The sequence below is a fragment of the Macaca nemestrina genome, chromosome 16 (genome assembly GCF_043159975.1).
Source record: "Macaca nemestrina isolate mMacNem1 chromosome 16, mMacNem.hap1, whole genome shotgun sequence".
Classification (NCBI taxonomy): domain Eukaryota; kingdom Metazoa; phylum Chordata; class Mammalia; order Primates; family Cercopithecidae; genus Macaca; species Macaca nemestrina.
The window spans coordinates 75,785,971-76,939,403 of record NC_092140.1 but is presented as its reverse complement, the minus strand read 5'-3'; the positions used below and the strand labels follow the sequence as shown (position 1 = coordinate 76,939,403).

At 40.1% G+C, this 1,153,433-nt stretch overlaps 9 protein-coding genes, 4 long non-coding RNA genes and 1 pseudogene across 44 annotated transcripts; 9 read left to right on the top strand and 5 right to left on the bottom strand.

The window, feature by feature from the left end:
* The first annotated feature begins 17,613 nt into the window (after positions 1 to 17,613).
* On the top strand, positions 17,614 to 18,840 carry LOC105490735 (tripartite motif containing 13). The gene has a single exon (XM_011756633.3). It carries the CDS (start codon positions 17,614 to 17,616, stop codon positions 18,832 to 18,834), a length of 1,221 nt encoding a protein of 406 aa, XP_011754935.1. The 3' UTR covers positions 18,835 to 18,840.
* A 2,214-nt stretch (positions 18,841 to 21,054) lies between these two features.
* On the top strand, positions 21,055 to 26,348 carry LOC105490734 (potassium channel regulator). The gene is given in 3 exon segments (XM_011756628.3): positions 21,055 to 21,543; positions 21,546 to 21,634; positions 26,108 to 26,348. Coding segments are annotated over 3 exon segments (819 nt in total).
* A 62,075-nt stretch (positions 26,349 to 88,423) lies between these two features.
* On the top strand, positions 88,424 to 110,540 carry LOC139355313 (uncharacterized). Its single transcript, XR_003020126.2, has 3 exons — positions 88,424 to 88,755; positions 89,375 to 89,427; positions 110,409 to 110,540. It is a non-coding gene; the product is annotated as an uncharacterized lncRNA (long non-coding RNA).
* On the top strand, positions 105,389 to 106,801 carry LOC112428187 (large ribosomal subunit protein eL18-like; annotated as a pseudogene).
* A 201,745-nt stretch (positions 110,541 to 312,285) lies between the features above and the next one.
* Positions 312,286 to 321,568, top strand: LOC139359109 (uncharacterized). The gene is made up of 3 exons (XR_011614791.1): positions 312,286 to 312,877; positions 319,107 to 319,316; positions 320,174 to 321,568. It is a non-coding gene; the product is annotated as an uncharacterized lncRNA (long non-coding RNA).
* A 10,992-nt stretch (positions 321,569 to 332,560) lies between these two features.
* LOC105490730 (uncharacterized) lies at positions 332,561 to 775,302 on the top strand. Of its 14 annotated transcripts, XR_011614784.1 has the most exons (9): positions 332,561 to 332,894; positions 398,878 to 399,009; positions 439,967 to 440,108; positions 590,080 to 590,284; positions 703,319 to 703,424; positions 705,533 to 705,648; positions 758,923 to 759,009; positions 771,369 to 771,419; positions 771,593 to 775,302. XR_011614784.1 is itself a non-coding variant. In XM_011756623.2 (6 exons), the coding sequence occupies exons 2-6, from the start codon at positions 392,159 to 392,161 to the stop codon at positions 686,857 to 686,859; spliced, it is 453 nt and encodes a 150-aa protein (XP_011754925.2). In that variant the 5' UTR covers positions 389,322 to 389,878; positions 392,025 to 392,158; the 3' UTR covers positions 686,860 to 688,959. The 14 variants fall into 14 exon arrangements, 7 of the variants coding, with proteins under 7 accessions (XP_011754924.2, XP_070937423.1, XP_070937425.1 ...); XR_011614782.1 differs by lacking the exons at positions 758,923 to 759,009; positions 771,369 to 771,419; positions 771,593 to 775,302 and adding an exon at positions 708,937 to 709,075; XR_011614785.1 differs by lacking the exons at positions 758,923 to 759,009; positions 771,369 to 771,419; positions 771,593 to 775,302 and adding an exon at positions 708,937 to 709,075 and having other exon boundaries at positions 590,012 to 590,284.
* On the bottom strand, positions 681,742 to 682,131 carry LOC112428191 (large ribosomal subunit protein eL39). The gene has a single exon (XM_024795720.2). The coding sequence runs from the start codon at positions 682,069 to 682,071 to the stop codon at positions 681,916 to 681,918; it is 156 nt and encodes a 51-aa protein (XP_024651488.1). The 5' UTR covers positions 682,072 to 682,131; the 3' UTR covers positions 681,742 to 681,915.
* On the bottom strand, positions 705,671 to 838,385 carry LOC105490728 (deleted in lymphocytic leukemia 7). 3 transcript variants are annotated; one of them, XM_011756620.3, is made up of 2 exons: positions 837,351 to 838,385; positions 705,671 to 709,645 (listed from the first exon to the last, which is right to left on the bottom strand). In XM_011756620.3, exons 1-2 carry the CDS (start codon positions 837,807 to 837,809, stop codon positions 709,622 to 709,624), a joined length of 483 nt encoding a protein of 160 aa, XP_011754922.1. In that variant the 5' UTR covers positions 837,810 to 838,385; the 3' UTR covers positions 705,671 to 709,621. The 3 variants fall into 3 exon arrangements, with proteins under 3 accessions (XP_011754922.1, XP_070937421.1, XP_011754921.1); XM_071081320.1 differs by lacking the exon at positions 705,671 to 709,645 and adding an exon at positions 783,650 to 788,914; XM_011756619.3 differs by lacking the exon at positions 705,671 to 709,645 and adding an exon at positions 808,868 to 817,002 and having other exon boundaries at positions 837,351 to 838,372.
* Positions 838,386 to 874,789: 36,404 nt separating this feature from the next.
* LOC105490727 (uncharacterized) lies at positions 874,790 to 898,352 on the bottom strand. 2 transcript variants are annotated; one of them, XR_011614789.1, is made up of 4 exons: positions 898,223 to 898,352; positions 891,631 to 891,764; positions 880,874 to 881,115; positions 874,790 to 878,396 (listed from the first exon to the last, which is right to left on the bottom strand). It is a non-coding gene; the product is annotated as an uncharacterized lncRNA (long non-coding RNA). The 2 variants fall into 2 exon arrangements; XR_011614790.1 differs by lacking the exon at positions 898,223 to 898,352 and adding an exon at positions 897,781 to 898,089.
* An 84-nt stretch (positions 898,353 to 898,436) lies between these two features.
* Positions 898,437 to 962,548, top strand: LOC105490726 (ribonuclease H2 subunit B). Of its 7 annotated transcripts, none has more exons than XM_011756611.3 (11): positions 898,437 to 898,573; positions 916,071 to 916,142; positions 918,153 to 918,260; positions 919,360 to 919,436; positions 923,875 to 923,989; positions 935,425 to 935,489; positions 937,398 to 937,503; positions 939,947 to 940,028; positions 941,416 to 941,458; positions 945,963 to 946,043; positions 948,452 to 957,137. In XM_011756611.3, exons 1-11 carry the CDS (start codon positions 898,510 to 898,512, stop codon positions 948,566 to 948,568), a joined length of 930 nt encoding a protein of 309 aa, XP_011754913.1. In that variant the 5' UTR covers positions 898,437 to 898,509; the 3' UTR covers positions 948,569 to 957,137. The 7 variants fall into 7 exon arrangements, with proteins under 7 accessions (XP_011754913.1, XP_011754918.1, XP_011754915.1 ...); XM_071081317.1 differs by lacking the exon at positions 898,437 to 898,573 and adding an exon at positions 898,711 to 898,805; XM_011756616.3 differs by lacking the exons at positions 945,963 to 946,043; positions 948,452 to 957,137 and adding an exon at positions 962,029 to 962,548.
* A 14,670-nt stretch (positions 962,549 to 977,218) lies between these two features.
* On the top strand, positions 977,219 to 1,055,630 carry LOC105490738 (uncharacterized). Of its 6 annotated transcripts, XM_071081315.1 has the most exons (10): positions 977,219 to 977,415; positions 979,608 to 979,696; positions 1,006,699 to 1,006,889; positions 1,021,319 to 1,021,598; positions 1,029,578 to 1,029,777; positions 1,031,508 to 1,031,788; positions 1,032,866 to 1,032,942; positions 1,037,989 to 1,038,067; positions 1,042,566 to 1,042,670; positions 1,052,526 to 1,053,300. In XM_071081315.1, exons 6-10 carry the CDS (start codon positions 1,031,735 to 1,031,737, stop codon positions 1,052,601 to 1,052,603), a joined length of 393 nt encoding a protein of 130 aa, XP_070937416.1. In that variant the 5' UTR covers positions 977,219 to 977,415; positions 979,608 to 979,696; positions 1,006,699 to 1,006,889; positions 1,021,319 to 1,021,598; positions 1,029,578 to 1,029,777; positions 1,031,508 to 1,031,734; the 3' UTR covers positions 1,052,604 to 1,053,300. The 6 variants fall into 6 exon arrangements, 4 of the variants coding, with proteins under 4 accessions (XP_070937416.1, XP_070937413.1, XP_070937412.1 ...); XR_011614780.1 differs by lacking the exons at positions 977,219 to 977,415; positions 979,608 to 979,696; positions 1,006,699 to 1,006,889; ... (1 more) ...; positions 1,029,578 to 1,029,777; positions 1,031,508 to 1,031,788 and adding exons at positions 1,031,797 to 1,031,954; positions 1,054,893 to 1,055,630 and having other exon boundaries at positions 1,037,781 to 1,038,067; positions 1,052,526 to 1,053,327; XR_011614781.1 differs by lacking the exons at positions 977,219 to 977,415; positions 979,608 to 979,696; positions 1,006,699 to 1,006,889; ... (2 more) ...; positions 1,031,508 to 1,031,788; positions 1,037,989 to 1,038,067 and adding exons at positions 1,031,797 to 1,031,954; positions 1,054,893 to 1,055,623 and having other exon boundaries at positions 1,052,526 to 1,053,327.
* On the bottom strand, positions 992,746 to 1,020,297 carry LOC105490737 (guanylate cyclase soluble subunit beta-2-like). The gene is given in 15 exon segments (XM_071081316.1): positions 992,746 to 992,907; positions 992,988 to 993,139; positions 996,118 to 996,272; positions 1,002,375 to 1,002,521; positions 1,003,102 to 1,003,250; positions 1,006,609 to 1,006,824; positions 1,006,827 to 1,006,850; positions 1,006,853 to 1,006,930; positions 1,010,283 to 1,010,463; positions 1,010,465 to 1,010,500; positions 1,011,544 to 1,011,647; positions 1,012,905 to 1,013,016; positions 1,014,448 to 1,014,635; positions 1,015,832 to 1,015,931; positions 1,020,190 to 1,020,297. Coding segments are annotated over 15 exon segments (1,839 nt in total). The 5' UTR covers positions 1,020,292 to 1,020,297; the 3' UTR covers positions 992,746 to 992,812.
* A 19,336-nt stretch (positions 1,055,631 to 1,074,966) lies between the features above and the next one.
* Positions 1,074,967 to 1,104,577, bottom strand: C16H13orf42 (chromosome 16 C13orf42 homolog). Of its 2 annotated transcripts, XM_024795736.2 has the most exons (4): positions 1,104,015 to 1,104,577; positions 1,080,467 to 1,080,614; positions 1,078,176 to 1,078,416; positions 1,074,967 to 1,077,192 (listed from the first exon to the last, which is right to left on the bottom strand). In XM_024795736.2, the coding sequence occupies exons 1-4, from the start codon at positions 1,104,426 to 1,104,428 to the stop codon at positions 1,077,018 to 1,077,020; spliced, it is 978 nt and encodes a 325-aa protein (XP_024651504.2). In that variant the 5' UTR covers positions 1,104,429 to 1,104,577; the 3' UTR covers positions 1,074,967 to 1,077,017. The 2 variants fall into 2 exon arrangements, 1 of the variants encoding a protein (XP_024651504.2); XR_003020141.1 differs by lacking the exons at positions 1,074,967 to 1,077,192; positions 1,080,467 to 1,080,614; positions 1,104,015 to 1,104,577 and adding an exon at positions 1,080,101 to 1,080,198 and having other exon boundaries at positions 1,078,385 to 1,078,416.
* A 28,279-nt stretch (positions 1,104,578 to 1,132,856) lies between these two features.
* LOC139359108 (uncharacterized) lies at positions 1,132,857 to 1,146,759 on the top strand. Of its 4 annotated transcripts, none has more exons than XR_011614779.1 (4): positions 1,132,857 to 1,133,148; positions 1,136,167 to 1,136,288; positions 1,142,840 to 1,142,998; positions 1,146,548 to 1,146,759. It is a non-coding gene; the product is annotated as an uncharacterized lncRNA (long non-coding RNA). The 4 variants fall into 4 exon arrangements; XR_011614778.1 differs by lacking the exon at positions 1,146,548 to 1,146,759 and adding an exon at positions 1,143,716 to 1,145,193; XR_011614777.1 differs by lacking the exons at positions 1,142,840 to 1,142,998; positions 1,146,548 to 1,146,759 and adding an exon at positions 1,137,718 to 1,138,183 and having other exon boundaries at positions 1,136,167 to 1,137,600.
* The last annotated feature ends 6,674 nt before the right edge of the window (positions 1,146,760 to 1,153,433 follow it).

Genomic DNA, 1,153,433 nt, shown 5'->3' with positions numbered 1-1,153,433 from the left:
GCCTCAGGAAGTTGTGACGTGCCCAAGGTGGTCAGAGCAGTTGGGTTTTGTACACTTCAAGAAGACATGAGATATCAACCAGCGTATGTAAGATGAACACTGGTTTGGTCCAGAAAAGATAGGATAACTCGAAGCAAAGGAGGGACAACTCAAAACAGGGAGGGGGCTTCCAGGTTTTAGGAAGAGGCAAATCACTGCATTCTTTTGAGTTTCTGGTTACCCTTTCCAAAGGAGGCAATCAGATATTATCTCAGTGAGCAGAGGAGTGACTTTGAGTAGAATGGGAGGCAGGTTTGCCCTAAGCAGTTCCCGGAAGCTTGACTTTTTCCTTTAGCTTAGTGATTTTGGGGCCCCAAGATTTTCCTTTCACATGAGTTAACTGTCCACTCTTGTGAAATATCATTTAATATTAGGATATCTGAAATGTTTCCATATGGCTGGGTGCAGTGGCTCACACCTGTAATCCCAGCACTTTGGGAGGCTGAGGCCCAACGAACACTTGAGCCCAGGAGTTTGATACCAGCCTGGACAACATAGTGAGACTCCATCTCTACAAAAAATAAAATTGGCCAGGCGTGGTGGCACATGTCTGTGGTCCCAGCTACTTGGGAAGCTAAGGGAGGAGGATCACTTGGGCCCGGGAGGTTGAGGCTGTAGTGAGCCATATCGTGCTACTGCACTCCAGCCTGGGGGCAGAGCTAGACCCTGTCTCAAAATTAATCAACAAACAATGACAACAAATAAATGAGATGTTTCTGTAGATCACTTTTTTAGATCTATAGTTTTAGATCTATAATTTAGTGATTTTTTTAGAAACACTAAATTAATTAAGTGAGATGGAGTCTTGCGCTGTTGCCCAGGCTGGAGTGCAGTGGTACGATATTGGCTCACTGCAGCCTCCATCTCCCGGGTTCAAGCGATTCTGCCTTAGCCTCTCAAGTAGCTGGGACTACAGGCATGTGGCACCATGCCCGGCTAATTTTTGTATTTTTTTGTAGAGACCGGGTTTCGCCATGTTCGTCAGGCGGGTCTGGAACTCCTGACCTCAGGTGATCTGCCTGCCTCGACCTCCCCAAGTGCTGGGATTACAGGTGTGAGCCACCGCTCCTGGCCTAAAAACACTAAATTTAAGTAAGCAACTGGGGTGCAGTTTTGTCACTGACAGTTATGGTGCTGTAGAAAGAACCCGTATCTGGAATCTGCCTTTAGCCTCAGCTCTGCCTCTTGTTTTTTTACCTTGAAAAAGTCACTTCACCTGTTTTCTCATCTATATAGGATGAAGATCATAATTTCTATTACACAGTGTTCTTAAGAGACTGAATGACGGAAATTAAAAGAAGTGTTCTACGAAGGCAAAGTTAGGTTTCTTACAGCAGGAAGGGAGATGCACAGAGAAGTGGGAATCTCAGGAGACGGATGTGGCCAGGGGCTTTTTATGGGGGTTGGGCTAAGCATTATTAGTCAAGAAGCTGAACTGCTATATATGGTAGATCTTGAATACAGTTTCTCCAAAATAACCTATTTCCTCCCCAAACCCAAACTTCCTCAACTAGGATCGAACTCAGTCCTGCAGCATGTTCTGAGATTCTGTACTCGCCTCACTTCCCCCAAGATTGTAAATTTTGGAGGGAGCTATTCCTTCATCATCCGTGTTTGCATCCTCCACACCGTTCATAGTTAAGTGCTTAGTACGTTTGCTATTGGGCAAGGTCCTCAAATGCAAGGCGGACGTCAGAAGTCAGGTTAGCGACTGAGTAACTGCTCGTGGTGGATAATTTAAAGTCAATTTGAAAGTTCATCCTTTCCCCCAAAGGCAAAAACAGGCGTTCCTTTTCTTAAAAGAGAATTTTAAACAGAATTGGGTCTCTGGTGTCCAACCTAAAGCCCTCAAAGAAAGAGGGTCACGGTTGGGGGTGGGGGCGATGGGGGATACTGAACCCTCTTCTGGTTGCGCCTTGCCCTGAGCCCCCGGCTAGAACCCTGGCGCGCTCCCAACGCGAATCGGTGACTCCGCAGGCCGCGCAGTGCGGAGGTGCCCGTCCCACCCTCCCCCTTGGGGGGTGCGGGCTCCATCTCCCCGAGCCGCTGGGGTCGGCTTCTGGTCTTGAGATGCGGATGAAGTGGTGTGAAGGGTTGGGCTTTTTTTTTTGTTCCTAAAAATGCAACGAACAAAAAAAAAAGTACAACAATCCAAACCCAACCATCTTAATTGCACGGCAGCTTAACTGGGAGACTTTCTTCCCGGGCGGCCCCACCCAGGACGGCGCCGCTTCAGTCGAGCCCACCGTCTGGGCGAACAGCGTCCACTTCCCGGAGCCGCGGCCCAGCCCCTGCGGGAGAGTTTCGGGCGCGCGCAAGCCTCTGGAAGGTAGAGAAGCCCGCAGCCCCGCCCTCCCCGTCCCAGGCGGCCCGCGCTGGTGGACGGCGGGAGCCGGCGGCGGTTGGAGACGCCGGAAGGAGCGCGGTCTCACCTCCCGGCTCCCTCCGCTGGGGCTAGGCGCGGCGGGGCAGGCGGGACGCAGCGAAGCGGGCCGGGGAGGCGGGGCCCGAGGTGCAGGCGGAGGCGGGCGACGGGGAAGGGGAAAGTGGTGGGGGAGGGCAGCGGAGGGGGGGGACGGCAGGGGGGGAGGCAGGCGACGGGGAAGGGGAGGAGAAGGGGGGAAGGGGAGGAGAAGAGGGGAAAGGGAGGAGAAGGGGGGGAAGGGGAGGGGAGGGGAAAGGGGGAGGGGAGGAGAAAGGGGGAAAGGGAGAGGGGAGGAGAAAGGGGGAAAGGGGGAGGGGAGGGGAGAGGAGGGGGAGGGGGAGGGGGCGGGGCTCGCCGGAGCCGCGAGTCCATTTTGCGGCTGTGCCTGGCGCGTACCATGTGGTCCCCACGGCTGGAGGACAGGCGGTCGCGCTGCCTCTCCCACTCGCCGGAGGTCGGAGATAAGTACCCGCCGCCCAGCTCCTCTCGGGAAAGCGGGTGGTCCTCGAACCTGCAGCGAGGGTGGGGACTTGCCCAGGTCAGCAGGGAACTGCGTGGGGTGGGGCTGGCGAAGGCCGTCTGAGCTCCAGTCCCGGCAGCGCGGCACTGTCACGGGCATGGGGAGGAGCGGCTTGCGGTGGGCGCCGGAGCAGTGTGTCTGTGGTCCAGAAAACCTGCGCTGCCCGGAGCCTTTCGGGCCCCGCTACCAGCGTCTCCACATTCCCTAGAAAAGAAAAGATGGGTGTGGGCCGTAGGTTAGAGCGCGCCGCCAGCGTCTGGCGCTGACCTGGAGAGGTTGCATGGCGCCGGGGGAGGGCGCCCTAACCGAGAAGCTGCTTAATACAAAGAGCTCCAGGCTCCTGGTGTTTGACCAGGTCTAAACAGCCTGGCTTTATTTTTGGGGGCGATTGAAAAAATTGAGGGTCAAGATTGGGGTCCTGTGCAAATAAATGCGTTAATACTGTTCTTTTTCTTCTCTCTTTGCAGTAGCCTGTAGTTCGTTAGTCAAAACGTGAAAAAAAGACCTGCTTTGCCCTGGGAAATAGTAACCCTGCCAAATACATCAGCTTATAGGAGACAGAGGTAAAATACAACAATAATTTTCCTATGTTATCTTTTTTTTTTTAAACACCCAATTTCAATAGGCCCCGAATGGAACTGTGTGTAGAATACGTATGTTCCCATCCACTTTTCATTGGTGGTCTTTGTTCTTTTCATATTTTGTTAAAACTTAGAAAAATAGAATCCACGTTTAGCATTTATTTATGGGGTATTTGTCTTAAATATATCCAAACATTTATATTGCAAAGGAAGAAAGGAGCTTCCACACTTTTTTCCTAGTTTTTTTTCCCTTCTCCTATGCTTAGGGAATTGTCAGGCTGCTAGGGCTTATAGAACAGGGCTTGAGTTTTCTAGAGACCTTTATATAATAGGCATTTTTAAAGCAGAATTTTATTTACATAGGCACTCCTTCTAGTAGAACTTGATGGAGCTGTTAACTGACTATACTTCCTTCTTACACAATGGGAGCTTCCCTATCCTTCCCTAAAAATACATTTTTTTTCCTTTCTACCAGCTGGCTTACTAAACCTCCCTGGGAAGTCCTTGCCTAACACCGGGCTGTTCTGTTCATTCTATACATTTATGATAGGTTATCTGGCCTTAATTCTGCCACAGCTTTTGTTCAGATATGCTCATTTTCATGACATTGCTTTGTACCTGACACCCTGTATGTGTTTTGCTTTGCCTTGAAATCACAGTTCAAGTTTAGAACCTTTTCTTGCTTGATACACTGGTGCTCCACAATAACACCTTAAATGTGTAGAGTTTGCATATATGTAATTAAACCTTAAGTTTGTATAGTTTTGTAGTTTATGGAATTCTCACACATTACTGTAATACAGGAGTTATTGAAAAATTATTTTTAGGCAGCTAGAAAGGGTAAAAGAATTCTCGGTGGAATTTTCCTTTAATAAAAAGCAGCTCCCGGCCGGTGACTTTGGGAAGTTGAGGTCAGGAGTTCAAGACTAGCCTGGCAATATGGGGAAATCCCATCTCTACTAAAAATACAAAAATTAGCTGGGTGTGGGGGTGTGCACACCTATTAATCCCAGCTACTTGGGAGGCTGAGGCAGAACCACCGCTTGAACCCAGGAGGCAGAGGTTGCAGTGAGGCGAGATCGCGCCACTGCACTCTAGACTGGGCAACAGAGACTCTGGTTACAAAAAAAAAAAAAAAAAAGCCCCCAAACCATTTATTTTCTAACAGAAAGCAGCCTGAAAAGTCAAGCTGCAACCAGAAATATGCAGGCTAGAAGCTTTTGTATGTAAATGTCGCCAGCTATATCTGGAAGCCAGGTACATTCAGTATGGGGTTTCTTGCTTCCTTTTCCTTGTCACCTATGTGAGCGTCTTGTCGATCACTAGGTAAAACCACAGGTGCAGGTGTCATGCGGGCCCCAGATAGAAGCCACATTTGCATAACAAAATTAGGATGGGAGGGTCAGTCTTTAGCCGGGCTATGTAAATGGTACACCTGGTCAAACCAATCCCCTGGGCTCTGTGTAAATCACCACCTCCTTGCTCTGTACAAAATCGACTGCTTTTCACCTCAAACCCAGAGACCCTCTCTTGGGTGACCTTTCTCAGCATGAGGAACCTTTCTCTGTTAAACTTTCCGCTCCTAAACCCACTCGTGTGTGTCCATGTCCTGAATTCTTTCTTGGCTCGAGACAACCACGGGTGTATCCTCCAGACAATGGAGCCATTTCATTATGAGGTAAATAGTATAAAATTCGTTTTTTAATTTTTTTCCAAAAGATGGGATTCTCAACTGTGTCTTGAACTGGGCTTAAGTGATCCTCCCGCTTCAGCCTTTAGAGTAGCTGGGACTACAAGTGTATGGCACCATTCCCAGATATAAAAATCCTAATTCTATGAAGGATAAAACTGGTTCTTGAACACAGGTACTCAAAAGCAGGTTTTGTGCTTTTCCCTTCACTGGAGAGCCTGTTAAACCTAGTTTGTAAAAATTGCAAAATTTTAGAAGGGATTTTAGAGAACTTATGATTAAACCTCTTCATTTTATGAATAAGAATACTGAGTTCTTGAGTCACTTTCTAGATATAGTGCTAAGGTCTAAGAATTAGAAAACTCAGGCTCTATGATGCCTAGTTTGCTGTGTACAACTTATAAGTCTCCATTTTTTGAGTGGTGGGGGTGTCTTAGTTTTTTTGACTCCTAAAGTTAGGTGTTTTGATGATTTCTAAGATGCTTTTAAGCCCAGTATTTCTATTCCTATCCCATAAATTTCATTACCATTTATTGCCTATATATGTATGTATATATAGGTAAGACACAGATGCAGACTAATGTTAACTGCCTTAAACTTTTATATTTTAAACTCGAGTAGGTATGGTAACAGGTGTGTCTTATTCTTGGTTTTTTATTAAGTCCTATAAAAGTAAGGTTTTCTTGTAAGGTTAGGAACTGCATCGAGAGGTGGACCACTCTAATACATCATTGGTTAGAGTTCATAAAGTGATATAAACCCTTTCTAGAGAGAAACCTAGTCATCTTTTGAAGAGCCTTAAAAATGTCCTTACTGTGGCCGGGCGTGGTGGCTCACGCCTGTAATCCCAGCACTTTGGGAGGCCAAGGCGGGCAGATCATGAGGTCAGGAGATCGAGACCATCCTGGCTAACACGGTTAAACCTCATCTCTACTAAAAAATAAAAAAAAAATTAGCCGGGCGTGGTGGCAGGCGCCTATAGTCCCAGCTACTTGGGAGGCTGAGGCAGGAGAATGGCGTGAACTTGGGAGGCACAGCCTGCAGTGAGCCGAGATCGCGCTACTGCACTCCAGTCTGGCGACACAGCAAGACTCCATCTCAAAAAAAAAAAAAAAAAAAAAAAAAAAAAGCCTTACTGTTTGACCCAAAAGTACATTTAAAGGAATTGTCTTAGGAAATAATCAGAGCTGTGGAGCAAGACTTTTCTCTATAAGGTGTTTATCTAAATGTTACAATACCCAAAAAATAAATTAAAAAGAAAACTCACAAACAAAACAACACAACAAGAACAACAAACCCATAAATAAGCAATAAGAAAGCATATCCACAACATGGACTGTCATGTTTTTCTAGAGTATATAATGATAGGGGAAAGGCATGTAATAAAATAAGGGGACAAGATACGAAATTGTATTCTACCAGTTTTGTTAAAATGTGTGCACATGCACAGACACATAGGATTGGAATAAAGACACCAAAATAATGGTAGTGGTGATTTCTTGCTGATGTGATTATGGGTGGCTTTTTCTCTGTATTTTCTGAATTTTCTATAATAAAAAGAAGTTGCTTTTATAATTTAAGAAGACACAAAAGCTAGTTGCATGGATAACTTCGATTTCAGTATGGTGTCAATATTTTATGGTTTTAATTGCGGTAAGAACATTTAACATGAGACCTATCCTCTGCACAAATTTCTAAGTGTACAGTACAGTAGTGTTAACTGTAGACATGAGCAGATCTCTGAAACTTATTTTTATGTGACTTTTGTAAAGTATTTATCATACCTTCTAGAATAACAGCACCTGGCCAGGTGCAGTGACTCAGGCCTGTAATCGCAGCACTGTGGGAGGCTGAGGCAGGCGGATCACCTGAGGTCAGGAGCTCGAGACCACCCTGGCCAAAATGGTAAAACTCCTGTCTCTACTAAAAATACAAAGAATTAGCTGGGCATAGTGGCCAGTGCCTGTAATCCCTGCTAATTGGGAGGCTGAGGCAGGAGAATCACTTGAACCCAGGAGGCAGAGGTTGCAGTGAGCCAAGATCACACCATTGCATTCCAACTTGGGCGACAAGAGCAAAACTCTGTCTCAAAAAAAAAAAAGCAAGCAGGAAAGAGTCAAGGCTAAACTGTGGTACAGAGAAGAGAATGAAGGAAAAGGAAAAAGTTTTTCTTAGTGCTCTGAACTAGCAAGGTAATGAATGGCCTGGTTTATATTTTGAGAATTTCATCTTAGTCTGACAACCGTTTGTGAACTTTCTGAGTAGGTGAACTTTCCAAGCCTAGTGAACCTTCTGTACTGGCTCTGTTTTGCCTTGTCAGGGTCCTTGCTAGAAATATCTTGGAAATTTTAACTACTGTTCATTCTAGGATAATGCCAGAAAAGGTTGGTTACTTCCTGTCTTATATGGACACATAGGTAACTTTTATATTGTTTGCAAAAGCCACATAATTATTTTAGATACTATGTGTAATATATTAATTTTCATATTTAGAGGTATCTGAAACCTGATGTTTCTTACTTTGTCCTGTGTTGATCATATACATCACAGAGGTGCTATATGTAATATATTAATTTTCATTTTTAGAGATTATATCTGAAATCTGATCTCTGCGTCTTACTTTGTCCTGTTTTGATCATATAAGTCACCGGGACAGTCTCTAAAAGAATGAAGAGTAATGACACATTGATAGAGAGTATTTAAAATAAAAACTTTATAAATAATTTTCATATACCTTTTAAAATAGCTGTACAAATGAGAGAAACTAGTATGTATAAGTCGTTTGTCAGAGGTTACAGACTGAGAGCCAGAGAAGTATGTCAGTCTCCTCACAGGTCTGGATTCAGAGACTTCCAGTAATACATTTAAAAAAAATTTTTATGAAAGATGAAACCATAGGCTGGTCATGATGACTCATGCCTGTAATCCCAGCACTTTTGGGAGGCCAAGGCAGGAAGATACTTGAGGCCAGGAGTTTGAGGCCAGCCTGGCCAACATGGTGAAACCCCGTCTCTACTAAAAACATAAAAATGAGCCTGACGTGGTGGCAGGCACCTGTAATCTCAGCTACTGCTCGGGAGGATGAGGCAGGAGAATCGCTTGAATGCAGGAAGTGGAGGCTGCAGTGAGATGAGATCGCACCACTGCACTCCAGCCTGGGCGACAGAGCAAGACTCTGTCTAAAAACAAAAACAAAAACCATACTACAGCAGATTAAACTTCTTATGAGGCTTATATTTAGCTCTTTTCAAAGTTTTACTTTTTAAACTCAATATGGTTTTCTTATAATTGGCTGTTTAGTTTTTCCATCCATTTTATTGTGAAAATGTTCAAACAGAGAAGACTCAGGAGAATATTACAGTAAGTATTCTTACATCCTCTACCTAGATTTTAATAGTTGTTAATAAGACCCTTACTTAGTTTCAAGAAAACATTTATTAATGGATCTCTCTCTCTCCTTTTTTTGTTTTTTTTTTTGAGATGGAGTCTCACTCTGTCGTCCAGGCTGGAATACAGTGGTGCGATCTTTGCTCATTGCAACCTCTGCCACCTGGGTTCAAGTGGTTCTCCTGCCTCAGCCTCCCGAGTAGCTGGGATTACAGGCGCCTGCCACCTTGCCCGGCTAATTTTTGTATTTTTAGTAGAGACAGGGTTTCACCATCTTGGCCAGGCTGGTCTTGAACTCCTGACCTCATGATCCACCGGCTCAGCCTTCCAAAGTGCTGGGATTACATGCATGAGCCAATGCACCTGGCCTAATGGATCTCATACTGAAATAGAGTTAGGTACAGTGGCTCATGACTGTAGTCCCAGCTACTCTGGAGGCTGAGATGGGAGAATATAGTACACTATTTGAAAATAAAATTAGTGTGCTCAGAGGAAATGATTTTTTTTTAATGAGCCATTTTATTATATGAATTATTTCGAAGTAACATTTGTGACTCTCAGTTCAGTAAAGCTTAGCATAATTTAATGTCTATGAAGTGAGTTTCAATGTTTGCTGTCTAGCCACCTGATAGATATTTAGGTACTTTTTGAAATTCTTGCATTCAAAGATGCCTCAAAGCAGGATGGAAATTTGGGTTAAATCCTTAAGATAAAAGCATGATATATTTATTGGCTTTTCTTTTTGTTCCCTAATGGGATATGAAAAAAAAAAAGGGTAATATTTTGAACAACTTTATTATATTGCTAACAGCCAGTGGAATTTAAAGACCTCAATAGGAAAGTTTCTTTTACTAATAGATTTTATAAGGAGAAAATTAACTTTTGTTTCAGAGTGAATGAATGAGTACCTTTTGCAGTATAATCATTTTAGGTTGATCTCTTGGAAGAATTTCTAGAAGGAAGAAGTCCAATACATATATATTAACTCTACTGTATTATGATACCTTAACTTTGTAAGTATTGGCTTTTCCATTTTTATTATTTTAGTGATTGTGTTATGGTTTTCATTTATAGAAGCTGTTGTTGCCAAATACTAATTGAGGTAGGATTGATAAAGTGCTTTTTGTAATCCTTGTTTGTGGATAGCTTGACAATTTGTTCAAAAAAAATAAATCTGTAGTGGTGGTATGCAACTTTGTTAAAAATAAAACTGTAAATCAAAAAGTGAATTTCATTGTATGTAAATTTAAAAGTATATTAGAAAATACCAATATGGCAGGAGAACAAGGTTTTTTTCCCGCAACTAGTGTCTACTACCACCTCTTTGGAAACTTTAAAAAGTTGTCAGCTTTTAAAACTGTTGGTGTAAAACATTTGGGAAGTTTTTAATGAGTGGGAAAAAGGTATTTGTGCTTCAAAATTTGAGAATTTTCTAAGTATTCAGAAACATTCAAAGGAAGAAATGAATTTTGGAAAACTTGTTTGCCTTTATGTGCTTAATCTGACTTAAAGTTGAAATTTGAACAGTGAATATTAATTTTGTTTACATAAAGATTTTTGACTTCTATATTGGGGAAAAAACTAGCTTGAGGCCAGGTCCAGTGGCTTATGCCTGTATAATTAGCACTTTGGGAGGCTGAGTCCAGATCGCTTGAGCTCAGGAGTGGGCAACATGCCAAAACATCATCTATACAAAAAAAAAAAAGTACAAAAATTAACTGGGAATGGTAGCATGTTCCTGTAGTACCAGCTACTCGTGATTCTGAGGTGGGAGGCTCACCTGAGCCTGGGGAGGTCAAAGCTACAGTGAGCTGTGTTAGGGCCACTGCATTCCAGCCTGGGCAACAGAGTGATACTCTCTCAAAACAACAAAACAGACAGGGCGCGTTGGCTCATGCCTGTAATAACAGCACTTTAGGAAGCTGAGGTGGGAGGATCATTTGAGGTCGGGAGTTCAAGACCAGCCTGGCCAACATAACGAAACCCCGTCTCTACTAAAAACACAAAAATTAGCCAGGTGGTAGTGGCACATGCCTGTAATCTGAGCTACACGGGAGGCTGAGGCAAGAGAATTGCTTGAGCCTAGGAGGCGGAGGTTGCTGGTGGGGAGGTTGCCAGTGAGCCAAGATGGCGCCACTGCACTCCAGTCTGGGCGACAGAGACCCCGTCTTGAAAAGAAAAAAAAAAAAGGCCAGGTGCGGTGGCTTATGCATGTAATCCCAGCACTTTGGGAGGCCTAGGAGGGCGGATCACCTGAGGTCAGGAGTTCGAGACCAGGCTGACCGACGTGGTGAAACCCTGTCTCTACTAAAAATACAAAAATTAGCCAGGTGTGGTAGCAGGCACCTGTAATCCCAGCTACTCAGGAGGCTGAGGCAGGAGAATCGCTTGAACCCAGGAGGCAGACGTTGCAGTGAGCCGAGATGGCGCTATTGCACTCCAGCCTGGTCGACGAGTGAGACTCCCTCTCAAAAGAAAAGAAAAAAAAAGAAACCCCAAAAAAGAGATGGAGGGGATGTATGCTTTTTTAGTTCATGTCAAAGGAGTAAGCTTGGTGGATTATTCAGATTTTGTGTTAGCCATACTTTAAGATTCTGTAAGTTAATTTGCTGTGAAGAGTACCTTTTATTTATGAGATTAAAAGCTGTAACCTATATTATCCTTTAAAACTTTGAAGGCAACAAAGATGTCTACCAAGGTTTCTTGGATCAGGTATTCGTCACTTGTGGAAGTGGTCACATAGTTTTGTCTTAGAGAAAGTTTTGAGTATAAAGAGAAGGCATAGGCAGGGCGTGTTGGCTCACACCTGTAATCCCAGCACTTTGGGAGGCCGAGGCGGGTGGATCACCTGAGATCAGGTGTTCGAGACTCGCCTGGCCAACATGGCGAAACCCCGTCTCTACTAAAAATACAACAGTTAGCTTGGCATGACTGTAGGTGCCTGTAATCCTAGCTACTCGTGGAGTCTAAGGCCGGAGAATCACTTGAACTTGGGAGGCAGAGGTTGCAGTGAGTTGTGATCACGCCACTGCACTCCAGCATGGGCAACAGTGCAAGACTCCATCTCCAAAAAAAAAAAAAAAAAAAAAAAAAAGGCATAAAACTAAAGGAAGAAGAGAAAAGGAAATATTTAGATTTTTAATTTTAATTTTATTTTTTTTGTGACAGAGTTTCGCTGTTGTGCGATTGCGGCTCACGGCAACCTCCACCTCACGGGTTCAAGCGATTCTCCTGCCTCTGCCTCCGGAGTAGCTGGGATTGCAGGCATGCACCACCACGCCTGTAATTTTGTATTTTTAGTAGAGACGGGGTTTCTCGATGTGGGCCAGGCTGATTTCGAACTCCTGACCTCAGGTGATCTGCCCACCTTGGCCTCCCAAAGTGCTGGGATTACAGGTGTAAGCCACAGCGCCCGGCCAGAAATATTTAGATTTTAAAGTGAATGAAAATAAGAATCTTTAAATTATAAACCAAAATTTGTAAGTTAAATCACTAAAAAGGAAACAAGAGGATCTATTGTAATTTTGATGCAATTTTTTTAAAAAAGAGACTTTCCAAATAGGTATTTTTTTTCCCTCTGGTTCATTTTAAGAGCTGTAAGTTGATCATGACCTTGGGATGACTGTTTATTATTTTAAGTTTTCCTGTGTGTGACATTTTCCTTTTCACTTTTGGTCACATTTGTTTGCCTGAAAATTCTTCTTGGCCCCTGTTTTGTATCCTCAATTTTCTTCATAGTTTCTCTTTGCCTTCAGTGTCCTTTTTCTCCTCCTCATCCCACCCAATCACTTGGTATATTCTTTGTTTTCTTCTTATTTAATATGCTTGGATAGGATTCTCTGGTATTAACATTGCAGGTATTAACATTGCAAAGATGAGTAAATTAGGTTTATTTTATTGAGTGTTGCCCTTACCACTTTCCTGTTTCTATTGCCTTCTCAAAAATCTGGCCTTTGTGTAGAATTCTTAGGCAAAAGATGACAGTAATGGAAGTGAAAAGTGTGGAGCGGGACTGGGGTTGGCAGATCATCAAAAGTTTGACTTCACTGTTCTGAAAGTTTGTGTGTCTTACAACCGCGTGGTAACCTCTTTCAGAAGACAAAGTTTAGTCTCTATAGCCATTCTCTTCCCAATGCTTTTCAAAGGTTATATGATTTGTCATATCACAAAGGATTTTTCAGAAAAATCAGCTGTTACACTTTTTTTTGCAATATGACACTAAATTTGAGACAGAATAATCTTTGCTTTAGTTCTCCCTATGTTATATATTATAAATACATGTATCTTACAATCTAATATAAAGCCATAAACTGGCTGGGCGTGGTGGTTCACACCTGTAATCCCAGCACTGTGGGAGGCTGAGGTGGGCGGATCACTCGAGGTCAGGAGTTTGAGACCAGTCTGGGCAACATGGTGAAACCCTGCCTCCAGTAAAAAAATAAAAATTAGCAAGGTGTGGTGGTGGGCGCCTGTAATTCCCAGCTACACAGGAGGTTGAGGCAGGGGAATCGCTTGAACCCAGGAGGCAAGAGGTTGCAGTGAGCCGAGATTGTGCCACTGCACTCCAGTCTGGGTGACAGAGGGAGACTGTCTCAAAATAAATAAATAAATAAAAACTTAGGCCCCAGCGCGGTGGCTCATGCCTGTAATCCCAGCACTGTGGGAGGCTGAGGCAGGTGGATCATGAGGTCAGGAGTTGAAGACCAGCCTGTCCAAGATGGTGAAACCCCGTGTCTACTAAAAATACTACAAAATTAGCCAGGTGCGGTGGCAGGTGCCTATAATCCCAGCTACTGGGGAGGCTGAGGCGGGAGAATCGCTTGAACCTGGGTGGCAGATGTTGCGGTGAGCCGAGATTGCGCCATCGCACCCCAGCCTGGGAGACAGAGTGAGACTCTGTCTCAAAAAAAAAAAAAAAAAAAAAAAAAAGCCAGGCGCAGTGGCTCACCCCTGTAATCCCAGCACTTTGGGAGGCAGGTGGATCACCTGAGGTCAGGAGTTTGAGACCAGCCTGGCCAACATGGTGGAACCCCGTCCCTACTAAAAATACAAAAATTAGCTGGGCGTGGTGGCAGGTGCCTGTAATCCCAGCTACTCTGGAGGCTGAGGCAGGAGAATTGCTTGAACCCAGGAGGTGGAGGTTGCAGTGAGCAGAGATCACACCATTGCACTCCAGCCTGGGTTACAAGAGCGAGACTTAGTCTCAAAAAAAAAAAAAGCAATAAATATTAACCCTGCAAGTTCAGCTTGTCTTTTAAATACTGTTTACCTTCTAGATATAGTCCAGTCATGTATGGCTGTTGAAGTTACTGTTAAAATATTTCACTTTTTATTACAGATGGCCTACTAAGTCCTATTATTTTGGTGATAATATGATATGTGTATATATCCCTGAGTAAACAATGTAGAAATATATAGTACTCTTGGTGTTTTAACTATAGAGATAAATGTATGTTTAAAATAAATTTGTGGCCTAGTGCAGTGACTCACACCTGTGATCTCAGTGGTTTGCGAGGCCGAGGCAGGAGGATTGCTTGAGGCCAGCTAGTGAGACCTGGTCTCTACAAAAAAAAGTAGCGAGGTGTGGTGGTGCATGCCTGTAGTCTTAGCTACTTAGGAAGCTGAAGCAGGAGGACTGCTTGAACCCGGAAGTTTGAGGCTGTAGTAAGCTATAATTAGGCCACTGTACTCCAGCCTGGACAACAGAGCAAGACCCTGTCTCTCAAATTAAAAATGAAAAATAATAAACCTGCATTGAGAAATGGCATTGCCTACATCAGGGATCTCAAATATTTTGGTCATAGGACACTTTTACACTCTTAAAAATTGAGAATCTTGGCCTGTAATTTCAGTGTTTTGGCAGGCTGAGGAGGGAGGATCACTTGAGCCCAGCAATTTGAGACTAGCCTAGGCAATATGGTGAGACCTCGTGTCTACAAAAAAAACTACAAAGAAAAAAAATTAGCTGGGTGTGATGGTGCATGCTTGTAGTCCCAGCTACTCGGAGGTTGAGGCAGGAGGATGGCTTGAGTCCAAGAGGCAGAAGTTGCAGGGGACTGAGATTGCACCACTGCACTCCAGCCTGGGTAAAAGAGCTGTCTCAAAAAAAAAAAAAAAAAATTGAGAATGCCAAGAAATTTTTTATGTTTTATACTGTCGATATTTACTCTATTATAAATTAAAACTATTTTTAAAAAATACTCATTTAAAATAACAATGATAAGCCCATTACAAGTTAACAGATAATTTAGGAAAATAACAATTTTCCAAAACAAAATACAGAGTAGCATGGCATTGCAATATAGGCCTGTAATGAATGGCTATTTAATAGAAGACAGCTGGAGTCTTTTGTTTGCTTCTGTATTTAACCTGTTGCAATAAATTATTTTGGTTGAAATATACAAAGAAGGCTGGGTGTGGTGGCACATGCTTGTAATCCCAGCACTTTGGGAGGTGGAGGTGGGAGGATTGCCTGAGGGCCGGATTTCTAGACCTGCCTGGGCAACATAGTTTATAAAAAAAAAATCTATGGCTGGGCATGGTAGTTCTCACCTGTAATCCCAGCACTTTGGGAGGCCGAGGCGGATGCATCACCTGAGGTTAGGAGTTCAAGACCAGCCTGGCCAACATGGTGAAACCCCGTCTCTACTAAAAATACAAAAATTAGCCGGGCGTGGTGGTATGCGCCTATAGGCCCAGCTAATTGCGAGGCTGAGGCAGAATTGCTTGAATCCGGGAGTCAGAGGTTGCAGTGAGCCGAGATAGCGCCACTGCACTCCAGTCTGGGTGATAGTCAGACTCCATGTCAAAACAAAAAACAAAACACAAAAAAACCCACTGAAACTAAAAATTAGCTAGACATGGTGGTGCACACCTGAAGTCTGAGTTACTTGGGCGGATCCCACTTGAGCCCAGTAATTCAAGGCTGCAGTGAGCTATGATCGTGCCAGTGCACTCCAGCTTGAGTGACAGAGCGAGACACCCCATCTCTTAAAAAAAGGAAGTACACAAAAATCTAGGCTTACACAGATACAGAGTTGGTAAAGGAAGGAATACTGTTTAGCCTTTTCAGGTAAGTTAATCTTTTTTTTTTCTTTTTTTTTTGAGGCAAGGTCTCACTCTGTTGCCCAGGCTGGAATGCAGTGGTGCCATCTCGGCTCACTGCAGCTTCTGCCTCCTGGGCTCAAGGGATTCTCGTACCTCAGCCTCCTGAATAGCTGGGACTACAGGCACATGCCACCACAGCTGGCTAATTTTCTTTGTTTTTTTTTTTTAGAGGTGGGGTTTTGCCATGTTTCCCAGACTGGTCGTGAACTCCTGAGGTCAAGCGATCCACTCTCTGCAGCCTCCCAAAGTGTTAGATTACAGGCGTGAGCCACTGCTCCCAGCCTGAATCATCTTTGATACTCTACAAAAACTCAGCAAGTGCTAGTTTCTTTGTTGGAGTATGGAATCTGAAATTGTATTTATGAACCTGTTGGTCTTTCGTGAACCTCAAATGGATCTTTTACCCATGCCTGATTTATAACATGCATTAGTGACTTGAAATAATATTCACTGGGTTTTGCAGATCTCCAAATATTGACAGATTTCATTATACAGTACTCCTTTCCCCTCAAAAAATCCTCACATTCATTAATATCACTACCCATCTCATCATAAAAGTCTTTAATTAATGGAAAGCTGTCAGGCTCATAAATATAAAATGTTTTCCAGAATTCCAGTTTTTACATAAAACCCAGCCTTTTCGTTAGCAAGAGATACTGTCAATTGTTTTCTTTGAAGTAACAAGCTCATTTTTTTTTTCCAAGAGGATGTCAGGTAGCTAAGTCTGAATAGCCAGAGTTTATCATTTGTTCTTTCAGAAAGTAAAAATGGTGTTCCATGAAAAAAAGCAGCTGGTTTAGCTTGCAGCTCATCACTTAAGTGCTTTTTCTCCAGACAACATCTGCTGGTATGCAGAAGTGCTTTATGTGTACTGCCTATTTTGTCACGCAATATATTAAAAAACTGTACACAGGCTCAAGACTTAGTAAAATGAGTAATTTTTACTGCTGCATCAAGAACATTCTTAAATGAAACCGGTACTCCAACCCTAATTTGGGTGGTGATAATGAATACAGTTCAGTGCTTCTTACAGCTTTGCTCGATCCCTAAGGCTTCAGCAGTGTCTACACACCATTGCTTTTACACCATTGGTACAAATGTTGACAGTGCAAAAAGCAAGTAACATCTTAGTGTTATTACGAAAACAGTTTTGATCTCACAGATGCCCCGAAAGAGGGACATCCAGGTTTTTGCCCACCACATTGTGAAAATTGATGATTCTAGATAATACAAAATGGCTTCGATTACTGTTCTGGTGGTTTAAAAACAACAAAAAACCTCATTTAGTTCTCCTACCTAGAAGAGTGAATTGCAACTCTTATCTTGTGCTTTTACCTGTGATTTTAAAAATTGTAATCTTGCCTTTGAAATAGAAAAATATGCCAATTCATAATAAAGTCTGCATGAGAGTCCATGTTTGGATTTATATTTCTGTGCTTCTTTCTTTTATATAACATACCATTTTATATTTGTGGGCCCAGAGTAAAGAGCTCATTCTGTTAGACACTGAATAGCCTTGTTTTTGTCAGTAGTTAGCTCTGTTTTAAAACAATTGTTTGGGTCCTGCTGGCTCAACTTGCAGTTGTCCTAGTCCTGAGTCTGTCTTATCCAAAGACTGTTGTTGGAAAGCCCACACAAAGGCCTGTGTATAGGATGCCTTACTATTAAAGGAGCATGTTCTAGTGTCAGCGGATTAAATTTGCTTTGGTGTGCATTCCCTTACCAATTCTCACTTCCTTTGTTTGGCTGGTTATTTCAGTGAATGATCATTTTAATGTGAAGACAGTTTCCTCTAATTATTACATAGTCCTAGTGGTGAGATTATTGGAGTAAAATAATTTTTTTTTTTTTCTGGTAGGATGTGATGGAGCTGCTTGAAGAAGATCTCACGTGCCCTATTTGTTGTAGTCTGTTTGATGATCCACGGGTTTTGCCTTGCTCCCACAACTTCTGCAAAAAATGCTTAGAAGGGATCTTAGAGGGGAGTGTGCGGAATTCCTTGTGGAGACCAGCTCCTTTCAAGTGTCCTACGTGCCGTAAGGAAACTTCAGCTACTGGAATTAATAGCCTGCAGGTTAATTACTCCCTGAAGGGTATTGTGGAAAAGTATAACAAGATCAAGATCTCTCCCAAAATGCCAGTATGCAAAGGACACTTGGGGCAGCCTCTCAACATTTTCTGCCTGACTGATATGCAGTTGATTTGTGGGATCTGTGCTACTCGTGGGGACCACACCAAGCATGTCTTCTGTTCTATTGAAGATGCCTATGCTCAGGAAAGGGATGCCTTTGAGTCCCTCTTCCAGAGCTTTGAGACCTGGCGTCGGGGAGATGCTCTTTCTCGCTTGGATACCTTGGAAACTAGTAAGAGGAAATCCCTACAGTTACTGACTAAAGATTCAGATAAAGTGAAGGAATTTTTTGAGAAGTTACAACACACATTGGATCAAAAGAAGAATGAAATTCTGTCTGACTTTGAGACCATGAAACTTGCTGTTATGCAAGCATATGACCCAGAGATCAACAAACTCAACACCATCTTGCAGGAGCAACGGATGGCCTTTAACATTGCTGAGGCTTTCAAAGATGTGTCAGAACCCATTGTATTTCTGCAACAGATGCAGGAGTTCAGGGAGAAAATCAAAGTAATCAAGGAAACTCCTTTACCTCCCTCTAATTTGCCTGCAAGCCCCTTAATGAAGAACTTTGATACCAGTCAATGGGAAGACATAAAACTAGTTGATGTGGATAAACTTTCTTTGCCTCAAGACACTGGCACATTCATTAACAAGATTCCCTGGAGCTTTTATAAGTTATTTTTGCTAGTCCTGCTTGGCCTTGTCGTTCTCTTTGGTCCTACCATGTTCCTAGAATGGTCATTATTTGATGACCTGGCAACTTGGAAAGACTGTCTTTCAAACTTTAGTTCCTATCTGACTAAATCAGTCGATTTTATAGAACAATCAGTTTTTTACTGGGAACAGGTGACAGATGGGTTTTTCATTTTCAATGAAAGATTCAAGAATTTTACGTTGGTGGTACTGAACAATGCGGCAGAATTTGTGTGCAAATATAAACTATTATAAAATCTGTTTCAAGTATGCAGTTCTCTTTTGTTAGAAATTGTTAGAGAATAGAGAGTGGTCATTCAGATTTGGTCAATGATTCTAGTCACATATTTTCCTCCAAAAGTATTCCTTCCAGAAATAATCTCCTATACATGTTAGGTAGCATAAAGATAAAAGTGAAATTTAGTATAGGCCTGAACCCTTTTTTGTTTAAAGAGTACTTTTGAAATAAGCATCCACCCCAAATATTGGTTGTATTTATGCTGTGATAAAAATAGGTGAGAGATCATATGATCTAATATTGTATTAATGGAGGTATAGGTAGTATAATAGTGACTGTTCATCAAGCATGCAGTGAAGACCACTTTTTTTTTTTTGAGATGGAGTCTTGCTCTGTTGCCCAGGTTGGAGTGCAGTGGTGCGATCTCGGCTCATTGCAGCCTCAATCTCCCAGGTTCAAGCGTTTCTCCTGCCTTAGCCTCCTGAGTAGCTGGGACTACAGGCACGTGCCACCACGCCCAGCTAATTTTTTGTATTTTTAGTTGAGATAGGGTTTCACTGTCTCTTAAGACCGTCGTGTTAGCCAGGATGGTCTTGATCTGACGTCGTGATCTGCCCACCTCGGCCTCCCAAAGTGCTGGGATTATAGGTGTGAGCCACTGTGCCCAGCCAAAGACTACTCTTAAAGCACCTTTTTGACAGTGAACATGCTCTAAAAAAGGAAAGATAGTGTAGAAGATTTCCCACACACGCACGCGTGGGAGACAACTGAGGGTACTGAGTTAGATTTCCAAAATTTTCTACAGAGTTAATTATCACCAAAATTTGAATGGTACATACAAAACCTGGCATTTTCTTGTGATAAGTTTACATTTTTAGGAGAGAGGAGCTTTCAGTCTGCCCTTTTCTCCTTTGTTTTTGTAGTTTTCACCAAAGATGATCAACTAGAAATGTTACGTGGCTATGCAAGCAAAAGCATAGATACGTTAAAAAGGATCAGGTGGCTGGGCATGGTGGCTCATGTCTATAATCTCAGCATTCTGGGACAGTGATGTGGGAGGATTATTTGAGGCTAGGAGTTCCAGTTCGAAACCAGCTTAGTAAACATAGCGAGACCCAGTCTCGACCAAAAAAAAAACAAAAAAAAAACAAAAAACAAAAACATGTCTCTCTCTCTCTCTCTCTCTCTCTCTGAAACACATGGCAAGAGCAGGAAATGGGAAGACTACCTTTTTTTCTTGCAGCTATGTGTTGTTTTGTTCCAAAGATGGCAAGTGTACAACCAAACTAATCCACTTGCTTACAGAAAGAATGTTTAGTGTAGTTGCTAATTTGACAACAGATAAAACAGTCTGTCAGCTATCACAAAGTAACCAGCTGAACACTAACGCTGTTCTGTCTGCTCACAGGAGATAAAGATACCCTCTCATGGAATAAAAAAACTCACTTTGCTTAGAATTCATATAACAAAGAAGTAACCTTGTAACTGCTCTCTAGTCTGCCTTAGTTCTGGCATAGAGTAAGATACTCCTTGAAAGCCCATTAAGTGGAATAGACTTTCTGAAAATAGAGATCTTTACCTCAGTCTTCCTTTAATTTGGTTGAGAGGAGGTAATGAAAATGGGGACAGGATAAAAGGTCGCAACCAAATTTAAAGCACAGAAGAAATGATTTCTTTCTAGCCATGAAAATAGTCAAATTGAGCTTGCCAGGCGAGGTAATGGCTGTCGCGTTCCTAACATGTAATTCATGATTTAGCCACTAAATTGCTAAGGAGATCATAAGAAATTAAGAAAAACGTGTAAGTCTAGCCTCTGCGTGCTAGACAGGTATGGGGAGGGAGAAGTGCTTTTTCCCTCCCAGTAATTAAAAAAAAATCTATATAGTGTTAAATTTATCAGGTTTTCATGGAGAATTTTTTAAATGTAAGACAGGAAAGGGATCTATTTGATGTCTATCTTCAGATATATTGGCAGTTTTCCTTAAAACTATTTAGTTCCTCATCTGTTGCTTTTTCATTTTGTATACTGCAAGTTCCCAGGCAACTCAAATTTGCAAACACAGCCATGGATACGCTATTTACCTTACAGTAGTTTCCTGGGAATCTAAGTCTCTGGTTTTTGTTATTCTTCCCTCTCCTCTGTTGTATAATCATGTATAACTAGCAACATTTAAGGTTATAGGTTGATAGTTCCTAAGTGTGGCTGATGGTCACCTCTAGTTTGAAGTGAGGGAAGAATGAGTAGTCAGGAACTGGTCACTTTGAATGTGGGAGGGAAGATATTCACGACCAGGTTTTCTACGATAAAGCAGTTTCCTGCTTCTCGGTTGGCATGCATGTTAGATGGCAGAGACCAAGAATTCAAGATGGTTGGTGGCCAGATTTTTGTAGACAGAGATGGTGTTTTATTTAGTTTCATCTTAGATTTTTTGAGAACTCACCAGCTTTTATTACCCACTGACTTTTCAGACTATCTTAGGCTTCAGAGAGAGGCTCTTTTCTATGAACTTCGTTCTCTAGTTGATCTCTTAAACCAGTACCTGCTACAGCCAAGACCTGCTCTTGTGGAGGTGCATTTCCTAAGCCGGAACACTCAAGCTTTTTTCAGGGTGTTTGGCTTTTGCAGCAAAACAATTGAGATGCTAACTGGGAGGATTACAGTGTTTACAGAACAACCTTCAGCGCCGACCTGGAGTAGTAACTCTTTCCCTCCTCAGATGACCTTAAACTTCCACTGCCTCCACAAAGACCTTCTTACCATGACCTGGTTTTCCAGTGTGGTTCTGACAGCAGTACTGATAACCAAACTGGAGTCAGGTATTTTGTACTTTGCAGTGTTTCTCTTGTATACCAGTTTGTGATGTTTTCTGTAAAAACTTGAAGTTCCTCAGGCCTGTAACTTCTCTTGGAAAAGATGATTATTCAAAATAATGTTTTGGGGTAACCAGTGGAGTTGGGTAGAATGACCAAATAATTATTTTCTAAACTGGGATACTTGTTAGAGTGAAAGGGGCTATTATTAGGTGGGACAAAAGGAATAAATGAAGACTGCCCAAAAAAAACAGAGACTATGGACATTCAAATCATAGGAGAAAATAATTTAATAGATTATGTTCCATTGATAATGAATTTGACTTACAAAAGAATTGCCTTATTTTTAAGAGATTCAGTGGTTCATATAAAGTAAAGGCTCGCTCACTGGTTTCTCTTGAGTTCCTTACATACTATATAATTTGTTCTTTCAGTTCTTATGATTCAACTACTGTTTTTCCTTCAGCTGACTGTATTTTTAAACACCCTTAAAGACAGATATATCTCCTGGCAAATTTGGTATCCTGTTACAGCCTTGGCTCTTAACTCAAAATATTGGGATAGGCTGTCAGTATGTTAAGGTTAGTTGCTCCTGAGTCAATTCTTCACTTACTCCCTCTGTTGTTCTTGGCTGGATCCTAACGCTGATTTCCACTCTGCTGTCACAAACATTTTTTCCCCCCGTAAAATGTCTTAATGCTGTCCTACCATTATTTTACCAACTGTGAAAGCTGGCTTTAGTTTTTAGGAGGAAAAGAAAAGCCTGCATGTGTTCTTTATTGGTAGCATTTAAAATATACTTTTTTTTTTTTTGGTAAAGGTAGACGTATTTTAAGATATTTTCTTAACTTCAGCAGTAGTCAACAGGAAGGATACCAGTGTCTCTCTGTCTTAATAACACACGCCTTGGTCTTGCTTACCAACTGGAGGATACTAGGTAGTATAACCGAGTATGACAGTTCTTAAATATTTACATTTTATAACTTCCTGCCCTTCCAAAGAGGTTGAAATGTCATTTTGGGAAAAGAGAGCCAGTCAAGGTAGTAGGCTGATTGTGAAGAAAATCTAATACCTTATCTTTATCTCAAACCTCTGTACAACTTTATTTTAATTGATGGGATACTTTAACAAAAATGAAACATTTTTTGGTTTTTAAAATTTGAGTGATTATGACCTCTTTGGGGATCATGCTTCAAAAAGTCAGAAACCTAGAGAAAAAAGTGTCATTGATTTTTAAGAAGAAACACACTAGGTCAAAAGAAGATGTCCTGGAAATACGAAATACTCTTTAAAAACCATGCATTTGGAGAAAGTAATTGTTATCTTGAAAAACATGATTAGAAACTAAAACTGGGATGTTCCTGTGTGTACAGAGTGCCCTTTTTATGTTAAGTGTGTGTGTTTTAGAAACAGCACAAAAGTTTTTTCCATTTTAAAGTGAGAAAACATTTAGACTTCCATAATTCCAAAATCAGAAGCTATTTTAAAAATTAGCATTTTCTTGCATCACCAAATGGTATTCAATTGTTTGGAGCTCAAAATATTTTCCATTCCATAAATGTTTGTTAATTTGTAGACAGTGCCAATTTATTTTTTTTTTTATTTTTAATTTTTAATTTTTTATTTTTTTTGAGATGGAGTCTGGCTCTGTTGCCCAGGCTGGAGTGCAGTGGCCGGATCTCAGCTCACTGCAAGCCCCGCCTCCCGGGTTCACGCCATTCTCCTGCCTCAGCCTCCCGAGTAGCTGGGAGTACAGGCGCCCGCCACCTCGCTCGGCTAATTTTTTTTGTATTTTAGTAGAGACGGGGTTTCACCGTGCTAGCCAGGATGGTCTCGATCTCCTGAACTCGTGATCCGCCCGTCTCGGCCTCCCAAAGTGCTGGGATTACAGGCTTGAGCCACCGCGCCCGGCCCAGACAGTGCCAATTTAAAAGTAGAGATAGCCAATCTGAATACAGTGACATTATGGAGATCTCTAGTAATTGGGATGAAAACTCTGGCCTTAAAAGGCCCACTTTTAGTATATAATTGCCTAATTAGCAATCATTTTTATTTTTTGCTCACTCCCTGCTCTGAATCTGTCTATTCAGATATTTTTGGTTGGTTTGGAAAATGGAGAAGTGAGCCTAATTGGTGCCTAATTGTCTGGTGTATCATTCACCTTATTCAGTTTGTTCTATCAATATGATTTACCACTCAAGGTTAATCTAGCAGGTTGCTCAGTTATTATCTCTCAAGGTCATAGTACTAGAAATACTTGGCTTGCATCTTTCAGATGGCCATTTGTGTTATCAAGCTCAAGTTATAGTTGGTCATAGGATTCTAGAGTCTTTATCTGACTTCTTTTTGAACTGGCTCAAATGGAAAAGTGTAGTTGCTTTTAAATTTAAAAAATAAGTTTAGACTTTCTATTTTCCTTTGGTTTCTTCTATTCTGTCCTTTCTTTGTGTGCTTGAAATCTTTTATTTTTCAATTTGTCCTCATAGGGAATCAAGTATTTTAGCTAGGTGATTTCTTGCAAGTACATTCCGCTTTATTACTATCTACTATCTGTATATACTATTTGTATCTTAATTCTTTTATGAGATGTTCTGTAACATTTTTTCTCTTTGACAAATATTTCTAGACTATACAGTCAAGATCTGGGGCTTGGGGGTAAGTGGAATGATTTGCCAATATTGAGAATCTGTTGTATCAAACATAATAAACATTTTTTGAGATGTGCATTGTAGTTTGGTAATTCTTAGATTTTACTATTGGTTTCTTTGCTTAGAATGAGTTTCTAAATGTGAACTACAAAAACCACTCTACTTCAAGTGTGATCATTAGAAGAAGGTTAGGGATGTCCCCAAGGATCATTTTATCCATTTAAAACTACAGATGGTTTAGGTTTCTGCCTGAACTAATCTAAGTTAGCTTTTTCTTCATGTCTCATAAACTAATGGTGGGAGGACACAAAGAGTTTTATGAAAACATCTTTGATGGCAGGTAAGGAAGGAGTCATAAAGCTGTGTCCATGCAGATATGTTATGCTGACATTATCATTATCATTATTATTGAGATGGAGTTTCACTCTTGTTGCCCAAGCTGGTGTGCAATGGCGTGATCTTGGCTCACCACAACCTCCGTCTCTGGGGTTCAAGCGATTCTCCTGCCTCAGCCTCCCAAATAGCTGGGATTACAGGCATGCACCACCCCCCTGGCTACTTTTTGTATTTTCAGTCGAGATGGGGTTTCACCATGTTGGTCAGGCTGGTCTCAAACTCCCAACCTCAGGTGATCCACCGGCCTCGGCCTCCCAAAATGCTGGGATTACAGGTGTGAGGCACTGTGCCCAGCCTATGCTGACATTATTAAAGCCAACAGATAGCTAATCTGAAAAGTTCATGTGCATTTTTCTTTTCCTTTTTTTTTTTTTGAGACAGAGTCTCGCTCTGTCGCCCAGGCTGGAGTGCAGTGGCACGATCTCAGCTCACTGCAAGCTCCGCCTCCTCATGTGCATTTTTCTTGAATTGATTCTGTGTACTGCATTTGTTCTGTGGAGCACCTTAGTGAATAGAAGATTTTGCTCTTTCCACTCCAGAGGCTTTTGACCCCAAGTTATGCTCCTTGACAATGGAGAGTTATTGCATAAAAAGTGACAATAAAATCTTGACATTTCATATCTGCAAATTTTCACTTAAAAAAAAGGTAGATTTGATAGGAGTAAGTCACAAAGGAAAATCCATAATGTCAGTGCTAATAACTGATAAGATTAAATCTGGAAGGGAAATTGTAAGTGCATAGCACTCATTGAAATATTTGATTCAATCAACTAATTAGTAGCAAATTCAAAACAAAATTGGAAATAGTTATATAAAATAAGACAATTTAATTGTTTGATCAAATGTTTTCTTTAGAAAATAATCAAATTGATGAGTGTTCATTTACTTCTAAATATGGAATTGAAATGACTTTCAAAATCACAGCAGGGTCTCGATTTTCAGCACCTGATTACTGATTTGGCAGCCTGGCATAGTGGCTCATGCGTGTAATCCCAGCACTTTGGGAGGCTGAGGGGGGTAGATCACTTGAGGTCAGGAGTTTGAGACCAGCCTGGCCAACATGGTGAAACTCTATCTCTACTAAAAATACAAAAATTAGCAGGATATGGCCGTGTGTGCCTGTAATCCCACCTGCTTAGGAGGCTGAGGCAGGAGAATCACCTGAACCTGGGAGGCAGAGGTTGGGAGGCGGAGGTTGCTGTGAGCCAAGATCACACCACTACACTCCAGTCTGGGTGACAGATTGAGACTCCATGTCAAAAAAAGAAAAAAAAAAAAGAAATTACTGATTTGGATTTGTAAATGAAATTTCAAAAAAAAAAATCTGTCTTGAGACGGTATGATGCCTTTGAGGTTGTAAGTCAAATTTATGTGTATAGTTTTGCTAGTTATTAAAGGGATGCTTTATAATTAAGCTTCTTTTTGTGTGTCCTAGGTATGTTTCTATAAAACCTGATAACTGAAAATTGGCCAATGGAACAAATGTCCTCGGCTTATTGATTGATACTTTATTAAAGGAAGGCTTTCATTTGGTCAGCACTAGAACAGTATCCTCTGAAGACAAAACTGAATGCTATAGCTTTGAAAAGATAAAAAGCCCTAAAGCGCTCATCATGAACGAAACACCAGAACCAGAGACTATCATCATACCAGAGCAATCTCAGATAAAGAAATGAAGTTGTCTATTCTCTTTTTAAGAGAAATTGTCATTTTTCTTGTTTCATTACATATTTAGGGCATACATGTTAGCCAAATCTATACTCAGCCTAACTCTTGGCTTCATCTGCTACCATGCCACCTCTGGGCAACCAGGCCCCAACTGTGCTTAAGCCATAATGCTTGCTGCTCTCTAGACAACTCCATGTACTTGGTGCTTTGGTATATGTTCTACCTTCAATACATCTTTCCTTTACTCTTCTTCATGAATGCTTATGAGCCAAGATTGCACCACTGCACACTAGCTTGGGTGACAGAGTAAGACTGTCTAAAAAAAAAAAAAATTGATCTCAAACTGATGGATACCCTAAGTACCCTGACTTGATCATTATACATTCTATGCATGTAACAAAATAGCACATGTACCCAATAAATATGTAGAAATATTATATGTTAACAAGAAAATAGTTGGGCCTCCCGTATTTTCCCACTTATGTTTGTTTGTTTCAGCATTTTTTTTTTTTTAGATGGAGTTTCGCTCTTGTCGCCCAAGCTGGAGTGCAAAGGTGCGATCTCAGCTCACTGCAACCCCCACCTCCTGGGTACAAGTGATTCTCCTACCTCAGTCTCCTGAGTAGCTGGAATTACAGGCATGCAAAACCACACCCAGCTAATTTTTATAGTTTTAGTAGGGACAGGGTTTCACCATGTTGGCCAGGATGGTTTCAATCTCTTGACCTCGTGATCTGCCCGCCTCGGCCTCCGGAAGTGCTGGGATTACAGCCGTGAGCCACCATGCCCGGCCCCAGCATGTTTTTATCAATCACAGTTTCATTTCTGGCAAGGCACCAAATATTTTATTTATTTAATAATCTTTATATAATACTCTGTCACCAGGTCGGAGTGCAGGAGTTGGAAGCTGTAGTGAGTTCTGGTGTAACCATAACTCATTGCAGTCTCAAACTCTTGGGCTCAAGTGATCCTCCCACCTCAGCCTCCCAAGTAGCTGGGACTACAGGCGCACACCACCATGCCAGGGTAATTATTTTTTATTTTTTGTAGAGACGAGGTCTCACATGTTGTCCGGGGTGGTCTCAAACTCCTGGCCTTAAGTGATTCTCCCACTTTGGCCTCCCAGAGCACTGGGATTACAAGTGTGAGCCACCATGCCTAGCCAAGGCACCAAGATTTTAGCTTATGATTCTTGAACCTCAATAATTTACCTTATAAGTGATTAGAAGTTCTCCCTACAAATCTTTTCTGAAAAAGAGCTCTAATGCTTAATTTTACTCTTGGATTTAATATCCAAGTTGTAATTACAAAGAGTTCTTAGGGTATGGTAAAGTCAAGATTAATTTAGGCTGCTTTTTTTTTTTTTTTTTTTTTTGAGACAGGGTCTCACTCTGTTACCCAGGTTGGAGTGCAATAGTGCAATTTCAGCTCATTGCAACCTCAATGTCCCAGGCTCAAGTGATCCTCCCATCTCAGCCTCCTGAGTAGCTGGGATTACAGGTGCGTGCCATCACGCCCAGCTAATTTTCTGTATTTTTGGTAGAGATGGTGTTTCACCATGTTGCCTAGGCTGGTCTCGAACTCCTGACCTCAGGTGATCCGCCCGCCTCAGCCTCCCAAAGTGCTGGGATTACAGGCGTGAGCCACTGTGCCTGGCCTATTTAGGTTGCTTTTAAAATGTATTTGAAATCAGGAGCCTGAAGTAGTATAAAATGGTCACAAGAAAGCAGCTTGAGAAATACATGGTTTAGGAAATCATAATCTGTTTCTAATTTGTCATTTATACCATTTACAAGTGATAAACTTCATTGCTTTATAAACTTTTGTACTGATTCTCTATCATAAATAATAGAAATGTTCACATCAATAGAGAATTACACCACTAGAGACTATGCTGGGGTAATAAAGGATTTGCTAAGAGCACTCAATCTTCTATATTCTACTGCTATTTTTCCTCTGTGCTAGGGAAGTTGACTGTAATGGCAAGTTTAGCAATGTAGAAGCTACTGTGAGGAAATTTTCAAAAATACATTTATGAAATTTTATTACCTTCTTGGAACCAAAAGACTCATGGGAGACAGCAGTGTGGCATCAGACTTAGCATTTTTAAACAAATGCTCAGAAATAAAGATAGGAAATTTAAAAATTACTAAAAATACTTAGATTTCTGGAATATCGATGACCTAGTAAAAAACAAAAGTACTGGGCTGGGCTTGGTGGTTATAATCCCAGCATTTTGAGAGTCCAAGGCAGAAGGACCCTTGAGCCCAGGAGTTCGAGATCAGCTTGGGCAACAGAGTGAGACCCCCATCTCTCTATTTAAAAAAAAAAAAATCAACAACAAAAATCACAATCACTGGCTTTGCTGTAGAACTATACCTCAAGACTTATTAGGATTTCTGGCTGGGTGAGGTGCCTCACATCTGTAATCCCAGCACTCTGGGAGGCTGTAGTGGGTGGATCACCTGAGGTCAGGAGACCAGCCTGGCCAACATGATGGAACCCCGTCTCCACCAAAAATTACAAAAATTGGCTGAGCATGGTGGTATGTGCCTCTAGTCCCCAGCTACTCAGGAGGCTGAGGCAGGAGAATTGCTTGAGCCCAGAAGGCAGAGGTTGCAGCCTCCACCGAGATCATGCCATTGCACTCCAACCTAGGTGACAGAATGGGACTCTGTCTCAAAAAAAAAAAATAAAAAAAAAAAAAAAGATTTCTGTTGGGCCTATTATAAATGAAAAGTACAAATTTTATCAAAAAACATCATCATCTAAAATACCTTAATATTTAACTAAACTATGAGATCCAATCATAAAAATATTTTCATGGATAAAAGGCTAAAATCTTATATGGGTGAAAATGGAAAATCGGTATTAAGCATGGCACAGAATGAAAACAGAACTAAACAGATAGCAAAATAAATAGGACCTTCCTCCCAAAACTAAAATGTGCTTAAGACTTGTCTAACCACACAAGGCTTTTAGGTAAGTAGTCTTCTGCACCTTCAGATTTCACATCAACACCTCAAAATCCAGAAATCATTAAAGCAAATGGCTTTTTATTAAACAAATGGCTTTTTATCAGTAGGGTAAAACATACCAAATAACTGTTTCATTTCATATTATTATTCATCATCTCACAACACTTCTGGAAAGAATGTGAATTTCTTCAGGTTCACACGTATGAGGCCAAATCGGAGAGATTTGTTTTACGCTTTTTTTTTAAGCAGGATTTCACCCTGTCACCCAGCTAGAGTGCAGTGGTGCTATGATGGTTCACTGTAACCTCAAAATCCAGAGCCCAAGCCATCTTCTAGCCTCAGCCTCCTGAGTACTTCGGACTGCAAATGCATGCCACCATGCCTGGCTAATATTTAAATTTTTTTGTAAATATGAAGTCTTACTATGTTGCCCAGGCTAGTCTTAAACTTCTGGGCGCAAGCAATCCTTCCATCTCACTCTCCTAAAGTGTTGGGATTACAGGCGTGTGCCACTGCACCTGGTCTACCCTTTTTGTAATAAGAGACCCTGAGGAAATCTGGCTGCAATGTTTAAGGTTCCATGAGTTATTTTAAGATGAAGACTGACACTGTGCTATAGTGGTCTTCATACTCCCCCACTGTGCTGGGCATCTAACAAGCTCAAGTGAGCTGAACTGAAACATTTGTAAACTACAGTCTCAGTAAATAGATGCTTGGAAAAACAAGATTTATAGTAGATTCAAAGACGGATGAGGATAATTTAAATAATACAATCTGAAAGAGTTGACTCAAGTTACAGATTACAGAAAGTACCCCAGAGTATTTTCAATTAGAAGTTTACTTGGGGCCAGGTGCAGTGGCTTGCGCCTGTAATCCCAGCACTTTGGGAGGCCAAGGTGGGCGGATCACTTGAGGTAAGGAGTTCGAGACCAACCTGACTAACATGGTGAAACCCCGTCTCTACTAAAAATACAAAAATTAGCCGGGTGTGGTCGGAGGCACCTGTAATTTCAGCTACTAGGGAGGCTGAGGCAGGAGAATTGCTTGAATCTGGGAGGCAGAGGTTGCAGTAAGCTGAGATTACACCATTGCCCTCCAGCCTGGGCGAAGAAATGAGACTCCATTAAAAAAAAAGAAAAAAAGAAGTTTACTTGCGTAATGCCATACGGAAAGGAGATGAAAATATAGATGTATATAGGGATATAAACTTGTTGCAAATTACACAAAATTGTATGTTTAAGCATAGTAAAATAGTCCAGTTAAAATTGGGATATACTTAATTTACTAAGAATAATGTAATGCTATCAGAATGCTTAGCAATTAAAAAAACTAAGAGAATATAAGTTCAAAATGAGTGTCACATGACTATAATTGATAGTAAATCTTCACTTACCTCCATAACTTAGGAGTCATGAAAAGAAAGGAGAAGTTAGCAGACCAGGCATGTAAATCAGATGTAAGTAGGATGAAATACAGAAATATTCCTAGTTCTGGGTAACTCAATTTGAGGTCATAAGTTTACTGAATTTGGATTAATCAAGTGGTTCAAGAATTAAGGTAAAATGGTCCAAAAGATCCTGATATATCCAGAAGACATATTACTGAGGTTTTACAAGGCTAATTTGAAAACACAGATTAACATTTTATGTTTCCTTACATATCATTAAAATAGACCATATTAAAAATCAATTTCAGAAGCTGTTTTATGACTGGAATAAAAAACAATTAAAGATGTAGAGTAACATCGTATTTCTGTCTGATGCTGGAAGGCTATTTTTCATGGCAAGTAATAACTGGATAAACAGAGTGATACTTTAATTTTACGAATAGGAATCCTAGAAAACAAGGTTTTGCTCCTAGAAAACAAAAATATTTGCTTTCAATTAATTTTCTAAAAAGGTTGCGTTGGTCACTTTTTAAACTCCTACAATCTAAGCAGCACTGAATTCCTATTTGATTTTTTTTTTTTTTTTTTTTGCTAATAGTTTTCTTCAGAAGCAAACCTGCTTTAGGGTGAGAAAAAGTTTCAGATCTTAGACAGAACCTTCATTTCCTCTTAAGTGTGTTTCTCCATCAAAAACAAGTATTCAAATAGAGAATCTCAATTATCTAAACCTATTTTTGGCCATCTTCCGGAATTTCTTGTTAAATCTTCTTTGAAATGCCACAGTTGCACTCTTGGAAAACTTGTCTTCCTGGTTTTCAAATTTCTGTTTATTATTACAGCTCTTCAGCTAGAATGCCAGGTCTTTGTGCCGTACTGTTTCTTGAAACTGGAGACTAGCACACTTCCCCCAATTCAATTACTTGCTTTCCATTTGAGAAATTAAAGCCATGTCAATTTTATAAAGTTTTAACTGACTGAATTATTTGAGTTTAAGTTCTCAATTTCATTCCCTTAGCCTAAAACTGGGAAAGATCTTGGTTTTATTAAGAGAAGGAAAGATTCAAGAGTATTAACACATTTCAGTCATTGACTCTCATAATTGATGTAAGTGTAGGGGTTTTCTAACAGGCACAGGCTTGAGATACGACACTCTAAGGAAAAAAGGGAGAGTTCTTATTCAATTCTAGAAATGTTTAAGATTACATACCTAATGATAGTTTATTTACATAAATGTGTTCATATATTTTTGTAAAAGGGACCCACTGTCCTTCATAAAGAGCTTCAGTGAGCTTTTCTACCCTTATCAGCCTTATGTAACTGCCAAATTTACCTCTCCAGCCTGACTTTTACATAGAATTCCAGTTCTGTATATCCAGCGACCTTAAATGAAGACGTTTCAAGCTTAATGTCTAAATATCACCTTAAATATATTGCAGAAATGGAACACATTTTCCCCCTCTTAAACTAGTTTCTTTTCTTTTCTTTTTTTTGACAGAGTCACTCTATCACCCAGGCTTGAGTGCAGTGGCATGATCTTGCCTCACTGCAGTCTCCACTGCCCAGGTTCAAGTGATTCTCCTGCCTCAGTCTCCTGAGTAGCTGGGATTACAGGCATGAGCCACCACGTCTGACTGATTTTTGTATTTTTAGTAGAGGTGGGGTTTCACCATGTTGGCCAGGCTGGTCTTGAACTCCTGACCTCAAGTGATTCACCCACCTCTGCTTCCCCAAGTGTTAAGATTACAGGCATGAGCCACCGCACCCAGCCTTAAATTAGTTTCTTAACTATCTCCTTTCTTTCAGTGATAACTCCATTGTCTTCCATTACAGAAAATGTATAATCTTTTACACCTCCCTTTTATCCAACCCATCATGATATTCAACAATTTTTTTCCTTTGAAATATCTTAAATTTATTCTTTCACCTCCATTCTCATGCCACTATTGCTGTTCAGGTTTTCTTCACCCCTAGATTACTACAATAGTCACATGCCCAGTTTCCTTGCTACCATACTTTATTTCTTAGACATTTCTATATATAGTATTGCCACACTTAATTCCAAACAAATCAATAGGCTATAATGCCTCCCTATTCCCTGCTATATCAAGACTAAAATCCTCTAATTGGTTTTCTAGGCAAAGGCTCAATAGCCTAGTTCTAACCTAGTAATCCAAATTCATGTAACCTTTGCCTTAGGCTTTATGGCACAGATCCCAGGTTACTTCTGGGGGAATGTTGCATTCAATTTTGGCTTAAATTCCTACCTACAAACCAGACAAGTCCATTACTTGACAACTCAATGCATCTTAATTTACAAGCATGCAGGCCACAAATTATAAAATGAAGACATTTTTACTGAGTCAGCAGAAACAACTGTTCAATTCTCCTGCAAGTCCCCGTTACTTACAGTTTTCTGCTGAGGTGATCATCTCATGTGGCATTTATTGCCCTCTACTAAAGTGAGCTATTGTCTGACACTCTGCTCTGTACAGACGTGTTTCTGTTTCCATTTTCAGTTCCTTCTGTACATGGTCTAAGTACCAGTAGTTTAGTCAGTTCTCACCTTTTTTGAGGGGAGGGCGGCAATGGTGGTATCAAAATTTACACCTGGAAAACAGGTCATAAAGAAAATCAATACAGAAGGGAAAGTGCTTTACCACAGGAATTATTATTTAATTGCTGGTTGAATTCTTGACTTTTGGTTAAAAGGTAAATATAACAAATATGTCAACCACCCTCAAAGCCAAACCAAAACCAACAGCATCAGGCTTTTCAATCAATGTAATGTATACATTGGGTTCTGGAAAACAGATAGAAATGTCCTATAAATTTTATATAAATGCTGTATAAGGGTACATACAAATATATCCTTATTATAAATGATTTAAATGTCATAGCAGTAAACAAATGGTACTTATTTGATGCACAACTTTCTTTGCCTTCTTAGATTTTTTTGAAAGTTTTGGTGTGACTTGGTTTCTTTTTGAAGGGCAGAGCTGGGAGGAGGAGGAAAGGCATTTGGTCTCCTATAAAATTGTCCAAGAAAGTTTATGAGAAAGCCTATATCACTCAATAAGGTGGCTCCAGTAAGTTTAGGCATTCAAAAACATTCCATTAATTTTAGAGCTATCTTAAAGAATTAGAGCAGATCCTCAATGCTTTTGTTTCTGTGATTATGGTAATGGTGTTTCTTGAAAAGTATTTTTAAATGTAAGGATTATTTATTCTACCACCATGTCAAATAAAGGCCAAAAAACAACAGTTAAACTTTATAGAATTTCACACTTCATTGGAAAGGTTAGAAATGATCAATTGGATCACTAATGACCCCCAAAAGGATATCAAAATTTCACAGGCCTGATTATTCATACCCCTACCCACATGTTTCTGGTTTTGCTGGGGGGAAAAAAAAAGACATTTTAAGGTACCTGAGACCTGAGGAATGAATGTTAATAGCTGACATAGAATGAGAAGAGCTTTGATCAGTGAAGTAGTAAAAAGTAGAGAGCACTCCCAAATTATCAGAAAATAACCTGCATATTTCTGTATTTAGCAGGTATGCAGCCTTTCTACCACTTTACCATAAAGGTATTACTGCTGATTTTCAGCAATCAATGGTCACTTATTTTACACCCACTATGTTTAAGACACTAGGCTAGACTTGCAGAATATACAATAAAGAATAAGATGGCCCCTTCCCATAAGACAGCATGTATTTGTTCTAAGTCAGGTATGGAAGTTTAAATGAGAGAAATGGTATTTTTGGCTGAGGAGGAAAAGTGAACTGAAAAAATTTCATGTAGGGCTTAAACAGCTTAAGTTTTAGACAATTGAAGATGAGGGAAAGGACATTCTAGGAGTAAATAACTTGAGCTAAGGCTCGTATGAAAATCTGAGTGAGGTTTGAAAAAGTATTATTTCTCTTTGGCTTAACAACAGTATTATGGTATTCATTCACAATTACTCTCATAGTGGTAAAGTCAATCTTACTTAAGGCAAAAAATATCCTAGATATAGCATTTTGCCTAGTTAACCCTTTCCTCTCAAGATTTCTCACCTGATTTGCTGAGTTAAAAGCCACAGACCCCCAATTATTTAGGGTAAACTTATTTATGCCTAGGTTTCCTTCCAGTATTTCCTACAAGTTTTTTTTTTTTTTTTTTTTTTCTTCAAAGCAACACACCATGGCTCTCGAAGCGCTGCAGGCAATCTGACTACCCTTGTTTTCTTTGATTAGAAATGAGGGTACCTTATGCAAAGGAAGGAAAACAGTCTCAAACATGGTTATACTCATTTCCCTACTCAATTCCCTAGTACCTACTCTTTGCCTTCATTCTACTGTATATACTTTACTCCTTGCTACTTCATCATGTCTTGGTTCATGTTGTTTTCTGCACTTGCAAGTTATCATTCCTTCATTTCACATAATCAATCTTAACCACTTTTTCAGCCCATCTTGCCTTTCATATCCTCTTATAAGTCTTCTCTGATAAGTTTAAGTCCACATTTCCTTCAAGCTTCTACCACACTTAAGTTAGCAAGCCAGAGTTTACATTCCATTATTCTCTGCTTGTTTCTTGTATGTTAGCATAATACTCCCATATAGGGTACAGTTCTTTGCTGACAGGGACTATCTTTTATAGACTATAGTGAAGTACTGGGCCTAGAATAGGCCCTTAATAATAAAGATAATGTCACTTTAAAAATGCAAGCAGAAAACGCTTAAGGCATTTAAAAGTAGTATTTTAACAATAACTATTTTAGATTAAATAAAACTATATTCATTCTTCTTTTCAGAACTTGAAACCTCAAATTATCACCTCAGATCATCATGCTATTAAAAAGTAGATTTGTGGCTGGGCGCGGTGGCTCACGCCTGTAATCCCAGCACTTTGGGAGGCTGAGGCAGGCAGATCACAAGGTCAGGAGATCGAGACCATCCTGGCTAATATGGTGAAACCCCGTCTCTACTAAAAACAGAAAAAAAAAAATTAGCCGGGCGAGGTGGCGGGCGCCTGTAGTCCCAGCTACTCAGGAGGCTGAGGCAGGAGAATGGCGTGAACCCAGGAGGCGGAGCTTGCAGTGAGCCGAGATAGTGCCACTGCACTCCAGCCTGAGCGACAGAACGAGACTCCATCTCAAAAAAAAAAAAAAAAAAAAAAGATTTGCATATGAATAAAACTGTCCAACTCTATCACTTATACACAACACAGCCATGAACAAAAGCAGCAGTCATTCTTGATAACCCAATCCCCTCTGAACCAAACAATTTCTGGCAGTAGTAGAGATTTACAAATACATAGCCTGCTAACAACCACTAGGCCTATAATGGAAAAGGTTTGTAATTTGAATCCTTTGGAGTGTGCATCTTTCAAATGTGTAGTGAAATCATAAATACAACGTAATTTTGTTCAGTTTGGAATGAAGTGAAATTTTGCTTAAAGGAAGTGAAGATTATTCAAGTTGAAGCTTTAGTTAACTTGCATTAGTCACTAGCACTCTACTTCCAAAAAAAAAAAGTCAATCTTAGGAAAAATTGCGATCAAACATCCTTGACTTAAAACACATTCAGCACAATTTTTAAAACCTCTATACCTACATTACAGAATACAGTAGTAGTTCACCCTTATCCACAGGAGATACCTTCCAAGACCACCAGTGAATGCCTGAAACTGTGGATAGTATGAAACTTTATATATATATGCTATGTGCTTTCCTATACATATATGAGATAAAGTTTTATTTGTAAATTAGGCACAGTAAGATTAACAAGAATAATACTAAAATAAAACAATAAAAAAAAATGCAGGCATCAAATAGTCTTGCGGCTTGGGGCCATTATGAATTAAATAAGGATTACTTGAACACAAGTACTGTGATCCTGGAATAGTGAATCTGATAACCATGATGGCTACTAAGTAACCAACAGGCAGATAGTGTCTATAGCATAGATACAATGGACAAAGAGATGACTGCTGTCCTAGGCAAGATGGTGCAAGATTTCATCATGCTACTCAGAATGACACACAATTTAAAACTTAAGCATTGTTTATTTCTGGAGTTTTTCCATTTAATATTTCCAGACTTCAGTTGACTGTGTAACTAAATACGTGGAAAATGGGAGACATTACTGTATTACATAAGACTTGATAATAAGGTACATGTTTATAAAATGTAATGATATTCAGCATACACTTTATTAAGGCAAGAAAATATATTGAAATAGTGCCATTTTTATTAACGTTTTAGAAAATATTCAAACAAGGTTTAAAATAATTATACTCCAGAAGCTTTATAGGTGTTAAATAAAAATTTTTTAAAAACTAGGCCAGGTGCAGTGGCTGATGCCTGTAATCCCAGCACTTTGGAGGGCTGAGGCAGGTGGGTCACCTGAGGTCAGGAGTTCAAGACCAGCCTGGCCAACATGGTGAAACTCCATCTCTATAAAAATACAAAAAAACAGCCGGGCGCGGTGGCTCACGCCCGTAATCCCAGCACTTTGGGAGGCTGAGGCGGGCAGATCACAAGGTCAGGAGATCGAGACCATCCTGGCTAACACAGTGAAACCTAGTCTCTACTAAAAATACAAAAAATTAGCCGAGTGTGGTGGCGGATGCCTGTAGTCCCAGCTACTTGGGAGGCTGAGGCAGGAGAATGGCATGAACCCAGGAGACGGAGCTTGCAGTGAGCCAAGATCACACCACTGCAGTCCAGCCTGGGCGACAGGGCAAGATTCCGTCTCAAACAAACAAACAAATAAACAAACAAATTAGCTTGGTGTGGTGGCGCATGCATGTAATCCCAGCTACTCAGGAAGCTGAGGCATGAGAATCGCTTGATCCCAGGAGGCAGAGGTTGCAGTAAGCTGAGATAGCACCACTGCCTTCCAGCCTGGTAACAATGTGAGACTGTCTCAAAATAAATAAGTAAATAAATGAATAAAAATAAAATTAAAATGATTGTAAACTTCAGTTAACAGAATCATCCAGAACTCCAGATTGCCCCATTGATTCAATTAAATTTTTGTCTGATAAAACTTTTAGAAATTCTTCTTCTTTTTTTTCATTTACATTGCCTTTCCTTTAACAACTTCCAGTGGGGGTAGTTTTCCTTTTTGTTAATCATGTCTCACACAGTCAAAGTGTCGATCTGACAAAGGGTAAGAGTAATGAAATCTAACATAATTTCTATAATGGTAAAGTTAAACACAATTTCCAGAATTCTAAGATGATACTGAATTTTCCACATAAATCTATGAGATTATATTTAATTTTTCCCATCTGTTTTAAGTAATACACCAGTGTACTAAATATTTCACAAATGAATATATTGAAGGCTGACTCTCTTCTAGGATTATAAAAATCTGGGACAAGATAAAGCCAAGTTCAATATCTTATTTAAAATTTAAAGGCTTGGAGAAAGACAATAACTTAAGGTCTTTCAACTAAGCAATGGCAGAGCCAATTTTCAAGTATTTGAATATGACCACAATTAACTTTTCTGGGACAGGAAGAGTTTAAGCTTCTGTTTACACTGTCATTTCTCTGGCAAAGTTACCAAGCTACCTAAATACTTCTTTATCACAATATTCACGAACATGAATTTTATTATAACACATTATAATCTTTTATTCTGATTCATGTCATGGCCTTCTTTTTTTTTTTTTTTTTTTTTTTTTTTTTTTTTTTTTTTTTTTGAGACGGAGTCTCGCTCTGTCACCCAGGCTGGAGTGCGGTGGCCGGATCTCTGCTCACTGCAAGCTCCGCCTCCCGGGTTTACGCCATTCTCCTGGCTCAGCCTCCCGAGTAGCTGGGACTACAGGCGCCCGCCACCTCGCCCGGCTAGTTTTTTGTACTTTTTAGTAGAGACGGGGTTTCACCGTGTTAGCCAGGATGGTCTCGATCTCCTGACCTCGTGATCCGCCCGTCTCGGCCTCCCAAAGTGCTGGGATTACAGGCTTGAGCCACCGCGCCCGGCCCATGTCATGGCCTTCTAAACCTGTAGGTAAGCTTTAGCTTCTTGTACATGCTCAATTGTTATCTGAATAAAATGCATCCCGATGACACTGAAGAGACTAGTAACAGAGGCAAGTGCCTCTGAACAGAGACATATTGGATGAATGAATAGCTGTACACACATAACTGACCATTGTTTGAGACTTTAAAAATGAGGACAATGCAGAAAATAACTTATAGATTCTCAACATAAGAATCATCAAATTAATGAATGTTTTCACTTCTAATTTATAATTTTACTTCATTTTGCATATTATTCTTAATTCTTGTATGAATTCTTCAATGAATCCTAAGTTATTTCTTTAGACATGCCTGTTAAAGCATTTTCCCCCATAAGAGCAAGTAAGATAATTGAAAGATTATAAAAAGGATTATTTAATCCAAAAAATTGACTTTATAATTTCTATGAGAACTTTTATCTTTTCAACTGAGAGAAACTAAATACAAAAATACTGAATAAGAAAAGTAAATAGTCTGAAAAACAGAGAAGGCCCTAAGATTTTGTTTATTGGAAATAGGATTCTTAAAAGTCTGATTTATCTTTTAAAACTGCCATGCTAAATAAGTCAGATTAAATCATTATTAGTTCAAACAGATATTATCTACTGTGTCAGACATTTTCATTTTAATGTTTTCTTTATATATGGAAGAAAATTATGTTTAGTTAAAATAGACACCACAAATTGTAAAATTATACATTCTAAATTAATACATTAAAATGAAAATTAAGCAGCACAATTTTATATAAAAAATTATAATACTAGGCTGGGCACAGTGTCTCATGTCTGTAATCCCAGCACTTCGGGAGGCTGAGGCGGGTGGATCACGAGGTCAGGAGCTCGAGGCCAGCCTGGCCAACATGGCGAAACCCATCTCTACTAAAAGTACAAAAATTAGCTGGGCATAGTGGTGTGCGCCTGTAATCTCAGCTACTCAGGAGGCTGACGCAGGAGAATCGAATAACCCGGGAGGCGGAGATTGCGGCAAGCCAAGATCAGGCCACTGCACTCCAGCCTGAGTGACAGAGCAAGACTCTGTCTCAAAAAAAAAAAAAAAAAAAAAAAAAAAAAAATCAAAATAAACAAAAAGAGAATTCTCAACTACTTTTTAAAAAAGGAGTTCTCTCCATAGAAGGCCTAATTTGGAAATATGCTTGGGTCCCTACACAAAGTCGTCCAGAAGCCAGACGATTTTCCAGTGTAGTCCAAAAGCCAGATGATTTCAGGGCAAAGCATTTTAAAGATACGGATTTAGGTAGGCAAGATCCAGAGGCAGAGTACTGTGGGTCTGGGTGGGCAGGTAGAATTCAGATGCTGGGAAAAACACAAATGCAATGCTAGGAAAAGGGGTCACGCCTTACAATTCAGGCGGGACAGATACAAATGAAATAGTTTCTTAATGAGGTAGAACGAGGAAGTTATTAACTCCTGTTCTTATTGGATTCTAACATACAAGCTAATTTGAATTCATCAGCCTAAGCAAGGTTGCCTTGGATTTTGAAGTTGTCTTAAAGAATAAACTGTAGAGAAACCATAGGGTCAACCAGATGAATGATGAAATGAAAAAAACAGCAATTAAATACTTTTAGAAAGTATTACAACTTAATACTTTAAAAAATCCTGTATCTTGAGCTAGTAGCAAAACTAACTGGAATTCCGGACCTCTGTAGTGCTTTCTTGCAACATCTCAGAAAGAACATCTGGGAATCCAGTTTAGTCTGCTAAGAGACTTAAGATTTACATCAGATATATTGTCAAGGTTTCTCTTGTCCTTGTTACCAAAGAGGTAAAAGAAGAGTAAAATTTATTCCTCTGCTGACCCATTATCTCAACGAGAAATAGAGCCCTTACAAAGACTTATCTTAGATGCGAAACTACATTATTGTACTTGGCAAGTACCATTTCATGCTTCTCATTTTTTTCCTCTCTGATCCTTTAATGAAACTGTGATGTTGATGATCTATAAATTTGATCTAATTGAGGCCGGGAGAATTCTACTGAAAATATAATTTCTGAGTACCCATACCAATATTGGTATCAATGTATTTTTTAATCAGAGAATTAACATATTACTGAATATGAGGTAACCAGCTCTATTTACTATACTAGTCACCAAATGACCTGAGTTCACTAAGAGAGTCTCTGGGCTCAAGCCTAGTAGCCTTACAGGCTAATAGCAGGGAAATATAGAAGCATGTAAATAATGTGATGATTTAACATAAGCAATAATGAGACTGTTTTAAGCGTGATAGTAGAGAAAAGGCAGTTTTTTTTTTTTTTTGAGACGGACTTTTGCTCTTGTTGCCCAGGGTGAAGTGCAATGGCATGGTTTCAGCTCACTGCGAGAACTGCCTCCTGGGTTCAAGTGATTCTTGTGCTTCAGCCTCCCAAGTAGCTGAGATTACAGGCATGCGCCACCGTGCCTGGCTAATTTTTTTTAGTAGGGACAGGGTTTCACCAGGTTGGCCAGGCTGGTCTTGAACTCCTGACCTTAGGTGATTCTCCTGCCTTGGCCTCCCAAAGTGCTGGGATTATAGGCGTGAGCCACCGTGCCCAGCCGGCAGTTATTAATTTTTAACACAAGTGTATGTGTGGGAGGTGGGGTTGCCCTTCTGATGTAATACCTAAGAAAATGAAGGATGAATAGGAATTTGCTACACTACCATGATTGCTCTACAAGAGGTAGAATGAAATTAGTGATTGTTATTAAGCCTTGCCATAAGTCCAAATCTTTAAATTGATATGAAATATTAAGAAAATTGTATGTCTAGAATTTGGATTATTTAGTTTGCAGCCTTTTAGTTGCAAAAGGTGTATTTTCTCTTCTAGATTTTGGTAAGCATCCAAAGAGGGATAGTGTCCTTAACTGACATTTGGTGCATATATATATATATATATATATATATATATTTATTTATATATACATATTTTTTAGACAGAGTCCCACTCTGTTGCCCAGGCTGGAGTGTGGTGGCATGATCTTGGCTCAGTGCAATGTCTACCTCCCCAGTTCAAGCGATTCTCCAGCGTCAGCCTCCTCAGTAGCTGGGATTACAGGCACGCACCACCATGCCCGGCTAATTTTTTTATTTTTAGTAGAGACAAGGTTTCACCATGTTGGTCAGGCTGGTCTCAAACTCCTCACTTCAGGTGATCCACTCACCTCAGACTCCCAAAGTGCTGGAATTACAGGTGTGAGCCACGGTGCCTGGCCTGGTGCTTTACTTTAAAAACAACCAAGTATGACCTGTACATTGTGTAGACTTACTCTGGACAGTAGGGTGAACGTAGTTTTCTCAGGGAACTATGCCATTACATTAAGGACTCTATTAAATTCATTTGTCTGTATGTACATCCATGTATCACAAATACACACATGACATGAACACATATACACTTCATCTCCAATGTTACTCAAATATATTTCTCATTGCATGACTCCCTGGTGGTGGGACCAATAGAGAATATGAGAAGATAACTTGTACTTAGTATTTTCACATACAAACCTATCTTTAAGACATTACAAAAAATAAGTTGTAAAAATGTCAGTGTTATTTGTCTCTAATATTTTTTTCCCTTCTAAAACAAGTGCGCAAAAGCCTATCATACTATCTCTGATTTCTATTTCAATGGAAGCAGTCAGTACAATGTGTGAAGACCTGGGCATAAAAGAAGCATTAAACTAGCATTAAACAAGACATCAGCATTAAACAAGACAATAAAGTAAGACTAAAAGCACTTTGGAAACTAAAAGTACTACCTAAAAGGAAGGCATCACTATCATTTTGAGCATTTATTTATGTAGTTTTGTCTCCTCTGCCTCTTATTGGTTATAGGATAGAAGCTGTAGATATAATTCCTAAAAGCATGAACTTCGAAGTCAAAGCATCTGAGCTTGAATCTGGACTCCCTGGCTTGCTGGTTATGTGACATGAGGCATGCTATTTTTCTGTGACTTGGTTTCCTTACCTATAACATATGGATAACAATGGATCTCTCTCAGAGGGTGGTTGTGAGGACTAAATGGGCTTATAAATGTGAAAGTTGCTGGCAAAGGATAAATACTAAATGTGTTAGCAGTTCTATTTCTACCGCTAATAATAGCACATAAATTTTGAGTTTTCCATATACACTTTAGAAAAATCAACAACCCTTTCAGGTAGGTATTAAAATGTTTTTATTTGATGGTTTGGGTCCTTTTCACTATAATAATCACATAAAATAATAAAAATTTACTGGCCTGTTTTCCAGAGGGGCAAATAAATATTAACAAATGTGTCAGGGCTGATGTTCATTTACAATTCTTTCTCATATCCATAATCTTATAATTTGGAAGAGAACCAAGGTAGTCTAAAAAGTACTTGAAAACTGAAGAGCCTGCATTAAAGGATGCACTAAAAACAATCTTTTCAACCAAGTGATATTGTTTAATCAACTCTCAACAATAATTTAGGTTCAAAAGACTGGCAAAGACAGTACAGAATGAGGATTTTCTGCATATATATAATGCCAGCATCAACTGACCCACTGTCAATTTCAGAGTAAGACTGACTTACTGGGAACACTCCTTTTAATCAATAACTTAGCATGTGCCTGGTAGTGGGAAACACACACACACATACACACACACACACACACACACCTCTAATTGAAGCTAAATTCCTATTTAACTACAGAAAAAGAATTCCAAGGGTAGTACTTCTAAACCTAAGCTATGGCTCTGTAGTCTCACTAATGTCTAAGCGTCCTAGAAGATAAACATCAAAAAATCCTCTTTTGATATTATTAACTCAACTCTCCCCAAATCAAAAGTTTATGATTATATATCCTTGTGGAATTGATTCCTTCCAGTTTATCCAGATTCTTCACCTTTATTTGCTTTTATGGTCTTAAGATGGAAATGACTACTTAATAATCCAGTTCTATACTGGGTTTCCTACTGCCTCCAAGAAATCTTCTTCTTGAAGACAAGCGCCAACTTACAAAAACTTTTAGAGATATTTAAAAATTATGTCCCTAGCCCTAGTATTTTCATTATATATATATATATATATATACTTGAGACGAAGTCTCGCTCTGTCACCCAGGCTGGAGTGCAGTGGAGCGATCTCTGCTCACTGCAACCTCCGCCTCCTGGGTTCAAGCTATTCTCCTGTCTCAGCCTCCTAAGTACCTGAGATTACAGGCATGAGCCACCACACCCGGCTAATTTTTTGTATTTTTAGTAGAGACAAGGTTTCACTATGTTGGTCAGGCTGATCTCGAACTCCTGACCTCAAATGATCTGCCCGCCTCAGCCTCTCAAAGTGCTGGGATTACAGGCGTGATCCTGTGTGCCTGGCCAATATTTTTGTTTTATAGGTCTCAATACTGTCAGTTCTGTTAAAACTCTGCTTATTTCTAGTAAAAACTATTCTAAAATTTAAACAAAATCCAACTTTCTTACCATTTCCTTTAGTCAAAAATCATCTTTTGTTAGCACTAATGCCTTACAATTTTTTTTTTTTTTTGAGATGGAGTCTCACTCTGTCGCCTGGGCTGGAGTGCAGCCGCGCGATCACGGCTCACTGCAACCTCTGCCTCCCGGGTCCAAGTGATTCTCCTGCCTCAGCCTGCTGAGTAGCTGGGATTACAGGTGTGCGCCACCACGCCCACCTGATTTTTTTTGTATCTTTAGTAGAGACGGAGTTTCACCATGTTGGTCAAGCTGGTCTCAAAATCCTGACCTCCTGATCCACCCACCTCGGCCTCCCAAAATACTGGTATTACAGGCGAGAGCCACAGCGCGCGGCTCTACCTTACATTTTTAAAGCTAGGATTTGTTCAAGCTGATATGGTGATTTGCTTCACTTCAAAAGATGCCTTATTATCTTGACTAACAGTGTTTTTCCTATTTTACCAATTTTAAGGTCCTGTAAGGCAGTCATTTCTGTAATGTACACATCCACTATTAGTAGAAAACCCTTGCTTTGGAGTATTTGCCTCCCTGAAACTTGATTTGCCCAGTTTTGCCCTCTTGTGCAATAAAGAATAAACAAGTCTCAAGATTATTTTTTTTTTCCTTTTTCAAGCAGGCTTCTCAGTACCTCTAGCCACTCCTCACGACATTCAAACACCTCATAGTTTCCATTCTCTGAATCCACTCTAGTTGGTTCACATTCATCTACATATTCTACATGTGGCCTGATACGAGCTACATACCAAGACTGCCAATTAACAATGATCTGGGGAAACAAATGTTTATCAGCCAATAGCAGTTTAACCCAAATAAATAATTAATTTGCATGCTAGCTTTGAAATTTGCTGAACCTTTACCTATAAACTCCAAATTAAATTCTCCAACTTGAGTATACAGATATCAAGACCATCTGGCATTATTGAAAAGAAACATCAAAGGGACTTGGTTTCTTAATAGAATATAAGGAGTATTTTAAAATCATTACAAATTTTTCCTGAGGTTATACCTATGTAGAACTTTCTAGAAAAAACAAGTTATCAATTCTTAAAGCTCCAAATTCAGGCCAGGCATGGTGGCTAATGCTGTAATATCAGCACTTTGGCAGGTTGAGGCGGGAGGACTGCTTGAACCCAGAAGTAGACATGCCTGGGCAACAAAGTGAGACCACATCACTAACAAAAAATTTAAAAAATTAGCCGGGTGTGGTGGTGCATGCCTGTAGTTCCAACTACTCAGGAGGCTGGGTGGGGAAAATCACTTGAGCCTGGGAGATCGAGGCTGTAGTAAGCCATGATTGTGCCACTGCACTGCCAATACAGCAAGAACCTGCTGCAAAAAAAAAAAAAAAAAACTCAAAACCCATACAAAAAGGAAAAGCTCCAAATTCCTCGGGTTTTGGAGGTATCTAAACACATCTAAAAATCATTAATTCAAAAATGGCATAACAGCTTAACTATTTGAGTCATTTTGTCTTTTTTTGAGACGGAGTTTCGCTTTTGCCCAGCACCCATTAAAATGCTGACAAAAGTGGCGTAACAGAGGGTTTGACTTCAAATCTGAACCATAGGCCTGTTTTGGCAACAAACACCCCCCCTCCAAAATAGCCAGACTTTTAGACCTCCAAAATAATGTAGTTTATTCTGTTAGCCCAGCTGTTTCTCTGGTTCTAAACATTTTTTTTAGATGGAGTCTCACTTTGTTGTCCAGGCTGGTGTGCAGTGGCAGGATCTCGCCTTACTGCACCCTCCACTCCCCGGGTTCAAGCGATTCTCCTGTCTCAGCCTGCTGAGTAGCTGGGATTACATGCGCCTGACATTTTTGTATTTTTAGTAGAGTTGGGGTTTCGCCATCTTGGCCAGGCTGATCTTGAACTCCTGACCTCGTGATCCAAAATGCTGGGACTACAGGTGTGAGCCACTGTGCCTGGCCTTAAACTTGGCCTTTCTGAATGAAACTACTATTGCTCTTTTAAATTATAAAATTAGTGTGTGAGACAAATGGATTAAGACATACCATTTTCACTTACATCATAAATGGGTCACATTCTGAGAAAAACGTATTATACTAGATAGCCCAAACATTTATTGTTTATTCGTGTCATGTTTACATTTTATAACCATATGTTTAAAATGAAATGTCCGTAACTATTGGCTGTCATTAATAGTAAGAAATGTTTTTTGAATATCCAATGTGAATTCCACAATTTTATAACAGCTCAGCTTTTTGATAAATGTAACTATTGAGGTACAAAAGAAGAAACAAACTCATAATTTGATATACAGGTCTTTTTTTTTTTTTTTTTTTTTTTGAGGCAGGGTCTTGCTCTGTCACCCAGGCTGGAGTGCAGCGGTGCCACCTTGGCCCACTGCAACCTTCACTTCCCAGCAATTCTCCTGCCTCAGCCCCCCACCATGTAGCTGGGACTGCAGGCGTGCACCACCACACCTGGCTAATTTTTGTATTTTTAGTAGAGATGGGGTGTTGCCATGTTGCCGAGGCTGGTCTTGAACTCTTGAACTCTGGTGATCTGCTGGCCTCAGCCTCCTAAAGTGCTGGGATTATAGGCATGAGCCACCACGGCCAGATTTCTCTCTTTAAGCAAATTCTGACCAGTACACGTATTTCAGAAGTTATTTTTCTTACCCTCCTGCTCAGAATACTTCATGACCTCCCTTGCCTCAAATTTTTTTTTTCCACTATGAAAAGGTATCCTTGGGGATGACATGTGGATATGGTAGAGGAGGAAGCCAGAGTAAACAAGATGCATCTTCCTGTGTCCTCGATCTTGAGGAAAAATTCTAATCTTAGGCATTTTTACATTACAATACTATGGAATAGATATAAAGTTGGTAATTTTTAGATAAAATTCAAATTTAAGGAAAATATCTCTGAGCCAGAAGCACAGCACTAAACCTCTTCTCTAGAGGTAAATATAATCTTTCTAGTCCCTGGCACAGTAATGAATTGGATTAAGAAATAAATTCACTAATCGAAATATCCAACTAGAAGGGTATATATAAGGCTAATAACAACTGACTTTGGATGATAAAAATGATTTTTAAATAAAATTTTTTTTGCTCTTCCTGAGGTTTCTATGTCTATATAGTACTTTATTTTAATTTATAAGAAAAATTAACAGAAAAATGCTAAATTTTTAGATACAAAAGTTTCATTGCATTATCAAATCTTTATCAGTATAAAATAAACCAGATTTGTATTTCTCTAGTTTGTTTACTAATACAGTTTCAAATTAAAAGAGATTTAAATACCCCTTTTCTTACACTTACCTTTTCTCGAGGTCTGGGGGGCTTGAAGAGTGGGGAAAGGACAGTGAAATCTCTCAACCACAAACTCAAGAAGTAATTCTTGAATTCCTTTTCAATATTGCTTTGAGAACTTAAGAGCAAGCTGTTCCTCTGAAACTGATTTTAAACTCATCTGATTTTGAAAGTTTTCTTCCATGACAGTTAATTCATTATCATGTCTAAAGTTCCTGAACACAGTAGGACTCCCTTTTATAGATTTCCAAACTAAGTATGTGGAGGTAAGGTTGCTTCAAATAATCACTTTTATTTTTCAAGGATTTCTCTCTCTCCTTTTCAAAAAACACTTTGCCCATCACAAAAATCATACATGCTTATTTATAATCAAGAAGATCCCTCTTGCCCCAATAAGATTTATCTCTCACCCAGAGTAAAACGGCAAAACAGTTTAGCATATGAATTATTCTGGTGAATCTATTCAACTATTTGATGATCTTTTACTTATTCAATAATGAACAATTTTTTAGCTCATTAAATATTCACTTGATATTTTAAATAACTGCACAGTATCCTACTGAACGTTATTTAATCAGGCTTTTATTACTGAATGCTTTATAAACAATACTATAACACACACATGGATTACTTCTTTAAAAAGTGGATCTGTTAACTGCTTTTACAGTATTGGAAAACTGAGATAATTATTCTTTTAATGTTCATAAATCTTAAGGATATAACATAACTGGTTCATACATAACCATTTGAAGAATTTAAAAAGTCAACTATATAACTTGTCAGTATAAAATTAATACCTGAACCTCAGGACCTGATGTTTAGGCTACTGTTCTGAAGTTTCTTAAATTTAACTTTTTTTTTCCATATTGCTAATACATTTAAAAGGTTAACCTACATGAATAAATGAGAAACAATGATAGAAGTGTTATATACCTCAGGTCATACCATGGGAAGGATGGTTAATGTTAGACTGTTAAGGTCAAGAAACAGTGCACATGAGAAATTCTGCCTTATCAAAAAAAAAAAATGTACAGGCATTAGTTGGGGGAGAACTGGAGTGATTAAATGGCATAAATAAAGGCAAAGAGAAAGAAAAATGGATTAGAACTAGTTAATTTGAAGAAAAATTAAACAACATAGAAAATGTTGGGACAAGACCACAACATATCAAAGTTAGAAATTTAAATTTTATACTATAGGGAAAAAAAATTAGGAAGATCAAAATAGTAGTATATACTATATAGAAGATGAAATTGTTAGTTTAAAACAGCTAGAGGTGACCAGGCGTGGTGGCTCACGCCTGTAATCCCAGCACTTTGGGAGGCTGAAGTGGGTGGATTACGAGGTCAGGAGTTTGAGATCAGCCTGGCTAACATAGTGAAACCCTGTCTCTAGTAAAAATATAAAAATTAGCTGGGCGTGGTGGCAGATGCCTGTAATCCCAGATCTGCAGGAGGCTGAGGCAGGAGAATTGCTTGAACCTGGGAAGTGGAGGTTGCGGTGAGCTGAGATAGTGCCAGTGTACTCCAGCTTGAGCAACTGAGCAAGACTCCATCTCAAAAAAACAAAAACAAAAAACAAATAACAACCACCACCAAAACAGCTAGAGGAAAAGAACTAGTTAAAATGCTGCTAAATAGAAATAAGTGAAAAACAACGAAGTACTTAATTATAGTAGAAATTTCAAGGATGAAGGAATCAAAGACACTGTGGTTCATTTGGGTATATGACAAACATGAGCAAATTCAGTGTGTTTCTTGGGGTCATTAGTTTTGGATCCACCTAAATTGATCACGCAGAAAACAATTTCAAAGCAATCAATGCAAAATTTGCAGTCCTGATCATCACACATATACCTATTAACCACCCATTTAAACATTCTGTTTGTATTTTTTTTTTTGGTGACGGAGTCTTGCTGTGTTGCCCAGGCTGGAGTGCAGTGGGCAGACCTCAGCTCACTGCAAGCTCTGCCTCCCGGGTTCACGCCATTCTTTTGCCTCAGCCTCCCGAGTAGCTGGGACTACAGACGCCCGCCACCTCACCCAGCTAGTTTTTTGTATTTTTTTTTTTTTTTTTTAGTAGAGACGGGGTTTCACCATGTTAGCCAGGATGGTCTTGATCTCCTGACCTCGTGATCCACCCGTCTCGGCCTCCCAAAGTGCTGGGATTACAGGCTTGAGCCACGGCACCTGGCCTTCTGTTTGTATTCTAAGTGGTCTGATGGTGGGGGGGGGGTCTCAAATCAGAGTCATAAAAATATTCTGTCGTATCTGCAGACGTCAAATAGGATAAGGCACATACACCTGTCAAGATTGTCTTAAAGAAGTATGAAAAACTGGGCCGGGCATGGTGGCTCATGCATGTAATTCCAGCACTTTGGGAGGCCGAGGTGGGCGAATCACGAGGTCAGGAGTTTTAGAGACCAACCTGGCCAATATGGTGAAATCCCGTCTCTACTAAAAATACAAAAAAATTAGCCGGGAATGGTGGTGGGTGCCTGTAATCCCAGCTACTCGGGGGGCTGATGCAGGAGAATTGCTTGGACCCAGGAGGCGGAGGTTGCAGTGAGCTGAGATTGCACCACTGCACTCTAGCCTGGGCAACAGAGTGAGACTCTTACTCAAAGTATGAAAAACTGAATCTGTAGCTCAGGCTAAAAGCTTAAACAGCTACAAGATATGGCCCCTATCAACTCTCTGATCCTATTAGCTACTATTCTTCCTGTTTACATTTGATCACAGCCACATGCGCCTCTTTGCTGTTCCATGTACACACACAAAATACGTCAGCCTCAGGGTCTCTGTATTTGTTATTTCCTCTGCTCAGAAGGGTCTTCTCCCAGGTACCTACATGGGTTTGTTCCCTTATTATTTCTAGGTCTTTGTTCAAATGACATCTCTGTAGGGTATTTCCTGACCATACTATTTAAAAATATCTCTCTTCTGCCTTACAAACACTTTTATCACATCATTCCCACTTTCCCTGCCTTATTTTCACCACAGAACTTTGGTCACTCTCTGCCATACCAAATATAGTACCTACCAGATTTTCTGTCCATTCATTCCATCACTCACTCCTCTACCCACAAGATTAGCAAGCTCCACGGGGGCTGGGATATATCTTTTTTATTCAGTGACAATCTTCAGTACCTAAACAGTAAATAAATGTGTACCTCTCTACATATAAATGTTTCAAATCTATTTTTAATGTTGCTTGTCGAACATTAACATTTTCACACTTCCAGAAATGACATTAATAAAAATATAAACAAATTGACATAAAAATCTGTGTAGACTAAGCTAAAATTTACAAACTCTCAATACAAGGTACGTTTAAACTTTCTCAATTATGGGACAACAAATAATAGACTTAATTGCTTCATACTAAAATGGTATTTTTGACTAATCACAAGGAAACTTAAACTACCATATAGTTATAATCACAGGTATTCAGTCCAAAGAGGAAAAAAGTTTTCGTGGTACTATGAGAACCTGTATCTCTGAAAATGTTAGCTCCATAAGTGTAAGCACGCCCGAAGATTATAAGATAATAAAATGTGGAAACAGGCAAACTATGGGGTGATTTGATGTTTCTACCACTTGCTAAAGATTTTCTTTAATAGAATCATTCGTGCTAAGTGGATAAAAGTTACAAATTACAAAAGATACAGAATACATCCAATAAAAAAATCAGACTGAGGAATATTTAGTGTAAAACTGGCTTAAAATTTTTTGTCAGCAGAATTTCTCAACATCTAACCCTATAGCAAATAATACAAATAACAAGGAGATTCTTCAAGCAGTTGGCATTTCTTCAAAACACAAAGGTCCAATTATAAGAAAAATATCACATTATTTAAAGTCCTACAGAATTGGAGGAGAATCTGTACTACTCATGTTTTTGCATAAATTCCATGATTTATAAATAAATAAACCCAAAATATAAATTATAAACATTTAATTTCAGTATAATGTAGACAAAAACAGCAGCTAACTTGTCATCTTTCACAGTAATTTTAACGTAAAAGGTTTAAACATTTATTTTGCCAATATAGTTTTCATTGCATATAGGCTTAAAAAAAAAGACATCCAAAATACCTGAGATGTATTTTATAAGTAAACAAAGAAAGAACATAAACTTAAATTTCTGGTGGAGGAGTTAGGTCTTCATTAAAAGGGTTCAAGCTGTTAGTAATAAAATGGAAGTAATCCCTTGACGTGTGTAAAATAAAATTTTTTAGTAGATGGGAATGTATTGATGATAGTCTCTTATTTCTTCTCCCAGATATGCAAGTGATATATCTGAATACTTACTAGAGCCAAATCTATCTCAAAAGTTTAGGTCATTTTTTTTTTCCTTTTTGATAGTATTCAATGAGAAATAACACTTTAAATAAAACTTTTTTCATGAGGAAGGTACTGTAATTATCCACCTGCAAAAGGAAAAAAATACAATTTGATTTAGAATGTCAACTTCTAAATATATAAATATATTTAGAGAAAGAATAATTTATGAAAGTATAATCTTGCTAATCCAAGTAGGGCTAACTGATGCATGTACCAGTAATGACACTTAGCGGCTTAAAAACACCTGTAACTCTGAATTTACCAAAAAGATCCATAACTAACTGAAGAAAATCTTTAATGTTAAATATGGAACTTAGTCTACAGCTAGGCTAAGTTTTCAAATCTACTATCACATATTAATCCGTGTGATCTTGAGAGATTTATACTTGAATACAAAATGCAAACAGAGTAACTGAAATACATTTCTTGCTACCTCCTGGATACTCTCCTGTAGTCCTCTGAGTAAGCTCCAAAATCAATCCATATTCCAAATAACAGACTTAAGATGTTCAATACTGGAACTCTTTGGTATCAATTAAAAAAGAAACTTAAAAGAAAAATATTAGTATTTTTTTCCAAATAAGAAAAAATGAAAACTTAATATATACCCCCATATAACTATGTGCAGTTTGTTTTGCAAAACAAAAAACCAAAATAAGATTAACACTGAAAGGTATAAACTTTCATTTTACTGTTGGCTCCTTATGTGTTTCAAAATTACAACTCTACAAATAAAATATCTAGTACTGTTGAGAGTTTCCTAAATGTTATTTTTCATTAGGTATCGACAGGCCACCTCTTCTTCTCTAAGAAGAGACTGGAATGTATATACTACTTCAATAAGTTTTAATGAAGCATTTTTCCTGTATTTTCTTACTTCTCAAATATTTCAATTTTCCTTAAATCTACTGTCAGGATTAAAAACAAGAAAAGTTTTCATTTAGCTATAAAAGCTCCAAATGATCCTTCTTCATGCTTAAGAGCACTTAAAGATGTAAAGAGTCATCTGAAAATGTAAAATGCAAATGTTTTCTTGCCATTTAGAAGACAGATTGAATATAATTTTCTAAAACCTGACTTCAGATACATTTAGGAATACAAAGAAAAAGAAACAAACAATACCTAACTCCTGAGTTGTTCTGAAAAATATTAGGCAGTATTGGGTAAACTTTGTAATTCATTCAATAAATATTCTTTTTTTTTTTTTTGAGACAGAGTCTTCCTTTATCGCCCAGGCTGGAGTGCAGTGGCGCGATCTTGGCTCACTGCAAGCTCCGCCTCCCAGGTTCACGCCATTCTACTGCCTCAGCCTCCCGAGTAGCTGGGACTACAGGCGCCCACCACCATGCCTGGCTAATTTTTTGTATTTTTTAGAGACAAGGTTTTCACTGTGTTAGCCAGGATGGTCTCGATCTCCTGACCTCGTGATCTGCCCGCCTGGGCCTCCCAGAGTCCTGGGAGATTACAGGCGTGAGCCACTGTGCCTGGTCTCATTCAATAAATATTCTAAGCATTTGTGTTAGGTCCTGGAATATTTTTAGTGGAATCAAAAATTATATATTTGGTGAAGTCTTTCATGCAATGGTTGAAAGGAAATAAAGAAAACAAGTTAAGAGCTTGATAAATGATTTTTAAAAGCACCAAGACAGTGTTTCCATGTAAATGCTGGCATTTAGTTCTATCCACTATGTATCGTATATTGGGAACAAAATGTTGCTGGATAAACACTGAGAGTTTTTATATAATATTTTATCTTCAAATTAGAATTTAAACAAAAAGGTTCTTTACCTTTCGAATACAATTTCTTTTTTTGCTGTTGTTGAGACAGAGTCTCACTCTGTCACCCAGGCTGGAGTGCAGTGAGTACAGTGGTGTGATCTCGGCTCACTGCAACCTCCGCCTCCTGGGTTAAGGTGATTCTCCTGACTCAGCCTCCTGAGTAGCTGGGATTATAGGCGCACGCCACACCACACCCAGCTAATTTTTGTATTTTTAGTTGAGATGGGGTTTTGCCATGTTGGTCAGGCTGGTCTTGAACTCTTCACCTCGTGATCCACCTGCCTCAGGCTCCTAAAATGCTGGGATAACAGGTGTGAGCCACCGTACCTGGCTCAAATACAATTTCTTAAATTAAATCTGAAGTACTTCATAAATTTCCAAAATAGACAATTCTGATTGTAAAGGACTAATTAACAACTGCTTTTATTTTGTAGATTTTCTGCATGGTTACAACTGAAAACTCTAAGACACTCCTTGTACAAAATAACATCAGAGTTATGATACACTACACAAATATACTCATCTTCTCCTAAACATCATTTAATGACTTTTAATCATAAGTTTAATGACTTTAAAACACCACAGATAAGGAGAAGAACATAAATGAGCATTTTTGTTCAGATTTTTGTTGTTATTGCTGTTGAGATGGAGTCTCGCTCTGTTGCCTAAGCTGGAGTGCAGTGGTGCGATCTCCACTCACTGCAACCTCCGACTCCTGGGTTCAAGTGATTCTCCTGCCTCAGCCTCCCAAGTAGCTGGGATTACAGGTGCCCGCCATCACACCTGGCTAATTTTTTACTTTTAGTAGAGACAGAGTTTCACCACATTGCCTAGGATGGTCTCGAACTCCTGACCTCACACGATCCACGTGCCTTGGCCTGAGATTACAGGCATGAGCCACCATGCCCTGCCTTTTGTTCAGATTTTAATTAAATTAGGCCAGGGGTGGTGGCTCATGCCTGTAATCCCAGCACAGTGGGCAGCTTTAAAGCAAGATTGCTTGAGCCCAGGAGTTTGAAACCAGTCTGGGCAGCATAGTGAGACCCTGTCTCTATTTTTATTTATTTATTTTTAATTCTTAAATTTTTATTTATTTATTTTAAATTATTTATTTATTTATTTTTTTGAGACCGAGTTTCACTCTTGTTGTCCAGGCTGGATTGCAATGCCGTGATCTCCGCTCATTGCAACTTCCGCCTCCTGGGTTCAAGCAATTCTCCTGCCTCAGTCTCCCGAGTAGCTAGGACTATAGGCATGTGCCACCATGCCTGGCTAATTTTTTGTAATTTTAGTAGAGACGGGGTTTCACCATGTTGGTCAGGTTGGTCTCGAACTCCTGACCCCAGATCATCCACCCGCCTCGGACTCCCAAAGTGCTGGAATTACAGGCATGAGCCACTGTGCCCAGCTCTGCTTTTCTTTTCTTTTTTTTGTTGTTGAGAGGGAGTCTCCCCCTCTCTCACCTAGTCTGGAGTGCAGTGGTGTGATCTCGGTTCACTGCAAGCTCCGCCTCCTGGGTTCACGCCATTCTCCTGCTTCAGCCTCCCAAGTAGCTGGGACTATAGGTGCCCGCCACCTCGGCCGGCTAATTTTTTTCTATTTTTAGTAGAGACAGGGTTTCACTGTGTTAGCCATGATAATCTCGATCTCCTGACCTCCTGATCCGCGTGCCTCGGCCTCCCAAAGTGCTGGGATTACAGGTGTGAGCTACCACGCCCAGCCATCTACTTTTACTTTTAATAGAAATTTTAAAAAACATAAACAATTAAAAAAATTATTTACATATTTATATCTATAAAATTAACTACAATCATAATTTGGTCTTACTCTGAGTTAAATCTTGAATATAAAAAAGTAAAGTAAACAAGACCGTATTTTTGACTTGTCAAACAAAAATCTTTGGCTAAGGACTTAAGAAAACATTTTAATAAAAACACGAAAAAAACCAGTATACTGTTATAAAGTTAGAAGACATAGGACTAACACCCGAATCTGCGATGTGTAGCAAATTATTTGAGTTTTGTGTTTCCTCAGCTATCCAATGAGTGGGTTGGTCACTTGTTAGGTTTTCCTACCTTTAAAGTTATGGTTAAGTGTGGCATTTTGAGAACCAGAATTTCAGGTATTTAATTCACATATTTTGACGGCTTTTCCCCTTCAGATATAAAGAAATGTTCAGAAACAGTACTAAATAGTCTTCTAAGCTCTGTTCAAAATGCTTAATATATTTTATATTTATCTATAAAGACATATTTTAAAAGTAATTTCAAAACAAAGGGAAAACTAGAATTTGTTTTATCCCAAGTAAAAAAATCTGAATTAATGTCTATGTTGAATATAAATGTACATTAAAATAAATTCCTCTAATGCTGCATAAGCTCTTTTAAAAAACTCTTGATGGCATTCAATACACTTATAAAATTGCAATTATACTATTTTAAGAGACAATACATCTGAAAAATTAGTATTATTTTCATGGAATCATACTAAAAATAACAGGATTATCAATAATACTGAAAAGACACTATCAATAAAACTGAAAACACAGTAATATTAATATACATTAAAATGCAACTGTAGAGTATGGTCAACCTTACTTCAGCAGCACAGTTAATACTGGAGATAATTTTAGAATCTTAACGCCAATATTTACGTGCTGCTAAGGCACTGCTGACATTGTTATCATAAGAGCTATGAATAAAAAGAAACATATTTTCTTCAGAAGATCAGATCCTTGTATTTTTGAGGCAGCACAATATGGCCTGCACCTTTTCAAAATCCACAAACCATTATGTGCTGCTACTTTACTCCAAGGTTTTGTTTTTTTTAAACACACATTCATGCCTAAAGAATATAAAAAATATTTTCTTTCAGAAAAAAAAGAATGCATGTAAAAAAATCTATGTTTAAACATTACAACATTGATGTAATACGCATTAATTATTTTAAAGGAGATTTTAAGTAGAATAATAAAACATTTCTACACCAAAAACTTAACTGAAGTCCATTCTGTGCCCAGCACAGTGCTATAGATTAGGAAACACAAAGAATAAAATGAGGAAAAGAAAAGCATTTATCTGCCATGACAGCTTAACAGGGCAATACAATTAAATGTTTAAACTTTTGAATATATTCAATATATGAAGTTATTTTTCCTTGTATAAACAAAAAAGTAAATTTATAAAATTTGATCTTTACCTTGGTAAAAGCAGAATTTACAAACATTTTGTTCCTTGCAGTACACCTTTCAAAAGACATCTTCATCAAATAGGTAAGACTTCATACCAAGAGAAAAACATGAAATGACATACAAGAGCTCAGTTTCAATAAACTTAAGCTAGCAAAATGCAAATGTACTTTTAAAGAAAAATACTTTAATTCTAAATAAAATGTTAATTTTATTAAACATCTAATTAAGATATTTTAATTCTAAATAGTTAAGAAAAAAAAGCTCTAAACAAACCAATTCTCCCTTAAATAATTTATTAATAATCTAAATATTTTCTTTCAACATTGATCTCCATATTAGAAGTTCCCTTAGAGTTGGATATCATTTGATACAGTAATTCTAAAATATGAATCCTTGGGATAATGAGTTAATTTGGTACCCTGAGATGAGAAATAAATTCTGTAGCTCTTGATCTTCCTATTCCCTATTTCTGGCCCATTTACCAGGTAAGGAAGACACTACTAGTTTCCACTTACTCAGATGTAGAAATGAAATTCTTCTTTCTAAAAGATATTAGAAAATTGCCACCACTCTAGTGGTGCCACCACTCAAGCCTAGATAATCTTTTTTGCCCCATGCTCTCATCATTAAAATGACTATGCTGAAGTTAGAATACATCTGTTACAGTATAGTAAGGCGATGTACACAACCAAAGCCCTAAAATTTGTTCTTCCATTCTAATATCTAATTATCTATACAAAGCACAGGGTCACATTCCATATGAATTTTTTCTGAGTATTTTTCCCATTAATAAAAAATATACGTAGCTAATCTCCTATCTAAGCAACCTGGATTTCACATATAACTCTGCTCCTTATTGTCTCAAGTTTCTGCACAACATTTTTTTTTTGTTTATTATTATTATTTTTTAAAGAGCAGTTTCTGTACCTTTTAGAGGAAAAAAAAAACCAAACCTCATTTCTACATCTGAGTAAGTGGAAACTTTAGGAGTCTACTTCCTTACCTGGTAAATGGACCGGAAATACGTAGGGAATAGGAAGATCAAGAGCTACAGGATTTGTTTTATTTCTCATCTCAGAGTACTCTGTTGCCCAGGTTAGGGTACAGTGCCATGATCGTAGCTCACTGCTGCCTTGACCTCTTGGGCTTAAGTGATCTGTCCACCTCAGCCTCTCAAGTAGCTGGGACTGCAAGTGCACACCACCACGCACAGCTCTTTACATTTTTATTTTATTGTAGAGACAGGGTCTTGTTATGTTGCCTAGGATGGTCTTGAACTCCTGGCCTCAAGCAATCCTCCTGCCTTGGCCTCCCAAAGTCCTAAAATTACAGGCAAGAGCCACCATGTCTGGCCTGCACATTTTTTTTTTTTTTTTTTTTCTCGAGATGGACGGGGTTTCACCACGTTAGTCGGGCTGGTCTTGAACTCCTGAGCTCAGGTGATCCACCTGCCTTGGCCTCCCAAAGTGCTGGGATTACAGGCGTGAGCCACTGCGCCTGTCCTGGCCTGCACAAGTTTTAACATGTAACCAAGATAAATCCGTTTGCATTCACTTGAGAAATATATAACGTATATTTGTATTTATCAATTATGTTAAGGAATTGTCCTTCAGGGTCCCCCTCATCACGTAAATTTTCCAGATAAAAACTTAAATATAATTTTTTTCAAACATAAAAGGTGCCTGTAAATTATTTAACAAATATTTTATTGAATACCTACTATGTGCAAGGCACTGTCCCAGTTATTACACTAGTTGGTAGAATACCAGATAGACACTGTCTTTTCAGAAAGAGTAGTCATTATAAGACAACTTAAAGTGAAGGATCTTAAGCTGAAGAATTTAGTGCCAACAAAGGATGGTTTGAGTTTCAGAAAGAGGTGTTGTTCTAAAAATGTCAACATAACAGGAGAAGCAGCTTTGAGGCAGCAGAGTTCCCAGACACCACTAAGAAAATCACTGGGGAGAAAGGATAGGTTTTTCTGGATTTTTTTTTTTCTTTTTTCAGACGGAGTCTTGCTCTGTTGCCCAGGTTGGAGTGCAGTGATGCCACCTCAGCTCACTGCAAGCTCCGCCTCCCTGGTTCACGCCATTCTCCTGCCTTAGCCTCCCGAGTAGCTGGGACTACAGGCACCTGCCACTATGCCTGGCTAAGTTTTTGTGTTCTTGGTAGAAACAGGGTTTCACCATGTTAGCCAGGATGGTCTTGATCTCCTGACCTCGTGATCCGCCCACCTTGGCCTCCCAAAGTGCTGGGATTACAGGTGTGAGCCACCACGCTGAGCCCACGATGGGATTTTAATGCTGATAAATGTGCCCTATTCCAGAAGAAAATGCCACAAAGGACATTTATTAGTAAGGAAGAAAAAAAAGCACCAGGATTTAAGGCAGGAAGAGATAAGCAAACTCTACTGTTCTGTGCAAATGCCGTCAGTTTGCTGTCCTTAGCCATAAAGCTGCTAATTCCTGAGCCTCAAAGGGAAAAAACACCAGCAGCCAGTCTTTTAGTTGTACAAGAAGGTATGGACAATGAGAATGCTTTTTCTGGAATGCTTCCATCAATGCTTTGTTCCCAAAGTCAGGAAGTACCTTGCCAATAAGGGTCTGCCTTTTAAGTTCTTTTGATATTGGACAATACTCCTGGCCACCCAGAACCACAAGTTCAACACCAAAAGCACTGAGGTGGTCTATGTGCCCCCACAATGTCTCTATATTTCATCCTCTGTATTAGGGTCATAAGGACCTTTACAGCTCATTATACATTGCACTCTGTGGAAATGTCTATCAATGCTGTGGAAGAGAACCCTGACAGAATAACATGAAAGTCTGGAAGAATTATACCACTGATTATGCCACTGTTGTTACAGAAAAAGTTGTGAAAGCCATCAAGTCTTAAACACATTCCTGGAGAAAACTGTGTCCAGATGATATATATGACTTCACAGGATTTGTGACAGAGACAATCAAGGAAATCATGAAAGAGCCTGTGGATATGACAAAAAAAAAAAGGTATGGTGCAGGGGGGCGGGGGGGTGAAAGGTTTCAAGATATGGATCTTTGAGAAATTCAATAGCTAACAGACACCACACCAGATAAATTAACAGACAACTTGATGGAAATGATTGGTTCTGAACTAGTGCCAGATGATGAGGAAGACAACATAGAAGCAGTACCAGACATACACTACTGGCACTGACATTAGAGAGTCTGGCAGAAGGGCTGCAATTATTCAAGACTACTTTTGATTTCTTTTACGACATGGACCCGTCTATAATATGGGCACTAAAACTAAAGCAAAGGGTGGACAGAGGATTGGTAATATATAAAAACATTTTTTAGAAAAATAAAAAAAGCAAAAAAGTCAGGCAGAAATTACGATGTATTTCTGTAAAGTTACATCAAATGTGCCTGGCCTTTCCTGCCTCTTCTCCCACCTCCTCCACCTCTTCCACTCCAGAAAGAGCAAAACCAACCCCTTTTCTTCCTCAGCCTGCTCAATGTGAACAGTGAAGATGAAGGCCTGTATGATGATGCACTTCTATATAATTAAAAGTAAATATATTTTCTCCAGCTTACTTTAATATGATATATAATACACATAACATATAGCATATGTGTTATTGACTTTACGTTATCGGTAAGGCTTCTGGTCAACAGTAGGCTATCTGTAGTTGAGTTTCAGGGAAGCCAAAAGTTATACATAGATTTTCAACTGCACGGGGCTGGCACCTCTAATCCTCACATTGTTCAAGGGTCAATTGTATTTTTAAAATTGTGGTTCAATATATATAAAAGTCACCATTTTAACCAGTTATAAGTGTATACTTCTGTGATATACATATGTTTGCCCTGTTGTGCAACCCTCCATCTCCAGAACTTTTTCATCTTCTCCAAGTGATATTGCTTAAACACTAACTGCCCCCCCATCTCCTCTACCCCTCAGCCTCAGGAAATCACCATTCTACTGTTTCTATGAATTTGCCTATTCTAGTTATCTCATGTAAGTGGAATCATACAGTATCTGTCCTTTTGTGTCTGGCTTACTTCATTTAGCATAACTTTTTCAAGGTTCATCCAGGTTGTAGCATGCAACAAAGTTTTCCTCTTTACAGTTGAATAGTTTTCCATTGTGTGTGTATACATTTTGTTTGTCCATTCATGTCATGATAGGCATTTAGGTTGTTTCTGTCTTTGGCTATTATGAATAATGCTGCCATGAACATGGTGTACAAATATTTCTTTGAAATCCTTCTTTCAATTATTTTGGGTATATGCCCAAGTGGAATTGCTGGATCATACAGTAATTCTTTTAATATTTTTGAGAAACTGCCATACTGTGTTTTACAGTGGCTACACTTATATTCTCACCAGCAATTTACAACTTCTCCCATCCTTGCCAACATGTATTTTCTGGTTTTGTTTTTGATAATAGCCATTCTAGTGAAAATGAAGTGGTATCTCATTGTGGTTTCCACTTCCATTTCCCTAATGAATAGTGATGTTGAGCATCTTGTGTTTCTTAATTGTATACCTTCTTTGGAGAAATGTCTATTTAAGTCCTTTGCCCATTTTTTGATTGGGTTGTTTACTTTTTATTGAGTTTATACATTCTGGATATTAATCTCTTATTAGATACATGATTTGCAAATATTTTCTCTGATTCTGTAGACTGACTTTTCACATTGATAGTGTCCTTTGATGCACAGAAGTTTAAATTTTCTTTTTTTTTTTTTAGATGGAGTCTCGTTCTGTTGCCCAGGCTGGAATGCAGTGGCGCGATCTTGGCTCACTGCAACCTCCGCCTCCCAGCGTCAAGTGATTCGCCTGCCTCAGCCTACCGAGTAGCTGGGACTACAGGTGCCCACCACCATACCTGGCCAATTTTTGTGTTGTTTCACCGTGTTGGCCAGGCTGGTCTCGAACTCCTGACTCTGTGATTCATACGCCTCGGCCTCCCAAAGTGCTGGGATTACAGGTGTGAGCCACAGTGCCTGGCCAGAAGTTTTACTTTGATAAAGTCCAATTGATCTACTTGTTTTGTCTGTGCTTTTGGTGTCATATCTGAGAAATCACTGCCAAATCCAATGTCTTGAAGGTTTTGCCCTTTGTTTTCTTCTAAGAGTTTCGTATTTGTAACTCTTATGCTTAGGTCTTTGATTTAGAAATTAATTTTTAGTTACTTTTTGTATATGATGTACAGCAAGGTTCCAACTTTGTTCTTTTCTGGTGTGGATATTCAGTTTTCCCAATACCAATTGTTGAAGACAGTCCTTTCTTTGCTGAATGAGGATCTCTGGCACTTCTTGGTACCTTTGGTGAAAATTACTTGAACATATATGCAAGGGTTTATTTGTGGGCCCTTGGGTCTATTTTCATGAATTTATATGTCTAACTGTATGCTAGCAACATAATGTTTTGATTACCGTGGCTTTGAAGGAGGTTTTGAAATCAGGTAGTGAGACCTCCAACTCTATTTTTAAAATTAGTTTTGGTTATTTCATGTCCTTGGAGATTCCATATGAATGTGAGAATAAATTTTCCCATTTCTGTTAAATGAAATTTAGGATTTTGATAGGAATTGCATTCAACCTGTAGATCATTTTGGGTAGTACTGTCATTTTAACAATATTAAGTCTTCCAACCCATAAATGTGGGATGCCTTTCCATTTATTTATTGTTTTTAATTTCTTTCAGCAATTTTTTTTTTTTTTGTAGTTGCTGTACACAAGTCTTTTACCTCCTTGGTTATGTTTATCCCCATATATTTTATTATTTTTGATGTTTTGTAAATGGAATTGTTTTAATTTCCTTTTTGAATTGTTCATTGTTAGTGAACAGACACACAATTGATTTTTGTGTGATTTTGTATCATACAACTTTGTTAAACTCATTAGTTCTAACCGTTTTCGGTGGAATCTTAACGGTTTTCTACATACATGATTGTGTCATCTGTGAACAGAGATAACTTTTCTTTTACTATTATCTTTTATATCTAAAATTGGTTTAAGGGCTTTCTGGCAATCTTGGTCCATTCATTCTCTAATTCTCCTAGAAAAACATCAGACAGCTGTGTCCCCTCTCTTCTTTCAAACTTCCAACACCTTCCCTTTCACTCTTACTTTCATTGACAAAACAGAAACCATCAGAGATTTCCTCAGTTCCCACCAAATCGATCCAACATGTATCTGTGCGCATACAACTTTTCCTTCTTTCTATTATCAATGAACCCTCACTGTTCATAAGACAAATTCCTTCTCTTTTATCCTCACTTGCTTACTTAAGGATATTCCTTTAGATATTCTCCTGCATCTTTAATCTTCCTCTCTGTTGCATGATTCCTATCAGCAAATGTGCAACAATTTATCTCAGCATAATTTTATCTCTTAAAGATTGTTACTATCTGTAACAACGCTGCAATTTTATCACTGATGTTTAGTAAACAACCATGGTGGAAGATTTTTTTCCTTACCTATTTTCCTTTTATTTCTAACTATCTGATTTATATTTGAAAGCCTGATACATTTAAACTATTAAAATATTTATTGCAATTCTCCAGAAAAAAAATGAAAATTCTTCATTTAAATGTATAACAAATTGAAAGATTTAGTGGAACAATTCCAGGCAACAGAGAAGATATACCTCTTTCTTTTCTTGTGTTTAATAACAATAATAATCTCCTCCCAGTGTGGTACGGTTTGATTTTTCCTTTCTACTTATCTTTGACTTGGGGGCTGCGAAAGTAGGTTTTGTACTATGCCTTCAAACTGGGACTATTTTACATTTAAAATTTCCTTGAGCCTATAAGTTTAGACTATTTCTACTCACACGATAGGGATATTCAGATACTAATACATGCCGTCAATATGGTTTTGCTAGTTTGTTGTTTAGACATGTCCTTATATGGCACTATGTTACTTTAGGTTTTCTGAACATTTAATTTTACTTTCAATCCAGCATCAACACAATCTGTAATGGTAATTACTTTCTCCAAATATGCCTTAATTTTATTCTGCACTTGAAGCTCTAAGGAACTGTGTATATACAGTGCCTGGGACACAGAACGACTATCCTTGCTCAATGACAGTGGAATAATACACAGTATGTTAGTATTATACCAGATGGAAAATTTATAAATAGCTATTCCTTAATATCTTTATGTAAAGGCCTGAGTTATGGGGTCTAAACTAAATTGCATGACAATTTCACTAAACACGGTATTATTATTATTTTTTTAGAGACAGAGTGTTCTTTTGTCACCTAGGCTGGAGTACAGTAGCATGATCTCAGCTCACTGCAACCTCCTCCTCCCAGGCTCAAGCTATCCTTCCACCTCAGCCTCCCAAGTACCTGGGACTACAGGTCTGTGCCACCATGCCCAGCTAAGGTTTGTATTTTTACAGATGTGGTTTCATCATGTTGGCCAGGTTGGTCTCAAACTCCTGACCTCAAATGATGATCCCAGCTTGGCGTCCCAAAGTGCTGTGATTACAGGCATAAGCCTGTAATCATGCCTGGGGAAACATGGTAATTTTTTATTACCCTACTATGAAGTTGAAAGTCTTATAAAGTGTCCAAATATATAACATTTACAGGAAAGATTAAAATGTGCTTTTGCTTCATTCTTGTTTCTGGAATATAAATACTTAAAAACAAAAAGTCTCTATTAACTAGAGAGGATACCTTTAAAATTCAGTGTTAGGAATAGGCATTCAATAAAATAATCAGATTTAATCCAAAATGACTGTTTTGTAATACAAAAAACCTAGTTGTTGAGTTTAGGCAAATATAAATTTTTACTGTTTCTAAACTGCCTTGATTTCTTCTGATGAAGAAATGACTGAAAGATTGCTTAAAAACTATGTATGAAGTAGATTCCAATCTGGAAAATTTATTCTAGAAAGTCAAGACTATACAAGCTCCCCAAATGTCATTTAATATTAGATTCTCTTATAATCATTTCCTTATACAAAAAGTTAAACTTCTTAGAAATCAAACATTCATATTTTATTTGATGATTTTACTTCCTAAATACTAAGTGATTAAATTACAAATACATCATGTTAGTCAAGAAATATAATATAAAAGGTTTAATAAATACACTATTTACATTTTTTCTTGTTACATTCGTCTTTTGCTTCCTTTTATGTCCTAATTATTCATAATTGCCCATTGTTATTCTTTAACACTCAATTTTCATCTTGTGTCAATCATCCCTTGTATTCAGATAGTCAATAAAGCCAATTGATTCCTTAAGACCTCAGTTCATTGCTTTCTTTGCCATTCTTGATTTCATACCTTAAATCTAGGTTTAAGTACCTTGTAACTCTAATTGCATTTTAGCTGAACCTCCTAGTCCTTAATCAATTAATAAAACTTCCCAAACTTACATATTCAAGAATGTATCTAGGCTGGACGCAGTGGCTCATGCCTGTAATCCCAGCACTTTTGGCAGCTGAGGTCAGAGGACTGCTTGAGCCCAGGAATTTGAGAGATCAGCCTGGACAACACAGCAACATCCCATCTCTACAAAGAAAAAATTTATTATTTTTTAATTTTTATTTTAAGTTCAGTGGTACAACTACAGGTTTGTTACACAGGTATACTTTTGTCATGGGAGTTGTTTTTTTTTCTGAGATGGAGTCACGCTTTGTTGTCCAGGCTAGGGTGCAGTGGCTCAATCTTGGCTCCCTGTGACCTCCACCTCCCGGGTTCAAGTGATTCTCCTGCCTCAGCCTCCTGAGTAGCTGGAATTACAGGCCAGTGCCACCAAGTTGGGCTAACTCTTTTTGTATTTTTAGTAGAGATAGGGTTTTGCCATATTGGCCAGGCTGGTCTTGAACTCCTGACCTCAAGTGATACACCCACCTCAGCCTCCCAAAGTGCTGGAACTACAGGCGTGAGCCACCATGCCAGGCCTGTCATGGGAGTTTGTTGCACAGATTATTTTATCACCCAGGTGTTAAGCCTAGTACCCATTAGTTATTTTTCCTGATCCTCTCCCTCCTCCCACCCTCCACCTTCTGAAAGACCAGTGTGTGTTGTTCCCCTCTATGTGTCCATGTGTTCTCATCATTTAGCCCCCCTACACAAAAAACTTAAAAATCAGTTGGGCATCTGTAATACCAGCTATTCAGGAAGCTGAAGTGGGGGAAATCACTTGAGCCCAGGAGTCTGATACAGCACTGAGCCATAATCATGCCACTGCACTGCATCATTGTAGCCCAGGTGACAGAGCAAAACCTTGTTTCAAAAAAAAAAAAAAAAGTAATTTCTAGTTTCCTAAGTAGAATCTCTACTTTCTGTCTAAGGTCTGTATAATTAAGACCTATCCAATGTTTCCTACTTTTCTCCAAAGAAAACACTTCCATTCCAGTTAAATGGTCTCTTTTAAGACATTAACAACCACTAAGAACTTTTGAATACAGAATATTCTCATTATTAGGTACTATGCTGGGCAGGTAACTGGTTTCCCTATTCCATACCTATCTCTCCATTCAAAATGGACTAGCTGTGAAGAAATCTTTACTAGTATAGACCATGCCATTTCTTTAATCCTTTATCTTAGTCCACTGGAAATACCATCATGACTCCATCCCTTAAATCTCTGCTTTTACGTTGCTGGTTGAAAGAAAAGCCACGTTCCCTAACCAGATACAGAAAGAGCCCTAATGGCTACATGTAGAGTCAAAGAAAAGAGCTTCTAAAAAAACACAAAAATATTCCGAAGACAGAATCATTCAGTCCTTATCCTTTATACAACAACCACAGTTCCAGGTCTGGTGGCTTATATTCTGGGGTGTGGGTCTTTAACATCTCTACTGGCCTTTGATATACCAGAACTCTCCATTCTTATAATCTTCCAAGAATAAAAGTAGTTATGTTGAAAGGTGAGACAAAATAAGTAAATGTTTTGCTTCATAATCCAACTTGAATATAATAAATCTGAGTGGATGGGAATCTTTAAATATCTTAAGTTGGTTTTCTTTCTATATTAGAATTTAATTATTTTAAGAAATATGGAAAAAATAAATTGTATATAATGGTTTTTTCTTGTTAATGATTTACAACTCTAATTTTATTTCCAATAACATTTTTAGACATTTTCTTACATGTGCTCTAATATTAGTTCATCTGTAGTTTATATAAAATTGTTATTGCATTTAACAAAACCATTTAGAAATTCTTTTTTTTAAATTTATTTCTGTCCTCACAATCTGTTCTCATTGAAATTCTTGTCATGTCTCCTAAACTATAAAATCATTCTCAGTACAATAAATCTACTGGTCAATTTCCACATTTTTTTATCAGTAAAATAAACAGTAGAAATTTATACAAGCACATCTAGTAGTGAACAGGTATTCAATAAATGCCTACTGAATCTAAATTTACACTAGGATTTGAAATTCTAACACACTTAAGTGTTTCAGTGAACTGCAGCTCAACATGACCCAATAGTATTGATGAAAACAAAAAAGCTAGTGTAATCAGACTGCACTATAGAACTTCATAAATGCAATGTGTTTTGTACCTATACCACATTAAGTATATTGAGCTCAATTCTATATACAGTTATTTTAAAAGGAATACTAACAAAATGTAACAGATGCAAAGTGGGGTATCCAGGATATTAATGGTCTAGAAATTAATGCTATGACAACAGTGGAAGGACCTGAGAATGTACAGGTTAGAGAAAAGACATAAAAACAATTTTTAGACAGATCTAGGGCCAGAGAACAAAGTTATACACAGAAGATCTTCAAATGATGTTGTTTCATTCAATATCATTTCATTTTTAACACTGAAGAGGGAAAATATATAGATTTCTGTCTGGGGCCACGGTGTGTGGAGTTTCCATGTTCTCCCCATGTCTGCGTGGGTTTTCTCCCACATCCCAAAGATGTGCATGTTATGTTAGTTGGCACATCTAAATTGTCTCAGTATGGCTGAGTGTGGGGGTATGAGGACACCCTGTGATGGAATGGCATCCTATCCAGGGTTTGTTCCCACCTTGCATCCTGAGCTTCTAGGATAGGCTCCAGCCACCTGCAACCCCAAAGTGGAGTAAGTGGGTTGGAAAATGAATGAATGTAAATTATTGCAAAATAAAAACTTGTCAAATATACAATCATCATACAAATGCACGACAACAAATGATATAGTATTAAAGTGCTCAGCAAGCATGCCCTATTTGTCAGTGCTTGTTTTTGAACATGGTGGTAGAAGGTGCTCCTTATAATTTCCGCTTTACAAACATTTATTCCTTATTTTAACTCACCACCACTATGACCATCATCGCTCATTGACTCATCAAAAATTGGGTAAATAATGATCTTGTTTCTATTAATCTTTCTTAAATGTATGTATAACTCACATTTATTTCACAATGTTGAAATGTGTTGGATCTTTATTTAGAAGTTTGGTGATGTTCTTTGCGACCAGAAATAGCCTGTAGGAACTTAACTCTTGTTTTTATCAAGTAGCCTATGGTGAAACTGGTTTTATTGTATGTCACTTAGCTTAAAGCTGCAGTTTCCAAGAATCTATTCATTACTTTAAGTGAGGACTTACTGTCCTAAGTTTAAACCTGCCCCCTGATGAGAAATTTATTTTATGTTAATTAACATAAATGTAATTTATAACATAAAGGAAAACATTTGTTTACTCTGGTTCTAATTCTAATATTCTAGAGTCAAAATAAAATAAATAAAGTTTAATTTAACATAAAACTGACTTAGAAAAATTCAGTGTACTTTACTATTTTGTCTTGTTAAGGATTTGGAAGACAGATTGCCAGTTTTAAGTTCTGACTACAGGGCACCAAATACTAGAGGCATAAAGAAACAAACAGTTGAACTAAGGATATAAAAACTAAAAATAATGAAAATTTAAAATTGAAGTGTTCTGAATTTTAATTCAGATACTGTTTCCCTAAACATTTTATTTTATTTTTTTGAGATGGAGTCTCGTGCTGTTGCCCAGGCTAGAGTGCAGTGGTGGGATCTCAGCTCACTGCAGCCTCCACCTCCCAGATTCAAGCTATTCTCTCACCTCAGCCAAGTAGCTGGGATTACAGGCACGTGCCACCATGCCCAACTAATTTCTGTATTTTTTAGTAGAGACGGGGTTTCACCATGCTGGCCAGACTGGTCTTGAACTCCTGACCTCAAGTGATCCACCTGCCTCGACCTCCCAAAGCGCTGGGATTACAAGTGTGAGTCACCATGCCCAGCTGTTCTCCTAATCATTTGTTTTTTTTTGAGATGGAGTCTCGCTCTTGTTGCCTAGGCTAGAGTGCAGTGGCTTGATCTTGGTTCACTGCAACCTCTGCCTCCTGCATTCATGCTATCCTCCTGCCTCGGCCTCCCCAGTAGCTGAGATTACAGGCACTCACCATCACGCCTGGCTAATTTTTGTATTTTTAGTAGAGACTGGGTTTCACCATGTTGGCCAGGCTGGTCTTGAACTCCTGACCTCAGGTGATCCACCTGCCTTAGTAACTCAAAGTGCTGGGATTACAGGCATGAGTCACCACATCTGGCCTCCCTAAACATTTTAAACTGAGGTTCTGAAATTTGACCAGTGGTAGAGTACTTGAAAGGATGGCATTCTTAGTGGTAATACTGTTAAATGTATCAAAACTTCCTTTTCATTAGCTACAAATAGTTTTACTATAAGAAACTGAGATTTTATAAGACATTTTAAAGTAACTTGTTTTTTTCTTTTTTTTTCTTTTGAGATGGAGTCTTGCTCTGTCACCCAGGCTGGAGTACAATGGTGCAATCTCAGCTCACTGCAACCTCCGCCTTCCAGGTTCAAGCAATTCTCCTGCCTCAGTCTCCTGAGTAGCTGGGATTACAGGTGTGCACCACCATGCCCGGCTAATTTTTCTTATTAATTAATTTATTTATGAGACGGAGTGTTACTCCTTCACCCAAGTGGGAGTGCAGTGGCGTGATGTCAGTTCACTGCAATCTCTGCTTTCTGGTTTCAAACGATTCTCCTGCCTCAGCCTCCTGAGCAGCTGGGACTACAGGTGCCGGTCACCATGCCCGGCTAATTTTTGTATTTTTAGTGGAGATGGGGTTTCACTATGTTGGCTAGGCTGGTCTCGAACTCCTGACCTCATGATCCGCCCGCCTCGGCCTCCCAAAGTGCTGGGATTACAGGTATGAGTCACCACACCCGGTCAAAGTAACTTGTTTTAATGGAAAAACAAGCATAAATTAATTTAGTGACTATAACAGGAAAAAATGAAGCTTATTTATAGTCTAGGCAAAAAGGTATGATAATTGACAACATATATTTTAATTATGCATTCAATTTATTCCTGTTTTTACATGGAGATTAAGTTTAAAAACTCAAGTTTCAGACTAATAGGTAGTAGATTAGGGCAAAAGTATATAGAATAAGTCAGGGGATATTACCTGTTACATTTATAACTTGAAATCCCCATGACAGCAGAGTTGATTATATCGGTACACTTATTTTCTATTTAAATCAGGCCCCATGCTGTTAAATTCTACCTTGTTTTTGTTTTCCTAAGAAAACAACCAAGTAACTTCATAAATAAGAAATTCCCTATTATTCCTCTTTGAATCATCCATCTTGAAGGTAAGAAGTTGTTCGGGTTGAAACAAACCCAACCCCTTTTTATAATTTTGGCACTAAAAATCAAATTTTATGGCTGCAATTTTATTAAGAGCAAAAACACAGCCATCGTTTGAACATAAAAGCTCATATTTAACTCAATCATTTTGCTAAACATATATAAGACAAATATGGAAGAATGAGGACAAGGAACACCTGGCATTTTTATTAAATGTCTAATTCTCAAAACAGCAATTATTTGAACAATGAAACACAGTTGCAGCATATTGTGAACCTTCTCTATATTCATAAATTATAGAATACACAAGAGCCTAGATTTTATATATTTACTAAATTAATGGCACTTCATATCAATAAGTTTATAAGACATTCTCTTTACTACCAAATGCTGACAATAGCTGGTACCTTTATGAAATTTTTGGATTATAACACTCTTCACCACTAATCCAACTGGCAACAGAGCAATTTATTTTTTCTCTTTTGGGAAATTCCTTTCTCCCAGAAACATTCCCATTTTTAAAACTATTCAAGATAGAATTTCCTCATCAGTGGCACAGGTATACAGCAATTTACACAACAGTAAATTTCTGTCACAATAATTAAAAATAGGAGAAACTTTGGCTATGTCTAGTGTATAACATAATTACATCATTATGATTTTATTGAAAGCACAACAGATTTTATATCATTTGCCCTATCATCAATTACTTACTGCTACACTAATTAAAATATTGTGATTTTTTTTGCAGTATTTTCAGTCAGTCCTACATTTGTACTATTTATAATTTAACAATTGACAATGTTTTCTAGGCTGATATGATTACATGCCATTGCTTTTATTGCTAACTTGATAATACTTCTAAAAACTTATTGATAACTAGTCATAAGTGAGAAATATTTTGTTATTTCTTTTTACTAGCCTTGTTCTTGATAGCAGCCAAATTTAGCAAGTCTTTGGAAATAGGAAGTAATTTATGTCTATCATTTTTGTTTATGGAACTAACATTGACAGCACTGGTGAATTTTCTGCTTCATCTTTTCTTTCTCTATTTATAAAGTCAATGTTTTAAGATTTTTTATTGTTGTGGATTATTAAAAAGAGAGATGTAATGTTCTTAACTGCTGACAATGTACCTAAAGATGTTTTTTAAGCACCAAATATATATTTAAATTTACATAAAAGATGCAAACATGCATTTACCTTTGCAGGTAATCATATGTTTACATTTACAAACAGAAATATATAATTTATCTATTCAAAAATGCCATGTGAAAAATAAAAATAGTTCAAAAAAGAAAAAGACATATAATTGTTTCTTAATTTTTTGTTAAGCAACGAAAGTTTAAGATCTCTAAATTGAAAAATAAACTTGAAAAATATTCCATCTCTATATTTAATTTGTAAAAATGAATCCCAAACTGCCATTGTTTGACAGCATTGTATACATGAACATCACTGTTCTACAACTTCTAGAACATCCACATTCCACAAACGAACAGCTTAAAAAAAAAATCCCATCTTAGGCTGGGCTCGGTGGCTCACACCTGTAATCCCAGCACTTAGGGAGGCTGAGGCAGGCAGATCATCTGAGGTCGGGAGTTCGAGACCAGCCTGACCAACATAGAGAAACCCCGTCTACACCAACAAAAAAAACAAAATTAGCTGGGCGTGGTGGGGCATGCCTGTAACCCCAGCGACTTAGGAGGCTGAGGCAGGAGAATCACTCGAACTCGGGAGGTGGAGGTTTGGTGGGCCAAGATCATACCACTGCACTCCAGCTCGGGCAACAAGAGTGAAGCTCTGTCTCAAAAAAAGAAAAAAAAAAAAAAAAAGAAAAAAATATATATCTCTATATATATCCCTATTTATATATATCCCATCTTAAAAAAATGGCATTAAACAAACATTAAAAAAATGAGAGAAGGGGAACACACAATCACACAGCATCACTCACTATTGTAAGTCACTATGTACCTATTATTGTGGGTATTGTTTAATTGGAAACATCACCATTTTAGGATCTAAGATTAAGGGGAATCTACCTAGAACAGACAACAGAAAGCATTCCAACTATGAAATATGATAAATGGCTTATGTTTAAAAGATGCTGGAGAGTATCCAAGAAAGACTGCTAGCTTAGAAATTTATAAAGGAGATGAAATGAAGAATGTGATGTTATCTGTGCTTATGTATCTGTTAGAAATTAAATACCTATTTCTTTTTGAAAAGTGGACTGCCCTCCAGTCCGAGTGTAATAAGAATTAAAAAGACTTCTTTTTTTAAGAGTTAAGTTGAAGAAGGGCTGAGCTGGCTTCCAAGGGACTAATTAAGGAATTCAAGCCTGGACTATATAGGATTCTTTAGGGATTTGCAAATGTTTCCATTCTAATTTTCCAGAGACAAAAACGTAACCAGGAGAAAATTAGAAAAAGAAAGTGACCTGTGGCATTTGGCTACTACTTTGCAAACTGGCTTATTATTAACAGTTTTCAATATTTAATTGATCCCCCACCTAAAAATTCTCACCTTATTGAGTTCAATGGCTGATTGTCTATGATCATAAGGCCATCCCCAACACATACACATTTGAGTCACTGTGAGATAATGTAATAAAAGCATCTGAAGCACTTGTTTCATTTAAACAGAGACATGCCCTCAACATCATTAAGAACAGAAAGTCTTGCCCTTGAGTTTTTCTTCAGAGATGCAGAATTAGCTCAAGGAATGGATGGAAATGACATTTTTTGGTAACTGATTTTAGGGTCTCAAATACTTCTATGGAAACAAGTATCCTGAGCATTTTATATGCCCTTGATCTTGTGAGTTTTTCCAGAGGCATAATATTAATTTCAGTTAACTTGTTAAAATTATTCTTTTAGAATTTCTAAGTGTCTCAAAAGTTAAATGAATTGGGGAAAAATGTTTCTTATTCTAAAAAAGAGGTATGCATGTGTATATATAAAAGAAAGGAAAAAGGAGAAAAACAAATCCTCATTTTGATATTTGCAGGAAATAGCTGAGGTTTAGTTGGGAGGTGATGGGGCAATCCAGGGCAAGAAATGATGTCTTAAATAATTAAGGTGACTGCTCCTGACCTTCAACTAAACAGACTGTCTTCCTGTCTACCCTGAAGGTATCACTTTGGTGTTGCTATCCACTGATTCACTTCTGCAAACTTCCCTGACAGAAGAAAGGGGGACTTGCAGCTGGACACTGCTCCCTGGCTCTTTGGAGCGGGTTCTTTACACGATGCATGGACCACAGATCAGCTGCCATCCTACTCGGGTAAAGCTTGCTAAAGATGCAGGGTCCTGGCCCCGACCCGAAACCTCTGACTTTGAATCCATGTCAGAAATCTTCTAATTTATGTACTTACTTGTTTATCTGTTTTGTTCACTGCTATACCTTCAGCTCCTAGAAAAGTACTAGGAACATGGTAGATGCTCAAGAAATATGTACTGAATAAATTTAAAAAAACAAAAAAAACAAAAGGGAAGGAAAAGGGACTGCTTTCATGTTTCTCCCACCTCCTCAAGTTTTAACAGCTAAATGTTAAGCTCTTCACAAAGTCTTCAGTGTAACCTAATGAAATTAAAAACAAATTTTACAAAATAATTTCTCAAGTGGAGAGAATATTCTCAATTTATAAAACCATAAGACCAATAAACCTGAATAATGATAGTACTAAAAAAGACAATTACTTATCTGTTAATTCCTTTGAAGGAAAAGGGCTCAAAATTGTGATTCTCAGACTTGGAGATTATAGGGCCCAGGTATAAAATACTTCCCTAAATAACTTACCAGGGCAATGGCATTATTCTTGCTCTAAACTATTAATTAACATTAAATCACAACGTGTAGAGGGGCTAGGAGAGGCTAGAAAGTGAGCATACTAGGATAAGCAGGAAAAAAAAAATCAGAAATAAACCAGAACATGACACCAAACAGTAACCTTTTATGACAATGATAGGGAGACTCAGAATTAATACTTACAAGGTAAGAATTGCTGGCTAAGTAGAGATCTCTTTTATTATGGTCTTCATTCTATCATTATTAAACCTAGGAAAAAGAGGGAAGACTTGAAAAATTTCATCACATTATATGTAAGTTAGAACATTTCAACTGAGGTTGCCACAACTGTATTCTGATCCTTATATAGCACAGAATAATCAGATTATAAACACCCAGCAGCATTTGTATGTTTCAGCCCAGTGCAGCATTCTTGTTAGTTTTTTTTGTTAAGAGATGGGGTCTTACTCTATCAACCAGGCTGGAGTGCAATGGTGTGGTCCTAACTCACTGCAACTTCAAACTCTTGAGTTTAAGCTATTCTCCTGCCTCAACCTCCCAAGTAGCTGGGATTACAGGCCTGCATGCCACTACATCCTGCTTATCATTGGCTTTTATAATTTGCTATTCTATTACTATTGCCCTCTTGAAGTTTAACTCAAAAATTTTAGTCAAAGCTAAAACTCTAACTTGGAGTCCAATGAGCTTCTGGAGGACATCATATATTTGCAGATATTTTAAGATAAATTCAAGATCACATCCCAAGACTGATTCATGTCTCTCACACACATACAATTGCATAATCTATAATCCATGTATTATATACTGCACAATTCCAAGTACACAAAGGAAGGAACATATGACATATATTTAAAGATATGCTGGTAATTTGAGTTGGTTAGCATGTTTGGTTTCTGTGGGTCATGATTCTAAGATGTAGTTGTTACATCAACTAATAGTTAAGCACTTACTATAAGATAAAGAATAGAAAGAATATGACAAACCCATCCATTTTCTTAACGGAGAACTGCAAGTATATGTTTTAATGTAGACTAATCTTCACAGAAGAAGAACAGCATGTTTTTAAAAATTTCAAAATCATTTGCTTCAAAATTCATAGAAAAATCAAGGGAATACCAAAATGAACCTCCACATCCTATCTCTGGACCCCCAATCCAGCTGTACTGAAATCTAAAACTATGCCATGCTTACTTTGCTTTGTTTTTTATGAAAATTGATTATACATACAGATGATGTCCAATTTTATCATTGCTTTCAAGCTATCGATAAATGGTATAATATCATACATATTTTATACACGTTACTCCGTATATAACCTTTATGCAACTTATTTTTGTTTGTTGAGGTAGGATATTCACTCATGATGACAAACACAGTTCTCATTTTAGTAGCTATACAGTTCATCACATGACGATGTCACAATTTGCCATTCTCTTCTTGCTTAACATTTACATTGCTTTCATTTTTTTTCCAATTACAAATAACCAAGACTTTTTTTTTTACATGTCTGAGTTTATCTAGAGCATCTAGGAATAAAATTGTTGGGTGAAAGCCTATTGTATCTTCAATTTTACAAAGATACTGCTAAATGCTCCCACAAGCAGCATATGAAAAGTTCCTCATTTTATATTTCCTCCAACATTTGGAAGCATATTTAAGAAAAACAGCTACTAGCTATATGAAAATTTAAAAATTCGTAAGTGATCAATTCCTTTGGTTTTCATCAAGTATTGGTTTAACATAGGTATACTAAATGTTCCAAACAAAGAGAATAGACTGAAATTTGGCCCAAGGCACTTACATGAAAACAAAGCTCTGATAACACAGATTTTCCTTATACGACTGAGGAAATACCAAGACCTAATCTATTTTTTAATCAGCCGAATTTAAGATTCAAGAACTTAATCTAGAAATGATAAGATTCCTAATTAAATATTAAGCTTAGATTCAAGATGACCAAAGAGGGAAAAAAACATGCAGGAAAAGTAGCTGGTTAGTTGGTATGAACAATCCCTCCCCCAAGTTCATTTTGGGTAGTGCTTCTCACAAATGTGGTTGGTGCTCCTAAGAAAAATCTCTTAGAGCTTGTAAAAAAATGCAAATTCCAGGTCTGGAAAAATGTTTTTATTTTATTTTTTAGATTCTAGGTTATTCTCATACAGGTGGTTCGCAGGCATTAAGCAGTAAGTAATGATTAAAAATGAGGTGTTTTCAACACAGAGGATTATGTAACTCATGTTTTAGTTAGGGGAGGTAACAGTAATTAATATGTTATCTGCTAAATTACATAAACATATTTTTTTAAAAACCTCTAGCATTAGTCAACAACAACGAAAAAGTAACCTCAGTTTATGGCTGAATATGCTTGACTTCACAATGCCAGAAAAGGTTGTGGGCTCATTTATTTTTTCAGATAACTAGACACATACTATGACAAAGCTCTTTTTAGTAATATTAGCAGGGAAGTAATGTTCTGAATTTACTGTGAATGGCACAGGAAAATATTAAGAGTGAGAGTGATCAGGAGTGATTTTAATGAAGATGACCAGAAAGCAACTATGATTACCTTTTAAACAGAAAGCTATTGCAAATGTCAAACTTTAATCAGGACATTTGGCTTTATACATACAAACATACACACACACACACACACACACACACACACACACCCACCCCCTTAGTAGTTTCCCACCAAGAATTCTACGAATAAATTCAGAACATTTATAGAAATCCAATATTCACACTTCTCTGTAACTCTCACCTATTGAAATTAGATGTAAAAGGAAGAAAAAAAATTGAATATTTAGGTTATAAAAATCTGTGCAAATTCAAATTATAAAAATAAAAACATTCTTCTACAGTATTTGAAATTACAAAGTCCTATTTCCAAAAGATTTAGAATAATCTGAGCTTTCCAGATAAAAAGTTCAGATAAAAGATATTTCAGTGAGAAATGGTAAATAGAAAAATAGTTTAGTAGTAAGAAAAAAGACATAAGTTTTCATCTGTTGCCTGCTTTTAGTTATTTACAACACTAAGTTAACATAGAATGTTGTTTTCTTTCTTCTATTATAGTGAAATCAACAAGAATTTGGCCTTGTTAGACTGGGCTTTTATAAAACAAAGATAATATGGTCCAAAAGTGAAAGAAACACTCCTGTGTGGCCATGGCCAACTTTTCTTTTCTATCCTCAATATATTACCTAACTTGTGATATCAGCAACTAATTATAATTTTTTTCAGTCTACCTGCTTAAAAGTGAAAACATGAAACATACCATATATACATGAAACATACTACCTATACCTCTAGAAACAAGACAGGTTTTCCATTCTAATGGATGGAATTAACTGAATAAAAATTAAATGATCTAAAGCCACAGAGTAAATAGTAAAAAAATAATAGAGTCTAAGAACTACAAGCATCTACTGTTCTATTTATGCTGCAACCTTTCTGCTAAAGAATGTATTCTCTATACTGTGTATGTGGTACAGTGACAGTTGGGCTCTTCCCACCTAGGTTTGTAAAAACGGATGGGTGCAGGCTCCTTTGGCTACCATTATTGCATACTGATGTTATTCTGCACAACAGCTGACAAGCAGCATCGATCTCCCAGCCTCTGCTCCCAGCTGTAAGGGGTAAGAACAAGGGCTGTGGTGATATCTTGTTTATTCACTGCTGTTGCTGCTGCTGCTGCTGCTTCTTAAACAGCAAGCTGAGAAAAGACTATACAACTGACACACAGAGGAAAAATGGTTCAGAGATCAACCTACCTCTCAAGGTCTGCTTATATCACTATATGATAAAATTATTTTTAAAGTAATTTTTTCTTTAAAAAGTGGGGTGGGGAGAGAAAAAAGACAAAATTGGTGTTTTGATTAGGAAGGGAACCTATAATGTATGCAAGGAAAAGGAAATTAATGACGTATATAATAATCTTCCCCTTGTAAGTTTAGATTTAACCGCTCAATTATCAAAATTCTCTGAAGAGTTTTAACCAATGTTGGGGTAAATTCATAAAGAGAGTAACTTCCCTACCTATTCTCCTGGAAAATAAGAAAGTGTCAAACTCCAATCAAGAAATGACACTTTATTTTACTTACAAAATGCCTCTGGCTCCCAAGAACCCCATATCTAATTACCACCATATGTTTGACTTTAGACACTATTAGCAAAGAAGTAAGATTTTAGTCCATAATGTTTTTGCATAAATCCCATTAGAAAAACTTCCATATGCAATTTACCTATTTTAAATATGCAATACAAAGTTAAAAACTCGGTAAGTACATAGTATTAATTGATGAGTAACAGAAATATTCATTGTTCAATTACCTTTAAATGTAATGTGATGCTACTTATAGATTTACAGCTTTAACTCTAAAGGCAACTCATCTTTTAGAACCTTAAGCAATTTGTGATTCAGGAAAATATAAAAAGTCAGAAAAATTTGGAGATCTATAAACTATTAAAAAGAAAAACCCACATAGGCTAGAACTGGCTAGTAAGTTTAAATAATAATACTTAATCAAGAAGGCTAAGTTTGAGACATTTTAAAATAAAAGTATGAAACAGTAGCAATATTTTAAATTTAGATATTTTGTAAAAAATCAAAACCCAAACCCAATCTTCTATTTTTCTCAAAATTGAAAAATTTTTCTGCTTAGCAGCTCAATGAGGAACAAAAAATGTTAATAATAATAAAAATAATTCTGAAGATCAGAGGATACCAAGATACTTTATTTGTTTGGTATGAAGGATATAAAATAAAAAAGACTAACAGCAAATCCTAAAGAAAGATTTTAAAAAATCTAGACACTTAGAAACAGTAATGGATTAATAAACTATTAACCAGTAGGATTAATCAGTCTCAGCAGCCACATGTGAAATATGCTTCACATATCTCCTCCAAGATTCTAACCATGAAAATTGGAAAGTAAAACTAAATCAAATAATATGCTAATGAAGTATCAAAAGTATGGTTTGTGGTGCTGTGAATAGAAATTTCACCTCAAAATGTATTTAATATGAATTTTAAACCCTCACATTAATTATTACCCTTTGAAAAATGCTTATCAGAAAATATAATTCTGATACATTAGATCTCATTTGAAGAAAAACAACTGAAATAGGTTAAGGATGTTATTTGCTAGTTTAAGAAAAAACATATAAAATACACACATGTACAAAACTGCTTCAAATAAATACTTTTAAAACTTTTATTTAAAAAGTTAATTGTATCTATTATTTAACAAATTCTAAGCAATATATAAAACCTCTATTAAAATTGTCATAGCTGACAAACTGCCTAAAATGTAACATATCCTTATAAACTAGTATTATACATCTGACAAATAACAAATAATTTTAAGTTCCTTCATATGTAGATATGTTAAGTTTCCTCTATTCTAGTTTATTCAAATATTCTTTCTATCCTAAAAAAACTATTTCAGTAAGACAGGAACAACTATGGTATAACTGTATTTTAGGGACAGCTAAGAATTTTTCCCAAAAGTGAATGTTATTTAACCCTGATTATGCATTTAGCCAAAAACATAAATATTGAACAAAGGCGATACAAATCACTGAAAAAAAGATAAAAATTAACACAATAAATCTCTTCCCCCAAATTCTGACATAATTAACTACATATCAGGGCTTAAATTTAGATAATCAGGTTTGCAAATTTAAAACAGCCAAAATCTTTACAAAATGTCTTTCAAGGGGTAGTTAAAAGAGAGCCAATCATACATAGCAGTTAAACCCTTTGTTAATTGGTCTCCTAAAATAACATACTCCTAATTAGGTTAAAGTTTCTCACCCTGTAAGAATTGACCAAATACAAGTAAACTGTTAATATTTGTATTGATTCTTCTAGATATGAAATTATTTACTAAGCTAAATTATTAGAAGTTTATAACCTAGTAAAACAACTATAGGAAGAACAATTATGTGATGCTATATATTTGTGTTCAAAATAAGTTTGGATATCTTCAAAGATCACAAATCATAAACTCTCTAAATTTGGAACAACTCTGTGGATTTATATCTTATCTACCATATAAACTCAAATGTTGTCTCTCTTTTCCTATTTAACTCATTAAGGTTGTTGTAAAGATACGCACTGAAAGTGATAAACTGAACCTGGATTTTTTTCCCCAGACACTCATGTAACCATATTTTTCACTTTTCATCTTAATGTTCTCTAACCTGAAAAATACTTGTTAAGTCAGGGAGGGAAAAATTGCATTTATTTTCATTCTATTCAAACTAAGCTGCTTTTTCATAAAAAATAAAATAAAATAAAATCAAACATATGAAGACATTCTACACCTTATAATTATCTCAATCACATTACAATATGACACCAATATAAAAGTATTTAAACTTCACCCTTATATTAAACTCTGATTTCTAAACATTTTTACATTTTGTTTAACTTCAACTGTTAATCGATTAATTCCTGGATTATCTACCTAATATCCAACAATATAGAAATATCAAATTTCAGTTTTTAGTATTTTGATATGTATTTCAACATTCACTCTTAAACACATCTCAGAATTCACCTTTAAAAATTTTACATTGTTGGAAGTTAAAAGCAGTTCTATGATCATGATGATATACTTCATTCTTAAGACTAAATAATAATTTTCTCATGAAAACAACTTTTGACATTTCCTCTAAGTATATAAATATTTTAGGTGAAAAAATCAAAATAAATATTGTACTGTTAGTAAACCTTACTTTAGCAAGTAGTTTTTACATAAACACATACATATGTACATATAATACTTTACTATGAAAGAATTAACCAAGTAATACTTAGTAATACTGTTCAATAAGTTCATTTTCACTATACTAGATTACTATTTTAGAAAATAAAAGCTGTATTAGTTAAATACTATCTGAAATTTTCAACTAAAACTATAAAAATCACTGGAGGTTTAGGGATTCTACAATTTTATTTTTAGAGTCTGCAACTTTTGATATTAACAACTCATTTTACTCAGCGTATCTTGAGTAAGACACTAGTAATTTCTGCTTAAGAAAGTGGTTTTTTCAGTTTCGACCATATTGCCACTTTTGGTTAGGGCAGTACTTGGAATACTTTACATTTTCTTAAAATATTCTCATCAATTTTACCTAATTTTGTGGGCTCTACCTACTACTCTACCACCTGTCAAACAGCTAAGCACCAAATTCCATTTGATTTAAACTCTCCATTTTATAAGATAAAAAGTTCATATTTTACTGAGTACACTGTAATAACCTTAAGAAAATAAAAATTACTATATATACATATTTTTGGAATAAATTCAGTTGGAGTTACACCTTAGGATGATGAAAAGAACATTAAATGTATAAAAAAAATCTGGAGTTTTAGTAAGCTAGACAACTCAGCTATGGCCACTTCACATGATGATTTCTGTTTATTAGTAATTATTGATTTTAGTTCACATAAAAGTTTCAGCTTTACCAATTGCATAGTCCAATTAATAAATATTGCGAAGGCATAAAATTATATGGTTTTAAAATTCATTAGTATACCTTAATCTCATGTCATGTTCCAATGCATTATGTGAGTATTCAATCAAAGAAGTGAGGCTGTTCTCCAGAATTGGTTCTCTGCTACAGGTCAAAACCTGCAATAAAAATGTCATGTATTATAGCATGAAGACACTCAACAGATTTCCATCTCCTGCAGTTCCACAGTTGATCCCTGAACACAGGGGTATGGTCTTCAAAATGACCCCAATCTTGCCAATGTTCAGGGAAGTTCTAACTTGAAAATGTTTTTAAAATAGAAATAACTTGATTAGAAACACCTGTGATATGCTTTATCATCCGAAGCCTCTTCAAACAAATCAGATTAATATGTTTCTGCTTTCATTTCTCTTTAGGGCATTCATGTTCAAAGTAGTATGAGTGAGTGTGCATGCGGGTAGCTGTTAAGAGGACTGGTACAAGAGGAGTTCATAAGGAAAATATCAGAACCGTAGTTTGTACTTGTAAAACTCATAAATTCCACACAGTTTAAAAAGTTACTGAAGGGACAGGGACAAAATTTAACTTTCTCTCCAAATTATCAAATGTTTTAAGGATGACAGAATTTACCATTCTTTTCTTTCTTTTTTTTTTTTTTCTTTTGAGACGAAGTTTTGCTCTTGTTGCCCAGGCTGGAGCGCAATGGCACGATATAGACTCACTGCAACCTCTGCCTTCCAGGTTTAAGGGATTCTCCTGCCTCAGCCTCCCAAGTAGCTGGGATTACAGGTGCCCGCCACCATGCCTGGCTAAGAATTTACCATTATTTTCAACTTTATCTATTGCCAAGCCTAAGTGAAAAACATCAGTATTTCCAAATATTTTAATACATTACAGTCCTAACAGACCAAAATGTGGAGCTTATTTTTTTTTTTTAACAAGTTAACATATTTACAAATAATAAATGGACCACTACTAGACCAAATGGTTTTTTAATGTTTCTAAGTAGCAGTGAGATGTAGCTGAATATATGTTAAGTGTTTTTTTTTCATTTGTTTCACCTTTCTGAATTATAATGATTCAGTGGCAATCGACTATATAAAAATATTAAATTACCAAAGGTGTATCATGTATTACATGTAAATCATAATGCTCTGAATAAATTTTCCACTTATATTTAAGAATAGCTTAGGAAAATGAAAGAATAAAAACTAGAAGAACCTTTACTGCTCTGTTTCCAAATATTTGATTGTTTAATGACAAAACCCACACAATTATCCATAACTTACAAACACCAATCCAAATGCCATGACATTTTAAAAAATTACAATCATTTATACACAGTCTTCCTCAAAAGACACAGTTTTCTATATTTGAGCACTCTGAAAATTAAGGTATCTTAAGTTTAAAAATCATAGAAGGAAAACAGTAGAAAACAAAATGTACTACATGCCAAATGTTAAATTTTTAAATAGTAGGGAGACGAAAAATACTAAGCAATAAGAAGCAAAAGAGGTTTGGAGATAAATAAAATAATAAACCAATGTGTATGATAAAAAAGACGATATTAAAAACACTTCAAATAGTAAAACTCAAATGTAAAATCTATTACAAAATAGAGCTTCCTATTTATTCTTAGAAACCACTATGAGTTATTCCAGTACAAATTTTCTTTACTGAAATAAGGCAGGATTAAACAAAGGTATAGTAAACTTCTTATAATTTGATAAGAAATATTAATATTCAAATATATATTTAATATCAATTCCAATATTTAAAACTTGTCTTTCTAAAAGGAAGATCCTTTAGAGCATCTCTTATACAGACCAAAAAATAAAAACAAAAAACCAACCAAGTCAAAAAAATAAAAAAAATTCAGTTCCCCACCAGAAAGTAATATTTATATGAAGGATCTACAATCATTTGTACTTGCAAATAATGAGATAAACATATAATAGTAATGTGATATTCTAAAAATCCATCTTGTTACTCTTAAGACAATCACGTTAAAGTTTTAATACTGTCACTTCTAAAAATTAAATGCTTAATCTCATTTTCAATGCTTATTTGAAATAAAGTGGTATTTTACTACTGATTTCCCTTGGTGTTATGAGATTTGGGGCTACAAAATTTCAGCAAGTCATAGTTTGAGCTCTAATTATGTGCCAAAATTAGTTGCCTGGCATACAATGTTTCAAAGTTTGCTGAATTAAAAACAAAACAAAACCAAAAACCCCCACGAAACTATATGTATGATAATTTTTTCTAAAATGTTTTTTCTAGTTATAATCAGACCAAAAATCTGTCTTCTAAAAAGGGGTTAAAAAGAAATTAATATGTGACTTTTTAAGCTTTATTAGACAAAAGAAAAAAAAGACGAGCCAATTTTAGGTAATATTTTAAAATAAGAGAAATTTTTATAGAATAATTTTTCGAAACTATAAATTTATAATCTTTTGAAGAAAACTAATGTGTCATATATAAGAATTATCTAATACAGTCTCTAGGAATTTTTTTCATTTTGTAAACCAAATCAACTGACCCATATTTCTGGCTTTAAGTATTCTGTGACATTCTAAATAGTTACTACCTACCAATAAACAAACAAACAAAAATATATACAAGTCTCCACAAAACAAAAAAACAAACTACATAAAGCATGATGAAACTAGGAATTCAGATTATGAAAGCTACTTTAAATTTTTATCCTTAGCTGTAGTTCATGCAAAACATTAAAACTGATATTAATCTGATTAGAAAAAATATGCAGTGTTACATACAAACACCCGAGGCTACATTTTGTAAATGTACAACTAAGGTTAACAGCATTTTTTTTAAAGTCTGTAACTGCACTTTTATTTGAATTTTTAAAAATAGTGTGGAGGTAAACAAATGAAAATCAATGCTACCAGGAAGACTGATACCTTACCCTCTCTAGTCCCCTTTCCCCCACAATATGTAAACATAGCCTTAAAAAGAGGTGACCTATTATAGCAACACCACACCCCGCAGTTGCTTTCCTATGGTAATAAATGACTTTACTAGTCCTTATAATACAAATTACAGCTGTCAATTTCTACAGAAAAATATGGATAAGTGCACATAAACATTAAAAAAAACACATCTGTTGTACCTTATATCTATATGCCCACAAATCTAAAACCAACATCTTCCTCTTATATAGCATCACATAAAAGTGAAAATATTTTGAATGCTGTGGATTTTATTTAGGCGCTAGTGTATTCTCAAGTTTGAAGTGATGTATTTTAAATAAAGGAATCACTCACTTCTTTTAAAAATGGCTTATTAAACAAACAATCCTTTACCCATTACCCCCTAAACAAACAAAAAAATCCCATAAACCAAAGTGCTAAAAATGTATGGTTATACTTAACCAGCCTGGTGGAATTTAAAGCTTGCCCCCAACTCTCCCCAAAACTCACATAATTTGAATGAAAATACAAAACTCAAAACAAAAACCATCAGTAAAAAGCAAAACCCAGGAGTTCTGGTACTTTAGGTATAATTACGTTTAAAATAGAAATGAGATCTCCTACAATTTCATTAAATCAAATTTTATAGAGAAGATAATTAGCACTTTTTATGAAATTTTCATAAGATGACTCAAAATAAATAGCTCTGAACAAAGGTAATGAAAAGGGGTCTGTTATCACAATTCTTGTTATGAGGGCAGTACAAAATGGTATGAATTATAAACTCAGCCATTCCACTTACTAATATAAATTATATTTACAGCCCTACAGAGATTTATAAAAGCCATGAGATTTTTTATTTGAATATTTTTAAACAATGCGTATTTGACTTAATGCGAACATACACACTATAAGCTTCAAAATTTTAACTACTATTCATAAAAGAATATAAACTTCTATTAAATTAAAACAATTCTTTCTTAAAGTATCTACAGCTGTTTATCAGTGAGGTTACCGCTTTTCTTTGAAAACCACACCTGCCTTTTATCAAGATGCAATTAAATAGAATGACAAGCTCGGTAATAAATGGAAATATATTGACGGCTATCTCAAGCAACATCGAACAAAAATCAACTGAAAATCACCACATAAAAAACAGCACACTGACACTGTTGTATACAATATATTTCTTCATAATGAATTTATCAAAGGAACGAAATAATATATACGCACCTGTGCTTACCTGTTGTCTAAATTAACATGAATGTCTTGTAAATTAAAGTTTTAGTTCACTGCAGTTACTGAATTAGCAAAATGTCTATTTTCACTAGATGCGAAAAGTTTTTTTAAACAAGATGTTCAATTTTTATGGAAAATGTTAAAAAGATCATTCGTGAACATTAAGAAAATTAAAGTTTATTTGCATCAAAATAAAAGAAACAACTGTCCGGTAATCTGCATCCAACAAATATATGTAGTTTAAGGTGAAAAAGTCCTATCAAAGGAAAAAAACTAAATATTTCACTCAGTTTTTAACCAATAAAGAACAGTGACAAATATATAAATGTCTTGTAATTTCAACCAGCAGAAACATAATTTTGCGAAAACAGCCTCTTCAGTTTTACTTTTAATATACATTTGAGAACTACACGAAAATCCTTTCTGAGAGAAAAAAACTATTAAAAACCAACTTTTTTTCTAAACTCTCGTCCTAACGTTTCGTAGCTATTTCCGTGGTTCTCTGGCTAAAAGTATAATTTTTCGTAAAGTCGAGAATTATAAACTAGCGTTCAACATTCAAACCCCCCAAGGCCCGCTTCCTTCCAGCCAATCAGGGGGTAACAAGTCCAGAGTTTAGGGAGCTCCGTTAGACACAATTTGAAAAACATCACACTGCACTCTTCTATTCTCCTCCGGGAAACATTCTAAGCGAGGGCGGGTCCCCTAGTCTTCATAGAATATAAAAAATAAATCAATCGTTATATCAATTCCAGGGGGAAAAACTGTAGGCAGGCAGTCCTAAAGAAGCGTGTCACTGCGGTTCCCAGGAAGCGTTATTCCTCTTTGCGAACAACTGAACAGAATAGCTGCTGCAAAAAGCATCTCCGGAGTATTTGCAACCCAGAGCCGTGCGCCCGACACGCAATACACCGGCAAAGGGTTAATGTAGTGGTGCCTCCAGCGCGGAAAAGAACTCAAGATCTAATACATCCTTAACGCGGGATTTTTACAAAGGCCATAAAAGTATTACCTAAAGTTAATGCCGTCACTGGCTCACATTACTCAAGAGCTGTGGAGTAGGAATTGATAGAAACCACCAGCTAAGGGGGGAAAAAAATCACCGAAGGGAAAGACAAATAACAACTCTCGTCCCTCCTCCGCAGCGTCAAGAAAAGGTGGGGATCGCAAAATTACCGTTAAGTTGTCCGGGTAAAGACTTTTGGGGGAGGAAAACATCAATAGTTTCACAGATTGCTTTTTTCTTTGCGAAATGTTTCAAACACCGGAGAAGAAAAAAGTCTTCTAAGAAAAGTGCGACTCGGAGGAAATAGCCAGAAGGAAATCGCTAGCTCGAAGCCCCATCTTTCATCTCACCCGTGAACACCCCTCCCCCTTGAGAAAGGACAACGCTGCGAGAGCAAATGACAAAAATCCCCAGAAAGAAGCTAAAGTCCAGCATCTTTCCTAAGAGCCCGCTACAACCTCAAATGCCTGCCCCTGCCCCATCTTGGAAGCGCGAGCCGCGGCCAGTCCAACCTACCTAGAGACCTCACCGGGACCCGGCGCGCCGGGGGAGGGCAGCCAGGGCTTGGGAAACTCTCTTTCCTGGGGTACCTCACCATTTAGCGTCAAAAGACAATATAGATAGATGGGTGCCGGGCGGTGGCGGGGGGAACTGTTGCCACGACCCACCGGAGGGACCCATGACTCCGGGTCCTGAATTTTCTGTCGACCTTAAGTTTCTTGTCACGAGATGACGGCCATCACCGGGTCGGGAAAAAGGCGAGAAAAGGCGGCCCGGTTCGGAAATGGGGGAGGGGCGCGCGTCCAGTCCTCCTGTCAAGGAGCGGCCGCCTGCAGAGACCACGCCGTGCGCCGTCCCCGGCTCCGGTCCCGGGCGGGGGGTCTTGCTGACAGATCCGCTGGGCGGCGGCTGCTCCGCCGCAGCCGGTCCAGGTCCCGCTCAAACTGCAGCTCCCCTCCCCCCACAGCCCCGTCTCTCTGCGCTCCCGCCACATTCCGCTCGCCGCCGCCCACTCGCAGACGCCCAAGTTGCCCCTAACCCCACTTCCTCGGATTTTTCGCGATTGAGAGCAGACCCTGCGCCCACTCCCTGCACCCCCCACTGCCTCCGGGTCCCACCACTGCCACCTCCCAAGTCCCGCTCTGCTACTTCTTCAGGCTCTTACCGACTGCGCCAGCCTTGGCGAAGCTCCGCCGACTGCCCTTTGCTCCAAGTAATTTTTGGTGATTTTTAAAGTAATTTTTCCGACGGAGTCACAGTGGCGCTATACTCTCGGACAGGTTATCCTGTCTCTCCCGCTAGATTGATGAGATCAGGCATCACTCGAAAATGGCGCCGAAAGCGCTGAGGCTCCTCATTCAAATTCGTTAGAGCCAACCCCGCCGCCCCGGGGCATGCCGGGAACGCGGGCTGCCTCCACAGCTGTCAATACCGCCTCTTAACCCCTACTTCTCTTGCTTTCCCGACATTTTCGCGCATGCGCAAACTCCAACTCTCGCTCTCCTCCCGCCGTGCACATGCGCAGAATCATCGTTGTGCGCGGCTCTCCCTTTGCTTCTACGGTCGCAATCCTCTTGCTTCTTTTATTGCGCGTGCGTGTAGCGCTTTTGCAAAGACTCGGAGGTGAAGTGAAGGTAGAGGCTGTGGGGCCGAGGGTCCACTTAAAGCTATCAGCCCACAGGCATTTAGTCTACGTTGGAGGTAAACAAATACGGGTCCAGCTTAGGAGAAAAGAAAAACGTCTTACAGCCAGTGTCTAAACTCCAAACAACGGAATGTATCAATGAGACCTTGCATATGGATACACGTGCATTTAAAACGGCCCCGCCGGCGTGTTGAGCTCTTGCCGTTCGCCAGCGCTTTACAGGGGTTATCGCACTTAAGCCTCGGAACAACTTTACCAGGTAGGAACTATTACTGTTCTCGTTTTGAAGACCAGGAAACCTAGGCTCAGAGACATTAAGTAATTTGCCCAAGACAGCACAAGTGGCACAGAAGTGGATGAATCCACATCTGTCAGATTCAGCAGCCCTGGAGTTCTCTACCACGCTGTACGCTCCAACCTGAGCCCACACAGGAGGCGTGGTCTCCTTCCTCAACGGGTGTGTGTGTGTGTGTGTGTGTGTGTGTGTGTGCGCGCGCGCCTGCCTGCCTAGAGTTAATGATTAAGTTTGCTGAAGCCCTTCTTTCCGGTCCTAAGCTGCCTATTGCGAACGCGCTTTCATTGAATCCAGTTTCTCCTACGTCTTAACTTGTTCTTTTGAGATAGGAATGGGCAGTTTTCTGTGTCACTTAGGATTTTTTTTGTTTTTTTTTAATGGCGTGGTAAGTGAACTGAATCCAGCAAAGACAAGAGAACTGAATCCAGCAAAGACGAGTTTCTGTTGTGCAACGCATTGGTAAACTGACAGCTACCACGTATTGACTGTGTGCTGTGCACTGTGCTAAATAAATGATTTACGGATTAATCGTGTTTATTGCTCACAACAACCTTATGAAGTAGGTATTATCTTCGCTTTACAGATGAGGACACCTGAGGCTCAGATTAAGAAATCTGCCCCAAAGTCTTAGAACTGGTAAGTAGAAGCACCATATCTAGGCAAACCTGTCTACTTTAAAAAAAATGGGCACTCTGATAGGACAATTAACGATAATAAAGTTGTAAATATTTTAAAACCTTCATTGTGAATGTTAAATAAGACAGTAGATATGAAAGTGCCTGAAGTACTAATAAGGAAGTGGGAGAAGGGTAGCATGGTTTGCATTATTGAAGTGTATTGGAAAAGAAATGGATTTTAGCAATTTGAGATCAAGAAGTAACATGGCAGAGTAGTATAAATAAACTACTTAATCTCTGGTACTTTTGTGTACTACTTAAGTGGGCTTGACTCTGGAACCGAACTGCCTGGGTTTGAATCCCAGCTCCACTACTTACTAGCTGTGTGGCCTTGTTGGGTAAATTATCTGTTGGACTTTTTGTAAAACAAGTATTATTAACACCTCATTGGATTGTTGTAAGGATGTAAATGAGCTAATATTAAAGGAATTTCAACAGTGCCTGGCATATTAGTAAATGTTATTGTCAGTCAGTCATTGATCTTTTAAACTGGCTTCTTTAATGGTTGTTTAAAAAAATCATACTACAGTTAGTGCAATTAGGGGTCAGCATTTTTTTTTTTTTCTAAGAGGGAGCCTCACTCTGTTGCCCAGGCTGGAGTACAGTGGCACGATCTTGGCTCACTGCAACCTCCGCCTCCCGCGTTGAAGCAGTTCTCCTGCCTCAGCATCCCATGTAGCTGGGATTACAGGTGCGCACCACCACGCCCGGCTAATTTTTGTATTTTTAGTAGAGACGGGGTTTCACCATATTGGCCAGACTGGTCTCTAACTCCTGACCTCTCTGTCCGCCTCTGCCTCCCAAAGTGCTGGGATTACAGGCGTGAGCCACCACACCAGTCGGGGTTAGCATTCTTTTTCAAGAGCTCCTTAAAATGATAAATCAGACTGACAAATGATTTTTCCCAAATATGAATAATGATCCCTGTTAGGCGAATAAGGATGTTAATTTATTTTACCATCTCATAAGAATAATACATGGAAATGGAATAGATTTATTGCTTTTTCTGATTGTTAAAGTTAAAAAACCCAGGCCCATCTAAAATATATAAAGTAAAAGTCATCCAAATTTCTAGCATCCAGGGATAACTACATATTGTTTATATTTAAAAAATATAACGTACCTTTGGGGACTATCAGTTGGGGGGGTCTGGATAAGTGGCATATTTGGGAGACATCTGTAAAATTATAATAGAACTTACAAATAAGTAAGTAACACAATCTGGTTTCCTCACTGTAGAATTTTTTATCTTAGTCCCCTTCTAGATATAATCTGTTAAGAGAATTCTAAAGTGATGATGATAAATGATAACATTTATTGAAGACCTAATATGTGGCAGACACTGGGCTAAACAGGTACATGCATTTTCCCATTGAATCCTCATGTAACTCATGAAGTGGGTGCAATTATCTCTATTTTGCAGAGACTGAAGTTTATGTGGAAGTCATTTTTAGAAGATTTAAGTCCAATTGTGTTTAAAGTCTTACGAAAAATTCTTTCATGAAAGCTTCTTGATTTGCTAAAATGGGAGAAAACAAAACCAACTAAACATACAGTAGTTCCTGTGCCTGAACAGAGAGCCCAATTGTAAAAAATGGTCTTTTGAAAACTAAGAAATTTATGTTTGACCACAAGGGGGTGCAAATTCCTGAGTTACATTTCAAAGAAAAAACAGAAAAAGTGCTTTTACTTCAGACCATTAAATTCGTGGGTTAAAAATTAGTAAGAATTCCTGCCTGGAACTTTAATACCCTAAAAGTAATGTACTTTATAAGAAGAAAGAACTCAATTACTTAGGTGCTCAATTAGGGCAGAAGTGTCAGCTTGCTTTCTTCAATACAGTCAAGAGTTAATCATCCCTCCCCTACCCCTTTCCACTCACAGTTAGTGTCTCTGCATACCCCTCTTTACTTGTCATAGGAGTAGAACTGAAGTCATAATTTAAAATCTGGGGTTTTGCTCTTGGAAACTGAAATGCAGTCACCAGCAAATGGATGGTAAATATGGGTAGTGTGAAGAACAGAGGTCTTGTAATTTCTATGCTTTTTTTCCCTCCTGCTGTTTATAATGAGTAAGCTACAACTGATGCAATGTTGGCTTCAACATATTAACTTATTTAGATAAAACTGTGAAAGCTATAGGTCTGTTCGTCTTTCAAGAAAGAACGCAGACTTTGAAACAGTATATACTATTGAATGTATTAAAAAGTTTGCTTAGCAGGGTTTTCGGGTTCCTTTTATTTTCCTGTTGGTCTTGTTTCTCTGAGATGGACTTAATTTAAAAAATACATTTTTTTTGGGAAATAATTTCAAATTTACAAAAAGTTACAATATTAAAAAGAGTTCCAAGAACATCCATATCATTTTCTTGCTCTTGTACATGGGTGAGTTTTCTTTCTCTCTCTCTCTCTCTATACACAGTCTATAAAAACACACAGAGGAAAAATGCAAGAAAAAAACTTTCAATCCATATCAAGGTTTTATGATTATAGTTAAAAATATACACATCAAAAAGCCAATCTAAAATTTTGCATTGTTGACACTGCGAAACCATTCTTTTAAGGAACATTGGTGTTCTATGAGCTAGTCCGATTTTTGTTTTTTTAAGAGACAGGGTCTCTCTATATTGCCCAGGCTGGCTTCGAACTCCTGGACTCATGTGATCATCCCGTTCTACCTTCTGAGTAGCTGGGGCTGTAGGCAAGTGCCACTGCACCCAGCTCAGTGATTCTTAAACTTTGAAAATTTATTGAAAGTTATAGACCCTTTCTCTAGAATCATGCATATATGTGAATAGTTTGCATATAGTTTCAGAGGTGGATGATGGTCCATGGAGTTCCTGAAGAAAAGTAAAGAAAAAATCATTCATACATATGGTAAGCAGAATAATGGTCTACCAAAGATATCCAAAGATGTACATGTCCTAATCTATGTGGGATTTGTTAATATGTTACATGGTGAGAGATAATTCAAGTTTCAGATAAAAATTAGGGTTGTTACTCAGATGATCTGAAAATAGATTATTCTGGATCACCTGAGGAGGCCTAATTACATGGTCTTTTAAGTGTGTAAAGGGGAAGCAGAAGAATCCGTATCAATGATGAGATGTGAGAAAGCCACTGCTGACTCTGAAGGTGGAAGGAGGCCATGAGCCAAAGAATAGTTCATGAGCCCTAGAAGCTGAAAAAGGCAAGAAAACAGACTCTTAAGTAAGGCAGCCATGCCTACATCTCTATTTTAGCCCGCTAAGACCCATTTTGAATTTCTGACCTCCAGAACTGTAAGATAATACATTTCTGTTGTTTTAAGCCACTAAGTTTATGGTAATTTGTTTATGGTAATTTTATGGCATTAGGAAACTAATAAAGGATGTGAAAAGTCATTTTGTATGTATGTTGATGTGTGGTTATGGTAGTAATTAAGTGTGTATGTATACATATATATATTTTTTAATACCACCTAGGTATTTTTCTGTTTTTTTTTTTTTTTTTTTTTTTTTTTTTTTGAGGTGGGGTTTCTGTCTCCTAGGCTGGAGTTCAGTGGAGTGATCTCGGCTCACTTTAACCTCTGTCTCCTGGGCTCAAGTGATCCTCCCACCTTAGCGTCCTGAGTAGCTGGGACCACCACGCCCACCTAGTTTTTTGTATTTTTTGGTAGAGGTGGGGTTTTGTCATGTTGCCTGGGCTGTTCTGTACTTTTTTTTAATGGATTAACAAATCCATAAAAAGTACTTCTTTATCTTTTTTAAAGGTCTGTGAAGTGTCAGACCTCAAGATGGACAACTATTTAATTAGATACAGCATCTTATCTGCTACTGAAATTATATACCTACACAAGATTTACTGAAATTTCTTGGTAAGAATGTGATGAGCTTTTCCCACAAATTTATCCATCTACATTCCCTTTTTAAAATGCAACATTTTGATTTACAGTTACGTTGACAGTATCTTTGTTCTGTCAAGTATCTTGGATAATTTCTTTTCCCTGTAGCTGACAGATTAAAAACAATTCGAAAATTCTCCTCAGAGGTTATTTAAACAGTATATAACTACATGTTTTAATTACTTAGGTATCAGCTCAAGAGAATAAACTGTTTAGAAACAGATTTATTTTGCAGTTGGGTAGATTATTTTAATGGAAGATTAATACAAGTACTTAATTATCTATAAATGTTTTATGTACAAGAAACTTTTTGTGATTTTTTTAAAGGATACCAATATTAGTTACATGGGGGAAAATTTATACACACATCAGGAAATGTAATTGTTTTGGGAAATTTACATGGTTTAGAGCTCCAATTTCTAAAAGTGATTAGAACAGATTCATATATAGCATTTTCAACTTCGATTCTCTGAAGATACTGAGTTAAGATTTTTTTTCCTGTATGAGGAGTTATTTTGCTTACAATATTCTTGGCCACAAATCATGGAACTAAACTAAAATTCATTTACAACTAATAATGGTCAACACTTATTGAGGAAGTATGACCTTTTTTGTTTTTTTTTTGAGACAGAGTCTTGCTCTGTTGTCTAGGCTGGAGTACAATGGCATGATCTCGGCTCACTGCAACCTTTGCCTCCCGGGTTCAAGCAGTTCTCCTGCCGCAGCCTCCCAAGTAGCTGGTACAACACGCACCACCAGGCCCAGCTAATTTTTTTATTTTTAGTAGAGATGGGGTTTTGCCATGTTGGCCAGGCTGGTCTTGAACTCCTGGCCTCAGGTGATCCACCCACCTTGGCTTCCCAAAGTGGCGTGAGCCACTGCGCCCGGCCGGAAAGTATGAACTTTTTTTTTCACCTACCAATAAGGATTCCTGGAAAGGGATAAACCCATTTGTTTTTGTTAATCTTTCTAAAATTAATGTTAAAATGTTGGCCTTAAACGAGATATTAAATACAGTGTTTTGAAACATTGCTTTTGAAATAATATATACTTTGTAAGAACTTAATAAAGGATTGTAAGAACTTAATAAAAACCTATTCAGGATTGGAATCATAGAATCTTAAGAATTAAAATAATGTCTCTTCTTACTGCCACCTATTGTCTAAGTGTGAGGCTACTGAGAACAAATTTATTCCTACCTGCTTACAATAACCCTTTAAATATCATTATTTTTTTGAATCATGATGACAGCAGAATTCCCACTCCCTAACATCCTTTAATGTGTCTTTAATTGTTTTATGATCTTAAACCCTTCACCATCTTGGTTTCCTTCTTCTGGTTATTCTTGTTTAACAAGGCCACTCTCAAACAGTGACCCCCAGAATGGTATTAATTTTATATATATATATATATATATATATATATATATATATATATATATGTATACTATATATAGTCTGAAATATACCATGGGTGGGTATTAACTTTTTGTCCTATCCATTACAATTCTTGTATTTACAGAACAATTTTAGATCATAACAAGGACTCATAAATAATGGAAATGGATGTATTGGAAATTTATCAAAAGACAGTTTTAATGTAAACTGCAGGAGTAAAAAACTTAAAAATTACAACTTTTGACTTTCTCAGAGACTGTATTGAGTTGGGATGAATTGGAAGTTGTGGAGGATAGGGAACCAGGAATCTATTACATTCATGTCTTATTTATTTTTAATAAACAGGAGTAAAATTGAGACTCTGGTCTGTAGGAGATATGACTGAGGATGTGTGATCAGTTGAGCCTCATACTACATTTCTATTCCTAATATATAAAATTTATTTCTTATAGTGCAAATCCCTTCTGGCTAGGAGCTAGGAAATTCTTATATGTTTAAAATAAATTAACCTTTTAAGGCAGCTCTGAAGAAGTAATTTATTTTAAATAGGTGAGCAGTTTATAGCTCTTATAGGAATACTTTTTCCTTATTTTTTTCATCATAGGATTAGACCCTATGTTTTTAATTTAAGTCCTTTAAGTTTTGCTGTTAATGTTTAATTTACTTGATGACCCCATACTGTTAATTTTTGACCTAGTGAACTTGGGACAGTATATACAAACTGTTCACCTAATTTTAAGGAAACTCTTTTAAAAAATAAGATAGGTTTGATATGAAACTTCAGAAGATTAAATTCATTTCAACTTTCCATGTAGAAAAATATCGTATGTATTTAATCAAAGAACTTTTTCCCCCTTATTGGAGGATGCATTTTTATCAGCATAGAGGTTTTGTTTTTTGTTTTTTAATAATTAGATGTTTATGCCATTGGCAAAACAACCCAAAGCTGACATGACCGAACTGCAATACTTTTAATAAACTGCAAGACTACTAATATAGCAGCTATAAAACCCTTTCCTGATAAGAAATTTTTATAGTGTATGACTGAATCTAACAATTCTCCCTCTACCTTTATTTATGCTCATTTACTTTCTTTTATAGAAAAATGAAATTCTTAAAGTTTAAGCTTTTAGATATAAAAAACGTTAGTATATACAGTTAAATTAAGTTCAAGGTTTCTTTTAAACCACTTGATGTAATTTACTTTGTACATAACTTTTATTTGCCTTTTTAAAATTATTATTATTACAATATTTTTTAGACAGAGTCTTGCTGTATCATGCAGGCTGGAGTGCAGGGGCGTGATCTCAGCTCACTGCAACCTCTGCCTCCCCAGTTCAAGCAATTCTCGTTCCTCAGCTTCCCAAGTAGCTGGAATTACAGGCGCAAGCCACCATGCCCAGCTAATTTTTGTATTTTTAGTACAGACAGGGTTTTTCCATGTTGTCCAGGCTGGTCTCAAACTCCTGATCTCAAGTGATCCTCCTGCCTCAGCCTCCAAAAGTGCTGGGATTATAGGCATGAGCCATGGCACCCACCTTATTTGCCCTTTAAACTAGACCTGTGGACTTGCTTTTGAACATTTTCTCTCCTAATTATAAAATACATGTGCATTAAAGAAAACTGAGAAAAAAATCAGGAATGATTGGAAGCCATTGCTTCTGAAGGCCTCTTACCAATATACCTGTCTCCTCATCTCCTTTCCCAGTTGACCAAAGAATGCTCCATGTTTGTCTTTTATGTATATTAGCATGATTGCATTTCATCCAGTTAGCCGTATTTAATACTGTACTTTGTTTCTCTTCAGGAAAATTACAGTTTGATATCTTGTGAGACAGAAGGTTGCATCTTTCAGTCATCAGAGAGCAAAGTAGGAAAGACTTAGAGAAGCAAAGTCCCTCTGATTCACCTAATGATAACACTGTTTTTACTCTAAGGGGGCCACGAGGGTGTATTTACTTTCATCATTTTGGGGTGAGGAATGGTTAGAAACTGAAGGAGCATACATAGGTTAAGTATTATCCATGACAGTAGGGTGGGAGTGAATGGAAGCTCATTTATAGCAGTTTTACTTCCTGATTTATGGGTATGTGTGGGTGGTGTGTTTTAAAGAGATTCTGGTGAACTAACAAGGTGTGATAATTGTATTTTGTTATATATCATATTATTGACCCCCAGACTGCTTAACATATAGCTTAATAATTATTGTGGATATCTTTAAATATGCCACATTCACTTTATTAAGAAGTGAACTGATAAGCAACAAGCTGCCATGTGCTGAACAGTATCAGGTACTGGGATAAACAAGGGTTTTAAATGCTGCGAATAGTGTAAGCTGTATAGCCTTCATGGTTTGCTAATAAGGTAATCTGTTGTCATTTCATAATTGAAATACTAGGGGGAATGTTGTAAAAATGTTGTAAAAATGCCCTTTATTATTGTTATTTAAATGGAAGTATTTTTGTGTGGTTTTATAGTCATGGTGGGAAATCATGAGCTTTTGGACTAGGGCAGTGATGACTGGTATACAAGATGAGAGAAAAATCTGTAATGACTCCCTGGTCCCTGTCCTGGTTGTAGAGTACAATGGTGGTATCATTAACCAGGACAGGGACGAGTGGAGGAGGATCATGGCTTTTGAGAGAGAGAGAGAGAGAGAAAGAGAGTGTGTGTGAGTGTGTGTGTGTGTGTGTGTGTGTGTGTGTATGTTTATGGGTGTGGGATGGAACGCTGGGACAGGAGAGGGAGATGACAAGTCCAGTGAGGACATTTTGAATATGAAAGATTAAGCACTCATGGGATACCTAAGTAGGAAGTTCAGTAAGGAGCTCAACGTACATGACTGAGGCTTAGGAGAAAGGCCTGAGCTGGAAACAGATATCACTAAATAGGTGGTAGTTGAGATTATGAGGGAAATGGATGCCATTGCTCATAGAGACTAAACATAGAGAAATGAGAACCAAAATTAGTAAATGGGCAAAGTAAGAGGAAGCAGCAGAAGACTGAGAAGGAATGGCCGAGAGAGAGGGGCAGGAACACCAACAGAGCTCAGAGTTAAAGGAGCCAGTGGTAGAGAGGTTTCAAAAGGAAAGAAGTTAGGAGTGTCAGAAGGTAAAGACAGGCTAAGTAAACTGAAAAAGATAAAAGAAAGATTTGGCAGTTCTGTCATTAGTAATGTTTGCCAGAACACTTTCAATGAAACAATGGTGGCAGAATTCTGTTTGTGTTGAGTTGAAAGTATATTAAAATAGGGAAAGGGGCCAGGTGCGGTGGCTCTTGCCTATAATCCCAGCACTTTGGGAGGCTGAGGCAGGCAGATCACCTGAGGTCGGGAGTTCAAAACCAGTCTGACCAACATAAAGAAACCCTGTCTCTACTAAAAACACAAAATTAGCTGGGCATGATGACGCATGCCTGTAATCCCAGCTTCTCAGGAGGCTGAGGCAGGAGAATTGCTTGAACCCGGGAGGCAGAGGTTGCGGTGAGCCGAGATTACACCACTGCACTCCAGCCTGGGCAACAAAAGCAAACCTCCGTCCCAAACAAACACAAAGAAAAAAAGAAAAAAGAGAAAGGTTACAATAAATGTGTATTATTTCAAGGCTCTTGACATTTTCTTAAAAACAAAAGATAATTTTAGGGAGGAGGTTACAGAATAGAGGAGGAGATCTACAGGAGAAGAGAGCTTAACATTTTTATAAAGTATGGGGACAGACTCATCAGAGAGGAGAAATAAGAAAGGATAAAGTATAGTGAGATCTAGTAGGAGATAAAGGTGCAGGTAAAGGAATTAACCCAGAAAAGAGAAAGGATCCCTTTTCCTCTGAGACTAGAAGGGAACAGGTAAGAGAGTTTTATGTATAACTTGTAAATCTAGAGCAGGAAGTTGAGGGAGTTCATAGCTAATAGTTTTACTTTTTTTTTTTTTTTTCCAATAAAGGAGTCATAAAAGAGATAAGGGTAGAGGTGAAGTAGCAAGTTTGAATTGAAGTAAGATGGTACAAAACATATGCTCTAGGTAATGGAAGAGGGAATTAACGAGGGAGGAAGGTTGTTAGCAGAAGAGGGTGATGTACCTGAGAACCTAGGCTGGATAGGAAAAGACACGAAGCATGTGGGAGATTGTAGTTTGAAGAAATGAGAATAGTTAAGGAATGGGTGTCAAAATTAGGTAAGAAAGCAGGTATTTAGGGAGTAATGGAGTAAAAAACTGCAAGAATAGTTGTAGTCAGAGATCCATATGTTGGACTCTAAGGCTGTAGAATAATTTCTTGGTTATCAGAATATAGAGGCTGTAGCTTTGGGTATGGATTACTGAATGAAGTGGTTTTACGGAGTCAGAGTTCATAGTTTTTCAATGGGTTTTCTATATGGACACTGAAGTGGCAGGTGATGGCAGAAAATGCAGGGGAGGCAGATACTGTCAACAAAGGGCCAGAGTCCTCAACAAAAAGGAATGACTGGGTAATTAATAAGAATGAAAGAAAGGAGTAAAAAATTTCCAAGATCGTTTCATCATGCCTTTTTTTTTTCCTTGTAAATTAAGAGACATGAGGGTAAGGAGAGGGTAAGGACTATGTTTGAATTAATTCAACAAATGCAAATATTTGTTGAATTAATAAGTGAATGATAAGCTCATGTTGAATAAGTATTTCAGAAAACTTCAGGTTTTTTTTCTTATTTATAAGCAATTGATAATAAAGAAAGTACAAATGAGCAGGATGTAGGAAAAAATAATCCCATCAGCCTGAAATACCTACCCCCAACACCCTTTGTTATTAAACTTTTTGTTTAAATCTGTTTGTTGTTCATATATTTTTTTTCCCTAGCAATATTCAGTTGTATACTTTAATGTCTAAATAAGTATTTTCTTATGGAATATAAGGATGTACTATAATTTAAGCAGGTCCTTATTTTGGGGCATTTATATTGATTCCACCCAAGTTTCTTCTACGGGTAAAACGAAAAATCTAATAGCTTTTTTTTTTTTTTTTGACAGAGTTTCGTTCTTGTCACCCCAGGCTGGAGTGCAATGGCATGATCTTGGCTCACTGTAACCTCTGCCTCCCAGGTTCAAGCAATTCTGCCGCCTCAGCCTCCTGAGTAGCTGGGACTACAGGCGCGTGCCATCATGCCTGGCTAATTTTTGATTTTTAGTAGAGACAGGATTTCACCATGTTGGACAGGCTGGTCTTGAACTTCTGACTTCAGGTGATCTGCCTGCCTTGGCCTCCCAAAGTGTTGGGATTACGGGCGCAGCCACCACACCCGGCTAATTTTTGTATTTTTAGTAGAGATGAGGTTTCACCATGTTGGCCAGGCTGGTCTTGAACTTCTAACCTTGGGTGATCTGCCCACCTCAGCCTCCCAAAGTGCTGGGATTACAGGTGTGTGCCACCACGCCCAGCATAATAGCTAAATTTTTGCCTTACTTATATTATAAGGATTCTTAGAAGTAGATTTTCTAGTGTGGCTTCATAGAGATCCTATTTATCTTTATTTTATGGCCATTTCTAACAGGCTTATTTATGTGCATTCCATCCAGGATTGGAATCCTGGACAATGGACAGTGTTGCAGGTATTGACTGATGCAGACATGCTGACAGCCACAAAAGTGAGAACTGTTAATCATAGGTCCTTCTTCACAAGAAGAATGATGGGTATTTTTAAAACTTGGAATCAAGTATAGTTTTCATGAGCACAGTAAGATGATTCATGAGCTGAATACAGGATATAGTAGTCAATTCAGAAATGCATATTCAAATTAAATAAAAACCTCTTATAATAGTCTATATTTGTTGATAATATTGAACTTTAGTAGAGGTTTTTTTCCATAAATTTTAAAACTGTGGCAAAATACTTCATAAAGTTTATCAACTTAACCATTTTTAAGTGTACACTTCAATGGTATTAAATACATTCATTATGTTGTAACCATCACCACCATTCATCTTTGTAGCTAGTAGAGGTATTAATATACCAGTCTTGAATAGTCATCAAAGTCACTCTACCTCAAACTTTTCCACAAAAGTATGGTTAATAGCAGAGAGGAGTGAACAACTGCCTTAAAAACTTGGTCCCAAGCTAGAATTCTTTTTAGCTTCATGTTTTGTCTTAGATTTAATGTAAATGTAGTGTTACTTACCATAATGTTCCTATATTTAGTAAAAATATAATGATTATACATTTTTTCAAAATCTCTGAGGGAGGCTGATCTTTAAGGAGATGCCCCATGTTTGGTGCTGGCACACCAAAAGTCCCCCTTGCCCCAAGCAGGACTTTCAGAGGCAAGGTTCTAAGCCATTTCATGGTTGAATAATATGCCTCTTTTCATTTTTCTTTTTTCTTTCTTTGAGACAGTCTTGCCATGTCACCCAGACTAGAGTACAGTGGCGTAATCTCAGCTCACTGGAACCTCCGTCTCCTGGGTTCAAGCGATTCTCCTGCCTCCGCCTCCCGAATAGCTGGGATTACAGGTGCCCGCCACCATGCCTGGCTATTTTGTATTTTAAGTAGAGACAGGGTTTCACCATGTTTGCCAGGCTGGTCTTGAACTCCTGACCTCAAGAGATCTCCTGCCTTGGCTCCCAAAGTGTTGGGATTACAGGCGTGAGCCACCACACCGGCTTTTTTTTTTTTTTTTTTTGAGACGAAGTCTTGCTCTGTCACCCAGGCTGGAGTGCAGTGGCATCTTGGGATCTCGGCTCACTGCAACCACTGCCTCCCAGGTTCAAGCAATTCTCATGCCTCAGCCTCCTGAATAACTGGGATTACAGGTGCGCGCCACCATGCCTGACTAATTTTTGTATTTTATTAGAGAGGGGGTTTTGCCATGTTGGCCAGGCTGATCTTGACCTCCTGACCTCAGGTGATTCGCCTGCCTTGGCCTCCCAAAGTGCTGGGATTACAGGTGTGAACCACCATACCCAGCCTTCATTTTTCTTTTACGGTTTAGCCAAGACTACTTATACTAGTGTATGTCAAGGAGTAGACTGATTGATGTTCACCCTCTTCGAATGTGAGTGTCACAGAAACTGTGAAATTCACAGAGTAAAAATTTAGAAGTATCCTTTTATATTATATTTGCCCTAGTAATCATGCATACTTCATCATTATTAATGCCATGAGACAATCTTATTATACAAATAGAATAATTTCACGTGCTGGCTAGGGCCATAGCCCCACCTTTCCAAAGAGTATTAACTTTTCAACTATCCATGCATTATGACTCCAGAGACTTGTAAACCCTCTCAGGTGTAATACATTTTTTTTTTCCTTTTTTTTGAGACAGAGTCTTGCTCTGTCATAAGGCTGGAGTGCAGTGGCGCTATCTCGGCTCATTGCAACCTCTGCCTCCTGGGTTCAAGCGATTCTCCTGCCTCAGCCTCCCGAGTAGCTGGGACTACAGGTGCGTGACACCATGCCCAGCTAATTTTTGTATTTTTAGTAGAGACGGGGTTTCACCATGTTGGCCAGGCTGGTCTTGATCTCTTGACCTCATGATTCACCCGCCTCGGCTTCCCAAAATGCTGGGATTACAGGCGTGAGCCACCGTGCCTGGCCCAGGTGTAATAATTTTGTTCTTCATGCCTGGTCCCATTTCAGAAGATTGGTGATTACATTGAAGGATAGTAGCAAAATTGGAACTAAAGTCTGGGTTTCTTAACTCCTAGTTGAGGGTCTTTCCAATTACACCAAAAGGGAAAGAGTTACATATAACAAGAGGTAAGACATAAGTTATCTACCTGACCCCACAAAACCACTTTAAGCCATCCTAAGAGTGGTCTCTTTTTTTCCCTCCCTCTCTCCTTCCCTTCAGCTTTCCTTTCTTCTTCCTACGTTTTTTTTTTTTGGTAACTCCAAAGCACCCCAGTTCTCAGAATTAAAAGGTTAAAAATATTTTAGTACTCTCCAAGATACAAAGTAGACTACTAGAGTTTTTTGTTGTTGTTGTTGTTGTTTCTCAAGCTTGGGACATAAAGCTCAGAGCTCAGAACAGTAGAATTTTAGAAAGGAATAGATAGGATACATGAAAGAGGCTGCTGGAATATGAAAAAACTGGAGTAAAAATAAGCAAATCAATACTTCTGAAATGAAGCCTTCATTGGTAGAAAAAAAATGTAGGTCACAAAAATGAGTGAGCAGAGGTTCTTGATTTCTAATTATTGAAGATTCCTATCTAGTGGTATTCTAATATGTTTACCAAATTATGAGTTGCATTACTTTTTAAAAACCTAAAACCTAGTCAAGAGTTACAGAGTGTCCCTGGTTTATTCGTGTGGTAAGTTTTCAGTTCCAGTTATTAGGCAAAACAAAAATTGCTATAATTTACAATGTAAAATAAGTGATTGGTAGAATAAAACAAAAGGGATTCATATAGCTTTTGTACTGTTTTCTTGAAAAAGGCATATTTGGCCATAAAAGCTAATACATACTTTAGGAATGGAAATGATTTCACCTGATTTTTTCAAGTAAGATTTGTTCAAGAATGATGAACTTACGTTGTCAGTTATGGGTTCAAGCATTAATTTACTTTGGACTGCTTATATTCAACAGTATGCTGTCTACGTAAAGAGTTACATGGAATTAAATTTTAGCATTGGAATCTATTTGAGATAGCATTATCTTTTATATTCAAATGAAAAATTATGGGGCTCTAGAATTAAGTGTTACTAAGTTGATATAGATAGAATAATAGTTGTATTACAAGGAAAAAAGCATAGATAATATTGTATAGGGTTTGAATCATACACTCTCACTAGAGATGTTTTTTTTAAAATTGTGATTGTTTGTTGAATCATTCAAAACCGTTTGAAAATTGTGAGGGAGCCAGAAAAGGGGACAATATTTGGATGTATAATTTAGATGTATAGTTTGCTTGCTTATCAGGGAATGGTTAAGTTCCTTTTTTCTGTATATTTTAATTGGTGAAATTAAGAGTTTTTATTCTTCTAGATTACTTTGTAAAATAACATGGCATTTTATAGATCTATGAGATAACTGAGGCTCATACATGTTGAGTTTTAATGTGTGGAGGAGTCTGATGTGCATCCAAGTCTGTCTGCCCCTAATGTCTCTGTTTTTAACCACTATCCTCAGAATGAAATACATTCATATAGTAGAGACCAGTTCTTAAACAAAAGTCATCTTTACTCACAAAATTAATCTGTGAAGTACCCACTGTTCTCAGTTTCTGTCCCTCTCACTTTTTCTTTCTAGTGCTTTGCAGTTTTTAATGAAAGTGATTTTTTTTCTGAAATTATTATTTTCATGTTTTTTATTAGAGGATTAAATTTGTTGCTAAGATCATTTAGTTAAGTCTTTTGCAGTCTTTTAAGATTAGACTTAATCTTAAGTCTAAACTTAAAGATTGCCTTGAAGTATATTATTTAGCTGTATTGCATTATTCTTATGTAATGAGCTATAGACTGAGCACTCCTTGACAAATCACAACAATAAGACCCAAAGAATCAAACTTTTCCAAGTAACTTAACTGCATCCCAGGACAAAACTCAGGAACATTTAGAGGAACAGAAGAATATCCAGCAGCCAACAGATAAAATTCACAGTGCCTTTCCAGGCACGCAAGGAAGCCAGAAAAATGATCCACAATGATAAGAATAATCAATCATCTGAAAGTGACCTTAAGCAGAGAAAGATGTTAGAACTAGTAAAGACAGTGAACATTATTATAACTATATTCTATATTTTCAGAAAGTAGAGACATGAAAGACATTTTTAAAAACTCAGTGTGGTTCTAGGGATGAAAACTACAATATCTGAGATCTGCTAATGATATTTGTAGCAGATTAGACATGGCAGAAGAAAAGGTTAGTGAACTTGAAGGATATAGCAAAAGAAACTATTCAGAAATGAAAGAGAGAAAAAAGAATGACAAAAGCATCAGTGAGCTATGGGACAAACTTCCAGAATCCTTATGTAAACATAATCAAAGGCATCAAAGGAGAGGAGAAAAGCAGATACAAAAGGGATATTTGAAAAAATAATGGCCAAAATTTTCAAATTGGACAAAAACTATTAACTCACAGATCCAAGAACTCAACAAGAAGAAAACTACACTAAAGAATGTCATAATCAAATTATTCAAAGCCAGTGATAAAAAATATTGAAAGCAGCCACATGTTATAGAGTAACAAAGATAAAGCTGACAGCAGATTTCTCATTGGAAACATTGCAAGTGAAGAGATAGTAGAACATAAAGTACTGAAAGAAAAAAATGTTAACCTAGGATTTGATACTCAGCAAAATATTATTCAAAAAACAAAGGCAAAAATAAAGATGTTTTCAGACATACGAAAACAAATGATTTTTTACCATCAGGTAGACTGAAGGTAGACTGTGGTAGGTTGAAGATGTATACTGCCTTAAGGCAACCAGTAGAATAACAAAACAGTTATAGCTAATAAGTCAACAAAGGAGATAAGATAGAATCCAAAAAAAAAAAGGTGGAAAAAGGAACAAATAAGTGGTGAAACTAATAGAAAAATGGCAAGGCAATAGACTGTAATCGTATCAGCAATCACATTAAATGTATATTATCTAAATATCCCACTTAAAAGGCAAAGATTGTCAGATAAAAAGCAAGACCGCTTTTGGACCTGGATGAACAGGAAGCACCATCATGGAAGTCGTCTCCTGCCACAACAAGGACTGAAAGGTTCAACACCAGGAGCCCAAGAGCCAGGACATCTACTGAAGGCTGTTGGTTAAGCTGTATATGTTTCTGGCCAGAAGAAACTCTACCTTCAACCAAGTTGTGGTGAAGAGTGCACACAACTGAAGGTGTGTGCACTGCATGTGAGCAGTTGGGCCTGCAGCCAGATCGCCAAGGCTGGGGACAAGATCCTCACCTTCAACCAGCTGGCCCTGGACACCCTCAAAGGCTGTGGCACCATCCTGCTCTCTGGTCCTTACAAGGGCCAAGAGGTGTACTGGCATTTTGGCAAGGCCCTGGGAACCCAGCACAGCCACACTAAGCCCTGTGACCACTCCAAGTTCAAGCACATCAGAGGCTGATGGGCCAGCCAAGGCTATAAAAACTAAACCTGGATCCTCTACTCTTATTAAAAAGACTTTGGCCTGGGCGCAGTGGCTCATGCCTGTAATCCCAGCACTTTGGGAGGCCAAGGTGGGCAGATCACTTGAGCCTAGGAGTTCAAGACCAGTCTGGGCAACAAGTGAAACTCCATCTCTATAAAAAAAATTCAAAAAAAAAATTAGTTGTGAGTGGTGGTACATGCCTGTAGTGCCAGCTACTTGGGAGGCTGAGGCAGGAGGATCGCTTGAGCCCAGGAAGTCAAGGCTGCAGTGAGCCATGATCGTACCACTGCACTCCACCCTGGGTGACAGAGGGAGACCCTGTCTTGAAACAAAAAATTTTGGATGCTGGGGGGAAAATAAAAAACAAGATCCAACTATATAATGTCAATAAGAAACACATTTTAGGCTGGGTGCAATGGCTCACGCCTTTAATCCCAGCACTTTGGGAGGTCAAGGCAGTTAGATCACCTGAGGTCAGGAGTTCAAGACCAGCCTGGTCAACATGGCGAAATCCTGTCTCTACTAAAAACACAAAAATTAGCCAGGCATGGTGGCGGGTGCCTGTAATCCCAGCTACTTGGGAGGCTGAGGCAGGAGAATTGAATGAATGCAGCAGGCAGAGGTTGCAGAGAGCAGAGATCACGCCACTGCACTCCAGCCTGGGAGACAGAAAAAAAAAAAAAAGACATTTTACATACAAAGACATAATAACATTAAGAGTAAAAGGATGACCAGGCACAGTGGCTCATGCCTGTAATCACAGCACATTGGGAGGTTGAGGCAGGAGGATCACTTGAGCCCATGAGTCTGAGACCTGCACAAAAAATTAGCCAAGTGTGGTGGTGCATGCCTGTAGTCCCAGCTACTCGGAGGCTGAGGTGGGAGGATAGCTTGAACCCAGGAGGTCAAGGCTGTAGGGAGTGGTGATCATGCCACTGTACTCCAGGCTGGACAACAAAGTGAAACTCAATCTCAAAAACAACAACAAAAAAAGTGAAAGGATGAAAAAAGATATACTGATGCTGGCATTAGTCAAAAGAAATATTAACATGAAATAAGTAGATTTCAAAGCAAATAATATTACCAGGAATAAAGAAGACCAATAATAAAAGGGCTAGTTAATCAGAAGGATACAATAATCCTACATAGTTTTGTCTCAAATAATAAAGCTTCAAAAGATGTAAATCAAAAACTGACAGAAGTGCAAGGAGAAAGAAACCATAGTTACAGTCAGAGATTTCAATACCCCTCTTTAAATGATTGCTAAAAGAAGTAGAAACTTAAAAAGATATAGTAAACTCAAGCAACACTGTAACCAAACTAACAGTACAGGTTGAGTATTTCCCTAATCTGAAATACAAAATGCTCCAAAATCCAAAATTTTTTGAGCACCAATATGACCCAATTATCTTGGGTCCTATTCCCAGGATATCTTATTATGTATATACAAATATTCAGAAAATCCAAAAAACTTTGAAATCTGAAACATTTTTGGTCCCAAGCATTTTGGATAAGGGATACTCAACCTGTAATAGAGTATATATTCTCTTTAAAGTATACATGAAACATTTACCCAAATAGATCATGTTCTAGGCCAGAGGTTAGCAAACTATGGCCCTGAGGCCAAATGTAGTCTGTTTTTGTATAGTCCATGAACTAAAAATGGTTTTTACATTTTGAAAGATTTCTTTAAAAAGGAAGAAAATATGTGACAAAGATCATATGTGGCCCACAGAGTTTAAAATATTTACTGTCTGACCCTTTATAGAAGTTTACCAGCCCTTGTTTTAGGCAATAAAACATGTCTCAGTAAATTTTAAAGGATTCAAATCATGCAGAGTATGTCTTCTGACTACAGTAGAATTAAAATTAGAAATCAATAACAGAAAGCTGTCTGGAAAATCCCCAAATGTTTGGAAACAAAATAACATGCTACTAAATAACCTTCTAATAACCCATTGATTAAAATAGGAGCACAGTGAAATTAGAAGGCATTTCGAGCTGAATGAAAATAAAAACAAAGCATATCAAATTTTGTGGCATGCCACTAAAGCAGTATGTAGGAAGACATTTATAAGCAAAATGCTTCTATTAGAAAATATTAAAGATCTCAAGTCAGTGAGCTTCCACCTTAAGAAATTAGAAAAGAAGAACAAATTAAACACAAAGAAACAAAAGAAAAGAAATAATAAAGATCAAAGTAGAAATAAATGAAATAGAAAACAAAGTCCATTGAGAATATTAATGAAACCAAACCCTGGTTCTTTGAGATAAATAAAATTGATAAACTTTTGCCAGGCTGCTCAGGGGGAAAAAAAAAGAGAAGACCCATATTACCAATATCAGGAATGAGAGGTGAAATATGACAAATTCTACAGATACTTAAAGGATAACAAAGGAATATTATGAAAAACCTTAAGCAAATAAAACTCAACAACTTAAGATGAAATGGTCAAATTCCTTGAAAGATGTAACTACCAAAGCTTACTCAAAAAGAAATAGAGCTGGGTGCAGTGGCTCACGCCTGTAATCCCAGCATTTTGGGAGTTTGAGGTGGGCAGATCACTTAAGTCCAGGAGTTTGAGACCAGCCTGGGCAATGTGAAGAAACCCCATCTCTACTAAAAATACAAAAAAATTAGCTGGGTGTGGTGGCGCATGACTGTAGTCCCAGCTACTTGCAGGGCTAAGGTGGGAGGAACACTTGAGCTCGCAAGATTGAGCCCTGATTATGCCACTGCATTCCAGCCTGGGTGAAAGATTGAGACCTTGTGTAAAAAAAAAAAAAAAAAAAAAAAAAAAAAAAAAAAAAAAAAATAGATAACCTCCAAAGCTATATATCTATTTTTTTAAAATTAAATTAATAGTTAAAAATATTCTCACAAAACACTGGTAGATTCTTCCAAACACTTAGTGATAACACTGTGTATACCAATTACACACAAATCTTCCAGAAAACTGAAGAGGAAGGAATACTTGCCAGTTTATTTTTTGGGGCCAGCATTACCCTGATACCTAAACCACACAAAGCCATTAAAAGAAAAGAAAACTATAGCCCAGTTTCCCTCTTGAACGTGGATGCAATAATTCTAAACTAAACAAGTAAAATCTAACAAAATATAAGAAAGTATTACTGGATGAGGTTTATCCCAAAAATATGTCATTGCTTTAAATTTAAAAATTAATCATTGTAAGTTACTATATTAAGCTAAAAAAGAAAATCTGATCATCTCAATAGACACACACAAAAAATCTGACAAAATCCCGTATTTGTTCCTGATTTAAAAACAAACGAACAAACAAAAACACTAGCCTTTTAGCAAACTAGGAATAGAAGGATACTTTCTCAACCAAAGACATCTATAAAAATCCTACAGATAGCCTTATGCGTAACGATGAAAAACTGCATGCTTTCATTTTCCTCCTAAGATAAAGAATAATACAAAGATATTTTCTTTGCTCTGACCACTTTCATTCAACATCAGAGGTTCTGACCAGGGAAAAGGCAAGAAAAAGAAATAAACCACATTCAAGTTAGAAAGGAAGAAATACAACTGATGATAGCCATCATTCCTAAGAGTTCCCCCTGCCTCTTTATAATCCTTGCCTCCTCTTACCTCTCCCTAGGAAACCACTGGCCTGTTTTCTGTCACTATAGACCAGTTTGCATTTTCTAGAACTGATATATGTGGAATCATACAGTATGTTACTCAATTTTTTTGTCAGAAATTGATATCTTACAATCAAAGTTCATATATAAACATTTGATCTTCATTCCATTCCCTCATTAGTCCATAGAGAGTCAATCAATTTTTCTTTCTTTTATTTATTTATTTTAATGAAACAGGGTCTTGCTGTCTTACCCAGGCTGGAGTGCAGGCTTACTTCAACCTCTAACTCCTGGGCTCAGGTGATCCTCCTGCCTAAGTCTCCAGAGTAGCTGGGACTACAGGGGTGTGCCACCATGCCTGGCTAACTTTTTAAAATTTTTTTATATTGATGGGGCCTTGCCATGTTGCCCAGGCTGGTCTTGAACTCCCGGGCTCAAGACCTCCCAAAGTGCTGGGATTACAGGCGTGAGCCACTGCGCCTGGACTCAATTTCTGTATGATGATGACTTTCACATGTACATCAGGAGGCCAGATAGCTTATCAAGAAAGCTTGTCCTCTGTCTTCTAGTAATATCCCACTTAGATCTGACATTAAGTTTATTTTTTTCAAGGTATTTCTTCCAAATTTCTTGGCTACTATTGGTGATAACACAAGTTTTTGGACCTTTAAGTTTAGAATCTTAGGTTCATTTCCTTATTTTATTTCTTCCCTATAAATGATCACTAAACATGTTACTTCTTATAGTTACTTCTTTGTAAGGCACTGCAGATATGTTTCTTTTCATTTTAAAAATTGCCCATTTAATTCAAGCTATTAAATCTCAAGCTTGTACTATATAGCCTCATCATGCCATACCCATGTCCCCACTAGCCTATATAAAACATAAAATACTTTGCATCAAACTCTCTGTAGAGAAGTGTTGCTGGGCGAATAAGAAAAACCTGACTGACTGGAAAAAGCAAATGTAAATGTAATCTCCTTTCTTTTCAGTTATTCTACCAGAAAGGAATGAAGAACAGAACCTTCAGGAATTGAGTCACAATGCAGACAAATATATGGGAGATTATTGCAAGGAAGAGATTGATGATAGTATTTTCTACTAGCCATTGGGAAGATAAAAGGAGACAGAAGATTGAAGTCTTTTCCAGCCATTCTTTCCCTTTTTGCTTTCAAACTCCTCAACGGGGAACCTTCATATGTGCAGTATTTATATTGGATCACACTGATGATTATAAAGGTTCCTAGGAGGCTAGAAGCCAACCAACAGAGAAGGGAAAGCAGTCTGTTCTGAACATAGGGACATAAGTTCATTCATGCCATGTATCTTTTCAGCATGTTTCTCCCACTTAGAAACATCTAGCATGTAAGGCCTTTTAATATTAATATAAGCCCAATACCAGCTCTTTCCCTTTGTATTTCATCTCTTTCTGCTCTCCTATTTGTATTTTGTGTTCCTATCAAAGTGTCATATCTGGGAGATGATCTGCCTGTTCCTGTTCTATAACAGTTTTGTTTGCTGCTATGCCTCTAGAACAGTGCCTGGCACACAGTAAGCACTCAATAAACCTTTGCTGAATGAATGAATGGTTATCTTTTCTCTGGCAATCCAAATTCACTACTCCTTAAAAATTCTATGTAAGATTTGCTGGCTGTGCACAGTGGCTCACGCCTGTAATCCCAGCACTTTGGGAGACCGAGGCAGGTGGATCACCTGAGGTCAGGAGTTTGAGACCAGCTTGGCCAACATGGCAAAACCCCGTCTCTACTAAAAGTACAAAAATTAGCCAGGCGTGGTGGCGGGCACCTGTAATCCCAGCTACTTGGAAGGCTGAGGCAGGAGAATCACTTGAGCCTGGGGAGCGGAGGTTGCGGTGAGCCGAGATCATGCCACTTCATTCCAGCCTGGGCAAAGCAAAACTCGGTCTCCAAAAAAAAAAAAAAACAAAAAACATTTGCCTATTCCAGCAAACTTCTACCCAATATCAATCTAGAGTTAAATAACTTCATTTCCCACATCTCTTTAGCAATTACGTGTAGTTTGCACTTCATTAACATACCCTTATTTATGTTACTTCTCACATACACCCATATCTCTTCTGTATTTTAAATCAAAAGATAATGCCTTAAATGTTGTATATATATTGTATGTGCCACTCAACAGTGCCTCATATGCTGCAAAAAAAAAAAAAAAAGTAAACAATAAGGGTACCTTTTTGTCTTTAAGCCATATTTTCTGGGTCAGTGTGGTCTTTCAAGGGAGTTTAGATAGTCAGGCTCTATTTTTTGTTACTTCACTCATTTAGTATGTGACTTTGTAAATTGTTCCTTCAGTGTTCAGTTTAAGTACAAACTAAGAAGAGAAACAGTTTCCTAAAGAAAAACATTTTAAAGTTACAGAGACACCTATGTGTAACATTTCTCCAGAAATATTTGAAGTAATGTAAAACTTCTGAACTGGTCAGTTTAAATATTTTCTTGGAATTTCTATAGAAACTTATGTGGAATTATGTTATATTGGAAATATTAAATGAACTATAAGAAGACTCCTACTTCTTCACAGAGAACAAACAGGGATATCCTGGATTTTCACAGTATTTAAGCCACTCCTTAATTGTCTCATGAAGGAATTAAGGTAGTGGAACACATTCAAGGAATTGCTCAGGTATCAAAATAAGACTATACAAAGTGTAACAGTTTTTTCTGTAGTAGATTTTCAAATAGTTAAATTAAAAGACTCTGGCCTCTTTTATTTATCTATCTTTACTGTATTCTGGCAGTAATAAAGCAATTTCTAATGATGCCAAATTAACAGCAGTTTCTTTGGCCCTTTCCTTTCCCTCCATGAAAGTTACAATATTAGGTTATTTCACAGGTTTCCTCCATGCCCCCCATACCCAAACTAAAACTGTGTTAGGCTGTCAAAGAAAACGAATCAGGTAAGATTACCATTTACCTTTATGCAGTCATTCTAAGTACACATAAAATCAGACATTAACATGAAAATATAGGGGGAAGAGAAACATCAAACCATAGAACTGAGTTTTAGTTTTACTGACATTTATATGGCATACTTCCTGTTTTTGATTTCAGAAGTGCAACCATGCAGTGCTTCTATGAAAAACTGAATAGTTGAGTACAGTTTGAGGATTATGACAACTTATCCAAAGGAAACAAACAGACCTAACTTACTGCTGTTTTCATTTGTGGAATTGCTATCTTTGTTGTAAAAAGCTGAGTATTTTTCAAACATCATTTAATAATAGGGTAGCCCCTAAAACAAGCAAGGAACTGTAAGTCTGAGTTCTGAATTTGACTAGTAATGGAATAAGAAAACCAAGCCAAACTGCATTTAAATATGTATGTAAAGGTAATGCTTGTAAAAATTTGGGTTTTCCTCATTTTGAGATTTCAGTTGCTAGTTGACTATTGGTATGCATTAACAATTCTGCCTAAAGGAGGTAAAGGATAGAGGTTAATTCTTAAATAAAAGTCCCTTTGTTTCACTATTAACTTTTTCTATTTGAAGCATAATTGTGTCAGCTAGTTTATTTTTTGGTAACCACTTAGGAATTTGGGAAGGAGGGGGGCACTCAAGTAAGCAAAGACAGCCAGCTAGACATCAAAATCCATGTTCTTACTTCATGGCCATACAGATAAATTTCATTTCCTAGCCTCCCTTGCAGTTAAGATGTGGGCATATGACTAAGCTCTAGCTAGTGGGATGAGAATGGAAGTCAACTACTTTTAAGCTCTTTAAGTCAACTAAAGAAATCAACAACTTTAAGCTCCTGTCCCTAAAAAACACTCCCAACAGACTGACCCCTCCAAGGAAACCTTGGAAGTTAGCTCCTAAATGCTTAGGTACAGAAAGACCTTGGAAACTAGTAAACAAGTAGTAAACTTGTTTAGCAAGAACAGCTTTGAGCCACTATATATTTTTGGGATGATCTATTATGGCAATTAGCCTACCCTCATTAATTTGATATATAAAACATATATGCAATGTCCCTATGATACACAACTCCACTGGTCACCATTTACATGGTAATGTATGCAAACGGGATTTTTCTGAAGCACAACTGAGGCTACAGCTATGCATACATATGAATATAGGTAAATGTTCCTCCTAGGAGTGGTAAAATGCTGTGGCTTTGCCAACTAACTCCAACTTCTCATGGGTTTTATTGTGGATGAATATCGATTTGTGTAAAGGAACTTCCCTTTTGTGTCTGTGGTAATAGATAAAGGTGAAATGGATCTTCCAACAAGAATCTTGAGGGGAAAATATATACTTAGGATCAAAATAAGCTCTCTTTCTTGGGTTTGTCCAATAGCGATGGCTACACATTAGTCCTATAACCTTTTATGTACCGGCAGGCAGTAGGCCATACTAGTATTAGAAGCCCCTTCCTTTCTCCAAAAAAAAAAAAAAAAAAAAAAAGTACACTGCTTTGAGCGGTAAAGATATTTCACATACCTGCGCTTCATGTTCCTCATCTGTAAAATGGGAGTTGGATTATATCCCTTAAAAACTTTCCTTTTTTCACTAAATATTCTCCCATCTATGACTACAATGTCCAGAGCTACTGGTAGATTTTTTTTTTTTTTTTTTTGGAGACGCAGCCTCGCTCTGTCGCCCAGGCTGGAGTGCAGTGGCGCGATCTCGGCTCACTGCAAGCTCCGCCTCCTGGGTTCACGCCATTCTCCTGCCTCAGCCTCCCGAGTAGTTGGGACTACAAATGCCCATCACCACGCCTGGCTAATTTTTTTCGCATTTGTAGTAGAGACGGGGTTTCACTGTGTTAGCCAGGATGGTCTCCTGACCTCGTGATCTGCCCGCCTCGGCCTCCCAAAGTGCTGGAATTACAGGGGTGAGCCACCGCACCCGGCCGATTTTTTTGTTTGTTTGTTTGAGATGGAGTCTCCCTCTGTAGCCAGGCTGGAGTGCAGTGGTGCAATCTCGGCTCATTGCAAGCTCCACCTCCTGAGCTCAAGCGATTCTACTGCCCGTCTCCCTAGTAGCGGAGACTACAGGCGTGCACCACCACGCCTAGCTTTTAAAAAATTTTTTTTTGTATTTTTAGTAGAGATGGGGTTTTACCATGTTGGTCAGGATGGTCTAAATCTCTTGACCTCGTGATCTGCCCGCCTTGGCCTCCCAAAGTGCTGGGATTACAGGCATGAGCTACTGCACCTGGCCAAAATATTTTTTATTTCTTTTCTTTTTTTTTTTGAGACAGTTTCGCTCTTGTTGCCCAGGCTGGAGTGCAATGGCACGATCTCGGCTCACCACAACCTCTGCCTCCGGGGTTCAAGCGATTCTCCTGCCTCAGCCTCCCGGGTAGCTGGGATTACAGGCGCCCCCCTCCCCCACCCACCACTGGCTAATTTTGTATTTTTAGTAGAGACGGAGTTTCTCAATGTTGGTCAGGCTGGTCTCAAACTCCTGACCTCAGGTGATCCGCCCATCTCATTCTCCCAAAGTGCTGGGATTACAGGTGTGAACCACTGCGACCGGCCTATTTGAAATAATTCTTAACATGAGCATTTCTTCAGATTTCAAGTTGACATTATAGAGGCCCAAGTGCTTCACAGAAACTTGAAATTATTTTTTAAAAATGTTTAACTCTCACCAAGGCACAACAGAGGTTATACTCTTCTCCCAAACAAGCTATTAAATTGAAAAGATTTTTAACTCACTCGAAGTTTTTGAGAGTAATTTTATTTATTATTATTTATTCATTTTTTTGAGATGAAGTCTTGCTCTGTCGCCCAGGCTGGAATGCAGAGGTGTGATCGGCTCACTGCAGCCTTGACTTTTGGGCTCAAGCTATCCTCCTGCCTCAGCCTCCTGAGTAGTAAGGGCTACATGTGTGTGCCACAGTGCCCGGCTAGTTAATTTTAAAGCACTGTGTCACTTCTCTGATTTCTATACTTTACTCCATGAGTGGAGAAATAATATCAAAGCTAATACAGAATGTGATAGTTATTGAAATAATACTATTAAAAGTCAAAAACTAGACAGCAGATTTTATAGTTTTTCAGTGAATTTACCAGTTAAAAACCTTAAATTTTACTTTTCCTAATTGTATGTTTATACTGTAATGTTTCAATGTAATAACAATTCATATAATAGCACATTCAGGATCATGGCAAAATCAGCTAAGTCATAGTTAACACACACTCCCTGTCTCCCTACTTATGTAGTGCTAAGTCATATTTTCAGTATAGCTAACAGAAATGATTTTTTTGTCTGTCTGCTGGTGGAGTTTTAATCTCCTGGATTTCAACTTTGGTTAAAGCTAAAATATACACTATCCAGACTTTATACAAGCATGAATTGGCTTTAATTCACATTCTTTTGCTGCAGGAGAGCTGCAGAAATATGGACCTCACTCAGGGATGATAACTGTTTTAGAAAGGAGAAAGGACAAGCTGTATAACATTGTCCAGAGTGGAGTTTTCATGTTGAGAGAAAGCCATGTATAGGCCGGAGTACATGAGAAGAAGGAATAACAACTTCCCCCCGCCCACACACACACAAAGGAACAAGACAGAAGAGAGAGCCAACAATAGTATTTTGACTATTAGTTGACGAGTATGGATTCTAAAAATATCTTTACATAATTGCAGAAATTGAGGAATAATCTAAATGTTTAAAAATGAGGAGACTGATAAATTTTGGTGTATCTGTATGTTGGAATGCTATGCAGATGTTAAAAACCGGTTTTCAAAACTATTCAGTAACATGAAAAAACGGTCATTATAGACTACTGAGTGACAAAAATAAGATATACAACTGTAGTAATTAGCAACTATATATTTTAAATACAGGAAGGAAACATGAGTGTTAACATTGGTTTTTCTCTGGCTGGTGGAGTTACAGATGACAATACTTTTGTGGTTTCCAACATTTCTCTAGTTAACACATTCTGTTTACAATTTTAAAACATTACTTTCAAAGAAAAAATGTGATATATGTAAATATGGTTATATAAAATCTGTATACATATGTATTTTATTTATGTATATCAAAACCAGACCAAAAATATTGAGTTTGACAGTTTTCAAAGAGACACTGTAACAGAATACTTTTCTTGACCCTCATTTTATGTTGAGCTCCTTATGGCAGTGAAAGGACTAGAGAGAGGCATGTACTTTCAGAGTTTCTGAAATGACATGTATAGTATAAAAAAGCATAGAAGCATTCTTCAGTTTTCACATCTTGAATTTTAATACAACCTGTTTTGTACATACTAAATGAATGTCTTAGTTTTCCAAGCTACAGAATTGGTGGCCAGTTAGCACTTAGTAAAAATATTTTTCAAAGAATAATAAATGAAAATATAGTTGGCCAGGTGTGGTGGCTCACAACTGTAATCTCAGCACTTTGGGAAACCAACACAGGCGGATCGCTTGGGTCCAGGAGTTCTTGACCAGCCTGGGGCACATGGTGAAACCCCGGCTCTCCAAAAAAAAAACAAAAAACAAAAAAAACACCACCACAAAAAATGAGCAGGGCATGGTGGCACGCGCCTGTAATCCAAGCTACTCAGGAGGCTGAGATGGGAGGATCACTTGAGCCTGGGAGACGGAGGTTGCAGTGAACTGAGATCCTGCCACATCACTCCAGCCTGGGCGACAGAGTGAGATACCATTTCAAAAAAAAAAAAAAAAGTTGGATATACTACAGATCCAAACTATTTGGAGGAATAATTGATTTTCTGGGCAAAACTAAGAAATAGAAGTTATTCATACTATTGGCTACAAATTTGCAAATATATTGGATTCTACTCCCTCCCAAATCAGAACTCTTAATCCTGCAGTTTTAATGCATTTTTCTGGGTATTTAATTTTGTGATGCTTTTCTGGGAGAGACCTAAACTCAGACTTTAAAATTAGTTTTTTGTTTTTGTTTTTTTTTTTTTACATTTTTCTAATTATTTCTGTCAATGAAACTGTGGCATATTACAAAATTTCAAGATAAATAATTTTCTGTCATATGTTTCATAGGTCAAGTCAAAAAAGGGTTCTGCAGCTAAAATAAGGTTTAAGGGGGAAAGTGGCAAGCGGCACATTCAGTTTATGAGCACAGACTTGGGGAATCAGATAGCTGTAGGTTCAAATTCGTATATACTGGGGGTAGGAAAGATACATAAACAGTGAATTTTAAAGTTTGAAGGGATTTTAGAGATCATTTAATCAAAATCCATTATTTTGCAAAGGAAACTTAACACCTGGAAAATTAAATATCTCACCTAAAGTTTCAATCCCAGCATTGCTACTTGTGTTATCTAGGTTTGCTTACTTCCCAAATTCAGCACTCTTTACTTTCTACTACAATATGCTATGTTTGAGGTTGGAGCAGACCAGATTATAGAAAGTACTGCAAATTAGACCAAAGAGTTTGAACTTACTTTAAATCTGTCTTTTTTTTTTTTTTTTTTTTTTTTTTTTAAATTTGGAGGAGTAGGCCGGGCGCGGTGGTGGCTCAAGCCTGTAATCCCAGCACTTTGGGAGGCCGAGTCAGGCGGATCACGAGGTCAGGAGATCGAGACCATCCTGGCTAACACGGTGAAACCCCATCTCTACTGAAAAATACAAAAAACTAGCCGGGTGTGGTGGTGGGGGCCTATAGTCTCAGCTACTCGGGAGGCTGAGGCAGGAGAATGGCGTAAACCCGGGAGGCGGAGCTTGCAGTGAGCTGAGATCCGGCCACTGCACTCCAGCCTGGGCGACAGAGCAAGACTCCGTCTCAAAAAAAAAAAAAAAAAAAAAAAAAGAAAATTCGAGGAGTAGTACTGGGCACAATGGAATGATAATGATCAGAGTCAGAAAAGATGTATAGAGATCCTATGTTTCCTAAACATTCTGTATCATACTCAGTACAACTTTAAACATTCTTAGGGGAGAACCCAACTCATTTCTTTGTCTCATTTAAATAATACTGAGTTTTTTTTTTTTTTTATGAGACCAAGTGTGCTCTGTCACCCAGGCTGCAGTGCAGTGGCATGATCTTGGCTCACTGCAACCTCCACCTCCCAGGTTCAAGTGATTCTCCTGCCTCAGCCTCCCGAGTAGCTGGGATTACAGGCACACGCCATCCTGCACGGCCAATTTTTATATATTTTTTAGTAGAGATGGAGTTTCACCATGTTGGCCAGGCTGGTCTCAAACTCCTGACCTCATAATCCGCCTGCCTCGGCCTCTCAAAGTGCTGAGATTACAGGCATTTAAGCCATCTAGCCCAGCCAAGACTGAAAGTTTTATTGCATTCTTAGTAGCACTGGTTATTAGCACTTATTTTCAATCTTTGTTAATCTGACGGGGGAGGGGTCTGTTTCTGTAATTTAATTAGGTAAAGTTGAATTTTTACTCACATATTCATAGGAATAACGTTACTACCTTAAGCACATGTAATTCTTTGTCTTTTACTTAAGAAGATTGCATTTACTTCTTAATGTATTTGTAGACAGAGCATTATTACTATTAGCTAGCAAGATCATACATTCTTTTTTAAGACCCTAAGCTATGTGATCCTGGTATCCTATTTTCTGTATTGAATTTATTTCTCGATGTGCCAGTTTCACTATAGCACTTTCCAAAATGCTACTAAATGCTTAGTTTATAAGGTTTTAAAAATTTTTTGAAATAATTTCCTCAACCCTGCTTTCATTCAAAATGTCTGGAGACAGACTGGCCCTCTTCCAATTTTCTTTCGTGTTATCATTACTGTGAAGTCATTCTATAGATAGGAGAGCATTCTGGCATACAGAAAAACAGCATCTGTGAAACTATATGGCACAGTTTGGTTGGGGTTGTTGCTCCTTCAGAACCGCATTATGTAATTTTAGTGTTTACTTAAGCTCCTTTGGGCTGCCTCCATGGTAGCTATGAGCTCAAAGAGAAGTAAGTACAGTTTGGATCTGATAGCAAAGTCTATCAGTTTATCCTGAATGCTGCATCCCTTTTTTTTTTTAATCATTACTGTACGAGAAACTTTAAATACAAAGGTATAGTTTCATTTTATTTTTTAAAAAAGCTACTTCAAACCTCATTAAGTAATACACCAAAAAATAAAGGGCTCATAAATATACATTTGCTTCTTATCTGGATGTACTTATTTAAAAACCTGTATTCTACAGTATGAACTTACAATGTGATTTTGACTCATCATAAATATAAATATGCAAAATTAGAGGGATTAGCCTTTAGGAAAGTACAAATTATCAAAATGGCCTAAGCACTATATCTAAGTAACAGAGGAAGCACATTTAGTATTTCTTTAAAAAAAAAAAAAAAAACCACCAAAGAGGTATAAGTTACTATCAGCTTAGGGAGAATTTTACAAGATACTAGGTTATAAGAAAAGATTATTTAACCTTGATTATTCAATGAAAAGTAGTATTTTTAGATTTTTAGAGGGATAACTCTTGAGCATCTCTACCAAACAAATAATTATATATGCTGGTTTAAAATAAAAATAAATCAGTTTGCATTATAAAGGTGGGAGAAGTATCCATTTTTTTATTGTAATAATCAAGTGTTACATTGCCTTCATAGGAAACATGCATATTCTTATGAAATACTTAAAGCCTCAACTGTTCCTTTAGAATTACTGACTTTGATGAATAAACAAGCCCCAATAAACATCAATATTGTAACATCTAAAAGCATATTGTCCCTTTTGGGAAATGTCATTTTGTTTTAATTATTATTATAAAATTACTTACTGGAATATTCTCCATAGCATTTTGCTTTTTTGAGAAGTAAGGACATTATGCCATTGATTGCTAGTGATCCTGTGAGGTCCAAAGTTGGGACAACTCATGGAGGTCAAAGAAAAAAGTTTTCATCACCCTGGAGGTACAGCTACTATGAATGTCCTATCTAGGTTGGCAGACAGGTATGTGTGTACAGGAGGCCTGATGTGGAGGGAATGGTCACAGGGAGAAGAAGGTATGGGAAGATTATGAGACAGACTGCCTAGTTAAGTTGGCTCAGGATTAGGTTTGCTGGAACATTTAAATGTTTGGGTTTTTATATTTCATTCTAATATAAAAAAGAGGGTATTTATTAGGTTTCTTATGTTTAAACTTTTCTAATGTACAAATGTACTGTTTATAAATCTATCTGAAGTTATGTGTGATTTTAAACATGCTGCAAATTCTTTGACACTCCTGCCATTAAAAGGTGGAGTCTAATTCCCCTCCCCAGAACATATATGGCCTTAGTAATTTGCTTTTAACAAACGGAAGTGATGGATATAATTCAGCATGGCTTCTAAGACTAGGTTATAAAAAATTATACAGTTTTGCCGGGTGCGGTGGCTCACGCCTGTAATCCCAGCACTTTGGGAGGACAAGGTGGGTGGATCACGAGGTCAGGAGATCGAGACCATCCTGGCTAACACGGTGAAACCCCATCTCTACTAAAAATACAAAAATCAGCCGGGCGTGGTGGTGGGCGCCTGTAGTCCCAGCTGCTCGGGATGCTGAGGCAGGAGAATCGCTTCAACCCGGGAGAGGTTGCAGTGAGCCAACATTGTGCCACTGCACTCCAGTCTGGGTGACAGAGCGAGACTCTGTGATACAGTATCCATCTGGTTCTCAGTCTTAGGACCTGTGGAACTAGCCACCCTGTTGTGAGGCAGCCAGACTACATGGAGAGGCCACGTGTAGGTGTTCTGGCTGATAGCCCCAACTAAGGTTCCAGCCATCATTCAGTATTAACCACTAGACAGGCAAGTGGACAAGCCTTCAGATGATGCCAGCCCCAGCCTTTGAGCTGCCCCAGCTGTCATCCAGTGGATTAGAAACAAGTTTTCTATACTGAGCAAGGTAATGTTTTAAGCCACTAAATTTTGGGGTGGTTTTTGTACTTGAGTCACTGCTTCCAATAAATCCCTAGTCAGGTTACCTGAAACAGGTTAACCTGTTGGAAGGAAGGAAATGGAAAAGGCAAAGGAAAACCATTTCCTTCCACGCTTGCTTCCTTATTTCCTTAGCCAGACAGTGATTTTAGCACCTTCTGCTACTAAATGTTGGAGATTAAGTGTGGTTTTGAAGTGCAAAAAACACCATCAAGGGGACTCAGTCTATCCCAACTCCTTTCCTTGAGGGCTTGGAGACTGAGCAGGGGAAAGAGAAAGTTTGATTTCTTCCATTTCTCCTTTTCTTCTTCCTTAGGTATCTCTAGTTTCATAAAAAGGGAAAAGCAAGATTTCATCCTCTCCTATCTTCACTGTCCTCCTAAATTCAAGAGAACACAGCTTTTTCAGTCATATAAAGGGAACAAAGCAGCAACATGTTTCTATTATCAAGGAAGCAGGATTTATTCATCAGTTATATGCTAAGGACACCGCTCTGTCTTTAGTCACTCATCACTGTTCTTCAAAGATTCCTTCTGCTCCCCTTCTTCCCCTGAATGTGAGTATTCCCAAGGTTCCCTCCTCAGACCACTTCTTACAAGGCACCCTTTGTGGTCTATCTAAGCCCCCACAAGGCTTTAGCTACCACCTACATTTTAATGACTCCAGAGAGCCAGACTACCTCAACACCCCCTGCTACCAATCTGAAGTTCTCTGATACTTCAGATTCTACAGGGACAAAACAGAGTTCCTTCCCCTGGACTTGAGGCCTACTTCTCCTTTTAGTCCACATCCTAAACCAGAAATCTGGGTATCCCTTGCTCTTGCCCTATACAGCCAACCAACCAGTTTTCCCATTCCACCAATGGAATTCCACCAATTTAATTATTTCCTTGAATTCCTCTTTTCTCTATCCCCACTATCCCTAGGTACACAGCTGTGGTCCTAATTGATTCTTACTTAGGTCACAGGCTGTTTTACATTCCATCTTCAAGTCTCCAGGACTTCAACCAGTGTACACCTCAATATGACATTTCCATTAAAAATCCTTTCATGGCTCTCCCTTTCCTATATTTTAGTCCTGAGGCAGAATAGGAATTTACTCACAAAGCAGAGTAACCCGCCTAAAATTATAGGCAAAACTTTAGCATAGGTATGTAAGCGCATTTTTTTTTCTTCTGGAAAAAGAGCCCATTGCTTTTTTTTTTTTTTCCCTCAAAAGGTATGTTTTCCCCAAAAACTTGTACGTCTCAGGCTAAAGTCCAAATTCTTCAGCATGCAACGTATACAAAGCCCTGCCCGACCTGGCCTCACCTTCCACCTATACTGATCTAGCTGTAGTTCTTCACTACAAGCCCGGGTACATGCCACTTTGCGTGCTCAGCTTCAGAGGCTCTTTCCTTCCTTCTTAAATGGCCTAACTTCTGCCATCCAAGAAACCACACCTTCTTTCAAGAAACACCTCCGGTCACACTACTTACAGAAAGCTGTGCAGGCTAAGCAAACTGAGGGTGAACTCTTGCCTCCCTGCAGCTAACCTGGCAATTGCTTTCTCTTAACATCTACCTCTCGGATTTACAAACTGGGGTGGAGGTGGGAAAAAAGAATCAAAATCACAAAGTGAAGCCAAAACTGTTTGTGTAGCATTTATACACTGTTGAAGAACCAAAGGCCTTTTTTCGTAGTGCTTTTCGGGAGGGAGAAATTGGATTATAAACGTGTTAATTTATAATCCCCAGATTTTTTATTCTAGATAAACGGCACCCACACCTTCCTGTTACAGAATATTGCATAGTAACTTTCAATATCATTCAGTTTTCTTTTATACCTATCCACCACATGATGTGTATTTTACAAATCCTGCAACTAACAACGCATTTCTCGATAGTCTGCGATGTACTGGGAGGACTGCTCGGTTTTCACCTGAATTACTGCTCGTGGTTCACACACTAACACCCAAAAAGACAGTCTACGGGTCATAACGTGTCCTTAAACTCCTCCATCTACTCCAGAAAACGTTCTAAACTTTTTCAGACAAACTGTTGTAACTAGTCTCCTGGCGAGGCCCGCTGTCTTATAGCACAGACTCTAACTGCCAAATCTTTTTCAGAAGTCTTTCAATTGTTGCCTCCAAACGGAGCTCTTTGCAGTCCTCGGGCGGAGGAACGGACGGATTCAAGCGAAGCTTATTTCCCTTCTCCTAACGCTTCTACCTATAAATAGCGCTCACCGCGCTGAGTCACCAAAACCCCGAGTTTCCCCAAATAGCGCGTAACGACTGCTGGGATCGCGTCCCTCGGGGCTGTAACAGACTCCAACCACACACCCGCTGGGCTGGACCGCGGGCCCGCACGGCCCAGCGGGTCTCTCGCCACCCGGCGCCCCGGGGACGCGGGCGAGGCCGCGACGTCCAGACCGAGTCGAGAGCGTCGGACTTCCCGCGCGCGGACGGCGCTCTGGGGAAGGAGAAGCTGGCGGGCGGCTGGACCTGGCCTTGACTGCTCAGGGTCCGCCCCCGCCCCCTCGGGAGCGCGGAGCTGCGGGGGGCCGGCACCAGCCTCCGCCCTGCGCCGCCGGCTCACACAATGGGACGCGTCAGGAGGGGGCGGCAGCGGCTCCCGTTCCGGTCCCAGGACGGGGACTCCGGACGGCGGGAAAGGCAGTCAGGGGCTGGGGCCAGAAGGAAAACCCCTCTCTCCCTCTGCCCACTCAAACTGCGAAAGGGCTCCAGCCGGCGGTACCAGGGGCTGGGCAGCAGCCCGGGAGGGAACGGAAGTGCCACCCCCTGCAGTCAAGGGTGGTGACGTCACCCCTGCAGCCAGCCTGTAGCGGGGGTGTCTGTACATCACATGACCCGGCCCCCCCATCCCCGCCGAAGCCCGCGCGCGCGCTCTCCCCCAGCCCCAACTCCCACCTCTCCCCCACCCCCTCTCCCCAACTTTCGCCCTCCCCGCTCCGGCACCGCTGTCAACAGCGCCAGCTCCGCCCCCTCCCCGCGCCCTGTGGAACCGCCACGGCGGCGCGGCGGGCGCTCGCGCTCAGGTCGAGGCTCCGAGAAGCGAGCGTGCCCCGGTCCCACCCTGCCCCCCAGCTCAGTGCTTGCTGGTTGCGTGGGCACCAGAGCCAAGGGGCACGGCGGCGTGCGGCGACAGCTCTTCTCGCTCCATCCTCCCACCGCAGTTAGAGGACGAGGCGGAGGCGCCGGGTCCGAGCTTGGAGGGAGCGAGGCGCGCGCAGCGGCCTCCGGGCCCTGACGCGTAGCCTCCGGGGGTCGGCCCACGGGCGGGAGAAGCAGCCGGGAGCCAGTCCTCGACCCCTGCCCGGCGGCCCGCGCCTCCGCTCTCCCTACCGCCCCGGTGGCGCACGCCAGTCCTGCCTCCTCCGTCTCTGGCTGCGGCGCAGACACTGGCCATACGACGAGGGGCCAGGCGGGGACCGCCTCCTTGAGCCCCCTCGGCCACCCCTGCCGTGGACTGCTGGGGTTGCAGATTTGGTGGCAGTTGCTGCAGCGCCTCGTTCTATTTTTCCTCTCAGTTCCCTTCTAAAAGTGGAGGCTCGGGGGAGGAAAAAGAAAGCCCACAGTGTTGAAAGGGGCGGTACGGACTGACCTGTCAACGGCGGAGGAGGAAGACCCCCGTTCCGGGCGAGCTCTCGAGCCCGCGCAGGGATCGGAGCTCTGGGCTCGCGCGGAAAGGCGCGGCGGCAGCTGTGCCTCAGCCAGGTGTCCCCCCTCGGCGGGGCCCGCGCCGCCGCGCCCGCCCCCTCCCCCGGCGCCGCGTTCCCCGCCCCATCGCCGGGGACCAGGGAACCCCCCGGCTCGATTTTTTGTGCAGTTTCAGCAAAGCTCCGAGGAAGTTGGTCCTTTTGTTCCACTATTTATAGATTGCGTCAACATTGCGAAAAGGAGAAGGCGGAGCGGTGGCCCCTCCCCCTACCCTCCCCCCGCCGGCTCCTGGGAGAGAAAAGCCCCAGCACACGACCTAAGTACACAGCGCGCCAGCCGCCCGCCCGCGGCCTTCTGCTCCCCGCTTCTTCCCCCTCCCAGCCAGGGCCCGAACGCTGCCAACCCCGTCACGTGCCCGCCCGGGAAAACCAGCTCCCCGGGGCTCCGCGCCGCCCGCCAGGCTTCGTGGCGGCGGCGGCGGCGGCGGCGGCAGCGGCCTCACCCAGCTCGTGGGCTCAGGCCACGGCTCAGGCGTCACGCACAGCGTGGGCACCCACGCCCTCGCCACCCGGCGAGGATCTTGGGCCCCGGACTTGTAGGAGTGCTGCGGAGCGTCCCGAACTTCCGCCCCCTCTCCCCTCCGGCTCCCCAATCGCCGCCCCGCTCGCTGAGTGTGCGCGCATTCGGGCCTCGCCTCGGAGCCGGGAGCCTGACCTGTCCCCAGGCCCCTCGCGCGCCGCTGTTCCAGACCTTGCAGTGCTAGCCCCTGCTCACGCGCAGGACTGGGGAGGGCAGAGGTGTGAGGGATGTGGGGGTGGCTCGCAGCCGCTCGCGGGCAGGCGGGCGGAGCGCGGGAAGCGCGGTGCGGGCGTTCCACGGCGCACCCAGACGCTCTCCCTCCTCCGCAGGTGCAGCGAGGCTTTGCGCGAGCTCGAGTCCCCCTTCCCGGACAGCTAGGGAGCCAGGAGTTTGCGGACCGGAGCTACAGTTTGAGGAATATAGTTTTTGAGAAGTTACTGGGAGTTAGATGTGAGACAAAAACAGACGAACTATCCTTCAAAACCTTATGACGAAATGAGAGGCCTTGCCATACCCTTGAAATGAAACTGAGCTCCCTACCGGCCTAAAGCCTCTGTTCCTGAGCTTGATGTAAACAAGGAGGGCGGTGAACACCAGAGGAAGGCCTTACAATAAAACCAAGTGCAAGTAGCTCAGTTGAGTGTTATTTGCCTTAGCAGCTTCCCTGAGTGATTTATGTATATTGCTGTTTACAGGGTGGGAATAAAATAATTTAGCTTCTCAGATCACTGGTGGAAGAAACTAGAGCTGAGCTAGGACGAGGGCAAGAAGCGCGTCGGACCTTTCCTGGCAGCTGAACAGTGTGATGAACAGTTTGGAAGGGTTAAGTTAACTTAAGGAATTTGGGGAAACCGTTCCCGCACACAGACCGTCATTCGGCCCAACTGCAGGCCGTGGGGGACTCTTCAAGGACTCGCACACCCCGAGCCGAGCTTCCTGGCTGGGCACTGGGCTCCTCCAAACCTGGGAGCGCTTTCGCTGGGGCAGTCAAGACAGTAGTAAGTTTGTCTCTATTTGGGAAACCTTTCCAGGCTTGCCTTTTAAGAGGGAGGCTTTAGGTGGTGGGATCATCAGCTGCCAATGTGTGCACTCGCTCTAAAGAAGGCGAGGGGAACCAAAGCGAACCTGTGCAGTGGTTGCTGGGTTGCCAAAACGTGGAGCTTAGTCGACCCCCCAGTTAACCGGACGGCGCTTTGGTCCCCTCACACCTGATGGTGCTCGGAGCCTGGTACGGGAGCTGGCGCTGTCTCTCCTGATTTCCTTCCAATTTAGGCAAAGGCCCTGGCCGCCCGTCTTCCTGCTTCTGCTGTGTCCTGCCACAGCCCTCCTAAGACGGCGAATTCGTTTCCGCCCCAATTTTGTTCTGAATATCTACAAACCACTTTTCCTTGCATGAAGAAAACTAGGCAGGGCCCCCTGGCCCGTCCCACACTAGCGAGAGGCAGAGATACCGAGGCCTCGGGCCTCAGCCTTCATTTCCCCGCCCTAGCTTCGGGCCAAGCTGCAGTGTCCCCGACACTTTGTCAGGACACGCGCTTTTCGCCACTACTTTGTTCTTGCGCAGTCTTCACAGCTGCGGAGAGGAGGGAGCGAAAGTAAAACGAAAGCACCCGGGGCGCATCAGTCGCAATAGCCTACCCGAGCGCGGCCGTGGGAGGCCAAGATCAGGGGTCGCGAGGCGAAGGTGGGGGCCCAAGCTGCGCAGAAACTGGGTGGGGGCGGTCCCTGGAGGGCGCCCGGGAGCTGCTAGAAGTTGTCCGGAGCCCCTCGTGCCTCTGGGAAAAGCGAACGCGGATGTTAATATACCAACCCCGCAGGGAACTTTTGGCCCGGGTCTTGAGCTGAAATTCCAGACTGAATGGGACCGTGCTGAAAGCACGACGAGGCAAAGGAGTGTGGCGCGGGGGCGAGCGTTGACCCCTGGCTGCGGATCCTCGGGAGAGGCCCGGACTCCGGCTCGGCCAGCGAGGGTGCACGGAGGCCTCCTGGGATTCGAGGCCCACAGAATTGTTGCTACAGTGAAGTTGGATAAACACCCCGCCTCCCCGCAAAAACCAGAGTTCTAGGCTTATAAACACTTCAGTAAACTCTGGTGACATCCTCCGCTCTCGCTCCTTGCCTTCGCGGCAGTCACTGCAGGGACAAAGGCGGCCTGCGCAGACTTGGAAGAGGCGCGGCCCGCATGGGCGGCTTTACCGGTCAATGACGTTTTCAGTTAAGGGGAGGCATCTTCAGAGCTGAGGGTAACTCCCCACGGCCACCCCGCAGGTAGGGCAGCCAACCCCAATCTGGTCAGCTTAAAAGTGTCCTCGGTTTCGCCCCCTTTCCCAGCGAACCAACACTGGCAGATTGGCCTGCGAGCCGCTCGCTCTGTTGCTCTCGCACATTTATGTAGCCAAACGGTCGAAAAACCCCATCTTTAAGCCCAATAAACACTTAACTTTATTTAATAACACGTTTTGTTGTGGCAATATTTGTGGATTTTGGCAGGTATTAACATCTATTGATCCTAATGAGTCAAAAGTGGAAATGCAGTATTCTCAACGAGTAAATGACTCTCTGCTTCCTCTCACTGGCACCTGACGCAGGGCGCAGCCAAGGGCTATTACACCTCTGGCTGCTCGGAGGCATCTTCACACTGCGCCCCCTCGCTCTTCAAACCTGGGAGACTTGTAATTGTGTACCTGTTTGCATTGGTTAGCCTATGCATCACAGATTATTCATTTTACTAACAGTACTCAAAAACAGCTGTAATTTTCAAAGATGCACGATGGAGTTCGATTAGGCGAACCTCGGGAAGGCAGTCTTGGTTTCCTGCTAATGTTTTGCAGGTAACAGGCAGTAGTCAATCCCAGATAGCTTTGTTGGTTTTTATTCCCCCCTCTTTACCACAACGGTAAATACCAGAAAGTCCCAACTGTAAAAAGGACGGCCCACTCCGCCCAAATTGACAGGCGAGCTACAGGTGAAATAGCCTCCTAGGCACTTCTTTTAGAAAAAGCCTTCTATTTCCTCTTTGAAAATACTTAGCAAAAGCTGTTTTTGACTTAACAGACTATAAAAATGCCTGCTTTCACCATGCTCGCCCTTTGGTTTCATACGAAGTCACTTTTCTCACTTTGTTGCAAGTTCTTTTTTTTCCTTTGTAATATATTTTTGTGAAACAGGTTCGATTGGGTTATCTTATTAAACTGTGCGTCTAAAATTATGAAGTTGCTGTTTTCTACTCGCCTTTGTTTAAACAAAAAGGACGCACACGGATGTGAAAGCCTGTGGTTGCCTTTGCTGTGCACCCCACCTTTTTTTTTTCTCCGCGTTCACAAACGATGCTCTGCCTGGGCTAGGTTCAGACTTCAGTACCTAAAACGTTATGCGTCTGGGCAGTCCCCAAGAGCTATCGAAAGCCCCAGACTTGCTCACCCCATTGGAATCGGCATCAGAAACCTCGATTTAGAGTCCAATTTGGAAACAAATCCGTGCCTTTCTCGGTGAAATGGGAAGTTGCCTAAACGATGCATCTGGCTTTAGATTTTATGGGGAATATGATCTGGAAAAGGGAACGCCTGTTTCAGCTGGGGCAACACGCCCCGCGTGGGTCCCCTGGGGCTTCTCCTGCAAACAAGGCACGGGATCTCGACCCGCAGGGCCTCAGTCGACCTCTGCGCGCCAGGCTTGTGGTTGATTGACCCCACACCAGCGCGCTCCCTTCCCGGCCTCGCCTGGGGTCGCTAGCAGTGGCTGACGAAGCTTTTCGACCAGAGGAGAAAGTTTGAGGCTGCAGATCACATGTCCTTAAAGGATCTGGGGAGAGGGAGAGGCTCTTTGCAGTTGGTGCCAAGAAACTCGAACACCCCGCTCTCGCCGCGAGGCGAAGAGAACTATCCTGGGGGAGCACAAGTGTTCCCGAGACTTTGCCAAAGTTTCCAGAGTCCGGAGGTAGCGTGCCTCCCACCCCCGCCCACCACCGGGTTATTTCCTAATCCCCTCTAGGCTGCCTCGGGCGAGGACCCAGGCGGGGCCCGGGGTGGCGGGGCGGGGAGAGTGGTGGGGAAGATGGACATTCTCCGTGGCCGGCTCCTTCGGCAGCGGAAACCTCTGAGGGGTTAAAATGGCGCGGCTGGATGGGCGTGGGGAATGTTGCCAGTGTTCGGTCCCGACGCGGGGGAGAAACGGGGTGGGGGTGTGGGATCCCGGAAAGGGCCAGAAAAGCCGGGAGCACCGGGAGGTGTGAGGCCAGAGTTTCTGCTACTGGGGGCTCTTCCAGGGAAGACGCTGGCTGGAATAGGATGGGGCTGGCAGCAGGGGAGCCCAGCGGTGGCTATTGCACGTCTCGGCCCCCCTGGACAGGGTTATGTCAGGAGAGCGCCCTGGCACCGAGCTCTGGCTGCTGGAGAAGATACTCCCTCGCCGGCTCTCTCCGTGAGCGGGACTGGGCGGGCGCGGAGGGGCGGGCGGTGTGCCTCGCCGAGCCCGGGGCGCTGAGGTCGGCAAGTCGCCTTCGGAACTGGCGGCGGCGCTTCTCCAGTCGACGTGGAAAAAAAATCTTCTCAAATAGCACCCCTCGGCCTGCAGTCCTTTAGCACTGGTAAAGTAGATAACAAGGAACTCTGCGGATCGAGGGAAACTCAGTTTAGAAGGTCCCAGAGTTTCCAAGTTTGTCAAGCGCCTGGGAATCTTGGTCTCCGCGTGGAGAGCTGCGCCCATTTCCCCTTCCAGAACAAAACTGAAGGCATGTTCCTCCAAAGGAAGGGTGAAGTCAGGCCCCACGCAGAACACAGGCAGTCCTCTCAGGCCGATCGCGGGCTCGCCTCTCTCAGGGCCATGGGGAGCATCTTTTCTGAGCAGCCCCGGGAGGGCAGCTCCGGGCGCTCTCTGCGCTGGGCCCTGCCGCGGTCGGTGCGTTACATCAGGAAACGCTTGGTCCGTTTTTCTGTCTCCTAGTCAAAACAATTGGTTGAATCTCGAAATACCTTTTTTGATAGTCCGGAAAATAAACACGATAAATAGACTCACCATCAGGCTTGCGTCAGAGAACCATTTTCCCCAGACTATAGTGAGATTGTTTTTTTCATTAGTTGCAGGAACTGAATTTTTGATAATTTACCTGCCTGCTGCAGTTCCTGACTATATTCTTCTCCCCTCCTTTTCCCCACTTCATCTGGTTGTCAACTCCTTTCCCTACCCCCCGCCCCCCATCCCTTTTAAAGCTCCGGGTACTGGAGTCCATTGTATCCAGTTGTGTGTGTGTGTGTGTGTGTGTGTGTATCCCGCTAGTCTAGCCCAGCCTGTATCAATGGTCAATATAAGCCACAGTGTTTGCATAGCCCTCACAAAATGGGTCATGTTTTCGGTTCCTTTGATCTACAGCGACGGAAAAGTTTTGCTTTGCATATTCTCTTTTTTGCACATCGAGTTTAGTGACGGTGCTCTCCTCACAAGTGATAAGTTCCTTCCCCTTTCAAACAGTTATAGGGATCTATTTTTACAGGGACCAAGAGTTAGGAGAAATCCAGCATGTGCTAAGACTCACCTTCACTTTTATTTTTTCCAGACTAGGATTAACATTAACGATGTAATCAGTTAAAACAGACTTTAATACCACTAAGCATGGATCTTCCCGTTAACCTTGGCAATTATGTCACTTCGAAGAAGGAAGTCTCAAGAACGAAATTCTTTCGAATTAAATAAAATTATGGAAATTGTCCATCTGAGGTCTGGGTGCAGAAGAAGGAGGTTTCGGTATTTTAAAAAAGAACCCCTATTGGTGGACAATTATTAATATGAAATGAAATTTGTAAAGCTAGCTCTATCAGGGTGCTTACATATATAGGTGCTTAATGAGTATTTAGTGTCCCTCTCTCCATTTTCTAATCCCCGTCCTTGAAAATTTTGGCAGGAAATACAGACTTCCCAGTGGCTAAAAAAATTATGCTCAAACTTCTCTTCTGGTTCATGTAATCTCCACTTATTTAAACACACACACACGCACACACACACAAAATGTATCCAGGAAACTTTAATAGCTTATTAAACCTTAATGGAAATATCTAGGCAAAATAAAAATAATGGTGATTACATGTGCTAAATCCAAAACACATTAAATTAACTCGAATTTTTTGGTGGTTCCAATAGGTAACTATTACCACCTGATTTCGTTTACCAGTTTCCACAGTAAAAACGAAATTTGTCAGCACTCGTTTGCTTCTACCATTTCTGCTAGAGCAGCCTTCGCCGGCAGACTGATCTATCTAGACCTTGTCTCTTTCAGAGCGCCAATTTTATATTGAGGCTATTCAGCTTTCCACTTTTAAGAGAGACGGGTGCGCTTTTTTTCCCCTTTAAAAATCATAAGAAAATGGAGAAAGAGTTTGTAGTACCCACGGGTGGAGAAAACCCATCTGCCTGATCCTCTTGTCCCGGTGCGGAGTCGTTGGAGAGGAGAGTCTCCTGGAGCCGCTTCGCGGATCCCACTGGGTCACCTGGTCTTGGCTTTTTTTCTCTGGGGCCCATTCTCGGGGAGTAAATAGACAGTAGCGAGTTTCCTGGCAACTTTGCACTACTCTTTAAATAGAAGAGAATTCCCTCAGTTTGCCTCCCCTTATAGGCTTTCCCGCCTCATATTGTTTTAAATGCTCCGCGCAGTCTTTTTGCCCCTTCTCCCAATGACAAGGCAAGTCTCAGCGAATGACCTTGGTGTATGCCGCAAGGGTTCAGGCTCTAGGAGCCTAGCTGCCCTGCTGAGAGAGCGGGAGGATAGTGGCACCTAATTAGTACGCGGCTGCGGCGGAGATGAGTGCGTGGGCACAGTGTGTGCATCTTGCACACGACACCCAAGTTCAAAGCGCCCTGCTTATGAAAACTTGGGGAATCAATATCGTCTCATCACTCGGGCGCCCTTAGGGAATCTGGACAGATCGAGGGGCGCAGTCTTGGCTTCCGGACCAGGACTTTATTTTTATTTTTATTTTAGTTCTATTTAGCTAGTTTAGAAAAATACACCTTACGTGAACATATACAGTTATTTCGCCCTCCACTCCAATGGTCTGCAAGCCCCGGGTGCTAGTGTGAATCTTTCTGAGTCCTGAGCGGGTTCCCGCTCACGCAGAGCCGAGAACACTGCGCGGAGGTCACTGTAAGTTCAGAGCTGTACATCCCGGTTAGAATTGGGAGAAAAAATTCTAAGTCCGGCCCGGAGCTGCTCTGAAAAGATGGATCTCGGTCCAGTGTCCCCTCAAAGTCCTCAGTGCGCAAAGGTCTTGGATTACTGTGCTTTGCGCAAATTGGACGCCACGCCTGAAGGGCCAGCGGAATCAATCGCTTGCCTTCTGTGGGGTACTGGCATCAGTGTGACCAGGACATGCTATTATTTTTGCAAACCGAGACTTGAAGTGGACCCCCAGCCTCCCACCCAAGCCCTGAGGCCAGGGAATAATTCTAAGGGCTCTCCCCTTTGGATGTCTAGGGTCGGGGCGGTCTCGGCTCCCTGGATCCTCTGGTGTCCCGGCACCTAGGGACGCTCGGCAGCGGGGCAGAGGGGACGGCTTGGCGACCCCGCCAGGGGCACGAAGGAACGGCGGCCAAGGGAAGCTCACGCGGGCTCTGGCGCAGCAGCAAAACTGGAGGCGTTTGCTTGGCTCTGCCCGGAGCAAGGGGCGCGCAGGGGAAACCGCTTCTAGAGCTTCGTAGCGCAGGCAAGTCTGGCGGGGAACGGATCAGGGGTGGAGGGAACTCTGTATTCTAGTTGTGGATCTTTCGGGTCTCTGTCAGTCAGCAGAAGCATTTGGGGTGTGGGTCCGGGACGCCGCTCGGAGCCGTAAAACCTTGCCTGACCCAGAGCTTCCAGCCACTGCAGTGCAGCGGCCTTGGCCTTCTGGGTGCAGGACACAATCTGGCCCAAGGTCGTTCACATAGGGGCCGGCCTACCCCTCAGAGAGAGCCTCTGCCCATGGTCCAATGGCAGGGAAGCCTCAGGCTACGGCCTGAACAGAGCTTTCACAAGGGCATTTCCAGGCCCCAGTGGCCTCTGAGCAGGGGGTTAACTCAGGTTCAGGTTTCTTCTGCGACCAAAAAGAATTACACAAGTTTCCCAACTCTACAATCTGGGAACTCAAGGCCGATTACCTTCTTAGAATCCTCTAAGTATTTTTGCCTGTGAAGTGAATTTGGACTTCCTTCTTCTCTTCCTCACACAGCTGGTCACAGACAAAAGGTGGGTTACAGGCCTGGGAAAGATTAATCATCCCCTGTTCACACATGTACCTCTTTCTTGGGACATTGTGTGTTCTCCACATTCCTGGGCCAGTCAGGAGAGGTCTTGTGCTTTGCTAGGGAGGTGGGCTTCCCTCTAGGAAGAGTGTGGAGGGAAAGGCCTATCTGGCCCACTTGATAGGGAGAGTCCCACATGGCCTGCAGAAAGGCATGAAAATGGCCAGGAGACAGGACCTAGGCCGGTATGTGTGAAGAGTGGGGATCTGGAGGCATTGGGAAAACTCTCTCCCAGTGAAAAGGAGGCCTGAGAAGTTCTGCTGCCTGTTGTAAGAAGACAGGATGCTCAGTCTCAAGGTGGGACAAGGCCAGAGTTCCTTGCAACCAAACTAGGATCGGAAATCTGTATTTTCCTGGCTGAACTTCTTGTATTTTAAGCTTCTTTCTCATTTGCTTTCCGTTTACTCTTTAGTCACGTGTTTCTGAAAATCTTGCCAAAAGGAAATCATTCAGTTAACAGATATTTATTGAGAGACTACTGCATGTCAGGCACAGGAATAGGATAGTGAAGAAGACAGTTCTTGTCCTTACAGCTTACAATCCAATTTTTATCTTAAGAGAAAAAAAGCAATTAAAGGATGCCATGAAAAGGGATACCTGGGTAGATCCAGGGTGAAGGGAGCGTGGCTATTTGGGGGCTACTCACAAGAAGTTCAGTATCCTTGAAACTTAGAGGGCAGAGGACCTGCTGGGGGAACAGAGAGACAGCTTGAGGAGAGGAGCCTGGGCCCTGAGAGGGGACCCAGGGGTGAATAGTTCATCATAGGACTTTCATGGTGCACAGCAGATGAAGCCGAGGGCTGTGTTAGATCAGATACCCCCTATGTTTCCTTCTGATGTGAAGATTTGAAGGATTCACTTTTATCAAGGGAGCTGATGTTTGCCTGCCAGGCCCCACATATATCCCTGTGCTATTGCACATGATTAATACTTCAGACTTTAAAATAACAATATGCAACTAAAAAGTGCTTTTGAGAGAACTCATCTAGCAGAAAGTTTTGTAAGAATATTGTAGTTAGAGAATTGGTGTTATAGATTAAATCGTAGATAGTGAACAAGACACTGTCCTGTCCTCACAGTTTACCATCCAGTGGAAGATACAGAGAAATATATACAAGACATATGAATTCACTGGAGAATAGAGAGCAGGCTTTATGCTATCAGAAAGTTGGGTTATAGGAGTGGGGCATTTAGTTCAAGGTAGCTTGGGGAGGTCCCATAAAGAAATCTGGGAGATCATTCATAGAAGAATGACTTTTGTGTATTGACTGAGCCCTTATTCTTATATAGCATTCAAAATCCTCTCTGCAGACACAGTATTTCTGGGGCTCAGAATCGCCGTAAATTAATAACTGTGCTAGAAAGACAAAAGAAAATTCTTGCAACTGATTAGACTTTAAAAAGTCCTCTCTGGAAATGTTAAGGCCTTCACAATATTTCCAGGGCTCAGGATTGTCAAAGGCTACTAACTCTGCCAAAGAAACAAAAGAAAGGTCTTGCAACTAACTAGACTAAAAAAAGTGGTAGTTTGATGTTACAGTGATTAATTATGAAAATATTCAGGCTTGATGCCTTTAATTGAATCCTTTTATAGCATTATTGGTAGGGGCAGGAGGGAACAGCAATTCCTTGAGTGCCTGCTGTTTCATAGGCCCTTGACATATATTGTCTCTTTTAATCCTCATGACAACTCCATCAGGTAGGTATGTTTATTTCCATTTTTTTAGATTAGAAAAATGAGGCTCAATGAGGTTATGCAAGGCCACTTGGCGAGTAAGTGGCAGACCTATCTGATTTCAAGCCTGCGTTCTCTTCCCTTTTCTCATGGAGTGCCTTCCCAACCCAGAGGGTGATGAGTCTAAAAAAGAAACATATTAAGAGAATTCACGTTTGAAAATTTTAAATTCCTATGAAAAAAATAGGGTTAGATGAACTTATAATATCTCTATAAATTATATTTTAGGGTTACCAATATAAAAACTTAAGGAGATCAAAATAAACACCAAGAATGTTTTATACAAATTAAATTAACAGAATGCAATTAATTTCTCTTTACCATTGCTTGCTAGAAAATTTTCAGAATAAAGAGATGCTTACCTATTAGTTTTGCTTTATTATACAGAGAAGCACATGTGTGTCTAGCCTTACACTTAAGTGGAAATTCCCTTAGGTCACTTTCCCTGGGTTGTGACTGAAGATGGCTGTCATTAGCATGTAGGCCATGTGAGGTTTGTGACTGGAGAAGGGATTATGGTCATGCTATAATTTTATGAGTTGATAAAACTTTATAGGTACAAGAAAAAGCTTTTTACTTAAAATGAAAATCCTAGGATTACATCAATCAATCAATTCAGCAAATATCTGTTGAATATCTTCTGCTTACCAAGGACTGTGCTGTGTGCTGAGGATATAACACTGATCAAGACAAACTGGGTCCTTGCTACTGGAGACAACCTATCAGGAAGGAAGGAAAACAAGGCTTGCTTGGCTTCTGCCGTGTGCCAAACGCTCTCCTAGATTCACTTAATCCTTCAGACGAGACTGCTGTCTGTCCCTGTACATGCGCAGGATAAAAGTGAGCCTCAGAAAAATTAAATAACTTGTTCAAGATCGTACAGCTTATAAATGGCAGAGCTCCAATTCAAACCCAGCAATAAAGACAAAGTTTGTTTCACTATGCTATACTACATCCTTGACCATGAAACTAGTAAAAATTGTGAGTACTTGTTAGTCATTTTATCCCTCCTTGGCCTGTTTCCTCAATTAAAACAGCTGGGTGACTATTTTTATACTGTTCACCTCATAGAACACTCTTAAAACCCAAAACACGGTAAAAAGTTTTTTTTTATAGTGCTTTTTAATTGTTTAGCTTAATTTAATTTTATAGGAGAAAAAGCATATGAACCCTAATAACAGGTGTGTCATAATAATCTATTGGTAGAAAAACAATCCTAGTTCAATAGGATCAGATTTTGATAAATTATTATTGTTGTTTTTCTTTTATTAATTTAACACCCAACATTTATTGGAAACAGTAGAATTATGCCAAGCCTATAGATACAGAGATTTCTGAGCCTATAGATACAGAGATATGGGATAAGGGAAAATTCCTTATCCAAAAGGGAGCCCAAGTCTGGTGGGTGAGAGACATATAAATAGGTAAATTATAAAAATGTGCTGTAACAGATGCCCAAGGTCTTTGTTGCACAGACTGGAGTACAGTGGTGCAATCATGGCTCACTGCAGCCTCAACCTCCTGGGCTCAATCCATGGTCCCATCTCAGCCTCTCAAGTAGCTGTGACCACAAGTATGTGCCACCATGCCAGGCTAATATTTTGATTTTCTGTGGAGATGGGGTCTCCCTGGGTTGCTCGGGCTAGTCTCAAACTCCTAGGCTCAAGCAGCTTCCCAAAGTGCTGGGATTACAGGTGTGAGCTACTGTGCCTGGCCCCAACTCTTCATTTTAAAGTTTTCCAATAGTTCTTGTAAAGTCTGCTTCCACAGGCATTTGCGAAAGAGAGCTGGACCACTTGATTAGAGTCAGGTGGCCTAGAGAAAGACAGCTTTACAGCCTCTGACAATGTTGACAAGGATGTGGTTATATTCTACCAGCAGAGATTAAGGATTCAAACAGATTTAGATAATTCAGTGTGCCATGGATGGGAAAGGTTGATGGGAAGTCTTCAAAGCAGATATAGGCAACATAAATTATAAAACATTATATGGAGGGGGGGAGCATTTTGGTTAATAGTTTTACCCCTGAGTTCATTTAAAACTATTAGTGGATGCCACTCACTTCTAGGGCATCTAGTCGATCTAGTAAGAGTACAGCAAAGACAGGAGTTCAAGACCAGCCTGGGCAACATGGCAAAACCCAGTCTCTACAAAAAATACAACAATTAGCTCGGTGTGGTAGCACGTGGCTGCAGTCTCACCTATTCAGGGGGAGGATCACTTGAGCCTGAGAGGTCAAGGCTGCAGTGAGCTAAGATAGCACCACTGCCCTCCAGCCTGGGCAACAGAGTGAGACCCTGTCTCAAAAAAAAAAAACAAACAAAAAAAACAGTACAGTAAAAAGTTCTAAACATTTTTTTTTTCTAAGCAAAGGAATGTTTTATTCAAATAAAACTTTTAAAAAATCTAATATATAAGGAACTGCAGTGGCTGAAGAAGATGGATGAGAAAGAGGGATGCCCTGACAACCACCAGAACAGCCATGCATTCAGTAGACTGAGGGGCCTGACATCAAGTCTTGCCTTCTGTGTATTCCAGGCCTAGAAATAGGCAGCCACATCTGAGGTGCACAGCAAGTATATGATGACTGAATGAATAAATGAATGAAATGCCATCATTTTGCTTCAAAATGTAAATGAGGAACACAAAGCTGCTAACATTTTCATTAGTAAAAACCAAGGTAATGAATCCACTTAACAGCTCATTTTCATCACCAGATTCTTCTGGCTACTCAGGGTCCTTACTTGCCTTCTTTGAACATGAACTCATGAAGCATTTGGCTTTTACAGTCCAATTTCCTCTAGGACTGTTTCCATTTGACATAATCAGGAAAAGAACCCACATGAATTCAGGAAACTTGGTGAAATTCAGGCTGCACTTTAGGGGGCGAGTGGTGGGATAGGACCAAGAGGGAGAAAGAAAACAATTTTCTTGTAAGACTCACACATGGCTAATTTTAAAAATAAAAGTATTCATCTAATTATATAAATAATATATTGTTATCGTAGAAAGTTTGGAAAATACAGGAAAGCCCAACGAATGAAACAAAATTTACTTTCCCTGCCATCACCCAGAGATAATGCTGTCATTGATGTCTATCCCTCCATTTATATCTTTATAAAGCAGGATAACATATATAACATCCAAATATGTTTTAACTTGTTTTTATGACTAAATAATATATGCAGATATTTTTATGTTGTTAAATATTGTTCTAGAATATGATTTTTAAATTTCTGTATCCTCACCGATGGAAGAATGTACCACATTTTGTCTAACAAATTTCTTATTGTTGAAAGTTTGAGTTATTTCCCCTTTTTTCCTATTATGAATAGTGCTACATTGAGTATCCTGTAGTCTGAGTGTGTGTCTGTTGAGTATTTATGGCATGCTACTTTTTTTTTTATTTTTATTTTTAATTGTTGAGTAGGTGTATCTATTTATGGGGTACAATGTCATGCTATTTTTTTTTTTTAGACAGGGTCTCACTCTGTCGCCCAGTCTGGAGTGCAGTGGAGTGTGATCATATTCACTGTAGCCTCAACCTCCTGGACTCAGGTGATCTTCTCACCTTAGTCTCCAGAGTAGCTCAGACCACAGGCATGCGCCACCACACACTGCTGTTTTTGCAGTTTTTGTAGAGACAGGGTATCTCCATGTTGCCCAGGCTGGTCTCAAACTCCTGGGCTCAAGTGATCTGCCTGCCTCAGCCTCCCAAAGTGCTGGATTACAGGTGTGAGCCACTGTGCCCAGATGGCATACTACTTTTTAAGGCTTTTGATGCATATGGGCAAATTCTAGAATGGCTGTACTGAAGTAGACATTGTGGACAATGCATTTGGGTTCTTGTCCCACACACTAGAACTTCACTTTTCATCTGCAATGGCATTCTGACTATTTTCAATCAGCATTAGTTATTTGACACTGAGCATACCACTTTCCTAACTTTGAGAAGAAAGAGAGGTATTAAAGGCTTAGGTGTGGCTGTTTCTCAGAATTTGCAATTAAAAATCTATCTCAATATTTTGCTGTCTTTAAAAAGCAGTGAGGTCTGAGGAAGGATATTAGTGCATTCAGTGACTGCTGTTCATAATGCCTGCAGGACATTTTGAGTGTTTCCTTCCTGAGTTCAGAGCCTCATCCTCGCATCTCAATGAGACATTACCCTAGAACCTCTACCACCGTGACTACCAGCACTTCTGAAGTGAAACGGTCTTTGGCTGTCAATTCATTTTGGGGATCTTTTCTGGAAGTTAAATTCATTTTTGTGGAGGCTGAAACTAGTCAGTTGATCACATCTGTGATACGAGTCATGTTGGAATAAAGATCTAGAAGAGCGGTAGATAGTTCCTATCTAACTTGCACAATAGTAGAAAGTGAGATACTAACAATATTTCTCCTAGTCTCTCTCAGTTAAGTCTGGATTTGAGATTTACTTTTCATGATCTCACACCAAGTATGTGTGTGCATGTGTATTTTGAAAAATTTGGACAGCAGTCCCATATGATGTTGAATTAATCAGCTGTAAATACACACACGCACGCACAGAGGCACACACAAACACAGAGACACACACTTTATTCCTTTAGGGGAAGTATGCTTTCTTTTCTTTCTTTGCTCACAAAACTGAGAAATTGGCAGAATATTTTACTTGCAACTTGGCAGTGTTGCAATTTACAGGCGAGAAAGGCAAGCCAAATTGGGTGAAAATTGTTTGAGTTTTTTTTCCCAGTTTTAGACAGTGAAAATCATGTAGCTGAGCGTGCACATTCAGCCGTTTTCTGCTTGATTTTTAACCGTGTTCATTCATTGGCACTGCCAGAACTAGTTACAACTTCCCGGTGCGAGCATATAGATGGCCAGGGGAAGGTGTGGGGATTCATGGCTGTCCTCCCTATGCTGTTAATGTTAAAATGACTGTTGTTTCAATTGTTTTGAGATACTGATTAGAGAAATATGAAATGTGATATTATTTGAACTTCATAAATCCATCTTAATCATCAATATATAAACATAGACTTAGGAGGGGGAGATCCAAATCAGACATGTTTACAGGCCTGAGCTTTTTCCGTGAGTTTCTGGAACGTTTTGGTGCTGGAGACACAGCGGGAATCCCACGACTCTGAGAACGGACCTTCCCTCTTAAATGCTGGAGGCTTTGAAATCGTTTTCACAATGAGGGAGGATTCATGAAGTAATGAAAAGCTGTTTCCTTTTTAAAATGTACAGACAGCAGCACAAACATCTGGGAATTTGTTTGAATATTCGGGTTCCCTGAATTACCCATTTCCTTAACATGCATTTTACTTACTTTTCCAAGGGAGATACATTTCCACTTCATGTTTTTCCCAGTTTAGCTGTGTCAGGCTCTTCACTTTAGCATTTAGGTTGCTTCATATTTGAGGACACAGGTTAAGGCCATATCATGAAAGGTATGATTTGGGTTTGGGGGAGAGGATGTTGTTATGCATGAGGGGCAAAGCGATTTTTGTGTGTGACACAAGTTTCAATTACATCATGGTGTCATCCTTTTAAATTAAATATAAAAACAGTTGTGCCAAAAAAATAGCCACTAATGTCTCTTTTAAAAAATGATTAAGCAACAATATTTACTCAATACTTGAATTAAGCAAAACTGCCATCTTCTTTCTCCTTTTCAGAACATAATTCCTCTTTCAACTTCAGAAGTCATGAGACTTCCCTTTCTTTCTCCATTCTCTTCCTCACACTGCAGTGTCTCAAGGGTGAAAATGTCTGTGTGTGGGAGAGGGTGGTGGTGGTAGGGCAGTGGTCAGAACATTCTGGAAGCCAGGATAAGAAAAACCAGCTTGATTTCTGCACTTAGGACATTGTTGATGTTTATTTATTGATGTGCTATCAGGACTAATGTAAAAATTCGGAAATACTTAAATATTTCAGTATGTAATATTAGATGATGAGACAGTACAGCACTGATAGCTTCCTGGTTGTCAGTATGGCTCTGTATTTCTGGTTAACTTATCATATTTGTACTAAGACAGGTGTGGTTTTAAATGGTCAGTATTGAACTATTTTTGACTAATTAGACTGCATTACATGTGACTTGCCAGTTTATAATTAGTTAACATATGAGAAAAAATATGAGATATATTGATTGGTATAACTATACTAAATATAATTTAATCTAGTTGACTTTTTTAATAGGCATTTTAGGATACCACAATTACTGCTGTGAACTTCAATGGGTTATGAATGACAATTGTTACTCTGGAGCATCAGGCATGTAGGAAGTATAGGGATTGGGCTTAATACAAATTTAGAGTATAACCTGGCAGTTGCCTACTTGATTATAATTCTGCTGTTATTCTGAATGCTGTTCATCTGCCCTTATCTCATACAAGTAGGTCGCAGAACATATTTTTAAAATTCTGGCCGGGCACAGTGGCTCATGTCTAATCCTAGCACCAATCCCGAACTTGGAGGATGGCCTGAGGTCAGGAGCTCAAGACCAGCCTGTGCAACATAGTTAGACCCTATCTCTACAAAAACTTTAAAAAAATAAGGCCGGGCGTTGTGGCTTACACCTGTAATTCCAGCACTTTGGGAGGCCGAGGCAGGCGGATCACTAGGTCAGGAGATCAAGAGCATCCTGGCTAACATGGTGAAACCCTGTCTCTACTAAAAATACAAAAAATTAGCCGGGCGTGGTGGCGGGCACCCGTAGTCCCAGCTGCTGGGGAGGCTGAGGCAGGAGAATGGCGTGAACCTGGGGAGGCGGAGCTTGCAGTGGGCAACAGAGTGAGACTCTGTCTCAAAAAAAAATGAGCTGGGCTTGGTGGTGCACACCTATAGGCCCAGCTACTCAGGAGGCTGAAATGGGAGGATCGCTTGTGAGACCCTGTCTCTGTAAAATAAATAAATAAATAAAAATACATAAACAAATAAAAATCTGGCTATATGAACTAGCTAGTTTGTTTATTTACTTTAAAAGTTAAACAGCAGTTTAACAAATTGTGGTTTGTGTGTCACTTCTTCCCCATTCATTTAATCTCTGTTTGCTTAAATAAATTAAGGTACTGTATATTCTGGATTCTACTTCCTCTGCCTCAAATTTGGGAATATTGTGAAGGGAGACAATGATACTTGAGTGTGGAAAGGGATGTATTTGTACCCCATTACCAAGTTTTCTTCTTGGTGTCTCTAGTTCAGCTGGAACTATCATTTATATCTAGGTCTGATGAAATAGAACTGAGGGAGAGGGGCTTCCAGGTCCCCATTTCTTAAAACATCATGTTGTCTGACATGAGTGAATGCATAGCCACACTCTGGTTCCCTGAATCTGTCAGTCAGTTATGCGCATAATTCATAACTAGGATGGGATGCCCTGTGTAGGAAAGATAGGCATTAAGCCCCTTTAAGTGTGAGGATTGCTTGCGACATGTCCCAAGCAATTGTAGTTCATTGTTGAGATCAAGAATGACATGTTTGGCTGGGCTCAGTGACTCACACCTGTAATACTTTGGAAGGCTGAGGCGGGCGGATCACCTGAGGTCTGGAGTTCAAGACCAGTCTGGCCAACATGGTGAAACCCCATCTCTACTAAAAATACAAAAATTAGCCAGACGTGGTGGCTCACTCCTGTAATCCCAGCTACTCAGGAGGCTGAGGCAGGAAAATCACTTGAACCTGGGAGGCAAAGGTTGCAGTGAACCGTGATTGTGCCATTGCACTCCAGCCTGGGTGACACAGAGTGACTTTGTCTCAAAAAAAAAAAAAAAGAATAACATGTTTGGCTTTGTGGTACAAAGCAAGGTTTTCGTTAGCAAAGGCGAAAGTGCCCAATATCCTGTTATATCAAACTTGATTGATTAATGAGAGGGATGAAGGTTGTGGATGTTTTTGTTTGTTTTGGAGGGTGTGTATGTGTGTAGGGGATGTTTAATGTGAGTCAGGCAGTGTGAGAATAGTTTTTAGGGTCTGGTCCCATTGAAAGCAACGTGATTCTGGTAATCTTTGAATATCATTTAATACATTATGTGGCTCTTAATAAATGGGTCTGCTTCATAGTTGCAATAGAAATTGACCCCTGTGCCATGTGGTCCCTCCTTCCCTCCATTTGGCGTTTTATCCTTGGATTTGGGTCACAACCTTTGGGGAAGGGTGGAAAAATAGCAGAATTGGCAATTATCCCAGTAATCTGGATTCTAATTAATTAAGGCCTACTTTTTTTCTCCTTTTTTAGGGAATTGTGCCTGTAGGCATTTTGTGGGAAGGATGCCTTTCTTAATGAATAACTATACCTCGAGCTTTTCTTTTTTTTTTGGATCCAGGAAGGGATATAAAAAATAATTAGTTATGAGGGGCATGCTGAAAATAGAAGATTTACACTCAAGCCAGGAACTTTATTTGCATATCAAATAAAGGACAGAGTCATACATGATGTCTCAGAATCTCTGGTTATCCTAATCAGTAAAGAAAATGAAACCAGATGTGTTCATTTCAGCTTTGAATTGTGTTACTATTAGAATAAAAATTAAGTTCCCTTAAGTATCCTTTAGGTCGAATCTAATCATTTCTCTAGATATAATTCTCATAAAAGCCAATGGCATTTTGACACTGGAACCTGGTATTTTGCTGGACTTACCAGTTTTCTGTGAAGCCACATACAAATTTTATCCATTGGCCATTATGCTGTACATTTCTTAAAGTGCTATTTTTGTTGTGGTTTCAGTGATTCTCATCCAAAACATAGCTACATCATGTCATGGAAAAACACTGGACTGGGAGTTAGAATCAATTCTCATCTCAGCTCTTCCATTAAATGAAAAGATTTGTGCTTTTGGAAAATCACTTTAACTCTTTGGACCTCAGTTTTGTCAGCTGTGTCGGCCCACTACATAAGGTCCCTACCTTCATTGAACAGTTTACGTCTTTGTTAGAATATGCACAACATAGTGAGCTAAATGCAAACTCATCTGTAAAAATTTGACATCTTAAGCTTCAGAGTAACCCCGCTTAGTATTTAAAAACAAATATCAATGTCAGAAGGTTGAAGTCCAAACAGTATTAGAAAAGCAAATGCCATTAACTTATTGAACCTACAATTTTTAAAAATTTGTGTCTTAATAATATTTAATGTTTTTATCCGTTATACTGGTAATCGATGTTCACTGAGAAAGTTTATAAAATTCAAAAAAAATCGATCTTAATCTTACCACTCAGAACTAACTAGCAATATTTTGATATATTTCCATTCCTTTTGGTTCTCTATATTTCTCTCATATTCTATGCCATCTATGATTTATTTTTACAAAGTTGGAATCATATTTTTTCTATCATTTGTTTGTTTTTCCATTTGTTTGTTTTTAGATGGAGTCTCACTGTGATGCCGAGGCTGGAGTGCAATGATGTGATCTCTGCTCACTGCAACCTCCGCTTCCCAGGTTCAGATGATTCTCCTGCCGCAGCCTCCCGAGTAGCTGGGATACAGGAGCGTGGCACCATGCCTGGCTAATTTTTGTATTTTTAGTAGAGATGGGGTTTCACCATATTGGCCAGGCTGGTCTGAAACCCCTGACCTCAACTTATCTGCTCGTCTCAGCCTCCCAAAGTGGTCAGATTATAGGCGTGAGCCACCGCGCCTGGCTGTTTCTATCATTTTGTACTGTTTTTTTCACTTGGGGAAACATTGTGAGTTGCTTCCCATGTGTTGATTCCAAAAGATGGTTTTTAAAGGCTTTTAATTTTTGTTTTTGAATTATATATACTTATATATAATTATAATTATATATGTAGTTTTATTTTATAAAGCAGAAAATTAAACTTTCTCTCTTCTTGCATTCTGCCAACCCACTCTCTCTTTCTCAGTCATATTCCCTATAGGGAAGTCCATTTATAGTCTGGGGTATATTCTTAAGGTCTGTAATAGATGTAAGTAGATACATGTAATAGATGTAAGTATATAAATGTAATAGATGTAAGTATTTAAATATTTATATATGGCCATGTGTGAGAGTTTTTTACTTAAATCAGGCCATTCCATTCACAGTATTCTACACTCTGTGATCTTTCATGCTGCATTACTAGGAGTGAGGAGGTATTTTCTAGTTAATATCCACTGCCCCAGCTAGTTCACAGTAATGGCTCCACAGTGATTCCCACTGTGGATATCTGTTTTTTTTTTGTTGTTGTTGTTTGTTTGTTTTTGATGGAGTCTCACTCTGTCACCCAGGTTGGAATGCAGTGGCATGATCTTGGCTCATTGCAACCTCTGCCTTATGGGTTTAAGTGATTCTCCTGCCTCAGCCTCCTCAGTAGCTGGGATTACAGGTGCGTGCTACCACGCCCAGCTAATTTTTTTGTATTTTTTAGTAGAGATGGGATTTCGCCGTGTTGGCCAGGCTGGTCTTGAACTCCTGACCTCATGATCCACCTGCCTCAGCCTCCCAAAGTGCTGGGATTACAGACATGAGTCACCACACCCGACCGGATGTCTGTTTTTATTTACTCAATCTCCTATTGCTGGACATTGTGGTTGGTTGAAGTTATTTTATTTTGTTTTAAAAAGTGTTGCATAATATCTTGTATCCAAATCTTTGGGTGCATCTTTGATTATTTCCCTAGGATGAAGTCCTGAGTCCACTGGGATGTAAGTGTGGCTTTTGATATTGCGTTTCCCTACAGAAAGGTCATCCTGTTTTACATTCCTGCAAAATGTATATGAGAGGCCCTTCTCTGACCTTTTCCCACTCTGAACTGATCAAAACTTAAGGCATATTTTTCATCATTACTGTACCAGTTTTTTGTTTTTTGTTTTTTGTTTTTTTTTTTGAGACGGAGTCTCGCTCTGCCGCCCAGGCTGGAGTGCAGTGGCCGGATCTCAGCTCACTGCAAGCTCCGCCTCCCGGGTTCACGCCATTCTCCTGCCTCAGCCTCCCGAGTAGTTGGGACTACAGGCGCCCGCCACCGCGCCCGGCTAGTTTTTTGTATTTTTTAGTAGAGACGGGGTTTCACCGTGTTAGCCAGGATGGTCTCGATCTCCTGACCTCGTGATCCGCCCGTCTCGGCCTCCCAAACTGTACCAGTTTTTATCTCAATTTGAGTCCAGGACATTCCTTTCAGAGTATGGGGGAAAAGGTCATCCAGATTCCCTGGTGCCTTGATCATCTTTGACTTTTCTGATGAGACTTTGTAAAGAATCCTGGGAAGTTATAAGTTCCACTATACTATATTTCTATTTTTATTTGGTATGATGGACTCGTAGATTGATAATTTATTCCTTTGCTTAAATTTAGAAACTGACTGACTTAGATTTCCTCTCTTATTAAAATATAAAGTCCTTTGGGAATGATAACATATTATCAAATGTTGTGATTTGTATTCCAGGAGCTAGAGTCTGGTTTGATTGAGCTGCTAAAAATCCTTGTTAGGGAGGGAGGAGAAAAGTGTCCAAGATCAATAGGTAGGGCACCTGGTCCTAGGGAAAGAGTCTTTGTTGATTTACTACCATTAGTAATAAGCCATTCATTAAATCCATGAAGACAAATCATGTGTTACATTTTAGTTGAAAGTTTCTTGATCTTTAGATTTTGTGACTCTGAAGATACACTGCAGTTATTGCTATGCTTTTTTTTTTTTTGGAAAGAAAGTTCACAAATAGGCAATGTTTTGATATATAGCCAATATCATTTTAATATAGCACTCCACTGTGGGGGTTCAGTTTATGACAATGGAATACAGCCATAACTAGTCACAAAGGAACTGAGATCATTATATAATGGCGAACAGGTACAACCCTAATGCAGGATGCCTGCATTTAATTCTTGGCCCTGTGCAATTAGTATCCTGAATTACTCTGGGTAGGTAACTTAGGTCATGACAATACATGCTTTATATGCTTCTAATAAATAGCACTGTAACCAAGCAGTTCAAAGTGGGCTCCTAACACTCCATGACATCTTCATTAGATCAGATGATCACAATACAACTGGATAAAAAGATCACCTGGCCACTGTGTTCAGTTTATGCTATACAGATAGGCCTTTTATTCATCTGTCTTAATTTTTCCAGCTACAGAAAAGTATTGGTGCCAATATAACATGAGATTCAGAAACTATGACTTTTTGTCTTCATTTGTTCAGCAAATGCTTATTTGAACATGGCCATGTAGACTATGTGCCAGGTCCTGTGCTATCCATTTCAGTTTATAGTGGTGGGAGTCAGAGGAGTCAGGCCAGAAGACACATAAAAGGAGCCCACTGTACATCTGGCACCCCTGGATTCTACATTGCAATGTAAATGCCCCTGTCAAGACCTTCACTACCTCCGGCTCCGCAGTAGGAGGTAAGAGCCCATCTGTGCAATTTGCTGCCTGACTTTCTTTCAGTACCTGGAGGTTGGAAGAGGGAAAAAAGCAATATTTGGGTATTAAAAATATCCCTCTCCTTATCAATCTTGATTTCCGAATTTCATTATGGTGTTAATACCATTCGTCATTTATTATACAGATGGCAACAATTTGTTTTTGATAAGCAACTCAACCCTTTCAATCAGTGGTTAAGACCAACTCGTTCAACACAATAGGATGGTTAATTAAAGACACATTCTAAATATACACAAAACTCACAGATGTATGCAGGTACATGCGTACAACTGTTAAGGCAGCTGCCTTGGTCCTGAAGAATATAATTTCATCTACAGTTGAGAAATACAAACTGAATTCCATTTATTTGGGGAAAAATTATGCCCTAAAAAAGGCACTTTTTTTTTTTTTTTTTTTTTTTTTGAGGCGGAGTCTCGCTCTGTCGCCCAGGCTGGAGTGCAGTGGCCAGATCTCAGCTCACTGCAAGCTCCGCCTCCCGGGTTCCCGCCATTCTCCTGCCTCAGCCTCCCGAGTAGCTGGGACCACAGGCGCCGCCACCTCGCCCGGCTAATTTTTTGTGTTTTTAGTAGAGACGGGGTTTCGCCATGTTAGCCAGGATGGTCTCGATCTCCTGACCTTGTGATCCGCCCGTCTCGGCCTCCCAAAGTGCTGGGATTACAGGCTTGAGCCACTGCGCCCGGCCAAAAAAAGGCACTTTTAATAGAAATGCTGTATTTGAGAAATGAGAACTTGTGGAACGCTTCACTTTGTTAAAATGGGTATAACAGAAGTAGTATTTTGCCAAGGTGTTTAACCTTATTGAGGCTACAAAGTAGGAAAGGTTTCATTTTTAATTTTGCAAAAGCCAGCTTTCTTTCTTCCTCTTTATTTCCTTGTTATCCTCCCATCCTCCCTCTCTCTTTCCTTCCCACCTTCCTTCCTTCTTTCCTTCCATCTTTTCTTCTATCTTTCTTTCCTTCCTTTTTTCTTTCTCTGAACTCTCCTATAATAATCAAGAGTAAAAAGTTTAACTTTATACATCTGAATACATTTATTCATGGATTCTTATTTAATAAAAATAGAAAAAATACACTTGTAAAGAAAACTTTCGGTGAGTTACAAATGGCATGTTTCCTTTGGGGCACAGGAACTCAGGGTGCTCTTAAACACCTTGACATCTTCAGGACTTTCTGCCACCTGGGATTTCGATCAAAACTGCAGTGCGTGTCAGACCATCTCAGAACGAGGAATGTTTGTCTCAGACATTATTATGCCCTATCTCTTGATGAAAGACTGGGATAGAGTCAAACCATGTGTCTTGGTGTGTGTTTAATATTTGTGTTCAGCATTTATTAGCTGATGAGTTACTGGAGATTTGCATTCTTCTGAGTCAGCCAGTATGACCTAACTATTTTATTGCAGTCTAAAGTTGTACTGAAGGATGCCTTGGAAAACGTGTTCTCCAAATGTTGGTCAAGACTGACATTCACAGAATTTAAAGCTGGACATAATGTTATCCAATGACAGCCTTGAAAATATGATGAATCTGCAAGAAATTGGGGGAAATTTAGAATGGCTGTTAAGACCACTCCTAAGATTATCTTTACTGTGTGAATTCTTTCTCCAGTTTTTTCTCTCTCATCCCAGCTTGCCACCCCTAGCTCCTGCTTCACAGGCCTCGAACTCCCTCTCCAGTCCACTGTAGTGCCTTAACAGCTCAGATTTCACTTCCAGTAGTCTAGGGCTATTACACAAACTAGGGCAAGAAGAGAATACAGCGGGAAGAACAAAATTGATTAGAAGTTTGGAAAAATAAGACTTATGAAGAAAGGTTAAAGGAGCTAGGATTATTCAGCTTGGAAAAGAGAAACTAGTGGGTGGCTTAGTAAAAGTTTTCAAGTATATGAAAGGTTATTATATGGAGACTGGTGACCAGCTGTTCTCCTGCTGCTGAGAAGAGAACAAAAGGAAATAATCTTTAACTTCAGCAGCGGGGAGCTAGCTTGGAAATAAAGAAGGATTTCCCAATGGTGAGGTTTGTTAAACATTAGAAGGCATTACCATGGCGTCTCTTTTTCTGGAGATCTTTGGAAAAAAGACAGGAACTGATGTGGAAGGAATGGTTTAGATAGGTGGAGGCTTGCCTAAGTTCCTGGAGAATCAACCAGATGACCTGTGGAAGCTCTTTGCTGGTCCTTTGAGTCTACACCAAGCCAAGTGGACCTCAGCCAGACAAGATATGGAGAAGAGCCAGGCTAGTTCATGCCTTTGACTGTTTCAGCAGAGGCTGAGCCAGTGTTCACCTTGTCACAGGCTCAGTTTTCTTGATATCTAATTGTTATTTGGTGGTAAGTAGTAATTGGAGCAGGGATGGGAAGGAGGTTAAAAAATTCAACCAGCTAAAACATACATAAGATCTCCCTCAAACAATACTTCAGTGAATAAAGGTGGGGCCTATGAAGTGTGAAGGGTCCTTGTAGTTTTTTTTTAAGACTTCAAATGTTTTTCCTCAACACTATACCTTCTTCATGTAAACTGCTCCTTCCTTTAAGCTTTTGAGATACAGAGTGTATGTGTGTCTCTAAGAAATGGAAGAAGTGTTCCATTTAGTTCTTATTAATAAACAGATAAGGACTATGGGATTTTGGACTCAGATGGAATGTTGGAGAGATCATTTAGTTTAACACAGTGGGTAAGTTTTTCTAGACTTCTAGGCTTAATAATCCCAAAATTATATTGCCATGACATAAATACATTATTATAAATACCACAAGAATTTAAGTATAATCATGTTAACAAAAACAACTCAGTGCATTTATTATTTTTGTCAAACAATATGTTAGTATAATATTTTTCAATGAATTGAACTCTGTTGTTTAAATTTATTTCATTATTTATGTTGACAATATATTCCTTTTTTTTAGATTGAAGATTTTTTAAAATTGTGGTAAAAAAAATTTCACAATATTAACTATCTTAATTTTTCTTTTCTTTTCTTTTTTTTAATTGAAACAGGGTCTCACTCTATTGCCCAGGCTGGAGTGTAGTGGTGTGAACATGGCTCACTGCAGCCTTGACCTCCTAGGGTCAAGTGATCCTCCTTCCACCACAGCCTCCTGAGTAGCTGGGACTGCAGATGCATGCCCCCAGGCCTGGCTGATTTTTTAATTTTTTGTATAAATGGGGTCTCTCCATGTTGCCAAGGCTGATCTTGAACTTCTGGTCTCAAGCTATCCTCCTGCGTTGGCCTCCAAAAGTGCTGGGATTACAGGCATGAGCCACTGTGCCTGCCCATCTTAACCATTTAAAATGTATATTTCAACAGTGTTAAGTATATTCATATTGTTGTGCAACAGATCTCTAGAACTTTTTCATTATGCAAAACTGAAAGTATACCCACTAAACACCGATTCCCTCTCTCCTCCCCGCCAGCCCTTGGAAACTCCCTTTCTACTTTCTGTTTGTATGATTTTAACTACTTTATATACTTCATTTGAGTGGAATGATACAATACTTGTCCTTTGAGACTGGCTTGTTTTGCTTTGCATAATATCTTTGTGGATTATATGGTAGTTCTATTTTTAATCTTTTTGAGGGACCTCCATACAGTTTTTCATAATCACTGCACCATTTTACATACCCACCAACAGCGCACGAAGATTCCAGTTTCTCCCCATCCTCACAATACTTGTTATTCTCTGTTCTTTTGATAGTGACCATCTTAATGAGTGTGAAGTGATATCTTATTGTGGTTTTGATTTTCACTTCTCTTACGATTAGCGATGTTGAGTATCTTTTCCTGTGCTTTTTGGTCCTTTATGTATCTTTTTTGGAGAAATGTCTATTCAAGTCTTTTGTTCATTTTTAAATCAGGTTTGTTGTTGTTGTTGTTGTTGTTGTAAAAATACAAGTTCCCTAGATATTCTGGATATTAACACCTTATCAGATATATGATTTGTGAATTCTCCTATTCTGTAGGTTATCTTTTCACTCTTTTGGTTGTTCCCTTTGAATGCACAGAAGTTTTAAATAATTTACCAAGCTTTAAGTATTGAAATTTGAATCAAGGTTAAACATTTTCTTGATTACTTCAAGCATATTATTGAATAAAACCACAAAAGGTATTGATTCAGTATGAATCATTGATTATGAACACACACACACACACACACACACACACACAAAACCAAACATAAGCCCTTTATTCCTGAATAGTTATGAGAAAAGATTATACTACTTCAGTTGTTAGCCTAGAGATTTTTCTTTCAACTATTTAAGAAGGTTTGAGATTAAACTGTTTTATACTTCTGATACTGTTCTACAAAAATGTCATTAAAGAAAATGAAAGTAACTTTTTACTGTGCAGCATCAGAATAATGAACATGGTGTATTCTTTCTCTTTTAATCATTTCCTTTAATGCTTCATTCACAAAGATTCTTAAAGAAGCAACCACAGTGAGGACGTGCTTTGGCAGGCAAGGAGAGGACTTGCACTCTGTCTCCGACTCCACTGTCTAACTTTGAACTATTAATGTGAATCCCAGAAACCTGAACTGTTACCATTTCTTGCCCAACAGGGATAACAAGACCTATTCTCACTAACTTGGTGCACGTCCGAAAAATACATAGGTCAGTGTGATATTTTTGGGACTTCCTAAATTTTCTTTGCTTTTGCAAGACACTCAGATCTATAGAGCCTAATTGGTTTTTAGGAACACTAGCGGAGTACTTGAGGTTGGAGTTTTCGCCTAAAGAATATAACAAATGGGGAGTAAGTTTGAGAAACCAGAGGGAGCCTGGTGCTTCTGGCACAGGTAACACAGTTAACTCAAGTCAACAAGTCTTTTGGCTTCACTAACAATGGCCACCTGAAGCTTGGTCAACCCTCTGTATATGCCCTTTCTCTAATCAGAAAGGTCATATGCCACAGAAGATTTTTCTCAATTTTTAAAAATCCCCTGACTGGTTATCCTGATTCCTTAAAACAGTTTTTTGAAAGTAACAAAGGTAGAATGTTTGATGCATTTTATGGGTCTGTGGTAGAGTTAGATACATGTGCATATGAACATGTGTTCTTAAGACTTCTGTGTAGTCAAGAGAGCTGAGTGTTCAGAACTAAAAGTTGGCCTAATAAAAGACACCAGACTACAGTACTTGCTTTGTTTGTTCCGTTTGACTGAACCAAATGTCTTCAAGTTTCGTTTTCAATTTTTATCGTAAAAACCGTGAAAGCAAGGTGTTTGCTTACTGCTGGGATTTGATTCCATCTTAAAGACCTGGAGCAGAAGTTTATATGGATTTCAGAAAGCAGCTGTTTTATGTGCATACATAGTACAAGGTAGAAAAATGTAATGTAACCCAGTAAGATTAAATAACAGCATAACAAAAACTTAAAAAATTCAAAGTTGAATATGTAGTACACCTCTCACAGTAGAAGTCCTGGCTTTTAAGAAATTGCTGCAAGCATTTAACATGAGAAATCTGTGAATGTTCATTCCTAACAGAAAGAAGATCGGATATGATTGTAAGTTTCTGTGCTGTTGCTCATATTGAGCCAGCTACTCATGTGTTCAGATTCATCAGATTCATGGGAGAATTTCTAGCATGAGTTCTGTCTGGTATATCACTCTGTGTTATGGTTTCTCTATCTTTACGATGCACATCCTGTTGATTCTACTTATTATGGCAGAATAAGGAAATATATGTGCATTACGATAGTGTCATTGATATGCACTTGATACTTTGGCTAAGATAATCATAAATCAGGTAAAGCCAAGTGTATTTTAGCCTTTAAACCAAGGTATGCATTCCCCACCTGCTCAGACTGAAAACTGTCTTGTAGGATTAAAAGGATGGGGAGGGTGCATGGAAAATTATTTTTTAAAGGCAGAAGAATAATATATAGAGTTAGAAAGGAACATTATAGACTGTTAAAGGACCAATGTTTCAATGCAAATGACATCCAAGTTATATAAAAGCCCTGTGTATGATATGTTTATTGTTATTAGTTTTTAGCCTTTGCAGTCTTTGGAGACTTTGCTGGCCTGGATTTTGAGTTTAGTAGAGTACATTCAGCTGCATTGTGCATTTCAGCTCTATGGAACCGTTGTGCTTCGTCCCTGTTTACCTCATCCTGTGGGCAAGCATCTGCTTTTGTGTCTTACTTCTTAGAACTGCAGCTGGATTTCTGGAATTCTGTGGCTGTCTGGTATTTTCTCCTGCATATTAATAAGATTAAATTGACCAAAAGTTTTCTTTTTTTCCTCCAAAATTTTTCCTAATATTTTTAGAATATAAAGATTATATAGCTTTATATAAAAATATTCAAGCAGTATTGAAAAAATATAAAGATCAATAATAACAACAACAGTCCCAGAGATAACCACTAGTAGTATAACATATTGGTGATCATCCTTACAGATGACTCTCATAAAGATCAATACTAACAACAACAATCCTAGAGATAACCACTGGTAATATAACATATTGGTGGTCATCTTTACAGATGACTTTCAATGCATATATATTCACATATAAATATATATAGGTAAACATATACATACTCTTACAGAATGAAAAAATACAATACAAACTTTTGTAACCTTTTCCATACTAATCACTATAGATCTACATCGTTATTTTAATGGATGCATTATATATATTGTATATAGAATACTACCTGGCACTCAGTAGGCCCTCAACCAATGACTGAATGAATGAGCAATAATTTATTTAACCAATCTTCTATTAGTGGACATAATTTATTTTCTGTTTTTCACTATTATAAATCACATGGCAATTAATATGTTTTTGCATCTTCTTTGTTCACATGTACAATTATCTGTTTAAGGAAACCTTCTTAAAAGTTGGGTCAAAAGGTGGAAACATTTAACAGTTTGATAGTGATAAACTTGCTGAGTTGGCTGAGTTTATGCTCAAGTCATACAAATTTACATTATCATGAGCAGTACACAAAAGTGTCTGTTTCCACACATTCCCCTGCATGCGTACATTGCTGTTAGTCTTTTAGAGTTTGCCATTCTGATATAAAAATTGCTGTACTCATTTTCCTTGCATTATTTACATTACAAGCAAGGCTGAGCATCTCTTTGTATATTTGTTGGCCATTATGTATTTCTTTTATGCATTGTCTGTTCTTTGTCCAGTGGTTTTGTCTTGAAACACCAGAGACCTATTTTATCTTAATGAAGTCATTTACTTTTATAATTCTATCATATGCCCCCAAACAGGGAAAGATGCATCTTTTAGTTGGGTATACTGATAAGCGAACTTGTGTGGACCCATAGTTCTCATGTCAGAGGTAGCAAAGTAGGGAATTTGAATATTTTTACCTCTAGGTCAGTGTCTTTTTTTTTTTTTTTTTTCTGGAGATGGAGTCTCACTTTGTAATCCAGGCTGGAGTACAGTGGTACGTTCTAAGCTCACTTCAACCTCTGCCTCTTGGGTCCAAGCGATTCTTCTGCCTCAGCCTCCTGAGGAGCTGGGATTACAGACATGCACCATCACACCTGGCTAATTTTTTTTTTTTTTGATTTTTTAGTAGAGACAGAATTTCACCATGTTGGCAAGGCTGGCCTCGAAATCCTGACCTCAGGTAATCTGTCTGCCTCAACATCCCTAAGTGCTGAGATTATAGGCATGAGCCACCGCGCCCAGACCCAGTGTCTTTTTGTCTCTTAAAACTACTAAAGTTTTAAGAGATTTCTTAAAAAGGCAATCGTTATTTGGAAGCAAAGATTACCAACATCTGGATTCCAAAAAGTGGGGGAAAAATCAGTTATTCATATATATTAAAATGACACACTTCATTTCCAACTACTAAGTACAATGTTCACCTTTATTCTGTTTGTTTTTGCTTCATCGCGCTACTGAAACATGCATGCTTGAGAAACTCACTCTTAACCAATGAGAAACTCACTCCTAACCCCTGGTGGGACCATCACTTATTTAGTGAGGCTGTTTTTTTTTTCCTCCCCCCAGACCCGAGTTGTTGTTGCCCATGCTGCTGAATTCCCAATATGAATAAATCATATTCATATGATTATACTAAATCAGAGGTTTGAGTACCCTTCCACAAAGTGATAATAAAATGCTCATTTAAAAAAATAGTAGGTTGTGTTCAATGGTGTTAGTTTAAAATTTTAATGCTCAGGCCAAAATGCCAGAAAGTGAACCTCAGTTTCTTGGTAATAATAAAGTGAACTGGCTTCCAGCAGAGAGATTTTGTGGTTTCTGTGTCCTGCTCCAGCACTTCTCCCTTCTCCAGCCTCCTTTCTACTTGGTGGTGCAGAATCACCTTGGTCAGCCCTTTGACCTTGCCTGGAAAAAAGTCCTCATCAGTGAGTGAGTGTGAGGTTAGAGTGATAAAGATTCTAAAGGAATGCCTTGTTTTGATTCAAATAGTTGGATTAGTCACAAAGTTATTTAATCCACACACATAGTAGAATCCTCCAGCAAGCTTCTTTTTTTCATCAGAGCTTTTGAGAGATATTATATTATATCTCTATCTTTTAAAGATAGAGTAGAAATTTTCTATCAAGAATAGTTTTAGGTGCATTCCTGCCTGAACACACAGTTGGACAGTCTTATAATTATGTGTCTTCCCAAGATGCATTATGAGCCATTTCTACCCAGAACTTAAAAAAATATTTCATATGAGTGCTGGAGGTTCTTGCTTCTCTTATCCCACTAACTTTTTGAAGCCATAAGAATATCTTATTAAGGATTATGCAAAATAACCTCCTATAAATCCTGACATTATTACACTGCCCAAAAAACTTCAAAGCATCAGGAAAGTTTTTTTTTTTTTTTTTTTTTTCTTAACTAAACCAGATTCAGCTGGCTACCCCACTTGGCTACAGAGTACTAAAGAAGAGACTGAACTTGATCCTGCTGCCCTTGCATACACAACACTCCCATTGACACTAGTGAAGACTTAAGTGCATGAAAGGATTCCAGGATCAAAAGGTTAGCTCTACGGGGAGCTGTGTCTGGCTCAAGCAATCCATTTTTTTTTTCTATTGACAGTGAAAACGTTTTATAGTTCTTTTTCAAAGTTTTCCCAAACTTTTACAATAACAGGCAACTTGTGAAAAAGTGAGAAGTCATCTAATTGAACTATATCCAGAGGAGATCATGGCAGAGACCAACAGGAAGAAAAACATTTCCAAACCACAGTGATATTGGTCAAATCAACTGTATTTGAAAAATAAAGCTTTTGAGGTGTCGTCTGAGAAAAATTTTCATTATGAAACTTGGTTGGACTATGAAGTAGAATGTGAGATAAAATAAAACACAGAGCTCATGAGTTTTTATCTTTGTCTGCTAATGACTTATGCTAGCAGGGTTATACAATTTTTGCATTTTATGAAATGTATGAGCTAGGAAGAAAAATACATGCTATATCTAAATGGATTAGATGTGCAGATTCTTAACTAACATTTAATTCATTGCTAGTAAAACAAATACCTTAAAACATTAAAAAAAAGTGAAATTATCTTGAGATAATTAACAAGCAGAGTAGAATAGCATTTTTGAAGAAAGTGTAATATGGTTCTACATTGGCATTTTCTGCATTTATTGAAGATACTTAGTCTATCCAACAATTCACTCATTCATTCTTTCATTAAACATTTCTTTGTGCACTTACTATATGCCCAATGTTAATCTAATAGTTTTACAAAACCTCAATTGAACAAGTGTCTAAGGAAATGGATTGCATCTGATAGAACAAGACCCACCAACTATGGATGGGTGGTATGTCTAGAGTATTTTGCATTCCTAAATCATTCTTCTGGAGAAAATTTGTATCAAGAATTTTGTCTAGCTTCACCTGGAGTGTACACATTTTGATTGGCAAGTGGTTTCTGTGATTTGCCTCTTAGAAATACATTGTAATGTTATCTTAATATATGTACTAGGACAGACAAGTTGAACTAACTTGAAAAGCATATTTTATAATCATAAAACTGATCTAATATTATAGTTTTGATCTTAAGCCTCCTCTATTGTACGAGTAATGGAAAGTCTTGGTGAGGAGCTTGTCTAAACAGTTCTCTTGCATTTTCACATAATTGGGCTTGACAGTTTCCTGCCATTGTACAGGATAACTTCAGTCAATGGTGATCATGTTTTTGCTTAAGGGTCATCGAATTGTATTAGAAATTTTATACTATATTCTTGTAATCCTATAAGTCATTTTTGAGTTACATTATTGAAAGTGAATAATAATGTACCACAAAACAAAAATTACTCATGCAGTTAAAGCTTTTTTTTTTTTTTTTTGTATATAGTTTTAGAAACAACAAGTCCACAGAGAATAGGGCTCATGAAATAAATGAAAATACACGCTCATCTCCACCCACTCCTTGTTGTTGGGGCCTGGTCGCATCTGGTGAAAACATTAAGCCATTTACCTTAAGTGGTATTGGAAAGTTAATTTATTCAGCTTCTGGAAGGTACCAGGCTAATGCTTGCAGAGGCAAGATTTTTTTTTGGGTGAAGGCAGCAAACTTTTCTGGACGTGCCCATGGAAATCAGGTACTTCTTTTTTCAGCTACCTTAGCTTCTCTTAGGAATTTGAGGGTGTTTTACGGGTTGTGTTCTTATATGGTGGTTAAGTAGGCTTGCTGAAATGGATCTAGAAAAGACCCAGGTCAGTGACTGGTTGAAAAACAGTTGAGAGAAAATTAAGGAGGTATGACTGAGAGCAGTTTCTCTTTTAGGTCCCCAAATTTCTCCTCTAGCCAGTTCACATTAAGGTCTGAAATTTCCCCCATTGGTGTCATTCTGGCCATTGTTTCCAGAAGGGACTTTCATAAATGCAAATGTGTTCCTGTGGAGCATTTGCACATTCGGTGAGTTTGTCAGGCTAAATGAGCAGTTATCTTTGGAACTAAGAAAGAAGGGTCTTAACAGAGAACCAGGTTGGAGGAAGAAAGATCCTGAGAACATTCATGGGAGGTAGGTCAGGGGAAGACATACAGCATGAAACTTTGGCAGTTTAGAAACAAGGGGGATTGTTGTTAAGAGAGCTTAAGGGTCACTGAAGACAAATATAGGTCATTTCACAGCCTAATTTGGAGTTTGGTCTTCACGGTAGCTCTTTATGGGAGATCAGAAGGCCTTAGCTCAGGTATGGGGAAAAGACTTCCTGTGAAGTCTTTATTCTGCTTGATCGAGGCTGCTTGAAGGTGCTTAGGGGTTCAAGAGAAGTTCTCAGGCCAAGTTCAGACTCAAGGGAAAGAATTCCCTCATTTCATGATTTGTGCCATGGATCCAGGAAGGAGTGGTCATCACAACTTGGGACTCTGCTGCATTTTTGGAGGGTTTAGTAAGTCGGCAATGGCAGTGACAGCTCAGTCCAGTTCTCACAGTGTGAGAAGAACTTGGGATATCCAGCTAATGGATCTACAAGAGTTCCAGGCGGCCCTGATGAACTTCAGCACTTCTCCTTGCATATTTGTATTAACCTGGAAAATTGCTTCTTGAAGAGAAAAGGAAGTGATATTTTGAGAACAGGATCAGTATTTCCAGCACATTTATTGATGGGCTAGCTCCTCAGTGTTTACATGGCAACAGGATGAACTATTATTAGTACTGTTTACATCATGAGGTATCAGGATGTTTTTTGGTTTGGTAGACCAGCTATTCAGGTGAGGAAGTAGAGTGCATCCATTTATGAATTTATTGTTGACATTTTAACTGTGATTCTTTCTCAATTTCTTCTCTAATGTCAAGATACAAATTTTCATATCCTTGAACAAGGATTTTTTGGGAGAGGCAATGAAGACAAATTTTAAAAATGAAAATAAATAAATTGGCAATCCCACAAAGTTCTTGATCATCTTGAGCAGTCAATGTTTCTTGAATGTTTTTGGTGTTTCTGATCCTGTGCTGAGCGCTGTGGGGAATGCAAATGAAAGAAAGAATACATGGTTTCTACCCTCAAGGAACTTACAATTTATTAAGAGACATAAGGCACTTGAACCAGTTAACTAATGAGAAAAGACAGTATATGACACATAAATGCTTTAGAAGTTTAGAAAAAGGAAGGAACAGCAGGGTTATTTAAAGAGTTAAAATACCTGTAGCTTGCTGCTCTTACTTTATTGGTGGATGATTCCAAAACTCTGTGAAGAAGGGGGATAGGGAAAATGGAAGGAGGCTTACCCATCTCTTACTTCCTTATGCAATGTTGTTCATGTACAGTCGGTGTCTAAGGAAACTTGAGGACTGACAGGAAAATTATTTTCAGAAATGGAGGTGAATGAAAGCAGTCATGGTGGAATATTTTCCAACCATAACTCTTGCCTTCTGTTCATCCATCCATTCAGAGAGCCAAGTGTATGTATGTACTCTTCTAACTACTAAATTCCATTCCTAGATAGTCATAGGCCTTCCAAGACCCAAAAGCTTACCTTAATTTCTGTTTTTTTTTTTTGATGAGTCCCAGTCAAATGGCTGTCACAGAAGACAGAAAGCCTTATATAGATTCTCCCTTTCCTCCTCATTGCTTCTTCCCTTCTCTGACCCCCATGCTCCATTCCTTATCTTTTTACTGATTTCTCTGTCCCCCTTCCTCCTAGTCATACATCTACTTTTTCCTAGTATTCCTAGTTTTTTTTTCTTACAGCTGTTCATGGCTCTCTGCACACCACTGTCTAAGTCTGAAGAAGTAAAAAGAGAATGAAATAAGTGTTGCCAAGCAAGACTCTTCTCTTCCTTCCATGTTTGGAAAACTACCTCTTGGAATATAGCTCTTGAAATGTAGAGATTGAATTATCTTTGTGTTTTGTACACAGCCCAGTGTGCTCAAGACATTCCAAAAAGGTTAAATGACTGTAGTAGCAGTCACCCCTCTTATGCAAGACATTCTGGGCTTCATCCAAGACAGGTGGAGCTTTGCTCTATCACTCTCATGCATTCATTTGCTCATTTATTCCCTGAATAAAGAGATAAGCAGAGGCCAGATTCCGTTAGGCCTTCTAGACCATAATGAAGAATTTGGTTTTGATTCTAAGAACTGTGGGAGGCCAGGGGACTGACATGGTCCGATTTGTGTTTTTACAATCTGTCTCTGGCTGCAGTGTGAGAATGGATGATAGAGGTCAAGGGCAGGAGCAGGAGATCAGTTAGAGAAGTTATTGCAGAATTCCAGGCTAGAGATAATTAATGGTGGCTTAGACTAGGATGGTTGAAGTAGAAATGAAGAGAAGTGGACCAATTCTTGCCAAAACATATATTTGTAAGCTGAACCCTGTTTCTTGTATTAGTGTTGCCTTCATTTAAAGTTGGGGGCTGGCTCCAGCATTTTGATGCTTGGGTTAATGTGCTAGAAACTGGCCTGGAAGCCTAGAAGCCTGGCCCCGTTGGACCACCTTACAGGGTCAGATGTAATCCTGGCCCACTAGCCATTCATGCCTCTTGCAGAGTCCTGAAGCTGCTTAAAATGTTTGGTAACTTAATTACTGTTTCACTTACATTCCACTGGCTTAAATTATTTTCTTTCTTTCTTTCTTTCTTTCTTTCTTTCTTTCTTTCTTTCTTTCTTTCTTTCTTTCTTTCTTTCTTTCTTTCTTTCTCTCTCTCTCTCTCTCTTTCCTTCCTTCCTTCCTTCCTTCCTTCCTTCCTTCCTTCCTTCCTTCCTTCCTTCCTTCCTTCCTTCCTTCCTTCTTCTTCTTTCTTTCTTTCTTTCTTTCTTTCTTTCTTTCTTTCTTTCTTTCTTTCTTTCTTTCTTTCTTTCTTTCTTTCTTTCTTTCTTTCTTTATAAAAGAGATACTGGAACTGATGGTTTAATACATTTTAAAATTATTTTCCCACCTATTTCCTACTCTGTTTGCATTGTCATATGGGATATTTCATATAAGCAATCTGTTGAAATGAGAATTTTAATGTTGCGGGCATAATGTTGCCAGTATTGCTTTGAAAACACCACATCAGCTGTCACCAGCACTGGACACGGCAGAATTTATTTCCACAGATATTTGCTAAGGGCTGGGTGTGTGGAAAAAGAAAAAAAAAAAAAAGATGTGGCCTCTGCTTCCAAGGAGCTTGAGAGGAAGGGAGAGTAATGCAAATTCTTGAACATCTTTTATTTATTATTATTATTATTATACTTTAAGTTCTAGGGTACATGTGCATAACATGCAGGTTTGTTACATATGTATACTTGTGCCATGTTGGTGTGCTGCACCCATCAACTCATCAGCACCCATCAACTCGTCATTTACATCAGATATAACTCCCAATGCAATCCCTCCCCCCTTCCCCCTCCCCTTGAACATCTTTTAATTGCTAGCCTTTTACATCCATGACTCATTCAGCTGTTGCAATACCTCTGAGGTGAGTGTTACTCTTATCCTTGTCTTAGGATGAGAAAAGGGGCCCAGCCATCTGTCTCAGATCACAATGCTGTTGTGTACAAGCCATGAGGTAAACCCAAAGTCCATGGGCTTCCCACCTCATGCTGTAGGTACTACTTCAAAAGCTGTCATGTCTTCTGTTTGAATACCACCCCTGCCTCTTCACAGCTGAAAGATCTTGGGGAAAATGTCTTCATCTCTCTGAGATTCAGTTTCCTTATCTTTAAGATATAGATAATAGTATTTACCTCCAAAGGGTATGCATGAAGCATGTATGAAAGTTCCTGGCACATAGTAGCCAGGAACTAAATTTTGTTAGTTTCCTGTTTTGGGGAACCAGCGTATGGCAAGATAATTTGTGATGTGATTTTGGTTTATAGTCCTAAGCAAGCATGGCAAATATTTTTTGTCTGTTTTCAACCTCACAGATGTTAGAAAAACTTGTGTTGTACATTTATGTTTAGGTATTAGGAGAGAGATTCTTTCTTGGGTTGCAAGATTGTAGGATTTGTTTGCAGTGTATCTGGATCTGGGCAGAGAGGCATTCTCAAGCTCCTGGCCCATCCTACCCAGTTCAGGTAGCAACAGGAGAGAAAAGAGGCAGTTGTTTGTATAAGGCATGTAAATGAAGGCTGAAAATCCTGTAGGGTCAATTCGTGTGTCCTTTGGAGATGAAATTAATGGATATTTTCCTTTGAAGGATCAACTCTACAGGCTATATCCAATAGAATACGGGGACCTCACACTGTCTTTTTGTGAGGGATCATACTTGTTTTTTCAGTCCTTGATGAAAACCACTTTGCCTTTCCTGAAACTAGACATTTAAGCTTTGATGAGCTGACAAAGGGGGGACGGACAGACAACAATAACCTTGCAGTCTACATTAGGCTCTTAAAAATAACACATGGGACAATAGTATTACTAGCTTCTCTACAAAGTGCCCCTTTATAAGCATGTGTGCAAGATTGGAAACTACCAATATGAGGGGAAAAGAAGGCCAAGAGGCTGATCTTAATTATTGAACTGTGCTGTGTTGGTTTCCGAAGTTCTTTTAGAGTGGATTGTAGAGGTGACATTTGTAGGAGATTCTCGGTTGACTGTAGTTTGTTAAACTCATTGAGACATAGGTGATTTTAACTCTTTTTTTTTTTTTTAAGGCAGAGTTACGCTCTTTCACCCAGACTGGAGTGAAGTGGCGTTATCTCAGCTCACTGCAATCTCTGCCCCTTGGGTTCAAGCAATTCTCCTGTCTCAGCCTCCCAAGTAGCTGGGATTATAGGTGCCTATCACCACACCTGGCTAATTTTTGTATTGTTGGTAGAGACGGGGTTTTGCCATGTTGGCCAGGCTGGTCTTGAACTCCTAACCTCAGGTGATCCACCCGCCTCGGCCTTCTAAAGCGCTAGGATTACAGGCATGAGCCACCACATCTGGCCAAGTTTAACCCTTTAACATTTACTTTTACTCTTTAAGAACGACATTTACTCTTTAAGAAGACTTTTACTTTTCTTCTCTTACACAGTGTCTGCTTTGAACCAAGTCTTTAATATATAGAGACCCTATTAAATGACCCATCAAATGTCCTCTCAGCCCTTGAATTATTTCTCTTCCAACTCTGTTTTCCTATAAGGTGATCTACTACATACCAGAAGTCAGTCTCGGGCAATATAATGAAGGCTAGCAGTACGTTCACATGGTCATGCGTATTTCTAAATTTTGCAAAACCAAGATGTGTTAAGTGTAGTCACTGAAGATCACTTTCTTTTTCCATTCTGACTTCCTCACCATCATCATTCTCCTCCGGTCAGATGGTATCTAAGTGATGGGCACGTTTTGGATCTGGCTAGAGGAAGTTGAATTGGGGATACATGTATTTTAGTGTGATATTTTAATGTAGTTCGCAGTCCCTTTCATAGTCATCTGGGTGAGGAATGGCTTGTAGGAATATTCCTACAACCCACTGGACAGCTCACCAGCATGGATGGGGAACAAAGGTTAAGGCCAGAGGTCCTAAGGCTAGGAGCCAGTCCTATGGCACTCATCCTGGAAATATGGGGTAGTGGAGAAAAATGAGGCTGGAAACAAGGTTTGAGAAGCTCAAATGTAGGAAATTCTTACCTCTGTAGACATAAAATTGTGAGCAGAAGAATTGATGCCAGCGAAATATATTCTCTCCTGTTTGGAATATGTGCAGTGATGCTGAGTATACAATTATAAACTCACCGTGTGTGTGTGTGTGTGTGTACTTTTAATTTTCTTTTTTGTGAGAATAGTGTGGAATTGATTTTATCAGAACCCCTGTGTTTGTAGGGCCACGAGCCTGAAGGCATGGAGCAAGAATGTCTGCATGAGAAGACACATGATTTTTACCTTCTATTCTGGATCTCATATATTTATCTTACTGTATCTGTTGCAGCTTGTCCTGAGATAGCCTGATGGTTCCAGAGGAAAGGGTGTGCAAAATTGCCACTAAAGCAAGAGTCATGCTCTGAGAAACAAGCATTCCATGACAAACTGTCACACATTTTCATCAATAAGTCCTGGTATACAGTATAAGAGGAATTCAATGATCCAATTATGTAGTTTAGTGCAGCGTAGGAACGTTTTAACTGTTCTCATATATGCCTTAATTTCAGGTTAATTGTGTACTTTTATTTCAGAATTACTGTTCATATCAAAATTCAGATATGATTTGGGTAATGAATTTATTAGAAGCCCAAACCCCAGCATCGCACAATATACCCAAGTAACAAACCTGCATATGTACCTCCTGAATCTATATTTAAAAAAAACAAAACAAAAATAGCCAGGCACAGTGGCTCACACCTGTAATCTCAGCACTTTGGGAGGCCAAGGAGGGTGGATCACCTGAGGTCAGGAGTTCGAGACCAGCCTGGTCAACATGGTGAAACGCTCTCTCTACTAAAAATACAAAATTAGCTGGGTGTGGTGGTGGGCACCTGAATACCAGCTACTTGGGAGGCTGAAGTAGGAGAATTGCTTGAACTTGGGAGGCAGAGGTTGCAGTGAGCTGAGATCACGCCACTGCACTCCAGCCTGGGTACCAGAGTGAGACCCTGTCTCAAAAAAAAAAAAAAAAAAAAAAAAGAAAAAGGAAAACAAAAACAGAATTCAGATATGACAGGACATATTCCTGTTGAAAGCCATAGTGTAACAATTGCTACAAAGAGAATAAAATACCTAGGAATCCAACTTACAAGGGATGTGAAGGACCTCTTCAAGGAGAACGACAAACCACTGCTCAACGAAATAAAAGAGGATACAAACAAATGCAAGAACATTCCATGCTCATCGACAGGAAGAATTGATATCGTGAAAATGGCCATACTGGCCAAGGTAATTTACAGATTCAATGCCATCCGCATCAAGCTACCAGTGACTTTCTTCACAGAATTGGAAAAAAACTACTTTAAAGTTCATATGGAACCGAAAAAGAGCCCACATTGCCAAGACAATCCTAAGCAAAAAGAAGAAAACTGGAGCATCATGCCATCTGACTTCAAACTATACTACAAGGCTACAGTAACCAAAACAGCATGGTACTGGTACCAAAACAGAGATATAGACCAATGGAACAGAACAGAGGCCTCAGAAATAACACCACACATCTACAACCATCTGATCTTTGACAAACCTAACAAAAACAAGCAATGGGGAAAGGATTCCCTATTGAATAAATGGTGCTGGGAAAACTGGCTAGCCATATGTAGAAAGCTGAAACTGGATCCCTTCCTTAAACCTTATATGAAAATTAACTCAAGTTGGATTAAAGACTTAATGTAAGACCTAAAACCATAAAAACCCTAGAAGAAAACCTAAGCAATACCATTCAGGACATAGGCATGGGCAAAAACTCCATAACTAAAACACCAAAAGCAATGGCAATGGAAGTCAAAATAGGCAAATCAGATCTAATTAAACTAAAGAGCTTCTGCATGGCAAAAGAAACTACCATCAGCATGAACAGGCAACCTATAGAATGGGAGAATATTTTTGCAATCTACCCATCTGACAAACGACTAATATCCAGATTCTACAAAGAATTTAAACAAATTTACAAGAAAAAAACAACTCCATCAAAAAATGGGCAAAGGATATGAACAGACATTTCTCAAAAGAAGACATTTATGCAGCCAACAGACGTAAGAAAAAATGCTCATCATCACTGGTCATCAGAGAAATGCAAATCAAAACCACAGTGAGATACCAATTACAATGGTGATCATTAAAAAGTCAAGAAACAGCAGATGCTGGAGAGAATGTGGAGAAATAGGAACACTTTTACACTGTTGGTGGGAGTGTAAATTAGTTCAACCATTGTGGAAGACAGTGTGGCGATTCCTCAAGGATCTAGAACTAGAAATACCATTTGACCCAGCAATCTCATTACAGGGTATATACCCAAAGGATTATAAATCATGCTACTATAAAGACACATGCACACGTATGTTTATTGCGGCACTATTCACAATAGCAAAGACTTGGAAACAACTCAAATGTCCATCAATGGTAGACTGGATTAAGAAAATGTGGCACATATACACCATGGAATACTATCCAGTCATTAAAAGGATGAGTTCATGCCCTTTGTAGGGACATGGATGAAGCTGGAAACCATCATTCTCAGCAAACTATCACAAAGACAGAAAACCAAACACTGCATATTCTCACTCATAGGTGGAAATTGAAGACTGAGAACGCTTGGACACAGGGCAGGGAACATCACACACTGGGACCTGTCAGGGGGTGGGGGGCTGGAGGAGGGATAGCCTTAGGAGAAATACCTAATGTAAATGACGAGTTGATGGGTACAGCAAACCAACATGGCACATGTATACCTATGTAACAAACCTGCACGTTGTGCACATGTACCCTAGAACTTAAAGTATAATAATAAAAAAGAAAGAAAGAAAAAAAAAGAGATTGAGAAAAAAAAAAAAAAAAGGAAACCATAAGTGTAAGTTGAAAGAAAATATTTGTGGTATTTGCTAGCGTTAAAAAGTTAGTGAGTTGTGTGATTTCTGTACTCATTCTCAATAAATGTTCATTTTTTGTATCTAATTTTATAGATATAAAATTAGGGATTTTTATATCTATAAAAATAAATAGGGATACAAAATTTGTATACACTTTAGGTTTCGTAAAGCCTGGACTTGCCCTGCTTCATACCAATGTTGTGGACAGATTCATAGCAGTCTGACAGTACCTGTGAGATGAGGAAGCGACACGCTGTAGTGGAAGAAGAAGCCTTGATTCTGCCACTAGGAGCTGTGTAACTTCAGCATGTTTCTTAGCCTCTGTGAATTTTGGTTTCCTCAGCTGTCAAGTTTGGATGGTGATCCATCACAGAATTGTTGCAACTTAAAGGAACCCTCAGTGTAGTTCTTGGCATGTGATAAACACTCAATAAATATAATTTCCTTTTTTTACTTGAGCTCTCTCTGATGGTTTACAGATTCTTCTTAGGTCAGGGACCCAGGTGAGGAAATGCGTTGTCCTTTCAAAATGAATTTTGACATGAGGATAGTAGGTAGAGAATTGGGGTTTCCCCTGGGATTTTTGTCTTTAATAAACCCGAGACAAAATGAATCACAGTGGTGTTTTCTCTAGATGTAAAGCAAAGTATGCAGTGCCTTCATCAGCTGCGTAGAATATTGGGCTGAAAGTACTCCAATTTAGTGTGTCTGCCACCACACACACACACACACACACACTCATTTGGCATGAACCAAGGATTACATTATTCTGAATCACTGCAGGTTTTTGACACAGCTGCATTCTTCAATCAAAAATATTGATGAACAAAGCCCTGGGCCAGGTGCTGGATTCCCTTGAAATGTAGAAGTCTGGGAACTAGGATTTGGCATTCCTGGGTGTCCTAATGAGCCTGGAACAGCACATTCTTTCCGATATGTGTGCCTTGGCTATATGCACCAACGATAACCTCTGTGAGGTGGGGATGGGACGGGAACCCTAGGTTAGCTAAATACTGACTTGCTGTCAGGGTATGATTTAGTCATCATAGCAGACTAGGTGAGTGCCTATGATACTGGACTATGAACTATTTTCTTTAAGGACAAGACCCAAGACCACTTTTTTCAATGCCTACCATGGCTAGTACATAGTAAGTGTTTGTAGTATTTATTGAATTGATTTACAATCTACATTCAGTAGAAGTAAAAAAAAAAAAAAAAAAGGATTTTCCTTTTTGAAACAAAACTGCAGCTTTTGGCCGGGCGTGGTGGCTCATGCCTTTAATCTCAGCACTTTGGGAGGCCGAGGCGGACGGATCACCTGACGTGAAGAGTTCGAGACCAGCCTGGCCAACATGGTGAAACCCCGTCTCTACTAAAAATACAAAAATTAGCCGGGGCATGGTGGCAGGCGCCTGTAATCCCAGCTACTTGGGAGGCTGAGGCAGGAGAATCGCGTGAACCCAGGGGCAGAAGTTGCAGTGAGCTGAGATCGTGCCACTGCACTCCAGCCTGGGTGATAGAGTGAGACCCTGTCTCAAAAAAAGAAAATTGCAGCTTTTGATGAATAGCCCTTACCCTGCTGTTGTGGAGGAAGAGGAGTCGTTTTGAAATGGGGAATCAGAAGCAGTGTGCTTCACACTTTGCTCACAAACGATTCCTCTGAGTGAAACAAGTCAAACCAAAGCAAGTCCAGGGAAGTCTGAGAAGTTAGCATACTTGCAAAGACAAAACAGCCACAAGTCAACTGTCAGCTGAGTGAGCGCCTGTCTGGACTTTATCCTGCAGGCAGTTAGGAAGAAACATTGTTTGAAGACCCTTGTCACCAGCACACATGACTGATTTCTCATCAGAAGAGGGATTGTGAGTGAAATAAGAAAAAGTCTGTGTAATATGTGTCATGATGAGTTATATATTTACCTATTAACTGTATACAAAACCAATGTGCATTTAGATTATCCATATTTTATTTGGGGGCCAGCTGGTTAATTTGCCTGCTTTCTAAATTATTGTGTCAGATAAGCTCACTCAGGTATTGTCAGAATGAACCCACCTAATCTGGTGAACATTTTGGCATCTGGGCAAGGTCTACCCAGGATCAAATCTGTTGACACCTTTCCCCCCAACCCCGGCCCTGTCCCTACCTATACACACGCTTTGTTTAAAAATACTCATTGGTGCGTACTTTGTGTCAGGTGTCAGGTAGTGTGCTAGCAGTGAGGATGCATAATCCTGTCCCTCTTTTTTTTTTTTTTTTCCTTTGGGACAGTGTCTCACTCTGTCACCCAAGCAGGAGTGCAGTAGTGGATCATGGCTCACTGCAGCCTTATCCTTGACCTCCTGGGCTCAGCTGATCGTCCCACCTCAGTACCTCCTGAGTAGGTGGGACTCCAACTGTGCACCACCACCTGGCTAATTTTTCAGTTTTATGTTTTTGTAGAGATGGGGTCTTACTATGTTGCCCAGGCTGATCTTGAACTCCTGGACTCAAGCAATCCTCCTGCCTCCCAAAGTGCTGGGATTACAGTTGTGAGCCACTGTACCCGGCCTCATCATATTCCTCTTGAAGCTTGCAGTGTAGGACAGATGAACCCAGCAGCCACACCTCTTATCTGGGTATTGCAGGAGACCAGCATCCAGCAGTGTTTCCAGAGTGGCTGGCCTTGCTGCTTCTCCTCACTTGCTCCCCAAGGGCAAGATGATATGCAGATTCCCACTGAAGCAAATGTCCTATCCATTGTCTTCTGGTCCGCTTAAACCTTGATCCTGTAATTAATTATATGAAAGAACAGAAAAAGTTTCAGAGAATGATAATCTCTTTTAACATTTTCTTGTTCATTTTTAATAGTTGTGTTTTTGGGGTACATGTGATGTTTTGATACGTGTATACACTGTATAATGATCAGATCAGGGTAATTGGGGTATCTGTCACCTCAAACATTTATTTTTTCTTTGTGTTGGGAACATTGCAATTCTTCTCTTCTAGTTATTTTGAAATATACAATAAATTATCATTAACTATAATTTTCCTACTGTAATATCAAATACTAGAACTTATTGCTTATAATGATAATCTCTTAAATAGTCATATTTAAATGCCAATTTACAAATGGAGTAAAATATTTAACAGAATTGAATTGATAATTTTGAGGCCTTTGTTAGTAACTAGTCTTAATTGCAGCAATTTTGTTTTGAACAGAGATTATAGGAATAAATTTTAATTCTGGCTGGAAAATAGTACTGAAATAGCACTTGTCTTATTCTTTCAAATTTTTAGTACTTGGGTATTTGGAGTCATTGAGATTTACTCTTTGTCTATTCAGGAACATTAGTAGTTTCAGATTGGACAATGGCTGGTTATAACCAGTTGAATAAAATTCCTGCAGTTCATCCATTCTTCTCCTACCAGCAGGTGTCATTATGGAAATATGAAAATAGTGTAAATTCCAGAGTTGTAGGAACTAGCTGTGAGAAAGAAAAGTAACACTTTGGATATTAAAAAGCAACAAAAAATGAAAAAATCATTTGGCACTAAGCAAGGATGGCCTGTTTAATTACTGATTTGGCAGTGTTCTACAGTATGATGTAACTGACACAGGATTTTAAAGCACATAATTTATTTTAATTAGATTAAGCAAATATTTATAAGAACCAGTCTAGCCGGGCGCGGTGGCTCAAGCCTGTAATCCCAGCACTTTGGGAGGCCGAGACGGGTGGATCACGAGGTCAGGAGATCGAGACCATCCTGGCTAACACGGTGAAACCCCGTCTCTACTAAAAAAAACACAAAAAACTAGCCGGGTGAGGTGGTGGGCGCCTGTAGTCCCAGCTACTTGGGAGGCTGAGGCAGGAGAATGGCTTAAACCCGGGAGGCGGAGCTTGCAGTGAGCTGAGATCCGGCCACTGCACTCCAGCCTGGGCGACAGAGCAAGATTCCATCTCAAAAACAAACAAAAACAACAACAAAAAAACCATTCTAGGCTCATAGGAGTCTCGAAAGAAAAGTAAGACGTGATTCTTATTCTCGAGGAGCTGACATGATATCCGAGAAGGATACATTAATGAAATAATTAGTTCATTGAATGAATCAATCTTTCTTTTTTACATGCTGGATTGAAGAACATAGACAGTAAAAGTTGCAGAAGCTGAGGGACTGAGTAGTGTTTTTGATTGTGGGTTAATCAAAGAGTAAGTTTTACAAATTCAAGTAGAGAGGAACTTCAAAATTATTTGGTAAACTTGATAGCTCATTCCTTCCTTTCTTGCTAACTGCCTATCTCTCTATATAATCTAAAGTAATAATTATAATAATGACATATTGCATATGTATCCAAGGATGTAACAATTGGATTTAACAGTTTGCTATAATCGGCCGGGCGCGGTGGCTCATGCCTGTAATCCCAGCACTTTTGGAGGCCGAGGCGGGCAGATCACGAGGTCAAGAGATGGAGACCATCTTGGCCAACATGAAGAAACCCCGTCTCTACTAAAAATACAACAATTAGCTGGGGGTGGTGGTGCGTGCCTGTAGTCCCAGCTACTCGGGAGATTGAGACAGGAGAATCGCTTGAACCCGGGAGGCGGAGGTTGCAGTGAGCCGAGATCACGCCACTGCACTCCAGCCTGGGCGACAGAGTGAGACTCCATCTCAAAACAAAACAAAATGAAAAAACAAAACAAAACAAAAAAAAAACGGTTTGCTATAATCAGCTGACTAATATGATCAAATCTTCTAAAAACTAAGGTAAACATTATAAGTGAGCATTTGTATTAGGAGACTTTTCCAGGAACCTGGATCAGGTTTTAAGTGTGCTTGGTCAGGGTCAGTGCTTCATTCACCCTCTTTTCCCCTCTAGACTGTGAGGTTCTCTAAGGCATGGGATATTTGGCATTCCTCTTTGCATTCCTGGCACTCCCAATTCTGCCTCTGGATCTGTAGCGAGCTCTTAGTACATGTTTGTTGAATGACAGTATCACCAAAGGATAGGGTATTTACAGTCCTTTGTACATTATATTGTTAGAATGAATGCATATTGATACTAGACTAGGCAACCTTAGATTGAATATTTCAGAAAACCAGATTTAGAAACCTGGCTTGAAAAATTGATAGCATAGATTCTGAAGTTTTCTCTTTTGATTCCACTTGTCCATCCAATGAGATATATTTCAAAAAGTATTTCAGTAAGCGATGTGATTCCAGGACATTGTCCATGAGATATAGAGGACATTGTACTTCATCTAAATAAAACTGGGCCTAATTTTAGGCAGAAGGATGTACATAGTGTTATTTTATTACCTTTTCAACAACTTTCTATGTTAGTAATCAATCATTTTCAATGAAGACAGTTTGTTCACCACCATATTGGAAGGATATTATTAATCTACCAGCTGCCATATGGTAAGGGGTCTGTCCTCAGCCTACCTTTGGTATTTTGAACTAGTTATACTGTGTTCATCATTTTCTTACATCTCCAGCTGCTTACTAGACTTCTCTGTTTTGATTTTCCATTGTCACCTCCAATGTAACATGTCAAATCGGGAAATCATCGCTTTTACCTATAAACCACCTCTTCCTTTAAGGCCATACCTTTTCTTTTAATGTTACCATTATTTTCCAGTTCCCCAGGTGAAAAACTTTGATATTTCGTTGTTCTCAACCCCTTCCCCAATCCAATCAATCAAAATAGTATCTATACTTCCTTTGTGATGCCTATGATATCTATTCTTTTCTTCCTTTCCATTTCTTTTACCAAGACCCTGGATTAGACCATGCATGAATGACATAGCTTCTTGAATCATCTTATTAGCGTTTTCTTCTCTTTTTCCCCGTATCAATGAGTAGGAACATTTTAGTTAGAATTATTCAAATATCAGTACCAAGTCCACACACTTAATCAGAGTTGCTAGGGCCCTGCATGACTTGCTATCTGATAATCATTCTAACTCAACTCTTGTACCCTTAAAATTGTTTGCTCTGGTCATATGGAAAAATGCAATTTTTCAATCTAGTCGTGTTCTCTTTGACTTCCAGATTATTTGTGTTGTGGTAGAATATACATAACATAAAATTGACTATTTTAACCATTTTGAAATGCACGGTTCAGTGGCACTAAGTACATTCCCATTGTTGTGTAACCATCACCATCATCCATCTCGAGGAATGTTCCATCTTTCTAAACAGAAACTCTGTACCCATGAAACACTAACTACCCATTTCCCCTCCTCCCAGCTTCTGGCAGCCACTATTCTACTTTCTGTCTCTATGAATTTAACTACTCAAAGTACCTCATATAGCTAGAAGTATACAATATAAATCCTTTTGTGGCTGGCTTGTTTCACTTTGCATAATGTCCTCAAAGTTCATCTATGCTGTAGCATGTGTCAGAATTTCATTCCTTTTTAAGGCTGAATAATATTCCATTTTATGTCTGCGCCACATTTTGTTTATTAATCATCCACTGAGAGACATTTGGGTTGCAGTTTCTTCTCTTTAAGTGTATTCTGTTCATTAAAAACAGGTTAATCCTGCCACTTCTTTCAGTCATGTTATTTTGCTGCTCAGAAGCCTTCAATGAGCTCCTTTTTACAGATAGGATCAGTCGCAGCATGCATAGCCTAACACTCTAGGCTCTTGCCTCTCTGGGCCCTGACCTATGTATAAAACCTTTTTGTTCATTATTAGTCCTCAACATTTATTCATGAAACATAGTTTTTGAGTGTCTGGTATGTGTTAGGCCTTGGGGTAAGTGCTGAATAAACCAAATAGATATTGTCCCTTACCCCATGGAACTGACTTTGGAGTTAAGCGATTCCTTCGCTTAAGCCAGAAGACTCTCCTTTTTACCTTGGAAGCTGGTTACTTCACCCAACATGAATATACCAAAAACCATTTGGTAAATGACCAGCTCACCAAAGCTAATTCTGCAAAAATCACTTGACCAAATAATGATTTTGCTGAAAAATTGAGGTTTATATTTTTTCCTTTGTCCCTTTTGTCAATGCAGTTCTCCTCCTGGACCTGCATTGGCCAACTGCTGTTTAATATGAACTTTGCCTGTTTTTCACATTCTAGACTCTGAGAATTTTGAGAATGTTCAACATTTTCTATGGGACGGTCAACTGTTTTGTTTATTTGTTTATTTTTTAAAGCACTGTTTTTTGTCTTACTTTTGCCCCTGTCCCTATTGCTTCTGCTTCTGCACTTTCCTGTGCCCTAGTGCAATGATTATGACACATTTCTCTAGACCCTGTGTAAAGTATTTGCCAAATGATTGCTCAGTGAATCAGTCATTCATTGAGTTAGTCAGTAAGAAGTTGATCACTTGGCAAATTAGTTTCCAAACATTTTAAAATTTCTTCTCTCTCTTGTAGGAAATCAAAGGGAAGCATTTTCTACTATTTTTTTTCAGGTCTATCCTCTCTGTTTGAACCATAATATCTTTTTTTAAGATGGAGTCTTGCTTTGTTGCCCAGCCTGGAGTGCAGTCACACAATCTGGGCTCATTACAACTTCTGCCTCCCAGGTTTAAGTGATTCTAGTGCCTCAGCCTCCCGAGAAGCTGGGATTACAGGCACGTGCCACCACACCCAACTAATTTTTGTATTTTTAGTAGAAACAGGGTTTCATCATGTTGGCCAGGCTGGTCTGGAGCTCCTGACCTCAAGTGATCTACTCGCCTTGGCCTCCCAAAATGCTGGGATTACAGGCGTGAGCCACTATGCCCAGCCAAACCATAACCTCGTTTAATAGCTCTGTTGATTTGTTTTTGGAAATGGCCTTCTTATATCTTGTGCTCAGAGTCAGTAGTTGCTCAGTTAATCTAAAGAAGCTGGTTAAGGTGTAGAATCATAAAAACGATATAGACACATCTTTTAAAATAAAACTCCAATGTGCATTCTATTAGCCAGTCCTTTAGGATCAAGGCATTTTCTTCCAAAATGGGTCCACTAATTATTATATCATCTCTCTTTCATAAACCATATTCATTATGAATTACCTATGATTTCTAGTTTCAGTTTCTTTAGACAGGAGGGAGATCTTAAAGACACTGATGCAATGAGTAAGGAATCCTGGTGTATTTTTACTATTTTTCCCTGCCATTAACACTTGTCATACAATTTAAGAGCAGATTATCTTAGCGACATATCTGTATCGATTCTTTAAAATAATTCAATCTATTTTTTAACAAAAGCCAAAATAGACAAATGGAATCTAATTAAACTAAAGAGCTTCTGCACAGCAAAAAAACTACCATCAGAGTGAACAGGCAACCTACAGAATGGGAGAAAATTTTTGCAATCTACTCATCTGACAAAGGGCTAATATCCAGAACCTACAAAGAACTCAAACAAATTTACAAGAAAAAAACAAACAACCCCATCAAAAAGTGGGCAAAGGATATGAACAGACATTTCTCAAAAGAAGACATTCATACAGCCAACAGACACATGAAAAAATGCTCATCATCACTGGCCATCAGAGAAATGCAAATCAAAACCACAATGAGATACCATCTCACACCAGTTAGAATGGCGATCATTAAAAAGTCAGGAGACAACAGGTGCTGGAGAGGATGTGGAGAAACAGGAACACTTTTACACTGTTGGTGGGATTGTAAACTAGTTCAACCATTATGGAAAACAGTATGGCGATTCCTCAAGGATCTAGAACTAGATGTACCATATGACCCAGCCATCCCATTACTGGGTATATACCCAAAGGATTATAAATCATGCTGCTATAAAGACACATGCACACGTATGTTTATTGCGGCACTATTCACAATAGCAAAGACTTGGAATCAACCCAAATGTCCATCAGTGACAGACTGGATTAAGAAAATGTGGCACATATACACCATGGAATACTATGCAGCCATCAAAAAGGATGAGTTTGTGTCCTTTGTAGGGACATGGATGCAGCTGGAAACCATCATTCTTAGCAAAGTATCACAAGAACAGAAAACCAAACACCGCATGTTCTCACTCATAGGTGGGAACTGAACAATGAGATCACTTGGACTTGGGAAGGGGAACATCACACACCGGGGCCTATCATGGGGAGGGGGGAGGGGGGAGGGATTGCATTGGGAGTTATACCTGATGTAAATGACGAGTTGATGGGTGCTGATGAGTTGATGGGTGCAGCACAGCAACATGGCACAAGTATACATATGTAACAAACCTGCACATTATGCACATGTACCCTAGAACTCAAAGTATAATAATTTAAAAAAAAAAGTGACTATTTTTATTGTCACATTCATCAGACAACATGATATTTAATTAAATATGACTATAATAACAAATACAAGTGGCACAACTTTTCTATCAATTGCCTGTTGGTAAGTGGACCATGCAATTGCTGGGAGTAGAAGCCTACAGGCTTATGAGGGAGGAGGCTGTGAGCCAGGAGCACTGAGCATGCCTGGTATCAGCCAGTATGTTTCCCTGAGGACATAGAGAGCACTGGTTGAATGTGTAGTCATTTAGTGCAGGTAGGCTATACAGGATTTTACCATATTTGTTCATCCTTATAGACAAAGCTGTGTTATTGCTTACTATCTTGTAATGAAGTAGGAATTGAGGTGAGATCTAGCAGAAATTGATATGGGGAACTGCACAAATCCTTCAAGTTCAAATGACAAGAACAGGGAATATTTACATTTGATGTAAATTTGCATCACTTCATCAGAGGTCCAGAACCTGTGGGAATCGGGGTGGAGAGAGTGAAGAAACAGTTTTAGACTGTCATCATTGTCAACTTTATCTTGGGGCAGATGGACCATCTCTGCCAGGAACTCTACTCCTCTGCCTAAATGACCATGCAGCCCCCCTTGCAAGGGAAGTCCCTAGGTGGATGTCATGTGACTGCCCACCCCTTGGCCTGCACCCACCTTCCCTGTAAGGAAGTGCTAGTGGCCTTCTATCAGGGTCTCTTCCACTGACTTCTGTATATGTGTATGGGAAGGAATTGTGTGTTGGGGGTAGGAGGTGGGGTCAGGCCTCTGTGCCTCTGTAGTGCATCCAGAAATTCCTCAACATTTTTGGCATTGGATATGCCCTCTCTAGTTTCCAGTACTGATAAAAGCTTTTTCCTATTTTTATATTCCACTTGTCACTTCCCTGGAAATCCACATATAAGGGATTGGAAGTCTGTCCTCTTTTATTCCAAACCTTCCTTTCCCCCTTCACCTCAAACTTTGTACTTCGGCCTCTTAAATGGGTCTGTACATAACTTTTTCCTCTGCTATAAGCACATAACTAATAAACTATGGGTTAGAGTAAGGTAATTGGCAGTTCTATGTTTCTCAGTGTTTGTACTATTAAAATGATTTTTCCAAATCAGACTCAAGGCAATGGAATAATAATAATGATAATTTATTTTGCACTGTGCTTTATGGTTTTTCCATAGTTTAGTGCTTCATTTAATGAGATAAATAACCAGACAAGCCCGGGTGTGGTGACTCATGCCTGTAATCCCAGCACTTTGGGAGGTCAAGGTGGGAGGATTACCTGAGGTCAGGAGTTCAAGACCAGCCTCGGCAACATGGTAAAACTCTGTCTCTACAAAAAATTAAAAAAATCAGCAGGGCGTCATGGTGCATGCCTGTACCTGTAGTCCCAGCTACTTGGGAGGCTGAGGTGGGAGGATCACTTGAGCCTGGGAAGTCGAGGCTTCAGTGAGCTATGATTGTGCCACTGTACTCCAGCCTGAGCAACAGAGCAAGATCGTGTCTCAAATAAAATAAAATAACATAACATAACTTAACATAAAATAACATAAAATAAAATAACCAGACTACTTGAGTGGAATGTTTTTGGAACAAAACATTACCTGAGATGAGAGAGGTGTTATCGTCTGCTTTCAGCAGGACACTCTGCTTGGAGCCCTGGTCTGGGTACTCTTTGATTTTCTGCTCTCAGCATTGTCTTCATGCAGGTACAGTTACATCAGGCGATTATCTTGTTGGGGCTATTACTTTAAAAAAATAGATATAGTTTTTGACAAAAAAGAAAGATAGACAAATAAAATGTCAAGGACAGCCAAGACAGACCCTAGCTTCAGTCTTGAGGATGGCTTTCAGAAAATCACGGCTGGATTTCCTTGCCTGTGATCTTGTTTCCGAACTGCTTAAATCTGCACTGTTGCAGATGGGCACATTTTTGCTCAATCAAGGAAAAGATGAATTTGGTGGCTTTGGAACAACGTTTTCTTCATTTGCTCAACCACAGGGAGAATATGAGCTATTTGAGAAATAGCCCTTGGACAGCAGGCATCTTTCTTCCAACAGAAGATGAAATGGATCCTCCATCTGTCTCACCATACAGCCCTTACTGTGTGTGTCAACTTGGGTTGAAATCTTATAGATGCTGTCCTCGATCTCTGAAAATCTCTTGTATTACTGTAAATTAGCCTCATTGGCTTCCCTAAGTGTTCTCAGATTTCTCTTCTAAAAATGTCCCTCCAGGGATCTGCAGGGAAGATGAAGTGTTTTTTTTGGGTGGATAGGGGGAACACCAAATGCTATGAACTCAGTCCCTACTTTGATTTGGGAAGCTGACCATATCTGAGGCAATTCTCCTACATCTGTGGTTGAATTCTCCTCTTCTTTTCATTACCTCTTGGGCTGGGATCCTCTGACTGTATGAAGATGGGGTAAGTAGCATGACTCTCCATAAAGAAAAGCCCATGCTTACTCCCAAGATGAGGCAGTGAGCCTTAATAAAAAAGGCGCTGGAAGTAATCCCCCTTTAAGAGAGTCTAACATGAGAAATGCCAAGAGAATATTGTGCACATATTAGACACCCAATCAGTATTTGTTGAGTGAGTACAGCAGGGAGTGGCAGCAGGGGGTGGCAGTCATGCTAGGCCATCTCTGATGCAGCCTCCATTTCTGTTAACCTCTTCAGACCTTAATTCTTCATCTCCTTCCCTCTCCTTATCACGGTTCCATTGTTGCTCTGCTTTTTCTTGGTAACTCAGGGGAAAAGACAAGGGCTAGTTTGGGGATTATATTTCAAGGTTGCGCTGGGCTGATGGCAATTGGAGGACAGAGAAAGGGAACTGCAAAGGATGCTTCTGAACCAGATTCCTATACAACTTCTCTCAAATGCAGACGTAGACACCTGCCTCTGCCTGTCTTGATGCTAGGACAGGGCTGGGGTGGTCATAGGTTGCCAAAGAGCTTTTTTTTTTTTTTTTTTTGGAGACAGAGTCTCGCTTTGTCGCCCAGGCTTTAGCACAGTGGTGCCATCTCAGCTCATTGCAACCTCCGACTCCTGGGTTCAAGTGATTCTCCTGCCTCAGCCTCCTGAGTAGCTGGGACTACAGGCATGCACCACTGCACCTGGCTAATTTTTGTGTTTTTAGTGGAGACAGGGTTTTGCCATGTTGGCCAAGCTGATCTTAAATTCCTGGCCTCAAGTGATCCACCCACGTCGGCCTCCCAAAATGCTGGAATTACAGGCATGAGCCACCATTCCCAGCTCCAAAGAGCTTTCTTAGAAGAACGGCTGCTCAGTGCCCCAGCTGGGTTTCTAATACTTTATAAACCAAGGTGTTGAAAGTGTGCTCAGGTCACATCTCCTTGTTCTAGCAGTGTTAGGATGAGTTGCGAACTCTTGACTCTGAAACTGGGAAGTGCTCTCTTCTAACTTCTCAGCTTTTAAAAACATGGCTTGTGTCTGTTCCCATTGTCATTTCTGGCTGTCATATGGCCACAACTATCTGTTAAGTCAGTGGAAAACAGACTGTGGCTTTTCTTAGATGTTTTCCTAAATTAACTTCTTCTGGGGCAACATCAACTCTGGAGGCACTGCCTCTTTTCTCCACCTTTATGATAATTCTGAGACTCTAAGGACAAAATGGTTTCTTTTTAGGCTTTCAGACAGGTGCATTTGCTGTGAGGCTAAACATCCAAATAGATTTAGAGTGAGTGACAGTGAGTATTCAGGTCAAGTCCACCACTTTGATGTTCCTTCTTTTCCATGCTTTTTTCCTTCAAAATACAGTCAAGTCCCCCCAAAATGTGTGTGTAGCTTAACTAAATTCAGTTGTATGATATAATTTTTCTTTCCATTCCAGCCAGTGAGTGTTTTCCCTAGAGTACGCAGAAGATGATAGAACAGAACCTGCTGTTACCTTTATCATTTTTGTTCCCATGTGCTGCTCAGAGTGTGACATTTTCATTGTGCCAAGTATGATTCTAGTATTTATTGATACAACTTGTTGCCATAGTCTCTATACATGATCTTAGCCAAAAGGCCGAGAGGTGATACCACATGTCTCTAAATGGAATCTAGGTCTCTGATCTCAACCAAAGTCATAGTCATTTGTTCCAACTTTGGAGGAAAATCTGGATGTATTGGACCAACATGGTGCATTCCTTAGGGATTTTCAAGGGTTAAATTTGAAGATATGTAATTTTAGTCCTAAGTGCTGACTTTTGAATGTAACTGCGACTTAAGATATTATACAACAGTAGTGTCTGATTCCTCTTTATAGTGCCTTTTGTGATAGGTAATTCACAGACTGGTTACAGTCTGCTTTCCTTTTCTTTTTTAACCTAAAATATTTTCTAGTCTTCTCAGGTGATGAAATTGTAGGTTAAGCTGGTCTTTGTAACCTTCTCTACATTTGCTATATAGGGTCTATGTAATCTTTCTATTGGTCTGAGACATTGCAGAGGAAACCTATAGCTATGCCTGGAGCCAAAATGTTGTACATAACCCAATTTGCTTTTTGTTTTGTTTTGTTTTTAGAGTTAATTGATGGGTGCTGAGATACTAAGGCACTAAGATTTATAAAAATAAGGAAAGTCTTCTGAAATAGACAACAGAAAATACCAAAGCTCAATTCTTTCACTTTTCTTGATGATGACTCCACTGTTTATAGTGGATTGTAGGTTGTTAAATAGCGATGGGAAAGGTCTGTGTTGATGGGCATCGGGAAAGATGTTGTAATCCAAAGATGGACTTTGCCTAATGCAGTGTAACCGACAAAGCCAGGTCTCCTGGTATGGGCTCGGACTCTTTGTAGTTTAACATTCAAAGAAACAACAGTCCAACTTGAGAAACTTTGAAAAATAATGTAAATATTTCCTGTAAGTTTTATTTTTAGGAGGCTTTGCATAGGGATTTTATATAGTGAAATGATACAGAAAGCTTCCTGAACAGTTCCTTGACACCTCTTTCCTTCTTGCCAGTTTCCACTCATGACAACTGTGAAAATCTCTCTCTTGCTCTGCCTAGAGTGTCCTCACTCCGGGTGGTTCTCTCAACCTGTGTGCCGCTGCACACCACACTGAACTTCCCTGGGGTATGCCGTCCTCCGGAACATGTTCTATCTAGCTCTGGCGGGTTTTCTTGTGAGAATAAGCCACATTGCTCCAGAATTTTGGTGAATGAAATTTTCATATTAGTAGGAATATTTTGCTTATTTAAAACTCTTTTATCTTGCCTTGATACATATTGCTTGTTCGCACTTTGATATGATGTGTTCAATAAAGTCATCTAAGACCCTGCAAACCAGATCCATCTGCCGTCACACTTTCATTAAATTAGTAAGGTCACTATGAGGAGAGGTATACAGTTACTGTTACAGTATTTACCAAACAGTGGGCCCAAAGTCACACTCCTCACTTATCCTCTTGGTCTCTCCTTAGATATAAAGTTGTTTAAAACCACTTGCTTCCAGAAGGCCTTATATAAAGATAGTAAATTTAGGCGTTAATTCTGAGCATGGTGGTGGTGCTGTGCCTCATTCCTTTCTAGTCTGAGGATGCCTTCTACCCCAAATTATTCTTTGAGTTACTCCTAGTGGGATGAGAGCAGGGCACAGGGCTATAGGGGAGAGGAAAATGACTAAGATGATTTAGCATATCTTTATCCTTTACGCAGCTTTGCTGTAGATTTATAGATGCATCTGTATTATCCAGGGCTTTCCACAGAACAGAACCAACAGGAGAGATATAGGTTCTCCATATATACATACTCACACACATCTCTCTCTCTGTATATAAATACATTTATTATAAGGAATTGACTCATGTGATTGTGGAACTTGACAAGTCCCAAAAGTCCAAAGATTTGCAGGGTGAGTTGTCAAACTGGGACCAGGAGAGCTGATGGGTCTTAAGTTTTACTTTAAAACTTCCCTGTAGGCTCAAGACTGAGGAAGAGCTGATATTTCAGTTTGAGTCCAAAAGCAGGAAAAGACAGATGTCCCAGCCTGAAGGTAGTCAGACAGAAGGAATTCTCTCTTATTCAGTCTTTTTGTTCTGTTCAGTCTTCAACTGACTGAATGAAGCCCCCATACATTAGGGAGCGTGATCTGCTTTACTCACTCTACCAATTCAAATGTTAATCTCACCCACAAACATTCTTATAGACACACTCAAAAGAGTGTTTAGCCAAATGTCTGGGCACCCTATGGCCCAGCCAAGTTGACACATAAAATTAACCATCACAGCATCCACGGAGAGTATAGGAGCATGTAAATTACAATTGAATTTCCATGCATATATATGGGTATTACTTGATGGATATGATCATGTTTTTAGAGCTCAGTGAAAAATAAGGCATTAGGGAATTGCAATACATAGTAATAAAATTATTTATTTTGGGTGCTTTTCTCAAAGAGGTATATTAATCTCTTGATCCCTTTCCTCTGCTTCATCTAACTTATAGGGTATATACTTTATATTGCTGTGCTTGGCATCGGGAACTGATGTGACAGCTCTTCCTCTGTTCTATGAAAAGGTGATGTACTTTAAAAAAGGTTTCTGTAGAAAGTGCTTATATCCACTTAATAAAACCTCTAACAGGTCTAGCTACTTTAAAAGGAACAGTTAGGCCAGAGGTTTTGCTTGAATGATAGTTTAAAGAATTCCTGTGTTTTTTCCCATTAGCTCCATCCAACTTGGGTTGTCTCAGAGAAATCCACTGGAGCTGACCTTCCTCAATAAGGTGGCTTGTGGTTTTGTTTTATCATTCCTCATCTGAGAACCAGAGAGAGAAAGCTGTCAACAAGTTATAGGTTTGTCCAGTTGGTGGAGCTGTTTGGGCCACAGCACAGGGAATACCTTTTGGGTGGCAAGTTCTAGGTAAGGGGCTCTTTTGTTTGCAGGTGGCTTATCCAAGAGGGCTGGAGATGTAGCTCCTAATATTCTTAATCCAATTAACTGGGATGCTAACATGTTGTAGTGATGTTCCTTCTGTGGCAAAACTTCTCAGAGATCTTGGTCCAAAAGAAAGACTTGAGAGGAAGAATGGCTTTACCTGAAGCCTATGGTTCTCCTTATTGCTGTTTTTTGTGCCTTCAATTCAGACTTCCAGCTTGGTCACTGTTCTTCTCTTCTTCTCCTTCCTGTATGTGGTTGGGGGCTGGCAAAGGGTGTCCTAGTTGTCCCAGACCCTATCCTGGACTGCTCTTTGCTCCTATCTATCCAACTTCTCAAAGTTCAGCTTTGCTTTTCCTTTCCTGCTTTCCTCCTTTTTCCACTCACCCTTTGGGCTAATGAGATTCTTAGCTTTTTCCAAACTCTGACTCTTCTCATCTCTAGGTCCTTTGGGTAAACATCTCTTCCAGCCTTGATCTAATTTTTAAAAACTGCCCCTTACCACTAATTTTAGAAGCAGCAAACTCATTATATAATAATTTAGATTAAAAATATATATATAGTTATTGTGTTCCTGGATTTTGTTCTTTTCAGGCTTCTTGTTTAGTTCTGAATTTTGCTCCTCTAGGATGTTCTTAGTAAATCTCTAAGGAAAAATCTTCCACTAATAAAAGCAGCCACTGACATGGATGGGGTCTAGGGTGAAAGCAAATGGGGAAAAATGGGAAACTTGAAAAATAAGAGAAATGCCTTTTTTTTTTTTTTTTTTTTTAAAGCCAGAGACATGATTTTGCTATGTTGTCCAGGCATTTCAAGCTCCTGGACTCAAGCAATCCTCCTGCCTCAGCCTCCCAAAGTGCTGGGATTGCAGGCATGAAATGCCTGTTTTTGAATGGATACTCTTAAAATTATCTACTTATCTAGCATGCTCCCAGCATCTGAAGAGCAGGTAAGAATTCACTGATGAAACGGCAAGGTGGTTAAAACATACAGGAGGCCAAGCCTAGTAGTTACCCTGTGTAGATATTACAGAATTGCTTGGGTCAGAGACTCAAGCAAAAGTCTCTTTAAAGCTTTTCTAAATGATAAACATTGTTGGAACGGGGTAAGATTGTTCTACTGCAAGAAAACTCTTCATCAGAAGAAATTAAGAATTAATTATCCTTATCTAATTAGACTGGGTGTTTCTCAATAACAAGAAAAAGTAGTTGCTGCTTGCATTGCTTTTACTCTGGGACTAGTACAATGCAGTCATTATTGGTCATAAAGCACTCTAAAACCAATTAATTTGTAAAGCTTATTTTGACAAGAAGTAAATACAAAGGTAAGGCATAGTTAGCACAGTGCTGCTATCATGGCACTCTTGGGCATAATTTATATACAAAAAAATAAAAGGGCAAGTATAACTTTCAAGCTGATTGCCTGTAAAGGACTTAATTGAAAACAGTTTTCTGCTTTTAAAAAGTGATTTATTTTAGTTATGCTTTAAAAAACAAAGGTCTTATTAATAACCATTTTGAGTATATTATCTCGATGTGGGATTTAAGTAAAAGGTCAAATCTTATAGAAGTATTTTTGGTATGACTCAGTTCTGATCACAGATAAACTTTATCAAGAAAATGAAATTAGTTAAACATTTTCATGCCTGAGCACTAGTTTAAAGAGGCAGCAATTTTTTTTTTTTTTTTCAGAAAGACTTCAAGAAGAGAACTTTGGTTGAGAAACCTGGAAAACAAAGAACTCAAGATGTTATTGTATAAACGATCTTTAAACAAGTTAGTATTATGAGAGGAGAAAAGCATTAGATATGTTTCACTAGAAGAATAAACAATTCATATGTGTAATTTTTGCAGTGGATAGACAAATCTCAGATCTTTTCTGCCTGATATCATTTGCATTTATTCAGCTTATTCAAGTAAAAGACTTATATTTTATTTCAGAAAAGCTAATGTGGAACTTTTAATTTAACATTTAATTCCTGTCTAGTGTTAATTCTCACTACCCCAGCCCCTGTAGCCTCCTGAACAGCTCTGACTTGCTTTTTTTCTGAATCCAGACTAACTCCTACAATTAGTCCATTGGCCAAGTGATGGTCATGTGCCTGGTTAGAGTAGGGCAGGCTCCATTTGGGCTGTGCGACTCAATGTTCACAAATGTCTAGTCATTCAGCTCCTTTCCAAGGAATAAGCCTGGATCAGGCAAGTAATTAACCTTTGCTAGTCCCAAGGTTTGTTCATTAGAGGCAGGGAAGGAGGAATCTTCTCACCTTTCTTCTCAGTCCTACTGCTCGCCCCAGCTTTATGAAACATGAGCTGTGTGCTAAGGGAAGAGCAAGTGGGCCTGTATTGTGATCCTCAGAAAGCACTACAAAGCTCTTAAGATATTAAGCAGTAAGAGTCTATTGTTCCTTTGTTTTTCTGGACAGGGAAACCTCTTTAACATTGGACTTCATTGTCTTTACTCCATTTCCTGTTCTTACAGTGGCTTTTCAGTCAACATGATGGCCGGTGGGACCTGGAGGTCCAGCAGCAGCTAAGACATCCAGGCCCTACCTCTGTTTGTATCCTGGTAGCATTCTGCCTTAGATATGAGAGACACTTGCAGGCTCTTCCTGAATTTCCATCTCATGCTTTGGCAAGCAAATGCCAATCTTGGCTCTTTTCCATTTAAAATAGTCCTTCTACTTTTTATCTGCTGCGTGAATTGGGGTTAGAAATATCGACTTAAATTGCACCAGATTCTGCTGCCAGTTTGCCCATTCTCCATTACTCATGTCTTCCTCACTAAAAGAACCCAGAATTTGTTCATATGTTGGCAGCAATGTACTCAGCCCAGGCAATGGATCCTGACTGGTTTCAGCCAATTAGAATATCTACTTTTTAAGGATAAGGATAGCTTCTTTGCCTAGTTCTGACCAGTAAGATTTAAGCAGCAGAAGTCCACTAGGAAGAAGGGAATGGGGAAGGAAGACTCCTGGGAAAGTTTTTGTGCTCTTGATAAAAGAGCATAGAAACTGCCGTGCTGCTTGCCCCTTCATCTTGGCTTGAAAGCGAATGTATTGCCTGGAGCTGGGGCAGCTGTTTTCTGACCATGAAGTAATAAGACTTTATTGTTTGACATGTGAATGCAATAAACCTCCAGCCACATAAGCTACTGCCATTGAAGTATTCCATTATTTGGCACAGAATTTCTAATGGACACACACTAAAATTCAGATATGCAAAGAAAATAGAGTTTCTGTAACGTTTTGGTAACTGATTTCACCTTCTTCCTGAACGTTTAAGGTTGAAAGTCGTGGCAGCAGAGGTGGCAGTAGCCACTTACCTTTACCATTAATGATAAGTTAATTTATTTTGGGGAAATGACTCAGTTGTTCAATTTTCCTTCCACCTGCCTCTCTAAGATGATATCTGGGGTAAATGGGTGTGAGCTCTTAAGCAGTAGCATGATCTATTGGCTCACGCTTGCTTATCAGAGCTGATTGTTAAGTTTAGGGGAATTCTGCAAGTCAGTTGTTATATGCAACCATTATTAGATAAATTACATAAACTTACAATATTAAAAAGGAAGGTAGTACTCAAAACTCACCACTTTTTAATTATATAAGTTCATTTTACTATTATTCCTGCAATTGAGGTTATTTATGTCTTTTGGTTTGTTTTAGAGACAGGGTCTTGCTCTGTTGCCCAGCTTGGAAACCCAGGCTGGAGCACAGTGGCACAATCATTGCTCACTGCAGCCTCAAACCTCTGGGCTCAAGTGATCTTCCCATCTCAGCCTCCCAAGTAGGTGGAACTGTAGACACTAGCCACCACGCCTGGCTAATTAAAACAAATCTTTTTTTTAGAGACTGGGGTCTTACTATGTTGCCCAGACTGGTCTTGAACTCCTGGCCTCAAGTGATCTTCCAGCCTCAGTCTCCCAAAGTGCTGGGATGACAGGCCTGAGCCACCATACCCAGCCTATTTATGTCTATCGTATCTGTAAATGGAAATACTATATAATGCCGCAGTTAACATGAGAGTACAGATATCTCTTTGACATACTGATTTCATTTCCTTTGGATATATACCCAGTAGTGGGATTGCTGGATCATATGGTAGTTCTATTTTTAATTTTTCGAGGAGTCTGCATACTGTTTTCATAATGGCTATGCTAATTTACCTTTCCACCAACAGTGTACAAGGGCTTCTTTTTCTCCACATCCTTACCAACATTTCTCATCTCCTGTCTTTTTGATAAAAGCCATTCTTGTCCGGAGCTGCACGCCCCGGCCATAGCGAGTAGTAGCTGACGATTGAAGACGCCTGAGCTATGTTCGTTTCCACCCCACACCTTCTCCCTATCTTTGCCTTTTCTCCCTGTATTAATACCTCATAAAAGATGGCGCTCTTCCTGCTTCTTCTTCACCTATTTTTCCCGCGCCCGCGAAAATTGCTACCTGACAGCGCAGGTGCAACATGACGTTCGACCAGAGAAACCAATACCTACTTGGTCACGCCCTCTGCGATGAGATCATCTCCGCCTCTGGCCCAACCCCTTTCCCTCCAAGTGTATATAAGGCACTGCATTACCGCCATTAAAGAAGACTTGACCAGAGCACTGTCTTGTCTCCATTTCTCGTATCTCTTGTTCCCCAAATTCCCACCCCCTCCTCCAGGGCCTGCTTCGACTATCCCGCGGGCCGGGAGACATTCTTATGGATGTGAAGTGATATCTCATTGAGGTTTTTATTTGCATTTCTCTGATGATTAGTGATTTTGAACTTTTTTTTTTCATGTAGCTGTTGGCCATTTGTATGTCTTCTTTTGAGAAACGTCTATTAAGATATTTTGCGCATTTTTAAATAGAAAAATCCTCTACTTTTGACTTTTCCCTTAACCTTCACCTAAAACCTCTCAATTTGAGATTTGGGTCCAAGGCAAAGAAACCATGTTTTCCTGCTTATGTCTGCATCTTTTTAACATCTTCTTACTCATGAACTTTTCTTTCCCCTTCTGTTTGGTAGAAAAAGGTTTTAAGTTGTATCATTCTCCTTCCTGAGGAGTTGCTTTTTCCCTTTCTCTGAGGCCATATTGGTGAAAAGACTGCAGAGAACCTGATTCATAGTGGAGAATGAATTAAAAGTACATTTTAATGTATATAAAAAACTATCACCATCATGCTTGTAACTATGAGTCACCTTATCCAACCTTCCACTCCTCACTACTCCAAGGTGCCATAGACCTGAGAGTAGGGACTTTGGTGAATGACTGGCAGCACTGAAAAGGCATCACACCTTTATCTTAGTTGCATTACCCTTTATACATCAGCACTTAAAAAGGGATCTTTTAAATAACATCCTTGAATCCTTTTGGGTGGTAGAAATAAAATTGGGGATAAACAAGAATGAAGTGGCCTTTAGAAGTTAAAATAAGATGTTGCATGGGCAAATTTATGAGGCAGGAAAAGAATATTGTCACTGCTTCGCTATCTCCATTTTCAACAGCTCTCTCAGTGCCTCTGGCATCTTTTTCTTCTGCTATGTACCAGCCCTGTCACCTAGTCCCTCCCACTATTAATCATTAATGACTTAAGATGTCACGACCTCCTTAATTGTATTTAAAACTTAAAAAACATGCTTTGTTTCCCATTACAAATAACAATTCGTATTCATTTTAGAAAAATACAGATAAACATAATAAAAGTCACTTACAATGCATTGCCTTGAAACAACTGTTACTACACTTGTATACATCTTTTATTAATCATTCTTCTACAGATTATTATTATTATTATGGTTATTTTTAATAAGAGAGGGTCTTGTTCTGCTGCCCAGGCTGGAGTGCAGTGGCACAATTATAGCTCACTACTACATCGAACTCCTGGGCTCAAGCCATCCTCCCATTTTAGCCTCCTGAGTAGCTGGGACAAAGGGCACATGCCACCATGCCTGGCTAATTTTTTCTTTTTTGTAGGGACAGGGCCTCACTATGTTGACCAGGCTGGTCTAGAACTTCTGGGATCAAGTGATTCTCCTGCCTCGGTCTCCCAAAGTTCTGGGATTACAGGCATGAGCCACTGTGTCCAGTCTACAAATTACTTCAAATGGCTGCAGGGCAGAGGTCATATTCATCCTTATCAACTGTAAATAGCAACTTATTTGTGGTCAAATAATAACTTCAAAACCATTAGTTAATATTCAGAATCTACTGACAAATGATAGGGAAGATCTTTTCGTCAGGGAGGTCTTTCTGGTACACCTCGAATCACTCCATGCCTTTATTGTTGTTTTGCTTGTCAAACCTGGAAATCTCTTTCCTCTCTTTGACGTCTATCAAAATCTTTCCTGTCTTTTAGGTCCACTGATGTTTTTACCTGCCTAACCTCCTTTAAACTTGCTTCTCATAGCTCTCATCCCTTTCCCTGAACCCTTGATCACTTGTACTGCTCACCTAGCACTCATCTGTACATTTTCTCAAATTGTTGCCAAACTATTTAATGGATCACAGAAGTGTTTATGGCCAGGAAGAACTTTGGAGATCATCCAGTGTCTTATCTGTTCTTGCTGCTATAATAAAATAATAAAATACCACACACTGGGTAATTTATAAAGAATAGAAATGTATTTCTCATAGTTCTGGAGGCTGGAAAATCCAAGCTCAAAGTGCTAGCAGAATTTGGTGTCTGGTGAGGGCTTGCACCTTCTTGCTGCATTCTCACATGGTGGAAGAGGCAAAGGGACCAAACTGCTCCCTTGAGTCTTTTTATAAGGGCACTAATCCTATCCATGAGGCAGAGCCCTTATGGCCTAATCATGTTGTAAAGGCTATACCTCTTAATGTTGTTGCACTGGGGATTAAGTTTCAACATGAATTTCAGAGGGACTTCGAACTACTACATCGAACTCCTGGGCTCAAGCCTTCCTCCCACATCACCCTGCTGAGTAGCTGGGACTGCAGGCACATTCTACCATGCCTGGCTAATTTTTGGGGGGTCTCACTATGTTGGCAAGGTGGCTGTCAGACTTCTGGGGTCAAACAATCCTCCTGCTTGGAGGACACAAATATCAGAGGGACACAAACATTCAAACCACAGCACCTAACCTATTTAAAAATGAGACCCAGAGATCTTGTGATTACACAAGATTCTGAGGCTAAGATTACATCCCTGCTACTCTGACTGTCCCCCTACTGGCCCCCACCAATCCAGCTTTCACTATCTCATATTGCATCTTTCTCTACCCAGTTAGCTAGTAAGCCTTAAGCATTGGAAGCTATTATTAGCATCATTTCTATTTTAAGGGTGAGGAAACTGAGGTCCAGGTAGGTCAAATAATTCAACTTAAACAGTTTGTAATTGTTGGAAACTGTAACCAGGTCACTGACTCCAGTGTCCATGCTTAATCCTCCTTGTACTACCTTACCCGTGTCCATACTGTAGCTTCAGAAAGATTAAGACCTTTGGAGGAGAAATAAAGACCGAGTTTGACAATTAGGAAATAGTTAATTTTTGCCAGGGAATCTTCAACATAGGAGGAGGATTGGGAGCTAAATTATGACAAATTGAGGGATGAATGGGGAGGTTAGGCAGTGGAGGGCATGAGTACCAAAAATAGGTGGGTACTCATGGAAGGGCAGCCATAGGGTGGTGGTTTGAAGAGTACCTAGGACTGAGGGAAGGCTTGCTTTAGTGATTGATTTTTTTTGAATGAAGACGTCTGGAGTTCATGAAACATCCTAGAAGAGGAAGGCCAGGATCAACATGCTGATGGATTGACTGGCCCTGGATAGAAGTGGGATACTTTCTTTTTGAACAAGAAGTGGGGAAGATAAGTGGAAGTAAAACTTGAAAGGGATAGAAACTGTGGATGACTGCTTTTTTTTTTCTCTTGGAAATTAGGAAGCTGTGTTGTCTTATGAGGGTCAAGGGGCTAGGATTGGGATAGGAAACTTGAGCAACATGGAACAAATTTGGAAATGCTACTATAAGGAAACACAATACAGGAATATGAAGAACAGAGCTGAGGTTTGAGCTTTAAAATGTAATTTAGATAATCAACATAGTTTTATGATTTTCTTTTCCAACAGTGCCAGAATATTCAGAATTGGGGAAAACAGAGTTGCTGTGGAATGTCAAGGGTGAGCAGAAGGACTAGGCAGGAGGTCAAGAGAATGGAGATGTTGAGAGTATGGTTGAAGCGATTGACTCGGATAGGCTCTGTATTATTGATAACCAAGGGTTCAGAACTTGTTACATATAGATCTCATATGCTTTTGCATTTTTGTCATTAGACAAAGAACATACATGCGTACACATGCTTTCACATTAAACCACAGAATTCTACTTTGTTTCACTCCCCAACTCCCCCTGCAAGCCTTAGTCTTGAAGAAGAGGGAAGGGAGGTCTCTACTGAAGGGCACACTTTACTGTCACGCTCATTCAGTGGTGCATGTTGATGGACAGTAAAGGGAGTGAGAATTTTTTCCAGCCACTTGTGGAAACCCTAGGGTGCTGAGTCATCGTCTTCAAGATGGAGGGAGACAGCATGTCTTTCAGTGGATGCCAGCAGTGACATCACGGTCAGAATGCGCTCCTGCTGGATCAAACAGCCCTGAGAGGAAGCTTGGGGCCTCATTTTTATGAGACCAACTGGGAGTAGCCATGGTTCTTATCATGTGCCACCTGCCATCAGCTGTTTTCTCTTCACTTGGTTCCAAAGAATCTATCACACTTATTAAAGTTCAAACCAGCGCTTACATCACCATTAGAGCATTGCTTACAATTTTAGGCCTAGAGGATTTTACTAATTTAATCAGTAGTCTGGTGATCAAAGGGAGGGAATTCATTGCATGGGCACTGAGCCAAAGAAAGAGTCTCCTGAGGATTTTCTCAGCATTTCCTCTGGCCACAGGTATGGAAGGAAGAAGCATCAGGAAGGATTGATACATTCGGAATAAAGACAAGCATTGAGAGGTTGGACATTTGATGAGGCCAAGGAAGAGGTTTGGGGGGAGAGGTAGCAAGGCAAGAGTGTATGGTCAGAGACCAGGAGTTTCAGGATTTACATTTCAGATGTGTTCTGAGGCTGTGCTCTAAAGAGAGGAGAGCATGGACTTGGGAGTCTGGGCAGCAGGTTTAGAATCCTAGCCCCTATCTAGTCATTATCTCTAGGTTGGGCCATCTCTACATAGGAGTGCTGTAGCCTGACTTTACATTCTCTGTGAGGGTTACAGAAAATGATGTGAAGTTACTAGCATGGTGCCTGCCACTTGGCAAGTTCTGATATATAGTCACGACTTTTGTTATTATGCAGGGTGTGGCCTCAGGAATGAGTTAACCAAAGATAAAGACGGCCATTTGGAAACAGGAAATGAGACTGGCTAAGTCATCAACATGAATGTTGAAATTACCCCATTAACTGGCAAGAGTCCAGGAGACAGAAAACCAGATATTAAGGCTCCCAGGCACACGTGGGAGAGGATGGGCAAGTGATGGTGTTACAGGACAGCCTGTAGTTCAAAAAAAGAGACTACTGAGGAAGGCAAGAACAGCAATATTTTGGAAAAGGCAATGAAGAGTGAGAGGGATGGCCTTGTGTCTTACGTCTCTGCATCACTCAAAGGTCTATCTACTCCAAACTCCAGGGCCGGTTCAGATGCTCATCCTGCCTCTCAAATGTTTTGGCTTTTGTTTTTTTTATCTGCTGCAGGCTTCTGGGATAGGGTCTGCTTTTCTTTCCTTTTAACAGTTGCCAATACTCCTTCTTGCCCTTAGGTTTCTGGTCTCCTCAAAATTAGTTGTAGAGTGGGACACATTTACCTGGTTACCCTTCACTTTTCTTTATTGACCTTGAAGACTAGAAAATACCATTAACCTTTTTTTTTTTTTTTTTTTTCTTAGAGTCTTGTTCTGTTGCCCAGGCTGGAGTGCAGTGGCGTGATCTCGGCTCACTGCAACCTCCACCTCACGGATTCAACGATTCTCAAGCCTAAGCTTCCCAAGTAGCTGGGACTACAGGCTAATTTTTGTATTTTCAGTAGAGACAGGGTTTCGCCATATTGACCAGGCTGGTCTTGAATTCCCGACCTCAAGCGATCCACTCGCCTTGGCCTCCCAAAGTGCTGGGATTACAGGCTTGAGCCACCACGCCCGGCCCCATTAATTTAAAAAAAATTGTTGTAAAATATGTATAATAAAATATACCATTTTAACCCTTTGTAAGCATACAGTTGAGTGGCATCAAGTAGATTCACATTATTGGGCAACCATCCCCACCATCCATCTCCAATACCCTTTTCATCTTGTAAAACTGAAACTCTGTACCCATTAAACACTAACTCCCCATTCTCCACTTCCCCAGTCCCTGGCAACGACTGTTTTACTTTGTCTCTATGATTTTCTATGATGTCCATCTCTATTTAATTTTTGTTTTAAAGACTTAGGAGCCATTTATTACAAAGGAGTGAACAGAGAGGAGAGCAAAAAGAACAAGTGCAGAAGGCAGCAATGGTAGCCTTGTGTTGTAGGAGCTCCTCCTTCCTTACTTCTCTAGAGTGTTTATTGTCAGTACGCTGATACAGAATTTCAGGAAATGTAGACTTGTTGTCTGTTATTTGGAGACAGGTTGGGGGATGTCTTGGCTGCTGCAGGACTATATCTACCCCACTGTCCCTAACTCTTGCAGTCAAATGATACCCAGGCCTCCAGCTCTGATCCCATTCATCAGGCCAGTCTTTGCCAGAGGTAGAGGACCCTGGATGATGACATGATGATTCTGTTCTTCCTCAAGGGCCTCCTGCCTTGAAGGTCTTCCTTAGGCAGAACCCACATAGGATCATGATGGATTTGGGTGGTGGATGTACCTGTTGGTATAGAAGGATCAAGGGTTATGACTTTATCCAACATACTCATTATCTCCTTCCCCACAGATAGATATATTTCCTTGGGAGAAGACATACTCTCCCTCTTGGCTGGAGCTGGAGCTCCCTCATCCCCTGCCTCTCTTTCTGGCTCATGCTCAGTCCTTCTGTCCTCTTTCCAGCCCCCTCTTTCAACCTCCCTGTCCTGCTGACCTATGCCTTCTCTTAGGAAGGGCTGTCCCCATCCTCTGGAGGGGTCATCCTGCTGCTGTATCCCTTCTTATGTCTCGCACACTTGAGCTCATCAGGCTTTCTGGCAGCTAATAGAATACCCTTCCTTGGGGGATGGGGTGACCTCTGGGCCTTATTGCATGGAAGGGGCTTGCTGGCCTCTGGAGGTGGGAACTCCACAGTGCCTTCTCTCTTGTGGCCTGGGTGGGCTTGCTCAAGCTGGACTCTGAGGAGCACTGGAGGCAGCTCTCATGTCGTCTCTGAAAGGCTGAGCTAGCCCTGTCTGGCAGAGGCCTTCACTTCACAGCACTCTGTTCTGTTTTGTATCTCTAGGATCAGACTTCTGTGTGTGTGAGAGAGAAATGTTTAGAGCTTCCCTGTTCGCTAAGGAATAAAATTGAAAACGATTGCAGCTCAGCTCTATATTCTGAAATCACAGCCAATCTGATAGAGCCATTTTTTAAATTCAGATGCTGCTTTTTTAATAGTCAGGCACTGACATATTTTAACTCTCCCTTACCGAAGTGAAAAGGCACAGGCAGATTAACAATTTATGGTTTAAACAACAAAACAAAACAATGTATTGGCAGCATTATATTCCCTAGAATTTCACACATTTAATTTTGTTATTTTTACTTTCTTGTATCAGGCCTGTTAAATCCTGGAAGGAGAGCAGACATTTGAGAATTTTTTTTTCCTGTTCTGTTTGGAATTCAGTTCTCTTAATGTGACAGCTGAGACAAGCTGTTTGGACTGCCTCCAGGGAGTGCTCCAGAGGTGGGCAGGGAGGAGGCCTCCTGGTTCCATGACTAAGGCATGGCTGCACTGGGAGCTCGGCTCAGCCATCCCTAGTGAAATACAGTGGAAAGTGGCAGCTGGAATGAGACCCACAAGGAATAGCCTGAGTTCTCCAGACCAAAGTTATATTTTTAGGTTTAGGTTTGCCTAACTGTTTAAACCAAGTCACAAGCAGGGCAATGGCAGTCATTTATTTCTAGGTATCATCCCAGTGGGACTTGTGTACCTGGGATCTGATGGTGGGACTGCTGGCTCTGGAGGGCTAGTCGGTGAGAACTTCTGATGTCTTCTTTGGGCATCAAGTGGAAACATTTCCTGTATCTCACATGGGCTGGCAGATGCTTCCATTTACCACTCTGTATTTTTGCGGAAATAATTATACCTGATGTCACATATGAAACTTCCTTGCCTAGAACAGTGGTTAGAGCAGGAGTCTGTGTAGTTGCCTGCCTGAGCTTAGAGACTGGCTTTACTCCCTAATAGGCAAATTACTTAGCCCTTTGGTGGCTCTCTTTTTCCATTTATGAAAGATGGATAACAGCACCCAGTGTTTAAGCTTGTAAAGATGAAATGAGTTAATACTTAAAAAGTGCCAAGACATTGACAATGTTCAATAAAACTGTGATTACCACGACATCTTAGAAGCACTTGAGAGACAAAGCTCTGGCTAAAATTGTTATTTCTGTGTTAGGCAGAATGTTGGGACAGGCTAAGCATTACCTTGAGTCCTTTTGGATGTGTTGTCTTGTGACCCTCTTCTTGGTGGCATCTCTCCCACTCCCTCTAACCTGGGGTGGTGACACTTTTCGTTCTCCTGGAAAGAGCTCCCCTGTTTGCTAAGGAATACAATTGAAAACTATTGCAGCTCGGTTTTATATTCTGAAATCATAGCCCATCTGATAGAGCCATTTTTAAGTTCAGACACTCAGATGGCCAGCACCCTGAGACGCGAATTTTCCAGGGACATACACATTTTAACAAGGACAAAAGGATGAATGGATTGAGGAGAGCATTTGGGGGACAGCCTAGACTCTGCTCTAGATCCCTGAGAGTGGGGACAGTCACCCAGAGCCATCGAGTAACACCCAAAATGCACCTTACTGAAGTCATTTGTCCCATAAATTCTGCCAAGTAGAGATCCTTTTACAAACTCCTCGGGCATTATATACACTTTTGTGTAAATTGCTTGAGGTATTCAGGTTGCTTTCTTCTGAAAATCTAGCAACAATCCCATTCTGAAGGCCCAGGAGTTTTGTTTGTGGATCAAAGAGAAATGAAGGGGCAGAGGGTGCATTTTGTTTAGAACATATGGTTCTCTGGGGGAGGCTGGCTTGGCTTGGATAGGGTGCTGGAGTGGGGGCTGTGGCAGAGGGCAGCATGGGGGCCTTGTGTATCTAAGGGCAGAGGAGAGGCAAAGGGAAATGGAGCTGGAGTGCAAAGGGAGGTGAAGGCCTGTCAAAGGCAGCACATAGTAGAGTGACTGTCTTTGAACAGGTTTGTGTCAAACCTTAGCTCTTTTGCCTAATAGCTCTGTGAGCAAATTATTTCATTTCCCAGTGATAGGAATTTTTCTATTCTGGGTCCTAAACAAATAGCTGCCTGGTGTGGTGGCTCACTCCTGTAATCTTAGCATTTTGAAAGGCCAAAGTGGGGAGATCTCTTGAACCCAGGAGTTTGAGACCAACCTGGGCAATATAATGAGATCTTGAGTCTATAGAAAAACAAAAAAAATTTGTTGAGCATGGTGGCATGTGCCTGTAGTCCCAGCTACTTGTGAGGCTGAGGTGTGGTGATCACTTGAGCCTAGGAGGCAGAGGTTGCAGTGAGCTTTGGTTGCTCCACTGTACTCCAGTCCAGGCAGCAGAGTGAGACCTTGTCTCAAAGAAAAAAAATAGAATAAAATAAATAAATAAATAAATAAATAAATAAATAAATAAATAAATCTGATGCTACGACTTGATTTCTGTGGCTTAGCATTTTTTGTCTCCAAACAGACCAGGATTTTGGAAAGTGAATTCTTTTATTTTTTTAGTGTTTCACACCTTTCTTTCTGATATTAAAGGGGACTGAAGAGATTCATTGGTTTGCTCAGGCTGCAACAAATCACAGTTCTGGAGGCCAGAAGTCTAAATCAGAGTGTTGGCAGGATTGCTTCCTTCTGAGGACTGTGAGGGAGAAATGTGTTCTGTGCCTCTCTTCATTTCTGGTGGTTATCTTCTTTCTGTGTCTCTGCACATCATCTTACTTCTATATGTGTATGTCTCTGTGTCCAAATTCTCCCTTTTTTATAAGGACACCAGTCATACTGGGTCATACTGGCCCTCCCTACTCCAATATGGCATCATCCTAACTTAACTAATTGCCTCTGCAATGGCCCTATTTCTAAATAAGGTCACATTCTGACTGGAGGTTAGGACTTTGACATATGGGTTTTTGGGATACATAATTCAAATCACAACAGGGAATTTGGAAGAAGTCAGGGTAATTTGACACTTATTTTTTTTTCTCAATCAGAAAGGGGAGGATCATCTCTGTGCATCAGCTTATACAACACGAACCAGTTTTCTCCAGATTCTGTTCCTTAGTTGGCGACCAAATCAACAGATGTCATATGTTTCCATCCTTCCCCCTAAGGTGTCTGTTACATATATAGCTGCCGTTTGATAATCTTGTCATCTGCATGTATTTTGAGTATGCAATGGCTGTGCTAATTCTCTGCATGCTAAGGTTTTATCTGACGATGACTGCAAGACTTATTTCCCCATGGGTCAGTCCCCTTGGGGCAGTTGTATAATTACTTGCCTAATTAATTTATAAATATAATTTAACACTGCTAAGTGCCAGATGACAGGATAAATATTTGGGGCTATCTTTACTAGCATCTCCATTGTATGGACCAATGTTGTAGACTATATTGAGTGAATCTAACACCATCGCTGGTGCTCCAAAAGCAGCCATTTCTTCTCACTTGTACTTTTGACCTAGTGGTTCCCGGGCTCATTCACACACAAAATTATACATTTTAAAGTAGGGAATTAAGCAGACTGCAGAGAAAGGAAGGGCTTTTCAGTTTACTCAGTGGCTTCCAGTTGGCTAAGGGCATCTTATTTGAGTAAATATGGGTGTGGTCATTAGGCTTCTGATTTCAAAAGGACGCCTGGTGCCCACAAGAAACCCAGAAACTCTGGAAAACTAAGTTCAGAATGCTAAGTTTAAGGAGTCATGCTGCAGAAAAGAATACGGAAGAATCACTCAAAAATTTATCTGATTCTATCTTATTATAAACTTCTTACCAATGAGAAGCTCCTTCTAATGAGTGGAACACAGCAAATTTTGAAGATCTTTGGGAATTTATCCTAAGGAGATGATTGGACAAGTAAATATAGAATTTATGTAGAAGAGTGTTCATTTCAGTGTCTTTTATAGTAGCCAAACCCCAGAAATCATTTAAACACCCAATGGCAGGGGACTGTTTAAATAAAGTATGATGGCATGGCCATTTACTGGAATATTACATGTTTATTAAAATGATCCTGTAAAATGTATTGACATTGACATATATTTATAATATTTTGTTAAGTTTATAAAATAGTATTTATAAATAAATGAAACACTTTTTACTGGATGGAAATATGGCAAAATAATGACAGTAATTATCCTAGAAGATTGGGTTATTAATTACCCTCTTCTTTTTCTTTTAGAGACAGTGTCTCACTCTGGCACCCAAGCTGGAGTGCAGTGATGGGATCATAGCTCCCAGCAGCCTCAAACTCCTGGGCTGAAGCAATCCTCCCAACTCAGCCTCCAAGTAGCTGGGACTACAGGTGTGCACTACTATGCTTGACTAATTTGTGCATTTTTTGTGGAGACGGGGTCTCACTTTGTTGCCCAGGTTGGTATTGAACTCCTGGCCTCAAGTGATCCTCCCACCTTGGTCTCCCAAAGTGGTGGGATTACAGGCATGAGCCACCATGCCTGGCCTTAATTAACTTCTATTAAAAACTATTTTGCCATATTTTCTGAATTTTTTTGCCATAAGCATTTTAATAATAAAAATAACAATGAATTATATGAAAATTGCCGTTGGAGTCTTTTGATGCCCACTTGACATCTGGAAGATTTGCTTTTCCCAACTCCATAGTTCTTAAACAGTTGGCCCCATTTTAGACTCTGGCACGATAAACCTCCACACTTTTGATGAAGAAGCTTACATTTGATAAAGCTTAAGGATGACCTTTTGCTACCAAAACAGTTTAATGCCCATTCAACCCAGTCAGCTCTGTTCTTCCGTAGGTTGCTGACCTTGATTAAATTCATGGGTCTGAGTCCATCTGGATGAGTCCAGAGCAGTTTACCTAGTTTTCAAAAAAGATCAATACCTCACCATCTGCTTGTGAGATTTTTGAAGCATATGGATCAGCTCAGAGCACCAGCATTCCAGGCTCTGCAAGAGCAAACCATTTTAAATTGTCTGCTCTTCATCACTTTCATCAAAGGTTGGCTGAGAAACGTGATATTTATGGAAGATGGTTTAGAATACATCCTTTCCGCTAGACGCTACAAGTTCTATGCTTGAATCAAGCCAAACCGACAGAAATCTCCATTCTTGGAATATGTGTCTAAGCTGATCCTGAAATTAAATATTCATTGGTTGCATTTTAGTATTATCCAAGAAAAACAGGAGGTTTATTAAAAGGCCACAATGGTGTTATCTCACAGAACTCTCTGGAAGAAAGTCCCTAGGCTTCAAGGAGACCAGGAAGAGGAGCTGAAGGTCAGAAGGATGCCCGTCTCCACCTTTAGTTTCTGCTTCTCCATGTGTCAAATTTGTTCCACTCTCTCTTTGCAGAGCCAGCCTTCTGAGCATCCCTGATCCTGTAACCACATGTCTATAAGTAGAACAAACAAGGTGGCTAGGGTACCCTCTTTCCCAAGATTGGCCAGGGTTGGGGAGAGAAACAGGTGATGGGGGGATTGGGAATAGTGTTCAGAGAAAAAGCATCTATTACATTATAGAACTTTAAAAGAAAAAAGTGTTGCCATATTTTTCTCATTTTTCAGGCATAGACTATGAGATAAAATCTTATTTTATTTACTTTTATTTTATTTACTTCTATCTAGTCCAACCACCCTTGGAGGTTGTCTATATTTGTATCACCTGGAATTTTCCTTTACTAGAAGTTCTTGCCTTTGGGATAACCATTATTGTGCTCTAGATTTTTTATTCAACAATTTGTTGAGAAATAGATATAGAATATCTTTTACCAAATCTTATTTCTGTAGGAATGGTGTTGAGAGGGCTGTCAGTGATATCACTAAATATTCTCCAAAATTTCAAGGACAAAATTACTTTAAAATATTGAATTAAATTAGAAAATTCAGCATAATTGATAGTTTCTTTTCTCTGTGATTCAGAGACAAATATTATGTTCAACTGTAGCTGTTATCCTAGGCTCCCTTGTTGCATGCAATTTGTGTTTTTCTTTTTCTTGGTCTAAAATTACCACTCTGATTTATATTTTCCCTAGTCCTGATGCTCTCTTCTTATTATATTTTATCAATCATTGCACATATTTTTATTGGAAGCACTTCAAATCCTTAGGAGGGAGGACAGTCATAAATAAAGACCAAGTTATTAATATCCAATAAGAATTTAATCTCTCTCTCTCATCTACCTATTCATCTATCTGCTTTAAGTTGGTTTTCTAAATCACTGCTTCTTGTAATCTAATCTAAAGGTGTTAGTAATGTGGAAATGTCATATAGGGATAGACACAGGGGAGATGTAAGGGAACTGTTTTTATCACCCTTCTTCTAACATGATATATTAATAGCAGCTCCTTACAATACCTGTCCATAAGCTTGGTGCTCAGTGTATGTATTTCTGTGCATGCTTTTTATGTGTAAAACTGAATTAACAGATAAAATGTCTCATATTGACAGAAGTCTGTCTGTGTGATAAAATAAAATCTACTTGATGCTCAGTTTAATTCATATGATGCCTTTTATTCTATTATTTTAATATAAAATTGGAATTTTTTACTATAAAACTGGAATATATGAGTGTATGTATCTGTGGCATATATACAAGTAGGTTGTATTCTATTAGGTTGGTGCAAAAGTGATCACAGTTTTTGCCATTACTAATATGTATATATCATATGGATATGAAAGTCAGATGTAACACCTGTCTTCATAATACCTATATATAAAATCTCATATCCATCAACAATTCTCAAATGCTTTAAACCAACATTTTATTATAAAATTTTCAAACTTACAGAAAAGTTGGAACAATTTGACAGTGAACAACCCAGTTGGATTATCATTTAGATTCTATAATTAACATTTTACTATGCTGTTTCATCACATGTAGATATTCATCTACCTATCCCTCTATCCATTCATCAACACATCCTATTTTTGGAATATATTTAAAAGTAAGTTGCAGACATTAAAATACTTCATCCTTAGACACTTCAGCATGCATATCTTTAACTAGAGTTAAATAAATATTTTCCATGTTTTTTTTCCCTTTGAGGTCAAATCTACATACATTGAAATGCACAAATCTTAAATGTACCACTGAAAGAGGTTTGATAAATGAATACAGCTGTGTAACCCAAACCACTATTAAGGTATAGAACATGTAAATTACCATCATTCCAGAAAGTTCCTTCATGTTCCTCCCTAGTCAACCCCCATCCCCTCACCCCCAAAGCAACTGTTGAACATATTTTTTCCTATCATGTATTAGTTTTGCCTGTTCTGAAACTTACAACTTGAATCATACAATTGCTTTTGAGAACTAAAAGGAGTGCTTTCTTTTTATTGTTAACGCTATTTAAATTTCTGGGATGATGAAACATGGCCTCAGTGTCCTAAGGTATATAGAATTATAGATTATTATAAGTGGGGTATTATCCAGGGCAGAGCAGTAGCTTACCCTTGGGTCTGGTTGACAGGGATGGGGTTCCACCATGTTGGCCAGGCTGGTCTTGAACTCCTGACCTCGACCAATCTGCCTGTCTCGGCCTCCCAAAGTGCTGGGACTATAGGCTGAGTCTCTGCACCTGGCCTGGATATGGTGATAGATTTTTAGCCAGTCACAGCCTCTGGTGAGGACAGTTGGCTAATTTAAAAAATGCTTGGCACACACATGAGCATTGTATCCTGCTGACTGTCTTCCACAGATTCGTCCTTTTGTCTAACTTAGAGTTCTCTTGGTGAATAGATAGCTTGAAGTATGTTCTTAAGCAAGTCACTTCCATGACATGTTCTCCTTTGTGGAGTGAAAAAGTGAAAGGCTTTTGGATGAGAATCTGGTGAGCAATCAAAAACACACAAGTTTATAGGCTTCAGGCCAAAGTATTTTAAGGAGACACTGCCTGGCTGGTTGGTTGCCTCCGGGGACAGGGGCATCCTGCAGAGGGGCCTCCAGCTAGGGGAGGGGCAGGGAAGAAAATCTCAGGGCCAGGAAAGCGTGGGCAGTCCACTTTTGACTACTCCACTTTATGCACTTCTTTCTTTTCTCTTCTTCTCCCTTCGCTTTCTCTGTCCTTTTGACCTTTAATTTCCTTTCTTTACTATCTTCCCCGTGGCAGCTGTGAACATGTGGATCCCTTGTGCCTGAGGTTCTGCTGGTAGCTCCTGCAGTCCGCCAGACTCCAGGCTCAAGGCTTAGGGGTGTTTCTTCCCACAGTCTTCTGGAGAGTGTACCGACAATTTCTCCACGCTCCCTGGGGTTGCTCAGCTCAGCAGAGCTGGAGAAGTGAGAGCTGCTAACCGGCTGTGGCTATGAGTCAGCATTTCTCCCCACGGACTCAGGTCTGGGGAGAGACCCTGGGAGAGGATGTGGAGGAGGCACTTTCCTTTCCCAGACTGGAGAACTGGTGTTCCCAGGGGCAGGGGACTGGGGGTAGAAGGTCGGGGTGTGAGGAGTTGTGGAGAGTGAGTGGTGTCTGGAGCATAACTGTTGTATATACACATCACTGAATTTGTTTGTGGTGACTAGAATCAGTTCTAAAATGTGTTCTTGTAAAGTCTTAGGCTCCTAAAAATCATATGAATATGGATTTTAAATATTCTCAGAAGTTTGAGAAAATATTCCTACTAACTATGACAGGGAACAAATACATACAAATTAGTTAAATAACATTGTCATGCTAAAACGTATAATGTGATTTTCAAAACATGCTAAAGAGTTAAAAAGTCTTTTTAAAATTTATTTGTTTATTTTTCATTTCTCTTCCCTGTTAGAGTGTAAAAAGTTTTTAGAAAGGTTTTTTCTTTTTTCTTGATATTTAAAATTTCTGTTTGATGCTGAGAAAAGCTTTCCACATACTAGGCACATAATTGGTATTCAGTATTATGTGATCACAGGAAGGAAAATAAATTAAAGAGATCAGAGAGATTATTCTATATTTAAAGGACTGAGATTTTCTACTATTTTTAGCCAAAGAACAATATGCAACCTTGAGTTAAAAGATTCCTTATTACTGATTGGGAATAACCAAAAACAGTTAACTGTTTTGCAAAAACTGTACTTGCCACATATTGTCAGATGATGATGAAAAATCTAAGTTTAGGTTTGACATATAGTGAATTATGTGGCTTTCCTCAACTTGAATAAACACACTTTAAAAAATCCCACTGGTTTATTTATCTTCATGTAACTTGCTTACCTCACAAGGTTTATTTCAGCAGTCATTTAAAACCAAATTTCTGAATTCTTACATTGTATAGAAATATCCCAGGAACCATTTTTGGCTTGAACAAGGCTTTTATATTAGTTCCCCAGTCATAACAATATTTTCTTGAAGTTGCAGTGATATATTATTGAAGGTATAATAATATATTCTTGAATATATTACTGAAATTCAACTTATATGAGAATATGTTAAGAATACATGAGAATATGTTAAAGAATATATTAAATGGTGATACTACTTATATATTACTTATCACCATTTCTGGATATAGTGATATGATTTTTTTTTGTTTGTTTTTGAGGCAGGGTCTCACTCTGTCACCCAAGCTGGAGTGCAGTGGCAGGAGCGCAGCTCCCTGCAACCTTGGCCTCCTGGGTTCAAGCAGTTTTCATGCCTCAACTTCTTGAGTAACTGGGACTACAGGTGTCCACCACCGCACTCGGCTAATTTTTGTATTTTTTGTAGAGACAAGGTTTCACCATGTTGGTCAGGCTGGTCTTGAACTCCTGACCTCAAGCAATCTGCCCATCTTGGCCTCCCAAAGTGCTGGGATTACAGGTGTGAGCCACCATGCCCCGCCTGGATATGATGATACGATGTTTAGTTAGTCATAGCATCTGGTAAGGACAGCTGACTAATTTAAAAATGCTTGGCACACACCTGAGCATTATATCCTGCTGACAGTCTTCTACAGATTTGTCCTTTGGTCTAACTTAGATTTCTCTTGGTGAAGTTTAGACTCATTTCTTTTTGTTCTACCCTTAGTGGTGACTAAGAGACCAACTGTACTCCAACTTCTGAATACTGGCAGAATTCTGAAGCAGTAGCTCTTCCAAATGGGCCTAGCTTACCTCAGAGAATCAGTCTGGCCCTTGTGTCCTTGTCTCCTCTATGGAGAACATGGAGTTGCTTTTGTTTGCACTTGGTTGTAGCTTAAACCATACTGCATCACTGAGTCGTGTAATGTGTGATTCATCAGGCGTCAGGTGACAACAGTGGATTTCCTTCATGAATGAGTAGCAAGCATTTTGGCCCCTCTTTGGGTGCCAAGCACCATGAGGTAAGGGAGTACTTTACAGACCCCTAGAGATCCACGGGTGCTCTAGATATAGCCATATTTCAGCCCCTGGATCCTTTGTTAGCGCCATATTAGGAGGATGTCTGTGGAAATGGCTTCTTTTCTCCACACAAGGGTTTTCTTTTTCTATTTTTAAAAATTTGGACTACCGGGCAAGAACACATCAGGAATTTTTCTGTTTAACTTGAACGCATGTGTTAAGAGGCAAGATTATAGAAAGTGGTCTGAGACTAGAGAATCTATTGGAGTAACTAAGAGAGTTTACACCTAGGATATTGGAATGAGCTATGTCCTAGGCTATAAATCTAAGGTATCTTTGTTCTAAAATGAAACGTGACACAGACATGAGAGATGACAAAGAGTACACTTTATTGTAGAGCCATATAATACTGAGAAAATTATTTTTCTGCAAATCTCCTTGGAGATCAGGATGGGATTGAGCCTCATCTGAACCTTAAGTCGTGGACAGTGAAGGAGAATTTTAGGATGGCATACAGTACAATGATCTTTAAAATGAACTGCAGGGCCAGGCACAGTGGCTCATGCCTGTAATCCCAGCACTTTGGGAGGTTGAGGTGGGTAGATCACAAGGTTAAGAGATCGAGACCATCCTGGCCAACATGGTGAAACCTTGTCTCTATTAAAAATACAAACATTAGCTGGGCATGGTGGCACGCAACTGTAGTCCCAGCTACTTGGGAGTCTGAGGCAGGAGGATCGCTTGAACCCAGGAGGTGGAGGTTGCAGTGAGCCGAGATCACACCACTGCACTCCAGCCTGGGTGGCAGAACGAGACTATGTCTCAAAAAAAAAAAAAAAAAAAAGAGAAAATGAACTGCAGAACACTGATGTTCTTGGCAAAACCAAGTTGTTTTGCCACTAAGATATTGGAAAAATAAGTGTCTTTTCTTGATTTTAAGAAAAACGCTTTCCCAGAATTATGTATGCTTTTCTCCCAATACTTTTTAAAGCTTTGGTGTTTGTTTCCATACTAGAATCTAGTGTAAGAAAGATCTGACTGAGGGCACATGTTCTCAGGATCTCCTGAGGGCTGTGCCACAGGCAAAAAGATGGAATAAAATAAAATATCCGACTAAGCATAACACATTAACTTTAAAAAAACCTAAGTGTAGCAGTATTTCATAGTGTTTTACAAAGATACCGTTACTTTCATGACACCTACCACTGAAGAAGTTTGAGAAGGACCAGGTTCTAATTGTGCAACTGCCATTAACTAGCTAGCTGTCCGTGGATAAGCCTAGAGAAGCTACATAAAGGAGGAAGGATTTGAATTGGACCCTGAAAGAAAGTCAGATCTTAGAAAAGCAGAGAGGGGAGGGGGAAGTTATTTCTAATGAGAGACGAGGAGGGTAAGGAGATCAAAGACCTGAGAAGTATAAAGAATATGTGGGTAATAGAGAGGACATCTGCTTGCCATGAATTTCTCTTGAGTTTGTTTTGGCCCAAATGCAGAGCTAGTGTCTCTGTTCTCTGCTGTGACCTCACCTGGAAATGTCTATTAGTTTATCATGCCATGCTGGATTAAAGAAGAACCGCAGAGGGGGGAGTTCAGAGATTTATGTATTATATAATACATTATAATTATTTTTATTTAAATTATCAATTATTTTTATGAATTAATAAATTAGAAAAGAATCATTTGTATTATTTACATAGATATCTTCCACCTGAAGTGTGTTTGGCAATACATTCTCTCATCTTTATTTTGTCTGAACCTGTCTGTATTTTTGAAGGAGTTTTAAAATTGGATATAGAATTAGACATAGAATCATAGAATTTTAGGTTATAGCTTTTTTTGCATTGTTTTTGTGAGAAATCAGTGGTATTTTAAATTATTGCTTTCCTATCTGTAATATATCCCTTTTCTCTGGGATAATATATCCCTTTTCCCATTATCATTTGTTTTCAACAACTTGATTATGATGTGTCTTAGTGTTTGATTCTGTGTATTTGTTTTACTTGTGATTCATTGAGCTTCTTAGAGCTAAGGTCTTGCAGCAATCCAGGGAGCATTTATTCAAGAAAAATGGCTGATTTTTAGTAAAAAATACAGAGCTTTGTGGTGTTTTAACTTGACCTATTACAATCCCCTCCTTCTCCAACTCCATAGTAGCCTTGAAAATCAACAGCCCATAAATCACAGTGAAAACCAGCAGGCTGGTAGCCACATGAGAGCAAAGAATAGGGTCGGAGTTACTTCAAATCCCCATTCTCAGAGACTTTTATTATTTGACTTGTCTGATTGTTCCCTGGAAGTTCCTACTAATGGGGCTGTCTTTATTTGACCTGACTCAGAGGTCATCTAATGTGAACAGGCTTTTCCTTAGGGGTATTAAAATTATGAGAAGCAAATGTTGAAATTTCAACTGCCTGAAGCACTGAATAATAGTTGTGGCAAACAGTAGGCTAACCAAAAGGCTTAAAAGGAAATGCTGGGGAATGATATGTTCATAGGGTTCTTTGAAAGACTCCAGCATATTCCTCAGAACCCAAAAGGTCACATGCATGTGTGGGGTTGTTTACAAGCCTAGAGCCCATACTCAGGAAAGGCTTCAAAGGTCCCACCTTTGGCTCTTTGCTTTTCTGGCTAGTCATGAGGTTCTGCACAAGCAGGAAGTGAAGGCTAAGGCAGAGTTATAAATGGCCTGTTTTAGCATTGCCTGTTGAAGCATGCCTAGACATACAGAGTTCTTCGGCAAAGACTGGTAAACTTATTGATTCCAGACATCTAAGGAAGTCTCTGTCTAATCATTAGCTGACCACTATGCTAACTGAGCAGAGATTTCTGTGGCAAAACATGACAGAATAGTAATACAGACTACAGAATTAGTTCAAAAAGTCACTAAACCACTACCAATACCACCACCAGCAAACAGTAACAACCAGAAAGTATAGGGAAGGAGGGGAATTTGTATTCCAGGCTTTCCTCATTATATTAGTTAAAATATATAGTTTTCAACAGAAAATTATGAGATAAACACATAAGAAAGCATCAGGAAAAAAAAAAGCAGACCATAGAAACTGTCCCCAAAGAAGTTTGGACTTTCTGAAAAAAAGACTATAGATTAGCTATTTTAAATATATTTCAGGAACTAAAGGAATATATGAGAACAATATCTCACCAAGTAGAGAATATTAAGTAAAAGATAGAAATGATAAAAGGGGCAAATAGAAATTACTGAGCTGAAAATTATAATAATTGAAATAAAAAATGCACTTCAGAAGGAAAGTTGAGTAAGCAGAAGGCAGAATAAGCATACTTGAAGATAAGTCAATTGAGATTCAGTCTGAGAAGCAAAAAGAAAAAAGAATGGTGAAAAATGAAAAAAACTCAGACTTATGGGACATCATCAGAAGTACCAACATATACATAATGGGAATCTCAGAAGTTCAGGAGAGAGATAGAGAAAAGAAGAAAGAATATTTTAAGAAATAATGGCCCCAAACATCCCAAATTTGAAGAAAAATAGTAATCTACATATCCCTAAAGCTCAGTGAACTCCACATAAGATAAATACCTTAAAAAAACCCCATAGCTTGCCAGATCATAATCATACTATCAAAAGCCAAACATAAAGAGAATATGGAAAGTAGCAAGAGAGAAGTGACTCATCATTTAAAAGGGACTTTCAATAAAATCAACAGCTGATTTCTCATTGGAAACCCTGGATCCCAGAAGGCACTGAGATGATGTTTTTAAATTGTTGAAAGACAGACTGTCAAACAAGAATAAACAACTATCCTTAAAAGATGGAGGTGAAATTAAGACATTCCCAGATAAAGAAAAACAGAATGTATTACTGTCAGACCTTTCCTATAAGAAATACTACAGGGACTCCTTCAGGCTGAAATGAAACCAGACAGTAACTAAAATTCATATGGAGAAATAAAGAGCACCACCAGTAAAGGTTACAATATAAGTAAATACAAATGTTTAAATGTAGTTTTTATTTATAACTTTTTTCTAACAGAGTTAAACGATAATTGCATAAAGCAATGATTATGTAACTGTGTTGATGGGCATAAAATATATAAAGAGGTAATTTGCATGATGATAGCACAACAGTGGAAGGGAAAGTGGTGTTGAATAAGAGCAATGTTTTTATATGCTATTGAAATTAAGTTGATATTAATCTAGACTACATCATTATAAATTAAGGTATTATAATTTGCAGGGCAACTACTAAAAAAAAGTAAAAAAAATAGTGAAAGAAGAACAGAGAATTAAAATGCTATGTTAGAAAATATCTATTTAGCAACAAAAGGTTGTAATGGAGGAATAGAGGAACAAAAAAGATGTGACATATGTATATAGAAAACAAATAACTAAATTTTACCTTATCAGTAAATATGTTAAATATAAACGGATTGAACATTCCAATTAAAGACAGATATTGGGAGGCAAAAAAATCATGATTAAACTATATGGCATCTACAAGAGACATACTTTAGATATAAAAACACAAAAAAGTTCAAAGTTAAAGGGTGGAAAAAGACATACCACACAAATAGTAAACAAAAGAGCAGGAGTGGCTTTGTTAGTATGAGACAGAGTAGACTGTAAGACAAAAATTGCTACTAGGTAAAAAGAAGGATATTTTGTAATGATTTAAAAGATGAGTATATCTGGAAGATGTAAGAATTTTACATAGCCGCAGAGCCCCAAAATACATGAAGCAAAACCTGACAGAATTAAAGGAAGAATTAGAAAAATCTAACAATATGTGGTCAGAGACTTTAATACTATACTATCAATAATGGATAGAACAACTAGACACAAGATCAACAATGACAGAATTGAGCAACACTATAAACCAAGTAGATATTAACAGACATCTCTAGAGCACTCCACCCCAAAATAGCATAACATACATTCTTCTCAAAGTGCACATGGAACATGGAGCATATGTCAAGCCATATAACATCTCAATAAGTTTAAAAGGATTGAAATCATACAAAGCATGTTCTCTGACCACAATGGAATGCAATTATAAATCAGTAACAAAAAGACATTTGTGAAACTCACAAACGTGGAAATTAAACAGCACACTGCTAAATATCTAAAAGGTAAAGTAAGCAGTTACAAAGGACATTAGAAAATGCTTTGAGATGAATGAAAACAAAGACGCAACATACCAGAATTTATGGACTGCAACAAAAACAGTGCTTAAAGGGAAAGTTATAGCTATAAATGCCTATGTTAAAAAAGAAGAAAAAATCTTAATAACCTAATTGGAATAACCTAATTCCTTAAGAAACTAGAAAAAGAAAAGCATACTGAACCGAAAACAAACAAAAGAAAGGAATTAATAAAGATTACAGTGGAAATAGTGGAAACAGAGGCCAGAAAAACAATAGACAAAATTAGCAAAACCAAAGTTAGTTCTTTGAAAGATCAACAAAATTAATGAATTTTGTCTAGGTTGACCAAGAAGAGGAGAGAGAAGACTCAAATTACTGCAGTCAGGAATGAAAGGCAATACGTTACTACCAACCTTATAGAAATAAAAAGGAATATACAGGAACACTATGAATAATTGTATGTCAACAAGCTAGATAACCTAGATAAATTGGACAAATTCTTAGGCACAATCTACTGCAATAGACTCAAGAAATAGAAAATATGAGTAGATCTGTAACAAAGAAAGAGTTTGGGTAAATAATCAGAAAACCTCCCACAAAGAAAAGCCTAGGCCTGCGTGGCGTCACCAGTAAATTTTACCATATGTTTAAAGAACACCAATTATTCACAGACACTTCCAGAAAAACCACACTTACCCACTGATTCTAACACCAAAACTGGACAAAGACATTACAAAAAAAGAAAACTATAGACCAGTAATTCTTATGAGTATAAATGCAAGCATCCTCAACAAAACACAAGCAATCCAAATCCAGAAGCATATAAAAAGGCTTATATACCCATTAGTAGGTGAGATGTATTCTAGAAATGCAAGGCTGGTTCAACATGTTGAAATCAATCAATGTATGTGTCATTAATAGAATAAAGTTAAAAAAATTGTATGATCATTTCAATAGATATAGGAAAAGCATTTTACAAAATCCAGTACCCTTTCATAATAAAAACATTCAACAAACTAGGAACAGAAGGGGACTTCCTCAAACTGATAAAGAACATTTACAAAAAGTTCAAAGCTAACATTATACTTAATACTGATACTCAATAGTGATGGATTGAAAATTTCCCTCCTAAGATTAGGATCAGACAAGGATATCCACTTTCACTGCTTTTATTTGACATTGTCCTGGAAGTTCTAGCCAGAGTACTTAGGCAAGAAAAATAAATTGGCATTCGCATTGGGAGGAAAGAATTAAAATGATCTTTCTTTGTAGATAGTACGATCTTGTATCTAATAAAAATTATTAGAGCAAATAAAGCAGTTCAGCAAATTTACAGGACACAAGATAGATATACAAAAATCAATTGTATGGTTGACCCTTCAACAATATGGGTTTGAACTGTGTGTTCACTTACGTGATTTTCTTCTTCCTCTGCCATCCCTGAGATAGCAAGACCAACACCTCCTTTTTCTTGCCTCCTCAGCTTACTTAACACGTAGACAGTAAGGATAAAGGCTTTTAAGATAATCTACTTTCATTAATGAATAATAAATATATTTTCTCTTCCTTGTGATTTTCTTTTTTATTCTTTTCTTTTTATTTTTGGAGACAGGGTCTTGCTCTGTCGCCTAGGCTGGAGTGCAGTGGTGGAATCATGGCTTACTGCAACCTTGAGCTTCTGGGCTCAAGTGATCCTCCCAACCTCAGCCTCCCCAGTAGCTGGGACTACAGGGGCATGCCACCCTGCCTGGCCAATTTTTTATATATTTTTTTGTAGAGACAGGGTTTCACCATTTTGCCCAGGCTGGTCTGGAACTCCTGGGCTCAAGTAATCTGCCTGCCTTGGCCTCCCAAAGTGCTGGGATTACAGGTGTGTGCCACGACACCTGGCTAAGTTTTCTTTTTTCGTTTTTGTACAGACAGGGTCTTGCAATGTTGCCCAGGCTGGTCTTGAACTCCTTCAACAACAGGCTATTAGTAGTAGTTAAGTTTTTGGGAGTCAAAAGTTACATGCAGATTTTTGTCTGTGAGAGGGGGTCAGTACTCCAATTCCTAGTTGTTCAAAGGTCAATTGTATTTTTTATACACTATCAATAAATAATTCAAAATAATTTAATAAAGCTTTTTTTTTTTTGACAGGGTCTACCTCTCTTGCTCAGACTGGAATGCAGTGGCACGATCTTGGCTCACTGCAAACCTCTGCCTCCCAGGTTCAAGCAATCCTCCTGCCTCAGCCTTTCGAGTAGATGGTAATACAGGTGCACACCATCCTGACTGACTAATTTTTAAATGTTTTTGTAGAGGCGAGGTCTCACTATATTGCCCAGGCTGGAAAGGAATTCCATTTAAAAGAGAATAAAAAAGAATAAAATACTTAGGAATAAATTTCACAAAGGAAGTGCAAGAGTTTTACCTTTAAAACTACAAAACATTGTTGTAATGAATTAAGGAACACCTAAATAAATGGAGCAATATTTCAGGTTTATGGATTGGAAAACTTAACATTGTTACATTGTTAAGATGGTAATTCTCTCCAATTTTATCTATAGTTTTAGTGTTATCCTTATTAAAATCTCTGGTTTTTTTCCCCCCCAGATATTAACAAGCTGATTCTAAAATTTATATGGAAATGCAAGGGATTTAGAGTAGCCAAAACAAGATTGACAATGAAAAACAGAGATAATTCACACTTCCCAATTTTGAAATTTAATACACAGCTGCAGTAATCAAGATTATGTGGTATAAGCATAGATACAAAGATTGATGGAATAGAGCTGAGAGTCCAGAAATGAACTCAGACTTTTATGGTCAATTGATTTTTGACAAGGATGCCAAGACAATTCACTGGCAATAGAATAGTAGTTTCAACAAATCGTGTGGGAACAACGTGATATTGATATGCAAAATAATGAAGTTAGATCCTTACCTTGCACAATATGTGAAAAATAACTAAAAATAGATATCAAAAACCTAACTATGAGAGCTAAAAATATAATTCTCGTAAAAAAAATAGATACACATTTTTGTGACTTTGGATTAGGTAATGGTCTCAGATATGACAGCCAAAGTATAAGCAGACAAAATGTAGATAAATTGAACTTAATCAAAAGTTAAAACTTTTGAATTTCAAAGGACACTATCAAGAAGGTGAAAATAAACTCACATAATTGGATAAACATTTGCAAATATTTTCACATCTGATAAAGCTGTAGCCAGAATATGAAAAACTGTTACAACTTAACAATGAAAAGGCAAATAACCCAATTTAAAAAATGGACAATACATTTGAATAGAGGTTCTTCAAAAAAGTATACAAATGACCAATAAGCACATGAAAAGATGCTGGACATCATTAGATACTGGGAAAATGAAATTCAAAACTACAATGTGATATGGCCTAGTACCCACCAGAATAGTTAAAATAGAAAAGACAAACATTAGCAAGTATTGATAAGGATGTGTAGAAGTTGGAACTCTCATACATTGTTGGTGGGAATGAAAATGTTGTAGCTACTTTGGAGAACGGTTTGGTAATTCCTCAAAAATTTAAACACAGACTTGCTATACAACTCAACAATTCCACTCCTACATATATACCCAAGAGAACTGAAAATATATGTCCATACAAAAGCTTGTACACCAATGTCAATAGCAGCACTATTTATTATAGCCAAAAAGCAAAAACAACCGTATGTCCATCAAGCGATGACTAAAGTGTTGTATATCCATATGATGGAATATTATGCAACCATAAAAAGGAATTAAGTCTTCATATCTGCTACAACATGGGTGAACCTTGAATACATTATGCTAAGTGAAAAAAGGCACATATCATATGATGCCATTTATCTGACATGTTCGGAATAGGTACATCTGTAGAGATGGAAAGCAGATTAATGGTTGATAGGGGCTGGGCAATAGGGATATAGTGAGTGACTGCTAATGGGTACTGGGTTTCATTTGGATATGATGAGAGTATTTTGGAATTAGATAGTGGTGACAGTTGTACAACTATATAAATGTATTAAAAACCACTGCATTGTATATTTTAAAGCGTCAGTTTTATGACATGTGAATTACATCTCAATTTTTAAACAACCAGTTGAGAGACAGTATACAAAATACCTGATCATTAATACTCAAAACTGTTAAGGTCATCAAAACCAAGGAAAACCTGACAACCTGTAACAACCAAGAACAGCCAAAGGAAATAACAAAAAAAATGAAATGTGGTAACCTGGATGGGATCCTGGGTTAGAAAAAGGACATTAGTGATAACTGAGGAAATTTTGGTGAAGTCTCTACTTTCATTGATAATAATGCATCAATATTGGCTCATTAATGCTGACAAATAAACCATACTAAGGGGAAGCTCATGTAACAGAACTCTGTACTACCATCATGATCATCTAATTGTTCTAAAATAAAAAGATTACTTAGAAAAAAGGCTGGCTGGGTGCGGTGGTTCGCACCTATAATCCCAGCACCTTGGGAGGACGAGGTGGAGGACCACTTGAGCTCAGGAGTTCGAGATCAGCCTGGTCAATGTGGTGAAACACCATCTCTACTAAAAATACAAAAAAAATTAGCCAGGCAAAGTAGCAGGTGCCTGTAATCCCAGTTACTTGGGAGGCTGAGGCAGCAGAACGGCTTGAACCTGGGAGGTGAAGGTTGCAGTGAATTGAGATCACACCACTACACTCCAGCCTGGGCAATAGAGCGATCCCTGTTTAAAAAAAAATAAATGGCAGAGAAAAAATATTACTAAGAGCCTATTGGATTATTCGACATGAACTCCTAGAAATAAATACAATCTTGAAGATCCTTCTAACTTCAGAAACCTGTGATTTCTTGCATAGTTTGGCTAGTTGAGTTTTGTACTGGAAGTTTCACCAGTCAGCTTCTCAGCCAGACCTGGGTAATTTTTGTCCAGGGTGACAGGAAGCACTGAGGAAAGAGCATTCTCATCAGTGGTGATGTGATAATATGTACACCAAACCCTCATGACACGTGCTTGTCTATGTCACAAACCTTCACATGTACCCCTAAGCCGAAAATAAAATTTAGAAAAAAAAGAGAGTCCGTTTCTCAGACCCTTCCAAACCAACATGTGTGAAACATAGTGAGTTGTCCTTTTAAACTTTTATCATATCATGTAAAGGTGATGTACTCCATAAGCAGCAGGTATTTACTGAGTGCCTGTCATGTCAGGTATCTGGGAGAGACTAGGGTGAGGCCATAAAGAGTATGATGAAGAACAGGATGTTTTGAGAGCATATAACAGGATTTCACCTGAGTTGGCAATTGGGGAAGGTTTCTGAGGCAGGGCAGTGAAGCCAAGAGGAAGGAGCAGTAGGTGAACCTTTGGGGGAAGATGAGGGAAGTGCTTTTCCAGCAGGAGGAATGGCATTGGGATGTTCCCATGTCTGAAGCGGGCAAGGAGTTGGGAGGAACTGACAAAAGACCACTGAGGCCTGAGGTGTGGAGGCAGGTGCTGCATGGGCAGTTGGAGAGGGAAGATGCAAGATTAAGCTGAGAAGTACAAAGGGAGCTAGGAAGGCTTTGAAAACTTTTAAGCATGGAGGTGTCTGGGCTAGATCTGTATTAAAAACAATACTCTGGGCCAGATGCAGTGGCTCACACCTGTAATCCCAGCACTTTAGGAGGCTGAGGCAGGAGGATTGCTCAAGCCCAGGAGTCTGAGACCAGCTTGAGCATAACAGTGAGACCCTGTGGTGTGCACCTGTAGTCCTAGCCACTCGGGAGGCTGGGAGGATCCTTTGTGACCAGGAGTTGAAGGCTGCAGTGAGCTATGACCATGCCACTGTACACCTGGGTGACAAAGTAAGACTCTGTCTCAAAATAAACAAATGATACTCTGAATGCAGCATATGGAATGGATTTTGGAAGCAGTGGTGGAGTGGGGGACCAGTGAAAAGGCTGATACTGAAGGCAAAAAGTGATGGGGTGGTGGTGGTGGACAGAAGTTGAGTTGAGAACAAAATTAAGAGGTTGAATTAACAAAAAAGTTTATGGAGGATAAAGAATATAATTTATAGATACTGATAACATAAATATAGAGGTAGCTGTATGAAAAAAACAACCTAAAGTATTTTTTAAAAAACAAAAGACAAAACCACCAACTAAAACAACCAACTAATCCACCTAAGATTAAATTAAAACCAAGACCAAGGTCTGGAAAGAAAAAAAAAGAAAAAGATCAGCTTTAACATTTGAATACATGGTATTATTAAGACACAATTGTTCCTTCAAAATAGTGCCTACAGCATCTTTCAAAAAGTTGCCTTTCTCTTTTTTCAAATCGTGTAAGATGTGTCATATAAGATTTGGGTGTTTTCCCTTTGCCGATGGTTGGAGAGTGGTGATGTGTCTCGCGAAGTTAGACCACAGAGAACATCAATTTGAAACTTTCGGAGGTAGCCCTAGCTCAGCTGCCAGTGACCAGTGAGATGGATTCAGAATGCTGTCCCAGTGAGGGTACTCAGTGACAACGCAGGTCAGAGGCAGGGCCGGCTGCGACTCCACAGACAGACTCACAGCCACAGCGTCTACAATACACACAGCTGCTGCCTGGCTGCATGACAAAGGTGTCTCAGCAGAAGCATTTTGGCTGTCTGAAATACAGCCTTTGCACAATCCTGAGACTATATTTTACAAGTTCATTTTCTAACATCCAGGCACGCTTTTATGGCATCTGGAGTGTTTTGCTGAATGACTTGCTAGTGCACTGCTGACCAGACAGCACATTTCCAGATTTAGATTATAAGAGAAAAACAGCAAGTGGTAAGTTCAGCTGCAGGTCAATGGATACTTATACTACAGTTCCCTCACTGAGCACTGGGCTACTTTATCCCATGGGGACCAATCCTGTAAAGCATATTCAACAGAGATGGCCCTAGGTGTTTGCTTTTATGGTTGTTAGCCACATTCACACTGGGAACGTGCTGTTATCACATTGTAAACATTATTCTTAATATCAGAAAGAAAATTGGGGGGAGTGTTAAGAATTGACATGCACAAACTGATAGAATTGCCAGTGGACGTTCTTATTTTCTGAGCATTTATGAGCTGCAGGAGGTAGGTGCAGCCTGTAAAACAAAGGTGATGAGAAACCTTAACCATTGTTTATTGATTTTATTTCAAACTGTGTACATCTTACATGTTTTAGGTTCTTGGTAATGTTGGCATAATTTGGAGGGGACGTAATGATGTTCGCTGACAAATAGCTTTCTAAAAAGTCAGGAGTTCGTATATCGTTCTGCATTGATCAAAGCCTTTCAGACCTTTCAAAGCATTATTAGACTTACTACTTAAAATTTTTGTCCAGCTTATTCAATTTTACTTTAAAGAAGAAGGGAGGGTTAAAAAAATAGTAGTATTAAATATGTGAAATCTTATTTTTAAATGATGGCTGTCAGCAAGTGTGCCCTCAATGAGAACAAACATTTTTATACATTTGTACTAGAGATGCCCAGTATTGCTTGCTCACCCGCAGTTCCCTGTTGTCCTTAATAATCGTGTTATATACAACACAATTTCACCCTGTCTGTTCCTTCAACCTACCCCTGCTCCATACCTTCCTGAGCTATTAGACTTGGGTGGTCCCTTGACTTCACATCCAGAAATGTCTACAGCCCAGACTGACCAGTTACCGGGTTCTGTGTGCACTGGCCTACACAGAGTCCTTCAGAATCAGAAGATGGGAAACTGAAGCCTAGGCCAGCCAGCCAAAAAGATCATAGGTAGACTGATAGCTAAGGCAGCCATTTTGGTCACGTGCAAGAAATCAGTTGGTAAAGGGAAAAAAACGAAACTCACATGTAGAGAGAGATGTGATTAAAGAAAGAAAAGAAGTAAGTAACTGCTTAGGATCCTGATAATTTCTGAGTCAGACCTAGGCTATTTATCTTTAAAATAAATCTACTTTTTCCTTGAGGTAACCTGAATGAGGCTCAATCTTTACAGCCAAAGAAAAATTGTGCTTATCAGTGATGTTTGCCTGTGGCAGGTGAATGTTAAAAACTGGCAGGAGAGACAAATCCAGTGGGAAATCAAGTTCAGGTAGGAAATTTGGTTTTAAACTATAGAGAATATTTAAGATTGCTACTTCCTTATTCAGACCTGGTCACTATGTGGCAATCAACATTACTCCCATTTATCCAAGGCATAGCTGTATATAAGTTTTGTCTCACCTTGGGTGAGATTTCCTTAAAATAAAATACTATGATCATAATGGCTTACTAATGCTTTGGCTTTCATAAAACAAAACAACAACTATGCAAAACCTACCTGTGTCCTCTGTGGTTGGATTGAAAAAAAGGGGTAGGTTGTGAAATTAAGCTGAGGATGTGACCATGTGTCTGATGACTAAGATGGAACCCATGTAGGAGTTGAGTCAGTAATAACATGCCTCTTGCTGCAGCTCAAGTTGCCTGCAAACCCCCACGCTTTTTAGCAAATATTATTTTGAATGTCAGAGTGCACAGAGCCGTTCTCTAGGGTTGGGCTAAATTTGACTCTGTGGGAGAATAAACCTAGAATTCCAAATGTGGTGATCCCAACAGAGTATGTGATGCAAGACCATTTTTCTACTTGTGCCGGGTGGGTTTGTTCAAATCTCACACAGAAATGAGAGATGCCAGATGGGGTGTTGACTTGCCCCAAACATAAGGTAGTAATTTAGGTTTTATTTTAAATAAGAATTAGAGTCTGGGTAATCCAAAATTTTAATTTAAGAAGGAGCCTGGGAGAATGGCAGAAGACAAGAGCTAGGCAGCCCTGTGAAGAAGGGTCAGGAGTGGAGGGATGAGGCCTCGTGTGCTTCAGTCCAGTTCTGGAAGAGCTGCTTTGTAGTAAAAAAGAGGCAACTCTGAATCTGTGTCTTAATATGGTTTTGTAGAAAAGGCTAAAGGTGATTCTGGGTGCTGTGATTTGAAGTAGTAGTTTCTTTCTTTAACATGCAGATGATAGAGTAAACTTTAATGATTACAGCATTATAAGCTGACTGCAGTGTTTAAACACTGACCCAGTTTCAGCAGTGACCTAATAAGGGTGGCCTGGAAGAAGGGGGGGCTCAGGGGCAGCTTGGAAGAAATAGGTCAAAAGGATTTCTCCCAGTTCTTCTCAGGCAGACACAATGGGACTTGGCATTCTTTATGCAAAGCCCGGCGGTTGCATGAAGAATTTTCTCCTGAAATGCTCCTCTGTGCAATTTACTCTTGGTTCAAGTTGATGCTTGTGATGCTGGGTCATTCTTTTGGTTTGAGGAGGATGCACAGTGTATTCATTCAACAAATATTTATTGAGCACCTACTATATCTGAGCACCATGTGGATGGCTGAGAATACAGTAGTGAATAAAACAGTCTCTGTTCTCACGGAGTTTACTTTCTAGTGGAGAAAAGCCTGAGTTCAAATCCTGACTCAATCAGTTATCAGCTTGGTGAATTACTTAACCTTGGGTAAGTTAACCTATCTGTCCCTTTGGTTTCTATATCTGTAAAATGGGATGACAAAATTGTACTTACTCCATAAGACTGTCATGAGGATTAAATTGAGGCCACACATGTAAAGAGCTTACAACAATGCATGCTTTATAGTAAGGACTTCATATAAACAATTACATGTCAAAGTGAGTGAATGAGCTTTAGTTGTCCAAAGATGGAAGAACAATGAAAACATTCATATGGAATTCTCATGGGTCTGGAATAAGCAAGGCCTTCTACTGAATATGGCTATCACTTGTGGAGTTCAAAATGTGTGAAAAGTCAGGAGACCCAGAAACCATCATTTAAGCAAACAGCCTTTGAAACAGAACCCTGACTTTAGCTATGACATTCATATTCTTACGCCAAGAGAGATCCTGCATAGAATTAGTAGGTAATATTAAAACTTTGGTTCTTTTTAGGGAGGGAGATGTTACCCTTGCCCCAGTGGAAGATTTGTCATGTCAATTTGCTGATGGGCTCCCTGGGGTTGTGAGACACTGACACCACATTATACTTTGCATGGGGAAGAGTGATTTGCTAACTCAGTTTTTATATGATATCCTGAGAAATCTGTGATTTCTCATCCTGCTGTTAACGTACATTAGACTGTTGGAGCTGACCTGTCACTCCACCACCTCTCAGCTCAATTTCTTTATCTGTAAAACAAAAGAAGCTGAAAGAGTGACCTTTGGTTAAAGCAGCAGGACCCTAGGAACCAATCCTCCATAAATTTATGTCCACATAGCTGAGATACTTGCAATATTGCATCCCAGATATCAAAGCACACATATCTCACTTTAAGTTGATGCTTACTCATACCTGGAGTAGATGCTGATGGGTGTTGGTTCTGTTATGTCTATAGACACGATGCTCTTTAAATAGAAAGGCATTTGTTCATCCCACATGCTTCAGTTTGTATGGTCTGCTCCTTTGAGATTTCCAAATATGGCTCTGGAGAAAATGGGTACATATTCTTTCTTTTTGGAGCAAAGGTTTTTTGGAACAAGGGCCATGTTGCTGTTGAAAATGTTATATTGGGTCTCATGGCAATTCCTTTATTGCTTTCTTGACCCTGTGTCATTTAGGGGGTGTCAAAAACCACATGGTGCTTCTGAGCCCTACAATTTTTGCATTTAGGTCTCTGATTTAGCTGACAGATGTTGAAACACAGATATAGCCAGATAACTCCCCCGTGACAACACAGATGCAAAAACTGAAAAGTGCGGTTACTCCAGCCTGGGGAGGGATTATATTGGATATTCAAAATTTTCCCTACTGATAGCCCTTACATTTTTCTTGTGTTTCTGTTAGGCTAGTGTGGCTTAGGTTAGAGGAAACTGAGTCTCTTTCCTTCTGGTTGATTTGATCATTCATATCCTCAAGAAAATGTGCCAACCTGCAGTTCAGGAGACCCTGAGAATATTAACAATAACAACAGACTCAAGACTCTTTTGTCAGGGCTCTGACAGAGCAACTTTGGCTCTGAAGAGAAATAAAACAAAAAGGATCTGAGATCTGGAGGGAAATTTCATTGGGACTTACCCAGTCATTTTATAGATTAGGAAATATGAGGCCTACAGTGACTTTCTCGAGGTCACACATAGGAGTAACAGAACCAGGGCTAGATCTAGGTCTCCTAATTTGCAATTGAGTCTTTCCCCATTGGGTTCTGGCCTCTCGTGTGTCCCCTGCATCTCCCTGAGGTTTACCCTTGAGATTGGTGTTGGGGACAGGAACACATGGTGGAGGCTTCTGTAGGACCTCTGGCTCTCTCCTGTCTTGGGCATGCCTCATCTCAGCCCATTGCCTTTGGGGATGTGCTAGCCACAAACATAGTGAGTTAAATTCTTGGACTATCAGATACAGCTCAGACTTTCAAGTTGATAAATAAAGAAACTGAGGTTCAAAGAGGGAATGTGACTTACTCAGCAATTCAGAAAATCAATTAACAAATAATTATGGAGCACTTAGGAGGTGCCAGGCCTGTGGAAACTGCTGGTTGGTGGGTGGGTGTGTGGGTGGGGGTGGGGGGCAGCATTTGACTAAGAATAAGACAGACGGGTTCTTACCCTGGAAGAATTTACCATCCAGGAACAAGAGAGCAAACAAACAGCCACAAGTGGGAGGAGTATTTCGAAGCGTGGAGTCCCCTTGGAGAACTTGACCTAGTCTGACAGTCAGGAGCAGACTCGAATCTTCCGTTCCCTCTGTCAAGATGCTTTGTCTCTCTGGGTCTTGCTGACTTGAATGTGTGTGGAGAGTTCAAAGCCAGAAAAGGATACGTTTGAGGTAACCTGCTTTCCTACCCTATTTAGATCTTTAGGTTAGTTTTAAAAATGTTTCCCTTTTGTATAAGGTTATTTTGATGCTTGTAGACCCTGTCATTACCCTATTATTTATTACACTGAAGAATCTATTTAAATATTGGCCTCACCACAGGCCACCCGCAAAGTGGGCCAGTTCTTAGGGCTCATAGGGGAACTATGACCCAGAGTGTACCCCTAAGGAAAAGCCACAGTCTCCATGGCTTCTGGTTGCCTCCAAACAGAAATCTAAAAGCCCACTGATGAGTTTGTGACAATTGGCAATTTAGCAATTGCCAACCTTTGCCTAGACTACCATCATGTGTCCTGGGAAGATGCCCCCTTCCTGATCCACAGACCTCTTTTCTCCATGTTGTATTTCTCAGGCTTTGGAACTTTTCTAGATGACAGTTGTTTTGCTCGCTAAAAGGGAGGGTAGGATGCCTTTCTCTGAGCCATGTTCCCCTGCCCCTTTCAGAGCCCGCCTCTTTCTGACCAGCTCCACCCGCCCCTCCAGCAGCCCCACCACCCTGTGTACCAGCTGCAACTGGTTTTGTGTGTGATTATGTATTTAAAACAATTTGTGTTCCTGTCTCTTTTCATTGTGTGCGTCCTCTCTACTCTTCTGGATTACAAGTGTCCTGAGAAGGGGGGTTGAGGCTCCTATTTCCTGTAGGGCTTAGATTACTGAGAGCGCAGTTGGCTGACGGCTGGGCAGACTGAACCCTGCTGTTCAAAGGCAGATGGGAGAGCCGGGGCGGGGGATCTGAGCCACCAGCCAAGTGGTCCAGAGCAGTTGTCTGAGGCAGGACACCAGGCTGCAACACTAATTTTCCATGTGACTTTATTTTATTTTATTTTATTTTATTTTTGAGACAGGGTCTCCCTCTGTCGCCTAGGCTGGAGTTCAGTGGCACGATCTCGGCTCACTGCAACCTCCACCTCCTGGGTTCAAGCAATTCTCCTGCCTCAGCTTCCTGAGTAGCTGGGATTACAGGCATGCACCAACACGACCAGCTAATTTTTGTATTTTTAGTAGAGACAGAGTTTCACTATGTTGGCCAGGCTGGTCTTGAACTCCTGACCGCAAGCAATCTGCCTGCCTCGGCCTCCCAAAGTGCTGGGGTTACAGGCGTGAGCCAGAGCACTCAGCCTCCATGTGACTTTAGATTTCAGTTTCCTTGTCTATCCTAGTGTCTCCTCACCTCGGGATCCTGTGGTGTGATGTCTGGGAGAGTACCCTGAACTTAGTACTTGAAGTATTAAGACTATGTCATAAAGTCTCATTCTTAGACCCTGTCGAGTATGTGTAGGGCCGGAAAATGTCCTTTAGGCTTCTTTGAGTTGGGTCCGGATCCTGAACCACTAGGTTTTAATCCTTGTCCTCATCAGAGGGACAGACAGTATTGACTGACCCAGGGGACAGAGTCAACATAGCTGTGGGCACTGGCAAGAGAGGAGGCTCTCAAATAAGAAACAATGGCATGAAAATGTTTTAACATTTGATATATATATATATATATATAATAGTTAATACACATACTTGTATGTTTTTGTGTATGTTCACGTGTGCATGTGTATGTATATGAAAGCATCAAAATTGATATATACCATAGGGAAACCCAAAACTTGGTAAGATTTAATTTTACCTGTTTTACAGTCTAAATCTTAAAACTGTTTGCAATTTTAATTATCAACGAGGAATGGGCATAATAATCTGTTCAGTGCTCAGGGGCTCTGAAGGCCTTAAATTATTGATGTAGGAACTGTCCCTCCAACCCAGAGTGCCAGGGTTTTGCTTGCCACCTCTTCTGATCTGTCCTCACCTTCTCCGTGTTTTCCATTGGTGAAGATACATCTATGTCTCAGCTCAAGCCCTGCTCCCATTGCATTGAAACAGGGTGTAGCTGTAAACACTGTCCACACTCAAGAAAGGGTGATGCCAGACTCAGAAAGCCTTGGGGAAGAGAATGCTCATCCCCTCTAGATGAAAGAAATCCTGGAGTGAGGCCAGGTGGAGTATCCTCAATTCATTCCTGATGTGTCATTTGTCCACAGCAGAGCAAATTATGGCTGCCTTTTATGGGTATTTGAAAGGCCAAAGGCAGCGATCCACTCTCAGTATATACCCCAAAGAATTGAAAGCAGGGTCTTGAAGAGATATTTACATACTCATGTTCACAGTAGCATTATTCACAATAGCCAAGACTTAGAAGCAACCCAAATGTTCATTGACAGATGAGTGGATAAACAAAATATGGTATGTACATATTCCATACATATGTCTACATTAGGACAAGTGAATTAACCAGTCATAAAAAGATGAAAACTGTAGGATTCTAGTTGTATGAGGTACATAGAATCGTCAAATTCATAGAAACAGAAAGTGGAACAATGATTGCTTGGGGTTGTGGGGAGGAGGGAATGGAGTGTTATTGCTTAATGGATGTGGAGTTTCAGCTTTGCAAGATAAAAAGAGTTCTGAAGATTGGTTGCACAACAGTGTGAATGTACTTAACACTACTGAACTGTACACTTAAAAATGGTTAAGATGGTGAATTTTATTTTAAAGGTATTTTACCACAATTAAAAACAAACAAATCCTAATGCCCGGGCTGCACCACAGACCAATTAAATCAGAATCTCCGTGGGTGGCTTTCAGATATCCTTATTTTTTCAATTTCCTCAGGCTAAACCAAGGTGGAGAACCACTGGACCAGAGGCAGGAAATGCAATCTTGAGGTGGTAGCTGTAAACCAGGGGTGAAATGAAAAGAATGGAATCACAGAGAATAAAACAAATTGGATGGTTTGCACAGTCAGTCTTCAGTGATAGATCAGATATGGAAAGAAGGAAAGAAGAAGGAAAAAGAAAAATAATGGATCAAGGAGGTTTCCAAGGGCCTAGACTAAATTGTGGATTTATGGAAAAACTGAATGTTTGTGGTAGGTGTTGGGAGTGATTATTTATTTTAGTTTATGGTAATACAGGTAGAAATTTCTTAGAGGCAGCTGGAAATTTTCATAGCCAAAATTATTCATGTGTTTCCCTTGTAGAAGTCAGAGTTTCATTTTACAGTAAAAATGAACTTAAAAAAATTCGTTCATTTATTTGTTTCTTTTTAAGTGTTTAATTGTTAGAGGCAGCTGGAAATTTTCATACTCAAAATTATTTATACATTTCCCCCGTAGAAGCCAGAGTTTCATTTACATTAAAAATTAACTTTAAAAAAATATATGTTTCTTTATTTGTTTCTTTTTAGGTATTTAACTGACAGATAAAGAATCAATACATTAAAATTATACAACATGATGATTTGATATAAGTATACATTGTAGTGATTATCATAATCAAATTAATGAACACATTCATCACCACCCATGCTGTTCATTAGATCCCCAGACCTTGTTCATCTTATAACTGAAAGTTCGTGCCCTTTGATCAACATCCTCCCTCTTTCTCCAGTCCCCGGGCCCTGACAGCCAGCATTTTACTGTCTGTTTCTATGAGTCTGACTTTTTTAGATTCTACATGTAAGTGGGATTATATGGTATTTGTCTTTCTGTGTCTGGCTCATTTGACTTAGCATAATGTCTTCCAGGTTCATCCATGTTGTTGCAAATGACAGGAATTCCTTCTTTTCATGGCAGAATAATATTCGATTGCATATATGTATCTTTATCCATTCATCTGTTGATAGATGCTTAGGTTCATCCTCTATCTTGGGTATTTTGAATAATGCTGCATTGAACATATGAATGCAGATTTTTTTGAGATATTGATTTCGTTTTCTTTGTATATTTTTATCCAAAAAACCCCAAAACAACAATAACAACAAAGGAAGAAAATTTGCCCAGCGAGCATTATATCTTCAGGAGCCAAGAATAAACCTAGTTTCAGAGCTTCTTTTGGCAAAGCCATGAAGTTGGAGAGCTTTATCTGTGGCAACCCTTCTCTTGCTGTCTCCTACCTGCCTCTGAATGTTCTATGGGCCTCCCCTTTCTCAGGATCCCATTCAAGTCACGTTGCCCTGTTCCTCCTCTCTTTCTAGAAATTCCTGGTAAACAGGTAAATCCCATAGTAAACATATTTGCACGAAGGCAATAGAAACTCCCACACTATTTTTTCTAACAGCATTCACATTTTAAAAATAAACAAAATGAAGAGATCAATAGTTAATATAAAAGAATAAATCTAGAATTCTGATATTTCAGGAAGGAGAAATTTTGGATAAGATTGCCATTCTCTGGCCTCTTGGAAGTACCTCTGTAAACAGTTCTGCTTAGGTGTTCAGACCTTGGTGGGCAAGTGGGGGATTCAGTGATTTGCATGGACTCAGAGAGGCAGATGGGTGCTGGGAGGAGGTTACCGAGTCACATACGTGGTCTAGACACCTGGATGATGGGAAACAAAAGTCATGTATGACATTAAATATATCACCTTCCAGTGTCACTAAGTCATGTTTTCTGAGCAGAGCAGAGTCACAGCTCTGCACTTTACCCTACAGTATTCAGCAGACCAAGGATTTAAGGAAGAACTTAAAAAGTGTCCTTCAGATGCCTTCATCACAGTGCATGAAATTGCATGCTGTGACTTCAAGCCTTTGTCATGTTTACTGATATGGTTTGACTCTGTCCCCACCCAAATCTCAACTTGAATTGTATCTCCCAGAATTCCCACGTGTTTTTGGAGGGACCCACAGGGAGGTAATTGAATTATGGGGGCCAGTCTTTCCTGTGCTATTCTCGTGATCTTGAATAAATCTCATGAGATCTGATGGGTTTATCAGGGGTTTCCACTTTTGCTTCTTCCTCATTCTTCTCTTGTTACTGCCATTTGTCTCCTACCATGATTCTGAGGCCTCCCCAGCCATGTGGAACTGTAAGCCCAATTAAACCTCTTTTTGTTCCCTGTTTCAGGTGTGTCTTTTTTTTTTTTTTTTTTTGAGACGGAGTCTCGCTCTGTCGCCCAGGCTGGAGTGCAGTGGCCGGATCTCGGCTCACTGCAAGCTCTGCCTCCCGGGTTTACGCCATTCTCCTGCCTCAGCCTCCCGAGTAGCTGGGACTACAGGCGCCCGCCACCTCACCCGGCTAGTTTTTTGTATTTTTTAGTAGAGACGGGGTTTCACGGTGTTAGCCAGGATGGTCTCGATCTCCTGACCTCGTGATCCGCCCGTCTCGGCCTCCCAAAGTGCTGGGATTACAGGCTTGAGCCACCGCGCCCGGCCTCGGGTGTGTCTTTATCAGCAGTGTGAAAATGGACAAATACAGTAAATTGGTACCAGCGCAGTGGGGCGTTGCTGAAAAGATACACAAAAATGTGGAAGCAACTTTGGAACTGGGTAACAGGCAGAGGTTGGAATAGTTCGGAGGGCTCAGAAGATAAGAAAATGTTGGGAAGTTTGGAACCTCCTGGAGACTTCTTGAATGGTTTTGACAAAAATGCTGATAGTAATATGAACAATGAGGTCCATGAGGTCCATGGTGAGGTGGTCTCAGATGGAGATGAGGAACTTGTTGGGAACTGAAGCAAAGGTGACTCTTGTTATGTTTTAGCAAAGAGACTGGTGGCATTTTATTCCTGCCCTAGAGATTTGTGGAGCTTTGAACTTGAAAGAGACAACTTAGGGTATCTGGTGGAAGAAATTTCTAAGCAGCAAAGCATTCAAAAGGTGACTTGGGTGCTATTAAAAGCATTCTGTTTTAAAAGGGAAACAGAGGATAAAAGTTCAGAAAATTTGCAGCCTGACAATGCAGTAGAAAAGAAAAACCCATTTTTCTGAGGTGAAATTTAAGGCAGTTGCAGAAATTTGCGTAAGTAGCAAGGAACCTGTTAATCCCCAAGACCATGGGGGAAGTGTCTCCAGGCCATGTCAGAGACCTTCATGGCAGCCCTTCCCATCACAGGCCCGGGGGCCCAGGAGGAAAAAGTGGTTTCACGGGCCAGGCCCGGGGTCCCCATGCTGTATACAGCCTAGGTACTTGGTGCCCTGTGTCCCAGCCGCTCCAGCCTTTTCTGAAAAAGGCCAACGTAGAGCTCGGGCCGTGGCTTCCGAGGGTGGAAACCCCAAGCCTTGGCAACTTCCACGTGGTGTTGAGCCTGTGGGTGCACAGAAGTCAAGAATTGAGGTTTGGGAACCTCTGCCTAGATTTCAGATGTATGGAAATGCCTGGATGCCCAGGCAGAAGTTTGCTGCAGGGGCAGGGCCCTCATGGAGAACCTCTGCTAGGGCAGTGAGGAAGGGAAATGTGGGGTTGGAGCCCCCACACAAAGTCCCTACTGGGGCACTGCCTAATGAAGCTGTGAGAAGAGGACCACCATCCTCCAGACACCAGAATGGTAGATCCACCATCAGCTTGCACTGTGCACCCAGAAAAGCTGCAGACACTCAACACCAGCCTGTGAAAGCAGCCAGGAAGGAGGCTGTACCCTGCAAAGCCACAGGGGTGGAACTTCCCAAGACCATGGGAACCCATCTCTTGCAACAGTGTGACCTGGATGTGAGACCTGGAGTCAAAGGAGATCATTTTGGAGCTTTAAAATTTGACTACTCCACTGGATTGAGGACTTGCATGGGTCCTGTAACCCCTTTGTTTTGGCCAATTTCTTCCATTTGGAATGACTGCATTTACCCAATACCTGTACCCCCATTGTATCTGGGAAGTAACTAGCTTGCTTTTGATTTTACAGGCTCATAGGTGGAAGGGGCTTGCCTTGTCTCAGATGAGACTTTTGACTGTGGACTTTTGGGTAAATGCTGAAATGAGTTAAGACTTTGGGGGACTGTTGGGAAGGCATGATTAGTTTTGAAATGTGAGAACGTGAGATTTGGAGGGGTCGGGATGGAATGATATTATTTGGCTGTGTCCCCACCCAAATCTCAACTTGAATTATATCTCCTAGAATTCCCACATGTTGTGGGAGGAACCCAGGGGGACGTAATTGAATCATGGGGGTTGGTCTTTCCCATGCTATTCTCATGATAGTGAATAAGTCTCACAAGATCTGATGAGTTTATCAGGGGTTTCCACTTTTGCTTCTTCCTAAGTTTTCTCTTGCTGCCACCATGTAAGAAGTGTCTTTTGCAGGCGTGGTGGCTCACGCCTGTAATCCCAGCACTTTGGGAGCCCAAGGCAGGCAGATCACCAGATCAGGAGTTCGAGACCAGCGTGGCCAACGTGGTGAAACACTGTCTCTACTAAAAGTACAAAAATTAGCTGAGTGTGGTGGCACATGCCTTTAATCCCAGCTACTCAGGAGGCTGAGGCAGGAGAATCACTTGAACCCAGGAGGCAGAGGTTGCAGTGAGCTGAGATCGCACCATTACACTCCAGCCTGGGTGACAGAGTGAGACTCTGTCCCTTTTGCCTTCTGTCATGATTCTGAGGCCTTCCCAGCCATGTGGAATTGTAAGTCCAATTAAACCTCTTTTTGTTCCCAGTTTCGGGTGTGTCTTTATCAGCAGTGTGAAAAATGGATTAATACATTTACTTTGGACAATTTAAGCAGGAAAGTTCAGGCTTAATGAGGATAAGAAGAAAGAGACAAAGCTCCTGAAAAAGCATGTAGAGTTGTTGAGCTTTTATCTCTCTTTCCGGTTCAGCATCTGGCATAGTAGGTGCTGGATAGATACTTGTTGAATGAATGGAGGTATAGTAGAAGTAGCTTCTCTGGGATTAATTTTACGGTTTGTAGTTTTGTTGCACTATGTATGGGTGGCATGCTGAAGGAAAACCCTGAAGGCCTAGATTCCAGTCCCATTTTCGCCACTCATTACTTCTGTGACTTTGGCCCAGACACTTTGGCTTCTCTGGATCTCATTTCCTACTTGTAAAACGGGAACAATGATGCTGTCCTTCTCATGCACATGGTTGTTACTTGCATTAAATGAGATAATGGGCATGAAAGCAATGGAAAACTCTCAGGTACTCTACAAATATAGAATACAATCATTTTGAAAGCACCTGGCTTTGTAGACAACTGTGTGAACTAATGTGTATTGATCAAGACATGTGTCTCGTTAAGTAAAAACTGAAAGTAAAACTCATACACTTAAGATGTGAAAATAAACTCAGCATCAGGCATAACACTAATTTCAAAAAGTGGTATATTAATTTCAAGTAGGAAATTAAAACAGTAAAACTGCGAAGTGAAAAGTGTTCAACATTGATGCCTCTGACCTACTCCTGATGTCCAACATGTTTATAATTCTCCCTAACTCATTTCTATCAGGTTAAAACCCATTAGTATTTGTGAACAAACACAGAGTTTCTACCATGCACTGGGCACTATTAGGTACTAGGTGTCAGGGGATGTTTCTATTGCTGTTCTTAGGCCTATTGCTGGTTTACTTGGCCAGTGGTTGCTGGCTTTGCCAGTGTGTGTATGTATGTGTGTGTGTTACTTATCACAAGTTTCATTAGCTTGACAAAGAGCTGTGTATATTCATTTACATGACAAATGCTTTTTTTGGATTAACAACTCTAATAAGTACAGGGTATGCAGAAACTGTGTGCATATTTTTCTACCTGCAGTCCTAGTCTTAAATATGTTTCTTAATAGCTATTGAATATAAATTTAATATTAGCTGGATGAATAAAGTATGAGTTACTGAATTCTCTTGAAAATAGACATAGCTTTGTTACAGCATAGAAAACTGAGCTGACCTCTTACTAGATTGGCTAAAATGAGTTCTGATTAAACATTTTGTAATGGTTTATAAGGTTTGCTTCTCTATAGTATATTAAAAGGTTTGTTTACATGTTGACTGTAAGTTTGGTAAAAATGACAAAGCGGCTTACACTTTTTGATGATGTTCATTTTCCCCAAAAGTACAGCTAAAGCTTTATCATTACAATGAGAGTTCAGAAAAGGCAAATGACCACCTCTTTTTTCAAACCAATATGTCTCTGAGCAGTAATTTTCTTGTGGCAAGTGGCATAATCTGGGTCAAGGTAGTGATAAAACTCAGATACATTTCAAGAAAGTGAGTAAACATACTAATGACAATATTCGTATATTACATGCATCTGCTGCTTATGTACTTAAAAACACTAAATAGGAAAATCTTACTCATCTCTGTAGAAAAACAGGGTAGAGAGATTACAGCTTGGGGACTTCGTGATATTTTGTCTGTGTGCAGTTTGTCAAAAGGCAAAATTTATCTAAAGCTGGAAAAGGATATGGTTTGGCTGAGTAAACTGTGGAGTGATGCGAGTGATACGTAACGATAAAAATGCTTAGGGGAATTTTCGGGGCGCTCAAGTCAAGTGTACAGTGCTGTGTGGGTGTAAAAAACAGACTTCTCTCTCTGTGAAAGTTGCTGACATTTTATACCACATGCTGGACCGTTAAATCACAATTTACGTGGTCACTTGTAAATATGCCTGGTGGTGGAGGGCGAGCTTGTTTGTGCACACTTTGACATGCTTCCCTGTCGTGTGCCTCTCCCCTTTTAAAATTGCACTGGATACTTTTGTTCTGGAAGCCGTGGCTGTCTAATCTGAGAGCAGTTTGGGTGAGAATTCTGGAACTGATTTTGTTTCATAGGTGCTCCCTGAGGGGAGGTTTGAAGGATAATGCAGGAAAGCAAGCCTTCCAATCCTCCAACTAAAGTTCTCTAACTTGCTATTAACATAATTTCAGTCAGGCTAGAATGCCTGAAATTCTGACATGAAGGGATTCCTTCCTCCACCACTGGGATTTGGAAGTCTCTAGGATGTTTGAATGGGGCAAATGATTTAAACTCATTTTCAGTCTCCTCATTGGTAAAATGGGGCTCATACTTATTAAAGAGGGTTTTGTGGAGCTCAAATGAGACAATGCAAGTCAAGTACTTGATATATACTTAATAGTGACAAACATAGTGATATATATATTAATAGTGATAGTTACTGCAATTTTTCTTTTTGTTAGGGGAAAGAGGCGGACAGACAGGCCTTTAACACAGTGGAGGATTTGTTTCCCTTCCAAGTAGACTTGGAGGATTACAGAGTTGATGCTCAAAGAGAAAGCTTTGTCGTTCACTGCTTAAGAGGGTTTCTTGGAGAGGGTCAGCAAGAGAATCATAAAATGAGATGTGGAAAGGGGATGGGGAGGGAGACTGCATACTAATGTGCTTCATTTCCAAGTGCTTTAACTTTTCGAAGCACTAAGTCATCTGCTGACTTGTTTTCATAATATATGGGTAAAGTTGGCAGGGTGGGTATCCCTTTCTACAGGTGAGGAAACTAGAGTGTGGACAGATAAACTCACCTGTTGTCACACAACAAATCAGTGATACGATTGGGATTAGGACCCATGTCTCAGACCGTGAGCACAGCACTCTCTCTATTAGGTGACATTCTCAGAGTTCAATAATTTCTTTCACGGTTTTGTGTTCAGACCTGGGGTCCCCATCGCTGAGCCTATTATTGGCACCTTACAAAATATCATGTGTGCGAAAAGTTGTAATCTCCTGGTCCAAAGGACTACTTTCAGCTGGAGATGGTTGGAGTTGTAGTATCTGAGTTAGATAAGTGTTCACTTCATGGTCATGGGTGGAGGTCCTTCTTGGACTTGGGCCAGCCAGAATCATTGACCAGGAAGGTCACACAAGGCCTGAGTCCTTTCTGATACCATCTGTGCACTATATTTCAGGGCCTAGTGGCTGCGTTGAAAGGAATGGAAAGGAGTTGCTGGTTATGTTGAGAAGTACCAGGAAAGTGTGATTTCTTCCTCCTGTATTCCCTCTTCCCTCCCTCATTTTTTCACTTTATTGATACAAAATAATCCCAAAAGATCAGAGAGTGGTTTTATAGATGTTAAACCACTGTGTTATGACTTCAACTACAAAGCCCTTGGGGGCATTAGATTTCCTAATGTTTTGGGGTAGCTGCAAAATTTAATTTTAGGTAGAAAAGGGTTAACTTAGGGGCAATGTAATTCCCAAATTATCAGTGTGCAAATCATCTAACTGTATGTGAAAAACCCAATAATGTTAGGTAATTATCTGGGAAAGTAAAAATAATACACAGGTCTTTGGCCAGAAATAAGGATTTGGAACATTTCTCTATGCATAGAGGTCTCTAGCAGGCAAATTTAGATTCATGTCAGTCATTGAAGGTCCCTGTGAAGATTTAGTTTATTAATTTAGCGCTACATTTTTCTACAAAGTAGAGTTGGAGTGGTTTAGGTAAGAACACAGATATGCTAAAACCAAACCAGATGAACCCAAGACAGAAACTGGAAAGAAGGCAGAAGGAGAGGATGAAGGTGTAGCAGTGAGAAGCCTGTTGGAGGAAAGCTTGAGTTAGTGAATGTAAGCACTTGAGCTTCCTTGTGGCCTGGAGAGCAGGTATTTTTTGGCTATTTTCTTTTTTTACACATGTATCTCCAGCACTAGAAGAGTACCTGACCTGTAGTTGCTCAATAAATACTTGCTGAATAAAAATATATGAAAATCTGTCAAATACAGGGTTTAAAAAAGCTTGACTGAAATGTTGAAAATGATTAAAGCTGGGTAATGGGTTGATGGGAGTCTATTAGACTATTCTCCTCTACATTTGTGTGTGATTGAGAAGTTTTATAACAAAAGTTTAAAAAAATACCAAAAAAGACTAGACTGCTATAATCACTGGAAATAACCAGACATTAAAAAAATCTTTGTTTCCCTTTTTGTTTCAGGGCAAGCAAGTAAAAGGACATTTTATATTACTAACCACTATCATATCCCAGAGAGTAGTAAAACTATAGTCCCCAAAAGTCTATCTTTGAAGGACTCCAATGGCAAGATTTTTAATAAACAAAGCTGATCATCTCATCTGTATCATTCTTTCTTATTATCACTCTATTACCGTGCACTCCCAGGAATCTTGGAGATGATTATTTGTTCACCTCCGCTAACAAGAGTCATCGTCATTGTCCACTCCCTGTCAGCACTTTTTTTTGTTGTTGCTGTTTTGTTTTGAGATGGAGTTTCACTCTTGTTGTGCAGGCTGGAGTGCAATGGTGTGATCTGAGCTCCCTGCAACCTCTGCCTCCTGGGTTCAAGCGATTCTCCTGCCTCAGCCTCCCCAGTAGCTGGGCCTACAGGCACATGCCACCACGCCTGGCTAATTTTTGTATTTTTAGTAGAGTCGGGGTTTTACCATGTTGGCCAGGCTGGTCTTGAGCTCCTGACCTCAGGTGATCCGCCCTCCTTGGCCTCCCAAAGTACTGGGATTACAGACGTGAGCCACCACACCCGGCCCCCTTTTTTTTTTTTTTTTTTTTTTTTTTTTTTTTTTTTTTTTTTGAGACAGAGTCCTGCTCTTTCACCAAGACTGGAGTGCAGAGGCACAATCCTGGCCCACTGCAACCTTCACTTCCCGGGTTCAAGCAATTCTCCTGCCTTGGCCTCCTGGGTAGCTGGGATTATAGGTGCGTGCCACCCACCATGCCTGGCTAATTTTTGTATTTTCTAGTAGAGATGGGGTTTTGCCACGTTGACCAGGCTGGTCTTGAACTCCTGAGCTCAAGTGATCCGCCCGCTTGGGCCTCTTAAAGTGCTGGGATTACAGGCCTGAGCCAACGCGCCCGGCCCCTGTCAGCAGTTTTGCTCTTCCCCTCTCTCCCTCCAGGCCAGAGGCCATGATCTACATCCAACTTCCCTGCAAATTCCTGAACTCTGACTCGATTGTCCCTGTCAATCCTGCCTTTGTGTCTTCCCTTTGAGCCTCACTTTCTGATTCTCTTGGCTTCTCTTCTTGACTCTCCCTTCTTGTCTTGCCCCAGGTGTGGGAACCTGGCCTCAGTCCTGATGAGGCTCCTTGAGGATGCAGCCTCTGTGAGCTGCTTTTGGCTTGCCATGTGACAGCTCTGGCTAGGACTGTGCTGTATAGGGATTGCCATCCAGGCACCCAGGGTTGCTGGCCACTACTTTCCTCCTGGTCCCCTGCCCTTTGGGGATGCATGACCTGATAAGGAGCTTAAGGAAACCCACATTAATAACAGTAAATTAGGCTCTGTGGAAAGAGAACTCCACAGTCAGGATCTTTGTGCTTTCAGGATGGGAAGCATGGATGCCCTGGAGAGCATTTGTACTAACGTGGGCATTTAAAAAGGTCATACAGCTTGGTGCTGTGGCTCACGCCTATAATCCCCATACTTTGGGAGGCTGAGATGGGAGGATTGCTTGAGCCCAGGAATTCAAGACCAGCCTGGGCAACATAGAGAGACCTTGTCTCTAAAAAAAATAAAAAAAAAAGAAGAAAGAAATTAACTAGATGTGGTGATGCACACCTGTAGTCCCAGTTACCTGGAGGCTGAGGTGGGGAGGATCAATCAAGCCCAGGAGTTCAAGGCTGCGGTGAGCCATGATTACACTACTGTACTCCAGCCTGGGTGACAGAGTGAGACTCTGTCTCTAAAATAAATAAGTAAGCAAGTAGGTAAGTAAGTAAACAAACAAACAAATAAATGTTATACAGTTGTTTCTCATTATTCATGGTAGTTATGGTCTGTAAAGTTGCCATGAATACTGAATTAGTGAATACTGAACCATCCCTTCTGGGGTAAATACAGGGTTAAGTTTCAGGTTCTGGTCACAACAGTTCCTCAACTGATCAATATATAATCTTGTTTTATGTGTATTTCTGTTTAAAAAGACCTTATTACTTATGTATTGCTGATTCATTAACATTGAGCTTACAGCCTACAGCACTATTCCTGAATAATTAATTCCAGAATAAAGCTAATCTAACATACATATTTTCTCCTGAGGCACATCTCAGCCTTCTTGCACTTAGAAACACTAGTCAGAATGTTAGCACTATGCTTGGGGTCCATTTTAAACAGTGAAATCCTCAAAAAAAGCACAAAAATGCAAAAAACGTAGCACAGCAAAAAGGACACTTGTTTATACTACAAGAGCTGAAACAAGAAGGCAGTGTGTTGCTTTGTTTGACCTCAGCTAGGAATGTGTGCATTGTGTGACTCAAATTTTATGCGGCTCTGCACATGTCTGCAAATGTCCACGAAAGCACTGTATTGATTTGGGGGTTATAAAAAAATTTTAATGAGCAAGGGAATTCACAAATACAGAATCCATTAATAATGAGAATCAACTGTATCTCCATTAAGTTAGCATGATATGTCATTATGTTTAATAAAATAAAACATGTGGTTTCCTATGTGTATGTTATAAAATATATATAGCCATGTAAAATCGTGGTGCTTAATTCCATATCTTTGATCCAGGATATCTGAAATGATAAAATTAGATTTCTAGATGAGCTATAAAAATTTAAAATATATAATCTCAGGCTTTAAATCTTTATACTGTAGATGTTTATCTACTTCTGTATACTTTATATACATATGATATATATTTTACCACATGTATAAGTGTACAATCTTAAAGCTTCCCTATTGCAGTGGAAAAAGTTGAACTGAGACAATTTTCAGTGATTATCTGAAATATCATGTTTATATCTAAAGAATATATTAAAATCTAAACACTATAAATCTGACCTAAAATATTTTTTATTTCTTCCTTCACCTTGGTGAAGAATTGTGAGCAGAAGGTATATATTATTATTATCACACCATAAAAACTATTTCCAAATTTATGTCTCCAATCTCTTCAAAGGGCAGAAAACTTTCACATTTAAAATACTATAAAGATAAAGTGCCTTAGCTTTAAGCAAAAAATTAACCGTTCCAAGGGCAGTGATCATATGGAATACATTATTAGGAACTTTCCCTGAGAAACGAAAGAGAATTTTGTCAAAATTTTGGTTTAGCCAAACAAGGGATAGGCAAATGAAAGTTTCAGAACAGGAAGGCACCCTGAACTCTGCAGCTGGAGTTTTCTCAGATGTATTTCTGTTTGCCCAGTCTCGAGTGCTGGCCTTTGGAAACTCACTGTTACAGGATGATTATACCATTGTCACTTCATCCTCCATGGGTGCAGCAGGATGGTGGAATTTTGGGGGTGGCATGTTTTCAGTGCATTTTGGTCATGAAAAGAGTCCCTCTTCAGAATCTACTGGTGCTTGATGCAGTGGTAGGAAAAGCTATCCAGGAAGACAAACTAGGGCAATATATAATCTTTTCCCACCAGCCATCCAAAATTTTCCTAAATATTACATAGACAAGGAAAATAAAGCATTAAAAATTCATCTAGATACTAAGGAGGAGTAGGGAAAGATGTTACAAAACACAAAATGACTACAGTCATGTGCCACATAATGATATTTGGGTCAACAATGGACCTCATATACAACACTGGTCCCGTGAGATTATAATGGAGCTGAAAAATTCCTATTACCTAGTGATGTCATTGCCATCATGATGTGGTAGGGCAATATATTACTCACGTGTTTCTGGTGATGCTGGTGTAAACAAACCTACCATGCTGCCAGTCATATAAAAGTCTAGCACCTATAATTATGTACAGTACATAATAAACAACTATGTTACTGGTTTATGTATTTACTATTTATCATTACATTAGAGTGTACTCCTTCAACTTATATTTTAACAAGTTAATTGTAAAACAGCTCAGGCAGGTCCTTCAGGAGGTATCCAGAAGAAGGTGTTGTTACCATAGGAGATGACAGCTCACACATGTTATTGTCCCTGAAGACTTCCTTTGGGATAAGAGGTGGAGGTGGAAGGCGGTGATATTGATGATCCTGACTCTATGTAGGCAGAGGCTAATGTGTGTTTTTGTGTTCTGGTTTTTAACAAAAATGTTTACATTAAAAAAATTAAAAAACAGAAAAAAGCATATAGAATAAGGATATAAAGGAAGAATGTTTTTGTGCAGCTGTACAATGTGTTTGTGTTTCAGACCAAGTATTTTTATAAAAGTCAAAAAGGCTAAAAAATGAAAGTTATAAAGAAAAAAGTTACAGTAAGGTAAAGTCAATTTATTATTAAAGAAAGAAAAATATTTTTTATAAATGTAGGGTTGCCTAAGTGTAGGTGTTTCTAAAGTCTACAGTAGTGAGCAATCATTACTAGGCCGTCACATTCACCCCTCACTCACTTACCGACTCACCTGGAGCACCTTCCGGTCCTGCAAGCTCCATTCGTGGTAAGGGCCCTATACAGGTGCACCATTTTTCGTCTTTTACACTGTGTTTTCACTATGAGCGATACATCTCTCAGCCCCTAGTGTGTGGTCAGGCTCACAGAGCACAGATTCCATCGAAAATAGTTTTCATTTTGCACCCTTAAAAATTCTTTCCAAACAAGTGTTTCTTTTTAACATTCCCAAAGCAGATTGACTTTTTGAGTTTTGTATTGCTTCCAACTCTGTCAATGTCAGAGGCCTCAAATTAATTCCAACATCCCCTTGCTGTTTTCCCTTAAGAAGTCGTGGTGGTGTTGCATTCACTTTGGATTCAATCCATTTGTGTTTATTGGAAGTCCCCTTGAATCAGCATTTCCACTGCTCTCTCCCACTTGTCGTGGTCCTAGAAATGCTTATGATTAGGATGGGCGTCTTGATAGTAGTCTGCATCACCTTTAGTTCATTCCGTGGTTACGAACAGTTGTATCCAATTAAAATAAGAAAGAAGTTATGTGGAGAAAAGGGGGACAATTGAATATTATTTGAGCCTCGAGGAAGGAAGGAAGGCCACAGGGTGAAAACCATTGCATATTAAGTAGCTAAGCCTAATAGAAGCCAAAGGAAACAGCAGCAAACTGTTACAGAAAATTCTTTTGAACTGCCCTCCGCCCACTCTCTGCCTGCTGCTGTTGGTGACATGTGGACAGAAATCCCCCTGCACATAGATACACATATGCCTGCCTTGACTTCTGATTGACCTCATCCCTTGGACATCAGGTTTAGGCCACTTTCATGGCTTCTCATGTGAACGCTCATGCTTAATCCCCGATTGCATGCCCTCCGCACCAGCCACTAATGAGAAGAGGGCTTCCCCTGGCCACCCAAGACGAGGCAGTGTCCACCTTCCCTCTTGTCGCATTCTATTACATCATCTCATTTTATTTCTCTGCCTAGCACTTACCACTCTCTCACGTATTCATTAGTTGACTTGTTTATTATCTGTCTCCCACAACCGGGATGTAATTCTGCGGAGAGGCTCTGTCTTGTTTAGTGTGATCTCCAAGGCCTAGCACTGTCCTTGGTATGGAATAGCCCCCAGGAAATATTTGTTGACTGACTATGAAATGGTGGAAGAAGAACTTTGCTCCATGAGTTGTGAGTGTATGCACAGCACAGGTGTTCAGAGTGATTTTCCCTCCCCTACGCTCACTGCAAAAAGTACCTCAGTTACAGGCCCAGGGGTAATGGCATCACTGTATTGTTGACTCAACTTGTAACTGACTTCTAGCTCTGTTTCTGACTTAGTTTTGGCCTTTGGGACAGGTCAGGAGGGTGCAGCAAAAACAAATACACCAGATGACTAGATGCTGGGATCTTGAGTTGCAGGCTTGGTTTCAGCTCTGACTCACTGTGTAAACCATGGGTGACTCACTTAACCTCTCTAATTCTGCTTCTTCATCCATCAAATAAAGAGATTAGATAGATGATGCTTCAGATCCCTTGTAATTCTTCCAGTCTATAATGTTCCCCTTTACCTTTCTTTAAGTGTGAGCACAGACTGGTCTCTTCACGCAGGAGTAAACGTACTTACAAAATGTCCTTCAACCCTTAGGGAAATGCCACCACAAACATTCCAAGAGCAGCATCACTGTGAATATGCACCACTCTCCTTTTTGTTCCATTGAAGATCTCAGAGCACATGCTTCTTTGCCCTGCACTTTAGGAATCTTTGTACTTGAAGTGGATTATCCTTTGCTTTTTATAGCATTTTAATCTGAGGATATCAAGATTTTTTTGCAACCTGCCATTGAGTACTATTGTGTTTTAAAAAATGAAAGATGACTTGCAGAAATTGTAAGAATCACTCATACTGTAGACACTGTTGATGCTACACATTGGAAATTCAGTTACAGAATATTTATTTATTTATTTATTGAGATGGAATCTCGCTCTGTCACCCAGGCTGGAGTGCAGTGGCACGATCTCCGCTCACTGCAACCTCTGCCTCACTGCAATGCCTCCGGGTTGAAGCAATTCTCCCACCTCAGCCTCCTAAGTAGCTGGGACTACAGGCATGCGCCACCATGCCCAGCTAATTTTTGTATTTTTTAGTAGAGACGGGGTTCCACCATGTTGGCCAGACTGCTCTGGAACTCTCTGGAACTCCTGACCTCAAGTGATCTACCTGTCTTGGCCTCCCAAAGTGCTGGGATTACAGGCGTGAGCCACCACACCCGGCCAAATATTTATTTTTTAAATTAATACATGCACAGCAGAATTCCATTATAAACACCATTTATTACATGAATTAAGACTATCACTTGCCAAAATGTTTGAGCCCCACAAGTGACTGGGTCTACTGAGTCTGCTTCCCGACCCCCCCCCCCCTTTTTTTTTTAAGGATGGAGTCTTCTTCTGTTACCCAGGCTGCAGTGCAGTGGTGCAATCGCAGCTCGCTGCAACATCCACCTCCTGAGTTCAAGCGATTCTCCAGCCTCAGCCTCCCAAGTAACTGGGCTTACAGGCGGGTGCCACCACGCCGCGATAACTTTTGTATTTTTTGTAGAGACAGGGTTCCGCCATATTGCTCAGGCTGGTCTTGAACTCCTGCGCACAAGCTATCCACCCGCCTCGGCCTCCCAAAGTGCTGGGATTATAGGCATAAGCCACTGCCCCCGGCGCCGATACTCATTTGCTCTTCAACCAACTGAGATTTGACCCTTTCCCTTTAGTTTGCTGAATCTTCTCTTGCTTTATAATGGCTGTTGCCATCTAAAAGCCAAACTTACGGTTGTGTGTTAATTTCTATCTTATTTGATAGATTCACAGCAGGTTTTTCTGTGCCTTCTTACTAGGTCCCACTTGGCATTCATGCTGGGTTACACATCTATGTTCTCTACACTCTTTTCTCCGTACCTGGAATGTCGTTCTCAACCTCATCTGCCTCGCATATCCATTTTTGAAGATACTACTCAAGCATTTCATCCTCTCTGAAGCCTTTCTGACCCACTTTTCCTGTGCTGGGAAAAACTGGCTTCTCTTTTGTGAACTGATGTTATGCCAATAAACACCAGAGTAAGGGAATTTATTCCGTATTCCATTTTTTTTTTTTTTTGCATGTCTGTATCACCCACTGAGAATTCATTGTGGATAATTATTTTCTTTTTAATTTTTATATTCTTAGGCATTGCCTAGTACTCTTAATAAGTACTTGTTGAATAAATAAATAAATGAATTACTGAAAATACAGTGACTTAATTTCTGGCCCCAACACTTATGTTTTAGAAAGGTTTTGATCTCGGCCTGTGAAATGCTCTTTGAAATGGCTTTCTGAGTAGTAATGGGATTGGAAGGTGAGTTCGGAGAATTCCATGTATCCTATGGTGATGTCTGGAGTGAAACATGGTATGAATCAAATTGCATTTTAGTTTAAATTAACTCATCCAGTTAAGAGAAGTTAATTAGATTAACCTGCCAGCAAGGGATTAGAACTGGTATTATGATGACTAGTTTCTTCCCCATAATAATGAATGTGAAATTTCACTAATGAAGTGAAATTTGTGCAGCCACCCATGGATTGATTGAATTGGCAAAAATTCAAATAAGTTTTAAAAATATGGCTCTCATTGCTTTTGACTGATTTATAATTTTTTAATTGAAGAAATGATTTATTATCAGTGTTAAAGAAGACTTAAAGAAATAAATAGATCACTGATAAATCTGTCATCCTAAGAGGCAGATATTTTTGAGTTAAATATAATTTTTGCATACATGTATATTTTTATATAGTGTAATCATGGTGTGTTTTTCATTTTTCTATAGGCTTCCCATATATGATCATCTATAATGAATGTATAGCAATATTTACCAAAAGATATTTTACAGAATACTATTTTCTTGAGATTTAATTGACATTACTTGGGGATAATAAAACATCGCTGAAGTCAAATAAGTTTGGGAAATTATAAAAGTAAATAAATTTCTTCATTGTGGTATTTCAGAAAGCTTATAATATTATAAAATGCTTTTTTAAAAGATGAGGATTTGATACATATTCTCCAAATTAATTTTTACGTGAAACGTTTTCTTTTTACACTATGAAAAACTGTCCCAGTAAAAAGTGTTAGGACATACTTTGGGAATCAGTGATGGGTAGAATTCTGTGGTGCTGCAATAAACTAATTTACTACCCCATTCCTCTACTATTGGACAAGCATGTTCAAATCCAAGATGCTTAACATGGTCGACATATCCATGTATGGGCTGGTGCCTCTTGGCCTCATCTCCCACCCTCTTCCCCCTTGCTCACTGTGCTCTAAACACCTTGGTTTCCTTCAGTTTCTGGAACTCACTAACCTCTCCCCCCATGTCAGGCAGGGCTTTTGCACATGCTAATTTGCCTCTTATCGATAATAGTACTTTTTTTTTTTTGAGATGGAGTCTCACTCTGTCACCTGGGCTGGAGTGCAGTGGCGTGATCTTGGCTCACTACAACCTCCACCTCCCAGGTTCAAGCAATTCTCCTGCCTCAGCCTGCTGAGTAGCTGGGACTACAGGCATGTGCCACTATGCCTAGCTAAGTTTTGTATTTTTAGTAGAGACGGGGTTTCACCATGTTGGTTGGCCCGGGTGGTCTCCAACTCTTGACCTCGTGATCCACTGGCCTCAGACTCCCAAAGTGCTGGGATTATAGGCGTGAGCCACTGCACCTGGCTGATAAATAGTACATTTATCATGTGTCCTTTTATCGAATTATTTCCCAAGTTAATACCCATTTTTAGGAGACATAATTAGTAACATAAAGAAATCTAGTACTATTGGTTTCATTTTTGAACCAGCAGTGTGCTTCATGGCATTTTCCTGTCTTTCCGGTAACAGCCAATCACAGCTCACTGTTGTGGATGTCAGCCTCAGCAAAACTGAAAGAGCAAGGCACATAATCGATCACAATGTCAAGATTTCAGACCAGTTATTCTATTCTCTCTGTGGATAAGATCCATTGAGGGTCAGCCAGCTGTCTTTTTTCAGGGGTTTTTCAGAATATATGTTTCATGTTGTTACACATCATTGCTCATGAGGATTTTGCTCATTGTGACAAGGAAGTGGCAGTTTGCTTGCCGCCTTCCACACTCTTGAAGGCCTATGGTGCTCTAAAGGAAGTGAAGGGTGACTGTTGACCTAGTTAGTGCAGCCTCCCAAGAATGCAAAATGAGACCTAGGGGACACACATCCTCTTCTGTATTTTGCAGCTCATCAGTAATTTTATTAGTAAAGAGGATGAAAGTATAGAAGGAATAATTATCAAAAAGTGTAAGTGATCCCAAATCATAGACTAAGGTTTTTGGTCTAACCCATTGATTTTACAGATGAGGAATGGCAGATCCAGGGCTAAGGCCACAACACAACTTGAGGAGGAGGCATTTGCATAGACAATGGGATGAATGGGGCCCCCTGGAGTTGTTCAATGGGGCAGCCTTGTTCAGAGAAGTTAAGACACTTGCCCAAGGTCACTTTGTAGGCTCAGCCCGCCGTTCTCTCATGTTTGATGATAGAATAGGCATGAACTAGAGAATTACAATTTTGAACTGGCTACAGTGATGGTCTAAAATTAGTGTAAAGTCAAAAGTATAAACTCGGTTTAAGTTTTGAAATGAATTGACTCAATCAAGGTGGGGGACATACTGGCTTGACGGCATTTAAATTAAAAATGTCTTAGTGTGGAGTTAGTTGGCCATAAGCACTGTGTTAGGCAACCTGAGGTCTGCAGTGGTGAAATGGTTTATTGGAATCCTATGCTGGAGTGATAGAGACAGTGTATCCCACACCCCTGTACTGGCTAGGACACAACTGAAATTTTGCCCTGAGTTCTAGGAGTCATATTTTTTAAAGGGACAATAATAAATCTTTGATCCCCAAGGTCATGTGCAGGGCACTTAGTACCAACTCACTGGATGTTTATTCAGTTAGATTGTTGCTAAACTAACTATGCTGCATGTAAAGTGCCTGACACATAGTAGGTGCCCAGAAATGTTAGTTTTTATTCTCTTTTCCGGAGGAGGACAATCAGATTGCTATAGATTCTTGCAAACATGCTGACTAAAGAACCCGTGAAGAAGTTAGCAGTTACTGTGAATCTTTGAGTCTTCTAACACTGAAAGCCTGATTCTCTGCTTTATGTAAATAATAATAAACAGGATTTATTATTATTAAGATCATATTGGAATTGTAGAAATGCCAGTGAGGCTCCCTCCTTCCCTCCCTCCCTCCCTCACTCCCTTCCTCTCTTCCTTTCTCCCTTTTTCATTTCCTTCCTTTCTCATTATTGATTATCCTGGCAATGTGTTAAACTCTGGGAATTCAAAAATTAGTGATTTATGATTACTCTTAAGGGACAGACATGGAAACAAACACATTACAATATAGTGTGATAGTTGCAGCAATAGAAGCACATGGACAGCACAGATATAATAATTCAATTCAACAAATACTTGCCGTGAGACCTTCTATGTACCAGGCACTGTGCTAAGCTCTGAGAATACAACTGAACACAAGACAGACACATCTCTTGTGGGGAGATAGACATTAAACAATTAATTACATATGTGGAAGTATTCCACAAGCTACCATGAGAGTGAGGGTTGTGAGAAAAGAAAGGCTTCGCTGAAGAAGTAGTGTTTGAACTGAGGCTGAATAAAGTGTAGACATTGGCCAAGCATGAAGGGATGGGAAGAGAATCCCAGGCAGATGTCACCAGTGAACTTCCCTGAAGCCCTGTCATCAAGGCTTCCCTGAAATCGTCTTTGTAAAGAACCATTTTTTTTTTCTTGCTTTGTTGCCCAGACTGGAGTACTGTGGCATGATCAGAGTTCACTGTAACCTTGAACTTCTGGGCTCAAGCGATCCTCCTGCCTCAGCCTCCTGAGTAGCTAGGACTATAGGCATGCACCACTGTGCCTGGGTAATTTCCTTTTTCTTTTTATAAAGACAGGATTTCACTCTGTTGCCCAGGCTGGTCTCAAATTCCTGGCCTCAAGTGATCCTCTTGCATTGGTCTCCCAAAGGACTGGGATTACAGGTATGAGTTACCACACCTGCTGATTTCCCTAAAATCTAAATGTTCTTTTGCAAAGTTCGTGTATGAGGATCACTTCAAATTCTCATATTTGCTGGAGAGAGAAATAACCTAAGATGCACATAGAGGTATTATAGTAAACTTGGAGACTCATGCTTGTTTTGGCAGTTTTGGCATGACTTACAGACAGAATAAAAGGTCTTGTTTGTTATGAATTAAAGAGTTTGGAGCAGATCTTCCACACTTATATGGAGATTCATTTCTTAGGGTGACAATTTCTCTCAAGGGCCTCTTATAAAATTCACATATTCTAAGAAAATATAGCTTATAATACATTAGCAGAAGTGAGTGTAACATTACTTTTTGAAGAAAGAGAAAGGAAAGAAGGGGCAAAGGCCTTGTTGGGGTCGGGGGAGGGAACCAAAATTAAAGGATAATGAAGGGGAGGCCATGGAAGAAGATAGCACGTTTCTCTGGACTCAAACTGTCTAGGGCTGGCCTTGAGGAATGAGTTAAAAGAAAATATAGAAAAAAAGAGAAATATTGAAAACTAAAATGATTTGCATGGGTTCTCTGAATTCAGGAATCATCTACAAAGAAGTAAGAGTGAAAAATCTTCCTTGAAAAATCCATTCAGTGACACTTCTCTGACCACCCTCTCCTGGATAGTGTTAATCACCTTTTCTTCTGAACTATCTCACTTCTTTGTATTCATCTGAAATTTTGCAAATGTTACCTACTGTGTTATACTGTTTGCTTGCAGTTTTTCTCTTGCATTCATCTCTGAACTGCTTGAGATTCTTTCAGGATTCTCGGCACGTAGCTCAGCACCTGAGATTTGGTACTTTTTTGGGTGAATTGATGAGCAATTTTGAGGGAATGGAAGAGAGAAGAATGATTTAGGTAGAGGTTAGACAAAAATTAAAATGTTGTGGAGAACAGATAGGGAATGAAGTGTCAAGATAAAAGAGCTATGACAACAAAGGGGGCCTGAGGCAGTTTGGGCCCTCAGGAGGTCTCTGAGGGAGTGCTGTTGAGTTGAGATCTGAAAGACGAGCAGGCATGAACTAAACCAGGAGAGGAACCCACCCAAACAAGGCTCCTGGATAATGATGGAAGTGAGTTAAGAGCTAGATGGAAGGTAAAATCAATAGGGCTTTATTACTCATTCAACAGATGCTATATTCCTTACATCCCTCTAGCTCTGGAGACACAGTGGGAAATGAGCAAGTCCAACATTCAAAGGACTTACATTTTAGTAGAGAGAGATAGATAAACAAACACGCAAATATTATTTGTTGATGGTGCCAGAGATAATTGACAAGGATGGCTTCCAGCTTTCTAAATTGGGCAACTGATGGATTGTGGGCTATTTGCAGAGACAGGAAATGCTGAAGGAGGACCAAGTCTGTCCAGGTGGGGTATGGATTCCATTTTGGACATGCTCTATGTAGTGGCTTTGAGATGAACAAATGGATTCCAAGTAGTCAGTTGTATATGTGGGCTTGGGTTCGAAGTTGTCTGGGCCTGAGACATACATCTGGGAGTCAGTAACGTATAGATGGTAATTAAAACCACGGGGGTAGGAAGAGCTACCCTTACAACCACTCAAACCAGGCACTTTACAATTCAGGGGGAGCCGTTCACATAGACTGTGGTCTGAATGGTGTCTCCTGCATTTATACAGAGTGGTGACCATGGGTGCGGACAAGATGACCTAGTGAAAAAATATGGAGTAAGAAGAAAAGTGAGTTTCTGGGACTAAATCTTTAATTACTTCAACATTTAAAGGCCAGGCTAAGAGGAAAGAGTTCTCAAGGGAGAGTGTGGTAGAGCAGCAGAGTTGGGAGGAAAACCAGGAGGCTAATGTCAGTGAAACCCAAGGAAGAGAGGGCTTTGAGGAGGAAGTGGATAGCAGGGTCAACAGCTGCTGAGAAATCTAGTAAGGTAAGAACTGGACACATGTCATCTCAGCTCATTGGTGGCCTCAGTAAAAGCTGTTTTGCAGGAATAATAAGAGTGGAGTAATATGGCCAGATTGAAACAAGTTGAGAAATGAGTGGGAGGTGAAGACATGTAGACAACTGATGTGCCCCATAGCATGACATTTGAAGAATGTCCTCACCCAGCCACGTGGGATGAGCCCCAAGTTGAGGCAATTCAGCTCAGAGGGAAGTGGTAATCTTGCAAGAAACCCAATTTGGAGTTGTTGGGCTTAGAAGTGATTAGGGCTCTGAGAAATAGAGTTTTCTTTTTTCTCTTCCTCTGCCATTTTATTCTCTTAAATATGACATTGGTTAGAATGCCAGTGTTTGAGGTGGTGACAAGAGAGTGTTTTTGGAAAAGGGACTGGAATTTCCAGCACACACATTGAGTTGATTCTACTGTTATATTTGAATAGCACTAATAAATTGGGAAAACATGGCGCAGACCACACACAACTGTTGGAACGTCCTCTGCTGATGTAAAGATTATATGATTATATTCCCCAGACCCTTGCATTTAAATACACCCTACAGTCCTTGCCCAGTCTGTCCACTGGCCTTTAAGGAAATACCAATCTTGTAATCACTCCCAGCTTATGATGTTTCTCGGCCTCTTCAATGGCATGTGGGCATTAGTGTTTCTCGGGTGAATGTCAGTTTGGGGGAAGAGTCTAGATAACTCAGTGGCTTTAGGACACATTTGTTGGGACCAGAGGTCCCACATTTGCCCTTGTCCTTATGGGATCTGTGGGTTGTCTTTGCCCTTCATTGTGAGACTGCCGTCCAAGAACCTGTTCTCTATATCTACAGCATGGAGCTATCCTCCAGAGTGCTCTTTCAAAGAACTCTAATAATTGGGAATTATGCAAGTTTAGAAAAGGGTATTTCAAGTTTATTTTCAGTCACTTCCCAAGATATTTAAAAATACACTATGGAAAAAAATCATTTTACCTTTCATACAGGCTTGGAATAGCCCATTGCCAAAATTCAGTGCATGTCACAATGTAATTCACTGGAGGAATATATGCTATCAACAGTATTTTCAAGCAAAGAGCCTGGCACTAATTATTGCCTTCTCTTTGGTGTCTTTATCTGCCAGATCTAACACGTGTTAACCTTATACAGCATAGTTGTAACACCAAACGTTAATCTCTCATTCATACAAAATTTGTGTGAGCTTAGGAATTCACCACTAAGCACATCTAAGCAATGTTAAAAGAGTAGGCATATATTCACTATTCTGATAAAACTGCACACAAGAGTCGGTAACTTGAAAAGTGAAAAATATATAACATGGTAATGTGAAGCAAAAAATTCTACTGAAGTTTATAGAATGCAGGTGTACCTATCAACGTCACCTGTATTCAGCCATTTTAAAATCTCTCGTTTTACACACACACACACACACACACACACACACACACACACACACACACATCTTTGCTCTAATCAAAGATTTCCACTTAAAATTGAATGTTTCCTTGGAGGAGGATATTGTACTGTTTCAAAGTAGAGTTACAGTCAATATAGTCTTTAGTTTTACATACAGGTTCACTGGAGGCTCTTCTGCCTCGGTAGCAGTCCCTCAGTTTGAAATAAATTAGTGTTTGGAAAAGCTGTGGGGTGGAACACCTTCTTACTCTTTGGGAGCAACTGGGAAACTAAAGAGAAAGAGATGTCTTGTCTTGAAGGAAATTTATTGATGATATGCTTAATAGAATGATGATATTGAAAAAATATGTATTCATTTTTCAGTCTCTGAACATTCCCATCTATTTTGTGTTGGATAGGAGCATCTAATATGAACATCCATTAGTAGATAGAAACATCTACTATGTGTTCTACCTGTGTTCTCTATTTGAAGAGGAAGATCTCTCAAGAACAAGTATTATTCTTTTAAGGAAAGTACCACTGCTATCAGTGATCCCCTTTTTTTTTTTTTTTTTTTTTTTTTTTAGTTTTATTCTTGTTCTCAGTGTCACTTTTACCATATCCTCCTCTTGTATTCTTTCTTTGAATGGTCAGATTTCAAGCACTGTAGGAGTTTTGGGGCAGGAAACTTTGGTCTGCTAAGTCTGTGAACTATTGCAGGTCGCTGCTGCTGTGATACGTTGGGAATGGAGTCCCAATGACACCTCTAAACAGTCATGGCTGTTTGAGCTCTCTCGGCTACTGCAAAGAATTCACTGACCTGCACAGTTAGGACTACCAAGAGATTTTTAAAAGTCATGTTGCCTGGATAGAATTGAGAAGTTGTAGAAGAAAAGAGGGAAGGCCTATTCAATATTTTAAAGATTTATTATGTTTTTCTGATTATAAAAGTGATACTGGCTGATTACAGACAACTTGGAAAAGACACATCAAATATTAAAAGAAAAACATTCTATTTATGGAGCATTTGGATACTATGTTTTTGATGTTGTGCATGTGTTCTTGGGGTCTTGACTTCATGTCAATAAAGGACAGCAGCATCTCATAACGCCACTGCCATTGGCCTTGCACCTCTGCTCCAGTTTTCTTTCCTTTCACAACATGATAAACAAAACCACATGTTATTTGTGTGGTCAAGTTAAAGGAAAGAATATCTCACCAAAATGAAAGAACTACAAGTGGAAAAAATAAACCCAGCCTTATGGTTTTCCTTTGCTCACTGTTATGTTTCTTGTAGGAGGCTTGAAGTGGCAAATGTGAGCCAGTGGTCATAGCTTGAGCTATCTGTTTTCTTTATGCACTACACCCAAGGCTAACTTTCATCCCACTAAAGAAAATTTATCCCAAACAACAGGACTTTTGATTTTCCAAGTTCCTTTTCAAACTCAGCATGGCTTTATTGATGTTGAATATATTTATTCACGGTGTTTGCACTGGTTTTGGAGCTGTCTGTGTGAGTAGACCTGACTACATATTGAATTATACATTATTCATTTGCTGTAATTTCTTTGACAGCCATTTTGTCTTTCTAAATCCTGTTGTAGAATGCAGATGTACCTATTAACATCACCTGTCTTCAGCCATGTTTAAATCTCTCTTATCATATGTGTGCACGCACACACACACACACCCTTTTGCTGTAATCAAGGATTTCCTTTTAAAATTCAAATGTCTGGGCAAGGGCTTCATGATGAAAACATCAAAAGCAATGGTAACAAAAGCCAAAATTGACAAATGGGATCTAATTAAACTAAAGAGCTTCTGCACAGCAAAATAAACTATCATCAGAGTGAACAGGCAACCTACAGAAAGGGAGAAAATTTTTGCAATCTACCTGTTTGATAAAGGGTTGATATCCAGAATCTACAAATAACTTAAACAAATTTACAAAAAAAATCCAAACAAACTCATCAAAAAGCGGGTGAAGGATATGAACAGACACTTCTCAAAAGAAGACATTTATGCAGCCAACAGACACATGAAAAAATGCTCATCATCACTGGTCATTAGAGAAATGCAAATCAAAACCACAATGAGATACCATCTCACGCCAGTTAGAATGGCAATCATTAAAAAGTCAGGAAACAACAGATGCTGGAGAGGATGTGGAGAAATAGGAATGCTTTTACACTGTTGGTGGGAGTGTAAACTAGTTCAACCATTGTGAAAGACAGTGTAGCGACTCCTCAAGGATCTAGAACTAGAAATACCATTTGACCCAGTATAAATACCATTATACCCATTACTGGGTATATACCCAAAGGGGTATAAATCATGCTGCTATGAAGACACATGTACACATATGTTTATTGCAGCACTATTCACAATAGCAAAGACTTGGAACCAACCCAAATATCAATCAATAATAGATTGAATTAAGAAAATGTGGCACATATACAGCATGGAGTACTATGCAGCCATAAAAAAGGATGAGTTCATGTCCTTTGGGGAGACATGGATGATGCTAAAATCCATCATTCTCAGCAAACTATCACAAGGACAGAAAACCAAACACCACATGTTCTCACTCATAGGTGGGAATTGAACAATGAAAACACTTGGGCACAGGGCAGGGAACATTACACACTGGGGCCCACACTGGGGCCTGTTGGGGGGTGGGGACCTGGGGGTGGGATAGCATTAGGAGAAATACCTAATGTAAATGACGAGTTGATAGGTGCAGCAAACCAACATGGCACATGTATACCTAGGTAACAAACCTATATGTTGTGCACATGTACCCTAGAACTTAAGGTATAATAAAAAAAATTCAAATGTCTCCTTGAGAATGGTGGCTTTCTAAGGGAACTAGTGGTTTTCTAATAAATGGCTAAAAGAGAGACACTCATGAAATGATGTAGAGGATATATTTTTGAGAGTGGAGTATAAAAATCAGCATGAAGCAGAAGAGATAGAAACAGGAAGTAGTAGCATGCCAAAGGCAAGCCTCCATTCGTTTAACCAGCACCTAGATCAAGAAAGAGACCACTGCCAGAGCACCAGGAGGCCTCCTGCATGCCTCCTTCTTATTATTAACTCATCAAAAGTAACTTTTACCCTCACTTCTAATACCATAGGTTGGTTTTAAGTGTCTGCTGGGTTTTGCTGTGATGACAAAGAACCCTGTTTTCAGTGGTTTATACTGTTTTGGATGCTGATATTGGAATACTGCACGCTCAATTTCAGCTTTGCCTGCTGTGCCTATGTCAGGTTCTGTATATAGCCGGGACTGCGGGGAGCCTGCAAGCCTGGAGGGAAAGAAGGATTTGCTTCCTCCTAGCCATTTCCTATTCTTGTGGGCATTATTCTAGTAATCCTTCTATATTGTGGTGATGGCAGTTCCTTGCTCTTGCAGAAACTGAATCCAGTTTGTAGTTCTTCCTAAACTTGTGGGTCTGGCGTCATGGCATCCCCAGAGAGCACTAGCTGAGCAGCACCTTAGAGCTCTGGGTTTCAGTCCTGTGGGGCCTCTCTTCCGCACTTGGAGACCCCAGCACCAAATGGTCACAGGGCTCCTCCAAAGGCTTCCTCTGTTCACACAGACCTACCTCCTTGATGCCTAAGAGCTCTCTTTTTACCCTAGCTTTACAAAGTCAGCTTTGTGCCTAGTTAACACATTTTTAATGTGAAATGATCTCTATTCAAATAGCTGGTAAGATTTCTGCCTCTTAGGTAATAAATTTAGATTTCTTTTATCTTTTTTGCTTTCATTATGTAGACACTCATTTCTCATACCCCTATTCTACTAATATAGTTAAACCATTTATTCATTCACCTAAAATATTGAGCACTAACTTTGACCAATTTAATCAAATTGTCTTGCAAGAATACACTAGTTTTATAAGCCTTCTTTCCTTATGCTTGCAAAAATTAAGTATTCTCTCAAATCATTTTCTTGAAGAAGTATCTTCTGGAACATATGACCTGCTCCAGGCTGAGCAGGGTCTACTGCATAGCTATTTCCTTGTAAATCTTCATTGATCAGCATTTTGGAGATTCCCTCTCTTGTATGGGGTAATTTGTTATCTAGAGCTCATGTTTTCTCTTTCTTGCTTTGTTCCCTTTTATTTGCTGGAGTACATCCTCTGGTAGCTTTTGAAGAAAGAATGCAAGGGAGAAAAAAATGTTTTGAGATTTTTTTATGTAAACCTCTCAAAGTATAAAATTCAAGGCTAGAAATTGTTTTCTGTCAATTGTAAAGTGAATGCTTCATTGTTTTCTTGCCTCTGGTTTCTCTGTTGAGAAGTTTATTGTCCTTTTGACTCACTCCTTTTTATGAAATTTTTTTTTTGCTATGTTTTCAGGATCCTCAATTTGAAATCTTCACAATTATATGTTTTGGTGTGTGTATACTTTCAGCCATTGTACTGGACACTCAGTGGGCTCTGTTGATGAGTAAACTCATGTCTTTCATTTTCAGGAAATTTTCTTGAATTATGTTGCTGATAATTTCTTCTTGTTGTTTTTTCTCTAGATTATATGTATATAGAACTTCCTAGACTGATTCTCTGGTTTTCTTAGGTTTTTCTCTCCCATTTTCCATCTGGTTTTTCTTCTTTCTTTCGTTTTTCCCCATAAGTGCGATATTCTCCTTTATCTCTCTGAAGTTATTACTGATAGATTTTTTGAAGCTTTTTTCCCCCTGCACACTCTGTTTCCTACAAGGTGCTTTTTTCTTTTTGTTTATTTGGTATTTGACTTTCATTATAGAAGTTTTCCTCATATATCTTGTATCCTTAATTGCCTGTTCATATGCAAAAATGGGACATAGAAAACCTATTGAAAACCTTGTGTGTGTATATGTGATACACTTGAGGGTGGTTTGGCTGGAATATTCTTTTGGATAAATTTCTGATGCTGATAACTTTAGTTTCTTTTTCTCTTGGACTGGTTGAATTCCTAGAGAAGACTCTTCCAACCTACTGCCAGAGGGTAGAAGCCTGTTCAGTGTTATGGGAGCTGAGTGAGAAAAGAAGCCTGGGGGTCTCAACATCTTGCATTTTACTTCATCCACCTGTTTTCAATATGATACATCCACACTCATTAGTGTCTATTGTCTTGCAATCCAGAGACCGTCTTTTTACCCTCTCTAGAGAATAAACCTTTGTCATATAGTGGGTAAAGTAGGAATTTGAAGACTTTTAAGCAAACCGGTTTTAGCCTAACATTATTCCCTATTTCCTGAGATACCTGAGGTTCTGAGGTAGGAATTGGGTTGCTTCTGGGCTTTCCCTGATGTAGATAAGGATTTAGCTTTCCTTGTACTGTGATGTCAGTTACCACTTTTTCATCAGCTTTCTAACTTCCAAAAATTATTTTTTTTGCTATTGTAGCATCTCCCATCTTCACATTTTTCCTTATGGGCTTATGCCTTTAAGCAAATCTCTGTATTGGCATTTCATTATGGTTTTGGGATGGAGAAGAATCCGAAGTGTGAGTTCAGTCCACCATTTTTAACAGACGGTCTTCTATGGAGATTTCATGGATGTTCACCTCTACTTTTTTTTTTTTTTTTGCTAGGCTGACACTATGTTCTGTACTCTAACACAGGGATGTTGCATGTACATGTTTTCACCTTAGGATGAATCATTTTCAACTGGTTTCTTACTTCAGTCCCTGAAACCAATATGTTTTTTTTCTTTTTATTGAGACAGAGTCTTCTCTTGTCGCCCAGGCTGGAGTGCAGTGATGCAATCTCGACTCACTCCAAGCTCCGCCTCCCAGATTCACACCATTCTCCTGTCTCAGCCTCCAGAGTAGCTGGGACTACAGGCGCCTACCACCACACCTGGCTAATTTTTGTATTTTTTTTTTTAGTAGAGATGGGTTTCACCATGTTAGCCAGGATGGTCTCAATCTCCTGACCTTGTGATCCACCTGCCTTGGCCTCCCAATACGTTCTAATTGAGTCACTCCACTTATCTTTCAGACGTAACCCTACAAGTCTGAATTCTAACCTTGGACACAGCTCTCAAGCTCAAACCAGAATTCTTTTCCCTCATGATAGCCTTCTCTTTCACTAGAGGAGTCAGAGGTGGGCTGTTCAAATTGGTTCTGGTGTTACACTGTTGACTCATTAATAGAAGCATGTTTTCCCTAGTGTGACCATTAAAATCCTAGTTATAGGGCACTCACTTTGCACATAATTGCATATTTTGGGACTCACTAGTAGGAAACTGGTTGAGGATATTCTGATATTCTAGAACATTTGTTTCAAAAGATACCTTGCTATGTTAGAGGCATCACACTCAATACTACAGCTATAAATATAGTTATTTTCTGAATTGTATTTTTAAAGAAACATACTTGCTGATAGGAACATTTTTACCTTGGATGGCTGGTTATATAATATCATATAAACAAAACAAATAATATAATATCTAGAGAAATCTGTATAGTCTTATAAAATTATGATTATCAACTCTAGTACTTCCAGCCTGCAGAAATCTTGGTCCTTCGTAAGACATGAAGTTGCCAAAAAGATATTCAGAGTGGTTTCATCTTAATATTTTCATATGTACATCAAAAGAATATGAATGCTTCCAAGATGTTAGTCTGTTTTGTTGAATTTCACAGCTTTGCATCCCGAGTCAGGAAGCTGTCATGGCGTTGTGCTGGTACACCAGTGCGGATGCCAGCATGTGCATATGCTGACACATATGCTAAACCAGGAGTCAAGACTCCAGCACTCAGATGAATCTTAGACATCTCTCATCTAAATTCAGAGCCAAGGAGGTCCTTGTAGGCAGGCTTTCCCTAAGCTTCCCTTCTGGCTATGATTTGAAATTAATATTTAATCATAGGTTAACATCAGGGTCCATGTAGTTAAGACATAAGGCTTGACAAATTTTCATAGCCTAAGGCTACAGTCTTTATTGCCAGAGCAGTAAGCCATGGCACATAGTCATTGTGGTAGGAAAGACTTTTGTCTGCCTGACGTCTTTGTGGGTATCATTCCTTCCCAGTTCTCAGGTATGGATGTTCTGATGGGGCTATCTGCAACCTTTGGATCCAGAGGCAGGCACATGACCCAAGCCTGGACCATCAAAGTGCTCATGCAGTTGATGGCAGTGATGGCTCAGGAGCCAGCACCTGACTCAGCAGGCTTGTCTGAGCCTGCCCATGAGCTCCTTCTGGAGCTGTCTGGGATAAGGTGCTGTCTCTTGCTTGGCTGGTTGGCTGTCAGGACACCATGTCTAAAGCTGCTGCTGGTCATCTTTGCTACTCCTGGGAGAGAGAGTTTGAGAAACAAGTCAATACAGAGAAAGCAGAACCAAGGGATGGAGGAAAGGAGGCAAATTCCAGATGATATTCTTTGTACCCCAGGAATATCTCAAATCAGAAAAGCCCCTGAACTTCCTAATTTTGAGAGTCTGATAAATTCTCTTTTTGAAAAGCTGGTTTAATTGGATCCTATACTTGCAATTGAAGGAGACTGACTAATATGGTTACATTGGTCTTCACCAACTGTAATTTTTCTGCAAACTATGTATACTGGTCAGATTTTAGATGGCAGTCAAGTTGAATTACCCAACTAAGCTGTCTGTATTGATGAGTTTAACTCAGTATTTTCTAAATCTCTACTTTGTACAGTGTAGACAGCTGTAAACCAGCAATAACAAACTGATATTCAAGCTGCAAATGGTCCACTTTGACAAATTATCCACCTCTCATGGTTTAGAGTCATCCCTTGTAAATGATTACGGAATTACCTATTTCATAGAGACACTGTGGTAAGTATTTCAAATAAGTCCTTTAGGACCCTTGAATATATATATATGGGTTTTTTTTTTTTTTTTTTTTTTGAGACGAAGTCTCACTCTGTCGCCCAGGCTGGAGTGCAGTGGCACGATCTCAACTAACTGTGAGCTCTGCCTCCCGGGTTCAAGCGATTCTCCTGCCTCAGCCTCCTGAGTAGCTGGGACTACAGGCGCCTACCACCATGCCCAGCTAATTTTTTTGCATTTTTAGTGGAGATGGGGTTTCACTGTGTCAGCCAGGATGGTCTTGATCTCCTGACCTCATGATCCACCCACCTCAGCCTCCCAAAGTGTTGGGATTACAGGCGTGAGCCACTGCACCTGGCTGATTATACTTAATTGTAATAGCAAAAGTTATTTTACTGTCATTATAGGATGCCTGTTAATTTCTCTATTGATCAGAATGTAGTAAGAATTTTCTCAATCTTATCTAACTCTAAACAGATGGATCTAAATATATTTTTTTCAGTATAAAGTCTGAGAAAAATTCAGATAGGTTTATTCTATTGTGTGTTCAAGTTACAAATATGGCTGATTTATGAAATGTTGACAGCTAGTATTCTAGGGTTTCAGCATGGCAATTCTTAAAATATTTAAGGAAAAGAGTTTTAAAAATAAATCCAATATTAAATGATGTAACATAACACATTGTTAATGAGAGACATTAGGGTCTCCAAAGAATATGCATACAAAAGAATCAAATATATTTCAGATATTCATTGACTTGCTAAATCCTCTTCCAATCTCTTTTTCTTTCCCTTTCTGTCTTTTCTTTCTTTCTTTCTTTCTTTCTTTCTTTCTTTCTTTCTTTCTTTCTTTCTTTCTTTCTTTCTTTCTTTCTTTCTCTCTCTCTCTCTCTCTCCTTCCTTCCTTCCTTCCTTCCTTCCTTCCTTCCTTCCTTCCTTCCTTGCTTCCTTCCTTTCTCTCTTTCTTTCTTTCTTTTTTTTTTTTTTTTTGGACAGAGTTTTGCTTTTGTCACCCAGGCTGGAGTGCAATGGCATACTCTCAGCTCACTGCAACTTCTGCCTCCTAGAGTTAAGCAATTCTCCTGCTTCAGCCACCCAAGTAGCTGGGATTACAGGTGCCTACCACCACGCCCAGCTCATTTTTGTATTTTTTGGCAGAGACAGGGCTTCACCATGTTGGCCAGGCTGGTCTTGAACTCGTGACCTCAGGTGATCCACTCGCCTTGGCCTCCCAAAGTGCTGGGATTACAGGTGTGAGCCACCACAGCCAGCCCAGTCTCTCTTTCTATATAACATACTAGAGCTCTTCCTTGTCTACATTAATTTGGTCCTCTGTCCTCCCACCCTATTATTCTTTTGTAAAGACAGCTTTATTGATATAGAATTTACATATCATAAAATTCACCCATTTATGGTACACAATTCAATGGTTTCAATTCCATTATTATTTTACAGAAAGTAAACTACACTGTTTATTTTCTTAATTGCACTTATCAAAATTCGTAGTTATCTATTTACTTGTTTATTTATTGCTTATGCAACATAATCCCAATTTTATGAGAAAAAAATACTGTGTGCACTGGACAAAGATCAAAAGAAATACAGGATTATGGAGAGTTTTATTTTCTTTCTTGAAATTCCTGTTTTCCAAAATTTCTCCAATGAGCATCATTTCTTTTTATCAGAAAATATACACTACTTTAAAAGTGATCTTTAAGTACAACAATATGGGTGAAACTTAGCAATATAATATTAAGCTATAAGACGTTTCAAAAGAGCACACACAACACGATGTACTTTTATATGTCATACGTTGTTTTATATGTCAAAACCAACCAAAATGAAAATATTTATTTATTTATTTATTTATTTATTTATTTATTTATTTATTTTGAGATGGAGTTTCGCTCTCGTTGCCCAGGCTGGAGTGCAATAGTACCATCTCGGCTCACTGCAACCTCTGCCTTCTGGGTTCAAGTGATTCTCCTGCCTCAGCCTCAAGAGTAACTGGGATTATAAGCATGCACCACCATACCTGGCTAATTTTTGTAGTTTTTTTTTTTTTTTTTTTAGTAGAGACAGGGTTTCACCATGTTGGTCAGGCTGGTCTTGAACTCCTGACCTCAGGTGATCCGCTTACCTTGGCCTCCCAAAGTGCTGGGATTACAGGCGTCAGCCACCGCACCTGGCTGAAAATATTATTATGTTTTGAATGAATATAAATGCAATAAAACTTACAACACAAAAAGCAAGGGAGTACTGAACATAGGATTTAGAATGACTGTTACTTCACGTGGTAGAGCCAAGAGAATGGAATCGAGGAACCATATAATTAGGTAGCGTTTATTGTTAAGGATCTAGTTTTTGTTTTATGAGTTCTTGTAACATTATTAAAATAGGAGATAGATAAATAGACAAATATATAAAATATATTTTATACATTTATAAAATATAAATATTTTATAAACATATTGTCTTCTTATTCGAGTTGACTGTCTTGTGGGTTATAGCAGTTTTTGCAAGTAGATTCTGTCACTACCAGGGCCAGCACCACCTAATGACATCTCTGTGTCCTCCATCCCCGGGAAGAGTAATGTGAGATGGGGTAGGGCCCAGTCCTGCGGCATCCCAGCCTGCAACTGTGCTGCTGATTGGGTGTCCATCTGATTGGCTAAAGCCCTGCCTTGGTTGTCCAGTGTTTTCAGCATTTTTCCCAGCATGGGCAAAGCCACCAAACTCATTCATTACCAGGCCTATCCACATGCAGCAGCACACCCACCATCAACTTGTACTAAGGGCAATGATGACAAAGAGGGGGAGAAAAAGAGATGATTGTAGGAGCATGGAGATAGCACCTTTTCTGACGGTCAGTTCGATTTCAGAGTGAAGAATTTTCAGTCAGAAACTGCCTCGACATTTTGTGGTGCTCCTGATGTCTGCACAGCCCTACTTGCACAGTCTTTCCTGATGTGAGATGTGTCATCACGTCTTGCCTCTGCTAGTCATTTGAGACACATACCTTAGATGAAAAGGATTTCTGAAGAGAAGAAGTAGAAATATGCCCTTTAATAAATCCTTCCAATTATAGAACCAGGTGTCTAGAATAGTCCTCAGAGAACTCCCCACTCAACTCTCTTCACTACACAGGCATCAGACGCAGGCCCTGAGAGATTGAATGTCTCGGCACCACCCGGCCGATCCGTGCCACACTGGGAGGTCACCTGGCCTCTGACCCCCTGGCTCCCTTCCCAGCCCGCTTTCCACTACACCATACTTTGGCATGTTCTACATGTAGAGAAATGTGGTTTATAACCCCCCCGTTATCATTTATACTGCCTAATTTAAAAAAGAATTTATGACTTTACACTGCCTAATTTAAAAAAGAATTTAAAATAGTTTACCAAGTTATAATACCCTAAAATATAGAAAAAAATCTCAAAAGGGTAGAATCTGCTTGGAGGTAAGAGCCCGGGCTGACTTGGTTTCTGTGGTGGAGCCTTGTGGGTGTCCCAGTCTCCAAGGAAGTGAAAGTTTGGGAGTATCTTCATCCGTGTGTCAAAAAATAGTGAAAGCCTGCAGAAACACAGATGCAGCTAAAGCTCACTTCACCTAACAGAACTACTACTGAAAAATCGCCTAATGTCAAAACAAATCCCGTGTTGTATTGGATATATATCTACGGTCTGCAGACTTGGTGAAGATAAGTCATGTTTGATTTTCTGAAAACTTTGCAGCTTGAGGGGCCAGGGTGCCAGGGGCATCTGACAGGGAAGTCCTTGTCATACATGCTAAGAATAAAGTCTTCTCCCTTTTAGAGGCTAGCCCAATGGAACTGGCTCCACTCCCTCCTCTCCTGTTTTATTGATTGATTGATTGATTGATTGCTTGATTTAGAGACACAGTCTCATTCTGTCACCCAGGCTGGAGTGCAGTGGTGCGATCTTGGCTCAGTGTAACCTCTGCCTCCTGGGTTCAAGTGATTCTTGTACTTTAGCCTCCTGAGTAGCTGGGATTACAGGTGTGTGCCACCATGCCCAGGTAATTTTTGTATTTTCAGTAGAGACGAGGTTTCGCCATGTTGACCAGGCCGGTCTTGAACTCTTGGCCTCAACTGATCCACCCACCTTGGCCTCCCAAAGTGTTGGGATTACAGGTGCAAACCACTGAGCCCAATCCCCACCCCTGTTATTGACACTTAACTGCAAACCTGGGAGAGAAAGGCCGAAAGGAAGGAAGCACGTGGCTGGAGTTAACTAGATAAAACTACAAGATGTACTGGTAAGTGGTGGAAACAGGTGTTTGGTTATAAAGAGTGGTATCTGCTATTGTGCTGGGTTTCACGTGATTTGTGTTTTCTCTGTGAGCCCTGCTAGTATGAAGACAGTAGGGCTTTGCTAGAACTAATGTGTTCTCGGGGTAGTAATGATCTCTTACTTGAGTCCTGGGAATATCTGGGTCTCTTCTTTTTTTAATAACAAGAACTACTCCAATAACATTTTTGACCCTGTGATGTTCATAGATGGCATTAGCTTTTTGGTTTCATTCTTCAAGGTAAAGTTGACACCTTAACAGGATCCTTTGGGGGTATTATTCCAAAGGGGAGTGGGATCTGTGAATTTCAGGTTGTTTCAGGATAACGAAGAAAGTAGTTTGTGGAGAAGGGACTTGGAAACCACAGCACATAGTTCCCAGCTTGTTCTACTTTGCAGAAAGCATTCTTAGGGGTGGGATGTGGATGGTGTGTGTTCTTGCAGAAGGTGGTCTTGTTACTCAGAGTGCAGGAAGTTCCTTTGCTTCTTGGTTTGCGTTCTTTAATAAAAGGTAACTTTAGGTGAATGAAACCTTTTTGTACATTTTCAGAAATCTCCAAGGTTTGAATTATGCCAGGATATCAGCTTTTTACAGCTGAACTGCCTGTTGTGAGGGAGTCCCAAAATATGTAACATCATTACCTCTGTAAACACCAGTTTATCAGCCTCTAGACCCACTGTTCACAGCTGCATCAATCCTGGAGAAGATCCACACCTTAGAATGATTTGGTTTGGTTGCCCTGTTGGGACCTTCACTGAGTCTTATACAGGGGTTCTTACAGTGTGTCTGAGGTGTGTTCCCCAACTGGCCCTGGGTGCAGAAATTATATTTGCAGTCAGATAATTTATAATTTGCTACATATGGCCAGTCTTTTTTAAGCAGTTTTCTTTTGCATTTTGACACACCTACTTCCAATTTACTGTTAGCCGCCTTCCTGGTACCTTCTCACCACAAGGGACTTTATATTAGATATCCGTAGGCTCCGAGAGAGAGTGATTGAGAGAGAAAGAGCCCAGTCACATTACTTGCCTCCTGTTTTATTTTAATATCATTATTTTTTACATTACTGTTCCTTGACTCTTGTACATTAAACATTAAATAGAAGTCAAGGATATAGTCATGGGACCAGAGAGAGGAATCTACATTTCTTGATGACTCTAGGCTGGAACAGGACTGAAGGGAGCACAGGAGTGTCTAGGGCTACAGCCTGTGCTTCTACAGAGAAGCATGTGGAACAGAAGGTTGAGGCGAGAGGCTGCGTGACACAGATGAAAGAGCATGGTATTTTGGAGTTGGACAGACCTTAACTGGAATGCTAACTCGGCCACTGGACAGCTATGTGGTCTTGGGCAAGTTACCTGGTACCTCCAAACTTTAGTGACCTTTGCCTTATCTGTAAACTGGACTTGCAAGATTGTTATGGTAATCAAGTGGAATAATAGATAGTAAGTACTTATTGTCACATATAAGGCATTTCATAAATATTATTTTCTCTTTCTTTCCATTATGAGGGAATGAGAAAAAAAGGCAAAGACATGAAAATCCCCATGTTCTATTAATGACAGCTTCCAGTTTTCTTTCCTATATTTAATTAATAAATTTATTTTTTATTATACTTTAAGTTCTAGGGTACATGTGCACAACGTGCAGGTTTGTTACATATGTATACATGTGCCATGTTTGTATGCTGCACCCATTAACTCATCATTTACATTAGGTATATCTCCTAATGCTATCCCTCCCCCCTACCCCCTCCCCACAATAGGACCCGGTGTGTGATGTTCCCCTTCCTGTGTCCAAGTGATCTCATTGTTCAATTCCCACCTATGAGTGAGAACATGCAGTATTTGGTTTTCTGTTCCTGCAATAGTTTGCTGAGAATGATGGTTTCCAGCTGCATCCATGTCCCTACAAAGGACACGAACTCATCTTTTTTTATGATTGCATAGTATTCCATGGTGTGTATGTGCCACATTTTCTTAATCCAGTCTGTCACTGATGGACATTTGGGTTAATTCCAAGTCTTTGCTGTTGTGAATAGTGCCACAATAAACATACGTGTGCATGTTTATAGCAGCATGACTTATAATCCTTTGGGTATATCCCCAGTAATAGGATGGCTGGGTCAAATGGTATTTCTGGTTCTAGATCCTTGAGGAATCGCCACACTGTTTTCCACAATGGTTGAACTAGTTTACAGTCCCAGCAACAGTGTAAAAGTGTTCCTATTTCTCCACATCCTCTCCAGCACCTGTTGTTTCCTGATTTTTTAATGACTGCTGTTCTAACTGGTGTGAGATGGTATCTCATTGTGGTTTTGATTTGCATTTCTCTGATGGTGAGTGAGGATGAGCATTTTTTCATGTGTCTCTTGGCTGTATGAATGTCTTCTTTTGAGAAGTATCTGTTCATATCCTTTGCCCACTTTTTGATGGGGTTGTTTTTTTCTTGTAAATTTGATTGAGTTCTTTGTAGTTTCTGGATAGTAGCCCTTTGTCAGATGAGTAGATTGCAAAAATTTTCTCCCATTCTGTAGGTTGCCTGTTCACTCTGATGGTAGTTTCTTTTGCCATGCAGAAGCTCTTTAGTTTAATTAGATCCCATTTGTCAATTTTGGCTTTTGTGGCCATTGCTTTTGGTGTTTTAGACATGAAGTCCTTGCCCATGCCTATGTCCTGAATGGTATTACCTAGGTTTTCTTCTAGGGTTTTTATGGTTTTAGGTCTAACATTTAAGTCTCTAATCCATCTTGAATTAATTTTCGTATAAGGAGTAAGGAAAGGATCCAGTTTCAGCTTTCTACTTATGGCTAGCCAATTTTGCCAGCACCAATTATTAAATAGGGAATCCTTTCCCCATTTCTTGTTTTTCTCAGGTTTGTCAAAGATCAGATGGCTGTAGATGTGTGGTATTATTTCTGAGGGCTCTGTTCTCTTCCATTGGTCTATATCTCTGTTTTGGTACCAGTACCATGCTGTTTTGGTGACTGTAGCCTTGTAGTATAGTTTGAAGTCAGGTAGCATGATGCCTCCAGCTTTGTTCTTTTGACTTAGGATTGTCTTGGCAATGCGGGGTCTTTTTTGGTTCCATATGAACTTTAAAGCAGTTTTTTCCAATTCTGTGAAGAAAGTCATTGGTAGCTTAATGGGGATGGCATTGAATCAATAAATTACCTTGGGCAATATGACCATTTTCCCAATGGTCATATTGATTCTTCCTATCCATGAGCATGGTATGTTCTTCCATTTGTTTGTGTCCTCTTTTATTTCACTGAGCAGTGGTTTGTAGTTCTCCTTGAAGAGGTCCTTTACATCCCTTGTAAGTTGGATTCCTAGGTATTTTATTCTCGTTGAAGCTATTGTGAATGGGAGTTCATTCATGATTTGGCTCTCAGTTTGTCTATTACTGGTGTATAAGAATGCTTGTGATTTTTGCACATTGATTTTGTACCCTGAGACTTTGCTGAAGTTGCTTGTCAGCTTAAGGAGATTTTGGACTGAGACAATGGGGTTTTCTAAATATACAATCATGTCATCTGCAAACAGGGACAATTTGACTTCTTCTTTTCCTAACTGAATATCCTTTATTTCTTTCTCTTACCTGATTGCCTTAGCCACAACTTCCAACACTATGTTGAATAGGAGTGGTGAGAGAGGGCATCCCTGTCTTGTGCCAGTTTTCAAAGGGAATGCTTCCAGTTTTTGTCCATTCACTATGATATTGTCTGTGGGTTTGTCATAAATAGCTCTTATTATTTTGAGGTATGTTCCATCAATACCGCATTTATTGAGAGATTTTACCATGAAGGGCTGTTGAATTTTTTCAAAGGCCTTTTCTGCATCTATTGAGATAATCATGTGGTTTTTGTCTTTGGTTCTGTTTATATGCTGGATTACATTTATTGATTATGTTGAACCAGCCTTGCATCCCAGGGATGAAGCCCACTTGATCATGGTGGATAAGCTTTCTGATGTGCCGCTGGATTCTGTTTGCCAGTATTTTATTGAAGATTTTTGCATTGATGTTCATCAGGGATGTTGGTCTAAAATTCTCTTTTTTTGTTGTATCTCTTCCAGGCTTTGGTATCAGGATGATGTTGGCCTTGTAAAATGAGTAAAGGAGGATTCCTTCTTTTTCTATTGATTGGAATAGTTTCAGAAGGAATTGTACCAACTCCTCCTTGTACCTCTGATAGAATTTGGCTGTGAATCTGTCTGGTCCTGGACTTTTTTTGGTTGGTAGGCTGTTAATTATTGCCTCAATTTCAGAGCCTGCTATTGGTCTATTCAGGGATTCTACTTCTTCCTGGTTTAGTCTTGGGAGAGTGTAAGTGTCCAGCAAATTTTCCATTTCTTCTAGGTTTTCTAGTTTATTTGCATAGAGGTGTTTATAGTATTCTCTGATGGTAGTTTGTATTTCTGTGGGGTCGGTGGTGATACCCCCTTTAGCATTTTTTATTGCATCTATTTGATTCTTCTCTCTTTTCTTCTTTATTTGTCTTGCTAGCAGTCTATCAATTTTGTTGATCTTTTCAAAAAACCAGCTCCTGGATTCATTGATTTTTTGGAGGGTTTTTTGTGTCTCTATCTCCTTCAGTTCTGCTCTGATCTTAGTTATTTCTTGCCTTCTGCTAGCTTTTGAATGTGTTTGCTCTTGCTTCTCTAGTTCTTTTAATTGTGATGTTAGGGTGTCACTTTTAGATCTTTCCTGCTTTCTCTTGTGGGCATTTAGTGCTATAAATTCCCTCCACACACTTCTTTAAATGTGTCCCAGAGATTCTGGTATGTTGTATCTTTGTTCTCATTGGTTTCAAAGAACATCTTTATTTCTGCCTTCATTTTGTTATGTACCCAGTAGTCATTCAGGAGCAGGTTGTTCAGTTTCCATGTAGTTGAGCGGTTTTGATTGAGTTTCTTAATCCTGAGTTCTAGTTTGATTGCACTGTGGTCTGAGAGACAGTTTGTTGTAATTTCTGTTCTTTTACATTTGCTGAGGAGTGCTTTACTTCCAACTATGTGGTCAATTTTGGAATAAGTGCGATGTGGTGCTGAGAAGAATGTATATTCTGTTGATTTGGGGTGGAGAGTTCTGTAGATGTCTATTAGGTCCGCTTGGTGCAGAGTTGAGTTCAATTCCTGGATATCCTTGTTAACTTTCTGTCTCATTGATGTCTAATGTTGACAGTGGGGTGTTAAAGTCTCCCATTATTATTGTATGGGAGTCTAAGTCTCTTTGTAAGTCTCTAAGGACATGCTTTATGAATCTGGGTGCTCCTGTATTGGGTGCATATATATTTAGGATAGTTAGCTCTTCCTGATGAATTGATCCTTTTACCATTATGTAATGGCCTTCTTTGTCTCTTTTGATCTTTGATGGTTTAAAGTCTGTTTTATCAGAGACTAGGATTGCAACCCCTGCTTTTTTTTGTTTTCCATTTGCTTGGTAGATCTTCCTGCATCCCTTTATTTTGAGCCTTATGTGTCTCTGCATGTGAGATGGGTCTCCTGAATACAGCAAACTGATGGGTCTTGACTCTTTATCCAATTTGCCAGTCTGTGTCTTTTAATTGGACCATTTAGTCCATTTACATTTACGGTTAATATTGTTATGTGTGAACTTGATCCTGTCATTATGATATTAGCTGGTTATTTTTCTCATTAGTTGATGCAGTTTCTTTCTAGCATTGATGGACTTTACATTTTGGCATGTTTTTGCAATGGCTGGTACCTGCTTTTCCTTTCCATGTTTAGTGCTTTCTTCAGGATCTCTTGTAGGGCAGGCCTGGTGATGACAAAATCTCTAAGCATTTGCTTGTCTGTAAAGGATTTTATTTCTCCTTCACTTATGAAACTTAGTTTGGCTGGATGTGAAATTCTGGGTTGAAAATTCTTTTCTTTAAGAATGTTGAATATTGGCCCCCACTCTCTTCTGGCTTGGAGAGTTTCTGCGGAGAGATCTGCTGTTAGTCTGATGGGCTTCCCTTTGTGGGTAACCTGACCTTTCTCTCTGGCTGCCCTTAACATATTTTCCTTCATTTCAACTTTGGTGAATCTGACAATTATGTGTCTTGGAGTTGCTTTCTCGAGGAGTATCTTTGTGGCGTTCTCTGTATTTCCTGAATTTGAATGTTGGCCTGCCTTACTAGGTTGGGGAAGTTCTCCTGGATGATATCCTGCAGAGTGTTTTCCAACTTGGTTCCATTTTCCCCATCACTTTCAGGCACACCAATCAGACGTAGATTTGGTCTTTTCACATAATCCCATATTTCTTGGAGGCTTTGTTCATTTCTTTTTACTCTTTTTTCTCTACACTTTTCTTCTCACTTCATTTCATTCATTTGATCTTCAATCGCTGATACTCTTTCTTCCAGTTGATTGAGTCGGTTACTGAAGCTTGTGCATTTGTCACGTAGTTCTCGTGTTATGGTTTTCATCTCTATCAGTTCTTTTAAGGACTTCTCTACATTGGTTATTCTAGTTAGGCATTCATCAAATCTTTTTTCAAGGTTTTTAGTTTCTTTGTGCTGGTTACATAGTTCCTCCTTTAACTTTGAGAAGTCTGATCAACTGAAGTCTTCTTCTCTCAACTCATCAATGTCATTCTCCATCCAGCTTTGTTCTGTTGTTGGTAATGAGCTGCATTCTTTTGGAGGGGGAGCTGCACTCTGATTGTTTGAATTTCCAGCTTTTCTGCACTGTTTTTTCCCCATCTTTGTGGTTTTATCTGCCTTTGGTCTTTGATGATGGTGATGTACTGATGGGGTTTTGGTGTGGGTGTCCTTTCTGTTTGTTAGTTTTCCTTCTAACAGTCAGGACCCTCAGCTGCAAGTCTGTTGAAGTTTGCTTGAGGTCCACTCCAGACCCTATTTGCCTGGGTATCAGCAGCAGAGGCTGCAGAAGATAGAATATTGCTGAACGGTGAGTGTTGCTGTCTGATTCTTGCTCTGGAAGCTTCGTCTCAGGGGTGTACCCAGCCGTGTGAGGTGTGAGGTGTTGGTCTGCACCTAGTGGGGGATGTCTCCCAGTTAGGCTACTCAGGGGTCAGGGACCCACTTGAGCAGGCAGTCTGTCCGTTCTCAGATCTCAACCTCCATGCTGGGAGATCTACTGCTGTCTTCAAAGTTGTCAGATAGGGACATTTACCTCTGCCGAGGTTTCTGCTGCTTTTTGTTTGGCTATGCCCTGTCCCCAAAGGTGGAGTCTACAGAGGCAAGCAGGCCTCCTTGAGCTCTGGTGGGCTCCACCCAATTCGAGTTTCCCAGGGGCTTTGTTTACCTACTTAAGCCTCAACAATAGTGGGCGCCCCCCCCAGCCTCGCTGCCACCTTGCAGTTAGATCTCAGACTGTTGTGCTAGCAATGAGGGAGGCTCCGTGGGCGTGGGACCCTCCAGGCAAGGTGTGAGATATAATCTCCTGGTGTGCTGTTTGCTAAGACCCTTGGTAAAGTGCAATATTAGGGTGGGAGTTACCTGATTTTCCAGGTGTTGTGTCTCTCAATTTCCTTTGGCTAGGAAAAGGAATTCCCTTCCCCCTTGCGCTTCCCAGGTGAGGTGATGCCTCACCCTGTTTCAGCTCTCGCTGGTCGGGCTGCACCCGCAGACCAGCACCAACTGTCCGACAGGCCCCAGTGAGATGAACCCTGGTACCTCAGTTGAAAATGCAGAAATCACCCGTGTTCTGTGCCACTCATGCTGGGAGCTGGAGGCTGGAGCTGTTCCTATTCAGCCATCTTGGGCATGCCCCCCTCTTTCCTGTATTTTTATAATGCTTTAAACTATGTGGGTAATTGTTTCAACATTTAATCTTCCCACTGAATTGCTTAATTACATTTATGACAACCACATTTTAATTTTGAGTACATCAGTGGAACTGTTAATTTATTCTAATGAGCTTACAACATGGCCGGATATTTTTTTCACCATTGAGTTTGTGGTGATAGAAAACTATGCTGCCTGTCATAGATTTATCTTGCTTTAATCATATTTTAATCAAATCAAATTCCTTAAAAGTCCAGATAAGGGTCCCCCTGGAGGAAAGGAGTTCAAGAAGATTTTCTCTGAAAAGCGTATTTAAGCCTGATGGTTTATCAGCCTGGTTGAGTCCCACTTCTGCTCTCAAGTGTTAGCATGGGAAACTTGGCGGACATTTTTTTGGAGGGGTTGGGAACTCGGGAGGAACATTTTTCTGGAGGGTTTGGAGGCTTGGGAGGAATGCATAGTGGTGGAGGAGAATAAATGAGATTAGAAATTTCTTTTTCCAAAGAAAATGGCCATTCTGCACATCTGGAGAGGGTGCCGTCATTTGTTTGGTTCCCAGATGCTTTGCAGTCCACACTTCTGGGAAGACCCCTGCCTGCCAAGTCATCATTGCCTTCAAAGGGATTTCTTTCTCAGCAAGGTGATAACGTTCACTGCCATAGCCTCCCCTGATTAATGCTTTAAGATTGATTGCTGGTCCTGCCTGGCAGACGGGTGCTGAATTTCCCATTTGGTACTCTCAGGTTTTAAACATTCAAAATGGCAGTAAATAAAACACATGCCTTTCAACATCCCTTTTTCCCCTCAGCTCACAGCTTGGGAGTTTAGGTTAATCTTTTTGTTATAACCGGGGTTTGAGATGAACAAGGAAAGCTCCCTAACAGTTCTTTCTGTGGTTTGTTTCTTATTAAATTAAAAAATTTGTCATTTATTTATTGGAGAGGAGGGAAGAGGCTTGGTCATGGATACTAGTTGCAAAAATGAATTCTAAGCACAGATAGTGGCATATTAAAAACATTTTAGCAATTAGTATTTTCCACGTAATGGTTTAAAACTGAAAAAAAAAAGATCTCCAACTGCTGCTAATATTACAAAGTAAGAACAGGCTGATAGATCTTGCATACAAAACATCTCTCTCTGGGAAAATCTTCACCCTTCTCATTCTTAGTTATAAAAAGGCAAGGCAATAGCCTTTTTAGTTTGTGTGTAATGATAAGAATTTCTCCATGAAAAATTTATGAAAGCTACTAAATAAACACATGGAGAGGTATAAGAACCCTAACTCTATGAAACACACAATTTAGATCCACCTATCATGTTAATTAAACATTCCTCAGAAGAAACAGTTAGAGGTATGTTAGAGCTTTAAGTAGGACTGTTTATATTAGGATGAGGTAAAGACTGACATTCAAAAGTTATTAACCAACATGTGTCTCCCCTTCTATGGACTTTACCTAATAAGATTTTTTTAAAAAAAATTCGATATTATTTTGAATTAACAAATCTTAATTGTATATATTTATGGGGTACATTGTGATGTTTTCATATATGCATACAATGTGGAATGGTTAAATCAAGCTAATTAGCATATCTATCACTTCAGTTACTTGCCATTTTTTGTGTAGAGATATTTAAAATTTACTGTCTTAGTTCTTTTGAGATATGTAATACATTATCATTGACTATAGTCACCTTGCTGTGCAATAGATCTCAAAAACTTATTCCTCCTGTCTAACTCAAACTTTGTCCTCCTTGACTAAGAACTCCTTGTTCCCCATTCAGCCCCCAGCCCTCTACCTCTGATTATCATCATCTAATAAGAACAGTTTGACACTTAGAATTTGAAGAGGTAATTTCAATGACATGAAGACTTTTCATAATTGTTAATGTTTTATCACAAATGTATCATTTCTTTACATATATGATTTCAAAGGCTTTGTCATGTTCTTTAACCTAGTTATATGTCTTATGCACACATGTTTATTTTATGGGAGTGTAACTTAATGAAAACTAAGGGCAAATATGATTTCATTTCTAGAAATTTACTTTCCCTAATAACATTGAGTTATGCTTCCATAAATTTTATTCCCTCTCAAGTAGGTAGGGAGGATGAAGAAAACAAAACAAAACAACTCTGTCCTTCTAAGTTCTTGAAGATCAAAGCTGCCATCTTGAGGAGTGTCTCCTCTCACCTCAAACAAGTGGGGACCCTTCCAGCTAAGGTCCAGGACACCTTTGTTTGCCCTGGAATACTCTTCTTTGATTCCTCCCTGAGGCTGCATCTGGGGCACTGTAACTGCCCCCTTCAGTCTGTCCCCAAGCTACAGGGCAAACTTCCATGGGATCCATGGTGAAACCCTAGGCTGGGAGATAAGACTGCAACATGCAAAACAGTTTTCTCAGATCACATTATGTCTGAACACCTGAGCACTTGGGGAAAGAACAAAGTAAAAAGCTAGCATGAAGGCAGTTTACATCAAGGTAAAGCTTCCAGAATATATTTCAAGTCAGCCTGAGCTATCAAAGTGATTGGAGCCACTAAAATAATTTATGTCTTCATGAGAGTTTTCTTGAAAAGCAGAAGTTCCAAAAGCAATGCTGAAGGCAGTCTAGGGTGTCTGATGATTCTCTGGACACATTGTAAAACACCACAAGCAGTTAGTGCAAGGGTATGAAACACAGCGCCTTTTTTGAGTTATATCTGGCTCTTTAAAAGCATGATTTTAGGGGGAAAGAGAGAAGAGGGAATCAAAATGTTCTCCCTCCTTGTTTCAGTGGGAGAGCAGATGCCCTCCCACTGCCATGGCCAAGATGCCCATGGATGGAAGAAAAGGTGTTGGGAGGGGCAGTGGTTAAGGACATAGAGGGGCAACTGCCTTGAGAAAGGGAAACTTAGTCAGAGATGGAAAAATTAAGTCTTGAACTCCTGGGGGAACTTACTTTGTTTTTTAAGGTTTGTATAACTTTCTCCCATATGCCTACCCATTTCCCAAAATGATTTGAGATGGATTGTTTTCATCCAGGCCAGTCTTGGAATAGGGATGCCCAGCAGGGCCCAGGGTCTGGCACCCTCTCCTTGGCCTTGAGGTCAGATACGTGGGGTAAGTGATGAGTCCAGGCCAGAGGTAGGGAGGTGGGGGGAGAAGGGATGGTACCACCTGCGGGTGCTAAAGGCTCTCATCTACTGGCCCCATCGAGTTTGTGTGTCTGTTTGCACGCATGATGTGTGCACACACATGTGTATGTGTAGGGTGGCTGGTGGAAACCAACTCCTTCATTCCTCCACGTGTTCTCCCGGGGCTCTAGGCTGCCATTTTGGACAAAGCCTCACCTGTATTTGTTCTTCCCCCACTGTGGAACACCTCTGCCTTCGGTTTATTGCTGCTTTCTCTGGTTACAGTTTTGGTTCCATTGAGTAAAATTGGCCTTAATGTTCATTTACATGAGATTTTGCCTGTATTTGCCTGCACGTGTGTGTGGCACACATACATAGATTTGCATTTGTATGGGGCAGATACGCCTAGTGGTCCCCTCTGTGTTCTACACCTGTGAGAGAAGATCCCAGCTGTTTCCCAGCTTAAATTTAGCAGGGAGGCAAATGGACCCTCTGTGGGTTTAGATAAGGTGTATGGTCGAGCAGATGTTTGTTTTTCCTTCTATAACTTGCCACTGACCTTCTCATTAGGGGCTGGAATAAAGTCATGAGATTATAGTCTTATGTTGCTAAGAAGGGGAAACAACAAATCTACTAGCATTAATTTATATACCATGTTGACTCAATAAAAATCTTTGTAGATCTTGAACCTTAATCAAAGGAATAACTCTTATGGTGGAAAAATTAGGCTAGGTGGAGAACGTTCAGTGTCCTTCAGTCATACATAGTAGTTTTCACTTGCTGATCCCAGGAAACTGGTAATGCTTTAGAGAGAATGGTTGTCAGGTTGAGTTTGAATTACCTGTAGCTATTCAGATGAGTATGTGGATAGATAGTTGGGAGTACAGTTGTGGAGCATGAGAAGGCAGGTGAGGGCCAGAGGTGTGAATTTGGGGGCCATTGGTCTGTGGGTGATAGTGAAGCAGTGAACATTTGCAAGATTACAGAGAGAGAAATGAGAGGCGAAGCTGCCTAGGGTGAGCTGGGATAGAAACGTGGGCTGCACGGATGCAGGGACCGTGCTCTTGGTGACTTGTGAGACTGATAAAAAACATACACGAACTAATTGCATAACACTGCAAGCATAAGGGCCATGTTTAGTGGAGGGTTACATGGTCTTTGTAAGTGTTACTGAAAATACATCTGTCAGACGGGCCATTTCATGCAAAGATGAAAGTTCATAGAATTCAACTTATCAAAGATTTACTAACGGTCAAATACCATGTTCCATGCCAACAGAGAAAATTCACACATGCATTAGATCAGTTCTTGTTCCTAAGAAGTGAGGGAGACAGATGTGCAAGTGTCTTACTAGAATATAAGGCTGAATGAAATAGGGTGATAACAGCTGGAGGCAGTGGGAACTTAACAGAAAGAACAATTCATCTCAAAGCGGGACTCCAGGGAAGTTTTATCCAAAAAGTGGAAGGCTAAGACTCCAATAGACAAGGAAGTGAGGAGAGAGAATCTGAGAGTGAGGACCCCTCTCAGTCTCAGGCTTGCTGGTCTAACACTGAATATTAGGGAGATCTCTGGTCATTCTCCAAGCACAGCCTCTCTAACTTCTACACACCAGGCCCTATATGAGAAAATAAGAGCCGACAAAACACAAAACCCTCTCCCCAACTGGCAGTGAATGGTGACTTTCAACAAGTACTTTCCAATGATATTTTCAAACAATGAAAATGGTACTTCATGGTTCCTTAAGCATGGCAGAGACAACCACCAGAACACATAATGCAACTCACCTGATATTCCTATTGAAATACAATGGGAATCACTTTAATAGCACTGAGAAAATTCCTGTGAGATAAAGTCTATTTTAAAAAGTATTGTTGGCCGGGCGCGGTGGCTCATGCCTGTAATCCCAGCACTTTGGGAGGCCAAGGCAGGCAGATCACGAGGTCACGAGTTTGAGACCATCCTGGCCAACATGGTGAAACCCCGTCTCTACCTAAAATACAAAAATTAGCTGGGTGTGGTGGCTCACGCCTGTAGTCCCAGTTACTCGGGAGGATGAGGCAGGAGAATAGCTTGAACCTGAAAGGCGGAGATTGCAGTGAGCCGAGATGGCGCCACTGCACTCCAGCCTGGCAAAAGAGTGAGACTCCATCCCAAAAAAAGTATTGTTTTAGTAGTTGAAAAAGAACAAAATAATAACTGACCAAAGCCGACCAGTTTGGTGGAGTTTATTCTAGTGGAGACAGTGCTTGGAGGCCACATCCACTCTGTTCTCGAAGGGAGAAAGAACACCAGTGAAAAGTGAGGCATTGCTTTCCTTACACTTACATTTTTCCTGGCATGCACAATGTTGCCAGTGCATATGTTGAGGTCTTTGCGTTTGAAGCGTGGGTGCTGAAGTTTAGCCCTTACTGCATATATTCATTGTGTGAGATTTATTTTAAAAGAGTCTGTGAAGCTGGACATGGTGGCTCACATCTGTAATCCCAGCACTTTGGGAGGCCAAGCTGTACGGATCACTTGAGCCCAGGAGTTCGGGACCAGCCTGAACAATATATTGAGACCTTGTCTTTTCAAAAAAAAATTTTAAAAATTAGCTGAGCATGGTGGTGTGCACCTGTAGTCTCAGCTACTTGGGAGGCTGAGGTGAGAGGATCTCTTGAGCCCAAGACATGGAGACTCTAGTGAGCTGAGATTGCACCAGCCTGGGCAACATAGTGAGACCCTGTCTCAAAAAATAAGAGTCTCTCAATCTTATATATGGTTCTCCCTTCTTTGTATCACATTTTAGCTAGTACACTGGCTAAACTGGAAATCAACCTGGGCAAGATCTTGTTTCTTTTCATGCTGTCTCCCTAAAAGTGAAGCGCTAATCCATTTGCTGACATAACAAAAGAAGCAATCAGAATATGATTAAATGTAAGTAGTAAATGTAAGTAGAATCAGTAAATGTAAGTAGAATATCTTTTGCTCTCTCAAGCCTTCCTTGGCTATCTTAGACTTCATAGTTCTCTTCTTTTTACTGGTTTTGTGCTTTCTAATTACAACTGTTACATATCATGTTGGGTAATAAGAATTAAATTACTGCCATCTTTGACCTGAGTGACCTGAGGGCCTGAGTTGTCTTATTCAGTAGTTCCAGCACCCAGCCTGGTCATAGGCACATAGCATGAGCTCCATGATTCCTCATAGGAAGATCGGAATACTATAGAAATTATAGCATCTTAAAAACCCATTTGGATTTTCTAATGCCATTCTTCTCTATACTGGTCAACCTGCTGGAGAGTATTTGTGAATACAAATTATGTTCCCAAATACATCCTAGCCCAGATAAGACAATGCTTGGAGGAGCTGTCATCTGGTGGGAAAAATTAATGGTCTAGATACCACTGGGTCCTAATCCTGGCATTGTACTACAATCCTTGCAGCTGAAGGCAGTTTGTTTACCTCTCTAGGTGCTGTGCTGACATCTTTAAAGTCATACCACTGGACCACATCAGTATTGCAAGCTGCGTGGGTATTATTAATGAAGACAGAGTGGGATTATTATTTTCTATGATTTGGGCTTTTGTGAGTTTATTTATTAATGTAGTCTTACCATCACCCCCCCCCTTTTTTTAAATAGGCATGCCATATTACTGCATTTTAGTAAGCTTCTGATTAATTAGAATTTCTAGAATATTCAAATTGAACTGCTGTTCACATTTTATGACTTTGCCGTGTACTTTTGGGACCTGAAAAGGTCTTCACAATGACCTAGTTAAATTTAATTCTGTTAGTTTTATCTAGCATTTCACTGGTGATGATACATTTGAATCTTGATTCTATATTCTATCATATTAGTTATCCTGCCCACTTTAAGATCATCTGTAGATCTGATAAATGTGTTTTCTATATTTTTGTCTAAATCATTAACTTGAAATACTAACTAGAACAGATTTAAGGACAGACCCCTGTAGTACTTTGTGAAAGACTTTCTCCCCGGTTGATAAATGATTAATTAACTCCCTGGTTATACTTGTTTATAACTAAAGTCACGTGTTGCTTAATGATGGGCATATGTTCTGAGAAACATGTTCTTAGGTGATGTCACCATTGTGCGAACATCAGAGCGTATATTTACACAAAGCTAGATGGTATAGCCTACCACACACCTAGGTTGTGTGCAATAGCCTATTGTTCCCAGGCTGCACACCTTTATAGCATATGACTGTACTGAATATTGCAGGTAACCGCAACACAATGGTAAGTATTTGTGTATCTAAACATAGAAAAGGTACAGTAAAATATGGTATAAAAGATAAAAAATGGTATGCTTGTATAAGGCACTTATCATGAATGGAGTTTGCAGGGCTGGAAGTTGCTCTCGCTGAGTCAGTGAATGAGTGGGGAGTGAATGTGAAGGCCTAGTAATGATTGTTCACTACTGTAGACTTTAGAAACACCTACACTTAGGCTACACTACATTTATAAAAATGTTTTTCTTCAGTGATAAATTAACCTTAGTCTTCTGTAACTTTTTCACTTTACGAACTTCTAAATTCTTTATACTTTTGACTTTTTTGTAATAACACCTAGTTTAAAACACACACACACACTGTACAGCTGTACAAAAATATTTTCTTTATTTATATCCTTATTCTATAAGTTTTTTCTATTTTTAAAATTTTGAATTTTTATTTACTTTTTAAACCATTTTTTTTTACAAACTAAGACACAAGCACACTTAGTCTTGGCCTCCACAGGGTCAGGACCATCATTATCACTGTCTTCCACTGCCACATCTTGTCCCCCTGGAAAGCATTGAGGCAATAACTGGCATGGAGCCGTCATCTCCTACGATAACAATGCTTTCTTCTAGAATATCTGCTGAAGGACCTGCCTGAGGCTTTTTTGTGTTTTCACATTAGTGAAGACACTGAAGATGTCAATAGGAATTTTTGACCTGTATTATAATCTCATGGGACCACCCTCTCTCTGTATGTGGGCTGTCCCTGACCAAAACGTTGTTGTGCAGTGTGTGACTGTAGTTGTAAATCAATGCTACTGGACTAGCTGTCCGTCAATCATTTGCTTATAAAGATTCCAATCCTATCTGGCTCAAGAATTTCAGGGGACTCACTGGGTTGGATTGGTTTTAATTTGTACTACTTGAAAATTCAATATCAATCTAAATGTGAACTTCCCCTACAGGAGTAATCAAGACTCCTGAGGGGGCCCTGGGACCCCTTTGTCCTCCAATAGAGGTTCTATGAGTTTGCAGGATCTTAAAATTGGTGTATGTAAGGCCTTGAAAAGCTCAGCTGCCTGGTTCTATCCTGTGATCTTGGAACAAAACTGGCTTTGGGGCAAATTAGAAAGTAGATTCAAATTATTTCATTCCAGTTTGATGGCAGCTTTCCCTTCTTCTGTGACCCATCTTCTTGCTACTGGAGGTGGCTGGGGTCTTCCTGATTTCTTCCAGCTTTTCCTCTTCTGTCTCTCACTAGCCAGGTCACACACTCCTCTGGACTTCCCTCTTCTTATCAAGAGTTTGTGTCTCCTTTTTGTTCCTCGGTGACCATTGCATGCTGCTCGGTAATAGAACGGAGGTACTTGCTTGCACAAGTGCTTGTGTACACAGACATACAGACATACACCCACAGACATATACACCCAGACATACATCTACAACAGACATAAAGATGCACATAGAGACATACATGTACAAACAGACATACACACACAGACAGACACAAAGACACACCCACACACCCACACAGACATGCAGACACACATATACATGCCTCCCTCACCACCCAGACACACATGCTGAGTCACTGATGGGCTAGGGAACCTCTGTTCTCCCAGCCACACACAATCTCTGAGAATTGTCCTCCGGCTAATGTCTGCACCACCCTCCCTGGCCCATTTTCCTGTTGTAGATGAAGACAGAGCAGGGCTGGCCTCGTGGGCGTGTGACTGCGCCTACAGTTAGGAGGGTCCTGTATTTGTTTTAACGCTCTGCTCTTGTCACCTTGAAATCCGTAATTCCTTTCGAACAAGTGATCCTGCATTTTAATTTTGCACTAGGCACCACAAATTATGTAACCAATTCTGAGGAGGAGTTATGTGCTCTGTAGTGTGATGTACCTGTTCCCTATATCTGGGGACTCTGAATGCTAGCAGCTGCTAGAAGAGTCTATTTCACATTAATTTTCCTGCTGCATATTTTCCAATAAACTGTCTTCCAATAAACTATCTTTTAAAGCTGTTAACAAGTGTTTTCTAAGAAAGTTCACTCAAGAATTCACTCTGATGGAACTATTTGTTTTACTATCCTGTGGTTGTAACTGCACAATCTGTTCTCCTTGCCTGCTGCCTAGACAGAGCCAATTTATCAAGACAGGGGAATTGCAGTAGAGAAAGAGTTTAATTCACACACAACCAGCTGTACACGAGACTGGAGTTTTATTATTACTCAAATCAGTCTTCCAAAAAACTTGGGGATTGGGGTTTTTAAGGGTAACTTGGTGTCTAAGGGTCAGAAAGTGGGGAGTGCTGATTGATCGGGTCAGAGATGAAGTCACAGGGAGTCGAAGCTGTCTTCTTGAGTTAGTTCCTGGGTGGGGGCCACAAGACCGGATGAGTCGGTTTATCGATCTGGGTGGTGCCAGCTGATCCATCAAATACAGGGTCTGCAAAACATCTCAAACACTGATTTTAGGTTTTACAGTAGTGATGTTATTCCCAGGAGCAATTTGGGGAGGCTTAGAATCTTGCAGCCTCCAGCTGAATGACTCCAAAGCCATAATTTCTAATCTTGTGGCTACTTTGTTAGTCTCTCAAAGGCAGTCTAGTCCCCAGGCAGGAAGGGGGTTCGTTTTGGGAAAGGGCTGTTATCCTCTTTTGCAAAGTTAAACTATAAACGAAGTTCCTCCCAAAGTTAGTTCAGCCTGCACACAAAAACGAACAAGGACAGCTTGGAGGTTAAAAACAAGATGGAGTCAGTTAGGTAGTTAGGTTAGATCGCTTTCACTGTTACTTTCTCAGTTACAATTTTTTCAAAGGCGGTTTCTTGGTCACAGTTGTCTCCAATTCTGATTTTATTTAATTTTAATGTCCATATGATCCCAATGTTTCTTTTTACTTTTTCCTTGTTTTTTTTTTTTTTTTTTTTTTTTTTTTTGAGATAGAGTCTTGCTGTGTCTCCCAGGCTGGAGTGCAGTGGCATGATCTCTCCTCACTGCAACCTTCACCTCCCAAGTTCGAGCGATTCTCCTGCCTCAACCTCCCGAGTAGCCGGGACCACAGGCGTGCGCCACCACACTTGGCTAATTTTTGTATTTTTAGTAGAGACAAAGTTTCACCATGTTGGCCAGGCTGGTCTCAAACTCCTGACCTCAGGTGCTCCGCCCACCTCGGCCTCCCAGAGTGCTGGGATTAGAGGCATGAGCCACTGTGCCCAGCCTGTTCTCTAATTTTTAAAAACTCCAACCAGAACAAGTCTATACATAAGTCAGGAAAAGATGCAACAGACATTTGAGAGTCAACAAATATTTACTTTCAACATTTGAGAGTCAACAAATATTTACTTTGGAACTACTAGGTGCTGAACACTGTTCTAGAGTCTGAGGATGGAGCAGAGAATATAATAGCATCCCTGACCTTTTATAGCCTACATTCTAGTGAGGAGAGACAGACCATAAGCCAGCAAAACAGAAGTAATAAAGTAGCAAGCACATAGATGAGTGAGAAAATTGCATGCATAGACAAACGCTAATCAGAAGGTTAAATAGGGTGATGTGGTAGAGGGTGACTAGAGGTGGTTTTAGCTTGGTGGTCTGACAGGTCTCTCTGAGGAGTTGACTTCTGAGTTGAGACCTATGTAGTTTTGGTAGGGGTTTAAAGTATTAGCTGTAGCTCAAGCATGTTCACTGTTTTTGTGAACTATGACATCCATTTAAATGATGTTCAAAGAGGAATAGTGGGACATCTCAAGTCAAACAAACATCCTGCACTCAGTGTATGAAGTCTCCAACAGGTTTCACTGTAGGGCATTTCCGTGCAAGTTACACCTCTCCTTCACTTTGCTGTCAAGGCACCAGGCTTTGTTATGTGTCCTGTAGGGGGTAGGGGTGGAGCACTTTACTAGGAGTGGTTTGTAGTTTCAGTGAAAGTGGAAGCTTCAGAACCTACCCCTCCAATTTGCTGAAGAAGGCAGGACAGAACCAAGGAAAGGCAATAAAACCATGAACCACAGAAACACCTGCATCACCAAGTACATGCCCCAGGGCCAAAAGGGATGTTAGTGCCACTGGGACCAGATGGGATCAATTTCTCCATGTGCACTGATTTTTCCTACACTGCTTCAAGCTAACCTCCCACTCTCACTGTCTCCATTTCAGAACCCAGTTCCTTTTCCCTCTTTCAGTTCATTTTGAGAAGACAATGTCAGAAAACAGAGTGACATATGTGTCCAAAGGCTCAAGGGCTTGGCAAGCACTGGCTATAGTTTTTACCACTTAATTGACAATTATTCATGGCCTCTTGTGATTATTTAATTACATCCCCAACTGAACTTATCATTTTACCCCAGTGCTCCTCCTCTGACTTCACTATTCTATTCCTCCGTCTTTCAAATTCTGCTGGTCACTCATTTGCAATTCCTACATGTTTAAAGCAACTTTTACTCTCCCTATTTCTGACCTTTTCAAACACCCTTGTAACTAAGTCCTTGTATTATATTCCATCTGTTTGAAATTTATGGTATGACCTCTGGTTTCTTGATTGTGTGATAATGTAAGCGATTTCTTTCCTCAGTTACTTCTTTCTTTTTTACTATTGTGATATATACTTTTATTTCTCATTGATAAATGGTTACAAATCATACTCCTAGGTTTATATAGCACTAACACTTAAACACATTGTAAAGCTTTTGGAAGGCTTATAATACCTTGTGTCTTCCAGTGTTATCTCCCAGACTGGATCTCATTTTTTTCTTTCTACTTTTCTTCCCTTTTTTTTCATAAAAATTGTATATATTTAAAGTGTACAACATGATGTTTTGATATACATAGTAAAATGATTAATATAGTCAAAAGAATTGATTATCTATCACCTCACATTGTTACTTTTTTTCTTGTGGTGACAGCAACTGAAATCTACTATATTAGCTAATTTCCAGTATCCAATACAATATTGTCACCATTCTGTACATGATATGTCTAGACTTATTCATCCTACACAACTGCAAGTTTGTATTCTTTCACTAACAGTGACTTTTTTTTCTTGAGTCATCAGTTTCTTTCCTTTTTTTCTTAACTTTTATTTAGGTTTGGGGGTACATGTGAACGTTTGTTACATAGGTAGACTCGTGTCACAGGGGTTGGTTGTACAGATTATTTCATCACTCAGGTATTAAGCTCAGTACCTAATAGTGATCTTTTTTGCTCCTCTCCCTCCTCCTACCCTCTACCCTTAAGTAGACCCCAGTGTCCATTGTTTCCTTCTTTGTGTTGATTCATCAATTTAAAACACTTTTTTATTGACTCCCTGCTATAAATAGAAGCTTAAGCTACTTACACAACACCCATCTCTCCCCTCTCTTCCAAATTTTGGTAATCATTATTTTAATTTTTCAATATTTCTTTGAAAAATATATCTGTAAACCTCAAACCTTGTGCAATCAGCTTTAGAGAAGGTCTCTGACTCCTCACCATGCTAGATGGGTCCATCTATATTCTTATCCTTCCTTCTAACTCTTCCATATTATCCCGCCTCCCATCTTCTGACCATGAACTTTGATTTTTTTAATTATCAGAGTTGTTAACATTGACATTTTGTTCTATAACAATTTTAAATCTTATATAGTAGATTGATTCTAAAGCGAAGAGCTATTTTATTATTATGCACGAGAATAACACATTGCCATTTCACAATCAAACATTATATTTTCTAAGATTGTATTTCCACAGGCTAAGGTTATGTTTTCTTCTCTTTATGTCTAGCATCACAAGCTCTTGACCCTCAAGACACACTATATTCACTGTACAGGTCAAAAGGATAAATGCTTTTTCTTTTCTTGTAATTTATAAACTATTCAAAATCATGCAATATTTTAGTATTTTAGTTTGTTTTGTATTTGGGCCATGATTTTTTTTTTTTAAGATAGTGTTTTTCTTGGAGGTCCTAAATGTGAATTCATTATTGAGATAGGGCACTTCTTTCTCTCTCTCTCTCTCTTTTTTTTTTTTTTTTACTGTGTCACTAATAACAAGCATCATGGTCATTCTGTACATTTGTACATTGCTTGGAAGCTATAAGTTTTTTCTTGGAGATATCATTCATGGAATGTGCTGACATCCTGTTCCAGTTGGACCAATTGCTTTCTCAGCCTCACACACAGATATCATCCTAGAATTTCTTTTTATTGGATACTTGGTTGAGTTTCATTCTTCTTTTTTTTTTTTTTTTTTTTTTTTTGAATTTCACTCTTTGTGTTTGGCTGTCATTTTTCTGGAGTAAATCCTCAAGTAACTTTCTCATAAAAATTGCAAAGGGGTAAACACTCTGTATATTCTCTGTGCAAAATTGTTATGATGGTGTATGTAGGCATTACCATTTTGCTCTGCTTAGATGGTCTTCCTTCTAGGTATCTGCTATAAAAGGAAGGCTGACTGGACCTCTGTGTTTGAGGGTGGAATACATTGACTGTCAGGCTTCACTCTATGGGAAGCTGGTAGGGAGTCAGCCTTTAGACAAAGAGGGGACTTGATATTCTTGAATGAGGAGGGCCACTGGAGTGTCATTGTCTCCTAAGCAGCCTTAATTCTTCCCAGGAAGTTGACTGAACTTCTTGAGAAAGGAGTCCTCTAGTTGTTGTTTTGTCTGGGGGAGATGAAGGTAAAGACAGATGTCCAGTGAGCCTCTGGCTTTGTTCTCCTCTTTGCCATGCCCATGCCAGACTTGCCAGCTCCTGGTCTGTAGGGCTAGTTATCTTCCTTCTGTGTGGCTCTTCTCACCCTTCTCTCAGTGTCACTCATTATCCTCACTTTTCATTTGCTGTCTTCTCTACTCCTCACTTGCTTGCTTCTCATACAATGTTGTAGCATATTTCTGCTTTCTTTGGTAATACCCTAAATGTCTTTTCTGTTTTCCTCCGTTTTTCATATAACTTGAGCCAGATTTTCTCAGGCAAGAACACGTGCCATTGCCCTAATGAGATTATAAGCCTGGGCATGGCGTTAAAGGTGGCTTGTCCAAATCTCCTTGGTACAGGTTAAGGCACTGAGGACTCAGGAGACTGAATTGTCCATGTTCGCACAGCTAAGCTCATGACAGGGCCAGGGCTGTGTCCAGCTCTCCTGAATGTCCTGCCTGTGCTTACTCCCTAGATTGCAGGTTTCTTCCTGTGCCTGGGAGAATTCATGTGAAATTTTGTCACCTTAAGTGGAAGATCTGTTTATGATGAAAAATGCCCTTTAGTGTAAGAGATTCCAAAAGGCAGGTTCTTAGACTATGTTGGGTAGATGTAGTAACAAAATTTTAAGTCTTTCCATAGCTCCAAATTATTAAACCTTTGTTTGGAAATAATAGAGTTTGGGGATTAGAGATACAAAAGGAGGATGAAGAATCTGCCCTTATTGAACAGCTCTGCTACCATCATATTTTTCTTCTTGTTTGACCTGATTTAACAGTGAGGCAAGCTCTGATGAGACTTATAGACTATTTGCAAATGGTTGCAAAACTGCAGCCCTCCCAGAAGCTGGATTGTTTTTTCTGTTTAGTTTTTTTGTGTGACTTTGTGACAAAATCATATGCAAGTAGAAGTTAGTTTAGTTTTATTCACATGTGTACACTTTCGAGAAACTTCGTGTGGAGAACTTGACTGATATACTTTGCACCAAACTGTTAGGAACATTAAGTGAATTAAATGGAGAGGGGAATGCATCTGTTTTATAATAGGTGCTGGAAAATGGACTATCACCAATACTGTGTAGTCAAGGATGGAAGTAGGAGGCTAATAGAGTTGCAGTGTGTATGCTGAAAAAAGACAACTTTCATTCCAAAGAAATGAGAAAGAAGTAAGAAATGAGTCTTACTTCTGTTGTCTTCCATGGAGGACCTTGACAGGAAGAGCAAGTTTTGTCTCAGTGATGTGCAGAGTTGGTCTTTAAGTTGCATGATACCATCAATATCTTGCTCTGGCTTAAAAAAAAATTATCAGCTTTGAGAAAAATAGTCTCTAATAGTAACTTAGATTTTAGATTTCTCCTTCCCTGCCAGTCTAGGGTGATACGAACATTTTGAAAAAACTAGAGGTAGCTTTTTATCACACACACACAAAAGAAAAAATTCCCTCCTGCACATTTGTTTTTTGAAGGACAGGTTTCTGCTTCTATCTTTTTGTTTTCTAGGATGAGGATGATGAATGGCAGCTTTCAGATGTATTTCTCAAAAAAATGAATGAGAAAGAGCTGTTTCTGATTCAGGCTTCCAATTCCTGGGAGCAATGGATGAAGTAGGAAGTAGAGAGAGCTGTGGATTACAGAAAGGTCAATATGAGGAGCTGCTTTTCTTGTAAATGCATTTCATTTGGAAAGCATGTGTACTTAATGAAGGAATTAATTTGTGTGGAATTTAAAAAACCAAACTTTTGATAATACATGTGAATAAAACTCAAATTGCACTGAAGTATTTACAAATTTTAAGTTACCGTCTTTGGCATTCTAGCTGGATTATTTCACCTAAAATGCAGATCTAACTTTGTTACTTTTCTGATTGCGGTCTTGTTGTGCTGCTCCACAAATTCCTAAGCAATAGTGTCTGAGCCCGTTGTACATTGCCTTCTCTCTCTGTCCGAAGCCTTATTTTCCACCCTTCCTGCTTGACACCTGATGCATTATACTGTAGTGGTTCCTTCATACTCTGCTGCTCTGCACTTCACAAAGATCCTTCTCTCTGGAATACCCTTCCTATTTTTATTTGGCCAACTCTTGCTGGATAAACCATCATTCTGTCCTGAAAGTCTTCCCTTAAATTGGTGGGACTAAGACCCACTTTTCTAGACTCAGTGGCTTTCGGCTTACTACTGAGTATCTTACATTTCTCTTTAGGTGTAAGTTGACCTTGTAGACTATGAGCATCTGATGAGTGGAGACTATGCCTTATTCATTTTTGCACGTGTTGGGTGGGTGCAGTGCGGACCATGTAATATGCGCATAGTAAGTGTTTGCCAATAACTTCTAAATATCCAACTCAAGTAATATTTCAGTTACTTCCTATTTAGTACTAAGACTGAACTGAAAACCCACAAGAAAGTTTCACGATGTTAGGTGGTAAATAGGCAGTTAATTCAGGAAGTAAGTAACAGATTATTATTTTTCTCCCAGTGGCAGGGTCACACCATTTTTAATGAATTTGGATAAATCTACTACCTGTGCAAAGCATGTGTGTTCATACAGCAAGTGCATTAGGAATCACAGATAATACTTAGAATCAAGGACTATAAGAATTGCAGTATGTCCTTAGATATCTTCCAGGTCAATTATCTATGTGATGCAAGGATCCTTCCCACAATAGTTCTGATAAATAGTCATGCAATTTCTACCTAAACACCTCCTGTAATGGCCCCTCTTTATCTCACCAGGAAGCTCAATCCACTTTTGGACCACTTTAATTTTCAGGATGCTTTTTATATTGGCTCAAATCTACTTCTTATAACATTTATCCATTGGTCCTGATTCTTCCTCTTGAAGAGGAGGAAGACACAATAAATCTAATTTCTCTTCTTCCTTTAACCTTGCAGATATTGGTGCGTCATCAAGTGTCCCATAAGACTTCTCTTCTCCAAGTGAACTTTTCTTAAGTTCTGTAATTGTTCTTCATATTCTGTGCATTCTGTTCCCCTTACTATCCTAGTCACTCTACTCTACTGTGCTTTAGTTTGTCCAGAAGTGAACATGAGAGTCCAGGTTTCCTTATCAGTGAGCATTTGAGCAAGACCGGGGCACACGTTACACTGAACACTGTAATTCAGTTTCTGAAGCCTGAGATTTCACTACCTTTTTTTGGCAACCATGAAACTCTGCTGACACATATGGAACTTTCAATTAATAAAAACTTCTAGGATTGTTTCCCTCGTACTGCTACTAAGCCTTTCTGGGATCTGGTTATCCTGCTTATGCCTTCTGAATGATGCTACATGAAAAATTTCCAATCAATAAACATCGACCAGCTACTTGATAATATTCATACTTGTAGGTCAAAACCAGAATGTAATAGTGCCCATGCCTGAAGGTCGAAAAAGTACTTTCTGGTAGTTCTTATTTTGTTTATTCATTTTTCTTTCGGCATGAAGACAATCAGATTATAGTCAGCAAACCATTTAAATACTAAAATTTTCATAATTTATCTATTTATATCAGTATTGTTATTTAGAACACTGACCCTACAAGGTTATATACCTAGTCCAACAATGCCTTCTTTGTTGGTTGATTAGGACAATAACATTTTTGGGGGGTGCCTACTTAGTGCTTAGAGCTTAGTGTTCAAACCATTTTTCAAACTTCAACTTTCGAATTGCATTTAAACCCAGTGCATGAACCACACAGCAACATTATTCTCACTATTTTCAGTCACATTTCTCTTTCTGAGTACAAGGTTCTAGTTCAGTGGTCTTGTCTCCATATGACCTTTAGTCACCTCCTGACATCAATTACATCCTCAATGATGGCTACTACTCCGTTCCCCCTTGAATATATTAATACGCGTCCCCATGCAGGCCCCTGGAGCAGTTGTACCACTCAGATGGCCAAACAGCCTCACCAGTCTTGCCTGCATCCTCTCTGTTTAAAAACAGGACTCCCAGAAATTCTACCTCGAGGCCCCAGATCCTGCCAAAAAGAGATTTGTTTCCTCCTCTATTCTTAGACCAATTACCAAATAAAGCACTCCACAGAGAATCCAGATGAAATATTTCTCCACCCAGTTGGTAAGAAAAGTAATGAAACCAACCCGCTGTGCTGAGCAGCAATGTGACACTGAGTTATAGCAACTACCGTAGATAGGAACTCAGCTGCAGGCTCCTGTCAGACCCATCTGGGCATTTCTAACCACTGTCCTTAGCAATGTTCACAAAGCGCCTCGTCTTAGACTCAGAAAGGCAGCTCACAGCCCTTAGGGGTATGGTATGAGGTAAAATAAAAAAATAAAAAATTTAAAAGCATGCATTAAGTGTGCTTCTCAGTCTGGCTGTAGATACAAGGCTGTTTGCAGAGCTTAGATAAATAAGAATAAGGGCCTGCCTAGCTGGATCTAGCATTTGCTTGCTCTCAGAAGTTGCAGTGAGAGGAGAAGAACTCTTGTTTGGCCAGGTGTAGCCTTTGCTCTTATCAGCCACCCTTTCCCACCCTTGTTGGTACCATGAAGTTTAGGGAACATATGACTCCTAATAGAAATAGAACATATGTCTCCTAATAGAAATCACTACACATTCTGTAATCTGCAGTTCTTATTCAGGGCGATCCAAATCACTGTCATTTCTTTCTACTAACCAGATTTTGCTGAAATTCTGGAAAACTCTGGAATACTTTTTTTTCTGTTTGAAAAATCAAGCAACACATATTTCGTTTTAAATGGCAGACTGAATGAAGTAGGTATAACTCATTTTCCTATGTCATTGCATAAAATTTGGTTAAAAATCTACTTAATCTTTCTCATTAGGAAACAAACAAAAAGGAAGAAGAAATGTCAAGCTGTCTAGCTGCAACAAGGAATATATTGCATTTCGTCAATAATAGTAATAGTGATGATTACGGGGCTGATGACAGTAATGATGCCATGGGTTTCTTTAGTTGGGAAAATTGACACAGTCGCATAGACTGGTGGTATGCAAGAAGTTAGTCTGAGTAATGTAAGTTTTAAAATTAGTGAAGCAAGAATTTTAATGATTTTAAAAAGGGTAGTACTAATACTGTGTATGTATAAAGCACTGTGAAATGTATAAAGCATTTTCACATGTCAACAAGGGATATTGAATGGATATTCAATAAGGGATGTTGAAATGTGAAAAATCCCTTACTGAAAAGGGATTTTTCATTAAGGGATTTTGGAAAAGCAGGAAGCAAGGTTCAGATGGTTTAAGTGGCAAGACCTGGATTTACTGTTCTGTGTGCCACCTATTCTCAGTTCAGTAAAACTGACTCAGTCAATCCAAGTTTTCCTGATTTGGTAGATTTATGAAAGCCTATATATTGAACTCATTTGTGACATGCAGACTCTTTTTAAAAAAAATTTGTTTTTTATTTTAACGGTTTTTGGGAAACAGGTGGTGTTTGGGTACATGAATAAGTTCTTTAGTGGTGATTTCTGAGATTTTGGTGCACCCATCACCCAAGCAGTGTACATTGTACCCAATGTGTAGTCTTTTATCCCTCACCCTGCTCTCACCCTTTCCTCCAAGTTCCCAAAGTTTATTGCAACATTCTTGGTTTTCCGTTCCAGAGTTAATTCACTTAGAATAAGGATCTCCAATTCCATCCAGGTTGCTGTGAACACCATTATTTCATTCGTTTATATGGCTGAGTAGTACTCCATTATATTGATATCTCTATATCTATATCTATGTCTATATAGATATAGATATACAACATTTTCTTTATCCGCTCATTGATTGATGGGCATTTGGGCTGGTTCCATATTTTTGCAATTGCAAATTGTGTTGTTATAAACATGCAGGTGCAAGTATCTTTTTCGTATAATGACTTCTTTTCCTCTGGGTAGATGCCCAGTAGTGGAATTGCTGGATCAAATGGCAGATCCACTTTTAGTTCTTTAAGGAATCTCCACACTGTTTTCCATAGTAGTTGTACTAGTTTACATTCCCACCAACAGTGTAAAAGTGTTCCCTTTTCACCACATCCACACCAACATCTATTTTTTTTTTTAAATTTTTTCATTATGGCCATTCTTGCAGAAGTGAGGTGGTATTGCATTGTGGTTTTGATTTGCATTTCTCTTATAATTAGTGATGGTGAGCATTTTTCTATATGCTTGTTGACCATTTGTATATCTTCTTTTGAGAATTATCTATTCATGTGACATATAGACTCTTGATCCTAATGGTGACAAAAATATCTGTAGTGGAGATGATATATTAAATTTTTTCAGATATATTTCTATTATAAATTTTGGTATCTTGAGGGCTTCTCAATTATTGAAATAATGAGCTGAAAAGACCAATGAAAAAGGCTTTTCTAAATCTGTGTAGCCTATCAGTGATATGGTCTAGAGGACTCAGATTATTTATTTTTTTCTAGAAATGTTCAGAAGTTTCCTGTTCTGCCCCTGTAGGCTGAACCAAAGGTCTTCCTGGATAGAAGGAAGACATGATGTTGAGGAAAATGAACAATTTTCCCTTCTATTCTGAGAAGATTATGGAAATCAGAAGGTCAGTGTCAGAGCCCTTGTTTTTCTTCTCTTAGGGCCCAACTTGGGACAGGAAAGGGACTGTGGCTTTAGAAAGTAGTATCTGTTTTGGTATGGATGATCTGCAGAAACCTTTGCTCCTTTGGCCTACTGTAGTGAAGACTCAAGCCCTCAGGAAAATCATAGCTCTAGTAGGCTTGGCACTGTGGCCATCATGGTGCCTGAGTGAATGTAGGTGGTATCAGGAGCCCAGGTCTGCCATTCTGGACCCCAGGGACTTATGTAACTCCAAGTCCCAGGGAGGAGAGGTGGAGATGCTGAGGGCCCTGGTAAACCAGCAGAGTCCCTCATACAGGAGAGAGTTCATTTTCGGTGAGGATTTAAAGATGAGAATAAATAGCTCAGATCCTGGGTTCCAGCAGTTGGTGCCAGCACATGATCTCAAATGGCCAGGCAGGTCCATTTGTTCCTCTGTGGTCATCTGTTCAGGGAGAAACTCAGTCTGGGTCCTCTGCAGCAGAGGCCGGTGAGAATCCAGATGACCAGGTAAAGCTGTGAGGACCCCCTTTCTTCCTCTATCACACCATCATTAATGAGCATCCCTGGCCCCTCCAACCAGTCACTTTCTTGAATTGGAGGATGGGGAGGGAAAGATTTTATGCAAATAGATCAAGCAATTAATTAAAAAGGCTGCCATAATTATTGCATCAGATCAAGGTTGATAGATTGAAAAAGCATTTTATTTTATTTTTTCCAGGTTTGCTCTTTTTTTTTTTTCAGGTTTGCTCTGGGGGATTAGGGTTTGTGAGGATGATCAGATGGGTTACGGAGAGAAAGTATAAATTTCCATATTTGATCAACGCTAAGATAACCTTGATTATTAGAACCATTGTTTAATCAATTACTGAGAAAGAAAAAAAGTTACTACATTAGTCAGGGTTCAAGCAAAGAAATAGAACTAGTAGGAGCTATGTATTAAGAGATTTATTGCAAGGAGTTGGCTTATATGATTGTTGGGGGTGGTTACGCAAGTCTGTAATCCAAAGGGTAGGACACTAGGAAGGGCAGGCCGAGACTCCCAGGCATAAGTCCATAGGCAAAATTCCTTTTTCACCAGGGAAGCCTCAGCTCTGTACTTAAGGCTTTGCAACAGATTGAATCAGGCCCACCAAAACTATCTAGGATAATCTTCCTTACTTATAGTCAACTGATTATGGCCTTTAATCACATCTACAAATACCTTCAATGCAACACTTAGATTAGCATTTGATTGAATAGCTGGAGACTGTAGCCTAGTCAATTTGACACAAAAACTGATCATCACAGCTACCAATTAAACTGTGGCAAGTTCTGGTGAGACATATTTCAATTTTAGAGGTGTTAAAACATAAAAAAATTAGAATTTATGAAATGTGGTACGTTTTCTGGGTATAGTGCAAGTAATTGAGAACTGTATTACCTAACTTTATTTAGTAATTCTGGGGATTAGTAGTGATTTGTAATCTTGTAATGACTTGTAATTCTAGATATTGGTAGTAATTACAACTACCCCTTTGCAAAGAGAAAGTCCCAGGTACCAAGAAAGGGAAGTCACTTCCTGAGGATTATATCAGGCCAGGCTGGAATTAGGATCCTGTTTTCCACCCCCGTGTTCTTTCCGTCTAGATCCCTATATCTTATTAGAATCACAGGCAAAGAAGATTGGTGAAATGTGAATTGTGTTTCCCTGGCTGGTGTCTCTGATCATCTGAGAGTTCCAAAGTGTGTAAAATGATTTCGTGAAGCCTAATGGAAAGTCTGCATTTCATGTGAGGTAAAGTTTTGTGGGCTAAATAAGATGTTAAGTTGCTTTGCTTTTAGCCAGAGTTTTATGTAGTCCCTTTGGTCACTTTTCTGTCACATGCTCATCAGAAACTGTGATGACCAGTTATTTAGGTTGTGTGGGTCATTCTCCTGCTTCCTCTCAAGTTCATTCTCTACCTTCCTTCACTTTGCATCAAAGGGAATCACTTTTCCTAAGGTTACTTGCCAATGACTTCTGAGTAGGTTCAGCGAATGGGAGGCACCAGGGGAAGCCTAGAGGGTGGGAGAGGGGAGAAGCCAGGGAGTGTCTCCCTTCTTGCTCTGCCCTGGGCTGGGTCTCCCTCAGTGGCTGTGTTTCTGCAGTGGCTCTCACTTTGCCTGGATAGTCACTGCCTGCACAGTCCCATCCCACCAGGCAGCCTCCACCACAGTTCTGGCTCCCACTGATGGTCGCGGCTTTTGGACGGCAATAGCAACGTCTCTTATTGTTCCTTTGGCTGTAGGAATGGCAATGGCTTTCTGCTCTTGTCTCGGCACTCCTTAGGGACTCTTTCAGGTCTCCCATCATTTGCGTAATGAATTCCTCATAGCAAATCTTCTGTATTTGGAATAGCTATAGTGGTCCTATGTTCCTGATATGTGGGATTAAAAAAATTAATTATTCTGGGAAAAGTAAATCAGTTATTACTTGAGAGATACATATTTGGGTAGATACCATCATTCAAAACATGGCTTCTGTGTTGGGCTGTTTTTGTGTTGCTATAAAGAAATATAAATCTGGGTAATTTATAAAGAAAAGAGGTTTAACTGGCTCATGGTTCTGTAGGCTGTACAGGAAGCATGGCTCCAGCATCTACTTCTGGTGAGGCCTCAGGAAGCTTGCAATCATGGTAGAAGGTGATGGAAAGCCAGTGTGTCACATGGGGAGAGTGAGAGCAAGTGGTAGGGGGAAGCTCCCAAACTTTTAAACAACCAGATCTCACATGTACTAACTGATGGCTTCCCTGCAATTCCTTAAAAAAGAATAGAATTGATTGCCATTTGAGAGCATGCGGACTGTTTGAAGGGAGGGCTAGAATTTGCTGTTCAATGTTCAGCACATTCTGGGAGCCTAATAAACACTGATTCAAGGAATCCAAGTCTTCCAGACTCATAAGCCATTCGTGAGTCATGTTATCACCAAGGAAATGGAACGAAACCATTCCTGAGGGATCTGCCTCCATGATCCAGTCACCTCACAACAGGCCCCATCTCCAACACTGGGGATTACACCTTAACATGAGATTTGAAGGGGACAAACTTCCAAACCATATCAGCTCCCAACAGGAAAAATATGAAAAAGAAGAAAAGGGACGTTGGCAGTGAAAGGGCTGGGAAGCCCTGAGCAGTAGAGGCACATATGGTAGTGCTGAAGCGAGCCTTAGCAGCCACCAGAGAAATAGGGGTACTTGTCCTGGGCCTCTTAGCAGTTCACAAGTGAACAACCAGGACCAGAATGCAGTTGTTTTTGCCTCCAGCCACGTATTACATAACAGAATTGGAAGCACTTGGAATCAGAGAGAACCAAGTTAAAATCCCAGCTCCACTGTGCATTTCCTCTGTGACACCAGGCAAGCCTCTTACTGTCTCTGAATCTCAGTGTTCTCATCTTGAAATTGAAACTACACTTCCCAGTGTTCGTGAAACTGTAAGGAGTCACTTGTAAGTGTATTTGGTGGAGTGTTTGGCCAGAGTAGCCACTAAATATGTTACATTTCCTTCCTCCCATTCAGGACTTTTCTATAACACTATCCAGGAACAATTAAAATTTCCAAGAAGGTAGTTTCTTTTATTTTTTTTAACTTTCTTAAAATTTCTGCCTTCCCCTTTTGCTGACTTTCAACAAAGCAAAATAAAGGAGCTGACCAAATGCTTTAATAATATAACTTGGCTGGGCACGGTGGCTCACGCCCGTAATTCCAGCACTTTGGGAGGCTGAGGCAGGTGGATCACTAAGGTAGGGAGTTCGAGACCAGCCTGACCAACATGGTGAAACCCTGTCTCTACTAAAAATACAAAAATTAGCCGGATGTGGTGGTGGGAGCCTGTAATCCCAGCTACTCGGGAGGCTGAGGCAGGAGAATTGCTTGAACCCAGGAGACGGAGGTTTCAGTGAGCCAAGATTGCACCATTGCACTCCAGCCTGGGCAACAGATCGAGACTCCATCTCAAAAAAACAAAAAACACAAACAAACAGACAAAACCCTCAATGCTTTAAAAAAATCTTGCAATTCCTTAAAAAAGAGTAGAATTGATTGCCATTGAGAGCAAGTGGACTGTTTGAAGGGAGGGCTAGAATTTGCTGTTCAATGTTTAGCACAGTCTGGAAGCCTAATAAACACTGATTCAAGGAATAAGCCATTTGTGAGTTAAAACAAGCCTCCCTTGTGGTTCTTGGACATTCTTCTCTACACTATCTGTAGTTGCCATTTTGCCCCTTACATTACAGTCAGAAGTACATTTGCATGGAGTTATATATGCCACAGGCCTGCTCTAGGACACTTGGCAATCAGCAATCATTCAGACCTGCTTTCCTTCATTTTCCTTATTGGTTCCAGGTTGAACATAAGTCTCGTTACCTTTCAAGGGCCTGCTCCTATGGGCCCATGCCCCAGAAGCCCTAAGCCTTTTGGCCCAGTAGAAAAGCTGAGTTACATGAGAAGGCAACAGCTTCATAATGACCCCCAGCCCCAGCATTGTTACCCCCTGCACTGCTATTGTAGGAGTGTAAAGAAGCAGTCGTTTGGACTACTAAATGCCGTTCTTCTCTCTTGAGATCACCTTGGATTGGACAACACCCAAATGAGCAGGATTGCCTTTGCTTTCAAAACGGTGATACCTGGAGCACAGGTATCCACCTACCCCCATATCCCATGCTTTGAAAACTATGTGGTATTAATGTTTTATGAACTGTGCTTGAATATTGGGCATCCTCCTATATTGCACCTTGATATTCTTGGCTGTATATGGGGAGTTCTTTCACTTTTAAGGGAGGTGGACTTAGAAGTTTATTGTTTATGTTGTGTTTTCCTTTCAGGTAGTTCCACCGTGTGTAACAATGATGCAAAGCAGGCAGAGAGCTGACCTAATGCTTTCAAGTGGGGCAGAGGTAAGCAAACAGATTTTTCCCTGATTAATGCTATCAGTTTAATTTTGTTGAATAAATGGATGGAATTAGGCTGAGGAGTGTAGGTTCTTGCCAGATCCACCAGAAAAGGTGGTAGATAGAGTTATAATTAGAGTAGTAATCAGAGGGGTTTAAATTCTGCAGATTGCTTTAACTCTCCATTTTAACATTTTTTTTCCCCTTCCCTAGCAGATTACCAGAAATGGGGGTTTGAGGAATGCAGTTCTAAGCATGACCTGGGGTGATGGGACACCTCTATTTATGTCACATGGCTTTGACTTCTGTGGGACTGGGTCATATTGTTACAGCTGCAAGACTAAAAAGCATTTGAATGATTATATTTTGACTAGAATTCTTCCTACACTTTTAAGGAACATGGAAACTCCAGTCTCCTTTTCTCTCTCAATCTCTCTCTTTACTTTATCTCATTCTATTTCTCTTCTACTTTCCCACATCCCCTTTTTGGAGACTGTGCTGTACTAATCTTTTTTTTTTTTTTTCTTTTAATTATACTTTAAGTTCTGGGATACATGTGCAGAATGTGAAGGTTTGTTACACAGGTATACACGTGCCATGGTGGTTTGCTGCACCCATCAACCCGTCATCTACATTAGGTATTTCTCCTAATGCTATCCCTTCCCTAGCTTCCCACCCCAGACAGGCCTCGGTGTGTGATGTTCCCCTCCCTGTGTCCATATGTTCTCATTGTTTCACTCCCACTTATGAGTGAGAACATGCGGTGTTGGGTTTTCTCTTCCTGTGTCAGTTTGCTGAGAATGATGGTTTCCAGCTTCATCCATGTCCCTGCAAAGGACATGAACTCATCCTTTTTTATGGCTGCATAGTATTCCACAGTATATATGTGTCACATTTTCTTTATCCAGTCTATCACTGATGGGCATTTGGGTTGGTTCCAAGTCTTTGCTATTGTGAACAGTGCTGCAATAAACATACGTGTGCATGTGTCTTTATAGTAGAATGATTTATAATCTTTTGGATATATACCCAGTAATGGGATTGCTGGATCAAATGGTATTTCTGGTTCTAGATCCTTGAGGAATCACCACACTGTCTTCTACAATGGTTGAACCAATTTACATTCCCACCAACAGTGTAAAAGCCATCCTATTTCTCCACATCCTCTCCAGCATCTGTTGTTTCCTGACTTTTAAATGATTGCCATTCTAACTGGCGTGAGATGGTATCTCATTGTGGCTTTGATTTGTATTTCTCTAATGATCAGTGATGATGAGCTTTTTTTTTTTTCATATGTTTGTTGGCCACACAAATGTCTTCTTTTGAAAAGTGTCTGTTCATATCCTTTGCCCACTTTTTGATGGGGTTTTTTTTTCTTCTTTGTTTAAGCATTTAAGTTGTTTAAGCAATTTGTTTAAGTTCCTTGTCGATTCTGGATATTAGCCATTTGTCAGACTGATAGATTGCAAAAATTTTCTCCCATTTGGTAGGTTGCCTGTTCATGGTGATGATAGGTTCTTTTGCTGTGCAGAAGCTCTTTAGTTTAATTAGATCCCGTTTGTCTATTTTGGGTTTTGTTGCCATTGCTTTTGGTGTTTTAGTCATAAAATCTTTGCCCATGCGTATGTCCTGAATAGTATTGGCTAGGTTTTCTTCTAGGGTTTTTATGATTTTAGGTCTTACATTTAAGTCTTTAATCCATCTTGAATTAATTTTTGTATAAGGTGCAAGGAAGGGATCCGGTTTCGGTTTTCTGCATATGGCTAGCCAGTTTTCCCAATACCATTTATTAAATAGGGAATCCTTTCACCATTTCTTGTTTTTGTCAGGTTTGTCAAAGATCAGATGGTTGTAGATGTGTGGCGTTATTTCCGACGCCTCCATTCTGTTCCATTGGTCTATATATCTGTTTTGGTACCAGTACCATGCTGTTTTGGTTACTGTAGCCTTGCAGTATAGTTTGAAGTCAGGTAGCGTGATGCCTGCAGCTTTGTTCTTCTTGCTTAGGATTGTTTTGGCTATATGGGCTCTTTTTTGGTTCCATATGAAATTTAAAGTGTTTTTTTCTAATTCTGTGAAGAAAGTCAATGGTAGCTTGATGGCGATAGCATTGAATCTGTAAATTACTTTGGGCAGTATGGCCATTTTCATGATATTGATTCTTCCTATCCATGAGAATGGAATGTTTTTCCATTTTTTTGTGTTCTCTCTTATTTTCTTGAGCAGTGGTTTGTAGTTCTCCTTGAAGAGGTCCTTCACATCCCTTGTAAGTTGGATTTCTAGGTATTTTATTCTCTTAGTAGTAATTGTGAATGGGAGTTCACTCATGTTTTGGCTGTCTATTAGTGGTGTATAGGAATGCTTATGAGTTTTGTACATTGATTTTGTATCCTGAGGCTTTGCTGAAGTTGCTTATCAGCTTAAGGAGATTTTGGGCTGAGACGATGGGGTTTTCTAAATATGCAATCATGTCATCAGCAAACAGAGACAATTTGACTTCCTCTCTTCCTGTTTGAATACACTTTATTTCTTTTTCTTGCCTGATTGTCCTGGCCAGAACTTCCAATACTATGTTGAATAGAAGTGGTAAAAGAGGGCATCCTTGTCTTGTGCCAGTTTTCAAAGGGAATGCTTCCAGCTTTTGCCCATTCAGTATGATACTGGCTGTGGGTTTGTCATAAATAGCTCTTATTATTTTGAGATTTATTCCATCAATACCTGGTTTATTAAGAGTTTTTAGAATGAAGTGGCATTGAATTTTATGAAAGACCTTTTCTGCATCTATTGAGATAATCATGTGGTTTTGTCATTGGTTCTGTTTATGTGATGGATTATGTTTATTGATTTGCATATGTTGAACTAGTCTTGCATCCCAGGGAATGATAAGCTGACTTGATTGTGGTAGGTAAGCTTTTTGATGTGCTGATAGATTTGGTTTGCCAGCCATTTAATTGAAAATTTTCACATTGATATTCATCAGCAATATTGGCCTGAAATTTTCTCTTTTTTTGTGTGTTCTGTACCGGGTTTTGGTATCAAGGTGATCATGGCCTCATAAAGTGAGTTAGGGAGGAGTTCCTCTTTTTCTATTGTTTGGAATAGTTTCAGAAGGAACGGTACCAGCTCCTCTTTGTGCCTCTGGTAGAATTCAGCTGTGAATCCATCTGGTCCTGGACTTTTTTTTGATTGGTAGGCTATTAATTACCGCCTCAATTTCAAAACTTGTTATTTGTCTATTCAGGGGTTTGACTTCTTCCTGGTTTAGTCTTTGGAGGGTGTATGTGTCCAGGATTTACTCATTTCTTCTAGATTTCCTAAGTTATTTGGGTAGAGGTGTTTATAGTATTCTTTGATGGTAGTTTGTATTTCTGTGGGATCAGTGGTGATATCCCTTTTATCATTTTTTATTGTGTCTATTTGATTCTTCTCTCTTTTCTTCTTTATGAGTCTGCCTAGCGGTCTATCTATTTTGTTAATCTTTTCAAAAAAAACACCTCCTGGATTCACTGATTTTTTTGAAGGGTTTTTCGTGTCTCTATCTCCTTCTATTCTGCTCTGATCTTGGTTATTTCCTGTCTTCTGCTAGCTTTTGAGTTTGTTTGCTCTTGCTTCTCTAGTTCTTTTAATTGTGATGTTAGGGTGTTGATTTTAGATCTTTCACGCTTTCTCCTGTGGACATTGAGTGCTATAAATTTCTCTCTAAATGCTGCTTTAGCTGTGTCCCAGAGATTCTGATACATTGTGTCTTTGTTCTCACCGGTTTCAAGGAGCTTATTTATTTCTGCCTTAATTTTGTTATTTACCCAGTAGTCATTCAGGAGCAGATTGTTCAGTTTCCATGTAGTTGTGCGGTTTTGAGTGAGTTTTTTAATCCTGAGTTCTAATTTGATTGCACTGTGGTCTGAGAGACTATTTGTTATGATTTCTGTTCTTTTGCATTTGCTGAGGAGAGTTTTGCTTCCAATTATGTGGTCAATTTTAGAATAAGTGCAAGGTGGTGCCGAGAAGAATGTATATTCTGTTGATTTGGGGCAGAGAGTTCTGTAGATGTTTATTAGGTCTGCTTGGTCCAGAGCTGAGTTCAAGTCTTGAATATCCTTGTTAATTTTCTGTCTCATTGATCTGTCTAATATTGACAGTGGGATGTTAAGTTCTCCCACTATTATTGTGTGGGAGTCTAAGTCTCTTTATAGGTCTCTAAGAACTTGCTTTATGAATCTGGGTGCTCCTGTGTTGGGTGCATATATATTTAGGATAGTTAGCTCTTCTTGTTGCATTGATCCCTTTACCATTATGTAATGCTGTTCTTTGTCTTTTTTGATCTTTGTTGGTTTAAAGTCTGTTTTACCAGAGACTAGGATTGTAACCTCTGTTTTTTTTTTTTTCTTTCCATTTGCTTGGTAAATATTCCTCCATCCCTTGATTTTGAGCCTATATGTATCTTTGCATGTGAGATGGGTCTCCTGAATACAGCACACTGATGGGTCTTGACTCTTTCCAATTTGCCAATCTGTGTCTTTTAATTGGGGCATTTAGCCCATTTATATTTAAGATTAATATTGTTATGCATGAATTTGATCCTGTCATTATGATGCTAGCTGGTTATTTTTCCCATTAGTTGTTGCAGTTTCTTCAAACTGTTGATGGTTTTTACAATTTGATATGTTTTCGCAGTGGCTGGTGCCAGTTTTTCCTTTCCATATTTAGTGCTTCCTTTAGGAGCTCTTGTAAGGCAGGCGTGGTGGTGACAAAATCTCTCAGCATTTGCTTGTCTGTAGAGGATTTTATTTCTCCTTTGCTTACGAAGCTTACTTTAACTGGATATGAAATTCTGAGTTGAAAATACTTTTCTTTAAGAATGTTGAATATTGGCCTCCACTCTCTTCTGGCTTGTAGGATTTCTGCAGAGAGATCCACCGTTAGTCTGATGGGCTTCCCTTTGTGGGTAACCCAACCTTTCTCTCTGGCTGCCCTTAACATTTTTTCCTTCATTTCAACCTCAGTGAATCTGATGATTAGGTGTCTTGGGGTTGCTCTTGTCGAGGTGTATCTTTGTGGTGTTCTCTGTATTTCCTGAATTTGAATGTTGGTCTGTCTTGCTAGGTTGAGAACTCTCCTGGATAATATCCTGAAGAGTGTTTTCCAGCTTGGTTCCATTCTCCCCATCACTTTCAGGTACACCAATCAAACGTAGGTTTGGTCTTTTCACATAGTCCCATATTTCTGGAAGGCTTTGTTTGTTCCTTTATATTCTTATTTCTCTAATCTTGTCTTCATGCTTTATTTTATTAAGCTGATCTTCAGTCTCTGATATCCTTTCTTCTGTTTGATTGATTGGCTGTTGATACTTGTGCCTGCTTCACAAAGTTCTTGTGCTGTGTTTTTCAGCTACATCAAGTCATTTATGTTCTTCTCTAAACTGGTTATTCTAGTTAGCAATTCCTCTAACCTTTTTTAAAGGTTCTTAGCTTTCTTTCTTTGGGTTAGAACAGGCTCCTTTAGCTCAGAGGAGTTAGTTATTACCCACCTTCTGAAGTCTACTTCTGTCAATTCATCAAACTCATTCTCCATCTAGTTTTGTTCCTTGCTGGAGAGAAGTTGTGATCCTTTGGAGGAGAAGAGGCATTCTGGTTTATGGAATTTTCAGGCTTTTTGTGCTGGTTTTTCCTCATCTTCGTGTATTTATCTACCTTTTGTTTTTGATGTTGGTGACCTTCAGATGGGGTTTCTATGTGGATGTCCTTTTTGTTGATGTTGATGCTACTCTTTTCTGTTTGTTAGTTTTCCTTCTAATAGTCAGGTCCCTCTGCTGTAAGTCTGCCAGAGTTTGCTGGAGGTCCATTCTAGACCCTGTATGCCTGGATATCACCAGTGGAGGCTGCAGAATAGCAAAGATTGCTGCCTGCTCCTTCCTCTGGAAACTTTGTCCCAGAGGGGCACCCATGAGATGCCAGCCAGAGCTCTCCTGTATGAGGTATCTGTCAACCCCTGCTGGGAGGTGTCTCCCAGTCAGGAGGCATGGGGGTCAGGGACCCACTTGAGGAGGCAGTCTGTCCCTTAGTAGAGCTCAAACACTGTGCTGGGAGATCTGCTGCTCTCTTCAGAGCCAGCAGGCAGGCATGTTTAAGTCTGCTGAAACTGTGCCCACAGCCATCCTTTCCTCTAGGTGCTCTGTCCCAGGGAGACAGGAGTTTTATCTATAAGCCCCTGACTGGGGCTGCTGCCTTTCTTTCAGAGATGCCCTGCCCAGAGAGGAGCAATCTAGAGAGGCAGTCTGGCTACAGTGGCTTTCCTGAGCTGTGGCAGGCTCTGCGCAGTTCGAACTTCCCAGCAGCGTTTTTAACACCATGAGAAGAAAACTGCCTACTCAAGACTCAGTAATGGCAGACGCCCCTCCCCCCACCAAGCTCCAGTGTCCCGGGTTGACTTCAGACTGCTGTGCTGGCAGTGAGAATTTCAAGCCTGTGGATCTTAGCTTGCTGGGCTCCATTGTGGTGGGATCCACTGAGCTAGACCACTTGGCTCCCTGGCTTCAGCCTCCTTTCCAGGGGAGTGAACACTTCTGTCTTGCTGGCATTCTAGGCCCCACTGGGGTATGAGTGGTGCATGAAAAAAAAAACTGCAGCTAGCTTGGTGTCTGCCCAAATGGCTGCCCAGTTTTGTGCTTGAAACCCAGGGCCCTGGTGGCGTAGGGACCTGAGAGAATCTCCTGGTCTGTGGGTTGCAAAGACTGTGGGAAAAGCATAGTATCTGGGCTGGAGTGCATCGTTCCTCATGGCACAGTCTCTCATGGCTTCCCTTGGCTAGGGGAGGGAATTCTCCCACCCATTGTGCTTCCCGGGTGAGGCAATGCCCCACCCTGCTTTGCCTTGCCCTCCATGGGCTGCACCCACTGTCTAACCAGTCCCAATGAGATGAGCCAGGTACCTCAGTTGGAAACGTAGAAATCACCCACCTGCGTTGATCTAGCTGGCAGCTGCAGACGGGAGCTGTTCCTATTCAGCCATCTTGCCAGCTCGTACTAATCTTTTATTAATTGTTGAATATCATGTGCCATTCATGGAGTGCACCCTGGTATTCTTGGATGCATATGGAGAACTTCTTCACTTTGAAGTGAGTTTGGATTCAGAAGGTTATTTTTCATGTGGTTTTCTTTCAGGCAATTCCATTGTGTGTGACAATGATGCACAGCAGGCAGAAAATTGACTTAAGGTTTTAGGATGGGGTCAAGCTATGGAAACAGATTCTTCTTTGGTTAATGCTGTAGGTGTGCCTGACTTCGGTGTTGTCCCAGTGACACAGACGATTGTTATCAACAGAGAAACAGTAAATAAGAGAAAACTAAGGAGTAGTATATGATTAAGAACAAAAAGAGAAACACTCAGTGTCTGTAATAATTAGATGCCAAACCAAGTTTAAGCATCTCAACTTTGCATCATAGTTATATTATTTTTGTGTAAAAAACAGTCATTGCAGTGCAGTATACTTTATACTTAATAGTGGCAAAGAAAGCTAATATTTACCGGTGTCTGCAATTTACCAAACACTGTACTGGGAACCTTATTTCCATTATCTTAATTAAGCAATGCAACAATATTTTGAGATATGAATTTATATTAGTGTATGGGACATATAGATCAAGTGCTTAGCACACATGCCCATATATATGTACACACACATCCCCATGCCACTGATAGAATTTTTCGATTTAAATAACTGAAGTGGCAGTGAAATACCCCAATTTTCAGCCTATAAGGCTATTGGGCATTTTGTTTTTGGCATGGCAAAATAATCCCAATATAGCCCATCTTTCCCACCAATCACAACTATAAACTCTGGACAAAATACAAACAAACAAACAAACAAAAAAACACTATCTGAGGATTTTGAAAAGTAAACCGAAACAGGCAGATTGTTGAAGCGGGTCAAAACTTGGACAAGTAACCATGGGTAGTGAGTTTCTCATTTTTTCCATTCTTTCTTACAGCTGTACCCCAAGAGTTCTCATTATGGAGCAGTGAGGGAATGGTGGCAGTGTGGGCAGATAAAATCTCAATAGAAACCCAGTCCTGCTGGCTAGAGTAACTAAGAAAAGGGGCTCCAGGGGGATGGAGAGTGAAGAGAGAATACCAGAGTGGAGAGAACTGGAGAAAAAGATTCCCAATTCTGTATATGAATCTGCACCAGTCTCAGGCTCATTCTCAAAGAAAAAGAGGAGTAATAGATGCAGCTAGCATAGTACAGGTTTTGACAACCAAACTGAGGTTTGAACCACTGCCCACAGATGGCAGGATAGAACTTGCAGTCTGAGCCTAAACAGTTGATTGCCATAAAACAAGAACATTAACATTCTCCAGAGGATCATAATAGGATCCAATGTCTATAAAATGTAAATCCACAATGCCCAGATACCATTCCGAAGTTATATGACACATAAAAAAACCAGAAAAATGTGTTCACATTTTTACAGCAATGGAAAAGATAATCAACATATGACCAGATCAAGGTGACCCAAATGTTGGAATCATCAGACACAGGCTTTAAAATAGCTATTATAGCTGCATACCATGGAGTAAGGAATCCACCCTTGAAATGTATGAGAAGATAGAAGCTCTTATCAGAGAAACAGAAAGAGAGCCAAGTGGATAGCTTAAAACTGCAAAAGAATAAAATGAAAAATTTAGAACTGAAAAATGCAGTGTCTGAAAACTGGATGGGCTGAATAACCAAATGAAAATATAGAAGAAACACCCCAGTGAACTTAAGAATAGATCAATAGAAGTTATCCAATCTGAAGAACAGAGAAAAAATATTGGAAAAGAGGAACAGAACCTTAGTGACCTATAGCATAATATCGATAGGTGTCACTGGAATCTCAGAAGTAAAGGATAAAAAGACTGGGATAGACAAATATATTTGAAGAAATAATGGCCAGCATTTTTCTCAAATTTGGTAAAAGACGTAATTTACAGATTCGAGAAGCTCAATGAACCCTGAACAGGATAAAATAAAAGAATAAGATACCTGATACTCATGGAAATAAAAGCTATAAAAACCAATGATCAATTTTAAAATCCTGAAAGACAGTCGAGAAAAAAAGCATGTTGCATTCAGAGGACCAGCCATTCAAATGACTGCAGATTTCTTACCAGAAGCCAAGGAATGCCAGAAGACAGTCAAACAGCATCTTGAAAATGCTGCGAGAAGAGAACTGTTAACTTAAAATTCTTCATTCAGTGGGTATGTCTTCCAGGAATGAAAGCAAAATAAAGACATTCTCAGATTAAAAAATTTAAGAGAATATATTGCCAGGAAATCAGCATTATGAGAAATGCTAAAGTAAGTTCTTCAAGCTGATAGGAAATGATACCAGAGCAAACCTTGGATCTTCAGGAATGAAAGAAGAGCAACAGAAATGGTAAATATTTTTTCCTGGACTTAGGTACTACCACTGAAAACAAATTTACATTTCCGGAGGGATTTTCAATATATGTAGATAATATATGTATATATAATACATATAAAGTTTAATTGAGGAGATAAAAGTTAAGGAGGTAGGCCAGGCGTAGTGGCTTACACCTGTAATCCCAGCACTTTGGGAGGCTAAGGCAGGTGGATCACAAGGTCAAGAGATTGAGACCAACCTGGCCAACAAGGTGAAACCCCGCCTCTACTAAAAATACAAAAATTAGGTGGACGTGGTGGTGTGCACCTGTAGTCCCAGATACTCGGGAGGCTGAGGCAGGAGAACTGCTTGAACCTGGGAGGCAGAGGTTGCAGTGAAGCCAAGATTGTGCTACTGTACTCCAGCCTGGTGAAAGAGTGAGATTCTGTAAAAAAAAGAAAAAAAGTTGAGGAGATAAAAGTCTTATGGTTGTAAGACTTACATAAAATGGTAGCATAGGAACTCTATATAGAATATGATATATGATATATATACCTGGTGTGGGTGTGTGTGTGTATATATATATACACACACCTGACCTTCATAATATTATATTGTATCATATATATGTTATATAGGCCGGGCACAGTGGCTCACGCCTGTAATCCTAGCACTTTGGAAGTCCAAGACAGGCAGATAACCTGAGGTCAGGAGTTTGAGACCAGCCTGGCCAACATGGCAAAACCCCATCTCTACTAAAAATACAAAAATTAGCCAGGTGTAGTGGCAGATGCCTGTAATCCCAGCTACTCGGGAGGCTGAGGCAGGAGAATCACTTGAACCTGGGAGGCAGAGGTTGCAGTGAGCGGAGTTTGCACCATTGCACTCCAGCCTGGGACAGAGTGAGAGTCTGTCTGAAAACAAACAAACAAACAAACAAAACATATATATAGATCATATATACCAGGTATATGAATAGAAAACTCCAAAAAAAAAAAAAAAAACCAAAAACAAAGAGATATAGTGAAAAAAATGAAGATAAAATAGAATACTAAAAATTACTCAAAGAATTCAAAAGAAGCAGAAAAATAAAAATAAAAAAGGAATGCAGGTAAGAGAACAACAACAACAAAAGCAGGAGACAAATAGAAACAAAAAAAAATGGAAGCGCTAAATTCAATTATAGCAATAGTTACATTAAATGTTAATGATCTTAATACTCCATTAGAAGGCAAAGATTGACAGAGTGCATGAAAATCAAGACCCTATTATATGCTGCCCCTAAGAAATACACTTTAAATACAAATATACAAAAAAGATTGAAAGTAAACAAATGTAAAATGTATGTACCATACAAATAGTAAGAATGAGAAGATTGGATTGGCTATTTTAATGTCAGATAAAACAGACTTCAATACAAAGAGTATTTCTAGAAATAAAGGGGGGGATTTTATAATGATTGAAGGGTCATTTTGTCAAGCAGACACTTCATTCCTGTGTGTACACACACCTACTAAGAGAGACTTAAAATACTGCAGTATAGATTAACCAAATTACAGGGAGAAATAGAAATTCTACAATTATGACAGAAGATTTTAATATTCTTTCTCAGTATTTGATAGAACAGCTAGACAAAGGTATAGTTTTAACAACGTTGTCAACCTCCTTGATTTAATTGATATTTATAGAACATTACATCTGACAACTGCAGAATACCTATTTCTTTCAAATGCACGTAACATTCACCAAGATGAACAACAATGGCCAAAAACAAAACAAAACAAAAAAAAGGGGTGGTAAGCTATAAAACAGATTTCAAAATATAAAGAAGCAAAATCATAGAAAGTATATTTCTGACCACAACAGAATTAAATTAGGAATCAATAACAAGGTATCTAGGAAAACGTCAAGTATTATGAATTGAATAGCATACTTCAAATATTTCATAGGTCAAAGAGAAAAATGACAAGAGAAATTAGAAAAAATTTTTTATCTGAATGATAATGCAAATATACAAAGTTTGTGAAAAGAGCTAAGGCAGTACTTAGAGCCAAAACTATGGCTTTAAATGCTTATGTTAGAAAAGGAGAAAGATTTAAAATCAGTAACCTAAGGTCCTACCTTAGGAAATTAAAAGAAGAGCAAAGTAACCCTTAAGTAGTAGAAGGAAGTCAATAACAAAGATAGGAGCAGAAATAAAAAAGAAAACAGATAAGTGAAAGAGAAAAATCAAGAAAACCAAAAGCTAAGTTTTTGAAAAGATGAACCGCAAACCTCTAGCTAGATTGGCCAAGGAAAAGAGAGAAAACAAATTATCAATATCAGCAATAAAAAGGGGTGCTAACTACAGATTATATAGACAATAACAAGATAATAAGAAAATGCTATGTTATCAAATTCTACCACTTAAATAAAATGGACAGATTTCTTGAAAAATGTAGCTTACCAAAATTGATGCAAGATGAAATAAAAAATTTAAATGGTACTATATTTTTTGAGAATATAATTATTTTACCTTTTATTTAATACTTTGTGTATTGTTTGAATATTTCATTTTTTCAACTAATTGTGAATGTATTTGACAGTTAAAATGAAACAATTTTAATTTTTTTATATTATATTTTATTTTTTTAAAACGTGTATTTTAGGTTCGGGGTACATGTGGTGGATTGTTATATAGGTAAATTGCATGTCATGGGGGTTGGTGTACAGATTGTTTCATCATCGAGGTGATAAGCATAGTATCTGATAGGTAGTTTTTTGATCCTCACCTTCCTCCTACTCTCTACTCTCAAGTAGGCCCTGGTGTCTATTGTCCCTTTCTTTGTGTTCATATAAACTCAATGTTTAGCCCCCATGTATAAGTGAGAACATGTTATATTTGGTTTTCTGTTCCTGTGTTAGTTTGCTTGGGATAATGGCCTCCAGCTTCATCCATGTGCTGCCAATGACATGATCGCATTCTTGTTTTATGGGTGCATAGTATTCCATCGTGTATATGTACCCTATTTTCTTTATCCAGTCTACCATTAGTGAGCACTTAGATTGATTCCATGTCTTGCTATTGTGACTAGTGCTATAGTGAACATACATGTGCATGTGTCTTTATGGTAGAACAATTTATACTTCTTTGGGTATATACTCAATGATGGGATTGCTGGGTCAAATGGTAATTCTGCTTTGAATTATTTGGGAAATGGTCAAGCTGCTTTCCACAGTGGCTGAATTAATTTACATTCCCATCAGCAGTGTAGAAGCAGTGTACAACCTTATACCAGTGTATAAGGTTGCAGTGTGTAATCTCTGTAATCTTGCCAGCATCTGTTATTGTTTGACTTTTCAGTAATAGCCATTCTGACTGGTGTGAGATGGTATCTCATTGTGGTTTTGATTTGCATTTCTCTAATGATTTGTGATGTTGAAAATTTGTTCTTATGCTTGTTGGCTGTTTGTACGTCTTCTTTTGACAAGTATTAGTTCATGTCCTTTGCCTACTTTTTAATGGCATTGTTTTGCTTATTAATTTAAGTTGCTTATAGATTCTAGATATTAGACCTTTGTTGGATGCATAGTTTACAGGTATTTTCTCCCATTCTGTTGTCTGTTTACTTTGCTGATAGTTTCTTTTGCTGTGCAGAAGCTGTTTAGTTTAATTAGGTCCCATTTGTCAATTTTTTTTGTTGTAATTGCTTTTGGCATCTTCGTCATGAAATCTTTGCCAGGCCTTATGTCCAGAATGGTATTTACTAAGTTATCTTCCAGGGCTTTTATGGTTTTACATTTAAGTCTTTAAGCCATTTCGAGTTGATATTTGTATATGGTGTAAGGAAGGGGTCCAGTTTCAATCTTCTCCATATGGCTAGCCAATTATCCCAGCACCACTTATAGAATAGGGAGTCCTTTCCCCATTGCTTGTTTTTTGACTACTTTCTCAAAGATCAGATGGTTGTACATGTGCGATTTTATTTCTGGGCTCTCTATTCTGTTCCATTGGTCTGTGTGTCTGTTTTTATGCCAGGACCCTGTTGTTTTGGTTACTGTAGCCTTGTTGTATACTTTGAAGTGGGGGTAATGTGATGCATCCAGCTTTGCTCTTTTTACTTAGGATTGCCTTGGCTATTTGGACTCCTTTTTGATTCCATATGAATTTTAAAATAGTTTTTTTCTAATTCCATGAAGAATGGCATTGGTAGTTTGATAGGAATAGCATTGAATCTACAAATTGCTTTGGGTAATATGGCCATTTTAGCAATATTGATTCTTCCTGTTTATGAGCATGAAATGTTTTTCCATTTGTTTGTGTTATCTCTGATTTCTTTCAGTAGTGTCTTATAATTCTTGTTGTAGAGGTCTCTCACCTGTGTATTCCTAGACATTTTATTCTTTTCATGGCTATTGTAAATAGATTGCATTTTTGATTTGGCTCTCAGCCTGGGTATTGTTGGTGTATAGGAATGTTACTAATTTTTGTACATTGATTTTGTATCCTGAAACTCTGCTGAAGTTGTTTATCAGATCTAAGAGCTTTTGGATGAAGACTATGGGGTTTTCTAGGTATAGAATTCTATTGTCTGGAAACAGGGATAGTATAATTTCCTTTCTTCCTATTTGGATGCCTTTTATTTCTTTCTCTTGCCTGATTATCGTGGCTAGGACTTCCAGTACTATGTTGAATAGGAGTGGTGAGAGAGGGCATCCTTGTCTTGTTCCAGTTCTCAAGGGGAATGTTTCTAGCTTTTATCCGTTCAGTATGATGTTGGTTGTGGGTTTTTCATCAATGGCTTTTTTTTTTTTTTTTTTTTTTTTTTGAGACTCCGTTTCACTCCTGTTGCCTAGGCTGGAGTGCAATGGCACGATCTCGGTTCACTTCAACCTCTGCCCCTCAAGTTCAAGTGATTCTCCTGCCTCAGCCTCCCAAGTAGCTGGGATTACAGGTGCCCACCACCACGCCCAGCTAATTTTTTGTATTTTTAGTAGAGACAGGGATTTTATCATGTTGGCCAGGTTGGTCTTGAACTCCTGGCCTCAAGTGATCTGCCTGCCTTGGCTTCCCAAAGTGCTGGGATTACAAGCATGAGCCACCGTGCCCGGCCGGCTGTTACTATTTTGAGGCATGTTCCTTCAATGCCTAGTTTGTTGAGGGTTTCTTTTTAATATGAAGGGATGTTGAATTTTATTGAAAGCCCTTTCTCCATCTGTTGAGATAATCACATGGTTTTTGTTTTTAGTTCTGTTGATGTGATGAATCACAATTATTGATCTATGTATGTTGAACCAAGCCTGCATTCCAAGGATAAAGCCTACTTGATCATGGATTAACTTTTTGATGTGCTGCTGGATTCAGTTTGCTAATATTTTGTTGAAGATTTTTGCATCAATGTTAATCAAAGATATTGGCCTGAAGTTTTCTTTTTTTGTTGTGTCTCTGCCAGGTTTTGGTATCAGGATGATGTTGGCCTTGTAGAATGAGTTAGGGAGGAGTCCCTCCTCTTCAATTTTTCAGAATAGTTTTAGTAGGAACGGTACTATATGGACTTTGGGCATTATTTAATTTTTTTCTTTTTCATTTTTCTCTCTTTTTAAAAAAATAATTTTAACTTTTATTTTGGATTCAGTGGTACATGTGCAGATTTGTTACCTGGGTATATTGCATGGTATATCCAGGTTTGGGGTATGCTTGATCCCATCACACAGGTACTGAGCACAGTACCTAATAATCAGTTTTTCAGCCCTTGCCCTTCTCTCTCCTTCCTCCCTCTACTAATCCCCAGTGTCTGTTGTTACCATCTTTATGTCCATGAGTACTCACTGTTTAGCTCCCACTTATAAGTGAGAACATGCAGTGTTTGGTTTTCTGCATTAATTTGCTTAGAATAATGGCCTCCAGCTTCATCCACATTGCTGCAAAGGACATGATTTCATTCTTTTTTATGGCTGTGTAGGACTCCATGGCGTATATGTACCATGTTTTCTTTATCCAATCCACTCTTGGTGGGTACCCAGGTTGATTCCATGTCTTTGCTATTGTGAACAGTGTTGCGATGAACATGCAAGTGCACGTATCTTTATGGTAGAATGATTTATTTTCTTTTGGATATGGATCCAGTAATGGGATTGCTGGGTTGAATGGTAAGGCTATTTCAAGTTCTTTGAGAAATCTCCAGGCTGCTTTTCACAGTGGTTGAACTAATTTACATTCCCACCAACAGTATATAAGCATTCCCTTTTCTCTGCATCCTCACCAATATCTGTTGTTATTTGAGTTTTTAATAATAGGTATTCTGACTGGTGTGAGATGATATCTCATTGTGGTTTTGATTTATGACCTTGGGTAGTCAAAGATTTCTTAGGTAGAACACAAAATTCATTAATTGTAAAGAAAAAAAATTGATTACTTAGACTTACTGGAATTAAAACGTTAGGTCTTTGAAAGACACTATAAAGAGAACAGAAATGCAAACCACACACTGCGAGAAAATATTTTTAGTGCGTGTATTAGACAAAAGACTTGTATTCAGAATATGCAATGAACTCTTACAACTCCAATAAGAAAATGGTTAAGAGGTTTAAACAGATACTTCACAAAAAAACGGTATATGAATGGTCCATCAACACACTTAAAGATGGTTCAACATCACCCCTTAGAATAGCAAAAATCAAAAAGACTCAATGCTGACAAAGCAAAGCTGTGGAGCAACTGGAACTCCCACAATTTGCTGATGGGACTTTAAGATGGTGCAACCGTTTTTGTTGTACCATTTGGAAAACAGCTTGGCAGTTTCTGAAAATGTTAAACATATGCCTATAGCATGACCCAGCCATTCCACTCCTGGGCATTTACCCAAAAGAAAGCATATGTTCCTACAAAACCTGTACATGAATGTTCACAGCACCTTTATTTTTAACAGTTCCAAATGGAAAACAACTCAAAGGTCCATCAACAGGTGACTGTATAAATAAATAGTGATTTATACAATGGAATACTACTCATCAATACAAAGGAATGAACTATGGATGCACATAACAACATGGATGAATCTCAAAATCATTTTGGTGAATAAAAGAGCCAGACACAAAAGGATACATATTGTTTGATTCTATTTATATAAAATTCTGGAAAACGCAAACTAATCTACAGCAACAGAATGTTGATCAATGTTTGCCTGGAAATGAGGGTAAATGGAAGGGTGGATTACAAATGGACATGAAAACACTTTTGGGGTGATGAAATATTTGTGGTGATGGTTTGTGGTGGTGTGGAAATATCATGGTGATGGTTTCTCAATTATATATACTTGCCCAAGCTAATTAAATTATACACTTTAAACACATGTAGACTGCCTTATTTCAATCATACCTCAACAAAGTTTATAAAAAGCTTTTGTGGGGGATATTGAAGCAAGAGATAAGCAGAAATATATTGCTATTCTAGATCCTTTATTCTTTGAATACTTGAATTTTAATTCCTTTTATATTTTCCATGTGAAGTTTAAGCTCTTTAACACATCCATGTGCAGAAGTTGAGAGAGGGAAGAAGTCTAGGCCAAAGATGTAGCATTGGAAGTCAAGAAGCAAATAGTCTTTATAATCTCAGGATGACATATTTAACTAAGGAAAGTGTAGGAAAAGGAAAGTTTAGGACTTAGCTCTGCGGAACACAAACAATTCAAGGTGGGAAAATGAGGTAAAGCCAGTACAGGAAGCTGAGGAGGAACAGCTAATGGGGTTGAAGGAAACCCAGGACAATGTATGATCAGAGAAGCCAACAGAGAAACATGCTTCAAAAAGGAATGAAGGGTTAAGTATGCCCAGTCCCACCAAAAGCTGCGTCAGTTGAAGGTATAATTAGTGCCCTAGAACTATGGGAGTTTGAATTTGCAAACAGAAAAAGAAAAGAAGTAGAACTTTGCAACTATACAAGTTGTTACTTGCTAGCATATAACAAATTTTGCTTAACTTATTCTTGAGTTAATAGGTTTTTTTATTTCAAGGAGTACAAAATTAGAAATAATTAAAATAAAAATAAAAAATCGGTTCAAAATACATAAAAGCCTAGTTACTATAGACCATTTCGATGTTTCATTGGGTATGGAGGTTATTAAATTACATTATTAACTTTTAACTCTTTGATAGTCACCATCTTTACTGCTCTTGAAATTTTAATTGTAAACCATTATTTATCTTATTACTATAATTTTTACTGGCATAACCTAAGAATTTCTGAGATTTTCAACCAACCCATATGATGAAGGGGTGAAACATCTTTTTATCACCAAGGTGGGATAACAATGGCAAACTCTTGCAACAATCAAGTTAAATGAATCGGTTATAGATGGTTTTTAGTGTTGGATTTTCACCTGAAGCATTTGCCATCAGTCTTTCATGGGAAATATTTTAATTTAATTTTGAAATTAAAACAGTGGTGTAGTTTCATTTTGATTTGTATAGAAAAGGGCTTAGATAGTAATGCAGTATAAACAACCTTGACAGAAATCCTGATTTATCGGTTCTTGAGGGATTCAGCAAAGGCTTTAGGGCATGAAAGGCATAAAGAAAACTTGGCAGGAACCAGAGCTGAGGAAGGCAAGATAATAGCCAGCTAGCAGGGTGTTTTTTCCCTGTTCTCTGACGGAAGGAGGACAGCTATGTGAGGAAGATAATCATGGCAGCAAAAGTTGCAAAGAAAGTTGCTAAAGCTAAAATCATTAAGGAATTTGAGGCAATGACAGTTCATCATCTAGAGAGATGGACTCTAACTGGATGAATATACAAAGCTCTGCTTTCTGAGAAGCAGGATACATCTGCTGAGAGACAGCTGGGAGTGAACTAAGCTTCATTCTGCAATCTTTTTGCTGACGTTTGCCATAATATTTTCAGTGATGCGTAAGAAATCCAATTCTGTAATTATATGGTCTCACGGTTGTGTTCTCCATCCAAAGCATGATAGTTCCTGGACCCTCACCCTAAGAGTTTAACAGCTCCTGAGTGTATAGGCCCATTTTGACCCTAATGGAGAGAAAACCAGCAGTGCAGACGTTCCTAAGGTACAGCACCGTCCATGATAGGAGCCCACTGAGTAACAAATGCTGGAGGAAGTTAGGGTGAAAGAGACAACCCTGCCAGTAATGGTTTTTTTTTTTTTTTTTTTTTTGAGACGGAGTCTCGCTCTGTCGCCCAGGCTGGAGGGCAGTGGCGCTATCTCGGCTCACTGCAAGCTCCGCCTCCCGGGTTTACACCATTCTCCTGCCTCAGCCTCCCGAGTAGCTGGGACTACAGGCGCCCGCCACCTCGCCCGGCTAATTTTTTTGTATTTTTAGTAGAGACGGGGTTTCATTGTGTTAGCCAGGATGGTCTCGATCTCCTGACCTCGTGATCCGCCCGTCTCGGCCTCCCAAAGTGCTGGGATTACAGGCTTGAGCCACCGCGCCCGGCCCCAGTAATGGTTTTTAAAGGCTCCATGGAAACTCCTAACCTTTTACCACCTTAAGGCAAAGAGGGACTTTCCCGTCCTTCATATGTAGACTCTGCTTTTCTCTGCGATTTCCTTTTCTCTGTGCAGTTGCCTTCAGTCAAGTTTGATAGAGTGGAAGGGTGGGGAAATAGAGGAAATGGAAGAGAAGAAAGAGTGATTTTCTTCATCCTGCCCTGGATCCAGATCCCTTTTAATATGATCTCCCCTGGACAGTTCTGAGCACTTCGAAGTACATCCACTTCAGATCACAGTAAGTGGGCCAAGGACTTCAGACCCTAGAGACACAAAGGTAACAGCTCCTCTTTACATTGCCACCGTTTGCTTTTTTAGTAGGGAACCTGGGAGCCCCCGGCAGCTACCTTAATGTAGATAAGAGCTGGCAGGGTGAGGAAAAGCACTGGACTGTGAGTCAGGAGATCTGAGCCCCTGCTTACTAATTGAATGATTCTGGGCCAGTTACTTAAGTCTCTCTGTGTCAGCTTCTCATTTTTAAAATGGGAAAAACAGTACTCACCTTGTCTCTTGAAAGGGCCTAAGGATCTGAAGATGATGTACATGCAAGTCCCTGTTGGACCATAAAAGTTTATTAAAAGTTAAGTATAAAGGCTCTTAAGAAGTTACGTTAATTAAGAATATTTTAATTTAAAGATCTGAAATATATTAGTGGACTTTCTTCTTGAAATCCCGTGGTGATTCTTGTGTAATATGAAGAAGGAAAGTTGATGGGCATCCTCTCTAAGGAGAACTCTGATTAGTGGGAGGTTAAGGGGTGATATCAGACAGGTAAACAGAGAAAGATTGTTTCAATTGCAGGAACTAGAATGTGTGTAGTGAAGGAAAAACCAGACTGAACTTTGGAAGGAGTCCCATGCAGGTTTGTAATCTTCATGTAGGGCAGCGCTTCCCAATGGGTGGGCGTGAACAGATTATAGGCATGAAATATTGGTCTGGATTAGTTGCCTTGATGGAGAGCACAGTCGTAGGTGGCCACTCCAAATCTCTGCCTTCACACATTGATAGGTCTGTTCCTGTGTTATTGCTATTGATATGTCCATGGAGTGACATCTATGTTATCTTCAGGAGCACTGTACTAATGACTTGTGTGCACTCTGCCAATTAGAATTTCATTATTATTATTATTATTATTATTTTTTTTTTTTGAGACAGAGTCTCGCTCTGTCGCCCAGGCTGGAGTGCAGTGGCCGGATCTCAGCTCACTGCAAGCTCCGCCTCCCGGGTTCACGCCATTCTCCGGCCTCAGCCTCCCGAGTAGCTGGGACTACAGGCGCCCGCCACCTCGCCCGGCTAGTTTTTTGTATTTCTTAATAGAGACGGGGTTTCATTGTGTTAACCAGGATGGTTTCGATCTCCTGACCTCGTGATCCGCCCGTCTCGGCCTCCCAAAGTGCTGGGATTACAGGCTTGAGCCACTGTGCCCGGCCTAGAATTTCATTATTATTTTGAAATTCTTAACATGAAAAAATTTGGTTTTGCAACACATGTATATTATCAGTTAATATTTTCATTTAAAAAGAGAGCTTAGATTCTTTAAACAGCTTTAATAGTTATGAATTTTTGAATTTATAAGATGTTTAAACAATTTTAATCACTTGCTTGTGCAAATTTTTGCTTGGTGTTACTAAGAATTTTAAAGACAGCATGATTTTAAGAAGCCTAGGTGGAAAAGCACATGTAGCCATTTTATGCATAAAACCTCATAGGAAAAAGTTAGATTCATAGGCGTAAGCTGAAATTTTTAAAGAAAAATTTGAAAAGAGCTTATTTGGAAGTTTAAAATAATTCGATACTTAATAGCTTCTCTAATACTTTCAGTTTTTCGATCATAAATATATAAGAAAGTCACAGTGGTTTCTCCCAGCTCTCTTCCAATTTACTCCATTGTGTTGTGCAATTATTATCATTACCTCTGACTGCCATGACATGACACCATTGGAGAGCAGTAATCTAAAGAAGAGCCCATTGCTTGGTTATTGGCTACCTAATTGTTACTGAGTTTCCTGTGAGCTGGTAGTACCTTGCTTCATCAGCTTAACCCACTGCCAAAAGTTCTTTATGCTTCTTCTTTGTATTATGAACACATTTTCCTCTAAAGCTCTTAAGTACTTGTAAATCAAGGCTGGCATTAGGGTATTTGGATACAGAGATTATGGATAGTAAATGTGAATTTCTTAATTCACTGCAATCCCAGCTCTACCCCTGAGAAAACAGCCCAAGCCACATGGTACTTAGAGGTAAAAGTTCTCTCTTGATCAAAGACAGGTTTCTTTTATGAGTTGGTTTCTTAGAGCCTTCTCTTGATTTTATAGGAAAAGGGGGGTGCTGCCCCCATCCAGTACTCAGGCTCTCCTGAAAGTGCTGGCTGTGGGCTGGTAGATATCCACTTTCCAGAGCCTACTGGGATACGGAGTTCTTGCAACAAGGAAACCCTCCTGCTGTCCCGGGGCTAGGGAAGGTGTCTGGTGGGAATTCTAGGTATCTTTCTGCCCGTAGTAGATTACTTCATGTTTGACTTCAAGTTCTTAGGTTCAATTTTTTAAGTATTAAAATTGGTGAGGGTAAATGTAGTAACTTACTGTTTTCTTACAAACAATAAACACTCAACTTTGGATGACACAGTTGGGGCTTTTTATAATGACTTTGGCAATTTGTGGCAGCATGGTATAGTGAGAATAACATAGCTTTTAGAATCAGACAGGCCTACGTTCAAATTTGAACTCTGTCAGTTACTAGGTGGGCTTAACCTCTCTGAGTCTCAGTTTCTTTACCTGTGTAATGCAAACAATACCCTAACTCCTGGGACTGGAACAAGAGTTAAAATGGGAGAACATGTGGCAAGCACCCAGTTTAATGCCTGGCACATAGTATTCAGTCAACGGCAGGTATTACTGTTACTGCTCTTATTATTAGCCCATAATTACATTCAAAAGGATATATATTCAGATAAACATTACTAGCAGCTTGAGCGGGTGATAGGGCATTTGTAATTTAACTTGTGTGCTTATTTCAGACTCAAAAATTGCTTTATCTGAGAAGTCAGTCAGAACTCCTTTCCCTTCTCGCCCTGGACTAGGGGTGGATAAAGGGGTGGGGCTGCTTCACTAACCTTCTGTGGGTTAAAGACTAAATGAAAACTTTCTAAAAACCAGAATGCCAACCGTGGTTCCCTCTGGTAAGTGGGACTTCAGGTGCTTTTTCCTTGCTTTTTCCTTTTTTGGTATTATTCTGAAGTCTTAAAAAGTCAAGCTATTTTCATTTTGTAAACATAAACCAGACCAAAGATGCAGAATGGTAAGTTTTTTTATTTCTTCGAAAACTTCCTTCAGCAGCTGCACACATCCCACCCCCACACCCCATCCAATCCCACACTCCCCAACCAGGTATCCTGCTAAGTCAGTCAACTCGGTCCCTGGCTCCTACCAGGAGGCATCATGGTGCTGGAAAGGTTTTCTCGTTTTCCTCCAGGCAGGAGGGAACATGGTCTACGGGCAATCAATGAAAAGCAGCAGCAAAGTAACACGGGTAATGTTCAAAAATGAGACAAAACAAAAAACCTAAGTGCAAGCTTCAGAATCTGGGAAACCAGCTAAAGAAGAGAGGGAGGGAAGTGGGGGAAGCAGGATGGATAAAAATACAATTACAACAAGAAGGAAATGGAAAATAAATAAAGGAAATTCCTTTACCCAAACTAAGTCCCTTGAGGGAAATTTGTTAGAATGGATGGTGGGGGGGAGGGGATAAAATTCATGTAGGACTGTACAATTTGTGGGGGTTTCCTCTAAAATCATTTCAAAAAGGACAGCCAAGCAGAATTCATATAGGACTCATTTGGATTTATTACTTTCTCTTGCAGTCTACACTTTCTGAAGTGTGGATTTATGAGTTTTAGATAGTTTGTTTCCCGTCCCACTAAGGTAAATAGCTCAGTGCATTTGGTGCATTTATGATTATTGTGCAGAGGAGTGCAGCTGATGAATTACTTCCTTTCATTTGTCTTTTGACCAGAAAATGTATGGTTTTCTAGCAATTTAACTTTTAATCTGTAACATTTTTCTCCTCAGTTTTGTTGCAGGTGCAGTATAGCTGTTTCTAATCTAGGGAAGTTGGGTGGCGCAGAGGTTAGATCTGTGCTATCCAATATGGTAGCTCCTGGCTGGTAAGCACTTGAAATGTGACTAGTCTGAATAGAGATGTGCTAAAAGAGCTTGATGGATTTTGGAGATTTAGTATGAAAAAAAGAAAGTAAACTATATCATTAATAATTTTTATATTGATTTACATGCTAAAATTATAATACTTTGGTCAAAGTGGGATAAATAAAATATGTTATTAAAATTAATTTTATCTGTTTCTTCTTCTTACTTTATAAATGTGGTTACAAGAATACTTAAAATTACATATGTGGCTCACATGTGTGGCTGGCATTCTATTTCTACTGGACAGTGTTGAATTAAGTGCAAGAGCCTGGGAAGTTCAAGTCATTTCCTGCCTTATGAACTTGGATAAATTATGAAAACTCTCTAAGCTTCAATTTTCAACTAAACAGGAATCATAATATCTACCTAACAGGGTTGTAATGATTAATATGTTATGTTATGATTAATATACAGTTATATTTATAATAATATAAGTAACATAAATATGTCATTATTTATGGTATTACTTGAAATAATTCATGTGATATCTGGCAGATAATATGCACTGGGCAAATGTTCATTCTCCTCCTTGTGCATTTTACTTACCACTAGTAAATGTGACCACTTTGTTTATAATGAATTGTTTGGAATCAGGATAAAGTAGCCTGTACTTGTGTATTTCTCTTCATCTAAAAGATTAGAGTCCTTGACAAACAGACAGTCATACAAGGTCTCAGAAGGGAAGACCACCATGTTTAGCTAGATGGAGAATGAGTTTGTGGCTGAACATTATACCTGTGGCATCTGCCATATACCATTAGCTGCTGTGATTGTTAGACACACTTGGAGGCATTGATTAAAATTGTTAATCTTCTAAAGTGTCTGAGGTTGTCTTTTAAAGCCCCTACATAAGTTTCTGATCAGCTCCAAGAGTTAACAAGTGGAGTATGCCTGGAGATATTATGAAGTAGACAATTAAAAAAACAGGGCCAATCTCATCACAATTTCTACTTCTCCTTCTATTCCCTATTAATTTTCAGCCATTAGAGAGTAAAATTATGTGGTTTGGAATTGGTTTGCCTTTTCAAGCCCCAAGGGACTATAACCCTTAGTTATAGATTATGTTCAGGTGTCAGGTTATCTTCAGGGATGGCATTCTTTTATGAATGGAACCCCTACCAGGCACCTGTGAAATCCACCCTCTGTACTGCTCGTCCGGCCTTCTGTACTTGCAAGTTGTCCCAAAATGTTACAACTAGGAAATGTGAGTTTTTGGTGGCCACAAAAGTGGGTTTTTTTTGGCCCACAAAAGTGAATTCAAGGGATTTATTTTGGTTTTAAAATTAATATTCACTTTTTAAAGGTATAAATTTGAAAACCTAGTTATTCCTTTAGTTTTTAAACTCAACTTACAGCTTATCATTTTATTTATATCAACAAATTTAACAATCACTCTTCAGATGGCCTTCGAATAATGTTTTAATTTACAAATTGTACTCCTCCCTATTTATACATATGCTGATTCTTAATTTCTCTTAAATATTCTAATACTATACATAATTATAGCAAGATTGATGTTTAAAATGACAAGTCTACATCAATTATTCAATGAACAATTTAAAGCTGGAATTACAAGACAGATCTATTGCTCTCTTAGGGCAAAACTGCTTAAATCCTCTATGCTTACATTCCTTCTAATTCTATTGGGTAAACAACTTTGGAAGTTGCAACAAGAGAGACAAATAAGTGAGATATGTCCAGAATTCAAGGGGGCTATCATTTTAATATCCATTCAAATTGCATGACTCGAAGACTGGAAGCATATGAAAAGAATACAGAAGTTTTTTAAGAGTCTTTAAAATAGAAAAAATATATTTTATGACACAATCTCATGGATATTAAAAGTATAATAAAGGAATGCTATGAACAGCTCCATATGACAAAATTTGATATCGCAGAGAAAACGAACCAATTCTTTGAAACATAAACAATCAAAACTCACAAAAGGGGAAATAGATAAGCTAAATAGTCCTATATCTATTAAAGAAATTGAATCAATAATGAATAACCTCTCCCAAAAGACAGCATCAGGACCTATGAATTCTACCAAACTGTGAAGAAAGAAATGGTATCAATTATCCGTAATTTCTTCCACAAAAATAGAAGCATAAGGAATATTTCCTAACTCGTTCTATGAAACCAGCCTTACCCTAATACCAAAACCAGAAAATGTACAACAAAGGAAAACTATAGGCTAATATCTCTTATGAACATAGATGCAAAAATCCTCAACAAAATATTAGCAAATTGCATCCATCAATGTATAAAAAGTAATATATTACTATCATTTGGGATTCATTCCAGGTATCCAAGGCTGATTCGACATATGAAAATCATTCAATGTAATCAATTACATTAACAGGCTAACCAAAGAAGAAAAATCATACCATTGTATCATTTGATGTAGAAAAGTCATTTGATGGAATCTAACACCCTTCATGATAAAAACTCATCGAACCAGGAATAAAGGGGATTTCCTCAGCTTGATAAAGACCATCTACAAAAATCTCAAAGGTAACGTACTAAAAAGGTGAGAGACTGGATGCTTTCCCCTTAAGATTGGGAACAAGACAAGGATGTCCTCTTTCACCACTCCAATTTAAAATTGTATGGGGGCTGGGTGAGGTAGCTCATGCCTGTAATCCTAGCACTTTGGGAGGCCAAAGCAGGTGGATCACTTGAGGTCAGGAGTTCAAGACCAGCCTGGCTAACATGGTGAAAACTCATCCCTACCAAAAAACACAAAAATTAGCCAGGAGTGGTGGTGTGCACCTGTAGTTCCAGCTACTCAGGAGGCTGAAGGGAGAATTGCTTGAACCTAGGAGTTGGAGGTTGCAGTGAGCTGAGATTGTGTCACTGCACCCTGGCCTGGATGACACAGTGAGACCCTGTCTCAATAAATAAATAAATAAATAAATAAATAAATAAATAAATAAATAAAATTATACTGGAAGTCTTAGTGAGTGCAATAACATGAGATAAGAATTGGGAAGAAATAAAATTGTCTTTATTCATAGATGACATGATCGTCTATGTAGAAAATGTCAAAGAATCAACACAAAAACTCCTGGATCTAAAAAGCAACTATAGCAAGATTGCAAGATATGAGGTTAATAAACATAGATCAGTTGCTTTTCTGTATATCAGTAATAAGCAGTTGGACTTTGAAGTTAAAAAAAAAAACCCTTTGTAATAGCATCCGAAAGTGGCATACTTAGTTATATATTTAAAAAAACTAGGTATAAGATTTATCTGTGGAAAACCATAAAACACTGATGAAAGAAATCAAAGAAGGTTCAAATAAATGGAGAGATACTCTGTGTTCATGACTGGATTGTTAAAATGTCAATTCTTCCCAATTTGATCTATAGGTTCAACGCAATCCCAGTTAAATTCCATCAAACTATTTTGTGAATATCAAGAAACGGACTCTAACATTTATATGGAAACACAAAAGAATTAGAATAGCAAATATACTGCTGAAAAAGAACAAAGTTAGAGAACTCACACTACCCAATTGCCTACTGTGAAGTTGGGTCTACTGTGAAGCTACAATAATCAAGACATCGTTTTCAAGAAAAGACAGATATGGAACAGAATAGAGAACTCAGAAATAGATCCATACAAATATGGTCAACTAATCTTTGGCAAAGGAATAAAGGCAATTCGGTGGAGAAATAATAGTTTTTGTCATTTCAATAAATGGTGCTGGAACAATGGAAGTCCATATGTAAAAAAAAAAAAAAAAAAGACACATCTTACATTTTTCGATAGTTGGTTTTGAGCTGTGATTTTTAGGTTGAAATTTTAATTAGCTTATATTTGGTATAAAATTAAAATTCACCATATTTACAAATTTAATTGATCAGATATATAAGAATTACTTTAAGTACAGAGGAAAATTTGTTGGATAAATACAATTGAAGTACTTAAAAAGTATATCGAATATGTTAAATTTATAAATTTAGTTGTAACACTTGAACATTAGAATCAATATTATCCAAAGAGCTCTTAATAGTGATTGTTAAAATCTGCTACAGTTACCAATAAAATAATACTTGTAAGCTGAACTTAAAAGTTTAAGGAATAATCAAGTTTCTGTATTCTTTTTTAAACGTGTGACAGGTGCTCAGAGGATCAGTCAGAATCCTTGATTCATAACACATTCTCATCATTGGTCCTTGCCTGATATTTATTTGGTTGATAACTTTAATAAAATTAACTCACTTACTATTAATTTTTAAAACCAAAGTAAACTCTGAATAGTCTTTTCTTTATTCCAAAACTGTCTGTGAGACCATAAAAATCTCACATACTCATAGGACGAAGATGGGATGTGGAAAGGGTCTAAAATGTGTTTTTGTGAATAAAAATGATTGGTTAGAAATAGTAGCATTTAGCCTAGTTATTAAAGACAGGACATTTGAGTAATTAAAAAAATTGATGAAATGGAAAAACACTCTCCCAGTAACGTTTCTATTGTAAAAAGGCCAAAGGGATGGACATTCAAAATAAAGAATCTTATACTTGGAAGTGAACGGATAACTAAATTTAATGAGATGGTCTGGGACATATAAGAACCCTCAAAATGTTACCGGAAGGTCATGGTGAGTTAGAATATTGAGGGGTGAGTTTGGGCCATCTAGGTAAAAATGTCAGCTAGACGATCATAGATATAATACTAGCACTCTCAGGGAAATTGGAATTGAGAACACAATGTGGGAACCACCAGCTTAGAGGCAAGAGCTGAAGCTCTGAGGATAGTGAAGGCCTCCCTGGGGGAGATGGGGAGAGGGGAATGAAGGCAGAATTAAAGTCGGTTTTCTTTTCAATCCTCTATACTTTACATTATTCGCTGCTTCCTTTTTCTCCTGCTTCCTGGGATGGGATGGGGATATCTCCTCTTGGCTTATAAAATTACCTAGAAACCAGGAGCCACCTTGTAGAGTAGGGGTCCCTAACCCCTGGGCCATGGACCAGTACTGGTCCATGGCCTGTTAGGAACAGGGCCGCACAGCAGGAGGTGAATAGCAGGCGAGTGAGTGAAACTTCATTTGTATTTACAACCACTCCCCATCACTCCATTGCCACCTGAGCTCAGCCTCCTGTCAGATCAGTGGTGGCTTTAGATTCTCACAGGAGTGTGAATCTTATGGTGAACGGCGCATGCAAGGGATCTAGATTGTGTGCTTTTAATGAGAATCTCATGCATAATGATCTGTCACTGTCTCCTATCACCCCCAGATGGGACTGTCTAGTTGCAGGAAAACAAGCTCAGGACTCCCACTGATTCTACATGATGAAGAATTGTATAATTATTTCATTATATATTACAGTGTAATAATAATAATAATATAAATAAAATTGCACCATAAGAGTAATGTGCTTGTATCATCCTGAAACCATCCTCCTCCACCCCGTGTCTATGGAAAAATTGTCCTCCTTGAAACCAGTCCCTGGTATCAAAAAGGTTCGGGACCACTGTTGTAGAGGACACAGAGAGGTTCTTTTGAGAACCCCAAAGCTTTTACAAACACACACAGTAGACAGCACACCTGTATAACTACAGGTATTCAAGGGCAGTTGCTACAAGACCAGTTTTCAGGACCAACTTTTCATCTTTGAGTGGATGCACAGTCCCGACTGGTTTTCTTCCATAAGAGAGAAAGAGGAAGAGCAAAAGTCAGAACTTTTGGGACAGGGACAAAAAGTCAAAGAGGGGATGGTCAGGTTCAAGCGTCAGGCCCTCGGAGACTGCTGGCCAGGGGTGCTGCAGAGTAACTGTTTCTGTTGTGTAAACTTTCCTCTGCTGACAGATTGCCTGGTGTGATAACTTCACTCTTGTGTGCAAACACTCTTCCTTAACGACACATAGAGAAAAGCTGGCCAAGACCCAAGAAATGGCTGTAGAAAGGTATTCATTCTCAGGGCATTTCCGAAAACACATTTTCTCTACATTTTCAGCTTTCAAATTGTATAAATTTTCTCTTGACCTCTGACTCAAAAATCTCAAACCAGGCATGTCAGTTTCTTAATTAAAAATGGTGTCTTATTCTGTGAGGCCTGCCATGACAACACACCACAGACTGGGTGGCTTAAACCACAAAAATGTATTTTCTCACAATTCTGGAGGCTGGAAGTCGAAGATCAAGGTGTCTACAGATTTGGTTTCATCTGAGGCTTCTGTCCTTGGCTTGAAGATGGCTGCCTTCTTGCTGTGTCTTTGCAGGGCCTTTTTCTCTGTGCTCGAGTATCCCTGGTATCTTTTCTTTTTGTAAGGACTCCAGTCCTGATGTATTAGGGCCCATCCTTTCAATCTCTTTAACCTTATTTACCTATTTAAAAGGTCCCATCTCCACATATAGGACACACTGGGGATTTGAGCTTCAGTATAGGAATTTGTGTGTGTCTGTGAGACGGGGAAATTCAGTCCATAATAAACAGTAAGCTGAGATTTGTCTACTGTGGACTCCCTGTCACACAGTAAGTACTTAGCAAATATTTGTAGAATGAATCAGGCTGTGACTGTGTAACTCATTTATCAATGTGCTGCCATATTTTTTAAAGTCTCGTAAACCTTAGTCAATTAAATAAAATTTTCATTTTGCAAGAGTTGGTAATGATGCCCAAGTAACTTTATAAATGGGCTAAAATCAATATACTTATCTTTAACATGAGCCCTAGAGGGTCAGGTCAAGCTATAGTGCAAGACCCTAGTATAATTCCTTTCCTTTACCAAAGTGTTATACTGGAACAACATTGCAGTGAAGGTTTAAAACTAAATATTGAAGATGAGGTGGTTTTGTAAACTTTCTGGATGATGTGTGTTAAGAGGAACAGAAGGCTAGCACCTTGCTCCCTTCTTACAAAGAAAGAAACAGAAGTGGTGAAGTAACTTGCCTAAGGTTTCATGCAGGTGAGTACCAGAACTGGGACTAGAATTCAGTCTGGTGTCACTCCAGGGTGCGGTTTTTCTTTTCTTTTTCTTTTTTTGATGTGCTTCTTGTTTAGCCCATTTAGCTAGTGAATGTGAAGATTCAAGGAGAAAAGGCTTTTCCTTCTGACATTGAAGTACCTAAACGCTCTCTTGAGAAAATCTATTCAGGTGCATTTGATAAACTGATTACAGATGAAGTCCAATAGTAACATTCTTTATATTTGTGAAATCTGCCATGCTTGTCAGTTTCTAGTTTACAGATTATATAAGCAAATCACTTACATCCAAAATACAATCTGCCAGTACACCAGCACAGCCTCTTGGGAATCTTGAACTACAGATATACTGAACTGATACTGCAAATCAAGTCATTTGCCCAAATGGAAGGATTTAGGGATAAATTCAGCCAACAGTGACATGCTCAGATCCAAGAATCTGAAATAACCACTATATTGTATAACTAAAAATAAAGCAGTTTGCACAACACTTGGCATTTTCAGTTGACCTAGTCAATACTAGCTAATAATTTTCGTAATTCTTGAGTGAAGTGAGTTTTTTTCTTTATTTTACATGTACAACTGGAATCCTGAAAGGTTAATAGATTATCTTTTACCTCAGTACTATAGTAGGTAAGGTAGTATTGATAGTCTTTTACTGAATCTACAAATATTTTTTCTTGAGCATGACATAATTTCTTTTAACAGTTTTATTGAGACATAACCAACAGGCAATAAACTGCACCTACATAATAGTGTACAATTTGATGTTTTAACATATGTATATTCTTATTAAAACTACCACCACCATCAAGCTAATAAACCCACTTCTCCTGAAAGTTTTCTTGGGTCCTTTTGAAATTCCTCTTTCCTAGGTAACCATTGATTTTTTTTTCTGTCACTACACGTTAACTTGTATTTTCTAGGATTTTATATAAATTGAAACATACAGCATGTAATCTTTTAAAAAATTCTCTTTTCTTTCAGAATGCTCATTTTGAGACTCATCAATGCTGTTGAATATATCAATAGTCCACTCCTTTTTATTGTGGAGTCATATTCCATTGTATGATTATATCACAATTTCTTTATCCATTCACTTGATGATGGGCATTTGGGCTGTTTCCAGTTTTTTGCTATTACAAAAAAAAAAAAAAAGATGCAGCTATGAATATTTCTGTACAAGACTGTATACAAACATATTTATTTTCCTCTTAGGTAAAAACCTATGAGTGGGAATGGCTGGAACATATGGTAGGTGCATGTGTAACATTTTAGAAATTGTCAAACTGTTTTCTACAGTGATTGTACCATTTTACGTTCACACCAACAGTGTATGAGAGTTCCAATTGCTTCACTTCCTTGCCATCACTGGATGTGGTCAACTTTCTAAATATTAGTCATCCTAATAGGTTTGACTTCATGCCTCATTGTGGTTTTCATTTGCATTTCCACAAAGGCTAATGATGTTGAACATCTTTACATGTGCTTATTTACCAATTGTCTACCTTTGGTGAGGTGTCTATTTGAATGTTTTATTTTTTTAATTGGTTTCATGTTTTCTTCTCATTGAGTTTTAAAATTTGTTCTTTGTGAGATATGTAATTTATACATATTTTCTCCTAGTTTTTGCTTTTCTTCTTATTCTCTTATCAAAATTAAAAGCTTCTGTTCTTCAAAAGTCTATTGAGTTTCAAATTATCAATTTTTTCCTTTTATGGATTGTTCATTTGGTGTTATATCTAAGAAATCTTTAGCTATCCTAGGATCATAAAGATTCTCTAATAGAAGTTTTATAATTTTAGGTTTTACATTTAGGTCTATGTTTCATTTTGAGTTAGTTTTTATATACAATTTAAAGTATGGGTCAATGTTTATATTTTTGCATGTGGATATACAGTTGTTCCAGCACCATTTATAGAAAAGTTTGTTATTACTTCCCTGACTTACCTTTGTACTTCTAGCAGAAATCAATTGTTTGTATATGTGTGGATCTACTTATGGACCCTCTGTTTTGCTTCAGTGATCTATTTGTCTGTCTTTATGCCAGTGCCACACTGTATTGTTAACTGTAGCTCTATAATAAGACTTGAAATCAAGGCATGTAAGCCCTCCAGTGTTGTTCTTTTTTCAAAGTTGCTTCAGTATTCCAGGTCTTTTGCACTTCCATATGAATTTTAGAATTAAATTCTCAATTTTTACAGAAAAATTTACTTTTGACTATTGAAAAATTGAGTTTTGATTGAGATTGTGTCAAATCTTTATAGATCAGTTTGGAGAAAATTGACATCTTAGCAAAAATGAGTCTTCTGAGGTTGCTTATAACCTACCTTATTGGACACAATAAGAAAGAATGTCACTGCCAATGCTGTGCAGCTCCCACTCTGCCCTCAGTACATCACATGTGGCATCTGATGTTCACGCTGAGCAAAATGTCAGTGTCAAGTCATATAATAAATCACAAATGAGCTTAATTCCTTGCCTTCTGAAAATAAAAATAAATAGGATATTAAGTTATAATATTTTTCTTCCTGTACCCCAGTGTGTCATTTGTTCCCAACTTAGTAGACCACTGGTAAAATGCCTTTCTACATCTAAGACGCCAGAATAGAAAAAAAATACGTTCCCTGCTCATCACAATGATCAAACTTACCTTGTATTTTGTGATAGCTGCTTTTGATTTCCAAGGCAGCAGCCACCATGTCTCACCTCATGCCCTGCATGACTTAGGGGAAAGAAGAGATCATAGACAACATCTGGCTGTCTAGCAAGTAGAGCTTGACAGTGTCAGAAACAAGCTATTACTTTGTTAGTTATAGTGCTCTGATTGTTATTTGTTGATGAAAGCTGTGGGAAGAAATGGCAATGCATATAAACAGGAGAAATTTAGTTATAATTTATGCTTCTTTAGAAAATGCCAGCAGCAAACATCATTTCCAAAGCATTCAAACCACCTATGACTAATCACAGGATGACCAATGTTCCCCTTGTGAGGTGGTAATCAAGTGCGTTGAAGACATTCCCCCTAATTTTGAGCATTTTAAAGCAATACGATGCCATGATTCAGATTTTCCTATTGCAGGTGTCCACAATGTTTCCAAATTTATGATATTTTGGAGCCTACGCATTTTTCCCTATGGGTATTGATGACCCACACTGAGTAGAATGAGCAACGTGGGCGTTGGATTTCTGGGCAATTCTTATGCTCCCTGGAGGGATCCCTTTCTCAATTGCTATGGCAGCTATTCCAAACCTTTACATTCATTAACATCCAATAAATATTGATGGAAGCCTTCCCCATACCAGAAACTGTACTTTCACTTTCTACCTATGTTTTCTTCATTTTAAGCAGATTTTTAGCAGATAAATCAAATTTTTAACTTTTCAACTACACTTTCTCCTTCTACTTCCAAATGTGCCCATTGTTTCACATCTTTTTACTTCTATCCTTTCTATCTCTCAAGAAGACGCATCCTTCTCAAATACATCCTCACCACCTATTCTCGTTCTGGCTGATCTCCTGTGTCTCTAGGAACTTTGTTCAGATATTCTGCTTCCTCTTATTTTCAATCTTTTCAACTGGACCCATCTTTCCAGATTGCAAATCTGATAATATCTCCCTGCCAGCCTCCCCACTCCCACACACTAAACCCTGCTGTGGTCACTAGTACTCTTAGGCTATATTGAGAAAAAATTATTCCATTTGGCCTCCAAAGCCCTATACAGTCTGGCTTCTGCCTGCCTCTCCATTCTTACTTTTTTTTTCTTTTTTTTTTTTTTTTAAGACAGATTCTCACTTTGTTGCCCAGGCCAGAGTGCAGTGGCACTATCTTGGCTCACTGTGACCTCCACCTCCATGGTTCAAGAGATTCTTGTGCCTCAGTCTCCTGAGTAGCTGAGATTACAGGCATGTGCCACCACGCCCAGCTAATTTTTGTATTTTTAGTAGAGACAGTGTTTTGCCATGTTGGCCAGGCTGGTCTCAAACTCCTGCTCTCCAGTGATCTGCCTACTTCAGCCTCCCAAAGTGCCGGGAGTACAGGCATGAGCCGCCATGCCCAGCCTCCATTCTTACTTTCACTCATCCCTCCTCTCTCTGCTCTACACATACTGGATTTTCAATGCCTGAAACACATCTTGGGCTTACATAACAGGGCCTTGCACAAGCTCTTCCCTCTTTACTTAAGTTCCACTCATGTTTGCTGTCTTACTTAAGCATGATTTCTGTAGGGAAACCTTCCCTGACAAGTCCTTATTCTGCCAAATTTTTATCTGTAGACTCCCATGGCTTGATGCCTTATTCTTAGAATTTGCCATAATTGACATATTCTATTTAGTGTGTATGATTATTTGATTAACGTCTGTCTCCCTCACTAAGGTATAAGCTTCATGAGGGCAGAGGCTTGTCTTGTTGTACCCACCATTTAATAACAGAGGCTGGGCCAGGTGTGGTGGCTCACACCTGTAATCCCAGCACTTTGGGGGAGTGAGGCAGGAGGATTGCTTGAGGTCAGGAGTTCAAGACCAGCGTGGCCAACATAACAAAACCCCATCTCTACTAAAAATACAAAAATTAGCTGGGCATGGTGGTGCCCGCCTGTAATCCCAGCTACTCAGGAGACTGAGGCACATTTTCTTCCTTCACTTTTTTCTCTTACTACTCTTCTCTCTTCCTTCTTTGCTTCATTTACTATCTTTGTTCTCTCTTTTTATCACTTTATTTTATCTAATAAATATTTATTGGAGAAATGAATGAAATGCTAGTTTTCCTGAGGGTTTTCTGGGTTTTGACTTTTTTTCTTTTTTTATTTGTCTCCTTTTCCTTGATAATCTTATCCAACACCATGGCTTCACCATCATCCATATACTGGTGTCCATAATGCCCCATGATGTCCAGACCTGTATTTTCAACTGATAATCTTCATGGAATTGTCCTCTAGTAACTTAAACTCAACCCAACTCAAACCAAAGTGGTTATCTTCCTTAAATATTTTTTTTCTGCTTAATCCTACCCTTTGTAAAGTTTGCCACTACCCATTTCAAATGGCTTAAACCCAAAACCTAGGTCATTTTTCTTCCTTTTCCACAAATACCAAATTCTGTTGATGCAAATGAAATGTCCCTTTCCAAAATCCCCACTTATATCCCCCAAGTACTATTGCCTAGTTTTGTTCTTCTCTAACTTTTCCAGAAGGAAAACTCTTTCATATAAGAAGATATGTAAAAATTATTACATGATGTGGACGGAAGGGAGCTGCTCTAGTTGAAGGTGGGAGAAGGGATCTGAGAGCAATCCCTTGCCCAATGAGGTGGTACCAGAAGTTGCTATAGTTTGAAAGCCACTAGCCTATGGTACTGCAACACCCTTTAAAAAACTGCTTTTACATTTTTTTTCACATGTAAAACACAGAAATAATAGAGATTTATGAAACATCTACTATGGGCTAGGCATTATAGCAGGTTCTGTGAATATAATGGCGACTGAGATCAATATAGCCCCTGCTCTCAGGGAGGTTATATCTAACAGGGATGGCAGAGAGAAAAAAAGCAACTATAACCAAGTGAAGTAAGTGCTATGATGGGGTCAGCAAGGAGCTGCGGGCTATGTAGGAGAAGACCTAATATAGTGCAGGGACAGGTTGTAGGTGGACCAAGGGTGGCTTCCTACAGGAAGAGACTGTTAGGCTAGGACCTAAAAGATGAGTTGGAGTTCAGCAGGTGAAGAGAAGAGAAGACTGTTCCAGGCAGAGGAAACAGCACTGTTGCTTGTTCCATTGCAGCTAGCTCAACTACTGCAGGGGAGGAGCGGGAGCGTAGAGTGAATATTCATGTCAGGGCTCATCTTTAGCTTAAAAAGAACCAGGGAACTCTGGAGAGTCTAGTTCAGAGTATAATGCTTTCTCCATCCCTGCCTTGCCCCGTCCCGCCTCACTTCTTCTTTCGGCTTTGGTACTCGTTGGGATTAGTTCCTCATTGCCAAGCTTGGAGCCAATAATTTGATCTGAAGCAGATGACTTACAGCAAACCACCGGGAGCCTCCCCGCTCCCCATCTCCATGTGACAACCCCAAATAATTCAGAGCTGTGCAAACCTTGAAACCACCTAAGCCCCACCCAGAGACCTCATAACTCTTAAAAAATTCTTCCTCAGACAGAGGAATTTCGTAGGTTTGTTTGATCTTTTTATGTTGCTGTTTTCAGGATATAACTTTTCTCTTTTCCTCTCAAGCCCGGGCTCTAGGCAGTTATCCAAGAGAGGAGAGGTCTGGAGACTTCAGCCTGTCTCAGGACACACATCAAGGCAGAGATGAAAATATAGGTGAATAGTCTGGGATATCTTTATGAACACTTCTCAGATGACTTGGCTGAAATCTTTCTCTTACATCAGAACTCAATGGTTTTAACAATGCAGTTTGATAAAAAACATTTTCTTTAGCAGTCGTGTTACAGTAATTAAGATGTAACCTTGGGAACTCTGTACATGATTTAATTCCTCTTTGAACCAATTTTTCCTAGTTTTATAGACATATCTTGGGTTTCTTTCCAGGTGCAAGAAGAGTTTTAAGAATAATTGTCATATGGATTTTCTGCTTAGCAGAATTCTCTATATTTTGAGTATCTTTACCCAAAGGTTAGTATTACATAGTGACATGAAAATTAAAATGGAAATAATAGTGCAATAGGCCTGCATGTTCTTATCTGAAACTTTTGTGGCCAGATATATTTAATAATTCAAAATATCTGAGATATTAGAAAGATAATATGGTGCCTATATTACACAATATTATAGGTGGGGTCTGGAGTGTGATCAAGCATAACGTGTCTGATATGGAATATCTGAATATCCACACTGCATAGCATAGCCTCATGTTAGTTCACCAAATGAACTTTGGTGCCACACTTAACAAAAATACCTTAGTTTCCAGAGCATTTTGGATTTTGGAATTGCTGAGAAGTAATTGAACACCTGTCCTTGTCTTGCTTTGCTGAAAGAGTTGCTGTATCAAGGGTGTCTAATCAGAAAAATGTTATTTCATCGTAAAATGTTATGTTATAGCATAGCCTAACAGCATTGGAGAATCTTTGTCCCTATTTATTTATTTATTTTTATTTTTTTGGCATATGTCTGTTTGCAAAATCTTTTTTGGTTATAAATAAAGTAATTCCTGTGTTAGAAGTTCAAAATACTATTCTCTGATTTGAGTCATTAGCTTACTGTCAGTCCATGAGCTGCTGTTTGCCAAGCTGATTGGCTTTCCAATATATATTTCTTTTACTATAGATTGCAGGGGTGTCTCTTTCGGATGATCTATTGGACATAGTCCTTTATGCCTCCATTACTTGTTTTGAGAAACTTTTCCTAAGTTAGTTGTTCAGTTGACTGTGTTGGTCCGGTGGGCATCTCAGATTTATTTGTCTAGAAACCATGCTACCTGGGGACATAGAAAGAGTAAAGTACTTAGAACACCCAGAATTCCTGGATTTGCGTTTCATTTCTGCTTCTTTCTAGCTATGGTGGTGATGGCTTAAAAGTCATTGAATTTGTCTGAGCCTTAATTTCTCAACTTCAAAATGGGGATTAATAATAACAGCTTTTGCTACTTCTCAGGCATAATGTGAAGTAAAATGAGAAGAGGTTGGTGCAAACAAGAAGATACAGTGCAATTCACATTCAACGAAAGGGAATGGTCTAAATGCAATGTCTATATGCACTTGAGGTGTTTTTATTGATAAATGTTGGGTTACATGGCTTTATTCCTGCTCGTATCTGGATAGGGACCATTTATTGAGTGGCTGCTGTATCAGGAACCACAGGAGGCATCCTTGATTAATCCCAGTACCACCCCTTTGAGGTGGCTGCCATCATTCTCTATTTGAGAGAGGACAGAGATCTGACCAAGGTCACATCACTACTTAGTGCCTGAGCCAGATTGAAAACCAGATTTGTTTGATGGTAAAGTCAGCAGTCCCTTTTAATTGCAAAGACTCTTGTGCAATGGTGAATGTTTTGTGGTTTTTTTTTTTTTTTTTTTTTTTTTTGAGACGGAGTCTCACGCTGATGCCCAGGCTGGAGTGCAGTGGCGCGATCTCGGCTCACTGCAAGCTCCGCCTCCCGGGTTCCCGCCATTCTCCTGCCTCAGCCTCCTGAGTAGCTGGGACTACAGGCGCCCGCCACCGCGCCCGGCTAATTTTTTGTATTTTTAGTAGAGACGGGGTTTCACTGTGGTCTCGATCTCCTGACCTTGTGATCCGCCCGCCTCGGCCTCCCAAAGTGCTGGGATTACAGGCTTGAGCCACCGCGCCCGGCCGTTTTGTGGTATTTTTTGTGTGTGTTCTGAAAATTGAGAACAAGATGGGATTCATAAAAAAATTAGATAGTTCACTTTTCTTATATGTAAATTCCAGACAGGATCAATAAATCACACACTTTGGATGCTCAGGGGAAATTAGTATTATTTAATGCTTTGGAAAATCGTTATGTATCCCCCTTTGTGGTAGAATTTATTCTCAACGTGGTTATAAATAAACAAAATGTTTTACTAGCTAAAAAAAATTACCAATCCATTCTTCCTTCACAAGGCATGGAGATGGTAGAACTATGGCATTTTTCTTTACTGTCCTCTTGGCCTAATTGTTTGTTAGCCCTGAATGAGTTGTTGAACGGAGAAACCCAGGCGAGCTTCCGGTAGCATTCTCCTTTCTAGTATTTGGTTCAGTCCACGGTACTCTTTTAGCCATCAGTGACTGCTTTTACTGAGACTGTGGCTGTCCTTGCCCAGAGTTGAGGGAGGGATAGGTTGGGGATGGGAGACTCACTAGTAAGCACTGTGGAGTCTATTTGAGTCCCTGGCAGCATCTGTCCGATATAATCTGACTCTCTATCCCCACCCAAATCTCATCTCAAATTATAATACCCGTGTGTCAAGGGAGGGATCTGTAATCCCCATGTATCAGGGGAGGGAGGTGATTGGATGAAGGGGACAGTTAACCCCATGGTGTTCTCGTGATAGTGAGTGAGTTCTCACGAGATCTGATGGTTTCGTAAGGCAGTTTTCCCTGCTCTTGTTTACTATCTCTCACCTGCAGCATGTAAGATGTGCCTGCTCCCCCTTCCGCCATAATTGCAAGTTTCCGAAGGCCTCCTCAGCCATGTGGAACTGTGAGTCAATTAAATCTCTCTTCTTTATAAATTACCCAGTCTCGGATATGTCTTTACAGCAGTGTGAAAATAAATGAGTACTCTGTCTGTCTGTCAGTCTCTCTCTGTTATTTAAGATCAGAACAGGACTTGCTATATGACAGAAACACAGCCGAAGGGGTGTTGGAAGGTCCGGAGCTTATGAAGACGTTCCCTGGCCTCTCATTTTGTTAATGGGGGCTTCATTCCAGAGAATAAGAGCTTCTTTATGGGTCCAGACACTTCTGGCTGCAATTAGCTGATTGTTAATTTATGTCTGAGTTTTGGAGGCTTTAGTTAGATAAAATATCTAAAAGGATTTAGTCTCAGTGAAAAGAACTTTAAGTGAGAATGGCTTTGAGGAAAAGAGAAAAGTTAGATTCCAGCTTTCCTTCTGGGTGCTGACTATGGGGAGTGGGGAAGTAGGTTGTGAGATAATAAGAGCTTTATTGTCAACTGTTGCATTCTTTTAGAGGACCCCACGACTTTAAATTTCCTTAATATCTTTCTCCCTTTATAGTTAATTAAAAGAAATTATCGAGCACCTTATATGTGTCCAGGCATTCTATGCCCTGGATCAAACAATAGTGAGCAACACATCCATAATCCTTGCTCTCATGGAACTCACAGTCTAGTGGGGAACTACACAAAAACATTGTAAAATTGTAACCAATGTTTATGGTTTATGGTGTTATGAGCATTGAGGTTGTTAGGGAAGACTGTTTTTGTGTGATGGCTTCATCAGTGTTGAGGTTGCTATATCCCATTTTTTTGTGGCTATCAGCTTTAGATACTTTTATGAGGTCTTAAAAGGAATAGTTTAGTAATTAATCATGTAGATTGTAGATGGGTTGCTGGATTGCATTGATTTTTAAACAGATATATGTACACACATACATAGAAGCACACATACATATAGGTATATTTATATCTGTGTATATGTTACATGTGTATGTATATGTATACATATATATGGGTGTGTGATTAAGCAATGTAAAGAGATTGTAGAGAATTTGGAATATCATAAAACTACAAAAAAATTAAACGTACCCAGAAATAATTAATGTTAATGTCTATCTACCCACCTATCTCTAAACTTTTTTTCTAGACATACATAGATTTAAAAATATAATTTAGATCATATTGCAAAGATGACTTTGCATTTTGTTTTAAAAATTTTCATTGAATCACAACCATTTCTCTTGTCATAAAATAATCTTTAAAGGAAATTTTTTTACTTCATTATACTCTATATAATTTATGTAATTATTCTTTTATTGAACACTAATAACGTGTCCCATTTGCTACAATAAATAATGCTGTGAAGTACAAGTTTCTATAGTTTATGACTTTCCTAGGCTAGATTTTGAGAAGAAAAATAACAGGGTCAAAGTGAATGAAATTTTAAGGCTTGTGATATGTATTGCAAAATTGCTTCCCAGATAGGTAATATAAATCTAGCTCCCATTAGCAAAGTATGAGAATGATTATCTTATTGGTTACCCTGTCATTGCTGAATGTGATGATTATTAATCAGATGGTTGAAAACTATTATCTTCTTTTTATTTCTATTCTGGTCTTTTAATGGAATTAAATTCTTTTTTTTTTTTTTTCCCGAGACAGAGTCTCTCTCTGTCACCAGGCTGGAGTGCAGTGGTGCAGTCTCAGCTCACTGCAGGCTCCGCCTCCTGGATTCAAGCGATTCCCCTATCTCAGCCTTCTGAGTAGCTGATTAAATTCTTTTTTATACAGTTATTAGTACTTCTTTTATGAATCTCAGTTTATGTTCTTTGCTCATTTCTTTATTGTGGTTTTTAGTACTTGCTTCATAAAAACTTTTTATTTATTAGGGATGCCAATCATTTGTCATATGCAAAGTTTTCCAAGTTATTTAACAGAAGTTTCTAATTTATATGTAGTTAGATCTACTTGTCTTTTCTTTTTGATTTCTAGCTTTTATATGCTCAGAAAGTCCCTATCCTATTAATCAGATATTTTGTCTGTATGTTTGAAAGCTAGATGAATTTTTAATATAGTGCCCATAAGATACTTCAGTAACCTGGTGCAGTGCCTAATAAATATGGCAGTTGGGGACATGATGTGTGGTCACTAGAAGTTTGCCTAATAGTTAGATCTCAATAATTATTGGTCACTGGGATGAATATTTGTTAAGCCATGTTTTGAAAGAGGAATAAATACTACCCAGTCAAACAAAAGGGAGAAGAATCTTCCAAATAAGGGACCCATCACATGAAAGGGTACAGAGGGAAGAAACCAAAACCATGACATGTAAGGAATGCCTGCAGCAGGAGCTCAGCATACATGGTGGGGCAGGCATTAGTTAGGCGTGATCAGATCATACAATTTTCAGGCCATGCTGAGAAACTCTGCGTCATAAAAGATGAGAAATCATTACAGGGGTTTAAGTAGGAAAGTGATATGGGCCACACTGACATTGGGAAATTTAGGTAAATTATTTCAGTTTACTAAAAATAGTGAAGAAGAGGGTTGGAGTAGATGAGATTTGAGTCCTGGCAATCCATTAGGAAAAAAAGCAAGTTACACTTAGAAGCAATATTTAAGAAGTGTGGGCTGGGCATGGTGGTTTACGTCTGTAATCCCAGCACTTTGGGAGGCCAAGGCGGGAAGATGGCTTGACACCAGGAGTTTGAGACCAGCCTGGGCACCGTAGCGAGACCCCTTCTCTACAAAAAGTACAAAAAATTAGTCAGGCGCCTATAGTTCCAGCTACTTGGAAGCTTGATGCAAGAGGATCACTTGAACCTAAGAGGTCAAGGCAGCTGTGAGCTATGATCATACCACTATATTCCAGTCTGGGTGACAGAGTGAGACCCTGTCTCAAAAAAAAAAAAAGGAAGGTAGTATCATTTGGGCTAGAGAGGAATGCACTCAGGAGATATTTAGATGGTAGAATTTTTCCACTTCCCCTTGATCCTCAAAGGAGGGCCAAGTGTGGTGGCTCGTGCCTATAATCCCAGCACTTTGGGAGGCCGAGGTGGATGGATCACCTGAGGTCAGGAGATTGAGACCAGCCTAGCCAACATGGTGAAACCCCGTCTCTACCAAAAATACAAAAATTAGCCAGGTGTAGTGGAGGGGCCGCCTGTAATCCTGGCTACTCAGGAGGCTGAGGCAGCAGAATCTTTTGAACCTGGGAGGCGGAGGTTGCAATGAGCCGAAATCATGCCATTGCACACCAGCCTGGGTGACAGAGTAACGCTCTGTCTCAAAATGAAACGAAACAAAACAAAACAAAAAACAAAGGACACAGCATAGCATAGAGGAAAAAAGCTCTGGATTGGAAATCTGAAGCCTGGCTCCACCACCAGCACCATGATCTTTACTAGTTACCTCCCCTCTGAGGGCCTCTACTTCCTTATTTGTGTAAGGACTTTCTGGACTAGACGATCTTTCAAGTGTCTGGCAGTTTTAACACTTCTGTGTTCTTGTAGTTTTAGGCACCAGCTTAGTGTTTCGAAACTGTAAAATAGTCTGAGAAATCTTGTGAAAATAGGAACTTGCACTTTTCTAGGATTTTTGTTTCCTGTTTTTATAAAATTTGAGCTAGTGAGGACTAGATATCGGGATGAGCCCCTGTCTGCCTCTTGGCCAGCTTTGTAGAGGGGTTTCTGATGCCCAGAGGAGGCAGTTTGAGTAACAGCAGCCGACAGCAAGCACGGAGCTTGCATGCAGCTCTCTTGCCTTCCAAACGTGGCTCTGTGGCACCATCCTTGTGGTCTCCTGTCTTATGACCATGAGCAGACACGCTTGAATATGACGGCCGTGTAGATAACTAACTATAGCTGTTGGAAACTCAAATCCGTGGTTCAAATCCATTGGCAATTTTGGTAAAATCTAGGGTTTGGTTCATTCAGTCTAACAATGCTCACCTGACTGTATGGCCTGTAATTTACCAAAAACAGTATAGCTTGTTGCCATTTTCATCTTCAGTGGAGGCAGAAAAATGGAAGGATATAGAAAGAGAAATGTCTCGCCTTTCAGAAGTTCCTTGCTCTTTGGTATTTAGTTTGTTATTTTCTGTCATTTTTGTCTTGAGGCATTAGAGTTGGATTTCCATTCTGCTGTCTGCCTTGCAATGTTATCTAAGGAATCTATAAGCAGCTTAACCCTGTCAAGGGAAGATTGTACTAAAACGGCCTATTCGAGAAGCCCCGGAATTCCACACTTCAAGCCATTAGCTGTGTCTTGCTTACATGAAGCTTATCACACCACCCTCAGAAAATTTCCATCTTATCATGGGCGGCATTGTAAATAATGGAAAAAACTGTCTGCAACTGTTTGAATGTTTTCTTAGATTATTTGGAAATTTCCAGCTTTGTGCACTAGACAGAAGACCTTTGACTTCTAAGGTCATGACAGCATAAAGGTGAGGTATGCCTTCTCCTACTTAGCCAGGGAGGGCCCATAATGAGTGTGCAGACATTTTCTATTATTTTATTATTATTTTTGTCATGAAATCTCTGAGTTTAGTCACTGAGCCTATGTGAAACAAATTCGCTTTAGGGAAAAAAGCTTAGCAAGAAGAACTCATTCCTCAAGTGTAACACTTCTTTTTCTTTTTTTGAGATGGAGTTTCGCTCTTGTCCAGGTTGGAGGGCTAGAGTGCAAATGGTATGACTTCGGCTCCCAGGTTCAAGCAATTCTCCTTCTTTAGCCTCTGGAGTAGCTGGGATTATAGGTACCCGCTACCATGCCAAGCTTTTTTTTTTTTTTTTTTTTTTTGTATTTTTAGCAGAGATGGGGTTTCACCATGTTGGCTAGGCTGGTCTCGAACTCCCGACCTCAAGTGATCCGCCTGCCTTGGCTTCCCAAAGTGCTGGGATTACAGGTGTGAGCCACCATGCCCAGCAAGTGTAACACTTTTAAAAGTCTTTTATTTATCTGCCTATAATCTTAAGAGTGCGTTTTTAATTAAATTTTGTCATTGGAAATTTATTATTACTTTAGGAAGCAATTTTGCCCGGGGTGCTTAGGTTAATATGTAATTATATACTTAAAATTCTTCTAGGTTCATTTAAAGATAAAGTAATATATCAGTTATTACAAGATGCCAAAGGCTAAAATATGCAATTTTCTCAGTCCAACTCACTTTTTGTTTCCAAAGCCCTTTGCATGCATTAACAATCTTTACACATTATGAAGTCACTATCACCATTTAGCCCACCTTTGTATCATGGGCTAAAATGGATGCAAAGGGTTGGTTAACTGAAAGCCATGTACTTTATCCCACCTAAATTTTGTTTATTCTGTTATTCAACCTGAAATAACCTTTTCCTTCAGTTTCTGCCTGTGAAAATTGTATTTGTCTCTTAAGATTCAGATCAAATGTTACCTTTCCCTACCTCCTAGGGTAAATTTCTAAAGAAAAGGATCTGTGAACATTTAGGAAAGCAAGCGGTGGTCACCAGGAATTGTGTGGATTGCTGATAAAGAAGTCATTCTGCACTAACTTCATCTCTTCTTTGGCATTATGGCTTATCTGATAAATAAAGCAATGCAATAGACATATCTTTGGATTTCAGTAAGTCTTTGATAGGGTCTCTCTTGATAGGCTTTTGTTCTATCAATAGTACAATTAGGGGGATTAGTAACTGGTTAAATGGTTAAAGCCACAGATGACTGAATAATGACTTTTGGCCTATGAAATGTTTCCAGTGAAATGCTGCCATGCATTTGTCCTTGGCCTTGTCTTAGAGAAAAAAGTTATTAATGATGAATCAGTCAGAATAGATTTAGATCATGTTGTGGTATTGAAGACCCCCCACCCCATCCCCACTGCCAATTTAGTGGTTTAAAACAATAAAGATTGATTTCTCTCACCCTACTTATCCTGAGATGATGGGGGCTGGGTGGGTGGGGTCTTCGCTTTGGGTTATAATTGCACTAATTATTTGGAACATCGTTGGCTGCCAAGGCCATGTGAAAAGAGATGGTGGGAAAGCCCATATGGATGCACAACCACACACACCTCAAGTGAATGGGTGTGCAAGGCGGCAGTGTGCCTGCAAGGAGGGAACCGCCATGTTTATGAAAGGCCCTAATGACCACCACACCCACTGGGATGGAAACAAGGTGTTCGTGGACGACACAAAATTAAGTGTATAGTGAATAGGATTTTTCCTCAGATGACCTGATAGGAGGTTCTGAACTTTTTCAGTAATTATTTATATGACTCTGGGTAGATCACTTAACTTTACTTAGTCTTGGTTTCCTTACCTATAAAATAAGACCATCAATGATATTAACGTGTCTGGGTGATGGTGAGGTGCTGCCTGGCTGGTACTGGTGTCTCTGAGCTTGAAGTCAGGTTTCTCTATTGGTGCTTTATTCTTAGATATATAAAAGATATTAATTGTAAAATTTTTATTATGAATGGTACCGTTATCAATTTTTAAAAATTGGCTTTTTAAAGTGTAATGTCATTTGTTTTGAATTGTACGTTACACTTGTCTGATATATTTTTGCCAAACTTAAAAAACAATATGTCAAATCTCTTATAGATAGCTCATTATTATTTATTCAGTCCAAAAGCCTTTTTTTTTTTTTTTTTTTTTTAGTACAGACATTTGATTCATTTATATGTATTCCCAGCACTTTAAATAAATTTTTCTTTCAGGCATCTTATACTTTCTGTGTCTGTATTTCCCTTTTATTCTAATTTGTACTGTATATGCTATTTGCTTTGTACTTGCCTCTCTGTAAAGATCCTGATTTTCAGTCTGCAAATATATACCTTAAATAAATAAAACCCTAACTCACAAAGCTCATCTTTTTTGAAATATCAAAATCAAGAATAAAAATAAGCATTTATGACTCCAAATTTTGAACACTGAGCTATGTGGGACTTTAAAAGTTTAATGTGTGATTATAAATGCCACATTTAAATTTTTAAAGTAGTCAATACGTATCTCTTTATAAAATATTTTTCTTTTTTTCTGTTAAGATTTGCAGTGATTATTCAAACCTATTAAGTTGTGCAAAAGTAATTGCATTTTTTGCCATTACTTTTTTTTTTTTTTTTTTCCAAATGGAAAAAAGTTTATTGAATTAGGATATAAAGAAAGAAGGTATTTCTTTTTTTTTTTAAATTTATTTATTATTATTATACTTTAAGTTGTAGGGTACATGTGCATAACGTGCAGGTTTGTTACATATGTATACTTGTGCCATGTTGGTGTGCTGCACCCATCAACTTGTCATTTACATCAGGTATAACTCCCAATGCAATCCCTCCCCCCTCCCCCCTCCCCATGACAGGCCCCTGTGTGTGATGTTCCCCTTCCTGAGTCCAAGTGATCTCATTGTTCAGTTCCCACCTATGAGTGAGAACATGCGGTGTTTGGTTTTCTGTTCTTGTGATAGATTGCTAAGAATGATGGTTTCCAGCTGCATCCATGTCCCTACAAAGGACACAAACTCATCCTTTTTGATGGCTGCATAGTATTCCATGGTGTATATGTGCCACATTTTCTTAATCCAATCTGTCACTGATGGACATTTGGGTTGATTCCAAGTCTTTGCTATTGTGAATAGTGCTGCAATAAACATACGAGTGCATGTGTCTTTATAGCAGCATAATTTATAATCCTTTGGGTATATACCCAGTAATGGGATGGCTGGGTCATATGGTACATCTAGTTCTAGATCCTTGAGGAATCGCCATACTGTTTTCCATAATGGTTGAACTAATTTACAATCCCACCAACAGTGTAAAAGTGTTCCTGTTTCTCCACATCCTCTCCAGCACCTGTTGTTTCCTGACTTTTTAATGATCGCCATTCTAACTGGTGTGAGATGGTATCTCATTGTGGTTTTGATTTGCATTTCTCTGATGGCCAGTGATGATGAGCATTTTTTCATGTGTCTGTTGGCTGTATGAATGTCTTCTTTTGAGAAATGTCTGTTCATATCCTTTGCCCACTTTTTGATGGGGTTGTTTGTTTTTTTCTTGTAAATTTGTTTGAGTTCTTTGTAGGTTCTGGATATTAGCCCTTTGTCAGATGAGTAGATTGCAAAAATTTTCTCCCATTCTGTAGGTTGCCTGTTCACTCTGATGGTAGTTTCTTTTGCTGTGCAGAAGCTCTTTAGTTTAATGAGATCCCATTTGTCAATTTTGGCTTTTGCTGCCGTTGCTTTTGGTGTTTTAGACATGAAGTCTTTGCCCATGCCTATGTCCTGAATGGTACTACCTAGGTTTTCCTCTAGGATTTTTATGGTATTAGGTCTAACATTTAAGTCTCTAATCCATCTTGAATTAATTTTCGTATAAGGAGTAAGGAAAGGATCCAGTTTCAGCTTTCTACTTATGGCTAGCCAATTTTGCCAGCACCATTTATTAAATAGGGAATCCTTTCCCCATTTCTTGTTTCTCTCAGGTTTGTCAAAGATCAGATGGCTGTAGATGTGTGGTATTATTTCTGAGGACTCTGTTCTGTTCCATTGGTCTATATCTCTGTTTTGGTACCAGTACCATGCTGTTTTGGTTACTGTAGCCTTGTAGTATAGTTTGAAGTCAGGTAGCGTGATGCCTCCAGCTTTGTTCTTTTGACTTAGGATTGTCTTGGAGATGCGGGCTCTTTTTTGGTTCCATATGAACTTTAAAGCAGTTTTTTCCAATTCTGTGAAGAAACTCATTGGTAGCTTGATGGGGATGGCATTGAATCTATAAATTACCTTGGGCAGTATGGCCATTTTCACGATATTGATTCTTCCTATCCATGAGCATGGTATGTTCTTCCATTTGTTTGTGTCCTCTTTGATTTCACTGAGCAGTGGTTTGTAGTTCTCCTTGAAGAGGTCCTTTACATCCCTTGTAAGTTGGATTCCTAGGTATTTTATTCTCTTTGAAGCAATTGTGAATGGAAGTTCATTCCTGATTTGGCTCTCTGTTTGTCTGTTACTGGTGTATAAGAATGCTTGTGATTTTTGCACATTAATTTTGTATCCTGAGACTTTGCTGAAGTTGCTTATCAGCTTAAGGAGATTTTGGGCTGAGACAATGGGGTTTTCTAAATATACAATCATGTCATCTGCAAACAGGGACAGTTTGACTTCTTCTTTTCCTAATTGAATACCCTTGATTTCTTTCTCTTGCCTAATTGCCCTAGCCAGAACTTCCAACACTATGTTGAATAGGAGTGGTGAGAGAGGGCATCCCTGTCTTGTGCCAGTTTTCAAAGGGAATTTTTCCAGTTTTTGCCCATTCAGTATGATATTGGCTGTGGGTTTGTCATAAATAGCTCTTATTATTTTGAGGTACGTTCCATCAATACTGAATTTATTGAGCGTTTTTAGCATGAAGGGCTGTTGAATTTTGTCAAAAGCCTTTTCTGCATCTATTGAGATAATCATGTGGTTCTTGTCTTTGGTTCTGTTTATATGCTGGATTATGTTTATTGATTTGCGAATGTTGAACCAGCCTTGCATCCCAGGGATGAAGCCCACTTGATCATGGTGGATAAGCTTTTTGATGTGTTGCTGAATCCGGTTTGCCAGTATTTTATTGAGGATTTTTGCATCGATGTTCATCAGGGATATTGGTCTAAAATTCTCTTTTTTTGTTGTGTCTCTGCCAGGCTTTGGTATCAGGATGATGTTGGCCTCATAAAATGAGTTAGGGAGGATTCCCTCTTTTTCTATTGATTGGAATAGTTTCAGAAGGAATGGTACCAACTCCTCCTTGTACCTCTGGTAGAATTCAGCTGTGAATCCATCTGGTCCTGGACTTTTTTTGGTTGGTAGGCTATTAATTATTGCCTCAATTTCAGAGCCTGCTATTGGTCTATTCAGGGATTCAACTTCTTCCTGGTTTAGTCTTGGAAGAGTGTAAGTGTCCAGGAAATTATCCATTTCTTCTAGATTTTCCAGTTTATTTGCATAGAGGTGTTTATAGTATTCTCTGATGGTAGTTTGTATTTCTGTGGGGTCGGTGGTGATATCCCCTTTATCATTTTTAATTGCGTCGATTTTCTTCTTCTCTCTTTTCTTCTTTATTAGTCTTGCTAGTGGTCTGTCAATTTTGTTGATCTTTTCAAAAAACCAACTCCTGGATTCATTGATTTTTTGGAGAGTTTTTTGTGTCTCTATCTCCTTCAGTTCTGCTCTGATCTTAGTTATTTCTTGCCTTCTGCTAGCTTTCGAATGTGTTTGCTCTTGCTTCTCTAGTTCTTTTAATTGCAATGTTAGAGTGTCAATTTTAGATCTTTCCTGCTTTCTCTTGTGGGCATTTAGTGCTATAAATTTCCCTCTACACACTGCTTTAAATGTGTCCCAGAGATTCTGGTATGTTGTATCTTTGTTCTCATTGGTTTTAAAGAACATCTTTATTTCTGCCTTCATTTCGTTATGTACCCAGTAGTCATTCAGGAGCAGGTTGTTCAGTTTCCATGTAGTTGAGCGGTTTTGATTGAGTTTCTTAGTCCTGAGTTCTAGTTTGATTGCACTGTGGTCTGAGAGACAGTTTGTTATAATTTCTGTTCTTGTACATTTGCTGAGGAGTGCTTTACTTCCAATTACGTGGTCGATTTTGGAGTAAGTACGATGTGGTGCTGAGAAGAATGTATATTCTGTTGATTTGGGGTGGAGAGTTCTATAGATGTCTATTAGGTCTGCTTGCTGCAGAGATGAGTTCAATTCCTGGATATCCTTGTTAACTTTCTGTCTCGTTGATCTGTCTAATGTTGACAGTGGAGTGTTGAAGTCTCCCATTATTATTGTATGGGAGTCTAAGTCTCTTTGTAAGTCTCTAAGGACTTGCTTTATGAATCTGGGTGCTCCTGTATTGGGTGCATATATATTTAGGATAGTTAGCTCTTCCTGTTGAATTGATCCCTTTACCATTATGTAATGGCCTTCTTTGTCTCTTTTGATCTTTGATGGTTTAAAGTCTGTTTTATCAGAGACTAGTATTGCAACCCCCGCTTTTTTTTGTTCTCCATTTGCTTGGTAAATCTTCCTCCATCCCTTTATTTTGAGCCTATGTATGTCTCTGCGTGTGAGATGGGTCTCCTGAATACAGCAGACTGATGGGTCTTGACTCTTTATCCAGTTTGCCAGTCTGTGTCTTTTAATTGGAGCATTTAGTCCATTTACATTTAAGGTTAAGATTGTTATGTGTGAACTTGATCCTGCCATTATGATATTAACTGGTTATTTTGCTCATTAGTTGATGCAGTTTCTTCCTTGCCTCGATGGTCTTTACATTTTGGCATGTTTTTGCAATGGCTGGTACCGGTTGTTCCTTTCCATGTTTAGTGCTTCCTTCAGGGTCTCTTGTAAGGCAGGCCTAGTGGTGACAAAATCTCTAAGCATTTGCTTATCTGTAAAGGATTTGATTTCTCCTTCACTTATGAAACTTAGTTTGGCTGGATATGAAATTCTGGGTTTAAAATTCTTTTCTTTAAGAATGTTGAATATTGGCCCCCACTCTCTTCTGGCTTGGAGAGTTTCTGCCGAGAGATCTGCTGTTAGTCTGATGGGCTTCCCTTTGTGGGTAACCCGACCTTTCTCTCTGGCTGCCCTTAAGATTTTTTCCTTCATTTCAACTTTGGTGAATCTGGCAATTATGTGTCTTGGAGTTGCTCTTCTCGAGGAGTATCTTTGTGGCGTTCTCTGTATTTCCTGGATTTGAATGTTGGCCTGCCCTACTAGGTTGGGGAAGTTCTCCTGGATGATATCCTGAAGAGTGTTTTCCAACTTGGTTCCATTTTCCCCCTCACTTTCAGGCACCCCAATCAGACGTAGATTTGGTCTTTTCACATAATCCCATACTTCTTGCAGGCTTTGTTCATTTCTTTTTCTTCTTTTTTCTTTTGGTTTCTCTTCTCGCTTCATTTCATTCATTTGATCCTCAATCACAGATACTCTTTCTTCCAGTTGATCGAGTCGGTTACTGAAGCTTGTGCATTTGTCACGTATTTCTCGTGTCATGGTTTTCATCTCTTTCATTTCGTTTATGACCTTCTCTGCATTAATTACTCTAGCCATCAATTCTTCCACTTTTTTTTCAAGATTTTTAGTTTCTTTGCGCTGGGTACGTAATTCCTCCTTTAGCTCTGAGAAATTTGATGGACTGAAGCCTTCTTCTCTCATCTCGTCAAAGTCATTCTCCGTCCAGCTTTGATCCGTTGCTGGCGATGAGCTGCGCTCCTTTGCCGGGGGAGATGCGCTCTTATTTTTTGAATTTCCAGCCTTTCTGCCCTGCTTTTTCCCCATCTTTGTGGTTTTATCTGCCTCTGGTCTTTGATGATGGTGATGTACTGATGGGGTTTTGGTGTAGGTGTCCTTCCTGTTTGATAGTTTTCCTTCTAACAGTCAGGACCCTCAGCTGTAAGTCTGTTGGAGATTGCTTGATGTCCACTCCAGACCCTGTTTGCCTGGGTGTCAGCAGCAGAGGCTGCAGAAGATAGAATATTTCTGAACAGCGAGTGTACCTGTCTGATTCTTGCTTTGGAAGCTTCCTCTCAGGGGTGTACTCCACCCTGTGAGGTGTGGGGTGTCAGACTGCCCCTAATGGGGGATGTCTCCCAGTTAGGCTACTCAGGGGTCAGGGACCCACTTGAGCAGGGAGTCTGTCCCTTCTCAGATCTCAACCTCCATGTTGGGAGATCCACTGCTCTCTTCAAAGCTGTCAGACAGAGTCGTTTGTGTCTGCAGAGGTTTCGGCTGTGTTTGTTATTGCCCTGTCCCCAGAGGTGGAGTCTACAGAGACAGGCAGGTTTCCTTGAGCTGCTGTGAGCTCCACCCAGTTCGAGCTTCCCAGCAGCTTTGTTTACCTACTTAAGCCTCAGCAATGGCGGGCGCCCCTCCCCCAGCCTTGTTGCTGCCTTGCCGGTAGATCACAGACTGCTGTGCTAGCAATGAGGGAGGCTCCGTGGGTGTGGGACCCTCCCGGCCAGGTGTGGGATATGATCTCCTGGTGTGCCTGTTTGCTTAAAGCGCAGTATTGGGGTGGGAGTTACCCGATTTTCCAGGTTTGTGTGTCTCAGTTCCCCTGGCTAGGAAAAGGGATTCCCTTCCGCCTTGCGCTTCCCAGGTGAGGCAATGCCTCGCCCTGCTTCAGCTCTCGCTGGTCGGGCTGCAGCAGCTGACCAGCACCGATCGTCCGGCACTCCCCAGTGAGATGAACCCAGTACCTCAGTTGAAAATGCAGAAATCACCGGTCTTCTGTGTCGCTCGCGCTGGGAGTTGGAGACTGGAGCTGTTCCTATTCGGCCATCTTGCTCCGCCCCTCCGCCATTACTTTTAATGGCAAAAACCATGATTACTTTTACACTAACCTATCTGTAATTTAATAGGTTTTAATGTTTCCTGATCATCATTTTTAGTTACAGCTTCTCTCTTCTTGAGTTCTTTTTGTTTTGTTTTGTTTTTGATTTTGGGAAAAGGTGTCCCTCTGTCATCCAGGCTGGAGTGCGGTGGCGTGATCATGGCTAACTGCAGCCTTGACTCCCTTGGTTCAAGCGATCCTCCTACCTCACCCTCTCCAGTAACCATGCCTGGCCAAATTTTTGTATTTTTTGGAAATATTGGGTTTCACCATTTTCCCCAGGCTGGTCTCGAACTTCTGGGCCCAAGTGATCCACTGGCCTCGGCCTCCCAAAGATTACAGGTGTAAGTCAATGCACTTGGTCTCTTCTTGGGTTCTTAATTGCATTTCATTTCTGTGTACTAGGGACTGTGTACTCAGGAACTTTATTCAGAAAGACATTAGGAGATTTTCTGAGCCTCTGCATCTGAGGATGGCTTTCTGCTGTCTTTCTACAAGAAGGTCAATGACTGTGTAGGAATTCTTGGGTCAGACTTTTTTTTCACTTAAATTCTGGAAATGCTGCTCCATTGCTTTAGTGTCTAGTGCCTTGTATGAAGTTGGCATGCTTTGCCAAGCTTGTTCAAAATTAGAGTTGCTGAGGATAAGTCTAAAGTTGACTTTTGATCCTTTGTAGGAAAAGCAGCCACCTCCCATTCTCTAGGCCTAACCATTCTCTGGGGCCCCTGGCACTTGTCCTGCCCCAGGTGCTGCTATGACGACCAGCTTTGTGTGGCCTCCAATAGACTTCATGTGGACAAAGCCGACCATGCCTTGCCTTGTCAGTCCCACATCCCTCACTTTCGGCTCTGGGCTTCTCTGCTGATCCTGAGGCACTGGACATCTTGGGACTTGCTCACCACGACATATGTGCACCCCAGAAATGCGTGGAAGTTTACATCACCAGGGGCACATTTTTGGCCAACAGGAGGTGGGGAGGTAGTGGGTAAAATGTTTTCTCTTCTTTCTCAGGACACAATTGCCGTAGCTCAAAAGGCCCCGTGAAATTTTGAGAAATCTGTTAGGCTTGATACTAAGGATACCTTGGATATTTGCTTTTCCTTGCTATCTTCCTTTCTTCCAACTTATGCTTCCCTGGGGTTGTTGTACACCCACCAAAATAATAGCACCTAAATCTTTGCCTCTGGCTTTGTCTTTACAGAAACCCAGGCTAAAACAACAGGTAACTTGTGGTTTTTGCTTGAATACTTCTAGAATTTTTTCTTTCTTTTTGGAATTTAGAAAATTTACTAGAACAAACTAGGTATAAACTTCTTTTCAAAACTGCTGCCTGGATCATTGTGAGAACTCTCTACATCCAGACTTGGATTTAAAAAAAAAAAAAAAATCAGGATAGTTTTTTCTAGTATTTTATCTATTTGTACTGTTTTATTGTTTATTTTTAGAAATGCTTATTTTGGTTAAATCCTTACCAAATATATACAGACATTTGAATAGTTCTGCTTTTACTATGGCTTCTCCTTTTGTTCATAGATTATGTGCTTTTGTATTTTATTAACAACATGAAGCGTGTGTTACAATTGTTTTCTTCTTTGTCCTTGCAATGTGTGTGCTTCAGAAGGCAGAGTCCCTCAGAGTCCTCTGGCCTTTCTTCTCCTCTCTGTGCTTGGGAATGTTTCCACATGCCCAGGTTTATTCTCCTTTACTTACCCATGTGAAGAGAGGTCTGTGAAGTCCCAATTTTGAAAAACAGACAAGACACAGGAATTACTCAGTGGGGCACAGCCTCACCTTGGTAAGATACAAAGGGTGCTATCTGGGTCTCAAAAAAGGAGTGAAAAGGACGCATGGAGGGTGCTGAGTTGGCAACCTGGAAGAGGGGGTGGGGCTGGAAGAAGTGGCTGCAGCTGTGGGACCTCATTTCCTGGAAGCTGCTCCCGAGCTCCTGCAGCATAGATACCTGGGAGAAACAGGGTCCTGGGAGAAAAGACTTGCTCTCGTGCCTTCGATCAACAAACACCATTTCCTGGACCACGAGCAAACTGGACCAGCTGGGAGCAGGTAGAGACAGACGTATGGGTAGAGGGAAGTCAATATACCTGTAGTTTCCTGTGGAAACAGAACAGTCTCGGGGCAGTGCAGGATGGAAGACACACTCCAGAGCCTGAGGCACCAAAGCGGAACAAGCATAGGGGCTGGCTGCCTGCCGTAGAGCCGGGGGGATTATTTAATGTTGTATTGGAATCGAGAGTGCTGTAATTTCTAAGACTTTATGTTATTGCATGGACAATTTTTCTTATTTTATGGTATTTTCCTTCATTCATGTAGGTGATTTTGGTGGGGACGTTTTTTAGAATGTTTTCTTGTTTGTTAGCTAGAAGCCCAAGGGCATTTCTTTGTCCCCAAGGACAATGCTCCAATCCAAAGGATTTGCATTTAGGAATTTCAGGCCCAGTTGGCAAACGTGGGAATCTGTGAGCTCTCCTGCCTGAATTCAGGATGGACCTAAGACATTTTACAATCCAGCCTTAGGTGAGACTACTAGGTGAGTTTCTGAGAAATGATCCCTGCTGCCGACCAACTCAGTCTCTGCAGCTTTGTAACACATTTGCAAGATTCAAGCACTCTGGTGAAACACAAATACACATTATGTAGCAAACAGAATTGGGATAGGTTATGCAGAGCTAAGGCATTAAACATCCCCCTTCCCTCCGACTCCCCAACGATTCTAATAGCCAGGCACAAACAGCGTCAGGATCTATGAGTAGCAGCTGCAGTGTTTAAATAAACATCAGCTTCTGCACGTGCGTTCGCTGCGGGCCTGTCAGTGTGCTTTTCAGCCACACCTGCTTGCCCAGATGGCGGCCTCTGTGAGCGGCCTCAGCTCCTCAAGGAAGGACAGTCCCGGATTGTTTCACAGAGGTTTACTGGTGGGAAAATAACTACCCATCACCTCAGGGAACATTCTCACACATTTTCTTTATCATGCATTAGAAAAGTTACCAGTTTTTCTTTTTTTCCCCTAAGACACCAGAACTTTAAGTCTTTTCCAATAAGCCTGGAACACAAGCCCATTCATTGGTTCCAAAGTGGATTTGCACAGTCTCCATGAAAACTGCCAGGGGCTAGGTGGGGCCCTGGTGACCCAGGCCAGGCCACTGAACCAGAGCTGGCTCTGGGATTTGAAATGATGTCCACTCCTTGTGCTGTTTGGACTAAATCTAAAAGGGTAGCTCAGTTGCATGTGTTTTTTGACTTTGGGAAACTCTTTTCTCTCATGGCTTTCCCAGCGCAGCCTCACCTCTGTTCCTACACAGTCTTCTTCATGCATTCTTTTCTGGGCCCTGAAATGTTCCTGTCTTCAGAGCCACGTCCTCGGCCCTCGCCCCTTCCCCCTCAGCAATCATCTGGGTTCATCCAGATTCCTGACTTCCATACCCATGCTACTGCCTCCCCTTGGGACATCTCCTGGGTCTCCTACAAGCATCTCAAACTTCTATTGTCCTCTGTTCTCTGCCTCAGTTACTAACTTCCATGTCTCCCAAAAGTTGACCTCATGCCCCAGTCTCCTCCTGGGTTTATGGGTCTTTCTATGTTCTAGCCTTGTCTCCTCTCTCCTTGGTTTTTCACTGTTTGCAAAACTTTTCTGCTTTTTCATCTGGAAAAATCCTTGCTTAAAAACAGTCCTGCTCATAGGCTAAAACCTTTGTGGAACTTCACCCAACCCCTGCTTCCCACGCTGGAATTAATTGCTGCTTTTGTTGGTAAAATGAGCATGACCTAGAACCTGCTGGATGCCAAGGCACTAGGGACCCTCAGAGTCTGGGGTGAGGGATGGACTGTGGTTAGTTAGCGTTTGAAGTAGTACAATAAAGATATGGCCTAACAGCTGTGGGAATACAAAGGAGGGAGTCACTAATGCTCCACTTTAGAAATCCCCATGTAGGGGGAAATTAAATCAGGGAGCTGGGAGCAGCATGTGGCCCTAGGTGACATCTATGGTCCACTCCAAGCTGCCGTGTTTCAAATGCAGATCTGCACCTGGCAAGGCTTTCTTCTTGTTTACCTCACCTAGCCATCAATCCTGCCTTACTTCTTCCAAACACATCTATCATCTGTTATTTCCATCGTGAGGCGCCACAGAGCAAAGACAGTATCATTTCTCCTTTTTCCTCTTTTGAGATCTCAGCATGAACTCATGGCTATAATATCCCTAACTCCTTCAACATGACATGGTGATGTTAGCAAGAAATATACCTGAAAAATAAAAACAATCTTAAGTGGCACCTACTCATAATGAACTTCTGGGTTCTGTACTCTTTACAGACCCTCTCATCAGAGATTGTCCCTCTGCCTTGGGGTCCTTGCATTTCTCTCCTGTGGGCTTTGTAGTTTACTGCATGCTGTTCTGATCATGCTATCTTTCTATTTAAATGAAAGATAGCATGATGATGAAATGAAAATGATCCTAGGGCTGCTGTGAGTGTAGCACACACCAGTACCTGATGCTCACAGTTTAACATGTCAGATCAAACTGTTATTCCAGAGCTGAGGGGGGAGATACCAGGCCTCCTCTGGGAACTGGAACAGTGAGGAGAAGCAAGCATCTGGTCACAGCCCCATCCCACGGACTCTGTCAGGGCTTAGGAGTTGACTTGCAGGGTGAACTCGTGGACAATGAATTTGAGAGATAGGAGGGAGTCTGGCAATAGTCTAACACTATTGTTTTACAGATGACAACATGAAAGCTCAGAGAGGTAAAGAGGTGTGTTTCTGGTTCATGGAGGATTTGTGGCAGCCAGTGTGGAAGCCAGTGTGCCTGAGGCCCTCCCTGTTTAGTGGTGTCCATTCCACACTACACTGTCATCCCTGGAGCTCTGCTTGTCGTTGCTTGGAGCTATGAGCTTTGGTCATGAGTACAGCCCTATGAGGTAGATATATCCTAACTTATGGATGAGGACACGGAGGTGTAAAGAAAAGGAAATTGCCTAAGATCACAGGGAATCCTTCTAAAACTGGACAGTCTCTAAAGATGGGAATAAAAATACCAATTGATGGAATTATAAGAAATTATGGGTATAAAATTTGCATGGTAGGATATCATGAGCTATTAATTCATATGTTTTTTTCTTCACATTTCCTTTCAGCTTGTGACATTCTTTTATTTAGGTAGCTAGATAAGAGGGAATTGGAGAGAATTTAATTGCCAGGGACAAAATAAGTCACATTCTCCCTTCTTAGTTTTAAAAGTCTTTTTTTTAATGGCCGCATAGTAGTCCATGGTATATATGTGCCAGATTTTCTTAATCCAGTCTATCATTGATGGACATTTGGGTTGGTTCCAAGTCTTTGCTATTGTGAATAGTGCTACAGTAAACATATGTGTGCATGTGTCTTTATAGTAGCATAATTTATAATCATTTGGTTATATACCCAGTAATGGGATCGCTGGGTCAAATGGTATGTTCTCACTCATAGGTGGGAATTGAATAGTGAGAACACTTGGACACAGGGCGGGGAACATCACACACGGGGGCCTGTCGGGGGTGGGGGACAGGGGGAGGGATAGCATTAGGAGATATACCTAATGTAAATGATGAGTTAATGGGTGCAGCACACCAACATGGCACACGTATACCTATGTAACAAACCTGCACATTGTGCACATGTATCCTAAAACTTTAACTATAATAATAGTAATAATAATAATAATAATAATAAAGTCTTGGTCCTTGCTGTGGATATTAGCCTGTTTTCATCTCTGAAGGGTTCTGAGGCCTTCCTATTTTGGGGATTCCTCCATCATATGAGTCTTGGTGGAAGGCAGCATCCTATCTCCTACTTGAAAATATATGGGGCTGGATGTTTTATCTTTTCGTAGAACAGATTTCCACAACAGAGAAGTGACAAAGCCCTCTGGGTAAGGAAGATGGGGTAGAGAATTGGAGAGGACGGTGGCAGGATCTCAGAGAAGGGGCTGTGTGTCTTGCCCCTCCCTCATCCAGTGGAGTTGGCTGTAAAAGGGAATGATGTCAGAATATACCGAGAAGTCTGAGTTCAAGGCTAGGGGGTATGTGTGCAGTATTCTCCTCCGGAGCCCTGGGAGGAGGCTGCCTCCCATAGCATCCTCATGGAGCCAGAAGTGCTTACAAACACTATCTCAGTGACCTTTCTTTTTTTCTTTTTTTTTTTTTGAGAGAGAGTCTCATTCCTTCACCCAGGTTGGAGTGCCATGGTGCAATCTCAGCCCACTGCAACCTTCATCTCCTGAGTTCAAGTAATTCTCCTGCCTCAGCCTCTTGAGTAGCTGGGATTACCACCATGCCCAGCTAATTTTTGTGTTTTTAGTAGAGATGGGGTTTCACCATGTTGGTCAGGCTGGTCTCAAACTCCTGACCTCGTGATCCGCCCGCCTCGGCCTCCCAAAGTGCTGGGATGACAGGCGTGAGTCACTGTGCCCGGCTGACATTTCATTTTCAAATGTTAATTTAACATATATGTTCTCTACTGACCATGAGAATTCTTAAGATAACTGTGTGGCAGGTTTAATGTAATAGACAAAGAATGCCAGCCAGCTGTTGGACTTCAACTCTTTTGGGCATGCTGAGGCCAAAAAGTCAGACGCAAAGACTTAAGTCAGTTGTCCAAAGGCTGGCTTCTTGATATTATGCAGGTAAGTTATCCAGATGACTGCATTCTGTCTTTTTCTCCTTGTGTTTTGGGATATATCTGTGTATGTATGTTTGTATGTTCTGTTGTGTTTCTGTCAGGCATAAGTTGCTAAATTTTACATGAGCTAAATCCTTCTTGGAGATGTGTTCAGGCTCAGAGCTCAAGTTCGTGGTAAATTCTGGCTTCTTGGTGCTAGCATTCCAGGTGCTGATTCTGTTTCTCATCTCTTCCTGATGCCACACCCCTTCCTGTTTTTGTGCCTCCTGCCATGTGGTTAGAGAGTGATGGGCTGAAGAGGTGAGTCCCACAGACGCCTGGGCACCAGCCCTGCCTCAGCAGCACCTGCTATTTTTTATTGTTTTTCCCAACCCCAGCCCCTGGCAAGCACCATTCTACTTTCTGTCTCTATGAGTCTGACTACTCTAAGTACCTCACCTACGTGGAATCATGCAGTTTTTGTCTTTTTGTGACTGGCTATGTCACTTAGCATAATGTCCTCAAGGTTTATCCATGTTGTAGCACGTGTTAGCTTTTCCGTCCACTTTAAGGCCAAATGATATTCCTTTGTATGTATATACCACAGTTTGTTTGTTCATTTATCCATTGGTGAACATTTGGATGAAGGACTACAACTTACACGTGAGTGCAGTATTTCGGAAGGCAGTGTGTGTGTGAGGGAAAACCACCATGAACTTTATGGTCAGACAGGCTTGGGTTCCAGTCGTGCCTCTGCTGCTTATTAGCAAAACCTTGAAAAAGTTACTTAGCCTCTCTTAAAAAAAAATTTAAAAAATTTAAAGTTTATCTTGAATGCAAAAGAGAATGTAAATGTACATGTCCAGTTTGGTGAGCAATAATATAATAATACAAAAATAGAGTAAGCAGCTATTTACTCACCACCCAGACTAAGAAAGTGAACATACTCAGATCTTTGAAAGTCTTCAGTACTCCCTCCTGGTTGACTCTTTTCACTTCGGTCCTGAGCTAGTATCCTAAATTTCATGCAAATTAATCTTGTGTTTTTCTCTGCAGTTTTACCATACTTGTAGATCTCTAAACAATGTATTGTTTGATTTTGGGGTACTTTTTGGACTTTATATTAATGAAATTTCACTGTTATTATTCCTTTAAGCTTTAATTTTTGAGACTCACCCTTGTTGAAATGTATAGCTGTAGTTGATTCATTTTTATTATTATGAACCCTCCCTCCCTCCCTCCATAGAAGGTAGGCTTCTGCCTCCTACTCGAAAATATATGAGACTTCCTTCCTTCTTTCCTTGTTAATTTTTATACTACTGTAAACTATGCTGTTATGAACTTTCCTGCACATATTTCCTGGTACATGCATGAGAGTATCTCCAGAGTATCTCCATAGGAATGGAATTACTTGGGCTTAAGGTAATTGCATGTTCAACTTTACTAGGTATTGCTCAGTTGTTTCCTAAAGTGTTTATCCCAAGTTGTTCTCCCACCAGGAGTGCATGAAAATCTCCCTTGTGCCACATCTTTGCCAACATCTGCCATGCCTTTAAAAATTTTCTGTCAATCTAGTGGATATGAAATGGCTTTACCCTCCCTTTAAAAATGTTTAGTCTCAGCTGTTCTTATGTTGTGCACTTCTGTGGCGATGAGTGCAAGGTATGTGGTGCACCAACGAGAATTATTTTAGAGCAAGATTATCCTTCCATGAACGAAGCTGGTGGAGCATCACAGATAATAACTCTGTAGAGATTACCTGTTACTGGTGAGAATCAATACTAATAGAAAATTGACTAATTCCTAAGCTGACTTCTTGCCTTCCTCCAGGAGGAAAGGGGACTTTTTACTGGTCCCCAGCTCCAAACCCTGGTGTTAGGCATTGAGAAGTATCAATCAGGCTTCTACTGGAGACATCACAAAGGATTCAGAAAATACAGGTCGTCATCTATCCATAAAAGGGAGGAGATGATCTGCTGAGTTCCAGGCAGAGGACAGATGCTTTCCTGTATATAAATCCCTGCAATATACTCTTCAAGATAGGGGTAACACCTGATATAGAGGTAACATTCTTAAGGACGGAGAACCAGACCCAGAGTTGAGTCAGTCATGTAAAAATATATTTTAGTTCTGACTGTTCCAAATACTGTCCTTGAACACAAAATGAATATACAAGGTTCCTGCCCTCAAGAGTTTTATACCCAGTCTGGTAGAAAAAACATGTGAGTACATCTATAATTGCATTTTCGTATGTTAAGGGAGATGTATGATAGAGGTATATTATAGATACAGGGAAGGCTTCTCAGAGAAGGAGACATTTGAACTGAGCCTTGAAGGATCCATAAGAGCTTGTCACGCAGCAGGAGAGACATTTCAAGTAGAGAAGACAGCATGAGCAAAGTAACAGGTCTGTGAAGGAAGATTTTCTTTCTCAGGAGTTCCAGGAGTTCAGTAGCTGGTGAAAGGAGAAAGAGGATTTTTGGAGTCACAGGCAGGGGATAGATCTTACAGGACTTGTATGAGTCCAACACAAGGATTTTGAGCTTTATGGGAGCCTTTGGATAAAGCAGGAGGATAACATGGTTAGATTCTGGTTCTAGAAAAATCACTCTGATGGCTATGTAGATTGGAGGGATGAGACTAGGGGCAGGGAGGATAAGATGTAGTAATGATAGTTCAAGCAAGAGATGAGGAAGTCCTGAATTAGGTGAGGCAATGAAGACACATTTCAATTCTTCTCAGGTTTTTGTGACTAGCAGACATGGTGAGTGAGAGAGTGGTCCGTGTTCAGGATGCTTCCTGGATTTTTGTTTCTGTTGTAGACCGGACAATGGCACCATTCACCGGGACAGTGAATACATGAAGATGAGTAGGCTTGGGGTGAGACGCTGACAATGACTTCAGGGATGGACATGTTGAATTTGTGGGGTCTGTAGGACAAAAAATAGAAATGTCAAAAAATAGAAATGTCCAGTAGGTACTTAGAGTTTCTAGGGTGACCAGCTTGTTCTAATTTGCCTGGGACTTTCTCAGTTTTAAAACTGAAAGTCTTGCAGCCCAAGAAATCCTTCAGTCCCAAGAAAACTGGAATGGTCTAGAACTCAGTAGAGTTTAGACTAGAGACCCTGATTTGGAATTTATGGAAGCCATAGGCATGGATGAACATTCATAGGGTACATGGAGAGAGAGAAGATAAGAAGGTCAAAGATGGTTCCTGAGCAAACCAACCTTTGATGGGCAGGAGAGGAAGAGGAGTTCATGAAGGGGCCTCAGATGGGAAGCCCAGAGAGACAGGGAAGAGATATGAGAAGATAAGATTGTGAAAGCTAAGGTTGGGGGGAACAATTGTAAAGGAAGGAATGGTCAACTTTGTCTGAGACTGCAGAAAATCGATGAGTGGATTGGCTTTTTGAAGTGTTCAGGACTTTTTGTAACAGACTGATTTTGTAATAGGAAGGTAATCAGACAGGAGAGGGGTGACCCACAGCAAGGAAGGGGGTATACATTTTTAAGTTATAGTGTGGTATGACAGAAAGAAGAGCTAGCTAGTATGGGAAAGAAAGATGAGTGAGAGTTTTGGAAAAATTAAATAAATGTGGTCTGGTTTATAATGAGGGAAAGAAGTTAGTATAGAAAGACAGATTGAAGGCATAAGGGGGATAGCTGTTAGAACAATTGGGAGGGATAGGGTAAAGAGATGGGGTGAACTAGAGCAGACCCCTCTTTTGAGACCAAAGATATCAGTGGGGAGGGGTGTAGCAAGGGCATGTAGCCACTTAGCTACAGAGTTGGGATTTGAATCAATGTCTGCCAGATTTCAAAAGTCATATGATCTCCGCCTCTTCATAGAAAAATACATATAGCTTCAGTAAAAGACGTGTACACATGCATAATCACTTAGTGCTACACAAAGATACGTGCTGCTGGTGAAATTGGGGAAGTGATCAGAACAATTGGAGTCAGGTGTAGTTCATCTGGGGCGCTTAACAGGAAAGATGAACTTTGAACAGAATTCTCAGGGAATAGAAGAATGTGATCAGACAAGAGTTAGATTAAATTTTTTTTTAAATTAAGTCATTCTCCGAATCGTTCTTCCTTTCAGAAACTTGCTTTGAGGATATAAAAAATTTGCTTCTTGTTCTTATTGGTGTGTAGATTCTCAAAGATGAAATCTCAGTAGAGTATATTATTCCATGTACTGGATTGCTAGTCCCTACCTCTTCCATATCCATTTTTTTTTCCTTTTCTTTCATAGCAGCAGAATTTTTAAGTGAGATCATGGCCACTCAGCTAACTATTACATTACCTACCCTTCCCTTGTTCTTGACCAAGGCCTGGCCAATTGGATGTGCTCAGAAGTGACAATGCCACCCCTGGTTGTGCCTTTAAAGGGAGAGATACATCTTCCTTGCCCTCTTTTCTCTACTCTGCTGCTTGGAGTGCAGAGTAGTAATGGTGAGCAGTCTTGAACCATGTGATGAGAGCAACATCCTAGAGATGGTAGAGCAACAATATAATTGGAGCTTAGGTCTCTAAAACTGAGGGACCTTAACACTGAAAGGCTACCTTAAAATAAGCCATTGCTAATTTGGATTTATGTTACAGTAGTTGAATCATATATGTAATAAGACTAACATAAACAATAAGATTTCTTTGTAGTATTCCTACGCATTTCCAGGATAATACTGATGTCTGAATTCTTCGCCTGTTTCAGTCCCATATTAAAGGCTTCCAGAGAGTGTATCCCTCTGAGCTTAAATTCCTTTGCCTGAAACCTAACTCAGAGTCACATGTAGGTACAATTATACCAACTGGGAAGGATGAGGCAGGGTAGGGTTAACCTTGGTCAAGATCATCCCTGTTCATCTTTCTTGGTCATACATTCTTGGTCATCACATGCAACATGTATTTTCTTCATCTACTTCATTTTTTAGGAAGCTGTTGAGGAGTTGGTTTGTCAGTTAGCATTGCATTTAGCTGTGAATAACAGAAAATTTGACTCGATGGTGGCTTAAATAAGTTAGGGTTTTAAGTTTTTTTTGTGTGTGTGTTCAGCAAGAAGGCTGACCATGGTAGGCAGTTCAGAGCTTTATAATGCACTCGATGGCCCCCTAGGCTACCTCTGTTTTTCTGCCTAGCAACCTTAGCATGTAGGTTTTGTTTTCGTTTGTCATCTCATGGTTCTACTTTAGGCATCACATCTGTGTTCCAGGAATGAAAAGGGGGAAATGTAAAGAAAAAAGTGCAAACCTACTGAGTTGGTTCTCTCATTTTCATAGAAATTTTATAGTGACACATACATACAGAAAAGTTCACAAATCACAAGTATGTGGCTTGATTAATTTTTACAAAGTGAACATACCAATGTAACTGGCACCCAGGAGACACACTAGAACATTTCCAGCATTTCAGAATCCTTATTCGCTCAGAAATACCTCTTATATACCCCAAAGAATGGCATAGATTAATTTTTCCTGATTTTGAACTTTATGGAATCATATAGCAGATACTCTTTTGTATCTGACTTCTTTTGTTTAACATAATGTTTGTGAGAATCACCCATATTATTTCATAGAATTGTAGAACATTTATTCTCACTGCTATATTATTCTAATGTATAAATATAAATTTTAAAAATTCCATTCCAGTATTGTTGGGCATTCAGGTAGCTTGCAGGTTTTAGTTATTATAAATTATGCTACAATGACTATTCTAGTACACATCTTTTGGTAAACATATGTTCACATTTCTGTGGATGTATACCTATATGAAGAATCCCTGGATTGTAGATTGTGTTTATATTTAGCTATGCTACTGCAAAATAATTTCCCAGAGTATTTTTATCAATTTATCATTCCACTGGTAGTGTACAAAATTTCAGTTGTTCCAAATCCTTGCCAACACTTGGTATTATCCATCTCTTCAATTTTGGCCATTCTGATGAGAATGTGATAGTATCATATAATGTTTTTAATTTTTATTTCTCTGATAACTAATGAATCACCTAAAGTTGAGGTTCTTTTCATATTCATATGTTTATTGGTTATTTGAATATCCTCTTTTGTGAAGTGCTTTCTGTATTTTTTGTACAGTTCTTATTGTATTGACTGTCTTTTTAATATTGTTTTATAAAGCTCTCTATATCTTCTGGATATGAGTCTTGCGTTAGCTTGCTAGGGTTGCCTTAACAAAACACCACAGACTAGATGGCTTAACCAACAGAAATTTATTTTCTCACAGTTCTGGAGTCTAGAAGTCCAAGATCAAGGTGTCAGAAGGGCTGGTTTCTGCTGAGGGCTCTCTCCTTGGCTTGCAGACTAGAAAATATAGTATTTTTAGATGGACCTATTGTCACTTTGCACAAAACTGAGATTTTTTAAAAAGAGGAGAATGGACAGGCAACTAGTGAGGTCTGGCTCAGTCCCTAATTTTTCTAAAACTAGTAGGGATGAAGGAAGAAGAGAGGAAGTGATACCTTCTTTTCTTATCAAATGAGCAGTGTTCCAGCGCTTTTGCTGTTATAGCTGGAACTACACTGGCGCAGCTCAGGGGATTCAGTGGTTCTTGTTATTCCCTGGCCTGCTGAGATTGGGTTGAGCAGGAATAAAGGTCACAGCAGCTCTTCTAGTAAGCCTATGGGATGGCCATGATGGTTCCCATGGAAAGTGGATAGGCCAGAGAAGATTCTCCCCACCCCCAATCTCATTTATGGTTTAATGGAGCTGAGAGTCCCAGAAAAGTATTCCATGACATTTCAGCCCAATGCATCCCCTGGTAAGAAAAATTCTCATATTAGTTTTGGAACAAAAGATCGTAAAAGTATTTTGGGAAACGAGCCCTAGTTCACATTGTCACGTACACTACATAAAGGGCATTGAATTATCTTACTTATGTTTTTAATAAGATGATTTTTAGTATTGCTTATCAACTCTTTCCCTTCCCCTCAAACAGGCTTGAGACTGTTTACTAGTATATAGAGTAATCTGTGCCTTCAAAGAAAGAAGATGTGATATCTGTTTTCTACTACACTGATTTGAATCTGTTTTCTCCAAACTGTGACCCAATCTAGCAGAATGTAAGGAGCCTATATTGGCATACTAAGACTACTGCCCTCCCATATTTACTGAAAAAGGCCAAGAATGAAAAAGCAAGCTGTCTTAGTCTGAGAGACAGACATCAGGGTGGGATTAAATGTGCAAGGATTTTGTTGGGGGAAATACCTGAGAGAAAATGGGTAGGGAGCAGAGAGAGCTGTTAGAGTAGGAAGCAAGTCTATCTCACAGGTAAAGGAGAGAGGGAAGGAAGGTTAGGTGGAAGTGTCCTAGACCATTGTGCACCCTAAGGAAGCTTCAGCAAGGTTGTTGTGGAGTCTGTGAACCAAAGTTGGCTGTCAGAGGAGTCCCTTGTATCCCAGGAACAGGCTTGCCCACCACACCCAGTCATTGGCTGGGAGCAGCCAGTGTGGATGTGGTACAAACGTGATGGCGGATCTCAGTGCAGCAGCTGAAGACCTTGGTCAATTACCTTCCCTGTAGCTGGATATTTGCAAGGCACATTCTCATGGCAGCTTAGTTAGCTTTTGCTAGAAATTAAAGAGGCCAGGCACGGTGCCTCATGCCTGTAATCCCAGCACTTTGGAAGGCTGAGGTGGGTGGATTACCTGAGGTCAGGAGTTCGAGACCAGCCTAGCCAACATGGTGAAACCGCATCTCTACTAAAAATACAAATATAGCTGGAAATGGTGGCACACACCTGTAATCCCAGCTACTCGGGAGGCTGAGGCAGGAGAACTGTTTGAGCCTGGGAGACAGAGGTTGCAGTGAGCCAAAATCATGCCACTGTACTCTAGCCTGGCCAACAGGACAAGACTCTGTCTCAAAACAAAAACAAAAACAAAAAAGAAATTAAAGAGAGCATTGGGATGCCTCTCACTTTTGTGAAATGTAAGAATCCCACTTGGTTGACACCAGTTGACATGAATGACTTAAGGAAGGGAGTGAAATATGGTGAGTCAGAAGAGAAGGGTTAAAGAAGGGATGTTGGATGAACCCCAAGTCCGTAATATTAAAACTGAATGCATTATGAATTCTTTTCATTTTAAATTCTATTGGCTCTTCTTGAGTAGGTGCTATCAATAGTTTTCTTAAAAGTTTAAACAAAAACTTTTCAAATAGGTTGATTTTCAGGTCTGAAAACATCTGAATCAAACATTTGGTGTGTAGTGACATAGCAAAACAAATTCAGGTCAGGATCCCTGACCTACGACTTGTTGACAGATTCACAGATGTGTGTGCTCATGTTTTGAAAACAAGCAACCTAGGCATGTTAGGCAAGATATCACATATCTGAGAATCAACTTTTTGGTGCTAGTTTTATTTTTTTATTTCACATCATCAAGTCCTAGAAAGGGCAAACACAAGAAGGCACCAAAGCTAAGTTCTGAATTTGGCCCAGGGACAAACATCCATGTAACAGCCACAGCAGCAGGGCCTGCAAACCTGATTTATTCCTCTGTCATCTCTCTAAATCACAATTTATGCTGATAAGGTGACCTAATTTGTTTAAAAGTGAAATGGAGAAGGTTGATGAAAATTTAGTGCATCCCAGGTTTGTGGCTTGGATGGCTCCATTAGCAGCAGGACCACAGGTAAAAGAAGTGGGAGGAAGACAGCCAGAAACAGGTTCTCACTCCGAACAAGATTAAGAGATGGAAGAACTCATGAGATCACCTCACTGAACTCCCCACTTTACTGCCTGAAAGGCTTGGGAGAGGAGGGGCATGTCTGAATAATCTATTTTCTGATTTTTCTCTCTCTTCATTAGAAGCGATTTGGCTGATGACTTTCCTGCCATTTCTCTTGGGGAGATAGTCCTTACACACACACGAAAGTCATCAGTATTAGGAGGTTTCATCAGATGATTATTATTTTTTTTCAGAGGATTTTATGGCATTAATCTTCCTCCAACCACCCCGAAATCCTTTTTCTTCCCAGTTTCCTCTCCCGTGATACCTATGAGGTATTATTCGTCATGTTAGTTTTCCAATCACTCAGCTAGGGCCCTTCTTTCTTTTCTGATGCACGGGCAGGTCGATCCTTTGAAAGGATTTGCCACACACATGATTCATCAGTGGCTTTTGGTCTTCTGTTATTCATTTAGTTCTTGAGGGGCCCTCCAGCCTGTGACCAAATGACACACTTGATGGCTTCCTGAAGAAGCTTTCTCAAAAGCAATAGAATTTCCTTGCATATTTGAATCCTGCAGCAGTTTGAAGCTGTGAGCCCAGCTCTGTGAAGCAGAAGGTTAGACATTACCACAGACTCGAAGGCTTGGAAACATGGCAGGACATTTTGTAAATAGAAGTGCAGCCTTAGGAACACATCTTCAGCATACGGGGGAAGTTCCAGCACATTGCACAAGAGGGAAAAGTAATTCAAGGAAAGGATAATTTCAGTCTTCTGTGTTGATTACCCTTCTCCTTGCCCTCCGTACATGGGGGTTAGCAAGGGCAGCTGGTTGCAAGGCTGCAGCTGTTCTTAATTGTTGATTTTAGCTTTGCGGTGGTCCCTTGTGGGAAAAGATGCCACATCTGGACCATGGAATGGACTTACAGGTGTTTGAGAAATGTTTTCTTTCCTACAAGTTACATGACACTCTGTAATAGACAAGCTATTAAGACATACCAGGCTGATGTCCAGAGACATGGGCTTAAATGGCTCCCTTCCTCCCCTTTTCTCCATTCTTCTCATACATAGACCTGTGAAAAAGATCTGCTTTCTGCTTAAGCCAGGGAAGCATGCATTTCCATCATTCTCTCTTTATGCTCCCTGCAAATTGCCTGGATGCATCAACAGCAGAAGAAAACATCAGGCTCAACTACTTTACAAACCTGCTCAAAGTAGGCTCAGGTTAAAATGGGTCCCAAGTTGAAATGCAATGTTAAAAAAATACAAAAGCGAGCGTATGAGAAATATTAGCTTTTTCTTTTTTTAAAAAAAAAGGCTACTTGAGTAAAAATAAAATCTTTGTTTTGTTTTGTTTTCTATGAGTGATATGCTACAACTTGGGTTCTAGATTAGGGTGAGGCATGCATTCATGTCTGTTTTGTTGGTGTAACGATGGGTTTCATTAAGTGATTGTGGGTGTCTTATACGCAATAGGACACATTAAATGCATTGATTTGAATGGATTAATACTAGCACAGTACTCGCTCCTCCTACCTCCCCACCCCCTTTAGGTTTGAGGCAACTAAGGCTGCTTCTTCCCTGGACTCCACATCTATTCTGGCTTACCTGTGATTATCCCCCATGCCCACCCTGACAACCCACTCTCGACTATGCTTAGGATCAGCACCGAGACTCTCCTGGCCCTGTGCCTACTGTGGTGTGCACACACCTGTGTCTCATGAGGGTGGGATGGGAAAGAAGACAGACCTTGCATATACTGGCTGAAGTGTTCACATGCATGTAATCAGTGTTCCTCGACCTTGGTAAGAAACCACAGGGCGGCCCAGTCCTGGTCCCTGCCTGTGTTCTTGCCTAGATCTTGCAAATATTAGGAACAGGCCCACACTAGCATGCTATCTCTTTTGGTGTGCTACTTTCAAAAAAGGAAACAGCATGAATTTTCATTAAAAATACAGGTAAATTTCTCACTCATTCTAAACCCTGAAGGCAGGTGCACAGAAAATTAGTTTCAATGGAAACAGAAAGTGAAATTGACCACTTTTATTTCCCCTTTTAAGTAAATTACCTCCCTCAGCAGAGGATGTATTTATTCCAGAATTAATCTGAGCATTTGAAAGTTATTGACGTTTTAGAAAAGTATATCCAAAGGATGGACAGTGGCAAGCTGGACAGTATTTTAAAAACCCACAAAATGTGCCAGGGTCTGAAGGCCATTCAAGTTCAGGGTTATGATAATCAGCATAACTGTAACTCTGAATTCTATGAGTTCAATCAAATACTTGGACTATACAATCAAGTAAAAAGCTTGACAATTTTTTTTTATCATGCACAGCTTAGTAAGAGCTCAGTAAATATTTGCTATATTTTAAAAATCAACCCAATGTCTGACAGGTTTGGTCAGAGTAGTTCATCCAGTAGCCCAAGATAGGGTAGCCCAAGTCAACCTAAATCTCTTGGTGCTTCAGTGGCACTGAAAGCTAACCATAGCTTCCAAACCTGACATAGGTACTTTAATGTGATAAAATGGAGCTAATTTTCCCATTTCATGTGTAAGTAGATGCAAGAGCGCCCTCACCTCAATGTGGTTTGATTCTTATCCTGCAAAAGCACACTTCAGTCTCAGTATTCATGATGGTTTCAGTTCACTTGTTGGTCATTGTCCCTTTGCTCTTTGGTTCTCTGGTCTCAGTGTAAGAATGCACTGATTTCTGTTAGATTCTGTCTGGGCAGAGGGGTGGGGATGGATTATCTTTCTGTGATTGTGTATGACTTTGGGAGTGGATGAATAGAGGAGGAGTTGTGTAGTCAGAAGATGGGTACACTACAATGAGGGTCTCCATTGGTGGCCCATGAAGTAGTAGAAGCTGATTTTTGCTCTCTCCAGCCTTCTGCTTTCTAGCCTTAAAGCATGGTGGGGTTTTTTCCCCCTCAGGACTCAATTACCTACTGTGAAAACCCTAATTTACATTTTTTTTTTCTGCTCTGTTCCTGTGTGGAATTAATTCTCAGTGTTTTTCAAATTGTGAATCTTGACCCATTAGTAGTTGTTAAATTAATGGGTCAAACCAGTAGTGAAAAATGAAGTCATATAAAATATATTAGGAAGTGTCAGAGCACATCTTAGGCAGTAGGGAAAGTATTGCTTCTGCAAAAACTTTTGTTTCAATTGTATGTGTATAAGAGAGTACTGAACGGTACTGTAAAGGTTGTGATGGGAGCAATTTGAAAAGCACTGACCTCAAGCAAGTTGTTTGATGTGGATTTGTAGGCACACAACAGGCATCAGGAGGAAGGTTTAGGGGCAGGAGACCTCTTCTGTGTACCTCCCACTACGTCGTGTCGGCAGCCATCTTCCCATTTGGCCTATATTAAGGCCATACCTGTTGATGTTGGTTCTTTATCCTTGCTTTGTGGAGGACCATCATGAAATCAAAATATTCTTCAGTGAATACTTTGCAGCTTGGAAGGTGCTTTTATTCACATTATCCCACTTGACTATGGATTCTACACACCAGATGCTAGGTTCATCTCAGAAGAGAGGCTGGGTCTAGCTCCCTGCCCCTAAGATCACCTCTAGTATGATCTTATCCAGCTTGTTTTTATGATGCAGTGTTAATACGGCCACTGCCCATAAGAGGACACATGTATCTGAAGGTATTTTCCATGCATGATTAACTTTTAAAGTTATGTTGCTATTCGTTGGCCTAAGCAAGGTGTGATTGACCTTATGGTATATGTAGTAGCCAAGGGTTGACATTAGAGAGAATGAAATAAGCAAGTGGTAATAGCTCTCAGAAATTATGGTAACAAGGAGAAGAGGATGGTTCTTCACTGCTTAGCAGCTTGACTAGGGGAGAGACAGCCAGCATCTTACTGCTTCCTGGCACATGGAGTGTTCCACTGAGAATCACAGGCAGACTCAGGCAGCCAGCCACTTTTCAAATGGGCTGTCTTCTGTAGTGCTGTTCCACCACCATTCTGTGGGCCCAACTACCATTCTGGGGGGTCTGCTGTTGCTAGCTTAATTTCATTCACTTCAATTCAATTGCTGTTATGAAAGGCCTACTAGTGCTATTCCCCTGAGAATCTATAGAGACAGGGTAGAACTCTTGGATGAAAAGGTGAAGGCTTAGGACATCGGGTTAGTGGAATGTACTTATTTTGGGGGCTCTTTCATCAAGTAACACCAGCTGATGCCTAGGAGTATGGGAGTCATATTGGCTTTGTTGTCCTCCATTAGAAACTCTTCACATTCACAAAAAACAAACAAACAAACAAACAAAAACAGCCTTGGAGAAATCTTCAACCCAGAAGGAGTTAAGCTGTGTGTCTGCACAGCGCTGCTTTGTTCTGGCAAGGTCCCATCAGTTTAGGTCATTTCTGATGACTTCACTCTCCTGGTGACATCAGCCTCTAATCTCCTGAAGGTGAATTCATGTGCGATTGCTTCAAAATACTCACTCCCTGAGTTCCAAGCCATTCCCGTTGATATATGGACAGAGCTTGTCTTTCCCAGGCCACAGTCTGGTTTGTGCACTGCATTTGTGCTTACCGTATCATATTACCATGTGGACATTATGTCACTAACTGGCACAACCGGCTCAAAATGAAATATGCTTGCTACAAGCAAAAGCCCAAAAGCTAACATCAACTCTCCCCACCCCCTACCCCAGGTACAAAATAAAAGGGCTAGAGGGGTGGCTGGACTAGATTTTGGTTTAATATGTTTCTAACTGTTCTCTCCCTCCTCTCCCTTTCTGTGGCCTGAATGTTGATAGTAACTTTATCATCCTTTTCAGTCCATTATACCCACTAACTCTTGAAAATATTTGGTCACTGATGGCACAAATTAAATCTAAGACTTTGGAATAATTTAGTTTAGCCTCTTTCTAAATTATCAAGTCTGTGAACTCAAGTAACCTTTTTACCTTCTAAGACCACTTTCTTTTCTTTGTCTTTCAAATGTCATGAAAGAATACAGAGTAGAAATGAAAGCAGCCTAGGCTTATTGGGTGGGTGTCAGGAATTAGCTTTGACATAGATGGAGTTACCGTGCACTTGACCCAAGCTGACAGGCGTGCAGATGCCTCTAGAAATTGTGGGAGATGAACTGGAAGTGTCCCCAGAGTTTGTCCAGTCTTAGGGCAGTATAAGTACATTTTAGTCCCTTCTCCTGTTATCCATAGGCTGTGTTGACACCCGCTTATACCACCAGGGATTCAGAATGTCACAGCTCCTCCCTGACCACCATCGTCCTCCTGCTGCCCCCACTCTGGGGCAGAAGAGGGTAGTCTGTGTCCGCGGAGAAGCAGAGTCCCCACACCACTTCCAGGATCCCAAGCACCCATTTATTTTGATTAATAGCTCTTGGCAGTAGACAGTAGCTTCTGGAGTACAGAACTGGCTGGGTACACACTGAGGTTTAAAATCACATCAAGAAAATGTCATACTAACACAGGATTGTTAAGGGGAGAAACTGGTGTTCAAACAATAAAATACTACTCTCACTGTTTATCTTTGTTTCATTTTGAAGGAAATAAAGAAATGAAACCTTACAAGTGTAGCAGCCCAGTTATCAAAGAGTCATAGCCGCAGACACTCAGTTTTGGGGTCAGCCCACAGACTAGGGGTACTTTTCTCTGCCTCTGCACAAAATAAATGTTGAGGCTCTCAATTTTATGAGGAGGGAAATAAAATCCCTGGATGACTTGCAAGTATATTTTTAAATGCAGGCGTGGCTAGGTTTTCTGAGTTTCAGCTCTGTTTTGGCTGGAGTGGGGGTGGAGGATTGGCCGCTTTACAGGGGAAACTGGTGGAATCTTAGTCCAGGAGGCTGGCACTATTACCATTCACATCAGCTCATGATAGACAAAGGTACCAGACTTTTTTTTTAAAGACCCAGTATAAAGTAAACCAACTTTCTTCCTACTGCTGTATATCCAAGGAGGTGGAACTATTAAAGAACCCTTTTACACCTTCTCAATGCCATTCTCTTTCTTTGTTCATGCAGGAAAAACAAGCAAATCAAACAAACACACACACACACAGAAGACAGAGAAAAAAAAAAACCCAAAACCTAATTAAAATACGAAATTAATAAAACATTCTCATGTGCTCAAATCCTACATCTTCTCTTCTAACAGCGTGGCTGTTATATATGCACCTGCTTACTCTCTTTCCCCAGTAAAGAAACAGCATCTCCTTACTCCAGAGGAATTGGAATTTTCCACTTCACCGCTTCTTGTTCCCTGCAAGCTACTTGAGAACCACAAAGACTGAGCCTTCTTGTTGGGCTGGGAAGACTGGAAGAGCTTCACCTTCCTAGCAGAGAAATGCCTCCTGTGGACAGTGGGCCATAGCCACACATGGAATAGAAGAGGTGACTTTTGGAGAGAGCTGAGCGCTGGATGAGCCTTATATTTTTCCCACGTGCCTTACTGGGGTTGTCCCTGGAGAGGGAGTGCTTCTTTTCATTTCTGAGGGTAGAGTGCGATTTGCTTTTGCAGTTGGAGAGGCAAGGAAAAGCTGCCAGTGTCTGCAGCAAGCTAGGTAGTTTGTGCATAACATCATTCCTTTGATGATGGCATAAATCGCTTTGCTTGACTGATTCTGCAAACTAGTGGGTTCTTTGATGAGTGTGCCTTGCCCTCAGTTTGCTGAGAACTCTTCCTCGGGGTGGGATCTCTAGGCCATCAACAAGGAGTACTTCCCCTCCAGGTTAAGATCACAGGTTGACTTCATTGTATCCACTGTCTCACCAGCTTTCTCCATTCACCAGCACAGCCCAAGGGCAGCGCAGCCTTGAAGGCACCAGGCGGGGAAAGCATGCCACTTTGTACCTCCTTCCTGGCATCTTCTGCTTAGATTAGGCTCATGCCAAGGTCAGAGCCAGCTGCGCCATCACACCTGATGCAACCTCGGGATGTGCTGGAGGTGTAGGGGAGAGGAAGGCTGCCCGCAAAGGCTGATAGGCGTGTGTGCATCCCTTTCATCCCAGCCCTGCCACCACTGCCGTGTGACCCTGAGCTAGGAGCCTATTCCACACAAGGTGTTTCTCGTGTGTCCTGAGACCCTAGCTCTGAAGGGAAAGGGTTCCTGTTGGGGCCATTGGCCCCCATAGCCACTGGGATAAAAACACTGGTGTAGATGTTGCTCAACTAATGAGTGAAGGAACCAATATGGCCAAAAAATTTTTTGAAACACGTGCCCTCCCTAGAAGGCCAGCCGGGGCCCCTGTTTTGCATGCACAGGCCTGCCCTGCCATTCCACCCTACCAAGTTTCTTTGAGTTTATAATTTGATCTGAGACCAGAGATGTCATCTGATACGATACTCCCAGCCAGGGAAAATCACCTTGGGAGGAACTCATGTTATCCCTGGGGCTCAGCAAAAGTCTGCTGGCTCCTTGAGTGCTAGGACGCTCATGTCTCAACAAGGCACCATCACTCTTGTGTCCTGGTGCCTAGGGCAGGGCCTGGCAGGCGGGCACTCAGGAACAACTGGATGAATTGAGTTGTTGAAGTCAGCTCAAAACTTTCTGTACAGGTGCAAAACTTGCTGTTCAAAAGAAATCCTAAACATGAAAACAGAAAGCTATAGATAAAATACTAAGTTCCAGTGATCTCAGGGAGGCAGAACCTGTCGTTCTTTGAAAGAACCCATTTGGATATGTATGTGTGTGTGTGTGTGTATATATATATAAAAATATATGTATGAGTACACCTACTTTTCTTCCATCTGACATGTTTTAATAGTGTGCTTATGGAGTGGGTTTCCAAAACGATCTAAGTCTAAAGGAGAGAATCTACAGTTTTCTCGCAAATGGGGGCATCTCACTATAGCTTCATGGGGTTTGCTGTTTAACCTGTATGGTAAGCAATTCAAGGAGTTACCTTCTATGGAGGCAGCTTCTCAGATTTTTTTTTTTTCCTGTAATATCCTCCTCCAGCTTCTTCTTGACAAAGAAGCACTTGTTTATTCACTCCACACAATTTTTTTGCAAGTCTTTTCATTTTTATTACTCAAAAAGTCTCATTTTTTTATTTAGCTTTCTGACTCTGTGCTTGTGCCTTCAGATGCCCAGGCAGACTTCGAGGGGTTCATGCTGTAAGACCTAAAGTTCCTATGAGATTGTGCAAAACAAGGAAACATGTCAGCAGGGCCTGTGGTGATTCCATGTGTACTAAATGTGTTCATGACAGGGTCAGGCGTGCTTTCCTTATCGAGGAACAGAAAGTTGTTGTGAAAGTGTTGAAGGCACAAGGTCCCACACCACATGCAGATTTTGGTGCTTTCCCAGCCTTCTTGGTATAAAGGTAAATGATTCCATTACCAGGGGTTCCAGACAGCCTAGTTTTGTCAGAGGTTGTATTGTAGGAATGCCTACATCGGTATGTCAAATGCTGGACCATTCTGAGTGCCTGTAGACAATGTCCCCGGAAAAGGAAGAAGAAAACCTTTGTGCGGTCCTCACTCCACACAATTTTTAATATTAAGTTTGCTTGTTTGTTTGTTTATTCTCTCTCTCTAGTCCCCCTCCCTGACCCTCACCACCCTGCCAGGCACTAGGCACTAGGAGCACTCCATGAGGGCCGTGATTATGCCTTATTCCCCATTGAAACCTCGGCACCTTGTCCAATGCCTGGAACACAGAAAGATGCTTAATGTTGGTTGCTTAGTGAATGAATTGCTAGGAACAAATGATGACTCGTGAAAACACAGGGGTGCCTGTCCTGGCTTGGTTTATTACCCTGGATGCTGACAACCATCAGCACATGTGAAAAAACAATTTAAAGTCAATTCTCTGGTGAATCAAGTTCTGGCAATGGGTGATTGGTGTTTGGCCAATAGCCTCTCCTTGAAGGCATTATTCACACATAAGGCATAGAAGCCTGGCCGAGAGGCTGAGAGGTCTTTTTTTTTTTTTTTTTTTTAACTTAGTATTGTAAAAAATGTTTTATTGTGGTAAAATACACGTAAGATTTACAGTATTAACGCTTTTTAAGTGTACAGTTCAGTGGCATTAAGTATATTCACAGTGTTGTACAACTGTCAGTCTCCAGAACTCATCTTCCCAAACAGAAACTCTGTACCTATGAAACACCGACTCCCTTCCCCTCTCCCCCAACTTAGCAATGGCCATTCGACTTTCTGTCTCTACGAATTTGACTGCTCTAAGTACCTCATATAAGTGGAATCACATACTATTTGTCTTTGTGACTGTTTTATTTCACTCAGCATAATGTCCTTAAGGTTCCTGCATGTTGCAGCATGAGTCAGAACTTCCTTCCTTCTTTTTTTTTTTTTTTTTTTTTTTTTTTTTTTTTTTTTTTTTTTGAGACGGAGTCTCGCTCTGTCGCCCAGGCTGGAGTGCAGTGGCGCAATCTCGGCTCACTGCAAGCTCCGCCTCCCGGGTTCACGCCATTCTCCTGCCTCAGCCTCCCGAGTAGCTAGGACTACAGGCGCCCACAACCGCGCCCGGCTAATTTTTTGTATTTTTAGTAGAGACGGGGTTTCACCGTGGTCTCGATCTCCTGACCTTGTGATCCGCCCGCCTCGGCCTCCCAAAGTGCTGGGATTACAGGCGTGAGCCACCGCGCCCGGCAACTTCCTTCCTTCTTAAGGCCAGATACTGTTCCATTGTCAGCATAGCATACTTTGCGTATCTATTCATACGTCCATGGACACTGGGGTTACTTCCGCTTTTTGGTCATTGTGAATAATGCTGCTATGAAAATATGTGTACAAATATCTGTTTTCAATTCTTTTGAGTATATACCTAGAAGTAGTGGAATTGCTGGATCATATGGTAGTTCTATCTTTAATTCTTTGAGGAACCTACATACTTTTTTCCATAGTGACTATATGGTTTAACATTGCTACCAATAGTGCAAAGAGTTCCGATTTCTCCACATCCTCATTGACACTTTATTTTCTGGGTTTTTTTTTTTTTTTTTTTTTTTTTGGAAATAGCTCTCATAATGGGTATGACGTAGTATCTCATTATGATTTTGATTTGTATTTCCCTAATGATTAGTGATGTTGAGTATCCTTTCATGTGTGGATTGACCATTTGTATATCTTTAGATAAATGTCTATGTAAGTCCTTTGCCCATTTTAAAATTGGTTTCGTTGTATTTAGGAGTTTATATATTAGGTTGGTGCAAAAGTAATTGTGGTTTTTACCATTATTTTTATTGGCAAAAACCACAATTACTTTTGCACCAATTTAATACTTTGAGTATTTATTCCTTATCAGATTCTGTGTTACATCTATACATCAACTTAGTAACTTAGTAAAAATGACATCTTAAAAATATTGAATCCTCCAATCCATGAGCAAGGTATATTTGTTCATGTATTAAGACCATCTTAAATTTTTTAGCAATGTTTTATTATTTTTGGTGTATAATGGAACATTTTCGTCAGGTTTATTCCTAGAATTCTGTATTCTTTGATGTCATAGTAAATTGTATTGTTTTTTGAATTTCATGTTTGGATTGTTCATTGCTTATATACAAAATACAATTAATTTTGTATGCTAGTATTGCAATGCTGTAATCTTGCTGTATTAGTTATCATACTTATTAGTTCTAGCAGCTTCTTTGTACATTCCGGCAGATTTTCCACACAGATGATCTTGTCATTTTCTTGCTTTTACTTCTCCATTTCCAATCTTTATGCTTTTAGTTTGTACTTCATTACATATTGTGCTGGTGGGAATCTTCAGTATAATGTTGAACAAAAGTGGTGAGAATAGGTATCCTTGTTTTGTTCCTGATCTTAGGGGAAAGGGATTCAGTCTCTCATGATTAAGTGGGATGTTGGCTGTAGATTTTTTGTAGATGCCTTTTGTTTATTTGAGGAACTTTTCTTCTGTTTCTAGTTTGCTACGGGTTTTTATCAGAATGAAGGTTGCATCTTGTCAAATGCTTTTTATACATGTATTGAAATGATACATAGTTTTTCTTTTTTAGTTTGTTAATACGGTGAATTACAGTGATTGATTTTGGAATGTTAAATCGGCTTTGCATTCCTGGGACAAACCTCAATTGGTTGTGATGTATTATCCTTTTTATATATTGTTGAATCTGATTTTCTAAAACTGCATTGAGAATTTTTACATCTGTTTTATGAAGAATATTAGGTTGTAGTTTTCTTTTCTTGAAATATTTTTGTTTAGTTTTGTTATCAGTGCCATACTGGCCTTGCAGAATGAATTGGGAAATCTCCCCTCTTCTTTAATTTTCTGGAATAGTCTATGTACAAATGGCATTATTTCTTCCTTAAATGTTTAGTTGAATTTACCTGCCATTAATCCCTTCCAGTGCAGTTTTTGTCTCTAGGAATCTGATTTAGGTCTTTAAAAATAACTCCTCTGTCTCCATTAAACTTTTTGAATATATGGAATACAGGTTTAATATATTTTTAAATTCCTCTGTCTGTTAATTTTAACATCTGTGTCAGTTTTGGGTTGTTTTTTGACTGATTTTTCTCCTCAGTGTTTTCTCAATTCTTTGCATGCCCAATAACTTTTGTTTGAATGGCGGACATTGTGATGGTTGTTTTTTTATTCCTGTAAATGTCTTGGGCTTTGTTCTGAGATGCAGTTAAGTTACATAGAAACTGATCCGTTTTTGGCTTACTTTTCATATTTGGAAAGCAAGACTAGAACATCATGTAACTTACGGCTAATAACTTTCTACTACTGAGGCAACATCTTTCTGAATATTCTACTCAATTATATGTAAAATTATAAGGTTCTCCAATCTAGCTACTGGCAAGAGTCACTTTTTCTGACCTCATGTGAGCTCCAGTTGCTGTTCTTTGTAATTCTTTTAGATGGTTCTTCCCCTGGTCTCTGCTAGCTTCCTCAGCTGTGTGCACTGATTAGTACTCTGTTGAATATTCAGGGAGACCATCTACAGATGTCCGGTTCTCTTTCCCTGCAGCTCTTTGTCCCCCCTCTGTCCTGCCAACGTTAGCCATGTTGGTCTTTCCAAACCCTTGCTTCATTTCTTCATTGTAGGGAATCTGTTGAGCTGCACTGGAGTTTCTCATTCCTATGATATGGCCTGGAAACTTTCATGTCAGTAAGTTAGAGCTTTGGTAGGGTTCTTCTCATTCGTTTTCTGTCTTATGTCTTCTGTTGGGTTCTGTTGTGATGATTATTTACTATTGTGTTCACTTTCTTGTTTCATCAAACATATTTTTAATATTTTATGCAGTTTTTCTAGTTTGCTTTTGTAGATGGTTTGGTAGTAATTACCTAGTCTGTAATTATTGGAATAAGAGGCCTCAGACCTTTTAATTTCAACACAGTTTTTTTTCCAGAGAAGTGAGCAGCTATTTCAGGTCTGCTGGGGTCCTAAGGTAGAGTCCAGTTGGGATTGAGAACTCACCATCTGGCCAGTCTGCAAGTTCTTGCAGAAGAACCTACTGCTGAGGACTGAGGAGTGTGGGAGTGAGAGGGTGCTTGTTCCAAGGCGAGAAGGAGCCGGAAACAACAGCCTTGCTAGAGAACTGAATCAGGGTTATCAGAGAGGAGGAGAAAGAGTGAGAATACTGCCACATGCTCATAGTTCTTTCCTCTTCAGATCCCATTCGATTTGTGAAGTGTGACATTGAGAGTTCAATGTCTGTTAAGCAAAATATGGAGCCATAGGTTCTCTATCAACAGGTGGGAGTGAGAGGCAGTGAAATCTGAGTTATGACTGTTAAGGTGACTGTTTAAGTACACCCAGCCTGTGAGGCCTGGGGGAAATCAGGTTACACAGAAGCCAAGTTAGCCCGGATCCAGCTCCACCTTCGCAGAGCTTCATTAACAGAAGGGGTCCTTGGTTCAAACCCGCTGCTGGTCAGAAACTGGCCTGAGGCCAAGAACTCATTTTACCTTAACCTCAGAATGTCCATCAGATGATGAGGTTCTTGCCTAGGATGGATGTTTTTCTAAGTTGGTACTCAGAGACTGACTTAAGGGTCCTTAAAATTTCACAATGAGTCACACATAAGGCTAGGTTTGCTGAAACCGAAAGTGTTGAAACTGCCTGGGGGCAATTTGTCGGTAACCTGTAGGCATTTGAGAAGCTATGAAAAGGATTAATATAAAGTATAAAATGAAAGACAAGCAGTGGGGGTGGGGAGTGAGAAAACTATTTCCAGTGAATATAGCCCTAATTCAGAAGATGAAATCTATATTTCACTCAGCAGAGGGTACCAATCTGTATTATATTACCTCAGCAACTCTAACCAAAACAAAGATAGGATAGCAAATATTTAAACAGTGATGAAACAGCACCCAGGCAATAGGAAATGTCTGCTTTTGCCAACTGTTTGCTTGAATGAAATAAAATAAATCAGGGGCACACAAACGGCGTCTTCCTGGTTGTTCTCGGGGACCTTCTCTGGCATAGGGGCAGCTCCCTCAGTCGTGAACTTGAGTCTCCTGGGTCCCATTGGAAATAGCCTAATGAGAAAGAACTCTGAAAACTGTTAATGGCTAGCAGGGTACAGAATACGTATTTTTCTTTTAACGTATTTTACGTATATAAATGGCAGGGTACAATCAGAGTAGATTTCCCCACCAGGAGGTTGAATGCTTAATTCAAAACAAACGCCTATTGAATTTGGTAGTAGATCTCTCCCCTCTTTCCCTAATTTGGCTTTTTGCTAGCTGTTAGTCTAACTGCAGGGGTGGCAGCCTGAGATTCTGTGGCCCTCTAGGGCAACTCAAAGGACATATTGTCATTACCAATTATTATATAGTGGTGCTGTGATTAAAAGTACCACTGTCCTTTGAAAAGCCTCAAGTCAGATGACAGCACAGAAGCACCCGAGTGTGCCCCATAAACTGATATTCTATTTGCTGTGCCATTAAAGTTCAACAATGCCATTATGTCTTAAGTGACAATGAAAAGTTTCCATTCCCGCTTTTAGTCAGAATGACCACAAGTTTGATGAAACCCCACTCAACCTCTTCTCCAGTCATCTTGAAAGTGAAGCTGTTTGGTGTGTTAGTGTGAGGTAACTAACTTGGTGCTACTATGTGCTTTTGTAGGCAGAGCTGGCCTGGTGACTTAATTCACGTTGGGACACTTACCGTCACATTCATAGCACTGGATCAAATACTACAAGTGAACAGCCAAAAGAAGAGGTATTGCTCTAGGTTGAATGACATCTTCCCCTCAAAAGATATGTGGAAGTCCTAACCCCCATTTCCTCAGAATGTGACCTTATTTGGCAATAAGGCCATTGTAGATACAATTAGTTTAGATGAAGTCGTACTGGAGTAGGGTGGGTCCCAAGCCAAGATAACTGGTGCCTTTATAGGAAGGGGAAATTTGTACACACGGATAATGTCTTGAACATAAAGACAGAGGTGGGGAGATGCAACTGCAATCCAAGGGACGCCAAAGATTGCCAGCCAACCACCAGCAGCCAGGAGAGAGGCCTGGGACAGGTTCTCCCTCACAGCAGAGTGGGTTCATGTCTTAGTCTGTTTGAGCTGCTATAACAAAATGCCATAAACTAGATGGCTTATAAGCAACACATATTTTTTTTTTTTGTAGTTCTGGAGGCTGGGAAGTCTGAGATCAAGATACCAGCAAATTCAGTGTCTGATGAGGGCCCATTTCCTGGTCCCCAGACGGTGCCTTCTGATTGTGTCCTCACATGGGGGAGAGGCAAGCTAGCTCTACGGGGTCTCTCTTATAAAGGTTCTAATCCCATTCATGAGGGCTCCTCCCTCATGGCTTCTCAAAAGTCACCACCTCCTAATACCTAATACCTTGGAGGTTAGGATTTCAACATAATGAGTTTTGAGGGGACACAAACATTCAGACCAGAGTAGCCCCTAACCCAGTATGACCGGTGTCTTTGTAAGAAGGTGGCTTTGTGAAGACAGAGACACATGAGGAGAATACCATGTGACAACCAAGGCAGAGGCTGGCATTAATGCAGTTACAAGCCAAAGAATGCCAGAAATTGCCAGTGAATCACCAGTAGCTAGGAGAGCAGCAAGGAAGGACACTCACCCGCAGGTTTAGGGGGGAACATGTCCCTGCTGATACCTCAATTTTACACATCTAGCCTTCAGAATTGTGAGAGAATATATTTCTGTTTTAAGCCACTCAATGTGTGGTGCTTCTTTGGGCAATGGGACGTAGCAATGTATGGCGAAATCTTTCTCCTCCCACCACACAGAACACATTCATTCAAAGAGTATAAATTGGCCCAAGCTTAATAAACATTCTCTTTTTTACTAGTGAGTCAACACAAGTATAGGCTGGGTTAGTTCTATAGATGAAACAGAATTTGAAATGTGTAATGTTAAAGCCAAAGGTCCAGTGTCTATTTATTCCACATTCTATATAACTACCCTAACCCAAGCAGCTGTTCTAAAACCCCAATGACTAGGGCCCTGATAAAACATTCTTTAAAGTGCTGGAACAAGATTCAGACTCTCAGAATTTGCTGTTTCAGTTTGAGAAGATGAAGAGTTTGAAGATGAGAAGACTCAAATTTGAGTCCAGCACCCAGCTGCCAGTCTAGCAGCCCATTGCAGCCCCCAGAGAATGAAAATGGAATGCTTGGTCCCATGCCCATGGTGGGTGTCCTCTAGGAAGCTCTGGGGTTCCCACCTGGCCTTCAGCCATATCAGGGCCATATAGATTCCTTAAAATAAATATCTACTTGTGTATCACCTTGTGGTGGCTCTGATCATCTCTAGCACCAAGTCTAAGCATGATGCTTGAATAAGCCTCCATGATTTATGCCCACTCTGGGCTCTGGGCTCCTGTTCCATCACACTCTCCCTTTAGCTTTATATCTAGTTACACAAAATTACTTGTTGTTTCTGCAATAAAGCCTTATGTGTTTTGTCTTTGTAACTTTAACTATCACTTAAATTTACAATGCCCTTTCCTTCTTTTCCTACTGAAACAACCCTAGTTAATCTTCAAAATATTCATAAGGGATACTTTCCTATGAAAGCCTGCTTTGAAAACATCCTCCAGATAGACTTAATACCTTTTTTCTTTGTATAATTTTTTACCTGCTCCTTTACTGTGCATCTCAAACTATATTTAATAGTTCATTTGTAATCATTTTTAAATTAAACTGTGAGATCCTTGAGAGCAGGAATTGTATTTTATTTATATAGGATGCCCAGTAGTAAGCGCAGTGCCTATACCTGTACAGGTGATTAGTAACTGTTTAAATGAATTATTCATTTAACAAATATTTCTTGAGACTTTTTATGTTGCAGGCATTGTTCTGGCCCTTGTAGATATGGCAGTAGTCAAGATAAATAAAGACCTTTCCTACCTGAAGCTTGTGTTCTGGTGGAGAAGATGGATAAACAGATAAAAACAATAGACATTGCATATACTTTCAGGTAATGATATGTGCTATGAAGAAGAAAAAAGGCAGTGTAGGAGGTTGTGGGTCAATGGGAATTCTCTTAGATTCACAAATCAAGAGGTAATCAAATGAAACTTAACCAGAAAACACAATGACTTCTCTCTAACCAACCTTGATTACTGGATAGTCTTCTTATCCAAGTCAGCTTAATGTGCTGTTCAAGAGAATCAGTGTGGAAGGAAGGAAATGTGCAAGAGAGTCCTGTATCAGACACTGTGGGCAGGGAGCTTTACATCTCTCATCTTATTGGGCTTTGACAATACCCTTCAAGACAGGTGCTGTTGCAGATGAATGACAACCTGAACTTCAGGGAGGCCAAATAATGTGTCCATGTGGAGTGTCTGAGTGTGTGAGCCAAGGTTCAAACCCAGGCTGTCCTGGGCCACTTGTCAACACCAGTTCTACAGTTGAATTCTATGAATACTTATCAGGTGCTGACTTTGTGTCAAGCCCTGTTCTTCGTGCTCGGCATACACCAGCAAATAGAATAGACAGAAATCCCTGCCATTTCAGAAAGTAACAAGTGTTGACAAGGATGTGGAGAAATTGAAACGCTTGTGCACTGTTGGCAGGAATGTAAAATGGCACAGGTACTATGGAAAACAGTATGGTAGATCCTCAGAAAATTGAAAATATAGATCCCATTTCTGGAAATATACCCAAAGGAATTGAAAGCAGGATCTTGAAGAGATATTTGTAGACTCATGTTCATAGCAGCATTAACCAAAAGGTAGAAGCAATGCAAGTACCCATCAACAGGTGAATAGATAAATAAAATGTAGCCTATATGCATTTACCACACATGGAATATTATTAAGTCTTCAGAAGGAAGTAAATTATGACATATGCTATAACATGGGTGAACCTTGATGACATTATGTTAAGTGAAATAACCCAGTTATCATATAAGACAAATATATGATTTTGTTTACATAAGGTACCTAGACCAGTCAAATTCATAGAGAAAGTAGAAGAGTGATTGCCAGGGGCTGGCAAAAAGAGGAAGTGGGGAGTTAGTGTTTAATGGGTGCAGAGCTTCAGTTTGAGAAGATGAAGAGTTCTGGAGACGGATGGTGGTGATAGTTGCACAACAATGTGAATGTACTCGATGCCACTGAATTGTACACTTAAAAATGGTTAAAATAGTAAATTTCATGTTGTGTGTGTATTTCACCATAATTTAAAAAATCTCTGCCCTTATGGAGCTCATGTTTTAGTTCGGGGACATGAACAGTAAACAGATTAAATATGTAAATCATTAGCTATTAGAAGGAGATGAGTGATATAGAAACAGAACAGACTGAAGAAGATTGGGAGGGCTGGGGGCAAGGAGAGTGTGTTTTCAGTTTTAAACGGCGTGGTTAGTTTCATGGTCTTCTTCAGCTAGAGTTAAAATAAGTCATCAATAAAGCTTGTCAGCCAAGAAACTGGAATATCTTCCTTGGCATCCATGCTTTGCCCAGAAAACTCTGACATGTTGGAATCTTGAGTGGGAATTTAAAGTCTCTCAGAAATAACTTTCAAGTACCAGTGTAGGAAGTCCCGAGCACACAGAGGGGAGGAGGGACTGTCACTGGGCAGCATCCAGAGGGACTTCATTTTCAGTGTGTGAGGGAGACAGCCAGGCGGGGGCGTGCACATTCAGGGAATAATAAACAGTGAGAGGGAGAGGGCAGAAGACAGGTGGAGCGAGTTGGAGGCGGCTACACTAAGGCAAGGCAGGAGGCTCTAAAATTTGTAGGCTGGATGATGGGAAGTAAGTGCAGTGTTTAAATTTTTCTTGTAAACTAGTTATTTACTCCATCCATTGATTCCTCCAGCCAGTGTTGGAGGGACCAGCTTGGCATGTGCTTCTGGGCTCCTTCCTGGGGACTGGGTGCAAGAATGGCTGCCCTGAGAGAATGAATCACAATCTGGTAGGATAGTAAAAACATATGCACATTGGGAATATTTAAATAGCAAGGCCATGTAGTTTATACCAAGATGAGTGATCCAGACAACAGATGCTATAGACAAGGATGACAGTCAAAATATCTGCCAAAATTTCTAACAATCAATACTGCGCAGGCATCAGACTGGATTACGATGGATGCCTTTCCCATCAGAACACACTGTGGGAGTGGACACTCTGTACCCCATGAATATCAGCCCTGGTATGGCAGCATTGAGGAGCAAAGGTCTCTCGGGACTGGGGCCACTGCGGAACAGTTCAGGGAGGAGATAGAACTCAGATTGAGCCGGGAGAGGTGGGGAGGGAGAGAGAAGCAGGAGTAATTAAATTGGTTTCATGATGTAAGTGGGATTCTTAGAAGGTTATTCTGACAGCTGTGTGTGGCATGGAGTAGAGAGGGAGGAATGAAGGAAGAAAACTGGTGAGGAGGCTGTTCTAGGAACGGAGGTGTGAGGTGAGGAGAATGGAGGATTCGCTGTTGGAGAACGGAGGACTTGCTGTTGGAGAGAAAAGCTTGAACCATGAGCCAGGGAGAGCTAAGCAGCGAAGAGTGACTTGGAATCATTCCACCAAGAGCCAAAGTATTTCTTACCACGAGTTGTTGAGATGTGACTATGAAGAGTAGTAAAAGCATAATAAGGTGTGAACTTAAGCCCTTGACACCCTTTCCCCTCCCTTCCCTGAAATTCCTCTCTTAAGACCCAACAAGGGAGTTGAAAATAATATTGTGAAAATGGCTTGCAGGACAGAGCTGGATTCCTCACAGGAGTAGTAGCTTTGTTAGCAGAAATTGCTCCAGGGTCTGCAGTATGCAGGACACAGAGGTGGGCAGATCAACCTCAGCCTCTGGTTTGGGTTTGGGAGAAAGTCTCTTTAAAGCCCCCAGCACTATTCCTGGGAAGCCCCACCTTAGGCTATGTCACAGGAAGGTTCCTGACCTGCTGTCCTAGCAAAGCCCAAGCTTCCCTTCTTGTCAAAGCTGGACTTGGGCAGTCTGCTGTTCAGCTCTCCACCTAGGCACGCTTTGTGTAGGGTTCAGGAGGCTCTAAGAGTTGCAGGGCTTCTCTTCTGCAGTTTTGAGTGTTAATGAAAAAACTCTTTAGGCAAGTGATAATATTGGTACAGACCTCTTTGAAAAGAAGAGAGGAAGATATGCGACCGAATGCATTTCAACTTCCACAAGAGCTATTTGAAAAGGATAAAGATGAAGGGCAAAGGGATATAGTGGGTGGTAGAGTGGAAGGCCAGTTGGAGTAGTTTATTCTATAAAGAGTGAGATAATTGGGTGGCCATTTGAAAACACACACACACACAGACACACACACACACGCCACACACAGTTACACCCTTCACTGTGCACCAAATGCATCAAGGATTTATATATTTTAATATTAACTTTCATAATATAATCTTTTATACTATGAAAATAAGTAAATATATCACTTTTCTTTCTAAAAATTCACTCACTGAAGGATATCTAGGTTGTTTTCATTTTTGGCTATTACCAGTGAAGCTGCTGTGAACTTTCATGTACAGATTTTTGTGAGAGCATAAGTTTATGTATCTGGGATAAGCGACCAGGTATAGTACAATCACTTCTGGGTCATATGGTAATTGCATGCTTAGTTTCGTAAGAAATTGCCAAACTGTTTTTCAGAGTGGCTGTGTCATTTTACATATTACTTATACATGTATATATAAATTTTTTAAATAAGAAAAATTTTATTATCTAGTTTTAAAAAACATAACATCAGATAATTTTATTTTGGTATCATTATAAAGTGAAAAATGAATGTTTAATAAGTTAAGAATGGAAATCATGCTCACAGTATATTCTTTTAAAGATATTTTAAAAATAAATTTATGAAGAAAGAGAAAGAGAGAGAGATTGATTTAATTAGTTAGTATTTAGTCAGTATGAGCTTCTATAACAAAATACCATAGACTAGGTAGCTTAACAGCAGAAACAAACTTCTTACAGTTCTGGAGGATATGTGATTAAGTAAAACATGCAAGACAAGAATACTATAAATAGCACAATATGATTTTAAATAAATGTTCCATTCATTAAGAAAATAAGGGTACACACACATGCAAATTCTTGCTTAAGGACAAGGTTATGAACCTTGGCAAGTCACCTCCATGGAAATATTAATGTATATCATGCACAAGGAGTGGAGGAGCATCACTGGGGGTGATTTTTCTTCCCCAGGGGACATTGACAATGTCTGGATGCATTTTTTGTTGTCATGACTGGTGAGGAGGATGTTACCAGCATCTAGTGGGTGTCAGTCAGGAATGCTGCTAAACATCGACAATGCATAGGACAGCCCCTACAACAAACAATTATCTACCCTCAAAGTCAATAGTGCTGAAGTTGAGAAATCATGGTTTAGGGAGTCTTGATTAAAACTTTTCAACTGGGCTACACTGAGATGGTGAAATGTACTAGTATGCTTTGCTTCACAGTGTCAACTGTACTCACATCTGTAGCACGTGAGTTATAATCTTCACAGGAGCCAGCTCCTGGGGAGAGACTGGTCATAGAAGAAATTCTCATTGGCTTCCTTTGACCAAATCCTTCTCCTTGCTGGTTAGGAAATACTGACTTTCTAATCTTTTAGCAAAAGCTCCCTCTGTATTTGAATATATGTTTGGTTATAACAAATAACTTGTTTCCACAAATGGAAAAAAGTATTGTAAATGGCAACAGATGTAGTTTAGTGCTGACTTTAGATGGTGGCTGGACCTCCTATAGGACAGGCGAAGCTAAGCACTTTCTACTCAAAGCCATCAAACAAAATGCTTACAAATTAGAACGTAATGGACATTGCTTTACTTGTTATGATAAGCCAGAAAAACAGGCTTCAGCTTATTGAATCTATTATTGAACCCTAATTAGCTGTGGTGTTTGGACATTCTGAGGCCCATGGTAAAATAAATAATATTTATGGTTTCTTCCATGTATCAAATCATTGTTTACGAAGTGTAGTATAGTATGGAATGCTCTCTTCGCTCAGAGTTTAGACCACAGAGTGACCAGGCGCTCATTGTGGGGTTGGGGTTGAAACGCTGGAGCCCAGCATGGGTAATCTTCGCGTAGACACTCTCACCACAGATGTCCGAGAGCTTAGCAATGTCTCAGGCTCATGCAGACTCCTCGCCCGCTTCCTCACCAATGCCCTTCATGTCGCCATGTGAGCTTTGGGTGGAATTGAGGAAGGGTAGCATTAAATACACTGAGTAATCTGAAAATGAAGGGTGGGGGAATTAAAAGTGAGTTCACTTGGGTTCAAGGAAAATTTTTGAGGATGTCAGCATTTTCCATGTTGGGGGAAAAAAGAGGTTTTTAAAAAACTTTTCCCTCAGAGAACTTGCTAAAATTTCATCAGTGCATAAGTGAAAGGAGATAGTGTGGAGAAAAAAAATTTTAAACCATCACCAAAAAAGTGAAGTCCCAAAGATACAAACCAAAATTCCAAGGCAAATACATCATTGAAGGCAAACAGAACTGGTCTCAGTTTCCTTATCTGTAAAACAGGCGGAAACAATCCCTTATCCTAAACTCTTGAAACCAGATGAGTTTCAGTATTCAGAATTTTCAGTATTATAGAAAGATAATAAAGTACATATTGTCATTTGTTATATAGAACACTCAGAGGCATTGGAGGGCAATATCCCTTAATGAAACATTAATTTGTCTGTAGTGAAATGTGTACCAAATGAGTTAAATCAAGACTGTAAGTAGCCTCATGTTAGTTTGTTAGGTTTTGTTGCCAAGTAAGTTTGCTTTAGACTTATGAAAAAATGTTCAGTTTTCAGAGATTCTGGATTTCTGAATTACAAATGAGGGATGGTGTACCAGTGTCTGTCTCAAAGAGGAGTCCTGAGAATAAAATTCCATATTGGATAAATTGTGCACAGTGCTGGCATATACTAAGCATGCAATAACAGTGGCTATTGTTACTAGTTTTTTATTTTTATAGGTAAAAGTAATCAGATATTATATTATTATCAGCATTGGAATTATTTTGGGTTCATGTATGTTTCTTTTCCATTTCTTCTTTCCTTTTCTTCCTTCCCTTTTCTCTCCTTTTCACTTTAACCCCCCATTCCTGTCTGACTGGCTGTCTCCCTCCCTCACCCTTCCCTTCCCCTTCCCTTCCCTTCCCTTCCCTTCCCTTCCCTTCCCTTCCCTTCCCTTCCCTTCCCTTCCCTTCCCTTCCCTTCCCTCCCCTCCCCTCCCCTCCCCTCCCCTCCCCTCCCCTCCCCTCCCCTCCCCTCCCCTTCCCTTCCCCTTTTCTCTCTTTCTTTCTGTCTTTCATCTTCCTTCCTTCTTTTCTCCCTCTCCTACACAGGGTTTTGACCTTAATATCCTTGCACATAACAAGTGATGTGAGTGGTCATCTTTAATCTGGTTTGGTTACTGAACAGGCTCTTTAAGCTTCATTTGATTGTGTATGAATAGAAGTCCTCTTCTTAAAGAGATAAAAACCAAAACTAAAACAAAAATAGTAAAACAAGCAGCACACATCTCACTTGTCTTAGATTTCTGTGCCCTTTTTTCTCAGCAAGACCCAAGTATTCTAACCACAGTGATTCTGATGACCAGGAATTCCAGAGCTGGCAGTTTGGCTGAGTCAGAGGGATTAGAGTTGGATCAGCACAGAGTCCAGACCAAAGTCATGGTGAACTGGCATGAAGAACAACAACAACAACATCATCAACAACAACAACAACAATAACAACAACAACAAAGACATGCAAAACACAAAGCAGCCAGCTACCAGCCACCTCTGAATTGTATCAAAATGACCTGCTACTCATACCTCCACTTCCTGGGCCCGGTTTCTCTGATTCCTTTCTGACTGCAGACCTCTCAGCCACTCTCTCAGTTTGTTCTAGATCTCGACTTTCTCCCTTTCCTTGCTTTTGTCTCTCCCTTTTCTTTCTTTGTTTTGTTTTCTTTCTTTTTTTTTAAATAAGGCTTCAACTGCTCAACTTCTCCCCTTTTAAATTATGTCATGAACCATCCACAGGGGAGAAAAGCCAACAAACTCACAAACTTCTGTTTACAAGTTCGTTTCTAAGTCTGATTATTTATTTCTTTAATTTAGAAGTTCTATATCCCCAAGAGGACCTTAGTAACTGAAAGCTGCTCTTATTTTACTAATATTTTTAATAACTCTTCATTTTTATAGTAAGAATGAATCTAGGCTTGCCAAATATTTTCATGGTAAAATATTTTCATTCCTCTGAAGAAGACGGAGGATCTTAACCAAATGACTTATGCAGAGAATACAGGCATAGAAAAATGGAACAAATATCATTGTTAATTGTTTTTTGTGTGATGACAGTTTACTCTGTAGCAGCAATTCTTAAACTTGGTACCTGCTATTAGTACAGCAGGTGTTTTGGAAAAAGAAAAAGGATTCTGTGCCCACATAACTTAGTGAAACTTTACTTTGAACAAAATTAAGCAGATTTCATTAATGTAGAAACAGTGTTCTAGGCATACAGTGTTTGAAATATTGGTACTGTCTTACTGGCAGGTCAGTTTTGATGTCTTGACACCCTCAGTTTTCTACCAAGGAAAACTACTCAGTTAACAAACTGCTGCTCGTAGGCAGCCATAATTGGACTTTTCCCCTCATCACGGCTGGTGATGGGGGTGGGCCCTGGATTCCAGGTTGGCCAGATCGTGGACTGGCCACAACTGCCAGTCAAGGACAGGACCAGTGAATTAGCAAACAACACATAGAGGCCGCCGGGAAGCAGCAGGGTCCCTGAGGATTTCTGAGGAAATCAGTCAGGTGTAGGTGGAAGCCTCAAGAGATGAAGGAGAAAAGCAGAGTGAGAGGCAGGGTGGCTGATAGGCTGTGTCAGGAGCTGTGGATGGGAGACAGGAGATGCAGATTACAGACAGGTTGATGGAATGCCTGCACCAGAGGGGCAAAGAGGTAACCTTATTCCTAGATCGACCTAGGACCTTCCAATTGTCTTTTGCCAGGTTGGGCTGTGCACTTTCCTGAGTGCCCCCAAGACATTCCTGTTTTTATTTCCAGTGACTTCTCCTTCTAAACTTATTCATTACCCAATGCATTCTCATAATAAATTCTACCATAATTTGAAGTAGCTTGACGACTTTGTACCTTGTAGCTAAAAAAGTCTAATGAATGCTTCTGGTTTATTCTGAAGGATATTTTTATAATAACTTTTTTTCTCTGTAAAAATAATGCACAAAAAGTTAAAAACCCAATTAAGTACAAAGCAGACAATAAAAATACCTATAGTTACCCTCACTCAGACAGTCACTGTTAAATTTTGGTATGTATCTGTAAAGGGCTTTTTCTCTCTCTTTTAATTACAAGAATGGGTGCATACCACATACACTGTTTTCTATTTTTTTAACTTCATTATTGTAAATATCTTTTTCTTTTTATCACCACATATTTAATTATTACGTCATATTTTATTGTATGTCCAAAGTTCAATGAATTCTCAATGGTTGGACATTTTGGCTGTTTATTTGTTTTTTTGCTACTGTAATCAGTCTGTGGCAAATCACCTTGAAGGAAAATATTTGCACACAGTTGTAATTATCTCTCAGGATAAAGTCCTAGAAGGGGAATTGTGAGGTCACAGCATATGCGTGGTTTTAAGGATTCGAATACACATGGAAATTACCATTCAAAAGGTCCATGCTAATTTACACATCAATCCAGCAGCACCTCTCATAGACAAGCTTTCTTTTCTATGGCTTCTTTTTGGGCTTTTCCCCTCTCCTGTAGAACCTTCTGGATTTTAGTGTTGATTGTCCCACCCTTTTGATTTCAGAGTATTAGCCTTCCTTCTAAGCTTTTTAGTGCTTTGCAATGAGGTTACTAGTTCTATAATTTTCAGTGCTGGCTCTGGCTTCTTTGTCGCAGAATACCACTGCAATTTTCTCTGTTTTTCTGCCAACGGATCTATTGAACTGCCTAGTGAGCAGTGCAGGGGGGGAAAGGTGAACCCAGTTTCATTTGCATCCCATCTGGTTTTGGCAGCAGTAGCATCAAATTAAACTCAAGCCCCGGAAGATGTGCTTCCTTTGGAAAATGAAAGACTTACAAAGTTCAAGGAGCCCATTCGTGGCAAGTAAATTAAGAGCATAAACCCAAAGAATGTCTGCAGTTTGCAGCTTGGTATGACACGGTTGCTTCTGATTGGTATAATCTGTCCTTGCTGTGATGTGTTTAGAGACAACTCAGATTACACTCCTGATATACTAGCTAGGGCCAACCACCTGTGGCCCTAGTCAACGATCAAAGATAGTTACCACAAATGCTATGTGAGCAAATAATGGCTTCGAGTGGAATAAAAACTGCAGTGCTGCTTTTATTGTGTAACTTTTCATCTTATGTGCTTAGTGGAACAGGGCATGAGAATCCTATTTATTGGCAGTAAGACTCTTTCTTTTGCCGTTGGTGTCGAAAGGGCATTTGGGGAATTTTGCTGTTAGTTAAAAGTTTCAAGGCACCAAGCGCAGGCAGGCTGAAGAGATGAAACTTGAGCCAGTCATTTTTACTGCCTGTTTGCGCTTCTCTGGTAAGAACTTCTGGGAGAAGCATGAGGCTACCAGTTAAATGTGTAGGTTGGACTTTTGTGGATTACCTATTTAAATATTCATGTTTTCTCTAATAGAATAAGTACATGCCATTGAGAATAAACTATATTTATTCATGCCTTTATTTATTCATTCATTTTTCCCTTGTTCAAAGCCATCAATTGAATATCTATTAGGCGCCATGCACTGCATATATTTAAAAAATATTTGCATGCATTTTATTCAAGAGTTTAAGGCCCAGCCAAAAAAAGAATTTTAGACTTTTATTTATTAATGTGCCTGGCTTTATTACAACCTAATAATCTGCCTCCTGGGAGCCTTTAAATCCTATAGTCTTATGGGGATGGTATAGGATGATTGGGGGATTGTACTTTAGTTAAATAAAAAGGCATGAATTGTTTGACACAGCGGTCATGTGAAAAAGGAAAGTTGTTCTCTAATGCACAACAAAAAGATCGGAGCCCCTATTTCCAAGAAGTTTATTTTGCGGGGATGCAGGATCGGGGACCTACGCTGTGCCTCTGCTGTCACTTGGTTTCCGTGGTCGCTTTTACCTCCAGAGGCCATTCTTGTTTTGGCATTGCCTTCTCCTATGCAGGGTGTCGCCTCTTGTCCTTTGTTCCCCTAGAGTACTGCTGGTATGAGATGATTGTGTGAAGCTGACTTTTCAGAGGGCTGAGGCTGCCCTTGCTCTGATACCAGCTACAAGTTTAGAGGGTTCGCCAAACAACCCCTTCAGTTTGATAATTTACCAGAAAGAGCCACAGAATTCACTGAAAGCCATACTTATGGTTTATTACAGGAACAGGATATTGGGTTAACATTAGCCAAGGAAGAGATGCCTTGGACAAAGTCCAAGAGGGGTCCAAATGTGGAACTCCCATTCATCCTCTCTCGCTGGCATCATAGGCAGTGTTACCGCCTCGCGACCACTGTTTGTGGCAGTATGCAGGGCATGACTGGGCAGGGAAGCTTATTGAGCTTTTGGTGTCCAGAATTTTTATTGAGACCTAATCACATACTATCTGCATGGCTGATCTTTAGTCTCCAGACCTTCCCAGAAGTTTTGGCTAGTATCTTTTATCCCCAGTTCCTCTGCAAGTGTGAACTGATACAACATGGCTTGAAGCCTCCATCACAAATCATGTAATTAGACTCTCTCATGGCCGAAGTCCCCAGGCAAACAAAGATGCTCCCCTTAGACAGGACACTCCAGGGGCCTTGTATTACCTTCTCGTATCTGAGGGCAAAAGCCAGAGTTTTTTTTTGTGTATGTGTAAAGTTAATTCTTCACTAAACAATTATATTAACAAAAATTTTCTAGAAACTTATAGGTCATTCTTAATCTCACTGAGTAGGTCTCCTCTCCTTGTGAACCCTGAAAAATCTGAGACAGGTCTCAGTTAATTCAGAAAGTTTATTTTGCTAAGGTTGAGGACACGTACCTGTGACACAGCCTCAGGAGGTCCTGACGACATGTACCCAAGGTGGTCTGAGCACAACTTGGTTTTATACATTTTAGGGAGTCATGGGACATCAGTCAATATGTTTAAGATGTACATTGGTTCAGTTCAGTTCACTTCGAGGGAAAGGCGGGGCAACTCAAAGTCAGGAGGGGATTTCCAGGTCATGGGTAGATAAGAGACCAATGGTTGCTTTCTTCTGAGTTTCTAGTTAGCCTCTCCAAATAAGCCAGTCAGATATGCATTTATCTCAGTGATCAGAGGAGTGACCTTGAATAGAATGGGAGGCAGGTTTGCCCTAAACAGTTCCCAGATTGACTTTTCCCTTCAGCTTAGTGATTTCAGGGCCCCAAGATTTATTTTCTTTTCACAACCTCTTCACTTTCCATTATATTTTTTGAAGTTCCTTCTTCATCCAGACCCTCTTAATATCACCCTTTTACCTCATTAATGGATGCATATTCTTTCTTTTTTAGGCTGCCTTAGAAATGCAAAATTCCCCTCACTTTGCTAAGCAGAGCAATCCATCTCTCTTGGATTTGCCCCAGTACAACCAGGAGCCCAGGAGGCTTCCCATTCCTTGTCTGAAAAGGCCTATCCTTACCCATGAAGGTATTTTCCTCAACAAAACAAAACAGGAATCTATTCCTGATTCCACCTCTCCTTTAGAAGGCCAATCCTGAACAAAAGTAATCATCAACCATAAATTTCTATACCCAGTGAAACGATCTTCACAAATGAAGGTAAAATAAAGACAATTTCAAGCACACAGAAGCTGAGATGTTTTATTATCCAAAGTCTCTCACTAAAGGAAGTTCCAAAGGACATATTTTAGGAAGAAGGGAAATGGTTCCAGAAGAAACATCTGAGATACAGGAGGAAAGGTGAATAGACAAATAACAAACAGAAAGGTAAACATGGGTAATTAAAAACAAATGTAACTGCAATTGGTTTTTGTTTAAAATAAGAACAATTTATTTTCCCCTTACAGGTTCATTTATGATTGTATTGCAGGTGTTAAAAGAAAAACCCTTAGAAAAATTAAATTTCGTAGAGTTTAATTGAGAAAGAAAATTTTGTAGAGTTTAATTGAGCAAAGTAGAGTTTAATCGAGCAAAGGCAGTGTCTCGAGCCAGAATAGGTTTAGAGTGTCACCTTGTGCTGGCTTGTGGTTGAAAAAGATTTATGGACAGAAAAAGGAGAGTGATATATAGAAAACAGAATGAGATACAGAAACAGCTGGATTGGTTACAGCTCCACTTTTGCCTTATTTGTACACAGTTTGAACAGTTAGCTACCTTTGATTGGTCCAAACTTGGTGTGATTGGCACAAGCATAGGTGATAGTCTGTTTACACATCCAGTTAGATTACAGTTCACTATGTATGGAGAAACATTTAGGCTGAACTTAAAATATGTAAGAAGCCAGCTTTAGGCTAAACTTAATTTAACACAGGTAAATCTCAGTTTAAATACTATTGGTAACCTTTTCTCATTGCCTGACAAATGATGTCCCTTTTCCTTTAGAAACATTTTCAAAGAATCCAATCCTTTTCTTTTAGTCGTCAAATCAAGTGTTTCTTAGTTTTCAACTGAGTAAGAAAACGTTTTCATTTATTATTCACTAGGGTCAGGAGCATTGAGTAGCAATGATAAAAGTACAGATCAGAGACTACTTATATTGAACAGAAGTGCTTTATAAGGTCTCTATTCAACTGGGCATTCTGTTAAGTATTTCTAGTCAATGGATTCCTACGGGGACCGCTGAAACTTTAAGCTCAGGATAAGTGGTCTAGATGTGCAGTGCAGTTTAGTAAATGAACTAGAGCTCGGGTTCTATTTAGAACCCAGTTTTTTTGGAGCTGAAGGGGCCCTTGGAGCTCTTCAATCCCAGGTAGAAAAATGGAGACTCGGGATAGCAGCACAGAGCATTTGTTGTCTGAGATAAGAGAGATGGGGCCATTCAAGAGCTCTGACCAGGCCCCTAGAAGGCGGAGGGCTGCAGAGCGTTCCAAATTGGCAAAATTGACCTGTACTTCTCCATGTTGTGCTTCTCCTCAGAACTTTTGGGAAGCCGTGTGACTGTCATCATTCCAGCTAGAACACTTTCTTCCTCCAGAAAGTTTTGTGATCTGTTAACAATCATGTCTGGACAAAAGAATTTGGGGAAACTTGAAGCCAAAACAAATTTATCTTCGATTGTTGTTGTTTTTAAACAAGTGGCCAGCCTTGCGAATTTACGGATTGGTCCCCAAAGCTTATGTTCTATAATTGACCCTTAACAGGTTAGCAGTAGAGGAGAAGAGAGACAAAGGCCACACTCTAGGGACTAAGAGCTGTGGGAGTGTTGAGAGGTTGGGAGGGCTGTGTGTGCGCGTGTGTGTGTGTTTGTGTTGTTGGAGAAGGATGATCAGGTGTAGGAGAGAAGGGAGTAACTGCCACTCTTGTGAATTTGGAAGCAATTTCAAAATCTTTATGTGGAGACTTTCTTTTGTTATATGGACAAACCTGGGGGAAGCCTCAAAAAGTTGAATGTCTTAGATCTCCACAGTCTATTTTTTTTGTTTCCAAAAGAATGCTGACTTAGTTGCGGGAAGCAGTCCCTAGGTGTACAGCAGTGCAGATGCATGTTTTCCTTCTCTTTTAGTGGCTGGGACTCTTCCTGGGCTGGCATGGCAGCAACTGTGGGTGGGTGGTGCAAAATTTGTGCTGGTGCAGGAGGCCCTTACAGGTGACCCAGCCTCTGTCATTTCCAAGATGTTCACATGGCGATGTGTCCTTTGCTCTAAAACAGTTGCCGTCATTTGTGATAGGTCCACAGAAGTGTATGGACACAGGTGCAAAATCCCAGACCCTTACCTGTCACCAGGAGGCTGGTGGACTTTTCCAGGGCATTTGCCCCCTTTTCCTCTCCTGAATGACAATGTTGTGAATTGCGTGGGGGTTCAGTGGAAATGTTTTACTGACTGGGGGTTTTTATTCTTGCTCATTATAATATTATCTTCTCTTTATTTCCTCATAAATACTTTAGGTTTCCTGTTGTAACTTTTGCTTTTCGATATCCATTTTATGTGGTGGTGATGATGATGATGACAGTCATAGAAAACAGTTATATAGCCATCAGAAGGTACCAGGCCCTGTTCTCAGCACTCACCGTATGTTAATATGTGTAGGTCTATTATTATCCCCCTTTTATAAATATACATGTTCTCAGACCTTTTCCTTTTATTAAATTAGATTTTCATTCTTATGTTATCCAGTTTTATACCCAAAGTTTTAGTTCCTTTTAAATTTATCATTCTGAATTTTTTATTGCTAAAAATTATTTCTAAGGTAAACTCTATTGTCCAATAATTTCAATTATTTTTCTTATTTTTATATTCTACTTGCTTAATTACATTTAATAATTATTTTCTTTAATGCTGCCTTAGGGTTAACATTTTTCATATTTTTTAATGCACCTTTAAAAAGTTCTTTATATATATATATATACACACACACACACACGTATATACAGGGGATAGAGAAAAGTTACACAATAGCATAGGGACACATTCAGACAAATCCAAAAAGAGCCAATGGTATGGGGGGAACAAAACATAGGGTGAGACCGTCCTAGAGTAAAAGAGAACAAGAATTAACCACAAGCAATTTCGGAACCTGGATTAGATGCTGGCTCAAAAACAAAACAAAACACAGCAAGCAAAGATATTCTTAGGACAACTGTGGAGATTTGAATATGAACTGGAATAATCGTTCACTTTCTTAGGTGTGGTAATGGTATCAGGGTTATATAGGAGAATATCCTTATCCTTAGGCCATTCATGAGAGAGATGGACAAAGTAAATGAGGCAAAATATTAACGATTATTGAATTGAAGTGCAAGATATATAGGCATTGATTTCACTATGCAATTTTTTTGTTGGTTTGAATATTTTCATGGTAAAAGTTAGAAAATAGAAACAAAAACACAAAAACAGAACAATTTTTATCGTTATTATCTGTTTTTCAATTTTTGGTCTTGTCTTGAGTATTATTTATGTTACTATCTGTTTTTCTATATTTTTGTTGTAACTTTTTAGTTCTTATTTTATATTTTTATTTTTTACTCCTTTATAACATTTACGTGTTTACTATTTTGTAAAACCAGGTAATGTCTCTGGTCCTGGATGCTGGCTGGGGAAAGGAGCAGCCTGTATATATTGGCCAAGATGATGAGATTGAAGTTGCAGAGCTTGTGTTCTATCTGGTCATCTGCCTGGCCCCCTTATCGGATACCTCATACCTTCACTGTTGGTTCCCAAAAAAACTCATATTAACATTAAACTCATAGTCCTCTCATAAATAACGTGATAATCTAAAATGGAGAGATTTGCCCTTTTCCATCTTGCCATTGAAATTCTCATGAAAACAACAACAGTAGCAGAAAAGCCAAGTGCAATGGCAGGAGATCTGTAGGAGAAATTTCTAATGGCCCAGGATGGGTGTGACTCTGAGGCAGGAAGACAACAGGAGATCCCCTCTCTCCGCCCCTGCTGCAGAGAGGGGAATGAGGCTTAGTGGTTACCCCTAGGCCTAGATATGGTTTGTCAAAGAGAACACAAAGCCACAGGCAGAACATAGTGCAATTTCCTGAAGTGTGAGTAGACTTGAGGGAAGTTACTTTTATATTAAAATAAACATGGGTATATTTTGGAATAGCCTGCAAAATAGAGATGCCAAAGGAATTTTATGCTTATTGAAGGCTGTTTTGAGACATCCTCTAAGACTCCCAGGAGTATAAGTGGAAGAGTTCGTGAATCTCTGTGTTATGATTTATTATGGGTTGGTTTGGCTAAAGAAGGTTTTATAGGGGGAACGTTTTTGTGGGCCAATATTGACTGTATATGTGTGTGTGTGTGTGTATATATATATATGTGTGTATATATATATATATATAGACAGAGAGAGAGAGAGTATAGACACCTTTTTCTTCTTTGAATAGTAACCTACCGACCATTTGTATGTTGAAGTCCTATCCCCCAATACCTCAGAATGTGACTGTATTTAGAGATGGGGCCTTTAGAAAGGTAATGAAGGGAAAAGGAGGTCATATGGGTGGGCCGTAATCCAATATGACTGAAGTCCTTACAGGAAGAGGAGATGAGGACACAGATATGCACACATAAAGGAAAGACCACGTGAAGACGTGTGGAGAAGTCGATCATCTGCAAGCCAAGGAGAGAGGCTCAGAGGAAACCAACCCTGCCAGTCAACACCTTGACCTTGGACTTTCAGGCTCCAGAATTGCGAGAAAATACATTTCTGTTATTTAAGTCACCCGGTTGTGATACTTTGTTAAGGGCAGCCCCCACAAACTGATAGACCGCTAGAATGGTGCTTATCAATTTTGTTATGCTGTTAATTTGTTTCATTTGCTTTCCAACACAGTTTTCTCCTTTCTCAGTCACTGATATCCTGACATTTGACTTCCTGATCAGAAATGGAAGTGATGGGTTGGACAGCAGGTGTTGGAAACTCAAATGCCTTAGGGACCATGCCTGTGGATGTGCCAATCTGGGATGTAGAATAAAGACATGCGGTGGTTGCTGTCACAATGAAGGGACATTTAAAGACATTCAGATTCCAATGCTTTAAAGCCCTGTGCCAGCCCAAATGAATAAATAAGTCCTTACCTGGACTGTCTAGCAATTGCAGTCCCTGCTCCAGTACAACCTGGGCCTCATCCCCATATTCCCTTGATTTATTACAAGGGGTCCATAAACACAGGTGCCAACCAAACCTTGTCTGTAGTCTCTGTAATGCCACTCATATACTCACCTCTTAGTAAATTAAATTGCAAACTCACTTGTTAAATTCAAATTCATTTCAGAATCTTTTTTATCCAATACTTTCTTCATCATGATGATATATGGTGTTTATCCAGATTTTTAAAAAATTCACTTTTTGAATTATAAAAGTCATGCATATGTATATGTTTATTGTGAAAATATACATTTCTTTTCCTCCTGTGGATCTTCCCCTTGGAATTCCAGTTCTAATTCTACTTCTTGTGTGAACCCCTGAATATGCACCCAAGCCCATTCATTTTTCTAGGCCCCTCACAGCAGCTCTAGCACCTCCACCTAAAAGGATTGAAAGGGAAGATGGGACCCCATTGTAGAATATTTGAAGTGGTTACTCACCAGCCCTGTATATACATATTAAAATTCTCTGAGTTGTTATAGCAGCTGTTGCAACTGAAAATAATTCAGCAAACAGGATCATTTTCTGTGTAGTTTATGGGCTCGGGAACAGTGCAGAAGCTTTGGAATTTGAGTTACCGTCAGCCCGCTGCTCAGCCAATCTCCACATGTCACAGGCTGGTAATTTGATCTACAGCTCCCTTGAAGTGAGTTTGTACTGAACATGGAAAGCTCTTTTTTGCCCCTTTTTGCCAAATGCTAAATGGCCTTTTATGTGTGTCTTTTTTCCCCTTACAAAATCACGATTTGATTCAACAAAAATATTACACACCTTCTTCCTGAGGGTTCTGTGTCCTTTTCTTGGACTCACAGTACACATTTTGGGCAGCAAGTTCCCTTGTTCCCTCGGCAGCTGCCTGTGCGTGGTCCTCCGGACAGCCTAGGCCTGGGAGAGACCGCCTTGGATTTAGCTGGGCCTAAGAAAACACAGGCGGAGCAGTGAGAAAAACATTATCTTCCAATGCCCCTTCCTTTCAAGACTCAGGAAATCTGCTTCTTGTCAGTGCTCTTATCATTGCTGTGAAGTTTTGATTTTTCCCATCTCCAGTGGTGGTTTAAAAGCAGCTTAGAGTAGAAGCTGAAAGGGCCTCCTGTATTTAGGGAGCAGAAGCCCCACCTGCTCTCCCTGGGGCACCTCCCAGTGGCCAGGGCCAGGGGGCGTGTCTGATGATGGAGACAGTTGGAGCCACTTCAGCACTGGCGCCGAGTTTATTCCATCTGCTGATATTTAGATTGTGGTGGGGAGGGCAGAATGCCTGATGATGCCATCAATTCACCACCATGCAACAGGTAGCCTGCTTTCCAGCTACTTTGTGTGACATCCAGACTTTCTGGCATCAAGGCTTGGTGGCTCACAGGGCTTGAGGCCACACCACTCTGTAACTCCCATTTTTTTAGTGATTCCCTCACCCGTGGTGGATCTACCTAAGATCACAGTGGCCACGGTGATATGCTATTTTGGGTTACTGAAAACTGAAACCTGTTTTTCGTTGAAGACATTTTGTCTAACAGTTTAGTAACCTTTATACCAAGAACAGCAGGAATCCTGTCTGTCGGATCAGGCAGTGGTACTATTAAGGAAAGATGAAAGATTGGTTTTCAGAGTCATTGAAGTCCTGGTGACATTTTAAATAAAAATTGAATACTTCTCTTCCACCAAAGACATCTAAACTTATTTGATTGAAGCCTTGGGATGCCTAAAGTCATTGTGGTTGAGATTATGTCTGTTTATGGCTGATAAAAATTATCATAAGTGTATAGAGTCTTATGTTGGGGACCTTGCTGTCCATCTGGGAGACCATCTGCAGAAAATCTCAATAGCTGTAGTTCACTTCTCATTTTTCAGAATAGAGATTGATTATGAAGGAGGCACAAAACAAATCAATAAACAGAAAAACCACATATTTGATTATGGCATTAACTTTATGGTCATTTCTAGAGGAGACATTAACTAGGTTCTGATTCTTGGAACAGATTAGATGTTGGCCTTGCATCCAGCTCCACAGAATGATGTCCCCAGAAGGCCTTGCTTGCACCTGGACACTGATGTCTGAGGAGTGTGCTTCCCTGAGCTTTCCATGGGCTAATCTTAGAGGGCAGGGCTCTATGATCCTGGCCTTGACCGAAGAGGGAAGGATAGATTGGAGGTTTTTCCAAAGACTCACTAGAATTTGGGGATAAAATATTTAATAGATTGAAAGCCTTTACAAGGGGGAACTCTGGTCTCCCTGTGGAAGATGACCAAATATGGTCAAAATGTTCCCATTTCTGGTGGATCAATCAATCCTTAAGTATTTCTAGAATAATGTCCATGGTTAAAATTGGGATCCAGATTTTCTAATGAGCAATTTGCAGAAAGAACCCACCTGCATCAAATGGCAAAGTCAGAACCACATGCAGGAGTAAACTGCACAGCCCTTGCTTAGCAACATGCCTGTTTGTAGCTCACTGGGGGATGGAGTGCCCTCCAATCCAGACTCTATGCTAAGAAATTAGGTAATTCAATGACAATAATAATTTTAGCTGCAGTTTAAGGAACGTTTACAGCTTTGAAACAGGAAATGGAAAACAATAAGTAAGAAACTATAAAATAAATTGAGCACATAGCTTTCTGTTACATTTTATACCCAGTGGTACAGAAAGTTTACTTAAGGAAATGACAAGGCTTATTTAGAGGACCAGCAACTTATGGAGTCTTTTATTGAAATGGAAATGGGAGCAATGTTGGATACTCTTAAGGCTTAGTTTTTTTTTTTTTTTTTTCTTAATTTCTTTGTAAATTCCCAATTGGGAAGCTTTAATATGTGTCTAAAAGGATTTAAAGACATTTTTCTTTTAATATTTACATGCCATATTATAATAAGATGAGCCTTTGCTGTGAATTTGAATCTGAGTATTAATGTCGGCTGTATTTTATTGAGTGATTATAGTGAGCCACGCTCTGTATTAAGCACTTAAAATGCCTGAGCTTATTTAATTTATTTAACATTATGATGTAAGTATTCTTATTATCTCTATTTTACAGACGAGAAAACTTAAGATTAGAAAAAATTATGCAGCTTGCCTAGAATATGGCTTCTAGCAAATGTTGTAAAGGAACTCAGATCTGCCCATTCCCAGAGCCTGAGGTCTTGATCTATTCTGCTAACTTAAATTCTGTATCATTGGTTTCATACCCTGAAGCTTGGGAACTCCTGTGGAGCCCTGGAGTGATGTTTAAGGAATATTTCAGTGAGCTGTACACACTACAACTCCCATATTGTATTGTAGTTTTAAAAAATAGTTTCTTTAAAATAAATGCAAGAGGGGTCTCTGAACAATACACTCAGGTCTCTGAACAAACTGGCTGAATTGACCATGAACTATCTTTCTAGCATTTGGACTTTAACAGAAGCAGAGCAAACTTGGGATGACCACACCCTTCCTGGGCTTCAAGGACTTTAAAAATGTCCTGGCTGCCCCAGAAGGTGGAGAGCTCTGCATTTCAGCATTGGTGGTGTGTGTTGTCTGAATGAAATGGGTTAGGGGTAGTAGGAAGGTAAGAGGATTTATAGCTTAAAGAAGGTCAGGGAATCCCAGTGGCCCACCTGCTTTAGAGTCTCAATTTTCTCAACTTTAAGTGGAAATGATATCATTACCTATATAATCTGAGTGTTGTTAAATGCATTAAATTAGACAATACATGTGAATAAAGCTTATGAGTTATTATTTTGGAGGTATTTAATGTGTTCTCCCCTCCTTGACAGTGGGCTGATATTTTACCATCCTGTTTCTAAGGCCCTGTTAAAGTTATTTTTCTGAGTGTGCTCTGTCCATCAGGATCCTGGCAGGAAACAGATGGTGCACTCATGCTGGGAAGAGTTTAATAAAGGAACTGTTTACAAAAGTGTGCACAGGATTTAGGAAAAGCAACAAGGGATGTTGCAGAGCCCCAGTAGAGGGCCATTACCAACACTAAGCCAGAAGGGTGGAAGGAAAGGAGTGTTACCAGCACCTAGAGAGGTTTTTGAGAGGGCTGCCTGATAGCAACTGCGGCCTTTGGTAGAGGAATGCAATCAACTCACAGAAACCTACCAGGGAGAGATCTTGGGGAAAAAATATCCTGACCTCACTTTCCTCCCTCCCTTTAATCTCCTGCAGGTATTCTCTGCTGGTTGAATGCAAATGGAAGCCGGAGGAAAAGGGAACCCTTGACTCCGTGTTCATATAGATTGGCCTCCAGGGCAGACAGCAGGTGGAGAGTGGAGAGTGGGGCTGAGGGACAAACAGCAGGTATGGAGCACAGCATGTGGCTCTCCACATGTTTACCAGTAACCTTCATCACTCTTGCCAGATTGGACTGAGAATCAACTCAACCCATAATTATGCTGTCGTGGTGCCTCTACCTCCTTTTCTGTGTTTTCTCAACTTCTAGAAACTTTCATTCTCCACTTCCAAGCTGTCTTGTGTTCTTTTGCTCCTCTAAGTCTTCTTATTGTGGAAAAATGAACACAAAAAGTTAACTCACACACTTAAATGTCTTACACCTAATTGCTACTTTAAAATATGCATACTTATTTTCACTCCTGGGATGGCTGAATTGCTACCAGACTGACCACAGATAAACAATACAGAGAACAACTATCTGAAGGCATCGGAAAGTGAGTAACTGTAAGCAGATTATGGGGGTTAGTTGGCACATGTGTGAAAGGATAAGACAAGGTGTGTCTTCCCCTATTTATGGTTTTTAGCTTGAGAGCAGATAGCTCTTAGCCCATAGTCTTTCTGGCTTGATGAACTAGAAGAAAGAGTTGAGAGCAGCCAGAGCCAGGAGAAAGTGAGAGAAAACCTCTAAAAGAAGAGGGCCGGAGAGGGGATCCCCAAATCCCATGCATCAGGTGCCCAACTTTCTGGCTGAGTCCCACACTTTGTGTGCATATGGCACACTGCAAGAAGCTCGGTAAAAGGTTAATGACCTAACTGAGATAAGAGCTACTGCCCAAAAGACAGAGTTTGCAGTTTTGCCAAAACAAAAACATCACACTCATTGGGAGACGTGTAACAGAAATGCAGAATCTCCTTAACAAAACATTCCCAATGTCCAGGAAACCATCCAGAATTACCCAACATACAAAGAGCAGGAACCAGATTCCTGACCTATTCTCAAGAGGAAATATAATCAATGAAGATCAATCTTGAGATGACTTAGATATTAGAATTAATAGATGTAGATTTTAAAGCAACTGTTACTATAGTAATTAAAGGAACATTTATATTTTTATGTGTTTGTATTAGAAAAGAAGAAAAGTCTACATTAATGACCTAAGGCTACCTTAAAAAGCTGAAAAGATTAGAATAAGTTAAATCCCAATGCAGTAAAAGAGTAGAACTAATTAAGGTAAGAACAGATATCAACAAAATAGAAAACAACATTAGAAAACTATGCTGGTTATAAGAGATGCAGTTTAAGTATAAAGACACAGATAGGAATAAAGTTGATTCTTAAAAAGATCAAGAAAATTGATAGAACCATAGCTAGACTGATCAAGAGAAAAAGAACAGAAATGATCAATATCAGGAATGAAAAAGGGGATACAACTACAGATCCTGCAGACATATAATAAGACGATATGTTGACTACCCTTTTTGACTGCTGATTCCTGGACACTAGGAGTCCAACATGCCTTGTCAACAATCATAAATTATAGCTCAATGGGACACTTGCTGTGTCCTCTGGCAAAAATGTGCCCTTCTAGGGTCAAAGCCTGCAGAACCCAGAATTATGGGGGAGGAAGGACAAAAATCCCCCAATGGGTCACTGGGAGTGATGACAAGTGTAATCCTTCCTATTTCTACCCGTTGGTTCCAGGTTCAGTACATTGAAACATATTCACAGCTTTTTGGGTGTAAATATTTGGGTATAGGAACACTGTCATTGAAAGCAGTGCTCCAAAATTCCTTCCATAAATACTGAGCTGTCTCCATCACCATGGCCAGATTTTCATATTTTTTTCACCCCTGGCCACGTAACACACCTCAAAGCAGACTCTTTGCTTGAACAGCTTATCCGTTTGCTCCCTACCACTTCTGCAGAAGAAAAATGGAGTGGAGTGGGGGAAAGAACCTAGTTCTTTCTGCAGGAGAGATAGTTAATGCTTATGGTGTGCATTTTTATATGCCCCAGTCTCCCTAGCAGTTAGTTCAGGGCCGTGTGATTTGTTCTGGCCAATGGGTATGAGCAGATCTTTTGGGTTGAGGCAGTGAAGAGCCAGTGTCATTCCTCTGTGGCTCTTTTTCGGGCATGGCAACCTTGGAGGCCATGTGTTCCAGATGCTGTAGCTGTGAGCTGCAGGAGCACTGTCCAACAAACAACAACTTTATGTCCTGTCAGAGTAACCTTTATCCTGCTAAGCCTCTGAGATTCCTGGTTTGCTTGTTGTGGTAGCAAGTGCTAATTACCTTGACTAATAAATCTATTCTCTACACGCCTGCCAATCAATAAATTTCAGAACCCTGATTATAAATGTTCTCACAGTTGGGCAACTAAGAGTTTATTGTAAGTTGCTATGCACTTAGCATTTTGCTGGGTGTTTTGTTATCAGTACCCACTCCGAGTGGGTGGAGCCCCCTTTCCTAATGGGTTATGGACTCCCTTGTATCAGCAGGTGAATAGAGGTTAAGAAGCATCACGAGTCAGCTTTATTTAATTCTTATCTGGACATGGACAAGGTTACAGACTACCCAGATATGCAGAGGGTATTCAGTGCTATATATTCAAGCTCCTTTCCTGGCTAAATTTCTGTTGGTTGCTCCCATTCCTATAACTGGAACATCACCTGTTAATTTCTTAATGTATGTGCACACAACAGATTCTTACTATGTATTCTTTGTCTAGCCAGGTGCATTACAACTTCTTCTACCATGCCACCTCATTTGGTTATCTGAGTCTTGGGGTTAATTTCTGAGCAATTAATGCCACTGTGGTCATTGTTGTTTCTTATTTTTCTCTTTTTTTTTTTTTTCCTTTTTAGGCTCAGTCTTATCAGATTGGATGCCTCTTGCCTTGAACCCACAGTTTGTTGCCTCATCCTTATGACTCCTCTATTTCTCTCTTCGTCCTTTTATTAAACAAAACTTATTAACTCTGCAATCAGACCAGCAGCATTGTGCAATAGGCACAAATGTTAGGTGTCTTACACATGCAATTTTGTGCCCAACTTTGGCAGCAGTTGTTTTCATTCTGTCTTCACAGATGAGGAAATGGAGGCCCAGTGAAGACACAAGAGAAGTATTAGTGACCTGCTACTTTTAGATATAATCTGTATAGAGAAATAATACGGATATGAAAGAAGTTGTTAAAAATAATCGCAATATCTGTATATTGTAAACCAGCAGTCGCCAATCTTTTTGGCACCAAGGACAGGTTTTGTGAAAGACAATTTTTTCCACAGACCAGGGGCAGTCGAAGGATGGTTTCAGGATGATTCAAGCACATTATATTCATGTCGCACTTTATTTCTATTATTATTACATTGTAATATGTAATGAAATAATTTTACAACTCACCATAATGTAGAATCAGTGGAAGCCCTGAGCTTGTTTTCCTACAACTAGACCGTTCCATATGGGGTTGATGGGAGACAGTGAAAGATCATCAGGCATTAGATTCTCATAAGGAGCATGCAACCTAGACTCCTCCCATGTGCAGTTCACAATAGGATTTGCGCTCTTGTGAGGCTCTAATGCCGCTGCACTAATGCCGCTCCGCTGACGGGTGGCGGAGCTCAGGCGGTAATGTGAGCCGTGGGGAGCAGCTGTAAATATGATGAAGCTTCCCTTGCTCGCCCACCACTCACCTCCTGCTGTGCGGCTTGGCTCCTAACAGACCATGAACCAGTATTGGTCCACACAGCCCAGGGACTGGGGATCCCTGTTGTAAACTACTTAACATTGCTAAGAAAAACCAAAGAAGATATAAATAAATGTAACAATATGCTGAATTCTTGGAATGGAAGAATCAATATTGTTAATTGTCCCCAAACTGATGTATAAATTCAAAGCATTCCCAGTGAAAATCCCTGAAGGCTTTTTTTTTTTTTTGGTAGAAGTTGATAAGATGATTCTAAAATTTACATAGAAATACAAAGGACTTAGAATAGCCAAGATAATTTTGAAAAATAACAAAGTTGGGGGACTCATACTACCTAATTTTGAGACATAAAACTATTGTGATCAAGGTAGTGTGGTAATGGTATCAAAATGGACAATATATAAGTAGATAAAATGGAAACATAAATCTCATGTATCTGGTCAATTGACTTTTATAAAGGTTTAAAGGCACTTCAATAGAGAAAGCATAGACTTCTTAACAATTGATCATCCATTCATAAAAACAGGAAAAAAAAGGCAGAAAACTCCTTTGATTCAAACCTTGCAACATATCCAAATCCAAAAGAGATCATAGGCCTACTTTCAAGATCTAGAAATGTAAAATTTCTAGAAGGAAATAGAAGAGAACATCTTTGTGATACGGTATTAGGAAAAGTTTTTATAAATCCCATACCAAAAGAATAAACCATAAAAGAAAAAAATATAAATTGGACTTCATTCAAATTAAGAGCCTCTACTCTTTGCAAGAAACTTAAGAAAATGAAGAGTAGCTACCTATTGGAAGAAAATATTTTCAAATCACATATCTAATAAGAGAATTGCATACAGAATATACAACGAATTCCCATAACACAGTAATAAGAGAACAAATAAACCAGTAAAATAGGGCAAAATATTTGAACACATACTTTACCAGAAAGGACATATGGATGGCAGATAAATGCATTAAAAATGTTCAATATCATTATTCCTTAGGGGCAGATTAAAACCACACTGATATAGCACTACACATCTGTTAAAATAAAGACTGACCACGGCAAGTTGAGGGTAGGTAGCAACTGGAACTCTCATGTACTGCTGATGGATGTGTAAAATGGTACAATCATTCTAGAAAATAGCTAGTTTCTTTAAAAGCTAAACATATAGATAGCAAATAACCCAGTCATTTTACAGGTATTTACTGAAGAGCAATCAAAGTCTATGTCTATACAAGGACTTGAACATGATTATTCATAGAAGCTTTATTATAATAGTCCAAAACTAGAAACAACCCAAGTGTCCATCAGTGTCCATCAATAGATGAATGGATAAACAAACTGTGGTATAGCTATACAATGGGATACTTATCAATGAAAATAAATGAACTATTAGCATGTGCAACATGAGTGAAATTCAGTGTAATTACACTGATAGAAGCAGATAAAAATGACATACTGCATGATTCTATTTATACACAAATCTAGAAAACTCAGACATTTATAGTGACAGAAAGCAGATAATAGTTGCCTAGGGATAGGGGGAGTGGACAGTAGTGGAGAAAAAGGATTTCAAAGGGGCTAGAAAAACATCTTGGGATGATGAATATGTTCATAATCTTGATTGTGGCGACAGTTTTACAGGTATATGTATATGTATAATGTCAGACTTATCAGATTGTACATTTTAAGTATAAGTACATTATTTTATATCATTTACACCTCAATAATGGTGCTAATAGCAATAAATAGGGGATATTTATTGAAAGGCAGGTGATGATAGGGTAAATCAATTTAGCTTTGAAACCAGGATGCCTGGGTTACTGTTTTTTTTCTTCTATTCACTGGTTGTATCACTTTGAACTGGTTAACTCTTCTGGGCCTGTTTTTCCACGTCTAAAATGGAGAAAACTGTTCTGACTTCTGTGGGTTCTTGTGAGCATTAAGTTAGTTTATGAATGTAAAGCACTTATGGTACTCCCTGGTATGTAACAAGTATTTAACAAATGTTAAGAAATTATTATGCACTGGGCACTATGGGAAGTGTTTTATGAGAATTATTTAAACTTCACAGCCCTCTGAAACAAGTAACAATATCCTTATCCTTTGTACCAATATCTAAGTAAAAAGGAGAAAACCAAGTTGCAAAGAGGAGGTTTAATTTATCCCAGAGTGGTTACATAGGAGGCAAGAAGCAGAAGCCAGATTTGAGTAAAGGCAGTCAAACTCCAGAACCCACACTTTTAATCTTGTGAATAAGTGCTAACAGGTGGGGCACTGACTCAAGTGCTAATAAGAAAGTTGTCTAGACAGTGCCCATGTTTTGTGAGCATTTCATTCTGTGAGCCATGTGAAACTACTGAAGACCAACATGTTTGGGCAGCTTTCTGAGAGTGCCTCTTATGATTACTCCTGGCAATCATCTTAGTACTCATCAAACCTATTTCTTCTTCCTGGGCACAGAATCAAACTATTTCCCAGCCTTCTTGTGTCTGGTGAGGTCATGTGACTAGTTCTTGCCAATGCAATGTGAGCAAAAGCAGTGCATCATTTCTAGTCCAAGGCAGGTAAGAGTGGGTGGGCTTTCTCCTTTCTCTACTCTCCCTACTCATTTCTGCTGGTTTGTGTTTCAAATGGAGGAACCACAGCATGGGAGAAGGCTGCTTCCTCAAAGACCACCAGGAGCAGAGTCCCTGTTGCTGACCTGTACAGAACCATACTTTATGTGTTAAGTCACTGAGATTCTGAGATTATTTATTAAAACAAGTAACATGGCATTGCCAATGTGCTACTCTTATGCCAGTATGTCCCTGTTATGCCAATATGTTACTCTTATGAAGTATTACCCTTGCTGAAACATTCCATCTCTAAGAATTTCTAAAATATGGGTCAAATACATAGACTGACTCTTTTGCTAGGAGATGGACCACAGAGTTTTGTAGTAGAAGTTTAAGTGACAGGAAATAATATGTAATTAGTAGGAGATAACATTTGAATGGCACATGGAATAAGAGTTTCAATATTTATTTATTTATTTCTTTTGAGATGGAGTCTTGCTCTGTTGCCCAGGTTGGAGTGCAGTGGCGCCATCTCAACTCACTACAACCTCTGCCTCCCGGGTTCAAGTGATTCCCTTGCCTCAGCCTCCTGAGTAGCTGGGATTGCAGGCGTGCACCACCATGCCTGGCTAATTTTTGTATTTTTAGTGGAGACGGGGTTTCACCATGTTGGTCAGGCCGGTCTTGAACCTGACCTCGTGATCCACCCGCCTCAGCCTCCCAAAGTGTTTCAATATTTAAATTCCTTCCAGGTTATAATATTTAAATATCCTTCATCTCACTCATGGAGCCTGAGTGATGACCAGTGTTCTTCATTCCAATTCCCTGTTGGCCTTTGCTCTGTGTGTATCCTGTTTCTTGGGGCTTTAGTTGTGGACTTCACCTCTTGGCTTTCCAAGATCCACAAGAAACTGAATAATTTCTGGCCATCTCAGATGTATAATTATCTCCTTTGGTTGTTTTAAAACCTACCAGTCACATCTCAAAAACCTATTCAATGGGACAGGTTGCCACCATCTGGTTTTCAACTGCCATTTTTTTCTTTCTTGCTCGTTGGAAGGTTTGTCTTCTAATTATTTTATCAGCTTCCCATATGTGATGTGTCTTCTTTCATACTGTGTCTTGTCTGTACTATGACAAATCATGGTCTGCAGACAGCGCTCTGGTTCCTGGCCCACAGCTGGGTTGCAACTCCATCAGTTTCCCAGCACCAGAGTCTTCTCTTGGGTTTCTGGGGTTCCAAATGAGAGAGAGAAAAAGAATACTCAGCACCCTGGCTTGGGGACCATATGTGACAGCCTGAACACATAGCATTATTTTTATGTTTTCCTTCGTTTCTAATTCTGTGCTGGAACAACAATAACAAAAAAGGGCCAGAGACTTTGTATTACTGGAGTTCAAGAGGTATAGGGAGAGGACAGCTGTTCATAATGCTGGATAGTGAGGACCTCATGTCATCATCATGGAGGGGGGCTTGATTCTAGGCATCTGGTTCTGAGCACCTGCTGCTTTGGCAGAAAGTGATCGATCACTCAGCACAGCACTTCAGAGGCTATCCAGAGGCTATCCAGAGGGGACTGTGATCCCGTAGCCCTATGCTCCCATTTTACTGATGAGGAAACTGAACCCTAGAGTCAAATTGAGAGTTCCTCAAAGATAGTCAACAGATTGAAGCCAGTCTGAGAACCACTTACTCCTGGTGGTTGGAATATAGAAAGTGAGAGTAAGTTTTAAAAAACTTTTAAGGTAATTTGACAGAGAAATTTTAAGTCATCTAGGCCTATATTTCATATGTCTTTAAAAGTCCAGGTATGATGTCATTTGTTTTATTTTTTATAATAAACTTTATTTTGGGAACAGTTTTAGATTTACAGAAACATTGAGAAGATAGTACAGAGAGTTCCCACATAGTCTACACTATCTTATAGTGTAGGATAGTAAAATTAATATATTATGTTAGTTACAATTAGTGAACCAATACTGATACATTATGATTCATTGAAATTCATACTTTATTCAGATATTCTTAGTTTTTAACCTAATGTCCTTTTTCTCTTTCAGAATCCTATCCAGCGATACCATATTACCACTGATCATCATGTCTCTTCTTGATTATGACAATTTCTCAGACTTTTCTTGGTTTCCATGACTTTGAAAGATTTGAAGATTATTAGGCAGGTGTTTTGTAGGATGTCCTTCAATTGGGATTTGCCTTTCTCATGATTAAACTGGGCTTATGGGTTTGGGGGAGGAAGACCGGAGAGCTGAAGTGCCATTTCCACCACATCATATCAAGGCTACATACTATACACACGACTTATCACTGTTGTTGATGTTGACCTTGGTCATCTGACAGAGGCAGTCTTTGCCAGTTTTCTTTACTGTAAAGTTATCTTCTTCCCTGTCCTTACTTTCATACTATGCTCTTTTGAAGGAAGTTAGTATGTGTAGGCCACACTTAAGGAGTGTGGAGTTGCAATTTATTTTAGTGTACTTGACAATAAATTGGTTTGTGATATATTGAAAATGAAAATGGTCCTCCAACACTGCTCATTTGAGAAGCACTGCTCTAAAAACCCTGCGTAAGGGCACACAGAAGAAACGCTGGGACAGAGCCCAAGGCATCTTGGCTTCAGTCCCAGGTCCTGTCATTCCCCAGAGCCTAACTTGTGCATCCATTACGTGGGGCCAATTTGGCTGGCTCTGTAACACCACAGACTACCCCATAACTTTCCATGAATCTTAAGAAGTGCTTCAAGTCTTGGTGGACGTTTCTGGAATACTAGTTTCCTCGAACCTTGATGCATTCATTTGTCAGAGTTCCTGTTTTAGGTGAAGTTCAATGACAAATAGGTTCTGAGATGGAGATTTGTACACAGAAAATTCTTCTGGGGAGTGATAGGAGAAGGACAGGGCAGAAGGAGAAGTCAAATGTCGATGCAGTCCAAATAAAAGCCCCTGCCAATCTGACGGGGAGCTTTGGACCTGGGATGGCCTTTCAGAGTTGTTCTGAAATGAAGCAGAAAGATCAGCTTTGACTGCACCCCTATCCCCCACCGAACCCACCCAACACATACACATTGACCAGGTATTGCATTGGATACTGTCTGTCTTTGGGAGGGAGGTGTCATTGGGAAAGGCGGCCCCCCCTAGCCCGTGGACATAACTTAAAAAGGAACTCAGCTAAGCCACCAGAAGTCAACACTCCTGGCAGCTGGGGGATGAATACTTAGGACCTGATGAGAGATCTGGATGGCACCCTGCAGCACTTGCCGCAGATACGATGACTGTTTTCAATTCTTTTGCCTTTGTGTTGTGTCTAGATTCCAGGAACCAGGAGGTTGTTTGCTGTACTCTCCCTTGTACAGTTAGCTGTCTCTAGTGCCTGAATGCACTAATTGTCCTTTGGGTATGGATGAGGTAATGAAGGAAAGGGATGCTGGGAAGAGAGGCCACATGAGAAGGTTAGTGTGGGCGTAAGACACAATGCAGAGGATTTGTGTTTGTGCCATCTGCCTGCTTCTATGATTCATCTGGGTCTGTGCACCCTTGTAATCAGCAGGCTGCAGCGAACTAAGTGTTGCTTGCTAAAGAAAAATGAAAGCTGGGACTTCAGCAGGGAGGAAAGTATATGCCTCACCGTGATGAGTGCAAACAAACACACAGCATCGGGGAAGCCATGCAGAATGAACCTCTGAGAAGACTGTTAGTGTTTCCCCCCCGCCCCCCACGTCCCAGGGGAAAAGGTGTAAGTAACAGAATTATTCCAATTGGTCAAGAATTCATCTTTCCTGTCACTTGTCTCTTGTGGGAGTTCAAACTTGCTCAGTCCCACCCGTTTTGATTGAAAGTGAAAAGAAGGACATTTTAATTTAAGAGCAGAAGATGGAACTTGAGAGCAGAACAAATTTGGCAAATGTAAATTCTTATCCAAAACCCATGCTTCCTGTACTTGGCACCTTGTTTCCCCGATTCTGCATGATGTCCATCTCTTTTTCTCATTGCAGCTTGAATTCAGGCATGTGTCTTTCCTCTCAGCTTCACTATGCGTAAGAGGATACTTGGCATGAGTGAGCTCATCCTGGCTGATAGGAAACACTTATAATTAGGCAAAGAAACTCAAAAGAACTGAAGCCCTTTTCCCTCCATGAGCATCTTTCACTAACTGCCCTAGGAGTTGGTGCCTACCGTTTGGATTAGATTTAGCTACGGGGCAGGAAAGGGTTAAAGGAGTTAGAAAGAATTGAAATGAAAATGAAAACTTTTTTCCCCATTAAGATAGCAGAAGTTCAAATGTGAATCACCGTTTTGCATAATAATCATGGCCATATAATAATAGATAACATTGTTGAGTTCTTTCCTAGTGCTGAGCGCTGTGCTAAGCACTTTGTAGGGGTTATCTCATTTTATGTTCATCATGACTCAGTAATGCAGATATTATTACAACCTCTCAAGACGGATGATGAAACTAAGACTTGGAAAGGTTGGGCAAGTTGCCTAAGTGTGGAGGTAAAATTCAAATCTAGGTACCAATGTTTCTGAACCACCCCTGTACTGCTTCAGTAGCTATGGGATGGGGATGGGGGAGTGGTTTGAATGGGGAAATGGAAAATGTCCTCACATTGGCCTCCTAGGGAAAAGCCCTTCTGAAAAGCAACCTACTGTAGGTTTCCTTCTTGTAGCTCAGACCATTTTCTTTTATGCTAACAAGAGAGACCAAAGGGATGGTTGAGATCTGAACCTTAAGTCAGAACCTTAAGATGGAATCTGGGAACTCTGATATTAATTCAGAGTCTGTGGCATGAAGATGATGACTGAGGCCATAGATTTGGAAAGATTGTTCCAAGAGGAAATGTGCAAAAAGGAGGTCAAAGAGCTCAGGCTGGATTTTTGGAAGCCAACATTTAAAGGACATGTAGAGGAAAATAAGCCAATAGGAAGGTCCAGAAAGAAGAGTTAGTCTTTCTGTGGTAATCCAGGAGAGAGAGGTGTGTGGCTATGCAGAGGCAATGAGGCAAAACTGTCAGGTTGGATGACATCTTGTCTTCTAAGACAGGGGAGATGGAAGGAAAGATCAGAAGAAAGGTGACTACATTAGAAAGTGGAGAGGAAGCAGAGTTAAGGAAGTCCATGCCAGGACCTGCATAATCTTAAGGAAGTAGAATGTTCATTTCTTTAGGGTTTTCACACTCAATTCCTTCCTTCCCCAAGTATCCCATTAATTGCTACACCTGCCCCAGGTGGCACTCAAGCAGGAGCACCCCAACCCAAGAGTAATCCAGCTGTTGACCTTGACAAAATCATGTTGGCTTGATAGAGAAATAAAAATGTGTCTGTGCCTTTGCTGGGAAGCTGGTGATAGAGACCATGGCTGCACCACTGCCAACTCTCATGTGGCTCTGTTGATAGGGGTTTCACCCTCTGATGAACTTCTCCAAACTTTCTTGGAAAACCAGTTGGACAGTTTTACCTTTTGTCTACTGCCTTGGATGGATCTCATTTCTATCCCAGTTTGGGGTTAAGTATTTTCTGGCTCCCTCCTGCCCTTGGAGCATCCAGAGACAGGTGACATGTGGACACTCTGCTCACTCCTCTTTCTACTGGGAACTTTGGGCTGAGGCCAACTCTTGTGAGCACTAAAGTGCTTGGGGGTTGGCAAATTCAAGGTAAACACTGCCTGACATCAGACTCCTGTGAGATATCCTACATCCAGACTCCCAGAGTGGGAGCTTGCAGCCTGGCAGGTCTTCCTTTTCTTCATGTTCTGGTGCCTGCCTCATTTATGTGGCTATTAGGTGAATATTTTGTACTTTGAAAATATATGAAACCCATTGGTCAGTGGAGTAGGATTTTAGCACTCCAATCTCTCATTTTTTGGACAAAGAGACTGAGGTTCAGACAGGATTGACTTGTCCAAAGTCACATGGCTGGGGTTTGAACCCAGGTCTTCTGGTTCCTAGTTCATAGCTCTTCTCATTTTTATCATGCAATAAAAGGTAGCTCATCACAGAAATGTAAAGAGAAAGAATGGCGACCGCTCTCCTTTCCCACAGTTCTTATCAGTTTTGTGTCTCTTGCTCCCAGTTAGACAGGTTATAATTGACTTTGACTCTTCATGGAGGGGTACCCATAGCTCACACTCATAGCTAAAACCAACTCAATCCCCTGAATCATTTCTATTTACAATCTATTTCCTGGATTTAAAAAATTAGTGAACAACTCTCTTCTTTCTGCAGATAGGAATATACCCTGAGGACAACAATCCTGGAGAAATTTGACTTAAATTTAACCAGATTATAAAACACTGGGGACAGGCACTGGTGGAGGTGGGATGCGATTATCATAGTAACTCAGTGATGAGTGTTTAGCATAGTCTATTCTAAGTTCATAACAACGCTGGGCATTGTTCTATTTTACTGCACAGGAAACTGGGTCACAAAGAAGTTAAGTAATTAACCCAGGTCCCTAGGGTTAATTATGTTAATTAAGTGTCAGTGCTGGATTTCAAATCTTGGTTTAACTGGCTCTGATGGCTATGGTCTTTCTACTACCCAGTGGTTCTCTAACTTTCTGAGAAGATTATTCAAAAAGCAGTTTCCACCCAATCCAAGGATTCTGATTCAGCAGGGCTGAGGTAGGTTGGGGAATCTATATTTTTAAAAATGCCCTCAGTGGTTCTGGCATAGAGTGTTGGGAATTCCTGGAGGAAAAAAGCAGAGAGGTGGGGGGCAGTGGGTACAGATGGCAGCTTCCTGTCTTTGACAGCTTGGGGCTAGGCCAGCCACTCTCCAAGCCTCACAGCCTCCCTAGACCTGGTCAGGCGTCCTCTGTCGGCAAAGAGTGGGAGGCCTAGGCAAGCTGTGCTGGAGGAACTCGCACTAAGACAAGGCTCCCCAGTGTGGAAATCCCAAGTTCACCCAGAAGTTTCAAAGTTAGGGATGTTGTTTCTTCTCTGTTGTTTTCCTTTCCAAGAAAGACCCATTTCCAACTATACTCTAAGCCCAGAGGTGGGCCCTTCCCTGTCTCTATTCTTAGTGTTGGCACAAGTGGCTAGCCCAGGGAAGTGCCTAGTGTTCACTGAATCATGAATGGTGGAGGTCATGCTCGGGCGTTCAGTCCTGGTGAGTTAGGTTCAAGGACTTCCCTTTCTAAGTGTCTCCTGTTTGAGAGTTACACCCTGTATGGGGAATACCCTCTGGAATGTAGCTCTAAGGAACACATAGCTGAGGGTCCCAAAGTAGCCAGTTTTCTAAGGTGCATAGAGATGAGTGTGTGTGATAATTTTTTCCTCCCTGATATTTTACAAATTGAATCTCATTTACTTGTGGGAAAATACTATAGAGATTAAATTTCTAATCCAGCCAGCCTATAATTATTTCTTTTCTTTAGCCAATCACTGATACTTCAGGCAGCTCCTTCCCAATCCAGAGTCAGCAGCAAGTATCATTAACTCGCCTTCTAATATTTCTCCCAGATAATTAGTATGAGATGAACAATCAGGAGATTCTAAGAGCCTGAAGCTTAATCAAAGAATCTGGTCTTTTGGTTCCTCCATATCATCACATGCCCCACGGCTCTAATTTCCCATGCCTACAAACTCAAAAGCTCAAGGAAAGGCCTCTGATGATTTTCCATAATGTGATTCCATGTGTTATGGAATTCCCTGCTTAGCTCCCACTTCCAAATGTACACTACATTTAAAGTAAGCCAACGGGCACAGAGACACAAGATAACTCACCATCCTGATCATCGAAACTTTATCATTTACCTGAGTTTCCTCCTCCTCACTCATGTCATCCAGAAAACTGAAAATGGTCCAGGCACAAATTAGTGAAACAGGTGGATGGGAAACGTGAGGTGGTCTTGGTGGCTATGGTGACCTGGCGGGGGCATGCGCTCCCCAAAGGAGGCAGGTTCCATTTAGACACATCCAGTTTATTCCAAGTGATAACACAGGCGAAGGGCAGGCAAGTGTTCCTGTTCTTCAGGAGAAGCTGCAAATATGAATGAGATCTCCGGATTTAAAAGATGGGGTGTTATAGATCTCCCTCCCTCCCTCCCTCCCTCCCTCCCTCCCTCCCTCCCTCCCTCCCTCCCTCCCTCCCTCCCTCCCTCCCTTCCTTCCTTCCTTCCTTCCTTCCTTCCTTCCTTCCTTCCTTCCTTCCTTCCTTCCTTCCTTCCTTCCTTCCCCCCTCCCTCCCTCCCTCTTCCCCCCCTTGCACTCCTTATTTCCTTGTCCTACAAATAGTGTTTATGTCCTCCCCAAAATTCAAACATTGAGGCCCTAACCCTTCTACCATGTGATGATAATGGAGATGGGATCTTTGGGAGGTAATGATGGTTAGATTAGATCATGCGAGTTGGGCCTGCATGGTGGGATTAGTGGTCTTATAAGCGGAAGAGAGAGATCTTTTGCTTGCCTCACATGCATTCACTGAGGAAAGGCCACGTGAGGACATAGTGAGAAGTTGGTGACTGCAACTCAGGAGTGAGCCCTCACCAGGACCTGAATTCACTGGCAGCTTGATCTTGGACTTTTCAGCCTTGAGAACTGTGAGAAAACACATTTCTGTTGTTTAAGCCACCTGGTCTATTGTATTTTATTAGAGCAGCTCAAGAAGACTAACACAGTTGATCATAAGTGCTGGACAACAAATTATATTCTTAGATCAGATGATTGCTGACCATTTGCCTGCTTTGTTGTAAAAAGGGCATTAAAAAATGAAATTAGGGATGGACGAGTGGGTACAAAAGGGAGAAGGAATTAACACAATTTTGAGGTAACAGCACATAGGTAGGGCAGGTTGGCTGTTTTCTAAACAGCTGTGCTCGAAGTAATATTTTAGCAAGATGGGGGCTTTGGAGCCTGTCTGGGAAGGCTCAATTTCCTTCCTTCCCTCCCTCCCTCCCTCCCTCCCTCCCTCCCTCCCTCCCTCCCTCCCTCCCTTCCTTCCTTCCTTCCTTCCTTCCTTCCTTCTTCCTTTCTTTCTTCCTTTCTCCCTCCTTCTTTCCCCCCTCTCTCTCACTCCTTATTTCTTTGTCCTACAAATATTTATGGATCACTCCCTCCCTAACCACCCTGCCCACTCCCCCAACCAACTGCACTAGGCCCCTGAGAATACAAAGGAGCAAATGACTTGGCCTTTGTCTTTCAGGAGCTTTAGGCTCTCTAGAGCTCTGATTTGTCTAAGTGGTGCTGTGAGGGAGGGCAAGCTTTCCAGGCCATCATTTCTGCACCCGTGACCTGAGAGTTGACATAGCACTAGTGGCTGCTCTGATTCAGAGTCAAGTGAGAGGAGGTGCTTGAATGCTGCTCTCCTGTATCAACATCCCCCTGCTAATTTAGATCAGAATTGATTATTTGGTTTTGGGCAGCATGGCAGAGGGGGAGAAGGTTCAGAGAGGCCTCACTGCTGAATCGCTTTCCTTCGGGCAGGTTGGATTGTGATTGCCACGCAGTGAAAACATCCATAGCCCTGAGTGGTCATGGGTTTGAGTATGTGTAGCCACTGCTTCTATAACTTGGCTGCTGGTGGCTGGTGGTAACGAGGACAAAGAGAGAAGAGACTCTTACGTTAGAGAAATGTAGTGTTTATAATAAAAGATACCTTGTAGCATTTCTATAAAAAGTATTCAGGCAAGTAAACGACAGTCAGTAAACCATCTGCTAGTGTGGCCCACCCAAAGCCCATTCATGTATATACTCAGTAACTTATCGTTGTGGAGGGCATTGGATTAGGAGCTATGGATATCAGTGATTAAGCTGCAGGTCTTGCTTGGTTTGGCAGTTGAAAAACTGATTTTTCCGAACACTGTATCTGCGTATCGGCATCATGAAGATAAGGACCCATGGCTGCATAGGTCTGGGGGGGAGAGCAGAGGGCTTCTGGCATTTAATCTCTGTTAAAAATACATTTCAAAATCATTTTACCAGCATCTCAAAGCTGTAAGATATATTAAGTTACATGAGAGAAAAAAATTAGAGATGTTAACTGTTAAAATCTGGAGTATTTTAGTTGAAAGACTGGGACATGAAAAGTAAATTTTCAACTTGAGAACACTTCGTCTCAAGGGAGGTTAAAAAAAAAACAAAACACCTTAAAAATAACAAGAGCTTCAAAGCAAGTGTTTTTATCACTGGCAAAGCAGGTGGTCTCACATTTATTGTATGCAGGGCTCAGGGAAGTTTCAACTTAAAATGCTTAATGATGTTTTAACGTTCTGCTAAAAGACATTATTTGGGGATAGAAAAAAGTCTATTCTACTCTAGGTACTCCGAAGCGGGGTATGGATTCTGTTTTCATCTTCCAATGCAAGCATGTTTCCACAGGGTTGAGATCTGGCGTGGACAACGTCAGCCTGAAACGATTACTTTCTGGAAATTTGCAGTGAGTGGAAACAGCCATGTAGAGCTGCGGATCTCGCTACCTGGATCAATAACTTCTTCTAGTTAAGATTCTTGCCAAGGAAAAGCAAGGAATATCAAATTTCATAGACCTAACGAACCACTGGAAACTGTTTGCACCCATGTGTGCAAAGATCGCTTTTTATGATTTATACAAACCAAAGCACTCATTGGAATAAGAATAATAGCTAATGTTTATCTATCATTTATTATCCTGGCCACTGTGCCAGGTATTTATATACAGTGAGTTATTTAATCTCTGCAACAACCCATGGGTAGGTACTATTATTTTTCCTTCTTTATAGGTAAGAACACTGAGGCTCAAAAATGCTAAATTACAGAGTGGGATCAATGTGTCGCTCGCTTAGAAAATGAGTCAAGTTCCATATGTGTGAATAAATGTGAACATTCCCACTTCCTTGTCACTTGGTTTTCTTTCTCAAGTTTGGTGTGTTTGCCCTGTGTTCACAGGATATTGTTAACTTCTTAGTCCTTTGAAGAAAAATCAATTTTTTTTCTTAAGAAGAGACTTCTGAAACTCACCATATGAATTCAAGAAGCATAGAAGAAAATCGAATTTCACAAATGGGATACCAACAGCTTGGAAAAATCCATTGCTTTCGCAGAGTTTGTTGTTGAGGGAACCCTGCCTTTCCCAGCATCCTTGACGTTTCTTCCTCAAACAAAAGGTAATGAAATGCAACCAACTGACTCATTTTCTAAGTGAATGACATATTTACCCTACTCTTTAAGTTTAAACTCTTAGCAATTCTCCAATCCTTAGTTCCCATGAAATGTAATGTTCTCTTCCTAAAATGTTTGGCCAAGTTGGGGAAGGTGGGCATGGTAGTGTGAGCCTGTAGCCAAGTTCCAAGGTTTGCTTGAGGTCAGAGGTTGAGACTAACCTGGGCAATATAGCAAGACTCTGTCTCTAAAAAAAAATAATAATAATAATAAAAAAATAAAATAAAAAAGAAAATGTCTGGTCTTCTACAACCCAGCCTTTCACTTCTCATTCCCAACCATGCTCTGGGACCACCTCTCTCCTGTGCTGAGGAAGGCTGAGAACACAGTGCTCAATCCATCCTACATTGTTGCCTTTGCTATGACAGTTTCTCCTGGTCTCTTCCTCCTCTGAGTCTAGCTCGAGGGCCACTTCTGAACAGCTGCAGAGTTGAGCTGCTCCTCAGTACACTTCACTGTTGAACCAACCTGGGCCACAGGTGTTGCAGTAAGGTTGTCTTCAGAGCCTCACCCTGAAGGAAGAAAGTCTGTGAAGTTTCTGGCCCTGGCATGAAGCTGCAGAATCTTGGTGAATCAAGCAACTTCTCCAAACCTCAAAGAAGGCACTTTGAAAATTATGAAGCACTAATTGAAGGAGAGAAGAGTGTCAAGGATTCCATCCTCCACTTACTAGTAGTTGTCTTATTTAGTTGGGACTACCAACCCCCAGATAGCCTTCATCCCTGGAAACGTGCCTGAGATGCATGTCTCTTTACATGCTTGGGCCTTACAGAATGTGCCAGAAGCCGGGGTTAAACAGTGTCAGCTGGATGAACACATTTCAGTGGCGAAGGCTGTTGGAAACTACCACTGTGTTACATTTCACTTTAAACTCCTCACCTTGAAGTGAAGCTAAGCCGGGCCAGAGAATTGAATGGATTTACCCTTGGCCACAGTATGAGGTGGTGGAGTAAGCGGAAGGAGAATGTGGTATGTGTTACAGGCTGTCAGTATTTGCCAGACTCTGGTCTTTTAAAAAATATATACATACATTGCACAAAGAGTTTGGCATTATAAAAAGAATCTTTTAAGTACCACAGTCTTTTATCCAGAACATTATTAAGAACTTTTTATTAAAAATTAAGATGCCTCAGAAACCATATAAAATTTTAACAGGCTCTACCTTTCCACTTCGCCTTTTCCAGGGCACCTCAGGAGAGGTGGTGGAATTCTCGAACAGTTGGAGAGCTCTGCGAGGAACATTCTACCTTGCCAATTTGTCCCTGTATTGGCCCAGGGCAGCCATTTACCACCTTGTTTTTGGTTATTTCAGCTGCTGCTAGGCGTTCTCCTTCAAACACACCTGCATTGCTGTGAGGACACTGCCCCACAGGCGGAACGCGGTGTGTTTCTCAGAGCTGCGGACTGTGGGCTATGGGCTCCTACAGCCCTGTGTGTGTGAGCCCATGGTCACTCACCGAGCTCTTCTGAACTTCCCTGATTTCCTCTGACTTCTCTTCTGGACTGGGAACTTAGGTACAGGACCGGCCTCATATGTATTCATCAGCGCAGGTCCCTTTGTTCAACTCAAATGAGTGCCACAGGGGGTTTCTTCTTTCCGTGGGCCTCAATCCCTTCTGTGCTCGTCTTTTAAACTAATCTGCTCACATGGGGAGAGTCTTTCAAAATTTTTCCTGAATGTACCTTTTTTTATTTTCAAGAGACCCTATGCCATTCTAGGGTGCTGTAATTTGACAAATAAATCCTTGTCCCACTTTCCCCTGCCCTGGTTTCTCACCTGCGTCCTGGCCTTTTGTTCACCTGCCGTCTTTCAGAGTGGAGAGTGCTCACCCTTCAGCCTCCTATTCACTGCAGTCCCCCAAATTCCCTTCTCTTGGGTGGTCTCCTTTATCACTTTCATATTTCTCTAATTCTAATAGCAAAACTTCAGGCCCAGCTTGAGAAAGCATGCATTTTCCTCCTTCGTGTTCGTACAGTCCGTTGGACATCCTTACCATCAGCCCTTGTTGGTTGAAAGACCTGAAAACTCTCAACTGGCCATTTCCTGAGGTTCTCTTTTCTGTTCATGGAGAAGGAACTGAAGCTCTTTAGTCTGGGTACAGTCAGGAATTTTGTGGATTGCTGCCATTATTCTTTTATTCAGTAAACATTTGCTGAGTCCCTTCCATATAAAAGTCAGTATCCCAGGGTCTGGGGATACAAGAACATGACCAAGGCCCTGCCTAAAGGGGCTTGCAGGCTGGTACGTGAGACACAGTGACACGTATTGCCTTCTATTGGATACCAGCACAATAGGTTGGAGTGGGAGCAGGATGTATGGGATGCTCCGCCCCATGACAGAGGATGGACCACCTCATTCAGTAAGGGAAGGGGTGTCAGGGAAAGCTGTCACCAAAAATCGCTAGTTGAACTGAGCTGTGAAGCACGATGAGTCATTCGCCAAAGTCAGCCAGGGCATTCCTGGTGGAGGCAGCCACACAGGCAAAGGCTCAGAAGTGTGCAAGGGGGTTGGCTATGTCCATTCTTTTTATGAATGTTGTCAAAGCTTCAGTAAAATTGCCCCTGTGCGTTTCTTGTCTGCCCTGCAGGCAGAATGAGCTGTGAGTGGGTTATCAGGAAAGGTCAAAGACTGCATGGCTGGTGCTAGGGGCTGCGGGGCTGGGCCAGGGAAGGGGGAGGGAAGGGTGAGTCACTTGAAAATTTTGTGTGCTGAGACATGGCTCTTAAAGGAGTCCTGGGGTTTTTGCAGAGGAGAAAGTGCTTAAAGGCAGATTATGCAGCCAACAGTGAGCCAGTAAATGGTTTCACTGGGGCCTATATTGGGACATTTTGGCAACCTTCTTTATTGGGTTTGGGGTTCTCTGGCTATCAGATACGATTCTGTTCCCTCCTTGTGAATTCCCATGAGGGGTTTAGGGTAAAAATGTGGAGCTTTTAAGCATCTTAATGTGATTTCAATTGCATTTTAATTTTTAATAAAATGTTGAATAAAGTTCTGCTCAAAGAGCCACAGGGATGAGAAGATTCTATTTAATAGGAAGCCCAGTATTTTCATAGTGGGAGATAGATGGGTTTAACAAGACCCTGGTACATCTCTTTAGAGTAAATGCAATAAATGGTTCTGTTGGAATGGGAAAGAAGGGTTCATACATGCATATATCTTATTTTTCTGTATAGCCAGTAATTCCACTCTTTGGAAGTAACCGCCGAGCTTTTGGCATCTTTGACTAATACCCTTCTCATATGATAGTTATACTGCTCCAAAGACGGTACAGACATCTGAGCCAAACATTTTTCTGTTTCGTTTGCAAGAAATGGAACTGACAGATATACCTGTCTATTTTGTTTCCAAGAAAATGTCTTGTTAGAAATGTGTGAAAATATATTATATGACAGTTGCTGAAAATGTTTCAGATGCAGCAATAAACTGATTGTGGTTTTTGGACCAGATGTGCACCATGTTTAGAATTTATTGTACTTCTCTGTATTCTAGCCCAGTGCTTAAGTAAATAGAGAGAAGTGCTTCGCTTTTCAGTGAGACTTCTTATGTGGATGAATGGCATTTTCCTCCATTTCATGATGGGAAATTATAGGAATCATGCAAATTGGAAAGAGTCGCTCACCTCACACCCATTGTGTAGCTGAGAAGACTCAAACTAAGGGCCTGCTGTTTTTGTCCTGACTCCTGAGGTTAAGGAGAAGACTTAGCCTGCAAACGTCTATAGCTTAACTGTGCCGCGTTTTCTGACTCACTTAGAAACTAAAGAAATGCACTTAATGTCTGATTGTAGTATTTTCAATCCCTGCCTTTTGATCTGATGCATTGTAGAATCTAGTCAGAACTCGGTTAATTAAAAAGGCAGGAGACTTTTGCATGCTTACCCCTGTGAGACTCCAGGCAGCCTTTGCCAAAGGTGTTAGACATTTGTTTTTCTATGTGTGCTCAGTAAAATGGCTTCTAAGTGTAGAAATGATCTGCGTGTTGTGATTGATCTGCTTTTTTATGCTATCTCATGTTCCATTTCACTTCTAGAGGCACGTTGATCTTAAATAGTGAAAGATTTGTCTCATTTCCTTGCCAAGGAGGATTGTGTTTCCAGCTTTTTGTTAATTCTGGGCATTTCAACCATTGCTGCTGGTAACATCCTGCTTTACTGTGCTAGGCATTCCTTGGACCCAGGACTGGGGTAAGACACGGTCCTGCTCTCAGGGAAGCAGTAGGATAGTTCATGAAGGGCATGAAGTCCAGGTGCTTCACACGGGAGACCTCGTTTAATGCTCACAGGAACGTTAGATTTTGCGAGGGGTGAGGGTGTTAATTTCTTTATTTAAAACAAACTAAAACCAGGCATCTTGTAGCTCAGATATGAGGATCCAGAACTAATAGCTGCTTGACTACAGAGCTCATGCCCTACCTCCAGCTCACTGCTTGACTGGTTGGATAGTCAAGACATAACAATGAACATAAGGCTAGAAACGTTTGGAATAAAGGCTAACATAGGCACCAGAGCATTAAAATACATTGTGGGTTAGAGAAGGGTCATTGTGTACATGTAGTCAGTGAAGGAAGGCTTTGTGGATGAGACCTGAGCTGTGTTTGGAAGCCTGAAGATGAGGACAGAAATCACAGGCATGAAGGCACCAAGGAGGACAAGCTTGCAGGGTTGACCAGACTGCCAGGGTGCAGACCTGGAGAGTTGGGGAGAGGGGAATAGGAAAGAAGGGGGAGATGGAGGGCAGGCTGTTTAGAGTTCCATGAGAAACTCTGTGTGTGTGTGTGTGTGTGTGTGTGTATCACATGTATGTCAGGAGGGTTTACAATGTGAAGGAAACATGCCATTTAACTAAAAATCAAAATGTTTGGGGGATATACGATGCTGAAATTTCCCATTGTAGTCAGAAAAAGTGGTATTTTAATAATGAGGAGAATGTCATGTTTCTTTTCTTATCAGATAATAAAATAAGTCAACTTCTTTGCTGAGTTTAAGTGGCTGAGTTGTTGGTAAAGTGAACAAATTCCCTTTGAGTTTCTTTGATAAAAGGAGGCAACGGGGAGGGGAGATGGGGCAGGTAGAGGAGGACCAGTGTGCAGACCAACACAGCCCCGCTGTTTGTCTGATTATCTGAAAGTGTTTGGAAACTAGGAGGCAGATAAAAACATATTAAAAAAAGAGAAAATCCAGAGGAAAAACCTGGGGAGCCCAGGGAGCATGCAGCGTGGCTCTAAACTGGGATTTGGGATGGGGTTATCTTTTTTCTCAGAGTACAGCTTTTTAAACGTTTCCAACAAATATTCACTTATGCTACCAGGGACGGTAGCATAAAGTGTGAAGGGATGAAATATAGTTTCCTTGCTTTTTTCCTTTTTGCTTATAGGGAGATACCTAGCAACATTTAATACAATTTAAAAAACACTTAGAGAAATTAACAACATGTGATTTTATAATGGAGCAGAAAAAGAAAACCTCTAAGATGGAGTGAGTGACTTAGGAATCCCTATGTAGCCATCACAGATGCCTGTCTATTGATAGGAACCCAGTTTCAAACATAGAATTTAAATTTAAGAGAAAGATGCACACCAAATTCACGCCTGATTTTTCTGGTAGCTTGAAAGGAAGTAATGGAGTTTTAAAAAATGTGTGAACAATTGATACGAAATGCTCAATGTGTATACAATCATTTACGTGGCAGGCAATGCACTGCATGCTGGAGCTAAAAGAGAAAGGCCAGGGGCTTTCAATCTATTGAGGGAGGCAGAGAAAAGAGTAATACAAAGTGATTGGTGCTACAATATGCAACAAGAGGTGGGAATGTTAAAAAGGATTGATTTACTAAGACTGGAAAAATCACAGAAGGCATTATGGAGAAGATTTGAGTGGGTTTTGCAGTATAGATAAGAGTTCAGATGGAGGAGAGAGAAGTGAAATAAAGGAGAATGGCAAGGGGCATTGTAAGTGGAAAGACATACAAGGAAAAACTCAGGCATGTTAAAGTTTACCCTCTACTTGGGGAACAAACCATAGGCCCCCTTTTCAGATTCCCTGAAACTAGTATTTCCCTAAACCAGATTGGGAAATGCCACTGTCACTTTGAAGAACCACTGAGTTGTTTTTTGTTTTTTTGTTTGTTTGTTTTTTGGTAGGAGAGGGGGTTAATCTGGACTGGATTGGAGGAAAGGAACTGGCACCAGAGTGGAGGCTGGACGGATGGTGGAACTGACACTGGGACAGAACACAGAAAACAGAATCTAATGCTAGTAAAATCTTTGTTATAGAACTTAACTTTGTGTTGTAACCCCTGTCTCCTCCACTGGCTTACAATGCAAGTTTCTTGCCTTAGTCATCTTTGCATCTCTGTGCCCAACACACTAGGTGTATTAGTCCGTTTTCATGCTGCTGATACAGAAATACCCAAGGCTGTGAAATTTACAAAAGAAAGAGTTTTATTGGACTTACAGTTCCACGTGGCTGGGGAGGCCTCACAGTCATGGCGGAAGGTGAAAGGCACATCTCACATGGTGACAGACAAGAGAAGAACTTGTACAGGGAAACACCTCTTTTTAAAACTATCAGATCTCGTGAGACTTATTCACTATCACAAGAACAGCACACTGGTCCCTCCCACAACATGTGGGAATTCAAGATGAGATGTGGGTGGGACACAGCCAAACCTTACCAGTGGGTTCTTAATAAATCTCTGTTGAATGAATCAGGGGAAGAATGAGCTATTGTAGTTGTTTGGTTAAGAGATTGCAATGCAGGTATAAGCCTTTGTGGGAATCTTGGAAAAGGTAAGATTTTTGGGGGTTAGAAAATAAGAAAAAGTAAATATCTTAGTTAGGTTTAGACACAGCTCTCACTTTTGATATTGACTCTGATAAAGCAGTATGATTAATTTCTTTGTTAAAGTGCTATTTCATGAGGATGTATTTTCTATAAATCACTGATGAGTTCTTTTGTCCACATTGAAATCTTATTCATATGAGACAGTGAAATGTATAAGGAAAAGTACTATTTAATATATTTAAAAAGATGGAGAAGTGAATTAACGATGATAAATTATGAGCCTTTTGGTGTGGACTGACAGTTATTTTAGCAAGTAAAGGAAACATTTTCTTAATGCTTATCACAGTAGATGTGAGACAAAAAGAAGACAAATCTCCATTTACAATTTTTTTCTTCCAAAACTTCACAATGCAAGATTTACTCTAAAGCCACAACTTAAAGAAAACTAGATGAATGTTTCAGCATGCATTATCACCATTATCACGTTTAAAATGGCAGAAGCATAGTGCCACCAACTCTGCTTTTGAAAGATGGAGGTACCCCAACTTCAGCTTGACCAACATCATCTAGACAAAACGGAGAGTGAGACCAAAACCAAACTTTGTGAGGCCCAAGGGTCCCAAAGCAGTGTGTTGGGGCAATGTTTTGAAATATCAGCTGAGGTTTTTCTAGTATTTACTGGGGTCCCTTGGTTCTTCCATTCAGTAAACTAGGTCAGTCTGGCTTCATTGTCTTAGGGAAGGTCTGTCATAGAGCAAGTGTAGAAAAAGAAGTAAAGTGTTGCCTTTTGAATTCCAAAAGCCTAGGTCCCTCTAGAAAGTGAAGAACCTGGTACAGATGAGCTAAAATACCTGAGCTGTGAGGGCCGGTTATCCACCCCAAAGCGGGTAAAGATTCCTTGGTGTCAAGAAGCATCAGGGAGTTGTGGGAACATATTTGGAAGTGTCTATGTGGATCATCTCTGAGAAAGAGGACTGGTGCTCAGTCTCTACCCAGACTGAACCCTGGGAAGTATAATTCCAGAACCCCCAATAGAATTGTGGGAGCTGTGTTTACCCAGGGCCTGGGCCTCAGTTTCTGGGTAGTGCTCAAAGGAGACATGGTTGTACAGCGATGAAGGGCCTTCAATCGTACCAGTTTCCATGGGAAGAATGATTCTTTGAGCCAAGTAGATGGGCTTTCGAACAGCCCCACAGTTTCTCACACCCCAGCATGGTGTAGAGTGGTGAGTGAATTACTGGGCACCAGAGAGGAGTGCAAGGAGAAAGAAGAGCAGAGGCAAAGGTGGGAACATGGGCTGGGCAGCAGTGAACTTACTGCATGGTAGCCAGGACCAGGTGGGCCCCGGGGCATCAAAGCAGATGCCACTGTGCTCAGCTCAAGATGACTGAGGACCCAATGTCCGCCACCCCATCCCTGCCTGCTTAGCCCTGCTCAACCCCTAGAATCCCCATGTGGCTGAGATTAGGCTTCTGCTACCTTGTCACAGGCATGGGCTCTCAAAATAGAAATTCAGCTGTGGTATGGAAAAATAAAGTTATATTTCTTGGACACATGAATCTGGGGACTGAGATTCAAGCCTGCCCTTTGTATAACAAAGAAAACTTTCATTTGATGAAATCTGGCTAAGAATGGGCACTTCTCTGTCCTGCATTGATCAGTATGCCCTTAACTTCAGGCAAATACAGAGACGGGTTTGTTGAAAAAATACACAAAAATCTCTCAGAAAGCAAGCAGAGGAGTAAAGCAGGGTCTGAGGGGATTCTTGGAAAGTTAAAAATGACCTTCCTTCTCTGTCGTAATGGGCTACATGGGCGCTTTGATTTTTCCCTGTGTGCCTTGCCTGTCCCTCTTCATTCTAGAGTCTTCTGCCACCCCAGCCTGCGCAGAGACTGTGATGGCCTTGCCCCAGGCCTCACACCTGTCCAGTTCTAGCAGTGACCTCATAGATAGAGGAGACTCTTTTGTGTCTCTCAGGTCAGTGTCCAACTAACCAGAATCTGATTGGCTCCCTGTGGTCAAGTGTTTACTCCTGTCCAATCACTGGCTGGAGTGTTTTGGTGCTGAGTCACAAACCACATTCTGAGCAGTCAGGGCAGGGCTGCCATGTTGCACAACTGCAGGGTGTGCCTGCCAAACAGTACTCTGGGAGCAGCTCCCCTGGATATGTGTGGTGCTCATCCTGCATGGTGAGAGGCAGTGATCCTGACTAAAAGTCCTGCTCTCCTGCTTAGCAAATGTCAAAAAATGGTGGAACATAGTGTGGTTGCTGTTTGAATTGAGTGAACATCTTCCTAACATATGTTGAGTGGCCATATGAATGCATGGAGCAGGACTAGGAGAGCTGACCTTGACATACTGAATGTTCATGGTGAGCAGATGAGGCTGCCTACTCAGATGGTTCCCTGTTTAGCACTGTGGTTTGGCGAGCAAGCTTTGGTGTTCAACACACCTGTGTTGACATCCCAACTCTGTCTCTGAAAATGTGACATTGGTCAAGTTACTTGATTTCTCTGTCTCAGTGTCTTTATCAATAAAGTGGGAATGAAAATTTCTACAGGAATTCTCAAAAGGAGTCATTTAAAGAACTTAGGCCAGTTTCTGATGCTTCGTAAGTGCCCAATAAGTGTTGGATGTGACTTATGTCATTATTATCTCTAATAATTCTATTATTAGTGAATTATTTTACTAAATAATTTTTTCCACTAGTTTATTTCACTAATTATTTCACTAATTAATTTTAATTCTATTAGTGAAATAATTCACTAATTCACTAATGTATCACCAATACTAGAATTATTAAAATTATAGTGAATTAATGGAATTATCAGTGATATATTAATATAATAGATTAGTAATATATTAGTATAATAGAATTAATGATATATTAATAATGTAATTATTAATGATATGTTACTGAATTATTAGTGAACAATTATTAGTGACTTAGTGATTATTAGTGAATTATTAGTAATATTTTAGTGAATATTAGTGAATTGTAATACAATTAATAATTCTATTATTAGTGATAATAAACAAGATGCATTTTACGGTCTTAAAATGTTAATGACCCATTATATGAAAAGCATTTATTTATCTGCATTTAAGATACTGTATGTTTGGTTAAGATCCTTGTAATTAAAATCAGAATCACAATGTTATACTGACATTGATACAAGTAATAACAACAACGATGATGATGATGATTAAAAACCTGGATAAAATTTTGTCTCAGGCTTAGTGTGCTTTGGGTGTGCATGTATTTATCATATTTAATTTTGATTTTATTTTAAAAATTTTGTCTTGACTTTTTTTCTTAGCATCTTGACCCTTTTGTGACATCTAGCAGGATGTATTTTTTTTCAAGATACATGTTTCACAAACAAAATATATGTTTATATCTGACTGTACCCAAGCTACTAATTATGGGCATCTCTTTCTATAGCTCACTATTAATCACTCATGTCTTTGGGGTTATATAGAAAACAATTTATGTTACAAAATCAAATCCTCCCTTAAAAATGTTTGCCCTGGAAGTGAGGCGGGAGGAAATCACAAACTGTTATTATTTTCCCTTAGATGGATCTAAATATTAACATTCTCTTAGCTTTAAAGATTATTTTTATGCCGCTCCTTTATAAACAATTGAAGTTCACTAACTCTTCTGTTGTCTCGGGTTCTGTCTACAGCATACCCAAACAACTCAGCTAAAAAAATGGGCAATCAGTTCAACAGGTTATTTGGCCTTATGTGCAGAAAATAAAAATGTTTGAATAGCTTAAAACATGTTAAAAAGCATAGCACATAGTAAACTCAATTGAATGTTTAAATGTAGGCTAAGGATCTCTCACACGGAGGAGGGAGTTGCCATTTCTAGATCTAGATGCAACTGTATTAACTACCCAACTACCAGGGCAACAACAGCAGCCACAGTGGCAGTAGAAGTAATAGTAGTAGTTACAGCAGGAGGAGGAGGAGGGAGAATAAGCTATTAATAGTATGAACAACAGTAGTAGTTGTAGTGATTGTTGTAATAGTAATAGTTAACACTATATGTACACATTGTTTTAGGTACTTCATGTACAGTAACTCGTTTAATCTTTACAGCAACCTTAAGAGATAGTACTATTATTTCTCCATTTTACAGAAAAGGAGACTAACATTCCAAGAGGTAAAGTCACTAGTGGAGGAACCAAGATTTGGAAAACAGTAATAATGGCTGACATAGATCAAATATTCGTGCTTCTCAGCTACTGACATGATTACCCCATTGAACCCTCACAGTGAGCCCAGGAGGTGGATTTCTTATCCCCGTTTAACACAGAGGGAAACTGAAGCTTGGATGCCCACCCGATGAAATGGCAGACTGGGTCTGAAACCAAGGGTCCAAAGCCAGAAGTCCAATCTTGCTTTCAGTTTGATAGTGTCTTGCAGATTCTGCTTGGACTGGTTTGTCGAGGGAAGAGAAATCGTCTAAGTAGAAGCTGTTGCCTTGAGGGGGAATCTGGGTACCTACCTCTCCCTGAGGAGTGTTCTCCTACTGCCTGTCCTACAAAGAGGGTGCTTTTCTTCTGAACCACCCTGAAAGACTCCCAAATTGGAGGGTGAGGCAGTAGGGTGAGATGAGTGAGGCACTTGTCCTGGGCACAGCATTTCAGGGGACACTAGATATCCAGTAATCAATATAAATAATATTTTATTTACTTATTTATACATTTTTGAGACAGGGTCTTTGTCACCCAGGCTAGAATGCAGTGGCACAATCACAGCTCACTACAGCCTCAAACTCCTGGGTTCAAATGATCCTCCTTCCTCAGCCTCTCAAGTATCTGGGACCACAGGTGCGTAACACCTGCTGGGCTAAGGGATAAGTAATATTTTAATGCAACATTTAAAAATAGGTAAATAATAAACACTTAAAATACAGTTTTAAAAAATCAAAATAAATACCAAAAATATCCACACCTGAACAAGATCTCCACATTGAACATAAAGATGAGATCAGTTTGGTCCTGGGTCTCTGGACTCCTGGATGGAGACCAGGTGGGCAGGTGAGCCTGGTGCTGTCCTCACCAGGGCTTTCTTGGGTCTCGAGCAACATTTGAGTTCCTCTGTGCAACTGTCTACACTACTGCTCACCCAGGCCTCTGTCACAGTCACCGTGGTGCATGAGCAGTGCTTCTTTAGGCATCATGTCACCAAAACAATATTTCATCATGCAGTACTATTTTTAAAAAGTGAGGATGGTATTTTCCAATGATATGTGAAAAGAGTTACACCTCTTCCCTCTCCACCTTTTCTCTCCAGAATCCAACCAAAGAAGTTGTTTAAAAAAGAAACAGTCAGTGCCTTTTCCACTTTTTAGATCTGCATATTGGGCCACTCTTGGTTCCTTTTTTCTTATTTACTACTTGAGGGTGTCAATTTAAGAAAATCCAGCTCTCCTACCGGCAAGTCAGCTGGGACACATGTGTTCTGTTACTCTCTTCCAAAGGCACTGTGGAATTGTCCAGTCCCAGAGGCCTTGGGCTTTGAGGACGCAGCCCGGCAGTCGTGGTGCTGAATACGAATATAGTGGCTTCCCAACCCAAAAGACATTTCACTTATTATTTTAAAAATATTTTCTTTGGGCTCTTTTAATCCTCAGGGACATTGGCTTGATGAATAGCAAATAAATTCCCTAACCAGACTGTTGTTATAAATATCCATGGCATTAATTCAAACCACTTGCATTGGAAACTTTTTTTTTCCCCTGGAGGAAAAAGGGTGGCTGATTTAACCTCAACATTTGGGACACGTTTTTCCCTAAAATAACTACAACATTCATCATTTTTTTTTCCTGCTGGTGTGTCAATTTTTTAATGAGAGGCTGGGTCCCTTTAGTACCTTTGGTCTCCATAGTAACAATTTCATGTGTTTATTCTGGCTTACTGAAATAAAACACTGAGGAAAAGGTCAGTGACTCATTTTTGATTGGGGGTTACTCTAATTAGAGGATGATTATTTAAAATTTGATCTCTAACACAAAGATACTATGTGCTTAAAAATAAGACCATGGCAAGCATTTTAAATGACAAATGATGAGACATTTAGACAGTGAGAGGCTTCCCAACTATGGCTCTTTCTTCACAGGTGCAGGTGTTTTCAAGATTATTATTGTTTTCATCCGTGTTTAACCGACCTTGACTTCTTGCCATTCCCTCTCTGGTAGCAGGATCTGAGTAATGCATTAAGTAATGGATTAAAGTGTCTGGAATAACTAATGCAGTTCTAGGAGTCAATTTAGACCTATGGTATATGCATCTGAGATGAGCTGAATCAATACAATAAAGTCCTCTCAGATGGCTGCTGAGTGGCCAGGGGAGGCATAAATCGTGCCTAGGTACCATGTTTCTATCCCCTCGGTCACTGCAGGTTTTGGATTTGTGGGAAGGCAGAATGGGGCATGCAGTGCTTTGTGATTGTTGTGTTGGGTTGCCGTTGTTTGATTTAACATGTGTCATGCCTTTCTTTCCTCATCTGTGAAATGGCAATAACAGGGGAAGCTGCATCATAAGGTGTTTGAGGGGATTAAATACAATAATCATGCATGCACAGGGCTTAGCAAAAACTAGACTCGGGAAATACCGCAGCAGTGTTGGCTGTTATAATTTTTCTTTTACTTTCATTATTTGATTGACACTTTGGCCTTTGGACTGAGTTCCTTTGTTCTCAAGGGAATTGCTTAAAACGAAGGTAAAACTCTGAGTGGCAAGTGAAGTTTCCACTATAGAGAGTGAGAAATCAGTTTGAGCAGGTGTGGATGTGGATTCTGCAGGGGACATTCTGTGGGGAACATGGTCCTCCGTTAGGGTTCCATGAGGCTTTGCTCTGTCATGGCTGAGAGCCAAGGGCTGCTTTGTCCTCTAGAATCCAGGCTCCCATGAACTGGCTCACAGGACAAAGGGCAGAGCTTAGGTAGTGGCCATCAGGCCCTATCTGGTTGAATCTCCATCAAGCAGATTTATTTAAAACATAAGAGATGCAGACTTGGCTGGCAGAATTGGAAGTCAGCCACACCCGTGTGACCCCATATTGTGGCCTAACAGGATGACTCCATGAGACGCAGTGAAACTAGGTTGACCTTATGAGTGCAAGTTGTGTGGGCTTGCAGAGAAAAGCTGAAAAGTTCAGATAAAATTCTGGGAATTTAAGTGATATGTTTTTCTAGTTACTCTTGAAAATCCATCTCTTTGATGGGTCCTAGTAAATTTTAGACCTTAGAAGCCAGGCCTTAATTAGGGAACTTCACCCGTCCACTTAATTAACAACTATTCCTGGCTGTATGTCAAGCATGTGCTTAGTCAGCTGGGACCCCGCGATTCTCCTCTTTTGGAGCTTACATTTTAGGTGGGAGACAGAGACAGTAAATGAATGAAAAAAGAAAGAAAAGTACTGTAAAATATTACATGCTGTGAAGGAATAACGTGCTAGAGAACATTTGTCAGACTCTTGACCTTTCTGTGTTGCAGCTAAGGTTGGAAATAATGTTCTATGGTAAAGATTGTGGAGTGAATCCGTCTCATGAAGTGTTGATACCGGCTTGGTTTTTCCTCTTAGGTTGTACAATTGGACTGAGCAAAGTGCTCTCTATTGCTGTTCTCATTTTAGTTGTGAATAATGATATTGCTAGGGCCCAAGTCTTTGCTAGCTGTTATAATTACTATTTTTATTCTTATTGTCAGAAAACACAGCTTTACAAACTGATTTGCTCACAGACTGCTTCCTCCTCATCCCCAGTAAGTATCTCGTGAATCTTGTGTTTCCCAGAACACATTTTGGGAAACGTGTTCAGAAAATGCAATTCTGATGGGCCTGTATTATGAATTTCCAAAGAGCAGCGAGTATGTCTTCAAAGAGGAATATTCCAGATGAGATGTCTGCACTTGTTGGCTAACCTAGGTTTTTGAATGCCTGGTTAAGGTCACCTATTTTTGGCTCATCATCTACCCCCATTAGTCAATGTTGTTGCAAACTAAAAATAGTCCCTCAAAACAAAACAAAACAAAAACAACAGATATTTAAGGGCAAACAAATAAATTCCATTGTACAGTTTTATGTAAAATAAATAAATATAAGGTAGCCTTGTTTCTAAAGTTTGCAAAAGGATAAAATGATACAGAAATTCCTTTGGGGAAATACTGTGCATGTCACGACATGCTGTTTCTCTTTTCCATCCTTAGACTATTTTAGTTCTTAAAAGATTTTTAAATTAAATTCTTTGCTTAACGTATTTTAAAATATTATAATAGGTGTAAAGAGAATTGACTGGTGCATCCACTTGGCTCTCTGAGATGTGGGGGTGCTGTCAGAGGCTGCTGGCTATGTCCCAGGGTAACTGAATGCTGATTGAGGAGACTTGAATTGAAGCTAACTCCACTACTTTCTAGCTTTCAGCAAGCCTCTTAAACTCTCTGGGCCCTTTTTCTTTCTTCTATAAGAGGATGATAGCACCCATGTTACTGGGATGCTGAGAAGACTAAAGTGAGATAATGTTATGTGAAAGTACCTTGCAAACTATCAAGTCTGAAATTATAATCTGGTTTAGTCTGTGCACTTGGTTGTGATTGCATTGTATTGGGAGAAGGCTGTTGTTGGACCTGGGCTGAGTGATTAAGTCCCGAATTTTGAGAACAGGGGACGAAGGGTCTCCACAATAGAACAGAAGAAAGAAAGGAGAATGGACCTGCGCGAGCGTTAGTGTGGGAAGGGAAGCAGATATTCACAAGAAGTAAGGCAATTCAGGGAACATACATTTTCACTGAGCTTAGGGACAGAACAGAATATGCACTCACTGGTATATTTTTTTCAAACATATATTGAAGTAGGGTGACATTAGGTGAGTAATGTTAGGGTAAATACAATTAAGTATAATTCCATTATCCCTGAAAAACATATTAAAAAGAAACATAGTTCCATTTTCAGTCATGCGGACAAACTAGATAACCTGAAGCCCTCCTGCTAAAAACACTTGGAAATGCCAGCTAGACCATAACAGACATTTTTTTTAAAGTGCATAGTTGAGCTCTCAAGAAAGTAAGAGAAATACCCAGGGATACAAAATAGAGAGGAATCTGAAAATTAGAGTAGTGACAGGTGGGTGTTGTTTTGGCTGCCTTTTATTTTCAGTAATTGGGGAGTTTGGGTTTAATAGCCTTGCAGGTTCTTAGACAAGGCATGAGGCTGTCAAGAGGTGAGTTGTTGGACCTGAGATCCCTCCCTGTACCTGCCTAAAGGTGACACCCGCGAATCCTGTTCTCCACTCCCTGATTGCTTTGAGTCTCTCTTTCCTTTCACCCGTTCTGCAATGTATTCAACAAATACTCATTCGGTATTTTCTCTGTGGCCAGCAGATTTTGTCAAAGGGGGATTCTAATAATTCATACCTCACTCTGTGTGAGTCAAGGTATGATTGCATAACAAAGTGTCTTGAAGACTAGATTTCTATACAAACCTGTTACAATCCTGTAAGAGTTGCGTGGATAAAGTACTGATCTCAGCCCTGCTGCTCCTTGGTGAGGCCCTCAGTCACTTCCTGAACCTCTCCAGCAGGAGCCAGATTGGCTTCAGGATGTAGGGTACATCCTCCTTAATCCTAGGAAATAGTTGTTTTCAATCGCCCTGGATCTCAGCATGTGCCTTCTCATGCCTGAGGGCAGCAGCCTCTATAAGAGAGTGTGTGAAGCCTTGGAGACCCACACCAAGAGAGTGGGCTTTCAGCAGAGGTTGACTCCTGGGGTTCTCAGTCACCCCATATCTTCATTTCCTCAGGAACTGCCCCCCACCACCGCTGGTTCAGGGGTCTGATGGATATCACAGAGAGCCCCAGAGATGTGAGGTTGTTTTTCAGATCCTAGACTTGGAGATAGAAGGAAGACAAGAGAAGACCAATGAGCTTGACTTGTGAAATTCAAGGGTAGAGGGTAAGGAGAACTCTGAGAGCCAGAGGGTTGGCACCCCCATCCTCACGCAAAGGTTGATCATCACCAGGTTAATCCTTCTGAAGAGAAAGACACAATGCAGAGGAGCCCTCCCCCTCCCACTGCTGAAAATCTGGCAATGTCAGATACAGTCCAGTTCTTATAATTTGGGGTGCTGTAGGGCTGCTGGCTGGTATCTCAAGTGCCTGCTTTGAGACAGAGTAATGAAACAGGAACTTGGGGGAGTTACTCTCTGAACCTCCCATGGGAGATCGAGTTTCTCCCATAGAGGCCTTGCCGCTGGAGTCTCAGGCCTGTAAGAAGAAATTCTAGTTTTTGAGTAATTTAAGTGGTAACTTTAAGTTTACTGAGAGTTGCACTGAAGGCCAACTTTTCCCTCTAGTGTACTTATTCAAGAGCAACGATTTGTTGGCAAAAAAAAACACAAAAAAACAAAAAAAACCAAGTGTAAAGGCCTGGGCTGCAGTAGTTGGAGCCCATCTGTCTACGGCCTTTTTTCAAAGCTTGGGAAAACTGAACTTGTGGATAGGCTCAGTTGGAGTTTGGGTCATTGGGGAACCATGGTTGACAACTATTTACTGTTCAGTCAAGAATATGTTTTCAGGTCATTTGTTCAGCTCTGTGGTTCCCCTTTGGGGCATGGGCTACTTAAAATTTTGTAGAAAAATAAATCCATCTCCCTTTAAAGACTGGCTTCCTTGTTTTTGTTAGAAGGCAGCGTAGATTTTGACGCCAGACAAATATGTATCTGTACGTTTGGGCATTGCCACTTACTAGTTACATGAACTCAACTATATCTCTTAAATTTTCTTAATTTCCTTACCCTTAAGATGTGGATGCTTGGCTTGTTCCAACAGAAATTGGATGTGTTGGGATTTTGGTAACTTCTATTTTTTTGTGTGTGTGCTTCTCCGGGCACTTTAATACAAAGTGTAAAATCAGGCTTACTCTTAGCTCCTTGTTAATTTCTTCTGGCATGCAAACAGAGAGGTGAAGTTCAAGGGTAGGGGTATATACTAAGTAGACAAGGACCTGCAAGCCTAGCTCTGGGACTGGGGGAAGCTGCCATACAGAGCAGCAATTTCCTGTCGGAAATCCATACTCAGGACTTCTCTCAGAGACGTTGTTCATAGATAATGCTCATAACAACTAAAAACTAGCAAAGCAGCCAGAAGAAAAATATAAATTTGGTTTGACAGTGTTAAAGTGGCACTTGGCAGAATCAGTTTTACAAATCACTAGGTTAAGCAATGTTCAATACAAGTTTGGAGTAAATGAATACTCACTATGCAGAGCCAAAGATTCATTTATATATTCATTCATTGAGTAATTAGATATTTACTGAGCCACTGCCAGGTGCCAAGCCCAGCTCTCAATCCAGGGTGTTTTAGTGAAGACCACAAAGAGCTGCCCTCCCAGGGTGCAGTTCCAGTCAGGGAAACAGACAAATTAAGAAATAAAAATGTGACATAATAAGTAGTGATAAGATATTTGAAAAAAAGTCAAGCAGGGAAAGGGATTAGGGAGTTGTTTTTTTCAACAGAGAGGTCAAGGAAAGCCTCTCTGAGGAGATGATGTTTGATCAGAGACCTGGATCAAATGAAGAAATGGCCAACTCATGGGAAGATCAGAGGGGAGCAACACCAATAGCCATAAACCAGGATTGTCCCAGGAAAACTAACACCTGTGATTACCCTATAGACCAAGGTGAGGACTTTGGATTTTATTCTAAGTGTGAGGAGAAGCTTCAGGGAGGGACATGATCTGATTTGTGTTTTAAAAAGACCTCTCTGGAAGGTAGACTGCAGACACAGGGAAACCAGTGAAGAGGCCATTGCAGAAGCCCAGGTGGGAGATAACAGCTCAGCTTCACATTGGATTTAGCTTACATCTTTTTTTTTTTTTTTTTGAGACAGAGTCTCACTCTGTTGCCCAGGCTGGAGTGCAGTGGTGCGATCTCCGCTCACTGCAAACTCCGCCTCCTGGGTTCACGCCTCAGCCTCCTGAGTAGGAGTAGCTGGGACTACAGGCGCCTGCCACCACGCCTGGCTAATTTTTTCTTTTTTGTATTTTTAGTAGAGACGAGTTTTCACCGTGTTAGCCAGGATGGTCTCGATCTCCTGACCTCGTGATCCAGCCCCCTCGGCCTCCCAAAGTGCTGGGATTACAGGTGTGAGCCACCGCGCACGGTAGGCTTACATCATTTTTACTAGGCTACACAGAACTCATCCTGAGGCTCGGCCCTCTCATTCTTTCCCAAAGCGGAATTGTTTGCTCTAAATATTAAAGAAAATCAGAGGCTCATTGATTCCAAGGACGGTGCTGGGCTGGTGGAGGATGTGGGTGTCCCTGCAATGTCTCACTGCCCTACCTCTCTTGTCCTCCCTGAGCAGCATAAAGGTCTCAACCCCTCTTCATGCTCTTCATTGTCATTGTAGGTTATTGATTCCAGAATGGAATGTCCTCTCCTTTTCTCTTTCTGTTTGTAAATCAAAAATTCCTTTTGTCTTCCAAAGTAATTTTGAGCATGCAGCAATTGTATCTCTAAACAGCCCCGTCAGAGACATTCTGTATTTTGTTGGAGTTGATCCAAAGGTCCTGATAGATGAATTTAGAATTGTCTTTTAATGGTCCTCAGAAGAGTTTTATTAGGTACATGGTGGACCTGGTGAAACTTGTTGGGACTTGTAGGTTATATAATTCTTTTAGCTTCAATGCTAGAATGCTTGGGACTTTTAACCATGACTTCATTGCTCCTGAATATGGGTTTCATGCATCTGGTTGCTTGGCTGTTTTCAGAAAGTAGGGGTAATAGTCCCATTAATGTATCATCTTTTCCATGATTAGAAAAGAAACCTGAGAATGCTTTCCTAGCAAGTATGTAGACACAGTTTCCTCCAACACCTGTTCTTTCAAGTCATGAGACATTTGAAAATAACTCCACAAGTTCCTGCATCTGAGCCTGTCTTTTGAATATCTATTTGAGCAACATGAAGTTTTGCTAGTGTGAGCTAATGTCAGCATGCACCCTCTTCCTCACTGCCTGTGGATTCAAGTACGGCAAAGGCCTGTTGATTTGGAATGACCAGGAGATGGCTTATTTTGGTTCTGTATCATTAATCAACAGATGTGTAAACAGATTTTTAAAAGTAAAATGCCTAATGTCACACTGCTATTACATTAAGGAGCTAGGATTCTGATTCCCTATTCTAAACATTCATCCACACTGTGATGCTTTGGAAAATTTAAAAATTATGCAACAATGCACTCTGATTGTGAAAGAAATGAGAAAACATAGATGGAAAAAAAGAAATGAACCTCAGAAATTCCACTATTCAGCGATAACCACTGTTAACATTTTCAGGCACTTCTTTTCAGATTTTTTTTTCTACAAAATATAATTGCAAATGCATTTTCAAAGATACTGCTTTACAATTTCCTTTTTCCCTTTAATAATATTTTGGGTTTTGTTCATGTTCTTCTAAATCAGAACATAGATCTGCATTATCATTTTAAAAACTTGCATTGTTTTCCATTCCAGGATGCTAGTACTAATTATTAAAGATTTCATTATTTTTTTTTCTCCTCCTGAGCTTGACTACTGTATTAGTCTGTTCTCATGCTGCTAATAAAGACATACCTGAGACTGGGTAATTTATAAAGGAAAGAGGTTTAATTGACTCACAGTTCCAAATGACTGGGGAGGCCTTGCAATCATGGTAGAAGGCAAGGAGGAGCAAAGTCGCATCTTACATGGATGGCAGCAGGCGAGAGAGCTTGTGCAGGGGAATCCTCTTCATAAAACCATCAGCTCTCCTGTGACTTATTCACTATCAGGAGAACAGCACAGGAAAGACCTGTCCTCATGATTCAATTACCTCCCACTGGGCCCCTCCCATGATACGTGGGAATTATGGGAGCTATAATTCAAGATGAGCTTTGGGTGGGGACACAGCCAAACCATATCAACTACCAATTGATTAACCAAATCCCTCAGTTTGAGGACATTTATTGAATGTTAATAATATTTCAAGTTTGCACTATGCACTTTACATATTTTATTTAGGTAACTTGCTTATAATTTCTTGATAATACTGACTATCCTTATTCTTTATATACATTTCTGTAGGATTGTACACTGATTATTTAAGGGCTTTTCATAAATATTGCCAGAGTATGCCCCAGAAAGGTTCTAACAATTTACATTCACAAAGCACAAAGCATCCAGTGTTTAATTCTCTACATCCACACAATCAATTGGTATTATCAGCTTTTAAAATCTTTTCTAATCTTCTAAGGAAAAATGGTAACTCATTTTTCACCTTAGAATTCTTTGATCACTAGAGAAGCAGAATTTTGTCTCTTGATGTATTCATATTTTTCTCTAAAATATTTTAAATCCTATATATTTGAACATATTAGAAAGTATACTTTGGCCGGGCATGGTGGCTCATGCCTGTCATCACAGCACTTTGGGAGGCCGAGGTTGGGACTATAGGTGCCTGTCACCATGCCTGGCTAATTTTTTGCATTTTTACAAAATAATGCTACAGTTAATATCTTTTTACATATGTCTTTACAAAGAAATTGATTTTTATGGAACACACAGGAACGTTATTGCTAAGTGGCCTAAGTGTGGGTGTGTGTTTTACCTCTAAGAAATGATGCCAGATTGCTTTGCCCGAAGGTCCAAACACGTCCCCTTCCCACAAGTAATCTCAGAGAGTACCCATTTCATTATGTCCAGCCAGCAATAGCTGTTATGGCATTTCAAATTGTTATCAGTCTGATGGATGGTAGTGATAATCATATTGTTACTGCAATTTGCATGTCCATGGTTACTACTTGTGAATTTGTATATCTTTTCATTTGTTTGTTTGCCACTGATTTACCCATCAGTGAATTGTCTTTGCCCATTATTTTATTGAGTTACTTGTTTCTTATGTATTTGTAAGAGATTTTTGCATACTATAAGTAAACTTTTATTTTATTTTATTTTTGAGATGGAGTTTCACTCTTGTTGCCCAGGCTGGAGTACAATGGCGTGATCTTGGTTCACTGCACTCTCTGCCTCCTGGCTTCAAGTGATTCTCCTGCCTCAGCCTCCTGAGTAGCTGGGATTACAGGTGCCTGCCACCACACCCGGCCAAATTTTGTGTGTTTAGTAGAGACAGGGTTTCACCATGTTGGCCAGGTTGGTCTTGAACTCCTGACCTCAGGTGATTCACCTACCTCAGCCTCCCAAAGTGCTGGGATTATAGGCGTGAGCCACCACGCCTGGCTGAAAATCTGCTAATTTTTAAAAATATTTATTTTGAATTCAGAAATTAGTAGAAATTTTAAAATTAATTTTATAATTTTTTACTACAATTTTTGATTTTTTTTCTATGCATGCAGGTATACAATCATGTAACCACCAAAAATAGTTTTTCTCTCATCTTTTCGAATACTTCTGCCAGTTATTTGTTTTCATGTTATATATACTATAATACCTGTAATAGCATTAACATAATGTGAAACAGATCATCTTTATCTACTTATGATTTTAAAATTTGCTGCTAGCTTTTAGAAAATTTCTTTGTTGAATTTAAGTGGTTTCTTTCTAGCCCTATTTTAGTAAGGACTGGCTACTGAATTTCGTCAAATGCCTTTTAAGTATTTATTGATAGGATATGTGCTTTTATCTTTTGCTTTTTTGCTGCACTTAATTCAATGGATGTATTAATTTCCTGATAGTAACCTACCTATTATTCCTGAAATAGAATCTACTTAGTCTTTTGATATATTGAGAGATTCTCTTTGCTAATACTTATTTAGAATTTTTGCTTTTATAGTTATAAGTCAGATTTATTTCTGGTTTCCTATTTTGCTTCTATTTTTCTTGAGTTTGGACATTGGATTTGAAAATTCTGTTCCAATAGTCTATGTAACTATTTTTATACCCGTATCATACTATTTTGGTTACTGTGGTTTTGTAATATATTTTGAAATCAGAAAGTATTGATGTTTCCAGCTTTGTTCTTCATGATAAAGATAACTTTGGTTATATAGGGTCCTTGGGTAAAGAAAATGTGGCACATATACACCATAGAATACTATGCAGCCATAAAAAAGGATGAGTTCATGTCCTTTGCCGGGACATGGGTGAAGCTGGAAACCATCATTCTCAGCAAACTATCACAAGAACAGAAAACCAAACACCGCGTGTTCTTACTCATAAGTGGGAGTTGAACAATGAGAACACAGGGACACAGGGAGGGGAACATCACACACCGGGGCCTGTTGCGGGGGCCGGGAGCTAGGGGAGGGATAGCATTAGGAGAAATACGTAATGTGGGTGACGGGTTGAGGGGTGCAGCAAACAACCATAGCACATGTATACCTATGTAACAAAACTGCACATTCTGCACATGTACCCCAGAACTTAAAGTAAAAACAAATTGTATGTGTAATGGGGTCTTTTGTGATTTTAGGATTGTTTTTTCTTTTTCTGTAAAGAATGCCATGCATTGAATTTGTGGATCACTTTGGATATTTTTACAACATAAATTCTTCCAACCCATGAACAAGGGTTGTCTTTCCATTGGTCTGTGTCTTTAATTTAATCACGAAAGTTTTACAGTTTTCAATGTACAAATCTTAACCTTTTTGGTTAAGTTTATTCCTATTTATTTTTTCTGCTATTGTAAATGGGATTGTTTTCTTAATTTCCTTTTTGAATAGTTCATCGTTAGTATATAGAAATATCATCTATTTTTTGTGTGTTTTTGAATCCTGCAACTTTACTGAATTTATCAGTTCTTTCTGTGGAGTCTTTAGGATTTATTTTATATGAGATCATGTAATCTGCAAACATAGGCAATTGTACTTATTTCTTTCTGATTTGGTTTCCCATTAATTTTTTTTTTTCTAGTTGCTCTGGCTGTATCAAATAAAAGTATCAAGAGTGAGCATCCCTGCCTTGCACCGAATCACAGAGGAAAACCTTTCAGTTTTTCTCCATTGATTATGATGTTAGCAGTGGGCTTTTCACATGTGGGCTTTATTGTGTTGAGGTAAGTTCCTTCTGTAACCATTTTGTTGAGTTTTTATCATGAATGATGTTGATTTTGTCAAATGCTTTTTCTGCATCTGTTGAAATGATCATGTGGTTTTTATCTTTCATTCTGTTAATATGATGTAGCACATTGATTGATTTGCATATATTAAACCAGCCTTGCATTCCAGGAATAAATTCCAATTGTTCATGATGTATGATCTTTTTGATGTGTTGTTGAAAACAGTTTGCTAATATTTTATTAAAATTTTTGCATCCATCAGAGATATCAGCCTTAGTTTTCTTTTCTTGTGGTATATTTGTTTGGCTTTGGTATTAAGGTGATGCTGGCCTCGTAAAATGTGTTTGGAAGGATTCCCTCTAGTTACGTTTTTTGGAAAAGTATAAGAAGGAATGTTATTAATTCTTCTTTGAATGTTTGGTAGAACTCAGCTGTGAGGCCATCTGGTCCTGGGCTTTTCTTTGTTGGGAGGTTTTAAGTTACTACTTCAATCTCTTTATCTGTTATGGGTTTGTTCAGGCTTTCTATTTTTCCCTGATTAAATCTTTGTGGTTTGTGTTTTCCTAAGAATTTATCATTTCCTTGAGGTTATCCAATTTGTTCATATATATTGGTTTGTAATAGTCCCTTATGATCCTTTTAATTTCTTAGGTATCTGTTGTAATGTCTCCACTTTAATTTCTGGTTTTATTTATTTAATTATTCTTTCTTTTTTATAGTTAGTCTGGCTAAGGGTTTGTCAATTTCAACTTTTCAAAAAATCAACTCTTGTTGATTTTCTCTGATTTTTTCTGTTCTCTATTTTATTTATTTCTGCTCTAATCTTTATTGCTTCCTTCTGTCTGCTAATTTTGATATTGCCATTATGTATCAATTTGGGGAGAACAATTTTGAGTCTTCCAAACTAGTTTGGTATATATCTTTAATTGTGTAAATATTCTTTAATTTTTCTCAGTAATATTTTATATTTTTCTGTTTATAGATCTTACAATCTTTTGTTTAATTTATCCCTAAGTATATTTTTATGCAATTACACATACTTTAACATTTCAATTTCCAAATATTCATTGCTTGTGTATGAAATAAAAATGGACTTTTTGCAAATTAATTTTATCCTACAATCTTGAGTTTATTTGTTAGTTCTAGTAACTTTTTTTTCTAGACCTGTTGGATTTTCTACATAGACGATCATGTCATCAGTGAATAACAATAGGTTTACTTCTCACTTTCCAATCTGGATGTCTTTTTGGAGAGAGTTAGTATAGAATTGATTTTCTGTTTTCTTAAATGTTGGTAGAATTGACCAATAAAAGCATCTGGGCCAGGAGTTTTCTTTGGGAAGGTTTTTATCTATAAATTCACCTTTTGATATAGATATAGGACTAATGAGGTTACCTATTTTTTTCTTGAGTGAGCTTTGATAATTTTTATATTTCAAGGAATTTGTCCATTTTTTCCTTATGTTGTTGAAATTATTGACATAAAAGTGCTCATAGTATTCCCTTATTATCATTTTAATAACTGTCAAATTTGTAGCATTGTTATTTTTCTTGTTCCCAATATTGTTAATTTGTTAAAGTGTGATTTCTATAAATGGCATGGTTAGGTTGTGTTCTTTAATCCAGCCTGACAATCTCTGCTTTTTAATTAGGATCGTTAGACCATTTACTTTTAATGTTATTACTTTTAATGTTATTACTGATATGATTAGGTTTCTTTAAAATTATTTTATATTTTTAGAGACAGGGTCTTTCTCCATTGACCAGGCTGGAGTGCAGTGGAGTTCGAGTGCAGCCTCGAACTCCTGGGCTCAAGCAATCTTCCCATCTCAGCCTCCCTAATAGCAGGAATTACCGGCATAAGCCACCATGCCCAACTAGTTTAAAAAAAAAAATTTTGTAGAGATGGGACCTTGCTATGTTGACCAGGTTGGTCTCAAACTCCTAGCCAAGAGTAATCCTCCCACCTTGGCCTCCTGAAGTGATGGACAGATGTAAGCCATGGTGACTGGCAGATATGGTAAGATTTATATCTATGTTTCTATTTGTTTATCTGTTGTTTTTATTCCACCTTTCCTTGTTTTAATTATTAAGATATTTTGAGGCACTAAAAGTCTTATTCATGTAAAATCAGAACTTCAATTTTATATTGAATCCAAAATTTCTTCCCTTACCCTGTGCAGATGATCAATGGCTCAAGGACGCTTTCCTTCTCCCAGATCTTTTATTTTTCTTCCCCTACTCTTTCCAATGCTCAGGCTTCTTGAAGGTTTGGATTGGGAGAAGCTTGATCAGAGTGAAGAAGGCCATGACTCTTTTTATTCAACAGTAGCAAGAGCAACCCAAAATCTTTGTTTTTACATTATTTATGGAAGTTTCGAGTGTTCAGCTAATTGAAAGCTTTAGCTATTAAAAAGAAGACCCTGGTATTAGTCACTTTACAACTGTTGCAAGCCTGTTGAGTTTGAGTGCTCAGAGACAATGTATGTTAGAGCTTGGTGTACAGTTGCTTACCTTAAATAGATTAGGCATTAGTAATTTAATTCTTCACTGAGCTTTACCATTCTGAACTAAGATACCATGTTGTTAAAGTAATGAGAGCTATAGTAACACAGCAAGACAAAAAAAAAAGTTTTTATTTTTATTTTTTTTGGAGACAGGGCTTTGCTCTGTCACCTAGACTGGAGTGCAGTGGCACCATCTTGGCTCACTGCAACCTCTGTCTTCCAGGCTCAAGCAATCCTCCCACCTCAGCCTCCTGAGTAGCTGGGACAACAGGCACATGCCATTATGCCCAGTTAATTTTTGTATTTTTTATAGAGACAGGATTTTGCCATGTTGCCCAGGTTGGTCTCAAACTCCTGGGCTCAAGCTATCTGCCCACTTCAGCCTCCCAAAGTGCTGGAATTACAAGCATGAGCCACTATGTCCAGCCAATAAAATTATGTTAACATCTATGTAATGTCCAATGTTGGTTCTATTTCAATAGGTAATTCTCTTCTAAGTTGTCATTTATAGCTCTTTCTTGGGCTTCTTCCATCTGTGGCTCTGCCATCTCTGACCTAGGACTTCTAAGGTTGCCACACCCATCTACGTCAAACTGACATTGCTCCAGAAATTTTATATGCTAAGTCCTGGGGATGGTATACATCACTTCTGTTCATATTTCATTGGCTGGCCTTCAGTTATGGCTAACTTCAAGGGAGGCTGGGAAATTGGGGCAAGAATAGAAAATGCTTGGTGAAGAGCTAGCTAGTCTCTGTGTAGGAGTGTTTTTTGTTATAAGGATTTTACATATTTAAATTTAAAAGTCCATGAACATGGTTTTTCATCTCTGTCTTCTGTGGTAGTATGTTGACATCATATGGCCAGGTCACTCACCACCTCCTCCCCCCACCAGCCCAAGGAAACTCAGTCTCAATAAGGATGTTTCTTGGGGAGGGGGAAGGTAGCTCATCACACTAACACCAAATCTCTCAGAAGTTGCAAAGCTTGGATTTTTAAGAAAACGTAAAGGGACTAAAGCTTTATAATGAACATTTTAAACAGAAAAGAACAGATGTAATAGAACTCTTATTAAAGTCAAGCAGTAATATCTTCATACTTCATGCTGAGAATTTTTTTCTTTTTCTTCAACTCTTGAATGTCTTTTTAATGATTTTTAACAATTTAAATGTAGAAACATATGTTCTATTTTCTAGAGTTCTGATTTTAGACAAAAAGGCATTTGTATAAAGAATCCTTTAGAGTGTTTATACATGACTCTATGTTTAGTATTTTTCTTACAAATCTCAATCCCCTGGAGTCATGGGGCACTCAGAGCCCAGGGACTCAAGTTCACCATTAGTTTAATGGTTTTGACCTCTGCTCTAAAGTGGATTTGTACAGAGAGTCATGCCTTGCATGTCCTAGAGTCATTAGCTTGGCATGAAATGGTTCTACTGCTTATGTTGCAGTATAATTGTTTCTGAATTGGGCTTCTGTAAAATGATTATGTCTACTCGAAGACTTGAAGAATTTAAGAGCAAACTGCTCATGGGGCGACAGCATTTGAGGGCTGGCAACTGGATAATCTTATGTGTAAACCAGAACCTAATTTTCTCTACTCATTTAGTTACCTAGGGTACTGGCTCACTTAAAGATTTGAGAGGCATCTCTTTTCAAGATTGGTATTTCCCACCATGGCTATGGAAACGGTTCTCTATGTTGGCCAAGCCAGCTCTGAGCAATCTTCTGGGAACTTAACATAGTTTATTATTGAATATTTTGTTCATTAGTTTGGGGTCCTAAGTATGTCTCAGCTTTTTGATATAATGTCTCCAATAGTGATATTTATTTTAACGCATATTCTAGAAGCCAAAGCTTCATTAATTTGACAATGATTGGCTACATGCTTACTACAGGCCAGGGGTCTGCAATAAAAAATCTGCATCAAATAACTTTTGAATGATAAGGTGACCATATTCTGGCCAAAGGGAAGACTTAAATTGAATAAATAAATGTTGCAGTATGTTAGAAAATGGTAAATGTCATGAAGGAAATAAATGGGAGGAGTAAGTTTAAGGGCTGGTAGATATTGCAATATTAAATATGGTAGTCAGGGAGGGTGTTATTGATTATGTGACATTTGAACAAAAACTTAAAGGAGCTGAGGAAAGAGCATTCCAGGCAGAGATGAGAGCAAGGATGAGACCTTTTAAACTGACTTATTTGAGGAACAGCAAAGAGGCCAGCTTGTGTTACTAGTGATAGAGAATGAGGGGACCCTGATAGGAGATGAGGCCAGAGAAGCTGAGTTCTGGGGTGGGAATAGGGTGAGGGGAGCAGAAGAGAGTAAGTCCTGACTAGGAGCAACACCTGAATTTCGTGGCATCCTGGAGGCCAGGCAGAGAAAATGTATGGAGGAGGGAGTGATGGACTATGCCAAAAGATGCTGGTAGGTCACACAAGGCGCAGTCTGAGAACTGACCACTGGGCTTAGATCTGCATTGAGTAAGTGTAGTGGGTTCAAGAGTGAATGGGAGGACAGAAAGTAAAGATTTTTTTTAAGAGAAGTTTTGCTGCATTAAGGTGGTAGAAATCAGAAGCAAAGTTGAGAGAGCTCTTTTACTTTTAAGAAGGGAGAAATTATATGATGTTTGTATGCTGATGAGAAGAATCCAGGGGAGAGGGAAAATTGATACAGGAGAAGAGAGAATTGATGAAGGTTAGAGAGGAGGGATCTGATGCATGAGAAGAGAGATTGGCCGTAAATACAAGCACAGCCAGTACATCCATGGGGAGGGCAAATCAATGGGCATGGTTGCTGGTAGATGGGTAAATATGGAGATGGGACCATGTGGACTCTTCTAATTGCTGGTAGGTGGGTAAACATAGAGATGGGAGCAGGTGGACTCTTCTAATTGCTAGGGCTTTCTTAGCACAACAAGGAGCAAGAGCATCAGCTGAGAGCAGGAATGAGAGAGGACTTTGAGGAGAGAGGAGAAGTAATTGTGAGAGAGGGGAAATGAATGGGGCAAGGAGTGTTACTGTGATTGCTGAGCAGCATTTTGATGGTCATGTCGACGAAGGACTTAAAGAAAGGTAAGAATTGAGGTGTGAGAGGTAACCAGGGGTCAGATCTACTAGAGCCTTACCGGCTGTGGTCATGACTTTGGATTTTATTCTGAGTGAGATGGGCAGCTGTTGGAGAATTTGAGCAGTGGAGTGACACTATCTGACTTAGGTTCTAAAAGGATCACTTTGACCACCCTGTGCAGAATATTTTGCAGCTGCAACAGCAGGACAAAAACTAGTTCAGCAGTCTAAGAGAAAGATGATGGTGGCTGCAGCTAAGGTGCAAGTGGTGAAGGGGAGGAAAAGAGTTGGATTTGAGATAAATTTCGAAGGCAGAGCTGACAAGAATTGTCAATTAAAAGTAGAGTGTGAGAAAGAGGCAATGCATAAATTGAGCAATGCATAAATACTAGTGCTAATTAGATATCAGATTCCTCAGTCCCCAATATACCTATAAGATCAACACCAACTGAGCTGGCATTCTTAGCCATGCAGCAAAATGATCCCCATGTAGACTGAGGCAGGAGTCTCCTTCAGGTTAATGTTGCTAATAGCCTCATATTTCAGACACAAAGGAAGCAGGTTTTGGCATGAACATGCTATGCAGGAGGTTTAAGATGTGTAGTTTTTCAAAGTATTTTAGCATATTTTCTTTTAATTTTATAATTCCAAGATATCTTAAATAGATACCAATTTAACCTACCCTCTGGAAATAGACTGGAAATTTCTTCGTTCAAAAAATGACAGAATTTAGTTAATAGTCTGGCACTCGTTAGAGTTTTCCCAACGATAAAACAAAGTGTATTTATTTTAATGGGAAGTTCTGCTCTGTCCATTCAGTATTTTAATGTTTTCACTTTTTCCTTCTTTAAAACTTAAAACTATAAACGTCTAAAAAATGAATATGCCATCAACTTTAAAAATAAAGATGGCACTTTGCTCCTTCCTTCTTAAAGAACAGCTTGTCTCAATTTTCCCAATCTCTGTTTTCTTGAAATTTCACTTTCTGACTGGGCCAATCTGGCTACATATCCTCTTGCTACTTCATTCTCTTTTATCAGCAAACTTTCAGGATCGCTAAAGAATAATTAGTGTCTTTGCTTCCATCTCCTTACACTTGGAGACTTTCAGAGTTTCTGTAATATCTCGCTGCACAGAGAAAAGCAAACAAAAGGATGCTAGAACATTTTCCCAAAAAGTGCAGTTTAGTTCTTTCCTTCATTGTGTTTGCAAATGATGCCACTGGGACTGAGGGAGGAAATGAATGTATTGCATAGGAATCTTTGTTCTGTGGTTTGGGGAGATCAAGAAGACCAGTACTACCTGGATATTTTATTAACATCTTCAATTTGTTTCTTCGAGTCTTCTTTCCTCTCAGCAGAATGAATGATTAATTTCAGGTAAAAAGAAGCAAGTTTTTTATTGCCTTTCCCCATAATCTGACTTTCAGAGTAGACTCGATGGCTCCAGTTATTGGTGCTTTAAATTGTAAACAGTTGTCAGGTTTGTGGATAGGTGGATCAGGAACAGTCACTTGTGATTTCAGAGATAAAGGCAATGTAGTGCAAATGCTGAGAGCTTGGGGTCTGGGGTCTGACAGATTCTAGTGTCACGGCTCTCTAGCTGGCTAGGCCACTTATAATCTCTCTGGGGTTCAATTTACTCATCTGGAAAATAGGGATGATCATGTTTATTTTATACAGTTGTTAAGATTAAAATAAGTAATGTATCTTAAGCAATTACCACAGTGCCCTGCACATAATAAATACTCAATAGTTGGTAGCTATTTTTATTTTTTATTTTATAAATTTATAATATAAGGAATATGATTTTAACAATTGCATTATTACATATTATAGCTGTTGGGTATATATATCTTATTATATTATATATACATACATACTTATATATACGTGTGTGTATGTAAATATATATATATTTATATTGATGTAAGATTCAGATTTTAAAAAATAGTGTTTTACTTTCTCTAAGCACCCCTGAAGGACTACACCAGTGATTCTCAAAATACAGTATCCAGACCAATGGCATCAGCATCTCCTGGAAACTTATTAGAAATTCAACTCTTGTAACCCCATTTCAGACCAACTGAATTGGAAACCTTAGGGGCGGGGTTTCATAATCTGCGTTTTAATGAGTCTTTTTAGTAACCCTGATGCACTGTGAAGCTTGAGAAACATTGGAAGAGACTATGTTCTCATCCCAGAATAATGACTTTCAAACTAAAACATCCTTGTGGTTAGGTGGCTCACACCTATAATCCCAACACTTTGGGAGGCCAAGGCAGGAGGATCACTTGAGGCCAGAAGTTCAAGACCCAGTTGGGTAATATAGCAAGATCCTGTTTCTACAAAAATTTTAAAAGTTAGACAAGCATGGTGGCTCATGCCTATAGACCCAACTACTTGGGAGTATGAGGTGGGAGCATCACTGAACCCCAGGAATTGAAGGCTGCAGTGAGCTATGGTTGAGCCACTATACTTGAGCCTGGGGGTGACAGGGCAAAACACATTCTTGCTTTAGTTGCTGTCTTGTTTCATGTAGTAAATTCTAAGCATCCTGTAAATGCTGAAGTGAAATCAAATGGTAATATTAAAAACACAAGCTCTTTGTTTAATAAATGTCTACTGAGTGCTTACTAGGTGCAAGGCATTGTGTTAAGATGCTTTAATGCACACCTAGTATCATTGTATTTGGCACAGTGGCTCTCCATTCTTTTCTGTTTGCCTATCTGTCAATCTTTGTGTGCACTGCTTCACTTACTACTGCCTTATAGTAGCTTTGGGATGTGATGGAACAAATTCCTTTTCTTTAATCTCCTTGGCCACTTTTGATCATTTATTCATCTGAATAAAATTCAGATTAAGCATGTTAATTTTCATGACAAGCTATAATATTCACTGGGAATATTTTGTAGATCAGTTTAGGGAAAATTTGTATTTTCCCTAAAATACAAATTTCCCTAAAATTTTAGGGAAAATACAAATTTTAGATCACTTTAGGGAAAAATTGATATCTTCATGATATTTTAAGCATTCTGGTAAATGAATGTGATGTATCTTTCCATTTACTTGAGTGTTCCTTTATGTTTTTCATTAAAGGTATATAGTTTCATACTTTCAAGTAATATACTACTTTAGATTTATTCCCAAGAACCTTACAGATTTAAAAAAATTCCATTTATTTTGGAATAGATATTTTAATTTGTCATTCATTTTCTAATTGGTTGTTTCTTGTGTATGGAAATGTCATTGATCTATTTTTTATTAATTGATCCTGTACTCTGCAATTTTACAGAATTCTCTTATTCTAAAAGTTTGTAATTTTCAAAATATTTTCTGTGGACAATAAGTTCTACAATTAATGACAGTTTTGAATCCCTCTTTATTTTTCTCTTATTTCTATTTCTCATCTTACTGAGTTAGGAAAGACCTCCAGTTAGAAGTTGAACAGTTTTGTAAATAACAGGTGTCTTCATTGTGTTTCTGACTTTAAAGCAGATGCTTCCATCATTGATAGCAAAGTAAGAGGTTTATTTTATATATATACTTTTTCTTTTCTTCTTCTTCTTCTTCTTCTTCTTCTTTTTTTTTTTTTTTTTTGAGATGGAGTTTCGCTTTTGTTGCCTAGGCTGGAGTGCAACAGCAAGATCCCAGCTCACCGCAACCTCCGCCTCCCAGGTTCAAGCAATTCTCCTGCCTCAGCCTCCTGAGTAGCTGGGATTACAGGCATGCACCACCATGCCCCGCTAATTTTTGTATTTTTGGTAGAGATGGGGTTTCTCCATGTTGAGGCTGGTCTCAAACTCCTGACCTCAGGTAATTCACCCCCCTCAGCCTCCCAAAGTGCTAGGATTACAGGCATGAGCCACCGCTCTCGGCCTATATATATACTTTTTCTAGATAAAAGAAGTTTTTTTTCCTCTTCTTAGTTGGTTAAAACTCTGTATTATATGAGAATGTTGAGCTTTTTATCACATAATATGGTATATTTGAGATTTTTAAAATTATTACAGTATTTACATTTATAGATTTTATATCTATTAAATTATCCTTACATTCCTATTTAAAACTTTCTTAACTGCTAGCATCATATGTAGGATTTTTCCATCTATGCTTATACAAGTGATTGAGCTTATAATTTCACTTTCTCTTGCTGTTTTTTGTTCAGTTTGGATATTAAAATTTTGCTGGCCTCATGAAAGAAAGCAGAGAACTTTCCTATCTTTTGGTTTCTGTAATAGTTTGAAAAAGAAAAAGGCTATTTAATTCTTAAAGGTCTGGGAAAATACGCCTATAAGCCTGTCTGGTCCTCATGCTTTTGTGCTTCTTTATGGGAAGGTGATATTTTTGTTGTACATTACTGAGTTACTTTCCCTTTAGGTTTTCTGCTTCTTCTTGAGTCAGTTTTGGGAAATTGTAATATTTTTCCAGGAAACTTTCCATGATCTTTAAGTTCTTACATATTTACTGACAAGTTTGTTAATGGTATTCTCTTACAGTTTTCCAAATCTTTACTGCTTTAATGTGAATGTTTGTGTCCAAAACTCATATGTTGAAACCAAATCCACAGTGCTATAGAATAAGAAGTGGGGCCTTTAGGAGGTGATTAGGTCACTAGGGCTGAGTCTTCCTGAATGGAATTAGTGCTCTTATAAAAGAGATGGAAGGGAGCTTCTTAGCCCTTCTACCATATGAGGGCACAGCAAGAAGATGCCATACGTAAAGCAGAAAGCAGCCATTACTAGACACTAAATCTGCAGGCACCTTGATGCTGGACTTCCCAGTCTCCAGAACTGTAAGCAACAAATTTTTGTGTATAAATTATCTAGTTTATGGTATTTTGTTGCAGCAGCCTGAATAGACTAAAACATTTACTATATCTATACTTAGTCTCTCTTCATTTCTAATATTGTTTGTTTTGTATACACTCTCTCTTTCTTCTACTCTCTTTTACCAAAGACTTATCTATTCAGAGAAAGCAATTTTGTTGATACTGTCTTTTCTTTCTCTTCTGTTTAATTAATTTCTTCTTTTACCATATTTTGTTCCTTTTACCTTCTCTGAGTTTCCTTTTTTTTTTTTTTTTTTTTTTTGAGACAGGGTCTCATTCTGTCACCCAGACTGTAGTGCGGTGCTGCAGTTACAGCTCACTGCAGCCTTGACCTCCTTGGGCTCAGATGATCCTCCCACCTCAGCCTCCAAAGTAGCTGGGACTGCAGGTGTGCCTCACCATGCTTGGCTAATTTTTGTATGTTTTGTAGAGATGAGCTTTTGCCATGTTGCCCAGGCTGGTCTCAAACTCCAGGGGTTAATTGATCTGCCCACCTTGGCCTCCCAAAGTGCTGGGATTACAAGTGTGAGCCAACACACACAGCCCTTACTCTGTAGTTTTTAAAATAATGTTTTGAGTTAAATGTATTAATAATTTACAAATTTCTGTTCCTAATCTGATATTAAGTCTATACATTTTCCTATTTAGCTGCACATGAATACAAATGCTTCCATTGTTTAATTATAAATATTTTATATTTCTTATTACAATTCTTCTTTGACCCTTGAATTATCCAGAAGTATTTTTTAGTTTTTAAATACATGAATTAAAAATTTTAATTGATTCCTTACTTTATTGGAGACTGTGGTCTATATGATGTCATTTGTTTGGCATTTGTTGAGACTACTTTAACTTACTTCAAAGATATTTAAAAAATTGTTCTGTGTGTAGTTAAAATGAATGACATTCTGTATGTGATACACATTCTTAGATTGAGCTTGTTTATTCCATTGTTTGAATCTTTTGTATCTTTACTTATTTCCTCCTCATTTGTTTTGGGAACATTAAAATCTTTCACTATAGTTGTAATGTGTCAGGTTCTCTTTATAACTCATCAATTTATGATTTATATATTTTGAAGTTATCTTCTTAAGAGAATATAGCCAAGTGTGTATAGGGATGGGTATAATAGTAGATCATAAGGATTTGGGGGATGTCAAATACCAGAGATAAAGAACAGCTGGAGAAGAAAGGCTTTTTTGCAAACTCTAAGCTGAAAGTGGAGACAAAAGAAGTGCCAGGTATGTCTGCCAGCTCCGTAGACAGACTCACACTGCAGGCTGTATGCTGGATAAGGAATGAATGCAGAAGACAGGGTCCAAGATGAAGTCAGCTGGATGTAACTCACAGCTGACTGCTTTGAACTGCTGCCATACCTGTGTGGTTGTTTGAAAGTGGCTAGACTTGAGGTTGCTACCTGACACTTAGTCCTGGCAGGAAAGAATTCTTTTTTGTGGACTAAAACGTATCAGAGCAACTTCTAACATTTAATTAATCTCCACCCACACTTTTATTTTGGAAGGATGTTTCTGACTCTTGTATACTTCTTTTTCCAATCTAAGAATCACATTTCATATTGCCCCTTTTGCTTTATGATCCTGGAGGATGAATTATTCCAATTGTCTTACTTACCTGGCTTTTGTTGTCTGGAGGAAACTTTAGTGAGTTCAATTTAGCTGGTAGCCTTTCCCTTTGAGATTTTGTTTCTGGTAGACTTCACCACGGAGCAGAAATACTCCTATTACAGCACTTAGTTTATCTGTAGATGAAAACCTTTGCATTTTAAATAAAACACTCAGCTAGTGGGGTCAGGTTTGGCTCTGTTTCTCTTCATAGGTGCTTCTAAAAACATTTGCCAAGTCTGAAGTCCTGGACTTAGATATCTTGGAGCAACACTAAGGGAGAGATGCTTTTCATTGAATGTGAAAAATAGCATTTTTGCTGAAGGCTATTTTGTTTAATTGCTGCAAAGTAATTTACCTTGGGGAGCAGAGACCAAGTCTGAGAGTCGGAGACATTCAAGACCAAAAGGAAGCTACAGTCTTTTTTTTTTTTTTTTTGGAAAAAAAGACCATATATTTATAAGCAATCAACAAAAGAGAGTTTTTGATGAAAATTAGTCTTTAACCCTGACAGTGAGATTTTCTGCAGTAAAAAACGCAGCTGTCTCATAAACATAAAAAATATATAAACCCTCTCCTCTCATTCTTTCATTACTTTCAGGTCTCTTGATTTTGGGTGAAGAAAGTAAGCAAAGTTTATGGTGAGGTTTATTTTAGTAAATTACTGAGATGATTCAAGATTCTAACCTTCCCCAACTCCATGCAAACATTTATCTCTTTTATTTAGTTTACGCAAATTAAAGGGACCCCTGGGGATGTGTGCTGAATACTCTATATAATTGCACAGTTTTAAATTTCAGTTTCCTAGTACAGATCTGGTATCTAAGATGGTGTGACATTTTTAGTTTCCAAAAACCTTTTAACAAGGTTCACAAATTCTGAAGTTGAGTCTTAGTGTTTTCCTTTTGGGTCATTTTACACAATTAAATTATACTGCTTCAAGTTCTGCATGATAATTCCTACACCAGATCTCTTCCATGAATATCCACTCCTTTTTCAAATTCAAAAATATAGAATCAAAATAGCCAAATTAAGCAGCAGATAATCTGAAAATTAATTGTTTCAGGGGAGGAAAGAACAAGAGTCTGATTAGCATTCATTTAAAAGAAAACACTTTATTGAGGTATAGTTAACATGTGAAAAGCTTGTAGTCCTAACACTTTGGGAGGCCAAGGTGGGAAGATAATTGAGGCCAGGAGTTTAAGACCAGCCTGGGCAACATAGCGAGGCCCCATAGCAAATAATAATTTTGTTTTTTAAAAGCTGTATATATTTAATGTATACAACTCGATGAGTATGGGCATAAATATATACTCATGAAATCGTCCTCACCATCAAGACCATGTACATATTCATCACCTCCCAAAGTTTTCTCCTGTCCCTTTATGTTTATCATCATTATCTTCTGGTAAGAATGCCTAACATAGGATCTACCCTCTCAGAAAGTTTTAGGTATGTGATACAGTATTGTTAGCCATCGGTACTATGTTGTATAGTAGTCTCCAAACTTATTTCATAACTGAAATTTTGTACCTGCTGACCATCCCTTCTCCATTTCCCCCCACTCTCTGGCTCTTGGCAACCACTGCTCTACTCTCTGCTTCTGTAAGTTTGAATATTTTACATTCCACGTATAAGTGAGATCATACAGTATTTGTCTGTGTTTGGCTGTGTCATTTATCATAATGTCCTTCAAGTCTATCCATGTTGTCCCAAGGGCAGAATTACCTTTTTTTTTTTTTGTTTTAGGCTGAGTACCATTCCATTATATGTATATATCACATTTTCTTTATCTATTCATTTGTCAGTAGATATTTAGGTTGATTCCATATTTTGGCTATTGTGAATAATGCTGCAATGAGAATGGGAGTGCTAATAGCTCTTCAAGATTCTGATTTCAATTCCTTTGGATAAATATCCAAAAGTGGGATTGCTGGATCATATAGTAGTTCTATTTTTCATTTTTGAAGAACCTCCATATGAAGCAGGATATTTCCCTGACCCCTTTGTGGGACTCACAAAGGGGGTGCCTTGTCTACTCAGCGTGCCTGCTTTCAGCTCCTCAGGGAAGGGAGTATGCAAGCAAATGAGGAGGGAACTGGAGTGCACAAGTGCTGGAACTGGCCAACCATTTCGGTACTGGCGGGAACAAGTTCCACTCACTGGGATCAGCTGCAATCCACCCCTCACAGGGCCGGATTCTTCTCTGCAGTTACACCGTCAAGTTGTCCCTGTGAAGTCAAGCTGCTTCTCTCTGACGTCCAGCCACAGTCATTCCATTGTCGAGCTGCTGCTTCTCTCTGCCGGCTGAGTCTGGGGTCTTTATAAGCAAAGGATGGGGTGGGGCGGGGCCATGGGTGGTTTAGGAAAAGGCAACATTCAAGTGGGAAAACAGGGATGTACGTTCTCACTTTAGGCCGCGGGTTTCAGGCTTTTTGCTCTTGGCCCAGTCCTTTAAAACACTTTTTGCACTTTGGTTTCCTCATTTGTAAAATGGACAGAAACACTCACTTCATAGGTTTGCTGTAGTTATTAAGAGGATAATAACTATAGAAGTGGAGATTGGTAGGTGGCGGCTATTACTGAATTAACAAGTCGGATGTTTTGCTATGAGAAGGTCCTGTTTTTTTTTAATATGCTATAGACTTTCAATAAATGAAAATTTTTATTATTTCCTAAGAAATGCACACTGATAGTAAAAAATGTAGGAACTCACTCAAACAAGACACCTTTAATTCTATAACAGAGAGAACTTAACTGAGATTTTTGTCTATTCTCTATATTTTTCTATGTATACACATATTATTTAAAACGGAACACTGTACATTGCTGTTCTGTAAGTGCCTTTTTGTTTAGTAATGTTTATATTTTCTATTTTGCCTTAGTGTTGCTATTATGTTTGCAAATGGATTCTTATGCCCATAGATGCTTAAAACCATTAGAAATAAACCAGGTCCTTGGCATAGGGTTTTGAATGACTCAAGGATTTGCTGTTTTATAGAGGATAATTTGCTGTTTCTTTGTGGACAAGGCTTATTCTTCTTACGTTACACAGAGTGGAATAAGGGCAAGGATGCAAAAAAGAGCCATTCTCGGAGGGAGTCAGTCAGGGGCAGGCTCGGTGTGTCAGGAGACACCAGGGAGGCCCAGGTGGGAACCTCTCATGCTTGCACTGTGAAGGGAAGCCAATGCCAAATGGAGTCCTGGGGCCAGGACAGAAGTGAACCCCAGACTTGTGAGAGCTGAATATACAAATGGACGACGGCTGGACCCCATATAAAAGTAAAACTCTGACCCACAGCCTGCAGCAACCTGCCTAAAAAACCAATCCTCTTATCTACAGTGAAAAGCCCAGGTAGCCAGCCTGCTAGAAGTCAGACTTGCAGGAAACCAGATCGTTATCTTTAGTCATGATCCAAGAAGCCAAACAATAACTTCTATAACAATCAGCCCCGAATGGCCAGGACATGATTAATAATTGGCAGGTTCCCTAATTTTTGTCCTGACTTCCAACTTGGACCAAACAGAGAAAGTCAACTATGCCCCCTAACCGATCCCATAGAAGGCCAGGCTTCTGGTTAGCTCAGCTACAGCTTCCTCAGGCACAGCCCCAGGTATGGCCTCATTGGAGCCTGTCAGCATAAGGAAGTGGGAATGGACCCTCCCTTTTTTCCACTCTAAATCTTTCTCACTCTCCTGCCCTCCTTTGAGTCTCTGCCAAAATGCAAATGATGGCAGCTGACTCTCTTGTTATGGCAAGCTCTGAATAAGCAGCCTTTACTTTTCTCATCTGGTTGGTCTTAATTTATGTCCATACTTGCTTGAAGCCCACGTAGAATGGCTCACGTGTAGCCATTGTCAGACAGGGCCCTTGGTTTTTAATGGAACTTGACTTGGTCTCTTTGTGAGGTGCAGGCACTTTTTCTGGACAGCAAGGATCATAACTTACTCATCTCAGTAATCTAAATGCACTTGCTCATAATAGATTGTTGAAAAGAGCTGGAAAGAAGTCTTATGCATAAAGTTTAGGCCCTTTCTTGTCAAATATGGAACCAGAAAGCCCAACGTGACTAGTGTGTCTTGTTTCAATAGAAGGAAATGTCACCACAAATTCCAGTGTAAATGCAAAACAAACTGGAATTGACTTGGGGGTAGGGGAGCTTAGCAGTCTGCATTTCGCTAACTCTCTAGAGAACTCCTTTAAAATCTTTTTGGCAAAACTTTCCCTTTTTTTTTGTTTAACACCTCCCCCAATCTAAACCCATGTGGATTTTGAGGGAAATTCAATTAAAAATGATTTTTTTCTTTCGCTAAATGGAAGCAGGTATGATTCAGACGGTGAAGGAATTCATGACTGGGTTACTTTTGCTTGCTTGTCATCCTGTTTCCCAGGAAGATAATGGAAATGATATATGGCCAGTTAATCATCAGTGAGGTGGAGTTTCTATGAGGCTTCTGCAGTGACATAACTACACCAGAACCTTACCAGAAGCCCCACTCCTCAATTATGGGCTTTTTCAGTTCTAGGTTCCTCACTTCAGAACAGAAATATCTGCCCAGAGTTAGCCTTAGGACCTGGCAAACTACACCTGGTCCATAGATTGCCCTGACCTAGTGTGTTCTTTCAGAGGATTGTCCACATTCAAACAATGAAGCAATTTTATTTTGTAGCTAAGACTTCTTAATGTTTGGGAACAAAGTCCAAAGGTGAGTAGCGCTGGAGGAATTTGTTCTCAGAACTCCCACGCAGATTGCAGAGCTGTAATGGTATTGTTTATTGTGCCAAGCATCTTTTCAGAACCTGTCGCTAGACTGTAAGTTCCACAAGGGCAGGGACTGTGCTGTTTTATTTATTTCTGTGTTTCCTGCACCTGGCATAGAGTAGCACAATAGAATTTTGTTCCAGTTGGGTGCAGTGGCTCATGCCTGTAATCTCAACACTTTGGGAGGCTGAGGCTGTAGAATCTTGAGCCCAGGAGTTCGAGACCAGCCTGGGCAACATGGTGAGACCATGTCTCTACTAAAACAAAAAAATAGTAGTTGAGTGCAGTGGTGCATGCCTGTAGTCCCAGCTACTTGAGAGGCTGAGGTGAAAGGATCACTTGAGCCCGGGTGTTCAAGCTTGAAGTTAGCTATGATCATACCATTGTACTCCAGCCTGGGCAACAGAGCAAAACCTCATCACAGAACAAAAAAGAGAGTTTTGTTCAGTATGTGATGGGAACTTGGAATTCAGAGTCACATGACAGAAGGTGCAAACACAGCATTATAGTAATGAGACTGAAAGCAAGACCCTATTGTGAAATACATACAAACATCAACACTACAGCAACTGTCCTTGCAGGGAAAACGCTATTTTGACTAGGTATTTATTAACAAATAGATGATTTTCTACTATCCTCTCTAATAGAACCCTTGATGAGCCAGAAAGTTCTGCCCAATAAGTAATCTGATTGTCTCACTGGAAGATAAGTCACCGTATATTGTCTTGTGAGTAGAGCATATAGTAAAGACACATAATGAACTCAGACCCCAGTGGGAGGGAAACGATTCCATGTCCCCTGATGGACCTAAGTGGAAGAATAATGCTTTTTGTTAAATTTTGCTGCCTGATTACTATACAGGGGAAGTTCACTCAACTTGGTTGTAACCTACCCTCCTAAGAAGCCTAATGTAAACAGTTCTGCCAACTCTGTGCCATCTATTTGTATCAGCAAACCCTTGCTATATTTGTCACCTTAGTTCTCCCATATGCCTTCCAAGTGTCTTGGTGGGTGGTGGGGAGAAGGGATTGCAAAGATGAATCTTTCAGTCAAGGACTTATGTGATGGGCATGAAGAGTTGTCCTTCAACATCCATTTCAACCTTCTTATACTGGACCTTTATATAATGCAGAGGTTTAAAAGCTAAAAACTACATTTTCTGGAGTCCTCCGCAGTCAGAGTTGTGGATGTGGTTTAGATGCATTCTTATTTGGAAGGCAAAGAGAAGCAGGGGCATTGCTTCCTGTATTCATTGGGCTGTGGTCTCACTGCTATAAAGAAATACCTGAGACTGGGTAATTTATAAAGAAAAGAGGTTTAATTGACTCACTGCAATAAAGTTCTGCGAACTTTATAGGAGGCTTGGTGCTTTCATCTGCTCGGCTTCTGGGGAGGCCTCAGGGATCTTACAATCATGGCGGAGGGCAAAGCTGGAGCAGGCATGTCACATGGCGAAGCAGCAGCAAACAAAGGGAGTGGGGAAGATGCCACACACTTTTAAATGACCAGAACTGTGAACTCAGAGCGAGTGCTCACTTATCACCAGGAGGATGGCCCAAGCCATTCATGAGGGATCTGCCCCCATGTTGCAAACACCTCCCACTAGGCCCCACCTCCAACACTGGTGGTTAGAATTCCACATGAGATTTGGGTGGGGACAAATATTCAAACTGCATCACTTCCCCTGGCAAGGATGGTTGAGGAAGCATGTGGTTTCTCTGTAGCAGTATTAGCAAAGGCCCCACTGCCTGGCCATTAGCCATGGGTGTGGACTGAGTACGGATGTGGGAAGGCAGGGAACAGCACACCCTTGTTGCTAACACAGATCATCTCACAACTGATGGAGTCCTGGAGCCACAGCCACAGTCAGGGCTTGCCCAAGTCTATATCATGGCAGTGGGTGTGTTTGTAGCTCAGCTTCCCAATCAGCAGGCAGCAACTTTGGAGGCCTGGTTCTGTTGTGTGACTTGTAAGTTGTTTCTAGAAGAACCTAGAGTTTGTTTCTTTAGCCCTCCCAATGTTCTGTAAGCTATTTAGTATATTGTAATAAATCCCTTTCTGCTTAAGTTAGCCAGATTGAATTCTTTTCTTTGCAGGAAACCCTCACCCTACAGCTTGCCAGTGAGGGGCTGAATCAAACTTTCTGAGTTAGGTATTACAGAGGGTTTCCCTCCCTAGTTACTAGTGCCTTGGTTTTAGACAATTATTTGCAAAACTGCTGGTGTGTTACTTTTGATTCCTGAATTCCAGCTATTGTGTTTTTTTCCACTATAGTCTAGTAAGTGGTAAGCAATTAGAAATTCACGATTTTGCATTTTATTATGTTTAATAAAATGTTGAATCTGTTACATATTAAATTCTGTGTTCAGAAAACTGTTGAGCCTGCTAAGTTATTCATCAGGGCCTAGGTTTAGGATGGTCTTGTCTGTTGTGTTAATAAATCATTGCTCCTGGGTATTTCAGTGACCTCCGGATGACATGTAATATAAAATTGATGGCAATAACGGTTATAGTAAAGCATTATATTTGTACCCTCTTTTATGGTGTTTGAAAACATGATCTCTTATGTCAGAGGTAAGAGAAAGTGTTACAGAGGAGAAAATTGGGGTTCAGAGACAAACGATAGTTTGTTGAAAGTCATGAAGTTAGTTAATAAATAGCAAAGGCAGATCAGAAAATCTTATCTTTGACAACAAGAAAAGCAACTGACTGATGTAACAAATTTCTTCTACTAACCAGCCAACAATAGGCTAAGATATTTAGTGGAGCCAACTCTCCTTTTAAAAAACTCTGCTGAAGAAGGTTCACCAAATGGTGCAAAAAAATAACCAGTGCCTTTGGAGTTACAAATTTCTTTGCAAAGTCTGGTGGTGTTGACAGGAGAGGAGTTGTGGGGTGAAGGGAGAGAGACAGGATTCAAGCTGAAGCGATTCCTTGCAACATCTGTTAGTGCTGAGGCAAGCTTGGGTTACTGCTTTATTCCATAAAACAAGGATGTGAAAAGCAGCCCTAGGAAAAGACATTAGGATGGGCTGAGGCAGTGGAGGAGAATGGCGTAGAGTTACTTGTGGGAAGGAGAGCAGATGACCTGCTGGGCTGAACACTTCAGTTAACACTTTTCTGGGTTATTGTTCTAGCTATTAAAATCTATTACTAAAGAGTCCTTCAAAATAATGGTTATGGGTTTGAAACAGAAAGAGAATGAAGCACTCTTTTCCGCCAGATATCTCTTTGGTCCTTATAGCTAAGACTTTCCTGGACTTCATTTTCGCTTTTTTGGTGCATAAGGAGGTTTCCTTTTGCTGTGGAAGGATTTACATGTAGCCAAATGTTTCATGGGCCTATCTGTAATGTGCTTTAAAGCCTTTTCTGAAAGTGAAATTTATTTAAAGGAAAAGCTGTTTCCTACTAGTTGGAACGACATCTAGAAGTATGATTCATGCAGCTGGTCCCAAGTGCCTCGAGAGTAGACTGGCCACAGAGCAAGCCTAAAGATGTTAACCTTTATAACGCCATGATTTGTCTTCTGTGGCCCTGCCACCAGGAACCTAAGTATTTCCAGTGCCTTCTGTTGTTTTGCAAAGCAACTGATTGATAATGGTAACTAAGGCCTGTTGGAGTGCTGCAAGCTATCATCATAGGAGGGAAATTGATGGTTGGAAGAGTGAGGTGGTTAAGGCTCCCTGTTCCAGGGGCTGGCCTCAGAAACTAATGACTGGTCCGTGTATGGAATCAGGTCTGGAAAGGAGCCGCGGCCGTATCCTCACATCGTAAAAATTGGACAGGCTTTGCACACAGACAGACCTGGGTTTGAGTCACTTTACTAGCTTTTTGATATTGGGCAAATTATTTAATGTTTCTCTCAGCCTAGATTTCCTTATTTGTATAATAAAGATCATACCATCAAAGGGCTGCTGTGAACACTAGAAAAAATTATTTTAAAGCTCGAAGAACAATGCCTGGCACATGGTAGATGCTCAACAAATGGCAAACGACTGTTGTGATTATGCTTATGCTTGTTTGCTCGTCATTTTCTTAACCAGTGCTAAGTTTTTCTTTCTATTCACATCTTTTCTTCCCTCTTTCTCTAGTTCTGTTATGAGCATGAAGTTTACATGCAGTGTTTCTATTTCTGTATCTCAAAATCCTTGTATGAAAAAAAATTATCCTCAAAATAGCCTTGCAAAATAGGCAGTCAGCAGGGTTAGTGTCCCTATTTCAGAAGTGGGAATAATGAGGCTAAAAGAAAAGAACAGGTAGAGAAAGACTAAATAAAACAGGAGCCCTAATCTGGGGTTATGGGCTTTAAATCCCTGAAAACGAATGCAAAAAAAAAAAATTTGGTGCATTTTGATTGCAAGAAGGTCTATAGCTTTCATCAGATTCTCAGAGGTCTTGGGATCCCTCCAAAAAGGTTAAGAAGCACTGTGGATAAAGACCTTCTAGAACAGAGAGCTCTCTGAAGGGAGTTCATGGTTTCTGCATTCCTGTAGGCAGAATAGTAGTGCACTTTCCTGGTGTACCATTTCCGTCGGTATCACCTCTGGGCTGCTTTGAAAATGTAGATCCTAGACCCCAACCCAGACCTACAGAATCAGAGTATCAAGAACTGGAGCTGGGGAATCTGGCATTTGAATGAGTTCTCCAGGTGATTTTTATGGCCGCTCAAGTTTGACAGTCCACTGGTGTGACAGTAAAACCTGCCTTTGGAAGTAGATCACCAGGCTGAGAGCCTCCCCTTCCACCTATAAGAACTTGAACTATTACTTCAGTTTCCTCACCTGCAAAATGGGGAGAATAATCATGACTCCTTCATAAAACATTTGTGAATATTAAGTAATATACTGTCTGCCCAGTGTTTAAACTAGTGGCTTAATATAATACTCAAATGTTAGCTGAACTGAAAATAATAATTATGAGTGTTGTTATTATCAGTACTATCATTAGAGAGATTGGAGCAAATGGAAGGCTCTGACTCTCTCTGGGAAATTAATGGTTGAGCATTTATTAATACTTCAGTCGCTTTTGAGAGCTGTCTGGCTCACCTGCGATATCTGTTAGCATCAATCCTAAACTGCAAAGACTGATGAGATGAACAAATCAGCCATATTACAGATGATGGGCAATTTCATTTTCTTTTATCTTCTTAGTTCTGAATTTTTCTGCCATGAACATGTATGACCAAAACACACACACACACACACACACACACACACACGTACACACAAACAAATCCACTTGTAGTTTTTCAAAAAGGAGTCTTTTACGCTATGATTGAATGAAAAATAATTCGGAGTTTATTATCTGTGACATTGTAGTAAATTTTTTAGTTAACGAATCAGGAATTTCATCCCGCGTATTATATTGTTTGAAAAAATAGGCTATACTTACAAGGGCTTAAAGGGGCTTTTTCAGTAAGTGAAACATATTTCAGTAGAAAGCCTGTCTGTGGGGGCATGACATTATTGTTGCAGAAATTAGAATTCTAGAGGCTCTTGCCTGATTTTGGAATAGTTGCCTGTCTTTATGAAAGACTGAAAAATTCATTTGAGAGTCTCCTTCTCAAACAGCTTCCAAAGTGACCGAGAAACTCTTACAAAATATATAAGATATATGTGAGAATGCATATTCAGAAGGGTGAACTGTACTTTTCAGATATGTTGGGCCTATTTGAAAAAAACAAAAGGAAGTTTAAAAAACCTGGCATATATTATACATAATTGTTTGGAATAATTTCACACACACACGTAGGCGTACATACATAGCATATGTGTAAACATTTTCAACTGTATTAAACTATAGATTTAAAATCACACAGTTCAAATCAAGACCAGAAGCCAGGCCAAAAGAAAACAACAAAGTGTCGCTAATGAAACACAGTATTAATAATGCAATAATAAAGAGCTAATCCTTGGGATTAGTACTGACTGCTAATTTTTTTAATCAGTTGCCAAGGAGACGGATGAGTAGCAAAGTCATCTGGTGACCAGAAACTACTCAGAAAAAAGATAGGCAACCAAGGACAACAAAACTCAACAACATAGGCTAATGATGAGAAGCAACATGAAATTCACAAGTCCCAGAAGGAATATTTTAAGGAAACACAACTGTGAGATGGAATTTAAAGTTTGTGGTAACTGATGAGGAAAAATAAAAGTCAACTGACAACAGAGAACCATCTGCTAAGAAAAGGCTCAGTTGCTTTTTCCTCTTTCCTCTTCTCTTGGATAACTCATGATCTTCGGGTTGCCCTCCAGCCTCCTTGTCCACTGTGACTCTTGGCTTTATGCCCTTGGCTAGATCTTGTGGCTGCTTGAACTCATTCCCCAAATCCTACTTTGGAACTGTGAATTTGTGTGTGGTTGCCAGACACTGTTATGGCTCCATTCCATTCCTGGGACAACTCAGCAGTGTGACTGGGTAGGGAAAAAACACCTGGAGGGTGGCACAGAGGTGTCTGGGTGGCTTGGGCCCATGAGCTGGTGGGTCAGTGTGGGTCAGTTGCACAGGAGGATAGAACCCCTGCCTCCTCCATTCACTTCCTCATGCAGACCCCGGAGTTAAAACTACTATGGGGTTTTTTAACAAGCAGAAAAATACCTGAGTGAAGCTTGTAACCAAGCTGTGTTGGTCCAGTCTCAACGGAGAAGAAAATGGCCTCATTGGAAGCCCCGGTTCTTCCTATCTAACATCAGTCACCAGAATGCCTGCTCTGCTTTTGCTTAAGGGAATCCCCTTTGTTCCATGTGTGTCCAAAGTCCTCCAAGATCTCTCCTTCCAATCTCTAAAGGTTAGTTCAGCAGCTACAGCCAATCTTAACATGGTGGTCCGTTCTCTACTCTTGATTTCCTTTCCTTTTCTCATTTCTAGCCCCAAACCTTCAGGAATAGGACTGGACAATGGCTTCATTGCTGTAATCAGGTAAACCTAGGAAAAGAAAGTTGCATCTGCATGTCAGCCTTATTCATTTATGTTTCCATCTCTGTGTTTCTGTCTCTGAATCTCTCTGTCACACACATATACCTTTATGATCTCTGTGTTGCACATTTACTCTCTGTTTGCTTTCTCATTACTGTTATGGTCTTCCTTCTGTATTTTACACATAATGCTCCAAACTGTCATTATTTTATTTGTCATGACAGTAATTTTCATTATGGGTCCTATTCCTATGGTCATCTTCATTCATTCCCTCAATCCTTTTTCAACTTTGCTGAAATCTGTTGAAAATAACTCCTTCCACCCTGGAGATATTTCCCCTTTTCTCTGTATATGAAGAATAGGATGAAATGAAAAGGGAGAGTGCCTTCCCTTTTGGATCTGGTGCCTGTGGGTGCCTTTGCCTTTTTTAACTCTCTTGCTGTGGAATTATATTCCACTGTCCTGGGTACACAACAGGTGACATAGTACCTTTGGTCTGAAGATTGGACTCAGCTGATTGGTACACATTGTCGCTACCAAGTTATTGAATGGGTTACAAACTTCATTGAAAGAAAAATTGAAGTTGTGTAAGAAATATTTCCAAGCATGAATTTTCTGTCAACATATTCTCTTTTGTCACGGTCAACTCAAAAGTCTTCATGGGACATGAGCTGAACTGGCAACAAAGGAAGGAGTGGCCAAGAGCTCCCTGTGTCCAGGCTCCTGACTCAACAGCTCTGGTCATCAAGCTGGCTTTCCAGGCACAGAAATAGGCACATGAGTTTTCCCCTAAGCTTGACTAAATCAAATAAGGAAATACATGAAGATGTTCGTTTCCAGCATTTAACTTTTCCTGTAGCTGGGCTAATAGGCAGAGCCTGGGACTATTTCAAACTGGAGTTTCTGCAACCCAGCAGCATTGCATGAATAAAAGTAACAGTTATAAGTTGGCAATTTAATTCAGGGACAATCAGTCTACCATCTCAATGGATTGCTTTGGGGAAGTGGAACCAAGAGTAGGAAACAAGTTTATGGGTTAAGATTTTGGTATTCTTCCAGGTATGCTATTAATGTGCCCTGAGACTGGGTCCATGCCCCAGTCCTATTTTCCTGGCTTTATGGAAGATGCTACAACATCAGCTGAGCTGATATAAGAATTTACTAACACATGTAAGGTGATTTATAACCCTCAGATTAGTAAGTAGTAGCATGTGATCATTCACATTGTTGTACGCTAGCCATCTCTGACATAATGTACTGTCATCTATCAGCTCTTAGCAATTATTAACAGAATGTGACTGTATTTATTCTATGTGTATAACTCTTGTTGACATTATCTGCATTGCCTTGTACATATTTTAACTCATATGTTTTCTTTGAAGTACTTCTCCAAAAAATTATTTGCTTTGGTTATTTCTCTTTGATTTTGTCTATGGTTTTTCCTCTTATTTCCAAGCATTCTTCTCTTTCTCAAATGTTCCTTCACTGTCTTTATAATCCTAGAATTTTATTTTAGTCTTGGGATTTATTGAACTTCTTCTCCAATATTTCATTAGCCTCTCATCCATGGTTTCTCAGAATTCTTTCACATGGTTCAGCCATTTTTATACTTCTTAAAACTTTTAAACCTTTGATTATATAAATACATGCTCCAAAACACATAAAAATTCTTTGGGATTAAAAAAACTTTTCAGAAAGGAATGCAATTCTTATAAACACGTTTATGTGTCATATTAAGTTCAAAATAGATGATGTGTTCCTATACATTATAGAAAATCTAAGTTTAATTTTTTAAATATTGAGTAAATACACACTTGAAAAAGCCTACATTTTTTTTTTGCCTACAATTCTTATAAACAGTTCCTAACTACCTGTCAACAGTCAGTGTCAACATTTGTAAGTTAACAAAACGACATACTTTGACACAGTCACTAAATCCTTGTCTGTTTATTTCTGGAATGGTCATGTGAAAGTCCTGTCCAGCTGAACCTTAGAAAAACATACAAATTTTACATAGAATAGAACACATAGAAAATAGAGGTTTCAACAGTGGATCTGTCTGGAGGTCTTAGGGCCTTTATCCAAGTGCAAACAGGCCAGTTTTCACCTCTTATGGACAGTTCTATGCTTTAGAGATAGTGGTGTTAGATAAAGCATTTGTTTGCCAGAATATTTTTACTAAATGCTGCCTGTGAATCAACTGAGACCTTCTGTCCATCAATAATAATGATAATAAGAAATGCCAGTGTTTAGAAAGTGTGGCACAGCCACTGACCAAGTGACAGTTGATGATGCACCCTACCACTCTGAGAATGGAGGGATGATGGCATTATTTCACATTGACTCAGAAGGTGATGCATTCTTCCATGTACCTACAGGGTCAAATGTCCACTGGTTCCATGCCCTTGTCTTTCTTTGACATACATTTCTGCTGTGGGTAAATCTAATTCTGGTAGATTGATTGCATCGGTGGCCCCAATTAATGGCCTCCCTATATTCTTACTTTTGCAGTGTGATTGTATTGCCCCTCCAGTTGAGAATCTGTTCTTTATCTTTTTGGATGTGGCTGGCCTGTGGTTCGCCTTGGCTGACAGAATGCAATGGAAATGATGGGGGTGGGGGTCATTTCTAAGCCTAGGCCTTAAGGGGCCTTGGGTATATCCACCTTGTCTTTTGAAACCTTACCATAAGAACAAGCCTGGGCTAGCCTGCTGGAGGATGAGAGACCACACAGAACAGAGACAAGTCGTTTCAGCTGAGGCCAACCCAGACCAGCCAGCCTCTGGCCTGCCAGCTTACTGCAGACACATAAGGGAGCAGTGGAATGCAGTGTAGTAGTGAGGATGTAGTCTTTGGAGCTAGACAGACTTAGATTTGAGTCCTAGTGCTATCACTTCATAGTGAAATGATTTCAGGCAAATTCATTAACCTCTCTGGTTTACTTTCCTCATCTGTAAAACGGGGATAGTAACAATAGCCACATCACTGGGTTGTTGTGAGAATTCAATAAGTAAGTCCATGTAAAATGCTTAGCACAATGACTACTATTAATACATGATACACTCTAAAAACATAACTAATAATTAATAATAATACTACAGTTGAAGGATTGGCCTAACTCATGGTGGAGCATACAATTAAATGTGTTGAAAACTGCAAAAAAAAAGTCCTTTTATACTATATTGCTCTGGAAGGCAGACCCCAGTATCGGGGTGAATATTAGAAACTGATATATTTAGGATAAATGTAAGAAAGAGGCTCCTAATAATTAGAGCTCTCCAATGACAGAGCAGGCAGCTGAGCAAAAACAAGATAACTCCTTGTCTCTGAAAGTTTTCAGTCTGAAAGACCATCTGGCAGAGATATTGCCAAGGAGATTCCTATTTGAGTAGGAGTTGGAAGAAATAAATTCTAAGATCTCTTCCAGATCTAATAATAAAATTATATTTTATTTACTTAAAATATTTAATTGGACTTTTCCCCCCCCAAACCAGCATATTTGTAACAAGCCAAACCACAAGGCAACCAAATGACAGGGTTGGGGGAGTGAGAGGGCTTATTTCTACTCCTCCTAATCTCATCCTTCCAGAGTAACCATTGTTGACAGCTTGGTTTGTGTTCTTTTGGACTTTTCTTTACACTCATACAAACTAATGCAAACACACACATGCATACCACTTCCCTCCTTCCTCCACAGTGTTTGCTATTTTTTTTTTATGATCATAAGATCATACTATATATGCTGTTCAATAACTTGATATTTTCACTTAATATATCATGGGTATAACTGATTTTAAGGTTCATGTAAACAAAAAAGTGTGATTGTAATTCTAAGACCATTTTGAAAATTGACTTATTATAAAGCTACTTAATCAAAATAGTGTGGCATCAGCACAAAAAATAAATCATGATAGAGAGTCCAGGAGTAATTACAAATTCATATGGGAATTTGTCATTTTAAATTGGTAAGGAAATAATTCCTTTCCTTCCCATCTGTTTAGATTCTTACCATGCATCCTATACAAAGACTATTATATAAAAATAAAATAAATTTAAGAACTTAAATATAAGACATTAACCATAATAAAAGGCAACCTAGGTCATTCTTTTTATAACCTTGAGGTGAACTTCTGAACAAGACAAGAAACCCAGAAGCCAAGGAGATTGACAAATTTGACAATACAAAATACAAGTAAATAAAGACTTTGACAATATAAAAATAAGTAAATAAAGACCTTTGCTTGGAAAAAGACACAGTAAACAAAGTTGAAAATAAGGAGAAATACTTTTAAAACATGTTAACATAAGAACTTAATGTTCTTATATTTTTTAAAAAACTCTACAAACTGATAAGAAAAATTAAAAACTCATGTCCAGTTTCAAATGGACAACGGATATCAATAGGTAGTATAAGAGGAAATCAGGCAATAAACACATGAAAAGGTGCAAACGTTACTGGTTGTGATGGAAATGTGAATCAAAGCAGAAACAAGCTATCATTTTCATGCATTTTATTTGCCAGAATGTAAAAGATTTATAACAAGAAGTAAAAAGAGTGTGGGGAAATAGCTCTCATAAATTGTACTTGGGAATGTGAAATGTCCTCTTTTAAGAAAGTGGTTATCCAGCAGATTAAAATGAAAAATTTATCATGTTCTTTGACCCATTCTGCCTTTTAAGAATCTCTCCTGCATGAAACCAGTAGGGTGTAAAAATATATATTCAAAGATGCTTATTATTGCATTGTTCGAAGTAGCAAAAAGTGGAAAAATTATCAGTGTTTGTAATCAGGGCATAGACTGAATAAATAATGATACATTATACTGTAGAATATTAGGGGGCTAATTTTTAAAGAAAAGATATTGATTTAGTGGGACAATCCTAATTTAATTGACATTTTAAAATTATAAAAGCGGCACATAGTTAATGTAGAAAATCCAGATAGTAAGTACTAAAAAACTTTTATGTTTCTCAGAGTTAGCCCTGTTATATTTTCATTAGCTTTCTAGTTCTGTGTGTATATGTGCATGTGTACCTGCCCGTGTGTGTATATATATATATAGACACACACACACACACACAATGTATGTATTTAAATAGTTATATTTATTTGTACTCATATTTGAATTTTTAAACAACATAAAATGGTAAGCATTTTCTTCCAATTAAAATGTATGAATTTAAATAGCTGAATAATGGTCTATGCCAAGGCTATAGCATGATTTGCTTTTGTCAGTAGAAATCGAGGTGGTTTACTGGTTTTGGTATTTAAAGTAATGCAATGGATCACTCATGCATTGCTGGTGGGAATGTAAAATGGTATAGCTGCTCTGGAAAACATTTTGGTAGCTTCTTAAGAAAACTAAATATTCACTGCCATGCAGTCCAGCAATTGAGCTGTTGGGCATCCTCTGAGAGAAAGAAAAACTCATACCTACACAAAAACGTATACACAAGTGTTCACAACAGCTTTATATGTTAATAACCCCAAACTGGAAGCAACCTAGATGCCCTTCAATGGGTGAATGATTAAACTGTGATACATGGCATACCAGGGACTATTATTCAGCAATAAGAAGGAACGAACTGTTGATACACGTAACAACTTGGATGGATCCTCAGGGAATTATATGGAGCATAAAAAGCCAGTCTAAAAGATTGCATACTGTATGAGTCCATGTACATAACATTCTTGAAATGACAACATTATTGAAATGAAGACCAGAGTAGTGATTGCCAGGGATTACTCAGGGAGTGGGGGCAGGAAGGGAGTGGGAGTGGCTATAAAAGGGCACCATGGGGGAGCCTATGGTGATGAAAATATTCTGCATCTTGACTGTATCAATGTCAGTATCCTGGGTATAATATTGTACTGTAGTTTTGTAAGTTATTTCCATTAGGGAATAATTTGGGAAAGAGTCCATAGGATCTCTTTGTATTATTTCATACAGCTGCATGTAAATCTACAATTATCTGAAAATGAGAAGTTTAAATAAAAGCCATTAATACAATGAACATTTCTGTACACACGAGCATCTGTTTTCCTAGGCTGTATTCCTAGAGGTGACATTTTTGCTGGATATTGTATTAACACTATTGAGACTTTCGAAGCACATTGTCAGAATGCTTTTTAGGAAGGTTCGTACAGCTTATACAAGTCTATGTTTTCACATAATGTAGGCAGTTGCTGCTGTTTTTCTAACATTATAGAGTTCTTGCCTTTGGAGAAGCACTGTTCAAAGCACTTGCCTCTCATTTAATCCCCACAAAAGGCCCATGAGGTGGGGTGAGGAAACTGACACTCAGAGAGGCTGAGGAGCCCACCTGAGGTGGCATGCTAGTTAGTGGCACGATTGAGACTCATACTAGATTCGTTTAATGCCAACCCAATGTGCTAACCACTGTGCTACCCTATGCACTTAATTATTAGACTACTTGTTAGTTGCTAGGTATGCAATCTAAGGATTAAGAGGATATACTGTAAAGAGATAGGAAATAATTACTGTTTGAATAATGCTGGAACCTTGGAAGACCTATGGTCTTGGTTTGATGCTTCTGGGAAGCATTATTAACTCAAATCAGTCTTTCCCTTGGTCCTCTGGCTCTTAGGGCCTAAGTCTTCATACTGTTTTCTTCCCCAAGAAGTTTTCAGCTTGCTTTTAAAGGATAGAGGTAGGGATGGTTGTCTGTTGCTGGTGCATTTCTGTTAAGGACTTAGTCTTAACTTTTTAATCTTTGTGTCTGTGACACATGTAGTTATGTTCTTAACTCATGTATAGGCTAACTGGAATGTAAAAATAAGGAAGGGTACATTATCCATGGTGCTGTGTGTACTCCATTTATGTGAGGCCGCTCATCATTACCCTCATAAATGTGCCAAAGCTTTTCATTCTTCGGTTGTTCTAAGTAGGAAGTTAATCATCTTTATTAAGTGTTTCCCAGAGAGTCTTGTTTTAACAAAGCTGCTTTTTTATTGTATGATTTTTAGATTTCATTTAATATACTGAGTCCTCCAGGAAAATGACATTTTCATGGTGGACCTTTGTTTATGTAGGACTGTATTTTATCCAAAACTACTTAATTTGATCTATTTCCATAATTTCTTAGAGTATAGCTGATAACATTTAAATTAGAGGCTGGAAGTTTTTCTAGTACAGAAAAGAAGTCAGACAGCAATTTGTTTTGCTAGTCTTTTAGGACTTGGAGTTTTATATGATTTTATATCAAAAATTGTCTTTAATTCAGTTTAAATAAATGTAGTAATCTGGGTCAGTTCATAAAAATTGGGTTAGTTTCTGAATCATTGTTACAATTGTGGCTATGTAGGTTTTAAGTGAGTTGGTTAATTTGTATAGCATGCTGAACTTTCATTCATTCACTTGTTTAATTCATTTTCTTACACTTCGGCACATTATTTCACATTCTCTAAGTACTCTGAGTTATTGCCCTCTTTTTCCTAAAACAAAGTCCTGCTCTTTCCAACCTCTCTGTATGTGAAAATCTGCACCCTGTCTTGCTCCCTTTTTATGGCTCTTTTGTGGAATCCTTTTTCCTTTTGGGAGAGAGTGACCCTAAATGATAAAGATAAGCCATGAATGATTTATGAAACAGAATAATATATCCCATATTTTCCCAAATCCCTCTAACTTCTATTGCTTTTTTTCTTGGACTACCACTGCACATTGAGCATACATCTTCATCGAGCTGTCCAGAAAGACGCCTAGTTCTTTTTACAGGTCTGGAAGCTCTCCATGTGTTCCGCAGGGCCAATGTTAAAAAGGATTGTAAATTGCCAAGAAAGCAAAAATAAAAATTCAGATGTAATGAACATCTTATGACAGAGGTGATTGAGTTCTTGGAATCGAAAAGTAATTGGATCTAATTGTGTAGCCCAATTGTTTATAGCAGGAACATGCGTAGGATTTATGAGTTTGGATGGTCTATTCCACACTGAATCTAAGCAATGTTAGCCCCAAATGACCATGTGCATAACGTGTGTTTGTTCAAGTCATGCTTCTTATCGGGCGAAGCAGATGACAGTCATACTATCCCAGTGATGTTGCAGTCTCTCCCACTAGAAGAGGGGCTGGAGTAGGAGACCCTTGTGGGGTGGTTCTCAGCATTCTCTTAATGACTTTATGCCATTCACATGTGTAATGTGTGCCCCTCAGTAGTTGCTCTCATTCCACTTCAGTGAGTTTCAACAATTGCAGGGGCAGATGGTGGGTGGGAGTCCGGTGCACTGGGGACGTTAGCAGAATGTTAACGTCAGAAGGTATGTGCTCTAAAAATGCCCTCCAGGAGATGATGAGCTACCGTTTCTCTCAGTACTGCCTGCCTCCTCCTGTTGAGAATAATTCATATGAGAACATAGCAAGGGTTATAAGGAAATGCTGCATTCAATTCTAGGCCAATAAAAATGGAAATTTTCAAATAAATGGACCTTCTACATAGAAAATTATAAATTATCAAGATGGATTCTAAAAGTAAAAAAAGGTATCTGCAAATAGAATCATGAAAATAATTACTGTCAAAGATTTATACACAAAAGCCTTCAAAACTGGATAGTTCTATTGATAAATTCTTTTTAACTTTCAAGGAACAAATTAATCCCAATGATATAAGTAAGCTGTTCCTGTATGACCCTGTATGATGCCAATATTTTATCAACAAAATGCATGTGCAGGCTATTATGCTTAGGGAAAAAAACATTGGAAATAAATACCTTAAATAGTTAAAGTCACATATCTGATTGGTGGGATTCGGGGTTTTATATTTTTCTTTACATTTTATTTTCCAAATTATATTGAACATGAAATATTTTTAATTTAATTTTATAGTTTTATATACAAAATCAATGCATCATATTTTCTTGAAGGGAAGAAAGTAGTTGTGAATACAGCAAATGACAGGTCACCTGAGCACAGTGTGGCAATTCCGTGACAAACATCCACTTTGCATTGGGAAGGCCTCTTTGTGGAGTATCTATTGTCACTGTTGTTCTTAGGACTTTTAGATTCCCCTAGGCCAGTGGCCCTCCACTCTGCCTGGATGTTGGAATCATCTAGGAAGCTTTAAAATGATCTCCTGGGCACTGGTTGGATGCTCCACAGGTGATTCTAAAGTGCAGCGCGGTCCAGAACCATTGTCAGAGGCTCACCGTGTTATGTCTTAGAGAGTTCTGACATTTTGACTCATTTCAGCAGCAAATGAAGTGGAAGCCATCCCTTTGGCAGGATAAGCTGAGACCAGTGAAAGCTCATCCCTACCTTCAGTCTATCTTTTTAGCCCTTTGAGTGTAGGGTGTCCAGTCTGAATATCTGTCCTTCACTGAGATGCAATTTGGAATAATAGCTCTCCAGTGAAAATTACTCAGTGTGAGGCTGTTGTTTACATGAACTTTTCAGTTCAACTCTTCTTAGGGAACAAGAGGTTTAGTTTGGTTCCTAGTGATGTGCAACTCCAAGAATTTCCATTACACCTGGCTTGGATGTCAATTCTGTTTCTTATCACTCAATAAAACAATTTATTGGGAAAATAAGGTTTAAAAGTGCCAGATGACATATAGTACGGCCCTTGCAAATCATATATGTCCTAAATCTTGTTGGACAGCCGGAGAGGTAACTCAGATATGTCTTTCCTTAGGGCTTCTGGCTGGGAGCTTGGTCCTGAGGTCTGCGCTGGGCTAAAGAATGAGACTGTGCAGATAGTTGGAAGCAAAGCGGGACAGCCTTGGACAAAGTCTGCTGGCTCTGGTCTGAAGCTGGCGTGGGCTGTGGGCTTGTCAGCTCTGGGTCCACTTGGTTATTATCACAAATAGGAAGCTCAGTCTCTTGGCAGTAGCCAAGGATGAGGGGCCAGGTGGGCTTAAGGAATGTGACACAAATACTGCTTTATTATGCAGTTCTTGGTTTTTCCATCGAACTTTAAAGGTGGCAGTATTAAGGATAAATGATCAGGCATTGCATGGGAGCAGAAATTGTTCTGCTTCTCCCGAACATCCCCTATGTCCTGTTATGCCCCCATACTTCTCAGGTGATTTATCTTTTCAAATCGACAGCACTCTGGAGCAGTAGGGAAATCATTACTGTATCTATCTAGCGGCAGGAACATTGAAAGCTTTTATAAAGCCCAAGCTTTCTCCTTTTTGCCCTCATCATCTTGTGAACCACAGAGATTTTGTAGATACAAGTATTTTCCATCAAGCTTATGAATAACACCCCTTGGCAGAGGACCCTGAACAAAGAACCAGACTGCAATGTTTTGTAGTGACTTTACATACAATGTGCCTTAATTACTGGCAAGCCTGTCAAGAACTTATTCCCACATGTGTCAACACTTTCTTAATACACTGTAATTCATCATGTTAGCGTGGCAGAAACAAGGTACTCTACGTCCTTACATGCGCCCTTCTCCAAGTGCTGGTCTTGAACTGCATATCCCTTCTTGAGTGTCTTCATCTGGTGAACAAAGAACAGGCTATAGCATTGAAATGGTGAGGTCCCTGGAGCCCATCAAAGTCGTCCATCACTGAGTACTTTAGCTTGGGCTCCGGAGCACTCTCCATCCAAGAAGCGCTGCTTTATTGTCAAAAGGACGTTCACTTAATAACAGCAGTAAATCGTGAAAGGCCGTCTAATTTTAGGCAGAACACTTGGCTAAGAGAGAATCCTATCACTTACCCCTCGTGACAATTTTATTCATTGAATTCATTTTCATGCTAGTTGCATGATTAAATTAAGATCAGAATGTATTTCTTTTTTAATAAAAAAAAGGAGTGCCTTTCTGCTTGGGGGAAGGAGGGCAGGAAGGGAAAGGGGAAGTCTAAATAATAAACACTGCATTTCAATTGGAAATAGAGTGATTTGACATGCCATATTATGCTTTCTGGATCATCTCTTAACCCTTTGGCTCCTCTGAGTGAATTTAAAAATGGGCTCTGAGCCTGATGGTTTGGGAAAGAAGTGGTGAATCTGAGCCCTGTCTCAGAGAAAAATTGGCATTGGATCCTAAAGCAACTTTGCTTTTAATACTTATTCAGATTGCCTATTTCACTTTTGCATTTCAGTTTTATAGCTGAGGGGAGGGAAGATAAATTTATCTACCTCAAGTTTCAGATTGCACGAGATATGCTTCATATGATCTCTTGGGTAATGCACGCATTTTAGAATATTCAGAAGGAAGGGACTACAAATCTGGGTGTGAGAAGCAGAGAAGTTTTCTTTCTGGTACTGCTGAAGCTTCAAAGAAAGTTCTCTCTGAGTGTGTCTGTCTTGCAATCTGTAAAACCTAGTGTTTCATGGCCATTCCTTACTCTTAGTTGTTGAAATACATGAGTAGGGTTCATGGCGGCATCTTGGTCAACAAGGGAGAGGCCATCTGTTTTGTATTAACCTTTTACATTTCTTCTCATGGTATTTTCCAATAATTGGAGCAAATTACATATGGTAGAACTATGCTAACAGTGCTTAAACTTTCATATTTGTCAAATATTGAGTGTGTATTTTAACAAGCGTGAGAATGCCATAGTACAAACATGAATAATAAGCAACCCCTTCCCCATATAGCAACAGGCTAGCTCTCTCTTAATGAACGGATTCATTATACAGTTATGATGATGCCAAAGCACACAGGGAAGCATACATCTTTCTGTTTTCTAGAGACTTGCAATCTAATTGCACTCTGTAATTCAGTTAAGCAAAATTCTACCCCATGTTTTCCTCTGTCCTTGACTGTTCTTTCTGTTTCGACTAAGTTCAAAACAGAACATATTAGTGCTAATAAGTTCATTCAGTTCAGTTCAAAGCAGTGCTAATAAGTTCATTCATTATTGCCTATGGTCTGTGCTTAAACCATGATTGTTGAATAAGTATACTGAAGTTTTGAACATGACGTGCTAAGTTTTTGAAGGTTTTTATGAGTTGGTTAATAACATAATATTAAAGAGTGGTGTCTGTATGGTTACGAGCCAATAGGAGGGGTCCTGACAGTGAGTACTGGGGAGGAAAGGGCTTGCAGAGGAGGAATTGTCATTGGAGTTAGGCCTTTCCTGATGAAAGGACTTTTCAGAGCAGAACTGATAAGGAGAATTCCAGGAAGAGAGAAAATCGATACACACAACATCTCTGAAAGAAGCTTTTTAATTTTCTGGAGAGACACAGTGTTAAAATATACATCAAATAACTTGATAAAGCTGAATACGTGATTTTTTTCTTTCCCGTTTGTTTCCTTTGTGTATTCGTGGAATACACATGTGTTTCCTTTGTGTATTCATGGAACCAACGTCCTGTCAGTTTTCCAGGTTCTAAATCTCAAAGGAAAATCTCTTTGCTGCTTCTCTTTCACTCTGTTACCCGAGTCCAAATGTACACGGAAACCCTGTTGATTTTATTCTGTAATATTTCTCCAAGCCCTCTCCTCCTCTCACCACTCCGCTGTCCCTGATCTCAGACTGTCAATCACTGTGCTCTTTGCCTCCAGTCTTTCTGCCTGATTCATTTTACACTTAACTGTCGGATTAGGGCTTTTTTTGAAGCACGACTCTTATACTCTCCTACTCAAAAACTTCACTCTTTATAGGAAAAGGTCCAAATTCCCTAGTCTACATGCAAGCACCTCTCTATTTGGCTGTACAGTACTTTTTGCACTCTGTAATTCAGTTAAGCAAAATTCTACCCCCTGTTTTCCTCTGTCCTTGACTGTTCTTTCTGTTTTGACTAAGTTCAAATAAGTGCTAATAAGTTCATTCATTTTTGCCTATGGTCAGTGCCTAAACCATGATTGTTGAATAAGTATATTGAAATTTTGAACATGATGTGTTAATTTTTAAAGGTTTTTATGAGTTGGTTGATAAAATAATATTAATAAGAATTAGGGATTAATTATCCCTAGAAGTATTACTGTCCAAGTATAAGACCAATATTTAAAAAATTTTCTTCCATTTGCATGAAATCAATGGTCCTGTTGATTACTGGTAAATTTAGAAATCCTTTACATCACTTCCTTCCTAATGAAATTAGATTATGGTAATCAAAAGTTCAGATATATGATTATAGCTAGCAGGGAAATAGGAGGAAGAAGATCAATGTATTAAGAGTCAATGTACAGTGTATAATATACAGCTGATATACCTCACTTAACACTAATAAGATAAATGTCTACATTCCATGGTTTAATACAATAAAAGCTAATTTCTTGCTACACAAAGTCCAGTGCAGGTCAGGCAACCTTCTAGAGCAATTCTCCTCTAGGCAGAGACTCTGGGATCCAGGCTCCCTCCAACATAGGATATCACCGTCTCAACCCAGGGATGCTTTGGCACAACAGTGCTTATTTTCACGTATCACTTTCACTCATATGTTATTGATCAGAACCAGTCACATAGCCCTGCCTACTGCAAGGCACCTGAGAAGTACAGAGGAGCATGTGGAGAACTTTTGGTGAGTCCTACTATCTCTACTTCAGAAAATAGAGTTAGTGAGAAGTATGATGGTGGAATCCCAAGTATTAATACAGAAGGTAATGGTCTGCCTCTTACTAGCTGTGTCAGTTTGTTTGGCAGGTTGTTTGACCCTTCTGTGCCTCAGTTTATAGATATAACTGCATATTTTTATGATAATAGTAGCTACCTCATAGGTAGAGTTTAACATCCCTGAAAAGCATTTGGAAAGATGCCTGGATTATTGTAAGTTTCACTTGATGATAGCTATTATTATTATTAATATGAGAAACTAGGAATGAGAGACAATGGAGACCACTGAAATAAAATTAATTTGAAATAAAATTATTAAAAATAAGGCTTAGTATGAAAACTAAAGATCTCTTTTGGCCTTAATAGGCTTTGGTAAAACAATCACAGTGGCCAAGTGATCAGGTTATTTTCTTGAGGAATTTGGATAAAGAAATAGAGTTATTTTGTTATTATTGTTTTTGAAGTGCTCTTTCTGAAAATTGTGCTCAGAAGACCAGATTTTAAACTTACAGCTTGGATAAAGAGGATTCAGTTAACGAGACCAGTCTTTTAATTATTGGATAGTAGAATGAATTGTAGGGTGATCCTCAGCTTCCCTGCAATAGAAGATGGTAAAATAATTCATTTATGAGGAAACTTACACCTTTGGGGTTCACGTGAGCCAAATAGACAATGGAGCCTGCTGGAGCAGTTCAGAATGGTGGTTACAGCACACTCTCTGGAGCTGGGCTGTGGACTCCAAGTCCTGACTCAGTCTCTTGCCAGTTGTACTGCCTTAATCCTCCTGTGTCTCAACTTCACTATCTTTAAAATGGGTATAATAATTGTACTCACCCACCCAATACAGTTGTTGTGAAAATGAAAGACATTAATTTATTTAAAGCACTTTGAAAATGCTAGCTCCATAGTAAGTGTTCATTGATTGTTAGCTGTTATTATTTTCTCTCTGAGGACAATGAAAATGTAAAAATGATCAGGGAGTAGGACAGAAAGTCAGGATGAGAAATGGTGAAAAATGTCAGCAGTGCACAGCAAATGTTGACAGTGAGGTATATTAAGCTGTAGAACAGAGTCCCCAAGGACAAGATGAAATCTGCTGTTTGAGTCATGTAAGGTCAGACAAAGTACCAGAGAATAGGCCATAGGAAGTGTTCTCATGCTTGTAAGTTTAGGGACAAGATGATCTAATAGGTATTTTTCCCCTTGAAGTTCTCTGATGACTGGGTTAGAAAGCTGGAGTGACTGACAGATTGTTCTTTTCAGGGAGGGAACTATGCCATGCAAGTCTGTGTAGATTTAGTCAGAAATGTGGTTCTTAGTGCAGTGTCAACGTGCATCATCACTTACAGAGGTAGGAGCGCTTCAGGTTCCAAAATCAGGTGCAGAATGAAGGCAAAACACCTGGCTAATTTGGGCCAAAATGCTACAACAAAATGAGGGAAAGAAGCCTTTGAATTTAAATTATCTGGAAAATGACTTCAATTTCCAACATCATTTTGCGTGTTACAAACATTTCTTACTCTAGATATTTTGGAAGGCAAGTGTGTGGATTAAGGATCTTTTCATCAGCCTTAATAAAGGTTTGCAATATTTTTTATTTCTTGGCATTATATTTAATGTCTCAGACTAAATACAAATGCCAGGTACATATTCAGATAAGTGGCCTCTACTTCGAATTTTATTTTTCCTTAGCCAGGAGAAGGAAACTTACGTGCATTGGTAGAAATAATGAAAAGGAAGTTTAGCATCCTCCAAAAAGTCATAACATTAAATGAGGATGGGAGTCTAGTGTGTCTTTCAAAAAGTATTTTTAACATTATATTATTTATATTTGAAAATAAATAACAACTTTAATTTTCTTAATATAAGTTAAAGTAAACATTGTCAAAATTGGGATGGTATAAAGAAGAGGCAATTATTATTATTATTATTATTTTTTGAGACAGAGTTTTGCTCTTTCACCCAGACTGGAATGCAGTGGTGCGATCTTGGCTCACTGCAACCTCCGCCTTCCGGTTTCAAGCAATTCTCCTGCCTCAGCCTCCTGAGTAGCTGAGATTACAGGCGCCCGCCACTACGTCTGGCTAATTTTTGTATTTTTAGTAGAGACAGGGTTTCGCCATGTTGTCCAGGCTGATCTTGAACTCCTGACCTTGTGATCTGACTGCCTCAGCCTCCTAAAGTGCTGGGATTACAGGCGTGAGCCACTGTGCCTGGCCAAGGCAATGATTTTTAACAGTTTTTGGGAAGCAGATTTTATAATATATCAAAGGAAGATGTGTGTGTGTGTGTACATAATACATATAAATATATCCATTCATCTTTTAATAAACTAGATTCAGCATCTCAGCATATAAAGATCATACTTTTTGCCTGGGATAAGCTCAGTTTTTTGCCTGGGAGCAGCTCAGTTTATTCTAATATCAAGGAAAACAGGACAGAATAGTAGCAAAGTTCCAGGGGCAGAAATTCAAAGAGCTGGGTTCCTTTTCAGCTGGGGTTCCAATTCTGAAACCTTGAGCCAGTCACTCTGACTCAGTGAGCAGGTCTTCTCATCTGTGAAAGGAAAATAATAATAATATCCTTTTATGATCCATAGGGATAAGAATGTACATATATAAATGTCAAAAGTTTTCCAATTGTAAAGTGCTAACAAATAAAGATACTATAATACCATGACTGCCATACCTGAACTTAAAGCAGATAGCAAAGACTCACTGCCAACACACACACACACACACACACACACACACACACACACACACACACACACACACACTTGAGTATTGTTCAAATACACCATAATTTTTACATTTTTGGCTAGGGTGTTCAATATTTATTTTACAAATGTTTGTTCTATCTTCACTTTAGAAGAGAGGGTGACGAGAAATGCTTAAATCAATGGTGAAGGAAAGCACAGCAACTATCTTTTTTTATCCTAGATTTATCCAACTCCCCCCTGCCTGCTAGTATGCCTGATCTGTGCATGACTATAAATGTAAAGAATTATTTTAACTTTATTTTAGCCTCTTCTCCAGAGAAATGGGAACTTTTTTCTCTTCAACTTTTATTTTAAGTTCCAGGGTACATGCGTAGGACACGCAGGTTTGTTACATAGGTAAACGTGTGCCATGGTGGTTTGGTGCACAGATCAACCAATCACCTAAGTATTAAGCCCAGCACCCATTAGCTCTCCTTTCTGATGCTTTCCTGACTTACTTCCCCCTGACAGGTCCTAGTGTGTGTTGTCCTCCAACCCTGCCATGTGTCCATGTGTTCTCATTGTTCAGCTCCCACTTATAAGTGAGAACATGCAGTGTTTGATTTTCTGTTTCTGCATTAGTTTACTGAGGATAATGGCTTCCAACTCCATCCATGTCCCTACAAAGGACATGATCTCGTTCCTTCTTATGGCTGCATAGTAAGGAATGGGAACATTTAATGTTCAGGTCTGAAATAATAATTTCTCTGAAAAGAGCATTCTTTTGCTTTTTCAGACTTCCTTCTATTGCTTCTGGCATCATTTTGGCATGAAACAAACATCTGGAAACTCCTAACCCTACGGGATCTTGTCTTCTCCCTTGGGAATTCGTGATTGGACTTTTGACATTTGACCTCCCCCATACTGCTCTCATGGAGAGCCTTCATCTCACAGTAGTTGCAAGAAGGAAGAGATATTTATAGAACATCCCGTTATTGTACGGGATTGTGTCTCTAGGGTTCAATACTGGGTTTCTGCCTCCAAATGAGTAGTTTATTGTCTTCTTAAATACTGAAAATGTACAGAGTTATCATAGTTAAATTCTTATTCCTAAACTAAAAACAAAAGAAAATACTACTTGCTAATTTCTTTCTATTTTTATATTTTTAAATGGCTTCTATTGCTTTGCAGTAGCAAGTAAGTGTGTTACAGAATTGTTTTCCCTAGAATCAAATTGCCTTTAGGGGGTACTCCTTGTATATGTTTTAGCAATGATGCTGTTCTCAAACTCAAGAAATCACTAATAGAACATTTAAGCATGTTAAAATGTTAGACATTTCTTTGACCTTGTAATAGATTTTCTGACAGTTGAGATAATTGGTGAAATACAAAATCTAGATTTGTGCTGAAAAGTACTTAGGAAAATTAGAAAATATTGCAAATCATTTTAAAACAGGAAGAATATCTATGGAGGTGATGGGATTCCTAAGCTAGCTCATGAGATCATAAAAGCACAAGTTAAAATGTGCTGTGGCCTCATGGAGAATAATTCTAAATAATTTATGTAGATACTCCCCCTACTCGAAGAGGGTAGTATAACTTCCATTCCTTAGCTCTCAGTTGAATGTAGTGACTTCCTTCCAAAGTGTACAGTATGGAAATGAGGGAAGGGGAAGGAAGAGTAATTTTTACAACGAAGAAACCTGTCAGACTGTGACAGTCAGGTGGTTGAGGCCGATGTTGACAGTTATAAAGCATGTTGACAGTATGTACCCTTGGTATCATGGGATGAAAAATTTTACTTCTGGGGACTCCCTCCTAATAACCCGTAACCCCAGACTGACCTTGAGAAAAACAATATACAAATTTCAGTAGAGGCGTATTCTACAAAATAACTCACGAGCAGTCATCAATACTGTCAAGGTCATCAAAACCAAGGGAAGTCTCTCAGAAACTGCCATAGAAAAGAGGAGTCAAAGAGGCAAGATAGCTCAATGTAATGTGGTATTCTGTTTGGGATGTTGGTGCAGACGAAGGGCAGTAGATAAAAACTAAGGAAGTCTAAATAAACTATGGGCTTTGGGTAATAATACGATATTAATATTGGCTCATTAATTGTAATCAAGGTATCATGCTAATGTAAAATGTTAACACTAGGGGAAACGGGGTGCTGTGGTTTGAATGCATCCCCCAAAAAGCACATGTTGGAAACTTAATTTTCAATCCAACAGTATTGGGAGGTAGGGCCTAATGAGAGGTGATTAGGCCATAAGGGTCTGCCCTCACGAATGGATTTATTTGTTATTGAGGGAGTGGGTTTGTGATAAAAGGGTATGTTTGGTCTCTCTCTCTCTCACCCTCCCTCTCTCACCTTCTCACCATCTGCTAGGTGATGAAGCAGCAAAAAGGCCTTTGCCAAATGTTCTTTATAAATTACTCAGTCTCAGCTATTCTGTGACAGCAGCACAAAATGGACTATGATACTGGGTGTGGGCTATATGGGAATTCTCTGTACTATCGTTCAATTACTCTGTAAATCTAAAACGGCTCTAAAATGTAATGTCCATTTTATTTTTAAAAGGCACTTTGGCAACTGTCCGGCCGATATCCTTCTAGTGATCTAAACTCTGCCAAGATTTGGTGTCTTCTTGAATTCCTTGAATGACAGGAAATTAACCATTTCTAAAAGTGATACTTTGATTAATGCACAACTCTTAGTGTTTTGTCCTACTTGTTTATTTATTTATTTTTTTTGGTAGGTAGCAGTAGCTACCAAAGAAATTTGAGGTGGCTAGGATTACCTGCTCCCCCACAAACATCCTACTAAACTGTAAAAATACACATCTCAGAAGAGATTCTGCCCCCATGCACTTATTTTACTGACTTTCATTAGCAAGTGGGTACAAAATAGTTCATATAGTTTGTAGGTCTGGTAAAGTCTAAGCTCTCTTTTCTTTTTGGTTTCTAACCACATTTCATATGAAAGATTGACTCCAAGCAGATGTGATATTCGAGTCAGGATTTTGTAACCTACAATAGGCACCATGAAATCAGAAATCCTCTTAAACCAATGATTGAAATCAAGCATCATTCCTAATCATTCAAAGTACGGAATTTGTTGGATTTTCAGACTGTATTCATTCAAGAGTGTTTCTAAACTGTTTTGGCCCATTTCCCTGTCTTGGTATTTCTAATGTCACCATTGAAGTCAAGTTTAGTATTCATCATGCTAGTCACTAGTTTAATGAATAAAACCCATTTTTTTAAAGCATTCGGGATGCTAATTAGCAAAGCTTGTTGATTGAGGTACTGGTATCTGAAGGACTTGTATACATTCTTCAGAGCATGGTCTTTTCTGATGTAATATAGGTGACCACCCATGAACTATGCGTTCTTAATATCATGTTAGCTAACCATCCTTAGAATTAAAGCTTTAACTGGTCAAACATCATAGTACGTTGATTATATGGAATGTCTTAAAGTAAATTACAGACATTGGTACAAGTGAATTCTATTTTTATTTTTATTTTTATTTTTTTGAGACAGAGTCTTACTCTGTAGCTGGAGTGCAGTGGCGCAATCTCGGCTCACTGCAACTTCTGCCTCCAGGGCTCAAGCGATTCTCGTGTCTCAGCCTCCCAATTAGCTGGAACTACAGGCAAGTGCCACCATGCCTGGCTAATTTTTTTTTTTTTTTTTTTTGTATTTTAATAGAGACGGGGTTTCACCATGTTGCCCAGAGGGGTCTCGAACTCCTGAGTTCAGGCGATCCTGCCGCCTCGGCCTCCCAAAGTGCTGGGATTACAGGTGTGAGCCATCACGACCAGTCAAATTCTATTTTTTTAAGAAACAGCTCCACCCAGAAATCTGCTTTTGTGGCCGTCTATCCATTGTTTCCTTTGAGGCAAAAAGCACTGTGTGTGAATTTGCATCTGAGGTGAATGCTATGCTTAAGTGTGCTATATCGGAGAGTAAACTTCAAGTGCTGATAATTCTCGGGGCAGCATGGTGGGGGAGGAGGAGAAAGGAAGAGAGTGGGATAAACATAGTGACAGAGAAGAAGTGCTTTAGATTCACTGTTTGAGAATTCTAGTGGGCTGCTGAAATCCTACCTTCCTCTAATCTAGAGTTTTTCTTTCTTTTTTTTTTTTTTGACAATAGAACACATTTGGTATGCAATGCCTCCTAATAGGCCGCAGAAGTAATATTCTGTGTAACACACAATGCACTCTCTTATTCAAAACTATGATAGAAGGTCAAGTGGGGAAGGGACAGAATATGTATTCCCTTGGTAAAAACAATACAAATGATAAACACAATTGTAGTCATAGTAGCTAATGTTTGTGTAGTATTTACCATATATGAGGTATAACTTCTGCTAACTCTTCTAAGTACATTATATTCAAGAACTCATTTAATCATACAATAAATCTGGACCATCTATTATATTGATGGAAAACTGTTACATAGACTATTACACATTGTATACTAGAAGAAATTGCTGTTCTGTGACAAAATGGTGAGCTGGAAAAGTTAGAGAAAACCTAAAGCAATTAAAAAGAATGAGCATACAGAGAACTAAAGAATTTAGTATCAATAGCATGCATTGTACCTTTACAGCATGCATATCTTAGTACCTACAATGCTAAAAATTACATTTAGAAAATTAGCTCACAGCCCTTGCAGGTACTGGTGGAAAGCATGTCTTATTTAAATGTTTATTATCTTCTAAGCTTTTATTATTCCTTAGCTGCCCTAGAGATGTATGAAAAGATATAATCTTTATAGAAGGAAAATGACAATTATTTCAAGTTCTATTCCATAAGAAATTACGGAAATAAGAATTCTGGGAAGATGGCAACAATGGCAATATAGCTTATGACTATCCCTGAATCCTCTAATGAACATAGGCAGAGTAGCAAAACCAAAACTGCACAGATGAAATCTACAACAAAGCAACAAAACATACACCCTAATGCATGTGTATGTGGGGATGAAACTCTGATAGCAAAAAGACTTGTGTGGTATCACTAAAACTTTGCAAGAAGCAGAGAGAAGGAATTGAGACTTATGATGGACTTGAGTGGTGGAGAACCCCCAAATCATCAATGATACTCACTGGAAAGCTCTGTGGTATATTCTGAGAGGAACAACTGATTCTTTGAGGAGGCTTTACAGGACTCAATTCATAGGTAACTGCAAGGAGGCCATCATTAGGTTTGATGATGCTGTGGCTGTCTGAGTCAAAACTCTTGAAACTGACTAAAGATCACTTTCAGAACAAAGCTCTGCACTGAGGAGAGACTTCATTTAGAACTCATATTGAGGAGGATGAGAACAACAGGAGCAAAGGAAAGAGCAAGTCCAGCCAAGAGTGAGGTAGAGAAGAAGAGAAAGCAAATCTTAGAGAGCATGAAGCCACATTTTTGAATCCTTCATTAAAAAGCAAACAAACGAGAGCCAAATCATGAATGAACTCCCATTCACAATAGCTTCAAAGAGAATAAAATACCTAGGAATCCAACTTACAAGGGATGTAAAAGACCTTTTCAAGGTGAACTACAAACCACTGCTCAGTGAAATAAAAGAGGACACAAACAAGTGGAAGAACATACCATGCTCATGGATAGGAAGAATCAATATTGTGAAAATGGCGATACTGCCCAAGGTAATTTATAGATTCAATGCCATCTCCATTAAGCTACCAATGACTTTCTTCACAGAATTGGAAAAAACTGCTTTAAAGTTCATATGGAACCAAAAAAGACCCTGCATTGCCAAGACAATCCTAAGCCAAAAGAACAAAGCTGGAGGCATCACGCTACCTGACTTCAAACTATACTACAAGGCTACAGTCACCAAAACAGCATGGTACTGGTACCAAAACAGAGATATAGACCAATGGAATAGAACGGAGCCCTCAGAAATAATACCACACACCTACAGCCATCTGATCTTTGACAAACCTGATAAAAACAAGAAATGGGGAAAGGATTCCCTATTTAATAAATGGTGCTGGGAAAATTGGCTAGCCATAAGTAGAAAGCTGAAACTGGATCCTTTCCTTACTCCTTATACAAAAATTAATTCAAGATGGATCAGAGACTTAAACGTTAGACCTAAAACCGTAAAAACCCTAGAAGAAAACCTAGGTAATACCATTCAGGACATAGGCATGGGCAAGGACTTCATGTCTAAAACACTAAAAGCAATGGCAACAAAAGCCAAAATTGACAAATGGGATCTAATTAAACTAAAGAGCTTCTGCACAGCAAGAGAAACTACCATCAGAGTGAATAGGCAACCTACCGAATAGGAGAAAATTTTTGCAATCTACTCATCTGACAAAGGACTAATATCCAGAACCTATAAAGAACTCAATCAAACTTACAAGAAAAAAACAAATAACCCCATCAAAAAGTGGGCAAAGGATATGAATAGACACTTCTCAAAAGAAGACATTCATACAGCCAACAGATACATGAAAAAATGCTCATCATCACTTGCCATCAGAAAAATGCAAATCAAAACCACAATGAGATACCATCTCATACCAGTTAGAATGGCAATCATTAAAAAATCAGGAAACAACAGGTGCTGGAGAGGATGTGGAGAAATAGGAACACTTTTACACTGTTGCTGGGACTGTAAACTAGTTCAACCATTGTGGAAAAACAGTGTGGCGATTTCTCAAGGATCTAGAACTAGAAATACCATTTGACCCAGCCATCCTATTGCTGGGAATATACCCAGAGGATTATAAGTCATGCTGCTATAAAGACACATGCACACGTATATTTATTGCGGCACTATTCACAATAGCAGAGACTTGGAATCAACCCAAATGTCCATCAGTGACATACTGGATTAAGAAAATGTGGCACATATACACCATGGAATACTATGCAGCCATTAAAAAGGATGAGTTTGTGTCCTTCGTAGGGACATGGATGCAGCTGGAAACCATCATTCTCAGCAAACTATTGCAAGAACAGAAAACCAAATACCGCATGTTCTCATGCATAGGTGGGAATTGAACAATGAGATCCCTTGGATACAGGAAGGGGAGCAGTACACAGGGTCCTATTGTAGGGAGGGGGTAGGGGGGAGGGATAGCATTAGGAGATATACCTAATGTAAATGATGAGTTAATGGGTGCAGCACACCAACATGGCACGTGTAAATATATGTAACAAACCTACACGTTGTGAACGTGTACCCTAGAACTTAAAGTATAATAAAAAATAAAATAATAAAAAAAAAAAAGCAAACAAACAGATGCAAGTATTCCAAGTATAAAGTTAGGTCCTCCCTACCATTGTAAAGTATAAGAATACTCATTTTACCCTAACATGAGCAACAGAAAAGGATTACAGTAAAAAATATGTAAAGTTATTATAAGCAAAAAGAGAAAATGAATAAAATAATGTCTCTACAATGAAGGCACTCCAGAAAGATAAGTCCACAAGGCAAATAAAACTGCAACCTAATATTTCAAAACAGGCCAAAAGAAGTTGAGAAGCAAATAATAGATAGGAAAGAACAACACAAATAAGAATTAGAAAAACTCATAAATGAGGTGATTGGAGAAAAATAAGATTTGGAAAGATGGCAGAACTTGGGAAATAATTTTAAAATAAAAAAAATCAAGTTTAGTGTTGAAATCTAAATTAGAGAAAACCCAAGAACAAATGGATACCTTCAGAGAAATAGAAGAAAGAACAAAGAAAAAACTTTTAAAAACAAAGTGAATGAAGACACTAAAAGGATGGAAGAGAAGGTGACAGCTATAAAAATAGGCAGGGACGTCCAACACTTGTATATTAGGAGTTCCCCAAAAGGGAACCAAAACCATGATATAGAACAAGTATTTGAAATTATGATTCACAAAAAAATTTCCTGACTTGAAACTATTGAAAGATACTACTGCAAACCTGGGGAAAATGACTCAAGAGATATTTTCACTAAAACTATGAACTTTAAAGAAAAAGAAACAATCCTTTGGTCAATCAGGCAAAAAAATGAAGTCACTGATAAGGGAAAGGGAATGAGATTACATAAGACTTTTCAACTTTACTGCAGCAGACCATATAATAATGCATTTAACAAAGTCAAGAGTTGAAATAGTCAAAGATATCGTACCTTGTGAAACTGACAAACTTATTTCATTATAAAGGTCAGAGATAAACTGTAATAACTATGCAAAAAACCTCAAAATATTATTCCCTTGAGACTTCATGAACATTCTACTGAAAAATAAGTGTTAGTTTGTAAAAGCAAACTTGAACACATGAAAAGGCATACTATGTTCTTGGATTGGAAAATTCAACATAATAAAGTTGTCAGTCCTCTTTAAATTAATTTATAAATGTAATGCAATCCCAGTAAAAATTCCATTTTTTTTAGTAACCAAGTAGACAGGTTGACTAAAAAGTTTATTTGGAATAAGAAACAAGAAAGAATAGCCAGGTAAAGAACAAAAATAGAGAATGGACTAATGGAAATTGATAATGCAAACGTTATAAAGCCTTATAATTTAGAAAGTATGGTTTGCATACACAAACAGACCAATGGATCAAGATAGAAAATCCAGAAATGGATTCAATTACATATGCAAATTACTGGAGAAAGGAGATGGACTTTTAAAAAGTGTTTTTGGGAAAACTGGATGACCTTTTGCAAAGATAAAATTGGATCCATTCCTCACACTGCACATCAAAATAAACTTTAAATATATTAGGGATTTAAATGTAAGCAACGACATTGTATAAGTAACAGGAAAAAAATAGCAAAGCACTTTCCTGACTATGATTAAGAATGCAGAAGAAACAATGGGAAAGGTTGATACACTTGATAATATATGCATACAAACAAATTTTACATGACTGAAAAAACTGCCATAAGAGAAGCAAAAAACAAAAAGAGACAAATACGGGAAAAATTATTTGTAATTTCTATAATGGACAAAATGTTATATTTTTATATAATAGAGCTTCTAAAGACAGAGAGGTTTTTAGAGACCAATGACTCTATAGAAAAGTCAGCTAGAGATAGACACGAGTCACAAAAAAATGAAATGCAAAAACCCTTGGACATGTGAACAGATACACAATCTCATGAATAGTAAGAGAAATGCAAGTTAAAATTATGTTGAGATAGCACTTAACTATCAGATTGATAAAAACCCAAGTTTAAAAACATATTTTGAGTGTCATTTGGAGCTAGAGTTTTTCGCATGCAAAAAAGAAAATTCAAATATAAGATGAAGGAGGTTGAGTAAAAAGGCAGCAGTGTAAACAGAGATGTATTTTATCTCAAAAAATGTCCTACATACTAAAAAAATCCATCTTTTTAATGCAAAGAAATAAAACCCATCACCATCACAGTGACAATGAGTAGCTGTAGGATTCAGATTGTGTTCTTTAAGTCCCATTTCCCCATAGAAAGAACCAGGACTCCAGATAAATGGGTGATTCTAACTCTAGGATAGACAATGTTCAGGGATAGTCTGGAGCATCTTGTCACACCAGAAAGCAATGAAGCTCAAGGAAGTTATAAGACTACGTAAGAGGATATGCTGAAAAGGAAACGCTTTGAAATAGTTCCCACTGGCTAAGTTTTGAGCAACAATAAGACAAAAGATATCAATGAATCATGATACATGAAATATATTTCAATGCATGACTTTTAATGGTACTAAAAACATCACATTGTCACCTTAGGAAGACTTGAGGAACCAATTCATTATTTTAAAGAATACTAAATAGAAAAGAAATATGAAGCATTTATCCTGCCTCTCCTATACTAAAAGTACTTTGGAATAAACAATTGATGAAGGGAAATTTCTCTTAGAGGTAGAGTCTAGGTAATGCATGGGAAAGAAATGAGAATTAAAGTATTATCACTTAGCAACATTTAATGGATTAACAGATCCAGGCAATTATCATCAGTGGTTGCCAACATATGTATATAATAATGTATAATACTAATTTATGTTATAATATATGCTACATTAGTTTAATATATATTAATATAATATGCATAATGTAATATATAATATATAATTATATATTACATGTATATATCTACATAAGTACTGTAGATAATATAATCTAATTTTCTCTATCATCTATTATTTATCTGTTATCTCTCTCTCTACTATCTATCTGCCTATCTATCTATCTATCTATCTATCTATCTATCTATCTATCTATCATATAAAAGAATTATGCCCTAGTACCAATTCAGCCAGGTGAGCTCACACTATTGACTTTTAGCCCCATCTTTTGCTTGAAAGTAAAAATTACATAGTACTATAGGAAGACTGTAGGGAGCTGAATGGGGACTAAGAGAGCATTCGAACTTTATTTTACAACTATCCAATCCACCACCTATCTCACAGATACGGGTGCAATTTCTAAGTCAAAAACTATCTCATAACTGACTATATATGGCTTTTCCTGGGGTGAAATAGTTTGTTTTTGCTTTTGGCATTCCTTCCCTGACTTGCCTTTTTAGTTGTTGTGGGGACCATGTTTTTAAGTCCACGAGATGCAAGGAAACAATGAACGCCTTTCTTCGCTGCTTATAAAGGTCATATAAGAAACCAGCATGAGCAGAGCGGTTCTGACTAGACGTGCAAGCACACGCAGACCGGGACACATTCACCACGTAGTTTGTCAGCATTAACCCTTTGCTCACACCAAGAAAAGGAGGCCGTGTTTCTATCTTCAGATGGTTTTGGACTGAATTTGTGTGAAGTAGAAAACAGGAGTGAATCACTGAAATTTTTGCTTGCTCTGTTAGGGCTTGGGAAGACCCAAAACGGAGGTGGCGTCTGAGTCCAAGAAAAGAGAGGACGTTTATGAAACAACAGGTCAGGGATTTTCCTCTCAGGTCTCAGGACTGTAAGCAGACCAGAGCTGCAAGATGACTATGCAATGCCTTTAGCACCATAAAGAATATTCCCCTCCAACACCAGTTAAAAGAAAAATAATAAACTATCTATAAGCATAGAAAGTACAGATAAGTACAAGATAGTAAAAAATACTTTCACTTTTATTCTTTTTCCATGTGATTAATCGTTTTTATAAAAAACTAAGTATCAAATTCTCACAAAGGTTATTTTGTCATCATTTAGTGTTCTCGCCTTGTTGGGGCCTAAACACTTGTGTTGCTTTTGGGTAATCTAGTACTGGCTCAGATCATCTCCTCGGGAAGTCCAAGAAATTACTTGTCAGGAAACTTGGTAGGATGGTCTGCTCGCCAATGTAGTTTATTGACTGCTGCTTTTACACTGATCTAAGAGTACTCTTTACTTTTGGTTGGAATATGGCTACTTTTGGGAGAAACTGGTGAGGCTATGTCACCCTCAGATTTCTGGAAAATATTTTATTAAATAGGCCTAGCTATTCATGGGAAGATTATAATACCTCACGGATCATCTGGGGAAAATACCTGGTCTTCAAGGCCACTATTTCCAGCAGCAAACATAAAAATCCTTTGATCCATGTCCCACACGTACGTTTCTTAATTCGTGAAATTCTGCTTATGATTGCTACATATAAATGAGAAAGGACTTGAACATATGTAAGCTATAAGAAACTTTTGTAAAGCAATGCAACTCATGGGTTTAAACAAATACTTTTGGCACCTTTGTTAAGCATACATGCAAAAAGTGGGTTTGCTTCACCAGTAAGGGATACAAAAAATCCAAGCTCTCTGACCTACGTGTGACACACACAGGACAATAAATAATGATAATAAGTTTTTAAAAATCTAGTATGTCTTTCTATCAGGATGGAGCAAGAGATTAATTACACATTGTACATCATAATGTCTGAAAGCCTGAGAACTTGTGCAATCTGAATTAAATTTTATGAAACAAAATGCATGGAATTGATGCTTTCATTTTGAATACACAAGTCTTTTTCTTCTTATATTCTTTTCCCCTCTCTTTTTTCCTTCTCTCCCTCCTTATCTTAGCACCCCTCCTCCCTACTTCTAAAAGAAGAGAACACTGTTCTCAGAACTCTCTCAGGCTTTCTTAATTGAAAGCAATGATTCTGAGTCACTCCTTTATATTAAGTGAAATACTCTTGTGGAATCTCTAGGGATGAAGTGATTAGCCCAGCAAGAAGCCAGCAGACTCCGGTTGTCCATGAAAGTGGTGGAAAGAATTAAATACAATTTTGCAAAGATAACACTAAAAGAATGGTATTTTCTTTCAAAACATGTCCTTTTCTGAAACATCAGTGCAGACATATGTCAAGATAGAATCTGGATCATATTTCTAACAGTTGAAGACTCAGATTTCGTCAAATAAGACTGTTTGTTCTCATGCCCAAACTGTATCCTACACTGTCCTGTTGTCTGGACTATAATGGAACATAACGTTAACTTCGGACAGTGGAGATTGAGTTGGTGCCAACCTTGCTAATGAACATGTGGTTTCAATAATAATGTGGCTACTTGCATATTAGGTGGCAAAGTGCCAGGTATATACTTATTGTTGAGGGGGCAACTGATGTAAAAAGTACCATCTCCTGATATGATTGCATTTCCAAAAATACTCTGCACCCGGACTGAGATTCAGCAAAATGAGGAATGTCACTCAGCATCAGGAAGTTTAAGGCATTGACAGATAAGGAGGAGCCCTACAGATTCCACGCACGCACTCTGTGAGCCTCAAGCATCCATCACAAGGTCTTGATGATAACGAAACGGGTAACACCACAGCGTGGAAAACAGCCTGACCCAGGAGGGTAGTGGGCCGGGGGAAGGATTAGGATCACTCCCTGCTTCAAGTTCCTGGTGTTCTGGACTCAGGGACTTGAGGGTCTGAAAGCTAGAAGACAGTAATATGAATTACAGTTTAATGATATTCCCACTCCACTGACAAAATGGATTCAGTTACATAATGGTAGCATTAAATGTTATTAAGAAGGGATCCAAAGTCTTGGGGCCAGACTTTCACAAAATCATGATAAGCTGCTAAAAACAGCTGAAATAGCACATTTATAGGCTTCCCAGTCCTCGATTTGTTGAAGAGGAAAAAAGTTGTTATATTTGCTCAAACATTCTGCAGTGTTGGCCTCTAATCAGGGGCTTAGTGGAGGGACGGGGGGGTGTCAGGACATATCTGATTTGATTATTATATCTTAACGTGCATTTTTGTTTTCCTGAAAGCTGTTGTGAAGTACAGAGCTAAATGGTTTGCCCAAGGCCTTGGTGGCTTGGTAGGGCAGTGATTTTTCTTGGTGTCAAGCCCCCCTCTGTAGAGGACCAGGTGTGGAGGGTGGACTGTTTTTCTTCATTCCTCTCTTCTCTTTGTGTAAGAGAAGCTTCATTTTTTTAAATTTGAATTTTATAAAATTGATTCATTGTGGTGTATAGTTTTTTTTAATGTTTAATTTTTGTGGGTACATAGTAAGTGTATATATTGATGAGGTGCATGAGATAGTTTGATACAGGCATGTAATGCATAATAATCACATTGTGGAAAATGGGGTGTTCATCCCCACAAGCATTTATCCTTTGTGTTACAAACCATTCAGTTATACTCTCTTAGTTATTTAAAAATGTACAATTAAATTATTTTGACTATAGTCACCCTGTTGTGCTATTAAACAGAAAATATTATTCATTCTTTCTATTTTTATACCCATTAACCATTTCCACCTCCTCCCAGCATCCCGCTACCCTTCCCAGCCTCTCGTAACCATCCTTCTACTCTCACTCTCCATATGTTCAATTATTTTGATTTTTACCTCCCAGAAATAAGTGAGTACATATGATGTTTGTCTTTCTGTGCCTGGCTTATTTCATTTAACATAATGACCTCCAGTTCCATCCATGTTATTGCAAATGACAGGATCTCATCCTTTTTTATAACTGAATAGTACTCCATTGTGTGTAAGTATGTGGTATATAGTTGGGACTAAGGTATCTACTACCACAACCAACATACAGAGAGTTCCATCACTTCAAAAAATTTTCTCATGTTGCCCGTTTGTCATCAGTCTTTTTTCTGCCTCCAGCCTCTGCTCACTGCCAATCTGTTCTCCATCCCTATAGTTTTGTCTTTTCTTGAATAACATATAAAGGGAAACTATAGTCTATAGTCTTTTGAGTCTGACCTATTTCATTAGCAAAAGGCATTTGAGATTCATTCATATTGTTTCATGCATGAGTAATTTATTTCTCTTTATTGTAAAACAGTATTCCATTGTATGGATGTACCAGTTTGTTTATCCATTCACCCATGGAAGGAAATTTGTACTATTTCCAATTTTTGACTTTTATTATTATATTTTTAAACCACTCTATTGAAGTATAATTGACATACAAAATCTGTCCGTATTTAATTTATACAACTTGATGAGTTAGGAGATAAGTATGTACTCATCAAACCATCACCATAATGTATGCCATAAACCTGTACTTCACTTCCAAAAATTTCCTCCTGCTTTCTTTCTTTATTATAATAATAATTATTATTTGTGATAAAAGCACTCAACATTAGATCTGTTTTTAAAGCAACATTTTAAGAATACAATATATTATTGGCAATTACAGGCCCTATGCTTTACAGCAGATCTCTAAGATTATCCATTTTATATAATCAAAACTTTGTACTCTTTGACTCATACCTTCCATTTCTCCCTTCCCACAATCTCTGACCACTGTCCTCCTATTCTCTGCTTCTATGAGTTTAACTACTTTAGATTAATTATATAAGTAATATCATGTAGTATTCGTCCTTCTGTGTCTGGCTTGTTTTACTTAGCATAATGTATCCCAGGTTCATCCATGTTGCTGTAAGAGGCAGGATTTTCTTCTTTTTTAAGGACGAATAATATTCCCTTATATGTATATATTACATTTTATTTATCCATTTAGGAGTCAGTGGACATTTAGATTGTTGCTTCGATGCCTTGGCGATTGTGAATAATGCTGCAGTGAATATGGAAATGCAGATAGCTCTTGAAAATACTATTGGCTTATTATTTATACCTCTTTTATACTTTTATTTTTAGTGGTTGCCCTAGAGTTACAACATGCATCTTTAATTAATCTGAGTTTACCTTCAAATAATATTAAATCACTTCACATGTAGTGTGGACCTTGTAACAGTATATCCAAATTCCTTCATCTCTTACCTCATGCTATACATTTAATTTTACATATGCTGCAAGCACATAGTATATCGCTACTACTTTTTCTTTGCATAATCCATTATCATTTAGAGCACTTAGGAGTAAGAATATGCATTTTTAAACCTTTATTCATTTCCTTTCCCCCAACTCTTTATTTGTTTGTGTAGATCCAGCTTTCTCTCTGGTGCTATATTTCTTCTACGTGGATAGCCTCCTCAAACATTTTTTATAACGCAGGCCTATTACCAATTAATTCTCGGCTTTTCTTTTCAAGAAAGACTTTATTTCTCCTTTAGTTTTAAAAGATGTTTTCCTGGGTGCAGAACTCTGGCTGACAATTTTTAAAAAATCTTTAATGATATCACTCCATTTTCTTCTGGCTTACATGATTTCCAACGAGAAGTTTGTTCTCATTTTTGTTCCTCTGTATAGAATGTATCTTTAGTTTAGTTTTGTTTTAAAAACTTTTATTTTTAGAACAGCTTTAGGTTTACAGAAAAATTGCAACAAGTACAGAGAGTTCCAGTATATCTCATATGACCCGTTATAGATCCTAACTAGATTACAGGACCAGTAATGTGTCAGTCTTAATTAATTCATTAGTTTATTTATTCATTCATTCTTTCATTCATTTTTTAAATTGTTCATCCATTCGTCAAAAGTATTTTTAGTACTTTACCTACTATTAGCTGGGCTTCAGTGAAATAATCTTTTTTTTTTTTTTTTCCTTAATGGAACTTATGATCTGGTGGGAAGGCATGAATACTAATCAAATAATCACAAATATGTATTTCAGAGGTAATTATTCTAAAGGAAAGTTATCTGACTTTGTTTTTCTGGGAAGTCTTGCCTAAATGAGATAATTTTTGAACTGGGTGAGCTGGTCACTTAGGGCTGGGGAGAGGTTAACAGAATGAGGCCACAGGTAACTTCTTGAGCAGCATGTGCAAGGGCCTTGGGGACAGAGGGCTGTGGTACGTTTGATGGACTGTGAAAAGAACAGTCAGGCTGTAGTATAGAGAGTGAGGGAAGAGGGTGGTGTAAAATAAAGCTGAAAATGTGGGCATATGTCAGGTCATTCAGGACTTTGTAAGGCATGTGAAGGATTTGGGTTGTCAATTGAAGGGTTAGGGAAACCACTGAGGAGATTTAAGTGGGGTAGAGTTGTGGAGCGGGGCGGTGACTGTGTAATTTGTAAAGAACACAAAGATTGCAGGGTGGAGAACAGATTGGGAAGGCAGCAAGTATCAATGTGGGGAGACTGGTTAGAAGGTATAAGGAGGTTTTATTTTGTTTTTTTCCTTTGTAGATGGGAGAAACTTGAGTAAGTGTAAATGTCAGCGGGAAAGATCCAAGCAAGAGAGAAATGCTGAACGAAAAAAAGAAAAAAGAGCTACTGAAAGGTTCCTGAAAGCCAGTGTAATGATTGGAGCAATTGGCCTTAGAAAGGAGAAGCACTAATTTTATTCTACAGAAAGGGGAAAAAAATGGAATGGGTGCAGATACAAGGGTCCATTGTGGGAGTTCCTGTCTTCTGGCTTTTGTTTTCTATGGAAAGTAGGAAGTGAGGTCATTTGTTAAGAGTGGGAGGAAAGGTGCGAGATAAAAAGGCAAGTCAGAGATCTGAGGAGACTGGAGAAAGTTTGAGAAATTCACTAGAGAGGTGGGAGAGAGAACTGATAGGTGCTTGTGGGAATCTTGCTGAGATGTGTCGAGGACATGCTGGTTTTGATGTTCATGACTTCACAAGAGTGCAGATCCGCTCTGTGTGTGGCTTTCTCCAGCAATACTTCTGTATTTGGGTTTAGAAAGATTAAGGGAAAAAAAGGAAAAAAAGACAGTTGGGTTCAGGCAACATTGGGATCTTGTTAGCAGCTGCTGATATAAAGACAGAAAGGAATGGAGTTTGGGGCCCTGGCAAATATGTTCTTGAAATGACATATAATGGAATTCAAGCTTGGAAAGGAGGAATTTGAAAAAGAAGGCTGATAGATTGGAAGAGAGTAGAAGAGTCAATGGAATAGGGGTCCTGAAGAAGTTGAAGAACACTTGTAATCTGAGGAGTCGAACTAGCTAGCTGGATAGAAAGGAGTTAGTAGGAACCTGATTTAGTGATTTGGGTGGTAGTGAGGTTTGGGGTGATGACAAGTTCCAGGGTAGTGTTGGGAGACAATTTTCCATGAATATTTTCATGTTTCTGCACAGTCTTGGCTTTCTGAGCAAAGAAAGTTGGCAAAAATGGTTAAACAATAATTGAATAGCAAATATGCCTGAGAAGCTAGAAATAGTGTATTGTTCCAGACAGCTTTAGAGAATTCGCTGCCGTAGAGTCATTTGCATTACATTTCTGGGTAGCAAAAACCTAGAGACCTTTCCCGCACATCCTCAGAGAGGGTTTCTTACATTCCAGAGTGAAAGTCGCTCTCTCTTTCCAGAAGGAATGAGGGGCAAATGCGCTAGCTGCCCTATGTAAGCTCGAAGTCTCATAATTTTGGGGATCCTCTCCTGTGATGCAGCTTTGCTAGAAAGAACTAATATTAGTATTTTGTTGCACCATCTGTTCTACTATAGCATGAATTTAGTTAATGTCATTTAACTCATAGGTGATTGATAAATAGAAGAATGCTTATATCGTGGTAGAAGTCATGTAGGTTCATATGAGATCTTTCTTCCCAGCACCTTAATGTTTTGAAGAGATAAAAGCAAGCTTTCTTACAATTCATGAAAAAGCCCAATCAATATGCTTCAAGAAACAAAGCTGATGTATAATAAAAAGTATTTATTATCCCTGTACATGTTTTTGAATTCCTATAGAGTTTAAATAGATTTTCAAGTTGAGATGAAACTGGTGTCTACTAGAAGCAAATGCCTTCAAGGACTTCCCTCTTGAAGAAGGAATTCTAAGTTCCAGTATTTAAAGCTGAAAAAGATCATCTGACTGTGATGCTGGGCAAATGCCACAGAAGATTTTACTGTGCTATTGTTTTCGTTACATAGTTTTGTAAGTTTTCAGGGCTGTATAGACTCTATTTTTACTGATAAGTCCTATTATTGGCAATGCCTGACTTTGCAGAGGTTCTAGGTTTTTGGAAACAATGTGGCTTTATAGGAGAACCCATTGTATTTCTTTCCATATTTTGCATTAAGTACATAATTTTTCTTTGATCATAAAAATACATCATTTTTTCTAAAATGATTTTTTACTTTTACAGGATGGTTGATATTGTTATTGTAACTTAAATGACAAGGAACACACTGCCTTCTACATACTAGCACTCATTTAAGCATAATAAATTAAAATTTTATTTAAAAATATCCTGAAAATCCCTCAAAGCAGAAATTACTTACAATTCCAGCACATTTAAAAAATTTATTTAAATAAACAAAAGTTTCACTTCCCTCTATCCATCTAATTTAATCTTTAGAGATAACTTCTATGAGCAGTTTGAGGTATAGTTTGACTATTTTATTCTATGCTTATACAGATATATTGATACATATACCAACTCTATATCTGTCTACATTTCTATGTATGTATCTATGTGTCTATATCCCTGCTGATAAACATAGAAAGCATGTATATGTGTGTGTATATATATATTTTGTTTAATGATAGAGTGATACTACATATATTAAATACTTATTTTTCTTAATGCTATATTACAGGCTTACTTCCAGGTGCATATAAGTCTATCATATTCTTTGAATGTCCCTTAGTGTTCCTGGTGTGTTGTACTGGTTATCACTGCACAACAGATCTTCCTGACTCCACTTCTTGACAAGGGAGTGCCATATGCATACAGGAGAAAAGGAATTGATGGTAGCCACTTGGTGACAAGTACTCTACTCTACCTTCTGGCCACCACAGTTTATCTCTCATGTGAAAAAACACTTATTTCCTTCTAAAACTGCCCTGAAGTTCTCATGCCATCATAGAAATAGGCTCAGTGTCAAGGTCCAGAATCTCACTATTGAAATCAGGACCAGGTTCAGTACACTGCATGTACTGTTTCTCAGGTGCAACTTGTTGAGTGTAAGGCCTGTTAACTGAAGAGACACGTTATATGGCCCCCAGACCCAAAAAACAATGGTAAAACTGACATAGGGTAATACAAAAAAGGGGAGAGCTGGGGCATGCAGCAGTTACTATTTCACAGCAATTCTGAATCTCAGGCTGGCAGCGCCAGGTGCCAAATTAGGGCCCAGTCCTGTTACCTAGAAATGGTTCTTCATAGCTCTTATCTCTGCTGAGACATTTCTTCTTATCCATAAGAAATAAGTTGTAATTGTTACTGAGTGGTTATCTCAGTTGACTTGCTGACTGTAGGATGTTGTGGCTCTTTTGATTTTGAACTGTTTCTGTCTCAGTCTAAGCTGATAGTGTTTTTCTCAGTACTAGTCTGTTAATAATTTTGTGCATTGCCTGTGAATCTTACTGGGGGTCATTCAATTGGACAAAAGCAATATTTATAAATCTCTTATAGGTAACCTAAAATCTAAGGTTTCATAAAATGTCTTACAGCCACATCTTTTACTTTATCATAACCCTAAGGCTCTTTCTTACTTTGAGACCCTTCTGATGGCTACACAGAGGATTCTAGGACCTCTATATTTTCTCCAAATTATATTTTAAAAGGGAACAGTTCTGTCTCCTGCTCATCTCTTTTTATCTACTTTATATGTAGCTAAAAGAAACTATTTGGCAGAACTTTGAATGTTCTGTCTGGAACTCTCCAGTCAAATTCACCAATTCATTAGAAATATTTTGTATTTTCCACATTGTCATAGGTAAGATATTACCAAACTTTTCACCATTACATAACACTAGTTCTACTTTTAGCCTCCAATAATATTCTCCTCATCATCTTTTTGAGGCCTTCTGGCCTTTGCCCACTGCCTCATCCAAAGCCAATGTCACATGTTTTAGATTTAGATTTTGTTAAGGTAGCACTTCACTTCCAGGTACCAGTTTCTGTCATGGCTATCTATGGCCAGATAACCCCTCACTCCAAAAGTAAGTGACTGAAAACAGCTATTTTGTCTCTCACTGTTCCGTGGGTTGACTAAGCTCAGTTGTGTACTTTTCATTTTAAGTTACTAATGAGGTTGCTGTCAAATGGTGGCAGGAACTGCAGGACTGGAGTTCAAGGTTTGACTGAATTGGATATCCAAGGTTACTTCTTCATTTACATATTTTTGGTGGCTCAGCTAGAATGGCTGCAACAGTCTGAGAATAGCAGGTAGTTTCTCCCTCTCCATGTGACTTCTCACAGAACTAGCTTGGGCTTTCTCATAACAGGAAGGTCTCAGGGTATCCAGACTTCTCACATGCCAGCTGGCTTCCCCCGGAGCATGTGTTCCCAGTGACCAAGGTGAAATCTGAAATGCTTAAGACCAATCTTGGATATTGTATATACTTTTTCTATATTCTATTAGGCACACATGACAGCCTTGGTTTAATGTGGAAGGGAACTAGACAAGAGCCATACCTTCATCTTTGGAAGTGTGGTTCAGTAAGGGGCCAATGCTGGAGACTAGTTACCATGTGTGGATATACCATAACTTATTTAACCATTCCCCTACTGGGTTATAATAATTTGGAGTATTTAAATTATTAAATATTATATAAGTAATATTAAATTATTTCAAGTTGTAAACTTTACTGCAGAGAACATAATTTTCATGTGCTTTTGTCAGTCTTTAAATGTATATACAAATCTAATGCTATTGCAATTGAATATACATTTTTAAGAAACTGAGGGCCAGATGCAGTGGCTCATGCCTGTAATCCTACCACTTGGGGACGCCAAGGTGGGTGGATCACCTGAGCTAAGGAGTTCGAGACCAGCCTGGGCAACATGGTAAAACCCCATCTATACTAAAATACAAAAAAATTAGCCAAGCTTAGTGGCATGCGGCTGTAATCCCAGCTACTTGGGAGGCTGAGACAGGAGAATCACTGGGAGATGAAGGTTGCAGTGGGCTGAGATCATGCCATTGCACTCCAGCCTGTCCAGCAACAGAGCAAGACTCCATCTCAAACAAAACAAAACAAAAGAAAAACAGAAACTGAGAACTTTTATTTATTTTACTTAGTTATTATAAATACAAACATATACACACACACATATACACACACACATATATATATATATAGTCGGCCCTCCATGCCCATGGGTTCCACATTCATGGATTCAACTGTGAATGGAAAATATTTGGAAAAAATTGCATCTGTAGCTGGGCGTGGTGGCTCACGCCTGTAATCCTAGCACTTTGGGAGGCCGAGGCGGGCGGATCATGAGGTCAGGAGATCAAGACCATCCTGGCTAACACAGTGAAACCCCATCTCTACTAAAAATACAAAAAAATTAGCCGGGCCTGGTGGTGGGCGCCTGTAGTCCCAGCTACTTGGGAGGCTGAGGCAGGAGAATGGCGTGAACCCAGGAGGCGGAGATTGCAGTGAGCCGAGATTGCGCCACTGCATGCCAGCCTGGGTGACAGAGCAAGACTCCGTCTCAAAAAAAAAAAAAAAAAAAATTACATCTGTACTAAACATGTAAGACTTTTTCTTGTCATTATTCTCTAAACAATACAGTATAACTACTTTTCATATAGCATTTACATTGTAGTAGGTATTATAGGTAATCTAGGGATGATTTAAAGTATATGGGAGGATGTGCATAAGTTATATGCAAATACTATACCATTTTATATCAGGCATTTGAACATCCCCAGATTCTGGTATCCACAGGAGGTCCAGGAACCAATCCCCCACAGATATTGAGGGATATATGTATATAATTTATTTATGTATTATAAAATTTTGTAGAAGAAAAAGTGTGTAAGGGTTGCCAACACATTTTGGAAAAGATTATTGAAAAGAGATTTGCCCAGATATTTCAGCATACACTAAAGCTATTATAATAAAAATAATGTGGTACTTGCAGAGAAAGACAAGCAAATTATTGGTAAAGAGTAGAATCTAGGAACAGACTGAAGTATATATATGTCAGTTTAAGATGTAATAATGATGTCATTTCAAATCAATTTTGAAGCAAAATTGTATTTGACTACATAAAAATTCAAAACTTTTATATATCACAATATATTAATTAAAAATGTTTATCATGAAAAGGCAAACAATAAAATGAGCAAATATATTTGTAGCACATATAGAAAACAAAAAATTAATAGCTTTACCTCACAAAGAGCTTCTATAAATTAATAGAAATATTTTTAAAAGAAAGGAAAAACAAACAAGTAAAGACTGGTAAAATCTAGAAAAAAGCAATCTATCCAAGAAATACAATGACCAATACATATGTGGATAACTTTTACCTTCACCTCAACATAAAAACAGTCTGTATTAGTCCATTTTGCATTGCTGTAAAGGAATACCTGAGGCTGGGGACTTTATTTTAAAGAGAGATTTATTTAACTCAAAGTTCTGCTTGGTGCCAGCATCTGTTTGGCTTCTGGTGAGTTCTCAGGAAGCTTTTACTCAGGGCAGAAGATGAAGTGGGTGCAGGTGTGTCACATGGTGAGAGAAGGAGAAAGAGAGAGATGCCAGGTTCTTTTAAGCAACCAGCTCTCATATGAACTAATAGAATGAGGACACATTACTGTAGGGAGGGCACCAAGCCATTCATGAGGGATCTGCCCACTAGGCCTCATTTCCAACACTGGGGATCAAATTCCAACATGAAATTTGGAGAAGACAAATATCCAAACTATATCATTCTTCCCGTGGCCCCCCAAATCTCATGTCCTTTTCATATTGTAAAAATAATCATGCCTTGCCAATAGTCCCCCAAAGTCTTAACTCATTCTAGAATCAACTCAAAAGTTCAAAGTCCAAAGTCTCTTCTGAGACTCAAGGCAAGTTCTCTCTTTCTTTCTTTACCACATGGCCAGGCTGTGAATTTTTCAAACTTTTATACTCTGCTTTTCTTTTAATTATAAGTTCTAATTTGAAGTCATTCCTTTCCTCCCATATCTGATCATAGATTGTTAGAAGTAGCATGCCACTTTTTAAATGCTTTGCTCCTTAGAAATTTCTTCCACCAGATTCCCTAGGTCATCACTCTTAAGTTCAACCTTCCATAAATCCCTAGGCTATGGGCACAATGCAGGCAAGTTCTTTGCTAGGATGTAACGAGGGTAACCTTTGCTCCAGTTCCCAAGAAGTTCCTCATTTCTGAGACGTTATCAGCCTGGACTTCACTGTGCATATCTCTATTGACATTTTGCTCGATACCACTTAACCAGTCTCTAAGAAATTCCAAACTTTCCCTTCTCCACTTGCCTTCTTCTAGGCTCTCCAAACCCTTGTAATCTCTGCACATTACCCAGTTCCCAAAGCCAATTCCACATTTTCAGGTATCTTTATAGCACTACTTATTCTTGCTATCAATTTTCTGTATTAGTCCATTTTGCATTGCTATAAAGGCATGCCTGAGGTTGGGTAATTTATGAAGAAAATAGGTTTATTTGGCTTACAGTTCTGGATGGTGCTAGCATATGCTTGACTTCTGGTGAGGTCTCAGGAAGCTTTAACTCATGGCAGAAGGCAAAAGGAAAGCAGGCATGTCACATGGTGAGAGGGAGAAAGAGAAAAATGCTAAGCTTTTTAAAGCAACCAGCTCTCATGTGAACTCACAAAGTGAGAACTCACTCATTACCATGGGGAGGAAATAAAGCTATTCATGAGGGCTCTGCCCACACAACCCAAACACCTTCTGCCAGGCCCACCTCCAACAATGGGAATTACATTTCAACATGAGATTTGGAGGGGACAAATGTCCAAACTGTATCACAACCCAAATTAAAGTGTCCAGGTATACTTTTTCCCTTATCAAATTGATTTAAAACCTACAGTATCCCGTGCTGGTGAGAACGAGAAGAAGTGAGAACTTTCATACACTTTTGCTGGAATTGCATATACAAATTTTGACACAGAAATTTCCTATCTAGAAACTTATCCCGTGGAAATAAGAGCATGACATTTTTATTATTTAATTTGAGCTCAGGAGCATTTCCCCATACTAGTAAATGGTTTTTAAAACAATTATTATTATTTTTTCTATCAACTGTGTATTTCTTCTTTCCATGGTGATGACATAATTTATTTAAGCATTTTCTTATTATTGGGCACTTACATCATTTTGAATATTTTGCTCTTAGGTTTAAGAGACATATAACCAAATAATGAGTATTGTTTAGATCCTGATTGAAACAAATAGTACAAAGGCATTTTTGAGATTACCTGGAAATTTTGAATATTGAAAGGGTGTTCAATGATACAAAATTAGTATTAATTTGTTTTGTGTTATATTGGCTTTCTTGGATTAGTGTCACATCAGTCTCTCTACTCTTTGCTTAGAGAATTCATTTGTTTACCTCTATATCCTGCATTTTCAAGAAAGATAAGAAGTCACATTTCGATTGTCCCTTTCCAAGGAAGGGAAACCCCAGGGATATAAGGCCCTATTTAGCTCCTTGAGGAACAGCGAGGGATGGGGGGATACATTCTTTAAAATTCTTTCTTATTCTGTTAAGCCAATAAGAAATTAGGACTGCTTATTTCTTCACCTGGTCTGTGTGCTACATTTTTTGGGAAACATGTTTGCAAATAATTTAAATTCTAAAATAATGCCCTTAAATAAACAAAAAAATTGTGTTTATTAAATACAAACCAACTAGTGAACAATCGAGGCTTAGGTGAGAATTGAGTCAATGGAATGAGAAGTATATTTTTTCCCATTTCTTTTATTATGAAAATAAGGTCATTCTTTGCATTATAAATAGTACATGTTTATTATAGGTAATATCAATAATGTTCATACTATCACTATTCAAAGATACTAATAATTTAGTGTTTTTTCATCCTATCTTTTTCCATATGTAGTTATTATTCAATTTATAATTTGGCATCCTACCATATATATAATTTAACATCTACTCTTTTAACATATTTATTAATATCATCATAAATTCTTGTATAACATTCTTTTTAATGACTCCATGATATTCTACCAAGTATATATATATATTATTACATATAACAGTATTATATATGTAATAGTTTAACTGTCTTACTATTACCAGAAAAATATATTTACTATAAAACCTTTTGAATACAAGTTTTATTTTTCTTATTTCAGATTTCTTATTTCTTATTTCCTTAGCAATGTCCAAATCCTATTTTTTTTTTTTTTTTTTTTTTTTTGAGACAGGGTCTCACTCTGTTGCTCAGGCTGGAATGCAGTAAAGCAGTCATGGCTCACTGTAGCCTTGACCTCTTGGTCTCAAGCAATCCTCCCACTCAGCCTGCTGAGTAGCTGGGTCCACAAGTGTGTGCCATTATGCCTGGCTAATTTTTAAACATATTTTTAGAGATGAGGTCTCCCTGTGTTTCCATGGCTGGTCTCAAGCTCCTGAGCTCAACCCATCTTTCCTCTTCAGTCCCCCAAATTGTTGGGATTACAGGTATGAGCCACCTTGCCCAACTCAGTTTTCAGTATTTGCTAACCACTTGTATTGGCTCTTGAGGACTGTGTGTTCATATCATTTACATATTTATTCATCTTTTGGATCCTACAGCTTTGTTTAAATATTAATTATGTGACTTAGTTTCTGTGACTATTTTTTTCCAGTTTGTTGAGCAATTTTTAAGATTGTTTAGTCTCTTATGAATGCAGTAATTTTTATTTTTATATACAAAATCTATACATCTTCTAGTTTGTGATTTCTCCAACTTGATTTTAAAATGTTAGATTCAATGACATAGAAAAAATTCCTTGAGCACAAAACTGATTTCTAGACCTTAGAGTAGGAGCCTACAAGGGTTTTCCGTCTCTTTTATCAAGTTGAGGGAGAAGGGAAGATGACACATGGGACTGGCATGAGGGCCTTTATAATCAGAGCAACCGATGCCAGAGAGATTGATGGTGATTCTTGAAGGGAGTTGGGGGAGGCGATTAGCACACTTAGGTTAATGGCATTGGATGGATAAGGAATGGCAAAGTGGAGTGGCCCAGCCATGGCATTCCACCTAGTTAGGCTGCAAATGATCACAACCAAGCTACTCTGCTGTGTCTCTTCTTCCCTACTCAGGGAAATCTCCAGCCCCCTCTGGTTCCCACCCCCAGCTCTGTAGTATTATTATAGTGTCTGTAACATCAACTGCAGCTGGGCATAAAACGATGGAACATCAGCCTGTCTCTGCTTCTCATGGGTTCAGGAAGTGGTCATTCATTTATTATTGACCACTTAGTACCAGCCACCTACTGTGAGAAGCAAAGCAGACAAGAAGGAAAGAAATGGGCAGATTTGGGATATATTTTGAAGGTAGACTTGAGAGGATTTGTTGAAGGATTGGAGTTAGTGTATGAGAAAGATGAACAAGGATGTTCTCAAGACTGGAGCAAGAAGGTGCCATATCCTGAGATAAGATAAGTAGCAGGAGAAGAAAGTTTGCAGGGATCTGCAAACTTTGATCAGATCAATTTTTCACACATTAGGTTTGATAGGCCTTGCAGTGTCCAACTGGAGATATATGGGCCCAAAGGGAGATTATGGGACTGGAGTTCAGAAGGGAGATCCACGGTAGAGATTTGTCAACAAATAGATGGATGAGAGCATCCAGGAGACAGAGTGACTAGAAAAGTAAAGAGGATGGAAGAACGAGTGCTGGGACTTTCCACTGGGACATAATTTAGAGGGTGAATAGATGAGAATAAACCAGCAAAGGTGACGGGGGAGCAGCCACCAGTGAGGTAAGGGGAAAGCCAGAAGAGTGTGGTGGTATCCTGGAAGCCAAGGGAAGAAAGTTTATCAAGCAGGAAAGAGTGATCTGCTGGGTTAAATGATGCTTAATGGTTAATATTGAGTGTCGACTTGATTGGATTGAAGGATGCAAAGTATTGTTCCTGGGTGTGTCTGTGGGGGTGTTGCCAAAGGGGATTAACATTTGAGTCAGTGGACTGGGAGATGCAGACCCACCCTCAATCTGGGTGGGCACCATCTAATCAGCTGCCAGCACGGCTAGGATAAAAGCAGGCAGAAGAACGTGGAAGAACTAGACTGGCTGAGTCTTCTGGCCTCCATCTCTCTTGTGCTGGATGCTTCCTGCCCTCAAACATCAGACTCCAAGTTCTTCAGCTTTTGGACTCTTGGACTTACACCAGTGGTTTGCCAGGGGCTCGTGGGCCTTCAGCCACAGACTGAAGGCTGCACTGTCAGCTTTCCTGCTTTTGAGGTTTTGGGACTCAGACTGGCTTCCTGGCTTCTTAGCTTGCAGATGGCCTGTTGTGAGACTTTAACCTTGTGATCACATGAGTCAATTCTCCTTATAAACTCCCCTTCATACGTTCATCTATCCAATTAGTTCTGTCCCTTTAGATAACCTTGACTAATACAGTTCTGAACATCAGGCAAGTGATAGGCTGAGAACTGACCTCTACGTAGAGCAGATTATTGGAGACTTTGATAAGAGCAGTGTCAGTTGAGTGGTGAAGGCAAAAGCCTGAAAAGTGGGTTCTAAAGAGGATGGAAGGAGGAGAAACTGGGGCTGTACAGAACTGGGGCATAAAAATGGCCTGTATCTGAAAATAACCCCAAAAATTTATTATTAAAATTAATTTCATTTGTTTCTTTTTAAATTTTTTTCACGTGGCTACTAGAAAAATTAAAATGACAGATGTGGCTCACATTATATGTCTACTGGACAGCACTGATATAAATAATGCTTTTCATAGTTTTATTATAAAGGGGACTGGAAGATGGGATGGTAGCTGGTGGTGAAGTGGGATAAAGGGAAACTTTTTTCTCCTGAAATGGGAGAATTGCAGCATGTTTGTATGGAGGAATAATATAGTCAAAAAAGTATAAGTTGATGATGCAGCAGAAGAGACAGGGGACAAATGCTGTCCTGGAGTAGGTGAGTGCGTTTGGGTTCCAGCACATAGGTGGAGGGTGGCCGAAGGGTTATGGACTGTTCATACAGAGCGACAGGAGAGGAAGCAGAATGTGAGGTTTGCACACAGAGGTGAGTATTTATGGACGTGGGAGTGCTTGGAAGTTCCTCTTTTGTAATCTTAGTGACATAGGGAGCCAGTTTTCAGCTGAGAAAAGAGGATGGGGGAGGAGGTTCTCTTCTGATACACACTATAGACCACAGAATTTGAAAAAAAAAAAAAGAAAAGAAAAAAAAAGCTTGCTGCTAGGTCACTTGGAAGACAAGGAGGGGACACCGTAGGGTGTAGGTCCTTTGGATTTGCTGGTGGTTCATTACTGAAAACAAAGAATGCAACAATCCGTTGGAGACAAGTTCCCACTCGGTCATCTTGTCTCCTTCATTTCTTGGATCCCAGTTTTTTCTTGTCTGTCTGTTTGTTTGTTTTATCAAAATAGAAAATAAAAACTCCAATTCTCTCCTCCTCAGTTTGCTCGGTGTTCAACATAGTTCCTCCCGCTGCAGGCGGCGGCTTGATTTCTTTAAACTGTTATTGCCCCAAAAACGTTTGCATCCAGAGCCCTAAATCTTCCAAGTCCTCCTTTTGTGTTTCTTGTTTTCCTCCTCTTTTTCTGCCTTCAGGAAAGAAGTGAGATGATGATGGCTCTGTCTCAGCGGCTCCCGGGGGGGACCCGCAGGCTGGGGAGGCAGCTCCTCTCTGCAATTTGGCCGCTCCTGGACTTGTGGCAGCCAGGCTTCAAAGAGAAACCACCGCTTCCGCCCCCAGCCCCACGCCAGCCTCACAGGCAGCTGGGCCTATTGAAACATTCAAGTTTCACTTCAGGCTACTTTAAACATTTGCTTTATTCCAAAACAGCTAAACTTGGAGTTATTTTCAGATATAGGCCATTTTTATGCCCCAGTATATTGTGTGGTTTTGAAGCCTTTTTTCATATCATTAGCTGCAACCCCCAAAGGTTAAAAATAATGATTAAGTAAAATCTTTACACGGATTCCTCTGCTCCCTGGAGGGGACGCTGGGCAGTGTCAAAACTGCCAGACAAGCCGAGCTGTGACAATAGTGACTTAGCTTGCGACTCTTAGGGTTGTCCAAATGATTATATTCTGGTGGGGAGGAACGTGAAAGGGGGCTAAGACACAAATTTGGTGTGGGGTTTGGTGAGGATCAAGATTTTTAAAATGCCTCAGGTGCCGAATTCGTTTTGTTTTTCGTTTTGTTTTTTTCCCTTGCTGTCTTGGAGTAACGATCACATAAACATATTCCAAGTTTATTTTCTGTGAAATAGCTGCAGTTCACCTTTGAGCTGATGAGCATCTGCACCTAGAAAACCATAAAAAATAGCAGAGTTTACAAGAGGTTTTGAGTTGGCACAACCAGGCAGGGGAGGAGAAAGCACTTAGGACAAGTAAATATTTTACAGCACCTATATTTTCAGACTGTCGCTGCTTCCAAGGCCAGCCTCCTCTCGCTCCTGGCTCACTGCTCCTTTCCCTTACTTTCCCTGTGGCTTGCTTTCTTGCTGTCTTCTTTTTTTTTAATCTCAAAGTATTTCCATTTAATTCTCCCTGCTTCCTCCAGTAGTTAACATGCTAGTTAGCTATTTAAACATTTTATAGATTTCTCTGAGCTTGTCATAATTATTTTCTTGGCTGAGCCTTCTGGAGTCATTCCATGCCAGGAGACAGTCTGAAATAGAAAAACTTTAGGGTGGGTGCAACTGGGTTACACCTGTTGCTAAACAAAACAGGATTTATGAAAACATAAACAAAAACAAGCAAAGCAAATCAGAAAAAAAAAGACAGTAAGCAGCCTGCCCTGGTAAATTGCATGCCTCTTTTTCTGTTGTCCTCTTTGTGTGAGAGATTCGTTTGGGTTTTGGAAGGGACACTTCAATGCACAACCTCGGTAATCCTCAATGAATTCAGTTAGGGTGAAGCAGATCATACCAAGAGGAGGCTCCTAAGTCAGAATGAATGATTTTTTTTTTTTTTTTTTGGCGCTAAGGGGTGTTTGAATTTTGACAGCTTGTTGTTCCACATTTTAACAATGGAAGCTATGATGGAACAAAACATATTTCTAGACATTGTTGCTTTTTTATTTTTAGTGTAGGGTTAAGTGTTAGTGTTAAACATTTTTGAAAATAAATAAATTTTCTAATTTTTATAATGCTGAAAAATTAATGACCATATGGTAAAATACTCTGTGGGTGGAATGCAAGGCATTGAAGGACATTGCCTAATGGAGGTGGGCGTAGTTTTCCTTGACTGCATAAAGGATTTTAAAATCCAACTGGGCTTAATGTTCCATCTAAATCAGCATTCCATGGCATCATGTCAGTTCACCATAAAAATTAGAGAAACTTTCTATTGATCAAGGAAGAAGAAAGAAAGAGAAAGAAAGAAAGAGAGAGAGAAAGGAAAAAAGAAAAGGAAGAAAGAAAGAAAAGGAAGGAAGGAAGGAAAGGAAAGGAAGGAAAGAAAAAGAAGAAGAAGAGAGAAAGGGAGGAAGGGAGGAAGGAAGAAGAGAGAAAAGAGACATAATTGCTTTATTGTGAAGATTAATCAACTTTATAAAGGAATAAAAATATTTTGTAGGGATGTGGTAAAGATTCTTATGTGAGAGTTTCCCACTTTCTGCCGGAGTGTAGACACCACTTCAGGTAGTCACATCAGAAAAGGGTGAGAACTTTGCCCTTGGACAACAAGAAGATTTTCTTTGCACTTTTTGCAAGAGGTCTAGTTTTTCAAGGGCCTATGACAGAAGTCTGGAGGTAATGAGAAAAGATGCAAACATGATAATTACAAAGGTGGTTCTCAGTGTTTGTTCAGTGAATATTAGGTTGAGCTTTTTCAGCATTTAACTCTTGAAGTTAAGAGTTAAGAGTGGTAAGGGTAGCACTGAGTGCTGATTCAAAGGCCAGATAGCATTTTGCAGCTGTGGGGCTGCACACTGGGCCCTGGCCAATGCACCTCATCCCTGCTCCTGCTGGATTTTAACAGGCACCACAGGGCCCTTGGCTGCTTAGGCAGCCAACTTTACTAAATTGCTTCATGGTTTCCATGATGTGAGGTGAAGTCCACCACAGCTAGATTGGCATTTATTTCCTTCGTGTCCCATTGTAAGTTAAGTGATAAACTAGTACTTCAGGCAGTAAAAAGATGGTTCCCTGCCATGCACACTTTGATCTCACTCTGGTGGGAATCATTCCCTTGCCTTATAACTGGCATCTGAACTGATGATACCAACTTTGTAAATTTTTTAATTTTTTGTGGTAAAAAACATATAACATAAAATTTACCATCTTAACCATTTCTAAGTGTACAGTTCCGTAGTGTTAAGTATGTTCATATTGTTGTGCAGCCGATCTCCAAAACTTTTTCATCTTGCAAATCTAAAACTATATACCTCTTACTACAATTCTCCATTCTCCCCTTCCCCTAGCCCTGGCAACTACCTTTTACCTTCTGTTTCTGTGAATTTGACCACTCTAGATAACTCTTAAGTGGAATTGTACAGTATTTTTCTTTTTGTAACTGGTTTATTTCACTTTGCATAATGTCATCAAGATTCATCCATGTTGTAGCATGTGTCAGAATTTCCTTCCTTTTAAAGCCTGGACAATATTCCATTGTATGGCTAGGCCACATGTCATTCATTCATTCCTTGAGGGATACTTGGTTGCTTCTACATCCAACTCTGTATTTTGGTATTCAACATAATCTGAGGGGTGATATTGTTCTATTAATATTTCTGTAACTATTTATCCCATGACCTCAATTGTTAATATGAGGCACCTTTGCCCTCCCCAAATGCCTTTACCAATGTTAAGACGGAGTATCAAATTTGAAATAAGGCAGTAGAATAGCCTCAGTTTTCACTGTCTTGTAAGAGCATTTTCTGAAGGATCCACCCAAAGATGACCTGATTCTCTAGGGGAGTGTATCTTATTTGACATACTATTTGTTACTAATTTAAGGCTCACACTCTATGAAATGACATGCTGATTTGTAAGATTTTATTCAGTAGTGATGCAAGTGATTTTGGTCTGGTAAAAAAAGGATGACTTTAAAGGTTATAGTTTTATCGCCAAGTGTAGTATTAACTTGTGTTCTGTCTAATCTAGCAATCTTATTCCAACATTCATTCTCAGATGCCTGCATATATTTAGTTTCTCAAATACTCTCTGCACCAGTTTTATCATTCTGCTCATTACCTCATTGACGAATTACGTAAATATTTGCCACATGCTCATGTTTATATGCAAGCCATAGTTATAACTTTAAAAAATTATGTTTTGAATTTCTTTCCTGCCAGAGTAGCCAGCATAAATAACTGCGTTCTTCATTTCAGTGAAGTTTTTGTTGCTAAGCCTTAGAGGAGCCAGGTGATGTCAGAACAGTTAAGCATGAGACCTGCGTTAGGAAAAAGTAGAAAATGGCTTTCTGCTAAATATAATTATAGAATAAGTTCTTTTTTTTTTTTTTAAGAAGACTGACCAACAACGCAACAACAAATTTAGCTTATAAATATGTTCAAGCATTTTAATCTAATACAAGGGCAAAGTAAACCTCTGGGTTGATGTTTGGGCCGAAAACTACCAGCCTCCTCAACTCAACTGTGCAAACATCAGGCCAGGAGGCTGCTGAGACCTCAAGGTGTGTTTCCCACAAGGCGTGGTAGGGAGGCTGGCTACACTCACACAGATCTGCAATTGCAACAGAGGATATAAAAAAATAAATAAAAGGCAAAGTTTCCATAAACTCTGCATTCTCATACCCACCTGCAGCAAAACCTTCTTAGTGTGGAGATGTGCCCGTTTCTTGCAAAGGGTTTACTATTATGGTTCTGCTCTGTGCTGGAAAAGTGCAAATGACTGTGGAAAGCGAGCCAAAGAAACAGTCCCTGCTGATTCAACTCAGGGCATGTGTGTGTGCACATATATGTGTGTGTGCATGCCTGTCTGTGTGGGGGGTGTTACTATACCATACAGACACACAGCCTGGCATTTTAAGTGTCTCAGAAATCAATTTATTCAATATTAGTGAGGAGAGGTAGCTCATTTAAAGGGTTAGTCCCTAAAGATGAGGAACATATTCTCAAGGATGGAGGTAATATATCTTAGTTGCCTTCCAATTCCCAGGTATTCCTCAAAGACAGACCAGTATCAATTAATCAATGCCTCTCTAAATTCTGCAAAATTTGTTTTTTCTTTTGTCCCATGTGAGAGTGAATGTTAAGATAAATGGTTATTGCTAGACTGAAATTAAAGGAAGTTGAGAAAAGCAAATGATGTATTTCAGTAAGTTAGTAGAAGGCCAGAGGGAATTCTGTTAAAAGCCTCCCCTACAGCTTAATCATTGTCACATTGCAAACTCTACCTTGATAAAAAGAAACATTTTCAACTATGGCCTCCCTGAATTTTCTCCATCTATGCGTGGGAGCTCTCCTCTGTGAGTTCATCTGTTTGAATTGGACTCTGAATGATTCAATCAGCCAGTGTTGCACCATGATTTGGTAGCCCTTTGGCTACATGCAAAGGGTTGGTGGTCTCACCCTGGGTCTATGGAGACATCTCCCTGGCATTGTTACATGACCCTGTGGAGTCAGGGGGTGACAGACGAAGAAAATTTCTCTGCTGAAGGTAGTGAGGCCCCCTCCATTTCCAGGAAATCCTTCTTAATTTTGTTCTTATAATTTAACGAATCTCTGCTTTTCATGGTATCTTTGTATTTAGGGTCATTCCAGTCTTTTAAACAAAATTGGTATACAGCTTTTTATGGGGGGGGGGTAATGTTTTCAATTTTCACATCGATGCCATCATATTTCAGGAATAACCACAAGTGGTTAATTCTGTAATTCTTCCAGACATTTTATTTTAAACTTTAAACTTGAGGAAACCATGGTCAGTATCAATAAATGTTTATGGAGTGTCAACTGAGTATGAGCCCTGTCCCTGGCACTTTTAACAAGTCTACTCTGAGACGTCTGCGTTTCCAAGATGTTCCATTACCTGGTTTGGGAGTCAGATATTTCCCTCAAAGAGGTGTTCCTTGTTTCCTGAGTCTTAGGATTATTTTAAGTTCCCAGTTTTTAAAGCCGTTATCTGTAAGACAAGAGTGCCCAGTAGTTTTCATTTACTAGGAGTTTATTTTGAGCTAGAAACTGTAGTTAGTCAAGTGTTTTACCTGCATTTTTTAATTTGAATCCCCACACCAATCTGCTGAGTTGGTGCCCTATTCTTCTGAACCCCATTTTAGAGGTGAGAGCACTGAGGCTTGCTGAGAATGTGCCATCAGCTCCAGTGACACAGCCAGCGTGGAAACTAGTTTAGTCCGAGTGTGCCTGATTCCACAGTCTCTAGGCTACATTATGTGCAGTCTGCTTTTTGGTGGCCTTTTGTTAATTCCCTCTTGGTGCCCTGATATTTCAGAAGTTAATGTCATTTAGTTATACATTTTAAACCTTAGGAAACTAAGTCTGCATCAACATTTACTAAGTATTGACTGGCTCTGCACTTAATATCTTACACATCTGTTTTGCATGGTCAGGATGTCCAAATTATTTCATTAGCTCATTATTTTGGTCAGATGTATTTCTGAAGGGGACTATAATAATGAAAACTAGCTTAAATTCCCAATTATTCAGGCTATTTCATTTAAAGATGAAAACAACTGGCAGTTTCAATTCCCCAAGTGTTGAAAAATTGTGGAAAAGAAAAGCCCCAAACCAGCTTGTTAACAAATGGCTTAGCGAATGAATCAGCGGGATTGTGTTTTCTCTGGCCCTTTCTGGACGTCTTCTGTGTGTCTCCACAATCTGGGTGCAGTGTGATGCGCTGCTCCACGGAGAAACCACAGTTGAAAGAATAAACAGGGATGACAGAATAAACAGAATAAACCCCGAGTGTGGGGGAAGCTTTGCAAGTCAGGCTCCTTTCACTCACATGCCTGGCCTTCTGGGAATGGGCCCAAAGTTTTCTCTTTGAGAACTGGTGTAAACGGCTTATTGCAGCCAGTTTGTTTGATTTCTCATTGACTAGTGCAGGGTCCTGGGCAGGCACTAGCAGACTGAGGCTGCCTTTGGGGGAGCCTCACAAACTGGGCACTGGTCAGTAAACAAACACATGCACAAATGTGCTGAGGAAAGTGGGGACCCGGCATGGCACACACACATGAACACACACACACACAGACTGAGGGAGATGACCTCACAGAGAAGAAAAGAATTTATTGTTGTTGATCATTATGGATTCCACCTCCAATTCAGTGACACATTTTTCTAGAAAGATTTCCATTCTTTTGTTTTTGTTTGTTTTTATTTTTATTTTTAGTTCTGGGTATGTGTACAGGATGTGCAGGTTTGTTACAGAGGTAAACATGTGCCGTGGTGGTTTGCTGCACCTATCAACCCATCACCTAGGTATTAAGCCCAGCACGCATTAGCTGTTTGTCCTAATGCTCTCCCTCCCCGACCCCATCTACCAACAGGCCCCAGTATGTGTTGTTCCCTTCCTTGTGTCCATGTGTTCTTATTGTTCAGCTCCCACTTACAAGTGAGAACACACAGTGTTTGGTTTTCTATTCCTGTGTTAGTTTGCTGAGGATGATGGCTTCCAGCTTCATCTGTGTCCCTGCAAAGGACATGCTCTAATTCCTTTTTATGGCTGCATAGGATTCCATGGTGTATATGTACCACATTTTCTTTATCCGATCTATCACTGATGGGCATTTGGGTTGATTCCATGTCTTTGCTGTTGTAAACAGTGCAACAATGAACATATGCATGCATGTATCTTTGTAATAAAATGATTTATATTCCTTTGGGTATATACCCAGTAATGGGATTGCTGGTTCAAATGGTATTTCTGGCTCTAGATCTTTGAGGAATCACCACACCGTCTTCCACAATGGTTTAAGTAGTTTACATTCCCACCAACAGTGTAAAAGCGTTCCTAAGATTTCCATTTTATGTTTGTCAAGCACTCTCCTTGGAGGAAGACTAAAGGCATACACTCTGCATAAGAACTGAACACTTAGTGCTGTTAAGTAAGTTGGGTTGAGACTGTGCAAGACAGGGAAATCGCAGAGGCAGTTGATGAAAGTTGTGAAAGGAAAATGGCAGAAGAAATCTTGCATGCCCATGATGGGGGCACTCAGCAGTAGAAATAGCAAAAAGGGGGACCCATTCTACAGCAGAGCTTTCTTTTTCAATAGTGCTATTGGGACCTGGGCACATGGTCTTGCTGAGAAGAGCTACTAATATCACCTGGGAGTGAGTTGAGCCTTAAAGTCCTTGTCTGTGCAGTCTTGTGTTTTGAGCACTTTCCAGATGGGTCAAGAAGTTTGTAGAACTTATTCATAATTTATGTAGCAAAACAGCTACATTTTGGAGCCTTGATAGTAATATCACAGAGTTGGCCTGGAGGAGAGTCAAAGACAGGGACATATGTGTCACCTGGGCTGCTTTGGAGATCTCAGGACTGTGACAGGACAGTGACACCGGCCCCCAACCACAGATCACCAGTGTGCACTTATAACCTGGGCTCAGACAGATATGCTGACTCCCAAGATGGCTGCATCTTGTGTTAATGGCACATAATTCAGCCCCTCACGGAGGCTTTCCTGGAAATCTAACCATGGACTGTATGTGCACTCAGTCCTGGAACTCCCTGTCTGAAAGTGCAAGAATGCCTGTTTTGGTGTTTGTTCATTTGCAGTAGTCGGATGAGCCTCTGTCCTCAGGGTCTCTGTTTCCTTCTTCGTGTCCTATGTCTCCACACTGCTCCTCTTCAAGTGCCATCTGTGAGACTCAGGGTGATCCCCCGACATTTATGGTCCTTAGCAGTAGGGTTTTCCCTAGTAGTAAATGGGAGAGAATCCTGATTTCTAGTCACCAGGAAGCAGAAGTATGGCTGAGAGACCCTGAAACTCAAGGTCAAATCTTGCAGAAAAGGAAGAGAATAGCAAGTTGAGCCCTGGCTGATTCAGAGTCCTTTATACTATTGAGAGGTATACATTTTTTTTTTTTTTTGGATTATATCACCTGAAAAAGCATGAGGTTTCCACCGTGACATTTATTGTGTTGTCCTTGAAACTCAGAATATTGAGAATGTGGCTGTTAACCAAAGCCTCCTGAACTGAAGGAAGTCTTCTCTTGTACAGTGTGTGAAAGCAGAGAGGAGCTGTTCATTGTAGCCTTTGAAGATCACCTCTTAATTTCCCCCTGTGTTTTTATTCTCTAACGATGTGCTTCACTCTTCTTTGGAGGGGAGCCTCCTCTGTGCTGTTGGAGATCAGTACTTCCTACTGCCTTTATCATGGCCTTAGAGAAGTTCTCCTGCTGGATCTAAATGGATCTCACATTATGAAAGGAGCACCAGAGCCCTGTAGGAAGGCCAGGGCTCTATTTATTTACATTCGAGGTGGTGGCTGTGGAGGAGGAAGATTCAAAACACACAAAGTTATGTATGAATTATGATGTGATATGTTCAGCTTTTAGCTCTCTACTGGGCAGCACTTCAAAGTTTGTTTTCAATGGATTTTCTTCAGGGGGGCCACACCAGCATCCTCCAAATGGGAATCTGAGGATGCTTCCCATCTTACATCACTCACAGATCACTGCCAGAGCAACAAGAAACAGAAACCCTAACAATTTACAGTTTACCCTCTTTGATGTAAGGTGCAGTGGGGACACGAAGCCCAGGCCTCTGAGTAGGATGTAGTTGGATTGGCACAGAAAGCAAACTCTTCTTACTTTCCTCAAGAAGAAGGAAAACTACACTAGCAAATTAAAAATATTAGCAAGCTTCTACTCAGATACGTTTAGCTTGATTTGGGTCAAGGTGGGGGAAGGGAAGAGTAAGGAATTCAAACAGCCTGTGCCAAGGATTTGCTGAACACGTTCTTTAAAAAAAATGCTGACGGGCATTAAATGAAGTAACAACTGCAGATTACACGAGGGCAAACACTGCTGCTAATGTTTGACTAAAAGCTAACTGAGGGCTCTAAGTGACTCCCGTTAATTTACAGATCATGCCAGTGACAGTCCCTGGGGACTGGGGCTGCGGAAGGTGGGAGATTCGTTTTATAGCCAGAAGCCATGTTTTTAATTTTAGAAAAAGAAAACTGAAGCTGTAGGAACTGATTTAGAAACTTCAGAGGGAGAGAGAGAAAAAGAGAGGGAGAGAGGGGAGGGAGGAAAGAGAAAGAAAGAGTGAGAGGTGTAGGGGGGGATGAATTGAATGTCTTTGCTGGGCTTGGGATAGAAAAGTGGCTAAGAAAAAAAAAACCAGCAAGAAACATCTAACTTTAAAGAACTCTTCCAGGAGGAGACAGTGTGCTAGGATTAAGAGTTAACTATTCCTGTGGGGTAGGGGTCTTAAATTCAAGACTGGGCCAGGGGCTCCATCGACCCCCAAATTAAAGAGTATAAACTGCCTCATGTTATCAAATAAAATTGATTTAATTTTGCAACATTTAGCTTCAAGTTAAAATTTAAATGTATGGTTGTACAGTAAATGATTTTAAAATTATAGTCCCTCCAGCATAGCCTCTCTTGACACAGTTTTAAATGCTTCTTACATGGGTTGTGTAGTTTGTTTAGTACATAGCAGTTGATGTCCTTAGATTGGGTTTTCATCATGTATTTTAATTTATTAAGGCTGGGATGACCATACTTGCCTAGTAATTCAATGGAACGAAATGCGCTACCTCAGCACTTTTTACTGCATTTTTCCATATAATATCTAAAAGTCACCCTGCAACACACACAGGCTATGTTTATGAAAGCAAGGCTTTAACCCTTGCATTTTTCTATGTTTGAATAATTTTCTTAATAAGGCAAAAAAAATGTTTGCAAATTTGCACCATGATGTTAGCACGTCGTTGTGAAGGAGGTAGGACTGGCCTGCACGTCAGGGATGGAGTCCTGTCCATTTGGTGTTTGCAAACCTTGAGGATCCTCATGGAAGCCCAGTAACTCCAAAGACCCTTGGTTCTTCCCAAGTTTCTGCCTCCTCTCAGCCAAGGGCAAACGTATCTGCTGTGCTGGGCCGGTCTTGAGTTTAATCTTAGAGTCTCAAAAACAAACAGTGGTAAGGTCTGGATAACATAGTTATCCATTTCTATGTTTGCCCAGATGAAACTTTAAAAATGCTAAAAATACCAGGGCAATTTCTCTTAATTGCCCTGGATTATCAGGCTGGAGAAATGGATTGGGCAGGTATGTTCTAGTCTATTAATTCTTGTGCTAACTTTACTGATACCGGCTCTTGGACTCTGGCAGCCTATTCTGCTTTTCAGCATTCTCCAGGAATGCTCCGAGCGTGTTGGAAACCAAACTGCCTATCTTCAGAGACAGCCCTAACACCAAAACTTTTGCTTTACTAGAGAAGCCAGAAGAGAAAAATAATGCTGTTTCATCCTCTCTAACTCAGTTGACTCACTTTATGACTTTTAGTGTCGGATTCCAAACTCGATGGCTGACCTGCCTGAGGTCACCAGTCCCGTAGGACTATTTTAAAACTTTGAAAATCACAAGGCATTTTCAGTTCTTGCCACTTATGAGTTTGTGCAAATATTCTGATGAGTGATCCTTGAGGATACATTGCCTCTAAATATGAAGGTGTGCCAAGCTCTAGTGAAACTGAAAAAAAAAAAAAATAAGTGGCACTTCAGAATGACCAGAATCAGTAGACATTGTTTATTACCCTTATCGTCCACATCTGATGTTAAACACAAAGACTAGGAACACCCATGCCTGCCAGGTCAGTTTGTTTGTGAACATTGAGGAATGTCTAAGGGGGATTAAGCTTTCATGTATGGAAATGCTTTCTAATTCAAATAACCCACTGTAATTTTTTAAAAAGTGACATGAATTGATGATTGTAGATACTGTCATACTGTATGACCAAACAACATGGTTATAATGATGTGGCATTTCCTTTCCTTGTCTTTAACAAAACATATGGCTTTAGGTTACATTTATCTGGGTTTTGGTTCTTCTACTTTAACTTGAAAGATGAAATTTATGCAATTTCTCAAGATCCCGAATCACAAAGTTGGGTAATGGCAAATGGTATCCTAGTAACAATAATAGCTGAATTGTATTGTGTAGCTATTCAGTGACTGCTCTAAACAACAACGCTACAGGGCAGATACTATTGTTATTCCATTGCAAGTTTAGGAAGTGAGGCACAGAGAGAAGTCAGGCATCCACAGTCACATAGCAGTTGATGCAGGAGCGCAGATTCAGCCACACTGCCTGTTTTTATCTAGTTTTGGGCTCTACCAGCGAGAGGAAATGTTGCCACTCTTTATTTTCAGGATCAAAGTACATATGCACACTATATTAGCTCCACCAGACTCTGTAATCTAACTTATTTTGGCATGGCAGACCCTTTACGCTAGAGTGGAGGAAGAGGGATTGGATTTATTCTCCATCGTGCCTGAAGAATCCATCTCCTCCTACAATTTAGAACACACAGTTTATTTTATTTTATTTTATTTTATTTATTTATTTTTTTTTTGAGACGGAGTCTTGCTCTTTGCCCCAGGCTGGAGTGCAGTGGCGCGATCTCGGCTCACTGCAAGCTCCGCCCCCACGGGTTCACGCCATTCTCCTGCCTCAGCCTCCCGAGTAGCTGGGACTACAGGCGCCCGCCACCTCGCCCGGCTAATTTTCTTGTATTTTTAGTAGAGACGGGGTTTCACCGTGTTAGCCAGGATGGTCTTGATCTCCTGACCTCGTGATCCGCCCGTCTCGGCCTCCCAAAGTGCTGGGATTACAGGCTTGAGCCACCGCGCCCGGCCACATTTTATTTTTAAGAGTGGGCTTTTTTATTGGAAAACAATAGTAGCTACACTTAGCTTACTATTAATACATGTCAGAAGTTTTTTGAAGTACTTTCCATTTCTTTTTCAATTTATTCTCACACTATGAAGTAGACAGTATTATCATCTCCATGTTATAAATGGGTATACTGAAACACAGATGAGTCATGTCACTTACTTCTAATTGTCTATTTAGAAGGACACAGAGATGGGCTCACATCCAGGTAGCCAGGTCCCATGGTCCATGCTCTTAGCACTACACTCTCTTTCCAATGAGCTGATAACTAGTCAGGTGATTCGAGGGTTAGCAATAAAATGATCTGGACTGAGTTCTAGCACAGCTGATAGAATTGCAGAATTGTCCATTTTATCATTAACAAGAGCAGTGCTGCCCCCCTCCCCCCATTTCTGCCACTGTCATCGTAGAACATTCCAGAAGAAAGGTCCTAGGAGGCTCTATAGAGGCTCATGTTGTTCTCCCAGCATCTCAGACTGTGTGATATCTAACTCTTACTTCTCTTTTTTATACCTTGGTTCTCCTGCCTCAGAATAATAAACCCAATAACAAGAGCCTCTTTTTATTTGTGGTGTTTTCCAGTTTACAAAGTGATTTCTCACATTGGGTAATGTGAACCTCACTATGGTTCTATAGGGTGTGTTCAGTCTTCATTGTATTGATAAGAAAACTGTAGTTCAGAAACACCCAAGGCCACAAAACATCAAAACGGGCTGGACACGGTGGCTCACACCTGTAATCCCAGCACTTTGGGAGGCTGAGGTGGGTGGATCATGAGGTCAGGAGTTCAAGACCAGCCTGGCCAAGATGGTGAAACCCTGTCTCTACTAAAATACAAGAAAATTAGCCGGGCGTGGTGGAATGCGCCTGTAATCCCAGATACTCCTGAGGCTGAGGCAGAGATTGCTTAAACCTGGTGGGGCAGAGGTTGCAGTGAGCCAAGATCGCACCACTGCACTCCAGCCTGGGTGACAGAGTAAGACTCCGTCTCAAAAAAAAAAAAAAAAAAAAAGATCAAAACGGGCTGGACTTAGTCTGGCTTTATAATCTCCTATCCCTTATCCCTATTCCCAAATCCTCCTACAGTGAGAAATAACCTCTTGTAGCAGCCATTTCAGTGGGAGTCAAAGCACTTCACAAAGCTCTCTCCTTGTTCTTTGGAACAAGTCTCTATGAAGCGGTCCAAGCAGCCACCAGAACTGGTTGGAGACCACCCACATATGCTGCCCGCACTGGATTTTATGCCTGAATTAACTTGCCATGTAGACATCTTACCGTAGTGGTTGAGGATATTGGAACTACTTGCATGAAAGAACACCTGAGCCCCTGGTGGGCTTCTGTTGAACTGTGTGGGTCCATGGCACAGATAGGGCCGCAATGACAGCACTCTGTGCAGAGGAGAAAAGCGTGCTTACAATAAACGGGCCTTTGGCGTCCACTCGCGCAGATGGAGAGAAGTGTTGCTTTTTCCTAGAGAAAAGAAATGAACAAGACCTGTTGATGGTGAATGAGTTGGGTCCCCATGCTCCCCTTTCTCTGCCATGCCCTTCAGGTGGGATGCTGGCACAGGGAGGATTAGATGTCTAGCCTACTTACTCATTCCAACTTACAGCTCACAAGGATGGAGCTTAGCTGGAGGCTGAATGCTGGAACCCCATCTGAGCATTTCAGAATAGCCTAGGCCATTTCCACAGGTCCGAATCTGTGACCTAGGGGCAGGCTCTTAGAACAACATATTCTCATATAATGTGACTAAGGTGTCCGTAAGAAAAGCTAACATCCCCTGCTCTGATAAGGCAGAAAGGAGTGAGAGGAGGAAGAGAGAGGAACCTGGAGGAAAAAAATGCAATAAAGACCTGTAAAAGGAAAACTCACAAAGCCCTTCTCTGAAGAGCCTTTAAGATGGAGTTTACCAGCAAGGTACTAGCAGACACATACGAGCAGGTTAACATCCCTGAAATAAAGCAGGAGCCAGTAATAACAGGGTCAGGCAACAGAAAGCTACAGCTGGTAAGGAAGTCAGCAGCACCACACCATTAGATACAGCAATTACTTTAGATACAGGATGGGGTCCCCAGCTCTGCAGCACACACACTCGGGCTGGAGAAACAGGCTCTGCTTCTGGGAAAGTGTTCTCCACCCCTGGGTACAGATCCCTGGAGCCTTAAGAAGGCGTTGCAGAAAAATTAAGCATTATCTCGTCTGAGTCCCCCAGGCTGGGTTAGAAGTTGCTTGCCTGATTATTGCATGCAGCTGGAACGGTCTTGGTGTAGGGAGGGATCTGGGCTGAAGGGAGAGAGGAGAGAAGAGAGAGGGGAGAGGGGAGAGGGGAGAGGGGAGAACGAACAGGGAGGGGAGAGGGCACTTGCATGCACACACACTGTAGCAGAAGCTGCAACTTAGCCGGTTACAGGGCTGTTGTGAGATAGGGTGCTTGCTACGGTGACTGGAGCCCGGACTTGCAGATCTGCTTGTCATCACTTACCCTCTCTTGGTGGTTTGGGCATGCACTTCTTTGGGGGAACAAACACAATTTTTAAAGTTCTTGAGTTTGGCAGCAGCAGCCAATCACTTGCCTCCCTGTTACCCTCCTCCCTTTTTTCTAAAGTAGTCAAATGCCAGCTTCTTTTTCACTAGTTTCTATTTCTGTGAAAAACATTTCAGAACTGCTTTCCTCATCCTTCCCACTAAAAATCAAACATCCCACCCCGCCACCCTCCTGTTCTGTGCAGCAAGGGTTGGCCCACACTCACCTGATGTGTTCCCTCCTCAGTCGTGGCCAGCACCAGGTGGTTGCTGCCATCAGATGATGTTCTGCTCTGGCAAGCACATGTTTTTAAGTGACTGTGCAGTACCCAGGCTTATAAAAACAAATGCACCCAGACGAATTTCCAGCGGCCCATGGAGATACGCTGAAATTCTCTGACCTTGCTGAGCTGGGCTTTGGCTTCGCGTCTCCTCTCAGGCAGACCTGTATACATCTTCATTCATGTGCCTATTTTAGTCATTGCAAAATGCTTTATAATGGGAGGACTCTAGTTTGGAGCACAGGCATTAGGATCAGAACCTCGGCTTGAATTTTGATGCAATATACCCATATAAGTAAGTCTTTTTCACCTCTGTGCCACAGTTTTCCCGTCTACAAAATGGGACAGCAGCAACACCTGTCTGTGTAGGGGTCTTGTCAGAATTGAATGAGATAAATGTTATGTATTTAGCGCAGTTCCTGGTACATAGACAAACATTAGTTCAATAAAGTTTTGCTAGTATTATCATTTCCTTGTTTTTCCAAAAAGTAGCTAATCTGAGCACACATCTGTTTATAGGAGGGGGTCTGATGGCCGGGAGGATGGGAAGAAGGAACCCACGATGAAGCAAAAGTCACATTTTACTTTGTCCTCACCATTCCTCTCCTGGGCCTGTCCTAAACAGGAAGCTGGGGGAGGATGGAGTGCTGGAATGCTGCAGAAGTCTCATGGGAGGGCGCTTGGTGTTCACCACAGTGTACACTGTTGCACGACCAGGTTGGCACTTTGCATGTGGGAAACGATCAGAGAATGGTGGGGGATGCTTACGAGGCATCGCTGGAATCCTATGGCACCACAGACCAGAGCCTTCCCTTCCCTTCCTCTCCCACAGATGAAAATTTGAATGCTGGGGCTCAGTGGAACACCTGAAGGAAGCTGGTGAGGCAGATGTCCCGCTATGCCTTCCAAGTGTCCTGCAACCAGTTCATGCCTGTGAGCATCTTTGCCGGTAGACTCTGTGAGTCAGCAAATCTACAGAGCAGAGAGCCACAAGTGGGGACAGATGTGGTCAAATCCCATCTAAATCAGTGATTCTCAAACTTGTCATGGTACCGGCCTTGAGTGAGCTGGACCAAGGGAAGTGGTGGAATTCCCCATGAAGGACCAAGCAAGCAGATGGAAGTTTCTCCATTTTAACGTTTTCTGAGTCAATTTAAAAAAACACCTGGTGCCTTTTTCTGTACATAGTGCTAAGCAATTTGCCAAGCAAGTAAACAATTAACCAGGGCATATTAAGAGAGAGAGAGAGAGAGAGAGAGAAAACCGGATGAAATAAGTAAGGCAACTTCTTTTTGTAGCGTACCATTCAGATATTTTGTGCTTGAGATAAAGAGGCCCTACCTGATCAGCTGTAGACTTTGGTGGATAGTAGAGTTGGTGTGCCCGTGGGTTTGAATTTAAGCCTACCAAATGTGCTTTTCTCCCACCTATTTGAACCTTGCATGTTTCCAGGATAAGAATTAACATAAGCTATAAATATTCTTCCAGGACTAGTTATTAACCGTGAATGTTGAGAGGCCTTGACAAATATAAAATGTTGTATATAAGCCCAAGAGTAGATCAGAGAGCATCAAGTGAGACTTGGAGTTTTCATTAAATTCTGCAGTCTCACAGTATTTCCAATCATTTCAGGGCAGACCAAAGTTCCGTGGTATATCTTTTTAATGTGGCAGGCCTCGAGGGTGGATTGAGTTAGGCAATTTATCCCCTTTTATGCCCTGTATTCACAGACAACACTCCAATGGGGTAACATAAAACCACAGATAGGTTTCTTTACAGCAGTATTTAAGGGGTCTAGGAAAGCAGCCCAAGTCATGTGGAGAAAGCTGGGGAAAGAAGTGTCAGAGGAGAAAGCGGACCTTAGCAGAAATGACAAAAGTGAAAAACCTTCCTAACTGCTTCAGACGTGATGCTTAAAAGTGTGTTTCTTTGGCAACTTATAATTTTCTGAAGCTGGTTCTCAGCCTCAGATCCTCCCCCCAAGGTTTTTATGTTGTATTTTGACTCAGTAGGAGTGATCCAGTCTCAGACCTTCCAGCTCTCACCAGTACACCACAGGCTCACGCCATCCAGCAATCAGATGACAGGAGGAGGAGAGGTTCAAAGAGGACTACTGTATTTCTCAGAAAGGGCTGGCTCATCTACCCTCCAGTGTATTACTCACACTGTAGATGCACAAAACATGTCAAAGTATACTGGGGCTCCGCAATGCATGCACCCACACACATGCACACATACACACACACTTCCAAACTGAAAAAGAGAACTGAGATCAAAAGGGGACAGTGTGCAACTGGTGCTCCACGTTGTAAGGACCCCCTCCTGCAGGTGTGGCTACCCCAGCAGGCTTGTCTGGGCATGTCCGCCCAGTTGACGCCAGGCCAAGTTTTACGGGAGGAATTGGCCTGTGTCTAAAGCTGAAGTTCAGCTTTGCTGACTATGGAGACTGATCTGTTGGTTGTCAGCAAAGAAAAGGTGGTTTTCAAAAGAGCAGCAGAGGACTCTGTCCTAGTTGCTACTGGCCAAATTTGACTCCGGTTGGAAGCTCGAGAAACAAAAATGCTATGCAGAATATCTAGTGACAGAAATAAATCAGAGATTGCCAGGGGCTAAGGGTGAGAGGAAGGAGATTGACTTCAAAGGGGCACAGATAATTTCTCAGGGTGTCAGAAATATTCTGTCTTGATTGAGGTGGTGCTACTCGACTGTATATGCTTGTAAAAATGTGTAGAACTGTGTGCCTGAAAAGGGTGAATTCTACTGTATGTAAATTATAACTCGATAAGCCTGATTTTTAAAAACACTGTAGTTTTGGAGGCCATATAAAACCAAATAACATTTTGAGTCACTAATGCCTCTTTAAGAATATTTTGGATTGTTTTTTTATTAGGTTAAAAAAAAAAATTCTTCATGGTAAGTATTAACCCTTTAAGAGCCAAATGGAGGAGTGGAATCTGTATGTTTCAGAGTTGTTTGTGCTTTTTAGGTGGTCATTTTACACACTTAATTTTTGATTTTATTTAGAAAAAGAAGTTATGCTTATGAAGCATGAGAGCTGTAATTCCAAAAGTTGAATTGGTTTTGAGACCCCAAAGTCATGACTATGTAGAGAATTTCTAAATTCTTAAGGTTAACCTATTTAGAAAAACCTAAGAAATCAACTATTACAACTAATGCTTCATTATGATACCTGGATACAAACTATGAAAAAAAATCCATAATTAGATAATAATTGTAAAGAGGGAAAAGATCTCTTACAATAGGGGAAAAACAAAGCAAAACCAGCAAGAATAAGAACAATAAAACCTGGAAACAAACTTGTTTGTTTATAAAGGGCTTCTATCAATTTAGCTGTAAAACTTTAGTTAATATGAAAGCAGGCTTGAATAAATTGAGATATATTTTATATTATTGGATGATGTCACTTTTTCTCAAATTGATTGTTAGGTCCAATATGATTCTAATCAAAATCCCAATTGGAATATTTTTGAATGAAAATGTGACTGTAAGGTTTATCTAGAATAATTTGTGGATAAAAATAACCAATAAAGATTTATAAACAAGGTAAACTGTACTTCAGATGTTAAAAACCTGTTATAAAGCTTTAATAACATGATATTGGTATACAACTAGACAGAGAGAAGAGAATAGAGTCCCCAAACACACTCGAATATATATAAGAACTTAGTATTTGATGAAGACACTTCAAATTAGGGAAGGAAATGAAAGATTATGCCAGTGAATAGTGCTGGGGAAATTAATTCAGTTTTTAAGGGAAGAGACCCAAATCATATCCCTAAATAAAGTCTAAATGAATTAAATAATTAAATTTTAAAATATGAAAACACAAATGAGTAAAAGAAATTATGGTAAATATCCATCGACTCGGCAATGTATAGACGCACTTTTTAAACAAAAAGGTAGAGGAAGAATCTATAAAACAGAAGACAGAATGTTTTTACATAAAAATTATAAACATATACATCAAAACTCATGATTAAAAAAGCATAAGGCAAAGACTAACTTGGAAAAAAGGCAAAATAGAAGACAAAGGTTAACATGGTTAATACGTGAAGAGCTTCCGAAGTCAATGATTAGAAGTTAAATATCCTAAGCAGAAAAATTTTCAATATTCACAAAAAAGTAATTTGTACAAGCAGAAAAAAATTAGACAATAAATCATGAAAAAATTTCAGGCTCATTATTTATTTAAAAATAATTTAAAAAGACACCAATTTCCATCCATTAAATTAGTAAATATTTTAAATTTCAAAAAACCTTGATAATTACATAGTTGGGTAAAAGTTCAAGATAAAGGAAAATCTTATCCACTGCTGATGGAAGTATAACAATCTTTTAAATTTTCTGATTAGAAATGTGGAAATATGTATGTATTCAAAGACTTAAAGCTGTAAACAGTATTTGACCTAATAATTCCTTCTTAAGGAATCTATCCTTGCTTCAGATACAATTTTAGGAAATACAAGGATTTAGGTATAAGGATGTTTATTGCAGGGTTACTTGTGACTGCAAAATTCTAGAAATAGGCTTAATTAATGACAGTTCATCTGTAGGCATGGAAAACCACATTCTCAGGAATATTTAAGGCTTTGGAAGAAATATAAAAAGTAACATGAAGTGAAAAATATAAGAGGCAAAGTTGCATGTACAGAAGAGCTGTGGGTGGATCTGGCTATATATGTACATACATACATATGTACACACACAGAAAAAAGACTGGAAGGATTTGCATCAATGAAATGTTAATAGTGGTTCTTAGGATAGTGGAATGATTAGTGGGTTTTTATTACCTTTATGTGGTACTTTTTCAAATTTTCTATAAAAAGGTTGTATTAACTTTATGATCAGAAGTATAAACATTATTTTTGTAATTTTCTTTCCTATCAAGGGCTCCCTCTGCTGCTCACCTAAAAAATTATGAAGAGTTGGCTTCCTACTTCTCATTCCTGATTTTCCTCATCTCCTAATAGCCTCCGTTCTAGATCTTGTGACCACTCTCCACTTAATTTACCTTAGAAGCAGACTCTTCTAATTTGAGTATTTGGAATTATATGTCAAGTTCTAGACTTTTGTTTTTAATTGAGATATAACTCACATACACTAGTCATCCATTTAAAGGGTACGATTCAGTGGCTTTTAAGTATATTCACAGAGTTGTGCAAATGTCACCATGATCTAATTCCAGAATATTTCTCTCACCCCCAAAAGAAAACTTATGCTCATTATCAGTAACCCTTGATTACTTCTTGCTGCCATCCCTAGTAACCACTAAACTACTCTTAGTGTTTATGGTGTTGGGGCTGAGAAAATGATACCCCGCACAGTGGTGCTTTGGCATACTGAGTACTTTGAATTAAATGAAGTTGGAGTACCTTAGAAGCTGCCTCAGAACCCAAAATGTTTTAACCCTCTTTTGTTTCTTCTCCCTTGACCTCGAGAGCAAGGAGGGACTCTCTCTGGAATTTTCTTATCTAACTAAGTAAACTTCTCAAAAGAAATGCAATTGTCTTAAGACTCACGCTACAGGAATCTCATGAAATAATCCAGAAAGATTACCCACCTGAGAAAAGAAGAGACTATGAAAGTCATCACTACATGCAGTTAGACTTTTCATCTACTCTTTTGAGGGTAGGTTGGAGAGATTACCTAGGAGACTTTCTACGTACTAAGACAGCATTCGTTCACAAGGCAGTTCCACCCCTCTCTTTCCTTTAACTTGCCAGTCCCATTCAGTTTCCTAAGAGAATTATTTACAAAATAATATTTGCCTCCTGGGTCCATTCGTTTCCTCTGAAAATCGTTTACTAACCCTCTTCAATTGGTTACAGCTCCCTACTTTTCTCTCCCCTACGAAGAGGACATTTAAATCTCAACCATATGGCCTTTTTTTGAGTCTCATATTTTATATGGCTCCCATGGTTATACATATTAATTAATGTGTAAACTTTTTCTCCTGTTAATCTGTCTATTGTCACTTTATTTCAGTGAACCTTCAGAAAGGGCAGAAAGGAAGTTTACTTCTGCCTCTACAATGGATTTGCCTACTTTAGACATGTTTTCAAGATTTATCCATGTTATGGCATATACCAGAACTTCATTTCTTTTATGATGGAATAATATTACATGGTTTTAATGTACTATATTTTGTTTATCTGTTCATCAATTAATAAATCTTTGGGTTTTGTCAGGCCTCTGAGCCCAAGCCAAGCCATCGTATCCCCTGTGACTTGCATGTATAAGCCCAGATGGCCTGAAGTAACTGAAGAATCACAAAAGAAGTGAAAAAGTCCCTGTCCCGCCTTAACTGATGACATTCCACCACAAAAGAAGTGAAAATGACCAGTCCTTGCCCTAAGCGATGACATTATCTTGCGAAATTCCTTTTCCTGGCTCATCCTGGCTCAGAAAGCTCCCCCACTGAGCACCTTGTGACCCCACTCCAGCCCGCCAGAGAACAACCCCCCTTTGACTGTAATTTTCCTTTACCTATCCAAATCCTATAAAACGGCCCCACCCTTATCTCCCTTCGCTGACTCCTTTTTCGGACTCAGCCCGCCTGCACCCAGGTGAAATAAACAGCCATGTTGCTCACACAAAGCCTGTTTGGTGGTCTCTTCACAGGGACGCGCATGAGTTTTCACTTTTAGGCTATAATAATTAATGCTGTTAGCAATATTTATGTGTAAGTTTTTGTTATATGTTTTTAATTCTCCTGGGTAGATACTTAGGGATAAAATTGCTGAATTAGATTGTAACTCTATGTTTAACTTTTTGAGAAACTACCCAACTATTTTCCAAAGTAACGATCATTTTATATTTCACCAGCATTGTATGACAGTTCCAGTCTTTCCTTATTTAAACTAATACTTAATTATTGCCTTTTATTGTAGCTCTCCTGGTACATATGAAGTGTTATCTCATTATGGTTTTGATTTGCATTCTCTAATGACTAATATCAAGCATCTTTTCATGTGTATACAAGATACTTTTATATCTTCTTTAGAGAAATGTCTATTCAAATCCTGTGCCTATGTTTTAATTGGGTAATTTATGTTTTTATTGTTGAGTTGCAATAGTTTTTAAATATATTGTAGATCCTAGACCTTTAACAGTGTATGATTTGTGAATATTTTCTCCCATTCTGTGGGTTGGCTTTTCACTTCTTTATATTATCTTTTGAAGCACAAGTTTTTTATTTTGATAAAGTCCAGTTTGTCTATTTTTTTCTTCTTTTTTTGCTTGTCTTTTGGTGTTGTATCTAACAAACCATTGCCTAAATCTGAGGTCACAAATTTTACAGCTGTGGTTTCTTCTAAGAGTTTTATGCTTTTAGCTTTTGCATTTAGGTCTTTGATACATTTTGTGCTAATTTTTGTATAGGGTAAGAGATAGGGATCCAATTTCATTCTTTGGTATGTGTATATGTGCATATCCCATTTTTGCAGCACCTTTTGTTTAAAAGACTATTGTTTCCTCCATTGAACTGTCTTCACACTCTTGTCAAAACTCAGTTGATCATAAATGTATGAGTTTATTTCCAGACTCTCAATCCTATTCCACTGATAAATATGACTATCCTATGCCACTACTATACAATCTTTAGTGCTGTAGCTTTGTGCTGTAGATTTCAAAATCAGTAAGTGTTAGTTCTTTAACTTTGAGGGTTTTTTTCAGATTATTTTTGTTATTCTGGACCCCTTGCATTTCCACATGAGGTTCAGAATTAGCTTATAAATTTATACAAAAAAGGCAGCTGGAATTTTGATGGAGACAGTACAAAAACTCTAGATGAATTCAAGGAGTTTGTTACCTTAACAATATTAAGTGTTCCAATCTGTGAACACAAGAGGTATTTCCAGTTATTTGAGTCTTCTTTAGTTTCTTTCAATTATATTTTATAGTTTTTAGTATACTAGTCTTGGAATTATTTTGTTAAATTTATTCCTAATTATTTTTTTATTCTTAATGCTGTTATAAATTATTTTATTTACTGGTTGTTCATTGCTGGTATATGAAAATATAACTGAGTATTCTATATTTCTCCTGTATCCTTTAACCTTGCTAAACTGGCTTATTAGACCTTTGTGAATTCCTTAAAATTTTCCATATAATGTCATTGGCAAACAGATAGATTTGCTTCTTCCTTTTCAATTTGGCTGCTTTTTATTTATTTTTCTTCACTAATTGCTCTGGCTAGAGACTCTGATACAATGTTGAATAGAAGGGCCAGAAAGAACATTCATTTCCTGGTCTTTGTGGCGAAGATTCCAGGATTTCAGCATTAAGCATGGTATTAGCTGTGCATTTTACTCTGATGTTGTTTACCAAGTAGAGGAAGTTCCTTTTCATCCCGATTTATTGAGTGTTTCATCATGAAATCATTTTTATTGTAGATTCAGACAAATTATTTTTCTGCATCTTTTGAGATGATTCTGTAATTTTAGTCTTTTTTATTAACATGTTATATGACATTGAAAAATTTTGGTATATCAAACCAACCTTGCATTCCATTGATAAATTCCCTTTGATTATTTGGTACAATTCTTTTTAAAATGTTGCACACTGAATTAAGTGTTCTAGTATTTTTTGAGTTTTTTTTTTGGCGTTTATATATATATAAGGGATATTGTTCTGCACGTATCCTTTCTTGGGATGTTTTTGTCTGGGTTTGATATCAGAGCAACACTGATCTTATAGAATAAGATGGGAAATAGTCCCCGCTCTTCTATTTTTGAAAGAGTTTGTGAAAGATTTGTCTTAATTGTTTTTTAAACATTTGGTAGAATTTGCCAGTGAGTACATCTGGTCATGGGCTTTTCTTTGTGGGAAGTTTTTTGATTATGAATTCAATTTCTGTATTTGTTATAGGTTTTTTTAGAGTCTGGCAGTTTGTTTGTAATGTGCCTCAAAGAGAAATTTTTGGGGGTTGAATCTAATTAGGGACCTTTGAGTTTCCTGAGTCTGGGTGTTTATGTATCTCCTAAGACTTAGAAAGTTTTCAGCTATTATTTAATTAAATAGGTTTTCTGTGCCTATCTTCATCTCTTCTCCCTCTGGCATTGTTATAATATGTTTATTGGCTTAATGATGTCCTGTAGGTCCCATAGGATCTCTTCATTCTTTTTATTCTTATTTGTCTTACCTCTGAGTTATTTCAAAAGAACTATCTTAAAGTTCAGAAATTCTTTATTCTGTTTGACCTAGTCTGTTTTTGAAACTCTCAATTGTATTTTTATTTCATTCAATGTGTTCATCAGTGTGAAGATTTTCATTTGGTTCTTCTCATGATACCAATCTCTGTTGTTTTCCTAATTTCATTGAATTGTATTGAATATTGGCCTTATTCAATATTCGTTGAATATTGGCTGTATTCTCTTGTATCTCACTGAGTTTTCTTAAGATCATTATTTTAAATTCCTTTCTGGAATTTTGTTCTTTTCTTTGGATTCTGTTACTGGAGAGTTATTTTGTTCCTTTAGACATGTCATACTTCCTTACTTGTGTGTGTGTGTGTGTGTGTGTGTGTGTGTGTGTTCCTTTGTTGATATCTGTGCATACCAGTGGAACAGTCATCTTTTCAAATTTGGAGGAGTAGTTTTCAGAGGGAGAATCTGTTTCCTGCACATGAGTCATAGAATGTTGTTCAAGTATGGTGTGTTGGGGCTTTGGTTTTACATGGACTCAGTAGCATGATCTCTGTGCATTTTCTTCAGCTGCAATCCTCATTTATAGTGTCTGCAATTGTGTCAGTGACCTAGGCTGTTGGTTTGTGATGGCAGTGCTATGGTTTTGCTGGGCGAGGTGGGGTGGGGGTAGGGGTTGCTGGGCTGGCTGGCAGGCCAAGTGTGTAGTTATATCAGACTGTCCAGCTGTGTGTCATCTTCCATACTGTGCAAGTCCACCTATTCCCTTATGGGTGGGCTGCTCTATGTGTTTGAACACCAAAATCTTAGCCATTCCACACAGCAATAGGCTCTAAGCAGCTAAGGTAGTGGTGATGCAGCCACTCAAGTGAGCATACTGGAATGATGGCATGGCTTGAGGGATATGGAGACATAGTGGCTACTTGATCCCAGGGCAGGACTCACCCTAGTAGTGGGTCCAGTTTCAAGATGGCTCACTGTGTCATACAGCTTTGGTATGGGAAGTGGGGTGTGTGTGTGTGTGCACAAAATGGGCTCCTGTTTTGAGGCAATGCAGTTACATGAACTCTAGACCACTCTCCTAACTGGTTTAGAACATGTGAGGACTATCTACCTCTGCTGTAGCAAAGACCACAGGCATCTGCAGCAGTGATGAGGACTGCTGAGCAGTTGTAGCTTACCTTTTCCCCATAAGAAGTTTATCCTGGCTTTGAGCTGATCTCAACAGGGAAAACAGTGTAGCTGAGATAGGGTTCTTCACTCTCCTGTCTATGGTGCTATCCTGGGTTTCTGTGCTCCACAAGGATTTTGCAATTTCCTTAGTGCTCTCCAGTGTACTTCCTCATTCACGCTAGTGAAAATATAGTTGTTTATTCATTGTTTTGGTCCCTTTTTGTGGGGAAAGATGAATACTAGGCAAGTCTAGACAGCTATCTTGCTGACATGCCAGTCCACAAGTTTTTTCAGTTGTCTTAATTTGTAACCATCTTGTTCAGATTAAAATAAATTTAATTTCAATAATATATAAAAATTTTGCATTGTATAGCTCTAATTCCTCCTGCCTCCTTTGCGCTATTATCTACTAAATTTACTTTAGTCTGAAGGATTATCTTTAGTATTTCTTGTAGAGCAGTCTGCTAGTGATATATCCTCTCAGTTGTTTATTAGAAATATCTTAACTTTGCTTTCCTTAGTTTTTTAACTATATTTAAAATTTCAGCAGCAAAATTTTGTGCTATTATAATACAAGGTAGATTTATACATCATATACTCATAACACAGATTCATAATTATTGCTTTAAGAGGGTTTGAAATAAATTAGAAAAATGAGAGTTACAAATAAAAAATACATTTATACTGTCTTATATATGCAGTTACTTTTTCTAATGCCCTTTATTTTCTTTATTTGAATTTGAGTTACTGTCTAGTGTCCTTTGACTTTAGTGTGAAGGACTATCTTTAGTATTTCTTTTTTTTTTTTTTTTAAGACAGAGTTTTGCTCTTGTCCTGGCTGGAGTGCTGTGCTGTGATCTTAGCTCACTGCAACCTTTGCCTCCAGGGTTGAAACGATTCTCCTGCCTCAGCTGCCCAAGTAGCTAGGATTATAGGCATGTGCCACCATGCCTGGCTAATTTTTATGTTTTTAGTAGAGATGGGGGGTTTCTTCATGTTGGTCAGGCTGGTCTTGAACTCCTGACCTCAGGTGATTTGCCTGCCTCGGCTTCCCAAAGTGCTGGGATTACAGGCATGAGCCACTGCAACTGGCCTATCTTGAGTATTTCTTGTAGAGCAGCCTGCTAGTGATAAATCCTCTCAGCTGTTTATTAAGAATGTCTTAACTTCACTATTTTGAAGAATACTTTTGCTGGATATAAAACTCTAGGTTGACTTTTTTTTTTTTTTTTTTTTTTTTAAACACTTAGAATATATAATTCCATTGCTTCTGGCTTCCATGGTTTCTGATGAGAAATTATTTGTTATTTTTATTGAGAATCCATCGACCTGATAGTTGTTTCTTTCTTTCAGGTTTCAAGATTCTTTCTTTGTCCTTTGACAGTTTCATTATGATGTATCTAGGTGTAGATCTCTTTAACTTTATCATACTTGGAGTTTGTTGAGCTTCTTGGATATATAGTCTAACCTTTTCCTTCCAATTTGGAAAGTTTTCAGTCATTATTTTTAATTTTTTCCCCTTTCTCTTTATCCTTGACATCTGAGACTACATTTATGCATGTTTTTGGGCCTTATTATCTCTGAGTCTCTGCTTATTTTTTAAATTCTCTTTTATTTCTATTACCTAGACTGGATAATCTCAATGAACGTATCTTAAAGTTTACTGATTCTTTTGTCTGCCTGCTGAAATCTGCTGTTGAGCCTTTGTAGTAAATTTTTATTTCAATTATTTATTTTTCAACTCCAGAATTTCTATTCAGTTCATTTTTATGATTTTCTCTTTATTTGTATTCTCTATTTGCTGAAATGTCATTCTCATACTTACCATAATTATTTAGATATGGTTTCCTTAGTTCTTTGACCATTTTTTAAATTTCTGACTTAAAGTCTATGTCTAGTAAGTCCTATGGCTGTATTTTCTTGTGGATAATCTCTGTTGGTTGTGCTATTTTTTCTGTATACAGACTATTCTTTGTCTTTGCATGTCCTATTTTTTTTTTCTGGAAGCTGGGTATTTAAAATAATTTGATGTGGCACTGAAAATCAGACTTTCCTCCTTCTAGGGTTTGCTGGTGGTAGTGGTTTTCTGAACCAGTTCTTTGCTGGTGGTAGTGGTTTCTGAACTAAATACAAAGCCTGTATTTGTTGTTGTTACTGTTATGAGTAGCTACCGAATTTTCTGCTCAGTGGTCAGCTAATGATCAGACAGAAAGTATTTTACATGCCTGGAAGAAATAAATACGCAAGTTTTTGCTGAGAGGTTCTGTGTACATTTTGGAGCATGGCTTTGACACTCAGTCAAGAACTTGACAATTCTGCCTTAACCTTTACTTCCTGCTTATACGAAGCTTCAAGTTTAGCCAGAACTGAGAGCACAGGGCATTCTCTGTTTTTCCTGACAGTATGCATAGTCCTGAACTTGCACATGGCTCCACATATGCATGCAGCCTTTTAGATTCCCAGGAATATGTCAGCTTTTCAAAGTTCCCCATAAACATCTCAGATTTTCCTTTGAAGCCTTTGGTTAGTCTATTATTTGTATCAACTGCGTTTCACTGCTTCAGGGAGCTGCACTATTCAACAGATTGTTGTCAACAAATGCCCCACAGGAAAAGGCTGTTTGCATTAGACGACTTTTGAAGCAGATCTTATAAGGACAACATTTTGAGTAGGGTCTTCCAGGGAACCTCCAGAGAGGTCAAATAATTATATTTTTCTGGGAATGGGGATTCGAAGAAGCTCCAACCTTGTTTTGCCCTTTCCAGTGACTACAATGCTGCTGCTTTTCATTGAGATTGTGGGTTATTTTATATCTACTGTAGAGCTGGAGAAGGTAGAGTGGATTGGAATAGGACAAATTAAAATGCCACAAAACTCTCTATACTTACTGAGATTCAGCCATTTTTTTCTGAATAAACACTCTCTGGATTGCTGCAAGCTTTTGATTCCTTTCTAGACTTCTGAAAAAGTTAATTCTGACAATTTTTGCTGGTTTTCTCATTACTTTTATGGGGGAAAGGATTTTCAGAAGTCATTACTTTGTCATTTTCACTGACATCACTTCAAGTTCTATTTTTCAATGAATTTTTTGAAGAATTCTGAAATTTCCTCTTAATCACACCTAAATGAGCCACCGTTTATTGAACTTATATTGAATTAATAAGAACAGAATTTTGTTTAATTCACCTGGCAACCTTGATGAAAAGTGGAGTCAGCTGAACCATTACTCCTTCTCTAAACAATGCTGACTGAATGCAATGTCACTTTGATAGACATTACAGTCAAACAAATGCTCAACACTATTTAGTTGTCTGTATTTGATACTATGTTGAGTGCTGAATAGGTGAGTGAAAAGATTATTATTCTCAGTTTCTGGTAGCACCACCTGCTCTAGTCAAGACCAGGTATTGGATTCTCCTCAGAAATATTGTCTGTATGGATGACGCTTTATACTAAGTAGATTATTAATGCTTACATTTTGTTTATTGGTACTTTAAGACTGCAAAATTTCTTTCTTTCTTTCTTTCTTTTTTTTTTTTTTTGAGATGGAGTCTCATTCCTTCGCCCAGGCTGGAGTGCAGTGGAACAATATTAGCTCACTGCAACCTCTGCCTCCCAAGTTCAAGTGGTTCTCCTGCCTCAGCCTCCTGAGTAGCTGAGATTACAGGCGCGCACCACCACACCTGGATAATTCTTGTATTTTTAGTAGAGATGGGGTGTCACCATGTTGGTCAGGCTGGTCTTGAACTCCTGACCTTGTGATCCACCCACCTTGGCCTCCCAAAGTGCTGGGATTACAGGCGTGAGCCACTGCGCCTGGCCAAGACTGCAAAATTTCAATCTTGGATCCTTAGAATCCTAAACTTTTAGAGATAGAAACATCCTTAGGTATCATCTAGTCTGTCATGTCCCAAAAGGTGTTCTAGAGGTGTTTATAAATGCAAAGGGACAATCCTGTGAAGAAATACTTTGAGTAAATGTGGCTTAAACAAAGTCAAGCAGGTTTATTTACTGCTGGGGTTTCTGTAACATTCAATATACTACTTTATACTGTAAATTTCTAACAGGGGGCAACAACCAGTTGCATTTCCCTAATTAATTGGGGAATGGATTCTTTTTATTAAAACATATCTCCTGGAAAATGTTCTGTAGGGTTAGGAAAACACTGACCTAATTCAATATCATTATTTTATCTATAAAGAGATTGAAGCTCAGGGCTGCCAGATTTAACAAATTACAATGCAAGTCTTCCAGCTGAATTTGAATTTCATGTAAATAATGAATAATTTCTTATCATTTGCATGAGGCATATTTATATTCTACTAAAAATGTTATTTATATGAAATTTACATTTAGCTGAGCATTCTATATTTTTACCTGGTGATCCTAGCAATTGGCTTATCCAAAATGACACAGCAAATGCATAGAAGAACTGGGGCTAAAATAAAGTTTTTATACTCTTAGTGGTTTTATTCTCTAAGCTACATAGCATGGTTAAGGGTTTAATGGCACTCTGGTCTACTAAGAAGATACTATAATACATATAAAACCACTTCACTCATCTGTGACACTCCATCACAGTGTCTACCTAACAACCTAGCAGGAGAATACTACAACAAATATTAATGTAGTTGAAAAATAACCATGATGGCCAAGTGCGGTGGCTCATGCCTGTAATTACAGCACTTTGGGCGGCTGAGGCTGGTGGATGACGAGGTTAGGATTTCGAGACCAGCCTGGCCAAGATGGTGAAACCCCATCTTCACTAAAAATACAAAAATTAGCTGGGTATGGTGGTGGGTGCCTGTAATCCCAGCTACTCAAGAGGCTGAGACAGGAGAATCGCTTGAACCCGAGAGGTGGAGGTTGCAGTGAGCCAAGATCACGCCACTCCACTCTAGCCTGAGTGACAGAGGAAGATTCTGTCTTAAAAAAAAAAAAAAGAAAGAAAGAAAGGAAAAGAAAAAGAAAAATAACAATAATAATGACGACTGACCTTTGTTGGATGCTTACTACATGCCAAGCACTGTTCCAAGAGACTTCTGTCTTTTATCATTTATGCCTCCACAACAGCCCTATAGGCAGGGGCTATTATTTTCCCATGTTACAGATGCAGGAACTGAGGCACAAGAGGTTAAGCAAATTGGCCAGGATCTCTCACAGCAGATAAGTGGCAGAGCTGAGGAAGAACTTTTAGAAATGGAAAATTATATTTTGGAAAATGATCCTTTTAAAATAGAAGAAGTAGAAGTAAACTTCCTTTTTGATCAGATCACTGGAGGCTTGTTTGAACTCACTTTTACGAAATAAAGCCTTTGCCTATCAGATGAATATCTTTATTGCAAAGGAAATTTGTATAATACAGCTCCTCCTAAGCAAGGAAAAGCATAAAACGGAGATCTATGCTGGGTTGTGATGTCTCTTTCTAGGTGAAGGTTAGAGACAGAACCATAGGTCTAAGACTTGGAGCTGCAAATAGCAATAGGTCCTGCACATGGTACCTGCATTTGTAAGTGGAGGACAAAACCCACGTCTTATCACTCCTCTTTCCTCAGTAGCATGTAGAGCAATAACTAGCATGTAGAAAGAGCTCAATAAAGATATCAAAACATATCTTTCTAGGATATATGTTTTAGAAAAAAAGGTCTGTTCTCTTATTACTTAAGGGGAAAAGACCCGCACTAATCTTTTGAGTAGAGACAGACACTGATAGCATTCACCACCAAAGCATTATTTACCATATGAAAGACAGTGCTACATGTGAGAATGGCTTCAGATTCCCTTCCTTTTTGACACTGACACCTGACATTCTTTTGGATTAAGAACCCAACTAGCTCTACCCAACTAGCTCATAGATTCCTTGGCTGGAAAACTGCCTTGGAGAGTTAAGAAAAATGAGGTTTCCCAAAAATTGAGGTGAAGGGGCACAAGTGTTTCAAAGCGGTCATATTAAAATCAGCATGTTGACCATCATTTTCTGGAGACTTGGAGTGTAGAGGAGAAGGCGGCCGGGGACGTGGTGAAATATGATTTTTATCTCAGTGATCAGTCTGAGTCTTTGTGGATCTCCTCACTCACATGGCTTTCTTCACTGATACCCAACCCTTATTTACCAAATCCCTTTGGCAAACAAGGGACCTATTTCCTCTTGAACTCTTGTCAAAATCATTTTTAATTATTATAGATTTATGGTTCAAAAAATCTGAGAAATTCTAAATTAGTGACTGAAAACATCAGCTGAATCTCTCATATTCCATTTTTATGATTACAACTAGTGTCATGCGCATCCATGTGAAGAGACCACAAAATGGCTTTGTGTGAGCAATAAAGCTTTTTAATCATCTGGGTGCAGGCAGAATGAGTCCGAAAAGAGAGTCAGTGAAGGGAGATAAGGGTGGGGCCATTTTATAGGATTTGGGTAGGTAAAGGAAAATTACAGTCAAAGGGGATTTGTTCTCTGGTGGGCAGGAGTGGGGGTCGCAAGGTGCTCAGTGGGGAAGCTCTTTGAGCCAGGATGAGCCACGGAAAGGACTTTCACAAGGTAATGTCATCACTTAAGGCAAGGACAGGCCATTTTCACTTCTTTTGTGATGGAATATCATCAGTTAAGACAGGAGCAGGGCATTTTCACTTCTTTTGGGATTCTTCAGTTACTTCAGGCCATCTGGTTATATGTGCAAGTCACAGGGGATGCGATGCCTTGGCTTGGGCTCAGAGGCCTGACAACTAGTATCAATAATAGCTATCATTTTCTAAGGGCCTACCTTGTTCCATGTATTCTACTAAGTGTGTTATATACATTAGCTCATTAATTGAATGGCACTAATATTTCTCTGGAGGAATGCATTTAGGCTCAGAGAGGTTAAGTAACTTGCCTAAGGTTCCACAAGGAGTTGGTGGTCTGAGAATAAATGTGTACTAAAGGACTGCAGTAAACATTTTACTATTTTAGGCTAATGGAAATGAGGCAACCTGAATTTGTGAGACACACATTTTAATAAACTGTGTTTAAAGCTAAAGAGTTTACCACCTTCTCACACACTGAGTAACTTGAACTATGTATGCAAAGAACAGCTGCCTTGCAGGGGATCTTGGAAGACCTACAGATGAGCCTTATTTGCAATTAGAGTGCCACTCTTTAAACATTATTTATAATTAACATGTCAGTGATTTATAATTGAAGAAATCCTTCTAAATTATTTTTAAAAGACTAATAAACTGTTTTAAACTATTTAAATTATAATTCTTTTTATCCTTGATTTGATTACCAAACTTCAGGCCAGTTCTGTAACTGACTCTGAATTAATGGAAGTGTAAACTAACGCAGTTTAATGTAGAGGATTTGTAACCATCCCTGTGTGGCTTTCTTATTTAAAATACATCTCTTCTTGACTGGCACTGGCTGTTTGGATATCTGTAAGATTCACCCTTTGCAAGAATAGAATCAAAGCCTCTACGGAATTGGATTTAATTCTAAGAACCTGGAATTTTCCTTTGAAGTGACCCTATAAAAATATTAGCAAGTTCCTGCCTTAATATCCAACTTGTATGCCTCGCTGAGTTTTCATGAGATTCGCAGCCATCACTAGTTTTTGTCTGGAAGCTGAAATGAAAAGTTGAGAGTTGTAGTGGGCTGAGAGAACACTGCTCCGGCTTCGTGCCCCCGTGCCTGTTTTGGTCCAAATGACTCAGATACAGTACTACAGCTGTTTCAGCATTCTTGGGTTTTGTTTGCCAGCTCTATGGGAGACTAAAGCTTATATAAGTAATATAAAACCTTAGCATTTACAACATAAAGCCACCACAAGAACTCACAGACATTAAGCGTTGGTAGGATTTTATTTGGAGGAATTTTATTTTAAAATGTAATATCCTTTCCTTTCTTTGGCAAAATAGAATCAGGAGAACTTGGATGGAACTTTACTGCTTATGAAACGTCTCACCCTGTTCTTATAAAGCAAGTCTGTCACCCTTGATTGGAAAGTAATAATTCATAAGACGTAATGTTATTATCATTCCTCTGCCTGGAGTGATAGATATTCTTGAGGCTTTGTAAATAAAAAGTTTAAAATTGAATTTGCAACTCAAAAGATTGGTAAGTTCCAATGTTAGTTTCCTGCTGAGTAACTGCGGAAACAATTCCAAAGTAGCCAGTAGTGTGTTAGGAATGGCAGTTTTATTAAATGACTTGATGAAGTGCAATGGAAACACACTTTTGGTGTCTTTCTGCAACCTTTCCCTCTACAAAAATAATAGTTTTCTTATAGACACTAGTGTTTGCCTTCACTCTACTCCTTTGGTTATTCTCCCAGTTCAGGTTTTATGCAAAGCTGTTCAATAACAAGGCGAGAGTTGGTTTCATTCATAGCAGACCAATAGGGTTCTCATGTATGAACTGATTGTCTGACACTGCTTGGAGATTATTGGTTTGCATTTCACTATGTAATTTGTAGTAAAAAGTCTTAAACTATGATGAAAAATCCCTTTGGTCTAAAATAGTGTCACGGAGTATTACGTTCTTATGGCAATATGCCTTCTAGTGTCACAGATCTTCACTGAAGTCCTTGAAGGAACTGGGCCTTGCTGGAGGGAAGAGAATGACCGAGATGTGGGAAGGTTGCTCTAGCCCAATAGAAAACCAGCAAGTTCATTTAAAAAGGTATCTTTCAATTATGAAAACTGGCAGGCATCAAAGGACACTTGGCAGTTGAACTCTGCAAAAACATTTGCACTGGCGGCTGAAGAGGACCTTCTCTTTTGCTGGTTTCGTAAAAAAATGAAACATTTTGCAGTTTCACCTCAATTTCCTCTCTCCCTTTTCCACAAAAACAGAAGGTGATTTTTCAAGGTCCCTGTATCAGCATTATTTGACATCCTCCTATGGACTTGACCAAATAACTGCCCCAACCACTCATGAAGAAAATCAAAAATAGTTTGTGATTTTCACCCCTCACCCTCAATTCCCATTAAGCTAATGGCAAATTGTCTCTTTTTCCCATTTCTTTATTCCTCCCACCCCAAGGGCAAAACACTGCTGCCATAAAAATAAAAACAGTGAAATTCCAGTCTTGACTAAATTTGGGAATTCTTGCACACATGAAAAAAATCTTTGTTTCTCTTTGTGGAAATTGGCAAAGTGAAAATGGACAGCTTAGCTCTTCTCACATTGGCACTTAGATTTACTGCAGAAGTTGAATTTTTAAAAGATTGTAAACATAATTATAGGGGAAAAAGCATGGTTTATGTTTATCTCCACACCAAATGCCCTGTATGGAGATCTTTATAACCAATCTGCCGGATTCCTTCCTTTCTGGGCGAGGATGTAGCCTTGTAAGACTGGAGGCCTGTGCTCAGTGCCCCTTGCATGAAGACACTGTCTACTGTAGCTTAGCTCCTCGGGGATAACGGAGGGTAGGGAAGCCTCAGACTGCCAAGTGACTGGATGACTAAGTGCATCCTTTAACCTCTGCTATCAACAAAACCCTCATGCAAGCCGACTTTGGGGACTCTCTGCCTTATATTTGTCTCTGATATAAAATAGCTCTGGTTCATTTTATCCATACCATTCAACATGCTGAGTGGTGCAAGTCCCACTCTGTAATTTGTGTGTACATTTGTATACACATTTTCTTCTTCAGTGTTTATCCTTAACGGAATAAAACAGTTGTTCTAAATCTACAACATTTCTGCATAAGCATAGCTAAAACACTGGTGAAAAGAGGAGCTGTGACCCATTCATATTCTAAACCCCCAAATTAAATCTCTTCTTTCCTACGCTTCTCTGTTTTGTGATTTTGCTTCTAATATCCACATTAGAAAAAAAAGTTTAGCTGCCTGCTGGAGTTTTGATGAAGCTTTTGGCCCTACCTTTAAGACGTGGAGGGAAAGTCTAGCATTCTTCACGGAAATGTGCCTGTGAGGAGCATTAACTCCTGTTATACAGGGAGAATAGCTAGCTGGTAGAGGTCTCAGGGAGAAATCTTGCCTATTGCTATTGAGGAGGCCAGACCATCTTGATTTACCATTCTATGTCCCACCTCCCTTCCCACCTCTAGCCTCTCCCCTCCTGTGGTAGGAGGACTAATGGCCCCCTCAAAGCTGTCCAGGTCCCAGTCCCTAGAACCCATGAATATGTTACCTTACAAGGTAAAAGGAATTTTGCAGATGTTATTAAGTTAAGGATCTTAAAATAGGGCCATTATCCTAGATTATCCAGGGGGCCCAATGTTATCACAAAGGTACTTGTAAGAGGAATGCAGGAAGGTCGTATGGGGAGAAGGCGGTGTGACAAGAGAAGCAGAGATTGGAGGAATGTAGAATGAGCATTTCACTGGTACCACTCATTTAGAAGAAAATTAACTTTGGAAATGTAAAAGTAATGATGAAATTTCTTGCACAAGTCATATTAAGTGCAAGGGTCTCAAAATCTTTCACAATAGACTATTATAAGAACTCTTGATATTTGTGCTCATTTTCTAACTTCCAGCCTAGAAGACAATATTCTTCCCTCCTTGGAGAATTCTGAATGGTGCCTGCAGGAGTGGAGGCTGGCCTGATGTTCCTCTTTCTTATTTCCTGTTTTTCCATGTTTATTAATTGTAAGATGGCATTCCTTGTATACGGGCCATTAAGGGACTTCCAGGACCAACACCAGGAAAGTCCCAGGCAAACTGGGACAAGTTGGTCACCCCGAGTAGAAGACAGAGTGTGAGGAGAGGACTCCTGTGGGGAGCAGAGAAAAACGGTTTGAAATGGCGATTTCAGAACTTCCCCTATTTTCTATTATTTCAAGAGAAAGCTGACATTTCTGAGTCCTTCCTGACAGTAACGTAGGATATTTTTCTCTTTCAGAGTTACAGAAGATGTACCATTTTCCATGTTTTCCCTTCTTTACCTTCATGTCCAGGCTAGAGAAGCACCAGATATGTATGACAATGGGAGAGAACTCCAGGTCAGAAAGCCAGCACGCTCTTGACTAATGGAAGCCATGTGTCCCTGGCAGGAGAGGTACTTCCAGGGGCTCCATTAGATGGTCACCGCCTGTCCACAGCAGCCAGCCCCTTCATGACAGCATGCCCTCAAGAGTTTTCTAAACAGGAGCTTTCCAAAAACAACACCACAAAGTGCATCCCTCTTCTCTTAGTGATCGTCCGTGGAGTGGCCAAGGGTAGCAAGAGTATAATAACTTTTTATTTTTGGAAACAAAAAGCATGTCTACTTATTGGCAGCTAAAATGCTGGCATAGGCCAGAGAGAAAAGTTCAGATTACATGGCTTTCCAATGCCCTTGTTTATGTAAACCAACCCCCGGAGCAATGGCTTTGGCAAATCTCTCAGTAGTTGCCTTTGAGGAAATCTACCAGAAGTCTTATTCTTTTGTTTTGAAATGTGGATCCCAGTTGTAAAAAAAAGAAACAAAATGCAATAAAATAAAACAATCCTTTCAGTGACCCTGAGCTTCCCTCTGCTCCCTCTCCACTCATCTCTGCACCCTCAACACTGTGGCTCTGTGGGGGGCATGCACCCTTGACACTGTGGCCCTGTTGTTGGGGGAGTGCCCCAGACTCCATGCCAGCTTCTCCCAGCCAGGCCTGATCAGCAGGACCCAGAGCCAGTCATGAAGTCCTTTCGTTTGGAGTTGGGGTCCTGTAGAGAGTAGTCAGCTATCACCATGGTGATGTGGAGAAATCAATCTGGCTTCAGCTATGAGATAAAGGAATTGACATAGTTAAGCTCCATTTTGCCATAAAATCATACAAATTTGAATTAGAGATTATTTAGCAGAATTCAGTTGAATTCTGAGAATAAAAAGTGATTTGCTTCTGGAATGAGTGGAAAGGCCACTGAGAATCAACAGTCTGAGGTTCTAGTCTTGGCTGTGCTACTCTCCAGCCCTGTGAGCAGGGCCAGGCCCATCAGTCAGTTCTCTGCACTTCAGTTTTCTTCCCTGGTAAATGAGGTAGGTGATGTGATCTTCCCAAAAAGTTAATTTATTTGGAGTACTCAACCCATTTACTTATTCAGTTATTCAGCCTTTATTTGTACCTTCCAAGTATAAATTAAGTTTAAAAACTTTATTGATGATCTCATTACTGAATTCAACATTAATCAGCATTTATTATTTTCTAGGCACTAACAGCTGGGTATACAAAGATACTGCCTGAACCCCTTAATGGGGAAACCGTTGAGAGTAGAAAACGAATTAATCACTTATGGTATTGTCCTTCACTGTTAAATATTACCACTCTTTCTAGAGGCATTTCAGATGGCATGTCTGTCACATGCTTTCATTTCCCTTTATGCTACCTTAGACCTTTTTATGTGTATCTAATGAAATTTTTCACATTCTGGCTTGCATTGTTAGTTATTTGTATTTCTATCTAATCTGCTTTTCTCAAGTCGCGTTAACTTGAGGATAGGTGCCACATTGGGTCTCGTTTTCTGTCTTCAATGGCGACAAGCACGGTGACTGACAATAGGTGCTTAATACATATTTGTTCAATTGCATCAACCAATAGAATCCTCATTAATGGCTTTTTATTGTCTATATCCAGTTGCCTTTGTCGATGGTGTGATCTTGGTGTAACTAAGGACAAAACCCCGAGACTCCTTCAAGGTTAGGTGTTCATCTGGAAGCCAGAGAGAAAATTTTCAGAGACCTGGAGGATTTTTTTCCCTTGAAGACAGGGAAACTGACATTATTAACCTCAGAATTTTAAGAAGAGTTTCTTTTGTTAACATGAAGTATTCTGGATTATGGCATATGTATTATGACATCCCCTCCTCATGGACACCAGGAATATTCATTGCTAATGGCTCGTGGTTTAAATTTCCCTTAAAACAGCTATAAGTCTGGCTGTAGGTGAGAATTTGTTAAGGGCCACAGGATACCTTCTGGATCTCATAGCTAAGAGGTTAAGGGGAGACAGTCTTAGAAACTGCTAGGGAAACCCAGGAAACTGATATGACCTGGGCTGATATTGCACTTAGATGCAATAACTTGATATAGACTATTTTTAATGGTTTCACCTTAAGAAGTGGCAAGAACTATATACTGTTGAGTGTCATGTGTTGGAGGAAAGCCTGCAAAATAATGGTACCTACTATTTGTGGAATGCTTCCAATGTGCTAGATTCTCATTCCCTGTGTTATTCCATTGAGTCTTCACAATGATAGTGTTGGATTGGAAGGAGAGGAGGCAATCAATGCCTTACTCATTAGTAGGCGGTGGTTTATGACTAGTTGGTATAGTCAGACAATGATCTCAAACAAAAATGTGTTTGTGCAATGGTTATTGGCTCCAAGATTGTCATTCAGATGATCCAGAATATCCTTATAGTAATTTTCAGAAGCTATTGATAGAAGTAACACCTGCCCTCAACCCCAAACACTTAAATTCTGATAGAGAACTGTAGATTCCTGGGAATATGCATGTGAACTTTCATGGTTCAAACAAATCTCAGCTTGAAGCATTAGTGATGCTTGGAAATGAACTAAAGCAAGATTATCTTTAAAAATAAATATTACCAGCCTGAGACGCTCCAGTTGTGTTTGTGATAAAAACTTCTGTGCCTTTACCACTCCCTCCCAGCATGTTGTGTTGGAAATCTACCTGGGCCTAGAAGCAGGTTTTCAGCAAAGCCTCTGAAAGAGATGCCTTGGCCTGATTCAACCTTCTCCAAATGGATAGCTTTGGATTTGCTCTGAAATCAGACTTTCGGCCCAAATGTGCCATTGGAGTTGGTTTACTTTTGGCAAAGCAAGATTTCATGTTTTTCAGAAAACAGATTTAAAGAATCTTAGACAAGGGACTCAAGAGCTTTCTTGCACACCAATCAGTTCTTGCAAAATAGCATTTTAATTATTTAAGTGCAAGTGAATCAGAAACATCTGAATTAAATTTTCTTGAAAAAAAAAAATACAATTGGCTTTTGAAACCAAAGAGAGAAAGTGCTTGGTTGGCTAAAAACAATTTAGGTTTTGTGGTAACCCCAAAGTGTTTGAAAAACAATTTACATATTTGATGAGCTCAAAATGTCTCTGGATTAGGCCTTGTTCCCAGGATAAAATAGACAATAAATATAGACATTTAAAACAGGGTCATATTGGGTTCCATTTCACAGGGTCTCACATTTGGTAATCAAAAGTTGAAAAAGCTGCCCTTATTTTTTATACAGTACACTTTCAAAACCATTAACTCTTTTAAAAATTATTTAAATATTGAAAATCTCTTATGAACTAGACTTTTCATGGTGTCAAAGTAGAATAACTAGTCAAACAATTTAATAACTTTTTTATCGTTTCTTTTAGCTGAGTCTATCTTGTACAAAGGGCAAATTATTTCAGAAGTCTAAGAGTGTTTGTGTCCTCAGAGAGAGCTCTGGGACTACAACACATTCTCCCATGAAAATGAGTCATCAAGATATTTTGTGGAACTTAGATTTGGTTTTATTCATGGAAGATTCACCAAATTGGGCTGATTAGTACTTGTTCATCAATTTGTGCTATCCTTACATTTTCTTAGCAAACTCCTATTTAACCAGAAGTGTTTTCCATTTGATGGGAATAAACCCAGCCACCCAAGAGTGAATTGAGTTTCTGGCTGACCAGCAGTGAAGTTTAGGTAGAAACCAAAACTGGGAAATGACCATTGGTCACTGATCAAAAAGAACCTATCAACTGAAACTTGCCATGAACTGACAATGTGGTCAGTAATTTAATGTTGAGTAATTTAATACACTTAAAGCCAGAAGATTTGAATTTCTCTCTAAACATGTTAGTAGCAGGCAAATCATTTAGCCTCTTGCGCTGGTCTGTGAAAGCTGTTTGATTCTAGTGAATCAGAGAGAAAGAGCAACTGACACTGGATTCTCAGAGTCAAGAGAGATAGGATGCTGACAAGGTACAATTCTTCCATATTTACGTGTCAGTTTAGATTCTCTAATAATACCTTGGCTTAATCAGGTTTCTGCTACTTCTGTCAAATCCTTATAAACTATATGCAGAGTCTTTTGTTTGAAGCCTGATCTTATTTCCTTCCAGGGTCTTAAAAATAGATGGTACAATTGACCCTTAAACAACATGAGTTTGAACTGTGTGACTCCACTTATACATGGATTTTTTCAATAAATATATTGGAAAATTTCTTGGTGATTTGCAACAGCTTGAAAAAATTTGCAGACAAACTAGCCTAGAAAAAGGGGTATATCATGAATCCATAAAATATATGTAGGTACTAGTCTACTTTGTGATTTACTACCATAAAATATACACAAACCTATTATAGAAAGCTAAAATTTATTAAAACTTATGCAAAGAGACCATACATGGCATCATTTACAGTAGAAATATTTAAAAGTAATGATACAGTATCAAATCATAGCTGCATAAAATTAACTGTAGTACATGCTGTACTACTATAATAATTTTGCAGCCACCTACAGTTGCTATTGCAATGAGTTCCCCTGCTGGGAATATTCGCTTAAATGCTGTGTGATGCTAAGGAATTGTGTATCAAACTAAAAAGTGATCTCTTTGGGTTCTCCTGTACTTTATTATTATTATTATTATTATTATACTTTATGTTCTAGGGTTGTTCTATATGTGCGCAACATGCAGGTTTGTTACATATGTATACATGTGCCATGTTGGTGTGCTGCACCCATTAACTCGTCATTTACATTAGGTATATCTCCTAATGCTATCCCTGTCCACCTCCCACCCCACAACAGGCCCTGGTGTGTGATGTTCCCCTTCCTGTGTCCAAGTGTTCTCATTGTTCAATTCTCACCTACGAGTGAGAACATGCAGTGTTTGGTTTTCTGTTCTTGCAATAGGGGTTGTTTTTTTCTTCTTGTAAATTTGTTTGAGTTCTTTGTAGGTTCTGGATATTAGCCCTTCATCAGATAAGTAGATTGCAAAAATTTTCTCCCTTTCTGTAGGTTGCCTGTTCACTGTGATGGTAGTTTCTTTTGCTGTGCAGAAGCTCTTTAGTTTAATTAGATCCCATTTGTCAATTTTGGCTTTTGTTGCCATTGCTTTTGGTGTTTTAGACATGAAGTCCTTGCCCATGTCTATGTCCTAAATGGTATTGCCTAGGTTTTCTTCTAGGGTTTTTATGGTTTTAGGTCTAACATTTAAGTCTCTAATCCATCTTGAATTAGTTTTTGTATAAGGTGTAAGGAAGAGATCCAGTTTCAGCTTTCTACTTATGGCTAGTCAGGTTTCCCAGCACCATTTATTAAATAGGGAATCCTTTCCCCATTTCTTGTTTTTCTCAGGTTTGTCAAAGATCAGATGGCTGTAGGTGTGTGGTATTATTTCTGAGGGCTCTGTTCTCTTCCATTGGTCTATATCTCTGTTTTGGTACCAGTACCATGCTGTTTTGGTGACTGTAGCCTTGTAGTATAGTTTGAAGTCAGGTAGCGTGATGCCTCCAGCTTTGTTCTTTTGGCTTAGGATTGTCTTGGCAATACAGGCTCTTTTTTGGTTCCATATGAACTTTAAAGTAGTTTTTTCAAATTCCGTGAAGAAAGTCATTTTTAGCTTAATGGGGATGGCATTGAATCTATAAATTACCTTGGGCAGTATGACCATTTTCATGATGTTGATTCTTCCTATCCATGAGCATGGAATGTTCTTCCATTTGTTTGTGTCTTTTGGTTCCATATGAACTTTAAAGTAGTTTTTTCAAATTCCGTGAAGAAAGTCATTTTTAGCTTAATGGGGATGGCATTGAATCTATAAATTACCTTGGGCAGTATGACCATTTTCATGATGTTGATTCTTCCTATCCATGAGCATGGAATGTTCTTCCATTTGTTTGTGTCTTTTATTTCATTGAGCAGTGGTTTGTAGTTCTCCTTGAAGAGGTCCTTCACATTCCTTGTAAGTTGGATTCCTAGGTATTTTATTCTCTTTGAAGCAATCGTGAATGGGAGTTCACTCATAATTTGACTCTCTGTTTGTCTGTTATTGGTGTATAAGAATGCTTGTGATTTTTGCACATTGATTTTTGTATCCTGAGACTTTGCTGAAGTTGCTTATCAGCTTAAGGAGATTTGGGGCTGAGATGATTGGGTTTTCTAAATATCCAATCATGTCATCTGCAAACAGGGACAATTTGACTTCCTCTTTTCCTAGTTGAATACCCTTAATTTCTTTCTCTTGCCTGATTGCCCTGGCCAGAACTTCCAACACTATGTCGAATAGGAGTGGTGAGAGAGCATCCCTGTCTTGTGCCAATTTTCAAGGGGAATGTTTCCAGTTTTTGCCCATTCAGTATGATATTGGCTGTGGGTTTGTCATAAATAGCTCCTATTATTTTGAGATATGTTCCATCTATACCAAATTTATTGGGAGTTTTTAGCATGAAGGCTGTTGAATTTTGTCAAAGGCCTTTTCTGCATCTATTGAGACAATCATGTGTTTTGTCTTTGGTTCTGTTTATATGCTGGATTATGTTTATTAATTTGTGTATATTGAACCAGCCTTGCATCCCAGGGACGAAGCCCACTTGATCATGGTGGATAAGCTTTTTGATGTGCTGCTGGATTCTGTTTGCCAGTATTTTACTGAGGATTTTTGCATCGATGTTCATCAGGGATATTGGTGTAAAATTCTCTTTTTTGTTGTGTCTTTGCCAGGCTTTGGTATCAGGATGATGTTGGCCTCATAAAATGAGTTAGGGAGGATTCCTTCTTTTTCTATTGATTGGAATAGTTTCAGAAGTAGTAGTACCAGCTCCTCCTTGTACCTCTGGTAGAATTTGGCTGTGAATCCATCTGGTCCTGGACTTTTTTGTTGATAGACTATTAATTATTGCATCAATTTCAGAGTCTGTTATTGGTCTATTCAGGGATTCAACTTCTTCCCTGAATAGAACAATGGTTTAGTCTTGGGAGAGTGTATGTGTCCAGGAATTTATCCATTTCTTCTAGGTTTTCTAGTTTGTTTGTATAGAGGTGTTTATAGTATTCTCTGATGGTAGTTTGTATTTCTGTGGGGTTGGTGGTGATATCCCCTTTATCATTTTTTATTGCGTCTATTTGATTCTTCTCTCTTTTCTTCTTTATCAGTCTTGCTAGCAGACTATGAATTTTGTTGATCTTTTCAAAAAACCAGCTCCTGGATTCATTGATTTTTTGGAGGGTTTTTTGTGTCTCTATCTCCTTCAGTTCTGCTCTGATCTTAGTTATTTCTTGCCTTCTGCTAGCTTTTGAATGTGTTTGCTCTTGCTTCTCTAGTTCTTTCAATTGCGATGTTAGGGTGTCAATTTTAGATCTTTCCTGCTTTCTCTTGTGGGCATTTAGTGCTATAAATTTCCCTCTATGCACTTCTTTAAATGTGTCCCAGAGATTCTGGTATGTTGTATCTTTGTTCTTGTTGATTTCAAAGAACATCTTTATTTCTGCCTTCATTTCGTTATGTACCCAGTAGTCATTCAGGAGCAGGTTGTTCCGTTTCCATGTAGTTAAGCCGTTTTGATTGAGTTTCTTAATTCTGAGTTCTAGTTTGATTACACTGTGGTCTGAGAGACGGTTTGTTATAATTTCTGTTCTTTTACATTTGCTGAGGAGTGCTTTACTTCCAACTATGTGGTCAATTTTGGAATAACTGCGATGTGGTGCTGAGAAGAATGTATATTTTGTTGATTTGGGGTGGAGAGTTCTGTAGATGTCTATTAGGTCCACTTGGTGCAGAGTTGAGTTCAATTCCTGGATATCCTTGTTAACTTTCTGTCTCGTTGATTTGTCTAATGTTGACAGTGGGGTGTTGAAGTCTCCCATTATTATTGTGTGGGAGTCTAAGTCTCTTTGTAAGTCTCTAAGGACTTGCTTTATGAATCTGGGTGCTCCTGTATTGGGTGCATATATATTTAGGATAGTTAGCTCTTCTTGTTGAATTGATCCCTTTACCATTATGTAATGGCCTTCTTTGTCTCTTTTGATCTTTGTTGGTTTAAAGTCTGTCTTATCAGAGACTAGGATTGCAACCCCTGCCTTTTTTTTGTTTTCCATTTGCTTGGTAGATCTTCCTCCATCCCTTGATTTTGAGCCTGTGTGTCTCTGCATGTGAGATGGGTCTCCTGAATACAGCAAACTGATGGGTCTTGACTTTTTATCCAATTTGCCAGTGTGTGTCTTTTAATTGGGTCATTTAGCCCATTTACATTTAAGGTTAATATTGTTATGTGTGAACTTGATCCTGTCATTATGACATTAGCTGGTTATTTTTCCCATTAGTTGATGCAGTTTCTTCCTAGCATCGATGGTCTTTACATTTTGGCATGTTTTTGCAGTGACTGGTACCAGTTGTTCCTTTCCATGTTTAGTGCTTCCTTCAGGATCTCTTGTAGGGCAGGCCTGCTGGTGGCAAAATCTCTCAGCATTTTCTTGTCTGTAAAGGATTTTATTTCTCCTTCACTTATGAAACTTAGTTTGGCTGGATATGAAATTCTGGGTTGAAAATTCTTTTCTTTAAGAATGTTGAACATTGGCCGCCACTCTCTTCCGGTTTGTAGAGTTTCTGCTGAGAGATCTGCTGTCAGTCTGATGGGCTTCCCTTTGTGGGTAACCCGACCTTTCTCTCTGGCTGCCCTTAACATTTTTTCCTTCATTTCAACTTTGGTGAATCTGACAATTATGTGTCTTGGAGTTGCTCTTCTCGAGGAGTATCTTTGTGGTGTTCTCTGTATTTCCTGAATTTGAATGTTGGCCTGCCTTGCTAGGTTGGGGAAGTTCTCCTGGATAATATCCTGCAGAGTGTTTTCCAACTTGGTTCCATTCTCCCCATCACTTTCAGGTACATCAATCAGACATATATTTGGTCTTTTCACATAATCCCATATTTCTTGGAGGCTTTGTTCATTTCTTTTTACTCTTTTTTCTCTCAACTTCTCTTCTCGCTTCCTTTCATTCATTTGATCTTCAATTACTGATACCCTTTCTTCCAGTTGATCGAGTCAGTTACTGAAGCTTGTGCATTTGTCACGTAGTTCTCGTATCATGGTTTTCAGCTCTATCAGGTCATTTAAGGAATTCTCTACATTGGTTATTCTAGTTAGCCAATTGTTAAATCTTTTTTCAAGGTTTTTAGCTTCTTTGCGATGGGTTCGAACTTCCTCCTTTAGCTCAGAGACGTTTGATCGTCTGAAGCCTTGTTCTCTCAACTGATCAAAGTCATTCTCCGTCCAGCTTTGTTCTGTTGCTGGCGAGGAGCTGCAGTCCTTTGGAGGGGGAGAGATGCTCTGATTTTTAGAATTTGCAACTTTTCTGCACTGCTTTTCCCCCATCTTTGTGGTTTTATCTACCTTTGGTCTTTGATGATGGTGACGTACAGATGGGGTTTTGGTGTGGATGTCCTTTCTGTTTGTTAGTTTTCCTTCTAACAGTCAGGACCCTTAGCTGAAGGTCTGTTGGAGTTTGCTTGAGGTCCACTCCAGACCCTGTTTTCCTGGGTATCAGCAGCAGAGGCTGCAGAAGAATGAATATTGCTGAACAGCAAATGTTGCGCCTGATCATTCCTCTGGAAGCTTCGTCTCAGAGGGGTACCCGGCCATGTGAGGTGTGAGGTGTCAGTCTGCCCCTAGTGGGGGGTGTCTCCCACTTAGGCTACTTGGGGTTCAGGGACCCACTTGAGCAGGCAGTCTGTCTGTTCTCAGATCTCAAATTCCATGCTGAGAGAACCACTACTTCCTTCAAAGCTGTCAGACAGGGACATTTAAATCTGCAGAGGTTTCTTCTGCCTTTTGTTTGGCTATGCCCTGTCCCCAGAGGTGGAATCTACAAAGGCAGGCAGGCCTCCTTGAGCTGCATGGGTTCCACCCAGTTCTAGCTTCCCAGCCACTTTGTTTTCCTACTCAAGCCTCAGCAATGGTGGGTGCCTATCCCCCAGCCTCACTGCTGCCTTGCAGTTGGATCTCAGACTGCTGTGCTATCAATCAGGGAGGCTCCATGGGCATGGGGCCCTCTGAGCCAGGCACGGGTATAATCTCCTGGTGTGCCGTTTGCTAAGACCCTTGGTAAAGTGCAGTCTTAGGGTGAGAGTGACCCAATTTTCCAGGTGTTGTGTGTCACAGTTTCCCTTGGCTAGGAAAGGGAATTCCCTTCCCCTTTGTGCTTCCCGGGTGAGGCGATGCCTCACCCTGCTTCGGCTCTTCCTTGGTGGGCTATACTCACTGTCCTGCACCCACTGGCTGACAGGCCCCAGTGAGATGAACCCGGTGCCTCAGTTGGAAATGCAGAAATCACCCATCTTCTGTGTCACTCATGCTGGGAGCTGGAGGCTGGAGCCGTTCCTATTTGGCCATCTTGGGCTACAATCCTCTCCTGTACTTTTCATCATGTTTGGTACAATACAGTAAATCTTGAATCACACCATAGTGATGCTGGAAGTGCTCCCAAGAAGCAGACAAAAGTAATGACAGTACAAGAAAAAGTTGAATTGCCTGATACATACTATAGATTGAGGTCTGCAGCTGCAGTTGCCCACCATTTCAAAATAAGTAAATCCAGCGTAAGGACCATAGTAAAAAAAGAAAAGGAAATTTGTGAAACTGTTGCTGCAGTGACACAAGCAGGTGTGGAAATCTTGCACTTTTGTGAAATACGTTTAATTTTGTATTGAAAAAATGTAGCTTTAGTGTGGGTGCAGGATTGCTACAAGAAAGCCATACCTGTAGACTCTAATATGTTTAGAGAAAAAGTAATGTCATCATATGACAACTTAAAGCAAAAGGAAGGTAAAGGATCTAAAGCTGGAGAATTTAATGCCAGCAAAGGATAGTTTGATAATTTTAGGGAAAAGTTTGGCTTAAAAAATATCAAGCTAATAGAAGCAGCAATTTCTGCCAACCAAGAGACAGGAGACCAGTTCCCATATCGTATAAAGAAAATCATTGAAGAGAAAGGATATCTGCCCAAATAGGCTTTTAATGCAGACAAAAGTGCCATATTCTGGGGGAGAAAAAAGCCACAAAGGACATTTATTAGTAAGGAAAAGAAGTGAGCACCAGTATTTAAGGCCAGAAGGGTTAGGCTAACTCTACTGTTTTGTGCAAATGCAGTCAAGTTTATGACCGGGCTGCTCATATCCAGAAAGTTGCCAATCTCCAAGCCTTGAAGGGAAAAGATAAACACCAGCTGCCAGTCTTTCAGTTGTACAAGAAGAAGGCCTGGACAACTCTTTGTCTGGATTAGTTCCAACAATGCTTTGTTCCTGAAGTCAGGAAGCACCTTGCATTAAGGGAGTGCCTTTCAAAGTTCCTTTGATAATAGACAATGCCCCTGGCCACTCAGAGCCTCATGCCTTCAACATTGAAGGTGATGAGTGGTCTACTTGCCTCCAACCACAACGTCTCTAATTCAGCCTCTATATCAAGGAGTCACAGGACCTTTAAGCCTCCTTACACATGGTACCCTGTCAATACTGTGGAATAGAGCCCAAGAGAACATCCTGAAAGTCTGGAAGGATTACAATGTTGCAGATGCCATTGTTGTTATAGAAGAAGCCATGAAAGCCATCAAGCTTAAAACAATAAATCTTTGCTGGAGAAAACTGTGTCCAGATGTTGTGCATGACTTCACAGGATTTATGATGGAGCCAACCAGGGAAATCATAAAAGAGATTGTGGATAAGGCAATAAAGGTGGAAGATGAAGGGTTTCAAGATATGGATCTTGTTACTCCAGTTATCCAATTCAATAGCTAATAGACACCATACCAGAGAAATTAACAGAGGATGACTTGATGGAGATGAGTGGTTCTGAACCACTGCCGGGTGATGAGGAAGATGACCCAGAAGCAGTGCCAGAATACAAATTGACAGTTGACTGTCTGGCAGAAGGGTGATTATTCAAGACTGCTTTTGACTTCTTTTACGCATGGACTCTTCCATGGTACGGGCACTAAAACTAAAGCAAATGGTGAAAGAAAAATTGGTACCATACAGAAACATCATTTCTCAAGAAATGAAAAAGCAAAAAAGGCAGAAATTATGATGTCTTTCTGTAAAGTTACACCAAGTGTGTCTACTTCTCCTGTCTCTGTCACCCCTGTGGCAGCAAGACCAATCCCACATCTTTCTCTTCAACCTACTTAAAATGAAGATGATGAGGTTGGAGAACTTAATCCACTTTAGTGTGTCACTTCCACTTAATCAATAGTAAACATGTTTTTTCTTCCTTATAATACATATATACTGTATTTTATACTGTATTTTTATAAGAAAGCAAGCTAGAGAAAAGAAAATATTATTAAGAAAATCATAAAGAAGCAAAAATATTGTCTGTGTAAGGAAATGTAAATAGAAATGTGCTATGTGGACTTCCCAGGAGTGCTTTAAAGGAAGCTAACGGAGAAGAAGGGGCTGCTTTTTCCTAGTTGCCTTTTTTCCTTCTTCTGGCCTAACACTCCAGCAGCCATCTTGAAACATGAAGTGACCTTGAGTATGGAAGCCAAGTACAAGAGTGTTGAAGTTTAGGAGCCTAGGTCTCTGATGGTTCCGTGGAGTAGCTTTACCAACCTTGAACTGCTTACTCATAATTGGTTTTTTTCTCCTAACACGAGAAGAAAATTTCTATCTTGTTTAAGCCACTGTATTTTGGAGTTGTTTATTCCATGCAGTCCAACTAGTCAAACAGATAAGGGATATGTTAGGGATTCTCATCGGGTCCTATGGGGGTTGAGAGCAGAGGAGCCTCAGCAGGAGGCAGGTAAGTCTCTCCAGTGAAGGAAATCCTTGAATGAGTCCTGAAGAAGGATTGGCAGCTTGTTGCAATGACAAAGGCAGAGCAGGAAGAGTGATGCATGTTGAAGTAGTGGTCAGCATGGGGACCTGCTGCAGCCTTGGGAGGGCAAGTACCGTATTTACAGAGCAAGTTTATTACAGAAAATCAAAAGAAAGAATTCCGGACTTGCTCTGCGCTCCCGCTCTTTCTAGCCCTATATCCCTCATGTCAGTTGGCTTTAGTAATCAAAATATTGAAGAAACTTTAAGATGGCCATGAGCACACTCCCCTGGCCTCAAAATCTAGGTGCTCTTTAAAGCAAGGAAGCAAGCAAGCAAGCAAACAAACAAACAAAGTAAGTAAGTAAATAAAATATTTGCAGAACGCCTGCTATGAATAAAACTTAGAACCAGATGCTGGTGAAAAAGCGCCTAGGGGATATTAAAAATGAATTAAATAATTCTTGCTCTTATGGGGTTTCATTCTAAGAGTGAGGGTGACATCTGCACACATAATAAAAAAGTAAACAAAGAAAAATTGCAATGGGGAATGGGAAAGTGTTGAGTGTGGATTGAAGGGAGGTGGCTTTTACCCACAAGGGTCCAATTGAGAACTGCTGTTTTAAAATTTCATCCCACCCATAAGACTGAGAGGGATTTCCCAGGGTCTGGGAGCAGAAATCAGAGAAGCAGTGAAGTGGACGATGTGATAGCTCTAGAGACCACCCTGTAGCACAGTGATGGATGATGGCTTGCCCTCCAGGGAATTAGGTAAGCATGGAAGCCTCTTTTGTGAAAACAGGATTGGAGAGACTTGCTCATAGCTAGAGGACGCTTCTAGGTAGGAGATGATGCTATGTGCAACCTACGTGCAGAAAGATATTGAAAAAGAGGTCAAGGTTAGGCCATGGAACAAAAGCACTGGCAAAATTCAAGCAGACCTTGATTTTGGGAGAGCCTGGAGCAGACTAAGTAATTGTGAAGTTAGCTGGCCATGTCTCCCCAGAATACTCCTGCTATTTGCTTTTTGTGGTCTGAGATGTTGCAGACTCAACAGGGAACAAGGTCAGAAGCAGAAAACAGTGACATTTGTAGCCAATTATGAGAAGAATTTCGGTAATTGGTATGTAGTAGGAGAAGCCCAAGTATAGGGAAAAAAAAGTATGAGAGGGCTGGGGTACTAATTTCAGGTGACTTATCTGAAAGTATGTAGGAAGTGAAACAAAAATTTGGGTTTTCTTTGTCATGGTGGAATGGTGGAGAAAGGATGAAAGGTAGATATCTGCTTTGCTTCATATGCCAAGACGTAGCCCTTTCTGCTGCAGGAGAGGACTTTGCAGATCTACAGTGGTTGGGGGGATAGGGCACAAACTGAAGAGAAATGTACCAATGTATCAGTTCCAGAACAATTTTATCTCCCAAGAAAATTCTGACAATCTGGGCCCTCTGACTCCTGCAGAAATAATAATGTTAAGAGATTTATTGCTTAGAGGAATGTCTCATATGAATGGATTGCTTTAGGAAAGACAGAGTTTCAGGGTACAGCTTCAGAAGGAGACAAAGCCATACTTTAGGGCCCCAAAAGGGCCTTTTTGGCTTGTAAGATTCCTATTTTTTTGGGCCAGCACTCAACCTAGAGCTGTATTGACTTGGGCATGGGATCCTTTGTTTAGAACATGGTCCTGGACTCACCAGAGAATGCTCTTGTCTGAAAGAGCAGAGCCACCAGCATGGGATCTATTGTGGGTGGAGAGACAACCCTCATGTTCCAAAGAAGGAATACAAACTATATATTGGTTTGCAAGTCGGAAGAAAACACCGCTGGTGTCTGCTGTTGCCCTCCCCTTCCCATCTTTTGTCTAGGAATATATCAAGGTATGGTGCTTTCATGCCTGGATTCTGGAAACAATCTGCATTCTGCTGCCTGCTGACTGGGTGGCCTCATGTAAGTTACATGGCTTTTCTTGGCCTCAGTCCCCTCCTTTTCAAAATGGCCTGTGTTAAAAGTGTGTGCATACATGTGTATATGTGTGTGCGTATGTATGTGTGTGTGTGTATGTAGGTTTTGAAGTATTTGTAGTTGACTTGTGAGGATTATTTGTCTGTCAAGAATTCTAATATATTATCTTCCAGAGGCAGGGTTCTCTGCCACTTAGTTATTTGTTAATGATATTTTTGACATATAGACATTTTAATTCTTTATGTAATCAACTTTACTTTTAGATTTATAGAGTTACTTTTTGCCTAGCAAGTTTTCTCCATCCCAGTAGAGACACTTGTGTGCCAACTTTATAGGATCATTTTTACATTTAACTTTGTAATCCATTTAGAGATTATTTTTATATAATGTATAAAGTTCTAATTTTTAAAAATTACCTAGAGTAGTTGAATAATTCATTATTTCTCTATTAACTTGTGGTTCTTTATCAAACATCAAATTCTTTTATATATAATATAATCTGTTTTTAGCCTTATGATTCTTGCCAATATCACACCGATTAATTAAATACTGCTGTCGTATATTTTAATACTTGGTCATGTAAGTCTTCTGGATTACTTTTCCTTTTCAAAATCTTCTTACCTGTTTCTGCTTGTTTATATGTTCAAATGAACTTCAGATTATTTTATTTCTAAATAAATCTCTATTGAGCAAAGAAATAATTTAAAAGTATTCAGTCGCCCATACAAAGACATGATCTTTCCTCTTTCTTACCATATATGTTATTAAAGTTTTCTTTTATAGGTCATGCACATTTCAAGATTAATCAGTCAACGAATATTTAACTAGTGTCTGCTGTGAGAGTCTGCAAGGCTATTTCACTTTTGTGCATGTGCAAGTATGTGTGTGTGCATCTACACACACACACACAGAGAAAGCACACACACACACACAGCGAAAGCTTGGCATCTGACATAAACCTTCTGAGATTTGGCCTTTGTAGGCAGATCAATGACTCTCCTCAATTCAATGAAAGCATCCTTCCAGTATATGTTTATAGATGACGTTTTAATCTCAATGCCCTTCACCACTGTATTGATGCCAAGATTGCAATGGCAACAGCGAATACCAAACTTTCCCAATAGTTGACTTTACTATGCCTTCTTTCTTGGTTCAACTAAGGGTTAAATGGTCAGGTGCCCATTTGATGAGTCTCAGCCTTCTTACTCTGCTGAAACAATATAATAGACTGAGACAAAAACACTAGTAAATAATCATTACTGGGATCTTTGAGGGGGCCTAATAAATCCACCCTTATTCCCTGCCTGATTTATAAGCCAACTGATGAAATATAAAAAAGCAGATGGACAACTTTATTACTGATAAAGGCTAAATTGAGGGTATAGACCAGTATGAGAGCCAAAATGAGCCCCTCAGCCTCAGCCCCCTATAGTTCAGCTACAGAAAGAGGGAGAAAGGAAATGTCTTTTTTTCCCTGGGAACTTTGATAGATTATCTCAACCCAGAAATGTGGGAGAATGGCTATCACTTTACACCCAAATTAATATATTTCCCTTGGTGGGAGGAGTAAAGAAGGCATTTAGTGAAAAAAATTTCCTTCCTTGTGAAAACCAGGAGGGAAAAGAAGCAATCCCTCTCAGTAGTTAAGGTTAGGGTCAGGAACTACAGCTCTGCATGTAATCTCACCCTGAGAATTAGGCTTGACTTTATTGGGCTGATGACTTATGTGTTCATCAAGTATTTATGTGTCTACCCTGCACCAGGGATAGTTCTAGGCACTGTCATGGGAGGGGGAGTTAACTCTGAAGACTGAAGACAAGAATGAAAGTCCCTTGGAGCTTGCAGTCTAGAGGGGGAAATGCAGACCACAATGGAGAAAGCAAAGAGAAATGTTAAGCCAAGAAAAATACAATAGGATGATAGAAGGATATGGGGTGTAGGGGTGGGGCTTGAGTCTGGATGAGCCTCCAAGGAGGTGACATTAAACTGAGGCTTAAAGAATGAGGAGAAAAAAATCAGCCATGTGAAGCTCTGGAAGGAGAGGGCTCCTGGAATATGTAGCAGCTGAGTCCTCAAGGTAAGTATGATCTTGGACTGTCTTAGGAAGGTGGATGACAGCTGGAGGTTGTGTGCCAGTGGGAGAAGTTGCAGGACCGACCACAGTGCTCTCCTGAACCTCCCTTTTGAACTGGCAGCAACGGTGTGGAGAGGAGACTTGCAGGGTCCTCTGACAGATTGCCGAGGCCCTCAGAGGCTGGAACTCACTGTGATCAGGCATAGTATTTCCATTGTAACAAGTACCTTTGGCTTAGATCTCCACTTGTTAAAGGAATATGTCATTGAAGTGATCACTTTTGCTTTAGGTAAGCCTCTATGAGGGAAAGCAAGCCTGCTTGACCTGGAGGTATAGAAATGGCCCCAAAATTAAGGCCCCGATCTAATCTCTTAACACCTAAAACTTATGTCAAACCAAGACCTCTCTAGCAGCCATGAGCAGATAATCCCACTACTGTTTATGCCGGGCACTTGGGGATACAGTGGTGGATAAAAAAAACCTGGTCCCTGCGCTATCTAGCCTAGAGTCTCATGGAGATGATAGATGCTAAGAATAATTAAATAAAACATTGTTTTTGCCTGGTTAGGGTTACTCCTAGGTATTTTATTGTTGTGTGGCTATAATAAATGGAATATGTCCCCCATTTTATATTCTAACTGGTTATTGCTAGTTGTATTAATTTGCTAGAGCTGCCATAATAAAATACTACAAACTGTAGGCTAAAACAGTAAAAATTTATTTTCTCACAGCTCTGGAGACTGGAATTCAAAGATCAAGGTGTCTGCAGGTTTAGTGTCTTCAGAGACCTCTCTCCTTGACTTGCAGTTGACTTGATAATTGGTTCCACAAAGGGATTTAGCAAAGGGGAAGCCATTAGTGACTTTGACCAGAGTAGTTTTATTAGAGTGGTATGAGGGAAAGCCTGGCTGTAGCATGTTTAAGAGAGAATAGGATTAGGGGAATTAGAGAAAAATATTATGAACAATTCTTTAAAAGAGTTTGGCAAAAGAAATGGAGCAGTGATTGAAATGGGAAATGTAGTCTGAAGAGGGAATTTTTTTTAAAAAAGTATATAAAAATTAACCTTACTGAGGTATAATTTATATGGGGTAGAGTGTATCAATTTTTCTAAAAAGTGTTCATTTTTTAATGGACAAATTAAAATTGCATATGTTTATCATGTACAACATGACGTTTTGAAATATGTACACTTGGTGGAACATTTCAGTTGAGCTAACTAATTAACATGAATGTTACCTCACATACTTATTTTTTATATTGAGAGCACTTAAAAATCTCTCAGAGATCTTCAGAAGTACAATGCATTGTAATTAACTATAGTTACCATGATGTACAATAGATCTCTTGAGCTTATTTCTCCTATCTAACTGAAATTTTGTATTCTTTGACCAACATCTACCCAACATTCTCCCTCACCCCTGGTAACCACCATTCCGTTCTCTGCTTCCATGAGTTTGACTTTTTTAGATCCCACATATAAGCCAGATCATGTGGTATTTGTCTACCTGTGCCTGGCTTATTTCACTTAACATAATGTCTTACAAGTTAATCCCTGCTGTCACAGATGACAGAATTTCCTTTTTTAAAAAAATGGCTGAATGGTGCCATCCATTGTATATATAAACCACATTTTCTTTTCCATTTATCTGATGATGGCCACTGAGGTTGCTTCCATATCTTGGCTGTTGTAAATAGTGCTGCAATGAACATGGGAGTGCAGATATTTCTTCAACATACTGATTTCATTTCATCTGGGTATATAACCAGAGGTGGAATTGCTGGATCATATGATGGTTTTATTTTTTATTTTTTGAGGACTTTTTTTTTTTTTTTTTTTACCTCCATACTGTTTTGCATAGTGGCTGTACTGATTCAAAGTGAATTCATTTTGAGTGTCCATTTAGATGAATTTTGACAAATTTATATGTCCGTGAAACCACCACCATAATTGGGACAGAGAATATTTACATCATCTCCAAAAATTTCCTTGTGGTCCTTCCCAGCCAATTCCTCCACTACAGACCCAGGCAACCACTAATCTGCTTTCTGTCACTATAGATTATGTTTGCCTTTGATATAATTTTGTTTAAAAGGAATCACACAGTATGTACTGTTTTGTGTCAGGATTTTTCATTCAGCCTTTTTTTTTTTTTTTTTTGGTTTTATCCATGCTTTTGTTTTATCCATGCTTTTAGGGTATCATAGTTTATTCCTTGAATTTATGGGTAGAATTATTTTGTCTGGATACATCACAATTTGTTTATCCATTCACCTGATGATGGACATTTATGCTGTTTCCAGTTGGGGCCATTATGAACTAAGGTGCTATGAACATTTCATGTGTGAGTCTTGGTGTGGACCTATGTTTTTATTTCTATTGAGTAAATACTTTCAGAACTGAGTTGCTGGGTGAAATAGTAAGTGCCCATATAACTTTGTAAGAAACTATCAAATTGTTTTCTTTAGAAACCATACACTTTTCATGTCAAAAGTATATAAGAGTTCCAGTTACTCCAGATTCCTCTAACATTTGGTATTGTCAATCTGTTTAATTTCAGCTAGTCTAGTGGGTGTGTAGTTGGTATCTCATTGTGATTTTCTGTTTCTTCTTAAAGCAGTTTGGTAATATGAAATTTGCAAGGAATTTGTTCACTTCATCTAAGTTGTCCAGTTTATTGTTCTAAAGTTATTGATAATATTCCTTTACTCTCCTTTTTATGCCTGTATGGTCTGTTGTGGTGCCCTTGTTATCATTCCTGATATAGATTTGTGACTTCAATCTTTGTTATTGTTGATGATGATTAGTTTAGCTAGGGTTTTTATCAAATTTAGTGTTTTCAAAGACATAACTTTAGACTTTATTTTCTTTATTTTTTTGTTGTTTTTCTATTTTGTTGGTTTTGTCCTCATATTTGTTATTTTATTCCTTCCATTTACTGTGCACTTAATTGGTCTTCTTCCCTAGCTTACTAATGTGGAAGTTAAATGATTGATTTTTTTAGATTTTCTTTCCCAATGTAAGCATTTAAATTTATAGATTTCACTGTATGTGCTGTTTTAGCTGCATTCCATGAGTTTTGACAAATTGTTTTCATTTTCATTCAATTTAAAAAAGTCTAATTTCCATTTTGATTTTTTCTTTGACTCCCATGTTATTTAAAAGTATGTGTATTTTTTAATGTACAGATTTTCCAGGTTTTTTTTTCTGTCATTGATTTTCATCAATGCCATTGTATTCAGAGAACATATTCTGTTATTATCTCAATCTTTTAAAATTTATTGAAATTTTATTATGGCTCAGCATATATCTTAATGAATGTATCCTTAAAAAACAAACATGTGTTCTGCTGTGGTTGGAAAAAGTCTTCTATAAATGTCAATTAGATGAAATTTTTAGTATTGTTCAAGTCTTTTATAACCTTACTGATTTTCTCTCTACTTTTCCTATCTATTACTAAGATAGCAATGATGAAATCTCCAGTTATATCTGTTGGCTCATAAATCTTTCCTTTTAGTTCTGCCAAATTTTGCTTCTGATAGATTGAAGTTCTGTTACTGGGTGTATGTTCATTTAGGATCGAGATGTTTTCATGGTGAATTGATCCTTTTGTCATTTGTTATTATTGACTTTTGCACAGAGATTTCCTTTTACTTTTTATAATGTAGGGCTACTATTGATGAATTTTCTGAAGCTTCTCTGAAAAGGTTCTTATTTCACCTTCATTTTAAAGGCTATTTTACTGCATAGAGAACTATAGAAATCATTTTTCCCCTTATTCTGTTAAAAATATAATTCCATTGTCTTCTGGTTGCATAACTGCTGATGAGGATTTGTATATTGATTTTCTTTGTGCCTCAGTGCATAATGTCCTTTTCTCCCTATGGCTGCATTTAAGATGTTTCTTTTTCACTTATTTTTAGCAATTTAATTATTATATGCTTTCGTTGTGGTGTATGTGGCATATGTTTGCATTACATTTGTGTATTTATTCTGCTTGAGATTTGTTGAGCTTCTGAAATAATGGGTTTAGAGTTTTAGTCACATTTGGAAATATTTTAGCCCTTATTGCTCTCAGCCCCTTTTGAGACTCCAGTTAAGTAGATATTAGACTGCTTGATATCACCTCAGATCAGTGAGGCTCTGATATTTTTTTTCAGCCTCACAACTCTTTGTGTTTTATTTTAGACAAATTCTATTCTTAGGTCTATAGGTTTACTGACCTTTTTTGTACAATATAGAATCTGACATTCATCCCATTCAGTGAAATTTTTACTTCAAATATTGTATTTTTTATCCCTAGATATTCCACTAGGTTCATCTAAATTTCTTCCATTTCTCTCTTTATTATGCTCACGTTTTTCTATAAATATTTGTATGTAGTCATAATATTTGCTTTAATGTTTTTGTCTACTAACTCCATCATCTCTGTTACTTCTGCATTGGTTTCTATTCATAGATTCTCTCCTGATTATCTGCACATTTTCTGTCCTTTGGCATGTCTGGTAATGTTTAATTGAATGATAGGCATTGTGATGCTATCTTATTGAGTGTTTGGATTTTGTCTTCCTCCAGAGACTGTTGAGCTTTGTTTCAGCAAGCAGTTAAGGTTCTTTCAGGTCACTTTGCTCCCACTGAAACCTGTTTTTAAACTTCACTTAGGCCAGGGTGGAGTAAACTTCACTCCAGGGATGGCTCACCTCCGTCTCTAAGGCATACTTTCTCTGGTACTGCTACTAAATGTTTTTGGACTTTGTTTATATCAAAATATGAGTTGTTTATTGTTCAATGGGCTCTTTCACGATTATAGATGTGTTTTGTTTTAGCTCTGTGAAATTGTCTTTTATTATAGTTAAATTAATTTTTAGCTTCCACCCCTCCTCCTATTTTTTCTGTTCTCTCCTTATTAAATGCTTATTATATAAACGTTGAAACTTTGGATCTTTCCTTTATACTCTAAACTTTTATTTCATATTTTTCATCACATTTCTGTTTACATTGTATTCTGGGAGAACTCCTTAGTTTAGTCTTTGAGGTTGCTAATTTGCTCTGAATCAGTATTTTTTCTGGTATTCAGCCAGTCTCTTGAGTTTGTTTCAAAGATCATATCTTTTACATTTTTAAGATCTTGAACTAGTTCTTTTACGTAATAGCTTTCTTTTATTTCGTAGATGTGATATGCTCTCTTATCCCTTGAGAATATTAATTATCCTTTGTGAATGTTTTTTGTTTATTTGTTCTATAAACTGTGTATTCACAAGTGTTAGCTCTCTTATTTTTTGAGTTTGGTGCCTTTATCAGGGTGCTCATTGATTCTGGGCTTATTTATTTATTATTTTTTGCGTTTGCTTTTTATTTTTCTATGTATGCTGTCGTTTTTTTTTTACTGCAGTTATTCTCAGTTATTGTAGAGGAGAGATAGGTGTTCAGCTGGGCAGCCCATCTTTTGGATGAGTGGAATTGCTTCTTCTTTCAGGATATAACTAGATTCTAATGGGACTTTCCTGTCTTTACACTGAAACACTCGTATTTCTTACTCCAAACTCAGAAGCAAAAGTCTGCTGCTTCTGTATTCTCTCAAGTTAGGAATGAGTGGGTAGATAGAAAAAGTCACCCTTGTGGATGCTCTGAGTACAATGATCAGGTAACTCATTTTCAGACCCTGTTTCTCATATACATTGCTTCTGCATTCAGAGTCTGCTAACCCTACTTCCAACTTATACAAATGTCTTCTCTTGTATAATTACAGAGTCCTGTTTACTTCCATCAATTCATTCCTCTCTGCTTTCTATCTTTAAAAGATTTCTGAACAAATTTATTCTACTGATTTTTGTTTTGTTTTGTTTTCTGGAGTGGTTATTAAAATTTTCTTATTTTTTTTCTGTCATTTCATGATCAATATTTGAATCTCTTCTGTATTTTTATCTCTTCTTTGTATTTAATTTTTGGTTACTTCTCTGTTTTCTTAGTAAACTTTGCAAGAATTTTATGTTCCACATTGTTGATTTCAAATAACCAAGTTTTATAGTTGTTAATTTGTAAATTTTCTTCTTTCTGATTATTTTATTTTCTTAAATTTGTTTTCTTATTCTCTACTTTATTTTTAAAGTTCTGTTTTATTTACTGTCTTAGCTCACTTGTGCTGCTATTATAAAATATCACAGACTGGGTAATTTATAAAGAACAAAAATATATTTTCTCACAGCTCCAGAGCTGGGAAGTCCAAGATCAAGGTGCTGGTAGATTCATTGTCTGGTGAGGCTGCTCTCTGTTTCCAAGATGGCACCTTGATGCTGCATCCTCTGGAGGGGAGAAATGCTGTGTCCTCACATGGCAGAAGGCAAAAAGGCAAATATGACAAATCGTCTTTGTCAAGTTTTTTTTTTATAAGGGCCTCTTATCCCATTCATGAAGGAAGAGCCCTCATAGCCTCATCACCTCTTAAGGGCCTCACCTCTTAATACTGTCACATTAGCAATACCTGAGTAATGGAGGGGACATGTTCAAATAGGAAATGCCACATTAATTTGTCTTGTATTCCAGTTTTAGTTATACCTCGTAAGTCTTGATATCTAAGACTATTTCTTCAATTGTTTTCTAAATTATTTTTAATGGTAGTTTAGCTATTAAGTCAAAGAGGAAATGAGAGGGCCCTGTAATTCCTAAAAAGCTTTTTTGCTTTTCTTCCTGGAAGTCTCAGAAAATATCTCATTGAGTCTGATTAATTTTGTGCTCATCTATGATATGTACTCATCTCTGTGCCAATTATTCTGGTCAGGGTGTTGAGAAATAAGACAATCCAGCTCAGCATAAAACATGACTGATAATGGTGGATGCATAGTTTCCAAAAGACTGTTTCAAGTGTGGTTTCAATGGAGAAAGAGAAGAATGGATTCTGTATCCTAACCAGGAATATCCACTAGAGTAAACATCTATTTTCCTTTTTTATTTTATTAAGAATGTCATAATGAAGAGTTAATGGCTGCTGCATTATCTTAACAAAAACTACTAATGATACAGAAGTTAATGACAAAAATAATCTTATATTTGCCTATTTAGTCTTCAAACTCATTTTCTCATTTGACTCCCATACCATTCATATGAAATAATTAGGACTTATACTATTGTTTTCATCTTGCAGATATGGAAACTGAGGCTTATAGAAATGAAATAACTTCTCCAATGCTCCACATTTAGCATGCTTGGGAACTATCTCTAGGGCTGGCCAAGACAGTATATTTTTCAACTGCAAAGTCAACTAAACACCATTTGTCTTCTTTACCTATACTCTTAACAAATTTTTTCTTATTTTAAAATTGCCATATAATTTTTGGTGCCAATTGCCCTATTTTGAATTGCCAACAAAGAAAACCTATTATTTTCAACATATGCTTGCTTTTTCTCAAGGTTAAATTATATATAGCCCTAACCTTATAATTCTGGTTAGGCTGATGTGGGTAAATACTGTGATGTTCTTTTCAATACTATATTTGAAAATGCTGTTGCATTGTGTATAATTTTTCTTTTGTGTTATTCTCTATTTTGTAGGTTCAATGATTTACATTCTTACCATCTTATTAACCAATTCATGTAGGTTGTATTCAGATTAGCTAGTAGTGCTTGCTGTAGTCTCACAATTTGGAAACAATATGAATCGCTTAACATTATGACGTCCTAGATTTCTACCTTTTAGTAGAAGCAAAACACTTTTAGGTTGAACCTTTTAAGCAAGATATATGCTTGTTTTTCAATACTTTGATGTTACAGTGGTAACGCAATTTTCATTAAGGAATAGATGTGTCAACTCTTTTCTTTAGGCCTTTATTTTATTTCTTCCACTTGGATACATTGTCATGTCATATATAGTAGTTGGAATTTCTAGTAGCTTCAGAAATGGTGTTTTGGAGTGGTGAAAAACTACAAATCATTCATAACAAATGAAGATTCAAGATTTGATGCTCATGTTTCAGCTTAACACCATCACCAGAATTATTTTGTTTTCTTGTTAGTGGATTCCAACCAAACTCAAAATAGCAAGGACTAAATTAATACCTTGGAAATAGTTCCTATTTTATCATACCAGCTCTGATGGTATGGTCCTGTCTTTCTCCTCTGAGAAATATTAGAATGTATTTCATTTTATCTGGCACAAAAAATTTATATTTGAAGTATCACAAATTTTAAAAATCCCTAATAGTATGGAAGGAATCATGAATATGGGGTTCAGCTTTAAGCTTAAAGAAGTGTTTCATACTCAGTTTTTTTTTTTGTTGTGTTTTGTTTTATTAGAAGAGATGTCTATTTCTTAGGCTTCATGAATGTGAAAAAGGAAATATGATACACTAGAAAGATTGCTGGCTGTTGGTTTGGAAGGCCTGACTCTAGTGTGGGCTAACTGTGAGACATTGGGCTGGATTCTCAGTTTTTCTGAGCTTATTTTTTCAGCTTGCTTATAATCTCAAAAAGTAGTTGAGAGAATAAAATGAGACAATATATAAAGAAGATGCTTTGGGAATCTCCAAATGCAATGCACTGTAATGGCTTGTGTGAGCTTTGTGTGTGCTTCTTTTCTAAGTGCAAATAAAGCTTTAGCTGCCCACCTATGAAGGGAGCATGAGAAGAATTCATGAAAGAAGGGTCTCCTTCTCAAAAAAAATTATTTCCATCTGATGTCCATTTAGAATTAGTCAAGACATGCCCCAGTTCTACACTGTGGAAGATAGCATCGTCATAGCCATGTCATGTTCATTTCCTGTCTTCTCTCTTTGCTTCCATGGAGTGATATTTTGGAAATTCCCAAATTCTTGCGTATAATTCTGACACTCCTTCAAATGGTAGTGTCTCATCTTGAAGTTACCATGTATCATGGTAATCAATTGGAAACGTGATTGTTATCAGTACAATGGTAACGTGTTTCTACTAATATAATGGCAATGCGTTGTTACCGTCAATTGATAATGTGATTGTTACAAGTGCAATGTAATTTCTTATGCTGATTTTTGAAGTATTTAAAATACCTTTTCTCTTCTGATTTTATTTACATATTTGTGATTCCTTTGAACATGCATATCAATTATTTCAGATACAATGTCATTCAGAAGATTTATTCTGATTAATAATCTTAGTAGCTTCATTATGGAAACATGTAGCACAGGTAACTACTGGGCACTGAGAATACCAAATCAAATAAGAAGGAGTCTTCAGGCAACTTATAATCAAACCGGGAAAGTGGAGACCCATACAACAAACTCTGATGGAATGTGACAGGAGTTACCGGTAGTGCTCTACGTAGAGTAGAGGCTCTAGCTTGGGTTAGACACCGGTGTGCACTAAAAAAAAAAATTGATGGCTAAAGATAGGGTGAAAAGATCTGACATTTAAACACATTAATTTTTTTCTATTTATTTCGAGCAGAGTTCACAAACTGGTGTCTGTAGACTAGATTTGACTTGCATATGTGTTTATTTTGGCTTACAGAATTTTTAAAAAATTTGAGCCAAGATGAAAACATTAAGAGATTTCACGCAGAAGTCAAAATTCCCCAGTTTCTCTTGAAAAAATGTTAAAGATTTGGTAAACATTAGTGCTGCTTCTGTATGGGACAGCAGTCACCTGGAGATGAGTAGGACCTACCTGCCTCCCTGAAACAGGGCAAGTACTCTCAATTTCACGACCAGCCAAACTGCTTTCCACACTGGCCTGCTTGCTCTGCCTGAAACCCCTGGCAGGCTCCCCCTCAGCACCTTTGCACTTGCTGATCTCCAGCCTGTAACCTTCTTCCCCCAAGTATGGCTCAATCCCTCATTTCATTCCAGTCTCTGGTTAGAAGTCATCTCCTTATAGAGGCTTCCCTGACTTTGCTATCTACAAGGACACATTGATCTCATCACTATCCCTTTACTCTGCTTTACTGTTCTTACAGGCACTTACCACCATGTGGCATATTATCTATTTTTAATGCATTAATTATGTATGCCCCTCTGATGGAATACACACTTCATGAGAGCAGGATCTTTGTCTGTTTTGTTTACCATGGTATTCCTTCCACCTACTACAGTGTGTCACATAAAACAAGCACTCAATAAATATGTGTTGAGTGAATGTTGCTCTTGCAGTTTTGTTCAACTCCTGAGCATGGTGGAGATGGGGATCAGAGTAAATGGACCTCTGGTTTGCCCTGGCTCCAACAGCCAAGACTGAAGAGTAATATAGTTTGAATCATTAAAATTTTATCTGTAATGTTGTATACACAACACATATGTGTTATATAATCACGCCTAAACCATATATACAAATTTAAAAGTCTGCATTATATGTGGTATGGTCATGATAACTATTCATATTACCTGAATAATGAATAAAGAATCTGCTTGACCATGTGCTGTGAATTCAAGAGGTTGTGGCATGCATGTGATTTGGGATTTGCAAATCCATTTGGACCAAGCTGAACGTCTGAGCATTTTGTTATTTCTTCATAACCCATTGAATGTGTCACTCGCCTACCAGCGTATTGTGCAGTTTTAGTTCAAGTCATATTAAAACCACAAAGTTATGGGGGAGGGAAGTGGGGAAAAAGAGGTAGAAAATAATATTTCTCATGGCTTTTTGTTTCTAAATTCTCACATTTCCTGTAGAGCTCCGCATTGGAAGTAAAAATTTGTCAGGAATGTCAGGCAAAAGAATCTATGAAACTTTTGACAGGATAGATGAGAAGAAAATGGGTGAGGGCATATTTTGAGTCCAGATAAGTTTTACCACAATGTAAAAATAAGATCTCATAATCCCCCTGTCCTCACTGTGCCCTCAGCAAGTGATACAAACATGGAAAGATGTATGTCATTCAGCAAGTCTCACACTCTTAGAAAGAAATACCAGAGGGAGTGAGGGTTCCTGGGAAACTCTGTGCACTTATCTGTCACCAGCCTGACCTGTGTGATATATGGGTGTACATACATGTGGGTGTACCTGCGTGTGAACTTATGTGTGTACGTGTGTGCACTTAAGTGTGTACATGTGTGTGCACTTCAGTGTGTATGTGCATACATACGTATGTGTGTATCATGCACCTGTGTGTACAGTTATGTGTGTACATGCATATTGTGTGTGCACTTACGTGTGCATGTGTGTATGCACATATGCATATGCCTGTGTGTACATGCGTGCACTTATATGTGGATGCATGTATCTGAATGTGCACTTACATGGGTATGTGTGTGTGTGTACATGTGTATGCATATACCTGTGTGTATGTGCATGCACACACATACATGTGTGTATGTGTGTACTTACGAGTACACGTGTGTGCATGTGTATCTCTGAGTACATGTGTGCACTCATATGTGTATGTGAGTACATATATTCACTTATATATGTATGTATGTACACTTACATGTATATATGGATGTGTGCAAATGTGTACGTGTTCACATATGTATACATGTGTGCACGTGTGTGAGCTTATATGTGTGTATATGCATGTGTGTGAACTTATATGTGTGTGCATGTACCTGTGTGTATGTGTGTGTATCTGTGTGTGTACATGTATGTGTGTATTCCCCAAACAACTGAGATGTATTTCATTTTGTTGCTTGGCAAATCTGCCTCATTCCCATTTATTCCCAGTTCTCTATTTGCACTTTCTTCTTTTCTTATAACCTAAAGGAAAAAGCATGAACTCACCCTCTATGTACAGCGTTTTGATTAACCCAAATACATGCTTTCTTCCCCATCTATGACTTCATGTCTCCGAACTGTACTTTTCTCTCTGTTTTATAATTTAAAATTTTAAGGCGTTCTCATTTATTCAGAAAATGTTTATTGAGTGCCTACTAGTTGCAGGCACCAGGGACACATAGCAGGACAACAGAGAAAGCTTTTGGAGCACTTTCTATGAGCTGAGTAAACTCCAAGGAGAATTTTTACAGGTGCTGGTTGAAAAATCCTACAAAGTAACATGTTGGGAAAAAGTAAACACATGATGTTCCTTTCCTGCAGAAGATAGGCACTTAACCCTGGTGTTTCTGTGGAAAATGTTACCGTAAGATGTGTATGGAGGTATGTATGCCAATGGTTGTCTATCAAAATAACTACCAGTTCTAGCACCAGAGAAGAATGTCTCGGAAGAAGCCAGGACCAGATGCTTCTTCATGACATATGTATAAACACCACACAGGGACACGCTAACGTATTTTATTAGCCTTTCTTCCTCAGGCAGAGAAGCCTAACCCTGAGATGTAGGAAAGGTTATTCCAACATTGTATAGAAAATTTTCAGCTTCTCTTGATGGCTAAAGTTGGAAACATAAACACTGCTTCAGTGGCCACCTGAGTAGGTGGCCCCCTGGGGAAGAAGGATATCTTTTTATAGGGGAGTTTTAATCAGCAAATTATTGAGATGACATAATGTATTGTTTTTAGCTGAGTTCTGCGGTAGAGTGGGTAGGAAGAAACCACAGCACTGTAGGAAACTTATTGTTACTCAGTATTTCCCAGATTCTTTTAAATCAAGATTGGGGCGGCAGTTCCAGCAGCAGGAAGACTCGGTTTTTGGAAGAGGTTTCTTTGCTCCTCCATTGGCTGCATAATTGGGGCCTGTTGGGGCCTCCAGTCAAGGCTGTGGATGTAGAAAGGGAGGTTCTGAGACACTTGAATTTCTGATTGACTCTATTAATAGAAACTCCTGTTTGTTTCCATGTGTGGAGTTAAAAATATTTCCAGGAAGTCTGTTTATGTTTACCTTCACTAGGAAATACTGTTTAGAAACTATGATGGAGCCTTTGTTGAAGGTTGAAAATCTTGCACCACTGGATGTGCGCGTAGCCTCCCGTATGTGTGCAATGGAGATCTTGACAACATGGTCTAAATGGATAGCACAGGATAGTCTATAGATGTTGGATATTGGATCAAATCCCTCATAAAGCCTTGCTCACTGCCTTTTAGGGGTGCTAATAATTAAGGTTTTGGGTAGCTGTGTGCCTGTTCTGCCAGGAACTCCTTGGGAAGAAAGAAATTCTAAGAGAAGTTACTTGCAAAGTTACCTAATAAGTAAGTGACAGGGGAATGGTTCAAACCCAAAGCCTTTAAGATTAACAACTCAAAACAGTCCCATCTTATACATGCATAAAGTGACCTAGAGATGTGAGGTGAATTGTTCAAGTCAATGGAATAGCCTAGAAGCAAAGTTAAGCCAGGCCTCTGTCTCCCAAGCTGGTGTCTTGCCACTATGCTGTATATACAGTGGGTCATAGGCAGCGCAGTAGGGTCTCAAGAGCAGACTTGGGACAAAGGGAACCCTACCACCTCAGCTGCAGCATGAACAGAGCCTGGTCCCTCCTTTGGAAAGGGCTTTTCTCTCTTAGCTGTCATTTGTTTGACCCCTGCTACAACCAGACTCTGTATCAGGCTGTTTACTTCTGTGATAGCTAACCCTCACAACAACCCCTTGAGATCGTGTTATCATTACATTTGCTTCGTAGATGGGTAGGCTGAGTCCTGTTGCCATTAAGGAACTTGCTCAAGGTTGCACAGGTGGAAAGAGACTGAGCTAGGATCCAAACCTTGATCAGTGGGGCTCAAAAACTATCCTCTTTCCACAACAAACAGTGGCCTTCACTGCTGCTTCTGGCAGGGGTGCTGGTGCCCTGTGCAAACATCTCCTCCTGCAACACCCCAGAGATCACTGCCATACTTGGCCAGGTGCCTGGCACCTGTGAGCATGGAGCCCGCTGCAGCTAGGCTCTGCAGGCATCAGAGGGCCGTGCTGGGTGGGCATGTCACTCCCGACTATGTGAACGAATGTTTGATTTGTCTTAGCTCACCATTGGGTGGTGTCCACTTTGGGCAGAACACTTAGTGGCTAAATAAACACTTGGAGCCTCTTGGAAAGGCTGCACAGGCTGGTGGTTTGACACCGATTTTGGCTGTTTGGAGAGGCGCCACTGAAAGCCAGCCTTGACCACTGGTGTGTTATTGAGAGACCTTGCCTTCTTTGCTTCACACTGTCCCAGTTTCCTTGGAGGTCAACTGAGGACAAAAAAAAAACCCCTTGTTATTTCTGCTGAGTCTCTTCTCCATGCTGAGGACAGAGTCAGGAGACACCTCTGAAATGCTGGACAAAATAAACTACATGCAGCCAAAATGGAAGAGGCTTCTTGAGAACCTCCCACCTGGGAGGGTGATAGAGATGGACAACCCTGGGCACAGATGGAGGAAATTCTTTCTGTATTCTTGGAGACCCTTGTAGCTGGCCTTTTGGAAGAGCTTTTTATCACCTCAGGGGCTGGGAGAGAGGCTTTGGGAAGTGAAGGCTGATAGCTGACACTGAGGAGTCCCTTCCCTGGCTAGGATCTGATGTGGGATCTCAGAAGGGTGTGAGCAATATGACCATGAGCCCACAAAATGTAGAAGAGTAGGAATCAAAAATGGAGTTTGAATGCCGCTATGTTGATGTTGGAGACACGTGGACAGGCAGTGTTCCCAATGGGCAAAACCAGCTCATGATATGGAGGAAGTTAAGGAATCTCTGCTGCAAATTATTCAAACTTAGAGTGTGGCCATCAGAGACTAATTCATAGTATTATTATTATTTTTTTAGATGGAGTCTCACTGTGTCACCCAGACTGGAGTGAAGTGGCATGATCTCAGCTCACTGCAACCTCTGCCCCACTGGGGTTCAAGTGACTCTCCCGCCTCAGCCTCCTGAGTAGCTGAGATTACAAGCGCCTGCCACCATGCCTGGCTAATTTTTGTATTTTTAGTAGAGACAGAGTTTCGCTATGTTGGCCAGGTTGGTCTCGAACTCCTGACCTCAGGTGATTCACCTGCCTCAGCCTCCCAAAGTGCTAGGATTATAGGCATGAGCCACCATGCCCGGCCTAATTCATAGTATTTTTTCATTAGTCATATTTGTATCAATTATAAAGATCTAACCTGTCACATGTGCATAGATATAAAAATATAATCTAATTTTATAATCTATGCACATATGAAAACTTGTGGGATATCCCAAAATTGACCTTGAAAAATGTCTCTGATACAGTAAATGATTTTTGGCTGAATATATCAAAATGATTTTCTCTGATTGAACAAGGCATTTGGCGATTCAAGATGGCTGGTGGAGTAATCAAGTGCCATTGGGTTTTCAAAAAAGTAACAAACAAGAAACAAAGAGGATAAGGCCATCTCTAATAGGCATACGGGAATGTATTTCTCCTAAAAATATTCCAAAGGAGAAGCAACTTTGGAACTTGAGACCTGCATCATTGATTTTTAACATAGTCTCTTTTTCTATTCCCTGTTGATCTCTACCCAAATACAATAATCACGCTTGAGTAAATTATTTCTCCAACTGTCTCACAGAGAACACTGCGATTACTGTGGAGCTGAAACATTACTGACAGACGTAAGGGACGTGCTGTTGTAAGTCTCCTGGAAAGGTGTCTAAACAGTTCAACAGCTTAGCGTGATTAATGAGCAATGTGGGAGCCAACAGTAAAGCAGAAGCTGTGAGTTCAGTTTCTTTTCCTTAATGCTGGTGAGCAAGAAATGGGGACAAGCTTAGATTTAGGAAGTAGGATTAGGGTCTGGATAATTTATAATTTATCATAATTAATCATGATAATTGAGCCCCACTAGCAGTTGTATCCTCTTCTTCAACTATGTGCCAACTTAGAGATATTTTAATTGAGTGAATATTTGGAAGGGATAAAAGAAAATAGCACAAAAATAAATGTTGAAGACATCTGGGGAATAAAAATCCATTATTCAAGAGGACTACAGCTACTTCTTTCTTGTCCTTTCAGAGTTCAGCTTAAATGACTATAAATAACCACTCCCCTGGCCAGCGGGCCTTTCTTGACCTCTGGAAAATGTTAGTCTCTCCTCTTCTAATTCCATAGCCCTTGGGACTTTTCTTTGCAATACTAATCACAATTGTAATTATGCAGTCACTTGTGTAATTATTTGTTTGATCTTCCTCTCTCATGAAGACAAAGACCATGTCTGTTATCTTCTCCTCTATATTTTTAGCTCCTAACACCATGTCTGGCACACAGTAGGTATTAAATTTTGTTTTTTATGTCTTATGAGTGTTTGAGGTGTTCAGAGAATTATATTGTTCTGATCAATTTAATGTCTTTTAAAAGCTAGAAATTTCTCTAGATGAATTGTTGAAATAAGGATACGTATTTTTCCGAAGACAATTTTGGATTTCTAGATGGTAGTGCCTATTTACAGTTATTTTATACCATTGATCAACTCAATTATGCCAGATTTATATTTTAGGAGGAGAATTATATCAAAATTAGATTCCTCTTTACTCAAACCTGTCAGCAAGCCTTCATATTTTCTCAGAATGAAGATTTATTAAAATACCACTGGGGAAAACCAAAGAATGATGGTCACTGAGTCTGCCTTGTGGGTCATAACTAAAGAGTCTTCACTGTAGTTCAAGGTTCAGGCCATCTCCATGTACTATCTTCCTGTAAGCAACAATGCTGGTACCAGATTTTGCTAATTTAAGGATAAATCTCCAGAATAAATGTCAAAGAAGCATAAGTCAACAAAGAAGAAAAAGACATAAAATTGACAAACTGAAGAAAAATGTGACTTTCCTCCCTGCTCTCTCCCACATCATTGAAAACAAGGTTTTGAAGGCAAGTTGTTAAAATCAGATGAGAGCGCAAACTTTGACCTTCCATATGTGGTCTGAGTCTAACTCGATGTTTTCTCAAACAGCATTTATAAATCCACAGAGCCAATCTTTAGCCATCAGTATCTCTTGCTTTCTAAATGCTCACTTCTGTTATTTGCAACAATTTGCATTCATTTGAAAAACCAAACTCAAATTTTGTGTAGCCCCGAGATTGTGTTTCTGAAGACTCAGAACATGGTAGATTTGCTTGGCGGATTTGCAATTTAACGAGAGGGAAAGAGCTGTTAACTCTACAGAGGTGGATATGTGCCCATCCCTCCTCCTCACAAGCACAGAAGGCTGCGTTACAGAGAGGAGAGAGGGTCAACTTGCCCCCAGACCAGTACTATTCTTAGACCTGAGCAAAGAAGGCTGTGCCCCTCAAGGGCTTTCAAGACAATCACTCCTAAATGACAAGTGACCGTATCAATTCATGCCCTCTCTTGTAGGGTCCACCCAATGTAGTGACTTCAGGCTCTCTTAGGTCAGTTTTAAGCTGCCCAGGGTGAGGGAAGGACAATCCGTGCATGAGTGGAACCACTCTTATCACTCTGCCGTAGGACCCTCCTAGCCTCCCTGTTGGTGTAATGTGTGGAAAGCAGCCATACAGCCAGCACTGAAAGAGATCACATTGCAGGAATGCAGGGATTACAGCCTAAAGAATTCAGAAGATATGGCTGGAAGATGTGTTGTTCTACATTTATCCTGTAAAGTTCGGAACAGTAAATTTAACATGACCAGAAAACAAATTGTTGTCTACATTTGCATACATACTGTGGATAAGATTTATATTTCTTGTCATCGCTCATGAACCAAGCACACTAACAATCTTGGAAAGAGACATTGGAAGCCAGTATTTATGTGTATGGTGCAGCCTCCTGGTTATGGTATCATCAGCATCAAATAAATGCAGAGGCCAGAAGATCTAGAATATTTCAGTATAAATAGGCCTGGAAGAGCCACGGCCTTGTAAGTAATAACAGTGTGGCTACATTTTTCCTCATGGTGGAAGACATGTAATTAGTCAGTCAGGGTATTATTGAAATAAAGAACCTAAAGAGATAGTTCCTGGACTTGAACAGAAAGAGGTGGTGCCTGTATACCACCTCCACTGACTGGACAACAAAATAACACATAAGTAACGCTTCCGCACCCATTACAGAAATTACTATATTCACAGGGACCTATGATTTTGTAGTAACATTTTTTGTTGAGGTTAAATTCACACAACATAAAATTAATGATTTCAAAGTGTACAATTCAGTGGCTTGTAGTATATTCACAATGTTGTGCATCATCACCTCTATCTAATTCCAAAATATTTTTATCATTCCCAAAGGAAACCCCATACACACCAAGCAGTCACTCCCCCCTCTCTCTTTTCCCCAGTCCCTGGCAAACACCTCTCTGCTTCCAGTCTCCATGGATTTACCTATTGTGGAAATTTCATGTAAATGGAATCATGGAGTCTGTGGTCTTTTGTGTCTGACTTCTTTCGCTTAGCATATTGTTTTTGAGAGTCATCTATGTTGTGGCATGTATCAGGACTCCGTTTCCTGTTTATAGCTGAATGATATTTCGTTGTATGGATATACTATGTTTTCTTTATGCATTCATCAGTTGACGGACATTTGGGTTGTTTCTACCTTTTGTCTATTGTGAATAATGCCGCTATGAACATTCCTGCACAAGTTTTTCTTATTTTGAATATGTGTTTTCACTTCTTTTGGATATATTCTTAGGAGTGGAATTGTGAAGTCATATGTTAATTCTATGTTGAATCATTTGAGGCCCTGCTAGACTATTTCCCAAAGCAGCTGTACCATCTCGCATTCCTACCAGCAGTGCACAAGGGTTTCAATCTCTTTACGTCCTCACCAACACTTGTTATTTTCCATTAGGTTTTATTAGTCATCCTGGTGGGTGTGAAGTGGCATCTCATTGTGATTTTGACTTACTGGAATGTATTTTTAATCAAATCATTTATTTAGACATGACCTGGTAAGAAAATATTTGCCCAACATTCCGCATATCCTGGGAACAGTTTAAAAGAACTCCTCAGAGAATCAGCCAGGAGATAGGCTTCCCCTATCGTCATGTCTTGAAATTCTTAGCTTGAGAGGAATCCACATATTAGATGATATAGGTAGGAGTATTAAACATATAGGGTCACATTGGGAAAGCATATTTTGGGACACTTGGAGCTATTTAGAAATGTAGAACCTCACCCCAGACCTCCAGAATCAGAATTGATATCTGAATAAGATCTCCAGGTAAATCCTAACCACATTTAAGGTTGAGAGGTATTGAGAGTTTCCTGTCTTATGTGAAGGGAGAGAGGGGAGGCCCATGCCAGAAAACCCTTTACAGGTGCAGTGGATAGTATTCAGGCTTAATAAGATACAGGTGCGGTGTGTAGCGTGCATGCAGCCGTTCTCCAATGTGGCTGACACTGAGGATCTTGGAGAGCTGTAAAATTCCAGTGCCTGGGTTCCACTCCCTAGAGATTCTGGTTTAATTGGTCCTGGGTGGAGCCTAGTCTCAGGACTTTTAAAAACTCTCCAGGTGACTCCACTGCACAGGCAAATTTAAGAATTTTGTGAATAGCATTAACTGAGTGAATCTGGAAAGAATTCATAGAGATGGTGATTCTTAAAATAGGAAAGAGCAATTGGAAAAAGGAAAGGAGCAAGATTTTGCCATGAGGGCAGAAAGGGCAGAGGAGTGGGCAGTGTTGCTCGAATAGACCAGAGATTAGAAGCCAGGGCCTATAAGAAATCACTGACTGAGAGCCTTGAAGACATTAACTAGAGTTTTAATGTTTTATGAAGGACAACTGGGAGCTTTCTTAGGCTCTTAGAAAGGGGACTCATGATGTTCATTGCTGTTTGGAGGAGAGAATGCCGAAAACACAGGAGTTGTTATAATACAGGGTATGACCTAGGGCTTTGAAAAGAAAGAGGCAGAAGATGGGTATAAATAAGATTCCCACAAAGTTTAGGTATGTGGTTATACTTATTAACACTTCTCTACCTAACTTAAAGATTTTGCTAATTCAAGAAAGGATTGAATATTCTAAGTATCCTTAAAGAAGCATTCTGATGCCAAGCATGGTGGCTCATGCCTGTAATCCCAGCACTTGGGAAGGCCGAGGCAGGAGACTCGCTTGAGGCCAGGAGTTTGAGACCAGCCTGGGCAACATAGTGGGACCCTGTCTCTTAAAAAAAATAAATTAGCCAGGTGTGGTGGCAGGTGCCTGTAGTCCTAGCTGCTTTGGAGACTGAAGCAGGAGGATCCCTTGAGCCTAGGAGTTCGAGGCTGCAGTGAGTTATAATCGTGCTATAGCACTCCAGCCTGGGTGACAGAGTGAGAACCCACTGCTAAAAAATACCTTTTCTTTTTCTTTTTCTTTTGTTTTTAAAAGGCATTCTGAGTGCATGGTTGCCTGAGAAACTTTGTATACCTATTACAGTTATGGTTTAACTGATAGTTAATTACTTTTCTGAGTCTGTACTATTCAACAAGTCTGAACTTTTCTTCATTCAACAAATGTTTATTCAGTATGTGCTTAGGATGTTATAGAGGAGATTCAAGAACCAAAAGTGCTTTGGACCAACTCTGTGGTTCTCAATGGGGACAGTACCCACTATGATGGGCATTGGAAATGTGGGGGTGTTTTTGGTTGTTGCAGTGATTAGGGTAAACCATGGCTCGTGGTGGCGGGGACGGGGCCAGGGCTGTTACATGACTTGCTATTCCCAGAACAGTCCTGCATAGTGAAGAATGGTTTCTTACCATACACAGCATCCCAATGGCTCACACATTCACGTAGGTGGAAACTCTTTTTATAATGATCTGAGCTTAGGACCTCACTCAAATATGTATAATTATCTAAATTTAGAATGTAAACTCAGATGTATGTATACACACATCTATTTCTTCACAATTTAGTATATATAAGACTTTTCCAAGAATGGTCCTGCTGTGTATATTGAGGGAAGATAGTGCTTTGTTTTATTCAGCGCTTTACCAAGAATTGTTTACTCTTTTCGAAAATGACGTCACTGGTAGCAATGCTGAACCTAGTGTTTAAGACAATAGATTTCTGTTGTTCTAAGCCACCTTGTTTGTGGTGCTTTGTTGCAGCAGCCCTACCAAACTAATATAGTGCACAATAAATGTTTGTGGATTAGTGAATGAATACATGGATAAATGGTAGCAGCAGTAGGGCCTGGGTGCTCAGCATGATTATTCAGGGAGAGTCTCCCAGAGGTGCCCACCTCTTCTCTGGCTTCCTAAAAGTTTGTGGCTACCCATCCAGGAAGCAGAACAATTTACATCAAAATTATTAGACAAATCCTTCCTAGAGAATAAACTATTAGTTTTGGTTTGACCATCTGATGGCAAAAACACAAGAATATAGTCAGGAAGATATTGGGGTGAAATAAATGATATAATAGTAACTAACACTTATTGAAATCTGATTTCAGACATGATTCCAGTGCTTTAAACATATTGACTAATTTAATCCTCACAAAAGCTCTCTGAAGTAGGTACTATTCTTATTCCAAATGAGAAACCAAGGCACAGAAAGGTTAGGTGATTTGCCCAAGGCTGGACAGCAAGGAAGTGATGAAGCTGGAACTTCAACTTAGGCAGTCTAGCTCTATTGCCTAAAACAGTATCTTGCTGTATATAGTAAGCTTAGAATATTTTAAAATTTCCTTGTTGACACCAAGAGGGAGAAGTTTGGGAATTTGAGAATGGGTGCAAATAGAGAAAATGAGAGCAAGTGAATAGAAAGAAACCAAGGCAAGAGGCAGAAACAGTCTGGGATGGATAATGACCATGTCAGCTGTGAGAATGGAAATTTTAGGCCAAGATGCCTAATTTTACATTGTTTTCTGTGTTGTTTTGCATTGCAATTGCTTGCCTGACTTCATAAAGCCTGTCTTAGTTCATTCCTGCTGTTATAACAAAATACCTTAAACTGTGAAATTTATAAACGATGGAAACTTATTTTTCACAATTCTGGTGGCTGGGAAGTCCAAGATCCAGGCATCTTCAGATTCTGTCTGATGAAGGATCACTCTTCACTTTCAAGATGGTACCTTGTTGCTGCATCCTCTGGAGGGAACAAATGCTATGTTCTTACACAGAACAAGGTGGAGGGGCAAGAGGGCCTGGCTAGGGCCCTTTATAAGGCATTAATCCCATCCCTGAGGACAGAGCCCTCATGGCCTAATCACCTGTCAAAGGCCTCACCTCCTAATACTATCACACTGGGTCTTCGGTTCCAACATATGAATTTGTGGGGGACGTATACATTCACACCATAGCTATCCCCAACCTTCAGTAAAAGTCTGTAGCTTTGGGGTAGATGGGTAGGATATTCAATGTAAGGTCATGTAGTACAGAAAAGAGATGGCACATTCCAGAGGTAAGAAATAGACAAGAGAAAGGGCATTCAGGAGCAGGAATAAGAGCCAGAAGTGACACTAAGAACCCAAGCTCCCCATCCTCTGAAATGCCAGAGATACTGCATAATAAGCTGAGCTTCCCAGAAGCCAATTTACTTATCCATGAACAAGGTGCCCCTAGCCTGTTGGAACATGTAGGAACCCCAGTGAATGGTAAGTGTATGTACCCACTTGGAAGGAAGGGAACAAAGCTAGCTTTCTGACAGTGGACACACATTTGGTCTGATAAACCGGGCTTAGGAGACAGGCAGAGCACAGGGACTTGGGACAGAGTGGTAGACAAGGAATGTGAGTGAGTCAAGGTGGGAAGGCTAAGGGAGCCCTTTGTGTGCCTCGGAGAACAAAGCTGGTGTCAGCTTTCGGCCTTTATATGCTAATATTTTATGATTAAAAGTCTCATTCGTTCTTTGGGTTTTATGATGTATACTGGGTGCTGTGTAAATCTAGGAAAATAGGCTAGGTTCTCCACGAGCCACATTTGCACAGCTTGATGAGGTTTCGCTTCCACACAGTGTGGCTATTTCTTAGCGGATTCACTTCTACTTTTAGCCACAGAGCACTTCATCCTGCAGATGTCTTGAGTATGCATCAGCTGTGTCAGCAAAGATCCCTAAGACAGAATTGCTCCCCTGGGATGCCGAGCAGGGATTTACTTCTTTAAAGCACCCTTTTATTTAAGTGCTGGCAACAGGGTTATAACAAGGAACATATTTCAAAACCATTTTCTTTGTCCCTATCTATTTCTGCAATCTTTATTTTAGTAAATAAAACCTAGGGTCCAAGTCCCATTTTTCCTAGGATAATTTCACCTCTCACACAAGAGTGTGTTTCTGAAATACTAAATCAAGGGGCTGTTGAGGCACCCTCAGAGCTCAGAGCAGCTTGAGTGTGAAGCAAACATTTTCTTTAAGGGGCCTTTCATCTGTGCCCTTCCACAGATATACCAGATGCAAAGTCCAGAGCACTGCATTTTCCTTCACACAGACCTCAGGCTTTGTGACATCTGGAAAAAGTGGTTTGCTATTTGGACCTTCCAGCAAAACTCTCATTCAATTGGATTCACATAAGACTGTGCTGTTCGCTTATAGTTTGGACAATAGCAACACCTCTCCTTTTACTTGGCAATGCTAGAAGCTATTTGGATAAAAATGAAAGCCCTTGAAAAAGCATTAGGGAAATTGTCACACTCCTGCCATGAGGGTGTGAAAGTCTGTCGCTCAGTCTCCTGACCACAGCTGAAAAGGTGTCTTAGCTCACCTGGATCATCTCAGCCCTTTGTGTCGGAGTCTCAACTCCTGATGGTAAGAGCTGGCATCTTAAAGGTTTGGTCCTTGGGTACCAAACAAGGGAGACGCAGGCCCCGCTTGAACACAGGGAAGCCAGACCGGCAGAGGAAGATAACCCATGGGGCAAATCCCCCTTTTGTTGGCCTTGCAGGACCTGAGTGAAACAGACTGATTATCCACCCCACTCACAATCCCAGACCATGGGGCAGCACCTCCTTTCCCTTAGCCTAGGAAGAAATTTCCATGGGATTGGATTTTGTTGTTCTGAGGGGCATTTGGATGAGAATACAAAGAGAATGGGAGGAAATGGGAGAGAAAAATCATCAAGGTGAAAAATGAACAAGATTTATGAGGGCAACCCATCCCTCTCCCGCTGCTCAGTCCCACTCCCCAAAATGTATTTTCCAGCTCCTCGTACAGACTGACTTTAAATGAAGCAAGCTAGCAGGCTGCCATCACTTTCTTTGAGGGACTGTCAACAGATTAATAGATCTTCCCAATATAGTAATTCTCCTCAAATCGAGCCTATATTTTCCATCACATCACTGAATTTATGTTTCCCTTGGAGTAGCCTAAGCCTTTGTTTATGCCCTTTGAATGTTCATTTCATATCCACCACTATCGTGTTTCCTTTTAGCAATGCGGTCGCTGGGCCAGGTTGTATAGCTCTAAGTCTTTGGAATAAGTTTCCTTCCAATCCATAATTACTTTCATGCTGCTTTTCAGATTTCCTCTGGGTATTGTCATCTTCTGTGTTCTGGTTCTCTGCCCTGTACGGGGATGAGGGTAACTGGGCTGTGCTTGGATCCTGCTGCAAGGAGCAGGGTTTGGCATTTGGGGGTCTGCAGTCTCTTTCTGGCTTCCATGCTTGCTTTAGGACAAGTTATTAAACCTCTTGGAGTCTAAAATTTCTCATTGGTGACAAGAGTAATTTTTGTCTCTTCCTTCAATCCCCTCATACTCTATTAACCTCTACACCCAAGCCTGGCTGCTTTATTGATCTCATTCTCATAGTCATCTATCCTCCCCAGGTCTCAAAACCCTATTGGATATGACTAGAAGATCCAGGGCACAGAGAAGAGAGAGGACGGGTCTTTTGTGATTCTCCCAGCTGGGCAAAGGCTGTGAAGAAATGCCAGTTGCCTTGTAGAATACGGACAGAATTGAATGTAGGCAGAGTGAGAATTTGAACTTCTGGGAACAAAGTTGTTAAATAAACAAAATGTTTGCATTATAGAGTCTCAGGAGGCTGCTCTGAGACTGCCTTCCTCTCTGCATCATGTTCAGCCAGTTCCTCATTTGTCTGAAAAACTCTAAGAGACTTCTCTCCTGCTGCTTTGTTCTTGATTTCTCTCTGTCACCAAACCTCAGGCTTTTTGTGCTGTTTTTCTCCCATATGTGCTTAAATTTGTAAAATAAATTCATCTGTGACTTTTGGTTTTATAGGAAGGTCTTGAGAAAACCTGAAAGCCATTAGGACTTTGAAAGGCTGCTTGATTAAGATGGCACTCCCACCCCCTTCATTTAAAAAGAAAAGCTCTTCAAAGTCTTACAGCTATGAAGAACATATTTTTAGGTTCCTTGTGGTTACTTTAATGTCTGACCTTTCTTTGACATTGCGTTTGAGAAAGGCAGGGGATATCTCCAGAGATAAATTTTGATCCACCATTTTCAGTCCACGCCAAATCCCAAATAGTTGACCCTGATTCATCTTGAAGTCAAATGCTCTGCTTCTTTCACTCACACCGCTCGGGTGACGCATCACTCAGACCTTTTGGTTCCCCTTTCCCATCCTCTCCCCACCTCCTCCCAGTTCACGCAAACAAAAGTTGCCCCATCACCAAGAAACTCAGCAGTCCTGACCTTTTCCTCCCCTTTGCTGGTTGTTTGCCTTGGATCTGCTTTTTGGTGCTAATGGCCCAGGCACGAGTCCCAGCTTGGGCCTTGTTCTTCAGGGGGTTCAGCTCGGCTTCCCTCAGCCTGCCTGCACTGCCCCCTAGACTGCCCCTTGGTGGCTACTCAAACAGCAAAGGCCCTTCCAAGGCCCAGGTGCAATCTAGTGTGTTCCATCAAGGGGTGGCCAAGGGGGACCGTGTGGGCAGTGCATGGGGAGCATGGACGTGAGAACTGATATTGGACAGAGCCAGGGAGGAAAGGGCAGGAGGATGGGTTGCAGGCTGGGACCTAAGTGATCCAGTTTTCCAGAAGCTCTGACGTTCTGCTGCAGAACTGTGAGGAGTCTGAATTCTAAATGGGTCCTCAGCCTTCTGGATATATTTATCAACATAGAGGAGCAAGCACATTTAATGATTTGTGAGCTTCTGTGTAATATTTACAAATCTAGACCTGTGCTAGGCAGACCTCCATTTATACTCTTCCCTAGACCTGCTAGAAGGTGTTAGGCAGGCCTGCCCGGGTCTGCAGCTTAGAGCAGTCTGATTTTGTTGATGGGGGCGAAAACTATCAGAGAGAAGTGCTTTGTGCTGGCTGAAAGGAGAGGCTGGAGGCCAGCTCCCCAGACCCAGACTCCTAGGGGTTCCTAGGGCTTTTCTATCTAAGTGTTCACCCCCTCAAGGGACTGTGGCTCTCTGGGGGAAGGGCTGTGCTACTTCTAGAATGAGTCAGCTTGGGGAGCAAACATGGTACAGCCTCTCTTAGTGGAGCGTCAGTGACTTTGCAAGCTGGCTGGGCAGCGGGCCCCAATCGATTTTATTAGAACCATCACTCAAACTGAACCCAACATGTTACTTTACACTGGTGCGGGTCTGTCAGGGGTAGACTTTTCTTTCCTTGTTGGGCTCATTCATGCCCTGTGATTCCTAAAGCACTGCTCATCTCAAGTCTAAGTTGCTGTGCCTCTTGAGGAAAGTTAAATATCATTCTGTTCTTTCCCTCAAGTGAGTAAAAAAGAAACAACTTCAATATGGTGAGTTTTCTTAAAACCTCCAAATAATACGATTAAACATTTTCATGCTTGATGAAATAAACTTTTCAAAGTAATATGGAAAAAAAATGATTTCATTTAAACACCTTTTAGCCAAAAACAGTATGCTGCTTGTGATGCAGTGCAGGAACAGAGACTTTTGCAGGGCTTGCCTGAGCATCTTGAGGTCTGTGGTTCAGCTACCAGCCCTACCATTGACTCAGGACTCAGCTGGCATGGAACCCTGCAGGCAGACAGGCCTGTGTGTCCTGGCAGGTCCCCAGAATACAGGCAAGGGTGCACAGGCAGGCAGGGAAGTGAGTGAGCGTGTGCATGTGAATTTCTGTGCAGACCTCTGCAGAAGCAGCTCGAAAGCCAACCTACAATATCTCAAGGCTTCAGGTGTCCAGTACGCTGACCAATTTATGGCTGAGATGTGCATTTCTGTGTTCAGGCTACCCACAGATTCAGGGCCATAAATAACTGCCAAAGAAGAGAAGCCTTCTCTCTTCTCTGCTGTTGCTTCATTTTACAGTCTCAGGAAATCTCATCATAAGCAGTACCTCGAAACCTTAGCCACATTCCTTTGCAAAGAATAGCAAAAAGCAACAAATATAAACTCCATCCACCAATCCTGGATAGGCCTGTGTGAGAAAAAGTTATGCATTCGTTTAACAAATGTTTTTTGGGAGCCTACTATGTGTCAGTCAGTTAGGGCAAGAGGTGTGAACTAGCAAGGATCAGAAGCTTGGCTGAGTTACACAGGGCAGGGTGGGCTGAACTGGGGCAAAAGGATCGCTGGCCTCCAGCCCTGATTTCGTAGCATATTGAGTCACCAGATAACTGTCTTGTGTCTCAACCGGCACAGTCATACAGTTTAAGAGTGTTCATTGCTTTGTGTTACAGACTGGTTATAAATGATGACAATGAGACTCAACAAAGTTTAACATAATTTATTTTAACCAACACTTATAGAGCTCTTCCCAAGCACAGTTCTAAGCACTTTGCAAATATTCATTAATCTTCATAACAACCCTATGAGACAGGTACTGTTTTTCTCCCTATCTTACACATGGAGAAATGGAGACACGGTCAAGTAACTTGTTCAAGGTTACATAGCTGATAAGTGGTGGAGCTAGAATCGAAACCTAGACAAGGCGATCCACAGTCCTGATTTGTCCAGGACTGTTGGGTTTTCCGGGTTGTGGGACTTTCAGTACTAAAATCAAGACAGTGCCAGGACAAATGGAGACAACTGGTCACCCTAGAACTCTAGCTTCAAAGTCTATGTGTATTGTTAGAACTCACTACTTCTTCCTTAATTCTTCTGGGGTCATTGGCTAAAGATCCCCGTAACTCAAAAACTCCCACCTGGTGTTCATTCCTGGTGGGTGAGAACAGAAGAATGACTGGGAGATGTGTGGGCTCTTGGGGTTCTGGGAAGGGATCGACCCCATAGGTTTTAGAAGAGACACTGACTCCATCAGTCTTTCCCAGACGAATGGGTTCAGACCTCTACTAGGTACTTGATCCTGAGAAGAGTCGCTGAACTGTCCCACTTTGTTTCTCCCCATCATAGAAGAAAGGGAATGAAGATTGAAAAGTCTAATGGAATTGATATTTGTGGATTCTGATGAATTTCAAACTGTAGTTTCAAATATACAGTACTTGAGACCAGAAGGGGGACTCTTTCTGCAGCTAGATTTCCCTCAATAGAGAAACCCATTTGTACCCTTCCCACTTCTTCCTCCCCAGTCAGTGCTTATGAACAATCCAGAGAAGAGGACAGTGCATTCTCCAACCACACTGCTTGTCTACAGCAGGAACCCACATTGGACTCCATGCCTCGGCTGCCATCTGCTCTCTGTCTTGGAGGAGTTCACCTCTCCAGCCCTCACCTGGGGCACAGCATAAATACAGTATAAAGGATAAAAACATAGCACACCTATACAGGACCCTTACCTGAATGGAGCCTGCAGGACCAGCTACAGAAACAGTCCCCTTCTACAGGACTAGGAGTTACTCTGGGTGAGTCAATGAGTGAGTGGTGAGTGATTTTGAGGGCTTTAAGGACATTGCACTACTGTAATTTATACAAACACTGTATACTTAGGCTGCCCTAAATTTGTTTTAAAAAATTATCTTCAATAATAAATTAACTTTAGCTTAATACCACTTCAAAAATGTTTAAACTTTTTCATTTCTTAAGGACATTTTTTTTCTTTTTCATTTCTTGTGGACATTCTTACACCTCCACATCTTGTCCCACTGGAAGGTCTTCAGGGGCAAGAATGCATGGACCTCTCATCTCCCATGATAACAAGGCCTTCTTCTGCATACCTCCTGCAGGACCTGAGGCTGTTTTACAGTAGTTTTATATTTAAGTAGAAGGATTACACTGTAGAGTAATGATAAAAAGTGTAGTATGGTAATTACATAAGCCAGTAACATAGTTGTTTATTATCATTATCAGATATTTCATACTGTACATAATCACATTGGTTATATTTTATAGAAGGCCAGCATAGCAGGTTGGTATACACCAGCATTACCACAAAAACATGAGTAATGCATTGTGATATAATGTCATGATGGCTATGATGTCACTAGATAGGAATTTTTCAGCTCCATTATAATCTTGTGGGAGCATCATTATATATATAGTTCATCATTGACCAAGATGTTGTTATGTGATGCATGACTGTATTTTTTCTTTTTTCCTCTTTTGTACATAAATGCTTATATCTTTTTAAAAAATGTAACTTAGCAGTATATCTTCAAGATTGTTCAGTGCAGAAACTGTGTTTTCATTTATTTATAGCTGTATGGTATTCTGTAGTATGGGTGTGCATGCCTACAAAGCTCCTATCTGTAATTCCTAAAATTAAAACCAAACAAAACAAAACAAACCTCTGTGAACCAAACAGCAAACTCATTTGGTGGCAAAACATGACTTAGACTGATACAAGGACTGATATATAAGGTATGATGCACTGTATGAGCTTTCTAAATTTCAAAACATTCTGACATGCAAACCACATCAAAACCCAGGGTTTCAAATAAAAAACTGTGGAGCTATACTGTAATTCATTTAACTAGACCCTTGTTGACTGGCATTTGGATTTTTAAAAATACTTTTTGCTATTACAGTGTGGTAGTAAATAACTTTGTATGTCACTTCACACCCGTAAAATAATATACATGGGATTAATTTCTAGAATTGGGATTCTTAGGTCAAAGGGTAAATGCATTTACAATTTTGACATATTTGGCTAAATTATCCTCTGTAGAGGTTTTATATCTTCTCACTCCTCATAAGCTTATTCCCTCAACATTCTCCTTTTTCAGTCTTTCCATTTGAGTGGAGTAAACATCGTTTCATACTTTAAATGGCTATATTCAGTTCATTTTCTGTGAGCTGTTTGTTCATTTATTTTGCTCATTTTTTACATTGGATTGTTGAAGTTTTTCTTAGTGATTTGTTAGAGTTCTTTATGTATAAAAGAAATGAATCCCTTGTGATACAATTTGCAATTTTTTTCTAGTTGACTTGCTTTTGACTTACTTGTGGTGGCTTTTGCTATTGGGTTTATTTGTAGACTTATTTATTTATTTATTTTCTCTCTCTGCAGATAACTTTCTTTCAAATTATGTGTTTTTATTTAACTCCATATGTGGCGTAATCTAATCTGATTTTTCTAAAGAAAGAGAAAGAAGTAAAGGATTCAGGGCAAAAAGCTATCCATATGATTTAGGTCTTAGGAGACTTGGGAAATTGATAGGCAACACTGAACGTTTTAAATTCAGCACTTACTAAGGGTTTTAAGTTTTTGTATATATGTATAACAATAGCAACTTTTGTTAGTGTATAGTACAATAATAGAATATATATATCTTAAAAACAATTTTGTTTTTTGTCTCAGTGAGAAAGCACAACTGTGTACAGAGTCACCTAACCATGTCTATGCCTGTCTCTTGCTTTTCTTTGTCAAAGCATATTTTGCTCTGTGGGTGTGCATGCCTGCGCATGTGCTTTGTTTTTAAAGATATTGCTCATGTGCATAGTGCAAAGGTCACTAAAGAGAAAATTTGATTCGTTATTAAGTATATTGTAAATATACTGGTATTGAAGACTATTATATTTCCAAAGAAAAGATAAATGTTTGAAATACTTTAAGATAAAGAAGACTTCTGTTGAAATCCCCAATTAACTTTAAACTTTTCAAATCAGCAATAAGAATGAAAGGTGGTTAATCATCTGACATTTTAGCAATTTTGTGACATATACTGTAGTAAAGACTAAAAAAACTGGAATTGAGTTTTATGAGAGGGAACAGATTCTAAGATTCGTGTGCAGAGGTGCCTGCGTTATTGTGGCTCTATTTGCTGTCTATTTCACTTGCCTATGCTTTGGGCCAGTGTAGGGCTCTTCTCTTTTCACTTTAAGCCTGTGGTTAATTTTCAAGTAAGAGGACCCCATGGGGTGAGGCCCAGAGGAGGCGAAGGCTGGGGGTAGGTCAGGCGGGGGCGGAGGGGGGAGGGAGCTGCAGACCGCAGCCTCTGTTTATCCGCAGCGCAGGTGCAAGGCGGTGGTGGGAAGGCAGTGCCCCTGGGACTTCTCCCAATCAATCACCCCACCTGGGCCACCGGGCGGCCCCTTGGGTCTGCCTCACACAAAGTGCAGTCTTTCTCTGTGACATCCCAAACAGGCGGAGAGGCCGGAGTTCACAGAGAGCAGGGCTTTCACTACTGGGCTGTTTTTAAAATTTAGTCAAGTTAAACTGCGGGGAGAGTCCCAAATGGTAAAAATCTAAATAGTCTCACTTTCAGTCTATCTCCCTGCTCCCTGGAGCTTCTCTGACCTTACCTTCGATTTCCTGCCTTGAGCCTCCCCTCTGCATTTGAGGGGGTCACTGTTATTTTTTCCCTCCTGTGAAACTCCTGCTTAGCTTCCAGCGGTTGGAGAAAGTGCTTAATATTTTCAGCAGTGGAGACTTCCTTTGCAGGCTTCAGAAAGACAACTTTCTTTGGGGAAAAAAGAAAGTGAGACCATAGCCTCTGCAGCAGCTGACAGCCTCTAGCCAGACAGATGTTAGAGGAGGCAGAAGTGAGGAAAGATACAATATACGTTGGGGAATTTGTTAATCTGAAAAATTATTAATTATACTCTTGCGAAAGGCATTGTATTAAAAATCGGGCAACAAGGGAAAGAAGTAGAGACACAGTTTCTACAATTCAGTTCACAATATAGTTGAAAAGATCAAATAATGGCACATCAAAAGCAGAAACAGTAAATGGGTTAGCTCGGGGTTTAAATCCTAGTGCTACCAGTTCATACTGTGTGACCCTGGCAAATTGCTTAACCTCTCTGAGCCTCTATTTTCTCATGAGTAAAGTGGAGATAATGAGAGTATATACCTCCCAGGATTGCCCTGAGGATTAAATGGGATAAGTATGTAAAGTACATGTCACTGGACTTGACCTTCAGCAAGACTTAGTGAAGGTGAGTGTTCATTGGTACAAACTCTGTATATGTTAAAAGAGTACATGGTAGAACTCCTGGGAGTTCAAAAACAGGCAGGGCCCCCATGGCTGGGATGATCAGAGAGAAGCTGCCACGAGGGGAGAAAGATTTGACCTGAGTCAGAGAAAAGTAAAGAACTTATATATGTGGAGGATTTTAGCTCAGGGGATGGCAAGTGGGTGATACCGGGGCTCCCATGGCCTCCCTATTTTATGTGAATAAGATGAACTTCACTATTATCGTTTTATATATTGGGGGCCAGGGTCTTCCAAGTAAGACTTGGTGTGAAGGAAGCTTTTTGTTCACACACACACACACACACAAAAGAAACAAATTGAAGACCAATGACTTACTTAAAGGCAATTGGTTGGTGAGACAAGAGCAGTATCTAAAAAGAAGATTTACATTCCCTGATGTGCATTTGTTCAGGGAGTCATTTGATAAACTCACCGAGGACCTCTTACATTCTAGGTAAGAGGTGGAGGACACAAAGGTCACTGAGATACTGTGGTTCATGCTCCCGGCTTCTGCTCATGGGACAGTCAGCCACTTAAGTGAACATAAGATGAGCAAAGGGTGCCTGGGGGCCATCACATTGAGCAAAGAGCCTTTGGAGCCATCACATTTGCCAGGGGTGCAATGGAAAGGTCTAAACTGAAGGGTCTGGAAAGGCTTCACCGACAGAAGTGACATGTGGGCTATGTGACTGAGTGATGCATGCTGCCTCTTTGTTTCAGGATATCAAGCAGTGTCTTGTCCCCTCCAAAGAGGCACTTGAGGGTGCTCCCCTCTGTGGAAATGATGGGGCAGGCAGTGTGCAGGAGGAAGATAGGCTAAACTCAGCCACAGGACCCCAAAGTGAGCAAGGGAGCCACGGCAGTGCCCTCAGCAGAGCCTTGCTGGGAGCCTGCACCTGCAGAGGTAAAGTGCAGCTGGAGCTGAGCCCCTGGGAGGAAGGCAGACCAAGGCTTTTCTCGAAAGACTCAAGTCAGGGCTGCTCTCAAGAGTTGCTCTGGCTTAGCCTTTTCTGCTTCTGCTTTCTTTTTGCTTGAACTACTGTAGGATCCCTGTGCTAGAAGAGCCCTCTGTGGCCATGGAAACGCCTAAGTGCAGGATCAGAGGGTCTGCTGGTCAAGTGAAGGGACTCAACAATATGAACAAAATTAGGCTCACTTAGTTCCTTTTTGGGACTCCTGACTTTTTCTTTTCATATGGCCACAGAGGGCATGTCTAGCATATCTGTGGAATCCAGGGTGCCTTGTGGAGAATGGATGCATAATAAACGTTTGGACCACGCAGTGAAATAAGCCAAATGGGGCATAGCTTCATAATTAAATTCACAGATGAAACCTGATAGAGATAGGATCTGGGAACACCAGCGACAATTGAGAAACTGCCCCAGAGGGATAGAGGGGAAAGGGACTAGCTGTATGGGCAGGAAATAACAACTTGAGGTTTGACCTTGAACAATGGAAGGCTAATTCACCTGGGCTGACATAATTGAAAACACAGATATACAGCCCAGAAAAGGCACATTGAAATGTAAACCGTTGATAAGAGCTTGGGGAGAGTAAGTAGCAAATTGGATTGCAGATTAGATCAGGGCAAGGTTGCAAATTACTCAACTTCAGTGAGGGGTCTGCTAGACTCACAGCCCTGCTTGGCTCCACTGTGAGCTGGTGCAGGCAAAGGAAAGGCTGGGACATCATAAGATAGGGACCCAGGACTTCTTCCTTCACCAAGGCACAGAGGAACACAGGCAGGAGCTAACAGCAGAGAGCCACTGGTTGGTGTGGGCCTGGGTGTGATAGAGATTGTGTCTCTCATGGCTTAAATAAAGTGGGAGACAACACTTTGCCTTACATGAAAGATCCTTTAGGATGAGGTGGGGTGTTTATTGTCTCATAAACACAGCTTCATTCTTTTTTTTTTTTTCTTTTAATAAGCAAGAGTATAGAGATTAAATAGGGTCTTGGGTCCACTTACATTGCCCACAGGTCAAAACATTCTGAGAAACAACACTGCCAGTGATTAAAAACAGTCAGTTTAGAGGCTAATTTAGTAATTAATTTATTAATTTATTAAATTTATTTAGAGGCTACTTTAGTAGTTATCCTCCCTGTTATACAGGCACAAAAATATCCTTGGCCTCTGTCCCCTCTCTTCACCTCTCATGTTGACTGTTGATCTGGTGGATTCTACTTCCTTCAGTACTTTCGCAGCTGTCCCCTTCTTACAAGTCCCACTGCCATTGGCCCTCTTCACCCGAGGAGATGCAGTGCCTTCATCCCTGCTGGTCCTCTCTCCGCCTTCCATCTGCCCACCACCATTCTGAACGTGGGCTTCGACTGGGTCATTCCCCTTCTCAGAAACTTTCAATTGCTTTATAAAATGTATTCTCAAATCCTGGTCTGCTGTTCCAGGCTCCCATCCCTTGCCCTTCTGCCTCTGCAGCTTCCGAATCATTCCACCTCCTGTATCTTGTGATCATTCCTCTTTACCCACAAGGCTTTCCCCATGGGAACCTTTTCTCCACGCTTCCGTCTCCTCCCAGATCTCTCCATTCCACCCCATCTCTCTCTCGCTCATCTCCTCACATCTAAAGCCTATTAATCTTTCAAGACTCAGCTCAAGAGCACAAGCCTTCCTTAGTTCCTCTAGCTTGAGGCTCTCTCTCCTTCCTCTGAGCTCCCATGACATGGACACCTGTTCTGAGCTTCTCCCGGAGGACAAATGGGTTGGAGTCACTGTATTGTGTGTTAAGAGCCCATGCTTTAGAGTTCAAAGCCTGGCTCTGTCACTCACTAACCATGTGACCTTGAGCAAGTAAGTTAATCTCTCTGACCTTGAGCTTCCCTGTCTGCAAAACGTGTGTGACACGCTTGATGAAACGTGTGTGACGTGCTTGGCAAGGTGACCGTTAATGATCGGCCATCGTGTTCCTGAGCTGCATGGCATGGGGGAGGGGCTGACACATGATAGCTATTGTTATTACATACTAACTAACCAAAAATAATATATTTTTGGTTACCGTATTTGTGTTCATGCCTTGCCTGGAGCCTTATATTGGGCATTCCTTCAAGGCATAGCTCTTGGATGACTCATCCCTTTGTCTTCTGAAATGCCTACTATGTTGCCTGCATCAAGTAGGTCCTCAGAGAGTGTTTGTTAATGGCACCAGTGACTAAATAAACAGAAAAATTATCAATGGCATCTTGTGGAATGCTCTCTTAAGGCAAGCATCCTATCATTTGGCTCAGCCTGGCCTTTGCGTTTCCACTAAAGTGACTGCACATTTCAGGTATTTACATACAGGAGGGTGGGAGCAGAAAGTATGTTGTTGACAGGTGGTGACTTCATGGGTTTACGCTATTGGGGTGTACGGTGGATGAATTCACTTCCATGCTGTATTTCCTCCCTTTATTTGACTAACCTGAATCTACCCAGCAGCCAACATGTAGAACAGAGCCTTAGAAAGGGAGGCAGGTTTCCTTGGGGTCCCCTGGGAGCTTCAAGACCACACCGTTATTAACTGGCTGGAAACAATTTAGCATCTGGCTCCCAAGGGATAGAAATGTAGAGAATGGGGTGAGAGTACATCCCATCCTGTCATTTAAACAATATTCTGGCTCAGAAAGCAGAGAATCTAAACACATTTTTCCAAGAAAAAGTGAATGTAGTAATTTTCCTTGAAAGGCTCAATGTTTTTAGTTTTTTGATAATCAGAGATGGAGTCTAGCAGGGAAAGGTCATTTCAGAGGACAGTATCTGTCCAGCAGAATTTGGAGAGGATTTCTTTCTAAAGTGGCCCCCCTTCCTCCTCTGTTGCACATTCATGCCCTTCTGGTACCACCCTTGGGACTTAGTTCTTGTTTTGCACCCTGGACATGCATACTCCTGGGATGCCCAGTCTAGGCTCACCCTCCTGAGGCTGGCTCCTGTACTCTGACTCCCTCCCACTTCTCCTCTGTCTTCATTTTTACCTTGGTTTGCTCCCAAACTATGCCAGGTGCTCACCTGTTACTTGTCTCCTGCATTATGTGTGCTTTTTTTTTTTTTGTAATTAACCACTATTTATTAAACTTCTATAATGTATCAGGTTCTGAGGCAACCTTTTTAAATACATGTGCTCCTTTAATCTTAAAAACAATCTGTGCAATGATTATTGCTATCTTCATTATATTAAAGCAAACTGGAGCTAAGAAAAGGTACGATTAAATTACTACTGTTATAAAAGCAATTTTGATAGATGGTATTATTTCTCCCAAGTCTGTGTCTCTTTCCCAGTAGAAATACTATCTGTCCCCATCCTTTGCCATATGGTTCTCTGTGCCTCCCAGGTGAAGGAATGTAGTTCACCATATTGCTGACAAGCATGTGTGCTTTGTAATAAGGCCTTCCAGTGAGATGGTATAATTCCAAAGAGCACTTCTAGTGGAAGAAAGATTTTGGTCCCATCTGATCTACCAAGGTTCAGTACCACCCTGGAAACTAGATATGTTTTTATGTGTCCATCATTGTCTTTCAAGTCATCTGTTCTCAACCTGCTAGGAAACAGTGAACACAAAAGCGAAACTGAGTAATCATACTGAAAATTCATATTGGGGCACTTTTGTAAAAGTGACACCATGTTTAACTATATACTACTGGAGAAGCGGTGTGCTTTCAGGTAAAATTATTTCCAGGAGTTTGTAGGTACGACTTGAAGATTCTAAACCCTGGAAGAAAGAGTGAAGGCCCAATTTCACTTCCTCCACTCCTTTTGGAATATTTCTGAAATTACACATTTTCCCAAGTTCTGCATAAAATCAGAAAAGGTCTATTGTTATTAAAGAGGGAAAGGAGGTTGCTCAGAAGTTGTACTCCAGCCTTACACACAGCAAAGGGCCTGGTGAGAGGACTGTTTTGTCAGGATTCTGAAGCCTTTTTGGAATAAAACAAAAAGACAAAACAAGGTTAGGGTAGAAGGTGGCCTAAATAAAGAAGATATAATGCTAAGTAAACAGAGCTGAAAGTCAGGAACCAAACTGAAACAAGGACAGTCAAAACAATCAGGACTTGCTGAAACAGGCCAAACAATAACAAACAGCTAACAATATGGAAATGAGCCCTTTAGAGGAAAACTGCAAGCTATGCTTCACTCTCCTGACTGTCCTTACATGACAACATGAAACTAGTGTCCCAGGAAGATGTAATATGTGGCATCTGAAATGGCAGGAGTTGGAGTTTTCATGGTGAAAATTGTTCACTTATCTCAGGCTTTACTCGCAGAGAACAAAATTATGCCAGTCTTGGTTTCTTAGGTCAGCTGGGTCTATAGCTACAATGGACCAAGGAGCCTTGTTCTTGGACTCTTTAGGCAAGTCCTTGGTGCTTATGGTTAGAGTCCCTGTGGCAGAGTCCTGGTAGGAAGGATGTCCCTCCAAATTCATATCCTGTTTTTAAAGAATTGTACTGGGGACCCTGTAGATCAACATTGTGTATTTTATATTTTATTGATGAAAAGCCCAAGAGCTAGAGAGTTTACGCTGTTTTCAAGGTATTATTTGAACATCTCTCTGCATATTGTAGCAATAGAATTGCTACAATCGGTCTAGATATTGACCTAGAGTGATCAAGAATGTGACGTTAATGAATATCCATACATGTATGTATGAGAACATGTAAATGAAAAAATAAACTGGATATCAAATTGATTCCAACTAACTTAAACATATATTATATTCAGAGAATAAAGACTAAAAAGAAATAACACCAAAAGGTTAAAAGTGGTACTCTGAGAGTGGGGTTATCGGAAACTATTATTTTTCTTTGTTCTCTGTTTTCCAAATTTTCCACAGTGAATATGTGTTACTTTTTTAAATAGGAGAAATAAACATGAGCAAGTTGTAGATTTTATAAAGCTATGAAATTGTACATAAATATTAACCCAAAATGGTGGAAGACAATCAAACGAGGCTATGGAAGCTGTGTAAGAATCAATAAAAACCAATACCTCCCAGAAGACTAGACATAGACTGTTTTCATGTATTTTTCTGAAGGTGTCCAGGCCTGCTAAGAGAGGGTTTTATTTTTTGTTTTATTTTGTTTTATTGAGACAGGGTCTCACTGTGTCACTCAGGCTGTAGGGCAGTAGTGCCATCTCTGCTCACTGCAACTTCCACCTCCCAAGTTCAAGCGATTCTCCTGCCTCAGCCTCCAGAGTAGGTGGGATTACAGGTGCCCACCACCACGCCCAGCTAATTTTTGTATTTGAAGTAGAGATAGGGTTTCATCATGTTGGTCAGGAACAGGCTGGTCTCGAATTCCTGATCTCAAGTGATCCACCCACCTCGGCCTCCCAAAGCCCTGGGATTACAGGTGTGAGACACTGTGCCTGGCCTGGAGAGGGTTTTAACCAGGAGGTCAAGCTACTCAAATATTCTGCAAAAACAGAGACTTTAAGACCCAAAATATGAAAGATGAGGGAGGACGAAGTCCCTGAAGATGAGGGTGGTATTGTAAGATGCCTCTATGAAGGTGCTGAGAGCTGTAGGACTTCTCTCCACTGAGAGCCCATCACAATCCCAAAAGACACAGTCTCCAACGTTGTAATCTTAAGTGTTGAAATCCCAAAAATACCAAAATCTTAAAAACATAATTCTGGAAAAAATAGTAACAATATTCCTTTAAAGATGTTTATTCACACTTTAAAGGGGAACTAATTTGAGAAACACATAAAAACACCACAGAAAACCTCATAGGCCACTTTACACAATAAGATACGCAATAATAACATACATGTTTTTGCCAGCATAAGCACAGGTATACCAATGATAGCAGCATTGATATAACAGTTACTAGTGGATGAGCCGTATTCATGAAGAAATAGGTCAAAAAGCAAAATGTGTAAATGCATATCATTATGGTTGGTAATGGCGTGTACCTAGCTTTATAACTGAGGTCATCTGAATCCAAAGCTGAGATGGGTCACCACTGCATATGCAATCGCCCGAAGAGGCAAGATCTTGAGACGTTTTCTCTTTCACAAACATGGATGTACTAAAAGGATATCTCCTCGTTTACTGAGGAGATAATTAATGTAAAAACATTGTGCATGTTTTTGCATACCACACAAGGCCCACATACAAAGTCAATATTGCGATAATGCACTTTTGTGAAGTTGAACTTGCAAAATATGCATGAAACAAATTAGAACTCTAAAAGTCTCTAAACATCTTTACCTGCATTATTGGAAATTACGCAAAGATGTAATACACTACACAGTGAATTGTAAAACATAGTGCCGATAATTTTAAAAAGTGGAAAAAAAAAAAAACCTAAACAAAGAAAAAAACAAAAAAGCCCTAAAAAAACTAAAAAGAAAAAAGTTTGACATATGAAAAAGGCATATTACAGGGATAGATTATGGGCAATTTCAAGGAAACGGTACATAACATCTGGCCAACTTTTGCAATCTTTACCTTTTTTTTTTTTCTTTTTTGAGACTAAGTCTTGTTGTGTCACCCTGGCTGGAGTGCAGTGGCATGATCATGACTCACTGCAGCCTTGAACTCGTGGGTTCAAGTGATCCTCCCACCTCAGCCTCCTGAGTAGCTGGGACTATAGGCATGTGCCACCATGCTTGGTTAATTTTTGTTTTTTATTTTTTGTAGAGACAGGGTCTTACTGTGTTACCCAGGCTGGTCTCAGACTCCTGGCATCAAATGATCCTCCCACCTTAGCCTCCCAAAGTGCTGGGATTACAGATGTGAGCCACCACACACAGGCTGATTAACTATATTTTGAAGGCTTGCATCATGATGAGTAGCTGCTTTCTTTCTTTAGGGATATGGCTGTTCTTTGGAGAATATATTCACATTCATTTTCTCTGTGGCACTGCTCTTTTTGAAATTCTTCTATGATTTGTCATATACCAACTTGGGCATCCCATATTGCATTTTCCCATCTTCTGTTTAGGAATTTTGTTTGGGGATTTCGACATTCACGATGATGGTGTTAGGGATTATGTCTTTCGGGATTATAATCCAAACTCCCCTCCATCTCCTCAAGCACAGGACTGGCCCCATTCATGCATCAATGGGCACTCATATCTGGTTGAGTGTAAATTAAGATGTAACTGGATGAAATCCATGTTCTGTGCCAGCTGTGATCTGCACTAGCTCTCCCTTCTCTATCTCAAGGCAATTCTGCCTGGGTTTCCTCCCTAAAGTAACATAGTCGGGAGCTAATAGAGTTGGCCTCCGAACAAAGCCCCTGAACTCTTAGTTCTCTACTCCTTTCCACCATCACATGCTCCCCTCTTTTAAGTCATTCAATTTCCTATATGTGGATTTTGTGCCTAAAAGCAAACTTTGAATTTTGGGGTGCCAAGTTTAGTCCTAAACACAAGTAGGATAGAATTATGTGGTGTAATAAAAGCCCCAAAATTCCATTGATCCAAAAATATTTTTTTCACGTGTGAACCTAAATGCCTGAAAATTTGCCTTAGAAAACAACTCCTTCCGTTGGGTGAAAACTCTTGGTTTCATAGAGTTCTTTGTGTTAAGGATACATAGGGGAATCGCTGGACAAGTAATAAGGGTCATGGAGTCTCCTCTGGCCCATTATGTGCAATCGAGCAAGTAGTTTAAACTCTTCGGGTCTGTTTTGTCATCAGTCAAAACTCATAACTACTTCTTAGTTATCAGCCTATAAGTGGGAATTAATTCATGAGATTTTTCTTTCAGTCTAGCTACTACAGAAGAAAGGGGCTTTGGATGTTTTAACAGAGGAAATTAAAAGGAGAGCTCTGAAGCATGAGCTACTCTTTACTGGATGAGGATTCAGGTGGGAGATTGGAGAGGGCAGCCCTCAGCTGGGGGTCCAGGAGAGAATGGGAGGGCCCCACATGGAAATGCTGATTGGACCCTGTTGTTTTGCACTTTTTACCATGAAGACAGGCAGACCACCTCTCATTTCCTCCTCTTACTATCTAACAAATAGTTTGCACTTAACAAATGTCCAGGCTAGGTGCGGTGGGTCACGCCTATAATCCCAGCACTTTGGGAGGCCAAACTGGGCAGATCACCAGGTCAGGAGATCAAGACCATCCTGGCCAACATAGTGAAACCATCTCTATTAAAAATATAAAAATTAGCTGAGTGTGGTGGTACATGCCTGTAATCCCAGCTACTTGGGAGGCTGAGGCATGAGAATCACTTGAACCCAGGAGGCAGAGGTTGCAGTGAGCCAAGATTATGCCACTGCACTCCAGCCTGGTGACAGAGCAAGACTCCGTCTAAAAAAAAAAAAAAAAAAAAAAAAAGTCCATTCTTTTTGCCCACAGTGATCCTCTCTGTTAAAAAATCTTAAATTTATTAGACCTCCCCATAGTAACTGCACCCAGAGCCTGACTATAGGATTGGAGAACATGGATCAAAACCATGCTTCATGCACTCATAAGTTAAGGGAACGTTGATGAGGTTTCTCTCCTCTCTCTGGCATAATTGTACCTCACTGTTTGGTGAATGTCCTCTCTCAGGACACTCCTGATCCTATTTTTCCAAAGTGTCCTTTGTTCTTTAGTCCAGGACTTTCTTACCTTGTCATTTTCCAATCTATTCCTTAGGAGAGTCTATATTTCCCAAGCACACATAGACTGATTCAGGCCTATACAGGTCCCTTGTACCTGCTGTCTAGCATGGTCACTGGGGTTAGTTGGGCCCCGTCCCGTGGTAGAGTTAAGGTTGCCAGTATCTTGAAGGGGAGGAAAAGGGGACAGTCAGACCTGAGATGATGGAGAAAGTACATAATTAGCCTCCAATGAATGAAGAGTTGCTGTCTTAGCTGCATTCTCATGTTCTCGAGTTAAACACATTTTCACCCAGAGAATCAGAATCTCCTAAGAAACATAAGATTATCAATGAGTGGTTTGGGCCAATGGGGGCCCTTCCCAGACCTGACAGATGATCTATTTCCTTCCTGTTGGATATAGACTTTTTTTTTTTTGAGACGGAATTTTGCTCTGTTGCCCAGGCTGGAGTGCAGTGGCATGATCTCGGCTCACTGCAACCTCCAACTCCCTAGTTCAAGTGGTTCTCCTGCCTTAGCCTCCTGAGTAGCTGGGATTACAGGCATGTACCACCACACCCAGCTAATTTTTGTATTTTTAGTAGAGACAGGGTTTCACTATGTTGGCCAGGATGGTCTTGAACTCCTGACCTCGTGATCCACCCACCTCGGTCTCCCAAAGTGCTGGGATTACAGGTGTGAGCCACCACACCTGGCTGGATATAGACATTTATATTTATAGAAAGTATTCTAAAACTTGTGACTTCTTAAAAGAGTTTAATTCCCGGTATTCAGAGGAGGGGGGAAACAACAAACAAACACCTATGCCATTTTAAAAAGAGGGCCCAGCTATTCATCCTTTGATATTACTAGAAAGGAGGCTAATGGTGAGGGCTTCACCTGGTTATAGTGTGGCAGGCTATGGTCATCTGTTAGTATTTCTCCTATGATGGTGATATTCTGATAATCTTTATTAAAGGAAAAGTCCAGCTTCCATTCTCAGTTTCCTAAAATTTGAAAGTTCAGTCTTGGTGTACATTTAAAAATTCATCAAACAGTGAGGGAAAATTATGCTTTTAATATTTTACATTTTCTAGGGAACACTTACATACTATTGATGGGAATGTAAATTCATTCAGCCACTGTGAAAAGCAGCTGAGAAATTTCTCAAAGAACTTAAAGCCAGAACTTCCATTCAACTCAGCAATCCCATTACTGGGTATATATCCAAAAGAAAACACATCCTTCTGCCAAAAAGACATGTACATTCATGTGTTCACTACAGCACTACTCACAATAGCAAAGACATGGAATCAACCTAGGTGCCCCTCAATGGTAGATTGGATAAAGAAAATGTGCTACCTACATGCCATGAAATACTATGCAGCTGTAAAAAAGAATGAAATCTTGTCCTTTGCAGCAACATGGATGCAGCAGGAGGCTGTTATCCTAAGCGAATTATTAATAACACAGAAGCAGAAAACCAAATACCATATGTTCTCACTTGTAAGTGGGAGCTAAACATTGGGTACTCATAGACATAAAGATGGAAACAACAGACATTGGGGAATACTGGGTGGGGTCAAAAGTTGAAAAACTAACTATTGGATATGAAGCTCCTCACCTGGGTGACAGGATCAATCATACCTCAAACCTCAGCGTTACATAATATACCCATATAAGAAACCTTCACGTGTGCCTCCTGAATCTAAAATAAAACTTGAAATTATATATAAATTTATATATAATATATATTATATAAGTATAATATAATATAAATTATATATAAATATATATATATTAAAAAAAACTTAACTGTTGAGATTGACCAAATCAGCCAAGAGTGATAATAAAATACCAGAAAAAAAAACATTTTACGTTTTCTTAGATGTTCATTGCAGAAATTTTGATAATTACAAAAATTATTATTTTTAATACAGTTATGTTCATATGTACCTCAAATTTGGATTATAATTATATGAATTTCTAAGTGTAATACAAAATGTTTTATAGTGAATATTTCCCTCTTTCAGTAAATATTCTGCTAAGGTGTGAATTTTATATCTGTGCAACATTTTATTGTGTAGCTAGAGCACAATGTGTGTAATAATTTAACTCAACCCTCATTAGATTCTTGCTATTTTTTTTTTTTGCTATTATAAAGAAAGTCATAATGACTATCTCTCTGTGTATTTCTTTGTCTTTGGTTTAAAGAATAACATTAGCATAGATGTCACCAGGCATATAGACATGATCAGATTTTTCCAGTGGCATTTGCCAACTGCCATCTTTTCTTGAATTCTTATTTTTTATATATTCCTGAAATGTTCACTGCTGCCAGCATGCTCTACCATTATTCTTTCTGGACATCTCAGTGAATTAGGACTGGAGGCCAGCCATGGTGGTGCTGGGGGCGCTGCAGCCAATGGAAGGCAAAGAAGAAGGAAAGTTCTGAGCCAGATTTGTATTTTAGATAGCAGCAGCAGTTGCTTCAACTTCTCCCAACACAGGGACTTCTATCTCACTTTATCAAAAAGTTGAGCCATCCACAAATGAGAAAACACATTGAAAAAGTCGGATGCCAATGAAATGTGAGGCATTTAAGTTATTAGTGTTGCTATATTAAGATGCCTATGTTATTTCTGTTACCTTCTTATTAATCTGTACTGTTTCACAACTTGTCCCAAATGGTATCCCCAACTCTCTGGCATTTTGCATTTCATGGGTGAAATGGAAATGCAGATGATATCAGCAGTGATGGAATGAAATGAACTTTTTATACAGCTGAAAAATCACCCGGAGCTACTGAAATATAAGAGCATACATACATCATAGTCAAATTGTCAAAGGGGGATATTTCACAGCTATGACTTCACGGCCATAAAATATAAGCCGTATAATGTGTAAGGAAACCCAAGACAACTTTTCCAGATTTTCTTTTTTTACTAGTAACATTACCATATGGAAAATAACTTTAACAAGTTATAATAATCTAATTAAAGGAATACTTAGAATTGCATAGACTTTTTCATTTTCAAGGGTTTGAATATCTTCTGTATTCCTTACGGCAGCACAGCATCATCACATCTGTTATCTCCACATCACATGCCCAACCCTACTGTCCAGGTAAGGGAGTCTTTTCACACCTTTGATGTTCGAGGCTGCATCTAGCCTGCCTTATTCCTCATTGCTAGATGGGCCACAGCAGCAGGTGGGTCCTGGTGAGTTAACTCCCAGCCGACGGCAGAGCTTTGCCAGCAGCTGTCAAAGTCAGTCCGGGGATAGGCTTTAACAAAAACTATCCTTTTGACCTTTCCCCCCACAGAACTCACATCCAACTTGAATAATTCATCATGGACTTTTTAATGGCAGTTTTGAGTTTCTGAGGTTGCTTTAAAAATCTTGTCATTCCCTTTAATTTAAGTGTCTTTGCTTTTCTTCAGAGTCAGTTTGATGATACTTTTATTTTTTGCATCTTGGTTTTATTATTTATGATTAAGAAGCTTTATGGCAAAATCGATAGTGCTGGAATCATTTGATAATTTAGTTAGATACGCTCTGATTATTATTCGTTTTTCTACTACTTCTGGATGGACACCCTTCCTTAGGTTCTCTTCCCCATTTGGAAGAGCACAAGCTGACTTAGGTGTCCACTAGCGAAGAGGCACAAAGATGAACATTACCTAGAAACTGGTGAACAAGAAATGTCAAAGCTTTAGTAGAGCTTCCAGTGAGCACATTTTTTTCCACCTAAGGTGTCCAAATTAAATGTTTGCAGGTGACATGCTGTTCTTAAGAGTAGATAATCCCCATTCCAAACCCTGTGAAATCTGACAGCTGCATCATGGTTTCTACAAATGTCTGAAGCTCCTATATCCTCGTGGTCACATTTGGCTCCATCTTCCAGTCTTCATTGCATCCGCTTCTCTGCTTGTCTCAGAGCAGTTGCTTAGTCTTTTGCCTTTGCCACTGGTTCATGGAATATAGCCCTTTCCTATGATTTCCTCACATACAAACAACAACAACAAAACCCACAAATGAACATATTTATGCCAGACTTTACTGAAGGTTTGGGGAACTGGAGGGGGGTTATATTGCAACAGTGCCCAAAATTCCTGGTGTTAAAAGAGCTCTGGTTCTTTTGCTCTCTCTTTATCTCTCAGGAACATCCACCCTACTGCTGCTCACCAACTTCCGCCATTTTCTTATGCAGAGCAATTGGCTCCCTCCAATTCTTCCCCCGAACAGTGCTGGGCCAGGTGCATTTCTCTGCCCATTCAAGGACTTTACTATAGCTTTGATATTTCTTGTACAACGGTTTCTAGATAATGTTCATCTTTGTCCCCATGTTCTCTGGAGAAAGGAGTGAATATTGATGACAAGGACAGAAGCTCTAATCTTAATCAGGAATGCGACTCTCACATTTCATGAGAATCACATTGAAGACCTGCTAGGTATTCTCCCCACAAAGTGTTGCTTTTCAGAATTCCTGTCTCCATCCCTCCTCGTCTGCCACCTTGCTCTTCCATTAGGTTAGTCCCTCATAGATAACAATTTCTTAAAAACTTGTATGTCTTTCCAGATTTCTAGGTGTATCTTCAGCAGATACATTGGAGACTGAGTTGGAAACACTGATGTGGAGTAAATCACCACTCAGCCCCTCAGTCGGGGATCTCATCAGTTAGGTTACAAAATGATTGATGAAGTTGGACACGAAACGTGTGTTTCTGCTGTCTAGCAAAATAATACATAAAAATACATCACTTTTTAATGGATGTAGGAGAGGTGAATTATTTAATCTGGTTAACACATGAAACAGCAAATCTTACATGTAGTCATGAAGTTATTGCTTTTGGAAATGATCTATTGGCCTGCTATTATCACCAAAATAGAAAGGAATAAAGACAAGGTCTGTAAACTGTTGCTGGAGTTTGGGAGGAGAGGAAAGAGGAGGAAATTAAAATGAGGGGAGAAATCTCACCTGTAGAAAAAGCCCAGCAGTCCTGTTTAGCATATCTCTAATCATTGTTGACAACATCTACTGGCACTTACTATGCGCTTCACACATATTATCTCATTTAATCTCAAATCAGCCCACAAGGGAGGCTGTGTATTTATTTACCACTAAGGTACAGAGAGGTTGGGTAGCTTGCCCAGGGTCATTCAGTCAGTAAGGGCAGAGTCTGACTCTGGAGCTTATGCCCTTCACCTTTGCATTACATTGCCCTCCAGGGAAGTCCAGGAGGAGATTTTCTTTCCCCATATGAATGCATATAAGGATTCCAATGGCTGTAACCATTAGGATATCTTTTTCAGAATGCAAAGCATCATCTTGCTTACAGAAGATATACGCAGACATGCTTTGAAAAGGGTGAAGCATTAGATAACTATTATTGCTGTTAGTGTTGTTACCCCTGTGCATGTCCTTTTACTGTTAAGAAAACTACTTGCTTTGTCTTGAAACACTTCACTCCTATTAGATATTATTCAGTCTATTTTACAAATGATGAAAGTGAACCTGCCCAAGGCTTTTGCTTAATTAAAATTGCTTTGGAGTAATTCAGACCTCTATTCCCATACTGGCTCCACCATTTCTTAGCTGTGGTACCTTGGGCAAATCTTGTACTCTTGCTGGGGCTTATTTTTTCATATGTAAAGGAGTAATATTAATACCTTCCTACAAGACTTTTGCGAACATTAGATATCATGAATCTGAAGCCACTGTCTCAGTGTCAGGCACATAGTGGGCCTGTTCTTTGTGCCCAAAAGGTGCAGTGTTATCTTCTTCCTGTGTTGGAAGGAAAGCAGGATCCCTATTTCCTCTTCCAGTCCATTGAACATAACCCTGATTCTTAGGCATGTGGCTATGTGGGACAGCATGCTCGAGAGAAATGGTGGCATCTCTGAGACAACCACTGAAAATAAGTTCCTAAGAAAACCCACGTCAAATGGAAGCCCCAAAAGTCATCATGTGTCCTGTGGCAGCCCTGGATCCTAAGATACCAGCAACAACAGCATCTTGCCTTCAAAGAGCAGATTGTCTTTTGCAAAGCATTTTCCAACACAGCATCTCGCTTGACGGTCAAAGCAAACCTGTGCACTACATCAAGCAGGTGACAGTATGCCCACCCGATGGAGACAAAAAAGGAGTAAGAATAAGTGGAATTCTATCCACAGTGCTGAATGCCTTCGTAAATACTGCTAAGTCATCCAGTAGGTTGAAAATTGGCACAGCTATCATAAAATAGCTCAGAGTTGAAAATGAGATTGAGGAACTAGATGATTTAAATGCAAACATGAATACATCAAATGTACATGTTGGCTATTTTTATGAATTCAATATTAAACAAGTGTTTTTGAAATTGTGAAGTCAATTCAAAAATATTTATTGGACATCTTTGTGAAAGACACTTTCAGTGCCTGGGCTTCCATGGGCTCCCTGTCACATGGGGGCTGCCCACGGGCCGGTCAACGCTGTGCGATCTTTATCATCCAGGAGGGAGTGGCCAGAGCTGCCTGAGAGGTCGGGAAAAGCCTCCCTCAGAAGCTAACCCATAAAATGGACCTTGAGGGAAAGGAGAGGGGTCAGGAAGGGGCATAGGTAAGAAACTGGCCCTGGCTCTTCCAGGACCACCTATGCCTGACCTGCGTGCTGCCACCTTCTAACATGCATCAACTCGATGAGCAGTGGGGCTCTCCATCACTTGTCCCCATGTGTCCCAAATAAGAGAAAGAACCATTAGATCCCTGTCATTGTGTGATAATGCCTGGGGCACCCCTCATTCCACTGGACCTGGGTTCCTGCTCCTCCTTCTGCCAAGAATGTTCTTTCCTACCCCTATCCATCCTTTCAAGTGACCTCTAACTTCCTATTCCTTACAAGCCAAGCTGAAAGGTGAGCCATGAGGTGACTCATTTGGTGACTTTTTCATGCATTGATGATCCAGTGCAGGCTTCGCTGCTCCCTCCTGTGTCCACGTGGTGGTGTGGGGTCTGGGCCTTAGGTACAGCACTGTGTGTGTGTGGCTCCTTCCACAAGACCACAGACTCCCTGGGGTCAGGGTTATATTCATGCCTGTTTTCACAGTGCCTAGGACAGTGCTGGCACAGAGGAAGTACTCAACAGAAGCCCATGAAAAGCAGAAATTATTACTAATACGATATTGAGGTTTCCTGCCTGCTCAGAACATAGGCAGCCTCAACATATTGATTGGGAGATGATTTTCACTGGCCTAGGGGCCTGCTGCCACACTTGGACCCCTGTGCAAATTTTAAAACTAGGATAATTTGTTTCACATGTCTTTCTATGAGCCTTTTTATCCCCCTTCGTTGGCTTTCTAGAAGCAGCTGAGGTTCAAAAATATGATTTGACTTGCCCAGTGTCACTTTGCACAAGCTCAGCCAGGTACTTGAGGTACTCACTAACTCCCAGGGAGCTGTAGCTGACCAGGGGTTGCCACCTGACCCTGCCTGCCTCAGAGGTTTTCCTTCTAAAGGCCTGCTACCCGCTACTGTAAAGTGTAGGTGCACATTTTCTAGCTGCACTGTCTAGCACTTGAAATGTATGTAGTCCAAATGTAAAATACACAAGTGTAAAATACACACCAGATTTTGAAAACTTAGTATATCAAATGAGTGTAAAATAACTCTTTGGTATTTCTATATTTTTATACATTAAATGACAATGCTGTGGATGTGTTCAATTAAATAAAATACATGATTAAAGTTTGCTTCACCTTTTTTGCTTTTGTGATGTGAATACTAGAAAATGTAATATGGCATATGTGACTCACATCCTATTTTATTGGAACAATGCCACTTTACAGTATTCAGCATAAGCATGCTTATTCTTCCTTATAGAAGCAACAAACACATTCTCCAAAATATGATCGTATCTAATTTTAGCGGACAAAAAGGCTGTAAGTTAGAAAATAATCATAATGATGATATTAATAATAAATAACAACAGCCAATACTTACTGAGAGCTTCTGAGCACCTCTCATTGCATCAAACACTGTGTGTATGAACATGCTTAACATTCACAGCAGCCTATGGAATGAGTACTGCCATTATCCCCATTACACAGACAAAGAAACTGACATACAGGGAGAAATGATAAGTTACCGCACAGGGTGTGGAAGAACTAGGATTCAAACCAACATTGTCATTTGGCTCCATAGTCCAGGTCCTTAACTCCCCTGGTGTTGTTCTTTCTGGGAGTCACCCTGTGGCTCACATGGCTCTGAAAACATTGCTGGTGACAGAGACTCTCGCTTCTGAAGGAGGATTTGTCTTGTGTGACATCATTCTGGCTGGCCCACAAAGCTTTTTTGGCCCACAGATGAGAAAAGTCAGTGTTCGCTGTTAATATCATTGACGTCAGGGCCAACTATGACAGCTTCCAACAGGTCAGAAAAGGAGCCAGGCATTTACCCAGGTCCAGTTCCCACCCATCACTCAGGAAAGAGGGGAGGAGAGAAAATGGAGAAGAGAAAGGGGATATTTCTCCAACCAGGTTGTTGGAAAAACTTAGATAATGCATGTGAAGGAAAGCCCTGAGCACGATGCCTGAAATAAATTAAGGATTTAATGAATATCTGTTCTTTTCCTCCCTGTTTTCCTCACTAAAATCTAAAGTTTAGGATCAGCTATTAACTTTGTTAAACATTGCATGACTCAAATGCATCCATTCTCAAATGCAAACAGACTATTTAGGCATATGCTAAAAATTAAGCCAAATGTCTACAAAATCAGGTAAGGAGCCATGCACTCTGACTCTCTTAGAATTTCCATGCCTTTTCTCAAATACACTATTGCTGTGAGAAATGCCATCATCTTCACAGTTTCCCACATTGAAAATTATTTTTATGTTTTTCTCTCCTAATTTCTACCTCCTATTTTTTTTCTGGAGTAGTTTAAAGCAAATCTCAGGCATATATAATTTAACTTATAAATAGTTCACTGTGTATTGCTAACAGATAAGAAGTTAAAAAAATAATCACAGTACCATTATCCCACCTAGAAAATTAATAACAATTCGTTACTATAATCAATTATAGTACTCATTTTCCAGTTTTCTCAATTGTCTTAAAAATGTCTCATTTGGCTGGGTGTGGTGGCTCCTACCTATAATCCCAGTGCTTTGGGAGGCCTGAGGCATGAAGCTTGTTTGAGGCCCAGAGTTAGAGGCCAGCCTGGGCAACATAGTGAGATTCTCTCTCTTAAAAAAAAGGAAAATCAGCCAGGCGTGGTGGCACATGCCTGTAGTGCCATCAGGGAGCTACTCAGGAGGCTGAGGGAGGAGATTGCTTGAGCCCAGGAGTTTGAGGCTGCAGTGAGCTAATGGCACCACTGCATTCCAGCCTGGGCAACAGAGCAAGACCCTGTCTCTGAAACAAACAAACAAATAAATATACGTCTTCTTAGAGTTGGTTTGCTTGAATCATGTTTCTTGTTTTAAAATTTCATTTCTCTTATCCTCTCTCTCTCTCTCTCCCTTCCGTCTTCTAGAAATATTTAAAGTATCTTTCAAAGATAACATATGAGAGCTGGGTGCAGTGGCTCATGCCTAAATCCCAGCACTTTGGGAGGCCGAGGCAGGAAGATCGCTTGAGCTCAGGAATTTGAGACCAGCCTGAGCAACATAGTGGAACCTCTTCTCTACTGAAAACCAAATAAATTAGCCAGATGTGATGGCGCCTGCTTGTAGTCCTAGCTGCTTGGGAGATGGAGGCAGGAGGATTGCTTGAGCCTAAGAGCTCAAGACTGCTGTGAGCTATGATCACACCACTGCACTCCAGCCTGGGTGACAGAGGGAGACCCTGTCTTTAAAAAAAAATACATATGGCATGGTAAAATGAGTTAATTCCAAAATAAATGAGAAAATATGGCAAAAAATGAGTACAAGAAGAAAAGACAGATGGAGCCAAGATTGTGGTGAGGACACAAAGGCCAGCTATAAAATTGCATGTCCCTTTTCCGCAGAAGTCATGCATTTCCTTCTGAGCTTCCTAGGAGGAACTACAAAGAGGGCCCATGTGCACCTGTGGGACTCAGAATTGATAACATGCCGTAAAACTGCTCAGGAGCAGCACGACCTCAGAGGTATTTTCCCGTGGATCCTGACAAAGGAAACACTGAGTAATTGGCTATACCATATTCTCCATGGTAGCCTTGAACTCTATGTTGGTTGACCCAGCTCACTTCCCTGCCCTCTCTGCCATAAAATATATCTCACCCATAAAGAACAGTCCACATAGAACATTGAGTAATCTCATAAAAAGATGAGTAATAATACAAAAGAAGTTTGCATGGAACATACTGAAAATATATTGCAAGAAAAATAAATGAGAAACATGACAAAAGGCAGACTAACATTCCAGAGAATTATGCCATAATATAGATAAAAATTGTAGAGAAACATTTTTTCCATTAAGAAGGTATAAAAATGGCTTTTCTGAAACAATAATTCAAAGAACAGCTATGTTGGCTCAAGTAAAAGGTAATTACAGAAGTGAAAGTTAACATTAGAAGAAGAAAAAAAGATACTGCTTAAAATAGGGCATGGATAAAGAGAATATATTTGAAAATAAAAAGGAAAATAAATAGAAAAGAACCAAATATTTAAAATGAATGAGAAAAGGATAGATATTGAAGACAGGAAAAGGAATTGCAGCTCCCTTATGAATGGCATTCCTAGTAGAGGAAACAGCACAAATATTCAGAAATAACACATAAAATATTTCCTCAAATAAGACTGTAGTTTGAAATGAACCCAGCTGTTTCAGAAAAAAAAAAATCAACACTAAAATATGGCTTAGTAAAGTTACTGAACTTAGAGTAAAAAATCTGGGCTTACAAAAAATATCAAACAGTTATAAGAGGAAAAATTTGTTTGATCTCAGACTTTTTTACAGCAATATTAATTGCTAGAAGATGGAGAAAAATGTGTTCATGTCCTCAGAAAATGTGTGGCCCAAGAATTTTCTACCTAGCCAAATTATTGTTTGATATTTCCAAGCATGTAATAACTCGGGGAAAAATAACTTATGCGTTCTTTCTTTAAAAACAAACAAAACTTGAAGCTGCCAATCAAGTAATCAAGGGAGGAGCCATGGAGTAATGAGGATTTACAAATAGGTGAAGTAAATGGAGGAATTATGATTACAGAATAGAATAAAACACAGAAACAATCATAGAAAAAGGAGCCAAAAATGAGAGGTAGAGAAAAGGAAAAAAGGCAGTGTAAGCATGAGTTCCTTGTCTTTTGTAGTAATGTCTTAGATTTTCAAATCTACTGTGTAATTGAAAAACCAAGGAATAGAGGTATTAATGTATTATTCAAAAGTATAAAGGTAAAAGCTAGAAGCATTAATGATAATATAGTAAGCCAAAATTGGTCAGTGTAGGACAAGCAAGACGGAATAAGTGCAAGTGTAGTAATTTTCTCATCTTTCATTATGACAGGTCATCACTTACTACATAAGAAATTTTAAAATATGGTAAAATAGTACATAAAATTACAAAGATAACCACTAAAAGATCCTAGAATAGACTATAAACCTTTGGAACTCTCAGAATAAAAGCACACAATAAAGAAAACAAATACCATATGGGAAAATAATTTTGTGTGTATATTTGTGTCTTTGTGTGTGTCTTTAATTTGTGTGTGTATAACATGAAGGAAAAACATAACTAAGCATAATCCATATGATTAAATATTTCTCCTATATCCAGAAATGTAAATTTATTGAAAGAAAAAAATTCTGGCGGCCGGGCGCGGTGGCTCAAGCCTGTAATCCCAGCACTTTGGGAGGCCGAGACGGGCGGATCATGAGGTCAGGAGATCGAGACCATCCTGGCTAATACGGTGAAACCCTGTCTCTACTAAAAATACAAAAAACTAGCCGGGCGAGGTGGCGGGCGCCTGTGGTCCCAGCTACTCGGGAGGCTGAGGCAGGAGAATGGCGGGAACCCGGGAGGCGGAGCTTGCAGTGAGCTGAGATCCGGCCACTGCACTCCAACCCGGGCGACAGAGCCAGACTCCGTCTCAAAAAAAAAAAAAAAAAAAAATTCTAAGCTTGTATTGCCAAACACAATCCAAATATATGCTATATACACTGGCACAGATGGCTAAAAGCATGCATGCCAGGAAAATGCAGCAAAAAGAATTAGTTCTCCTGATATTAATATTAGTTGCTATGATTGAATGCTTGTGTCTCCACAGAATGCATGTTTAAACTGAACCTCGAAGGTGAGGATATTAAGAGGTGGAGCTTTTAGGAGGTGATTAGGTCATGAGGGATCCACCTGCATGAATGGAGCTAATGTGCTTATAAAAGTGACTTGAAGGAGCTTTTTGTCCTTCTCCCACCTGAGGATACATAAAAGGTGCCGTCTATGAGGAACAGGCCCTCAGTAGACCCCAAATCCACTGACACCTTGATCTTGGCCTTCCCAGTCTCCAGGACTAGGCAGAATACATGTCTGTTGTTTATACATTACCCAGTCTAAAGTATTTTGTTGTAGTAGCTTGAACAGATTGGGACATTAGTTCAAGGTGAATTAAAGACAAAGTATTAAAGAGAAAGAAGGAAATTTTTATAATAAAAAGGATATAATACATAATGAAACTCTAATTTTCATGAATATGTGTCAAATATAAGGCTAAAGTTATTGGAAATATAAAGAAGACTAAGGAGGAACTTGCTGGTTGAAATGTCTTTAATTCACTTCTCTCATCCCATGATAGCAAGAAAAAAAAGTAAGAATAACCCTAAATAACATAATTAATAAGATAGATCTACTCGAAGCACACACACACGCACACATACACACACACACATCTATTTTTTCTAATTACGTCGCTAAAATGAAGAAAACATCTTTTTAAACTAGGCAACATTTAAAAACTGCAACAAAAGAATCCTCAATAGATCTCATAAGTTGAAAAGATGCCAAACATATTTTCTGAGCCCAGTGAAAAAAAGAAAACCTGTAAGTCATGACAAAAATAGACCAAAAAATAAAAGCTCTACCCTCAGATATTAGAAAGCCAAACACAAAGAGTGGAACGTCCTGTGGAAAAAGCATGGAAGGAAGGTGTTATTTATCTCACGCCAGTGAGTTGTCACATCTCTTGCCGGGCTGTCTACTTGATTTTCTAAGATTCCCTTATCCCTCCCCAGAAAGGGGAGAATGAAATTCATTTCTTCAGCATGCTGTATCTACACTGGGAATTTCCTAATACACATGTACAGCTAATCTACTGTGTTCATCTCAATTCTTTATATATATATAGATGTGTAAAATTTATTTGGGATTGAATTCCATTTGCCATGTAGTATAAGAGAATAAGCTATTTTAAAATTCTTTATTTGAATGTATGCATTGGTTTATTTGAAGCCACATATTCGTGTACTGCAGAGAGCCGATAGGAGCAGGCTGACTGAGAGGTAGATGAGGTAAGGCTGTCATCAGGGTGGTCCTGCCATTGTACTGTCTTTGGAACCTGAGGACAGAGCTCCTGGGCGAGCCTGCCACCATTTTCGTTTGTACTTGGCTTGCCTTCTTGGTGCGCTGATGAAATTTCTGCTCTCCCTTCCATGCCCTATAACTGCAAGGACATTCTTTTCACCTCTAAGGTGCATTCTACTTTGCCCGCTCCTGTGATGCGGAGGCCTTGGGTGCTTAGAAAATACATAATAGCCCACTCCCACATTTGGGTTGGATACGTAGCAGCTGGCTCACACCACCAGCCCCCGGAGAGGTGCCAGGTGTGATGAGTCTGTGTTTTTCTGATTTACTCGAGGCCTTGTCCACTCACTCCCTGGAAGGGGCTCTTGTAAACTGTGGGCAGAGCTGAAGTCCATGACCCAGAAACATTGCTGAGATAATTTTCTTCAGGGACTGTCATCTAACATTTAATAATGATCCTCTCCTCCTGCAGCCTGATTTGTGCATGTACTACTCCGTTGTTATATTAATCTTTCACCTTCATTTATATGTAAACAGTTGTTTAAAAAATAACATTTGGTTGAGAAAAAAATCAAGTCAGCACATGGCCATTGAAAGCCACCTTGTTTCTGTATAATGTGGTTGATCCTGATTTCTTTGTCAAAAAAACACATCCTCTGACACAATGTACTGTATTCACTACAGTATTCAAGACAGGCGTCAATATTTTGGGGAAGTTCTTTGCTACAGAAGCATCCTGGTAGAATATTATGTGTGATAATGATAAGAGGATCAACTTTCTTATAAAGCCATTGATCTTGAACTTAGTGTATCAGGGGCAGCATCAGTGCAAATTGATTCACATATGTCAAGCATTAACTTACACTTTCAAAGAAAAGCAGTCACTACAGGACTGAACTCATCAATTCCTTTGTAGTTGTTTGCGATGGTTCACAGAGTAAGAATTCTTTGATCTATTTCTCCTTTAAGTACATCATAAACATGGGACGCTCACCAGAGCCATCAACCTCAGATGGTTCCGCTGAATACCCACATTGAGAGGGCTGGTGTGGATCACATCATTTTCTCAATAATTTACTGACGGTTCTTTTCTGAATCTCCCAATGTTATTTTTTGAGAATCCCTTTCAATGCATGAGTTTTCACTAATTTTTCAACTATTCGAAGAGACTTCTGTCCCTTGCCACACAAGACAAACTTAAAACAAATATGGACATCTCAGGTGTCAAACCCAAACATTTCAAGGCATTTCTAGAAACAGTCTTATGTTCAGCTGCATAGCCTTGTGTAGTTGAAGGTTGGACAGCTTTGATCGTTTGAATTTTGAAGTTTGAAAATAATGAATGGCACAAAACACATTGCAGTCTGTAGCTATTGTACAGCAACTCCTAAAGAATACATTCCTGTTCCCATTTGTGTTTCTTTAACATGGTTTACCCCCAAATGTGTGAATATTTCCCTGAGTGATGGAGTTTTGCTGCGTGAATGAGCCCTGGCACTGGCCATATTGCCTGTGGGAGTTTTGTAATAGCAGCTAATCTTTAATGAGCAGTTTCGATGTTCCAGGCACTGTGCTAAGAGCTTTGCAAGTGTTTTTGCATATAAACCCTCACAACAAGCCAGTGTGTATGGATTATTACTATCATCATTTTACAGAAGCAGAAATTGATGGCTAGAAGAGGTTAGAAGATTGGGTTCTTCAAATCTCATTTCCCACTAAAAGGAACCATCTATTATTGGAGAAATGTCTAACTTCAAGTTTGGAGCAGAAAATGTACATGATGAGCCTATAATACCTCATCTTACCAGATGGCAGTGGAGCTAGTAAAGGCTAATAAGCTTAGGATGACCAACTTGTCCTGATTTGTCCAGTACTTTCCCTCTTTTAAAATGGGAAGTCGCATGTGACAGGAACCCCCTCATTCTCAGGCAAACTGGGACAGTGGTCATGTCAAATAATAATAAGCTCATTTCAAAAGGACTCAGGAGCCAACTTCAATAGGCTCCCATGGGACAAAAATAAATTGAAATACATCAAATATGTAGACATCCACGAGTTGATGATGACACTAGAAAACGAAACAAATCATGACTAATTGGTCACCACCGGAGAGAACAGACTCTATTGTGAACATCAATCATTCTTCTAGCCTTTCCTAAATAAACAGTACTATTGGGTATCCTGATTGTAGGTGAGGGGAAGTTTGTTTTATAGATATATTCCAGCTAAAACACGAAGAAGGAATACAAAATTAGAATATCACCATTTTGTAGCCCCTAATGAATGTAGACATTGAACATAAACAGCTGCTAATTTCACCAAGAGAGACAAATGAATATGCATTACCTGTTGGAAGAACTAATGTCATGTAATTTATGAAGAATTTTTGTCCAAAAAAGGCCCCCTGAAAAAGCAAAAAATCACCCTGAATCGGCATCTGATCGATTTTTGATCCAAATACAGGAAACCCAAAAGACAAAGGAACATATTAAACACCCAAGAATGCAATCAGCAAAATACAGTCTGTGGAAAACTCTATAGGACAAACTATTTCTTCAGCCAATAATTGCATAGACAAAATATGAAAGTAGAATGCACAGATTAAAAGAGACAAGACAAGATATATCAACCAATTACAGTTTGTGAACATTATTTGCAAAATGATTCAAACAAACTATAAAAATGGGAAATTAATGATAATTGTAAGTTTAAACACTGATTGTATATTTTATGATGTTAAAGAATTATTTTAATTTTTAAAGTGTGATAATGGTACTGTAGTTTTATTTGTTTGAAGAGAATCCTTGTGTTTTAAAGATATATACTGAAATTTTATGAATAAAATGATATATTGCGCTTCAAAATAATATATGGTATGTGCTTCAAAGTAATGTATGGTGGAGCCTGGGGAAAGGACAAGATCAGCTGAGTTAATAATTGTTGAAGTTGGGTGATAGGTACATGGGGACCCTGTACTACTGTGACTATTCATGTTCATTGAAAAAATTCCTCTTAGTAAAAGAGAGAGAGAATTCGACTAAGTTTTAAATATCACATTGCTAGAAAATGACTGAGCCAGGATTTTAAAAAAGACAATTTTAGTCTATAATTGATTTCCTAGATTTTCTATACTACCTCAAAAAAATATTGAAATGTGGGTATTAAACACTGACAGAAGAGCTGAACAAAAGCAACTTCCCACTTCTCACCTCTCCAATGCTAGTCATTTCAGAGTCCAAGATGGCAGATACAGTGAATTGACTTTTAGAAAACTGAGTTTGCTCTGCAGGCTCTGGTTGAACTGCAATAGTGCCTCTTTATTTACTTTTCTCCCACCCTCTCCTTTCTGAGTTTCCAAAGTCCGTTATAGGTATACCCATACTTATAGCTCCCACTTGTAAGTGAGAACATATGGTATTTGGTTGTCCCTTCCTGAGTTACTTCACTTAGAATAATATTCTCCAGCTCCATCCAAGTTGCTGCAAAAGACATTATTTTGTTCTTTTTTATGGATGAGTAGTACTCCATGGTATATATATATATACCACATTTTGTTTATCCACTCATGGGTCGATGGGGATTTAGGTAGGTCATTACCTTTGCAATGGTGAATTGTGTGGCAATAAACATACATGTGCAGGTATCTTGTTGATATAATGACTTCTTTTCCTTTGGGCAGATACCCAGTAGTGGGACTGCTAGATTGAATGGTAGATCTACTTTTAATTCTCTAAGAAATCTTTATACTGTTTTCTGTAGAGGTTGTATTATTTTACATTCCCATCAGCAGTGTATAAGCATTTCTTTTTCACAACATCCACACCAACATCTGTTGTTTTTTGACTTTTTAATAATGACCATTCCTGCAGTGGTAAGGTGTTATCTCACTATGGTTTTAATTTGCATTTCCATGATAATTAGTGATGTTGAGTATTTCTTCATGTTTGTTGGCCATTTGTATATCTTATTTTGATAAATGTCTATTTGTGTCATCTGCCCACTTTTTGGTAGAATTATTTGTTTTTTTCTTGCTGATTTGTTTGAGTTCCTTTTAGATTCCAGATATTAGTCCTTTGTCAAATGCATAGTTTGCAAATATTTTTTCCCATTCTGTGGGTTGTGTGTTTACCCTGATGATTATTTCTTTTGCTGTACAGAAGCTTTTTAGTTTAATTAGGTCTCACTTATTTATTTTTGTTTTTGTTGCATTTGCCTTTGGGGTCTTAGTCATAATTTTTTAGGCCAACATCAGAATAGTTTTCCTGGTTTTCTTTTAGAATTTTCGGGGTTCCAGGTCTTATTTATTTTCAGTCTTTGATCCATCTTAAGTTGATTTTTATATAAGTTTTATTTTTCTACTTGTGGCTATCCAGTTTTCCTAGTACCAATAACTAAATAGGGTATCCCCTCTCCCTCTCCGGTTTATGTTTTTGTATGCTTTGTCAAAGATCAGTTGGTTTTAAGTATTTGGCTTTATTTCTGGGTTCCCTATTCTGTTCCACTGATCTGTGTATCTCCCATGCTGTCTTGGTGACCACAGCCGTGTAGTATAACTTGAAGTCAGGCAATATGCTCCAGATGTATTCTTTTTACATAAGATTGCTTTGGCTATTTGGGCCCTTTTTTGGTTCCATATGAATTTTAGGATGCCAAAATCCTCAACAAAATTCTAGCAAACTGGATCCAACAGCACGTGAAAAAGATAATACAAGTGTGTTTCATCCCAGGGATGCAGAGATGATTTAACATATGTGAGTCAATCAATGTGATACATGACATAAAGAGAATTAAAAATAAAAACCATATGATCATCAATAGATGCAGAAAAAGCATCTGATAAACTCCAACATCCCTTTATGATAAAAACCCTCAACAAACTAGGCATAGAAGGAACATACCTCAAAATAATAAAAGCCATATACGACAAACCCACAGCCAACATCGTACTGAATAGGGAAAAGTTGAAAGCATTCCCCCTGAGAACTAGAACAAGACAGGATGTCCACTTCTATTCAACATAGCACTGGAAGTTCTAGTAAGAGTAATCAGGCAAGAGAAATAAATAAAGGGCATCCAAATAGGAAAAGATGAAGTCAAAATATCGTTGTTCACTGATTATATGATCATTTATCTAGAAAACCCTAAAGACTCCTCTAAAAGATATCTAGATTTGATGAAAGAATTTAGTAAACCTCAGGTTACAAAACCAATGTAGAGAAATTAGTAGCAGTGCTATTCACCAACAACAACCAAGCTGAGAATCAAATCAAGAACTCAGTCCCTTTTACAATAGCTGCAAAAAATAAAAATAAAAATAAAAGATCTAGGAATATACTTAACCAAGGAGGTGAAGGATCACTACAAGGAGAACTACAAAACACTCCTGAAAGAAATCATAGATGACACACACAAATGGAAACACATCCCAAGCTCATGGATTGGATGAATCAATATCCTGAAAATGACCACATTGCCCAAAGCAATCTATAGATTCAATGCAATTCCTATAAAAATACCAACATCATTTTTCACAAAATTAGAAAAAACAAACCCATATTAGCTCGTAATTTTTGAGGTTCAGGAATCCAGAAGATATTTAGCTGGATAGGTCTGACTCATGGTCTCTAAGGAGCTTACAGTCAAGATTTTGGTCAGAGCTTCAGGCATGGAAGCTGGCTTCCCGCAGACTGAGTGATGCAAGAGCGAACAAGAGACAGTGATCTGAGACAGTGCTGAGGTTGTTTATAATCTAATCTTGGACGTGTCATCCCATCACTTCTCTCTCTCTCTTTTTTTGTTAGAAGGAAGTCATGAGATCCAGTCCTACTCAATGGGAATTACACAAGGGCATGAATGCCAGGAGGTGGGGATCACTGAGTACCATCTTGGAAGCTACCTACTAAACATGGATATGCCCAACACTGCCTGGGCCCCCCAGAAAAGGCTGGACCTGAATGAAACCCTTGCTCCATGACAGGGCTGCTTGGGGAGTTTTCTGATGACATGGAGAGTTCCAGTAAAGAGAGCACATTTCAAAAAGAGAACCATAAGAAGTAGATCCAACACCAAACTGCTATAGTCAATCTGACACAGATAATGAGCAGAAAAAGTTAGTAAGGGAGCTATCCTTATGCCCATGATCAGCATAGCTCTGGCTTGCTTAAACTCAGTGATCCCTCAGCAAATGATGCTAAGTTTTCAGATACTTTTGTTTAGAAAACAGCCCCCCCACCAAAAGACAATGAGGTGGGATATCCATAGAGACTATGCATGTTTCCATGTTTTATGGATTTCTCACAGAGAGACAGCTATCACAGAAAATATTCAAGGGACCTGCATCACACTGTGGTCAGCTGCCTCTGCCTTCACTGGGAATTTCTTAGTAAGTATGTGAAAAAGATTTTGTTTTTAAAACTTTATGGCCTTCTCAAACTATCTGTACAGTAGTGCTTATATTTATTGTAAGACCATTAACAGAAGATACTTTGAAAAGAACACTTCTGCCTTCTGAAGTCTTTAAACTCATGACCAAAACTGACAATACACAAAAAAGAAATACAGGTGGCTAGTACTACCTAGGGTCAGTGGGCAGCAGGTCTGCCTTACCTGCAAGGGCCTTGGAAAGGAATGGTAAATAAAGTTTCCCATTGGGAAAGAACAGGCACTCTCACACATTGCTGGTAGGAGGGTACATTTACAACCTCCATGGAGGTCAATTTGGCAATACACATAAAAATTACAACATACTTTCACCCTTTGACCCAAACATTCTGCTTGTAGGAATTTATCTTAAGAATACATTTTCACACATGTGAAAGGTTGTAGGCACAAGGTTGTTCAATGCAACACTACTTGTAGTGGCAAAAGACTTGGAATAATCTAAATATCAGTGGAGGAATGGTACAAAAATTATGGTGTATCTTCATAGTATAAAATTATACAGCTGTAAAAATGTATGAAGCTGTCCACACAAAAACCTGCACACAAATATTTTTAACAGCTTTATTCATAATTGCCACAACTTGGAAGAACCAAAATGTTCAACAGTAGGTGAACAGGTCAATAAACTGTGGTACATCAGATGATATTATTCAGCACCAAAAAGAAATAAGCTATCAAAACACAGAGGAAACCTAAATGCATTTTGCTAAGTGAAAGAAGCCAATTTGAAAAGGCCATATACTGTATGACTACAACTATATGACATTCTGGAAAAGGTAAAACTATGGACATAGCAAAAAGATTAGTTAAAGGAGAGGGGTTAAAGGAGAGGAAGGGATGAATAGGCAGACCACAGAAAGGTTTTAGGGCAGTGAAGCTGTCTTGCATGATACCATAATGGTGGATGAATGCCATTATACATTAGTCCCAACCCACACATGTACAACACCAAGAGGCAATGCTAATGCTAACTATGGACTATGGGTGATAAGGAAGAGTCAATGTAGGTTCACAAATTGTAACAAATGTACCACCCTGGTGGGGGATGTTGATGGTGGGAGGGGTTGTTACTGTGAGGGAGCAGGGCATCTGAGAGCTTTCTGCTCAATTTTGTTTTGTGAACCTAAAACTGTTCTAAAATATAAAGTCTATTTTTAAAAAAAGTATGAGAAATATTTCTGTGTAGTAACATGGAATATCTCCAAAATAGGTTGTTAAGTAACAGAAACAAGGTCTCTCCTGTGAGATTATTCAGTGGAAAGAGAATTTCGCAAAGCAGTGTACCAACCTTTTTCAGGTGGCTCAGTAGTATGAGGAAGTATTGGACTAATTTCCCTTTCCTAGTATTCTAAAGGATTTGAGGGGAAAGACTGGCACTCACAGTACAACTGCGTATTTTAATTTTTATTATTTATGTATTATGGAGACAGAGTCCCACTCTGTCAGCAGGCTGGAATGCAGTGGCATGATCACGGCTCACTGCAGCCTCAAACTCCCAGGCTTAAGTGATCCTCCCACCTCAGCCTCCCAAGGATCTGGGACTATGAGCACCACCATGCCCACCTAATCTTTTATTTTTTGTAGAGATGGGGTCTTGCTATGTGTCCAGGATGGTCTCAAACTCCTGGGCTCAAGTGCTCCTCCAGCATCAGCCTCCCAAAGTGCTGGATTACAGGCATGAACCTCTATGCCCAGCCTTAGTTTTAAAATATTGCTTGGCTCCCAGGAATATCAGTGGCAGCATCTGGTGAGGAGTGCAGATGTCACAATTTTAGAGGGTGTCCGTGGGTTGCCCAGAATCAGGTTGCAGTTCCAAAGTACATCCAAATTGGCCAGTTTATCTTGACTCCAAAGCAAACAGTTCATTAATCATAGTGTAACCCCTTCTCACCCTGTCTCTCTATTGCCTGCCTGTAAGGAAAGTTACGTATTTATTTATTGTACAAAACAAAACTCCTGCTTCCAGCCAGTGGGAGAAAAGGTCAAATTGCCAAGCCATGATGTCATTAAAGGGCTAATGGTAAATAACTTGGAGGTCATGTCTATGGTATAGCACGATTTGGAAGAACAGTGGAGTGTTAAGCAGTTAGAATGCCTTTGATGACATTGAGATGGAAAGAGTGTGAGCATATTGGCAAAGTTCACTGTATAGGGGCTCCTTTTGGCCATCACCTCAGAGGGTCCAAATAGGCCTGAAATCGATAGGAACTCAGATCTGCTGCCCTTTAAGGAAAGGAAAAAAGGGAAAAGAGGGGGAGGTAGAAGAATGAATCTGTTGTTTCTGGAAGGCATGGGCAGAAACTGCCAAATTCTGATCCTTGGTTTTAGGAGTGAAATTATAAGAAGCTGAAGCAACCTAACCCAGGAGGCAAAGAACATATTGCCACTGGCTCTGATGCCCTGCAAAATTCTTTCTAGATGCCTGACTTCATGGAAGGGGGAAGAAGAAAGCGGGGAGGAAACATAGGGAGTGACAGCAATAGAAATTCATGGGGGAAAGCACTTTATACTTCCTCAGAAGAAATCATGTTATTTCAGTTCTCACCAAAATTTTATCAGAGACTACTTATTTTTCCGAGACAACATATACAACTTTTAATGATGTGTGATTGCACATCAGAGTAGTGAAAACAATTCATTCACTTTTTACTGAGTTCCCTACATCAGGTGCTGAGGTGCAAAGATACAAAAGACAAACCCACACAGAGGACCAGCAGCAAAGCCCCTATAAAATATGGTTTCTCTGAGCATATCCAAGCTGGCCAGGCATGGGTCTGCCAGGACCTCATCTGTTCAAGGCCAGGACCAGCCACTTGGGATATAGAGACTGGATGTACCAGGGCCAACCAGGGGCCAGAGTAGCCAGGTGTCTGGCCTTGGACCAGACAGTCTGGTATTTGAGCTAATTTTCCCTGGAAGAAAAATGGGAAAATACTAGCCATGTTAATGTTGAATATTTTTACACTGGTCAGCTTTATTTTTATCATGTTATGAAATGCTTGTCCCTAAGAATTCTTCTTCATTCTTTAGGTGTGTGGTATGCGCTGCTGCTGCACCAATTTGATATCCTCATGCCAAGAAGCCTGCATTTTGATTTTCATGGGACTTAGGCACTTTTACCTTTGTGGACCCCTTTAAAAAATTTAAAATTAAATTTCAGAATACTTCAAAATTTTACTTTCTAGAATTGTATTTTATGACAGTATTGCTATATAGATGAATATAAAACCTTTCTTTGACCTAATAGTTCGTTTTCTCCTTCTGATTTTAAAAGAAGTTAGGACATTTTTGTAGGCTCCTAAAGGATGGTGGCCCTAGTACTATGCTTGTGGGGCCTCATGGATGAATTGGACCCAGATGCTACTTAAGCCTCACTGTCAAAGTGACACCTTCCCTAGAGAAGGCAGTAGACGGGCAGAGCTCTGAGTCCACTGTGGCATCATATGCTGACCAGCTGGCATTAGAGATGCCAAGTTATCATTTTTGTAGACATGTATTCATGGCAGTTTTGTTTCTTATTTCTTGTAGCAGCTCAGGTCTTGTCAACCCACTGCTTGCTCTGTGTTCCACACTGGTATTCAAAGAGGTGAAAGCAAGAAGGCTAGGATGAGCAACACAACAGAATAACTAAAGCAACAGAGCAATTCTGAAACACAAGGAAGAAGGACTTACTCATACTTCCCTCATGGATTATCTGAGAATTGAATGAAAACAATCAGTAATGTATTCAATTAATAACAAATGTCGCCAGTGAAAAGAACAGAGAACTAACAAAAGCTAAAACTATACAAAGTGAGATTTGCTCATGCACAAATGTAAACAGGAAAAAATAAAATCCTGAAGAATTTTAGATCTGCAAAATTTGATACAAGAAAGTTGGATTTTGTAAGAGTAAAATAAAAAGATACAGAACAAAATTCACACTAGCAAAATTCTACAAATTATGATAAATCAGTAATCTAAATCTTGAAAAGGTGTTTAAAAGATGAAATGACAAATCATACTAATTCAAATAACTTTTTGAACACAAATACAAGATAGAAAAGCATAACCAGGCCAGATGTGGTGGCTCAGGCCTGTAATCCCAGCACTTTGGGAGGCCAAGGCAGGAGGATCACCTGAGGTCAGGAGTTCAAGACCAGCCTGGCCAACATGGTGAAACCTTATCTCTACTAAAAATGCAAAAATTAGCCAGGTGTGGTGGTGATTGCCTATAATCTCAGCTGCTTGGGAGGCTGAGGCAAGAGAATAACCTGAACCCGGGAGACAGAGGTTGCAGTGAGCCAAGATTGTGCCACTGCATTGTAGCCTGGGTGACAGAGTGAGACTCCATCCCAGGAAAAAACAAACCAAAACAAAACAAAAAACATAACCACATCATATAGAAAATGGGCCATATAATTAAAGTATGGGTAGTAGAATTCACTTTGAAAAATTAATCAATGTGCATAAAATCCTAATGAAAATGTTGGTGTCATAACATGTACCTAGTATATCCTTATAATTAAAATGATAGAATTAATAAAAATTCTGAGTTAAAATTGTATAAAGAGATATTGCATGTCCTGAAAGTCTTAGTGCAGTTACAAGTTATTAAAGTAATTTATTTTTAAAGTCTAGTTTCCTGAAATATAGGTTTAAAATGTTAATTTAGGTATCCATGTACATTTACTATCACTACTGCATAGGTATAGTCTCAAAGAATAGCCCCTAACAGATACCAGAGGTTGCCTCTGGGGAGGGATGTAGACCCACATGAGATAAAGGTTATGAAGGAAGAATTTTTGTTTTATATTCTGTATAAGGTATTATTCATCCCAGCAGACAGCTAGGACCAAAAAGAGGCATATTCTGTCTTTTTAATCAGTCTCTTGTTGCCCTGCACATGGCTGTTCCCGCTTGTCTACCCAGCAGTATCTTGTGTCTTCATCACTTCCCTTCAATGCTTTACAAACTTACTCTCCTTCATTTTCTGAAGTTGCAGTCAGCTTCCTATTGGTGCTTTCTTTCCCCTTCCTCATATGAGAGCATCCATTTTGATTTACAGCTACAATAATATATACATCTCTGTGTAATAAATAGGACAAGAATTATCCCAACTTACAGATGAGCGAGTGCTTCAGATAGGCAACTTCCTAAGTGGGCAAGTTTAGAATACGTCTCTCAATGTTATCCAAAGTTATCCAAGTAAATTCACAACCACATTCCCAGCTCAGAGGTCCCGCTATGGAGATTACACTTCTGAGCCTTTAACCTCGTAGGCATAGCACAATGTTCTACTTAAAAGAAGACAGATGCTAGGTCTACCCCTAGATCAAACACCTGTAATAGGTTTCCATTGCCTCATTAAAACAGTCCGACTACAGATATGCAGGGAAAATGGGGACTTACAATCAGAAGAATTTGAAGAAAATTATTCATGTTGCAAAACTCATTGTTTTCTAAAGAATTCCTTTACATATTCAACTCCCTGTTGGAGCTATGTGATTACTTTGTGTTTCACTAATTATAAAAGTATAGTGTAGTCAGAGATGACAGAGAGTAAAGAGAACACAATCCTTTCCCATTTTTAATATTTGAAGTTTGTGTGTGTGTGTGTATGTGAAATAGAGAGAGGTTCTTGCTATGTGCTCAGGGTGGTCTCAAACTCCCAGCCTCAAGCGAATCTCCTGCCTCAGCCTCCTGAGCATCTGGGATTACAGGTGTAAGACACAAAGACACAGCGCCTGGCTTCCTTTCCCATTTCTGAAGATTATATGGAAGAAGGCAGCCTCTAAATAAAATGAAACGCCAATGCTCTAAGACTTAAGACTGCCAGGAATTCTCATAGCTCTGCAGTCTAGAGACCAGCTGGCCCAGCACCCACTCTGCCTTGGTGGAAGGAAAGGGAAGATCTAGAAAATCTTTGGCATACACAGTTATCTCTGCATACTTCCTCATGGGTCACATGTTGCAAATTTGGGAGACATTAGTGTGAAACATGCAGTGGAAATTCGGGTTGTGACATCAGCAAGCTCGTTCTGCACTGACTCCAGTTGGCCATATTGGTTCCAACTGATTTCAGCTCGGTTTGTTATGTTGCAAGCAGAGGGAGTTTCCACATTTCAGCAAGTTTTTCCTTTTCTTATCTGCCATCCTACAAATTTAATAATTTCTGTTAGTCACTGGTTTCTTTAACTGTTTGGGTCACAGTTTCAATACTACAAAATGGTTAAGTTTCTAGCATGAGAGAGGAACCAGAGACACAGCAGTGAAGAGGCCAGATGGCTCATGGAATTTTCCTTCTAGACTATGACATCTCCAAAGTGTCTATAATTTTCCATTCATTTCCCTATGTTCGCTGTAATGCTTTGCTAAAGATACAAAAGGGTATGGATTCTTCACTCCATTTCCTCTTATCTCTATCTCTCTGTAACATGTCTTCTTCTGTAAAGGGAACAGATTGGAATTGACAGACTCTAAGGATCTTTTCAGGGCAGAAGTCTTGTTGTAGGAATGTTATGGTAATTGAAAAGACACCTGGAGGAGAGTCAAATGAAAACTGAACTCAGACGGAGAGCCCTAGGTGGAGGACAGTGGGGAACTGGAATTTCTTTGCCCTCATTTCAGAAGCTTCCAGTTGTTTATGAGATAGCTCTTGAAAAGCTGGTGTTAACCTGGTACTCTCTAGTCATAAACATGCTCAGACTTAGTAAGTAGAATCATGGATGAGGTTCCACAGAATTACAGCGATGCAGGATAGGATACAGGCGTTTCAAGACAATGTGACTTTGAAAAGATGATAAGGCCTTTAAGGCCTGGAAGCACCTGGTGTGACCGGATCAGATGGTAATCTTTGGAAATTGAATCCTATCTTATATATCTGGGTTTCACCCCCATTGCTTTTCCTTGAGAATTAATTAAATTCTGAGAGTGCTCTCAGCCTATCACAGCTATGCTAAAGGGAGCCAATGATATTATTTCTACTCACATTAACTGGGGCATACAATTTTATATTTTGAGGTAAAAACAAAGCTCTCCACCCCACAGTATCCTAAAGTGCCAGAGTCAGCCTCTGCACTCCTGCTAGAGTTTACTCTATACTCTCCAGACCAGGGGTCCCCAACCCCAGGGCCACAGACTGGTACTGGTCCGTGGCCTGTTATGAACTGGGCCACACAGCAAGAGGTGAGGACAGGTGAGTGAGAGAAGCTTCATCTGTATTTACAGCTGCTCCTCACAGCTCGCATTACCACCTGAGCTCCAACTCCTGTCAGATCAGCAGGCGGCATTAGATTCTCATAGGAGTGCAAACCCTATTGTGAACCGCGTATGCGAGGGATCTCAGTTGTATGCTCCTTATGAGAGCCTAATGCCTGATGATCTGCCACTATCTCCCGTCACCCCGAGACGGGACCATCTAGTTGCAGGAAAACAAGCTCAGGGCTCCCACTGATTCTACATTATGTCAGATTGAATAATTGTTTCATTATGTATTACAATGTAATAATAATGGAAATAAAGTACACAATAAACCAGAATGCACTTCAATCATCCTGAAACCATCTCCCCACCCCCGGGTCCATGGAAAAATTGCCTTCCGCGAAACTGGTCCCTGGTGCCAAAAAGGTTGGGGACTGCTGCTCTAGATACTCTCTCTCTCCTGAACGTACAAAATTCGCAGATGGGGCAACTCTGTTCTACCAGAACAGGTTTCTCAAACTCCAAATGCAGAGAAGGAAGGGCTGGGCAAGCAATATGTGCTTACCTTGCACTTGCTCAACTGAGAAGGTTCAGCCGAGGGACTCATGAAGAACAGAAGGTATCTAACCCAAAGTGGCTTTTGACTTTCCCTAGACTGAAAGGAGCTGGCAACGTCACCAGCTAAACATGGATTTAGGCACAGACTCATCACCCAGCGTTCTGTCACCCACTCTGGGACCTGACCAGCGCACTTAAGGAGGTTCCATGGAAGTGACCAGGGTGTGGAGAAAAAGCACAGTGGAAGGCACTGTTAATCTCAGAATCTGCTCCTAAACCTTTTCTAATAAAAATAATGCCTTAAAGTCAGCACAAGGAGACAGATTTGAGCTGAACTTCTGTCCCCATGTTGGTCGACCTACAATAAAAAGCTTTTATTTTCTCAAATCCCCAGTGTCATAGTATTGGTTTCTAGCACATCAGGCAGCAAGGCCTTTTGCTTGGTAACAATACGAATAAATGACAAACTTTCTTTAAGTAAATTACCTACATAGATACCTAATTGAGGAGACAAGCAGATGAGTATGTAAATAACCCTGGCCTGAGAGCTTCCTGTAGGTTGCCTGGCAACCAAGGTAGCCTGAAAGTCCCACCTCTCCTAGGAGAGGCTACAAGCTCCCACAGGACCAGGGACATTCCTTTCTCCAGTGGAGGGGGCTGTCTCAAACTAACTTCCAGCAGGTTTAGGACCCCTAAGGCCTCCAGGTGCTGGGCCTCTGGCATTTCCTAGCAATCCCCTAAACAGCTAGAACCTAAGCTGAGGCAGCTTGGTAGCCGAGCCCAAAATACTGATTTTCTCAGAGCAAGACTGCTCTCACCCTAAGAGGCTGTGATTCAGACACAGATCCCACTCCCATAACAATGGAAAACAGCAGGAAGTGGGATGACTCCCTTGGTTCACGGCCCCTCCGTGTGTCTTTCCCTGCTGTGGCCATAGTCCGACTCTCTGGGGATGCCAACACAAGAAAGGACACATCACCTGCAGACCTGTCTGTGAGTTTCAGCCTGCTCGCTGCTGATTACCCGCCCCCTGCCCCAATTCACAACACCACGAATTAAAATACAGTCATTGTCATGTTTAGAACCTGAAGCTATTCTCATTGTACCAATGTGGTAACTGAGGGCCAAATAAATTGAGTGCTGGTCATAAGTCACATGGTAACAAATGACAATCAGGAGTATAACCCAAGCCTCCTGGGTGCTTCCTCAAATCGGTTATTTGGTCACTTAGAGTAAAAAAGGGTGATTAATGCATGTATTAGGGCTTATGGGATGGAAGACGCTAGACATAAGTTTTGGAACTGCAGTAGCCCTCCCATAGATCATGGGAAGTCCAATACCCTCCCAAGGATTTCTGCAAATTCCTTATGGGCTGTATTTTAAAAATAATCTTCAGTATCCATTTCTGCTGATTAGATCTGTTTCTGCTGATTAGAGAACTCAGTCTTCAAATTTCCAGTGTTCTCATAAATATAATTTTTAAAGTTCAGTTTCTTTGAAATGGGATTCAAATAAACCAAACTTTAAAAATTATATTTATGAGATCACTGGAAATCTTGTGACTAGTGGATATGTTCCTAAATCATTATTAATTAATAAGTTCTACTTCCACCTCTTGTTATGTAGTACTTTCAGTTTATCTATTGAATAAACCAGGTTTGTCCTGTAAAGTTTCCCACAGTTTGGATTTTATCAATTGTATCCTTGTGGCGTTAATTAACATGTTTCTCTGTTAATTCATTAGGGATTTTTAAAATGGTGTTAGTCTATGTTACTTCTTCATTTATTAGCCAGAATAATAACTTCTATAGAGAGAAACTTTCCCTTATTGATATTCAGAACTGTTTCTTATGGGGAAGGCAGGATAGGTGCTTGATTCTCTCCCTTAATTTATCTGTTTTCAATAATGAAAAATCTTTGAAGATGACTAATGAGTTTTTTTAAAAAAAATCATTATGAAGTCATGAATTTAAATATATTTTGCATCTTTTAGCTAATTGCAGTCTTTATTCTTTTGAATGCATCAATTTCACATCTTTGGCCAGTGGGAGCCTATTTGAGTTGGCTCGTGAATCATTTGGTTCATCTTGTGTATTTCAGATCTGGAATCATCATTTCTCTTGAGAATCTTGGTTTCTTTTACTGAAAAATGGTATCTTGGGGCCACAGTTCAGAAACTAAGAACATTCATTGTTACTAGGTTGTTCATTGTTTCTTGGGATTTTTTTTAGCATGAAGTATATTGAGAGTTCATATTGAGACTTCCAAAGGAAATTTAGTTCTGTAGAGTCTTATTTTTTTGATCTTCCAGCTATGTCTCCTTTCTCTTTGCTAAGTATCTAAGTTTTCCATGACAGTGGGATTGATGATTAGAGTATCATATAATTACCCACCCATTTTTTTCTATTTTACCATGTCTCTGAAACAGCTGAAATGGCTTAAGAATAACAACACCAAAACGACTACCAACACTGTGATTTCTGAAAACAATGTAAGATTTTCTCTTTTTTTGTAGTTGTTTTGGTTGTAGGGTATATCCCAATTACTGATTTTTTTTTTTTTTTTTCAGAGACAAAGGCTTACTGTCATCCAGGCTGGAGTGCAGTGGCAAGAACATACCAATTACCGAATTTAAAAATCACTTGCGATAGTTCTTTTATTTTGAGTCAAGCTGGCAACCAAGGTAGGCTTGACCACAAATAAAAGAATTAGTGACATTTAGATTTAAGCTCAGAGGCTCCATTTTATTTTCTATGCTTTGGGATTGCTTTTTATAAAATTTTTACTTTGCTTTATAGAATTATCAGAAATTAATGGATAAAAATCTTTACATGTAGAAATGCTAAGTTACTCCTCTGATATCCAAAAGTCTGAGAACACCCAAAAGGATGATTACATGCTAGAAAGTTCTTCCTATTCTGAGAACACATGTTGAACATATGATGGATGCAAAGATCCAGTTGATTATTTCTCTTTGTGGACATGATGTTGCCCTGATTGCTCTCAAATTGTTTTACACTAGAGAAATTATTTTTCTATAACAGACATAGCAAATCCCTTGAAGGGGTAGGGTGTCGTTGATGTTGTGCCATCAAAAGACATACGCCTAATGGGGAAGAGATTGAATGAGGGCACACAGTGGTGAGAACCTGTCATGCATGCTAGATATCGTTAAAGTCTCACAATTGAATCTTTTAAAAAAGTAAATACTGCATTCTGCTCCATAATAATATGCATATTATATAAAGATACAAAATTGCTTTTTAAATAACTTGCCATCACCAAAGTTGGCACATCAGGAAGCTGTATCGTGTTTGAGGTGCAGTTTTCAGTCCTTTATGACATAGTGCTTAATATCCCTCAGTTAGGAGACATATGCAGTGGGCTATCAGGACGGCTTCATCACATAGTGCTGTAACATATTTCTAGAATCAATTGAAAGTGTTTCTGAATAAATTAAATTGTCTTTCATTTTCAAATTGATTCAGAAGGTCTCCTTTTTCCTGTCATTTGGAAACATCTTGAATTTGGAATCTTGTGTCAAGTTTGATAGCGGGCTGGGTGGGAGAAGGGCAGACAAGAGGAAGAAAGTGTGTCTTTCCTGCCCTCAACCTTCCTGGAAGTTTTTCTTGGTCTGTTTATTGCTGTCTTGGAGTTCAGGCAGCCCTGACCTTATGAACATAGTTAGAACCTGTAGCCGCAGTCATCCGTGGTGTCATTTTTGGCAGAAAAAATATAGGATGACTTGCCTTTACAATTTAATAATAATGGCTGCTAGCTTTCTGCTTACTTTTTAAAATGTTCTCTACCTCCCATGTCCTCAAATCACACATTCCTTTCCTGATCCTTTATTCTTTTATCCAAAATTATTTTTTCTCTTGAAATTGGAACTTATTTTTTCAATACCTTCCTGCTTAACCTATGTGATTTCTTTTCTTTCCAAACCACCTATTATCTGGGTGGAGGAGCTTCTTGAGGTCAGATTCCATTTCACAGGTAAACACATATCCAAGCTCTGTTAGCTCAGTTTGAGTAGAATCCCAGCTTTTGAAGCTGAAAGAAACATGGCTATCTTCTAGGCCAGTGGTCTCCTGGCTGCATTTCGAGCTACAGGTCTCCTCGGAGAAAGCAGAGGACACCACAGAAAGAAAAAAGGAAGTTGAATAGGCTTCTTTTTACCTCTTACAGGGCAGTTCTGATTTTATCTGCCTTAAATTTGGAGATCCTTTCCTCCATACTTAATCTTTTTTTTCTTAAAATAAAATTTCACAATAATAGACAGTTTGACGATTACTGATTCTAGACCAATTATCTAATTTTCAGACGAGAAACATGAAGCTCAATTTACCAAATTGTCCAGCTCACACAGTTGGTCAATTATAGAATCCAGACTTGACCAAGATCTTTTGACTTCCCCACTTACTATGCCTTCTATGACTTCCTATTTCTATAAGATAACAGAAATCAACATCAACATTGAAAAGCTTTTTATTTATTTTAAAAATCTATTGTTCTTTTTTCTTGTTGCTTGAAGGGCACAATAAATGTCAGGCAGAATTGAGACAAGCAGGAGAAAATTGCCTCAAGATTTTCTGAAATACAACTTGACAAATATTTTTATGTTTGTACTAAATTAAAATATTTTCCAATGAAGAGAAAAAATTCTAGGCAAACTTGTCTGGTTGTGGTAAAAAAAAAAAGAATACAGATGACTAAATCATCATAATTTTTATTCCAAATGCAGAGAATGGTGAATAGGAAGAATATCAAATAGATAATTCATGTTTTTAAAATTAATGTCCCTATTGAAAGCCAGCCATACAGATTTATGACAGATGACAAATACCTTCCAAAAGAAAGAATGGTCCTAGTGATGTTTTTTTCCATAATAAATAGACTCAAAATAGAAAAATGGGGAATAACTAATATTTAAGAAGGTATTTTAATGTCTTTATTTTCTTTTTCAACTTTTACTTTAGATTTAGCATTTAGCTACATGGGTAGCTTTGTTACCTGGGTATATTGCATGATACTGAGGCTTGGAGTATGAATCATCTCATCACCTGGTACTGAGCATAGTACCCAATAGTTGGTTTTTCAAGCCTTGCCCACTTCCCTCCCTTCTCCTTCTAGAAGTCCCCAGTGTCTATTGTTGCTGTCTTGTGGGTACCCAATATTTAGCTCCCAGCTATAAGTAAGAACACGTGGTATTTGTTTTCTGTTCCTGTATTAATTTGCTTAGGATAATGGCCTCCAGCTGCACTCATATTGTGGCAGAGGACATGATTTCCTTCTTTTTTATGGCTATGTAACATTCCATGGTGTATATGTACCACATTTTCTTTTTCTAATCCACCACTGATGGGCACCTTAGGTGTTGACTCCATTACTTTGCTATTGTGAATAGTGCTGCAATGAACATTCAAGTGCATGTGTCTTTTTGGTAGAACAATTTGTTTTCTTCTGGATATATATCCTAATGGGATTGCTGGGTCGAATATTAGTTCTGTTTAAGTTCTTTGAGAAGTCTCCAAACTGCTTTCCATAGTAGCTGAACTAATCTACATTCCCACCAACAGTGTGTAACTGTTCCCTTTCCTCTGCAGACTTGCAACAACTGTTGTTTTTGAGAAAAGTTTGTTTTTCAAATGATTATTAAGAATCCTTTGTGGAAAAAATCTGCCACATCTAAAGGCCGTGCGTGCGTGTGTGTGTGTGTGTGTGTGTGTGTGTGTGTGTGTTTGGTCGCAGGTGAGGGTGGCGGAGGGTGGTGGTGCTGGGTATGGGTGAATATGGGTATTTGCAGGGAAACCTTGGGTGGGCTGGGGTAATAGTAGCATTATCTTGCATTCTATAAAATATTCATCTGAAATTCAAATCCCTCCTTTCTCTAAGGAGCTCAGCTTCCTCTATAAGCTAAGCTTTCCCAGGTAGGAAGGAGGAGGCTCTGAGCTGGCTGACTACAGATGAGCTTATCCACATCACTGAATTCCATTATGAAAAAAAGTGTTAGGCTAACTTTCCAATAGAACTCCTGGGTAGAAAGTCCCAGATATCAGGCCTGCCAAAATTGTAGAAATGTAGATCCCAGGAAATGCGACTCCAGGCAACTGGCTCTACCCTGGAAACCAAGATAAGAGTGAGGAGGAACAGAGGAGGCCAACATTGACTGGTGGTGCAGGAAGTTTGAGCCCCCATGCAGATTCCAGAGGGTGGTGGTAGAGATGTCAATGGAGATGAGTACCTATAAATCCAAGAACAGCTACCTGCATTTGCTCACTGTGGAACTCACCAGGGTTTAATACATTCAGTTATTGAATTACTGCCTCCAACCTTTGATTTATCTGCTATGAGGGCAGAGAGAACACATCTGTCTTATTCCCTGTAGTAACCACATTGCTCAGTATACATTTAAGTGTACATGTCTCAACTCACCTGTGTCTGTATTCTGCCCTTCTTCCTGCTACCAGAGGATGAACTGATCCTGCCCCTCTCTCTAGATAGCTCAGTTGGCACACTGGATCTCATCGTCCCTGTCCTGTGCAAGAACTTTGATCCTGCAATTCTTCCCTTTTTCTTTGCATCATAATTTCTCCTTCTATACCGAATTATTCTTATCAGTATCCAATCCCAGTGTAATATTTCCCATTTTAAAATAAAAAAACCAAAACTCTCTTAGATATTGCGTAGCCCACACCAACAACTGTTCCATTGCTATGGTCTTTTAGTAACCAAAATCTTCAAGAGTTGTCTCTACTCACTGCTTTCATCTCACATTCTGCCCTTACCCACTGGTTCTCTGCAACTGTGTGTTGTGGGTTGAATTGTGTCCCCCGAAACGACATGTTGGACCTTATTTGGGAATGGAGTTATCACAGTTGTAAATAGTGAAGATGAGGTCACACTGGAGCAGGTTGGGCCTTTAATTCAGTATGACTTGTGTCCTCATTGGGAGAGGAGAGAAATACATGAGGGGAGAGTGCCATGTGACAATGGAGGCAGAGATTGGAGTGACATGTCTACAAGCCAAAGAGCCCCTAGCATTGGCAGTCCACGCCAGAAACTAAGAAGAAGCAAGGCAGGGTTCTTTCCTAGATCCTTCAGAGAGAGCATGGCCCTGCTGACACCTTGATTTTGGAATTCTGGCTTTGGAGAAAGCTGTGAGAGAATGAATTTCTGTTGTTTTAAGTCACCAATTTGTGGTACTTGGTTACAATAGCCTTAGCAAACAAATGCACTGTGCATATGCGAGTCACCAAGGATCTTCATGTAACCAAATCAAATGATCACTTCTAATACCTTATCTTATGGACCTCTTAGCAGCAGTGGAAACAGCTGACCACTTCCTCCTTGACACCGTTCTCTTGTATCCTGGAACTCTCCATTGGCCTGGTATCCCTCCTACCTCACTGTCCCCACCTTCTCAGGCTGCATTGCCAGCTTTTTCTCCATTTCTCAGCTTCTAAAAGTTTGAGTGGCCCCCAAATTAGTCCTCATACTTGTCTTTCCTATTTGCACTTTGTTTTGCAGTTTCGTGGCTTTACATGCTGTCTGAGGTCAAGAACCGCACGATTTATGTCTCTAGTCAGAGCCTCCCCACTGAACTCCAGGTGCATGTATTTCTGCTGATGTGATATTTCCTCTTGAATGTCTGAGAGAAGCATGAACATTTAACCTGTTGTCTTAGTCCATTTTCTGTAGCTTGCAACAGAATACCTGAAACCGGATAAGTTATAAGGAAAATAAATCTGTTTCTTATAGTCATGGAGGCTGAGTAGTCTAAGGCTGAGGCACCACATCTGGTGAGGACCCTCTTGCTCGTGGGGACTCTCTGCAGAGTTCTGGGGCAACACAGGGCATGACATGGTGAGGGGGCTGAGCATCCTAGCTGAGGTCTCACTTCCTCTTATAAAGCCAGAGTCCCACTCCTGCGATAACACACTAATCCATTAACCCATTAATTCATTAATCCATTAACCCTCTGACCCAAAGTCCTCTTAAAAGCGCCACATTGGGGATTAAGTTTCAACACCAGTTCCAGAGGAAACAAACATTCAAACCAAGGCATCTGTCCAAACCTAAACTCTTAATTCCCACTCCCAAAACCTGCTCCTGTCTCAATCAGTAAATTGCGCCCAATTGCTCCAGCCAAAATCCTAGAATTCATCCTTGTTCCTTTTTTTCTTACATCCCAAATCCAGTGCACTAGCTTGTTGTGTTGGTTTTATTTTCAAAATATATCCTGGAGCCAAAATAATGCTCTATAGCTTGGTAATCAATTTATTCAGCAAATATTTATTGAATACCTACTATGTGCCAGACACTGCTCTGGGCACCAGAGTAAATAGCAATGAGTTACAGAGCCAAGTGGAACATATATCCTAGTGGAGAATGTGAGATTGTGAACTGAATAAATATGTAAACATATTTAAGGAAGTGATGATGTAGAGGGAAGAAATAAACCAAGATAACTGGGTGGGAGTAGGGGAGACAGGGACAGAGAAAAACACCCCAAATCTGACAATTTCTCACCATCTTCATCATCATCACCCCAGTCTAAGTCAACATTGCTTTAGATTAATGAGGCCAATAACTTATCTTGCCCCAAGCAATGTGAGAGCCTTCATACCAGTCTGTGCTTCCGTGTTTGTTCCTCTGCAATTTAACCTTTACCCTGCAACCAGCATAATCTTTTAAAAATGTTAGTCACATCAAGTCACTATTCCGTCAAAGCCCTCCAGAATAAAATCGGACTTCCTTCCAGTGGCCTGCAGGCCAGTAACAATCTCCTCTAAACTGCAGCTTGCTCAGGCTACCTCAGCCACACCTGCCTTCCGGCTGTGCTTTCTGCACACCAGTCTGGTCCTGCCCCGACCTTGCTGCTTGCTGTTTCCTCTGCCTTCTCCAGGGTTCCCACATCTTCACCTGACTTGTTTCCTCATCCCATTCATGCCTCCGCTGTATGTCAGTGCTTCAGGGGATTGCTCCTGGCCACCTTATTTAAAGTAATACCTGTCCACCACTGTTCCTTTAGCTTGGCTCGCACCTCTATAACATCTATTCCTTACCGTTAGATTGTTTGCTCATTATTGTATTACAAACTAGAATGGACACACCTGGAAGGCAAGAATTTTTCTTTGGTCACCACTCTGCTCACAGGACAGTGCCTGACCAAAAGTCAGAATTTAATAATATTTGTAAAAGAATGAATGAGCCTTGACTTCAACATTTCTTTTGAGACATTGCAGTGACCTGCATTTAACCTTTAAGGAAATAAGACTATTCCTCCTTGGCTGCATACTTGTCGTAATTGTCAGACTTTGTTCTCTGAGGATCGTCCAAGTCACTGTTGTTTGTGGAAAATTGTGGGGATCCTAGACTAATACCTTCACACAAGATCGCCCAGTCTAGTCCTTGACTTAAGACAGATGCCCTATCGAGTTGCCATCTTTAACTTACAGTTGGAATTCTCATTCGATTCTACCTGAATTAATTTTCTTTCTGATGGAATCTTGTTGATGCCCTCATGGTCTCCACACTGTCCTTTTTTTTTTTTCCCACCACTGGTCCCTCTCAGTGAGGGACCACCAGCAGGTAGAGACTTAGAGACTTTCACCTGTGACAATTAACACCCTCTTGACTTTGCATAAGTATCTTTAACCACCAAATCAGATTACTATTCCTCTGAAGAGGTAGTTAGGATGCTTGGATTTTTTTTTCTAATAGTTGATTTTCACCTGACTTTCTGGAATTCGAAAGAGAAAATCTTGCATGAGGGGAAGGTGGTCCAGTTCTTGCCTGAAGAGAAAGTGAACGACCCCTTTTGGGCTTCCTTCCATTTTCACACTCCTATGAAAACCAATTGGCATTTGTCCCTTAGGATTTTCTCCATACTCATACAAGAATACTTAAATATAGGATTGTTGTTTGATTAATATTTTTAAAACTTCATATCATCCTACATATGTGACTCTACCTTGCTTTTCTCAATTTATGTTACCTTATGGATAACCCTCTAGTGAAAACAGGTAAGAGCTGTGTTACTGTTTTTAAAAGTTGCATGAGATTCCATCGTACACATATTGCTACAGTTTATTCACCCATTTTTCTATGGAAAGACAGAATTTCACCCTCTGTTCACTGTTGGTTGACATCACCCATTCCATGACTGTAGTTCTATTGAGCATTTTAGATAACTTGATTTGCTGTTGAGTGTTTTTGCAGAAATTCTGACTCATCATCAGAAAATGGAGATTTGCTTGAAAAGGTTTTCTGTGCTTTTCCTTAATGCCCTGAGCTTCCCTTCTCCCTTGACTTTGGTCTCATGAAATAATGTGGTTAGGCAGTGTGAGGTGGTGTGAAGTGTGTTCCATCGGACATAGACTTCCCATGTGTCGTGAGCAGAAAATAGGCACACAGCAAAAGCCTGGCGTCCAATGACTGCAGGCAAATTCCAGCTGTGTTTCCAATTAACTGTATGATCTTGGTTAAGTAATTTTCCCTTTTAGGGCCTAAGTTGCTTCAGATTTGATTAGGGAGTTGGGTAAGATAAAACTTTTCAGTTTAAGGAAACTATGCTCCTGGGTACAGAGCAGCTAAGGATTCTCTAGGCTACAAGAAACAGGGAGCATGTTTCTATGACATGCAATTTCATAAACTTTTAAACATTCATGGACATATTATGACATACAATGAAAAATCTATATGGATAAAACTAAGATATGAGAACCCAAAGAAAATCCCCAGTCATGGAGGGGTATTGTGATGCTCGTTTTTTTTTCTCTCATCGTTATTTACAAAGCGCTGAGCAGAAACATCCTACCAGGTCCTTCTAGCTCCAAAAATGATGAGGCCAGGACAGTATTCATTCCAAATGCACCTGCCTCTCAAGTGAGACAGCACCTATGTTTCTCAAAAGGAATGAGAAGTTCAAAATATGCAAGTCAATGAGTATAATTTTTAGTAGGTCAGACCCCAAAAACAGTGATGCTCTTTCCCCCACCATAATGTATTCTTTAGAATAATTCATTCATTTTCTTAAGGTTTTCTTTGTTTTTACTTTAAGTTCTGGGATACATATGCAGGATGTGCAGGTTTGTTACATAGGTATACATGTGTTATGGTGGTTTGCTACACCCATCAACCCGTCATCTAGGTTTTTGTTTTTTTTTTTGTTTTGTTTTTTTTTGAGACGGAGTCTTGCTCTGTTGCCCAGGCTGGACTGCAGTGGCCGGATCTCAGCTCACTGCAAGCTCCGCCTCCCGGGTTTACGCCATTCTCCTGCCTCAGCCTCCCGAGCAGCTGGGACTACAGGCACCCGCCACCTCGCCCGGCTAGATTTTTGTATTTTTTAGTAGAGACGGGGTTTCACCGTGTTAGCCAGGATGGTCTCGATCTCCTGACCTCGTGATCCGCCCGTCTCGGCCTCCCAAAGTGCTGGGATTACAGGCTTGAGCCACCGCGCCCGGCCGTCATCTAGTTTTTAAGCCCTGCATGTGTTAGGTATTTGTGCTAACGCTCTCCCTTCCCTTGCCCCCTGCCCCCCTGACAGGCCCTGGTGTGTGTTGTTCCCCTCCCTGTGTCCATGTGTTCTCATTGTTCAACTCAGGATAGTTCATTTATTTAATAGATATTTACGAGCGTCAGCTCAAAGAGGAGGCATGCAAGAAGAAAGGCGTGTGAGAGACCAGAGTGAAGCCTCAAAAGGCCAGGAGGGAGACCATGGCACCTGTGGTGAGAGGGGAGGGCAGTAGGAGACGCTGCTGCACAGGGAGCAGAGCCTGCCTGGGCCCCAGCCTGACTAACCCAAACCTAAATGGTGGGACTGGGCCCAGTCATATGTGTTATTTAAAGCTTGTAGATGACCTTGATGCCCAGTGGGAACTGTGAAGCACTGATGTGCGGCCTGATTGGGTCTTACTCTGAGTGAGATAGAAAGCCATCAGTAATTTTTTCCCCATTTTTTATTGTGATAAAATACCCATCAAATACAATTTGCCATCATAACTACTTTTAAGTACATAGTTCAATGGTAATAAATACATTCACATGGTTGTGTAACCATCACCACCATTCATCTCCAGAACTATTTCATCTTCCCAAACTGAAACTCTGTCCTATTAAACCGCAACTTCCCATTTCCCCCTCCCCTGGCTCCTGGTTAGCAGCATTCAACTCTGTGACTCTAGGAATTTGACTCCTTTAGTTACCTCATATAAGTGAATTTGTACAAATTGGTCCCTTTGTGACTGGCCTGTTTCACTTAGCACAATGTCTCAAGATCCATTCATGACATTGCATGTGTCAGAACATTCACTTTTTAAGGCTGAATAATATTCCACTGTATTGATAGACCATAATTTGTTTATCCATTTTTTCAATCAGTTGAACACTTGGGCTACTTCCACCTTTTGGCTGTTGTGGATAATGCTGCTATGAACTTGGGTGTACGCATACCTCTTTCAGTCCTTGCTTTCAAATCTTTTGGCCGTATACCTAGGAGTAGAATTGCTGGGTCATATCTGACTTGGTAACTGTTTGTAAACTGAGTTAATGTGGAGAAACTTACAGAATGTGTTCACTGGGACCTTACTAGTAATTTTGTATTGCAAATAATATGTCACAGTTTTAGGGTGAGTTGAGAGAATGTCCTGGAAAAACAAGATCATATTTGGGTTAGTTTCAAATCTCCTTTACCATGTATTAAATACATTTTGAATTCTAATCATGGATTAAAATTATATACATACTGATATGGTTTGGTTCTGTGTCCCTACCCAATCTCGTCTTGAATTGTACTCTCATAATTCCCATGTGTTGTGAGAGGGACCCGGTGGGAGACAATTGAAACATGGGGGCGGTTTTTCCCATACTGTTCTCATGGTAGTGAATAAATCTTAAGAGATCTGATGGTTTTATAAGGAGCAACACCTTTCATTTGGTTCTCATTTTCTCTCTTGCCACCACCATGTAAGAAGTGCCTTTCACCTTCTGCCGTGATTGTGAGGCCTCGCTAGCCACATGGAACTGTAAGTCCATTAAACCTCTTTCTTTTGTAAATTGCGTAGTCTTGGGTATATCTTTATTAGCAGTGTCAAAACCAATAATATACATATATACATAATATTTTACATATTTATGGGATAAATGTGATATTTTGTTCCATGCGTAGAGTGTGTAATGATCAAGGCAGGATATTTGGGGTATTCATCACCCTGATTATTTATCATTTCTATGTGTTGGGAAAATTTCAAGTTCTCTTTTCTAATTACTTTGAAATATACAGTATGTTGTTGCTAATTATAGTCACCCCACTCTGCTGTTGAACATTAGAACTCAGTATCAGTGTATTTTTGAACAGATCCTCACCAGTGTATTTTTGAACAGATCACTGTGGACACTACCTTAAGAACTGACCTCAGGGAGGCAAGGGTGGCTGCGGGATAGGAGGCTCTCCTGATAGGAGGCTGCTCCAATAACCCAAGTAAGATTTGATGTGCTTCATTGCCATAGGGTTGTGTTACTGGAAAGGGGTCCCAATCCAGACCCCAAGAGAGAGTTCTTGAACCTCATGCAAGAAAGAATTTGGGGCAAGCCCACAGAGTAAAGTGAAAGCAAGTTTATTAGGAAAGTAAAGGAATAAAGAATGGCTACTCCATAGGCAGAGCAGTGGCTTAGGCTGCTCGACTGAGTATACTTATAGTTATTACTTGATTATACGCTAAGCAAGGGGTGGATTATTCATGAAGTTTCTGGGGAAGGGGTGGGTAATTCCTGGAACTGAGGGTTTCTCCCCTTTTTAGACCATATAGGGTAACTTCCTGACATTGGCATGGCATTTATAAGCTGTCATGGTGCTGGTGGAAGTGTCTTTTAACATGCTAATGAATTGTAACTAGCATATAATGAGCAATGAGGATGACCAGAGGTCACTTTCATCACCATGTTGGTTTTGTTGGATTTTGGCCCGTTTCTTTACTGCCTCCTGTTTCATCAGTAGGGTCTTTGTGACCTGTAAGTTGCACCAATTTCCTATCTTATCCTGTGACTGAGAATGCCTGACCTCCTGGGAATGCAGCCCAGTAGGTCTCAGCCTTATTTTACCCAGCCCTTATTCAAGATGGAGTTGCTATGGCTCAAACACCTCTATCAGTTGTAGTGGCGATAAATATTGCAATCTGGACACATCTGTGAAGGTGAAGCCACCAGGATTTACTGCTGACTGAGAAACAAAAAGCAACAAGTTTATGAAAAAAGTGAACATAGAAAATGTTTTATTTTTGAAATGAACAAAAAATACTCTCTGAAATATCCCAAGAAGCCACAAAGAGCATTAGCTTTTGACCATTGGCGATGTTCCCTGTCTTCTTTATGATGAGAATTCTCATCACCATTTTTGGCCATGGCCACTGGTATTGCAGACTCAGCCCTTCCTCTCCTCTCAGCTGCATTGGCATGATTTGGTCTTACCAGCAGGTAAAGCCTGAAACTACCTTGTTCAATGGGCCTGGAAACTTCCACTTTGGCTGTGAAGATGAAAGCCATGTGCTGCTTCTCAACTGAGAGCTGCTCTGTGATGTTATAGATGTTTTGCAGCAATGGTATTCTCTGGACATGCACAATACCACTTAGAAGACTAAGTTCTGCCCCTTGTCCTTCGGTGGCTCTCCTGAACTACTCTGCTAGCATCAGATCCTCCAGAATTATAGCAAGTGTTTCAGTGTTTTAAATTGTGTTATTCTGCAATGAGTATGTCTTTCCAAAAAGGATTTGACCTACACCTTCAAGCCTGTGACAGTGAAAGCACTGACGCATCTGCTTTTCCCATCTGCGGTCTTGGTATCCGGGCTTTATTTAGGGGTTATCCTTGAGAATCAAGAAATAGCCTTGAAGTCCTTCAAATAAATGAAAAGCAGATTGGGGTTGGGGGTGTCCCTTGCATGTGACAGGCATTTTAGGGCATGTAGTTATAATTAATCTTGCTTTCAGACTTCTGAAAGTGAAGCTTAGTAAACAGCGTGAATCACAGAATACTCTCGTTGGCCAGCCCCCTTTCGAGGGTGTTAAATGTCTGGCTTGGCACTTTGTTTTATTTAACTAACTTTTCAGCCTGTTTTAACACGTGGAACCTCCTGAAACCTGAGCCAGAGAGCCTACAGATCTAGCTCCATTTCGTTCTGGTCTGTCACTTTAGTGTTAGCATTTTCCTCACTCTTGTTTCCAGTTTGAGTTATGAAACCATTTCAGTTCAGTTTTAATAACCTCCCTGGCATGGCAAGTGCTGCAAGAACTGCCAAACTTAATGCGTTGACTCCCTGTGATGAGGGCAGCAGCTCTGGCCTGGGGACAGGGAGGTAGACTTTCTATAAACGCATCCGTTTTCCATTACAGCCCTTTCTGACTTGGTAGCAGGCTGCCAGGTGCAGCTGGTTTCCTCTTCTACACGCAATCACTTTTGACTTCGGTTTCTGAATTTCCCTGTCTCCTGACTCATGATTCCTTAACTAAATAAACTACCTCGTGATGGACCTTCCTGCCTGAGGAGTGCATCCCAGGGCTCAGCAGCCTTGAGAGGACTGAACTGCACCCTGAAGGACAAAATTCAAGCTGGTGACTTCCACATGTGTTCTGTGAAGGCTTCATGACCACCACAGAGAAACAGCTGCCCTGGTGCAGAGATAAAGCTGCCTTTGTAGAATAAAAGCAGGATTCTATCCTAAAATGGATTTACATGTGAGCTGCAGGCATGCTACTGAAGAAAGCTCTCTGAATCTCCCCCCGTGACAACTTCCCCCAGCCACTCCTATGCCACAGAACGAAGGCCAGGGTAGGAGTTCAGATCTCTCTTGTTCAGCCTCATCCTTTTCTCAGAATCTGTGTTTATATAAGACACTGGCACACTCATCTCATTGAATAAAAGACACAAATATTTCATTTCTTATGAAATGTTCAATAGACCATAGATTTCATGGACTGGATTACAATATAGAGACACCCTACTTTAACCTGATAAAATACATGAAATGCCAAATTCATAGTTAAGGCAATATACAACACAATTACTTGCTTTATAAAAAAAAGTGGGCCGAGCGCGGTGGCTCAAGCCTGTAATCCCAGCACTTTGGGAGGCCGAGACGGGCGGATCATGAGGTCAGGAGATCGAGACCATCCTGGCTAACCCGGTGAAACCCCGTCTCTACTAAAAACTACAAAAAACTAGCAGGGTGAGGTGGCGGGCGCCTGTAGTCCCAGCTACTCGGGAGGCTGAGGCAGGAGAATGGCGTGAACCCGGGAGGCGGAGCTTGCAGTGAGCTGAGATCCGGCCACTGCACTCCAGCATGGGCGACAGAGCAAGACTCCGTCTCCAAAAAAAAAAAAAAAAGTCGCCATAAAACACTTTAACTGTGTATACTCTAGTAGAGCAATAAAATACTACAATTTCTTTATTCAAATAAGTTGAGCCATTCCCATGATGAAAATAGAAAAATAGGCCGGGAACAGAGCCAAGGAGCTGCCCAAAACAGGTGTATACATTCTCGTTTGGGAATGTGGACACCTCTAATTTCCTCTGGAACCTCAGCTTAATCTTATTAAATTTCCACTAAAATTCTCTAGGGGAATTCAGTGATGGGGTTAAAGGGTCAAGTTTCCTCTGGGTTTTGCTGCTCCCTAGTGAACATGTGTTTGTGGCCTCTGGAAGTGGAGGGAGCAAAACCTCAGAGAGTGCAGAGTCCCTGTGTGCAGAGAGGGCAGCAGCTGGGTGTCTCATCACCTTGCAATTCTCAACCTTACGTGGTGGGGGATGCCCCCGGGTGGCTTATTCCCGTGGGCCAAGACTGCTGGCTGCTGCATGAATAAAAGAGACCGTGAGTGAAGTCTAATTCTGCAGGTGCTGACTGAAAGCCCACCACTTTCTCCCCTGCTCAGGAAAGTGAATTAGAATGTTAATGAACAAGGGAGGTGTTATCATAGGGATGTCCTCTTATTGGAATCTACACTCAGAGTTTTTATGTTTGTTACCTAAAAACTTTGGTATCCTCTAACTGTTTGCAGTGATAACTTACGCATTCCAAACTCCCCCCACTCCCTGAGATCTGTTGGTGCAACCTGTCATCGTAAGAGTATGGGATGGAGGCCATGGAGGCATTTCCTTGTCCCCTCTCATCCAGAGTGAGCTAGGCAGGGGTAGCCTTCCCTCTGGACAGTTTCAGGACCCAGCAGGGCTCCAGGGAGGATGGGAGCGGCAGGAGGGAATATGCCGGGAAGATTGTTGCAGAATCTGGAAAACTGCTCTCAGCTTTCATATTTTTTTGAGCCAGATCCTCTTGCCTCAGGCTGCCCTTGTGCAGGTAAATACCCATCACTCTGACCCTATCACGTTTTGTTTTTGTCTGTTTTTTTTTTTTTTAAAATTCTGTTGCCAATGGTCTTCAAAGCATAAGACTTTTCATATTTCTGAAACATCACAGAACCTTCTAATTAACAATATCTGACCACAGGGAGTTGCAGCTTCTTCTATATGTCCCCAAAATAGCTAGACTTTTGCAAGTTTTTAAAACCCAAATTTGTGGGCATATCCTTTATTTGCACTAAGTTACAGTAAGCACAAATTCTTTTGTAATATTGAGAATTATTTCTAAGTTGACCAAAACTATTCACTGAACAAATATTTCTCTTAAGAAGAAAAGAAAATATTGTGGCAACAACAACAAAAAAAGGGTCTTGAAAGATTAAAAATCTGCTTCTATTCCAGCTTTACTCCTCTCCCCTCCCCTGGCTCCTGGGGCCACCTACAGAATTCTGGCTCCTTCAGTGGGAACTATTCTGGAACATGGAGTGTGGGGTGGGGATTGGGGGCTGCTTTGGTACAGCAAAGCTATGTGTCTATTTGAACAAAGGGAAAAAAATGATTTCATTGTCCAGGAAGTGTCTTCAAGAAAAATAAATCAAGGGGAGGTCTGGGACAGGAGTTTCCAAACCTGGTTTTGCAGAGTCCCTTTGGGGACAAGAAGTGGGGAAGGAGAAGAGAGGAGAAAGGGGGGCAAGAAAAGGTTGACTGGGGCAACTTCAGTGTCCCTCTTCCGACCAGAGAAACTCCAGTTTCAGGAAAACAGGAATTATTTATTTTTATTCAAACATCTGTGTGTATAGGTGTATAGATATTTTCCAGGCTCATTATTGGATATCAGTGCTCTAAGTATTGTCATCTAATGCCAAATGCAATGCAAAGTTTTTGGGAAAAATCAATTGCATTTCTAAGAAATTGGCAAAATGACCATTCTCCTATCTCCTAATATTAGTTACTGCAGAGAACAGAGCAAAGTCTAGATTATTTAAAAATTGAAAGTAATACAATAATTTTTTTCTAAGTATGGGTAACTGCACTGGCTATTGAGAGCTCAAATGATATGCCCCTTCGGGAACTCTTCAGCAAGAGCTACTCAGTGAGGAGACATTCATCATTAGCACATTCAGAAATTACAGCTCTGGCGTGTTTTCTGTGTGGCCAGATGCAAAGCATCATCCATAGTTATGAAAACTCAAGAACAGGGAAGTCAATTAGTGTATTTATAAATGTGTATTCCTCTCCTGTCAAAGAATCTCCCTGTATGTGAATGATAGCTATGTCCTTGATTTGAGTAACTCTTTTTCCTAATCAAAAGAAACTCAAGTGAATAGACCCATATATCTTATCAAAACAAACTATCCTATAATAAACTGGAAAGAGGTTTGGAAAACTTGATTGTTAGTGTGCATTAATATCTTTCAAGTAGGTACATGGTATAGCAGGTAATTATAAATACAGATTATAATGGCAGGCAGTATTATTCTTTAGAAAAGAGAGAATGCGGGCCAGGCGCGGTGGCTCATGCCTGTAATCCCAGCACTTTGGGAGGCCGAGGAGGGCGGATCACGAGGTCAGGAGATCGAGACCATCCTGGCTAACACAGTGAAACCCCATCTCTACTTAAAATACAAAAAATAAAAAAATAAAAAAAATTAGCCTAGTGTGGTGGCGGGCACCTGTAGTCCCAGCTACTCAGGAGGCTGAGGCAGGAGAATGGTGTGAACTCAGGAGGCAGAGCTTGCAGTGACCTGAGATGGCACCACTGCACTTCAGCCTGGGCTACAGAGCAAGATTCCATCAAAAATAAAATAAAATAAAATAAAATAAAATAAGAGGGAATGAAACTAAGGAATTCCCTTCTCTGTACTAGACACTTGTTGAAGCAAAGTCTACTACAATCTGAACTCCTCAAAAGTGCATATGGTCTACTAAGGGTGTCTGGCTTTTACAATAGAAAAGGTAGCTTATGATGTAAAACCTGTGCTCAGTAGTCTTTTATTTCTGGTGATTAGGAGAGGCACCAGTGGTAAGAGGCTCAGAGGAATGGCAGAAGGAACATGGGTTTGGAATTTGACTAGTCTAGATTCAAATTCCAACTCTTAACAGAGTTATCTTGGTAAGGTATGAAGCCAAGATTTCATAAGTCTTATTTTCCTCATCTGTTAAATGAGAACAAAACTCCTCATCTCCTAACGTCAAATGAAATAGGGAAATCATCAAGTTGAGACTTGATGCCTTGCCTATAGCAGATACTCAAATATATGAGGTTAACTTCTGTCCTCTTCTTCTTACAGGCAGATTAAGAAAGGATGTGTTAACTTATCCAGTGGTTAAGGTTAGGAATCTTGAAGATTCAGCAAGTCTCCCTTTTCGTATTTTTCTGCATGGTCCAGAATTCAAGGCTAGTATGTGGAGAGTGCTTGGGCATTCCCAGGTAGAATATTGATGATAGGGGCTGCATCAGGCCGTTGATCCAAATATCACCTGTTCACTAACAACAATTTGAGCTTCCCATCTTCTGGTTCTGCTGAAATGTGTGAGGTCGCTGGGTGTTAACCTGCCTGGGTGATGGAACTGTCCATCAGCAGTGATGGAGCCTGTAGTAGTGGAAGCAGCTTTTAGAAGATCTTTGAGTTTCATTTCTTTTGGAGATGAAGTAGGGAAAAATCAGTTTGCTTGGAAACTCTTGCCATTTGGCAGGTATTTTGAAAACTGAGGGAAGCATTGAAATTGGCCTAGAATTATCAAGCAGCTCCAGTGTGTTTTAAATATTAGGCTTCCTCATGCAATTTCATTGAAAAAAGATTTCTGTGACCCCAAAGAATTTGCAAATTAGCAGCATACTACAAGAGAGCTGTATGGAGTCTGAGAGTAAAGGGTGAACTGCCCTGGGTCTACCTTGCGTTCTGCCAGTAATTTGCTGTGGGATACTACTGCTCTGTGTTAGTTTCTTCAGCGTCAGAAAAAGAAAAAGAAAATACACCTTAGGGCATGAAAGAACATTTTAAAGTCCTAAAGCAATATATACATCATAGACATCATTAGAGACCAAGTTCATTTTGTCCCCAACAGAAAGACTTTTTATTGTAGTTTTTGTTTAAATTATTTCAATATCATAATTACTTTGATGGCCCAATCTCAAAACATAGCTAAAATTAATTAGGTCAGAGTAGAAGAAGCGGAACATCGTTTTATTGCTTTTTTTTTTTTTTTTAATAAGCATTTAGAACATCCCTACTTCTTTCAGTTAAGGAAAGGACATATATTTGTATATAAATTTGCTTTCTTGTCAATTCCAAAAAATATCTTCATGAACCAAATCCCAAAAATAATTAGGAAAAAAGTCGTTTTCATTTCCAACTAATGAATGTTTCCTGTGAGTTCATTGATTCAATTCAATTGAAGGTGTAGGCTGCCTCTGTTCATTAGGCTACTTGGGATACCGCCTTTACTTAGACCTGTTTTTCTATCAAACACAATGTGCAAACATTAGACAATACAGGCATTGCAAACTTATACTGTGAGACAAGTATCTAAATATTAATGTTCTCACAAAAACTATTTGCCATAGCACTGCTTTATAATTGGGATGCTTGCAAACGTTCATAAGAACATTGTGCAATAAACATAAATATTTTATTACTTTAAAAATGTAAATGTAATGCATAACGCAGGTAACATACACTGATTTAAAAGCTAATATTAATTGCCAACAGAAACTTAATCATGAGCTATTAACTACCGTAGCATCTAGGAGTCCTGATTAAAATTCCAGTTATTCAAACAATGATAACCTACTACACTTAATTTGACCATCCTAATTCTGGGCTTTCGTCTTGCTCATAATGCACAGCTCTTCCCAAATACAATCTTAGCATGAGGTACCTTTCCTATTCTCAAAAAATGGTAGGTAGAATACAGTTTATTGCCGATATCTCTATAGAAGCCAGATTTGGAGCTGAAGGGGTTGTGGTAAATTCTAGCTTTATGTTTGTTATAAGGGTACAATTTGTGACATTTACATTTTTATTGAAATGAAGATTTGGTTCAGGAAAAAATTGAACCACTTGGGCTGAAGAATCCAGTCATGGGGGACTCTGAAATGGGTTGGATTCTTTGTCAGAAAGAGAAGATAAGGAGGAACATCCTTTTCCTCTGTCCTTCCTGTCCCACCTTTATTCCCCAGCCCATAAAGGAGAGCTCTACCCCAGGTGGGAACTCTCTTCATCCCCTCTGATACAGGCAGAGTCGCTAATCTGATTGGTCAGAGAAATTTATGGGACCACATTTGCAGGGAGCAGGGCAAACTACCTGTTGTTCTACCTGTGCCCAGGAGCCCTACAGATGCAGACATAGTTTCTCTCCTCTCCATAGGACACCTCCCCGTAAAGAATTCAAAATTTAGATTCAAGGTAGGAGGTCTCACATTTGCCTAGGTTCTAAGTCATCTCCTACCAGGTTTACCTGAAGTCTTGCCTTTCCTAGTTTTCAGCTACTTACCTAAATTAGTACATTATCTCATTTCTCATCTATCTAGTCATCGCTATGTGCTTCGTCAGAACCTGTTGGGGGATGAGGAACAAGTAATTGCCAGGATGTATTTTGAAGGAGAAGGGTTATAGAAAGACTTACTTAATTCTCAAGGAAAGGAAACCTAAGGAAAGCAAGGCCAGAGCATGCCAAGGCGGCTGGTCCTGGAAAGATCTTTTCTCCTCCCTCCTCCCATCTCTCCATCTCTGCCATCTGTGAGAATACTCTTTCTGGAGGTGGCAATTGACAGAATCAGAGCTGTGCCTGACCCAATTACATTTTGCTCAGAGACAAAAAAGAAGTGACCAAAAGAATGAATATCTGGGAAAAATAAATTGAATGCAATCTTTTGTTTTTCAAAATAACATTTTGCCCTATTTTATGAGCAAATATACACTCATATGTGCAAAATGTGGAAAGGAGAGAACAGCATAAAAAGGCTAACATACGTCATTTGTATCCTACCAACCAGGAAGAGCGATTTCTCTTCCTCCCTCCGGCCACCTCCAAGCTGTTGGCACACCCCCACCTGGTTCTGCTTAGACTCAGCTGCTGGTCGGAGTACAGGTGTTAAAGACCTCATTAGCACAGTTTTGCTACTCACTTGGAAAACTAAATAACCCTCCAGTGACTCTTAAGTTCTCCCAGCACAATCCCTTTCTCCAGCTGGTGAGTTCAGAGTTTTAGAAGTTTGTGTATTACTGCTACCTTCCTCTTGAGTTGTTCCAATTTGCCTTTCAAAAGGGACGTCTATAACTGCCCTGTGTTAGGCCCGGGTGTTCCCAAGTTCCTAGCCCCGCTTACTTCGACACAGAGTGTTACAGGGTTCATTTATTTGTGGGGCAGGGAGGCACTATCATTCTTCTTTCTTTCCCACAGTCGAATGTAAACAAAACATGTGAAGCAATGAGTTTAACCCATCTCTTCATAACTTCATCCTAAGTGGTCCCAAGAAATTAGGCTCTCACGCAATACAGAGTTGTTCAACTTCTGATGTCATATTGCTGACTGACGTGGAGAACATCGCTTTTCTAACTGTTGACTATTAGAATGTGGAAAAGCCAGACTCCTAGGCATGGTGTTGGCCTAGTGTGCTCCATTGTACATGCACTCACAGACGTGGTCACCATGTTGTCTCTTAATAAAATCAGAGTTAAGTGCTGAATAACACAGTTTAAACAACAGAGAGTAATTACTTAATGGGCTCAATGTATGTTATTTGGGTGATGGATACCTTAAAGCCCTGAGTTGACTACTGTGCAATGTATGTGTGTAAGAAAATTGCACTTGTATCCCATATGTTTATACAAATTTAAAAAACTATAAAACAAAAACACAAGCAACAGAAAGTGTTTTCTACAAATGTATTTTCTCCCAACATTAGAGTTTTCTTCCAAGCCTTCTCTTCCCCCTCCTACCTGAAGTATCCATATTTCCAAGGTTCTATCCTTGCTTCATCTTTCTCTTTTAAAAATTCCGTCTCAGGGATGTTCCATCTCTCCTCGTCTTCAGTTATCATTGCTCTGTTGAGGATTCCCAGATCCTCCCTGAACTTTCCCGAAAGGCAATTTAGCGAAGCTATGAAGATTGTGCATTTTCAAGCCCAGAGCTACACTTCATTGCCATGTGCCTTTGGGAGAGATTTTCAGCCTCTGGGTCTCAGTTTCCTTATCCATAGAATGGTGAGCAGTGCATGAGACAGTACCTGAAGGCATTTCAATATTAGCAAAGATGTGCTGGCAATAAATGATATTAGGAGCATTTGCTTGTTAGAAAAATGTTTTTATTTTGTTTTGATTAAAATGAATTTAGTTTTCCATTACCTTTTGAATAGGTAATAGATGTACATGTAAAATTTCAAAACGTACAACAGGCTATGTGTGAAAAGTAAGTCTCTATTAATCTTTATCCTTCAATCAACCTTCCAGAAGTAACCACTTTTTTGGACCTCGCTCTTTCTAATTGCTAAGTAAGATGGTAAGTCCTCACTTAACATCATCTGTAAGTTCTTGGAAACTGCAGCTTTAAGCAAAATGATATATAATGAAACCAACTTTTTCTTATCAATGTTATAATGAAACAAGGAAATGATATTATTTGAGGACCTGAGGTATGTTGTTTTGCTTAAAAATCACAGTTTCCAAGAACTTATCAGTAATGTTAAGTCAGGACTTACTATGTTCTATTGTATGGATATACAATAATTTATTCATTTTCCTATTTGAGAATATCAGGTTATATCCTACTTTATTATTAAAATCAATGGTGAACATGTTTGGATATAACTGAGGATAGATTTCCAGAATTAATATTGGCAGGTCAAAGGATAATAGCATATTTTGCAGTTAGGTTTTTTTGAGCTATAATTTACATACAGTAAAATTCACCCTTTCAGTGTATAGATCTACAGGTTTGGACCAGTGAATACAGTTGCATAACACCAACACAATCAAGATATGAAACACTTCCATCATCTCAAAAACTTCCCCCATGTCTAGAGATGTATTATAGCCAATATGTACTAGCTTGAGAGAGCTGATTGTTAAAGTCTCAGGAATTCTCCAAGCCTGTTAGTAAAAACTTAATTTAAAATTAAATTATATAAACTTCAAATTAATATGTTGTCCTAAAACAAATATGGTACTATATCAATATATTACACCAAAACCAAAAGTGTTACATGCTAAAAACTCGTTACTTCTAATTGTTTTATATTTTGCTATTATCTATACTCATGAAGCTATTTATATCTATTGTATCTGTATGGTGAAAATACTGTACAATATTGTGCTACTGTGCATCTCTTCCCAACTGTACCTTCAGTGTCATCACTTTAGTAGCTTAAAATTGGCCATGTTCAGAATATTTACACTATGGTAATTGGCAATGCTACAAACCAGTGAGTTTTGATTTAGAGAACTTGTTAAACATGTACCAATATACCAATGTTCATACCTTTTTATAGTCAACCCTTCCCCCCAGCCCCAGGCCCTGGCAATGACTGATCCGTCTTCTGCCTTTGTAGTATTACCTTTTCCTGAGTAAATGAAATCATACACAGTGTAGCCTTTTGAATCTGCTTCTTTCACTTAACATAATTGATTTGACATCCATGCTGTTGTGAGTATCAGTTGTTCCTTCTTATTGCTAAGTAATATTCCATTGTATGGATGCACACCATGTGTCTGTTCACTTGTTGATTGACACTTGGGTGGTTTCCAGCTCTTGGTGACTATGAATGAAACCATTATAAATATTAACATAGATGTTTTTATGTGAATATTAGTTTTAATTTGCTTGAGTATTAATACCTAGGAGTGTTGGGTTGTATGATAAGTGTATATTTAACCTTATAAGAAACTGTCAGTTTTCCAAAGTGACTGTATCATTTTGCGTTTTGACAAGTAATGTGTAAGAGTTCTAGTTGAGTTGCTTTACATCTTTGCTAACACTTCATTTGGTCAGTTTTTAATTTTTAGACATTCTAATAGGTGTATAGTGGAATCTCACTGTTGCAGCAAGAGCATTGGTCTGCTATAATCTATTACAAATTCTTGGAAGTGAAATCCTTTCCCTTTATTCCTGAAGAGCATTTGCACAAAATACATAATTTATAGGCTGGCTATTATTTCCTTTAAGCACTTTGAAGATATTACTTTTCTTTGGCTTTTAGCTTTCAACTTTTTCCTTCAAGAAGACAACTGTCATTCTTATTGTTGTTCCATTGAGGGTAATGTGTCTTATTTCTTGTATCTCCCTAAATTTTTTGTGGATTTTTTTTGTCTTAAGTTTTCAGATGCTTTACTATTATATGCTTAAGTGTGATACTCTGTGTATTTATCCTATTTGGAGTTTGTGAAATTTCTTGTATCAATGGCTTTCATCATTTAAAAAAGAATTCATAGCCATTATCTTTTCAAATAATACTCTTCCCAGATTCTTTTCTTTTTCTACTTCTGGGACTCCAATTATATAAATGTCAGACCTGTTCATCTTTTCTATTGGGTTCCTTCCTCTATTTTTATCTACTTCTGTGTCTCTTTATCTCTACCCAGATTTAAAAAAATTTTTCAGTTCACTGTATTTTGGCTGTGCTGTTAAACATTTGTTGATTTGTTAATCACAGTTATTCTATTTTTCATTCCATTATTGCCATTTGCTTATTTGTTATAATTTTCCTTATTTCTGAAATACTCCCTCTTGTCATTTAACTCCTCAAACATATTAACGTGGTTAGTAAAAGTCTGTGTCTGGAATTATCGAGACATATAATTCCAGACATAGACTTTATAGTAACTATTATATGAGTCTGCTTATATTGTCTGATTTTTTTTTCCCTGATTTTCAGTCAAGAGTTATATTTTTGTGTATGTCTTACTCATTTTGATTCAGTGCTGGTCATTGTGTATGAAACATTATGGAAAAATTTAAAGTCATTAAAATAATGGCTTGTGTCAATTTTGTTTATTAGCATGTGTGATTTGTTCTTAACTAGACATATTTTACACTTGAAGTAACATTTTACTGGCACTACATAAAGCAATTATTACTTTTCCCCAGGGATACATTTTTTTTTTGGGGGGGGAGACAGAGTCTTGCTCTGTTGTCCAGGCTGGAGTGCAGTGACACAGTCTCGACTCACTGCAACCTCCGCCTCCTGGGTTCAAGTGATTCTCATACCTCAGCCTCCCGAATAGCTGGGGCCTACAGGTGTGTGCCACCACGCCTGGCTAATTGTTGTATTTTTAGTAGAGATAGGGTTTTACCACGTTAGCCAGGCTGGTCTTGAACTGCTGACCTCAAATGATCCGCCCACTTTGGCCTCCCAAACTGCCGGAATTACAGGTATGAGCCACCACACTCAGCCAAGAATTTACTTTTGCTTCTGAAAGGCAGCTAAACTAGAATAAGATTCTCTTAATCCAATCAGAGAATGAGATGATTAAATCCAAGCTTCAGTTCTTCTGAGGTCTGGTTTATTTCCAGGCCATCCTTACTCCTAGTGTGTCAATCTTTGGAGTTCCAGATGAAATCCAGTCAGTATTTACCAGGTCCACTCTAGCTTGGTGGGATTTCTACTCCAATTTTCACCATCTCCTTAGCCCCAGTTTTAGAAGACTATTAAAAACCCTTCCATTCTCAATCTCTCAGGCACTGGTTTTGAAACTGGCAGTGAATCCTCAAGTGAAAAATTTTCCCAAAATATCAGCTCATCACTCCTGGCTTTCTCCTTCTTTGCGGATCTTGATTCTCCAAATTCTCACTCTCTTTGTGGCTCTCAGATGCTTTCAAACAGATTTTTAAAATGTATCTTGACTAATTTTTAATTTTCTCGCTAGGATAGTGGGCCTAAAACAGTCTAGATAGTTGTTTTTGGCTTCAGTACTCCATCAAAATTTCTAAAACATTTCTAGGTGATTCTAATGGGCAGCTAAAGTAATGGACATCTAGCTAAACCATGGACATCTAGCATAAAGGGAATGCAAGATTCTTCATGAGTTGACTCTTTCAAACCTACGTAGCCTGATGTTTGACCAAAGCACTTTCTCCACTCACTGCCACCAAAGCCCATATGCCTTCGAGACTTACGGAACTACTTCTCATTTCTGACATGGCAGGCCACAAAGCTATCTCTTATCTTTAACCTTTTGCTTCTCTGCCTGGCCCACTCTTACTCATCCCTTTTATTTCTTTTTATGTGTCACCTCTTCCTGTACTGTACTGAACTGTTGTGTGTCCTTTCCATTCATTTGTGAGACAGGATTCCCAGCTTACCAGGAGCTGTTTGCTGCCTATCTTGTAGGGCAACATGAGGTCCTCTGGATGTTCTTTCAATCTGAAGTAATATTTATTTTCCTTTGAGATGCTTCCCATTTCTTCCTATGCTGTCCCCCTACCAGCACTCTAAACCCAGTTATTAAGGCCATAATCTACTGAATGGAAGGACTGACAAAGGTGCTTAAATAATAATTATTGACTTACATGGAACATATTTTTCAAAATTAATAAAATTTCATGAAAGCAAGACTGTCCCAGAAATCTGCAGCCTAGGTTTAACCAAAGCCTTGGTTACATTCACTCCATATCTACCTGAATTAGTAAGAAAAATACTACCTTTCCTACTATGTATGAAAATGATGCTCAATTCTTAGTATATTGATCAAACTCTGTACTAACTTTCCTGGAGATAATATTAGTTAACTTTAGTTGGCCCTCAGTATGTGCCAGGAATTATGCTAAGCACTTCCTATATATTTTCCCATTTAACCCTCACAACATTTTTAGATGCTGCTATTACTCAGGCTGAGATACTAAGTTTCTTTATCAAGATCATATATCTGGTGGTGCCCTGATGCAGGACACAGTCAGGATATATATAACCTTAAAACCCATGCTTATTTGACTCTATATTAAACACTGGTAAGAAAAGCATGGTTCTCTAGGATCAGCTATACTTGAGTTAATATCTCAGTCCCATCACTAATTAATAGTATGTCATAGGGCAAGCTGCTTAACCTTTGAGGTCTTTAGTTTCTTCATCTATAATAACTGAATTCAATTCTTTTCTGAAAAGTTCTGAGAAAAGAGTCTAGTAAGATGTCAATAGTATTATAGGTGCCTGATAAATATGATCACAGACACACACACATATGCACATACTTTGTCCATATTTTTATTTTTCTTATTGCTGCCTATTTCATACCGTCTGTTATTTAATTCTATCTACTTTATTCATTTATACATCATTTTTCTACACTCTCATCAGGGCTTGTGAATTTACTTACCAGTGGTGACATATTTATTATCAATTGCACAATTGCTTTATGTAGTTCTAGTAAAATGTTACTTCAAGTGTAAAATATGTCTAGTTAAGAACAAATCACGCATGCTAATAAACAAAATTGACACAAGCCATTATTTACTGAGCTTAAAGCTGGTGTTTGCTGAAAATCCTCAAGTCATTTCATTTTTGCTGAAGACTCATGTTTAAGTAATTATGTAACATAGACATTCATTACTGTCAAGCCACACTTCTCTCTGCCTTTATGACAAAAAAAAAAAAAAATAGCCTAGCTTTAAGTTCATGTTCTACAGAATTATTTCTCATTAGGGAAGAAAAGTCAGAGAGAGTTCTAAGAATCCTGGACTAAAGGTAAAAGCAATGCATCAGTACTGTCCGATATGTTATTTATAAACTGGCCTGAAAGGTGATCATATTTTAGCACATTTGCTTTTAGCCTGTTCATCTAGCTTTATCCTATCCCCTTGATATAAATACATTGCTGATGTAAGTTTCCTTGGTTTGTTTGAATATTGAGGTCTGTTTAACAACCACTTTTGTTCACCCAGGCAGGGAGCCCATCTGTGCCATTGGTGTGGGTGAAGATACCTGCAGGTCATTTGTAAGACCTGTCACCTTACAATACTGGCCAGAGAAAGGGCTGCAGAGAAGGGCTTGGTTTCCTAACTTTTCTGATAAGAATCATCTTGAGCACTTGTTAAACATATAGCTTCCCAGGTCTTTCCCACTAGACATTCTGATTCAGCAGGCTTGGGCATTTAGGGCTTAACAAAAGTCCAGGTAACTTTTCAAACTTATCTTCAGGTAAGTTTGGAAAGCACTGTTATCAAGGTTATACTTTTATAAAAATAAAAGTACCTTTTTATTTGAGGAAATGGATGCCATTTATCCTCCTGTGCTCTGTTTGGCAAGCAGTTCCTAGCATGCCACTGGGCCCTGACCATGGGGTATCAAGCGACCATCTGGTCAGAGCTGCCCATCTGTCAGATCCACCAAGTCATATGGTTGGGTGGCCAGCAGCAATCTATTGTGAGATGGACATGGTGTGTCTGGGATTAGGCACAATAAGCTGCACAAACAGGTGACCCTGACCCCAATCCCCATGTCACCCTCCACTCTTACACTGGTGTCTCTTTCAGCACAAACATGTGGCCACTTGGTGAATCCCGTATTACTAGCTGATGGAGGAAGCAAAAGGCTAAGCTTCATTCAAAGAGGGGATGCTATTCTCTAGGACGCAATACTGTACACTGGAAACTAACAACATTATATATGGTGCTGTGACTCCAACAGGTAGACTAAATGTGCCTAGGAACTAAGGGGTAGAAGTAGGAGTAGCCCAATGTACCATCATTCCCAGTGACCCACCTGGGGAATGATATGGCTTCGCTGTGTTCCCACCCAAATCTGACCTTGAATTGTAATAATCCCCATGTCAAAGATGGGGCTAGGTGGAGATAATTGAATCATGGGGATGGTTTCCCCCATGCTGTTCTCGTGGTAGTGAATAAATCTCATGAGATCTGATGGGTTTATAGATGGAAGTTTCCCTGCACAAGCTCTCTTGTCTGCTGCCATGTAAGACTTAGCTCCTCAATCGCCTTCCACCATGATTGTGAGGTCTTCTCAGGCATGTGGAACTGTGAGTCAACTAAACCTCTTTCCTTTATAAATTACCCAGTCTCGGATATGTCTTTATTAGCAGCATGAGAACAAGTCTGTTCTCATGGGAATTTGTGCTTCCTCTCCCTGCAACTTTAGGCTGTGTGGGTTATCATGCCAAAATACCAGCATTAAAGGAAAAGAGTCACTATACAGGTAGGAATAACTGACCCTGATCACCAGTAGGAGGTAGGGACATGTTACACAAAAGATGCAACAATCTGAAAGTCTGGCATACTGGTTGATAAAATTCGGCTGTGTCCCCACCGAAATCTCATCTTGAATCGTAGTTTCTATAATCCCCACATGTCATGGGAGGGACTCAATAGGAGGTAATTGAATCATGAAGGTGTCTATCCCCATGCTGTTCTTGTGATAGTGGATAAGTTATTACAAGATCTGATGGTTTTATAAAGCGCTTTCCCCTCTTTGCTTGACACTTTTCCTTCCTGCCACCATGTGAAGAAGGATGTGTTTGCTTCCCCTTTCTCCATGATTGTAAGTTTCCTGAGGCCTCCCCAGCTCTGCAGAACTGTGAGTCAATTAAACCTCTTTATTTTATAAATCAGTAAGTATCAGGCAGTTCTTTATAGCGGTGTAAGAACGGACTAATACACTGGTGATCCACTGGACTAGTGTGTTTTAGTATGACTATATGCAATTTTGGCAATATGTAAGCAAATACAGTAGCAACATCCTGAGAACTTGCTAACAAAGGATTAAGACCTTCAAGAATGATGGTTTGGTCATTCCATCTGTGAACCACCTAGAAGAGCAGACGTAATGGGTAAGAGTGAAGGGAATCTAGAATGGGCAGTAGAGAAGAGAGACCATGAGTATCAGTTGCAGCCTAAGACCATCTATATCAGTGGGGACTAACGTTCATATGCTTAACCTTTCTTTTATATATTTTCTCAAGCGATGAGACCAACCAGAATCCTGGAGAAACTGCAGATGGGGTAAATAGTGTAAGTAAGTGGGTCTGAGAAACTGGGTGCTTATTACTGGGCTTTGGGGATCTGCAGTGTGCCATCCACATTCACCCGTCAGGACCCAGGGACTGACTTGCCCAACTGCCAGGAGAGTTGACCTCTGATGGCTGTGTCTGTATCTGAAAATTGCCCTTGACTGATAAGAGCCCACCTTGCCCAAAGTATGTCCTGGTCTGGGGGCAGCCCACATACAATGACTACGAGGTGTGGGGAATATCATATTGGTGTCATTTGTCTCAGTTGGAGACAACTCTGAATGGCCTTCCCGGCTCTTGTGGGGATTGGTTGAGATCTCTCTTGCAACTACATTGAAGTCCAACTTTTCCCTCTGCCCAGTCCTGCTTCCACTGTTTCTTCTGGGTGTTGTTCCTGAGAGCAGCCTATGATAAACCTTCTGTATGCCAACCTTTGCCTCAGAATCTGTTTCCAAGAAACCCAACCTAAGACATGATGTAACTTGATTTCTAATCTAGCTTTCATGTAGTGCCTCTGACTGCAGTCTACAAGGCATATGAAATGTTATCTGGAAGAAATCTGAGAAATGTAGTAATTTGCCTTGAAAACTCTGAATTAATGGAAAGCATGCCAGAATAGGGACAGACCACATGCAAAGGAAGCAAATCAGATTATCAGCTAAACCAGCCCATGAAGATACAACTAAGAAGTCCAGGGTGCTGATTGACATCTTAAATTAGGAAATGCTGGCTGTTAACTGCCGTCTCTCAGAGTGGAGAGAATGCTTGCTTCCACTTCAATGTCTTTGTTCCCCTAGTTGTCAGCACAAAGTGGTTTCTCCTTTGGAGTTGACTAAGCATGGCCGACAGGCCAAGTAGCATATTCTTCAAACTGTGTCCTTTGAATAACTCTCATTCATGCACACTTTGGGGCTTTGTGACAGACACTGACATTTACTGATGGTTTACTCAATGCCAGGCATGGTGTGATTTCCTGAAAAATGATCACAGTGACTTTATATTTTGGGTATAAACATATAGAAAAATGGGAACAGAGACTCAGGAGTTTATCTTTTAAAAAAAAAATCATAGTGGCATTTGAACTTGCCTCTAACTCCTGAGCCAAGTCTCTTTCCACCATACTGCAATGGCCCTTGAAAAGCAGAGCAAGTCTTCCTTTCCCACCAGAGTCCCGTTGAGCTGATTGCTCTGTGGGTCTGATGAAACAAAGGGTCTTGGTTTTACATTTCCCCCAAAGATGCTTATGTGTGTGGTCTCACTGCCATGGAGCACATCCTGGGTAGCAGTCCGTCCCATGTGCCACCAGAAACAATGAGAATCAGTTCAGATAGACTTGGAAGGCTGGACACAGCTCCAACACCATTCCTGTAAGAACAGCTTGGAGGTCAGGACCTGCTGAAAGCAGGGCAGGAAGAGAGCCGCTGTGTCTTAAAACAGTGCACTGTCCTTCCCATGTTCTGCCGAGATGGCAAGCTCACAGCTAACACGTGCAGCTGCAACATCTTAAGCGAGTTCCTCATACCAAAGGACACGAGGTGGAAACCTCTGTTGGCAAATTAGAAGGCAACTTAAACCTTTTCAATTATTTACCTGAATGTATGGAAATAATTTTTTAATATCTGTTTAATCTGTTTAATTAAATGAGAATTGCATTTATGGGACAGGAACTAAGATTTACCCAGTGCTTACTGCACACTAGATTCCAAGCCAGGCAGCTCTACAAATGAACTCTCTCCATCACCCTGTGAGTTGGGCATTGTTAGCTGACACTTATGGATAAGGAGATCAAGAACTTGGGGAAATTTAGTAAATTACCCAAGGTCCCCACACTAAGGAATACCAGGCAGAATTTCTAATGCAGTCTGCCTGATCTGAAGGCCACACTTTGTCTAATGCAAAATTTAAGAAGACAAGCCAGACAAGGTGAACATGGCTGAGCCAGTGTCATCTGTGGAGCTCACATTCCCTCAGAACTCCTTTGCTGAAATGCACTTGCCTTGTCTATCTCAGGAATCAAAGGTGACTTCGCAGTCTTTATGGAGGAGATGCACTCACAGATGGTGCATAGATTTCTCTGCCAAGGGCTCTTAAATATGCTGTGCATATATTCTCCTGAGGAATTCACCAAGTACACTGGGTCTTCGAGCCATAGACTACACAGACACCTGCACACACAGGACTCACACTCTGCCCTGCATGTTCTCACGCACAGATGTACATTTTCTTCCATTCTCTCTTGAGCTTTCTCTCTCACAACACACCTGTTGCTGCCTCTCAACAAAGGCAGTCTTGTGCTGTGAAAGCACCAATTCAGAAGGAAAACATAAACCAGATGGAGAGAACGGCAGAAGGGAAGTTCTTAAGCAAGTAAATAACATAACATGTCTCACGAATTTTTCCATTTTCCCTTGGGGTAAAGATGAAGTAAAGCGATGCAGTGCCCACCTGTCCCAGTGTTCTTGCCAATTGCAGATCATTTCCAATTTTAACAGAGGAAAGTGGCCCCCTAGGATTGTCCAGTCAGTGGCAGAGGAAGGCAGTGCCTGGAAATGTTAGTTGCTAGAGGAACTGAATATGATGCAGCAGATTTCAAAATATTGAGGGAAGTTGTGATGTTCCTTTGCTGACAATCAAGAGAAGATGTAAATTTGGTACCAGTTCATTTAATTTTACAGTTATAATCCTAGCAAAACTATATATATCTGTAATGTACAACTTGGCAGTAAATATATATATATGTGTGTGTGTGTGTGCGCGCGCGCACGCATGTGTATGTATATATATTTTAACTATCTCACTGGATGGAAAACACCATAGCTAGTTTGGGTTTGGTTTGTTTACCTCTTTCAAATCTCATGTTGAAATTGGATCCCCATTGTTAGAGGTGGGGCCTAATGGAAGATGTTTGGCTCCTAAGGACAAATCATTTATGAATAGCTTGGGTTCCTTGAGGTGGTGAGTGAGTTCTTGCTCTGTTAGTTCCCATAAGAGATGGCGGTTAAAAAGAGCCTGGTACCTCTCCTCCCCACACCACTCCAGCCCAACTGGCTTCATGTTGCCTTCTCTGTCTCCGTGTGATCTCTGCACGTGCCAACTCTACTCTGCCTTCAGCCTTGAGCAGAAGCAGCCTGAGACCCTCACCAGAAGCCAAGCACATGCTGGTACCATGCTTCTTGCAAAACCTGCAGAACTGTGAGCCAAATAAACCTCTTTTATTTATAAACTACCCAGCTTCAGGTATTCCTTTATAGCAGCAGTCCCTAACCTTTTTGGCACCAGAGACTGGTTTCCTGGAAAACAATTTTTCTACAGATAGAGTGGGTGAGGGCCTAGGAATGGTTTCAGGATGATTCAAGTACATTATATTTATTGTGCACTTTATGTCTATTATTATTACATTGTAATATATAATTAAATAATTATACAACTCACCATAATGTAGAACAAGTGGAGAGCTTGTTTTTCTGCAACTAGACTGTCCCATCCGGGGGTGATGAAAGACAGTGACAGATCATTAGGCTTTAGATCCTCATAAGGAGCACACAACCTAGATCCCTCGCATGTGCAGTTCACAATAGGGTTCACGCTCCTAGGAGAATCTAATGCTGCTCCTGATCTGACAGGAGGTGGCGCTCAGGCGGTAATGCGAGCAATGGGGAGCAGCTGTAAATACACATGAAGCTTTGCTCACTGGCCCACCGGTCACCTCCTGCTGTGTGTGACCCTGTTCCTAACAGACCACGGACTGACTGGTCAGTTGTGGCCTTTTTGGAACTGGGCCATACAGCAGGAGGTGAGTGGCAGGAGTTGGGGACCTCTGCTTTATAGCAACCCAAACAAAGACAACCATGATGACATCTTGAGTTTTCCTTATAAAAATGTTCTGAAAATCCAAGTGCTTACTGGGAGATGCTCAATTCAAAACTGAATCATTACAGGGTTTTACTTTTGTTTTCCTTTGTCTTACTTTCCTTTTCATAGAGGAGAGAGAAAAATCTGAGCAAGGTAAATAAACATAGATACAATGGCCAATGAAGAGTGAGAGCCATAGAGTTGCGGGAGATGAATTTTTAGTGATCATTTCCCTTATTTTACAAATAAAGACACGAGAGGCCCAGAAACATTGCCCACAAAGGCTCCAGGTCCACAGCTGTCAGGAAGGAGCCCCCTATGTTTTCTGACCCCATGTCCAGCATACACACCACCACATTACCCTGCCCAGAGGGAAAATATTAGAGAGAGTAAAAAGGAAGCCGGGAACTTTTCCTACAGGAGTGATCCACCTTAAGATAACATCCAAAACAATGGTTACACTGACATCACCTTCAACATGGTTCCTGTTGCCTGGGATTCACGCAGTTGTGACTATTTTGGAGCAAATTTGGAGAAATGTTAATTCACTCTCTCTAGTGTCCTGAAATGGATTGAATGGTGCAATATATTGTATTGCATGGCTCCTAACCCAATTCCAAGGAGTTTCTTGGGCAGCAAGAGGGCTGAAAACCAACATTTAATATTTCTGTATCAAATTACATTTGCAGGGTTCATGAACATCTCATTTTCTAATTCCGTTTCTCACAAAACAAGCCAACATCTGCCTTTTGTTATTTCTATCCCTCATTGTTTTTGAAATATTTGTAGTACATTTTGAATAAAACTCCCTTGACAAAAACTGCCTGGCAGGCTCTGGGCACAGTCATACCCTTGGTGAAAAGCTCGTATCTCCCAGCTTCTCATCATTTCCAATACACCCATGGGTTTATAAGCACCCATAGGGCAGGATGCTTCCTGAGGCTACATACGGACTTTGACCAAAAGGTCAGACCAAAGATCTCTGGGAATTACGAAAAAGAAAGAGTAAACCAGGCAATCTGTGGAAGGGGGTGATCTTATAGGATTAGGTGGGGACAAAGGTGAGAATCTTCTTGCCTTTCCTTTTCACACTTTGCCAACTTCTTCCTCTCTGCCTTCTATTTTTTGTGAAGAGACTGTGAGAAGAGACAAAAGAAGTGCTATTAAGGTGTTTGGGGTTAGGGCCAAAATTAACAAGAAAACTGAAAGTCCTTCAAAGATGATCTAGGATAAGTTCCACTGTATCCCACTGCTTTAAGGAGGGCAGAAGGAGAGAAGGGAGGATTTGTTCTGTGTTAGTCAAATGGAAGTGGAAGGAGACCCAGCAGATGAAGAAGAGGGCTTTAAGCCACAATTCTTCACCAAGAGTTTGGTGAATCTTCCTAGTATATAGCACAGTGGCCCCTTTATGAAGGAGATGCTTTAGGTCAAATTTTTAATCTATCTTTTCAAAATCTCAAATCAATCCACATTCCTTTGAAACAAGTGAGTCATAATTGCTAGCTGGGTCATAGGGAAACTGTGGCCTTGAGGCACAATTGACCCAAGAAAAGGCACCCCCGCTACACAAAGAGTTGCATAATGTTCCCTCTTAAAGTCTCATTGCTGCTTCATAAATCCCAGCTAATTCACGTTGCATGGGGTAGAACATGTAATAGAAAATAAGAAAGCACATTTGGAGTCCAATTATTAGAATTAAAATTCTGCCCCTGTTGATTTCTAATCAGATAGACTGTGATTGCCTGAATATTTCAAGCCTCAGTTTCCTTATTCACAAACGAGAGGAAATGTATGAGATTTAGTTGAAAATCAAATAGTAACAAATGAAAGCACAACAGGATGTTCAATAACTGTGACGGGCAGTGCACATGAAAGGGTCATCATCAACGCCCAGCTTGTGGCTGACCGCTCTTCAGGGGCCAGCTCTCTCCCATGAAAAACCAGGGAGTCCTTGTACTGATTTTTTAAAATTTATGAAACATGAGCTCATTGGGAAATCTTGAACAAACAGAAGCTTTCCCACTCTTTTAATTCAAAACATTTCTAAAAGGTTCATTTGGCCCATTTTCTGGCCTTATTAAGTTAAACATAAGGGACAGAACAGAGTATTGATTTCAGCACTTGCAGGAGTTGCAGCATTGCTGATCAACACTAGAGACAGGAACATGGAAGAGGAGGTTGCACTGGGAAGGAGACAGAGAAGAAACTCGGGTCCAGGGAGGCCAAGACACGTCCTATAGGCCCATCTGTCTGTGCACACCCAGTTAGGATGGTGCTGATTGCCCAATCCCTTCAAGCCTGCTCCTTTCCTAGTTCTCTCTGATTCAGTCAATGGCAGTTCCCTCTTCTACTAGCTCCAGCGAAGGCCTTGGGAGCCCTCCTGGGCTCCTCTGTCACACCCTCCATGTTCACTTCATCAGCACAGTCTTGGACTTTACCTTGATTTCAAACTGAGAATCCCACTACTCCTCTCTACTTCACTGCCCCGCTCCATCCAAGCTGCCATCCTTTCTCCATCAATTGGTTCAATAGCCTCCAAATGGATCTCCTCACTCTGCCCCCGACTTTCCCACTCCCCTTAAGTTTATTCTCAACAGGGTACTGAGAGAGATCCTGCTAAAGTGTGGATCAGATCAAGTCACTCCTCTATTCAAACTCTCCAAGGGCTTCCCCACTTTAGAAGCAAAAATCCTTACGATGATCTGCAAGATTCTCCACACTGTCACCCCTTGTTTTCTCTGTGCCTCACCTTAATCCCCTCCCCCACCCCTGGCCTCTCTTTTTTAACTCTTTTCTGGCCTCTTCACTGTTCCTTAAACACACAAAGTAACCTGTTGCCTCGGGGCCTTTGCAGTTGCTGTTCTCTTTCTTGGAACGTTCTTCTTCCCCGAGACACCTGCAAGGCTGGCTCCCTCAGCTCCTTTCGGTCTGGATTCAAATGCTACTTTCTCAATGAAGCCTTTTCTGACCACATGGCCTAAAATAGTAACCTGCTCTCCACTCTCACTCTTCCGCATATACTTTCTATAACTGTTTTCTGCTTTATTTCTTATTAGCATTTAGGATTATCTGATACATTATATATTTGACTTATTGTTTTATTTTTCTTCCCTATAAAAATATAAGCTCTATGAGAGTAGGAAGCTTACATTTTGTTCAGGACAGTGCCTAGCACAAAGTAAGTACTCAATAAACAATTTTTAACAGATGAATGACTGAAATGACCAAATAAAAATAAAATCCCGACCACAGTTTTTATTTTTTCTTTTTTTAGAGACAGTATCTCGCTCTGTTACCTAAGCTAGAGTGCAATCATAGCTCATTGCAGCCTTAATTCCCTAGGCTCCTGTGATTCCTGCCCCCACCTCAGCCTCCAAAGTTGCTGGGGCTACAGGCATGCACCACCACACCTGGCTAACTTTTATGTAGAGATGTAATCTCACTGTTACCCATATTGATTTCAAATCCTGGCCTCAAGCAGTCCTCCAGCCTCGACCTCCCAAACTGCTGAGATTACAAGCATGAGCCACCATGGGCCCTTGACTACAGTAGTTTAAACAGAGAACAGAAACCTAACACAACTAGAAGTTTCAGATTAGGCAATCTAGGGCTCTACAACGATGCCCGTTTTTTTTGTTGTTGTTGTTGTTTTTTCAATTTCTTTTTTTCAATTTTTTCATTTCATCATACTTAAGTAAGTTTTTGCCTCATGACTGCAAAATGGCTGCTGCCCCACCAGACAACACATGATCTTTCCAAAGCAGGGGGAAGAAATGCAATGCAAAATAGGAAATGGCAGCATTTCTATTAGGAAAGCAAAAACTTTCCCAGAAACTCTCAACTTATATCTCATTAATCAGAACCTTGTGGCATGGCAACCCCTTGCTACAACACTAAACAAAAACTGGAATTTTGTTAATGAGGAATGGACACAGGGCAGGTGGCTCCCAGTATTTGTCATAGAGCAAAAGTCTCTGTCACCCTTCAACTTCAGCTCATGCTTCTCTGCTTGGGATAAGAAGGCACTTATGAGACCCCAAGTCAAGGGAATGAGTTTGGGGAAGCCTTAGATCTAGCTGTTGTTGGAGAGAAAACCTGAGTCCTCCTCTGGCAGAGGAGCTGTGGAATCAGACACCCACGACATTTTGGCAGCCATGTTCCCAGTGTAGGAATGAAGGTGACCCAGAGGATAATGAAAATGTCCAGAAAAGGCTCACATTGTCTAGAGAGATAGTCCCATCAGCCTTCACCTCTTTGCTTCCAGGGGTTACGGAGGCCCCACTGCAAATTATTCTAGCTGTGGTGACAATGATGCTTTTATTGTGTGCCTTGACATACAGGAGAGACACCTGAGTGTAGACTTGGCTCACTGTACCCTCTGAACCAGTGGTTCTCAACAAGGAAAGATCGGCTGGGAGATATGGCAGCTTCCACCTGCCCCCAACTACAATAACACATAGAGAGCAGAGAGCATCTCTGTGCAAACCCACTCCCTTTTCCCTCAAGGGAAGAATATTTTCAGCATCTCCCCAGGCAATTCTGATACCCAACCCTCTGGACAGGAAGTCCCTCTGTTCTCAACCCAGAAGTTTCAGTGTCAAGGAGCAAAGTGACAGGGGTTGGTCCTATTCCATTTTTTTTTCTTTTTTATTGATACATAATATTTTTACATATTTTCGGGCTACATGTGATATTTTGTTATATGCATAGAGTATGTAATTATCAAGTCAGGGCATTTAGGATATCCATCACCTTGAGCATTTATCATTTCAATGTGTTGAGAACATTTTAAGTCCTCACTTCTAGTTATTTTGAAATATATAATCTATTGCTGTTAACTATAGTCACCCTACTCTACCGTCAAACATGAGAACTTATTACTTCTATTTAACTGTACATTAGTACCCACTAACCAATATCTCATCACCTGCCTGTCACCCTCCCACCACCCTACTCCATCCTTCCAAGCCTCTGGTAACTATCAGTGCCAGGAATATGGGCTTGGCTCACTTATGGTGTGACTGTAGACCTGCACCTCCCAGTCACTATCCTGTCCCAAGACAAAGGCGAACACCTTTGCAAGCTGCAGAGGCCACCCAGAAATGGGCTGTATGCAGACCCAGAGCTTTGCTAGCCCAAAACATTAATGATTCTGCAGAGCCTTGGGTGGGAAAGCAGTCACTGGACTTCTTTATTCAGTTCCTTTTTCTTTGCTGAAAGGCCAGAATCCAAGACTTAGAGACAAGGTCTGATCCCTTTGGGACTCTTGTAAGAGAGGCCTACAGCCCATCTTCAGAGAGGAGGAGATCTATGCCCTGTATTTGCTATAATTATAATGACGGGAAGCCGAAAACTTCAGCCTCCTCCCCCAGTGTTCCCACGATGCTGAGGATGGAGGATGGGACCCCAGTTTATTCACCTCTTCAGAGACCACTGCTCAGGCTGCCCTGAGAGACGTCCTTGTCTTTGCAACTCCAAGCCGGTTATGGGCAACAGAAGCCCAGCATGTGTGTTGGTTTGTGGGGAAAAGGAAAGGTGGGGACCTACATGCTGTGATTGTAACATCTAGAAGCCTTGAGAAAGGTCTCAAAACCTGTCATAAAAGAGTTGGTGGAAAGGCCTGAGAGGCTGACATGAGAGAAGATTGAGGGCATTTAATAAGGGACTCTAAATATTTGAAGGAAAAATTAGGCATATTCTTCAAAGTATCAGCAGGAAAAGCAAGGTAGAAGTTACAAGAAGTTGCACAGGTGTTTTCTTTCTTTTCTTTTAATCAGCAAGAGCTATAAGACAATGGAACAGATTTCCCCTGACGGTGGTGAGTTTCCTGGTTCTGGATGTGTCCGAGCAGAGCCTTATCTAACAGGCATGTTGCTGAGTTGACTCTCATTTCATGGAGGCAAAGACTAGATGTCCTCTTCCAGCCTTGAGATTCCTCAAAGGTGTGATATGCCCTTTGCCCACCCCCATGTGACCCAGGGCTCCGCGTCCATCACTGCAGACGGCAGATCTCTCCCTCTTTCCCACATTGCCCTTTGAGGGAACAAACATTAACAATTCTCACCACAGTGTGAATGCTTCAGAAGGTTTTCTCCTATGACAGTGGCAATGACTCAGGGGAACTTGGCTGGGCTTCAGCTCACTCCTAGCTCAGTCAACTCTTACAGATTAGTGGATAGCTTCAGTAAAGCCAGTGTGGTTACTCGGCAGGCTGGCTTTGGGACAAGTTCTCTAACTCTTACAAAACAGATTTCCGATATCTCTGATGCAATGTTGATTCAGCAGGTCTGGGATAGAAAGTTGTAAAAGTGCTCCCAGGTGATTCTCATAGTCATGTTTGGGAACACTTTCCTAAGCTTTTCCTCAACCAAACCCCTAAAGATCCACTGGGAAGAATTATTTTGACCTTATTTGATCAAGCTTGAATCAACAGGCACTATGCCCCATAAGGATGGCTAAAGTTTTTCAATTCTTTCTACACAATGTTCACCTGGGATTTGAAACTAACGTACATGTTTCACTGGATGGTCATTGTTTGTCTGCACATCCTCCTTCCCTCCTGTCCCAGCCCCTACAATGCTCTAGCTCTGCCAGGGCCAGAACTATGTCTTTCTTCTCGGGATTTCCTGCATCCAGCACAAAACTAGCCATAAACCAAGTGTTCAGTATTTGAGGAAGGAAGAAGGGTAGATGGGAAGGCAGGATATGCTTGTCCAAAGGATCATGTCAATTTCAGCAAAGATTGCTTGAGTCCTGTGCAAAAATATGCAAGGGACAGAGTGGGTTGGGAGTGGTTCTGTACTTGTGCATGTGAAATGGGCACTGAGTGTTACTAGTTTGTTTCTATGTCTCACCAAAGTCATAAGGCCTCCCAGTGCTAAGAGTGCAGTTCGCCACTCTTGCCTTTCCTCAGGCTCTTCAGCATGTTTTTGAGTGTTTATGCCGCTCCTCATAAAGATAGCTGCTGCTATCCTGACTGCAGATTTTTCTAAAGTCATTCACTTGCACTTTTATTTTAGTAAAAACCACGAGTACCTTGAGATGAATACATTATGGAGACAACTGTCATCACGACCACATGTGGTATTATTTACTCATGTCAGTTTGAATGATTAATGTGGAAAAATGGCTGGGGAGCTAATATGATTGAGGGCTGGATAGGACAATGTCTGTGTGATTTCAAACAATGCCCATACTGTGCGTGGTGAGTCGCAGAAACATGAATAGCTGGCACTACTGCCTCCTCTCTCTGCCGACTCCCTTTCTTGGCTGGATTCTCCCCCAAACTCCCCACCCCCAGAGACTCCAATTTTCCGTCTGCAGCCAAGGAGGAGAAAGCAGGGACCCTTTAAACTTTACCAGACTGGGGGTTGTGTGTGGTGTCAGCCATCTGGCTGATGTCATTGGTGACTCCTCAGCCAGCCAGAGGGCAGAGGAGACTCACGAAGCCTTGAAAGAGAATCCTGGATTGTTGGTTGGTCTTGGCTCTCTTTAATGAGTGGACAATATCATAAACCAAATGACGGTTTGTTCTTCAGAGAAGCATCGTTGCAGTGGAAGAGTTTTGTTGAGAACAAGGCGCTACAAATCAATCAGGGAATTGTTCTGTAGGCCTGCCAGGTCTATAAATATCTAGACTCCTGCTTACCAAGTAGTGGATGGATGTACTTCTCCAGGTAATAAGAATTTTCTGTGTTCTTTTTCTTGTGGCAAGCCTGAGAGACCACAGGATGAAACCTTTTCTCAGCCTCCATTGTCTTTGCTACCTGTGCAATTGTTAGTTGCCTCCCTTTGGCTGAGATATTGGGGTGGAGAGCTTGCTAGATCCATGCTAAATGCCTTGAATGTGTTGCCTCATTTAAACATCAAAGTTGATGAAAAAACTGAGGTTCAGGGGGTTGAAATAACCAGCTTGAGGTCACACTGTGGTGAATGACCCAGTGGAACTGGAATCCAGGGCTGTCTGGCCCTAGAACCTGAGCTGGTCACACATCTGCCTTGTGTGTCATCAGCTTTAATCCCATTCTTTTGGCTTTGTGGTGTGTGTGGGAGGAAGGGTTCACTGTTAAGAGAGGAAAGTAGAGGGAGTGACAGAGGGCAGCCCCCTTCAGGCTGCCTGCTACAGAGTGACCAGCAGGCCCGGGGGTGGGAGGGATGATGGGCAGGCAGGCTAACAAACAAAAGAGACAGTGAAAAGAGACTGTGGCTTTTTCTGTCTGGGTTACAAATCATGGTGCCAGTCTCAGCAATGTTGGTTAGGGAGGGTTTTCTGTGATGTCACTTCAGCTTTGAGGCACAAGTTGTCTAGTGCATAAGATACAATGAGAGATTCAGCCAGCATGGAACACTGTGAATGTCTCCTAGAAATGTTACTGCTTTGATCCTTGTCAAGAAATTTCCTCACCTTTTAAAAGGGACCTCATGCCAATGTGGGGCACTTGGGGCTCACATTTGGCCGTGGCTATGCTGCCCTTGGGGTCCTTGGTTCTGCTACGGTATGCAGATGGCTGTCAGGCTTTTCCCCACTCCTATAGAATAACCCTGTGCACAACACTTGAGGACATGAAGACAAGTTTTCTGCAGAGCGCTGACACCAACAGCCCCTTGTGTGTGGTCTGTGATATGGTGTCAGACAAGACCTGAAATCAGGTTCAGCAGCTTGTTTTCTCACAACATGGAAAAGCTCTGTCTTTCACACCAGTAGACACCAAGAAACAAAAAACAAGACTATGATTCTGCCTGAGAAATTTGTAAAAATGTTCAAGCAGGGGTGTAAAAGAAAACCAGAATGGAGCGACAATGTGGGATCTAAACATTTGACCTGTGACACTTTTATTTTTTTCATTCCTATTATTTTAGAGTTGCTCATTTTTGAAATTCCTGTCTCCTTCCTGTTCTGATTTTTGATCCAGCATTAGTCATTTTGACCCAGAATAATCTCACACCATATTGCATCAGCATTTTCCTATCTTTATTCTACTTCGGGGATAGGGCAGGAATCCATATATACCTTATAAAAAGAAAAGTGATTTTGTACTTATTTCATTTCACTAAAATGTTCTGGCTAGAACTGCCTGATTTGACCTCCATTCTTTTTGATGTCACCTGACTTGAAGACAGCCCCAGGGACAGGCACCAGATAGTAAGGGATGGAGGCATAAATGGTCACTGGAAATCCACACTACTGGTCAGAGCTATTAGTTGAGCCAGCATCCCAGGTTCTTTACTCTTGATAAAATTTTAGATGAAATTTTAATTAGTAATGTGACCACATCTCTGAATGCCAGTGATCTATCTGGATTGGATACTAGAGCTTCTCTCAAACTATGCTACAACATCTTCTACCCATGATTTGAATGTGGTGTTTTTCAAAAAATGTCGTTTCAGGAGAAAATCCTAGGGTGCTAATAAAAATGAAGATTCCTGGTCCCCACTCTAAACCTACTCAATATGACCCTCTGCAGATGGGCCCAGGGATATGTATATATTTTTTAAAAGCCCTGAAAGCGATTTTTGGGCATACTGAAGTGAAAAAACTACAGGTTTAGACTTAAGGTGACTTAAGCAACACTTCTGTAGTTCTGCATAGTCAACATTAGTGATTAGGAAAGGTTCAGATGTCCTGAGAACTGGCATTCATCTACTCATTCATTTTGCAAGTCTTTATTGAATACCTTCCGATATTCAGTCTTGAAAGGAGAAGACAAGTGTGTGTCTAGGATAGTGGTTCTCAAACTTGTGTGTATGTCAACATCACGGGGAGCTTTATAAGAATAGTCTCTCTCTAAAACAAACACATACAACTCCCTCACACACACACACACACACACACACACACACACACACATATACACAGCCCACACACACACTGTGCCTTTGTAGGTCTGGGATGAGACCACTACATATTTGAGATGGTGATTCTGATATGCAGTCAGCATTAAGGAAACATTTTATTAGAGAAACTCTCCGTGCACCAAAATACCAAGTGAACAGACTTTTATAGGGAAAGACTTTCCTATAATTGTGGGAAAAACATGTGGCACATGACTTCATCTTGAGCAAAATCAATTATAGCTTCCTTGCAGATAATATTGGTCTTACACAAAACTAAGTCATGACAGTGATAGAGAGAAGGTGGGTGAAGAAGAGGGGCCACCAGGAGCCCCCATGGGCCTATCGAGGCATGTTTGAAAGACAATGGGAGTATCTATTTAGTTAGATGCAAGAGATACAAATTGTCATGTTTTGGTTGGTGTAAAAATATTACCATCCTCGTGACTTAATAATATTCATTATACTTCTGCCACTATTCATAGTACTATCTATGTTCACAAAATGGAAATAATTGCAACAAATATAATGGTAGCAAATTTTAATCAAACTTCCAAATAGAAGTATTGGTTTAGTGAAATATAAATTTCAAGCTTTTTTCTAGAAACTTTGGAACACATAGGGGGAAAAATCACCCAGTCTTACCATTCAGAAATGATTATAGTTAACATTTTCATAGGTAACCATTTTTCTCAGTTGATGTTACACTGTGATAATTTTCATTTTATTAAACATGATGCCTGAAAATTACTTTCAAATGGTTCAGCAGAGAAAGATAGAAAGAATGAGATAAAGCAGCTTTGTAAGATTTTAACAATTAATAAGACTAGGTGAAAAGTATACATTATATTATTTCAGCTTCTTGGTAGGTTTGAAATTTTCAAAATAAAAAGCTTTTTAAAAAGTTTGAAATTTTCAAAAAAATAGGAGAAATCTATTCAGTGCAAGAAGTAGACAAGCAACAGGATGGATTACTCTAAACGTCATGTGGTTAAAGGCTGGAACTAAAGATAATTTTTAAATAGTTAGAAAACTAGCAAGTCAAAAAAGTATAATCTATTATGGTTTAGTGGGGAAATTTAACTATAGGGAATATGATTCTACATTTTTATCAGTATTCATGCAATAGCCCCAGTGAGCCTTCTTATTTTTATCTATCATCTTACTGACATTGTCAATGAACTGAGAGTCATGGTTTCAAATGTACACCATTAAATAATGATGCCCAGCTGAGATCAAAACAACAAAAGCCAAAAGACTTTTAAATAAAAGAGTCATCTGGTTGCAAACTAAATAAAGCCAGTGGAGTGCCTGCAAACATTCTCTCTCTCTCTGTCTCTCCATAAACATGATTTTTTCCCCCAATGGGCACACTTTAATTCTTCTGTGGAATAATATAAAATGTAAATAGATAACCCATATTATAATTAATTATCCCACTATTGGTCAAGTTGATTGAGTTCAATTTTTAGGTTCATAAATAATACCATGATTTTTTTCTAATTTCAACATTCCTTAGGACAGACGTCTAGAAATGAATACTCCATGTGGTATTGAAAGTTGGCTTAGCTCTGTCTTTCCCACTGTCAATGACAAAGAGAAAGGGTGAGTCAATGTCACTAGAGAAGCATGAATGCATCTTTTGGCCAGACTCTGACCCCACACCATGGGGGTAGTTAGTTTGGGTTGAAGTAAGCTGCTATAACAAAGAGATCCTAGGATATTGTGGCTTAATTAAGTTGGAAACTTTTTTCTCTCTCACTTTACCACTCAGATGTGAATGGTTCAGAGCTGATGGGGAGGCACTACTGACATTCTCAACAAATGGCTTCCATTTCTGGGTCCAAAGTGGCAATGCTTGTTCTTGCTGTTTTACAGACACTGGGAAGGGGTAAATGATCTGGGGAATGTATGTCCAGTTGTTTGAAGGGCGAGATCCACAAGTGAAGTACATCATTGTAGGTCACATCTCATTGGTCAGAATCTAGTCGTTGGTTTTACCTACCTACAGAGCTGATAGAAAATGAAGTAGTTACCAGGACAGCCATGGGCTCAGCTAAAACTGGGAGAAGAGATCTGGCAGCACAGTGAATGGATCTGCCTCAGCTTCTAGCTGAGTTCTTGGAACCCAGAGGGTGAGCAACTGAGACACTGTGTAATTGCTCTTTTTTTCCTACGATTTCTGTCTCCCTCAACATTGAGCCTCTGAGATCTAAGCATTGGAAACATTACAGTCAGATAGTGAAAAGTTTGCTAATCTGACAAGGAATCAAGGTTCATTAAACTCTTCCATGTGCATTTTTATAGGGTATGGCCAAACCAGAGTTAGATAAGTGCAGATGTCGCTAGGTACAGGTTCATTTGAACTCCACAGTTCAATTCCCGCCCCCCACCTCACTTCCCCTCTCCCTCTCTCTTTCTCATCCTCTACATTTCCTTTGTGCTTTTGGAACTCTCTTTTTTGTTACAGATAGGTACACAAATACAAAATTCAGGGGTTCAGTGGAAACAAACAAGCTTTAAAGTAGAATTTACAATGAGATGCCTAATGAACAATGGTCTATTCGCACAGCTGAAAGCTCTACTCACAAATCTCTTTCCCTTTTAGATTTGTGAGGAACAAGGGATTGTATTCTCTGCATGGGATTTTGCTTCTGGGCTAGGGTTGACTGCAAGTTTATTGGACTGAGCACTACGTTTTGTTTTGTTTTTACCATAAGGGACTTCTGCAAAGAGCCCCAGTTCTCATCATGTGCTGCGAGAAAAATGGAGACGGTTTGCAGAACAGTTCTTTCTCTTTGTTCAAAATTAGGTTCAAGCTGAGAACCACTGTGGATATTTCAAGTTCTGTTTTGGATAAAATAAGCAGACGTGTTTGAATGAATTAACTTTGTAAAGCAACTCAGCACCGAGACTGAATTAGTGCTGAGGGAAGGAGCACTGTGTCGGGAGTCCCAACACTTCTGTCTCCACCTTGGCCTTGCCACAAAATCTTCATAGGACTGTGGAAAAATACCCAACATTTCTGTGCTGTGGTTCCCCAATTACATACATTCAGAGATACTTACAGTTCTAGAAGAATGATTTTATAGATACTGCAGTCTGCCTTTGTTATGGCAACAGGAAGACTTAGTTGAGCCTCTGCCAATCCTTCCCTCCACAAACCAGGTACCATCAATCATGCATTTCTTGGAGACCCCTGGGACCTACACTCAAGCACCCCACACTGTAGATCCTACAATATTTTGTGGCTTAGATTTTATTTATGGGTCTGCTTCCCCAAGGGCTTTTTAAAATCAGAGCCCATTTCTTATTCATCTGTGTTGTCCCTGAAGCGCCAGTACTATGCTTGGCTACGTACTGGATGCTTGATAAATACATGAAATAAAAATATACCTGATATCAGAAGGTTGGTTAGTGGCAGGGCTGGGTCAAGAATTCAGGTTTCTTTAGTTTCACATCAGTCCTTCTCATGCTTGACCTCTCCCTTCCCTTAAAAATAAGGATAAAATGTAATACCATGTGCCAGAAGTTCTTGGGCACTAGAGATGCTGGTGTAGAAAGAGATGACTGGTGTCCTCATCCTTTGCTCAAGATTGTTTTGCTTTTTCAGTCTCTTAGTCCTTGATGATGATTTATTCTCATAACATGTTTGTCTTCTTTCTCTCTCAAGAACCTCTGCTTAGAGTGGTCCAGGGAAGACTATATTGCAATAGGGCCCAGAGCACTTTGTAGGAGCTTTGATGCCAATATCAAAAGCCCAAGATGTCCACTGTCTTAGACGAAGGCTAACATCTGCTCTCCAAGGTGTAACCCTCACATGCTGCCCTAAATAAGGCAGAACACCTCATGCCTCTGAATTAGACACAAGGCACCGAGAGGCAAGTGCCTGGGGCCGTCACCCAGGTCATCTCTGCTTGACACTGCTCAGCCTGCTTACAAATGGGGTTCTTGCTATAGCAGTCAAAATAACCACACAAGGCAAGGAAAAGACACAGACCAGAGTCTGGGGAGGTTCTGAGTGGGGCTGATTTTAGCACACAGAAGGGAATGAGACAACCACAGCCATGGCAATGGGCCGGGAGGAAGGAAGGCCACTGTGGGTCACCAAGAGAAACACTTCCTGCCATTGTCTGGCTATACAGGCTCAGATGAAAATAAAAATAGGTGGACATTGAAGATATGCATGTGTACATCTTGAGCTAGACCCACACAGAGGATCCACTGGGGCTGTGTTTGGAGGCCATAAAGAAATAATTCAGGGCATTTTGGCTCAGTGAAAATGGGATTTAAGAAGCCATGTGCAAGTCAAAGACCCAAGGAGCAGGGCTGATGAAACCCTAACCATGCTCTAAGGCGTCTGGAGAAGAGTTTCACATCTACGGGTCTCAGGTTCTCAGCCTGAGAACCATATAATAAAAACAGTATGGTAGAAGATACAGGGCAAAGCATGGGGGCACTATCAAATACTCTTTCATAAATGCTGGCAAAAAAAGTGGAAAGCCATGTTTCTAAAAGATTCTCAAACTCTTACCCTATTTCCCTAAGATTTGTTGATAGTCCAGAGAGGACTATTAAGGGATCTTGCATTCTTCTCAGGCACTTTTTTTCCTTCAGTTAAAATAAATTGTATCATGGAAAATATCAACTATGAATACAAAAATATGCATAGTAATTTAATGTACCCCTGTGTACCCACCAATCACTCTTCAACAATAATCAACTCACAGCCAATCTCACTTCATCGGGACCCACATCTACTGTCTCACTCCCATATTATTTGGAAATGAATTACAGATAATATATAATTTTATCTAAAATGTTTCATGTTGTATTTTTAAAACATAGGGACTCTTCATAGAAACATAACTATCCATTCTGAAGCTTAGAAAATTAGAATTCTGTCGTGTCATCAAATAGCCAGTACATGTTCAAATTTCCAGTCTTTTACATCTAATAATGTCTTCCTCATGGTTCCCTTCAGACCTACTCTACCCCCATCCAGAGAAAAAAACCAAAGCAGACTTACACAAGCAAAGAAGCTCTGATACCCTGGCCCTTTGGTTTCTATGCTATAGTAATGTAACAAACACATGATATGCCAGGAACAGAGAGGTGACCCCCAAATCGCAGGCAAGCACACTGGCAACATAAAGAGAAAGTAACTGACAAATCCCTAATTCTGGAAGATGCCCAGAGCAGCTGGGCCTGGAGCCAGGAGCTTAACAAATTTCCATCGTTATTGGCAGCCGACAAATGTAGAAGCAGACAGGGGACCTTCTTATCATGGGGAATTTTGTTAGCTGAGGCTATATGCATTTAAAAAGCACAATCAACCTGTAGTGAGTTGAGGGATTAAACATGATTTTTCTCAACTTGAATGACCCCTTTCCCTAAATTAAGCTGCCTATTTAGCGCCCTTAATAAATACATAGATAATTTAAACCATGTGGCAGCAAATTGAAAACATGGGCTTTTGGAACTATGTATTTTCTTTCTCATGTTGGAACACTTCCCTCGAGAAAAATCTCAGGTCTCATGATTATGGAAAAGAAAGATCTGTATATCTTTCTGATTAAGTGTCTCACGATACACACATACACGTTGATCAAGTTTTTTCTTCTTTCTTGGCTGAAGTGAAGCATATGCTTCTGAGAAAAGTGTTCCATCGACACTTCTTTGGCGGCTGCCTGGTCTATTTGTCAACAAAACAAAATGTGAAAGGATTTTATTTCTTTTCTTTTTTTTTTTTTTTTGAAATGAAAGGCCTCACATATTTATTACTGAACCCAGCCAACCAACGCATTCATAATAGATTCAGAGAGGAAAATACGTCGAACTCTCCAGAGAGTGGTGACATTTTCAGTTTGATACGGTAATGTGATCGTGACCTTCAGACAGCACAAATATATGTGCCATCTCATGTGCAATTCCTTATAGACCCAGCTTGGTTCTTCTCCAGTGTCTCCTTTTGGAGTTGTACCTTATTTTATTTCCAGTTTTCATCCGAATCCACTGGGGAATGGGACGATTTTGCTTTTGTTTCTTGGCCAGGAATCGCTTAATCCTGAAAGTCTTGTGAGAAGACATGGCGAGAAGTGGAGGCAAGAACACACCACGATGGCGGAGAAAGGAAAAGAGGGGGGCAAGGATTTTATTTCTATAAAAGTAATTACATTTCAAAGCAGCTTGTCATTATATACCATGAGGCATTACATTGAACCAAGATACAATTTTCTGCCTGATTGTTAGAAGTAACAATCTGTATTCACAAGTCAGTAAAATACTCAAATGTGTATCTTCTTTGTTGCTTGATTGGGAAAAATAATACTCCCAGCTTGAGTACCTTGAGGTTGGGACCACATGATTTGACATGCCAGTTTTAGGATCTCTGTATTAATCTGATTCAAAATACAGCTCCCACCAAAAACAAATCACTATTTACTTTCATATTAGGCATCTTGATTTTGACCCCCAAAAATGTTCAAAATGTGACAAAGATTTTCCTTTCTTTTAAATAAATGAGTGTCTCAACTTTTAGCTACAGTACAACTTGCTTTTTGCCTCTTTTATGTGTGCCCCAAAAAAGTTCATAAGCGTTTCAGTGTTCATGGGCCCGTGAGACTCATCTGGTCTCCTCATCTTCTCTGTGGTTAGAGTGCTTTCTGAGACATTTCTCACCACAGATTCTCAGAGATAAAGTCTACAGCTTCTTTTTGGTTCCCTGCTTTTAACCTCTCCATTATTGAGCAAAGAGTCTTAAACAAAATTCCATAATAGGACACATCTTTTTCATTTCCTCCCCAAACCTTTTTTTCCCAACTTTTACTTTAGATACGGTGGATACATGTGCAGGTTTCTTAGACTGGTATATTGCACTCAGGTAGTCAGCAGAGTGCCCAGTAGGTAGTTTTTCTACCCATATTGCCCTCAATTCCTCCTCCCTCTAGTAGTCCACAGTGTCTGTTGTTCCCATGTTTATGTCTGTGGGTGCTCAATGTTGAGCTCTCTCCTATAAGTGAGAACTGCGGTGTTTGGTTTTTTGTTCCTGCATTAATTCACTTAGGATTATGACCTCCAGCTGCATCCATGTTGCTGCAAACAACGTGATTTCATTCTTTTTTTTTATGGATGTATAGTATTCCATGGTATATGTGTACCACAATTTCTTTAGTCAATCTAATGAATTAGTGCCACCACTAATGGGCAACTAGGTTGATTCCATGTCTTTGCTATTGTGAATAGCATGGTGATGAACATCCGAGTGCATATGTCTTTTTGGTGGAATGATCTATTTTAATAGATCTTGAACTTCCAATTTCAAACTACACTGACTTTCTCTTGCTACAGATACAAACAGAGCATCCTATGGGTAGGCCGTTCTTGGCTTATGCAAAAGGACATCCAAGACATTTTTTAAAAAGGTGATTCAGTCACCCCAGAATGGGGGAAGTAGTCACATGGGTAGATTTTGTCTGGTTAAAACTTTGTTTTGCCTTGGAAGATAGACATTGAAAAACAAGTCATGATGGCCAGATTTCTCCAGGATGAGAAGCCTAATTGTCTGAGAGAACATTGGCCTTTTGAGCCCATTAAGGAGAAACATGCCATGGAGCAAGCGCCCCCCTTTGAATTTGTTTTCAGAGTGTCCACTGACTGACTTCTCTATGGCAGACTGTCTGACGTCCGGAATCAATGGTATCATTTGAAGGAGCCGGTTTTTTAGACAGAGGCATGTGAACTTCTTAGGGAGTCTTTATACTGTATTAGTTTGTAAATCTAAATATTGCATGCAGCTCTTGGTTCAACAATGCTCCTCTTTTTCTAATAATTTGATGAAACTAATTGAATACAGGACACAGCTCACTGGTGGGCAAGTGAAGATGTTTTACTTAGCTTCTAAGGCAACATATAGCTAAAGAAAGCAAAACTGCCTGGCCTAGGTTTTAATGAGGTGATTAACTTAGCGTATATCTCTACAAAGGATTATTTCACTGTCAAGAGGGTGAAAGATTGGCCTTTACTAATTATTTAGAGGTTATATTTGGAATAAATCATTAGTATTCATTTTATAGATCATCTGAATAGCTAAAAAATAAAAAGATGCAAGAGAGTTAAATATAGCTACTACACATTTCCATGTTTTTACTTTTTTACCAGGATTACAGAAATCTTAGACTTAGTAGGAGCAAAATAACTATTTGTGATGGCTTGACTCTTAATGTTGGATTTAGTGTTACTCATTTAATCACAAATGCAGATGATTTTTCTGTTCACTTTGTTATATTGAACTCCTCGAATTTGTAAAACATACATACTGCAATGTTGTAACAAGTGGTATATTTTGGTAGTTTTGTCATGCTCAAATCCTAACTGAGGATAGTACAACAAGGCCAGTTAATGGTATAACTAGATTCGCTCTCTAGAGCTGTGCTATCCAATATGGTGGTCACTAGCCACAAGTGACTACTTTGATGTAAGTTAACTTTAATTTAAATTAAAGTTGAAAATTCAGTTCCTCAGTTGCACTAGTGCTTCAAAGCTACCGTATTAGACATTTTCACCATTGTAGAAAGTTCTAGTAGAAGGTGCTGCTCTGAAGAATCCTAAACTCACTGAGTGATTACTCTAGCTTGATCTCTGCGTTTTCTCACCTAGGAAATAAGTAGGTGAGATCACCAAGTCTCTAGGATCCTCCCACTTCTGAGATTCTCATCGCAAGCATTTTCCTAATACCTGGGGGCCACATCTGTACAACTCTCAGGAAGCCCCTGTGGTGAGAAAAGGCACTGGTGACCTGGTGAAAACTTCTTGGAACTTAGAGGACTTGCATGTAGTCCCAGCCCTTCAATGCAAGCTATATAACTCTGGAAAAGTCACTCAATTACTTTGAGTTTTTTTGCCCATTTATCTAATGAATGGACTCTGCTGAACAATTTCCAAGGCCTGATTTACTCTAAGATTCTAGAATGTCATTTTAAAAATACTCCTCCCTGATGATGCTGGGTCAAGCAGATTTTGGTACTGCGTCGTCTGTGATGTTTTCTTTGAAAACATTCTGAATTCTCACAACACCCGTTCAAGGAAGGGGAAACTTATTACCATTTTCCTTTTGCTGCAGTGGAGCCTTCCCTGCACCCAACAGTTGGAAGACGTGTGAAAAATTGCCAGTCAAGCAGCTGTTTTCAATATAAAGATTCTTGGCATGTGTGCAGGGTATCAGAGGGATCAAAGTTTTCACTTTTTTCCCCAAAAGTTTGGGTGTCTTGTAGACTTACCATGTGAAAAATACTTAGTTTAGTATTTGTGTCTGATCGTTAGCTAAAAAACTATTATCTTGACTCTTCAATATTATGAGCAATATAGAAAAAAAAATTAGTCATTTGATTTGAAAGTTTTGGCATAAATGTTTCCATCAGGATGGCCTTTGTTCAGTTGATGTTAAGTGATTAATTATAGAATACTTTAATTTGAGGAGTTTATCTAGAACATTAGAAGACTAGCGCTAAAATGAAGGAGAGAGATCTATATATTCATTTGAATACTTTTTAATGGCAGCCTTCTGTATGGAAGGCACTGTTCTAATGGTGAGCACTCAGAAATAAACTAAAGAAACAGAAAATTCTGTTCCAAAGGTGCTTCTATTCTAAAGAGTCTCCTGTAGAGTTTTCAAAGCATGTTCCAAAATTAGAATTTTTCAAGACATTAGAAGAGACTACATGAGCAAACACAGACTGTGCTCATATAAAGTTAGGAAATTGAGTGTTAAACAAAATTAAAGTTTTGTTTGTTTATTTATTTATTGTGGCAGGATTTCCAGAGTTTTAAAAATGCTAAGTGCACTATGAATTTCTAAGACTAAAATATCATGGGCAGTGGAAAATAAACCATTTTTATTCCCATAAATAAACACTTTTTTATTTCCCTAGAATATTTCATTAACATGACTAAAGCTCTGTTGAAAGAAAATAGCTTGGTAGAAAGCCTTTATTGCTAGATCATGGGCTAAGTCATTAGGACTCAAACCTATTACATTCCTTAGATAGAGTCCATCTGATACTTTTAATTCACTACTAGTCTCCCCAGCGTGGGGTGTAGACTGGATTCTGTTCCAGGCATATTAAATGCTTGGACAGCCCATCAAATGCACAGCTGGTGCTCAGTCATCCTCAGCAACCAAAGGATGCCTGAGAAGGGTCACCAGGGATGATGGGGATTTTGCTTTGTTAAATCAGAGCTGTAGCCAACACCATGCCAACAGTGTGGGGTACCCAAAGCTCTTGGATTTTAGACTCAGAAGGCCTGGGTTAAAACCTGAACTCTACTCCTTATTTGCTGAGCATCCTCAGATGAATTGTTGACTTCTCTGAGCCTATTGCGCTGTCTATAAGAAAGAGGAGATTATAGCGGCTCCATGGGTTCATTATGAAGCTCATATGGGATATTGTGTGTGAGGGTGCTTTGCAGTTTTGACTCTGACTACAGAGCAGGCCACACTGGCATGGGCCACGTGGATGTACCCCTCATCTAAAGGGGTATTTTGGCAATGGAGGAAGCTGGGATCCACATTGTCTTTTTACATCTAACTGAGAGAACATGGCTCTTCTGCTGCTTTTAAAGGATTCTTACTCCAGCCAAAACACTCAGCATTGAGGATTCAGTAATAGGTACAAGTAATGTTCAGATTTATGTAATTTGGGTACAAAAAGTATGCTTATATTCCCAGTACACTTTCAAATATGACATTGCTTATCTATCATTCTTCTTTTTTCTTTTTTTTGGTTTGTTTGTTTTTTTGTTTAGAGACAGAGTCTCACTCTGTTGCCCAGGCTTGAGTGCAGTAGTGTCATCATAGCTCGAACTCCTGGGTTCAAGTGATCTTCCTGCCTCAGCCTCCCAAGTAGCTGGGACTGCAGGTAGGCACCACCACACTAGGCTAATTGCTTTATTTTTCATTGTTTTGTAGAGACAGGCCTTGCTATTGCTCAGGCTGGTCTTGAACTCTAGGACTCAAGCAGTCTTCCTGCCTTGGCCTCCCAAAGTGTCATTCTTTTTTAAAAAGGGAGCTTGATTATTTCTGTATGAATTATGCTATCACCTGATTTTCCTCAAGTAGACCAGTGCAATGCAGAAAAGATCACATAAATATTCTTATCATTCAATTATTAGAAAAACTGGAATTTCCTTGGATTATTCTGTGGAATTTACCATCTCCCAACCACTATTGTAATTATTTGGTCAGCTGGTGGCCTGTCTCAACAGAGAGGTCAGGAAAACAAACAGCAAAACAAAACTCTTGAGTAGAATTCTCTTATCAGTCTGAAGTGGTTAAAGCTGCCATGCAGGGCCCTCTGTATAAAGAAATAGTTCTCCCCCTTCAACGACTCTGAAAAGTAAAAGAACAAAAGTGTGCTGTCTCCAAAAAAGGCATTAGTGACTGTTAGAAGGCCGAAGGGGAGAGATCTGCTAACTTGACAAACCATGATTACTTTTTACAGCTCATGAAACTGTCTTTTTAAGAGCCGTGCTCTATGACCTTAAGTTTATTGCACTCACGATTCTAGAAATGTCATCTTTTGGAAAGATGAGAAGCCTCAATGAGAAAAGACAAGATTAACAGCATGGCTTTTGCCCAGTGCTAAGCATCTTAGCATTTGTTGCCAAACAGGGAAGAAAATGGAGAGCAAGTGTGCTGGGGGACTGTGCCATCTGTCCGCACAGACAACCCCTAACCCCACTTCATTCCTTAATAGCAAGGTCTGTTCGTCCCCTCTGCTTTATAAACTGATATGTAATGGCCTAGATTAAATCACAGCTTCCTTCCCTCATAGATGGTGACCTGGAATACATCACATTTCTTTCTGTGAGTCCCCATTCCTTCTATATAAAAAGGGAGTAGTAACAGCCTTCTCTCTGAGAGTTGGGATAATTGGCAGCTAAAAAGATCTTGATAAAATATAAGTCACATAATGTCACTCCTTTATTCAGGATCCTGGAATGGCTGCCTGTGTCACTCTGAGTAAAAGCTAAAATCCAGACAGTGGTCCACCAGCAAGACCAGGCAGGATATGGTGCCCCATCCTCTCTGACCTTTTCTCTGACCTCTTTATCTCCAGCCGTGTTGGCCGCCTTGTTGCTCAGGCAGGCCCCTGCTCGCGGTTCTGCCTCAGGGCCTTGACACATACTATTCCTTCTGCCTCGAGCTCTTCTCCCCTAAGTGTTTGCATGGCTTAGATCCTTAGCTCTGAGGACCTCTACCCAAATATCACCTTCTCCGGGATCCTATCAACCCTATTCACAATTGCAAACTCTTTTCCCAGCCCCTTTCCCACTTTTCTGCTTTATTTTTCTCCAGAGCACTTGTCACCAGATAACATGTGTATTTTACTCATTTATTATGTTTATTATCGGCCTTTCTCTTCTTGAATGAAAGCCAGTGAGGGTAAGGGTTTCTTTCTGTTCACTGCTATATCTCAAGCACCTGGAATACTGTCTGGCACATAGCACTCAGTAAGTATGTGTTAGATGAATGGATATTAAATAATAACAAAATTAAAGCATGTAGCATTGTGCCTTTGGTTAAAAAAATGGTGGGAAGAGGTAATAGAAGAGGTACTTGAATATGTAGCATGTTCTACATTTTATTCCCATGACTTGTTGCAAGTATTAAAGAATCAGCCCAGATTATTTGCTAGTCACAAAAGGAACACATGTGAAAGGTGTTTTTTTGTTTTGTTTTGTTTTGTTTGAAAGAAAATGCTTCTTTACAGAAGAACACCATCTGATAAATACAAAAGGAATGATAGAATTAAGAATCACCATTTTATAATCCCTAGTGAAGTCACTGATTCTGGTATGGGTTTACAATAGATGCTAAAACCATAAGATGAAAGATGGATGGAAAAGTGGAAGCTGAGTGAGGCTAAAATATCAATCCACTGATTTCTCACTAGCCACATAGGTTAAAATATTGAAGAAAAAAACAAGTATCCTGTTGCCTTCCTTTGCAGCATCGGAAGCCCCAGGAGATAAGAGGGAGGCAAGGAGGAGAAGCTCCTGGAAACCCACTTCCACCCATCCTAGAGCCACAAACAGAGACCCTGAACTTTTTTCAGGACAGGGCTCCTGACACATGACACTGGTATGTGTTTAGAGCAACTTGCAATCTTTAAACTTAGCAATGGAGCTTATGAATGAAATTATATTAGCTAATGAAAGCAGTGAAATACTGAGCTATATTGTCCCATTTATTCTATTTTTGCTTCTACTTTTCCTTTCATTACTAGACAATTTAATTCAAATTCTATTTAAGTTTAAAAAGAAAGCAACCAGTTACCAATTTCAGTGGTCTCATCTAGCCCCCTTGTGCCTTGTCATGCTTATCCTACAGTGGACCAATAGTCCAGAAGCCACTGCTGAGGAGGGAGCTTTGCAAGCCTGATTTGTCCACCCTCCCTCTCTATAAACTGTCAGTGAGAGCCTGGAATAGGTATTAATATTGCTGGTAATTGCACAACCATCGAGTGCTTAGATTTTTTTGCAAAGAGAAAGACAACAAAATTCAGTTGTAAAGTAACTCCTGAGGAAACCAGGAATTCAGCGCCCACCCGTAAAGAATGGAGTCATCCTGCCCTAGGCATCCTGACGATTAAATACTCTATGAGGAGGTCCCACTAAGCTTAGTTCCTTTTTCTTTTCCCCATGTTCTGTTTATTCCTTTTGAAAGGAAAAGCAAAACTAGCTTTCCATACCCAGTGGAGAGTTTATCACGGGGAATAAGATGTCAACAAGTCTTGAGAGTAGCTGGACCCTAGACGGCATGGGGACTGGCTTGTAAGTGATAGCATTTTAAAAACCCATGTGGCATTTCACAGGAAAGCAATACAACATCCCAGCGCACAGTGCAGCGAGGCTGGCCAAGCCCCAGAACAGAGCGGCCTCACTAACCACATTCCTTCTTCCTCAGGCCAGCCTTGGGAATTTCTCCTCCTGGGTTTGGCAGGCTGGCTTTCCACTAGAAAATTTGCATAAAATTTAAAATAAAGAAGAATACAATTACTTTATAGATTTAAGTTTGCTGGTGTTAGAAAACATGGACAGTGAGAGACCAGAATGCACTACCCCAAAATATGAAGGATTGCTGAGCTGATGGCATTTAAGAAAGAGCAATTACAAGAAAACTCTCCTCCCTCAGGAAAATACTTTTACAGAGACAAAAAGGCATCCTTTTCCCTCTCTTCCCCACTCTTCTCCCACGGAAAGCAAAGGCCAACCACTGAAGACAAGCTTTACTAACTAACCCTTCCTCCAAGTTGACACCACCCCATACAAACTCAGAATCCTTTCCCACTGTTTTATCCTTTCTCTAAAGATTTACTGTTCTTTGTTGAAGATGCTATATAAGCTGTACTTCAAAGCCATCTCTTTGGGATGAACTCATTCCCTCTGTGTCTCCTATGTATATATAAAATATACATGTTAATAAACTTGTTTTTCTCTTATTAATCTGTGTTTTGTAACAAGCTGGCTGGGTGGCCAGCTGAGAAATTAAGAGGATTATTATTTTTCACCTACAAGACCAAAGGTGTACTTGGTGTTTCTGATTATGTCATAGCCAGAGGGCAATTCTGTGGAGGCCCCCATACCATAGATCCCCTAGTCTCTGGCTTATTTTCTTTCCCTCTTTGAGAGTAGAACTCCCAACTTTTATCTCCATGGACTCCATACTTAAAAACTTGATTTTTAAGCTTGCACTGTGTCTTAATGTCTTAAGTGATAGCCCAGATGGCCTTCTGGTTTTCATCTAACTTTATAAAATAGGCCTACCTCATATTCTCCTTGGATGAATGCACTGGGAAGTCTAGTTGATGAGGTCCTGGAGGGCTAGTCTGAGCATAGTCAGAGGTGGGGTGGAATGATCTGCCAGACATCGTTTCCTATGAGTTCTCATGATCAGAATCAAGGCCTAGAATCAGGAGGGAGCCCAAGAGAATCAGCTCAGAATGGGGAGCCACATGGTCAGAGTATGAGGCAAATGATCAGAACAGAAGGTCAGGCTGAGACCTGGGGATGCTCCCTAGATCACAGTGTGTCATTGCAGAGGCTTTTAATGTGGCACCCAGTGCCTTGAGCCTGAATGGGTGGACTGATGAAAAGAGCTAAGAAAGCAAATATCTCCAGGCACCAAATACCAATTTTGAAGACCTGCCCCAGACCAGGAAAATACACAAATGGACAGTTGTCAACCCGTACATGCCTGTAGGGCTGTGACCCATTAATGAAAAGAGTCAAACTCTGTAAGATATTTGAAAAGATTTATTCTGAGCCATATATGAGTGACCAAGGCCCATGACACAGCCCTTAGGAGGTCCTAAGAACATGTGCCCAAGGTGGTTGGGGTGCAGGTTGGTTTTATACATTTTAGGGAGTCATAAGACACAATCAAATACATTGAAGATATATACTGGTTTGGTCCAGAAAGGTGGGACAACTTGAAGGAGGTTGTGGGGGCTTCCAGGTTATAGGTAGATTTTAAAATCTTCTGATTGGCAGTTGGTTGAAGGCATTATCAATAGAAAGGAATGTCTGGGCTACCATAAGAGGTTGTGGAGATGAAGGTTTTATTATGCAGATGAAGCCTCCAGATAGCAAGCTTCAGAGAGAATAGATTGTAATGTTTCTTATCGGACTTAAGGTCTGTGTTGATGTTAATGCTGGAGGATATAGTGAGGCAAGTCTGACCTCTACTTCCCCTCATGGCCTGAACCAGTCTTTCAGGTTAAATTTTAGAGTGCCCTGGCTTAGGAGGAGGTCCATTCAGATGATTAGGGGGCCTTAGAATTTTATTTTTGGTTTATACCCACAACTTCTGCAGCAATTGACGCAGAACAATAAGGACTTGATCAATGACGGTCAGCTTCACTATTTTTTTGCCTCCACTTTCAACTCTAAACCACTCAGAGAAGGTCAAATATGGTCCCCAAACCAATCACATAAGATGCACCACTTCTATTTAGCCTGACTCTGAATGGCCTATGCCAGTGACCTCCAATCAGAGCATGCCTGAGGCTTCTCTTTTCACCATGGAGGATGCCCACTCTTCCACCTGTCTGTGAGTCTGCTAAATATTAATACAAGTGATGCAGCTGACTCTCTTACTATAGACTTACATGTTCTCATTTGGATAGTCTTCATTTCCACAAGATCTATATAATAGACATATGAAGATTCATTATTTAAACAAATATCCCAAGAACCCACACATCTAAATAGTGCCATCCTTTTCAAGTAGTCTCTGAAGAATTAAAATATACTCCAATGATACCATTGTTGGGGCTTTTTCACTCCCGTAGTTTGGCAAGCAGGAGGGAGTGGCACTCAGCAGTTTCTTCTCTCCTGTTGTTTGTTGAGCAGGAGGGAGGGTTACAGCTCTTTTATTCCTGCTGCCTGCAGCTTGGCAAACAGAAGCATTACAGCTCTTTCACTCCCACAGGTTGGTGAGTTGCAGGTTCTTGTCCTGCATCCAAAAGGAATAAGGTACGCAGACAACAGAGAGTGAGCAAGGCAGAGTAGAATTTTATTGAGTGACAGAAAGAAAGCTCTCAGATGTGAGAGGAGACCTGGAAGTGGGTAGCCATCTGTGAGACTGAGTCCAGGGTTTTTATGGGCTTACAATGGGGGAGTGCATGCTGATTGGCTCATGGGTGGTCTTGGAAAGCACCATTCGATGGGTTAAAAGGCATCATTCAGAAGGAACCAATAGAGAGAGAGGGAGTAAGATGGGGACGGAAGTTCTCACTCTGGTCAAGGACTCTATCTGGAACTGGCAGCTTGGTTTTCAGGTTTTAAACTGTTCTTGGCTTGAAGGTCAGGTTTCACCAGGGACTCATCCCTGTCTGCCTAGGAATTTGTCTGTCTCCTGTTGCTATCACCATCATTTCTCAAAATATTTTTGGCACTTTTCTTTTTAGCATTGAATTTGGAGCCGATATAGAATTGTGTAGTGAGTTTACTCTTCATCTGATGCTTTCACATTTTCAATCATTCTCCCCTCTCTCTCTCTCTAACATACAGTAACATACAGTATCCCTGCACCCCTGTACTTTTCATTTCTGGCCTAGAATATACCCTCTGCAAGTGGCATTATTAATCTTATTCACCACCCTTGTCTCCAAAATAACTTCTGTTTCCCCGATTAACCCACTCCCCTGCAAGAGTTTGTACTTTACCAAAATGCTATTCCAAAGAGTGACTCAAGGTTTTTCCCTCTATTTGAGAGGAGACTTGTCACAGACTCTACCTGTCTTTGCATTTTGCAATACGGGAGAATACAGGCAGATATTTAATCAATTTTGCTTTGTCTCAAATACTCCCTAAGTTCATTCTCCACCATGTCCTTCCTCAGATGGGGGACACTTTCAGTGTGCATGCCAGAGTGGGGAGAGCAGACCCTCTATCACTGGCAAAGCAGATGGTGTGTTCTCATTTCTTTGACACACATGTGGGACAGGCTTTTTTGTGCTTGTTCTGTTCTTGCCCTGCAAATGGTGCAGCAGCATCTGTGGCAGAGACTAGTTTGGGGGAATTATAAACTGCATGAACCCATGTGAGTTGCAAGCAATCACTTTTCTCAGTGTGAATTCCTACCATTAAATGGTACTTGTCCCTATACATCACTGCTTTTGTTAGTAAGGTTCAAACATCAGAAGTCTGCCAAGTGATTCTCTCAGTTCAGGTGAGTTTATAATGATTCTTTCTGGCTCTTGTAAAGAAACTGAACAAAGCAGCTCTGAGTCAACTCTGGGGTTGCACAGACAAATGTCCAGGGCATGCTGGAGTGTTTACTATGTACGAGGCTGTAGAGCTGAGAGCCCGCTGAAGCACAATTGCTGGAAATGGTCTATAAACAATTCATAATAAGGATATTCAAAAGGGGCACTTTGCTTTGAAGTGATAAAATCATTGAATTGTTCACAATGTCCACATTGATCCTTTGTAATTCTTCAGTCATTCCCCTAGTATGGTATGCTGTGAGGTTGGAGATGCCTGGCAGGATGTTTGAGCAGTTCCATTTTAATTCTTTACTCTATATTAGCTCTTGGGGGTGGGTGGGTGGAGAGGAAGTCTTCCGAATCCTTCTCCTCTCATTCTTGTACCTCAAGAAATTTCCTGCCCTGTCATTCCTTCGAAAACATCAATTAGTGCTCAGAGATGTGTATTGACACACCCTTCCCGTCTGCACAAACGACCTTGGGGCTAACAGGAAAAAAGAAGCCGACCCAGAGTCTGGTGACTGCCAGTCTGCACATTATCTCCTCGCTGAGACACCACAAGGTAAGGACATTTCACCACAGATGTCACCTGAGCGGGAGATGGCAGCCATTTTCAAGGGCCCAGGCAGCACTGTGGAAGAGGTCACCCCCAGTCTGCTGTCCCTAACCTGTGACTGAATACCTGTCATCTATTCTGTAGCACTCTATGCTGATCTCCCTCATGAGGCATCACTCTAATTCCTTGTTTGCACATCAGTCTCCCAAGAGGCTGTAAACTCCTTAGGGCAGGGGTTGTATTTTAGCATCGCTTTATGACCAGCTGAATCAAATCAGCAACAGTGAAAAGCGACCAAAATCAAAATTTGATGCCAAGCATTTTAGGGAATCAGGAAATAAAATATGTAAGTATATACATATATATGTGTGTATCTATCATGTATATACATATATATGTGTATATCTATCATGTATATACATATATGTGTGTATATCTATCATGTATATACATACATGTGTGTATGTATACACATGTACATACATACATTAGATGTGTTGGAATGGCATGGTTTTAGTCCTCTGGGAATTATTTGTAGAAGAAATAAATCTGTGTAAAATAAATCAAAGTCAAAATTTGCCATAAAACTAATGATCACTTTCCAACTGGCTTCTTGTGAGACTCAAAAAACTTCACAGATATGAAAATCACTTTGGAAACATAATGCTTTTTAGCCATAGATAATATGTTATTGATAATAATAATAGATATAACTATATCTATATAATCAATATTGTGACATGTCACTCATAAGTACTTCAGCATGCATTTTCTAAGAATAAGAACATTCTACTACATAAATAACACTTTCATTATGATAGCCAAGAAAAAATAGCATATAACATATCTAATATACAGGCCTTATTTGAATTCCCCAATTTTCCCAAAATTGACTTTCATATATTTTTTCTCTGATCCAGGATCCCGTCAAGATTCACACGTTATATTTGGTTGCTATTATCTCTGTGATCTCTTTAACTATAGTATAGTTCTCAGTTCTCGTGTCTTTGCACTTTTTAAAAGTTTTTTGTAGAGACAGAGGTCTCACTTTGCTACCCAGGCTGATCTCAAACTCTTGCTTCAAGTAATCCTCCCGCCTTGTCCTCCCAAAGTTGGGATCCTTTGTACTTTTTTTTTTAATGATGTTTTTATGAATTCAAGGAAATTGTCTTCCTGAATGTCCCATTGTCTGGCTTTATATGATAGTTTTCTCATGATTGGATTCAGGTTAGCCTATTTGGTAAGATATTGCACATAATTTACATTTTTAAAAAATTATTTTAATCATAAATATACTATAGTACTGTGGCAGAAAACTTGAAAAGTAGAAAAGAAAGAGAAGCCACCAATAATCCCACTGACCTGACTCACACAATATCATTCCAATGCATTTCCAGCCTTTTCCTTATTATTCTTTTTAGCATAGTTTTAATTCTGCCAATCCAACTTTGTATTCTGGTGGTTTTTTACATAATATCACATCCTAAGCAGTTTCACTATAAGTAATGGCATCAGTACTAACAATATTAACTGCCATTTATTGAGTGCTTAATGAGTCAGAAGCAGTATCAGGCAAACTATATTTATTATTTATTTATTTTAAAGTTCATGACAGCCTTATGAAATAAGTTCTATTATTATTCCTGTTTTGGGACTGAGAAAACTGAGACTCTGATACCACAGCTGGTAATGAGTAAAGAAGATATTTGAAACTGGGTGAATGTGATTCTATTCCACTCTCTGTTTCCTATAATTTCTATTGAATGTGCTTCGACCTGTTCATTTCATGTAAACACACTAGTAGCCCTTATCAGCTTAGGCCTGCCCTGCTGTTTTAGAATATTTCACAAACCCTAACTTTTTCTTTGGACTGCCCCTTCAACTTATGAGCAAAGCCCTGCACTGGCTTCAGAGACTAGTGCTATTTTTTGCCTAAGAACTTAAATCTAAACCAAATTTAGTTTACCCAGTCTATTTTTGTTTCTCAAGGAGGCAATGCAATAAAGTCATCAAAAAGACTGGGTAAAGGTGAGTGAATAAAATCAATCAAATGAGACTACTGCTGAGGCCAAGGTCTCACGCATTCCAGGCCACCATGGGTGGTGGTGGCAGGTTTCTGTCCCTGGGCCCCAGAGGCCCCTCTTCGAGGAGGTATTGCCCTTGACAGAAGCATGGCTGTGGGTTGGGGATCTGTCTTCTCTTTGGCTCTCATAGAAGACCCTGAAATTTAAGCTGTGCAAAATGATCCTGATGTAAAGGGCCTCTAACCCAAGCACACCCCAGTGATTAGAAATGTGTCAGATGTGAAAGCCTGGAGAAGCACAAATTCTAATACTTCTCAATGCCCTTTAATGTGGGTTATATGCCTACATTTGTCTTATAGCCCATGGTGCCATCCAGGGAGGAGGCAGCAGCAGTAACAGAAACCTTTGCCAGTACAGCCTTTGGGAGGGCTGTGAGCACAGCAGAAAGGAGCCTAATGCATTTCAACTGCAGCCAAGTTAGTGGTTTAGACTTCATAAACCTGTCTTAAATGTTATGACTCTTATCTTTATGCCATGTCATTCCTACTCCAAAGGATAGCTGCTTAAAATTTTAAATATATAAAAAATTAAAAACCCCAATTCAGCAAACAGTTCAACAACTTTGATGAGAAGAAAAGTTGATTAATCACTTTTTTGTTGCTTGCCTTTCTTTTGGCCTTTTCCTGACCTTTTGCAAAACCATTACACATCTGGGATGCTCAATCATTTACTAAAAGGGTTAAGGCAATATAACCTCCGTGTGATTAAGAATAAAAATGAAGTGGAATGGAGTTCGTCACAGTTTTACAGTTTTACTTGACTCAGGGGTTGGAGGTGGTGATCAGGACCTAGAAAATTTCTATTATAATAATTTTCTTTAGTATTTGGTATTGAGAATGATGGGAAAAAATCAAGAGATGTGATTAACCCATGAAACTAGCTATATTTGGTTAAAGACTGCCCTAGCCCTATAAGTTATTTTGTGATGCTGTCTGTAATGAATTTAAAGAGCCTGTTGTTACCCACATGTGTCAGTTATCTATTGCTACCATGATGCTTCATAAAAAATAAACACAAACATTCAGTGGAATACAATAATACAATAATAGATGTTTATAACGCCTACATTTGGAGTGCTTAGCCAGGCAGTATGCTGATCTTGGCTGTGGACATTCACATATCTGGGGGTAAATTGGCTGTCAGCTGATCAAGGCTTCCCTTGACTGGGATGATTGGGGCAACTTGGCTCAGTTCCAGTTGTCTTTCATTCTCTAGCAGACGTATTCTTGAGGTGATGACAGAGGCACAAGAAAGCAAGCCTCAATGTACAAGACCATTTCAAGTCTTTGATTGTGGACTCACCTCTTCCATATATTTCTGCTTAGCTAATTCAAACTATGAACGCACCCACAGCCGCATCATACTTCTATCCCGAGGACTTCAAATCCTACTTCCACTAGCAGCTTTCTGATGGCTCACAGCAAGCCTTACCAATCTCGCCCTACCCCCCACCATCAATCTACTGGGCGAACTCTTCGCAATCACAACCTCATTCTCCTGATCCCATATTACCATCATACTAACAGGACTTAATATACTAATCACAGCCCTCTACTCCCTCCACATATTCATCACAATACAACGAGGAGCACTTCATACCTCCTAAATTCCATGGGACAAAGCTAATTTTGAGCCCGATTTCAAGTGGTGGAGCAGGTTACCTTATCCACGGTAGGAGGACATTACAAAGTTACCTGCAAAGACCTTGTTAAAGGGATGGTAAAAATCTGGGTCCATATACCAGGTGATACTATGTCATGTAGGGTTAAAGTCAGTATGAATTGTTTTACCAACAGCTAACATCCAGTGCAGATCCAGTCATGAGGACAAGCTGTGTAAGAACAACAGGCGCCTTGGTGGCTGGCTTCATAAGCCAAGGTAGAAGAAATAAATTAGTATCAAAAAGTAGCCAGGGCTGGGTAGTGGCTTACTTCTGTAATCCCAGCACTTTGGGAGGCCAAGGCAGGTGGGTTGCTTGAGCCCAGGAGTTCAAGACCAGCCTGGGCAACATGGAGAAACTCTTGTCTGTCACTACAAAAAAAAAAAAAAAAATTAGCCAGGCTTGATGGCATGTGCCTGTAGTCCCAGTTACTTGGGAGATTGAGGTGGGTGGTCTGCTTGAACCTAGGAGGTCAAGGCTGCAGTGAGCAGTAGTTGTGCTGCTGCACTCCAGCCTGGGCAACAGAGCAAGACCCTGTCTGAAAAAAAAAAAAAAAAAAAAAAAAAAGGTGGCCAGAAATGTCAATCCTTTCTTAAATTGATCCGTAGATTTGATGCAGCCTCAATCCAAATCCTAGCAAGATCTGTTGTAGAAATCAACAAGCAGATTCTGAAATTTTTATGGAAAAGCAAAGTAAACAGATTAGTGAAAAGAATTTGGAGAAAAAGCAAAGTTAATCTGAAGAATTAACTGTAAAGCTACAGTATCAAAAGCATGCATGTTGGTGAAAGAATCAACACAAGTCAATGGAATTAAACTGAATCCAAAATAAATCCACAAATAAAAGGGTAATTGATTTTCAACTAAGGAACTAAGGAAATTCAATGGAGGATAGTTTTTTTCAACAGATGTCAGTGAAACAGATACCGCTATGCAAAAATGTGATTTTCAACCCATCCCTTGCCTCAAATACAACTCAAAATGGAACATAGGCCTACATGTAAAACCTAACAATAAGAAATTTCTAGAGGAAATCATAGGGAAGAGATTTTTGGAACCATGGATAAGCGCTACTTTCTTAGCTAGGCCACACGCACAAAAATAAGTAGGACTTCATTGAAATAAAAAGTGCTGTTCTTTGAAATATACTGTTAAGAAAAAAAAATAGACAAGACTCAGACTGGGACAAAATATTTATAAAATACATATATTATGAAAGACTTGTTTTCAGAATATATAAAGAACTCGGACAAATAATAATAAAAATAAACTAACAACCTAATAAAAAAATGGGTAAAAGAATTGGACACTTCAGCAAAGAAGGTATGTGGAAGGCAAATGAACAAATGAAAAGATACTCAACAGTATTCATCATTAAGGATATGCAAATTTAAAACAGTGAAATACCGCCATACCTCTTTTTAACAATTGAAATTTTGAAACGACAAGGTCAAGAGCGGATAAAGATGCAGAGTAATTGGAACGCTCAGGTATTGCTGGTGGTAATGCTAAGTGCCACTTAAGAAGTCAGTCTGACAATTTCTTGTAAAGTTGAATGTCACTTACATGACTGAGCATTTGGATGTTTACCCAAGAGAAATGAAAACATAAAGCATTTGAGTATCTACCCAAGAGATATAAAAAATCTTCATGTTTAGCGGTGTTATTCATAACCTCCAAAAAATTACAAACAACCCAAATAACCGCCCAGTAAATAAATGAACAGACTCTGGTACATTGATACAATGGAATATGACAGCAATTAAAGAGAATAACTTGTGATATATGTAACAACATGGATGAACTCAAATGCAAAATGCTAAGTGAAAAAACGCCAGACTTAAAAGACCATCTGCTCTGTTCTTTCATATGAATGACATGCCACAAAAGGCAAACTATAGGGACAGTGATTGCCAGGGGCTGAGAATGGAGAGAGAGGACTGATCACAAAGGTGCAGAGAGAATGCTCTAGGTCTTGATTGTGGTGGTGCTGACACAACTGTATGTCTTTTTCAAGATCCATCAAATTGCACACTTAAAAAGGGTAAATTTTACCGTATATAAATTATACCTTGAAAAACCTGACTTTAAGAAAAGGGAAGCCAGGGAAGCAAAAGGCAGAGCCTTAGTGATGTACGTCATACATCACTAACTAGGTGTGTAGCTGAAGCCTCCGTTCCAGCCGCTAAGCATGTGCTGAGCCACGTGCCACCTTTTCTTAGTCTTTCCAGTCAACAGCTATTGTTAGAAAAGACATCTTGAACCAAAAGCTTAGACATTTTAGTACTCTTTTCCCCAGATTCCTTTTCCAGAAATGTGTCCTACAGAATGAATCTTAAATTACTTAAGTGCTGATGATGCCTGTTGTGCAGCTCTCTACAGCAATAGACGTAAGAAGTGCTCACTTTCTGAGCTTTGAGGTCGTGTGTCTAACCTCTTCCGTTTCCCTTTAGAAAGAATATGTGCTTGAGGCAGGTCGATCTGCCACACCTGAGCATTCCACACTCTCTGTCTGTAGTCAAATCTCTGGGGTGATAAAATTGATTACTGAGGAGATGATAACAAGATGCTTAACTCCAGATTCCACAGACTGCCTTGTTCTCCATCATAGACTATATCTCAGGCCGTACCCCCAGAAGGCCATGGCAGCTTAGAGGGCTGCCTTGTAGAAACTTTGGTCAAATCAAGTCACAAGTCAAGAGAAGAAAGTGGCTAAGTTTTAGAAATTGCTGAAACAAATCCTTCTATGACTAGAAGCCACCCTGAATGGTTGCTCACTCACCATACAGCCCGGAAGAAACCAGGGTCTCTCCTAGGTTCCTATGGAAAGAGGTCAGGGTGTCTAGTCTAACTCTCATACTCACTTAAACCACCGAAGAATTTACCCTCAGTTCAGATTTGGCTTTATGGCAGCTGATTGGTGGTAGTACTAAGGGCAGGGGAGGTAATTGCCTCACTTCCCAAACTTTCAGTCCTATTGGAAGGTGACACAGCTGTAGTTTTACCCATCTTGAAGATGAGAAGGTGATTGGTCCCATCCCCTCTTACATAGATGAGGAAATGAACCCTTGAGGTCTAACTTTAAAGCCAGTTAGTAGCAAGTGGTGCCACTGATTAAGCCTCCTGATATTCAGTTATGTGTCTGATCAGCTAGCTTCAGACTAAACTGAGTCTTTTGCTTAATAATTTGCCTAAGAAAAACAGATACCACACACACACACACACACACACACACACACGACAGAGAAAAATAACAACTACCATGCGTCATGTACACATCTAATATTACGGATCCAAATCAATTCTTCTTTTTTTAAATTTATTTTTATTTTTTTGTTTTGTTTTGTTTTGTTTGAGATGGAGTTTCGCTCTTGTTGCCCAGGCTGGAGTGCAATGGCGCAATCTCGGCTCACTGCAGCCACAGCCTCCCGGGATCAGTGATTCTCCTGTCTCAGCCTCCTGAGTATCTGGGATTATAGGCGCCCACCACTACGCCTGGCTAATTTTTGGTATTTTTAGTAGAGATGGGGTTTCACCAGGTTGGCCAGGCTGGTCTTGAACTCCTGACCTCAGGTAATCTGCCCATCTCAGCTGCCCACAGTGTTGGAATTACAGGCGTGAGCCACCACGCCCGGCCCAATCCTTCTTCTATTGGGGTTGTTATTAGAAGTAAATAGGAGAAAAGAAGGAAGTCTTAAGAGCCCAGGCTCTGGAGTGGGCTATTGGGATGCAAAGTAATTTAAAGTATTCTGTGCCTCAGTTTCCTTATTTGTACAAAATGGATGATAATACCTCTACCATAAAGTTGTTATAAATATTTAACTGGTTGCTATATATAAAATGCTTAGAATGGAGCCTGACACATCAGTGGAAATTCACTATTACTCTCTCCAGTGGCCTGAAGCTTTACAATTGCAGCTGTTCGCATGCCATAGTTCTCCTTCCTGGTGCAGCTACCTTCTTTGTGGCTCTTCTCTTTAGATCAAAGCAGCCCCAGATAGTGCAGTAAAAGATCATGTTCATGTTAGAGAAAACTGGTTCTTTACCTCAAATAGCTTCCCATATGTTCTGTGCAAGGTTGGTGCTATAATTTTTTAAGGTACCTGCAAATTGTGTTCAGAATAACCTTATTTAACTTTTCTCATATAAATGTGGTGGTTGTTCTGGAATAAGATTTAACTCCCTATCTGTTTGGGTCCTTGGACTTGGTTCACAACTTCTCAACAGCTGTCTTCAAACATGCAAGAGTCTACCCTGCCTAGGCTGACTCTCTCAAACATGGCCCTAGGGTGTTTGGAGCCATGCCACCTCAAGCAGGGTATTTTCTTTCTTTCTTTCCTTCTTTCTTTCCTTCTTTCTTTCTTTCTTTCCTTCTTTCTTTCTTTCTTTCTTTCTTTCTTTCTTTCTTTCTTTCTTCCTTCCTTCCTTCCTTCCTTTCTTTTTCTTTCTTTCTTTCTTTTTCTTTCTTTCTTTCTTTCTTTCTTTTCTTTCTTTCTTTTCTTTCTTTCTTCCTTCCTTCCTTCCCTCCTTCCTTCCTTCCTTCCTTCCTTCCTTCCTTCCTTCCTTCCTTCCTTCCTTCCCTTCTTTTCCTTCCTTTCCTTCCTTTCCTTCCTTTTCTTTCTTTCTTTTTTTCAACATAGGGTCTCACTCTGTTACCCACACTGGAGTGCAATGGCATGATCATGGCTCACTGCAGCCTCGACGTCCTGGGCTCAAGCAATCCTCCCACCTGAGCCTCGTGAATAGCTGAGACTACAGACATGCATCACCATGCCCAGTTATTTATTTATTTTTTTAATTTTTGTAGAGATAAGGTCTTGCTATGTTGCCTAGGCTAGTCTCAAACTCCGGGGCTTAAGTGATCCTCCCACCTCGACCTCCCAAAGTGCTGGGATTACAGGCCTGAGCCACCTCACCTGGTTGTAGTTTCCTTTAATCAATGACATTCAGCTTCCTGCTGTCCCCTCCAAGAGTGTGAAGGGCTGTCGTCAGGTTGTTGCTGGAAATATTAAAGCAATCAGAAGGCTGGATCATTCCTGTAGCAGTATTGGCTGAGTGTCTACTGGGCTGGAGCCATTGGAGAAGCCAGTTCTGACCATTACCCGGGGCTTACATCTGAGTCCATGGACTTCACTCAAGTTGTTGGCGTAGTTTGGATAGTAAGCACTTGAGTTTATGACTTCTAGATAATTTTTCACTATAGCAGCCAGAGCTCAGGGTAAGCAAAAGGGAAAACTATGATATATTTATGGTTTCTCTCTGGCAGTGCCTTAGGACTGGAAGGTGGTACATTCTGGAAGGTGCTGGAAGTTGGGCCAGTAGGAACTGAAGGGATGTGAATAAAGCACTGATAGCATCTGCCACAGTCCCCGGTGAGTTCATTCTCATACTTACATCCCTCTTAATTTCAATCTGTCTTGTCACTGATTCTTAGTGGGGGTGACTGTCAATACTTTTAAAAAGGAAAATAGGTTGGGCATGGTGACTCATGCCTGTAATCCCAGCACTTTGGGAGGCCAAGGCTGGCGGATTGCCTGAGGTCAGGAGTTCAAGATCAGCCTGGCTAACATGCTGAAACCCCATCTCTATTAAAAATACAAAAATTAGTTGGGCATGGTGGTGCACGCCTGTAGTCCCAGCTACTTCGGAGACTAAGGCAGGAGAATCACTTGAACCCAGGAGGCAGAAGTTGCAGTGAGCCGAGATCGTGCCAGAGCAAGACTCCATTTCAAAAAAAAAAAGGAAAATAATTACTGCAGAAAGGTTAGTGGGCCAGGGTACAGTCCCTACACAGAAGCTGGTTCCTAGGTCATAATTAATATTTATGACCCCAGACCTTAAAGTCTGAAGGGTCTGAGACCTCTGAGTTACTTCATCTCTATTAGTCCATAGTTTCTGTAGCTGCACATTTGGTTACTACCAGGAAAGAAAACACCTAGAGACATGCCAACAAATCCCCTTAAGAATCAGCCTCTGTAATATATCAGCGACTCTATCTCTTCCTGATAATCAGGTAACTTCTTTTTTTGCCTGTTGCTCTACAGGCATGAGGAACCCGAAATAACTAGATGGCAGCCATCACTTTAGGGCTAATGTAGTACTTCCTGTGTCTGCTGGCAGAAGAGCTCCCCATTTCCCAGTGAGAAACCATAATCTCTGGTCCAGCAGACCCTAACACTGGGGAGGGGGTCGGGGGACAAATTCCCCAAGTAGATCATGGTGTCAGGAGCCACTCCTCCTCTTACCCCTCGTTTCCTAAACCCATGAGTTCTTGCTGCTGGGGGCATTGTACCCTCAACAACATTGATCTAGACAATATGCCGCATTTTGAATGACACCACCCAAACCCTGCAAGTGACATCCTCAGGCTGGAACTCCAGTTGTACCTTTAAAACACCATTCAAATTTTCTACCAGACTACCTCTAGGGTGATATAGTATAGAGTAGGACCAGTGAATACCATCACTGTGTGTCAATTATAATGCTTCCTTCCCTGAGAAGCAAGTCTGTTGGTCCAGGAAATGTTAGGTGGGATCCTGAAAAGCTAATCAGACCCTCTATGAGTGCTCAAATATCTTTCAAATGCTAGTGGTATTACAGAAGACAATCCACCAGTATCCCATCCAGATCCATCGCGAATACTACAGTACACAGGATAATTACCTGCCACTTATATCCCATCCAAATCTATCCTCAATGCCACATTAAGCTGGGGCTTGCCACCACACCACTTACCACCAGCAATGGGATTTGCTTATTGCTACTTGTCAAGCAAGTGATGTAGCTCCAGACTGTATCCCAAGGATCTGCTTCCTAGGATTACTTCTGGTACCAATTGTCTTAGCTTGTGTTCTACCAGAAGCAGATGCTGAGCTCAGTTTTTGAGTGTAAGTGGTTTATTGCATAATTGACCCCAGGAAATGTCAGTAACAGCATGGAGAAAGGAGACAGCAAGGCTGTCTATAAAGGGCACATTATCAAATGAGCTTTGGCAACCATGGGCGACTGGAGCAAAATGCACTAAGGGGAACTCTGGAAGACCAAGTGGTGCCCATTCCTGAGTTATCTCTTCTGAGGGGCGAGGAAGCTGGGGCATTCGTTTATCAGCTCCCATCTGTCACTGGTAGAGGCAACTCCCGGGGTAAGAGAGGAGGGCTATTAACTCCCCCACATTTCCAGCCTGCCACAGTGTATAGGGACTGAAAAAACTGAGTGTAGGAGAAAACTTTCAGGCAAGACTTACAAGTGCTGGCACTCAGAAGTTGATCCTGTATGCCCAGATGTGGCAAAGGCTGAGGCACTGTGGGAGTGGTCTGCTACAATGTGCAGGAATTATATATGGATACCAATTAATAGTTAACACTTATTGAGTGATTACTATGAACCAAGGGTGGCTCTATGCGCTATATGTGTATCTCATGTATTTCTCACACCATGAGAACAGTAATAGGGCTTAACTATCACTATCCTCATTTTCCAGATGGAGAATCTGAGGCTCAGAGGTGTTAAGCAATTTCTCCAAGGTCATTCAGCTTGGATTCAAAATCAGGAACTCTTCACCTTTCCAGAATATGGAGGACTCTGATACAACTGATAGTAAGTCACCAACAGACACTGGCTGAGTGAGATTTTCTTTAATACCGAAGGCATTAAACATCACAGAGGCAACTAAACAGAGCAGAGAACCTCATAGCATGCTCTTGGTTGTAGGTACTGATTTGAGCGCCCGTGAGGATTTACAGCAAATAATAACAACGATCTGGAATTAGGCCTTCAGCAGGCATGAGAAGCTACTCTGTTCCATGTGCACAGGCTTTTTATAACCTCCACATCCCACCCTTATGCTATCTAAAATGATTCTAAGGTCTATAGCTATATATTTACCCCAGCACATTTCTGAGGACTGATTGCGAGACTGGATGAATCAGTTGTCAGTTTTCTAGGTGTCGTGTCATTCAGCAGGTCTAGGCTTCAGGCATGCATGCGATTTGTCTTGCAGAGGGGAAGAGTGAGGAAGTGAGGGTAAATCTCCTGAAGCAAAGAAGCCTTAGAGAGGACTCAGTAAGAACTAGAAAGGCAAATGTCTCAGAGGCCAGCTAAGTATCAGAAAATGAGGAAAGCAGGCTCAGTGCAAGGTAACAGGGAGTGTGGCAAAAAGGCCAGTACATACCCTGTCTAAAAGTGGCAGTTGCTACTCAGCTCAGCCAAGTACAGTAGTATCCCTTTATCTAGAGAGATATGTTCTGAGACACTCCCCTCCCAGTGGATGCCTGAAACCATGGATAATACAGAACTCTATATATACTATGGCTTTTTTTTCCATCTAATAACTGAAACAGCTACTAAGTGACCAATGGGCAGGTAGCACCTATGCTGAGCAAAGGGGTGATTCACATCCCAGGCAACACAGAGTGGGACTCAGAGATTTCATTACGCTACCCAGAACAGCGTGCAATTAAAACGTATACGTGGTTTATTTCTGGCATTTTCCACTTAATATTTTCAGACTATGGTTGACCCACAGGTGGCTCAAACTGCAGAAAGTGAAACTGTGGGTAAGGGGGTACTAGTTTTACTATTTGGGAAAGTGGCCCATTGCTTTCACAGAATCAACAATTAGTTGAAAATACAAATTTCTATGGGTAGTTTTCTAATTTTCAAATGTCAGTAGCTAATTTACAATTATCTAAAATACTATGTGGGCTAATTTGTGAGCTTTGCCTTAATGTTTGTAAGACTAATTGCCACTGGAAATGGAATTCTGCCTGGCTGGAACCCTCAGTGATAGAAATAGAACCCGTAAGTGGCGGTTACAGAGAAATAGGCCTTGGTCCAAAATAAGAGCACATTTTCTATTTAATATTATTCAAAGGCAGAGTGGTCTGCTGTGGGGCATGAGTTGCTCATTTCTATAGATGTTCAAGTATCAATTGGTTGACATCTTTGCCAGAGCCGTGTAAAGGAAGACCAGCCATCAGATAGACGGGATGTTAGGCTTCACATCTCCCTTTCAAACCTGAGCTCCTTTGAATCAAAAGCACTACTTTTTCATGAAGGTTTCAATTCAAAGCTGGACTGGGCATTCAGAATGAGCCTTTTGGTTTTACGTTCTGTGTCGTATGTAGAGCACATGTGTGTCTCTTCTGGTCTGTTAATATAGGATGGGACTGAGATGCCTTTTCCAAGGGAAAATGTTTCAAAGGCTGATTATTACTATTTTAGACTTCCTATCTCTTGGGTTTGTCTTGCTCTGAGTTGGCCTGTGTTTCTTCAAATCCACTCAGCAAGGTTCAGCTTGGCTTGGCTGTGTCTCTGCTGGTATTATTTTCTATGGAAATAAATGCACACAGACTCTGATAATTTATACACATTCAGAGGTAACCATAAGGAGAAACCAACACTTTACTATATATTTTTAAATTGCCATAAATCTGGGATGTGGAAATGAACAATTTTTCTTCTTCTGAACACATGTATTTGCCAATATTGGTATTTTCTGTACCCTCAAAAACATCGACTGTATCAGTATAACACTGAAAATGCGGACATTTAAGCAAAAACAATTTGGCCAATTAAACCAGATACATCAATTAATTCAATGACAAAAATAAGTCAAAGAACTCAGCTTTGGCACATGGAGGCATTCAAGACACCAGCATCTGTTTTATTTTTGACAGCAGCGTCTGGTCCTTATATATTCATCTAACACTTTCAGTAGATCTTGACTTCAGTATGAAACTTGCTCACATTTTCAGATCTACAAAGGACAGATTTTAACCATTATTCTGAAAATGCTTTCCTTTCCATAAGAAAATGAAGAAGAAAAAAGCCTGCTTTATATTAAAATGCTTATTTTAGCCATGAAGATAAGCCCTAGCCATTCTCAGATGCTGAAATACTTTGGTTTGGAAGATCTTTACTGCATGGTTCTTGGCCTGGCGCCTCATCACGCCAGAGAATCCAATCTACGTGAATGTTCTGTTTTTCAAGCATTTGTTTGCAAAGTCTAATCTGGAAGGGGAATTAATATTATTAAGGACCTTTTATGTGCAAGGGCTGTGCCAGGCATTTAACATGTATTACCTTGTTTAACCCTCACAATGACCCAGCGGGGTAGGCATTACTACCCATATGAGAAAGCAGGCTCCGGAGCATCAGAATCAAATCAGAGCCTGGGACTCAGGGCAGCCAGCTCCAAGGTCACACAGGTTTTGTTCTTTTCGTTTGTTTGTTTTTTTCAGCATAAGAAAAATGATGGGGGAAAGGAGAAGAGAAACCCATTGTAAACTTAGGTAATCCAAAATTAAATTTCAGGGACCATTTATGAAATTATCTCTTTGAATCGTAATTCCAGTTACAAATTAAATTTAACTGTAGGGAGACCTGAGTACAAACATTCATTGATTCTTAGCCTTACAGTAAATTTGTGAGATCAAAACTTCCTAAATCCTGTTGCACATGGTACTAGCTACTACTGACTTTGACTTTCAGTTGTTAGACTGATCATTAGCAAACAACGTCTGGGCCAAGTGCCCACATCAGCTTTGAGTGAACTTCGGGATTTTTCTTTGCTCCGATTTGTAACAATCTGTGTATGCCTTCTTTGGTAACCCTGATGAGTGCTCAAAGTAGGACTTTCGGCAGATATCCTAAGGCTGATATCCCAAATCTGCGTTTGTTTTTTTCCTTGAGGTTTAAACAGTATGTTGAATCAACATTCTATGAAGAGGCTTTGTAGTGCTTTTACCAAGAAGGTTTTAGTGAGAGCTGCATTCAGTTCAACTTTCTTTCTCAGTTCCTTCTCCTACCCTGGTTTAGTGTGTTGAAAAATCCTTTCACATCAGCATTTATGCAGCATATAATTTTTTTACTCTCATCCAACAGGCACATTTGGATTTACTATTTCACTTGAACAGTTGGTGTTTACTGGCAGCAACAAGAACAAAATTTATAGCAGCAAATGGAAGCTGAACTCGCATGCTGGCTTTGCACTGAAGAACTTTGTGTTTGCCATTTCCTAATTGTGAAAACAATATGTCCAAGATTTTGCAGTCATCAGCATTCTGATGTAACGACTTCCATCTGGTCAAAGGAAGAAATTCAGAACCTCTATCTTCTTTTGAATTCTACTTCAATGCAAAGGTAACTGGCTTGGGGGAATGTTGGAAGACAGAAGAAATTCAGACAATACATTCTGAAAAGCAACTATAACATCCAGTTTTCCAGGGGATAATTTTCCTGAAGAGCAAACAGGCATAGGGAGAGAGTTTGTCATGATCTTCTTGATGGAAGCGGCTCTAACTGGAGCAAGATGACAGGATTACTTGGAGGTGAGAGAGGATAAAGAAAGCAGGATGATTTGTGGCGCATTCCAATCAGAGGTAATAAGAAGTCAGAGATCCACAGAGACCATGCAATTGGAGAACAATACGGAGGCAATGGAGGCCAACAACGTGGTAATAAGAAGCGGTTTAACATCGCATCTCATCCCATCTGGCATTCAGAATTTGGCGCTGGTTATTGAAATATGAAGCTCCTGATGGTCCTCACACTCCTACAGTGACCTTCTTCACTCATTAGCCAGGAGTTGAAGCTGAAAGAAATGTAGCATATCTCAAATGCTTGCTTTGCATTTTTATATTCATTGATTCAACAAATATTTACTGAGCACTATATTACATTTTAGGAATGGCATTAGGTCCTGGAGATATGGGCTAACACACATTTCTTGGCTACCCATTATAGATAATTACATGAGAAACACAAAATATGCATAGAAGGGCCCTAATTTTGAGCTCAAACAACCCAGGAAGAAGACTTTTCTATAGCTATCTTTATACTTGATATTAATCTTTTTCTCTATACTTTATATTCATCTTTTTCTTCCTGAAATGAGAAGGGAAGGAAAATAGAATTCTAGAAATAATCTTACAGCTGCCCTTCACTCTATGGAAAAAGTGAGCTCTTGACAGGAAAGGGATTCTATCCATGATCTGACAATTCCTAAACAGCAACAGCATCATGGACATATTTGTTCCTAGAGTCATAAACCTTCATACAGTAGGCATTCAGTTAATATATACTGATTGGCCTGACAGAGGAAGCTGGGCTTGATCATGAAATAAACTAGGCTATGAAATCATGGCTCCTAAAAGCTCATTAAAGGCAGCAACATGGAATGGGGACTGTAAGGAAGTTGCCTCCCGCCTGCCTTCTTCCTCAGACACATCATCCTGCAGATGTGAAAACGACCCAGACTCTGCCTGCATGTGGCCTCCAGGACCAGGAAGTAGGGCCTTGCCCCACCCTCATGAAGATGGCGGGCTCTGTCACAGAACTGCTGCTCTGTCCCTGACTCCTCTCACTCCCATGCTCTGTTGGAAACTCAAGCTGTGAAATCACAAAACGCAGAGAGGAAGTGGTCAACTATTGCACATACTCAAGCTACGTAGTCTCAGTTTATTCCATTCTTGCAGGATCATTGTAGGAAGGCATAAGAGTCCTGCTTACTGGTGAGCCACTGAACACAAACTCCCTTATCACCTCTGCCTCGGATCCCACCATGCCTGAGGTCTAGGGCTAGAAGCGTTGTTTCATCCACATTAATTCAGGTCTTGGGCAACGTGGCCATTTTCTGACCTGTCTTCCTTCCCACCCTAGTGGTGAATTCTCTTTCTGAGATCTCAACTCCTCTCACCCAGCTTTTTCCAAGCAACCCTAATCTATCCAGCATATCGTTAGAATGTTAAACCTAAAAGGAAAAGCCATTCTGTGAGTACGTTTATGTAACAGGATATTAAAATGAGACCTTTCCTGTCGTCTCAGTGCTAGCTGACATCTTTGAACTGAGAAAAAAATGTTGTTAAAAATACTTATCTATGGCCGGGCGCGGTGGCTCATGCCTGTAATCCCAGCACTTTGGGAGGCCGAGACAGGCGGATCACGAGGTCAGGAGATCAAGACCATCCTGGCTAACACAGTGAAACCCCGTCTCTACTAAAAACATACAAAAAAATTAGCCAGGCGTAGTGGCGGGCACCTGTAGTCACAGCTACTTGGGAGGCTGAGGCAGGAGAATGGCATGAGCCTGGGAGGCAGAGCTTGCAGTGAGCCGAGATCACGCCACTGCACTCCAGCCTGGGCGACACAGTGAGACTCCATCTCAAAAAAAAAAAAAAAAATTGCTCATCTATTCTCAAAAGATGTCATCTGCTAAGGAGTGACCCAAAAAATGGTCCAATAACCCTGAAACCATCGCTCAAATCTTAGCTATATAAGGGGAGACTTGTAAATTAACGAGGAGGGCAAGGATTTTATCAGACAGAGCTTTCAGGCTGCTAAAATGCTTCCTCCTCCCTTCTCATGTGTTTTCCCCTCATGTTATACAAATAAGAGGGGGCCAGAGAATCACTTGCAGAGCTGACCTAGGACCCTTAGGCTTTGGGAAACATAGAATGTATTAGTGTCTATTGCTGCTGAAACAAATTAGCACACATTTAACAGCTTATACCTCACAGTTCTCTAGGTCAGAAGTCCAGTGGGCACGGCTGGTGTCTGGGCTTCAAGCCTCACAGGGCTGAAATCAAGGTGTTGGCCAGGCTGCACTCCCTCCTAGAGGCTCTAACGGAGCATCTGTTTTCAGACTTCTGCAAGTTGTTGGCGGAATTCAGTTCAATTTGCCTGCTGGACTGAGGTCCCTGCTTCCCTGCGGGCTGTCGGCAGGGACTGCCATTGGCTCCTTGCAGCCTCTCTCTGATTCTTGCACAAAGGCACCTACATCTCAGAGCCAGCGAGAGTGTGTGGAATCCTTCTCATGAGGCCACGTCTCTCTGACTTCAGTCGGGAAATGTTCTCTGCTTTTAAAGGCTCATGTAATTATTTTGAGCCTACCCGATAATCCAGGATAATCCCCTCATCTAAAAATCTGTTACCTTAAACCACATCTGCAAAGTCCCTGTTGCCGTGTAATGTAAGCTATTCACAGGTTCTGGGGATTAGGGCAAGGACATCTTTGGTGGGGGCCTTATTCAGCCTACCACATAGAGATTAGTACCTGAAAAGCCAGAAGGTGAGAAGCTAGACAGAGCAGCCGGTGGCAGCTAAAGGAGAAAGGGGGCGAGAGCTGGAGGAGTCGCACTTCCATGCCGATGGCATGGCAAAGGGGATGTTGCCCCGGAGGACTCGGAGAATGGAGCTGGGCTGTCAGCCGAGAATGGGACTCCACTCAAAAGGAGGAACCGCCAGGAGACGCAAGGAACCCCCACAGGAAGAAGTCAGAGATGGAGGAGGGGAAGTCATAGCTGGAGGAGACACGTGTGTTAGGAAGCTGCAGTGGCAGTTCCCTAGTGGCGGTGTTTCGGAAGAACTCTGAAGATGCCCCTTGAGAAAAGCATCGGCCTTCAGACAACGTTTACACCAGATAACGCTACCAAATCACAACCTTGCCTTTCTTCCCTACTGCTGTTCCGAAGTGGGAGGACCCAAAGGCAGCAGAAGAGTCAAAGAAGAACAGCAGAAAGGCAAGGTTGGCTGTCATGCCCTGGCACACCTTGCTGCTACCCTGCAGCTCCCTGCCACCTGGCCATGTATTGCTTCCCCTCTATACCCTGCCTAGGCAGGTCTGGGCTGGGGACACAGGAAGCTTTGAGTTGGGTGAGCAACTGAAGCTTTGATTTTAGACTGAACTGGACCTTCAAGATCTCAAAACACAAAGTATTTGTTAGCAACTGAAAGGTGGCATAAATTTTAGATCACCTCGGATTTTGTCGCCAAATAAGGAAACAAGTTCATTGGGCAGCTCTAAGAAAGAATAGAATTGCTTCCTGCTTGGTCTTTTTTGTTTAATAGGTCAGATTCACAAATTCCCCAACCCTTCTCTAGCAATGTGTAGGTTCTGATTACCAAGGGCTCTCTCAAGAGAAGGGCCAAACATCTCCATTAACAGGAACTCAAGCCCTTGTTCCATTGAAATGTTTGGTTACAGCTTAATGACCACAATTGCAAAGCCAGAATATTGAGTTTTTATATGATATATTATTTACATGGAATAATGCCCTCTTGGTACCATATTGAACATAGTAAATTCTCTGGTAATTGACACTATACAGAAAGAGTACTTTGAGAGATCAAGGAAGGCTAATGTTTTTTGATCTCTAATCCTTGGGCTACCTTTTCCATGATGTCATGGAAAGAGCATTAGACTAGTTATTGTTCTAGAACTGGATCTCTCACTAACTATATACACACGGGCAGATCATTTTACATTTTTGAGCATCAGTTTCTTCATGTGTAAGGTGGTAACAACAATGTCTGCCCTGCCTTGTTCATAGGATTGTAGGGAGAATCAAATGACATAATGGTCGTGAAAATATATTTCTAGTTGTAATCTGTATAATAAGGTATTACGAGTAATTGAACATTTATATATATTCTGTAACAGGTTGTAAACTTTTAAAGAGATCTAGTACACCATGCTTAATGGCCTAGTTTTTGAAAGACACATCAAAAACTGTTGACAATAATTGCTTCTCGGTAGAGACATGATGAGAGTGATGGGAAAGAGGCAGACTTATTTTTCACTCAATTTCTTTTTGTATCTCTTGAATTAATACTATATAAACACATTATGCATTTAATTTAAACCAATGCAATTCAATAACTATTTGAGAAGTTAAAGAAAAAAGATATATCTATTCTGAATAATAAATTGAAAATAATCTAATCTTTCTGTAAAATGGCTCTTTAGGATCTTTAATACTTTAGGTTTAAGTGAGATGATTTAATTGATGCAACCAACACAGAACTTGGCACATAGTAGGTATTCAAAAAGTGGTAGAGCCCTTTGCCTTGAGGCCATGATATGACTATCCACTCCCAGTGAATTTGCTATATACAAGGATATAGTTAATGGGATGCTGGATATTAGAAAGTTTATTGGATTTTACCAGGATGTTGGACACAGATGGTAAGTGGAAAATGCCAGAAAGTTGATGAATCATCTGGTAAACTAGTGGAAAAGGTAAATGGAACCAGAAAGAGGCCAGAGAGGGCAAGGAAACAGAACAGGTCTGGAGAAAGGCAACTACACTCATTATATCATGTAACCCACTTTTCAGTTGCTGATGTTTCCAAAATGGTAAGTACATTTTGCAAACTGGAGTTATTCTGATCTTCATGCTATTAAATGCTTATTAATTAACAAATAGCATGAAATCTCATTAGCTAGGCTGTGGGGTTTTTTTTGTTTTGTTTTTCAAATTTAGGATTTCTCTTCATTTTATGGTAGGGAGCAGTGAGTCCATAAATCAGAACACTTTATGAGAAGTTCTAACACCTAGCCCTAATGCCAAGACTGAGAATCTGATAGCATAGCTATTAAATATTAAGACCCCTAAAAGACTTCCATTTCTGCTAACAGCAATGCCCAAGGCAGCCAGACACTATGTCTCCCTTTCTGTTTTAATGTAGTTGCATCAATTCTGCTATTCTGTTATAAAGCAAGCACCTATAATGACATTTACAAAGCAGGCAAAATGAAAATGGAATAAAAACTCGAACTATCACATGCAGAAATCACCACTGATGCTAAGACACTATAGGTAATATTGACATAGCTATGGGAAAATGTTAAATCTTGCTGCTCAAAGTGGTTCTTAAACAGCCTCATCAGCATCACATGGGAGCTTGTTTCCAATGCAGAATCTCAGGCCCTCCCCAAAGACCTACAGAATCAGAATCTTTAGTTTCACAAGATCCCTAAGTGATTTCTATGAATATTGAAATTTGAGAAGCACTCATTTAAATGTATCAGTGTGCTCCAGGTTTAAAACAAAATGTTGCTGATGAAAAGATAGCAATTGTTTTATCTCGGAAATGAGAAATGGTCAACTTTGGATTTTTCCTTGAGAATAAATAATTAATACATAAATTCAGCCCAAAACATAACATGGAAACACATTTCCAAAGAAAAAGCTTTGAGACAGTGGAACCATTTGGGAGCCATGGAAATTTAAAGAAGAAAATAGAAGAAAAAGAAGATCAAAGATGGAGGCTCTAAGTCTTGGCAACTGGTTGAATATAAAGTCCTGTGAAGACCGAAGATTCCCCTCTGGTGATTAGAATGAGGGGCTATTGGCTGAAAAAGGAATCTACTAACTAGAGAGGTACCAACAGAATGGAGCGCCAAACTAGGACATTTAAAACCTGGGACTTTTCTTCATGGGATTGTCTGTTTTCTGAATCAGTCATTCTGTTTGACAACCAAGAGTTGCTTTTATTGCTTTCCCCACCATAGGCCCTTGATTTAAAAGGCTTCATCTATCAAACACTCCCTTTTGCTAAATAGGAGCATTTCCCCATTTTTATTCATTAAAGTCCTTTTGATCAGTGTGAGATAATGTGTGTGACCATTAGATTTGCTGTAATTCTAGACAGAAGCAAAGAAACTTAATCATTTAGTTTGTATATATAGTTTTCCATATATGATTTTGGTTTAGTTAGAAAATAACTCAAGGACTTTCCCTAATTGTGCACATGAACAAGAATCCATTGCTAACCTGAAGGAAATTTCTCAGGACTAAGGTAAGAAGAAGGACTAAGGTCAACAGGGGGGGTTATAAAATAGGAAGAGTTTTCCTACTGTTTCTGTAATGAGGTCTTCCCATTAACAATTCAGTTAAAGTCACTAGGAATTAACCTACACACCTAGAAATATTCAGACCTGCCCCACTTGGAAACAAACTGGAGAAACAGTAGACATCAGCAATCAGCAGGTGACTCTTTATTTTGAATTTGGGAATAATAAAATAAAGAAAAATCATTTGTAACTGTCACTTGCGATGTAGAAGGCCCTCATCATTCTAATTGCAGGGGCCGGGTTATAATCCATTACCATGAGTAATTTCTTCTGGAAAGTGCCTAAATAGTAAACCAGACATAAAGCCAACTTTATGTTAAGTTTTTGGTGATTTAAGGAATTCTGTTACAACAGACGACATTTTTGAGAGTGGAAATATACTTCCATGGAACCAAAGTCTTAACTCCATGAGTAACTTTTAGTTGGCAGAGGTGAAAATTCTTCTTGAGCATTTAAGCATGGAGATTTTTAGTAAAGTTTTCAATTAATTAAAAAAATTTAAAAACTCCTTCCTCATATAGAGTAACTTTAATAGGTACCTAAACTAGCTTAAATATTGAGCTCTGTGTTGACACTTTTGGAGAATAATGTGGCAGCTGTTATGTTTGAATGTGTATTTGGATCCCAGCATGAACAGACAGGAAACAACTGTTTAAAATCTCTTTTCTCTGTGTAGGTTTAGGTGCGGTCATCTTGGATTTGAGTCGTGTTTGTGAATTTTCATGTGTTACAACAACCAGGTGAATATACTGCTGTGGTTCAATGTCGGTAGGAATTAATACGTGCTTTAGTTAGCAAGTTAGAATTGGTTCACATTAGATGTGACTTTCGACAGTGTTATAAGAAAAATGGAATGAATTGAATATAATCATTTGAATTAGAGTATCTTTTACAGTTTCTCTATTCCTTTGGAGCTGATGGCAAGCCTGGAGAAGCATGCTAAAACAAGCTGACCCGAAAATCACATTCTTCTAGTTCTCACTTTGTGGAGTAGGCACAATTCAAATATTGTAAAAGAATATCTGTTGACTTGGGGATTTGTTAACAAAGTTGAAAAACAAGCAAATTTTAAACCAGTATCGTGTAATAGATAATATTTTTATGGCTATCTCAGTGGTTTCGTTGGTTCCTCCTCCTGGGCTGGCAGCTGATCCTGGGCATGCTCTCACATTAGTGCAGAAACACAGGAGACCAGGCCAACCTCCAGGACATCATCCCTGTTGCCTTCTACTTTGGGCCAAAGCACATCATGTGGCAAGCTGAGAGTCAAGGGGCATAGATACAACCTCCAATATGTTTCCGTGTGTTTTCTTTTTTCCTTTCTTCCCTTCCTTCTTCATATGCCAGTCAAACTTTGTAAGATCTTTAAAAATGGGGCTCTTGCAAGCCTAATGACTAGATCAGGGCAATATCAGGCTGAAACATCCTTTAGGTGAGCCAGATCTAGTGCTTTGCTTCCTGCATTTTGGGAATGTGATGCTGTATGTGAGAGCACCACTAAACTGCAACATGTAACCGGTGTGAAAGACACACAGATACCATCCCAGACTATTAGACAGTTTTGTGGTTGTTATTGTTTTATTTTCATAGAGAGGAGCTATTTAATTTACTTAGCAGATTAACAAATTATCAAACTAAATTCTATCCTAATATTCCTCTTAAATTTGTCCTGTAGACATATGACACCATTTTCTCACTTATTTCTTAACAGAGAGGAATAAGAACTGGTCACAATCCGCTCTATACTTAATTTGACATGATAAATTTTTTAAGATGAAGAAAAGTAGCTCCCTAAAATTATAGAAAAGGTGAGCAAATAATTGTATAAATCAGGAAAGGGAAGCCCTTTCTAAGTAACTTAATGTCAAAAGCAGGAGCCCTAAAGGAAAAAAAATGTAGATTTGGCTATATGTGAATTCAGAATATTTATATATTAAAGCCCAGTGTGATGGTTAATATTGAATGTCAACTTGATTGGATTGAATGTAAAGTATTGTTCCTCGGTGTGTCTGAGGGTGTTGCCAAAGGAGATTAACATTTGAGTCAGTGGACTGGAAGAGGCCAACCCAGCCGCAATGTGAGTGGGCACCATCTAATCAGCTACCAGTGTGGCCAGAATAAAGCAGGCAGAAGAAGGTGGGAGAAAACGACTTGCTGAGTCTTACAGCCTTCATCTTTTCTCCTCTCCTGGATGCTTCCTGCCCTCAAACATCAGACTCCAAGTTCTTCAGCTTTCAGACTCTTGGACTTAGACCAGTGGTTTGCCAGAGGCTCACGGGAGGCTCAGGGGCTTTCGGCCACAGACTGAAGGATACACTGTCAGCTTCCCTAGGTTTTGGGACCGGGACTGGCTTCCTTGCTCCTCAGCTTGCAGACGGCCTATAGTGAGATTTCACCTTGTGATCGTGTGAGTCAATTCTCTTTAATAAACTCCCCTTCATATATACATCTATCTTATTCTGTCCCTCTAGAGAACCCTGACTAATACATCTAGCATTGAAAAAAAAAAACAAAATGCAAGTGATAAACTGGGAAATAATATTCATAATATATATGACTTAAATGTGTGTTATTTTTTGTTACATTATTTATGTTAGTACCAAAATGGCAAAAAATGAATAAAAATAATACTAAATTATAAACAGAAGAAGAAACAACAGACAAAGGAAGTCAAATTTTTGAAAGATGGAGAACAGGTAAAAAGATCAACAGAACTGAAAACTCGACCATCAAATACCTGTGAAGGAAATGCCAGTGAGAAGCAAGCCAACTCTTGCAAGGCAGCACTGGAAAGTCTAGGAATGGGAAGTACTAGCTAGTGTGGAAGGCAGAGTATTTCACAGCAGGAGCAACACAACATCCAATAAGTATGAATAATACCTTCAAAATCACTAGAAAAGAAATGCAAATTTTAAAGAGATTTATATCAGGCTCCAAAGGCTGAAAATATAATATCCAGCATTTTTTTCCATTCATTCATCAAATATATGCCAGAAGCCAGACAACCCTTTTGAAGAACATTTCTGTAAAGGCCATTTACATTTCCTTCACAGAGAAAGGTGACAGCAAGTAGAGAAGAACATGGGGCTGTGTGGATTGTGAGAACGACCCCGTTTCTTCACTAATCTCTAGAATTAAGCCCTTTATCAGGTAACTTGCAGTGTCCTCCCAACATGGCTGGAGTGACCTGCCCCATCCTTGACTCTCAGCTTGCCATGTGACATGCTTTGGCCCAAAGAATAAGGTGGAAAGGATGATGTCCTGGTTTTAAGCCCAGAGGTAGGCCTGGGCTCCTGTGTTTCTGTTTCATTGTGAGAGCGTGACTGGGCTCACCTGCTTTTCCAGGAGGAGGAACCAGTGGGAACACTGAGATGGCCATAAACGTCTTCTCTATTACACTATACCCTTTTCTAATCTGTATTTTCACTTTGTTAACAAATCCCCAAGTCAATAAATATTCATCCATAATACTTTTTTGGAGATTCTTGCCACTATATTTCTGGTAAATAAATGAACAAATTACATTTTCTATGTATTATTTTTCTGCTTATTTACATTAAATAAAAAAATTTCACAAAACAAGAAATACGCTATTGCAGAGTGGGTTAGGCAGTGGAATTACTTTTCCAAAATATAATTTTATCTATTTAAAGCACACTTAGCAACATGCTTGGCTACCTTCACAGAATTCTCTACCGTAACATTAATCTATTACTTTAGAGTTTCAGAACAAGAATTCATCCTCAAGTACTATTGTCTTTCATAAACCATTCCCACAATTTTTTTTCATTATTTAAAAAATTAAACTTATTTCAAGATGATTATAGATTTGCATGTAGTTGTAGGAAATACTACAGAGATTCTGTGTACCCTTTACCTAATTTCTCCCAATAGTAGCATTTTGAAAACCCACAGTACAACCTGGCAACCAGGATATTGACATCATAGCATTCCATTGATCTTATTCAGATCTCTCCAGTGTTACTTGTAGTCATTTGCAAAATAACTTTAGAGGCTATGGAATATTCTATTGTATTGATAAATGTATCAAATTTTCTTAAGCAATTCCTTAATGCTGAACATTAGTATGTTTCTAATTTTCAGTGCAATAAAGGTTTCATAAACATTTTAATATAAATTTTATTGCATACATCTGTTTTACAGATTAAATTTCCTCAAGTGGAAATATTAAGTCAAATAAATTACCTATTTCTAATAATTCTTGTTAAAGAAGTGAAACCTAGCAGGAAGAATTGTATTTGGTAACTAGACTTTCAATTGTATTTGATAATTAGCCTATCAATTTTATTTGATAATTAATGTATATTCTTCCCAATATACGTTAACATCCCCTAGTTTAAAAAAACAACAAAGATTGTGGACCTCTATATCTATTAGCTATCATTGCATAATATTCTTCAGTAGTTTTAAACAATAATTGTACACATACACACACACACGTATTTGTCATCTCAGGCTTCCATAACTAAATACCATAGACGGGGTGGCTTAAACAACAGAAATTTGTTTTTCATGGTTCTGGAGGTTGGAAGTCTGAGACCAGGGTGTGACTGTGGTTGGGTTCTGCTGAGCGCCTCTTCCGGTTTACTGACAGTCACCTTCTTGCTGGGTCCTCACGTGAGGGGAAGCAGAGGGAGAAAAACCTCTCTGGTGTCTTTTTTTATAAGGGCACTAATCACATCGTGAAAGTCCTACCCTCAAAACCTCATCTAAACCTATTTATCTCCCAAAGGCCCCATCTCCAGATTCCATCACATTGGAGTTTAGGGCTTCCACCTATGAATATTTCTGGGGTGCAGTATAGTTCAGTCTATAGCAATAAAAAATAAAAAATAATATATATATATGTACACACACACATATATATATAATTTATATTCATATATACTTATATAGTTGAAAGTCTCCAAGATCATGAACAAAATGCTGAATGGTTATTTCTGGGTCATGGAAGGAGAGCAAATTCTAGAACTTTTTCTTTGTGTTTCTCTGTGTTTTCCAGGTTTTATTCACTGAGCATGTACTACCCTTGTGTTTATAAAATATTAAATTTTTAAAATAAAAAGATGTTTTAAATTACGAGGTACAGAGGGTCAATACATTTAATAATAAAAGTTGGAATGGCACTAGCCCATCACTAATTGAAGAAAAAGCTTTAGGTTATGTAGTCCTTTAAACAAATTAACCTAAAACTAATGAAATCCCCTTGTTCGTGATGATAGTTGCTATCACTCTCGTCTTACTGTTTTTCAAAATAATGCTCAAAGGCTGAATCTCTTTGCCACCAGTGTTCTAGTTATTAACTTATATTATCAAGTTACTTTTTTCTTTTGTGAATGCACACCATACTTCATCTTTTATCTCTGGGGCTCCAAGGCAACATCAGAGTGAGATCTTTTCATTAGTCACAGATATTATTAAAAAGATGCTGTGGAGGGTTGATGAAAGCACACAATATCAGCTCCTCTTCCTCTTTTCCTACTGATGAAATCTGGCAGGAAAAAAAAAAGCAACAACAACAAAAATTAAAGGACTCCCCGAACAAGGTGAAAGTGAATTAGAGGGAAAGTTGGGATAGTGAAAGGGAAGAAAGGCACAGAGAAAGAGTCAATTGCCTTGGAAATGATAGAGGAGATTCTGTCAACCAGGATATGTTGGGTGTTGCTGCCCTCCAGATCTTATAGCACATGCCTCACTCACTCAAGCAAGTCCATTGCATCAGGGTGAGCTCTGCTCATCAGCATTACTCAGGAGCCCAAACTGTGGGAGCAACCACCATTTCAAATGTCACTGGTTGCCACACTAAAAGCAAAAAGAAAGCGACTCTGAGGGTCCCACACCAGCAATTAAATGCTTCGGTCTAAAAGTGGCATACATTATTTCTGCTTGTAACATACATTGCCTCAAACTATTTATATGATCCCACAACAAAGGGCAGAAGGCCTTCCTACCACAGGTCTTCCAGAAGACATGGAAATACTTTCCAAACAGCACTAATATCAATAGCCCATGGTCTGACCTGACTGTATGTATGTAAGCCAGAGTCAGTTGACCACAATGCCCAGCTCCCCGTTTGCAATGTCCTTGAGTCTCTGCCTGGTGCCAGCAGTGAGCTACCTTGCCTCCACTGGCCACAGGTATGAAGTGTCTGCAAAGGAAAGCCCACTGACCCAAAGAGAAGGGAATCCAGATCCCAATCTCTGCCAGCCAGTCAAGTGGTCATGGACTGTGATTTCCTCATTGACAAAATTAGGAAATTCCTAAAATCTCCTTCTGTTCTAACCTGCTTTGATCCTTAGTGATATGCACTTGTGCACCACTTTGCCAGATTGTAGGAGGATGAGAGGCTGTGTGCTGCTTAAGATCTGAGGTTTGGTTTTTCCTTCCTTAATCAAGACAGGCTCTGCGTGCATGGAGCTCCTGCCCAGCTCTGCCTCAGGTCTGAGCCCAGACAGCAGCTGCTTCACCCCCAAGGCTTGTGGAAATAGCTATCTATGAGATTACAAAGGAATTAGCTATCTATGAGATTCAGAATGAAAAGTGAGCCCATGTAGCATAATTTCATGTTTTCATCAAGAGCTAGTAGAGTTTAAAAATTAACAAAGAGAAGGCAGGAAATCAAGTAGTGATCAGGAGCAGGGGCATGGGAGGGGAAGGAGATGCTGTGTCCACCTAGAGCCATGGTTCAGCTGCTGGGTTAATCTGACAAACTGAACAGAGTTTGACAAAGTTTTTCTATTTTATTTTATTTTTCTGTACTACATCAACCAGTGGATTTTTTTTTTATTTCAATAAGTCAAACAATTATTTTACCAGCTTGAGAGGTATTCTACAACTACTAACAAGGAACCTTAATCATGAAGGTCTTGGTGTAGACTTAATTAGTTTTTGGTGGTTTGGATTGGAAATACCTTATTTTTTTCATTTACTTATCATCTATTTTTGCAGCATTTTTACAGCATCATTTGTATGCAACTAGGCATTATGTCAGGCCTCAAGGATACAAAGATCAAGGCAGTGTGATTCCTGCCTTCGAGGGACCTGTCAGTGTCTTGGAGAAGTAATGGTGAAAATCATAGTCAACAAACTACATGACTGCTTTCCCTAATCCTGTCCTGTGACCTCAGGACACTTAAGTAACATGGCCTTGATAACCTCTGGGTGCTATTAGACTCATGAGATCCCCAGCCAGGCCTCTCCACCTCAGTACTTTGTTGATTTGCCTTCTTTGACCATCCCCCAGGGCAACGTGCCCATTCCTTTTTCTGTTTTTCTAGCTCCCCCACACACCCCTCCTCAGCTGACAGTTTACTTCTCCAACTTCAACAGCTTCTACCCAAATCCCCCTGAGAGCCAGCCTGCAACAGCCACCTGACTTTCCCCCCTCCTCCTTTCACGGAGCACAGGCTTCCATTTAACCAGAAAGACATGTTTTTTAACTTAAATTTCCCTTGAAAATACACAAGGATTTAAATTAAGGGTAAATGTTGCATTTTCAAATCACAAAAGTTTTTGCCAAAATTCACAATGTTTGAAAAAAATAGGTTGAGACACTTTCTGAAAGGTTTTCCCATCTGCAGTGAAATTTGTGGATCGCACGGGAGGTCTTCATGTATGAGTGTCATCGTTCTGAGAGCCCACTGGCTGTGCCTTTTACTTCTCCAGGCCTGGGTGCACCTCGGGGATGGGCTGAGTACCTATGAGTCTAGGTGGCAGTTTCTAATTAGGGCTGTGACCTTGACCACGTCCCCTACTTTCCTGGGCCTTAGGGAATGAAGATGGAACCAGCTTCACTCATAACAGCCTGGAGATTTTACGTTTCTAGACTTACTGAGGTTATTGGATGACACATGCCAATTAATCCAGTTAATCTTTTTCTTATCAGCAAGAGGCAAGAGGAAAGTGGGGGTATGGGGAAGGTGAAATTATTTATATCCTCAATTTTATATGTTTCTCTGGCAATGTTCTAAGCACTGCACATACCGTACATCTGCTAGAGGTACCCAGCAATATGAGACAAAACTCATAGCAGGCAATGGAATGAAGAGCCACCTCCTCCGAGCTACAGAATCATTGCTATGCTGATGACTATAATCCTGTGAGGTCTATGACTTTTTTGTCCTTAATATGTGCTAAGTGTTACCCAAAAAAGAAGTTCTGTACACCCTTGCATACATGTGTGCGTGTGTGTGTGTGTGTGAGCAAGGAGGTTTCCGAATGTATGAAGATGCAGAGATTGAGAAATTATCTTGTGATATTCACAAGTATGAGCTCTAGGTATTTTTTTTTTCTCTGTTTTTAGTAAGCATGTGTGCATGCATATGTGGGTGAGGATTGAAGAATTAACAAAAGCTCCAACCAAATACTAATTTGTTTAGTGAATGTGAAGGTAATCCAGGATGAGGCCTGATTTCACATTTGCATGCAATCACAGTATTTTCTTTGCTACCGAGTTGGTCATCTGGGAGGTGGGGGTCATTAACACCCAACTGGTTTGAGGGGCCACACCTGTGAAGGGCTGCTCCCATCATTCTCACCTGACTCTTATGAGAAGCTACATCCCCCAAGGCCTGGGCTCCCTGTGATTCCCGAGGAATCACGTCGGGAATACCTGCAGGGTTCCTGTGTCTGTTGGTCTCAGTTCCCTGGGCCAGTCTTCTTTCAGTTCCCTGAAGAGATTCCAAGTTATTCTCCTGGCTTTTATCAGACCCTACACTGATCCCCACTACACCCTCAAGATGTGCAGAGCCACACATTGCTGTGACTTCGGGTTATTCTGCAAGGAAACTCAGTGTCAAAGCCAGGCAAGCTGGCTCCGCAGCCTGCACCATCTTCCAGAATGAGACATGTTCTCCCTGCTTCTCCCCTGAGGGCGCTGGATGACTGCATGTAAGTCACCTTGGGAATTTGGTGAAAATAAAATTTCTTTCTCAGTAGATCTGGGGTGGTGCCTGAGAGTTTGCATTTCTAACAGCTCCCAGGTGCAGTCCTGACTTTTTGAGAGCAAGATTTTGAAGTGCACCTCAGGCTGCAGATGTTCATACCTGGCAGGGTCACCTTCTTGGCCTCTGGGTCCAGCCCTGGCCGCAGTTCCTGACAGGAACACCTATCAGGAGATAGGAAGAAGCTAGTCCTTAGGTTGTAAAGGAATCACATGAGATTGGGCTTTGGTGGGGGTGGGGATGGGTGTCTGCAGCTTTTTCCAATTACAGATAAGAAACTAGTTATTTTAAAGACAAGAAATATAACAGACTAACATTGCAGTTCCCTAGATATAGTCTAAGAAATATTGGTCCTATGTGATGTTAATAGGTCTTATGTGCAAAAGGGATCTCTATGCTCAAATGAGTTCTAGAATTTAAAATCTAAACACAAGGTCAAACAAAGTTTAATAGGTTTTATACTGTAGAACTTTTCAAAAGCTTTAATAAGTGAACTTACATTATAGATCTCCAAGAAGGCCATAAAATATGCTACACTCCCTAAAAGTATTTTCCCAGGAAATCCCTATTTTTTTTCAGTGAGGTTAATAGGACTAAATCTCCATGGGGAAGGGTCAAGTTCTTTGGGAAAGTGTATCATAGGCACCCACCAAGCGTTGACTTCATCAGCCTTTCTCAGCTCTTCTTTTGCCTGCCCCAAAGATTACAGAAGTGTTTGTTTTCTCAGATTTATTTGTGATAATTTAGTCATTTTAAGAATGTTCATGAGTCCATTGACATTTTTTTTCTTTACAAATAGCACACATTTCTCTCAAACGCTAAGCCTGGAATATAAAAATTATGTCATCATGTCACCTGTTCATGTGCACATCATACACACTACTGAAAGGTATTCCTTTACCACTGTCTCCCCTCCTTAACATACAGTTGACCCTTTACAGGGGTGAGGGTTGGGGCAGTGACACCCACACCCGCAGTTGAAAATCTTTGTATAACTTTTTTTTTTTTCCAGAATCCTATCAGATATATTTATTTATTCGTTTGTTATTTTTGTTTCAGAGGGACATGTGCAGGTTTGTTACATAGGCACATTGGTTTCACGGGTTTGGTACACAAATTATTTAATCACCCAGGTATTAAAATAAGCATAGTATTCCATAGGCAGTTTTCAGATCCTCACCCTCCTCCCACCTTTCACCCTCAATTAGACTAACGTGTTTGTTATTCCCTTATTTATGTCTATGTGTACTCAGTGCTTAGCTCCCACTTATAAGAAATAACATACAGTATTTGGTTTTCTGTTCCTTTGTTAGTTCACTTAGGATAGTGACCTCCAGCTCCATGCATGTTGCTGCAAATGACATGATCTTGTTCTTTCTCATGGCTGTGTAGTATTCCATGGTATATATGTACCACGTTTTTCCTATTCAGTCTACTGTTGATGGGAACCTAGGTTGACCCCAGGTCTTTGCTATTGTGAACAGTGCTGCAATGATCACTTGCTTGCATGTGTCTTTATGGTAGAAATATTTCTATTCCTTTGGGTATTTACCTAATAATGAGATTGCTGGATAGTACTTCCGTTGTAAGTTTTTTGAGAAATTACCAAGCTGCTTTCCACAGTGGCTGAACTAATTTATAATACAGTGTGTAAGCAGAGTATTAGTGTTCTCTTTTCCCTGCAGCCTTGCCCTCATCTATTATTTTTTGACTTTTTAATAATAACCATTCTGACTGTTGTGAGGTGGTATCTCACTGTGGTTTTGATTTGCATTTCTTTAATGATTAGTGATGTTGAACGTTTTTTCATATGCTTGTTGGCCGCACGTACATCTTCTTTTAAAAAGTGTCTATTCATGTCCTGTGCCTACTTTTTAATGGGGTTATGTGTGTTCTATAACTTTGGACTCCCTGAAACTTAACTAATAGTCTAGGAGCAGAAGCCTTCCAGATAACATAAACAGTTCAATTAACACATATTTAGTATGTTATATATGTTATATACCATGTTCTTACAATAGATTAAGCTAGAAAAAAAGAATGTTATTAAGAAAATCATAAGGAAGAGAAAATATATTTACTATTCATTAAGTGGAAGTGGATCATCATAAAGGTCTTTATCCTTGTTGTCCTCATGTTGAATAGGCTGTGGAGGAGGAGGCAGAGGAGGGGTTGGTCTTGCTGTCTCGGGGTGGCAGAGCTGGAAGAGGTGGAAGGGGAGGCAGGAGAGGCAGCACACTCAGTGTAACTTTTACTGAAAAAAGTCTGTAAGTAAGCAGATCTGAGCAACTCAAATCCATGTTGTTCAAAGGTCAACCATGTAAGTAGAATGGCTGAGGTGGAGCAGAGGAAAGGTAAGAGAAAGAATATTTAAAACAATGAGAGCAATATATTTCCCTCATTGCTTATCACTTGCAATTAGAAAAGCCCAGCAGATTGATTTGGTTAAACATTTTTGAGTAAGCTTAAGAATTTTTCTTTCAGATTCAGGAGTTCGGGTGGATAATAGAAAAAATATAAGATAAGTGAACTCGGAGAGCAATGCTTCCTCTAGATTCTGCTGAGGGGTCTCCATCCAGGTGAATATTTCCTTGAACATAAAAGTAAAAATATTTTCTAGGGAATCCCCTCTTTTTAAAATCAGAGTGTGGCATGCAACTGGAATTTCTGTGGTTGTGTTTCAGGCAGGCAGAAAAGGCATTTTACAACTTCAAATCTGTAGGCAGGGTGGAAGACTTCAGTTCACTTGATGGCTGCATCCCAAAATTCTGCATCCCAAGATTACCAAAATTCTGTTGGTAATCTTTGAGAGAATTAGATTAAAAAGATGGAGCAAATAAAGGTGTGTGTGTTTGTGTGTGGGTGTGAGGTAGGAGAATAACTAGAGTCTGGAGACAGGGATTCCAAGGCTGATTCACTGCCTTCCTAGAACTGAATCAAAAGGAAAACCCCAGCTCTCCACACCCACATAACAAAAGGATCAGAGGCTACTCCCTTTGCACTGCATAGCAGATGAAAAATTGAAAGTACCCCTGATTGGTCCCCTCCTGCAACCAATCGGATGGGTCCTGGCCCAAGTCTTCATGTCTAACTTTGTAACTTCACTCAGCCTCTGATTGGTCACCTCCTGTGACCAGACTGGTCGTCGGCCAAGTCTTCATTTACATAGAGTGTAACCAAGTAACCATGGGAAACCTGTAGTGGGTATTTAAACATCAGAAAATTCTCTAACCAGTGCTCTTAAGTGGAGTGTACTTTCGTTTCAATAAATCTGTGCTTTCGTTGCTTCATTCTTTCATTGCTTTGCTTGTTTTGTCCAATCCTTTGTTCAAAATGCCAAAAACCTGGACAACTTGTAGTCAAGGCCCTCCACCGGCAACATGTGTATGTGTTTTTGAGGTAGTAGGTAGCTGAGATTGAAGGTGAGTGGATTTATGAATTGAGTAACAATATCCTACTTAAAAACGTTAAAAGTTGGAAATCATCTCTTATTGTGATAACATATTTCTCCTCCCTGGGAATCTGTTGGACAGATTGGAGCTGGCAGGGTAGGGCCTGTATTGTTGAAGTTGCCATGGCTACTGCAGGAAGTGAGCTTTCTTCTAAAAACCTCACTGGCCCAAGAACAAGCCCAGGCAAGTCTACAATTCAATAACTTAGAAGTATTTCTTATTCTAAAATGTTGCAGTGATAATTGCTAAGAAGTATAAACAAAGGAAAGGGAGGCTGTTTGTGTTTGCCTTTCTTCCTAATTAGTCCCTTTTGTTACATTTTCCTTAATTACCTACACACCTGAATACAAGTCCCTTCCAATTACAAAGCCAATGCCTATTTTCTGAAACAAAATTTTAAAAACATTTTTTGCAACTTGAACATATATTTAAGCCTCTAAATGAAATCGTTAAAAATCTACTGATAATATTCCATTTATTAATATACACATATGTATATTAATTGCATAAAACTGAAAAGAAAATTATATATACTCATACTTTGCAATATTGCTTTATTATACTCTGATATTTCATGAAACAATCTGTTCCCATGTGTTATGTGCGTCTTGCTGTCAGCAACTTTGCCATCACTGGAAACCCTTTCTGATTTTTTCAAAGAGTTTTCCAAAACATACTATCTTCTCTGCCACCCACGTTTTTATAACACAGCAATTTTTAAATACAGATGTAATGCTATCACGGAAAATTTTATCCCAAACCACAAGTGTCCATTTTTTTTTCTTTTTTTTAAAATTATACTTCATGTTCTAGGGTACACGTACACAATGTGCAGGTTTGTTACGTATGTATACATGTGCCATGTACAAGTATCCATTTCTACAAGCTAGGACAGGTTTTCTTTTTATAATTCATCATCCATGTTTTAGTGATCTCCATCATGTCTCACTTACTGTATTGCTTTTTTAAAAGAGCTTATGTTCGAGCTGGGCACAGTGGCTCATGCCTGTAATCCCAGCACTTTGGGAGGCTGAGGCGGGCTAATCATGAGGTCAGGAGTTTGAGACCAGCCTGGCCAACATGGTGAAACCCCATCTCTGATAAAAACACAAAAAATTAGGTGGGCATGGTGGCAGGTGCCTGTAATGCCAGCTACTCAGGCCAAGGCAGGAGAATCACCTAAATCCAGGAGGTAGAGATTGCAATGAGCTGAGATCGAGTCACTGCACTCCAGCCCGGGTGACAGTGTGAGACTCCATCTCAAAGGAAAAAAAAAAAAAAAAGCTTGTGTGCGTATGTTCAATGGCACGCAAGACTTGAAAGAATGAGTTTAACTCCCAAAGGAAAAATGATCATACTGTGTTAAATTTCTTTGATTCCTTTTTTTAAAATTCAAAGTGAATTCTATTAGATGACCTAACAAAATAGCAGTAGTAACAACAACTAACATTTCCTGAGTTCTTTGTCATCTGCCAAACACTGTTGAAACACACTATGCATAGTAACTTACATAAGGGCCTCTTTCTCAAGAGTGCTTCCAGAGTGTGGCAGAGTAGCCTCCCTGAGCAGATATGGCTGTGGACCAGACAAAACATCACTCACTGTGGTGTCCTGAGGGCATCAGATGACTTCTACTTGTGTGTGCCTTACTGCTGCTTAATCTGCTGGTTATCAGACACACACGCATGTATGCACACTCTCACACACAGTTGACTACCTTTTCTTTTTCTCGGAGGAAACAGAAGATCTCAACAGCATGCCATTGTTTCAGATAAGTGGTTCTCAGCACTTGTCTGCATATTAGAACCATCTGAGGAGTATTTTAAAAACAGAGATGATGCTCAAGCCTCAACCCAGAGCAAATACATCAGAATTTATTTCTGGTGGAGCCAGAGCATCAATAGATTTGAAAGCTCCTCAGGTGATTCTAATTTTTAACCAGCCTGAGAACCAATGTATTAGATTATTGCACACAAACCAGATGTCCTCATATTTCTTCCTAGATGAATTGAATGTCCTATGTCTACTAGGAAGTTTGGAAACACTAACCATACTCTTTCAGTATTCAGCAGCTTTTCAAAAGTTCTGCTTCGAGGAATGCCTGGTGGAATCATGGATCTTACCTGTATGCTTAGAATGCATCCGGGTTCTTCTGGACTCATAGCACCACCCGAAGACTGGTACAGGGAATCTATCTCCCCACCAGCTTCTCCCCACTCATTAAGGGGGGCACCCAACTCCTCAACTCTGTCTCCGACCTGCCCACACTCACACACACACATTTCCTGTCTCATATCTCTCAATCTTTAGTTGATCACACTAGAGACATTCTCTTTCTGATCTAACTATTCTCCTTCCACAGTTTTTTCTTCTAATAAAGCCCACTTAACAAAATAATAATAGTAACTTCCGCTTTGACCATGTTAAGTATCACATATTTACTAGGTAGGCATTTTATACAATGATCATTTAAGCCTCATAACAAACCTAGGATAGACTCATTTTGCAGATAAGGACACTAAAGGCTGTAGAGAAAATACAGCCTCCTTAACATAACCTAGGTAGCAAGTAGCAGGTCTGGGATTCCGACTCTGATATATTGATTCCAATTCTGAAAGCTCCAAGCTCTATTACCACACTCTCTTGCTTCACTAATGTGCAACTTATATAGTCACACTGTACAGGACATACTGTCCTGTGCTCAGAGGGCATCAAACTTGGTGTAATGCTGTCTGTCACTGTGTGGAAATTCTGAATAATTTTTGAACAAGGAGTTCCACATTTTTCTTTTGCGCTGGACTCCACAAATTAGGAGTCCTGCTCTTCTGGTCTTGCCAGAAACAAATCAAGGCAAGTCACTCTATATCTTTTGAGAACCAAAAGTGTATTCAAATCATGACCACTTAGAATAAAAGGAGTGTAGTAAAGAAAAAAAGTATGTTTTATTGTGAAATTAGACCTGATAGAGAATTGGTACTGCTAACCTTTGAAGTTCCAGAAAATGTTCAAAATCTTCACCAAGGCTGCTTTCCACCTTATCCTCTGAGTAACCTAATTTTACTCATATTGGCCCTCAAAATACATTGTTTTAAAACTTAATGATCTAGTTTTTTGTTATTTCCATTCTGTAGCTAATCCCATCTCCAACTAATACCCCCACCTCCCCAAAAATAAAGATCAGTCATTTCATTTCCTTTGGGAACCAAAGTACACTCAAATTGTGATCATTTAGAAAATAAAAGGAATGTTAACATTTAGAAAAAGCTATGTGCTTAAAGATAGATTAAAAATACCCAATCTGAAGAACAGAGAGAAAAAAGATAAAAAGAGGAAGAAGTTGAGGAAGAAGTCGAGGAAGAACAACAATGAAGTCTCAGGGACTGGTGGTTAATATCTAAAAGTCTGACATGCGTATTACTGGAATCCTAGAAGAAAGTAAAAGAATAGGGTAGAGAAGTATTTGAAGAAATAATATGTAACAATGTCTAAAATTTGGAGAAATATATAGTTTTACAACTTAAAGAAGATTAATAAACCTCAAACAAAATAAAGATAAGGCATACCTACCCCTATCTATAAGAGATAAACTCTAAAGAGACAGGAAAGTAAATGAATAGAAGAATATATACCATGCACACAGTAAATCTTAAGAAAGCTATATGACTATATTAACATTAGGCAAAGTGACCTCAGGACAAAGAATATTGCCAAAGTAAAAAGGGACATTTCATAATGATAAAATACCCAATTCTCCAGGAAGATTTTTAGTTATAAATGTGTATGTGTAATAACAGAGCTTCAAAATACCTGGAGCAAGTATTGGAAGAATTAAAGGCAGAAATGGACAATACCACAATCATACTCAAGGAATTTAACATCCTTCTCTCAAATAATGGTAGAGCGATTAGACAAGAAAATTCAGTAAAGACATAAAACATATGAGTAACACTATCAACCTTCTTACCCTAATTGGTATTTATAGAGTACTTCATCAAGCAACAGCAGAATAAACATTCCTTTCAAGAGTACATGTTCACCAAGGGAGACTGTATACTTGGCCATAAAGCAAGCATCAATAAATTAAACAAAATTAAAATTGTAGCAAATTCACTCTTTATATACTATGGAATTAAATTAGAAATCAATAACAATAGGATAGAAAACCCCCAAAATTTGGAAACTAAATAACAAATTTCTAAATATTATAATTATGTCTCAGAAAAGAAATTACAAGAAAAATTAGAAAATGTATGAAACAAAATGAAAATATTATAAACTATGCATCTAACAAAGGTCTAATATCCAGTATCTATAAGGAACTTAAACACATTTATAAGAAAAAACAACCTCATTAAAAAGTGGGCAAAGGACATGAACAAACACTTTTCAAAACAAGATATGCATGCTGTCAACAGGCGTATGAAAAAGGCTCAATATCTCCAGTCATTAGAGAAATGAAAATCAAAACTACAATGAGATACCACCTCACATCAGTCAGCATGATTATTACTAAAATGTCAAAAAATAACAGATGCTGGCAAAGTTGCAGAGAAAAGGGAATGCTTATACACTGTTGGTGGGAGTATAAATTAGTTCAACCATTGTGGAAAGCAGTGTGGCTATTCCTCAAACAGCTAAAAACAGGACTGCCATTCAACCCAGGAATCTCATCACTGTATGTATACCCAAAGGAATATAAATAGTTCTATCATGAAGATACATGATATGCATCTTCCATATGTATATGTTGTATATGTTGTATATGTGTATATGTATGTATACACATATACATGCATGTATATGTTGATTGCAATACTATTAACAATAGCAAAGACATAGAATCAATCTAAATACCCATCCGTGGTAGACTGGATAAAGAAAATGTGGTACATATATATCATAATATTGAATACTATGCAGCCACAGTAAAAGAAAGAAATAATGTCTTTTTCAGGAATATGAAGGTCACCATCCTTAGCAAATTAATGCAGGAACAGAAAACCAAATACCACATGTTCTCACTTATAAGTGGCAACGAAATAATGGAGAACACATGGACACCTAAAAGGGAACAGACATTGGGGCCTACTTGAGGGTGGAGGGTGGGTGGAGGGAGAGGAGTAGAATAAATAACTATTGGGTACTAGGCTTAGTACCTGAGTGACAAAATAATTTGTAAAACAAAACCCTGTGACACAAGTTTACCTATATAACAAATCTGCACATATACCCCAAACCTAAAATAAAAGTTAAAAAAAAAGAAAAGAAAGATGTATTTAAATTTGTGAAATGTAGCAAAAGCAATCCCTAGAGAAAATTTTATAGTTTTTAATGTTTAGATTACCAAAGAGGAATGATCTAAACTTGGTGCCAAGATTCTGTTTCAAGAAGAAAGAAAATAAAAACACAATAATTTCAAAATAAATAAAAGAAAGGAAATAATTTTAAAAGTAAAGAAATTTAACACAGCTGATATTTGGAAAATACAAAAATTGATAAGCACCCCATTGGAGAGAAGGGAGAAATGCAGAGGGAGAGAGACAACACAAAGTATTAATACCACCAAGAATTAAGGAAAGATTGTTACTACAGATCCTACAAATATTAAATGGATGAGAAGCAGTATACACCAAAAATTTAGCAACTTAGTTGAGGTTAACAAATTCCTTGAAAAATGCAACTTACACAATGTGAAATCTGACACAAGGTGAAACTGAAATCTTGAATGGCCCAATATCAATGCAGGAATTATTTTAAAATAATTCCTACAACGAATTTAAAATAATTCCTACAATGAAAATTTCAGGATAGCTTTCCCGATAGTTTCACAGGAAAAAATTTATCCAACATTTAATGAGTTTGTGGGGTGGGGGAACTCCAATCTCATACAAAATCTCTCAGAAAATGAAGAAAGATCACTTCCCTATTTATTTTGTGAGGTCAATAAAACCTTAATACAAAAACCTGTCAAAGACATTTAAAAAGAAAAAACTGCTACACTGATATCTCTCATGCACATAAAAGCAAAAATGTTTAACAAAATATTAGCAAATTGAAATAGTCAAAATATAAAAAGATAATATATTGTGACCAAATGGAGTTTATCCTAGGAATTCAAGATCGGTTTAACATTTGAAATTTAACCAATTCCAGGCATACCTCATTTTACTATGCTTCACTTCATCGTGTTTCACAGATATTAAGGGTTTTTCTTTACAAATTTAAGTTTTGTGTCAACCTTGCATCAGCAAGTCTGTTGGAGCCAATTTTTTCAACAGCGTGTGCTTGTTTTGTGTGTTCACATTTTGGTAATTCTTCCAATAATTCAAGTTTTATTATTATTATTATTATATCTATTATGGTGATCTGTGATCAGTGATCCTTGATGTTACTATTGTAATTGTTTTAGGACACCATAAACGGTGCCCATAGAAGATGACAGACTTGATGGATTAGTGTTGTGTGTGTTCTGACTGCCCCACCAACTAGCCATTCCCCATCTCTCTCCCTTTCCTTGGCCTCTGTATTCCCTGAGACACAACAATATTGCAGTAAGTCCAATTAGTAACCCTACAGTAGCCTCTAAGTGTTCAGATGAAAGGAAAATGTCTCTCTTCCTTTAAATTAATGTCTCTTGCTTTAAAGTAAAAGCTAGAAATGATTAAACTTAGTGAGCAAGACGTGTAAAAAGCCAAGATAGGCCAAAAGCTAGACCTCTTGCACCAAACTGTAAACCAAGATGTGAATGCAAAGGAAAAAAATTTTTGAAGCAATTTAAAAGTGTTACTCTAGTAAACACACAAATGATAAGAAAGTGATTGCTTATTGCTGATATGGAGGAAGTTTGAATGGTCTGGATAGTAAATCAAACCATCCACAACATTCCCTTAAGCCAAAGCCTAACTCAGAGCAAGGCCCTGACTCTTTTCAATTCTAAAAGGCTGAGATAGCTGCAGAAGAAATGCTTGGAAGTAGCAGAGGTTGGTTTATGAAGTTTAATAGATGAAGCAGTATAACATGTTAATGGTAGAATTTAGATGGTGAGTTCTTAACGTAAAATTATTTCAACTTTTCTATATGTCTGAAATTTTTCATAATAAAATGTTGGGGAAAAAAACCTCAACAGTAAGCACTGCCATTGTTTCAAACCTAGACTCACAAAAAATTTTTTGGGAGAGGAGTATTTTATCACTGACATTGTTTAGAATTGCCAGTACATTGTGGTAATAAAAAGCAGATCAACTTTCAGTCAGGCTTATTCTTGTTTTTAAATTCTCAATGGCAATGCACACCTTATTGCCTGCTCCCAGGGTGGGCCCTCCTACTGCTTTTGGTATATGATTAGTGTCATGGAATTGGAAAAAGTGTAATGACAAAAACCTGCCTGATTCCAAAGTTCTTTCCATGCTAACAAACTCTTTCCACATTATTCTGCTACCTACACAGCAAATCATACAAAGATGAAAAAGATACAGATCTTGCTCCCAAAGAGATCATAGTATAGTGGAGACAGATCCATACTTATATATTTGTGATACAAGATGAATATTATATATTTTCAAATAACATGCTGGAAGAAAATGGGGGAAGTCTCTTGGAAGAGATAGTGTCTGAGGTATACTGTGTTTGCTACTTAAACTCATGCGGTGTTCATAAGCTTACGTTCAAAATTCTTAACATGGTCTACAAGTTCTTAGGTGATCTGGTCCCTTTATACCTCTCTGTCCTCATCCTGGACATCTCCCAGTGAGCACCCCCTAAAAAATCACACACACACACACAATCACTGGCCACACTGGCCTGATTTCTGTTCTTATCATGTTCTTTCCTGCCTTGTGGCTTTACCAGGGCACTACCCTACCTGGAATGCTCTTCCTTTATTTCCTTCTCTCCTCCCACCTTCTACTTCACCTAGCTCAATGCTACTCATGCTTCAGCAGTTAGATAAAAGACTGCTTTCTCAGTAAATTCTTCTCGGACCTCTCAGGCTGGCTTGCTTCCCCTTTTTTCTTCTTTGGGACACAGAACACAACTGTTACTAAAGCATTTCTGTGTAAATTTCATTGTGGTCCAGATTAGAAGATCTGCGTCATCTGGAACCAAGTTTGACTTGTTTCCTACAGTAACCCAGTAGGCATTCAAAAAATATTTGTTGACTGAATAGACCTGGATGGCCGAGAAGGTAAATCCATGAATGAACAAAGGGCAGACCTTTAACACTCAGTTATGAATGGAGATGAAGGCGAATACCATCTGGAGACAGGCAAACCTTGAGCCAAAACCCAGAGTGGGAAGGAATGAGAAGAGAAACAAAGACATGGGCTGTAGGTACTTTCTGAGAGTGATTTTTTTAATGGAATTTTAACAATCAACTCTCAAGAGTCTTTTGTGCTTATCCTGGAGGGGACCAGACATGAACTACCTTTTGTAAGAAATAGGTAGATTAGAGGAATGAGAGAGAATCTGCAAAAATTCTCTCACCAGCCATATCTCTAATTAGAGTTTCCAGGGAATGTTCTTTTTCTGCTACATCTCACAACACCAAAGAGACCCAAACTGGGATGTGGCCAGATCCCTGAGAATTCTCACTTTCTCATCAGCACAGTCCAACCCTACCTAGTCCCTTTTGGCCAAATGCTTAGATAAATAATGACACTAGACTCCCTGTTGGGGGCATGTAAAGCTTCCCAAAGAAATGATTCTAGATGCCTAGATTTTTTTTTATTAAATCAGAAATGGGTTAATGGTAGGGCATATAGAGAGAGAATGTGTAGAGAGTTGATCCCTGCCTTGTTATCGAGACCACACACTAGTTCATTGATTTCTGCTCCATTTCCTTAGTGCTGACAGGGATTTAAATGTTTCAAGTTCTTTTAAGCCTGAAAATGTTTCAAGTTCTTTAAGCCTGAAAATGTATGAAAATTCCAAAAAGGTGCTCACACATTTTTTCCTGGAGTATTTAGGCTTCTATTTATTGATCCCTTGGTACATTCCATCCTAATGATGGGCAAATAGGAAAAGGATGAAAACTAAAACAGTATGCACAACAACCCCAACCCATAATAATGTAACAGTAAACTACTCTCTCAACATCTGCAGTCCTGTGGGCAACTTTCCTAATAAGAAAATCAAGTCAATTTAAATCCATGTCCACACAAAGACTTACAAACCATAAGCTTATTTCTTTTAATCTTTTCTGAAATTTCTCTGCAACTAAACCTGAATTTCAATTTCCTGGTGTGCATAAAATTAGGATATTAGACTAATGGAGTTCTGCCTACTCCCATGACAGATAAAACAGGCATTGCTAATCACTTACAGAAAACTTCACAACACAGTATACCAGGCAGTCACTACCATTCCACTCAAGACTATATATGAGCTGAAATCTATTTGCTGTCCTGGAACAAAGAGGTCCCTAAGCCTTTTTATAGCTAATCTCTCAAATCTATGGTTCTAAACCAAGCCTATATGAAGCGATCGTCTCAAATACAGAAACATATAAATTTACAAGCTCTCAGCTTAAGAACTTTCATAGATGCAAACAAATGAACCAAAGCAAAAATGCACCCACTCTATTAAAAACCCTTATATTAATATTACTTTGATCTTGTGAGTAAATGAAACCCCCATCCTTTTTGTACTATACCTGCTTATAAGTGAAAAGCCTTCTGTACACCACACTTTTCTTTTCCATTATCCTCCTTACATCCTCAATTCTTCCTAAACTCATAAAAACACTTGGAATAGCCTTGTTCATCCTGGGCACCTCTCCCCTCAACACTCTGGGCAACTGTGTCCCTACCACCACCTGCTTCCCCATCAAAATCTCTCTCAGAGAAGATCTAACAAAGTCAGCCAAACTCAGATATAGTTGAAAGCTAACATTTAAACGGTGTTCTCTTCTCAAAGTATTTCTACTGTATTAGGAACAATGCTCCAAAGAGAAGGGATGCATTTCTAGTTGTATAATTATTTTGTTTTCCAATTAGAAGAGTTAGAAAGTTATTTGGAGGAGCAACAAGGGAGAAAGGCCTTCTCAGTTCCCCTAAATTATTCCCTGAAGATGTATGCCTAATCCTCCTCCTCAAATGCCAGCTTTATATCCATCTATTAAAATACCTGGAACATCTCTTCTGAAGATATGGCTCATGAACTACCTAAATCAGAAAGCCATGGGTATTTGGTAAGTATGCAGATGATTGAGCTCTTTCCTCAAACTAAAAATCTAAATCTCTTGGGCTGGGCCCCAGGAATGTGCAATTCATCAAGCTTTCCTACTCTGACCAGGGCAGTTCTTATACAAAAATAAATTTGAGGACAACTGTTTCAAAATAAAAGCTCAGCACATATATCTACATCAACATTTACACTTTTCCTGTTTTATTGCTGCTTCCCAGCCAGATTATAAACTGCCTGAGAGCCAACACTGTATCTCATACTTGAAGAATTCCCCAATGCTGTTCCTACCTTAGCTTTTTAACGATTTTACATTTGAGGAGAACTTTCCCAATTATTATAATAAAAGAAATAGCATTTCTCACTAGAAACCATGATAATTCAATGAAGTGGACATTAATCAGACACTTAAATTACATATGAATTAAATAAGAATCCAAAAACACAGTAACTCATTGGCCTTTGTCCATTTTAGACTTTTCTTTCAGTTTTTCCATAGGAGGGCCAAATGCACAGTACATGCAAATTGTCAAACTTAGTATGCTCTTCAGTGCATTACTATGATTTTATTATGTATTGCAGCCAAATTGACTTTCTTCAAAACTGGAAATGATCTCACATATAGATGTTCACTTTCAACACAATTCCATGAGTACATCTACTCAGTTAAATAAATTAAGCAATATGTATTGTGCCCTAAGATATTCAAAAAAATTTTCTAATATTACTTAAAATTTCTTGTCCCAGAATTGGGACAAGTCTGTAAGATTGACAGAGAAATTTGGGTACAAGAGATTTTTATGGTTTTGGAAGAGTAATAGTATACAGATATATTTGTGTTTTCCAATTTTCTGGGAAAAAAAAGGAATGCAATCAATGAGTCAATAAAAGAGCAAAATTAAAAATTACTTGCTTTTTTGTGTAAGAGCATTTGGTGGAAAGCTTATTGTCCTCTTATGTGTACTCTTCGAAACTGAAGACTCTGGCATTTGCTTTTTTCTTCTTTTTGTTTAAAGAAACCCTAAAATGTCATAATTGACCCAAGTTCTTTAGAAATCAGGCAACACCTGCCACTTACCCAAGGAGTGTATATTTCTTGGAGTAGGGAACACCATTTTAAGGCTAACACAGGAAGCCACACTCAGGGTTCAAGGTTTATGATTTGTATTTAATGTGGTTTGCAGCCCTGTTTTCTTTATGAAGGTGATGACTGAAGAGAAACTCTTCAGCCCCAAGGCACCAAGATGAACTAGTTGCAAACACGGATGAGGTGGATGAGAGATCAGCTGGGTCATTGTTCTGGTAGCAGGGGCCAGAAAACTAACTGTAAAGGGCCAGATTGGAAATATATTTGGCTTTTGGGGTTAAACAGTCTTTGTCGTAACTACTCAACTCTGATGTTTTGTGAAAGCAGCCAGAGACAGTGCATACAAGAATGAGACTGTTTCCCAATGAAACATAACTTACAAAAACAGATGACCCATGGGCTGAAGTTTGCTGACCACCTATATAGAGTATAAAACCCTTTTTGTGGGATGAGAAAGAGTCTAGCACTGATAAAACTCATGTCTGGAGTTCAGGGCAATACAGGATGCACCTCCAGAGGAGAGTCACTCTCCCTAAAAGGTGGCAAAAAGTTCTTACTAAAAGGGTTATGTACTGAGTGATCAGTGCTGTTGCTTTTCATAGTGAATAATTCTTTCTTCCCTTTAAATAGCCCTGTGGCTGAATCATTAATGGCATCTGTAAGAAAAAGGATAGAGAGAGAGAATAAAAGAGAAAGAAAAATAAAGGAAAGAAGGAAGGAAGGAAGGAAGGAAGGAAGGAAGGAAGGAAGGAAGGAAGGAAGGAAGGAAGGAAGGAAGGAAGGAAGGAAGGAAGAAGGAAGGAAGGAAGGAAGGGTGGGAGGGAGGGAGGGAGGGAGGGAAGGCAGGCAGGCTGGCTAGATTATCCAAGGAAATGAACATATTCTGGTGGACAGGTTCTATATGCACAGGCCTGTGGGACCAAGCAGGTTTGCTGACAGGGCATCTAAACAGAAGAGAAGGCTAGAGTATCTCTGTGAATGTCTTTATAAACAGTGGTCGATACTGTGGGAAGGACTGTGAGCATGTGAGGTTAGTGGTTAAGAGTATAGGCTCTGGAGACAAACAGACCTAAGATTTAAATCCTGGCTCTATTCTTTACAGCTGGTAGGTCTTGAGCATGTCGCTCAACCTTCAAGCCTTAGTTTTCTCATCTGTAAAATGTGAGTGAGAATACCCTACCTTGCAGGATGTTTAAAAGGAATAAAAAGTATATTGTACCTTTAACATAACATAGAGACCCAGTAAATGGAAACCACTGTAATTAATTAGTTTTTGAGCAGGAAATTTATATTGAGAGCAACTAAGAATTAAAATGTAATTAAGGTTCTAAGAGAGTGAAGAACAAAGCAATAAGCTCATACATTATACTTCCTTTCTAGAATTTTCAAGGTTTGTTCATTGTTTCATTCAGCAAATGTTTCTGAAGCACCTACTATATTCCTGGCACTCTGCTGGGGTTACAAAAATCAATAAAGTTTCCTCACTTCTGAGGACAGAAAGTTAAAAGTGCTTTGGTGTCTATGCCTGTTATGAAGCTATTGTGTGTTTGAACTGCAAACTCATCCTTCGATACTCTGCTTGGTGATGCTGGGAGTGATACTCAGCAAACCACTTTTCTCATTTGCCAGCTGTACCCTATCGGGCTCTGCCAATGGGTATACTAAAGGGAGACTGGAAGGCGCGAGGAAGGAGAAGGGATATATGCTTTTGTTCCCATTTGCTTTGTGTCATATCAGCATCACCACCAGAAGGCTTCCTCACTCTGGCAGCAGCAATTTACTTGCAGCGTTTCCACACTCTTAGACCCACTCATTGCTGATCTCTGATATATAAGCAAAGGTCTGAGTCAACCCCACAAGCCCTGTCTCCCACATTCTAAATTTTATAAATCCCAACCTCTTAACTTGATTCCTCCAGCCCTAAGGATGGTAGCTACTTTCTACAGTTACTATCTCTATGCTATCTAAGTTTTCTTTCATTTGTCTTTTCAGTTCTCTAGCACCTGCTTAATGGTTCCTTATATTAAATTCACTTTGTTAAGGTTATTGGTGTAGTTTCTAACTCCCGACTGGATTTTGACTGTGTAAGTGTTCAATGTAAGCTCACAAAGTCCATTAGCAATTTCACAAACTCTGTGTCACAAGGAATAGGCTCAGTAAGCATACTTCTGTGGGTGAACGCTTTAGACAAGGGAGGAAATCTTGTCAAGGTACAACACTGTGAAAATAAAAAGCCAGTTTATAGAAAGGCAGAGTGAAAAGGCAATCCATGGAACTGGAGAAAATATTTACAAATTATATATCTAATAATGAATTAATATGCAAAATATAGAACTCCTATGATTCAGCAACAGCAGCAACAACAGCAACAACAAACAACCCAATTAAAAAATGAGCAAAGTACTTGAATAGACATCTCTCCAAAGAAGATATACAAAGGTCGGTCTAAAACACACATAAAAAGGTGCTCAACATCACTAATCATTTGGGAAGTTCAGATCAAAACAATGTTGTACCACTTCACACCTATTAGGATGCCTATTATCCATAAATAGAGACTAAAAAGTGTTGGAGAGTATGTGGAGAAGTTGGGACCCTTGTGTACTGTTAATGGGAATGTAAAATGGTGCAGCCATTATGAAAACAATATGGTGGTTCCTCAAAAAAGGCAAAAATAGAATTGCCATATGACCCAGTACTCTCACTCCTGAGTGTATACCTAAGAGAACTGAAAGCAGTAACTCAAACAGGTGCTTGTACACCTTTGTTCACAGTAGCATTATTCACAAGCGGCAAAAGAAGAAAGCCACCCAAATGTCCACAGATGAACAAAATGTGGCATGTACATAAAAAGTGATATTATTCAGCCTTAAGGAAGAAGAAAATTCTGACACTGCATCATAGATGAACCTTGAGGACATTATGTTAAGTGAAATAAACTGGTCACAAAAATACAAATACTGTTTCATTCTACTTATATGAGCAAGTTAACATAGATTTGCTGACAGAAAGTAGAATGATGGTTATCAGGGGCTGGGAAGTGTGGGAAATGGGGAGTTACTGTTTAACGGGTACAGAGTTTCAGTTTTGGGAGGTGGAAAAAATTCTGGAGATAGATAGTGGTGATAATGTGAACGTACTTAATGCCATCAAGCCATACATATACTTAGAGGTAGTAAATGTTATGTATATTTTACAATATAAAAAAGGAAAAAATATATACACATTTGTGGTTGTTCTTCCTATGACATCCTTGTTAGATGGATTATCTTGTCAAATATCCAGGCCTCGAATTTAAAATGCTGAAAGAAGTCAAGACGAGCTTAAATGAAACCGAGTGACAGCACTGAAAGGAAATGTATCTTCCTGGTCTCTTTTTCCGATCCCCTTTGGGATGGGTATTTAGGCCTGTGGTGGGTGCTCTCTGAATGGCAGTGAATTTCCTGATTCAGTCTATTTAATAGCAACGACAGGATATATATTCAAAGGGAATTCCAATTAGAACAAGAGAAACAAGCCAAAAGTTTAATTGTAGTTATAGCAAGGCAAATTTTTCAGATGGAAACTGAAACAATTTAATAAATATTTTGAAAACCATCATGAAGCCGACTCTCCTGTATATTTAGGGAACTGTAATGCCTGATAACTGTGTTCTAGACCAAGGCCATAGACAGCTGTGCTCCATCAACTTCTGATCTGTGGGCTTTGGTTTCCTTATTCACACAATGGAGATAATAGCAATCAATACTTCTTAAGGTCTTTAGCAGAATCAAGCTCCTAGAGTAGTACCTGGCACACAATAAGTTCTGTGCAAGCATTTGTTAAAACAAACAAATACATATTTATTTCATAGCAATCAATACTGGCTAGGTATTTTTTACAACCCAATTTCATGTCCATTAACTCTTTTGATTCTTAAACAATCCTACAATGACAGGAAAATAGCTCGAGAAATGCTAAAAAATAATTGTCGCCTCGTTCAGCTGAGTCAATGTGATTTAAGCCTTACTGAGCCTTACTTTCTTTTACTTCCGAGTTAGCTATCCTGTGGCCTTATTCTTCTGTCACAGGTGTCAATGGATAAATTTAATTTCCCGATAGAATAGGTAAGCTATCAAAATGCAGTCATTTTTATTTAAATAGAATCAACAAAATAAAGACATTTTGAACATTTGGGCATTTTTGACTAATACCTCCCTCTCTGAGTATGAATCACTTTTCAGCATTATACATGTACACATACACACCGCTTTCATTGGTGCAATTGGTACTTTTTCTGGGAAAGTTCTATTTCAGCCATGTGAATTTTCACTAGATTTATCCCTCTATGATACGCTTTTCTACTTCCACACTGTTTTTCAGAGCTTTCTAGGTAAAGATGGCACAAAGATGAAGAGAGGCAGCCTACTAGATAGGACAGACATGAATTTTGACATCAAAAAAGGACCGACTTTCAAACCCAAGCCTTGTCACTCAGCTGCAAGGCCTTGGGTGAGTTACCTGGCTTCTAACCACAGTTTTCTCTACATACATACATATGTATTGTTATATAATTATTATAAGCATCTTCTTGTGAAACGTACACACACGAACATATATATATAGTGAATATAAGCATCCTTGTGAAAAATAAACCCTAAAACTACCCACAGACATAAATTCTCATGCAATAGAACCAAAAGGTAATGATAATAAGAACCAGAATTCACAAAAGATAGAATTTTGATAATTTCTGAATGGGTTAGAATTGTTACTGTTAAGTAAAAGCAATCATAGATGATTAAATCAATGCTTTCCAGGGTTAATTCTCAAGTTATTTTGGCTGCAATCTGTCTGCAAGTTGGGAAACTATATTGGGGAAAGGAGTGGACTTTGTATATAAAACTCACATAAAAATATGAGGCATTCCGTTTATGCTCTCCAAACAATACATATTTTAAAAAGAAAAGAAAAACTGTGTGTGTGAGAGAGAAAGCGAGAGAGAGGGAGAAAGAGTGTGTGTGTGTGTGTGTGTGTGTGTGTGTGTGTGTGTGTGTTTAGGGGGCACATAACATGGATGAATAAGCACAGAGAATGTGTTTTAGGATCACGAAATCTGGAAGATGAGAGGGACTGTACAGATGATCTCTCTCCCTCACCTCCTTTCATAGATGGAGAAGCCCAAAATTTCACAGCCAGGTCAAACATCTAGTCGGAGCCAGTCACAGGAAACAGGTTGTCACCACTTCCCATTCCGCCACCCATCTGACGCCCCTCTAGTGTCCTTGTCAGCCTGTGAGCCTGGGCTGTGTTTCTGTAAGTGATGATTTTGCATCCACACTCCCCCAGCCTATCCCAGCGAGAAAGATGGGAGTTGTAAACTTTGACTTATGCAGTTGAATGAGACATTGTTTGATGGAAGTGTGTGGGCGGGGAGGTTAACAAACAGCCAATTGCCAACTCTTGAAGTAAACATGCTCTCTTTATCCCCCAATGTAGTTTTTGACATAATGAGCATGGCTTCCAATTTTTTTTTGCAAATGGGCATACTGGTGACCATGGCAAGTGGCATGCTCAAAAGATGCCCCGTCAGGGGCTCGAAAGGCCTAAAGACATTTGTATTAGGTGGACATAGCCATCCTGACTAGTGCTTCACAAACACCCCACTAGACCATGCTCCTCAAAATCAAGCGCACAAACATTTGTGTTTCATTAAACAGAAATTAATAAGACTCCAAGAGGAAGAAGCAAAGAGACTTTTTGTGTGTACACAGCTGTGTTATGAAGTAATACAGAGAAGGCTCATATGAATAATGATTGCACATGTGTGTTCAATTTATTTCTTTTACCTCTTACACAGACTCCTTAAATAATGTTTTTTTTTTTTTTGTATAGGTTGTTCAGAAATCAATCACAGGTTTCACAGCTGACCAGGACAGGGATCTTGACTGCTCCTTTCACAGGACAGGGCCCCAACAGCTCTTCTATATTTAGAAGCCACCCTGGGTCATTAGTAAATTATACTTTAAAAAATATAAATATTTTATTCCTTGATTATAAAGGACATGAGTCTAATAGTTTGACTCTACTAGAGAGGAAAATAAATTTTTAAAAGTCCATGTCTAGAAATAGAGTCTCTAATTTTTTAAAAAGGATAAATATGATTTTCAGAACAAATAAAGATGGAAAGAGTCACAAGCCATGCGGGTGTCCTCAGGTGACGGTCCTACCTTGGGTGCCCAATCCACCTTTTTTAAAGGATTGTTTGCTTCCTTATTATAGAACCCAGTGACGCTGGTCTAAGAGTCTGTGAATGTTTTTGAAGAAGAAAATGAGGAAGAGAGAATGAGAGACAGGGAGACAGGGAGAAAGCAAGAGAGAAGAAGTGGAAGGAGAATGAGAAGAAAAAGAGAGAAGAGAGAATTGGAGAAAAGAGAGGCGAAATATCTAGCTATTCTTCAGTATGCTGATTGTCTATGCTTCATGAGGCTGTAGCAGTCTCCTCTTTCATGTCTTCAGGCAGGTCAATCTACATGCTTTTTTCCCCATAGGTTATTGGGGTACAGGTGGTATTTTGTTACATGAGTAAGTTCTTTAGTGGTGGATTTTGGTGCACCCATCACCTGAGCAGTATACACTGCACCCTATTTGTAGTCTTTTATCCCTCGCCCCCTCCCACCCTTCCCCCCAAGTCCCCAAAGTCCATTGTATCATTCTTATGCCTTTGCGTCATCATAGCTTAGCTCCCACATATCAGTGAGAACATGTGATGTTTGATTTTCTATTCCTGAGTTACTTTACTTAGAATAATAGTCTCCAATCTCATCCAGATCGCTGCAAATGCCATTAATTCATTCCTTTTTATGGCTGAGTAGTATTCCATCATATATATATGTTTATATATCTATTTTTATATATCTATATATATAGATATTGTGCTGCTATAAACATGCATGTGCAAGTATCTTTTTTGTATAATGACTTCTTTTCCTCTCTGTAGATACCCAGTAGTGGGATTGCTGGATCAAATGGAAGTTCTACTTTTACTTCTTTAAGGCATCTCCACACTGTTTTCCATAGTGGCTGTACTAATTGGCATTCCTACCAGCATGTAGAAATGTTCCCTGATCACTGCATCCATGCCAACATCTACTGTTTTTTGATTTTTTTTTTATTATGGCCATTCTTGCAGAAGTAAGGTGGTATCACATTGTGGTTTTGATTTGCATTTTCCTGATCATTAGTGATGTTGACCATTTTTTCATATGTTTGTTGACCATTTGTATATCTTCTTTTGAGAATTGTCTATTCATGTCTTTAGCTCACTTTTGGATAGGATTATTTGTTTTATTTCTTACTGATTTGTTTGAGTTCATTGTAGATTCTGGATATTAGTCCTCTATCAGATGTATAGATTGTGAAGATTTTCTCCCACTCTGTGGGTTGTCTGTTTACTCTGACTGTTCCTTTTGCCATGCAAAAATCTTTAGTTTAATTAAGTCCCAACTATTTATCTTTGTTTTTATTGCATTTGCTTTTGGGTTCTTGGTCATGAAATGCTTGCCTAAACCAATGTCTAAAAGGGTTTTTCCAGTGTTATCTTCTAGAATTTTTATAGTTTCAGGTCTTAGATTTAAGTCCTTAACCTATCTTGAGTTGATTTTTGTATAATATGAGAGATAAGGAACGAGTTTCATTCTCCTAATGTGGCTAGCCAATTGTCCCAGCCCCATTTGTTGAAAAGAGTATCTTTTCCCCACTTTATGGTTTTGTTTGCTTTGTTGAAGATCAATTGGCTGTAAGTTCTTGGATTTCTTTCTGGGTTCTCTATTCTGTCCCATTGGTCTATGTGCCTATTTTTATACCAGTACCATGCTGTTTTGGTGACTATAGCCTTATAGTATAGTTTGAAATCGGGTAGTGTGATGCCTCCAGATGTGTTCCTTTTGCTTGGTCTTGCTTTGGCTATGTGGGCTCTTTTTTGGTTCCATATGAATTTTAGAATTTTTTTTTTTTTCTAATTCAGTGGGGAATGATGGTGAGATTTTGGTGGGAATTGTGTTGACTTTGTAGATTGCTTTTGGCAGTATGGTCATTTTCACAATATTAATTCTACCCATTCATGAGCATGGGATGTGTTTTCATTTGTGTTATCTATGATTTCTTTCAAAAGCATTTTGTAGTTTTCCTTGTAGAGGTCTCTCACCTCCTTGGTTAGGTATATTCCTAAGTTTTGTTTTTTTGGTTTTTTGGGTTTTTTTGCAGCTATTGTAAAAGGTGTTGAGTTCTTGATTTGATTCTCTGCTTGGTCACTGTGGTGTATAGAAGAACTACAGATTTGTGTACATTAATCTTGTATCCAGAAACTTTGCTGAATTCTTTTATCAGTTCTAGGAGCTTTCTGGAGGAGTCTTCAGGGTTTTCAAGGTAAATAATCATATCATCAGCAAACAGGACAGTTTAACTTCCTCTTTACTAATTTGGAAGCCCTTTACTTCTTTCTCTTGTCTGATTGCTCTGGCTAGGACTTTCAGTACTATATTGAAGAGAAGTGGTAAGAGTGGGCATCCTAGTCTTGTTCCAGCTCTCAGAGGGAATGCTTTCAACATTTCCCCTTTCAGTATTACGTTGGCTGTGGGTTTGTCATAGACAGTATTACACTGAAGTATGTTCCTTCTATGTCAATTTTGCTGAGAGCTTTAATCACAAAGGGATGCTGGATTTTGCCAAAAGCTTTTTCCACATATATTGAGATATCACGTGATTTTTGTTTTTAATTCTGTTTATGTGGTGCATCATATTTATTGATTTTCGTATGTTAAACCATCCCTGCATCCCTGGTATGAAACCCACTTGATCAAGGTGGATTATCTTTTTGATATGTTGTTGGATTCAGTTAGCTAGTATTTTGCTAAAGATTTTAGCATCTATGTTCATCAGGGGTATTGGTCTGTAGTTTTCTTTTTTGGTTATGTCCTTTCCTGCTTTTGGTATTAGGGTGATGCTGGCTTCATAGAATGAATTAGAGAGAGGTCCCTCTTTCTCTCTCTTGTGGAATAGTGTCAAAAGGATTGGTACTAATTATTCTTTGAATGTCTGGTAGAATTCTGCTGTGAAACCACCTGGTCCTGAATTATTTTGTTGGTAATTTTTTAATTACCATTTCAATCTCACTGCTTGTTATTGGTCTGTTCAGGGTATCTAATTCTTCCTGATTTAAGCCAGGAGGGCTGTATTTTTCCAGAAACTTATCCATCGCTTCTAGGTTTTCTAGTTTATATGCATAAAGGTGTTCATAGTAGCCTTGTATTTTTTGTATTTCAGCAGTGTCAATTATATCTCCAATTTTGTTTCTTACTGCTGATGTTATTTGAATTTTCTCTCTTCTTTTCTTGGTTAATCTTGGTAATGGTCTATCAATTTTATTTATCTTTTCAAAGAACCAGCTTTTTGTTTCATTTATCTTTTGTGTTTCTTTGTTGTTTCAGTTTCATTTAGTTCTGCTCTGATCTTGGTTATTTCCTTCTACTGGGTTTTGGTTTGGTTTGTTCTTGTTTCTCTAGTTCCTTGAGGTGTGACCTTGTGCCGATTGTGCTCTTTCAGTCATTTTTTTTTTTTTTTTTTTTTTTTTTTGAGACGGAGTCTTGCTCTTTTCCCCAGGCTGGAGTGCAGTAGCACAATCTCGGCTCCCTTTTGGTGTCCATTTGCATAAAATGCCTTTTTCCACCCCTTTACTTTAAGTTTATGTGAGTCCTTATGTGTTAGGTGAGTCTCCTGAAGGCAGCAGATAGTTGGTCAGTGAGTTCTTATCCATTCTATAGTTCTGGATCTTTTAAGTGGAGCATTTAAGCCATTTACATTCAATGTTAGTATTGAGATATGAGGTACCATTGCATTCACTGTGCCATTTGTTGGCTGTGTACCTTGTTTTTTTTTTGTTTTTGCTTTTTAAATTGTATTTTTGTATTATAGGTCCTGTGTGATTTATGCTTTAAAGAGATTCTGTTTTGATGTGTTTCCAGGATTTGCTTCAAGATTTAGAGCTCCTTTTAGCAGTTCTTGTTGTAGTGGTTTGGTAGTGGCAAATTCTCTCAGCATTTGTTTGTCTGAAAAAGACTGTATCTTTCCTTCATATGTGATTCCTAGTTAGGCTGGATACAAAATTCTTGGCTGAAAATTGTTTTGCTTGAGGAGGCTGAAGCTAGGGCCCCAATCCCTTCTAGCTTGCAAGGTTTCTGTTGAGAAATCTGCTGTTAGTCTGATAGGTTTTCCTTTATAGGTTACCTGGTGCCTTTGTCTCATAGCTCTTCAGATTCTTTCCTTCGTCTTAACTTTAGATAACCTGAAGACAACGTGCATAGGTGATGATCTCTTTGTGATGAATTTCCCAGGTGTTCTTTGTGCTTCTTGTATTTCAATGTCTATGTCTCTAGCAAGGCTGGGAAAGTTTTACTCTATTATTCCCCCAAATACGTTTTCCAAACTTTTAGATTTCTCTTCCTCAAGAACACCGATTATTCTTAGGTTTGGTTGTTTAACATAATCCCAGACTTTTTGGAGACCTTGTTCATATTTTCTTATTCTTTTTTTCTTTGTCTGTGTTATATTGGGTTAATTCAAAGACCTTGTCTTCAAGCTCTGAATTTCTTTTTTCTACTTGTTCAATTCTATTGCTGAGGCTTTCCAGAGCATTTTCGATTTCTATAAATGTGTCCAATGTTTCCCGAAGTTTTTATTGTTTTTTCTTTATGCTATCTATTTCCTTTAATATTTCTCCCTTCACTTCTTGTATCACTTTTTGGATGTCCTTGCATTGGGCTTCGCCTTTCTGTGGCGTCTCCCTGATTAGCTTAATAACTAACCTCCTGAATTCTTTTCCAGGTAAATCAGGATTTCTTCTTGGTTTATATACATTGCTGGTGAGCTAATGTGATTTTGGGGTCGGGGGGAAGGTTATTAAAGAACTTTGTTTTGCCATATTACCAGAGTTGTTTTTCTGCTTCCTTTTCATTTAGGTAGGCTCTGTCAGAGGGAAGGTCTAGGGCTAAATGTTATTGTTCAGATTCTTTTGTCCCATGGGGCGTTCCCTTGATATAGTACTCTCCCCCTTTTCCTATGGATGTGGCTTCTTGTGAGCCAAGCTGCAATGCTTGCTATCTCTCTTCTGGGTCTAGCCACCCAGCAAGTCTCCCCACCTCCAGGCTGGTACTGGGGGTTGTCTGCACAGAGTCCTGTGATGTGTACTGTCTATGGATCTCTAAGCCACGGATACCAGCACCTGTTCTGGTGGAGGTGGCAGGGGCATGAAATGGACTCTGTGAGGGTTCTTAGCTTTTTGGTGGTTTAATGTTCTATTTTTGTGCTGGTTGGCCTCCTGCCAGGAGGTGGCACTTTCCAGAGAACATCAGCTGTGGTAGTATGGAGAGAAACTGGTGGTGAGTGGGGCCCTAGAACTCCCAAGAGTATACGCCCTTTATCTTCAGCTACCAGACTGGCTAGGGAAGGCCCATCAGGTGGGGGCAGCACTAGGCGTGTCTGAACTCAGACTCTCCTTGGGTGGGTCTTGCTATGGCTGCTGTGGGGGATGAGGGTGAGGTTCCCAGATCAATGGAGTTGTGTACCTAGGAAGATTATGGCTGCCTCTGCTGAGTCATGCAGGTTGTCAGGGAAGTGGGGGAAAGCTGACAGTCACAGGCCTCACTCAGCTCCCACACAATTCAAAGGGCCGGTCTCACGCCCACTGTGACCCACTAAAAACCCTAAGTCTGTTTCCAGAGAGTGGGTGAGCAGGGCTTGAGAACTTGCTCCAGGCTACCTGCCTCCCAGCTGTGAAAGAACACAGCTTTGGTTCTTCCCTTGCATGTGGAGTCTGCACACCAGATTTGTACCCGCCCCTGAGTTCCGGCCAGGAAGCTTCTGGCTGGGTTCAAATGGTTACAGATTTCGGCGGGAAACTTCCTTTTCCCTGTGGTGTTTTCCTCCACACCTCTGGCTGCCCTCCCGAAGGATCCCTGTAGTGCCAGGCAGGAATGGCCTGCTTGGGGACCCAGCAAGCTCCTGGGGCCTTTCCCGCTTGTTCCTTTACCCTTGTATTTTGCTCAGCTCTCTAAATTGGCTCAGCTCCAGGTAAGGTTGAAAACTTCTCCCACTGGCCGGGCGCGGTGGCTCAAGCCTGTAATCCCAGCGCTTTGGGAGGCCGAGATGGGCGGATCACGAGGTCAGGAGATCGAGACCATCCTGGCTAACACAGTGAAACCCCGTCTCTACTAAAAATACAAAAACTTAGCCGGGCGAGGTGGCAGGCGCCTGTAGTCCCAGCTACTCGGGAGGCTGAGGCAGGAGAATGGCGTAAACCCGGGAGGCGGAGCTTGCAGTGAGCTGAGATCCAGCCACTGCACTCCAGCCTGGGCGACAGAGCGAGACTCCGTCTCAAAAAAAAAAAAAAAAAAAAAGAAAACTTCTCCCGCAAACTAGGCCTTCGTTTACTCCCGTGGGGGTGTGTGTTCAGGAGCAGACGGTCTCCCTTTCCCAGTTCTGCAGTTTGGGCACTCACAGTATTTAGAATGTCTCCCAGGTCCTGCAGGAGCAGTCCGCTTCCTTCAGAGGGTCTGTGGGTCCTCTTGGGATTCCTGGTTTATTCTTGCAGTCATTCTAGAGCTAAAATTCATGATGCAAGCCTCCACACACTGCTCTATCCATCTGAGTCGGATCTGCAATCTAGTACTGCCTCCCATCTGCCATGATGATCTTTTTTTGTTATTGTTGTTTTTAAAGAAATTAGCAACACAAAAGTGAGGCAAATGAACTAGTTGGGCTTCTAACCCAGCCCCCAGATACAAACTGTTTCGTCATAAGAACCTTGACTTTTAATCTTCACTGGTCGTAATTCTTCTTGACTTATTCTCCCCTAATCTGCCATGCTAGTTTATTGATAGACATCCAGAATGATCAGAGATTCTGAGATGTTACTTTTTCATTTCTGCTGCATGGCATTCTGGAGTTTCCCCACCAGCCAAACCAATGCAAAACTTGACTTTGTAAACTCGAGCGCTCACACCTTCAGTCTAGGTTTGTTTCTCCTAGCACACTATTCATCACACTTGTTACTGCAATCAATTTCTATTTTCCTCTAAACCTCCATCTTTCAGGCTGAACTTGATCACAGGCTGAAAGGATGGGTAGGGGATAGAATATGGAAATGTTTCTCTTTCTAAATGGGGTTATAAAATAGGAATTTGTTATGTCTTTTTCAGGCATATCCACAGCTCTTCGAATAAGCAATGTGATGTTAGCAAAAGTGCAGGGGCTCCTTGAGCACCTTCCAGGGCTAACCAGCTGGTGAGGAATGGCCTCCAGGAAGGAGAGAAGCAGTCTGATCTAGACTGTGATTTACACTTAAAATACCAACTGCATCATATCTTCAGAACAATTCTTCTAGACCTTGCATCTAAATATGGTAAATGTGAAATATTTTATACCTAACTTGGTCCCCAGTATTGTTTTTCATTACCAAGTTGTTGGGGTTTTTTGTTTTGTTTTGTTTTGTTTTTAAGAGATGAGGTTTAGCTATGTTGCCCAAGTTGGTCTCAAATTGCTGGCCTCAAGCAATCCTCCCACCTCAGCCTCCCAAAGTGATAGAATTACAAGTGTGAGTCACTACACCTGGCCCCAAGATGTATTTTTAACCATAATTGGGGCAAGCAACATGTTTAATGGGGAAAATAGATAATTTTTAAATTTTGCGATTTGGAAGCTTATTGTTAACAGTGCTAAAGAAAAGTTAAAAGCACTCCAAAGTATGTCTTTGAGACTGTGATACACATTGATCAAAGTGAGAAGATAACCAGTAAATTAAAGTTTCTTTTGTCCTTATTTCACTCTTGTATTAGTTATCCACTGCTGCATAACAAATTGCCCCCAAAGTCAGCAGTGTAAAAAAACATTTATCATGTCAGTTTCATAGTATTCACAGTTTCTGTGAATCAGGAATCCCAGTATTTCCCAGCTGGGTGCCTCTGGCTCAGTGGCTTTTATGAAGCTGCAGTTAAGCAGTCACCTAGGGCTGGGGCTGTGGTCTCCACTGAAGACTCCACCAGGGTGAAACCAGCTCTAAGCCTAATTACCTGGTGGTTGCCAGGCCTCACAGGCAGTTGAACAGAGGGCTCTGTTTCCCTCTGTTGGCTGAAGGCCTCCCTCAGTTCCTTGTCACATGAACCTCTCCACAGGGCTGACTATAAACACAGCTGGCTTTCTCCAGAGTGAGGGATGAGAGAGAAGGAGAAAGAGCATACTCAAGAAAGAAGCCATAGTCTTTTTATGACTTAATCTCAGGAGTGACATTCCTTTACTTCTGTTGTTTTCTACTCATTGGAAGTGAGTCACTATGTCCAGCCCACATTCAAGGGGAGAAGACTGCAGAAGGAAGCAAGGATAATTGGAGCCCATCTTAGGCTTACCACAGCCCCCATTTCCAAATATTTTAGTGTGTAATCCATGATGGAGAATGTCTTGAGCTAGTGTCACTGAGATTCATAGATCATTAGCTACCATAAGAAAATCTGAATTCCTTTGGAAATTCATTGTTTCAAACTAGTTCATCCAATTTGCAAACACGTGCCCTTAGGCAGTGGTCGATTTATTCCTCATCTTTCTAACCTCCTTTTCCACTTCCCCTATATACATATTTTCTATTTTAAGCCCAGTCTATCAGCTTCAGAGATATCTGGAAGTAATAAAGAAACAAACACAAAAATATCTGACTGACATACATAATAGCTGTATGGCTTCAGTAAAATCACTTAACTATTATGGGTCTTGGTTCCTTCATCTACTGAAAGAATGGCTTGATCCCGGTGATCTCTTAGGTCTCCCACAGATTTAGAAATTTATGAGATTTTGATTCCACGTATGCAAACTAGGGATGAAGTTAAATGTGTGGCAGAAATAAAGACTTCAGAGGTCTATAGTGAAAGTTAAATGAATAAGTTTTGGGAGTTTTATGAAGCACTTTGTACACTCTAAAGTCCTATGCACATGTAAGGGCTTATTCTTATTTAGCCCTTATCATGAAGATGTCAGGGCAGAAGGGCACAGTAGTGATAGTAGTCTTCTTATTCAGCTAGTCAGGTGGCCCCCAGTGTCACTCTCTTAGATCTATTCTTTCCCAGTGGAAAAACACCAGAACGGGAGTCAGTGGGGGAAGTGACCCATGAGGGAAATATTGAATCATTGAATCTATTTTAGATTCTCAGCATGCTAAGAACTCAGGGGGCTTCTGTGACTTCTCTGAGTTACCCTGTATCTCCATGCACACTCTTTGGCCACCCCTCCACAGCAAGAACTTCTCTCCTGGAGCCCACTCCTGCAAATTCTCTCTTCCCGTTGCCAACCACCTTCCATCCTTTGGACCCTTCCTTCTGAGATCCCACTATTCCTTGCATAGCGACCCCTCCCCCCATGTAGCTCATCAGTCAGTGTCAGCTCTACCTGGTTCTATAGCAAATTACTAAATATGAGATCTTTTACATATTCTTGAGTATACACTTTATGCATAGAAAAGATCATTCAGGGGTTGGTCTGGTGTTTAGACAGCGATGTTAGATTTATTAAAGTTCCATATTTTAAAATGTAGTTCATCTCTAGGCTTTTGTGTTTGTCTTATAAATCATATTTTACTTGTAAAATAAAAAATTCTGGCAAATTTTAGCAATCACAGTTAAGGAGTCCTTGAATAATATTTGGTCTTATTTTATAAACCAAGTTAATTAAACATCTTTGAATACTTTCAATTACACTTACAAATATAAGTACTTTTAAGCCCTTTAACATTCATTTTTTGGTGGGGAGTGGGGCATTAGGAGGGCAGGGACAGGGTCTCACTCTGTTGCCCAGGCTGGAGTACACTGGCGTGATCATAGTTCACAGCAGCCTCAAACTCGTGGGCTCAAGCAATCCTCCTGCCTCAGCCTCACAAGTAGCTAGGATTACAGGCATGTGCCACCATGCCTGGCTGACTTTTGTATTTTTTGTAGAGATGAGGGTCTCACTATGTAGACCAGGCTGGTCTCAAACTCCTGGCCTCAAGTGATCCTTCTGCTGTGGCTTCCCAAGTGTTGGGATTACAGGTGTGAGCCACTGTGCCTGGCCTAGTTTTCTAATAGTAAAACTTCCCATGCATTTAAGTATTTACTGAAAATGTAATCAAGCAAATTTCTAAACGTGATGAATCTTAAATTTAAGAAAATGTTCATATGTTGTTTACAAATTTAGTAAATTGATTAGCCAGCATAGGTTAGGCTATGGTATGGTAGCAACTAAGCCTGAAATCTTGATGGCTTAAATGTGTCAAAGTGAGTTCAGCCTCACCAGATACCCCTGGCAGAGTGGGGCCTATGATTCATTTGGGGCAATGAAAATTTGTGGTATTTCCAAGTAGAAGCAGTCGAGAACAGCACGTCTCCTCCATCTCTCCTTTTCTTGTGAAAGTAACCTGGATGGTGCAACCACTGGATGGGGGAGGCCATGTGGTCCACACTGTATTTGCCTGAAGGAGAAACACACCTGGATTGTGTTGTGAGAGACCATGAAAGACTGAATTGTCCACTGGGGATCCCGTCCTTGCTCGGGAAAAATCAAGCAGAGCACCATTCATATCAGCTTCTATTCAAAAATGCCAGGCATGAGAAGGATCCAAAGTGGAGTTCTAACTTGGGGAAGGAGAGCAGAATGTTTTGTAGGGCTTTAGCAAGAAGGTGTCAGCTGAAGTTCAGCCATCAGCAGCAGTGGTTTCTCAAAAGAGTTTGAGAAGGGGGAGGAATTGTTTTAGTGAATTAGCGTGATGGTTTGAATGATCTGAATTTTATCAAAAGGGGTGGAGTGGAACAGTTAGGGGCTAAGGTCATGTGCACAATAAAAGAGGGAGGAAGAAGCCCAGCTGTTGGGGTAAGGACATGTGGGATCCCCAGTGGACAATTCAGTCTTTCATGCTCTCTCACAACACAATCCAGGTGTGTTTCTCCTTCAGGCAAATCCAGTGTGGATCACATGGCCTCTCCCATCCAATGCCCGCACCAACCAGATCACTTTCACGAGGAAAGGAGAGATGGAGGAGACATGCCTGCTCTTGGCTGCTTCCACTTGGAAGTACCACAAGTTTTCATTGCCCCAAATGAATCATGGGCCCCAATCTGACTGCCAGAGGCATCTGGCGAGGCTGAATTCTCTTTGACACATTAAAGTTTTATCTAAAACCACAAGTCTAAATCAAAAAGTATTCAATTATGCCTCTGAAGTGGGCGTTTTAAAGCTGACTTGTTATTCTAATAGGCAATTCCTTTAAAACATTAATGAAATATACCAAATAAGTAGAGATTCTTAACTTGAAAATACCAATGACACAGTTTTGATTCTCTAAAAGACTTATATGTTTAATTCTGTGTCTTCCCAGGGTTTCTGACTATGCAATGTTTGGGGATGATGACTATCACAAGCAGGGATTTTAGCCAGGATGCTGACTGTATGAATTAATGCCTATTCCTAGAGCATTATAATTAAAATACAGACTCATCATGCTCGGAATCTAGACAGCTTATATCCCTGCTGTGCTCACAGAACAGGGTAAAGCCCAGGTCAGAACCTATCCTGGCTGCTGCCTCACTATTGTGGGTGGCATTTCTTTGACTCTCAAGACCTACAAATGTCTTTTTCATCTAAATCCAATAACTTTGAACTTCATGGAAGCTTGCATTCTTCTCACAACTTTTATGAGTGTCAACACATTAAATGGAGGAGAAAGAAAGAAGCTGTATACATCTTAAAGGCGGGGATTAAAGGGGAAGATGTCACCAAGGTGGTTTAAGAACGGAACTCTCCCTACCCCAGGTCACCCCACAAAACAAAACAGAAAAACAACAAAAACACACTCTCACACTGAAGAGGTTAATCTCCTGCCCTTTATTGTGAAAAAAAAAAAAAAAAAAAAAAAAAACAATAGCCGCCTCCTCATGATTACCAAAATCCCCCTGCATCCAGGAAAGGATGTTGCAGGCAGCGAAAGAATTACAGGTGAAAAGATAAAGTTCTTCCCACCAGTGTGCCTGCAACTGGTGGAGAGAGAGCGCCCTGCAGACCCACAAGTGCATATGTAATGGTAGCCCTAGGTCTGCTTGGGTCTTTAGAAAAGGAGACAACACCAGAGAGGTGGGAAGGCAGCTGTCTGGCAGTTAATTGAAGGAGAACAGGAGAGAGCACCAACTACAAGCAGAGGGACAATGATGTGTGATATGCAGAGGGGTGTGAGATCAAGCAGCAGCTCGGCACTGCTGTGGCACTGATGTCCCGGGGAGGCTGGGAAGGGCTCGAGTTATGAAGGATACCATTCACTGTAATAAGGAGGCTGGATCTAGTCCTAAAAGAGATTGGGAACCACTAACAAATGTTAAGCCGAGAACTATGACCACATTTGTATTTTAGGAAAATCAGTCTAGTGTGAACAACAGGGCAGTGGAGCTGGCTGAAGACCGGAAGCCCTAACAGAAGACTGCTCTGCAGTTATTCAAGTAAGACATGGTGAGGGCCTGCATCAGAAATCAAACCTGTGCAGATGGAAGAAGAAAATGAGCCATGCTTTAAGGAGATGAACATAGAAAGAAAAGCACAAGACCCTGGGTGAAGCAAGAATGTTCAGAGTCAGGAGTTAGGGGGATCATATAAGTGCCCTAAACAGCAAAATGGGAAACAGAACTATTAGAAAATTCTGCAATTCACAGAAAATAGAATTCACCTCTGAATGAAATACTCAGCCAGCCACACTGCCCTTCCTGCGCTGACCCTTTTGACCTGTCTTTCACCAATCCTAGCTCCCGGATCTGCCCTACAGGCTTCCCAGTGACCCGGCCCAGCCCCATCTTCCTTTCAGAATCAGCCCCATCACTGAGTTGCTGTCTGACCAGAAGCCAACCCCATCATCACTCCAGATCCCAGTTTCTACATCTGTAAACTGCAAACAATAACACTAGTACTTCCCAGGATTGCTGTGGGGACTAAGTGAGACAGTGTCTGTGAAAACACCTGATAAATGTCTGTAAAGCACCATAAAATGGGAGGTGCTGTTATTGATGAAACAAAATAAGAGACAATATTAGACAAGAGACAGGCAGAAAGGCTGTGTTTACAGTCCCACACTGGGTTTAAGGCACTGCGAGTAGAGTGCACTAGAACGCACATGGGCTTTGGACTTGGCCAGACCTGGGTTTGAATCCTGGCTTCACCACTGTCTCGCTCTGTGACTTTGAACAACTCTGCTCACCCCTCTGAGTCTCCGTTCCTTCATCTATAATATAATAATTCCTCCCTTACAGTGTTTTGAGAGGATTAAAAGAGTTAACACATTACAAGTTGTATCATAACATATAATCGTTCATAGCTACTTCTGTCAACTCCGTAAAAGGAGTTCAACAGTATTGGTTTCCTTCTTCCACTCTTACATTATTTCTTCCTGAAAATTAATATAGTTCCACCAGAAGCTCATCTTTTCTGAACTGGTCTGAAGTTTTGTTTTCTTCCTTACATTTCCAGGAGTCATTAACTATCAACGAACAAAACCTCGGGATGGCCAAAGGACCTAGGCTATACAGAAAGCTGTGAACTGCCAATGAGAACACAGTGAGTCAAAAGAATTATGGAATTAAATAAGTCTTTAAGTGTTTCTTAAAACACTTATCTATGAACCCCTAATCTTAGGCATTTCCGGCACAGTTGTTATTCATAAGCATTTGATCATCGTTCATAGAAGAGCGAACAAAATAACACAATGGATTGTCTTGGAGATGAAGGGGCAGTGTACTATTCCATTTAGCTTGTTCAAGGGATTTGAGTCAAATCCGTTGAGTGCTCACTTCATTAGATAGTCCATGGAATGCTGATGAAGATATAGTTATCCATAAAGTTAGAGTATTCACTAATTAAGAATACTGAAGAATGAAGTATATCAAATGGGTCATGTTGCACCTTTTTTGTTTTTTTGTTTTGTTTGGTTTTGTTTGAGACAGAGTCTCACTTTGTTGCCCAGGCTGGAATGCAGTGGGGCAATCTCGGCTCACTGCAACTTCCGCATCCTGGGTTCAAGCAATTCTGCCACAGCCCCCAAAATAGCTGGGATTACAGGCATGCACCATCATGCCTGGTAAATTTTTGTATTTTTAGTAGAAACAGGGTTTCACCTTGTTGGCCAGGCTGATCTCTAACTCCTGATCTCAGGTGATCCACCCGTCTTGGCCTCCCAAATTGCTGAGATTATAGGCATGAGCCACTGCCATGTTGCACCTTAGAATGAATTTGTGTTTGTGATGTAGAGGAGAATTTATTCAAAATTAAGAATCACTAAAGACAGGGTATTATTAGGAAATGAAAAATAGCTTTTACTCCAATGACTTGAATAGCACTGCATCCTTCATGTTAATAAGATGTTTCTAGATGGAGGATATTAGAAAGTGAAGTCTGAAGGGTGCAGATGGGGGAAGGAAAAAGGAAGAGAAATGGAAAAAGACAAGGGAAGGGAAAATGAGGAGGAAGGAGAAAGAAGAGGAGGGAGGGAAGAAAGTTTGGAAGAGGCTAGAAGAATTTGCTTTCTCCACATTCTGGTTCCCAGTTTGGTCCTTTTCTGGCAATAATCAGGCCCTGGGAGAGAGAAGAGTAAAAGACAGAAAGGGCAAAGAAGAAGAAAATAAAATAAACAGAAAAGAAGAAGATCAGGAGAAATCTGAAGGAGGAAAGAAGAAATATAGAAGACACTGAGAACACAGACATGTTAAAGTAACACTAGAATGAAAGTTAAGCTTAGTTCAGCAAAAGTTTTGAACCCCTCACATGTGCCAGGCACTGTACTGGGAGCCAGCAATGTGAAGATGGAGACATGGCCACTGTTGTGGAGGTACTCACAGGAAAGAATCAAGGTTGAGAAGAAAGCAAGTGAAGGCCAAGAAAACTTGCATTGCGTGGATTATTTGGAGGCTCAAAAGGGGTCAAATGCTTTTTCTCTAAGCACTTTTGGTGATGAATTCCCATTTCATCTAATGTGGTTTCTACTTGACATTAGCTTTTGGACTTTTTCAAAAGATTTCTTAAATTTACTCTTTAGTAAGCGGGTTGGGAGTGGGGTGGAGAGAAAAGGATGTGTGTAGCTTTGCCTCAGCAAGTTTCATTCCCCTTCCAAACAGATGTTGTCTGGCCAGAGCAACACAGCATAAAACATGACTACTGGATTTGGCACAAAATGTACCAATTAACCTATGTTGATTGAGTCATGTAAAAGCAACAGGGCTCACTTAGCGTTGGATGCTGTTTAAAGAAGGATAGTGTCAGTTCAAATTGCTCACTCCCATCACGTTCAGCATCATGTTCAGCACAGCTGTAGTGGCTGCACTCCACCCGTCTCCTTGTCCCCTCACCCAGCCTGGAGCCCTGCAGGCTTGCGCTGGACTCTTAGCAGACTGCAAACATGGAAGAGGAACCCAAGATTCAGCTACTCCAAGTATGTCTGCTTTGAAATAATGAGAATAAGAGAATAAAGGGTCTCTTTCCTCCTCTTCCTTCTCTTCCTCTTAATCTCCCCTTCCTCTTCTTTCTCCTTCCACACCACTTACCAAACTTTGGGAATCTCTCTCTTTCCCTCGTCATCACTCCCTTCTCCTCCTCTTCTCTTACTTTTCTCTCTGTTCAGCACCTTCTCTTTATGCTGGTGACAGGCTCAGGAGTCCCTACATTCCCTAGCCTAGGGAAGTGGCTTTCCAACTGTTCATGAGAAATCCCTGCACAGCTAGTTTAAACTCAGGCAGGCAGGCCCCACCACTTATGCCTGTAATTAAAGAAGTTTGGAGCATGGCCTAAGACTCAACATGCTTGACATCCCACCCCCCCAACCCCGCCCCCGCCAGTGATTCTGATACAGGTGCTGTACAGACAGAACCCTGGGAAATGCTGGCCAAACACAGAGAGCAACACTGGTGTGCACAGCCAGAAGAGAGCTGGAGTGGAGACTTGTCTCCCCTGGGTCTGTGTCCTGGTTTTTCTCCTGCCTGTCTGACCCCTCATCATTGGCTACTCTTCCTTTGCCCACCACTTAGATGTTGCTCGTTTCCAGGGTTCTAGTCACAGTCCATTTCTGTTATCCTACACACTATCCCTGATGGCTCTCATCCACTTCCATAAATGAGAACATCTATACATTGAAGGCTCAAATGTTTATTTCTAGCCCAGAGCTCGTTTCAAAGCTCCAGACATGCATTTCCACCTGGGTAATCTCAGGCTTACCATGCTCAATACTTAGCTCATGGGACCATGGTTCAAGAGGGAAAAGCATACTGAACCCTGTCTCTCTTCCCCAATGGAGCTCTAGCACCTGGGACAGCCATTGTAGGATTCTGGAAATTGGGAAATAGGACCAGAATTCAAGTCATCACCAAATAGGTGGTGAGCTTCCCACTTTTCCTCCAGTGTCCCCCAGCATAGACTCAAGGCAGCTGGAAACCTGGAAGTGAGACCAGGGCCAGCATGTACACAGAAATCTCCAGGAGACACCCCTTAGCCCTGGCTTGAAGAGTGGAAAAGGGAGCTCCCGAAGGTCAAGCCCCCGTGGTGCTTTCTTCTGGCTATTCTCTAGCACTAGTCCCAGCCCATCCCTCCAGGGTGGCAGCAGTGAGAACCATGTGAGCAGTCCCACGGGACAAACACTTCTGCCATTCTGTGACTTGCTTTTGTTTTCCCAGTGGTGTGCTTTGAAGAACAGATGCTACTGTTAACCAAGTCCAATAAGTCTTTTATATTTACCCAAATATTTACCATTTTTAATGTTTATCCTTTCTTCCTGTAGCTCTGAATTTTCATTTGGTATTATTTTTCTTCAGTCAAAGAACATCTGTGAGGCTTTCTGGTAATATGGGGCTGCTGGCAACGAATTTTCTCAGCTTTTATTTATCTAAATTACATATGTGTACATACACATATATACATATACACATATATATTTGCTGTATATAGAATTTCAAGTTGGTATTTTTTCATTCATGATTTTATATATTTTTTATTATACTTTAAGTTCTAGGGTACGTGTATACAATGTGCAGGTTTGTTACATAGGTATACATGTGCCATGTTGGTGTGCTGCACCCATTAACTCATCATTTACATTAGGTATTTCCTCTAATGCTATCCCTCCCCCCTCCCCCTGTTCCATGACAGGCCCCTGTGTGTGATGTTCTCTGCCCTGTGTCCAAGTGTTCTCATTGCTCAATTGCCACCTATGAGTGAGAACATGCGGTGTTTGGTTTTCTGTCCCTGCGATAGTTTGCTCAGAATGATGGTTTCCATCTTCATCCATGTCCCTACAAAGGACATAAATTCATCCTTTCTTATGGCTGCATAGTATTCCATGGTGTATATGTGCCACATTTTCTTAATCCAATCTATCATTTATGGACATTTGGGTTGGTTCCAAGTCTTTGCTATTGTGAATAGTGCTGCAGTAAACATATGTGTGCATGTGTCTTCATATTAGCATGATTTATAATCCTTTGGGTATACACCCAGTAATGGGATTGGTGGGTCAAATGGTATTTCTAGTTCTAGATCCTTGAGGAATCGCCACACTGTCTTCCACAATGGCTGAACTAGTTTACACTCTCACCAACAGTGTAAAAGTGTTCCTATTTCTCCACATACTCTCCAACACCTGTTGTTTCCTGACTTTTTAATGATCGCCATTCTAACTGGTGTGAGACAGTATCTCATTGTGGTTTTGATTTGCATTTCTCTGATGACCAGTGATGATGAGCATTTTTTGTGTCTGTTGGCTGCATAAATGTCTTCTTTTGAGAAGTGTCTGTTCATATCATTTGCCCACTTTTTGATGGGGTTGTTTGATTTTTTCTTGGAAATTTGCTTAAGTTCTTTGTAGATTCTGGATATTAGCCCTTTGTCAGATGGGTAGATTGCAAACAATTTCTCCCGTTCTGTAGGTTGCCTGTTCACTCTGATGATAGTTTCTTTTGCTGTGCATAAGTCTTTTTTTTTTTTTTTTTTTTTTTTTGAGACGGAGTCTCGCTCTGTAGCCCAGGCAGGAGTGCAGTGGCCGGATCTCAGCTCACTGCAAGCTCCACCTCCCAGGTTTTCGCCATTCTCCTGCCTCAGCCTCCCGAGTAACTGGGACTACAGGCGCCCGCCACCTCGCCTGGCTAGTTTTTTGTATTTTTTTTTTTTTTTTTTTTTTTTTTTTAGTAGAGACGGGGTTTCACCATGTTAGCCAGGATGGTCTCGATATCCTGACCTCGTGATCCGCCCGTCTCGGCCTGCATAAGTCTTTAGTTTAATTAGATCCCATTTGTCTATTTTAGCTTTCGTTGCCATTGCTTTTGGTGTTTTAGTCATGAAGGTCTTGCCCATGCCTATGTCCTGAATAGTATTGCCTAGGGTTTCTTTTAGGGTTTTTATGGTTTTAGGTCTAACATTTAAGTCTTTAATCCATCTTGAGTTAATTTTTGTATAAGGTATAAGGAAGGGATCCAGTTTCAGCTTTCTACATATGGCTAGCCAGTTTTCCAAGCACCATTTATTCAATAGGGAATCCTTTCCCCATTTCTTGTTTTTGTCAGGTTTGTCAAAGATCAGATGGTTGTAGATGTGTGATGTTATTTCTGAGGCCTCTGTTCTGTTCCGTTGGTCTACATTTCTGTTTTGGTACCAGTACCATGCTGTTTTGGTTACTATAGCCTTGTAGTATAGTTTGAAGTCAGGTAGCATGATGCCTCCAGCTTTGTTCTTTTGACTTAGGATTGTCTTGGCAATGTGGGCTCTTTTTTGGTTCCATATGAACTTTAAAGTAGTTTTTTTCCAATTCTGTGAAGAAAGTCATTGGTAGCTCAATGGGGATGGCATTGAATTTACAAATTACCTTGGGCAGTATGGCCATTTTCATGATATTGATTCTTCCTATCCTTGAGCATGGAATGTTCTTCCATTTGTTTGTGTCCTCTTTTATTTCATTGAGCAATGGTTTGTAGTTCTCCTTGAAGAGGTCTTTCACATCCTTTGTAAGTTGGATTCCTAGGTATTGTATTCTCTTTGAAGCAATTGTGAATGGGAGTTCATTCATGATTTGGCTCTCTGTTTGTCTGTTATTGGTGTATAAGAATGCTTGTGATTTTTGCACATTGATTTTGTATCCTGAGACTGCTGAAGTTGTTTATCAGCTTAAGGAGATTTTGGGCTAAGACGATGGGGTTTTCTAAATATACGATCATGTCATCTCCGAACAGGGACAATTTGACTTCCTCTTTTCCTAATTGAATACCCTTAATTTCTTTCTCTTGCCTGATTGCCCTGGCCAGAACTTTCAAAACTATGTTGAATAGGAGTGGTGAGAGAGGACATCCCCATCTTGTGCCAGTTTTCAAAGGGAATGCTTCCAGTTTTTGCCCATTCAGTATGATATTGGCTGTGGGTTTGTCATAAATAGCTCTTATTATTTTGATATATGTGCCATCAATACCTAGTTTATTGAGAGTTTTTATTATGAAGGGCTGTTGAATTTTGTCAAAAGCATTTTCTGCATCTGTTCAGATAATCATGTAGTTTTTGTCTTTGATTCTGTTTATATGATGGATTACATTTATTGATTTGCATATGTTAAATCAGCCTTGCATCCCAGGGATGAAGCCAACTTGATCGTGGTGGATAAGCTTTTTGATGTGCTGCTGGATTCAGTTTGGCAGTATTTTTTTCAGGATTTTCGCATGGATGTTCATCAGGGATATTGCTCTAAAATTCTCTTTTTTTGTTGTGTCTGTGCCAGGCTTTGGTATCAGGATGATGCTGGCCTCATAAAATGAGTTAGGGAGGATTCCCTCTTTTTCTATTGATTGGAATAGTTTCAGAAGGAATGGTACCAGCTCCTCTTTGTACCTCTGGTAAAATTTGGCTGTGAATCTGTCTGGTCCTGGACTTTTTTTGATTCGTAGGCTATTAATTATTGCCTCAATTTCAGAGCCCGTTATTGGTCTATTCAGGGATTCACCTTCTTCCTGGTTTAGTCTTGGGAGGGTGTATGTGTCCAGGAATTTATCCATTTCTTCTAGATTTTCTAGTTTATTTGCGTAGGGGTGTTTATAGTATTCTTTGATGGTAATTTGTATTTCTGTGGGATCAGTGTTGATATCCCCTTTACCATTTTTGATTGCATCTATTTGATTCTTCTCTCTTTTCTTCTTTATTAGTCTTGCTGGCAGTCTATTAATTCTGTTGATCTTTTCATAAACCAGCTCCTAGATTCATTGATTTTTTGAAGGGGTTTTTGTGTCTCTATCTCCTTCAGTTCTGCTCTGATCTTGGTTATTTCTTGCCTTCTGCTAACTTTTGAATTTGTTTGCTCTTGCTTCTCTAGCTCTTTTAATTGTGATGTTAGGGTGTCAATTTTAGATCTTTCCTGCTTTCTCTTGTGGGCATTTAGTGCTATAAATTTCCCTCTACACACTGTTTTAAATGTGTCTCAGAGATTCTGGTACATTGAGTCGTTGTTCTCATTAGTTTCAAAGAACATCTTTAGTTCTGCCTTCATTTTGTTATTTACCCAGTAGTCATTCAGGAGCGGGTTATTCAGTTTCCATGTAGTTGTGCGGTTTTGAGTGAGTTTCTTAATCCTGAGTTCTAATTTGATTGCACTGTGGTCTGAGAGACAGTTTGTTGTGATTTCTTGTTCTTTTACATTTGCTGAGGAGAGCTTTACTTCCAACTATGTGGTCAACTTTGGGATAAGAGCGATGTGGTGCTGAGAAGAATGTATATTCTGTTGACTTGGGGTGGAGATTTCTGTCGATGTCTATTAGGTCTGCTTGGTGCTGAGCTTAGTTCAAGTCCTGGATATCCTTGTTAACCTTCTGTCTCATTGATCTGTCTAATATTGACAGTGGGGTGTTAAAGTCTCCCATTATTATTATGTGTGAGTCTAAGTCTCTTTGTAGGTCTCTAAGGATGTGCTTTATGAATCTGGGTACTCCTTATTGGGTGCATATGTATTTAGGATAGTTAGCTCTTCTTGTTGAATTGATCCCTTTAACATTATGTGATGGCCTTCTTTGTCTCTTTTGATCTTTGTTTGTTTAAAATCTGTTTTATCAGGGACTAGGATTGCAATCCTTGCTTTTTTTTGTTTTCCGTTTGATTGGTAGATCTTCCTCCATCCCTTTATTTTGAGCCTATGTGTGTCTTTGCACGTGGGATGGGTCTCCTGAATACAGCACACTGATGGGTCTTGACTCTTTATCCAATTTGCCAGTCTGTGTCTTTTAATTGGGGCATTTAGCCCATTTACATTTAAGGTTAATATTGTTATGTGTGAATTTGATCCTGTCATTATGATGTTAGCTGGTTATTTTGCCCATTAGTTGATGCAGTTTCTTCGTAGCATTGATGGTCTTTACAGTTTGACATGTTTTTGCAGTGGCTGGTACCACTGCAAAAACATACCAAAGGTTGTTCCTTTCCATGTTTAGTGCTTCCTTCAGGAGCTCTTGTACAACAGGCCTGGTGGTGACAAAATCTCTCAGCATTTGCTTGTCTATAAAGGATTTTATTTCTCCTTCACTTATGAAGCTTAGTTTGGCTGGATATGAAATTCTGGGTTGAAAATTCTTTTCTTTAAGAATGTTGAATATTGGCCGCCACTCTCTTCTGGCTCATAGAGTTTCTGCTGAGAGATCCGCTGTTAGTCTGATGGGCTTCCCTTTGTGGGTAAGCCAACCTTTCTCTCTGGCTGCCCTTAACATTTTTTCCTTCATTTCAACCTTGGTGAATCTGACAATTATGTGTCTTGGGGTTGCTCTTCTCAAGGAATATCTTTGTGGTAGTCTCCGTATTTCTTGAATTTGAATGTTGGCCTGCCTTGCTAGGTTGGGGAAGTTCTCCTGGATAATATCCTGAAGAGTGCTTTCCAACTTAGTTCCATTCTCCCCATCACTTTCAGGTACACCAATCAAATGTAGATTTGGTCTTTTCACATAGTTCCATATTTCTTGGAGGCTTTGTTCCTTTTTTTACTCTTCTCTAAACTTCTCTTCTCACTTCATTTCATTAATTTGATCTTCAATCACTGATAACCTTTCTTCCACTTGATCGAATCAGCTACTGAAGCTTGTGCATGTGTCACATAGTTCTCGTGCCATGGTTTTCAGCTCCATCAGGCCATTTAAGGTCTTCTCTATGCTGTTTATTCTAGTTAGCCATTCATCTAATCTTTTTTCAAAGTTTTTAGCTTCCTTGAGATGGGTTCGAACATCCTCCTTTAGCTCAGAGAAGTTTGTTATTACCGACCTTCTAAAGCCTAGTTTTGTCAGCCCATCAAAGTCTTTCTCCATCCAACTTTGTTCCGTTGCTGGCAAGGAGCTGTGATCCTTTGGATGAGAAGAAACGCTCTGGATTTTAGAATTTTCAGCTTTTCTGCTCTGGTTTCTCCCCATCTTTGTGGTTTTATCTACCTTTGGTCTTCGATGATGGTGACCTACAGATGGGGTTTTGGTGTGGATGTCCTTTTTGTTGATGTTGATGTTATTCCTTTCTGTTTGTTAGTTTTCCTTCTAAGAGTCATGTCCCTCAGCTGCAGGTCTGTTGGAGTTTGCGGGAGGTCCACTGCAGACCCTGTTTGCCTGGATATCACCAGCGGAGGCTGCAGAACAGCAAATATTGCTGCCCAATCCTTCCTCTGGAAGCTTCGTCTCTGTGGGGCACCCAGCTATATAAGGTGTCAGTCGGCCCCTACTGGGAGGTATCTCCCAGTTAGGCTACCTGGGCATCAGGGACCCACTTGAGGAGACAGTCTGTCCATTCTCAGAGCTCAAACTCCATGCTGGGAGAACCACTGCTCTCTTCAGAGCTGCCAAACAGGGACGTTTAAGTCTGCAGAAGTTTCTGCTGCTTTTTGTTCAACTATGCCCTACCCCCAGAGGTGGAGTCTACAGAGGCAAGCAGGAGCTGTGGTGGGCTCCACCCAGTTCAAGCTTCCAGGCCACTTTGTTTACCTACTCAAACCTCAGCAATGGCTGACACCCCTCCCTGTGTCAGGCTGCCACCTGGCAATTCTATCTGGGACTGCTAAGCTAGCAGTAAGCAAGGCTCCATAGCTGAGCCAGGCACAGGGTATAATTTCCTGGTGTGCCATTTGCTAAGGCTGTTGGAAAAGCACAATATTAGGGCCGGAGTGACCCGATTTTCCAGGTACAGTCTGTCACTACTTCCCTTGGCTAGGAAAGGGAAGTCCCCCGACCCCTTGCGCTTCCCAGGTGAGGCGATAAACCCCTGCTTTGTCTCACCCTCCTTGGGCTATACCCACTGTCCAACCAGTCCCATTGACATGAATCAGCTACTTCAGTTGGAAATGCAGAAATTACCCATCTTCTGCATGGATCACGCTGGGAACTACAGATCGGAGCTGTTCCTATTCAGCCATCTTGGAATGGACCCTCCATTCATGATTTTAAAGATGTTGTTTCATGTCTTCTAGCTTCATTTTTTCCTATAGAAACTAGCCATCATGTTTATACACTTCTATATAATATGTCTTCTTTCTTTTGATGCTTTTAAGATTTATTCTTTGGTTTTCAGCAGTTTGACCATGATACAGTTAATTATGTTTTTATTTGCACTTACCCTATTTGGGGTTTGTGGAGCTTCATGAATGTGTGGGTTGCTGTTTTCAATCAAATTTATAAATTTTTTAGATAATATAGTTGCAATTTTTTTTCCTGCTCCATATTCTCTCTCCTCTTCTTCTTAAATATGTGTCAGACCTTTTGAGACAATTGCACAGCTCACTGAGGCTCTGCTCAGTTAAAAGAAAAATCTCTTGGTCTCTGTCCTTCAGTTTAGATGCTTGCTATTGGCCTTTCTTCATGAACACCACTCCTTTCTTTTGTTGTGTTAAATGTCCTGTTAATCCCAGGAAATGAATTTTTTAAAGATTTTGTTTTTCACTTCTGGGACTCCCATTTGCTTCTTTTTACAACTTACATATCATTTCTGAAAATTTCCTATTTTTTCACCGTTTATACCCATGCTTTCCTGTAAATTCATTAACATATTTATCATAACTATATTAAAAATTTTTGTCAGTGTTAACATCTGGTTAATTTCAACATTTCATTATTCTGTAGGTCTCTTTCTATTTCCATTACTCTCTGGGCTATGTGTCATACTTTTCTGTATCTTTGTAAGTCTAATAAATTTTAATTTCATACTAGATATTATGGGTGATACTTTATAGAGACTCTGGATTCTGTTATCTTTTTCTGAAGAACATTAACTTTTGTTTTAGAAGGTAGTTAAATTACAGGCAGATGAACTTGATTTATGAAGCTTGATTTTAGGCTGTTGGAGTAGTTTTATTTTAGTTTTGCAACTAGCCTAGGATGAATCCCTAGTCCTGAGCCTTAAGGCATAACTTCTGGGTTTTAATTTTAATAGTTTGAGGCATTTTTCATGTGGAAATGATCTATGGTCCTTGGTGAAGGGTACTGCCTTCCAAAGAGGTTTTGTGTTGAATTGCCAGAGAGCCCAGTGCTGTCACTGGCTTGGGCACACTTTTCACTAATTTCTTAGCTTCAGGATTCCTGCACCTTTGTGAACTCTTTTCCAACCACAGTCAAGGCTAAAATAACCAATTCCCTGACATAGCTTTATGTTGATGGGTGGATTTATTTATAGTTTTTCCTTTTAATAAGGCATTAACCATTTAAGAGTCATGGCTCCATAGGAGGCTTGTGAGCCTCTTGTGGGTCCCAGATCTCAATTCCTATTCCTAAATAGTCATTATAACCCAAGTCTCTTGGTCACTAAGACAGGAAACTACATCACCCCCAAATCCAGGATAGGCATACCATCAGCTCTTAGGGTCACCACTCCAGGGCTTTATCTCACTCTTTAAAGAGTTTGGCTAAACATTTAAAATGTTGATTTTCATATCTCATCTACAATTACTAGATCTGTTACTAAGGGAAGGTTTCTATTATCTTTTTTGCCATGTTCTGGAGTAGAAACCCTGTTTCTACGTTTGTTTGTAAGTAGCCTAGTCAAATAATGGTTTTAAACAGAGACTACATATTGGTGGCTCATAGATTTTGTTTGTTTTTCTTTGTTTTTTAAGCTGAACATTTCACACGAAAATCCAGATTTCCATCTTCTCTTGAAAATTTTCAATCTTGGGTGATATTAGGCCGCATTCTCCCATGGCACCAGTAGGATGGAACTTAGTAGTGGCTTCCCCCTTTGAAAAGGGATAAATAATCCAGAGCATACCATGGCCACCACATCAGCCTACAGACTTAAAACTAACCTGCTTTACTTTCCTGGCTACAGAAAGTATGTAAGTTTCTAACTGCTGAACTAATAGACTTGTCACGATTAATACTGAGTGTCAACTTGATTGGACTGAAGGATGCACAATATTGATCCTGGGTGTGTCTGTGAGGGTGTTGCCAAAGGAGATTAACATTTGAGTCAGTGGTCTGGGAAAGGCAGACCCACCCTCAATCTGGGTGGGCACCATCTAATCAGCTGCCAGCATGGCCCGGATATAAAGCAGGCAGAAAAACGTGAAAAGGCTAGATTGGCTTAGCCTCCCAACCTACATCTTTTTCCCATGCTGTAAGCTTCCTGCCCTTGAACATCAGACCGTGAGTTCTTCAGCTTTGGGACTCAGACTGGTTTCCTTGCTCCTCAGCTTGCAGACAGCCTATTGTGGGTCTTGTGATCATATGAGTTTAATACTCCTTAATAAACTCATATATATATATATATATATATATATATACATATATATATATATCTCCTACTAGTTCTGTCCCTTTAGAGAACCCTGACTAATAGAAGACTATCACATTTTTATGCATGGCATCACATGAGGAATTTCTTCTTTTGGGTAGCCTTTATTGTTCATTCCCACAATCCATTGTTTAAAGTAATATCTTTCTCTCATCATTTAACAGGATTAGATCAAAGATGTCCCTAAGAAGCAATGAGATGTCACAAAGTTCTAGGTAAGGAGAGAGCTTTAGTTTATGTAAATTTCATCTTTCCATAGACCTGCCCTCACCCTTCTAACCTTTTTCCTCCCCTGTATTAAGAAATATCTAACTTTATATTTCATTAGGAGGGGCATGATAAAGTAAGCAGAGCACTACAGTGGGCATAGAATGCATTCCATTTCCAGACCTATCTCTTACCAGCTGGATATCTCACTCTCAGGAAGATCAAGTGACAAACCTGGATTAGTCCATTTTCACGCTGCTATAAGGAACTACCTGAGACTGGGTAATTTATGAAGAAAAGAGATTTAATTGATTCATAGTTCTGCAGGCTTAACGGGAAGCATGACTTGGGGATCTCAGGAAACTTATTATATAATCATAGCAGAAGGTGAAGGGGAAGCAAGGCATATCTTCTCATGGAAGCAGGGGAGAGAGAAAGCAAAGGGGGAACTGGTACACAGTTTTAACCATCATATCTGGTGAGAACTCACTCACTATCATGAAAACAGCATAGGGCAAACCATCCTCATGATCCAGTTACCTCCTACCAGGTCCCTTCCCTGACATGTGGGGATTACAATTTGGCATGAGATTTTGGTAGGGACACAGCCAAACCAGATTAAAACTCAGACTCTCAATCTCCATCTCTGACTTCCTCCATCTTCTGCTGCTTCCCCCTTCTTCTTTCCATCCCATTTATATGAGAAATCAGGTGGGTGCTCTTCTATTCATCTCATGAGCTACTGGGCATGTTTGCATTTGGGGAACTTAAAACAAAAATGAACCAGATAGCTGTTGTCTTTTTGCGAAGAATAATTTTAGGGATCATAAAACAAAAAGAAAAACATCTTTGTATCAGAGAATAGCATTATGATCTCCACACATAGTGCCAGCTCTTTTAACTTTTAAGGTCAAATGTCCTAGTTTTCCAAATGTCCACTAATTCCCTTTAAACAAAACCCTGTCTGGGCAAAATAAAACATGTCCATGAATTCAATTTAGATAAAACTGATTTAGCCTATGAGCCATGAATTTAAAGAAAGAAATCTTAAATAATGGAAAAAATTGCTTTTGATTTATGTGTTTAATAAGTTAGCTATATTAAGCTTAAAAATGTAGCATTTAATTTTGTATCTTTTTGCACTGTGGAATGATTTCATGTATAAATCTCTAGCCTCTTGTTAGTCCCAATAGGCAATCAAACTATTGACACATTTGTATTTTCTCACAAAGGCCTGCTAGGGTGTGAGATAAAGAACAGATGCTTAGTCCAGCTAACGTGTTCATAGGATTGTAGATCTAGAAAGTACATCAAAGGCTTCTAGTCCAAAGACGGCAAAAAACACAGCACGTTGTACAGCCAGCATGACAGATATCACCTGGCACAGGAGCAGAAATTCCCACCCTTAGAGCTTGCATTATTTTGAATTAGGATTCGGACTCTCCCCAAGTCCTATTTTTGAAGAAAAGCATTTCCAAACTTACATACCATCAACCAGTAATTTTGTGGGATATTCTTAAGTATTAGATAGCTGCCATAGTGTACCAGTCAAAGTTTAATTGCAATCTGAATTCACTCTATCTAGCTTAATTAGCAGGCGAATTCATTATTATTGTTATTATTATTCCCTGGGAGGCCAGACTTGTGTGCTACACAGCCAGGAATAAAACAGTCCCGAAACCAGGCAGAAAATGATGCCCAATTGCATTGTGGTACATCTCAAGCAGAGACATCACTACCACTGCTATCACATGTGACTGAGCAACCATAGCCTTTGAGAGTGGACACCAGGCACTCCATCACAGCCACCTCGGGAAGACCGGACACCTGCAGCACCATGCTTATCAAATGGTGCAATTCCTTCCGGACGTGCTGACTTCCTCTCCCAGGTCTCATGGATTGGTCCTGTCTAGGTCATATGCCTGTATCCAGCCTCCAGGGGAGTCCTGGGAAATGTAACTTTTTAGAAAACGGAAGCAGGCACGTAGACTCTGCCACCTGATCAAATGAGTGTAATTTAAATGGGCATCTTTATTGAAGGACTTCAGAGCCTTTAAAATGCTAATATGTTCTGATTCGTCAAAAAGAGTTTTTAAAAATTATTTTACCATGACACACTTTTTTCTAACTTCCCAGAACTGTGGGTTCTACCTAACACTTTTGAATAATGCCCTATTAAGCTGTTAACACATCTTGATAGAGATTAATCTGTTACCATCTTAACAGAGATTGTGAGTTTCTATGTTAGTAGTAGCAAGTTCCTCCCTGCAAAAGCTTAAGGTTGTGGTCAATTCGGAAGAACAGCTGGCAGAGGGGATCAGGGGTTAAGGTCTCAGGTGATTGGCTTACAAGTACAGCCATGGTGGAGCCCCTGAGCAGCGCTGCAGCCCTCGCCATTCCAGGACAGCATGGTCTAGAAGTTCACCCTAGAAGTAAAAGCCCCTCTGTCTGAATCACTCCTAGATAGCAGTTTCTGCATGCCACAGATTACTGCTCTGTGCATTTTAGCAAATCGAGCCCACCAAACGTATTTCACCAAGGACTTTTTTATTTAAAACCTGGGTTTATTGGCATTCAGAAATGTGAAGGGTCATTTTGTTTTTTACTAATGACTCATTTGTTGAGAGCGAACATCAGTTTGCAGACTTCTGAAAAGAGCATGTACTAGTAATTTGCAACACATTATCATGTGGGAATCAGATTACAGCTAAGGAGCCCTCATAAAACCTGCTTTAACATTTACTACATTTCTGGAGAAATGTATGTGCTCTTTGCCTCTGTAATGATGCAGTCATTTGCCTTATGTGGAATTGGGGTGGAGGGAGAATACCGTCCTCAAGCTACATGGTTGCTGAAGTGAAATAAACTCAGTCCCAAAAGTAAAGTCATCATTGGTCGTTTCCCAAAAGGATTACCACAGAAATGAGATAAGGCATAGGGTAGAGTGAGGTGGAGAAGGCCTGTGGTCAATCTCATGGAGATGGAATCTGTGAGTGTGCAAATGCAGAAGGGGCAGAGTCTGTGGCCAGGCAGAGAATGGGCTGGGAGTCAGTAAGTGTGATATCTCGCCTTCCTGTCTCCGCTCATTTCCCCTGTTCTGCCAGATAGGTTCCCGTTCCTCCCACTCAGAGCTGGCACTCAAACACTGGCTTTCTTCAAATGAGTTCCCAATCCATCCATCTGTTCATCTATCCTTGGGTTTGCTCAAGCAATCAATCAAACATTCTCCGATTTTCTGCCTGCATTTTCTTACCCAAATAACTGGAGCATTTCCGCCTGCCTTCCTTAAATGGCTATTTTTCCAAATCAAGTTGGTAAATATCTATTTTGTTTGTTACTAATGACTCATTTGTTGAGAGCGAACATCAGTTTGCAGACTTCTGAAGCAGTTCTCAGACTTGTTGGTCCTAAAACTCTATACCCTCAGTAATTGTTGAGAATCTCAAAGTGCTTTTGTTCATGAGGGTTATACCAATCAATATTTACCATATTGGACATAGGCCACTTTAGAAATTAACTAGAAAGTAGAAAGGAATGTTTAAAACACAAAAATAAGCACATTTGACCAGCCACTTCGCCTCTGGAAAACTCCACTGTATACCAGTAAGAGAATGAAAGTGAAAAAGCAAATACCATCTTAGTAACTATGAAAATAGTTTTGACCTCATGGACCTCCACAAAGATGTTGAGCACCACCAGCATCCCTAGACACTTTGAAAACGGCTGCTGTAGAGCATCTGCAAATGGTCTTCCTGCCTTGGTCCCTTGTTCCCCACATCGCTGCCTCATGGATCTTCCTAAAACACACATTTGATTGTAACACTCCCTTACATGGAGCCCTTTTTATGGCTGTTTATCATCTGTGGCATAAATTATCAATAGCAACCATGATCTAGACCATGCCTGTCTTTGCCTGGAAGACTCCTATCTGTCCTTCACATCTCAGCTCAGAACACTGGGAAGTTGTGATAATTTTGACAAGATTTTGCTTTGATAAAATAGAACAAATAAAAAAAAATTCTACTTAATTTTTTTATTTGCAAATATTTGTGAGATTAAAAAACTAGATGGCTTTGATTTTAAGATTTTATGTTAGAAGTCAGAAAATCAAGAGCCCACTAAACTTTTCAGCCTAAAAGCCATGAATATCTTTTATCATTTAGTATGTCCTTCTCCATAGGTGTTCAAACTGTGGTTTTATTTATATACATAGAGACTGCCCTCTAGAATAAAAGTATTTTATCTATCTCTTTCCCCCACACCCCCAAAAAACTCGACTCAAATATCATATATTTCAAGAAGCCTTTCTTAACACTCTCTTCCCTCCCTTAGTGGTCTGATCATGACTCCTCACATATCTAGAAGACCACTTCCTTCACAAAGGGTCCGTAAGTCCCTTGAGAACAAAAACCATTTTCCATTAGTCTTTGTAACTAGACTTTAGTACAGTGACTGGCATGGTTCCTGAAACAAAAGCCATTTCTAATAAATGGCTAATGGAAATCAGACATGTGCGTATGTTGTCTCTTTGCCATGGTAATCATTTTCCCAGCCTCTGTGCCATCCTCCAATATAGCTCTTTTCTCAGCATCTGAGATTCTGTTGTTGGCAGTGTGATATTCTCAAATAGCCATAACCAAAACTTTAGCCATCTATGAATTCTCCCTCACTCTCAACCTCCTTGTCCAAGAAACTATTGAGACCTCTTCATTTGATCTCTGCAATTTTATCTCCAACCATTTTGTCTTTTCTGCCTTCCCTTGCCATGACTTTAATTTGCTTCCTCATTATTTCACACTTGACCATTAGCACAACCTCCTCGTCTTCTACAAAATAGCCCTAGTTTCCATATAGTGAGCTTCTTGAAGTCAGAAGATTTATTCCGTATCATATTCCTAGCATATTGCACAGGACTCAAAATTGTCTTTTGAATAAAAATGTGAATTCCCACCCATCATATACACTGTCTACAGAAAAAAAAATCTTCAGCATAACTTCTAATTATGTCCTTTACCTATTCAAATATTTTCTGTGTCTGAATGTAGCAGATGCTGTTCGTGGCTGGGTCCACCTCCCCTCAGCCTGGGTTCACCTACAACATGCAGCTCCCAAGACAGTCTCCCACTTCAAAGGCGTGTGTCTCTTTTCTGTTCTTGCTAAAACTTTTCTCCAGCATCAAAGGAGCTTGTTTTACAAAAGGTATAACCCAGAAGTTGGGAAAAGTCAACACTGCTGAGGGCAACCTCAGCTGATGGGGGTTGGGAATCACTTGCTGAATTTCTCAGTCTCCTCATCCCTGGTAGATGGATTCTAAAATGTGTTTCTCCATTTCTCAGGGGGCCCAGCAGGACTGAGCTCCCATTGCTCACAGAAGCAAATCACTCATTTAACAAATGTTTCATTGTTTTCTCCTTTCCCTATCTCACTTCTACTTCTTCCCTTGTGCCCCCAGAGATGGTCTTCCAAATAAACTATCTGAACCAAACAATGACATGAACAAAATCTAAATTTCCTGGCCTATCATTCAAAGTACCCCAATAGCTTGATTCTAATCTATATTTCCAGGTTACATCATCTTACACATAATCTTACACAGATTCCACCCTCTGGCCAACTGGAAGCCTTGTTGATCCCCAACCATCTCACTCCAAGTTATGATTATTCCGTAGTTTCATTCACTTAGAATTGCACCACTATAATTAACTTAGACCAGTGGAGCTTCCCTCTCTAGTATGGGGAGGGACCCAGCCAATGCAACCTCTCAGAGGAGGGTGACTACAGTAAAGTCCTGTGAGCAAAAGAAAGTGCAGGCTATAGCTGATGCATTGACAGCCAATAGTGTCTGCCACAAACAGGTAGCAGGAAGGTAAAACATAAAGAAAATAGGTGCTCACAAATTCAACACAAAGTGCTAGAGACGTACTGGTGAGCTGAGGTGAGTCCTCTGAAATTTACTCCAGTAACAGACACTTTTTACACACTCATCCCCAGCCACCCATCCCTGATCCCTGCCATAGGCTCTCCCCATGCTCGCCCATACCACACCCAAAGGAATACATATAGAGATATGGCCAGGCCCCCTAGGCCTGTGCTCTGACTGCTCTGCCAGAACAAAGATCACAGACTTACCACTCCCCATTTTTAAGAGGTTGCCAACCCTTGCTCCTTGCAAAGCCATAAGCTCTAACTTCAGTTCAGTGACCCACCCCGTGTTTTGCCAGGCACCTGGATTTCTGTGCAACCTGGATGCAGAGAGTTTCCAAATGTCTAGGGCTATGAGATGTTAATCAAACATCCACTTGAAATGCTTTGGAAGCACTTCTGCTTTTTGGGTTATTGATGTGCTCATGTTGTATTAGGATATATTTCTGGTGCAATCATGAATTCACTTCAAGACATATTAAAGAAGGATTTTTTCCTAGCTGCTTACTTCAGAACATTGGTCCCTAGAGACCAGGTATTTTTCACAGCTCCTTAGAAGCCCATAAAAAATGATGGAAAAATGCAGCTGGGCATCTCATGTGGAAATCAAACCCACTGGAATTCCATCTGAATATATGCCTTAACTTAGCTTGGTTATTGGTTCTTCTGAGTTGTTCACTACATACCTCTCCCCAACTTGTTTCCATCTCAAAGGAAGAGAAGCAATGGGAATTTCCAATCACATTATTCTCCAAGAAAGATGTTTGTGCCCCCAGGTAATGGACATTTCCCTCCACAGAGCATGTCACACTCAGAAGAAGTGTTCAAGTGTATATTCTATGGACACAAATGGCAACCTGTCCTGGAGACACTCACAGAGAGATTGAATGGCCACTGCATTTGAAGGCATGGACTCCCATCTCTGATCTGCCACTTCTCCCTAGCAGGGACCCGAGACAAGCTGCTCGGACTGTCTGGGTTCTTTCTCTGATCTGTAGTAGAGTGATCAATCTCCTTCCCTGCATCTGTGTGAACAGTTCAGTGCTTTATAAAAGTGAATGATTCATATTGGAACCTGTCCTGCAGCTCTGGGTGAATGCTTCTTCCCTAGAGCTGTCAGTTGTCAACCTAAAACTGGCAGTCTTCAGATGTGCAAATTAGCTTTTTCTTACTGAAGAGAATCTGGGGACTCCTTGTTCTTATCTAGATTTAACATAATTGGGCTGGTTATGTAAGGAGAAGAAACAACCCCTCAGCTTACGTCATGCCCTATGGAAGTGCCATGACTGTCGGTCCTCTGAAGCCTGAGCTTGCCAATGGATAATCTACTAGATGGCCTGGGTTAATGTTCCTTCCTGCTGACTTAAACTGAAGAGTAACTCACCCAGATGTGACAGCAAATCATTTGGAGGAAACCTAAATTCAATGGGCACCTGGGGTTGGGACAAGTGAGTGAGACATAGAGATGGATGCACCAGGAATCAGGAATGAGGCCAGGCATTCACTAGCTTTCAATTATTTCACATCTTAGAGGAATTTTAGATTAAATCAGAAGATGTGACAGTAATAATAGTAACCAGTGTAACATTACAATTTTCTTAAATTTTGGTTTTGAGAGGAGTACCTGGGGAGTACAGAACAGGTTTTTTCTAGAATTTTGCTCTATTAGAAGCCAAATATGGTAGTTGATCCTGGAGTTAATATGACCCATTGGAAATTGAAAATTGGAATCTGAAAATTTGAGTGCTGAATAGTCCTTACAGCCTTATCCTCAGCTATAAAAAGGATCACTTAAGGCAATTTGGCCAACTAGTGGGTGATTAAGAGGCTGCAAAGCTAAATGGTAAATTAAGCATCGTCTTCCTCATTGTTGAACCACCTTACTGGGAAACACTCCTGTAGTACCGCTTCCTCCTTCTCCAGGCTGTAGCTGAAATTCCTGACTTGGGAGTTGAAGTTGCCATTCACGACTTGGAGATAAACACTTCAAAACATCATGGGAAGAACCAGTTTTCTCCAAGAATAGAGCATTTATCACCAACACTTGCCAAATGTTCTCAGGTAACAGAGAGGTAGAAATACAGGTCTGGCCATAGATATTCCAGGCCCTTTATTCTATGCTTTCATTGTCTAAAGGCAGCAACACCTTTAAAATGACAGAACATACTGACCGCCAAAACAGAAGGAAACCACTACTCATAATTGCTTGAACAGACTCTAGCATAAAGGACCAACATTAAGATGAAAATTAGGTGGAGAAACTCAAGGCAGCCATCATTTTGAAGCAGATCACAGGTGGCAGAGATTTGGCAGAAGGAGACCTTCATGTGACATCATTTTGCCTGTGTGGTTTTACTAATAAGACTGATGGGTTCAAGGTTCTAGAAAAAAAACCTAACTCTTGGACTTTACATGGGCCTGAACCCCATCATCAAAGAGTCTGATTTTTACCCCTTCTGGCTTCTCTCTCTACCTGTGTGGCAAATACACTTGGTTCACCATATGCCATATTCATAGATAATCATAAGACTCTAACAAAAGGACACAGCAAATTATGTGATTGCCCAGAAGGTTCCTTGCCTGATTTTTGGTTGTTTTGTTTTGTTTTTTAGGTCCTGAACACATAAACAAGAGCTAACTTGTATACTTGTACTGTGCAACACTAATACAATTTACCATGTAGTTTAATCCAGAACCTACCACATAGTAGCAGCTCAGTGAATATTTGTTGAATGAAATAAATACTCCTAGGATTCAGCAGGAAGAGAAATCCATAAAAGTTAAGAATGGAGAAAATTGCTCACTAATACATGGTGGGTAGATACAAGACTTCTCTGGAACCAGACTTCCTGCGTCAGAATCCCAGCTTTACCAACTGAATCTCTCTGTCTTTGGGCAAACCCCATAATTTCTCTGTACCTCATCTGTAAAGTGCAGAAAATAATTTTCAAAATGGAATTTTTAGAAAATATAAAATCCTTTATTTTTTAACTCTTTGAGTGAGTTAAAAATGAATGTTATGACTCTCCCAAAGAGCACCTGGGGAGTAAGGATATTTATAGACAATTTAACAGAGAAAGATTAGGATAAGATTGCCAGGTTAGATATAATCTGGGTAATGTCCAATATGCCATAAATCACTGGGGTTCTCAGTTTCCCTGATGAGAAATCAGTCTTCAAATTAACAAGTGACTTCCTTAAGCCTTGGAACTTTAATCATAGTTGAGTGATGAGGTAAATCAAGGACATTCTTCAAGAAAATCCTTGAGGGGCCTTTGCTCTCCTATGATATTGAAAGAATATGTCTCTCACCTTTTTGCCTTTGTTCCAAGTTTTTGATAATTTTTCTGGCATCACCTTTCTTATTATGAGGATGAAATGGGTTAATGTAACAAAAAGTCCTTAAAACAGTACCTGGCATTTACTTAGTAAATGCTATACTGACTCTGAGTTTTCCTGCTGAGATCAGGCCCACTTAATAATACCCAGGAGGGGATTTAAAAAACAAAGCTCAGAAATGTTACTGTTAGCATTACTTCTCCAATCAAGAGGGACCTCCCACTGTTAAAGCAGAAGAGAGATGAATAACGTTGTCTGCATTCCCTGTTGGAATTACTAACATTTAAAGTAGCCTTGGGGGTTTCATGTCCCATGACTCTCAAAGCGAAATGGAACACTAGCATGTGTTGGGGGCAGGGAGACAGCAAAGATGGAGCGAATCAAAGGGCGGCACCCCTCGCTGGCCACATGGAATCCCTGCAGAAGTCACCTGAACCACCTCCCACTTGCCATCCTTGCATCTTTGCTGACACCTCTTGCCCCAGGTGTGGAAACAGCTTCCTCACTGAGCTCCCTGTCCCCTGCTGTTCCTACTTTTCCTTCATTCTCAACTGGTCACCAGACCTACTGCCTAAAACATGGATCCAATCATGTTATTCCCCTGCCCCCACACCTTTAACAATGACCTACTACCTACATAGCAGTGCCCAAAACTCCCCGCCATCTCTCCCCACAGACCAGTTCCACCCCCATCTCCCTGATGGACTCTGTGGCCTCACTCTCCACTCGTGTTGGACCACCCAGCTCAGGGCCTTCCCTCTGCTCCTACCCATTGTCGGTGTCTCCTCACAAACCCATATTCGCTCTTGTCCGACTCACTCTGATGGATCCTCTGCTGTGAAACCTCCCCTAAGCCCAAGCCAGGGGCCTACATTTCCCTCCTTTCCACTCTCACAGCTGTATTCATGGCACAGCAGGCGTTTCCCCAGCACCATAGGTTTCTCCCACAGTTAGAGAATCTGATAGCATCTCTGTCTCTCAACTGTGACTCCTGAGGGCAGGGGCTGAGTTCCGCTGGACCTCGCATTTCCCAGTCTGCAGCTGTGTGCAGGCTCTGTCCCCAGCCTCGTAAGTATTCTCTTAACCAACTCTCTTGCCTTATTCCAACACTTACCCTGGGTGGAGCCTGGCTAGATACCCAGCAAACCAATCTCCCCACCTCTCAGGGCCCATGGTTGGGTCACATTCCTCAGTCTCCTCTTAGAGAGGGGGTGGAAACGTGGGCACCCGTTCTGGGCTGGCCTGTGACATCTCCCATCACATTCCCCCAGACCCTCCTGTGCATGGGTGTGAAAACACGGACAAATAATACTAAGGTCATGAAAGAAAAGGATGAAGTCAAAAGAACAATTCCTGACACTTAGCAGAAAGAACCTCATTGTCGAGGACACTCTAAATACTGAGCCTCCATCACCGGCTGCCTACTTCTTCAACTACAGGGCTTCAGGCAGAACATAGAGCGACCACTCTGTCCTCTGTGTCCTGGAGTGAAAAGCACAGTGAGACTCTATCACTTTTCAAGGAGCCAAGAAATGAAAATATTATAAGGGAATAAACATTTCCTGAGAGGAAAATAGCATCAGGGGCGCTCGCCTGGGATGTTCAAATGTGGAAATGATTCATAGGAAAATCCCTCCCACAGAGATGATGAGAGATGCTAGGTTAAGACTTCGTCATAACAGTGAGTGATGTTTAGGAGTGAGGAGAAAAAGCCGGCATCCTCATGGACACCCTTCCACCCTCACACCCCTGGGACTGTGGAAGCAGTCACCACACCGACTGTGCTTTATTTTCAGCTGCAAACCCAGAGAAGGGAGCCTGGGTTATATCAAAGGAGAGAGTAGCTTCTAGGAAGTCTGCTGCCGAGTGAAGTTTATTTTCCCTCTGTATGGCTGTAAATAATGGCTTCAATTTTGGAAAACATACATCTGGAGCATCGTCATATTGCCAAACAAACAGAGCCTCATCACAATACAACAGCATCATCCAGAATGTCGTCTGTTTTCTGCATGAAACATTGCTAGAGGGTACTCAGCGTTTCGGAGCTTGGTGTGTGCAGAGTGTGGATAGTATACATGCAGGTTAGCATGTTAATTCTCCAGTTGCAACCGGGGAAGAATGCATGCGACATTGGGGTCAGAGTGTGGGCCTAAGTTCCCGAGTTCTTGTATTGGTTCTGCTGCTGCCTGTGCTCCTGAACAACCCATGTAACCTCTCAGTGCCTCAATGCCATTCTCCAGATGATGAGACCCACACAATGCAAACATTCAGTGTGAATGTTTCTTTAAGAAAATTGAACTTGACATACTAGATGACTAAGCCCTGTAAAATCTTCATCACAAGATTCTTGAGAGCAGAAAACTCATGGTATGTACAACATAGATGTTGATTTATTTAAATATGTATACACACACATATATTTAACGCACATTTTCAGGAACACAATTGTTTTCTACAGAAAAGTACTCTTCTAAGTTATATGTCCTATTAGCGCTTAATCAGTCAATGCCTACTTGATTGCAAGGCATCTTTAAAATATAGAACCACATGTTACCTAAACAGAATATATCATCATTATGAAATTATAGAATTTTAGCCCTATAACGGACCCTGGAAATCATTTTGTTCTAACTTTTCATAGCATCTGAGGAAGCTAAACCCAAGTGAGGTAAATTACTGCCCACTTCAAAACATGTCTGCGTAGAATTTGTCATAATGTTAAAGTCTGATCAAGTAAATTGAAACATCTCAGAACTAAACAGCAAGTCTTTCCACAAGTCTTTGTTTCCCAGAGCCATCTTTTTTCTTTCTTCTTTCTTTTTTCTTTTTTTTTTTTTTTGAGACAGAGTCTCGCTCTGTCGCCCAGGGTCAGTCTCGAACTCCTGGCCTCAAGTGATCCACCCGCCTCAGCCTCCCAAAGTGTTGAGATTACAGGCATGAACCACCACACCCGGCCTCCCAGAGCCATCTTGTCGCACGATTATTTGTGTGTCCATTACCATCAACATCTCTTTCTTTTGTTAAAAAAAAAAAAAGAAAAAAGATCTGAAGGGGGAGGGAGTTGTATGGGAGAGAAGTTTGTTTTCCTTCTCCCAAATCCTTTTATATTTTTTTCATGACACGATGTGGACTTTGAGGTGCCCTCTCAGGTCCGCAAGGATATCATGTGAACCAAAATAACACTCTCTATTTAAGGAGGCCCCTGACGCTTTTTCGTGTTATCTTTGAGGCATTCTCCGTGGAGTCGGACCATCATTCTTGTTCAGAGACAGCTCTGAAGAATCCTTGGTCTCTCTCACACGCTGGTAGAAAGGAGGCATGTCTGGGGAAAGTTTGGAACAGCCAAGCTGGGATGGTTAGTCTGTGGGATGCCGGGGGTGGGGGTTGGGCGGGGAATGTGCTGGCTGGGGTAGGAAGAGGACTCTGTTCAACCCAATGCTGTATAAACTATCAATAACCCCATTTTCCAGGTGAGACAATAGAAGCCAGTCAGGTTTCACGTAGAGATTAGTCATGGACGGTCTCTCTAGGGCCTGATGCATTCCAGAAGAAACAACCAGAGCGGAGGCTTTGTGCTCTTTAGAAAAAGGTGGTCCCTCCTCAAATTAAAAAGATAAAAGTTTAGCATGTTATTACCCAACTCACTTAGGCTATACCCAAGGAAAGCAGGAAAGCTGGCAGGGAAGGGGACACGGCTACGTTGTCTCGGAGCAGAATGAGGTGATTCTGGATGGTGACTTGTAAGAAGACCCAGTGGGAGAGGGGAGGGAGGGAGGGAGGGAGGACACAAAGGAAGAGTCCAGGGGCTTTAGCCCTGGGGTTTCAGTGCCAAAATTCACCATCCATGTATCCAACCTGTGGAGCTGTTAATCACACTCATTCAATCAACCTATGAACACCACCAGGTTCCAGGAGAAACCACTGCTGCATAGATGTGTCCCCTGGGTTTGGCTGGGCTCTTCTCTGAGCAATGTGCAGGGCCAGGCAGGGTTGTACACACGCAGGGGCACCTATGCTCTCTCCTGCTCACACACCCAATACCTGCCCAGTGCTCTCCCACCCACTCCACGCCCCTGATGGGAGGTGACCATGTGAGGTTCAGGGATGTGGGCAGTGAGACTTGGGCCTTCAGCAGCTGCAGGTGGGGGAGAAAAGCCAGCTTGGTGATCTTCTGGGGAGCAGTCGGGACAGGGTAGAGTAGGACACATGTGTATGTGTTGGTGACAGTGTGTACTTGTTCCAGGCCACTCTAGAAACATCCAGAATCTCCCCTTACCTAGGACATCACTCTGGAGACATCCCCATCTCCCCAGACCTCTCCCCCAGGCCAGCTTGCAGGGTTGGAGCCAAGTTTTGTGGAACCTAAAAATTACTCAAGTGAAGGACTCAATCTTTAAGGAAAAATCCTCCCAAAATTAGGAATACAAATTGGCCCGAATGTAAACATCTATTTAAAATGAGAAAAGAAACCACAGCAAATGACAGTTTTAAAGATCTGACAAATACCAAAAAAATCACAAGAACCAGAAATGTATTTTTATTAGTTAACAGCCTGACGCCTTTACATGTTTTCCACATTTTTTTGGCTGCTCTTTGATCACCTTTTCCTATGACAGTGATATTGTAACAGCATTTTTTTACACAAAGAAATAGAATTTAGCTTCAGGCTTTCCTTCCAAACTGAAAACTTACCACTTCACAACTTCTTGTTGGCAATGTTTTACATGTTTTTAGGACTGTTGTCAAATCTGGGGAAAACTCTATCAAGTTTCTCTCATACATGAGCTGTAGGATTTAAGGACTTTTCAAGTTTTCTTATATATTAACTCAATTTCTTATATATTAATGCCTAAATGTTCTTTAAATTGATAACACTCAGAACCAGTGTATTGTATATCCTATTGTAATGGTGAACATTAGTTTTCCATTTTCTTCATCGATGCCAGTATTTTGCGTCAAATCAGTAGGAATATCTTTTCAGTGTGCTCATGTGATTTAGTCTTCTTTTTAATTGAATTATCAAATAATCTAAGCATCTCCCCATTAGTTTTGTCCAACATTCCATCCTGGAAGATATTTTTACATAGGAAATATATTAGCTCAATAACTACAGAGAAGTGCCTGTGAGTCTCATAAACATACCTCACTAAACCCAAACAAAATGAATCCCCAATGAACTTCCCTTTAGCTATTCCCTAAAATGTCCAGTACCCCAGCACCACTCCACACAGATAGGAGTATGCTGGGGGAAGACAGATTGGGAAGAGACAGCAGTCCCAACTGACCGTCTTATTTTTCTTGGCCTGTTTTATCCTTCTACTGTCTCACTCTGCTTCTCTGTTCACTTCCAGGAGCTGAACTTAATCAGTCAAATTTAGCTCACACTTGTTAATGGTGCTTGCACACTGTTTTTTACATCATTCCATTGTTGATAAGGTGTCCAAGAACTGAATATGTTCTTTGGGTCCCCACTCAAATGTCACCTCCTTAGAAAGGCCTTCCTTAACCAATCAATTTAAGCCAGCCCTTTCCTCCCTACTTACTCTCTTCATATAGCTTAGTTTGTCTTCTGGTTTTTGGGTTTTCTTGCATTCTTTGCTCTTCTTTTTTTGTTTTTCAACTTTAATTTTAGAATTAGGGTGTACATGCACAGGTTCATTACAAATTATATTGTGTGATGCTGAGGTTTGGAACACAAATGAATTCATTACCCAAGTACTGAGTATAATACCCAATAGGTAGTTTTTTTCAACCCTTCCCTGAATCCCTCCTTCCCATTTCTAGTAGTTCTCAGTGTCTATTGTTCCTGTCTTTGTGTCCATATGTACCCAATGTTTAGCTTCCGCTTACAAGTGAGAACATGCAATATTTGGTTTTTTGCTTCCACATTAATTCACTTAGGATAATGATTTCCAGATGCACCCATGTTGCTGCAAAGGACATGATTTCATTCTTTCTTTTAATGACTGTGTAGTGTTCCATGGTATATATGTATCACATTTTAAAAATTCAATTCACTATTGATGGGCACCTGGGTTGATTCCATGCCATTGCTATTGTGAATAGTGCTGCAGTGAACATACAGGTGCATGTGTCTTTTTGGTAGAATGATTTATTTTCCTTTGGGTAGATACCCAGTAGTGAGATTGTTGGGTCAAATGATAGTTCAACTCTCATTTCTTTGAGAAATCTCCAAACTGCTCTCCACAGTGGCTGAACTAATTTACATTCTGACCAACAGTGTCTTAGTGTTCCCTTTTCTCTGCAGCATCACCAACATCTGCTGTTTTTTGACTTTTTAACAAAAGCGATTCTGACTGGTATGAAATATCTCATTATGGTTTTAATTTGCATGTTTCTGATGATTAGTGATGATGACTATTTTTTCCTATGTTTGTTGGCTGCTTGTACGTCTTCTTTTGAGAAGTGTCTGTTCATGTCCTTTGCCCACTTTTTAATGGGATTGTTTGTTTTTTGCTCATTGACTTATTTAAGTTCCTTATAGATTCTGGATAATAGGTCTTTGCCAGATGCCTAGTTAGTGAGTATTTTCTCCCATTCTGTAGAGTGTCTGTTTACTTCCTTGAGAGTTTCTCTTGCTGTGCAGAAGCTCTTTAGTTTAACTTGGACCCATTTGTCAATTTCTAGTTTTGTTGCAATTGCCTTTGAGGACTTAGTCATAAATTCTTTGCCAAGTCTGATATGGAGAAGCATTTTTCCTAGGTTCCTTCTAGGATTTTTAGAGGTTGAGGTCTTACATTTAAGTCTTTAATCCATCTTGAGTTAATTTTTGTATATGGTGGTAGGTAGGGGTGCAGTTTTATTCTTCTGCATATGGATAGACATGGTTTCGTTTTTGAACAACTTGTAAGTATTTGAAATCATCTAGTTGATTTATTTGTTTACTTGCTTATTGTTTACACTTTGACTTTCCCTTTGTATTCACCGCTGCATCCTAGCTTAACGATGCCCAGCCAATAACAGGTCAATAGATATTTGTTGAGTGAATGTGTTACACACCCCAGGCCCTTGTTGTAAGAGTTTACATTTTTTTAAAAAGTAGAGTAAAAAGACTTTTTTTTTTTTTTTAAACATGGAGTGTTTGGTCACAATAATGATGGTATTACAATCATTGTGACATTGAAATCCAGGTCATCAGAGCAGGATTATGTTCTCCATTTTACAAAAGGGGAAGCTGAAAAATTAACTTGCCCAAAGCCACACAGTTGAATTGGAGCCAAACTGGACATAGAATTCAGGGCTTCTGACTCCTATTCCTGTGTTCCACTTACTACTTCAGGCTGCCACTAGCATCTGGTGAAAATGTTTAATTTTTTTAATATGAGAATCATGGCTGACTAGCTACTTGTACTTGTGCTGTGTGTTGCAAGACATTGGTAGTTGTAGTAGATTTGTGTTCAAAAGAGAAGAGCAGGTGTTCTTTACATGCTCTCATCCAACCTCACAATAACCCTTGATGTAGGCATTATTGAGCAGTTCCTTTTAACTGAGGCTCAAATGATTAATTTGCTGAAGTTCACAATCAATGTTAAACACAGGATTTATACCCAGATTTCCTTCAAATGACTCTCATACACGAGATTAAAGATCCACATTTGGAAGCTGGCCGGCTAGGTTGGAAATTAAGTATATAGTTATCATACATGATAAAATAATAAAATTCTGTGATTATATATACATTATTATATAAATATGTATAATTATATATTATTACAACAAAATTATTTGGTGAAGGCTAGGCTGACATGTGATCTTCATCTAATTAAGAATTAAATATTCTATTACAGATGGGGTTGGCTTCAAAAAACACACAAAATGGCCCCAAGGTGTGAAATCCTTGGCTTGTTTTGGGAATTACCATGATAAACCAAAAGCTAGAGGTATACTAGCTCATATTATCTATAGGAGATCTATAAGTGCTTTCATAGAGAAGGGGCCAACCCTGGAAAAGTAGCCTCTGGTCAGGGGTCATATATTTTTTTGAGCCAAACAGATCCTCCTGGGCTCCAGCGGCCTCCTCCCCAACCTTACCTGTGAGATCAGGGATTATAGCAAAAGGACAGATGCAGATTCACCTTGAACTCATGTCCATGCATGTCTCCAGAGTGGTCCAGTATCTCACCTACTCTATCAGGCAGCAAATGCAGTTGATGATAAAGGGGAAGACAGTAGAAATGTAGCCCCTGACCTTGGTTCTCCTCATTGCAGCAAGTTCTATTCCCTGAGAGAGCAGTAGAGAGGATGTGAAAAAGGTAGACTGAGGTTAGATTGGGAAGGACATCATATGCCACAATAGGAGTATGACATTTATCCTGTTTTTCTTCAATATTTCTAAATTTAAACTGTACGTCAGATGGTTAAAATATTAAAATTCTCTACTTTGAATCATTCAATAATATATGTATGTTACACACATTTGTGTTTCTATTAAATTTATCAATAAACAGCAAATCTTATTTAATATTATTTTTATCAGCAAGCTAAAATGTTAACTCACACTGCGATATTTTTTAATAGCAAACTGCAGAACTGAGATTAGGTACATAAACTGGAAATTGAAGATAATTAGTTTGATTCATATTAATGATCTCTACTCACTCATTTTTCTATCCTTGTAGTTTAAAAAATAGGACTGCAAATATGTTAGGGCAATTGAGTCAGAGTATGATTTCTCTTATGCATCAGTAGACACTTTTGGCCTAAAAGTTTTAGGAACTATGTACTTTTCATAGTAAAAGTTATACAGTTGTGACTCAGTTTACCATTGCTCACCAGTATCTGTTTTCCCTTTTTTCTCAGCATACCACCAGGATATATATAATAGTCCCCCCTTATCTGAGGGAGCTGTGTTCCAAGGCCACTAGTGGATGCCTGAAACCCTTAGAGTACTGAACTCTATATATTCTATGTTTTTTCCTATACATACATACCTATGATAAAGTTTAACTTATAAATCAGACACAGTAACAGATTAATAATAACTAATAATAAAATGGAACAATTATAACAATATGCCAGCATCACTAGTCTTATGCTTTGGGGCCATTATTAAGTAAAATAAGGGTTACTTGAACATAAGCACTGTGATCCCACAACAGTCAATCTGATAACCAAGAAGGCCTCCAAGTGACTCACAGGGGAGGAGCCTCTATAGTGCAAATCTGCTAGGCCAAGGGAGGGTGCACGTCCTGGGGTGGGCCTTGGCAGGATGGTGTTAGATTTCATCATGCTACTCAGAATGGCATGCAATTTAAAATTTATGAATTGTTCATTTCTACAATCTTCCATTTAATCTTTTTGAGCTGCAGCTGACCACAGTTAACAAAAAAACTCGGAAACTGAAACCAGTTATAAGTGGGAACTACTGTATTCCAATTAGAAGTGGTCATGTGACTCCACTCCCATTCAGTCAAGTGACTGAGCTCTGGCCAATGGAATGTGAAAGGAAGTGAGGTGCACTACTTCCAGGCCTGCTTATGAAAACCTCTTATGTCCAATCCTTGCTCTTCCATCACCCTCTGATTGAACAGTGTTTTATGAAGACCCTAATAAGAGCAGATTCATCAGATAGAAGGAAAACGCATCCCTGAGCAACCACGTAGAGTGGATGCCAACACCCCATCTGACTTGCATTGAACTGTATTGTGAGAAAGAAGTAAAATGTTTTGTGTTAAACTATTACAAATGTGGGGTTGTTTGTTAATGCAGTTAACATTCTCTAACTAATACATGGAATAAAATGTGCTATAGACAAGCAGAAGGAAAATTCTGCAATTGACAATGGAGATGTATCACGGGTTTTGAAACAGACTTGATGCACGATCAGGTTTGAGAAGATGTAAGATCCAAACGTGGAGTACACTGAATGGAGTTGGTTGTTCTGGGACAAATAGGGTAAGAACGTGAGTGCAGAGAGTAGGTCTAGAACCTGGATTCAACCCAGGGGAAGCAGTTGGCATGAAAAAGCGTGCTGGGATTCATCCTCCAGGAAACTGGGGCTCAGTGGTAAGAATCACAGCCTGGAGTCCAAGGCAGGAAGCTCAGTCACTGAGGGAGTAGGACATAAGGGAGGAAACTCAGCCAAAGTCAATCTTGAGAGAAATCTAATATTTTTCTGGAACGTGCTATTATAATAAGGGTTCCAGACACGGGAGCCTTCTATTGCACTTTAAAGCTTCAATCACTAAGCAGCACGTACAAGAAGTGGTTTTTCTTTACAAGCCTTTACATTTTAAAGAAGAATCAGAAACATTTTTTAAGTAGGACTAGGAAATGGAAAAAGAGTAGGTGTTAGTTTCTTCATTGTGATGTTTAAAAGCATTCTTGTGTTTTGGTAGGTCTTGACCTCCATGGCAATTGTTTATTCTCATGGCAGGAAAGTATATGAAAAGATTAAGGGTGTTTTCCTGCTTAGATCTTTAGGCATATAACTAAGGAAAATGGACAGAGATGTGGATTCACTTATACGCTTGCAAAATACGGAGTACACTCAATATCCCTTTGGGGGTCACATATTTTATCTTGCCTGAAAGTTATTATTTGTTCATTCACTCAACAAGTATAGAGCTCAGATTCTGTGCTCCCAAATCTGCCAGAATCTAATGGGGGCCACAGAGGAATTGTAAGAATGTATTATTGTCCTCTAGTATTAGGAACATTCTTCATTTAGCAAATGTTGATTTAACCCCTCTTCTGGATCACACTGTTTTGGCTCAGGGAAACCTATTAACTAAAGAGTTCACAGTCTAACAGATGGATAGACGAAGAATCAAGCAATTGTACAGAAGAGGAGATTTCAGAGTGCCATTATGATAAGTGGCACCACCAAATAGGCCTGGTTCACATGCCATTCTGCAGGTGGTATGCCATTTTGGACACCTTGATGGCAGTTGTCTATTCAATCTACCTAGTTCTGCAACCACTCGTTAATATTCATAATATGATAACTAAGGAAGTCACTGAAAGTAACCTAACCCACACGAAATGAAATGTATATTTACCACTCATTCAAAATAAATAGCACATATATGTGTACAACACAATGTGGGTGGCACATTCACAAACCTGACTACAAACTCAGTTGTGCAAAAATTAGACTTTTAATATTTTTGGTTATTTAATTTATAAGTTAAGTTCCCTTTATCCAGTGGGACATACACTGACACCTAGCAATTTGTGATGCCATAGACGTTCAAGGTGGCATGGGGACAGGGCTAGGAGTCCAATACATTTAGTCCTTTCTCACCTGATGATGCCAGCTCCCATTGTTCCATCTCTCTGAGTCTCCACCCACGATCCTTAAATCATGTGTGCAGGGCCTTGTCCAGCCTGGGGACTCTTTGTACTATATTTGGGCCATTCTTGAGTTCATGCGAACTATTTGGGTGCTCACAACATGCAATGAGGCAAGAGAAGCTCTCTAAGGCTGTCCAGGTCTCGTGTCAACCTCCAGGCCACTCTAGAAATGATAAGCAGGACAATTCTGCTGGTCACTCCCTACATCAGAGTGCTGGAACCTCGAGGAGACCGTCAAAGCACTAGTTCACACAGTCATTGCTCCTGGAGCTTTCTGTATTCTGGAACCCTGGTTCTCCCTAGCTCTTGGGACCCACACACCTGTGTGGGCCTCCTTCTCTCCTCACTCCAGCTGCAGAAAAGGCATGCCACTGTCCAGGGCTTCTTGCTTCTCCTCCAACTCTCCTCTTTCACCCAAGCTGGAGAAGCTTTATCTTTCTCCCGGAAGTGAGGATCTTTGCTCTGAATTTTCCCTGCCTTTCCGTGGGGTATGTTTTTGAAACCTCCAAAGCCAGAGCAGGGCCCCTATTCTCTGCTTTTGATTAATACATCCTCTCCCTGAGTCAGTTAACCACAAACAATGAGCTTTGCCTCGGTTGGGGTAGGGCAGTGGACTGGTGAAGAAGTAACAGTTTTATCCTCCTACACACATGCACACATATATGCATATTACAACCTTCAAATAACACAGAGATAATCACAATCTGGACTCACTGCAAGCCCTTCTTCATTAATGCATTGATACAATCCTCAACAGAAATGGCCGTGTAAAACACCCTGGCCTTGTTCCTGTGTGGATTCTTGTATTATATTGCATTTCACAGGTCTGTGTTATTTGCTGATCCTGTTCTGTATTCCACTTGGGTCCATGTCTCACCTTCACTCCAGCAGGTTGGTCAGATTAGTAACTAACTGCCTTGTAGCAAAGTGATTTTTATACAGACAATTGTCTCTCTCTGCAATTGTAAAAAGCTTTGACATTGTAGTTTAGATTCTAAACTCTAGATCCTTTAATAACAGCATTTCTGTAGCACCAGCAGTTTCCATTCCTAGTTGCTACCGTAGCAGGTCTCGAGCCAATGCAGAAACTTAGTGGGTCTGCCTTAAAATGGACTCTACAAGATGACTGCTACAAAATATCTTTTACTCTCTTCACTATTATGAAGGGAGTGGTATTATATTAGGACCCTCTTGTTTGTGGGCATCAATTACAACTTTCTATTTAGATACTTCTCTTTCCTCTGCTTATGTTGGAGTCTTTTACTCTGTGATTACTAACTGTATTGCATTATCTTCATTCTCTCAATAGCAACAGTACAAGTTTTAGATTATCTGTCCCCTGCATTGCTGAAGATTTACTGTGTAGCTCCTGGATGTCCACATATATGTGTGCAGACACTAACAAATTGTACACAGAACTCTGGGGGTATGGAGAAGGGAATGATTAATTTTGCCTGTGAAAAAAGGATTAGCAAGGGGCATCGAAGGCTTCATGCGGGAGATGACATTTGAACTAAGTTTGCAGAATAAATAGAATTTCAGCATGTGGGTACGATGCCTCTACTGGGGGTGGCAGATTAAGAAAGCACAAAGAAAGGAGTGTGACAGATAGAAAATAGTATGAGAAAGGGCACCGGAGAATTAAAGCTCATGGTATGAAAAGGACAGAGGTAGCATCTGGAAGTTAAAGCACCTGGTACTTGTATCAGAAGACTCCTGTCTATGGCTAATGCTCAGCCTGGTTGACTGAGTGTAAAAAATAGATTTAAAATATTCAAAAATACCAACAAAATGTAAAACAGAATACCAAATTCAGAAAGTGGGAAAGCACCCCTTCCCCTTCAGTTTCAAAAAATACACTTTGTGTATCTGAGCTTTGAACAGGAACCACACCCTGAGGAATGAAGAGGCCTCCTCATTAAGGATAATTTTAAGTTACTAATTGCTACCTACACCCCCTGGCATTAAACAAACAGAGCTGCCTTCACTCCTCCCGGGCTGCCCTTTGAGGAAGAACATAAGCATCTAAAAATAGAACTGCAGGGGCTTTCCCACACATTAAAACTTCTGCCCATCCTCCCCTCCAGCCAAATCACGTTAATCATGATGAAGACCAAAATAATAGTGCTGAATGAATGTCCAGGAGCTTAAGTATTTGATTTGGACAAATACTCTGCTTAGTGCTTTATACCCTAAATCCTCAAATTGTGGAGAGGAAGCTTGTGGCCCTTAAGGAGAAGAGAGAGGCAAGCTGAAGAAAGTGCAGAGATTTCAACGGCCTCTTGGACTTTTCTGTCTCCTTATGTTTTCCTGGTGTTCCAGTGGTTAGTTTTGCAGCATACAATGCTAGTCTCTTCCCTCACACTTTCTGTTTCCCCATGTGTGTTAATCTAGAGATTAATAAGAAATGCCCACTCTGAGAGTGACCACTAGCAAGCCAGCAATGGGGTAGACTCTCAATTTGGAATGAATGTTTGAAGAGCCTTTTCAAATTTCATAGAAATGAGGATTGTGACCGTACAAAAAAAGATGTTGTCTACAAGAAGATCCCTTTACTCTTGGGAAGCAAATTTAGCTGTCCACTTCTTGCTTTTAATAACTCGCATAGCTAATAAAGAGACCAACATGCTCATCTTGGATCCCAGTGCCTCTCGGCGGAGAGGAATTTGGGAAGGGAGTTGGTTTGAAAGGCAAAGTGAGCTCTTAGTAGCTGAAGCTGCATAACTACACTGTTACCCCTCCATCTACCTGCTCCCAGTGCAGCAACCCTTCCTGAGGTCTCTTCAGATGTTTTCAGCTACTTCAGGTGACCATTCTTTAGCAGCACGGAGCTGCTGCTCATACTTGGAAGTGTCATCAGCCCCACATTTTCATTTTTGAGTATCCCTTTTCTGAGCAGAGACCGGTCTACTGTGGCAACAGAATGCATCCAGTTAAGGCAAGAGATTGACGACTCAACACTGACCTCCACTGGTTGGCATGGAAATACCTAATCCCTTTCCTTCAATGCCTTGGCCATTTTCACGGCGTGCACAGGGAGCCCTCAGCACCTTGCACTGCAATGTTGGTTGAGATTTTACATGAGTTTAAATTACCTTCCTAGGAGCATATATATAGATTCTGGAAAACTCTGATCCAACATTGAGACCTCAGCGCGCCCTTGTACCACCACAAACCACAACATCATTTTGTTTACACCAAATTATGGAGTTCAAAATTGAATTCATGAGAATCCGAGAAATCTATGTCAATCTGTTTCCATGGTGGTGTTATTAATGACTATTCAATTGCCAATAGATTTATGATTACCTTTTAAATGCCTCAAACTCCAATTGGCCATTGTAACCCCATTTTCAATTGGTATAATAATCTTGCCTGCCGAGAATCTGTGCCAGATGCTGTGTTGCCAATGCCTTAGTTGTCTGGAGGTGGGTAAGGAAGGCCCGCTTGGATCAGTGCCACTAAAGGTGGGCTGTGATTCTCCTCATGGGGTAGTCAGGACTTGGAACCAGCCAGGATTTCAGGAGAGATACAAGGCAAAATGAACAAGGGAGCCTCTATACGCTAAAAAAAATAATAATAATAAAAATAAAAATAATTTTAAAAAGCACAAGCCCATTAGTTTTCCAGGAACAGGCCTGATGCAGTTTAATCCAGAGTAGCCTCTGAGGAACTGGGCACTTGTTGGTTTCAGTAGAAACCCAACTGATGCTTCTCCACCCAGGAAGGTACAATCAAGTTCAGAGAGCAATTGGTGAAAGAGATTATGATTTGGAAATACCTGCCATTTGGTTCCACTAAACAGAGTAGGTCAGAAAGAAAGTACTAAGCAAAACCATTTAATTAGTGCTCCTGACTCTCAAGAAAGCTGGAGCCAAAAATGAAACTCTTAGGTAGCAAACCTGTGTTCTTCATCTTGGTGTCTTCATTTAGAACGCAACAGTGTCTATGTCAACAGCTATGTTGAGAAATATCAAGCAGAAATGAAGAAAATGCAATATATATCAAAAATTGAATAAAATTTTCTCCATGGTGGTTTTCGTTGTTTCGATGCCCTCAAAAACACATTTAAATATTTTATTTAATTTTGAGTAGGTCATACATATTCAGGGTACTAAACTTGGATGGCACAAAAGGATATACACTGAAGAGTAACTCTACCTCTTATCTCTGTCACAGAGACAACCAGTTCCCCTCACAGGAGGCAACCTCAATTACTAATTACATATGGATATCGCCAGACACGTTTTATATGTCTGTACATGTGTGTATCATACATGTACAAGTACTTTTTTACATAGTTGGGACCACAAAATGTATACTTATCTGTGCCTTGTCTTTTTATCCACATAACAATACAGCTTAAATAGGCTTCTACATTATTACATAATATATTTTCTTATTACTTTTTATAACATGGCACTTCACTGTGTGATGTTTCATAATTTATTTAGCCTATTCCCTATTGGTAACATTTAGGCAGTTTCAAATTTTTACATTTATAGCCAATATCTTAATAGGTCATTGGTACATAAATCATTTCACACATTTGCAAATACATCTGTAGGAAACATTACTCAAATTGGAATTCCTAGGTCAAAGGTATGTGCATTTGTCATTTTGATAGATATTGACAAATTTCCCTCAACTAAGATTGTACAAATTTGTAGTTTAACCATCAGTGTGTGAAGTGACTCACTCTCCCCTTCCTCATGGACTCAGCATGTCATAAAATGTGTGATCATTGTCAATCTGATATGAAATAGTATTTTCTGATAATTTAACTTGAAATTCTCTCAACTTTAGTGAATTAATAATGCTTTGCCCTTTTTTATTAGGCTGTTAGACATTTTCTTATTGATATATGATAATTCCTTCTATATTAGAATATTCTATATTAATAAAATTAACCCATTAAAGTGTGTCAAATATGGTAGCCACCAGCCCATGTGGCTCTTGAACACTTGAAATGTGGCTAGTTCCAATCGTGATGCACAGTGATTATAAAATACACACCAGATTTCTTGGGAAAAAAAGGAATAGAAATATCTCATTTATAATATTTTATATTGATTTCTTATTGAAATAAAATTATTTCAGATATGCCAAGTTAAATAAAATGTATTATGAAAATTAATTTCTTTAATTAAAGAAAAAAGTGATGCATTTCTTTAAAAACAACCACTTCTTTTTACTTTTTACACTAACTACTAGAAAATTTAGAATTGCAAGTGTGGCTTACATTGTATTTCCATTGACAGTGCTAGTCTACCATGTGAGCTGCAAATTTTTTGCCCAATTTATTTTTATATTGTCAGATTCATCAGTTTTTTGTTATGGCTTCTGAGATTTGTAATGGACTTAGAGAGGTCTTCCTTACTGCAATACTTTTAAAACTTTTCCACGGCGGGTCCTAGTATTTTTTTATTTTTATTAACATAGAAATCTTTGATTCATCAGGAAATCATTTTGATGTAAGGTCTGAGGTTATAATCCAACATTAATTTTTTAGAGGGCCAGAATAAACAGCATTGATTGATTTCAACCTTTTCCCACTAATTGAAGTGTCATCACATCCTAAATATTTTAATGTCAGGTAGGGCTAGTACCATGTATTTTCTATTTTTTTCCCTGAATTTTCCTGGTTACTCTTGCTTGTTTTTTCCTTTACATGAACTTTAGAATCATGTATAGACTCCCAAATTTTTTGATATTCTTATAGGAACTATTAAATGTTTACATTTTTTTAGAGAGAATTGAAAATTGTCTGATACTGAGTTTCTCTCACCAATAATATATTTCTATATCTGTTCAAGTGTTCTTTTGTGTCCACAAGAGACATTGTAAAGTTGTTTGTTTTATGGGTTTTTGTTGTTGTTGTTGTTGTTTTAAGACAGTCTCACTCTGTCACCCAGGCTGAAGTGTGGAGTGCAGTGGCATGATTTCGGCTCACTGCCATCTCTGCCTCCTGGGTTCAAGTGATTCTCCTGCCTCAGCCTCCTGAGTAGCTGCGACCACAGGCATGCACACCATACCCAGCTATTTTTTTTGTATTTTTATTAGAGATGGTATTTCACCATGTTGGCCAGGCTGGTCTCGAACTCCTGACCTCAGGTGATCTGCCAGCCTCGGCCTCTGAAAGTGCTGGGATTGCAGGTATGAGCCACCATGTCCAGCTGGTTGAAGATTTCTTTACATAAGTTTTCACATCTGACAAATTTATTCTAAATATTTTCTAGTGATATTGCTATAAAAAATGAAGTCTTTTCTTCTATTATGCCTTCTTTTATTTTAATATAAGAAGGATGATGATTGTATATATTTACTTTATAACCAAAGACCTAACTGACTTCTACTATTGTTTCTAATATTTTTTTTTCAGTTGGCTCACTTTTTATATAATCAAATTTTTACTTTTATAATCTACAAGCAATTATGATTTGTCTTTTTTTTTTCCAATTTGTATACATTTTATTTCTCTCTTGTAAAACTGCATTGCTTAGGACATCTAGATCAATGTCTATGAATAGTTGTGGTAGTAGACATTCTTGTCTTGTTCCTGACATTAATATAAATATTTCTGAGTTTCCTTATAGATTATAGCACTAGATTTTATATTGAGATTAGCATATTGCACTAGGTTAAGGAAGTATCTACCAGCATTTATTGATAGTTTTGTTTTGTTGTTTATTTGCTTGTTCGTAAGAATGGATGTTGGAGTTTATCAAATGTCTCTCAGCATCTAGAAACATGACTTTTAATCTATTAGTGTGGTAGAAATATATTAATAGATTTCCTAATGTTGAACCATCCTTGCATTCTAGAATAAATAGAATTGCTCATGGTGTGTTAGTTTTTTAATGTGTAACTGGATTTTGTTTAATAATGCTTTATATTCATAATTTTTGTGTAATAATCCTAACAGTTATTGTTTTATTGTTTTGGTTTTCTTCTTCAAGAACACCAATTATGCATATGTTTGATTTTTTTTATATTTCATATCTGTCATATAACCCTTTTAAATATCTTGTCTATTTATTCTTTTTATTCATTTTTTTCTAATTCTGTCTTCCGCATCTCTAGCCATGCTTTCAGCAATGCCCAATCTTCTTTGTACAGTTTCCAATTTAACTTTCATTTCTCTGATATTTTTATTTGTTTTTCCCTTAACTTCCCAGCCATGTATTGCCAGTACATGTTTAATTTACTTATGTTGTTTTGTGATTGTTTCTTATGAAATTGCATAGAAGTGATTTTACTCATTTTTTAAAATTCAAAAAATACTTTTGGTCACAATTTTTATCTGCCTCGTAAGACATTTTAGTAGTGTCTATTTCTTGATTGCCACTCTATTTTCTTCTTTCTTCACTCTTTTTTCCTCCTTCTTTTAATATCTTTCTGTGGATCTTACACTGACTCCTTTTTGATTACTCAAACAGTGGAGTAAGTTTTTCCAGAATCAGTGATTTTTAAAAGGTTCTGTGACAGAGGTATGGGTCATGTTCCAGATAATGGGAATTTTTCTTATGAAAAAGGGCTGAATTTATAAGTTAGTTATTTTCACCTTTATTTTTCTCCAACCAATGGACATCAGAAGCGTTGAGTCATTCGCAAAGCAAAGTCTCCACTCACACACAAACAGACTGCTTCAAGCAAGTATGGCTTTTTCCTACCGTTTCTCATTCTGCTTTGCCACCTTTCTTTTTTCTAGAAACCTCACCACTTTGAGGCCCAGGGAAGCATTCACTCAAGCTGATACACCCTTATTGCTAGAGAACAAATACCAGCAAACTATAGCCCATTGGCCAGCTTTCTGTTTTTATAAGTAAAGTTTTATTGGAATATAGATATGCCCATTTGTTTATTATACATGGTTGCTTCAGCACTACAATGGCAGAATTGGATAGTTATGGCAGAGACCATATGACCCAGAAATCCTAAAATATTTACTATTTGGTTGTATAGGAAGCAGTTTGCTGTCCTTTATTGTAAAAACCTCCATTTACATTTGAGTATATATCACATAGAATTGTGCTTTTATGACTTTCTTGAAGTTCAGAATCCACAGGCATCTTCACTCTGGCACTTCCTATGTCCTATGTCACTAAGTCTTCTCTCTCTCTCTTATTTTAAAACTCTCTGTTGTTTCCTACTTTTACAAAGGATAAGCTTTGCATTACTGTTTTTCTTGATTCCCTTGATGTTTTGGTTGATTTTTCTGAGATGTGAATAAGAAAATACTCACTTAGCTCTGCATGTTAAAATTGGAAATCCTCAAATAATATTCCAAGAAATTGTTTTTTATTTTCATCTTTGGTTGGTTGTTTTTTGACCATTGGATAGAGATCTTAGCATACTAAATATCTTTATCCTAAATATATATAGATTTTCTCTCCTTAATTTAATGAGTTTATGACTTCTGCAATTCTTTTAGTGATTATTTAGTTCTCAATGAAGAACATAAACACAACTTTAAAAAAATATGTATTAGTAACGAAAAATTTGTTTTATATTTTCTATTGCCCTAAATTCTGACTCATGTTAGGCAGTTCAGAGTAATATTTAGTACTTGAAACTTCACAAGTAATTATGAATAAATATGTGCTATAAATATTAAAAAATAGGAGCAATCTCAACTTTATCCTGACATTTTTCTGCTAAGACTTATTTAGTTACATACTGGGCTTATTTTAAAATTTAACCAAAATTATTGGATATTTAATTATGTTTTTACCCAGAAATGTGTATTTTAAAATAAAGTGTAATTCCAGTTGTATTTATACTATTTCAGAAATCTGTAATCCCAGCTACTTGGGAGGCTGAGGCAGGAGAATTGCTTGAGCCTGGGAGGTGGGAGGTTGCAATGAGCAGAGATCACACCATTGCACTCCAGCTTGGGTGACAGAGCTAGACTCCCTCTCAAAAAAAAAAAAAAAAGTCTGTCTGCTCCTCTGCCTTTTGTTTTCCTACCTTTAAGAGTAGTCTGCCTCTGCAAACTTTAGGAAAGTACTAAAATTAAGTGTGTTAAATGGTGTTGATATATATAAAAATTAATTTTTAAAGAGAATTTAGATTGCTATCTTTAAATTTTTAAATAAATTTTATAAAACATAAGTATTTCCTAATCACTAATAGGTTTTAATGAGCTTTAGTAGATGAGCAGAAATATCAGAGATATAAAATGATACTGTCCCAGCTTCCTTAAGTAGCTTTCTATTATTTCTGAGAATCCTGCTTTATTCTCTTTCTTGAATTCATGTATGGCATTTAAAATCTCTTAAAGATGGTCATCAAAAACAAACAAATTTTTTAAAAGATGGTATTTGACATCTCCCCTCCCTCCTCCTGCTTCTCTCAAGCACCAGAATCCAGGTACCACTATCTACAAAGCCTTTTCCCAGACACAAATTTAATGTTTGAGTGTTGAGGTTTCTGTTTAGTTTTTCTTTTTTTTTTTTTTTTTTTAAAAAAAGGTAATGTATTATCCTACGCCATGATACTGAGGTTTTGACTGAGAAATTGTGAAGTCAAAAGTAAAGTGTAGGAATTCCTTACTGAACATTTCAAGAACTTTGAAAGGCTATTGTAACAGGAAGAAAGAGGGAAAATATGTTTCAGTAGGAGACCTTCTCACCTCTTTACTCATAAGCCAGCCTGGGCATCATATGACTTTGTCAGACTGCAACTTACTGTTTTCCACTTTCAGGGGAGTGACAAGTGCTATAATAGAGTTCTCCAGTCTGAGGAGGTCAATGAAAGCTTCTCAGAGGAGATGATGCCTGGTTAAAGGGACTTTCTTTCTAAGAAAAGGGATCAGCATGTGCAAAGACAAAGAGGCATAAGGACTGACTAGTGGGTCATGGCAATGAGACATTTACTGCTAACCTCCAAGAGAAGACTTTCATTGAACGAGAGGAAGATCTACACTACTAATGATCAAACTGTGAGTGTTTTAGCTTTGTAGACTTATCAGGAACTTGGGAGATCAAGAAGACAGGATCAAACAGCAAATGGAGCTTTATCAGAAATGAAGAAAAGCATTTCTCCACAGTCCTAAGCTAAACCCTTTCTGCTAGTCCCAGTTCTTATATGTGCATCAAGGCAAAAAAGTATTAATCAGGAACAGGAATGTTTGATTGCTCATTGCTCATTCAAATTTGAAAGAAGAAGCTTCCATGCTTCTAACCTTCCCTGGTGGGGCCATAACATTATCAATCGATATCAAGTCTGGCATATCATTGGCTGTCACTATCCAGTGAGTATCTGAGGCAGCTGAAAGAAATTGAGGCATCCATGTAAGAATATTCATGTTCTATCATTATTTACTTAAATATGTAATATACCAAGATCTGTTAGACATATTTAAGTATATATACTTACAAAAAGTAGCAAGTGTTTCTAGAAGAAATGTACTTGAATATAATCGCTGTGTAATCACTGTAAGAACAGAGTTCTGTATCTATCCTGTACATGCTTGTCTGTAGTACCTGGAGCAGATACTGCTCCATGTGTTGAGTGAATGGATGAATAAATAGATAAAAGGAAGATCCTCCAACTATGAAGTTTCTTCTTTTCTTCTGCTGCTGTTGAGTAGATGAGGGTGCCAAGAAATAAGACAGAATGCCAGGAGGAAGAACAAATTTGGGGTGGAAAGGATGACTGATTTATAAATTAGGTTTAGGAGTCAAGAGTTATGCTCTAGCAATTGGGTATAGTAGACGGTATTCAAATAAGAAATTGCTGATATTCTTGCAAACTGAGCTTTTCTATAAAATCATGAGTTTATAATTCTTCCTTTATTTCAGAAGAAAAAAAAAAAAAGAAAGGTCAATTGGAACCAAAAGAGAAATTAAAAAGCCACAGAGAGAAACAAGTATGGTGTCCTGGGGTGCATTTTAAGTAAGAAGGTACTTAAGCAAAATCACTGTCTTGAGGACATTTTCTTAAATAGGATCAATTACCAGTGTCCCAGTCAATTCCACATGTCAAGAAGCTTGTCTACCTAGTTGACTGACCCAGGCCTAAAAATGATAATAGCAACTTGGTGGAGTCAGCTAAAGCTTGACAACCTTTCCTCACCAACTGGCAGCCCCATAGGACATATTAATCACCGCAGTTTTTACCTTGTACCAGATATTTAGAAAGTAAAACCGAAGAAATTTATTTCCATGTGTTTCAGTTGAAATAAAGAGACGTTTCACTCAATCTATTCCAGAAAATATAGCCACTTTGGGACTGAACATTTGTTTCCATCTTAGCCCAATGGCAATCACATTAGGGACATTGTATGCATTTGGGGTGATAAAAATTGAGCTGTGGTCTAACCTATTGCATAATTTTCATTCTAAAATTACTTGATGCTGGACATAATGACCCCATCAGTCAACCTATCATCTGGCTAGTTAAATGAAGTAAGAAAATAACCTCAGCTGGTCTCAGAGGAGTGGGAATTCAACTGCCTGAGGGGTTGAGATTTCCTGAGAGTTTGTTCTAGATCTCTGTTGGGTCAGCCAGCATGCAATCTTACCTTCAGTCTCCATGGAAAAGCCCATTCAGGCCAAGAGAGAAGCCGCTTTAGATGAAGCCTGTAACCCAAGATGGAAACACTTAACCAGGCCAAAAACACTTTTTTCTTTTTGGTGGATCCAGTGCACAGTGATTGTTCCTAATTAGGAGGTCTAACTTGAAAAGTTCCCCCCAAATGCCAGGAGAAAGTTCTCCTTAAGTGTCTTTGCAAAAAGGATACAGTGGGGCAGAAAGTCAGTATTGATTTAAGGAACACAGCTGCATAAACAATGTTCGTTCACTACAAGAAGAAAATTTATAGTATTTGTCAGGGAAAAGTAAACATGTTAGGGACTCTGTTTGTGACACGGTGTCACACATGATCCTTTGAGCCGGCAGGGACAAGAACAGATCAACAACAGAAGCAGCTTTCTCATGATTCTTGGGGCAGCACTTTTTTTTTTTTTATCATAACCCATTTTCTGCTTCATATTTTAAGAGGACATTACATTCAGACCATTGATATGTCTGTGGATGTTGGGGAAAGAGGAAACTAGAGTGATGCGTCCTCTACCATACTCATTCTCTATAGTTTCTGGAAAAGAAATTCTGAAAAACAATGCTAAAAAGCTAAATTCTCTTATGAACTTCAGTGGTTGTAGGCATTCACTCCTGAAGTTATTTTTCCCCCAGGTTTGGGATTTGGCCCAGCCTCACAGAAATGTTTTCCAGACTTTAAATTTCATGGAGAGTTAAAATTGGTTTTAAACCCAATACAGAGTTTCCATCTTTTAATTTTACAAAGAAAGGTCATCTAAACAAAACAAAATGTTTTTACAATCTATTATTACCTTCGCTTTCTATAAGAAATGAATGTTTTAATATCAAAAGGGAAAGGCAAGAAAAGCAAGGATAAAAATCTCAACATAAAGGATAAAGCCCAATCCTTCTCATTTAGCTATTGAAAGTTGAAGACTATGTCGGTAAGTGACCCTGGTCCACAGACTGGCATTTGGAAATCACTGCATTAGGGGAAAGGCCACCAGGAATGTATTGTGCCAAGGGCTGTAGAACACAGAGGGGTTTTGTTGTGTGTGGTTCATGCAGAGCTATCATACCCATAGCTATTCATCATACCCGTATCTCAGCGATCTATAAGTGTTGTAAAGGGGCCTTGGGAGGAATTCAACTGTTGTGAAATTTTTAGTTTATTTTAAAGTTTGGCAAAATTTATATTGTACATCCCTGGATTCTTAAATCTTTAAAGCCCAGTGGAATTTCAAAGAGCTTAATGATGTTTTCCTTTTAACGAAATTTACCCCAGAAATTCATTTTTAAAAGTAGTGTTACAGAGATAGAAAGTGTTCTGAACATTTTCAGGATAACTTGTGGTACCAGTGAACGTACATAGACTTCCTAGGGGTTTCATGCAGGAAAGTGTATATGTGTGTGTTTGCATGGGTATATGCATGTGTGTGCCTGCATCTGTATGTATGTGTGTGCATGCGTGGCAGCTGGAAGCACCTGCCAGGGAGAGCCCTACTTTTGCTTGTCAGGGCCCCAGAAAACTGCAAGTTGTTGCTCTGACTTAAACTGACAAACTGTAAAGGTCACTTTTGGTCCTTTTTAGAAAACATCTAACCAGAAAAGGGAAGTACAAATTAGAACAGTTTAGGCAGAAACTGAATGTTAAGGACCGAGGGAAAGCCTTTAGAAAGAGAAGTAACCAGAGAGGTGAGAGGAAGAGCAGCAAGAAGAAGGAGTGCTCCTATTTGCCAGACTTCTTACAAGGAGTCCTCAGCCTCCAGTAATCCATGGCTTTACTGAAAGCTTTATCTTGTATATAGCACTCCTATCTGTTACATAGACATGCGCAAAATTGGCTAAAACCTCCTGTCCCAGAAAGGATTGTGATGATGGGCATTTCTGAGAGAGAAGTCTGCTCACCCGTGAAACGTTCCTGGCAGGAACTCTGTGGCTCGGCCCAGGAAGAAAACAGACCCATCAAATGGGTTTAGCACTGAGGCTCTCTTCCTAGCCATTGCCAGCCTTCCAGCACTAGCCACATGGCCTGCAGAGGCTAAGTAGGAAAGCCTAGCTGCCCCAACAGCCTGATGTGTTTTAGCTTTAGGGCCTTACAGAGGGAAGCCTGGATCAGGAGTTAGAAGAACTGGACTTGTCTTCATATTTAAATATCTGTAAGATGTCTAGGCACAGTGGCTCACGTCTGTACTCACATCACTTTGGGAGGCTGAGGCAGGCTGATCACTTGAGGTCAGGAGCTGGAGACCAGCCTGGCCAACTTGGCAAAACCCCATCTCTACTAAAAATACAAAATTAGCTGGGCATGGTGGCAGACTCCTATAATCCCAGCTACTCCAGAGGCTGAGACAGGAGAATCACTTGAACCCAAGAGGCAGCAGCTGCAGTGAGCCAGGATCACACCATTGCACTCCAGCCTGGGCGACAGAGTGAGACTCCATCTCAAAAAAAAAAAAAATCTGTCATATGAAGAAAGTTGGTGAATATCAGTGGGGTGTTTTGTTTTATTCATTGATTTATAGTTTTTTTTTACCTTTTTTTCTGTAGCAGAACCCTATTTTCAATAGAAATGCGAGTTGAAAATCAATATAAATGCATAAATATAGAAGCAGCTTGATAGTGTGTAGAAGGGGCTGCGGGAGCAGACACTGGATCTCAGACCTGAGGGGCCTCCGTGGACATTGCCGATCCCACCTGCTCTGATAAACTACTCTTGAGACCTCAGGCAAAGATGCATTTCGGGTTTGACTGACATTCTTCCAGCCCTCACATCTGTTGACTCCGGGCTAGTGCTACAGAAAGTCCACTTGGGTGTACACATGTGGTTAACATTTTCAAAGGGGAGTTTTAATCTGTATGTAGGGTAAAGGCAAGGAAGGCCATGACAAGATCAACAGTTTACTCAAAACTAAGCCCAAGAAAAGCAGTTATAAAGGTCCTGTCTCCATGCATCTGAGGTGTAGCACAGCCTCTACCACAGCTATGTCTGCTGAGGGGCATACACTTCAGTCTATAAAAACAAACAGCTTTACATCAATCACAATTACGATTCAGGGTGTTACTTGTTGATATATGTGAATAGTTACATATAGCTATATATGTATAAATCTAGTTATACATATGTATGTATAAGTCTTTTCAGTAAAGCCATAGATAAATAAATATTTAAAGTAATAGAGGAAATTCTTAACATGAAAGTAGGACTGTAGAATGACAGGAAAAAGAAAAAAAAACCACATCTTAAAATTAAAACTTCTGCTTAAGGTTTGATTTGAGCTGTTGCCTTTGAAAACCAAAATGGTCCGAAAAGATAAAAGACCAAATAAATTTCTCTTAAGCCCACAGCACCCGTTATTCCCACGTGGTCCCTTATTCAAATACTAACCAGGTCTGCCCCAGCTTAGCTTTCAAGATCGGATGTAACCAGACATGTTCAAGGTGGTACGGTCGTAGACTAAGATTTTTCTGACTAATGCACAGATACCAGAACTCTTTGGTGTGGTAGTTTGAGAGCTGTGTCATATGAAACATATGCTTACATTGATCTATTTGAGTTTCACTAAAACGCTGTAAGCTTCAGGAAGGATGACTGAGAATTTAAATTTCCTTCCTTGAATCACTAAAAAAACTCTGTAATTTGTTTGAGACTTTTTATATCTAATGTATATATACTTAGATAACTGATAGAGGTCTTTGCTTTAAACGTTGAAGTGGTAACCCTGGAATTATATGGTAAAATAAACAAGCGCTATGTTTTATGGCTCAACTTAGGAAATACTATGCATTATTTTTCAATAGTTCTTTTTCTTTTCCACAGTGTATTTATTTCTCATAAATTATACCAAATTTCCCTCTGATTAGATTGAAATAGAGATTCTAGGAGATTTTTTCGATAAAAGCATTATTATCTACTTTAAAATTAAAGAGCAAATGTCATTTTTTGATCTTTGAAATAATTAACTCGCTTATATTAAGGAGACTGAGCTTCCATATTTCATGGCTAGAAAAACAAAAAAGAAATCACAAAAATGGCATTTTAAGCAATACATATTTTTTAAATTGGATCAAATTCAACATGGCAATTTTTAAATTAGTGAGGGATTACCAATCTCACCTGGTAGGAGATCAAATAAGCAGTATTTTTTAGTCTAGATCAAACTCCAGAAAAATGCATTAGAAATGTGAAAGGCTGGCTCTGCATCTATTTGAGTGAAGTCATTGTCACCACTGTAATATTTTAAGGGATCTCTTGTGAAGTGAAAATGTGGGAAATCGCTTAAAAGTCAGACCCACACTTGGAAATATTCAGCTCATGCCATTTGTGATATGGGTTTGGGAAAGAGAAGTCCCCATATGGACGTTCATTCTGTCAGACCAAGGTGAGAGAATGCTTTCTTTCACTTCAACTACTTTGATGAAGATTTTGGTAATAGTCATTTTTTTTAAATATAGAGCTTACCAACTTCATGGCATTATTCAGGTATGAACGTTGCCAACAGATTTTACAAAAACAGCTTTATTTAGGAAATGAACTTTGGAAAGAAGAAAGTGAAAAAAATAGAAGTTGACTCCATGATTCCTTAGCTCTTCTCTGCAAGGTAATCCAGTCTCAGTCCAGAAGCCAGAACCAATGCTGATGGAATGCCGATGAAAACAGTTTTCATCAGTTTTTACATGTATTCATGTGAGTGTGAGTGTGTGTGTGTGTGTGTGTGTGTAGTTCTATGCAGTTTAATCCTGTGTATGTACTGTACCAATCCAGTTAATAGTATGGTACCAATGTAAGTTTCCTGGTTTTGCTATTGTACTACAGTCATATAAGCTGTCATCATTTGGGTTGGGTGAAGAATTCATCAGACTCCATGTACTAGATTTTGTCACTATGAATCTATAATCTGTGAATAATTTATGAATACGATCTATAAATCTATAATTATTTTAAAATGTAAAAAATAGAGACATAGTCATCTAGACAAATATAAATGTGTCTGAGTTATTTATTTGGCAAGCTCTATTTTTCACTTATGACACTGGTTTGCTAAGAGTCTCCCTCTTTTTTCCCCCCAAGAACTCATTTTATCTGTTATAAACAGTGTTTAAAACCTGTAGCTAAAAGACATCTTGGAATCTGTAGTGTAATGATAATTAATGCACAGAAAGTCCATTTGGGAGCATGTTAGAGATGTAATCATTACTTACAATTGCATGTCATTCTGCAATTTCTCATTTCTATGAGTACCCATTGTCGACAGAAAAATCTCTACACTCAAAGATCTTTTCAACCTATATTTCAGTCTACTGAAATGAGGGGAAGAAAATGAGAGAGATTACCTGTAAATCATGTGTTTATTGATACAAAAAATTACACACACAAATACGCACACATACAGAGCCTTACTGAATTTATTGGATTTCTTATCAATTTTTTTTCAATTGTTTCTATACTGACTAGATCAACTGTTGAGCAGGTTCATTCATCAAAACACCTGGAAACAATGGACTAGCTGTATTCTGCAAGCAGACTAGATGCTGGCTTACATTTGAACGAAGCCCCAGAAGTGTAGGAATGTTCGCTTCTAAATGCTCTAGATGAACTTGAAGTAGACTGTCCCACAGGCCCGCTTATGGTGCATGTGAATTTGTGAATGTTTTGTGATTTAATGGTACAACATTCTCCCTAAAGAAGTCAGTCCCAGAAAACAGGAGCAAAACAACTTTTAGTGCAACCTCATAACAGTGCAGTAATTCCAGCCCCGTTAACTTTAGAGCTTCTCATACTACTAAACAACAAAACTACCCCACTTTTTTATGAAAAATTCAAAAATTTGCTTTCAAGAACAGGAAATATTCTTGACGGGGACTGCAGAAAAGTACAATTTTATAATATAGAATAAAGTGGGTATCATAGTAAACATTTAAATTTAATTAAGTGAAAGTGTGAGGTCAATTACATCAAAAAGTCCTCTGAGTTTGTCTTCAATACCCTCTTGTCTCTCATTCATTAATCTTATCTCAGCCCCTCTCTGTTTTGGGCCACATTCCACATAATTGTGGCAAAGGCATTTAGAAGGCTATTAATTCCATTATGGTTTATATGACTATTCTTTTATACATAAATAAAGTTAACAGAATGAGATAACTTTTATCTCATTCTCTCCCTTTTGTCCTTCAATTAAACTTGCTGCAAGGCAAGAAAATGGATAGAATAGCTTATTTCTATTCCCTCTGAGTATGCCTATTCATGTAATGTGAGTGTAAACAGTAATCCTGCTATACACACACATATTTCCATTCTGAGTTACACAGGAAATAGGTGTCTAACAAGTATCACGTAATCCGAGACTGGAAGACAGGCAAGGGAATATATTAAAAAATGGAGGGAAAAGAAACAAAGACCAACATCTGTTAACTTGATTTATGTATAAAAGAATAGTTAGCCATAAAAACATAATGCCATTAATAGCCTTCTAAATGCCTTTGGCACGATTCTGTGGAATGTGGCTCAAGATAGAGAGGGGCTGAGATAAAATTAAAGAATGAGAGACAAGAGGGTATCAAAGACAAACTCAGAGGACTGAATGAGGCTGTGTATAAAAGAGCATCAGCACTTCCCAGACATTATGGAAAGTGTCATTTGTCAGGAGCACTATATTTTCTCATTTGGGCAAATCAACAAACCAAGTGCATTTGAGGAATTCTTCAAGGTGGGTCTGTGGATACCACAAAGACATTCATTTACCAGATTATCCCACTGCTTTCTTCATGTTTGGGATTACAGCATCAGGCTCAGTGTACCTCTTCCCTTCTCCTCCCTCCATCTGCACTACCCTCGCCACATACACACACACACACAGGGCCAAGCTTTGCTGTCCTCCTGTACTCTCAAGCTCCATTCAGAGCTGGAATACAGGTACAGCAAGGCAGGGGTCTTTGCAGAATCTCCTCTCTCCCTTTTGTACCAACCTAAGCCAACACTGTCTTCTCTAACTTGTTTCTAGGATCTCCGTGAATTTTTCTGCCAGATACCCTTATGCTCCATAGGCATTTTGTAATGCTTTTTTTTTTTTTAAGGAAAAAGAAAATAAAGTCATGATTATTATCAAAGTCTCCACCAAGTCAAGGGGAACAAATTACTGGTGCTTCTGTGCCAGGAAAGATTTCTGCCAACCTTGGAAGTGTCTCCTGAATTATGACTGTATGCATGGAGCAGATATGAACTTGTCTACAAGAAGTGAAATATATAAACTATGGTTCAGCTTCAAATACCATTTCTATTGAGCATAGCAGTAAACATGTCACCTCCAACAAAGGTAAAGCTCTCTGGTAACACATACTGGGGCTGTGACAGCCTAGACCTTTGGTTCTGGTATGTAGCTAAGTGAAACCAGGACTGTGGTAATTTCTTGGCTGTAGAATGGAACACTGGGATCCCTGATGAGGATACCCAGATGATATGGAACAATGCTAGTTGAAGTTCTGCTGAATTAAATGTGTCTTGAAACTCACGGATCCACAAGATTTGTACTCCTCTCAGATAGATTTACTGCATGAGGATCTGGCACCAGAGCATGAAGGAAAAATGGAAAATGGAGCCAACTGTTGGAGGGAATTTTAAGATGTGGAAGATTTGGTTCTTACAGTCCTATGTTCTGTCAGAAGCAAGTGTCCAGATGACTTCCTACCCTCCAAAGGCCTTCATTTAAATCAAGAAATGGAAAACAGCCAAAGGAAACTGAACATAGTTCCTCAATCAGTGCAAGGCACGCAGTCAAAAGGATGTAAGATAAGCTGATCTGGGAGCTCTTGGAGCTGCCAGGAGATTACAGAATACAGTGAGGAGAGGATCTCAAGACAAGAGCAGGGCACAAGTACCATCTTGTCACGCCTGTATCTAGCTCTAATTAAAAGATCACCAGTATGTCCCCTACTTTTATTCTATAAGAAAATGCGTTTCTACCATCCAGAAATTTGTTATTATGGATCATCTAAAAATAACAATTAAAGGAAATAGGAGGGTGAAACAGTTAGGGAAATTCAATGAAAAAAATATCAGATGATGTGACTTTTTTTAGAGTTATAAAAAGACATCCACAACCTGTCTTCATGCAACTGCCACACATTGCCCAAGGTACTACATGTTCTTAAATTTTAAAAACACAGTCTGACTCTGAAGTGAGAGAGAAAAAGAAAAACACTACATGGGAAAGTTGAGGAGAAAAGGTCACTCAGAATGGCCCAAGCTGGCCCAGTCATTGTCAGGATGACCATCATGATTATTAACATTTATTGAGTGATTGCTACATGATTGTTTTTAACTCAACACCTGCCTAAAATGCACTGATCAGTTTAATCCTTAAAATTATTCTTTTCACTTTTTTTTAGGTTTAGATATTTACCAAAAAACATAAGTGACTAACGACATGACTTCATTCATCAAATATTTATTGAGCTGTTACCTTGTTCTAGGCACTGCTGCTGCTGTGCTGGGAATACAGCTGTGAACAACATCCCTGGCACTTTTGTTCTAGGGAGGAAAAACTGGTGTATTCATTTCTTATGGCTGCTGCAACAGATTACCACAAACTGGGTGGCTTCTAACAACAGAAATGTTTTCTCTCATGGTTCTGAAGACCAGAAGCCCCAAATCAAGATGGCCCCGGTGCAGCACTCCTTCCGAAGGCCCTAGAGGAGAATTTGCTCCTGGCCTCTTTCAGCTTCTGGTAGCTGTCAGCGTTCCCTGACTCTGGGCCTGTCACTGTACTCTTTGTTCCCATGGGCACACTGCTTCCTCTTCTTCTGCCTGTGTTCTCTCCCTTTGCCTTTTTCTTACAAGCACATTTGTGATGGCATCTGGGGTCCACCCAGATAATCCCAAACCATTTCACCACAATATCCCTAATGCAATCACATCTGTTACCATCTAAGGTAATATTCACTTTATTGTGATATATGATAATATTCACAGGTCACTTAGATTAAGATAAACACAACTTTTGGGGCCACCATTTAGCCACTACAACAGGCAATAAAAACATAAACCAATTCAGGCCATTATGAGAGCAACAAAGAAAACAAAGCAGGGAATAGGGATAAGAGAGTAATAGGGGATGCTATTTTTGCTGAGCGGGCTACAGAGGGCCTCCCTAGTGTGGAGGCTTTGGAGCAGAGACCTCCTTGAAATAGATGAAAAACATTGTTCTGGCAGAGGGAAGAGCAAGTGCAAAGGCCCTAGGATTGATCATTGTCGTATTTGAAGAGGTGAGTGGCAAAGAGACTCGTGTCTTAGACGTGTAGTAGGAGATGGGTCAAAAAGGCAGAATTTGGATTTTATTCTGAGTAAAAAGGGAAGCCATTGGTAGAGCAGAGATGTAATTGATCTAACTTTTTTTTTTTTTTACTGTGGCCGATGTGTGGAGAATAGACTATAGAGAGCAGAGAAGTACTATGACCACTCAGGGAGGTACTGCAATATTCCAGGCAGGAGACAATAGTGCCTAGGACTCGAATAGTGGCTATGGAAGTAGGGAGAAGTGATCTGATTTGAGACATGTTTTGAAAGTGGAGCCAACAGGATTTGCTGATTGAGTGAATTTAGGTGACACTATTAGGGGAGTCAAGGAGGTCGCTAATGTTTTTTGCCTATGTGACTGGAAGGATAAGAGCCATGGCCAACTGAAATTTGAAGGATGGCAGAGAAGCAGTCTTGGGAATCCGTAATTCCATTTTGGAATTTGAAATTACTTTCAGCATCCAAGTAGAGATATTCTGTAGTCAGTTGAACACAGGAGTCTGGAGCTCAGGGTGAAAGACATATATTGGGCATCATTAGTGAATAGCCAGTATTGTAAATCACCAACTAGTAGGTGTAGTTAGAGAAAAGGACAAAAACTGAGCCCTGAAGCACTATGCAATTAAGAAATCAAGAGATGTGGAAGAACCAGGACAAAAGTCTGTAAAGTAAGCCAGTGAGGAAGTAAAACCATGAAAGTCTGCTGACTTGGAAAACAAATAAGAGAGTGACTCAAAGAGGGAATGGTCAACTGCATCAAACACTGCTAATAGATCAAGTAATATGAGGATTGTGAATCTACCATGGAATTTGTCAGTGAGACAGTCATCAGCAGTCTTGACAAGATAAGTTTTGATGGAGTTGTGGGCACAAATCCATTTGAAGTGGGTTCAAAAGGGAATCAGACAAAAGGAATTGTAAGCAACTAATCTGGAAAATTATTCCAGTGAGTTTTGCTGTTAAGAGGAGCAAAAAAACAGAGCAGTAGCCAGAGGAATTTTTTTTTTGATTGGAGATACTATAACATAATATCATGCTGATGCAATGATATTACGAGAGGCAAAAATTGATAATGCAAGCAAGAGCATGAATGTTAAGAGAGAATTCCACAAGTGAGTGAGAAGGGACAGAGTCCAGAGCCTTAGTGGCCAACCAGTCTTGCACAGGAGCAGGGCAGCCCTCCTTATAACAGAAGCAAACTCAGAGTACTTGTGTACAGATGCAGGGTAGGTAGATCTGCTGGTGAGATGAGGAACATGCTCTTCTTATGGCTTCCACTGTCCCTGTGCAATCAGAAGCAAGCTCATCAGCTAAGAATGAGGAGAGTAAACAATGGTAAAGTTTGAAAAGGTATGGAAGGGCCTTCAGAGAGTAAATTGTTAAGGCCAGCAGTGAATTATCTAGTGAATTTTCCAGAACAGTGCTTTCTCATAGAAATATAATGCAAACCATCCATGGAATATTAAGTTTTCTAGTACCCATATTGAAAACATGAAAAGAAATAGGTACAATTAATTTCAATGGTATGTTTTCAATGGTAAATATTATTTCAACATGTAATCAGTATAAAAAGTACCAAAATATTTTAGATTCATTTTTTTAGTAATGAGTTTTTAAAAGCCAGTGTGCATTTTACATTTTCAGCACATCTCAGTTCAGATGAGCCACATTTTAAGTGCTCAGTAGCCACGTGTGGCCAGTGCTACCATACTGAACATTGCAGGTCTAGGAAATGAAGTAATGCTAATGGAGAATGCCAAGGGTCCCTAGAGACTGGGAGCCACGAGCTGAAGTAAGGTTGGTATGGCTGAGTGTTTTTCTCCAGCCATATTCAGAGCTCCTGTACAGACATGGAGTAGGCAGAGAGTTGAACTTGACCAGGGATTGAGTTCTACAAGCAACATTCAACCAAAGGGAAAAAAGGGAAGGGAACTTGTGGCATGTGGAACCAATTGATTATGTAGACTGACCATAGAACATAAGACACCGAAGTTAGCATGGGGTAGGAGAGGGGTGTAAAAAGGTGGTGGGGCAACCAAAGTTCTAGTAGCATCATAGAACTTTAAGAACTGTAGATGCTATGCAACATACAAAGATGTCTAGGTAATCCCTGCCCTCAGCAAGCTAATCTTGACAGCAGATTTACCAACAGTTATGCTGTTAAGATGGCATGTGATAAACACCAGAAAAGTAGCACAAAATGTGTTCTATGGGAATTTAGAAAAGGAAGAGTTCACCTCTGGCTAGGATTGCCCATGAGGGTTCATGGAGGGGGTGGTGGGTAAGTCAGATCTTAAAGGATGAATAGGATTTTTGTCAGCACATAGGAAACATGGTACAAAGTGAGGAAAAAGCACAAGCACAGATAGAAAATAAAAAATGTTCACTATTTCTTTGGGTAAGATTAAAAAAAAAACAACCTTAATATTCATTGAGGGAATCATTAATTACAATGGGGTAGTAATGATGGGTCTTGAAAGAAAAGTACAGAGCTAATTTCCCTGGGGGAAGAAAGACCTCATCATAAAAGAAAGGCATCCCCCCAGAATACAATGTTTCTTAGGTGTGGGAAAACTGAGTGGCAAAGATTATTCTCAAGAAATAAATGCCTACCGCTTCTCAGCCTTTTGGCTAAGATCAAGTGAAGAAATAAATGCCCTTTATTTCTGGCCCACCTCACCCCTACACATACTCATGCACCTGTAAACACATGAGCACACACACACACACACACGCATGCCCACAGACACACAAAGCATCCATCTTTCCTTTAGAATTCAGTATCATATACTTAGCTCCCTTCTCTGGAAACGGTCAGTTACTTCCAAAGAGAAGCAATGTTTACCTTTCATTCTCAGATTCTGGAAGAAAACATTTAGAACCAACTAGGATCAGAGTGGGTGAGATTAAAAAGGCTTTGATTACTATTAACACCTTAGAAATAGTACTGTACTCCCACCACACAGACCCAGTTGATGATTCTTTTAGAAAACAAGCTGCACATATACACTATAATCTTTTTTTCTAAGTCTGTTGCTGTTTCTATTAAAATTTTAAGGGAAAAATAGCATTTTACTTTGGCTCTCAACACAGTCATCATTGAACAACAAGAAATTTAGTTTTTCCTAAGTATGTGTGGACTGTTGTTGAAAAAAAATATCATCTTCTCTCTTCCCAGCTCTAAATGGTTTGGGAAACCTGCCAGTAAATCCACTCCCTCCCTTTTTTCAAAGAATTTCCTACTTCAATCAGAATATTTAGAAACAGTAAGAGCTAGACTTTTCCACGTGAGATTTTAATAATACTGTGCTTTGTATTTACATATCATACATGATTGGTAAGTCATAGCTCACTATCACTTTAAGTTTTTAAATTAGTATATAAAAGCACAAGGTTTAGAAGCAACTCTTCTTGTGCTCAACAGTAAGTTACTAATGTCAGGATTGAAACTCATGATTACTGACACATGTAGTCCTACAAAGGTCATTCTTGTAACATAAAAGGAAGTGTCCAGTAAGTATTAATAGAACATTGCAATTATCAAATATCTCATTTATTCAAGGTCATTTTAAGAGCCAAGGAACTTTAATTATATAAATAACCACATTAAACCCTTTAGACCTACATTAATATGAATACAAATTAAGGTATCATTCAATAAAAACTAACAATATGAATAAATATATACATACATAATCAAATCAGTTTCACAAAGTAGAATGTATTTCAATCAGAAAGTCAGCAAATAGGTCAATATACTTAAAAATGTGAACTACTGCTTTAAAAAAGTTTCACTAACATGCTATAATCCTGAAGGCTACAGATGCCACTGGTCAGACTGTTTCACATGCCATCAAGTCTTTCCCCTTTGGATATAAAAACATCCATTGTCTGCTGACCCAATTAGGAAGGAAAGTATCTGGTTCTCTTAACAGTGCTGGCTGTGGTTTTACTCCCGATACCTTTAACACTCATATGTCTGGGAGATTCTGTAAGATCTGTCTCAAGGAAGCACAGGCTACCACGTGGGCATCTGAAGGAAGATTAGCAAGTGACTGAATCAGCTTCTTGACTATTGTCTTCAAACACTGGTGGGCAGCATTCAAGTCTCTGTCAAACTGCTGTCCTTCAATCTGTAGAGCCAAATGACTGCAGATGTTTCTAAACTCAACACTATCCTGAAATGAACAACAAACACAAACAAGAAATTAGATAGGTTATGGGGGGCATTTGTTGTACTTTGCTTACCCAACTTCCATTCCTTTCTCTTCTGGTGACAGCACTCTGTGTTTTGGTTTTCTTTATTTTTTTCTTGGAAAACTACCCCCCATTCTTAGCCTATGTAGTTGGACCAAAGCTGATCACAACTCCAGGGACCAGGCCAATCAGAGCATGGACTGATCAGAATGGACAGATGATCTAATCCAAGGCCAATAAGCCACAGGCCAAGGATATCTGCTAGACAAGACCTAAAGAGGATCTGCTATCCTCTTTAACTGAGGCTGTTGGAAAATATCTTGCCACCATAAAGATAGCATCCAAATGAGAATGCGGCCAACACAGAAGAAAGGAGAACCAAGAGATTAAAAGAGACATATTCTAATCTAATACTTTCTGAGTATGTGGCTCTAGCTATACTTGAACAATAAACTCCAAGATTTTTTGGCCATCTGGGTCAATAAATATCACTTTTTTACTTAACCCAGTTGGACTTGAGTTTCTGTTACTTGTTCCTAGAAGAACTGTGACAAATACACAAATAGCCTGTGTTTCTATTATCCCATACTCACTGTGTTCAGTATTCCAGTACAGAATTTGTTATTTAATGGACATGGTCTCAAGAAATCCCCAAATGCAAATTTAGAAAGAACAGTTCCCAGGTAATTTAAAAGAAGGAGGTAATTCAATATTTTTAATCCCTAAATGGTTTATTTTCTAAAATCCATTGCACATAAATGGTACATTGGGATGATACCACATCAGAGATAATGTTGAATATACGATCTCTTTTCAGTACACGGAAATGACGTCCCCAGGACTTCTGGTTCTGGCAACAAAACGAGAACTTAGTTTTCCCAAGGAATTCTCTTTGCTACTGAATTCCAAAATTCTAAATAAAAGTAGGGCAAACATCCTTTCTGAGCTTGCAAGAAAATAAGAGAAATCTCTCAGAAGCCAAAAATTTTAAAAAGATTATTTTAGCTGCCTACCAATACTATGAAGAAATGAAAGTTCATCTCTCTTGAGCCAGGTTTGGGATGGAGAGTAAAGTTGTCCCTCGGAATGTGTAATAGCGGACCTGTATTACACAGTTGTTTGACTTTGGAATTGCCCTCTGTACCAGATGAACATCCTGGGAACACTCGTGCTAAGAAATTAACTTAAAATTTTGAACTGGGCTGAAACAGCCATGAACACATGGCAAAAACAAACAAAAACATATTCCAGGGAAACATGTCTGCAACCATTGCCCTACAATAGTATATGCATAATGCCTATGTTGACGATGAAGTCAAAGTATGAAATTTAAAACACAATCTACCATGATATAGCAGATGCAATATGGGACAAGATTACACTTGAAGAATTTAAAATAGAGACTATAAAATATGTTTTAAATCAGCAGTCCCCAACCTTTTGGCATCAGGGACCAGTTTTGTGGAAGACAATTTTTTTCCATGGCTGGTGGTGGCAAACGGTGTCAGGATGAAACTGTTCTACCTCTGATCATCAGGCATTAGATACTCTTTTTTTTTTTTTTTCTTTGAAGAGATGAGATTTTTTTTTTAGTCAAATAATTAGTCATCCTTGAGTCTGCATGCATTGTCAAATAAAAATTATTTTATGATTGGCAAAGTTTTCTTGTTACCAATTATAAAATATACCCAGTATGCCCCTTAAAAAATAACAATCTTTTTCTTGAAGGGCAAATCACAACATGCTGATTATTTCATAATAAATTGAAGGTGAACAAAGGAGAAAATGCAGTACATTTATACTTTGAGAAGAAACTAATTCTAATACTCATGTGTCACCTTAATACTCATGTGTCGCCTTATTCTGGCTGGCATACAGTAGATGGCCCACAAGTGTTCAGTGATTGAATGAATGATTGGATGAATAAATATTATTCTTGAAAAAAATCTCGGTAATTACTTCCTTATCATACTGGATACTGTCAGGTATAGTTTCAGAAAATATTCTGTAATTTAATTAATAAAACTGGGAATTAGAAGAAAGAAAATTTGCTGCTAAAATACTGCCAAATATCCAGTTATGTGGTATGAATTTGGTAGCTTCGATAAGGCCTTCTTATTTACTCTAAAAATTTCTAATATTGTACTTGTTCTATTAGCCACCTATTATCTGATGATGAGTGGGTGGAATTTCTCTGTTAAATCTTCATTCCCTTAGCCCTAGTTTTACAATGATATTTAAGTGCAATCATTCTTGCAGATATTCACAGGAACACCTAGTGCTTTTCTTAACAACAAATTTAATTGACTATTATTATTTATTATTTTTTTATTATACTTTAAGTTCTAGGGTACAGGTGCACAACGTGCAGGTTTGTTCCATATGTATACATGTGCCATGTTGGTGTGCTGCACCCAGTAACTCGTCATTTACATTAGGTATATCTCCTAATGCTATCCCTCCCCGCTTCCCCCTTCCCACGACAGGCCCGGGTGTGTGAAGTTCCCCACCCTGTATCCAAGTGTTCTCATTGTTCAATTCCCACCTATGAGAAGGAGCACACAACCTAGATCCTTCACATGCTGAATTCACAATAGGGTTTGCGCTCCTATGAGAATCTAATGCTGCTGCTGATCCAACAGGAGGAGGAGCTCAGGTGGTAGTGCTTGCTAACCTACTGCTCATCTCCTGCTGTGCAGTGTGGTTCCTAACAGGCCACAGACCGGTTCCTGTTCATGGCCCAGGGGTTAGGTACCCGTGCCTTAAATGAGTAAAGAGATAAAAGAAGAAATCAGAAAAGTGTTTTAAGAAAAAATAGGCTTGCAAAAGAAGCACATCTACTTCTAAAAAAAAATGAAAATTATAGTAGAAATTTAAAACTTAATTGACAGCTTAAACACCTGATTAAATCTATCTGAAGTGAGGATGAGGAAACTAGATAATAAATATGAAAAAAATACCTTAGAATGCAAGATTACAAGTTGAAGACATGGGAAATATGAATGAGAGGTTGAACAACATGCATGACAGAATGAGAAAGTCCAACAAACACTTCTAGGAGAACAACAGAGAGAATGGGAAAGAGGCAATATTAAAGAGAACAATGGATTAGAATTATACAGAGTAGATCCAGAACAGAAATCTTTATATTAAGGAAGTAAAATATGCCAAAGGGAGAACAAGTTAAGTGAAATCCAAATCTAAACTCATCGAGGCAAAATTACTTTTAAAGGCAATCGGAAGGAAAAATACAGATGGACTTCAAGGTAAGACAAGACAGCAGCTGACTTCTCACCATAACAATAGAGAAGACGACGGAATAATAGCCTCAAATAACTGTCAAGCTAGAATTTTGTTGATTCCTACTAAACTATCATTTAAAACTCAGGGAAAAATAAATATGCTCTCAATTAAGAGGACAGAATTACCACTAATAGACTCTCAGATATTTCTGAAGACGTAATTCTGAAAGAGGAAATTCAACTGAAAATGGTTGAGATTCAAGATGCAACAGTGAACAAAGAAACTCAGAAACGTGGTATAAATCTAAAGAATGTATTGTTTAAAACAAAAAAATTATAACAACTAACGTGGAGTTTAGGACATCTAAATGTGGTAAATGAATGACGGTTCATTTTAGAACCATCTGAGCAAGATGTTTCTCAAATGCTGAACAGCAGTGACATGTCGAATGGAGTGGCACTCTAAGCACTGTATTATTCAAGAGAAAGGTGGCAAGCTCATACATTTTAGACTTGTTAGGTACATGTGTGAAAAATGTAAGAGTTATTATTAAAAGTAGAGAAATAATACATAAAACTTCAAAATCAGCAGAGGGAAAAGATGAATTAAAATTTTATTGGCTGGGCACAGTGGCTCATGCCTGTAATTCCAACACTTTGGGAGGCTAAGACAAGCAGATTGCTTGTCCAGGAGTTCGAGACCAGCCTGGGCTACATGGCAAAACCCTGTCTCTAAAAAAAAAAAAAAAAATGCAAAAATTATCTGGGCAAGAGGGCATGCACCTGTGGTCCCACCTACTCAGGAGGCTGAGGTGGGAGGATCACATTGAGCCCAGGAGGTCAAGACTGCAGTGAGCAATAATCATGCAATTGCTCTCCAGCCTGAGCAACAGAGTGAGACCCTGTATCAAAGAAAAAGAAAAAACAGATTATTGACCCTATGTATATAGAAGGTAAACTGGAGAAATAAAGATACAAACATAAGGCAAGGTGAATAGAAAACACTAAATAAGATAGTAGTAATAAGCCTACACATATTAGCACAACAAATGCAAAGCAATAAACTCACCTTTTGGAAGATAGTGATTACTATGTTGGTTTTATATGCTGTTTACAAGAAACACATTTAAAACTAAAACCACATAAAGATTGAAAGTGAATGGATATTTAAACATATGCCAAGCAAAGAGAAGACAAAATAAAACCATAAAAAAATCATTATTTGGGATAAAATAAACTATGAGTAATAAAATGAATGATTCCCCAAGAAGATGTCACAATTTTGTACTTGTATGTCCCTAATATGATAATCATAACATACATTCAGTCTACACACATACAAGCTGATTTTAACCTAGCTTCCTCTGAAACTAGATTGATCAAACAACAAAACAGAGAAAGATTGAAAAACACTAACCACAAGCTTGAACCAATGGAAATAAGAAAATATACATTATTGTCAAACATGTGGACTATTTATAAAGCTGACTATATTATAATGTCACAAAGCAAATCTCAACAAATATCAGAAAGTCTCTATCATGCAAATCACAATGCAAATAAATGAGAAATCAATAACATAGATACCCTTCCCAAAACATGTGTGACTTAGAAAATCCACTGCTAAAAAATTCATGGATCAGTGAAAAAAATAATTGAAATTTTCAAATACTTTATACTGAACTATATCACAAATTTGTGGGATGTAGCCACAGTGAGAAACGCTTTGACTTAAATGATTATGTAAATAAAGAATAATCCCTGAAAACCCATGAGCTAAAAATTCAACTAAATAATGTAGGAAAAGAGAAACAGATACTGTCATTCAAAAGAAAATGAAAGGAAGAACTAAAAGTTAAACCAAAGTTTGATGAGGGACCAGAGTTTTATTCCTAATTCTGTCTATAAGGAGAAACTATTCTTCTCCCTGTTTTTTTGATTGAGAAGGACACAGGTTTCTGACAAAGTACTTATTTGAAAACATCCGCCGGAAACAAAACCAATGTTCCTTTCAACTTAGCAAACAGTGGCAGCAGGACCACCTGCGAGCTAGGTGCCGGGACAGAACCATACCACGCTCAAGGATTCGCAAGCTACCATACTTTTTGTTCTTTTCTCTTTAAAGCATTCTTGCTTCCCTACCTTTGTGTGTTGCTCATTTCTGCCCAGAAGGTGTCAAAGAGCTGTTTAGATCAAGCTTGTCCAACCTGTGGCTCAAGATGGCATTGAATGCAGCCCAACACAAATTTGTAAATTTTCTTAAAACACTGTAAGTTTGTGTGTGTGTGTGTGTGTGTGTGTGTGTGTGAGATTTTTTTTTTTAATTTAGCTCATCAGCTGCTGTCATTAGTGTTAGTGTATTTTATGTGTGACCCAAGAAAATTCTTCTTCTAATGTGGCCCAGGGAAGCTGAAAAATTGGACATCCCTGGTGTAGATGACCTGTCCCATGGCTTATGGGGTGGCCTGTGTGCTGAAGCATACTACTAGGGAATGGGAAAGTAGGAGAGAAAAATCACTCTGGACTGTTTCCTCAAGATCCACACCAAGGGAAATTGTCCGATTGCTTTATAGAAGTAATCCAACACTAAGTACAAAGTATAAGGATCAAAGAAAACATGCAAGGGGAAATTCAAAATAGAAGGAACCACTAAAACGTGTGCTGATGTATGCCTATTACCCAGTGTGCAAAGGAATTCATCACCCAAAGAAGACTAAAATGCCTTTAAAAATATAGTTGTGGGCCGAAAACCTGAAGTCAATTTCACGTTTTATGTAAAGAATCAAAGAAGGCATCGTTTGGGGAAATTACACGTACAATAAAAGTCGACTGCTGGGCTGTACTGGTCCCTGAGGCCCTGGGCAAACTTCAGATCTCTGGCAAGCTTTGCAAACTATTCTAGTACAGTATTTCCTTTTTATCCTTTCTCAAATATATTAGCAGTCAAAGAAAACAAATTAATAGGAATAGGCTTTCCATGGGACTCTTAAGCCAGGGTAGGGAAAAATAAAACAGGTGAGTGCTTCTCTACCATTCAAGAAGGTCTGAAGGCCAACTCTGGATCCAATAATCATTGCCTTTAACCAAACTTCTGCTGAGTCTGCAGTGGAAGGTAGGGGTCACAAGTCACAGCATTAAGGCAATAGTATATTAAATGGCTCACAGGCTTTCAGTAGAAACTCACATGATCAATATTGGTGATGACTCAGGATGCTTTCCATTCAATGACAGAGCCTATCCTCCCAACCGCTTTTATTTAGCAAATCCCAGATGCTCCCAGAAATGATGTAATATCCTACACGATGCTTTGAGTACTTTGCCAGAATTAGAACTACATGGTTGAGCAATCTAAAAGTAGATTTTGAAACTTCTAAAGCCTTGTGTAATTTCAGACTCTGGATATGAAATGTATTGATTGCTACAGCGGTCCAAATTGATGGCCAGCATTTACATTTTTAAGCCAGTTGAGATACTCTCATGTGACTCAACGGATCTATTGGGGTAATGGCCTTGGCCTGTTTAACTCAGCTAAATGAATTAGTTATATTTATTTCAAATGTGTATCAAGCCTCCACCACATGGCTGGATAAAAGGCAATAAGATATGGTACTTGATCTATAAAGAGTTTATAACCTACTAGGGGGAAATGAGACACATAGATCATATACCAAATATCCATTGCAATATGATGAGGGCTATGGTAAAAACACAAAACCCCAATTCTATGGAAGAATAGACATGTATACACTCATAATTTAAGCACAGCACAGGGTTCATGCAAAGCTCGTTCTGTCATGTGACTCCTTCCTATAGCGTGCTGGGGTTTTATTGTTCAAAATTCATTTGGACACACTAGAGAAATTCCTGTGCTTAGGAGGCAATCCATTCAAAGAAATAGCTCTAGATTTTACATTATGGCTTATTAATTTTTAGCACACATCTGCCCTGTGGTAGGCAGAATAATAGCCTTCCAAAGATGTCCACATCCTAGTTTTCAGAACCTGTATGTTGCCCCACATGGCACAGGAACTTTGCAGATGTTAGTTAGAACGGAAAGCTCTCCAAGCCATTACAAAGACCCCGGGGATGGAGACAGAGCTCATTCCTTCAAGAGCACTGGACTTGCCATCTGAACGCTGGTTCTACCCCTTTGGCCAAGCCATTATGCCTATGGAACACTCAGTTTTCTAATCTGTGAAATGGAAACAATAATAGTTACCACACGGAGGGGTTTCAGAAGTCAAACTAGCTCATGTATATGGAAACTCTTTGTATTTTTAGGTGCTCCTTTACATTAATAACTAAAGTTATGGCAGACTCTGTTAGACATTGGGAGATCAGTAAGGAGAAGGAGAGGGCAGGGGAGGGTAGAGGGAAAAAGAAAGGGGAAGGGAAAAGAAAAGAAAAGAAAAGAGAAAGAAAACAAAAAAAAAAAATCTGCCCTGTAGAAACTTAGAATCTAATTGGTGAGATGAAATTTATTTGCAATTGTTCAGTAGGAATGTCACAAAAATAAGATTAAGGTTCAACAACAAAGGTGGAGGCCATTAGTAAGCTTTTTGCAGAAGAGGAGAACGGAGGCTTGCATGAATTATCAGAGAAGTGGTAGGTGGGAAAGACTATATTAGATACTACAAGATAGACAGGTGGTATGGAAGAAAGCATTATTTGGCTCATAGGCCCCTGTAATCAGAATAAATAACAGAAGCCAAAGTGTGGAGTCAAGAAGGGGCTGGGTCAGGGAGAAGGAGAAAGTCTGAAAAGAATAGAATTTTGTGTAGAATATGAGGATATGGTTGTGTGGAAAGCCTTGAACGTCAGAGTAAAGTCCTTGAACACTTCCAATCATTGGAGTAACATGCAAACCAGCTTTTGAAGAACACTGGTCTGGCCTACATGCCTGAGCACCTACTCAGCACCAGACTGCGAGCTTGCCTCATTCTATACCTTGTCTCACTCAGTGCTCATAACCATCCGTGACAGATGAAAAGAAATGTGGCTTGGGGAGAGTCCATGATGTAGCTAAGTAACACAGCAAGTTAGTGACAGAGTTAAAATTAACTTCTCCCAGGGATGAAGCTGAATTGACCACAGTGGACAAGCTTTTTGATGTGCTACTGGATTCAGTTTGCCAGTATTTTATTGAGGATTTTTGCATCGATGTTCATCAGGGATATTGGCCTGAAATTTTCTTTTTCTCTTGTGTCTCCGCCAGGTTTTGGTATCAGGATGATGCTGGCCTCATAAAATGAGATAGGGAGGAGTCCCTCTTTTTCTACTATTTGGAATAGTTACAGAAGGAATGGTACCAGCTCCTCTTTGTACCTCTGGTAGAATTCGGCTGTGAATCCGTCTGGTCCTGGGCTTTTTTTAGTTGGTAGGCTATTCATTACTGCCTCAATTTCAGAACTTGATATTGGTCTATTCAGGGATTCAACTTCTTCCTGGTTTAGTCTTGGGAGGATATATGTGTCCAGGAATTTATCCATTTCCTCTAGAATTTCTAGCTTATTTGCACAGAGGTGTTTATAGTATTCTCTGATGGAAGTTTGTGTTTCTGTGGGATTAGTGGTGATATTCCCTTTATCATTTTTATTGTATTTATTTGATTATTCTCTCTGTTCTCCTTTATTAATCTGGCTAGCAGTCTATCTATTTTGTTAACCTTTTCAAAAAACCAGCTCCTGGATTCATTGATTTTTTGAATGGTTTTTCATGTCTCTATCTCCTTCAGTTCTGCTCTAATTTGTAGTTATTTATTCTTTTGAAGAACACTGGTCTGGCCTAGATGCCTGAGCACCTACTCGGCAGCAGACTGCAAACTTGACTCATTCTATACCTTGTATGCTAGCTTTTGAATTTGTTTGCTCTTGCTTCTCTGGTTCTTCTAATTGTGATATTAGGGTGTCAATATTAGATCTTTCCCACTTTCTCCTGTGGGCATTTAGTGCTATAAATTTCCCTCTAAACACTACTTTAGCTGTGTCCCAGAGATCCTGGTATGTTGTATCTTTGTTCTCATTGGTTTCAAAGAACTTATTTATTTCTGCCTTAATTTTGTTATTTACCCAGTAGTCATTCAGGAATAGGTTGTTCAGTTTCCATGTAGTTGTGTGGTTTTGAGTGAGTTTCTTAATCCTGAGTTCTAATTTCATTACACTGTGGTCCGAGAGACTGTTTGTTATGATTTCCATTCTTTTGCATTTGCTGAGGAGTGTTCAACATATGCAAATCAATAAATGTAATTCATACATAAACAGAACCAATGGCAAAAACCACATGATTATCTCAATAGATGCATAAAAGGCCTTTGATAAAATTCAACAGCCCTTCATGCTAAAAACTCTTAAGAAACTAGGTATTGATGAAACATATCTCAAAATAATAAGAGCTATTTATGACAAACCCACAGCCAATATCATACTGAATGGGCAAAAGCTGGAAGCATTTCCTTTGAAAAACCAGCACAAGACAAGGACACCCTCTCTCACCATTCCTATTCAACATAGTATTGGAAGTTCTGGCCAGGGCAATCAGGCAAGAGAATGAAATAAAGCATATTCAAACAGGAAGAGAGGAAGTCAAATTGTCTCTGTTTGCAGATGACATTATTGTATATTCAGAAAACCCCATAGTCTCAGCCCAAAATCTCCTTAAGCTGATAAGCAACTTCAGCAAAGTCTCAGGATACAAAATCAATATGCAAAAATCACAAGCATTCCTATACACCAATAACAGAGAGCCAAATCATGAGCGAACTCCCATTCACAATTGCTACAAAGAGAATAAAATACCAAGGAATACAAATTACAAGGGATGTGAAGGACCTCTTCAAGGAGAACTACAAACCACTGCTCAGGGAAATAAGAGAGGACACAAACAAATGAAAAAACATTCCATGTTCATGGATAGGAAGAATCAATATTGTGAAAATGGCCATACTGCCCAAGGTAATTTATAGATTCAATGCTATTCCCATCAAGTTACCACTGACTTTCTTCACAGAATTAGAAAAAACTGCTTTAAATTGCATATGGAACCAAAAAAGAGCCTGTATAGCCAAGACAGTCCTAAACAAAAAGAACAAAGCTGGAGGCATTATGCTACCTGACTTCAAACTATACTACAAGGCTACAGTAACCAAAACAGCATGGTACTGGTACAGAACAGAGGCCTCAGAAATAACACCATACATCTATAACCATCTGATCTTTGAAAAACCTGAAAAAAACAAGCAATGGGGAAAGGATTCCCTATTTAATAAATAGTGTTGGGAAAACTGACTAGCCATATGCTGAAAACTGAAACTGGACCCCTTCCTTACACCTTATACAAAAATTAACTCGAGATAGATTAAAGACTTAAATGTAAGACCTAAAACCATAAAAACCCTAGAAGGAAAACTAGGCAATACCATTCAGGACATAGACATGAGCAAAGATTTCATGAGTAAAACACCAAAAGCAATGGCAACAAAAGCCAAAATTGATAAATAGGATCTAATTAAACTAAAGGCTTATGCACAGCAAAAGAAACTACCATCAGAGTGAACAGGCAACCTACAGAATGGGAGAAAATTTTTGCAATCCATCCATCTGAAAAAGGGCTAATATCCAGAAACTACAAGGAATTTAAACAAATTTTACAAGAAAAAAACAACCCCATCAAAAAGTGGGCAAAGGATATGAACAGACACTTCTCAAAAGAAGACATCTGTGCGGCCAGCAAACATACGAAAAGAAAGCTAATCATCGCTGGTCATTAGAGAAGTGCAAATCAAAACCATAATGAGATATCATCTCATGCCAGTTAGAACGGAGATCATTAAAAAGTCAGGAAACACAGATACTAGAATGTATGTGGAGAAATAGGAATGCTTTTACACTGTTGGTGGGAGTGTAAATTAGTTCAACCATCGTGGAAGACAGTGTGGCAATTCCTCAAGGATCTAGAACCAGAAATACCATTAGGCCCAGCAATCCTATTACTGGGTATGGACCCAAAGGATTATAAGTCATTCTACTATAAAGACACCTGCATGCGTATGTTTATTACAGCACTCTTCACAATAGCAAACACTTGGAACCAACCCAAATGCCCATCAATCATAGACTAGATAAAGAAAATGTGGCACATACATACCATGGAATACTATGCAGCCATTAAAAAGGATGAGTTCATGTCTTTTGCAGGGACACGGATGAAGCCATCATTGTCAGCAAACTAACACAGGAACAGAAAACCAAACACTGCGTGTTCTCACTCATAAGTGAGAGTTGAAGAATGAGAGCACATGTAAACAGGGAGGGGAATATCACACACCGGGGCCTGTAGGGGGGTGGGGGGCTAGGGGAGGGATAGCATTAGAAGAAATACCTAACATAGATCATGGGTTGATGGGTGCAGCGTACCACCATGGCACACGTATACCTATGTAAAAAACCTGCACGTTCTGCACAGAACTTAAACTATAATAAAAAAATTAACTCCTCTATTTCAGAACTCAAACATTCATCAGACTCACCCCAGATCCCAAATGATGCCAGGTACAGTAATGACTTACAGAGCCAAGCTCGGCCATGTGGTGCGGGAGACAAGACTGGCAGGAATTACAGAGCTATAGCTGCTCCGGCAGGGCGACAGGGGTATCTTGGAAGCAAGCGGGAGAAGCACTAAACCAGTTTTGGGATGGAACAAAATGCCTACAGGTGAATCGTTTCATATTTCTTTTTTGGCCATCTTCACACTATTTTTCTTAAGGTTGACTGAGTGTTATGAGTGGTACGAAGCTCAAAAATTGGCAAGGATCGCATCCACATGGAAGACTGGCCTGTTGGCCCATCCCTCCTCCCTGCAGCGTAATTGAGAGGGCTTGGCGATTCGAAAGATATTCAAGGCATGGAATCTTCTACACCCCATGTAGAATTGCAGATGACATTGTTGTATATTCAGAAAACCCCATCGTCTCAGCCCAAAATCTCCTTAAGCTGATAAGCAACTTCAGCAAAGTCTCAGGATACAAAATCAATGTGCAAAAATCACAAGCATTCCTATACACCAATAGACAAACAGAGAGCCAAATCATGAGACAGCTCCCATTCACAATTGCTACAAAGAGAATAAAATACCAAGGAATACAAATTACAAGGGATGGGAAGGACCTCTTCAAGGAGAACTACAAACCACTGAGCTAATCAGAGACCGCCCAGCTGGAGGTCTCCTTTCCTCAGCTCTGTTCTCTCCTGCCCGCTGTGAGGGAGGTCTCTTGGAAAAACCGCCACACCGTGTACTTTTCTGCATTCCGCATTGTGCATTCATTAGGAATGCACACATCTGGAATTCTTGAACAACTGAAAATGCACCTGCAAAGTCTTAAAAGGAAAGACAAGCTAAGCCTTTTTTTAAAGCTTGGTACTGAAAATAAACACTCTCATCATAACTGAAGTCTTGAAGACAAAAAGAATCTAGCAGTGTGAGTCCATTTGAGAGCCTGTTTTCCGAAACCAATGCCAGTGGATAGTAAAGTCAAAAACCCAATATGACTTAATCGGCTCTAAAATGCAGATAACATTTAAACAATCCACATGGATTGTGCTTTTTTCTCCTACTATGTCACCTTCAAAATCACTTCTACATAAATTGTAAATCAGTTCGTACTCAACCACCGGCTTTACAGCAAGTTGGCTCTTTTCAAAAGAGTCACGTCTTGAGATACCTTGAGTTTTATTCTCTTACACTGGCCTCCACAAGCTTGTTTCTTCTCACGTTTCCCCCTCTAGCTCTCCCTGAAGGCTTCATGTCCTCTACAGAGAGCATGAAAGAAACAGATGGAGAGATGGGGGTGGGAGGGCAGAGAGAATGAGAACAGAAGAGAAGAAAGAGAAGGAAAGAGAGAGGAGAAGAAGAAAGAGAGGGAAGAAAGAAAAAAAGAGGCCGGACGCGGTGGCTCACGCCTGTAATCCCAGCACTTTGGGAGGCTGAGACGGGCGGATCACGAGGTCAGGAGATCGAGATCATCCTGGCTAACACGGTGAAACCCCATCTCTTTTTTTGCATTACCCCAAATGCAAAAAAATTAGCCAGGCGCGGTGGCAGGCGCCTGTAGTCCCAGCTACTCGGGAGGCTGAGGCAGGAGAATGGCTTGAACCTGGGAGGTGGAGCTTGCAGTGAGCCGAGATGGCGCCACTGCACTCCAGCCTGGGCAACAGAGCGAGACTCCGTCTTAGAAAAGGAAAAAAAAAAAAAAAAAAAAAAAAAGGAAAGAAAAAAGAAAGAGAGAAAGGAAGGAAGCAAGGAAGGAAGAAGTCTGTGTTGAGGCCTGTCCTTAGTAAACTTCTGCCTGGCCAGCAGGTTGCTCTCCACTAAAGCAGTCCAGTGCTGGGCCCAACAAAAGAATACAAATCCCTTCTCCAGACCCATTAGCACCTTCTACACTGGGTGTCTACATAAAAGGGGAGTGATTTTTTCTGTTTTACTGGGATGTTGTGGAAAACATACTATCATGAATCACGATTTGCCCTAACTTCATTTGGTTCATCAACATCTGGCTTTGAACTACAAATCACAGGGCTCAGAACAGTCATCCATCACCTGAACCCAAGGTCAGTCTCAATAGATGTGTAACTGTGTATTAATAAAACACCCAATGAAGCAAACCATTAGCCAGTCACCATTAAAAAGTCTATCATCCACAGGAAATTAAACATTTTTACTTGTGGTAGACCCACTGGAAATGCTCACAAATAACTAAGGCTCCTGATGCATTTGCTTTGGGTACAGCACCATTTCCAGTTGAAAATCCAGTCAAAAGCACTTTTGTGATGGGTATAAGCACTTGATTCAGGGGTGCTCACCAGGCAAACCCAAAAATGGTAAAATAAAACACTGTAACATTTTCACCAAGATGTCAAACATAAGTAGTTTTGTTTTAGGCCTTTCCCAAAGTATCTCTCCCCAAATGTTCATTTCAGAAAGCTTTTAGGTCCTGATTTTCATATCATTCATATTATAAGAAATTGCAAATCTATACATAAGCTACTTCTAGAGCAGTCACCATATCCATGGGTTAGGGGGAGAGAATAACAGAAATTCTGTGACTCATCACTGCACTTTTTTTCTAACATAAAAGCATGATTTTGTCACAGATAATGAGCACCACCTTGGCTATGGCTACTGATTATATAACCGTGAGCATTTATGTCTTCAATAGTATGTTAGTAGTCTTTGAAGACACAATTCTCAAATTTGCAGAAGCTGGTTTCACTTGTTCAGAGGAAGACATTGATGATGAGTGCTTTTTTCCCCAATGGGAAAAAGATTTGATTATTATTTTATTATTATTACCGTTAAAAGGTTGATGCCTCCTGAATTCTTACTGACTGTTATTTTTATGAATTCTATTCTTGATAGTACCAAATATAGATACTTCTGGAAAGTGACAGCGGCACATTCAGTTTTCAAAGTTTGCTAATGACAAGGAAGGGAAGTATGGGGACTCATGGGGCTGGCTACATAGAGAAAGCTTTGAGCATGTTTATGAACCAAAAGGGTCAGCAGAGAGGGGGCAGTAGAAAATATAAGAAGAGAGAAAGTTGATAGAAACAACTCCAGGGGCAAATGAAAGATTTGCTTATTTTTTTTTTTTAACCAATGGGCAAAAAAAGCACTCATCATCAATGTCTTCCTCTGAACAAGTCAATATTCACACTTGCAGTTTGCAATGACTGTGAAGCCAAAGCCAGCAGTTTTATGACTGCTGCTCTTGCACCACAGAATGAGAAAGCCAGCAAGGACTATCAAACATGCGGGAATAATAATGCACTCATTGAAACGGGTGCGCTCACAGGCAGGTTTCATCTACAAGGGCAAAAACGTTCTTCTGCCTCAGAAAGTTAGCTTCCGCCACAATTTCCATGAAACTTGCTTCAGAACAGAACTCTTGGAAACTATAAATGTTTTTAATTCTCAAAAGAAGATAGACAAAACTCAATCAGAGTAACTCGTAATTGGCTTGGCTAATGGTCCCTAGGTGAATTAGTCATTTTCAGCAGTTCAAAAAATCCTAGACTAGCTTCCTCCTGGTGTCCTGCACGCTTCTATGCTCCCTTTGGGTGGCAAATGTTGAAGGCATTCCTGCTAGTATTACTAGTTTGATAGTGATTTCCTGATTTCACCTAGTGCTTTCTGTCACTCTATCAGGCAGCCACGATGGAAGGAGGTGCAGAGATCATTCAGTGTTATGGACTAAACTGTGTGGTCCCCTCATTCACATGCTCAACCCCCAATGTGACTGTATTCGGAGATAGGCGCTTAGCGAGGCAATTAAGGTAAAATGAAGTTATAAAGCAGCTCAACTCTGATAAGACTGGTGTTCTTCTAAGAGACACCAAGACATGCAAAGCTTTCTCTCTCTGCCTGCACACACTGTGGATGGGCCATGTGAGGACGCAGCAAGAAGGCAGCTGTCTGCAAGCCAGGAAGGAAGCTCTTACTAGAAATGGAATTTGTTGGCACCGTGATTTTGGACTTCCAACCTCCAGAACAGGGAGAATATAAATGTCTGTTATTTAAGTCACCCCGTCTGTGGTATTTTGCTATGGCAGCTCCGCTGGCTACGATGTGACTGTTGTAGTCCAAGCAGTGTACACAGTGCACAGCATGTACGACTATCGCCCCTAAGATCTCTCATGTACACAATTTGAGCATGATGTTCATAATGCCCCTAAGGGCAACACTGTGATGTAGGAGGATAAGTTAGATAAAACCCATCGCTTCTTAGCTGCAGGGTCTTGAGCAAAGTCCTCAATTCCTCCAAGCCTCAGTTTCCTCCTGTTATAAATGTTTGTTAAGCTGGTTAAATCTAGCCTCGGCACCAAATTTAATAAGATTCGGTACTGTTAAGCATTTTTCATCTACCATGAAGAAACCCACTGCATGGGTGTTTGCATGTGTATGATGATTTCTAAGTGTTCAAAGGAATATTGTGTTGGTTTCTTTAATTAAAGAGTAAAATTCTATTTTAAAATGTCTGTTATCATTGTGGTGAGAATTTTTCTGCCTTCATGCCTGCAAATTTCACTGTCTTAACCTTCTGGTGGATTGATCAGTGAGTCACTCACTGGTGACACCTGTAAGCCTATCACTAGGCATGAGGCTAAAGCTGACCTCTAGATAGTGTAGGCTTCCTGGAAATCTCTTTGGATCATCCTAAGTCTGCTTTTGTCAATAGTTCCAGAAAAATAGACACAGAGTTAATGGATCATATTCATTAATATCAAGAATAGAATTTACAAAAGTAACAGTCAATAAGAATTCATGAGGCATCAATCTGTTAACAGTAATAATAATGATAATCATAATAACTCAGATAGATGGAGACTAACTTTGGGAAGCCACTGACTAAATGTATGATCTCAGTAACCCTTTAGGTTAGATACCATTATCCTCACTATACAGGGAGGAAACTGAGGGACAGAAAGGCTAAATAACTTACCCAAGGGCCAATGTAGGAAGTGGCAGAGTAGGTTTGAAATGCTCCGTGGGACATGACTGCTGTGCTATGCTGTCTCCACTGCAGGATCTCTAATGCCTGTCAACTGCGTCATGGGCTTTAGTTCAAGTGAATCTCCCTCCTACCTTCTGTGGTAAGTAACACCACCAAAGAGATCTGATGCTGGAGAGGTTCCCACGTACTTCTAAATGATACACAGTAGTTATTTCCATTCACAGAAATCCTCCTGCAAGGATTTCTGAAATCATTCTATTGTATAAAATCTGTATGTTCCTGATTTAAAAATATACAAAACATCCTTCCAAGTCATTTGAATTAACACTAGTATTAAGGAAGCTAAGTCTGCATAACCAGCCCCCCTGGAAAGACAGAATGCCATCTCCTCAAGTCTAAGTGCTGTGTAATCATTAATCTACAAACCAAATGGAGATATTACCTGTTCTGCAAACAGCAAATCAAACAAAATTCCTAGGTGCTGGCCCGGCGTGGTGGCTCAAGCCTGTAATCCCAGCACTTTGGGAGGCCGAGACGGGCGGATCACGAGGTCAGGAGATCGAGATCATCCTGGCTAACCCAGTGAAACCCCGTCTCTACTAAAAAATACAAAAAAAAAAAAAAAAAAAAAAAACTAGCTGGGCAAGTGGCGGGCGCCTGTAATCCCAGCTACTTGGGAGGCTGAGGCAGGAGAATGGCGTAAACCCGGGGCGGAGCTTGCTGTGAGCTGAGATCCGGCCGCTGCACTCCAGCCTGGGTAACAGAGCGAGACTCCGTCTCAAAAAAAAAAAAAAAAAAAAAAAATTTCCTAGGTGCTGCCCAAGGGAACAAATCATACAGAGAAACTGCTCTCTGCTTGTCTCTTGAAAGCCCTGGCTATTTCCAGGGGCCCTAAAACTCATTATCCCCCTGCGGGTGAACAGCAGACTCCAGTAGCTGTGTATTTCTAGAAAGTGGCAGCAATACATCTAAATGTTTTCAGTTTGCTCATGACAAGGAAGGGAAGGATGGGGATTCAAGGGGTGGGTAGGTAAAGAGTGTTATGGACCAAGAGGGTCAGCAGAGAGGGGGCAGTAGAAAATGTAAGGAGAGAGAAAATTGATAGAAACAGGTCCAGGAGCAAGTGAAAGATTTGCTCCGGTGGAATTAACATGAATATACGTGGGGATGGGGGGCAGCATTTAAATTTTAGAGACAAAAATGAAGATGAGTAGAAATGCAATTTTTTAGATAGAAAGATATTTGTGTCCACCAGCCTCTATTTTCTCAGAAAAGGTGTGAGACGGTTGAGGTTTGGATGAAGAAGGCTTGAGGAGGATGGAAAATGTTTAGAATCAAAAGTCAGTTAGAAAGGACTAAAAGGATTTCCAAGTAGAAGTGACTGTGGCATTAAGCTAACATGGCATAGTTTATAGTGGACTGCTTCCAGAGCAGAGGACATGGGGTTTAGTCCATTGCCACGGAGTTGGGTCAAGCCCTTAGAAAATTGTCTTCTGACCTAACTTTCAAATGGAAACCTACCCTTCTATGATTTATCCAGGCTTCTGTGATCTACCTACCCTTTGCTTGCAAGACAATCCAAGGTCCTCAACATGACACACAGGCCTTTCCCTAACTGGCCCCCATTTGTGTCTCCAGCATCAGTTTTTGCCTTCTGCCATATTGAACTTAACTGTCATTCCTCCAGAGCCTCAGGCCCTTTCAGTGCTGCTGGGCCTTGACCAAAGGATTCCCCTGAAATATTTTTCCCTTTAATGTCTGGGAAATAATATGTACTTTTTTTTTAAAGGCTGCCTCCTCTGAGAAGCCTTCCAGGGTCATCTTAGGTAAAACTGATTATCAGTCTCTCTTTTTGCCAGCCTTATCTATGCCCTGTATGTGTTACTGACATCACAAGTTCATATTTCATCCATTTTAAAATGCACTTTTATTCACATTTTTTAAAAATCCCTGAAATAAGCCAGATGTGATGGCACATATTTGTAGTTGCAGCTACTCAGGAGGCTGAGGCGGGAAGATCACTTGAGCCCAGGGCTTGAGGCTGTAGTGTTATGATTGCACCTGTGAATGGCTACCGCACTGCAGCCTTGGCAACACAGGTAGACCTTGTCTCAAAAAAAAAAAAAAACAAAACAACAACAACAACAAAAAACCTCTTAAATTAGCATGTAACTTATAATCAATGGTGTATCATAGTTTAATGACAGGATTAAAAAAAATTTTGGTGATACCAAAAAAAAGAAAAAGTACATCTTACATTGGAGAGCATTTGGTGAAATGCAGCTTCATTTTCTAACTTTCTAAAGTGAGTGTAAGAGTGCTTCTCATCTTGCCTCCCACCCCACCACCCCCACCACCTTTGGCAGTGTCTGGAGACATTTTTGGCTGTATCAACTTGCGGCGAGGAATATGCTGCTGGCATCTAACAGGCAGAGGCGAGAGATGATGCTAAACATCATACACAGGACAACCCCCAACAACAAAGAATTAGCCAGGTCAAAATGTGAATAGTACAGAGATTGAGAAACCCCGATGTCGAGAAACAATACCTATTTGGGTATATAATAGGCTTTATTATGTTTGATTTTAAATAAATCTTTTACAGTGTATAGTGCAACTTAATATATAGCAACTTTTTCCAAACCTTGGCTTGTGCAGAATAGCAACTCTTGAGACATATTCTAAGCTCTCCTCGTCACCCCTCCCCGACTCCCTTCTGCTAGATGCCCCAGGGGAATCAATACAGCAATGCTCCTGGTCAAAATCTGAAAGCCAAAATGTCTCAGAGAGATCTGTGACCTTAAACCAATTACGTTAGTTAATGGCAAGTCCAGAACTGAAACGCAGATCCCCAGATTTCCGCAATCTCACTCAGCCTGGGAGACAGCTGCTCCGTTCCCGAGCTAAATTGGCTAACACAGTTTGGTACCTTAAAAGGAAATGTGCCCTACCTATATGAGCTGGGTGACTTAGCAAGAGTTTAGCATTAGTATTCACGCTTTAACACCCGGGGCCCACCTGGCTCTCACCCCCCTTTATGATAATTTAGGTTGACTCTGTAAGACCCCTTAGCTCTGTGGGGAGTTGGATTTATGCAAAAAATAATAGTGATTCATGAATGTGAAGGAACTTTAAATAAATGTAGATGATTTCATCATACAAAAGGCAGAAGGGACTTAGTAAGTGTATTTAAGGCTCTGGAGGAAGCGTTATTAATTTGGAAAGTGGGTGGAGGGAGCTGTCCTCTATCCCTACAAGCTGCACGTGTGGAAAGGGCCTTTCCAGCGCAGGAAGCTGATTTCTGTGAGAAAGGAAGGAGCTCCAGGGGGAGATTTTGGCAAGGCAGTCCCCACATCTCGGTTGTGCCAGTCAGGCGGGCCTCAGGTGGGTCTGGGGATCCCTGCCTCTTCTGCTGAGTCCCCAGAGTGTCCCCCGCCCCCTTCCTTCTCCCACCGGGGCTGAATCACAGTGGGCAGCAGTGTTTGGGATCCTGCGATCAACCCACCGCCATCCCAGCAGCCCCACCCTTGGAGGAACAGGGGTTGCCCTGCACGTCAGAGGGGATGGCTGGGGCCGGACTCACCTTCAGGTGGATGGGAAAGGACCGCTCCTGCTGGAGGGGCCCCAGCAGCGTCTGCTCCACGTTGACCAGCTCCGAAGTCGAGTCCACCACGCGGGCTAGCGCGCTGCGCATCGCCATCCGGGCCAGGGTGCAGGGCCCGCGGTCCCGGGGGAAGGGCAGCAATTCGGCGCCCCCCTCAGCGCCCCGCACTACCTCCTGCTCTGGGGAGCTCGTCCGGGCCGCGGTCCCCCGATTCCTGGTCCCCACGCCCCCGCCCCGCTCCTCGCGCCAGGGCCCTGGCCGGGCCCGCGGCGGGCCTGAGCGACGGGCTGGAGCGGTGGACATGTGCTCCGGGTCCCGCGGGTTCCCGGGGGCGCCTGGACCGTCCCCCCAGCCCCACTCCTGCTGCAGCAGCTGCAAGGTCTGCAGAGCCACCATTTGGTGGCTGATGGAGGCCACTAAGGGCGCGGGGCTGGCCATCGCCTCCGCCGGCGGCTCGGCGCGCTCCGCGTGCAGGTGGAGCAGCAGGGAGGGAGGCGGGGGCGTTGGGGTCGCCAGGGTCACATTTTCTAACCCGCGGCTCCTCGGCCTCAGGGTCTCACAGCGTGTGTGGTCGGCCCCGCCCCCGGCTCTGAATCGGTGACCCGTGCTGGCCTCTGCCTTCGCCCGAAGTCGGAATCAGGCGCGTTCTGACCCAAACTGCCTGACGCGCTGCTCAGTGTGCACTTGAAAATCAGCGAAATGCTGAGCGCTCGTTCTTCCCTCTCTCCAGGGCTTTGATGAGAAAACGTGCTGCTTTGTGCGGGCGCATCTATCGGCGGGGATACCCCGCCCCCACCTCCTTTGAAGGACGCCTGCCAGTGACCACTGAGGTCTGGGAGGTGGGGGTGCAACAGACCCACCCTGGGGCGAAAGTACGAAGAGCTCTAGAAAAACTTGCAAAAGGAAGACTGTGCCTTTCCCAACCGGAGGGGAATTTTCAGAAACTTGTTGAAGCAGCCTTCAAGGCCTTGCATCTGCCAAACAAAAGAAGGAGGAGTTGAGTATCTAGAAGTTCTGCTCTTCTCTGCTTTGTTCGATGCCACTTGAGCACCGAGAGCCTGGTGGCTGAACTAGCATCAGCAAGCCTCAAGGCCCAGGCCTGGCACTGCCCAGAAAAGCCTAAATGTTTTTTTGTGACACTCCCAAAAGACTTAGGCAGCAAGGTTGAAGTTAATCCTTTTATGAGCCATGAACTTAGGGACAGCTGTACAAATAGTTGCTGTTTTTAATTAAACCCAACATGGCTACTTCCTTAACTTAGAAAAAAGCGACTGGCAATGTTACGCTTTGATAGATTGGAAACCATGGGTGTGTGATCACACTTAAGAAAACAGAAGATATTTGAGAGGAGTGGTATGGAAAACCAGTCCGGAGCAGCATTGTTCCGGCTTGCTTTCTGCAAGGAAAACCATTAGACAGCCCAACAGCCCAGTAAAGCCTGGGTCATGGTGCATGCCCATGACAGATAGGTGGGCCCTGGCAGACCTGAGGATGGAATTTCATTCCTCCTTTAGGAGCCAGACAGCACCCTTGGTGCTGTGGAGATCTGGAGAGGCCTTTGAGTGAAAAGGCCATGCTGGTTAGTCTGTGAGTACAAAAGGATCATCAGAAGAGATATGGAGAGGGATGTGGGGTCCTTTAAGGTTTCTTGAACTCTGAGATAGTATGACCCCATATAATCCTCCCAACTTGCCAGCAAAGGTTCCTTCTCCTTCCCAGTGCTTTCTTCGCCTATGAAAACAAATCTGAATGCCAAGATAAAGAAAACCTTTCTTAAACAAAAACGAGTATGTTCACACTAATTATAACTAAGTAAAAATGCATGTCTGTGCATTGACAGAGAGGAAATTACTTTGGAGGGAAGTAAATAGTTTAACGTTGATTAGATTTTCTTGCCATGAAGTTACTTAAGTTCATAATAAAAAATAGAAAAATTTTTCTTTTTTAAAAAAATCCTCAAATGTTGAAATATATTAGGTTTAGCAGAGACTAACCAGCAATAGCAAAAAGGAACCCCTAATTTTCACAGAGCATGTCAGATCTCCAGGGCTGCCTCTCTTTCCAGATACACAGGAAATTCAGTTTCATGGGCTAACCCTTCCACTATCAAATGGCTGACTGCAAAACTTTCTTGACAGATGGAATTGCAGCCAACAGCAGAATTGAAATCACTAGACACAGGCTGACCTGAGGCCCCACTCTTCTGCATACCACGCTGAGTCAGAGCCATGAGACCAACTGAACCTCAGGGGGTATGACAAAAGGGTGCCAGAAAACCTTGGGGCCTGAGGGATGGCACATGCCGCTTAAATCGCTGCCTGCTTTTTCTAGTACTCTTAGGAAACCCTGGATCATCTGGCAACTGAGTAAAACACTCAGTTTTGTCTCTCTTGGCTATGGGTCGCACTGTCTTTTGTTATGACCCCAAAATGGCTTGTGTTCCAAAGCTAGAGATATGAGAGCTTAACTCAGGAAAAGTTTTCATAGTCTATTTAGATGAGTCAATGGCATAGCAGATCTACCTTTGGTCTAAAACACCTCCATAGTTATGTTTACTGAGCTACCAGACGAAGTAAGAGATGGCCTACTTCTTACCCACTGTACTCACAATTTGAGGCCATTCTGTAAGACACATTCAAAAGGACAAAGTATTAGACATCTGATATGTTTGTTTCACAGCATATATTTCACTGTTGTATAGAAATCATACCCTCATTTCTCAGTAGATGTTCCTTTTCCTCCACACTCTGCCCGTGAAGGCAGATGGGATGAGCCCATCTCACTGCAGAAGGTTACTGGATCATCTAGCCTAAGTCCCATCACACATCACATCCCCACAGTGAATGGGTACGTGACCCAGCTAGAGCCGATGAGACAGTATCTTTTAAGATGCTTTCAGCTGAATGCACTGCAAAAGAGAAAACAACAGTTACAGAGTACAGGCCAAAACAAAAAGTGTAGGCCAAGAGATGAAATAGCAAAAGATCAAATTCCCTTTAAACTAGAAAACTCAACATAACATAATTTAATTAATAAGAATAATTTATTGTCTCACATCACAAGAAGTCCAAAGGCTCCAGAGTTGGTTAATACAGCAGCTCCTTAGTGTAATCAAAGTCCTTTGTTCCTTCCTTCTTTCTGCCATGCCATTCCCAGCACATCAGCTTAGTCCTTGATCTTTGGGCTAGTTCTCCTATGGCTACTAGTAGCTGCTGGCATCATGTCTAGACAACAACAACTAGAAGAAAAGGCCATCTTTTCCTATGTATTCCTTCTCAAGAGCGAGGAGACACTTCTCAAAAGCCTTCAGCTGGCTTCCTCTCACATCTCCTTGGCCAGAATTGTGTCACATGTTCTTGCCTAATCAATCACAGTCAAGAGGAAAGAGGCTACCATGAGAGTCTAAGGTGAACTAGAACTCAGTAGGAGTTGGGGCTGAGTCTAGCCTCCCTCGAAGCAATTGGTGGAGGGAGGATGAAAACTACTTGATATGAAGCAAGGTTTTGTTACCAAGCATCAGCAATGGCAACAGAGAACAATGAGGATTTTGCAGGGGTTTCCAGGTAAAGAATATATCAGATCTCCAGGACTGCTTCTTTTTCTCAATACACAGCAAGTCCATTTTCATGAGGCTGATCTTTCTACTGTCAAATATCTGACTTCAGTGACCCCTGTGCAAATAAAGCTGAGAAGATACAAGTTCTGGAGCCTCTGCAGCCATCTCATGAGTTTGATGGGGACAGCCCACCCATGAATGAGCCAGCACTCCTGGAGAGAAGACATTCATGAAACAAAAGCCAACAGATGTATAGAGAGAAACGATGGCCATATAGCAGCCTTTGAGCTCCACATTTAGCAGCACAAGATGACAGCCCCACCTCTGAGCTTCTCAATTATACAAGCCAATGAAGTCTCTTTTGGCTTAAGCCACTTTGGATTGGGTTTACTGCCTACTGCAACGGAAGGAGTCACAGCTGAAGCAAATAGCCTGACATAGGTTATAGGAAAGATAGCATGTTCATGGAGTGACCCTGTGACCCAGTGCCCCTTAGGCAAAGCACTGCCAGAAGGTGTCTTAATAATCAGTTATTTGGTTTTGGCTTAACCAGCCAACTACTTCTAGTAGTACTTATGCCATTCACCTAAATTTTCTACAATTTCAACAATTGTGGGAAAAGTTCTTCGTGTAACTCTGATGGGAGCATTTTTAAATGAGCACTGGAAACATTCAGCACCCTGTGGGATGGAAAAGAGAAGAGGGTAGAAGGCTCAGTCAAGTGAGAAGCAATTTTCTACCTGTTAATGGGCAAGGTAGAGTGTTGTTAGATAAACGAATATGCTGGAACTTCTATTAATCCAAAGTTTCCTTTCCCGCATGAGCAAAAGATACAAGTTCCTATGTGGAATGGTGGGGAAGCTGGGCACAGTGAGAACCGAAGGGAGCTGACAGAAGGTACAGTTCTGTGGAGCTGTCCTCAAAGGACTTGGCAGAGCCCAGATACATTTGAGCCCTGTTTATATTCTTTGGCATTTTTCCTCAAAAAGGATCCAAGAGAATTCCAGAAATGGAGTTGTTAACCTTCAATGTACCCTGGTGAAGTTCATAGGTGAGGTCAGAACAAAACATATCCAAAGAGACCAAAGAGTTATTATTCTTGAATGAAAATTATGATTGAGGAGAAACAGATGCTGAAGAGAGACACCAAGATATGAAAATGTACTGTGAAAGAGAAAACAATGGAACTAGGACAAGGTGTAGGCCCAAGAAAGAAAAAGAAAGAGCAAAAAAGATCAAATTCTTTTTTTAAAATGTACCATTGTAATGTTTGAATATGCCAAGTTATGAAAGTAAATGCACGTGCTGTTCTAACTTTGGCCTAAACATTTTATTTTGGGGGTAAAACAAAGATGCAACACCACCCTGAAGTCTCTGAATTGCCAAAAACAATGGTTTACATAGGATGGTGTGCTTTCAGAACATCGTATATGCGCTGCCTTCCCAGACCTTCTGAAGCTGGTGAAGTTTAGTGAAGCTAGAGAAGAAAAATAGACAAGAGTGGGTAAAGGGAAAGAAAATAAGTTCAAAATGTTGACTCCCACCTGCCAGTCCAGATGTCACCTGACGTACATCTGTGCCTTTGCAATTTGTCAACACAAAATGCAATTCTTTCTGGACATATAAATCACAGTGCTTAGTTCTGTCTTAATAATCAGTTATTTGGTTTCAGCTTAGTAATCAGTTTATTTCCAAGGAGAATTCTTGATATTGGCAGAAAAAAATCAAAAGTGGAATTTTTAAAAGTCAATATAATGTTTTCTAATTATTGTAGCTTTGGTGGATGATTTCAAGTTTTAGAGTGATGGAATGCCATGAATTTTCATGCTGCCTACATTTCATTAAGACAAACTTGCTGGATCTCCCCCTCCATTTTGGATTATAAAATCTAACCCCTGGGGAATATCCGTTCACTTGGAGAGAAAAATTTAAAAGCTTCTTGGTTTCCTGAACTATTTTGATTATCTGAGTAGATATGGCTTATAGTATTGAAATGAGGTGGCAGAAAGAGTAGCAGTGATAAAAATGGAGAAGAGAAAGGTTAGGAGTGTTTCAATGACTTTGCCAACTAAATTCCAGGATCCTTAATGAAAAAAATGTGACCACTTTATCACTTTCCAGGATCATTCTGTATTTTCAAGTTTCAGTAAATACCCTTCTACTGTGATGGAAATACTTCGCTTAGGTCTATATATTTAAATTTATTTTTATTTTTTATTTCTATTTATTTATTTATTTATTTTTGAGACAGAGTCTCTCTCTGTCAGGCAGGCTGGAGTGCAGTGGCACAATCTCGGCTGACTACAACCTCTGCCTCCCAGGTTCAAGCAATTCTCCTGCCTCAGCCTCCTGAGAAGCTGGGATTACGGATGTGCACCACCACACTTGGCTAATTTTTGTATTTTTAATAGAGATGGGTTTTCACCGTGTTGGCCAGGCTGGTCTCAGACTCCAGACCTCAAGTGATCTGCCCGCCTCAGCCTCCCAAAGTGTTGAGATTATAGGCGTGAGCCACCATGCCCGGCGTTATATTTAAATTTTTTTAAAAATCTTCTCAGTACCTTTCCTTACATTCATCCTCATTCCCTTACACATTTCTTTTCCTCTAAGGAATTTTCTACTTTTGTTCTCCAAGTTCTTTTCTGGCAGGCTTTATGGCCTAGCAGACATTGGAGTTTTATCTACTCTTTCATCTGCTCCTCTCCTCCTTCTGTTTTTCCAAAGCTTCCTTTCCTATGGTAATTACAATGAAAAAAAGGGGCAAGGAAAAAGGAGAGGGGGTTGAGGGGCCACATCGTTCTTTTGTTTAGCTTTTGCTACAAGATCACTATGGGTATATTCATGAAGTCAAAACTTCATCCTGGGAGGTTCGATGTAATCTTCAACTCTTAAATCCTGAGTGCAGCAAGGGAGAACTAAACCAGTTTTGAAAACTGGACTAGAGCCTTCCTACACTGGCTCTGAGTGCTAGGAAAACAAGAGAAGCCAACAGATGTGTTTATTTTATTTGTTTGGTCATTTTGATCACTTTTGTTTCAAAATATTGTTAAGAATGGTCAAAAGAGTTGAAATAAGGTAAAAGATGTTTTTAAAATAAATACTTGTTGAACATGATTGAATTGACTCTTTTTTTCTTGGAGGAAAAAATATAAAATATTTAAAAATATGTTTCCATAAAAATATGATATATCTTTTAGCATAAAGTATATCTCTTTTTAAATTATCATCATCTGTTTCTCTAATATTCACTCTTAATTAGCAAGTGGATCTTAGAGATGCTGATTTGACCATAAAATGCAAATGGTCCACAGAAATAATCAAATTTCAAGCTTTTGTTCAAAAAATCATATGTACATTTTATTTTATCTGTACTTTCCATTTGAAAATTTAAACCACATTCATAAGGATCTTAAATGCCTGTGTTCAAAAATCTAAACTTTCTCAAAAGTTTAAATCATAGACTTGATGGATCATTTCTAGTTAATGATAGGTAATTTGTTAAAGAAGCATTGAAGTGATTCTTAATATCCTACTCACTTCTGACAAGAACAAAAATCAAATACTTTCTCTGTATTCCTTTTAATGCACAATCTATTTAACAGTGGCTTACTTTTAAAGAATTTTGAGTAATTGTTATTCCATGACAGGGTAAAATATGTAATACATATGATGAATCCACCATGTGTATTATAGTCTACCTTGATCATGAGAGACTTTCAAGCAGGAGCAAAAACAGACAAACAAACAAAAAGAACAAAAAGACTAATAATAATGGATGCTGGTGAGGATATGAAGAAAGAGGAACCCTCATACACTGTTGGTGGCAGTGTAAATTAGTACAGTCACTAGGAATAACAGTATAGAAGTTCCTCAAAATAACTAAAACATAGAACTACCGTAAGATCCAGCAATCTCATTGCTGGGTATATATCCAAAAGAAAGAAAATCAGTATATCATAGAGATGTCTGCCCTCCTATGTTTATTGTAGCACTATTCACAATAGCCAAGATATAGATTCAACCTAAGTGTCCATTAGCGGATGAATGGATAAAGAAAATGTGGCAGGAGGCTGAGGCAAGAGAATTGCTTGAACCTGGGAGGTGGAGGTTGCGATGAGCCAAGATGACATCACTGCACTCCAGCCTGGGTGACAGAGTGAGACTCAGTCCCAAAAAGAAAAACAAGCAAAAAAAAAAGTGGTACATATACACAACAGGATATTATTCAGCCATAAAAAAAGAACAAAATCCTGTCATTTGTAACAACATGAATGGAACTGGAGGACATTTGTTAAGCGAAATAAGCTAGAAAGACAAATAAGAAATAAGGCAAGAGAAACAATTATTGCGTGTTCTCACTCTCGTGGAAGTTAAAAATGTTGCTCTCATATAGGTACAGTGTAGAATGATAGAGACTAGAAGCTGGGAAGAGTGTGTGGGAGAAGGGTGATAAAAACAGGTTGGTTAATGGGTACAAAACTACAGTTATTACAGAAGGGATAAGATCTAGTGTTTAGTAGCACAATAGAGCACCTATAGTTAACAATAATGTACGTTATACTAGCGAAGTAGATTTGGTATGTTTCCAATACAAAGAAATGATAAATGTTTGAGGTGATGAATATCCCAGCAATCCTGATTTGATCATTATACATTGTATACTTGTATCAAAATATCACATATATGCCATTAACGTGTACAATTATTGTGTATTCATAAAAATTAAAAATAAACATTTTTTTCAAAGAATATACTATTAGATATATTGACAATCATTAAATGGGGAAGACATTTTGAAATAAGACACAACAGCCAGATGTCAAGATGTCATAAAGAAAAAACTGGGTAAATTTTATTACATAAAATATTAAAACCTTAATTTGATAAAAGACATTATAAATAACATTTTAAAACCAGTGGAAGGCTGAGAAAACATATTTGCAACATAATAAACAAAAAAATTAATAAATTAATATACGAAGAGCAACCACAAATTTTTTAATGGCATAGACTTTGAATATAGGTGAAGGGTAATAGAGAAAATTCAAGGTCTGACAGACATATGAAAAGATCATCAACCTCACGAGTAATCAGGAAAATGCAAATGAGATCACCATTGTTGATATGATCCCCCCACCCTCAACCCCTCACTGGCAGAAATAAAAGTTGGTTAATACACAGTTCCCAACAATGCAGGGTAATGGCTAGTGTCATATGCCAGCTGTGTGGGGGACAACACAGATTTAGCCTCTTTGGAGGGTGTTTGTCCTACAGAAATATTCACATGTGTGCACAATTGTATGTACAGTACATGTAATTTAAGAAAAGGAAAAAATGTAAATAACTAAAATCTCTGACTATAAGGGAATAATAAATAAAATCACGGGGCACCAAGATAGTATTATGTCCCTGTTGCAAAGAGTGCTGTTACAAAGAATAGGTCAAACTATAGCTACTATCATGGAGAAAAGCAAGTCACAAAATATTTCACTAACCTGAAAAATATTAACATCACTCAAGTATCTTACCTGGTCAACCTCTGCTCTAGGGCTGAGACAAATACAAGTAAAACAGACCAAATTCCTTCATGAAGCTTATATTCTAGTGTAAGTTTCACAATAAACAAATCAACAGATAAATATAACCTATGATGTCCAATAATCATAAATGCAGTGAAGAAAAATAAAGCATGGTGCATCATTTCTTTTTTAGCCTGCTCAGCTCCAGGAGAAACCTAATTAGCTGAGGCTAAGGATTTAAATAAATAAGGATTTATTTCCTGTGGGTAACAGAAACTCTGATGAGGGGAAGGGAAGCTAGAGTAGACCATCAACGGTTGAAGACACTCCTTCTAGCTTCTTGTTCTGCCATCCTCAGCCCATGACTTTTGTCCTCTTGCTTACAAGATGTCTGCTGTATCTCTAGGCAGTAGGTCAGCATTACAGGCATAAAGGAGAAGGAAGAAAAACACGGGCAACAGCAGAGTTCTTTTCACATGTCATTGGCCAGAATGCAGTGGTTTGGCCGTCACTGGTTGGAAAGAAGACTGGGAAATTGTTTGATTTTTGTAGCATCAAAAGCAGAGGGAGACAGAAAGAGGACTTGGAAATGGAGGATGGGTCAGCCAGCCAACAATGTCTGCCACACAGAGGAAGGGGGTATGAAGTGGTGAGGACTCTAGAGAAGGCAACAAGGCAGTGACACTGAGCAGAGACCTGAGGGAAGTGGGGGAGTAGCCATGGAGATGTTTGGAGCTGAGGGAAGGGCTGGCAGTGAGGCTGGAGGCAGGGGCGTGCTTGTGGGGTGTGTGTGGCTGGAAAAGAGTGCATGCTGGGGACTTGATGGAATAGAAGAGCACTGGGACCTTAGAGGGCCTTCTATAGGGACATAGATTTTTTTTTCTTAACTCTTTATTTTGAGAAAACATTGTAAGAATACAACAAAGGACTCCCATATACTGTTTAGAAGCTGATCAGTGGTTAGCATTTTGTCACGTTTGCTTCATTTCTCCATCAATCTCTTTCAGCAAACATTTTTAAAAACATATTTGAGAGTTAGTTGCGTACATCATGACCCTTAATCCCTAAATACTTTTTATCAATCTCCTAAATGCAAGGGCATACTCTTATATAATAATGGTATGATTATCAAACTCAGGAAATTGAACATTGACAAGATACTACTGTCTAATACATTCAAATTTCACTAAATGCCCCAACAATGCCCTTCATAGGACCCCTCTCTCCTTTTTGTTCTGATTCAGGATTGCATTTAATTGTCATGTTTCTTTTGCTTCCTTGTTTCCTTTAAGCTAGAACCATTGCTCAGCTATTCTTTGTCTTTTATGAAATTAATATTTTTTAATAGTACAGGTAAGTTTTTTGTAGGCTTTCCCTCAATTTCTGCTTGTATAAAAATTCCCTCACAATTAAATTCATTTGCATTTTTGGCAATAATGTTACATAAATACTGTGACCTCAGTGCATACTTTAGGAGACCCCAGACGTCATTCTATTAATATCTCGGTGGTGGTGATGTAAACTTTTGATCACTCATTTAAAATGTTTTCCCCTGCATAGGTACGTTTCCTGCTTTGCAACTAATAAATCATTTATGAGGCATATTTTGAGACTGTGTGACTATTCAGTTTCCCCAGTAAACTTTGATTGCATGGTTCCAAGGACTTTGGATTTTAAATGACTGGAAGCCACTGGAGGGTAATAGTGTGATTCTGATGTTGTAAAGAAATTACACATGAGTGTGGTAGGATCTAAACCAAATGGCTAACAGTGGATTTCTACATTGTTTAGATATTTTATCAAAAAGAAGTATGTCCTTAAATTGTCTGTGTAATTTTTTAAAGGCATTTAAAACACACACACACACACACACACACACACAAACAAGGTCTGGAATCAGACAGACACAGACGCAGCCCCACAACCATTATTACTAACTATGTAAATGGAGTGATTTTCTTAAACTCTCTGAAATTCATGTTCCTCACCTGTAAACTGGGATAATATTAATATTTATGAATTAAATAAGAAAATATTTTTTAATGTAGCCCATAAAGCAATCACTAAATCCATTTTTATTTTAAGTTTATTCATCTCATAAGTTTCCAAATGCACTCTTTATGCTAGCTTCTTTTTATCAAATACACTGGTTATTTTTTGCTGCTTAAAAATCCCATCTTCTGTCAATCCAGCCTGCTTCCATCCTCCATTCAGAAGCAAACTCCTTGGAAGGCCTCCCTGTTTGCCGTGTATTTACTTCCTCACTTCTAATTCCATTCCTGCACAGCAGAGCCCTTCCTAAGAGCCAGTCAACCTGCTTGTAAATTCAGTGGCCCTTTGTCAGTCTCTTAACCATTTCTTGAAAAAGCATTTCTTTTCTTGGGGCTTCTACTATCTTTGTCTATTTTTTTTTTCTCCCAGTTCTCTGGCTGGTTCTTCCTTGTGAGATCCTTTTTCTCTTTGGCCCTTAAATGTCAGTTTTCCTCTGCCTTTGAGTGTGGGGTTAAGCAAAGATTGTATCTAGAACATTTCCATGGTGTTTCGGAAAGACTGCCTGATATGGTTTGGATCTGTGTCCCCACCCAAATCTCATGTTCAATTGTAATCCGCAATGTTAGAGGCGGGGCCTGGTGGGAGGTGATTGGAACATGGGGATGGTTTCTTGTAGTTTAACACCATCCCCCTTGGTGCTGTCATTGTGATAGTGAGTTCTCATGAGATCTGGTTGTTTGAAAGTGTGTGGTACCTCCCCTGTCTCTCTCTTCCTCCTGCTCCGGCCATGTGAAGTGCTGTCTACCCCTTTGCCTTCTGCCATGAGTAAAAGCCTCTTGAGGCTCCCAAGAAGCAGATGCTGATGCTGTGTTTCCTGTACAGCCTGCAGAACTGTGAGCCAATTAAACCTCTTTTCTTTATAGATCACCCAGTCTCAGGTATTTCTGTATAGGGGTGCAAGAACAGACTAACACACTGCTATTAACATTATCCATGTTGTACCTCAACATTCATTATACAGAGGTTCATCCACACTGCAAATTTCCGATGGAGCTTAGAGCTTTAAAACTTTACCTCTCCTGACCAACTACTATGAAGTCATGTTGTCCATCACTTTCCCTCTCTGCTTTTGCTGTCAAACATTCAAAATAATGTTTTCTGCTAAAATCAGAGGACTTTCTCACGCTAGGATTTCAGGATAGTCATCTTCTCAATTTCTCCAGTCACTTTACATTCTTACATGTCTTATATATTTCCTCTTTGTTTTCAATCTTGTTGAAATGTCATTTTTAGCAAAAGATCCACTTATTCTATTATTAGCATCTATGGAAAGGTTTTGAAAGTAGAGAGAGTAGTTGGATACCATATTTAGACTTGAGAGATGTTTTTTCCTCTTATAATAAACAAATTTCCCTATAGGTTTTGATAAATATGCACAATTTTATTGAAAGAGATATAACAGACATAATATCCAAATATTGTATATAGCATTTCTTCAGTTCCTTTTTCTAATAATCTGACTACAAAAGAAGCAATTTTTTGGATAACTTGGGAAAACTAAGTATGGACTGGATATTAGATAATAACAAGGACACATGGATATTTTGTTAGGTGCAATAATAATTTTGTGGTTATATTTTTAAATATCCTCATAGTAGAGGGGCATACTGAATTCTGTATAGGGAAACTGACTTGTTATCTGTCATTTGATTTTAAAATCTTTAGCAGAGAGAGAGAGAGAGACAGAAGGGCAGAAGAGGTAGAAAGGAAGAAGAAGGAGGAGAAGAAGGAGGAGGAAGAGAGGCAAAGAAAAGAATCAATAAAGCAAGAGTGACAAAGTTGTAAAAATTTCAGAATCTAGGAAATGGAATATTTAGAGATTCCTTATACTGTTCTCCCTTATTTTGTATACATTTTAAAATAGTACAAAAATTAAAAGTTAAGAATAAAGTGTTAAACTTTAAAAACATCTGGCATTTCTAGGGAAAAATATGAAGTATTATCTCTAGACTCAAAGCTTAAAGTATATGCTCAAGTTTGGTTCAATCAAATTTGATTATGAGTAGCTTCTGATATGTGTGCCTTAGTTGGGTCCTGCTCTCATGAAATGGCCAAGTGAAAAATGGACTATTGGAAGTTTACAAGAATCAGAAACTAGCTCACTCACAGGATTATTGTAAGAATTGAAATAGTTAAGATAGTTAGGAGTCAGAACAGTGCCTGCTATGTAGCAATTCTCCATAAGTATTGGTTATTATTATGTCTTTTAAAATATCACTGGATCCACTAGTTCAACTTTTAGCCTCTCATGTTTACCTTAAATCCAAGATCTGTTTCTCTAGCCCCAACATCTGCATATCTGGCTTCTACTGCTCCTCACATATTTTCTGTATAAATTCCCATAAGCATTACACAAGATAGGTTAGAAAGGCAAGGTACTTGGTTGATAAGACTGCTATGGCTTGTGCCTGATTTCTTGTAAGCCTATGCTGTAGAGGGGGCCAAGATGGCTGATTAGAAGCAGCTGCGGTCTGCAGCATTTTCAGAGAGGAATGAAAGGGGTGAATGAATTTGGCACCTTCAACTGAAATATCCAGGTTCTTGCACTGGGACTGACTAGGCAAACAGCCCGACACACAGAGAACAAAGAAAAGCAGGGTGGGGCTATGGCCCACCCAGGAGCAGCACAGAGCCAAAGGAACCCCCAACCCCAGCCAAGGGAAGCAGGCAGTGATTGTGTGATCCCACATGGGAAACCATGCTTCTCCCTTGGATCTTTGTAACCAGCATATCCAGAGATCCCCTCATAAGCTGTGTGGAGTCCCAGCAGAGCAGCCAGTTGGCCACACACAGAGAACCAGGAGTTTTGCATATTCCAGGCCCAGGATTCCTTGCAAGGTGGGAGATCCATCCCGAGGTACATCTAAAGGGGAGGCTGCATCCAGGGAGCCAAGCAGTCTTGATCTGTGGGCCCCACTTCTACAGCACCTCACAAGTTAAGACCCACTGGCTTAGAATTCCAGCCAGTCAGTGGTGACAGGTTGAAGTCTGCCTAAGATGGATTGAGTTCCCAGGTGGAGTGGTGGCCACCATCTTTGCAGTTTGATCAACTCAGCTATTCTGGTCTGCTTGCTTTGGAGAGTCCAGACTAGATGAGGAAGGGTCCTCCACCATGCAGCATAGCCGTGCTACCAAAAAGCAGCCAGACTACTTCTTTAAGTGGGTCCCTGATCTCGTTCCTCCTGACTGGGTGAGACCTCCCAACAGGAGTCTCCAGCCACCTCCTATAGGTACAGCTCAGGCTGGCAACAAATCAGTACCCCCCTGGGACAGAGGTTCCAGAGGAAGGAACAGGCTGCCATCTTTGCTGTTTTGCAGCCTTCACTAGTGATATCAAGGCAACTAGGGTCTGGAGCAGACTCCCAGCAAACCACAGCAGCCCTACAGAAGAGTGGCCTGACTGCTTAAAGAAAAACAAACAGAAAACAACAAACACATCAACAAAAAAGACCTCACAAAAACCCCGTTCAAAGGTCAACCTCAAAGATCAAAGGTAGGTGAGCCCACAGAGGTGAGAAAGAATCATCACAAAAATGCTGAAAACTCAAAAAGCCAGAGTGTCTTATCTACTCCAAATGACCACAACACCCCTCCAGCAGGGCACAGAACTGGGCTGAGGCTGAGATACCTGAATTGACAGAAGTAGGTTTCAGAAGATGGATAATACAGAACTTCACTGAACTGAAGGAACATGTTGTAACCCAATGCAAAGAAGCTAAGAATCATGATAAGACAATACAGGAGCTGATAGCCAGAATAGCCAGTTTACAGAGGAACATAATTGACCTGATAGAGCAGAAAAATACAACATGAGAACTTCACAATGCAATCACAAGCATCAATACCAGAATAGACCAAGCAGAGGAAAGAATCTCAGAGCTTAAGACTATCTTTCTGAAATAAGACAGGCAAATGAGAATTTAAAAAAAGAACAAAAAGAAAAAGAAATGAACAAAACCTCCAAGAAATATGGAATTGTGTAAAGACACTGAACCTACAACTGATTGGGGTACCTGAAAGAGACAGGGAAAATAGAACCAAGTAAGAAAACACACTTCAAGTTATCACCCAGGAGAAGTTTCCCAACCTAGCAAGACAGGCCAACATTCAAATTCAGGAACTGCAGAAAACCCTAGTAAGATACTCCACAAGAAGATCAATTCCAAGACACATAATCATTGGATTCTCCAAGGTTGAAATGAAGGAAAAAATGTTAAGAGCAGCCAGAGAGAAAGGTGAGGTCATCTACAAAGGGAAACCCATCAGACTAACAGCAAACCTCTCAGCAGAAACCCTACAAGCCAGAAGAGATTGGGGGCCAATATTCAACATTCTTAAAGAAAAGAATTTCCAACCCAGAATTTCATATCCAGCCAAGCTAAGCTTCATAAGCAAAGAAGAAATAATATCCTTTTCAGACAAACAAATTCTGAGGGAATTTGTAACCACCAGACCTTCCTTGCAAGATTTCATGAAGTAAGCACTAAACATGGAATGGAAAAACCATTACCAGCCACGACAAAAACAAACTGATGTACACAGACCAGTGACACTATCAAGCAACCACATAAACAAGTCTGCAAAATAACCAGCTAGCATCATGATGACAGGATCAAATTCACACATAACAATAGTAACCTTAAATGTAAATGGGCTAAATGCCACAATTAAAAGACACAGAATGGTAAGCTGGATAACGAGCCAAGACCCATCAGTTTGCTGTCTTCAAGAGACTTATCTCACATGCAAAGACACATATAGGCTCAAAATAAATGGATGGAGGAAAATTTACAAAGCAAATGGAAAACAGAGAAAAGCAGGGGTTACAATCCTAGTTTCTAACAAAACCAACTTTAAACCAACAAAGGTTAAAAAAAGAAAGACAAAGAAGGGCATTACATATGGTAAATGGTTAAATTCAACAAGAAGAGCTAACTATCCTAAATATATATCCACCCAATACAGGAGCACCCAGACTCATACAGCAAGTTCTTAGAAACTTACAGAGAGACTTAGACTCCCACACGATAATAGTGGGAGACTTTAACACCCCACTGACAATATTAGATCATTAGTTAACAAAGATATTCAGGACCTGAACTCAATTCTGGATCAAGAGAACCTGATAGATATCTACAGAACTCTCCACCCAAAAACAACAGAATATACATTCTTATCATTGCCACACAGTACTTACTCTAAAATTGATCACATTAGCAAAACTAAAACACTTCTCAGCAAATACAAAAGACCTGAAATCATGGCAGTCTCTCAGGCCACAGTGCAATCAAATTAGAACTCAAGATTAAGAAATTCACTCAAAACCACACAACTACATGGAAATTGAACAACCTGCTCCTGAATGACTCTTGAGTAAATAATGAAATTAAGGCAGAAATCAAGCTTTTTGAAAATAATGAGAACAAAGAGACCACATACCAGAGTTTCTGGGATGCAGGTAAAGCAGTGTTAAGAGGGAAATTTATATCACTTAATGCCCACATCAAAAAGCTATAAAGATCTCAAGTTAACAACCTAACATCACAGCTAAAAGAACTACAAAACCAAGAGCAAACAAACACCAAAGTTAGCAGAAGACAAGAAATACCCAAGATCAGAGTGGAATTGAAGGAAACAGAGACATGAAAACCCCTTCAAAAAATCAATGAACTCAGGAGCTGGTTTTTTGAAAATATTAATAAAATAGATAAACCACTAGCTAGACTAATAAAGAAGAAAAGAGAAAAGAATCAAACACAATCAGAAATGATAAGGGGGATATCAGCACTGACTCCACAGAAATACAAACAACCATCGAAGAATACTATAAACACCTCTATGCACATAATCTAGAAAACCTAGAGGAAATGGATGAATTCCTGGACACACACACCCTCCCAAGACTGAACCAGGAAGAAATTGAATCCCTGAACAGACCAATAATGAGTTCTGAAATTGAGGTAGTAATAAATAGACTACCAACCAAAGCAAACAAACAAACAAACAAACAAAAAAACCCAAAAATCCAGGACCAAATGGATTCAAAGCTGAATTCCACCAGAGGTACAATGAAGAGCTACCCCCATTTCTACTGAAACTATTCCAAAAATTTGAAAAGGAAGGACTCCTCCCTAACTTTTTCTATGAGGCCAGCATCATCCTGATACCAAAACCTGACAGAAATACAACAAAAAAAGAAAACTTCAAGCCAGTATCCTTGATGGACATTGATGCAAAAATTCTCAACAAAATACTGGAAAACCAAATGCAGCAGCACATCAAAAAGCTTATCCATCACAATCAAGTTAGCTTCATCCCTAGGATGCAAGGTTGGTTGAATATACACAAATCCATAAATGTGATTCATCACATAACCAGAACTAAAGACAAAAACCACATGATTATCTCAATAAATGCAGAAAAGACCTTTGATAAAATTCAACATCCCTTCATGTTAAAAACTCTCAGTAAACTAAGTGTTGCAGGGATATACCTCAAAATAATAAGCCATATATGACAAACCCATGCTGAAAGCACTCCCCTTGAAAATAGGCACAAGACAAGGATGCCCTTTCTCACCACTCCTATTCAACATAGTATTGGAAATTCTGGCCAGGGCAATCAGACAAGAGAAAGAAATAAAGGGTATTCAAATATGCAGAAAGGAAGTAAAATTATTATTGTTTTATATCTAGAAAACCCTACCATCTCAGCCCAAAAGCTTCTTAAGCTGCTAAGCATCTTCAGCAAAGTCTCAGGATACAAACTAAATGTGCAAAAATTGCTAGCATTCCTATAAACACCAACAACAGGCAAGCAGAGAACCAAATCATGAATGAACTCTCATTCACAATTACTACAAAGAGAATAAAATGCCTAGGAATACAGCTAACAAGGGATGTGAAGGACCTCTTCAAGGAGAACTACAAACTACTGCTCAAGAAAATAAGAGATGACACAAACAAATGAAAAAACATTCCATGCTCATGGATAGGAAGAATCAATATCATGAAAATGGCCATACTGCCCAAAGTAATTTATAGATACAATGCTATTCCTATTAAACTACCATTGACTTCTTCACAGAATTTTTTAAAAAAAATTTTAAATTCATATGAAATAAAAAAAGAGCCTGAATAGCCAAGACAATCCTAAGCAAAAAGAACAAAGCTAGAGGCACCATGCTACCCGACCTCAAACTCTACTACAAGGCTACAGTAACCAAAACAACATGGTACTGGTACAAGAGCAGACACATAGACCAATGGAACAGAATTGAGAACTCAGAAACAAGACCACACACCTACAACCATCTGATCTTCAACAACCTGACAAAAACAAGCAATGAGGAAAGGATTCCCTATTTAATAAATGGTGCTGGGAGAACTGGCTAACTATATGCAGAAATTGACATTGGAGCCCTTCCTTGATACCATACACAAAAATTAACTCAAGATGGATTAAAGACTTAAATGTAAAACCCAGAACCATAAAAACTAAAAGAAAATCCAGGGAATACCATTCAGGACATAGACACAGGCAAAGATTTCATGACAAAAATGCCAAAAGCAATCACAACAAAAGCAAAATTGACAAATGGGATCATTTAAATGGGATCTAATTAAACTAAAGAGCTTCTGCACAGCAATGGAAACTATCATCAGAGTGAACAGGCAACCTACAGAATGGAAGAAAATTTTTCCAATCTATCTATCTGACAAAGGTCTAATATCCAGAGTCTACCAGGAACTTAAACAAATTTACAAGAAGAAAACAACCCCATTAAAAAGTGGGCAAAGGACATGAACAGACACTTCTCAAAAGAAGACATACATGCAGTCATCAAGCATATAAAAAAAGCTCAACATCACTGATCATTAGAGAAATGCAAATCAAAACCACAATGAGATACCATCTCACACCTGTTAAAATGGCAATTACTAAAAAGTCAAAAAACAACCAATGCTGGTGAGGTTGCAGAGAAAAAGGAATCCTTTTACACTGTTGGTGGGAATGTAAATTAGTTCAACCACTGTGGAAGACAGTGTGGTGATTTCTCAAAGACCTAGAGGCAGAAATATCATTTGACCTAGCAATCCCATTACTGGGTATATACCCAAAGGAATATAAATCTTCCTATTATAAAGATATATGCATGTGTATGTTCACTGCAGCACTATTCACAATAACAAAGTCATGGAATCAACATAAATGGCCATCAATGATAGACTGGGTAAAGAAAATGTGGTACATATACACCATGGAATACTACGCAGCCATAAAAAGGAATGAGATCATGTCCTTTGGGACATAGATGGAGTTGAAAGCCATTATCCTCAGTAAACTAATGCAAGAACAGAAAGCTAAACACCCCATGTTCTCATTTATAAGTGGGAGCTGAATGATGAGAACCCATGGACACATGGCAGGGAACAACACACATTAGGGCCTGTCGAGGGGTGGCGGGTGGGAGAGCATCAGGAAGAATATCTAATGCTTAATACCTAGGTGATGGGATGATCCAGCAAACCTCCATAGCACACATTCACCTATGTAACTAACCTGTACATCCTGCACATGTACCCCTGAACTTAAAATAAAAGCTGAAAAAAAAAAGATTTAATTTGAACTCAGGTGATCTGTTTGCATATAATTATACAATGTAAAATGATGGAGGAAAGTTTGTCATTAAAAAATGATGGCATTTGACAATAACATGATTGAACACTTTAAGTTGTAATGTTATATGTTGCAACATTATCTTATAAAATAAAAACTACAATAATCTATAAAAAATCTTGAGCTGGTGGTTTTGTGTTTATGTGACACATATGTCTTTAATTTAATACTGTGAAGAAAAAGTAGTTGCTGTATATTAACAATGAACAATCTGAAAGGAAAATTAAGAAAACAATTTTGCTTATACAAGCATCGAAAAAAATAACACAATTAGAAATAAACCAAAACAAAAATGTGAAAGACTCATACACTAAAAATTATAAAACATTGCTAAAAGAAACTAAAAAGATATGAATAAATTGAAAGATACCTCATGTTCATGGACTGAAAGGCTTAATATTGTTAAAATGTCCATACCACCCAAAGTGATTACAGATTTAATGCAATTTCTATCAAAATTCCAATGGCATTTTTTTTAGAAACAGAAAAATTTATCCTAAACTCCATACGGAATCTCAAGGCACCAGGAATAGCCAAAACAATTTGGAAAAACAACAAAGTTGGAGGATTTCTACTTTCTGATTTCAAAATATGTTACAAAACTACAGTAATCAAAACAGTGTCATATGGGGATAAAGACAGATATACAAACCAATGGAACAGAGGTGAGAACTCAGAAATAAACCCTTACATATATAGTCAAGTGATCTTCAACAAGTATACCAACACCACTTAATGAGAGAAGAACAGCCTCTTCAACAAATAGTGTTGGGAAAATTGAATGGCCACATGCAAAAGAATAAAGCTGGACCCTTCTCATATACCATACACAAAAGCTAGCTCAAAATGACTTAAAGACCAAACGTAAAACCCAAAACTATAAAACCCCTAGAAGAAAACCCAGGGGAAAAGCTCCATGACATTGGACTTGGCAATGATTTCTTGAATACAACACCAATAACACAGGCAAAAAAAGATAAAATAGACAAATGGGATTATATCAAACTTGAAAAATTCTTGTTCATCAAAGGAAGCAATCAACAGAGTGACAAGGCAACCTACAGAATGGAAGAAAATATTTGCACATCATATATGTGATAAGGGGTTAATATCCAGAATACATAAAAAATTCTACAACTCAACCACAAAAAATCAATGGAACCAACTAAAAAATAGTCAAATTAATTAAATAAGCCTTTCTCCAAAGAGATATACAAATGGTCAACAAGCATATGAAAAGTTGCTCACTGTTACTGCTTATCAGAGAAATGCAAATCAAAACTACAATGAGATACTACCTCACACTCATTAGGATGGTTACTCTAAAAAAAACAATAAACATAAAATATCAAGTGCTGGTGAGGAGGTAGAGAAATTGGAAGCTTTATGCACAATTGCTAGGATTGTAAAATTGTGCAGCTGCTATGGAAACAGTATAGAGGTTCTTCAAAATATTAAAAATAGAACTACCATATGATCCAGCAATTCCACTTCTGGATATATATCCAAATAATTTGAAATCAGTATATTGAAGAGACATTTGTACATCCATGTTCAGAGCAGCATTATTCTCTATAGTTAAGAGCTAGAAGCAACACAAATGTCCATTGACATGAATGGATAAACAAAATGTGGTAAATACATAAAATGGAATATTATTCAGCCTTAAAAAGTAAGAAAGTTCTGTCACATGCTGCAACACAGATGAACCATGAGGACATTATGCTAAGTAAAATAAGCCAGTTAACAAAAAGACAAATACTGTGATTCCGCTTACATGAGGTATCTAGAGTGGTCAAATTCATAGAGACAGAAAGCAGAATGGTGGTTACCAGGGGCTGGAGGCAGAAGAAAATGAGGATTTTTTTAATGGGCATAGAGTTTCAGTTTTGCAAGATAAAAAAGTTCTGGAGATCTGTTTCACGACAATGTGAATGTACTTAATGCCACTTAAAAATGGTTAAGATGGGCCGGGCGTGGTGGCTTATGCCTGTAATCCCAGCACTTTGGGAGGTTGAGGTGGGCAGATCATTTGAGAGCAGGAGTTCAAGACCAGCCTGGCCAACATGGCAAAACTCCATCTCTGCTAAAAATACAAAAATTAGCCAGGTGAGGTGGCATACGCCTGTAATCCCAGTTACTTGGGAGGCTGAGGCAAGAGAATCACTTGAACCCAGGAGGCGGAGGTTGCAGTGAGCAGAGATGGCACCACTGCACCCCAGCCTGGGCAACACAGTGAGACTCCGTCTCAAAAAAAAAAAAAAAGAGTTAAGATGTTAAATTTTATGTTATGTGTTTTTTCAAAATAATAATAATAACAATAATAATAATAATAAAAACTCCCCTCAAAAAAACAAAAAGTGGAATGGGGAGAAGCAAATTTTTTAATCAAATTATATATCACTCATGACATTCAAAAGAAGATAAGCCGAATACAAATAAATTTTCTTTGGTGCATTAAGAACTACTGTTGAAGAATTAACTTTGACACAATTTCCTTTGTGGGAAAATTTGTGTTTGGCATCATTTTGAGGCAGTTAGATGATGATTTACAAATAATGTCGGAGCACCCCCTGTGCACTTCAGGTGCTAATGAAAACAACAGCTGCAGGGCCTTTTAACAGCCCCGGGAACTTTGAAAGCACCACGGGAGTATGGCACAAATCTCAGCTTCAGGGATGTTGATAATGCATGTTGGATCTGTAGGGATATGATATGAGGTGTGTTTAGTTACAAAATTTTAGTTACAGCTTAAAATTTTAGTAGGTCTTTGTGGTTTTAAAGATGTGGTGTGGTTAAGTATTTTGCTTAAGATAGAATGTTGGGCATTATATAGCGTAAAGAGGTAAGTAATCAGAGAAAAGTAATAGTCATTGCTAAAAGAAGAAAAAGACATAGTTGTATGTGGCAAAGAAATGATGTAGAATAGAGAAACTTACTGTACTCTAAGTTGCCCTGTCGGTGAGTATAATAAGGCAAATAGTTAACATGTGTAGAGACCAGCTGTGAGCCATCTCCCTTACTCCTCATTGCACAGAAGCAGCCCTAGGAAACAGAAAGACAAGACAAGAGGATGCATTGAGAAGCAATTGATTTGGGTACAAAAAGCCCATCCTTTTGACAGCAAGGCTATATTTCATATACAAACACAGGCATGGGTATATCTAGGTATGCTGTGTGTACCTGTTGTCAGTACAGTTGTCCCTCTGTATCCTTAGGGGCCTGGTTCTAGAACGTCCGCGTGTGCCAAAATCCAAGCGTACTCACATTCTGCCCGGGCCCTGCAGAATCCAAGTGCAGGAAAGGCCGTCCCTCTTTATATACTTAGGAATACTGTACTTTTGATCCAGATTTGGTTGAAAAATCCACACATGGCCGGGCGCAGTGGCTCACACTTGTAATCCCAACACTTTGGGAGGCTGAGGAGGGCCGATCATTTGAGGTCAGGAGTTTAAGACCAGCCTGGCCAACATGGTGAAACCCTGTTTCTACTAAAAATTCAAAAATTAGCTGGACATGGTGACAGGCGCCTGTAATCCTCAGGAGGCTGAGGCATGAGAATCACTTGAATATAGGAAGTAGAGGTTGACGTGAGCCAAGATCGCGCCACTGCACTCCAGCCTGAATGACAGAGTGAGACTTCAAAAAAATAAATTAATCAAAAAGAAAAAGAAAAGAAAGAAAAATCCACACATAAGTGAACCCATGCAGTTCAAACTCATGTTGCTCAAGAGTCAGCTTTACATTATGTAAATGCCAAACTATTAATTGTTTTAAGCCTCAGTCATTTGATTTATTTTGTTAAGCTCATTTTCTTTAGCCTCATCTACATAATTAGAGATGAATAAATAATTTAGAGTATATCATACTAAGAAATACACTGAAACCATTAAAAAGAACAATCTAAGTACAGCAGGTCCTCAAATAACGTCATTTTGTTCAACATTGTTTTGTTATCATGTTGATGAGAAAAAAGAAATCAATTCCTGGCTGGGACCACTGACCATGTGGAGTTTGCACATTCTGCCCATGTCTGCATGGGTTTTCTCTGGGTACTCCGGTTTCCTCTCACCTCCCAAAGAGGTGCGCATTAGGTGACTTGGCGTGTCTGAAGTGTCCCAGTCTGGGTGAGTGTGGGTGTATGAGAGTGCATCCTGCAATGAGATAGTGTCCTGTCCAGGGTTGGTTCCTGCCTTGACCCTGCGCTGCCTGGAGAGGCTCCAGCCAGTCTGGACTGTGAAATAGAATAAGCAGGTAAATAATGCAATTAGCTTGCTTTTATTAATCCTTCTTAAATGTATGTATAGCTTATCTTTATTTCAAATTTTAATATTGAAAAGTGTTTTGGTCTTTATTTAGAAGTTTGGTGGTTTTTGTGACCAGAAATATGCCATAGAAACTTAACTCTTATTTATATCAATCAGCCTCTGGTAAAATTAGTTTCATTACACATTGGTTTCCTTAAAGTCACAGGCAGTTTCTAAGAATCTATCCACGATGTTAAGTGAGGAATTACCATACTGACATGGAAAAATAGTCTAGGCATAATGTATTTTTTAAAAGTCACAGAACTTGTATACAATGATTCCAATTATATTTTTTAAATTGTACAAGAAGATAGTTATCAATTGCTACCGCTGGTAATAGCAGAGGAGTAAACAGGGTGGGTCACATGAACCCACCCTTCAAACAACATTTATAAAAACTGGGTAAAATAAAATAAAAATATTTTAAGACAGTGAGTCTGTCTTAAAACTGGATCTGACTGAAGCTGCAGGAAAGTTTAAGTACAAAAACCTGTAATTAGAAGGGGTAAAATGAGTTTGTGGCTTTCGGGCCCAAGGGCATGGCCCAATCCCTGTGTCTACGGCTACAGAAAATTGTGGAAGAAAACCACATCTTTATTAGTTAAAGGTGCCAGAGATAAGAGTTGAGGGGTGGAAAAGCAGCTGGAAATTTAAAGGGACAATCCTGGCAGGGAAAGCGTAAGGGATAAAGTGAAACACGAGTTCTGAACATACGCTCTGCTCAGATCCCTGACTAACAGCCAAACTCCAAAGGCATGGAGGACACCCTAGTGGTCCACCAAATAAGCGTGCAGAAAGAAGTCTGGTCCTGAAAGACAAAATCACATGAGGCCAGATCTATGGCTTCATTGACTCTTCTTTTCTTTTTTCTTTTCTTTTCTTCTCTTTTCTTTTCTTATCCTTTCCTTTCTTTTCTTTCTTTTCCTTTCTTTTCTTTTCTTTTCCTTTCTTCCTTCCCGCTTCTTTCTTTCTTTCTTTTCTTTCTTTCTTTCTTTTTCTTTCTTTCTTTCTTTTTTCCTCTCTTTCTTTCTTTCTTTCTCTTTCTTTCTTCTTTTTTTCTTTTCTTTCTTCTTTTCTTTCTTTCTCCCTCCTTCCTTTCTTCCTTTCTTCCTTCCCTCTATCCCTTCTCCCTCCCTTCCCCTCCCTTCTCCTCCCCTCCCTCTCCTCCCCTCCCCTTCCCTTCCCTTCCCTTCCCTTCTCTTTTCTCTTCTCTTTTCTTTCTCCAAGCACATTCCCAACCATGCCACAACTTGGGCTGCAGGAAGATGAATCATTACGGCCCTGAAGAATAAAGAACAGAATAAAGAATAAAGAACAGCAGAGCAGCTGGAAACTAGGGGAATACCTAGAAACAAAGAAACCACTGAGAGGGTGAGCCCCATCTATGCCCAAAGACGCGACTGACTAACAAATAATGCAGTGGCAAGGCTGGAGAGCAGAAAAGGAGAACCCTGAGAACTGAGCACAATCTTAGCAGCGCATGTGAAAGAGGAAAGTTAGCAGCTGGAATTCACACACATCAATTGTCTCATAGAATAAAAACCTATCATTCTCAGAAGAACATCGCAAAATCCAGTTACCACAATGTACTAAATACAATGTCCAGTCTCTAAACAAAAAACACTAAACACGCATAGAAACAGAAAAGTGTGACTATACTAAGAAAATAAAGACAGTCCATGGAATTTGACTCCAAGCTGGTTCAGATGTTGGAATTAGCAAACAAAGACTACAAACAGCAATTATAAAGAGATTTAAAGTTCTAAAGGAAACTATGATATCAGTGAATAATAGAATAGGGTATCTCTACATAGAAATGAACACTCTAAAAAACAGAATTTCTAGAAGTAAAAACTACAAAAACTGAAACTTAAATTTAACTGATGGGCTTAATGACAGATTGGAAATTGTAGGGGGGACGTAGATAAATAGAACCCACCCAAACCAAAACAAGCAGACAAGATGCTGAAGAAAAATGAACAGTATTTCAATGAAATACACTAAAATAGTGGTCTAAAATAAACTATCATCATATCAGTAAATACAGAAAAGGCATTTGACAAAATTTTACATCTATTTCTGATAAAAACAAAAACAAAACAACAAAAACTTGCTGGAAACTAGGAATAGAAAGAAACTTTCTGCAGTGGACAAAGTGCCTTTATGGAAAACTTATAGCTACACCAGACTAATGATAAAGATTGTTTTTTCCCCTAAGATTGGAAACAAGGCAAGGATGTCCACTATTACTTCTATTCAACGTTATTCTGGAAGATTCTCATCAGTGTAATAAGTCAAGAAAAAGAAATAAAATATATACGGATTGGAAAGAAAGATGTGAAACTATCTTTATTTGCATACAACATGACCATCTATGTAGAAAATCGAATGAGAATCTACAAAAAACAATCACTAGGACTAATAAACAAGTACAGCATGTTCACAGAATAGAAGTCAATACCCAAAATCAAAATTTTTTTACTATATCGGCAACAAACAATAAGAAATTGAAATTGTAAAAGAAGTGCCATTAACAATACATCAAAAAGCAAGAAATAATTAGGGATAAATTTGACAAAAGATGTGCAAGACCTGTGCACTGAAAAATGACAAAACATTGCTGAAAGAAATTAAAGAAGTCCCAAATCAATGGAGAGATATGCTGTGTTCATTGATCAAAGGCATCAAATATAGTCAAGATGTTAATTTTTTCCTAAATGAACAAATGGATTCAACACAACCTTATTCAAAATGTCAGTAGACTTTTCCTGCATAAATTGACAAGCTGGCAATAAGATTCATATGGAAATGCACAGGACCTATAACATCCAAAACAGCTTTGAAGAAGGGCAAAGTTGATATCATGACTTTTTATAAGCCGTAATCAAGGCAAACTCAACCCCTATGTCATTCTGTAGTGAAAAGATCAATATGAAATGTATCATAGCCTTAAAAGTAAACAATCTATAACCATACAGCTTCTGGGAAGATAGGTAAGTATTCTTAGAACTGCAAAAACACTAATCATAATAACAAAAATATTGATGGACTTTATGAAAATTATTATAATTATTATTATTTTGTTATTCAAGAGCCATCATTGTGAAAATGAATAGGCAAGTCACAAACTGGAGAACATATCCACAGTACATATCTGATGAATTACTTATTATATATACAAATTAAGAATTTTTAAATTTCATTTTTTAAAAGGGCAAAATACTTGACAAAAGAAGACATATGAACAGTCAACAAGCACAAGAATGGTAGGTGAATTTCATTTGTCATCTGGAAAATACAAATTAAGACCACAGTGTGATATAATTTTACAGCCACTAGAATGATTTAAAAAAATGAAAAAACAACAAATGTAGAGAGATTATGAGCAGTTGAAAGTCTTATACATTGCTGGTGGGTGTGTAAAAAAATGGTGCAAGCAATTTGGAGAATGTTTGGGAGTTTCTTATAAAATTAAACATATAAAGCCCTTATGACTCAACAATTACATTTCTAGGTACTCCCCAAGAGAAATGCAAACATGTGTTAACAAAGAACTTGCAAAAGAATATTCCTAGCATTCTTATTTACAACAGCTAAAAATTGGAAAAACACCTATCAATCCACAAAGAGAATGATTAAACAAACTATCATATATTCACATAATGGAATATTTCTCAAAACTTATTTTTAACTACTGATAACTGTAAAAATATGCTTGAATCTTGCAATCATATATTAATTTGATTGCAGCAAATGAACAACAAAAAAAGAGTATTTACTGTAGGTTTCAAAATTTGGGCTCCTATGACCATTATGCTGTTACACTCATGAATATGTTACATTATGTGGCAAAAGGGACTTTGTGTGTGTAATTACGGTTACTCATCAGTTGACATTAAGATAGGGAGACTATTCAGGATTTTCCTAGTAGAACCAATTAATCACAGGAAATCTTAAAAGCAGAGACCGAAGGGGAAGGCAGAGGAATTCAGAGCTTGAGAAGAACTCAGACTAGCTTGAGGAAAGAGGGATCCGAGTGGAAAGGATGAGAAGAAAAGGAATTCTGTTGACAATCAGTGCTTGAAAGAGAACCAGATGAGATTCTCAGCTCAGCCAGCAACTTCAGTTTGGCCTTGTGAAACCCTGAACAGAGAATTCATCCATGCTCTGCTGGATTTCTGACCTATGGAAATGTAAGATAATAAATGGCTGTTGTTGGTCAGGCGCAGTGGCTCATGCCTGTAATCCCAGCACTTTGGGAGGCCGAGGCGGGTGAATCATGAGGTCAGGAGATCAAGACCATCCTGGTTAACACGGTGAAACCCCGTCTCTACTAAAAATACAAAAAATTAGCCGAGCATGGTGGTGGGTGCCTGTAATCCCAGCTACTGGGGAGGCTGAGGCAGGAAAATGGCATGAACCCGGGAGGCGGAGCTTGCAGTGAGCCGAGATCACACCACTGCACTCCAGCCTGGGTGACAGAGAGAGACTCCATCTCAAAAATAAATAAATAAATAAATAAATAAATAAATAAATAAAATAAATGGCTGTTGTTTTAAGCCTAAGTTTGTGTCAACTGGTTATGCAGAAGTAGGTAACTAACACACTGTATTTGTCCATTTATTTAAATTACTAGAAGAGATAAAACTCTATGATGATAGAAGTTAGAAAGTAGTTGTCTCCCAAAGAAGAAAACCAACTAAAAGAAGGACATTTTTGAGATAATAGAAATGCTCTGTATATTGTTTTACATGGTGATTACCTGGTTTTATACAATCGTCAAAACTCATTAAACTTTATATCTTCATTAAAACACACACACACATATGATGAGACACCACAATATGCCCACAAGAATGGTTAAAATAAAAAAGCCTGACAATAAATGTTCGCATGGATGAGGAGAAACTCAAACTTTCATGCAGTGCTAGTGAGAGTTTAGAATGATAAAACCAGTGTGGAGAAGTGCTTGCCAATTTTTTATAAAAGTAAATATACATTCCCACCATAACTCAGCAATTCCACTCATAGGAATTTATTTAAGAAAAACAAAAAACTTAGGTCCACAAAAAAACAGGCAGCAATGTTCATGGCAGCCTTGTCCATAATGTCCTCAAATGGAAAATAACCTGATATCCATCATTAGGAAAATGGATAAGCAAATGTAGGCTATCCATACAGTTAAATGCAACTCAGTGGTAAAAAGGAATGATACCCAGAGCAACAGAGACGAAACTTTAAAATGTCATACTCAGCAAAATAATCCCCCCACACACAAAATTCCATACCGCTGATTCAGTTTCTTTAAGTCAATAAACAATAAAACCTAACTACATGGTGACAGAAATCAGAAACCCAGTTGCCTCTGGGTTTAGGAGGTAGGTAATTAATTGAAAAGGGACACAAAGGAACTTTCTGAGGTGATGAAAGCATATTTTGGTTTTGGTGGTGAAAAGAAAAAAGTGTTCAATGATATCTGGGAAAGCATGGTGGGGAAGATTTTATTCAGAGCCACAGAGATAATATCAGTATTTATAGCAGTAAAGAATGGTCGAAACTTACTAGACTGAATACGTAACTCCTGTGAATTATGTAGTCTGTAAATCGCCTCATTAAAAAATGAAAACAAAAATCCCAAGAATGTAGGAATAGTATATACTTAGACATCCTTTACTCCAGTTGATGCACTTAATTGTTGAATGCCTACTATGCCCCCGGCCTTTGCTGAGCCCTCAAACTGAAAGACCATTTGGGTTTGATATTGTCTGCCTTATCTTAACAGATGTGCTTCAGACCAGACATAGTCCTTTTCATGATAAACTTCATCATTTCAAACACGTCTTCTGGCCAGGCGCAGTGGCTCACGCCTGTAAACCCAACACTTTGGAAGGCCAAGGCGGGCAGATCATCTGAGGTCAGGAGTTCGAGACCATCCTGGCCAACATGGTGAAACCCCATCTCCACTAAAAATACAAAAATTAGCTGGGCGTGGTAGTATGTGCCTGTAATCCCAGCTACTCGGGAGGCTGAGACAGGAGAATCGCTTGAACATGGGAGGTGTGGTTGCCATGAGCCAAGATCGTGCCACTGCACTCCAGCCTGGGCAACGGAGCTAGACTCTGTCTCAAAAAAAAAAAAAAAAAAAAGTAAAAAAAATTTAAAATAAATAAATAAATATAAATAAACAGGTCTTTATGATATTGATTGTAGAAAGTTACATATTATAAATATACATTGAACCTGAAACATTTGTATTTCCAACAACTACAGTTTGAAACAAACTATAACTTCTTTTTGCAGAAAATGGAAAATTGTGTATCTAAGATATGGTTTTATTGAGAATACTGAGCCCACTCAAACGTTATGGGGTTGAAAGCTTTGAATTAAGCTAAGGGAAGATAGGTTTAGATTTCTGTTTCACTTTTTCTCTTCCAGCAGCATTTGTCTACTATGGACCATTTATTCACTGTTTCTGTACTTCCTGATATTATCCTAGATAAGTTTTAAATATTTTATGTTAGTGATTCTAAAGATTTAAAAGTTTTACAGAAAGAGAGAGTAGAGGAATTGTTATAGAGATAGCTTGAAAATTCCATTTTGCCTTTGGAGAGCATTTTGCTTCAAGATTTAAAGCAGGGTACAGTTCACAAAGGAGGAAATACAAATGACCAATAAATATGACAAAAGTTAAACCATTCTAATAATAAAGAAAAATAAATTAAGAATTAAATGCCATGTTTTTACCTCTCAAATTATCAAAGACTTTTAAAAGTGACGTTATCCAGATTTGGCTGGGGTATAGCATAGATTGCTGGTGGAAATGTAAACTGGCACTATTTTTGGAAGAGTGATATGGCTATAGGCATCAATAGCCTTTACATGCAGGCAGCTCTTTCTTTGCATGATGCCATGTTTTTCAGAAACTCAATGATATCAGAACTGTGCAAAATGAATAGTGTCTGTATTGCTTTAGATCCAAAAATTCTACCTCTAGAAATCTATTTTGAGAAAACAAATAGGGATGCATGAAAAGATTAACATATATGTGTATTTATTTGGGCATTGTTTATAATTTTCAAAATAATCTACATATCCAACCATAAGGAATAAGTTAAGTAAATTATGGTGTTTCCATATAGTGGAAACTATATTCCCTATGCTCCCATAAAAATCACGTTTTCAAACAATAAGTATAGACATTTGGCAATGCTCATTCTATAATCTTCAATAAAAACATCCTGATACAAAAATTACATACAGAATGATCTCAATTTTATGTGCATCTGTACAATCATGTTCCCAAGCACACACACACATGTAACTGATTTAAGTTAAGTCAACATGTTAAGAACGCTCCTCCTGAGTGATGAGATTATGAGTAATCTGTAATTTTTCTTAAAGGTTTCTGTACTTTGTTAAAGACAAAATTATTTGATGAAGCACAGTAAGGCAGACTTTATTCAGGAGCATTGTGAAAGGTGTAGGAACCACGGCAACAGAGTCTTGCAGTGAGAGAGAGCGATTGTGCTCAATTCCAAATATGGCATGGGCAAGTGGGAATTTATAGCCAAGCAGCGGGGGCGGGGGGGGGGGTCAGTGGATGGAAAATGACCAGGAGGAAATAGCAGGGGTAAGGGGAATTCTGGCTAATCCAATTTAATGTGATTTTTTGCTGAAGACAGGCCAGGGTGATCAGACATCACCCAGGGTGGGGAGGGGAATGGTACAGGATGAGGAACCCGATCAGATATCAAGGGTGATCAGATATTGAGGATGGGACCACTTGCTAAACCAACTGAGCAGGGCTCTTTTCTAAAACTGGATTTTACAAGGAAGTGCCCAGATGGGCCTAAGGGAAGTTTCAGGAGCCTGACTAAAGTGTGGCCAATCAGAATCTTTGTCAACTTCCCCAATCTTTGTTATAAAACTGGATTTTTTTAATATTTAAGTTTTTACAAGAATTACATTGATATACTTTCTAGCACATTTTTAAAATCTGGAACTATATAAAGGAAAATGTAAAGTTCTTGTACAGAAGTGATCGTCCAAGCCGTTTGTTACGTATTTGCATATGTATAACAGTGTATTTCCATTTTGTAAAAATGACTTCATTGAAATATAACCTACAATACAGTACAATAATCTACATCCATTTTAAGTGTATAATTTCATGAGTTTGGCAGATGTACCTTCCTGTAAACCTCCATCATAATCCAAGCAGAACCATTCCATTATCTCCAAAAGTGTGTTCACGCCCCTTTGCAGTCCAGTGCTCCCTCCTCTAATCAGTTTTTTGTTACTATAGATTAATTTTTTCTAGAAATTTATATAAATGGAATTATACAGTATATACATATATCGTCTTTTCTATCTAGTTTCTTTTACTCATCATTATGGATTTGAGATTCATCCATGTGGTTATATATATACATTATATATATATGCATATATAAATATAAATTGTTCCCTTCTTTTTATTGCTGAATTGTATTTAATTGTATGGTTACACTGGATAACCCACATTCTCTTCATCCATTTACCTGCTGAAACATTTGGGTTTTTTCTAGTTCTTTACTATTATGAATAAATCTATTACAATCATTTGTCTACAAGTATTTGTGTAAATAGATGTTTTCATTTTGGGGGGCATAAACACCTAAGAGTATGTAATAGACTAGGCTTTCCAGAGGAGCAGAAGCAATAGGAGATGCAGGTTGAGCATATCTAATCTGAAAATCCAAAATCTGAAATGCTCCAAAATTCAAAACTTTATGAAATCTGATGTAATGCTCAAAGGTCATACTCAAAGGAAACGCTTATTGGACCTTGTGATGTGTGTGTGTGTGTGTGTGTGCACGCATGTGCAGGCTAATTTTTTCTAGGAAATATATATAAACATAAACATAAATTATAGAGATATGTGTGTATGTGTGTACATATATATTAATATGTGCTATAAGGAATTGGCTCGTGTGATTATTGGGACTGAGAAGTTCAAGATCTGCAGTTGCCAGGCTGGAAACTCAGGAGAGCCAAGGGTGTAAGTTCTAATCTGAGAAGACCCATGTCCAACTTTGAAGACAGGCGAGAAAGAATTCTTTATTACTCAGCTTTTAATTCTATTCAGACCTCCAACAAATCGAATGGGGCTCACCCACACTGGGGACAGCAATCTGCTTTACTCGGTGTATAGATTCAAATATTCTCATCCAGAAACACCCTCACAGATGCACTCAAAATAATACCTTACCAAATACCTGGGCAACCCAAGATCTGGTCAGCTTAACACATAAAATTAACCATCACAGAGTGGAATGGATGGGTCAGATGGTAGGTGTATGTTTGCCTTTTTAAGGAACTATAAAAATGTTTCCAAAGCAGGTGGACAATTTTACATTCCCCACCAGCAGCATATGAGAGGTATATTTCCTACACATTTTCCCAACACCTGATATAGTCAGTCTTTTTAATTTTAGTCATTCTAATAAGTGTGGAGTGTTATCTCATTGTGGTTTTAATTTGTATTTTCCTGATGAATAATGTTAAGCACATCTTCCTGTATCTGCTTGCTATCTGTATATGTCCTTTGGTAAAGTGTCTGTTCAGAGTTTTTGCCTGATTTTTAATTGTGTTGTTTCTTTTCTTATTATTGAGTTTTAATAGTTCTTTACATATTTTGGCTATAAATCCTTTATCATATATAGGCTTCAGAAATATTTTCTGCCAGTCTGCAGCTTCTCGTTTCATTCTCTTAATTCTGTCTCTCCAAGAACAGAAGTTTTCGATTTTGATGTAGTTCAATTTATCTTTTTTTTTATTTTATGAGCTATGCTTTTGTTGTTGCATCTCAGAAACTGTTGCCCAACCCAATGTAACAAAAATGTTCTCCTATGTTTTGTCTAGAAGTTTTCTAGATTTACATTTTACATTTGTGAGATTCATTTTTAGTTAATTGTTGCATGTGAAGCAAGGTACAGATCAATGTTGGGGGTTTTTTGTATATAGATATGTAAATGTTCCAGCACCATTGTTGCAAAACTACCCTTTCTCTACTGAATTGCCTTGGCACTGTCAAAAATTAGTTGTCCATATATGTGAAAGTCTATTACTGGACTGTCTTCTGGACCTAATGTCTGTGTCATTATCTCTTTGTCTGTCTTTGTGCCAATATCAAACTGTCTTGATTATTGAAGCCTTGCACTCTGCTTTGAAATCAGGTCATCTTAGTCCTCCAACTTTGTTCTTCTTTTTCAAAATTAATTTGCCTATTTTAGATGCTTTACATTCCTATGAACTTTAGAATTAGCTTGTCATTTCCTACAAAAACAAACAAATAAAAAAGCCTGTTGGGATTTTGATTTGGACTGCAATGAATCTATAGATCAATTTGGAGACAGTCGATGTCTTAATAATATTAAATCTTTCACCCATGAACATGGTATTAGTATCTATTTGTCTATCATCTATCTATAAACATTGTTAAAACAATCAAACACTGCTGATACATATACACATTTTTTGTTGTATGCTGACCATTTCATGTAGAAACAACAATAGTGACTGAGGCAAATAATACTGATGGCTATAAAATGGCAAAGCCCTGGCTCTGTCAGTCCTCTGTGATGAGAGACAGGGTCCATCTGATCTCTGTGTGGTTGGGCTGGGTCTGAGCTTTGTCGCAGCTTGTTGGAATTCAGTTCCTGACTGGTTTTAATATCTGAAAAGTAGGATCAGTACTTTTCTCTCAGTGTATCTTGGAATCCTAGAGACAGTAAGGCCCTGGAAATTTCTCCAAGCTTCACATAGCCCAGCTCCCAACTTTCCGAACTGTGGGAGTTCTCTTTATGCCTTACAGCCCAGCCACCAACTTCTTGGGTTGCTGGGGCCTTTTCTTTGCCTAAACTCTGCCTTCCCATCTCAGAGCCTTGAGATAGCTCTTCCTCCAGCATTCAATAGGTGGCTACAATGTACTCAGTAAAGACCCTGTGTAGTGGGGTGGGGGTTGGGGTGAGGTGGGTGGGTAGAGTTGAGGGGATTGGAGAGTTGAAAAGGTTTTGGGGAGCATCTATTTCCCTCAGTTCTCCTGCTTTGCCTCTGGCTACTGCAGGCTGCTGCCTTGCATTTGGTGAAAGCCCCGTGGTTTTTAGGAGGGGATTTCTTTCAGCTTTCCTGCCTTACCCCCAGTGTGTAATGGGGACTGCCTTGCAACGGATGAACTTCATATGCCTTGGAGAATCATTCTCACTTCTCCTGCCTAATTCCTATGCTCAGTGGGCTACTTTCTTGTACTTTGGGAAGACCTGGAGTACCTGGGGAGGGTATTTCTCAGTTCTCCTGCCCTGGCACCAGCTTTCAGTGTACGACTCCCGTCCACTCCATGGACATGGTGGCAAATGCCTGTGGTCCTAGCTACTTGGGAAGTTGAGGTGGAAGGATTGCTTGAGCCTGAGAGGTGGAGGTTGAGATTGCACCAGTACACTCCAGCCTAGTTGACAGAGAAAGACCTTGTCTCAACAACAACAACAACAACAACAACAAAACAACAAGAACAACAACAAAACAAAACCCTGCAAGGAGTGAGGAAAGTGAGATTGGCAGAGGGAGAAGTTGAACCATAATGCAATTGTAGCAGAGGCTTCAGTCAAGCCCATGGGGAGCTCTGGAGCTGGGATCTCCCTTTAGAGTTGCCCTGAGTTGAGGCAGGAAGGCCAGATCTTCCTATTGAAGAAGGAATAGGGATTGTTTATGTACTAATAACTGTATTTGCTGTGCAAATATACTAGTTTGTATCTTGCTTTTTCACTATATGATTTCATTTATTGTGCAGAGGTATTTTTAAAATTTTAAGATATTCAAGTTCATTTTCTTTTTGTGATTTATATTTTAAAATCTTATTTAATAAATACTCCCTTACTCCAGTGTCATAAATGTCCTATCCCCTCTCCCAGCCAATGGTCAGTGGATGCTCATAGGGATGGTGTGTGACTTTGGGCAAGACTTATGGTCAAAGGGAATTCTCGGTGAGAGATTCAATTGGAAGCTATTCTAAGCTTACATCTCCAAATGAGGGAGCAAGTGCCTTGTCCTGAAGATCCGGTGGGCCACACCACAGTGTCTACCACCCAGAATGATCCAGTTAGTATTAATATAATATTTGTGTCATTTTATAAACACACAAAAAGCAATATGCTAGTTACGTCTATATTAATACATAAAAAATTGCAAACACTTGTATGGGAATTATACATCAATTTCACTATCATGGGTACTAATGAGGGAAAATGAAGGTAGAGACAGAGGTAGGGATGAGGTATCTGAGGCTTCAGCCATTCCTTTAATGTTTATTCCAAGAAAGACGGGAGGAGGAGAGAGAGAATGAGAGAGAGTTAAAACAAACATGACAAAATGTGAAAACCAGTTCAATGTTACCATATGGTGAAGATAGGAATGTGTGATATTTTTATACTTTTCTATGTCTGAATACTTCATTATTTAACCCTAAAAGAAAATACTAGAGAATATGTCTCAGAGAAATAAGAACTTGAGAGTCATTCTGTTAGGCCTCAAGTGGTCACTGGGAGAGCAGAGATTGACGCTCTGTGAATAGGGCTCAGGGTCTTAACTGTAAAAAAATTAGATTATTTTAAGACTACCTCCAATTTGAAAGAAAGACTTCCAATTGTATGAATGTTTTGATAAAATCAGAACTGTTGGTCAATGAAAGCTTTAATTCTGTGAAGAGGGGACTAGTCCTCCAATTGGATCAGCTCTTTCGTTTTTACAATCAAGTGTCAACTTTGTTCTTAGCTGTATCTAAGGCATATAGACCACTTTCAGCAAGCACTCACTAGACTGACCAGCTATTATAAACTAGGCACTGTTCTAGGCACTTGAGATAAGACAGAAAACAAAGCAGAGTTTTTGAAAATTCTACTGTCCCTGTTAAAAGAATGAAAAGACAAGTCACAGAGTGGAAGAAAATATTTACAAAACACATCTGATAAAAGATTTACATCAAAAATATGCAGAGAACTCTTAAAACAGCATTAAGAAAGCAAACGACGCAACTTAAAAATGGGCAAAAGATCAAAACAGAAACTTCACTAAAGGTGGCGAGGATGTGGAGCAGCAGGAACTCTTATTCATTGCTGGTAGGAGTGCAAAATGGTAGAGCAACTTTGGAAAACAGTCTAGCAGTTTCTCACAAGCTAAGCGTAGTCTTACCATACAATCCAGCAATTACAATCTTTGGTATCTATCCAAACGAGTTGAAAATATGTGTCCACAAAAAACCCTGCACACAAATGTTTATAGCAGCTTTATTCGTCGTTATCAAAACTTAGGGGCAACAAAGATGGCTTCAGTACGTGAATGAATAACTAAACTGTGGTATATCCAGACAGTACAATATTATGTGGTAATGAAAAGAAATTAGCTGTCAAGCCACAAAAAGATGTGGAGGAAACTTAAAGGCATATTGCTAAATGAAAGAAGCCTGTCTGAAAAAACAACATGCTGTATGATTCCAACTGTAAGACATTCTAGAAAAGGCAAAACTATAGAGACAGTGAAAAGATCAGAAGTTGCTAGTGGTTCAGGGATGGAGGGAGGAGGGATGAATAGGTGGAGCATAGGGGATTTTTTAGGATCATCTATATGATCCTATAATATGGATACATGACATTATACATTTGTCAAAACCCATAAGACTGTACGAAACAAAGAGTAAACTTAAGTTAATGATGCATAAAGATTGGTTCATCAATTGTAGAAAATGTACCACACTAATGCAAGATATTAATAATAAGGGAAATTTAGGGGGGTTAGGGTGAGATGGGAAAGGGCATATAAGGAAACTCTATGTACTTTCTACTCAATTTTTCTCTAAAACTAAAACTGATCTAAAAAATAAAGTCTACTAATTAAAAAAACAAGAATCCTTGTCTTCATGGAGCTTATACAATGGTTGGGGGAAATAAGTAATGTGTTTATAAAAGATTAAAATACTAATACATTCCATGGAGGAAGGAAAAAAGCAGAGAAGGCCAATAGAGAGGAGGGAGTTGCCATTTTAATTGGATGGCATGAAGGCTTCCATGAGAAAGGACATTTAAGAATCAATAAAAAATTCAAAATGCTTCCACTGGATGGGCACGCCAGACCTCATTTTCAATGAAACATCTGTCAGAGGCTCAGGAAAACACTAGTGAAAGGGTAGATTAGATGACAACACTTAACCCTTGATCAATGTTAACAGTTCTAAAAATGGGACCACAAGACCTCATGTGCCGCGTGATGGAATGCAATCGGAAGCACATGATACTACCTATGGAGTATTTGCCAAAATAAATGCATCTGAATCTAAGCAAGCTTCACACTTAGGCAGCAAGCTTATGAAAAATACAAAGGAACAAGTTATTAGATTAATGGGTTGGTTAATCTAATGCGATCAGCAAAATCTGGCATGCCGGAAGTTCTACAGGACAAATGAATCAATATCTTCAACAAACAAAAAAATGACTAAAAGTGGGGAAGTGGGAACTCTCATAGATTAGAAAATACCTAAGAGACATTTCAGCCAAATGCAATTTGTGGACTTTATTCTGTGATTTCAACAGGACTGTAAAATATTTATATTTGAGAAAATCGGGGACATTTGAACATGGACTGCATAATAGGTGAAATAATAGAATTAATGTTAATTTTGTCAGATGTAATAATGGAATGGTGGATTTGTGGCTTTTAAAAATCCTCATCTGTTAGATTTATATACTACTGACATAATTATGGATAAAAGCAATATGATATCAAAAACAGTGAATAATAGATAAAACAAGATGGACAACTGGGGCTGGACCTGTGCTTGGTGGGTCCTTGGTGTACCTGGTGGGTCCTGAGCACCACCCTGGTGGTTCTAGGTGTGCCCTGTCAAATTCCTGAAAACTCCTCTTATGAATGTGCAATATTTATAATCAGGTTTTTTTTTAAAATAAAAAAGTCTAACATTCTATGGTGATATTATGTGTAAAAAATTCCTTTGGATCAGTTATGTGAAATATTTTTTAAAACCAAGAAAAACACAATGTTAAAAATTGTTGAATTTGAATATTGTGTAAATGGGGTTTATTATACTGTCTTTTTACTTTTGGATGTTTGAGAATTTCCTTAATAGAACAATTTTGAAAGTCCAGGAATACTAAGAGATATTAGAAAAATAAAAGTGACAGTCTAAGACTGATTTTCAAGGTGTTTTGTTTTGGATTAAAGACAATTTCTTTTAAAAGTCAATCATGTGCAAGTCAAATATGCACAACAGATACATTTGAAACTACCTGACTGTGATGGAGTCACTCTTCTCCCCTCTGCGCCCAGAGATACAACACATACAGTTTGAAATTCGTTCAACTAAGGTAACAATTTTCATTGTCTACTAAGTCAATGACTCTCGGTCTTTTGGAATATGCTGGATACTTTCTAGTATTTACTGGAATACTTGAGTAGCAAATACATTCTAGTATTTACTAGAACTTGGACTAGCACAATTCAAAACATTCAATAAATTAAGAATACACCAAACAAATCAACAATAATTGCACTATAGCTGACTAACAATATCTCCTGGTATCCATAAAAGACATTGCCAATGAATACACTATTTGGTTTCCCTAACACAGTGCCACAGTGTCACACAGTTTGTACTCAAACAATTTGAGTACAATTCTTTACTGTTCTGAATGCCTGTCTTTTATGTTTACGGCAGTCCCAGTGTGTTCCAGTCTTTCTTACTTTCCCTGTAACTTGACATTACCTCTTTCTTAGTGACTCTCTTCAACACAGTGTCACATAATATGATCATTCCAGTCTTCTACACAAACAAAAAGTTCAAAATGAGAGCAAACATAACGTTTACACATTGATAAAAATGTGGTATCATGAATAGTCCATTAGTTGGATGTGTTAATAGATTTGATCATCTGAAAGCTATATACCTGGATTTATCTCCCCAGATATACCTATTTATCATCCTAAATACACCATGAAGACCTAAAAGAAATATGAGCTAACATTATGCTCTAAATATAATTTTTTGACATAAGATATTACAGAATAAAAATTGTTTGCATCGTTTTTGAAAATCACTATGGAAGATGTTGTCCACTGAATGACTCCTGTAAACCTATTTTAGTATCATAGTACAGTTTACACATAGGAGAATGTTTGCTTCCTTTTGTTTATAAATGATAAGTTTCTCTGTGTTACCTTGACTTTCACATATGTGAGAGCTAAACTGAAGCTACCATAATTAATTTAGGTTTTCTTACACAACAAACCCTGCTCATTTCCATCCCATCCCGCTTTATTTAATGATTCTATTTATGTATTTGTTGTGGACATGTTTTATTTTGTCCCTCCAGCCCAAACACTCCCTCTTCTGGTAGCAGCAGCACCTTCTTTTAGATAAACCCTTCTCCCCACCTGTCCCAACCCAACCTTATCATTTTATTAATGCAGTCAACCTCTGCCTTCTGCCACTCTCAGACCATTGCCATGGTGTTTGCCAAAGGCCAGAGTCTTTCACTAGCATTATTTCAAATTGAAATCAAGGAACTATTGAAGGAGGCATCTTCTTGACCAGTGATAAGCCAGATGGCCACAACCTCCAAGGTGTGAAAAAATGTGACACAGAAAGACAGATAGACCAGAGTCTGAGACAGCTACTTTCAGCACCTGGTACTATTTGCTCCCAAACCAGATACATCCCTGCCCATCCAATGGTTAGGTTATCTGAGCCAATAAGTGTTCCTCATGACTCCAGTGAGTTTCTGATTGGGTTTCTGTCCCTTGCAATCAATATCACCCTGACTGATACAGAGCACTTCATCGTGAGTTGTCTCAAGTCTTTTGCAGAAGCCTGCAGAGGAGAAAGAATAAAGTAAGGCCATTCATTTAATAATTTATTTACTTCTCTATTTCACATAACTGGTTTATTTCCAAAGTTTATTTGCAATATGTTGAATGAATATATAGATATTGGCTCCATTAGAAGGCCATCTTGAGCCTGGGCAACATAGGGAGACCCCCCCCTACAAAAAATTTAAAGAAAAAATTAGCTGGGTGTGGTGGCACATGCCTGTAGTCCCAGCTACTCAGGAGGCTGAGGTGGAAAGATTGCTTGAGCTGGGAAGTGGAGGCTGCAATGAGTCATGTTCATGTCACTGCATTCTTACCCAGGCAAAAAAAAAAAAAAAAAAAAAAAAAAAAAAAAAAAAGCCCATCTTGAGAAAGTAATATCCAACAACTTCAATTAAATTATTTTGTAAGGTAATTGTGCTTCAACCTTCAACACACTCAACTCCTCTAGGCTCCCCGGCTTCTCTGGAGGCCCATGTAATGATATAGTTCTTGATTGGCATTTTAGTATATATAGAAGTGCAGCTTTTCAGGGATAAAAGGAACATTTGAGGCCATGCAAGTAAACTCATCAGTTTCTGTATGACATACGGAAACCCAGAAATGTTAAGCCATCTGCCCAATATCACAGAGCTCTCCAATACATCCCAAACCTGAATCAGATCCCAAACCTTAATCTAGCTCTTCTGATACCCAGCTCAGTGACTTTTCCACTGCACCATGCCCCCAAAGCCCTTTTCAGGACAGGCATTAGAAGAGAAATAGACTTTGCTTTTCTTTGTAAAGCCATTGAGGCAGTTCTTCAGTTTCATTGTAAGGAAAAATGGATCTTGCTCATGCAATGAAAGGTCTTGCAGTTTGAGAGGCTACTGTATGGAAGGACTGCCTAATGAGGGTCCTCAGAGCAGACTGGGCTGTGATAAGACTGGGGTGCAATGCTCGGGAGACAGCATTCTGGGCCTGGCTTAAAAGGGTCCACAAGGGCCCTTAACTTCCCTTAGTTTTCTTACTTTTCTAAGTATACTTTTTTGCTAAGTGAATATAATAATAATAACACCTATTATATTCTACCAATGTCCTACAGTTATAGGAAGGATCAAAAGAAATATGTGTGTAAAAGTACCTGGTAAACAGGGAAGTGAATATTCTGTCATAGTACCAAAAACCTCCTGTTTGGATCATGAGGCAGTCTCAGTGACTGAGACTCTGTTTTGTCTCTTCTAAGAACACTCCATGTCTATTCCAACCTTCCAGCCTTCCCTTGCCTGGAATGCCTTTCCCCTTTTCCTCCATGTCATGAAACCCTCTGCATCCTTTAAACACACTTTCTTTGCTAAAGTGCCTTTCTTGAGGGCTTTGCTCTGAATCCCTTCAGTGGAGTTTGTGGATCACTGTTGCACTCTGCTTTCTCTGGTCATTGCTTTGGACTGTTTCTCACTGGCTAGAATGTAAACCCCTTAAGCCAAGAGCACTATTTTATATACCCTCTCCTCCCAGAGTACATTAAAAAAGCAGTGGGTGCCAGTAGGCAAATGCTTCTTGAGTAGCTTAATAATCCCCAAGACAACTCTTACTTGCTCACAAAAGCCAATTGGGCACACCCCTTGCCAACTTTGGGTTCAGCAATGTCAAATTGATGGCTTGAAATTGGCAGAGCTGAGAGTATTTACACCACAGAAATTGGCAGATGCCACAGATGGTTTTTCTTTTTCCCCTGAGAGCCAGCTATTAGCATGGACCAGCAGCCCATGCACTAAGGCAAATATAACATAGGTCTGCAACAGAGAAGAGAACATAGTTCTTAAAACAGGAGTCACAGCTGGTACAGCTCCACAGGAGAGGGTGGAGCAAGCCGTATAAAGGATGCCCACAATCAAACTAGAATTCCACAAATCAAAGTAAATAGGAAAAAAGCTGCAAGACCTTTCTACTTTAATATCAGTGATCTCATGTTTTTATCAAGAGTATTATTAAAAAGGTGATAGACACGTGGAAATAGGAGAGGTAAGGGTGTTTTATCATTATTGTCAGGGGTATAGAAACAAAAGCTTTAAAATTCTTCAAAATATATTTGAGGGGGAATACAATGGCTTGACAAAGCTTTATAATTACATAATTAATTATGGGGGAAATGTGATTGCAGGGCCTTTGTATTTGAGTCTCACTCAGCATTCATGGCATCGAGAATTTTCTCCACTTTACTATAAAAGGGATTTTGTTCTGAACAAAGAGAAAGAGAGAACTGATATAATGTCATTCATGGCGCAAATGGCAGCATAAGAAAGCAGAAGGTTGAGGTGACCAGTCAGGGGTGACCAGAAAGAAAGTGGACTGGGATGGGATGATCCACAAACTTTCCTATTAGTTTTTTTAAAAATCCTTTTTCTTAATGTAAATTACCTACTGCATAAAACAGTATAACATTAGAGATTTCTGATTTAAGGAATAGGATTAACATAAATCTTATATTCCACTTACATGAATCAATAACTTTAAAAAAGATTATTTGCAAAATATCTGCCTGTAATCTCTAGCATCTTCGCTGCTGTGCAGAGTCCCCACCCCTCCAGCCACATAGGAAGCAGGTGGTGTTTCCCGGGCAGGGGAACATGGCGCTGGGGGAGGTGGTGCTCATTTGTCTCTTGATCTTGCCTTTGGTAGTTGCATCCTTAGCGGGAGCTCATGAGACACTTGCCAAGCTTTCACAGAAATCACTCACTCTGTAAAAGAAATGAGAGTAAAGGAAGGGAAAGAAAATTAAGGAAGGCAGAAGCGGACACGGAATAGAAAAACAATAAGAAAGAGGAAATAGAAGGGCCATGGTTTTGAAATACAACGCCTGGAAAACAGAAAATGAAAACAGAATAAAGGAATGAAACTGTAAAAGCTATGAAACAAAGTAATGAGAGAAATAAAGTCTTAACTCTGAAAAAAATATATATGATTTATAACAAATATCAGGAGAGTGACTCAAGAGCATCCTGAAATCTCCTTGATTGTACCAAAGGGAGACCTGGGCTGCTTATGATCACGGCCATCTGTAAAATAAGAATGGTAGCTGTGAATTTTGAAACGACGAAAAATAACCTTGTAGCAGGAATCAAAGGGAAAGTTTGATCTAATATTGGCCAGGATGAGTCAAATACATTCACTTCACTAAAGTGCTCTGCCCTGGTCAGCCGATTTTTCAGATTCTATGAGACCATTAGAGTTCCAGCTCTGCTTGGGCATTCTCTCTTTGTAGTGTTGGGACAAAAGCCTTACAAATGTTTGTGTAGAGAAATCAGTGATGTTAAAAAAGCAATCACTTGTATGAAAAATTCCAAAGACAGCACTAACATAAAATGATGAAAATGCCAAAGATATCAAAAATAAAGACAACTGTTACAAGACATAACGGCTCTGAGTGTTTGCTTTTATGTGACAGATGTTTTTAACCAAAGCTCAACACTGGCAGTTTGAGTACACTTCTGATTTTAATTTGTGTTCTATCCCCTTTTCATATTGATGTCTACTCACATCTGCGAAGGCTCTGTAACCTGAATTTGACAGGGGAAAGTGAACAGACTGCTTTTGGAGTGCTTCCATTAAGTCCACGTAACAGACTGTTAACAAAAATCTTAAATAGCTATTCTAATCATCAACAGCAATCTTACACAAATTAAATTAGGCCCAAAGGGCCCGATTAACTTTAAAATGCCTTACAGGCATGAAACATAAATTTAACTTATTTTCCCCCTTTGGAGTAGAAAGAGCATTGTTCAGTGTGACTCAGACGCACAGATTAAAAAAAAAAAAAAAAAAAAAAAAAAAAAAAAAAAAAAAGCATGCATGCATGCTATAAAGACAAGGAGACAGGGTTTCATTTTCTTTTTCAGGAAACCACACTTACAGGCATAGAAATTCAGTTAGGCCACAGCCATGCTCCCTGTTTACATGCAAAGTAGATGCATTAAGATTGTTAAGGTTTTAAAGTAGTGCATTAAGGTAAGGTTTTTGCTGATGGCACAGCTACTCTAATCAGCTCAAGGAAGTCCTATTGCTAAAGAAAGGAGACATATATCAACATGCATTAACATTAAAATGATGCCATCAGAAGAGGTAAAAGTTGAACCAGAATTTCTGCAGTTCAAACTCACCTATCAAGAAATGGGTTAGATTCATAGTTTGAAGAATAATTATACCATGAATCAAGGAAAAACACTTTTTTATGTGTCTGCTGTTGTTTATTTTTGCCAGATCTCTAGAGGTCTGTCCAAATATATTTCTTGAATTTTCATTCATCTCATATCCAGCCAGCAGGTTCATCACTTGTACATTTGCTGTAGTCTCCAATCCTCACATGTGTTTGATAGCTTTTCTTAGGCAACTTCCTTCCAGCTGCATGGAACATGTAATTTCAGCCCAAGTCAATAGCAGTGAACGATAAACCCAGGTGCCAGGGAAAGGCAGCCTCTCAATAGATAGAAAACACCTGAAACTAGTCATCAGCAGCTTCCGGATAAGATCTCCGGAGTTGGGCCAGTGGGTTCAAGCACGCGCATTAAGAGGCAAAATGGCAGAGTTTGACTGGTATATGACCTTCTAGGAGCAATCAACTGGTAAGAGAAGAGCGCTTTAAGTAAGCATGCGTACAACTCCAGTAAACACACTGCGCATGCAGCCCCTCCCAAGCACTAGCACACATGTGGTCAGCCCACCCCAAGGGAAGAATCAGAGGAGAAGGGACCCAAGACCCTGGAAGTATGTCAGCACATAAACCTCCAAGTCAAAAGGTCAAACTGTGCACTTGATGTCTCAAGTTGCCTGCTTGGCCCTCTTCCAAGTGTGCTTTACTCCCTTTCATTCCTGTTCTAAAGCTTTTTAATAAACTTTCACCACTGCTCTAAAACTTGCCTCAGTCTCTCACTCTGCCTTATGTCCCTGAGCCAAATTCTTTCTTCTGAGAAGGCAAGAACTGTGGTTGCTGCAGACCTATACAGATTCACCGCCAGTAACACTTTCAGCTCTTCCAAGACTGTTGTAGACACCCGTGCTTGTCAACAACCTCCTGCTCTGATGTCCTCAAGCTGAGTTTATTTCATCAGCCAGCAGATGCTCTCTTTTCCCACCAGCCTAGACACCAGTCAGAGTCATGGAAGGTGTTCACTTTCTGCAAAATATTCATTAGTACTTTAGAGAACCAAACTAATTATCAGAAAACTACCTATTTTCCAAATACCTCAGAGGAAACTGACCATATCTGGATCACTGGGGATAGAACCTAATTAGTTGAAGCCAATGGCAGTCTTCCACCCTCTGAGATTAGTACAGGGACGGGCACCATAATCTGAGATGAAATAAGCAGAATAAAAGGAAAGACTCATATTTCACGTTACATTGTAAACCAGGAAGTATATATCCCCCATGGCCACTGGCAGCCATATTGTGAGCACAAGGAGAACCAGTCTTAGGATGAAACTAATGCTGCCCTACCTTTGAAATCCAGTGAGGCAGATAAATGTTCTTATTGCATACACAAGCTTGAGTAGCTTGAGTCAGGTATTTTGATTCCTCATAGGTGAAACTACTTAATTAATTTAAGTGGTCTTATGAGTAATTTGTACTCCAATGTCTCTGAAATGTTCCTAGAATTTAACTACTAATCCCAGGGACTGGGCCAGAAGAAGCTCTGAGTAGTAAACAATATAACTCAATGTTGTCCTCTTTTTCCAGTGCTAGAGCACTGTGGTTGACCCAAGGGTGTGAGCTCAACTCTTTTAGTGGGTTATTCTCCCAAGAGAATTCTTGGGAGAATTATGCAACTAGACTTTTCCTACCCACCCGACAAATAGGCCCTGTTATGCCCTACAATGTCAAGCTAGGCTCATGCTGGAACTCCCAAAACATGAACAAATGTAGTTTTATAAAGTTTGAGCTGAAAAATGTTGTGGTTTTCTTTTAGTTTATTCAGCTTAATCCCCTCTTTTTAGGTAAACCTACAATGGGGAAATGACTAAGAAACAATAGACTAGACCTAGAGATAGGACAGAGCCCAAGGCTTCAGTTCTGTGCTTGACCTGCTGTCCTGGTACACTGAGGCTGCACACTCAATTCCAGCATCTCTTCTCTATGGCACATGAGCATTATATAAACACTGTATTGGGAATCTGAAATAAAACTGTTAAGAGTCTATAGTTAAGACGTCAGAATTTTTTATTTTTGCCATATTAGGTGTTATTACTGTTATTGGTGTTTTCTGAGAAATAACTAGCTCACAGCGCTCAGATGCAGTGAAAATCTAAAGGACAAACCATTTGGGAAAAAGTTGAAAGCTCCAAGTTAAGGTTCAGCATCAGTTGTCCTACTGATGTTGAGTTTATCTGATTATATTTAGGCTTCTTAAGTGTGTTATAAAATAATCAAGTAGCCAGTTAACAAAACACCCTACATTTTAATATGAAAAAGCATAAATAGCAAGATGAATTTTATTTTATGCAGAATCCATATGAAATAATTGTGAAAGTTGCGGCTAAAGAAGACTTTGAAATGTCATTTTCAATATATCCTTGACCTACTTAAGAACAGACACTTGTTTCTTTTTGCCGTCCTCATATTTAGAATTCTCTGGCTGATTTTTAAAGTATTTTGTAGATCACATCAAGTTAAAAAGCTTCTGCACAGCAAAGAAAACAATCAACAAAATGAAGAGAAAAACCATAGAAATATTTGCAAACTACCCAACTGACAAGGAATTCATAACCAGGAAATGTAAGGCACTCAGACAACTTTATAGGAAAAAAAAATCTAATAACCCAATTTAAAAATAGACAAAAGATCTGAATAGACATTTCTTAAAAGAAGACATGCAAATGGCAAATAGGCATATGAAAAGGTGCTCAAAATCATGATCATTAGAGAAATGCAAATCAAAACTACAATGAGATATCATCTCACCCCAGTTAAAGTGGCTTATATCCAAAACACAGGCAATAACAAATGCTGGCGAGGATATGGAGAAAAGGGAACACTCACATATTGTTGGTGGGAATGTAAATTAGTACAACCACTATGGAGAACAGTTTGGAGGTTCCTCAAAAAAACTATAAATAAAGCTGCCATATGATCCAGCAATCTCACTGCTGAGTATAAACCCAAAAGAAAGGAAATCAGTATATCAAAGAGATATCTGCACTCCCATATTTATTGCAACACAATTCACAATAGCCAGGATTTGGAAGCAACCTAAGTGTCCATAGACAGATGAATAGATAAAGAAAACGTGGTACATGCACACATTGGAGCATTATTTAACCATAAAAAAGAATGAGATCCTGTCATTTGCAACAACATGGATGGAACCAGAGGTCATTATGTTAAGTGAAATAAGCCAGACACAGAAAGACAAACTTTGCATATCCTCACTTATTTTTGGGAGGTAAAAATTAAAATCACTGAATTCATGGAGATAGAGAGTAGAAGGATGGCTACTAGAGGCTGTGAAGAGTAGTGGTGGAGGTGGCGGGGAGTGGTGATGGTTAATGGGTAAAAAAAAAAATAGTTGGAAAGAATGAAAAAAACCTAGTATTTGACAGCACAACAGCATGGCTGTAGTCAATAATTATTTAATCATACATTTAAAAACAACTGAAAAAGGATGATTGGATTGTTTGTAGCACAAAGGATAAATGCTTGAGATGATAGGTATTCCATTCACCTTGATGCGATTATTACACATAGAATGCCTGTATCAAAATTTCTCATGTACCCCATAAATATATACACCTATGTACCCCCAAAAATTAAAAATTTAAAAACAAATAAATAAAAAGCAATCTGTGACCCCCAATTATTCAGCTATTTCACTTCATCACCTCCTGTATTCTCTAAAACATCTGCACTATAGCCAGAAACTTCCATTTAACAACATGCTCTGATATTCAGAAGTACTCCTCCCTCAGGTTTTAGCCTGTGTTTTATAGGTTTTAGCCTATATCTGAAATGCCCTCTCAACCAACTTTCCCATGACTGTTAAAGTTCCATTCAACCTATGGGGCTCTTTATAAATGCCTTCTCATTCATGATGAGTCTAGCCCATACTGATTGTCCTTACCTTTTCTTGCTTTCACAACTGTGCCACCAATTGCTGTGTTACAGGTTGTTTTTTTCAGTATTTAATGTGTGGATCTTTTCAAATTTGATTATAAGCTGTTTAAGAATAAGCAATGATGTTTTTCTTTCTTACATGCATTCTACAGAGCATCTTGCACATATGGAAGATGAAAGCTCCTCTACAAGCTTACTGATTGATGGATAGAAATAACTGGAGTACAAGTGAAGTGGTGCCCTCTTTGCCTTCCTCCCCTCCCCAGGGCCTTCATTGCCACTGTCCTGTTAGAGTACCATTAGCTTCTAATGTTAGAACAGGCTCTTGATGGCTGAGGACTAAGTTTTTTTGTTTGTTTGTTTTAGTTCTCTTCCACTTCCTTCTTTCTGCCTTGCTGTAGAGTCTGAGTAGATCAGTTAAGATCTTCATGCCTATAGAAATGGCAGACAGAATCTCAAATTTTAAAGGACCACTAGGACACTGATAATCTCTTCTAGTTCCAAGTAGGGTAGGGCCTAAGCTGTTTCAGCAAAGTTCTTGTTCTCAAAATCCCCAGGCAGTCTTAAGTGTCTTGCAGAAATATGAAGTTATTTCTAATATCTAACCTAAATCTCTGTCTGCCACTCAAGTCTGTTCCCTTTATCACAACCCTAAGTGAAAACAGGAACTAGGGCTTTCTTCGCTGAAAACTGTGTCCACACCATATAACTGTTTTTAAAAACATGTATTCCCAGCTTATCTTCTTTACAAGTTAAAGACATGGTGTTGTGTTTTATATCTGGTCTCTGTTTGAAAATAAATGACTATCTACAGTACTGACTATAAGGAAGTAAGCTCTTCTTGAAACATACAGAAAGTAGAGATAAATTTTGTCACATTTGCTTTAAATATTTTCTTTTAAAATTTGAAATATTATAGATAGAGGTGAATGATGCCTTTGTACCATTGCCTGTTTTCCCTTCCAAAGAGTAATGACTATTCTGAAGTCAGGGACATTTTTTTTCCTGGCAAGTTTAAAAATAATATATATGTATATTCACAGAAATATATATAATGAACATATCTCATATACACATATATATCATATACATGTTTATGTCATGGGATATCTACATAAATTCCATATACAATATGCACCATTTTTAAGTGTTCATATTCTTTATGTAAATCATACCACAGTTTACGTATCACTCTGGAACTTTCTTATACTTAAGACAGTATGCTTTTAAGGTTTCTCTTATGGATCTACAGTAACGTGTTACTTAACAACAGGGACACATTCTGAGAAATGCATCATTAGGTGATTTTATCGTTGCATGATTATCATAGAGTGTACTTACACAAACCCAAATAGTGTAGCCTACTACATACCTAGGCTGTATGCTGTAGCCTATTGCTCTTAGGCTACAAATCTGAACAGCATGTTACTGTACTGAATACTGTAGGCAATTGAAACACAATGGTCTTTGTGTATCTAAACATATCAAACATAGAAAAGGTCCAGTAGAAATACAATATTATATTCTTCAGGACTGCTGTCATATATGCAGTTTGTTGTTGATGAAATGTCATCATGTAGTACATGACTGTATTAAAAAACTTGAACCCATCTTATGGTAAATCTAAGAACTTTCTGCAGCAGAAAAAAATATCTAAAACCAGAATCTAGTTGAAAATGAATTTTGAGTTTTGAAAGGGCAATTTAACAGTTTGGAAAAGTACCAATGCTTATACACTCGTAAAATCATGCTGCTTTCAAACATTTTAAGAAACTCTCAAAATATTTTGAGACACGGCTGTAAAGTTTTCACTGTTTTCTAAAAATAAATATATCTAAAGATTGGTGTGGAGATAATGAACCAAAATCTATTAATAAATTTACTAATTAGGGTCATGTCTATGTGTTTATGGAAACATTAAACATTTGTTTATTTGAAGTAAAATCTCTTTAGCCAACTACCATAAATATTGGCTGCCTGTCAGAAATGATGTACCCGAATTTCACATGTTTTACATTTCCTCATGGTAACCCAGCCCACACAATATTTTTACATAATGACAGCTGTCAGGAAAGCAGAATATCTTATATATACATTGTATTTTGATTAATGAGCTAATGGTGGTTCTCTGTTTAAAGTAATTAGCCCCAATGTGGTTTTTAGCCAAAGTGTGCTCAGGGTTGACAATGATGTGATTATGTTATCCAGTTAGCGTATAGCCAAAATGATCACATTGCCTATAGCAATGCTTTTTGAAGTGTCATTACTAGGTTATAAAATCAATTTAATAGATTTTATTAGGGTTGAATAAAGAAAAGAAACCTAATAGATTAGAATAGTACCAAAGATATTAGCATACATTGGGCACAACGTGTGTAGGTTTATGAAACCTTTGTTTTAATAATGTGTGTATCTTTTGTGTGACTGCAAAGTCATCCTAAAAATGTATTTCTGACTGTGGATTACAGTAAAAACATTTTGAGAAACCCCAGGCTTCTTTCGGGTTTTTTATTGCAACTGAAGTTGTTCTAGATTTGGCCCTTGGCTGCATAATGATTGAAGTTGTTCTCCTATACACACATATGCTTTCTTACCACCCCTTGGCTAGCCCGTTGGTGGAGCCCATTTCATCCCTGCCAATGGCACGTGAGGTCCTCACTTCTCCAGCCTTACCTCTTACTGCTCTTTCCCTCTTGTTCAGTTCACAGCCTCCTTTGCTGTCCTTGAACGTGCCATGCAGGCTGCAGCTGCAATGCCTTTCCACTGGCTGTTCCCTCTGCCTGGAACACTCTTCACTCTGGTATTCACACACCTAACTCCTTTTCTTCCTTCAAGTCTTTGCTCAGATGTTAGCTTCTTTATGAAGTCCACTGTGACCACTTTATTTAAAACAGCGACCCTCCTCTTTTTTCTCACAGACCTCCTTTTTCTGCTGTATTTCTTTCCTCCACAGCACCAGCCACCTTCTATCATGTTGCAGAATGTATTTATTACGTGTATTGTTTGTCTGTCTCCCTCTACTAGATATAAACTCCAGGAGGGTAGGTATTTTAATATGTTTTATTTATGGATGTAATTCAAGCAACTAGAACAGTGTCTGGCACAAAGTAGGTATCAATAAATATTGATGAGCTAATTCAGATTGGTCCAGATCATGAGAGAGAGAGAAAAAGAGACTGGCCAAGCATCAAATACAAATTTACAGGAGATTCTAGTGCATTCTTATGTTATGTCCTGTCTTTTATGAAAAACTTCTAACTCTCATTTGAAGTAGCCATTCTTTTTACATTTCCTCCTTATAGGGCCCATTCCCATCTGGCTCTACAAGATATTAGAGCAACAGCTTCTACTGACTTCTAGGAATTCATCCCAGAAGAGTGTATTGAAAGTTTAAAAAAAAAAAAAAAGGAGTCTCTTTACAATTTATAGTCTTAATGTGGCAAATCTAGGCAAAATCATCAAAACATGTGCTTCTGCTGAACTTATTTATCCAACATGGAAAATGAAATAGTAAAAAAAGATCAGAAAATAAATCTCGGGGATAGTTGGTTTACAACATAAAACTAAGGAAGAAAAGTAACAGGATCAGTGCAATGGGCCCAGAGGTGCCCCCGCCCCTGCTGGAGTTACCACATTTAGTGAATAAACTAAACTGTGGAGTTGGCTCTGCTGCTGAGGCAGGAGTGTTATGTACTTGGGCCATCTCATTACTTCCTGCCTGAAAATGTCCAGCATACCCAGAAAGGCAGGCTGCTATTTGCACCTAATGAAGTCAACAATGCCTTTGTGTACTGATTCCAAAAATGATGGCTTGATCTGGACATTGCTATATGAAGCATACGTAAAGTAGCTTCTGTTTTTCAAGAGTTTATTATTAAATAAATCATTCCCGGAAAAAATGGTAGAAAATCACTTCTGAGTTGTACATGGTTACCACAGTAATGTCATTTGGATGTTTGCTCAGAGAAGACACATCTGATGTTAGAAATAAGAAACGGAGGCAACTTCAAATACACTGACATCATAAAATAGCAAGCAAACAAACAAAAAATGCTCAAAAGTTCAGCAAGGGATGTCTAAAGATTTGGCCACTCCTTTTAATCATTGTCCTAACCTCTACTGTTCAGATAATGTAAAAAACAAAAAAGTATTTTTTTCTTCTATCCCCAAATTTATACCTTCTTTGTCCCAGTCTATACTTACGGTCTGAGCAATTTGAACATCAATTCAGCAATAAAGCTCCTTTTAACTCAGTGTTTAACTCTGAAACCACAAATGTTATGCCATAGCTTGTTCATACTTCTTAATTTTCTAAATCTTAATCCACATTTTAATTAGATAGCAATGTCTGGAGAGTGCCCATCCACAAGCAGGTGACAAGGAGTCTGTTTCATTATAGGCTTGCCACTTTTTTGTCAATTTAGTTACAATTTAATCAATTACTGCCATTGCTATGGAAATTACTACAGAACGAATATTGTAGTCCTTAAGTACAGAGCAATCCTTTTACATTTTAACTCAAAATTAATCCTACAGAACGAATATTGTAGTCTATAAGTACAGAGCAATCCTTTACATTTTAACTCAATATTAAATCCTTTTTAAATCTCTGGTTTCTTTCCAAATCCAGAAAAAGGATGCTTGCTTTGTTACAATCTTCACCTCTAGTATAATCTTAATAAGAAATACAAAAGACTCATTTACTCTGCCTAAAGGTTTTGATAAAGAAATTTTTTTAAATGTGCTGCATGTTTATGCTAAAAATAGAGAAATTATAAGGACTTTTAAAGAATAATCTGTTTATTAATTGAATTACATTCTCAAATAATTAGAGATATGTAGTGAACAAATGAAGAAGACGAAGTTTCAGAAATGTTGCTCTTTCAGGATCAACATAATTGCAAAAGTCAACATGAAATTGACATTATTCTGTAGAAGTTACAACACTTTCTCTTTAAATACTCAGTCAATATTACCTGTTTTTGCTCTTAAGCAAAACATTGGGTGAAATGCTCACATTACCAGAAAAATTTGTTAATCTTTGGCAAGCAACAAACCATATTTAGTACTTGCATTTCCTGTTTTACAGATGTTTTATTAGCATGAATTAATAAAATATCTTATTACTATTTGAAGAGTATTTTACTTACAGTGAGAAAGCAGCAGATATGAACAGCTTTGATTTTAGTAATGCGTGTCTCCTTAAGCCTCTTAATTGTAGAGACTGTTGGTAAAAGTAATTAAGATTTACCAAAAGCGAATCAGGATATCATTGTTTAGGCACCTAAGAGGAAGAACAGGGTAAAATGAAACCAGAAATTAATAGTATTTCCACCATCAAATTAAAAATATTAAAAATGTTAGAAAATATATCATAGTTGAAATGATTCAAGTGCAACTATGGTTAGACTTTAGTAATCACCCTTTTATTCTTATTATTCTTTTTACCTGTGATCATATTTTCTATAAAAGTTTATATCCTGCTTTGAAAAACAATTTTTTTAAAGTAACCAACATTTTGATTTCTCCATTTATTATCATGTTAAAAAATGCATAGCTTGAAAAAAATCTCAAACACACTGCATTGTAGAAAATATTAATAGCATATATAAAAGCAAATTAGGTGAGAATAACTAGGACATCAAGTTATTAAAATTATATGAATTGTATGATGGTTACTAGGGTGCCAGGCAGCAAAATATGTAATTATCTGATTATCTGATTTAATTCTGGTAGTCTGTCTCTACAGATACTTCAGCCAGAAAAGTATACTTTGGAGTTTGAATTGCCTAAATTTCTAGTTACCTTGATTTTATATAAATAAATGTAACACTTATAACTCTATACACACATATACGCATATGGAAATGTGTAAACATAGCATCAATACTCTTCAGCCAAGGAAGCCAGGAAGTCACCTGTAGTTGAACACGTTTGGTTCATTACTTGTTGCAGCGAGGGAGAACACACGTCACGGGAATCACGGGTGTTTCAGTAAGAGGGTGTTAGAAAGGACCTTATAGGATCTGGGCTTTGATTGGGTGATTTGAGGCAGAGTCAAAGGCAGCAGGGATTCCCTCTAGATTGGATGCTGTTAGAAAGCGGAGTAATTCTGTAATGGGGGATCTCACTTACTCTTATAGGAAGGGGAAATTATAGTGAGAATAAAGTTGTCATTGGTAAAGAAGTAGCACTCATTTTGGCCAAGAGATAGGGTGTTTGGTATTTCGTGGGTGGTACAGTGACTTGCTTTTGTCTGTGCTTAGACAAAATTATGAATTGGCCTTGCTCGGTCTTATTTAATCATAGTCTCAAAGTAGCCTTGTCAGAGGCTGGTTTTCTGTGAGATGGTTCATGTCTAATAGGAGAATCACAGGGTCTGCCTATGAGAGCCAGGCCAGCTTCTGGGTGTCAGGGGCTGCCCTTTCTCCTTCCTCAATAGCTTCAGTCATTCTTATCCTATAATGGGCAGAGCTCACAGGTTTATGTGTGCCTTTTTGTCACACTGCCAACTACAGTTCAATTTTAGGTTGGGTTGGTTACGAGAGAACAGAAAGGGAATATTCTTCCCAGAAAAAATGATTCAGTGCTACTCATACTCCCTGGTCCCCTTTCTACATAGTTGATGCACTTGACAGCGAACTCTTCTCCCAATCTGATGCTTGAGGACTGTGGTGCTTTCTCTATTGCCACTCGATGAGCATTTGATGGCAGGAAAATTTGGTAAAAGAGAACAACCATTTCTCCTGAGAAAAATGGTGATAAACATGGATTTTAATTTTAATTTTGTTTTGAAAGAAGCAATCTTACAGGTTTCTAATAATATACAGGAGAAAATATTATTCCACTACCTTTGATACAATGTCTGCTCTAATTACCACTAAGCATTCCTAAAGGTTATTTGGCACTGACTTCTTCTCCTGTGCTCCACCCAGTTTTTCTTTTTTCTCTTTTTACTAAAAACCAAACATCTATTGTTTCCAGCCTTTAGAAGAGTCGCAAATTTTCTACTCAGAGGTGTTAAAGTTGCTGCTCCCTTTTTATTGTTTGAAGAACAACCTGCTTGTCTCTTGTTAGACTAACTAGTACAGACTAGCACTGCAAGTAATTCACAGACTATTTTATGATCAACTGGATATAATCAATTTGTTTTGATTTATAAAATTGGGAATACCACAAGCCACGACTGCCTAGCTATCTGCATAAATATTTACTCAAAAAATATTTGCTGAACACATGCTATGTTTCCATATTACTTTGTCCCAGGCATGGGGACACCAGGGAGGGAAGGAAGGTGAAGAGCTCAATCTCTGGAGTCCTAAGGCCCGGGTTGGAATTCCTGCTCAGCCACTTGCTAGTCATGTCATCATAGGCAGGTACTTGATCTCTCTCGACTCTACATTTTTCCTCTGTAAAATGTGGGTGACTCAATAATACTTACCCTTAATGCTGTTGGAGGGCTGAAAGAGGTCATTTGCATTAACTGCTCAGTCCAGTGCTCAGCATAGTTAGTACTCAGTGAAGCCATTGTTATTTTTTGACAATATAGTGGTGAATTACTAGATGCTATTCTTCCCTCAAGGAACTGACTGGTTCCTCTAGCTGGTGAAATTGGAGGCATCTCACTTATTCTTGGGGAGGGTATTAGGAGGCAGGAAGAGAAGGCACTTAGTGAGACCTGATGGATCAGTGAAAGTTGTCCTGGCAGTGGTAAAGGGTAAGGGACAAAGGAAGGAACGAGGCTTGTGGAGAACAGAATGGCCTCAGCATTGGGGACACAATACCAAGTGCTAGATGTGACAGAGGAGAGAACCACAGGCAGTTCCTTGTGGCCACACTGTGGACTGGATGGAGAGCGACGTAGGTAGTGGGAACTGTAGCTGGGGATTCCAGCCAGGACCGGATCTCAAGGGCCATGTGTTCAAAGTTTAGCACCTTAGACTTTACCTTGAAGACAATAGGGATCTGGAGTCAGTCTATCAGTAATGGTACCCTTTTCAAAAAGGTACTTACATAATTTTTTTTAACGATAAAGGAAATTATTTACAGAGAGGGCAGAGTTCATTGTTTTCTCATTCACAGAGTATAGTGACCATTACCTGTATGAGCCTGGCCCTCTCATTTAATTTCTCCTGCCCCTCATTCCTTATCCATTCCTTTCTCCCATTCCTCTCCATATTAAAGACACCCATTTTTTGTTTGTTTTTTATTATTTTATTTAAGTCCCAGGGCAGATGTGCAGGATGTGTAAGTTTGTTACATAGGTAAACGTGTGCCATGGCGGTTTGCTTCACCTATCACCCCATCACCTAAGCATTAAGCTCAGCACGCATTAGCTCTTTTCCCTAATGATCTCCTCCCCCAACACCCTCCCCCTACAGGCCCCAGTGTGTGATGTTCCCCTCCCTGTGTCCATGTGTTCTCATTGTTCAGCTCCCACTTTTAAGTGAGAACATGCGGTGTTTGGTTTTCTGTGTCTGCATTTGTTTGCTGAGGATAATGGCTTCCAGCTTCATCCATGTCTCTGCAAAGGACATGATCTCATTCCTTTTTATGGCTGCATTGTATTCGTGGTGTATACGTACATTTTTTTTATCCAGTCTATCATTGATGGGCATTTGGGTTGATTCCATGTCTTTGCTATTGTGACTAGTGCTGCAATAAACATATACATGCATGTATCTTTATAATAAAATGATTTCTATTCCTTTAGGTATGTACCCAGTAATGGGATCGCTGGGTCAAATGGTATTTCCAGCTCTATATCTTTGAGGCATTACCACACTGTCTTCCACAATGGTTGAACTAATTTACATTCCCACCAACAGTATAAAAGCGTTCCTATTTCTCCCCAGTCTTGCCAGCATCTGTTGTTTCTTGACTTTTTAATAACCACCATTCTGACTGCCATGAGATGGTATATAATTGTGGTTTTGATTTGCATTTCTCTAATGATCAGTGATGCTGAACTTTTTTTCATGTTTGTTGGCCACATGTATGTAAAGACACCCATTTCTTTATGTGCTTGACATGGTCTTAAATACACATGTATCCTTGCAAAATACATCATGTTGTTCTTTATGCCTTTTACATTTACCTACATGGTATTCTGCTAAAAATAATTTCCTGCATCTAAATTTTTTTCTTTAGATACAAAGCATCTGTTTGTATATGTACATCAATCACTGTGTCAAACTTCTGTATACATGGCCCATATACAATACACATTGTAGCATTATTTATAATAACAGCTTGAAATAACCTAAATACTGCACACTAGGGAATGGATAACTAATCCTGGTACACCAGCAGTGTTAAATATCATGCCTCCATTAAGAATGATAGCTCTCAATATGAAGGGGCACATGCTTCTGACAATGTTAAGTGAGAAGAGCAGACAAAATAGTCTAAATTGTGACAACCACCACAAAAATACACATTCATATAGCCAAGGGCTGGAAAGGATCAGAGAAAAATGAAACAGGTATGTATGTCTGAGCAAGGGAATAATGAGTAACATTTCTCATGTACAGTAGCTCCCCCTATTCGAAGTTTCGCTTTCCAAGGTGTCAGTTACCCCCAGTCGACCTTGGTCCAAAAATATTACATGGAAAATTCCAGAAACAAACAATTCATAAGTTTTAAATTGTGCAGTGTTCTGAGTGGTGTGAATTCTTGCACCATCCAGCTTCATCCTGCAAAGGACCTGAATTCTCCCTTCGCCCAGCGGATCCACACTGCAGAAGTCACTTATGAGTCACTGCAGAAGTCACTCCTCATGAGCCACTTAATAGCTGCAAGAGTAGTGATGCTGGCATATTGTGAAAATTGTTCTATTTTATTATTGTTGTTGTTAATCTCTTACTGGGCCTAATTTACAAATTAAACTTCATCATAGATATACATGCAAAGGAAAAAACAGTATATAGAGGGTTTGGTACTATCTGCAGTTTTAGGCCTTCACTGGGGGTTTTGGATCCCATCCTGCAGGAATAACGTAGTGCTTCTGTAGGAATAATGGGGTGCTTCTGTAGCTGTTAGTAAGATGACGGTGTACCTGGGGATTTGCGCTATACACCACAGCATCTTCTACCGTAGTTTTGGGCAAGAGTGAAGATCAGAGCGGTACCAATCTGCTGCTCCTTGCCCCAAAACTGGCAAGAGGCGCCTTTCCTCAGCCAGAAAGGCCTCTTCTCCACCAGCTGTGTCCTGCAATCAACTGCAGCATATTTGCCTCACCCCATGGGAAACAGGTTTGAAGTTAAAAACCTTTTCAGAGGGCCGAGATAAATTTAGTGCTGCTAAATTTAACTACTTTCAAGATTAAACATGAAAAGCAAAGTGCATGAGTTATGTATATTATTCTTTCAATTGTGCAAAAATAAGATATTAACTCGTTTTTGCATGGAAAAATTCTGCAAGAATAGACAAGAAATGTTAACAGTTACCCCTGGGATCTGGGATAAAAGAGAGACATCATGCTTTTCTTAAAAAAAAAAAAAAAAAAAAAAAAAAAAGGCCGGGCGCGGTGGCTCAAGCCTGTAATCCCAGCACTTTGGGAGGCCGAGACGGGCGGATCACGAGTTCAGGAGATCGAGACCATCCTGGCTAACACGGTGAAACCCCGTCTCTACTAAAATACAAAAAAAATTAGCCGGGCGAGGTGGCGGGCGCCTGTACTCCCAGCTACTCGGGAGGCTGAGGCAGGAGAATGGCGTGAACCCGGGAGGCGGGGCTTGCAGTGAGCTGAGATCCGGCCACTGCACTCCAGCCTGGGCAACAGAGCTAGACTCCGTCTCAAAAAAAAAAAAAAAAAAAAAAAAGAAATTTAGGTTTTCGTGGATTTTGTGTGTGTGTGTTTTTTTTGACAGAGTCTAGCTCTGTAGCACAGGCTGGAGTGCAGTGGCGGGATCTCGGTTTACTGCAACCTCCATCTCCTGAGTTCAAGTGATCCTTGTGCCTCAGCCTCCCTACGTAGTAGTTGGGATTACAGATGTGTACCACCACACCCAACTAATTTTGTATTTTCAGTAGAGACGGGGTTTCACCATGTTGGTTAGGCTGGTCTCGAGCTCCTGACCTCAGGCGATCCGCCTGCCTTGGCCTCCCAAAGAGCTGGGATTACAGGCCTGAGCCTCTGCGCCTGGCCCATGCTTTTCTCTAAAGTATGAAAGGAATATGTACTTTCTTCTTAAAACCCATGTACCAAACATCACTTTTCAATTAAAATGTTATTTTTAAAAGCTTAAACCCCCAAATTTCATGGTTCTAACTTTTTAAATAAATGTCTAAATTTTTACCTCATTACAGCGTTCTCCAAAACAACAAATTCATATTCTGAGCCTAAAACTGTGCACCTCTTTTAGTGATGAGGACGGAGTCCAAATTGAGGACATCCCTTATAACTCACAATGCACATATATTCTGACATCAATAGCAACATAGAATGCAACTGATGACCAATATATATTCACAAATAATTGAGGACCATGCCTAAGAGTTGGATTCGGATTCCGACGTGACTGCTAATGTCCCTAACACGGACTAGCTCCAGGAGAGTCCCCCGGCCCTGGCGGTGTGGCGGGCGTCACCCGTTGTCCGGGCCCACACCACGCAGACCCAGTCCTAGCTCGCTCGCTAGACCACGGAGGGCCGCTGGGTGCAGCGACAGAGCGCGGGGCCCCGACGACCCCGCCCCGCGCCGCGTCACTCGGCGCCCTGCGGCGCGCTGTGAGCACCTACCACTAGCGGAGCTGCGAGGGAGAGGCCGCGGCCCCTTCCAGTTGCCGGCGACCCTGCGCCGGCATTCAGAGCGCCTCGCCTGGAGCTAAATTTAAAAACGTAACACCAGCAGCAGGCTGGTCCCGGAAACGAAACGAAACTCGGCCCCCGGGCCTCCTCCCGGGCGCTGCCGGTCCCTCAGCGCGCCGCGCCACCCGGAACAGACCCTTCTCCCGCCATTTTCGGCGGGGCTGGGAGACTGAGGCCCGCAGCGCTGGGCCTGCGGCGCCCCGGAAGAGGCGGGCGGCATGGCCGCCGGCGTGGACTGCGGGGACGGGGTTGGCGCCCGGCAGCACGTGTTCCTGGTTCCAGGTAAACACGCGCGCCCGGGCGGCGGGGACTGCCCAAGAGCTGGTGAAGCGGCGCGCCACCCCGGGCGCGCTGCCCCCCACCGCGGCAGCTCCCATTCCCCGGCCTGGCGCGGGATGGGATTCTCTCTGGGACAGCTGGCCCCGCATCTTGGTCACACGTCATAGCAAACCGCGGTTTTCAAACCCGGAAGCGCCGAAAAGGACCGAGCGTGTTTCCTGGGCCCTGATTCCCGGTAGCTCGGGTGGGCGGGTGGAAGCCGACTCAGCCTGCGGGGAGCCACGCGGGTTCGGGGTCATCGGTGCGCTGCGGGCCCCGGAGGTTTCTGCCCTTGGTGTTCCCCACCTGGCAGCTGGCCCTGCTTCTGTGATCCTACTGTGTTGGAACCAGGGATCCAGTAGGCTCGAAGTGGCCCCAGGCGGTGCGCCGTTTTAACAAGAAAGCAGAGGGACAGGCCTGCGGTGGCGAGGCAGGAGGGAAGCGGGATGGGAGTCGCGGTTAGGCCAAGGGTGGTTCAAAGCGACTCAGCAGGATAATGACCACAGGAGTGCTGGAGCCGGGCCTTTCAGCCCCCGTGTGGATGATGACGGGCCATCCAGGACATGCGAGGGCTTGAGACAATGGACAGCCAGTGCCACACAAGAAAGGATCGATTAAATGACACAGTTAAAGGAATTTGGCCTACGGAATGCAAGCCAGAAAGTTTTGGTCTTTTTATATATGTATAACATTGGAAAAAAGGAAAATCTCCTGTTCCCTGTATTAAATTTTGAGTTTAGCTCAGCAAATGCAGCGTGTTCGTTGCCTAAATATAGTCTGATACCAATATTCTTTCCCAGGAATTCAGAGTTTTATGATGCTTATTGAAAATGTTTACATGACAGGCTGTGAAGAATATTTTTTGCCTCTAAAAAAAATATATAAAGTGTACGAATTTTACGTATGCAACTCATTGAACTTTTCATACGTATACATCACCCTAGTAACCATCCCAAGGATTAAAAACCATACCAAGGATTAAAAACCACTGCACTCAGTTTGTGGATGATGTTCGAGATGTAGACTGTTTCCAATAGGTCCTTATGCCTATTCTTAGATAGCCCCAGGAACCTCTATGCTGACCTCTGTCACCAGAGGTTAGTTTTGCCTGTTTGGGTAAGAGTGTACCCCTTTGTGTCTGGCTTCTTTCACGCCGAAAATTTCATCCATGGTTTGTGAAATTCATTCATGTTGTAGCAGTTGTTTGGTTGGTTAGTTTTTTCATTGCTACTTCTGTTTAATTGTATAAATATCCAAACTATCTGCCCTACTGTGGATGAACATTTGAATTGTTTCCAGTTTGCAACTATTACAAGTTACACTTCTCAGAGCATTCCTTTAGGCGGCTTTTAGTAGACATAGGCACTCATATCTCCAGGGTGTATACCCTGGAGTGGAATGGCTGGTTCTAAGTACTTGTGTGTAGAGCTGTAGTTGACACTGTTAAATGGTTTTCCAAAGTGGTTATACTGATTTGTATTCCCACAAGCAGTGTATGAGAGTTCCCATTGCTGCACATCTTCAGTAAAGACGTTTGGGTGGTAAAACAGCCAATGCAAAATTCAGAATTTTGACAATCTCGCAAAGGACTACCCGTATACATGCTTTTCATTAGAAAAATCATCCTTCTCACTTTGTCACTTCAAGACAATTAGATTTTCAGGGTAGGAACGCTAATCATTCTTTCAGAATCAAGTGCATTATTATTATTCAGATATACACAATAGCTGATGATAATTTGAGCTTCTTATTTTGTTGTTCTGTTTAATCAGTATTGACATCGTCGTTTTAAAAGTGTGTTTGTGTCCTTATTGTATTAAACACAAAACCCTCAAAAGAATTAAATATTGATTGTATCCCTGAAAAATGTAGGTTTTAATATATCTACTGCTGGGTTGTGGGAAGAGTTTCTGTTGAGTTTCTGTTCAAAGCTGAGATCTACTGTGACCTTTTAAGGCATTGGCGGAGGCTGAGCAGCTGTTGGGAACTGCTAGAAAGAGCTGTGTGGTCAGGCGGGCAGGAACTCTTAACAGTTAAAAACTTGGGCTGCCAGCTTCTGCAATTCTTCCTTCTGGCCTTTAGTGCCACCTGCAGGCTCTGAGGGTACAACACGGTTTGATAGCGACTGCAGTGCAACAGTAGTTCTCAAACTTGAAGGCGTCACTCACCTAGGGAGGTGGGCCTCAGCCCCCACAGGTTCTGGTTCAGTAGGTCCTGGGCTGGGGCCAGAGAATGTGCATTGGTAACAAGTTTCCAGGAGATGTTGATGCTGCTTGTCCGGAAATCTCGGCCCCACCCCAGGAACCACTGCAGTAAAGACTTTGGGAACTAGGAATGACCAGCCTCATGTTTGGCCCTCTTTGTGGTGGGCCAGAATTTAAATGGTCAGGGAAGTGCATGTAAGTGCAGAGTATGAGGTTCATCTTCCCAGTTGTCTTTTCCAGAAGGTGAGAAATCACCCTGCTTAGTTACACATTTGGGAGTTGGAAACGATATGCCCTCAGCTGACGGAGCACCATACCCCAGTAAAGTTGGGCCCTTAATAAAGAAACCAAAGATTATTAAACATTTTTCAAAAGTATTTGGTGGAGGCGGCCTGTATTCGATTTTAGAAAACTTGGGATCTGAAGAACTTACTCTGTGTACTGAAAAGTGAGCACATGAACCCAAAGGCCGACAGAACTTTAAAGGGATTTATCCATGAGACAAGGGTAAAGCTGCCTAACCTTGCAATGATACATTTTTTCAACATTTAATTCATGCTGTTCATCGAGTTGCCTGCCACAGCACTGTGTTATATCTTGAAGGATATATTTAAATGTTTGGTTTAGGTATTTTGCCTCTAGTTTTCCATTTGTTTGGAGAAGCTGACTATCTCAGATAAACAAATCTGGGACTTGGAAGAGATACTTGTGAGATATTCAGACTTGGGACGTTGGTTTTCATAGGCTGGTAAAGACAGAACCGTTTCCCATTTCAGCAAAGGCAAGCATTTCTTTTAGTTGGGGTTGTCTTAAATGTTTCTGTAAAATGGCCTGGGAATACTAGCCTGTTTGCAGTTTTAATTTCTATAAGAGGCCATTAACATCTTTACTTTTTGGAAAGTAGTGTAAGTTTCTATCCCTCTTTTTCTGCCCTAAAAGTAAATGTTTGAGTCATATTTTTAATATTTTTCTTAAGTCCATTTTTCTTGTTAATGCTAGTAAGTTGGGATGTACCCAGGTGTGAGAGGTCACCTGATTCACTGTGTATAGAAGACTGCATTTATTGCTATTGGGGGCTGAACAATTAATTGGGTTCACCTCCAAGGAAATGTTAATTGGGAAACCTTAACATTGTGTATGGAAAAAAAAAAAAAGAAGAAAAATCATTTCAGGCCTATTAAAACAAAACTCATTTGGGTTTACTTAGGCTGATTAAAATGTTCCTTAATCAGCTCCCTGATTAAACAGTCCTGAGGTGAAACTGGACCTCAACTCAGATTTTCAGTTAGAAACAAGTTTTGCAATAAAGTTATCCCCCTTTATTTCATGAATATATATGTTAAAAAGTATTTTAGGAAAGATTGCACTTATTATTTATTTCCCCACAGAAAGCAGTTTCTTGGAGGTAGAGGATGGGTTGCTTTTTGGGAGATAAGAATCACTGTCTACCTTAGACATTTCAAATACAATAACAGCTTTTTATGTGAGGCATCATGATAATCACAAATGATTATGCCAGAGCTGTCTCTCCAAGTGGAATGCAAAAATAGATGTGGAAGGATTATATAAATTTGTGCATTAGAACTATGTTCTAATTAAAGGATTTAAAAAATAAATTTAAAAGGAAAAACTAATTTTCTTAATGATGGAGAAAAATTTATTTCTGATTATAGTCTTGAAGCTTTTTTTTTTTTTTTTTTTTTTAATCCACCAACTGGCATAATTGTAGCTTTTTATAAGTCCAAAGAAATGCCTCTTGTTTTGGGGGAGAAAAAAAAGTAAAGATTTAAAGTGTATGGCAAAGGAAGAACTACTATAGATTTAACTGACTTTTCAGTGACACTAAAAAAATACTCTTTTCTCTTCTTTACCTAATGGCACATGGTTAATCTCAGAAGAAAAACTTAGCAGGATTTTTGTTCTTTGTCAAAACGGTATGTATGTATATGTTTGTGTTTAGAAATACACCTGAGGGCCAAAAGCTTCCTTATTTTTAGAAGAGATGAACTTCACTTGGCAAATGATAGAGAACCTGGCCAGTTCAAGTGCTGATTTTAGACAACCTCGGAATAGTTAAGCTCACCTTTTTGGAAGATGTGTCATTTACCGAATAGTCTACTGCAGGCAGCCAGCAATGCAGGAGTCTCAGAGTTTTCCAGCATAGAGCGTGTTTAACATTTTCCACACGAATCCTCAGTCTCGTTTTGTTTTTGCGAAATGTTTTTTGGTGGAACCCAACTGACCTTTCTCAGATGGCCACTGGGTCCGCCCCCCTTGCTATCTATCTGAGCACGTTCTGAAGTGGATGGACTGCAGTTGCCAGTTGGTGTAATCAGGCTGTTTCCAGGGTCTGATCTTGTCCCTTTAGTAATTGTTCCAAAATACTTGGGATATTTATGAGTAAGAACTCATGACTCCCACATATTTATTCTCCAGGTCAGAAAAAAATATATTCATTAAAGGAAAGCAAGCAGTGTTCATGATTTTTTATTTGAGTAACAGAATAGGGACTGCATGGATTCTCCCACATCCTCTGAGCTTTAACTGTGATGCTAAAAAACAAACAACTCAGTCAGTGTGCTCCAAAGCCTGGCTATAATGACACACACTTAAAAGCTAGATTTATGCTATTTATTAGCTCTGTGTCCTTGGACGGTTTACCTCCTCACTATAAAGCCTCACTTTCATTATCTCTACAGTGGGGAGAACAATACCAGTCTCGTGGGGTTGTTATCTGTGGTTTGAGTTACTCATAAGATTTCTTACACCTCAGGCTTTTAGCCCTGGGCCTCGGACAGAGTAGATATTTCAATAAATATTTACTGAACGAATAAAAGTCTCACATTCCATTTCTTCCTGCAATGTCTTTGCTTATTCTGCTTTTTCCTCCCCTTCTACTTCTATCCAAATTCTACCCTTTCCTCAAGGTTCCGTTCAACTTTATTTTCCACAAAGCTAAGCCATTTGCTCCAGCTCAACTTCTCTGTCTTGACTTTGTGTCTGCCTGGAATCCTGCCTGCTCTTCACTTTATCTACCTGGCAAATTCCTACTTATCCTTTAAACCCAGCTCAAGTATCACCTCTACCAGGAAGCCTTCCCATGGGTCTCTCCTCTTGTTACTGCCCAGGTTCATGGTACCTCTTTGACCACCTACACATTTCATCATGATTATTCATTTAAGTGCCATTTTTATGTAAATATGTATTGAACACCTAATACATGCCAGGAGCTAGAGAGAGTCCAAGTGTGTTCTCTCCCTGAGTGGCCATTTCACTTTTCAGTGTGGGCACCTCAGCCTTCAGCTTAGAGCAGAACCTCCAAACAGTAGACCATGTCACGTAGGATTTCCAGGCCTTTGTTCAGCGCTACCTTTATGATTTCCTTGTCTAAAGATGACTGTTTGCTAAAGCGGAATGGGCCACCCCGGGGCAAGGGAATGTAAGGGATTTGGGGTGCATGTTCTCTGTTTCATTATCTGTCCCAGAAACAACTAAGCTGGAGGCTGGCTGAGGTCTCCCCAGTCAGTGCTGACTCCTCCAAGGGCCTGGGTCTCAGCATTTGGTGAGGCTCTCCTGCATGCTCGGCTACCTTTGCCTCATCGTTTTTCAAGTTTTGTGGTGGTGTTGTTGCCCTTTTAACCAGTTAACTCTACATTTACACGTTTTTCTCCTAGAGTTTTTTTTAAAATAACTTTAAATAATTAGAATAGTAATACTTAACCCAGTATAGAAATTGTAGTAATACAGGAAAAAAAATAAAGAATAAAATAATTTGTCCATCATCCTGCCACCCAAAATAAAAATTTTGGAGATTCTTATTTCCAGTCTTTTCATGTTGTTTATATTACAAAATGAATTCCAGTGTTGTTAAATTTTTTTTCTTATTTTTCTATTTTTGCCTTTATTTCATTGTTTACTCTTACTACTTATTTAATGTAACACTAAAACACTCAGGGAGATTGGGGTTACATAAAAGTTTATATAGTGCTGTTCTACATAAAATCGGAGAAAGACAGTTCAGTTGATTTAATAGAGGTAGGGGCTGTTTTTTTTCTCTTGATTTTGATAAGGACAGAAACTTACACAGTGATATGAACCAAGTTGACAAAAAGAATTTGTATTTTAGGCTTTGAACATTGAAGAGGTGTATTACTTCACACAGTAGACAGTACATATTTGGAATGGGTTATCTTTGAAAGTGGATAAAGATTGAAAATACAAATAGGTGCAAAATAGGTAAAGACACATTTACAGAGCTATGTTGGACACAATGGCAAACTGGGATGTTTCAGAAGTCATTCAAAGCAGGTTGCATTTTTGAGGACAACCATAGCCTCCTGCAAACATCCCTTGGTGTGCTTTCCTGAAAGCGGATACTGGTTTGAATAGCCTGTGAGTCTGCCTTAGTATGGAAATTGCCATTTTTTAATGTGGGATCAATGCACCTGGGTTGTGTGTCACAAAACCAGACTTGAACTTCTGTGGGAGTTCCTTAGCAGGTTCACATCTTCCCAGGAAGGAGCAGGGGTGGTGGCGTGGGGGAGAGCATAGGACATCTGGCCCTAGGGTGTTGCAGCAGGGGGAGTCCAGGGTTTCTGCCTGAGTGTTAACTTCCTCTTCTCAAACCAACTTCCTCCATTTAGTGGAAAACTGGTTTCACATGATTCCCAAGCCTCAGCTCCCCTGGTGTCTGCTGGGAGGGGCCTCTCCTCTTAGTTCCAGTTTGAAACCTTTCAAAACAGCCTTCTGACCAGTCCTGCTGTGGTCACATGCAGTCCCACCCTCCACCTGCAACCTGTTACTTCAGTAATCACATACCTACTGTAGCCAGGGAGGGCAGGCTTCACTGTAAGCACAAGGTGCGAGAGGAGGACAAAGTGGGCACTTGAGGATAAAGAGTGCTTTTCTGGAAGAAGGAAAGGGTCCAGGATAGACAGCAGAGGAACTAGCTACCACGTCATTCACCAGTGGGACTCTGAGCTCTGGCCAGAAACCTCAGTGGGACTCATGAGCTGTCTTGCCTACGGCCAGCATTAGGGGTTTCTCAGTTGCTGGTTGTCTCTTTGACGGACTTGTATATAGATATGGCAGAGGTTTATCTGTATGGAGAATTGAGTTCTAGCTGTAACTTATACTTGCCTTCATTTAGTCAAAGTTTGTATAATTTTTAGGAAGCCCAGCTTCTAGGTCTGCATCTTCTAGCTGTTATAACTTTGCAAAACACTTTCATATAATTGTGTTTGACCCTCTTGATGACCTTGGGAAGCAGTTAAGGCAAGCTTTATTATCACCATTTTGCACATCGGGAAACCAAGACTCAGAGAAGTCAAATAATCTGTCAACATACAATAGAAATCCGGTGGCAGAGACCGTCAACGCTCTCAAGTCCTTTTCCAGGACTCCTGCATGTGCCAGAGGCCACTCTGCTGACTGAATAATGATACCTCACCACTGTGGGAGAGGCCAGAGGACCAGGAAAGGCTGGTCTCAAACTGCTCTCAGGTTGATGACTGGGGACTAGATATACCTCCTTCCCTGGAACCAAACCTGGTTGCTCTCAGTCCCCCCAGTCAGGTCTGTCTTTTCTAGCATTCCAGAATTTTTCCTGCTTCCCACATAGTTCATGCTCCATCTCAATATGTTTGCTGGTCATTGTGGCTCTGAGTTGGCTGTGAACCTGAATTTTTTTACTAGCTTCTTCTCCAGTGCACAGGTCATTCCTAGAAATATGGTTGTTGATAGGGACAGCCCTGAAAGAATGAAGATTTTGTCTTCTGTGGTCCTGCTGAAGGCTAGTTTTCTAATTTTTTTTTCCAAAGTTTCAAAAGAAAGTTATGCTTAGAGGAACCTATTACTTCAGTAATCACATAATTTTCCTGGTGTATGTCTCTCTTGCTTTCTTGGTTGCCTCTTGTAGTCTTTGAAGAAACAAAGAGCTTCAAAGCCAGGAAAATGACCCAGATGTCTTTGACAGCAGTGCTGATGTTTTGGGAAGGGAAGGCATATAGCTATTACTGAAAGTAGTGTTCCTGGAAGCTGCAAGTTACTTGAAAATTATGCTGATTTGTCTTGCATGCATCGTATTTGTGTCCTACCAAAGTGTTTCCAAGGAAGTATCTGGCAAACGGGCAGGAGGGTGCCAGGGGTCGGGGGAAGGGGAGGGTCTGAATATGTTCTGATGGCTGAAGTCTAAAGAAAATGAACTGGAACCTATTTAGGACGTAGTATTGCATAAGCATGAGAGTGATAATCTCATCTCTCTTTTTCTTTTTTCTATTGGATCTTCTTAAGAAACCTGAATAGCCTTGATATGGTATCTAAAAATAAAGTGAATGGTGCTTTGATGTCTGTACTTTCTCCTCTATGTAACAGTGGGTGTATGTTTCTCAGAGCTTATCTCCTATGTGCCAAAAATCAGACAGGCTCGGGAACAAATGTCCATTGATTCCAAGTCATAAGAACAATTGGCAAAAATCACTTGTCTTTTGTCTTTGAACTTTAAATGCAGTGAAAAAAACTTGTCTTAACCAAGAGAGGGATAAGAAAGAGCTGCCAAGTTTGACAAATCTGCTTGATAAATAACTTCATATCAACTGTACAACAACCTGTACTGTATAGTCTGTAGATGAAAAATCATGTACCATTTTGGCTTATACAATACTTTGTGACTAACTTTAAAAAATACAGAATGGTTAAGTCTGTGCATTGATACGTGCTGTGTAACCTAATTTTTAAGCATTAAAATGTCACAGATATCTGGGGGTGGTGGGGAGAAGTATATACATCTATGTATAGAATATTGTAAACTCTAATAGGAAGATCAGTTTTCTTTTCTTGCCATTGGTCAAATGTTTCATCTGTTTTTGTCACTAGGTGTTTCTTATATCCCACAACCAGTTTCTCTCCCTTTATCCTTCTTATATGGATTTTTGGATCCTACCCCTTTCTCTTTTTAGCTTTCCCAGCTCTCCCTCCTTTCTCTTGCTTCTGCCCCATGGCTGGGTCTACTGGCTGGATTACAGTAGCTGGATTGCAGCTGATTAGATGACTCTGCTAGTTTTTGAGGATGAGGAGGACAGGACAAGAGAGGGAAAGTTTTAAATGTTTACATCATAGGAGAATAGTCATGTCAGGATCATTGTGTTTCCAAGCTGCAGTTTGTGCTTTTTAAGTTAAGAGGTATGGGACTTCAGATTAAGAGTTTCTTTACAGTATTATAGTTTAAAACGTTGGCTCTGGATAATAGTTGACTGAGTTTAAATCCTGGCTCTATAGTTGACTTGCACTCTGACCTTCAGGCAAGTTTTTCATCCAAAAAAGTGGAAATTAATATGGCACTTATTATGTGACCAATATAAAGGACTTAAACAGTGCCTGGTAGACAGTAAATGGCCAATACATATTAGCTATTATTTTTGATTTTACATTCATTAGACACAGTTGTCTCTTTGTCACTAGTATGTTTTCTTTAAAGTACAGATGTCAGGAAAGTAGCAATCAGAGATTCCTTGTTTGTTGAGGGTGTTTTGTTTTGTTTTGTTTTGACAGAGTCTCGCTCTGTCACCCAGGCTGGAGTGTAGTGGCGTGATCTCAACTCACTGTAACTTCTGCCTCCTGGGTTCAAGCGATTCTTATCAAGCGATTCTCATGCCTCAGCCTCCCAAGTAGCTGGGATTACAGGCATGTGCCACCACACCTGACTAATTTTTGTATTTTTAGTAGAGATGGGGTTTCACCATATTGGCCGGGCTGGTCTCTTAACTGCTGGACTCAAGTGATCTGCCCATCTCAGCCTTTCAAAGTACTGGGATTACAAGTGTGAGCCACCGTGCCCAGCCTGTGGAAGTATTTAGATCAGGATAGTAAAGAGATGGAAGATTTGCTGCCAGAGTTAATGGTGACCAGTGGGACATACAATTGAATCTTTACAGAGAATATAGAGACCATGAGAATAACTATTGTGGAATCAGTTACTTTTAAGGAACCAGAGGGGCAGAGCTTGAGATAATTGGGAAGTTTAACATATTATTAAACCTAAAATGGCCAGCAAAACCGATAGCTGCTTCTCAGTTGTCTGAGTATTTTCTTTTTTTGTGAAAATACTTTTTTAGCCAGCATGACTATATCATCTCTTAGATAAAAGAGTAAAAAAAGACAAAGTGTATAGCTACTCTTTTAAAAATAGAGTTGGAAGCATAGTTTTGGAAGAAGGTGTCTCATATGAGTAAATTTTCTAGACAAGTGAAATTTGGCTCTTTTAGTATCAAAACTCGCTTTTATAATTTCTTATTGAGTTTTTTCTAAAACTGAACAATTCATTTATGTTATGTTTATTGAGTATATCTCATGTGCCAGAAACACCGCTGGGAATTTACATTATCTTGATTTTTACATATAAAATGCATTGTGTTCTGGCTTTTAAACAAGATACGCTGGTTCTAATTTAGTATTTTCTTGGAAGACTAATTGTTAAGCCCTTAGGTAACTCTGTGCTTAGATTTTGTGACTTTTATATTTTGATCTTATTATTCCCTACATGTTCCTGACTTTTTCCACGTAGTTGAAGGAAGGGAAACTGATTGTTAATTGATTGCTTATTATGTGTTCTAGGCACTTTCACATACATTTCATTTCAATCTAACGGAAACATGTAAAATTATTATTATTATACCCATTCTATAGATGAAATAACTGAACCACAGAGAAGTTGAGTATCTTGCACAGAGTCATACTGCTGAGTCAGGAGAGAAACTGAGATTGGAGTATGAACCCATCTGACTCTGGGTCCAATGTTCTTTCTATGCTGACATCATTGAAGAAATAGACATAAGTTAAAAGTAGGTTTATAGATCATGACCCTTCCTCACACTCACGCTCTCTTTTCTCATTCTTTCCCATTACTCTAAAAGCAGAGTTTTCTTCTCTAATTAATTTAGCTATTCTTCACCTGTGCTAGATGCAAGTAAAATATAGCAGAAGTTAGAAAAAGGATGGAGCTTCCAAACCTGTTGGGTGAGAAGTTGGTCCATGAAATGATCCAGGATTTTCTCAGAGTAAATGGAAACTCTTTAACTTTGATAGTGTTAATTTATAGTTACAAGTAATTTTGTATGCCTAATACCAGGTATAGACTAAGGAATTTATCAGAAATACTATAGTAAATGAACTCTTTTTCTCATACCAAGTCTTCAAAGTTCAGTCAGGGTAAATCCACCCTCCCATAAAAGCAATGAAAAAACTGGCAAAGATAGCGAAAAGCAACTTTTTCAGAACCCCTGAAATTAGCCAAAGGCTTCCAACAGTTTGAGAAGTGTTTATTCAAGAAAATCTTCTGAATCTTATTAGGAACAGCAGAGTTTGTGGGATTGTAACTTGAACTACTCCCATTTCCTCTCCTCAGCTCTGCAGTAGCCTTGAAAACCAGCAGTCTTGCAAACACGGTACTTGTAAAAACCAGCAGCCTTCAACCATTGGATAGGATAGGCCTAGATGGAAGATCCTCAAGAAGTCCCATTCCCAGAGCATTGTCCCTATTTGACTTTTCTCACAGCTCCTTGGAAAAGTCTCATTTGCAGGGCATAGTTGTTATTTGACCTACCTTGGAGCTCAGAGCTTGCTCTGTTCCCACAGAGCCCTATCTTCAGGGTATTTGTCAAAAACAATCAGTGACAATCGTTTAATATTGTAGCTTCTGAGGGGTCAATACTAGTTGCGCAAATAAAAACCTGGCCAAAAACTTAAGGGTAAGATATGAGGAACAAGATGTACACAGAGGCTTTAAAAAACTCTGTCATATTCCTAGGGGATTAGAAGACTACACACATATGCAGGGCTATGTGCATGCTCAGAAGGACCTGAGAGGGCCTCAGGGTCTCACCTCTGACTGACCATGAGGTCCTGAGAAAGCAATAAATACAAGCTAAAGCAGAAGATTAAAGTGCCCAAGTGTTGAAAGTATGCCTCAACCTACACACACAGCACCCCTCAGCAAAGATTGGATCACTTATTGGTTCACAGCATCAGCTAACCACTAAGCTAACTAAACAGAGACATCAGTGGCTGCACACTGCAAGAAATACAGACTTTACAGAATTAGTCCAGAAAGTCACTAAACAAACAAACAGCGACAACTACAATAACTACAAAAAACAGCAGCAACAAATCCTGGGGAGTTGGGAGAGGAGAGTCTGATTTCCAGAATTGCCACATTTATTATTATCTGAAGTGCTCAGTTTTGTTTTGTTTCGTTTTGTTTTAACAAAAGCATGAGACATACATCCACAAACAAGAAAGTATGACCCATACACAATAGGGAAAGTAGTCAATAGAAACTGTCTCTGAGGGGGCTGAGATGTTGGATTTATTCTACAAAGATTTTATTCAGCTACTATCAACATAGTCAAAGAACTAAAGAACACCATGTCTAAAGAATGAAAGGCAAGTATGACAATGAAGTTTCACCAAATAGAGAATATCAACAGACAGATAAATTGTAAAAGGATCTAAATTCTGGATTTGAAAAGTATAATAACAAATGAAAAATTCACTAGTGAGCTCAACAGCAGATTTCAGCTGGCAGAGGAAAGAATTAGAAAACTCAAAGACAGGTCAATTGAGATTATCCAGGGTGAGGAACAGAAAGAAGAAGCATAAAGAAAACTGAACCTGCATGTAGTCCCAGAGACCTGTAGGACACCATCAAGCCTACTATTATATGCATTATGGGAATCCCAGATGAGAAGAGAAGGGTGGGAGAGGAATATTTGAAGAAATAATGCAAATACTTCCCAAATTTGATTTAAAAAATATTTGTCTGTACAACTAATGAGTGCAGGAAACTCTAAATAGGATAAACTCAAGGAGATCCATACCTGCGTGTGTCATAGTCAAACTGTGAAAACACAAGGAGAATCTTGAAAGCAGTAAGAGAAAAATGACTCGTCAAATAAAAGGGATCCTCAATAAAATTAACAGCTGACTTCTTATTAGAAGCTATGGTGGCTGGAAGTGAGTGGGATGACATATTTAAGGTGCTGAAATAAAGAGAGTCTCAACAAAGAATTCTATATCTGTCAAAATTATCTTTCAAAACTGAGGAAGGAACCAAGACATTCTAAGATAAAGGGAAACAGAATGTGTCACTAGCAGACCTGTCCCACAAAAATTATGAAGGGAGTCCTTCAGATTGAAAGGATAAGGCACTAGATGATAACTTGAATCCACATGAAGAATAAAGAGCACTAGTAAAGATAAATACAGAAATAGACATAAAAGCACAAATATATTTTTGTAACTCTTTTGGGTGATAACTACATAAAGCAATAATTATAAACTGTGTTAACAGGCTTATAATACATAAAGATGTAGTTTGTATGACAGTAGCACAAAGGAGAGGAGAGGAAAAGGAATATGCAGAAATCTTACTAAATACTCTTGAAACTTAGTTAATACTAATCTGAACTACGTTGTGAGTTAAGATACTAACTGTAATTCCCAGGTTAACCACTAAGAAAATAACTCCTTTAAATGAAAGAAACAACAAAGGATCAAAAATGGTACCCTAGAAAACATCTATTTAACTCAAAATAAGACAGTAATGGGGAATCCAAAGGAATATGACATACAGAAAACAGAGCTAAATGGCAGATATAAATCCTACCTTATCCATAATTATATTAAATATAAATGCACTAAGCACTTCTGTTAAAAGGCAGAGACTGGCAGAATGCAGGGAAGGGGTGGGGGGAACCTCCTGACCCAACTATATCCTATCTACTAGACACACTTACACACACTTTAAATTTAAAAACAAAAATAGGTTGAAAGTAAATGAATGGGAAAAGATCTACAATACAAACAGTAACTGAAGGAGAGCTGGAGTGGCAATACTAGTATCAGATGAAATCAACTTTATGATAAAAATTATTACTAGACATGTAACAGTCTATTGGGAAGATACCGCAATTATAAACATATGCACCCAATGACAGAGCCCCAAATTACATGAATCAAAAACTGACAGAACTGGCCGGGCGCGGTGGCTCACGCCTGTAATCCCAGCACTTTGGGAGGCCGAGGCGGGCGGATCACAAGGTCAGGAGATCGAGACCACGGTGAAACCCCGTCTCAACTAAAAATACAAAAAATTAGCTGGGCGCGGTTGTGGGCGCCTGTAGTCCCAGCTACTCGGGAGGCTGAGGCAGGAGAATGGCGTGAACCCGGGAGGCGGAGCTTGCAGTGAGCCGAGATCGCGCCACTGCACTCCAGCCTGGGCTGGGCGACAGAGCGAGACTCCGTCTCAAAAAAAAAAAAAAAAAAAAAAAAAAACTGACAGAACTGAAGGGAGATGTAGACAATTGAACAATAACAATGTTTTTTTAGAGAAAGAGTCTTACTCTGTCACCCAGGCTGGAGTACAGTGGTGCAGTCACAGCTCACTGCAGCTTTAAACTCCTGGGCTCAAGTGATCCTCCCACCTTAGCCTCCCGAGTAGCTGGGACTACAGGCACAGGCCACCACACGTGTATTTTTTGTAGAGACAGGGTTTCACCACATTGCCCAGGCTGGTCTTGAACTCCTGGGCTCGAGCAGTCTGCCCACCTTGGCTTCCCAAAGTGCTGGAGTACAGGCATGCACCACCATGCCCAGCCAAGAGTTTCTTTTTATTACTGATTTCAAAGTATTATTGTGATGTATAGTTTTATTCCTGTTTCTTATGCTTTGAGTTCATTGAGCTTCTTGGATTTGTAGTTTTCATCAAATTTGGAACGTTTCAGACTTATTTTCTTCAAATTTTTTTTCATTCCCTCTTCTCCTTTTGGAAACTCCAGTTATACATATATTAAAATGCATACAGTTGTCCCTTAGTTTACTAATACTCTTTTTTCTTCAAGATTTTTTCTCTGTGTTCCCATTTTAGATGGTTTCTATTACTGTGTCTTCAAGTTCATTTATCTTTTCTTCAGCTATTAATTTTATCCAGTGTGTTTTTCATCTTTAGAAATTCAGTTTAGGTATTTTTTTTGCCATCTTCTATGTCTCTAATTAACTTGTCCATGAGGAATGTTGTTTTTTAAAGCCTTTGTCTATCAATTCTATTATCTTGTATATTAATACCCCTCTTTCAGTAATTGGTTCTGTTTGCTTATTATGGGCCATATTTTTCTGCTTCTTTGAATGCCTCATAGTATTTGATTAGATGGCAGACATTGTGAATTTTGTCCTTTTGGGTGATGAGTATTTTTGTGTTTCTATAACTATTCTTGAACTTCATTCTAGGACACAGTTACTTTGAAAGAATTGGATACTTTTAGGTCTTGCTTTTATAATTAGTTTGGTGGGACCAGAGCAGCAAATAGGGCTGACTGTTCCCTACTACTGAGTACCCTTTTGAGTACTATATCCTTTTGAATTGTGAGGTTTTACAGTGTGTCTGGGACTAGGCACAATTCAAGACCCTGAGGGAGTGTGAGGTACTGTTCCCTCAAATCTGTTTAGATGGGTTTTCTCCTGGCTTTTGGGTAGTTTCATCACATGCATGCGCTGATCCTACTTAAGTAGGACCCTCTGCAGATCTTTGGGGTCTTGTTTCTTTTTAGCCCTCTCCTTTCGTGTGTGCTGACCTGGGAACCCTAACCACCTTGGTGTCGCTGGAATTCTCAGCATCGTCTCTTCAATTCAGCAAGTCAGCGAGGCTTTACTGTGTTCTCCGTTTTTGCACTGTGGCCTGGAAACTCTTAAAGCAGTAAGCTGGGCAATCATAGGGCTCATCTAATTTGTTTCCCACCTCTCAGGGACTCCTGCATGGCTTGTGTGTAGTGCCTTGAGAATAGTTGTTTCATATATTTTGTCTGGTGTTTTGTGGGTTTTTGTTGTTGTTGTTTCAGAGGGTTAATTGAATTCCTGTTATTCCATCTTGGTGGAAAGTAGAAATCTCTTTTTTTTTTTTTTTTTCTGTAGATACTTAATGTCACTATTAGTTTAAGAAAAAAATGGTCGTATTTTAACCATTCATGGGTAAGCCAACTTCTAAAATATGTCTGCTCTATTTAAGCTTATGAAGATCTGAAGTAGAGTAAAGGGAGTGGGGGCCATAGAAAAATAAAAGAGAGTAAAATCTCCTTTCTTTCATCCTTTCTCTTTTGCTCTTTTGGTAAATTGTTGCTATGTCCCCTTACTAATCAGAGCCCCATTGTTCCTTTTGGTAATAGGGACATTTTGAGAGTTCCATGAATATGCCACTCAAAATATATGATGAGTGTTACCAATAAAATAGTCATGGTTATTATGTTTTAATTTGTGTGATAAATACTTGATGGTTTTGGTACAACTGGTTAACTCATTGAAAAAAATATTTAAATTGGATTTCCTCTTAATATCTTATACCCAGATGTAGTCCAGATAAGTTAAAAATATAATTTCTAAATATTAGATGAAAATATAGGCAATTCACATAATCTTAAGAAAAGGCCTTTCTAAGTGTGATATAAAGGATACAACCATAATGAAAAAGATTGATATGATTGCATGAAGATTTTTTATCTTTTATATGGCAAAAGTCATTATGAGCAGGATTAAAAACATAGTTGATATCCTTAGTATATAAAGATACCTCACAAAGTAGTAACAACAACCACAAAAAAGCCAAATATCCCACTCGAAAATTAGGCAAAGAAAAAAATATATAATTTGCCTAAAAAAAAAAAAATTAGGCAACTTATATTTTTAATTGTGTAAAAAATATAAGTTTCAGGTAAATATGTTTATAATTCTCTACTTCATAATAACAGTAACAATTACAAGTGATAGTACTACTAATAATAGCTATCATTTATTTCATGTTTCTATTTGCCTGATTATTTTAATGTTTTCAGTAGATTGGTTAATTTGATACTTTGAAGAACAAGTATACTATTATTTTCATTCTATAAATGGCGTTTGAGACAGGAGATTAAGACTCTTGCCCAAGGTGACAAAGCTATCCAAGTGGCTAAGCCAAGATTATCACCCAGGCCTTCTGATTCTAGACCCCTGCTTCTCATTATTCCTCATAGAAATAAATTTAAACTACCTGAAATTCAACTGCAGCTTGCAGAGAAATTGGTAATTTGCTCAAGATCACATCATTTGTAAGTGACAAATTGAGTTAAAAATCTTAGAAAAGTTGTGTAAGTAGAAGAAAGGAAAACAGGATAAAGTAAGGTGAGCAACAAAGCAGTTATGTGTTTTAATTTTAGATATTCATGGTTTATTTTCAGAATATTTAAAAGATGCTTCAAAGAAGATGAAAAGTGGGCTAATGTTTGTAAAACTGGTTAACCCGTGTTCAGGTAAGTTCTCTTCTCGTAACTTGAATGTTCTTAAATGTTGTGGCTACTGAATATATATACTTTTATGTCTTTGTGTCCTTGCTTTTGCTCTTTCTGAATAGCTTTTAAAGTTAAGATGGCACCGTGACGAGAAGAAAACAAGCTGATGACATTACTAGTCTTCCCAGATACTTCATTTGACTTAAGCAATTTAAACAATTTCTTCTCATAATTTTAATTCACAGAACTATTCAGCCATCAGAAATACTGGCAAAACAAAAAAGTAGCATGTTTGAGTCTCTTTAAAAACAGATTAATTTTCTTTGGCTTCTTTAAGCCAACTTTTCTTAGAGTAGTTATTCAACATTAGCCTCCATTTTTATTCATTTTATCTTATAAAGTAAAATAAACAACCAGAATTAAACAAACAAAAACAAAAACAGAAGGCTTTTACTTGACATGCCAAGATTTTGATTAGTTTCAGTTTTAGCTATACTTCCCTATTTTCTTCTGACCAAAAAGTAGTACATTTTTTTCTCTGTCAGGGGATGATTTTTTTTAATGATAAGCATTGTATATTGAAGAGATTCATATTTTATTGAAAAACAATTTTATTTTAACTTTATATTCAGTGCATTTTCAGTTTTGTCTTCACATTTTTTAGGCAAAAATATTCAAATGTATTCTAAATATGGAGTGATATGGGTGATAGTGTTTATCTCTGTGTGTAATTGTTTTTCCATTAATTTATAAGGTTTTGCATAGACACCTGATACTTGCCATATTAGAGGTTTCTCCTGGTGACAGTAATACTGAATAGTAAAAGTACGAGAGGGCCAATGGGTAGTGCCTTGTTGTTATAGAGACATGTAAATAGAAGCAACAAGAGAAGAAACACATTCCTGACTTTCTCCAGTGTTCTTTTCTTCAAAATGAAATTGACTGTAATTGGTCAGCTATATTTAGAATTCTTAGTTATATATCAGACTAAGTTGAGGTGAGAAATATTTCTTGAAGAGAAGTTTTAGGTAGCAGTAAAGGTCCTAAAGCATTTAAGAAAAGTACAGGTACAGGAGAAAGCCAGCCCTCTTTTAAAATTTCTGTTTTATCTAAATGCTCATAGACCACAGAGGAACAAATGTTTTTATTTGCTACATTGGCAGTGGGAAAGTAAAGGCTAACATTTGCTGAGTTCTTACCATGTGCCAAGTATTGGTTCAGGAAATTTACATGTGTTCTTTTTTTAATTCTTATAAAAAAACCCTATGAGGAGGTTCAGTATTGTCCCCATTTTACAGATGTGGAAACAGCCACAGGAAGGTTTATGTAACTTCCCCAAGGGCATGTGCCCAGCATATGGTGAAGATAGAGTTAAACGCAGCATCCTTGTCTCCAGAGATTGTGCTGTGGTTAAAAGAATTTTTTTTCATTAGTTGAAGTGATAAAACATGCAGATGTGCACAGTCTTCACCCTCTTCTGCCTCCTCCCTTTTTTTTTTTTTTTTTTTTTTTGGTTAAGAAAGAAAAGGAAAAAATTCATTCAGTTGAATAAAGCTTTACTCACTCCCTATGGCTTCAAGCATGTCTGTCTTTCTCACTTAGGGTTGGCCTGTGGGGTCCATGGGTTGGGTCCCTGTCTTAGACCCTGTGTGGGGAGAGCCACACACTGCCCAGAGGCAGGGACCCATGTGCCAGCTCATGTCATATGGCTGAACTATTGTGTTTTGATAGTTTAGGAATGGATATTCCCTCTTGATCTGATGGAGGATTTAAGGACAGGCTTTGTAGCAGTTAAGATAAATGACTTGCACTTTTTGATTTTTTGGTTTAAGTCCAGTGAGGATTATGGAGCTGGAAAATTACCATCTATGTATAATAGCTATAAGCTTTCCTTGGAATCAAGGAAATTTTAGAATAGACCTGTGTATGTTTATGTTCATATTAGGAACATTCCTCAGAGATACTGGATAGTCTTTTGGGGGGGGTGTGTGTGAGAAAACTTACAAATAAAAGACAGATTTGTCTTAACAGGAGAAGGAGCCATTTACTTGTTCAATATGTGTCTACAGCAGCTGTTTGAAGTAAAAGTTTTCAAGGAAAAACACCATTCTTGGTTTATAAATCAGTCAGTTCAATCAGGTAGGTGACTAGTGTAAGCATTTCCAATAACTAAACACATACTGCAGCTTTTCTATTCTTCACACGTGGGGTTGTGGGTCTGTCACGGGGTTTGGAGTCTGGTCACTGATTTAGCCTTCCTTGGCATCAGAGCAGGTTTAATCAAGAGAAAGGAAAGCTCATTTGAGCACTAAGGTTAGGTCATCTCCTGTGTGTCTTAGACGGTAGGAAATTTTAAGCTAGCAACTCTGATTTGTCTCCTAAAACGGTGACACGTCCTGAGTTAGAAGTTAGGTTTGTACATGGGGCACATACCGTGTTGATTGGAAACTCTTTTGAGGATCTTTGTGTTTTTAACATGTTATTTCCTTGAAACTGAATACTGATATGGCTTCTAACATAGGCTCGAACTTAACAAAGTTTCTTTAAAATGCTTTGTCATATACCTGCCTGCCCACGTGCTCCCCCACCCCCATACACACATACACCCCCCAGCACCAAAGTTCTGTTTCTTGTGGTGTTCCCTTAATTTGGGGACAGTGCTGACTAAAGGAAGAGTAGGCCAATGGAACTGTTCTGCCTCCTGTTCTGGGGTGGGGGCAGTTAGTGGGTATTCAAAGCATCCCACATCCTGCTGCCCACAGACTACAGAAGGGACTGTGTATAGAGAGAATGGCACTGCTTTCCCATGGCTTTGTCCTCAAAAGCACAGGAAATTACATTTTACTGCAGCTTTATAGATAGACTGACTATACAGGTTTCCTAACATTGCTGTGTTCTCATTCTGTCTGTGCTTCCTCCTAACCCCTCTTTTTGCAGGGGGTTGGGAGGCTGTGTTAAAAATGATTTCTAAAGAAGAAATGGAAAGTTAAAGATCGACTTCAGGGTCTTGATTCTCCTCTCCACACAGGGATTTGAAGCTCTTTGGAGTAAAATCTCATAGAGCACATTCTGCCTTTTGAGAGAATCACATAGACTCTCAGACCTGTATAAGAAGAGATTTGAATTTGGAATTTCACACATATTTTTCAACACTGTTTTTCACTTTGAGATTAAGGTGAAATAGCCACATTGTCTTTCCAAGGCGTTTAATTCCCTTCGTCCTTTTTGTAATCTGCAGGAGGTCTTCTCCACTTCGCCACACCTGTGGATCCTCTATTTCTGCTTCTCCACTACCTCATAAAGGCTGATAAGGAGGTGAGTTTCCAGTTTGGGGCATCCACAGTGAGGAAACAGAATCAACTATTTTTGCTTGATCTCCTCTCTCTGCTTTTAATGATCCAAAGGTGGATTCTATCTTCAGATCTAATACAGTAACTAGAAAAAACATGAGTCATATATGGGCCAGTGCAGGACAGAGCACTACTGCACAGGCCAGAGAAGCAGCACCTTACTCTTGATCCAGTCTGCCCCTGGCTTGCTTGTGACCTCTGACTTGCCTGACTCACTGTGCTATGCACCTTACTGCTTGACAAAGCCTAGCAACTAACACTCCTTTATCATTAAGTATTCCTTACCCTTGAAATACAAAACAGGTATTTAAAAATTGACCACATGTCTTAGGAGAGGAAAAATGTCTCTTCTTTAGTGAGAGACTGTGGAATAGGTAACCTGGGGCAGGTCCAGTAGAAGCTCATTAATGGGGATGTGCTAGTTGAGACTTAAGGAATCCCAGATGGATAAAATTTACCTTTGGAATAGAAATAAAGACACAGCTTACTAATAGTAATAATTTTAGCCAGAATTTCTGTAATATTTTGGTCTCAGGATATATTTACAATTAAAATTATTAAGGGTTCCAAAGAGCTTATGTTTCTGTGGGTTCTAGCAATACTCACTCTTAGAAATTAAAACTGAGAAATTTAAAAATTATTTATTTAAAAGTTAAAAATAATAAGACCATTACATGTTAACATAAATAACACATTTTTTATTGAAACAACCAAATTTAATGAGGCATGTGACATTTTTGCATTTTTGCGAATCTGTTTAGTGTTTGGCTTAACTAGAAGACAACTGGATTCTTATATCTGATTCTGCATTCAGTCTGTTTCCGTATGTTATTTTGGTGAGATTATATGAAAAATATGCGGCCCGTACATCTTTGTAGTTAGAAAAGGAAGAAATAATGTTACAGCCTTTTTAGATTATTGTGGATATTTTTCTTTAATACTACCTAAAAAATCAACAAGTGGTAGTTTTTTAAAGTTTAGTTGCAATGTGGAATCTGAAACTTTGTCAGTTAACTTTTTATGCTCTGTTACATTAAAATCCATTGGTCTATCTTGCACTTAAAATGGATCTTTCTTGGCCGGGCGCGGTTGCACACACCTGTAATCTCAGCACTTTGGGAGGCCGAGGCCGGTGGATCTCGAGGTCAGGAGATCGAGACCATCCTGGCTAACACGGTGAAACCCCGTCTCTACTAAAAATACAAAAAATTAGCCGGGCATGGTGGCAGGCGCCTGTAGTCCCAGCTATTCAGGAGGCTGAGGCAGGAGAATGGTGTGAACCTGGGAGACGGAGCTTGCAGTGAGCTGAAATCACACCACTGTACTCCAGTCTGGGCGACAGAGCGAGAGTCCATCTCAAAAAAAAAAAAAAAAAGGATCTTTTTACCCATGTATGATTTTGTAACATCATGCTTTGGTCATTTGGAAAATATTGATTTGTTGAGTTATGCATATCTTCCAAATGTTGACACATCTCATTTTATACACACACACACACACACACACACTCCCTTTGGTTAATGTTACCACTGATCTCATCAGAAAGCTCTTTAGGTATTGAGAAGCTGTCATAGTGGCAGATAGAAATATTCTACAATTCTGATTTTTGCTTGAAAGCTCAAATTTTATTATTGGCTGCAAATACTGTCAATCTTTCCCTTGAAATGACAGGCTCACTTCATTCATATTCTGCCTAATACCGGGCCTGAATCACCATAATTCATAGTGGGTTTTTCAAATAAAAATGGTATCCGTGAAAAAGCAGCTGGTTCTGCTTGCAACTAAGCCAGACCCAGGAGAACATGCTCTTCCTGGTTATCAGCTTACCTTTGGTTAAGCATCCAAAGGCCTTTAGCCATACCTCACTTTCATCACAGATAATTTACAAGACTTGTGTTCAAGATTCAAGATTTAAGTAAAATTAATTGCTTTTACTACTTACTCAAGGATATTCTTAAGTGATACTGGCATTTTTTAAACTGCACATAAATGGCAATGAGGATCCAAATGATGACTAGGACAGTCTGGTGCCACCAGCAGACTCGTGCTAAGGAGCCAGCAGTTTTACCCACCATTGCATTTGAATCATCAGCGCAGATCCACACAGTGAAAATGCAGATAGCATCTTAGCAGTATTAGGAAAATAGCTTTGAGCTTGGGTACTTCATGACCCAGGGATCCATCAACCATAGTTGGAAAATCTTCTAATTAATAATTTTAAGTGATAAGTGTTACTCAAACTGCTTAGAAGAATCTGGTTTTTTTGGACTCTCATGTTTGCATAAAGTTTGAACACTTACAAATTTCTTGCTTAATCCTTAGACCAAATTCCTGAAACCTCCATTTGGTAGGTAAATTAATTTAAGTTGCTATAAATGCTGAAAGTCATAAAGTATCAATGCATGCTTTCTCTTGATGCAGCTTAGCCTCTTTTAGCCTCCTCCTTCCCTGCCCTCTGCCCTTCACTGTGGATTAGTGAAGTTTTATCCCTTCGTTTAATCATGTGTCCCTTGATCTGGAAGCTACTGTGATGGCCAGTATAACGAGGGCACACAAGCTGTGAGGCTGGTAAGCCTCATGTCTCTAAGGAACAGAAATGGTCCTAATCACCACCAGGAAGGCCCTGGGGAATATTCAGTGAGGAATTTGAAAACCTCAGTGGCTCACCTATGTGGTGTTTTCTGGGATAAATTAATGAGCAGAAAGACACCAACCAGCCTCAGCACATGTATTGATCTGCACTTAAGGCTCCCCTACCCTTTTTGATAGCATTTCTCCATCTCCCATTAGGACCATGACTCTGGGGGATTAACCCTATCCTGGCACTCTGGGCGCCTCTGGGGTGCTCTGGAGCTCACGTTGACAGGTGCAGAATGAAGCAGAAATGCTGTTCAGGATGGTCTTTGGCTTTCATTTTAAACTGTCATACTTCCCAAACACGTCTTCCCAAGTGCCAGAAATGCCCTTTAAAGTAATACTTGGGATGTTTGGGTATTTCCTTCTCTGCATTTTAGATATGATCATTTCCTATTAAGTTAAAAATTATGATACACACTTTTGAAATGTGACCTTTTCTTTTAAACTTTAACATCAGTAAAAATAACTTTTTTTCTGGGTATCCCACTGCTACTAGCTTTATAGTCAAGGCAGGTTGCTTATTGCATTTCCTTCAATGTATATACGGTAAATAAAAATAAGAATGAAACACTAGTTAATTATGAAATTATTTTATATCATGACTGTGTGGTAGTCCATTACATATAAATATTGTTTTAGAGTAGTCAAATATTTAACATATTGATTGATCATGGAAGACTAAAGATTTAAGGTAGGAATCTAAAGACAGTAAGACTTGGGAAAAATCTGTGCATTATTCTTACTATTTGAAGGAAAAAGAATATTTAAATTGAGATAGTTCATGGCACTAGTTAACCTAAGAGAAAGTATGGCAAGCTATCACATGTGCTCCCAAATGATTGAAAAGATTTTACCCTTAAAACCCAAGAGAGCTGCATTTGCAGAAATTGATCAGACACAGTTTTTGTGTCTTCAGGAGGAGTTGTCAGTACACGAGAGATAGAGCGAGCTAGAAGTGGGGCATGGGCAAGACCATACATCTGGTACAATCTGGTGTCCCCAAATCAGGGGGCTAATACCTTAATTTAGACAAACTTCACCTCTACTTGCTACTAGTACAGTTAAGAAAAACTGGACCTAATTCCAAAGAATGATGTTATGAATCCATATGGTCTGCACTTCTGGCCCACTGACAACCAGGCCGTATAAACTTCTGTGGCTGAGCCTGATTCAGCCTGTCTGCAGCTTCCCAGGACTTCTCCCTCTGGCTGTCTTTTCTTTTATTCTGGTCTAAATTTGGAAGCATTGTCAGGCAGCTCTGACAGGGGTAGATTCACTTTTGAATTTTCTTTTTGTGGTGGGTGCTTCTTTCATCATCCCTAGAGTGACGATGGGGAAGCAGATGTATGTCTGGGCCTGGTCTGGGCTTGTTCCAATGTGATAGTCAGGACTCTTGCTCTGTGACCACAGCTGGTTCTTCAAATTGAATGGGTTGGACCAGCCCCAGGCAGTCTCCACCATCTTTGCAAGCTTCTGTGGCTTCCAGTGCTTTTATAGATTGATTTTGTTCCCCATTTCATTTGGGGACTGTACACCTGAGGTAGATGGTGTGCTGCGTGGGACCCCAGTGCTCACAGGCGCTTCCTAAAGGGAGCTGGGGTCCGTCCTAGAGCCTGTCCCATTGTAGGGATTCCTTAGATGGAACAGGTGGCTCTGCACTAAGTTTAAAGGCCCAGTCATGAGTAAATGTGTCTTTTTCTCTTTTTTTCTGAATGTCTTTGTTGAATGAAATGCTTGCTTTCCAACTAACTAAAGTGTTTTTTCAGGGGAAGTTTCAGCCCCTTGATCAAGTTGTGGTGGATAACATGTTTCCAAATTGCATCTTGTTGCTGAAACTTCCTGGACTTGAGAAGTTACTTCACCATGTGACAGAGGAAAAAGGTATGGTATAACTTAAAGATTTATGGCTGGTAGAAAGGATGGACCTTGCCTAAGAATGTGGCTGCTTACAGGCCCACTGAATGTAAGGCTTATTCTGTGTCCACCATAGGGAAAGTTGTCATTCAGATTTGCTAACACTGCCAGCACCGTTCCTCTATTGCTTTAGAGTGTTTAGTCTTTGAAACTACAACCATGGCAGTCTAGTGCTATGTCCCACAGGGCAGGAATCACAAGGTGTGCCTTCATTCTCACCTCTTCTTTGAACTAGTTCTGTGACATCAGGCAAGTCACTCAGCTGCCTTCTGCCTCAGATTTCTCATTGTAAAATTACATAAAACCTGTACCTTAATAGATGGAAGCATTTATCAAGCACCTTCCAAAAGCACATGTTGCACATTAGTGCTAAGCTCTAGGTACTTATGAATAAGACATAATCCTTTTCTTCACTTTGCGCCCAGTCTGACGGGGGTCAATGACAAGCTGAGCAGTGCCTGCACAGTGTAACGGAAGTGAACTCTGAATTTGCTGGGGATGCACAGGACAGGTTTCTAATCTGGCAGGGTTGGGTGGGGGGTGCAGGTGGGTAGACGTTGTGTTGCTTTCCTGGGGGAAATGACCGCTTTATGGAGTACTGAAGGATAGTCAGAGAAGCAGTTTAACAGAGGCTTAGATGTATGGAAAAGTTTGTCAGGTTCAAGAAGTTCCAAGAAGTTCAAAGTATAGGATGCTAGGGAAGGATTTAGGTTGGTGAGGAATGAGGTGGGAATGCTGGGCATGAGTCCAGATGGTAAAGGGCACTGTGTGTGTTTGAACTTTGCTTAATGTTAGTGGAGTGTGTGTGAAGTTTTAAGCGTGGCAGTCTGCAGTGTGGAGAGTATATTGGAGAAGCCAGGTCCACCGAGGCTGTTGCAGTGATCCAGACAGAAGATAATGGTGGCCTTGATCTTAGGAGACAGAACAAGAAAAAAGTAGCCATTTAGAGATGGATCCAACTGCATCTGGTGGTTGGGTGATGGTCAAGGAGAAGGAGGAGTCAAGAGTGACTTCTGGGTTTGTGCCTGACCCAAAGGATGTGTAGTGGTGGGATCCTGGACACAGGGAACATGGGCTGGAGAAGCAGGATAGGGTAATGAAGAGATGCATTTTAACTGTCATTCATTTAATTTTTCAGAAGGGAAAGTAAGGCAGTGTGTGTGAATGTGTTTTGACAGGTTAGAAATAGTGTAAAAACTTGACTTCAGTGTCTCAAAAAATCATCCAAGTAGTTTCAGAGTTAATATGGAAACAAAGTGTGGGAACCAGAATGTTGGGCTGATAAGTAGTGGCTGTTTTGGGTCATAGATGGTTTGGCCAACTATAACAGTTCTTCTGGGACCACGAAAGTGGTGATTCCAAGAAGTGTAAGCTTACGGTGGGAAAGAGGAGAACCTATTGATTGCATTTTATGTTTAAGGGGTCCAGTAAATTCATACTTGGCCACACTTGGAGCTCCAGTTTGGAACTGAGGGATGTGTGGTGCCAAGGTTTTATCAAAGCAGTTCCATTAAAGATATTCTCTGATGCTGAATTTGGCAGAGGACAGCAATCTTTTTGTGGGTGACAAATGAAGTAACCCATAACCACTTTTAAAAGATAAAGTAATGAAGAATAATTTAATTAAGCCATGTTAATTTTTGTCAACTTAACACAAGCTGAAAATGCAGTTAACTCATTGTCCAGAATTCTGCTATTAGCTGTATAAGAACAATCATCTTAAAACCCAGAAATCTGGGTTTAGAAACAGTGTTAGTGCCTCAGCATTTGTTTCCTTACAGTCTGCAGCCAAGAGCAAGAAGCTGTCTCCGTCTCATCCCTTCCCTCTTGTACACTGAACCCCTGACCATTTATTGCATCATTATCTGAACTTCTGTCTTAGTCTCCTTTGCTTCTCAATATTGCCTAACTTTTGGAAGTTCTGCACTTCCATTTTCAAAGTAGCTATATTATTGGCCTTTATATTTGCCAGATTTCGAAAACTCTAGGCGTCAATTTGTTTTCTTTATTTTTAAGTGATGGGCAAAACATAAAATACGTTAGAATAAATTTCACGCAGTAAAAGATGTATTCAATCTCTAGAGGTTTGGCAGTTTCTTTTTATCAAATTCTTCCCTTAATAAACTGCAGCCTGTGAATCTCAAAATAATGGAAGGTTTAAAAACAGAACCAAAAAGATTTTTAGTTTTATTTTTTATTTTTTTAAGACAAGGTCTTGCTCTATTGCCCAGGCTGTAATGCAGTGGCACAATCACAGCTCACTACAGCCTCAATCTCTGGGGCTCAAGCGATCCTCCCACCTCAGCCTCCTGAGTAGCTAAGACCACAGGTGCAAGCCACCACGCCTAGCTAATTTTTTTGGATTTTTTTGGTAGAGATGAGGGGGTCTCTCTGTGTTACCCAGGCTGGTCTTGAACTCCTGGACTCAAGGGATTCTCCCACCTCAGCCTCCTAAAGTGCTGAGATTATAGGTATGAGTCACCCTGCCCATTCTCAAAAAGATTTTTAAATGAGGGGAAAAAATAAGTAAGATTCTCAAATGCCTCATCCTCAAAAAGACCTTTTCATCAAAATACATACAAGCATTTTCACGTTACTTGCTTTACCCCTTGACCCAAAACATAAATATGTGAAATATGTTTCTTTATGGAAGATCTGTGTACAGGGACAGTGTACTGAGATAAACATCTTTTTCCATGAAGATCTACAGGGATCAGCATTCGGAAGTTTACCACTGCCATAGAGTCCAAGGCAAGTGCAGTACATGTACTTGTATGACGGCAAAACTTCTTTGGTTATTGGTTTACATATATTATGTAGTCCTTGCAGTAATTTTCTTTCATTATATATTATAACCTGCGTTCTCACAAATGAGGAAACCGAGGCTTAAAGAGTTGAAGTAACTTGACTGACACTATAGAACTTGAAGTGGTAGAACCAGGATTTGAACCTATGTCTGTCTGACAGCAACTCTTTTGCCTTCCTTCTTATAGCTGTGTATGTAACACTTCCAAAATACTCTATAAGCATTTGTCTGCGTGTATGTGTGGTGTTTCATGTGAAAATAAAAACTTGACTCTATTTTTTTTTCTTTCTTTTGAGATGGGGTCTCCCTCTGTTGCCCAGGCTGGAATGCAGTGTCGCAATCTTGGCTTACTACAACCTCTGCCTCCTGGGCTCAAGTGATCCTCGCACCTCAGCCTCCCAAATAGCTGGGACTACAGGTGGGCGCCACCACTGGGCCTGGCTAATTTTTGTATTTTTAGTAGAGACAGGGTTTCACTATGTTGGCCAGGCTAGTCTCGAACTCCTGACCTCAAGTGATCCACCCACCTTGGCCTCCCAAAGTGCTGGGATTACAGGTGTGAGCCACTGCACCCAGCCAAAAACTTGACTCTTTTAAAATTTATTTTTCTTTTAATTTTTTTTAGAGACAGAGTCTCACTCTGTCACCCAGGCTGGAATGTAGTGATGTCATCATGGCTCACTGCGTCTTTGAACTCCAGGGCTCAAGTGATCCTCTCACCTCAGCCTCCAGAGTAACTGGGACTACAGGTGGGCACCACCATGCCCAACTAAGTTTTTTTATCTTTAGCAGAGACAAGGTCTTACTATGTTTTACAGGCCAGTCTCCAACTTCTGGGCTCAAGCAATCCTCCCACCTCAGCCTCCCAAACTGCTGGAATTACAGGTGTGAGCCACCATGCCTCGCTTTGATTTTTCTTTTTTAATCTCATATATTCCCTCTTAATATTTTCCCTTTGTGTGGCAAAAGGAGAGAGAGACAGGGAAGGAGACAGAAAAAACTCCCATAGCTTAAGGAAATGTCCATTCTTATTCCTCCAGGGAACTTCCTAGAGCTTCTAGGCACTATGTAACCCCACGGGCCTTCTTCTAGTGACTGCGTTGGGTACTGGCTACTTATTTGAATGTGGATTATTGTCCATTTATAAATTAGTGTTTGCTTCCATTCTCTGTAATTCATTTCTAGATTTCTAAATAAGAAAGATGACTACTAAAGAGTGATCAGTTACTATCCATGATAGGGAGTAAAGGTAAAGAAGAAAGCGATGTTTTTTAACTTCCATTCTCTCCATAGGCACTTGTGCAGATACAGTAAAGCCTGAAATACTCAAATTCCTCAGCTAGCTGTTTTGATATTAAACTCCAGATGCTGTCTTAAACATCTGTGGCATTAAAGACCTGGTAAAGGCTGTGAGGCCTGTGAGAATCTTCCCCTTTTGCCTTCTCTCTGGTGAATGAACCTAGCCACGGTTGTTTGTACCCTGAATGATGATGGCTGTGACTTTAGCCCTGCCTACTTTATTAGTGAAAGAAATGATGTGTCTCTGTTTGCTCGTTGTGGGGCTCAGAGCAGGTTTCTTGCCAAAGAAGTGCACATTCAGTGGAGAGATGGTATGGGAAAAGGACTAATGAAGGGTCACAAACCTTATCTTGAATGTAACCCTTTGTTTCATATTGCCAGCACAAGCTGCAGTGCACTGTCTGAGGTGATTAACAGGAAGAGCCAGGAAAACTTACCTGATTAAAATATCCCAAGTACAATTGCCAAGTTTCTTTCCCTAGGAAGCAGGGGAAGAAAGCGATCATACGAGTTTCTCAGTTAATGGAAAACATTGAGAAAGTAGAAGTGAAAATGTGCTCGAGGCAGTTCAACAATACATCAGGGAAATTCAAGTTTGTGAGCCGATTACCCAATTGCTGAACATGTTACTTAACTGTGAACTCACTTTTATTCCATCTTTATTTTGTAAACCCAGTCTTTCCAGATGTTTGAAATCCGTTTTATAGGCACCAGGCACATAAGGGAAAAAAAACCTTTCCAGCATATGCATGTTTTATCAAACTCACTGACTCTCACAAATATTAAATTTAGGACACAAATTAATATGCTTTGATATTTTTCATAATTATGGGTAGTCTGTGGCCTTCATGAATATTTTAAACCTCCTTGTTTTTCAAAATTTGTAAATTTCAAAAATAAGCAGTAATTTATACACTGGGTCCATGTGTAGCCTTCTGGGATATAGTAATCATCTTGCCAGGGAGTGTTAACTTCCTGGCAAGTGTCAACTTTCTATGAAAGTTGAGAAAAAAACCTCCAGACCCAGCTAGCTTCACTAATAAATTTTACTATACTTTAAGGAAGAAATGATAGTCAAAGAAATAACACTTGCTCAAACTCTTTCAGAAAATAGATGAGGAAGGAATGTTTCCCAACTAATTTTATGCAACTGGAATTGCCCTAGTACCAAATCAAAATTATTACCAAAAAAATTAGACCATTATCCCTTATGATTATAGACTGAAAAATCCTAAGAAAATATTGGAAAATCAAATATCTAAAAATTAAATATGTAAAACCTAAGTGGGGTTTATTGCAGGAATTCACAATTGGTTGAGCATTAGAAAATCAATTAGTGTAATTTACCATATTTATGCATTACAAAATTGTATGATTATCTGAAAAGACACAGAAAAGGTATTTGATAAAATTCAGTCATGATATAAATTATCAGCAAAGGAAGAATAAAATGGAACTTCCAAGGCATCTATGGCAAACTCACAGCTAACATCATCTTCATTGTAAGAGACTGAACACAGTCTTCCCCCAAGACTGGATACAAGAGAAGGATGCCTGCTCTTACCACTTCTATTCACCATGTGGTGGATGTCCTAGCATGTGCAATACGATAAGAAAAAGGCATACAGATTGGAAAGTCAGTAGTACAACTGTCTTTATTCATAGACAATATTGTCATGTATGAAAAAATCCGGAAGAATCTACAAAAGAAGTTACTAGAATTGATAAGCAAGCTTTCAGGATACAAGCTCAATATACAAATATTAGTTGTGTTTCTATATACTGGCAGTGAACAATTGGATAATGGAATAAAAACATACCATTTATACTACCATTAAAAATAACATTCTAGTGCTAAATGTAACACAATATGTATAAGACCAATATGCTGAACACTACAAAATATTCCTGAGAGAAATTAAAGAAAAATTAACTAAATGGAGAAATAGGCCATATTCATGGATTGGAAGACTCAATATTTTTAAGGTGTCTATTTTCCCCAAATTGTTCTATAGATTCAATGTAATGCTTAGCCAACTTCTTTTTTTTTCTTTTTTTGGTAAGTATTGATAAACTGATTCTAGAATTTATATGACTATGTAAAGCAGCAGAAGCAGCAGTCTCCAACCTTTTTGGCAGCAGGAACTGGTTTTGTGGAAGACAATTTTTCCATGGATGGGGTGGGGAGGGGGATGGTTTTGGGGTGAAACTTCCACCTCAGATCATCAGGCATTAGGTTCTCATAAGGAGCACACAACCTAGATCCCTCGCATGCACAGTTGACAATAGAGTTCTCTCTCCTATGAGAATCTAATGCCATCACTGATCTGACAGGAGGCGGAGCTCGGCCAGTAATGCTTGCTTGCCCGACACTCATCTCCTGCTGTGTGGCTTAGTTCATTACAGGCCACAGATCAGTACCAGTCAATGGCTTGGGGATTGGGGAGCCCTGATGTAAAGGACCTATAATAGTCAAAACAATTTTGAAAAAGAAGAATAAATTTGGAGAACTTATACAAACTGAATTAAAGACTTACCATAATCAGGAAAATGTGGGGGCCAGGCACAATGACTCATGCCTGTAATCCTAGCAGTTTGGGAGGCCGAGGCAGGAGGATTGCTTGAGGCTGAGAGTTCGAGACAAGCCTGAGCAACATAGCAAAACCCCATTTCTACAGAAAGTTTAAAAATTAGGCAGCTGTGGGCCAGGCATGGTGTCTTACGCCTGTAATCCCAGCACTTTGGGAGGCTGAGGCAGGCGGATCATGAGGTCAGGAGATCGAGACCATCCTGGCTAACACGGTGAAACCCCATCTCTACTAAAAATACAAAAAAATTATCCAGGTGTGGTGGCAGGCACCTGTAGTCCCAGCTACTCGGGAGGCTGAGGCAGGAGAATGGCATGAACCCAGGAGATGGAGCTTGCAGTGAGCCAAGATTGTGCCACTGCACTCCAGCCTTGGTGACAGACTGAGACTCTGTCTCCAAAAAATAATAATAAAAATATAAAATAAAATAAGTTAGCCAGCTGTGGTGGTATGTACCTGTAGTTCCAACTATTTGGGAGGCTGGGGAGGGAAGATCACTTGAGCCCAGGAGGTCAGGGTTACAGTGAACAATGATCACACAATTGCACTCCAACTTGGGTAACACAGTGACACCCTGTCCCTAAATTTAAAAAATAAATAAAAATAAAATGAATGTGGTATTGGTATAAGATAAATGTATAGATAAATGGAATAGAATGGAGAATCTAGAAATAAACCCACACTTATATGGTCAGTTGATTTTTTTTTTTCCAAAGGTGTGAAGATAATTCAATGGGAAAAAGGATAGTCTTTACAACAAATGTTGATGGAAGAATTTGGTATACATATGAAAAATAACATTGATCCTCGCCTCATACAGAAAAATTAAATCAAAATGGATCACTATGTTAAATTCAAAAATGAAAATTATTGAGCTTCTAGAAGAAAGCATAGGATAAAATCCTTGCTGCCTTGGGAATGAGGCAAAGATTTCTTAGGACACAAAACCCTCTAACTGTAAAAAAATTATAAATTGTATTTTATCAAAAGTATTATCTTTTGTTTTTGAAAAATGCCATTAAGAAAAAAAGGAGATTGTGAGTTGTGGGATAGTTGGAACTTACCTACCTGGCTGTCCAAGGCTTACAATGATAAAGCCACTTGACAGTTTCTTACAACTCAGGAGTTCTACTACTCCCTAGTACAATGGAAGGAACTACTGCTAGCTGCAACAAAATGGATAAATCTCACAGAAATAATGTTGAGCAAAAGAAGTTAGACACAGAAGGTATATACTGTATCATTTCATTTCTATGGTATTCCAGAATAAAGCAAGAATTACGCTGTAATGATGGATGAGTGGTGACCTGCGGTCTGGGTAGCCATGGGAGAATTTACTACATAAGGGTTCCAGGGAACTTTGGGGATGATGCTTACATGACTGCATACATTTCTCCAGACTCCTCGAATTATACATTTAAAATGGGTGTGTCCATTGTGTGAACATGAACATTGTGTGAACACCTAAATAAAATTCATTTTTAAAAAAATATTTACTGGCCGGGCGCGGTGGCTCAAGCCTGTAATCCCAGCACTTTGGGAGGCCGAGACGGGCGGATCACGAGGTCAGGAGTTCGAGACCATCCTGGCTAACACGGTGAAACCCCGTCTCTACTAAAAAATACAAAAAACTAGCCGGGCGAGGTGGTGGGCGCCTGTAGTCCCGGCTACTCGGGAGGCTGAGGCAGGAGAATGGCGTAAAAACCCGGGAGGCGGAGCTTGCAGTGAGCTGAGATCCGGCCACTGCACTCCACCCTGGGCGACATAGCGAGACTCTGTCTCAAAAAAAAAAAAAAAAAAAAAAATATTTACTGATCCAGCACTAGAAGCTAAGCCTCCTGATTTCTAACACACTATTTTTTTTTAATTCCCCCTTTCCCCCAAAATAATATTGACTCCTTTTCTCTCCACACTTGCTACCTCCCATGGGATGGAGAGATGGAATGTGGGAGGCAAGGCCGGCGTGAGCACTGGCTCTGAGGTTTAGGCCTTGATATCCAGGAGAGTGGTGTGGGAGGAAGATGAACCACTGGGTTTTAGACCCATGGAGCCTCAGTTCAGGGCTTTGGGCTTCCCGGTTAGTTTGTTTAGTCTTGTTGAGCCAGGAGGAGATCACACCAGATGAAAGGATACAGTTGGCTTTGGAGGAGGGTGAAGCAGAGCTGGGAAAAGAATCAGACAAGTCATTAGAGACATAAAAAAATAGCAATTTTATATATGCCGTGGAGGAGAGGTTTTTCCCACAAACCGGTTGTTAGGAGGTACTGAAGAAAGTGTAGACCTAGTGATCTTGGTAAAGTGAACATCAGATCCACAGCTTTGATGTCAGCATGGGTGGGAGTTGGGTGCTCTTGCCTACTTCCTCAGTGACTTAGGACAGTTTACTTCATGTCGCTCAGACCCAGTCTTCAAAGATGGGGATAAATCATGGTTTTTTAATTGATTCTGAGATTCATTCTGACCATTCAATGAGAAAATGTGTATTACGTACCTAGCACAGACCTGAATAAACATTAGTTTCTTATGTTTTATTAATAAATCATCTTTTGCATCATGATATCTTTGCTAATATTATGTATTTGCTAAGTGGCAGGTGTTGTGCGATAGGATTTGTATGGATTATCACATTTCATGCTCAGAATAGCCCAGTGAGAAAAAAGCCTCTCTTTACACATGGGGAAACAGGCTTTGAGAGCGAGGCAGCTTCCCAAGGAGACAGCATGTGCTGGGGTATGCATGAGCCCTGGTAGCATGGCTCAGTCTGTGCTCTCTGCCCCTTCTTAGAGAACAATTCCCAGAGGTAAAGGAGAAGCCTCCCGGTGGGGCTCAGGGAGTGGGAGACATTCTTTCAGAAAATTTGGAGGTAGATGCAAGAAAGAAGTGAGATGCTAGATCAGGGTAGGATTTTCAGGAGAACCTTGAGCAGTGAGCTTCTTTTGGAGTTGCTTTTTTCATTCCTCAGTTACATTCATTCCTCAGGCAATGAATGTAACTTCTAAAAGCCATTCAACAGCATATATTTATTTAGTGATTGCTGTATGCTCTTAGAATTCCCCTGGTTTGTACATAGGTTGGGGCATAGTCTCCAAGGAAGTTGAGTTCAGTCTCATTGGCTTTGGTTTACAGTAGGCTGTTTGCCCAGGTAGTCCTGGCTCCAAAACAGCAGACATTGCACCTTGGAATTCTCACACTCCTGACAATGCTATTTGCACCTGTCCCTCTTTTTTGTTACTGTAGTGACATGTCCCGAGGAGATGGCTGTAGATGTCCAGCCCTCAATCCAGCCTGCCTCATCTTGCCTACAGCATTGACAACCATAGGCTGACACAGGGAGAAAATTCACAGGAACTAAGGCCAGGGACCTCCCAATCCCTCTCCCATACAATTTAACAGACTGCAGAAAATGACCCCTGAATGGACAGTTTCCATTTCCCATCACAAGGTGGAAGGGAGAAAGAGCCTCATTCTATATAACTCAGAGGTGGTGAATTCACATCAGACCCAAGGGTTACTAGTGGTCATAAAGATAAATCCTGCGTGGACAGAGGAGGCTGGAGTGGAAGTGCTGCCCTTGCTAATTGCACAGAAAGAAGAAATCCCATGAATGAAAAAGGTTGCAGAGGAAATCATGGTTTAATGGCATGGTATATAAGGCTGGGTGGATTGTGAAGAGAGTAAGTGTAATTTATAAGAGGTGAAACTTTTATCCCCATAAAGGGCCAGGTTGAGCCTACCATAAATCTAAATCTTCTGAAAGAGCTATGATTATGTTGGTAATATGTTAAAAGATAGATAGATCTTTTTTTAATGCTCCCCCAATCCCACCAGGCCACTACTGAGTAGTTACCAAGATTTTTTTCCTGAATGTATGTAGTGAACTTCATAGATACCTGCATTTAGTTTCAATTTTCTTTATTGGGATTTTCATTTTTATTTTAAGAAAAAAAAAGTGTTTCATTGAAAACATTGAGATGAGCTTAAAATTATTCAAAACAGTTAAGACTGCTTAGTATGCTAGTGTGAACACAAAGTATCTGAGACAGGTCTCAGTCAATTTAGAAAGTTTATTTTGCCAAGGTCAAGGACGCATCCATGACACAGCCTCGGGAAGTCCTGAGACCTGTGCCCAAGGTGGTTGGGGGTACAGTTTGCTTTTATATGTTTTAGGGAGACATGAGCCATCAATATGTGTCAGGTGTACACTGGTTTAGTCCAGTAAGGCAGCAACAACTCAAAGTGGGGGCTTCCACATTAGACATAGAGAAGAGACAAAAGGTTGCATTTTTTTGATCAGCCTTCCACTGAATACACAATTTAGTCTGGCTTGAGGGTGGGGCCGTGGCTAGGGACTGGCCCTCTTCTGCCCAGAATTTCCCTGCCTCCTGTCCCTATCACCAAGATTTATTTTCCTTTCACATTTGTTTGCTGAGGTTTTAAATTTACCTTTTCTACAGAGTTGTGTGTATAATTGGAAGGTGTCCTTAAATTCTTACTCATTTAGTGGTTGATGACTCCTGAGGTAGCCACACTACTACTAACATTTAAAAAAACATTTCAAGTATGTTCTCAGGTTTGTAAATTAAGTTTTTCAAGAATATAAACTTATGAAATATTTTTAAATGGTTAACTTGTATATGATAGAACCTTATGAGTTTATTTTTTAAATTCATTGTGCTGAGTCTTTTTTTTTTTCTTTTAATGTAATCCAGAAATAGACAACAAGAAATATTACAAGTACAGCAAAGAGAAGACATTAAAGTGGCTGGGAAAAAAGGTATAGTTCCTCTCTAGTGCCTTGTGGTAAAAGAAAAAAAATTCAGTTCTCTAAGAAATTTTCAGAGAAGGCAGTAAGTCTGAATCCAGAGACCATCCTGTATATTCCATGAAAAGAGGAAAATTGTGTAGAGATACCAAGTATGAGAAGAAGGCTTTGACTTTTCAATCCTCCCTAACTTGTGTATCTCTGAAGTTAACTTTATGTTTTCTCATGACCTGCATTCTCATTTCTCCCTGATCCTACTATGGAATAAAATAATTTGTTGGTGTAGATTTGAGTCTTCCAAGTAAGAGGATACCAGGCCTGGCACTTGTTGGCCATTGTCAGTCCTGCAGGTGTCTCCAAGGGTGATGTTGCTCCCACACAGCCAGGCAAAGGGACCCAGGGACACAGCCAGGCAAAGGTGTTCAGGTTTAGAGGACGTATGTCCCACTTTCAGGGTCTGGATGCTGAGGAGGGGTCGTCTTACAGGCAAAGCCTGTATCTTAGTGATTCTAAGAATCTTGACCTAATGGAAGGACTGGGGCAGTGACTTGCAAATCAATTTAGTATGTCACAACCAGTATTTCTCTTGCAATGAAACAGATGGGATGGGATGGGATGTATTAAAATATAGCAGAGGAAGGGCAAGTATTAAGTATGGCTCTATGAAACATATTTATATGTGTTTAAGTATTGGATTGCTATATATTTCTTACCATGGGGTTGTGATTAAAAAAAAAACTTTGAAAGCCACTGGTCTAAGGATAATATGTACTCTCACGTTGATTAAGAATCTCACTAAACCAGATAGAATAATGATAAAGTTTTTGCAAGATCAGTGCATACCAGTAGTTATAGTACTGTTTCCTAAGATTCTCTTCCATCTTCTGTGTGAAAAATCATGTTTGTCCGCATGTGCTCTCTCATAAGTGGGAGTTGAACAATGAGAACACATGAACACAGGGAGGGGAACATCACACCCTGGGGCCGTTTCAGGGGTCAGGGGCAAGGGGAGGGAGAACATTAGGACAAATATCTAATGCATGTGGGGCTTAAAACCTAGATGATGGGTAGATGGGTGCAGCAAACCACCATGGTACTTGTATACCTATGTAACAAACCTGCATGTTCTGCACATGTATCCCGGAACTTAAAGTATAATAAATAATAATAAATAATAAATTAATCATGTTTATTTGTCATATCATGTTACCAGGCTCATTGGAAGCCTGAGAAGCTGGAAATGAGTCCAGTAGAATAATCAGGCTCCTAATGTGCAAAGTAGTGGAAAGATTTAGAGTGCCATGTTTCACTTTTCATTTGTGATATAGTAGTAGTAGTATTCCATGTAGACGAAGAATGAGCATCAATGCGGAGCAGAATCCTTGATGTTTACTTTTGCTCTTAGCCAGGGAAAAGGATATGAATAGCGAAGAGGAGTTTATACTTACTGATTATATTTCCTAGGAAGTGGGAAATTTATATTATTCTATTTAGGAAATTATTACATATAAATTTTCACCTTATTTAATTTTCACAGTAGTCCTGTGAGGTGGATGTTATTTTTTTCCCCATTTCACAGATAGAGCCACAGAAAGGTTAAGTAACTAGCCGTGGTTACAGAGCCAAGCCCAGCGGCCTGACTCCAGAGTCAGAGCTCTCAGTTATCACAATATGTTGCCTCTCATATTGTGTAGGCCATGGCAGTCCATGTAGTGAGATCATCCAGAGATACTGCTGCCACTCAGCCTTTCTTCAAATGGGCAGCCATTTCTCATCTTCTGGCGTCTGGTAAAGATACTTCTAGGTTCTCAAATACATCTTTGCAGATCTCTTAAGTGGTTTGAAGGCCACCTATGAAGTCATAGATTTCTAAAGTTAAGTTGAAAATACGCTGCTTTTCCCCTCTTGGTTGCTTTGTAGGTTAACCAAACTACAGCAGCATTAAAAACCAATAATGTAAATGTCAGTTGCCGGGTACAGTCAACTGCATTTTTCTCTGGTGATCAAGTTTCCACTGACAAGGAAGGTAAGTAAAGCATTTTATCAGAAATGATTTTTGTCTGGAGTAAGTTGCTTATTTGTAAATGCCTATCTTAAGATTTAAAAATCTTAATGTCACAGAAGCCTCATATTCCTACCAATGTCTGGTATACATTGTGGCAGGTGTGCATCTTGTTTCAGAAGCAAAGAATATTTCTACAATAGGTTACTTCTGTTATTCATTGATACTTAAGTTATTTATTCAGCAAATATTTCTTTTACACTGATAGTAGTAACAACCCTGGCTATCATTTATTGAGGGTGTGTTGTGTGCCAGGCCCTTTGCTAAGTTGCCACTATACAAACATGATCTCATCCAACCCTCCCAGTAAATTTCATAATGAGCGTCTTGAGGCCCTGTCCAAAGTCTCGCAACTAGTAAATGGCAAAGCTGAGCTATTTATGGAGCTTGTCTCTCAAGCCCACACTCATAACCTTTTTGTGATACTGTTCCTGCGACACAGTTGTACTGTTCCAGTGGCTGCATCTGTTTGCATTTTCTTCTCAAGACGCATGTTTCCTGATACAGGGATCAATATACTTTGATTTTAGATGAAAATTGATTTGCTTGGCAATTTTTCTTTTAGGTTATTCTTTCATAATCTCAAAAAGGTATATTATTTTCTTTTCCAAGTAGAGTCATCTTATTTTTATATGTATTGTTGAATAAGGACAGCTATATAATACAGTTAACAATCTCAAATGGTGAGACAGAAATTATTCTGACGTTAAACTCCAATTCGTTGTTCCCTTGTTCAGGGTATACATATGGCTTTAGTCATTACATAAATAAAAATTAGGAATAGTGGCCTGTTTGTGATTGATAGTAATTCAGGCAATCTGATTTGCAGGAATCTGCCTTGCATGTATAGCTAGTTGGCTACTGCTATTCTGGGAGTGGTGGACAGCACCTTTGCCATACTGAGTTACCAGCTGTCAGTGTCTTTAATTGGCTTTAACAATAGAAGATGAGGGATTGAGATAGATGATTAATGGATAGATAGGTGGGTGGATAGATGCATCCATGGATGGATGGATGAAACCATAGATTTTGTTTTAAAAGTAGAAGAAGGGATGTTAGAGGTTATTTAGACAGATCATCTCATTTTTTAAATGGAGAGATAGTAACTTATCCTCAAGATCTTCTCTTCTAAGTCTAGTGCTTTTACCAGTACTCTACATATTAAGGTTCTGGGCTTGGCTATATATTGCCATTTAGTGTCCTGGCCGTAAAGTAAGCTTTACATATTGTACATTATTTCCTTTTTTAGATATTTAGCTTGGTTTGGTACCAGAGGAAGCAAATGAACTATATGTTGACTTTCTTAAAATAGTTTTCTTTGTCTAGTCATGACTGGTTGGATAATGACTATCCCAGAACCATGAGCAATTTTAAGAAGGCTCAAATGATAACTTTCAGTTCTACGTTGACAATGAAAATCTCTTACTGAAGACTTTTTGACGTCAGGTGGTCACCAGACGGCAGTCATTTTCTATGTAATACTAAGGCAAATTGTTACTTTCACTTGAGAGCAGAGGAGAATGGAAAAAAGGAAGTGAATGAATATCCCAGCAGCAAACCTGGGGTCTGCTTTTGGTGGTTTATATCCCCGCATGGTTATCCCATCTTATGATTAAGTTTGATTATCTGCTTGTATTCTACATAAAATATTGAATTCAAGAACAGAGTTTTGAAACAGTTTTTGTTGTCTTCTTATGTAACTGTGTTTCTAATTGCTGCCAGAGCTGCATTTTAGTACTGAGAATCCAGATGCTTTAGAACTAATGATGATAAATTCTGCTGAGTTAGTTGGTTTTTTTAAGTGTTTTATTAGTTTGGGACTGTGTGTGTGTGTGTGTGTGTGTGTGTGTAGAACTATATATAGAACAATATGTACATATAGAACTATATATATATATTTTTTCAGAGTTCTTATAAAGCAAATACCTAGTAGTAGAGACATACGGTATTTTATTTCTCTTAAATGAGTATGCTCATTACTGTTGAATAATTAGATTTATTCTTTATTGAAACAGGCTTAGAAAAGATTACCCTTTTAACAAAGACATGACTATTTCATATTGTTATAGCTGATTTTTAAACTTTATTTGTATTCAATGGTTTCAACTAAGAAAGCAACCCTGAGTTTTTGTTTTTACTGTCATTTAGGGAGCATCTACTGTACTATACTTGTTTTATCTTATATCTTTGGTATCATCCCATGTCATATCTCATCCATCATATCTTCCCACTAGTCTGACAGATAGATATTACTATCCCCATTCTACAAATGAGAAAACTGAGGCTAGAGCTTAAGTGAGTTCCCTTTATCCAGATAGGGTCAGAATTTGAACTCAGGTCAATTTGACTGTAAAACCACCATAATTACTATTTTTTTTACTTTCACTCCTCCTTCTGTTTCTTTCAGAGGATTATATTCGTTATGCCCATGGTCTGATATCTGATTACATCCCTAAAGAATTAAGTGATGACTTATCTAAATACTTAAAGTAAGTATTGATTATCTTCAGTCATAATGAAGTACCATCTGCTTCTTGGTTTCCCCAGCAGTGGGGTTTCCTTATGGCTTATCATATCACTGTTTATGATACAAGATTATTCTTGAGCTGTGTCATATTACTTTGTGCCTTGGAGGTGATTTTTAATGGATGATTGGAATGAACTGATTTGATGGATACAGATTGCAGGAACTAGTTAATGTCAAGATTGGAATTATGGCTTGGTCTGATTTTAGAGGATTAACTATGTTAAAATTTTATCCTCAATTATACTTAACTAATTTGGTTCTTTATGATCATTTTAAGAGGTAGAAAAGAGGGATGGAAAGAGTAGATGGAATATAGAATTTTTTTAAATTTATAAAATATTTGTATCATTTGCACTATTATCACTAGATGTTCACTGAAGGGACTTTACTATGCCCAAGACTTGGAAGTCAAAGTAATATGAAACACAATCTGTGTCTTTGAGGGACAGAAGAAGGGTTTTAAGAATGGTTTAATGTATGTTCCTTTCTTTATAAAGAGTTTATACATTTAGACTTTAAGTTGAAAAAGAAGTGTTTATTTTCTAGATTTTTGCAAAATCGTTACTTAATTTTGTTGTTAAGATTTTATGCATGTGATGATTTAATAGCTTTTCCTGATCCTTATAAATCCTTTTTATCCTCTGAGTCATGAAGATAAAATGACTTTTTAATAGATATAGTTACTGGTTTTAGCAAATTCCAGAGGTCCTACTTTAAAAAACAATGATTGCAAGCTGGTTTCTATAATAGTTAAAGTGTGTTGAAAGCCTGCTTCAAATTGATAATCATATCCCTCTGCTTAATATCCCCAGATTTCTATGCTGCTTGTCTTGTTAGAGACCTCATGTCTTTGTACTCCGTTATTTGTATAGATTCCTTTCTTTCCACTAACATTTTTAAGTTTTGGTTGAAGAGTTCAGAAGAAAGGTATGCCAATTAAACTGCTTTCTGATGGAAGAAAAGTTGAAATTTATGTGGCTTTTTGTGAACAGTTAAAATAATTTTCACCTTTAAATACATGTTAGCATCTTTATTATGAAGAAAAAATACTCCAACACCCAAACACAAATTTATAGAGGCTAAAGAAAAGCAACTCTGTTCCAACAGATGGGTTCTAATTTTATTTTTTAGTTCAGACAACGCCAAAACAAGGGATTACATATCAAAATAAAGACTCTTTTATTGAGAAAACTTTCATTCTTTACACTGAGGTAATTGAACAGGAAGATATATGGAGGTAAAGCTGTAAGTTGAAAAGTAGGACTTACTAAGTCTTAAGTTGGCCCTGTCTTTCTGTTTGTTTGTCTATGAAAAACCATGACTTTGATTCTTATTTTTAACTTCCTTAGGCTTCCAGAACCTTCAGCCTCGTTGCCAAATCCTCCATCAAAGGTAAGAAGCTGTGACTAAGATATCTTTGGGGGACTTAGAAAAATATTACACTCTTACCACATGAGTTTAGTTTTTTCTAATATATTTTAAAACATACTAAATCCTTTTTGCATGGAGTGATGCCATGTGGAATAAAGATTGTAGTGGGCTGTCCATCACTATTTTTTATTTTTGTAGATTCCACCTGAATGGTAGATAAAGTGCCATGAAAACCCAAGAAGAGTTGGTTTTAGCAAGGTACCCCTATGAAAATATTAAAGACATATAGTTAAAATTAAATCTTCCTGCATTAGTTAGATCACTTAATTAAATTTAGTAATCACTAAGCATACTCTATATATAACTAAAATTCATTTTGCCAAATCTAATTGTCACTGGCACACAAAGGTGAACAGAAAATGATTTCCATAACACAAAGAATCCTTTGAGAAAGGATGATCACTTTTTTTCTGAGTTTGAAATGATTGATGAATTTACATGTAATCTTTGTTAGTGGAAAATCTTTTCCTCGTTCATTCTCAGGCTGCTACCCACAGCTCCTCTGCAGCTGGTGTGTTTATCTCCTAGATCAAGAGAATGGAGAAGCCAATCATAAACCACACCTGACTGCAAATTGCAGCGTTCCTTCAGCCCAGACCAGATCTCAGATGAGTTAAACGCTGCTTCAAGACAGGGAAATAAGCATGCGCACCAGCTTGTCAGTGAGGTCATTTCTTCAGCCAGCAAAGTAAAGAATGCCTTGAGAATGTAAAATGGACATATTGCGGATGTTACAAACTTTCCTTCTCCCTTGCATTCATTCCTTGGCCTATAAGGTAGCCAACATGCTCAGAATTTTTTATATCATTCCCTTTATAGAGGTGGTGGTGGCTCCAAAAACATTGTCCTTAGAAAAGGACAGAAAATTGAAAGTACAGCAGTGTTTGTCTGGGGCTATGTTCAGCATGTTGTCAAAAAAAAATGCATTTTTTCCTCTGTTGGAGAATGCACTGGGCAGAAGCCTGTTCCTGTAAGATCTAAGGACTGCTCTAGGCCAGACCCATGCTTCTTTCATTCCAGTCGTTAATCTCTGACAGTAGCTCTAGAGGACCTAGACAGGCACAATTGTGTTGCTGAAACTAGGAGGGTAGGTTCTCTGAGAGTGTTTCTTATTTTTCTTCATCCAAAACTTAAGCAGATTTTTTTCTCCCAAATATCTATCTTCCTTAGTAACTTAGAGATCATTCATGAATTGATCTAAACCTATTCTTGAAAGCTTTAGCCTTGGGTACCTTTTGGAGTAATATGTTTCATAACTTTATTCTTCTCTGCTCCTGATTTCTGTTTTCTTATTTTAATTTTCAGAATTTAAGTTGTTTGTGACTTCATCATTTATGATTTAGATCAGGGATCAGCAAACTTTTTCTTCTAAAGCCCGATAGTAAATATTTTAGGCTCCATGAAGCAGATGGACTCTGTTGCAACTACTCAACTCTGCTGTTTTATTGTGAAAACAGCCACAGATAATACATAAACGAATGAGCATGGCTGTGTTCCAGTAAAACTTCATTTATAAAAGCAGGCAGCCAGCTGGATTTGGCCCCTGGGCCGTCATTTGCCAAGCCCTGATTTCGATTTTGGCATCTTGCTCTTCCTAAACCCCAGCCTTGTCTTCTATATTATTTGAGTTGCTTTTCGAGGTCTTCTACTCTGTGTCTTTCTGGGGTTCCAGTGTACACATTATAAACTATACTGGATGATGTACCATCATTTAAACAAGCGTAGGACATATCTTCTGCTAGCTTTCCTGTCTGTATCCAGGACTTGATTGATTTTTACAGTAATATAGTTGACTGTTTGCAGGAAATATATTCCAGTAGCTGTTAGGTATCTTTGTATCTATGTTGTAATCGATAGCATGGAGCCTGTCATCCTTAATATGTTTTATGTTATTTTCCTTTACTATCATATGTCTGCCTTTGTTGAAACTCAGCTTCCAACCCTCACTCGCTCCAGTCTTTTCAATTTGTCACTGTCAGCAGGCAGAGTTGAATACAACCAGTGGGTTTGGAGATGTTCCCGAGTTTCTTCTTGCAAATCATTTGTAAGAAGGCCTAACATTAATCCCTGTGGTACTCTGTACTTTGTTCTCTTTCCAGAACTGTATCCATCTAGTCATTTGTTACTGTCTTTCTGAGCCACTTTTCTGCTGAAACAATCTCCCAAATCCATAGTGATTTGGTCTTTTAAATAACAAAAATTTTAGTAAATGCTTCAATCATCTTTTTTTCCAATATATTCAACAGTGCACTAGGAATAACATAAAAACTAGTTATATGTAGAGACTACCACAATCATTTTCTTTTTTTAAATACTTATAACTGGTATCTTGTTTTGTTGTGAGCTATTAAAACACCTGAACAAATCATTTCTCCAATTAAACATTTTATGTCCATACAAAAGTACTTTTCATCTTAAGTTCTTGTAATGAACACTTTTTATTTGAATTATCAGTGAAAAGTGAACCTCACCAGTGCAGTGGCACACACTTGTAGTTTTAGCTACTCAGGAGGCTAAGGCAGAAGGTCACTTGAGCCCAACAGTTCAAGGCTATAGTATGTAATGATCCCAACTATGAATAGCCACTGCACTCCAGCCTGGGCAACACAGTGAAACCCTGTCTCTAAAGAAAAAAAGGGAATGATGCCTAAGTATTTATAATGACATCTATGTTAGGAACATTTTGCCACAGCATCCTCATAACTTCAAGCTTTTTGTGTTTTGAAAGTATTTTGGCCTTCAGCATTATTAGCTGTGAGTCCCACACTCCTAGCTGAAGATCCCTTTCTAGAAAAAATGTGCATCACCTAAACACCCTTTACTGTCTTAATTTAAATAGAAACATATATTCTTTTTTTTCTTTACTTTTTCTTTTTTTCTTTTCTTTTCTTTTTTTTTTTTTTTTTTTTTTTTTGAGACAGAGTCTTGCTGTGTCGTCTAGGCTGGAGTGCAGTGGCACAATCTCAGCTTACTGCAGCCTCTGCCCAGGTTCAGGCAATTCTCGTGCCTCAGTCTCCCGAGTAGCTGGGACTACAGGCACATGCCACCATGCGCAGCTAATTTTTATCTTTTTATTAGAGATGGGGTTTTGCCATGTTGGCCAGGCTGGTCTCGAACTCCTGACCTCAAGTGACCGCCCACCTCGGCCTCCCAAAGTACTGGGATTACCGGCATGAGTCACTGCACCCAGCTGAAACATATATTCTTAACAAAGTTGCAAATATACATTCACTTGGTGCTGATAGGTGGTTCATTTGTGATGGATTAGTCTTTGTCTTTTAATGATTAATTTGCTAGAGGTTGCTGTGTGGCCAACAGGTTTTCCTATAGTATGTGGTATATTCCCAGGATGAGCCTCTGTTTTTTACAGCAAACAATTTCAAGACATGGTGTTTTATTCTCTTGGGTTATGGGATAAAACACCATGGGCTGTGGAATCTTTTAGCACCAATTCTACCAGTTCTTTGTTTAGCCAAGCAGGGGCATGAAGAATGAAGTTGGGAAGAAGTCTGTTTCCTAGGGTAGATCCATGTTGGGTCTGGTCAACCTGGTGTCTCCACAGCCAGCCTGAAAATTATAAAAATCTGGCTTGTGATTACCATGCAGTCAATTCTCCATGTTCAACAGCAAGACTTGTCTTTCCTGCTATTGTACCTTTTACATAATAAGTGTGGCATGATTTCTTCTATATTGTGATCATTAAGGCTAAAGTCTAGCCCTTGACGAGATTCTCACATTCACTGGTGTAAAATGTTCATGTGAAAGGAGAAAATGTTCAGTAAAGGTCTGACTTACTGGCATTGGGCCTAATGGAAAGAACACTGTATCAAAATTGAAACCTTGGCCGAAGTCCTCTACTTGGTGACCTTAAGCTATTCATTTAGCCTCTCTGTGCTTCCCTCTCTTGCTGGCTGCTTGCTTGTGCAAGGTTGTTCTTGCATGGATAAAGTAAGATAATTGAATTGAAAGGAGGGAAGGACATGAAGCTGTACAAAGATAGTGATTATAGAATAATATTGTCCCTTCATTCATAAGTGAACATTAAACCAGCCCAGGAGGTAAATTAAATAGGGATTCTGGCTGGACACCTGGCCTCCTTCGAGAGACTATTCTCATTTTGACTTCTGTGCTTTGCATTCATCTGGTAATTAGCAATCCCCTCGTGCCCACCATACCTGGCACCTACAAAGCCTGTGTTTGGCTAGACCAGCTAAGGACCTCAGCCATGTACTTACCCAATCATACCCACCATCACCAAGGCTGCTTCTTAGAAGTGATGTGTGACTTGATTCCCTAAATGATTGACAAAATGTAAAGGAGCCTGTAAAAAGTAAGCCCTTTGCTGTGTCTTCTGTTCCATTTGCCTCTGTGGAGGTCTAAATTATACATGTTGGTTTTTTTTTTAATGGATTGATGTTAGTGTCAAGGTGACATTTGACACCACTTCACTGCTCTAATGTTGCAGAAAATAAAGTTATCAGATGAGCCTGTAGAAGCAAAAGAAGATTACACTAAGTTTAATACTAAAGATTTGAAGACTGAAAAGGTATGTGGGTTCAGGTGTAGTGGCGTATCGTTCGTACTCATTGGGTGATGTACATGAATACACGCGGAACAGTTGCACACTTGATCGTGATTGCAGTTTTGACCAGGAAGAATTATTAACTTGCATTTCTGTGACTTAATAATTAATTCAGAATTGTGTATGACAATGAAAATGTTAAGCATTTATGATTTATTAATTAAGTTACTAGTTAATTAAGACTTATAATGAGTCAAAGAAAAACAATATACTACTTATCAAGAGTGTGCCTAAATTTTGCTATGTATTCATAGAGTGATAGGGTGGGAAAGGAAGGAGGAAGCTCTACAGGTAATTTTTTATGAACCCTGCTGCCCAGAAGCAGAAATTATGATGATGATGATAAAAATTATCAACAATTTCACCATTCAGCACTCACCCTGGCAAATGGCATTTTGGTGACATTCCTTACTGAGTTTTATACATGCCTTGTAAATACATATGTGGCCTTTAACACTGGCATTATAATACTCAGTTCTGCCCTTTTTAGTTAGCATTAAATTGTGAAAATGTTCACATGTCATTAAACATTCTTTGAAAAATTATTCATGTTTTTATGATATTCAGCCATGGGTGTTTATTTCACCATATGGAATGTAATTTAATATTCCCCTATATTTGGACATATAGGTTACTTCTGATTTTTTTATTTTTTGTTTTTATTGAAGTGATAGACATTCTTACTTATAGACTGTATCTCCAATCATTTCATTAGACACAACTTTGAACTAAGAGCTTGGAGAACATGAACTCTTTCATGATAATTGAAATATATATAGCTAAAGTGCTTTTCAAAACTGTACAAATTTGTGCTCCCAAACATTATTGCCAATGAGTATTTATCTTGCATTTTTGACGGCACTGAGTATCACTTTTATTCTTGAACATTGCTGCCTGTCAAATTAGGCTACATTTGTTTAACTGGAAAGGTTGTCTTTCCAAATGCTTATGGCCTATTTGCATTTTTGCAAATTGTTGGTTCCTGTCCCTTGCCTGTTTTTATGTTGAGATAGTAATGTTTCTCTGTTGCTTTGTATGAGCTCCTTCTAAATTAAGGCTATTATACACTTTTCATGAAATATAGGACACAAACTTGTTTTAACCTTTTCATTTGATTTTTTAACAGTGTTAAATTTTTCTGAGGATTAAGTACAGAAATTGTTTCCCTTTATGATTTTTCCATTGTTTTTATGCTTAGAAAGGCATTGCCTATCTCAAGATAAGTTAACTTTCACTTAGATTTTAAAAATACTAACTCCCCTTTGAGTTTAATGTTTTTTAGAACTGTTATTCTTAAATCAATGTGTAATTTATTTGGGCGTATGGTATTGGGGATAGTTCGATTTAAGATCTGCCCAAATAGCTAGTTATCCCGATGCTGTGTCAGCAGGGACATTGTCAGTTTCTCTGAGAGAAATCTTTGTGCCCCGCCCTTCTGTGTGAGTGCCACTTACTGTATCCACTTGGGCACAGCATGGGGAATGTCTTAAATGCAGAGATAAGTCTGAAGCAGACTGTTGCTTTGCACCATTTAGTCAAAAATAAGCCTACTAAGGAGTGACTGAATGTGAAAAGCAGAATTGTGGGAATCATATACTGTGCCTCTAAAAAATACTTTGGCAATGACTTTGTCTTACAATTCCCAGGTAGACAGGTGGTTTTTTGTTTTTTGATTCCCATCATTTATGCTTCCTCCAAACAAGCTGTGGTGCATCTGCATCAAAGTTAAATCAGCTGCTACTTACCTTCTGCAAGTGCTTTATATAAGACATGGAAGAAAAAAATTCAGTGACCAGAGAGAGAGAGAGAAATGTACAGGGCAGAATTATTTGGAGTCAGCTTTTTGGAAAGTATTGCTTTGTTGGAGGAAAAATAAGGCAGCTATCCTGCTGGTCTGGGATGCTTTGCAACACGAGTCATCTTTTGAATATCATGGGGTTGTCCTTGGTTTCCCATGGAGCAAATGAATGAAATCAGATGGTAAATTGGTGTGAATTATTCATCAAGTGGTAATACAAGGCTGTAATTCCTACCTCTGACAATTGCGGCCTGTGTCAGTTCCATTGTTTGTGTTATTGCACTTTATGCGCCCTCCAGAATTATCCACCCCCTCTCCAATGTAAACCATTGGTTGGAACATTCTGCTCCTTAGAAGGCGGCAGTTTTGTCTTCCACCTCTTTTAACATATTCTGTCTCTGAGGTCTGAATTCTGAATAGAAATCAGAACTTTTTCACTCCCTTATGAAGCCTGTTAGTGGGGGACGCTTACCTTCCTTAATGAAACTTGAGACATGCAGTCTCCTTTGATTTGCATGTATGATTAATAAATGTTACATTCATAACAATTTTTCTCTCTTATTTTCATTAACAGAAAAATAGCAAAATGACTGCAGCTCAGAAGGCTTTGGCTAAAGTTGACAAGAGTGGAATGAAAAGTATTGATACCTTTTTTGTTGTAAAAAATAAAAAAACAATTGGAAAGGTTTGAAACTTTGATAATAAAATCTAGCAAAAATATTTGCTTTTTACATGTTTCAATTTGTGCTTCCTGACCATTAATGACTACCTTTGATGGGGGGAAGGAAGAGGCCAATCTCATGTTCTCTTAAACATTTATTTGCATTTGGTTTTTGTGTTCCTGAATGAAATATGGGAAAGTAATTGTGTAACTTCATGGCTATGGCCTTTTGGAGTCTCATCTGAGATAATGAAAAGTAATCACGGAAAGAGAATTAACATATAGCGTCAGGATTTTCTCAATAAACTGACCTGTGACAATGTTAGAGTGTATGACTGTTTTTTAATGCAACTTTGCACCCAGTAGGTATAGTAATAATATTTTTAGTATACTGAGGGAAACTGGATTACAAAACTGTCAGGTAAATTATTACTTTTAAAAAGGCTTTAGTTTTTGGTAAATTTGTTTAATGGTGTTTCTCTGTCTTTATGAGTACATGTTCTTTGTAGAAAATAGAGAAAGTAATAAAATAAGAATTTCAATCTCCCATTTCTTCATTACCCAGAGATAATATATTTTCTTATAACAATTTTTAGAAGGGAATTACAGTAATTTTATGACTTTTTTTTTTTTTCAACTTTTATTTTAGACTCAGGGGGTACATATGCAGGTTTGTTACAGAGCGATACTGTGTGATGCTGAGGTTTGGGATGTGATTGAACCTGTCACCCAGGTAGTGAGCATAGTACCCGATGGGTAATTTTTCAAACCTGGCTCCTCTCCCACTCTTCCTCCCCTTGAAGTCCCCAGTGTCTATCTTTGCTATCTTTATGTCCATTTGTACCCAACGTTTGGCTGTTACTTATAAGTGAGAACATGTGGTATTTGGTTTTCTGGGTTTTATTTGTTTGTTTGTTTTTTGCATTAATTCGTTCAGGATAATGGCCTCCAGCTGCATCCATGTTGCTGCAAAGGACATGATTTCATTCTCTTTTAGGGCTGTGTAGTATTCCTTGGTGTATATGTCCCATGTTTTCTTTATCCATTCCACCGTTGATGGACTCCTGGGTTGATCCCATATCTTTGCTATTGTAAGGAGTGCAGTGATGAACATACAGGTGCATGTATCTTTTTGGTAGAATAATTTATTTTTCTTTGAGTACATAGCCAGTAGTGGCCAATAGTGGGATTTCTGGGTCGAATGGTAGTTCTGTTTCTAGTTCTTTGAGAAATCTCCAAACTGCTTTCCATAGTGGCTGAACTAATTTACATTCTCACCAAAAGTGTTCCCTTTTCTCTGCAGCCCTGCCAACATCATCTGTTATTTTTTTACTTTTAAATAATACCTGCTCTGACTGGTGGGAGATGGTATCTCATTGTGGTTTTCATTTGCTTTGCTCTGATGATTAGTGATGATGGGCATTTTTTAATATGTTTGTGATCACTTGTATGTCTTCTTTTGAGAAGTGTCTGTTTATGTCTTTTGCCTACTTTTTAATGGGGCTATTTGTATCTTATTGATTTGTGTAAAGTTCCTTATAGATTCTGGATGTTAGTCTTCTGTCAGATGCATAGTTTTTCTCACTCTGTAGGTTGTCTGTTTACTCTGTTGATACTTTATTTTGCTGTGCAGAAGCTCTTTAGTTTAATTAGGCCCCCACTTGTCAATTTTTATTTTTGTTGTAATTGCTTTTGAGCACTTAGTCATAAATTGTTTGCCAAGGCTGATGTTGAAAAGGGTATTTCCTAGGTTTTCTTCTAGGATTTTTATAGCTTGAGGTCTTACAGTTTTTAATCCATCTTGAGTTAATTTTTGTATATGGTGATAGGTAGGAGTCCAGTTTTATTCCTCTGCATATGGCTGGTCATGTATCCCAGCACCATTTATTGAACAGGGAGTCCTTTCCCCATTGCTTATTTTTGTTGACTTTGTTGAAGATCTGATAGCTATAGGTGTGTGGCTTTATTTCTGGGTTCTCTATTCTCTTCCTTTGACCTATGTATCTGTTTTTATATCAGTACTATATTGTCTTGATTACTGTAGCCTCGTAGTATAGTTTGCATGGGTAATGTGGATGCCTTGGATAATGTGGATAATGTTGGATAATGTGATGCCTCTGGCTTTGTTCTTTTTGCTTAGGATTGCTTTGACTATCTAAGCTCTTTTTTGGTTCCATATGAATTTTAGAATAGTTATTTTCTAATTCTGTGAAGAATCACGTTAGTTACTTTTTTATAAACTTTATTTTGTTACTATTTTCCCAGACTACTAACTCTTCTTTGTAAATATGGTTTTTTTTAATGACAGTGTAATTTTTGATTATTTGAATATTTGATTGTTTAACAACCATGATCCTGTTTGGACATTTGGATTATTCACAAATGTTCAGTGTTTGAAGAATCAGATTATAAGTAAATATTTGTCCACATCTTTTATTGTTTCCTTATAATGGATTTTTGGATGTGGGCTTATTAGATTTTCAAATATATATTTGTGGGAATATATTTCATGGAAAGCTTATAGACTCTTGCACTCTAACAAACAGTGGGTGTGAAAGCTTAATGCCGCCTTGTTAGCACTGGTTGTTACCTTTGGAAATAAGTGAAAAAACATTTTATTATAGTTTTAATTCATTAGTAGTGATTTTGAACATTTTTTCGTACTTACTAATCAATTGTCATCTTATAGAGAATTGTCTTTTATATTCTTTGCTACATTATTAGAGTATCAATATTTTTCTTATTGACTAAAAGTATTCTATAGCTTAAGGACATTAATTTTGTCTACTGTGTTTGTTGTAAATTTCTTTTCTTGGTTTATACTTTGCCTTTAATTTTGCTTATGATTTTTGACATGCAGGTATTTTTAGTTTTTATGTAGACATATATACATAAACTTTTCCTTTACACAGATATTGTGCTTAGAAAGATATTTCATTTTACAGGAAATTTAACTAGACACTTTTATTTTCTTCTGATTTTTTAATAGTTATATTTTTGGTTCTTTTTTGGTTTTTTTTTAGATGGAGTTTCGCTCTTATTGCCCAGGCTGGAGTACAATGGTGCGATCTCAGCTCACCACAACCTCCGCCTTCTGAGTTCAAGTGATTCTCCTGCCTCAGCCTCCTGAGTAGCTGGGATTATAGGCATGTGCCAGCATGCCCAGCTAGTTTTGTATTTTCAGTAGAGACAGGGTTTCTCCATGTTGGTCAGGCTAGTCTTGAACTCCCAACCTCAGGTGATCTGCCTGCCTTGGCCTCCCAAAGTGCTGGGATTACAGGTGTGAGCCACCACACCTGGCCTCTTTTTGTTTTATATTTAATTACTTAAATCATCTAGAGAATGTATAATTATGTTTAAATATGTTGTGAGGTAAAGCTGTAATTTAATTATTTTCTCACCAGTTTAGTTTTTCATTTAATCTGTAGGGTTATTTTGTCAAATTCTCAGAGTAAGTTCCAATGGAATTTTTATTGAGATTTTGTTAGATGCATAACTTACTTTGGGAAAACAAACATCTTTACAAACTTAAATATTCTTATTTGGGAATATAGTATTTATTTTTATTTACTCAAATCTTAAGCATACCTTTCACTAACATTTGGTTCTTCATCTTCAATAGGTTCTAGACATCTCTTTGTAGGAGTATGTGTAGATATTTTCATTGCTATTAATGAAATCTGGTTTTTTCCAGCTAGGTCTATCAACTGGTCATTTTGTGGTAAAGTTTTATATTTTTATATATTTATCTTTTAAATAACCAGTTTACTAAACTATTAATGGAAAAATTTTCCATTTTATTTATTTTGGGTTTCAGTACATAATATAGTATGTAATTTAGTTTTTAAAAATTGCATGCAATTCTTTCTAATAGTTACACCTCTTTTATTATATTTTTTACATTATATTACATGGGCTAGAATATCCGGAACAGTATTAAAGAGTAATAATAGCTGTCTGTGTCTAATTGGTGATTTTATTGATGTGCTTTACCATTAATTCTGACACTAGCTGTTGCTAATATGATAAAGAATATCCATCCTTTTATACTTAGTTTCCTTAAGGTTTAAATTAGTAATTGGTGTTGGTTGTTATCAGATATCTTTTTGGCATCTATTGAAGTGTCCATAAAGTTTTTACTACCATCAAACTGTATCTGAGTGTCTGATAAACTCCCCCTGGCAGTAAAGGATCAATAACACAGTGGATGCATCCTATCTTTCTTAGCCTTTGTCAAATATAGTTTTCAGTTAGACTTTCTACGCTTTTATTAAGGAATTTTGCAGCCATATTCATAAGCAATGCTGCTGTTAGGCTTTAGCATTAGAATTAGGCTAGCTTTCCTTTTTTTCCAATATTCTGGAAGGATTCATTTTGCATTATGATATTTTATTGCTGGAAAATGTTTAAGAATCTTAGAGGTAAAACTATCTAGCACTGGAGCCTTTTTGTTGTTGTTACAGTTTTTTTTTAATCTGCAAGAATTTCTCATCTGTTCTTTGTCTTACTCGACATTTTTGAGGAGTACAGGGTAAATATTTGCTGGAATATTTCTCATTCTAATGTTTCTTTCTGATTAAATTCAGGTCATACTCTTAGGGCACCTACAGAAGCAATATGTCTTTCTCAGTATACCATGGCAGGAATCACAGTCTATCCCAATATCAGTGTTGTTGATTTTGATCACTTGATTAAGGTGCTGCCTACAAGTTTTTCATTGTGAATTATTGTTGATTTTTTTGTAATTAATAAGCAATCTGTGGGTAAGTATTCTGGGACTTTGTAAGTATCCTATTTCTTATCAGATGTTTGCCCACTAGTTGTAGGATCTGATGATTTTCTAACTTTCATATCTTCTATATTTATCAATTGGTATTCTTCTGTAAGGAAGAACTTTCCCTTTTCCTTGCTTCCTCACTCATTTATGAATTCTTAACAGTATGGCTTTATAGATTTTTATTTTGTCCAGTGGGCTATATTACATTATTATTATTAATTTTAATGCTCATGTTGTTTCAGAAGAGCTAGTGGGAGACCCTTCAAGCTGACTTCTGTATCTTTTGAGTATGTTTCTATCATTCTTTAATACATTCCTACTTCTGTGACTGGAGTTTCAGACTCTTGCACTTTCCCTGTGCAAGCCCTGAATCCACCTTTTTTTCAAGGAACGCTGGTTCCTTTCAGGGAAGAATGGAGTTTAGAAACCAAGATCTAGGCAATAGGTATGCTCATTGCTATTGGTATGTCATTGCTTAGGAGCCAACACTAGGAAATGTGTGTGTGTGTGTGTACAACATGTACACACACATATATACACTATATACTCATATCAACATTTCTAAATCTATCCATGTATCTATCAGTATTTATCTACGTATGTGGTTTTTTGGTAGATTCCCTTTATCAGGCTGAGAAAGTTTCCTTCCATGCCTAGTTCACTGTGAGTTTTTATCATATATGGGTATTGAATATATAGGTATTATCATATGTAGATATTGTCAAATAATTTGTATCTATTGAGATGATCAAGTAGTTTTCTTTTTAATAAAGGAATGTCTTTTAATATATGAATTATAATTATTGATTTTTGAATGTTAAACTAACTTTGCATTCTTGAGATAATCCCTACTTGGTCACAGTACATTATTCTTTTTATATGTAGTATGAGGGTTTTTTTTCCTAATATTTTGTTAAGTACTTTCGTATCTCTGTTCATGAGGGATATTGGTCTGTGGTTTTCTTTACTTGTAATGATTTTGTCTGATTTTGATGTCAGGGTAAAACTGGGCTTATAAAATGAGTTGGGAAGTATTCTTTTATCACTTACTTTCTGAAAGAGTTTGTGTGAGGTTGGTGTTGTTGCTTCCTTATATGTTGGACAGAATTCACCAGTGAAGCCATTTGGATCTAGAATTTTCTTTGGGGAAAACTTTTAAATTACTAATTCAATTTCTGTAATAGATGAAGAGCTATTCTAATTTTCATTTTTTTTCTTGTGCCAGTTTTGGTAATTTATATCTTTCAAGGAATGTATCCATTTGATCTAGGTTGTCAAATTTATTGGCATAAGTTGTTCATCATATTTTTATTATCCTTTTAATGTCTGTGGATCTGTAGTGATGTTCCCTTTTTCATACCTGATGTTGGTCATCTGTGTCTTCTTTTTGCTTTCTCTATTAGTATAGCTAAAGGTTTATCAATTTCATTGATCCTTTCAAAGAACCATTGTCTTCTGGCTTGCATAATCTCTGATGAGACATCTATGATATTTCTTATATTTCCTCTCCTTTACATAATGTATCTCCTCCTCATGGCTTCTTTTAAAATTTTCTTCTTTATTACTAGTTTTCAGCAAGTTGACTATGATGTGTTGATGTGATTTTCTTTTTGTTTATCTCATTTGGGAGTTTATTAAGCTCCTTGAACTTTTGAATTTTTAATTTTCATCAAATATGGAAAATTTCTGGCCAGTATTTCTTTAAATACTTTTTTCTGTTCTTTCCTCCCTTTTCTCCCTATCCCCTCAGCTTCTGGGCCTTCAATTTCATGTATGCTGGAACACTTGGTATTGTCCTCCAGGTCCTATCACTGAGTTTCTGTTTTGTTGTTTGTTTATGTTCAATTTTTAGACAGTTTCTCTTGGTGTATTTTCAAGTTTACTTTGATTTATAGTATTTCATCTTCTGTTAACCTTATTTAATTTTTACTTTAAATATTGTAAATTTGTTTTCTTCTTTTTTTTTTTTTTGTGATGGAGTTTCGCTCCTGTTGCCCAGGCTGGAGTGCAATGGCGCGATCTCAGCTCACTGCAGCTTCTGCCTCCTGGGTTCAAGTGATTCTCCTGCCTCAGCCTCCCGAGTAGCTGGGATTACAGTCATGTGCCACCACACCTGGCTAATTTTGTATTTTTAGTAAAGATGGGGTTTCTCCATGTTGGTCAGGCTGGTCTTGAACTCCCAACCTCAGGTGATCTGCCCACCTCGGCCTCCCAAAGTCCTGGGATTACAAGCCTGAGCTACCACGCCCGGCCTTAAATATTGTAATTTTTAGTTCTAGATGTTCCATTTGGTTCTTCTTTATGTCTTCCCAGATCTCTTATTATGGTTGCGGTTTTCTTTAAATGCTTCAATGTAGTTTAAAAAGCTACTTAAATGTCCTCATCTGCTAGTTCTATTATCTTTGTTATTTTCTGTCTTCTAGGTCTGTTTTTTTTCTCTCTCTCTTTTACTTTATTTTGAAATCATTTTATACTTATAGAAAAGTCACAAAAATAGTAGAGTTTAGATAGGATGTTTACCCAGCTTCCCTCGATGTTAGCATACATAACCATACTACAAGAATCAAAACCAGAAAATTTACAACCTTATTGTACTTTCACCTATCTTTCCACTAATACTTTTTTAATTTCAGAATTCAGTCTGTGATTCTACATTGCATTTAGCTGCCACATCTCTTCAGTGTTTTCTAACTTGTAAGAGTCCCAGCCGGGCATGGTGGCTCACTCTTGTAATCCCAGCATTTTGGGAGGCCAAGGTGGGCAGATCACCTGAGATTGGGAGTTTGAGATCAGCCTGACCAACATGGAGAAATCCTGTCTCTACTAAAATTACAAAAAATTAGCCGGGCATGGTGGCACATGCCTGTAGTCCCAGCTACTTGGGAGGCTGAGGCAGGAGAATCGCTTGAACCCAGGAGGCGGAGGCTGCAGTGAGCCGAGATCGTGCTATTGCACTCTAGCTTCGGCAATAAGAGGAAACTCCATCTCAAAAAAAAGAGAAAGAGTCCCTCAATATTCCTTTGTCTTTCAATGACCTTGACACTTTTGCGAGTACTAGCCAGTTATTTTATAAATGCCCCTCAATTTTTGAGATACTTTGAAACTATGTTAATATCCTATTTTATGATCATTTCACTATACTACTAACTAATAATACTAATAGTAACAAACACTTCATAGCATTTATGTGCTTGGCATTGACCTAAGCACTTTACATATAATAACTCATTTAATCCCTACAAAAACTATAATTGTACAGTGCCATACAAGCCAGAATATTGACACCCACCCAAAAGGCAAAAGATGAGAGGAGCTGCTTAAACACCTGCATCATTATCCCTGTTGAAAGTAAGCTTCTTAACAACAGGAACTCGGTGCCATTCAAGCTTGCATCTTGCATGGTGCTGAGCACACAGTATGCGATTGGTAAAGGATGAGTACATGATAGTCAGATAGGTTGAATAATCTCAGCAATATTCTCACTAATTGAGACTTGATTTTTCCAGTGAAGTCGAGATCTTTATCTACCTTTAAAGTGCCTAAGCTGTTTTCTGGCTTTCTTTTGGGTCCTCGAATATGCCAAGCTGTTTTCACACTGGTGCCTTTGGATGACTGGTTTGTCTCTATGTGCCTTTTTCTGAGTCTTCACAGGACTGGCTCCATCTTGTTATTATCACTTATCTTAATCACTCTTCCAGAGACCCAATCCTTGACCTTCCTCCCCTACCTCCACCCAGCTCCTACTCAGTACTCTCCAAACCATTTTCCTGCATTACTCTCTGCATAGGACCTTGCCTGACTGCTTCACATACAGTCATGCCTGGCACAGCAATGTTTTGGTTGATGACAGACTGCATATGTGATGGTGGTCCCATAAGATTATAACAGAGCTGAAAAACTCCTATCACCTAATGAGTTGCAGCCATCACAACCTAAGTTGTAGCACAATGCATTACCTTTTCTATGTTTAAATAAGTTTAGATATACAAGTACTTACTATTGTTTTACGGTTATTTACAGTATTCAGTACACTAACATGCTATACAGGTTTGTAGCCCAGGAGCAATCGGCTGTACCATATAGCCTAGGTGTGTAGCAGACTACACCATAGGTCTGTATAAGTTGTATAAGTACACTCTGTGATGTTCACACAACAACGAAATTGCTCAACAACACTGTTCCCATAACGTATCCCATCAATAAGCAACATATGACTGTACATACACAGCACCTAACTTGGGGTTGTATACAGTAGACCTTCAAAGATGTTTGCTGCATGAGAGAATTAACCAACCAACCAATCCATCAATCCGTTCTGGACACCCCAGACAGGTGTTCAGCAATACAGTGTTGGAGTCCTTGACAGCCTTATTGCTAAACCTTGAACTTCAAGAGTCATTCTGAGAATGAGTTTTCTGTGATGCGTTAGTATTTGAAGTCCAAGGACTTATTCATAAACTCACTCATAAACTTGTATGGGCCTTAAATTTGTGTGTTAATGTTGCTGGTAATGAATGAAATAGATACAGTCTTTAATCTCTCTGGATAAAGGGCTGTGAATTTGCTTCTGTCAGTTGATTGAACTGCACTTGCTGGAGTCATTTTACGTAGCACTTAGAGATTATTTATATTAAGCCCACAACCTAAATTATTGCAGTTTGAGAATATGTGTGGTCTTTATAAACTCCTTGTATTCACAGGAGCTTGAATAAGAGCTCATGTTATGATTTAGCTACAAATTATTTGGGAATTTGGGAAATTGGCAATTTTTTTTTCTTGCCTATTTGACTGTACCTTTGATGCCAAGTTGAAGATCTCACTGGCAATGTACAACATTAACTGAGTTGAATAATAATTGAAAAGTGAAAAACAAAAGGTGTTACACATACCAGGTGCTGTTTTGGGGAATAATATTAGGAACAAATCCATGTGGGTTTATATTTGTACATAAAATGTTCATAAGCACACATATATACACACAAACATAAATGCGTACCCACCTATGCACAGATACAGACTTATATCTACATATCCTGTCCTTTAAAATTATTTAAGGAATTTCAAACTAGAGCCTTTTTAGACTCTCTTGTACTAAACGTTAGGATACGCTAGCCTACTCGAATCCTTTGGCCCTTTGCTTCTCTTACTTAGATCATTTTTCTTTTTGATTAATGTGCCAAGTTTGGGAAAACTTCAAAACATTTCTACAAACTGCAAAACCACTTGGGTACACAGACAAGAGCCTCCATCTTTTTCATCAAACCATAAATTTTTTTTTTTTTTTCTGAAAGAGATCCCAGGTTACCAACATTCTTTCCTTTTTTATGACTAGTTTATCTTCAATTTAAATTTTTCTTGTACTCTCAGATCCTGTCATCTTTCAAGGTTTGTGCTTCTCGGTTCTGCACTGCCAAAGAGACTCTGTAAGGCTTAAATTGGATGTCAAGTGGAATTGTCTTTTGTTTGTTCAAATCGATTTCATATTGTGCTGCTATCCGTTCCCAAAATCATAGTTCTCTTATTTGAGGCCTAGCAAGACACAAAGGCAAGCTCGAAGTGAGAACCTAAAGTGTACCCATTTACTTACTAAATGTACAGTGTTGTTTATATTGTATGCAAACTTCTGACAACAGTAAACAGATATCTTAATCTTTAAAAACACAAATAAAGTGAAAAAAGGACTTCACATTAACCATGTTTCAGTACTAAACAGACTAATTAATACAACGTGGCAGGATTGGTCCTGGTTGTAGTCTCAGTTCTGCCTCAATTCTATGAGGCGTGGAGGAGGTCACTGGTATCGCTGGGCCCCAGTCACCTCTCAGCATGAGATAGGACTACATCATCAAGATTTTTTATGTCTTTCCCTCCAGTCACTGGTGCTTGGGGAACCTCATCTCCTTTATACCTGGGAGGAAAGTGCTTTTAAAGTTCGCTTTCATGCAGTGCTTACCATATACTAGGCACTCCCCTAAACTCTAGATGAACTAGCTCATGTGTTTTGCTGGAAGAAAGTCTGGAAGAAAATACAACAAAATGCTCATGCTGGGTTTTGGGGTGTCCATGATACATGTATATGTATATTTCTTTTCTTCATTTTCCAAAGATTATTTCACTTTGCAATAGAAAGAAATACAAAGAACACAATTGTTGGAAAGTAATAACAAAGACTGGCAAAGTGCTTTGTGATTTTTTTAAAGCACCTTTGACATGAATTTATGTGTTTAATCTTTCCAGGAGCCATATGACACAAAGGGTATTATTTCTCTTGTTTTGCAGTTGAAAAAGGGAAGGTCAGCTCATTTGTCCAACATCACACAGCTAATGAATAACTGAGCCAGAACTTGAATTCAGGACCTCTCACATCCAGACTCCACTACATCAAATTCCCTTTCCCCAGGGGCCCTAACTTTGACGCTGTTACATTCTAGACCATCACCTCTTCACCAGATAGGAAAGACAGCCTTTTCACATAGTTTAGGAGTTGACTTTCTCTGTTCTTAAAGCTAATCTAACTTGACTAGCCGCCTTGTATTACATATTTTCTCCCAAACACCCCTTTCTCTAGGACTAATCCAAAATTTGGCAGTCTTGGGAGTTAGCTATGTCATAGTCAGATCTCTTGGAAGACAAAGAGCTCCAGGTCTAGAGAAACAAGTGAGAGGGTGTTTTCCAAGTGTGCTTAGAAAATGTTTATGGGCTTTGTCCTCATCTGAATAATCAGAAGAAATGATTTGATTTTTACACCTTGGTATACACTCTGAGATTACACAGTCCTGAGGTTTACATATTCCTCAGAGCCATTAGACTGACCAAAAGGACTCCTCCCTATGTTTCATAGTATTTTTACAGTTCTCACAGCAATCATTTATCAGTATTTAAATTAATATTAGCTGGGCACAGTCACTCACTTCTGTAATCCCAGTACTTCGGGAAGCTGAGGCCAGAAGTTCAAGTCCAGCCTGGACAACATAGCAAGACTCTGTTTCTACAAAAAAAAAAAAATTAAAATTAAAAATTAGCCAGGTGTGGTGGCACACACCTGTAATTCTAGCTACTTGGGAGGCTGAGGAAGGAGAATTGCTTGAGCCCAGGAATTCAGGGTTATAGTGGGCTATGACTGTAACACTCCACTTCAGCTTGGGTAGCAGAGCAAGACCCTGTCTCTTAAAAAAGTAAAATAAATTAATCTTTACAACAACCCTCCGAGCTAGACTGGAAGGAGGTGGTATCCCTGTTTATTGATGGTTCGTGTGAGGTCATACAGACAGTAGGTGGCCGAGCCCAGGTGCCCAAGCCTAGCCCTCATTCCTTTTTTTTACCCAAGGTTCCTATTCATACCATTGTCTGTGTAGCTTATGACCATTTAGCCTTAAGTAATCTGTTTTCATAGCAAATTTTACTTTAAGAAAGGAAAAAAAAATCACATTTATTCTGCTACATCTTCTTGCTTTATTCATAATGAATTCTGCAGGTCAATTTATCCTCAACGGTGGCAAGCCAGAATTTAAGTAAAGCTTCTACTTAGCTGGTACATTTGCATGTCAAATCTTTAATTCAGCTGTCAGTGTTTTAGCATTTACTGTACTTTCATTAATAAATGTTATTTTGATGGTCTCAGGCTAATCAAGACTATTTGAAATGGGGGACGGCCCCAAATGAAATTTACAGAGAAATCAGAGCTTCTTCATGGACTTTAAAAGAATTGTTACTTTACACGTGTTTGATTCAGAATGCATGTAAAATTAAAGTTAGACATGTTGTTAGTTCTTGCATAAACAAGCAAAAGAAGCTAAGGAATCAACTTAGATTTATTTGTTCCTTTAAGAGCATGTACTGAGCACCTCCTGTGTGCTAGACATGTTCTAGATGGTAGAAACGCAGATATCAACATGGCAGGCAAAAATACCTGCCCTCAAGAATTTCCATTCTAGAGTGAGTAGACAGATGATATCTCAAGTAGTGCCAGGACCTATGGAAAAAGCTGACCAGGCAGGGCACTGAGTTCTGAGGAGTGAGTGGTCAGAGAAGGCCTTGCTTCCTTCTTATCCACATTCTGGCATAGGAATTTAATTTCCGTGTACATTTTTTTTGGTAACATATAGCTCCAAAATAAGTTATTTTTAACTTTACACTCAATGAAAACCAACTTGTAGTAATTAAACTTGTTCAGTACATTCCTCACAGGGACATGAGGTGCTATTACTTCTATCAGCAACAAGTATCTGCTTATCTTTTTTTTTATACATTGTAGTCCACATAAGGCTTTCTGCTTTTTATAAAAGGAACTGCCTCTTAAAAAAAAAAAAAAAGAAAGAAAAGAAAAATGGTTTAAGAAGTACTCATCTCCGAACATTATTTTCATGCATTTCTTGTATTTTATTTTTTTTCCTATAAGATAGTGCCCATCCCATAAGTTTGGGCCACCCCAACATTATATTTCCCTGCCTTTGAATATTTAAAGAAAATATACTTCTTGGTGTGCTCTCCAGGAGCCTGCTATGAACCCTAGAATGAGATCTCGGAGGCTGGCCACGATAGGAGCCCCTTCTTGTATCTGAGGTCATCTCTTAGAAGCAAAAATGCTCAGCTCCCCTCAGGACTAAACCCGCCAGCCCTGCGTTCTGTTCTAGGAGCTACAGATGGTGCTTGGGATTTCAGGTGACTGTTTCTCCTCACCAGGACACAACACATGTTTTCCTTTCCTCTCTAGATGGCAGCACAAAGACAGAAAAGGGGCAAGTGACGGTGGTGGCTCCACGCAAGGCTTGGCGGTTTTCCCTGCAACTTCAGACACTCCCAGAGGGCTCGGACTTTTTCTTCTGCACTTTCTGGAAAATTGCCAAGTGCCAAAAGGTGTATTTTAAAGCGCTAACTGTAAATGCTTTATTTCTTTGATGAGTCCCACTAGTCTATGTGGCAGCAGCATTCCTCCCTGGAGCGCTCAGCTAGGCGGTTCTGTCCGGGAGCTTCAAAGCATCCCAGCTGTGCACCTGTTCATAGTCTGAGGACCTCAAGCTTTGGCATGTTTTAGGCATGGACATGGTGACTTAAAGTACTTGATTGTCTTGATTTCACCCTGAAAGCTTTGGCAAACCAAGTTTCAACCCTTACTTTAAAAACCTGACACTTCTTTACTCCATGTCAATTTGGAAGCTTCTAATTCATAAATATGCCTAAACATTGGCATTTTATCTCTCCAGGAGTTATTAAACATTTCTTCCTTTTTAAAAGATTTGTCCAGTATGTGTATTATTTTATTTTTCAGAGTAAGGACATAGGAGATGAGGGAAGGTTGGAAGTAGATGCCAAAAAGTGATTTGGTGGGGAATCTGGCGCGTCGTGAATATGTTTTAGCAGGCAGTGGGAGGTTTTGTGCAAAAATGTCTGCGGATTTGAGGTGGCTTGTCCACTTGACATGCAAGAGGAATGTGTGGGTGCTGCTCAGCTGATCTTCCCGCATTCACACAGGACCCCAATCTGCTTCTTCAGGAAATAATTTTGTTTCCGAATCTCTGACTACAAAGATTATTAATAATTAGACCCTAGTTCTGGGACGTAGTCTACCATTTTTCCACACCTCCCTTCACATGTAGAAATTTTTGTTAGCCTCAGGGACTTTTAAAATTCCTGCCCTTCTGTAGTGGACAAGTGAATCTTCCTTCTGCAAAAACCAAAGCCACTAGATTCTGATGATGTTCAAGTTTGTCACTAGAGACCCTGCTCTCTTACCTGTGCCCCAAGTTTCTGTTCCAACACTTTAAATTCAAACACCTAACATTACAAGATTTCATTCGGTTGTTTGTTTGTTTTTTTTCTTTAAATCACAAGTAATTCATGATACATTCTCACAAAAAGCGAAGGCAGAAGTGATCCCCACCTCCCACTGCCAGCAGTGCTCAGGCTTCCCTGGGTGACTGCGTCCTGGGCCCTGACTCAGGTCTGTTTCTTAGTTATCCACTTTCCCACTTCCAGTTTCTATCTGTTTCCTCGCAGCCCGAGCAGCCCTACAGTCACTGTTCATGTAGTCCATTTCATCGTTTCCTCTAAGAATCCAATCCTCTTGAGCTCTCCTTCAGAAATACCTCATGGGAAAATTAAAAATCAGACAAATCAAGAAATAGAAAACTCCAGCACTTGAATAAGCCCTTTTCTCTTTTTTGAGACAGAGTCTCGCTCTGTTGCCCAGATTGGAGTGCAGTGGTACAATCTTGGCTCATTGCAGCCTCTGCTTCCAGATTCAAGTGATTCTTCTGCCTCAGCCTCCCAATTAGCTGGGATTACAGGCACACACCACCATGCCCGGCTAACTTTTTTTTTTTTTTAATTATTTTTTAGTAGAGATGGGGTTTCACCATTAGCCAGGCTGGTCTTGAACTCCTGACCTCAAGTGATCTACCCGCCTCAGTCTCCCAAAGTGCTGGGATTACAGGCGTGAGCCGCCGTGCCCAGCTAGCCCTTTCTTCTTCATGCCCACTGCCACCAAGCATAAGGCTGTTCTCTTGAGGGCAGAGACCATATGGCCCATGTCTCAAATAGAGACACACCCACGTTGCTAAAAACACCAGGATAGCACTGAGCATGCCGCGTGTATCCCCCACTCAGCGCATGAGTCACAGACACACAAGGTGACATACTCCTTCCCTATCAAGTTGTCAAGGACTTTTAGAAAACAGCCATGCTCAGAGCTAGAGAGGAGGTGGAAAGTGGGCCTTGCTGGTAAGAATAGAAAATGGTACGACTTTTGGAGGCCAACTTGGAAGTAAATATGAAAAGCCTGAATGTGTTGCATTGTCTTTGTTTCAGCAATATCCATTGTTAGAAAGACAGCCTTAGGAAATAATCATGAATGTGTACAAAGATTTAGCTACAAGAATATTCACTGTGGTTCTGTTTAAATAGTAAGTAATTAGAAAAAAACTAAATTAGGAGGCTGAAATTATTTTTTAAACTTTTTTATTGGGCTGTGTGTGGTGGCTCATGCCTGTAATCCCAGCACTTTGGGAGGCCAAGGCGAGAGGATCACATGTGCCAAGGAGTTTGAGACCAGCCTGGGCAACATAATGAGACCCCCATCTCTAGAAAAAAGAAAAATTAAAAGAAAAATTAGCCGGTCATGGTGGCATGTGCTTATATTCTCAGGTACTTGGGAGGCTGAGGTGGGAGAATGGTTTGAGTCTGGGAGGTCGAGGCTGCAATGAGCTATTGATCACACCGCTGCAATCCAGCCTGGGTTACAGAGTGAGATTCTGTCTCAGACAAACAACAACAACAACAAAAACAAATTTGTACTGCAAATATAAGTAATACCTCTTTTTCCCTCTCTTTCCCCTCTTCTTTCCTTCTTTTCTCTCCTTTCTTTTTTCTTGTCTCCCTTTGTAGAAATTTTCTAGATAAACATTTTACTATTATGCTAATACAAAAATAAAAATACTCAGTTCGTTATTTTATATATCGGTCACTCATCATTTTCCTCTCCAGATTATAATCTCTTTTCAAATTTTTGTGTCTCATTTGGTAAGTTTCTTGGAGGAAGAACCATACTATATATGTTTCACCGTTCTTTGCTTAGCATTCAAGTAGATCATAGCAAATCCTACCAGTAATCAAATAATTGCCCTTCTTCTGTCCCCACACCTTTAGAGTTTCAGGTCTCTACTTTCTGATTCCTTGACTTCCCAACCTGGTCAGCGATATATGATTTGCTTGGAATTGTGTGTTTCGGGCATGTACACACACGCTGAAATTAATTAATTTTGCTTTGAAGATTTCCTAAGAGCCCTAGAAATAATTGCAAATGCTCTGGAGTGTATCACAACCAGGACTGATAACTACCGTTTCTGTCTACAAAACTAAGGGGAGGGAGAAAAACATACTACTGAACGAGCAGAGCACAGAAGCCAGTGCATGTTTCACACTTGGTGACATGCAGTTTTTGCTGTTTTTTTTTTTTTTTTTTTTTTTTTTGCCCTAGCAGATTGTAACCAAATTGCTCAACTTCACAGCAAGAACTTTAGAGACTCAATTTCTAAGTGCTAGTACTTGGCTTTTCAAAAGAACTTTATAGGGATAAATTAATTGCTACTATACTTTTAATTGTTTTAAAGTTACTTAGGCCACTTCTGGAAATCTGTAAAATTGTATGAGCCTAACTTAATGTTTCATTTCTCCCTCAGTTACGTGATTTGATGATATAATAAAGGAAACTATAAAAATTTGATATTGTTGAGGGCTTTTTAGAAAGTTGAGATACATTTTTCTTTGTGTCATTGTTGCTAAAAGAGGTTAGATATGGATACATATTACCTAGGAGAAAGAACAGCATTTTGTGGCAAAATAAGTATGTTATACCGAATTTGACAGGCTTCTCTCCTGACCGATTTTGGAGCAAATATCTTCATGTGCCTTGTAAAACTAGAGATGCATTCAGTTTTCAGTATTCCCAGATATATTTTACCACTCTTAACTATTTTTCCCATATAGTGTCTCAATAAGCTGCTATTTCATAAAACTCCTTTGGGACTTTTCCTTGCACCTTCTTTAGTCACTTTATAGCAAGAGTGTTATCCACAATATTTAACATAAATAAAATAGCATAGCACAGACCGCAGAACAGTCTAGCTAGATTGCCAGTCTAGTGATACGGACGCCCTCCAGCTGCATAACACCCAAGCTTTAACCTAAAAATTAAAGCAGAAAAGCCTTCCAGATGAATCGTGTTCCAGAATCCTATCCCTCTAGGAACCCTTGGGTGTGTGTTTATTGTTTGGGTTTTGTGTTGTTTTACATTTGTTTGTTCCCTTGTTCATGCTTACATTATTTCAATCCATCACGATACAGCAATTAAGAACTTAGTATCACCAGCCTTTGGAAAACCTAGTTCTATTTGATTAAATGTTATCTATGAAGGTGTTAAATATTTTTTCTATAAGGTTATCCAGGCTGAATACCACCTTTTCATTATTATTTCAAATCTCAAAACTCAGCTACTCCACAAATGTAGACCTCCATCCAGACTTCCCATCTGAGCTCCATGCTTGAATGTCTAGTGGTCCTTTGACATCACAGTCACACTTGGGTATCTTAAGGACTGTCTCAACTCATGATCTCCTTAATTGAAAAAGAAGAAGGAATAAAGGGAAGGAAAAAGAGAGAGAGACAGGAGGGAGGGAGGGACGTAGGGAGGAAGGAAGGGAAGAAAGGAAGGAAGGAGGTAGGGAAGACAAGGAAAGGGAAGGGAGGAAGGAAGGAGAGAGAAGAAAGGAAAGGAGGAAAGGAAGGAAGGAGAGAAGAAAGAAAAAAGAAAAGGAAGTAGAGAAGGAAAGTGTTTAAAACCAAGCATGGTGGACAAAGTTTTTCCTAGCTTTACCTGTTGATAACAAGCCACAAATCTTAGAGTCATCCTTGGCCCCCCTCGCTATTTTAACCCCAACACCCCATGCATGATCTTTCAGTTTATCCTGTTCAAATCTCACCAAGCCAGATACTTTGCTCCGTTCCTATCACCTTCCTGCTGGTTCAAACCACTGTCATCTCCCAGAGCACAACTGTGTCCTCCCTACCTGGAGGACCAGCATCCTACTCTAGAACCCTCCTGTGCACTCTCCATGCCTTTCAAACACAAAGTTCACTATCATCCCTGCCTCTCCCATGCCCTCGCACATACCCAGCTCCTCTGTAAAGCTTTTATTGCTCTTTGGATGAAGCCCCGCATCGTGACCTGCAAGGCCTTGCATGCCAGAGCTAAAGCCCTTCCCTCTGCAGACCCTGAGTCGTGCTGTGCTTACTCTGGCTATGTGGCCTTTAGCTGTTCTGTGTCCTCACCTGAAATGTTCTGCCAGCTTCCTCTGATGACCTAAGTCCCGATCTTCCTTCAGATCTGCTCTACCGTGGTCAGCCATAGGGAAGCCTTAGGAAGGCTCCCCTGACCCCCAGAGCAGGTCAGATCTTCCCATCACAGCTGTCACAGCGCCCTTGACCTCCCCTTCATGGAACTATCACAGAGACAATTTTATATTTTTAGGCCTAATAATTACATTAATGTGTATCTCTTGGATTACACAGAGCTTCAGGAAGGCAGAGACCATTTAACCACTCGTGTGAAGAGTTAACACGGCAGGCCTGAGACTGCTATGCTTAGAACGGCCTGCTTGCAAGGTTGGCCTTTGGCTGGCATCTGGGAGCTTGAGTGGTAAATGGTTCCTTACACTGGTATGAAACAGTGATAGGATCAGAGGGGCTGGCCGTGCCTAAACTGTGGGTAGAAGCATGTGCTTTATGTTGAACATGCGACTTTCTTTCTGGGGGTCTGGGATTTTGGTACGCACCAAGCAGAGGAAGCCCATGTGACCAGCCCCAACATTAGTCATGGAATCGATAATGGACTTCCCCAGGCAGAATTGTTGCAGGCGTGGTGCTGCATTTCCATTGCTGAGGTGCACCCCACGTGACCTCACTTGGGAGGGAGAGAGCATAAGGAAGCCTGTACGTGGATTTCTGCAGACTCTGCCCATGTCTTTTTTCCTGGCTTGGCTGTGTATCCTCACCACACCACTGTCATAAGTCCTAGCTGTGAACACAGCTATGTGCCAACTCCGGTGAGTCCTCATTGCAAATACTCAAACATCGGGGTGTCTTGGGGACTCTCAACTCACCACGGTATCCCCAGAATCTTGCTCAGTATTTGACATTTAATGAATTGCTTAATACATAATTTTTTTAATGAAAAGAAAACGACCTCAGAGGAGTAGGACGAAGTCTATCCTGCGGAAATTCTCTAAAGAACTAAGGAATTTTGTGATTTATCAATTATATCCTAATGACCCAAATAGAGAAGGCACATCTTTCTGGAAAAGGCAGAATAAAAAATGATTCAGGAAATTTAGCCCATCAAAGCCCGTTAGAATTGTTTTCTCATGAAGATGAATTTTCTGTATCTGAAGTGACAGCAGGGCAGAGATGAGCCAGCAGCTCCTCTTGGGCCCTGATGCTCTTCTGCTGCCTTCACCATCTCCGCCCCCTTTCCTGTGTATTTAGATTGTCGGCCAGCTCGTCACGGAGAGTGACACCCCGGTATCAGGGGAGCAAGAGCTTCTCCACGTTGGCTGTACGTTGGAATCACCTGGGAAGCTTGAAGAAATACTGATGCCAGGCCCCACTCCTACAGATGCTGCAAATAATCAGCCCGAGGTGTGGTCCAGGCACTGGGATTTTAATGTGCAGCCTCTTCTAACACCACAGTCTCTTTTCCTTCCTCCCTCACACATCCCCTTTGACAATCAGATTTCACAAGGTCCATCCTTCCATCAAAACGAATTCTTATTTTGTAAACGCTTCTTAAAATTTCTGGTTTCTGGTTTTCGAACTCACAGCCAGTTAGCAGGCACGCTGATAAGAGGAAGAAATAAGACCTTTTGCCTCCACCACATGAGAAGATTGGAGCAACTAAGACAAGCAGGTGGAACTCGAAACTATACAAATCAGGACTATGGCGGACTGGGTCACTCCTAAGGACGTGGCTGGGGTGCAGAACAGAATCGTTCAGGAGAGCATGGTTTTCAATAATGACCAGTAGTCTACACCGCCGGTTGCCCACTAAGGAATATATATCTCACTTTACATATAAGATGATGTAAATTAACTTTATTTTGAATATTTGGTAACAGTTCATCATCAGTAATGAGGAGGCATATGTTATTTCCTATATTGGGAAGCTCCTTCCTCCACTAAATGTAAATCTATCCATTTGCCATTTTTTAACCCTTCTCTAGGCAAGACAGCAGACCATGAGATGCATGAGCTGTTAACTGGCGGAGCTGTGATTTATCTTTCCTTTGTAACACCCAGGTAGATTTCTCAGGGAATGGAATCTGTGTCTAGAAACAGTGTGTAATAAATTGGGTGAGGTAAGGCTATTCATGTCTTGAAGTCAGATAGAGGAGTTTGGCTTTGAAGGGATGGAAATGTAGGTTCTCACACAGAATAAGAAGCCATAAAAAGGGAGCTACAGGGTTGCCAGGTGTAGATGGGAGGCTCTGTGGAGAAGGTGGAACTGAGTTGGAATGAATGGGATTCAGGCAGGTGCAGCCCAAGGCAAGCCCCAAGGGAAAGAAAGGAATTAACAACACATCATAGTCCCACCTTCCCTGTCTTCAGAATCAGAAGCAGTGAGAATTCAGCAAGGAAGCAGTCTTAGCTCTTTGGGTTTGAAGAATCTCTTTGGGATATAATTTCACTTTTTCTCTGCCTGGTGCTATAGTCTAAAGCTGGCGGTGGAAATTCCAAGATAAGTTGTTCTTAGAATCATAAGGGCTGGCTAACAGGCCAGTGGGGACACAGCCTAGAGGGCCATCAGCTATCTGAGGGCCCTAGGGTTGGACAGGCCCAGGCAAGGTGAGGGCAAAGTCAGGAGACTTCATTTACCCAGGTGCAAAGAAAGGTGTCAGCCTTCAAAGGCTTTCCACTGTTAACCAGCAGACCAGAGGCAACTAATCACTAAATGGAAACTGATAATTGTGCTGCTCATTTATTTTCCCAGTTAATGCTTTTCAACACAACCCTTTATATTTCTGAAGAATAAAGACTTGTAAAAGAGAGGGAGTAGTTATGGCTGCAGAAAACTGGCCCGCCCTTTGCTCTGCTGACGGTTTTATAAGGCCAAGGAAGTTCAAAAAGTAGAAAGAATTTCTAAGCAGTTCCACAGAAATTCTAAGCATTTTCAGGAAACTCATTCTTAACTTTTAAAAAATAGTAATACAAGATTAATTGCAGTGATTTAATAAGTAAACCATGACAGATGGTCAACATGCAGCATTTTTTTTTTAATGTGAACAAAATTACCAATTTTTTTTTCGGTTTGTTTTTTCTTGTTAATCTTGGGTCTTCAAAGATACCTACTCAGTCTACTTTTTAAATGGATAACTTGCCTGAATGCGTTTGTTAAAACTTTAGTAAATGAATACTCTCTTGTTTGGAGTGTAATTTCCAGAGTGCAGGCTGAATGCAGTGACCCCTAACACAGCCTGGATCTGGTCACCATGGACTGATGGCAGAAGGGATCCAGATATTTTGGTTGGATTCATGATTAGAGACTAAATCAGTATGATGTATATAAAAAGGACTGGTTTTTAAATATTTGCCATGGAGCTAGAGTAGAAGACAGGGCGACAGAGGCAGCAGTGGCTGGAGTGTAACCAGCCCATGAATCTCAGGCAGGACAGGCCTGCATGCCTCTGTATATTTCTCTGGGAGAGAATACTGGGCTTCAAGGCTAGAAAGGCCAGGATTTCCATCCTAGCTCTGCCATCTTGAATAGGTCCTTTAACTTCTTAGAACCTCATTTTCTATGGCATTAAAGTAGAGGTGATCATAGTATCTCCCCAGTTTCTCATCTCCCCAGAATATTCACATATTTAATTCCTAGCACAGAGCCAGGCACATAATCATGTCTCAATACAAGTTAGTTCTCTTTCTACTCCAAGGCCCCAAACTTCTCCTCAATCCAAGTATCCCTGAGCCTATATACTACCACCAGCTATTCATTTCTTGGAATTAAACCTTGGGTTTTGGCTGTTCTGTCTTCAGGCTCTAGGAATCTTCTTGTCAAACCCCTTCATTGGAAAAATGGGGCCTAGAAAGATTAGATGACTTTCCCAAGTGATAAGTTAAGAAAATACCCTGAATGCTTTAAATCCACCTTGAGGTTTCAATGTCCATGTGCTCTATAAAATGAATCCCATATTGTTTTTCTTTGAAAGATTTTCAGAAATAGCTGCCTTTTACCCATTAGATTACTCACACTGAAGTTTTGAAATACTAGTATTTCTGATTTGAAGATGGATGTGGGAAGTTCATCCCCTGTCCCCACCTCCCACCCCCAATCTCTTCTTTGAAATCATCCAAAGCAAAAGGAAAATAAGAAATGGAAACCAAAAAATCAATTTTCAGTAAAACTAGGGGATATTTTAAGCTATGAACAACAAATAGATGGATGGAAGGGCTGCAAAAAGCAGGGGAGCTTCCAGGAGAAAGAGGAAGGAAGATTTCATGGCTGTGGAAATGAGACCGAGTCAGCAGAAATACATTTGTAAACAGGGAGGGCAGAGGTGAAGAATAAAGTCTAAGTCACATGTTTATGACAGAAGGAACCAGTATACACACCAGAGTAGCAAGAACTCTCCAAGACCCAATTTAGTTGTGAAATGAAGAGATGATGGGATTAAAAAAAAAATCACACATCCACAACATTTGCAGGAACTATCTATCTCGGTGACAGAGGGAAAGAAGAGAGACGTTGGCTTTTTAAAAAAACCCCATAGCTGCCTGTCTTTATTGATCAGGGAGAAATAGATCTAAAACTTGCATGCAAAACCCTGATTTATAAAGAAAATTCCTACTAGGCTGGGATGTGGCCCTGTAAATATTTGGCCCAAGGAAAACTCTTGTGCCTCAAAGATGAGAAACCAAAAAGAGCAAACCCAAGTTATTTCAAAGATACAAAATATAAAACAAGAAAAAAAAAGACCAGAAAAAGTAAATGGCAGATAAAATGTTGCCAAAGAGCAGATAAAAATAATAAAAAGTATTTTACTACAAACATAAAATACTTAATGAAACAATTACCTCTATGAAGTTTGGGCACAAAGTAGAGAGGGAAGAATCATGGAAGTGATAGAAAGACAAGTGACGTTGTTCGAGCTGGCGCACTACAGGGTAGACATGGGGGAAGAAGTAAACCATCAAAGAAACAAAGATGTGTTTGAAGGAAGATACACAATAATAATAGCACAAGAGCTTAGAGGTTAAAAATAAGAAAACCAAGCAAAATGAAATTGATATGGGTACAGGAAAGATTTATTAAACAGGACAAAAAAGTGAGCAAAATACTGATTTTTTAAAACCTGGTGATTGTAGAATTCAATAAAAACAAGCTTACTTGTAAATATTAATGCAAAAATATTAAATAAAATATTACCAAGTAGGCTCAAATAATTCATTAAAAGAATAATACAATGTGACAAAGTGGGGTCTACTCATAATTTAGAGATGGTTCAATATTAGGAAGTCTTACCATTTTTGTTATCTGAGAAAGAAATAAGGTATTAATCTCCTTAAATACTTAAAAGATACTTGTTAGCACTTTTTCTTGTCACCATGTGAAGAAGGACGTGTTTGCTTCCCCTTCCGCCACAATTGTAAGTTTCCGGAGGCCTCCCTAGCCCTGTGGAACTGTGAGTCAATTAAACCCCTTCCTGTATTTAAAAAAAAAAAAAGATACCTGGTAAAATTCAACTTCCTTTATTGATCTCAAAATAATTCAGTGAAATAGGAATAGATGTGTACTTCCCTAATATATACAAAATAAAAGTCAACATTATGTTTAGTGGAGAAATATCAGTAGCATTACCATTAAAGTCAGGAGTACAATAAGAATGTTCTAAACAGTTAGATAAGAGAGAGAAAATAGGCATATACAAATTGAAAAGAAGTAAAATTATCATTATTTGCAGATTTTATATTTGAATACTCAAGAGGATCATCTGAAAAAGATTATAAAAATTATAATTCAGTAAGGTAGCTTAATATAAAATCAATATATAAATATCAAAAGGTTTTATACATTTAAGCAACTGCTGGGTAGAAGATGTCATGGAAAAAAAAGACCCTTTTACACTTTCAAGAACAACAAAAAAGTTTAAATAACCGGAAATAAATCTAAGAAATATTCCATACATATATCAAGAAACTTTAATCCTGAAAGACAACAAAGCACAGAGAAGGAATTAGAGGGGCTTCTCGCTCAGACCAGGTGACCAGGCGATGTGGCAATAGGAAGGCATATTGACTTCACCACTAAGATTTAGGATTTCCACTTATTCTATAAAAACCCACAGACTTCATCTGTAGACAGAATTTTTCTCTTAGTTAACATTTATTGCAGAGTTACATGTGCAAAGCACTATATGTTTTGCCAGCACCATGTCACTCATCACTGTAACAACTTTTTGCAGTAGGCACTATGATAGTTTCCCTCCCACAGAAAGGACCTTCAGGGTCCAAAGGCGAGAAATGGTTTGCACGAGCCAAGCAGCTGCAGAATCAGGCTGAAAAGCCATCACACTATACTTTGGAAAACTCAGAAAAGAATGAAGAAGAAAAATAAAGTCACCCATAATTCTCATTCCTAAATATGACCACTCTTAATATTTTAATCTAAATCAGCAGCTTTCTACCATTTCTCCAACCCGGTCCATCTGAATTCTGTGACTCTTTTATCCTGAGGAACCCCATGGGGCTCGCTCTGAAATGATTTTTCTTACGGGTAAGAAGGTGTCATCTGAAAAGTTCCACGTGTTTTTCATGTGGTCTGTCCATTGTGCTGTTTTAGTCTCCTTCTAATAAATGACATGGTTTTTCAAAGTTCACGTTGTCCATGATCAGGTGTGAAGAAGTTTGATTTTTATGTATTACTAATGGAAAGCCTTCCCATACTGTTGCAACCCTACTGATTTACCTGTACCTTCTCTGGCCAGTCGCTTGCTTTACTTTTCTTAAGATGCTTAGGTATTATGGTGATAGGCATACATAGTCACCTGTATTGTCACAGTGCATATGTCACCTGAGAGGTGGGCTAATATTAAAATACACACACACATAAACACACACACATGCACATACATATACATTTTTTCTTTTTGGAAGAGCTGGGTCAAAATCAATTTTGATTTTGCCAATCACAAGCATTTTTTAAAAAGTCATAATCACAAGATTATTTTAATCAATGAAAATTATTAAAATTTTATTTCCTAAAATAAGTTGATGGCCAAAAGCTTTTGAATGGCTTTCTAAATGATTTTCTCTACTTGGGAAGGTAAACTGACTAATGATTGTGTGTCTGTTTCTGGTGTTCATTAATCACAGGTAAATTAGTAGACACCTCAGGTTCTGTTTAGTTAATAAATCATCCCTGCAATTGCGCATCTTGAACTTCACAATAGCACTTGTTGAATCTGGGGAAGTGTTCGAGATTCCTCTGTAAATGAATCTTAATTTTTGTTTAATGCTTAATTTAAAATAGTTTTTGCTATGTAAAAATCTTATCATGAAGATGTTAACCAAATTTATTTGTGGAAAGCTATTATGTGAAAATAATTGATTATGGACATTAACCAATTGAATGACATCAGCTATGACATGTATTTTGAGGACTGTTGACCTCTATTTTTGTTCTTCAGAATTTTTTTTTTTTTTTTTTTGAGACGGAGTTTTGCTCTTGTCACCCAGGCTGGAGTGCAATGGTGTGATCTCGGCTCATCGCATCCTCCATCTCCCGAGTTCAAGCGATTCTCCTGCCTCAGAATCTCGAGTACCTGGGATTACAGGCATGCGCCACCACACCCAGCTAATTTTTTGTATTTTTAGTAGAGACGGGGTTTCTCCGTGTTGGTCAGGCTGGTCTCGAACTCCCAACTTCAGGTGATCTGCCCACCTCATCCTCCCAAAGTGTTGGGATTACAGGCGTGAGCCACCGCTCCCAGCCTCTTCAGATGTTTTAAGGCTGGCTTTGAATTGGTTTTCCCATTCTCTTCTCTCTGTTTTGATTCCCTTCATTCTTTAGTGTTTGGTCTCAGTGGAACAAGAGTTGTTCATTCTGACTGTCCCAGACCTTGCATCAGCCCTCCCATGACACGATGTGCCTGCTGTTTTCTTGAGCTCTTGAGTGATCCATTCTTGAGTGAGCTATGACTTTGTCTCTTTCATGTTTTCCCCTAGTATTTGAATCCTTTTAATTAAGGTGTTTATTGAAAGGCTACTTTAATAGTACTTTTTGTTTTTGTAATGCAAGCTTATTATGCTAATGTTTTCAAACCAATGTGTTCAATAGAGATGAAAAAAGAAAACTAATTCCTCCGTAAGCATAAGTTTATTTATTTTTTCCCTCACTTAAGACAAAGCTAATGTTCTAAAAGGTTGTGAGTCTCCTTACATGTGTCTTTACCCTTGGACAAGGTAAAACAAGTTATAATGGTGGGTGTGACTGATGCTTATTAGTCCCTAGCAAATTAGTAGACGTTTTGTCTCCTGATAACTCTGGCTTTGATTAATGTTTGCTCGCTGCAGTGGGGCCTCATGGACTTTCAAGATGGCGCTCATTCATTGGAGAAAGCATTGGAGATTCTTACGTAAACCTGTTGTGTTTATTTTATCATTTGTTTAAAACATACTTTTCCTGAGCGACAAAATGTCCTCCCTTTTTTCTGAGTTCTAATTGGCATCAGCTTCCGTGTATTTCAAGGCAGCTGCTTAGTGGGGAGATGCAGGGGGCGCTGGAATCCAAACACACCCTCTCCTGCTCCCTGACTCTTTCTTCCACAACAGAAGAGAGCAATGACCAGTAGTTGGAGGTACTTTACTTTTTCATAAAATAGACTAATGTAAACCCAGCTTTGGAGACATTGAATGATGACTCTTTTTCAGGCTCCAAATGAACTATCTGTTTAAACAGCAGGATATGTCAGGGAAAAAATCAAGCTTTAACTTTTATTAGATCTCTCCTGTTTAGTTCACTCCAACTCTATGTGTCTGACATTATGAAAGTGTTTATACAGGGTGTGAGTGAGTAGTTACCTTTCTTCCTGTTGAAACATTAGGGAGGACTGGGGCCCAGTGGCTGAGAGCTAAGGTCAGAGTTGGGCAGAGGTAGGTCTGAAGGCTACTTCTTCCACTTAGCCCATGCCTCATTTTCCCCTCTGTGAAACATGGATAATAATACTATGTACATCACACTCATAGGACTATAGGAGGCCACATATGGAGAATATTTAGCTGGGTGCTTGACGCAAAACAAGCATCAACCAACAATAGCCACAATGATATTGTCGCCAGGTTTTTCAGCTTGAGTTCCCAGGCGGATACCTCTGATATTAGATAACACTGATATTACACACCATTGGTACTGTAGATACCACTGTGATTAGCTAACAGTAAATGTAGACATGACAGTGCTTCATCAGGTAGACATCAGGCTTCGAGCATGCCTCCATCTCCTTTCTCCAACCAGAACGCCTGCGAGGGGGAAACAGCAAGTGAAAATACTGCAAAGCTTTGCATTTAGAAACCGGAAAACAGATGCACAGAGCAGTCTGCCTCTGTGTAAATGCACATTGTAATCAGTTTTCTAACTCTGCCTTTACAAGGATGAGTTAAGCGGTTCGTTGACATATCATTATCACATTCTGAAGATAAACAGCCACAGGATCTATGAACTCTCATCAGGCAGTTAATTATTCTTGAATTTTTCTGCACTCTTGAAACATATTCTATTTATTTAACCGTCCCCTGGGAGCCCTGGTCGCTTTTGTCCCTGCCACACGGCCAGTGGTGTAAAACCTCTGCATCTGTCAGATTTCTCCATGTGGAGCATAATTGCCTGATTTCCATTTGAAAGTACAGCCCTGACATTAAAACGACATAGACACACCAATGATAACAATGGCTTCCTGACACCTACCAGAGGAGAGGGGGCGAGGGGGCATAATGCAGGAATAAATAAATGCACGAATGAACGCTCGCCTTCACGGGGCCAGGTCTGAATTTACAGCTGCAGATGAAGTGTTCCTCGGGAGCAAACAAAAAGAAAGAATGAAAGAATAAAAGAAAAAGAAACCAATAGATTAGCATCCGCGTGAGTCTGTTGGAGCCAGATGGCTCTCTGTGGAGAGCGAGCTGTCCTGCTTTCTCCCAGTAACCCCGACCAGCAGACAGCAAGCCCGCTACACGGGGAGAGAAATGATCTCATTCCTCAGCCGGGCACGTGAGCTGCCTTCTTTCTCTCACACACAACTTGAGCTGAAGGGAAGTTGGAAAAGAGAGAAAGGGTGAAAAGGAAGGGGTGGGGGAAAACGGGTGATTGTAAAGAACAAGCAGGTCCTCGTAGCCCAGAGGAAGAGAGACACCAGGCCAGCCCTGAACGTTGAAGAACTGTTTCCAGATGTCCACGAAGGAGAAGACAGGGAGACAGGGGACACCTGACACATGGTTATCTCCTCCACACACATCCATGAACTTCACCTCCACGATCCAATGTTGCCTGGAAGGCTTGGTGTGTAGAGACTGGGAGGAGGGGGGCAGGCTGCTGTAGAGGCCATGGGGTTAAGTTCTGTGCCCCACTGGAAAGGGGCAGTGAGCAATGTTTTCATTTCTTCCTAATGACAATGTCTGCCTGTCTCTGTGGGCCACAGGCCAAAGAGTCTGTCAGTCCTCAGCCTGCAGGACCAGCCATCTGCTGGGATCCTGGTCTGCCATGCTCCTGAACAGGTGCCTGAGGTGGAGGCAGCTGGAGTGGGGGGGCAGTCAAATGGAACCGACAGGTTGTAGGTGTGGGAGGGCTCCTATGCTTGAAGATTCTGAGACTGAGAGGGCCCTGGTCTGGGGTCATTCTGCCTGCCCTGCTGAGCAAAGCATTCACTGCTCATAAACAAGTCTGTTGTCTGGAGTGACAGCCACATGTGGGGGCTGGCGGACATCAGACAGACCACCAGATGCTGGTGTTAGGGCCTAGCACTTGCAGGTGTGTGCAGAGGTGCAGGCCTCCTTCGAGCGAATCTGCCCGCTTAGTGAGTGTTTACATACCCAGCTCGGTACTGGGGCTCCTGAGGCCTCCCACCCAGAGAAGCAGACCAAGAGAGAATGAAGGTGCCTGTGGGAGTGAGTGCAGGGGGCTCATGGAGTACTTTGTCAGCCTGGCTAGGTTGCCTGGGCACCTGAAGCTTGTCTCCAGCAGTGTTTACCCAAAAGAATAAATAGTAGTTTCCAGGGTGACACCAAATGCGGGGAGATGTAGTCATTCATTTACAGCTGGAAACTATTATTTAACTCCTAATAAGTATTGAGCATAATTCTCTTCATTTTCAGCCCAGGATGGGGGCACCTGCTTCACAATTCCTGGCAGTTGTCGGTAAAGCTGAACATTAAGCTGGTGTATTCTGTCAGGGCCAAGGAAGCAAAGCAAGCTGCCAGCTGGGGGCTAAAACCACAGGCTCTGGCTTTTCTTCTTTCTAAAAATGAAACGGAAAGCCAGCACCCCACCAAAAAACGGTTCTGCTCTTTATCTCCCAGGCAATGCTACCACATAACAGGTTCTTCGTTCTGTACAGGATTCTCACTCACAGCAGAGCTAAGGATTTCGAAGGAAACCATATCACTAAAGTAACAAGAGTGTGAGCTCCGTCATCGTTCCTTGCCTCCACTTAAGCAGGGAGATCAGTCACTCAGTAGGAGCATTTAAGAAAATTGTAAAATGCTAGCGTTTAAGGAGCGCTTACCAACGTGTCGGCCCTACTTCTAAGTGTTTTGTGTACATTTCATGTAATCTTCATGACAACCCTATGCGGCAGGTTCTCTGATTATCCTTGTTTTACAAATGGAATGCCAAGTCCTAGAGATGTTAAGCAACTTTGCCAAAGTTGCACAGCTAGTCCCGGGTCCATACCACCAGGCTTTCCCGCCTCTTTTGATGGTGTAATAACTGAGCTTTAGGCTCCCTGTTTTGGCTGCTCACCAGTGGTGCCATCTTGGCCTACTAAGTCTCCCTGAGTTCCCATTTCTTTATCTGTCAAGGAAGGACTGGGATAGTGGTCTTATAGGGTTGCTGTCAGGAGCAGAAGTAATGTGTAACATACATGCATGCAAGGCCAGTGCCCGGCATGTGGTTGAGGCTCCATAAATGTTAGTACAGATGGTACCCTGATGGTTTAACAGTTTTTCAACTCTACAGTGGGTTTGTTGGGAAGTAATCCTGTCGTGTGTCAAGGAGCATCTGAGTTAAGATAGTTTGATTTACAGTTTCAACTTTACCATGGGTTTATCAGGATATAAACATTTTATCAGGATATAAACCTGATGCATTTTTGTATTTTCAGCTTACAATGGGTTTATCTGGACAGAACCCTCATCATAAGTTGAGGAGCATCTGTGGTTACTACTACTGTGAGCATTGTCATTATCTTGTGCTCTTGTATTTCACTGAATTCTCACACACACACACACACACATGCACACATAAAACTGTGAGATAGGTGGGGCAGCTGTCACTAACCCCATTGTATAGCTGGTGTATCAGGTGGTAAAGCTTGGGCAAGAACCCCCATCTCTTGACTCTGCACTTTGTCTAATCTGAGCTTGCCGTTTCCTGCTGGACTGCAGGTCACACCCGTCCATTTCTAGACACAAGACACAGTTGCTCTCTAGAAAGAGCGAGGAATTCACCTCTTGTCACTTTCCCTTTGTCTCCAGGCCCTGGGATTGGCTGAAGATGGAGCTGGGTCCTGCCTGTGCCCTCCTGGGAACTGCTGAGACAATTAATGCCTCTTGGGACAAGTAAGGTACTAGCTTAAATGGATCACAAGCTCCTGTGTGCCCTTAAGATTTTCTTTAATGTCTAGGTCAAAAAAATACGTATTTTCTTATCATCAAGAAATGCAGATGCATAGCCCCATCTCAGGCCTCTCCTCCCCTTGTTCGGGTGGCCTCTGAGAACATTTCCAACACTCCTCTTCGCAGAAGGCATTCTGTACCTACAGCTGGAAGCAGGAGAGGAACCGGCCAAAGGACCTGGGTGTCTTGGCTGTACTCTGCCTTCTTTCCTTAGCTTTCCTAACTCTGCCTTTCCGGTGATTTTCATGTTTTCCCTTTCATTTTACTTTCAGAAAATCTCTGGGGAATGCAGCTTTTGTTCTGTTGCTTCACGCAATTCCCAGGGCTGGGAATGAAAATTATTTCCTTTCACAACTTCTGGCTAAGTGCCTTTCACAGCCCGGCTGTGTTCTGGGGTGATTTATAAACTGCAGAGCCTGGGTGTCTTTCCTCCTCCTCCTCCTCCCCCCCCCACCCCTTCCCCTCCTCCTCCCTTTCTCCTTCCCACCACCCTTTAAAACGAGGTGAGCCTCCAGAGTCAGGGTGTCAGCCACTGGGGCTCTTCTTCAGGCAAAAGTTCAGTGGAACCATAGTGATGAGAACTTGAAGCCATTCATTCCTGTTAGAAGAAGACAGAAATAGGCCTCAAGGCCAAACTTACATCTCTGAGAACAAATTTGACCCAAAATCTCAAAGTTTAGGGTTGGCTTTGAACTAAGACTATAAAAGCACATTTTCCAAACTTGTCAGGATTGTGTTTCATTTCTAGACTTTTATTCTCAAAGGGGTGATGAGGAAGAGACACAGCTTAAGAAGTTTTGAGCTGAGAAATGAAAAGTCACTTTTCTTTGCTGCCACAGAACTAAGTAGGGGGAAAATTAAGCCCAGGGGTTCATTTAACCTGTTACAACAAAACACAGAAACCAGACGGCAGAGTGTCATTTGCAAGGTGATGTGTCTTTGTCGGAACTGAAGGCTGTCGCAGGTCGGCTGCCTCCATGGAGTCCCCATCTGCCCCTGCACTCCCCACAGGGATGGTTTCATCAGGAGCTGAAAGAACACAGAGGGGTGAGCAAGTGATGGAGCCTCAGACTGTCTGTCTGGGCCAGACCCTGGGGAACACGTGTGGACACTATGTGCCTCCTTTTCTACTCAGCGTGACCCTGGACAGGAAGAAGTCTTCACAGCCAAGGCCAAACAGCCCAGACAGACCACTGCCTTGTGGCTCTATGATTTCCTTGAACTGCCCTGTGCCATCTTTTTGGTCATGCCCAAATCTTTGCTTCTACATAAGTCACACAATAGCACCAAGACTCCTTGTCTTCTGGCCTGTGACTGTCTGTGAGTTCTGAGCAGCAGACACGGAGGCTGAAGGTCAGAGCCAGGGTTGCCACTACTTGCCCTGTAACCCTGGATGAGTTACTGAAGCTCTCTGGGCCTCAGTTTTCCTCATCTGAAAAATGGGGAAATAACACCTACTTCCCAGGGCTGTTAGGATCATTAAACTAGATGATTTATACCAAGTGATTCACACAATGCCCCACAAAGCACAAACTCAAAGATGCCAATTAGTATTTCTAAGCATGGGAGGGAACCCTGGGAGAAGGCCCTGGAGAAAAACTGCCTCCAGGACTGTGAACCAAGGCAAGAGAGAGAGAGTGGGATCAGAGAAGGAATGGGATGGAGGCTGGGTGGAGGACACTGAATCTATCTCCTCCCGTGTTCCGGGCAGTTTCATTTGGAAGGGCAGCGTCTAAGATTTTAAAGTCATATATCATTCCCATTTCCTTTTTAAAAATATAAATCATTGTCACAGAGACATTGAAGTTCAGAAAGTCGCATGTGTTAGGTCTGAGGCTCATGTATATCTAGTGTTACAGAAAGTGGGAAATCAAGAGGGGCTCCTGTCTTCGGCCTTATCTTCCCAAAATAATGGATGACTTTTTTTTCACTATTAGAGGCTGTTAGCACCTCAGACTTCTTCCTGAACCTGGATTAGTGATCAGTTTTGTTTTAAGATCCTAAGAGCACAAACGATGAGACTGAAACAGGCCCCATTCGCTAATGCACTGCTCGTTGAGGAATGTCAGTGATGACGTACATGTGGAAAATTTGGGGCACCAGACCTCTCCCCAGTCTCATCTCAGTCTCAGGCCCAGAATGAGGTGAAAATTGGAGAGAGGGCCCTGGAGCAGAGAAAGGGGGGTTCCTGGAACATGTAGGGCCATGTCACTGAGGCAATTTCCAGCAATGATTTACAGGAAGCGTTTAGCTTATGCATAGATTGGGGCCAATCCGAAAAAGAATCAAGGTTCATGAAACTCTCAATTGTGACATCTTATAGGGTGTGGCCCAACCAGAGTTAGCTAAGTACAGATGTCATTAGCTATAGATTCATTTGATTGCTATTACGTATTCTCTGTCTCTCTCTGACACACACACACACACACACACACACACACACACACAAAACTGAATTATATTCAGCAGTATTTTATGCTCTTTGGAAATTGTTACTTACTCAGATACAGGGTGTTTTGTTTTTGCTTTTTGCTGATTCTCTACTAATTTTGTTATTCCCAATACCCTTATCTCATTTTGAATTATGGAGTTTACTGCAGTATTGTATTTTTGAGATGTAAAAACTATTATAATTAGAACTAAGATTTTCAAAAATGGGAACATGCAGGTTAAATGATAAGGATAGTGTATTTGTGAAATTTGGGTTCCATTTTGTTTTGTCATCGTAGCAAACAGAGAAAAAATGAGTTGATTACAGATGGAAGTGTAATTTTTTTCTATTGAGAAGACTTGGTCATCTGCCTCCACATCCATCACCACCCATCAGCACTACAAAGGGCAGCTGAACTCCCCCTCAATACTCCTCTGTGCCCCAGTTTCTCCAGATGTAAAACAACACCACTCAACACATCTGTCTCCCCCTCAACTCAAAGAAATGTTATAAGAATCTTTGAGAGAAAAGAATCTCCACAAAAGTGTTGTGATCCCAGAACTTATTTGTTTTGTATCTTTGTAATTGTATGAAAAGTGGAGGTTACTCTAGTAAAAACTGAAAACTGAGCTGGAAAAGGCTGGAATTGCTAAAATGAGTGGAAATACGATAAAGGAAACCATTCCCTGTACCCAGCAGCTGTCAGGCTATGTTCATGATCTGCTCTTGCTTCCTGAGAGCACCATGATTTCTTTGTAACCAAGAGGAATAATCTATTTTCTGGCCTAACCTCTCATAAGGTATTTTGGAAGTAAGCTGAACACTAGGAAATAATATTTTACAGATCTCTTCGTCTCCTCTTTATTCAACACTCTTTAATTTTTCCCCCTTGCAATTTCTCTTCTCAGAAATGTCGCTTTTTAGCGTTGATTCATCTCTCCTGCCTCATAGCACATTTTTCTCTCTTCTAGCCTGTCCATTTTTCATTTTTCTCACTTGTATCTTAACTGGATCTTCCATCTCCTCCATTTCTACTCCTATTTCCTTTAAATTCATTTTCCTCTTCCCCTTTTCTCTCCCTAAAGAGTGAACAGACAACAGATAGGACAATCAGCTAGGATTGTGCTGAGAAAATGAACTGACACAGCACAGTGAAAGCTGGACAAGCCAAACCTGACTCCATCAATTTGAGTTGACACCTCTGACAATTCAAACAAGACTTGGTCAGCACAGAACCGCAAGGCTGTCTTGGAATTTTCACACATATATGTTTGACATTCTACTCCAATTCAGTTCCACAGCCCAGATGGTGGAAGAATTTTGTTTACTTGAGACAAATTCTCATCCATCATCTTTCGCTCCCACAAGACCATTGCTCACAACCCCCAAGGACTGCCTATGAGCACCATCATTTTGTTACAGTTAATGCTCACTGTTGTGCACAGCTGGGAAATGTAGCCTTCTGGTTAATTACATTTTCCCATTAATAGAACTTACAAGGTACATCTTCCATGGGTTGCTGACATCTAGACACCTGGGATACTCTAAACACCAAAGCTAACTTGAACAAGTTTAGTCATTCTTGGAAATTTTAGAGGAAACTTCAGGACTCATGGAACATCGAGGGTACCAAAGATGTGTTGTAGATGTGGGTAGTATAAGATAATTGGGATTTTCATTTGGTACAATGTAAAAGTGGTTTGGGGGTATGCAATAGCACAAGTCACGTGGGAAATAAGGGTACCATGTGAAGCACATTATATCTTTTTAAAATTTTTCTCCTCAGTATTAATGTGTGTTTAAATGTTCAAAGGAAAGAAATTCATGACCTTCCAGATTACAAAACAGTATATGCATGACAATTCCATTTTTGTAAGAAAAAACATGTATGTATACACATACACACAACCTCCCATACACAAGTCAGGGAAGATATGACCCATATTTTAATAGTAGTCTCTCTGGGTGATGTAATTATAAGTGCTTTTGTTTTCTTCTTTTGGTTTATCCATACTTATTAAAAATTAAATATTTCTTCTATAACACAAATAAACAAATAGTCTTTAATTGGACAAATAACATAGCTCAGTATTAAAATCAGCACAGAAATCTATCTCAATATAGATCAAGAACAGATTAAATGAAAAGAATGGTTGCAGAAGAAATCTTCCCATTTGGAAAACACCTATCACGTAAGATTGTCAAACACAAACTTGGAGGCTGGGGAGTTGGGGGTGGTAGTGGCTGCAGCAATAGCAACATGGAATGTGAGGCAATGCTGTTGCCTTGGGGAATAGAGGTGAGATGTGGATCATCACCTGTTATCATAGGCAGGCTCTATGAGTCATACACGATATGATATGGGGTTACAAGAAGGATTCTTGCATTTTCCATTAAGATAATCCCTTCATAGCATTTATGCATCTGTTTCTAACCTTCTAAACAGAATAAGATATGGAAGACCACATCTTGGTTTCAACACTGATTCTCCATGACTGGGGTGGAGGGTTTGGCCTGAGCCTGAAATCAGACGCTCAGTTGTCTCCAGGGCCCTGCACCACCATGGCTTCACCCCACCCATGGCTTCACCCAATCCTGGTCCTTGACAGCACAGGGCCTGTACCACCGTCCCACCTCTCTCCCCACCCTGGACTGGCCTTTGCTCAGTGTGGTCTCCACTTGTACAGAGCTCTGTACCCCTCCCGCTTGCTTCCATCTCAGTTTTCCCAGCATTCACCGTCATCCCAGAGAAAGGACAGGGGAAGTGTGAACAGAGAAAAGAGACACAAATTTCAAAAATGAAATTTTAGGGGAAACTCTACCAGTGAGTGTAGACTTCTTCCCTAGTGATACAGAGTGCAATGGCATTTCCAGGATGAGGGGAGGGGTGGCTGTTCTGGGATCACCCTACCTGGTTGCCTCTTTCTATCCATGGGCAAAAGAGGCCATGCTGTGCAGGAAATAAATTCCCAGCTTCCAGAAGTCCCCACATTTTCCAGAGACGAGAGCAGATCCTTGCCTATTCTCATTTCTGCTGTTGCATGCACCTTGTCTAAGAGGTTTTCCAAATCCCAGTGTGTGTTTCAGCATCGCTTGTGCACACTGTCACGCTGGAGCGCCCTGCACAAGGCTGAGATCCTGACTTCCCATGTGGATTCCTCTGTCCCATTTATCTGAAGCTCTTTGCAGGCAACAGATTGTACTTTAAAACACAAAAAGCAAACAAACAAACAAACAAAAAACACCTCTGCAGTACCTCTTACAGTTTTGTGTTAAGACCCATATATTTGTTAAGCGAACAAATGCACAAGTGACTCAGCAGTCCGCACACCTGATGCTCTGCTGTTTTCAGATGCTACATAGTATCTCATCTATTTCTCAAAGCAACCCTGTGAAGAAGGCCCTCCATTACCCCTGCATTCAGGATAAGAAAAATGGCTTGAAGAGGACTTGCCCATAGTAACACACAGGTCACTCAGTGCCAGGACCTGGAATTCTGATTTCAGTCTAATGCTCTTTCCATCACGATGGTGATCCCCAAGCCAGTTGGCTCATTAGAATCCCCCATAAAGTTGGTTAACGAACCAGTCACAGCCCTACTGCAGACCTGCCAAATCCCTCTCAGGTGAGGCTCAGCCATCTATACTGTCAACGGGTTGTTCCACAGATGATCCGGCTGCCCTCCCACCCATGCTGCCTGTGCTGACCAGCTCTGATTTGACATCTGGTCGATGTTATCAAGGGTGTCAATGCAAAACTTCAAGGCTAGCCCTGACACTGAAAATCCTATGTTCCTCCATTAGTCACCTCCTTGTGTGTGAAGAGTTCACTTACACCTCCCAGGATCCTCCTTCTGTAGGAGCTAGGTTAACAGCTCAACTTCTAGAAAACCCAAGGTTAAAAATGGCTGTGACACTCATTAGCCCCAAGGGGGAAAGGTCAGCAAAGTTTGACAGCCGCACTTAGGAAAGCCTGAGAGAGGCTGCAGAAAGGCCTCGGAGCTGAGAACCGGGACTCAGCCTTCCTTAGAAGCCTGGCTCCAAACCAGCTGGGCCCCCGCTAATTGGCCACGTCTGGGAAAGGTGCTCGTATAGTCACGTCTCTGTAAAGCAAGGGGCAAGGGCCCTGGCAATTAAGTGACCACAAACCCATCCAATAATTACTCATCAGGGGGACTGCAAATGGTGGGAAAGTTCTTCCTGTTTGAAAGAGTGAGTAAAATTTGGAGGGAATCAGCAACCCGCCCCCCTCCAGCAGCAGACCACTAAAGCCTAACCCCATCACGAGAGAGACCCTCACCACTCAAGTTCTCCAGAGGAATAATTAGGAGGTGCTTGAGAAGTCCCCCAAGCTGACTTAACCTGCCACGAACCCAGCAAGCAGCCGCCCTCGGACTGTGATGTATAAGGAAGGGGTCGCCTCCAGAGAGGCGCCTGGGCTGCTTGCCTAAGTGCTGTGTGCAGGTCAGCCTGGAAACCATTATTATCATCATTAGGAGGATCAGTTAGGAGACAAGTCGAAGCAAGTTGAAATTTGAAAAACACATTAACAGAGGCCTGACGAGATGCCAGAAGAGTCTGCCAGCAGGGACAGCTGGAAGGCCAATTTCTGAGTCAATACTGAAAGGTGGTTGCTTAAATATCTGAGTCAACACACACTGATTTCTCTCCGGCTCAATACTCCCGTTTAATTGCACTGGGGAGTCTCTCCACTGACACATCTAACACCAAGATACATAGTTAAGTGAAAGAAAAGGACGTTATTGAAGTGCAAATGAGGTCCTTCGTGCAGCCTGCAGGCCTGGGTCCTGCTGAGCACTCCCTACTGCCCTGGCAGAAGGTGGCTGGGCCTTGCAGGGACTCCATGTGGCCCCCTTTTTAAAGAGGGTCGAGAGACGGTGAGGTCCAGGCCTCAGCTGGCCAGCAGAGAGAAGTCTAGGTGCACTGCAGCTGCACAAGCTACCAAGATTCTAAGATACTTTGTCAGGATCCATGGTCCTCTCCGGAGAGAGGAGGCCAGGAGTGCCTGTTTCCCACCCGAGAGAGCCAAGTCAGATGGAAGGATGTGCAACTGGAGAGCTATCATGTTTGGCAGCCAGGTGACCACCTGACGAGGTTGGTGGCAGAGATGAGGAATGAAGCAAGTCTTGAATGTCTGCCCAGCTGCCTGGAGCCTGGGAAGCAGGCTGGTCTCTGAGGAGTCCTGACAGGTCATGGCTACTGATGGAGATGCTTCCCCATCGTGATGCCCACATAGGGACCGAGCAGGATGGCCCAGGGGTAGTGGCGAGGGTGGGGGCTCCCACAGTGACCCTCTAGCAGCCTTCACTGACTTCAGAGCTAAGCATGATATAGGAGACCTACCTGGACCTGAAAACCCATGAGAACCAGGACCTGAACCACAGTAAAGAGGCAGGGCCCATGAGCAGGTGGCATGAGTCCTCCATTGCTGTATTCTATGTCTGCTGCCAACTGTTGGAGATAAGGAAGAAACCCATGTCGGTGGTAAACTCAAACTCAAATTACTGGGGCACATTGTGAAAGGGCAGTTTCTGGTTCAGTACGTCTGGGTGCGGGTAGCTTTGGGTCCAATGGCACTCTGGTGCACACCAGTCTGTCATGCACCCACAGTGTGGGAGTGCTTCCTCATTAAAACACCTGCTAATCACACCGAACAATCAGAGATCTGTTCAGATGGGGCCCGGAGGATCTGAGAGACACATGGCTGGGCCATTGTCAACCCAAGCAGTTCAAGTGCAGTGGCTACCACTTAGGGAAACTATGGAATTGTCTTGGTCTGATGCTCAAAACTAACTCACAGGGATGTGATCTGCCCAAGACAAACAAGTCTGAAATGAAGATCAAATGCTATTTCTTCCACTTACTAGTTGTGGGACCTTATATAACTGTTGTGTAAATAAGATAATGTGGGTAAAATGCCTGGCACAAAGTAGTTGCCAAAAAGATACCAGTTGACCCCTCAAGTTTTCCCTCAAATCTGAGGTGGCCTCAATTTTTTCCTTCTCTAGTTGTCAGTGTTGCTTTCCATCCAGGAAAGCCACAGTTAGAAGAGGTGCTGTGCAATTTTTGTCTCTCACCTCTAAGCAAGACATCCAGCTCTGTTGGTCCCTGTGGCAGCACCTCCCCATCTCCCACCCAGCAGAAGTTTGAAAAATGAATTTACTCATCTTCCTGGAGCATAAAGAGTTTTAAGACCTTCCCTTCTGAGCTGTTTATGGAACTGCCATTTAGGAATTCAAATGGCAGAGCCATTCTCCCTCTGAAGGTCTCCAGGGAGCTCCAGCACCTCCTCATCTACCCCTTATTTCATGCTCATGCTTTTTTGCACGTCAAAAGTGGTCTCAAGGCCAAGACTGTCCCAGGCGCCCATGCACCTGTCTGATTTCATCCCTGTGGCTCCGTTCCTCTTGCAGCCCTTCCCAGGCACACTGGTCTTCTTATCTTCTGTGAACTTGCCACGGCTGTTTCTGCCCTGGGCACAGTACTGCCTGGAAGCCCCTACCCAGGTAGCCACATGGGGGTTCTTCCTTCATCCAAGTCTCAGCTGAAATGCCGCTCCCTCTCAGAAGGCTTCACTGGCCCTCTATCAGTTTTATTTTTTTTCTTAACATTCATCACTACCCGAATGATCTTATTTGTTTAGTTACATGTTAATTGTCTCCCTCTACTAAACCACAAGCTGCCCAAAGGCAGGGACCTCACGTGTTTAGTTCAGTGAGCATTGTGGATCCCTGGACAGTGACTAGATGCTTAGTCTGTTCCTGCAGCAGCAACAGTTTTCCCAGGAATGCTATCAAATGGATCTATGAGTGTTATAATTCTATCCTGTAATAGGTTGGACAACTATTCAGGGTTTTGGGCACTGCCAGAAACATGCAACTCCAGGAAGGAGAGGAGTGGGGACGGGAGGGAAATGCCTCCAGGCAAAGGCAAAAACTTTGCTTTGAGCTTCTCATGTCCCAGAATTCGAACGTCCGTCTGACCCCAGGATCAGAGTGACAGAAGCTTTGCTCTGTCTCCTCTCACCTGAAATGAACAGAAGGCTGCTATTCATTCCCTCAACCTCAGGTTCTAGGATGAAGCTAGAGGGAAGCCTTTAGCCATCAGGGCAGTGCCAATACCAAGGGCTCAAGCGACACTCAACTTTAGAGATATTGTCTAGTAAAGATAATGAGAGCTGGACTTTTTATATGGATTATTAAGCTGTTCTAACTCATCACATGGATCGTTTTATTTGGCTTAAGAAATTGCCTCAGTGACTAGAGATAGTTTTTAGAAAATGCAGGAGATGTGATCCCCTCTAACAAACATATACTGTGGCCGAGCCTCACTTAACTCCACATGGATCACCTAGCATAGGGGTTCTAGAAAGGGATGGGGGAGCTGCTGCTACAGGGGTTCCTGTTGTCCACCCATCCCTGGTTCTTCATTATTACTTTGTGACTCCATACTCAAAACCAAGCCTTGTCAGTCCTGAGAATGGCTCTGGCTCTGAGGGAGCTGAATGACTGCCAAGGCCATCCAGATAAGCATGAATTAAGCAAACCCTCCTGTCCCTACGACCCTCAGGACAAAGTGGAGAAGAGGGTAACTGGGCTACTCTGCCCTGAGGTCTCTGTAAAGCACCAGATAGTGCGGGAAGAGGAAGTCTCAGCTCTCCTTAGTAAGACAAGGCCAGCTACTGAGGGCTACGCTGTCCAGAGAAACTTTGGTGGACGCACATTTGGTGGATGCACAGAAAGTAATACGTTTTTCTGCTATTAGAGATTCTTTTGGAAGCGAGTATAGAAGGCCCTGCCAGAATGAGATCCCTTGGGACACCTGGGATGGGGGTGCTCAAAACAACAGTTTATTCAAAATACAGCGAGCAAGTCAGTAGCATCCTGCCCCAGAACCCCAAACACGAGCTGTGCTATCCCTTCCCAGCTCTTTCTCACTGCCCACGAAGTGACCTCTGAAGGGTCCGATTGTCTTTAGGAGCAACGCAGGGCTGGAAGTATTTTAGACCAGGCCTGCTGTACTCACCGTCTGCGTCTGCTGTGTCTCTGTCGGGGATCAGCTGCTGACTGTCGGCATAGCTCATGACCGTTCTCCTGTCTTGATTTCCCTGAGCACTTGCTTCTGCAAAGAAACCATGAGAGGAAGGAAAAGTGAGGATGCTTGCATGAGTGGGCTTCATGGCGGCCGAAGTGGGAGACTTTTTTTGGATGCCTCTGAACATCGGTTGCCCCTGGCAGGTTTCCCACAGGTGCCCATCATGTGAAGGACTGGATGGAAGTTCCAGCTGTTGGATGTCGTGCTGGGGAGGCTGAAGGACATTTAACATGTTTCATGTACTCATTGCCTAGAACGAGGAAATGCACTGTCTGAGAACAAAGTGGAGGAGAGGACGCTCATTTGAGGAAGAGCTCTCCTGGACATTATCCTTTCTTGTTCCTTTCACCTTCTGGGTCTGTCTGTGCTAGGGTGGAGTGGGGCACAAGAAAGACCCTGTAGGGCCCTTTCTTCTGCATTGTTTTGGTCTAAGACATAGTTCTTAATGCTGACTGCACCTTAGAATCACTGAAGTGCCCTCACTCCTGCTCCTCCCTAAGTAACCACCCCCCAAAACATAGTGTGTGTCCCGTGGGAGATAATCTGAGGGAATAGACCCATGTGAAAAGAGTATCAGTGACCATAATAGTGCTTCCACGCCCCTCCCCCTCACTGTCTTTGAGAGGCTCTATCTTGCCTCATGGAGCTGTCAGTGGTCACTGGGAGAAAACACCCTGGCCCCCGGAAGTTAATGGGGTTCCTTAGGAAGCAGTATCTGCATGAGGTCTCCCCTGAGAGTGCCTGGCCTTCCTGCTGGAGCCCCCCCCAACCCCGCCCCGCCCCCCCCCCCCCCCGCCCCGTGCTGCACTCAGGGCAGATGAAGGCAGGCAAGGAGAGACAGACTCACCCTCCCCCAGAGCCTGGGGGCTGAGGCTCACAGCAGGAAATCCAAGGCTGCTGGGGAAAGGGAGCAGGGACTGGGAAATGCACAGAAGCATGAAAAGAAAAGGGTTGGGATCCTTCCTTCCTGGGACCACATATATGTTTGTGCAGTTTTCTCTACATAGAGGCACCTGGCCAAGGGTTTCAGGGTGAGGACTGACCTCAGCCCACACAGAGGGTTTTCCTCTACGATAAGCCATGTCTGGGGGCTGTCGACCCCATAGCCCACAAAGGGGTCCTTGTTCTTAATTTGCAGAGACACTGACTGGGGCCTTGGGGGATGGGGGCTGCTATCTCCTGCCCTCCTTTCACACCCACCCTCCCTCCTCTTTCTCAGGCTCCATTCTGAGGGCTCCCGGTTAAGGCACCCTTCCTCACTTTCTACTCGGGGTTGCTTTTCCCTAGCTGAGAACTGAAAGTGGGTTTGATTCTACTGACTCAGACCTTGCTCCAGAATACTGTTTCTCTAAGAAGTGTGGGAACCCTCAGCGGACAAGTGGGAGAGAGCAGTGTGCAGTTAGAGCCAGGCACAGCTGAGACCCATCTGCCCTGTCCTGTGGCAAAGCCTCCAGCCCTGCCTTCCCCTCTCCAATGATCACGTGGCATGATGCCCTCTCCCCACTTTACTTTGTCCATTTCTTGACAACAAAGAAGAGAAAAGGGGGGAAGTTCGTTTGACTTCTCTCTAGAAACCCTCTGTACTGTGGGGCTGGCATGATGGTGGGTGAGAGGGAGCAGGAGATATCAGTGGATGAGGTGCCCAGAGCCTGGAAATTCTGGGGCTAAAAGCTCTAGTGAGGACTGCTCCTGGTCCTTATTGCCAAAGTTATTTCTTGTTTTTTGTTTAGATTTTTGTATCTCAGTGTCTACAGCAGTAAAATGTGACCTAAACCAACTATAACTCACAGGGATACTAAGGTGAGCTGATATTAGAATGAAAGCATGATGACAACAATTTTAAACATTCTTCAAATAATCCATCTTTTCTTTGGGATCGTCCCACTTTAAAAAATAGTCATCATAATCCACATGTCCCAGAGAGACATACTGCATATAATAGCTGTGTAAATAAGGAATCTCTGGACTTTGAGATTCCCCTTGTGGGCCTCTGGAGTGGCTACAGATTAGTTCATGCCAGAAGGAATTCATTCCCTTCTTGGAGGTTCAGAAAGGCTTGCCTCCTGCTACCGGGTTTCCCCTTCAGGTCAGCACTTCCGTCTCAGCCAGGCTGTAGCTAAGGGACCCTGAGTGTGTGGGATTGATCAGCCTTGCAGCTGATGGAGACCTCGCCATTGGATTCCAGCTTCTTTTTGGGGGTACCATGAGCCACACAGTAATCCCTGGTCCAGCTTAGCACTGGGTTGTTTTACCCTAAACTGCCACCCTCTTGTCATTCCTGGAGCTGGGTGAGTCACAAATGTTGTCCCTCATCCCAGTTTTGGAAGCTAGAACAAAATGTGAAAGGCAAAATGTTCCAGCCTGTGCTGGAGCCTCTGAGGCTGGGGAGCAGAGGATGCACTCACAAATCATTCCCCAGCTACCAGAGAGCTGCATGGGAAACGCCCAGAGAAGAACCTTAAGACAAATGTGTGTAGAACTCTTCAGCTGGATTTATCGGCCCAGCTCAAAGAACATCATCATAACCAGGATACAAGAGAAGAGTGTTCAGGGCAAGATGGTTGAACTGAGTCTTGGAGCTTGGTGGTGGGCAGGGACACCATCTGTGTTGACCCTGCAGATACTAAACATATCTGAGGTGGTTAGTGGAAAAACTACTCAACACTAATGGCAAAGCTTCTCTTTTTTGCTTACCCTTGTGATCAAGTGGGGTTTTAGATCTCCCCATGATCTCGTCCTCTGTGGCATTCAAGTTCTGGATCAAAAAGTATGTGGTCATTTTCCCTTTACCTTTCACTTCGATTTCACCCCTCTCAATGATTTCAAACCCTTGATTTTTTAAGGCACTGCACAGAGAGAAAAAAAAAATGCATCAGACATCAAAGATTGTGGGTCTGTAACAATCTTTGCAGACTAAGAGTTGGCTACAATGCAAAGGGCTACTAAGAGTTGGCTACAATGCAAAGGGCTACTCAAGAGGAAAAGTCCAGGACACAGGACACACAACAGCAGAGGAGGGAGGATCCCAGACATCAGCCTGCTGAAATGGGACAGAGGCCGTGGGGAAAGTGAGGATGAGATATTCTGAACAGGATGCCACAGGCCAAAAGAGAGCACAGGGACCCACCAGAACCCTCCCAAACCCTGCCACCAATTTTCCTCCCTCCAGCTCACCCCTCATCTGGGCATCTCTCACGTTTCTACACACCATGCTGTCAGTGCCCGTGTGGACACCACCTTTCATGGTTCTGCCACGTAAGGCTCTTGGGTATCAGTACTCTTCTTTCCATCTTCCCCAAGTGCACCATATGCCCCACGCTTGCTACTATGCTCATCCTAACTACCCAAGCTTTCTCCACCATAATTTCTGTCTGTAGAGGAACTGAAGAGGAGGACTATAGGGTAGGGACCATGAAAACAGACAGAGCTACAGAGTAATTACAAAATGTTTTCCTGTTTATTTATTTATTGGCCACCAAATGATGTTGGAGAAAAGCCAAAGAACCACTCAAACCAACGAGGATTCAAATTCATGACCACCTGCCTCGGCAGTCCATCGAGCCTTCCCTTGTCCTTGGCCAGGTTGGTAGAGAGTTCAGACCTTCACCACACTCCTCATGTGCCTCCATTTGGCATCTGCTCCCCTCACTTTTATGCTGGTGGCTGTGCCTCCTACTTTATGCCCTGATTCATCTAGAAAATTACATTAATTACAAGTGAGAGCCTGTGACTTCTCACCCCATGACCACACCATCCTGTCCCCCAATCTCTGAGGATGAGGTATCTTTCTTGTCCAGGGGCTCCTCACACATGCCCCCTTCCCACCACCTCTGGGCCTTGCTCCATTGGCCACCCCACCCTTATCTTCAGCTCCCACTCCATTTGCCTTTCTCCTTCTGCTTTTCAGTGTGCTTATGTCTCTTCCATCCTAAACAGAAGCAAACAAACAGCCTCTCACCTGCTTTAATCCCATAAAATTTTCTCTTCTTTTTATTCTTCAGCCCAATGTCTATCCCACCATTCTACTACAAAGACTTTTGAGAATGTCCCCAAAACCTCTAGTGAGTATTTTTCCGTCCTTATTACTACAATTGACATTTTTGTTCAATTCCTCCTTCCTACAGTCATCCACAAGAGTGCTTCTCACCCTGAACTCTCCTGGTCCTTTCTGACTATTTGTTCTCCTGTCTCTTCCCTGGGCTCGTCTTCCTTCTATGCCACTTAAATGTCGGTTCTGCACAGGATTCCTTTCTTTTCTCACTGTTCTTTGCATACTGCATCCTTCCCTGGGTTGATCCCATCAACTCTCATGACTTTAATTACCACCTATATGTTGCTTACTCCAAGTCTGGATCTTGAACAACTCAACTCCAAACTTCATCCATCCATTTTGTGGTACCTCTAGCTGAGTGTTCCACAGTTCCTTTGAACCCAATGTGTCCAACCTGAACTCATTGTCTGCCCCTGTGATCTGGGATACTTCTCATTTGTCCCATTGCAGATGGCGGGGCCACCATTCAAGCCCTAGTCACCCAGAATGGAGACCCGGGCTCCTCCCTTCTTCTCCTCCCCCATTTCTAACTAGTTTAGCTGATTTTATTTTCCCCCATATTCCTACCACTAATGTTCTGATTCAGATCAAACTCCTAACAGGTCTCATCTATCTCATTTTTTGGTCCTCAAATATGTCCTTTCAGGGTCTCTAGAGTGGTCAGTGTCAAATAGCACCCTGACCCTGTCACTGTCTTCAACCTCACACTCCTTGGGGGCTTTTCCTCACCTATGGCATAGGGCCCTTGCCCTTCAGCAAGGCATGTGCAGCTCTCATCACTCCTGTCTCATATTTTCCAATACAGAAAAGCTCAGGTGTTTATAGTTCTCTGCACCTCTTCTACATGTGAGCCTGTACCTGCTTTTTACTTCCAATACCCCAATTTTGGCTAAATTTTACTCTGGAACTCCTTTTTCAAGATTCAGCTCAGGAATCTCCTTCCCGAAGTCCTTTTTTATTACTGGGTAAAGCACCCTTGTCTGGGCTCTCATGGCACCCTCTGTGACTCCCTTGGGGATAAGAGTGCAGCAGTTAAAGGGAGGACTGTGAACCCTGACTTCGTGGGCTGCATGTAGGCTATTCTCCTTCCTAGCCTACCTGGTCCTGAGGCAAATGATTAACCTTTTTGTGCCTTTTCTTTCATGTACATAATAATAATGTATCTTCACAGAGCTGTTGCAACTGTAAATGAATTAACATATGAAAGAATTTAGAATAGAATGTGGCCTATTGTAAGTGCTCAAGAAACTGTATAGTTTTATGCACATATTTATCATTGTACTCCTCTCACTTTAAAAATAATTAACTGCAACTTTTCTTTTTTCTTCTGCTAGACCAAAGGTCAGCACCCTTTTTATATAAAAGACCAGAGAGTAAATATTTTAGACTTTGTACATCATATGGTCTCTGTTGCAGTGATTCAACTCTGCCTTTGTAGCATGACATCAGCCATAGACAATATGTAAATGAAAGCGCATGGCTGTGTTCCAAGAAAACTTTATTTACAAAAATGAGCAGCAGACTAGATTTGGTCTGTGGGGTAATAATTTGCTGTTCTCTGAACTAAACTACATGCTCCTTGAGAGTAAAAACTGTGTTACAGTTAGAAGCGCAACAAAATTTATTGTCTGCCACAATATCTTCTGAAAGCCATTGAGACATGGAAGAAAAAGCACGAGTTTCCTCCACTACCCCGTCCCATGGCTGCTAGGCACTCTATAAGTTCTGGAAAGAGGGAGGGACAAAGGAAGGCATGAATAAATGGAAGGCTACCTGTAGGCTGTGGGGCTGAGGTGCACTTTGTTGGGAAGCCCATGACTTTCCATCCTAGAAGCTGTGTTCACAGTGTCACCAAACAAGCAGTACTGTGGCATCTTGTCTCCTACAACACCTGCTAAGACTGATCCAGTGTGGATCCCCACTCTGATCTGTACAGAGAGAGCATCACTGAAAAGAGACCATCTAATACTCTTGCTTTTATTTGTAAGTTGAGACACAATTTACATAAAATTTTTCAAAAACAGATAGTAAAGTGTTTAGCTCCCTGAGTTTTGACAAGTGCTTATATCCCTGTAACCACCAGCCAAAATAAAATGTAAACTAGTTCCATTACCTCGCAAAATTATCTTGTGCACCTTCTAGTTAAGCTCTCTCCCCATCTTCTTCAGCAGAGATGACTACATTCTCATTTCTTTTTTCTCTTTTTTTTTTTTTTTTTGAGATGGAGTTTCACTCTTGTTGCCCAGGCTGGAGTGCAGTGGCGCGATCTCAGCTCACTGCGAACTCCGCCTCCCGGGTTCAAGCAATTCTCCTGCCTCAGCCTCCAGAGTAGCTGAGATTACAGGCGCCCGCCACCACGCCCAGCTAATTTTTGTGTTTTTATTAGAGATGGGGTTTCACCATGTTGGCCAGCTGGCCAGGCTGGTCTCGAACTCCTGAACTCAGGTGATCCACCTGCCTCAGCCTCCCAAAGTGCCGGGATAATAGGCATGAGCCACTGCACCCGGCCTTTTGTGTTTATTTTACCAAAGAATGATTTGCCTGTTCTAGAACATCACATATGTACAATCATATAGTATAAACTGCTTTTTATCTGGTTTCATTTACTCAACATAATGTTTTGAGATTCATCTATATTGCCTTACATATCAGTAGTTCATTATTTTTATCACTGAATAGTATTCTGTTGTAAGAATACACCACATTCATTATCCAGTCTCCTTTTCATGAGCATTTAGATTATTTTTCAGTTTGAATCTATTAAAATTAAGGCTGCTATAAGCATTTCTGTACAGATATTTTTGTAGACACGTTTTCCTTTCTCTTAAGTAAATACCTAGAAGTGGAATTTCTGAGTCACAAGGTAGATACATATTTAATTTTATTTTTTAACAAAACAAACAAAAAAACTACCCAGCAATTCTCCAAAGTTGTTTTACTGTTTTACATTTCTATCAGCGACGCAACACTTTCAGATGCTCCCATTTTCACCATCGTTTGGTCTTCTCGAGGGTGTGAAATGATATCTCGCTGTGGTTTTAATTTGCGTTAAATTGGTGACTAATGATGTTAAGCACATTGTCACACACACACTGGCCTTTCACATATTTTCTTTTGTAAAAAGTCTGTCCAATTTTTTGCCTGTTATAAAAATTGAGCTGTGTGTCTTTTATTGTTAATGTGTATGAGTTGTATACATATATGTATGTATTACAAATATTTTTATCAGTCTGTGGGTTTGTGTATTTATTTTCTTGAATAAGCAGAATTTTTTAATTTTGATGAATGTATTCATCTGCTTAGGCTGCCATAGCAAAATACCATAGATTGTGTAGCTTAAACCAAGGAAATTATTTCTCACAATTCTGGAGCATGGAAGGCCAAGATCAAGCTGTGGGCAGGGTTGGTTTCTCCTGAGGCCTCTCTGCTTGGCTTGTAGATTGTCCTCCTTTTTGCTGTGTCCTCACATGGTCCTTCCTCTGTGCACATGCATTCTTGGTGTCTCTTTATATCCAAATTTCATCTTTTTATACGGACATCAGGCACATTGCATGAGGGCTCACTCTTAAGGCCTCATTTTACTCAGTAAAGGCCCTAGCTCCAAAGACAATCATGTTCTGAGGTACTGAGTACTAGAGTTTCAAAATAAGAATTTTGGGTAGGACACAATTCAGCCTGTAACAATGAAATTTATCATTTTTTCCCCCTTCATGGTGAGTGCTTTCTGTGTCCTATCTAAAAAAAAAAAAAAAAATCATTTGCCCCAAAGTCATGATGCTATTCTTTATTTCCATCAAGAGGCTTTATGATTCTAGATTTTATGTTTAGATTTGTGATACATATCAAAAGATCTTTTTGTATATGGGGTGAGGTAGAAGTGAGGTACATTTTTTCTTTCCATATGATATTCAGTGGTACCAGAATCATTTTTTTAAAAACAGGTTGCCTTCCCCACTCAATTGTTTGATGACTTGATTTTTAATCAATGGACTAAACTTGAGTCTATGTCTGAACACTCTGTGCTGTTCCAGTGGTCTCTTTTTCTGCTCTTCTCCCAATCTAACTCTGTATTTTTTTACTGTTGCTTTAGAATAAGTCTTAAAATTAGTTGTGTACATCCCCCAATTTTGTTATTTTCTAAGATTGTTTGGGTTAGTCTAGGTTCTTTACACTTCCATATCAATTTTTAAATTAACCTATGACTATTTTCTAAGAAGCTTGCAGGGATTTTGTTTGGTATTCTGCTGAATCTATACATCAATTTGGGGAAAACAGACAGCTTAAATATATTGAGTTTTCCAATGAATATGGTGTATGTCTCCATTTAATTAGGTCTTCTTTAATTTCCCTAAGCAATATCTTGTAGTTTTAAGCATAGAGGTCATGTATATCTGTTAGATTTATTCCTAGAAATTTAAATAATTTTATTTTCTTTTTATTTCATTTTTCAATTTTTTTGTCCTTAGCATATAAAAATTTAAATAATTTTCCTGTATTTATGCTACGACCTTGCTAAACTCATTTATTAGACCTTGTAGTTTCCTGTAATTTGTATAAGATTTTCTAGGTGCACCATTATTTGTTCTGTGAATAATGATAATTTTACTTCTTCATTCATTTCCAAACTTAATGTCTTATATTTCTTCTTCTTGCCTTAGTGCACTGGGTAGGGTTTTTGGTATACTTTAACTAGAAGCAGTTGTCTTTGTATTTATTCTGCTTGGGTTTGCTGAGCTCTGGATATGTGCATTGACATCCTTCATGTTGAAAAATTCTTAACTATTATCTCTTCAAATATTTCTTCTTACCCATTCTCACTCTGTTCTCATTCTAGCATTTCAGTTACGTATATAGGAGTCCATTTGATATTGTCCTACAGATATAGAGTCTTGTTCCTCTTTTTCACTCTGTTTTCTTCTTTGAATTTCAGTTAGGATGATTTCTATTTCTCTGTCTTCAAATTCCCTGATTTTTTTCTCTATTGTTTCTAGTCTTTGTTAAGCCCATAAAATTAATTCTTTATTTCTGATTTCTGAGATGATAGTTTTCTATTAGATATAGATACAGATATAAATATAGACAGTATGTATGTATTTCCCATATCTTCACACTTGTTTTGCCTCTTCTAGACTCTTTAAAATATTTATCAGACTTATTTTAAAGATTCTATCTGATAATTCCAACATCTAGGCTATTTTTGGACCTGCTTCTATTGACTATTTTCTCTATTGGCTATCCACTATATTACCATTTTCTTGATTCTTCTTGCATCTCATATTTTTCATTATTTAATTGAATGATCCATACTGTGGGTGAAAATACAGTAGAGACTGAAGTAGATAACATTTATCCCCCAGAAAATGTTACATCCCTTCAGAATTAGGCTGCTGGAATGGGGAGTAATCTAATCCATATTTGAGTTGGGTCAGGGCTTTTCTGGAAATAATGGTAGATTCCATGCACCACAGGTTTCAAATATTATGAAGGCTGAATCAGAACTTTCAGTACAGCAGAGCTTAGAATCTGAGCACCAGCAAGGCTCTGAGGACCTTGAGTGCTGTACAGCCCATCCACCAGCTTTTGGAGTTGTAGGAGATCTCCTTCTGCAGTACAGTCCATCAGTGAGATTTTCAGAAGTCTCTTTGCTCTTCAGTCCCACCCTGGCTCTCTGCACTTTGGGAAAATTTTCTCTGCCATTCCTCCTTGCCCTCAGACTTCAAAAGGTCATTGTAGTGTACTTGGTGAAGATGAAGAGTACTTCAGTTGGATTTCTCTCGGTTATCTTACTCTAACATTAGCCTTTAATGGGCCACCATTTTGCATTTGGGAAAGGCCCCAAACACCTCAGGGACTCGGGAGTTCTCTCAGCTCTCCTCTCCTGTCCTAGTCTTTGGCTGACTAACCCGCCACACTTGGCCTATGAGGAAGAGTTGGTAGATGGGTCCAGACTCTGTGTCTGCTGCTCTCTGGCATTGTAACCTGTTGTTTCAGCCCTGTGACCATTAAAAACCCACTAAAATTTAGACGGGCTTATCCCTACCCTCACCTCTGCAAGATTACTTCTTCTGCTGCCCTGCCAGGATTGAATGCAATTATGAGGGTCTTCTCTTTGAAAGGGTTTGTTACTACCTGGAATTTAGTTTACTTTGATTCCTTTGCTTTCTGGTGGGGAATAAAAATTAAAATTAAAAATTAAAAACTACTAGCATGGGAGCAACAGTCTCTTGCAGCTGTCTACATCCTAATCAGATTGCTTGTTGTTTTTACTTGCTAGATTTTCTTCTCCTTGAAATAAAATTATAACTTCCTCTAGAAAAAGAGGATTCTCTGAACCCTTCAAGGCACCTAGTAATACTGTCTCATACATGGACAGATCTCAGTAAATGTATATTAAAGCTATATGAATAAAATAATAGGATATCTCAGTGCAAAATAATTTTTAAAATGTAGAAATGGCAGCACAATTCTGTTAAGAGAGAAAGTGTTTCCAGTTCTTTCACCTATATCCTCGGATAAACCCATATGATATGCTCTTTCTGGTGGATATTTAATGATGCTCCTAATTATGTCCATATTCTTACCTTGGAATTGCTAACATCTTTTCCTGTTTTTTTCTTGGTAAATCCACCTTGAGTGTTTCCCAGAATTCACTGTCTATTTCATTCTTATTGGTATAGCATTATTTTCATCTCTAGTGCTATGCCCCTTTCATACACACATGCACACACACACACACACACGTGCGCACACACACTCACACACGCACACACGTGCACGCACACACGCGCATGCACACACGCACACACACGTGCATGCACACACGCACACGCACACACGCGCACGTACGCACACACGCACACACACACACTACACTTTCCATTTTTATTTTTATTTTTTCACCAGTGACTTATACAAGGGTCCCTTAACTGAAACATTTATCTCTTATCTAATGTTCTTATATCTCTTCCCTCATTACCTCCCATCCTGATTTTTTATTTATTACATTGGATTTTTATTCCACTGATGCACACAGTGTTTACAATGAGTCATTATGGCAGCTGTCTTGTTCTTGTGACTATCTAAGGCCAGCTTCTACTTAGAAGACTACAATGAATGCTGTAGCCATGAGCTGTACTGCTCAATGCTGTAGCCATGAGCTGCACTGCACTGGTCAGAGTAAGTGCAGCACATTTTCAGACTCTCCTGTAAAAAGGTTATAATGTGGAAAAATCATAGTCCATCTTATAATTGGCTTTATTTTGAATTGACTCGTTTATTTTGAATTTCTGATATTAGCAAGAGAAGGATCTAGAAATCAAAGGCAGACGGACGCCACTCTCAGCCATCCCAGGAGCATTAGGATCTGCTGAGCCAGCGGAGGAGGACATTCATTTTTCATCTCCAAAACTGTTCAACTTTTAGAGTGTGAACAAACTTCCAGACTTGGAAACATACTTTTCTGTGAGAAAGGCGAGCAGATGTCTCGCTAGTGGCCACGTGGTGGAAGGAAAGCCATTCTGAATATCTTATGGCATCACGGTGCCTGGCCTGCTGACTGCAGGCAGCTTCACACCTCAGTCTGAGTTCTGAACCTGTCAGATGGCATGTTGGAGACACAATTTCATAAGCAGGAAAAGTTGGCTGCTCAGTAAACCTGAACCACTTGTTGAAATGCTTGAACAAAAAAGCAGGAATTATAAATGAGCTGGGTTTTAAGATGGATTGAGCCCTGCTAGATAAATAGGAAGAACTGCTCAGCACTGTCCTAAATTACTGACAAAGGAAGCTTACAGTCAATTGTAGGAAAACCTTGAGCACTACAGCCTCCTCTGAAATTTGAGAAAAGTTGAGACTATAGTAGCCTTAGGAATATCTCTATTAGGAACATATGCAAGAGAAGAAAAGGACTAGGATACATTACCCATTTTAATGACAGCAACTTACCCAGTAATCACCTAAGCACATAAGCAGAAGTTTACTTTTGTGTGTGAGATGTTTGGCATTAAGCCAAGTACTCAGTCGCCCTCTACCTGGATGGGTTCTCCAGTAACAGGATTCATCACTTCCTTTGCAGAAATTCTTATCCCCAAGGCAAAATTAGCCACTCTTTGAGCATGGCTTCCAGTAGGCACTGGTACTCCTTCTACCACCATATATGCATCTCCTATTGTTTCTACCTGTCAGGAAAAAAAAAATAGGTATTCAGAGGGTTTCCTTCATGCACTAAACATGTCGCTATGCTTTTTTTCATTTTGCATATATTGACAAAGGGACTATATTAAAGCTGGTGATTGATTCTTTGCTAAGGGTATGAGGAGCATGAGGGAGGAAGTGAGAAGGAAAAGGACTCAGGAAACAACCATAAAAGAGCCAAAAGGCCTTTCTGCTTTGGGTGGAAACAAATTCCAGAGAAGAGGAAGGTCCTGGGGTAGTCATGTGATGCTATATATGAGATAACACATTGTTTGGATTCGACTTTCTGCTGAATTTAGGAGTAGGAGAACGATGCTCTAGGGCAACAGTGTTTGCCCTTCAAGGGCACCAGAGTGCCATCTTAGCACTGAGTATTGTAAAAAGAATTCCTAAAAACTAGAATTCCTAAAATACTTCCCATTCCCTTTCAGCTCTTATTCTGAGCCCACACTCATCCACACCAAACCCCAGACCAGTGAAGACAGAGGCAAAGGAAGACTTAGAATCAAGCACTTGCCCTGCGTGAGCACACTGTGTAACACCCCACACTGCACAGACGCTTACTTTATAGACTGCGTGCACACTGGTTAATCTGTCAAACTTGGAGTACATGGAGTTCAGCATGTTCACTATGTGTATAGGTTCACAGGCAGCACGGATGTCAGTAAATGTCACCACATCGCTGAAAAGAATCGTGCAGCTTTTAAATTCTCCTACAACAGAAACCAGGTATCAGTGAGAACCAAGGAGACAGACTAAGAAGTTCATGAATTCTGGATTCAGAGGCCCTTTGAGAATCAAACCTGCCTGTGGCTTGTGGGAAAAGGAGCCAGACACCATTTCCCATTCAGCATCACTCAGCAAACGTTTACTGAGTGCTCGCTGCAAGCTAGTCACACTAGGAGAATCATATCACAGGGGGCAAGCAGACCAGGCCCTCGCCCCCAAGGAGCCCGCAGTCGAATGAAGGAGACAGAAAAGTGAACAAATGCTTCTAGTAAGATGCAACCAGTGCTGTGGGAGGACAGAAAGGGTCCCTAGTAAGTGGACCAAGCAGAGCCTGAGCTACAGGAGACATGGGGACAGGGCCGACAGAGACTGGTCACTGTGAAGTGGTAGCTCCCCGTCTTTGTATGGCAGGGAAGCTACCTTGTCCTTAACACTTGTTTGTAAGTCATGCCCCTGATTGCACCTTGGCCCCCATTCATGCTAACTTCCACATAGCAACCAGATGCCCTGTTTAAGTCAGATCTCTCATTCTTCAATCTCCAATCTTTCATGATTCCATCACACTGAGAGTGCAACCCAATGCAACCCAGGCCTGACCATGGCCTACAGAGGAGACACCCCACCTCTGTCCCTGCCACCTCTCGGACCCTATGTCCTTCCGGCTCCCTCCACTCTGACCACACTGGCCTCATGGGGTTTCTCCAACATGCCAAGTGCCTCCTGCCTTCGGGCTTCTACACCTAAAAAAAGAGGTGTTTCCTCTGCCTGACAGTTTTCTCAAATATCTACAGGGCCTGTTACTCACATTTCAAATGTAACCAACTCAGTGAGAATTCTCTTGACCACCCTGTATAAAATAGCCCCTAGACTGGCTATCCTCTTAGCTTGATTGCCTTCCACCCACTCCATACACATGTGACGTTATGTATATATATGTGTGTGTGTGTGTGTGTGTGTGTGTGTGTGTGTGTGTGTGTGTATATATATTTATTTGAGACAGAGTCTCGCTCTGTCATCCAGGCTAGAGTGCAGTGGCACGATCTCGGCTCACTGCAACCTCTGCCTCTTGGGTTCAAGCAAATCTCCTGCCTCAGCCTCACAAGTAGCTGGGCTGTCCTACAGGCACACACTGCCATGCCCGGCTAATTTTTTGTATTTTTAGTAGAGACAGGATTTCACCATGTTGCCCAGCTTGGTCTCAAACTCCTCAGCTGAGGCAATCCGCCAGCCCAGCCTCCCAAAGTGCTGGGATTACAGGCGTGAACCACTGCGCCTGGCCCGATATTTTGTATGGAATGGTTCATTTGGTTTTTGTCTACCTCTGCATTAGAATACAAAGCTCCATGAGATGGAAGACTGTCAGTTTAGATCTCTGCTGTATCCCAAGCTCCTAAAGCAGGGCCTGGCACATAGTAGATGCTCAATAAATATTAAGTGGGTGAATCAATGACTCCTTGAACACAGCCGGGTGCCTACTTTGTTAGTTAAGCCTCTAGTTGTAATTCCCTCTTCGTGGAACTTTCTCTTCTCCTTGGCTTCTGGCCTATCATCCTCTCTTCATATTCCTCCTAGCTTTCTGATCTCCTTGTTTTATATCTTTCCTTGGCTTCTCAACCTTCTTAAGTACTAGATGTTCCCTGAACAGTAATACTCCACTGTCTTCTCACTTCCTGTCCTCTAGGTGATCTTATCCACCATTCACAGAGTCTATGATTAACCCCGCCCACATTGCAATAACTCCCAGATGTATAGCTCCATGCCACAATGTTCCCTTGAGCTCTCACTAAGATTCCTACCTCTGATCATCCTATGTGGAGTATCCCACAGACATCTCCAGCTCAGTGGTTCTAAAATAGACCTTATCATTCTCCCCCAACCCTGCTCTTCTTTCTGGCCCTGCCTTACAATAAATCATCCCATTTTTCCATGCAAGAAGCCTCAGACCCATGCCTGCCCCCTCTGTCTTACCTTCCCCATCTGGTCAGTGGGGAAATCCTGCTGATTCTTCCTCAGGCTGCCCTAGTTCAGGCCTCTACCATCAATCAGCTGCACCCTTACGGGCTTTCAGCCCCACCTCACGCATTCACTACACTGCAGCCCAAATTGAATTTATAAAACTCATCATGTCACTTCCATAATAAGAGAAGAAACTTCAATGAATTCTCACTGCCTACAAAATAAAAGACAATTTCCTTTTCCTTAACAGTCCAGATTAATCACTGCATCACCTGAACCTCACCCTACCCACTCAGCCTCACCAGACCCCACTTTTCCACATACCCCATGCTCTGGGAACATGCCCCATGGTATTTATTTGCACCTTTGCTCTTAGTAGCCCATTCTCCGGAAATGCCTTTTTCCTCTTTGCTTGCTGAAATTCAGCCTCAAGGCCCAACTCAAGTGTCACACACTTTTGAGAGGTACCTCCACAACCCCAACTGGCCACCCTATCTCTTTCTCTCCTGACATCTCTTTATTATTAATTTCCTTGTCCCCGTGTTGCCATAGCACCTTATGTGATGGAAAGAGTATGGATTTTGAAGTTAGATGGCCTTAACACAGTTACTTTCCAGCTCTTTCACTTATCAGCTGTGCTGAATGTCAATTTGCTCAGCATTATGGCATGGGCAGTACCTCCCTCATAGAAATGTTGAGAAAATTTAATGAAACAGCACATGTAAAATGTCTAACACGGATCCTGGCACAATAATTTCTCCTTAATGCAGATTAATTTCTTTTCCATTGGTCATTTCTACATCCATTAATTTATTCTGCATATATCTATCAAACTCACAAGTCTGTAAACTCCTCTGTGTCCCCAGATCTGGAACAGCACCCTAGCACAGAGTAAGTTCACCAGGCATGTCTGGTGAATGAACACAGTCCCGTGACAAATGGAAAGTGAGTTCAGGGTAAACACGGCATCCCTGCCTCCATAAATAGTATACTGTCCCAGAATGATCCTCAGAGGAACGCTGTGATTTAACCGGTGTGCGAGTGTATTATTTTTAGTTACAGTTAAGAACCCTACTCATTGTCACTGAGTAATGAGGCCAGTCTCAGGGTACATCCTTGCATTCTTAGAGAACCTAATGTGTATGTAGTTGACAACCATTTTTATATAATTCATGTTTTACTCCTGTATTATTTTTATTATTATCAATGTAGAGAGAACAAAGCTGAGAATATACAGGTGGAGTAATTATCCCAAGATCATGTCACTTACAAGTGACAGAACCAGAATTCAAAACCACTTCTGTCTGGCTTCAAAACCTGTGGCCTTGACCACTAAGACATACCACCTTCTGCTCAGAGGTCCCCGTGCAGGAGAGGGTGCCTTACCTGCAGACACCTTTTTGCCCTCCCTCAACTGGTTGGCCACATGTTTGGGCAGCATGGCATAAAGCAAGGTCTCTGTTTTGTTCTTTTCAGTGGCCAAGTGCTTGGAGAGGACCCGTAGCTCTTCCTTCTTCTTCATTTCCAGCTGGTTGGACAACTCTATCTTAGCCAGCCGCTGCTGGTTCAGGAGGATGAGATCCCTGGTGGTGTCATCGGGTCGATGTCAGAAAGATGCATATTGAGTCTTCCAGCTCGTACAGGCTGCGGAGCTTCAGAGAGCACAGGTACACCATGCACTGCATGGACTCCATCCAGATCATCTGGCCTTGCCATCATGGAGAGAAATGCAACAATATTGTATGTCACCAGTAGGGGCTGAGACGAGCTCGCTGGACAACCAATCATCTCCCACACTGTGTGCTTCTAGTCACTGCACAGTCACGCTCCTTCTCTTTTACCCAAAGTCCATGAGACCTTATTCATCTCCCCTCTTTCCCCAGCAGCTCTGTCCATTGCCTCCATTGAAGTGGCTCCCATCTATCAAGGGCCTCCATGCTACTGATACCAACACAAGTTTCTTGGATTTTTCTTTACTCAGCCCTTCTGCTGTTTGATGATGTTAACCAGACCCTCCTTCCTGAAATCTCACTTCCTAGGACTTCTCTGCACTGCTTTCTCTCTGAGATGTCCCCTAATTCTTTGAATTTTATTTACATTATTTTAATCTCATTCCTTAAACGCTAGTGTTCCTGAGGGTTCTGTCTTGGTATTCTCGTTTAGCATCACACAGCTGCATCCTACACCATGCTGACTGAACCTGAATTTCCAGAGAAACCTTGCTTCCTGAACTCAATATGTGTATTTCTTTAAAAATAGATATGTTTGTTGTTATTGTAAAAGCAGTACACATTCATTGCAGAAAACAAAAAAAAGCGAAAGAAAATAGTAAAAATCACCCACAATCACACCACATGGATAATTACTGTTAATATTTTGTAGTACATCTTTGTTTTACAAAAAAGATGTACATGGCATCTTCTTTTCATAATCTGAATTTTTCACTTAAAATATATAACATATTCTTTCATAGTATTAAATATAGATATGCATCTTAATTTTTGCTGGTTACCTTGCTCATACTATTAAATAATAAGTTAGTATTGATTATATTATATCTAGCTTATCATTGTATAAACAACATTGTGATGAATAAGCTTGAGGCAGTCTTTGTGTATAATCATGGCTAGTTAGTTTGTTAAAAGATGTATTCTTAGACATGGGTTACTTAGACAAAGAATATGCTCATTTTTAAGGCTTTTGATACATATTGCCAAAATACCCTCTAGGATGATTGTGACAATTAATAACTCCATGAACAGTGTTTTTATTTTTCTTCTGTTCTCCCTATCAGGTGTCTTGTTCATGGATATCTGAACTGAACTCATCTTCAATCCCCTCCACAAATCTTCTCTTTCTATTAGTTCTTTCATTACATATGTAGTTAGTCCCTACGATGAGCCAGGCATACCGTTTTAAGCATTGGGAATACAGCAGTAACTCAAACTGACAAAAATCCCTGCCTCAAGACATTATATCATGTCTTTTTTTCAGTTAATTGCACCTTCATCACCCAGTTACCCAAGCAAGGAAGCTAATAATTATCCCAACGATTCTCTTCCACCCCTCACATCAGGTCACCAAGTCCTGTCTTAATTATCTCATGAGTCTGTCCTCCAACTGCCACCCCAGTGCCACTGCCGGAGTTCAGCACCTTAGAGCTTCTTTCCTGCACTCCAGAAGCAGCCTCTGTCTGGCCTCCCAGGATCCATTTTCTCTACACTCTGACCCATCCTTCACACACCTCCAGAGTGATCATTCTAAAATCAAATCTGATAATGGCAGACACTTCAACATGTTTCCAGCTGCAGGATAGAGTTCAAGTCCTCATCTTGCCAGCCTCCTCTCCCATCACTCCACTCTACATCTCACTCAGGCTCCCAGAACATGTCATTCTCCCGTCAGACATCCCCCCAGCTCTGCCTGTGCTTATCCCTGGAATACCTAATCATCCCTCTAATAGAAAGATAGCTCAAAATGTGTGCCCTTTCATGGCATATACAAAAATTTGCTCAAAATGAATCAAAGACCTAAATGTAAGAGCTAAAACTATAAAACTCTTAAAAGAAAACATAGAAGAAAAGTTTCATAACATCAGATTTGGCAACAATTTCTTGGATATGACATCAAAATCACTGGCAACAAAAGAGAAAATAGGTAAATTGGATTTCACCAAAATTAAAATCTTTTGTGCATCAAAGGACACAACCAACAGTGAAAAGGTAACACACAGAATATATTTGCAGATTATATATCTGATAAGAGGTTAATATTCAGAATGTATAAGAAATTCCTACAACTCAACCGCAAAAGCAAACAACCCAATTAAAAATGGACAGAAGACTTGAATAGACATTTTTCTGAAGAATAAGTAGAAATGGCCATTAAAGATGCCCAATATCAATAATCATTAGAGAAATGCAAATCGAAAGCACAATGAGATACCACTTCACACCCATTAAGATGGCTACTGTTTTTTAAAAAGCAGACAATAAGTGTTCATGAGGATGTGGAGAAATTGGAACACTCATCCATTTTGATGGGAATGTAACATAGAGCAGCCACTATGAAAATCAGTATGGAAGTTCCTGATTTTAATAAATTAAAAATAGAATTACCACAAAATCCAGCAATGCCACTTTTGGATATATATTCCAAATAAATGATGGCAGGGACTCAAAGAGACATTCACACACCCACCCTTATAGTAGTAATATTATTCACAATAGCAAAGTTGTGGAAGAAACCCAAGTGTCCATTGATGGGTGAATGGATACAGAAAATGTTGTATATTCATACAATGGAATATTATTCAGCCTTAAAAAGGCAGGAAGTTCGGACACATGCTACATTATGGATGAACTTTAAAGACATTATGCTAATTGAAATAGGCCAGTCACAAAAGGACAGGTACTGTATTATTCCACTTATATGAGGTATCTAGACTTGTCAAATTCATAGGAACAGAAGGTAGAATGCTGGTTGCCAGGGAATTGAGGAAGGACAAATGAGTCATTGCTTAATAGGTAGAGTTTCAGTTTTGCACAATATGAAAAAAGTTCTGGAGATAGATGGTAGTGAAGGTAGTACAACATGTGAATGTGCTTAATATCAATGAATTGTACATTTAAAAATTATTAAAATGGTAAATTTTGTTATGTAAATTTTGCTCAATTAAAAACAAAATGTGTGCCCTACTAACAGTGAATTAGATGATCATGTTACTACATAAAATACAGACATTAATTTAGTACCAGTAATACCTCATGCATTCTGAAAATTTTGGTAACATCAGAATTTTGTAATTACATAATGTATATAATTTTATAATTATGTATGTAACTATATTACATATATAGTTTACGTCTAAACCAGAGATGGTTGAGGAAATAAAATACATTCTTTACAGATCAAGTCAAGTGGAAAGGTCAGAAAAAAGAAAATGTGTTCTCAACGTAGCCCCTATCCCACTTTTTAGGAAATTGGAAAACTTTGCGTCTTCCCTTTCTGATCAATCTCTCAAACAGGCAGGGAGCAACAGGAAAGGAGTGAGTGATTACCTCGAAATTTGAGTGTGGTCTGACTTTACCATGCTACAGGCATCATTTCTCTTCGTGTCTTCAGGACAAATTGACTGTTGATAAATTTGCAGATGCTGAAAATGTTGAAGGTAACTTGAGGATGAATGATGGAGAAATACTCAACCAGTTGAATCTTCTGGGTTTGGAGTCCTGGCACGTAACTTCTGAATGATCACTCCAGCTTGCTTTACCTGTAGCTATCCACAGAAGACAGATATAAGACAGGAATAGAAGGCGACCCCCCTCCCCATAAACTTCCCCTTGGAAATAACGTTCTAGCCATGTTCTGTGGCTCACTGTCGGGAAAGGGGGTCAGTAATGGAATCAACATCATGGAAGTAATAATTTTTTTTGAAACAATCAAATCTGTGCTAATGTCTGAAAGAGAAAAGAATAGTATGAGAGTGCTCAGAGGCTTATTTCTGACTAAAGAGAAATGAGGTTACAGCTCTCTATTGGGCTAATAGTTCCTCCCTAGCTCTGAGACAACTCTCTCTCTCTCTCTCTCTCTCTCTCTCTCTCTCTCTCTCTCTCTCTATCATTTGCTAATGAAGAAACTAGCAAATTCTATACCATTGGATCTATTACCCAGGTCTGGATGAAGAAATTCATCAGGGAGGTGGGGAGATGCCTTTCACTGCTATCACCAGTGAACACACAGAAGGAGGAAGTAAAATAGGTGTCCTTTTAATGAGTTCCTAATCAATTCAGTTGACATATATTTTATCCATGGAAATGGATTAACAATCAAACTTAAATAGTTATGCTCACAACTCTCACAGAGCAGTGGCTTGAGTTGGCATGACCCTTTCCCCATGTTCAAGATGCAGAATGTGAAGCTGGGTGGGATGGAAACATACCTGGTGGCCACAAGGATGGGAAGAATTCACGGGTAGAATTCCACCCTATCATTGCTACTGATTGTGTTCTGCTGTCCGTTTATGTAGTGAATTTTAGTGTCACTTCCTTTTCCCCTTTTTTCTAATGGTAAACTTTCCCATGCTTTTATTAGTTCAAACCTCCCTTTCTCCCCTATCAAGAAGCTCCTGCATTCTGGATTCTGGAGGATACCACAATACGAAAAGGAAATCAATAGTCCTGCCAGGGTAGAGCCTAGTCTCCCAAGTCCTGGGGATTTCTCAGGGACTTGAAAATCTCCACTGTTCATGAAGGACTATAAATCATGCTCACTTCCCTGGCTTAGCCCCAGTCCCAAACTATTTAGGGAAGAGTCTCTTACTGATTCATCAAATACAATGTGGAAAGGAAAAGCATTGCAGAATGTCTTCTCTTCAATCCAGAGTCTCTCAGGATAAATGGGCTCAAAGGCATTCACGAGATGCCCTGGACATAGAGAAAGTGCTGATGAGAAGCAGCTCCTGCCGCCACCCTTGCACAGAGCAGAGCTCAGGATAGGGATAGTATCTTAAGTGTTTCACAAGCAAAGTGCAATCCTACTTCTTTTGCATGGGCTCCCTCAGCATCTCCAGATGGCCACGGCAATTCTTCTTCCAAATTAAAACAAACAGAAAACTTGCTACCAGGTTGAGAAGCCCTTCTGCCCCCTGCCAAGTTTCTGCCTGCCGCTGAAGAGTTTCTGGGCCAATTGAGTACGTCTCGCCATGAACACAGAGTCGGCATTGAAATGGTGACAGCCAGACAATGAGCCAGCAGAGCAGAGCGTGTGCTCCGGGCCCAGCATCAGGGACATTTGCCATGGAGCTTTTTAGACTGACAGTTTTGGGTGGCACGTGAAAATTTAACCAACAGTCCTATTTGGCAGGGGGTAGAGATTCGAAATGGAGCCTTTTTGATATGAAAATCTCCTAGACAAAGGATGTCAATTGCATGTTTGACTCACTTGCCATGGCTTGAAGGACGCAAAATGCAGCCCTTTGAGCCCTGCAGACCTTCTCCCAGATGCGTGTCACCTGGCCCATTGAGCTGTGACACAGAGCACCCTAACTCCCTTCTCCCAGTGGATCAGAGCCCTTATTCAGACTCAGGCGTTAGGTGCTAATCGTTAGACCGGCTCAGTGCCCACGGGGCTACCTTAGCAAGCCTAATGCCTGCATTTTGCAAATGAGAAGATGGAGACTCTTGTCCAGGGTCACACAGCTCCTTAGGCACAGAGCCAGAAACTTGCTTTCTTGGCTCTTGATCTACTGGCCTTGCTGGGTGACTAGGGTTGTTATCCACAGATCTCCAGTCCCGAAATGTGTCCAAATGGAGAAGGCGTGACTGCAGAAGAGGAGCTGTGGAAAATTCATTGTTCCTGATGGCACATCAGTGCTCATCTTCCTTCTTCCATCTATCACCTGTTGGGAGTGATTCCAATTGTGTCTCCAAAAACTTTTTCTTAGGACAGGAGAGACGATGTCTCCATGTGACCCAGCACAAATAATGAGAGGCAATGGAAGGACAATTAGAGTCTGGCATTTTAAAGTTAAAAACCATGGCCGCCAAATCCAAGTGTTGCGGAAACTAGTGCCATGATAATCACAGAGGGCTTGGCCCCGTCAGTGTACACTGGCAGCTACTCCTGAGAATCAGGCAGTCTTTCTGATCTCAGAGCTGAGCTTGGGAGAACCACTCGCTTACCTTTTCCAAACATGACTATGCTTCTCACAACATCCCAGTGGTGTTTTTTCACAGGACAAGCAGAAACATTCAAATATTTCTCCTTCATCCTGAGGAAAGCTGCCTGGAGGGCCTGCAGATGGCAGGGAGATAGGCACCAGGTCACATGACTGGAGAAGCACAAACCCCATTTGCTGTGATGGGGTCCACCTTTAACTAAGGAACTGTGCCATGGCCAGAGGAACAGCATGAGGGCTTACAAGATAAATTCTACCAAGACTTTAGCATTTCTGATATTTTAAAATCAAATTAGTCCTCATACTGTTTCTCTATCAAAGAAAGCCACAACTTTTTAGAAAATCTCAAGACGGAACTAAGATGCTGTCTGGCAAGAAAATCATGCACGAACATTTCTTCCTGTGGTTGAAGATTCTGCAGCGAACAGACTCTGAGGTGGACTTTGAAAATACTCTAAGGAATCACAGACTAATCCTAATCTGAGTATTTTCACAAGCTATGGTCATGGAGAGCTGTTCACCTAATGTACGTTAGGTGAACAGTACATTATTCACCTAATGTAATGTAATGGTCACCCTACCAGGTGCAACTGAGGTGGCCAAGTACAGGGTCTTGAGTTGACTCAGGACCTATGAATGGTTCCAGCTGCAGAAGTGGGCTCTGAAGACTGGAAAGATCAATTTATTTGAGGAGGACTGAAAAAAAGCCATCAAGTTCAAATTTCAAATCCTTCATATGGTTATTCTTATAGGTGAACAATTTTCCAGGCTCAGGTACATTCCCGAATGCTTCCCAGTATATATCCACTTAACCTTAACCCAGCAATCCTCAACTGGGAATGATTTTATCCATTACCCCCACTATGCGGACACTTGGCAATGCCAGCAGACGTTTCTTTTTCTTTCTGTCTGTCTTTTTTTTGTGTGTGTACCACAAATGAAGGGATGAGGTTCTACTAGTAGGAAAAGACCAGGGATGCTGCTAAGGACACTATAATGTAAAAGACACACCATCAACACCAAAGAATTATCTGGTTCAAAATGTCAGTTGTGTCAAAATTGAGAAGCTCTGCCCTAATTCCACTATTAGAAGGTCCAGTCAGTCTCCCATCCAAGCACTAACCAGGACCAACCTTGCTTAGCTTCCAAGATCAGTCATGTTCAGGGTGGTATAGCTGTAGACACTCATAAGTGGGAGTTGAACAATGAGAACACATGGACACAGGGAGAGGAGAATCACACATTGAGGCCTGTCAGAGGATGGGGGACAAGGAGAGGGAGAGCATTAGGACAAATACCTAATGCATGTGGGGCTTAAAACCTAGATGACGGGTTGATAGGTGCAGCAAACCATCATGACACATACATACCTATGTAATAAACCTGCACGTTCAAAACATGTAACCCAGAACTTAAAGGAAAATGTAAAAAACAAAAACAAAAAATTCAAAGGTCCAGTTGATTCTGTTGTTTGCATAGATTTTTCCAAGACTGATAGCTCTACTTAAGTGCAACTGTTCTTTCTAAAGGCATAGCAAACCCAGTACCTCTTGGTCTCTCTCGATGCCCTGACTGTCTTGTAGCCTTTTTGACTTTGCCTTTCTCTTCTTCCTATAAGCCTTCAGAAACACAACATGCTCCTTCTTCCCTGTCCTCTCCACTTCTTCATTCATGTCAAGAATGTCCATGGTTACCTCAATGTCAAAGAAGTCTTTGGCCACAGCCTCAATGATACCTGCAGCAGAAGGACACCTATTGTTGAGGGATGGCCGAAGGCAATTTTATCAGCAAAAATCATAAAATAATCAAATTGCAAAACTTCTGATGAATATTCTGAAGTTCACCAAGCCCAGGCCCTGCTTTAAATCAGACATCAGCAACAACCAATTAAATAAAAATATGCAGAGACTGAAGTTATACATGTTTGGATACCAAATATATCCATGCCACTTTAATTTCTAGTTTGGCATCTATTCATTTGTTTGTTATTTCAGGTAGGCATTTAACTCATTAAACAATCAAATAAACCTAGAGATAATGTAAGCAAAATTCAGTTGTAAAAGATTTAAGGATCAAGTTTTTAAAAGTGTTCCTCTGGGCACTATCCCAGGGTTATATACAAAATACAGGGAAAGCGCCGGGCACGGTGGCTCATGCTTGTAATCCCAGTAATTTGGGAGGCCGAGGCGGGTGGATCATGAGGTCAGGGGATTGAGACCATCCTGGCTAATACAGCGAAACCCCATCTCTACTAAAAATACAAAAAATCAGCCAGGCACGGTGGCGGGTGCCTGTAGTCCCAGCTACTCGGGAGGCTGAGGCAGGAGAATGGTGTGAACCCAGGAGGTGGAGCTTGCAGTGAACCGAGATCACTCCACTACACTTCAGCCTGGGGGGACAGAGTGAGACTCCATCTCAAAAACACACACACACACATATATATATATATATATGGAAAGCATGCATGAAGATGTTCATGATAGCATTGTTTACAAAAGCAAAAGATTAGTATCAATGGAAAATTTAATAATAGGAGATTAGTTCAGATAATTACAATATGGAATATCATTCAGCCATTTAATATGTGGTTTTAAAGATTATGTGGAAACATGCTTTTTCTACAATGCTAAATGCAAATAAAGAGTTGATACAAAATAATATATGCAGAATTATCACAGCTATGTAAAAACCTGTATAATTTAAAATGTTGAAAGAAAAATACAAATTATTCATTTTTGTGGAATTTTGGAAACATTTTAAAAGCTCAAGGACTTTGGGAGCAGTGGTCAAGATGATATGAAGTCACACATTCTAAGAGAGTTTTAACTTCTTACCCGTAGCCGGCTATTAGCCGTCCTGGAGAATCTGTGGGGAAACTTTCCTCACTTCAGAAGCTCCATAGCTCTGCAGTCAGCTAAGCCATTTCCATACCTGGTACAATATGGCACAGACCACTTCTATCTGAGTAGTAATGGAGAAACATTTTCCCATCTGCTCCTCTCTCCACACGAAACGATGGTGCATGCATCTCCTAATTAAAAGACACATTTTCCCCAGTGGACACAAATTGTGTAAATTACGCTTTTGAGGCTTTGTGAAACAATAGTATTTATCCATTACATCCTACGGCACTATATCCGAACCCTCTCTCCAATCACATAAAAATTCCCACTGTTTCTGCTCCCGTATGTCAGGAATTTTATACTATACCTACTATACTTTAAACAACCCTATATGGCAAGTAGTAGTTCCATGTTAAGAGGAAGAAACTGAGGCTCAGGGAAGGTAAACCTAGGTTAATGGTAGAACAACATTTGATTCCCAAATGAGCCTTTGCACCGTGCCATGCTGTTTCCACCCATATTCCAAAAGCAGCTGTCTGCTGGTAACAGGAAGCCTTAGTGAGTTTCCACCACACTTGGCCTATGACCAAGTGACCATGGGCATCTTCACTTTCCAACACATCAGGGAATCAGAGAATTTGCAAGTAGAATTAAACCATTTCTTGTTCTGAAAGGATAATGTCATCTGTGATGTCAATTTGAACATTTAGAAAGTAGAACCTTCCGCCGGGCGCGGTGGGCTCGTGCCTGTAATCCCAGTCTCGGAGAGGCCGAGGCAGGCAGATCACGAGGTCAGGAGATCGAGACCACCCTGGCTAACACGGTGAAACCCCGTCTACTAAAAATATGAAAAAATTAGCCGGGCATGGTGGCACATGCCTGTAGTCCCAGCTACTCGGGAGGCTGAGGCAGGAGAATCGCTTGAACCCAGGAGGCGGAGGTTGCCGTGAGCTGAGATGGCGCCACTGCACTCCAGCCTGGGTGACAGACAGAGCGATCTCAAAAAAAAAAAAAAGTAGAACCTTCAAGGATACATCAGAAGAGATCCCCTTTCTCCAGAAATGTTGACATTCAAGTACGTATCATTTCACAGTAAATGAGATGTATACCAGGAAAGAAGAATAGAGACTTTGCCTGGGGGAGTCTCTAGCTAGTTAGTAGACAGTTCAGTACCCTGGACACACAGCTTTTGGCCATGAGGGAATAGGTGAAGGAGATGGGTTCCTTCCAAGATCTTGGTCGTCTTCCATGGTGAAAGGTTGTTAGTTAAAATGGGTTTCTTTTTTTTCCCCAAATACTTTTTTATCTTTTTTTTTTTTTTTTTTTTTTTTTTTTTTTGAGATAGGATCACACTCTGTTGCCCAGGCTGGAATGCAGTGGCACGATCACGGCTCACTGCAGCCTCTGCTGCCTAGGCTCAAGTGATCTTTCCACCTCAGGCTTCTGAGTAGCTGGGATTATAGGCACGCCACCACCATGCCCAGCTACTTTTTTTTTTTTTTTTTTTTTTTTTTGTGGAGATGGGGGCTTTGCTGCATTGCCCAGGCTGGTCTCAAACTCCTAGGCTCAAATGATCTTGTCTACCTCGGCTTCCAAAAGTGCTAAGATTACAGGCATTAGCCACCATGCCCAGCCCTCAAATACTATTTTTTTTTTATAATTCCAAAAGTGTGTACCTAGAGAAAGTATATATATTTATTTGTATGTATGTGTGTTTACATCTTGACAAAATGTAAAGAGTAGTTGAGGCAGCACATATAAAAAGCATCAATAAAATAGGAAATTAACAGTTAATTTAAAAATTATATCCAAATCCTACATAGTGAAAATAAAGTAACAGAATACAGAGGCCTGAAAGAAAGTCCACGTGATCCTGTTTCATGCCCCTCACTCCTTAGCCCCTGCCCAGAGACACTTCCAAAAGTTTGTGCTTTTAGTTCTTCTGGTCAATGTCACTAAATCTCTAAATAATATAGTTATTTCTTGTACTTTTATACTTTCATTTCTTATACTTTTATTTCTTGCTTCAAATAGGGCTTTTTAAAAGTGGAGAATCAGGGCAAAGAATAACAGAATAAAAAAAATTTTTCCTAAAGAGACAATCTATACTACTTTGCCCAGAATAAAGCACTGTATAGCTGTTAGGTAACATTGCAGAACAGAATAGAAAGCCCAGAAATAAGGCTGTACACCTAAAGCCGTGTGATATTTGACATGTGTGGGTTTGGATCCAGCTCAGCCACCATGCCTGGGTGATTTGGGGACAGTTACTTGACCTTTCTGGACCTCAGTTTTCTCATCTGCATAATAGGAAAAATAAGACTGCCAACTCTAATGGCATCAGGAAGATAAGTCAATGTTGACACATTACTTAGCCCAACACCTGCTTCATAATTAGCACTCAATAAAGGTTAGCTAAAGCATAAGAAGATTAAAGGCTCAGTTATAACCAGAAATGTATGCCTCAAAGGCACTGCCAAATTATTAGACAGACACGAAAAAAGTGAACATTATCTTAATTTGTTATTTTTGCCTGAAGAGACAATCTATAATACCTTGCCCAGAATAAAGCACTATATAGCTGTTAGGTATCATTGCATGTATCTTCTTCCAACTTGTATATTATAATATTTAAATATTTTATTTATCTCATTATATGCAAAATGTCCTCAAATACCACCAGAGAAGTTCTATTCTATTGCTTCTGTAGCATCACTTATAAGTGAGAGCTAAACATTGAATACACATGAACATAGAGATGGCAACAACAGACACCGGGGACTACTAGAGGAGGGAGGAGGGGATGGGGGTCGATTGGGTACTATGCTCACTACCTGGGTGTCAGCATGAATCATACCCAAACCTCAGCATCATGCCATATACCCATGTAAAAAGCCTGCATATGTACCCTCTGAGTCTTTTTCAAAAAATTGAAATTATAAAAAAGCAAAGAAAGAAAGATCATAGAATAAAAAACAGATGTATTATAAAAAATATTAAAAGGGCCTAACTATATTTCTTTATATCCTGATTGTTGTGCTTTAGCTAAGAAATTGAAAGGAAGTTGTCATGCAAATTATCGTAGTTACTAAACTGGCCATGTTGAACAGAGAGAAAAGAAAGGGGAAGGAATGGAATTATTATTTATTTATGGAAAGCTGATTTTTCTGGACTGATTACAATGCTAGAGACTTTTACATCTTATCTCTCGTAATCCACATATTGCTATGAGGCAGGTTATTTTTTTTCCCTACTTATTTCTTTTTGTCTCTGTTTGTGTCCAATACCTTAAAAAGTGCTTGATACATACTCTCACTCAATAAATATTGGTCACCCAATAAATATTATTAAATAAAATACATTGAGATTCAGAGACGGCAACTAACTTGCCAGAATCGCACAGCTGTTAAGTTGTAGAGCCAGTGGGACAGCCTCGTGGGCCCATCTGACCCCATAAGCAGGGCTCTTTCCACGCCCTCTACCCTTGAGTAGTTCACATGATAACAATAGGACAGGCCTGGCTATTCATGCCCAACTATGCATGACTCGTAATTGAAGTCAGTTAAGGCTTCCAAGCCTCTGATTCCTTATACGAAAAATGGAGAAAATAATACTTTTCCCATGTATCGTCTATGGGGAGTGTAAGGGTTGCTGAGGCTTTTTAACATCCACAATCCCATTTTGTCCCCATGACAACCCCGAAAGGGTGGATATGAACACCAGTATAGAAACGGTGAAGGAAGATCTCGGTGAAGTATAAAGGCCCTAAAATTAAACTATTTTCTCTAAAGTAATAAACTATTATTATGATATATATAAATGCTCTTTCACCTTTTCTTGTCTAAAAAATAAAAGAGAAAATAGATGTTTGAACTTCTAGTGATCTCTACAAACAAGAAACCCAAGGAAAGAACTCCAGGAGGGCATATCCCGGTAGGGAAATTAGTTTCCTAACACCTCAGTCGGTCACCCATGGGTTAATTAGAGTTGGATGGTTTCTGATTCTGGCTCTTAGCCCTGTCAAATCTTCCCTTCTGATACATGAATAACATGAATCTGGCTGCATATGCAATTTATCAGCTCCATCCTGGCCAGGAAACCTTAGGAGAGCTTTTGCAAATGCACTGAAACCTGACTGTTTTCCAGCCTTTGTTCCAATTGTAATCAGTCTCCAGGATTTACTTCCAAATCAACACCACACCCTATCTGAAAAGGCCATCCCTTCGGTTTTTGTGAGCCAGTTTATAAAAGTGGCCAGCAGGTGTTTCTTTTTCATTCTCTTCCAAAAAGAACTCCCGGGCCCACCAATACCAGGTACCAAGGATTCTGCAGATGGGAGGGTTCTCCTACAACTGCACCTCCGGAGGGGGAGGCAGGAGCTGGCCCAGGACTGCCACAGTATTTGCTTCCTCTTGGGCAGCCAAGACCAGACTCAAGTGGCCTTACCTGATAAGAGAGTGCCAGGTAACTGTGGAGGGCATCCAGGTTTTCAATAAACTCCATGAGATTTCCTCCCAGTGTCCGTAGCACCCTGTCATAGCCAGACATCTTATAGAATTGAAAGAAGTATTCTCCAAAGAGTTTCAGGATGGCTTCCATGGAGACACCTGTAGAAACCAAAGTATAGCCCCTAAATAAATCCCCTGGGAGGTATGTGTTGTCCTTTGCGTGGTCTTCATTTATTTCCAGAGGGTTCACATCCTGGCTGTGTGACACTATTAAGCTACTCTCTAAGCCGTCACTTGCCTCATCAGTAAAATGCCAATAACCACATTGATGTCATGGGGCCTTTGTGAGGAGCCCAGTGCAGCCTGGCACTGGGTAGGTGCTTGTGAAACATGAGTCTCCATGACAAATATTTCCTCAAAGTCAAGAAGGGGATGCAGAGATGCCATACCTGCTTAGCCGCTGAAGCCAGTACTCGGAACAAGCTTCACTCTGGGTGGGGAGGGTACGGCACTCCACGATCACTCCCAACACCTCCCACATCTTTAAATGTAACAGTCTCTAACAAGACTACAAGGATGTCTCTGAGAAATAACTAATACACAGTGAAAAACCTATGCCTTCAAGGCTATAGGATCCTGATTTACCACAAAGATGATACCAAATACTTGCAGTGACATTTCCTTTCTCTCTTGACCTCATCAGATCCTGGCCTCCCTGTGAGGCCCAGTGTTCACATTCTATTCTCCATAAAGATTTCTCTGAAAGGTCCAGGTCACACGGAATTCTCTCTTCCTAAATGTTGCATTTTTTTCTTCCTAATTCATGGTAATTCTGGAGAGAAGCAACCTGGTCCTACATGTTTTCTGTGCTAAACACAGCGTAGGTGACTGATGAACACCTGGAGGTAGATTTGCGGCGTTAGCTGGGACTGCTGCTCACCTCCCCGCTCCCCAGGCTGCACTGCTGGAATAGACAGTGGGCAAGTGTCCACTTTATGGGAGAGACAGCAAACATTTAAAAAGAATATTTTATAGTTCTGACAACACACATTAATTATGGTTCTGTTACTCAATGTTTGCCCAGCTCTTGTAAGGTAGCTAACCTTATTATCATGTCCTTTTTACAGCTGAGCCTATGGGGGCTGAGTCATCTCTGTGAATTGACTCCAGTCACATAGAGTTGCAGAGGCCAGATTTGTTGAAGAGGCTCCAACTCTAAGTTCAGCGCTTTTTGTACCACATCCCCCAGCCTCTGAAGCAGCAATGAGAGAAGCAGGGAGTCTCCCCAAGGCAAGGGCTGCTTATGCATTGGCATCATTGACACGGGAGAGAGGGCATCCATCCATGCTGCTGGTCTGGAGCTCCTGTGAGAAACGCCCTCTTATTTACAATGGGGCTGTGACACATGTAAGTCCTGGGGGCTGGGGCGAATGTCTGTACTGCCCAGGTTTATGGAAGGCCTGAAGAGCTCACCATCACCAGTATCTGTGGTTACATCCTTGAAAAACTCTATGATGCTCTGGCTGGATTTGAAATTCACAGCAAGGGACATTCCAGGTCTCATGAGTTATCCATGGCTAAATCCTACAGAGGACAGACCAAGGAGGTCTGAGCACTCTCCAGCCCCTGCTTGCTTCCTAGGATGGTCTGAAGAGCAGTTTCCCTACAGCTCATAATCCACAGCCAGACCGTGGGGCAGATCATTGTTCTCTAATCTGAGCAGGATAGAGTCCCCACTGAATTGGTCTAGTTTTGTCAGAGATGAGTTGTACATATTTTCCAAGATGAGTGACACATATTTTCCAAAAATTGATTAGACCGATCTGAATCTAGACAAAGCTTGGGATGGTAAAGGAGCCAGTGGTAATGGCCTGTGTTAATTGCCTCCGTTGGATTCTTTGCTTGTGGGTGCATCCTGGCTGGCTGCAGGCAGGCTTATCTATACCAGTATTCAGGGGCCACCTGCTAACCCCTAGGGGATCTGAGACAAATTCTACCACGTTCCTTTCCAATGCTTGAGTCTCTGGGAGGAGAACTGCTAAAAGGTAAACAGACAGATGGGGAATTGTCCTTCTGCTCTCCTGCTTCCATCCCTCTGTTACCTCTAAATCTAGCTTATTCAGACTAAGAAAAAACAGCTGTGCTGTGCATCCTGGCGGCTGGAGCTCTGAGCAGGTGCATCCTGTTACCTGCCAGGAAAAGCAGGGGTCCCAGTGGCCCCCCTTCTCCCAAGAACCTCTGCCAGGAGGACTGGGCTGCCTGTAAGCCAAGCAAAGTTATATTCAAGTGAGAGTGGCAGCTTTGGGTAAAAGACTGCCTGTTTGACTTTTAAATCTTTAAACTTACAAAAATCCATGAAGCTGTTTGTTCCAGGCTCTGGTTATTTTGTTTGTGGATGACCAGCTCTGTTAACAGGAAAGGACATCTGGCTGAGAGAGGAACTGTTTCTGAAACAAGGATCTGGGGTTTGAGCGTGGTGTTTTCCACCTGTAATGGGTTTGGAGCTTTTTCTAGAATTATTAGTTGAGAATGCTTGTCCAGCAGAGAATAAAGCCCACTTTTTAAAAAAAATCAACACCTGTCTTAGTCTTTTATGCAGTTTCACCTCAGTGTATTTAAGATTCTAAGAGCCTGCTAAGTCACAGAGGATCCAAGATATACAAGAAATAGTTAGAAACTGCAAGAAAGAACTAAACTAAAGTGCCTTAAAATGTTTTTTGATAGTGCAGGGGACAATTTATGCTATGCTTAGTATTCTTTCATGTAAGAAAGAAGAGAAAACAAGGAAATAATCATCTATCTGCTTACTTGTGCAAAATTAAACACCTGAAGGATAAACCTGGATCTATTGAGATTGGTTACCTACAGGACATTGGTAGGGAATGGGGTGGAAAGATTAGAAAAATTGTGGAGTTGGGGAAAACGACATTTTTCTGAGCATAACTTTTTGAACAGTTCTGGTTTGGGGGGGTCATGTTAATGTTTCATATGCTTAAAACAAATAAAATATAAGATCAACAAGGATAGAGAAAACCCCTAAGATGGAATACAAACAGAAACAAATTCACAGAACAGCATTTCAACAGAACAGTTTTGAATAACATAATTACCCAGGAAAAAAATTAACCCAGTAATATTTGAATATAGTATTTACACTACTGTGTCCTCAGGCCAAAAGCAAAAAGAACTTTAAACAAATATTTTACTGCAGTTAGTAGGCTTCCTTTTCACAGCAGAGTGGGTTAGCAATTCTGAAACTATGTTCTGAACAAGTAATACATTGTGGATAGTGGGAGCCAGGTTTTTCACTATCTGAGAACGAAGTTACAATTATGGAAAGGAGAAGACTAGAATGAACCCTGTGCCTCTGGATTAGAAAATCTAACATAATAAGACAATGAAATCTATCATGGTTTTAGATATATATATATATCTAATATATTATGTATCTAATATGTTTATATATTTTATAAATTTTAGACATATAATATTATATAAAACATATATGTATATATAGAGAGAGATGGATGTGTGTATGTGTGTACGTGTGTGTGTGTGGGTGGGTGTGTGTATATGACATCTATTTTCCAGCACTGTCCACTAAGAGGGCCTAAAAGCAGTGACACCCCGGAAGCAGTGGGGTTGTCTAATGTCTAGATCTTAGTTTTTAAATGCCCTTCTCCTGTAAAAGGAATCAGGGCCTTGGAGAAGTGGCAGCTTCAAGGGCTGGGGCAGGGAAAGGATGAGATCAGCCCATAACATCTTGTTATGAAGAAGGTAAAGAAGTGATCAAAGAATAATGGGGACATGTCAAAAGGACACAGGGGCCAGTTTAGGGAGGCTGTCACTGGCTAACTCTTGCAGAATTTGAGCATCAAAATAAATAATAAAAGGAAAGGATTACAGCCTGTTTTTAAAAAATAAAAATCACAAATCTACATTGAAATACGTAAATAAAAACATGGGGGAGAGGGGGAAATTCTTCCTTATAGAAACTCAATGAATACAAAAGGAATAATATTTTAGAAAATTACTATTTGACTTCCATCATAAGTATCGATTCAGACAAAAATCACAAATAAATACTAAAATTGTGAAAGAGGGAGTTTGAGAAACGACAAGATATCTGCATAATCTGAAAGTATCTTCTCACAAGATACTAATTACAAAGGGAAAAGGTAACTTTACAGTGGAGAAAGCTGGCAAATTCTAAGTAAATCAAGTGATCAAGGTTAGCCTCACTAATAATAGGACAGATCAATGCAATATGCCTCCTGATATGATAAACTGGGAAGGACAAAAGATCACGTCTGTGATCTTCCTGCCAAGAAAGCATAACCTGAATTATATCATGAGGAATATCAGATAATCCTGAATTGAGGGACATTTTGCAAAATGTCTGACCAGAACTTTCCAAAGATACCAATTTTATAAAACATAAAGAGACTCAGAAACTGTTCCAAGCCAAAGAGTACTGAAGAGACATGATAACTGACATGATCCAGGATTTTCTTTTGCTCTGAAGGACATCATTGGGTCAATTGGAAAAATCTCAATAAGTTCTATAGATTAGATAATAGCACTATATCCATGTTCATTTCCTGAGTTTGATTGTTGTACTGTAGTTATTTAAGAGAATTTTTAAGGACAAAAAGGCACCACATTTGCAATATACTAACAATTTCAAGAAAAAAAGTATAAATCTAGATATGAAGAGAAGGATAGACACTATATGGTAAAATGTCAACATTTGGGGAATATGGATAAAGACTACATGGGAATTCTTTGTACTATTCTTGTAAGCCTTTCGCAAGTTTGAAATTACGTCAAAGTAAAAAAGTTTCTGTTGATTGCTCTGAAAAGACCATAGAGAATCTTACATAATAACACGATAAAGACCATGTTTATCCATGGCCAGCTGAAATACACCTGCAGCCCAGGCATCTGTAATGCTATGAATTTTGTTAGTTATAATCGGGGCATTATCAGTATATTTTTAATGTCTTTATCTTGTTAGAGACTCATACTGAAATATTTATGAATGAAATTGTGAGAAACCTGGTAATTGCTTTAAAATACTCCAGAAAAAATAAAACCAGAAAAAGAGTGGAGGAATCAAATAGATGAAATAAGATTGGCAAAATATTGTTAACTAGTGAAGCTGGGCGGAGGGTATGTGGGCTTCTGTACACAATTCTCTCTACTTTTGTGTGTGTGTTAAAATACGTTGTTTTTTGGTTTTGGTTTTGTTTTTAAATAAATAAAAGACTTGGGGTTTTTTTGGTTGGTTGTTTTTTTTATTTTTATTTTTTTATTTTTTAGACAGGGTCTCACTCTGTTGCCCAGGCTGGAGTGCAGTGGCGCCATCATGGCTCACACAGCTTCAACATCCCCAGGCTCAGGTGGTCCTCCTGCCTCAGCCTCCTAAGTAGCCGGGACTACAGATTTGTGCCATCATGCCTGGGTAATTTTTGTATTTTTTCTAGAGATGGGTGTTTTGCCATGTTACCCAGGCTGGTCTTAAACTCCTGGGCTCAAGTGATCCACCCGACTTGACCTCCAAAAGTGCTGGGATTACAGCACCTAGCCAAGACTTTTTTCCAGAAGGAAACAATGGTCACAAAGCTTCTATACTTGGTTCCCCAGGTGTGGAGATTTCTAACAAGCTTTTACATTGGAATGTTGCATGAACTCAAACTTTCTGACTTAACAAGCATGGGTCTTCTTTGTCACTGGGAAACATTTGCTTCTTGCTGGGTTTCAGCTCAAGGTACTGGAAAGAGTAGAGTTGGGCTGTCTAGGGCACGGGGACAGAGGGAACCTGTTGAAGCTGCAATGAGGCTGGCAGGGACAGCCTAGCCACCAAAGCAGAGCCTCCTAGGCAAACAGCCCACTCAGGGCCAGACTTGCCAAGACCCCTGCCCACCTCCCATTACCCAAGTCACAGGCAACAAGAGCTATTCCTCATGGCACCCTTCCTGAGTCACCCAGCAAAACGTATGCTCTTCAACAGCAAAGGGAAGTACATGCTCTACCTTTGACAAAGTTTTCCATTGAAAAGTGGTAATTTTTCCCCCAAAGCATTGGTATTCAAAGGATTACTCTTCAGATACCTGAAAAGAGCCACAATCTCACATACTCTTTTTCTCCAATTATATCACTAATGTCAGGCATGAGTTAATTTATGGGGAAATATTTTGGAGTAGGAGAAAGAGGAGTTTGAGAGAAGGAAAGAAACATCTACCCGCGTCCATGCTATAGTTTGCAAGGAGGAAGAAGACTCTAAGTTGGGAGGCTTGGGTTTCAGAAGTAGTAGTAAGTTTATTCAGGCATAGAGAAAAAATAAACTGGAAGTCGATTAAGGCAGCTCAGAAAGTGGTGCTCTGCAGGGATGAAACAGTTCCACTGAAGCCTGGTAGAGAAGAAGCTGTCTGGTTCCCGTCAAACCTTGGAACAGAGTAGTCAGCCCTACCAGGGCCACAGCAGAGGGCCAGGGGTCTATCGCCAACCGATAGAGGGGTGAGGGATAGGGTGAGGTACCTTGCTGTATACCCACTGGGTGTCAGGCATTTTGCTCACCTTATTTGATTTCTTCTGTAGGACAGGTGAAACCCTCTGAGTTGTTGTCCTACAGATGAAATCAAATAAGGTGAACAAAGTGTCACAGGTATCATTGCTGCACAACCAGGGGAACATTTGCCCCGGGTTACATTATCAGGAGCTGGTGTAGCCAGGGGGGCTCATCCAGGTCAGTCTGATTCCAAAGCCTTTGCTCCAGACATCGTCAACTTCCCCTCCAGTCTGTGGAATGAAGCACCAGCCTTGGAATCAGCAGACCTGAATTCAGGTCTCCATTCGTGGCTGGCTGCGCAGCCTGAGTTACTTGTCCCACCCTCAGAGGAGTATGGTACAGAGCAAACGTTACAATGCCTGACTTCAAGACTTTGTCAATTTTATATTGTTCTTCTTTTTAAAGATGTGAGTGCAGAGAGGCTTGCTGGCATTTGCTGATAGCTAACTGTTGAAACACATTTTACTATGGGTGTCTTCGCAAGCAAAGTCTAGACGGACACAGCTGTGCCAAATGGCTGTTGTGTGTTGTTTTGAATTTTGTCACTTCAGATCACTAATAACCCACTTACACACTAAGTAGGCACTTATTCATACACAGAACAATTCCTTATGCAGTGCTCAACCTGCCATCTGGTCCCCTCCTGAATTATGCTAATTGGAAAGCACAGAGCTATGCAGTGGCAGAGCGGTCTGGAAAAGCACCAGCAATTGCTTCAAGGTAGGGAAATTGCATTCTGAAGCCCACATGGAAAGCAAAGCCCTTGCTATTGGTGACTAAGCATGCTTTTTCCTTTGTCAAAGAGAGGATTTTCAACTGACCAGTGTATTTTGTTAGAGAGTAAAATGTCCTTCCTGTAGCTTTCCCTTTGGCTAGGTCTTGCTCTTGCTCTCTCAGTCTCACGGGCGTTGTAGACATACAGAATCACCACGGGCTTCCTGGGGCTGTCCTGATTCCACATCTCATACATGTGTTCACTCAATTTTGCATCTCAACTTCTTATTTGAAAACTGCGTTCGCCATACTGATTTGCTCTTTCAGATAGATATAGGCTAATAGATGTTATGGAAATAAACGACAAGAAGAAAACACTTCTGACACTCAAAGCTAGGCAGAGAGAAACCACAGTGATGTACGTTGGGTACGTTGGCTTTCGGTGGAAAGGTGATGTGGGCCAGCCCACATAGTGGTCTGTAGACTGGCTGCTGCCTCTACACAGGTTGGTTGGGTTGGGAATGTGACGGCAATGGGGCAGGTATGTGATGGCATCTCACTGCTGAAGGTACTGCCACACCGTTTGATGTACATGAGCACAGACAGCCACAAAAATGGACTGGGGTGATATGATATATACAGAGTATTTCTTTCTGGAGATATACAAGCTGATCCAAGTTCTTATATTAGTCCACTAGGGCTACCATGACAAAATGCCATAGATGGGGGGGCTTAAACAACAGATGTTTATTTTCTCAGAGTTCTGGAGGCCAGAAGTCTGAGATCAAGGTGCTAATATGGTTACTTGTCTTGTTAGAGGGTCACCTTCTCACCATGTCCCCATGTGACAGGGAGGGAGAGAGCCAGCGCTCTGGTATCTCTCCTATAAGAGCTCCAATCCTATCAAGAGGGCCCCACCCTCATGAGTTCATCTCAACCAAATTATTTCCCAAAGGCTCCATTTCCAAATATGAATTTGGGGAATGGCGGCACAATTCAGTCCAGAGCAGTTCTTAGGTTAAAAGATATTTTTAGAATCTTGTAAAATATCTGCATCCTTGAGAGCATGAAATGACAAAATTTTCCTGTAAAGGGCAGATAGTAAATAGTAAATGTTTTCGGCTTTGCAGGTCATACGGTCTTTGTACAGCTACTCAGCCCTGCCACGTAACACAAAAGCAGCCACGGATGATGTGTAAACAAAGTGGCATGGCTGTGTTCCAATAAAACTTGATTTACACAAACTGGCAAAGGCCCAGATCTGGCCCTTAGTCTGTATGTAGTTTGCTGACCATTAATCAGAGAGCTCAGAACATAATTTTTTTTTTTTTTTTTTTTTTTTTTTGAGACAGAGTCTTGCTCTGTCACCCAGGCTAGAGTGTAGTGGCACGATCTTGGCTCACTGTAGCCTCCACGTCCCAGGTTCAAGTGATTCTCCTGCCTAAGCCTCCTGAGTAGCTGGGATTACAGGGGCACGCCACCATGCCTGGCAAATTTTTTTTTTTTTCTTTTTGCATTTTTAGTAGAGACAGGGTTTTACCATGTTGCCCAGGCTGGTCTTGAACTCCTGACCTCAGGTGATCCACCCACCTCAGTCTCCCAAAGTGCTGGGATTACAGGCGTGAGCCACTGCACCTGGCCCATAATTTATTTTATTTTATTTTAAGTTCCGGGGTACATGTGCAGGATGTGCAGGTTTGTTACATGCCTAAATGTGTGCCACGGTGCTTTCCTACATGGACCAACCCATCACCTAGGTATTAAGCCCAGCATACATTAACTAAATCTGCTAATGCTCTCCTTACCCCCGACCCCCATGACAGGCCCCAGTGTGTGTTGTTCCCCTCCCTGTGTACACATAGAACATAATTTTTTATCACAGCCATTTGAAGTGAATAGCAAAACCTGTCTCTTCTTATAAGGGACAGGATCCAGAGGTACAAAACGTAGAAAGACTCCCATCCTTCCTTCAGATTCAACATTCAGTTGACATTTACCAAACACCCAGTATGTGCCATGCATGTTGCTAAGTGCCTTACATTTGTCATTTGGTTTAATTCATTCCTTCCCACAACCCTGTAAGGTATTATTCCTTTTGCAGGAGATCAACTCTCAGTGAAATTCTAGCCCAAGGTCACACAGCTGGTGTGACAGAATAGAATCCACCCTCCATTCTCATTCTGGAATGACAACGAGATGTTCTTTGGCAGAGGGCTCAGACCAAATCAAGACTATGCGATATAGCCACTATGTCCTTCTGCTGCTGGGATCCCTTGGAATAAAATCAAGAAAAGACTAAAGGTGGGCTTAATTTCACTACCCATTCTAAGCTTTTTTGCCCTTTTATTTCCTAAGCTCTGTCAAAACTCCAGATTTTCAGCTCAAAAGCAGTCGCCCCTCATTACAGAATTTCCACCTAATGATGCGTATTCTTTCTGTGGAGGGAAGGTTACTAGATGCTCCTCTTACTTAGTTAGAAGAAAGGAGGCAATTGCAAACCACTGGACTTACTTGTGGGCCTCCAGCCCTCACTGGGATCACAGTCAGCCATAAGGGCAGCGCCTAGGCTTTGCCTATATGGGGTGGACATATTAGGATCAAGAGGGGATCTGTCTGTCTGGTTTGCAAAAGCATATTTAACATTGTAATCGCATACTTTTTAAAAAATTAAAGTGATGCTTAAGAAAATAAAAGAGGTAATCTCTTTGGCAGGTGTGTCAAGCACAAAGGCTGGCAGGTGACCCTCTGGGGTGGCTGTGCTGCTGCCACCTGTTGAACAAGAAGGCCATAGCTGGGGAGCAGAGCTGAGTCTAGAACCCAGGTCTCCAGGGCTGCAGGCCCTGGGAGCAGCACAGTGCGGTAAAGAGCACACACCCTGCGCTCAGACTCGAGCGCAGAAAGCTCGATGCTGTGTGCTTTTTGATAACCCGGCCCCACAGAAACCTCCCCTGGTGTCAGCTGCTGGAGAGACAAAGGGGCCTGGGAGTCCCCGCAAAACAGGCTGGACTGGATAGGGGTGAGGTTTACAGGTATCACTGACACTTCCCAGTTCCTGGGCCAGCTTCGGCCTAGAGTCTCTCTCTGTAAGCTTCTTTGGAGAGCAGAGTTCGTTGGTGGATTCAGGGCAGAGGCCCAGCTGTGATTCTTGGGAGGCCACAGGGGCCCTGTCTGCCAGCTGCCTGTGTCCCCCCTCTAAGTGCTGCCGTGGTGGGAGGCTGGGAATTGGCTATCGGAAGCATCCGGGAGGTGTTGCTGCTCTTGGCGCCTGAATTCCAGGAGCTGAAGGAGCAAACGACTGTTTCACTCCTTGTGCCTTACTTCCAGCCTCAGATACAACCTTGGTTCTATCGAAAGATGCAGGTGGGAAGTGACTAGGGGCTAACACACATCTGGTTGGAAGTTGTTTTAACAACCAGCTGGGGCACCAGATTCCTCCTAGCTCTGATCACCATCACCTGCCAGGCCTCATTGGCAGCTCTGGCCCCTTCTTGGCTCTGTGGCTCCGAGAGAGCAGCATGATGAGATGGTGGCCCAGAGTGGGCAGGGGAAGCAGGTGACCGCTTGTTACCGGAGAGGACTCTGAGCACCACACACATCTAGCTTCCTTAGCCTCAATGACTTCCCCCTCCCAGCTTGGCAGAGTCTTTGGGCCTCTCCTGGATACAGATCCCTGGAAGGTCTTCTGCATTCAAGAGATGACCAGGAGCATGAGAAGAGATGTAGATGTCAGTCACATCGCCCTGTGAAAGCCATGGGAAAAGCCCTTGCATCTGTCAGATCCAGTTGCCTGCGAGTAAAGCTGGCACTATCTTTTTAATCATCAGAGAATGTTTCTGAAATCCAAAGGAAAGGGAAATACGCTCAATGCCTCACATGACACAGGCACTTTACACATCACTGCTGTGCTCTGGAGAAGCTGCCTGTCCCTGTGGGTTTAGCATTAGCTAGCTGCCCTGGCGTGTTCTCAGGCACGCCTGCTGGGCTGATGACTGTGGTACCTGCCACTGACTTAAACCTATATCATTGTTTAGGTTTATTGTTCCTGAGAATGGCAAGTCAATTTGCTAGGCCCTCAGAGGCACCATGAAACCAACTCAAAACTATGGCCCCTGCTGCCGGACCCTCTGCAGGCTGCATAAGAGCCAGCTTGCATGCTCTCAGGGACTGGGCCTAGTCAGACACTTCCAACAAGGCTATACACGGGTTCCAGGTGCCAAGCATGAGGCCTGATGCAGCATCTGCGTGAGATCATCCTTAAATGCCATCTCACACTCTCACAGTGGCCCAAGGCAGCACCGCCTATGAGGAACGGGTAAAGGAAGCTCAATGGGAATGGAAAAAGGGACTTCATCAAAGATCCTGGAAGTACAGAGTGGGGTTTCCGCTTCCTGCGTAGATCCCTGGAGCCTGGGATGTTGGAGGCTGCCTGCCCCTCCCTCCCCTCAGGCCTGCCCTGGCTCACTGTGTACTCAGTGCTTGTAAGAAGGAAGGATAAAGAAAGGGAGGGTGTACTGGGTTAAATAATGTGCCCCCAAATTGATGTCCACCCAGAACCTCAGGCTGTGACCTTATTTGAAAAGAGAACAGATGTAGCTAGTTAAAATAAGGTAAGGACATAAGGGATTAGGGTGGGCCCTAAATCCAATGGCTGCTGTCCACATGAGAAGGCCACGTGAACACACAGGGAGGATGGCCTGTGGAGATGGGGACAGAGATTGGGGAGATGTGTCTACAGGCTAAGGGGTGCCAGCAACTGCCAGAAGCTGGGAGAGAAGCAAGAGACAAGTTCTCCCTAGAACCTCCAGGGGAATGAACCCAGCCAACACCTTGACTTTACACTTCCGGCCTCTAGAACTGAGAGAGAATTGATGTTTGTTATTTGAAACAACCTGGTTGTTGGTACTTTGTTACAGCATCCCAGGAAACACAAAGGGGAGGGAGGGAAGAAAGAAGAAACGGAAAGAGGGAGGGAGGGAGGGACGGAGGGAGGGAATGTTTTTTGAGAGCCTATTATATACCAGGTACCACATATGATATTTTTACATACATTTTCTCATTTAATCCTCCAAATAACTCTAAAGAGTAGATCTTGTTCAACTGATGAGAAAACTATGACTGTTTAGGTAATTTGTCTCTGGTCATTAAACTAGAACGAGGCAGAGCTAATTTATTTTTTCTTTCTTTTTTTTTTTTTTTTTTTTGTCCTGTACCTTTTCCCCTCAGGGCCTCAGGGCCTGGGGAGTGAGCAGATTAACAAGATAAAAAAAATTCTGTGCTAATACGTTCATGGGAAAAACCATCCTGGGAGGATATGTATGTTGTCAGTGGGACCATCCACACGTGGTCCCCCTCCTATGACCCTGTCAATGGCATTTTCATGTCCAAGCAGATGGGAAAATATGCGATGGAGAGCAGACAGGGGAAGGGCCCTCAGCACGCTGCAGAGCACCCCACATCCATTTCCAGGTAAGCATGAGTGTGGATGGCATACGTGGATTCTCAATGTTGTTCCTCCTGACACCCAGAGGGAATCATAGCAGACCATTCTAAAGGCATTAGTGCACCTGTAAAACCAACATCAAAGCCAAACATGATGGTAGTGGTGCAGACGGTGGTGCTCATCATTGTTGTCTGTAAGAAGCCTAAGGTCACTCAAATGGAAAGGGTCATGCCTGAGCCCTGTACTGGGTTAAATAGTGCTCCCCAAAATTCATGTCTACCAGGAACTTGTGAATGTGACATTGTTTGGAAATTGGGTAATCAAGTTAAAATGATGTCATTTAGGATGGACCCTAAATCCAATATGCTTGATGTCCTAATGAGAAGATGGAAATTTAGACACAGAGACACAAATACAGGGAGAAGACAGCCACGTGAAGACAGAAGCAGAGATTGGAGTTATGCTGCCACTAGCCCAGGAAAGCCTGGGGCCACCCGAAGTTGGAAGAGGGAAAGAAGAATTTTTCCTGAGAGCCTTCAGAGAGAATATGGCCCTGCCAGCAACCTGATTTTGGACCTCTGGTCCCCTGAACCACAAGAAAATGAATTTCTATAGTTTTAAGCCACCTAGGTTATGATACAATCGATCCTTATTATTTGAGGATTTCATACTCAAAAATTTGGCTACTTATTTATCCGTAGTTCTGAAATCAATACTCACAGAGTTGTCAAGATCATTCACAGACACAGAATTTCTACTGGCCAACATGAATGCTTCTAGCCAAGGCAGCACAAAGCTGTGCTCTACGTTCTTATTTTAGTTCGAACTATAACCAAGTGTCCTTGTTGCAGTCTATTTAGTGTCATGTTTTTCACATTTTTCTGCTTTTTTTTGGTGATTTTGCTGTTTAGAATGACCCCAAAATGTAGGCTGAAGTGCTGTCTAGTGTCCCTAAGCACAAGAAGACTGTTACATCCTTTCAGAGAACAGGCAGTGTTAGATTAGCCTCCTTCAAGCATGAGTTACAGTACTGTTGGCCAGCAGTTCAGTGTGAATGAATCAGCTATGTATATTAAATATATTTTTTTTTCACAGAAGCACACATGAAACGAAGTTATGCATTGATTGGTTGGCAAAAATCTTGTGACCAGAGACTTTCAGGAAACTAACCCTGTATTTCCCCTAGGAACAACGGTTCAGTATTCACTAATTCAGCATTGCAGCAGCTTTATAGACTATAACCACGGCAATAATGAGAATCAACCCGGTTTTGTTACAGCAGCTCTAAGAAAGGAAAACAAGTTCTTTCATACTTACCCAGAATGTTGCAGGCCTCTTGGATGAGCTTAATGGTGATGATGTCATCATACACTGTGTAGGTCACGAAGGCATCTTGTACTTCTGCAGAAGTTCTGGAAGATAAATCGAGGTGCAATGAATGCTCATCAGCTGAAGCTTTGCCCCAGGAATATATCCACTGACCCAGCAAGATATACATAGCAATAACCTTCTTGATCATAAGGAATGTGAGACATTGGAGTGTTTGAGTGTCAGCTCCTCCAAGAAGCCTTCCCTGGACCTCAGTTTGAGCCTGGAGATCCCTTCTCAAGTACCCAGGATAGGCTATGCACTTCCTCAACTTATATAAAGATTGTTGGCCTTACCCACTAGCCTGGGCTCCTTGACGGTAAGCATTGTGGTTTATTTTTATCTTTGAACCCCCAGCAAGTGGCACTGTACTGAGCACATGTTCAGAACTTAATATATGGTAGTAAACTGGAACCCAGTGGTCACAGAGTCTTGTTCTCTGGATGGTAGAGCAGCTGCTGGAGTTTCTCACTGTTTTGCAGTGTAGTTGGCTATGTTGCAGGAGTTATTGATGGACTTTAGTCTTCAACAGCTAACCAAGCCTGCTGAAAAGAGGCTTAGCCTGGGAGTCTGAGACTTGCACCCTTGGTGTGGCCCTTATGTGAGTCATCAAACTGTAACTGGCAATTGAGTTAATGGGGAAGGAGGTTGGTCAGGGAATGTGTCTCTAAGAAAGGGAGATTTTGCGGAGACTGAAGGATGGGAAGGCAAAGAAGAGCCTTCTGGACAGAGAGAATAGGCTCCTAGGCAGCAGAGAGCATGCTTGGAGAACAGAGAGGGGTCAGAGCATTCAAGCTTATCCAGAACACACCATAGAATCTTGGCATTGCAAGAAGTATGGAATATTCTACATGTCCGATTTTCTAAATGTCCAATTTCTTACTACATGCTATTTCTGACTGCTGGTTTTCCAGTTTCTTCTTGAATCCTTCCAGTGACAACAAGCTCATTCCTTTGCAAGACAGCACATTCCACTTACCAACTTCTCTCTTTGATGGAAACGTCTTTCTTATGTTCAACTGAAACCCCCTTCTGGGCCCTCATAATAACTCCTATTTGTTGAGCTTTTGGCCCAAGAGATGACCAATTTATTACTTATCATTCCTTGTACTATTGAGAAGGCTGATGCTCAGAGGGATTAAATGTCTTGCTATGGTCACCAGTTGACCAGAGAAGGATCTGGGCTCTGGACTTCAAAGTCCACATCACTCCTGTACTGTGCTGCTGGGAATTTACTCACTGGCCTTAGTTCTACCCTTTAGGAAAATGCAGACTGGGCTGGTTCCTCCTCTGGATACCTAACCTTCTAATGTTTCAGGATCCTTATTCACCGCTAAATTTAATTATCTCTTTATCATCTTTCTGGACTTCATCTTCCGCTCTGTAAAATGTGGCAATTATTATTACCTGCCGTTCCTATCTGCCAGGAGTGTTGGTAAGGATAAAACAGGACAACAAATGTGAAAGAGCTTGGGGAAAATGAGAACTACCATGCAAATCCAAGGGGAGCTGTGATGACAATGAGAACAAAGGGGCTGTGTGGTGAGTGGGAGGTGACCAGGGCTGGGGTTTAGGAGACGTTGGTTCCAAGCTTATGCCTTACACAAATAAACTCTGAGGGAAAATCACTTCCCCCTCTGGGCCTTGATTTCTTTATCTGTAAAATAAGGGAGATACCGCACAAGATTCGTGTTTCTCAACCTTTTTTAACCTCTCTGCAACACACACATCCACTAGGGATTCTCAGACATCCCCAGAAACACTTGTGCATGCAGTTGAGGATCCTGGACTAGAAGCTGCTTGAATTCTCCTTTGCCTGCAAGAGTTCCAGTTTTGGCCTATGCCTGTGCGGTGCTTTCTAAGCATCTTCGGAGGCAGCTGTTCAGAGAAACCAGCTGTAGGCCTGCTCGGGCGAGCAGCGCTGTACACCACCACTGCTGCCTAAGTGGGGTACTCTCCACCATGTTGGAGTTGCCTCTTACTCGCCCCCAAGGGCCCACAAGTCTCTGTGAAAGCATGTGCCCTCCTTCTGTGCCTATAAGCAAAACAGAAACACGTGGACAAGACCCCGATTTAAACTTGACACATTGTCATAATGTGTTCTGAAGACCTTAGAAAGGGTTAAGTGACCTCCAGGACTGTCAGAAATGTAACAAACTCCGTGGTGCTCCCCGGCCCTCTGATAGGACCACCCATTAACCCATCTCTGGATCTGGCAGCCTGTTCTTTCCTGTAGTCTGAACTGATCATATTTTTGTGTCAAATATTTATTTGGGTTTGTATATATGTTGCACGTTGCTGAGATGCCAGACGTGCCCAGACTGTTATGATTATACAGGGATTTTCAGCCTTGTTTATTGATCTCCACAATCCTGCATATAACATTTCCCACAGAGCCAGTGCACACTTGCATATGTAGTCATTCAAGCTGCTTTAATAAAACAGTATGTTCACCAAGAATTTTTTAAAAATAAATAAACCAATTGATATCTTCCAATGAGATGACAAAGCCTCTCGTGTGCCGAGAGGAAAGAGAGAAAAATGACTATTGGAAAGTGTTTTGAAGAGATTGAGAGTTGAAGATGCAACAAATGTAGGAAATGAAGGAAGAGTTAGATGTTTTCAGCTCACACAAAGAGGAGTACCTGTCATGGAACATGAAAAATGTCAGCCACATAGGTGCTTGTACGCATCCATGTGCAGGAGACTGAGGAATCAGTGTTTAATTGGCACCAGCAGGCATTCAATACACGTTCCTCTTTAGTTAGTTCCAACTAGCGATACCCAAAATATCTGAGCAGAAAATCAGGGCCAGGCTGCCTATAGCAGAGCAACTCACAAAGCAAAATAAATACACAGATTCCTGAGCCCCAGGAGGTGGTGTCTGAAAATACATATTTTTTTTAACCACTTGCCTCAGATGACTGTCCAGGTTTGATAACCACTGCACAGAAACACTTTCTAGGATTCAGTCTGGCAAGGCAACAGGTTACAAATGATACATTTTACGTGGTTCAACCTTACTAAACTGATGTAATGGTTTTTCAGAGTCCAGGGTGAGCTATAAAGCCCATAGGAAAAATGAACAGCACTTTGTAGCAAGTTTCAGGCCAAGAGAATGGGATCAATTTAAGCCATAGGAACTCATTTTTCAGCAGCTCTCTTAATGGTAGGTGGGGAATTCATATAACAAGCTTGCCTGTCACTGTGTGACTCAAGGTGTGCTTGGGGAAAGACAGGCCCAGAAAGGCAAAAGATTTGTCCTGGTGTCACTACCATCTGGTATTTAGAAAAAGCACCAGACTGTCTTTCTAGCCTGTCTTCCAGCTGGCCTGTCTGGCTCCCCACAGCTTTCTTAATAAAATCCAGACTTCTTAGGTGGACATACCCAGCCTCCGTGACCCAGCCCCTGCACCCACGCCTCACCTCCAGCCATTTCTCCCATCCATCCATTCCTCCAGCTTCTCAAGCTCCTCTCTTCCCTGACTTCCCACAGGCTCTGCTCCACCGGAAAAGCTCTCACTTCCCCTGATCTGGCTAACTTGATTCTTCCTTCCGAACTCAGTGTCAGAATCCCAATTCTGGACATTCTCAGCCACTTGCAGATCCGGGCATCCCTGCTCTGAGCCCCCGTGGCTCTCTGTATCACCTGTCTTCGGGCTAACTGTGTGTGGAATTGATTCGCCCATCTGCATGCTTCCTAGACTACCAAGTGGAAGGATCGCAACAATGTCATTCGATTTAACATCTTCAATACCTAGCCCTGTACCTGGCACACAACAGGTACTCAATAAATAATTGTAAGATAATTTAGGTGAGAGACCTAACTTGGCAGAGGCTCACAGACTCTGTGTGTTGGGAGGAGACCTAGGAGTTAACCCTGGCTCTACCACCATCTAGCTGGATGACTTGGAGCCAATCTCACTGTGCCTCCATTTCTTCATTTTTACGATGACAGTATTCAATTAGGTCATTGTTGTCATGAAGACTGTCATGTCTGGTCCTCCCCTTCTCTCCCTCAGCCACCAATGATGTCTCCTTCCTTGACCTCTGATTCACTTAGAAGGACGCTTAAGACATTTAAGCCGGCAGTTCTCAAAGTATGACCCATGGAACCCTAAGGTGCAAATACCTAAGGTGTTTTTAGGAATCCACGAGGCCAAACTATTTTCAAAACCAAATTAAGACATTATTCGCCTTTGGTACCAATTGGTATTTGCACTAACGACCCATAAGCATTGGTGAGTAAAATTTGGTGCCTTATAGCATCAATCAAGACAGTGGCACAAAACTATTACATTATTTATTATATTCTTTTCTTAAATCTTCAGTATATTATTTATAGTCATCATATTCTTCACTGTCACATATGTGCAGTAAAAAAAAAAAAAGCCAGTTTCACTTTAGGTTGTTCATTTTGAGGTAGTAAAAATTACCAATGTCATGAAATCTTGACCCTGAGTATACATCTTTTGAATATTTTGTGTAACAGAATGGGAAATACACACTCAAATAAAGTACTTCTCCTATATGCACGAGTGTGAATGGCCACTTCCAGGAAAAGGACTTGCACGATTGAGTTATGAGCTGAATTAGCCACTTTTTTTAATGGAACATCATTTCCACTTAAAAAACCACTGACAGACGAACCATGGTTACTCAGACTTGGATATTTGGCAGACATTTTCTTAAGAAAAGAACAAAGTTAGCCTGTCACTTCAAGGAAAATAACTGGCAGAATGTGTTGCCAGTGACAAAACTCATGCTCTGAAACAAAAATAAGAATTTTGGGGAAAAAAATTGCATCTTATACTGTAAGCTTATTAGCATCCCAATCCTTAGAGGCTAAGATTGGGATGATATTGACAAATGCAATTTTGATATTGTATAGTGAAACGTGTCAACATTTGTAAGATTAGCACAAGTCAGTGAGCTAATAGTTTCCAAATAACTCATGCAAGCTAGTACAAAATGATGCTTAAAATTTATATCCAAATGTAACACAGATCAAGAGATTTTAATATAACAGAGTATGAAGAAGGTCATCCGTACAGTTACAGATTCAATTATAACTGACCTTTGAGAAACTACCACTTGTCAAGTTTTTGTGAGGTTTAAAAGAATAGCCACAATGATCTGAAAAGAGTATTAAAGTTCTTCTTCCTTCCATAATTTCTTCATAAATTTCAACCAAAATCATATCACGGAATATATACATTGTGGAAGATGGAATCCCACTTCCATTACTTCATCAGATATTAAAAGAGATTTCCAGAACTGTAAAGTAATGCCATCTTGTCATTAATTTATTTGAATAATATAGTTATTTATCATAAAAATACATTACACTAACAAGTAATATTATGTATTGTACCATAATTATATTATATATTATAACATATACTTATTTAGATGAATTTTAAAATGTTTTTTAAAATTTGTTTGTTTTGATTTCTAATACCATAGATACCCATAGATTAAACAAAAGCTCTGTGGGGTCTTCGATAATTTATGAGAGTATAAAGGCTTCTGAAGACCAAAGTGTTTAAGAACTTCTGATTTAAATCAAGAGTAATTCAGGTGTGCTTTGGAAGCTAATGAAGCTGAGGCTTCCAGGACAGGGAGGAAGCAGCCCCACCTGGCCCCCTCTAGCTAAAAGCCATCTCCAGCCTGAGAGGTCACTTTATATGCCCTGGTGGTGGTCCTGGGTGCCTGTGGGTGGGGCTGCAGACCACCCAGTCCTCAGGACCACTTGCTTCTGGTAGACTCAACACACATCCAGACTCTATTCTGACTCCCAAAAAGGCATCTGAAAGAGAGACTGCACATTCCCAGTGGGGACTGCCTGGTCCAAGAGGACTTGCCTAAAAGTAGGGGAGAGGGGTGGAACAGGTCAAGGGAGATCAAAGGCTGGAGTTTTCCCAGGACTTGCCACCAGGAAAGAAGCACACTTCAGTAAGAAACTGCTGAGAAAGTTATGGATGTGCATAAAGAAATTTGTCTATACTAACAATGAAAACAAAACACAACAAAAACAATTTTCAGTCAGCCATGCTAGAATATTCATTCTACCCTCTTTATAGAAAATGACATTATAAAATCATTGTCCGATGGACAGAAAAAGCAAAATACAGCCAAAGATGCAGGAAAGCATATTCTAAAAGAAGGTTAATTTATGATAGTAATAACTAAAACATGTTTCCAGCTTTTGATGTTCATGTTATCTGACAGCTTTAAAGTTTTCTTCCTTAATTCTAAAAAAGTACTTATTTTTGTAGCTGAATTTTTATTTGCAATTATATTCTTTTTAAAGGAGGCTTCCCAAAGTATATAAGCTTCAGGCCTCATGATATCTGTTTCTATTCCTACTAAGTTTATCTTCCAGGCCCTGCACAGTGGCTCACGCCAGTAATCCCTGTACTTTGGGAGGCCAAGGTCGGCAGATCACATGAGGTCAGAGGTTCAAGACCAGTCAGGCCAACATGGTGAAACCTTGTCTCTACCAAAAATAAGAAAATTAGCTGGGTGTGGTGGCGTATGCCTGTAATCCCAGCCACTCGGGAGGCTGAGGCAAGAGAATAGCTTGAACCCCGGGAGGCAGCGGTTGCAGTAAGCTGAGATCGCGCCACTTCATTCCAGCCTGGGTGACAGAGCGAGACTCCATCTCAAAAAAAAAAAAAAAAAGAAAAAAGTTTATCTTCCGTATAGTCCTTCTAAACAAAAATATTTCTCAAGCTTTACCTTCGACAGCTTTTGTTAGAAAAAAACACTTCTGCTTTGTATATTTAATATTATAATATTCACTATATTTTTAGAATTTCCCACAGATATTCTCATATGATCTTTTGGAGGCTGACTCCTCCAGGTGAAATGCTCTGACCAGATTGATTTCTAAGGGCCCTTCTGGCACTGAGGGGCTGTGGTTTCAGGCAGCTAGATGAACCAGCAAACACGTTTGTGGTCAGGAATGGCACAGAAGTGGGGAGACAGGCAACATTTTTGGATCAAAGTTAAAAATAAAAACTCTCTGCTTGGCCGGGCGCGGTGGCTCAAGCCTGTAATCCCAGCACTTTGGGAGGCCGAGACGGGCGGATCACGAGGTCAGAAGATCGAGACCATCCTGGCTAACACGGTGAAACCCCGTCTCTACTAAAAATACAAGAAAATTAGCCGGGCGAGGTGGCGGGCGCCTGTAGTCCCAGCTACTCGGGAGGCTGAGGCAGGAGAATGGCGTGAACCCGGGAGGCGGAGCTTGCAGTGAGCCGAGATCGCGCCACTGCACTCCAGCCTGGGGCACAGAGCAAGACTCCGTCTCAAAAAAAAAAAAAAAAAAAAAAAAAAAACTCTCTGCTTTCAGCTACTTTTTCACTAGACTTTATTTATGGGAAAAGTAGATAACATGGAGGGACAGGGGCTTTCAGTCTTGAAGAAGGGGTAAGAAACTTGGTGAGTCAATTGGATGGACAAGGGATAGCAGAAAAGGGAATGAATGAATTCTGACTTTTTCTGGCTCAATTCATTTTCCAATATACTGGGCTTGAAGGAATGCTTCTCAGGATGTTACCATGTTAACACCTTTTTTTTTTTTTTTTTTTTTTTTTTTTTTTTTTTTTTGAGATGGAGTCTCACACTGTCGCCCAGGCTAGAGTGCAATGTAGCAATCTCAGCTCACTGCAACCTCCACCTCCCAGGTTCAGGTGATTCTCTGGCCTCAGCCTCCCAAATAGCCGGCATTACAGGCATCTGCCACCATACCCAGCTAATTTCTTTGTATTTTTAATAGAGATGGTGTTTCTCTATGTTGGCCAGGCCAGTCTCAAACTCCTGTCCTCATGATCCGCCCGCCCCTGCTTCCCAAAGTGCTGGGATTACAGGTATGAGCCACTGTGCCCGACCAGCATTTCCTATTTAGGAAGAACAAAAATCCCAAGGATTCATAATCAGGGATCCTTGAATTTTTTTAGATTGTAGAGCTCTTAGAGATTCTGATGAAAACTATGAACACTCTCCCCAAAAAATACATGTAGTCACATGTACACAACATTTTAATAGATGATTTTGAAGGGTTCTCAGACCTTCCCAAGCCTATCCACGAACCTCTGGTTAAGAACCCATGACACAGAGAGAAGCCATGTAATCCCACCCACCTCTCTCCTAAATGGGTTGGTTTGGGCTTGGTAGTCAGTCATCCATCCACCTCTCATTCATTTATTCATCTTCCATTCATACACACATGAATCATCCAACCATTCATTCCTTTTTCATGAATTTATTTATACAGAGGAGAGAGAGGGCGGAGCAAGATGGCCGAATAGGAACAGCTCCAGTCTCCAACTCCCAGCGTGAGCCACACAGAAGACCGGTGATTTCTGCATTTTCAACTGAGGTACTGGGTTCATCTCACTGGGGAGTGCCAGACGATCGGTGCTGGTCAGCTGCTGCAGCCCAACCAGCGAGAGCTGAAGCAGGGCGAGGCATCGCCTCACCTGGGAAGCACAAGGGGGAAGGGAATCCCTTTTCCTAGCCAGGGGAACTGAGACACACAACACCTGGAAAAGCGGGTAACTCCCACCCCAATACAGCGCTTTAAGCAAACAGGCACACCAGGAGATCATATCCCACACCTAGCCGGGAGGGTCCCACGCCCACGGAGCCTCCCTCATTGCTAGCACAGCAGTCTGTGATCTACCGGCAAGGCAGCAGCGAGGCTGGGGGAGGGGCGCCCGCCATTGCTGAGGCTTAAGTAGGTAAACAAAGCTGCTGGGAAGCTCGAACTGGGTGGAGCTCACAGCAGCTCAAGGAAACCTGCCTGTCTCTGTAGACTCCACCTCTGGGGACAGGGCACAGTAAACAATAACAAACACAGCAGAAGCCTCTGCAGACGCAAACGACTCTGTCTGACAGCTTTGAAGAGAGCAGTGGATCTCCCAACATGGAGGTTGAGATCTGAGAAGGGACAGACTCCCTGCTCAAGTGGGTCCCTGACCCCTGAGTAGCCTAACTGGGAGACATCCCCCACTAGGGGCAGTCTGACACCCCACACCTCACAGGGTGGAGTACACCCCTGAGAGGAAGCTTCCAAAGCAAGAATCAGACAGGTACACTCGCTGTTCAGAAATATTCTATCTTCTGCAGCCTCTGCTGCTGACACCCAGGCAAACAGGGTCTGGAGTGGACCTCAAGCAATCTCCAGCAGACCTACAGCTGAGGGTCCTGACTGTTAGAAGGAAAACTATCAAACAGGAAGGACACCTATACCAAAACCCCATCAGTACATCACCATCATCAAAGACCAGAGGCAGATAAAACCACAAAGATGGGGAAAAAGCAGGGCAGAAAAGCTGGAAATTCAAAAAATAAGAGTGCATCTCCCCCGGCAAAGGAGCGCAGCTCATCGCCAGCAACGGATCAAAGCTGGACGGAGAATGACTTTGACGAGATGAGAGAAGAAGGCTTCAGTCCATCAAATTTCTCAGAGCTAAAGGAGGAATTACGTACCAAGCGTAAAGAAACTAAAAATCTTGAAAAAAAAGTGGAAGAATTGATGGCTAGAGTAATTAATGCAGAGAAGGTCCTAAATGAAATGAAAGAGATGAAAACCATGACACGAGAAATACATGACAAATGCACAAGCTTCAGTAACCGACTCGATCAACTGGAAGAAAGAGTATCAGCGATTGAGGATCAAATGAATGAAATGAAGCGAGAAAAGAAACCAAAAGAAAAAAGAAGAAAAAGAAATGAACAAAGCCTGCAAGAAGTATGGGATTATGTAAAAAGACCAAATCTACGTCTGATTGGGGTGCCTGAAAGTGAGGGGGAAAATGGAACCAAGCTGGAAAACACTCTTCAGGATATCATCCAGGAGAACTTCCCCAACCTAGTAGGGCAGGCCAACATTCAAATCCAGGAAATACAGAGAACACCACAAAGATACTCCTCGAGAAGAGCAACTCCAAGACACATAATTGCCAGATTCACCAAAGTTGAAATGAAGGAAAAAATCTTAAGGGCAGCCAGAGAGAAAGGTCGGGTTACCCACAAAGGGAAGCCCATCAGACTAACAGCAGATCTCTCGGCAGAAACTCTCCAAGCCAGAAGAGAGTGGGGGCCAATATTCAACATTCTTAAAGAAAAGAATTTTAAACCCAGAATTTCATATCCAGCCAAACTAAGTTTCATAAGTGAAGGAGAAATGCAATCCTTTACAGATAAGCAAATGCTTAGAGATTTTGTCACCACTAGGCCTGCCTTACAAGAGACCCTGAAGGAAGCACTAAACATGGAAAGGAACAACTGGTACCAGCCATTGCAAAAACATGCCAAAATGTAAAGACCATCGAGGCTAGGAAGAAACTGCATCAACTAACGAGCAAAATAACCAGTTAATATAATGGCAGGATCAAGTTCACACATAACAATCTTAACGTTAAATGTAAATGGACTAAATGCTCCAATTAAAAGACACAGACTGGCAAACTGGATAAAGAGTCAAGACCCATCAGTCTGCTGTATTCAGGAGACCCATCTCACATGCAGAGACATACATAGGCTCAAAATAAAGGGATGGAGGAAGATTTACCAAGCAAATGGAGAACAAAAAAAAGCGGGGGTTGCAATACTAGTCTCTGATAAAACAGACTTTAAACCATCAAAGATCAAAAGAGACAAAGAAGGCCATTACATAATGGTAAAGGGATCAATTCAACAGGAAGAGCTAACTATCCTAAATATATATGCACCCAATACAGGAGCACCCAGATTCATAAAGCAAGTCCTTAGAGACTTACAAAGAGACATAGACTCCCATACAATAATAATGGGAGACTTCAACACTCCACTGTCAACATTAGACAGATCAACGAGACAGAAAGTTAACAAGGATATCCAGGAATTGAACTCATCTCTGCAGCAAGCAGACCTAATAGACATCTATAGAACTCTCCACCCCAAATCAACAGAATATACATTCTTCTCAGCACCACATCGTACTTACTCCAAAATCGACCACGTAATTGGAAGTAAAGCACTCCTCAGCAAATGTACAAGAACAGAAATTATAACAAACTGTCTCTCAGACCACAGTGCAATCAAACTAGAACTCAGGACAAAGAAACTCAATCAAAACCGCTCAACTACATGGAAACTGAACAACCTGCTCCTGAATGACTACTGGCTACATAACGAAATGAAGGCAGAAATAAAGATGTTCTTTGAAACCAATGAGAACAAAGATACAACATACCAGAATCTCTGGGACACATTTAAAGCAGTGTGTAGAGGGAAACTTATAGCACTAAACGCCCACAAGAGAAAGCAGGAAAGATCTAAAATTGACACTCTAACATCGCAATTAAAAGAACTAGAGAAGCAAGAGCAAACACATTCGAAAGCTAGCAGAAGGCAAGAAATAACCAAGATCAGAGCAGAACTGAAGGAGATAGAGACACAAAAAACCCTCCAAAAAATCAATGAATCCAGGAGTTGGTTTTTTGAAAAGATCAACAAAATTGACAGACCACTAGCAAGACTAATAAAGAAGAAAAGAGAGAAGAATCAAATCGACACAATTAAAAATGATAAAGGGGATATCACCACCGACCCCACAGAAATACAAACTACCATCAGAGAATACTATAAACACCTCTACGCAAATAAACTGGAAAATCTAGAAGAAATGGATAATTTCCTGGACACTTACACTCTTCCAAGACTAAACCAGGAAGAAGTTGAATCCCTGAATAGACCAATAGCAGGCTCTGAAATTGAGGCAATAATTAATAGCCTACCAACCAAAAAAAGTCCAGGACCAGATGGATTCACAGCTGAATTCTACCAGAGGTACAAGGAGGAGTTGGTACCATTCCTTCTGAAACTATTCCAATCAATAGAAAAAGAGGGAATCCTCCCTAACTCATTTTATGAGGCCAACATCATCCTGATACCAAAGCCTGGCAGAGACACAACAAAAAAAGAGAATTTTAGACCAATATCCCTGATGAACATCGATGCAAAAATCCTCAATAAAATACTGGCAAACCGGATTCAGCAACACATCAAAAAGCTTATCCACCATGATCAAGTGGGATTCATCCCTGGGATGCAAGGCTGGTTCAACATTCGCAAATCAATAAACATAATCCAGCATATAAACAGAACCAAAGACAAGAACCACATGATTATCTCAATAGATGCAGAAAAGGCTTTTGACAAAATTCAACAGCCCTTCATGCTAAAAACGCTCAATAAATTCGGTATTGATGGAACGTACCTCAAAATAATAAGAGCTATTTATGACAAACCCACAGCCAATATCATACTGAATGGGCAAAAACTGGAAAAATTCCTTTTGAAAACTGGCACAAGACAGGGATGCCCTCTCTCACCACTCCTATTCAACATAGTGTTGGAAGTTCTGGCTAGGGCAATTAGGCAAGAGAAAGAAATCAAGGGTATTCAGTTAGGAAAAGAAGAAGTCAAATTGTCCCTGTTTGCAGATGACATGATTGTATATTTAGAAAACCCCATTGTCTCAGCCCAAAATCTCCTTAAGCTGATAAGCAACTTCAGCAAAGTCTCAGGATACAAAATTAATGTGCAAAAATCACAAGCATTCTTATACACCAGTAACAGACAAACAGAGAGCCAAATCAGGAATGAACTTCCATTCACAATTGCTTCAAAGAGAATCAAATACCTAGGAATCCAACTTACAAGGGATGTAAAGGACCTCTTCAAGGAGAACTACAAACCACTGCTCAGTGAAATAAAAGAGGACACAAACAAATGGAAGAACATACCATGCTCATGGATAGGAAGAATCAATATCGTGAAAATGGCCATACTGCCCAAGGTAATTTATAGATTCAATGCCATCCCCATCAAGCTACCAACGAGTTTCTTCACAGAATTGGAAAAAACTGCTTTAAAGTTCATATGGAACCAAAAAAGAGCCCGCATCTCCAAGACAATCCTAAGTCAAAAGAACAAAGCTGGAGGCATCACGCTACCTGACTTCAAACTATACTACAAGGCTACAGTAACCAAAACAGCATGGTACTGGTACCAAAACAGAGATATAGACCAATGGAACAGAACAGAGTCCTCAGAAATAATACCACACATCTACAGCCATCTGATCTTTGACAAACCTGAGAGAAACAAGAAATGGGGAAAGGATTCCCTATTTAATAAATGGTGCTGGGAAAATTGGCTAGCCATAAGTAGAAAGCTGAAACTGCATCCTTTCCTTACTCCTTATACGAAAATTAATTCAAGATGGATTAGAGACTTAAATGTTAGACCTAATACCATAAAAATCCTAGAGGAAAACCTAGGTAGTACCATTCAGGACATAGGCATGGGCAAAGACTTCATGTCTAAAACACCAAAAGCAACAGCAGCAAAAGCCAAAATTGACAAATGGGATCTCATTAAACTAAAGAGCTTCTGCACAGCAAAAGAAACTACCATCAGAGTGAACAGGCAACCTACAGAATGGGAGAAAATTTTTGCAATCTACACATCTGACAAAGGGCTAATATCCAGAACCTACAAAGAACTCAAACAAATTTACAAGAAAAAAACAAACAACCCCATCAAAAAGTGGGCAAAGGATATGAACAGACATTTCTCAAAAGAAGACATTCATACAGCCAAAAGACACATGAAAAAATGCTCATCATCACTGGCCATCAGAGAAATGCAAATCAAAACCACAATGAGATACCATCTCACACCAGTTAGAATGGCGATCATTAAAAAGTCAGGAAACAACAGGTGCTGGAGAGGATGTGGAGAAATAGGAACGCTTTTACACTGTTGGTGGGATTGTAAACTAGTTCAACCATTATGGAAAACAGTATGGCGATTCCTCAAGGATCTAGAACTAGATGTACCATATGACCCAGCCATCCCATTACTGGGTATATACCCAAAGGATTATAAATTAGGCTGCTATAAAGACACATGCACACGTATGTTTATTGCAGCACTATTCACAATAGCAAAGACTTGGAATCAACCCAAATGTCCATCAGTGACAGATTGGATTAAGAAAATGTGGCACATATACACCATGGAATACTATGCAGCCATAAAAAAGGATGAGTTTGTGTCCTTTGTAGGGACATGGATGCAGCTGGAAACCATCATTCTCAGCAAACTATCACAAGAACAGAAAACCAAACACCGCATGTTCTCACTCATAGGTGGGAACTGAACAATGAGATCACTTGGACTCAGGAAGGGGAACATCACACACCGGGGCCTATCATGGGGAGGGGGGAGGGGGGAGGGATTGCATTGGGAGTTATACCTGATGTAAATGACGAGTTGATGGGTGCAGCACACCAACATGGCACAAGTATACATATGTAACAAACCTGCAAGTTATGCACATGTACCCTACAACTTAAAGTATAATAATAATAAATAAATTTAAAAAAAAATAAATAAAAATAAAATTAAAAATAAATAAATAAATAAATAAATATTTATACAGAGGAGAATATACGTCAGTCCTGATGGCTCTACCCATTACCTCTTCTTTGAGACCCCACCCTCCAAAGTCCCCACCCTCCAAAGTCCATCTGAAGGGGATACATATAGACTCCAGACCAAAGACCATCAAAGCCTCTTTCTCAGGCATCTGCAATTGAGGCACTGAGAAACTGAGCCAGTCTGATGATGGTGATCTCTTGAATCCAAAGGGCATATAGAAAAGCTTGGAAGAAATAGAAATTGAGTCCAGTCATGGTGGTATATACCTGTAATCCCAGCACTTTGAGAGGCTGAGGTGAGAGGATCACTTAAAGTCAGGAATTTGAGACCAACCTGGGCAACAAAGCAAAAGCCTGTCTCACCAAAAAATAAAATAAAATAACCAGGCACAGTGCCATGTGCCTCTTATCCTAGCTACTCAGGAAGCTGAGGCAGGAGGATCACTTGAACCCAGGATTTGAGGCTGCATTGACCTATGAACACACCACTGAACTCCAGCCTGGGTGACAGGCTTAAAGATGCATTTCCAAAAAATAAAAAAAAAAAAAGGAACAGAAATTAAAAGTCTTGCAGAGAGAAGAGAGAACCAGGAAAATAGAGTAAACATGAAGGGAGACGCAGCATTGAAAAGAGGCCTGCTGACTTTCTGTTTTCTCTGAGATTTCTCTGTACTTCCTGCAACTGAGCTCTGTTAGAGTCTTCTGAATCTTTACAGTAACTCCTTTAAACATTAGCTTACACAGTGGATTGCTGATCCTTGGAAGCAAAATCCTGGACTAAGTTCTGCAACCAAAGTGCCAAGGGGATGTTAACCGCCTCACCTATGTTAGCTGCCTCAGTCCTCACAAGTGGAGGAGGTGAGCACCATGATTATCTCTATTTACAAGTGAGCGCACCAAGGCTCAGAAACTTCAGTAACCCTTCTTGCAATTAGAAGAAAAGTTCAACTCCTTCTCATCTTCTACACATTTATATGTTCTGATCCCTAAAACCCTCTCCGCCTTCATCTCCTATTAGACTCCTCACATATGATATTCCAACCGTGTTAGATTTTTTTCTGGGTCTCAACTTCACTGAGCTCAGTCTGACCTCAGGACCTTTGCACTTGCCATGTTCTCTGGAACACAGATAACTTCCCTGTCTCTAGGCTGGCTCCTTCCTTCTTTTCATTCAAACATTACCTTTGCCAAAGGGTTTTCTCTGACCAACTCAGGGCAACTGGCATCTTCTCTCCCCAGTCACTACTAAATATTCTAAATTTAGCTCTTTGCACAACCTGAGTTTTATTTGTTTATTTGCCTGTTTACGGTCCTCCCCATTGGAATACATTCCCAGGGAACACAGCCCTTGCCTATTCCCTTTGCCTCTATTCCCAGTGCCTGAAACTTTGTTCAGCACATCCTAGAAGCTAAATACTTGTTGAATAAATACATTTGCCCAAGTCAAACAGCAAGTAAGTGATCCAGGCAAAATGTAAAGGTTTATCTGATCCCAAAGGCCTTACTCTTCCTAATCCATTAGTTCCTTCTCATTGTTAAGCTTCAATAAAGGTTTTAACCAAAAGATTATAAACAAGCAATTTAGGCCAGGCATGGTGGTTCACACCTGTAATCCCAGCACTTTGAGAGGCTGAGGCAGGAGGATCTCTTGAGGCCAAGAGTTCACAACCAGACTGGGCAACAGAGAGAGATTTTGTCTCTAAAAAAAAATTTTTTTAATTAGCTGGACATGGTGGTGCATGCCTGTAGTCCCAGCTACTCTGGTGGCTGAGGTGGAAGGATCGCTTGAGATCAAGGGTTTGAGGCTGCAGCGAGCTATGATTGTACCACTGTACTCCAGCCTGAGTGACAGAGTAAGACCCCGTCTCAGAAAAAAAAAAGAGTGATTTATAATTAGAAATCTACAAATCCAGACTATAAGAGAGGAAAATACTGCAAGCAAAGGAGGAGAAACATCTGTTTCCTATTTCATGTTAAGATAAAATTTATGTCATAAGGTCTGGAAACATGCTTCGTTTTACCTAATCATTTCTTCTTAAAATTTCTGTAGGAATTGATGGGTTTTTTTCTTTCTCAGCTGAAATTCTACTCTACAAGCACCAGGGAATTTGTTATTTAAATGTGGCCTGAAGCAAATCCTTTTACACAACCAATAATCTCGCCTTAATTTCTCCTTTAAAAGCTGAATTTTCTGCACTAGTTTTTTGGGGGTTTTTTTGTTTTTTGTTTTTTTAAGTAAATTCTAATATGATGCAATTTTCATAGCTGGTGGACTTGTTAGATTGGCTTTATTTTTGGCTTAAAGATACATTTCCAATGCAATCATATAGATGCCTAGTGCTCTGTATACAAACATCCTCTGAGACCCAATTAAGCAGAGAATTGAAACTTCAAGATGAAAGAGATAAAACCTAATGACACAAGCGCAGGATGTGCCCTGCTGGGTTCTCTATTCCCAAACATATTTCTCTGGTTCCCTTGCATTCTTGTACCCTCATTCAAATGTCCTTTATCCCCCTGGAGGTCATGTAGATTCCTGTTTGTTTGGGAATGCTGTGAGAACTGCTCTTCTAAAGGAAGAAAGAGATGACATTCCAGCCTTTCAGGGAGGTCGCACCAAGGATCCGAAAAGGAAAAAGTCTCTTCCATCCACTTACACATGGAAAGTTGGGGATTTTTCCCCCTTGATTTGGAAAGATGTGCTGAATATCTCAACCAATGAGGGTTCCAGCAGCTGGCCATGCTACCTACGTTCCGTCATACCCAGAGGGCGAGAGTCCCTCCTTAAACAGCACAACTCAGCTGCCTGTCAGAGGCAGAGCTGAACGTGTCATTTTACCTCTGCTCATGTCTAAGTGCTCTGGCTATTTCTGGCTATTTTCAGTGATTCCCAGAGCCCTGGCCTTTCTCCTAGGCAAAACAGGTTCTTTTAAGCAGCAGCTGAGCTGAGGCTAAAGGTCCTTACCAGAAAATCACATGGTAGAATATTCATAAGTCAAAAATCAATCAACAAAAATCCATCTCTCCCGCTCCCAGCCTGGTCCCTAGCTTTATGAGGGTTCCTCGAGGCAGGGTTAGACACTGGCCCGCACTGGGTGTCAGGGAGGTCAGACTGAAAGGAGGAGTGGAGATAAAGCCATTCAGCAAATCATACTAACTTTAGGAGGCAAGGTCTCCCTCTGGGCAAAGAGAAAGCCTTTGAGGAACATCTGCTTCTTCAAGATGGAAAGCATCGTTATCTGACCAGCAGCAAAGTGGTTCTAATAATGTCAAGAAAAATGTAATCTTAATGTAGCACCTATATCTCAGAGGAGGAAGAAGGATGCTTACTGAGTTTCTACTAGGTACTTCAGTGTAGATTGCACCACTCAATTCTCTCCTTAACCCTAGAAGATGGTACATTATTCCCCCTTTATCAATGAGGAAACAGAGCTTCAGAGAGGTGAAGCAACCCGCTCAAGATCGCACAGCTCTGAGCAGCAGAGCCCACACGCAAATCCAGTCCAGTGGGATGCAGACCACTGCCCCCCAACTCTCCCCCACCCCACGTGAGGACCAGCATCTTGAAAATAAGCCAGTAGCAACCACGGGAGCAGCCATGATGCAACAGCAGCTTACATTTGTGGAGGGCCCATCCTGGGCCACTCATTTTTTCTCAGTGCCGGGTTTGTATTATCAATCTCATTTAACAATTGCCATAACCCCACGAGGTTAGCTACTTTTACTATTTTTCTTTTCAGATGAAACACCTGGGTCGCAGAGTGGTTAAGTGCCATGCCGGGCTCGTACAGACTGTAAGCCTCGCTTCTGGGCTTTGAGCTCAGCACTGTAGCCCCAGAGCCTCCGCTGAATCCAACGACTGCTTCCTGGGGACTTGCAACAATGCCCTGTGACTTCTGAGAAGATGAGTATCCTATTTGCCAAGTTGGTTCCCCACCCGACCCTGCAGTGGCCACCCAACAGCCTGGCTGAGCCCGCCATTTCTGTTTCCTCCTCCTAACACTGCTTGCCCTCTGATAGGAGCAGCTGATCCTCTGGAAGGCCCATGTGGGCATGGCTGGAGCTGACCTGCCCCTGTCAAGTTTGTAGCAGAGGAAACCATCCCAGTTTCCCATCTGACATCGCCCTTCATCACCCTAGTTCCTGTGTTCCAGGCACACCTGTCATGTTTCCACAGATTCTAAAGCCATCCAGGCCAAATGGCTTATTTGCTTCTTCAATCCTCCAGTGTTTTTCGCAGTACCAGACCTACTATGGGAACTCAGTAAACGCATGTTGAAAGACACGCCTCTCTTATTTCACACAGAGTCCCTGAAAATGAATTCCCGCGTGGTGGCGGGCGCCTATAGTCCCAGTTGCTCCGGAGGCTGAGGCAGAAAAATCGCCTGAACCCGGGAGGCAGAGGTTACAGTGAGCCGAGATCACGCCACTGCACTCCAGTCTGGGCGACAGAGTGAGACTCCGTCTCACAAAGAAAGAAAGAAAAAAAAAAAAGAATAAAGAAAATGAATTCCCGTTGCCAGTTGCTCTTCCTTTCCCCAGGTAGAATGGCTTAATAGAAAGAGGAGTCTTTGCAGTCACAGACCTGGATTTGTGTCCCCACCCCAGCCCCCTTACCTACCGAGCAGTCAGCATCATCCTCTCCGGGACTGTTTCCTCTTTGGTAAAGCAGGGCAATACCTTGCCTTGCAGCGTTCTTGTTGGGCTTTCATAAGATCATTATATAAGAGGCGTGGCCCAAGGTAAGTGCTTAAAATAAGGAGACTGCTCTTTCCTGTTCTCTATTCTTACTGAGTTTAGCCTTTAAAACATAATGGCCATTATAAAAAAATAAAAAATAAAAAAGGCTTCAGATGCTTCTCTTCCCAAGGTCGCATAGGGGGCTGCAAAGGAGCACTTTACGGTTCCAACAGTGCATCCTGGTCCTGTTGCCCCCTTGCTGTGCAGTCTTGGCCAAGTCACTTAACCTTTCTGGGCCTCAGTTTCCTCATCTGTCAACTGAGAAGATCTGGGCTAAGTAATCTCCCAAGGGTCCACCAGTCCAAGTTTTCTCTGATCATAATTACTCAGTGCTCCTACTTAAAATATTTGGAAATGAGTATTCTTCGCCTCTGTGACGCCAGAGCTCCTTTTTCCCATCTAAACTTGTGGAGCTGTAAGCAATTTACCCCAGAGATGCTGATTTACCCCTGGGCTGGCTTCCCTAGAATAAGATGGTTGATGGTGCCCTGCGTGTGAGCAGTGGGCTGCAGTGGCCGGGCCTGCGCAGGGCCATGGGTGTGGGCAGGACCTAGCTGTGGGCAAGTCACTGTGTACTCAGCTCGATTTATTTTCTTTTTAAAATGGGAGTAAGAGGAAGGGGAGGGAAAGTTTGCATGAAGCATTTTAAGTTGTTTTTACATTACAGAAGCAATAAAAACATATAGCAAATTTGGGAAATAGAAAAAGAAAATTTGGGAAATAGATATTAGGAAAAAAATCATCCAGGATTTTATCTAATTCAGTCACTATTAGTTATTATTTTGGTCTTTCTCTTAATCCTTTCTCATTTGTGTAATTTACCTAGTAGATAGGTAACTTGTGTCATTTTTGTTTTTTTCTTGTTTTTTTTAACTTAGTATTATCATAAAAATTTGCAAGTTGCTTCATGATCTTTGCAATCATCACATAATAATGCATATTTCTTTCATCATTCCATTTGTTTGTTGGTTTGTTTTTAACTCCTAAAGACAATTTTTATTTTATTATTTATAAATATAAAGCTACATTATATCTTTTTGCATATATATACGTATATGTGTGCATAAAGGTATGCGTTTCTAAGAGAATAGATTCTCAAGAATGGACTTACTGCTTCAAAGGATTTGATCATTTGCACAGCTTTTGGTACATGTTGTCAGATTGCTTTCCAAAGGGGCTGCACTGATTTCCTATGCCACCAACAATTACCCATTTTGCTGCATCTTAACCAGAACTGGTTATTATCATTTAAATTTTTTGGAGATTTAATAGGCAAAGCAGTGCCTAATTGTTTTAATTTGCATGGCATTGATGAACTGAGGAAGCCAATCATTTTTCCATATTTTTGTTTTCCTCTCCCTTCCTAGGATCAAATGATTTCTGAGCCACTTTCATCCCCAACCTTAGGTCTGGGAGCCTCTAGGGAAGCAGACAGATGGCACAAGATTGCAAGAGTCAGACAGGAGACTATATGGAGATATAAATGATGGCATTAACGGGTTACTGGATGGAGGCAGAGGAGAAAAACTAAGAATTAACTAAAGAACACCTAAGAAGTGATTCTGGCCAAACTTAAAAGGTATCTCCCCTCTTCTGTTTGGCAGCTCCATTGATGTGCAATGGAAATAATGCAGTTGCTCTCTCTTCTGTGATTAGAAAGAGAAAATGAGAATTCATTCATGAGATAAAAGTTAAAATAATGTTGGCATTATTTACAGTGAGACCCCGTTTTAAGGCTGATTTTAGTGATTAAGACTGATACCTTCATGGAAGACAGCTAAGGTGTACCAGGTGTTTTCTATATCTAATTCACATGTTTACGGTGCTGGAATCGATCCCCCTAGTAACTGAATCGCTTTGAGAACCAGCTGTATCTTTTAAGATGGGTTCATTCAACTAACTGGCTTAATCCAAAGGTCAGTAAAAAGCTGTAACCGTAAAAACACCAAAGGCTTACCTGTTGCTCCAGAGACACTTCATCTTCCCTTTCGTATACTTACTTCAATTTCTCCCAGGTTTCTTTGCTAAATTTCTCTATCACGAGAGATTACAGACAGGTGTTGATAAATCCATACTAGAATACAAAACCAGAAGAAAAATATATGTAATGAGGCATGAAATCCCCAGTCATAGACATCTTCATGTCTTTTAGGAAATATGCAATGGCATCCTCTTGGAGAAACTAATTGTACCTTTTCCCTGTTTCTTGTGATTTAATTTAATAGTTCTGCTCATTCCCAACTTCGGGAAAACCTGGCAGCCCACCGCTTGGGTTAGTTGCATAGAGAAAACATATGAACTACATTTAAAATCAAATTGTAATTAGAGAAAGTTAAAGAAAGTGTTTACCGTCAATTATAATCCTCTCCAAAAAAAGGAACTGGTTAGAATAAAGAATCCAAAAACACACCAGTGGCATGGGGGTGTTTAGACCTGGGGGAGAGGAAGGGCACACACTTCGTATCAATTCCAAAAAGGCAGTGAAAGGACAATTTTTTTTCTTTATAAAAATGAATCTGTACCTGGCTGTGTGTGTGGAGAATATAACGAGGGCAGGAAAACAGAGGAGGAAACTCCAATGAGAAAGATAGCACCAGGTTAACAGAAAGAACTGTTTTCTGGGTGTGCTCATTAATCTGTGCTCTTTCTTCTTCCTCCATAAGAAATAAAAAAGGAGGGCCCATGAAGACTTCCGCTTACTGGGGGGTAGTGTGCCCCGGGCAGGACCGGTGATTGAGGTATATTGAAAGCGCTATGTGAGCTCAGCTTTCAAAAGATTTCTTCCTAAAGGGAAGAATTCCTTTGTCCCGCAAACATCAGGCTCCAGATTTGTTTTATAGGTTCGGACTTTCATATATGTAGGAATTTCTCAAAGTGAAAGAGCCCAGTGCCAACAGGAAGGAGAGTGTCTAAACTCTGGTAGTTCTTTTCCAGAAATGGAAATATTTGTCCTACGGGGCTATATTTCCAGTTCCCCACCACCAACGTCATCCTTACTCCTTACTCCATCTTGTCCTGGCTCTAGCATCGCCAATATGTGCCCGCACCCTAGCCTGGCATTCGAAGCACTCTCTAGAACTGTCTTAATGTATGTTTCATTTTATCACCTACTCCTGCTGCCTTAGGCTCATCCAAAATGCCTACCACTCTTCCCCAAACAGTGATGTCACTTCTTCAACGTTTCCTCCTTTCTCACCCAGTCAGCCCAGGGCAAGGCCAGGCTCCAATGCTACTGGGATACTGCCTGGTCTGCAGAACCATTCCCTCTCCCTCTGCCAGACCCAGCCATCATTCCCTGTCAGGCTCACTGCTGGATGCCTGTGTCCTCATCACCACAGGGCTGGCATGTTAAACTATCACATTCACACGCTTGGATTTTGTATCTATCAACACACACACATATATATACACACACAGGCATATATGTATGGGTGTGCGTGTATTTGTATATACTTATGTATGTTTATATGTGGGTATGTATACATATAAATGCATATGTGTGTATGTGTATATATATATTTTTCCTGTCCTTTGTTAAATTGCAAGCTCCTCAGGGTCCCGAAGTAAGTGTCATTTATCTATATTTTGATTAAAGTGCCAAGACAGTGTCTGCTACATAGGAGGTATTTAACAAATACTTATCGAGTAAGGAAGTACTGAATTGAAGCCTCAAGTCTGAACTACGAAAATCTTTAAATAACCCCAGTTATTCAACATCAATCCAATGTAAACAAAGATAGCAATTGTTCAACTTAGCAATCTTTGCAAAAGTATGCCCAATCGAATAAAACATCATGCCCACTGCCCAAGCACTAGAGACACCCTTCTAGTGTATAACAAGGGAAACTGAGGCATTGGGGAATTTGAAGTCCGCTGCTGGTTGATAACCACATCATCTACTTCTGGATCATGACCACCCCGATAGTGTGCCTCTGTTTGATGAATTTAGGGCCATTAAGTCATGTGGTCCAGCATTTGTCTTTGGTGTTCAGCAGTTCCCCAAGCTGGTAGCAGAGTTGATCGTTTAGAGACCTTGAGCTTATAGATCAGAGAGTGACCCCTCACCCTCTACTGATTATAAACATGTCCCTTTCCTGTCCACTGAAATCAGGTGACTTTCTCTGCCCCTGGAGAAAGCAGAAGAGGCAATGGATCCCACACGATGTGTCCAGTGTAGGCGGGGACCTTGGTGTTTGCTGCCCACAGCCAGGTGGAGGGGGATACACGGTAGGACACACTCCCTACACATTTGAGGGCCTCATTGAAATGGGCAAGAAAGGCAAGCCAGCACCACAGTTCTCTAACTATCTGGAACTACTGCTGCTCAACCAGTGAGATCAGCAAGCAGGCAGGGACTCTCATTGGCTGGCGGCACCCAAATCTTTCAGAGGCTACTTGGGCCATGGCTGCGGCACCCCAAAAAACATCTGTTTTCCAAAGAATCAGTTAAAACGTCTGAAAATGTTAAGGTTTAGCCAAATCTTTCTCTTGTAAAGATGTTTTCACATTCCATATCCTATCCTACTCACTGTGCCTGCCAGACGTTGGCTGGGGAATGTGGCTTCAAAATAAAATGCAGCCTCAGTAAGCCCAGAGAGGGGGTACGGCTTAGGAGACAGGGTTTGGGCTCTCAAACCAGAAGGGTTTCTGTTTCTGTGACTTGTAGCTGTGCAGCTTTGGGTAAATTGCCTAACCTCTCTGAGCCCAATCTGCTCATGAGCGAAAGTGGAAATAATACCATTTGCTCTGTTGGAGGATGGTTTTTGGGGTTATAGAGGAACGTCCTTTCTGGAGTCAGACCATGAGGGCTCGTTGCTGACCCCAAGTCTTATTTGCTGTTTGACTCAGGCCAGATCTTACTCGCCTTCAGTTGTCTCATCTGGAAAATGGGGATGAGAATGGTCCCTTCCTCACAGGGTTTTAGTAAGAATTAAATGAGGTAATATGTGTGAGGTACTTAGCACATAGTAAGCGCTCAGGAAACTGTAGCCTCGTAGATAACAGGCATTTTGAACAATAGGTGCTCAACAAATGGAAGCAGAGGGAAAATCAGGGCCGAGGGTGCTGAGAGCTGCTCACCATGTTCCTGCCGCAGCTGCTCCTGGGGCCCCAGGGATTGAGATGCAGCGCCAAGTGCCCGCCCTTCCTGCCAGCCCCTAGTCGCTCAGGAGAGAATCCGCAGCGTCTCCAGAAGCCTGACTTGTAGAGGTCTGGGCAGTCCACAGGGAAATTAGGAGCTCATCACCAGTCTCCAAGCAAGGAGCACGCTGTTGGGTCCTCAGTCATCTGGGGGGTAAAGCGTAAGGCCACCCCCTCTGGTGAGCGAGTGGGACCTGCTGCCTGGCACCCCAAGTCGTGCACACTCTGGATGCTAAGCTCTCAGGAGTTCAGACAGAAACCTGAAGCTTCTCCCCAAGGTGCCAGCGGCACAGAACGCCTTTCTGCCAGCACAGAAAGGCATACACCCCTAAGCTCCTGTGGGAAGACTGCCTTGTAGATGAGGCTGGCTGTTGAGTGGTCTTTTTAGTCTATCTTTAATTAAACCACTTTGGATGCCATCCAAGAACGTCCTGCCTTGACCAACACTTGGCCCTACAGTGTCATAATGGGAAGTCCTCTGGTGCCTCGAGCCTTATCCTCCATCCTCATCACTGTTCCATTTCAGGCTCTGGCGGGCTGTTTGCCAGAGGTCTATTTCCTGAGTATTACTTGTGGTCAGAGGTGAGAAATCCAGCCACTAACCAGGTCCAACAAATGTTGCCTGTAGCTGTTCCAACACACATGCTAGCTTTGGTGTAAAAACAGAGAACAAATAAATAAATTCGGTAAAATGAAAGGCTGGGGTAAGCCCTCCAGGCTGCAGTGTGGAGGTGTGGGGCACTAGATGGATGTGACTCATGGTTAAGACAGCCTATCGGGAACCTAACAACGCCATAGACCAGGGCCATCTGCTGAAATGAATGTCCAGGCATCGCATGCCCTCCTGAAAGACTTCAGCATCTTTCCCTTGGCATCCGAAGTGTGCTGGAAGATTCTTCCCTTCTCAGTAGGCACTCCTTCACTCTCCCCTGTCGGCGTCCCTCTCCCATCCTGCCTGCCCTTCTTTCTGTCACTCTCCTTAGAAAGACTTCCTGGTCCTCCTTCCACTCAGCCTTTCTGGCTGCCTCGCCTTTACCCTCCTGGCTTGACTCACGCCAGCTCCTCCATAGAAGGACTTGACACCCGGAGAGACTGGTTTCAGCTCCCCCTTCTTTCTGAAGTGGGGACTTCACTTATTCTCAAAAGCTGGACTCTATGTGCTGCTCCTCTGTGGCAGGAACATGTGGTCAGGAGGAGAAAAAAAAAAGGCTCAGGAATAGATGATTTCCATAATTATGCTTCGCAAGCCCTTGCCTCCATTCAGCTGACACTCTTTCTTTCTGCCCTGCCAAGTGGGCTTGCTCTGGCGCTCTCTCACAAACCCCCTCCCCGCCCCCAACCCGCTTTTTCAAACGCATACACCAGCACCCTCACATTTCACAATAAGTAAATGGTTTTTAAAAAAAAAAAAAAAATCTCCATTTTCTTTTTCATGCGGCAGATGGCAGTTCTCAGGAACTTAGTGGAAATTAGGCTTTCTGATTTTCTAATAAATTTCAACATCTCACACAAAAAGCACAAGCTCATTTTGATTCTGATGTTAAGTACCATATGGCATATCATCCATGGAACGTGGCAGCTTCATACCCAGGGTAACAAGGAGGGGAGGGGCTTTCCTGTAACAACGAGGCTGAGTGGGAACGAACCAATTGGATTCCTGGGTGAATACCATTTGATAATAATATTGTATATGACAGTGGAGTAATTATCCCTCTTTTATGGTATGTGTTAATTTTCACTGCCAGTTTCCCTAATTACAACTGCCACCCAACGGACTACTTTTTGTAAATACTCTGTAAACATTTGAAAAGACATAGACAGTGCTTGTACCAAAAAAAAAAAAAAGTCCCTAGTTTTTGAAACTGTCTGGAAAATTGGCTGACGTTTTATATGTTTTTCAATTGCATAGACAGTCAGGGAGGAAATTTCACTATATGGAAATTCCCCTTCTCTCTTCCATGACATGATGGACCTCCTTGCCCATACTGTGATTGTTGTTTTGAGGGATATTTTTCACTGTTACCTTTTTCTATATTAAGTGAGCAGTTTCAAGACCTTTGACAAATGTATACTATTGTGTAGCTCACACCCTAATGAAGATATAGAACATCTCTGTGGTCATAGAAAGTTCCCCCGTACCCCTTCTTAATCAACCCTACCACCCCCAGCTGCCCCTGTTCAGATTACTATCATATTATTGCCACAGACTAGTTTTGCTTGCTCTTGAACTTCATGTGAATACAGTATGTTCTCTGCGGTGCCTGGCTTAACTTGCTAACTCACGTTTGGTGCATTGAAGGGTTCAAACATCATTCCCCAAATTAGACACATGGATGTAAACACAGCCTCGCTTGATGCGTGTCCTGTGATACATGATGAGATCCAATAAACCACATCTCATCTCCTGTGTGCAATGAGAAACACACATCTTTTCTTTTTCATGGACTTGTGGGGAGGGCGGGATACCATTGAGAAGTCACTGGAGTAAACCTCTATCATTTAAGGAAAGAAACTAGAGGGAGAATACAAGGTAAGAGTGTCTGAGAAGAAAACAGAACGCTGATCTGGTTTTCGGTGTTTTGTTTGTGCATTTCTGGGAACGCAGCTGCCTCATTCCTGGTAGCAAGCCTTTCCTGTGGTTGATTTGTTGCCCCCAGTCTACCTCAGACTTCCTGGCTTCTGAGCCACTGCTGGCTTTCTTTCCAGGGTCTACATCAGCAGAAGAAAGTGTCCCCGGACACAAGACAGGGTGTGGCTGAAGCTGGGCTCCCAGAGGCCCGTCTGTTAAAAAATACACCCCCCAGCCCCACCCCCCAGACCTGCCAGGTCTCTGAAATTCTCATTCCTTTTAGCTATAACTTGGGAAACTTCTGACAGAATAAAAATATTATCCCTTTGGCCAAACAGATTAGCTAGTATTCACCTAAGAAGGAAAAGGATATAGAAGAGGTCAACTTTGATGTGTGTGCCTCAGAGGGACTGAGAGGATCAATTTCTACATCAGTCCAAGGCATAGAGCGCTCTCTGAGAGGCCGGCTCTGCAGAGGGAGGTCTCCATCACCTAGGGACCGCGCAGGCACAGAATGAAAGAGTTCAGCTTTCCTCGTGTGGCAGGTGGTACTGGGTTGGCCTTGAGTTTTCTCCCTTGGTGGGTTTAATATCTCACTGAAAGATGTCTTGAGGCTGGGATAACCTGGCTAAAGGTAGAGCTATGATAAACGGTCAGATTTCTTTCCACGTATTTGTGTATTATAAACTTTAGTATGCAGGAACAACTGAGTCATCGATCAGTAAGAATCTTCAGGAAAAAAATATCCAGAAGACAGGGCGGTTTGTTTTCTTAAATGTTCATAGTAAGTGCTTGTACTCTTTTCATGCCAGCTGTGATAATAATCACTCACTTTTACCAAGCCTCACCATATGCCTGGCACAAAGCACTTTCCATGTTTTAGAATGAGCCACATGAAATTGCCATTTTTTACAGGTCAAAGACTTTAGAATTGAACCAACTGAACCACTTTCATTTGGTTCTAGTTAATATTAATTCAGTCTTACCACAATCCTATCGTGTAGGTCGTATTATCGTGAACACGCTTGACTGATGGGAGCATTGAGGTGCAGAGGCATGAAGTAGCTTCCCTGAGGCTCCAAAACTAGTTAGTGTCGGAGCCGGTATTCACGCCCAGGCCTGTGTCCTATATCACCTTCAAGAGAAGAATAAAACCAGCTGCCATTAACCCCTCTCTTTTTTCCGGAAGAGGTTTAGGCCTGTCTTGGAGTCAGGCAATATCTTAAGAAAAAATCTCTTTTTCCAGGAAAATCAAAACTCTGGCGTATGTGGGCCCATTTTATTTCATCTACCACACTGGAAAGTGAGGTTTGATTCACACATGTGGTCGAGTACAATGTTGTGAAAAACACCTGAAAATGGGCTCTGAATGTGGAATTCTGAATCCTTTGATTTCAAACAAGAGGTCCTTTGATTTCCCCTTAGGACAGATGAAACCAGCAAGAACTGAGGCATTTCCTACAGGTGGTAACCAGCTAGTGAACCCAGTTCACCTCCTTCGTTGCTAACAGCCCCATACTCGTTGACAATACTATCTGTGTATTCTAAGAACTAGAAGGCAGGGCTCTTTCCTTTTCAATTTGATTTTCAAATCTTCAATGGTGCGTAAGCGGACCAGCGGGATTGCTGGGCATAAAGCGCCACCGTGTGGCCAAAGCCCCACATGCCAACCGGCCGCTGTGTAAGTCATTCCCGAGGGAAGGGAGGCAGGAGGTGTGTGGCTCTGACCAGGTGGAGGATGGTGGCTCAGAGGAGTGGGCTCAAGTCAGTCTTCACCCTGGAACTGGTACTTGAGGTCTGGATTAATCATGAAAAAGTCCTCTGTCTTCCCCAAGTGATAGTGTCCCTCGGTGTAAAATAAGGCTACAACCTTCTCCAGGTGCAGTGGTCTCAGAACTGCAAAGTGAATATACATCTGACTTTGCACATTATGCGCAGAACCCAGGCAAGAAGGGAGGTGAGGTCTCACTACACTGGCACTCGAGGTAAGGGCTCCTTAAGACCAAAATCAACAATCTTCAAATCTAACCTAATCTATACTTCCATTTGATAAAGGAAAAGTTGCAAATAAACCAGGTGATCTGAGGACCATATATAAGGAGGCATGACAAAAAAAGGATGGTCACATTGTAACCAACTGAATGTAACTTGCAGATTTATGTATTTTGAGAACCCTGATAATAATAATAATAAATATTAACTGAATATTTATTGTACTTACTCTGCCGCCACAGGGCCAAGGGCTTTACGTGCATTATGCTATCGGGTGCTCATGAGGGTCCCATGAAGTAGGCACTTGACCCTTGTTCATTTTACAGTTAGGAAGCTGGGGCTGGGAGCAGGTGAGTAGCACATTCAAGGACATCCAACTGGTGGGTGGAGGAACCAAGATTCAAGCCAGACCTCCTGCCTACAGAGCCCAATCTTAAGCACAAGTTGGAGCAGTGCTGTCTTCTTCAAAACAGCTTTCTCAGGAGAATATACTTCCTCCAATGGAAACATTTTGAGAATTTCTGTTTTACAGCTCTTTTCAGAGTGTGTGGCACAATTTTTGAATATCCTAAGTGATAGCAAATCAACATTCTTTCATTATGACAATAGTTAACACTATCTACCAGGCACTTTAACAGGTGTAAATTCATTTAACCGTCACCATGACACTGTGTTAAGAAATGTTATTATCATGCCCAATTCCCATTTGAGAAAAAATAAGGCCTAGAGAGCCTGAATCATCTGCCCACTTTTACACAGCCAGGGCCTCAGGCCTGCGGCTTGGATGAGACCGTGTGAGATGGGGTGAGGTTGGGTAGTTTGTTCTTTGCATGAGGGGGTGCTCGGGACCCAGAGTCCATCCGCACTCCCACCCGGTGCAGGCCACCCAGTGAAAGGAGCACCTAAGTCATGACTGACACTTCAGCTGCCCATGGGCTCCTGCTACAGGCAATTGTCTCTCAGCAGGGCCTGAGTTTTAGAAACAGTCAGAAGTAGTGCAGACCGGGTCTCATGAGACAGGTTAGTGAGCTCTCTGGGCTGTGGATAGTCTGATTTTGAATTAAAATTGAGACTGCTTATCTCAGCTGGCTGTGGAGCCTGCTCCACCAACCTGGCTGGCCTCCCAAGCCACTTCCCTGTCGCCCTCTGGGCTCAGTCCACACCCTTTGAGCACTTCCTCCTCATTGGTCCACTCTTCCTCAAACCTTGCTTGCCCCTCCTCTGCTTACCTTCTGCATGCTGGGGTACTCCAGGCCTCAGGTGTCCGCTTCCTCCCTCTTACATCTCCGCTCAGCACCTAGGTGACCTCACCTCCCTGTGGCTTCAAATTCCATCTCTGCAAGGATGGCCCCGGGATCACACCCTAGACCAAGCCACTCCCCTGAGCTCTACACAAAGGTATCTAATTTCCCGTTTTACGTCTCTACTTGGAGGTCTACAGAAAGCTCTAAGTGAACACACCTAAAATAGATCTCTTGATTTCCCTTGCCACCAAACACCCCTGCCCATCAACCCATCCTTCATTCAACTCAATAAAGCGAACCTCTATCACTGCCCTGTGTCTCCATATTGAATTCACGGCAAACCTAAATACTGGAAGGTTCTCCTTCAGAGTTGATCTGAAATCCAATCGTCTTTTGTTACTTCCCTATCCCCACCCTGATCAAGCTACTCCATCTGGACCCCACAGAGCTGCTCAACAGCTGTCCCCACCCCGCCCCCATCCCCAGTCAAAACCTCACCCAACAGCCAGAATCATCTTTTAAAAACGTGATCAGATTGTGTTATTCGCTTGCTGAGAACCCTCGAGCACTCCTGGGCACCTTCCTTTCTTCTCCTCAAGATCCCTTGATGCTGCTCCACGTGGAGCCTTCCTTTGCCTGGGCAGTTCTCCTTCTGGTCTCCATTAATCCCCTATTTCCTTCCATTCAAGTGTCACCATCTCTGAGAGGCCTCCACTGACTGAACACCCCACCTTCTGCCTCTCTAGCTCTGTGCCTTTCTCCACCAGTCTTCACAGCGTTTCACCCTTGCCCTTTGTTCTACATAAATATATATTCCTGTCAGAGATGACTGCTTATTGCCTGTACACCTCTGCCCCCAAATTTGAAAGCTCTGAAGGAAGGGATCTGGTCCTATTCTGCCTTCAGGGCCTAGAAGAATGCTTGACAAATACGGGTGCTCAGTAATGCACTGCAGATCAATAAGGGACATCTTGGAGCAGCCTCACATGAGCCATACTCCCTCCAGCACAGATATTGCCATGGTATTCCCTCAGCCCGAGTCTCTCTCCATGGCCTATGGTCCTTGACTTTTTTTTTTTTATTGTACTTTAAGTTCTAGGGTACATGTGCACAACGTGCAGGTTTGTTACATAGGTATACATGTGCCATGGTGGTCTGCTGTACCCATCAACTCATCATTTACATTAGGAATTTCTCATAACACTATCCCTCCCCAAGCCTCCCACCCCTCAACAGACCCTGGTGTGTGGTGGTCCCCCTCCCTGACCATGTGTTCTCATTGTTCAACTCCCACTTATGAGTGAGAACATGCAGTGTTTGGTTTTCTGTCCTTGTGATATTTTGCTGAGAATGATGGTTTCCAGCTTCATCCATGTCCCTGCAAAGGACATGAACTCATCCTTTTTTATGACTGCATAGTATTCCATGGTGTATATGTGCCACATTTTCTTTATCCAGTCTATTATTGATGGACATTTGGGTTGGTTCCAAGTCTTTGCTATTTTGAGTAGTGCTGCAATAAACATACGTGTGCATGTGTCTCTATAGCAGCATGATTTATAATCCCTTGGGTATATACCCAGTAATGGGATTGCTGGGTCAAATGGTATTTCTAGTTCTAGATCCTTGAGGAATCACCACACTGTCTTCCACAATGGGTGAACTAATTTACACTCCCACCAACAGTGTAAAAGCTTTCCTATTTCTCCACATCCTCTCCAACATCTGTTGTTTGCTGACTTTTTAATGATCGCCATTCTAACTGGCATGAGATGGTATCTCATTATGGTTTTGATTTGCATTTCTCTAGTGACCAGTGATGATGAGCATTTTTTCATATGTCTGTTGGCTGCATAAATGTCTTCTTTTGAGAAGCACCTGTTCATACACTTTGCCCACTTTTTCATGAGGTTGTTTGATTTTTTCTTGTAAATTTGTTTAAGTTCTTTGTAGATTCTGGATATTAACCAGTTGTCAGATGGATAGATTGCAAAAATTTTCTCCCATTCTATAGGTTGTCTGTTCACTCTGATGATAGTTTCTTTTGCTGTGCAGAAGCTCTTTAGTTTAATTAGATCCCATTTGTCAATTTTGGCTTTTGTTGCCATTGCTTTTGGTGTTTTAGTCATGAAGTCTTTGCCCACGCCTATGTCCTGAATGGTATGGCCTAGTTTTCTTCTAGGGTTTTTATGGTTTTAGGTCTTAAATTTAAGTCTTTAATCCATCTTGAGTTAATTTTGTATAAGGTGTAAGGAAGGGATCCAGTTTCAGCTTTCTACATATGGCTAGCCAGTTTTCCCAGCATCATTTATTAAATAAGGAATCCTTTCCCCATTGCTTGTTTTTGTCAGGTTTGTCAAAGATCAGATGGTTGTAGATGTGTAGTGTTATTTCTGAGGCCTCTGTTCTGTTCCATTGGTCTACGTATGTTTTGGTACCAGTACCATACTATTTTGGTAACTGTAGACTTGTAGTATGGTTTGAAGTCAGGTAGTGTGATGCCTCCAGCTTTGTTCTTTTTGCTTAGGATTATCTTGGCTATGAGGGCTCTTTTTGGGTTCCATATGAAATTTAATGTAGTTTCTTCCAATTCTGCGAAGAAAGTCAGTGGTAGCTTGATGGGTATAACATTGAATCTATAAATTACCTTGAGCAGTATGGTCATTTTCACAATACTGATTCTTCCTATCCATGAGCATGGAATGTTCTTCCATTTGTTTGTGTCCTCTTTTATTTTGTTGAGGAGTGGTTTGTAGTTCTCCTTGAAGAGGTCCTTCACATCCCTTGTAAGTTGGATTCCTAGGTATTTTATTCTCTTTGTAGTAATTGCGAATGGGAGTTCACTCATGATTTGGCTCTCTGTCTGTTCTTGGTGTATAGGAATGCTTGTGATTTTTGCACACTGATTTTGTATCCAGAGACTTTGCTGAAGTTGCTTCTCCATTTAAGGAGATTTTGGGCTGAGATGATGGGGTTTTCTAAATATGTAATCATGTCATCTGCAAACAGAGACAATTTGACTTCCTCTTTTCCTAACTGGATACCCTTTATTTCTTTCTCTTGTCTGATTGCCCTGGCCAGAACTTCCAATACTGTGTTGAAGAGGAGTGGTGAGAGATGGCACCCTTGTCTTCTGCCAGTTTTCAAAGGGAATGCTTCCAGTTTTTGCCCATTCAGTATAATATTGGCTGTGCGTTTGCCATAAATAGCTCTTATTATTTTGAAATATGTTCCATCAATACCTAGTTCACTGAAAGTTTTTAGCATGAAAGGCTGTTGAATTTTGTTCAAGGCTTTTTCTGCATCTATTGAGATAATCATGTGGTTTTTATCATTGGTTCTGTTTATGTGATGGATTATGTTTATTGATTTGTGTATGTTGAACCAGCCTTACATCCAGGGATGAAGCCAACTTAATTGTGGTGGATAAGCTTTTTGATGTGCTGCTGGATTTGGTTTGCCAGTATTTTATTGAGGATTTTCACGTCAATGTTCATCAGGGATATTGGCCTAAAATTCTCTTTTTTTGTTGTTGTGTCTTTGCCAGGCTTTGGTATCAGGATGATGCTGGTCTCATAAAATGAGTTAGGGAAGATTCCCTCTTTTTCTATTGATTGGAATAGTTTCAGAAGGAATGGTACCAGCTGCTCTTTGTACCTCTGGTAGAATTCGACTGTGAATCCATCTGGTCCTGGACTTTTTTTGGTTGGTAGGCTATTAATTATTGTCTTTATTTCAGAACCTGTTATTGGTCTATTCAGAGATTTAACTTCTTCCTGGTTTATTCTTGGGAGGATGTATGTGTCCAGGAATTTATCCATTTCTTCTAGGTTTTCTAGTTTATTTGTGTAGAGGTGTTTATAGTATGCTCTGATGGTAGTTTGTTTTCCTTTAGGATCAGTGGTGATATCCCCTTTATCATTTTCTATTGCATTTATTTGATTCTTCTCTCTTTTCTTCTTTATTAGTCTTGCTAGAAGTTTATCTATTTCGTTGATCTTTTCAAAAAACCAGCTGCTGGATTCATTGATTTTTTTGAAGGGTTTTTTGTGTCTCTATCTCTTTCACTTCTGCTCTGATCTTAGTTATTTCTTTTCTTCTGCTAGCTTTTGAATTTGTTTGCTCTTGCTTCTCTAGTTCTTTTAATTGTGATGTTAGGGTGTCAGTTTTAGATCTTTCCTGCTTTCTCTTGTGGGCATTTAGTGCTATAAATTTCCCTCTACACACTGCTTTAAATGTGTCCCAGAGATTCTGGTATGTTGTGTCTTTGTTCTCATTGGTTTCAAAGAACATCTTTATTTCTGCCTTCATTTCGTTATTTACCCAGTAATCATTCAGGAGCAAGTTGTTCAGTTTCCATGCAGTTGTGTGGTTTTGAGTGAGTTTCTTAATCCTGAGTTCTAATTTGATTGCACTATGGTTTGAGAGACAGTTTGTTGTGATTTCTGTTCTTTTACATTTGCTGAGGAGTTTTTACTTCCAATTATGTGGTGAATTTTAGAATAAGTGTGATGTGGTGCTGAGAATAATGTATATTCTATTGATTTGGGGTGGAGTGTTCTGTCTGTAGATGTCTATTAGGTCTGCTTAGTCCAGAGCTGAGTTCAAGTCCCAGATATGCTTGTTAATTTTCTGTCTTGTTGATCTGTCTAATATTGACAGTGGGTTGCTAAAGTATCCCATTATTGTTGTGTGGGAGTCCAAGTCTCTTTTAGGTCTCTAAGAACTTGCTTTATGAATGTGGGTGCTCCTGTATTGGGTTCATATATATTTAGGATAGTTAGCTCTTCTTGTTGAATTGATCCCTTTACCATTATGTAATGGCCTTCTTTGTCTCTTTTGGTCTTTGTTGGTTTGAAGTCTGTCTTATCAGAGACTAGAATTGCAACCCCTGTTTTGTTTTCTTTTGTTTTTTTGGTTTTTTGGTTTTTTGGGTTTTTTTTTTTTTTTTTTTGCTTTCCTTTTGCTTTCCATTTGCTTGGTAGATCTTCCTCCATCCTTTCATTTTGAGCCTATGTGTGTCTCTGCATGTGAGATGGGTCTCCTGAATACAACACACTGATGGGTCTTGACTCTTTATCCAATTTGCCAGTCTGTGTCTTTTAATTGGGGCATTTAGCCCATTTACATTTAAGGCTAATGTTGTCATGTGCAAATTTGATCCTGTCATTATGATGTTAGCTGATTATTTTGCCCATTAGTTGACACAGTTTCTTCCTAGCATCGATGGTCTTTACAATTTTGCATGTTTTTGCAGTGGCTGGTACCGGTTGTTCCTTTCCATGTTTAGTGCTTCCTTCAGGAGCTCTTGTAAGGCAGGCCTGATGGTGGCAAAATCTCTCAGCATTTGCTTGTCTATAAAGGATTTTATTTCTCCTTCACTTATGAAGCTTAGTTTGGCTGGATATGAAATTCTGGGTTGAAAATTATTTTCTTTAAGAATTTTGAATATTGACCCCCACTCTCTTCTGGCTTGTAGAGTTTCTGCCAAGAGATCCGCTGTTAGTCTGATGGGCTTCCCTTTGTAAGTAATCTGACCTTTCTCTCTGGTTGCCCTTAACATTTTTTCCTTCATTCAATCTTGGTGAATCTGACAATTATTTGTCTTGGAGTTGCTCTTCTCGAGGAGTATCTTTTTGGCGTTCTCTGTATTTCCTGAATTTGAATGTTGGCCTGCCTTGCTAGGTTGGGGAAGTTCTCCTGGAGAATATCCTGAAGAGTGTTTTCTATTTGGTTCCATTCTCCCTGTCACTTTCAGGAACACCAATCAGACATAAATTTGGTCTTTTCACATAGTCTCATATTTCTTGGAGGCTTTGTTCATTTCTTTTCACTCTTTTTTCTTTAATCTTGTCTTCTAGCTTTATTTCATTACTTTGATATTCAATCACTGATATCCTTTCTTCTGCTTGATCGAATCAGCTACTGAAGCTTGTATATGCTTTATGAAGTTCTCATACTGTGGTTTTCAGCTCCATCAGGTCACTTAAGCTCTTCTCAAGACTAGTTATTCTAGGTAGCCATTAGTCTAACCTTTTTTCAAGGTTTTTAGTTTCTTTGCAATGGGTTAGAATATGCTCCTTTAGCTCAGAGAAGTTTGTTATTACCGACCTTCTGAAGCCTACTTGTGTCAACTGGTCAAACTCATTCTCCATCCAGTTTTGTTCCCTTGCTGGCAAGGAGTTGTGTTCCTTTGGAGGAGAAGAGGCATTCTGGTGTCTGGAATTTTCAGCCTTTCTGCTCTGGTTTCTCCCCATCTTTGTGGTTTTATCTACCTTTGGTCTTTGATATTGGTGACTTACAGATGGGGTTTTGTTGTAGATGACTTTTTTGTTGATGTTGATGCTATTCCTTTCTGTTTGTTAGTTTTACTTCTAACAGACAGGCTTCTCAGCTGCAGGTCTGTTGGAGTTTGCTGGAGGTCCGCTCCAGACCCTTTTTGCCTGGATATCACCAGCAGAGGCTGCGGAACAGCAAATATTGCTGCCTGATCCTTCCTCTGGAGGCTTCGTCCCAGAAGGGCACTCACCTGTATGAGGTGTCTGTCGGCCCCTACTGGGAGGTGTCTCCCAGTCAGGCTCCACAGGGGCCAGGGACCCTCTTGAGGAGGCAGTCTGTCCATTATCAGAGCTCAAACGCCATGCTGGGAGAACCACTGCTCTCTTCAGAGTTGACAGGCAGGGATGTTTAAGTCTGCAGAAGTTGTCTGCTGCCTTTTGCCCTGCCCCCTGAGGTGGAATCTAGAGAGGTGGTAGGCCTTGCTGAGTTGCAGTGGGCTCCACTCAGTTTAAGCTTCCCTGCCTCTTTGTTTATACTGTGAGCATAGAACTGCCTACTTAAGCCTCAACAATGGTGGATGCCCCTCCCCCCACCAAGCTCCAGTGTCCTAGGTTGATCTCAGACTGCTGCGTTAGCAGTGAGCAAGGCTCAATGGGTGTGGGACCTGCCATGCCAGGCACAGTAGGGAATCTCCTGGTCTGCTGGTTGCGAAGACCATGGGAAAAGCACAGTATTTGGGCAGGAGTGTACTGTTCCTCCAGGTACAGTCACTCATGGCTTCCCTTGGCTAGGAAAGGGAAATCCCCCAACCCCTTGTACTTCCTGGGTGAGGCAATGCCCTGCCCTGCTTCGCCTCACCCTCCATGGGCTGCACCCACTGTTTGACCAGTCCCAGTGAGATGAACCAGGTACCTCAGTTGGAAATGCAGAAATCACCCTTCTTCTGCGTCGATCTCACTGGGAACTGTAGACCAGAGCTGTTCCTATTTGGCCATCTTGGAAGTGACCTCCAGCCCTTGACATTTTGATGCTTCATGGTCTCCTGCCGGTCTCATCTCATGGTCATTTCATTCATTTACTCAATCTGTCAATCATTCAGTCAACACAGAGTTGGTGTAGTTCTACGTCCCGGGGATACAGTGAGCAGAGCAGACTAAGCCCTTGCCCACATGGGGCTCACAGTCTAATGGGGACATAGACATGGGTGCATGCGTGTGTGTGTGTGTGTGTGTGCGCGTGCATTAGATCATGGTAAACACAACAAATAAAACTTCAGCATTGTAGGGATGAAGCAGTGATGCTTGAGATCCAGTGGATAGGAGAGGCCTCTCTGAGGAGGCAACTGTTGAGTGCTGGAGCCTAAAAAATGAAACCATGTGGGATCTAGAATGTTCTCCCCAAGGCACCCTGCCCTGACTAGCTCAGATTTATCTGTTACACCTTTTTGGAGACACCCTGGGCCTCTGGCAGAGCACATACTACAATTCTGATTCATGTGTGTTGGTGCAATCCTTTGATTAACGTCTGTCTCTTCTGTGAGACTAGAAGCTCTGTGAGAGGCTCTGTTTATGATATATCCCCAGACACAGGGCTGGGACATAGCACATGCTCAATAGTATTTGTCAAATGACAGATGAAAGGATAAACAAACATAGGCAATTCTCCCAAGAGAATGTCCAGTAGGCTTTGGCATTCTCTGTGGCCTGTGAGATCATCCAAAATGGCTATGAATGACTATGTGAATTGATTTACAAAGTGTGCCTGCCCAAACCTCTACTCATCTCACCACACTCCCCCTCCTCCTTGCAAGGAGACCTGCATAGAACCAGGGTGTTGATGAAGAACTGGGGGGTGCTGAGCACCCAGTGTTTGATCAGGGATGCTGGAACGACTGGAGGAAGGCAGTCCCTGAGGATGCAGGCGAATGACATGGGACCATGGGTAAGATCTGCCATAAGAGTCTGATCTGGCCAGATCTGGGGAGTTTAGGGGCAAACACCACATCCTGGGGAGGAAAGAAGTCAAAGAGGATGGAGAAATCAAGGGAGGCAGGGGACAGTCAGGAGTGGGACAAGGGCTGGAGAGTCTCTCTTGCTGGGGACACGGGCAGCTTGGATTGGTTTAAGCCTGCAATGTTTCAGGGGACAGCCTTGGGGATCCTACTCCTCCCCCTAACTATACTGGGTTCTACTTCACCTCTCCACTCTCCAACTTGAGATGCAATAATGGTGCAATTCTTTATCCCTGTCTGCCCAACTCTGTGCCCCTCATTTGACTTCCTCCAACCTTTTCAGTCTGATTTTCCATGGCTGCTCAATAGAAACCCTGCCCTTCAGTCAAGGGCGCTTCTTTACTGTCCCCTACCCTTTCCATTACTGTTTCCATAGCTGTGCTTTTGCACGCTGTTCCCACCAGCAGTCTTCTGTTAAAGTCCAAATCCATCTTTCAAGGCTTCACCCCAGCCATGACATTCTCCCCTAACACCTCAAGCTCTGTGGGCTGTCTCCCTTCCCAGAGCTCCTTTTGTAGGTAGACAGTGACACTCAGTGAAGCAGAAGGAGCTCAGCACAGACTCTCTGTGTTCATCCTGTTTTCTCCCTTTGGATCACCAACTGCTGAAGGGCAGAAAGCAGATAAAGTGTTCTTTTGCTTGGCACATAGCAGTTGCTTAATAAAGACGTGATGGACTCATTGAAGGAAAACATCACTCTTGACCAGTAGCAATGTTTATCTAGAACCATTGCCCATTCCTCATCCTTATAGGGTTGAAATGACATGTTTTTTCCACTTGGGAATTCTGTATAATTAAAAAGTCTTTCTGAAATTGAAACCTGTCAGACAAGACAGAATTTCATCTTAACCAAATTACAAGGGAAGAGCTGGAACCAAAGGAGTTTGTAAATGAGAGAATGTAAATGTAAAGTCAGAATTAGTCACAGATATTGGGCTTTTATAATGAACCTTAAAAGGGAATTGGGCTGGGTCTGTAAGAAGGACTAGAACATCTTGTAATGCTGTATGGTTGGCTAAATAATGGCCTCCCAAAGATGTTTCCATCCGAATCCCCTGTGAATGTCGTTTTATATAGCAAAAGATATTTTGCAGAATTGATTAAAGTAAGGATTTGGAGATGGAGTGACTACCCTAGATTGCTCGGGTGAGAGTGATGTAATCACAAAGATCCTTATAAATGGGCTGGGCATGGGGGCTCACACCTGTAATCCCAGCACTTTGGGAGGCCAAGGCAGGCAGATCACCTGAGGTTGGGAGTTTGTGACCAGCCTGACCAACATGGAGAAACCCTGTCTCTACTAAAAATACAAAATTAGCTGGGTGTGGTGGCACATGCCTGTAATCACAGCTGCTCAGGAGGCTGAGGCAAGAGAGCCGCTTGAACCTGGGAGGCAGGGGTTGCAGTGAGCCGAGATTGAGCCCGCTGCACTCCAGCCTGGGCAACAAGACCAAAACTCTGTCTCAAAAAAGAAAAAAAAATCTCTTATAAATGGGAAGCAGGAACACAGACTGAGCAGGTGGAGATGTGATGATGGAATCAACGGGTTGGAGTGGCGCAAGGATGGGGTCACCAGCCAAGGAATGTAGGAAGCCCCTGGAAACTGAAAAAGGCAAGGAAATGGATTCTCCTCTAAAGCTGCCAGAAGAAACATAGCCCTGCCAACACCTTGACCTAATCTGGTGAAACTGGTTTTGGTTCTTCTGACTTCCAGACTGTAAGAGAATACATATATATTGTTTTAAGCATTAAAATCTGTGGTCATTTATTACAGCAGCAACAGGAAACACATCCTCTATGCAAAGGCGATCAATGGTAAGAGGAACACAGTGTCCTGTTAGACACACTTTGGGCTCTGTGTCTGAGAATCGGCACCAGGAAGGTCAGTCTTAGCAGCATGCTCTCAGTTGCATGGCACATGGCTGGGTACACATGATACAAATTGAACTAGCAGCTCCATGCATCTTGCCCCATGAGGCAGAAGACAGTCTGTAGCAGGAGCTAGAAACCAGGGGCTACTAAAAAACAAGCCAGATGCCAGGGACGCACATCCTCTCTTTTTGACATTCTGTCTAGGGATAGGTAGATTTTCATGTATCAAAACAGAATCCTGGGAAAGCCAGAGATGCTAACATAGTCCCAGTGACCAGCTTGATTCCATTGAATAACTGGCCAATCCAAGAAAGAAAAGAATCCGTCGACTCAACTGGGTTTTCTGAATTGACTTTTATTGTTTCAGATTTGATTTATCTCAAACCCCACCGGACACCATCTCAAGATTCCCCAGGCAGAGCCCAGATCCTTGGGTTTATCACCAACTTCAAACACCTAAAAATTATCCCCAAAGACGAGACAACCTTCTGTTTCCCAATCATGGAATGTTTTCAGGTTGTCTGTGTATAGTCTAGTTAAAAACAAAAACATACAAAACAAAGCAAAATAAGATGGCACAGCTTCATGTCCCATAAGCAATAAATGCTTTAAAAAAAAAAAAAAAAAAAAAAAAACCAGGACTCCAAATATCCTCTCAGCCATGTTTATTTTTTCTTATCTTTGAAAACAAAATGTACACAGTATCTTCATTACATAATTTCAGGGTAGATCTGTGATAAACTGTAGTTTGATAAGAGGCAGAGTAAAGACACCTTTATCTTGAGTTTATCCCCAACAATGAACTTTTATAGATGAGGTTTCAAACAAGGCCACATTTAGAGAAAAGAAAAGATCCGTGGTGATAAATGGCAGTGCTTTAATGCAGTTTATAAAACAAATCTCCTAAACATTTATTTTCCAGACAAGCTTCTGGCTATAGTTGGGTCAGTACAAGCAACAAAATGAAAGAATCCTTCCAAACATTGACATTGGCACTCGAAAAATAATAAAGAGAAGTATTAAAACATTTCCAGTATGGTTTCATTCTGAAAACATGTTGAGATGAAATTTCTAAGAATGCAATATAATTACTAGCTGTCTTTTATTTGTAAGAGTTACATATTCTTAGATGCATATGATCAGGTTCACATAAACAAAAGGTTCTTCCTAAAAAATGGAACAATAAGAATATCATCCCACAGTCATGGCAGAAAGGAAGCTTCTGTTCAGTTCTTAGCCTGACCTTAGCCTAGAACATCCTTGGCTTAATTTAAGTGATTGTTTTTTATTTTTGTTTTTGTTTTTGTTTTTTAGTCTCTCTCCCTTCCTTCTGCCCAAAGGCCCTTATACATGCACAGACTGGTTTACAAGAAAATGCCAAAAAAAGAAGTGAGAATGGATAAAGTTCAGTATATTCTCCAAACCAGTGGTTCTCAAGCTTGAATGGGCACAACTATTGCAAAAATGCAAAAAGTATTTAGAAATACAAAGAATATATTTTAAATGTAATTCTGATTCAGATACTTCCTAAAATATAGAAATCCTTTCTATACCAAAAGAACATAATGATTCTGATTGTTCTCTTAACTGGGGAAAGGGAAAGGCATGGCCTGTCATAAACTGATTCCATGGATATTTAAAGAGATTTTTCTGGGTAAGAATTAGAAGAAAAAGAAAAAGAATCACCCCATCTTCCTTCTTCTCTAGTCAATTGCCTACGGGAAGGGGGGCTAAGTTTTTGGGCCTGAGGAAACAGTGTGGCCCCCAGGCAGGCCCCTGACATACCCCTTCCCTCACCCCATTGCCAGGGCATTAGCCTCATCTTAGCCTAATGCAGCAGGAGTTTCTGGAAAACTCTGAAAAGAGAGCAAAGGGAGCTGCTTTCTCAACTGCATTCTGCACACAAGAAGACAACCCCCGTGCAGATCCAGCGGGTCTCTGAGCCTCATAGAAAGAGGAGCTACCTCTCTGAAGCTTTGGCCCAGAAATCTATGGGTGAGTTCATCTCTGGTACTGAGCACATCGCTAGCAGCCACCTGGACAGACACGTGGAGAATGAGAAACAGGCCGGGTGAGGTCAGGGGAGTGAGCCCAGACACTCCACTCAACACCTTCCATTCCTTCAGCTCTTGAAGACCAGCCAGGCTGTAAGTCTCTGCTCATCAGCCCATGCAGAGAAACTCAAGCTCTGAGAGTGTCCTGAGACCCGTCCCCTGGGAAGCCACAGGTCTGTTTGGCACTAGCACAGCACCAGCAGGCAGTGTGCCGAGGGGGTTGACTGTGTTACAATTTGCATTTTCAACTCTACCAAACACCTCATGCTGCGCTGAAAGTGGACAGCTTCTCAGGGACCCAGCCTGAGACACATCAAGGAATCCAGATGGGGTCAGGGCACTGTCCGTTCCCAAAGTCTTTCTCGAAGCAGCCACTGTCCTTTGGGGTTCTCTGTCTCATAGTAGTCCTCCCCAGGAGACATCTGGGGCTCCAATGCAAAGAGCTCTGCATCCCACTCCATGTCTTCTCCTGAGAAGTTGAAAAGGATCTGTCTGGAGCTCCCCAGGCTAGAAGGAAGGAATGAGGCAGGAGGTTAAGTTCGGCTTGGCTGGCCACACAGAGGGAAGGGATGCTCAATTACCACCATTCTCATGGAGACCCTCAGATTGCTGCCCTAGTCCTGGGTCTTGGGGAGGACCAAATGGTGTCACCCTGGGGGCCATGGGTAGACATCAGCTGGACCTTGGCCTGGCCTTGAAGGCGAAGGATGGGTGGTGAGGGCTGGGTTGTGATTTTAATATGTCCAGTGCGTGGTCTTACTGTGGGAGGAAAATGCTATCTAGAAAACCCCTAAATCCAACAGGGTTTAGTGGCTTTTGTAGAAGCAAAGAAAGACAGCTGGTGAGGCTTGGCAGGCCCTTCCATTGTGACAGGCAAAGCCCTGCAGCATGGCCTGGGTTGCCCAAACCCAGAAAGAACTTACCTCTCTGAGTGAGTAGATAACAGGAATTTGATGGTTAGTAATGGTAACTAGGCCTGAAGGAAGAGGATCTAAAAGGAAAGAGGCCAGAGGAGATGGTGGTAAGATGGCCCAAGAGGGGCCTGGCCAGCAAGAAGTTCTACATCTCGAAGCCTGCCCGGTGCCTTTTAGAGAGGGGCATCTGATTCATTTGATGTTGGTTTCCTTTTGCTGCTATGCTCTGTTCAACCTCAAACTCATTATAAGTCTGTAGCACGCAATGTGTCAATGGCACTGGAGGGAATCTATGAAGGTGGATGGCACAGTGCATGGGCTAAGTGGGCCAGAAACAAAGGGAGGCAGACCCAGGAAGAAGCAAGTTAGGAGCAGGCAACAGCAGTGCACCAGGCTAGAGTGCAGACTACCAAAAAAAATGTTGAAACTAAGACCTCCCCAACACTATATACATACATATATATATATAAATAATATTTGGCATGTAAGATGGGGCTCGACGCACCTTAAGGATCACCCCAAGCATCTGGAGGCCATGAGAACATCTTGGTCATGCTATTTAGCCCAAGCACTTACTCTTTTTTGCAGGCTTTGGGCTTAAATTTCCAGGTGTTGAAGGCCCCTTCCACAGCCTTGGGCAAATAAATGGGGTGCCTCTCAAGTCTCCTCTGAGTGCCCACGGTCCTGCACTCAGTGCTCCTTCGAAACTGGCCGTCCACAGTATGCACAGTGTGAGCAGCGATATCCTCAGAGTGTCTGCGCGGCGCCCGCAGGATCCAGTTAGAATGCAAGCTGTGCTCCCGGGAGCTGGTGGCCACTGGAAGAGAAAAGCATGTGACCCGGGAAGGAAGGACTTGCCATTGGGAGGCATATAAGGCAAAGGAGAGGGCGGATTGGACTGAACACTCACAGGAAATTGGTATAGGCAACCATGATCCTAATAGCGAATTCTTAGAAAGGCCTGATAGCCAAGCAAAGCAGATTTGACTCTGCAGTTGCGGTGCAGGAGGAATGCAATGGAATATATGTCCATTAAAACTGAGGACATAGGCCGGGTGCGGGGGCTCACGCCTGTAATCCCAGCACTCTGGGAGTCTGAAGCAGGCAGATCACCTGAGGCCAGGAGTTGAGACCAGCCTGGCCAACATGGAGAAACCCCATCTCTATTAAAAACACAAAAATTAACCGGGGGCGTGGTGGCAGGCGCTTATAATCACAGCCACCCGAGAGGCAGAGGTAGCAGTGAGCCGAGACCACATCACTGCACTCCAGCCTGGATGACAGAGCGAGACTCCATCTCAAAAAAAAGAAGAAAAAAAAAAAAAAACCATGAAGACACAGATCTATATTTATTGACTTGGAAAGTAGCCCAAGATGTATTGTAAATCGTTAAATGAAAGGAGATCCTAGTTTTATTTCAAAAAATTAAAATGAGTCTGTGAGATTGTGTGTGTGTGAGTGTGTGTGTGTGTGTGTTAAAACCACACTCAGAAGGACATATCCCCAAATGTTAACGGCGATGATGATCTCTGGGTGGTTGTTTTACAGGTCATATTTTTTGCTCTCTTCTTTATGCTTTGGTATGTTTTTTGTTATCAGAGGAGAAAAGTGGCCATTTCATGAACTGAATAAAAATGACTTGGTCACACTCATTTTTATTAAAAATCATAACTCTGAAAATGACCCTTGCATCCTTAGTGGATTTTGTCATCCCTTCACCGATATCGTGAATTTCCAAGGCCTCCTCACTCCCGAGGCAGGGCTGCTGTCTGTCAGGGACTGGAGGGGCTGCGTGGGAGAGGAGTTGGATAAGAATAAGCTTGGGGAGCAGGGTTAACCTTCTGTGAAACTGCAAAGAACCCAATTTGAAACCCCAAATCCCACAGACATACATCTATCAAGGCCAGAACAACAACAATAAATCACAAGCTTCTTTCAAGCATTAGAGAAAATACTCATGAATTATTTAATATTGGTACCAAAAGCTTTGACCTTAGTATAAGGGGCCAGTGAGCCCCCTGAATAAAACCATCATTAATTTACACCATGGGGGGCAAGTCAAAGATTAAACAAACTGTCTGACAGTCGCATGACGGAATATAAAGGGGGCTCAGCTGATGTGTTTGGATTTTTTGCTCTCCATCAGGAGGGATGCCCCAGGACACGCCTCAGTGAGGAGGGAAGCATGGCCTCAGGCCTCACCGCACTCCAGCTCTAGCAGTCCAGGCTGGGTCTGGGCAGCCACGGTGGGCCTCTCCTGCCCTACACTACCCTACTACCTAACCTAGGTATGGTCGGAAGCTGGATTCTCAAATACAGTTTGTCCATTCCCTTTCTTTTTTTTCTTAAGTTGTGGTGAAGCGTACAGAACACAAAATTTACCATCATCACCATTTTTTCAGTGTGCCGTTTAGTAGCGTTCAGTATATTCACATTGTGCAAGCGATCTCTGGAACTCTTTCATCTCAAAAAACTGAAACTGTACCCTTTAAATGACACACCTCATTGATTCTCCTTCCTTCATCATTTCCCTATTGCTGTCCTTCTTGGAGTCTTAGGAAAGTCTCAACTTTCTCAGCCATGGTAAGTGGACCGCAGAGAAAACATTGTCCAAACATGGCGCCAGAGTGTTGGAGGGACAGGCTGGAGCAGTGGCCGCAGAGACAACGGAAGTAAGAGATCCCCACAGAGGATGGGCTCAGGGCCTGGCTCCAGCTTGGAGGTGCAGGGTTTCCCTTCAATCAGGGAGGTGGGATTCCTGGTGGCCTATCCTATAAGTCCATCGCAGAGCCCCCAGCCCGTCCTCACAGCATCGCAGCCCCACCCGCCTTCAGACACCATCTTCCCACTGGCTTCCTGGAACTCACCATCAAAGTCCACGTCTTCATTTGGTGGGGTGGCCTCGGCAGCCCGGGGCCGTCTCTCTGTATCCAGCTCTGCAATGATGGAGTCAAAGAAGGCAATGGCCTCGGCCACATCGGCACTGAACTGCGAGTATTTCTTTGGGGTTGCTTTCTGCTAGAGGTGAAGGGGAGGAGAGAGAGTTGCCTGAGGCAGTAAGCCAGAGACTCAGAAAAGGGTGAAATGTTGTTAAAACGAAATGCGCATGGCGTTAGGGATTTGCGAGGTTTCAAAGGTAACTATGAATAAGTGCCCTGTGAAAGGAGGGTAGATACTCCAGGTCCACAATTGCTGTAGGTCAATGGATTTCTAATTATCTCAAGAAGGGAGAGTGAAAGGACAACAAGATCTACTTCTTTCTGGGTCACAAATTTGCTGTCAGACATTAGGCAAAATAATTAGTCTTTTTTTAGCCTTGTTCCTTGCTGATAAACACCCAATTAGGAGATTGTACAGTTCCTTAGGTAGGTGGTGAGATGCTCACAGCAGAAAAGAAATGATAGATCTCCAGATATGTTGAAAATGCTCTAAGAGTTGTCAGTTTCTGTAATAACTCAGTTGTACCATTTAAAATAACTAAAGGAGTATAATTGGATTTTTTGAAACACAAAGGACAAATGCTTGAGGGGATGGATACCGCGTTTTCCATGATGTGATTATTTCACATTGCATGCCTGTCTCAAAACACCTCATGTACCCTGTAAATATATACCCCATAAATATATACCTACCATGTACCCACAAAAATCAAAAATAAACTTTTTTTTAAAATAAAGATGTTTTCAGTTTCTAAAGGAACCAAATTTACACTCAAATCATGGAATAAATTAAAATTAGTATGGTTGTTTGAAAAGTACAAGGAATAATAAAATAGAGAGTTTCAAGAATCTGTTCAGTAGCTAACCAGGTTCCAGGCTTTTACCTGACCGTTCCCTTCATGATCTTCACAACAGTCCTGTCATGAGTGACTGACATCATGGAAGTTCACGATCCAAGATGGGTTTCAGTGGAGAACTCATGGTCTCTAGAACTGACCAAATCAATATGTGTACTAATAAAAAACTCTCTGAGGAATTTAGGAAATAAGAGGACTTGGGGAGAGAAAAAAAGGGACAGATGTGTTAACATGGGCACTTTTGATCCAATGTAGAGTTATTTTAATATGGGCATTTTGAGAATAGGATGGTATTAAAAGTGAATATGATTTAGTTATAGACAGGTGTGTCAGGAAAGAAAACAACAGCATGTCTATGTGTACAAGATGTTTTTTAAGTGTATGCATTTTGTACTACTAAAAATTTTTAAATAGAGAGGTTTTTTCCTTTTATACTTGCAAAATATCAAAGGAAAGCTCTAAGAGCTTTCTTAGAGGAAGATGTTGAAGGACCACAATATATACCTTGATATGATTTGGCTCCGTGTCCCTACCCAAATTTCATCCTGAATTGTAATCCCCACATGTCGAGGGAGAGACCTGGTGGGAGGTGATTGGATCATGGGGGCAGTTTCCTCCTTGCTGTTCTAGTGATAGTGAGTGAGTTCTCTTGAGATCTGATGGTTTAAAAGTGTGGCACCTCGCCTTTGCTCACCCTCTCTTTCCTGCTGCCTTGTGAAGAAGTTACCTACTCTCCCTTCACCTTCCACTATAATTGTAAGTTTCCTGAGGCCTCCCCAGCCATGTGGAACTGTGAGTCAATTAAACCTCTTTTATTTACAAAGTACCCAGTCTTGGGGTAGGATCTTTATAGCCGTGTCTCCTGGTCCTTCTGCTCCATCACACTGGCCAGCTCTCCACCTGCTTTCTGGTTGGCAGAGGCTTTTGGAAATCTCTCTTCCACAGATGGCCTTTCTCTTTTAAAATGAAACTGAGGAGAAGAAAAGTAGAAACTTCAAGAATATAGAGAACAAGAGAAAGGCCATCCATGGAAGAGAAATTTCCAAAAGCTTCTGCCAGTCAGAAAGCAGGTGGAGAGGTGACCAATGTGATGGAGCAGAAGGACCAGGTCCCAGAACATCATGGGTGGGGTGGCAGCTGAGAAGAGGGACAATTCAACCTTCAGGAAGTGGAGACGCTCTAGACTGGGTGACACCAGGCGCAACAAGGGCTGGGCATGGGATGAGACTAAAAAACCAGGAGGCCCAGTCTCTGAGTGCAGCAGGCCCAGCTGCCAGGCATCCTTCTTACAGGCAAGTGACAGAAGGCTCATGCCTGGAGGTAGGTCCACACTTGTTCATTCTCCCTGCATTTTCTCTTGCTGCTTCCTTTGCCTTGGATATTCTCATTGGCTGACTTCCAATTCATCCACTGAATCTTGGCTGAGACTGCTCCTTCTCCAGGAAGCCTACCCCTCTCCTGGGCTAAGTTTCCAGCCTCTAGGTTCCCATGGGCTTCAGTACCTAACCTAAGTCTATGATGATGGATATCATTTTAGAGATTTTGGCAAAGTGGAGAAGAGAGAAACAAAGAGTGGATAAAGTCATTCTTTGGCTGACCCCTGAGGAAGGATGAATATTATTTAATAGTAATGCAAGGTCCATGGTGGTTTTGCACCTCAAAACCTCCACATGGAGGGGACATCTCCAAGTCTTCAGAAGGCAACTGTCATCAGTGTTTAGCTTAATGCAAAGGTCTCAGTCTTGTTTGTGTCCATCATATTGTTTTATCTGGGTTACCCTGTTATTCAATTTAAGTGATTCAGTCCTAAGTGTCTCTGGAGGGAGGGTTTGGCTAGCAGCTCAAAGCAACGTGAGTCAGTTGCTGTCAATTGTTAAAGAGTTAGGAAAAGAGTCAATGTTGGTGTCTTAGCTATTAAAGGCTAAGAAAGCATCCTACCATTGGCTAGCTTAACATGAATGTTGTCTTGTTGTGAATCTCCTGAATCTCCTCAAGTATTATCCTCTGAGGATAACATTTATAAACTAGAAAAAGAAAACACTAGCATAGAAATCACCATCTCAGCCGCTGAACTCTCTGTCATCCAAGCTAGTAGACAATAGCCCTTTAAGCTTCACCTTTGCTGGAAGTGAGATTCCAAATATTCAAACACATCACCTATTTCAAAAACTTCAGCTTTAGGATTCAAGACTTGGGTCAGTTTCCCACACCTTGTCATTTCTGCTTAAGCTCAGCAGCAATTACCATCCCAGGATCACTCAGAAACACTGACAAGTGAGCTCCTTGGGCGACACTGAAGAGCCTGTTCTTCCAGGTCCCACTTCTCGGGCTCTGCTGGCACAGTCAATCCACAGTCATTATAAACTGGTTTCTGTTGAAAGAGCTTTTGGATCCTGCTGTGGCTGGGGAGTGAGTCAGTGGTGGCACACTGGTGACATTATTTGTGACTGACCCATATGTGCTTGTGTGACTAACTCTCGTCACACAAGAGGGCTTTCCTCCACTTGTCTGATTATCTTCATTAGTCTCCCTACTGCCTTGCCCCAAATCCTTTATGGGATAAGGCAGGGGCATAAACACATGTAAGTGAATAAACAAATTGTTTTATTCTCCTACTTAGCCCCTGCCTGGCTTCCCTGCCTGCTTTCCCTGTCCCTTGACTCAGTCTGAGATCCCAGTCCTGAGAGTGATAATGCTATCCCCCATCAGTGTCAGTGTGACTCTGTAACAGTGGTACCTAATCCCAGTGGTTGTTAGACTCTCCTGGGGTGCTTTTAAAGAATATCTATGCTTGCCCTTTTCCTAAAGCAATGAATTTAGACAATTAAGTGATTCTAATACACATCACTCTACAGGGACCTGAACATAGGGGAAACAGCAAAGGGGCCCACGATCTCCACCTCAATGTCTGGTTTACAGTGGAAAAACCTCAAATCTTGGTTCTACTCCCTGGGTTTGCAAGAGCAGACAGGAGTGTCTCCTCGATGACAAGAACACAAGGGACATGACCCAAGGGGACAGGATACAGGTCATTGAGGGATGAGAACAAAACTCTGGGTTAAGAGGCCCAGACTCTTCATGTCTTTGTGTCCTTCCTATGGCTTAGCACACAGAGAGGCCTGGGTAATGGGACTCCATCCATCCCCTGCTGCTCTCTCCTATTGGCCCGAACTATGAGAACATCTCACCCATAGGGGCGCACTTTCCCATTCCCAAACTTTACCTAAGCCACCTCCTGGGCAGATATTTCCTCTGCTTATATTCATGCAGTTTTGTTTGCTTCCTGAATTTAATGTTTGGCATTCATCCCTGCCAGACTTCATTCTGGCTAGAAACAACTGCTGCTCTAATGAGTTACAAACGGCTTGGGATTCTGATCCTATCTCTTATTGTCCAGGGAACCAAACATCCTGGTGTGCTCAGGAATCATCCCAGTTTATGCCTGTTATCTCAGTGGGATTATGCATAGTACCTCTTTTCACTCTTCCAACATGTCCCTAGTTGGGGGATAAATCACCTGGTCCTTTATCATGTAAACCACAAGTTGTGCCACCTCCTCACTCCCCCAAGTCTGTTACCACCTGCAATAAGCTGCATTTTATTATCAAGTTACTGTAAATATGCATAACATTTTCCTAAATTCTTCACTTTAATCCATGTTTTTTGATCACCAATCTTTTGAATAGGATTTATTCATTTGAATTATTCATTTGTTTTCACCTAAATCTTATCCACAATATCTCATCTAAAATTTCCGGATTTGGTTTATTTAAAGTGATCTAGGCACCTGAGAAAAAAACTTGAGTGTAAAATCCTAGCTCTTTATAATTTATATATTTTTTTCAAGTCTGTCACATTTGCTTTGTCCAAACCTCACTTTGTTGCTTTTTAAAAAGCAACTCTCTATTAGTGAATCTTTCTAAAACACTCAACTTAGTTTCCATAAAAGAAATTAGATTTTATCGTTCATATTTTATAATATTTAATTAAAATAAATGATTATAAATTATAATAAGTCCAAATTATATAAACCAGTTTGGGAACAAATATAACTTAATTTTAATAAGCACGTCATTCAACTTGTGAAGCTGAGAAGTACATAGACATATCCTAGTTTTAAAAATGTTTTATTACCGACAATTTTTCAATACAAAAACTGTAGAAAATAGAACCATGAACCCCATATACTCATCATCAGCAACAACCATCACCTTTCTGCCATTCTTGTTCATCTATCAACCTCTCACTTTTTTTTCTGGAAGCTAATCCTAAAGACAATTTTACTCATAAATACTTCAAAATGTATCTTTAACAGATAAGAGTTTTTGGCAACATTATCCACAATATTATTATACTCAACAAAACTGATAATTTCTTAATATCAGCAAGCACTTAATATCAGCAAGCACCTAGTTCCATCTTTCTTGACTGACTCAAAAATGTCTCGTGCAAGTTGGTTTGTTCAAGTTAGGATCCAGACAAGGTCCACATTTAGTTGCTACCTGTTTAAGTCTCTTTAATGATTTATGCAGGTCATTTAATTGAAGAATCTGCGTCTTTTGTTCTACAGACTTTCTCACATTCTAGATTTGACAGACTCCTTCTTCTGGGTATTGGTTCACATGTTTCTCTATTCCTCAAATTCCCTATATCTGGTACTCAGATCTGGAGCAGGGCTGTCCAGTAGTACTTTCTGTAGTGCTGGGAATGTTCTACATCTGCACTGTCCAACATGGTAGCCACTAGCCACGTGTGGCTATTGAGTACTTGAAAAGTGGCTACCGTGATTGAGGAACTGAACTTTTAATTCTTAAATTTAAATTTAAATAGCCATATGTGACTGGTGGCTACTGAATTGCAAAGTTCAGATTTAAAGGTTAATTCAATTCAGACTTAATTTTTTAATAATAAGGTTAGTGGTTTTGTGTATCACACACCAGGAGGCACACGGCACATGTTTTCCTGTTTTATGCAATGTTGACATTGATTGGGGGTTTATGTGATGTTGCTTGGATCCATCTACTAGAAAATTTGCTATCTACCTTTTACTTAATGCTTTTAGCAATCATTGTCTAGATTCATTATTTTACTACCAGTTGCAAAATATTGCTTTTCCAGTTCTTCAACCTTCCCGCATTTATTAACTGTGCTTTTGGTATGAAGAACTTTCCCACATCAACCACATGGTCTGTTTAGGAATGGCAGAATACTTGCTCTTTTCCTCTCATATAATAAATTGATACCCTAGAAAGTTTTCGAGGTAACCAATAAGGTTCACTTGCTTGTTTGGTTGGAGGGGGGTATTATTTAAAATTCACATATTTTTAACATATTTGATGTCTTTTCATCAGTTGTAATTATCCTTTTTGATGCTCACACTGTCCTGTATTTTGACAGCAAGAACTCTTTCAAGGTGGATCCTGAGTCTCTGACACAATCCTAGTATCTTTGAGAACCTCCGAACTTTTAGACATAAATGCCCAATATTCATCTTGTACGTTTTCCACTCCAGACCTAGATTCTGTTACTTCTCCAAAAAAACCTTAATTTTTAGTTGGAAGTGGTATTTAGACAGCACAGCATACATGTTAGGGATTTTATTGCTACAGGGTTGTCATTACTTCTGGCCTTTTCAGTGCAAAAAATGAGGAAATACTAGTTTTTTAGAAATAAAAAATCTTGAGTTCATACGGATATTTGCAACTCAAATTAAAATAGTGTGTTCACGGTTCCTCTTCCCACACTTTGTATTATTGCTACAATACATTTCACTTTTAATTATGCTGTAAATACACAATATATTGCTACTCGCTTTAGACAATTTGTTATAATTTAGAGAATTTTAAAATGTTTTAAACCCACAAATTGTATTTTTACCTTTTTCCAGTCCTCCTCACCTCTTTGTGTGGATCTAAGTTTCTATCTGGTACCACATTTACTCTTCAAAAAAATATCCTTACTATTTATTGTACTACAGGTCTGCTGAAAAATGAATTCTCACAGTTTTTGCTTGTCTAAGAAATATTTCTTTTGCTTTCATGTTTTAAAAGATATTTCCACTGAGTATAGAACTCTGTTGACAAGTATTTTTTTTCTTCCTTTCAGCACTTTAAAGATACCACTTTGAATATGGTTAGGCTGTGTCCCCACCCAAACCTCATCTTGAATTGTAGCTCCCATAATTCCCATGTGTCACGGGAGGGACGCTGTGGGAAATAACGGAATCATGGGGGTGGGTCTTTCCTGTGCTGTTCTCATGATAGTGATTCTCTTGAGATCTGATGGTTTTATAAAGGAGAGTTCCCATGAAAAGCTCTCTTGACTGCTGTCATGTAAGATGTGCCTTTGTTTCTCCTTTGCCTTCCACCATGATTGTGAGGCCTCCCCAGCCAGGTGGAACTGTGAGTCCATTAATCCTCTTTCTTTTATAAATTACCCAGTCTTGGGTATGTCTTTATTAGCAGTGTGAGAACAGACTAATACAACTCTATTGTTTCCTGGCTTGCATCATCTCTGATGAGAAATTTGTTGTAATTTTTATCTTAGTTATACTGTGTAATGTGTCTTTTTTCTCTTTGTCTTTTCAGTAATTTTATTATGATATATGTCAGTTTTATCATTGTTGTTGCTGTTGTTGTTGTTATTGATCCTGTTTGGTGTTTTTTCTTAACTTCTTAGATCTGTGGTTCAAAGTATGTCATTAATTTGGGGGAAATTGTCAGCCATTGTTCCCTCAAATATTTCTTATACCCCCTTCTCTCTTTCTTCTTCTCTGGGATTCTAACTACACTTATATTAGACTCCCTGATGTCATCCCATAGTTCTTGGATGCTCTGTTCTTTTTTTTTTTTTTTTAACTATGTCTTCTTTTTGTGTTAGTTTTGCTCATCTCTTTGGACCCATATTCAAGTCTACTGATGTTTTCCATAGCTGTGTCAAATCTATTGATAAGCTCAGCAAAAGCATTCTTCATCTCTGTTCTGTGCTGCTCATTTCTACTCTTTTCATTTGGTTCTTTCTTATGGTTTCCATCTTTCTGCTGAAATTATCCATCTGATCTTGTGTGTTTTCCACCTGTTCCATTAGGACTTTTAACATATTATAGTTTTTAAAAATTTTCCTGTCTGATGGTTCCAATGTTCATGTCATGTCTGAGTCTGGTTCTATCAGTTGCTTTGTAGCTTGCCACTGCATTGTTCTTTTCTTGCTTTTTCATATAATTCATAATTTTTTTGTTGAAAGCCAGGCATTTTATGTAGGTCAGTAGACACTGAAGTTTTTATGTCTGCAAATGGTCTTTCCTTTGGCTAGGCCTTTAGTTTGGCTTTGAGTCAATCTAGATAAGATTTTAGCTGCGACTGGGCCTGTTGTTGCTATGGTTACTCCAAGTACATCACAGACTTTAAGTCTCTCCAGAAATACCTTGTGTTTAAAGTACAGGCTAATTTTCCAGAGAGTTGATCCTCAATGTCTGCTGCATCCTCAGCTTTAGGTCTTTCCTTTGTGCTTTCCTAAAGAAAGGGTCTCCCTCCACACCTTTGCCCCTCTGTTAGCAGTATTCTACTGTCAGTTTCTACCTGATGCTTGTTAGGATGGTGGTGAGAGGCAGGAGGGCATTCACTGTTTTCTGATAAAGCCCCGGCCTCAGGCAGGTGCTGTGTCCCTGGGGATGCGGCCTTCTCCATGGCCTTGAAAGGCTGAGGGTGATATTCTTTCCCATTGTACACATCCTGAGCAGAAACTGACAGTCTCTCTAATTCAAATTGAATAGTAGAGATTTCATATTTAACTTATTTAATTCATATTTGTATCTCTATTAAACTGAATATCTTGGTTCCATGCAAAATTCATAATATTATTTATTTGTTTTACCCTACTATATATAATCATTTCAAAATAGTTACACCAACATTACCAATAGTAAGCCCACTGAATGCAGTTTAAGATGTGTGTGTGCATCTGTGTGCGTGTGTGTGTGTTATGTGTTTTGTCTTTGAACTGAAAAACGAAAATTCTGTTTTAAAGTCTCTTGAAATAACGTCTTGCTGTGTAATTATGCTTTTGACTTGGTAATTTGTTAGATTCCTATGCTTCAGTTGGGTTTCATGTTTTAAGGGTTGCTTTTTCTTTTTGCTTTAATATTTTAAAACTATGTAAATAATATGCATGGCTCCAAAACCAAACTATAACTAACACTCAAGAGAGGGCTTGCTTTCATGTCAGTCCCTTCTCTTCATTTCCTCTATCTTTGCTTTAGTATTTTGTTTATCTTTCTATCATTTCTTCAAAAATATAAGCAAGCAAGTAAATTTGTATTTACTGCTTTTAAAAAAACAAAAAGGAGCATACCATGTATACCTGTGAATACTGCTTTCTTCACTCAATGTATCCTGAGGATCACTCTAGCAGTAAATAGAAATCCTCCTCATCCCTCTTAATAGCTGCATAGTTCTCCATTGTACAGACAGGCATAGATACAAACAACAGTCCCCTATTGATACATCTTTGGGTAGTTTGCAATCTTTTGCTATTACTGCAGCAATGAAAAGTCTTGTCATATGTCATTTTGTACTTTGCCTGTAATACTATAGTTAGAGACAGGCTTCCATTTATAAATACCCAGCTTGCTCTGGATGTCTTAACTAGAGAATGGTGAGCATCAAGTAATCTGGCAAGTTAATTAAGTATGGCTTATTAATAGAGCTTCTATTGTCCTTTTATAAATTACACTTTTAAAGGTCATCAAATGGATTCTATGATGATTTTCTAAGTACCAAGTCTAAACTACAAGTCAGGGCTGAGCCTTTTCTATTCCTGGATTGAACTCAGGCTGAGCTCAGCTTTTTCTGCCTTCTCACAATTTCCATGGGGCTTTCTAACCTACACTATGACATTCCCGCAGCGATTCCTTCAGGGCTCAGGCTATTGTCACAGGAAAATCTACTTTACAAAGAGGTGGTTGTACAAAATGAGACTTCAGTCATCAACACCCCTAGATGAAACTCAAAATAGTCTTCCCTCCCTGAACTCACAACTCCAAGCAAAAGTGGATTGCTTCCCTCCCAATCTTGATTTTTTTTTTTTTTTTTCCTAGCCCAGACCTTTTGGTCTTTGGAAATGCCAAATGCAATGCAAGATGTTTCCTGCTGCAGCCTTCCTTGAGTTTCACAGGGTCCACCTTTGCCATCAGCCCTGAAGTAGCCCAGGGAGAAGCTTTCTCTAAGAGCATCCGTATCGCATTGCCAGCTCCACTCCAGTTTGCCTTTCACATTTAACCCTCCATGGCCTTAGGGTTATCATTTTCCATGTCTTCCCTGCTCCATCTCCCCACCCCAGGCCTGGGCCTCAGATTACTTTTCTCAGATGGAATCCTTTGCATTTTCCAAACAAAACTCGTTTGTATTTCTCATTTCAATTTCTAATTCCTTGAGGGCAGTTTCTAATTTTATATATATATATTTTTTTGCGTTTCATATCAGTTTGCCATCCTGTTTGGCTTCACCACCCTCTGGGTACCTGGGCTGCCCGCTTCTTCAGTCTATTCATTTTCTTCTGGGCTCTGTCAGTATTTTTCTGCAAGAGATCTAAATTCTACAAAATAAACTTCCAGTTGTAAACAGCAACATTCTGTCAGAAAGGAGAACTCAGCCAATGCCAAGGAGACCACCGCTAAGCATCCAGCCCCCTCTCACCTCTTCTACTTGGCAATTCCCCTCATCTCCTCAGAAGTCAGCTCATGTGTCATCTCCTCTCTGAAGCTTTCACCAATTGCCGCAGACAGACCCAGGCACATCTTTTCTATGCTCATTTTCTATCTCATTGGATAGATCCACATTGCACACTGTATTAATTCACACTGGACCAATGATCCTCAACCTCTTCTGTGAGATGACTTTAGCAAACAACACTCACGAATATGACATACCCCTACTGATAAATGTACACTGCCGGCTGCAAACATGAGACAGGTTGTAGGATATTCACAACTCCCAATGGTCTGGTTGTAATTCTACCTGTTTCTCATCCAAGGCACCTCAACACACCAGTGTGGCTCAAATAATGACACTGGGAGTTGCTTCCTCAGGCTATGGGCTGCATTAGGGCAAATATATTGTCTTTATATATGAACATCGAGCATCTATTTCAGTGCCTGATGTGGAGTAATAACTATTTGTTGAGTGAAGGAATATACACCATTATATACATGCCATTACCTAATTATATTTTCAAACCAATTAATATGTTGCTAATTTATACTTTGGGACTTAATTTGGCAAATTTTTAGGAACTCTATACTTCTGATTTCTATAAAGTACTAATAATACTTCCTTGGGATAATCATACCTAGGAATCTGAATGTCAATATTGGTGATGAAATTTCCAGGGTCAAATGTAGAATTGATCCTGATTGAGAAGGTCATTTTACACTTGGATCATTCAGCTGGGTGAAATTAAATGCAAAACAAGTCAAATTTACCCACAAGCAATTTAATATTGCCAAATAAGGTTTTTCTGGTTTTAAACCTTAAAAGTTCCATCTAGTGCATCTTTTTTGCCTCTCGCTATCCTTGGGATGGAGATACAGGACCAAGTCAAAAGTGATACTTATCCATTCCTTTTATACTACAGCACCCAAGGAAATGTATGCTCATAATTGAATAGGGTTTTACGGAAAAAGAGTGGGAGTTTATGAAACAAGAACTGTAAACTGAGAAGAAAAAATCTTAGAAAAAAGTATCATCACTGAAATTTAAATACATAAGCACACATAGCCACATACAAATTTTCAATAGATGAGCTAAACAGTCAACTTGCCAGGACTGAAGAAAAAATCAGTGAAATAGACAACTGAGCTGAGAAAATTATCACAAAGAGATAAAAATAAGAAGTTTGTCAGAAACTCTAGTATAACTGAACTATGGTATTATCTATTATAGCTAAACATTAAAACAGTTTTGGAAGACCAGCTGCATATCTTCTGTTTCTGGTAATAGAGGTTGTAGACTCACTGGATCCAACCGACAGTTTTAGGCTTACTTTTTCCCCAGCTTTGTAATATTTGTTTTTGTTTGTTTAGAGGAAGACTATCTCTCTGTCACTCAGTCTAGAGTGCAGTGCTGTGACCATCGCTCACAGCAGCCTCGAACTCCTGGCCTCAAGCAATCCTCCTACCTCAGTTTCCCAAAGTGCTGGGATTATACAGATGAGCCATCTCACCTGGCCCAGCTTTATGATCTTAAAGCCATTACTTATTTTGCCAGCCCCTTGTAACTCCTGGCCTTATATGTCATCTAAATGATCATTTGGCTTTAACAAAACACTAAGTTAATAAAATGCTGCTCATATATATCAAACTGTTAGAAGCCTAACTGATAGAACTGAATTAATAGACTTAAAGCATAGTGTAAAATCTTCACAGACAGTAAGTGAAATGTCACAATCCATTAAGAGAAGGAATGTACACCACCCTTGTATACATGCCAGTTGTCAATAAATAGTGTTGGAAAACTTTGCTATTTGGGAAAAATTCAAGTTGTGTTCTCAGTTCCTATATATATCCAAATAAATTGCTGATAGACAAAGGGATTGGTTTTAAAAAAAAAGAAAAAAGGAAAACAGAACCATTATAAAAAGGATAATATGGCAAATATGCACTTGACCTTGAAACATGGAAGGACATTCTTAGCATGAAAACAATGTAAGAAATCACAGATGAAAACTGACGACAAAAAAATAAGTAGCATCTGCACATCAGAAAACGTCAAATAAATGAAAAGATGCATAATAACTTGCAGAAAATATTTTAACACACATGGAAGACAATGCACTAATATCCTTAAAAATCCCTGTAAATAACAAAATATAAGAAGAGTCCCTATAAATGAATAACAAAACTTTAATACAGCCAAAAGAAAATGTATAAAGACAGGAATGAACAATCCACTAAATAAGAAGTATGCATTTTTATAACGATAAAAAAGGTCATTCTTCAACGACCCTTTGCAAAGGTAATTATGCAAGCAGTAATAAAAGTACCTTAAGATACTGTAATTTATCTATCAAATTGGCAAACTTTTAAAATTAACGACAGTACTTGATGCTGATAAAATGCAGTAAGAAGAGTTTATTAGAAACCTACTGTTGATGAAAAGCATAAATTGGTAAAATGTTTCTGGAAAGTAATATGTAAAAGAATCCCTAAAAAATAATGACCTTTGGCCTTCAATCCATTAATCACACTTTAGGAATCTCTGCTAAATGCCTTATAGACATAGAGTAAAATGTGTTTATTTATAATGTTTAGCAATTGTTTAAAGAAGGCAAGCTGTTAAATTTGCCTTTTAAGCTTTTGTTTACAAAAAGTAGTTAATGAGATGGAAAAGAATCCATAATATATAACATTAACTGAGAAGAGAATACAAAGATGTATATATGGTATGAACCAAATTTAGTACATTTATACATATATGGACATTAGGTTTGCCAGGTTTAACAAATGAAAATAAAGCTTGGCAGTTGAAGGACTAATTTCAGGTAAACAATGAATAATTTTTCATATAAATACATGCCAAATATTACATGGGACATCCTTATACTAAAAAATTCAATTTTTGCTATATACTCATTTTATCTTACAACCTCAATGCACATATGTGCAAATACACAGAAAAAAAATGACTATAAGAAAATACACCTAAAAATTATATAGTAAATATCTCTATCTAGATGATAGGATTCTAAGATATTTTTATTTTCTTCCCTATACTTTTCTGTGTGTTATGAATTTCATCTTATAAGCAAATATAACTTTATTATCAGAAAAAATGTATATCATGTGTTTTTGATGGTGGGCTCTAATCAATTACATAGTGGCTATTTTAATTATCAGGATATGATTCCACACGAATATACTCAAACTATATTCTATTCCACTAAAAAAAAGAAAAGGCAAACCTCTACTCATCAAAACCATATATCTATGACTTTTCCAGATCTTCCATCAAAGTTTATAACAGTTTCCTTCCTAAATTACAATTTACCTGGAGTTTCTCAGGTAATTGGTTTACTGAGCATCTGCCATGTGCCTAAAACCATGCTAGAGGTTGGAGTTAAAAAGATAAATAAGATGCAATGCCTCTGCTCAATGAGCTCACAGTTGGTGGCATAGATAAGCAAAAGAACAGACAATTACAGTGTGCTGAGTGCTAAAACAAGGCTCAGACATAGGGAGGAGGGAAATCCATTGTGTTGAATTGTGGACGTGAGAAAAGGCTTCCCAGGAAGTACTGTCTCTGCTGTCCCAAAGGACAAGAAGTTAGCCAGGTGAACAAGGTGGTGTAGGGGGGAGAAAAAAGGGAGGAGGAAGTATTGTTTCTAGGCAGGGCAAACAGCTTGTGCTCAGAGGATAGATTAGGAATATAATTACATGTCTTGCAGCTTGACTGAGAGGGACTGCAGGAATCATATGCACGGTTATCAATCATTATTATACTATCTGCCATCTTGCAGAGAGCTCTGCCAAGCATAATAGGAAATTTTTTGCAATTCATATTGAATTTTTACTGCCTTTCAACTATGTAAACCAGACACTGGCCAAGTGATAGAGACAGCTCCCCAGCCTCTGCCAGTAACTGATGCTCACAGAAAACCTGCATTTTAATATCACTGTGTTTGCAGAAATTCTCAACAGATCTGAAAAATAATTCTCAATGGTGTAAAACAGATCCAGAACCTGCTTCCTATCGCATATGCAATTAATATGCGGACGACTTGGAGTCTTTTTAGATGAACTGGATTCAGACCCTCCTGCCATAGAGGAGAAAGAGCTTCTACAGGCTGTTGATATGGTCTCATTCTATGAACCAAGCTGAGTGGCCTTAATAGAAAATTAATTCTGAAAGCTAACTATTTTCAGAATAAAACTATTTTCACTAAAAATCAATCACTTTTGACAGGTATTCTTCAGAATTCAACAGCCTCTTTTTAAACCATTCTTATAACAGGTGAGTTTCATTAGTTGAGGGTCAGGGAGGGGTGTATATTTTGCAACTAGTTCATCCAGGCAGACATATCAGAAATCCAAGCTACTCAGGGATCCATGAGAGAATTAATGAGGTTTCTTCTGACTGTGGTGGGTGACCAGCGTATTAGTCCGTGTTCACACTGCTATAAAGAAATACTTGAGACTGGGTAATTTATCAAGGAAAGAGGTTTAATTGACTCACAGTTCCGCATGGCTGGGGAAGCCTCAGGAAACTTACAATCATGGCAGAAGGTGAAGGAGAAGCAAGTACCTTCTTCATAAGGCATCAGGAAAGAGAAGACCAAGCAAGAGAGGAAGTGCCACACTTTTAAAACCACCTGATCCCATGAGAACTCCCTTGCTATCATGAGAACAGCCTGGGGTAAACTGCCCCCGTGATCCAGTCACCTCCCTCCCTTGACACGTGGGAATTACAATTTGAGATGAGATTTGGGTGGAGACAAATCTTGGCTCTCATCTTGGAGAGCCAAGCCATGTCAACAAGTAACCCCCGCCTGAGAAAATGTCCAATGTGAACCATCTGGACTGTGTGGGAGCCATGGGGTTCCATAGGACTCTGCTGCCAACCCCAGAACAGCAGCCTGGCTCTGTCGCCAGCCTCCCGAGCCTCTTCTCTGTGATCTAGCCAGGCCTGGGTTCACTTAGGTGGCCCATTTCTCAAAGTGGCCTGTGGTTGTTGCTGTTTCTCTGGCCCTAAAAGTGTGGGGAGCTGTCCTCAGGGAGGACCCCAAATACCAGCAAGCACGCTGGTCAGATGCAGAGCACAGGCTTCAACTTTTCCTCTTCACCTCCCATTGAAACCAAGACTGATCAGTCATAGAAAGAAAGGAAGTTCTGGGCCGAGCGCAGTGGCTCACACCTGTAATCCCAGCACTATGGGAGGCCGAGGTGGGTGGATCATGAGGCCAGGAGTTAGAGACCAACCTGGCCACCGTAGTGAAACCCCATCTCTACTAAAAATACAAAAATTAGTCGGGCGTGGTGGCACGTGCCTGTAGTCTCAGCTACTCAGGAGGCTGAGGCAGGAGAATCACTTGAACCCGGGACCCAGAGGTTGCAGCGAGCCAAGATCGTGCCACTGCATACCAGCCTGGGCCACAGTGCAAGACTCCATCTCAAAAAAAAAGAAAGAAAGAAAGAAAGAAAGAACGGAAGGAAGCTCTGACACATGCGACCACATAGACAAGCCTTGAAGACGTTGTGCTAAGTGCCATAAGCCAGACACGGAAGAATGAGTATGATTCCATTTATGTCAGGTGCTAAAATGGGCAAATTCACAGAGACAGAAAGTAGAACAGAGACTACCATGGACTGGGGAAAGGGGGAAATGAGGAGTTCGTGTTTGATGGGTGTAGTTTCTGTTTGGAATGAAAAAGTTGTGGAGATGGATGGTAGTGATCACTACACAACATCGTGAATGTACTAAGTGCCACTGCATTGTACCTTTTAAAATAGTTAAAATGGTAGTTTAAAAATAGTTTACTTTAAAAGGCTGTTTCATATTTAAAGAAATAATTGTCAAACCTTTTATAAAAACAGTCTCCTGATTTCTAAATGAGGTACTTTGAGAGGGTCCACGATCTTTTAAGGAATTCATTTTCTAGGGTACTACTAACAATACTTTCATAAAGTGTTCTAAAAATACGTTAATTAGGGCTTAATAGTCCTTTGGATGAATTACTATGCATTTATATAAATGACAATTTGGAAAAGCTCATGGGAGACTAGTGTGAAAGACCCTGATTATTGTCTGGCTATTAACATTTTGAAAGATATCTAGTAGTATGCACTTTTGCTTTTTAAAAAATTGATACAAAGTCATTCAAAGAAAAGCATTTAGTATGTGGGGCGCAGTGGCTCACACCTGTAATCCCAGCACTCTGGGAGGCTGAGGTGGGCGGATTGCCTGAGTCCAGGAGTTTGAGAAAAGTATTTAATTTCTTAAGAATTTGTTAACTGTAGGCCGGGCGCGGTGGCTCACGCCTGTAATCCCAGCACTTTGGGAGGCCGAGGCGGGCGGATCACAAGGTCAGGAGATCGAGACCACGGTGAAACCCCGTCTCTACTAAAAATACAAAAAATTAGCCGGGCGCGGTTGTGGGCGCCTGTAGTCCCAGCTACTCGGGAGGCTGAGGCAGGAGAATGGCGTGAACCCGGGAGGCGGAGCTTGCAGTGAGCCGAGATCGCGCCACTGCACTCCAGCCTGGGCGACAGAGCGAGACTCCGTCTCAAAAAAAAAAAAAAAAAAAAAAAAAAAAAAAAAAAAAAAAGAATTTGTTAACTGTAATAGACTTCATTACCCATAATCTGAGGACACTAAAAAGCACTCATTTCAGGAACCATGAAGTGCTGTGTGAAAATGGTAAAAGTTATTTACATTTGTTGTACCACACCAAAATAAAGCTTAAATTTGTAATGAAAATGTTTTCAAGTTAGATGGTGGTGAAGATTACACAATACTGAATAGACTAAAAACCACTGACTTGTACACTCCGAAAGAGTGAGTTTTAGGTATGTGAATTAAAGCTATTATTTAAAAAAAAAAAAGCCAAGCTAAGAAAAGTGATGTTCATGAGTAGGTGAGAAAAGAGAGAAGTAAAATAACCCAGGGCTCGTCATAGCAGGAGAAGGCTGCAGCTTGAAGAAATGAACAAGAACAAGAAAGTGAGGACAGGCACACACACAGGCTGAAGCCAGTCACATCCCATACGTAACCCTGGAACAAACTGCGCAGGGAGCAATCGGCTGTCTAACATGCTAGGATGCAGGGTGGAGTGGGAAGAACAAAAATCACGCAGGACAACTTGTTACTTTTCACAGACATTTTTCTCTCCTGGGGTGGACCAATTCTTCGAAGGATTTTGACAAAGGCCATTGGAAGGGTGTGTGATCTATCCATATCTCTGGCATTAGAATTCTTCCCTGGGCTCAGAAGGAACTGGCAGAAGCTCCTGAGCTCAGCTAAGCTGCCAATCCATAGTCTCCCACTAAGATGCAGTTCAGGACAACATCCTGTGTTGTTATAGCTGGGGCTCTGAGAAATCACCGTAGGAACTCTGGTCTTGCTGTCTGACAAGACTGACTCCCGCCATGAGGACAGGGACTTTGTCTTCTTCACCAGCATCTAGAACAGCTCCTGACACATAGTATGTGCTCAATAAATATATGTTAAGGGACAAGTGAGTGATATATTAATAAACTGTTACTAAAATATTATTAAGGGCATCACTAACCACATCACACAAGACTCCCTTAGTCAAGTGCCACATGAGATATTTTGAAATTCAAAGCCAGAAGAAAAATCTCACTCCCCTAAGCAATGGGTATGGTTCTTCTCAGATCATCAGAATTTTGAAACAAGTCCAGCTCTTTTTATCTTAGCTTCCAGCAAGGACAGAGCCAAATCTAAGGCTCATCTATGGCAGCTGAATTAGCTTCTATGATCTGCATATTATTTTGAGTGGTCTTGATTTTCTATGATTTTTTTCTCTCCCGATTTTCCAATTTCTGTTGCTACTTAACAATTCTGTATGCTCTTGAATCTTGTATGTTATACAAGATCAAAATATGTTTTCCAGTCAAAAGATGCTGTAGATATATTGATAGTGTGAGTTCTGATATGATACAGAAGCTAATTCAACTACGCAGAAGCTAATCCAACTGCCATAGATACTTCATATCAGATACTTTAGGATCTGATGAGCTGAGAGATATGAAAGTATTTTGTTGAAAAATGATTTCAGGACATAATCCCTACCCATCATGAAGTTCTGATTGTAGCTGTGCTTGCACTGTTTCCTCAGCTCTTTTCCTAGTGTGTATTGAGAAGTGCAAAAGTAGATGATATACAAACTCAGTATTTCAGTGCTATGGAGACCTAGAGTAAAACTGGAATCATGTAGCCATGTGAAGAGAAGTCAAGATGGAGATAAATTTCATCCATGGATTGTGGAAAGAAAACAATTTAAAGCATACCTTCTGGCCACTCCCTTTCAGCCAGGTTTCTCTTGAACAAAAGAAGCCCAGTCTCTCCCACTTTGGGAGGGCTTCATTCTACACAGAATCCATGTGCAGTGTGACGCAGCTGCCTCCCTAATGACTCTCCCTGGACCAGGTGTGCAGGATAAAGCAGCCTCTGCACTGCATCCTAAGGTGCACACTCTTGCATCTTGTATGTTATACAAGATCAAAACATGTTTTCCAGTCAAAAGATGCTGTGGATACATTGACTAGAGTGTGAGTTCTGACACGATACAGATTGGGATCAAATCCTGGCTTTCTCTTCATCAACTGCATAGCCTTACACGAATCTCTTAATGCCCCCAGGCCCCAGTTTTCTCCTTTGTAGAATGGGGCTAATAGCCAACGTGTCAGGTTTGGAGGGTGATTAGAAGTCAGGAATAACAGCTGATTGTTCCTGACTGTGCCTGGGCTATGGCACGGGAGCAGGGGAAGTGGGTGTAGAGGAGAACATCACTGCTCCTCCTCACTGGCAAGAAACACCCAAGGTGCCCAGAGCAGGAGGAGGCTTGTCCTGTTGGTTCAGCGACTACATTCCTTGACAAGACACACTTCAACCATGCCATCCTTCCGCCACACACATTATGCCCTGAGTTGGAAGTTCTAACCTTTTCGCACCCAAACAATGAGTCCCAAACTGCAGCTCATTCCCAACACTGACACAAAATCCTCAGATATGGATTTTTGTTGTTGTTTTGATTTTTAAATGTTGCAAAAAGTGTATTTCATTCATTTTTATAATGACCTATTCTGAGGGAGGAGTACATTGCCAGAGGGCCTGGTAGAGACCCCCACCATGCAGGGTCCCAGGAGGAGCTCCCAGACCCACCCGAGGCTCACCTCGCTTCTAGCGTGTCCTGACTTCCTCCTCCCATCGACCCACATGGGTGGTCTTCCAGGCTCTGGGTATCTCCAGGGGGCTGGGATAACAGACCATTTGGTACCCTGGACTTGGATGCCATTCACATGTCAATGGGACCTGTTAGACAGCCCCACTCCAGAGTATGAAAGCCATTTTTCTTGATCCAGTAATGGCTTGTGAAATCAAGTTATTGTGTCATGACAATGCTTTTAAAAAAAAAAAAAATTAGAATAGCATAGAATGCTTTAGAAACCATCAGAGTGCTAAGCAAGGAACAGGAGTAAGTCTATTTCATAAAACTTTTGTTTTGTTTGTGTGTTTGGGTAAACTGGGTCAATATCCAAAATATGTTTCTTACTGCAATGGATCCTAATCACAATAGTTTAAAAGCCACTATCTTACCACAAAAGAGGGACAGACAAGGGAACTTAGGTCCTGTGGCCAGGCCAGGGGCTTGCATCTGGATGGAGGGAGGGCAGAAGAGAGGGCCTGGCATGGTGCCCTGGAGCCACAGAGAACACTGCTCCCTCCCTATATGGAGGCCAGCTCTCCCCTCTGTATGGCACAAAAGACATCAGACTTTTAAAGGCTATAAAGCATCTACAAATAACTGATAGTATTCACTCCTATGCTCTGGAGATAGAAAAATGAGCCAGATACTGTTTCAGCTTCAAGCTCACCAAGTTCACTGCAGTCCACCAGGGGAGACACACATTTTAACAGACCGCAGTAGAACATGATGAAAGCTAAAATAGAGGTGCGATCAGACCAATGCTGGAGAAGAGAAGAGGCTAATTCTATAGAGGGGTATATTCACTTCTTAGGACCACTGTAACAAAGCACCACAGGCTGGGTGGCTTCTGTAGCTTAGAGCTACAGATCTCACAGTTCTGGAGGCCTGAAGGTGTCCGCACGGCCATGCTCCCTCTGAAGGTGCTGGTGAAGGGTCTGTTCCAGGCCTTTCTCCTGGCTTCTGGTAGGTCCTTGGCTTTTGTCCGTGGCATTCTCCCTGCATCTCTGTGTCCTCACGTGGCCATCTTCTCATGCAAACACCAGTCCTATGAGATTGGGGCCCACCCTACTCCAGCATGACCTCATCTTAACTAATTGCATCTGCAATCACCTAGTTTCTAACTGAGGTCGCCTTCTGTGGTACTGGGGGTTAGCACTTCCACATACACATTTTGAGGGGATACAGTTCAACTCACAGTAGGTAGTCAGGGGAAAGAATGGTGTTTTCCCTAAATCTGGAATGTCAGCAGAGCTTTCTCCCAAAGCATGGGGTAACGGCATTCCAGGGTGAAGGAGTCCTCCTGGTCCCCTGTCCTGGCAATGCGCAGAGACCCAGGCAGCCGTGGGCCACCCCTCCAGCCATGAAGCCGGAACCCATCATTTCACAGGCAGGCCCAGCATACAGCTGTTTCTGTCAGAGCCATGGGGAAAGAGAGCAGTTGAAAAGACTGCTAAGAGCCTCCTGTACCCAACATTTCAGGGTCAGTAAACACTGGAGTAAGTGCCTGGTATATGCTAGGAAAAATTACGTGCAGGAGCCTACTCCTCACATTATCATTTCCATTACTACCCGACAGAAAAACAGACCCAGAGAGGTGAACTTCCCTTAACAAAGGCACACACCTGGTAAATAGCAGAACTAAAATTCAAATCTTGGTCTGATTGACTTCAGTGTCCTTTCAAAACTCTTTCCTGATTGCGTTGTGGTGAGAGGCATCTCTGAAGGAGATCCCTACATTATAGCAGGCCCATGTGCCTCTGCACAGCCATTCAAAGGGCTAGAGCTGGTCATTCTGCTTCTATTCCCTCCCTCTATCTTTGGATAGCTCAACAAGGAAGGGAGGCAGGTCCTATAAGAGAGAGCTCCATTTGCAGGGAAATGTAGTACCTAGAGGAAATCTAGCCAGTGCCTAGAACCCCAGAATATCCAAGCTGGAAAAGAATTCAGAAACCACTGCAACCCCCTCTGTCATCAGAGGCGGCTGGCCCACAAATCTACAGCTCACCAGCCACAGAGTCAGCACCAGGACCCGCGATTAGGACCCTTTTGTATGGGCCTCCAACACTGACATACTCTTAGAGTTAAAATGATGATTTAAACTGCTCCCACCTGGTATAACATGCAGACAGTTGAAACCAATTGGGTTAGGCCAAGCCCTAGAGATTTGATAGTGGGCCAATCAGTCATTCAACATTAATGGAGCTTGCACGGCCTACAAGACACTCTGGGGAGAAAGCAAGGAAGCGGGAGACAGGCCTGCTGCTTCAGACATCTCATCCAGTCATCAAGAAAATGACTGATGGAAGCATACAACAAAACAGCCTCAACCTACGGGCATTAGAAATTAATAAAAGCAGGCTGAGTTTGGCGTCTCACACCTGTAACCCCAGCACTTTGGGAGACCAAGGTGGGAGGACTGCTTGAGGTCAGGAGTTTGAGACCAGCCTGAGCAACAAAGCAAGACTGCCGTCTCTACAAAAAATTTTTTTAAATTAGCCAGATGTGGTGGCAGGTGCCTGTAGCCCCAGCTACTCGAGAAGCTGAGGTGGGAGGATCACTTGAATCCAGGAGGTTGAAGTTGCAGTAAGCTATGATCATGCCACTGCACTCCAGCCTGAGCAACAGAGGAGACTCTGTAAATAAAGACAAGTCTGAGGAAATGAAGGAAAGAGTAACGGAATGAAATGCTGGCTCATAATTAAAATTAGGTGACCTAGCATGTAGAGGTGGGTCACCTAGCCTCAGTTTGCCCTTCTGTGATACTGAAGGAGTTCCTCCCCACCTAAGGTACTGGCTTTATTGGGATGCTCAAGAAAAGATGATATATACAAAACACTGCAATAAGCATAAACAAAGAGATAAATGCAAATTATTTCTTTCACTCATTTCATGCTTGTGACTGTCTGGAGACCTCCAGTGCCCAAAGCCATCCCAGAATCTCCGAAGAGACACAGACTCTCTCTGTGGCTATACCTGAGCCACCACATGCCTGCGTCTGAGGTACAGATGGAGGAATCGTCCAGTTGTTTGGCTTGCATGGGGCTAAGCACCTCAATATTTGAAAACATCTAGTCATATGATGATTTTACTTTTCACCAGGATTTTTAGATGTGACAACAATAATTTTTTAAAAACCAATAATTTGTTGAAAAATGATTTGCTGTCATACAAATGCCATGCAAGCATTATCTCGCCTATAACACTGGGCAGTAAATGACAAATGTGCAACACAAATACGGTGCCGCCTGACACCAAAACCCGTGTCTTCCCCACCGAGCTGCTCTGTGGACACTGTTACCTGCTCCTTCTTGCTTCTTGGGTATTAAAAATAAACATGGATCAAGAAACTACCAATCAGGCACTATGCTTATTACCTGGGTGACAAAATAATCTGTACACCAAAACCTTGTGACACATAATTTACCTATATCGCAAACCTGCATGCGTACCCCTGAACCTAAAATAAAGTTAATAATAAATAAATGAGTAATAAACATGAGCTTAGCCACCCTTCCCCAGGCTGGGGAGATGGCCACATAAAGCATCTGAGGACTATTGCACCGTGGCTCAGAATGTGTCAGATTAATTTAGCCACGCAGAGGTGGGAAGAAGCTTTCAAACAGTTGTCCAAGGCTCTTGGAAGAACCCTCATCTAAATTGTACTGCTCAGCAGCACTTACCTTTATTTCTTTGGGAGTAGACCGGACAGGGGTCTTTTTCCCTCCCTTGGAGGATTTGGAGGAGGTTGAGGAAATGCCCTGGGTGCGGTGGGGCTTCAGATCACTGAAGCTGCTGAGATATTTTTTGCGCAAGGCCAGCAGCTCCTGCAGGTACTGCAGGCAGTCCTGGGTGCGCGAATACATCCACGCCCGGTCCTCCTCCTGCCGCAGGTAGTACAGGCTGGTGTCCATGCTACTGGTGCTTTTGTACTTCTTTAAGGACTCGCTGAATTTCTCCCCGTGGTCCCCGACCACATACATGGAGCTGCTTCGAATCAGCTTCACTGCGGGGCTGGCTCCTTCGTAGAAGGGGCTCTCGGCCGCCGTCTTTCTCTGCGGGCTGGAGTTAAAGATGGAGTGGATCTTTCTGAACATAGCGTTCGATTTCTTTCTGTGGGTACCTTCCAGCTACCTGTGCTGCCGCCACTTGATCTAGATGCGGGGAGAGAAGCCGACATCCAGGCCTCGCACCATCTGCCTTCCAGGAGGCCTCTGATCTCTGGGATCCCAGGGAGCACCGGCTTGATCAGGTGGGTGACCTGCACATCTCCCATGGGGGATGTTTACATCCTATGACCAAGATGCCATAAACAACCCGAAGATAGAAGGTAGTGCACTGTGAGCTTAAAAACGAGTGCCCTGGCTGGCTTTATGAAGCATTTGGTGCAAATACCTTCTATGCTCTCCCGTGGAAGGCCCCAGCTGGATGGAGAAAGTGGGACAGAGCTTTGCCTGCTCAGTTATTTTCTTTCCTTTTCACTTTCCATCGCTGGCCATGGTTTCACTCAGTTTGAGTTCATCTTGGTGTGGATTTTTACATTTCCACCTGGGCTGAGCTGGCTCCAGTTCTGAATTCTCTGAATCCAAAATGAAATCCTACTTAGCAGGGACAGCCCTTACCCAAAAATCATGTGTTGCTCAGGGTAAAATCTAGTCCCCCGAGATAGGGTGGACACACCAGGGCGTTGGCAGGAGCTCGCAGATCCCCCGATAAGCCGGGCTCTGAGCAGGCATCTGAGCGTCCGGGAGGAGCCTCACCCTGCGGTAATGGGACCTCGCAGCCGTTACCGGATAGCAGCCCATTGTGGAGGCAGGAGGAGGATTCAGATATCCGGACCACGACTTTTTGCACAAAAGCATCAGTGAGCTGAAGGGTGGTCACATTTGTGGGGTAGACCCTTTCTTTAGCCTGAGCACGTTTTTAACTTCGACTAGTTAAGATCAGACATAAACTATTTTTTCAAGGGGGTTGTATGAATCTATTAGAATTCCAGAGATGTTCTCTGCAGCATTTTTCTCGGGCAGGTGCTAAACATTGTTATTTTTGTTCATTCTTCTATGCAGTCTGTTTCTCTCCTAGACTACAGTCAGAGAGTAGAAGCCTGCACCAGTCTCTAGGTCAGGCATTTTTTTAAGCTATGAGCTAAGAGAAACTATGAGCCCCCAGAAATTGTACGTAAAGCATTACTGAATGAATGTATTAGCATGGTTTATTTTTGCTGTTTGCTCTGTGTGTGGGGTGTGTGTGTGTTTTAAGAGAATGAAAAGATTCATGGTTTTTTCAGATATTCAGAGGTCTGTGATGCAAATAAAAACATTTTTCAATGTTTCTATCCTGCATCAGAACAATAACTATACTTTATATGACTGTAAAATATCATTATAAATGTTCTCCTGTTGAGGGCATCCTCTGCCTGTGGCATTCTTCTAAGCACTGGAGTGGCACAGCCCCTCACATGTGGAGCATTTCAGCTTTACAGTTGCAGGATGCTTTAGCGGTGATAATGCAGTCCCACACATATTAACTTATTGAATATTTGTAGCTTCCTTGGCAGAGAAGCATTATTCCCATTACCATCTTTAGTAGTCATCAATTCACAGATGAAGAAGGGGTGCCCTGGAGAGGTTATGAGACTTGTCTGTGGTCTCAATCAGGCGACTGCAGAACCATTCCCCAGACCCAACTGTCCGGCTTCCAACCTATTATGCTGGTCCCAATGCCCCCTCACTGCAATGAACTCATAAAGTCACCGAGTTCCCAGGTATCCAGGGGTAATCTCTCTCCGACCCACTTCTCTACCTGGACTCATGCATAGTATCAAAGCACCCGGGATGGATAAGTGCTGACTGAACTTCTTCTCAGAGGTATCCACAGGCTATGACTACACATTCTTTCTCAGTAGCTCGTGCCAGTGGGTTTATGATTACGCTTATTCTACATGGATTTAGAGAGTTTAAATCAATAAAGATGAAGTCTCCCTCCATATCCAGAATGCCACAAGCGACCTAACCTCTTGATCACAAAGGGAATAAAACTGTCTTCCTCTACATTCTCCTTTCTTCACTCCTACCTCCTGCTGGATTCTTCCCAAGGGTCAGACCCAGAAAGAAAATTGAGAGAAAATTCTACTGACATCAACCCTGCAGAACATTTCGTGAACACGAAATGGACAGGACATTAAGCAGCAGCCATGGCCCAGCAGCTGACTCCCGTCAGTCACCTCTGATGCCAGTCCTGTCCTGAAGCCGCCTCCCTCCTGGGGCTCCTACTGAGTCAGGTGACGGGAAAGAATGCTTTCTCCCTACAAAATACTCGTCACCTCTGCTGGTGGAGGAAATTGATCCAGAATAGTGACTGCCTCTAACGTATCTTCCTTAGATTTTCTCATGGCCTTAGCTGTAAAAAATGAGTGTGAAATCACCTTGTGGCTTTTCAAAGTGTATTTTGTGTGTGTGTGTATGTGTGTGTGTATACGTGTGTGTGTGTGTTTTAAGTAGAGATAGGGTCTTGCTATGTTGCCCAGGCTAGTCTTGAACTCCTGGCCTCAGCAATCCTCCTGACTTGGCCTCCCAAAGTGCCTGGATTATAGGAGTGAGCAACCATACCTAGCCACAAAGTGTATCACAAGGAAACTACAAATGCCCATCAAACCCCAAATCAGGCCCCCCAGGCTTGACTCTTTTTATACATCGTGGAATGTGGACAAACATGTAAGCAGGGAGAGAGAAGAGCCTGCATCCTCTCTCCCAGCCTAGCACCTCCACATCAGCCCCACTGCCTATGTGCTCCTCACTGGGCTCAGACCAGACTTCCTCTTCCTGATGGTGTCAGAACCTTGAGGCTTGGCCAGAGAATCTGCATAAAGTGGCTTGTGTAACAAAACTTGCTTTATTCCAGAATTTCTTAAATGTAAAGTACAGAACCCCAGCGTGACGGCTGAGCAGTCCAGAGGATTTGCTGTATAGCAGTGCTGGGCGGGGGCAGCTATAGGCAGCAGGTGTAGAAGAGCTGACTGAGCCTCTGCCTGCTCCTAGATGAGCCTGGTCTCGTGGTGTTGCTCATGACTGGAAGGGCAGGCCAGGGTAGCAAGACAGAATGAGAGTATGGGCCTTATTCAGAGTTCGAATCATAGCTCGACTACCTACCAGCTTAAGAAAGTTATTTAAAACCTCTGAATTCTGGATCTATCACCACCAAAACTAGATACCACCTTTTTCATAGAGCTGGTGTAATGATTAAATGAGATACTGTATCCTTTGACCTACATCTTCTCCTTCCTCCCCGCACCCCCACCCTGCCTCTGGTAAATACCATTTTATTCTCTATCGGTGTGTATTTGACTTTTTTTTAAGATTCCACATACAGTGAGATCGTACAGAATATTTATTTCTGGGTCTGGCTTATTTCACTTATAACGTCCACCAGGTTCACCCGTGTTGTGGTGAGTGGCAGAATCTTCTTTTTTAAAGCTAAATAAGATTCCACTACAGATAGATGATTGATAGATAGATAGATAGATAGATAGATAGATAGATAGATAGATAGACAGACAGACAGATAGATACACAGCTTCTTTATCTATTCATCCATCAGCGAACACTTTGGTTGTTTCCTTATCTTGGCTATTGTGAATAATGCTGCAATGTGCAGATATGTAGCATGAACAAGTCTAGGACTCTAACGTACAACATGAGGAGTACATCGAATAATAATGTGTTGTATTTGAGATTTCTGCCAAAAGAATAGGTTTTAGGTGTTCTTGTCAAAAAAGGAGGGAGATGGATAACCCGGTGGGATGACAGATACGTTAAGTTGCTTCACTGTAGTACCCATATCACTTTGTATATCAAAAGATCATGTCATCTACCTTAAATATATACAATTTAAAAACAACGAAAATAAATGAGATAATAGAGAACACTTAATAGGCATATTTGCTCAATCATAGTAATTTTTACTTATAGGAATATGAAAATATAATTTCTACTTCACAGTTCCCAGCATATAGTTGCCAAGCTATTATTCCAGGCAAATATTTGGAATCCAATTATAATTCAAAGGGCCTTTCATTCTGCAATATTTGTAGAGATCACAGGCTCAAATGGGCCTTAATAACAATCAGCTAGAAACTGCTAGTTTCACCCGCTATTCTGAATAGTGCTAAGTTTCCCTAAGATGTTCATTGGTTCCCCCTATCATGAACAGTACACCTGCTTACAGGGCATTTGACCAGGCACCCTGTCCCTTTCTGGCATGGATTCAGGTGAGCACCTCATCATTTTCCTCCCTATAGTTGGGGACGTTGCCTCGTATCATGGTGTAACCGGGGATAGTCTCTGGCACACACCTCTCAAGATCATGGCTCCTTTAATCCCACTAGCCTGCAACTGTACTTCATCTAGAGTTCCGAGTCAAAGGAAACAATCAATACCTTGGTCCCTAATGCACATCTAGAAATCCCCTCAACCACTCCCCTGACAGGAAGGTGACTCTGAGTCAGCCCTCCCCAGAGGCAGGGAGGTGGGGGTGGGGGGAACGAAGGAAGAGTGCAGAAGAAGAAGGGGACGCTGAGAAAAGGAAGAGATCAAATAAATGTGTTGAATATTGAATGAAGGGTAAGATTACAAAGTTCGACAACGTGTATCCCATGTCACGAAGTCCATTTGCACAGTGTATTGGAACATTTAGCTTTCTGGTTGCACTATGAATTCTGAGGAAAGAATTTTCCCTGGAGACCAGCTTCCCTGGCTCAGACAGCGAAGCCCTGTCTGTGCTTTAGATCTTTGACAGATGAAGCACAGTTCTCCGGGGAAAGAGCAGCTCCAAAGCCCTCCACATATGAAGACCAAAAGCAGAATAACACATTGCTACACCATCCCCTCTTAATTTAACGTGTTTGGAAACCTCTAAAAAAAAAAAAAAAAAAAAAAAAAAAAAGTAACTGTAAGCCATTAGATCCTCTGAGGTTTACAAGACTGAAAATGTCCTGGTGCCTGAGTACACAAAGGGCTGGTGGTGGAACTATATCCTCCTTTAGAACGCATGGCCCTAATTTGGGAGGATCGTGTACATTGCTGCCTGTCAGGCAGAATGGGCACATCTGACAGTGGGGGGTAGAGTAACCCAGCTAAGCCAAGCTTGGAGATGAGTAATGAGAGGCTGGATTGGAGAAAGTTGGAAGGGAAGGGCAAAGGTGGCAGCAGGCAGTTAAAGGAGGGTCTTAAAGGCCAGTTCAACAACTTTGGATTCAATTCTACAAGGTGCCTGTTATCAGACTTCTGGGAGCCATAAAACATTTCCTTCAATTTAGAAAAAGTGCCCTCTCCAGGTGAAGGCTAGCTAAGCAGTCCCCACTGGCTCCCTTGGCAGGTGCCCTGGTACAGTGTACAATCCACACAACAGTATATGGCGACCCTGGCTGGTTAAAAACTTAGAACAGAAGATGATGTGGCAAATGGAATTGTGAGAAAATTCCATTTAGGAAACTTAAGTAGGAGCTCCATATGATTCAAGAAAGGCTAATGATTTGTTTATCTATTACTATGTACAAACCATCCCAAGACTTTCCTGGCTTGAAACAACGATCATTATATTTGCTTACAAATCTGCAGTTTAGCTGGGCTTCTGTTGGGTGTGCCAGTGGCACTTGTGTGACTGCAATCAGTAGTGGGTTGTCTGGGTCTAGGCGCAAATGGGGAGCCTCTTCCTCTCCACGTGGTCTCTCCAGTGAAGTGGCTGGAATACTTAAATGGCTACTCAGGGCATCCAACAGTTCAAAGGTGGACACGGCCAAGCCTTCAGGCTGAAACTGGGAACTAGCGCCCTAGTTTTCCTACCCAATTCTATTGATTTAGTCAAATCACAGGACTAGCTCAGATTAAGGGGAGGGGACTACACAAGGGTGTGAGAATGGCTCATTGGGGCCACAGGTATAGTAGACTGCCACAGTTCCTTAGGAAGCTAAGATGGCCATCCAGGTGGAAGTGGGGAGGACTTCATTGGAGAGCAGCCACTGAACAGATTTGTCTAAGAATAAGCTCCAAATTATTTGTAGTTGACTTTGAGAATACTATATATCCTAGTCAGTTTATTTTTCTAAATGTATTCAGCAAAGATTAATAGCAAAATAGATTATAGTACCCAAAATCGAGTTTCATAAATCATTGTAGGAATAGGTCTCATTTCCTGAAAATGTAAAAGGAAAGTGAATAATTATGAGTGGATTATATAATACTTTGGAAAGACAAATTCAGGGACTCAGCCTTATCCTCAATCATTTTAAAGTGATATACTGCAGCATTTTATTGGAACTTGTAGAAAAAAGATATAGTCTTCTCATGAATGCTTATGCTTCTTTATCAAACATTTACATGACAATCAACAGAAAAATTGAGTGTGATTTTCCAAACCCAAGGTAGAAGGCTGAGACTGACGGTACTTTTGGGGTTGAAATAAATGAAATATCTGCTGTCCGGTATTTTTTTCACCTCCTGCACCTACCTCCTACCTACCTCTCTTCCCAGACCTTCCTCTCTCCTCCTATTTTTTTTCTTTTTTCTCTAATTTAAGGCTATTATATTAGAATATCAGTTTGGCTTCCATAACTCAGATAAGAATATACATATTTATTTTTCTCTTGTGTAACAGTGCAGAGGAAGCTAATCCAGGGGAGATGTCTCTGCTCCACGTGAACACTCAGGGACCCAGGCTCCTTCCATGTCATTGCTTCCTCACTCCCTAAGTATGTTGCTCTTGCCTACATGGTCAAAAGTGGCTCAGAAGGAAGTATCCTTGTTTCAGCCAACAGAAAAATGGGAAAGAAAAGGCTTTGCACATTCCTTTCACTTGTAATCACCTCCCATTGACCAGAATCTACTCACAAGGTACCCAGAGCTGCATGGGGAGCTAAGACATATGGTCTTTTGTGGGATGATCTTGTGTCCAGTTCCAACTTCTGTTGCTATAGCAGCTCTGGGGTTGAGGGGAGGCAACCAGCAATCTCTGATAGATCGTTCAGTTTCATTTGTGGAGTTAAGAAAGAGAAGGGAAAGAAGATGAAGAAGACATTTTCTTCATCTGGACCTCGAGTAGTGACATCGAGGGAAAAACAACTTTTTAACTTTTCACAAGATCAAAGTCTTCCTATTTATCCCCTGACAGGGAACTGGTCTGGCTGCCTCCTCCACAACAGTCCTCCAGAAGACACCCGGAGAGGGGCACGGAAGGCCTCCTACCTCACTTCTTCACATCTTCACCTTCTCAATCGATGGAGGGACCCTGATTGCTTTGTGGGGCTCCAAGTGTTGGGCCACCAGGCATTTGCTGATGGATTAGCCTTAGTGAGTCTTCCCTAGAATCAGGTGTGAGCAACATTGGGGCAGAGAGTGAAGCTGCCCGGATGGGGGCATTCAAGGTGGTGATTTTTTACACAGGCAGCCTTGGCTATCTGCTTTCATCGATGAGAAATGGTGACTCTTCTTCAGGCAGCAGCAAGAACTCAAAACATATTTAGGTGAAACAATCCCTGCACATAGAGTGACCATATATCCAGTTTGTCTACTACTTGTCTATGGCATAATTAGGAATAGCACCCCAAAGAGATGATCTTGTAACCTAGGGTGCTAGTGACACAGCCAGCCTGGCCTTATTTGTGTACTTGGGCATACAGTATGCCCAGGGGTATAGTATGCCCAAGCATACAGCATGCCCAGGTGTACGGCATGCCCAAGGGTACAGTATGCCCAGGTGTACAGTGTGCCCAGGCACATGGCATGCCCTGGTTATGGTGTGCCCAGGTGTACGGCATGTCCAGGGGTAAAGTATGCCCAGGTGTACAGTGTGCCCAGGCACATGGCATGCCCTGGTGTATGGTGTGCCCAGGTGTACGGCATGCCTAGGTGTACAGTATCCCCAGGTGTATGGCGGGCCCAGATGTATGGCATGTCCAGGCATATGATAGGCCCAGGTGTATGAAATGCCCATGTGTATGGAACGACTAGGTGTATGGCATGCCCTGTAGCTGCAAGCATGGAGTGAGCTGCAGATCCTCAAGTCATCAAGAGGAAGCGAGAGGTCTCAGAACTGGGTCAATAGCACCGGGGTACACTGGGAAAGGAGTGTTTGTTCGGAATTTAGTAACCTTCACTAAACCTGGTGAATTCACAGGTGACATCAGTGGGTGCGAAATGCTCAAAAAGAGTCCTCATTTGTCTGATGAGCTTGTCTCTAGCAGAGCCAGAAAAGCATTGAATGCTTTCCTGCTGCCATGGTGTAGAGAGTGAGATGGGAAATCACCAAGAGGTGGAAGCAACCCAAATGCCCATCAACAGATGCATAGATAACCAAATGCGGTCTATATATGCCATGGAATAGCATCCAGCCTTAAAAGGGAAGGAAATTCTGACACACCCTACAACATGGATGAGCCTTGAAGAAATGATGCGAAGTGAAATAAGACAGACACGAAAAGAGAAATACTGTATGATTCCACTTATATGAGGTGCCCAGAGTAATGAAATTCATGGAGACAGAAAGAATGGTGGTTGCCAAGGGCTGAGGGGAGGGGAAAGTGGGAAGTTAGTGTTTGATGTGGAGAGAGTTTCAGTTTGGGAAGATGAAAAGAGTTCTGGAGGCGGATGGTGGTGACTGCACCGTGTGACTGTACTTAATGCCACGGAATTGTACACTTAAAAATGGCTAAAATGATAAATTTAAAAACAAGTAGATTCCCAAGGCCCTCTAGAGGAACTCCCAACTCTAGGAGATTGGAGAAGCTGGGAATTTTTCCTTTAAAAAAAAAAAAAAAAAGTATCTCAGAGGATTATTACCATCAAGGAAGTTTAGGAAAGTATTGAAGTCCACGCTGATTTATAGGCACTCAATAAATGGTCGCTCAATAATAGTTGCCATTGTTATGAATAATGTAAATGGTTTCGTCCGTAGAGGTTCCACTTGAGAATTACAGTAGTAATCATGGTTAATATTTGCAAGCACTGACTACATAAGCTGGGCTTTTACATGTGTCATCTCACTTAATCCTATAACTTGACCTGTCAGGTATGATTACTGTCCCCACCACAAAGATGGGGACATTTAGAAGCGGACATTTTTAAGTAACGTGCCCAGCATCCTATATCTATTGTGTGATAGAGCCGAGGTGTGAACGCAGAAGCTGTGTCACTGGAAGCGGGTATCCTTGCCGCATTATGAGAAGCTCCACTAGGGCAGGAATTGTGGGTGCTCTTGCTCCCTGCTGTATCCACATTGCCTTTCTAGATATGTAGTAGGAGCTTTATAAACATGTGTTAAATGAGATTCAACCTTTTTGTGGTCATAGAAAATGGTTATCTGAATATTTGTCAAAGGAGAAATGCCTTGAGACTGTTTTCACCACTTCCCAGCTTCTTTCATTTGTCTCTAACTTCAGAGGTCCTGAAAAGGCACCAGATGTGGAGTTAGAAGACCTGCGTTCTATTATCGGATCTGGCAATTATTGCTGTGTGACTTTGGCAAAGCCTTTGGTTTCTTCTTCAGTAAAATGCCCGTCATAGGTGAAGTGGCTCACACCTGTAATCCCAGCACTTTGGGAGGCTGAGGCAGGCACATCACTTGAGGTCAGGAGTTCAAGACCAGCCTGACCAACATGGTGAAACCCTGTCTCTACTAAAAATACAAAAATTAGCCAGGCGTGGTGACACAGGCCTGTAATCCCAAATACTCTAGAGGCTGAGGCAGGAGAATCTCTTGAACCTAGGAGGCAGAGGTTGCAGTGAGCTGAGATTGCACCACTGCACTCCAGTCTGAGCGACCGAGCGAGACTCCATCTCAATAAACAAATAAATGCCCATCATAATAAACCCTGCCCTCTTCTGCCCCCTGTTGGTTGGGTTTTAAGGATTCTCGAGCCACACAAGCTATAGTGGTTGGTAGCTGAGCCCAGGGTTGAGAGCGGGATGGAGTTGCCCTCCTGCACTCAGAAGGGCCGGGAGCTGTCCTGAGGAACACTGTGAAGGATTCACCAAGCAGATCAGGGCCCAGAGACCTAGAACAGTGCCACGGGAAGTGTGGAATGATTCCAAACTGCATACCTCACTGGCAACCAAAGACATTTAAATTAAAATAAAACAACATTTAATACTGGTTAGACCAGACTTTGAGAAAAATGATACCTGGGGTTGCAAGGGTGGGGAAAGTTTCAGGGGAAAGTTAATATGCTGCTAGTGAAGTAACAGCATCTATTGGAATAACTTTTGTTTGGGGTATTTTGGAAATACATATCAAAATCCTTAAAATTGTGCATTCACTTTGATTTGGCTATTCCAATTTTAGTAATCTGGCCTGAAAAAAAATTTCTTTTTCTTTTTTTTTTTTTTTTTTGAGACAGAGTCTCACTCTGTTGCCCAGGCTGGAGTACAGTGGTGCAGTCTCGGCTCACTGCAGCCTCCACCTTCTGGGTTCAAGCAATTCTCCTGCCTCAGGCTCCCGAGTAGATGGATTACATGCATGTGCCACCACGCCAGGCTAATTTTTTGTATTTTTAGTAGAGACTGGGTTTCACTATGTTGGCCAGGCTAGTCTCAAACTCCTGACCTCGTGAGCCACCTGCTTCGGCCTCGCAAAGTGCTGGAATTACAGGCCTGAACCACCACATCTGGCCTCATAAATTTTCTACAACTGAGAATTAGCTAAATAAATTACACTCATATAATGGAACACATCATTTACTAAAAATGATGTCTTGGAGCAATAATTAATAATGTAAAAAGATATTCACAATGTAATAAGTGGAAAAAGTTCAATGTAAAACAGTATATACAATACATTCCCTTTTATGTGTCTGTATAATAAATATTTCATGTATTGTTTTTAAGTAGACAAATGTGTTGTTTTGAAGTCATGTTGAAAAAGAATATTTAAATACACAAATTTTAGTATATTAAGAGAAAAAGGAAAGTTGAAAAATATATAAATAGTAATTACAGTATAATGTAAATGCTGAAAATATTATTTACATATATAAAGAATATATATCAGAAATATATATGACCAGAATATATGATTAGAAAATAAAACATTGGGCTGGGCACAGAGGCTCATGCCTGTAGTCCCAGCACTTTGGGAGGCCGAGGCAGGTGGATCACTTGAGGTCAGGAGTTTGAGACCACCCTGGCCAACATGGTGAAACCCAGTCTCTACCAAAAATACAAAAACTAGCCAGGCATCATGGTGCACACCTGCAATCCCAGCTACTCAGGAGGCTGAAGCAGGAGAATTGCTTGAACCCAGGAGGCAGAGGTTGCAGTGAACCAAGATTGCGCCACTGCACTCCAGCCTGGGCAACAGAGCAAGAACTGTTCCAAAAAGAAAAATAAAAATAAAAAAAGAAAAGAAAAAGAAAAGAAAGCATGTATAAGCTTAAAAAAATTTTTTTAAACCATCATCTTGTTATAAAGTGCTAGTTCAGCTGTTTTGTGCTTGAATTCCTGCCCACTACAAGTAGGTTTGACTGATACACCAAGCTAGAGCCTTATCAATTCCCCTGAAATAACCTGTGACCAGTCTAAAAATTGGATAGTAAATCCTTAGGGCCTTGTGGATCTCTATTCTGATCATTTCTTTTCTTCAGTTCTGTTCTTGTTTCTGATTATCATGTTAGAAACAATTTTTAAAACACCCACCCACTGTTATTCTCTCCTCACCAATCTTGTGGTGATCAGTTCACCGTCATCTAAAGTCAAACTAAGAGGCGGGGGCAGTGCATGCTGAAAACAATGGCGGGGAAAGGAGATGTTCTGATAGCATTAGAAAGATGGATTGATACTTGTGGTCTGTTTTGCCCACTGCTGTATCTCCCTAGCTTATCTGTTTTCTTTGATCTTCTCCAGAGAGCAAGCTAAGCCAAAGCCACACGTGGTGAATGATTAACCAGTGTACAAGGCAATCTGGAAACAGTTCCTCCCCTCCCCCAGGGACCCCAGCACTGCACATTGTTCTCACTCTTGTTATAGGTCAGTCAGGATGGGCTACTTTTGCTATGACAACAAATAACTCCAAACTCTTATTGGCTTGTTACACAGATTTCTTTCCCAATCATATTGCATATCTATCGCAGGTCAGCTGGGGGCTCTGCTTATCCTCTTGGGACTAAGGCTGACCCAAGCTTCATCTCAACAGATTGATCATGGCAGGGGGAAGATAGCATGGTGAATCATGGATCATTCCTAAACCTTCCAAATGTAAATTACACATATCACTTCTGCCCACACTTTGTGGACCAAAGCAAGTCATATGGTCTCTTCGAATTTCAAAGTAGGTGGGGAAGTACAATCTTAGCATGCGCCTGGAGGAGAGCCAGAATATTTGTGAACAGCCCTAAAAATGCCCGCCATCATCACGGTTTGTGTATTCAAACCATTTCCCCCTTTCAGTTCAATGTCAGCTCACATTGGGGAGGAATAAAGTCTTCTACACAGTTAAATCTGCCCCTATCACCTAACCCAATTCCTGACACACCGCAAGTACTATTTATTGAGTGCGTGAAGGAATAATGTGTCCCACATAATTGAAACTGCCTTTGCAAAATTATAACTGAGAAAATTATGACAGTGAAAGATATCAGACTTAACTGACCCCATCTTGCTTCTAACCTCTAAACAGTCTTTGTTCATTCCTGGGCGTAGTCTCAACTAGCCTTGGGAAGGAATTTAGTTTATAGTTTAAAGCTAAACTGTCCCTGCAAAACAAATGAAAAGCTACCAGCCACCAAGTTAGAACAAGAGGGGCTGGAATTCTAAATATTACCAGCCATTATTCTGGAGGTTATAAGATTTGCAACTTCCCAACTTACTCTTGAAGGTGACATCACTATTGTGAACCTAGGATCTGCCTTTTGAGATGTCTTTTCCAGTTTTTCATTTCTAACAACTGAATGGCCCCACCTGGACCTGCCAACCAGTTCTGTGGCCCCACCCAGGAACTGACTCAGCATAAGAGAATAGCTTTGACCTCCCTACAGTTTCATCCCTGGGCCAACCAATCAGCACTCCGGATTCACTGGCCTACCCACCAAATTATCCTTAAAAACCCTGATCCCCAAGTTTCTGGGGAGACTGATTTGAGTAATAATAAAACTCAGGTCTCCTGCACAGTCAGCTCTATGTGAATTACTATTTCTCTATTACAATTCCCCTGTCTTGATAAATCAGCTCTGTCTAGGTTGCGGACAAGGTGAACCCATTGGGCGGTTACATAATGAGGAGGCAAATGTAGGAATTTAGGTGCTTCGAGGTTGTGCTATGTTGTTAGTTGTCAGCTTTGCATCACTTTCATCTCCTTCTCACTGGATCTTCCTTTCCTAGAATCTCCTGCCTTTTACAGGTTGAGTCCAATTTTCCAATGAGAGAAACTTGCCTGAGCTTGGGAAGAGAGTGGAGAGAGGCAATTCTCCTCAGGTCATGGGGGCCACAACATACAGAAGGTTCACAGTGGCTTCTAGGCTTCTTGTCAAGCGCCAGGTTTGGTAGGAGTTTTTCCAGAGTTTCTTGAAAATTGAAAATTGCAGCAGTTTCCTGGCAAATGTTAGAGAACCACCCGCTTAGGTGTTCAATCTGACCTTCCAGCTGTTTCCATGACCTTCCAGCTGGTTTCACTCCCCCAGCTCTTGTTCCTTCATATAAACCCTAATTCTTATATTAAACCTCGTTGTCCCCATAACACACAGAGTAGCTTTAATGCAGGGTCTTCCTTTATTTTTTCTGAGAGTTAAACGAAATTTTTTTCCTTTTGGTCACACTCCAAAGAAATTTGTTACATTTACTCTGTAGGCAAGCCCTCTCTGTAAGGTTTACTAGTGTGTTTCTTCTCAAGTCTTAACTGGAAAAAGGGCCTAAAGATTGTTTCAGAGCTCTAAAGGTGCAGTACCTGCTAGCAGCCTGCCTTGCTTCTCCATTCATTAACAGCCTCTCTGCTGGGCAAAGGTGCCAGTCTTATTTGTGACAAGTAAATTAGGAACAGGTATAGCTAGAGGTCGTAAATCTTTCAAGCTTTGCAGAAAGATTGGCAAACGTGTCTATCCTGACCTATAATTGCATTATCTTCCCACTAAATTCTCAGCTCCCTGGTTTGCCCCTTTCAGCAAAGCATGTTATTTTCTTCATCTTGGAAGGAACCTGAGTGAAACTGCTACTTCGCATCAAATATTGATGCCTGGTTCAATCGAGGTTTTTAGGGCATAGATTGTGCTTGTCGAGAATGTATATTTTATCCCTACACTTTTCAACTCCCTTCGAGTGGAAAATGGCTGGCCCTTTCAATGCTGTAACTCAAAAAGCTGATGGAGAGAAGCCACACACCTCTCTAACAGTGCTGGGTGGATTAATCCATTACTGAAAGTGAATATTTAAAAAATTCAAGACTCAGCAGGATTCTCGGTGTTTGTGAAGAATCACTCAGTTCACTGTGTATGCCAGCACCAAGCTCCACCCCCCAGTGTCTGTGAATCAACATCTACAGCACCTAAGCTTATCCTTTTCATCAATCGGCAAATATTTGCTGGGAGCTACTCTGTGCTCATCACTGCCCTAGGCTCTGTGAGGGTTTTCCTCGGGCTGTTCCTTCTCCGTCTCCTTCATAGTTTTCTTTTCATCTATCAGGTCATTAAATAAATGCAATGACGACAGCTAACTGAGCTCTTAACATGGTGACTGTTTTCTTTCATTTGGCTGACCATGCAAGTCTTCTTATTTCCACTAGGGGGCAGCACGTCCGCAGGATCAGCCCTGGTCCTGCTCCGTGTGAACAGCAAAGCAAGGACTATCCAGGCCATTACAATAACGTGTGCACCGGCCGGGCGCGGTGGCTCAAGCCTGTAATCCCAGCACTTTGGGAGGCCGAGACGGGCGGATCACGAGGTCAGGAGATCGAGACCATCCTGGCTAACACGGTGAAACCCTGTCTCTATTAAGAAATACAAAAAACTAGCCGGGCGAGGTGGCGGGCGCCTGTAGTCCCAGCTACTCGGGAGGCTGAGGCCGGAGAATGGCGTAAACCCGGGAGGCGGAGCTTGCAGTGAGCTGAGATCCGGCCACTGCACTCCAGCCTGGGTGACAGAGCGAGACTCCGTCTCAAAAAAAAAAAAAAAAAAAAAAAAAAAAAAAATAACGTGTGCACCTAGATGGAGAGGAAGCCTGTCAGAATTAGCGAATGTGTGCAAATTTTATGTGCCTGTGTACCTACGTGTGTGGCCGGGTGGATGTATATTCACATCTTAAAAGCCGTGGCAAAGGCATTGTCACTATTTTGTTCAACATGCATTGGGCACCTACCATATGCCAAAACTGGTGCCACTTGCCTTAGTTTTTGTCTTTAATATGAATTTATTTATAATTAGCATTTTATATGAAGAGCAGTGCCAGTGAAACGCATTGAGGTGTATTTGTTTTGACACTTAAGTAAAATAAGCATTTCCCTCTAATCTGTTGACTGCCATTTAATTGGCTTATAAAGCACCTTTTCTGTTAAGAATAACATTTTTAAATTAATTACATTCAGGCAAAACTCTATCTTTAATGAGCTGGGGATGAGAGAGAAATGCAGGAGGGCATATTAAAATTATTTCCTTGAAGTTAAAACATTCCAGAATTTACCTACAAATTTAAAAAGCATTACCTTCAGCTCCATTTGTTAAATTGTCCACATGCACCCAGGGTTCTGTGATGCTTTATTTGCATACAGTGATGTATTTACAAATGGAAGGTGCCAGGCAAAAAGAAGCCCCTCACCAGGTCCAAAATAAGAACTTCTGAGAGTGCTGCCTATGTTGTCCTGGGCTGGGAAGTGGCTACCCAGGTACTGAGGGCCAGGGATGAGGGGAGTGAATTACCAAGGGGGGTTCCTGCCCAAGACTGGGGGAGATGGTTGGCATTTCTTTTTGATGGACCAAGGCCAATGTCGCACCTCATTATTTCTGACAAATGAAGAACTCAATAGTGGTCAAGGGCCAGGTGTCTGAGGAATTTTAAAAGATGAGAGAAGGGCCTGGTGCGGTGGCTCACGCCTATAACCCCAGCACTCTGGGATGCCAAGGTGGGTGGATTCTTTGAGCCAAGGAGTTCAAGACTAGTCTGTGTGACATGACGAAACCCTTCTCTACAGAAGAGAAATACAAAAAGACAGCTGGGCAGGCGGCAGGCGCCTATAGTCCCAGCTACTTTGGAAGCTTAGGCAGGAGGATCACTTGAGCCAGGGGGAACAAGGCTAGAGTGAGCTGTGATAGCATCACTGCACTCCAGCCTGGGCCACAGAGCAAGACTGTGTCTTAAAAAAATAAAAATAAAAAATATGAGACAAGGGGGAAGAAATGGAAAGGGCCACAGAGAAATTGTAGCCACATCTTGAAGGAATAACAACCAGCCTCATTCTAGGCAATTTACTGACTCACTCAATCCTGGCGATAGCAACGAGGAGGTAGATATTAGTATGACCATCCCCATTTTTCAGAAGGGAAGTGGATTCACAGAAAGACTGTGTAACTTGTCCATAGCACACAGCTAGTAAGGGAGCTGGATCTGAATTCAGACAGGCAGCTCAGGGTCTCTTATTATCCTCTCTACTACCCTGCTTTTCTGTGTGTGAACCACAAGGAAGACTGGTTTATCAGTCAGTGAAACCTGACTCATGAAAACTTTATGAAAATAATTATGAGGCAAACACTGCAAAGTGTTACCTTCCGTGAAATCCAGGTGGTGGGGGTCTTGGGTGTTTGATATATAACTTCCTCAAATTTTGAAATATGCTAATAATTTAAATAACTTATATGCTGATAAGACAATGTAATATAAAATTTACACTTTCAAAAAACTATACATATTGAAAACATTACACTAAGTGAAATAAGCCAGGCACAAAAGAACAAATGCTGTATTATTCCAGTCATTCTAGGTACTTACGTCAGAGGCATACGAACCAGAGCAATTCCATCTTGAATAGGGACTGGGTAAAATGAGGCTGAGAACTAATGGGCTGCATTCCCAGACAGTTAGTCATTCTAAGTCACAGGAAGAGACAGGAGGTTGGCACAGGACACAGGTCATGAAGACCTTGCTGATAAAACAGCTTGCAGTAAAAAGCCAGCCAAAACCTACCAAAACCAAGATGGCAACAAGAGTCACCTCTGGTCGTCCTCACTGCTACACTCCCACCAGCACCAAGAGAGTTTACAAATGCCATGCAACGTCAGGAAGTTACCCTATATGGTCTAAAAAGGAGAGGCATAAAAAATCCACCCCTTGTTTAGCACATCATCAAGAAATAATCATAAAAATGGGCAACTCGCAGCCCTTGGGGCTGCTCTGCCTATGGAGTAGCCATTCTTTATTTCTTTACTTTCTTAATAAGCTTGCATTCACTTTACTCTATGAACTTGCACTGAATTCTCTCTTGTGCGAGATCCAAGAACCTTCTCTTGGGGTCTGGATTGAGACTCCATTCCAGTAATATCTTTCTGTTGAACCATGCAAGGGACAACACTGAGGAGAACCCCAACCCAAAGGAAATAGACTGCAGCACTGATTGGCCAACTTTGGGTAAGTAGGGTGCACATACCTGGGTAAAGAATGGGATTGGGTTACAGGCCCAACTTAAGAAAGTTAGTCTCTCCTAAGACAAGTGGGCTAAAGGCCCCGCTCAATAAAAGGCAAGGACGCTTGACTGAACATGGGTTTGAGGCTCAACATAGGAAGGTCAGAGTCCTTCCTAAGGTTTAGGGGGTTAGAGGCCCCTCTCAGTGAAGTCCCTCTCAGCTAAGAATGGATTTGGCACTATGGGATGTTAACTGCTATTCTCTTTGGATTAATCTGCCTTGCACTCTTTGCCAATGTCGGGATTCACTCAGGATGGTGGCAGAAATATTAAAGGTAAATATTAGGGAAAGTTATAGGGAATAGTCACAAACGTGTTGGAAGGCCAAAAGATTACACAGCTTGCAATAATTGAACAGACTGAAGGCAGCCGGTTCTTACCTTGGAATATTAGGTCATAGGGTAAGTACTAGGGACAACAGAGGCTTCCCAGTTAAGTCTGTTTACCCTACCTCCATTAACTAACCTTTGAGCTAGATGGCCCTCTCAGGTGGCGGTTGACCAGGGATATTGCCCCCAGTGGTATTTACTTTAAACCAGGGTACCTGAGCTTTAATCATTCCTAGAACTACTCTCTTAACCATGTTAATTATCCGCAAGTGTGTTTACTCAAAGCTTCTGTTGTTAATTGTATACCAAATAAATGCCTGGACAAGCAGCAGTGACAAACCTCTCTTGGTGTGCAGGCAGTCGGACACTCAGCTGGACGGGCAAAACAGAATATCTGTGTGTCAGTGTACATTTTATTGGTCCATCGTTTGGGTCGCGGTCTGCAGGCAGACCCCTGCAGCTGATGCCCTCAAGTGTGAGCAGCAATACTTCATGCTGGCAGCTGGGGGTGACAGAATTAGGCATGTATAGGATCGTGGGACTTAGGGAGCTTTTTCCTCCCTAAAAAAGGAAACTTGAGAGCTGATGAGATGGCTGGAAAAGATCCCTTCATGATTGACAAGGGACCACCTGAAATTTTGATTCAGTGTCGGCTGCAATGGGCATGTCTTTCTCTGGCCTCCCTTGCCTTCCCCACCCTGCCACAGACAATGCTTTTCTCCCTTCCCTTTCCTTTCTTTCTCTGTGCAAATCAGTTGAACCCATGACAAAAATCATTGTTTATCTCGTCTGTAAAGTTTTAATAGAAAAAAGGATTTGTGAGCCTAGTCTTAAGCTGTAGTGAATCTGGTGTGCTCTCTGTGTCTTTCTGTATTTTCTGTCATAAAGAGGGGTACCTTAGGATAGAACATGGCCTTAGAACCCATAAGCCTACTGTTCAAGATGGCCTGGCAAACTGGTCAGTTATAAACTTTGCTGCAGATGCCTGAAAAAAAAAAAAAACTGGATGGGGTTTCTCCTGTCTTCTATAACAGCTTGCAGTAAAGAAGCTGGCTAAAACCCACCAAAACCAAGATGATGATGAGTGACCACTGGTCATGCTCACTACTACACCCCCACCAGCCCCATGACAGTTTACAAATGCCATGGCAATGTCAGAAAGTTATACTATATGGTCTACAAAGGGGAGGCATGAATAATCCACCCCTTGTTTAGCATGTCATCAAAAATAACCATAAAAATGGGCACCAGCAGCCCTCGGGGCTGCTCTGTCTGTGGAGTAGCCATTCTTTTATTCCTCTACTTTCTTAATAAACCTACTTTCACTTTACTGTATGGACTTACCCTGAATTCTTCCTTGCACAAGATCCAAGAACCCTCTCTTGAGATCTGGATTGGTACCCCTTTCCAGTAACACCTAGAGTGGTCAGATTCATAGAGAAAGGAAGTAGAATGTGGTTACCAAGAGCTGGGAGAGGGGAGGATGGGGAGTTGCTGTTTAATGAGCACAGAGTTTCTGTTTGGGGGAATGGGAAAGTTCTAGAGATGGGTAGTGATGTTTGCACAATATTGTGAATGTACTTAATGCCACTCATTGTACATCTAAAGATGGTTAAAATTTTGAATTTTAGTTATGTATATTTTACCACAATTTTAAAATCTATACAAAGAGAAATTTTCTCTACTGAACATTTACTATTTTCAATTTGTTAAACATATATTTTTAAATTAAATTTGGCAATTTCAGAAACACTCTGGGAGCCCTGGGACTAGGTCAGGCTGCCCTGCAACACAGCCCCGATGGGCCCCAGGAAACGTGTGGGTACCCAAGTGCCTTCACTTGGTCTGAGCACTATTCTGTGTGCACTGAGGTCTGATGCACATGGGCCTCCCCAGTGGTTGTCAACCTTTTGCTCCTGCATCTCGAACTCTGTGCCACTGTGTGTCCAAGAGAAAAATGAGACAGAAGAGGGGGCTTTGTGATACCAGACATCTGGAAACTCTGACTCCAAAGGGCCTGTGCTGAGCAACATGGAGTTTTACAAAGGACAGAAGCTATCTTGAGGACAGGGAACAAAAGCCAGGGAAGTCTTCCTGGGGTCCTCTACACCAGTCCTCGGGAGAACAGGAGCAGTCCACACGCCGGCAGCATCCTATGCACACTCACACCATGGTCCTTCCAGCCACCAGCCACCAACACCACTGCTCCCAGAAACTCCCTTGGGAAGATGGCCCATAGGTAATTTATGGTTTCTTTGAAGAATTTCCTGAAAATCTAGTCCATTTACTCCCCTTCTCAGGACCAACAATAGCAGCAATCTAGCCCAAATCCTCACCTCCCTGTGTCCCCTGACCCTAATATGTCCCCAGCTTTCCCAATGCTAATCCACCCCCACATCAAAAACTCACTCACTCAGGATTCAACACACTTAATGACCACCACATTTGCCCTCTTTTCCGAGGCACTCCTAAGTCTCAGAATCCCCTTTACTGGGGTATGTAATGAACTTGGCTTTGCCTCAACACCAAGCTGTTTTGGTGGGGTTTGGGGAGCCACCATCCCATCTGATACTCAACTGCTGTGGACAGACACCTCTCAGCAAAGGGGCCGTTACAGGGTGTAGAGTCAGTGATCTTCCTCCAAACTCTAAATCCTTTGGGATTTATGATGGTTAATAGGCAAGAATGAACATATACTCATTTCTCCAACTTAACTATTTTCCAATTCTTGTTCCTGTATTAAACAAACAAGCAAGACAGGAAATTCTTCCTGTCTGAGGTTAATTTGATCACCAGCATCAAAAACCTGCTGGTCCCAGCTCCAGGTGAGAAGGTGTGAGCACATTCTCTGTCCCAGAGCAATTTCTGTGACTGCTTAGGGTGTTTGCCTCCCTTTTCTTATGAATAGGCCCAAATCCACCTAGAAAGAGGGAAGGGGTTGTTTGTAGTGCCACCTCAAGGGGACAAGAAACTCTTTCAGCACATCAGGTTACAAATCTGATGGTCTCAGAGATTGGTTTGCCTGCAAATGACACCTCACAGTCTTCTCTCCTGATCTGGGTGGAGCCACCAGCCACAGGGGGGTAGGAGTCCAAGAGCCCTCAGCCTTGTGAATGACTGACTCCATGCCACGTACACATCACCTCTGCCCTGGGCACTCAGCTCATCCGATTTTAAGAGTGTAAGGATAAGAGAGTGACGACTGCTGAAAGCATCACACTCCATAGATGCAGTTGATGAGGCTGAGGCTTGCAGGAAAGGAGCAAGGAAGCCCAGGAGCTGGTGCATGTATCATTTGAACAGACAAAATAAAGACATACTGAAAAGACCAAGGTGGGAGAGAAAAAAGCCCCATTATACCCAGCTAAGCGACTCGCTCACCCCTCTAGAGCTTCATTTTCCTCGTTTGTAAAATGAGGGAAATTGAACACCCCAAGGCCCTTTCTAATTATAAAATTTAAATCCATTGATCTATCTCCAGGCACAGAGTTCACCTCTGAAAAAAACAGCAGGAATATCCATACTCCTGACAACAGGAGCTAAGATGGCCTCTTCTCTATGCTCATGATGGGGGAGCAAAGAGAAGAATGCAAAGAAAATCACTGGGGCGAGTCCTGCCTGTGAAGAGAACACCTCCAGCATGATCCTGGAAGCCTCCTCCTCCAATGCTTGCTGGGCTCGTGAGGCTGCAGAGGGAAGGGCCGGGCACTGCCCAGTGCCCTGGTAGCAGGCAGGGATTTCTACATGGTGAAATAATAGTAACAGGAAAACAGAAGTGGAATTGCTCAGTTGTATTCCACACTTACTACTTTCTAGGCACCACACAGTTTTATACCCAGCTCATGTAGTTCTTGGCATTTTACCCATGGGAAAGTTGACAGCCAGAAAGGTAAGTGAGTTGTTCAGGATCTCAGAGTTAGTCAGGCTGGAGCAGGTGCCAGCGGACTTCTCTCGGTTTTGGAAACTGTTGCTCTTTCCACTCTCCTACCTCGGCTCCTTGGTAGCTATGTGACCTTGAGCAAGTTACAAAATCTCTCTGTGCCTCAACTTCTTCATCAATGAGGGCAAAAATACCCACTTTGTTAGGATTGTTGGAGGGATTAAATGAAGTACTGAACACATTGATGCCATTATTTTTAATATATTGCCATCATTCTGATTACAGGCACTAACAGAGCTAAAGAGCATTCAGGGAGGGAAGACCTGCTGGAGGGTCTTGCAGGGAGAGATGGGCCCTGCTACGTGGCTCATAGATGGTCAGCAGGGCCAGAGTTCAATGTGGTGTCACATGGTGTGGCCTCAGGGGGTTCTAGAAGTCCTACCTGGCTCCTATTAAGCACCCCAAGGACCACGCCCCACCTCTGTTAAAATGTACAACCTCAAGGTTGATCTGCTCTGCAGACCCAGCCTCCTTTCATTCCCCACTCAGCCCCAGTAAAACCTCCACCTGACATCCAGGAAGGACTCGGTAAATTTTCTTTAAGGTGAAACTGGTCGCTTTCTTGCTGAAAACTCTTCACTGACTCCACGTTGCCTTTCAGACATAGCCTGGGCTCTTCAAAGGCCATTGAGTGGCCTCCCCAATTTGAATCCAACCTGCTTTGCCAGCCTTAGTCTTCATCCAGGAAACCAGAAGACCTTCTGTCTTGGCCCACATCCTCCAGGCAGTGAGAAAGGAGGAAGAAAGACAGAGACAGGCACCATGGGACGCAGAGACCAGGGACACGTGACCGTTCCAGCCACTGCCTTGCCACAGCTGGGCACTTTGCAGGCTTGAGAATAAATCTCACCGCCCGGCAGTTATCAGAGCACTGAAGGTGCTGCCCTCATCTCCCACCCCTTGCCTGCCCTGGGCAAAGCTCACCCAACCTCTTGACCCCTCTGGAGGCCTCTTGGGAGCCAGTTTTCAGGGCCTGCTCTGGAGCTGCACCTGTGGCTGTCAGAGGAGGGAGGAACCAGACTGACAGTGGAACTGTGAGGGTACGAGAGGCTCTTGGTGCAGCTGTGGCTGCAACTGAGGCGAAGTAGAGCAGCCAAGAGCCCTGGAAAGAGGCCAGGTGGAGAGAACCAGAGAAGGTGCTGAGATGAATCTCATACTCCCTGGGCAGCCACAGACCTCTGAGCCTTTGCTTAAATCCCTACCCCCTTGGCAGGGCACAGTGACTCATGGCTATAATCCCAGTGCTTTGGGAGTCCTAGATGGGAGGATCTGGGAGGACTGCTTGAGGCCAGGAGTTTGAGAACAGCCTGGGCAACATAGAGAGATCCTGTCTTTTTTTTTTTTTTTTTTTTTTTCATGTTTTTAATTGACCAGTCATGGTGGTAGGCACCTGTGGTCCTAGCTACTCAGTAGACTGAAGCAAGAAGATTGCTTGAGTCCAGTAATTTGAGGCTGCAATGAGCTATGATCACACTACTGCACTCCAGCATGGGCAACAGAACAAGACCTTGTCCCTTAAAAAAAACAAACAAACAAAAGAAAACTCCTCTAGTGATCCTTAACCCAACAATTTTCTTCTTCCTAGATTCCTCCCCTCTCCTTGACTTGGCAAGATTCCAAGAGGTATCTGCCTTCAATCTGCCTTCGTCTCCTACCCTGGCCTGGTCAGAGGCAGTTCCTCTCACTTCTTTCATTCTGTGGCATTTCCTCTCCGTATCAGTCAGGATCTAACCAAAAAAATAGAAACAACTCGTATATTGAAAACTGTAGACTGTAATTTAGGGCACTGGTCACACAGTTGATGGAAGAGTACAGCAGGCAAGCGGCTGATGAGGGTAAACCCGGGATTAGCATTTGCAGGGAGTGACCTCCACCCCTAGGGGCCAAGGTCACGGTGAGAGTGAAGAGTCCCATCCATCCGCAAACTCCCCACTTCCCCTTGCCCACCCTCTGGTCTCCCCCAGGCCTCCCACCGGGCGACCGCAGACCCCAGGTTGTGGGATCAACCCCCCTGCCCCACCACACTGTGCTCCCATTGCTGAGCTGGTCGGTGCTAGGCACTTCGCTTAGGTCATCTCTGTAATCTTCACAACCACCCTGCATGTTTGAGTTTTCATTCCACTGATAGGAAGACACAGATAACAACCCAACCCACCCCCAAAATAAGAAGCAAGGTGAACCCAGGTCAACTTGAATCTAAAACCCAGGCTGGCTGAGTCCTCCAGAGAACCCCAGTGACTCTTACTTGTCTTTGTCAAGACAGAACCGTAAGGCTCAACGAATGGCTATGGAGCAAATCAGATTCTGAGTCTTTTAGTCATGGCAGAGAAGGATTTGGACAGCTCCCATCTAAGTGCTAGCCAAAAAAAGTAAAGTTGTAAAGTGCAGCCCCCATGGGAGGGGCTGTATACTTCAGAGCCACCTCACTATAAAGCAGGTCCCAGGGCTCACCGGGGTGGGGGACAAACTCCCCGAATGATTCTTAGGCATGCTGGAGTTTGGAATCCACAAAGGAAGAGGACCACTCCTAGTGGGAAAAGAGCACACAAAAACAGTTCTTCCCCAGTCCTGAAGGAGGAAAAAGTGACACCAGGTGGGTAACCCACCCAGAGCCGGGACCCCCAGAGTCCTGGAGCAAGGCCCTGAGAAGCCAGGGGTGCTGAGGATGCATTCATGCATTGGGTCATTCACCAGCAAAGATTCAACAAGCACCAAGATGCCAGGCACCGGGAATACGGCTGTGAGCAACGCTGTGGCCCAGCCCTCATAAAACTTGCTGTCCAGTTTCTGCTGCCCCTGCTCCTCCTTTGAGGGCTTCTTGGGGACAAGGTGACCCCTCAGGGACATGATGTGACAGCTGGAAAGGGGAGGAATGGGAGTAGCAAAAGTCAAGCACCTGGCCCCATAAGGGAGAAGAGCTGTGTGTGTGTGTGTGTGTGTGTGTGTGTGTATGTGTGTGTGTGTATGTGTGTATGTGTGTGAGTGTGTGTGTGTGTGTGCGCGCGTGTGTGTGTATGTGTATGTGTGTGTGTATGTGTGTGTGTGTATGTGTGTGTATATGTGTGTGTGTATGTGTGTGTATGTGTGTGTGTGTATTGCACAGCTATGTGTCTGTGCAACTCTTTGTTATCCTGAAAACTGAAGAGAGTGCATGTGGAAATTAAAAAGTTATTTATATTATAAACAGTACATGTGTTTATATAAACTAACTAAAATTGCACACTATGACACATTTCTAGACAATGCTTTATAACTAATAACCAGAGTTGGAGATATTCAGCGAGGGAGTTGAACCCTGCACAGCCTCTGAGATGTGGGGTCTGTGCAACCCTGGGATGCCCAGCAGTCACTCCCAAGTCACAGCCTGCATCTGTCTGTGGGTTCCCAGGTCCTGCCACTCTTGAACAGGGCTGTGACGAGGCCACTGGGAGTACAGACTGTCCCAGTCTATACTGTCCCTCCCTGAAGGGGCTGTCGGAGGACTCTATATATCCCACTCTGTCCCCCTGCTGGCTCCAGGCCCAGCACCACTCCCTGACTCTCGGTCCTTTTGTCTCCCACTCTCTGGAGCCCCCAGGACAGATGGAAACCAGCCAACCAAGCACAACAGAAAGGGGGCCCTTCCCTTTCTCTTTCCTCCCCTTTTTTCTCCCTCCTCCTTTCCTCTTTCTTGCATATTAGCATTTTAAAATAAAATACTTTTCTCTGACTACAAAAGTAGTATGTATTCATCGTAAAAACTCTGGAAGTTTTAAGAAAGCCAGAAAACTAAAAATCACATAATCCCACAGTGGGTTCATGGATTTTTCATCTCGATTTTGTGTTCTGGCATATGTATATATACCTTCTCCAAAAAGACCCACAATGCACAGAGTTTGGTTTTGAAACTGGCTTTTGTTACTTACAAATGTGGCATGGATGTGCTTTATTTCAGATTACTGTCTACTGTTCTTCAGCTTCTCTCTAAATGGTTACATGGTGTTCTATGATGTAGAGGCAGGAGGGTTTGTGTCATCAGCGCTGTCCTCAGCACCCTCGCACTTCCAGGGCCCTCCTTTCCATGCTACTTTCTGTCCACCATTCTTCTAGAATGTCCATGAGCTGAGGGCAGGCCCTGGTGAGGAGGAGGGGCAGAGGATCCCCAAATACCAGGATTCACTCACAGAGCTACACCTACAAAATGGAAAGATGCTTACTACACGACTTTAAATTTGTGGCCTGTTATCAGCCCCCACTGCTGTGGCATATTATGACTTCACAGTTTTAGAAATCCTGTGATTATCTGTGAACACTACAGTGATTTTGTACTGCACATTTGCATGTAGGTTAAAATCTTTCATTTCTTACAACTCAATAGCCAAAAACAACAACAACAAAAAAAACCTAATAACCTAATTTTAAAATGGGCAAAGAACCTGAATAGACATTAGTCAAAAGAAGACATACATATGACCAACGGGTATCTGAAAAGATGTCACTAATCATCAGAAAAATACAAATCAAGGCCAGAATGAGGTACCACCTCACACCTCTCAGGATGGCTTTTATCAAAAAAAAAAAACAAAAGACGATCGTTGTTGGCAAGGTTGTGGAGAAATTGGAACCCTGTACACTGTTGATGGAAATGCAAAATGGTATAGCTCCTGTGGAAAAAGTATGGAGCTTCCTCAAAAAATTAAAAATAGGACAACCATAAGAATTGAAATCAGAATCTTGAAGAGATTTGTACATTCCCATGTTTCCTGCAGCACTATTCACAACAGCCAAAATGTGGAAACAACCTAAATGTCCATTGGCAGATGAATGGATAATGAACATATCTACGTATATATACATATGTATATATACACGTCAAATATATATACATAAGGAAATCATTCAACATGCAACAACTTGGATGAACCTGAAAGACATTATGCTAAGAGGAATAAACCAGTCACAGAAGGACAAATACGGTGTGATTTCCCTTCTATGATGTGGCTAAAATAGTCAAACTCTGGCCAGGTGCAGTGGCTCACACCTGTAATCCCGACACTTTGGGAGGCCGAGGCGGTTGGGTCGCTTGAGGTCAGGAGTTTGAGACTAGTCTGACCAACATGGTGAAACCTTGTCTCTACTAAGAATACAAATTAGCCGGGCATAGTAGCACACACCTGTAGTCCCAGCTACTCAGGAGGCTGAGGCAGGAGAATTGCTTTAACCTGGGAGGTGGAGGTTGCAGTGAGCCAAGATCATGCCACTGTATTCCAGCCTGGGCGATGAGTGAGATTCCATCTCAAATAAAATAAAATAAAATAAAATAGTCAAACTCATGGAAGCAAAGGATAGGATCATGGCTGCCAGGGGCTGAGGAGATGAGGAAAAGAGGAATTGCTAATCAACAGGTAAAAAATTTTAGTTATACTGTCAGAGGCATTTGGACCAGAGCAACTCCGTCTTGAATAGCAGCTGGGTCAAATGAGGCTGAGACCTGCTGGGCTGCATTCCCAGGAAGTGAGACATTTAAGTCACAGGATGAGATAGAAGGTTGGCACAAGATACAGGTCATAAAGACCTTGCTGATAAAACCGTTTGCAGCAAAGAGGTCGGCCAAAACCCAGCAAAACCAAGATGGCGACAAGAATGACCTCTGGTCGTCCTCACTGCTACACTCCCACCTGTGCCTTGGCAGTTTACAAATACCATGGCAAAGTCAGGAAGTTACCCTATATGGTCTACAAAGGGGAAACATGAATGATCCACTCCTTGTTTAGCATATAATCAAGAAATAACCATAAAAATGGGCAACCTTGGGGCTACTCTTACTTTCCTTAAAAAATTTCCTTTCACTTCACTGTATGGACTCACGTCAAATTCCTTCTTGTGTGAGATCCAAGAACCCTTTCTTGGGGTCTGGATTGGGACCTCTTTCTGGTAACATCTTTCTGGTGACCACGGAAGGGACAAGGCTAACGTTGGGTAAGGGGTGGGGCCTGGTAACATCTTTCTGGTGCGCCACAGAAGGACAATACTGAGGAGAACCCCAACCCAAAGGAAACAGACAGCAGCACTGATCGGCCAACTGTGGGTTAGTCGGGGGGTTACCCAGGTAAAGGATGGGACTAAGTCAGAAGTCCAACTTAGGAGAGTTACAGTCTCTCCTAAGACAGAGTAGGTTAAAGGCTCCTCTTAATAAAAGGCAAAGATGCTTGACTGAACTTGGGTTTGAGGCCCAACACAGGAAGGTTAGGGTCCTTCCTAAGATTTAGGGAATCAGAAGCCCCTCTCAGTAAAGTCCCTCTCGGCTAAGAATGGGTTTGGCACTATGGGATGTTACCTGCTCTTCTCTTTGGATTAATCTGCCTTGCACTCCTTGCTGACAGCTGGGGGTGACAGAATTAGGCATGTACAGGATCATGGGACTTAGGGAGTTTTTCCTCCCTAAAAGGAGAAACTTGAGAGCTGATGGGACTGCTGGAAAAGATCCCTTCATGACCGACAAGTGACGGCCTGAACTTTTCAGTGTCACTTCAATGGGTGGGTCTTCCTCTGGCCTCCCTGAGCTCTTTGCCTTCCCCACCCTTCCACAGGCAAAGCTTTTCTTTCTCTCATTTCCCTTTCTTATCTTTTCTATTACTCAGGGCAACAATCTTGCCCAGAGACCACATGTTGAAACGCCTGGTTGGAGGTTGGGTTCACAATGTCAGGGCCCAACCAGGGGCAAGTTTAAGCCTTGCCAGTGTGATATTGGGTACTAAACAGAGTGGCTCATGTCTATGTTTGGTCACACATATTTTTCTCTGGCCAGAACAGAAAAAGATAATTTTCCTCTGTGTTGCAGCTTGGCCCCTAGGGCTGTGGTACAGCTAGCTGGGTCACTGGTTGTGTTCAGGGAAAGGAAACCCAGAAGCTTGGCATGCTGGTGAAAGGGTAAGAATTTTTTTACTGGACAGACTTCTGTTCTCTCTCTCTTTCTGTGCAAATTTGTTGAATGAATGGTAAAAATCACTGTTTATCTCTCTGTAAAGTTTTGATTAATAGGAAAAAGGATTCATAAAGCTACTCTTAAGCTGTAGTGAATCTGGTGTGCTTTGTGAGTCTTTCTGTATTGTCCTGTCACAAAGAGGGGTACCTTAGGGAACGTTAGGATAGAATGCGGGTCTCAGAAGCCATAAGCCTGCTTTTCAAGATGGCCCAGCAAACTAGTCAATAATAAACTTTGCGGCAGGTCCCTGAAAAAAACCTGGATGAGGTTTCCTTCTTGTCTTGCATGTCCTTGGGAGCTTGACCTTGTAACCACATGGCAGTACTTTCTCTTGGTCTCTGCCATCACAATAGTAGCCTGGGTTCAGGATTCAATTCCTGGCTTAGGGAGTGAGTTCTTCCTGGTTTAATATCTGTTTGACCTTTACCGTTTGTTGATTTCCTTTCCTTCCATAAACCGTCTTAAATTTTCCTTTCACTAAGCACAGAAATATCAGCCATCTGGCCTGGCTAAAGTTGGGTAATAAAAGATTGAAAAGACTTTTTAAAAAGAGTGCTATGGTTAAAAATCAGCAGCCGGGCATGGTGGCTCATGCCTGTAATCCCAGCACTTTGGGAGGCTGAGGTGGGCAGATCACCTGAGGTCAGGAGTTTGAGACCAGCCTCACCAATATGGTGAATCCCCTGCTAAAAAATACAAAAATTATCCAGCCGTGGTAGCAGGCACCTGTAATCCCAGCTACTTGAGAGGCTGAGGCAGGAAAATCGCTTGAACCTGGGAGGTGGAGGTTGCAGTGAGCTGAGATCATGCCATTTCACTCCAGCCTGGATGACAAGAGTGAGACTCTGTCTCAAAAAAAAAAAAAAAAAAAAAGTCAGCTTAATTAAAAGTGGATATTCAAGCTCTCACAGCTTGGGACTCCTTGGGAAAAGCAGAGGAGGCACCACAGACCCTGTTTTGGGAAAAACCTCTGTTTTCCTCATGGAACCCCAGGAATTAAAAGTGTATAGATTCCTCTCAAAATCTAAGGATCTGTTTTGTTTTGCATTGTGTGATCTGACATTTTTTACTTTTGGGGGTATCAGAAATTACTTCACATTATGAGAGAAATTTGGTTTGTAATAATTAGGTAAGAAATACAGTTTTGGGGAGGGGCTGATTCCCTCTTTTTGGAATCAGGATTTGATACAAAAATGGGACCCTTAGTTTCTGGAGATTTGTTTTGCCTTCCAGCTGTTCCTGCTTATTAGGCCCTAGAAACTGCACGCTTTTTTTTTTTTTTTTTTTTTTTGAGATGGAGTCTCGCTCTGTCACCCAGGCTAGAATGCAGTGGCATGGTCTTGGCTCACTGCAACCTCCACCTCCAGAGTTCAAGAGATTTTCCTGCCTCAGCGTCCCAAGTAGCTGGGATTACAGGTACCCACCACCACACCTGGCTAATTTTTGTATTTTTAATAGAGACGGGGTTTCACCATGTTGGCCAGGCTGGTCTCGAACTCCTGACCTCAGGTGATCTGCCTGCCTTGGCCTCCCAAAGTGCTGGGATTACGGGGATGAGTCACCATGACTGGCCTGCATTCTTTAAAGATAAACTTAAAAACTGGCAAATGAAAAATCTTACAACTACTGGATCTTCTTCTGTCTGTCTGTGTATTTATATGTGTTGTATGTGTGATATGAAAGAGCTTTGATTAATAGGTTTAATAACAATAAGAGCTTAAATTTTGTCAGAAAAGTAAAAAGTGTAATGCCTTTTAGTTCACATGACTTTAGTAATCTTTGGGAAATAAAAATAGCTTTAAAGATTATTGGTAAAATAAGGACATTTGGTCTTCTGTCTGGTATTCTAGACTCCATACCTAACACATAATTAAAATCCCTTACTTACCAAGGTTTTCACCAAAAGTAAAAGTCTCTAAGTGTTAACATTGTAACAGGTATTTGAGACTACTAAAAAAAACAGTTTTATATGCAAGGTATAGAAAGTGAAATATGTTTCTGGTAAAAGATTATAAGAAGGCATGGGAATGTGGATTTCTTGCCTAAGTTTAGAGGGTTAGAGGATTGTGTTATGTTAGATAAGATAAAGCTGAACATTTGAACAAATCATGAAAGATTTGTAAAAAATTAATCTTGTAAAAAAATTCTCTGTGTGAACATATTGGCTAAAGTTAAATGGGTGTTATTCAGTTCTTCTGTAAAGTAAACATTGGAATTAAAAGCACAACAGGTTTTTCTTAAAGCAAAAACCTGCTTATAAGCTGCCCTTTAACAAAAATTTATAAACGTGTTATAAAGGGTTTATGAGAATCTTACTTTATGGTCAAACATTAAAATTGAGTATATGTGTCTATAAGGTTTTATTAAGAATTGGGTTTAACATTAATAGTACACTAACATAAAGGTGAAATTTGGCTTATTTGAGACAAAAATCATACAGGAAGCATTGTCAAATGTGAACTAGTGCTTGGCTTTCTTTGGGATATATTTGTATAAATATGTTATTGGTATGCATTACAAAATTATGTGAAATTTCTGTAATTCTGATAGAACTTAGTGTACATTATCAGTAATAATTATAATTGTTACATAAAATCATTGTATGCCACAGAGGTAATCAAATTTCTTTATCAATCGTGTTTTCAACTGTGGCTGCCCTAAAACATTTTGTCATCCACAGACAATTGTTTTCTTGTTTTAATCTTCTTCAAAAGATGGCTTATAATCAATCAGCTAGAACTCTACTGGGTATTTTTGAATGCAGGTTTCTGATAACTTTGGAAATTATTGGAAATTATGACGTTGGAATAGAGAAAAAAACGTTCAGAACTTTCATGGAAAGCTGAAATGTTCATGAATATCAAGCAGAACAGGAGTTAACTGAATGGACTAAACTAATAGAAGTCTGAAGTAATCTTTTTGACCTGCTTAAAATGTTGCTGATCCTTTGTTTTGTTTTGCAGAGTCAAGGAAACTTATTTTGAGCTATTTACAGCATGTATCAATTAAGGAAAGTATACTCCTTTGAACAACATTTGGAGCATATTTGTTTTTCTCTGATTTCTCCAAAATTTGGAAACTATTTGTGAGTATTCTTAACTTATGGCAATATACTTACTTGCATAAGTGCAATAAAATCTGTTTGGTTTTGTAACAGAACACAACTGAAGAAATTGGTCCTTTTACCAAGGTTTTAACTGGAAAGGTGTGTTTTCTTTAAGGAATCAAACTTGACTTGTAAAGCCAATAAAAACTCCTTTGGAAAACTGGCCTCATGCCTTGTCCACACAGCCTGTGGATAGGGTTCCTGACCTGCTGTAAGTAAAGAATGTCACTTTATGACAGGCCCAGGAGTCCCAAGTTATCTTGAGACTTCAAGAGGAAAGGCATTTGCCCAACTTGTAGATATTTGAGGGTACAAACCCATGGCTGGTCTTGGCTTTAAAAAGAAAATTCTTATCTGAGATTCCTTATGGAACAGAATTCCATCAAAGACAATTTTAAAAGTCAATATGAAAAAGAATTATTTTGCTGTACTTTATACAAATAATCAGGCCAAGTATAATACAGCAAATTAGTCTTATCATGATTCGTTTTTAGTATAAATGGGAAACCGAAGAGAGAAATTATATTTTAAGAACTATGGTACACTTGTTATTAAATTCTAGTCTCATCCTGTTTGTTTGTTTGAGTTTTTTCCCACAATTTAGGCTAACCCTGCTTATCCCTGTAAACCAACCAATAATCTCTGGCTGCTGCTGAAAAGAAACAAAAAGGATGGGTAATGTAAAAATCTGGAGTCAATATTCTAATTCTGGGCACATGGGCAACCCCATATCATCCTGGTTCCAACAGTTGCCCAGTTCATGGAAAGCCTTCTGATTTAGTTTACTTAGGATAATTTTAATTATTTTGCTTTACTCTTGTGGAATATATTCCAGTTGTACTCTTTGTGTAGGAATGCAGAATAAGCTTACTCAATGTTTTCTTAAATTGAACACTTTTTAATCTTCCACATATCACCTTTTGTTGGAACTTCAGAGTTATGAATGGCCCTCAGCATACTAATGCTTTCTGACTGAGCTCCTCTCTACCCTGAATACAAGACACCCTCATAGTTACCCAGGGAATATCATCACTGCTATTCAACCTGAAGAAGTTACAGAAGATGGACCTTTGTCCCTCTGCAATCCTTAGGGGTTCTCTTATAAAAGAGAAGGGGGGATGTCAAAGACATTTGTTTTCTTTCTTTCTTTCTTTCTTTTTTTTTTTGCGATGGAGTCTCACTCTGTCATACAGGCTGGAGTGCAGTGGCGTGACCTCAGCTCCCTGCAACCTTCACCTCCTGGATTCAAGTGATTCTCCTGTCTCCATCTCCCAAGTAGCTGGGATTACAGGTGCCTGCCACCATGCTCGCTAATTTTTGTATTTTTAGTAGAGATGGGGTTTTGCATGTTGGACAGGCTGGTCTCAAACTTCTGACATCAAGTGACGCCCACCTCTGCCTCCCAAAGGTCAGAGGTGTTTGAACCAGAGTAACTCCATCTTCAATACAAGCTGAGTAAAATGAGGCTGAGACCTGCTGGGCTGCATTCCCAATAAGTTAAGACATTATTAGTCACAGGATGAGATAGGAAGTCAGCACAAAATACAAGTCATAAAGACCTTGCTGATAAAACAGGATGCAGTAAAGAAGTCAGCCAATACACACCAAGACCAAGATGGCAATGAGAATGACCTCTGGTTGTCCTCACTGGTACACTCCCACCAGCACCATGACAGTTTACAAATGCCATGGCAACATCAGGAAGTCATCATATATGGTCTAAAAAGGGGAGGCATGAATAATCCACCCCTGTTTACCATATAATGTAGAAATCACCATAAAAATGAGCAACCAGAATCCCTCAGGGCTGCTCTGCCTATGGAGTAGCCACTTTGTTATTCCTTTACTTTCCTAATAAACTTGTTTTCACTTTACTGTATCGATTCACTTTGATTTCTTTCTTGTGTGAGATCCAAGAACTCTCTCTTGGGGTCTGGATTAAGGCCCTTTTTTGGTAACAAGTGTGAAAGAAAGTATCTTGGGCCCCCAAAATCCTTAAGGAAAACTCAAGCTGGGAACTGCTTAGGGCAAACCTGCCTCCCATTCTATTCAAAGTCACTCCTCCGCTCACTGAGATAGGTGCATATATGATTTGCCTCCTTTGGAAAGACTAATCAGAAACTCAAAAGAATGTAACCATTTGTGTATCACCCATCTGTAACCTAGAAGCTCCCTCCCTGCTTCCAGTCTTCCTGCATTTGCTTCAAGTTGTCCCAGCTTTCCAGACCAAACCAATGTACTTCTTACATATATTGATTGATGTCTCATGTCTCCCTCAATGTATAAAACCAAGCTGTGCCCTGACCACCTTCAGCACATGTCGTCAGGACTTCCTGAGGCTGTGTCACAAGCGCATCCTCAACCTTGGCAAAATAAACATTCTAAATTAACTGAGACCTGTCTCAAATTTTCGGGATTCAAATTTTGGTAACCATGGGGGGATTCTGAGTGGAGGTGCCCCTGACCTTTGACAAATCTCCTATCAATGCTTGGTACCAGCATGAGCTAACTTTATGCCTCAAACCAATAGGACAATTTGCTGAGGTCTGAGGGCACCCCCTCCAGAGAATCCCTGTTCTCCCAAAATTAGGTTGAGATCTAAAGTTTATTTTGCTGTAAAACTCCTCTTATGATTATTATTATTTTGGAGTTTTACTTGCTTTCAACAGGAAAGTAAGTTTTCCTGCTTCCATGACGATGGAAGGGAGGTTACTCCTTTATGGAGTTTGCGCTTGCTTCCAACAGGGAAGATGAAGGTTTTTTCTGGCTTCTAGAATGGTGGAGACAATCTACAACTGAGACCCATCACTAGGTAAAAAACTGGTTTGGGATTCTGTCTTGCAAATTCTTTTTAAACGACTCAAGTTAGCATTAAGAACCAGCTGGTGTTCATTTCTGCTTACACTTAGAGTGCTCAGAAATAATAAAATTTGTGTGACTATTGTTAGTTTAGCAGCATTTTGTCCTAGCTGAAATATGGTAATAAGATTTAAAAAAAATTTTTTTTTGGTTAAAGGAGCTCAATAGCTAAAAGTCAGCTTGATTAAAAGGCTAACATCGAAGGGGTGTGTGTGTGTGTGTGTGTGTGTGTGTGTGTGTGTGTATGCACGTTTGTATTTAAAAGGCCTTTGTATTTGGGGGGGATTTTTTGTTTTTCTCTCCTAAGACCTTGTCTTTTTTTTTTTTTTTGAGCCAAAGTTTTATTTTTATTTTTTAATTTTTTCTCAGTTGAATGAATTCTGTTTCCACCTGATTTTTTGACTAAAACAGTACTGCAACAGAGGATACTCTTGGGTTTTTAAGGAAGAATGTAGTTTAGACACTCAGAAATGTCTGTTTAAAAAAAGTGGGGGTCTCCATGAATCTATAAAATGTACTTCCATCAGCAGGCCTAATACATTTTTATATGTATTCATGTGTTGGGTACAGAATGTTTCACTACTAAATATATATAAAAGAGCTCTAATTAATTGGCTTAAAGAAAAATAAAAGGCTAGATGCAGTGGCTCACACTTGTAATTTCAGTACTTTGGGAGGCTGAGGTGGGCAGATCACGAGGTCAGCAGTTCGAGACCAGCCTGGCCAACATGGTGAAACCCCATCTCTACTAAAAATACAAAAATTAGCTGGGTGTGATGGCACACACCTGTAATCCCAGCTACTTGGGAGGCTGAAGCAGGAGAATTGCTTGCACCTGGGAGGCAGAGGTTGCAGTGAACCGAGATCACGCCACTGCACGCCAGCCTGGGTGACAAAGCAAGACTTCATCTCAAAAACAAACAAACAAACAAACAAAAAAACACTTAAATTAGATACTAAAAAAAAAGATTAGTCAAATGCTTTTTCAAGTTTATGTAACTTAAGTAAAATCTTTAATAAATAAGCCAGCTTTAAAATTATTGGTAAAGTAATATTAGAAATGTCTTAAGAATTGCCAGCATACATTTTTGTTTGCATTTATTAATCAGGCAATTTCGTACGTATCCCTACCAAATACTATAAGGTGTCAAAAATTGGCATAGGGGTTACAAAACTATAAACCCAGCCCAAATCAAAATGATCTTTGCTTGTGTAATTTAATAAATCAGACATTGATACGGGTTTAATGAAAATAGCTGCATCTTGAATCTAGTAAGATTACCATAGCTTCTAATCTTGTGACTTTAGGCAGCCTAGTCCACAGACAACAATTAGGTTTGTTTTGGGAAAGGACTGTTACCACCTTTGTTTCAAAGCTAAACTATAAACTAAGTTCCTCCCAACGTTAATTCAGCTTATGCCCAGAAATGAATAAGGATAGGTTGGAAGTTATGAGAAACATGAAGCCAACTAGGTGAAATCTTTTTTTTCACTGTCTTAGTTATAATTTTGCAATGGCAGTTTTAGAACTTTAAATCACAACTATCACAGTTTTCATAAATAATCTACATAAACAACTAAAATAAAATAAGTAAACGAAATGGGACAAATACTTGTAGACAAACTGGTCATAATTTAGAATAGAAAGTTATATTAAATTAAATAATAGATATTTCATTATTTGGGTGTTTTCCAATAAATGTATATTGTAGGGAAACATTTCTGCTAAAAAAGAAAAAGAAAGAAAGAAAAACAAGAAGTGTGTCCTTTTTTAGATAAAAAAAAAATGTGAACAAGTTTTGCCTAATGCAAAGCTTATTTAAGAGTTATGTATAAAACAAGGTAAAAGGAACCAGGAAATAAAACATATAAAGAAAGTAATAAAAATAAAGAGCTAATTTTTTTAAGTAAAAAAGCTTAAAGAAAAATAATTTTATATAAGAAAGAATCTTCTATGGTAAATTTAGTTCTAAAATAAAGTAACTGGTTATTTAAAAAGGAGGGATGTTCAGAACAAATCAGAAAGTCTGACAATGTCATGAACGGTCAGTGTAAGTCACAATAAGAGGATCTATATATTAAAAAAATAAAAATAAAAACCTGAAGCTTTTATATAATCAAGCTGTCATATTGTTATTAAGTTTTGGTTTTCTTAGGAAAAAAAATTGAGATTAAAAAATTTTTTAAATTAAGGTCATTACATCCATGTATCTTCCTGCATATGCTTTTAAAGTCTTTGTAACATTGAGTTACAGAGCTTTTAACTCCTGGGTCTAAAAAGGACACCAAGTCCTGCTAAATCTTAAACAGTGACAGCAATTAAAGCCTTATCTTCAGGCCCCATAGAAGATGTCAATCAAAATAAGCTGCATTCCTGAGACACAGGGCAAGAAATGAAAGCTATTCAACTCCTCAAGACTCAGGGACTAATGGGAAAGAGGTGGGTGCATAAGCCTGTCAGGGCCGATTTTGAAAGATAAAATAAGTTCAGTTTCTCTATAAATTAATTATTAATATCAAAGGCACATTGACGCAAAACCAGTATATGGAGCCCTGTGTCAGATTAACAAGATTTTCTTGAAGCATTAATCAACTCCTTAATAAAGGTTATAAAGTTATAAACGACTTATGGAAGTTATATAATGAAGATTGTTTACAAAATTAAAAAAAACTAATGTAATTGGCTTCATGCTGTTTATACTAGGGCTTCTTGTTTAGGAAATTAAGTCTCCTCTCTCAAAGAATGAAGCTTTTTGCTTTTTTGAAATCCTTGAATTATCACTTTGGTTAAATAAATGACTCTACAATGAGTAATCCTATTTTGTAATATAAAGTGTTTTAAACCTTTTATATTTGACCAACTGTCCAAAATCAAATTGTGAATTATGTCTTTTTCTAACCTAATTAGTCCTTTAAGACATTAGGTTCTATAAAGTTCAAAAATGACATAATTTGACTTATTTGATATAAAAAATTATATAGGAAGCATTGTCAAATACAAAATGGTGTTTGGTTTTCTTTGGGCTGTATTTGTATAAATATATTATTGTTATGTGTTCCAAAATTATGGGAAACTCCTGTAATTCTGATATAACTTAGTGTATATTTTCAATAATAATCATAATTGTTATATTAAAATTGTGTACCATAGAGGTTACTAATTTCCTTGTCAATTGTGTTTTTTAACTATGGCTGCCTTAAAACTGTTTTTCATCAATGGACAATTGCTGTCTTGTTTTGGTCCTCTTTAGAAGGTGATTTTATAATCAACTATAAATCTCCAACAGGTGCTCTTGAATACAGGTTTCTGATAACTTTGGAGACTGTGACATCAAAATAGAGGAAAAACTTTCAGGATTCATGGAGAGCTAAAACTTTCATGAGTATCAAGCAGAACAGGAATTAACTGCATGGAGTTAACCAATCTTTTTTACTTTTTGCTGAATATGTTTGCTGATCTTTTGTTTTGTTTTTCAGAGTCTTAAAACTTTTCTTTTGAGCTATTGACAGCTTTTAACAATTTAGTGTACTCTTATGAACAAAATTTAGAGCATATTTGTTTCTCTCTACCTGATTTCTCTAGAATTGGAAACTACTTGTGAGTATTCTTAACTTATGGCAATACAGTTATTTGCATAAGTACAATAAGAATCTGTTTTCATTTGTAACAGGACCCAACTGGAGAAACTGGTTATTTTACCAAGGCTTTGACTGGAATGGTGTCCTTTCCTTTAAGGAATCAAACTTGATTTATGGAGCCAATAAAGCCGTTGGAAAAACTGGCCTCATATTTTGTGTACACAGTCCCTATACAGGGTTTCTGACCTGTGGTAAGTAAAGAATGTCACTTTCTGACAGGTGTAGAAGCCCCAGGTTTATCTTGGAACCTCAAGAGGAGAAGAAATTTCACCCAACTCATGGGTATTCGATGGCACAACCCATGGCTGGGCCTGGCTTTAGGAAAGTCTTTTCTGAGATTCCTCCTACAGAACAAAGTTCCATCAAAGCCAATTTAAAAGCTTATGTAAAAACTAATTATTCTTGCTGCACTGTATACAAATAATTAGGCCAAGCATAATAAGCAAACCAGTCCTACCATGATTTGTCTTCAGTAAAATGGGAAACTGGACAGAGAAAAAAAATTGTTTCAAAATGATTGTACACCTGTTGTTAGATTCTAGTCTTGCCTAATGTTTTTTCCAATTTTCATTATTTTCTACAGTTTGGACCAAATTCTAATTTTTCTTGGCTACGAGTCTTCAAAATAATGTTTTCAATTTTTTTCCTTCTCTTTTTCATTTTTCCTAATTTGGAGTCACTGAAAACTAAGCTGTGCTTTTTTGAAGTTTAAGTTCTGTGAACTGAAGCCAGAGAATTTAACTTCAGCAGAAAATAACAGTAACCTATTTACATACATAAGCCACTTTCATTCCTGCCTATTAATGTATGGACTTCAGAGTAATGTGATCTATATCGTTTTTTTTTCCAGGATTATTCTTTTGTTTTTGTTTTTTCTCCCTTTCTCTCTTCCTATTTTCTCTTCACAGGACATGAGACTTCATAACCTGCTAAAAATAAGCTTTCCAGACCTACCCATCTAGAAATAAACCGTGCTAGCAATGAGAGATCAGATGAAACCTGAGACCAGAGATTCATTTTCTTGTAAAATGCTTTCTCCAAAAGATTTTTAAAAAGACAAGGGGGGAAACGTGAAACGAAAATATCTTGGGCCCCCAGAATCACTAAGGAAAACTCAAGTTGGGAACTGCTTAGGGCAAACCTGCCTCCCATTCTGTTCAAAGTCATTCCTCTGCTCACTGAGACAGGTGCATATCTGATTGCCTCCTTTGGAAAGACTAATCAGAAACTCAAAAGAATATAACCATTTGTGTACCACCTATTGGTGAGCTGGAAGCTCCCTCTCCGCTTCCAGTCTTCCTGCCTTTGCTTCAAGTTGTCCCACCTTTCCAGACCGAACCAATGTACTTCTAACATATATTGATTGATGTCTTATGTCTCCTTCAATGTATAAAACCAAGCTGTGGCCTGACCACCTTGGGCGCATGTCTCAGGACTTCCTGAGGCTGTGTCACGAGCATGTCCTCAACCTTGGCAAAATAAACTTTCTAAATTAACTGAGACCTGTCTCAACTTTTTGGGGTTCAGAGAAGACAAATAAAAGGTAATGTAAATATATAAAAGGCACCCTAATTTGTTAACCTATTTTGGAACACCCAAAGCTTTGATACCCAAAGCCTCTGATAAATGGACATCTGAGATCCCTATCTCAATCAGAGATAACACAGGGAACTCATTTTTGTGTTGACGGATTTCTTACCCCTTTCTTCATCTTCATCAATCACGTTCCATATGGAACAAAACAAGCCTATTGTGTCCCCTGAAATGCAAATAAAATCTCTTCTTGCTATGAACCTCGAATATCTGAGACAGTTGTCAATCAGTTTAAGAAGTTTATTTTGCCAAAGTTAAGGATGCACGCCCATGACACAGCCTCAGGAAGTCTTGATGACATGTGCCCAAGGTGGTCTGAGCACAGCTTGGTTTTATACAATTTAGGGAGACATGAGACATCAACCAATATATGTAAGATGAACATTGGTTTGATCTGGAAAGGCAGGACAACTTGAAGCAAAGGACTCACAGGGGAGGGGGCTTCCAGGTCTTCGGTAGATAAGAGACAAATGGTTGCATTCTTTTCAGTTTCTGATTAGTTGTTCCAAAGGAGGCAATCAAATACACATTTATCTCAGTGAGCAGAGGGATAACTTTGAATAGAACGGGAGTCAGGTTTGCCCTAAGCAGTTCCCAGCTTGACTTTTCCTTTTAGCTTAGTGATTTGGGGAACCTGAGATTTATTTTCCTTTCACATTGCCCAGAGCTCTGGGTTTCTGTATCTCAGGGTCTATCTGGCCTGCACCCATCACCACACCAGGTTCCTCAGCCTGCAGTGGCCCGCTTTGGTCCCCTGGCCAGTATCAAAGCTCACAGTACTTCCCTAGGCTTCTATCAACCTTAGAATCGCCCACCCTTGCTGGAAGCAGTAAAACAGCTGCAGCTGCAAAAGGTGGGGGCAGGCCAGGGGAGGGGCGGCATCCCAGGGAAGTCCCAGGTACTGACCATGTGTCCCCCTCCCAGGTACTCTGCTTGGGTGTGGATGCTGCACCATTTCCTGTTCTGCATCTGCAGAGCATCTACACACTGCTCTCAGACCTTGGACTAGGTGTGGTGGGGACCCCCTTTCTTATCTCTTACACAGGAGAACAGTCTCTGTGAGAGTCAGTCCTGCGATAGGACAAATCCCTCTGCAGTGTCTGTGGCCTGGCTCCCTCCATGCCTGTGAGAGAAGGGGCAGGGGCCTGGGTCCCAGTCATGGCTCTGCTGACTGTGGGACAGTGGCTGCTGTGATCCTCCAGGGCTCTGTGGACTCATTTTAAATGCAAGGGGTGAGGCCAGGAGTGGTGGCTCATGCCTGTAATCCCAGTACTTTGTGAGGCCCAGGTGGGTGGATCACCTGAGGTCAGGAGTTTGAGGCCAGCCTGGCCAACATGGTGAAACCCCATCTCTACAAAAATACAAAAATTAGCCGGGCATGATGGCGGGCCCTGTAATGCCAGCCACTCGGGAGGCTGAGACAGGAGAATTGCTTGAACCCAGGAGGCAGAGGTTGCAGTGAGCTGAGATCGCACCATTGCACTCCAGCCTGGGCAACAGAGCAGGACTGTGTCTCAAAAAACAAACAAACAAACAACAACAACAAAAAAAAAACCAAGGGGTGGATTTGGTCCAGGTCTTCAACCCTAGTTGCACATTAGAATCAATCACCTGAGAGCTATTTAAAAATACCCATGCCTGAGCCTCCTCACAGACCAATTAAATCAGAACCTCCAGCAGGGAGGCCTGGGTCTGTGGCTAAAAAAACGGCTCAGTTGATTCTCACATAGGGACAGTCTTGAGAAGCCCCAGATTAGGGGATCTGCAAGGGCCTCCTATCTCTGACTTTTGCCACTCTGTGTATGACACAAAATCATAGGGTCCCTGGGCTCTGGGTGCTGGTGGACCCTCCCCCAACTCATGCCTCTTCTTCCCTAATAAAGGGATCTGGGAGAGCAGAAGCACTTACAGTAAATGGAACCAAGCAAATGGAAATGAAACAGCATTGGATGACACTTTGCATCTGCATAGCACTTTGACCCACGTGATTTCCTTAAAAACCCATGGCAAATTGGACCCCTATAATTACTTCTAGTGGAGAGGAAGGAAGAGCAACAAGGGCCAGCCAGGGAGAGGTCTCCCCAGGCCTTGCCAGCAGCCTGCCTCCCAGTCCTTGGGCTCAGTCAAGCCTCTTCATTTCTTTACAGAGACAAGGGAGCGCCTGCCCCGCGCCAGGCACTGCAGCAGGAAAGACTACGTCAGCAACACGGCACACACGCATGGCCCCTGCCCTCAGCAGGGGAGGAGAGCGACGCACAGGAAAACATCTTAAACGGTGTGATAGGCATCATGAAGGACGCCCACAGGGTGCCATGCAGAGAACAATGGTGGTGGCAGGAAGTCCCACAGGGAGGTGACATTTCAGTGGAGAGCTGTAAGGTAAAAGCTGGCAGCCCCCTGCAGAGCCAGGAGGCTCACGAAGGAAGAGCACAGCTCCTGCAATTTCATGGGGCCCCCCTGGGGAGTCCAATGACACCTGGGTATGAGAACGAAAGACATGCTTTCCCTCCACCACATGGTGGGGCTTCTGGCTTATGGACAGGAACCCACTCCCACAGGGCAGCGACATGCCTTAGGAAAAGGCAGAACAAACCCCCTAACTGGCTGAGGGCCCAAATGCCCCGCTGGCCTCAGGAGCCAGGGTTCCGTGAGAGTACCCTCCACCACCAGGCTCCAGCTGGGCCAGTATTGAGCGTTTGGGCTCGCTGCCGCCTCCACGCCCTGGCTGCCCACCTCGCAGGCTCCCAGGACTCTACGGCTCAGGCTCCCTCTGCAGGCAGCTGCTCCTTCCTGGGGCCAGGCTTCCCTTTAGTCTGCACAGGGGAATGGGGGCTGTTTTCCTTCCCTCACAAAGCGTCTTTCTGACTGCCCACCTCCCGCCCCATACAGTTAGAAAGGCCGACAGTTTCGAGATTCTGAGTGAGGCTTCTGCAAAGGCCTTCTTGTGCTCCACAAGAAGGGCTGGGCCGGAATTTCAACCACGCTGCTAATTTCAGTCCGTCACTGCGGTGGCAGCTTCGTATTTTCCCACTAGATGGGGTGCTTGATCTCTGCAGCTAAAGATCAGCTAGTCCGGGCGAGGTGGCGGGCGCCTGTAGTCCCAGCTGCTCGGGAGGCTGAGGCAGGAGAATGGCGTGAACCCGGGAGGCGGAGCTTGCAGTGAGCTGAGATCCGGCCACTGCACCCCAGCCTGGGTGGCAGCGAGACTCCGTCTCAAAAAAAAAAAAAAAAAAAAAAAAAAAAAAAAAAAAAAAAAAGATCAGCTAGTTAGAGACAATTCCAAATCATTTAATTTGGCTCTGAAGGCTGCTCAGAAATTTTATTCAAAGCAGAGGGAAATCTTTTATACGAAGTGGCCAAAGGCTGAAATTGGAAAAAAAAAAAAAAAAAATCCCTAAAAATCTGGTTTCTGTATCTTCCTTAATTAGCAAAGGTGATAAAGGGTAATAAGTGAAAATGCTTGCACAGGAAACCTAGCACATCTGAAATACAGATGCAAATGGAGTGAGCTAGAAAATGATTTCTCTAAAGAGCCATTTTGAACAATGCTCTAACTGCTTCTTCCCTCCGAGACAGCCAGAAGCATTGACCCTGGACATTCAAGCTGAAAAAAATATCCTTTGGTCTGGTCATTATCACCATTCTGCTTGATCAATGGTAGCCTGGTTCTCATTGATCCACTCCAGCCCCCAGATGCACAAGACAAGTAGCACAAGGGTGGTGAAGTGAAGCCACCATGAGCCAAAAGCAATTATGTTTTTCCAATGCAAACTCATTTTGCTCAGTTCGGGAAACAGTTATATTCTTTGAAGTCATTTAGCATGAATATTTCTCTTCATCATCAATAATAAACACCCAGAGAGCACCTCTCTTGTCCTTTCCTCTGTAGGAAGGCTTTCTCTGACATTTTTAGGCAGAGTTGAGATGGTGCTAGATATAGCAAGAACAAAAAGATACTAACACTAACCCTGTCTTCAAGAGTCTATATCTTCGCCCAAGAAATAGCACTCTTCCCAGAAAACAGTAGAAGATACACATTATTTACATCGTCTTAGAACTTCGCATGGATAAATGAAATCTTTGATGAATAAACTCAGACTGTTGTATTTTGAACTTAGAATTTTCTGTAGATACAAAACCAGTTTTAAAGAAGCTTCCCTTTTGAAGTGCTGTAACAGAATTGCTCAAGAATCATGGACAAAATTGTGTAGACAAAAACACATGATCAGCTTTTACTGCTGACATTTTCATTTACTGTGGTGTCCCGTTTGTGGGACCCCCACATTTCTCCAGGATTGGGGATATATTTTAACAGGCAGCCCTTGGTCACTTGGTCACAGTGAAAACAAGCATCTTTGAGCATTTGGTCATTGTATGTCACAATTTTCACTCAGATTTACGGCCACCAGCGTATCCTACTGGGACAGTTGGGGGAATCGATACAGGGCTTTATTGTCATTATATACTGGGAACAGGTTCAGTGTAGTCCCTTAGGAAGTAAAATTAGAACTTCAATCACATGGGAAGGGAGGCTTTAAGAAAGTTGCTTCTGTTAACACACTTCTCTGTCCTGCTCGCAACCAAAACACATATATTCAGCCCAAATTTGGCATAAATTCTGCGTAAATTATATATACTTTCAGCGGTTCTACAAACATTTTCCAAGAAGACTGGCTATATAACAGAACCTCTTTCTTTCCAGAAAGCGGCTTTGGCCATCCTAAAAAATACATGGACTAATCCAGATGAGTCCATCAATTTGCCTAGGGGTCACTGCTTGTGCCACCAGAAAGACACTCGCAGAGAGACCCTCAAAAACTGGGGCTATGTTGTTCCATCCCAGAATGGAAACTAAAACCAGAGCCGCATTAGTGCTTGCTGGGGTAAACTGAATTCCTTGGTTCTATGCAGATCTTGCCTGTGTATGGATGACTAGAATCAAGAGGCTACCGACGTCTTCTGAGATGCCAGAAGTCAGAAATAATCCCAGCTAAATGAAAAATACCAGAAATGCGACAAAATTGGCCACAGCAAGTACAGAGCTGTAGAATCTTCAGCTCTTCAGAATCCACCCCCGCCCCCCGGCCTGAGCTGTGTATGTAGGGCCAATCATAGGCAGAGATTCATTCTGTAGATACTAGTCAAACATTGTAGTAGACAGAATAACAGCCCCTAAAGACGTCTAACACATGAATCCCTGCAACCTGTGAATATGTTACAGTACATGGTAAAGGAAATTAAGGCTGCTAGTCAGGTTAAGATGGGGGGATTTTCCAGATTATCTTTCTTAAAAATGGAAGAGGGTGGCAGGAGAGGGCAGAAAAATGAAATGTGAGAAAGAGTCAGCACACCTTTGCTGACCTGCAAGACAGAGGAAGGGGCCAGAAGCCAAGAAATGCAGGTAGCCCCCAAAAGCTGGAAAAGGAAAACAAAACAAAACTCAGATTCTTCCCTAGAGCATCTAGAAGGAACTGAACCCTGTGGACACCTTGATTTTCAGCCCAGTGAGACCTGTGTTGGACATCTAACCTAGAGAACTTCGTGTTGCTTTAAGCCACTAAGTTGGTGATGATTTGTTCAGCAGTAATAGAAAACTAATACAAGCACTTTCTATGACCAGGCACTGACCCTGCCAATAGGGATGCAGATATGCCCGGCATTCCATGGACACATAGTCCAGTAGGGAGGGAAAATTCTGCACATGCAGGTAAAGTAACATGCTATGCACTAAACATGCATGTACCAAGCCCTGAGGCAACACTGAGCTGATGGTGCTCCCCTCTGCCTGGGGGAGCCAAGGAAGGCTTCCTAGAGCAGGGGAGACATTTCAGCTTAACCTAGAAGCCTGATAGAAGGGTCTGTACTGTTCCGGACTTACATGGTCCCAGGGCCTTTTATTTAGACATGAATGTTGAAGGAGGAAGCAGCTTTTTATTGTCCAGGCTGGTCTGGACCCTTGATCCTCAAAGTGTGGTCCAGAAGTCACATGGGAGCTTGTCAGAAATGCAGAATCTCAGGCGCAGCCCAACCCTACCAAGTGAGATTCTTCATTCTAACAATACCCCAGGGGATTCATAGGTGCATGACAGTTTAAGAATCACTGCCCCAAATAACAATATTCTCATCCTCACCACAGTGTGGAAAGAAACAGGGTTCCAGAAATTGCTTATGTGTATAACCCTGATAGCATGGAGGTCCCTCAGAACATTCCTACTGCTATGTGGCCATGCTCAGAATGGTGCACTCTGGCTCTGTGTCGTTTCTCAGCATCTACATAGACATCGCATACACCATCAGGCGGTACATCTCCTGCAGAAACATTTGGCAGGCTTTATTTCATAAACACTTGGTTACAAACATCACCCAGTTCTTCTATTTATGTTTTAAGAGATGGGGTCTCACTCTGTTGCCCAGGCTGAAGTGCAGTGGCATGAACCTGGCTCTGCAGCCCTGACCTCCTGGGCTCTAGTGATCCTCTCACCTCAGTTTCTCTGAATAGCTGGAACTACAGGTGCATGCAACCATACCTGGCTAATGTTTAAATATTTTTTAGAGATGGGGGTCTTGCTCTGTTGCCCAGGCTGGTCTCAAAATTCTGGCCTGAAATGATCCTCCTGCCTCAGCCTAACCCATTTCTTTTTTAGAAAACACAACTTCAGTTCTAGCATTCTGATGCTGCAAAACTTTTCTCTTGCTTGATGACCTCAATCCCAAAATAATTTACTCTAACGGCTAAATCTTCAAATCACTGAACCTCAATTTACTTCTACCATCAGTAAAAAGAGGTCAGGGTGGCTCTGGCAAACCTAAGCCCTAGTCCTGGGAAATCCACAGATAGCCCTTTACGGCTCACTGGCTTAGTGACTGGATCCCTCCAGCCTCTTTGCTGTGCTTGAGCCACATCTCTGCTGGCTGTGGATCCTACACACTCAGAGCTGCGTCCTGTCCGTGGGCACCCTGGGGACACTTGCTGCAGGGTTGATGTTTTGTTATATTTCTGCAGCACAACCAGGGCCAGCTTCTTGGGGGCTGTACACAGTGCACTTGTCTAGCCCCACACTCAGAAGGGATTGAGGTTTAGTGCTCTGCAGTGGCAATCTTAAAACTCTTAATGATTGTATCTTTGAATTAATGTTTTGTAAGTCAAGTTATGTGCCAAAGACTTGGAGCCTCAGCTCCCACCGTTGCATCTGCCGCCTCCCTAGCAAGGGTTCTTCAATACCCCCTCTGCTGTCCTGTCGAGTGACCACTGCCCCCTTTTCCTGCTCCCTCCATAGGGTCCTGCTGAGTGACCACTGCCCCCTTTTCCTGCCCCCCTAATAGTGTGGGAGCCAGGCATGCACCCCCTGCATGCCCAGGGCATCAGGATGAGGTCCTGGGCACCTATAAGTGTCTGCACTCACCCAATGCCTATGCTTGTGCCCAAGGGAGTATGACATTCAATACCAAAAAAAAAACATGACAGACAGAGAGAAAGAGAGAGACAGAGACAGAGAGAGAGACCATGAGAGAGAAGAAAGCTTTTCTCCTACTTTAAAAAAAATTGTGGTAAAAATTACGTAACATAAAATGACTCTCTTAACCATTTTAAGTGTACTGCTCAGTTGTGTTAAATACATTCACGTTTGTTATCAACTCATTTTCTGTTTTTTGTTTTTGTTTTTGTTTTTTGAGACAGGGTCTCGCTCTGTCACCTAGGCTGGAGTGCAGTGGTGCAATCTGTCAGCTCACTACAACCTCCGTCTCCTAGGCTCAAGTGATTCTCCCACCTCAGCCTCCCAAATAGCTGGGACTAGCGGTGCATTCCTAGCTAAGTTTTGTATGTTTAGTAGAGACAGGATTTTGCCATGTTGCCCAGGCTGGTCTCAAACTCCTGGGCTCAAGCAATCTACCACCTCGGCCTCCCAGAATGCTGAGATTACAGGAGTGAGCCACCATGCCTGACCCAACCCATTTTCAAAACCGTTTTCTTCTTGCAAAACTAAAATGTGATACCCATTATTCCCTATTTTCCCCTACCCCCAGCCCTTGACAACCACCATTCTACTTCCTATCTGTATGAATTTGACAATTCCAGGTACGTCATACAAATGAATCATACAGTTTTTGTCTTTTTGTGACTGGCTTATTTCACTTAGCATAATGTCCTTGGGGTTCTTTCATGCTGTAGCATGTGTCAGAATTTCCTTCCTTTTTTAAGCTGAATAATATTCCATTGTGTGTCTATATCACATTTTGTTTATCCATTCATCTGTAGATGGACATTTAAGTTCCACCTTTTGGCTATTGTAAGTAACGCAGCCATGAACATGGTATGCAACTATCTCTTTGAGTCCCTGCTTTCGATTCTGTTGGGTATGTTTGGAAGTGGAATTGCTGAGTCATAGGGACTCCTACTTTTTGAACACACATTTTCATTTTGAACTGGGCTGTTTAAATTATACAGCTGGCTCTGCACATGCCCAGTCAGGGTATGTATGAATCACAGTGTCTGAGGACTGTTCTCCTTCAGCCAATGGAACTAAGGACTAAAGACTTTCCATGCATGACCTGATAGTGTCACCACCAGAGTGGAGCAACTGAAAAAGTAGAGACTGAGCAAGAGTGCTCACCCTCAAGTGTCCCCACCAGTCAGGAGCAGCCTGTATTGACATTCATGGCTGTAGAACATTCTGGAACTGGTTTTCATTTATCAATGCATGATTTCTTCCAATGCATACGTATTAAACATCAGCTAGGTGCCAGACCTAGTTAAAGACACTGAGGATAAAGCAGTAAACAATGCATGGAAAGGTCTTCCAGGCAAGTCAGACAAGCAAACTAATTGCACATTCGATGGTTTCTTGTGAAGAGTTCTATAAAGGGGAAATGTTGGGCCCTGAGCCCAAGGGTAGAAAGCAGGCTGTGCATGAGTCACTGTCCTGCTTTTAAGGGGCTGGTAAGGTAAGGCAGGAGTTTCCAAAGTGGTACGTGAGATGATCTTAGGTGGTATGTTTTATATTTTCTTTTTAATAGGTACATATTCAGTTTAAC

Bases quoted from the DNA above. Each gene is read 5' to 3' on its own strand.
- LOC112428191 (XM_024795720.2), bottom strand. From the start codon at position 682,071: ATGTCTTCTCACAAGACTTTCAGGATTAAGCGATTCCTGGCCAAGAAA.
- C16H13orf42 (XM_024795736.2), bottom strand. From the start codon at position 1,104,428: ATGTTCAGAAAGATCCACTCCATCTTTAACTCCAGCCCGCAGAGAAAG. The intron at 1,078,417-1,080,466 runs GTGAGTTCCAGG...TTTCTCTTCCAG, and splicing joins TGAAGACGTGGACTTTGATG to TGGCCACCAGCTCCCGGGAG. The intron at 1,077,193-1,078,175 runs GTAAGTGCTTGG...CCTTCCTTCTAG, and splicing joins CCCAAAGCCTGCAAAAAAGA to CCTGGGGAGCTCCAGACAGA.
- LOC105490730 (XM_011756622.2), top strand. The intron at 399,010-439,966 runs GTATGGAGCACA...TTTTTTTTCTAG, and splicing joins GGCTGAGGGACAAACAGCAG to TTGCTCTGGCTGTATCAAAT. The intron at 440,109-544,968 runs GTAAGTTCCTTC...TTTCTCTTTCAG, and splicing joins GTGGGCTTTATTGTGTTGAG to AGTTACAGAAGATGTACCAT.
- LOC105490738 (XM_071081311.1), top strand. From the start codon at position 1,031,803: ATGGGAATGGAAAAAGGGACTTCATCAAAGATCCTGGAAGTACAGAGT. The intron at 1,032,943-1,037,849 runs GTAAGCATGAGT...TTCCGAACTCAG, and splicing joins CACCCCACATCCATTTCCAG to TGTCAGAATCCCAATTCTGG. The intron at 1,042,671-1,052,525 runs GTACTGGGTTCA...TTTTCTTTTCAG, and splicing joins TTTCTGCATTTTCAACTGAG to ATGAAACACCTGGGTCGCAG.
- LOC105490735 (XM_011756633.3), top strand. From the start codon at position 17,614: ATGGAGCTGCTTGAAGAAGATCTCACGTGCCCTATTTGTTGTAGTCTG.
- LOC105490728 (XM_011756619.3), bottom strand. From the start codon at position 837,809: ATGGCCAGCCCCGCGCCCTTAGTGGCCTCCATCAGCCACCAAATGGTG. The intron at 817,003-837,350 runs GTGAGTCCGGCC...TGTTCATTTCAG, and splicing joins CCTTTCCCATCCACCTGAAG to GATAGTGTTGAGTTTAGAAA.
- LOC105490726 (XM_011756611.3), top strand. From the start codon at position 898,510: ATGGCCGCCGGCGTGGACTGCGGGGACGGGGTTGGCGCCCGGCAGCAC. The intron at 898,574-916,070 runs GTAAACACGCGC...GTTTATTTTCAG, and splicing joins GCACGTGTTCCTGGTTCCAG to AATATTTAAAAGATGCTTCA. The intron at 937,504-939,946 runs GTAAGTAAAGCA...TGTTTCTTTCAG, and splicing joins AGTTTCCACTGACAAGGAAG to AGGATTATATTCGTTATGCC.